This window comes from Budorcas taxicolor, chromosome 13 (genome assembly GCF_023091745.1).
Source record: "Budorcas taxicolor isolate Tak-1 chromosome 13, Takin1.1, whole genome shotgun sequence".
In the NCBI taxonomy this organism is placed as follows: Eukaryota; Metazoa; Chordata; class Mammalia; order Artiodactyla; family Bovidae; genus Budorcas; species Budorcas taxicolor.
Genome location: NC_068922.1, coordinates 1,139,280 through 2,292,712, shown reverse-complemented (window position 1 = coordinate 2,292,712; position 1,153,433 = coordinate 1,139,280). Strand labels below are relative to the sequence as shown.

General features: G+C 39.9%; 3 protein-coding genes across 3 annotated transcripts; 1 reads left to right on the top strand and 2 right to left on the bottom strand.

Moving 5' to 3' along the window:
• Positions 1–31,899: 31,899 nt before the first annotated feature.
• On the top strand, positions 31,900–32,565 carry LOC128058623 (sterile alpha motif domain-containing protein 1-like). Its single transcript, XM_052651117.1, has one exon. It carries the CDS (start codon positions 31,900–31,902, stop codon positions 32,563–32,565), a length of 666 nt encoding a protein of 221 aa, XP_052507077.1.
• A 237,235-nt stretch (positions 32,566–269,800) lies between these two features.
• PLCB1 (phospholipase C beta 1) lies at positions 269,801–1,123,820 on the bottom strand. Its single transcript, XM_052650392.1, has 32 exons — positions 1,123,701–1,123,820; positions 1,099,718–1,099,795; positions 845,438–845,506; positions 564,801–564,938; positions 532,027–532,106; positions 529,722–529,775; positions 528,623–528,698; positions 520,586–520,686; positions 519,188–519,354; positions 487,090–487,236; positions 468,290–468,447; positions 454,835–454,917; positions 448,029–448,113; positions 446,552–446,729; positions 438,381–438,448; positions 435,921–436,017; positions 433,524–433,608; positions 431,581–431,705; positions 426,174–426,328; positions 421,596–421,760; positions 419,769–419,868; positions 418,862–418,966; positions 417,744–417,853; positions 405,572–405,704; positions 403,629–403,682; positions 399,936–400,155; positions 393,483–393,663; positions 372,813–372,889; positions 372,619–372,708; positions 372,147–372,204; positions 371,245–371,331; positions 269,801–270,028 (listed from the first exon to the last, which is right to left on the bottom strand). The coding sequence occupies exons 1-32, from the start codon at positions 1,123,797–1,123,799 to the stop codon at positions 269,801–269,803; spliced, it is 3,651 nt and encodes a 1,216-aa protein (XP_052506352.1). The 5' UTR covers positions 1,123,800–1,123,820.
• Positions 325,217–325,684, bottom strand: LOC128058012 (M-phase phosphoprotein 6-like). The gene has a single exon (XM_052650393.1). It carries the CDS (start codon positions 325,682–325,684, stop codon positions 325,217–325,219), a length of 468 nt encoding a protein of 155 aa, XP_052506353.1.
• Positions 1,123,821–1,153,433: the final 29,613 nt, after the last annotated feature.

Genomic DNA, 1,153,433 nt, shown 5'->3' with positions numbered 1-1,153,433 from the left:
CTCTCGCTGCCAATATGGTACTAAATGTCAGAGCTGCCCATTCTATTTTCTGAAATTACAGTTGCAGGTAAATCCTGAAAATGAAAGAAAAGCCAAGCCAGACTGATGAGTGATCTAGAAACATGGGTCAACATGCACACACTGAGCCAAACCCTTGTCTCTGACTTAGTAACCACTTACATGGGACTCCTCACAGATCTTTAGTTCATAACTGTCTGTCCTGAAAAAATCTGATATCTAGGGCTGTCTCCCACAGTCCAGTTAGAGTTTTAGATGGAGAGGTAACAGATGCAACAAGAGTGCCCGTGAGTTTGCTGCAGTTTAATGATGAGCACATGAAGGCTCACTGCAGTATTCGCGCTACTTCTGTACTTTAAATTCCCCACGAAAAACGTTGAAAAAATGATCATTTGATGTCTGAAAATATGAGAAAGAGAAGAATACACAGACTATAAATATCACAACCTTCCTATTTTCCAAACAGCCTTCACCAAACATGGAAAATCAAGGGAAATGAGCAAAAACTTTTTTGAATTAAATATCACACTGAGAAAAATGAACAGCCTGCACTTATGGCTTTATGAATAAAGTGATATTCCTTTCAATATTTCAAAAGCCAAATTTGAGGTATATATTAAACTGCAATAAAACTTTTTATTTTTTATTTCAAGTATCTGATCTGATATAAGTGATATCAGCCTAGAAACACCGATTATCTCATATTTGTCAGAAATTGTTGGTAGTTAAATATACCTTCAATTAATATAAGTGGGAAAATGGGAGACTCATAATTAATATCAATGTGATCTGTGTCATGAACAAAAATCTTTCTAGACAAGAGATCTGTTGCTGTTCAGTGGCTCAGTCATGTCCGACTCCTTGCGACCCCATGACCTGCAGCACAGCAGTCTTCCTTGCCCTTCACTATTTCCCGGAGTTTGCTCAAACTCATGTGCATTGAGTCAGTGATGCCATCCAACCATCTCATCCTTTGTTACCCACTTCTCCTCCTGCCCTCAGTCCTCCCCAGCATCAGGGTCTTTTTCAATGAGTTGGCTCTTCATCTCAGGTGGCCAAAGTATTGGAGCTTCAATATCAGTCCTTCCAGAGAGTATTCAGGGTTGATTTCCTTTAGGATTGACTGGCTTATCTCCTTTCTCTCCAAGGGACTCTCAAAGAGTTTTCTCCTTTGCTGTAATTCAAAAGCATTAATTTTTCAGTGCTCAGCCTTCTTTATGGTCCAACTCTCATATCCATACATGACTACTGGAGATCTGAGAGGGTACCATTATTTTAAAAGGGTCCTATATCTGTTTAAACTTTGGGACCACAGATATAAACCATAAGATCTCCAACCCACTTACACTACCTGAGTGATCTGTCAGTGGAAATCAGCGAAAATCTGAGTACTCCATAGATTAAAACAACTAATTTGGCCAGAATTTAGAAAAGACTAGAAGGGAAGAGAGGAGCCTGGTGGGGTACAGTCCACAGGGTCAAAACAGTTGGACACAACTTAGTGACTGAACGTCAGCAGTAGCAGAAAGGGTCATACACGGCCAGAGTCCAGCTCCACAACAAGCGAGGAATGTCACATACCAAGGAAAATCATCCTCACAGCCTTGGAATTTGGCTGACTGACCCTGCCAGACACCGCTACTGGAAATCTGGTTCTGGACATAAGCTAAAAAGCAGGACATAAGTCATGGCTTGGGTCAAGTCATGTGCCAAGATGTGCCAAGCTTGCTTCAAAGATGACCCAGGGCAAGAACAACTTTGGCTTCCTCTGACCCGAATACACAAGACCCAGCACTGGAAATCCCAACATGGGATTTGATGATGTGAAAAAAAAAAGAAGAAAGAAAAAGTAGTTGACAGTTTTCTTTTTTCAAGGTTTCCTGGCCTAAAACAACCTATTTCCTTTCCAATACAGAAACAATGCCAAATTCTGAAACGGAAATTTGTCTGACTTAATGGATAAGCACAGAAGAGCTGGAAAAGGGAGTACTATGGGAAAACCAGGGCAATTTGGCCCTAGGAGGCAGGCCTCCAAATTTACTGGTGAAAGCACTAGGGGTCGGAGAAGGGAGTGTGGGGGTAATAATTATAAACATGCTGCATGATAGAGGCCAACGAAACAAAACTGAGTTTTTTTCTATTTGAAAGTCACAGTTCCAGCAACTTACTATATGAGCTAAGAGAAACTTCTATTAGCTTACATCCATACTCACATATTTTTCATTCAAGCAGAATAAAATGCTTTATTGCAGTTAAATATATACCTCATTCATTTGAGGTCTAGTTTTATTGAATTGGGGATAGTATAGTATAAGGTCCTATACATTTAATAAGTACTTGTCAAATGAGTTAAAAGTACAAATGAAGTGGTAACTAACACCACATCAAGAAATCTAAAACAAAGGTTATTAGAAATGACAAAAATAAAATCTCCAGATAAGGAGATCATGGCTATTTGTCTAACCAACATTCATAACCCTGACAGGTTGGGTTAAAAATGGCCTGTTCCCCAGATGCCCTGAGGGTATAGCCACGTGACACAGTTTCAACCAATGAAATGCAAGAAAGAAGGCTCTAAGAAAGTCTTCTACCAAGGTATGAATACATCCCCTTCCTCTTTTCTGGGACTAGCTTCCAGAAGACGCAGAGCCTTCTAATCACATGGGGACAAAACCCAGACAATAAAGAGACAAAGACAGAAAGGGCCTGGTTCTCAGTGGCACTGTAAGACGTTGCCCCTCCCAAAATGTTTAGATTCCTAAACTGGCACTTCATGTTAAGCATGACTTCTGTGAGTTTAAGCTGCTTTCTTCTATAATTCACAGGCAGAAATAGTCTAACCAACACCAGGTAGAATTTATCTTTCCCTTGTGTTCTCAGAAGCTGCTTCTATTTCCAGTGACTGTGATGCTCCATATAACTGTCCAATAACAGGGTTATATAATCATCGCAGACCTCCTCCACAGTTTCCACTTGTCAAGAGAATCCCTCACACTAAAAAGCCAACCAGCTTAAGAGCAGGGAGCCGTCAGGAAAAGAGAGCAACACTATTCAATGATCAAGAAATGGAGGATCTTCTAACTGAACATAGCCTTCAAAACCTGTACATCTCAGCAAAGAAGGAAAAGGAATGCTTAAGAGATCTGGTTTAATGAAACACCAGAAATATAACACCTCTGAAAAACAGAAAATAAGAACAGGAGGGCATCTCTTGGAGAAGGCAATGGCACCCCACTCCAGCACTCTTGCCTGGAAAATCCCATGGATGGAGGAGCCTGGTGGGCTGAAGTCCATGGGGTCGCAAAGAGTCGGACACGACTGAACAACTTCACTTTCACTTTTCACTTTCATGCATTGGAGAAGGAAATGGCAACCCACTCCAGTGTTCTTGCCTGGAGAATCCCAGGGACAGGGGAGCCTGGTGGGCTGCCGTCTATGAGGTCGCACAGAGTCGGACACGACTGAAGCGACTTAGCAGCAGCAGCAGTAGGAGGGCACCTCTAGAGGGCTTGAGGGCTTGTCCGGGTTCAGAAGCCCTTACTCCATGCTTCCATAGAGCCTCAGCAATGCCCCTCCTGTGGAACTTAAAATTATATAGTCATTTCTCTTCACTGTTGACGTCTCTTAATGGAACATAAACTCCTAGAAGTCAAGAAAGCTGGCATGTTACAAGTATTGACAGCTGTTGAACAAAGGAATGAACAAAGCAATGTGCAGATTCCTTTTCCAAGAGACCTTATGAAAAGCATGCAATCCTCAAAAAAAAAAAAAAATCTGAGATTATGATCTTCCTAGACATATAATGAGCTGTATGAACTGTTCAAGTGACTCAACATGACATATTCAAATATCTACAGAAAGACAGAAAACTACACTTAGGCAGCTATTTTAAGCCAGGTGATGTGTGAGGGACTTCACACTACTAGTATTTCATTCATTTTCACAACCCACCCGCCCAGTTAGTCACTAGGTCTCCGCTTTCAGAGCAGGACGAGTTCTGAGGGAGCGGCCCTAGGGTCATGGACCCACTAAAAGGCAGACATGCTATTCAAAACCCAGGAGCGTCAGCTCTCATTTTTCGGCTTTATCATGCCACTTTGTTGCAGTGGTGTTTACTAAAATATTGTTTATGAGTTTTACACACTAGCTGACATAACATCCACGAGAACCTTCAGGTGACAACTTCAAAATGCATGTGGGGGAGGGCCCACGGTGACCTCAAGCACAACTGCTGTCTGCTCATGTCACAAATCAGATATGCTTTGCCAAGACACGGACAGTGACAGCTATAAGGAACTGCAAAGGATCTGCAAACCTGCAGCATGTTTGTTTGTTTGTTTTAAGCCACTATGTACTTACTTGACCTAGAAATGATGAAAAGCAAACCTATGAGCCAAGAGCTTCAGTTTTTCTTAAAAATCAATTCTTCCCCTCCCCCCTCCACCCATATACAATACACACAGCTTGCATATATGTGCCAAAAACGCATGGTGCCAAAACCTTGGAGACACTGGCAGGTGGCCTTACGATAAAACCAAGGGCTTCTATGCACACAAGAGGGCAGATCTACTGAAGCAGTTTGAAACAAAGAGGGAAAAATCCACTATAGAAAAGAAAAAGAAAAACAGATACATTTAGCAATAGACTCTAATACTTTTCATTGAATAAATAATACCTCTTCAAAACTGATGAAAATTTAGTGGAAATATTTATCTAGTAAACATCTTAATGAAATAAACTGTTATGACTCCAAAGAAATCTAATTTAACAACTTCATAAATTCTCATGGGGAAGAAATAAGACTCACCACCCCCAAAACATTTGGTAATTATTTTGATACAATATGTGCACAGTCTGTGATTAGGTGCATAGATGGAAAAATTAACTGCAATTTATTAGCATAATGACAAGCTCTTTGCTCTGTCATTTCGGGTTAACATTTCTAGCAATTTTTAAACAATACAACATTTTGCAAGTCACTGTTTCCATCAGGACAGCTATCTAATACCCATTTTTGAAAAACCTGAACACTGTGTTAGAAGCCAAACTTGCTTTTGGATAGTTTCCCCTTTCTATTAGTTACCTATTATTTCCAAGTATTCCATACACAGATCTCTAGGAAAAAAATCATGATTTAGTATAGAATAAGAACATGGGACCCTTTCCTAAATAATGGATGAATTATGTTTAAGAAGATAAACATGCTTTTTTTCCCAAAGCTAATCATATCAATACTTTTCCATGATACAAAAAAGTGCATCTTCAATTACATACCACTTTTGCACACATAGTTTTTCATCTACAAAATTATTTTTCAAAGTGTTCAATCTTTACCAAAAGCTAATCATTTTCAAAGATGGGCTTTATAATAAAAGAAACGGGGTAAAGATACTTTTACAAAGACAGTACCTGTTAATGCTTAAAGTAGATTGCTATACACAACTTCTGTTATATGTCTTGCCTAGAACTCCAAGCTTTCTAGCAAATTAGGACTCCTTCACAAATGCTTACCATACTTAAGCACACCCAAAGAAATAGGCCAAAAGCATTCATATTCCCCCTTGCATTTGACCCCATCAGCAGACAGACACTGCCCCATTTAAGAAAAAAACGTCGAGATTCACATTAAATTAACTGTCGTAAGAAGTTACAGAGCTTGAACTAAAAACAAGCTTAAATGTTAAAATATCTCTTTTCTTAGGCACCAGCTAAGTTTCCTCATTTCATTTTTTGCAACTTAAAGTAATTCATAATAACTGACTAAGGCTCAAAAATTTACACAAAAGTCTACAAATAAAGCTTGAGAAGTTATATTTAGCAGCTTTCTGATGATATTGGACACAGTCTTAGTACAGCTTCTTAGCCATGAAAGGGAATTCTTTAGTCTTTAACAGAAAAATAAGTGAGCTGATTAAATATAGATCAAAGGAAGTTCTGCCATGAAAAGACCAATTTTTATAACTCATGAGAAAAAATATATCAATAAACAAGAAGCAATCTGGTGTTTCTCATTCTGGCCCACAATGTCTATCTGTTAATGATTAGATTAAGAGCAAGCACTTTTGATGCCTCTTTCCTTTTTAGAGCTCCCTTTTCTGGAGAAAGCAATGGCAACCCACTCCAGTATTCTTGCCTGGAAAATCCCATGAACAGAGGAGGCTGGTAGGCTGCAGTCCATGGGGTCCTGAAGAGTTGGACATGGCTAAGCGACCTCACTCTCACTTTTCACTTGCATGCACTGGAGAAGGAAATGGCAACCCACTCCAGTGTTCTTGCCTGGAGAATCCCAGGGACAGAGAAGCCTGGTGGGCTGCTGTCTATGGGCTCGCAGAGTCGGACACGACTGAAGTAACTTAGCAGCAGCAGCAGCTGCTATACCGTAGGTGCTCATTAGTTACCTACTTTATACATATTAGAGTATATATGGCAATCCCAGTCTCCCAGTTCACCGTACTCCCTTCTCCCCGCTTACTGTCGTATGTTCCTTCTCTACGTTTGTGTCTCTATTTCTGTCTTGCAAACAGGTCCATCTGAATCATTTTTCTACATTCCACATAGATGTGTTAATATATGATATTTCTTTTTCTCTGACTCACTTCAGTCTGCATGACAGTCTTTAGGTCCATCCACATCTCCGTACTGTGGTGGTGGTTTAGTTGCTAAGTCATGTCCGAATATTTAGGTTACTTCCATGACCTGCCTACTGCAAACAGTGCTGTAATGCACATTAGGGTGCTGACGTCTTTTTTATGCTTTTCAGTTATTCCCCAATATTTTTAGTATGGCCATGTTTTATATTTACAAGCTCCAAAGTTATTTTTTTTAGATACTACAGCAAGATAGTCTTTTTATTCGCATTAATCACTACTGTGAAATAAATCATGCATGTTATATATTTGAAAAATACATTGATAACTAAATTTATACTTTTAAAATAAATTCTTAGCATACCGTCACCTATAGATTCTAATACAAAGTCATATTCAATGTTTTAAGATTATTTTCTACTTCAAAATAAGCTAACCAATGAACTGATATATTTTTATATTCATCTACATGCTTCAAATTTTTAGAAAATTACATGTTTCTTATTCCAAGCATTTCTCTTCATCTGTGCTATTTATTCTCTGCCAAATTTTTTCTCAATATTTATTTATTTATTTTATTTTGCTGTACTGAATCTTAGTTGCTCCCCATGGGATCTTCATTGTGGCATGTGGGATCTAGTTCCCTGACTGAGGATCAAACCCAGGACCCCTGCATTGGGAGTGCAGAGTCTTAACTGCTTGCTGGACCACCAGGGACGTCCCTCTTCGCAAACTCTTAAAACACATTTGAGGAGACCACATCAGTTGTCAACACTTTCTCTGACAGCTTTATCAGGACTATAAAAATATGTATTTATGTTATATATCTAAATCATATACATATACAGTATATATATACACACATATATATATACTTACATACATTATTTTTTATATGTGGATATATATATAAACTGCATGGTTTAGAGATTTCCAGAGAAGCCTGTCAACCCAGTTTCAGGTTTCAGCTATCTTAGCCAACCTGACCAACTAGTTTGACTGAGCTTACAATAGTTTTGAATTTGTTTCTTCCACTTAAGGGCCTAATTGTTAAATCAGTAAAGAGTATCACAGCTTAGAAACCTCATTCCTCTTATACTGGTCACCCTTACCTTCCCCAAAGACCAACATCCTGAAATCATGAGTTGACTTACTAAGCATTTATTTTGTACCTAGTGTTTCTCACTACTGTGAAGGGAAAAGATTATAGGCTGTGGTATTTCACAAGTTCTAAACATAACTGAACACTTCTCTGTGCATCTTGCCAGATAAGCCAATGATTTCTAAATTCTTTTCAACAGAAATGGGATGGAAAGTCTGTTGTTTAAAATTTTCAGCTAAAGTCTCAATGCTAAAGGCAACAGGTGATGAGTTTCCATCACATGATGACAGGACTTGCTACATGAACAAACCTTTCCAGAAGTCACCCCCAGCACCTGAGTTTATGCGTGAGAACTTGCATTGCAGAAGACACTCCTTCAAAGAGAATTCTCAGGAGAAGGTGGGCCCCTTTTCTTCCCTCTCTACCAGCTCAGATCAAGTGCCTCAAACCACCTTCACATCTTGGGACTCCCTGCAGTGAGGAAGGCTAATACTCTGTTCCCTGGCTGGGAGCCTGGCTCGGTGCAGAAGTTCACAGCCAGTTCAGCGGTGCACATGTGAGGATGGAGCCCTCGAGCCCGGCAGGTGTCGCCTGCAATGGCAGAGCAAGGCAAGGGCACCTCGGCCAAAGCAGAGCTGAGTCTGACAGTGGCAGCCTGAGAGCTTTCCTGTGGACCACGGGAATCCCACTGAGGGTAACACGTTTTGAGTGGGCCTGAGAGGGCGCAACCCAAGAGGGCTGCCTGCGCAGGCACCCAGGGAAACTCCAGTGACACCACTGGGGGCCAGGAGCCAGGGCACACATGGCCACCCAGGTGCTGCCCCGCCCACATCCACAACGCGGGCGTCGGTGGGCCCTACAGAAATCACCCAAGGACGTAGCCATTGAAACGACAGTACCGGTTCATTGCAACAGCCTTCGCCCTTTCTCTGCCCTTGCCAACTCTGAAGGAGCCAGAGACAGTGGGAAGAGGAAACTGCAGAGAGGAGAAATGACCTTTCCTCCTTGCTGATGACCATCACTAAGCTAGGGGTCAGGCCAGAGGGAGGAAAATGGGAGAAACTATAAACTGGACCAGAAAATGGAAGTTTTATTTAACTGTACTACATTTTCTAACATTTCAAAATTAGTTTTTCCAAAATTTCCAAAAGAAGAATAAAGCTACTTTTGTTTGTGTCTTACTATAAGCAGGTACCCCACTCCAGTACTCTTGCCTGGAAAATCCCATGGACGGAGGAGCCTGGTAAGCTGCAGTCCATGGGGTCGCTAGGAATCGGACACGACCAAGCGACTTCACTTTCACTTTTCACTTTCATGCATTGGAGAAGGAAATGGCAACCCACTCCAGTGTTCTTGCCTGGAGAATCCCAGGGACGGCGGAGCCTGGTGGGCTGCTGTCTCTGGGGTCGCACAGAGTCGGACACCACTGAAGCGACTCAGCAGCAGTAGCAGCATAAGCAGGAAATTTTTAACAAACCAGTTTTACTAATAAGTATCCCACCTGTTATACGTTATTTTTTGTAAAGTTAAATCAGAAAGAAAAGACTACAAAGAATTTCAAAACGTAAATATACCTGTTAAGACTTTAACTCAAGAATATAACCACGTTAACAAAGGCTTTAAACGCAGATGGACTAAACATTCCATTCAAATGTCAAAGACTGTCAGAATGGATAAAATAACAATAAAGCTAGAATCAACTATACATCAACTACCTGCTCTATGGAAAGAAACACACTTCAAATATTCATAGACACAAAGGGAAAGCTAAGATCCCACACACCTGGGGACCAAAACACCAAAACATAAAACAGAAGAGGTATTATAACAGATTCAAGAAAGACTTTTAAAGATAGTCCCCAAAAAGTCTTTAGGAAAAACACAGACACACACAAATAGGTTATACCATGCACACAAACAGTAAACATAAAACAGCTGTACTGGCTATATTAATATAAGACAAACAGACTTCAACTCAAGTGGGTATTCAGTTCAGCTGAGTTCAGTCACTCAGTCGTGTTCAACTCTTTGCGACCCCATGGACTGCAGCACTCCAGGCCTCCCTGTCCATCGCCAACTCCTGGAGTTTACTCAGACTCATGTCCATTGAGTCGGTGATGCCATCCAGCCATCTCACCCTCTTGTCGTTCCCTTCTCCTCCTGCCCCCAATCCCTCCCAGCATCAGGGTCTTTTCAAATGAGTCAGTTCTTTCAATGAATATTCAGGACTGATTTCCTTTAGGATGGACTGGTTGGATCTCCTTGCTGTCCAAGGGACTCTCAAGAGTCTTCTCCAACACCACAGTTCAAAAGCATCAATTCTCCGGCACTCAGCTTTCTTTAGAGTCCAACTCTCACATCCATATATGACTACTTGAAAAACCACAGCTTTAACTAGGTGGACCTTTGTTGACAAAGTAATGTCTCTGCTTTTCAATATGCTGTCTAGGTTGGGCATAACTTTTCTTTCAAGGAGCAAGCATCTTTTAATTTCATGGCTGCAGTCACCATCTGCAGTGATTTTGGAGCCCAAAAGTCTATCACTGTTTCCACTCTTTCCTCATCTATTTGCCATGAAGTGATGGGACCAGATGCCATGATCTTAGTTTTCAAGCCAACTTTTTTACTCTCCTCTTTCACTTTCATCAAGAAGGTATTACCAGAGACAAAGACTAACATTTCATGATGATAACAGGGCAAATTTGAAAGAATGGAAAAAGAGATATGGAAACTGAAGACAAATGGCTTGTTCAAAGTCACTTAATCAGCTAAGAAAATAACAAGCCATTGCTCCCAATTCCTTTTTCTGAGCCTTTTTCACATACCTAGTGCCTGAATCTGAGCTCATTCAACACAAAAGCAACCAGCCTACTTGTTCAAAGCCATTAACTCATCAGCCACCCAGATATGGCTTCGGGCTGGGGCGGGGGTGGGGGTGGGGGGTTGGTGCCTCATAGAGGAGAGGGTGAGAGCCTGGGCAGGGTCTGGCTCGGGATTCAAGCACTACAACTTGCTAGTTGTGTAGCCCTGAACAAATTACTAAAATTGGCCTCAGTTTCCTCATCTGTAGAACAGTATAGCATCACCTCTCTCACAGGATTGAAGAAAAAAGGACAGTGAGGAAGAGGAGGTCATCAACTTGCCCAGCTAGTCAGTGACAAAGCTAGGACCCCACAATACACACTCGAAACCATTCTGTTAAGCTACCTCCCAGCTGAGTTATGCCCCACCAGGAGTACCTGGTGGAATGCTGACCTTTACTAAGTACTTGAAAAATGTTGGTTTCCTTCCCAATGTACTAATGCAATCTACACATGAGAGCAAGGCTAGGAAGGTACTTTTTGTGTGGGATCCTCAGCTATAAAATACATTCTTTTCAATCTAGACAATATGAGCTTCAGATAATCACTTTTTCTTCTGTCATGTTAGCTTTGCTTGACTATGTAAGTCTTATGGCTAATTGAGTAAAGCAGACAGGGTAGAAATTTCAATGATAATTTAATTCACATCACATCTCACACTGTAAGATGAGTCATGCGATGGACACAATTTATCAGATTCCTCCAAAAATAATTTAAACATATCATTTTGTTCAAAGAAGAAAGAGACATTCCTGCAGATATTGTGGTTATAATGACCAGAGAGTCACAGCCTCAAGACTGTAAGCCCAGCCTTCAGTTTGGTGAAAGAGTCTTCAAAAAAGGAACTCTTTCTTGTTTTCTCATGGTAAGTCTGTACTGTATAAGGCCAGTTCCTATATTAAATGGTCAAGTATCTTGACAATTTTCTGGATTATTTCTATTACATAATTGAAGATGTCACAGAAACAGGCATTTACAGTCACACTGGGCTTCATGTTTTCAGAGTCTGGGCAACTCTCCTAAACTCTCTATAGTCAAGGTTATAGTCAAGGTCAATATAGTTTCAACCCAGGAAAGTGGGTGTCAGCAAAGTAAACAGATGCCCACAGGGCCGCCTTACAAACCACATGAAATTTAAGAGTAAGACAAAACTTGATAATTAATGTTAAAAAATTCATTGCTTAGCTACCAATTTTAGCAATAGCAGAATGCATACAAATCCAAAATAGGACATACAAAACCATAAAATAAGAAAGAGAAGTAGAAAAACAGTATGTGGTCAATGTCCCCAGCTTACACACTCATTTTAGGAGATACTTAAGAGCCTATTGTGTGTTAGCTACTCCACAAATCTGATTCTTAAATTGAGAATAATTTACGATCACTTGAAAATGGCAAAGGGCTCAAGCTTGGTTTATTCAAATAAATTCAAGTAACTTCATGTGGTCACTGAAATTCCATGCATACAAATGAAGAAGTGATACATAATACATAATATCACCTTGAGCCCATTCTAGGCTATAGTTATATCAGGTCTGGCACAGGATTTTAAACAGAATATATCTAAATGACCAAATTTATGCATGATTTAAGAAGGTAGAACTGTATCCTGTTTTAAAAGCACCAAGTCCAGCAAAATAACACGCTGCACTGAGTGAGAGCTCACGCAACTTACTCCCCACAGAGGAGCGTTAGCGAAGCACCCGGCACCTCATGGGGACTGAAACGTTTCCTAGATCTCTGAAAGCTTAAGTTAGAAGTTAAAAGTCAAGAAAGAAGAAGCAAAGCACTTGTGTTTTGTTTAAAAAAAAAACTTACCGCAGGACTGAGATTGATAGCAGAGAAATTCAATTAGTACACATTACTTATCAAATTATAAATGAGACAGTGATTCAAGTTCCTACCTATGGAAGATTTAGGATGAAATATTTCAACCCTAAAACATCTTAAAGAAGGATGAAATTCACACAGGAAAAATACATGGTTAGGTGGATAGATAGACAGACAGATAGACTAAAGGAAACACATATGATTTACCTAACCCCTTCCTATAAACAAACTGACTTATGAAAGATCAGAGAAAGCAAAGACCCTGTAAACTCAACCAATCAAGACAAAAATCACCTTTTGAAATGAGGAATATATGTTCCAATATCAAAATTACTATTTTGAAATGATAAAAAGAACAGATGCGTTTTTTATCACTATTTTAACTTGACAGTTCTGTTTTCCTAAATATTATCAAGGTCATTTCTTTAAATAATTTATTTAACAGAATATGTGCTATATATTGTGCTAGGTGAATAAGGAAACAGAAAGAGGCAACCTCAGCCTGAGGAAGCTGTGCGGGGCAGTCGGGGGGGCAGGCAACCTCAGCCTGAGGAAGGTGTGCGGGGCGGTTGGGGGGGACGTGTGTGAGGCTGGGGGACTGGAAGTTAAACAAGTAAACAGAGCACAGCGTCATGAGTGCTATGGAGACAGCGTTCATAAAGAAAGAAACAGTGGGGTAATTCGAATCATTTATATGATTTTGCTCTGTCATACTTTTATTTGTTTTGGTTTCTGTATCAGTGGGACTGCTTTCAGCTTCATGTAAAACAAACCCGACTATATTCGTTTGCTAGGGCTGCCATAACAACAAAATACCAGACTAGGTGGCTTAAACAACAGAAATTTATTTTTTAACAGTTCTGAAGGCTGGAAGTCCAAGATTGAGGGTTGTTTTCTCGGAACGTTCCTTGGCGTGAAGACAGCCACCTCCTTGCTGAGTCCTCACAAGGCCTTGCCTCTGCAGGCAAGCACTTACCCCTGCCTTCTCTCCTGTGTCCTGATGTCTCTTCTTATAAGGACACAGTCAGATTGGATTAGGTCTAACAGCTTCATTTGAACCTTATTTATCTCTTTAAAGGCCTTATCTCCAAATACAGTCACATTTTGAGGTACCAAGGGGTGACAAGGCTTCAACCTATGAATTCTGGAGGGACACAGCTTAGCCCGTAACAGCCATCAGTGACTTAACCAGAGTCACTGACTTTTCTCAGGTAACAAGAAATTCAAAAGGAAGTTGATCAGGGCTGGTAAAGCCACTCAAGGCATCCAGAAGCTGGGCATCTCCGTTTCCCGTCCTGCCAGCCAAAGTGTACGGCTCTCACGGTCAAAACCACAAGGCAGAGGCTACAGGTGCCCAGGAAGGCAAAGAAAGAGCCTGGAGGAAGAAGGATGTCCCTCGCTGCTCTGAACCAGGCGAGCCATTCCGGCTGCAGGGGAAGCCAAGAAGGGCAGTACGTTTAAGTAAGCACATTGCTACCCTGAACCAAACAATCAGCTCCATCAGGAAGCAGGGAGAGACGGCTGTGTCCCATACACCCCACTGACGCAAGGGACACCTCACTGATGCATGTGACGCACACAGGTACCACACAGACCTGGGCTGACCTAAGGCTGTCTGCACGCCGATCAACGTGTGACTGTGAATAAATGCTTTTATCACTCAGTTTTCCAAGCATGGAGTAATGGGAATGGTACTCACCCTGTGAAATCACTGAGAAAAATGAAATACGGTTGCAGGAATCAGTCCAGGGCATACCACCTAAGCCCAAAGGACACTGAGTGTGAGGCCTGTTCTTTACGTGTCTTGGGAAATCACAAAATTCTAAAACATCACAGAGCCTTCCAGTCAAGACTCACAAACACCAAAGAACTACGTCCTTATTATGTGACTTTCACGTATCCCAGGCCACAGCATGGCCAGAGAGCCTGCAATCTCTGACTTTCATTTGTGTGTGTGTGTGTGTGTGTGTGCGCGCATGTGTGTGCGTGTGGCTTCCTTTCTGGTGGTCTTACACCTTCCATGTGAGTAGGAAGCACTGACTTATTAGCACTTGTGTTCCTTGCATGCTTTCAGGAATTTCTCTTGAGATATTCTAGACCAGAAACCTATTCAGCAGTAAGGTATACCTCCCAGGGAATTTATGCCTTCCCCTCTCCAACAAAGCTGGGAGAGCCTTATATGGAAGGGATGAAAGAAGGAAAATGAAGTTGTGTGTGCGTGTGTGTGTGTCTGTACGATGACACACCTTAACTCCTATAACAGAAGGTATTTAGAAAATCTTTAAAGCAGATGAAAAAAGAGCACTACAATCCTATAAAAATGTCAATAACTACTAGTAAAAACAGCATAAAAGTTAGAAATGGTTTCCACTGGGATTGGGGTGGGGGAACAGGAGTGTAGACTGGACAAGGGAGTATAGTTTTACTAAAGCCTTTTAGTATCAGAATATTTCAGACTTGCATGCAAATACTAGATAAAAGTCAGGTATACATTATAACATCAAAATATATATACAGTCAGTTCAGTTCAGTCATTCAGTCATATCCGACTCTTTGCGACCCCATGGACTGCAGCATGCCAGGCCTCTCTGTCCATCACCAACTCCCGGAGCTTGTTCAAACTCAGGTCAATCGAGTTGGTGATGCCATCCAACCGTCTCATCCTCTATCGTCCCCATCTTCTCCTGCCTTCAGTCTTTCCCAGCATCAGGGTCTTTTCCACTGAGTCAGTTCTTCACATCAGGTGGCCAAAGTATTGCAGTTTCAGCTTCAGCATCAGTTCCTCCAATGAATATTCAGGACTGATTTCCTTTAGGATGAACTGGTTGGATCTCCTTGCAGTCCAAGGAACTCTCAAGGGTCTTCTCCAACACCAGAGTTCAAAAGCATCAGTTCTTTGGTGTTCAGCTTTCTTTATACTCCAACTCTCACATCCATATATGACTACTCGAAAAATCACAGCTTTAATGAGATGGACCTTTGTTGGCAAAGTAATGTCTCTGCTTTTCAATATGCTGTCTAGGTTGGTCATACCTTTTCTTCCAAGGAACAAGAATCTTTTAATTTCATGGCTGCAGTCACCATCTGCAGTGATTTTGGAGCCCAGAAAAAATAAAGTCTGTCACTGTTTCCATTGTTTCCCCATCTATTTTCCATGAATTGCTGGGATGAGCGGCCATGATCTTCGTTTTCTGAATGTCGAGCTTTAAGCCAACTTCTTCACTCTCCTCTTCCACTTTCATCAGAGGCTCCTTAGTTCCTCTTCGCTTTCTGCCATAAAGGTGGTGTCATCTGCGTATCTAAGGTTTTGATATTTCTCCTGGCAATTTTGATTTCAGCTTGTGTTTCATCCAGCCCGGCATTTCACGATATATTCTTCATAGAAGTTAAATAAGCAGGGTGACAATATACAACCTTGACATACTCCTTTCCCGATTTGGAACCAGTCTGTTGTTCCATGTCTAGTTTTAACTGTTGCTTCTTGACCTGCATATAGATTTGTCAGGAGGCAGGTAAGGTGGTCTGGTATTCCCCTCTCTTGAAGAATTTTCCACAGTTTATTGTGATCCACACAGTCAAAGGCTTTGGCATAGTCAATAAAAAAGAAACTTTGTCAATCATCCAACAGATGTTGGCAATTTGATCTCTGGTTCCGCTGCCTTTTCTAAATTCAACTTGAATATCTGGAAGTCCGTGATTCACGTACTGTTGAAGCTTCGGTTGGAGAATTTTGAGCATTACTTTGCTAGCATGTGAGATGAGTGCAATTGTGTGGTAGTTTGAACATTCTTTGGCATTGCCTTTCTTTGGGATTGGAATGAAAACTGACCTTTCCCAGTCCTGTGGCCACTGCTGAATTTTCCAAATTTGCTGGCATACTGAGTACAGCACTTTCACAACATCATCTTTCAGGATTTGAAATAGCTCAACTGGAATTCCATCACCTCCTCTAGCTTTGTTCATAATGATGCTTCCTAAGGCCCACTTGACTTCACCTTCCAGGATGTCTGGCTCTAGGTGAATGATCACACCATCATGGTTATCTGGGTCATGAAGATCTTTTTTGTAAAGTTCTTCTGTGTATTCTCGTCATGTCTTCTTAATATCTTCTGCTTCTGTTAGGTCCATACCATTTCCGTCCTTTATTGTGTCCATCTTTGCATGAAATGTTCCCTTGGTATCACTAATTGGTATAAATATATTTCAATTTTAAGCTTTTTAAGAAAGCTGGGAGAGGTTTGGTTTGGGGAGAAAGTAGAACATTTTCAGAGGTTTTAAAAATATATTTACTGCTTTGAATTGAGGAGTGGGTTCCTTCTGCTTGTCAGTCTTGCTGTAAAACCTGTTGGCCTGTTGCGTTTACAAATTAAAGCTGAGAAAATAAAAACTAACATGTGACAGAATGGTACAGCAGAATTTGGTTCAAGCAGAGTCACTAACTTTCATGACAGGTATTAATACCCAAATCATCTGAGCTTTTAAATTTCTTTCTTTTCCTCTGGTAGCTGCACAAGAAATTTCTGGTGTGTTTCTTGTGACAGATGAGAGAGGAACTTTACCCAGTTACTTTGAAATTGTTTCAAAGGGAATGAAAAATGGACAGAATGAGGCCAGACTTGAGGTTCTCGGAGGGCCTCGCAGGTCCAGAAAGACTCTAAATAAAAGGAAATACTGTCTGTACTTCCAAACAACTACCGTGAAAATTTCTCCCAGCATCTGCAATCGCTAAACTACCATTCTTCTAAGTGTTATTTTTCATGTAAATTTGAATAATCATATATCTAATGATTAACACTGGAGAAGGAAATGGCAACCCACTCCAGCACTCTTGCCTGGAAAATTCCACGGATGGGGGAGCCTGGTAGGCTACAGACCATGGGGTCGCAAAGAGTTGGACACGACTGAGCGACTTCACTTTCTTTATTTCTATAGTTCCTTTTGGAGAAGGACGTGGCAGCCCACTCAGGTGTTCTTGCCTGGAGGTGCCATGGACAGAGGGGCCTGGGGGGCTGTGGTCTATGGGGTTGCAAAGAGTCAGACACGACTGGGCAACTAACACACACACACAAAATGATTAACATGCTTAGCCAGCACTTCTCAACACAAAGTAAGACAAATTTGCTAAGTCATAAAAAGATGTCAATTGTGAAGAAGAAACCTCACAAATACTACTGACACCACAGGCTTGGGGAGTGGGGGATGACTCTCCTCCTCAAAGAGGGGGGAAAAGTGTCCAAGTCACACTATTGGTGAGATTCCAAGTGAAGTCCTGGGGCCTCCCTGGTGCACTGGTTAAGACTCTGCCCTTCCAGTGCAGGGGGTGCAGGTGTGACCCCTGATGGGGGAACTCACATCCCATATGCCACACAGTGCGGCCAATTTTTTTATATATATACAGAAAAAAAAACAAACAAAAAAACCCCAATGTCCTGAATAAAAAGTTCCCTCCTGATTTGGGAACTTTGGAAGACACGCTCCTAAAAGCAACATTCAGCAGGATATTTTCCTTCAATTAAGTAATGCTCTCTGGCTTTCGCTCTTTGGCACTAATACATTCACAGGTCATTTGGATAATAAAGTACTACAATAAGTACAGAGCATTTAAGATTACCAAGAGTCCCACTTTATAAAAATAATTTGATTAAATAATTTTTTTTTTCCTCAAAATTTCCAGCGAAGTTTGAAGTAAGGAAACTTCTCTGATTCAGGGTCTAACACACTATAAGCATAATGTGAACAAACTATAAAATGAACATAAAATGAACAAACTATAGGAGTTTATACCCATCAGGAATAAGTGATAAACTATGTTGAGTGAAATGTCTCCTCTGGTTCTAGTATACCAAGAAATTCAAATATCCAAATCTGTTAGCAGAAATCATGGATGTAGACTTTTCAAGTTACTGATCATCTTTCCAAACGAATTGTTGTCCTATTTCTCAGCAACCAGTGTAAACAATAATGGAATGTGCTTACCCTCTGTAATAAGTCTGCAGAAAACTTCAATTTATTAAATGTGGCACCTCTTCTGCTTATTCATCAGATGGCTTTCCTAATTCTGTCCAATCTGCAGACTTTGCAATAATAGCATTTTGTTATTCATTCACTGAAGAGTCTCTGATTTAGTTTCTAATACACAAGATTCTTCCCTTCCTCAGGAAAGCCTTGCTGTGGCTAAAATGTGCAAACCATTCAACAAGAGGACTGAGGACGGGGCCCTGGACCTAGAGCTGAAGTCAAGAAAGGCTCTGCAGAGGAGATGGCAACCTTGTGAGGTCTGTAAAGGCCTGCAGAATTCAGCAGGTGAAGGAAGGGGTTCAAGTGTAAGGTGAGCACAAACACTGCGGCCAAAGACTTCACGTTCCTGGGATCTTAATCTAGCTCAGTACTGTTGACCCAAATAAAAGCCTAAAATTTCACTGCAGAGGTTTAGCCATGGATGGCTTGTGTTTGGCAAATTAGGGAAATAAAGTTAAGTCCTGAAAGCAATACAATACTTTTAAAGCATTTTAGAAGTAATCCTATAATAAGATTTACTGTGTGCGAATGACTTTAGCTGAGTACAGAGAATGGAGTAAAGGGGCAAAAATGTAAACTTAAAAAGTCGCTATTTATTTGTCTCTCTTCCAGTGAACTGAAAACCCTGGAGGGCAGGAGCTGCAACTCATTCAGTTACAGTGCATGCGTGCATGCTAAGTTGCTTCAGTGGTGACCGACTCTACGCGACCCTATGGACTGAAGCTCACCAGACTCCTCTGTCCGTGGGGATTCTCCAGGCAAGAACACTGGAGTGGGCTGCCATGTCCTCCTCCAGACACTGTAACAGTACATGATACTCATTTCATAGCTGACAGAAAACATGAAAGATTGAATGAATAAGAGAGAGGGCAGTAGGGAACCTGATTAAAAGGTTACTGGAACAACGAGGCATGAACACTCAGGATACAAACTTAGGCAGCATCAATAGGAACAGAGGAGTGGGCAGAAATGGTAGTCTCAAAGGACTGGCGCCTGCTGGCCTCACAAAGATTCAGAACTTGAGATGAGGCGTAGTCTGGACTGTAGCTGAGGACTTCTGTTTGGGGCACACTGACGTGAAAGCAGCCACAAGACTTCAATGTCAAGATCTCCAACAGACAATGGGATATAAGTGGAGCTCAGACAAGAAGTCAGGGATATGGGCGTCATTAGTGAATAACTGGTTGTAAAAAAGAAAAAGTAACAGGGGATGAGTTATCGTATACAGGAAGAGTCTGTACAATGATAAGAGTCGAGAGCAATGCAGAGAGCTCCAGAGAAGACCATTTTAAGGGCAAGAGGTGGTGGGAGAGATGATCAAGAAGACCCGCCTCTAATACATGGTCAAGCAAGGCCTGGAAATCGGGACTTGAGGAGTCTACAGGGTAAAGCAGAGAAACTCATCTAGTGCGGCTTATCCAGAGGGAAGGGATGTGCCTTCCGCAGAGACACCAAGCGGGGAATTTGCAAACCAGCAGCTGCTGAAAGCTCCTGACTTGGTTTCTCACACCATCACACAAGGAGGGAAGCACAAGTGAACCTGACATTCCTTCTGGCACTTGGATTTTATGATTGTAATCAATTCACTGCTTGTTCATTGAGGACAAATACACAAACTAACACAGCCCAGAGCCGTCTTCACCTTTTCAAACAACTGTTCCAAGAAAATGAGGGAACAAACGAGCCTGAAGTCTGAGTCTTACGGCCACGCTGAACAAATGGGAAAATACAGCTTGTTCGTTTCTCCTCAGTGATGCTAATGATTCAGTTAAATTGACTTCTTTGAAGGAAAATTACTGTTAATAACCTTAATTTCCTTCTCCTCTTTTTCCCCAGGTACCTGACATTTTTAGATAAAATATTTTCATAAAATATTAAAAGCAAAGGAATTACATCTTAGGTATCCAACTCCATGTTATTTGTGGACTTCATGAATCCCTTCTGTGTCTCCTGCTTACAGCCTACACTTTTCAGATAAACACATAAAGTTTCCCATTGTGCTCATTTCCCAAGAAACACAAGGCATTACAAATGAACTTTAAAAAAAAAAAAATGCTATTTTTAACTGTTACTCTAAGGCCTACCGTGTATCTTAGTGGTTTCTGCTTGTGACATTTTAGAACATTCCTGACTTCTATTTAAATCTAGTCATTGTGGCTGGTTTTCTTTTCTTTGGCCACAAAGCCAGACCACAGGCCTTCCAACCTGGCCTAACCTCTAGACAAGCAGGTATGTAGAAGGTGCAGTCTGCCTGCCCAGACCCACTCACCTTCCTTGTCACCCGTCTCTCCCCTCTTGCCCTCTGGGGTCCATCTGGACCAGCTAGCCGGCTAATGGAAGGCTCCAGCCGGAGGTCCGAGAGCAGGAAGAGAGTGATGCAGGCATATTATTCCCCTGCCTTCTCCCTGCAGGGACATGACAGGTCCTCTACAGCAGGACGCAGCTCCTGGAGAACAGTCCTTCTTGCCCTTCACTTGGAGCAGGCAAGCTCCCCACAGTGCTAAGTCCCTCTGCGGCTCTCACTCTGGCTGTGTTCCCTACACCTGCCCACACCTTCTAAAGGCATGGGCCTCCCATAGCCTTATGAAGCCTTCCGCAAAGGACCCAGTCCACACGTTCCATCTGTTCCCCAGCAGGCCCCGAATGACACAAGGTTAAAGAGGGGCCAGGAGGGGTCCTCCACTGTGACTTCCACAGGTACTATTAAAGGAAATCGCCTGTGAACTTAAAATGCTGTAACATTTCCAGAAGCAAAATCTAGTACAGACTTTCCTGAACACCCAAGGTTTTAATGCCAAGGAAATATAATTGAATCCTACCATGTTTCTACAATTCATTGCATGCTATAAAAATAAACATGCAGAAAGCATGCAATCAGAATCCCAATGTCATTGCCAACCTCACCAGAATTTTTCTTAAAAATGGGTATCTGGAGAAACAGACGAAAAAGAAACAATAATTTCATTTCCTGCTATTTATCTACATCAAGATTTACTTACCCTGATAATATGATACTTGAGGATGATTCCAATCTTTTAAGGGATGTTATAAAATTCTAAACATCGACAAATAATTCACTTTATAACACTGAAAACCGGAGAAGGCAATGGCACCCCACTCCAGTACTCTTGCCTGGAAACTCCCACGGATGGAGGAGTCTGGTAGGCTGCAGTCCATGGGGTCGCTGAGAGTTGGACACGACCTAGTGACTTCACTTTCAGTTTTCACTTTCGTGCATTGAAGAAGGAAATGGCAACCCACTCCAGTGTTCTTGCCTGGAGAATCCCAGGGACAGGGGAGCCTGGTGGGCTGCCGTCTATGGGGCCGCACAGAGTCGGACACGACTGAAGTGACTTAGCAGCAGCAACATTGAAAACGACTATAATTACTGAAGCTATAACTTCTCAAAAAACTTGAGAATCAGTGACTTAGATTTTCTGTATTTTTCCCAATCTCTCTCTAAATAAAAATGCAGTATAGCTTTTAACTTATATGGTCCTCTGTCTATACATTATTTCCAAATACCATGGAAATTAAGTTCAGGTATCTATTAAATAATAAAACTCAATAAAATAGATTTATCTCTGAATCTTGTAATTCTAGAATTAGAAAGTAGAAGGTAAAAAATATTCTTAAATAATTAAGTATTTGAAAGTCTAAAGATATAAATACACCTGGATAGAATTTTTAGCAATGAAATTAATTTGATTTTCCCATCAATATCAATCTTTGCTGGCTGTGCAGTATCTCACTTTTTTGACTGTATATTCAAGGGTGTTTATGATACGTCCTGGCTCTGAAGAATCTAAAGTTTTACAGCTAATCAAATTGATCAGAACTTAGATTTTCAACTCAGATTCTACTCAAGCTTTCTCTTTACTAACAAGTTTTTAAATTGGCTGCTTGTTGCTGTCGTTTAGTCGCTTAACAGGCAAGAATACTGTAGTGAATTGCCATTTCCTTCTCCAGAGGATATTCCCAACCCAGGAATTGAACCCATGTCTCTTGTACTGAAGGCAGATTCTTTACCGCTGAGCCACCAATTGTTGAAGTCCCTAAATTGTATCTGATTCTTTTGTGATCCCATGGACTGTAGCCCACTGGGCTTCTCTATCCAAGGATTTCCCAGGCAAGAATGCTGGAATAGACTGCCATTTCCCTTCTCGAGGGGACCTTCTTGATCCAGGGATTGAACCTGCATCTCCTCCATTGGCAGACAGATACTGTACCAGTGAGCCACCAGAGAAGTCCTTAAATTGACCTATGAATTGGCAAATTCTTTTTTGATTATTATATTTTCAAGGAATTTAAGGACACAGACTACTTCTAAAGTCCTTTCCTGGTATACTGTATATAACTGAGGTCTGACTGAACTACAAAAGCAATGAAATGATATGGGGCATGCTTCAGTTAGAGACCATATTCATAATGTGAGGGGACACAAGACAGAAATTCCATGGGGACCTTCCTTAAAGGCAATGTGACAGTGCACTCTCAAAATGTAAAACATGCATACCCTTTGGACCAAATACTTAGTGACTCAACAGCAACCACCTACAAGAAATCCTAGCACATGTGCGTGAAGACATAGGTACAAAGATCTTCACTTTTTCAGTCTGCAACAGTGAGAAGAGGAGAATGGTTAAATAAAACATGGTACTTCCATAGTTCATTGATGGTACTGCCAGAGTTTATGTGATGTTAGAAAGAAAAAATAAAACTAGTATACTGATATGAAACGATCACCTCAATGAACACTTAAGTGGCAAGTAAGCAAGTTGTAGAAAAACTGACACATGATCCAGTTTATGTAGCAAGAAAAAAAGTATTTGTATATAGAAAAAGGAGAGGCGAGAGATGCTCTAAGCTGCTGCCGATGGTTATATCTGAGTATGTGTATAGGTGGGAGAGGGTATTTTATATTTTGTTTCTGCATTTCCTTTCGGCAATATCACTTCAATTGGAACATGTTAATGTATCATATCCATCATTTTAAAAGCCAATGAAAACCGAAAATTAACAGAAGTTCTAAAGGGGGCTTTGGTGATTGATCCAGTGATAGCGCATTAGCAGATGCCCTAGTTCAAAGAACTTCCTTCTCATCTGATCCAATGGAATTCCTCCTTTGAGACCCAAAAGCAAGATGAGAGCTAGTAAGCAGACTGCATGCTGAAATTCTGTGGCCTGCAGAAACAGGTCTTCACTCCGTGCATCCAGGACAAACCCAACAGCACCCAATAGCAGGCAGACACGTTTGTGACTGGTTAGAGTTCAGATCAGTGATACAGGCAAGAGACCTTCATGTCCCCATGGATGAAGTCCCCGTTTCTCCACTAAATGGTTCTTATTTTCAAGGAGTCCCGTGAAGTAGGAGAGAAAGCCATGTCCTGCCTCCCACAACCCTGAAGACTTGCTAACATCTTAGAAAAATGAGCAAGGGGAAAAACACGGAAGAAATTCAGAATCCAAAATGAATGTCCACTGGAAATAAATGGCTATAACCACTTTTGTAAGAAATTCAACCACGGGGAAAAGGCACAGATAAAGAAGGAACCATGCTCACTTAATAAAGACTCTAGTTCACAGGGCTGACAAAAGGCTGGAAGTGGGAGCTCAGACAGCCATTTTGCCTTTTTGGATTTCTTTTTCTTGGGGATGGTCTTGATCACCGCCTCCTGTACAATGTCATGAACCTCCGTCCACAGTTCTTCAGGCACTCTGTCTATCAGATCTAATCCCTTGAATCTATTTGTCACTTCCCCTGTATAATCGTAAGGGATTTGATTTAGGTCTTACCTGAGTGGCTTCCCTGGTGGCTCAGACGGTAAAGCATCCGTCTACAACATGGGAGACCTGGGTTCGATCCCTGGGTTGGGAAGATCCCCTGGACAAGGAAATGGCAGTCCACTCCAGTGCTATTGCCTGAAAAATCCCATGGACAGAGGAGCCAGGTAGGCTACAGTCCATGGGGTCGCAAAGAGTCAGACACGACTGAGCGATTTCACTTTCATACCTGAATGGTCTAGTGGTTTTCCCTGGATCATATGGTGGTTTAATTTCTAGTTTTGTTTGGCCACCCAACAAGCTGACATGTTTATTTTCACTTTAATTATTTCTAAAGGTTTTGTAATTATATTTCAAGCTTAAAAGAAATCTGGATTTCATGCTTCCTCTGAAAATAGAGAGATGCCTGGCAGAAATCTGAAGACCTGCCCCCTAGGGAAGGCCAGCCAGAGCTCCCGACACACGTGGCCCCCACTACCACCACCCCCGTCTTAGAGCGTAAGCTTACCCCAGGCAGCCCCATGATGCTCACCTGGCCCTCAGAGCAACTGGAGTGGGTCACATTTGCTTGAAACCTGAGGAACCTCACCCAGGAAAAGCTGGTCCTTCAGAAAACTAAATTAACTTTTAGGCTACCCTGGAGCAGCATTTGGCAACATCCCTCTCAGATTTCCGGCCCATGTATCAAATTCCTATTTCAATTCCACGGTCACAGTCACAGCAGGGTTGCCAGAAGCTTCTCTGTCACACCTCAACCCGGTCCCTTAAAACAGTGTTCACAAAATTTGTTACTGTAGCAAACCTTTCAGCCACAGGTACTTGCATGGCAGGTAACACAGCACAGCAGTCAGAAGTTTGAGTTCTGGTGTCAGTCTGCTTGGGTTTGACTTCTCATCTCTAACTCCCTGAAGTGAATAACTCTCAGTTTCACTTTCCCCACATGTAAAACAGATACTTTTAGGAGCTTCCATAGAAAGCTGTGGGGAGGGTTAAATTAAGAGGGTTAACTTAAATTTGGGGACTTCCCTGGTGATACAGCAATCAACACTTCGCCTTCTAATGCAGGGCATGGGGGCTTGATCCCTGGTTAGGGAGCTAAGACCCCACCTGCCTGGCAGCCAAAAGGCCAAGAAAACAAAACAGAAAAAAATATTGTAATGAATTCAATAAAGAATTTTTTTTTTTAAGCGGCACATTTTTAGTGTTCAATCAACATCTGTGGTTTTGTTACTGTTGCCATCAGTGTTCCTGCCTCTGAAGCCCATGGGGAAGCAGAAGTCACACACGTCCCCCTAAACCCCACAGATCTCCCGATTATCCTGGTGGATGCCTCGCTCCTCCCAGGCCTCACTGGCTTCAGAAGGTCTTTTTTCAAAGCCTGGCTGGGAGACGCAGATGCCCTGGGGGTCGCGTCCTGCTCACAGAGTTCTATTTCAAAGCCCCCAGGTCACAGAACTTCAAGGAGGTTAGGGCTGAATTACTGTGAGGTCCCTCTGTCCAGCTGCAGTGGTGGGGTTAGGTAAATCCAGAGGAAGACCCGGCATTCACACAGTGGCCCTAAAAGGTGGCCAGAACTTCCACACTAGCAGACGGGGCAGGACAAGTGTCCCTTATCAGAAGTTTTATACGAACTGGCACAGCCTGCTTTGCATGGATAAGTCACTGGCATTTGCCCCAGAGGAGGAGGAGAATGCGGGAGTGAGGAGGAATACTAGCAGTGTTAAGAGAAAAAGCACCAAGAGCAGTTTCAGTAAAAGCAACAGTAACACAGCACCCAACATCATCCAAGCTGCACAGCCACGTACTTCTGCCCTATAAGCAATTCTCCTCATTTACAGACGTGGCCACGGAGGCTCAGAGTGAACGCTAAGTGTCAGAGCTCACACATGCCATACATAGTCTGGATCTGAGCACAGGTCCACCTGATTCCAACACTTTAAAGTCACAGAAACTTCACACTGTTGAAAGCAAATGAAGTACAAAGGAAAACAATCACATGTAAATATATTTATCAAAGGGCTTCCCAGGTGGTGCTAATGCTAAAGAACTTGCCTGCCAATGCAGGAGACATAAAAGATGCGGGTTCAGTCCCTGGATGGGGAAGATTCGGAGGAGGGCATGGCAACACACTCCAATATTCTTGTCTGGAGGGCTACAGTCCATGGGGTCTCAAGGAGTTGGACATGACTGAAGCGACTTAGCACACACATACTTATCAAAAACATATTTTAAAGGCTCACATAGTATGTGCTTCCTTTTCAGTCCATTAAATGCCAAGACTCATCGACGGCTCCAATAGCTGCCTTAACTGTCAACTGGAAGAAAGTGAAAATAAAGATGCATTTGCGAGCTCTATGGACCTGCGGAGTGCCATCACAGCGTGTCCTGCAGTCAAGAGCTCCAGTCCTGGGAGAGACAGCAAGATGCCAAGTGTGACTCCACCGGCCTGTGACCTGCTCTCTCCAGACAAGCTGCTCACAATTAAGTTTCCTGAGTGACTGTCTTCCTCCTGTTTTGAGCAAAGGCTACTTCATTCACATCAGGGAGCCAGCAACCTCCTCTAATTGTTCAGGAGGAGAAGAACCTTTAAGAAGGGCAATGTATCATAAAGCAGCAACCTGCATGTCCCCAGGGTGGCTCGGTGGCCAGAGGTGGAATTTCAAAGGATCCAGGCCCTGAAGGAGACTCAAGGGGATAAGATAACACTATCTTACAGTCACATGGTACACAACCTTCTGAGGTTTTCCAGGCAGTAGGCAAAGGGGTGTGCAGAGAAAATCATCTTCTGATTGATGCCCCTTTCATCTACTTTGATTCCGAAAAGAAAAGGAAAGAAAAAGTAGATGGGAGTTCACACAGAGAAAATAAAACCTCTACTGGCCCTTCATCCTCTGGAATATAAGAATCTCCCAGCTGATACATAAAAAGTCTTATGACTGCTTTCATCCACTCTGTGAACTTGACTTAAACCTTCAGCATCAGAAAAGTATCCAAAGAGATGAGTTTCCAACCAGACTTTTAGAAAGTGGGATTTAGTAGGGTGGGCCGGGGGGAGAGGGACGTCCTTGTTCAACTGGTCAAAATGGGAAGATTTTTACAAACAGCCTTCAAACTCCTCAATCATCTACTCAGTGATGCATTTTCACCCAATCACCTTCTCCTTGGGGTGAAGTAAACCCGTTTATGTATCTGAAGACCTACAGAATCCCAGCCCGTGAATGTGCCAAAATCTGTATCATTCTAAGTGTCAACTCAAATTGGCACTTGCCAAGAGCACTGCCAACAACTGAACAACAAAGGCATTCGCCACCTGCCTCTACGGAGACTGACCCCTGTGCTGCTATAGCTACTGACACTCTATGGCCTCTGAGGGAGTTCAGGGTGGAGTGAGGCACTCTGTGCTCCAGGGAATCTGGGGCATGGGTCTTCAGGATGGTCTTAGGAACACATTTTATGATCTCAATCCTTGAATCTCCTCATTTCTAGAGAGTCACTAAATCCCTTCATGGTGACATCAAAGCCTCATGACTAGCAAAAAACTTTTTATAAAATGAGTGCTTCATGGTATTGAACTCCCCCTTCACCAAAACCTTATATAATGACCTTCCCTCACTGCCACTTTGGAGCAAGCTCTCAGAGCATCTGAGGTGCTGCCTCCCGTCCTACGGTCCTCATTTTGCCCCCAATACAACTTAACTCGCAGCTCTCAAGTTGTTCAATTTTTAGTTGACGTAAGACGTGTTGACTTAAAAAACAATCCCAACCTAAAAGTTGAGAGTTCTTTTATACAGTGAGAATTTTTAGGACTTCAGGCCAGGGAGACAGCAGCATCTCAAGTATTTTTGTCAATTCCTTGGAAGAAAAGCCATGACCAACCTAGACAGCATATTAAGAAGCAGAGACGTTACTTTGCCAACTAACGCCCATCTAGTTGAAGCTACGGTTTTTCCAGTGGTCATGTATGTATGTGAGAGTTGGACTATAAAGAAAGCTGAGCACCGAAGAATTTATGGTTTTGAACTGTGGTGTTGGAGAAGACTCTTCAGAGTCCCTTGGACTGCAAGGAGATCCAACCAGTCCATCCTAAAGGAAATCAGTCCAAATATTCATTGGAAGGACTGAGGTTGAAGCTGAAACTCCAATACTTTGGTCACTTGATGTGAAGAACTGACTCATTGGAAAAGACCCTGATGCCGAGAACGACTGAAGGCAGGAGGAGAAGGGGATGGCAGAGGATGAAATAGTTGGATGGCATCACCAACTCAATGGACATGAGTCTGAGTAAACTCCGGGAGTTGGTAAAGGACAGGGAAGCCTGGAGTGCTGCAGTCCATGGGGTTGTAAAGAGTTGGACGAAACTGAGCAACTGAACTGAGCTGAAAGAAAACCAGATATCTCAAGTTAAGGAACTTAGAGGTTGTCTATTTCAGAAGTAAGTCTGGGCTTACTGAAATCATTCCTGTCATGCATCTCGCTTTCTGGGGCCAATATCCTGTGTTTTTCACATCGTGAGTTCCTCAGGGCTCCCCTATTGGGAGTTGCTGCAGCCTAATGGCTACTGATCACAGGGATTCTTCTTCCTGAGTGCCCTGGAAGCTGGAATCACTGAGGACTGTGGCATCCTTGTTTATTGATATGGCAGGAAATATTCCAATCCTCACACACAACTAGATAAGTAATATTATACCTTGAGGAAGTAGTTCTACTTTCAAGGAGAAGGCTTGATCAAAAGAGAAACTATGAAACAGAAAAATTAATATTAAGGAATGAAAGGTAGGCCTACACAGGGCGAGTATAGTTCCTGAACAGTACAGAGAAATAGAAAAATGCAGCCTGGACAGTACTGAGAATTAGACAGTATCCTCACTGACAGTAAAGCCACGGAGACTCAGCAATGAAGAGAGGTATTGATTTTCTCATAGGTAGGTTGGAGAAGGAAATGGCAACCCACCCCAGTGTTCTTGCCTGGAGAATCCCAGGGACGGGGGAGCCAGGTGGGCTGCCGTCTATGGGGTCGCACAGAGTCGGACACGACTGAAGTGACTTAGCAGCATAGGTAGGTAAGTCTTTCTGACAGACACTAAAAAGGCCCACAAGTTCACATTATAAGGGCAAAAGCAACCATTTTAGAAACTTCAGTCTGGACATGAAATACCAACTGTGATCATTAAAGCATCTCCACTAGTCCTTGACCTCATTCTGCATATCAAACACACAAGTTCTTGGTTTTACAGGACTCGCTGTGATAGACGACAGCTTATTAAAAACCTGTGCCCTTCGTGCTAATAAACATGCTGGTTCATCCATAGTTTACAAGTGGTCAAAAACAAAGAAAATTGAGTCATGATCTGCTCAATAACCTTAAGTTTCAAAGAATAGCTTTACCTTCCCCAAAATACTTGAGCTTACTGTTGAAGACATTTGTGGAGAATATGCAAAATACATAACCTTTCTTTCCTGTGACTATATTACATAAGAACTGTGATCACAAAGATAAATTTTCTTCACAACATAAGGTTTTTAAAGCAAAAAACAACCTTGGCACCTAATTACTAATGTATCTTTTTTTAAGTCCACAGATATAATTAATAGAATGAATGAATTTGATAATTTAAGCTTGCCAGCTACACCTGAAAGTTTGGGGGAGAAAATGCAGATGCTAAACCCAGAAACAGGCTTATTGATCACATCTTCTCACAAACTGGCATGCCATGTGATGGGTTCCAGGAAAATATCAGTGCTAAATCTCAATTTTACCTCAATTTTAACTTGCAAAGTGGGTTAGAGCTGAATATTAGTCAAGCCTCAGTCATTGTATTAGTTCTTAATAAATCAAACCCCAAAGTGGATTTTGGTAGTATCCTAGGAAAACACCATATTCATTTGGATTGCCAAATATAACTGTCCCACGTTGCTAAAATCAGCAGTACGCACTAATCTAAAGGTGTTGGATTTGCTCTTTAAGAAAGACAAAATAGAAGGGCCAAAACACTGGCTAAATCTCCACTGGGGGGATGAAACATTTCAAAGAGGTGATACAGATTTAAAAATCCATTTCTGCAAAATCATTCTGGTATCCCTGAACACTTTTTAAACTTTCCTGTTTCACCATCTCATAAGGCAAAAATACAGCTTCTTAAGATTCCAGGGCACAGAAGTAGTTTAACATCAATCACATTGTTCAGGCACACCAATATAAAACTTGCAAAAGAGTATTTTAGAACAAAGCTCTCTGTGTGGGTGTGCATTTGCAAAATAAAGGTAGCATTATCCTGACACATATTCATGTATACCCAGTGATCAAATAGAGTCTTGGAAATTTTGTTTTGACAGTTACTTGTAGAATAGCATTTTCACTGATTAATTCAGAGCTAGGTAGTGATATCATCAAAGCTAAATCAAAACTAAGTTGGAATGGCTGAGTAATAATGCAATTAGAGGAAAACATAATCCATAATCGAATATGAGGTACCTTCACATATGTTACAATACATTGCATGCAAAGGGTTACCACTTAACAGCAGCAAGTCTCATGTCCATAAAAATGCCAATTCAAAAACAAATGTTTTCTCTTTAAAAAGTGAATTTTTATGAAAACAGGTGTTCTCCCAAGATGGCATCATTTATTAAACGTCAAAAGGAAGATGATATAATAGATTAAAACACTAGCTGAAAAATATGCAAGACTGTCCTATCAAAACAGAACATGTTAGATTACATAACACGGATAAGGCAGATTAAATCACACGGCCCTGCCCAGATAAATTTTTGTTCTTCTACCTGATTTCAATAACTTAGGCCACCGAAGTTTAAAGCAAACAAAATATTCGGTTCTTGTTTCAAGCATATATTTTTGAATATATGAGTCTCGAAAAGAGTCTCGATAAAACTAGATGGTTAAAGTTAAGATTTTACACACACATACAGATAAAATACGACTTTTTATGAAGAACACAGTTCCTCGGACACTTCGTTAACTGCCCAGGTAAAGTCACCAGTTGCTTCTACTGGTCAGTTTATGAATCTGATTTCTCTTTAAAGGGGAAACTTTATCTCTGTATTAGATATTATACAGCTAAAGTCTGAATGACGTTATTGCCAATGAAATAATTATTTAAACATAATTAAACAGAATTATTAGATTATCTCTAAGCACGCATAACTTAATTTACAGGCCACCATGTATCACATTTTCAGTAAAAATCCATGGACCTTTCATGGATGTTTTGGCCAAAATTAAATTTCAAACATGTGCTTTAGAACAAGAAGTAGAATCACCTCAAAAGTTTTAGAGAAAAAGTCAGACATCTCTCAAACACATGCACATTTATGAAACTATAATGTGCATTTGCATTTTTCTCCAGAAAAAAAAAATGATAGTTTTATGATTCTAGATAAAGTTGCACTGAAACACACTGGGAAACTGAAAGATTCAGTATTTTCATACTTCCGTAACAGAACTGCCTACGAAGTCCACAGGGAGAACAGTACTACGTAGGGTCTAATTAGTTAAGAAAAAGGCAACTTTAAAATTCTGAAGACACTTTTAGTCTCCATCTTTTGTATTATCTTAGGAAGCTGGAACACTGCCCCCAAGGAGTGCCGCCCTATCAATGCTGTTTTAAGTGGAAATGGTCAATCAGTCATACCTATTATTTCCCTAGAAGAGGTAAGGCGAGCCACACGCATACACATTTACATGCGTTGCACCGGGCCAACTATTTCCAACCGAAATAATCATATACACGTCGAGCCGAGCTATTTCCAGCCAGATGCAGCGAATGTCTGGACAGAGTCTAAGGAAACCCAACAGGCGATGACTGCCGAGGGAGGGGCGGCCGCGCGGACCCCCAGCTCTCGCGCGCTCCGGGCGCCCGGCCACCGCACCGGCTCCGGGGCAGGGCATCTGGGTGCGCGCGCGCGTCCGGGACGCACCCGCCGGGAACAAACAAGCCCCGCGGGCCCAGGCGGGAGGGAGCATCCTCGGGCGGGACTCGGGAAGCCTTCTCCTACCTGTCACTTTGCCCGGAGCTGCTGCCGGAGATGCGGCCGCGGCCGCCGCCTGGAGATCCAGTGGGAGCGCGCGCGGGGGTGCGCGCGCGTGTGTGTGAGCTCCCGTGTGCGGTGCGGCTCACTAGCTGCTCCCCGCGTCACCAGCCCCTCCACCCCGGACCGCGCCGGCCGGCGAGCCCGCCCCTCGCCCGCCCCGCCCCCGCCCCCGCCCCTGCCTCCCCGGAGCGCTCCTCACCTCCACGAGGGGCCCGGGTCTCAGCGGGCGCCCCCGGCCAAGCCGCCGGGCCGTGCCGGCCTGCTGCGCCCGTCCGCCGGCTCGGCGCGCCCCGGCCCCGGGCCCCGCCGCCCCTAGCGGCCGGCCGCTCTCTCCTGGCTCAGCCCCCGAGTCTCCCTCTACGTCTTCGCCTCCCGGCTCCGGATCCCGAGCCGTCGCCTCGCAGCCCCAACCTGCCCGGGCTACGGAGCATGCCCAGTGCGGCGCGCCCGGCCGGCTGGGGGTGGGCAGGGGCCGGGCCGGCCGCGATCCCGCGGGGCAGGGAGGGGGCCGGCGGGCGCGGGGCGCCCTTGCGCTGGGGGCCTGGGGCCGGCCGGGTGGAGGGCTTCGCCCGGAAACGGTGGGTGGGGCGTCCGGGAAGCCGCCCCGCGGCGGACTCTGCGGGGGCTCCGCGGTCGCCCCCCGTGCTCCCGGCGCCGCCAGGCAGGCCCGGTGCCGGGTCGGGGGGGGCGCCTCCCGAGCAGCGCCTGGGAGGAGGGAGGGGATCCGGAGGGAGACGGGCCGTGGGCCCGGGCCGGGGGTAGGGGGTTAGAAGAGTGGGGAGGGATCAGATCCAGCGACAGCTGACGACCTACAGTTGTTGGCGGGGGTGGGGGGGTTTATTTGTTTATATTTTGTTTGAGAAACACCTCAGGCGCTTACAATGCTTCAGGCACGGTCCTAAACGCTTTTTATTCCTGGAATCCTTGAAACAATCTTCCAAAGCAAATATCCCTCTCTCTCCTTCCCACCCCGCCCCCTGCCCCGGAGCCTTAAACTGAGGCACCGAAAGATAAAGTGGTTCCAAAAAGTCTTCCCCCAAGTGCAACCCAGGGACGCAACCGCCCCCGCCCCCAGACGTCGGTCCCCGAGATGCTGGGGCGTAAGCGCGCCTCGGGCCCCAGGTGACTCCGAGTCACCCACACTAAAGGGGTGACACGGCGCTCCTTCCAGCATCACCCTTTGTGTGGACCCTCACAACTCGCGGCTCCAGGACTCCCTCCCGGGAGGACTCTCCTCCCTGAGGCCACTCCGCCTCCTTCTCCGGCCGGCGGCCACCAAAACCCGGAGACGTGGCACCTGCGCACTGGGGACCGGGCCGCACTCGCGCCAGCACTGGGCATGCTCAGCCCGGGAGCGGGTCCCGCTGGCCGGGAGCAGAGAGCGAGCCTGGCAGCCCCTGCGGGCTGAGGGGTGAGAGCAGGATGTGGGCGCGAACCATAGCCAGGCCCCGAGGACGAGAGGCGACTGCAGACCCCAAAGGCTTGTTCCCCTGGCACAGCCTGACCTCTTGCAGGCAGAGCTGAGAGGAGGGTAATCACAACTTTACCAGGTGGGCATCTTTCAGCGGAGGGGGCTGAGGGCCCACTGACAACTCCTGCTAAAACCCTAAACTGCAGTTTGAGCTGGGCCCTAAGAAAAGCTTTCCTGTCTGCATGTTGAGCAAGCCCGGAAAAAGAGCCTAGACCGAGTTTCCCTGGGAGACGGCAGGAAGCTGTGGGACTTTTCCCTGTTGGAAGTCTTCAAGATGTGATCCTGAGTGACGCCGGGGCGCTGATAGCTCTGCCCCCGAGTCACCTGGAGGACTTGTCACAGTGCAGATTCTGGCTCAGGAGGTGTGGGGTGGGACCGCAGATTCTGTGTTTGTAACGACTCCCACAAAGGTGATGTTGTTGCTGGCCCTCAGATCAGACTTTTATCAGTATTTTAGTTATGGTCTCTATTTTATATTTAAGATTTAGAAAAGCTAAGCAGTTTGCCCCAACCAACTGCTCACACAGCCAATAAGTAGAGTAGTTCATTTCAAACCCAGTTCTGGAGGACTTCCTGGTTAAGTTCCTGTATTCCCCGCATATCACCGGTTGACAGATGAGCCAGAAGATGTCATCTGTGTGTCCTGATTGGGTTAACAGTGGAACTTAATTTAGTACACGGTTCTCCCAAATATAGTGTATCAGTTAGCCCTTGCTGTGTAAAACCTACACAAAAACTTAGTGGCCTAAAGCAACAACCATTCCACGGAATCAGCAGCGCAGTTGTCTGCTGTTTTCTCTGGTTCCACTCAGGCAGATGGAGACATGTGGAGTCTGAAGCGTTGTCTCGCTGGCTAAGATGACAGGGTGTTTTCTCCATATGGTGAGATCCTGGTTCCCAAGAGCAAGCCCCAGTTTAAAACGTTTCATACCTACGTTTCCTAACGTCCTATTCACTAAGAAAGTCACATGGTCCTGCCCAGGATCAAAGAATGGAAAAATGGTGCACTTCAGTTTTTGATAGGAGAGAAAAACAGAAAGGTTTTATTTTATGGTTTTTAGTTTTTTTTCCCCAACCTACTACATACACCAGTTTCCACAGAAGTAACCCCACTGCCCTAGGGTTCACACAGGGTGACATAGATTAAGCCTATCTTTAATTTTAAATATTAGTAAACCAACTCACAGCAACATTTATTGTTATTGCTGGGTCTTCAGTCTAATATTGTTTACTAAGGAATCTCAGTTTAGAACGTTTAAATAGTTAGATGTTATTTTGAAGGACAAAGTTCAGTTCGATTATTTGGAGCCCGGTGGGCTACAGTCCATGGGGTCGAAAAGAGTCAGACACAACTCCAGGACTAACAACTTTCAGTTTCACTCTTCTTTAATAACATTTAAGATAGTCATTCACTCAAGGAACATTTTTGAAACCTTCTATATACAAGGCACTCTTTGCCCAGTGTATTGAGATAAGAGAGACAAAATCATTGCCCCTATGAGGCTTAGACATTATCAGAGGAAACACACAATAAACAGTATACACCATCAGGTAGTACTGAGAACTATGACAGAAAAGCAAAAGGATTTTTGAGGTAGGACAGGTGACTGCTATTTTTGCCAGAGATCAGAGATGGCCTCTCTGAGGATGCATCTTTTTTGTGGAGGCTGGAACAAAGAGAGATGCATATCTGGGGAACAGTGTTTCCAGCAGAGGGACGAGAAGGGCCCTGAGACCCAATGTACCTAGCATGTGCAAGAAACAGGAAAGAGGCCAGGCTGGCAGAGTGAGGCACCAAGTGGGTGGCACTGGAGTCACAGAGGCAGCGGGGGCCCAGACCACACAAGAGCACAGAGAGCACTTTGGACTTTACTCTGAGTGTGATGGAAGGCCAGCGGAAGTTGTTGTGCAGAGTGTGGCCATGATCTGGCTGGCAGTTTAGAGAACTTCAGTTGAGAATTTTCCTAGGGTTGACAGTACAAAAAGGGAGCCCATTAAAAGGACATAGCCATGGTTCTCCACCTCCACGGGCAGATTTTATCATTTTCGGGTTGTTTGTTTTTCTTGGCCACACCACATTGGCCTACAGGATCTTGATTCCCAGACCAGGAAAGGAACCGACGCCCCCTGCAGTGCATGAGCCATGTCTAACGACTGGAACATCAGGGACTAGTCCATTTTCAGTTTTAAAACTCAGACTGCTCAAATCTTCAACCTCAAACACAATTTAAATCCCGTCTAGTCCCCGAGGAAGGCTCCAGCTCCGTCCTTTACTCTTTGAAGTAGAAGGCCAGCGGCACAGGACCTGGTCCTTAAACACTGTCTCACCTGCCCCCTGCCCTTGCCGAAAGGCCTAGTTCCTCCAGCATGTTGGGCAGGAAAGAGGAAGGAAAGGGACAAGTGTCTGTATCCTGTGGCCACCGTGGCTCTCCTCAGCTAGCTGTGACCAGTGACACTGGGGCAGTTGTCCCTAAGCTGGCTTTCTGTCATGGAGAACATGGTTAGGCTCTTGGAGGGTCCTTCTGGACCTCCTTCCAGGCCCCTTCCTCCAGCTCTGCTCCTTTTATCCCAAAGCCCCTGGTTCTCTCCATGGTGGTTCAGCCCAGTGCATCTTCTTGTTGGGGTTCACATGCCAGGAAGGCCACCCTATGGTGAGGCACCCACAAGAAAGCCAGGCATCCAGCAGCCTTCCACAGTGTCCACTGAAAACACAGAGAAGCTAGAGAAAGTTGCCCATCCCAGCCAGGCTAAAAGTTGGTAGGAAGGAGGCAGATAAGATGGAGCTGTTTCTGCCGTGAGGGGATCCCTAGACCCAGTACTTTCTCAAGTATATGGATCCCTGAACATGCCTTGCCTTTGTACTTAGGAGAATTAACATTCACCACAATGGCCAAGGAGAAACGTTAGTGCAACCAGCTCCTTATTTCTAATTTTATGAAGTCTTATGTGTTATTGATGCTTTGTATGAGAGGAGGAACAAGAACAGGAGTCCTTTTAATAGTCACACCTGTATTTGCCAAAGATCACGTTGCATTCTTTTTACAGAAAGGACAGTGCATCTCCTGTCCTGATTTAAAGTGATATGTTAATCACAGCTTCCACCGGGCTCTTTCCTTGCTGTCCTTTGTAAATGAAAAGATCACCAGTGGCCCCATTTGTCCAGTTTGCCTTAATTAGGAACATAATCTTTGAAAAGTTAGCAGCACAGAACAACCTGACATGGGGTATCTCTGCCTCAAGGTATCTCCTCCCTAACCTTGAGTGTCTTGCTCCACTAAAACCTGTTAGGGGCACTGAGAACCAAAGAGAGTGGTGGTGAAGAAAATGGCCTAAGGAGTCAGTGTATGTGGAATACAATGGCAGTTGGGGTTGGAGGGAAACCACTAACCACTTTCTGTTAAATCAATTGTTAATTGGAGTATAAAGGGAAGATAGAAAAATAGAGAAGAGCATTTAATTTCATTCCAAACAACTTGACTTAAGAGAATTTTCCAGGTGTGAGCTAGGCTTAGAATTTGACAAGAATGTAGAGGTGCCAACCTACTACTGTAGGGTGATAATGGTGGTTATGATGATGACTGTTTTTATAAAAGTATAATGTATACAATAAAGCATGAAAAGAGCTTGAGGAATTTTCACTAATATGATTACTTACATGACCACCACTTGGATCAAAATGTTAGAATATTTTCAGCATTCCCAAAAGTTTCATACTCCCTCCTGGTCAAAATCATGCATGCACACACACACATCACCACCATCACCATCACTAACACAGATAATCACTATTCTAACAGCACTGAATTGTCTTCTCTATTTTTGAACTTCATATAAATGGAACCATGCAGAATATGCTTGGCACCTGGCTTCTTATTGTGTCTGTGAGATTCATTCACATTACAGCTGATAACTGTAGTTTATTGCTTTAAATTGTTGTAGACCACCGAATGAGACCCAGGTCTCTCGCATTGTAGGCAGATGCTTTGCCATCTGAGCCACCAGGGAAGTCTTGTATGAGTGTATCAAAATGTGTTTATCCAATCTAGTGTGATGGTAAATTTTTTCAGGGTTTTTTTTAAATTGCACTTGTGTATGTGTGTGTATGTGCCTTCTCGGGTCCAGCTCTGTGACTCCATGGCCTATAGCCTGCCAGGCTCTGTCCATGGAATTTTCTAGGCAAGAATACTAGAGCAGGTTGCCATTTCCTTCTCTAGGGGATCTTCCCCACCCAGGGATCAAACCTGCATCTCTTGCATCTCCTATATTGGCAGGCAGGTTCTTTACCAGCTGAGCCACCAGGGAAGCTTCTGAAGCACACTTAAAGGTCCTTGAAAGCCAACGCTACACTCTCATCCTACTTCTTTGTGTACACCTTATTACTGGTGCAATAGTATACTGAATACTCAATATGGATTGTTTTGTGAAAATAAAGATTATTCTGTGTCATGATAAAGTAAATTCATCACTGTTTTACTCAAAAGCACAAATAAATTATGACATGTTTCTGGATAAAAAATAAAGGATTTTTCCCAAGTAAGTCAAAGGACAATGAAATTATTTTTTCTGATGCTAAAACATTTGTAATGATTTCCTTGAAGTATAAGAAATAGATGCCGTTACATTTAAATGAGACAGCCTCAGACATGGATGTCAGCATTTAACCTATAAAATATGATTTATAAATGAGTACACTGTTTCTACTTTCCTGATGTTTATGGCAAGATTACATAAAATGAAATGAAGGCGTATGGAAAATATACACACCACTTAATGAGGCTGCTAAACTGCTGGCCTAATTGCACAGTTTTGTTTCTCTCCATTTTTCCAATGTGAACAAATCAGTTTTTTTTTAAAAAATACAATGATTCATTCCTACCATCTCTGTTATGCAGTAATAAGATTAAAAAATGCATTAACTTACAATATAAATATCAATTGCACATTCAACAAGACTCAATGTTCTTTTCTTTCCTTCACTGACTCCATGTGGTTGGAATCACAACAAAAGCATAAAAGCACAATTCAGCTAAATTGATTGTTCCTCTATGTCTCAGGAAAACCAACATTTTCTCCTACACAGAAAAATTAATTTCTTTGATCTTCCTCTTTCAGTCATTTTTGCCATTGTGGTTCATGGTAGCCAAGATAAAAATAATCGATTTTTACAAGTTTCCATCCAGAAGTGATTTAGAGGATCAAGTGATCCAGTCACTTCAACTAATGGATGAATATTTTAAACCTCAGAGGTGTTGTTGTGACTTGTTCAAGTCTATGGCATACTGGGATCCCAGCTTCTACATCCTGCCTGCAACGTGTCATTTCCCTAGCTGAGTCATTGGGTTGGGTCTCACATTTAGGGCCAGGACAGGGTAAACTGTCCATGGTGGGAGGGTGCTGCAAAGGGAAGGATGAATAACTGAGGCCATCATTGCCATCTACCGCCCCTTATTACTCACCTTCACATTCTCTGATGGTAGGGACCGTAACTTATCTAATTTCTCATCCTCAGGGCTCAACATGGTGCTAGGAACACAGTGAGGTGGTAATACATGTTTACTGAGCTGAAAATGAATGGCCCTGCAATCCACTGAGGGCTGGAACCAGAACCAGTGAGTTATTTTCTACTTATTTGCAGCCTCACATTACACCTCAAGTGGTCATTAAGTAATATTGATTGACTCTGTTGTATAAATATCTCTTAAATCATTCTTTCCATTCAAGGCTCAGCTTCTCCAACCTCTCCAGGAGGAATTAAGCTTCTTTTGTTTCCCCAAAGAACCTTGTACATTTCTATTCTTATAGCACTTGCCTCTTAGAGTTATCTGTGTGTCTGTTTCACCTTAAAGGAGTGTGAAACTCTGGAGGGCAAAAATCAGGGTTCCAGCTCTTTGTTTTCTTGCAAAAGAGGTAACAGTGTATATTTTTGAAATAGGTAACACATGCACAAGATACAAAATTCAAAATGTATAAAAAGGATATAAGTGAAAAATAAGGACTACTTCCTACTTCCAAATACCAGGAGGAAATAATATTCCTGTGCCTGTGAGTCTTTATCATACCAACTTATATACATGAATTATTCCTACTTCTTACACATTGCTTTTTAAATTTAATCTATTTTGGAAATTATACCCACACTTGTCGACTTCCTTAGGGGCTCAGTGGTAAAGATCCTGCCTGCCAATGCAGGAGATACAAGTTTGATCCTTGGGTCAGGAAGATCCCCTGGAGAAGGAAATGGCTACCCACTCCAGAATTCTTTCCTGGGATATCCCATGGACAGAGGAGCCTGGCGAGCTACAGTCTATGGGGTCACCTATTTCATTCTTGCCCCACCCATTTCCCTTTGGACAACCGCCAGTTTCTTCTCTTTATCTATTGGTCTCGCCCTATTTTGTTAAGTTTCTTCTTTTGTATTACTGTTTAGAATCTACGTGAAAGTGAAATCATATGGTATTTGTCTTTCTCTGTCTGACTTATTTCACTTACCATAATACCCTTGAGATCCATCTGTGTTGTCAGAAATAGCAAGATCTCTTTCTTTTTAATGGCTAATATTCCATTAACCACATCATCCTTATCCATTCATTTATCAATAGATACACAGGTTACTTCCGTATCTTGGCTATTGTAAATAGTACTGCAATGAACATAGGGGTATATATACCTTTTAAATTTTGTCTTTTTGTTTTCTTAAAAAAAAAAATACCCAGAACTGGAATTGTTGGATCATATGGTAGTTATGAATTTTAAAATAGGAAAAAACAGCTATACTTTCAATCATCTCATTTTTCTTTTCATCCCCAATGTTTAGTAGGGATAAGTTCTTAATAAATATTTGCTAATAGATGAAGAAAGAAGAGAGGAATATTAGGTTTTTACTGCTGTTGTGTCAATATCAAATTACTTATAATTTTGGTGGCTTAAAACCACAAAAATTTATTATCTCACAACTCTGTAGGTTGCAAGTCTGAAGTGGGTCTCCTGGGTTAAAGTCAAGGAGCCGCCCCCTTCTGAAGGCTCCAGGAGAGATCCCCTGCCTATTCCACCTTCTAGAGGCACAGCCCACAGCACGTGGTGACAGCCCCCTTCCTCCATCTTCAAACCCAGCCAGAGTCACGTGCTTTTCACAGGGCATCTCTCTGACCTTCTTTTCTTGCTCCCTTTTCCACTCTTGAGGACATTTGTTATTACACTGGGCCCACTTAGATAATCTGATATAATCTCCCAAATCTCAAAATTTTTAACTGCATCTGCAGAAAGTCCTCTTTGTCATGTAAAGGACATATACTCTGTAGTCCTAGGGGCTGCCCAGGTGGTGCAAGAGTAAAGAATCTGCCTGCCAATGCAGAAAGTGCAGTTCCATCCCTGGGTTGGGAGGATCCCCTGGAGTAGAAAATGGCAACCCACTCCAATATTCTTGCCTGAAAAATTCTGTGGACAGAGGGGTCTGGTGGGCTACAGTCTATGACATTGCATAGAGTCAGACATGCACATGAATGCATGCAGAGTTTAAGACATGGGAGGGGGCTTAATCTATTTAACACAGAGGGAGAAAAGAGAATAAAGGAGAAAGTAAGCTAACTATTTTTATGCAAATTTAATTTTATACTGCAATAGAGAGGTTCTCTTTGGTATTCATTAGAGCTTTAAATTCTTACAGTGATTAAGCACTTGCAGTATCTGTGAGATAAATGAAAATCTTGTAACTTCAGATCAAAGTTGAAAATTATATTGTGGCTGGTATAAATGGGTAGATGTCTTGATTAATCTTGTATCTAGGAGGAATAAAATGTACAATTAAAATATATTGCTTAAAAAGTCTGTTAACACATTTCCTAGATGTTCTGGTTGCCAGTGTAGTAAATAGTATAAAAAGTCAATATAAATATAAAATTAAGTTTAAATATAAAATAGTATAGTTTAAATAAAAGGATAAAATATAAATTAAAATATATACCATAAAGTAGAAAGGCAAATAGATATAAATAATTAATAAACAATAAAGTTTGAGAATAAATGAGGAAATATTTCAAATTTGTGATGATGAAAAGAGGCTTTTCTAAACTTAGCTTTTGAAATCTGAGTTTTCATGGGAAATAAGATGAAACATGTGGAAAACTTTTGATTCAGAGAGACTGTACAAAAATATTCAGTTCAGTTCAGTTGCTCAGTTGTGTCCAACTCTTTGAGACCCCGTGGACTGCAGCATGCCAGGCTTCCCTGTCCATCACCAACTCCTGGAGCTTATTTAGACTCCTGTCCATCGCTTCAGTGATGCCATCCAACCATCTCCTCCTCTGGCGTCCCCTTCTCCTCCTGCCTTCAATCTTTCCCAGCATCTGGGTCTTTTCCAATGAGTCAGTTCTTTACATCAAGTGACCAAAGTATTGGAGTTTCAGCTTCAGCATCAGTCCTTCCAATGAATATTTCAATGAATATGTAGGATTGACTGATTGGATCTCCTTGCCGTCTAAGGGACTATCAAGAGTCTTAACACACATGCCATTCAGAAATTATGTGATAGAAAGCATCTAGACTGTAGTTATAAAACATATAAAATGCATTGCATGTATGTTCATGACTACAACTTGGATTAACTCTCTGACACCTTAATGAAATAAATAAATTCATTTTTTTTTAAGAATGAAAAATAGTTCTGATCCACCCTGTGGATTACTGAATATCCCAAGGCAAATCATTTCTTTGAAACTGCTTATAGCATGTGGAAAAAGTTTTTAGTTTTGTCTTTATGTAAATCCTTTTTCAAATCTCAGTAGCTTCTCTGCTCCTTCATAAGGTGGCACTGTTCCTCCCAGCCCCAGAAGGCAGACTAGAAGCACGAAAGTGGCATTCAGGATGGATAACACCTATTGCCCACTGCTCCTCACTGTTTTTAATACCACGCTGATGCTTTTCCAGGGAGCATGGCTCTAGTTTCATCCGTTTACGGGAATGAACGGCTTTGGGCTCACTTCTCTTTTTCTTACTTCAGTGTCATTCTGTGAGAGCACAGCACAGCACAAGACCCATCTGATTATAAGCATTAGAACTAGGTTGATTCAGCCTTTGGGTTAATATTAGAAAAATAAATCAAAACAGAAGTGAGTTAAGTACAATTAAATGTTGGTACAGATGAGGGATTCACCAGTGCAGTGGAGTTTTCCACGTGCAGTTTTGGTGAATTTAGGTAGTGCCCATCAACGTGACTTCTCTTATTCCAGTTTCCCCACAATTTTGATGATATTCAGAAAAGTATTGGTTCTTTATTAGATGCTCAGACTGATGTTGAGATCTATGGGGGCTGTACAGAGCACGCCTCAGCAAGATTTTATCCTCAAGGGAATCTTTATTTACATATAACATTGCTTTACTTATTTTTTTCTTCTTGTCATCTATTGCAGAACATGGCATAGTCTCTTTTTTCCACTTATGCATGCTTTCCCCCCAGCATGACTCATTGTAAACTTTACAGAGACCTCAGGCAGGGCAGTCTCCTGGAATCCTTGGCATATATATACATCAAGGTATTTACGCAAGCATGCAATTATACGTGGGCTTCCCAGATGGCACTGGAGGTAAAGAACCTGCCTGCCAGTGCAGAAGATGTTAAGAGACATGGGTTCGATCCCTGGGTCGTGAGGATCCCCTGGAGGAGGACTTCATAAGCCACTCCAGTATTCTTGCCTGGAAAATCCCATGGACAGAGGAACCTGGCAGGCTACGGTCCATAGGGTTGCACAGAGTTGGACAGAACTGAAGCAATTTAGCACATACACACACATAATTTTATATGTTAAACATATACACACATATATACATACAAAGGATATATGATAAGGAATTGACTTTACAATTACAGAGCCTGAAGTGTCCCAAGGTCTACAGGCAGTCAGCTGGAGGCTGAGGAGAACCAATGTGCATGTAGCTGCACTCTGAGTCCAAAGACACAAGAACTTGGAGGGTTCATTGTTTGAGTTCCAGTCCAGAAGTCAGCAGGTCTGAGACCCAAGCTGTTGTTCCAGGCTGAGTCTGAAGGCTGGAAAGGCCAGTGTCCCAGCTCACCGTCAGGCAGGAGGAATCCTTCTTACCCATCCTTTTTGCTCTATTCACATCTACAACTGATTGGGTGAGGCCTGCCCACAATAGAGTGGGCCATCTGCTTTATTCAATCTACTGATTCAAATGTTAATCTGATTTGGAAACACCCTTCCAGACCCACTGTAAATAGTGTTTGGCTAAATATGAGGGTCAGACAGCCCATGACCCTGCTGAGACATGAAAGTAACCATCACATTCCCTGACACCTGAGTTAGTGAATTCTGACTCAGGAACTCTTAAGGACTTCTTCTAGTTCTCATTAATCTCTTTCTTCCTTTGAACTTCTATCATGTTTTGGTGCTAATACTATAAAGACATAGCTCTATATATAACACTGTAACGCATTTTATTGATTGTTTATGTCCATTTTGTTTTCCTAGATACATGGGAAGGGGAAAAAAAATGAAAGAAACCATCAGCATCTTTGGTCATGCAGTAAGTAGGGCAAACTGGAGTTTTTCTCTTGCACAGGAGAAAGGAAAGGAGTTCTTGTCCCACATCAAGTCCAGGAAAGGTTTGCTCTGAGCGAACCATTCCTAAAGGTTTGAGTTTGCTTATAGAAAGGAAGATTGGTATCTCATTGGGCATAAAGCTGGGCAAGAGCTGGACTACAAAACCTATAGTTGGCTGTGTGTTAAGTGGGACTTGAGGAATAAGTTCTTGGGAAAGCTTGAGATGTAGTCCACAGTTTGGGATTCTGAATGAACATTAAGTTCAATGCCTGCTTCTCAGGTGGACCAGTCTGAATTCTTTTGAGACCACATTTTATTAAAGTGAACCATTAATATCAATTATCTTCTGGGTACACAAAAGCCCTGCACTTCTCATCTCTCTAAAGGGTGTGCAGAGCTGTGATTTAATTCTGGCCAGTGCACTACAGGCAACAGGGACAAGTGTTGTTTCTGATCTGAGAAAGTGAAAATCCTTGGAGATTCCCAGTGTTTTCTTTCTCTCCTGTGACCCTTTGAAAGATCCGTATTAGATTAAATAGCCATAAGATGGAAGCAGGCTAGATCTCTGAGTCACCTCTTAAAAAGCAGATGCTCTGGAGTTCTGCTGGCTTCACAGCAGATTTTCCGTTAGTAAGAAATAAAACTTTGTTGAGGTCACTGACAGTCCTGATTCATTTAACCAGAGTAGGATAAGTGGTAATAGGATAACTCAACCTATTCTGACTAACGTAGAATCTGAAACTGGCAGTAGGGTGCCACTGGAATAAAAATGTTAAATATTTGGTAGAGGCTTATAAGTCAGAGGGTGGGCGGTAAGATAATATGTATCTGAGTCTGCAGAGACAGTGATGCGTGTGTACAGGAGCAAAATATTTGTTACAAAGCTTGTCAGATATAACTTTAGAGATATGTTAGATTTTTATTACTGCTACAGCAAACTTCTACAGAGTTAGACTTAAAGTAACACAATATTACTTTAAAGATTTGTTGTGTGAGCGGTCATACACAAACCTCACCAGACTATCATCAAGGGGACAGCAAGCTGCATTCTTTTCCAGAACCTATTTCCTTGCTCAATTGGGTTGCTGGCAGAATTCAGTTCCCTGCAGAATTCCTTGTAGGACTGAGGTTCACATTTCCATGCTCACTGTGAACTAAGGGTTACTCCCAGTATTAGCAATCTCCACCTTCCTTGAATTTTGGCCACCTTCCTCCATCACCAAAAATACCAAGGACCTGTATAATCTTCATGTTGAATCTCTTTGACTCACTCTTCTACTTCCCTCTTTCCCTTTTAAGAACACACATGGCTAGACTGGAGCCATCTAAATAGTGCAGAATGATTGCCAAGATGAGATTCAGAATTAAGCTCATTCCATCTGCAATCTCAATCCCCTTTTCCACAGTTTTCCAGGATTAGGATATGGACATCTTTTGGAGTCAGTAGTCTGCGGTCCATGGGGTCGCTAGGAGTCGGACAGGACTGAGCAGCTTCACTTTCCCTTTTCACTTTCATGCTTTGGAGAAGGAAATGGCAACCCACTCCAGTAATCTTGCCTGGAGAATCCCAGGGACGGGGGAGCCTGGTGGGCTGCCGTCTATGGGGTCGCACAGAGTCAGACACGACTGAAGCGACTTAGCAGCAGCAGCAGCAGCAGCAGTCTGCCCAAGACAGGAGGCACGTAACACTAATGGGCTTGAATTGCAGAGATAGAGACTGGAAAATGAGACCTTAGTTGTTGATTGCTTAGTTGTTGATTGGTTGCATTTGGTAAAAGTGTTACAAGAAAGGGATGAGCTAAGAAAACAATTGCAAATTTGCAAGTAGAAATGAGAAAAAATAGATTCCTGAAATTCAGAAACTTGAAGGTTTGGAAAAGCTTTATTTTTTCCAGTTCCCCAAAAAACAGATGGGTTCTAAAAATACATTCTATCTAATAAAATGCCAGGATAAACTCCCTGTTGATTAAAGGATCTTAAGACAAAGACTAAATATATGGCACCCAGTAAAACTTTTGAGTTTGACAAAATGACTTAAGGCAAAGATTAAAGTAGGTGGGCACAGCTAACATCATACTTAGTGGTGAAAAACTGAAAGCTATCTCCCTAAAATCAGGAGCAAGACAAGGATGCTCACTCCTGTCACTTCTATTTAACATAGTATTGGAAGTCTTAGAGCAATCATGCAAAGAAAAGAAATAAAAGAATCCAAATTGAAAAGGAAGAAATAAAACTGCCATCATGTGCAGATGATATCATTTTATAGTAAGTAAGTATGTGAAGTCGCTCAGTTGTGTCCAACTCTTTGCGACCACATGAACTGTAGCCTACCAGGCTTGCCCTCTGTCCATGGGATTCTCCAGGCAAGAATACTGGAGTGGGTTACCATTTCCTTCTCCAATCATTTTATAGTAGTAAGCCCCAAAGACTCCACCAATAAAGGAGAAAAAACTATTAGAAATAATAAACAAATACAGTAAAGTTGCAGAGTACAAAAATCAACACAAAAATTATTTTCGTATCTGTATCCTAACAATTAACTAGCTGAAAGAGAAATTAAGTAAACAACTCCAACTACAATCATAACTAAAGAATGATTGTTGTTGGTGGTCAGTCACTCAGTCATGTCCAACTCTTTGCGACTCGTAGACTGCAGCACGCCAGGCGTCCCTGTCTTTCACCTAAATAAATTACCTAGGAATAAATTTAAGTAGGTGAAAGTTCTATAAACTAAAAACTATAAGGCATTCTCGAAAGTAATTGAGGAAGACACAAATAAATGGAAAGATATTTGTCCATATTACTCAGAGCAATCTACATAGCCAATAAAATCCCTTAAAAAGTCCCAAGGACATTTTTAATAAAAATAGAACAAAAAATTCTATACTTTATATGGAGGCACAAAGACTTTGAATAGTCAAAACAATTCTGAGAAAAAGAAAATTGTAAATATCACAAGCCCTGACTCACACTATTTTACAAATCTATAGTGATCAAAACAGTATAGTAGTGGCAGAAACACAGATATATAGATCAATGGAACAGAACTGAAAGCCCTGAAATAAACCCATGCAAATAGAGACAACTGATATGAAATTAAAAGATGCTTGTTCCTTGGAAAGAAAGCTATTATGATAAACCTGGATATTAAAAAGCAGAGCCATCACTTTGCTGACAAAGATCTGTATAGTCAAAGCTATGGTTTTTCCAGTAGTCATTTGCTAGAGAAGATTCTTGACAGTCCCTTGGACAATATGGAGATCATACCAGTCAATTCTAAAGGAAATCAACCCTGAATTTTCATTGATAGGACTGATGATGAAGGTGCAGCTCAAGTACTTTGGCCAACTGATGCAAAGAGCTGACTCAGTGGGAAAAACCCTGATGCTGGGAAAAACTGAGGCTTAGAGGAGAAAGGGGCAACAGAGGATGAGATGGTTGGATGGCATCACTGACTGAATGGACGTGACTTTGAGCAGATTCAAGGAGATAGTGAAGGATAGGGAAGCCTGGCATGCTGTAGTTCATGGGGTTGCAAAGAGTCAGACACAACTTAGCGAATGCACAACAACAGTGTTCAATAAAGGAGAAAAGAACAATAGAAAAAGATAATTTCTTCAATAAATGGTGACTCTCCAGGCAAGGTAAACAAAAGCAAAACTAAACAAATATTACATAAAATTTAAAAGATTCTGCACATAAAAGAAAATTATCTACAAAAGAGAAAGATAACCTACCAAATAGAAGGTAATTTGCGAATGATCAGGGGTTTGTTGCTCAGTCTTTCATGGCATCAGGGACTTTCCCAACGAGTCAGCTCTTGCTCTTCAAATGACTCTCAAGAGTGTTCTCCAGCACCACAGTTGGAAAGCATCAATTCTTCAGCACTCGGTCTTCTTTATGGTCCACAGTAGTACAAGACTACTGGAAAAACCATAACTTTGACTATACAGACCTTTGTCAGCAAAGTGAAGTCTCTGCTTTTTAATTCTCTGTCTAGGTTTGTCAGCTTTTCTTCCAAGGAGCAAGCGTCTTTTAATGCCATGGTTGCAGTCACCATCCACAGTGATTTCTGAGCCCAAGAAAATACAATCTGTCACTGTTTCCATTTTCCCCATTTATTTGTCATGAAGTTATGGGACTGGCTGCCATGATCTTAGTTTTTTGAATGTTGAGTTTTAAGCCAACTTTTTCACTCTCGTCTTTCACTTTCATCAAGGGCTCTTTAGTTCCTCTGCACTTTCTGCCGCTAGAGTAGTATCACCTGCATATCTGAGGTCACTGATATTTCTCCCAGCAATTTCTTGATTCCAGCTTGTGATTCATCCAGCCTGGCATTTTGTATTAATGTACTATACAGAGAAGTGAAATATGCAGGGTGACAATATACACCTTGACATACTCCTTTCTCAATTTTGAACCAGTCCATTGTTCCATGTCCAGTCCTAACTGTTGCTTCTCGTCGTGCATACAGGTTTCTCAGGAGACAGTTAGGTGGTCTGATATTGCCGTCTCTTTAAGAGTTTTCCACAGTTTATTGTGATCCACACAGTCAAAGGCTTTAGCATAGTCAATTAAGTAGAAGTAGATGTTTTTCTGGAATTCCCCTGCTTCCTCTATGACCCAATGAATATTGGCAATTTGATTTCTGGTTCCTCTGCCTTTTCTAAATCCAGGTTGTACACCTGGAACTTCTCATTTCACGTACTGTCAAAGCTTAGTTTGAAGGATTTTGAGCATTATCTTGCTAGCCTGTGAAATGAGCACAGTTGTGTGGTATTTTGAACATTCTTTGGCATTACCTTTCTTTGGGATTGGAGTGAAAACTGACCTTTTCCAGTCCTGGAGCCACTGCTGAGTTTTCCAAATTTGCTAGCATAATGAGTGCAACACAAATATTTAAGGATTTGAAATAGCTCAACTGGAATTTCATCACCTCCATTAGCTTTGTTCCTAGTAATGCTTCCTAAGGCCCACTTGACTTCACACTCCAGAATGTCTAGCTCTAGGTGAGTGACTACACCACTGTGGCTATCTTGGTCATTAAGATCTTTTTATATAGTTCTTCTATGTATTCTTGCCACCTCTTCTTAATATTTTCTACTTCTGTTAGGTCCATATCATTTCTGTCTTTTATTGTTCCCATCTTTACATGAAATGTTCACTTGGTATCTCTGATTTTCTTGATGAGATCTCTAGTCTTTCCCATTCTATTGTTTTCCTATATTTCTTTGCATTGTTCACTTCAGAAGGCTTTCTTTTCTCTCCTTCCTATTCTCTGGAACTCTGTGTTAAGTGGGTATATCTTTCTCTTTCTCCTTTGCCTTTCACTTCTCTTCTTTTCTCAGCTATTTGTAAGGCCTCCTCAGACAGCCACTCTGCCTTCTTGCATTTCTTTTTCTTTGGGATGGTTTTTGTCAGCACATTTTACACAATGTTATGAACCTCTGTCCATAGTTCTTCTGGCATTCTGTGTACCACATCTCATCCCTTGAATCAATTCATCACCTCCACTGTAAGGGTTTTGATTTAGGTCATACCTGAATTATCTAGTGGTTTCCTCCACTTTCTTCAATTTAAGTCTGAATTTTATAGTAAGGAGCAGATGATCTGAGCCATAGTCAGCTCCAGGTCTTGTTTTTGCTAACTGTACAGAGCTTTCCACCGTCATCTCTAAAGAATATATTCAATCCTATTTTGGTATTGACCATCTGGTGATGTCTATCTATAGTGTGGTCTCTTGAAAGGGCTTAATACCCAAAATATATAAAGAACTGATACAATCAATGATAAAACCAAATAACCTGATTTAAATGTATAGAGTTCAAAGTCAATGCTCTGCAACAACCTAGAGGGGTGGGATTGGGAGGGAGGTGAGGGAGGACACGTGCGTATACTAATGGCGATTCATGTTGACTTTTGGCAAAAACATCACAATATTGTAAAGTAAGAATCCTCTGATTTAAAAAAATGAAATATGAAAAAAAGAATAGAAAGAAAAAGAGCAACAACAAAAACAACAATAAGTGAGTAAAGTTGCTGATAGACATGTTTCCAAAGAGGGCATGGCACTGAGTCAGTGTAGTGAAATAGACTTAGGAATAACAACCAAGAAAATGTCAATTGTGGTCATCAACACAATTGTGGAACTGATTGCATGCAAATGGATCATAAGCCTGCTAGGTTTGGGGGAGAAATATATTGCCAAAAAACCACAAATCTTTGACTATGTCATATATAAAGCAATGTTGAGCCCTGAAGGAGAGTTTTTCACCAAATGCCAGTGATGGGACAGGAAGAAGCACCAGAAGCCAGAGCCCACGGCCACAGACCCCAGGACCGAGGAACATTCTCCATCCAGGTCCGGGCTGGCACTTGCCTCAGGCGCCAGATTCAGAAGACTACCCCCAAACTCAGTGATGACTCATTTTTTAAAACATTTACAAACCTTTACAATTAATAAGACAGATATTTTATTATTAAAGTGGAATATTTAAAATCTTTTTTTAAATATTTCAAAATATTCTGAAAGATAAAATTTCACACAAAGGAACCCATGATGAATAGGAACACTTTAAATTAAGACAAAATCCACAGACAGAGATAGGGGTGGATGAATGAAGCGCTCACTCTCAGAGCTGTAAGCCACTCTTCATTGCTGGAAGCCATATACTGAGATGATGAAGTCTCAGTGTGGAAGCAGGTAGATTCTTAGACACCCCTGGACCATCTGCTTCCCTTAAGAGTCACCAGCTCCTTAGTTGAGTTTGCATAAGTAAAAGTTACATTTTTGGTGTGCTAGACTATGGAGATTTTTAATTTGTCACCTTAACCTAAGCAAGCCTAACCTATCTAGTCATACAGTAGCCAATAAGTTTTAGAATATTTCCAGGATGCCATTAGGAGTGGGGGGAGCAAATCAGCACAGAACATTTAAAGTTGCTCTAGGAAAGAATGGAAATTTTTTCATGTTTGTATGTCTCCTATTTGAAACTGTTCAGTTTCATGTGTATATATATTTTTAAGAAACTGGGAGGAAAACTATAAAAATGAGCATTTGCACTTGTTATATAATGTTTGAAAAATATAATGGTGCTGAAGAAATAAGATGTGTTCCAGAAGGAGATTCCCTTATTTTATGAACTGGGACTCATATGCCATAAAGTTTCTTTGTGAATAAGTCAGACGAGGTATTGCCAAATATCAGCCTTCTAATTAGATATACAGGCTTCCCAGGTGGTGCTAGTGTAAAGAACGTGCCTGCCAGTGCAGAAGATGTTAGACCTTCAGTTAGAACCTCAGTTTGGATGATCCCCTCTAAGAGGGCATAGCAACCCATTCTAATATTCTTGTGTGGAGAATCCCATGGACAGAGGGTATACAATGATCTATCTCTTTTACAAAATCTTATTTGAACTAGGTGATGTCCCAACATGTTTTCCATGTTTAAATCATTGAGAAGGAACAGGAGAAAGGCTGATTTTCCCAGTTCCTCACTGATTTCATTTTAGATAATTATCTCTTGAGATTCACTAATTAGCTATTAAACTCAATATTCAGTTAACCCCTATCATCATCACTAAATTTCAATTCATAGGTGTAATTCACTTCACTTAGTGATATATTCTTAAAGCTCTGTAAAATATGTATTTTTTAACTGAAAAATCATATTTATTTTTGTTTTAGAGCTATTTTCTTGCTTATCTTCAAATGGCAGCATCTTTTAAACTAGTAAATTTCTCTAGCCCCTGGCTAATGTGCTCAGGAGTTAAGGATCTAAATAGATATTGAAATGTACCAAGATGGTTGCTCTTCAATCATTTTATAGTGGAATCATTGATCACTGCTTGTTGATGATAATAATGATGATGATGATGATTTTTGGATTTCATTTCTGTATACCCACAAACTTCTTAAGAATCTCTTGGTACTGAGAAGCTCAGGAACAGAATAAATTGGCTATATTTAAATATTTGGGCAGCTACCCATGCAACTACTCAAAGCAGTTCTGTTTTTTAAAGTTGTACCTCTGAATTAAAAAGGGAAAAAAACTCTGTAAAGTCCTGGCTTTTCTTGAATACACTTTTCCAACACATTATAGCCTCAGAAGACCTACATCTGAGAAGGCCTCAGGAAAAAATATGTTATGGTCTTAAAAAAAATAAAAAGGATAGGAACAATTTATAGAAGAAATAGACAAGTGGAAATGTTTGGCCTTACTTGTGGTAATTGAATAAATGTAAACATTTTAAAGAAAGTAGTAGTAATATCTTTCACGCAATCACTTCTCAGCCTTTTGACTAAGATCAAGTGTAATATCTTTCACTCATTTACTTGGTAAAGACTTTCTTAAATGACCATACTTAATGCAGACAAAACAGATACTCTCTAGCCTGGTTGGTAGGATTATAAATTATCCCCAAAATAATTTGCAATGCTTGTATATAGTGTTGGGCCTCCCAGGTGGCACTAGTGGTAAAGAATCCACCTGCCAATTCAGGAGACACAAGAGATGTGGGTTCAATCTTTTGGCTGGGAAGATCCCCTGGAGAAGGAAATGGCAATCTACCCCAGTGTTCTTGCCTGGAAAATTCCATGGAAAGAGGAGCCTGGCGGCTTACAGTCTATAGGGTTGCAAAGAGTTGGACACAACTGAGCGACGGAGCACACCAAGTACACACACCATATACGAAGCACACACACTATATGTTCAAATATAGTATTCAGTTCAGTTCAGTTCAGTCACTCAGTCATGTCCGACTCTGCGACCCCATGAATCGCAGCACGCCAGGCCTCCCTGTCCATCATCAACTTCCGGAGTTCACTCAGACTCACGTCCATCGAGTCAGTGATGCCATCCAGCCATCTCATCCTCTGTCGTCCCCTTTTCCTCCTGCCCCCAATCCCTCCCAGCATCAGAGTCTTTTCCAATGAGTCAACTCTTCGCATGAGGTGGCCAAAGTACTGGAGTTTCAGCTTTAGCATCATTCCTTCCAAAGAACACCCAGGGCTGATCTCCTTTAGGATGGACTGGTTGGATCTCCTTGTACAGTGCAGTGGTGGTTCAAGAGGTTTTGCAAAGGAGTTAAAGCCTTGAAGATAAGGAGCATAGTGGCCAGCCATCAGAAGTCGATGACGAGCAATCGAGAGTCATTATTGAATCTTATCCTCTTACATCTACATAAGAAGCTGCCAAAGAACTCAACATCAACAATTCTACAGTCATTCAACTGTAGGTTGAAACTGGAAAGGTGAAAAACCTCAATAAGTGGGTGCCTCATGAGCTGAGTGAAAAATTTTTTTAAAATGTCATTTTGAAGTGTTGTCTTCTTTTTTTTTACACAACAACAACAAACCATTTCTTGATCGGGGTGTGACGTGCGGTGAGAAGTGGATTTTGTATGAAAACTGGCACTGACTAGCTCAGTGGCTGGACCGAGAAGAAGCTCTAAAGCACTTCCCAAAGCCAAACGTGCACCCAAGAAAGGTCATGGTCACTGTTTGGTGGTCTGCTGCTGGTCTGATTCATTACAGCTTTCTGAATCCCGGCAAAACCTTTACATCTGAGAAGTATGCTCAGCAAATCAATGAGATGCACAGAAAACAGCAAAGTCTGTAGCCAGCCCTGGTCAACAGAAAGAGCCCAATTCTTTTCCATGACAATGCCTGACTGCACATCACACAACCAACGCTTCAAACGTTGAACGAACTGGGCTACAGAGCCTCATCTGCCATGTTAATCTGAACTCTCACCAACCACCACTTCTTCAATTAACTTGACAACTTTCTGCAGGGAAAGCACTCCCACAACCAGCAGGATGCAGAAAATGCTTTCCAAGAGTTCATCGAATCACGAATATGATTCGCCACAGGAATAAACAAACATTTCTCATTGGCAAAAATGTGATTGTAATGATTCTTGTTTTGATTAATGAAGATGTGTTTTAGCCTAGTTTTAATGATTTAAAACTCATGGTCCGAAACCACATGTTTGCACCAAACTAATAGTTTCTTCAAAATATAAGTAGTTGTGAGTACATAATAAACTATTAACATACTTACATAATAAACTATTCATTTTAATGAACAGTAAGCTCTGAAAAGTAAAAAACTGAGATCAATATAAAGGCTAATAATAGCCTGGTTCTATGCAATTAAAGCAGCATGGGTTCCTTGAAAAACTCGAGCTTTTGGTTTCTTTAATCTGGGCAAGTAAAACCTTGAGCAAAACACTTTGTCTCTCTGAATATTACTGTCTCATCTGAAAAATGGAAACAGTAATACCTAAGAATCGTAGATATTACATAACAAAGGGCTTCATCTTAAAAAATTCTCTCCACTTTTGATTTTCTCTAAGCAGGCAAGTATTTATGTTCTAGAATTATACCATCTAATACAGTAGTTACTAGTCATATATAACTATTTAGATTAATTTATTAAAAGTAAATAAAATTTGGAATTAATTCCTTAGTCATACTGGCCAGTTTCAAATGCTCAGCAGCCTCATGTTGTTGGTGGCTACTGAATCAGACAACATTAATATATTGATAGAACATCTCATTAACTCAGAATGTTCTTTAAGATCATGCTATTATTCTAGAGACTTATTTTGTTTAAAATAGAAAAACTCACTGAAAATACTAAGAAAAAGTCAGTAGTACATGACAAGGATGCTCCTAATGTAAATAAAAGCAGGAACTCAACACACATTGTAATGCATGTTTATTTAGAAACTGTACTTGTTTTCTAGAATTATTCCTGAAATATATCTGGGGAAAAAAAGTAGGTTTGATTATAGAGCAAAAAAAATGACAGTATTATAAGCACTATCACTGCAGATGGTGACTGCAGCCATAAAATTAAAAGACGCTTACTCCTTGGAAGGAAAGTTATGATCAACCTAGATAGCATATTCGAAAGCAGAGACATTACTTTGCCGACTAAGGTCCATCTAGTCAAGGCTATGGTTTTTCCAGTGGTCATGTATGGATGTGAGAGTTGAACTGTGAAGAAGGCTGAGTGCCGAAGAATTGATGTTTTTGAACTGTGGTGTTGGAGAAGACTCTTGAGAGTCCCTTGGACTGCAAGGAGATCCAACCAGTCCATTCTGAAGGAGATCAGCCCTGGGATTTCTTTGGAAGGAATGATGCTAAAGCTGAAACTCCAGTACTTTGGCCACCTCATGCAAAGAGTTGACTCATTGGAAAAGACTTTGATGCTGGGAGGGATTGGGGGCAGGAGGAGAAGGGGACGGCAGAGGATGAGACGGCTGGATGGCATCACTGACTCAATGGACGTGAGTCTGAGTGAACTCCGAGAGTTGGTGATGCACAGGGAGGCCTGGTGTGCTGCGATTCATGGGGTCGCAAAGAGTTGGACATGACTGAGCGACTGAACTGAACTGAACTAAAGATGTGCTTATAAAAGGTGTTTATGAATCTTTCATTGCTTGCCAGTAGAGTTGCTTCATTTGTCTTAAGTTATATTTAATATAGTCATCTCTTGGTTTTTCCATTTTTCAATCCATTCCTTAAGAAGTTATTATTCAATTGCTTATGATTAACTTAGCTTAAAATGTGTTACTAAGGTCTTATTGGACATAATGCCCTGCTTGAATTATCCTATGAATTTGGTCCCCCAATTAACATAGAATTTTCATGTCATTTCAGTGAATAGAATAAAATGGGGAAGTTTTTTTAAATGATAAGGATATTTAAATATGTACCATTTTAAATGCCTTTTCCATGTGATTGACCCAGACCATATGGGAATTATTCTTTTGTGTAGTATCTCCCCCAACAAATATCTAAAATGGTTTTAGACATAAGAGAATACCACAACAAGTCACTCTTTGAATATTTCACTTTACTTCTCTTGTGGGTCTATCAGATTAAAACTTTATGTTTATATTTTATTATAAACTTTGTAATAAATTATTTATAAAATTTACTTTAAATTTTTCAAAATAAATGAAAATAACTATAAGAATCTCAACACCAAAAGTTTCAGAGTAGAGATTCATCTCTGGAGAATCCCGAAATTGTCCTCTCATTCCTGATTGGTTTCAAGTGTGTGAGATGGGACAAGGTGTGGGTGTTAGAGGAGCAATTCTGTCTTCTTTTTCGTTTGCTAATATCATTATTACTTTCATTATTTATTTCTTCAGTTCACTCAAACAACTCTCAGGCTGTAGGCAGAACACAACCCATGTAAACATGCTGTTGTTATTGTTCAGTTGCTAAATCATGTCTGACTCTTTGCAACCCCATGGACTGCAGCACGCTAGACTTCTCTGTCCTTCATTATCTCCTGGAGTTTGCTCAAACTCATGTCCATTGAGTCAGTGATGCTATCTAACCATCTCATCCTCTGCTTCCCTCTTCTCCTCTCGATCTCAATCTTTCCCAGCATCAGGGCCTTTTCCAATGAATCGGCTCTTCGCATCAGGTGGCCGAAGTATTGGAGCTTCAGCTTCAGTGTCAGTCCTTCCAGTGAACATTCAGGGTTGATTACCTTTAGGATTGACTGGTACATGTACTTACATGTAAAATAAGATTTGGCTCTTTTGACACCAAGGCAGACCAGAGCATTTCTTAACCTACCATTTTACACAGTCAACCCAGTCTTGAGACAGCCATTTGGTTTCTTTCCTCTTGGACTTCTATCCCACTAGCCTTCCCTTCCCATTACTCACCCTCTGCTTGCCTACTTTTCCACATCTAGATCCACTTCCAGGCTTTCTGTGTAGCCAGAGATCACCACATTAGGTTTTATAGACTCACTTACCTGGATTTGAATGGCTCAGGCTTTTTCTAGTCTGAGAACCTGGAGAAAGAAATTCTTGGAGGCTCACCTTCTCACTTGTAATGGGGGCATATTGAAAGCAGCTCTTCTATGGATTGTTTTAAGGGCTAAATGAGAAAGAAAGTGCTCAGCATGGTTCCTGGCATCTATAAGTATTCAATCTTAGCTGTCAAACCGTTCTTCACCCCCACCTCCATTTCCACCACTACCATCTTGTTACTGACTTGGCTTCCCTTTGATTCTGATTCTAGGAGTCAGGTGTGCTGACAGTGTATAAAATGTTATGCATGCTAGAAAGTCTCCCCCTCGTACTCTTATCAGTCCTTTGAGGTTGCGCTATTGCATGCATCAGCAAGACTGAGTTCCTGAAAATGCATACTTAGGATCAGCCTCTAAAAAAGAATGACCAAATAAGAAAGTCACCACACTATCAAGCAGAGTGATCAGCCTTCCTACATAAATCCACTCTCGAGTTGTCTTAGCTGCAGCTGACACAATGGCTAGACAGTTTTGTGATTCATTTATATCCATCCCCCTATACTCTGACTGATGTTTACTGTAAGGATGCATCCATATTTAACATCTATCCTTTTACTTTCCAAATAGTTTGTATCACTTCACAGCAGAAATGACCCTGTAAGAGTTGAATCTCAAAAAGAGCAAAGCGGGACTTCCCTGGTGGTACAGTGGATAGGAATTTACCTGTCAATGCAGGGACATGAATTCCATTCGTGGTCTGGGAAGATCCCACAGCTAAGCGACTGAGCCTGTGTGCCGCAACTCCTGAGCCCGGGAGCCACAGTCGTTAAAGCCCGCGTGCTTAGAGCCCAGCGCTCTGCAGCAGGAGAGACCACTGCGGAGGAAGGCCCGCACTCAACAACCGGAGAAAGCCCCCTCACCACGACCGGAGAGACCCCTCACCACGACTGGAGAGAGCCCCCTCACCACGACCTGAGGTGGCCCCTCACCACGACGGGAGATGGCCCACTCACCACGACCACAGACGGCCCCTCACCACGATCGGAGAAAGCGGAGCAAGGCAGCAAAGACCCAGCGCGACCAAAACAAATACACATGAGACTATTAAGAAGAGTGAAGCAAAACAAAAATTCTATCTGTTGAGGTTAAAAAAAGACCTGGAACTATTATCCACATTTAATGCCCCAGACAAAACGGGGACCAAAATTTCCCCTCCTGTGTCCTTGCCTTATCTCCACAAGCATCTTTCTGACTCTCTTATGTCTCTATTTGGTGATTGCGCTTTCTCTACTTTGCCCCTACTCCATCAAAGACTGCTTTGAGGGGGCAAACATCCAATAACTTCATTCACATTAAGACCTAAGTTAGTAATACCTGCAAGTCTTAATAGGGTGTTTCCTGTGGGGGATTTATATTTTAATGTGGACCAAAAGACCACATCTTTCAAAGAGTGATTTTGGGGATCACAAAGTGAAGAAGGTCACGCACGGAAGCTGTAGTTACTTCTCTGGCCCGTGAGCCATGGGGCAGAGTGGGGTCTGTGAGGCAGAGGCAGGAGTTGAGGCCAAGATAGCACACTGTGGGCGCCCCTACATGAGCCAGGGCTAAGTGGGGAGCAGGGGTGGGCAGGCTCAATGACAGGGGCTGTCTGTCACTCAGCTTCCAGGGGTCAGTGTAGGAGAGGTCCAGGAAGACACAGCCAGGTGACTCGGGGAATCTAGGAACAAGCGATACGCAGACTGGGAGACCAGGAGCCAGCAGTGTCAGGAAGCACGGACTCCATTAGAGACCTGGAGTTTAAGGCAGGCTCAGTTTTTCAGACCAGGATGAGAAATTCTGAGGTTGAATTCAAGAGGCATAGGGGCACCAGGCAGAAAACCAGAGTCAGGAACCACCATGTTCCTTGTCGCACCTGAGACCTTGGCTCTGGTGCTCACTCCAAAGCAGCCTGTATAGTCCGTGGAATTCTCTAGGCCAGAATACTGGAGTGGGTTGGCCAGAATACTGGAGTGGGTAGCCTTTCCCTTCGCCAGGGGATCTTCCCAACCCAGGGACTGAACCCAGGTCTCCCACATTGCAGGTGGATTCTTTACCAGCTGAGCCACAAGGGAAGCCCAAGGATTCCGAAGTGGGTAGCCTATCCCTTCTCCAGGGAATCTTCCCTACCCAGGGTCTCCTGCATTGCAGGGGAATTCTTTACCAATTGAGCTATTAGGGAAGCCCCCAAAGCAGCTAGATCCAGTCAAAAAGGTTTGGAACCAGGGGGTCCTGGTTCTGAACTGGACAGACACTTACTTGCCTCTTTCGCCACACTCCAGATGCTGCCTGTGCTCCAGGACTGAGCCCCAGTTACTTTTCACCTCTGGGATTTTCCAGTGTGTGGTTTTGATGCCTCTCGGATGATCTTTCTGCACTCAGGCTCGCGTTCCCGTGTTTTAGCACCTTATTTCCCTACATTCTCCATATCTGGTATTAGTGCCAGCTTTTCAGGCTCACTTGCTTGTAGTGGCTTCTTTTGCACACAGAGTAACCAAGAGATGCCTCAGACAATGTTTAAACCATGTCCCTGCTCCCAGGCCAAACTTAGCCTACTTCATCTCAATTACTGTCAATGGAAGCCCTAAAAAAACTTGCTGTAGGAAGAACTTGCTCCATGCATGGTATTTCAAAGACGTGATAAGGGAGTCTGTCTAGTAGCCTGAGCCTGATAACTCAAAGGAGATAAGGTAAAGAGCCCCAAATCCACTGTCCTAATCAGTGCTTCTGCTATGTCAGGGCCTACTCCAGATGCCATAGGTCTCCTTGAACCATTCAGCAAATTTGGGGAAAATTTTGAGATTCTACTTGTTTGGGGGATTGGGACCATATTAGTTTTTAAGAATGCTGCAATAATGCTGCGTAATAAACCATCCCCAAATCTCATTGACTTAGAGGTACAAACATTTTGTGCCCAGATGCCTCTTTAGGAGCTTGCTGGACCAGGTCTGCTTCAGACTGCAGTATAGGACTGAATCTGCTCCACATTTCTCCTTTTAGGACCCAGGCTGAAGGAATGCAGATTACTTAGGCCATGTGCCTTTCATGGCAGATGGCACGATTACAAGAGAGCAAACCACACTATAAGAGTACATGCAAAGCTTCTCACATACATGGCATAGATTATATCTGCTCACATTTCAGTGGCATCATAGCCAAAGGACTTTGGTATCATATTAGAAAAAATTTTGGAAGACCGATGTCAAGCAGCTTCTTTTATGAGGTTTATGGTTTCAGGTCGTATGTTTGAGTCTTTAACCTGTTTCAAATTAATTTTTGTAAGTGGTATTAGATAGAGGTCTGGTTTCATTCTGCTGCATGTGGTTATCCAGTTTTCATAATTGATTGGATAGATTATACTTTGCCAATTGCGTTTTTTGGCTCCCTTGTCAAACATTACTTGCTCATATATTGAGGGATTATTTCTTAGCTCTCATCTGTGTTCCACAAGCCTCTATGTCTATTTTTATGCTGGTACCATACTGTTTAATTACTGTAGCTTGGTAGTTTGAAATCAGAAGATGTGATGCTTCCAGGTTTGTTCCTGTTCACTATTGTTTTGGTTAGTAGGGGTCTTTGGGGATTTCACACACGATTTAGGGTTCTTCATTCTATTTCTGTGAAAAGGTCTATTGGAATTTTGATAGAGATTGCTTTGACTCTGTAGATAGTTTTTGGTTGTATGGACATTTTAACAATATTAATTATTTTGATATATTTGTTTGTGCCTTCTTTAATTTCTTTCATAAAAGTCTTGTAGCTTTCATAGTACAGATTATTCATTTCTTTGGTTAAGTATATTCCTAGCAGCAGCAAACATGTATTATCATTTTTGCTTTATATGCGGGCTTTATTATGGTGAGGTATGTTTCTTCCCCTAATCCTAACCCTAACCCTGGGTTTTTATCATAAATGAATATTGAATTTTGTGAAATGCTTTTTCTGCATCTATTGAGATGATCATATGATTTTTAGCTTTGTGAACTTGAATGTTCAAGTGTCTCCTCAGATTAAGAAAGTTCTCAGCTATAATTTCTTTAACAAAGTTTCGTTTCCTCCATACCTCCTTCTGGAACTCCAATGATTCTGATATTTGTTCATTTAATGATGTTCTATAGATCATGCAGGCTTTCTTTGCTCTTTTTTTATTCTTTTTTCTTTTTTCTCCTCTGGCTAGGTTTTTTCAAAGTTCCGATCCTCTAGATCTTTCATTCTATCTTCTGTTTAGTCTATTCTACTGTTGATGCTCTTTATTACATTTTTTATTAATTCACTTTTTATTACATTTTTTTATTAATTCATTTTTAAAATTAATTCAGCTCCAGAATTTGTTTGGTTCTTTTTCACACTTTCCATGTCCTTCTCAAACTTCTCATTTTGTTTGTGTTTCGTTTTTCTGATTTCATTGTGTGTGTGTGTGTGTGCCCCAGTGATTTTGAATTCTTGAAGCCCATATTAGGTAAGTTGCAGATTTTATGTTTTTGGGATTGATTTCTGGAAGATTACTGTGATCCTCTGATGGTATCGTATTTCCTTGATTTTTTATATCTTTTGAAGTTTAGCATTCCTGTCTTCACATTTGAAATAATAGTCACTTTTTCCAATCTTTACTAACTGCCTCTGGGAAGAAATACCTATCATTAGCCCTGCTGGGGATTCTGAGGCTTTCCCTGACCCTCTATGGTTATGCCTGGTCCACGTTGGAAATGGAAACCCACTCTAGTACTCTGCCTGGAGAATCCCCTAGACTGAGAAGCCTGATGGGGTACAGTCCATGGGGTTGCAAAGAGTCTGACCTGACTGAAGAACCTGAGAATGCACACGCAGGTGAGGTGAATCCAGTGGCTCATAGGTGAGCTTGTTGACGAAGTCCCTGATACGGTTCGTAGTATCTTTATCACCGATTTGCCCTCCAGAGGCCTGTCTGCTGCTCTTCCAGCTGCTCCTCCCCTTAAGTCAGAATTCAGCACTCTGGATGGGGCATGAGAGGAACGGCCTTTTGGCATCATCTGGCACAGCTGGGGAAGCTGAATGCTCACTCACATGCCCTCCCCACACCACCCCCTCCCACGTGAGAAGTCACAGGCAAACAAGGTCTCCCTGGACTCTAAGCTTTGCCACCTTTCGGGGAAGGCTAATATGGATAGAGTCAAGCTGTCCCTTTTACCTTCTCCAATGCATCCAAACTCATGTGTTTTTTTTGTTTTTGTTTTTGTTTTTGTTTTTGCTTCAGTGGTGTTCTGGCACTTCACTGGAAACCTGAACTTCCACAAAGATTCTCTCATCTGCAGGTAATTGTTTGAGGCAAGTTCTTTAGAGGTTCCCATTCCCTGGTTAAGAGGAGCTAGAACGGATTCCTGGGCCACCACAGGATCTACACGTAGACCAAGATCTCTGTGCCTATTACCAATGCACAGGTGGGTCAGTTTCTCCCAAAGTCCCTTGGCATGTGGTTCTGGACCCCACATCTTCCATAAAGGCACTTTGAGTGCAGATGGTTGTTAAATTACTGTTGTTTGGGGCAGGCGTGTGGGATGACTGAGGGACTTCTCATTCGTTGTGTTGCTGATATTGTCATTTCTCCACAAATCATTTCTCCCTAAGTCAGGGTTTTCACCAAAGTCTACATATTCCTCTATTATGTTTGTTGAAAGATGCATAGCTTTTCACATTTTAATATCTCTGAAGTCAGAATATAGCTGACAACAAGTGATGTGTTAAAGTTTCACTGCTAGTATTTTTTTTAATGAAATGTACAATTAAAGGCATAACTATGGAAAAAATATTAGACATTTAGATCAAGATACAGTTTCAAAAATTGATACCAAATCTCCCATTCCATGTATCCAAATACCAGTACCTGTTTAATCACTGTTGGAAAGATGTGGGAGAATTTCCAAGGAGCTTATCTATTGTTCCTCATTGACAAGGAAGGGGAAGTTCAGTTTTATAACCCAAGGGCATCGTCTTCCTTTCATGAGTTCCAATCCAGGATGACGCCCTATCACGGATAGCTTTCTTGTGCTCTGCTGTTCTATGCTTAGTTACTCAGTCGTGTACGACCCTTTGACTCCATGGACTATAGCCCCCCAGGCTCTGCTGTCCATGGGGATTCTCCAGGCAAGAATACTGCAGTGGGTTGCTATGTCCTCCTTCAGGGGATCTTCCCAAGACAGGGATCAAACCCAGGTTTTGTGCATTGCAGGTGGATTCTTTACCATCTGAGCCACCAGGTAAGCCCAAGAATACTGGAGTGGGTAGCCTATCCCTTCTCCATGGGATCTTCCCAACCCAGGCATCTAATGGGTCTCCTGCATTGCAAGCAGATTCTTTGCCAGCTGAGCTACCAGGGAAGCACTAGCTTTCTTGTACTTTATAGCTAATCCCTGAAAATCTGTGAACGAATAAGATAGGGAGCCATGCCAATACCTGCCATCCCCAGCTGGCCTCACCAGCTTGACACCATAGTATCTTTCACACAGAACCCAATCCTGATAAGGACCTGAGTAAAGTCTTACGATATAGTGAATATAACAACAGAGCCACCGACTGCCACAATGTTCCACCATGCCACCTGATCAACACGGGAGACCTGACTCCCATCTTCCTGTGCAGTAAAAGCTGTCTCTGTCCGTGAGTACATTGCTAGCCTCCTGCAAATCAGGACCTCCTGCTAATTTACCCTCTCCCTTATCCCCCTTTGTCCCTGCAATGTCCACAGCTTCTTGGGGTGAATGCAGGTCACCTGATGCTTCTATTCTTTTTTGGGCTCTTGTATCAGCCCTGCTATGAGGGGATTTAAAGGATCTTAAGGATGTAGCTAAGGCATTCCCAGAAGTTTATATTATTGGTTTGCATCCTGAAAGGACATTTAAGACACACACTTTAGGGGCACATAGGTGAAAGATAAATTCTCCTCTCAAGAAAGACAGGCACGCAAATGCCTAAATACAGTAAAATCAGAATACTTTAAAGGCCCAAGCCGAATGCTTTAAAACTAGATGTGAATGGGAGATGGGAGTAAAGAGTCAGATAGGCTTTACAGAACACTTTGAACAGAGCCAGTTTCTTCAGAGGCATTTTTTGTAAAGGTGTAATGCACAAAAATGCACCATTCTGTACAGGAAAGATTTGAGTTGGGTACACCTTGAGAGATAAAGGATGAAGGCAGTTTCAACTGGAATGAAAAGGAGGAGACATTTATGCAATATGAAGGGATTAAACATGATGCCTTAGATGTGATTCCCCAGAAGCAGAACCTGAGCTATTCTCAGGAGAAACCTTCAGGAAGGGAACCAGGGAAGAAGTTAGAGGATCATCAACCAAAGTCTACACTCACACTGTTACTGCAGGGAGCCCTGGGGTTCTTACATCATTGCTGCTACAAATGCTCTCCTTTAAAGCAAGGGAACTGGGCTTCTCTTCCATTTCATCAACCACTGATTGGAGGGTCTTGCCAGGAAAAGGCACAGCTTCCCACTCCATTCCAGGTAATGTGGTTTCCACAGGACAAGGACAATTCTCCAGGGAATGGTATATCTATGAACTACAAGCAGCATCACTCATGTCAGCTGAATGTCTGGATAAAGCACCAAATTCATGAACAGCAGGAGTGTTTTCTTTTTGTTATTGGAGTATAACTGCCTTACAATGTTGTGTTAATTTCTACTGTACAACAAAGTGAATCAGCTATATGCATAGATATATCCACTCTTTTCTTAGATTTCTTCCCGTTTAGGTCACCAAAGAGCACTGAGTAGAGTTCCTTGTGCTATAAAGTAGGTGTTCCTTAGTTATCTATCTTATACATAGTTCAGTTCAGTTCAGTCGCTCAGTCATGTCCAACTCTTTGTGATCCCATTAACTGCAGCACGCCAGGCTTCCCTGTCCATCACCAACTCCCGAAGTTCACTCAAACTCACATCCATCTAGTCGGTGATGCCATCCAGCCATCTCATCCTCTGTTGTCCCCTTCTCCTCCTGCCCTCAATCTTTCCCAGCATCAGGGACTTTTCAAATGAGTCAGCTCTTCGCATCAGATGGCCAAAGGATTGGGGTTTCAGCTTCAACATCAGTCCTTCCAATGAACACCCAAGACCGATCTCCTTTAGGATGGACTGCTTGGATCTCCTCGCTGTTCAAGGGACTCTCAAGAGTCTTCTCCAACACCACAGTTCAGAAGCATCAAGTCTTCGGCACTCAGCTTTCTTTATAGTCCAACTCTCACATCCGTACATGACCACTGGAAAAACCATAGCCTTGACTAGACGGACCTTTGTTGGCAAAGTAATGTCTCTGCTTTTGAATATGCTGTCTATGTTGGTCATAAGTTTCCTTCCAAGGAGTAAGCGTCTTTTAATTTCATGGCTGCAATCACCATCTGAAGTGATTTTGGAGCCCCCCGAAATAAAGTCTGACACTGTTTCCACTGTTTCCCCATCTATTTCCCATGAAGTGATGGGACCGGATGCCATGATCTTCATTTTCTGAATGTTGAGCTTTAAGCCAACTTTTTCACTCTCCTCTCTCACTTTCATCAAGAGGCTTTTTAGTTCCTCTTCCCTTTCTGCCATAAGGGTGGTGTCATCTGCATATCTGAGGTTATTGATATTTCTCCTGGCAATCTTGATTCCAGCTTGTGCTTCTTCCAGCCCAGTGTTTCTCATGATGTACTCTGCATAGAATTTAAATAAGCAGGGTGACAATATCCAGCCTTGACGTACTCCTTTTCCTATTTGGAACCAGTCTGTTGTTCCATGTCCAGTTCTAACTGTTGCTTCTTGACCTGCATATAGGTTTCTCAAGAGGCTGGTCAGGTGGTCTGGTATCCCCTTCTCTTTCAGAATTTTCCACAGTTTTTTGTGATCCACATAGTCAAAGGCTTTGGCATAGTCAATAAAGCAGAAAGAGACATTTTTCTGGAACTCTCTTGCTTTTATCATGATCCAGCGGATGTTGGTAGTTTGATCTCTGGTTCCTCTGCCTTTTCTAAAATCAGCTTGAACATCTGGAAGTTCTCAGTTTATGTATTGCTGAAGCCTGGCTTGGAGAATTTTGAGCATTACTTTACTAGCATGTGAGATGAGTGCAATTGTGCGATAGTTTGAGCATTGTTTGCCATTGCCTTTGTTTGGCATTGCAACGAAAACTGACCTTTTCCAGTCCTGTGGCCACTGCTGTATCAATAGTGTATATGTGTCAGTCCCAACCTCCTAATAGTAGAAGAGTTTTGGTAAGACTTAGTGGCACATCTGGATACTGATTTTTTTTTTAATGAGCTTTCTATATTATGTTTCATTATGCTTTCTATATTATGGGTTTTTTTTCTTTTTTTTTTGACTGTGTCATGCAGTTTGCGGGATCTTTAGTTCCCCACCAGGAACTGAACCTAGCCCACGGTGTTGAGAGGACACCAAATGCTAACCACTGGGCCACAGGAACTTCTGTCCATTTTTTGTTATTGTTTATCTCTACAATGATCATATATATTTTAAAACTGTAAAGCAATATACAAAAAAGAAAGTGAGAAGGACCTACTAGCTTCATACTAAAGTAAATCTGCTTTTCTTTCTCTTTCCATTCTAGTAGAGATACTATGGAGAAGGCAATGGCACCCCACTCCAGTACTCTTGCCTGGAAAATCCCATGGATGGAGGAGCCTGGTAGGCTGCAGTCCATGGGGTCGCTAGGAGTCGGACACGACTGAACAACTTCACTTTCACTTTTCACTTTCATGCATTGGAGAAGGAAATGACAGCCCACTCCAGTGTTCTTGCCTGGAGAATCTCAGGGATGGGGGAGCCTGGTGGGCTGCCATCTATGGGGTCACACAGAGTCGGACATGACTGAAGCGACTTAGCAGCAGAGAGACTATGGAAGAATGCCTCGGACTTGATAAGCTCTATTAGGAGAATCAAGCATTTTTACCAAGACTATGTGTTAGGACTCAATTCAAACTTGCTAGAAAGAAGAGGGAACTTATTGGCTCAGGTCACCATAAAGGGTGAGTTTGGTGCTGACCTATGGAAAGGTAAGCAAACAGCTGTGACCTTCAGTACCAACTGTTAGTTACTAGCTCTGATTGGAATCTATCTCACTGATCACACTTGAGTCTCACGTCCTTCCCTGTAATACCTGCTAATATCACAGAGATAGACTGCAGATTCAGCTGGGCCTTGAGTCAGACACCTTCCCTTGTGACTAAAGTCATGGAATCTCATGAGTGACAATACCCCTGGGGCCACAAAGGATGCAAAAGAAACCTATACTCAGAGGAAATAGAAGCTGCTGACATGACATCGGAGAAGGCAATGGCACCCCACTCCAGTGTTCTTGCCTGGAGAATCCCAGGGACGGGGGAGCCTGGTGGGCTACAGTCCTTGGGGTCGCTAGGAGTCGGACACGACTGAGCAACTTCACCTTCACTTTTCACTTTCATACATTGGAGAAGGAAATGGCAACCCACTCCAGTGTTCTTGCCTGGAGAATCCCAGGGATGGGGGAGCCTGGTGGGCTGCTGTCTATGGGGTCGCACAGAGTCAGACACGACTGAAGCGACTTAGCAGCAGCAGCAGCAGCAGTGACATCAACTACTATTTGCACAGTGATCACAGAAGAACAGAATTATCTTCAAAGAGCCTGTAATTCTTACCTAAACGTTTTTGTTCTGAGAAAAAAAATGTTGAATTTTTCAATACCTCAAAATAATTGCCTTAACACCTTGGTTGATTGTCTTTCTTCTTATGATTTTGTGTTATTTGATCCCTGGGTCAGGAAGATCCCCTGGACAAGGGAATGACAACCCATTCCTGTATTCTTGCCTGAAGAATCCCTTGGACAGAGGAGCCTGGTGGGCCCTCTGTGTGTGTCCATGGGGTCACAAAGAGTTGGACACAACTGAGTGACTAACACTTTCACTTTCACCACCACCATGTACTTCCTGCTCCAACCATGTAAATTTCCAACTGTCATAACATGGAAGGCCCATCCCTGTAGTCACACAGCAATTGTTCTCAGCTTTGCGGAATATCAGACTCACCCAGAGAGCTTGTAAAAGCACACATTTCTGGACACCATACCTACAGCGTTTGATTTGGTAAGTCTAGACTGAGAAGTTGCATTTCTAAAAGACCTTCAGGTAGTCTGGATGCTGCTGGTCTGGGGACCAAAGTCTGAGAATGACTCTCTAAGGAGAGTGGGTGGAAAAGTCAGCATGTTTGTGTGTTGCAAATGCAAACAGATTTTAGCAACGTGTTAAGACGATCACAGTAGGACCAGGCAAGTAATCGCTGGTTTCAGTGCAAGTGTCAGAAGAAACGGAAAGAATCCCTGTTAGAGGATTTTGGATAAATAAAACTGAAAAGGTTTTGACTGTGGAAGTTCCAGGAAGACTTCATCATTGAATAAAGAGATTCAGACAGAGATAAAGACCAGGTAAACGGCTTTCCCTTCCTCTCACCTTGAGCCTGAGGTTTCACGTGGCCATTAAGTAGCTGCCATTAGCTAAAGAGAAAGGCATGGGGGCTCGGACGCAAACTCACGAAAAGCAGATTTGAGATCTATGTTTACGTCCAGAACTATGTAATGACGTGAGTGTACTAAATTTTTTTAGGCAATTACATTGCCAAAGAATCTGTGAGCCAGGACTGGAAAAGTTTGGAGTGGCTGAACTTTCAAACAACCTTCAGTCTGTCTCCTTCACTAGGAGGTAAGATCTATGAACAAAGGAACCTCGCCTGTGTTTTTAAACCACTGTCCCTGTGCCTAGCATGGGGCCTTGCGCAGAGTGTAAGCTTAGTAAGTATGTGCTAGGGGAAACAAAATGAAGCAAGACATTGTTCAGATACCTGGAAGTTGCACTAGCTAGAATCTGGTTATGAAAGCTCTGTATATGCAGGGAAGGTCTACTCTCTGAACCTCTTGGATATGGCCATGATGTTTTTGAATAAGAAAGAGACTCTTTACAGAGGGAGAAAACAAGCTCATGATTACCTGGTGGAAAAGTGAAGGGGAGGGGTGAACTGGGAGATGGGGATTGACATATACACATTAGTACATTTAAAATAGATAACTAATAAGGACTACTGTGTAGCACAGGGATCTCTTCTCAATGCTCTGCAATGACCTATGCTAGCAAAGACTCTAAAACAGAGTTCAGTTCAGTTCAGTTCAGTCGCTCAGTCGTGTCCGACTCTTTGAGACTCCATGAACTGCAGCACGCCAGGCCTCCCTGTCCATCACCAACTCCTGGAGTTCACTCAAATTCACATCCATTGAGTTGGTGATGCCATCCAGCCATCTCATCCTCTGTCGTCCCCTTCTCCTCCTGCCCCCAATCCCTCCCAGCATCAAAGTCTTTTCCAGTCAGTCAACTCTTTGCATGAGGTGGCCAAAGTACTGGAGTTTCAGCTTTAGCATCATTCCTTCCAAAGAACACCCAGGACCGATCTCCTTTAGGATGGACTGGTTGGATCTCCTTGCAGTCCAAGGGACTCTCAAGAGTCTTCTCCAACACCACAGTTCAAAAGCATCAAGTCTTTGGTGCTCAGCTTTCTTCACAGTCCAACTCTCACATCCATACATGACCAATGGAAAAACCATAGCCTTGACTAGATGGACCTTTGTTGGCAAAGTAATGTCTCTGCTTTTGAATATGCTGTCTAGGTTGGTCATAAGTTTCCTTCCAAAGAGTAAGCGTCTTTTAATTTCATGGCTGCGGTCACCATCTGCAGTGATTTTGGAGCCCCAAAAAATAAAGTCTGACACTGTTTACACTGTTTCCCCATCTATTTCCCATGAAGTGATGGGACCAGATGCCATGATCTTAGTTTTCTGAATTGTTGAGCTGTAAGCCAACTTTTTCACTCTCCTCTCTCACTTTCATCAAGAGACTTTTTAGTTCCTCTTCACTTTCTGCCATAAGGGTAGTGTCATCTGCATATCTGAGGTTATTGATATTTCTCCTGGCAATCTTGATTCCAGCTTGTGCTTCTTCTAGCCCAGCGTTTCTCATGATGTACTCTGCATAGAAGTTAAATAAGCAGGGTGACAATATACAGCCTTGACGTACTCCATTTCCTATTTGGAACCAGTCTGTTGTTCCATGTCCAGTTCTAACTGTTGCTTCTTGACCTGTATATAGGTTTCTCAAGAGGCAGGTCAGATGGTCTGGTATTCCCATCTCTTTCAGAATTTTCCACAGTTTATTGTGATCCACACAGTCAAAGGCTTTGGCATAGTATATATATATATATATATGTATAACTGATTCACTTTGCTGTACAGTAGAAACTAATGCAATGTTGTAAATGAAGTATACTCTAATTAAAAGGAAGAAAGAAACTCTTTGAAGGCAGATCTAGTGAAATGGGGACATGGACATGGAAATTGCTCCCAGAGAACAGAATCAGGGTCTGGCAAGCACTCCCCCCACCTCTAGGGAACTCATTGCATGCTCTCTGTGTGTATCTCCCAGTACCCCTTTCATGAAAGGGCTATTTATTTGGTCTCTTCTGGGTCATTGGTTAGCATGTGCTGTGGGAGTTTGCAGATGAATCATCTCTTCTAGGTCATTGGGTTATGATAGGTCTTCAGCTCTGGGTGGAGTGGTCTCTGCCATCACCTGTGATCCTGGGATGGAGTGGATGGAGTGAGCATGCAGCTTTGAGTTGTCTCCCTTGGGAGGGGAATATGTTCTTGTGTGGGAAGAAAATCAAAGTAAATATTTAACACCGAAAGAAAGACGATGTGTTCACCAATCTGCTTCCTCTTTTCTGTCTGGGCTCCCAGATGGCCTACATCTCCCAGGCTTTTTTGAAGTGAGGTGTGGCTCTGTGACTGACTACAGTAGTTCAGGCCTTTGTAACAAAGAACCATGACTGTACAGCTTATAAAAAAAACAGACAATTATTTCTCGCAGTTCTGGAGGTTGGAAGTCTGAGATCAGGGTGCCAGCGTGGCCACATTCTGATGAGAATGTTCTTCCGGCTGGCAAACTCCTGACTTCCTGTTGTGTCATCAGAAGCTGGGAAGAGAGCAAGCAAGTTCTCTCATCTCTTCTTACAAGGTTGCTGATCCCACTTGTCAGGGCTCTACCTTCAAGGACCCAACCACCTCTCAAAGACCCCACTTCCCAATACTGTCCCACTGGGAATTAGATTCAATGTATGAATTTGGGGAAGACACAAACATTCAACCCATAGCAAGAGACAATGGAATGTTCTCCAAAGTTTCAAGCCTGAAGCGTAAAGATTTCGCCTGTGGATTTTTCTTTGTTAATATGTTGGACGGCTCTCAAAACCACCTCTTGCAAATGGCAGAGCTGCCATCAGCATGAGCCCCTCAGAGAGTGAGCGAAGCACTCACTAGCTATTGACCAGAACACCCGCACTAGATGTTGTGAGAGAGAGATAAACCTTGATCATGTTGAGCCATTGTAATATTAGGTTTATTTGTTTCAGCAACTAGCATTCCTATGATTTATATCCTTATTATCCTCCTTAAAAATTGCAAACTTTTGCTGATGTAAAAGCTATCCGTCTCTGCCTGGAGTAAACCTTTAACATCTAAACTCACTACCTCAAGGTCAAGTTCAAATGCCACCTCTTTTTGAATGTTTTGCTAATAACTGAGAGAGCATAGACCTTGGCTTTTTCCTATGGCTGCCGTAACAAATTACATAAGTGTGATAGCCCACAGTGTATCCACCTCCCCCCAAATTTGGGAGGACAGAATTCTTTAATCAGTACTGCTGGACCAGAATTAGAGTGTTTGTAGGGTTGCCCTCCCACTGGAGGCTCTTAGGGAGAATCCGTCCCTTGCCTCTCCACTACCTGATAGCTGCTGGCATCCCTTGATTTGTGGCTATATCACTCCAATCTTCAAGGACAGCATCTTCAAATCTCCCTCTGCTCTTTCCTCATTTTGCCTTCTGCTGCCTCTTGTAAATGAAGATTCTTGAGAATATAAGATCTACCTCAAAGTAATCTTCCAATCTCAAACTGCTTAACTTTATTACAACTACAAAGACTTTTTTTTTTGCCTATTGTAGACATTCCGCATAGACTACAAGTTGGAAGCTAACTTCATTTAATTGAGAATGTCACTGTAGAATCATTTTGTATTGAACTCTATTGGATGTTTCTATTGTATATAATGCTGATACCATTCAATCATTTATTCATTCAACAATTATTTATTAAACATGTTGTCCATGACAAGACTATGCTGCTATATCATGAGACTCTAAGGGTAAAGAGTAGGCAATCACACCATTTTAAAAGAGTTATCAAATTGTAGGTGATATGCACAACTATGATAGACTAAGGAAACATGATGTGGTACCCATCAGGGTGAGTGAAAGGTACAATATGTAACAGGACACAAGGGAGAGATTCCTAACACAGACGCAGCTGAGACCTGAAAGAACTGCTCTGCTCGGGGAAATGAGAGGGAGAAGCATTTGGATAGGGCAGACAGAAGAGGCAAAGACATAGTGGTTTCCAAGAGCATGGTTTGCGCAAGAACTTCAAGTAGCCCCTGATCCAGCCGGAGCATAGAGAGAAGGGGCAGGAGAATCACAAGAAGTGAGACTGGATAGACAAACAGATAAATCCAGACAGAGTATTGAAAAGCAGAGACATTGCTTTGCAGACAAACATCTGCATAGGTCTCCATAGCCTTAGTTTTCCCAGTAGTCGTGTATGGATGTGAGAGTTGGACCATAAAGAAAGTTGAACACCAAAGAATTGAGGCTTTTGAATCGTTACGCTGAAAAAGACTGTTGAGAGTCCTTTTACTGCAAGGAGATCAAACTAATCAGTCCTAAAGGAAGTAAACACTGAATATTCATTTGAAGGACTGATGCTGAAGCTGAAGCTCCAATACTTTGGCCACTTGATGCAAAGAGAAAAGACTTTGATGCTGGGAAAGACTGAGACAAATGGAGGAGGGCATGGCAGAGGAAAAGGTGGTTCAGTTCAGTTCAGTCGCTGAACCTTGTGTCTGACCCTTTGTGACCCCGTGGACTGCAGCATGCCAGGCTTCCCTGTCCATCACCAACTCCCAGAGCTTGCTCAGTCTCATGTCCATCGAGTCAGTGATTCCATCCAACCATCTCATCCTCTGTTGTCCCCTTTTCCTCCCACCTTCAATCTTTCCCAGTATCAGGGTCTTTTCCAATAAGTCAGTTCTTTGCATCAGGTGGCCAAAGTATTGGAGTTTCAATACTTTGCTTTTTGAATGTTGAGTTTTAAGCCAGTTTTTTCACTCTCTTCTTTCACCTTCATCAAGAGGCTCTTTAGTTCCTCTTCACTTTCTGCCATAAGGGTAGTGTCATCTGCATATCTGAGGTTATTGATAATTCTCCTGGCAAACTTGATTCCAGCTTGTGCTTCATCCAGCCTAGCATTTCTCATGATGTACTCTGCATATAAGTTAAATAAGCAGGATGACAATATACAGCCTTAACGTACTCCTTTGCCAATTTGGAACCAGTCTGTTGTTCCATGTTTGGTTCTAACTGTTGCTTCTTGACCTGCATACAGATTTCTCAGGAGGCAGGTCAGGTGGTCTTGTATTCTTATCTCTTTAAGAATTTTCCACAGTTTGTTGTGATCCACACAGTCAAAGGTTTTGGTCTAGTCAACAAAGCAGAAGTAGATTTTTTGGAACTCTCTTGCTTTTTCCATGACACAACATATATTGGCAGTTTGTTCTCTGGTTCTTCTGCCTTTTCTAAATCCAGCTTGAACATCTGGAAGTTCACAGTTCACTTACTGTTGAAGCCTTGGTTTGGAGAATTTTGAGCATTGCTTTACTAGCATATGAGATGAGTGCAATTGTGCTGTAGTTTGAAGAATTAGATGGTTAGATAGCATTATTGGCTCAATGGACATGAATTTTAGCAAACTCCAGGAGATAGTGAGGGACAGAGGAGCCTGGCATGCTGCAGTCCATGAAGTCACATAGAATCAGACACAACTTAGTGACTGAACAACAAAAGGCAAGCAGAGGCTGGATCATGAATGGAGGCCTTTGCAAACTGTGATAAAGGTTTTGACTTTATTTCATAAGTAAAGGGAGGCATACATGAGGAAACTAAAAGGAAATAATACAAATGAACCTATTTACAAAACAGAAAGAGGCTCATAGACTTAGAGAACAAACTTATGGTTACCAGAGGGGATGTGTGGCAGGGAAGGGATCGTTAGGGAGTTTGGGATTGTACAACCATTCTATTCCAAATGGGTGACCAACAAGGACCGTCTCTATAGCACAGGGAATCCTTGTAATGATCATGTGGCAGCCGGGATGGGACAGGAGTTTGGAGGAGAATGGATACTTGTATATGTATGATCAAGTCCCTCTGCTGTGCACTTGAAACTATTACAATATTATTATAGGTAATATTCCAATATAAAATAAAGAGTTTAAATAAAAAATAGATTTCATAAGAGAAATAAAAAAACTTCTAAAGATGAAAATAAAAGCAAAGGGAGGAGGCATCCAAGTGATGTTAAATTGAGGATTATGTGATCATATTGACACTGTGGAGACATCACTGTGGTGTGATTTAAAGGATGGATTGTTGTTTTTGTTGTTTTCTAAGTCATGTCTGACTCTTTTGTGACCCTATGGACCGTAGCTCTCCAGGCTCCTCTGTCCATGGTTCCCAGGCAAGAACACTGGCGTGGGTTTCCATTTCTTTCTCCAGAGGATCTCCTGACTCAGGGATCGAATCCACATCTCCTGCAGTGACAGGCAGATTCTTCACCTCTTACAAAACAGAAATGCACTAACTGACATAGAAAACAAACCTATGACTACTAAGGGTGAGCAAGGGAGAGGGGTAAATTAGGAGTTTGGGATTAACAGATACATACTATTATATATAAAATAGATAATCAACAAGGACCTACTGTGTAGCTCAGGGGACTATATTCAATATCTTTTGATAACCTATAATGGAAAATAATCTTTAAAAGTACATATATAAAAATAATATATATAACATATATTATAATGTTAACATATAACATATATAACAATAACATATATCATATATATAATAATATTATTATATATATAACAATTATATATGTATATATTCCAAAAGGTTGGGTTAAAGTTAGGCCATTATGGTCTCAAGAAAAGTGGTGAGTGACTGCTAACAATGAAGTAGGAAAGGAATGATAGTAGGTGAGCTGGTGTGACGGCGAATTCAATATCTATCTTTCTCTTTGAATTTCTCCTCTCTAGATCCCCCTTGACATGTTCCATGTACTGCTAAACACAGAGTAAATACTCAATACATTTTTGAAAAATGAGCCACTGTAACTGTTCAAAATCTGCCGAATACCAGGACAGATGTAGTCCATGTAACATAAATCCCTTAGAGATATATCAGTTGGGTGTACAGTCTCACCCTGGGTATTACTCATGGTAGACTGATAGCTATAATTTAAAACCCCTGAAGTCTCAGTAGCTTAACCCAAAGAGGTTTATTTCTTGAGGCAGAGAGCCGCCATTCCCTAGGGTACTGGAACCCTCTCCTGGATCCTTTGCACTTGGCTGTCAGATGAGGGAAGCAAGACAACACAGCAGTATCTCTCAGTTCTCCTCTGCCTCAGCCCAGAAGGGACCCCCGTTACTCTGCTTGTGTTCCACTGGTGAGAGCTGCTCACACAGATCCAGCGACTGCTAGGGGGCTGGAGGGAGCAGTGTGCCAGGAGGAAGAGAAGAGTGCACAGACTGGTGAGCCCAGGCAGCCTTGGCCATAATATGCACGACTCCTGAATGACACTCATTCAATAATATAAAGCTTAATTAAATCGCGTATTTCTTTTGTCTTTAATGTCTTGCAGTAGCTGCAGGAAGGAGCAGTGAGAGATCCTTGTGTTCTGAATATGGCTTACCTCCCTGCAGTTAGACGAGAGCCTTTGACTATGTATAAAATTAATTCTGAATCAAACATTTCTCCTGGCTTCACATTATCTTCTGCTCTCAACCCTGTGATTGAGAGTATTATTACAGTACTCTCAGTATACAATAATATGCAATATTATTACAATAATATTATGTAAATAGGTTACAAACAGTTGCCAAAGGAAATTAAAAATCTTGCCAAAAACGCCAAATTTTATGACATCAATAAATGTGACATTGATGAATTTTTGACCTCCTACCCAAATCTCATAAAGAAGAGTTCACAGGATTAGCAAGTGAAGAAGAGAAATGAGAACATGGTTTTGAACAAATATGTACTTTAGAGGGGAACAATTTAAATATCAAAAGTTTGGTAAATTAAAAAAAATTTTTATAATCAAACTGTAAGAGTCAAATGTGATTTGAATGGTGAATCACCCATGAAAGTGAAAGTGAAAGTCGCTCAGTTGTGCCTGACTCTTTGTGACTCCATGGACTATACAGTTCATGGAATTCTCCAGGCCAGAGTACCGGAGTGGGTAGCCTTTCCCTTCTCCAGAGAATCTTCCTGGCTCAGGAATTGAACCAGGGTCTCCTGCATTATAGGTGGATTCTTTACCAGCTGAGCTGTCAGGGAAGCCCCTGATAACTTTATAACTACATATACACTATGTATAACACATATACACTATGTATCTTTATAACTACATATACACTAAAGTTAGCGTTTGAGTTATTCATTGTCTGGGCTAAAACTATTACATAACTATCATTTAGCCTAAGTTTTAAAAAATATATGAAATACATTAATTTTCACAATTTTTCTCTTTCATTTCTCAGGCTTATATCAATACTGAACACTTTCTTCTGTGCTTTCAATGGAAATGTGGTCACTATTTAAAGTGGAATGAAGTTTTTCTGTACCAAATCTGTTCAAATAGCAAGAGTTACCAGTTATTGAAGAACACTGGTCATTGACTGCATTCAAAGTCAAACTTGTGTGTTGATGGATAAGTTCTGCTTCTGCTTTGTCCAACATGATAGCCATGAGCCGTGTGTGGCCTTTGATGTGGGCTGACCCATTCCTGAGTTTTGAAGTTAAATCCAGATAACCTTGTTTCAAACTATCCAGCAAATTGGTAGACACGCAAGTTCATGTAGAAGTGTTCGTGAATGTTGTGATATTTTGAGAGGGAAGCAACAGAATCTGCTCAAGTGCAGATAGTGGAAGCTGGTAAGGGGAGATCACGGGACCAGGCCGGAAGCCAGGCAAGGGGCCAAGGTGAGCCCTCCATGAGTCACCAGCAGACCACGGGCCTCTTTATGATGCCGTGGAAGTATGGCGATGTTAGACGTCCTGCCCATGTATATGAACATGTTTTCTGTAGGGGCTGTGAAGGTGAAATGTCAGAACATATGTAAATTGTAAAGTGCTATACAAACTTTAGGTGGGTTTTCCATTACTGTTCTTATCTTGGAGTATAATGTTAAAAGATTCCGCCACTTGAATTCCTTTTTGCTTTTAATATTCAGTTAGAAATGTTTTCTAACATCCACTGTGATTTTTCTTTGACCTATGAGTGATCTATATGAATTATTTATTTGCATTTCCAAATATTTGATATTTTTCTAGCTATCTTATATTATTAATCTAATTCCATTGTGGCCATAGAACATACTCTGTAGGATTTTGAATCAGTTGAAATTTATAGAGTTTTTTTTTTTTTTATTCCCAGCATTTAGTCTGTCTCAATGGACCTATATCTTACATTTGAAAAAAAATGCATTTTGCATTTATTGGGTAAGTTGGTGATAAATATCAATTAGGTCAATGTGGTTTTTACAGACTCTTTCATTTTAGAAAAAAAATTAGTGCCCAATCATTTGGGGAATGGAAATTAAATATAGTAAATTCACATATGAGACTCTTTTATTCCTAAGTACTCATGAACAGTTTTCCCCTGTGGATACTCTCAAACTTGGTAAGTTCTCTTACTACCTCAGCATTGCTCACTTCACTTTCCCTTCGGAAACATTTCCTGAGTAGATGAGAATGACTGACAGTATTGCTGCCTAACTTTCTTCAGGTCGCAAGTATTTATCACCAGAACTGCTGAAGCATCAGAGCCTTTTAAGCCTCAGCTTCCCACCTATTTCCCTGAAGGGCTTCTCAAAGCTCGAATGACCCAGGAATCTGGAAATGCTTACATTTTGCTTTTCTTAATCACTGAATACACAACCAGTTGAATCAGCTAATTCTTCCAAAGGTATGAGAAGCTCGAGTGTACGAGCAGTTTATTTTCTATGGCTACTGTTCACTATGAGTAATAGCTTCCATGGATACCAGAAAGATGGCCAGATTTTCAAAGTTCCATCTGAACCCAAATACCAGGAAACATTCACTTAAAAATCAGATGAAGTTTAATTTACATGGTGTATTTGAATTAGGGTTTTTAGCTGCAAGAAATGATCTCTGGCTGATTTGAGCCAAAAATGTTAGGAATAGTAGGTATCTTACACAGAGTAGGGGAAGGACAGGTATTTGGGATTTGAAGATGAATAGGAATAATATGAATCCCAGGTGGAGGATGATTCTACCACACTGTAGTTATAGGGCCTGAGGGAACGTAAGGTGCTGCATGCTAAGTCACTTCAGTCATGTCCAATTCTGTGTGACCCTGTGGACTGCAGCCCACCAGGCTCCTCTGTCCATGGGATTCTCCAGGCAAGAATACTGGAGTGGGTGGCCATTTCCAAGTAGGAAAGGGATTCAGGCAACAGCAGGAAGAAAGAGACAGATGTGCCCTCAACAATCCTTCTTTCTGTCTTTGTAATTGAATATATTCATAGCTGAAGGTAAAGGCAGGGATTTGGGGGGTTTTGCTTCGTATTTTTATGTGTCAACAGAGGTGACTTGCACGCATATCGTGCTTATCTGCACATTGGCCTGAGGAATCAGAATTGGGTTTAGGGCTGGAAGTGCTTAGTCACAGCACTGTTTCCTCTCCTGTAAATGCAGAAATTTGAGTCCACAGGCCCTGGATTATCTGCCAAGAGACAAAGTCCCTATCAGCCTGTGATGCTGCTGCTCCACATCTGGCCTTTCCAGCCTGAAAGCCTCCAGCCACGTGAGACTAGTGAGTATTTGAAGTGTGGCTGGTGTGATTAAAACTCTGAATCTTTCATTCTTCTTGTTTTTCAGTCACTGAGGCATGTCCGACTCTGCAACCCCACAGACCGCAGCATGCCAGGCTTCCCTCTCCTTCACCATCTCCCAGAGCTTGCTCAAATTCTTGTCCATTGAGTCAGTGATGCCATCCAACCATCTCATCCTCTGTCGTCCCCTTTTCCTCCTGCTTTCTATCTTTCCCAGCCTCAGAATATTTTCTAATGAGTCGGCTCTTCACATCAGGTGGCCAAAATATTGGAGCTTCAGCTTCAGCATCAGTCTTAAATCTTCTTAATTTTAACTAATTTAAATTTTAATAGCCACAAGTAATCAGTGACTACTGTATTAGACAGTTCAACTCTAAGTGATCACCCTCCATAAAAGCAAACACCATGTCTGTGTTGCCAAATTATTTACTTTGAATGCAGGGTTTCCCTGGTGGCTCAGATGATAAAGAATCTGCCTGCAATGCAGGAGATCGGGGTTCAGTCCCTGGGTTGGGAAGATCCCTTGGAGAATGGAATGACTACCCACTCCAGTATCCTTGCCTGGAGAATCTCATGCACAGAGGAGCCTGGCGAGCCATATTCCATGGGGTCCAGCAGAGTTAGACATGAGTGAGTGACTAACACTTTCACCTTCAGGGCCCAGGGCAATGACTGGCTGAGTGTTTGGCAAGGGGGCTTGGTATTTAAATGGGGAAAGTGAAAGTGAAGTCGCTCAGTTGTGTCCGACTCATTGTGACCCCATTTAAGTGGGGAGATCAGACAATAAGAAGGGGATATTTGAGGAAAGACTTGCTGAGGCATGGAAGTCAGCATATAGATATCTGTGAGGGAGTATTCTAGGCAAAGACCCCAAGGTGCATGTGGTGCTCCAGAAAGAGCAAGGGGGCAGTGTGCCTTAATGTTTACTCTTTGAGTAAAGTGGTCTCTGTGGCGGTGGGGAGGTGGTTCCCGTAAGGCCTGGCAGTTTTTTAAATACTGACGGGAATTATTGGAGGGTTTTGAGCAGAGAACTGTGACATGATCTGATTTGTTTTCAAAGAGTCTCTCTGTTAGGATTGCCTTGGGCCAACTACAGATGCAGGGAGATACTGCGATAGGGAGAGACCCATGTTGGAAGAAACCCCAGTGATCCAAGCAAGGGGGAGAGACTTGGACCCCAAATGTGGGAAAGGTGGTGTGAAGGACCAGATTCTGGTTTTAGGGGTAATGCCAACAGCATTAGCTAACGGATTGGTGTTGGGCTGTGAGAAACAGACAGAAGGCAAAGACGACCATAATTCTTTTGGTTTGGGCAGCTAGACTGGTAAAAGGGCTCTTCCCCAAACTGGGCAGGACTCTAGCGCTGGGGCAGGCTGGAGAGTATACGAGGAATTCCCTTTGGCATTTGCTGAGTCCCAGTCTAGAATGAAGGATGAATGTGCTTCTGAATCTCCAGTTCCAGGGGTACAGCAGACAGGAGCACTGTCTACCTCAGAGAACCCAGAGAAGCGTAAAGATCCCAGCTCTGTCAGGACGTGGAGCTTCCCCGCACACGTTCCTGCCTGCGCCCTCAGCTGTGTGTGATGGCCCATTTCCCAAAGAGCAAAGTGGCCAGCCAGCCCACTCACCGTTTATTCTGCCTGAAGGAAGCTGTCTAGACAGTATCTTTCAATCCTTACTAACCGAGTTCTGCCTTTTTAAAAATAACTTAATTGTGAGGTGGTGAATAGATTGTGTTTGCTTCCCAAGGTACTTACATTCCAAGGCTAGAAACCATTATCCAATTTTAGTGCAAAAGTGATTTCAAAATATGTATATCCTGGGGACAGAGCATTGCCTATTGTTAAGCCATTTAAAAATGAATTCTCCTTTATTTTACAGGCATTTGTTTAAAAGTAGGAGGACATGCTATAGAAAATAAATGTGAAAAACTTTGAAATTTATAGACATTGGATTAAAAAGAGAAAAAAATTTTCTTTCTTTCCTTTTTTTCCCATGGAAAAAAAAAAACCCTGAAAAAGATTTTCTAGGTTTTGGAATGTTTCATTTAGTTAAGTCTGGGAGCCTGGCATTGGCTGGTTCTTGGGGTGGTGCCAAGAAAAGTAAATGTTTGTCATGTGGTAGGACAGAAGTCCTCTTTGATTTCCTAGGAGAAAACAAACTTGGAGGAGGTGCAGCCAGCTAAAAGGGAGCAGGAGAGGAAACCCACAGAAGGCCCACAGGCCTGCCAAGCTTGCCCTGTTGGAAGACTTTGCAGAGGAGGGAGGGACTGCACGGTTAGGCCCAGAGTAGCCCAGGGCCTCTCCCTGTTTCTCCGCTGTCAGTTCCTGGTGTTCCAGAGTTGCTTCTGAGTCCTAACCATACCCATGTTCCTTCTGTCATGAACAAGGACTCAGGCTCCTCTGCTCCTCACATCTTTCTGGATCTCTGCTTGCCTCTAACTTCAACGTTGTTGGGGAAAATTCTGAGTTGAAGTGGTCTGTGTCCACTGGTGCCCAGCTCACACCCCATTTTACCATCCCGTACCCTCTCCTGGTGGTGAGAGCTGCTGATAGTGACTCCCAACTGCTCCCATCTCTGGAGAATTGCCCTTGGCCGATGGAGGCCACTTGGCTGGGAAAAACCTTGCTGGTTAATTCTCCCACTCAAGAGGCCGATGACTAATCAGAGAACACAAAAGTTAGGTTCCTTTGCCCCACAGGCAAACAACCCTGCTGTGCAATTTGTGCTTCAGAGCCCACTGATGAGATTCGGGCTATGGGCCTTTTATTTATTCTTATTTTGTCTCTGCTGGATTTTCATGGGGGTACATGGGATCCTCTAGTTGCAGTCCATGAGCTTAGTTGCCCCACAGCATGTGGGATCTTAGTTCCCAACCAGGGGTCGAACCCTTGTCCCCTGCATTGGAAGGCAGATTTTTAACCACCAGGGCAGTCCCCAGGCTATGGGTCTTGAGACTCATCCTTGCTTGGTACACTCCCCTCCTGTAGCTTACCTCCAGTTTTCTTCCAGGTGTCTTTGGAGAGCACTCCCTGGATAACTTATGTGCAGCCTGACTGAGGCTCTGCTTGTAAGAAATCTGAGAGAATGGTCTCCTGACCCCAGAGTGAGGAGTGTAGGCTGACATCTTACCTTGTAGGGTGGGTGAACCCTACTATTTCTTTCTTGCTATTTTTGTTTTGTCAATCAAATTCTCTTGGTGTGTATGAAGGTCACAGGGAGTGAGCTGACAGAAGGCCATTGGCAACTATGTATTATCTAGCCGAGAGAGGACTGCTGGCGTTTGGTGTTCACCTGATTGCCACCTACTTGCTTCAAGGCTGAATTTATAGACAGATGTTACCTAACTATGGCCACAGCAATAAGAGGGCAACATACATTTTAAAACAAAGTACCAAGCAATCACAGGGAGTTCACAGCAGATCATTCCTATCTGCAAAATGTTTGACCTTTAGAAATGTCCACTGAATCTCTTCATAGTACCTTATTTTTAACCAAGTCAAAATCTGGTCTGGGTGGAGTTCTCCCTTGAAAGCACTCTAACACCTTAATTCTCAAAGTCTGGTCCATGGACCGGAAGCATCAGTATCACCTGGGAGTTTGTTGGAGATGCAGAGTCTTGGGGTCCACCTGAAGCCAGCTGAGTCAGAATTTGCATTTTAAATGAGACTCCCCAGAAGATCCTTACACACAAGAAAGTTTGAGAACACTTGCCTGAATATATCCTAAGGGTGGATTTTGCATGGTGAATATCTGTGTAAAAATTTGAAGCTGACCGAATCCACAGAAAAACAAATGCTCAAGTTGGAATAGAAGCTCACTTATCTAGAGCTCATATACTCTCCACCTTGACTGCCAAGAGAAGAGCCTAGAACTAGGGGTTTCAGGCATCTGGTTTTAAAGTCTTCTGCAAGTTTAGTTTTAGTTGCTCAGTTGTGTCTGATTTTTTGTGGCCCCCTGGACTGTAACCCACCAGGCTTCTCTGTCCATGGAATTTTCCAGGCAAGAATACTGGGGTGGGTGACCAGTTCCTTCTATAGGGGATCTTCCAGACCCAGGGATCGAGCCCAGGTCTCTTGCATTGCAGTCAGATTCTTTACCCTCTGAGCCACCAGGGAAGGCCAAGTTTGAGAGAGATTAAAAAGGTGTAAACTGATTTCCTGGAGTACTGATTCTCAAACTATAATCCTGGATCAGCAGTATATGCATGCCCTGGTGACTTGTTAGAAATGGTTGCCAAGAGATTAAGGCTTCACCTTGCAATGCAGGAAGTATGGTTTCGGCCCCTAGTCAGGGAGCTAAGATATGGTTTGCTTGCATTGTCGTTGTTCAGTCGCTCAGTCATATCCGACTCTTTGCTACCCGGACTGCAGCATACCAGGCTGCCCTGTCCATCACCATCTCCCAAAGCTTGCTCAAACTCGTATCCGTTGAGTCAGTGATGCCATCCAACCATCTTATCCTCTGTCACCCTCTTCTCCTCTTGCCCTCTATCTTTCCCAGCTTCGGGGTCTTTTCCAATGAGTTGGCTCTTCCCATCAGGTGGCCAAAGTACTGGAGCTTCAGCTTCAGCATCAGTCCTTCCAATGAATATTCAGGGTTGATTTCCTTTAGGATTGACTGATTGGATCTCCTTGCTGTCCAGAGGAATCTCAAGAGCCCTCTCCAGGACCGCAATTCAAAGGAATCAATTCTTCTGCACTCAGCCTTTTTTTTATTGTCCAACTATCACATCCATACATGACTACTGGAAAAACCATAGCTTTGATTATACGGACCTATGTAGGCAAAGTAATGTCTCTGCTTTTTAATACACTGTCTAGATTAGTCATTACTTTTCTTCCAAGGAGCAAGTGTCTTTTAATTTCATGGCTGCAGTCACCATCTGCAGTGATCTTGGAGCCCAAGAAAATAAAGTCAGCCGCTGTTTCCATCATTTCCCCATTTGTTTGTTGTGAAGTGATGAGACCAGATGCCATGATTTTCATTTTTGGAATGTTGAGTTTTAAGCCAACTTTTTCACTCTCCTCTTTCACTTCATGCAGAGGCTCTTTAGTTCCTTTTCACTTCTGGCATAAGGTTGGTGTAATTCTCATATCTGCAGTTACTGATCTCTCTCCTGGCAGTCTTGATTCCAGCTTGTGAGTCATCCAGCCCCGCATTTCTTATGATGTACTCTGCATATAAATTGAATAAGCAGAGTGACAATATATAGCCTTGACATACTCCTTTCCCAATTTTGAATCAGTCTGTTGTTTTAAGTCTGGTTCTAACTGTTCCTTCTTGACCTGCATACAAATTTCTCAGGAGACAGGTTAGGTGTTCTGATATTCCCACTTTAAGAATTTTTCGCAGTTTGTTGTGATCCACACAATCAAAGGCTTTAAGCATAGTCAATGTAGCAAGTAGAGGTTTTTCTGGAATTCTCTAGTTTTATCCATGATCCAATGGATGTTGGCAATTTGATCTCTGGTTCCTCTGCTTTTTCTAAAACCAGTTTGTACATCTGGAAGTTCTTGGTTCACATATTGTTGAAGCCTATGTTGAAGGATTTTAAGCATTACTTTGCAAACGTGAAATAAGTGCAATTTTGTGGTAGGTAGTTTGAGCATTCTTTGACATTCCCCTTTTCTGGGATTGGAACTAAAATTGACCTTTTCCAGTCCCGTGGACACTGTTGAGTTTTTCAAATTTGCTGATATATTTAGTACAGACTTTCACAGCATCATCTTTTAGGATTTGAATTAGCTCAGCTGGAATTCTATCACCTCCACTAGCTTTATTCCTAGTGATGTTTCCTAGGGCCCACTTGACTTCACACTCCAGGATATCTGGCTCTAGGTGAGTGATCACACCATTGTTATCTGGGTCATTAAGATCTTTTTTGTAACCATCATGTTTATCTGGGTCATTAAGATGTTTTTTGTATCATTCTTCTATGTATTCTTGCCACCTCTTCTTAATATCTTCTGCTTCTGTTAGGTCCATACCATTTCTGTCCTTTATTGTGCCCATCTTTGCATGAAATGTTCCTTTGGTAACTCTTATTTTTTTGAAGAAATCTCTAGTCTTTGCCATTCTATTGTTTTTGATCTAAAACAAAACATGAAACAGAAGCAATAGTCTAACAAATTCAGTAAAGGGTCTTTAAATGGTCCACATTTTTAAAAAATCTGAAAAAACAAAATGCAGAGACTTGGGTATATGGAGGATGGGGTCCAGCTTTCTGCGTTTCAACAGGCCCTCTGGGTGATTCTAATGCATGCTCAAATTTTATTTCTGCTGTCCTGGAGGAAGCAAAGAGCAAAACGGATGACAACAGAAAATACAAAGGAAAATAAACAAAGAAACATAGGTACTGAACAGGCAGAGAGAGGTCTAGGATCGCTCAGGCTTGAATTAAAGGTGTAAGGAGGAGTATGCCAATGAAAAAAATCATTCAGTAGTCAATCTAAGAAAGAAATGGAAATTTGTATTTGAGTCAACCTGACAATTATAACCCAGGAGACAGTTTCTTAGAGAGGTCTGAGAACTGTTCAAAGAGGTATAGGGGTGGCTAGTATATATGTGATTTTGATGAATGGGTAAGATGAGCAATCAAGGACTCATCTTGTAGAAGCTGACTGCTACTTGCAAGGGACAGATATTTTAGTTAATGGTTTTATTGCCTTTCTGTGTTTGGTAAGATGAAAGACACTGGCTTTATAAAATGTTTTCTTGGGAGGATCTAACTCTCTGAGGGCCAATTCTGTTAGTTTTCCTAGAGCACAAAATGCCTCATTCTAATCTTTACCTTGATTTCCTTTCAGGGTGTTATAGGTCAGTGACTACTGTGCTAATGACTTGATCTTGTAGAACTTGATGGTGGGTAACTTCATTTATCTTACAATCCCTTCCCTTTCAAATTTCTACCAAATTATAGGCATTTATTGACTGATTTGTCTCATGGCACTAGGAATGTTCATTCCAAGATCAAAGATAAAGATTTTGTGGATAGGCCCCTCCATGTGCTCTTGCTGGACTAAGCCCTGTTAACAGTGACCCAAATCCTCCAGACCGCCTGTCTTAAATCTGTTATGGTCTAGGAAATGGTTCCCTCTTGTTGCTTCTTCCCGTATCTACAGTTACAGTTACTGATCTTACAGGATTACATAATTGGTCAAGTCACCTCATCATCATTACTTTTATATGAGGCTCAGTCACACATTTAGTAGAGCAAGAAACAATAATCTTATAAAATCAACAGAGTGCAAGTAATAGAGCTAGCAACATTAGTAAGGTCATAAGTAAGTATTTAAGCTAAAAATTTCAATTAGGTGCAGCCAAGCATCACCCCAGTTCATCTGGCCAGTCTGTTCTGCACCAATGACTGTCTTTCAGTTCAATCCAGTTCAGTCGCTCAGTCGTGTCCAACTCTTTGCGACCCCATGAATCGCAGCACGCCAGGCCTCCCTGTTCATCACCAACTCCTGGAGTTCACTCAGACTCTCGTCCTTTGAGTCAGTGATGCCATTCAGCCGTCTCATCCTCTGTCGTCCCCTTCTCCTCCTGCCCCCAATCCCTCCCAGCATCAGGGTCTTTTCCAATGAGTCAACTCTTCGCATGAGGTCTTTAAGGGAAATGATAAACTGGCATTGTACACAAAGTTCACCAAAGATGTCTGCATGCACAAGGTGAGTGGTGGGTCACTGTGACTTCTTACAGGATTCGGAAAGGAATGCTGTCTTCTAAGGAGTTAAGTGGTTGGCTCTGGTAAAAGAAAAAAGTGATCTTTATGGTTGACCAGGTAGTTCTGTCATGGGGGAGGTCAGGTTTAATGCATAACAGATGTATAATGTACATTAGAGGGGAGGAAAGAGGTCCAAGTGGGCAGAGGGGAAAAAATTATGTTTAAATTTATCTTCTCTTGCTTTAAAATATGACTTTCATTTCACTGAGTAGATTTCAGTAAGTGGGGCCAGTGTTAATAAAGATACAGTCATTAAACAACTATATGGCTGGGGCAAAAACTGTAAAGTATGGAAGAGAAGATGCTGGAAACTTAGTGAGAGAATCAATACAGGGTGTATCAGGAGTTTGGCCTTTTTACTCCCAAATAATGTGGAGCCACTGAGACTCTCAGTGGTAGAATAATGTCATTAGGAAAGAAAAAAAATAGTTTTACATTTGAAAGGGAGAGGATTCCATTATCTAAAGATTTAGTTTACCCAGTGATGCAGAATGGATGAAGCACTTTTCAGTTCAGTTCAGTTCAGTCACTCAGTCGTGTCTGACTCTTTGCAACCCCATGAATCAATCACAGCATGCCAGGCCTCCCTGTCTATCACCAACTCCCAGAGTTCACTCAAACTCATGTCCATCGAGTTGGTAATGCCATCCAGCCATCTCATCCTCTGTCATCCCCTACTCCTCCTGCCCCCAATCCCTCCCAGAATCAGGGTCTTTTCCAATGAGTCAACTCTTCGCATGAGTTAGTCAAAGTACTGGAGTTTCAGCTTTAGCATCAGTCCTTCCAATGAACACCCAGGACTGACCTCCTTTAGGATGGACTGGTTGGATCTCCTTGCAGTCCAAGGAACTCTCAAGAGTCTTCTCCAACACCACAGTTCAAAAACATCAATTCTTCAGCGCTCAGCTTTCTTCACAGTCCAACTCTCACATCCATACATGACTACTGGAAAAACCATAGCCTTGACTAGATGGACCTTTGTTGGCAAAGTAGTTTCTACTTTTCAGTATGTTATCTAGGTTGGTCATAAGTTTCCTTCCAAGGAGTACGTGTCTTTTAATTTCATGGTTGCAGTCACCATCTGCAGTGATTTTGGAGCCCCCCAAAATAAAGTCTGATACTCTTTCTACTGTTTCTTCATGCATTTCCCATGAAGTGATGGGACCAGATGCCATGATCTTCATTTTCTGAATGTTGAGCTTTAAGCCAACTTTTTCACTCTCCTCTTTCACTTTCATCAAGAGGCTTTTAAGTTCCTCTTCACTTTCTGCCATAAGGGTGGTGTCATCTGCATATCTGAGGTTATTGATATTTCTCCCGGCAATCTTGATTCCAGCTTGTGTTTCTTCCAGCCCAGCGTTTCTCATGATGTACTCTGCATAGAAGTTAAATAAGCAGGGTGACAATATACAGCCTTGATGTACTCCTTTTCCTATTTGGAACCAGTCTGTTGTTCCATGTCCAGTTCTAACTGTTGCTTCCTGACCTGTATATAGGTTTCTCAAGAGGCAGGTCAGGTGATCTGGTATTCCCATCTCTTTCAGAATTTTCCACAGTTTATTTTTATATACAGTTAAATCATGAATAATACCCGAGGGTAACCCTGAAGTTATGGTCAGAAACTTCTACGGTAACAGGATCTAGTCAGACCAGTATTGGGGCACCTAGGACTTTATTTTGAGACAGTATTCTTTGCACAAAATGAAAACAGTCATGTCACCATTTCCGGGTACCTTTCAGTGTTACATAAAGATAACTACATCTCTCTTCAAAACACTTTTCAATTTTGTTCGGATGGTATTTTTGCAAACTAAAATTCCCTTTCCCACTTACCCTTCACACTTTTGTGCTTCTACCCATGATTTTTTTATTTGCAATAACACTGAATAAGAAAATAAAATCACAATTTAATATTCTTATAAACCACAGTGGAATTCAGTCCATGAAACACACTTACAGGTCACGATTTTCTTTCACTTCCTTGAAATTTCCTTATTTCTTTTTAATGAGTTGTGTAGATTGACATAACATCACACAGCATGTTGCTCTGCCTAGTACATCACTGAGCTGAAATATATGATGTCCAAAATGTCCTTCAGGATGGAGAAATACAGAGGATGCATTAAAATACATAATTCTATGAGCATTATTCAGTAGCTGCACTGCTTGGTGCTTTATGCTTGAATTATCAGACAGTACAAAAGCTAGATGATGTCTTAGTGACTGTAAGAGGTTAAGGGATCTCCTTAAACCCCAGTGTCAAAAGGAATAACATTAATTTATGGTGGTCATGTTAATCTCAGGTAGACTGTAGCCAGGTTAAATGAACGCCTACTCTGCATGGGTGGGACAGCCTGTACTTTTACACCTATGGGGGTTTCTGAGAGAGATTTCAGCTCTGATGACTAGCACAGTCACAATGTGTCTTAGTTTTCAACAGTACAAGTATTTTGCAACAGAAAAAGACGCAGTTGCTTTTGATAGCCTTTGCTAAAACTTCAAAAAACATTCTTTAATGATTCACAAAATGTTCCCAGTAGTTTTACTATTAATGTGGTCTTTTGTTGATTGCAAAGTAGAACACCCACTTTTACAACTGAAACAAATTAAAAGCACATTACTGGAATTTTTTTAGTGGTGTGTCTTTTTGACCCCATGGACTATAGCCCGCCTGTCTCCTCTGTCCATGAAATTCTTCAGGCAAGAATGCTAGAGTATGTTGCCATTTCCTCCTCCAAGGGATCTTCCTGATCCAGGAATGGAACCTGCATCTCCTGCATTGGCAGGCAGATTCTTTACTACTGAGCCACCAGTATTGTTTTTAAATTTTTACTCTGTTTTTATATATCACCCATTGACAAGCACTCAAAAAACTGTCTCCTGATAGAGGAGCACGTAAAGCCACCTCTTCTGTATCCTGTCATAGATGAAACATGGCTCCTGCCATGAGGGACATGCCATATGTCCACGTGCACTGCCTGTAAAATGACTGTAAAAGCACCCACCGTCCTAAAGCTTCCATCCCAGGCTATCAGTGCATTCCAATCCCAAAGAAGGACAGTGCCAAAGAATGTTCAAACTACTGTACAATTGCACTCATTTCACACACTGCCAAGGTAATGGTCAAAATCTTTCAAGCTAGGCTTCAGCAGTTCGTGAACCGAGAACTTCTAGATGTGCAAGCTACATTTGGAAAAGGCAAAGGAACCAGAGATTAAATTGCCAACATTTGTTAGATTATAGAGAAAGCAAGATAATTCAGAAAAATATCTATTTCTGCTTCCTTGACTACACTAAAGTCTTTGACTGTTTAGATCACAACAAACTGTGGAAAATTCTTAAAGAGATGAGAATACCAGACCACCTTACCTGTCCCCTAAGAAACCTGTATGTAGGGTGAGAAGCAACAGCTAGAACCAGACCTAGAACAGATTGGTTCAAAATTGGGAAAGGAGTATGTCAAGGCTGTATATTGTCACTTTGCTTATTCAACTTATATGCAGAGTATATCATGCAAAATGCCAGGCTGAATGACTCATAAGCTGGAATCAAGATTGCCAGGAGACATATCAACAGCCTCAGATGTGAAAATGATACCACTTTAATGGCAGAAAGTGAAGAAGGACTAAAGAGCCTCTTGATGAAGGTGCAAGAGGAGAGTGAAAAGGCTGGCTTGAAACACAGCATTCAAAAAATGAAGATCATGGCATCCGGTCCCATCACTCCATGGTAAATAGAAGGGGCAAAAGTGGAAATAGTGACAGATTTAATTTCTTGGGTTCCAAAATCACTGCAGATGTTAACTGCAGCCATGAAATTAAAAGACACTTGCTCCTTGGAAGGGAAGCTATGACAAACCTAGACAGTGTATTAAAAAGCAAAGACATTACTTTGCTGCCAAAGATCTATATAATCAAAGCTATGGTTTTTCCAGTAGTCATGTACTGATGTGAGAGTTAGAAAATAAAAAAGGCTGAATGCCAAAGAACTGATGCTTTTGAATTGTGGTACTGAAGGCTCTTGAGAATCCCTTGGATGGCAAGGAGATCAAACCAATCGATACTAAAAGAAATCAACCCTGAATATTCATTGGGAGGACTGATGCTGAAGTTCCAATACTTTGGCCACCTGATGGAATGAACCAGCTCATTGGAAAAGCCCCTGATGGTGGGAAAGATTGAAAGCATAAAAGAGAAAGAGGCAGCAGAGGATGAGATGTTTAGATAGCATCATTGACTCAATGGACATGAATTTGAGCATACTCCGGGACATAGTGAAGGACAGGGAAGCCTGGCAAGGTGCAGTCCATGGGGTTTCAAGGAGTTGGACACCACGTAGTGACTCAACAACAATCAACATTTATCCACTCCCTGCAGAGAAGTCACTGTTTCCACTTGTTTCACTAAGAAGTGAAAGAGGCAGCAAGACAGGGAGACAATGTTCTTTTTTATTTTTCAAAGTCATAGGAAGAATTAGGGAAAGAAAGGTTGAGAGAAGGGCGCTCCTGGGTCTTCCTTCTGTTGAGTCACTGCCTTTATTCCTCTGTTTTGTCAGTTTTCAACAGCAGTATTGTTTTTGTCTTACGAGAGGAATAAAACTTGAGCTTGAGCCATATAGTAAGAAGCAAACCTTGAACACTGAGAAAAGTCACTTAAAAACAGATTCTACTTAGTGACATGAATACATAACATTACCAAATATCTGAGTATAGCCACAGGATCAAAACACTGAGGGCACATTCAAGAACCACCATATTGATATTTGTGTGCTCCACAAATGTATGGGGAAACTTACGAACAACACGTAACAGAAGGCCACTTCTGACCACTTTTGGCCTTGATCTGAAGCATCACTTGAGTAAGACAAAGCTTTATTATCTATTTTCACAGGGCAGAAGTCTAAAACTTACTGTTCTATGGCTCTGGTTTCAGTACCTTAAATGAAAGAATTTCGCCATGGACATATATTTTGTTCCAGCAAAATGAACATTTTCATATAATTCTCAAAGTGTTTATAAAGTGCAGGGAGAAAATTCACAGCCGGAAGAACATGACATTCAGAATGCCAGTGCGGGCAACAACAATATTATTCAATAAAAAACAACAAAAACAAGCTGTAAGGATGTTAATTGTTACCTTAGGGTAATTCAGGTAGCCTCAGATGGCATCTGCAGGCCATCTTATCAAGCACATATTTTATTTGTGGACTGGCATCCCTAGTTGACAGTTTGGAATTAATGAGGGCAGGAGTGGGTGGGCCTCTATATCTCTCCACTAGGTGCACATAGCTCATGGTTCAGCAGTCTGAGGCCATTTGGCCCAGGGCTTGCATTTGCTTGGTTGTAGATTCCCAGGATATTAATAGCTAACATTTACCAGGCAGTGTTTTCCAAGCAGTGGGCTAAGTTTATGTGAATTATTCAACTTCATGCTTATTACAGAAATACTTTGAGAAGTCCTGTTTAATAAGAAAATTGATATTACAGAAGACAAGCAGCTTATCTGGGGTCTTACACTTAGGAAATGGCAGAGTGTGTTTTGAAACCTGTGGTCTATGTCCATAACTGGTGGCCTTAACCACTGGGATACACAGTCACAGACCTGTTATTTTAAATCAGATATGCAGAGTGCAGAGTCAAATTTTTGTTTATTTACAACAATTGGGAAATTACTTCCAAAGGCAGCTAAACTGATATTCGCCGGCTTTGCTTGGTACCTACTGCATGCTCTGTTCTGAGATGGTAGCATGTGGTTTACGATTTAAACTTCAAAGTTGCCATTTACTGACCACCTAGGATGCCAGCCACTCTTCTGATTTTAAATTGCTCTGTATCAAACTGACTCAACTTTCCAGTCGTAAAACAACAACTGCTTATGATCATTATCTCCCCTGGTTCTGGAGGTTGACTGGGCTCAGCTGGGCTGTTCTGATTGTAGCCTTGCAGAGAGTTGCAGGCTGACGGTGGCTGGGTGGTCAGGCTGCAGACAGGGTGGAATCAACTTGCAAACTCCTTCATTCACATGCCGGGGTCTGGGCCAAAAGAATACAGCTGTGGGCTGAGTGCATGGATCTCTCTCTCTCTCTCCATCTCTCCAACACGGCCGCTTGGGGTGGGCAGACTTCTCAGATGTGGCTCAGGTCTTCAAAGCTGTGTGGCCTGAGAGAGCATGCAGAGCCTGACACTTCAACCACATCCTGGTCATCTGTGGGAAGTTATGAGAGGGTCAGCCCATCCTCAGGGAGGGGGATTAATCTCCACTTCACGACAGGAAGAGTGACAAAGAGTTTAGAGACATGTCTTAAAACCACGATGGAACAATTATAAACACTTGCATCGTTACCTTAGTTAATTACCAAATTATCTGTGGAAAGTAGACATTACCTGTTGGGAGAGGAATCAGACACTCAGGTAGGACGTGACAGAACTCAGATTCAAACTCAGTCTGCCCGAATCTACAACACAACCCTATTCTCTCCTGAATGCTTTCATCTACCACACTCTAACACCTTAGTCCAAAAAGATGTGAAGCTTCCAGTAAAATTAAAACGGAAAATTTTAGGATAAAAAAGAGAACTGTTCCATACAAGTGGAGTAAATCAGTAGTATTAGGTATTCATTCAATTATGAAATATGTTTTAAATGCCTACTGAATCCTAGGTGCTAGAGATACATGGATCGACAGATAGGATTCAAGCAGAGTAAGGAGGGGTAGGTATCAGTATCAGTATTTCTCACATTTTCTGCTCTCATGAATGTGAAGTTTTAGAGGAATGGGCAATTAACAGGCAACCAAGACACAGCAATACATTATGAGTCATGATAAGTACTCAGAAGCAATTAAAGGGTACAGTGAAATTTGTGTTCTTCATTCCACGTGGTTCTTTAGAATTCACAGCCATATTACCTCACCCACCTTCACACGGATAATAATATAGCGCTGGCCAGGCCAAAAATAGTTGCTCTGGCGACAGCAATGGGCCCAAAAAATGGACACATGACTCAAGAAGTGCTAATTAGAGTGTTTCCTGGATTCACACACGCACAGAGGAAAAAGCAGTTTTCTTTCTGCAAGGGTTGTGAAACGGGGGAAGCTGCGCATGGCAGTGCGTGGTCGGGTTGAAGATGCTTACCTGGCTGAAGATGAAGTGAGGCTGGCACTGAGAGGGAGGAAATGCCTTGTGGGGTCAGGGAGAGGAAGCAGAGGGGCAAGGCGAGGAGAGACCTGGTCCGGGCCACCGGGAGCCTTCGCCTTCCGCAGAGCGCTCTGCTTACCGTCGCAGCCTTGCGCTGCCTGATGCCTGTGGCTTGCTCTGCAAAACCCACTCAAGTGTGAGGCGAGGACAGGTCTTTCTTGTCTCCCCGGGTACAGACTCTGGGACCTAATTGGAGCTCAATGAATTTTTATCTGATCAATGAAGAATGATGGATGAGTGAGCGAATGACTTTGAGAACAAAAAAATCACACAGAGGAAACCCTCTTTTGCCTCGATGTAACTAGAAGGACGGTGCCCAGCTGAGCTGAGGAGTCAAGGAAATTTTAGCATTTTCATATTTTTTTAAAAAAACTTTCATTAATATTGACTTTCCTCAAAAAATTAAAACTAGAATTGCCACACAATCTAGCAAAACCACTTCTGGGTGTATTTCCCAAGGAATGAAAACAGAATATCAGAGAGATAGCTGCACCCCCATGCTCATTGCAATGTTATTCACAATAGCCAAGACATGGAAACAAATTAAGTGTTCATCAGCAGATGAATGGTTAAAGAGGGTGTACACACACACACACACACACACACACAAAGGAGTATTATTCAGGCATGAGAAAGAAGGAAATTCTGTCATTTGTGACAACGCGGATAGACCTTAAATGTGTTATGCTAAGTGAAATAAAGCAGACAAAAGAGGACGGATAGGGTGTGGGGTCACTTACACAGGAAGTCTGAAAAAAAAGTCAGACTCAGAGAAACAGAGAGTACAAAAGTGGTTGCCAGGGGCTGGAGGGCAGGGAAGTACGGAGAACTCAGTGGAAGAGCACAGACTTACCATAAACTTTCAGCTGTAAGATATAAGGTCTGAGCATCTGATGTAAATGCGGGACTGTAGTTGACAGCATTGTGCAGTGCAATTGAAATGTGCTAAGAGAATCAAACCTAAATGTCTCACCACTATCCCCCACCTCCCCGTAAAACAGATGATATGTGAGGTGAGGGATCTGTTAGTTAATTAGATGGGGGAAGCCCTTTCACAGTTTATAATGTATATCAAATCAGTACAACATACATTTTAAATATCTTACAACTTTATCTGTCAATTATATTTCAACAAAACCAGAAATAATTTTAAAAACACACAGTATTGCAATTTCCCTGGTAGTCCAGTGGTTATAACTCCGTGCTTCCAGAGCAGGGGGCACCAGTTTGATCCCCAGGCAGGAGACTGAGGTCCTACATGCCGCTGTAGCATGGCGAAAAAATTAAAAAAAGAAAAACATGTAGTGTTGATTCAAATACTACATTATCAACAGTCATCAGTTAGTAGCATACAACATACAATCATACAAGCTGTAAGTTTTCCTTCACATGGACATGAATACAAGTTAGATAATGAAACCAAATATCCCAAACCTTTAAAATATGTGCATCTTAAGGATCAACTTAGTTTAAGGAACTCAGTACCGACAGGTAGAGCACACAGAAATGAGAAAGGTAAGAGGAGTTAAAACATTCATAATTCCAGCTTTCTGTTATCATGGGCTTCAAGCCTATAAAAATAATGGAACTTCCTTCAGAATTAAATAATAACAACTGGAGTTAGTACAGTTAGTGAAGAATCAGGCAGCTAGGGCCTGAGGACCAAAACATTACCAGATTGGATGTGTCTTTGTGAAACCTCAGAGGTGTAATTTAAAAATTACTGGGTTAATTTGCTTTTCTAGAGCAAATGGCCCCTGAAAATTATGGTGTAATTTATCATCCAGGCACGAGGATGAAAAGTTCCTGGTGGGTAGCCAGGCTTTGTCTGGTCTCATAAATTCTGGTGTTCCGAGATTTTCTCCATCCCTGGCGAGTTTATGGACGCAGTAGATTTCCATGTTATCACCTTTCATTTCCAGTTCTGGAAATATAGAACTTTTTATTAAAAAGAAATCAAAACAAACATAAAGCCAATACACAGCAATAAAAATTCGTAAAGAATGCAGACATAGAATCTGATGCTGCTGATCATTAAATTCTAAAGGCTTCCTTCTTTTCCACTACACTCAGGAGACCACTACCCTCATGCTCCTTCCCATCCCGATCCCTTCTAAATTAGCCTTCACTTATCCACATTCAGGAGCAAATGACGGTGAGCAAAGACATTTCTCTTTCAAAGTGCCTTGATGATATAAGAGAGCTAAGCTTCAAGATAGGACCGTGAGTTCTGATGGCAAGCTATCCAGTCTAGTGAGAAGATAGGCAATGCATTTTGGGGCCCATGGGTTTTTACAGAAACCTTTCTGGTATCATAGGATAGCAAGTTTTGCAAATAAACCCAAATATAAGGGTCTTCACTTCAGTTCAGTTCAGTCATTCAGTCATGTCCAACTCTTTGAGACCCCATGAATCGTAGCACGCCAGGCCTCCCTGTCCATCACCAACTCCCGGAGATTACCCAAACTTATATCCATCGAGTCAGTGATGCCATCCAGCCATCTCATCCTCTGTCGTCCCCTTCTCCTCCTGCCCCCAATCCCTCCCAGCATCAGACTCTTTTCCAATGAGTCAACTCTTCGCATGATGTGGCCAAAGTACTGGAGTTTCAGCTTTAGCATCAGTCCTTCCAAAGAACACCCAGGACTGATCTCCTTTAGAATGGACTGGTTGGATCTCCTTGCAGTCCAAGGGACTCTCAAGAGTCTTCTCCAACACCACAGTTCAAAAGCATCAATTCTTCGGCGCTCAGCTTTTTTCATAGTCCAACTCTCACATCCATACACGACCTCTGGAAAAACTATAGCCTTGACTAGACGGACCTTTCTTGGCAAAGTAATGTCTGTGCTTTTGAATAATGCTGTCTAGGTTGGTCATAACTTTCCTTCCAAGGGGTAAGTGTCTTTTAATTTCATGGCTGCAGTCACCATCTGCAGTGATTTTGGAGCCCAGGAAAATAAATTGTCTGACACTGTTTCCACTGTTTCCCCATCTATTTCCCATGAAGTGATGGGACCAGATGCCATGATCTTCGTTTTCTGAATGTTGAGCTTTAAGCCAACTTTTTCACTCTCCTCTTTCACTTTCATCAAGAGGCTTTTTAGTTCCTCTTCATTTTCTGTCATAAGGGTGGTGTCACCTGCATATCTGAGGTGATTGATATTTCTCCTGGCAATCTTGATTCCAGCTTGTGTTTCTTCCAGCCCAGTGTATCTCATGATGTACTCTGCATAGAAGTTAAATAAACAGGGTGACAATATACAGCCTTGACATACTCCTTTTCCTATTTGGAACCAGTCTGTTGTTCCATGTCCAGTTCTACCTGTTGCTTCCTGACCTGCATATAGGTTTCTCAAGAGGCTGGTCAGGTGGTCTGGTATTCCCATCTCTTTCAGAATTTCCCACAGTTTATTGTGATCCACACAGTCAAAGGCTTTGGCTCTAATCATAGAGAATGATCTCTTTCCTTGAGTCATTTACCCTTTCATTAAATTGTTTTTTGTTTATTCATTAAACACCTGAGACTTATTCTTTTCTATCCCTTCCTAGATGACTACATTTGATAATTACTTAATTACTTTATGCACCTGTTTCCTCTTCTGTTATATAGAGATAATGATAGTATTTACCTGCAGGGTTATGGTGAGGGTGAATTAAGTTAGTTCATAGAATGGTCTCAGACTTGTGGCTCGTACTTGGTAGTTAGTGTTCTGGGTTCATTTTCATTACTGAGTAACTTCTGTGTGCTGGTGACTTTGCTAAGTACCAGGAATACAAAGAAGGAAAACAAGGTTACTATTCTCAAATGTTTTCCTCTAGTTAGGAAAACAGTCATGCTGACAGTGACAAGAAGTGCTTTAATAAGATGAATGTTAAGACTGAAAGCAAGGAAACCATGAGGTGTCCATGGCAAGAGTCAAAGAGAGAAATGCCACAGGTTTGAACTAAAACAATAGATAAGAAAGTGAAGGCTGAGTGGGTTAGAGGAGAGGCTGGATGCATGAGCCTTTTAGGAAGTGAAATAATACCACAGGGAATCCAGTTGGCCACAGGAGATGAGATGAAGGTGAGCTAGATGGTGATTGTTCTCCATGAATACAGGTAATGGAGGAAGAGCAGAGAGAGGTTAATTTTTGGACCCCTTGTGTCTGAAGTTGAGATGTTACTAAGGAAATGGATATAGGCACCTGGAAAGATTTAAATGGATAACAGATTTGGGACTTGCCAACTGATAGACAGGAGAAGGCTTCCCTAGTGCCTCAGATGGTAAAGAATCTGCCTGCAACGCAGGAGACCCAGATTCATTTCCTGGGTTGGGAAGAGCCCCTGGAGAATGGAATGGCTACCGACCCTAGAATTCTTGCCTGGAGAACTCCATGGACAGAAAAGCCAGGTTGGCTACAATCCATGGGGTTGCAAAGAGTTACACAAAACTAAGCAATTAACACATTCACATTCAGGCAGGAAAGAAAACCATTCAACTAGATCGATGGTTAAGGACTTGTCCTGCTTTTATTAGGCAAGCTACAGGCTTCGTTTTAATTAATGCTCAGAACAGTTCTGTAAGTTAAAATATTACTTAGAACATGGTACCACCATGTGTGACTGAGGCCAAACAACACTGGCTTGAAGAAGATCCACATTTATTTTTCTTTCATGGAAAAATTTAATGCTTCATGATCTGAGGAACCTGGAGTCCTTCTCTTCTGTGATTCTGTCACCCCAAAATTCACTGCCAATGCCTACATCCAGGAGAAAGGGGAGGAGAACAGATGAACATATCCACTCCATTAAAGATACGACTGGCAGTTGAATATGTCACTTTCACTTTTGACTCTTTAATAAGCATTTACTGTGTGTCAATATATTGCTCCAAGGAAGGCTAGTCTTCATTCTAGGGGATCCTTATAGCATTATCTATGAAAACAACATTGGAGACAACACACATGTCCATCAAAAGGGAACTGGTGCTTCTACACAAGGGAGTACTATGAAGCTGTGGAAAGGAGTGAGAAATAGCTCAATAAACTCTTACGCAGAATCTCTGGATGGGTGGGGAAAAGCACAGCAGAGAAGAGCATGATACCATTTATCTAACAAGGGCAGGTATATACACAGACATTTGCTTTTAAGAAGAAACTGGAAGATGAACCATACAATTCAAAAATTAGTATTCTATAGAGGGACGAATGGAACAGAGTGGAAGAGATGAGGCTGGAAGTCGACTTTTCTGAATAGACTGCATGTTGGTTTGGAAACTTGTAAATACTTTACATAATTATACAAGAAAAGTAAAAGCTAATTCCTAAACACCAAATGCCAAATGAAGAAAATAAGTCTGATTATAAATTAATTTTGTCACATACCACCCTATTTTGGACTAACTTTAAAACACAGGCATTTGATATATCCCAAGGAAAAAAATAAAATTGTAATAAAAATTATTTTTGATAATTATATATTGATGGTGATATTGTTAGTCTGTTTGTGGAGAGTGGAATAAAGCATTGAATAATTTTGCCCAATGTAGCATTTTTAATAGAAAGAAAAGGCATAGGGAGGTAAAAATCAATAAAATTAATGCCAAAATCTGTAGTTCTGAATTTGGATCAGAAGTTTTAATGGCATTTTATTTTTTTAAAAAAATAGATGTACATAACACATGCACACGACTATTTCTTCGACCTCCTCACTGAAAACACCTGGATACAATGGCAGACTCAGTTAAATAAGTACCTCTTACGCGAGAGTGTTCTCTATAAATGCCACTGCACCACTGAAGGCACCAGGAAAATGGCTGAATCTGGGTCCAGGGCAGGAAATGTTCACAATGTGCTTGGAACAAGGAGGCTATCAAAGCTACTAAGTGCATATCAAAGGTCTCGGGAGAGAATTTGAAGAGTTGCGGGCCAAAAATGGGAAATTCAGACCATTAATAAGGTTAGCAACTGCAGTCGACTGAGCTATATCAATTAGTTCAAAATCCAAAATCAGATAACAACAAAATAAAACATTATTTTCTCATCTTTGAAAATTGCCAGGGAACAAATGATTATTTTGAAAACAATTTAATTTGAGTTATATTTCAGGTCACCACACAGTTGATTAGAGGAGATGTGTCTTTGTAATGAATTATAGCTAACAGTTTCTAGCTAAGAAATGAAGAAGGAAAGTTAGAATCGGAATATTGCTGCTTCATAATCCCTAAACATTATGCACACATTGATCCAGGCAACTGTCCTCAACACCTGCTAGCATCATAAAACGCAAAATATTATGTGCTTTCCAAGCACATATACAGCACACTGTGAAGAACTCTTTTTAAACACTTGCATCTATTTTCATGTAGTGTTTAGACCTAGCTATCAAATCATAGGAAATACAGATAACAAAGGAACACGTTAAACAATATCTAGGTGATGCCGGTCATCAGACTCAAGACTGTGGGAAACCAAACAGGACAAAAAAAATCTAGCTTATCAATAAAAGAATGTCAAGGGTAAAAAAAATTCAAGGAGTAGGTTATGTCAACCGTAAACAATGTATAAATTTTACCTTGATCTTGATTGAAACAAAGAAAGTTAGGAAACATTGAGGGAAAGTCAAAGACTGATGGACATTGGAAGATATGAGCTATTGTTACTTTTTAAGTGTGATAATTGCAGAAAGGTTATTATCTTTTAGAAATATGAACAGCTATATTTCTGAATACAATGACATAATAGATTATATTTCTGGGATTGGCTTCAAAATAATATGGCAAGAGTGGGATGAAGGATACAAATGAAACCAGATTTGTCATGAGTCAATAATTGTTAAAACTATATGATAGGGTTCCCTTTTCTCTTTACCCTCTCCAGCATTTGTTGTCTGTAGATGTTTTGATAGCAGCCATTCTGACCAGCATGGAATGGTACCTCAATTTGGTTTTAATTTGCATTTCTCTGATAATGAGTGACGTTGAGCATCTTTTCATGTGTTTGTTATCCATCTGTACGTCTTCTTTGGAGAAATATCTGTTTAGTTCTTTGGCCCATTTTTTTGATTGGGTCGTTAATTTTTCTGGAATTGAGCTGCAGGCATTGCTTGTATATTTTTGAGATTAATTCTTTGTCAGTTGCTTCATTTGCTATTATTTTCTCCCACTCTGAAGGCTGTCTTTTCACCTTGCTCATAGTTTCCTTTGTTGTGCAAAAGCTTTTAAGTTTAATTAGGTTCCATTTATTTATTTTTGCTTTTATTTCCATTACTCTGGGAGGTGGGTCATAGAGGATCCTACTGTGATTTATGTCAGAGAGTGTTTTGCCTATGTTTTCCTCTAGGAGAACAGTGTGGAGATTCCTTAAGAAATTGGAAATAGTACTCCCATATGACCTAGCAATCCCACTGCTGGGCATCCACACTGAGGAAACCAGAATTGAAAGAGACACATGTACCCCAATGTTCATTGCAGCACTGTTTACAATAGCTAGGACATAGAAGCAACCTAGATATCCATCGGCAGACAAATGGATAAGAAAGCTGTGGTATATATACACAATGGAATATTACTCAGCTATTAAAAAGAATACATTTGAATCAGTTCTAATGAGGTGGATGAAACTGCATCCTATTATACAGAGAGAAGTAAACCAGAAAGAAAAACACCAACACAGTATACTAATGCATACATATGGAATTTAGAAAGATGGTAATGATGATCCTATATGCAAGACAGCAAAAGAGACACAGTTATAAAGAACAGACTTTTGGAGTCTGTGGGAGAACGCGAGGGTGGGATGATTTGAGAGAATAGCATTGAATCATGTACGTTATTATATGTGAAATAGATCGCCAGTTCAGGTTCGATGCATAAGACAGGGTGCTCAGGGCTGGTGCCCTGGGATGACCCAGAGGGATGGGATGGGGAGGGATGTGGGAAGGGGGTTCAGGATGGGGAACACATGTACACCCATGGCTGGTACATGTCAATATACGGCAAAAACCACCACAATATTGTAAAGTAATTATCATCCAATTAAAATAAATAAATAAATTAAAAAAACTATATGATAGGTACAGAGGGCTCATTATATTAATTTCTTGTGATATATGTTTTAAATTTTCAGTAATAAAGATTTGAATCAGTATCTATGGGACAGAATGAATACTGGCAGGAAACTATTAATAGAAATTTCAACCACAGTATAAATAATAATGTACATTCATTTTATAGATGAAGAAAATGTGTCAGAAAGGAGAAATGGAAGGATATAAAAAAAAGTAGGGATATATATATGTATATATATATACACACACACACACACACGCATGTAGCTGATTCACTTTGCTGTGTTGTAGAAACTAACACTTTTTAAAGCAACTATACTCCAAAAAACTAATATTTTAAAAAGAAGAGGGAAATGGATGTCATCCTAAGTTGGTACCTAAAATGGGCAGATTTAGGAAAAGGAACACAGAGGGAGTCAGAGGAGAAGAGGGGCCAGCAGGAAGGTCAGAAGAGGCTGGAGCTGCAGAGATGAAATCAGAGGGAGTTTGGACAAGAGGAAACTGCTCATAAAAATGTGCTTTCTCTTTTTTAAAAGAAAATTTATTAATCAAGCACTTATTAAGGACCTGCTGTTAAAGCTCACTGACCAAAGCCCTTCTGGAACACATCCTGAGTCAAACTGAGACTGAGTTAACTTGCAGCAAAAGATAATTTACCCTGAGGTGCTGTGGGGAGCTTCTGTGGGATTTGTGTTAATGGTGGATGGTGCTACAATTGGTTTAAGGAAACAGGGGCTAATCTGGGGGGAATGTTGTCCAAACTGGGGTATCTGAATAATTTTCCTGTGTGAGATGGGAATGTTAAAACAGGGCTTGATGTATTGTTGGTGGTCAGGAGGAGGCCCTGGCTAATTGTTTGTTGAGGGTGCCAAGTGGCCTTGACCGTGTCCTGTTTATATCTGTGAGTGTTTATACTCAGTGGGGAATGTCATGGTCTAGCTGTCAGGAGGCCCATCCTTCACTGTCCAAGTCCTAATATGTAGAGCTTTATGCTGGAGTTGCAAGCCTGGACAGCAAGGCTCTGGCCCCTGAGGGTGTCAAAGTCAGCTTGCAGCTGCAAGGCCAATCTCATGGGATTATTTTGAATTTCGTTCTCTAAGAAGTACACACACACACACACACACACACACGGAACTTCCCTGGTGGTGCAGGGGATAAGAATCCAACTGCGAATGCAGGGGGCATGGTTTCAGTCCGTGGTCTAGGAAGATTCCACCTGCCGGGGAGCTCCTGAGTCGACGCTCTAGAGCCTGGCCACAACAACCACTGAAGACTGTATGCCTGGAGCTGTGCTCCACAAGAGAAGCCACTTCAACAGGAAGCCTTCACACCGCAACGAAGTACAGCTCCCACTCACCACAACCAAGGAGGCCCTGCCAAAGCAGCGAAAGCCCAGCGCAGCCCAGAGTAAACAAATACATAAATAAAAAAGAAAATCCTGTGATTCTTTATTTTTAAAAAAGGTACACACACAGGCATCCAGAATGATATGGGGAAGCAACAGAGATAAAAACGGTTCCCAAACAGTGTGAACAAGCATCAGTCTCACAGCTGAAAAGTGGAATGAAAACAGTCAATTACCCAGAAAAGACCCATGAAGAGAGAATAGATGATTCATTGGATAAGAAATTAAAAGGAGTTTCATTAATGGTTAGAACAATCTTCTAGATTGTTTTAGAAACTATTAAAAGGAAAAAAATCCAAGCTGTGTTTTTTTAACGCACTTCACACCATTAACTTTACATAAAGAGCAGTAGCATCAAGAAATAAATGAAACCATTCAACTGGCATTGAGTGCAGGATAATTCCAGAGAATCACCACTTAAAACAAAAACCCTAGATGCTTTAGCGTTTTGACCATTTCAACAATTTTAACCAAGAGAAGAAACAATAGAGTAACTTCCCTTGCTTCTGTAGGTTAAGCAGGTGCAGCTGCTGGACGTTTTCATCTTCTTTAGTAAAAGTGATTTCAAATTACTTTTGCTCTCTACTTCTTGGTATTTGAAATACATATATTTAAAAAAATTGTATTATTGAAGATTAGTTGATTTATAACATGTTAATTTCTATTCTCTTTGCATGAAAAGTTCTCTTGGTATCTCTACTTTCTTGAAGAGACCTCTAGACTTTCCCATTCTATTGTTTTCCTCTATTTCTTTGCACTGATCACTGAGGAAGGCTTTCTTCTCTCTCCTTGCTATTTTTTGGAACTCCACATTCAAATGGATACATTTTCCTTTTCTCCTTCGCCTTTTGCTTCTCTTCTTTTCATAGCTGTTTGTAAGGCCTCAATTTGGAAAACTCAGCAGTGGCCACAGGACTGGAAAAGGTCAGTTTTCATTTCAATCCTAAAGAAAGGCAATGCCAAAGAATGTTCAAACTACCACACAATTGCACTAATCTCACATGCTAGCAAAGTAATGTTCAAAATTCTCCAAGCCAGGCTTCAACAATACATGAACCATGAGCTTCCAGATGTTCAAGCTGGATTTCGAAAAGGTAGAGGAACCAGAGGTCAAATTGCCAACATCTGTTGGGTGATCAAAAAAGCAAGAGAGCTCAGAAAAATATCTATTTCTGCTTTATTGACTATGCCAAAGCCTTTGACTGTGTGGATCACAATAAACTGTGGAAAATTCTTCAAGAGAGGGGAATACCAGACCACCTGACCTGCCTCTTGAGAAACCTGTATGCAGGTCAGGAAGCAACAGTTAGAACTGGACATGGAACAACAGACTGGTTCCAAGTAGGAAAAGGAGTACGTCAAGGCGGTATATTGTCACCCTGCTTATTTAACTTCTATGCAGAGTACATCATGAGAAATGCTGAACTGGAAGAAACACAAGCAGGAATCAAGATTGCTGCGAGAAATATCAATAACCTCAGATATGCAGATGACACCACCCTTATGGCAGAAAGTGAAGAAGAACTAAAGAGCCTCTTAATGAAAGTGAAAAAGGAGAGTGAAAAAGTTGGCCTAAAGCTCAACATTCAGAAAACTAAGATCATGGCCTCTTGTCCCATCGCTTCATGGGAAATAGATGGGGAAACAGTGGAAAGAGTGTCAGACTTTATTCTTCTGGGCTCAAAAATCACTGCAGATGGTGATTGCAGCCATGAAATTAAAAGATTCTTGCCCCTTGGAAGAAAAGCTATGAGCAACCTAGACAGCATATTAAAAAGCAGAGACGTTACTCTTCCAACAAAGATCCATCTAGTCAAGGCTATGGTTTTTCCTGTAGTCATGTATGGATGTGAGAGTTGGACTGTGAAGAAAGCTGAACACTGAAGAATTGATGCTTTCGAGCTGTGATGTTGGAGAAGACTCTTGAGAGTCTCTTGGACTACAAGGAGATCCAACCAGTCCATCCTAAAGGAAATCAGTCGTGAATATTCATTGGAAGGACTGATGCTGAAGCTGAAACTCCAATACTTTGGCCACCTGATGTAAAGAACTGACTTAGTTGAAAAGGCCCTGATCCTGAGAAAGATTGAAGGCAGGAGGAGAAGGGGACGACAGAGGATGAGACGGCTGGATGGCATCACTGACTCAATGGACATGAGTCTGAGTAAACTGTGGGAGTTTGTGATGGACAGGGAGGCCTGGCCTGCTGCAGTCCATGGGCTTGAAAAGAGTCGGACACGACTGAGTGACTGAACTGAACTGAAAATATTTATATATATGTATGTTCTTTTTGTATTCGTTTCCATTATAATTTACGACAGGATATTGAAAATATTTCCCTATCCTATACACTGGGACCTTGTTGTTTACCGCCTCTACATATAATACTTTGCATCTGCTGATCCCAAGCTCCTAATCCACCCTTGCCGCATTCTCCCTCCTCCCTGGGAATCACACATCTGTTCTGTGTGTCTGTAAGTCTATTTCTGTCTTGTAGATAAGCTCATTTGTGTCATATTCTAGACGTCACGTGAAAGTGATATCACTGTATCTGTCTTTGTCTTTCTGACTTCACTTAGTATGATAATCTCCAAGTCCATCCATTTGCTGCAAATGGCATCATTTCATTCAATTTATGAGTAATATTCCTTTGTATGTGTAAACTACGTATTTTTCATCCATTCATCTGTTGATGGACATTTAGGTTGCTTCCATATCTTGGCCATTGTAAATGGTGCTACAATGAACATTGGGATGCATGTATCTTTTTGAATTAGAGTTTCTCCTGATAAATGCCCAGGAGTGGGATCCCTGGATCATATGGTAACTCTATTTTTAGTTTTTTTGAGAAACCTCCAATAGAGGTCATACCAGTTTACATGGAATATGGATTTCCCATAGAGGTTGCACCAGCTTACATGGAATATGGATTTCATAATGGAACTTTTGCTTGTGGATATGGCACTGATTCTAAAACCTGGTCCAGAAAGAAAGCCCCTCTTGTTCCATTTGGTGTGTGACATAAAGCCTACAATGAGATTCAGGTACAGGAGAGGGCGAGGCAGGGCTCAGTCGAATTCTGGAGGAAGCAAGGTCCTTTCTAAGGAGTAGAAGCTGAGCTTACGTGTGCTGAAAGTGTGAGTGCTACAGGCAGAACCCGAAGGGAAGAGAGAAACATGGAGAAAGGAAGAGGAAAGAAACAGGATGAAATAAAGAGAGGTGGTCAGAAGAGAAAGAGGAAGTAGAAAAGAGTGAACTAAAATTAGAATGAGGACCTTCAATGTGCCAGCCACTTTGCTATCCACTTCAGACCCGTTAACCCCATTCGTTCTCACAGAATCTCATACGTTAGATGTTACCGCTTATAATTTAGGAGGCTTCTCTGATGGCTCAGACAGTAAAGAATCTGCCTCAGTGCAGGAGGCCCAGGTTTGATCCCTGGGTTGGGAAGATCCCCTGGAGAAGGGAATGGCTACCTACTCCAGTATTCTTACCTGGAGAACTCCATGGACAGAGGAGCCTGGTGGCTACAGTCCCTAGGGTCGCAAAAGAGTCAGACATGACTGAAGCGCCTTAGCATGGACGTATACTTTAGAGGAAACAGAGAAGAGGCTGACTGACTCTCTCAGTAGAACTGAGAGTTGTTGGAGGCTGCAGTCTGTATTGTCTGAGGCTTGGATTCATGCTTTCATTATTTTTCATCAACAATCAGATTCCAAAAGAAACCAAATAAGTAACATGAAGGTGTCATTTGGATTGGGGGTTAGGAACGGTGGCCAAACAGAGAATGTTTGCCCCAGTTAAAAATTAAGTATTGTGTTGGCTTTGCAAAACCATTCTGAGTGCCCACTGGTGAACTTTTCGTCTTTTTCCTGTCATTTTTGCTCTCAGTACTCTCCCTCCCTACAGTCCTCCCAACTCTGATTCCCTCTTTGTTCACCTCTCCTGCCTCTCAGCTCCAAAGATTCTTTCTTAACTAGAAAAATTCCTTTTATTTCTTTCCTTTAATTCACCAGGATTCCTGGGTCAGTTAAAATTCTATCTACGTTCCTTTTTAACCTTGCTAACATAAATAATAAATTTTAACTTGTTCCAGTAAAAGAACAGTTCATTTAGAGTCTGGATGATAGAAGCACTCTTCAGTTCAGTTCAGTTCATTTCAGTCGCTCAGTCATGTCCGACTTAGCGACCCCATGAATCACAGCACGCCAGGCCTCCCTGTCCATCACCAACTTCCAGAGTTCACTCAGACTCACGTCCATCAAGTCAGTGATGCCATCCAGCCATCTCATCCTCTATCGTCCCCATCTCCTCCTGCCCCCAATCCCTCCCAGCATCAGAGTCTTTTCCAATGAGTTAACACTTCGCATGAGGTGACCAGAGTACTGGAGTTTCAGCTTTAGCATCATTCCTTCCAAAGAAATCCCAGGGTTGATCTCCTTCAGAATGGACTGGTTGGATCTCCTTGCAGTCCAAGGGACTCTCAAGAGTCTTCTCCAACACCACAGTTCAAATGCATCAATTCTTCAGTGCTCAGCCTTCTTCACAGTCCAACTCTCACATCCATACATGACTACTGGAAAAACCATAGCCTTGGCTAGATGAACCTTAGTCGGCAAAGTAATGTCTGTGCTTTTGAATATGCTATCTAGGTTGGTCATAACTTTTCTTCCAAGGAGTAAGCGTCTTTTAATTTCATGGCTGCAATCACCATCTGCAGTGATTTTGGAGCCCAGAAAAGTAAAGTCTGACACTGTTTCCCTATTTATTTCCCATGAAGTGATAGGACCAGATGCCATGATCTTTGTTTTCTGAATGTTGAGCTTTAAGCCAACTTTTTCACTCTCCACTTTCACTTTCATCAAGAGGCTTTTTAGCTCCTCTTCACTTTCTGCCATAAGGGTGGTGTCATCTGCATATCTGAGGTGATTGATATTTCTCCTGGCAATCTTGATTCCAGCTTGTGTTTCTTCCAGTCCAGCGTTTCTCATGATGTACTCTGCATATAAGTTAATAAGCAGGGTGACAATATACAACCTTGACGTACTCCTTTTCCTATTTGGAACCAGTCTGTTGTTCCATGTCCAGTTCTAACTGTTGTTTCCTGACCTGCCTACAGATTTCTCAAGAGGCAGGTCAGGTCTTCAGTTCAGTTCAGTTCAGTCGCTCAGTTGTGTCTGACTCTTTGTGACCCCATGAATCGCAGCACGCCAGGCCTCCCTGTCCATCACCAACTCCTGAAGTTCACTCAGACTCGCGTCCATTGAGTCAGTGATGCCATCCAGCCATCTCATCCTCTGTCGTCCCCTTCTTCTCCTGCCCCCAACCCCTCCCAGGTCTTAGGAATGTTCAAATCTACCTTGGGAAAATTTAAGGGCTAGAGCTCACATGCTTTCCCAGGTTCACACAGGTTTCCCAAGGTCTTGATTTTTGATGAACAGCTTAATGTTAAAGCTCAGCATTCCCTTCTTTCTGTAGAACAGTTTCCTCTGTCTTTTGTTCAAATAACAGAAAATCCCTGCTTCTTCACTCATAAACATTAAGAAAAGGAATTCAGGTAGTAAATATATAGGTGAAGGTGATAATATATCATATCTATATAAAGCTTCACAGTTTATTTATTTTTATTTTTTATTATTTTTAAATATTTTTTATTTTTTAATTTTACTTTCTTTTACTTTACAATACTGTATTGGTTTTGCCATACATTGACATGAATCCGCCACGGGTGTACATGAGTTCTCTCATTTGCTCCTCACAACAAACTTAGGAAATGGGAATAAAAGATATTATTTCTACTTTCCAGATGGACAAATGAAGATTCAGAGAATTTGTCTTATTTTGCCCAAATTATACCCCACCAAAGTTAAGATGAGAAATCCAGTCTCTGATCGTTAATTGAATACCCTTTTAAACATGCCACTGTTTCTCTTTCTCATAAAGAAATCAATATTCATGGCAGCTAACGTTGCTTCATTTGCTTCTTTTTCTCCTAATTTGCTATCTGCTAATGTGTTTTAGGATCATATTAACTACTCAGTTTCATTAGTGTGGTGTCCTCATCTCTCATGGACCCCTGATGCAAGTATGTGAACTATCCCAGGCAAGTTAGCTGGAGGAAGAGAGATTAATGAGCCCATCTGTACCAATCTGAGGCAATCCTAGACCAGACTTCACTCCCAGATATGTGAGAGAGCCTGACCAAGATCAACAAAGGGGCCTCCTTGAGCTATAACTGCCTGCAGAAGGCAAGGTTACAAGTATGTGCTACTAACCTGGAGACCTGTGAGCAATAACAAATGTTTATTACTTTAAGATATTGAATTTGGGGTTGGTTGTTATGCAGCAGTAGCTAAATGATATAAAACCTTGTCTTGGGGACTATTGATACAGATCTGACATAGACAAACCACCACAGTTTCTGCAAACCACTCAGTTGGTTTTAAAAGATAATATATTTGGAATCTGACTTCCAAATAAAGAAACTTTACATTTTTTTTTTTAAGTTGCAAGACCACTTGCCTATCTGATTGATTGATGGTGTATTTTTGTGTATAGAAATAATTTGAAGATGTGTTCAAGGTGGGCCAACTGACTGAATATTATTAAACATAAAAACCTACCTGGCTGTTAATATTTTGATGAATAGTGCATTGTTTTAAAAATACCCAGTCATTTCACTAAAACAGCTTTTAATCCCCTGTTCCATACATTTCAGATTTATTTATAAGGAATCCAAATGAGTCCAGAACATAGAGTGGAATAAGAGTTATTATACTAAGCTGTACATTTTCAGTGGGAGCCATATTGCCCCTAAACGAAAGACAATTGGTTATTTGGGGGCAAAAACCTTAGATGTTACAATGGCATGTAGCCTTCTGAAAAGCCCTAGTGCATATAAATATATAGTATATCCATGATATTAGACTTGGGGAGGAGAGGGATGATCTAGTATAAAAAAGCCTAAAAAGTCTCCTTAGGGGAGTTGATAAAAAAAAAATTTGCAAAACATTGTTCTAAGCAGAAGTTGGCACCAAATTGTAATGAGCAATAATTTTTTTCAACATATTCTCTTACATCATTTATTTTCCTAATTTATCGCCTTTAATGATGCTTCTGGTTTCTGTTTTCCATTTTCACTCAAAATGCAATCCATTTCTCCTCATTTCTGGAATAGCTTCCAGAGTAGAATCCTTGCTAATATTTTCACCATCACCATCATTAATTATTTACTTTTTATAAGGAACCACTAGTGAACACTCTCTCTGGATAAATATATTCCATCTGCTACAGAGTTCTCTAGCCTTGTTTCCATAGAGTCCCCGTAGATGCAAGTCCCTTACACCTGACTGGTTTAGCAGCAAGTGTGAGAGAAAACAGCTGATTGATGTACCCAGATAAGGTGGTAAGAGAATCTTTTCATACTGTGGTCTCCTGGGAGGCAAGAGTTTCTGCTAGAGTAACCCTCTGCCCTCTTTCCGTCCCCTCCCCCTTATCCCTTACGGAGCAGAGACTCAACTAATAGGTGAGGCTGAAAGAAGCTGAGAATGCTTGGCTCAAGTCTTGCCCTGCAGGATCAGCTTGCCAGCAAAGAGCATTCATCCCCATCTGTTCCTTAGGCAGGGTTTTCAGGAACATCCCCCAGTGGGGAGGATGGTGTTTCCCCAAGTACCTGTAACTCATATGTAAGTTCCAAAGGAGCCAATTGGCAACAGAGAGAAGGTACTTTCTTGAACTAGCCTTTTTCAGTCATAAAAGTTTTCCTTTGATATTTGATGCCTGTGTCTATAAGTTGGCCCCAGGCTTGGGTGGGTACAAATATGGGTGCAAGACACTAGTTTCCTTAAATCTCCACATGAATTTCCCTTAGATGAAGCTTTTCTAAAGTTGAGATAACCTTCTCAAGTTCAACTTCTTTACACAGCCCTTCAGTTAGACCTAGAATGGCTGGATTCCATAATTTATGCCTCCTACATGGCTAACCACCTCCTGTGTATGAAACACACAAACCACAGAATACATTAGGATCACCACAAACGGGTCAAGCATGACAATCTTAGGTTAAGTACCTCTGCAGAGCTCATGATAGAGAGTCCAGAATCCTTAAAAGGGAAAGTTCAGTACTCTCTTCTTTTATCTGGAAACGATTCCTTCATATACTTATTCAGCAAATACACATGCCGCACACATCACAAGCACTCTGCATTTGCTACCCTGCCTCTTGCTGCAAGAGATGCATGTAAGACAGATTTCTAAATTGTGAGACCTAAACAAACTTGCTGCACAACTTCTGCAAAGACCTCTGCTTTAATGGAAAAAAGTGTAAACCTGGTTGGCATTTCTTTCTTTTCCTGACTTAATTGTGGACCTGGAAGCACAGCTGCCTTCCTGCACCATGAATTTAATAACAATGAGGGTGAGACGAGATCAATCATGAGCTGAGCGTGTTGAAGCAGGAAGACAGAAAGAGCCAGAACTCCTCTTGGCAGTTGAAATGATAGGAGTCAAAGCCATCAAGTGCCTTCCTCCAGATTCCTTTTTACTCTGTGGGGGCAATACATCTTATTTATTAAGTCTCTGCTAGTCAGGCCTTTTGTCACTCGCAGTCAAATGTTTTCCTGATATATGACAGTGGATCCGCTTCCTCCTCTGAAGTTGCTGATAGTCTAGAGTGACCTCAACAGAAGTGAGAAACATTATGATAAAGGTAAACACAGGCAGACAGCAAATAGAAAATGGGCCCTAATTTAGTCAAGGGTGGAATTTTTGGAACAGTTAAATCTAGGATAAAACCTGGAAAAGCAGAGACATTACTTTACTGACTAAGGTCCGTTTGGTCAAAGCTGTAGATTTTCCAGTAGTCATGTGTGGATATGAGAGCTGGACCATAAAGAAGGCTGAGCACCAAAGAACTGATGCTTTTGAGCTGTGGTGTTGGAGAAGACTCTTGAGAGTCCCTTGGACTGCAAGGAGATCCAACCAGTCCATCCTAAAGGAAATCAGTCCTGAATATTCACTGGAAGAACTGATTCTGAAGCTGAAGCTCCAATCCTTTGGCCATCTGGTGTGAAGAGCTGACTCATTAGAAAAGACCCTGATGCTGGGAAAGAAGAAGGCAGGAGGAGGAGGGGATGACAGAGGATGAGATGGCTGGATGGCATCACCTACTCTATGGAGATTTATAAATAAATAAGTTTGTGGAAGCTCTGGGAGATGGTGAAGAACAGGGAGGCCTGGGGTGCTGCAGTCCATGGGGTCACAAAGACTTGGACTCGACTGAGCGGCTGAACAACGTAGGGTTAAGTGTTCTAGAGCGACAAGTACAAGCAATAGCAACAAGACAGTAGAGTTAGAAGAGAGGAAAGGAGTGAAGCCAGATGAGGACAAAGAGAGAGCCAAGGGCAAGGCGTGAATCAGATCAAATCTGCCCCAACCCGCCCCTGTTCTATGCCGAATGGCAGAACTGTATGGTAGCCATGATGCATTGTAGACAGGAGATTATGTCCAATCATTGTTTATTTACTACTGGTCTCCTTTTCATCAAGAAACATATCTCCTTACATGTACTGAACATTTTGGGGATGATTCAATATACAAATCTCATAAGCTTTCCTTAATCTTAGCTGGGGGTAATTCAGAAGCCAAGCTTTGTCTCAGATGTTTAACAATATTCTATTCAATATTCTCTTTTAAAGAAAACATGTTTTAGACACCAAACCTGTGCTCTATCTTCCTTGAAATTCTCCAAACTCTTTATGCTTTGACGGCCTGGTTCTTCTGTTGCCTTTCGTGATAGCTGAGTGAAATGAGGGGACTTGTGGAAAGTACTTGTAGGTGGCCATTCTCGCCTGAGAGGAGAGAAGGAGGACTCACAGGGTGGCCTAGTGAGCTGAGCCAAACAGCCCTCAGCTAGGGGGTGTCTGGGATGAGCTCTTCGCCTTCATGAGTCTTCTTCCAGGAGCTGCCGTTTCATTGACCGCAAGTTTTACCTTCTACCTGCCCATGATTACTTAACAAACCTCGAACCTTGGTGGCTTAAAACAACCACTGTTTATTTAACTCATTATAAAAGTTCAGTTCTTGGTTCAAGTTTGGCTTATTCTGGTTGGCTCTGCTCATGCATTTATGGATAGCTACTGGGCTGTGACCAGCTGCATTTTTGATGATTGTGGTTGTTAACAGCTGGACCACCAAGGTCTCTCATGCTCCAACCTGGTTTACGTGATGCCTCAGGTTCGAAAGCAACAAAGAAGAAAGCACTGATGTGTAAGCATGTTTTAAGTCTCTGCTTGTGTTATGCTTGCTACCTGTCCAGGGTCATATTCCTCCTCTTAATGGGAGGAGCAATGAATAACAGAGACATTGGAAAGAATACAGATCATAGGAGGTACTTAACCAGTGGCCATCCCTGGCAACAAGACACTGCAGCTACACATTAAAATGAGCTGTGCCTGATTCCCGGGTAGGACACCAAGCCAATTATATCAGAATGTTCTGGGAGTAGAACCTGGGATCAATGCTAAATTATTTACTTATTGCCAATGGTCTAGGGCTCTATCTCCAGCTCTGGGGCACCAGTTTACAGAAGAGTTGGGCCTCCCAAGAAACTATTTTTCAGTGGGGATATATGATTTTTATTTAATTATTAAAAAATCAAAGGATAGTTGATTTACAATGTTGTGTTAGTTTCAGGTATACAGCACAGTGATTTATACATATGTTTTTCAGATTCTTTCCTCATATAGGTTCTTACAAAATATTCCTGTGCTGCACAGTAGGTCCTTGTTGGCTATCTATTTTATTTATAGGAGTGTGTGTGTGTGTTAATTGTCTTTGTTCAGTCACTAAGTTGTGTCCTACTCTTTGTGATCCCGTGGTATCAAACTCCTAATTTATTCCTCCCACCTTTCCCCTTTGGTAACCATAAGTTTGTTTTCTATGTCTACGGGTCTATTTCTGTTTTGTAAATACATTCATTTGTGTCATGTTTTAGATTCCACATATAAGTGATATCATACAATATCTTTCTCTGATTTATATCACCTGGTATGATAATCTCTAAGTCCATCCATGTAGCTGCTAATGGCATTATTCCATTTTTTTTTTAATGGTTGAGATGTGGTTATTGTTGTTCAGTTGCTCAGTCGTGTCTGACTCTTTGCGACCCCATGGACTGCAGCACGCCAGGCTTCCCTGACCATCACCACCACCCAGAGTTTGCTCAAACTCATGTCCATTGAGTTGATGATATCATCCAATCATCTCATCCTCTGTTGCCCCCTTCTCCTCCTGCCCTCACTCTTTCCCAGCCTCAGAGTCTTTTCCAAAGAGTCAGCTCTGGGCATCAAGTGGCCAAAGTATTGGAATTTCAGCTTCAGTATCAGTCCTTTCAATGAAGATTCAGCATTGATTTCCTTTAGGATGGACTAGTTGGATCTCCTTGCTGTTCCAAGGGATTCTTAAGAGTCTTCTCCAACACCACAGTTCAAAAGCATCAGTTGTTCAGTGAATTGAAGAAAGAATTCACTGAAGAAAGAATTATGGTCCAGCTTTCACATCTGTACATGACTACTGGAAAAACCATAGCTTTGACTCTAGAGACCTTTGTCAGCAAAGTAATGTCTCTATTTTTTAATACACTATCTAGGTTTTTCATAGCTTTCTTCCAAGGAGCAAGCACCTTTTAATTTCAAGAGGGCAGCCGCCATCTGCAATGATTTTGGAGCCCAAGAGAATAAAATCTGTCCTTTTTCCATTTTTTTCCCATCTGTTTGCCATAAAGTTATGGGACCAGATACCATGATTTTAGTATTTTGAATGTTGAGTTTTAAGCCAGCTTTTTCACTCTCCTCTTTCACTTTCATCAAGAAGAGTAGTTCTTCTTTACTTTCTGCCACTAGAGTGGAGTCGTCTGCATATCTGAGACTATTGATATTTCTCCCAGGAATCTTGATTCCAGCTTGTGCTTCCTCCAGTCCAGCATTTCTCATGATGTACTCTGCATGTAAGTTAAATAAGCAGAGTGACAATACACAGCCTTGGCATATTCCTTTCCCAGTTTGGAACCAGTCTATTGTTCCATGTCCAGTTCTAACTGTTGCTTCTTGACCTGCATACAAGTTTCTCAGGAGGCAGGTAAGTTGGCCTGGTGTTCCCACTTCTTTAAGGATTTTCCACCGTTTGTTGTGATCTATACCATCTAAGGTTTTAGTGTATTCAGTGAAGCAGATATTTTTTCCTGGAATTACCTTAGTTTTTCTATGATCCAATGGATGGTGGCAATTTGACCTCTGGTTGTTCTGCTTTTTCCAAATCCAGCTTGTAAATCTGGAAGTTCTCAGTTCACATACTGTTGAGGCCTAACTTAAAGGATTTTAAGCATTACTTTGCAAAAATGTGAAATAAATGCAATTTTGCGGTAAGTAGTCTGAGCATTCTTTGGCATTGCCTTTCTTTGGGATTGGAAGGAAAACTGACCTTTTCCAGTCCTGTGGCCACTGTTGAGTTTTGCAAATTTGTTGACATATTGAGTGCAGCACTTTCACAGCATCATCCTTTAGGATTTGAAATAGTTCATCCAGGATTCCATCATCTCCAGTAGCTTTGTTCATAGCAATGCTTCCGAAGGCCCACTTGACTTTACACTCCAGGATGTCTGGCTCTGGGTGAGTGATCACACCATCATGGCTGGGAAGTATTCCACTGTATTTATGTACCACATCTTCCTTATCCATTCATCTGTCAGTGGATGTTTAGGTTGGGTCCCTGCCTTGGATATTGTAAACAGTGCTGTTATGAACACAGGGGTGCATGTAACTTTTTGAATTATATTTTTTGTCCAGATATATGCCCAGGAGTGGGATTGTAGGATCATATGGCAACTCTGTTTTAGTTTTTAAAGGAACCTGCCTGCTATTTTTCATAGAGGCTGTACCAATTTACATTCCTACCAACACTGTAGGAAGTTCCTTTGAGAGACTTATTTTATAGTTGGCAAACTCTTCAGTGGGGCTTCCCAGGTGGCTCAATGGTAAATAATCCACCTGCCAATGCAGGAGACTCAGGTTTGATCCCTGGGGCAGGAAGGTCCCCTGGAGAGGGAGATGACAACCCATGCTAGTATTCTTGCCTGGGAAATCCCATGGACAGAGGAGCCTGGCAGCCTACAGTCCGTGAAGTCACAAAAACGTCAGACGGCACTTAGTGACTAAACAGCAACAAAACTCTTCAGTAATTCAGGACTTTTTGATACACAAACACTGTTTTGGTCCAGCTGATTGGGCATGTCAATCCAGTTAAAGTTGGCCCCTGTAGATCAGATTTTCTCAAACTTTGGTGTGTATCAGAATCATACGGAAGGCTTGTTAAAACACAAGTTGCTGAACCCCATCCTCAGAGATCCTTGATAAATAGGTCTGGGGTGAGGCCCAAGAATGCGCCTTGGAAGTTCTCAGGTGCTGCTGCCGCTAACTGGACAGGACATTTTGAGAAACTACACATGTAGACATACAGTGTTACTAGTCACTCAGTCGTGTCTGACCTTTTGTGACCCCATGAACTGTAGCCTGCCAGGCTCCTCTGTCCAGGAAATTTTCCAAGCCATAATACTGGAGTGGGTGGCCGTTCCCTTCTCTAGGGGATCTTCCCAACCCAGAGATCTAACCCGGGTCTCCCGAATTGCAGGCGGATTCTTCACCATCTGAGCCACCAGGAAAGCCCTGGCCTTAGCTAATTATAGCATCTAACTAAGGTGGTCTCATTGTCCTGTGAAAGGACTGTGGTTATTACTGTGAGTTGAAGTGACTTGTGCAGGAGTTCCTAAAATCTTTTACTCCAGGACATTAAGATACAGCTAGAGAGTAAGTCACTCTGTCATAGGTCAGCAGGTCCTTTGCTGGGATAAGACTGTGCCAATTCCTGAGGCTTTTCATGGATCTCTCTAGAGCATTCACTTGACTAACAATCCATTTCTGTGCTTTCCCTCCCAGCTTTCTATTAAATGATGGGAAAAGATGGGGATTTGGAGTAGCTGCAGCAAAGCAGCCTGAAATCTCCAGTCTCAACAATGAAAGTCTGAGACATTACAGAGAACTTATTCATCCAGTTAACAATGTTCAATCCGAACCCTCAACAGGTCTCAAATGAATGCCTGTGGAGTCTATGAACTTTACCTGATACCAAGAGAGAGTTAGTAATAATAGAGGAAAACCACTTGCTTTTTGCGAGATAAGAGCCAATGCGTTTTAAGTGCAGTGTTTGCAGCCCATGCCTTGAGCATAAGGAACAAAACACTCTGACTTTTCCTGATAATTGCAATGGAGAATGAAAGGACTCTTATCAGCACTGGCCAGAAAATTATTTTCTATTCTTTTATGTAATCACCCACCTATGGATAAAGTACACACGCCATCTAAGTATTCCTACCCAATTCTAGGTAATGCGACTTCAAGAGTTTATTATGCACACAGTTCACTCTCCATGGGAATCTCAACTTCAAGAGTTTGTTATGCACACAGTTCACTCTCCATGGGAATCTCAAAAGCAGAAGGATGGTTTTACTTAATATATAAGCCATTGCTTGGTAATCATAGCAACGTTACTAGCTTTGCCAGAGCTCGACATAGCTCTAACTGCAGTCTAACCAGTGCTCAGCCTTGGTCTCTGAGGTGTTACTGATCTACCCTTGGCCCTCCCAGTAATTTTTGAAGCTTGAGGCTCCTTTTCTTAATGCCAGCGCCCCTGAATATCCTGGGTATTTTTTCTCTCTGCGATCATTCAGGACACACTTTATCTTAGACTCCATTTTTTTAAAAAGAGACTGAAGTACAGTTAATTTCAATGTTGTGCTAGTTCAAAGTGTACAGCAAAGTGATTTGTATTTTATCTATATTTATATTCATTTTCAAATTATTTTCCATTATAAGTTATTACAAGATATTGAGTACAGTTCCCTGTGCTATCCAGTTGGTCCTTGTTGTTTACCTATTTTATATATAGTATTGTGCATCTTTTAATTCAAAATTCCTAATTTATGTCCCCTCCTCCCTGTTATCCCCTTTGGTAACCATGGTCTGTTTTCTATGCCTGTGAATCTATTTCTGTTTTGTAAATAAATTCATTTGTATCATTTCTTTAGATTCCATATATAAGTAAGGTATGATATTTGTCTTTCTCTTTCTAACCTAATTTGATAATCTCTAGGTCAATCCATGTTGCTGCAAACAACATTATTCCATTCTTTTTTGTGGCTGAGTAATATTTCATTTCCGGGAGAAACCTCAGATATGCAGATGACACCACCCTTATGGCAGAGAGTGAAGAGGAACTAAAAAGCCTCTTGATGAAAGTGAAAGAGGAGAGTGAAAAAGTTGGCTTAAAGCTCAACATTCAGAAAACGAAGATCATGGCATCCGTTTCCATCACTTCATGGCAAATAGATGGGGAAACAGTGGAAACAGTGTCAGACTTTATTTTTTGGGCTCCAAAATCACTGCAGATGGTGCCTGCAGCCATGAAATTAAAAGACGCTTACTCCTTGGGAGAAAAGTTATGACCAACCTAGATAGCATGTTCAAAAGCAGAGACATTACTTTGCCGACTAAGGTCCGTCTAGTCAAGGCTATGGTTTTTCCAGTGGTCATGTATGGATGTGAGAGTTGGACTGTGAAGAAGGCTGAGCACTGAAGAACCGATGCTTTTGAACTGTTGTGTTGGAGAAGACTCTTGAGAGTCCCTTAGACTGCAAGGAGATCCAACCAGTCCATTCTGAAGGAGATCAACCCTGGGATTTCTTTGGAAGGAATGATGCTAAAGCTGAAACTCCAGTACTTTGGCCACCTCATGCAAAGAGTTGACTCATTGGAAAAGACTCTGATGCTGGGAGGGATTGGGGGCAGGAGGAGAAGGGGACGACAGAAGATGAGAGGGCTGGATGGCCACACTGACTTGATGGAAGTGAGTGTGAGTGAATTCCGGGAGTTGGTGATGGACAGGGAGGCCTGGCGTGCTACAATTCATGGGGTCGCAAAGAGTCGTACACAACTGAGCGACTGAACAGAACTGAACTGAACTGAATATTCCATTATATATATATGCACCACATCTTCTTTACTGTTTATCTGTTGATGGGCATTTAGATTGCTTACATGTTCTCGCTATTGCAAATAGTGCTGTTATGAACATTGGGGGTGTGTACATTTTTTTGAATTAGAATTTTCTCCAGATATATGCCCAGGAGTGAGATTGCAGGATTATGCAGCAACTCTATTTTTAGTATTTTGAGGAAATTCCGTACTGTTTGTTGTCCATAGTGGTTGTACCCATTAACATTCCCATCAGCCGCGTAGGGGGTTTCTTTTTTTCTCCATACTTTCTCCAGCATTTATTATCTATAGAATTTTTATGATGGCCATTCTGACTGGTGTCAGGTGATACCTCTATGTGTCTTTTTTGGAGATATGTCTATTTAGGTCTTCTGCCCATTTTTTGATTTTTGATTTTATATATATATATATATATATATATATATATTTTTTTTTTTTTTTTGGTCAGGATACACTTTCTCCTAAACTTTTCTGAGGCTAAGCCCCTATAGCAGAGATGTTTTGGCCTCAAATAACATGGTTATTTCCATTTTACCATGAGTTCTCTCCCTTTCCATGTGCATATAGGAATACCATAGGGGCACCAGTTCAGGTGCATACAGCAAGAATTATTATTAGGGAAATCACAATCTCCAAGTCTACGTTAATAACATCAGTTTCTACTCAGGTCCCCAGTCAGGGAGGGCTCCCCTAGGACTCAGAAGCTTGCTTTTGCTCCTCCCACCAGCATGTTTATATATTCCTGCATCCCTCCTTTGGCCACCACATCTGCTTTATTTCTGGAGTCTGTTTACCAGCTGTAGTAAGTGGAACAAAATACGTCAACTCATTCCCAAGTATTTCAGGTTTGGACAAAAGCAGGAAAGGGCAAGTTTCCCGGCACAGAAACCTCAACAAGGCTGGGCTTAGCTTCCTTCACTTTCCTTCCATTCCTGCAGCACTGTCCCCTTCCTCCACCCTTTTTCTTCTACATCAACTCTGTTTTTTCCCCCTTAATAATAATCTCAAATACTTGCCTATTTCTTAGTTGTGAGGTTTCAGTCTAGGCAGAGGTAAAGTTATTCTCTTCACACTCACACTGGTTCACAAATCTCTTAGGAGGTGTGTTGTGCCAGCGATGGTAATGGAGTATAGTAGAGCATGCCTGGGGTTTAGACCACGTACTCCTTCTGACTATCACATCTAATCCCTGGGCCAATGCACCAGAAATCTCATGATGGTAGTTTCTTTAAAAAATATCAGTCAAATAAAATGTGTGTAACCCAGGAATTAAGCCAATTGATAATATTAACATTACTGTACACAGTAAGCGGCTTTGGATGAAATAACCGCTTGTCTGGAGACTACGTACACAAATATGCTGTGGATTAATAAATAAACACCATCAGCCACATGAACATGTTTATCTCAAGCTGACCAACTTGGAGCTATTTTGAGTTTTATAGGAACCACACTGCACAGAACAAAATAAAAAGTGGAGATTGAGGAAATTGTTTCAAATGGACTTTCTAGTTCAAAATTTAGTCAATTTCTCAAAAGTAAAAAAGAGCAGATTCAATTATTTGCAAGATCTAATTATCATATCTTTCTTTCTAGGATTTTAAATTCTGTATTTTTTCCCTTTGTCCAAAGCAAACTCAGATGAGACCAGTTTGAATGTTTGATTAAAAAGTTTACTAAGCTTTTAATAGTGTTCAATCTCCTAATATTTGTTTGTTACCTGGAGATTTAGTTCATTTACATTTATTGTCATTACTAATATATTTGAATTCACTTATTAAATTTCATTTTGCCGTTTATACTTGACCTATTTTTAAAGCTGATTTTTTTGTTCTCTTTTCTTAACTTGTTTTGAAATAAGGTTCACCCAATTCTAACCTTTTTCTGTACTCATTTTCTCTTTACTAAACAAATAATTAGTTGGTTGGGTTTTTTAAGAAAATACTCTGGCAATTTTAATATCACCATTTAACCTTGTAAGAGCCTAAAATGAATATCAGTACATTTATCTGCTTCCTGAATAATATAATACTTTTAAAACACTTTAATCACTCACTCAAGTTATATGTTTTGTTGCTCATGATATTGGGTCTATCTTGAATTTGTGTTTTTTATTATTGTTTACATTGTGAATATTTGTTTGGCTTTTGTGTAATTTATTCATTTTTCTGGTTCACAATTCCCTCTCATACCTCAGCTCTACCTTTCTGGAATCATCTGTTTTCTTCTTAGAGCACATCCTTTAGGCAATCTTTAGAGTGGAATTGCTGTGAGCAAGCCCATTCATTTGTGTATGACTTTCTTTCTCTCTCTCATGAAGTATGCCATGAGTGATGTAATGAAAATGTGTTGCTTAAAGTATAATGTCTAAAGTAATACCCACCCAGGTTAAACTTTGTCAGTTTCTGTTTGTTTATATTTGCCCTTGTTATTGAGAAAATTTTTTTATTGCGTATAGAATTCGAGATTGACCAATATCTTCTCTCTTTGAATTATTATCGTCACACTTGTTTCTGTCTTCCATTATTTTTCAGAATAAATTGGCTGTCTAAGTTTTATTCCTTTGTTGGTAATGTGTCTTTCCTTCGTGGTTGCTTTTTAGATCTTTTATTTTGTGCTTACTAAAATACATCAAAGTGTATGGAATTTATTACACTTAATGAGATTTGAACAAGTTTGGAAAATGATAGCCACAATGTCTTGATGGGTCACATTTTGCCTCTCCTGGCCCTCACCCACTTGATTTTCTCTTTCTGAAACTCAGTAGACACGTGCTGGAACTTCTCAGTCTACCATCCATAACTCTTAACCTTTCATTCATAATTTCCATGTTTTGTTCTATGAGTTGTATTTTAGATAATTTTATTAGATCTAGCTGATGCCTCAATGTTTAATCTATCCATTAGACGTCAGGTAATTTCCCAAATTTTCCTAATAAAAAATCTCTTGTTCCATTGTCATTATTTCAATATCATTTTGGATTTTTAAAAGTAACATTAAAAATTTCTTTCCTATTCCATATTGGTTAAAATAAACATCTGCTGTATTTGTCAGTCTTATTCTGGTGACCCCTTATCCTGCTTTGTCCTTTATCCATCCATTAAAACCAAAGATCCAAGATTTTGCTCCCTCCAATAAATTAAAGACATCTTCACTTGCTTTACAGATCTATTTGGTAAACTTCAGCAGGGGAAGAGCAAGAAGCCGGAGCAGAGAGAAAGGACTGTCTCCTTAGACAGACCTTGTCTGATATTCCTGCCACATACAGACAGAAAGCATGGTGTCTATAATAACTAAACTGAGCAATGAAGAAGTGAGAGGACCATCTGTGTCTGCATTTAAACAGGTTGTTAAAGATAGAAAATACAGACGAGGCTTTGGGGACACAGTAACTTGGCCCACTAGTGAAATGGGCCCAATAAAGATCAATATATGCCCAGTTGGATTAACCAGCTTTTTCTTTTGGGGAGAAACAAAGGAGAGAGGGAAAATATTGGCAGAAGTCCCCTCCTAAAAATGGTCTGTAGAAGATACTTCCGGTTTCCCACATCAACCATCTTTTGGCTCAGCTCTGATTTCAGCTGCAGCTGTTTTGGAGAGTTTTGTGTGAGCTCAGCCACCTTGCTGACAACACTGCATCTGAAATAAGTTGTGACTTCAGCTCTTTGCTTTGGAACCTTGGCTGAAGCCTCAGGAAGCTGCTCAGCCTTTGAGCAAGATGGTAACACTCAACACACAGGGAGGTACAGCTGGTGGACATTCTGGCTATTTCTTTGGGAAGTTCCTAGGTATGGTTCTTTGGGTCTTTTCTCCTGGGCTGCTGATATTCCCTGAAGACTGTCTTCTACTCTCCTGCCATCTGGTAGCTAAAGTGGGAAGAAAGCAAAGTTCTCCATATTGAATATGTGTTTATACCATTTGCTGTTTTCCACTGGGGAATCAGCCACGGTGATTACAAAAAATTTTCATGCCCACAGCAATATTCACAAGACTCACCCATGGACAGAACAGTCATTGAGCATTTTCTAAGTGGAAGTTACAGTGTTCATCTCTGTGATTCCACGCATAGTGGCCCTGGTTTTGCATGGCTGGCTATTTCTTTACAGCTTAGCTCATCCACTGGAAAAATGTAAGACATTTATTATAATCATGGTAGAGGAAGAAAAGATTAAAAGAAACCTAGATATATGTGAAAATAGCCTGATGACATTTCCCTAATATCAAAACTAATTATCGATTGTGCTTATATTTTAAGAATTTGTATTTTATTTTGAAAAATTCAAATCTTCAAGGAATAGCGAACTTGCATATCAGTTCAGTTCAGTTCAGTTCAGTCGCTCAGTCATGTCTGACTCTTTGCAACTCCATGGACTGCAGCACACCAGGCCTCCCTGTCTATCGCCAACTCCTGGAGTTTACTCAAACTTATGTCCATTGAGTTGGTGATGCCATCCAAACATCTCATCCTCTGTCGTTCCCTTCTCCTACCGCCTTCAATCTTTCACAGCATCAAGGTCTTTTCAAATGAGTCAGGTCTTCACATCAGGAGGCCAAAGTATTGGAGCTTCAGCTTCAGCATCAGTCCTTCCAATGAATACTCAAGACTGATTTCATTTAGGATGGATGGTTTGATCTCCTTGCCGTTCAAGAGACAAACAGAGTCTTCTCCAACACCGCAGTTCAAAAGCATCAAGTCTTCGGTGCTCAGCTTTCTTTATAGTCCAACTCTCACATCCATACATGACTACAGGAAAAACCATAGCTTTGACTAGGCGGACTTTTGTCGGCAAAGTAATGTCTCTGCTTTTTAATATGCTGTCTAGGTTGGTCGTAATTTTTCTTCCAAGGAGCAAGCGTCTTTTAATTTCATGGCTGCAATCACCATCTGCAGTGATTTTGGTGCCCCCCAAAATAAAGTCAACCACTGTTTCCATTGTTTCCCCAACTTTGGCCATGAAGTGATGGGACCATATGCCATGATCTTCATTTTCTGAATGTTGAGCTTTAAGCCAACTTTTTCACTCTCCTCTTTCACTTTCATCAAGAGGCTCTTTAGTTCTTCTTCCTTTTCTGCCATAAGGGTGGTGTGATCTGCGTAGCTGAGGCTATTGAATTTCTCCCGGCAATCTTGATTCCAGCTTGTGCTTCTTCCAGCCCAGTGTTTCTCATGATGTACTCTGCATATAAGTTAAATAAGCAGGGTGACAACATACAGCTTTGACATATGTTGGGAGCCAGCGTGAGGAACTCCGCCCATGGCAAAGGTCATGAGGAAGGAAGCTTGGCATACGCAAAGGCGTGATCAAGCCTCAGGAAACCCCCTGTTCCCGAGCATCTACCCCAAAACCAGAGTACTTTACGGGGAGCTCTTCCCCATAACCATTTCTCTCAGAGAAGGAGTTAACTTGCAGCTCCAGTTAATAAAAATTCCTGGGCGTGATAAGAGTGTTTCAACTTACGAACTCTGGAGGTTCTCTGGCCTGCCTAATCAGGCTTGTCCGGCCGCATGTGATTGTTTACAGCCTCCCAACTGTGAGAGGCATGGGATGTTTTAAAACTTTCTAAAAACAGACTCTTTTGAGAAGTTAGAAGATCATTAGTATAGTATTAGTAGGATGATTAGGAATTATATTGGTGAAGGGTTTTTTCATTTATCCTGCCAATAATTACTGCTGATTCCCTGCCCTGGGTGTGACAAGGATGTCTCAGGTCAAACCTCTCTGCTGACAGACTAGCTTGTGTGACAGCCTCTCAGCCATAAACAGCACAGAGAGATTGAAGTATTAGCATAGGGCTTTTCTCATTGATGAGTCAATGATTGCCATCAGGCCTCCATATCCTTAGGCACCTGGGAATATATTAATCAATGTAGTTGGAATATAGAAAAGGAAATATAGTAGTTTTTGATGTTAGCAATACTAGACTTTTGAGTTAATGAATCTTCTCTTTTGTTATGGATCACTGTACTTTGTTATATATCACTATAAATCACTATGCTATGTAACTTTATCACTATCTTAAGACAAAATAGATCTTAAGGGGAACATTGGTGAAGGGTTTACATTTGTTGAGCCAATATTTGCTGCTAAAACTTCATATTCCTGCCCTTATAATAAATATAACTAGCATATAGGAGAAATAAGTATTAACCTTTAAGATTAATCTTGTTAAACCTTAGGTTAAGTAAATTCCTTTCTTGATTGTAACTCACTACACCCTCACCCTATAGGAATGCAACTTTATTTGGAGGGTGGCGCCTGATTTAAGAAAAAAATCACCCCTGGAAAAATAAGTTTTCTGGTTAACTGACCGGTATCAGAAAGAGCCATAAAATGTCAGCAGACCTCATGGCTAAAAGATGATGAAACTTGTAAGACCTTTGTATGATTTTATATGAAGCACCTGATTGTGACAAGGGTCAGGTCTGCTGACCCCCGCGTGACTTTGTATTCATCCCTATGTATAACAAAAAGGTATATAAACAAACCTGAAAAATAAAGAAATCGGATCAGTTTCTGGAAAGACTGATTCCCCGGTGTCGTTTCTTTCTTGCTCCCCGTTTTCCTGGCTGAATTCCCATCTGAAATGTGGGTACTCACCAAGCCTGCTAATTCTGCCTGGGCTTCTGAGATCAGACTGGGGAGGCCTCAGTGCCTCCTCTCCTTTGGGAAAATGGAAAGACACCTGTGGCCTACGTAGGTGGTGACTGGGATTCAAACCAGTTATTCAGCCTCTTTTCTCCACTAATTCTCCTACTACACTATCTGTTTCTAATTTCCCTCTATATCTGTAATTAAATAAGTTTTTTCCAGGATGCCGACTCCGTCCCCACCTTCGAATCACCCTGGATCCACCGGGGCTGGACCCTGGCAGACATACTCCTTTTCCTATTTGGAATCAGTCTATTGTTCCATGTCCAGTTCTAACTATTGCTTCCTGACCTGCATACAGATTTCTCAAGAGGCAGGTCAGGTGGTCTTGTATTCCATCTCCTTCAGAATTTTCCAGTTTATTGTGGTTCACACAGTCAAAGGCTTTGGCATAGTCAATAAAGAAGAAGTAGATGTTTTTCTGGAACTCTCTTGCTTTCTCGATCATCCAACCGATGTTGGCAATTTGATCTCTGGTTCCTCTTCCTTTTCTAAATTCAGCTTGAACATCTGGAAGTTCATAGCTCACATACTATTGAAGCCTGGAGAATTTTGAGCATTTCTTTACTAGCATGTGAGATGAGTGCAGTTGTGTGGTAGTCTGAGCATTCTTTGGCATTGCCTTTCTTTGGAATTGGAATGAAAACTGACCTTTTCCAGTCCTGTGGCCACTGCTGAGTATTCCAAATTTGCTGGCATATTGAGTGCAGCACTTTCACAGCATCATCTTTCAGGATTTGAAACAGCTCAACTGGAATTCCATCACCTCCACTAGCTTTGTTCGTAGTGACGCTTTCTAAGGCCCACTTGATTTCGCATTCCAGGATATCTGGCTCTAGGTTGATGATCACACGTTTGTGATTATCTGGGTCATGAACATCTTTTTTGTACAGCTTTTCTGTGTATTCTTGCCACCTCTTCTTAATATCTTCTGCTTCTGTTAGGTCTATACCATTTCTGTCCTTTATTGTGCCCATCTTTGCATGAAAAGTTCCCTTGGTATCTCTAGTTTTCTTCAAGAGATCTCCAGACTATCCCATTCTATTGTTTTCCTCTATTTCTTTTCACTGATCACTGAGGAAGACTTTCTTATCTCTTCTTGCTATTCTTTGGAACTCTGCATTCAGATGGATATATCTTTCCTTTTCTCCTTTGCCTTTAGCTTCTCTTCTTTACTCAGCTATTTGTAAGGCCTCCTCAGACAACCATTTTTGCCTTTTTGCATTTCTTTTTCTTGGTGATGATCTTGATACCTGCCTCCTGTACAATGTCATGAACCTCTGTCCATAGTTCTTCAAGCACTCTATCAGATCTAATCCTTTGAATCTATTTGTTACTTGGACTGTATAATCATAAGGGATTTGATTCAGGTCATACATAATTGGTCTAGTTGTTTTCCCTACTTTCTTCAATTTAAGTCTGAATTTGGCAATAAGGAATTCATGATCTGAGACACAGTCAGCTCCCGGGCTTCTTTTTGCTGACTGTATAGAGCTTCTCCATCTTTGGCTGCAAAGAATATAATCAATCTGATTTTGGTGTTGACCATCTGGTGATGTCCATGTGTAGAGTCATCTCTTGTGTTGCTGGAAGAGGGTGTTTGCTATGACCAGTGCATTCTCTTGACAAAGCTCTATTAGCCTTTGCCCTGCTTCATTCTGTACCAAGGCCAAATTTTCCTGTTACTCCAGGTGTTTCTTTACTTCCTACTTTTGTATTCCAGTCCTCTATAATGAAAAAGACATCTTTTTGGGGTGTTAGTTCTAGAATTTCTTATAGGTCTTCATAGAACTGTTAACTTCAGCTTCTTTAGCGTTGCTGGTCAGGGCATAGACTTGGATTACCATGATATTGAATGGTTTGCCTTGGAAATAAACAGAGATCATTCTGTCGTTATTGAGATTGCACCGAAGTACTGCATTTCAGACTCTCCTGTTGACTGATGGCTACTCCGTTTCTTCTAAGGGATTCCTGCCCACAGTAGTAGAAATAATGGTTTTCTGTATTAAATTCACCCATTCCAGTCCAGTTTAGTTCGCTGATTCCTAAATTGTCGATGTTACACTGTCACATGGAAGTGGAAGTGTTTGACCACTTCCAATTTGCCTTGATTCAAGTACCTAGCATTCCAAATTCCTATGCAGTGTTGCTCTTCACAGCATTGGACTTTACTTCCATCTCCAGTCACATCCACAACTTGGTGTTGTTTTTGCTTTGGCTCTGTCACTTCATTCTTTCTGGAGTTATTTCTGCAATGATTTCAGTAGCATATTGGGCACCTACTGACCTGGGTAGTTCAACTTTTAGTGTCCTGTATTTTTGCCTTTTCCTACTGTTTATGGGGTTCTCAAGGCAAGAATACTGAAGTGGTTTGCCATTCCCTTCTCCAGTGGACCACGTTTTGTCAGATGTTCCAGCGTGACCTGTCTGTCTTGGATGGCCCTTCACGGCATGGCTTGCTCATAATCTCACTGAGTTAGACAAGTCTGTGGTCCATGTGATCAGTTTGTTTTGTTTTCTGTGATTGTGGTTTTCAGTCTGTTTTCCCTCTGATAAAGAAGGGTAAGAGGCTTATGGAAGCTTCCTGATGGGAGATACTGACTGAGGGGGAAATTGGGTCTTGTTCTGATGGGCAGGGCCATGTTCAATAAATCTTTAATCCAATTTTCTGTTTATGGGTGGAGCTGTGTTCCCTCCCTTATTTTCAGTTCAGTTCAGTCGCTCAGTCTGACTCTTTGCGACCCCATGAATCACAGCACGCCAAGGCTCCCTGTCCGTCACCATTTCCAGGAGTTCATTCAGACTCATATCCATCGAGTTGGTGATGCCATCCAGACATCTCATCCTCTGTCATCCCCTTTCCCTCCTGTCCCCCATCCCTCCCAGCATCAGAGTCTTTTCCAGTGAGTCAACTGTTCACATGAGGTGGCCAAAGTACTGGAGTTTCAGCTTTAGCATCATTCCTTCCAAAGAAATCCCAGGGCTGATCTCCTGCAGAATGGACTGGTTGGATCTCCTTGCAGTCCAAGGGACTCTCAAGAGTCTTCTCCAACACCACAGTTCAAAAGCATCAATTCTTCGGTGCTCAGCTTTCTTCACAGTCCAACTCTCACATCCATACATGACCACAGGAAAAACCATAGCCTTGACTAGACAGACCTTTGTTGGCAAAGTAATGTCTCTGCTTTTGAATATACTATCTAGGTTGGTCATAACTTTTCTTCCAGGGAGTAAGCGTCTTTTAATTTCTTGGCTGCAATCACCATCTGCAGTGATTTTGGAGCCCCAAAAAATAAAGTCTGACACTGTTTCCACTGTTTCCCCATCCATTTCCCATGCAGTGATGGGACCAGATGCCATGATCTTCGTTTTCTGAATGTTGAGCTTTAAGCCAAGTTTTTCACTCTCCTCTTTCACTTTCATCAAGAGGCTTTTAGTTCCTCTTCACTTTCTGCAATAAGGATGTTGTCATCTGCATATCTGAGGTGACTGATATTTCTCCTGGCAATCTTGATTCCAGCTTGTGCTTCTTCCAACCCAGTGTTTCTCATGATGTACTCTGTATATAAGTTAAATAAGCAGGGTGACAATATACAGCCTTGACGTACTCCTTTTCCTATTTGGAACCAGTCTGTTGTTCCATGTCTAGTTCTAACTGTTGCTTCCTGACCTGCATATAGGTTTCTCAAGAGGCAGGTCAGGGGGTCTGGTATTCCCATCTCTTTCTAAAGCAGAAATAGACGTTTCCCTGGAGCTCTCTTGCTTTTTTGATGATCCAGCGGATGTTGGCAATTTGATCTCTGGTTCCTCCACCTTTTCTAAAACCAGCTTGAACATCTGGAAGTTCACGGTTCATGTACTGCTGAAGCCTGGGGCCAAACAGAGGTTAAAGCTTCTGCCTGCAATGTGGGAGACCTGGGTTCGATCCCTGGGTCAGGAAGATCCCCTGGAGAAGGAAATGGCAACCCACTCCAGTATTCTTGCCTGGAGAATCCCATGGATGGTGGGGCCTGGTGGGGTATAGTCCATGTCTCAAAGAGTCAGACGCGACTGAGCAACTTAACTACCGGGGTCTAGCCCCGGTTGGATCCAGGGTATCCTTAGGGGGACAGTGTCACGAGCTAGACGAATAATTTATTTAGAGATATAGAAAGAGATAAAGAAGGAATATAGCAGTTAGGAAAACAGAGGAGAGAAAGAGGCTTATATTCCTTGGTTTACACAGAAAATCAATAAAGTCTTGAGACAAGAGACTTGCACCATTTATGTAGGCCGCAGGAGCCCTCCTGGTCTCCCGAAGGAGTAAAGACGCAGGGCACCTTCCCGTTCAGGTCTTAGAAGCCCATGCAAATAAGTAAACACAGCGCACCTCTGTGCTCCAGATGGGAATTAGCCTGAAAAGGAGAATAAGAAAGAAAAGACGACATAGGGAAACCAGGCTTTTGTGGAACTGGTCTTGGTCCTGGTCCATCTCTTGATTTTTCAGGGAAGTTTTTATACTTTAAGTTGTACATAGAGATAAATGTAAGAAGCAGAGTCACGCAGGGTCAGCTGCTCTGACCCTTATCTAAAGACAGAGTGTTCTTTGCATATCTTTGTTCTTCCAAGGGTCTTACGTTTGTTTATAATATCTTCTTGTCTGGAGACTGATTTTATGGTCCCCGTCTTTCTTTCTATTGATAAAGTTTAGTCAATCAGAAAACTTGTTTTCCCTTAAGATCTACTTAGTCTTAAAATAGTGATAAAGTTACATTCTTATATAGCAAGGATACAATGGTTTATAACAAAGAAAGAGGAGTACAGTGATTTATAAAAAAGAGAAAATTCATTAACTCAAAAGTCTAGTATTGTTAACATCAAAACTACTATATTTCTTTTTCTACATTCCAATTACATTGATTAACATACTCCCAGGTGCCTGAGGATATGGAGGCCTGGTGGCAATCATTAACTCAGCAATGAAACCCTTCACCAACAGGATTTTTATCTTTAGAAAAGCCCTATGCTAACTAAGGCTTTCAAAATACTCCAAACTCTCTGTGCTGTTTATGGTTGAGAGGTTGTAAACAATCATGTGAGTAGTAGCAGGAGTGTGGATAATCCTGTCACACAGGCTAGACTGCCAGCAGAGAGGTTTGACCTGAGACACTCCTTTTATATGCAGGAGACTATTAACTGGAGCTCTAAGTTAATTTTCCAGAGAAAGGTGGTCAGGGATAGCCCCTGTTAATGTCAGAAGAGTGTAGTATAACAGACAGATTTTGGTTTCGGGGGTAGATGCTCGAGCAGATCTAAGGGACCCCTTGAGTCTGATCTACCTTGCCCGCATGACCTTGTCATGGGTGGGGTCAGGGAGTCCCTTGAGTCCTGACCCACCTTTGCCCATCAGGGCTCTTCCTCATGACCTTTGCTGTGGGTGGGATCTCCCGTGCTGGCTCCCGGCACTTAACTAAACTATGGTGGAGGTAATGAAGCTAATGGCAACCTCCATCGAAAGGTCCCATGCATGCACTGCTACAGTCCATGCCCCCAGCCCTGTATCAGGCCACCATTGACCCCTGCCTCCGCTGGAGACTCCTGGATATTCATGGGCAAGTCTGGGTCAGTCTCTTGTGGGGTCAGTGCTCCTTTCTCCTGGGTCCTGGTGTGCACAAGGTTTGTGCCCACGAAGAGTTTGTTTCCCAGTCCTCTGTAAGCTCTGGCAGCTCTCTGGTGGGGTTAATGGTGACCTCCTCTAGGAGGGCTTATGCCACACCCAGGTCTGCTGCACCCAGAGTCCCTGGCCCTGCGGGAGTCCACTGCTGACCCATACCTCCACAGGAGACACTCAAACACAGTTCTGTCTCAGTCTCTGTGGGGTCTCTGGGTCCTGGTGTGCACAAGGTTCGTTTGAGCCCTCCAAGCATCTCTGGCAGGTATGGGGTTTGATTCTAAAGGGGATTTTGCCCCTCCTACCCTCTTGCTGGGGCTTCTCCTTTGTGTCTGAACGTGGGGTATCTCCTCACAGTCACTCAAGTGCCACACTGTGGAACTTGCATATATCCTTCACTTAAACACTCAAATTCACCAGTTAACTCTTAGCCACATTTACTTTTCCTTTCTTTCTCTTTTTCTGTCTGTTCCTCTTTCTCTCTTCTCTGTTTGTCTATATATATGTATGTCTATATGCATATATACACATATATATTTTATGAACCATTTGAGAGTAAGTTGCTAACCTTATCTTCTTTCCCCAATACTTTTGCTAGTATTTGCCCAGACTAGTGTGTTCACTTACATAACCATAGTACAATGATCAAAATCAGAAAATACAGCATTGACATAAGATTATTATCTAATGTAGAATATATATTCAAATTTTGCTGATGGTCTTGATGTCTTTAATAGCAATATTTTCCTCTTCCAGTGTCTACTATAGTATCAGGTAGTTTATTTAATTGTTGTATCTTTTTAGTCTCTTTTAATCTGGAAAAGATCATCAACCTTTTTTTGTCTCTCAAGACATTGATATTTTTGAAGCACACAGGCCAATTTTGTATATAATCTGGTGACATTAAAAAATAGTTTTAAAAATAGCTGATTTGAGAATGAGTAGTACTTCAAATCCATAGGCACAGTTGTAGTTTCTTTAGAATATGTCAGTTTGTGGTTTGAATTTTGCAGAAAGTTCCTCATCCTTTTGCCTTTAAATTGTACTGTATGGAGACACACACGCACGCACACACACACACACACACACACACATACACACATGTTTCAATTAGGAGAAAATAAATGAACTTAGGGCTTTGAGACATTCGCTAATATAACTGCATAATTGGGGTCAATGCTGTGGTGCCCCACAAAGCTGTGGTAGGAATCACTGGCTTATTGTGAAACACAGGACATACAGATCTGAACGTATCTGGCAGATCAACAATCTCAAAAACCTTTAAGTCACACATCTGGAAATAAAACTTAAGGTAATATATAAAATTAAGATTGGGTCAAGAAAAGGCATACTAAAACAAAACGAAGAAAAAGTTTACTTGTCTACTTAGAGAATAAGACTGGTGATCCTATACAGTTCACACGAACAGTGATATATGGTAACCTACTTTTTATATGATTTCCCTTTAGAACTAAAATCCCAGTTATGATGAAGAAAAAAGATATTGCTTATTAGAAGGACATTTCAACATCCAAGCACAGAAGACAAGCAACATCTCCAGCAGCCCAGCTCCCCAAGCTTTGCCAACCAGTACATTTCAGTAGAACTAAAGCTCAGTCCTTGTGATACCTTTGAGGAACAATTACCAGAGGATTTCCTCTTGAGGAATTTGATTTTCATAACAAAGCGAAAGACAAATATGTTTGATTTTCATACCAAAGCGAAACCGAAGTGAACAAGAAAGACAAAGAGCTGCCAGGGGTGCTTAATCTCTGGACTCCTACAGGTTAATGGACTGACAAGCAGAAACAGGTAAGTGATATTGATTCTATAAGCCTCCAAGTGCGGAGTTTCCTGGTTTGTTCTGTCTTCTGTGTAAGTATAGATAATGTGATTAGAAGGAATCAAGCATTCATTCAGTCCTGTCTTTGAATCATATCATGCTCCAAAGTAATTTTTCAGACAGTGGTTTTGAACATTTTAAACATCTCTATCCTACCACTCGGTACATTGTACTCTCTTAATTACGTTATATCAACTGCATTATAATTATGTCTAACTTCAGGACATTTCTGGTTTGTTTTAAAACTACATTGATTACTCAAGGCTCTGTACTGAGTGGCTCAACATTTGTTCCAATTGCTTGTACTAATGTCAGCAGCTGAATTAAGCAAGTGTCTGTCGGATTCGGGGAAATAGAAACTCGCAATAAACTGCAAGGCATTCCAGATCAAAGGAGTGAAGGGAACTGCTGTTCATAGCCCTTTCTCAAGAAATATTATTATTCAGTTTGAACTGAAGCCATAAGAAGATGTTATATAATATATGTTTATAGGATGTGTAGTTTAACATGAGGCAGCATCATAAAAAGGAAATTACAAAATTGTATTCAGCTTGGTGTTCTTATTAATGTTTGTTACCTTTCTTTTTCTGTTGAGTTGGTTCTCTACTAGGAAGATAGCATCGGTCTTTTTCTACTTTTGATTTAAATGAAAAATAGTGAAAACATTCACAGCAATTTAACATGTTTTATTTGTGACTCTTACCAGCAGATACAATGCACTAAAGTAAGAGACTGTGGTCACATAAGTGAATAATTCATTCGATTACCTCATGCCTTTCCTTCCCTTTACAATTTTAATGAAATTATAGAAACAAAATGACTTTTGATCCAATGGATTTAGTGCCTTGGAGAGAACTAAAAATACAAGTTACCTATAAAATATTTTTGGTTTGTTTGAATGGAAGGATAAAGACAAGGGTGGAACTGAAATTGCCTTCTTTTCTTGAGAGGCTAGGAGATGAAACTCAGAAACACTGAAGGGTTTTAGATATATTGCAAAGACAATATCAATAACAGAAACTCCACAGCCTCCCTTTTTTCCCCATGAAATGTTCCTGTTTTATTTTTGGAGCCACTTTTCTCCTGTTATAGCAGCAGCATATAACTCACAATAAGCTTTTCATTCAGGTTGAAAATTGAAGGTTTAGGAAAGTGTTCATGCCCTAAACCCAGAAGACCGTCATCCTGGAAAGGGTGTGTGATCCCCAAGTTAGGAGTAGGAAAAAGCATTGGAGGAATGGGGACATTGAAAAGATGTTTTCAAACCTTTTAAATGTCTGTTACAACTAGGAAGTATCTCAGCTTGGGGCTCAGTTCAGTAAATTAAAATGCTTTCTTCCTTGTTAATTCTCTTTCTTCTTTTCTCACTAACCTCTCCGGTCTTCCATTCTTGCTACATGATGGTATATTGGCAACATTAAAGAGAGCACACACACACAAAAGAACACGATGAACAAGATGAGCCTATTGTGGCTGAAACCCAGTGGGGAATAATCAAAAATGAGGATAAAGACCTGACCTGGAGACCCATTATCCCACAGGTCAAGGGCCAGCAAGCTACAGCCCATGGGCCAAATCCCGCCCTTGGGTTTTCGTAAGTAAAGGTTTATTGGACTATAGTTGTACCCATTTATTTACATGTGATCTATGGGTGCTTTCAGAGAACCATGGCAGAGTTGAGTAGTAGTGACGGAGACCATATGGCCCGCCATGCCTAAAATATTTATTATCTGGCCCATTACAGAAAACATTTGCTGACCCCAGCTAAAAGCCAAATGTTATTTTCCAAAGGGTGGTCCCAGACCAGCAGACTCAGCATCTACTGAATCTAAGAATTTGATAGAATGCAAAATTTCCAGCCCCATCTCAGACCTAGGGAATAAAAGTATCTGGAGTTAGGGCCCACAATCTGTGTTTTAACAAACCCTCTGGGTAATTTTGATGCACTTTAAGACCCCCTGGGTCAGAACATCTCAACCAGATGTTGCTAATGAGTTGCAGGTGTGCCAAAGATATTAGGCTATGGGCCATGTGGCTGGCATCACATGGGATCCCAAAGGATCACAATCTGGGCAGGATATAATTAAAATTGTATTTTACAAGTTAATTTGGGCAGATCAATGATGATTTTCATACTGAATGAAATTCCTGTCACTCTCAGAGACTATTTTATAATAACAAAAAATAACATTTTGTAACACTTAGTGTAAAAGTAGTTCAGCGGGGTCTCAAAAGGAATTTTCGACTTGAAAATATTCCTGCACAAGTGGAAGGCACATGTTTATGTGTGTGTTTGTGGATTTAATACCTTTTTCTTCAAGAAAGAGAAATATCTTTAAGGTGGATTCAGTAGAGGGATATATGTTTATTTCTAAAATATCCTCAGTGCAACCCTGTTATATTATACTTTGTTGTTCAGTTACTAAGTCATGTCTGACTCTCTGCGACCACATAGATTGCAGCATGCCAGGCTTCCCTTTCTTTTACTATCTCCCAAAGTTTGCTCAAACTCATGTCCATTGAGTCAGTGATGTCATCAAACCACACTTTAAATAAACATTATCTATGACAATCCAGACAAGATAAATTAGTCCAGGGGTGCAAGATATTCAGTAAGTAATTTACTTGGAATAGTGGTCTTCTTACTTGCACATGAATAGGATTCCACTGACAATAATTCATTGCAAGTCATATTTTCAGAACACTTTTGTTGCTTTCAGCAAAGCACACCTATAAGCTAGCATTCATAACTGGCAAGTGCACCCTTGAATGTAAACTCAGTTCAGTTCAGTTGTTCAGTTGTGTCTGATTCTGCGACCCCATGGATCACAGCACGTCAGGCCTCCCTGTCCATCACCAACTTCCGGAGTTCACACAAACTCATGTGCATCGAGTTGGTGATGCCATCCAGCCATCTCATCCTCTGTTGTCCCTTTCTCCTCCTGCCCGCAAACCCTCCCAGCATCAGGGTCTTTTCTAAAGAGTCAACTCTTCACATGAGGTGGCCAAAGTATTGGAGTTTCAGCCTCAGCATCAGTCCTTCCAATGAACACCCAAGACTGGTCTCCTTTAGGATGGACTGGTTGGATCTCTTTGCAGTCCAAGGGATTCTCAAGAGTCTTCTCCAACACCACAGTTCAAAAGCATCAATTCTTTGGCGCTCAGCCTTCTTCACAGTCCAACTCTCACACCCATACATGACCACTGGAAAAACCATAGCCTTGACTAGATGGACCTTTGTTGGCAAAGTAATGTTTCTACTTTTCAATATGCTATCTAGGTTGGTCATAACTTTCCTTCCAAGAAGTAAGAGTCTTTTAAGTTCATGGCTGCAATCACCATCTGCGGTGATTTTGGAGCCCCCTCAAAATAAAGTCTGACACTGTTTCCACTGTTTCCCCATCTATTTCCCATGAAGTGATGGGACCAGTTGCCATGATCTTAGTTTTCTGAATGTTGAGCTTTAAGCCAACTTTTTCAGTCTCCTCTCTCACTTTCATCAAGAGGCTCTTTAGTTCTTCTTCACTTTCTGCCATAAGGGTGGTGTCATCTGCATATCTGAGGTTATTGATATTTCTCCCAGCAATCTTGATTCCTGCTTGTGTTTCCTCCAGTCCAGCATTTCTCATGATGTACTCTGCATATAAGTTAAATAAGCAGGGTGACAATATACAGCCTTGACGTACTCCTTTACATATTTGGAACCAGTCTGTTGTTCCACGTCCAGTTCTAACTGTTGCTTCCTGACCTGCATATAGGTTTCTCAAGAGGCAGTTCAGGTGGTCTGGTATTCCCATCTCTTTCAGAATTTTCCACAGTTTATTGTGATCTACACAGTCAAAGGCTTTGGCATAGTCAATAAAGCAGAAATAGATGTTTTTCTGGAACTCTCTTGCTTTTTTGATGATCCAGCGGATGTTGGCAATTTGATCTCTGGTTCCTCTGTGTATTCTAAAACTAGCTTGAACATCTGGAAGTTCTTGGTTCACATATTGCTGAAGCCTGGCTTGGAGAATTTTGAGCATTACTTTACTAGCGTGTGAGATGAGTGCAATTGTGCAGTAGTCTGAGCATTCTTTGGCATTGTCTTTCTTTGGGATTGGAATGAAAACTGACCATTTCCAGGCCTGTGGCCACTGCTAAGTTTTCCAAATTTGCTGGCATATTGAGTGCAGCACTTTTAGAGGATCATCTTTCAGGGTTTGAAATAGCTCAACTGGAATTCGACCACCTCCACTAGCTTTGTCTGTAGTGATGCTTTCTAAGGCCCACTTCACTTCGCATTCCAGGATGTCTGGCTCTAAGTGAGTGATCATACCATCAGGATTATCTGGGTCATGCAGATCTTTTTTGTACAGTTCTTCTGTGTATTCTTGCCACCTCTTCTGAGTGTAAACTAGCAAGTAGTAAAAGTGCTCACCCATCATAAGGATGGAGAATGTGGACTCTTCAGTCATATGTAGAACAGGGCCACAGCAGAACACTGGAATTGGGAACTGGGCCTATAGCTTACCCATGCTGAGTCTTCATGTTTCTTTCTGCAAATCTCTGTCCTGGAATTTAGGCCTACTCCAGGACCCTCAGAACTATCTCAGGAGAAGTCAGGTTATTTGGATCAAAGATGCTCTGAGAACCCCTGGTGGCTTTTGACTGTCTGGGGATTTCTGCAGTGTTCTGGGTCTTGGCCAATGGGTGGCTCTGGGTCCAGTTTGGCCTGAAACAACATTTTGGCTGGCACACCCTGCAAATCCTATCCTCACCCACCAAGTACACACACACACAACATGGAAACATGAGGGTGTGTAGACCCCTGATGCCTGTGGGGTGTGGGATGGAGCCATAGACTCTCCAGAAGAGAAACTGCTCAGGACCACTTCAGACAGTTCATGGTTGGGCTAAAATAGTGGTGTTCAAACCTCCTCTCTCTGTACCTAACTGTGAGGGCCTTTGTGAGCATGCACCCCCACAGCAGCTGGCATGCTCCTCACTGCACTTAGGAGTATATACTCTGCTACGTAGGTCTGCCATAAGAGAGACAGATGCAGGAGAGGCCCCCACAGGTAAATACCCTGAGGAGGTGTTTCTGAGCTCTGGGCACCCAGAGGTGCAAGAGGAGGCATGAGCTCTGGGTGGGTCTGTCCTCTGGACTTAGACTTCTTGCTCCACAAGGAATAGAACAACTGGAGGAAGGCCCTTGAGGCATGGGCCAGGACTGGGCCTGGTGAACCTAGTCTAAGAGCAGCAGCCTCCTTACACTGACATCTGTGGCCAGATGATTGTTGTGGAGTCTGTCCTGTGCATCGCAGGTTGTGGGGCAACTAGATGCCAGGAACACCCCAGTTGTAGCAACGAAAAATGTCTTTCGATGATGTCTGTCAGGCTTGGCCAAGTGCTCCTGGTGGAGAACCACCATTCTACACAAAATAGCACTTAGTCTCAGCATGCGTGGATCTCCCTTGATTGACTCAGAACAAAATCCCCCTTCACAGGGTTTTATTTGTTTATTTATCTCCAGTTCATCAAGATAACAATTGCCATATAACATTGTTTAATGTGTACAACATGGTGATTTGACAGATATATTTATTGCAAAATGAGTACCACAATAATGTTAGTTAAAATATGCATAGTTACAATTTTTGTAGTGATAACTTTCAAAATCTATTGTCATAACAAATTTCAAGTAGACAACACCATCTTGTTAACTCTACTCACCATGTTGTACCTTTACTTGTCCTATATAGATAATAGCAAATTATTTTCCAAATTGATTGTACCAATTTATATTCTATCAGTGGCACAATTTTATATTTGCTTCATATTTTCTTAAACCCTTAGAAATCCTAAGAAAGACCCTCAGAATTCTAATTTTTGTTATCTGTTGGTATGCAGTGGCTTCCATTGTGATTTAACTTTAATTTGTCTAATTATTAATGACACAGCATGTTTTCATGATTATTGGTCATTTGGATTTCCTTCTCTTTTGTGAGATGTTTATTCAATTCTTTTCCCTAGATGCCCATCCCCCTCAACTCCTAGCTTTGCCTGCTTTACTTACTAATTTCTAGGTATCATTATGTACTCTTAATCTGAATACTTTATTGGTTTTATGAATTTCAAATATCTTTTACCATGGTTTTTGAAATAAGAATAAAATGCAAAGTGAGGCAGCTCCTTCACATTATATTCTGTATCATCTTTGTGCAAAATGGTGGTTCCTAACCTTGTTTGTTCACGATTACAGTGGAAATAAAAGTCAGAAATATGATATATTCTCAAGTTTTATCAACTTACATTAGAGCCAAAACCATCATTGCAATGGCTGCTTTTTCAGAGCTTTGCCTCAAAAAAAAAAAAAAGTTTTCTCATGCATTGATTCTATCAAATGCTTACAATAAAAACACAGACTTCAATTCGATCAACTCAGAAGAAAATCTATTTCATGTTACAAATCCAAAGTTGAGTGTGGAATGCAAACGTTCAGAATAGAAATGCTTCCCACTAAAATATATCAAGAATTATGGACATTACATGTCATGCCCATTCCAACGTGTAGCTAAATCTCTGCTGCTGCTGCTGTTAAGTCGCTTCAGTCATGTCCAACTCTATGCGACCCCATAGATGGCAGCCCACCAGGCTCCCTCATCCCTGGGATTCTCTTAAAATCATGTTTCTATCATTCTCCCAACTAAAATAATATAAAAATAATTATCAAGCTATCTACTAATCCAAACCAACCAATTTTATGTTATTGAGCTTTGCTTGTCTTTTTGGCTTTATTTTTTTCTATAAATGTGAGTGTGCATATTAAAGAAGAAATTCTGCCTTAATTAGGCAGAAAATTATAGAAAATTACAGAAGACAAGAGTTAGCAACTTATAGTACGTTGTCCAAATCCAGCCAGCCCATGATTTCTAAGTAAAATTTCACTGGAACACAGTCATGCTTATTTATTTACATATTTTCTAGGATAGCTTTTGTAGCATTGGGTTGGCCAAACATTTCATTCTGGTTTTCTGTAAGATCTTACAGTAGCTATTCTTGAGTATTTTCTGGACATGCCAGGCTGTGACTAATCTGATTTTTGTTTCAGCTACTTGGGCACCAACACATTGGTTAGGGTGGGGGGCCCAGGAGTGTTGTGTTTCTCAAAGGATAAATCCAGGTTCTTTATATCCGATTTATCCTGAGATGGTTGCCACTGGGGGATCTTGGTAAAACTTGTCGTTGCCTTCTGATAAATTTATCTCAAATCCAATTACAACTCCTTAAATGGTGTGTCCTCTCCTGTATTTACACACTCCTTATATTTTCTTCTTAGTACCAAGAAATACTTTCAGATGGGGTCTTCGGTGTGCTCATGTGGAAAGAGGCCAGATGGATATCTTGAAGTCACCATTTGTCACTAAGATGGCTGTCTTGGTATTTCATGGCATTTAAAAATACTTATGTATTGTTAATTGTGCTGGATCTCCATTGCTGCACAGGCTGTCTCTAGCTGTGATGAGCGGGGGCTCTTTTCCAGTTGCGGTGCACGGGCTTCTCCGTGCAGTGGTTTGTCTTGTTACAGAGCGTGGGCTCCAGGGTGTGTGAGAGTCAGCAGTTGCAGCACATGGGCTTAGTAGTTGCTCACGGGATCAGCTGCTCCTCAGCATGTGGGATCTTCCTGGATCAGGGATCCAACCCCCGTCTCCTGCAGTGGCAGGTGGATTCTTCATCACAGAGCCACCAGGGAAGCCCTCATGGCATTTTTATATTTTGATTTTTCTTTTCTGATTCAGGGAAAGTCAGCGATAGGATTTCAGGGTGATGCTTTTGATGGTTCAGCAGGTATTAGGATGGGTCTGAGAGTATGCGGTAGTTTGAGCATTCTTCTGCATTGCCTTTCTTTGGGATTGGAATGAAAACTGACCTTTTCCAGTCCTGTGGCCACTGCTGAGTTCTCCAAATTTGCTGGCATATTGAGTGTAGCACTTTCACAGCATCATCTTTCAGGATTTGAAACAGCTCAACTGGAATTCCATCACCTCCACTAGCTTTGTTCATAGTGATGCTTTCTAAGGCCCACTTGACTTCACATTCCAGGATGTCTGGCTCTAGATGAGTGATCACACCATCGTGATTATCTGGGTCATGAAGATCTTTTTTGTACAGTTCTTCTGTGTATTCTTGCCATCTCTTCTTAATATCGTCTGCTTCTGTTAGGTCCATACCATTTCTGTCCTTTTTTGAGCCCATCTTTGCGTGAAAAGTTCCCTTGGTATCTCTAATTTTCTTGAAGAGATCTCTAGTCTCTCCCATTGTGTTGTTTTCCTCTATTTCTTTGCATTGATCGCTGAAGAAGGCTTTCTTATCTCTTCTTGCTAGTCTCTGGAACTCTGCATTCAGATGCTTATATCTTTCCTTTTCTCCTTTGTTTTTCGCCTCTCTTCACAGATGGGGAAACAGTGTCAGACTTTATTTTTTGGGGCTCCAAAATCACTGCAGATGGTGATTGCAGCCATGAAATTAGAAGACTCTTACTCCTTGGAAGAAAAGTTATGACCAACCTAGATAGCATATTCGAAAGCAAAGACATTACTTTGCCGACTAAGGTCCATCTAATCAAGGCTATGGTTTTTCCAGTGGTCATGTATGGATGTGAGAGTTGGACTGTGAAGAAGGCTGAGTACTGAAGAATTGATGTTTTTGAACTGTTGTGTTGGAGAAGACTCTTGAGAGTCCCTTGGACTGCAAGGAGATCCAACCAGTCCATTCTGAAGATCAGCCCTGCGATTTCTTTGGAAGGAATGATGCTACTGAAACTCTGGTACTTTGGCCACCTCATGCGAAGAGTTGATTCATTGGAAAAGACTCTGATGCTGGGAGAGACTGGGGGCAGGAGGAGAAGGGGACGACAGAGGATGAGATGGCTGGATGGCATCACTGACTCGATGGACATGAGTCTGAGTGAACTCCAGGCATTGGTGATGGACAGGGAGGCCGGGCATGCTGCGATTCATGGGGTTGCAAAGAGTCAGACACGACTGAGCGACTGAACTGACCTGAACTGAACTGACAGTATGCATCTAACAAGCTCCCAGGGAATGTGCTACTGCTGGTCCGTGGGCCGCACTTGGTATCACAGTTACCTGGTCACTTTTAGAGGTGGGAGAGCATTTTCTCATTTGCTGCTTTCTAGGATCAGGTCTTTATTATACATCATTTGTGAAAACATCTGTTACTCACATGAGTTCTCAGAGTGAGTCTAATGAAGGTTTAATGTTAAATAAATTGCGACTCTTCAAAACTAAATAAGTTAGAAATCTTTGGAAAGGACTGGAGAAGGCGATGAATGGGGAACAGAGACAAACACGCTTCAACTCCTGTTCACCACTAACCTTTGGACTTTTTCCATACATTTTTCTCATGTAAGTCTTCCCCAAATACTCTGAGGTAAGCATTATTGTCCCCATTTTATAATAATAAGGAGCCAAATCACAAGCTCATAACCATCCAAAGCAAAATGTGGGGAATTCTACAGGAAAAATGACCTCATTTGTTTTAAAAAAAAATAGCATGAAAAAAGGAAGAGGAGCAGGAACTGTCACAGATAAAGGCCTAAAAGAAACAAAGCAAACAAAATCAAAATTTTGTTTGGAACCTGATTTTACCAAAAGCAAGCAAAACAAACCCCACAAAACCCATGAACAGACACATTTGAGACACTGGTAAAATGAATTGGGGACTGAATATTAGCTATTAAGAAATTTATTAGGTGTGGTACTGTTACAATTATGTTACAAAACAGAGCTCTTATCTGTCAGAGGATGATTGGTGAAATTATATCTTGTCTAGATGTGCTTTAAAATATTCCACCAAAAACACAATAAATTAAAAAATAAAAATGAGTGTAAACAAGAATCAAAGAAAGAATCAAGAGTGGCAGAATATTGATTGATTTTACTTTTTAAAGCTATTTTGAAGCAATTTTAGATTTAAAGAAAAGTTGTGCTATTTTTTAACACAGGGTCCTGAATATATATTGCCAAACTTCCCCTAATGTACACATCTTATGTAACTGTGCTGCTGCTGCCAAGTTGCTTCAGTCATGTCCGACTCTGTGCGACCTCATAGACGGCAGCCCACCAGGCTCCCCTGTCCCTGGGACTCTCCAGGCAAGAACACTGGAGTGGGGTGCCATTGCCTTTTCTGATGTAACTGTGCAACAATGGTCAAAATCCAGAAATTAACATTGATATAACATTATTAACTGACCTACAGATTTTATTCTAATTTCTTCTCCCTTTCATCCTGCCAAGTCTTTTTTTCTACTGCAGGATCCAACCCAGAGTCCCACACTGTGGTTAGTTGTCCTTTCACCTTAGTTTTCTTGACTGTATGACAGTCCCTCAGTCTAGTCTGTTTTTCTTGCCGTTGACACTTCAAGAGTACTAGTCAGTTATTTTGTAGACTAGTCCTCAGTTTCAGTTTGACTGATGTTTTCTCATGATTAGATTGAAGTTATGTTGATAATTATTGAAGCTGGGTAATGTAAATCTAGAATTTCATCATAGTGTTCTTTCTACTTTGGGGCATGAAAATTTCTTCACTAGGCATAAATGAAAAAAAAAAAAAAAACTAAGACAGGAAGGTGTTGCGTAACTTGTTTAAATTGACTTAATTATTAAATGAGCAGAACTGGGATTAGAACCCAGATTAGTTTGACTGAAAAGAATCTGTGACTTTTACAGTATGAAGTATAGGATACAAGATAAATGATATCTACTTGTTAAAGTTACTTCCATGGGTGAACTCTGTAGATTTTTTTTTCACTGCTCTGAATGTAATAAATCAGGCCCCAATTTCTAGGGACCAACCAATAATGGCTATATTGGATCAAGACTGAATTGTCTTGCAGGATCCGTTATTACCTATGAGAGATTAAAACCACACAAGTTAGCTAAAAGAACTATTGAATAAATGGTGGAAGGGTAGTTCATGGAATTCAAATTCTGGAGAATAGCAGTCTTAGCACGCATAAAGGACTGAGAAAAATAAAACTATAGACAATCACCTCTCTTTATATGTCTCTGTCTGTCTGTCTCTCTGTTTCATTGTCCTGCCTTCCTGGGAAATCTTTCATCACACATGGCCATAAAATAGTAACTGGATGCTTCATCTTGAGTCTATAGGACCTTAGATACAGGGATTATTACCAAGTGATTCTTAACTTCCAGGCTTCTTCATTCAAATCCTCAGTCGTTTAATCCAGTTTCCCCATTTTATGGGTTAAATGATCATGCTATCCTGTGAACTGTGGCTGTGGAGGGCACATATGGTACTCTTGGTAACAGGAGCCTGCATACTCCCTCATCTGTGGCTATAACAACGGGGTTGGGGCAGGGCGGGGTCAGGCTAAACTAACAAGGAACAGGCAAAGTAATATCTCAGCTCCACAGAATCAAGCATTAATGAGTTGTGTCTGCTGCTGCTGCTGCTAAGTCATTTCAGTCGTGTCCGACTTTCATACTTTCACTGAGTTGTGTCTACTTTTTCTCAATTCTAAACCCTCAGAAGAAGTTACAGTTGCTGATTCCTGGTTTTCACTGTTCCAAAGGGAAGAAATAATTTACTAACACTAGGTGATTTGAATTTCTTGAAAACCCCACAGTTTTATACTAAGGAACTGATATTTAAGTTCTTTGAGTAGCTTGGCCCAATTCTTGACCTGGAGATGAGAGGCTAGTAGAAGAAAGAGATGCGTAAATTTAAAAATGACAATACAATGAGGTTAATGCTGCAGTGGAAGTACATACAAGGTTCATAGGTATGATATGGAAGGAAATGTCAACCAGAGTGGTTGACATGAATCTTTCATTGTGTCTCAAAGCATCCATTTTAACCACCAGGCTGTTGAATTTCAGGGTGGAGGGTGGATCTGGTTACTTACCAGGAATGTTGGGTGGAGGATATGTGTGTATATATACCTTCTGCTCTTGTGGTTAACCTGTGTGTAACCAGAAGTCTGGAAGTCACAATGTTTAGAGTAATTAAATGAGTAAAACACAGCTGGATTTATCATAGAACAATGGAAGAGCCACACTTTCCCCCTGTATGCACAAGTAATGCCAGAAAAGTGCTACACAAATGAAGTCAGAATTTTAAATGGTCATGTCTATGTACCATTGGCCATCTGGAACATATAATAAAAGGAAATCCATTAGAAGGAAACAGTCAAATATACTTGGCTTTCAAAAGCTGGAAGAACAGCAGAACCAGTTCCTACTTGGCCTGGAGTTTGTTTATTTTGCTTATTTGAAATCAGAGCCAAAGGCCCTAATAGTTTTGACTAACTCTAAGTGTTTCTTTGTTTCTGTATATTTGGGCTGGACCAGTATCTGCAAATGAGACTTTGCAGATGGCAGATGACTTTCCTGTCTAGTTTTAAGGACCTTCAAAATTTCTGGGAAATTGTTGCTGAAGTCAGGTCTTCTCCAAGAAGCTGCCTCTGCGTCACAAGAAGAAAAAGCATTATTTAATTAATAACCATTTACAGAGTCCCTGCTGTGCACGTAGGATCATTGTTGTGCTGTGGAAAAGAGGTGTGAGGTGTCAGCCTGGGTAGAAATAAACATGAAAAGAGTAAACCTTACCCTCAAAAAGTCTATGCTCCACTAGGGCAGATGAGTATATGCCTGAGTCCCTTCACTTTGCCAAGGGAAAGTGGGAGAGAAGGGCAACCCAGTAGTTGAACGGTATTGCAGACAGTGCGCATTTCCCCCACATCCCAGGGACACAGTTGAGCACAGACAGCCTTCCTCATCCGAGTCATATCACCACCAGGCCAGGCAGGGGCCCCATCATGCATTTTATCCCTTCAGTGTTGGAAGCGATAGGAGAGCCTTAGGACTTATGGCCTTGGACAGATGTTTGCCTTTGACACTGGGAGGATGTCCACGGTGTCTCTGCTGGAAATTGTAGAACTGGGATTAAAAATCCAAATCTGGTTAACTTAAAGTCTCATAGCTCAGGTGCTGGCATCTTATTCTGTAGGAGTTCTGTGTGTTCTATTACGTTATTTTTCAGAGAAGACTCCCTCTCCTCTACCCCTCCCATGGGAGAGTACACTTTACCACTCCACTAATGTTGGACTGTCTTACAAAGCAAGGACTTGCTTTGGCCAATGAAAGAGAAGTAGACATGCCATCCTTCACATTCAAAAGCAGCTTTCACAATCGAGATGACTTTGTGTCTTGCACTCCTGGACTCTGTTGTGAGAAAAGGATGCCCCAGGCAGTCAGTGCTCCCTAAGCCTGGAAGGAAAGACAGGTGGAGCAGACTGAATTTTACTCTTAGTCTGGAGCAGAACCTGCATGACCAAACTGCAAAGTCACAAGTAAGATACAAAGGTTTGCTTTTGAAGGGCACTGAGATTTAGGGATGCTTGTTACACTATGTTAGTTGCAAAGGGCAACTAACATAAGGGTCTTAAACATAGCCTTAGAACCTGTGTCACTCAGAGCACAGATCTAACTGGTGGAGAAAAGCGACAATCTAAAATACTAAGCAAAAAAACACAGCAATGATAACAACAAAATCCCACATTTATTCCACTGATAGTGTCCTTACCAGATAATAAAGTAGTTTTTGCTGCTTAGATGCCTGCTGCTGCTGCTAAGTTGCTTCAGTCGTGTCCGACTCTGTGCAACCCCATAGACAGCAGCCCACCAGGCTCCCCCGTCCCTGGGCTTCTCCAGGCAAGAACACTGGAGTGGGTTGCCATTTCCTTCTCCAATGCATGAAAGTGAAACGTGAAAGTGAAGTCGCTCAGTCGTGTCCGACTCCTAGCGACCCCATGGACTGCAGGCCACCAGGCTCCTCCATCTCTGGGATTTGCCAGGCAAGAGCACTGGAGTGGGCGCCACTGCCTTCTCCGGCTTAGATGCCCAGTGTTGCTCTATTCCCATGTCTTGTTTGCCAGATACTACCTACTTAATCATGTAGTGCCTACTCTGGGAGCTGCCCCCAACTCAGGTGGATGCCCCATACTCCGTAATGAATCGCCTGGAGTTTTTCTTCTTTATGGCTCACCCTAAAAATACACTATGAGCTTCCTCAGGGCAAAGTTCAGCCTGGAGTATAGAAAGTCAAACAACAATGAGAATAGGTAATATTTACTGAGCACTTGCTGCAGAAATACACTATTTCCAGAATGTTACACTAACTCATTTAACCTTTTCAAGCATTTTATAATGTGTTTTTTTTGTAAATGAGGAATGAGGCTTAGAGAAGGTAAGGAACTTGCTGGAGGTCAAGCAGCCAGGAGACAGCTAAAACAGCTTTCAAATCAAGCAGAATGCCTAGTGTGGCTTCCGAGTAGAGCTCTTCATCTTACCAGGGGTTCCTCACCTGGCATCCACAGACCCCTGAGTCCGTGAATGGAATCCAAGGGGGCCCCTTTATAGGAATGGGGAAAATTCTGTCTTTTAATACTTTTAACTGAATTGTAGCACTTCCTTCAATTGTGAATGTAGCCTGCAAACCACAGCCACGTTTGCAGAATTTGGAACTTTGTCACAGGGGCACATCATAGATATTTTTTTTTTAACGTAGCAGTTGTGGCTGCTCTCTCAAAATACTGCTTATATTCTCCACTAGTAATTAGTAGTTACAGTAGTTATTACACCTATCACTCCATGCTGTTTTTCAAATATTTTAACTGTTTAAAGAAACTGTTTTTCTTTGTAATCCTTTGTTTTAAATTTACACATTTAAAAATCATTCCTTTTTACATTTTTATTTTATATTGAGTATATTTGATTAACAACATGGCGTTAGTTTCAAGTGTACAGTAGAGTGATTCAGTTATACATGTACATGAATCTATTCTTTTTCAAATGCTTTTCCCATTTAGGTTGTTACAGAATATTGAAAAGAGTTCCCTGTGCCATATAGTAGGGTGTTGTTGGTTATCTATTTTAATATTCTGAATGAAGCACTGAAACATGCCTCAAAATCATCATATTAAGTGAAAGAATCTAGCTACAGATAACCAGGTATTATATGATTCCATTTATATGAAATGCCCCAAAGTAGGCAAATCCGTAGAGACCAAAAGCAAATCAGTGCTTGCCAGAGGCTAGGGGAAGGGAGATGGGAAGCAACTGCAGATGAATATGGGGCTTCACGTGGGGATGAAGAAAAATGTTCCAAAATTAGATTCTGGTGATGGTTGCACTCTGTAATTATATTGAAAACAACTGAATTGTGCATTTTAAACACATATAGCACAGAAATTACATCTCAATAGAATTGTAAAAACAACAGCACATTATTCTGAGAAGGGATCACAGGCTTCTGCAGAATCCGGAGGGGTCCCTCCGCAGATTCTGGTGGGAATGCAAATTCAGAATCCCAGCCTGCGGCTGTGTCTGATGAATATGCAGGGATGTTCTGAGTTAAATTTTCTAAAAAGTGCTAGCTATCATGAATTTAAGTAATTGGATTGACACTATGAAATAAACCATTGACAGGTTGATGTGAACCCCAGGGGAAAGCTCCCAGGTCACTTTAAGAGGATGGGGCCTGGTGTCCAACGGATCAAATATCCGTTGCTCTTTTATCGGGGCATCAAATTTCCTTTCACTTCTCCAGTTAAGACCTTGCTTCTCAGGAAGCCCCAGGGGCAGGAAACAGTGACTTCCTTTCCTTTCCCGTCTCCCCCCATCCCATGGAGTTGCTTCTGCCGCTTCACTGGCGGAGCGGACTCGTGTGGCTTGTTTCCTAGGGATCGGCACTGAGTCCTGAATGAGTTGTTTTCATGGTGGCTTTCCTGCCGGCAGCTCCGAGATGGGGCCTCTCCTGGTCTGAGACCTCGATGCCCACGGCCACACTGTCCCGGAGTGGCCGCCTCCTCTCCAGCGTCGGCTCCTCCCCGAGCCTGCAGCAGCTCTGGGGCGCTTTCTATCCTTCAGAACAGCTTCTCATCTCGAGCACCTGCTCTGCTCTTGGGCTAGAAGTGTTTCCTCCACCTCAGAAGGGTGCTCAGCCTGGCTAGGCTCAGCATGGGACCAGCCAGGGCCTTAAGGAGCCCCAGAAACAGTCAGCAATAAATTGAGGACAGGAGTTGGTAGATAAACAGCCCATTTTCTTCAGTCCCCAGGGAGATTACTCTGCAGTGTATTCCCAGGAGTGCGCCTCAGATGTCCAAGCAGTAATCTGCTCATAAATATATTTTTAAAACCAGCTTTCCTTCCTTCCCTGTCTTACTTTGTCACCCTCTCCCCCTAAATTGTGCTTGTTAAGAGCATCTCCAAAAAAAAAACACCCCTCTTTGCACTGAAGATCCTATCTCAGGGTTTGACTGAGGGGGGACCCAGGTTAGGCACAGGGGCCCACTGAGCAGCAAACTCAGGGTCAAGCAGATTCTCTGGGATGTCAGCTCCTTGGACCATGAACACTGCCATCACTCAGACGTTTGTGGAGCTGCCATTTTTAATTGCCTTCGAATCCCACAAAATATTGCATTCAGAACTGCACAAATTTTCACGTATTGAACATAAAGCAAATTGTGTTGTCTTTTTGAAAATTGTTTTAAACTACCAGAAGTTAATTCTGGCCAAGTCAAAAAAGCAAGATTGGTTCAAGTAAGGTGATAGAATTCTCCTTGTATGCATCACAAATGGCTCTCAGGGGGAGGAAGTGTTATCCAGTTCACACCAGCCATAAAGCCAATCCAAATGTCGCCCATGTGACAAATGGATAAGCAAATGTGGTCTATTCTTACAAGCAATAAATATTATTCAGTCCTAAAAAAGGATACTGACAGGTACATGCTACAACTGGGATGAACTTTGAAAAAGTTAAGGGAAAAAAGTCAGACACAAAAGATCACATCCTGTATGATTCAATTTGTGTAAAACATCCCAAAGAGATAAATCCATAGAGAAAGAAAGCAGGTTAGTGGCTTCCAGGAGGTGGGTGGAGGTGGGAACAGGGGGATTGACTGATTAATGGATATGAGGTTTCCTTTTAGGGTAATGAAAACATCTTGGAAACAGATTGAGGGTCATGATTATATAATACTGTGATTGTATTAATGCTAAATGCCACTGAATTGCACACTCTAAAATGGTTAATAGTTAATTCTGCTGCTGCTGCTACGTCAGTTGTGTCAAACTCTGTGCGACCCCATAGACAGCAGCCCACCAGGGTCCCCCGTCCCTGGGATTCTCCAGGCAAGAATCCTGGAGTGGGTTGACATTTCCTTCTCCAATGCATGAAAGTGAAAAGTGAACGTGAAGTTGCTCAGTCGTGTCCGACTCTTAGCGATCCCATGAATTGCAGCCCACCAGGCTCCTCTGTCCATGGGAGTTTCCAGGCAAGAGTACTGGAGTGGGTCGCCAGTGCCCTCTCCAATAGTTAATTCTATGTTATATGAATTTCCCCTCAATTTTAAAAAGGCATGCTTTACAGATCTTATTGCTTAGTGGTAATGTGGGATACTGCAGGTTGGGCTCATATTCTGACTATTTAGCAACCTTATTGTGGACCAGCCATGCTGCAGGAGGGATGGTCTGGATCAGGCCTGGGAGGCAGGCCTTCTTCTATGGAGAAATCGGGGGGGGGGGGGGGGGGCTCTTCAGGGGTTGGGGGCAGTGATTACTCACTTCTCAGTAGAAGTATCTCAAGATTTTAGCAACTAGACAGTTCTAAGTTTCACTGGCTGAGCCCCCTTCTCCCAGGGGACTATTGAGAGACTGACATCTATATGTGTTTAGTGGAATCTTTTATTTTTTTAATTGAAGTATAGCTGAAGTACAATATCATGTAAGTTACAGGTGTACAATATAGTGAATCACAATTTTCAAAAGTCATACTCCATAAATTATTATAAAATATTGGCTATATGTGGGATCTAAAAGGTGCAACAAACTAGAAATAAAAAGAAACAGACTCACAGATTTAGAGAACAAATCCGTGGTTACCAGTGGGAAGAGGGGAGAGAGAAAGGGGAAGGGGCAATATAGGAACAGGGGATTAAAAAGTACAAATTATTATGTCTAAAATAAGCTATGAGGATGTATTCTATAGCCCAGCAGGGTCTTGTGCTGAGAATAATTCCTTCTTCCAGCCCAGGGTCCACAAAGAGGGCATGGCTACAGCCTGGCTGTGTCTGGGGAGAGTCAGGGTTCACACCAGCGGTCCTGCCAGCATCTCACCCAGTGGCCACCAGTCCCTGATGCCAAAAGGGCAGGCGCTCTGCAGCAGGATGCTAACCTCCCTGAGCCCATCCCTGCTTGCAGGCTGGGGAAATCCATGCTTTGAAGCCCGGTGGAACCACAGGCAGGAGGCTGGCTCTACAGCTGTGCTATTCTGAGAGTGTTCTGGGACCAATAACTTTGGTACACTCTCGCCCTGCTGAGTCAGGACCCCTGAGTGATGTCTATGCACATTACAATCTCAGAAGTTCAGCTTTAGCAAACAATCCCTTAGGTCACTTACTGTTTTGTCTCAAATTTTAGGCTTCTGTCTCCCACACTTGCTGATCTCTTATGGCCATAGTTTGGAATGGACATGTCTTTATATCTCTTTAGATGCTGTCCAGGGATTTTCGGGACAGAACCAAAAGCAGTTCTAGGAAACCCATACTTTTTAAAAAAATGTCGTTTCATCTTAGAAATTCATATGAATGTTGCACTTTATTCCATGTATATTGATGTTTACTTGAACCTAAAACTGGTTGATTTTTACTTACAAAATCTTTGAATGAAACTGGAGGCTTTAGGAAGTTGTAGTATATTTTTATTCACGATGGCTTTGTATCCCCAGCGTCATGTGAATGCCGCCGACTGCAGAGCAATGTAAAGTGACTCAGGGAGTTTGTGATTCAACAGGGAAACCACTGACCATTTCAGGCTCTATATTAGGGTAAATATAAAGATACAGATATATGATGAGACTTTGAATTTTTAACTTTGTGTAGTGACCACAAAATAGAAACAAAGATTTATGTGAGGTGTTCAACTAAAGCAGGAAGGATTTAGAATAGCTCTATAAAAGATTTCTAGACTCAGTGACTGTCTTAGGTTGGGTTCCCTAGAAGCTGAGCCTGAGATAAGGATTTGGGTGGACAGAGGAGCCTGGCAGGCTATAGTCCATGGAGTCACAAAGAATTGGACACAACTGAGTGACTGAGCCCACACACACAGGCGGGCACACACGATTTATTAAGGGGCCCATTGGGAGATGCGGAGTGAAGGAAGCAGGACGAGGCTGGGAGCTGAGCAAGGATGTGTCCTTAGGGAGAGTCTTGGCCTGATTCACAGGGAGCTCAGGTGCATGGGTGTTGCCACAGAGCTGTCTCACCTTGAGATGAGAGCATTTAGTACCTAAGGCTCAGCCAGCCATCAGTGATGACTGCGGGGCTAGTACCTCTGGGTGATGTGGTCTCTGTTCACCCCAGGGCAATTCACTGGAGAAACGAATCTTCTTTGTGAGCAGCGAATCCTCTTAGCAGCCAGTAAGGACATCTGCGTGTGCAAAGCAGTTTCACTACAGACTGACATAGGAGTATTCAACACTGGTATTCCCCTAATGCCATTCTTTCACTTAGAGACTCCTTCCTGTTTGATTTAATCCCCTGAGTTTACCCTGATGCCATTTTCTTTTCCAAAGTGTTGCTGGATACCACTAGTGTGGGCAGCCACTGGTTTCTGCTCTTGAAAACAAAATTCCCAGTGGATCCTTGTTATCCCCACCCAGTGTCTTGCTTACTTGTCATTGCATTCAGGTGAAGTTCCTGGGGTGGCTCCCTTCCTTCCCACTTTTGATTTTAATGTGGTCCTGCCCTGGTAACACCCATCAGTTCAGGGGAGAATTTTCCTGAGCACAGAGTCCCAAGGAAATAACAAAAGGACAGCCCTGGCCTTATCGTCCAGCTGATTATTTAAACAGCTGCCAGAGAGCTGCAGCTGCCTTGGCAAGAGTCCCCATGAGGAAGCGAGTCAGTCTACATGAGCGAGTTGCTGCAGTCACCCCACGGGGAGGCACCACTGAGTGTCCTTCAGACTCAGAGAAGGCAAGGATCAGGCTATGCAAAATCTGGAAGTGGCTTAATCAGGAATGAATTAATCAGGATTCTTGTGTCAAAATGATCTGGAGGCAGGTGCCCCCTTTTCCTTTACTCACTCCTTTTCCACGCCGTTTTCCTCTCTGCGGCATTTCCCCTCTCCCCAGACTGAGACTGGTTGGCCATGGGCCATGAATGGAACCTGCAGTAGTCTAAGCAGGCCCCAGGAGTTCAGAAATAATTCCTGAGAACTTACAATAAAAATGATTCCCAATGCAACAACTTTATTTCTTATTGTTCTAAGAATGCACTGTAAGTAATAAACAATATGTCTGTTATGTATGTAGATATCCTTTCTGGAAAGAGCAGTCTTTAAAACAAAATTATAGTGTGTTCCAGACTCTTTGCTATGTTGACTGATAACACCTGACCAGAGAGTTCTTTTCTGTGGAGTCACTCATGAGATTACTGCTTCAGAATATATTTTGGGAAGTCTCATATTTTACATTGGTCTAGGTTCTCCATAAAAACAAAGCCGATTTGAAATGATTGATGATAGATAGATACATGCTGCTGCTGCTAAGTCGCTTCAGTTGTGTCCGACTCTGCAACCCCGGAGACAGGCAGCCCACCAAGCTCCCCCGTCCCTGGGATTCTCCAGGCAAGAACACTGGAATGGGTTGCCATTTCCTTCTCCAATGCATGAAAGTGAAAAGTGAAAGTGAAAAGTAAAATTGAAGTCACTCAGTTGTGTCTGACTCCTAGCGACCCCATGGACTGCAGCCCCACCAGGCTCCTCCGTCCATGGGATCTTCCAGGCAAGAGTACTGGAGTGGGATGCCATTGCCTTCTCCGAGATGGATACATGGGGAGGTACTATATGAAATTTTCTTATGATTATGTTGGCTGAAAATTTCAAGGTCTGCACTAGGCACAAGAGGGCTAAAGGCACAGCCCCAGTCTGAGTCTGAGGGCCTGAGAATCAGGAGAAACCATGGTGTTTTGATGTGACTTCAAGTCCAAAGGCAGGAGAAGAACTTCTCAATTTGAAGACAGGGAAAAAAGAAAATTTTCTAATCCAGGCTTTTATTCTATTCAAGTCAACCCACATTGGGGAGGGTAATTAGTTTTCTCAGTCTACCAATTGAAATGCTAATCTCATCCAGAAACACCCTCACAGACACATCCTGAATAATGTTGGATCTAGTATCTGGGCATCCTATGGTCTGGTCATGTTGACACATAAAATTAACCATCACACATCTATTCTAATCTCCCTTGGGTTCTAGTGCCACAGGTCTGATCCTAATCACCTCTGTCCCTATGGACATGAAAATCTAGCTCTTGGGGACACACTTTGTTCATCTGTGAAATGAAAAGTCTGAATAAGACAATTTACAAAATTCTGACTATATGATTAAATATTCTTTCATGAAATTCATAAAATGCAGTAATAATCATATTTGATCTGTCTTTGGGATAGAAGAGTCAGACCTTGATTTATATGTGGAATTGTGCATATTTTATAAAAGAGGATCTGGACCTGTGGTGGCAGAGAAGGTGAGTTGCCTATCAATAACTGTAATTTTAACCCAAGAAAAAGACTGTATTCCAAACCTTCTCTTAAAAGTTATGGAAGGCCAAAAAATAAAAGTGGTAACTGTTCGATGGGATCTGGAAATCTTCCTTTAGAAATTTTTGCACCCTACTTTCTTTTTCCCCTCTTCCTCCTGCTCCTTGCCTGGAACAGAGATGAAATATTTGGAGTTACAGAAACCATTTTGAACCATAAAGACATCTCAAGGTTGGAAAACATATAATAAGGACGGAAGAGCAAAAATAAATAGAAAGAACCTAGGTTTCCCCCGACACCATGAAGCTTTCATATTAGCTCAGCATAGCCACCTCTGAACTTCATTATGTTGGGATGTTATTTTGAAAGTCCTTAAAGGAACTGAATTCACTGAATTGGTACCAGAGAGAGCCTAGCTTTTGATTTTCTTAGAAGAGTATTTTACAAACTTCAGCATGCATTAGAGAGATTGTTAAAACATGGATTACTGGTATACCTCTAGAGACTCTGATTAAGTAAGTCTGAGGTGGAGTCAGATAATTCACACTTTTAATGAGTTCCCAGGTGATGCTGATGGTGCTGGCTCGGGGACCACACTTTGAGAACCACTGTCTCAGAACATCTCTAATTCATTTGAACAGGAAGAAGGAAACCTATGCCTCTTGGCAAAATGGTATCACAACCTAGATTATAGGGTGTCAGCAAAATTTAAATTTAACTGCCCAACACCTGATGAATGGTGTCCTGGGAAGTTTTCATTTAAATGAGCATGAAAGGATGGTCTTGCTGTCTTTCTTGAAGAGCAAAATGCTGAGAGGCCAGAGTTGACATCATTCAGCTTCGACGTTCGTGGGCAGAGAGATGGCTCCACAGAAGGCTGTGTGTCGCCATTTTCAATGTGTGGCATTGTTGTTTCCTCTTACCCCAGACAAATATCCATCAATGTTCATAATAGTCTCAAACGTTCTCTTTATTACCACCAAGATCCTGAGGGACATGTTTTTTCAGGTGAATTTAAAGTAGTGTTTTGGAAAGTCACCTCAGGAAGCCTTCCAGTCTGAGGGAATGTCACTTTTCCTCCTTGGGGCAGGCATCTCTGTGAGTCCTTTCCCAGGCTAACGTCACATCTGCATTCATCATGAGCAACTTACGTGGGGATATTGGCCAGAAAGTCCTGGGCTTTATGGTCCTGAGTTTGGGTTCAGGTCTTTAAGGAGAGAGAGAAGTGCAAGCAGAGGTGGTTCCGGTCTTAGGAACCCCCAGTCCCTCTAGGCCGTCTGCTTCTTCCTCTCCTCTTCAGACCTTTCCTTCTCAGGCAGAGCTAATCCCACCAGGTCAGAGCTCTGTGCGCTCACCAGTCTGCTTCTACTTTTCCTCTTTGGCTACTTGGCATAGACCAGGTGCTCAATAAAAGCTTGTGAAATAAACTGGCCACAATTGTACAAGGGTTTACTATTGTGATTATGTAACTGTTACTCACTTAATACCATTGTATCATGATTGGTCAACAAAAAATTATAGAATTCTATATCATGAAAACTACTACTTAATAGAAAACCCTGTAATCACTTCTAAAAATTCAGATGCATATCAGAATTATCTTGGACTTTTTTTGAAAAATACAAATGCCCAGGTATTGCTTTTTTGGGGGGTTAGAGTTCCAGATATGTTTCTAATGAGCAGCCATGTTTAAAAACAATTGAACTATATGAGGCTTTTTTGCTTTTATCTAGTTTGTTTCATTTTTCCTATTTCATATTCAGTGCTCCCATTTAATTTAGTTTATATTTTCCAATTTCTCCACTTCTTCTTTTTTTTATGTTCTTTCTCAAGCCTTTATCAAGTGTAGAAGAAAAGCTTTCATATACATATATATAGAACATATACAATATATATTTTAGAAAACATGAATTTTTGTCTAAAAAATTTATGATATTTTGATTTCACTTGCTTAACTTAGTATGGCTAGAATGCTAGATTTATAATTTAAAAAGATAGATAAGCAACAAGCAGCAAGGTTTATTATATAGCACAAGGAAATAGTCAGTATCTTGTAATAACTATAATGAAAAATAATTTCAAAAATAATATACATGTATATGTATAACTGAATCACACACAAAAAATTATTCTACTTTTTGAAATTTAGTAATGTTTATCTTTTTGCCAGTTTTTCTAAATGTCCTATGGACATCTAATAACAACATATGAGACACAAAATAGTAAATATATTTATGTAGGATATAAGATCAATATAAGCTAATTAAATATAAATCTGTTATGTTTAAATTATTAATGTCATCATTCAAGAAGTTCCTATTCTTATTTTTTCTGCACTTGATAGAATACTCTCAGAGAAATGTTAATATGTCTCACAATGATTATATGTTTTTTCTTTTCTCTTAAATTTCTTCTGATTTTTACTTAATGTATCTTTGCTGTTAAGATGTCTAATGGTTTATGATGTCTATCTTCTTTGTGAATTGTACCTTTATTATTAAAAATATTCATCTTTCTTTTGTTTAAAGTATATAATTTTTTTTTTTTAAAGAAAAAATGTGCAAAGAGTGTGACCACCATGACAGCTCAGGTTAAACAATTGGTGGCACTTTTGTTTCCATCTTTCCTTCCTCCATCCCTCCTTCCTTCCCTCTTCATGGGATTCTATTGGAGTTCCAAGTCAGCACTCTACTGAGACATAATGTACCTGCAGTGAAGTGGACAGACCTTCACGAACAGTTTGATGGTGGTGTGACCTTCACCTGGGTCAAGAGAAGAACACCTCTGTCACCCCAGAGAGACCCCCGGTTCCATTTTCAGTCACTTACTACTTGCCAGGGGGCCAGTGTGAGGAACTCTGCCCATGGCAAAGGTCATGAGGAAGGAGGCTTGGCATATGCAAAGGCGTGATCAAGCCTCAGGAAACCCCCTGTTCCCGAGCATCTACCCCAAAACCAGAGTCTGTTTTATGCTCTCACCTACACCTCTGACTTTACGGGGGGCTCTCCCCCATAACTGTTTCTCTCGGAGAAGGAGTAAACGTGCAGCTCCAAGGCAAAAAAAATTCCTGGGTGTGACAAGAGTGTTTCAGCCTACGGACTCCTCTGAAGGTTATCTAGCCCGCCTGTATAGGTTCGTCCGGCCACATGTGATTGTTTACAGCCTCCCAACCTGAGAGGCACGAGATGTTTTAGACTTACTAAAGGCAAATTCTTTTGGGGAGTTGGAAATTATTAGTATAGTGGGTTGGTTAGGAATTATATTGGTGAAGGGTTTTTCATTTGTTGTGTCAATAATTGCTGCTAATTCCCTGCTCTGGGTGGGACAAGGATGTCTCAGGTCAAACCTCTCTGCTGACAGACTAGCTTGTGTGACAGGACTGCACATGATTGTTTTCTACCTCTTAACCAAACAGCACAGGGAGTTTTGGAGTATTTTGAGAGTCTTGATTAGCATAGGGCTTTTTCTTCTTGTTGAGTCAATGATTGCCGCCAGGCCTCCATATCCTTAGGCACCTGGGAATATATTAATCAATGTATTTGGAATATAGAAAAGGAAATATAGTAGTTTTTAAGGTTAGCAATACTAGACTTTTTGAGTTAATGGATTTTCTCTCTTGTAATAGATCACTGTACTTTGTTATAAATCACTGTGTCCTTGCTATGTAATGTTATCACTATTTTAAGACTAAATAGATCTTAAGGGGAACATTGGTGAAAGGATTTTCATTGGTTGGGCTGATGTTTGCTGCTAAATCTCCATATTCCCTGCCCTTATAACGAATATAACTAGCATATAGGAGAAATAAGTATTAACCTTTAAGATTAATCATGTTAACCTTGGGTTAAATAAATTCCTTTCTTGATTATAACTCACTACACCCTCATCCTATAGGAATGTAACTTTATTTGGAGGGTGGTGCCTGGTTTAAGAAAAAACACCCTTGGAAAAAATAAGTATTTTGGTTATCAGAAAGAAAGGATCATAAAATGTCAGTGGGTCTCATGGCCAGAAGAAGATGTAATATCCCTAAGACCTTGTTTTATACATTTATGTGAAGCACCTGATTTGGATAATGGTCAGGACTGCTGACCCCCACGTGACTCTCTATTCATCCCTATATGTAACAAAAGTTATATAAGCAAACCCAAAAATAAAGAAATCAGATCAGTTTCCGGAAAGATTGATTCCCTCATGTTGTTCTTTTCTGCTCCCCTTTTTTCTGGCTGAATTCCCATCTGGAGCGTGGGTGCCCTCCAAGTCTACTTATTTGCCCCAGTTTTCAAGCCCACGCGAGAAGGAGCCCAAGGAGGGGCACCTTCCGATATTTAAGTGGCACTGATGGCCCCACGTAGATGGTGCAAATTCCTTGTCTTGGAATTTTATTGGTATCCCACGTAAACCAAGTTATTCAGCCCTTTTTTCTCTCCTACTATTTTCTGGCCGAATTCCCGTCTGGTACATGGGTACCCACCAAGCCTATTAATTTTGCCTGGGCTTCTAAGATCGGACCGGGAGGGGGGGCCCTCAGTGCCTCCTCTCCTTCAGGAGAACGGGAAGATGCCTACGGCCTACGTAGGTGGTGACTGGTATTCCATGTGAATCAAGATATTCAGCCTCTTTTTCTCTGCTAATTTTCTAATCCCTCTCTATCTGTAATTAAATAAGTTATTTCCAAAGACGCCGACGCCGTCCCCACCTTCAAATTCCCTGGATCCACCGGGGCTGGACCCCGGCAACTACTTTTGAACTTTGTATAAATACCTGGCTTATTCAACATAGTGGGTTTTTTAAAATTTATTTTTTTATTGAAGGATAATTGCTTTACAGAATTTTGTCATTTTCTGCCAAACCTCAGCATGAATCAGCCATAGGTATACATATATTCCCTCCCCTTTGAACCTCCCTCCCAGCTCCCTTCCCATCCCACCCCTCTAGGTTGATACAGAGCCCCTGCTTGAGTTTCTTGAGACATACAGCAAATTCCCGTTTACTATTTTACGTATAGTAATGTAAGCTTCCATGTTATTCTTTCCATACATCTCACCCTCTCCTCCCTTCTGCCCATGTCCATAAGCCTGTTTTCCATGTCTGTTTCTCCACTGCTGCCCTGTAAATAAATTCTTCAGAACCATTTTTCTAGATTCTGAATATGTGCGTTAGAATACAATATTTATCTTTCTCTTTCTGACTCACTTCACTCTGTATAATAGGTTCTAGGTTCATCCACCTCATCAGACCTGACTCAAATGCATTCCTTTTTATGGCTGAGTAATATTCCACTGTGTGTATGTGTTGAGACTCAGATGGCACCTTTCTTAGTCTTTAAAACTGAATAACCTGATCTTGAGCCCCTATGGTATTGGACTGCTGGACAGTCCTCTGAGTTAGTAGGAAGGCCCTCCCGTGCACATCCGCTAAAGGTCACAGCAAACCTGGGCTGGGGGACAGGCGGTCTCAGGCTCCTGCTGGGGCCCTGTGCCTCCTCTGTCCATGGCTGGCCCACCGTCTAAGCTGGCCCAGAGTTTGGAAATCCAGCACCCTGGGTTTGCAGGCAATGAGGGAGCTGTTGAGCCCCCCAGGGCGTCAGGTGCCCTTGTAGCTGCTGGGGAGGGCTGTCCCCATGCAGGGCTCTGTCTGAGATCCCAAACCTTGGGCCCTCAGCCCTGCCTCTGCCGCCTTGTCTCAGCAATCTCCTTTTCCCAGCTGCAGAATGTGCCTCCGTGTCCTCATCCCTTACTTTCCCCTGACTTTTACAAAAGCCAAGAATGAGATTGCTTTCTTCCAGCAGTTTCTCTGTAGCCTGGCCTGGGCCTGAGACACACAGATTGTGTCTGATGGTTCTCCTGAGGCTGGTTCTTCTGGGCTCCACTAGTCTGCTCTCCGTCCTCTCCTCAAATTCGCCAAACCCCAATAAATTGCTCATTTTTGTGAATTATTAAAATCACTCTTTGCAAGCTATTTAATTCCAGTTTCTTCACAGTCACCTGGCAAGAAAAGAAAAAAATAAACCACGCAACTCAAAACCACACTTAAAGTAAATACCTGCCTAGTCTGTGGCAGAACCACAGAATGTTTGTGAGACGCACCACCATGCTGACTAGCCTTACCTCAAATTCAAGGCTACAAATACCAAATGGTCTGAAATCCTTTAATACTTCCCAAGAATGTTCAATGTCCTGGCCTCCCTAATGACCCACTCACACCTCCTTGCCTCTCCTTAAGCTTCCCACTCAATTACTTCCCCAGCCCCAACACACACACTTCTCCACCTGCTTCGCTGAGAACCTGCTTCAGATTCCTGTGAGAAATCAGAGTTGGCTAGGCTGTCGTCCCTCTGAAGGCTCTGAGGGAGAATGCTTCCCTGCTCCTTCCAGCATCTGGTGGCCTCAGCTTTTTGCTGGCTGGTGGCAGCATCACCCCAAACTCTCCTCTTGTGTGTCATCGTCTCTTCCCCTTTTCTTCCAAGGACAACAGCCACACATTCAGTGTGGACTCACTGACACCTATATGATCTCATGTTAACTAATTACAGCTGCAAAACCCTATTTCCATGTAAGTTCACATTCACAGGAATCAAGAGTTGACTGGAGTGTAACATGATTCAACCCAAAGTACCATCTCTCTCCCTCCTGCTCTTGTGCAAGGCCTCTGTTCCCCTCTGTGGACAGTGGTTCATTGTGTCCCCTCCTTGAACTCATCCTCCTTACTCAGCCCATGCTTGACCTGCCTTCCTTGGAGATTGCTCCTATCAAGGTCACCACCAACTTTGTATCTTGCAGCATGATAGAAGACACTAAACTCACATCTTTAATGAATGAATGAGTTATTCTTTCACAATGAACAGAAGAAAAAACTAATAAAAAAAATAACCCAGGCACAGATAGATGTAATAGCACTGTCCAAGTGAAAGATTCTTAACTGGAATGCAGTAAACAAATCACATCACAGTATGCAGTGGCTCTGGGCAGTCCCAGACAACTTATTGATCTAGTGAAGGTTATGGCTTGACTAGGGCTGTGTCCGGGTATTTGAATCCCCTCATTCTTCTACCTTAAGTGTGGACTCTCACAAGCTGATTATTTATCTCCATTTCTATTAGTAGAAAAAAGTGGACATTCATTCTGTCTGGAAAACACTCAGCCTCCTGATGGGTCTCCTGAGGTGACATCTTTTCAAATTCTACCTGGAAATCTTACTGTGGTCCTAGGGGAGAAAGAATTCTTTAAGCCCTGGACATAAATCAATTTTCCTTATTCTGAAGTGGTGCCTTCAGATGAATGCCAGTCTCAAATGAGACACCAAGGCAGATACAGATGAGGTTTTTATAGGTAAGACTTATTGGACTTGATAGGGGACATTGACCTCCCTAACTACTCCACCTGTTTAAACCATTTTTTACACATTCAGAAAGTCTCTAAAATGACTGATCCTTGTTTCAACCAAAGGATGTCTCATTCCCAGGGAGACATTTCTGTAGACATCATAAATGGTGTAAGGAGCCCGTCTTTTCATTTATAATGAATAGGTTTTTGAAATTTGCTATTAATGTAGCTCCTTTAAAGACTTCAAAGGGAAGGAAATTCAAATCATGATAATAGTGCAAAAATTTGTGTTTCATTGACTATGGCTCTTTATCTTTTCACGAATTAAAAAATAAAATTGTACTATAATATCCTTCCTTCAAAATATTTTCTTTCTTTTTTTAAAACACAAATAATCCATATCACAATAAAGGATGAATAAACAGAAGGAAAGAAAACTAATGTCACTGATACACATACCAGCTAGTACCACCATCTGATTTTCATAGCATTAAGTATAAAGGGAGGAAATTTTTCTATATGGTATTACTTCCCCTCATGGCCCTAAAATAACTATGATTACTGATTGTTCAGGAAGAATCTGGGAAGCTACAGGAATAACTGTTTAAAATGCTACACCAAGCAGCAAATGATGAACTGAGTTTTCCAGGCTCAAGTGGTGGATAATGTGTTTATGGAGTTATGGACAATTTTTCATGAAGGAAATGCTAAGATATAACTTCAAAGACACAGAAGCTCTATTAAAATTTTCAGTGCTAATCCTGCAGCAGTCAACCTAAATCCTTTTTGGTTATCATAAGTATCCAGCGGCCTTGAATGCCTTGTCTGGAATTCTAATGCTGCTGATTATTGTAATTTGTTAGAGACTTGATGCAGAGAGTGATCTGAAATCAGGGAAGAAATGATGGAGTTTCTGCATCACAGATCACTTTTGAAAAGAAACACAAGTAGTGCAGAAAATGTTGATAGATTTTGTCCCAGTAAATGCTTCATCTCTATTTTTTCTCTGCAGAATTACAGGTCATTACCAGCAACAATCCATGTGACTGAATCTTCAATAGAAACACTTGGTCTGATAGCTGTGCTATTTTATGGGACAATTTTTCCAAGTGACATAAAGTAATTAAGCGTTATCATAAAAAATCAATCTAGTCAATCTCACTTCTTCTAAACTCAGAACAATATTCATGACAACTTGTTTCTAAACTATGTCATCAGCCATCAGAAGCAGGTTCTTACAGATTTGGAATTAGCAAACAATTTCTGGTGAAGAGCCTGATTGTAAGTTTCTGGGCCGTATGATTTCTCTCTCAACTACTCAAATCTACTTTTGTAGCCCTGAAGCAGCTGTGGATAATACATAAATGAGTGAATGATGCTCTACTCCAATACAACTTTACAAAAATCAGGTGGCCTGTAGACATTAGACCATCGTTGCCAAGTCTTTCAGAGTTCTCCAAGCAAGTGGCCAACCTTGGTTATTTCTTAGTGGAGGACAGTGAGTTAGAGAATATCAAGATTGGAGAAGCCAAAGGTAAAATTTTTGGAAAATACCCACTCGGCATAAAAACCACAGACTCCCCCCGCCCCCCCCCCCCCCCGCCAAAAAAAAAGAGAAAAAGAAAAACCTACCTAAACAGTTTGTTAGCATTACTTGGAAAATGATGGTTTGCAAACTTTTCTTAGGTCAAAAATATTTTTTTCTCAAATGAAAATCTATCAAAATCTCAGTATATAAAAGGGATTAAAAAGAAGTACCTCTATTTGAAAGGGGAGATCTAATTACTGTTCTCCTTTGCCCTTTCAGAAACCTTCAAATATATTTCTGGAAAGTTCTGGAATCTCTTGACTAAAATTTAAAATGCTACAGGGTAATAGAAAATATACATTTGCCTCTAATTAAGTTTATAAAATTCAGCAAATAAAAATACAGGATGTCCAATTAAACTTGAATTTCAGATCAACAAGTTACACTTTTGTTGGTATAAGTATGTGATAAGTATCTGATGGAACTTCAGTTCAGTTCAGTTCAGTCACTCAGTCGTGTCCAACTATTTGCAACCCCATGAATTGCAGCACACCAGGCCTCCTTGTCCATCACCAACTCCTGGAGTTCACTTAAATTCACGTCCATCGAGTCGGTGATGCCATCCAGCCATCTCATCCTCTGTTGTCCCCTTCTCCTCCTTCCCCCAATCCCTCCCAGCATCAGAGTCTTTTCCAATGAGTCAACTCTTCACATGAAGTGGCCGAAGTATTGGAGTTTCAGCTTTAGCATCATTCCTTCCAAAGGACACCCAGGACTGATTTCCTTTAGAATGGACTGGTTGGATCTTCTTGCAGTCCAAGGGACTCTCAAGAGTCTTCTCCAACACCACAGTTCAAAAGCATCAATTCTTCAGTGCTCAGCCTTCTTCACAGTCCAACTCTCACATCCATACATGACCACTGGGAAAACCATAGCCTTGACTATGTTGGACCTTTGTTGGCAAAAGTAATGTCTCTGCTTTTCAATATGCTATCTAGGTTGCTCATAACTTTCCTTCCAAGGAGTAAGAATCTTTTAATTTCATGGCTGCAATCACCATCTGCAGTGATTTTAGTGCCCCCCAAAATAAAGTCATATATATACTAAAAAATTATTTGTCATTGATCTAAAATTCAAATTTAACCGGACATCCTGCAATTAAACAGCAAGGCTATATCTTCTTCTTTTTTAAATTTAAATAGTAAAAGATGTTTGTCAGTTTTTACAATCAATAGCAGACAAAAAATAAAAGAAATATTACAGTTGAAGCCATAGTAGGAACATGATTAACTTAACAATATAAAATAATTACATACAACTTGAGAGGTTAAACAGACTGATGTGGTCGAATGGAAATGCATACACGCACATGTCTTCATCTGCCCAGCCAGTCTATGTCTTTGGTTGGTACGTTTAGTCCATTTACCTTTAAGGTAATTATCTATATGTAGGATCCTATTATTTTTTTCTTAATTGTTTTGGGTTTATTTTCTGTAGGTCTTTTCCTTCTCTTGTGTTCCCTGCCTAGAGAAGTTCCTTCAGTATTTTTTGTAAAGCTGGTTTGGTGGTGCTGAATTCTCTTAACTTTTGCTTGTCTGGAAAGCTTTTGATTTCTCTATCAAATCTGAAGGAGAGTCTTGCCAGGTAGAGTAGTTTTGGTTGTAGGTTCTTCCCTTTCATCACTTTGAATATACCATGCCATTCCCTTCTGGCTTGTAGAGTTTCTGTTGAGACATCAGCTGATAGCATGATGGGAGTTCCTTTGTATGTTATTTGTTGTTTTTCTCTTGTAGCTTTCAATATTTTATCTTCGTCTTTAATTTTTGTCATTTTGATTACTATGTGTCTGGGTGTGTTCCTCTTTGGGTTTATCCTTGCCTGGGACTTTCTGTGTTTCCTGGACTTGGTTGAATGTTTCCTTTCCAATGTTAGGGAAGTTTTCAGCTCTTATCTCTTCAAATATTTTCTCAGGTCCTTTCTCTCTCCCTTTACCTTCTGGGACCCCAATAATGTGAATGTTGGTTCATTTAATGTTGTCCCAGAGGTCTCTTAGGCTGTCTTCATTTCTTTTCATTCTTTTTTCTATATTTTGTTCTGAGGCAGTGATTTCCACCATTGTCGTCCAGATTATTTATCCGTTCTGCCTCAGTTATTCTGCTATGGATTCCTTCTAGTGTATTATTCATCTCTGTTTATTTGTTCTTTAGTTCTTCTAGGTCGTTGGTAAACATCTCTTGCATTGTCTCCATTGTTTTCCCAAGATCCTGGATCATCTTCACTATCACTATTCTGAATTCTCTTTCTGGAAAGTTGCCTGTTTCCACTTCATTTAGTTGTTTTTCTGGAATTTTATCCTGTCCCTTCATCTAGGAAACAACTTTCTGCTTTTTCATTGTGATTAACTCTCTGTAATATGCTTTTTGTTTCAGCAGCTGTGGGACTGTGCTTCTTCTTGCTTCTGTCTGCCCTCTGATGGATGAGGCTAAGAGGCTTGTGCCAGCTTCCTGATGGGAGGAACTGGTGATGGGAAATACTAGGTCTTGCTCTGGTGGGCAGGCCTTGCTCATTGAAGCTTTAATCCAGTTATCTGCTGATGGGTGGGGTTGTGCTCCCTCCTGGTGGTTGTTCGGCCTGAGGTGACCCAGCCCTGGGGTCTATGGGCTCTATGGTAGGGTTAATGGGGAACTCTAAGTGGGTTTACACCAAGGGAGGGGGGGGGGGGGCTTCCCGGCATGATGCTGCCAGTGCCCCTGTCCCTGCACTGAGCCTCTGCTGGCCCACACCACCATAGCAGACCCTTTAGTTCAGGGGTTTTAGTTTAGCTTAGCAGGAAGTTTTAGTTCAGTCTCTTGTGGGGTCACTGCTCCTTTCCTCTGGGTCTTAGTGTGCACAAGATTTTGTTTGTGCCCTCCAAGACTGGAGTCTGTTTCCCCCAGTCATATGGAAGTCCTGTAATCAAATCCCTCTGTCCTTCAAGGTCAGTTTCCCTAGGGATCCCCAGTCCCTTCTTTGCATCCCCCCCTGGGAAACCTGACATGGGGTTCAGAACCTTCACAACAGTGGCAGAACTTCTTTGGTATTATTGTTCTCCAGTCTGTGGGGCACACACCTGATGGGTATGGGATCTGATTTTATCCCAGTTGCACCTCTCCTACCATCTCTCTACAGCATCTTCTTTGTTTTCGGACATGGGGTATCTTTTTTTTTTAGGTGGGTTCGAGCATCCTCCCAGCTTCCCTTGTGGCTCAGCTGGTAAAGAATCCGCCTGCAATGCAGGGGACCTGGGTTTGATCCCTGGGTTGGGAAGATCTCCTGGGGAAGGGAAAGGCTACCCACTTTGGTATTCTGGCCTGGAGAATAACATGGACTGTATAGTCCAGGGGTCGCAAAGAGTCGACACGACTGAGTGACTTTCAGTTTCACTGTCAGCATCCTCCTGTCAATGGTTCTTCAACAGCCAGTTGCAATTTCAGTCTTCTCACAGGAGAAGATGAGCATATGTCCTTCTACTTTGCTTCTTGAATTGGAAGCCTCTACTTCTTTATTGAGCCTGTTTGTGCCTTAATCTGTAATGAGATGAAAACCCTCATCTGTAAAATGGGGAATGATAGTACTTAGATAACAGGATTTTTTTTATTAAGAAGTTACATTTGAAAGCACATAGAAAAGTTCCTGGCATGTAGTTAAGTGTGATATATCTACCTATTAACCATCATTAGTTATGTCATTTGCTAATTAACTATTAATAGTAGTGATATTGGTTTAAAGTAGTTGTAACAATCCTGACTGATGTAATTGTTATGAACTGAATTGTTTTCCCTCAAAATTCACATGTTGAATCCCTAAAAACACCTTGTGACTCTACATAGAGATAGGGGATTTCAAAAGGTAATTAAGGTTAAATGAAGTCATTAAGAATGAGATCCTAATGCAATATGACTGCTCTGTTTATCCTTATAAAAAGAGGGAGAAACACTGAGGATATATGCACATAGAGAAAAGACCACGTGAGAACAAGGCAAGGAGTGGCTGTCTACAAACCCAGGAAAGGTGCCTCAAGAGAAACCAAACCTACCGGCACTTTGGTCTTGGGCTTCCAGCCTCCAGATCCGTGAGGAAATAAAGTCTGTTATTTCAGCCACCTAATCTGAGGCACTTTGCTATGGAATCTCTTGTAAACTAGTGCAGTAATCATACATATGATTTCAGAATTTTTTTCCATTGGCTATTACAGAAATAGAGATATTTAAAATATGAGCAAAAGATAATATCTTAATAAACTGTTTTGGGGATTTTTTTCATTAAACACACTTTGCTATAAATCTCATTTTTGTGCTAAAAAAAGTCTCATTCTCCTTTGACATTTGTTATTCATTTTAAGTTCATTTCTGTAACTGTCCCTTATTTTAAAATGGTCCGATAGATGAAAATTAAGGGTCTTGAGAAAGTGAAGTTAGTTAGTTGCTCAGTTATGGCCAACTCCTTGTGATCCTTGTGACTGTAGCCTGCCAGGCTCCTCTGGTCCAAGGAATTCTCCAGGCAAGAATACTGCAGTGGGCTGCCATTTCCTTCTGAGGGGATCTTCTCTACCCAGGGATTGAACCTGGCTCTCCTGCACTGCAGGCAGATTCTTTACCGTTTGAGCCACCAGGGAAGCCTTTGAGGAAGTGATGTTTTAGCCAAAAGGAATACAATTCTAGTCCAGAGATAAATGGATTAAAATTCTGCTGCTTTAAATTTTCTTTTCTTCTTCCTCCTCTTCTGTCACTAAGACTCATGAACTAGATAAGGAGTAGGCATTTACTTTTAGTTTGTTTTTTTAAAAATTGTGTTTGTGCTATTCATTATTCCAAATAGACCAGGCAGTTAAATATAAAATTCATCAATATTCAGTGTAAACTGCCCCTGACAGCATCTTGGAATCAGTTCTCAATATTGTTGAGACTGTTCTTGTGCTTTATTTCACATCAAGTTAACTTACCAGTAAATCCCTTTTATTGTTTTGTAAACTCTTAGAGGCCTAAGTAATCTCCCATGTCCTGCAAGAATATAGATTCACTTTCTTCCATTAAAAGACACTCATGATATCCAGGATTTGCTTCAAGATAATGAGGGACTGAGGGGAATGAAACAAGATTAGTGGTGAGATGGTTTTTTTAGCTACATGATAGGTACATTGGGAATTGTTATGACATTCTCTCCGCTTTTGGATATGTTCAAAATTTTCCACATTGTGGTAAATTTCCAATGCCTCACTCCCTCTAAGTAACAGAATCACATGTGCACACGTGCATGCCCTTTTCTATTTGGGTTGTTCCCCCCTCTCCTGGGCATAGTGTATGTCCCTACTCCCTGGATACTGGCCTCAATCCAAAGACATTCTTTGGCCAATGAAATATGAGTAGATTTGACATGGAATATCCAAACGTTTTAAATGAGCCTGTGTGTTTTGCCTTGGCTTCTTACGCTTGCACTCTTGACCTTCAGAAAAGTGTGTCCTAGGTACCTGTTGTTCCTTTAGCCTAAGTCCTGGAGAGAATGTAGAGCAGACTCAAACTTCACTCAATCTGGGGTCTAGCCCAGCCTGATCCAGTCCCAAATGACTAAACCACAGCCACCCACCAGACTTGGGATAGTAAAACAAGTGTTTGTTTTTTCAAGCTTCTGAGATGTTTAAATTGTTTGTTATAGAGTGTTTTCATCAGAGAAACCTGACTAATACACACAAATGATTTTTCTAAATAAAGAAACAACACTATTAAAAGCTATATTCTATGTTAAGAATTGTATGCTCCTGAAAATTTTCATTTAATTAAACTTGATTTAAGTTATTTAATTGTTTTCCGATCTAGAATTCATCAATGTCCATTTAGCAAATTTGAGACCTAGTAACTGATTTTACCATTGGTCCTAAGGGTCTTGCCCTTTCATAGTAATTGCGAGAAGTGACAGAGGACCTTTTCTGTTTCTGCTCTAAGGCCAGAGACCCACTCCAACTCTGTTTAAGGACAGGATGAATGTGATGAGGATTCTTATCAGAATCCAAGGGCAGGAACCTGGCTTAGCTGATCTGTGGGGGAAGAAGAACTGACACTGAAACCAAGGTAAAAGCAGAGTGGCCACATTTGATTGTGGAAGCTGGGTACTCAGGGTTATCTTCACATATCTTGTCTATTACACATTTTGTATTTATCATGATAATTTTCTGGCAGATGACATTAAAAGTGCCTTGTCCTATAATATAAAATATTTCTGTAAATGAAAGCAAAGTGTCTTGAAATGAAACTTCTCTGAAATTTGCAAAAGGCACATATGTGCCTGTAGTGTTTTTGATAACTTGATTTCTCTCCTGATCTCTTTAATCAACTGACTTTCTCAGGTTATTCAGTATGTTTAGTTTTTCCTAATTTCAACTTGTGCTTGGTGAATTGTATTAGGTGAAAGTTAATGGTCTTTGAGGGAAGGATCACATTTTTTTCCACTTTACCATCAGTGTTTTAATTAGGGTTTCCCCCCAAAGGCAGAGTATAACAAGTAGTTGATTTGGAAGGATACCCCAGGAAAGTATAAGGAAAGAAGTCAGGAAGTAAAACAGAAAAAAGAGAGAAGCCAATAAAAGGCAGCCAATGAGAAGGTGGCTTCGGGACTCAGTTCCCTGGGGGCCTCTGTGACCAGGCATGACCTATGCCTCAGGTTGCCTTGTGTGATGGCTGATTTTACGTTTCAGCTTGATTAGTTTTCCCATATGGCTCATTGGTAAAGAATCCACCTGCTAAGGTTGGAAAGATCCCCCCGAGAAGGAAATGGCAACCCACTGCAGAATTCTTGCCTGGGACATCCCATGGACAGAGGAGCCTGGTAGGCCACAGTCCATGGGGTCACAAAGAGTCAGACACAACCTAGCGGCTGCACATACATGCACAAATGCACAGGGGGCCCAGCTGGGTGGGCCTATGGCTGATCATGTCCATGAGAGTGTTTCTGGAAAGAACTAGCATTGAAGTCAGTAGACTGAATAAAGCAGATTGCCCTCCCCAGTGTGGGTGAGCCTCATCCAATTCACTGACAAGAACAGAAGGGCAGAGGAAGGGCAGATTTGTTTTGTCTGCCTAACAGCTGAGCTGGGACACTCATCTTCATCTGTCCTCAATCTGGGACTTACATATTCAGTTCTCCTGATTCTCAAGCCTTGAGATTTGGGCTCGAGTTCAACCACTGGCTCTCCTGGCTCTCTACCTTGCTAATCATGTGACCCAGTTCCTTGTAATAACTCAAATATTTTGGGTTGTCCAAAGAGTTCATTTGGGTTTTCTGTAATGTGTTTTATATATATATAGAGTAACCCAGGATGTATAAGCCATATCTCTATATATTAGTACTATCTTATTGGATTTCTTTCTCTGGAAAACCCTGAATAATATACCCCAAAGAAATAAAGAAGCTAGGGTGTTACTCTACTGACTTCTGTCTTTCATTAACTGGGCATTAAACTTCTGGGCTGCATTGCAGGTAGGCTGAGACAGCTTCTGAGGCTCTGGCAAAAGGCCTCAAACAATGAAAAGGCAAGAAGCAGATGCTTCAGGTTGGGAGCTGAAGGAGCGATCAGGAACTGTCTTCACCACAGCTGCGGATGATTCAGGGGTGGGCTGAGGGGCAAGGTAAGGGCCATACAGCTGCTGTGATCATTATTTAATTAGACTCAGAATTGGTATAAGGAAGGAAAATGTTCTTGCGCTCAGTGTTTCAAATAAATTAACATTGAGGCTTTATAGTCAACCACCCGCAAAGGATATCTCAAGCCCCGAGGGAGAGGGATGAAGAGCTGAAAGGTAGAAAAAAATCCAATATGACAGCACTCCAGCTCCATGGCCGCCTTCTCCCTCCTCTATATCCCTCTGCTTGGAAGGAACAAAGACGCCAAGGGCAGGTTCATGTCGTAGAGGTGTGGCTGGGAGTATCTTCCACACCCCGCCTGCCATCCGTCTTGTGTGATGGTGGGCCAAATTTATGCTATCTTACAGTAAGTACATGGACTTTTTTGGTGGTGCTGAGTCTTCACTGTTGCACGTGGGCTTTCTCTAGCAGCGGCGGGGGCTGCTTCCTAGCTGCAGCGGGGGCTGCTTCCTAGCCGCGGCGTGCAGGTTTCTGGCGGAGGCGGCTCCTCTTGCAGCGCACCGCTCTAGGGTACACGGGCTGCGTGGTTGCTAGAGCACAGGCTCAGGAGCCGTGGCCTGTGCGCTTAGCTGCCCCACAGCATGTGGGGACTTTCTGGACCAGGGACTGAATCCACGTCTCCTGCATTGGCAAGTAGATTCTTAACCACTAGACCACCAGGGAAGCCCAGAGTGTGGACTTGTGTCTTATTCCCCCTCAGTGTTAAAGTTCCTTAGCATCTGCAACCGGAGAAGGCAATGGCAACCCACTCAAGTGTTCTTGCCTGGAGAATCCCAGGGACAGAGGAGCCTAATGGGCTGCCGTCTCTGGGGTCACACAGAGTCGGACACGACTGAAGCGACTTAGCAGCAGCAGCAGCAGCAGCAGCAGCAGCAGCAGCAGCAGCAGCATCTGCAGCTGCCTTAACATTTTCCTGAAAGAGCTCTCTGGACATGTTATTTGTCAAAATCTTTCCTACAGAAAAATACAATGTACCCAGAGAAACAAGAAACTGGGCACAGGATTGTCTAGACTACTATTTATTTATATTAATTGGAGGCTAATTACTTTACAATATTGTGGTGGTTTTTGCCATACATTGACATGAATCAGCCATGGGTGTACTTGTGTCTCCCATCCTGAACACCCCCTCCCACCTCCCTCCTCATCCCATCCCTCAGGGTCGTCCCAGCGCAGCAGCTTTGAGTGCCCTGTTTCATGCATTGAACTTGGACTGGTAATCTATTTCACATATGACAATATACATGTTTCAATGCTATTCTCTCAAATCATCCCACCCTTGCCTTCTCCCACAGAATCCAGAAGTCTGTTTTTTATATCTGTGTCTCTTTTGCTGTCTTGCATATAGGGTCATCACTACCATGTTTCTAAATTCCATATATATGTGTTAATATACTGTATTGGTGTTTTTCTTTCTGACTTACTTCACTCTGTATAGTAGGCTCCAGTTTCATCCACCTCATTAGAACTGATTCAAATGCATTCTTTTTAATAGTTGAGTAATATTCCATTCTGTATAGGTACCACAACTTTTTTATCTATTTGTCTGCTGATGGACATCTAGGTTGCTTCCATGTCCTGGCTATTATAAACAGTGCTATGATGAACATTGGGGTACACATGTCTCTTTCAATTCTGGTTTTCTCAGTGTGTATGCCCAGCAGTGGGATTGCTGGGTCGTATGGCAGTTCTATCTCCAGTTTTTTAAGGAACCTCCACACTGTTCTCCATAGTGGCTGTAGTAGTTTGCATTCCCACCAACAGTGTAAGAGGGTTCCCTTTTCTCCACACCCTCTCCAGCATTTATTGTTTGTAGACTTTTTGATAGCAGCCATCTACCAGCATGAGATGGTACCTCATTGTGGTTTTGATTTGCATTTCTCTGATAATGAGTGATGTTAAGCATCTTTTCATGTGTTTGTTAGCCATCTGTATGTCTTCTTTGGAGAAACGTCTGTTTAGTTCTTTGGCCCATTTTTGGATTGGGTCGTTTATTTCTCTGGTATTGAGCTGCATGAGCTGCTTGTACATTTGTGAGATTAATTCTTTGTCTGTTGCTTTGTTTGCTATTATTTTCTCCCATTGTGAAGGCTGTCTTTTCACCTTGCCTGTAGTTTCCTTCATTGTACAAAAGCTTTTAAGTTTAATTAGGTCCCATTTGTTTATTTTTGCTTTTATTTTCATTACTCTGGGAGGTGGGTCATAGAGGATCCTGCTGTGATTTATGTCAGAGAGGGTTTTGCCTATGTTTTCCTCTAGGGGTTTTATAGTTTCTGGTCTTACGTTTAGATCTTTAATCCACTGTGAGTTTATTTTTGTGTATGGTGTTAGTGTTCTAGTTTCATTGTTTTACAGGTGGTTGACCAGTTTTCCCAGCACCGCTTGTTTAAGAGATTGCTTTCTTTTCCTTGTGTATCCTTGCCTCCTTTGTCAAAGATAACGAGTCCATAGGTGCATGGATTTATCTCTGGGCTTTCCATTTTGTTCCGTTGATCTATATTTCTATCTTTGTGCCAGTACCATAGTGTTTTGATGACTGTAGCTTTGTAGTATAGCTGAAGTCAGGCAGGTTGATTCCTCCAGTTCCATTCTTCTTTCTCAAGATTGCTTTGGCTATTTCAGGTTGTTTGTATTTTCATACAAATTATGAAATTATTTGTTCTAGTTCTGTGAAAAATACCAAGAGAAGACTGCAGAAGGGTAATGTTGATTGGATTTCTTCACACACAAGAAGGATAGAATCAAAACATCACAGGAGGTTTAGTCAAATGATATGGGTTCTCTGGGCTCACATCATTATATTCCACCAACAAATGGGCTGCTCTGGATCAAGATGGATGCAATAAGCTATGGTCTGGAGAGACAGAGGAAGGAGGCCTCTCTGTGAGCCTGTCAGTGGGGACATTTCCCCCCAGAAGTCACACACCCCACAATTCATGGAGGAAACTGATTTTACTGTGGAGATGATATAGAAAGCTAACTCTCAGTGACAGGTTCTGAAATGGGCATCTTTGACCATTTGACCCAGACTGTCTAGAAGGCATGCAGGTGGTTATAATTCCAGCAGAGAGTCTATCATAACCTACATAGATGCATGTAGCTTCTTCTTTGTCTTAGGCTGGGCTTCCCACAAGCATACCCTGAGAGAAGGATTTGTGTGCAGTGATTTTTTTTTTTCTTCAAAAGGCAGCTTGCTCAGGAGAAACAAGAAATGGTGCATGACAGGGAAGGAGCCAGAGAGGATGTGGTTTCCAGTGAGGCTCCAGCCTCAGGCTGATCCAGTGAGGCGGCTCTGGAGCATAAAATACACACACCTCAGAGTTTGTCCCCACCAGAAGGAAGGAGCTGGCTTTTACATTACATGACTCAGACTGATGGTCACAGGGGGCAAGGAGAGAGGTGAGTACACTGACTCTGAGGCACTTAGAACTCTTGAGAAATGGGGACAAAGCAGCTCTAGTGGCCTGAAGAACGTCTACAAATAGAGCCACGGTGTCAGCCATTTGAATCACTCCTGGAGGCTCAAAGGGCAGAATGTGAGGTCTATGCAGTCAGGAAAAAAGACAACTTAGGTCAGTAGTTCTATTCTCATGTGTGAGTCATTAAAAAATGACTTCAGTTCTTTCCTCTTCCCTCTATCTATCTGCCTTTGCACTAACTCCCTTCCATCAAATTTACTTCCCCAACTCTTGATTCTAGGCTGGTCTTTTGACTTTCTTTGGCCTATAGCATGCAGTGAAAGTAATGTGCTAGTTCCAACCAATGTTTCAAAAGGTCTTATACTTGTCTGCTGTCTCCCAGAGCTGAATCAAGCTGCCTTATGAACAAGCCCAGGTTATCCTGCTGGAGGATGAGGAGCGCACGATTCATTTGCTCTTATCAACCCAGCTAATAATTAGCCAACCCTGAGTTATATGAGTGAGAACATCTTAGATGAGCCAGACCCTGCAGACATGATTTGCCAGCTGATTAGCACCAGTCTGTAGATGCCTAAGCCAAGCCTTGACTTCAGAAGAGCTACCTAGCTGAGCCCAGTCCAAGTGCCAACTCCTAAAATTGGGAGAGAAAATGCTTGCCATTTTAAGCCAGGAAGTTTTGTGTGGTCTATTGCATAATATACAATTGGTGGAGAAGGCAATGGCATCCCACTCCAGTCCTCTTGCCTGGAAAATCCCATGGACAGAGGAGCCTGGTAGGCTGAAGTCCATGGGGTCGCTAAGAGTCGGACATGACTGAGTGACTTCACTTTCACTTTTCACTTTGATGCATTGGAGAAGGAAATGGCAACCCACTCCAGTATTCTTGCCTGGAGAATCCCAGGGACAGGGGACCCTGTGGGCTGCCATCTATGGGGTCGCACAGAGTCAGACACAACTGAAGCGACTTAGCAGCAGCAGCAGCAGAGTAAGCTCATTACTGACCAGGGATTTTTGCAGAAACTAACATCTGTGGCCAGTAATTTGTTATGTAAGTGGATGTTGAAATGTTTCTAATCAATAATGTTCAGGTAACAAAAGACATATTAATATCAGTTCAGGTCAGTTCAGTCACTCAGTCATGTCTGAATCTTTGCAACCCCATGAATCACAGCAGGCCAGGCCTCCCTGTCCATCACCAACTCCCAGAGATCCCCCCAAATTATGTCCACCGAGTCGGTGATGCCATTCAGCCATCTCATCCTCTGTCGTCCCCTTCTCCTCCTGCCCCCAATCCTTCCCAGCATCAGGGTCTTTTCCAATGAGTCAACTCTTCCCATGAGGTGGCCAAAGTGTTGGAGCTTCAGTCTCAGCATCAGTCCTTCCAATGAACACCTAGGACCGATCTCCTTTAGGATGGACTGATTATATCTCCTTGCAGTCCAAGGGACTCTCAAGAGTCTTCTCCAACACCACAGTTCAAAAGCATCAAGTCTTCGGCACTCAGCTTTCTTCACAGTCCAACTCTCACATCCATACATGACCACTGGAATAACCGTAGCCTTGACTAGATGGACCTTTGTTGGCAAAGTAATATCTCTGCCTTTTAATACACTATCTGCTGCTGCTAAGTCACTTCAGACATGTCCGACTCTGTGCGACCCCATAGACGGCAGCCCACCAGGTTCCCCCGTCCCTAGGATTCTCCAGACAAGAATACTGGAGTGGGTTGACATTTCCTTCTCCAATGCATGACAGTGAAAAGTCAAAGTGAAGTCGCTCAGTTGTGTCTGACTCTTAGCGACTCCATGGACTGCAGCCCACCAGGCTCCTCCATCCATGGGATTCTTGGGGCAAGAGTACTGGGGTGGGCTGCCATTGCCTTGGTTGGTCATAACTTTCCTTCCAAGGAGTAAGCCTCTTTTAATTTCATGACTGCAATCACCATCTGCAGTGATTTTGGAACCCAAAAAAATAAAGTCTGACACTATTTCCACTGTTTCCCCATCTATTTCCCGTGAAGTGATGGGACCAGATGCCATGATCTTCGTTTTCTGAATGTTGAGCTTTAAGCCAAGTTTTTCACTCTCCTCTTTGACTTTCATCAAGAGGCTTTTTAGTTCCTCTTCACTTTCTGCCATAAGGGTGGTGTCATCTGCATATCTGAGGTTATTGATATTTCTCCTGGCAATCTTGATTCTACCTTTTGCTTCTTCCAGTCCAGTGTTTCTCGTGATGTACTCTGCATATAAGTTAAATAAGCAGGGTGACAATATACAGCCTTGATGTACTCCTTTTCCTATTTGAAACCAGTCTGTTGTTCCATGTCCAGTTCTAACTGTTGCTTCCTGACCTGCATATAGGTTTCTCAAGAGGCAGGTCAGATGGTCTGGTATTCCCATTATATCTCTGGTCAATAATGTGTTAAGAAGCAAAAGCTTTCTGAAAAGAATTTTCATCTCTATGGTGCTTCCTTTGCAGAGTTTACTGTTTTCCATTAGTAGAATTCAGAGATACTCTGAGAACTCTTTCTTGGCCCCCAGATTAAGAAAACAGTGGAATAGACCTGGGTAAAAGTGGGACATGAAATTTCCCTGCTATGTCAGTTGTTACAAAGAAGGCAATTGGAATAATCATAGCCAACAAATTGGATAGCCTAGAAGAAATTAAAAAAAAAAAAAACCATGCCATTAGAAATATGCCATTTACTGAGACTGAATCAGAAAGAAATAGAAAATCTGAATAGATCAACTACTGGTAAAGAGATTATTTCAGTAGTCAAAAATCTCCCAACAGAAAAAAAGCTAAACATTTAAAGAAGAATTAGCACTAATCCTTCTCCAACTCTTCCAAAAAGACAAAGAGGAGGGAACACTCTCAAACTTTTTACAAGGACAGCATTATCAACATATGAAAATGACATTACTGGAAAAAAAACACACTATAAGCCAATATCCCTGCTGTATAAGGTGCAAAAATTCTCAGTAAAACACTAGCAAACTGAATCCAGCAGCTCATTAAGAGGATCACTCACCATGATGAAATGAGATTTATTCATGGGATGCAAGAATGGTTCAACACAGACAAATCAGTCAATGTAATACATCAAATTAATAAAATGAAAGAAGAGAACCATATGATCATTTCAGTAGATGGAGAAAACATTTGAAAAAAACTCAACATCCATTCATGATAAGAACACTGAACAAAGTTAAGGCATAGAGGGAACATTTCTCAACGTAAGCCATACATGACAAGAACACACCTGCACACATGACAAAGGCCATGCATGACAAGCTAACAGCTAACATCAATGATGTTACCATTTCACCAATGATGAAAGGCTGAAAGCTTTCCCTTCAGGATAAGGAACAAGACAAGGATACCCACTCTCCCCTATCCTATTCAACATAGGACTAGAAGTCCTAGCTAAGGCAATCAGGCAGGGAAAAGATAGAAAAGATATCAGAATTGGAAAAGAAGAAGTAAAATTTTCTCTATTTATGTAAGACATAATTTTATACATAGAAAATCCTAGACTCAACCAAAAAAAAAAAAAAGATACAAACAAACCTGTAGATCTGATTAATGAATTCAGATTTTCTGAAAAGAAAGAAATCAATCCCATTTACAATAACATACAAAAATACTTATGAATAAAATTAAGGATGTGGAAGATCTCTACTCTGAACACTGTAAGACACTGATGAAAGAAAGAAATAAAAGAAGACAGACAAATAAATGGCAAGGTAGCCTATATTCATGGGTTTGAAGAATTAATATTGTTAAAATGGCAATTTGACCAAAAGCCATCTATGGATTCAATGCAATTCCTATCATTATTCCAAAGGCTTTTTTTTTTTTCTTTACAGAAGTAGAAAACACTCTTCTAAAATTTATATCTAGCCACAAAAGCCACTATAAAGACAAAGAAATACTGAGAAAATCAAATCAGGAGGTATTATACCTCCTGATTTCATGCTACACTATAAAGCTATAGTCAAACAGTATGGTACTGGCATAAAAGCAAAAAAAATAGACTGAGGAATCAAGAGACCAAAGTAAACCCAAGCATATATGGGCAATGAATTTTTGACAAGAGAACCAAGAACACAATGAAGAAAAGACAGTCCCTTCAATAAATGGTGCTTGGATAAATGAATATTCATATGTAAAGGGATAAACCTAGACCCATACCTTACACCACTAACAAAAATTAACTCACAGTATATTAAACACTTAAATGTAAAACCTGAAACTGTACAACTCCTGGAAGAAAACAGGTATAAAGTTCCTCGACAAGGGAATTGGCATTGATTTTTTTTGATATGGCACATAATACAGAAGCAACGAACTAAAAAATGGACAACTGGGTCTACATTGACTAAACTCAAAGGCTTCTTCACATCAAAAGAAATCAGCAATGAAGTGAAAAGACAACCTACAAAATTGGCAGAAAAATTTGCAAACCATATATCTGATATGGAATTCACATTTAAAATACATAAAGGGCTCATAAAACTAAATAGCAAAACCCCCAAATAGCTCAATTTAAAAAAGGCTAAAGAATGTGAACAGAGTTTTCTTCAAAGAGGATGTAAGAAACACCAACAGGTAACATGAAAAGAAGCTTAGGTTTACCACTCATTAGGGAAATGAGATTAAAACCATAATGAGATATCACATCATGCCTGTTAGAATGGCCATTTACAAAAAAACAAGAGAGAACAAACCCTAGCATAGGTGTAGAGAAAAGGGAACCCTTGAAAAGTATCAGTGGGATTGTAAATTGGTACAGCCTCTGTGGAAAACAGTATGGAAGATCCTCAAAAATTAAAAATAGAACTACCAAATGAGCCGGCAATTCTGCTCCTGGAACTATATCCAAAGGAAATAAAAACACTAACTTAAAAAGATGTTGCAACCTCATGCTCATTGTAGCATTATAATGGCAACACATGAAAACACCCAAGTGTTAACTGCTGGATGAATGAATAAGGACATGGTATTAAGTACAGTTTAGCCATAAATTAAAGACTAAAATTAATTATATTAATAAAATTATTTTAATAATTATTATTAAAATTAATAATACCAATTAAATGCTATGTAGCCATAAAAACGAAGGACATTTTAACATTTGTGACAACATGGGTGGACTTTGAAAGCATTATGCTATGTGAAATGTCAGACAGAGAAAGACAAACACTATTTATCTCACTTATATGCAGAAATTTAGCAATAGCAAATCAAAGTCATAGTAGAAGAGATCAGATTTGTGGCTTCCAGAGTCAAAGGGTGGGGGAAGGGAAACTGTAAGAAGGTGGTCAAAAGGTACAGAGTTCCAGTTTTAAGATAAAAATGTACTGAGGGTGCAGTGTACAACAAGATAACTATCACTCTGCTGTGAGACAGATCCATAAGAAAACTTGTTGAGGGTAAATCTTACATAAAGTGGTGGTCATCAATCACTTCTCAATAAAACTGAAAAAAAGAAAGCATATATTTAAAAAAAGAAAAAGAAGACAGTGGGGAAGGAGGTCCAAGAGGAGGAAGCAGACCACAATATTAACAAAGGCAACTAACTACTAGCTCAGGTCAAGCCAAACCAGAAGCCAAAGGGTGAAATGCAGGGCAAGATGTCTAAAGGCACAGACCCAAACACGAGTTCTTCCTGAGCGAATGTTTCCCAAGGACTGTCTCTAGAGCTCAGCTGGGCGCTGCCCCTTGTAGCTGCTCACTCTGCTTCCTCTGAACTGAGCCGATTTTTCAAGACCCTGAATTAGGCAATAATTCTTTCGCTTCTTCCTTCTGAGCCCACTGCTTTCTGTCTCAGTTCAGTTCAGTTCAGTCGCTCAGTCATGTCCGACTCTTTGCAACCCCATGAATCGCAGCACGCCAGGCCTCCCTGTCCATCACCAACTCCCAGAGTTCACTCAGATTCACATCCATCGAGTCCGTGATGCTCTCCAGCCATCTCATTCTTGGTCGTCCCCTTCTCCTCCTGCCCTCAATCCCTCCCAGCATCAGAGTCTTTTCCAATGAGTCAACTCTTCGCATGACGTGGCCAAAGTACTGGAGTTTCAGCTTTAGCATCATTCCTTCCAAAGAAACCCCAGGGTTGATCTCCTTCAGAATGGACCAGTTGGATCTTGCAGTCCAAGGGACTCTCAAGAGGCTGCTCCAACACCACAGTTCAAAAGCATCAGTTCTTAGGTGCTCAGCCTTCTTCACAGTCCAACTCTCACATCCATACATGACTACTGGAAAAACCATATCCTTGACTAGATGGACCATAGTCGGCAAAGTAATGTCTCTGCTTTTGAATATGCTATCTGTCTACCTGTAGATAAATATTTGAACGTAACATCTAGAGATTATCATGCTAAGTGGAGTAAAGGAGACAGAGATGAATACCACATTGTATCACTTCTATGTGGAATCTAAAACAAAATGATACAAATAAACGTATTTACAAAACAGAAGCAGACTCTCACTTCAAAAACAAACATTGTTACTAAAGGGGAAAGGTAATGGGAATGGATAAAAAAGGAGTTTGGGATTAACAAACACACACTACTATATGTAAAACAGATAATCAACAGGGACCTACTGTATATCACAGAGAACTATACTCAATATTCTGTATATGAGTATATTCCCTACTTGGGAGAGGAATCCAAAAAGTGGATGTATGTATATGCATAACTGAATCATTTTACTATACACCCGAAACTAATACAATACTGTAAATCAACTATACTTCAATACAAAATAAAAATTAAACTAAAAAAGGAAGTGCTTCTTCCAGCCCAGCGTTTCTCAAGATGTACTCTGCATATAAGTTAAATAAGCAGGGTGACAGTATACAGCCTTGACGTACTGGAAGAAGCACAAGCTGGAATCAAGATTGCCAGGAGAAATATCAATAACCTCAGATATGCAGATGACACCACCCTTATGGCAAAAAGTGAAGAGGAATTACAAGCCTCTTGATGAAAGTGAAAGTGGAGAGTGAAAAAGTTGGCTTAAAGCTCAACACTCAGAAAATGAAAATCATGGCATCTGGTCCCTTCACTTCATGGGAAATAGATGGGGAAACAGTGGAAACAGTGTCAGACTTTATTTTTTTGGGCTCCAAAATCACTGCAGATGGTGACTGCAGCCATGAAATTAAAAGACACTCCTTGGAAGGAAAGTTATGACCAACCTAGACAGCATATTGAAAAGCAGAGACATTACTTTGCCAACAAAGGTCCATCTAGTCAAGGCTATGGTTTTTCCAGTAGTCATGTATGGATGTGAGAGTTGGACTGTGAAGAAGGCTGAGCACCGAAGAATTGATACTTTTGAACTGTGGTGTTGGAGAAGATTCTTGAGAGTCCCTTGGACTGCAAGGAGATCCAACCAGTCCATTCTAAAGGAGATCAGCCCTGGGTGTTCTTTGGAAGAAATGATGCTAAAGCTGAAACTCCAATACTTTGGCCACCTCATGCAAAGAGTTGACTCATTGGAAAAGACTCTGATGCTGGGAGGGATTGGGGGCAGGAGGAAAAGGGGACGACAGAGGATGAGATGGCTGGATGGCATCACCAACTCAATGGATGTGAGTCTGAGTGAACTCCAGGAGTTGGTGATGGACAGGGAGGCCTGGCGTGCTGCGATTCATGGGGTTGCAAAGAGTCAGACATGACTGAGCAACTGAACTGAACTGAAAAAAGGAATTGAGGCTATACAGACATGCTCTACACAGCAAATTTTTAGAAACTCTCTAATCAGGATATTTAATCAAGTCACTTGATGAATCCTGTGTGCAGGTGTCAGGGCCAGCAGAGACACAAGCATCAATCTCCCCTATGAGGCCACCACAGGACACTCACTGCCAGCCAGGTGGAAGGAGAGATGCACTCCGACAGTGCACACACAGTGCCCAGGTGAGGTGTTCTTAAAACTGGTTCTTTATTTTGTGGTCTAAGCTCTGTTTTAAATTTGAGAATAGTTTACTAAATTATTCAGAATGTACTATAGGCAGAAGTGCCAAGTTCTTTTGCAGTCATTGATGGATTTGGCTTCTGGCTCCCAACACAGGGATCCTGAGGCTTCCTACTGTTTAAAATCTCCAATGATGAAAGAAATTGCTCTGCCAAATACATGCACGCTCTGAATGCCACCTGTTCTAAAATCCCCGAGTCAAATTGCTAAAATGGTGTTTTTCCCAAAACCAGTGGTTACCAATAAAGATTCCACCTAGTTTTGGGAATCAAAAAAGTTAAAGGATGAGAAAACAGAAAAGTCCAAAATGCTGGGGGATAAAATGTCATTGTATGGGATTTGCTCTCCAGAGGAGTCCCATCTTTCAGCCAAACTGATTTGCCAGTAGTGGAAGTTCATGTGCCTAGAAATAGGGTGGGCCTGCAATTCTTCAGATTGTGCCTTATACCTGAATGTGCTGATTCCATCCTTGCTTGTGGCTGAGCCTGTTCTCCTCAGGGCTTGAAAGCCCCCCAGAATGATGGTTGTCTCCAAAGGAGACAAGCCAAGAGCTAAACTAGCAGGTGCTGGTCCATCCACAGGTCTTGCATAAGGACACCATTTGAATCTGGCAAACATTTTTAAAGAACACACTCTGTGCCAGATATTATTCAGAGCTATTTGGGCTTAAAAGTCAGGGATGGCTCTCAAAGATCTCTCCTTTCTGGCTCAATGTAGGCTGTAACCGAATCTGATGGAATAAAAATGAGTCAGATAATGTCTCAGCAGACTGTAGGTGAGAGAGAGATGAAATAGATGCAATCACCAGGCAAGATGTGGGGCATCACCCTCTTTTCTGACCCCAGCCAATACTCTCAACTTCAGTCCCCCTGGCAGTGCCTACCCAGCTCTTCCCAGGCTCTCTTTGGGGCTCGGGTTAGATGACAAATTTAGGTTAGTGTCTGTGACAACTAGAGAAATAAGAATTCATCTTCTGAGGTTTTGCTTAGCCTTTCATGGCCACTGCTTGAACATCCTGCAGAAGCCCATCCTCCTAGCAGATGCCCTATTTACAATTCACAGTGACAGTTACTGCCAAAATGAATGGAACCTATCCTCATCCTCTGAAGTTCAGTACTGAAGTCTTAGCCACCATGATGAGGACTAGCCTGCCCCTACAAATCTTATTCACTAGATCAGACATCCTCTTTCTTACACACCAGTTATTCTTGGCAAGAGTGACCAAGGGTCGGGAATGGCTGGGAAAACCCGTGTAAGTTCAGGGTGATGCCGAGCCTGCTGCATATTTGTGACAGCAGTTGGAATTCGTTCCCGATCAGATCCCTCAGCCCAGATGCTAATAAGTAGTAGTATCTTCTCACTGCCTTTCATCGCTTCTGCCTTTCTCCTTGTTCCATGGCAAAATAGGGCACGCAGAGGGAGGCTGAAGCAAGAGAGTTACACAGTTCAGAGCTTTGGAGAAGAGCTGGTGGAGTTGCATGCCTCGGTCCTAATTATTTTCCCTTGGGCCCCAATTACATGTCGGGAGCTTTCAGTCTTTCCACACGTTTATCATCTTCAAATTCCCATGGATTATAGAAGCCGAAAAGCCTGATCCCAAAGCTTAACGTTGTTTCTAGTGCCAGCAGGAGGCTTAAGGGATTAGATCATGTGGAGCCGAGAGAGGACAGTTTCTGTCTTAAGTGGGTAAATAACTGCCTTAAATAACCGTGCTGCCTTGCTGGAAAATCTCCCTTTCCTCATCATTGTCAGAGGGCCCACAGCATTACAGTTTCTTACAGTGACTCTGTGATCTTTGGACACGGGGCAAAGTCTGTGAGGGGTCAAAATGATGAATGCTTTACACTGGTCTGGCTGCTCAACGTTAGTGTTTTGCAGGGTCCTAACTTTTTTTTTTTTTTTTTTTAAAGAAGACAGTTGAAACTTTTATTAAATAGAAATTTCATTGCATTACAAATGAGGAATTAGATAAAGGAGAATTCCAGAAGATATTGAACCATGATTTTCCTTAGTTCTTAATCCCAGCATTTACCCGTCTTTCAAGGGGTCCTAACTTCCTTATTTTCTTTTGATATGTTCCTGGAGAATTTGGGAAAAGCTGGGCTACCTGCCCTGAGTATATTTTTAGTGTGGGGATCATAGATATTCTCTATGAAATAACACAGGTCTAAAACAAAGTTTTACTTGGATAATATTATCTTCTGTTTATTGAATTCTTATTTAGGGCCAGAGAATATTTTAAGCTGCTCTGGCCAGGAGCTCAGTGTAAAGCACAGCATACACTCAAAAGCAGTGATTGAAAGGAGTTTAATGAGGGGAAATATTTGGGTAAAGTAACAGTGGATATTGTCCTGCTAGCGATAGTCTTTATCACTCATTGGCCTGAAGGAGGTGGAATTTTAAAGTTCCTCCGAGAGGACCACCAGACAGGAGAACAGGGGCGTTTCCTTGGCTGTCCAGTCTCCTGGAATGACTTCCCACTGGGAAAATCCAACCAGAATCCAGAGGCCAAGTGAGCTGGATGGTATAGTCTTTACAGATCAGTGTCCTGGGGCACAGAGCTGGGATAGGCAGGATCTCATATTCACTATATTGTTATCATCACTATTTTATAGGGAAACAGGTTAAATAACTGGCCTATAGTCACCCAGGTAGATAGTGATAGAAACTGGGATTCTGGTCCCAGAGAGTATCCTTCTAGACTCTGAACTCCTTGTTATCATGTTATACTGCCACTGGGGGCCTCTGGGCACAAAACGCTGAGAGAATCCCAGAGTTTCTCTAGATCAGTGCTGTTCTGCTTACCACTCTTAGCAAATGTGGGTTCATCTGTGAGATCACCAGCCCCCACACTCCCTTACCCCCGCCAAGCTGACTATCTGTTCCAGGAAACGCCCTTTTATTCACGGCTGAATTTCTAGTACAGAACCATAGTAGACACCCACTCAGCATCGTTTCTAAGGAATGAATGAATTTATGGAGAAAGTCCCTTTGGGCCAGGTTCTATCCTGGGTGTCACCTTGCTCCTTTCTGTAGGATGTCTTTCAGCAACCCACTCTGTTGACTTGCCTCCAGGAATCATCTGTTTTTTCAAGTAGAAAATTTTCATGTCAGTTCTCCAGCCTGGATGGGCAGAAGTTTGGAGTTTCAGGCCACAGCCACGAGTGGCCAAATGAGGGGGTCGCAGAGGCACTGAGCTCCCTCCTCCCCCCAACCTTCTCATCCTGTGCCAACTTCAGGCAGCCTCTCCCTCTTGGGGATGGATGGATCTTCTTCCCCTGTCTCCCCTGGCATGGAGAGTGTGAGTGCCTTACAGAGGATCTCGGGATTCAGTCTGCTGCAGCCTTGGTTTTCTTCCTCTTTCTTTCCAGTTTCCCTTTCTTTGCCTCAGATATGCAGCTGAAAAGTAATACTCTCTGACTAAGGTTAACCATATCTGGTCTCTATTTCTCCCATTTTTTCAAACTGAGAAAACCCCAGTGTGCCGAGCAATTGGATTTAATTAACCAATACTCAAAGGAGATTGGTGGTTGTACTTGCGAAAGGAAGCTGGGCAGGGCAGCACGGGGAGTTTCTAGGGGATGATTTATCCACCATCGACAAGAATACTTGAAGACATAGATGCTAAGTCTCTCATTTCCAATGGCATCTTGTATTGGAAAAAGGAAAAATCAGTAATATGCTTCCCTCTCCCACCTAGAGATTTCAGGCACATGCTGCATTATTGATGGTTTTCCATGTTCTCAGGCAGGAGAATACCTTGGCCTTTGTTTAGGGAGAAACATTTCAGTTTCCAAGATAGTGTAGTGGAGCTGAAAAGTGTGTGTGTGTGTGTGCGTGTGTGTGTGTGTGTGTGTGTGTGTGGTGTGTACAGACAAAGAAATTCTAAAACATCTTTTGGTCCATTTCTGTGTTTCTGGGCCAGTCCAAATCATCCATGAGTGATCTCTCTCTCTCTCTCTCTTTTTCTTTTTTTGGTAAATAAATTGTTCTAAAGGTATTAAAAAAAAAAAAAAAACAACACAAGCATTGGTTTTTTGGAGCTGTTGTTTAATCAACTTAATATATTTAAAATCTAATTTTTTAGACTCTAAAAATAATTTTAATACTTTTGCTAATGAAAATTTCTAATACAAAGTACAATGCATAGTACAATGAACTCCCATATACCCACCACCAGATTCAATGATTACCAAGATTTTGCCAAACTTGCTTCATCTATTTCTTTTTTTTTTTTTTTTAAGTTTTATTATAGATTTATTCCAGCATTCTTCCTTGGAGAATTCCATGGAGAGAGGAGCCTGGCAGGTTATAGTTCATGAGGTCGCATAGAATTGGACATGACTAAGTGACTAACACATGTATGTACTTGTATGAATTTATTATGAAGCAAGTATCAGAAATGTCATTTTGTGCCTACACACTGCAGTGTAAACTGTAGTACTATGTACTATATATATGCATCTATAAAAATTATGGCCACTGATTTCCACAGGATTAATGTCAGCTAATAATAAAAATAATAACCACCGTTACATTATTGAGTAGTTATGATCTAGAAACTACGTATTGCTTCAGTCAGGGCATGTTTGTGACAGGACACTGGAATTTCTTAGAACGAATTTTAAAAGCAGCATCTGTGCATCATTATCTCCCTGAACCAAGGGCAAAAGTATCTGGTTGAACCCAAAGGCATGAAAGCAGGAAATGCAAAGTTGTCAGTAATAGAAGTTTCTCAGAGCTGTCATGTGTTTCCCTGGTAAATCTATAGCAAGAGAAATCTCTGGCCCCTCTGCTTTTGTTCTTATCAGATTTTGCATGTATCCACTACTCTTACACCGTCCTCAAAACTTGAGGGTATGTGGTGAGGGAGTTGTTATAACAACTTCAATCTGAAGCTCAGTTTTTAACAATGTGTTGCTGATTATACCATTCCTGAGATTCACTGGTCTTGATGCTCAAGTTCCAAAGCTCTGGTTTTATGGGGTCATCTGTCTCTGGGTACAGTTGTTTTCTTCCCCTGTCTCATGTCTCTGATACTGGAGGATTCAAAAGGCAGGGCTCTGCAGTAAATGTTTAGCATAAATAGTGAAGCATAGGGAACGCTTTGTTTCCTTGGTTTCTACAGCTTATCGATGAGAGGATGTGGATGCTTGAGGGACCGAGATGAGTGTGCAGCTTGGAGAAAAGGGGAATGGTTCAAGAGTGCTCCATCCAGCAGGAAGAGACTGCTTTCATTTTCTCCTCATAAATATCTTGCTACATGTCTGTTCATTATCCTCAGTCTACAAACCAGTTTCTTCTACCTTTGCTTGTGGCCAAACAGGTGCTCAATCTATGTGCCACAAATGAACGAACTAGAATTTCTGTTCCATTTTCAGTAATTGAAGGGGAAGGGTATGGTTGGCCCAGGACAGATTTGGCATTCGGTGTTCGTGCTCTATGCCGTCGATTGTGGCCAGAGCAGAGCAGGCTGAGAGACCTGCTCCAGCTACCTCGAGAGCTGGGGACAGTTCTCAGAGAAAGCACACCTAGAAGGTGTTTCTCATCTCTAATTTAATCACCCTCGCATCTCACAAGGAAGACAATTTTATTCCCATTTTACAAAACGTTTCACAGAGGCTCAGAGAATTGCCAGGACTGCATGTGTAGAGGATGTGAATGAAGTTTTGATTCTCAATCTTTAATCTATTAATTCAATAATTGCTCCCTCAAGTCTGGAGGGCTGAGTACATTTTTAAAACAACCTCTATCCTATTAGAAAAGAGGAGTGACTTTCTGTATTTCAATATGGGAGTCACAGAATCATTTTAACTATTAGGGTTCAGCTGAAAGGTTAGGTATATATTCCCTATGGATGGAACCCCAAGAATGATGAAAGTAACATTTTATCAAGGGATCAACAAACTTTTTTTGTGAAGGGCCAGGTAGTAAATATTTTAGATTTTGTGAGCCATAGGGTCTCCATTACAACTACTCAACACTATTTTTTTTAGCAGAAAATCACTGAAGTATAAAAGCTTCATGTTACAAAAACAGTATGTGGGTGCATGGGAATCACTGTGATCCAAAAAACTTTCTTTGTGGGCACTGAAACTTGAATTTCATACAATTGTCATACATATGACATATGATGTATGACAATTTCATACATCACATGGTAACATTCTTCTTTCGATTTTTTTAAAGAAAGTAAATAAAGCAGAAACTATTCCTAGTTCAGAAATCAAACAAAAACAGGTGGCAGTTTACATTTGGTTAGTGGGCTATAGTTTGCTAACCCATGGTTTAATTATTCTCATCCTAATATTAGTTTATTAAACATTGAGAAGACACCAGCTACATAATAGGCATTGTGGTGGGTACTGCATACATGATGAAAATAGATTTAGACTTTGCTTTTCTGCAACTCACCATTACTGGGAATGCAATATTAGTCAAGTAATCATCCCAAAATTTTTAAAAATTCAATAGTGATAAAGGCCACCAAAGAAAAGACAGAGGAACTTGAGTATGTATTACAAGGGTAGGTGATCTAATTGAAGGGAATCAGAGAAAGCTCTTATGTATTTAAGGTAATGTTTCTTGTCTATCCCATGGGCTCCTCAAATGAAATTAACATTGCTAACTCCTCTACCTCCCTGGCCCCCACCATCCCATGGTGCCATTGGCTCTGGGACAAATGGTTTATTTACTACGACGCCGGGGTCCAGCCCCAGTGGATCCAGGGAATTCGAAGCGAGGATGGCGTTGGCAAGGAAAGACTTATTTATTTATTAATATAAGATTAGATTAGGGAGAAATAGTGTAGTAGGAAAATTAAGTGGAGAAAGAAGGCTTAATAACTTGGTTTACGTGGGAAGCCAATAAAGTTCCAGACAAGGAGCTTGCACCATCTACGTTAGGCCACCAGCATCCTCTTGAATATCGGGGGGTGCCCCGCCTTGGGCTCCCCCTCGCGTGGATCTTAAAAGCCGGGACAAGTAAGTACACATGGTGAGCGTCCACACCCCAGATGGGAATTCAGCCAGAAATTAGAGAGGAGTCACTGGCCTGTCCTCTATTGTTCAGAAGGCCTTTTATATTTTTTTTATTATACATAGAGATCAATGGGTAACACAAAGTTATGCAGCATTAGCAGCCCAGACTCTTATCAAAACCAGGCTTTTCTCTCTGCATACCTAGTTGTATACACAAGTCTTAGGTAATTTACATCATCTTCCGGCCAAAAGGGCCAATTAACATTTTACAGCTTTTTTTTCTGATAAAGGTTTGTCAACCAGAAGACTTATTTGTGTTGATCTTCCCAAAGTCTGGTGCCACTCTCAGAAAGCACTAAATAAAGTTACATTCTTACATAGCAAGGACACAAGAGGAGTGCAGTGATACATAACAAAGGAAAAGTAATTAACTCAAAAGTCTAGAGTTGCTAACATCAAAACTATTATATATCTTTTTCCATATCCCATTTACATTAATTAACATCCTCCCAGGTGCCTAAAAGATAAAGAATATGGAGGCCTGGCAGCAATCATTGAGTCAACAGTGAAATCCTGTCACCAATATGATTTTTAGTGCTTTAGAAAAGGCTCTGTATCTTTAAGATGCTTTTAAGCTTCGTGCCTCTCTCGGTTGGGGGCTGCAAGCAATTCACAAGCTGTAAGAGGGCTGGGGGAACCTGTTAGGCAAGCTAGAGAGCTATCAGAGGGGGTTGGAGCTGAAACATCCCTTTCAAATGCAGAAGACTAAAGCCCTGATTTGACCTTTTCCAGAGAATATCAGAAGAGTGGAAAAGCAGGCAGATTCTTATTTTTTGGGGAGTGGATGCTCAGGAAATTCCAGGGGGAACCCCTGAAGCTTGATCACGTCCTTGTGTTTTGTCAGGCTTCCTTCCGCATGACCTTGTCATGGGCGGGATTCCTCACACTGGCCCCTGACACTACGATTGTATCCAGATAGTCTTATCCACCTTTGCAGCTACTTGGATTTTCACTGAGATGAGTTATCTTTACATTTGTTTCCACTGTTCAGTTCAGTTCAGTTCAGTTCAGTCATTCATTCGTGTCTGACTCTTTGCAACCCCATGAACTGCAGCATGCAAGGCCTCCCTGTCCATCACCAACTCCCAGAATCCACTCAAACCCATGTCCATTGAGTCAGTGATGCCATCCAACCATCTCATCCTCTGTCATCCCCTTCTCCTGCCCTCAATCTTTCCCAGCATCAGTGTCTTTTCCAATGAGTCAGCTCTTTGCATCAGGTGGCCAAAGTATTGGAGTTTCAGCTTCAGCATCAGTCCTTCCAATGGACACCTAGAACTGATCTCCTTTAGGATGGACTGGTTGGATATCCTTGCAGTCCAAGGGACTCTCAAGAGTCTTCTCCAACACCACAGTTCAAAAGCAGCAATTTCTCAGCACTCATCTTTCTTTATAGTTCAACTCTCACATCCATACATGACCACTGGGAAAACCAGAGCCTTGACTAGACGGACCTTTGTTGGCAAAGTAATATCTCTGCTTTTTAATATGCTATCAAGGTTGGTCATAACTTTCCTTCAAAGGAGTAAGCATCTTTTAATTTCATGGCGGTAATCACCATCTGCAGTGATTTTGGAGCCCAGAAAAGTAAAGTCAGCCACTGTTTCCACTTTTTCTCCATCTATATGCCATGAAGTGATGGGACTGGATGCCACTGTAGTTTATTTCATTTCTAACCAGCTGCTTTTTAATTTTTCCAGGATTATATTGAATTCTAGTCTTGTCCCCTGAGCCCTTTGGAACTCCATCTAGTTTCATCTTGCTTGCTCTTTTAATCCTTATTAATTCTCAATTCCTTCAGCTAGGTAATTGATTAAGATATTCTGCATCCAGAGTAAAATATTCTTCCCTCTTGGGTGCATAGTTCTGGTGCACAACCTAAGGATTGCTTATTCCATTTTCTTTGCTCAGAAGGCAGCAAATAATTCATTTAGTTGGCAATAGTACAATGCCCAGCTTAAGCAAATGGGTCAGAATTTCCCAGGATACAGTGCAAGCAAGTAAGATAGCCTCATGTTCAAAGCATCTAGGAGCTTAATGCAGAATTGGTCACTGAAATGACTGATACTCATGTAAACTCTGAATTCACAGAATTGTAGCTGTAAACATTGGATGTAGGGTCAGAAAATGTAAGTTGAGATTTTAACCCTGCAACTTAACAGCTAGGGGACTGTGAGCCCTTCTAGGTTTTAGTTTCTTCAAATGGAGCAGTTAGATAACAATGCTTCTTCTACATTATCAGATCAAGGATCTGTTTTCATTACAGGGGAGCATGTTGTTGCTTCTTTGATGGTAAATATTGAAATTTTGTTAGTTGTTTTGCATTTCTGTGACTACTTGTTACATTTTAGATGAAGACCCCAGGGAACATCAGTATAAGGAAGCAGTCAGTTACATTTAACATCGTTATTGTTTTGGTCACATAGCATGACCAAAATGATTAGAAATTCATTATTGTTCCTCCCCTCAAAAAGTGGGGTTTAATCCCCTCCCATCTAACTTGGATGGGGTTGTGTCTCACGTGTAACCAACAGAATGCAGCAGTAGTGATGCTGCACATCTTGAGTCAGCGTCAGTTCTCCTGTGTTCTCAGGGAACATTCAAGCCAAGAAAATGTGTTCTTGCCGGAGCACAACCTGGAGTGGGACTGGGCAGCTGCTCCTTTTGTCTGCCTGTCCCACAGTGGCTGGAATGGCCCCTCTTCTTCACTCACCCACACTGGGGAATGTTTGCTGAAAAATCCAAAGCTGCCAGTGCTGTGCTCGCAGGAGCATTGCTGCTGTGTTCACCTGTCTTGAGGTTACTGTAAAAGGACTGAAACCCAGAGGCAAGGAGGCTTAATCCAAAACTTTAGAGAATCAGAGAACTCCTGACTCCAGAGACCATTAATAAACAAGAGCTCACCCAAAAGTCTTCATACCTACACTGAAATCAAGCTCCACCAAAGAGCCAACAAGTTCCAGTGCAAGAAACACCATGCTAATTTTCCAGCAAAACAGGAACACAACTCTGAACATTAAAAGACAGGCTGCCCAAAGCCATGCCAAGACCATAGACACCCCAAAACACTACTGGACACTTCATTGCACTCCAGAGAGAAGACATCCAGCTCCAACCACCAGAATGCAGGCACAAGTGCCCCCAACCAGGAAATCTTGACAAGCCACTGGTCCAACCCCACCCACAGGGAGTAGAGTCCACAGTTAAGAGGAGTCATGAACTTCCAGCCTGCAGAAAGGTCACCTCAAACACAGCAATCTAAACAAAATGAAAAGGCAGAGAAATATACATCAGATGAAGAAGCATGATAAAAAACCCCCACCAACCCACATAAAAGAAGAGGAGATAGGGAGTCTACCTGAAAAATAATTCAAAATAATGACATTAAAGATGATCCAAAATCTTGAAAACAAAATGGAGTTACAGATAAATAGACTAGAGATAAGGATTGAGAAGATGCAAGAAATGTTTAATAAGGACCTGGAAGAAATAAAGAAGAGTCAGTCAATAATGAACAATGTAATAACTGAGATTAAAAGCACTCTGGAGGGAACAAACGCTAGAATAACTGAGGCAGAAAATAGGATAAGTGAGGTGTAAGATAGAATGCTAGAAATAATTGAAGCCTAGAGTAAAATAGAAAAAAGAATTAAAAGAAATGAAGACAACATCAAAGACCTCTGGAACACTGTTAAATACCCCAACATTCTAATCATAGGTGCCCCAGAAGAAGAAGACAAAAAGAAAGGGCATGAGAAAATATTTGAGATAACAGTCAAAAACTTCCCTAAAATGGGGAAGAAAATAGCCACTCAAGTCCAAGAAACCCAGGGAGTCCCAAACAGGATAAACCCAAGGCAAAACACCCCAAGACACATATTAATCAAACTGACAAAATTAAACACAAAGAGCAAATATTAAAAGGAGCAAGGGAAAGTAACAAATAACACACAAAGGGATCCCCATAAGGATAATAGTTGATCTTTCAATAGAAACTCTTCAGGCCAGAAGGGAATGGCAGGCCATACCATGAAAGAGAAAAACCTACAACCGAGATTACTCAACCCAGCAAGGATCTCATTCAGATATGAAGGAGAAATCAAAAGCTTTACAGATGAGCAAAAGCTGAAAGAATTCAACATCAACAAACCAGCTCTTCAACAAATGCTAAAGGATCTTCTCTAGATGGGAAACATAGAAAAGGTTTATAAAAATGAACCCCAAACAACAAAGTAAATGGTAACAGGATCATAACTATCTATAATTACCTTAAAAGTAAATGGGTTAACTATTCCAGCCAAAGGACAAAGACTGGCCAAATGGACACATAAATAAGACCCCTATATATGCTGTTTACAAGAGACCTACCTCAAACACAGGGACACATACAGACTGAAAGTGAGGGGGTGGAAAAAGATATTTCATGCAAATGGGGACCAAAATAAAGCAGGAGTAGAAATACTCACATCAGATAAAATAGACTTTGAAATAAAGACAATAAGAGACAAAGAAGGACACTACATGATGATCAAAGGATCAATCCAAGAAGATATAACAATTATAAATATATGTGCACCCAACTTAGGAGTACCTGAATACATAAGGCAAATGCTAACAAGTATGAAAGGGAAAACTAACAATAGCACAATAATAGTGGGGGACTTTAATACCCCACTCACACCTATGGATAGATCAACCAAACAGAAAACTAGCAAGGAAACAAAAGCTTTAATGATACAATGGATTGGTTGGATCTAATTGATATCTACAGGGTGTTTCACCCCAAAACAGTGGATTTCACATTTTTTCTCAAGGGCACAAGAACATTCTCCAGGACAGATCATATCCTGGGCCATAAATCTAGCCTTGTTAAATTTTTAAAAATCAAAATAATTTCAAGCATCTTTTCTGATCACAGAGGCAAGATTAGATGTCAACTACAGAAAAAAAAAAAAAAACACCACTATAAAAAACACAAACATATGGAAGCTAAACAGCACACTCCTGAAAAACCAACAGATCACAGAATAAATAAAAAAGTAAATCAAAATGTGCATAGAAATAAACAAAAATTAAAATACAACCACAAATCTATGAGATTTAGTAAAAGTTGTGCTAAGAGGGAGATTCATGGCAATGAAAAACTACCTCAAGAAACAAGACAAACATCAAATAAACAACATAACTTTACAACTAAAGCAACTAGAAAAACAAGAACAGAAGAACCCCAAAGTTAGTAGAAGGAAAGAAATCATAAAAATCAGAGCAGAAATAAATGAAAAGAGAAACAAGGAGACTATAGCAAAGACCAACAAAACTAAAAGCTGGTTCTTTGAGAAGATAAATAAAACAGAAAAGTCATTAGCCAGACTCATCAGGAAATCAAGGGAGAAGAATCAAATCAATAAAATTAGAAATGAAAATGGAGAAATCACAACAGACAACACAGAAATACAAAGGATCATAAGAGACTACTATGAGCAATTATATGCAAACAAAATGGACAACTTGGAAGAAATGGACAAATTCCTAGAAAAGTATAACCTTCCAAAACTGAACCAGGAATAAATAGAAAATCTTAACAGACCCATCACAAGCATGGAAATTTAAACTGTGATAAAAAAATCTTCCAACAAACAGAAGTCTAGGAACAGATGGATTCACAGGGGAATTCTACCAAAAATTTAGAGAAGAGCTAATGCCTATCCCATTCAAACTCTTCCAGAAAACTGCCAAGGAAGGTAAACTCCCAAACTAATTCTATGAGGCCACCATCACCCTAATGCCAAAACCAGACCAAAATGCCACAACAACAACAACAAAAAAAAAAAAAGAAAGAAAGAAAGAAAGAAAACTACCAGCCAATAACACTGATGAACATAGATAGAAAAATCCTCAATAACATTCAAGCAAACAGAATCCAACAACATACTAAAAGATCATACATCATGACCAAGTAGACTTCATTCTAGAGATGCAAGGATTCTTCAATATTCTCAAATCAATCAATTTGATACACCATATTAACAAATTGAAAGATAAAAACCATATGATTATCTCAATAGATGCAGAGAAAGATTTTGAAAAAATTCAGCACCCACTTATCATAAAAACTCTACAGATAGCAGGTATAGAAGGACCATACCTCAATACAATAAAAGCCATATATGGCAAACCCACAGCAAACATTATCTTCAATGGTGAAAAATTGAAAACATTTCCTCTAAAATCAGGAACAAGACAAAGGTGCTCACTCTCACCACTACTATTCAACATAGTTTTGGGAGTCCTAGCCACAGCAATCAGAGAAGCAAAAGAAATAAAAGGAATCCAGATTGGAAAAGAAGAATAAAATGCTCACTGTTTTTAGATGACATGATCCTCTACATAGAAAACCCTAAAGATACCACCAGAAAATTACCAGAGCTAATCAATGAATATAGCAAAGTTTCAAGACATAAAATTAAGACTCAGAAATCCCTTGCATTCCTATACATGAATAATGAAAAAACAGAAAGAGAAATTAAGGAAACAATCCCATTCACCACTGCATGAGAAGAATAAAATACTTTGGAATAAATTTACCTACAGAAACAAAAGACCTATATATAGAACACTATAAAGCACTCATGAAGAAAATCAAAGATGACACAAATAGATGGAGACATACACCATGTTCATGAATTGAAAGAATAAATATAGTGAAAATGAGTATACTACTCAAAGCCATCTATAGATTCAGTGCAATCCCTATCAAGCTAGCAATGGTAATTTTCACAGAACTATAACAAATAATTTCACAGTTTGTATGGAAACACAAAAAAAAACCTCAAATAGCCAAAGCCATCTTGAGAAAGAAGAATGGAACTGGAGAAATCAAACTTCCTGACTTCAGACTATACTACAAAGGTACAGTCATCAATACAGTATGGTACTGGCACAAAGACAGGAATATAGATGAATGGAAAAAAATAGAAAGCCTAGAGATAAATCCATGCACCTATGGGCACCTTATTTTTGACAAAGGAGGCAAAAAAGACAATAAAGAAAAGACAATCTCTTAAACAAGTGGTGCTGGCAAAACTTGTCAACCACCTGTAAAAGAATGAAACTAGAACACTTTCTAACATTATACACAAAAATAAACTCAAAAAGGATTTAAGATCTAAATCTAAGGCCAGAAACTATAAAACTCTTAGAAGCAAACATAGCAGAACACTCTCTGACATAAATCACAGCAAGATCATCTATGACCCACCCCCCAGAGTAATGAAAATAAAAACAAAAATAAACAAATGGAATGTAATTGAACTTAAAAGCTTTGCACAATGAAGCAAACTATAAGCAGGGTGAAAAGGCAGCTTTCAGATTAAGAGAAAATCATAGCAAATGAAACAACTGACAAAGAATTAATCTCCAAAATATACAAGCAGTTCATGCAGCTCAATACCAGAAAAACAAACAACCTAATCAAAAAGTGGGCAAAAGAATTAAACAGACATTTCTCCAAAGACATACAGATGGCTAATAAACACATGAAAAGATGCTCAACATTGCTCATTATTAGAGAAATGCAAATCAAAACCACAATGAAGTATTATCTCATGCTGGTCAGAATGTCTGCTATCAAAAAGTCTGCAAACAATAAATGCTGGAGAGGGTGCAGAGAAAAGGGAACCCTTTTGCATTAATGATGGGGATGAAAACTGGTACAGCCACTATGGAGAACAGTGTGGAGATTCCTTAAAAAACTGGAAATAGAACTGCCGTATGTCCCAGCAATCCCAATGGTGAGTATACACTTCAAGGAAACCAGAATTGAAAGAGACATGTGTACCCCAATGTTCATCGCAGCACTGTTTACAATATCTAGGACATGGAAGCAACCTAGATGTCCATCAGTAGATGAATGTATAAGAAAGCTGTAGTATCTATACACAATGGAATATTACTCAGCTATTAAAAAGAAGGCATTTGAATCAGTTCTAATGAGGATGAAACTGGAGCCTATTATACAGAATGAAGTAAGTCAGAAAGAGAAACACCAATGCAGTATATTGACACATATATATGGAATTTAGAAAGATGGTAATGAAGATCCTATATGAAAGGCAGAAAAAGAGACACAGATGTAAAGAACAGACTTTGGACTCTGTGGAAGAAGGCGAGGGTAGGATGATTTGAGACAATAGCATTGAACCATGAATATTACTATATGTAAAATAGATGACCAGTGTAAGTTGAATGCATGAAGCAGTGCACTCAAAGCCAATGCTCTGGGACAACCCAGATGGATGGGGTGAGGAGGGAGGTCAGAGAGGGGTTCAGGATGGGGAGACACATGTGTACCCATGGGTGATTCATGGCCATGTATGGCAAAAATCACCATAATATTATAAAGAAATCATACTTGAATTAAAATAAATTAATTAAAAAAAGAAAGAAAATCAAGATTACAGAGTAAGTCCCCTGCAGATGAATGACTTCAAGAGCACATTCCTAAGTCCAACAAAGTTAGCTTAGGCACCCAACTAACACGATTTTCTATATAGTACTGTAATGACTTATAATACTTTTCATACAAACATATAAAAAACAAACACAAAGAATAAAGATACTGTTTTTAATCTTACAGTACAGTACCTTGGAAAGTACAGTAATCCAATACAACAGCTGCCATACAGGGGCCAGCACTGATTGGACAGGCAAGAAGAGCTGCTGACTGGGGGCGAGAGAAGGTAGGAGATGACAGAGCTAACAGACCATCAGCAATAGGAGGCAGAGGGTGAGCTGCCCTTTTACTCATGCCTGACATTGATGGCATAGATTCTGGTTCCTTGCTGGGTTCAATTCTATCTACTCTCTTGAAAAAATGTCCCAGAGATGTCTGGGTAGTAGCTCTTTTTTTTCTCATCATAGATGACATAGTAGCACTGGATTGCACTCTGAACAACTGCTGCAAACTTCATGTACCCTTTTATATTTGGGTCCTGAGCCTCAAAAACCAACAATGCCTCCTCAGATAAAGAAAATCCCATCGCCATTTCCTGCATATTGAATCTCCTCAGTTACTTCTTCCTCTTGTCTCTCTTTGTCCTTTCTCTGGGGTCCGATTCCATCAGATCTTCACTAGTAACCTTATCTTCCACAGCAAGGAGTTCAGTGAGGTTGTCCTCTTGCATATTTAGCTCCAGCTTATGTAATTGGACATGAGAACACACACTCGCACCTTTGTAAGTTCTCAACTTGAAGGTTTTTATGTAGGAGACTTACTGTATCCAGAGACCGTCATGCTGAGGAGGCACATGTAAGTGCTCTGGTTACCAGCCCTAGCTGAGCCTAGCTGACAGCATATCCCACTGGCCAGCCATTTGAGTGAAGCATCTTGGCTATCCAGCCCAGCTGAACTTTCAGATAACTGTAACCCAGCTATCACCTGATTGCAGCTGCCTGAGAGACCCTAAGAAATAACTGCCCAGCTGAGCTATTCCTGAATTCCTGATCCACAAAACCAAAAGCAAAAAAACTAAGCTGCTATGTTTTTAACAGGGAGGTGTGAAGTCAAGTGGGCCTTAGAAAGCATCACTACGAACAAAGCTAGTGGAGGTGATGGAATTCCAGTTGAGCTATTTCAAATCCTGAAAGATGATGCTGTGAAAGTGCTGCACTCAATATGCCAGCAAATTTGGAAAACTCAGCAGTGGCCACAGGACTGGAAAAGGTCAGTTTTCATTCCAATCCCAAAGAAAGGCAATGCAGAAGAATGCTCAAACTACTGCACAATTGCACTCATCTCACACACTAGTAAAGTCATGCTCAAAATTCTCCAAGCCAGGCTTTAGCAATATGTGAACCAAGAACTTCCTGATGTTCAAGCTGGTTTTAGAAAAGGCAGAGGAACCAGAGATCAAATTGCCAACATCCGCTGGATCATGGAAAAAGCAAGAGAGTTCCAGAAAAACATCTATTCCTGCGTTATTGACTATGCCAAAGCCTTTGACTGTGTGGATTACAATAAACTGTGGAAAATTCTGAAAGAGATGGGAATACCAGACCACCTGACCTGCCTCTTGAGAAACCTATATGCAGGTCAGGAAGCAACAGTTAGAACTGGACATGGAACAGCAGTCTGATTCCAAATAGGAAAAGGAGTATGTCAAGGCTGTATATTGTCACCCTGCTTATTTAACTTATACGCAGAGTACATCATGAGAAATGCTGGACTGGAAGAAACACAAGCTGGAATCAAGATTACCGGGAGAAATATCAATAACCTCAGATATGCAGCTGACACCACCCTTATGGCAGAAAGTGAAGAGAAACTAAAAAGCCTCTTGAAGTGAAAGAGGAGAGTGAAAAACTTGGCTTAAAGCTCAATATTCAGAAAACGAAGATCATGGCAGCCAGTCCCATCACTTCATGGGAAATAGATTGGGAAACAGTGGAAACAGTGTCAGACTTTATTTTTTTTGCACTCCAAAATGACTGCAGATGGTGACTGCAGCCATGAAATTAAAAGACACTTACTCCTTGGAAGAAAAGTTATGACCAACCTAGATAATATATTCAAAAGCAGAGACATTACTTTGCCGACTAAGGTCCGTCTAGTCAAAGCTATGGTTTTTCCTGTGGTTATGTATGGATGTGAGAGTTGGACTGTGAAGAAGGCTGAGCGCCGAAGAACTGATGCTTTTGAACTGTGGTGTTGGAGAAGACTCTTGAGAGTCCCTCGGACTGCAAGGAGATCCAACCAGTCCATTCTGAAGGAGATCAGCCCTGGGTGTTTTTGGAAGGAATGATGCTAAAGCTGAAACTCCAGTAATTTGGCCACCTCATGCGAAGGGTTGGCTCACTGGAAAAGACTCTGATGCTGGGAAGGATTTAGGGTAGGAGAAGGGGATGACAGAGAATGAGATGGCTGGATGGCATCACTGACTTGTTGAATGTGAGTTTGGGTGAACTCCGGGAGTTGGTGATGCACAGGGAGGCCTGGCGTGCTGTAATTCATGGGGTCGCAAAGAGTCGGACACGACTGAGTGACTGAACTGAATTGAACTGAACCTGTTATGTAGCAATACTGCCAGCAGTAAAAACCAAAAGTGCAGTAGCAATACCAGATGGTTATGATTGTAACCATACCAAGATGTTGGTAAAGATGCTGAAAGTGATGGTGAAATAATATAGGTTTAAAATGTTACATTTACACTTACTGATTGTGACTCAGTTGTGTCACTAGTGTAAACTCACAGAAAAAGCATGACAGAAGCACTGGGTTGAGGGCCAAGCCTTGGTGGCCTCCCATCCCCACTAGGGTGTTAGACATAGTATTTTATTCACAGTATTGACTTCTTTGAGCTTATAAATGTCATGACTGCTTCATTCTGTCAAGCAAGGACTGGTTTTGCTTCCATGCATTATCTATGAAACATAGACCACGTTTGAACCTTAGTAACCACTTTAAAATGTGATGTTTGCTTACAAAACAAAAGAAAACTGTGATAGATGTGAAGGAAGAAGAGGATTCCAATTTCAAAAACATCTGCATAAATTCCATTTTTGCAAAATGGTTTTAACCTGGTTGAATGTAAAGATGACATATGACAAAACTCAAGATGCAATTGTTTTCAAAAGTATCTGGGGAGTATCTGAGAGCTCATTCATTACCTGAGACCTGATTCATTACCTGAGATCTCTCAACTTTGAGAGATCTCTACAAGGGTCATTAAGTGTGTTATTTGATTTTTGTTGTTTATTGAAAATAGCATTTATATGTATATATAAATTTACTAAATATGGTTCAGTGATTTTTTTTTAACTGCTCAACACTCCTAGGAAATGAGAGCCCAGGTATGAAAACAGAACATTGCCATTTCCCTAGGAGTCTGTCTGTATCTTCCTCTGACCTGACCACTGTTCTAACCTTTAACACAATAAATTAATTTGTCTTGTTTTTGAATATCATATAAAAATGTAATAAATTACGTAAGGTTTTGTCTGGGTTTCTTTTACTCGGTATTATGTTTGTGAAATTTGCACATCTGGTCAGATGCAACAAATTCATACAAAATTGCAGTATGGTACACCAGTATGCCAATATATAATGCCATAATTTACTTACCCATTCCTCTATTGATGGCCTCAATGGGTTTATAATATTTCATTCAGCTTAATGAAGAATTTTCTGTTTTAGCTGGAGTAAGTACACTGACGATCTTAAACATCCAATGTGATAGTTTTTGGAATATGGGCTCACTGTGATCTTATTGTTGATCTCCCACCATGGAGAATTTCTGAATGGAAACCATTGTCTTTGATAATTTTTTTTTTTTTTTAATGGCAAAAGATGCAGAGCTGACTCTTTGTGTGCCTTGTTAGTGATCCTGGTTGAGTTACGGAAATCCTTTGGAACCAGCATCCATTAGCATACAGCTCTAAAAATGTCTATGCTTTCTGTTGAGGGTAAGTTTGTGGCAAGAAAAAAACTGAACTAAGGAAATCATTGAGCTCATAAGGCTTCACAGCACCAACCAAATCAAAGTTCTGATTGCAGTTTACAGTGTTAGTGGACTCATGAAGAACAAGTTAGCTTCAGAAGCCATGCTGTGTGGTAACTCTCTTTATGTGAAAATATCAAATGACACTACATTCATATTAGGAAATAGAATCCATGCAATTCACACCTGTTAGAAAAAAGCAAGCTCAATAACACTTTCCAACAGCAATGATGATTATGATAAACAAAGGAGATCTTTCGGGATCAGCAAGGGTATGGGACGGAAACAGGCTGTGATGTCTCCCTACAACTTAGACCCCTATCTGACTACTTGACTCTTCTTTTGTATAAAACTAGGAAACATTGTGTCAAACCTAACGATTCTCTTTACTCAGACTCCTTAAGGCACACCTTTATGCAGTGCTGTTTTAGGAAGGATTCTACTTCTACACCCTCTAATTAATCTAGCATTAATTCTGCATGTTGCCACAATGTGAATCCATTTTTCCTAAAGTTAGTTTTTTAAAACCTAGACATTGCTTTTTGGCTTGTGTCATTTTGTGGTTTGCTGGGGGTGATTTTGTATTAACTGAGGGAATATTAACTGCTATTTCAAATAAGCCCCAAATATCAGTGGTTCAGATAATAGACATTTATTTCTTGCCCACATAGTATTATAATGCAAGTATCCTTGGTCAGCAGATAGCCTTGAAGGTAACACCCAGGAGTCCCATTCTGTGCTTCTCCCTCTCCAGAGAGGAAGAAGTTTAGAGACCTTTGCAATTTAGACAGCAAACAAAGAAAGAAAAATAGAGAAGATAATCGAATCTGGAAAGGACATCCATCGCCTCCATGCAGAGGACTCTGGGAAATATAGTTTCTTTGTGGGAAGCTGCTTTTCAGTTAAGTAGGGAGCACAAATTTTGGTGGAGAGCTATCCATCTCTTCTATAGAAAGGATGGGATAGTACATTTTATCTTATTTTATAAGGAAAAATTATAAAAGCCAACGTGGGTTTTAAGTAAAGTATAAGATCTAAGACTTCAAAATTGGGTGTGCAAGTTGAGGTTTGACAGAAAACAACAAAATTCTGTAAAGCAATTATCCTATAATTAAAAAATAAATAAAAAAATTGAGTGTGAAAAACTATATAATTTTACCTTTTATAATTCAGAATAACTTACATTTTGAAGCTCTATGCCTCTAGTATAGCACAGTCATTTAATTTGGGGTGGGGGCAGCTATCCAAGGTATTCCTTTTCCAAAATTTATTTGGAAAAATTCTAGCATTCTAGAATTCTAGAGGGCAGGCAGCAGGGCAGGAATATTATCATTGATTCATCTGTTGACATAGGTCTTTGAGAGATATCCTCTATAGCAGAAAGTTTAGCTCTTCTCAGAGCATGGGAATTTTCATGGGTTTTCCCACAAATTAATCTCTTAGAAAAGAAATACTGAAGGGATGGCATTCTGTTGCTCTTTGTGCTGAGATCCCAGAATGCTCTCAAGCACTAATCTCCTAATCCTAATTCCAAATAGAGGAATTTAGTTAGAAATCTTAGCAAGAGAAATCCTTCTTCTTTCAAGTTTCTGGCCAAAATGTTCTATGTAAACCGAGATCCTCTCTTTTTTCCTGAAGTTTAGATGATTCTTCAAATTTTCCAACTATATTACTGCCTTTGGACCTTTGCACCTTCCATCAATAATGGATATCCAGGACTTAAAAACAGTATTTGGGACCTAGTCATCAGTCATTAATTTGTGAGGAATGAATTACTTTCAAGACAGATCATACAATTCCCATTTTACAGAAATAAATTCTGTGACTTCATAATGCTAAGAGATCTGCAAAAAAATGTCTAAAACTAGCAAATGAAAGGTCCAGAATTTTTTAAATTGAAGGATAATTGCTTTACAGAATTTTGTGGTTTTCTGTCATACATCAACAAGAATCTTCCATAGGTGCAACTGTGTCCCGTCCCTCCTGAACCTTCCTCCCATCTCCCTCCCCACCCCACCCTTCTAGATTGTCACAGAGGACATGTTCCCATTAGCTATCTATTTTGCATACGGTATTGTAAATTTCCATGTTACTCTCTCCATACATCTCACCCTCCTCCCCTCCCCTCATGTCCATAGGTTGGTTCTCTATGTCTGTTTCTCCATTGCTGCCTTGAAAATAAATTCATCAGTGTCATCTTTTTAGATTCCATATATATGTGTCAGTATATATTTATATTTCTCTTTCTGACTTCCTTCACTCTGTATAATAGGCTCTAGGTTCATCAACCTCTTTAGAACGGACTCAAATGTGTTCCTTTTTATAGCTGAGTAATATTCCATTGTGTATATGTACCACAGCTTCTTTATCCATTCATCTGTTGATGGACATCTAGTTTGCTTCCATGTTCTAGCTATTGTAAATAGTGCTGCAATGAACATTAAGGTACATGTGTCTTTTTCAATTGAAGTTTCCTCAGGGCATATGCCTAGGAGTGGGATTGCTGGGTCATATGGTGGTTTTATTCCTAACTTTCTAAGGAATCTCCGTACTGTCTTCCATAGTGGCTGTATCAATTTACATTCCCACCAGCAGTGCAAGAGGGTTCCCTTTTCTCCATACCCTCTCCAGCATTTATTGTTTGTAGACTTTTTGATGATGGCCATTCTGACTAGTGTGAGGTGATATCTCATTGTGGTTTTATTTGCATTTTGCTAATAATAATGAGTGATGTTGAGCATCTTTTCATGTGTTTATTAGCCATCTGTATGTCTCCTTTGGAGAAATGTCTTTTTAGGTCCCTTTCTCACTTTTTGATTGGGTTGTTTGTTGGGTTGTTTGTTTTTCTGGTATTGAGCTGTATGAACTGCGTGTATATTTTGGAAATTAATTATTTGTCAGTTGTTTTATTTCCTATTATTTTCTCCCATTCTGAGGTTTGTCTTTTCACCTCGTTTGTAGTTTCCTTTGCTGTGCAAAAGCTTAGGTTCCACTTTATTTTTGTTTTTATTTCCATTACTCTAGGAGGTGGGTCATAGAAGATTTTGCTTTGATTTATGTCATCAAGTGTTCTTCCTATGCTTTCCTCTAAGCTTTTTATAGTTTCTGGTCTTACATTTAGGTCTTTAATCCATTTTGAGTTTATCTTTGTGCATGGCATTAGGAAATGTTTCATTTCATTCTAATTTCATTCTTTTGCACATAGCTGTCCAGTTTTCCCAGCACCACTTATTGAAGAGGCTTAACTTTGTCCATTGTATATTCTTGCCTCCTTTGTCAAAAATAAGGTACTCATATCTGGTTTCTTTATCTTGTTCCATTGGTCTATATTTCTGTTTTTATACCAGTACCCTACTGTCTTGATGACTGTAGCTTTATAGTATAGTCTGAAGTCAGGAAAGTTGTTTCCTCCAGCTCCATTCTTCTTTCTCAAGACTGCTTTGGCTATTCAGGGTCTTTTGCATTTCAATATGAATTGTGAAATTTTTTGTTCTAGTTCTGTGAAGAATGCCATTGGTAATTTGATAGGGATCATATTGAATCTGTAGATTGCATTTGGTAGTATAGTCATTTTCCCAATATTGATTCTTCCTATCCAGGAACATGAAATATCTTTCCGTTTGTTTATGTCATCTTTGGTTTCTTTCATCAGTGCCTTATAATTTTCTATATACAGGTCTTTTGTCTCCTTAGGTTTATTGCTAGATATTTAATTCTTTTTGTTGCAATGGTGAATGGGATTGATTCTTTAATTTCACTTTCTGATTTTTCATTGTTATTATATATGAATGCAAGTGATTTCTATGTATTGACCTTGTATCCTGTGACTTTGCTGAATTCACTGATTAGCGCTAGCAATTTTCTGGTAGTTTCTTTTGGGTTTTCTACATATAGTATCCTGTCATCTGCAAAGAGTGAAAGTTTTACTTCTTTTCTGATCTGAATTTATTTCTTTTTCTTCTGTAATTGCCATAGCTAGGACTTCCAAAACTATGTTGAATAATAGTGATGAGAGTGGACACCCTTGGCTTGTTCCTGATCTTAGAGGGAATGCTTTTAATTTTTCACTGTTAAGAATAATGTTTGCTATGGGCTTATCATTTATGGCCTTTACTATATTGAGGTAGGTTCCTTCTATGCCCATTTTTTATCATAAATTGGTGCTGAATTTTGTCAAAGGCTTTTCTACATATATTGAAATAATCATATGGTTTTTTATCTTTCAGTTTATTATATGGTATATCACATTGATTGATTGATTGAATATATTAAGAATCCTTGCATGCCTGGAATAAATCTGACTTGATCAGCTTTTTAATGAATTCTGTTTGCTAGAATTTTGTTAAGGATTTTTTCATCTATGTTCATCAGTTGGAATTTTCTTTTTGTACGTGTTATTTTTGCCTGGCTTTGGTATTAGGGTGATTGTGGCCTCATAGAATGAGTTTGGAAGTGTCCCCTCCTCAGCAATTTTTGGAAGAGTTTCAGAAAAATAGGCATTAACTCTTCTCTAAATGTTTGCTAGAATTTCCTGTGAAGTCATCTGGCCCTGGGCTTTTGTTATTTGGGAGACTTTTTTTAATCACAGTTTCTATTTAGGTGTTTGTAATTGAGTTATTTATGATTTCTATTTCATCCTGGATCAGTCTTGGGAGGTTGAACTTTTCTAAGAATCTGTCCATTTCCTCTAGGTTGTCCATTTTGTTAGTATATAGTTGCTCATAATATTCTCTTATGATCCTTTGAATGTCTTTGTTGTCTGTTGTAACCTTTCCTTTTTCATTTCTATTTTGTTAATTTGATTTTTCTCCCTTTTTTTCTTGACGAGTCTGGCAATTGGTTTGTCAATTTTGTTTATCTTCTCAAAGAACCAGCTTTTAGTTTTATTAATCTTTGCTAGTGTTTCCTTCATTTCTTTTTTTACTTATTTCTGCTCTGATCTTTATGATTTCTTTCCTTCTGCTGACTTTGGGACTTTCTTGTTCTTCTTTTTCCAGCTGCTTTAGATGTAGTTAAGTTGTCTATACAATGCTTTTCCTGTTTCTTAAGGTATGATTGTATCACTATAAACTTCCCTCTTAGAACTGCTTTTGCTGAATTCCATAGACTTTTGGTTGTTGTATTTTCATTGATATTTTTTTCTAGGAATCTTTTGATTTCCCTTTTACTTATTCAGTACCATCTTTGTTATTTAGTATTGTATTGTTTAATCTCCATAACTTAGTGTTTTTCAGTTTTTTTCCCCCCCATAGTTGATATCTAGTCTCATGGCTTTGTGGTCAGAGACGATACTTGAAACAGTTTCAAATTTCTTAAATTTACTGAGGCTTGACTTGTGACCCAAGATGTGGCCTATCTTGGAGAAAGTTCTATGTGCACTTGAGAGGAAAGTGTGTTCTTCTGCATTTGGATGGAAAGTTCTGAAAATATCAATTAGGTCCATTTGGACCAATGTTTCATATAAGGTTTGTGTTTCCTTATTGATTCTGTTTTGATGATCTGTCCACTGGTGTAACTGGAGTGTTAAAGTTCCCCACCATTATTATGTTAGCGTCAATTTCCTCTCTTATGCCTGTTAGTGTTTGCCTTATGTATTGAGGTGCTGCTATGTTGCGTGAATAAATATTTACAATTGTTATGTCTTCTCCTTGGATTGATTCCTTGATTATGTACTGCCCTTTGTCTCTTATAATATTCTTTATTTTAAAGTCTATTTTGTCTGAAATAAGGATTGCCTCTCCGGCTTTCCTTTGGTTTCCTTTCACATGGAATATATTTTTCTATCCTTTTACTTTCCATCTGTATGAGTCTCTAGATCTGAAGTGGATCTCTTGTAGGAAGTATATATATGGGTCTTGTTTTTATATCCATTCAGTCAGTTTGTATCTTTTGGTTGGTGCATTTAATCCATTTATGTTTATTGATACATATGCTCCTATTGGCATTTGCTTGATTGTTTTGGGTTTGTTTTTGTAGTTCTTTTCTTTCTTTTCTGTTTACTGGCTATATAAGTCCTGTTAGCATTATTTCAAGATGGTTTGGTGGTGCTAAATTCTCTTAACTTCTGCTTGTCTGTAAAACTTTTGATTTCTCCATCAATTTTGAATGAGATCTTTGCTGGGTACTGTAATTTTGGTTGTAGAGTTTTCTCTTTCTGTACTTTTTATGTCCTACCATTCCCTTCTGGCCTGTAGAGTTTCTGCTGAAAGATCTGCTGTTAACCCTATGGGTTTTCCCTTGTATGTTACTTGTTGCTTTTAATATCCTTTCTTTGTGCTTAATCTCTCTTAGCTTGATTAATATGTTTTGATGTGTTTCTCCTTGGGTTTATCCTGTAAGGGACTCTCTGTGCTTCTTGGACTTGACTGACTGTTTCATTTCCCATGTTGGGGAAGTTTTCAACTATAATTTCTTCAAAATTTTTCTTAGTGCCTTTCTTTTTTACTTCTTCCTCTGGGACCCCTATAACTTGAACGTTGGAGCATTTAATATATTTCCCAAAGATGTCTGAGACTATCCTCTCGGTTCTTTTCATTTTTTTCCCTTTATTCCATTCTTCATTTATTTCTACCATTCTATCTTGCAGCTCACTTATCTATTCCTCTATCTCAGTTATTCTGCTATTAGTTCCTTCTAGAGTATTTTTAATTTCAGTAGTTGTGTTATTCATCTCTGTTTGCTTATTCTTTGTTTCTCCTGTGTCCTTGGTGATTGTATTAACTGTGTTAAATGTTTCTTGCATTTTCTTCATTCTATTTTCAAGTCTTTAGGACATCTTTACTATCATTATTCTGAGTTCTCTTTCAGGTAGATTGCTTATTTGATCTTGTGAGTTTCTGCCTTATTCTTTCATTTGTGCTCTATTTTTCTGTCTTTTCATCATTTTTCTAACTTGCTCCACTTGAGGTCTCCTTTATCCAGGCTTTAGGGTTATAGTCCTTCTTCCTTTTGATTTTTGCCCTTGGAGGGAACAGTTGGTTGAATGGTTTGTGTTGATTTCTTGTTGGGGTGACTTGTGCCCATGTTCTCATTTCTAGGAACTTAACCTGTCCCCCTGGAGGTCTGAGGTCTTCTGCTGTTGCCTAGAGGTTGCTTTGTAGGAGTCGTTCCATATCTTGATGAATTTTTGATGTATTTATGGGTAAGCTGGTTATTTCCCTGTCTTACTCCTCCACCATCTTCTTCTGCCTCTAACTTTCACCTTTTAAAATAAAGGCAGCCACCACTAGGGCCAGTGTGATGATAATGGAGAACCAGGAGACCCACAATGCTTTCTTTCTGTAGTTCTGGGCTTTGTGAGGTTTTAGCTGAGTGCTGCTTTCTAGCAAGTTGATCTTGCTTCTGTCTTCAGGTATTCACAGATACATCCACACACCAGCTTCTTACTTCCTCCTGAGAGGTCTAGAATTTTAACCTGGACAGTCAATCTGCATTCACATATATATGTATAATATGTTGCTTTGTCCCAATTCATCTGCAGTGCCTTGGAGAGATTCCTGGACTTGGAATATTGAAAGTCTTTGTCTTAGTATATTTGTGATTTTGGGGAAATCACTTAGTCTTACTATATCTCAGTTTCCTCATCTGCAGACTAGAAATAATGATGCATCTCTTACTGACGACTGGAAAGTTTAAATGGTTGTACATGCATGCATGCTTAGTTGTGTCCAACTCTTTTTGACCCCATGAACTGTGGCCCACCTGGCTCTTCCATTCATGGGATTTTTTAGGCAAGAACATCAGAGGGGTTGCCATTACCTCTTCCAGGTGGTGAGTTAAGGCAGTTATGTCAGGTGTCTGTGGTTGCAACAATATATAACAGTGACAACCACACAGACAACCACACAGCCACAGTGGCATACAACAATAAACTGATTGCTTACATATATGGGGTCAGCTGGGGTTCAGGTGAGCAGCTCTGCTCTTGACTGGACTCATTTATGTATCTGGGGTTAGGCTGGCTGTCAGCTGATCTAGGCTGGCCTTGGCTGGGATGACTGAGTAATTTGGTTCTTTTCCATTTATATCTCATCCTAGCAGGTTAGCCTGAAAATGTCATTATGGTAAGAACAAGGGCACAGAGGGTAACAGAAACAAGAAAATGCTCTTGAGCCAAAGCTCAGAAGTAGCACCACATTGCTTCTACTACATTCTGCTAACTGAAGCATGTCATACAGCTTAGTCCAGGCTTAAAGACTGGGGATATTGACTCTATTTCTTTAGCAGAGGGAATAGAATGGCAATTTACAGGGCCAAGGGCTTGTCTATAGAGAGGAAAAACAATCGGGCCATTAACACAACATTTTCTGTAGTGATCCATAAAATTTAGTTCAATCTGAGGGGCATTTGGGCACACTAGAAAACTTGGAATCTGTATGACAGTTATTCTGGAATCAGTTTCATTAACTCATTTAGTTTCTCTCTTTTCCGTTCCATAGGGTGAGTTTCTAGCTATCTTCTGAAGGGGAAAAAGAGGATAGACACCTCTCAGTGGAGAAAGGCCCACTCATCTAACTGGAGACTGCCCCTTACTGCCTGAAAATCCACAGTGAGTAAATTACCAATGTCTATCTCACGCTGTCATTTCTCCCAGTGAAAGAAAAGTCACTCTCTTGTTTCTAAATAAACTTAAAGCACTTCTATATTCAGAGGGCCAGGCAGAAATCCCATCAGTATAGTATCTAGGACAGTTAAGAAGCTCCTTCCTATACTGTCTCAGGGTCTAGTGAGCATGCCCTGGGTATTCTAGTGGACTTGCTCACTTCCTGACCCTTCTCTGTTATGCTGGCTCTGAAGACATTATGAGGTTAGGTGAGCTCCAAGATCATGGGATAATGGAAGAAGCAATAGGCACTTCTACTGTGGTACTCTGGACTCGTTTGTTCTCTAACAGAGTATCTGAAGTAAAACACACCCCACCTTACAAGACTGATTTCCTTCTGAAATCTCCGTCTGTAATCCTTGTAGTAACGTAACTATGAGTTTTCTCCCCCAGTGAACAAATTTCTCTGACACGGTTTGCTGAAAGAGAATTTGTCTCCTACCTGTTCTGGGCTTCATTGTTAAGTTTTTGTTACACTTCACCTGATTTTCCTAATTGTTTTGAGGTCTGTAGGTGAGTAGGGCTGGTTTATAGGGTCACTAAAAGTAATCAATAAGCAATCAGTATTAACAGAAAACACTTTTATCTGAGCCAAACTGAGGACTGTAACCTAGAAGCCACGTTATCCCCAGATTACTCTGAGAAACTGCTCCCGAGAAGCATGGTTTTCAGTACAGTTTTGTATCTTGTCAAAAAAAGAACATTAAAATTGATGCAGCTGCTGTGAAGACCAGTATGGAGGTTCCTTAAAAATTAAAAATAGAACTACCATAACCCAGTAACCCTACTACTGATACCCAGAGAAAACCATAATTTAAAAAGATACATGCATACCAGTGTTCATAGCAGCACTGTTTACAATAGCCAGGACAATGGAAGCAAGCAAAGCATCCATCAACAGAGGAATGGTAAAGAGGATGGGGCACATATATATACACAATGGAATATTATGCAGCCAGTAAAGTGAGAGTTGCTCAGTTGTGTCTGACACTTTGCGACCCCACGAACTATATAGTTCATGGAATTCTCCAGACCAGAATACTGGAGTGGATAGCCTTTCCCTTCCCCAGGGGACCTTCCCAATCCAGGGATTGATCACAGGTCACCTGCATTGCAGGAGGATTCCTTACCTGCTGAGCCACAAGGGAAGCCCAGTGCAGCCATTAAAAAGGACCAAAATTGGGTCATTTGTGTAGACATGGATGGACTTAGAGACTGTCATACAGAGTGAAGGAAGTTAGAAAGAGAAAAACAAATATTATATATTAATGCATATATGTGCAATCTAGAAAAAATGGTATTGATGATCTTATTTAAAAAGCAGCAATAGAGACACAGATGTGGAGAACAAATGTATGAAAACCAAGGGAGGAAGAGGGAGTGGGATCAATTATATTGGAACTCACACATACACACATACATATTTGTGGGTGTGCTCAGCTGCTTCAGTCATGTTTGACTCTTTGTGACCCTATATACTGAAGCCTACCAGGCTCCTCTGTCCATGGGATTCTCCAGTCAAGAATCCTGGAGTGGATTGCCATGTCCTCCTCCAGGGGATCTTTGAGACCCAGGGATTGAACCTAAGCCACTGGGGAAATAAATATATATATATATATATATATATATTCCCTGGAAAAGGAAATGGCTACCCACTCTTGTATTCCTGCCTGGGGAATCCCATAGACAGAGGAGACTGTTGGGCTCCAGAGGACTGGTAGGTTACAGTCTATGGGGTTGCAAAAAGTCAGACATGACTGATCATTTTTCTCTTCTTTGATAATATGCATAAAATAGAAAACTAGCGAGTACCTTCTGTACAGCTCAGGGAACTCAGTGCTTTGTGGTGACCTAAATGGGAAGAAAATTCAGAAATGAAGGGTATTTGTATATGTATCCCTGATTCACTTTGCTGTACAGTAGAAACGAACTCAAGATTGTAAAGCAACTGTACTCCAATAAAAATTAGTTTTCAAAAAGAACAAAGAACATTAAATAAGTCAAGGATACGTTCCATTAAGATTAAAAAAAAAAAACAACTGGAAAACCACACTAGCACATATATACAGAGAGTCAGTACGGCCTTGGCACCTGAGAAGGGAGTCTTATTATCAAAGAAGTGCCAGAAATTCTTCCCAGGAAGAGAGGCATTTAATCTTTATTTTTAACATGGACATTATTTGCTTCTGGTCAATGTGCCCTTTTGTTTAATAGTTAAAGAAGGTGTGCAATATATGTTTGCTAGGCCACAAACAGATTGTTCTAGTCAATATAAAATTCAGTTAACTCGTGTGCAAGCCAAAATGACTTCATCATACTTCAATGTATGAGAATTTCTTTTAGCAATAACCCACTCCCTAAATCCCTTTCTGTACAGCAAGGCTTCAATAGGTTAACTTCGTCTTTATTCCCATACATACTCCACCCATGTTATATAACCTGCTTTGTTGACTATATAATAATGAGCAATTTCCCTCTCCAATAAATTTTTGCCTATAGTGTCCTAACACAACATCCCTTTGCACATATGGACAGAAATTCATTTAACCAAGTCTTTTGTTGAGCACTTAGATATTTTTTGGTTTGTCATGTTCATAAATGAAGGAGAAAGTTCTGAATGTCATATTTCTGCAACCAGTTCTTGCTGCTGCTAAGTCACTTCAGTCGTGTCTGACTCTGTGTGACCCCATAGATGGCAGCTCACCAGGCTCCCCCGTCCCGGGGATTCTCCAGGCAAGAACACTGGAGTGGGTTGCCATTTCCTTCTTCAGTGCATGAAAGTGAAAAGTCAAAGGGAAATCGCTCAGTTGTGTCAGACTCTTTGCAACCCCATGGACCGCAGCCTACCAGGCTCCTCTGTCCATGGGATTTTCCAGGCAAGAGTACTGGAGTGGGGTGCCATAGCCTTCTCCAAACCAGTTCTTACAGATGAGTTACTGTCATTGCATTTGATGTTTCCACTGTGCAGGGGATAGAGTTTAAAAGCTATTAAACCAGACACCTGGTTATTATCCCAGAGCTTCGATTTATCCTAATGAAGCCAGCCTGAAGTTCTCTACCCAGGAAAGTCTGAAAATCTATATTCAAGGGAAAAGATGGGTGGGAACTCTCTAGCCTTCTTCTATTCATCAGCATTTTCAATAATTGTGCCTCACTCTGACTCCTCACTAGAGTTATGGAAGAGGGAAGACAGATACTGCTATAGCCATCTTGGAGAAGGGGGTTCTGAAAATGTGAGTGCTTGGTCCAAGTCACACTCCTCAGAAATCATGGGATCTGTCCTCCAGCTCAGACTTTTTGACACTCAGCCTGCTGTTTTCCACTGCAGTGTGTTACAGGGACTTATTTGCAATAATAATTGTTTGTAACAGGTAACTTTTATTAGACTTGTATTATATGCAAGACCGTGTTCTCAATGCTTTATATGTTTTAACTCCCCGAATATTCAAAACGATCATATGTAGTAGATGTTATTGTTTTTGTTATTTGCTGAGGTAGTGACTGGGAGAGATTAAACAATTTTTCAAGATCACATGATAGATAGTAACAGAACTGCAATTCAAACTCAATTAAGAGATCAAGCTCTTAGCCTCTGTAACCCATGGATCAATATTGACTGTTAAATATAATTCAGGGTTATCATGAGGTTAGCCTGGAGCCTCACCTATCAATATTATTGCCATGCTAAATCCCAGGAAATTCCTCCTCCTCATCTTCTTTTTCCTTTTCATAATTCTCCTGTGAACACACACACAATTGGAATGTTGCTTGAGCTAACTCCAGATCACAGAATGTCCTTATCATCAAAACAAAGTAATCCCTTTTGGTAATCCTTCTATCCTCCCTATAAATCTCTTCTGGGCCAAATGTCCTTCAATCTTATTGCCTTCAGCTATAAATGATAAATTAATTGTTCATCTGTATTTTATTTCTTCTTGTTTAAAATATTACTTATTGTCTTCTTCTGATTGTAAAAGTAGTATACACTTACTGAAAAAAATATGGGAAACAAACAGAAAAGTATAGGCAATAAAGTAAAACCATCCAAAATCTCTCTGTACTTGAGAGATAAAACCTGTTAATATTTTTCCCTATCTTCTTCTGCACATCCTCCATAGAACTAGATCATACCGTAGTACTATTTTTTGCTGGTTTTTTTTTCACTTAATGTATCATGAGCATTCCCATGCTTTATTAAGTACAATGTGGCTTCTAACAACTGCATAATATCCCATTGTATTAATTAATATAGTAACTTAATTAATACACATTGATGAGCATCATTTTACACACATCTGTGTCTTATTCCTGATAATTTTTTTAGGAATGATTCCTAGAATTAAAATTGCTGGATCTAAAGTGCACACTTTTAGGTTCTCAGTGTACCAGTTGTCAAATTCTTCTCTAGAAACATGTACAAGTTTGCACATGTTTCCATATGGATTTAAAATGGTGCCTGGATCATTTTTGAGCCTGTCTCTAAAGGACCGGAGCTCCTTGGTACTTTCTAGATCTACATCTGGCCAATCCAACCCCCGGGGATGACATTTGTGGTCACTATGGGGCCACATACACCCAGATCCCGAGTCAGATAGACTCATCCCTGCTCACACTAAGGTTTTTATTGATCCCCTTTCAAAATGACAAAAGGAGTCTAGCCCACCAGACACTTCTGTTCATGGGATTTTCCAAGCAAGAATACTGGAGTGAGTTGCCATTTCCGTCTCCAGACAAGTTCAGAAATACCTACAGACTTAGTAGGTAGAACTAGAACATGCATCATCAAAACTCTGCTAAAATAAAAGCTGAAAGTAAAGGTTTCAACGTAAATGAAACCCCAATCTTAACTGGTGTCTGTTCACTGAAATATTTATCAATATGTTAGATGCTGGACAGAGCGACACAGTGCCTGTCTTGAAGGAGGTAACAGTCTAAAAGTGGAAAGAAAGAACTAGACCCATACAGAGAGTAAACCAGGGCATTTACAATAAGCACAATAGTATCCAGGACTTTTCCCGTTGTCTTTGAATGGCAGATGGTAGGAGGTAAATAATACATAGACGCTGAGGAGCTGCCAGACACATCTCAGAGGGTCAGGACCAACTTTGCTTCAACTATCTTCTCATCCCTTCCCTATTGCAGCCTAAACAGTTTTAGTGGAATTTGTTGGAGATGCAAGGATTGAGTTTTTGGTGGAAAACTACTCCCTCCTATGAGATGTGGGAAGGAGATACTCTTTCCTCCCCACAGCCAGGTGAGAAGGGCCTACGAGACTTGTTACCTGGAAGCAAGAGGGACTTGCTCACTGTGCCTGACAGCTCCATGCATGTGTAGTTCTGATCACGGACACTTTGCACAAGTGAAGGTAATTGGTAAGACATGGAGGTGAAGTAGAGCAGCCCTACCTCCACTTTGGGCACAGAGAAGGTTTTGAGTTTTTGAGTTTGGGTCATTTGCCCAATGGGGGCCTGGTCTGGAGCCATCTTTCCATTACCCTGAACACTCAGGTGGTAGAGGGACCCCAGCAGAAGGAGATTGTGAAGTGCACTGTGGGAGCTGGAGATGGGGAGATGAAGGGGTGTTTGATGAGCTCGCCTGGGAGCAGAGCCTCTTCCTGCCAGGAACCTGCACCCTAGAAACAACTTCAAGGATGCCCCACCAGGAGTCGGCATTTGGACCACTAACCCATCAGGGCAGGATCACAGCAGCATCTGTGAAGATACCCTCTCTGCCATGGGTGTCTGGCTCATTGGCCATCCTCTCAGTCATTCTAAATGAGCAAGAATGACTCATCTAAGTGACATATTTCTATGCTTATGCAAAGCTGTGTCTGGAGACACTGTTCTAGCTGTAAATATGCAGACAAAAGTAGAGTTTGGTTCCTGGGAGAAGCTTGCTTGAAGAGGCAAATATGAGATCAGGACATGAAACGGACACATTTTTCTTCCTCAGAGCCGGTAACCTCAGGGTCAAGTACTTGACGAAGGATGGCAATTACCCATCTGCGGTATCCAGGAATTTCAGCCTTTGCTCCTTCAAAGTGGCTTCAGCTATTTGACAGTTTGCTTAATTTTTCAAACTGCCTCAGGCTACTTTGTTAGTGTTGAGGCAAATTTCAGTTGTGTGTGTATGTATCCCAGTATGGGATGTGAAGATTTACACACTGACTGGGTACCTTAGATCAATACCAAAGGGGGTGTGCTCTCATAATAAACAAATGACTACAGCTGGAGTGTAAGCTGACTAATCAGCAAGCGTAGGTCTATGTTCAAGAAATTAACCCCAGTTTATTCTTATTCTTATATATAGGTTTATGTTTGAAGGTCTCTGCAGTTAGGCAAAGCCCTAATTTGTAATGCCTATTTCAGCTATAAGCAGAAAAATTACCACCTGAAGTCAGTTAGGGAATCTTAGTAAACATTTATTTCTGTGATTTAAAAAGATAACCAAAGCTAATTTATTTTAAAGCATAAGAGCAATAAACCATTTTCCAAACTTATTATGGACATCTGCTGTGGGCTTGACCCTGAGGATACAAGGGGGAACAGAGTGGATGTGGTTTTGTCCTCAGAGAGCTCACAGTCTGGCAGAGCATTTGCTTGCAGCACTGATGGTCATTCCAGTAACTATTAACTCTTTCCCCATAATCACTATTTTGTTTCAATAATTCATGAATAAGTTGCCACAAAATGTGGCAGTCTAACACAGTCACTTAATTTTTGCTCACTATCTTGTGGCTCAGGAATTGGGAAGGGTTCTCCTGGGGCTTCTCATACGGTTGAAGTAAAATATCTGGGGCAAGAGTCATCCGATGGCCTGACTGATGTTTGATGCCTGATGGGTCTGAGGTCCAGGGGGGCTCACGTGACTGTCAGCCAGAAGCTCATCTCGGCTGACGATGAGAGTGGCTCCATATGGCCTTTCCAGCATGGTAGTCTCAGAGAAGTTGTGTTTCTTGTATAGTAACTCTTTTTCCCAGAACAAGTGCCCTATGAGAGGCAACAGAAGCTAGATAACCTTTCCTGACTCAGCTTTGGAAGCGGTATTCTTTGATTTCAATCAAGTCACCATAGTTGGCTCAGATTCAAGTAGAGGAGACATAGAGCTCACCTTTTGATGGGAAGGGTCTCAAAGAATTTGGGGTCATGTTTTTAAACCACCACAGTCATAATCTGAAAGAGAGATTTTTCAGGTGGTAAATGGTCTCCCAAGGTTTATATGACCATTTGCTGCTGCTGCTAAGTCGCTTCAGTCGTGTCCGACTCTGTGCCACCCCAGAGACGGCAGCCCACCAGGCTCCCCCATCCCTGGGATTCTCCAGGCAAGAACACTGGAGTGGATCGCCACTGCCTTCTCCAATGCCTGAAAATGAAAAGTGAAAGTGAAGTCGCTCACCCTAGAAACGACTCTTCGCGACACCATGGACTGCAGCCCACCAGGCTCCCCCATCCGTGGGATTTTCCAGGCAAGAGTACAGGAGTGGGGTGCCATTTCCTTCTCCATGTGACCATTTAGGGAACCTATTACAGCAGAGAAGGCTGAGACCATACTCAGACAGGACTGGAATTTGAATCTACACCAGGATAGCCTCCTCCACTCTCTCTCCTTCTACAGTTTCTATAAAGCTAATTGAAGCAATGACTTCTCAACTGATTCCATTTGATATCAAGCTTCTTAATAGCTATTTTGGGATAGAAGCCTACGCTATCACAACCAGTACTGGCACTGATACTTGTAGCACTTTGGAAAAGGGGAAATTTTGCCCTGCTGAAACAAGAGCTTTCTTTTTCAGATTTGCCAATCAACACCCAAATGAGCATATTTATTCTCTGAACTAGTATAAAATTAAGAGCAGAAAACTTAACAGTTATTAAGGACAGCAGGTGTCATATGCTTGTCATATTACAGAAAACACCCCTGAGGTATATTCACCAAGCCATTCTATTTTTACCTATAACCATTTTTAGTTTCTAAGTGTAGACTTTCTCACATCCACCTGATGCCTTCCACTCTGGAAGGACTTTCCTGGGAAATAAGACATTCTCTGATGAAATTTTGAGGGTTCAGTTTTTTATTTAAGAAAATCTTTTATTACTAATATAACATTTTGACCTCATTGGGGGTAGAGATATTATTTAATATTACAGTATGTTCCCTACATATGAACAAGTTCTGTTCTGAGAGCACATTTGTAAGTCCAATAAGTACAGCAAAGTCAGCCTAGCTGCCCGGCTAACACAATCAGCCATATAGTAGTGTACAGTAGTAGGCTTATAATATGTTTCACACAAATGATACTCAACAAACAAACACAAAAGATAAATAAAACATTTTTAATCTTGCATTACAGTACCTTAAAAAGTACAGTAGTACAGTACCAGCTGGCATTCAGCGGCTGGCACTGAGGAGGGAGAGTAGGTGGAGAGGCACAGCTGAAGGAACGTCAGCAGTAGGAGGTGGAGAGAGAGCTGCAGTCTCTCTCACAGCTGACGTGATTGGACATGCGCGTGCCATTCACATCTTTGTAAGTTTACAGCCTGAAGGTTTGTATGTAGGGGACTTACAGGATACCACCTTTGCCACAGTCTCAGGAAGTAAGAAACCTCTTGAGGCTCCTCTCTCCTTCCTAAATTGTCTAGAATTCCAGTGCAGATGGGTCACTAGCTCAGGTTAAAGGATCAGCATTATTTCCCATGACCAAGCAGAGAGGGGTCCAGAGGACTTAGTCAGTTAAGGCTTTAACTGCTATCATGCGGTGTCATTGCTAAACACAGCTCCTTGAACACTGCTTGCTAATGTAGGATGGTGGTCTCAACCTTATAGGTGCTGGCATTATGCACCAGGTTAGTCTCTGAAAATCACTTTTGTTTAGTGTTTATGCATGTATGTGCATGCTAAGTTGCTTCAGTCGTGTCCAGTTCTTTGTGATCCTATGAACTGTAGCTCACCAGTCTCTACCTTCAAATATTATCACATTAAGGATTAGAGCTTCAACATGATTTTCAGGGGAACACTATTGCGTTATGATAGACTTCCCAGGTGGCTCAGTGGGTAAAGAATCTGTCTGCGATGCAAGAGACACAGGAGGTGCAGGTTCGGTCCTTGGGTCAGGAAGGTCGCTGAGGAGAGTTCCCTGTATCATACAGTAGGTCCTCGTTAGTTTTCTATTTTGTACACAGCAGTGTATACATGTCAGTCCAGTCTCCCAATTCATCCTGCCTCCTCTTCCCCCTTGATGTTCAGACATTTGTTCCCTACACCTGTGTCTCTGCTTCTGCTTTGCAAATAGGCTCATCTCTATCATTTTTCCAGATTCCACATATGTGCATTAGTATACAAAATTTGTTTTTCTTTCTGACTTACTTTACTTTGTTTGACAGTCTCTAGGTCCATCCATGTAGAAGGCAATGGCACCCCACTCCAGTACTCTTGCCTGGAAAATCCCATGGACGGTGGAGCATGGTGGGCTGCAGTCCCTGGGGTCGTGAAGAGTCGGACATGACTGAGTGACTTCACTTTCACTTTTCACTTTCATGCATTGGAGCAGGAAATGGCAACCCATTCCAGTATCTTGCCTGGAGAATCCCAGGGATGGAGGAGCATGGTGGGCTGCCGTCTATGGGGTCGCACAGAATTGGACATGACTGAAGCAACTTAGCAGCAGCAGCAGCAGCAGCAGGTCCATCCATATCTCTCTTTACTTCCTTGGATGTTCTTATAAAATATCACCACAATGCTAAGGGGTTTGGGTTTAGAAAATTTCCAAATACAGCCAGGCACAGAGCTAAACACCTACCTGCCTTTCACCAACTTCTAGATCTTAGTTACTGCCATATTAGCAGTGCTTTGAAGAATTTGGTTTCCTTTTCTCTTGATAAACCCTTGTCAAAATCATCCTAGACTATTACTAAATCTTACTGACTTAGAACTTCCAAAACCACAGGCCATCTCTAGATATTTGTCTTCTAGAATACTTCTTGGTTCCCAGTGGAATCTTCCCAACTTTTCTAAGACAAACACAGTAGAAACCAAAGGACTGAGGAAAGGGCAAACTCTGTCTGGCCAAAAGGAAATAAGGATAATAGTGATGACAATAGTAACAAACAATACATCTTATGTGTTTACTATGTGCTAGGAAGCAACAGTTAGAACTGGACATGGAAAAACAGACTGGTTCCAAATAGGAAAAGGAGTACGTCAAGGCTGTATATTGTCACCCTGCTTATTTAACTTATATGCAGAGTACATCATGACAAATGCTGGACTGGAAGAAGCCCAAGCTGGAATCAAGATTGCCGGGAGAAATATCAATAACCTCAGATATGCAGATGACACCACCCTTATGGCAGAAAGTGAAGAGGAATTAAAAAGCCTCTGATGAAAGTGAAAGAGGAGAGTAAAAAAGTTGGCTTAAAGCTCAACATTCAGAAAACTAAGATCATGGCATCCGGTGCCATCACTTCATGGGAAATAGATGGGGAACAGTGGAAACAGTGTCAGACTTTATTTTTTTGGGCTCCATAATCACTGCAGATGGTGACTGCAGCCATGAAATTAAAAGACGCTTACTCCTTGGAAGAAAGTTATAACCAACCTAGACAGCGTATTCAAAAGCAGACACATTACTTTGCCAACAAAGGTCCGTCTAGTCAAGGCTATGGATTTTCCTGTGGTCATGTATGGATGTGAAAGTTGGACTGTGAAGAAAGCCGAGCACTGAAGAATTGATGCTTTTGAACTGTGGTGTTGGAGAAGACTCTGGAGAGTCCCTTGGACTGCAAGGAGATCCAACCAGTCCATCCTAAAGGAGATCAGTCCTGGGTGTTCTTTGGAAGGACTGATGCTAAAGCTGAAACTCCAGTACTTTGGCCACCTCATGGGAAGAGTTGACTCATTGGAAAAGACTGATGCTGGGAAGGATTGGGGGCAGTAAGAGAAGGGGACGACAGAGCATGAGATGGCTGGATGGCATCACCAACTTGATGGACGTGAGTTTGGGTGAACTCCGGGAGTTTGTGATGGACAGGGAGGCCTGGTGTGCTGCGATTCATGGGGTCGCAAAGAATCGGACATGACTGAGTGACTGAACTGAACTGAACTGAAGCATTGTTCTAAGTGCTTTATATTTCTAACCCATTATATTCTCACAGTGATTTCTTATCTTAACAGATGAAGAAACTGAAACATGAGCAGGGCAGCAGCTTGTCCATGTGACATTGTTAGGAATGGCACCAGGACATGGACCTACTAGGTATTTTGGCTCCAGAGTTCAGGTTTTTACCTGGACTTAGCTGAATGGCATCCTTTAAGGTGGGCAAAGTTTGATCCATGGACCTGCATCACCAGTAGGACCTGGGAGCCTGTTAGAGATGAGGAATCTCAGGCCCTTCCAAAAGCTGTTGATTCAGACCCTGAATTTTAACCCCAGGTGACTTTGATTTTGGACGTGCATAGCAGTAAATGGCAGCTTGCAGCAAGCAGCAGTGAACAGTAGCTGGAAGCAAGGTCTTACTTTCCCAGACCAGGAGTCCTAACCACTGGACCAGAGGGGCCGGCAGTGAGGGCTAGTGTCCCTAGTCCTTGCCTGCCTAGTCAAGAATGAATTCAGGTGAGGAGGTACAAGGTAAAGAGTAAAGTAAGCTTTTGAAAAGTGCATGCAGAAAGGTGCATGGGCAGGCTGAGAGATAGTCACACCTTTGGGAAATTTAACTTCTTTAAAAGGGGCAGTTTTCTGGAACTTGTCTTCCCTCAGGTCCATCTCTTGCTTTGTCCCCTCCCCTGGTTAATTCTCCTTAGGACCCTCCCCTGGGGTGTGCCCACCCCTTAGCCAAGATGGATCTTGAAGTGAAGGCTTCTGGGAGGAGCAAGACTCCTTATGGCCTGGAATTATCCTCTGACTTTTGGCTCCAAGAAGCCTTTCTGCATATGTGTCGTGTCTCCCTTATCCTAGAAAGGGGGAGGTGGAGATCCCTTAATCCTGTGCTCAGACAGGATTTTGCCTTTCTTTGTCCTTGCCATGATCATTTTCTTGAGATGCTTACAAGAGACAAAGACTGGCTATTTACCCTGTGTTACTTCCGTTTCAGAGGGCAAACAGGAGATTGGTTGTAAATTCCTCAGCTGGAGCCCACCTCTCTCTTGTCTCAGGAAATGCAAAGAGGAGGCTAGCTGGTTGTAAATGTCCAACCCGGAGCCCATCTGTCTCCTTTGGGGGCACGTTCACATTGGAGGAGTGCTGCTCCAGAGTGGTATATGTCTGCTCACCTTGACTTTGCATAACTTAGAGTCATCCTAAAGTCCTTTCCTTCTCTCATACCTAGCATCCAAGCCATCAGCAAATTCTGGCAACTGTTACTTAAAATACATTCAGAATCTGATACTCTTTCACCTCCCCCACTGATATCACCCTACTCTCAAGCTCCATCTCTTCTCCCTGGATTTGTCAGTAGACTCCTTGTCTACTTCAGTCTTTCTGTTTGTCTCCCAACCAGCAGCCAGCCTATGAAGAGAGGGTATCGTTCTACTTAGAATCATCATAGTTTCCTAGCCTACTCAAATCAAAACCCACAAGGCACTACATAATGGCCCCTAGCTTTCTCCTCTCTGACCTCAACACTTTACTCCTGCTCGCTCGGCTCCATTCACCCTGACTTCCTTAACCTTTAATATGGTAGCAAACCACTCTGAAGTTCCCTGTTCACATCCGCAGGAATCACCTTTCCTGCCTCTATCTGCTCAGCTCCTAGCGCAGCCTTCCTCAGCCACCTTGCATCCAGTAGCCAGACTCCCCCCATCCTAGCTTTCCTGTCCCCCTTTCTCTGTTTGCCTTTCCTCTTTACCAGCATCTGAATACTTTACACTTAAGATTTTTATTTATTATGTCTTAGCTACATTGTAATACAAGGTCCATTCACTGCTATGAATGGTCCTGCACACAGTAGCTGCTCAGACACTTAACTGTGAGTGAGGTAATGAGTGAATGAAGGAGGAGATACTTAAGTACCGAAGTGAGAGTTAATGATAAGTAGGAAATGGCAGTTCCTATTTAAAATTAAAAAAAAAAAAATCATCCTTAGACCCTCCATAGGCTAAAATAGCAGATTTTGCTTTAGAGGATATTGTTGGTCCCATGGAAACAGAAGGCAATAATAAACAATTAAAAGTTCTTTTTGAGGCCAAATGAAGCAATGAAACAACTCTAAGTTTCTGCCTCCTAACCTAGATGGTTCAGAAGGTAGTATAGGGGTTTTTTTTTTTTTTTTTTTTTTTAAGTTCAGCTCATCTAGGGGATGCTCTGATGGGTGGGGCTGTGGTGGTTTCATCTGGCAGAGGCCAAGCAGCTGGTTGCTGGTTGACTGGCTGTCAGCTAGTCGGGTTCAGAATGTGCCAGAGACCATGTTGCAGCCTTCACGTGGTTTCCTTGTTTAGTCCTCATCACAGTTCAGTGGGGAGCACGCACTCTCTATGTTAAAGATGAAATAGCAGAGAGCATTGTGCATCCTGAGTCCCTTGGTACTAAGAGTCAGGATTCCCCCTTCTGCAGAGCGTTTCCCCTGGGCTCTTACTCAAGTCTTGCGATGCTCTGTGGGTGCTGGGGGCACGTTCCCTAATACCTGGTTGAAGATGAGAGACCAAATGGTTCCTAAAACTTTAGAGCCTGGGCTGAGATTTGGCACTGTATCAGGCGAGTCCTACCATCTCACCTCCTCTCTCCACATTCTACACCGTAACAAGAAGGTGACTAGATACTACTGGCAATTCTACACTTCCAACAAAGAAGTAAATTCCAGCCATTTCCCAGAAGTATTGAATGAGAGGTATTCATTACTTTGGAGAATTTAAAATGACCATGAGATCTCCAGTGCAAATGAATCCACTTGCCTGGGGTTGGACTTAGCATACCCAAATCTGCTAGTTTAAGATGCACAGCAATCTGAACATCTTTTTTTGCCGAAACTTGGCCTCTATTCACTGGTGCTGAATAGAAACGTGGAGACAGTTTTGGGTGAAGTAGAAAAGAGTGGCTTTTCTTGCTTTGTCCTACAAAGAGGGCCACAGTGGGCTAATGCTCCCAAGACTGTGTGGCCCACCTGAAGCGGTTAGTGAGTTTTACAGTGTTCAGGGAGCAGGGTGTGGTCAGCTCGTGGACAATTCTAGGATTAGTTGGCTTCAAGCTGAAGTTTCATGCATTATCAATCTCCTGGTTCCAACCAGTCTTGGGTCAATGTTCTTGTGGTCAACAGTGTTTATCCAGAGGTCTGCTTCCTGTGAAAACAACTTAGGAATGTGTGTCCGGCCTTTATCTATATTGTTCCGGAAACTGAGAGTGTGGTGGTTCGGCTATGTGGCAGAATTATGATCTAAACTGTTAGCAGTTTCCCAGCCCAAGAGCTATTTTGTTTCTGCATCTTCACATTTCCCAGCCATTAACTCTCAATCAGTCTTTTATTTCAGTGTACGTGGTTTCACTGTCTCCCTGTGGACAGGACCAGGGCTACATTGCTGGAAGGATGGAACGTCCCTGTGTGGTCCAGCTCCTACGGCGGTGCCTGGAAGCAGTTTCCCAGAATGCAGTGCTCACTCCCAGGGGTTGGCAAAATAAGCCCAGGAGGCCAGGCCCAGCCATGCCCATGCCTTTAGGGAGGGTTTAGGGCTGCTCTCTGCTACAAAGGGAAAATTGAGCAGTTGTGACAGAGATCATAAAGCCCACAAAACTGAAAATATTTGCTGTTTTTAGAAAAATGTCCTACCTTCCCTTCAAACCTCAAAATGTCCTAGTAGATAGGACAGTGGCCACCTGGCTCCTCCTCCAAGCCTCCACACCCTCCATAGGGTCTGCCCAGGGATCACTGCACACTTACAGCTTTGATTGTGAGAAGTCCTATCTCCTGCCTTCATGTCATCTCAGTATTCAGATTATGCTGGAGGACACATGCTTGCAGCGCAGAAGCTGTCCTTGCTGGGTCATTATAGACCAGGGTATTTGGTGGAGGGGGAGGGGTTTTGCTTCCATATTAGCTCCAGTGTGACTCCAAAGTATTATAGCCACTGTGACAGTGGCCCACCTCTCAACTGGGTTTTAGAAACTATTTCATTCTCACTGTATCCTCACATGGCTGAAAAAGAGCAAGCTAGTTCTGTGGCCTGTTCTTATAGAGGCACTTATTCCATTTGTGAGGACCCCACCCTTGTGACCTCTTCATCTCCTAAAGACCCTGCTGCCAAAAACCATCACACAGGAAGTTAGAGTTCAAATATGGAAGGGGGGCAGTACCTGCTACATGATTTGTGAGGTTCAGGGCAAAATGAAAGTGTGGGAGTCTGTATAAAAATTATTAAGAATTTTAAGACAGTGTCAGCAGTGTACTAAACCAAGCCTGGGCTTTGTGTGCCTACATGGGCTGAACACCCATGAAACCAGACTAAAGGAGGGAGATTTCACTGGATGGATTTTTTTTTAAGGAAATAGGAAGGAAGAGAAGGCACTGGAGTAGCTGAAATGAGGGAATGTGTGGAAATTTGGAATTGTCCTTCAGGGGACTTGGAGATAATACTGCCTGTGGACTTGAAAGAGAGTTACTGGGCAGAGATAAAAGTCCAGCATTTGTCAGAGAACCTGACTTTGTAAGAATACGGTTGTGACTTTTCACTATTGGATTTCAGAAGATTGGTTATAGGGCTTTAAACAACCTGAATAGTAGGACTGAGGCTTTTCTAGGTATATGTTATTGAAGATCAAAGGAACAAAAGAATAAAAGTTAGTAATCAGACGAGTAGGAATTACTAAATCCCTGAGGATGGGTCAGGGGAATTACCATGTGTAGAAGGTATTCATATAAGGCCTGAGAGTTGAACAGCCTGTGGGTCAAGGTCTTAAAAATAAATAAATAAATAAATAAGCGTAGAAAAATGATGAAAAGGAAGGAAAATTGAAGGACTGTGGACTGAGATGGTGTTACTGGGATTTTAGATTGTAAGTGCGGAGTTCTGAGTTTGATTAAGTCCAGGATCCGATTCTGTTGACTTGAGGCTGCTTGAAATGATAATGACTTTACTCACAGAACATCAAACTTCAAAAATGTAAATCTTAAGATCTAATTGAGATGAGTTATTTTCCTACACGGAAGGAGCATCCTTAACTACTTACAGCAAATTGGGTGTTGATAGATGCTGCTGCATATGGTGTGACAGATGGGAAAATCGGGGAATGTGTTTTTCCCTTGTCACAGACGTGTTTTCTCTTGATGGCTTTGCTCCTTTATGGGCACAGTTGTGCTTCTCACAGTTCTCATCTCCTCCCCTGTCTGCTGCAGAGAAAGGATGTGCCAGGGGGGACTGAGGAAGCTGGCTGGCATGTCACTGTCCAGGGAACCACAATACCATTTCTACTCTGATTTTGTAAATACATTTTTCAAACAAGTTTGTAAAAGTGCTGCAGACCATGTGTTTACACACATTGGAGTCCCCTTCCCATTAAAACTCCTCCATAAGGCTAATGCTTTTCCTTGATTCTAACAGTGAAAATTAGTTTCTCCTGTTTTGTATTTTATAAGAAAAATTATGCAATATGCACACTTCTGTATTTGACTTCTTATGCTCAATGTTGCATTTGTGAGACTTATCTACATTGTTACATTAACTGACTTATCCATCCTCATTGCTGTATAATATCTCCTTGTATAAATACACTACAGCTTATTTGTCCATTCTACTATAGGACACTTGAACTATTTCTAGCTTGTTGTGAATTCTGTTTACATTTCTGCCACCCCCTTCTTCTTTTGCCTTGAATCTTTCCCAGCATCAGGATCTTTTTCTTCACATCAGGTGGCCAAAATATTGGAGCTTTAGCTTCCAGCAACAGTCCTTCCAATGAATATTTAGGGTTTATTTCCTTTAGCATTGACTGGTTTGATCTGCTTGCAGTCCAAGGGACTCTCAAGAGTTTTCTCCAATACCACACTTCAACAGCATCAGTTCTTCGACACTCAGCTTTTTTATGATGGTCCAACTTTTATATCTATACATGACTACTGGAAAATCCATAGCTTTGACTATACAGACATGAATTTGAACAAACTCTGGGAGATAGTGGAAGACAGAGGAACCTGGCATGCTACAGTTCATGAGGCTGCAAATAGTTGGATATGACTTAGCAACTAAACAACAGCAATTTTTACATTTCTATTGTGTCTGTACTTAAAGTTGGCATTGCTGGTTCCCAAAATATACCTACATATTCAGTTTTACTCAATAATGTCAAATAGGTTTCAAAAATGATTTAGCTAATTTTCATTTTCATGGCACTGTAGGAGAGTCTCAGTTTCTCCAGAAATTTGACAACATTGGTCTTATTTGTCTATTTAAACTTCAGTCAGTGTTTTCAGTTGTCCGATATCACATTGTATTCCTTCCTATTAACCTGGTATGGGCCTAGGACTATGCTGAATTCTGAGGGATGCTCCTAATGTATTTTTCAGGACCTCTCTACTGGCAAGTAAAGGAAACTCAACTTGAACTGCTGTAAATAAACACAGAAATAGATTTTTTTTTTTGTCTGAACTAAGGTATGGGAAGGAGGCTGAAGTGGAGACTTAACACTGTCAAGACTCGGTCTTTCATCTGGGCCTTTATCTGAGTTTGCAATTCTAGGGTAAATAGTGTATGTATCTTGGAGGGGATTTGGGGGCAACAGAATGACAAAATAAATGTAATTTTAAAAAGTCTGGTAGTGGTGTGTTGAACTGGGAATATGGAGACAGGAGGCTAAGGGGGTGGAGAAATTTTAGCATGTGGATATTTGGAGACATTGAAAATATCAAGTATCTGAAGACCTTGGCAACTGAATGGTTTGTCATGATGAAAGTGGAGAAATTAATCAAATTATTTATGAGGGTAGAGTGATGCTTGGTTTACAAGCATAAACCTAAAATTAATACCATCCATTTCTAATGATGAATCACTTATTCAGGACAGAAAATTCAGTTGAGCACAGATCACAGATTCTTCTGTCCTAATAAATATAGGATGTTGAGGGTTTGATCCATTGCTGTGTAATATATAACCCCAACATTGGTGGCTTAAAACAACTGTACAGATTTTCTGGTGATCTCTCATGATTCTGAGGGCTCTGAGGGCTCAGGGCTCAGCTTGGCAGGGTAGCTCATGGGGCTGCGGTCATGTTGTCAGGGAGGCTGATGTCCTCTGAAGACTTCCTTGGGCATATGTCTAGTGGTCAGAGACTGGAAGCTCAGTTGACAATATCAGCTGAGACGCTTACACATGGTCTTCCCTTGTGGCATGGACTTCCTTACAGCCTGTTGGCTGGATTCCAAAAGCAAGTTTCCCAACAGACCAAGGCAGTTGTAAGTGCCTTACTTATGATACAGTCTCAGAAGTCTTAGAGTGTTATTTCTTTCTGTTCTGTAGGTAAAGGCAATCACAAAACATCTGTCTAAGTTCAAGGGGAAAGGAAACAGCCTCATGACTTCATGGAATGGATGCTACCATCACATTGTAAGAAGAACATATGGAATGGGATTTGGAAAATCTTTGAAAAATTCCATCTGCTACACACCTACAGTAACAACAATTCAAAAGTGGAAGTAATTCCTGTTTCTGCTCTTTTTTTGGTGTATTTCTAAGAATTGATAAGAAAATGAACCAGAATGAGGGCAAAATGAATGGACAACAAAGGAGAGATCAGAAGTATGAATTGTTGCCATAAGGATTTAACCAGATTTAAGATTCTGGATATCTTTTTGGGTGTTAGTTCTAAAACGTCTTGTAGGTCTTCATAGAACCATTCAACTTCAGCTTCCTCAGTGTTACTGGTTGGGGCATAGACTTGGATTACTGTGATATTGAATGGTTTGCCTTGGAAATGAACAGAGATCATTCTGTTGTTTTTGAGATTGCATTCAAGTACTGCATTTTGGACTTTTTTGTTGACCATGATGGCTACTCCATTTCTTCTAAGGGATTCCTGCCTGCAGTAGTAGATACAATGGTCATTTGAGTTTAATTCACCCATTACAGTCATTTTAGTCACTGATTCCTAGAATGTCGACGTTCACTCTTGTCATCTCCTGCTTGACCACTTCCAATTTGCCTTGATTCATGGACCTGACATTCCAGGTTCCTATGCAATATTGCTCTTTACAGCATTGGACCTGGCTTCTCTCACCAGTCACATCCACAACTAGGTATTGTTTTTGCTTTGGCTCCATCCCTTCATTCTTTCTGGAGTTATTTCTCCACTGATCTCCAGTAGCATATTGGGTACCTACTGACCTGGGGAGTTCCTCTTTCAGTACCCTATCATTTTGTCTTTTCATACTGTTCATGGGGTTCTCAAGGCAAGAATACTGAAGTGGTTTGCCATTCCCTTCTCCAGTGGACCACATTGTGTCAGACCGCTCCACCATGACCTACCCATCTTGGGTGGCCCCATAGGGCATGGCTTAGTTTCATTGAGTTAGACAAGGCTGTGGTCCTAGTGTGATTAGATTGACTAGTTTTCTGTGATTATGGTTTCAGTGTGTCTGCCCTCTTGCAACACCTACCGTCTTACTTGGGTTTCTCTTACCTTGGACGTGGGGTATCTCTTCATGGCTGCTCCAGCAAAGTGCAGCCACTGCTCCTTACATTGGACGAGGGGTATCTCCTCACCACCGCCCAGCTTGACCTTGAAGTTGATCAGTTCTATGAAGACCTACAAGACCTTTTAGAACTAACACCCAAAAAAGATGTCCTCTTCATTATAGGGGACTGGAATGCAAAAGTACAAAGTCAAGAAACACCCGGAGTAACAGGCAAATTTGGCCTTGGAATACGGAATGAAGCAGGGCAAAGACTAAAGAGTTTTGCCAAGAAAATGCACTGGTGATAGCAAACACCCTCTTCCAACAACACAAGAGAAGACTCTACACATGGACATCACCAGATAGTCAACATCGAAATCAGATTGATTATATTCTTTGCAGCCAAAGATGGAGAAGCTCTATACAGTCAACAAAAACAAGACCAGGAGCTGACTGTGGCTCAGATCATGAACTCCTTATTGCCAAATTCAGACTCAAATTGCAGAAAGAAGGGAAAACCACTAGCCCATTCAGGTATGACCTAAATCAAATCCCTTATGATTATACAGTGGAAGTGAGAAATAGATTTAAGGGACTAGATCTGATAGATACAGTGCTGATGAACTATGGATGGAGGTTTGTAACATTGTACAGGAGACAGGGATCAAGACCATCCCCATGGAAAAGAAAGGCAAAGAAACAAAATGGCTGCCTGAGGAAGCGTTACAAATAGCTGTGAAAAGAAGAAAAGTAAAAAGCAAAGGAGAAAAGGGAAGATATAAGCCTCTGAATGCAGAGTTCTAAAGAATAGCAAGAAGAGATAAGAAAGCCTTCCTCAGTGATCAATGCAAGGAAAGAAGAAAACAACAGAATGGGAAAGACTAGAGATCTCTTCAAGAAAATTAGAGATACTAAGAGAACATTTCATGCAAAGATGGGCTCGATAAAGGACAGAAATGGTATGGACCTAACAGAAGCAGAAGATATTAAGAAGAGGTGGCAAGAATACACAGAAGAACTGTACAAAAAAGATCTTCATGACCAAGATAATCACAATGGTATGATCACTCATCTAGAGCCAGACATCCTGGAATGTGAAGTCAAGTGGGCCTTAGAAAGCATCACTACGAACAAAGCTAGTGGAGGTGATGGCATTCCAGTTGAGCTCTTTCAAATCCTGAAAGATGATGCTGTGAAAGTGCTGCACTCAATATGCCAGCAAATTTGGAAAACTCAGCAGTGGCCCCAGGACTGGAAAAGGTCAGTTTTCATTCCAATTCCAGAGAAAGGCAATGCCAAAGAATGCTCAAACTACCACACAATTGCATTCATCTCACATGCTAGTAAAGCAATGCTCAAAATTCTCCCACCCAGGCTTCAGCAATACATGAACCGTGAACTTCCTGATGTTCATGCTGGTTTTAGAAAAGGCAGAGGAACCAGAGATCAAATTGCCAACACATGTCGGATCATGGAAAAAGCAAGAGAGTTCCAGAAAAACATCTATTTCTGCTTTATTGACTATGCCAAAGCCTTTGACTGTGTGGATCACAATAAACTGTGGAAAATTCTGAAAGAGATGGGAATACCAGAGCACCTGACCTGCCTCTTGAGAAACCTTTCTGCAGGTCAGGAAGCAACAGTTAGAACTGGACATGGAACAACAGACTGGTTCCAAATAGGAAAAGGAGTACGTCAAGGCTGTATATTGTCACCCTGCTTATTTAACTTATATGCAGAGTACATCATAACAAATGCTGGACTGGAAGAAACACAAGCTGGAATCAAGATTACCGGGAGAAATATCAATAACCTCAGATATGCAGATGACACCACCCTTATGGCAGAAAGTGAACAGGAACAAAAAATCCTCTTGATGAAAGTGAAAGAGGAGAGTGAAAAAGTTGGCTTAAAGCTCAACATTCAGAAAACGAAGATCATGGCCTCTGGTCCCATCATTCATGGGAAATAGACTGGGAAACAGTGGAAACAGTGTCAGACTTTATTTTTGGGGGCTCCAAAATCACTGCAGATGGTGATTGCAGCCCTGAAATTAAAAGACTCTTACTTCTTGGAAGGAAAGTTATGAGCAACCTAGATAGCATATTTAAAAACAGAGACATTACTTTGCCAACAAAGGTCTGTCTAGTCAAGGCTATGGGTTTTCCAGTGGTCACGTATGGATGTGACAGTTGGACTGTGAAGAAGGCTGAGCACTGAACAGTTGATGCTTTTGAGCTGTGGTGTTGTAGAAGACTCTTGAGAGTCCCTTGGACTGCAAGGAGATCCAACCAGTCCATTCTGAAGGAGATCAGCCCTGGGATTTCTTTGGAGGGAATGATGCTAAAGCTGAAACTCCAGTACTTTGGCCCCCTGATATGAAGAGTTGACTCACTGGAAAAGATTCTGATGCTGGGAGGGATTGGGGGCAGGAGGAGAAGGGGACGACAGAGGATGAGAATGTTGGATGGCATCCCTGACTTGGTAGACGTGAGTCTGAGTGATCTCCGGGAGTTGGTGATGGACAGGGAGGCCTGGAGTGCTGCAATTCATGGGGTCACAAAGAGTCGGTTACCACTGAGCTACTGAACTGAACTGAACTGAATATTCTGGACTGATACAGCTTTCTACATCAGTAAAAGTAAAGTAAACTCAGAATGATGAAACTGCTGAAGTGAAGCAGGTCATTAGGGAATATCCAGCACATCCCCCCATCTCCAGACAAAACCAAGTGTAACACCAAGGAGAAATTTAAAAATCACCCTGTCTGGAATGTACCCTTACATGGAGATTCTGCAGAAATTTTTGATTGTGTGTTGCAGGTTTATTAAAGAATTTGAAACCTTTAAAATTTTTAAAATGCTAACAGTGTTTATATTTCCCTCACCATTACATCTCATGGTATCATTGCAATTTCAGATTCAGGTGTGAATCTGAAATATGCAAACAGATCCTGTCAATACCCATGGGGTGAAAAATCTGCTCTAAACCAAAATGTAGCTTTTCATTCTCTTAAATGTTTCTCTTTCCTTTCCAGAAATATCTTACTGTTGCAGGAAGGGGAACCCTTCCAGGGCTGGAGAGTGGACTCTTGTTTAATGCTTGGGGATGAATTATCCCAGGAGACATGCATGCTGACAAAGAGGCTTTACTGACAAGGGGCTCCCTGGGCAGAAAGCAGCCGGGTGAGGCAACCCAGGAGAACTGCTTCACTGCATGGCTCGCAGTCTCAGGTTTTATGGTGAGGGGTTAGTTTCTGGGTTGTCTCTGCCCATCATTCTGACCCAGGGCCCTTCCTGGTGGCTCATGCATTGCTCAGCCAAAAGGGATTCCAGCAAGTAGGATTCTGGGAGTTTGCTAGGACATGTGGTGTCTCCCTTCTATGTTTTTTGAATTTCTCCAGTTGCTGTGGCTTGTTAATTCCATGTTCTTTATCAGGACAGCCTGTTGTAAAATAACTCATGCCAGTGGTTTCTATGGTGCCCCGCCAGGGTGGGTGGTTTCAGTGTTTCCTCTAACATGAATACTAGATATTCCAAGATCTGCTAACCATACAGACACCAAATAATTGAAGCCAAAGACTTACTTTAAGAGGAGAATCTATGTCCAAATAAAACTTATTTGCAAAGAAACAGTCTTTAAAACAGAAAACTGATCATTGTCAAGATGCTCACTCATCCTCATCCTCTGGATAGTAGCCTCATTGTGTGGGGTTTGCCAAGCTGTCCAGCTGCCTCCTCTCCCATGTCTGTCTCCCTCTGTCTGTCTCCTCTTCTTCCCCTGTGTGATCATAAGACCCAGGGCTCCACAGAACTTGGTTTGAAAACCATGGGTTCCTTAGAATTCTGAGCAGATGGGTAAGAATGATTAGGAGGGAGCTTTTGAAGTACTCTCTGCATGGCGTTACCATCACTATCATTATGATTACATGCTGATTACATTGTGATGATTACAATATCACTATTGTAATCATCTTTAGAAACACTAAAAACCTAAACCTGCATGTTCATAAGCTCCGTACAAGGTCAAATAGAGAGGAAGTAAACAATTACCTCATTTGAAGAAAAAACAGCCCAGGCTGACAAGGCACAAAAAACAAAGCATGGGGGAAATAATTTCCCAAATTCAGAGTTAATATTAACATTTTTAATCTATTCTATCCAAAGTACTTAATATCCCCAGGCAACAGTTCTAAGAGAGGTGAATGGGACTGGGAGTGACCAGCCTTGCACTGATTTCAAATCCAAGAAGAGAGATGCAGGATCTGTGCTGGGCTATGGGAGTCTCTTCTTTGTTAGAAGTCCAACTTCCTTTTCTTAGGCCCAAGCTACCTCTCCAGGTATAGTGGGGCAGTCCATCACAGAGTCCTGTAAACTTCGCTGCAACCATGGCCTGCAGCCCAAAATATTGTTAACAGGCAGATCCTGATTCAGTAGGTCTGGGGTAGAGACAACGTCCCATATTTATAATAAGCCCCTAGATGATGTCCAAAGATCACACTTGGGGACAAAGTGTCTAGAGAGACATCCTTAGAGTGTTTGAATACATTGATTTACCAGGTTACAACTACCTGAACAAGAAAGGGAGTACTTGGGAATTTCTGGCTCATCAATTGGAAAGTGACAAATTCCATCTACTTTCTAATACTTACTGGTGGCTAGACAAGGTTAATTAGTAGTTATAAGTACCGATTTTAAAAAAATGGAAGAGGTTCTGTATATACTCTTGCATTGCAGGTGGATTCTTTACCATCTGAGCCAAAGCCTGACTCTATGCATACATGTATATATATATGAAGAATATACTATATAATATTTAATATACTAAAGCAAACACGCATATATGTTTAAATATAAAACTTATTCCGTCCATCAAGAATGTGCCATTTAAGAATCTAGAAAGATGGCACTGATGAACCTTTATGCAGGCAGCAATGGAGACACAGACATGGAGAACAGACTTACGGATGCTGGGGAGGGGAGGAAGGAGAGGGTGGGCTGTATGCAGAGAGTAACATGGGCGCATGTACACTACCATATGTAAACTAGATAGCCAATGGGAGTCTGCTGTGTGACTCAGAGAACTCAAACTGGGGCTCTGTAACAACCTAGAGGGGTGGAATGGGGAGAGGGGAGGGAGGTTCAAGAGGGAGGGGACATTTGTATACCTATGGCTGATTCATGTTGAGGTTTGGCAGAAATCAACACAATAACATAGAGCATTTATCCTTCAGTTAAAAATAAATAAATTTTTAAAAGAATGTGCCATTTATACTTCCCTGTTAAACTAGTGTAGAACAAGTTTCACAGTGGGCTTTGAAAAGAAAGACAATGCTAACCAATTGCATCACTTTAGTCCCTTCGTTTATGATATCAGCAAGAATGAATTGGGTATCTATTGTGTCTCAAGCATTGGAAACCAATTAAGATAATGTCCTTACCTTTGGGGAGGGGGATGGTGATTCAGATTCTTGTGCAAGAGACAGATACCCGTTTCTAAGCAGTGTGGCAATTTTATAACAGATAGCTCCACTGAAGTTCTCTCTCCATATGTCTGAGAAGACATTTCTGTTTACAAACTTGTTATTGAGACTTTCAACAAAGCAGGTGCAAAATGAGAAAGAATTCTTACCCTGGAAAGCATATGGCTCCAGCAGATGACTGTTTTCTTAGTAGAGGAAACTGTCTAACAGTGAGAAAACGTCAGAAGCTTAAGTGAATGAAACGAAATCACAAATTCTTGACAACCTGCCAGATTGACTCTCCTGTGAAAACTAATGTTTGTTGTTTTGAAATGACGTACTTTCTCTTTTTTTGAGGCCCTCTACTTAATATGTGAGTTTAGTCTATGGCCATTAGCTCAGCTTTCTCTCTCCTTGATAGGTAATGACTTCTATGAAAAGCCCTGAGATCAATTATGGATTGTGTCCACATAATAACTTCTTTCCTCCAAGAAGATCTAAGTTTCAGCCTTTCTCTAATATTCTCAGATCAGTGACCAGAAGGTTTATCAAACTCTCCAGAACTGTGGCCAGCTCCTACAGAACTTCTGTGAGAGTAATTTAGAAATACAGGCATCGAGTTATGAAAACGACATCCCTTCTGCTGCGGTTATGTCTCAAGGCTTCATTTTATCCTCCAGCACCCCTTCATTGGGTCCACAGATTCCATATGCTCATGGGGCTGTCCCGATTTCCTCAATTCAGAAAACCTCCTCTTGGGTTTGACACCAAGTTGGATAAATGGCAATCTATTCTCAAATCCAGATATTTTGGTTAATGCTCTCCAAAGACTAGACATTTCAGGCATGGTTTTGATAGTCATATAAAGGAGGGAAAGACAAACTGAAGCTCAATGAAGTTTGCAAGGGCCACCAACAGAGCAAACCTCCGAGTGAGACTGAGCAGGTATATGGAGAGATTCAGACAGCTCCTTGGAATTTGCCCTTCTGTCAGTGATGATCCAAGGAGCGTAACTCATCCCCCACCATCTTTTTAAACTCGAACTATACTCCTAGTACATGGGGAAGAACTCTCAACAATGGATGTCCTGCCTATAGAAGTTGTGTGTGCATGCTTAGTTGCTAAGTCCTAGCTGACTCTTTGTGACCCCATGGATTATAGTCCCCCAGGCTCCTCTGTGCATGGGATTTTCCAGGCAAGAATACTGGAGTGGGTTGCCACTTGCTTCTCCAGGGGATATCCCCAACCCAGAGACTGAACCTGTGTCTCATGCATCTTCTGCGTTGGCAGGCAGATTCTTTACCATTGAAACACTGGGAAGCCCTTTTCTCAGGGAGCTTTGATATTTCTTAAGTGTCAGGAGGAAAGTGAGGGAGCAAGTTCAAGAAATGATTTATCTAGATAATATTTCACACCTGGACTATCTCAGGATTAGCACAGGTTTATAGAGTGCCCACTTGTCTCCAGATTTCATGTTCACTATATCATTTAATTTTTTATTACTTTTAAATGATAGATCCACTTTTGTTTATTTACTTACTTAAAATTGTTGGTCATCCCCTACAGCATGTGGGATCTTAGTTCCCAGACTGGGGACTGAACCGTTGCCCCTGCACTGGAAGATGGAGCACTAACCCCTGGACCACTGGGGAAGTCTGTTTAATCTCAGCCATGATACTGTGAGGTAGGAACTTTTATTCCTGTTTTGTAGTTGAAGAAACAAGTTAACAAAAACAAAGGAACCTGTACAAATTCAAACACTTAGTTAAGTGATGGGACTGAGTTTTGACCCAAGATCTTTAGGTTGCATCTTTATTTTGTTAATCACAAATATGGTTTAAATTTTTTTTAAATTTTATATTGGGGTATAGTTGACTTACACTGTTGTGTTAGTTTCAGGGGTACATACAGCAGAGTGATTTAGTTATCCATATACATACGATATTCTTTTTCAGGTTCTTTTCCCATGTAGGTTATGATAAAGTATTGAGTAGAGTTCTCTGTGCTATGTAGTAGGTCCTTGTTGATTATCTATTTCATGTAACACACAGTGTGACTTTAAATATGATACTTGACCAAAGGGGCTTAGGGCCCAGTGTGAAAAAGAACACTGGTCTGAGGCGTGGAAATTGACTAGAGCAAGGTGCCTAGGACATACATTTCACCAATAATGTATCCATTGCATCTGTACCTACCAAGAAATCTCCTGTTTGTCTGCTTAGGTTCTAGGCCTTGTGTGTGTGTGATTTTTGGAGAAATAGAAAGAACTGGAAGAAACACATATGGTTAAATAGTTGCTGGGATATTTAGGACTTTAAGAAGTTGGTGATGGGGAGAAAACTGTCTCATGTGATAATATTTACCTCTACCTTGACACCTTTTTCATCTTCTTGGAAGGTTTAAATTCATTTAACTTTTTCTAAAAATATTAGGGACTTATGTCTTTGGGATGTGATCACGTACACTGATTGATAGCTGGCCATGGTCATCCAGTTATCTCTGGGATCTGCAGTGAATAGAGAGTCGCTGAGGAGGTCCGTCCTGTCTGTCGATGCACTCTGACTAATATTTGCTTCAAGGTTTTATTGTGCAGCTTGGTTCCAGGGTTCGCTATGAAACATTAGGGAATCTTGGGGGGCAGGGCACTTCCGCTCAGGCTTGAATTCACAATAAGTTCACCTTGCTCCACAATTTCCTCAGAAAAGGATATTTTAAAGGAGTTTGTGTCCTATCCCCTAGTCCCTTGACTCTGCCTTAGAGAAATGACACCATGAAAGTGGATGACTTTTCTCCTTAGAATGCACCATGCCAGTAGAATAAGCAAGCAACATTCATATCCAAGAACCTACTTTCAGATTTCTTCCATCTCTTGATGTGCCTAAGAAGTTCGCCTGCACAGATTACATCTGTGAAACTGGCCAAGGATCACGTTCTGTGCAGAACAGGCTGCCTGGGAACAGAGACCAAGACAAAAGGAGGATGAGAGACCTCGGAGGCAGGGACAGATGGGATGGGAAAACCTTATGGAAACTGCTTGTAAGTAATTACTTGAACATCTCATCTGAGGCATTTGAATGTTCTTACCAAGGTCATTAGCTGTGTATGGAGCAAAGTCTTATTTTTAAAGTTTGACGCAGTCCGAGGAATGCTTTGTTCCCAATTTAGAGCACTTGTGCTGGGAGCTTCCAAGCCCCCGGCGTCCGCTGCCACCCACCGCGTGCTTTGCAGCAGGCCAGAGTCCGCTGGTGGTGAAGTCCCAGAGTTCGTCAGCTCCACAGGGAGCAAGCAAAGCCTGGGAGAGAGCTTGTTTTGGGGAATTATTTAGAAAGAAAATGAGCTTTTGAAAAAGACCTCTTGGGTATTAGAATTTGGATTCTATTTCAGTAAGTATTCACTTCTCTCCCCTTTCTATTGTGGGCAGAGGATTCTTTTTTGTTCTTTTAATCTTGGGGTTGGCCACGTAACTTACTTGGTTTATAAAATGTTTGCAGGTAGGAGGCAGACAGAGGTCTTAACTGAACTTGTGCAGTTCAGCGTGGCTCTTTCACCCTGGTGATTTTTCAGAAGAGCTTCTTTTGGGTAGTTGCCTCTCCTATGAAGAGCAAATTTGAAATCAATGCATAGTCTAGTGGACCCACAGCCTAATACAGAACCATCCAGCTGAATCCAGCCCAGATCTGTGATCTGTTAAGGTGTTTATTACATAGCATTATGATAACAGTAGATGACTAATACATGGAGTTAAAAATTTCTATTTTTTTTTTTCTGCTTGGGGTTGGAGGTTTATGTAGACTACTATGATAGAGTTAAAACTCCTTTCACACAAGGTATGGAAGCGAGCTTCAATTAGCTTCCATCTAGAATTCTGAGACCAAAGAAAGCAGAGGCTTGTGACACAGCAGGCCACACTCTAACACAAACACCAGTTGCCCTGAAGTGAGTCCACAGACAGCCAGGGTTAGCAGATGCTGAAAGGCAGTGTCAGAGCATTTAAGTTAATTTGGCCTATAAGCCTGAAAAATTTATAGAACTCCTCTGGCCCATACAGACTACCTTAAAAACTATTTAAAGTGTGAACTTAAGTTGAAAATTGTAACTTAAGTCAAATTTAAGTTGAAAATTTAACTTAAATTTTAAAATCTCTAGCATCTCTTAAAAAAAATCAGAATGCCAGAAAATGGTGAGTTCACATTTCTTGCCGATAACAACTGTGAGAGCTGAGTCACTCCCCTTAGTTATGCTTTTTGGCTTGTGAAGTCCCTGCTGTGTTCTGTTACTCATTTTCAGCTGTCTAGTGTGATTCAGCTGCTTGTTTCATCCTTAAGGACCAGGCATTGGAATTGTGTAATCTCCTAACTCAATAACCCTCTCTTCCTCTCAAGGAAATCTACAGAGATAAAGAAAGACCCCGTGTTTAGCTCAGAGAAGATTCTCAGTAGGGTGAGCCTACATCAGTTTTGCCCAGGATAGTCCAGGTTGATGTCTACTGTTCTGGGTTAGTTTATCAGTTTGCATGAAAGGCTATGGAGGCCCATCTGGTGGGTGACACTGGCTTTTAGTACCTCAGATGCACCTCACATGCCTGTTCATTCATTCTTTTGCTCACAGCCTGATGGTCTCTGGTTGTTCAAAGTCTTATGTGATGCTCAAGGCAGAGGCTGTAACACCTAGATGGCACTGGCCTTGGTAGTGATGGGCAATTACTATCATCTCTCTGTCGGTCAGGCTATCACCCAGATTCAGGGAACGGGACTTAGATACCACTCAGTGCTGAATGACTATGCAGTTAGTGACCAGAGCCAAATCTGTTATTCCACTTGATGTGCATTCTTTCATTCCAAGAAGCCCTATCTGTCTCCATTCTCCATTTCACTTTTGATTTTTCCACTTGCATTACACTATTACATATATTATCTTATTAATGAGTGAGCACCTCTGTATTCTAAGAGAAGTAAGCCAAGAATGGTCTTCTAAAGGCCTTACAAAATATTGGAATTATGTGCAAAAGTTGGTTTTTATGTGTGGGACAGTCAGAGCTCTCGGGTACAGACATAGTTTAAGACTTTATTAAAGGGTTTAGATAGCTCATCACATCCCTAAAAGGGTCTGAGAACAAGGCTTGGAAACTACACAACTAGAAACAACTCCAACGTTACAGCTCAGACTGCTCTGGGGAAGAACTCCTGCCTCTGCTCTTGGATGAACTCACCACACCTCACCAGCTGCCACAGAGCACGGCGCCAGGACCTCTACCCATGCTGTTTCTGAAAGCTCACCATCTTTGCCTTTGTCCTAGCAAGAATGAATCTGGGACATCGCTGCTTCCAAATGCCTTGTACGAATGGTTGGTACTAGGCCATGTGTCTGTACCATGGTTGCATCTATCAATAGGAAGTGAATTTCTAGCATCTCTTCTGGGGATATGCAGATTCATTAAGGTGGGAAAATCCTCAAGAACAATGTTTATAAGGTACTGAGGAGGCAAAAACCACAAAAAAGTATGAATGTGTACATGCATGAACTTTTCTGAATCAAGGTTTCCTAGTTTTCATGATATCTTCAGAGAGGGTCCTAATCCTTACCTAATAACAATCACTGTTATATGGACTTCCCTTGCAGAGACACAAATCTGTGTTTGTGTCCATATGTGTACATGAATCCTTTATACTTTTTAGAATTGAAGATTGTGAGGTTCAGTTTTCTACATCTCTCTACTCCAATAACATAACTCATTAGTAAAAGCCAGATGGATACAAGAGTGGCACTTTTGTTTATTGCTAAACCTGTTTTGTGTCCTCCTGTGGGATAATGGTAAAATATAAAGTTCACTAGACCCGAGGAGCAGTGGCTGCACGGGCGCAGGAGAGCCTAGAGGAGCTATCCCACGTTGAAGATCAGGAAGGGCGGCGGTAAGGAGATACGCCTCGTCCAAGGTAAGCAGCAGCGACTGCACTTTGCTGGAGCAGCTGTGAAGAGATACACCACGCCCAAGGTAACAGAAACCCAAGTAAGATGGTAGGTGTTGCAAGAGGGCATCAGAGGGCAGACACACAGAAACCATACTCACAGAAAACTAATCAATCTAGGACCACAGCCTTGTCTAACTCAATGAAACTAAGCCATGCCCGCGGGGCAACCCAAGACGGGCAGGTCATGGTGGAGAGGTCTGACACAATGTGGTCCACTGGAGAAGGGAATGGCAAACCACTTCAGAATTCTTGCCTTGAGAACCCCATGAACAGTGTGAAAAGGCAAAATGATAGGATACTGGAACAGGAAATCCCCTCAGCAGGTACCCAATATGCGACTGGAGATCAGTGGAGAAATAACTCCAGAAAGAATGAAGGGATGGAGCCAAAGCAAAAACAATACCCAGTAGTGGATGTGACTGGTGAGAGAAGCCAGGTCCAATGCTGAAAAGAGCAATATTGCATAAGAACCTGGAATGTCAGGTCCATGAATCAAGGCAAATTGGAAGTGGCCAAAGAGGAGATGGCAAGAGTGAATGTCGACATTCTAGGAATCAGCAAACTAAAATGGACTGGAATGGGTGAATTAAACTCAGATGACCATTATATCTACTACTGCAGGCAGGAATCCCTCAGAAGAAATGGAGTAGCCATCATGGTCAACAAAAGAGTCTGAAGTGTAGTACCTGGATGCAATCTCAAAAACGACAGAATGATCTCTGTTCATCTCCAAGGCAAACCATTCAATATCACAGTAATCCAAGTCTATGCCCCAACAAGTAACGCTGAAGAAGCTGAAGTTGAATGGTTCTATGAAGACCTACAAGACGTTTTAGAACTAACACCCAAAAAAGATGTCCTCTTCATTATAGGGGACTGGAATGCAAAAGTAGGAAGTCAAGAAACACCTGGAGTAACAGGAAAATTTGGTCTTGGAATGCAGAATGAAGCAGGGCAAAGACTAATAGAGTTTTGCCAAGGAAATGCACTGGTGATAGCAAACACCCTCTTCCAACAACACAAGAGAAGACTCTACACATGGACATCACCATATGGTCAACACTGAAATCAGACTGATTGTATTCTTTGCAGCCAAAGATGGAGAAGCTCTATACAGTCAACAAAAACAAGACCAGGAGCTGACTGTGGCTCAGATCATGAACTCCTTATTACCAAATTCAGACTCAAATTGCAGAAAGTAGGGAAAACCACTAGCCCATTCAGGTATGACCTAAATCAAATCCCTTATGATTATACAGTGGAAGTGAGAAATAGATTTAAGGGACTAGATCTCTTAGATAGAGTGCCTGATGAACTATGGACGGAGGTTCATGACACTGTACAGGAGACAGGGATCAAGACCATCCACATGGAAAAGAAATGCAAAGAAGCAAAATGGCTGTCTGGGGATGCCTTACAAATAGCTGTGAAAAGAAGAGAGGCAAAAAGCAAAGGATAAAAAGAAAGATATAAGCATGTGAATGCAGAGTTCCAGAGAATAGCAAGAAGAGATAAGAAAGCCTTCTTCAGCAATCAATGCAAAGAAATAGAGGAAAACAACAGAATGGGAAAGACTAGAGATCTCTTCAAGAAAACTAGAGATACCAAGGGAACATTTCATGCAAAGATGAGCTCGATAAAGGACAGAAATGGTATGGACCTAACAGAAGCAGAAGATATTAAGAAGAGGTGGCAAGAATACACAGAAAAACTGTACAAAAAACATTTTCATGACCCAGATAATCATGATGATGTGATCACTCACCTAGAGCCAGACATCCTGGAATGTGAAGTCAAGTGGGCCTTAGAAAGCATCACTACGAACAAAGCTAGTGGAGGTGATGGAATTGCAGTTGAGCTCTTTCAAATCCTGCAAGGTGATGCTGTGAAAGTGCTGCCCTCAATATGCCAGCAAATTTGGAAAACTCAGCAGTGGCCCCAGGACTGGAAAAGGTCAGTTTTCATTCCAATCCCAAAGAAAGGCAATGCCACAGAATGCTCAAACTACTGCACAATTGCACTCATCTCACACACTAGTAAAGCAATGCTCAAAATTCTCCAAGCCAGGCTTCAGCAATACATGAACCGTGACCTTCCAGATGTTCAAGCTGGTTTTAGGAAAGGCAGAGGAACCAGAGATCAAATGGCCAACATCTGCTAGATCATGGAAAAAGCAAGAGAGTTCCAGAAAAACATCTATTTCTGCGTTATTGACTATGCCAAAGCCTTTGACTGTGTGGATCACAATAAACTGTGGAAAATTCTGAAAGAGATGGGAATACAAGACCACCTGACCTGCCTCTTGAGAAACCTTTTTGCAGGTCAGGAAGCAACAGTTAGAACTGGACATGGAACAACAGACTGGTTCCAAGTAGGAAAAGGAGTACGTCAAGGCTGTATATTGTCACCCTGCTTATTTAACTTCTATGCAGAGTACATCATGACAAATGCTGGACTGGAAGAAGCCCAAGCTGGAATCAAGATTGCCGGGCGAAATATCAATAACCTCAGATATGCAGATGATACCACCCTTATGGCAGAAAGTGAAGAGGAACTAGAAAGCCTCTTGATGAAAGTGAAAGTGGAGAGTGAAAGAGTTGGCTTAAAGCTCAACATTCAGAAAATGAAGATCATGGCCTCCGGTCCCATCACTTCATGGGAAATAGATGGGGAAACAGTGGAAACAGTGTAGACTTTATTTTTGGGGGCTCCAAAATCACTGCAGATGGTGATTGCAGCCATGAAATTAAAAGATGCTTACTCCTTGGAAGAAAAGTTATGACCAACCTAGACAGTATATTAAAAAGCAGAGACATTACTTTGCCAAGAAAGGTCCGTCTAGTCAAGGCTATGGTTTTTCCTGTGGTCATGTATGGATGTGAGAGTTGGACTGTGAAGAAGGCTGAGCGCCAAAGAATTGACGCATTTGAACTGCGGTGTTGGAGAAGACTCCTGAGAGTCCCTTGGACTGCAAGGAGATCCAACCAGTCCATCCTAAAGGAGATCTGTCCTGGATATTCTTTGGAAGGAATGATGCTAAAGCTGAAATTCCAGTACTTTGGCCACCTCATGAGAAGAGTTGATTCATTGGATAAGACTCTGATGCTGGGAGGGATTAGGGGCAGTAGGAGAAGGGGATGACAGAGAATGAGATGGCTGGATGGCATCACGGACTTGATGGACATGAGTCTGGATGGCATCACTGACTTGATGGACGTGAGTCTGAGTGAACTCCGGGAGTTGGTGATGGACAGGGAGGCCTGGAGTGCTGTGATTCATGGGGTCGCAAAGAGTCAAACACCACTGAGCGACTGAACTGAACTGAACTGAACTGGTTATTGGTAACAATATTTTCATGTTATCCAGATGTAGGACCTGGTCTAGGCAGGACTGAGGATGTTCTTTAGGCAAATAGCTTAAGATTTTCAAAATATACCCAATAAAAACTGAGTAACTCTCCTGCAGAGAACAACAAAATGTTAGATAAAGTAGAAACCAAAATATTTGCTTACAGGTAATGAGGAGATTGGGAAATGAAGAAATTTGGAAAGGAGTACGTCAAGGCTGTATATTGTCATCCTGCTTATTTAGCTTATATGCAGAATACATCATGAGAAATGCCAGGCTGGATGAAGCACAAGCTGGAATCAAGATTGCCAGGAAAAATACCAATAACCTCACATATGCAGATGACACCACTCTTATGGAAGAAAGTGAAGAAGAACTAAAGAGCCTCTTGATGAAAGTGAAAGAGGAGAGTGAAAAAATTGGCTTAAAACTCAACATTCAGAAAACTAAGATCATCGCATCTGGTCCCATCACTTCATGGCAAATGGATGGGGAAACAGTGACAGACTTTACTTTTGGGCTCCAAAATAACTGCAGATGGTGACTGCAGCCATGAAATCAAAAGACGCTTGCTTCTTGGAAGAAAAGCTATGATCAACCTAAACAGCATATTAAAAGGCAGAGACATTACTTTGTGACAAAATCCATCTAATCAAAGCTATGGTTTTCCAGTAGTCATGTATGGATGTGAGAGTTGGACTATAAAGAAAGCTGAGTGCTGAAGAACTGATGCTTTAAAACTGTGGTGTTGGAGAAGACTGTTAAGAATCCCTTAGATAGCGAGGAAATCGAGCCAGTCAATTCTAAAGGAAATCAGTCCTGAATATTCATTGGATGTGCTGATGCTGAAGCTGAGGCTCCAGTACTTTGGCCACCTGATGGGAAGAACTGACTCATTGGAAAAAACCCTGATGCTGGGAAAGATTGAAGGCAGGAGAAGGGGACAACAGAGGATGAGATGGTTGGATGGCATCACCGACTTGATCGACATGAGTTTGAGTAAGCTCCGGGAGTTGATGATGTACAGGGGAGCCTGGTTTGCTGCAGTCCATGGGGTTGCAAAGAGTTGGACACAACTGAGCAACTGAACTGAACTATGTGGAGGCAAGGGAGGTAACAAGACAAATAGCAAAAAGCATAACCTTATAACCTCAGAATTAGAATCTGGCACATAATACGAATAATTCAATATACTGAATTTTTTATGAAAAGAATATTCTCTTTTATTTCTGTTCACACCTGTTGTCTTAACTTTCAGTAATAAAATTCAATAAATTTGATTCCTTAATCAAAACAGATTGCTTTACACATTATTTAAATTTTGCCAAAGTCTACATCTATTGGAATAGGAAAGGCAAAGTATAGTATCAAGCATATTCAAAAGAAAATTCAGGTGTGCCCAGGTCTGGGTCTGCCCTTTGCTGTAGGTAACTGGGGAACCACTTAGGGAAGCAACTCCTGGAGGATCAAAAGGCATTAAATGCCATTTGATGCTGAAGACCCTCTGCCCGGTTTGGGTGAGTGTGAGTACGTATGCATATGTGAGGCACTCTCACAATAAAAGGGAAGTAAACCTTCCTTTTTTATCTGTACTGGGGTACAGCCATACAATATGATTCATTTTTATGAGATAACCTTAAAGATATACTTTTCTGGGAACAGTTATAATCAAGAAAAAAGCTGAGCGTCCAATCAAATTGCGTCTGGGGCAGAACTGGTTCCTGGGAACATAGTAGGTGTTTATTAAATTATGTTAACTGAATGTATGAAAAATGTTGCTACTGGAGTATTTAAAGCCTCTCCCAGTATAAGAATAATTCCATTTTTGCCCACTTCACTTATGAGTCTTTTGGGGGCTGAATTAAGCAAGACTGGAGCATTCAAGAAGGACAGGATGATTTACATTGGGAAGGTTAAAGGATTACTTAGAAGGTTAAAGAAAATAGGATAAATCCAGAGATGAAGGTATGGCGGAGAGAAGGCAAGAGCTTGAAATTTGGAGAGAAGTGCTCTTTCCTTTTCAGTTTGAATTTATGTACATATATATGCATGCATGTAGTTATTTATTTAATTTTTAAGCAGTGCCATGCTGCCTGCAGGATTTTAGTTTCCTAACTAGAGTTTGAACTCTGGCCATAGCAGTGAAAACACTGAGTCCTAACCACTAGACAACAAGGGAACTTCCAAAAAGTTTTAAGAGACTTTGTAGCATGTTATAAATCAAATCCTATTTGGGTACATTTTATAGATATTTCAGAACAAATTTATTTCCTTTGCAGCTAATTTTTGGATCTTGCACTGTTGCTGCTTTGAATGCAGTGCTGTCTGGAGACTGAGCTTTCTAGAATTTTAAATAAATGAAATGTACAACTGTAGGTTCTTGTGAAGTAGAAATTTCTTTGGAATAAAGTGAAAGAAAGAAGTTATGATCTCTTATTGATTCTAGAACACACTTTTACTTTTTAAAAATTGCTAACATTTTTAATTGAAGTCTCATTGATTTACAGTATTATACTGATTTCAGGTATGCAGCACAGTGATCCAGTATTTTTATAGATTGCTGCTGCTGCTAAGTCGCTTCAGTCGTGTCCAAATCTGTGTGACCCCATAGACAGCAGCCCACCAGGCTCCTCCGTCCCTGGGATTCTCCAGGCAAGAACACTGGAGTGGGTTGCCATTTCCTTCTCCAATGCATGAAAGTGAAAAGTGAAAGTGAGGTTGCTCAGTCGAGTCCGACTCTTAGCAACCCCATGGACTGCAGCTCACCAGGCTCCTCCGTCTATGGGATTTTCCAGGCAAGAGTATTGGATTAGGGTGCCACTGCCTTCAAAAGTTAATACAGAGAACAAGATGGTGGAGGAGTAGGTGGACGTGGAGTACATCTCTCTCCACAGATGCATCAGGAATACACCTTTAGACACAGAAGTGCATGCAGAACAGCAGCTGAGAGTGGACAGGAGTACCTGACTAGCAGAAAAGAATGTATAGAACCATGGAAAACTTGGTAGGATGAAGGAACTAGGGGAAAAAACAGGAGTGTTAGTAGGACTGGACCCACCCTCAGTGGGGGAGGGGGCGGGGAACTGAAGCAGAGGTCCGATCCCCACATCAGGGCAGTTGTCTAAGTCAGAGGAGAAGTCATTTAAGGCTGAGAGTGAAACAGCTGATCTGTGGCAGCCTAAATGGAATGAGAATCAGACAGTCTTTGTGTCAGCCCTGCACACCCCAGACAGGGGTGCAGGTCCTGTGCAAAGTGCAGTGGCTAGGAGCTGGAACTTGGGGATTGTGGAGCAGTCCCAGGGAAAGGGTAGCTGTTGACTATGGAGAGACGGATAAAGGGGATGTGAGGGAGGAGACTGTGATGGGAAATGCCTGTGGAGGAAAGCCAGGCAGCCATGGAAGCAAGGTGATACTGCTGAGTCACATGTAGAGGGTGGAGCCATCACCATAGTCTCTCTCTCCCCACACACCAGCATCAGGAGCTGAACAATAGAGGGGCTGGCCCTTCAAATGCCTGATGCACTGAACCACAGAGCAGGACCCCACCCAGGGTGCCGCTTTAAGTGACTGATGCATCGATCTGAAGGGGAGGACCCCACCCAGGGGGCAGGCCTCTATGTTCCTGATGGACTGAACAACAGAGAAGGACTCCAGGCAAGGGAGCCCTCGAAGTCCCCGAACTGTCAGAGCTATGCAGAAAGACTGGCCAAAGAGGCCTTCTGATCCCCAGCTACAAGGGGCTTGAAAAAGACTCTGATAGGGCCGTAACTCCTGTGGTGGAGGCAGTCCATATCCCTGCACACTTGGCACCGCCAGGGTCCCTGCAAGCCAAGCAGCTGCACCACCTTCACACTCAAATCTCACTGGGGCAGAGCTGCAACAGGAAAAAAATGTCTGTGTCTATGTGTGCAGGGTCGCTTCAGACGTGTCCAACTCTTTGCAACACTATAGACTGTGGCCTGCATGGCTTCTCTGTCAGGGGAGTTCTCCAGGCAAGAATATTGGAACGTATTGGCCAACACTGGCTGTCATCCTTCTCAGTTCAGTTCAGTTCAGTTGCTCAGTCGTGTCCAACTCTTTGCAACCCCATGAATTGCAGCACGCCAAGGCTCCCTGTCCATCACCAACTCCCAGAGTTCACTCAGACTCACGTCCATTGAGTCAGTGATGCCATCCAGCCATCTCATCCTGTTGTCCCCTTCTCCTCCTGCCCCCAATCCCTCCACGCATCAGAGACTTTTCCAATGAATCAACTCTTCTCATGAGGTGGCCAAAGTACTGGAGTTTCAGCTTTAGCATCATTCCTTCCAAAGAATATCCAGGACAGATCTCCTTTAGGATGGACTGGTTGGATCTCCTTGCAGTCCAAGGGACTCTCAAGAGTCTTCTCCAGCACCACAGTTCAAAAGCATCAATTCTTTGGCGCTCAGCTTTCTTCACAGTCCAACTCCCACATCCATACATGACCACAGGAAAAACCATAGCCTTGACTAGATGGACCTTAGTTGGCAAAGTAATGTCTCTGCTTTTTAAAATGCTATCTAGGTTGGTCATAACTTTCCTTCCAAGGAGTAAGCGTCTTTTAATTTCATCACTGCAATCACCATCTGCAGTGATTTTGGAGCCACCAAAAAGAAAGTCTGACACTGTTTCCACTGTTTCCCCATCTATTTCCCCTGAAGTGATGGGACCAGATGCCATGATCTTTGTTTTTTGAATGTTGAGCTTTAAGCTAAATATTTCACTCTCCACTTTCACTTTCATCAAGAGGCTTTTTAGTTCCTCTTCACTTTCTGCCATAAGGATGGTGTCATCTGCATATCTGAGGTGATTGATATTTCTCCCAGGAATCTTGACTCCAGCATGTGCTTCTTCCAGCCCAGCATTTCTCATGATGTACTCTGCATAGAAGTTAAATAAGCAGGGTCACAATATACAGCCTTGACATACTCCTTTTCCTATTTGAAACCAGTCTGTTGTTCCATGTCCAGTTCTAATTATTGCTTCCTGACCTGCATATAGGTTTTTCAAGAGGCCGGTCAGGTGGTCTGGTATTCCCATCTCTTTCAGAATTTTCCACAGTTTATTGTGATCCACACAATCAAAGGCTTTGGCATAGTCAATAAAGCAGAAATAGATGTTTTTCTGGAACTCTCTTGCTTTTTCCATGATCCAGCGGATGTTGGCCATTTGATCTCTCATTCCTCTGCCTTTTCTAAAATCAGCTTGAACATCAGGGAGTTCTTGGTTCACATATTGCTGAAGCCTGGCTTGGAGAATTTTGAGCATTACTTTACTAGTGTGTGAGATGAGTGCAATTGTGCAGTAGTTTGAGCATTCTTTGGCATTGCCTTTCTTTGGAGTTGGAATGAAAACTGACCTTTTCCAGTCCTGTGGCCACTGCTAAGTTTTCCCAAATTTACTGTCATATTGAGTACAGCACTTTCACAGCATCATCTTTCAGGATTTGGAAGAGCTCAACTGGAATTCCATCACCTCCACTAGCTTTGTTCGTAATGATGCTAAGGCGCACTTGACTTCACCTTCCAGTATGTCTGGCTCTAGATGAGTGATCACACCATCGTGATTATCTTGGTCGTGAAGTTCCTTTTTGTACAGTTCTTCTGTGTATTCTTGCCACCTCTTAATATCTTCTGTTTCTTTTAGGTCCATACCATTTCTGTCCTTTATCGAGCTCATCTTTGCATGAAATGTTCTCTTAGTATCTCTTAATTTTCTTGAAGAGATCTCTAGTCTTTCCCATTCTGTTGTTTTCCTCTTTCCTTGCATTGATCACTGAGGAAGGCTTTTTTATCTCTTCTCGCTATTCTTTGGAACTCTGCATTCAGATGCTTATATCTTTCCTTTTCTCCCTTGCTTTTTGCTTCTCTTCTTTCACAGCTATATGTAAGGCCTCCCCAGACAACCATTTTGCTTTTTTGCATTTCTTTTCCATGGGAATGGTCTTGATCCCTGTCTCTTGTACAGTGTCACAAACCTCCGTCCATAGTTGGTCAGGCACTCTAACTATCAGATCTAGCCCCTTAAATCTATTTCTCACGTCCACTGTATAATCATAAGGGATTTGATTTAGGTCATACCTGAATGGGCTAGTGGTTTTCCCTACTTTCTGCAATTTGAGTCTGAATATGGCAATAAGGATTTCATGATCTGAGCCACAGTCAGCTCCTGGTCTTGTTTTTGCTGACTGTATAGAGCTTCTCCATCTTTGGCTGCAGTGAATATGATCAATCTGAATTCGGTGTTGACCATCTGGTGATGTCCATGTGTAGAGTCTTCTCTTGTGTTGTTGGAAGAGGGTGTTTGCTATGACCAGTGCATTTTCTTGGCAAAACTCTATTAGTCTTTGCCCTGCTTCATTCCGCATTCCAAGGCCAAATTTGCCTGTTACTCCGGGTGTTTCTTGACTTTGTACTTTTGCATTCCAGTCCCCTATAATGAAGAGGACATCTTTTTTGGGTGTTAGTTCTAAAAGTCTTGTAGGTCTTCATAGAACCGTTCAACTTCAGCTTCTTCAGCATTACTGGTTGGGGCATAGACTTGGATTACTGTGATACTGAATAGCTTGCCTTGGAAATGAACGGAGATCATTCTGTCATTTTTCAATTGCATCCAAGTACTGCATTTCAGACTCTTTTGTTGACCATGATGGCTACTCCATTTCTTCTGAGGGATTCCTGCCCACAGTAGTAGATATAATGGTCGTCTGAGTTAAATTCATCCATTCCAGTCCACTAGTTCCCTGATTCCTAGAATGTCGATGTTCACTCTTGCCATCTCCTGTTTGACCACTTCCAATTTGCCTTGATTCATGGACCTGACATTCCAGGTTCCTATGCAATATTGCTCTTTACAGCATTGGACCTTGCTTCTCTCACCAGTCACATCCACAGCTGGATACTGTTTTTGCTTTGGCTCCATCCCTTCATTCTTTCTGGAGTTATTTCTCCACTGATCTCCAGTAGCATATTGGGCAGCTACTGACCTTGGGAGTTCCTCTTTCAGTGTCCTATCATTTTGCCTTTTCATACTGTTCATGGGGTTCTCAAGGCAAGAATACTGAAGTGGTTTGCCATTCCCTTCTCCAGTGGACCACAATCTGTCAGGCCTTTCCACCATGACACGCCCATCTTCAGTGGCCCCACAGGGCATGGCTTAGTTTCATTGAGTTAGACCAGTCTGTGGTCCATGTGATTAGAGTGACTAGTTTTCTGTGAGTATGGTTTCAGTGTGTCTGCCCTCTGATGCCCTCTTGCAATGCTTACTGTCTTACTTGGGTTTCTCTTACCCCGGACGTTGGGTGTCTCTTCATAGCTGTTCCAGCAAAGTGAAGCCGCTTCTCCTTACCTTGGATGAGGAATATCTCCTCACCGCCACCCCTCCTGACCTTGAACTTGGAGTGGCTCCTCTCGGCCCTTCTGCAGCCACCACTCCTTGGGCATAGGGTAGCTCCTCCTGGCCGCCGCCCCTCGGACACTGTGTAGCTCCTCTCGGCCACGCTTCTGCTAGGTCCATCACAGCCGCCGTGCTTCATATCCTTCTAGAGCACTATATTTCCTGCTGCCCTAGCCGCCAACTCTCTTTAGTACCTGGTGCTGCCAGAACCCCTGTGACCCAAGCAACTGTACCACCTCCACACCTGGACCTCAGAGGGGCAGATCCAAGTCTTCCAGGGCAGTTTCAGGAGCAAACCCCATTGGATGACCCACATGGAGAGGTGGAAATAAAAACACAATTGAAACCCAAGGGGCAGTGTGGCTAAGGAAGAAGACCCCAAACCTTCCCACCAGCTGTACAAACTGCAGATTAAAACCACATGATCAACTAGGCAGACTCTGTGTCTATGGATTATATAAAAGGGCATTGAGACAAAAGAAAAGTTCAGACAAAAGAAAACACACTAATTTCTGATAGCTGTGGACATTGCAGGCCAGAACACACAGGAGTAGGACCAGATTAGAATCTGAGCTGCCCCCACAGCAGGTCCAGAGATCAGCACGGTGTTGCAGGACATCCTATGGAGGTGAGGTGGACTGTGACTCCCAGAGAGGGACTCTGACAGCAGTGACTCAAGAAGAACATGTATTATTCTGATGTTTTGACTTGTTCTGTAGATTGTTTTGGGTTTTTTTTTACTCCTCCCCTCTTTTGCCACTCCCCACATTGTAGTTGTTGATTTTATTGGCACTATGAAATCTAATTGAGCTTTTGAGCTTTTTTCCCCCTCAGTCACATTTTTTTTATTGTTGCTATAAACCTCTGCCTCTACGTTGGGCTTTTGCAGTTCTGTGGAGTTTTCTCTTTTTTTAATTTTGATTTTTTTAAATCCATAATTTTTTTTCTGCATTTATTCCTTTTTTTGCTTTTACTGCTGTTCTTTTCCCCTTGCAGTTAATCTTTAATATATATAAATCTTCTTTATCTACCTCTATTTAACTTTGCATATCTATTCTTTCTTTCCTTTCCTTTCCTCTCAACATATTTGTTAGTTTTGTTTTCATTGCTTTATTCTCCATTTGGCACCTTGCTCTAGTTTCTTTTTCCAGTTTGTGCTTTAGTGAGTTTTGTTCTTAACTGGTAAATATAATTTTTTATTTCCTTTGTTCACTGGGTCAATCTACTGTACTTTATTTTCGTTGGACTGTTTTGACTTTGCTTATGAGTGTATATGTATATGTGTATATTCCATTATTTTAATTATTATTTGCCTGATTTTGTAACTGCCGTTTGTCTGGGGTTCATCGTTGGTTTCTCATTTTTGGGTATTTGTTTTAATCTCACTTAATGCCATAACAAACCGCTTGTGGAATCTTTGTTCCTGACCAGAGATCAAACCCTGAGCGTTTGAAGTGGGAGCACTGACTTCAAGACCCTAGACAGCCAAAGTAGTAGCCTTAAGGAGTATTGAATAGTGAGAACTCACACAGAGAAAAGACCCAGCATCACCCAATGATAAGTAGTACCCTGTGCAGGACGCCTCATCTAAAGAACAAACAAAACAAAAATACAAACCAAATCATCAGGAGACAGCATTACCACCTCACTCAGCCTTGCCCATCAGAGGAAAAACAAACAAACAAATGAACAAACAAAAACTCAGCACAAATCTCACCCTATACAAAGCTTACACAAACCACTGGACCAATCTTAGAAGGGCAGAAATCAAAAGGAAGAAAGAATTCAACCTTGAAGCCTGGGAAAAGGAGACCTCAAACACAATAAGTCAAAGAACAATGAAAAGGCAGAGAAATGCTACATAAATGAAGGAACAAACTAGAAACACAGAAGTCCAAATAAATGAAGGGGAAATAGGCAAACTAACTGAAAAAGAATTCAGAATAATCATAGTAAAGATTATCAAAACTCTTGAAAACAGAATGGAGAAAATACAAGAATTAATTAACAAAGACCTAGAAGAATTAAAGAATAAACATAAAAACAACACAATTACTGAAATTAAAAATACTCTAGAAGGAATCAATAGCAGAATATCTGAAGGAGAAGAATGAATCAGTGAGCTGCAAGATAAAATGGAAATAACTTCTGAAGAGCAGAATAAAGTAAAAAGAATGAGAAGAACTGAGGATAGTCTCAGAGACCTCTGGGACAATATAAAATGCAGCAACATTCAAATTATAGGGGTCCCAGGAAAAGAAGAGAAAAAGAAAGAGTATGAGAAAATTTTTGAAGAGATTATAGTTTAAAATTTCCCTAACATGGAAAAGGAAAGAGTCATTCAAGTCCAAGAGGCACAGAGAGTCCCATACAGGATAAACCCTAGAAGAAACATGCCAAGACACATACTAATCAAACTAACAAAGACTAAACACAAAGAAAGAACATTAAAAGCAGAAAGGGAGAAGCAACAAGTAACATATAAGGGAAACCCCATACGTTTAACAGCTGATCTTTCAGCAGAAACTCTGCAGGCTAGAAGGGAATGGTAGGATATATTTAAAGTACTGACAGGGAAAAATCTACAGCCAAGATTACCTTACCCAGAAGGGACCTCATTCAAAATTGATGAAGAAATAAAAAGCTTTTCAGACAAGCAAAAGATAAGAGAATTCAGTACCACCAAACCAGCTTTACAAGAAATGTTAAAGGGACTTATACAGATAAGAAATACAAGAGAAGAAAAAAGATCTACAAAATCAATCCCAAACAATTAAGAAAATGGCAATAGGAACATGTTTATCAATAATTACTTTAAATGTAAGTGGATTAAATGCTTCAACCAAAAGACACAGACTGGCTGAATGGGTACAAAAACAAGACCCATATATATGCTATCTACAAGAAACTCACTTTAGACCTAAAGACACATATAGATTGAAAGTGAGAGGATGGAAAAATATATTCCATGCAAATGGGAAGCAAAAGAAAGCTGGAGTAGCAATCCTCTTATCAGTTAAAATAGACCTTAAAATAAAGAATATTAAAAGAGATAAGGAAGGACACTACATAATGATCAAGGGATCAATCCAAGAGGAAGATATAACAATTGTAAATATCTATGTACCCAACATAGGAGCAACTCAATACATAAGACAAACACTAACAAACATAAAAGGAGAAACTGACAGTAACACAATAATAGTAGGAGACTAACACCCCACTCACACCAATGGACAGATCATCAAAACAGAAAATTAATAAGGAAACACAAGTCTTAAATGATACATTAGATGGGATGGAAGTAATATCTTCAGGACATTCCATCCTAATGCAGAATAACACACCTTCTTCTCAAATGCACATGGAACATTCTCCAGGATAGACCACATCTTGGGTCACAAATCAAACTTCAATAAATTTAAGAAAACTGAAATCATATCAATCATCTTCTCCAACCACAACACTATGAACTAGATGTCAATTACAAGGCAAAAAACTGTAAGAAACACAAACACATGGAAATTAAACAATACATTTCTAAATAACCAACAGGTTACTGCAGAAATCAAAAAGGAAATAAAATATTTTCTAGAAACAAACAACAATGAAAACATGACAACTCAAAGCCTATGAGATGCAGCAAAAGCAGTTCTAAGAGGGAAGTTTATAGCAATATAATCTTAACTGAAGAAACAATAAAAACGTCTAATAGACAACCTAACTTTACACTTGAAACAACTGGAAAAAGAACAAAAAAGCCCCCCAAATTAGTAGAAGGAAATAAATCAGAGCACACATAAATGAAAAAGAAATGAAAGAAACAGTAGTAAAGATTAATAAAACTAAAGGCTGGTTCTTTGAAAAGATAAACAAAATTGACAAACTTTAGCCAGACTCATCAAGGAAAAAAGAGAGAAGGATCAAATCAACAAAATTAGAAATGAAAAAGAAGAGGTTAGAACAGACAATGCAGAAATATAAAGAATTATAAGAGACTATTATGAACAACTATATGGCAGTAAAATGGATAATCTGGAAGAAATGGCCAGATTCTTAGAAAAGCTCAATCCTCCAAGACTGAACCAGGAAGAAATAGAAATTATGAACAACCCAATTACAAGCACTGAAACTGAAGCTGTGATTTAAAAAATCTTCCAAAAAACAAAAGTCCAGGACAAGATGACCTCACAGGAGAATTCTATCAAACATTTAGAGAAGAGCTAATGTCTATCATTCTAAAACTCTTTCAAAAAAAATTGTAGAGGATTGAACACTTCCAAACTCATTCTACAAGGCCACCATCACCCTGATACCAAAACCAAAGACAACACAAAAAAAGAAAACTACTGGCCAATATCACTGATGAACATACATTCAAAAATCCTCAACAAAATTTAGCAAACAGAATTCAACAGCACATTAAAACTCTCATACACCATCATCAAATTGGGTTTATTCCAGAGAGGCAAGAATTCTTCAATATACACAAATCAATCAATGTGATACACCACATTAGCAAATTGAAAGGTAAAAACCATATGATAACCTCAAAAGATGCAGAAAAGCCTTTGACAAAATTCAGCACCCATTTATGATTAAAACTCTTCAAAAAATGGGCATAGAAGGAACCTACTTCAACACCAGTTCAGTTCAGTTCAGTCACTCAGTCGTGTCCGACTATTTGTGACCCCATGAATCACAGCACGCCAGGCCTCCCTGTCCATCACCAACTCCCGGAGTTCACTCAGACTCGTGTCCATCGAGTCAGTGATGCCATCCAGCCATCTCATCCTCTGTCGTCCCCTTCTCCTCCTGCCCCCAATCCCTCCCAGCATCAACATAGTAAAGGCCATATATGATAAGCCTACAGCAAACATTATTCTCAGTGGTGAAAACGTGAAAGCATTCCCTAAGATCAGGAACTGGACAAGGGTGTCCACTTTCACCACTGTTATTCAACATAGTTCTGGAAGTCTTAGTTACAGCAATCAGAGAAGAAAAAGAAATAAAAGGAATCCACATCAGAAAAGAAGAAGCAAAGCTCTTATTGTTTGCAGATGACATGATACTGTACATAGAAAACCCTGAAGATAATATCAGAAAATTATTAGGTCTAATCATTGAATTTAGCAAAGTTGTAGGATACAAAATCAATACACAGAAATCGCTTGCATTTCTATATGCTAACAGTGAAAAATCAGAAAGAGAAATTAAGGAATCAATCCCATTCATCATTTCAACAAAAAGAATTAAATATCTAGGAATAAACTTACCAAAGGAAGCAAATTGTACACAGAAAATTGTAAGACATTAATGAAAGAAATCAAAGATGACATAAACAGATGGAGAGATGTTCCATGTTCCTTAATAGGAAGAATCAATATCGTGAAAATGACTATACTACCAAATGCAATCTACAGATTCAATGCAATCCCTATCAAATGGCCAATGACGTTTTTCACAGAACTAGAACAAAAAATTTCACAATTCATATCGATTCACAAAAGACCCCGAATAGCTAAAGCAATCTTAAGAAGAATGGAGCTGGAGGAAACAACCTTCCTGACTTCAGACTATACTATAAAGCTACAGTCATCAAGACAGTATGGTACTGGCACAAAATCAGAAATATAGACCAATGGAACAAGATAGAAAGCCCAGAAATAAATCCATGCACCCATGGGTACCTTATTTTTGACAAAGGAGGCAAGAATATACAACGGGGCAGACAGCCTCTTTGATAAATGGTGCTGGGAAAACTGGACAACTACGTGTAAAAGAATGAAATTAGAACTCTTCCTAACACCATACACAGAGATAAACTCAAAATGGATTAAAGATCTAAATTTAAGACCAAAAACTCTAAAATTCTTAGAGGAAAACATAGGCAGAACAGTTGATGACATAAATCAAAACAAGATCCTCTATGACCCACCTCCTAGAGGAACAGAAATAAAAACAAAAGTAAGCAAGTGGGGCCTGATTAAACTTAAAAGCTTTTGCGCAGCAAAGGAAACTATTAGCAAGGTGAAAAGACAACCCTCAGAGTGGGAGAAAATAATAGTGAATGAAACAACTGACAAAGGATTAATTTCCAAACTATACAAGCAGCTCATACAACTCAATACCAGAAAAACAACCCAATCAAAAAGTGTGGAAAAGACCTAAAAAAACATTTCTGTAAAGAAGACATACAGATGGCTAACAAACCCATGAAAAGATGCTCAACACTTCTCATTATTAGAGAAATGCAAATCAAAACTACAGTGAAATATCACCTCACACTGATCAGAATGGCCATTATCAAAATGTCTAGAAACAATAAATGCTAGAGAGGGTGTGGAGAAAAGGGAATGCTCTTGACTGTTGGTGGGAATGTAAATTGATACAGCCACTATAGAAGACAGTATGGAGATTCCTTAAAAAAACTAGGAATAAAACCACCATATAACATGACAATCCCACTCCTAGGCATAGACCCTGAAGAAACCAAAACTGGAAAAGACATCCTGTTGTTCACTGCAGGACTATTTATAATAGCTAAAACATGGAAGCAACCTAGATGTCCATTGACAGATGAATGGATAAAGAAGTTGTATACATAATGGAATATTACTCAGCCATAAAAAGGAACACATTTGAGTCAGTTCTAATGACTAGAATCTATTATACAGAGTGAATTAAGTCAGAAAGAGAAAGATAAATATCATATTCTAACACATATATATGGAATCTAGAAAAATGGTACTGAAGAATTTACTTACAGGGCAGCAGTGGAGAAACAGACATAGAGAATAGACTTATGGGCATGGGGAGAGGGGAGGAGAGGCTGAGATGTATGGAGAGAGTAACATGGACACTTACATCACCATATGTAAACTAGATAGCCAATGGGAATTTGCTGTATGGCTCAGGAAAATCAAACAGGGGCTCTGAATCAACCTAGCGGGGTGGGATGGGAGGGAGATGGGAGGAAGGTTCAAAAGGGAGGGTTCATATGTACACCTATGACTGATTCATGCTGAGGTTTGACAGAAAATAACAAAATTCTGTAAAGCAACTATCAACAAAAAATAAATTCTTAAAAAAGTTACTGCAAAGTAATGGAGATAATTCTCTGTACTGTACAATATATCCTTGTTGGTTACCTGTCTCTATACATGGTAGTTTATATCTCCTCGTCCCATGGCCCTATCTAGCCCCTCCTCCCTTTCCTCTCCCCACTGGTAACCACTAGTTTGGTTTCAATATTTTTGAGTCTGTTTCTTTTATGCTATATGCACTTGTTTGTTTTATTTTTAGATTCCAAGAATAAGTGATATCATAGAATATTTGCCTTCCTCTGTCTGACTTACTTCACTAGGCATAATATTCTCTAGGTCCATCCACACTGTTGCAAACAGGAGAATTTCATTATTTCTATGATTGAATAATATGCTACATCTTCTTTTCTCATTCATCTGTTGAGAGGACTTAGGTTGCTTCTGTATCTTGGCTATTGTAAATAAGGATGTTATGAACATTGGAGAACATGCATTTTTTTTGAATTAGTGTTTTTTCTTTTGTGCTGGTTATATACCCAGGAGTAAAAGTGCTTAAGCATATGGTAGATCATATGATAGAGATCACATCATAGATCATAAGGTGGAAAAGCTCTATACATTAGGCAAAAACAAGATCTGGAGCTGCCTGTGGCTTAGATCATCAATGACTTATTGCAAAATTCAGGCTTAAATTGAAGAAAGTATGGAAAACCACTAGGCCGTTCAGGTAATGGCTTAAATCCCTTATATTCATAAGGGATTACACATTATACACTGGAGGTGATGAATAGATTCCAGGGATTAGATCTGGTAGACAGAGTGTTTGAAGAACTTTGGATGGAAGTTTGTAGCATTGTAGAGGAGGCAGTAACCAAAACCCTCCCAAAGGAAAAAAAAATTCAAGAAGACAAAGTGGTTGTCTAAGGAGGCCTTACAAATAGATGAGAAAAGAAGCGAAGAGACAGGCAAAGGAGAAAGGGAAAGATACACCCACCAGAAAGCAGAGTTCCAGAGAATAGCAAGGAGAGATAAGAAAGCCTTCTTAAGTGAACAATGCAAAGAAATAGAGGAAAACAACAGAATGGGAAAGACTAGCGATTTCTTCAAGAAAATTGGAGCTACTGAAGGAAAATTTCATGCAAAGATGGACACAGTAAAGGACAGAAGTGAAAGTCACTCGGTCTTGTCCAACTCTTTGCAACCCCATGGACTGTATAGTCCATGGAATTCTCCAGGCCGGAATACTGGAGCCTTTCCCTTCTCCAGGGGATCTTCCCAGCCCAGGGATCAAGCCCAGGTCTCCCACATTGCAGGAGGAGTCTTTACCAGCTGAGCTACAAGGGAAGCCCAAGAATACTGTAGTGGGTAGCCTAGCCCTTCTCTAGCAGATCTTCCTGACCCAGGAATTGAACTGGGGTCTCCTGCATTGCGGGTGGATTCTTTACCAGCTGAGCTATGAGGGAGCCCGGAAAGCTATGACCAATTTGCTTGCTGTCGTTCAGTGGCTCAGTTGTGTCTGACTCTGTAACCCCATGGATTGCAGCATGCCAGGTTTCCTTGTCCTTCACCGTCTCCCAGAGTTTGCTCAAACTCATGTCCATTGAGTCAGTGATACTATCAACTATCTCATTCTCTGTCATTCCTTTTTCTTCTTGCTTTCAATCTTTCCCAGAATCAGGGTCTTTTCTAGTGAGTCAGCTCTTCTCAACAGGTGGCCAAAGTATTGAAGCTTCAGCTTCACATCAGTCCTTTCAGGGAATATTCAGGGTTGATTTTCTTTAGGATTGACTGGTTTAATCTCCCTGAAGTCCAAGGGACTCTCTACAGTCTTATCCAGCACCACAGTTGAAAAGCACTAGTTATTTGGCGCACAGCCTTCTTTATGGTCCAACTCTCACATCCATACATGATTACTGGAAAGATCATAGCTTTGACTATGTGGACCTTTGTTGCAAAGTACCATCTCTGCTTTTTAATATGCTGTTAAGGTATGTCACAGCTTTTCTTCCAAGGAGCAGGGTCTTTTAATTTCATAGTTGCAGTCACCATCTGCAGTGATTTTGGAGCCCAAGAAAATAAAGTCTGTCAGTGTTTCCATTGTTTCCCCATCTTTTGCCATAAAGTGATGGGACCGGATGCCATGATCTTTGTTTTTTGAATGTTGAGTTTTAAGCCAGTTTTTTCATGCTTCTCTTTCACTTTCATCAAGAGGTTTTTTTGTTCTCTTCAGTTATACCTCTACTTTCTTATAAATTCCATTTGCTTGAAATATTTTTCCACCTCCTCAGTTTAATTCTGTGTGTGTCTTTAGCTTTGAAATTAGTCTCCTATAGCCAGCATATAGATGGTTTTTTTCGTTTAAACCAATAAGCCACCCTTTGTCTTTTGATTGGGATGTTTATTTCATTGACACTTAAAGGACTGATAAATATGTACTTTTGGCATTTTATTGTTTTCTCTTTGTTTTTATAGTTCTCCATTCATTTCTTCTTCTTTTTATTTCTTCCTCTATGGTTTGATGATTTTCTTTAGTAGTATGCTGGGATACACTTTTACTTTTAACTTTGGGGTGTGTTGGGGTGTGCCTATATGTTTGATGAAAAGTCATAGTTTCATTGGCAAGATTTTTCTAGATTATTGATATATTTCTTATTGACACACTGAATTTTTTGATAGCATAAGTTTGATAACATAAATTGTTAGCTTCAATTCTCAAAGGTTATGTGGTAAATATTTCCTTAGCAATAGTCAAACTTTCACTTGTCCTTATTAAATTTCCTTCCATAAAAAATTCACTAAATCCCAGTGAATCTAACCCATATTTATGGGACTTAATTTTTAGTTTGTTCTTGAAAGGCAGAGTCGAATCTTGGAAAATAAACAAATACATGAGATTTAGTGAAAAAAAAAAAATAAGCAGACCAATTACTTTTTGGCTTCACATAGAAAATAACCAGGAGCATATTCCAAATTAACTCCAGGTATTCAGTAGCCAAGGAAGGAATGATAATTGAGAGTGGCTTCTTAGAAAAGCTTTGGAATAGATAAGCACATAAGGGATTGGAGGACAAAAAATCAAGAAAGAGGACCCAGATTTTAAAATATTTACCCAATTAAAAATTCACAAAAGTTTTGAATAGACATTTCTCCAGAAAAGATATGGATATGGTCAAGACACACAACATCATTAGTCATCAGGAAAATGCAAATCAAAACTGCAATGAAATCCTTTCACATCTACTAGAATGGTGACAATCAACATGACAGAGAACAACACGCATTGGCAAGGATGAGGAGAGACTGGAATCTTCATACATTGCTAAGGTTCTAAAATGGTGCAGCCACTTTGGAAAACTCTCTGGCTGTTCCTCAAAAAGTTAAATGGAGTTAATATACAAATGAGCAATTCTACTTCTAGGTATATACCCAAGAGAACTGAAAACATTTCCATGCAAAAACCTGTACATGACTGTTTATTTATAAGTCATTATTTATAATAGTCAAAAAGTAGAAATAATTAAAATGTCCATCAAGTGATCAATGAAGGAATGAAATGTCTATAAAAGGGTGTATTATTCAACTATTAGGAGGACAGAACTACTGATTCATGTTGTAAACTGAACCTTAACATTTTTGTGTTAAATGGAACAATCCAGATCCAAAAGGCCACAAATTATATAAATCTGATCATTTAAAATGTCCTGAGTAGATAAATCCACAGAGATAGAATATAGCCTAATGCTTTCTGGGGGTTAAAGAGAGGAGGCAGGGAAAAGGAAGAGAGGAAAGTGACTGCTGATGAAGATGGGGTTTCCTTTTGGGGAGATGAAAATGTTCTGAAATTAGAGTGGTGATTGATGAATAACTTTTGACTATACTAAAAGCTATTGAAAGGTATACTTTCAAAAGATGAACTTTGTGTATGTGAATAAACTACTAAATAAAACTGTAATTAAAAATATATGCAGAATGCCCAAAGAAACACCTGAACTGAACGTGAATTCCAGGGGACAAAGAATGGCTCTTGAGTTCACAGTTGTGGGCAAAATGGAGCTGTTGGTATATGCACTGGAATGCAAAGTGAGACTAGCTTTCTCCATCTGTGTTCCAGAATCTACTATTTGGTGACTGATGTACTTTCATCTCTCTCTTGCAGTGTTGTGTTTTGGGGTTGGTGTTGCAAGTAAGGGTGGTTCTGTGTAGTCTAGCCCTGTTATCAGAGAGCTGTGAATAAATAATACTGTAGTTTTGAGTTAGTAACTCTTATTCTTCATATATATTCTTTCTACATTAGCACTACTAACTGGATAAGTAAACAAATTTATTCACAATAAATGCAATATTTACTGAGGGATTTAATTATGGTGTGTTTGGGGATGAGATATGACTTCTGATATCAAAGGTTGTCAATGGAGGATGGGCCAGTACATTGCAGTTGGTACATACTCTACGTGTGAAAGATATTACATGGTTTTGATGGATTTTTTGTGTCAGTGGCCAAGCTGTGTCCACATCATTTTCTCTATAGCACCATAGTATCCTTTCAATCTTAAACAGGACTGGTATTGTGGCTTATGTTAACCAACAGAATGTGTTGGGAGTAATGGTGTGCTAGCTCTGAGTTTAGACTTCAAGAAGCCTTGAAGGCTTTTGAAAGGCTTTTGCTTGTTCTCTGCTTGTTGTCTTGGACAGGTGAAAAACCCATTGCTAGCCTGCTGAAGGGTGAAAAAAATCACATAAAAAGAGCCAAATCAGTCTAGTTGTTCCAGCCAACATTCCAGACATGTAAAATAGCCCAGCCAGGGTTAACCACCAGGAACTCACAGTTAACTGCAGGTTAACGGATGAGCCCAGATGAGCTCAGCCTAGCCCAGGTGAGCAGAACCAGGTACTTATCTGTAGACTCACGATCAATAGAACATTTTTAAAAAATATAACACTGAATGTCGGAGATGTTTGTAATACAGCAAGTGATAACTGATGAAGCACAGATGAGGGGGAGCTTGGGCAGATCAACAAAAGCTTCTTAGAAGAAGTGACATTTATTTTATAAACCTGAAGTTCAATTAGAGTTAGGAAAAAGAGAGAACTTGAGTGTGTGTATAAGTGTGTTTTCAGGGGGTTCAAGGAAAAGAGAAACAGAAAGTACCAATCTAAGTAGTTAAGGGAATAGTATTTAAAAAGCCCAGAAGGTGATTGTCCATAAGGCAGGAGTGGAGAGTTACGTACAAACCAAATCATGTACGATCTTAAACATTTATTATGGAATTTAGACTTTATCCTGAAGACAGCTGGGGTTCTTTAAAGGCTGTTCATTTCAGTTTTGTTTTTGTATGATCAGTCTGGCTCCAACATGTAGAAATGGTTACATGATTTAGAACTAGAGGCTGCAAACCATTTAGAACCTTGGCAGGTGGGAGGAGATGGAGGCTGAAACTAGCATTAGCAGAGGGGATAGAAAGAGAATGGATCTGCAGGCTATTCCACAGGGTCAGAACTGACCCAGGTTGGTGGATTATTGGAAAGGAGATGAGGGAGAGGGGACTGTCAGGGATGGTGGCCACCTTTTCTTGGGCAACTGAATTGATAATGATTTTATTCTTTGATGTAGAAAACAAAGGCTATAGAGCAGATTTGAGTGTAAAGAAGTTCGGTTTGGTGCATACGGTATGTGGCATGTTGAATTTTCCACAGATGGCCGTGCATATATTTTCGTGTACTTCAATGTGAGTGATATTGCTCTCAAAGTGAAATGGGTGTGTGTGTGTGTGTGCAGGCTTGCGTGCAGGTGCTCAGTCTGACTTTTTGTGGCCCCTGGACTGTTGTCCACCAGGCTCCTCTGTCCATGGAATTTTCCAGGCAAAATACTGGAGCAAATTGACATTTCCTCCTCTAGGGGATCTTTCCAACCCAGGGATTGAATTCATATCTCTTGCGTCTCCTGCACTGGCAGGCGGATTCTTTACCACTGAGCCACCTGGGAAGGATTAGGAGGTCTATGAGACATTCTCATAACTCATATGTATATTTCTTTTTCAAAAATCAATGTGGCAGACTCTTTTTTATCTTTTGTATAAGAAAACTTATGTCAAATACCCTGTCAGTGCTTGTCACACCCTTTATTTTTCAAAAATCCTTTGGCAGTTTCGCCTTCCTTACCTTTGGTCGAGGAAGGAAGGGAATAAAGGAGAGTCCTGAGTATCGGAGCAATCGGTAAGTTCCGTGCCTCTCCGGATGGAGGGGGTGGACTGACGGAGTGCTGACAACCGGGCCCTTGAGTACAGGCATTGCAGCCTCTGGATTTCCTGCATGGGCACTAAAGCGCCCCATGAGGGTGGGCATTATGGCCCTAAAAACTGGCATCAGAGCTGCTCCCACCTTCCTGCCCATCAAAAGAAGCTTGCTCCCAACACCACGAAATAATAGCTGGGTTGTGTTAAGAAATTTTTATTGTTTCCTTTGGATTTGTGATGAAAGCACATAAAATTACAAGTGGAAGAAACATCATGCCACAAAATTGCATAGAATTATTACAAAAATGTGAATTATGCATTTTAAATAATTTGAGATAGAAGAACCAAAATATGTACATTTTAAGAGCTTCAAATATTTTGTCCTATCTTTTTTTTTCTTCTGAAAAGGCAAAAGTCACAATGTCCAATCCATCACAAACAATATTTATACAGTGCACAAGCGAAACATTAAATTCAAAGTAATGCAAGCAATGGCCCTTTCTTTTGGAATTTTTTAATGACTGCTTATCTATCACAGGAGTATTAATTAATGTATGGTGATACTGAAATGTTATAATGAACTGTTAAAAACCAAAACCACATGGCATGTCATTAGAACTTTGAAAACTGGTTTACACTGCCGAAACCACGCTATTCTCAGTAGTGCAGAGGATCAGAGGGGCACAGTCTAATTTAATACACAGTTCTACTCTCTATTATAGGGAAACCACAGTACAGAATTTCACACATTCAACAAGGAACAAGGCAAATACAGAAAGGCACAAACTGCACACCATATAGACCCTTTTTCTTTATCTTACTCTATTTCAAGTAATATTAATATTATTAAATGATAGTATCACTGTAGTAGTTTCAATGATGCAAGATGGACAGTGTTACACACTACCCCCACAACTGCAAAAAGTGTTACTGTACAGATTTAAAAATGTGATTACAGGAAATGGCCAAATACAAACGTATTGCAAAATGATTACAGTCACTAAGATAATGAAATCCAACTACTAAAACAGTTTTGTGTAAATCAAGGTTATTCAACTTCAGTCTGTCTCTGGACTAAAATGTGATACGACGTTCTGTAATAATCACCATTGTGTGTTTTGGTTATTAATGCTATTGTTAGTTCATTCTTCTGCAATTTTATACAGTCTGTAATTTTGTTTATAAAAATGCAGCATTCTATTTTGACCATTCTTGCTTCCTTATGATTATGCCTTTCTTTCAAAGTGCAAAAGTTGAATGATTTACAAAAGTGTTCTCATTCAGTAGAAGTGAAGCTTTATTAAGTATCTAATTAACACCCCAAATCCTTTAGATCAAAATATAATCATCTCCAAAGGGGATGGGATTTTTTTCCCCTTGTGTCTCCCTAGATGTGTTTTAATCAAATACTCTTTCCTAATGTTTGAACTAAGCCTTCATTTTGATTAAAACTTAATTGTGATCCCTAGTTATTGCTTAAAGTTAAATAGAATAATTTTCATAAAAATATGAAATTCTTAAAACACAATTTTCAGGACACAACTAGCTTTTGTGTTTTAAAATGTTTTGCTAAGCTACAATCAGGCAGGTTTTTTTTCTTTTTTTTTTTTTTTTAAGTAAAATAAAACCGAGCATCTTGCTTCAGGGCTTTAACTTCATTGTTACTTGTGTTACTCTCTTAATTATATTTTCCTCTATATAATTATTCTCTCTTACTTAAGACTTTTCAATAATGTTTTTGATCCATTTTATTATTATATGTTTCTCTTACACCACTTAACATAGGAACTTAATTAAAAAACAGTTAAGTGAATTAAATGTACATAGCAAATATATAATGAAAGATTTTTTAATGTGAGAAATAAATTGAAATCTGTCAGACATAAAAGTTATGGACAATACTAATACATTTCCATATTGCTGTCCTATATATTTTTGTATATTTTTTCCATTAAAACAAGCTTAAAATACTTAAAATCCAGTTTTTGATCTTGCAAAATACACATCAAAATCATATTATAAGTTTTCAATCTACCTCAACTTGCATCAAAATCTCCGTCAACTGTTTCTTAGAATTTTGATATAATTTAATACCATATAATCTATATGTTTGACCATTTTCTTCTCTATGTTGAATTTGGTTTTAAGTCTTGTGGAAGAGATTTGGGTCATTGCCAATTAAGAAACTCATATCCAAACTCATAGGAATGTGTGTGTGTGTTGTGCATGTGTACGCACTTCTATGGCTGAGTGCATATATATATATACATGGAGATTAACTTGTAACATTTATATGTAGATCTGTGTAGTCTCTAGATAAATATTCAATCTTTATCTCTGTATTAAAATAAAGGAACCATAAAGAAATCAGACAGCAAAATAACTGCTGGAACCTGTTCACTCTGATTGAATCTCTGCTCAACAGACATTGGCTCAATGGGTTTTATTCAACTGAACAGATCTTTGCAGTTTTTTAATGATTTTAGGCCAAGGACCAATGAATATCCAGACTGTGAGTGCAATAGTTGACTCAGATAGCACACTGCCTGGAAGTGTGTGGCCACCTTGCTCACATAGCCAAATGTACAAGCCATGTTGTCAAGTCTGGAGATGGTTTCACTGACCATCAAGGCAGAAAGCCAGCTTATTAAGTCACTGTGGTATCCAATAAAGCCATGTCAGCAACAAGTACATTGATGCTTCTATGATAAATAAATCAGCAAACAGCAAGCCACCAGTGCTTGCAAAGCAAAGGATGAAACAATTTAATATGCATGTTAACCCAAAGATATGGTAGTTGAGGGGCAGTTAGGGAAAAAAAAAGCTCTAAGTTGGCTGTGCAATAGTGTTAAATAATGCTATGCATTTCTCAACTATTTCTATTACTTTGACATACTTTACAACAGAGCTCCAAATAAAAACATGAGCTTGCTTTTCTTCAAAGAAGACACTATCCTTCATTACATGTTCCATGGAGCCTGGAAGTTACCTGCTTTGAATGGACTATTAGAAAGAAAACCAGAAGCCCACATACATGCACTCTTTACTAGCAGATCTGCAGTAGTTTCCACATGACACATGGAGCTTGGGCACAGGAAGCTGCATGGATCCTTCTGGAACTCTCCCTCCAGGTGGATTTTAATCTAAGGGATGCCTCTCAGGAAGATGCTCCTGGGCAGTGATCTTTGTAAGAAGAGAGAGTTTGATGGAGCTGGAGCGACAATGCGTGTTCTGAAGGCCTGGCAGGAATGATCACAGAGGGGTATCAAACTCTTTTCCTGGGTTTTCTCCTTCCAATTCTTCACTGGAAGGAAGCTTCTGGTTTAGTTTTCCAGAGTCTGAGGTCATCAGGGGAGGGGCAGAGCTGTGATTGCTGTCTTCACTAATCTTCCCTTTCATGGCTTCCTGCACGAATTCCAAAATCTCCAGGGGCAGCCTTTTGAACTTGTCTTGGTATTCTTGCTCCAGTTCCACCTGTAGCTGGGAGACAGCAAGAGAGAGAAGGTGATTTTATGTCATTTGGGGTCGCACAGAGTCGGACATGACTGAAGTGACTTAGCAGCAGCAGCTTTCTGTGAACACCCATGGAGGAGCTCTTTGAGAGATGGACAAAGACTGGGGAGGAATCAATTAATTTTAATGTCATCCACTGGTTCCCTACAATGGAAAATTCTTCAAGAGATGGAAATACCGGACCACCTTACCTGTCTCCTGAGAAACCTGTATGCAGGTCAAGCGGCAACAGTTAGAACCAGACATGGAACAATGGTCTGATTCAAAATTGGGAAAGGAGTATGTCACGGCTTTGTATTGTCACCCTGCTTGTCTAACTTCTATGCAGAGTACAGCATGTGAAATGCTGGACTGGATGAATCACAAGCTGGAATCAAGATTTCCAGGGAGAAATACCAACAACCTCAGATATGTAGATGAAACCACTCTAATGGAAGAAAGTGAAGAGGAACTAAAGAGCTTCTTGATGAGGGTGCAGGGAGAGGGTGAAAAAGCTGGCTTAAAACTCAACATTCAAAAAATGAAGATCATGGCAACCAGTCCCATCACTTCATGGCAGATAGAAGAGGAAAAAGTGAGAACAGTAACAGATTTTATTTTCTTGGGCTCCAAAATCACTGCAGATGGTGACTGCAGCCATGACATTAAAAGACGCTTATTCCTTGCAAGAAAAGCTATGACAAACCTAGGTAGTGTATTAAAAAGCAGACACATCACTTTGCTGACAAAGGTCTATCTAGTCAAAGCTATGGCATATATGACAGTAGTCATATATGGATGTGAAAGGTGGACCATAAAGAAAGCTGAGCAATGAAGAACTGATGCTTTCAAACTGTGGTATTGGAGAAGACTCTCGAGAGTCCCTTGGACTGCAAGGAGATCAGACCAGTTAATCCTAAAGGACATCTGTCCTGAGTATTCACTGGAAGGACTGATGCTGAAGCTGAAGCTCCAATACTTAGGCCACTTGATGTGAAGGCTCAACTCATTGGAAAATACCCTGATGCTGGGAAAGATGGCAAGAGAAGTGGGTGACAGAGGGTGAGATAGTTGGATGGCATCACTGACTCAATGGACATGAGTTCGAGCAAACTCTGGGAGATAGTGAAGGACAGAGAAGCTTGGCTTGCTGCAGTCCAGGGGGTTGCAAAGAGTTGGCCATGACTTAGCAACTGAACAAGAACAATAACAACTGGTTACCTACAGAGAAGATGTAAAACCGAGGTGAGTTGGACATGTCATTTTCCCTTACCTAAAAGTCAAGTCGAGTTGTGTGGCAAAATAAAGTTAAAGGCCATTTATTTAATATAAATACATACATGCAGAGATGGGTCTGTTGAAAAAGTTTACAGAAGTAATCTGCCATGATGTGAAGTTCTTAAATTTAGAGACTGGCAACTACTGGTAGCTGGGGTTGCAAAGTCAGCCAGAAGTCAGGCTGTGAGAGCCAAGAAGTCAATTGGAGTCGACAGATGGTCAAGGAGTGGGCTTTGTGATGTGCAGCCTCACCCAGAGGCTGGGGAGCCAACACTTCTAAACAGGAGCTCAGTGCATCTCACAAACCTGGCATAGTTAGGCAACCAACCTGAACTTCTATAGTGACTTCTTTTATCATCTCTTTATTCTGATTCCTTTTTTAATTCTAATTTTTATTTGCCTCGTAAACTGTTTCTTTTGCATTTTAAACTGCCTTCAGATTTATCTGTTTAATGTTCTGGAGAACTTTCAGTATTTCAAAATTATAGAACCTTTCTTCAAATGCAGACGTACGGTGGCCTCAGCCATAAAACAGGTAAAAGCCTGGAGTCTGGCTGAAGTGGGGTGAGGGGAGACGGGTGCTGCCTGCTGGGAAGCTCTGCTGAGCAGAGTTCAATTGAAACCCAGAATCTTGAATAAAATTCCCTTTGTTTATTGAATGGTAAGCAGGGGGCTTAATCTTGGAAGCCGCGTGTGTGACCAAATGCTTTTTCTAAATGCCCAAAATCTTGCATTTCTTAGCAACTCACGGGTAATTCCTATGTGGATGTGACTGATTGATCCCTGATTCAGACACCCTGATGATCTTCCTGTCTTGGTTCTACCCTGAGCTCCCAGTTTTGCTTTGGTCTTGACTTGGCTTATGTCTCCATCTCCAACTTCAGGGCAGTCTGAACCCTGGAATGCCGAGGGCACAGACAGTCCTCAGGGCACCTGGCCCACCATGTCCTGATTCCCTTTTCTCACTCATATTCTGGACAGCGCCAGCAGCTTGAAAAGATCCCCTTTAGCTCACTTGCTTTTTGTTCTTGCTTCTATGCCAGGGAAGTATGGCCAAACTTTGTTATTTAATACTGATCAGTAATCCCTTATCTGCAATTCTAAAATCTCCAAGGTTCTGAAATTAAGAAACTTAAAAATTTGTCACAAAATGGTCTTTGTGACACTAATTGATATAAGGCTATTTATCAGTTCAGTTCAGTCGCTCAGGCATGTCTGACTCTTTGCAACTCCATGGCTTCCCTGTCCATCACTAATGCCCAGAGCTTGCTCAAACTTATGGTCATCAACTCGGTGATGCCATCCAACCATTTCATCCTCTGTCATTCTCTTTTCTCCTGCCTTCAATTTTTCCCACCATCAGAGTCTTTTCCAATGAGCTGGCTCTTCGCATCAGGTGGTCAAAGTATTGGAGCTTCAGCTTCAGCATCAGTCCTTCCAAAGAATATTCAGGACTGATTTCCTTTTTATTGACTAGCTTAATCTCCTTGCAATGCAAAGGACTCTCAGATAGTCTTCTCCAACTCCACAGTTCAAAAGCATCAGTTCTTCGGTGCACAGTTTTCTTTAAGGTCCACCTCTCACATCCTTACATTCAGTTGAGTTCAGTTGCTCAGTCATGTCCAACTCATGTGATTCCCCAAAACTGCAGCACACCTGCACATCCATACATGACCACTGGAAAAACCATAGCCTTGACTAGATGGTCCTTTGTTGGCAAAGTAATGTCTTTGCTTTTTAATATACTGTCTAGGTTGGTCATAACTTTCCTTCCAAGGAGTAAGCACCTTTTAATTTCATGGCTGCAGTCACCATCTGCAGTGATTTTGGAGCCCAGGGAAATAAAGTCTGTCACTGTTTCCATTGTTTTGCCATCTATTTGCCATGAAGCGATGGGACCAGATGCCATGATCTTCATTTTTTTAATGTTGAGTTTTAAGTCAACTTTTTCACTCTCGTCTTTCACTTTCATCAAGAGGCTCTTCAGTTCCTCTTTGCTTTCTGCCATAAGGGTGGTGTTATCTGCATATCTGAGGTTACTGATATTTCTCCTGGCAATTTTGATTCCAGCTTATGCTTTATCCAGCCCAGCATTTTGCATGATGTACTCTGCATATAAGTTAAATAAGCAGGGTTACAACATACAGCTTTGTCATACTTCTTTCCCGATTTGGAACCAGTCTGTTGTTCCATGTCCACTTCTAATTGTTGCTTCTTGGTCTGCATACAGATTTCTCAGGAGGTAGGTAAAGTGGTCTGATATTCACATCTCTTTTAGAATTTTTCATAGTTTGTTCCACACAGTCAAAGGCTTTGGCATAGTCAATAAGCAAAAGTAGATATTTTTCTGGAAGTCTCTTGCTTTTTTGATGATACAATGGATGTTGGCAGTTTGATCTCTGCTTCCTCTGCCTTTTCTAAATCCAGCTTGAACATCTGGAAGTTCACGGTTCATGTACTGTTGAAGCCTGGCTTGGAGAATTTTGAGCATTACTTTACCAACGTGTGAAGTGTGTGTTAGTTGCTCAGTTGTGTCTGACTCTTTGCGACCCCTAGCTTGTGAGGTGAGTGCAATTGTGTGGTAGTTTGAACATTCTTTGGCATTGCCTTTTTTTGGGACTGAAATGAAAACTGATCTCTCAAGTCCTACGGCCACTGCTGAGTTTTTCAAATTTGTTGCAATATTGAGTGCATTCAGGTATGGCCTAAATCAAATCCTTTACGATTTTACAGTGGAAGTGACAAATAGATTCAAGGGATTAGATCTGATAGACAGAATGCCTGAAGAACTGATGGAGTTCATGACATTGTACAGGAGGCAGTGAACAAGACCATCCCCAAGAAAAGAAATGCAAAAAAGACAAAATGGCTGTCTGAGGAGGCCTTACAAATAGCTGAGAAGAGAAGAGGAGCTAAAGGCAAAGGAGAAAAGGAAAGATATATCCATCTGAATTCAGAGTTCCAAAGAATAGCAAGGAGAGATCAGAAAGGCTTCCTCGGTGATCAACATAAAAGAAATAAAGGAAAACAATAGAATGGGAAAGTCTAGAGATCTCTTCAAGAAAATTAGAGATACCAAGGGAACATTTCATGCAAAGATGGGCACAATAAAGGACAGAACCAGTATGGACCTAACAGAAGCAAAACATATTAAGAAGAGGTGGCAAGTATACACTTGAATTGTACAAAAAAGATCTTCATGACCCAGATAATTATGATGGTGTGATCACTCACCTAGAGCCAGACTTCCTGGAGTCTGAGGTCAAGTGGGCCTTAGGAAGCATCACTATGAACAAAGCTAGTGGAGGTGATGGAATTCCACTTGAGCTATTTCAAATCCTGAAAGATGATGCTGTGAAAGTGCTGCACTCAATATGCCAGCAAGTTTAGAAAACTCAGCAGTGGCCACAGGACTGGAAAAGGTCAGTTTCATTCCAATCCCATAGAAAGCCAGTGCCAAAGAATGTTCAAACTACTGCACAATTGCACTCATCTCACATGCTAGCAAAATAATGCTCAAAATTCTCCAAGTGTGGCTTCAACAGTACATGAACCAAGAACTTCCAGATGTTCAAGCTGGATTTAGAAAAGGTAGAGGAACCAGAGATCAAATTGCCAACATCCGTTGTATCATAGAAAAAAGCAAGAGAATTCCAGAAAAACACCTACTTCTGCTTTATTGACTATGCCAAAGCCATTGACGTGTGGATCACAACAAACTATGGAAAATTCTGAAAGAGATGGGACTACCAGACCACCTGACCTGCCTCTTGAGAAATCTGTATGCAAGTCAGGAAGCAACAGTTAGAACCAAACATGGAACAACAGACTGGTTCCAAATCGGGAAAGGAGTACAACAAGGCTGTATATTGTCACCCTGCTTATTTAATTTATATGCAGAATACATCATGGGAAATGCTGGGCTGGATGTAGCACAAGCTGGAATCAAGATTGCTGGGAGAAATATCAATAACCTCAGATATGCAGATGACACCACCCTTATGGCAGAAAGTGAAGAGGAACTAAAAAGCCTCTTGATGAAAGTGAAAGAGAAGAGTGAAAAAGCTGGCTTAAAACTCAACATTCAGAAAACTAAGATCATGGCATCTGGTCCCATTACTTCATGGCAAATAGATGGCAAAACAATGGAAACAGTGACACACTTTATTTTGGGGGGCTCCAAAAGCACTATAGATGGTAACTGCAGCCATGAAATTAAAAGATTCTTGCTGCTTGCAAGAAAAGCTGTGACCAACCTAAACAGCATATTAAAAAGCAGAGACATTACTTTGCCAACAAAGGTCTATCTAGTTAAAGCTATAGTTTTTCCAGTAATTATGTATGGATGTGAGAGTTGGACTGTAAAGAAAGATGATTGCCAAAGGACTGATGCTTTAACTGTAGTTTTGGAAAAGACTTTTGAGAGTCCCTTGGACTGCAAGGAGATCAAACCAGTCAGTCCTAAAGGAAATCAGTCCTGAATATTCATTGAGAAGACTGATGCTGAAGCTGAAGCTCCAATAGTTTGGCCACCAGATCCAAAGAACTGACTCACTGGATAAGATCCTGATGTGGGAAAGACTGAAGGAAGAAGAAGGGGACAACAGAGGATAAGGTGGTAGGATGGCATCACCAACTCGATTGACATGAGTTTGAGTAATCTCTGGGCATTGGTGATGGACAGGGAGGCCTGGCGTGCTGCAGTCCAAGAGGTCACAAAAAGTCAGACACTACTGAGCAACTCAACTGAACTGAACTGAGTGCAGCACTTTCACAGCATCACCTTTTAGGATTTGAAATAGCTCAACCGGAATTCTATCACCTCCAGTATTTTTGTTTGTAGTGATTTTTCCTAAGGCCCACTGACTTCAAACTCCAAGACACCTGGCTCTGCGTAAGTGATCACACCATCATGGTTATCTGGGTCATTAAGATCTTTTTTGGTAGAGTTCTTCTGCCACCTCTTCTTAATATCTTCTGCTTCTTTTATGTCCATCCATTTCTGTCCATTATTGTGCTCATCTTTGTATGAAATGTTCTCTTGGTATCTCTAATTTTCTTGAAGAGATCTCTAGTCTTTCCCATTCTATTGTTTCCCTCTATTTCTTTGCACTGATCACTTATGAAGGCTTTCTTATCTCTCCTTGGTATTCTTTGGAACTCTGCATTCAGATGGATATATCTTTCCTTTTTTCCATAGCCTTTCGCTTCTCTTCTTTTCTCAGCTATTTGTAAGGCTTCCTCAGACAACCATTTTCCCATTTTGCATTTCTTTTCTTGGGGATGGTTTTGATTACCGCCTCCTGTTCGATGTCACAAAACACCATCCATAGTTCTTCAGGCACTCTGTCTATCAGATCTAACCCCTTGATTCTATTGGTCACTTCTACTTTATAATCGTAAGGGTATTTATAACCATAAGGCTATTTGTAATCATTGTTTAACCCCACTTCATGTGAATATCCATACATGGTACTGTAGCTATATTAATTTGCTTGATTATGAGGGTGACCCAGGCCCCCTTGAGGTATATCATGCTTATGGTATATGCATCATATTCTCTTTCTAAAATCAGCAAATTTATGAATTTTGAAAAACAAGAGGACCCAAGAGTCTTGAATTGTGGATATGTTTAAATGACTTTTTTTTCTTTTCATATCAAAAAGTGCCTAATAAAATTGCTTGGCCTGAGTATTGAAAGTTCTCTATCCTCCTCAAATATCAAATGTTGGGCATTTATGAATATGTTTTGCTGGCATATGAATTCCAATAAGACAGGAAGGAAACATGCTATGACAGTGATACCCACAGGGCCTTGAGAATCACATTGCCATGATGGGTCAAGTCACCTTCACACACAGCTCCACCCTCAGGGTCAGGGGACAAACCGTGGGAGGATCAGACGCGAGAAGACCATGGCCAGTTCCTCCCCAGGTTGGGGTTTTTACACTGTCACACTCAGGCATAAGTGAAATCTCAGTGTGGAGTCTGATGTTTTCCATTTACCTCCGTCCTGACCTCATCATGGATTTGCCTCAGTTTTAGTTCAGCAACATGGACAATTAAAGTTTTGCTTCCAAGGAATGTAGGGAAAGGGAGAAAAAGCATGGAGCCCTGCATTTAAGAAACAGCAGATTTCATTTAGGCTAGTTTGGGCAGCCTTCAGCTATAAATATATTGTACCGGACCTAGCAAATAATTTCTCTTAGATGACTGGTAGATAAGACCCCATGGTGCCTGGTAGGCTGGTACTTTTTTTAATTTATGAAAAAAAAAAATGAAATGTGAGAAAATGCCAAAAAAACCACTTAAACTAACATTTTCTAATAATATTTTAATAATCTAATTTTAATAATTATGATTTTCTACCCAGTTCAGACATGTGGTTATTTTTTCCCACACCACCAAGCAGTTCTCTGTGACCAGCTGGGTGTCCTACAATTAAACTCAATTCTGACCTGATTTACCTGGAGATAGCATCAGATTACACAGTTTAGGAGCCCAGTCTACAAGACTGTGACCTGCCCTCACCCCCACCCAGCTTTAATGCCGATCTTAAGTCCAGGTTGCCACCTGTACTTCTGCCTGACCTGCTCCAGTTTGGAGGCTCCCAGAAGCCCCTCACTGGGATCTGTTTCTTTGAGAACTTAGTGAAACATTTTACTTCCTAGATCATAGGTTTATTATAAACTGATATAACTCAAGAACAGCCAGATGTATCGAACAAGATATGGGAAAAAGGCACAGAACTTTCATGCCCTTTCCAGGTGGGCCCCTCTGCCCAGTCTCCACCTGTTCACCAACCTGAAGAGCTCCGAACCCAGTCCTTTGGGTTTGTGGAGGTTTCCTATGTAGTCATGACTGATGTCACTCCCTGCCTTTGGTGATTGAACTCCATCTCCAGACCCTCTTCTCTCTCCACAGGTTGGGAGGAAGTACCTGAAAGTATCAACCCTCTAATCACTAGAATGGTTCCCCTGATAACTAGTCCCATCCTTAGGTGCTTCCCCTAAATTACTTCACTAACATAACAAAAGGAGAAGGCAATGGCAACCCACTCCAGTGTTCTTGCCTGGAGAATCCCAGGGATGGGGGAGCCTGGTGAGCTGCCGTCTATGGGGTCACACAGAGTCGGACATGACTGAAGCGACTTAGCAGCAGCAGCAGCAGCAGCAGCAGCAGCAGCAGCAACATAACAGAAGACACATTTATTGCTCTTAATACTTAGGAATTCCAAGGATTTCAGGAGTTCTGTGCCAGGAACTGGGATGAAGACCAAATGCATATTCCTTATTATAAATCACAATATCATGTTAATAATAATAATCTAATTGTAATAATTTTTTAAATCTAAACATTGATCCAATTGTGGCTAAACTATAATTTTGGTAGATTCCTCCTTTTATCATGGGTTAGTAGTAGATTTTATTATGCTCTAAACTATTGTAATAAATTAAAATGATTAATTTATAAACTAAATTAAATGTACATTAAATGCCATATATTTCACTTTTAAAAAAGTCTTTTTATTTATTAGTGAATTACAAAAGTGCATTTATTATTGAATTTCAACTTACAGCATTTCTTTTTTTGTTTATTTTTCTTGTAAATGAAACACTTATTCATTGTAAGAAAACATGAAAACTATGCAGTGCAGGATCCGGCTCTGTTTCCTAAAAGCCCCATTGATTAGAAATCTAGAGCTATTCTGGTCCAAGGGTTGCAAAGTCAGGTGTTCAGGGGGAAAAGGCAAGTCAGGAAAATAACAGAAGTGGGCTGTGTGCAAGGAAGTGGGCGTTGGGGAGGACACACCAGTCTAAAAGGTCTAACAGGGGTGCCAGGCCCTCAGCTCAGACAGAAGCTTGCCAGATTCTAATTTTCAAGAGAAGTCAGACATGCAAATTTTCATGTAAGATCTCCTGAGTTTTTATTATTGGCAATCAATTCAGTTCACACTCATGAGTCCTACTGTGGAGAGTTTCTAACTTCTCTCCTCACAGACTTAAATGTGACTGAGATCAGAGGACCTGAGAGTTTGGGTCCCCACTGCGGAATTTCAGTTTGGATCCCTCTTCATTTTTTTCTCCCTACAATCATGAGCTCCACTGATCACCACCATTTGCTCTTGATTACTCCCTGCTCGTGTCCAGGGGGATGATCTCCCATCTAATTGCCACCTTATGGTTCATGTACTCAAATATGTTGAGCTTCAATTCTGTGCAACTCAAGTTTTGTGTTCTGCATAGATCTGTACAAATGGGCAGCAATTCTTCACCCCTCCTTGTAGTCATAACCTTTGCAGCTCTTCCCACCAAAAGTGGGGCATATTTTTCATTTTCCTGAGTCTGGGGAGGCTTTGTGATTTGCTTTGTCCAGTAAAATAAGTCAGAGACACAGTATGCAGTTCTGAGCCTAGACCTCAAAAGGCTTTGTGTGTCCACTCTCGCTGTTGGAAGCTTATTCAGCTGTTGTGTGAAGAAGCACAAGCTACCCTGCTGGAGGAGGAGACACATGGCCCAGTTATACTCTTTTCATCACTTCAAACACCAGACATAAAAATGGAGCTATTATAAACCAACCAGCCCCTCACTGACCCCTCAGCCAAACAAAGACTAGAGCCAGGCTACTGGGATCAGCTGGCCCAGATTAGAACTGCCGTGCCAGTTCAGACTCATGAGCTCAGGAAGTGCTTGCTTTATACCACTTAAAGTTTCATGGGTATTTGTTAGATCAACCGTATTATGACGATAACATATAGTGGGGGGAATCCATGAATCACACACAATTTTATTCAGTTGGTGCCATCTTTTTATTGCTATGATCTCTAAACACATTGTTGAGGGAAAAATCACCACAGAACAGATCATCATGAGGTTGATTTTGCAGGATACACCTTGGAGCTTGTCTATATTAGTAAACATGAGCTCCCTTGACCTTAGGTTTGTAAGATCTATTTTTAGAAAATGGGAAAAAAGAGGGAAGAACACTGTCAGATTTAACCTCCAATTTTAAGGCAAATTGTTACATTATACTCAGATATTAATACATAAAGGCATAGTCAGAGTTTGTTCTATAGACTGAGTTCTCCAATTTGACTAGCTAGACTCAATTTCTAAATTTCTTACTTAACTTGATTTTTCAAAAGATGTTGCCCACTCATTGCTTCTGTGAACTCTGGAAAATTAAGCAGGAAAAGGCAACACAGTCAAGTTCAAATGTGTTCGGTGCTCCCTGATCATATTGTCCAACATCTTTAAACTCAGAGCTCTTCTGTCTCTGGTATTTTTTTCAGCTGCCTTAAGAAATAGAGATCTGATCTAGTTAAGCAAGGTTTTTAGATACATAAATATAAGTGAAAACCAAGGAGAAAGCAAAGTTACTCTTAGAGATTGGTTTACAAATGAATTCAATCACTCAGTATAGCATAAATGTGTTATAAATAAAAAATAAGCCAGATGACTGAGTTATTAAAGTGATATAATCAAAACCAATTTTTTAAGGAAACAAATCAAAATCAGAGAATAATGAGCTACAGTGGGATAATGAAGATAGAAGAACTACTGAAGCTTAAAAAAAATGCTACAAACAATTCACAGATATTAAGAAGATAGTCACAATTTGACCTCACGTTCAATTCAAGTCATTTTACCCAATGAAGTATATCAAAGACCTTAACATAAAACATAAAGCGATAAGAATTTGCAGAGAAGACTTAGGGGAATAACTGTATAACCATGGGGCTTCAGAGGTGGCTCAGTAGTAAAGAATCTGCCTGCAAATCGGGAGCCACGGGAGATATGGGTTCAACCTCTGGGTTAGGAAAATCCCCTGGAGGAGGGCATGAAACCCCACTCAGTATTCTTGCCTGGAGAATCCCATGGACAGAGAAGCCTGGCAGGCTACAGTCCATAGTGCTGCAAAGAGTCAGACACGACTGAAGTGACTTAGCACTCATGCACACACAGAGACAGTTTAAGCAAGAGAGAAAAATCATAAGCTGCAAGTATTATAGGTATATTCATCTAAGTGAAAATAGCCTTTTCTGGAAAATGGGCAAAACCAAAGTGTTCATAGGAGAAGAAAAGCAAATATTCAATATATATATGAGAAGATGTTCACTCTCACTAGCAATCAGGGATGTGCAATAATAGCCCAATGTCTTTTTAAAGGGCATTATATTGGTAATTTTTTTTTTTTTGAGAGAAGCAATAACATCTAGTGGGTAACTGACACTTTCAAACATTAGACAATAATCTGATTATATTTATAAAAAGGAAAAGGTACATAGCTTTTGACTCAGCACTCCACGTTTGGGAATCTGGCCCAGAGAAATAAAAATACTAACTCGTAAGGATGGAAACACTAACATACTTACTGCAGCTGCTGCTGCTGCTGCTAAGTCGCTTCAGTCCTGTCTGACTCTCTGCAACCCCATAGACAGCAGCCCACCAGGCTCCCCCGTCCCTGGGGTTCTCCAGGCAAGAACACTGGAGTGGGTTGCCATTTCCTTTTCCCATGCATGAAAGTAAAAAGTGAAAGTGAAGTCGCTCAGTCTTGTCCAACTCTTATCGACCCTATGGACTGCAGCCTACCAGGCTCCTCTGTCCATGGGATTTTCCAGGCAAGAGTACTGGAGTGGGGTGCCATCACCTTCTCCTACTTACTGCAGCACTGTAGAGCCAAAAACTGAAAAAATGACACCTAAAATACCCAGAAAAAACCCTCAATTTACTTTAATCTTTTGCCACCTGTGTAGTGTCATTGTTTATCATTATATTTTGGAGTGAATCATTTGAAAATAAATTTCAGACATCAAGGCATTTACCGTTAAAAATAAGGACAATTTTCCTACCTAGTGGCAATATCTTAATCATTTAAAGAAATTAATAATTCCTTAATATTAGCTAACACCCATCCATGTTCAATTTTCCCCATTATTACTCTTCCTAGTTTTTTCTAGTGTTTTTTTTTTTTTTTTACTAAAATTCAAAGTTCATTTTGCATTGGATTGTTATGTCTTTCTCATTCTTAACACTTGAATTATTTATTGTTTTACATTTTTTATGACTTTAGATTTCTTTGAAGAACCTTATTCAACTTCCTCGTGGAATTCCCACATTCTGAATTTGTCTGATTATTTCCTTATGGTGTCATTTAAGTTGATCCTAGAAACCCTAAATTGTCTGTAAACTGGAAGTTAAGAATATAGGCTTGGTTAGACAGAGGTTAAACATTTGTTTGGGGAAGAATAGTCAGTAGGAACTCTTTTGGGGGTTGGCCAAAAGCTTATTCAGGCAGAAAAGCCTAAAAGAACTTATTAAAAAAATTTTTTTTAACTGGAGGGTAATTGCTTCACAAATGTGTTGTCCCCTGGGGTAAAACAAAGCAAATCCGTTGTAGCTTCATGGAGCCTCCCTCTTGAGCCTTTCCACTAACCCCCTACGCGTCCCACCCCACCAGGTCATCACAGAGGGCCAGGCCAGGCTCCCTGGGTTATACAGCAGGCACCACTAACTACCTGTTTTATATACAGCTGGGTGAGCTTTTTGGCCAGCCCAACATATCTCGCATTGCCTCAGGGCACCGAGTGCCAGGTGGTTGCATTATCTGGTTCTAGGACTGATCACTTGGCTAAAAGTAGTAACTAACTGACCTCAATTTTGTCTAATGTTTTTTCTTTTGAAATCAACAGTTATTCTGAGGGGTAAAATTCTACCCACCTAAAATTTCCTTAGAACACGTTCATGAATGTGATGAGTCTTGCTTATCTCTTTGGACGTAAACTCTTTCTTATTTAGCTAGCATTTTTCTGTAAGGAAGATGTGGAGATGAACTAGAATTCCTCCTCAAAAGGCAGGACACTTTTTAAATGATTTTTGTTTAATTACGTATATTGTGGTTAAGGAGTTGGAACAATAATTATTTCAAAAGATGGCAATTGAGTTTTCTTTTTCTTTTCTTCCTTTGAAAATAACAGGAGATAATATTCTAATTTTTAATTTCTGTTGTCCAAGTCAGTTGCAGCCATCATTCTTTCTGAAGCTCAAATTCTGCCACATGTGATCAGGGGGCTCCTTTCAGGCTGCCTCCTGGGTACTTTTGCCATGCACCCTCCCCTCTTAGTTTTTGAGCACTTGCTTGATTTTTGAGGTTTAAAAGGTACCTCGGACATCATGTGTATTTTCCTTGCCTCAGACCTGATATCAGGCACTTTTCGAAGGAGCCTGTGCAGAGGGTAAGCCAAGCTCTGGGTGCTAAAACGCTGACTGCGACTGGATTCTCACTGTGTTTAGGCCATCTCAGGGGACAGAATGTGTATTTTGAAAAAATCATTAGTACATATTTCAAATTTAAATGTTACCTAATAGAGTTTTTTAAATTTGATTTTTTATTTGTGGTTTTTAAATTTTGTACTCTATTTGTATATTTGGCTTTCTGATAACATTAAGCTATTTACTTATTTGATTTGCATGCAATACACTGAAATAGTTAGAAAATTATGATCTATCAACAAAATGACCATCTTTGCATGAAATGTTTCCTTGGTATCTCTAATTTTTTTGAAGAGATCTCTAGTCTTTCCCATTCTATTGTTTTCCTCTATTTCTTTGCATGGATCACTGAGGAGGGCTTTCTTATCTCTCCTTGCTAATCTTTGGAACTCTGCATTCAGATGCTTATATCTTTCCTTTTCTCCTTTGCTTTTTGCTACTCTTCTTTTCACAGCTATTTGTAAGGCCTCCTAAGACAGCCATTTTGCTTTCTTGTATTTCTTTTTCTTGGGGATGGTCTTGATCCCTGTCTCCTGTACAATGTCACAAACTTCCATCCATAGTTCATCAGGCACTCTATCTATCAGCTCTAGTCCCTTAAATCTATTTCTCACTTCCACTGTATAATCATAAGGGATTTGATTTAGGTCATACCTGAATGGGCTAGTGGTTTTCCCTACTTTATTCAATTTAAGTCTGAATTTGGCAATAAGGAGTTCATGATCTGAGCCACAGTCAGCTCCCAGTCTTGTTTTTGCTGACTGTAGAGAGCTTCTCCATCTTTGGCTGCAAAGAATATAATCAATCTGATTTCGGTGCTGATCATCCGGTGATGTCCATGTGCAGAGTCTTCTCTTGTGTTGTTGGAAGAGGGTGTTTGCTATGACCAGTGCGTTCTCTTGGCAAAACTTTATTAGCCTTTGCCCTGCTTCATTCCGTACTCCAAGGCCAAATTTGCCTGTTACTCCAGATATTTCTTCACTTCCTACTTTTGCATTCCAGTCCCCTATAATGAAAAGGACATCTTTTTTGGGTTTTAGTTCTATAAGGTCTTGTAGGTCTTCATAGAACCGTTCAACTTCAGCTTCTTCAGTGTTACTGGTTAGGGGATAGGCTTGAATTACCATGATATTGAATGGTTTGACTTGGAAACGAACAGAGATCATTCTGTCATTTTTCAATTGCATCCAAGTACTGCATTTTGGACTCTTTTGTTGACCATGATGGCTACTCCATTTCTCCTAAGGGATTCCTGCCCACAGTAGTAGATATAATGGTCATCTGAGTTAAATTCACCCATTCCAGTCCATTTTAGTTCACCGATTCCTAGAATGTCAACATTCACTCTTGCCATCTCCTGTTTGACCACTTCCAATTTACCTTGATTCATGGAGCTGACATTCCAGGTTCCTATGCAATATTGCTCTTTACAGCATCAGATCTTGCTTCTCTCACCAGTCACATCCACAGCTGGGTATTGTTTTTGCTTTGGCTCCATCCCTTCATTCCTTCTGGAGTTATTTCTCCACTGACCTCCAGTAGCATATTGGGCACTTACTGACCTGCAGAGTTCCTCTTTCAGTGTCCTATCATTTTGCCTTTTCATACTGTTCATGGGGTTCTCAAGGCAAGAATACTGAAGTGGTTTGCCATTCCCTTCTCCAGTGGACCACATTCTGTCAGATGGGCTCGATAAAGGACAAAATGCTATAGACCTAACAGAAGCAGAAGATATTAAGAAGAGGTGGCAAGAATACACAGAAGAACTGTACAAAAAAGAGCTTCATGATCAAGATAATCACAATGGTGTGATCACTCACCTGGAGCCAGACATCCTGGAATGTGAAGTCAAGTGGGCCTTAGAAAGCATCACTACAAACAAAGCTAGTGGAGGTGATGGAATTCCAGTTGAGCTCTTTCAAATCCTAAAAGATAATGCTGTGAAAGTGCTGCACTCAATATGCCAGCAAATTTGGAAAACTCAGCAGTGGCCACAGGACTGGAAAAGGTCAATTTTCATTCCAATCCCAAAGAAAGGCAATGGCAAAGGATGCTCAAACTACTGCAAAATTGCACTCATCTCACACGCTAGTAAAGTAATGCTCAAAATTCTCCAAGCCAGGCTTCAGCAATACGTGAACTGTGAACTTCCAGACGTTCAAGCTGGTTTTAGAAAAGGCAGAGGAACCAGAGATCAAATGGCCAGCATCCACTGGATCATCAAAAAGCAAGAGCATTCCAGAAAAACATCTATTTCTGCTTCATTGACTATGCCAAAGCCTTTGACTGTGTGGATCACAATAAACTGTGGAAAATTCTGAAAGAGATAGGAATACCACACCACCTGACCTGCCTCTTGAGAAACCAGGAAGGAAGGTCAGGAAGTAGCAGTTAGAACTGGACATGGAACAACAGACTGGTTCCAAATAGGAAAAGGAGTATGTCAAGGCTGTATATTGTCACCCTGCTTATTTAACTTATATGCAGAGTACATCATGAGAAATGATGGGCTGGAAGAAGCACAAGCTGAAATCAAGATTGCCGGGAGAAATATCAATCACCTCAGATATGCAGATGACACCACCCTTATGGCAGAAAGTGAAGGGGAACTAAAGAGCCTCTTGATGAAAGTGAAAGTGGAGAGTGAAAAAGTTGGCTTAAAGCTCAACATTCAAAAATGAACATTATGGCATCTTGTCCCACCACTTCATGGGAAATAGATGGGGAACAGTGGAAACAGTGTCAGACTTTATTTTTTTGGGCTCCAAAATCACTGCAGTTGGTGATTGTAGCCATGAAATTAAAAGATGCTTACTCCTTGGTAGAAAAGTTATGACCAACCTAGATAGCATATTAAAAAGCAGAGACATTACTTTGGCAACAAAGGTCCATCTAGTCATGGCTATGGTTTTTCCAGTGGTCATGTATGGATATGAGAGTTGGATGGTGAAGAAAGCTGAGCGCTGAAGAATTGATGTTTTTGAACTGTGGTGTTGGAGAAGACTCTTGAGAGTCCCTTGGACTACAAGGAAATCCAACCAGTCCATCCTAAAGGAGATCAGTCCTGGGTGTTCATTGGAAGGACTGATGCTAAAGCTGAAACTCCAATACTTTGGCCACCTCATGCAAAGAGTGACTCATTGGAAAAGACTCTGATGCGTGGAGGGATTGGGGGCAGGAGGAGAAGGGGATGACAGAGGAGGAGATGGCTGGATGGCATCACCGACTCGATGGACATGAGTTTGGGTGAACTCCTGGCGTTCTGCGATTCCTGGGGTCGCAAAGAGTTGGACACAACTGAGTGACTGAACTGACTGAATAAAATGACCAAGTGAAACTTGTGATTTTTTTGATGCTTTTTTTTCCCCCCACAGAATACATCCCATTAAGAAACTAATACATTACTCCTAAATTCACTTGAAACAATTATATTCTTTGCACAGTTATGTTGCTTTGATACATAGATAAAGTCATTGTTTCAGTTTGTTTTCCATTAGACATTTTAGATTACTTTGCTTTTTTCTTTCTTTGAGAGCACCTGCTATATTTTAAACATTTAAGTGCTCAAAGCCTTTTTACCTTTTAAAAATATCTCTGGCCTTTAGGAAATAGATACAGTAGTACGGTACTACAATTATCTGGCTCAATGTATTTTGAAATTTAATGCTAAAAATTAGGAAAATGATAAAACAAGTAAACAAGCAAATAAAAATCAATGAAACTTAGAATCTGTGTAAAATACAACAGAAGGCTCCCGCTTAAAGAAATGTAATTTATCCAATAAATGGAAACCAATAAATTTTCTTGAAAACAAGGATATATAATTATGTTACTGTGATAAATGAAGAAAGTTGACATACAGGAGTATATGTACTGTGGTTATGAGAATATATTCTAAGAATATAGAATGATTTTGAAAAGAAATCCTGATATATAAATTATGGTCGGATTATGAATATTTTTATTTTTTACTTCTCATTTTATGATAATGTGATTATTTATTTTTAGTACAAAAATAACATTATAAAGGAAAAACAAAATTTAATATATACTTTAAAATACAAAATAGAAAAACACAAAATGCTGAGTGTGGATGAGTGAACAGAAAAACCTGATGAAAAATTATTACAGAGACTATGGTATTTTAACCTTAACGACATCAATTAATTAGCGAAGAGGCTATCGAAAACAAAAGCATAAAAAAGTACATACTCAGAGTGGATGGTTTCAAAATCAGTCTGAACAACCTTGCAAAGTTTTGTCTTATTTTTAGAATAATCTCATGAATTTATACTTTGACCAAGAATAGAAATAACAGAATCACATAAAAATTACAGAGTGAGGTCAGTCAAGTTATCAGAGGATAGTCAGAAAATGGGATATGGGAAAATGGGACTACACTATATATCCCAATCATTCTTGGTTGTGTTTATTTGTTTTCCTCTAAATTTCTGTAGAATAAATTACAATGGGACTTTGAGTAAAAATGGCTGAGCAATTCCTTTTTCTGCTCCAAACACAGGGAAATTCTAAATGAAACAGAGTATATTCATTTATTTAAATTTATAAATGATTTCTCATATGAAAAAAGGAAACCCCAAAGTCACGGGGATACAGAGGAACTCAAAGCCAAAAGGCCCATGGATGGCAAAGTAGATTGGCTATTTTGGGTGGTTTCATGTTCTAAGGTGATGGGGAGAAGGCCTAAGAACTTGGGATGTTGAAGTGCTGAAACTGAAGTCCCTGCAGAAAGCTTGGAGTCTCCACACTTGAAATGGAGACTCAGAAAACACAATCTGTAATCTTGGGGGCAAGTTAAAGAAGCTAATGATTCATGGGGCTCAATGGAGGAAAAATATCAGCAACAAGGAATCAATAACCTAGACCAGCACAGTAGTGAGAGAAATTTCCAAATTCACATTACCCCTGTGCAAGGGTACTCGGTGTCAATAAAACAAAGAAATAACTGTTCAAAAATTGAGATGTCTCTGGGGGTCCATTGGTAAAGACCCTGTGCTCCCAGTGCAAGGGGCCTAGATTCCATCCCTGGTCAGGGAACCAGATCTTGCATGTTGCAACTAAGACCCAACACAGCCAAATAAATAAATAAAATATTTTTTAAAAACTATTCAAAAATTAATAAAACCCAAGAGTCTCAGAGCAGAGGCACAGCAAGTTCAGACTATTTGGATTCTCTACAACCCAAGATAGGAATAACCCCTGTAGATAAAGAATTCCCACTGAACTTGAACTCAAAGTTCAAAATTACAAACCACTCAGGTAAAATGCAGCATTTGTTCAACCTTGTGAATCAAGGTTGCTATCAGCAATGGAAATCTAAAGAAAATGAGTAAATGGTGATCCGTTTATTTCTAGGTCAAAATGGAAAGTACTCCAGACCAACATACAAATAAATGGAATAGTTCACGCTAATGTCGAAGAATACAATTAATTCATAATGGGTGTATATTCCTGATGATTTTAATCAAGTGCTGGACTGTGGTGCATGCTTAGATTTTTGGCAGATTTTTCCTAAATAATTACATCTTCTTGAAAATGATGTTAAAAATGAATTTTCATGTTTTGAACAAACACCAACAAACAATATAGCCTGTTGCAAAGGGCAAGGAAAGCAACAACAAATTAAACTGATGCCATAGATCTACACAAGTGGATTCTTCATTGATGGATAGATAAGATCCTCTGGCCACATAGGGTGGTAGCATTTTACTATTGACCTTGGGCAATTTATTTAAGCTCTTGGAATTTAAATAGTCTCATATATAAAATGGGAATAATATCAGTTTCCATAGACAAGGCTGTTATGGAAAGTTTAAATAAGATAATGCATGTTAAATAACTAGCATATTGTGCTTGCTTGTAAATTAATTTTGTGTAACTTTATCTCTGAAGAGAGAGAAAAGAACTCACAGATGAAGACATCCAGTACCCTGTTTACTAAGTGGTTTTTGATGTTTCCATTTATATCATTTGAGTCATTATTTGGTCAATGCAAGATAATTATGGTACTTGTTAAATCTCTCTTTTTGGACTCTGTTATGGGTTGCTGTTGATTTTTGAAGCATCTATCAACAAATAAAATTTTTGAGCACCCTAATTGGTGCAAGGTCCTGTGTTTCATGCTGTGAAGAATGAAAACCTTAGAATCTTTCCAGAGAGACAAGCTATGTGGATGGAACATAAGTCAGGCTGAATGGCTGCCAGGATAAGATGTGCTGCTGCTACTGCTGCTGCTAAGTCGCCTCAGTTGTGTCCGACCCTGTGCGACCCCATCGACGGCAGCCCACCAGGCTCCCCCGTCCCTGGGATTCTCCAGGCAAGAACACTGAAGTGGGTTGCCATTTCTTTCTCCAATGCATGAAAGTGAAAAGTCAAAGTGAAGTCGCTCAGTCGTGTCCGACTCTTAGTGACTCCATGGAGTGTAGCCTACCAGGCTCCTCCATCCATGGGATTTTCCAGGCAAGAGTACTGGAGTGGAGTGCCATTGCCTTCTCCATAAGATGTGTTACGGGTGTTAAACATGAAAAGTGGATCAGAGCCTTGAAGTGACACGAGAAATACTTTATGAAGGAAGTGAAAGTCGCTTAGTCGTGTCCGACTCTTTGTGACCCCATAGGCTATACAGTCCATGGAATTCTCCAGGCCAGAATACTGGAGTGGGTAGCCTTTCCATTCTCCAGGGGATCTTTCCAACCCAGGGATCGAACCCAGGTCTCCCGCATTGCAGGAAGACTCTTTACCAACTGAGCCACAAGGGAAGTGGGGCTTAAATTGTTGGGCTTTCCGGGAGTCTGCTTATATACTTGGTATTATCACTATCCTGGGGCAGAAGCTTTCAAACTTCTCCCCATGGAGCATATAATAGGTGAAATTTCCAGGGTAGGGCGCTGGAGCTCTCTAGCTATAACTTCTCTCGTAAAAGTACAAGTTTATTGATATATGCATACATCTGTAAGTAGATATAGATCTCTCTATATATATCTATATTGTTGAGTCTGCTCTAATATATAAATTAAATCTTAACCAAATTTCTTTAGTGTATGTAATTAGCCACAGATTACAATGGAGGAGCCTCATGGTCTGTGGTTGAGAACACTTTTTAAAAAGATGGCTGCCTGATAGAAGCGACATGATAAGCAAGTTTCAGGTCAGTGCCTCTCAGAAGTTAATGTACATACAAAGCACCTGATGATTTTGTTGAAATGCAGATTCTGATTCAGTAGATCTGGTGTGGAAGTGTTGATATTCTGCATATCTAACGAGTTCTGGGGTGGTGCTGATGTTTCTGGTCTAAGGACCATTGTTTGAATAGCACCACTTTAGACAAAGGATGTCCAACAAAGTGCTCTTTTTGGGTTTCCCTCCTCAAATATTATTTCAAGATCTGGATTTATATTAAAAAAAAAAAACCCTCTTTTTGTAAATTTCATACCTCTGAATCTCTGAAGCTGGCCAGTGTTCAGATTTGGATTCAAAATATTTGTTGGTGGCTATTGAGTAAAGGTAGAATGAGGATTTTCCACTGGATAGAAAGGAAAGATGGAGGGATCAAGGACAAAGTAGGCAACAGATCCAAGTGCTGAATCAGGGGTTTCCCTGGTTCACTGAAGGTCCAGTGGTTAAGACTCTGTGCTTCCACTGCCAGAGGCATGGGTTTGATCCCTGGAGAGAGAACCCAGATCTCACATGCTGTGTGGCATGGCCAACCACCTCCCTGCTCCTCCCCCCCAAAAAACCACCACCAACAAAACTGAATCAAGCGGTAGATCCAAACACTGAATCAATAAAAGAGGAAAGACAGGAGCTAGAGATCCTGTGGTTTACTAAGCATAGTTCCAAACATGTATTTGCATTTTAAATTTTATTTCAAACCAAAAGCCAAATGCATAGCTTTTATGTGTTGCTGTTGTTCAGTCACTGAGTCATGTCCAGCAGGGTTCCTTGTCCTTCACTGTCTCCTGGAGTTTGCTCAAACTCATGTCCATTGAGTTGGTGACGCTTTTGTGTATAAACTCCTCTATACATACCTATACTCCATGAAACTGCCCATCGAGAAACGTGGCTCTTCATACATCAAAGAAAATCAGATTCCTTTGACTTTTTTCCTAGCTCCAATCTCATTTCTTCTTCACTGTCCTTTCTGAAATAAGTGTCTCTTGAAATGCTGCAATTTCCCAACTTAACCTGTAATTTATATCTTTTTTGATTCTTAAAATGTATTTCATAATTTCTTTTGTAAGCAATTTACAGGTGTCTACAGATTATTGTAGAAACCTTTGAAAGGGACATTAGCAATTATATAGTCAGCTCTTCTAAGATGAGGTAGTATTGGAAAGGAATTTTAGAAATTATATAGTCAAACCTTTTTTCCCCTTAGTACAAACCTGTGACTGAAAGAAGTTAAGCGTTTTCTCAAGGACTTAGTTTGCTGATAGCGAAAGCAGGACCAGAACCTAGTTGATTCTCCGCTACAATAGACTGACTGGATTGATGGCCTGACGCTTACCTCCCCCTGCTCCACCCACAGTCATTGCCTTATAACTCTAGGTTTCTCTTAGGAAGGAAATAGAATCTATCTCTCTACCACTGGAATATGAGGTGATCAATATTGGCCAATAGAATGTTAGCAGAAACCACCCAAGCAGACACTTGGAAAAGTTTTCACTCCCGTTATTCTGCCATGGGCATGCGAGCATGCCTGGACTAGTCTAGGAGAGGATGAGGCCTATGGAATAGAGCTTAGTCACCCCAATCATCCCAGTCACACAGCCCAAAGATCAAAGAGCAGCTGACTGGTACCCGGAGATGTGAACAAGTCTGGCTGAGATTAGTAGAGTCACCTACATGACCTACTTAATTAATCACAGATGTTGAACATGCCAAACTAAGATCAGCTATGTTCAGCCCAGATCAGCTGAACTCTGCAGAGTCATGAATTAAATAAATATTGCATGTCAGTGAAGATCTGTGGTTTGTTATGCAGTGGTTATTGTAGCATTTCCCCATGACCCTCATAATTTCTCTCAAAAGTGTTCATGAAACTCTGGTGAAAGATACCCAAATCTGAGGATGTTTAAGTTCCTTATATAAAATGGTGCCTATAACATATGAGCATTCTCCCATATCCTTTATATCACCTCTAGATTACTTTGAACACTTAAAACAATGTCAATTCTATGTAAATGCTGTAAATTCAATGTAAATGCTATGTAAATTCTAATCGTTGCTGGCATACGGCAAATTCAACTGTTGCTTTTTGGAAATTTCTGGAATTTTTTTCCCAAAGATTTTCAATTTGAAGTTGGTTGACTCCACAGATATGGAATTCATGGATATAGAGGGTTGACTATACAAAAATGTAAGGCAATAATTATGCCATTTGGTAAGCCACTTCATCCCAGCTAACCTGTGTGTTCTAGACCTTGAAATTTTTGTGTTAGAATTGGAGTTGTTTTTGTTGTTCAGTCTGTAAGTCGTGTCTGACTCTTAGCCACCCCATGGACTGTAGCACACCAGGCTCCTCTGTCCTCCAGCATCTGGAGTTTGCTCGAACTCATGTTCATTGAGTCAGTGATGCTATATAACCATCTCGTCCTCTGTCCCTGACATCTCCTCCTGCTTTCAGTCTTTCCAAGAATCAGTGTCTTTTCCAATGAAATGGCTCTTCACATCAGGTGGCCAAAGTATTGGAGCTTCAGCTTCAGCATCAGTCCTTCCAATTAATATTCATGGTTGATTTCCTTTAGGATCGGCCAGTTTGGTCTCCTTGCAGTCTAAGGGATTCTGAAGAGTCTTCTCCAGCACCAGCTTGAAAATATCTATTATTCAGTGCTCAGCCTTTTTTATGGTTGAACTCTCATGTCTGTACATGACAACTGGAAAAACCATAGCTTTGATTAGATAGACCTTTGTCGGCCAAGTGATGTCTCTGCTTTTTAATATGCTGTTTAGGTTTGTAACAAATTTCCTTCCAAGGAGCAAGCATCTTTTAATTTCATAGTTGTCACTGTCTACAATGATTTTGGAGCCCAAGAAAATAAAATCTATCACCACTTCCACTTTTCCCCTGTCTATTTGCCATGAAGTGATGGGTCCAGCTGCCACGATCTTAATTTTTTTGATGTTGAGTTTTAAGCCAGCCCATTTACTCTCCTCTTTCACTTTAATCAAAAGGCTCTTTAGTTCCATGTTGCTTTCTGCCATTAGAGTGGTATCATCTGCATATCTGAGGTTGTTGATATTACTCCCAGCAATCTTGATTCCAGTTTGTGATTCATCCTGCCCAGCATTTCACATGACATATTCTGCATATAAGTACAACAGTACTCCTTTCCCAATTTTGGACCAGGCCATTGTTCCATATCCGGTTCTAACTGTCACTTATTGATCTGCATACAGGTTTCTCAGGAGACAAGTAAGGTGGTCTGGTACTCCCATCTCTTTTAGAATTCTCCACAGTTTGCTGTGATCCACAGGGTCCAATGGTTTAGCATAATCAATGATGCTGAAGTGATGTTTTTCTGGAATTCTGTTTTGCTTTCTCCATGATTTGACAAATGTTGGCAGTTTGATCTATGGTTCCTCTGCCTCTTTGAAACCCAGCTTGTACATCTGGAAGTTCTTGGTTCATGTACTGCTGAAGCCTAGTTTGAAGGATTTGAACATAACCTTGCTAGCATGTGAAATGACCGCAAGTGTACAGTAGTTTGAACGTTCCTTGGGACTCTTGCCTTATGGAATGCCTGCTCTTAAAGCCTAGTGAAGTTGACTCTTCCTAAAACAGAGTTCCCCTGCTGAGTTTATGATTAATCTCTCTATTCAAAACTTTATTCCATTTCTTGTCCACCCTGGTTCCCTTTAAGACCGGGGAGTACCAAAGAAAAGGGGAGATTGAAATTGAGCAGGACCCTGCTGGGCTCTCCTGGATATAAAAGCCCCTCTTGGTCCCCTGTTTCTTGTTTGCAGAAAAAGCCTTTAGTTTCCTATATCTTCCTGAGTTCTAAAGAGCAGGCACAAGGAGTTACTAATTAGAGAAGTAAAGGAATGCAGAAATGAAGGAAACATATTTAAATAAGAAAAGAAATGATCATTTAAACAATAGTCAGTGACAAAAAAGGGTCCTAGTTTCTGCTCAAGAGATATACACATGGTTTGACACATACCTGTGAATTGTTCTGTAAAAAGTAAGACACTCCCACCCAAGTGGAGGATGGTGACTATATGCTGATCACAAGCGCAGAGACTCCAGACTGATTGGAACTAGAAAGCTCATGGTTAAGATTCTTGGTAAGATCCCTGTTACCTCATCACCTACTAATCAGGAAAGTCACTTAACCTGAAGCCCTCACCTCAAATACTGTCTTAAAAAACCCTTCCTTGAAAGCCATTGGGAAGTTTGGGCCTTTTGAGTTTGAGCTGCACACTCTCCTTGCTTGGTGCCTTGCAAATAAATGCTGTACTTTCCTTCAGTACAACCCAGTGTTAATAGATTGGCTTTGCTGTGCAGCAAGCAAGTGGATCCCAGTGTGCTTGGTAACACTAGGAATTTTCTGTTTTCACTTTGCTGCTTTCTGTAGGAAGACTCAAATGGGGCCTATCACAGCTGGGAATAAAAATGACTGTGAAAGAGAAAAACAATTTTGATTTTAACAAAATGATTAATCATGGTCCAGAGACACTCTGTCAAACTGAAAGATGCTATTGTACTTAAAATACCAAAAGATGGTCTAAATCTTTGAAGACCTGTGCTCCAGGCTATGGAAGCTAAGCAACTTGAATGAACACACATTCTGTACATTATTAACCAATATTTTTTAAATAAGGAAACTGAAGCCTACCATCCAAGTGGCCTAGGGCAGATTCAAGGTCTAAACATCAAATTCTTGCCTTCTAACCTAGGCTCCATCCCTACCATTCCAGGCCAACCTCCTCCCTCTTTAAAAACATGGTTTGTGAAGATTTTAGTATTCTGCATGTTGAGAGAAGTATAACAAATAACTTCAGCATATTTTCCTTATGTGCCTAGGATTTTAAAGTTGCTGTCATAAATAACTGGGCAGTGTCTTTTACAGAAAAGTGATGCTGAGGAGGGGTTTCATAGTATAGGGTCTAACTGACATGCTCTTTTAATAACAGAGTACACTGGGGAGAATGGATACTGGCACATGTATGTCTGAGTCCCTTCACCGTTTACCTCAAACTACCACAACCTTGTTAATTGGCTATACTCCAATAGAAAATAAAAAGTTAAAAAAAATAATAATAACAGAGTAGGGGCACACTTTGGAGATACTGTGGTTTCAGTCTCTGACCACCACAATAAAGTAAATATTGCAATAAAGTAGGTGGCATGAACTTTTTGTTTCCTAGTATATGTAAAAGTTACATTCATACAATACTATGGTCTACTAAGTATACAAAAGTATTGTATCTAAACAACAATGTACATACCCTAATTAAAAATACTTTATTGCTAAAAATGCTAGCAATCATCTGAACCTTCCATGAAGCAGAATCTTTTTGCTGGTGACCTGTTTGAAATATTATGAGAATTACCAAAATGTGACACAAAAACACAAAGTGAGCAAATGCTGTTATAAAAATGGTACTGATAGACTTGCTTGAAACAGGGCTACCACAAACTCTCAATTTGTAAAAAAAATAAAATAAAATAAAAAGAATTAAAAATTGCTATCTGCAAAGAGTGATAAGGTGATGTGCAATAAAACAAGGTATGCCTGTATGGGTTCATGGAAAATAATAACGGCTCCAATCTGGCTGCAATTAGCCTGATTTATTTCTAAACCTTCACTGGGCTTTTCTGTTTGTGTCTGTCATGCTTGGAAGACACTGGCTGTTCACTCCCCCTATGCAATTTTTCAGTTTAGGATCTGTTTATTTGGTCAGCTGGCTATTTTCCTGTTTGCCATTAAGTGCAGTCTAATTTAATCAGACTATTTCTGTAAAGAGTCAGCTGCTCCAAGAAAGGATAAGCAAATGGAAAATTGGAATAATTAAAAATTCTAGTTTAAAAGAGAAAATAAAGATCTCTTGGGATAGAACCTATCCAGTATATATAGCTAGTAAATTGCAATGAAATAGGGAACCACAAAAATAATGATGGTAACACAGTGAAAGTAGTAATTGCAATTTTACTGTGTGTTTACTGTTTGTCATGCACAGTTCTTAGGACTTTTCATGTATGAATTGATTTAATACAAGAACATTAATTTCAAAATCTCTAAATTCAGAAACAACATAAAGCTACATAAAGCAGTTTGGTATATGGCATAAAGCAGTTTGGTATATGGCAATAGAGAAATACCAACACCTGTGGCCAAATGGAATTGTATTTCCTGTGTAAAATACTGAAATTAAAAAACAGTAACATGTACCAAAAGCCCAATAGAAGGCTCAATTTAGTCTGCAGTTTGTGGCTCCTGATTTAGCTGCTCTATAAAGAGTAAGGGCATGACAACAAAGGGTGTTGTCTGTCTACTGGAGGGATGCTAAGAAGACACCACCAGAAGAATCTCATTCTCTCAACCACAGAAACCCTGAATCAATAAAAACCTCTGGTCAATGGAAATATAAGGCCATTCAAGGGCTAATTATTTTTAGATGAAGTGTGTACATTTTCTCCATCAAGTGGAATGCCACCAGCAGGGAAGAACTGAACTTGCATTATGATTTCAATTCCTATGCTGAGTCATACTAGAAACAAATGTCTATAGTACAGATGGTGCTGTAATTGTTTCAGATAAGTGGGAGTCCCAGGGACTTGTCCTCCTGGTAAAGTCTTGGGATAGGAGCCCTTAAAACCTGCCAGAGTGGTCTCCCAAGGCTTTTTCTCAAGGAGGTCCTGCCCTGATGGGCCTCTCTTCAGATCAGTGTCCTCACCTGTACACGCTTCTGTCTTAACTTCTTTTAATTCATAATTAGCCCCACTTGATCTCCAGCTAAAAATGCTTTCTCTTGACTTAAAGCCTGTGCATTTAAAAAGCAAGAGACAGACTGTGTCAAGCGTCCTTGAATGAACTCAGCCACGTCCCTGGAGAATGCTCTTCTCCTGATCACCTAAAATTAGTTTTGGTGTTTTTTTTTTTAATATATATATAAATGTGTATTTCACAAGTGGTTAGCTGTACTTGGGTTTTATCAGGATAACTGATTTTGATGTTTAGGGAGTGAGTATTTTCTAGACAGTCACGCCTTCTAAACATGATGTTTATGTCTTCTGCCTCAACAGGCTGTGGTTTTAGGTTGACCATTTATAACTCGATCTGAGAAGAAACTAGACATTTGATCTCTTGGCCTCAAAGGGGTTTGGAGAAGTTGGTTGTCACTTCTGAATTCTCTACCCAAGGTCAAGTTGGAAACTATGATGAATTTTCTTAGAGACAGCAAACTGAAACAAGGCCGAGAAGAAAGGTAAATAAGAGGCTGGGGCCAGGCTACGATCACAGACAGTGGTCCTCGGGTCCTTGGTTACAAAGAGGAGCTGCCCAATCTTGCCAACTAGACTGCTCCATGTTTACTCAAAGTTGGCACATCTGATTTTTCAAAGAAAGCTAGCAGTCTGGATCGTCCTGTTAAATCTTCTGGTTTGTCAGTGTTAGCATCTATATTAGAAATTAAAAAAACACCTTGCAGGTCAATTTGCAACTTCTAGACTATCTGGGTAATATATTCTGTGGGTATGTCTTTGGACCTGATAGGTAACTACCCAGAAGTCTACCAAGGCCTCCACACTCAGGAACTGGCTACCACCCTCTTTGCTGCATGAATGGAGACATAACCATATTATGCTGGTGTCCTGAATCTGCGGCAGGATGCTCATCATTGGGAAAAAGAAGATCCTTATATATGAGATAAGCTTTTGACCCTATTCTAGGCAGCTCCTCCAGAAGGAACTTGCTAAATAATTCGATGTCTATTTTCCTGTTTCCTTCTTTATCAAAAGCTGGTGATATGACTACTAAACCCATGGGGTCTGGAATATGGAATCTGATAAAACTAATTGCAAGGTGTTTTTATAGAAATGCTCTTTTTAAAGTCTTTAAGGCCAGATTCTTTCTCTGATGGATCTCTTTCTTTCTTTTTTTTTTTTTTTTGTTCATGAAGTCTACAGAGGTGATTTGGAACACAAAGTGTTTACTCTGCTGACTTTACCTTTGGGGTCTTACATGAAAAGCAAAAACTGAAAGTGAGAGTCACTCAGTCATGTCTGACTCTTTGTGACCCCATGGACTGTATGTAGCCAACCAGGCTCCTCTGTCCATGGAATTCTTCAGACAAGAATATGGGAGAGGGTAGCCATTTCCTTCTCCACGGGATCTTCCCGACCCAGATATTGAATATGGATCTCCCTTATTACAGGCAAATTCTTTACCGCCTGAGCCACCAGGGAAGTGCTTACATGAGTGGCAGTTAATTCAGAGTGGAGCTTGGTCTACATCACAGAAAATGCCCAGCCGTCCCCTGAATTTACAGTCACCCTCCAAAGTGTCTGCTGTGCCTGGATGGCAGCTGCCTCGGCAGGGACAGTGCTTACAGGCCCTCTTCACCATCTTCGCCCCTGGGATGGGGGAGGCATTTGACCTGCTCTTGCAAATGAAATATCAGGATTGGCTTCTTCCAGGCATATAGGGGCATCTCTACTGTCTCTTTCCCTTTTCCAGCAGAGTCCTAGACAATAATGGATCTACATAATGAAAAGGATATGGTTATCTATATTACCATGTGGAATCATGCTGTCTACTATTGTTGAGAATCACTGATATATTTAATGATTAAGTCTTGCTAGAAAGTAGCATTAGATTTGGAAACTATTTTGTAAACCTAAACACATTTGACTGTTGTCAGGTACAATGTCAGATATAAAGTACCAGATACAATACCATTGGACTCAGGATTATGGAGGCTGCAGCATTATAATCTTCCTTTGGAGTAGATTGCCCCTGACTCTCGGTTGGGTCCAAGCCGTGGCTCCTTAGTCCAGTCTAGGGTGGGGGCTAAGCTGGCCAGGGCCCCACCTCATCCCCAGTTCTGAGTTTTGCATGACAGATTTGGGATTAGGATGGCTTGCTGGCTGGCAAGGTCAACTGAGAACTAGAACTGGATTGGTAGAACCAAGTGGCTTTCACTAAATAGCCACTTATTCCTGTGTAAATAAAGATGCCCATGACCCATCAGAAGGGCTTTTAATCCCCTCGATTGGGTGATTTGTGAAGAAATCACCCAGGTTTTTGAAAGTAGCCTCAGGGTTATACACACGAGGAGATGGTTACCTCATGGGAGGGTGGAAACAGAAAGTAAGATTTGGTAAATTAGCTCTGCTTGTTTTCCAAGCAGATAAAAAAGGAATAATGTTTTAATATCAGTTTGCAATAATAATACTTAATTGGGAAGTCACTCAGTTCTGTCCTTACAAGCATAGCTTCATGATAGCCATAGACTCTATGTTCTGTATACATTTTAATACAGTGGTAACAATGGAAGAAAATAGAGACTTTTTCACTCCCATAATTTCCTTGTAGAAGAGAAATAAAGATTGATGGAAAGTGATAATGCCTTTGGGATTCATAACATCAGCTCTTTCTTTTAGCTGTTAAAGTAGGTAAATAAAGTACTCAAGATTTATTGTTAGGATTATTCTCTAATTTTACTTGAAATGCAGAATAACCAAATATTTCCCAAGCAACTTTAAGAGGCTATCTTTACAGTATAAAATTGCCTAACAAATATGAATCATAAATAGGAGAAACATTTGTCATATCTACACATATTCCCTTAACTTTAACATAAATCATGCAACACAAATTATGTATGTGAGAATGTATTCGTTAGCATAACACTGGCTGCTGTAACAAATTGCACCAAAATATGGTAGAATTCTATTTCTTTGTCATGTAACAATTCAGTGTGAGTGTTTCTGGTTGGTAGACAGCATGCTTCCACATGGAAACTTAGAGAACGATATCCTTTTCATTACGCAGCTCCATCGTTGTCTAGGATGTCTAACTTGCTAACAAACACACACCCTATACTGCTACCTTCCTTTCCCCACCTCCCTTCCCTACATTCCACCAGTTTCCTGGAATCACTTCTCAGAATCATTGCATGTACTTAAGTCCATGTCCCAGGGTTTGCCTCTGCGGGTACCCAAAATAAGACATTAGCTTAGCTTTTGAATTATTAGCTGGCATATATTAGGTGGGCTTCCTTGGTGGCTCGGAGGTAAAGAATATGCCTGTCAACGCAGGAGATGAGAGTTAGATCCCTGGGTCAGGAAGATCCCCTGGAGAAGGAAATGGAAACTCACTCCAGTTTTCTTGCCTGGGAAATCCCATGGACAGAAGAACCTGATGGGCTACAGTCCATGGGGTTGCAAAGAGTTGGACATGACTCAGTGATTAAACAGCAACAACATATAAAAACTGCAGGGGGCTTATTATAATTTTGATATTGATGTGTCCCAATGTCTAATGCACATTGATATTATTTGACTTGCTTATAAATGACTTGAGCTAAAGATCTACCATAAATCATCCAATGCCTAGATTTAGCCGGAAAAACAGCCATTCCTTTCTGAAACTACACAGACCTAACTGGTCTTGAAGTGCGTTATATTCAAGCAGATGCTTTTCCTGCTTTTTCCACTTGTGTCCCTGTTGAGATGTATGAATTTTTTCAGTTAATCATTGGATTGCTAATGAATATTTATTGAGCACCTACTAATGTAAATGGTTGGCTTGAGGTAGTTGGTTTGAGGAATCGTGATTAGTGTTTCACAGTTGTCTCTTAAGGGTTAGAAACTTAAAATATAATTGGTGAGCCAAGACAAAGTTACAAAATAACATAAGCTATTCATACAAGATGAACTGCCCGTTCAGTATGTTTTATTGATTTGGGAACTGTGAATCACTGTGGGGAGACCTGCCTCTGAGCTAATCCATGAAATTAAAGCTTCTAGTTACCATGAGAATGAACTAATCACTAGTGTCTTAAGCACAGAGAAGTTTCCTTCCACTAGGACTTTAGCGATTTTCCTGTAATATTGTTAAATAAAAATGACTTACTATGAATATTTATGATGCTTTTATTATATGCTGGGTACTGGTTAAATGACTAACATGAATTATCTGCATCTATTACTTTGAATTCTTACATTACTCTATGAGGTAAATACTACTATGTGGCTATGTCACACAGCTGGTAAATAATGAAGTCAGAATTCAAACTCTGTTATTATTACACTACAGTTTCTCTTATAATAATCATCTCTTCTATTAAGCATGAGCAAGAAGCCAGTACTTTGGCCACCTCATGTTAAGAGTTGACTCATTGGAAAAGACTCTGATGCTGGGAGGGATTGGGGGCAGGAGGAAAAGGGGACGACCGAGGATGAGATGGCTGGATGGCATCACTGACTCAATGGACGTGAGTCTGAGTGAACTCGGGAGTTGGTGATGGACAGGGAGGCCTGGTGTGCTGCGATTCATGGGGTCGCAAAGAGTCAGACACGACTGAGCGACGGAACTGAACTGAACTGAACTTAACTCAACTGAAGAAGCCACATATGTGTATTTCCTTAACGATTCACTAAAGCAGAAAGTTGGTAGGAGCTTTTTTATAGAATGGAGGAAGAACAAAGGCAAAATTGATATATGCTATAGCAAGAGAGTTCCAGAAAAACATCCATTTCTGCTTTATTGACTATGCCAAAGCCTTTGACTGTGTGGATCACAATAAACTGTGGAAAATTCTGAAAGAGATGGGAATACCAGACCACCTGACCTGCCTCTTGAGAAATCTGTATGCAGGTCAGGAAGCAACAGTTAGAACTGGACATGGAACAACAGATTGGTTCCAAATAGGAAAAGGAGTACGTCAAGGCTGTATATTATCACCCTGCTTATTTAACTTATATGCAGAGTACATCATGAGAAACGCTGAACTGGAAGAAACACAAGCTGGAATCAAGATTGCCGGGAGAAATACCAATAACCTCAGATATGCAGGTGACACCACCCTTATGGCAGAAAATGAAGAGGAACTAAAGAGCCTCTTGATGAAAGTGAAAGAGGAGAGTGAAAAAGTTGGCCTAAAGCTCAACATTCAGAAAACAAAGATCATGGCATACAGTCCCATCACTTCATGGGAAATTGATGTGGAAACAGTGGAAACAGTACCAGACTTTATTTTGGGGGGCTCCAAAATCACTGTAGATGGCTATTGCAGCCATGAAATGAGAAGACGCTTACTCCTTGGAAGAAAAGTTATGACCAACCTAGATAGCATATTCAAAAGCAGAGACATTACTTTGCCGACGAAGGTCCGTCTAGTCAAGGCTATGGTTTTTCCTGTGGTCATGTATGGACGTGCGAGTTGGACTGTGAAGAAGGCTGAGCACCGAAGAATTGATGCGTTTGAACTGTGGTGTTGGAGAAGACTCTTGAGAGTCCCTTGGACTGCAAGGAGATCCAACCAGTCCATTCTGAAGGAGACCAGCCCTGGGATTTCTTTGGAAGGAATGATGCTAAAGCTGAAACTCCAGTACTTTGGCCACCTCATGGGAAGAGTTGACTCATTGGAAAAGACTCTGATGCTGGGAGGGATTGGGGGCAGGAGGAAAAGGGGACGGCTGGATGGCATCACTGACTCGATGGACATAAGTCTGAGTGACCTCTGAGTTGGTGATGGACAGGGAGGCCTGGCGTGCTGCAATTCATGGGGTTGCAAAGAGTCGGATACGACTGAGTGACTGAACTGAACTGAACTGATCATGGTAGGTGGAATGGAGACAGGACATTATGTTCTTTTTTCTTCCCTTTCCTGTTCCCACTGTGTTATCCAGGTCTTACCACATTCAAGTAGATATTTATTCTGCTGAACAGTTCATAATCTTTGAAAATATTTTACATGGTCTAATAGACTTCAACTTGGAGTCTACACTGGAAAAAAGACTTCAGTAAGAAATATCTGACCAATACCTCAGAATTAGAGATTCTGCAAATAACCAGACAGATAAAGAAAAAAAAGCAGGTTCTTGAATTAATATAGGTCTGAGGTAAAAAATTCAAGAGGTTTTCCAAAGATAGCCAGAATGTCATCTCTAGAAGGAAAAGTTCTCCAACTCAGCTATGTGGGATAAAATCACCTTATAAAGCATTGCTACTCAAAGTACCTTTTTGCTTGTACTCAAAGTACATTGCTACTCAAAGTATCTTAGCAAGCTTACCCCAGACCAAGAGAATAAGAATTTTCATTCTGAACAAGATCTCTAGGTAATTCATATGTACACAAAAGTTTGAGAAACATGGATTTAAATATATGTTATTATTTTTAAAACATGAATATGAAGGGTTAAACTGAAAAATGTTTAAGTTGTGCTGTTTTGAAATATTTTCTATTTCTCAACAGATGTTATTTATAAGAAAGTTACAAATACAGGGCTTTTTTGAGATAAATTCAAGGTATTGAGCCAGTTAAGGATGAATCCTTTCTTCCTAAGTGCTGGCCTTAGAAATGGATGAACCAACTACGAAGAGGAAGGGGTATTTTACCAGACACAGGGTGTTATGGAGTTATCGTAACCAAGAGGTTAGTGCAGACACACGGATAGACACGTTAACCAATGGAACGGGACAGGTAGCTAAGAAACTGGCCCAGGTATGCATGCAACTTTGATATATGAACACAGTGACATGACAGATCATTGGGAAAAAGAGGAATTGAGACATAAATACATCTTTTGGAAGACGATATAAATAAATATAATTCAGACTGTGGGGGTAGTTAAGGATTGCTTAAACAAGCCTCAATAGCTAACACTAAGCATTAAAACAAAAATTTTAACACTTAAAATTAAGAAACTAAGTAAGAAACAAGTTATAAATTTGGCAAAGATGTTCACAATAGACACTTGACAAAGATATAGTATTGAGAATATATAAAAATTTCTATAAAGCAATAAGATAAGAAAATATGACCAGTTTTTAAAATGAGTATAAGAAAGGCATTTTACTTAAGAAACACATCTAGCCAAAACCAGAGTTACAGCAAAGAAACAGAAATTAGAATACGCTCATTCTCTTTACTCATAAGAGTAAGGCAAACACCTCCATGAGATGTCACTGTATTCCCATCTTAATGGGAACTCTTAAGAAATCTGACTTGAATATTAACTGTTGGCAAGTGTCTGGATCAGGGTTCCTTATATACTGCTTAGGGAAGTGTAAAATGATAGAGTTACTTTGGAAGACATTTGGCTTTTTCTTGTAAAACTGAAGATTTGTATTCCTTATGACATAGCAATTTCACTGTTTGGTATACAATCAAGAAAAACTCTTGGGACTTCCCTGGTGACCCTGGGATTAAAAGTCTGCCTTGCAGTGCAGGGGATGTGGGTTCAATCCCTGTTCCAGGAACTATAATCCCACATGCTGTGGAGCAACATAGCCCAAGCCCACATGTGGCAGCTAGAGTCTGAGATTTGCAATGCTGGATCCCACATAGTGCAACCACGATCTGACATGCTCAAATAAATATATATATATAAAGAAAAACTTATATTAGGGTACATGTGCAGGAACGTTCATAGCAGACCTGTGTATCACAGTAATAAATGAAAAATCCCTAAAGTGCCCCTCAGTAGGAGAGTGGATAAACTGTAATATACTCATGGAATAAAATGTTGGACTGCAAAACGAACTAGAGCCACATTCAACAGTATAAACAGACATATGCAGATCTAATTAATTTTATTAAAAATTCTTATTATTATGTATAGTTGTGGTTCAGTTGCTCAGTCATGTCCAACTCTTTGTGACCCATGGACTGCGGCATCCTGGGCTTCCCTGTCCTTCACCATCTCCCAGAGTTTGCTCAAACTCATGTCCACTGAGCCAGTGATGTCATAGTGTGCACAGAGAAAAGTACATATATCCTAAGTGTAATAGATGGATACTTTAAAAGGCCACACTTCTTCATTCTTCATCTGTGCCTTTTATTTCTTGTCAATAGAAGGTGACAGAAGTGACACTGTACTAGTTCTATTTTTCAAAAGGCCCCCCGTGCTTCCATTCTTGCTCTTTGAACACCGTCACCAGCATATGAGTAAGCTTGGGCTTGCCTGTTGTCAGATGAGAGGCTAGGTGGGGAGACCCTGAGCTCCCTGAAGTCAACCTAGACCAGCCTAGAGCCAGTTGACTCCCAGTCCTGAAAGAGTGTCCAGCCAAGCTCAGTAGAGTTCAGCTGACACACGAGTGACATCGAGAAAGACCAGAAGAGTCCCAACTCCTAAACTTGTGACTAATGCTAAATGCTTATTGCTTAGGCACTGAGTTTTTGACTGGTATTTGTTATGCAACCACAGATAATACAATAAGTCAATGGATTTGCACTTTTTCTTTCATAAAGTAAGCACACTCATTTAACCAGTGCCCAGATCAGGAGAACAAGAACAGCATTTGAGAAGCTTCCCTTTTACCACCTTTCAATTGCTAGTCACCCTGTCCCCCACCGAAAGTAACTATCCTTTTAACTTCATCTAAATGTAATAATATTGTGCATGCTTTTGTATCTGGCTCCTTTCACATAATATATCACTTGTAAAAAGCATTCATTATGTTGTGTGCCACTGTATTACAGTGACTATATTACACTCTATTTATCCATATAACACTTGATGGACATCAGGCTGATTTCAACTTGGGACAAACAGTACAACTACAAACATTCTTGTATTTGTCTTCTCATGACTATATGTGCACATTTCTGCATACATTGTATTATATTATAAACAGACCAATGGGGCTTCCCTGGTTGCTCAGTGGTAAAGAACCTGCTTGGCAATGCAGGAGATGTGGTTTGATCCCTGGGTCGAGAAGACCCCCTGGAGAAGGCAACGGCAGCCCACCCCAGTATTCTTGCCTTGGAAATCCCAGGACAGAGGAGCTTCTTGGGCTGCATCTCTACGTGGTCGCAAAAGAGTTGGACATGACTTGGCAACTAAAAACAAAAACAACAAATAGACCAGTATGGTCTTGTATGAGCCACCGAGAAGGGTGTGTCGTGAACTAAGGATTATTATCAGGTGTACACAATTCTGTACACCTGAGGTAGTATCAATTTAAAAATGTGTAGAGGTACCTAAATGAAGGATACAGTTTGATCAGAAGGGCTCCCAAAAAGTCACCAATCTATGTGGCAATTTTATATTTGAAAAGATTGAAGACCATGAAGTTTAAATGACTCGGCCAAAGTCATTCAGGTATTTTTCATGACATGAATCCATTGTGAAACAACATTGTAAAGACAGTTTGGTTTTCTTCCTCTATGGTTTATGCATGGCATGAATTCTGTTTCCTTGCAAATGCCAAGTTCTGATGTTGAAAGTGTTGCCAACATAATCTAGCATCGGAGGTCTCAATTGTTTCTTAAAATAAAATATTCCTGCTTTCTTCCATTTGAAGTGTATTCTTTCTTCAGATAAATTTTCTGAACTTTCTTATCAAACTTGCTGGAATGCAGAATGAGGAAATTATAAAAGTGGGCTTTTTGTTCTGTTTTGCCAGTAATGTCATTAATTGCATCACATTTCTTACATTTCTTAGAAGTTGGAGGCAATCCTGCCTGGGGAAGCACTGATGATTTGGGGTAAGTTCTGTTGCAGCTGGACAAACTTGGCCTTTATAGACTTCCCTCTTCAAGTTTAAATCAAGAGGAAGATTTGACCACAGAGTTTCAATGGAAAACTGGCATCATTTTTCCATTACTTATTGCTTACCTAAGAGCACAATTCAAAGTATACTCTGGCCTTCATTTCTCTTATCAGACAATCCCCTAGAATTTGTGGGGGTGGATTTCAGGGAGGACCAGGCCTCTCTTCCCCCCTTTTATGAAATGTCTGAATCTTTCTCTCTTCTAATCACAAGCTCAAGAATGTCAATAGAGAAAGATTTCCAGATCAATTTTACACTTCTGTCACATTCCCTTCTTAATCTGATGTTTTTGCTACTTCCAAAGCAGAGAGAAATTCTAAATTTCATCATGCACACAGCGTTTAAAATCCCCCCTCCCTGTTAGGTTATTTAAACTTTTCCTACATATCAATTAGTTTGAAATAATAAGTCTTTAGGCTATCCACTAATTGCTGCACTGTAGACACGATCTGTATTTAAAATTATGCCAGGAAAATTAAGCTGCAGCACAAAGGAGTCTTGGCTAACAGAGAAGGCGTCTTAGCCCTTCGGAGGAGCAGAGAGAGCTAACGGGGACAGGGAATACACAGGGGGCTCCTTTCCCAGTTTGTCATTCGCCAGGGTGAAATGTGAAAGCAGACTGCTCCAGCTGTAGGCTCCTCTTCCTTGCTTTACCGTTCGCATTTTGAATTCTTACTGTATTTGGTCATGCGAAGGCAGAAGAAAACGGTTGTCAGCCAAATGTCCTTTTCTAGTAGAAATTTATTATAAATAGTTTCAAGGCAACTCGCCTTCATAATGAATTTCCCAACCTCTCCTCCCACTGCAAAAACAACACATCTTGGGCTGTGATCTTGATTAACTTTGCAGGAGGTAAAGAGGATGGAGAGAGGAGAGGTGTGACAGCCGGCAGCCTTACCCATCAGTGCCTCGATTTTAGTCAACATGGTGGCTTTATTGGAAGAAATATCACTTACAAAGAAGAGGAGGTGGCAGGATTTCCTACAGCTGGCTGAAACCCCTGGCGCTTTGGAAGTTTCATAAACTTCCCTCTAACCCTCATCAGGGCTCTAAGTTGAGCTGAAAACTGCCCGCTGAGATCTGTCCAACTCAAGTCCCACCCTACTGAGCTGTAGTTTCAACAACTGAGAATCGTGGCATTGATTTTTAAAAAGGAGGATGGAAGGAAAGACAGAAAGTTAGAAGGTGACTCAGGTGAATTTTTTCTTACCCACCCCCGCCTCCAAAAAAGTTTCAGTTTATGGGTGGATATTTTGCCTTCAAGTGTTCTTGCCTGGAGAATCCCAGGGACGGGGGAGCCTGCTGGAACGCGGTCTATGGGGTCGCACAGAGTCGGACACGACTGAAGCGACTTAGCAGCAGCAGCAGCAGCTCTCTCCTTTCCTCTCTCTGACTTCATGTTTTCGCCTTGTTTTGCGATAAATCATTTTGACTTCAGGTCTGGCAAAGCGAAGTGCTGCGGAGTTGTTCTCGCCCTCTAGTGGTGAAAGGCGTTAACGTGCAGGTCTCCCGGTGATCCTCAAAGGAGAGCGATCCTATGACATTTTTGTTATCCTCAAAGGAGAGCGATCCTATGAGATTTTTGTAAGCAGAAACGGCATACAGCGAAGGAAGAAGCAGTTACTTTAGGACACATCTTGCTAACTGAGGCACAAAATAAACCGAGATACAGTACAGACATTCACAGACACAGTTCACACGTCTGGCGTTTAGATGCTGAGTGTAGTTCCGTGAAGTGGCTTGGTGGTACCCCTCTCCCGAGTTGGGTTCTGCTGCAAAACAGATGCTGCTGGACACTATTCTCCCCTTTTTTCAAAGTGAAAATCCTCCTTGGATTTCTTTAGCTTAGCCAAACAGGTCCTAATGTAGGTCTTTCATAAAAGTGTAGTTGCATAAAGTGAACTTTGGAAAAACGGGGGATCCTGTACTAGAAACAGTTTATGACAAGTAAAATGGCTGTCTGGGGAGGCCTTACAAATAGCTGTGAAAAGAAGAGAGGCAAAAAGCAAAGGAGAAAAGGAAAGATATAAGCATCTGAATGCAGAGTTCCAAAGCATAGCAAGAAGAGATAAGAAAGCCTTCTTCAGAGATCAATGCAAAGAAATCGAGGAAAACAACAGAATGGGAAAGACTAGAGATCTCTTCAAGAAAATCAGAGATACCAAGGGAACATTTCATGCAAAGATGGGCTCAATAAAGGACAGAAATGGTATGGACCTAACAGAAGCAGAAGATATTAAGAGGTGGCAAGAATACACAGAAGAACTATACAAAAAAGATCTTCACGATCCAGATAATCATGATGATGTGATCACTAATCTAGAGCCAGATATCCTGGAATGTGAAGTCAAGTGGGCCTTAGAAAGCATCACTACGAACAAAGCTAGTGGAGGTGATGGAATTCCAGTGGAGCTCTTTCAAATCCTGAAAGATAATGCTGTGAAAGTGCTGCACTCAATATGCCAGCAAATTTGGAAAACTCAGCAGTGGCCACAGGACTGGAAAAGGTCAGTTTTCATTCCAATCCCAAAGAAAGGCAACGCCAAAGAATGCTCAAACTACCACACAATTGCACTCATCTCACACGCTAGTAAAGTAATGCTCAAAATTCTCCAAGCCAGGCTTCAGCAATACATGAACCATGAACTTCCTGATGTTCAAGCTGGTTTTAGAAAAGGCAGAGGAACCAGAGATCAAATTGCCAGCATCCACTGGATCATGGAAAAACCAAGAGAGTTCCAGAAAAACATCTATTTCTGCTTTATTGACTATGCCAAAGCCTTTGACTCTGTGGATCACAATAAACTGTGGAAAATTCTGAAAGAGATGGGAGTACCAGATCACCTAACCTGCCTCTTGAGAAATCGGTATGCAGGTCAGGAAGCAGCAGTTAGAACTGGACATGGAACAAAAGACTGGTTCCAAATAGGAAAAGGTGTAAGTCAAGGCTGTATATTGTCACCCTGCTTATTTAACTTATACACAGAGTACATCATGAGAAATGCTGGACTGGAAGAAACACAAGCTGGAATCAAGATTGCCGGGAGAAATATCAATAACCTCAGACATGCAGGTGACACCACCCTCATGGCAGAAAGTGAAGAGGAGCTAAAAAGCCTCTTGATGAAAGTGAAAGTGGAGAGTGAAAAAGTTGGCTTAAAGCTCAACATTCAGAAAATGAAGATCATGGCCTCCGGTCCCATCACTTCATGGGAAATAGATAGGGAAACATTGGAAACAGTGTCAGACTTTATTTTTTTGGGCTCCAAAATGACTGCAGATGGTGACTGCAGCCATGAAATTAAAAGACACTTACTCCTTGGAAGAAAAGTTATGACCAACCTAGATAGCATATTCAAAAGCAGGGACATTACTTTGCCGACTAAGGTCCATCTAGTCAAGGCTATGGGTTTTCCTGTGGTCATGTATGGATGTGAGAGTTGGACTGTGAAGAAGGCCGAGGACCAAAGAATTGATGCTTTTGAACTGTGGTGTTGGAGAAGACTCTTGAGAGTCCCTTGGACTGCAAGGAGATCCAACCAGTCCATTCTGAAGGAGATCAACCCTGGGATTTCTTTGGAGGGATGATGCTAAAGCTGAAACTCCAGTAGTTTGGCCACCTCATGCGAAGAGCTGACTCATTGGAAAAGACTCTGATGCTGGGAGGGATTGGGGGCAGTAGGAGAAGGGGACGACCAAGGATGGGATGGCTGGATGGCATCACTGACTTGATGGACATGAGTCTGAGTGACCTCCAGGAGATGGTGATAGACAGGGAGGCCTCGCGTGCTGCGATTCATGGGGTCGCAGAGAGTCGGACATGACTGAGCGACTGAACTGAACTGAACTGAATGTTAGTATTTTCTTTGTAGAAGAATGCTTTGGCTGGACCCCACCCAATCATACTATGTCTCAGCACAGCAGATTGCTGAAGGGGCAGAAAACATCCCATTCTGGCTGTCATTGTTTAGCAGATTCACACAGAAGTAAGAGAATTTTTCCAGGGAAATTTCACACCCTTGCTTGTATTGAATTTATAACTTAGAGGCAGTTATCCTTAAGTCTTTACACTTTTCTCTGCTGTAAAGTATTCAGAGCAGCACTACTCATAATAGTCCATCAAGAGTGAAATGGGTAAATAAATTGTGATGTATTCAAATACACCCAACTGTGGCTACATACAACAAAGAAATGATGCCAGATGCAGAAGACTACAAACTTCACGGACCTCCCCGGGGGCTCCGATGGTAAGGCATATGACTGCAGTGCAGGAGACCCAGGCTCTCTCTCTGGGTCAGGAAGATTCTCTGGAGAAAAGAATGGCTACCTACTCCAGCATTCTTGCCTAGAGAATTCCATGCACAGAGGAGCCTCATGGGCTACAGTCCATGGGGTCATAAAAGAGTCAAACACAACTGAGCCACTATCACTTTTACAGACTGCATGAGTCTACTAATGTAGGGTTTCAAAACTTCAAAAAAAAAATCACTAAGTTGACTGAAGTTGGAATGGTTACTTCACTATGGAGGTAGTATTGATTGGAGCTGAGAATAAAGGAGACTTCTAGGACACTGATAATATTCTGATATATATTATAATATCAGAATTTTATTATATATTATATATAATATATTATACCAATATATTATTAATGCAATTATTATATTAATATATTATATGGTATATATTATTAATACATTATATACCATATATGATATTATATATATTATGATATCATTATAATATCTTATATTGATATAAGTGGCAATTTCATTACTTTTAAAAACATTTGTCAAGCTGTTCACTTATGGCCTGGACATTTAATGTTTCTTCCCATGTTTATTCCCTATGGAAACAGGTGAACATGGAAATAATCTATTTTACTTTTAATATGTCCATCATTTATTTGAGATGCTTTTTCCTAGATGAGCTACTTTTCAGAAACTTCAAAGTGTATACATATTTTTGTGCCATCTTGAAATGCATCCGGTTGGTGGGGGTGATTATGAGGGCTCCTTCCCACTCCCCTGCTGAGGGAAGCTCATCTCTCCTCCCTGGTCCTTATCTCCCCACTGGCCTATGGACTATTGCACTGTAAATGACTCTGTGACTTCTGGTCACCCCCCAGGGGCCATGCTAAAACCAGAGCTCCCTTCCCGGACACTGGGGTGGGCCAGGGGCTGCTTGGATGTAGTGCTTGCATATTAAGCATCCTCTGTCTGGGATATCTAGCACTGGAGAGGTAGAAATGACAGGCAAAGAGTATAAGAAAACAACAAACATTACACAGAGAGGAAAGAGTGGAGGAAATCAGAAAGAAAACAATGCTTCTGCAGGTTTGTGAGGACTTCTGGCCCTTTCCCTTCTTAGGCTCTTAAAGTGACCCTTTTCACACTTCCCAGAACAAGGAATGCCTCTTAACTTGGGGTTCGTTATCTGTCTAGGACCGACCCCTTGATGATGTGCTTTCTGAGAGCAAGGGAAAGGTGAGGACCCACAGGCCCACCCTGAGGACGCTGAGATTCAGCCAGCTGTGCCTGCGTGGGTAAGGGTCCCCGCTTCTCGGCCTGATGAGTCTCCAGAGGAAGGGGAAAAGGGTGATAGAACAAGCGGACAGGAGAGCTGGCATCACTTCCTGGGAGCAGCCCAGGCCAGCCGGCAGCAGACTCTTCCCAGTTAGAGGGGGTGAGGGTTTCTGGGTTCTGACCTGAGGATGGCTCTGTTGTCGATGAAGAAGTACAGCCTGTGATGGGGCAGTTTGCTCAAGTTCTTCAATTAGCAGTTAGAAAAATAATCAGCCTTTCTTTTGGGAGACCTAACGAGAAGATGCCAATGTCAGTAGTTACTATGTCGAAATGACACTTGGTAATCGCAGGTGTGGCTGAAGTGGCAGAATAATTGAGAGGCAGGGAAGAAGCACAAAATCAAGAAAAAGTGCAAAGAGCTGATGGCTCTGATAGCACAGCTGTGGTGATCATGGCAGACATTACTAATCAACCGTGGCCGTCTTTCTGGGTGAGTCTGCAGAGCCACGGAATCCTCATCAACATAAAGTGCCAGACATCTACCACGATATGTTGGAGGTGGTAAGGAAGAAGAAACATGTCATCAGGATAAGACACTTGGGGACTAAAGGTTGGATGGGCACTTCGGGTTATTTGCCACCCAGTATAGCAGTGGCCAAGCAATGACTATCTCTCAGGCTAGTGTGACCTGTTGAAGCAAGGTTCATACATAAGGAAATACTCATATCATAAATGACAAGGGATCTTGAACAACAGGAAACTTGCAGTTATTAACTATGAATTTCTATAGAAGGAGGAGATGTCAAGTTTGGAGTATAAAGCAGTGGTGATGGTGGTGGCGGTATGCGTCTGTAAGGCAACAATGAAAGATGGTGATTTGGGCTACAGGGAGTTCATATGCTCATCTAAAGTGGGAACCCACTGCTCTGGTCCAGCCAGTCACTGCCAGCTGGTGACACTGACTCAATGCAGCTGTGACCTCCAATATTTCAAAAGAAGTCAGAAAACATTTTAAAGTAAGAAATCCCTTGATTTTTAGAAGTTAGAAACCCCTTCAAAGAGAAAATTATAGTAAAGAAAAAGTACTCTGACAACGGTGAGTCAGCTAAATTGTTTCTACTGTTTATTTCAGCCTGGTCGTCTGTCTGCAATATCTGGCTCATGGATTTTGCTTGGAATAGGATTTTCAGAGACAAACTTTGACAGCAGGCTGGGTAATTTCTTCAGATACTTAGGACGAGACTCACCAATCAATTGCCCTGGGGAGTTTAGCCTTTTATCTCTTCCTAACCAAGGAAAGGGAGCCTAGCCTTGTTTCTAAGGAACATTTGCCTCATCCATGATTCATGAGGGCTGTTGGTACAACTATAGCCTCTTAAATGCCAAGCACATTTCTTGGCTCTATAAGCTCAGGGAGAAAATGTGTCTTGTGGGTATTTTTGAGCAACTTGGTCCACCCTGAAGCTACAGGGTCTGCTCTTGCTGTGACAAACATTAACATTCACAGTGTCACCTCCTTTCGTCTCAAGGAACGGAAACTCTGCTGGGAGTCACACAGCTCCCAGTTGAAAACGGCAGCAGATTTACTGCACATGTGAGCTCTAGGAGGTCACGGAGGGGAATGCTTTGGAGAAGGACTTCCAGGTTCCAGGTGTCTTGAGTCACATCTCACCCCTGCCAGTGAGGAGCTGTAGGAGCCTGGGCCAGTCTCTGAGCCTCAGCCTCAGTTTCCATGCATAACATGAAGATGCTGAATCAGCCCCACAGACAGAGTGGAAGGTCACAGGAGAAGTCGCAGTGCTTAAGCCCCTAGAAAGAACTCATTCAAATAAGCCCTCTTTATTCAAAATCCTGAAGCCAAGGTGGGCTTTACTTTCCAGGGGGACATCCAGATGAAGGCAGTGCCCAGTTGGCTGTTTGGCTTCTCCTGTATTTCTAAGTCACATGTGATAACAGCATTCTAGCAGAAAGAGCTCCCATAAGCTGAGGGTGCAGCCAGCCTAAATCTCTAATTTTCTCACAGCCTGTGGCCATTCTCCTCAAATAAACAGTTTGGAAACTCTAGCTCATTGGCTACGAAGCCCCCGAAACATGATGCATCTGCAAAAAGCATGATGAATTCCTGGTTTGACATTCCACGTGTGGCCTCCTCAGTGTTGGGACACTCAGGTGGTATGTTGGAAGAAATACAGTGGGTCTTTGGTTCTTACACAGCGCTCTTAAAACCCTTGGAATTTCCCAAGTGATTGGAGTGTCTTTATATCTGAGTTACTACTGATGGGGTAACTTAGAGTAGGGCCCCTGGGTAATCTCTGAATGAGACTAATCAAAAGAAGGACCAAGTGATGACAGGGTTGGAAACTTCAGGCCCTAGTACCAACCACCAGGGAAGGAAGGAGTTAGCTTGAGAATGGTTTACAAAAACTTTCGAACAACAGTGTTCAGAAAGTTTCTGCACTGGAGAAACCTTGCTGGGAGGAGGGTATACCCCAGCTCCTGGGGACAGAAGGTCCTGTAGTCTAGATGCTTCCAGACCTTGCCCGGTGTGCCTCTTTATCCACTGTTCATCTGTACCCTTTTAAACAAACCGGTTAACGAAAGTGACGTGCCTTTCTGAATTCTATAAGCCATTCTAGCAAATTGTCAACCCTGAAGAGGAAACTCCCAATTTATAGCTCATTGGTCAGAAGTATGGGGAGCTCAAGACTGGGGATGAGCATCTCAAGTTGGAGCAGACTTGTGGACAGAACCTTAAGCTATGGAGTCTGTGCTAACTTGGGAAAGTTAAGGTCAGAACTGAATGGGAGGACCCCAGCTGCTCTCAGAAAACTGGCTGGTGTCATGAAACACATCACTGGAAAACCAGGCTTTCCTTCCCAAGTGGCCCTGGGTGCCCTTTCCAGGCCCACACAGTCTTCTTCCCTTAGTCAGTCCTCCTGAGGGCAGACCTTGCTGCCATTTTGCATATACCTAAGTCTGGGCTATCACCGAGGGAGGATGCTTGATGGGAGTAAGGATGGATCTTGGACCCATGTGCTGGGGTGCCCCCTCTTGTGGACAGAAGATCCTCTGGGATACAAGAAAATGAGTTGAGTGGGTAGTAAGGCACTGGAAGGGAAGGGAGAAGGCCATGGGTTGAGAGTCTCCTTTTGTCTTGGGTCCTGCCAATATTATGAAATGGGTGGAATCACAATCTAAGGATGGTGGCTGAGAACCTTGATGGAGTGGTTGCTAAATTGATTTAAACAGAAGTACTTAACCTTGGCTGCACATTAGAATTGCCTTGAAGCTTTCAAAATGACCAGGCCTTATCCCACACCAATGACATGAGGCTTTTAGCGGGTGAGGCCCAGGCATCAGCCCTTCTCAAAGCTCGCCTGTGATTGCAGTATTTAGCCAAGGGTGAGAGCCCTTGAGGTCAGTAAGATTAGATGGATCGTGGGCCGAGGCTCAGTGTGACAGAGCTGGGGGTTATTTTAGAGGGTAAATCATAGCATCCCTAAAGTGGCAGCCTCCACCTGGCTCCAGCTGACTGAGGCCAGGCAGGAAGAAGGCTTGCTCTGGCCAGCTTGTCCCAATTTTCAAGGGAAGCTCCAGGTGCTTACGTGCTGTTTCACACCTTGGATATATTAGTAGCTAATTCTACACAGCAGTAGTGAAACAGCTACTGTCATGATTTGATGTTTGGGCGTCTGAGTTAGAGTCTTCCTGCTCGCTGTGTGGTCCAAAAAGTAGCATCAGTTTCACCTGGGAGCTTGTTATAAAGTCAGACTATAAAAGTAGACTTGTTATAAAGTCTACACAGACCTTGGAGAAGGCAATGGCAACCCACTCCAGCACTCTTGCTTAGAGAATCCCATGGACAGAGGAGCCTGGTGGGCTGCTGTCTATGGGGCTGCACAGAGTCGGACACGACTGAAGCAACTTAGCATGCATGCATGCCTTGGGGAAGGCAATGGCAACCCACTCCAGCACTCTTGTCTGGAAAATCCCATGGACGGAGGAGCCTGGTAGGCTGCAGTCCCTGGGGTCGCTAAGAGATGGACACGACTGAGTGACTTCACTTTCACTTTTCACTTTCATGCATTGGGGAAGGAAATGGCAACCCACTCCAGTGTTCTTGCCTGGATAATCCCAGGGACGGGACGGAGGAGCCTGGTGGGCTGCCGTCTATGGGGTCGCACAGAGTCGGACACGACTGAAGTGACTTAGCAGCAGCAGCAGCTACACAGACCTACTAAATTAGAGCCTGCATTTTAATAGGATTGCCCAGGTGATTTGCATGCACATTAAAGTTTGAGAAACACTGATTAGCAGCTTAAACAGTATGGTGACAGCAAAGACCAACGTGTAGGAGTGCTACCTTTATGTGCCACCAGTTTGCCTGAGTTTCCTGGTTGTAGAATCGTATACCTCCTGCTGCGTTACTCCAACAACCAGCGCCTGCCCTGGGAGGAGACTGGGCATCAGACGGCACCTACGGCTCTGCTCTGTCTCCGCTGTTAACACCAGTATTCGTGGTCTGGTGCTCATGTTGCTCTCCTACTTTTCTGAAAGGTGAAATGTAAGAGAAGCTCTTTTCCATCTTTAAAACATTCACATGTAGTTGCTCCTCCTTCCGTGCACTGTCCACTGAGGCCCCTAGAAGGCTTTGTTTTAAATGTCCTGCGCCCTGCGCACAGCATGTTCACAGTTCACGTTCACTCTATTTCCCAAGCATTCTTCCAGCTCTCAGCACCTTTGCTATCCGGATCATGCTCTTATCTTATGATTCAACTTAATTGATGAAAAACAGGCTTTCAGAAGCCTGGCATAATGGAAAGAAAATTGACTTGGATGAAAGTTTAGCCAACTACCATTTCAAAGTAAACTTCTTGGTATCTGGGCAACAAATGCAATCAAGTTCATTAGAGAGATATCAGTCTTGGAGTGGTGTGTTTATCAGTTTCATTAAGCATGTTAGAACAATGAACCGACCCTTTAGCCTTGTGGACTTTCTTGACTATTGCTTATTTTCTATTTTGCTGATTCCTAGTTCCATTTTTTGTATTCCCTTTGTTTTACTTTCTCTGGGTTTAAGGTGCTCTTTCCTTTTTACTTTCTTGAGATGGACACTTAGAGAATTAAGTTTCTTCTTTTTAATACATATATATGTATGTATATGCATGTATATATATGTATACACACCTACATGATGGAATATTAGTCAGCCATGAGGAAGCTGGCCCTGGTCATTTTATTCAGCCTTTGAGGATGTTGTAAAGTATGGTATTTGCAGTGGTCAAATTTCATTCTATTTTTTCACTGATGTCATCATTTCCTTGTTTTGTCCTTATTTTATTACAGTTGGCAACAGTGGCCATACAAGCCAAAAACTACTGACAAAGGGTATTCATTCCAGCTATGAGAAAGGTTGGACAATGCTAATGTCTTATTTACATTTACCCCCTTGTTACTCTAAAACAGGGACCACATCAAATAACTAGCTTTTGGCACCAAGCAAAAGAATCCAGTCAAAGCTGCTCCAAACAAGTTCAACATCCCTATAACATGACTCCAAGATGTTACAACAAGCATGAATCACACATTAAAGGGCATGAGCTCAGTCAGTGGAGAACCTGAATTTGAAACTGCAGAACCTGAGAGCCTCCCACATATATATATACAACCAACAGATATCATGACCTGCATAGTTCAGATTTATTTCCTTTAGTGACATTTACCCTGGAATCCTGGTCTTAATATATACTGGCACAGGTGTTAAGAATGGAAATTACAAACCAAGAGTTGCCTGCACACGTTTACCCAGGTGCTTGCTGAAAAGCCCTTGCCAGCAAAAGGATTTGTCTTATGGAAGAACAGAATTATCAAGGCAGAAAACACTCGAGATCCACCTGAACACAGAATCAACAGAACTGCTGATCCCAGTTACTATGATTGCTCTGATTTTTTAAAAATCAAGATTGGTTTTAGAAGGAAAAAGGTGAGAACATTAGCCTTATGATTCCCACAAGAGGAGAAATAACTTGTCTGTATTTATAACAGTCATGAGCAGAGGTTCCTGTCTTTAAAATACAGCCATAGCTTAAGGTAATTAAGGTAACATGATGGAGTGTATTGTTTGAGAAGTCGCTCCATATAGTGACTTGATTGCCATTACTCACTTATTTTAAGGAAACTGCCTCATGAGTTAACAACAGGCTACTTCTGCATATAGACTGCTATCCTAGCAATGCTGATGGAAAGGTTTTTATTAGTTGCTTTCTTTCTTTTTTTTTACTTATAATTGTGGATGCTATAGCTGCACATAAAGTGAAAACTGATTTCCATTTTGAAAAGAAGGGGAAGTCATTCAGTACAATGGGTGGCTCAAGTCACATTATTCTTGATGAGATTCATTCTGAAGAGGTCTCTTACTAAATTAAAAAAGAAAATGAAATCAACTGAGGATTTCATGTTCAATTTGCTCTTACAGCATTTGTGAATTTATTGCCTCCAAAAAAGAAAACAAAACATACTGACCAAAGTTATTGGGAAGTTTTGAAAGCCTGGAAGTTTAAAAGACAGAGTCCATGCTTTGCTCTGAGATAATTCACTCAACTTCTCTGAAGACTTCACACCTTCCCTAGATGTTTGCAATATCCTCCACCCAGCTTGCAATGCTCTTTCTCCTGTGCAGCATCCATAGACTAATCACTCTTTCTTTTGCTGTTATTAAATTTTTGTCTACCTAAGGTCAGAGTCACACAGCCTGGCTCTTATCTCTTCTCATCATTTCACTTTGTTATATCACCATAATGAGATTACCAGCCAACTGAAAGCAGGGACCAGGTCCTTCATCTTTAGATGCTCACACTAGTTTTGGATTGGCTGATTGAGGTGCAGAGCTGTGCATGGGCTCAGAGAGGAGAAGGCCTATTAATGCTGCTTCAGAATAGTCTGTGAGATACTTTTGTGCCCTATGACAGCACCACAAATGCTGAAGAATTCTCAGCAGTGAAATGAGAACAAAACACTTGGCAAAGTATGTAAGAAAAACAACACACACATCAGCCTTGAATGTTTTGGAATTCACAGCTCTAGCAGTTTCTTTTAGAAGTACTTAAAAAAAAAAACAACTAATAATGAAAAGAAAGTAGGCTTTGGAGCCTGCTATAATCATGTCTGATGTCTTGTCCTACTACCTGTGTGTTGTAAGATCAGTCACTTAGCTGGTTTGAGCTCTTTGTTTCTTCATGGTGTGTGTGTGTGTGTGTGTGTGTGTGTGTGTGTGTGTGTGTGTGTGTGTGCAGTTGTGATAATCTCTATTTCCCGGGTTTATTGGGACATGACATGTTAAATCCAGATCCTGCTGGATCATCCATTGAAGGCTGACCCTCCTCCAAGTAAGACAGAATTCTCCTGTCTAATGGTCTTTAAACTGAAGTATCTTCCTGGCTCTACAGCAACTTCTGGCTTTTGAATTTGAACTAAGACACCTACTCTGCAGATTTTGGACTTGCCAGCTTCCATAAACATGAGAACCAATTCCTTCTAATAAATCCTTTTCTATCTCCTATTGGTTCAGTTTCTCTGGAAAGCCACCTCCACCAGGTCACCGTCTTGGTTATGCCTTCCCCAACCATCCTAGAAGTCAGGCTCCCCAGGTGGATCAGCAGTAAAGAATCTGCCTGCTACTGTAGGAGATGCACGTTCAATCCTTGTTCCAGGAAGATCTCCTGGAGAAGGAAATGGCAGCATACTCCAGTATTCTTGCCTGAAAAACCCCATGGACAGAGGAGCCTGGAAGGCTACAGTCCATGGGGTTGCAGAGCTGGACACAACTTAGAGGATAACAACAATAGACCATCCTAGTAAGAATGGAGGACTTCCACTCCCCACCCCGTCCCTTCCTTTAATTTTCTCTGTAGTTTCTGTTTCCACACATATTATATATTTTGCTTCATTATTTTACTTATTACTTGCTTATGAACACTTCATGGAAACAGACATTTTTGTCCATTTTCTTCTCTGCTGTATCCCCACCACTTAGAACTATGCCTGGCACACAGTAGATGCTCAATAAATATCTGTTGAATGAATGCACTTGAGAAAAAAGTACAAGAGTTGCTTTTTGCCAAATACTGTTTTTTGAGCTCTAGAGATTTCACACATACAATTTATAAGAAATGAGGTTGTAATGGTTTAGACTACTGCACAGAGAATGTTCCAGACAGGGATGTGCAAGTGCAGGAAGGGAGAAAGACCTTCAAGATATCTCACCCAGAAAAGCAGACATTAGGAGAGCCTACCTCGTACAGGGTGGAGGGTAGCATCCCCTGATAGCATATTAGTTTCTTGTGGGGACTGTAACAAATTATCATACATTAAGCGGGTTATTCTCTAACAGTTCTGGAGGCCAGAAGTCTGAAATCAAGATGTTGGGAAGACCACACCCCTTCCAAAGGCTCTCGTGGAGAACTGGTTCCTTGACTCTTCCACTTTCTTGTGGCTGCCAGCTTTCTTTGACTTGGGCATTCAACACACCAGTCTCAGCCTCTGTGGTCACATTGCCTTCTCCTCTTTTCTATGTGTCAAACCTATCCTTGCCTCACTCTTATAAGGACACATACTATTGGATTTAGGTCCCACTTGGGAAATCTAGGATGACCTCTTCATCACAAAATTCTTCACTTAATTACATTTTCCAAGGGTCCTTTTCCCAAATAAGGTAATATTCATAGATTCAGGGAATTAGAATGTGGACATATCTTTTAGAGGACCACCCTTCAGTCCACCATAGTTTTGAAAAGAATTGGAGTTTGCTATGATTACACAACAATTCTTTATTGTTTCCAGCTGCCAATATGGGGTGCTTTCTGAGGGATGTGAGTCTTTGTTCACATCTGCTTGGATTTCCCTAAGGACTCAGATTAATTCATATGGTTAAATGTTAAACAACTACTTACTGAAGATCTTTGCTCAGGAAGCCATGTGTTGAAAGCGTTATCAAACGTTGTCCTTAAAACAAGGAGTCAAGTGTGGGTCAGGCTTTCAGTCTGGATTCTTTCCACTCATTTTCCATAATCTTATGACAGGGATTCTTATAATCTGGCTCAAGAGCTATCATGTGCTTCAGTCCATGGAAAAGGAATACATTGCACTTTCCACTCAAGTTTACAAAATGTCAGTAGTCGTCAAGATCATCTTTCAAGGCATGATACCGTACAAGGACATGCAAAGAAATCCAAGTTCAGAATTTCTGGCTGTATGTCCTTGTGCTAGCCTTTATATCTCCTGACTGCATTTTCACCTTCCCCTGACATTCAGGAGACCTGAAACTTTTAAATAGAATTTAATTTGTTTAAAGTATTATAATGGACATTTTTTAGGACCAAGTGTTCCACAGTTTAAGTATCGTATATAACTAACTCTCCATTTCTCTGATTAAGTATAAACAACAGTTCTATTTAAATTTTAAGACCACTAAATTTTATTGCAGCCAATAATAGTTTTTATTTTGCTGTTAGAAATGGAACCACCTAAGTCTTAGTCCTCATCATCCCTAGGTCAATAACATGTTTATTACAAGGTCATGTACAAATGGCAAGTAATAGCTACAGAGTGAATTCATTAGCCTGAACTTTGAAAATTACATTTTAACTGGAAGAATGGGGAAGTATTTGTGAAATTTACTTCACAAAATTCATTTATCAAAAAATAAATTCTGACTTAAACTCTCTTATTTCAGGGCTTAGCTTTTAAGAAAAAGAGGCACATTATAATAAAAGGAACTGGTGAGATTTATTCAACATCCCAATATCTAAGATATGTCCTGAGGTCATTAGTGATGGACCTCACTCTTTTATAATGACCTGACCTTCATGCTGATAACCTGAAGGCACTGAAAGCCAAGGTCAAACCGTGTAGTGATTTAGATAAACAGCAGGGAGAGTCTAAATAAGTCTTGAGAAGAGGAAAGGTCACTGGTTAGCCTGTGGTCGATATCAGGATGAAACCTGATGGGATGGCTTATCATGTGGCAGGCAGGTGTGTGAGCCAGTGACAAAGCCGGGCCACCCTCTCCCTGCGCAGGCTGTCCTGAACTTGAGTAGATGTCATAAACTCTGAGCGCGGAGTGCCAACAGCATTGCTTCTAAAGGTTGCATCTGATCTCAGGGTCATCCCTGTGGAATCTGGGCTAGAATATACTGATGCAAGCCTTTGGATACATTTGATTGCAATAACAGGCGGAGATTCACATTTAAGAGGTAACCATGAGACTTAAATATTTTTAAAAAGCAATTATACAGTTTTGTTTCATTTAGAAAAGATGGTTGTTTTGTTACATAAAGGAACACAGAAGTAATGAGTTAGCAGTCCCCTAATGTGTTCTTTATCTTTCTTCATCATTGGTTGTGGAATAGTCTTATTCTACAAAAGATATATTGGGTGACCCTTCTGCTTTCTTCTCAAGGGCATAGACGCAAATAGCCTTCTAACTAGTCTCCTGGTTCTCTTTTCTACTAAAATGGAAATTGGACCATGTATCTTCAATGGCTGCTATTGTCCTCTGAGTAAAACTCCAAAGCCCTTATGGCTTCTTACAATGATCTGCCTGTTCTGGGTCCATGTTCCTCCTCAGCCTCATCGCCATCCTAATGGACTTCTTTCATTTCCACCAGCGGTCCCCTCGCCTCTGGGCAGCCACACCTGCTCTCCCTCTCCCTGGAACCTCTTCTCACACTTCTAGAGTCCTCACTCTTACTCACACCTGCTAGGGCCTCAGCATTCACATCCTCTAGAAATGACACATGGTGAAGCGAAGACTCTGTTTCATTATTAATATTAACAGGTTATTTCTTGATACAACAGTTATATGTCAAAGACCACTGGTCCAATAAGCATTTAAAGAGAGACTTAGGGTTATAAACATAGACAATTTGAAATAATTATGAAAGACAGTTTGGCTTCATGATATTTTCTGACAAAGCCATCCATATATCTGGTCTCAGGTACTGTACGTGGTGAAAAAACACCTAGTGCTTCCAAAACTGCCACTCTGTGCTCCAGTTCAGTTCAGTTCAGTGGTTCAGTCATGTCCGACTCTTTGTGACTCTATGGACTGCAGCACGCCAGGATTCCCTGTCCATCACCATCTCAAACTTGCTCAAACTCATCATGGAGTTTGATGGACCCATCAAGTCAGTGATACCATCCAACCATCTCATCCTCTGTTGTCTCCTTCTCCTCCTGCCTTCAATCCTTCCCAGCATCAGGGTCTTTTCCAATGAGTTAGTTCTTCACATCAGGTGGTCAAATTATCGGAGTTACAGCTTCAACATCAGTCCTTCCAATGAATAGTCAGGACTGATTTCCTTTAGGATTGACTGGTTGGATCTCCTTGGAGTCCAAGGGACTCTCAAGAGTCTTCTCCAACAACACAGTTCAAAAGCATCAATTCTTCAGCACTCAGCTTTCTTTATGGTTCAACTCTCACATCCATACATGACTACTGGAAAAACCATAGCTTTGACTAGATGGACCTTTGTTGGCAAAGTAATGTCTCTGCTTTTTAATATGCTGTCTAGGTTGGTCATAATTTTTCTTCCAAGGAGCAAGCATCTTTTAATTGCATGGCTGCAGTCACCATCTGCAGTGATTTTGGAGGCCCTCACCTCCCAAAATAGTCTCTCACTGTTTTCATTGTTTCCCCATCTATTTGCCATGAAGTGATGGGACCAGATGCCATGATCTTCGTTTTTTAAATGTTGAGTTTTAAGCCAAGTTTTTTTTTTTTATATGAAAACAGGTATTTATTATAGAACAATGTCTAAAAAATAATTAAAGGCTTAAACAACAATGAAAAACATAATTCCACACATTGACATTGACTTTGTGGCATGAAAATCCTTAGCCCGAAGAGGCAAGTTTGTTCTTGATGAATTAACATATCATAAATTCTCATGACATGATTCCAAAATATATGTATGAACTGACTTGACATGTTTATAAACATAAGGGCAATTTAAACACTGGTGTTAGTTTTCATGAGTTCAATTTAAGGTCAGTGACTGGAGAGTTATATTTTAAAAAAAATCTGAGATAAAATATTCTTTAGGAAGGTACCACATACCTATGTACATTTGAAGATCAAGGGTTAAAAGTCCACTCTTGATGAACACCGTTAAGCAAAGGATGTGTAACATCCATCACACGTCTGTTCCAAAAGCAGGATGTTTCCAAAAGTATACATTTCTTTACAAATACACATTATGACATTAATAACTATAGAGGAACCTACAGAGTTGAGTTCCAAAATAAGCTCTTATCCCTGAACCATATCTTAAGGCCTCCATTTTAACCTTGGGGCTTTTAGAACATCTTCTTTACTTTAATTGGTTTTATGTCTCCATTTTCATCTTCTTCGTAAATGGCACAGCCTCTTTTCTTGGCAAACTTTTTCCCAATTATCTCCACCAAGGTCTCATATCTTCTAGCCATTTCTTCATCTGACACATCGAGCTCCACTTTTTGCTCTTCAGCCTCTTCTGCTTTGTTCTTAGCATTCATCTGAAGCATTAATTTCTCAACCTTAGGATTAAATCCTCTGAATGACATTCTTTCATAGAGAAGTTCTTCACACAACAAGAAACTCTGCTCTTCTATAATGAAACTCTCTTTCTCTTTCAGCTCAGGCAAATCCAAGTACCAGTGCTCTTCACTAATGATTTTCTTTTCTTCCTCTTCTAGTTGTTTCTTGGTTTCCGAGTCCAGTCCCCTTTGCATGAACTTCATGCACAGCAAGTTCTTGGACAAATTAGTTTTGTGCTCAGCCGCCATACTGACTCCCACCGGGCGCCACTGTCTGCAACTCTTAAGCCAAGTTTTTCACTCTCCTTTTTCATTTTCAAGAGTCTCTTTAGTTCTTCTTCACTTTCTGCCATAAGGGTGATGTCATCTGCATATCTGAGGTTATTGGTATTTCTCCTGGCAATCTTGATTCCAGCTTATGCTTCATCCAGCCCAGCATTTTGCATGAAGTACTCTGCATATAAGTTAAATAAGCAGAGTGATAATATACAGCCTTGACGTACTCCTTTACCCATTTGGAACGACTCTGTTGTTCCATGTCCAGTTGTAACTGTTGCTTCCTGACCTGCATACCGATTTCTCAGGAGGCAGGTCAGGTGGTCTGGTATTCCCATCTCTTTCAGAATTTTCCACAGTTGATTGTGGTCCACACAGTCAAAGGCTTTGGCATAGTCAATAAAGCAGAAGTAGATGTTTTTCTGGAACTCTCTTGCTTTTTCAGTGATCTAGCAATGTTGGCAATTTGATCTATGATTCCTCTGCATTTTCTAAATCTACTTTGAACATTTGGAAGTTCATGGTTCATGTACTGTTGAAGCCTGCCTTGGAAAATTTTGAGCATTATTTTGCTAGCGTGTGAGATGAGTGCAATTGTGTGGTAGTTTGAACATTCTTTGGCATTGCCTTCTTTGGGATTGGAATGAAAACTGACCTTTTCCAGTCCTGTAGCCACTGCTGAGTTTTCCAAACTTGCTGGCATATTGAGTGCAGTACTTTGATTTGAAATAGCTCAACTGGAATTCCATCACTACCACTAGCCTTGTTCGTAGTGATGCTTCCTAAAGCCCACTTGACTTCACATTTCAGGATGTCTGGCCATAGGTGAGTGATCACACCATCCTGGTTATCTGGGTCATGAAGATCTTTTTTTGTATAGTTCTGTGTATTCTTGCCAGCTCTTCTTAATATCTTCTGCTTCTGTTAGGTCCTGTTATGTCCATACTCTGTGCTCCAGGGATCTCAATAATAATTTCAAAATGCTTTCAGTAATAAAAAGTTTTATGCTAAGGTTTTTGTTTTGTTTTTATTTAAAAATCAAATGGCTAAAATAAAGCCAAATAGCTTATACATATCTAGTTTCTTCTACTCTCCCCATGCTTTAATATTAAATCAAATAAATCAGATGCATGTCAGTGGGAAATTTAAATGTCAAAATGGATGATATTTACAACTTCCCTTTTACTATGGAAATGTTGGATCAATGATTCCTTCCGAGAGTGCTCCTCTTAACATTTTAATGAATCAGGGACACTGGATATATCTGTTGGCTGGAGGATATAAAGAAAGTACAAACTAAGGTAGGTATACAGGAATCGGGCTCTGAAATCTTAGAGACTGAAGTATAAGTGTTTTGTTCTTAGCCTGAATTTCCTCCAGCAGCCAAGGACAGGTTGAGGTCAACTGACATGAGAGGTCAGTGGGCGCACATTTCTAAGGGGAGATGTGTACGCATGCCTGAACTTGAGTCATGCCCAGGAAAACCTAGACAGCAATCTTTGGGGTCATAGACTTTTCTTAATGATTTATTCCTGTGAAGTCAGTTAGGCTTAAAGCTAATGCTAAAGAATTAGAGGTTTAAACAAGAAATACATTTGCTGAGGATTTCCCCTGCCCCTCAGATACAATCTTGTCCAGCAACATATCAAATGCGTTGGCTGGGCTCCCTAGGGTGCTTTGTAACAGACCAGTCAAGTCACAGGTATAGAAGACACAATCCTACTCCTACAGAAATGCTCGATAGCCTTGTGGCAATTCTAATAGAAAATGACTTTATTAAGTTCTTGCACGGATTTAAGCCTGGCCTAATAAGAGACTACAAATTCGTCTTAGTGAACGTAGTATTCTCAAGAGGTGGGAAGAGAGGATAGAATAGCTGAAGGATGCCGAGTTGGCTCAGGTCCCACTGCAAACTAATTTTTCATTGTCTCAGCCATTAGCCTAAGAGAAGGTTAAAAAGATAATTGGCATTGCTGTCAAGAGGGTAAGTGAATTTCCTTGTTTCATATTGTCAAGCCTTTGAGAGAATATAATTTGCCTTTTGACAATGAGGAGGATAGTGGACCGCGGAGAGAAGTGAGCTTTAGACAGTATTCTTTTTTTTTAATTACAAAAAGACACTGAGAAAGCTGAGGGTTTCATGGAGCCCTTAGGATTCATGTTAAAGGTGACCTCCCAGTATTTCTGGAGGCTTAACACTCCAGTCAAATCCTAAAAGGCAGGGTGGTGTCCTACAGCAATCAAGTCAAGACATGGGTTCTGCACACGTGTTCTCTTCCTCTGATGTCCTTTTTCAAACCATACAGGTCAGTCTCTAGTAAAGTGGGTTATGACACTGTTACGGGGAAGAACAAAATCTGACTACATGTTGGATCTGTTTCTTTAACTTTAACCTTTTCTACTCATTGCTTCTGTTCACTACAAGGACACTGTCTATACATAACGGCCTGTCTCAGGGAACCCTGCACTTCTGCCTGAATGTTAAACCAAAATGCCTTTTGTTCAGGGTAACATCCTGACCCCTACTCCTGTGAACGAATACAGGAAGTAAGAAATTAACATGTCTCTTCCCTGAGGCTGGCCATTCCAGGAGATGTTTGCAAGACTTGTGAGCTTTCTACTTTACTGTTCCACTTCTCCCCCGCTGGGTTCTATAAAAGAACCTGGCATCCAGACTCCCCAAAATTGGTGATTTTGAGATGATTAGTCTACCATCTTTTCAGTCGGCCTGCTTTCCAAATAAAGTCATTATTCCTTGCCTCAATACCTCGTCTCCAGTGAACTGGCCTGTCATGTGGTGAGCAGAGTGAGTTTGGACTTGGAAACAACACTATTACCCTCCCTCCTTTAACTCAAACATGGGCAAACTTTTCTGAAGAGCCAGAGTGAATATTTTAGATTTTGCAGGCTTTAAGGTCTCTATCATGGCTACTCAATGGGGCTGCTGCCAGGGGAAAAGTCATAAACAGAGTGAAAAGGATGGGGTTCAGCTGTGTTCAACAAACTTTATTTCATAACACTCAACTTTGAATTTCAAATGACTTTCCCTGCGGATAGTGGTTAAGACTCTCTGCTCCCATTGCAGGGGCCCTGGGCTTGATCCCTGGTCAGGGAACTAGATTCCACGTGCCACAACTTAGCATTGCCATGCCACAACTAAAGATCCTGCCTGCATGCCACACAATGAAGATCAAAGACCCCTGCTGCAACTAACTAAGTGCAACCACAGTAAATAAATACATATTTAAAAAATTAAAACTTTCTTCCTTTGATTATTTTTCAATCATTTCAAAATGTAAAATCATTGTTAGTTTGTGGGCTCTGCAAAAACTGGCAGCAGCCTGGATCCCTGGTTCAGAGCTGTTTCATAAAACTTTCTGTGATGGTGGAAAAGTTGGATATTGGCACTGTCCAATACTGTAGACACTATTGAATTGTGGCCAGTATGATGGAATAACTTAATTTTTAATTTTAATTAATTTAAAATTAAGTCACTATTTGTGGATTAGTGGCTTCCATGTTGGACATGCAGTTCCATTATATTCTTTCCTACTATCTTGAAAAAACATTATTTCCTCTTACCTATATTAAAATGAACAGCAAAAGAAAAGGAATCCTACCTGCTGCTTAAGTTATACAGTTAGTGCTCTTCTGGGGATATCACAAGTTGGTGTTTTGGTTTTAATTACATAGTAAACATGGCAAACACACAGAGAACATGTGAATATCCATTGTGCACACATGAACACAATGCAGCTTTCTTGGCATGACATTACTATCATGTTCAGTGAATAAATAACCATGGAAAGAAAACCATGTTTATCAATAAGGATCTTTCCATCTCATGCACTGCCTACTATGTGAATACAATATTGGACAATGAAAACCATTGTATAGCATGAACTTAAGCTTTTCTGTTGGTTTCTTCAATTATCTGTCACAAAATTCTATACTTTCTTTAGCTATACTTTGCAATAATGAACTTGCAAAACTGACTGAATGGGTGTCCTCTTCTAAAATATGCAAAAGGATCATTTCTAGGTAAATGACAGTGAAAACTCCAGGTCATCTCAGATAAAATCTCAGAGCGTCTCTGGGCAGCACCTCATGCAGATCTCACAGATAGATCAGGAGAGAGCAATTGACCCTTAAAAGACAAAAGCATAAAGTCACTAACATTCACATGGGTTTGATAACAAGCATCATTTAGCAGGCATATTATAAAGTCCTATTCATGAAACTCTAACCCAATTATAAAATATCCTTTATTTTGATTAGACCCATTTATGGTGAAACTTCTCCTATCATCCCTGGAAGAGGCAATTCATGGCTAACTAAGGAAATTCTAGAGTGAGAGATGGATGATAGTTGTCTATCCTTGGTAAAACAACACAAAACAAAATAAAATAATAGGAAAGAAGTGTAAGTTAGTTTTGGGGAAAAAAAAAAAAAGAAGAAAAAGACTTGCCCCTGCAATCTTGTGTTGTTTTTAGAATAACCCCAACCCAAGGAGCATCTTAAAATCTCTTCAAGGCTCCATCTGTGGTCTCTTCTCTCTTTTCATAGTCTTTCTCTTGGAAACTTCGTTTCATGCTCAGGCACTCTTCCATCTTTATATTATATATGAGTTTCAAATCTTTTTTTTTTTTTCTCCAGAAGACTTCTCTCAATTCCAAATGGATATATCTCACCGTTTCCTTAACTTCTCTACCTAGATTTCAATCATACCATGTCCAGTACTGCCTTCTCCTCACCTCCAGTTTTGCCGTATCCTGCCATTCTCTAGGCCAGTGTTAGGTGACAATACTCTCCCTGTTGCACACACTATTAACCCACATCACTCCTTGACTTCTTCCTTGCGCTACACTGTACCATCAACCCAGCACTAAGTTCTCCCTCTCACATTCTTATACTTCTCTCCGTCTCCAAGTCCATACTGTGAATGTCTCTTGCTGCATTAAGAGTCCTAACTAATCTCTTGCATCCTGTTTGATCTTTCCACCCTTCTATTTGTTCTCCACTTCAGTCAATAGAAACCTTTTCAAAACCTAAATCTGATCCTATCACTACCTCTACCCAGGGTTAAGGCTTATTAGAATAAAAATCAACCTTGTTAAGGCAGCAACCAAGGTTGTATGGGTTTCACTTCGATCAACATTCCTTCTCCCATCATACACTCTCCTCCTTGTTCTCTGTGCCCTACTGGTTCAGTTTCTTGAACACACTATGGTCCCTACAGCTACAATGCCTTTGCATGTACTATTTCTTATTTCTAGAAGGGCTTCCCTTTATTTTCTTGGGCTCCAAAATCACTGCAGCTATGAAATCTAAATTAAATGAGATGGCGACTGTAGCCATGAAATTAAAAAAATGCTTGCTCCTTGGAAGAAAAGCTAAGACCAACCTAGACAGCATATTAAAAAGCGGAGACATTACTTTGCCAACAAAGGTCTGTCTAGTCAAGGCTATGGTTTTTCCAGTGGTCATGTATGGATGTGAGAGTTGGACCATAAAGAAAGCCGAGTGCTAAAGAAAAAACGCTTCTGAATTGTAGTTTTGGAGAAGATTCTTGAGAGTCCCTTGAACTGCAAAGAGATCAAACCAGTCAATCCTAAAGGAAATTAATCTGAATATTCACTGGAAAGACTGATGGTGAAGCTGAAGCTCTAATACTTTGGCCACTTGATGTGAAGAGCCGACTCATTGGAAAAGACCCTGATGCTGGGGAAAGGTTGAAGGCAGGAGGAGAAGGGGATGACAGAGGATGAGATGGTTAGATGGCGTCACCGACTCAATGGACATGAGTTTGAGCAAGCTCCGGCAGATGGTGATGGACAGGGAAGCCTGGCGTGCTGCAGTCCATGGGGTCACAAAGTGTCGACACGACTGAGGGACTGAACAACAGCAGCAGCAGCAAGGGCCTCCCTCCGTCCACACACGCCCCCTCGCTCCACGGATCCTACAACATTTACTCAGTTATGCCCTACTGAGCTTCAGCTCTCAGTTTAAACATTATTTGCTTCAAGAAATTCCCCCTAATCTTTATCTTTCTATTAGATCATTCTGTATTTTTCTTCTTAGAACCATGTTTCTTTCCTACAGAGGTGTCTCATTCATTTATGTGATTATTTTGTCTCACACATTTTTGTGATTATCTGCTTTTTGTCTATCTCTGTCACTTCTCTGAAGTTCCACTAGAGCAGGGATCATGTCTACTTTTACAAACCATGGTTTCCCAAGAACCTGACATGGTGTTGGCATGTCAATACATTTACAAAATGTTTGAGTGGATGAGTGAGTGCAGTAATGAAAACCTGGAGGTAGTGTGATTGAGTACATGGAGGGCTCTGGATATGGGACAGTGTATAATATCAACCTTCTTTGCAAGCCCAAAGTCTTCAAGGGGTTTTCTCCTCTATAGCTAGTTTTGACCTGTGGATCTGTGGCCCAACACCAATTAATATACAGGTTATTATGGTGTGTGCTTTTGTGTACAGTTTATAAACTCAGTCCTTCTTGCCTCTAAATTACCTTTCTTGTTTTCCCTTGATCTTATTTCCCTCATTTATTTTCTATTGATTTTTGTCTTTCTATTTCTGAGCACACTATTTTAATCTGCATTCCATCTTATTGGAAACTTTTAATAAAATAACATTTATAACTATACTTATTAATCTCAGTCCTTACTGTACCAGTAAAGCTCTGAAGTTCAAATTGGGAACCAGTTCTGATGGTCAAAGAAAAACCCGGTAGCCAGTTGGATACACAAGCCTCTCTGTCTTAGTATTATTATTATTATTTTTGTCCTTGAGGCTACTTGTAGTTTTTATCACACTCTCTTTCTGATCTGCTCCCTGCTGTCCTTGAGTGTCCCTGAATTTCTGGGCATGCAACAAAATTAAGGTAAATGAAGCAGAGATAGGACTTACTCAGACTCATAGCATCCAATGAAAGTAATAGTGAAATTATACAGCCAGTATTTAAACCTGTGCTGTGATCTTTGGATTTACCTTCAATGCATTCTTCTGGGAGTGGGTAAATGTCCTAGGGTCTATGCTTGGTATATCAGCACTCTTTCCCAAGGTTCCCTCTCAGAGATATATTTGCATCCATCTGACATTGATTCATGTAGCCAGATGGCAGAGGACAGAGCTGGATCACTTAACATAATGTGTGACCCATTTAGCAGTTGAACAATCTGTGATTTAATATTAAATAAAAGACTTGAGCTTTTGAGTTAAAAATGCAGATTGGTTTGTGGTTATCTTATACTCAGCATGAATAGTCTGAATGCTGAATGCATCAGTTTCAATAAGCAAGGAGGTAAGATGTAAAACTAATTTCCCAAGGATGGGTGATGGGATGTGTTGGTAGGTGTCATTACCAATCTAGTGTGGTGGTAACAAAAATCAATAAGAACCAAGAGTGCACATTTCAGCACCTAAGGAGCAAAAGGTCACTAGCAGACAACTGTGATAACCTTATGGCATTGTCAGTAGTGTCCTACAGTAGTTAGAAAGCAAACATTCCTCAAGGAATTTCTGAACTATCTCACAGAGATTGTAGAGGGTAACTGTACCCTTTATATAGACAGCCCTCTTGCTTTGAGCATGTTCTCTGTTGGAAAGGGTGTAAATAACAAAAAAAAAAATATGAATGGAATCAGAGCATTCCATAAAAACAAAGATACAGTTGGGGCAAGTGTCCCTACATCAACCAGTGAACCAGTTATGTTCAAAAATGGCTTTGTTCAAAACTGGACACAAGTATCTCTAATCAAATAGTAATATTTTAGCATGATATAAAACTGGGTAGAGTGTATTGACTAGGAAGCTAATGTAGCATTGTGTCAGGGATATTGCAGCAACTTCTCTGTTCTCCCTGGGTCATTTCTCATCTTTCTTGCAACAGACCAAAAGTAGAAGCATGATTTCACTAATCAGTCTTGGAATTCAGAAGGGTTTTCTCAGCTGGGTTTTTCAATGACATTTATGAGGAAATGTTTAGAGAGACGTAGGACCATTATTCAGAAACTGATGCAGTGACTCATGTTTTGTTGCCTCTTATTTTTTGCTCTCTGGTGGATGCTCTGGCATTTGGTGCTATGATGGCCTTTCTATCCTAAAGCTTTCATTTTCTCTGATATTCTCATCCTTTAATCTTCATGATGTCTCGAGGTATCACTATGGAAATACCCCCAAATACCCTTAAATAGAAATACCCAGAATCTTGTCCTTAGTTCTTCAGTATCTTGGCCTCTAAATTACTCTGTTCTTAATTTTACACTGACCTCTACAAGCCTTCACAACTAACAGCTGGAGCCCTGTCCATCCCCAGTATGAAGTTCCTGGTACTACCTGCCTGTTTAACCTACACCTTGGCATCTAGTATAATGTCTAACACATTAAAGATGACAAATACTTGTTGAATGAATGTAGGAAGGAAATGGCTCTTTGAAATTTAATGTTTCCCAAATTTAAAAGAAAATTATCCAGAGACAGACGAATATCATATGTTATTCCTTATATGTAGAATCTAAAAACATGGTACAAATGACCTTATCTACAAGACAGAAATAGAGTCACAGATGTAGAGAAAAAACTTACAGTTACTAAAAGAGGGAAGAAGGGGCCGGGTTAAATTGGGAGATAGGTATTCATATATACACATTGCTACATATAAAACAGATATCTATAAGAACCTACTGTATAGCACAGGAAACTCGACTCAATACTCTATAATGACCTATATGGGAAAAGAATCTAAGAAGGAGTGGATATATGTATAACCTAGCTGTATAGCAGAAACTAACACAATATTGTAAATGAATATACTCCAATAAAAATAAAAAGTGCTAAGTTTTTTGCCCAAAATATTTAGCAAAAATATTAATTAATGCCATTATCTTTTTGAAGTATTTATTTATCTGGTTGTGCTCTGTCTTAGTCGTGACACTTGGGAATCTTTAGTTGGAGCATGTGGGATCCAGTTCCCTGACCAGGGATCGAATCCAGGTCCCCTGCATTGGGAGCATGGAGTCTTAACCACTGGACCACCAGGCAAGTCCCCATTATTTTTAATTGACAAGCTATATGCCAACTTAGCGACAGTGAAAGTTGCTCAGTGGAGTCCGACTCTTTGCAGCCCCAGGGACTGCCAGGCTCCTCTGTCCATGGAATTCTCCAAGCAAGAATACTGGAGTAGGTTGCCATGCCCTTCTCTGCGGATCTTCCTGACCCAAGTCTCCCGCATTGAAGGTAGACTCTCTACCTTTCGAGGTACTCGGGAATCTGCCAAGCACTTAGGGCAAGACTAAAGAGATGTGGCCCCTGTGCGGAAGTAACGCCGCTAATAAACACGTAACCACGTGAACATGATAGGGGATAGCGCCGCAAATAAAAGGAAACAGACAGAGGCAATAAGAGTCTATTACGTAGTCTGAGAAGTTCTCTGTATGGAGTTGCTATTTGCACTGAGGACTGAAGAAAAAGGAAGCAGCCACAGGGAAGTCTGGAGGTGTGGTGGCTGGCAGCAGAAGGCACAGAGCGGACTGGCGCGCTGGGCGGAGCGCCGCAGCAGGAGGGAGGGGGCCGACTGCAGAGGGGGCGAGGCCGCGGAGAAGGCCGTGGAGGAGGCGGGCTTCATTCAATACTTTCCGACCCGCCCACAGGGCGGTGAGCAAAGCAGCGACTTGATCTGGGTGAGTTTGTTTTCCACTTTCTACATGGAATCACGGCAAATCATTTCAATCCCAGGAAGAATACTAAAGATGGCAGCATATGAAGAATCTCACCTGTCAAATTGAATTTAGTGCACCAAAACATCATGACTACTCTCTTTCTTCCTTTTTATTTAAAACCGGCGTTTCTTAAATATTAAATAAATATAAAAGTGGGTAAAATACTCATAAGATACCAAGAACAGTTTATTACTAATAAATACCCACTGACCAGTTTATAAAACATGGGGCTTCAAGTTCTCCACGATCTCATCTCCTCTCTGATGACTCAGAAGGAAAAGCAGTCTAGTGTTTTGTTGTTTGTTTGCTTATCATTCCCACATTTTACCAAGTTTGCATTCCTAAGCAACATACTAATCTGCTTGGCAGGTTTTTAAACTCACAAAAGTGGAAGCATGTTCTCTGGCCACTTGCTTTCCACTAAATACTGTGGTCCAGGTTGCTGTCTGTGGCTCTAAGTCAAATTTATTTGGTGGTGGTGGTTCAGTTGCTTAGTCCAACTGTTGCTACCCCATGGACTGTATCCCCCCAGGCTCCTCTGTCCATGGGATTTCCCAGGCAAGAATACTGGAATGAGCTGCCATTTCCTTCTGCAGGGGAATTCCTGACCCAGGGATTGAACCCGTGTCTCTTGCATTGCAGGTGGTCGGCTGCACTGCCAGCAGAGCCTTTACTAACTGAGCCATCGGGGACCCCTTCATATTTATTTTGTTGCCACGTAATATTCTTGTGTACATACTATTAAAATTTCTTCACTCTATTCTTGAAGTATAGTTATTTTCAATGTTTTATTGGTATGAAGAGTATTGTTATGAATTCTTGCCCAGTTCTCCAGATGCATATAAGTGGGAACTTCTCTAGAGAGTTTCTACCTTGGCCAGGAATTGCTGGTCCTGGGAATGTATTATCTTCAACTTTCCTAGATTGTGTCAAGTTGTTCCCCAGTGTATTTGGACCAGTTTACATTGCTAGTGATAGCAATCTAGAACTGTCCTAGGTGCACCATTTTCTTGAAAATCACCTGACATCAGCAGACATAAAACTTTTACCAGCCATAATGTTATGGCTTAAATCTGCATTTCCTTAAGTACCAAAGAGGGTTTCCCTGGTGGCTCAGATGGTAAAGAATCCACCTGCAATGTGGAAGACCTGGGTGTGATCCTGGGTTGGGAGGATCCCCTAGAGGAGGGCGTGGCAACCCACTCCAGTGTTCTTGCCTGGAGAATCCCACGGACAGAGGGCTACAGTCCATGGGATCACAGACAGTCAGACACGGCTGGGAGACTCAGCACAGCAGTTACCAGTGAAGTTTGGCCTACTTATGTTATTGGCCATTTGTGCCTCTCAACAGAAGCATGGAAGTTCTTGCACATTTTCCAATTGTTTGTATTTTTTTTTTAATAGAAATTAAGTTTATATTTTTATTTTGAAATTTTGATTATACAATTGTCATGATTTTTTCAATAGTAATTATATTTTAATTTTATAATTTATTTATTTTTAAAGTCTAATTGACATACTTTTTCTTAACTTATAGAAATCTTATATATCTTATGGACATTAATTTTTGATGTTATGTGTTGCTGTTTCATTTTCCACTTTCTTTAAAGAATTATATATATGTGTATATATATATATATATATGTATACATATCCAGAATTTTACTTGTTTATTTTCGGCTTTGTTGGGTCTTGGTTGCTGCGTGGGCTTTTCTCTCACTGCAGACAGTGGGGGCTGCTCCCTAGCTGTGGTGCGCGGGCTCCTCACTGTAGAGTCTTCTCTTGTGGAGAATGGACTCTAGGCTCTGGGGCTTCAGGAGCTGTGGTGCTGGGCTCAGTATCTGCGGTTTCTGGGCTCTGGAGCACAGGCTCAATAGCACAGGCTTGGTTTTGCTCTGTGGCGTGTGAGATCATCACAGACCAGGGATAGCGCGCATGTCTCCTATAATGTCAGGTGGATTTTTCACCACCAAATCACCAGGGAAGCCCTCCAGAGTATTTTGATGAAGAAAATATCTTTTAATTTAGACCAAATTATTAATATTTCCTTTTATGTCTTGTTCTTTTTTCTTGATATTGTTAGAAAAAGCCTTCCCTTTCCACAGTTCATAAACATACTCTCCATTATCTTCTAAAGATTCATAGTTTTATATTTCATATTTAAGTCTTAAATGTATTTGGACTTGATTTTTGTGTATGATGTGAGGTAAGGATCCAATATTTTTTTGTGCATATCAGTAACCAATAGCCCTGACAGAATTTCTCCAAAAGCCTTAGTTTCTTAGATAAAATTTTGAGTGCCAATTATATCATAAGTCAAATTTTCACATCTCAGTACATTTGTTTATAGACCACCTATTTGTGTCAATGTTCAACTTGCCAAATTCCACCAATATCTTAATTACCATATTTTCATGATGATTGTGTATGATAAGTCTTTATACTCATACTTTGTTCCTTTTAGGAGACTCAGCAACTTCTGGGCTTTTGCTTCTCCATGTAAATTTTGGAATCAGTTTGTCCAATTCTACAAATATTGAGGGGACTTTTTTTTTTTGGCATTGTGTTTAATCTATAGATCAATTTGGAAGAACCCATTTTTTATGCTATTGACTCTTCTAATTCATTAGCATATTATAATAGGTCTTCTTTGATGTTTTTCAATAGAGCATTATATATTTTTTCATGATCTGTATTTAATACATGTTGCTAAAGTTATTATTGGGTACTGTATATCTGCTACAGTATTAGAAATTTTAAAATTATGCTAGCTGCCTATTGCTTACTTACAGATATGCAACTGATTTTTGTATATTGATTTTATACTCAGTAAATTTGCTAAACTGTTATTGATTAAAATAGTTTATATGGAAATCCTTTTTAATAGAGAGTCATGCTGCTGCTGCTAAGTCACTTCAGTCATGTCCGACTCTGTGAGACTCCATAGACGGCAGCCCACCAGGCTCCCCTGTCCCTGGGATTCTCCAGGCAACAACACTGGAGTGGGTTGCCATTTCCTTCTCCAATGCATAAAAGTGAAAAGTGAAAGTGAAGTCGCTCGATCGTGTTCGACTCTTAGTGACCCTGTGGACTGCAGCCTACCAGCCCCCTCTGCCCACGGGATTTTCCAGGCAAGAGTACTGGAGTGGGGTGCCACTGCCTTCTCGTATAGAGAGTCATAGCAATTGCAAATTATTTTTCTTCACATAATGTCTAATTGCTATACCACTTTTTTTTTCTTTTTCTTTGATAGAAGGGAATAACAGTGGGCATCTTTATCTAAGAGGAATATTTTAAGTATGAAATTTCCCTTGGATTTGAGTTTTGTCTTATTGTACATGCACATAAAAACATTATTAAAGTTTCCAATTGTGTTGTTTTATCTGAATTTTGTATACTTTAATGATATTTTTGGAGGGGTCTGCTTGAAATATTGATTGCTAAAAGAAATATGAATATTTTCTACTAGAGAGGTAGGTTCAATATTGCCAATATTTTTGCTTTATACATTATAAGAGTGCACATTATTTTGTGCACAGAAGTTTAAAATTGTTATAGTCTGTTAGAGAACTGAAAATTTTACCATGACATAACATCCCTCTTTCTTTCTGCCTTAAAATTCATTTTATTTGATACAAACATAGCCCAAGCAGGTTTCTTTAGATTAGCATTTTCCTGGTATATTTTTTCTTTTCCTTTCCTAGCCCTCATTCTTCACCTATGTTCTTAATAAACAAAATAACTAACTAAAAATAACAACAACAGTAACATAACAAAAAAGCTGAGCTGAAAATCTTTTATGTTTATAAATGGAAAAATTTAGCAGACATACTTATTTAATTCCTCTAACTAGGATATAGATTTGTGATTTCCTTTAGTGAAGGTCCTCTTGTGGCAAACACTCAGCCCTTCCTGCCACACTCTCACCTAAACATCTAGAGTCATCTTGAGTTGCGTTGAAGGTGCGTTTATTGCTTTCACTCTAAGTGATACTCTTCCTAGATATAAATTGCTAGATTAGCAAATATTTTCCTTCAGCACATTGATGATATCATCCCACTGTTTTTTTTTTATTTCTGCCAAGAAATCAATTGTCTAATTTTCACTTCTCTTTAGTTGTTTTTAAGATATGTCCTTTAAGATTTTAAACTTTTTCCTTTCCCTGCTGAAATTTCAATGTGATGTATTTAGATATAGAAATGTTTAAAATGCTTCTTGACTAGGATTCTGAATCTATGAGTTTGGGTCTTTCATCAGTTCTGTCCACAACATATTTTGAATATTTTACTATCCTCATTTTTGCTCACCTCTTCTTCTCACTCTGTCTTTCACGTCTCTTAATCTCTCTATTTTATTTACTCTTTGACATTCTTCTACATTCCTGAGTAATCTTATAGACCTCTTTTAAAATTTACTACTTTTCTCTCTATTGCTGGAATGATGCATTAAATTTTATTTATTTATTTTATTTTTTATTTTTGTCTTTTAATTTTTTTTACTTTATTTATTTATTTTTTTAACTTTACAATACTGTATTGGTTTTTCCATACATTGATATGAATCCTCCATGGGTGTACATGAGTTCCCAATCCTGAACCCCCCTCCCACCTCCCTCCCCATATCATCTCTCTGGGTCATCCCAGTGCACCAGCCCCAAGCATCCTGTATCCTGTATCAAACCTAGACTGGCGATTCATTTCTTACATGATAGTATACATGTTGCATTAAATTTTAAATGTAATTATCTATTCAATTATAGAAATTCAGTTTGTTTTCAAACATACATCATTGTTTTTAGTCGACTGATCTTCACTCATATTGTCAGTCTTAAAAGTACTTGTTTAACATCCTGTTCTCATAATACCAAAATACTAAGTTTTGGTAGGGCTCATTCTACAGTCTTCTGTTTCTGCTGTGGTTCTCACTCATGAACTTTCTCTATATTCACTGTAATTGCTTTGATGGATTGACATCTGTTGGAACTTTAAAGGTAGTAATAGCTTAAAGCCTGATTTGAAAACAGCCTGTTTTTATAGACAAACTGATTAGTTATACCAGGAGACCAGAGGATTTCCAACATGAGACAGATTTACACTAAATTCTGAATTTGTCAGGTGGTGTGAATTGACTTCAGGCTTCAAGTTCACATGAGGGAGAGCTTTTAATCACAAATGCTCAGGAAGGATTTTTTTCTACCTCTGTTTAGAAACCTACTTGTGCAAGTAACGATTTTCTTGCAGTTCTTTGAGATGATGGCTTATTTTTTTTAAATTTTTAAAAAAATATAAATTTATTTATTTTAATTGGAGGTTAATTACTTTACAATATTGTATTGGTTTTGCCACACATCAACATGAATCCACCACAGGTATACATGTGTTCCCCATCCTGAGCCCCCTCCCTCCCCCCTCCCCATACCATCCCTCTGGGTCCTCCCAGTGCACCAGCCCCAAGCATCCAGTATCATGAGATGATGACTTCTTTATTCCTGCCTTCCCTGAGATTATGTGGCTTCTTGTAGTCCCAGGTTTACGTGGTGAGTCTATTACTAGACTTCTCACTTTGGCTTCATTTCCTGTTTTCCCATTCCTCATGCATCATGAAAAATCTAAGCTTTAACTGGCAGATAACTTCAAGATGAAAGACAGCTTTACTGCTCTGTGTACCTCTCTGGGTACCTGCTTTCACTAGGAACTTGTTCTTTGAGCGTTCCTTGATTTCTTTTCCATTCACTGACTTATTTAAACATATTTTAAAAGTTATACAGAATCTTTGTTTTCATTGGAAACTCAGGAATCTCCAACTTGCTTTGTGATTTTTTACATTTTAGATCCTATCAACAGCAGATGTAGGTTTTTATATGGCAGAAGAAAACAGGTGGCTTCAGGATTGCTTCAGAATCCCTGTAATTCTACTAAAAACTAATCAAGTTTGAAGGGCTAATTATCAGAAATACAGTGATATCCAGAAACCATAATGGCTCCTTTTAGCCTAAACTGGCTTTTTTAAAGCTAGAAAATGAAACAAAGAGGGCACTACAAAGAAGTGGATCCAGATGAACACTTACAGAAAGGCTTACAATTTCAAACAGTCTCCTATTTAGAACTAACTTTTACCAGTAATGGAGTCTTTTTCATTAAAATTCAAAATATTTTTGATCACCCACATAATATATAGAGATAGATTATTTTAAGAAATGCATGCAAATACATAATATAGAGAGCGTATAGCACCCTGACCACCCTCTCCAATCTCAGCCCCTTCTTCAAGTTAACCACAGTTTAAAAGTTTGCTGTGTCAGAGAGTGTTGCCTATGTTCTCCTTTAAGAGTTTTATAGTTTCTGGTCTTACATTTAGATGTTTAATCCATTTTGAGTTTATTTTTGTGTATGGTGTTAGAAAGTGTTCTAGTTTCATTCTTTCTGACAGAAATCACAGCAGGATCCTCTATGACCCACCTCCCAGAATATTGGAAATAAAAGGAAAAATAAACAAATGGGAGCTAATTAAAATTAAAAGCTTCTGCAAAACAAAGGAAACTATAAGCAAGGTGAAAAGACAGCCTTCAAAATGGGAGAAAATAATGGCAAGTGAAGCAGCTGACAAATGACTAAACTCAAAAATATACAAGCAATTCCTGCAGCTCAATTCCAGAAAAATAAATGACCCAATCAAAAAATGGGCCAAAGAACTAAACAGACATTTCTCAAAAGAAGACATACAGATGGCTAACAAACACATGAAAAGATGCTCAACATCACTCATTATCAGAGAAATGCAAATCAAGACCACAATGAGGTATCATTTCATGCCAGTCAGAATGGCTGCGATCCAAAAGTCTACAAGCAATAAATGCTGGAGAGGGTGTGGAGAAAAAGAAACCCTCTTACACTGTTGGTGGGAATGCAGACTAGTACAGCCACTAGGGAGAACAGTGTGGAGATTCCTTCAAAAACTGGAAATAGGACTGCTTTATGACCCAGCAATCCCACTGCTGGGCATCCACACCGAGGAAACCAGAATCGAAAGAGACATGTGTACACCAGTGTTCATCACAGCACTGTTTATAATAGCCAGGACATGGAAGCAACCTAGATGTCCATCAGCAGATGAATGGATAAGAAAGCTGTGCTACATATACACAATGGAGTATTACTCAGCCATTAAAAAGAATATATTTGAATCAGTTCTGATGAGATGGATGAAACTGGAGCCTATTATACAGAGTGAAGTAAGCCAGAAAGAAAAACACCAATACAGTATACTAACGCATATATATGGAATTTAGTAAGATGGTAACGGTAACCCTGTATATGAGACCGCAAAAGAGACACAGATATATAGAACAGTCTTTTGGACTCTGTGGGAGAGGGAGAGAGTGGGATGATTTGGGGGAATGGCATGGAAACATGTATAATAGCATATAAGAAACGAATCGCCAGTCCAGGTTCCATACAGGATCCTTTGGGCTGGTGCACTGGGATGACCCAGAGGGATGGTACATGGAGGGAGGTGGGAGCGGGGTTCAGGATGGGGAACACGTGTACGCCTGTGGTGGATTCATGTTGATCTGTGGCAGAACCAATACAATATTGTAAAGTAATTAGCCTCCAATTAAAATAAATAAATTTGAATTTAAAAAAAGTTTGCTGTGTAAATGTCCAGAACTTCTATATCTATTCTTCATAGTCATATGTATACATATACACAGAAAGAAATACAGAGTTTGTTCTGCTTTTAAAAAATATATAGGTGGTGTCTGCACATATTTTAAAATTCTACTCTCTTGCTTAATAGTCCAGATATATAATTCTGCATTAAATCACTTAATGAAGATTTTGCTTCACTCCCTCCAAACTTCCACATTTTCTTAGAGAAGCCTGATCCCATTCTGACCTTCAACTTGTGACCTATAGTTTTCTTTCCAGAAACAGAAATTTCTGTTATTGGTGCTCCAAAACTTCCCAGCTTTGGAACTTACTGTTGAGTTTTCCTTTCTTATTGCTGAGCCCTTCAATCTGGTAACTAATGTCCTTCAGCTGTGAAAAAGTTTTCCTACTGTATTTCTTTGATAATTTGCTTCCCTTGGTTTTCTTTTGGTTTCCGTCTTACAAGGGGGTCCTATGCTCTGGGTGCTTAGTTTTCTCCCTCTTTTTTCCCGCAAAATCAGTCACCTCCCTTCTATTTTCCTTCTACCTTCCAATTGTATATTGATCTTCTAACCACCATTATCTACTCCTTTGTATTCTTCTTTTTTTTTTTTCACTATCATTTTATGAGAAATCACTTAAAACATCATTTCTAGGAATCTGTCCCACAGAAATATACAAGCCTCCTTAAGAATATCTATACATAGTTTACGTAAATATGTGTGTAAAACCATATCTTATGGCTTCTGCTGTTTTATATTTTACATGATTATTATATGTATGTACATAGGTATATGTGATTATTGCTACTACAGAAGAAAGTTGTTGACTTTTAATAATTAAATTGCGTCCAGTGCCTGTCTGGATGCAAAAAATAATATTTTTTCTTATGTAAGTTTTCAGCTGTCCTCTGATCAACAGATAATTTAATATTCAAAATGTATGGTCTCACTATAACTCACTAAGATGCAACGTGATTGGGAGAAGAAAGGAGTGGGCTCAGGAAGACAAAGTAAGGAAGCAGGAGACTGATTCCTGGCCTGGTCCCTTCACTACCTGTAAGTGGACCCTCTGGGCCTCTTTTTACATCTGCTAAGTGAAGGTGTCAGCTCAGCTTATTTCAAAACCCCTTGCACTTCTTGCTGTCTATGTAATTTTCTAAAATTTTCTGCCTTAGGATCACCAGAGTTAGCAATAGCTCTGTTATCCCACCTTTGAATGATTATAAATTCAATTTGTCCACAGTGCATCAACACGTTTCCATGAATAATGAGAAGAGCAGAGCATGAGACCAGAGTGTGAACACAAGATGTTGTCAGGTTGGTAGAAAACTCCTCTATTAAGTCAGGGCAGATGAATCAATCAGGGAAAATGCTGCTCCTGGACACTGCAAGCAAGCCTTCAAGGTTATGTAATCAATTTTTCAATTAATATGCTTCTCTGTCCTTTTAATTGTGTATAAATTAATAGCAGCTGAGAATGAATACAGAAAAGAACACAGAAGGAAGAAGAATGGAACAAACAACAAAATAGAGCAGAAATCACATTTATCTAACATCTGCGCAACAGAGAAGGGAAACGTGATCTGAAATCAAAGGAAGCTGGATTTTTCAAGTAGTGGGCATTATACCTGGGTATAATCAGGGTAGATACAGCTGTGTAGCAGGACACAGCAAGATGCGCTCATTTTAGAACATGTTTGCTGATGTCATAGTAAAAATATGTGTATAATAACATTTACACATGTTTTAAAGAAGTCAATGGATTAACCAATTTAAGAGACAGGTAATACACATGGTACAAAACTCAAATTGAGTAAGAGGTTATTTAGGGGCACTCATACCCTCATCGTATTATAATACAATTTCACTGATAATAGGTTACTAAGTTCCAACACAGGCTTCTTTAGATTAGAGATATGTACCCAAACAATGAGTAAGTCTGCTTCTGCTTATATATATTAATACATGCAATATATGTAGAGAAAATATTTTAAATATATATAACATATTTAATAAATAAATAATTATATGTATAAGTATGCATCATGGATGGATGGACAAATGGACTGCTTTCAAATCCACTGCCCTCCAGTTTCAAGAGATAAAAAAATATTAAAAAGAAAACCCATTTTCTATTTTACTCCTTGACATGTGAGTACTATAATTCCTAGATTAGAAATCTATATGATAAAACAGTTCTCAATAAACAGTTCCGAGGTTTTTCAACTAAATTAGCTCTAATCCTTAGAGAGAATGTTCCTGAAAGCCAGAATCTTGGTAACACAATGATAGAAAGGCATTGAGGACCCATCCCAAGTGTCTTTATTCTTCATCTTGGGCTCTTATAAAATCTCACATAATAGCTTTTACCCATGTTAGTTTGCCAATAGTATTTAAATATGTAGGAATTGTAAGTATGTAAATGATCATGATAAAACTCTGGCCAACACACTTTGTATATTTAGGTACAAAGCTTAAAAAAAAAAGAAGTGATTATTTCTGAAAGTTGCAGCTGAGCCACAGTTCTGGGGATTATGTCAGCATGGAGAGGAGACTGGCAGGCCAGACCGAAAGCTTTGCTGGCTTTGTGCCCTTGCTGGGACGCACCTTCACCTATGGATGCACCTACAGGATTAACCCCTTGAAATAACAGCAGAGAAGTGGCTGTCAAGAGCCAATCTTATTAATCTATTAGGAATATCTAATTTTAGAGCTGCTCTTAACAGAAGGATATTCTGAGCTCTTACATATGAAATGGGTATTAAAAATAAATTTCTGCAGAATTAAATTCAGCAGAATTGAGCATAATTTTCAGCCCCGAAACAGTAAACATTTCTTCTTCTAAAATAAGCATTTAAAAGGTTTTGACTAAAAATCTTGCTGAAGCATTTGAGCAGAGTTCAATTTGGTAGAGAAGTTGATGGGTGAGAACAGGGAAAGGCTCGCGCCACCCAGGCAAGGGTGCCTTTTGTTCCTGTGTGACCTAACCTTCATGAAACTGTCTGTCATCCACCTCACTACAAACATCTCTGTGTCACAGCAAGTGCTCGGTCAGGAGAGGACATGGTGTCCAGGAAACTGGCAAACAGGTTAGAAAACTCCCAGGTGACCCATTCCTTTTCAAATGCCTCTGAGCGGCTGGCACTGCACAGCACAGTGCCTGAGCTCCCTGCCTGTGACGTGGCTGTTATTTAAGTCACAGTGGAGGCACTTCCCCAAACCACTTTCCCTGGAGGTATAGGAGCTGTTCTTCCAATGACGCTGAGAGGAGCTGTGCTAGCCTTTCTATTAAAGGAAATGTCAGTTTCCTTAGAGTTGCTTCAAAAGTCCAGTTCCCTATAGGGTTAGTCTTATGTTTCTCGCATGTATCACTCTCTTTAGCTAAAGTGCAGTCTTTCAAGATGTTCTTCCTATTTTCAATTCTCCAAGATGGTGGCTAAATCTCTATAGATCATGGGTCTTCAAAGTAGGGGAAGAGTAGGTGGTGGCTGAGACCCACTAGGCTTCCCTTACATCCCACAGGTCTCTGCTGTGAAGGGGCTGCTCTAGGTTTTTCCATGGACTAATGGCTACTGCCCATTTGGGATGATTGATTGGTGGCTGCTGCTTTAGTCCATGGTCTGGACCAATTGACCTGGGGGAGCCACTTTGTCTTGTTCTTAAGCTTCTACCGGCCACTCCCACCACCACCATTTCCCATCACTGGGGCATTCAGAGACATCCCAGTCCTTCCAAGGCACACATGATATGGGAGCCAAGGGCTTTGCCCAGAATCTTCCAGATGCTGGCCCAGAGAGAGGAAATCAGAGAGGGTACATACACATCTCACCTCCTGCTCTATCCTCACTGCCCTTTCCTTCCCCACAATTCCTAGGGTTGGAAAAGGCAGGCCCTCCTCTCCCCATGCCATATCCTGAGTCCTGGGGTGGGTGGTTAGTAAGGCTCTAGCCCTTCAGGCCTGGAGTTAAAAGAAACTAAAGGAATTTGGAGAAATTCCTTTCTGTCTTGAAATCTCTCTTTTCCAAGATTTCTGCCGTGTTAATTAGGGTATTCTTCCTTGCTGGCATCTGGTCCCATCATTTCATGGCAAATAGATGGGGAAATAATGGAAAGTGAGAGACTTTACTTTTGGGGGCTCCAAAATCACTGCGGATGGTGACTGCAGCCATGAAATTAAAAGACGCTTGCTCCTTGGGAGAAAAGCTATAACCAATCTAGACAGCATTTTAAAAAGCAGAGACATTACTTTGCTGACAGAGGTCCATCTAGTCAAAGCTCTGGTTTTCCAGTAGTCATGTATGGATGTGAGAGTTGAACTATAAAGAAAGCTGAGTGCAGAAGAATTGATACTTTTGAACTGCAGTGTTGGAGAAAACTCTTGAGAGTCCCTTAGATTGCAAGGAGATCCAACCAGTTCATCCTAAAGGAGATCAGTCCTGACTATTCATTGGAAGGACTGATGTTGAAGATGAAACTCCAATACTTCAGCCACCTGATGCGAAGAGCTGACTCAGTAGAAAAGACCCTGATGCTGGGAAAGATTGAAGGTGGGAGGAGAAGGGGACGGCAGAGGATGAGATGGTTGGATGGCATCACCAACTTGATGGACATGAGTTTGAGTAAACTCCGGGAGTTGGAGATGGACAGGGAAGCCTGGCCTGCTGCAGTCCGTGGGGTCTCAAAGAGTCAGACACGACTGAGCGACTGAACAGAACTGAACTGAATTGGTGCTGCACACTCATTAAGATATCCTTCTTCTGCTGAATATTGATTCATCAGATGAAAACATAACCCTGCCAACCACTTCCCTGGCAGTCATTTATTTAGTAATCTCATGATTAACTAGCCTGGATCATAGGTCACATGTGCTGACTCATCTCTTCTCAAGTGTCTCTTCCCTTGATTCCTGACACCCCTTGTTACTATTCCAGATTTCTGGGTACCTTCAAGTCTGGGCTCTGAGAAGAGGGTTAGACAAGCTGTCTACTGTTCCTTGCCTCTGGCTCATCCCACTCTTGTTTCACTTTGCTCCCACCTTTCCTGTGATCCCTACCTCAAACCCAGGGCACCAATAACCTTCTGGTCACTAAACTCGTGACACCTGGTCACTGAAGTAGCGTCTACTCAGTTCCGTAAACACTATGGGTGACTCCCTTCATAGGGAAGCCTTTTATTTCTCTTGGTTTCCTTCCCAACTCACAGGATGTATATTTTCTGTCCCCTTCAGGCTTTTTCTCCTCTACCAAATTTCTTAAAATGAAGAGTTGTCTGGAACCCAAGTCCTAGGGTATTTTCTCTTTTCCCTCTCTATGCCAAGGATCTTATCCATTCTATTCTTCAGTTCAACCTAGATTCACAATTCTCAAATATTTGCACATGTAGGTTATCTGGAGAAAGGGTGAAAACTTCAAGTCACTTAATCTTTTCTGGTTGAATGTCTTCTTCTCTCACCACCCTCATGATAGCCTCATACAATATGCTGATGATAAAATAAATTGTAAATAAACAGGGTTGTAGTTGGAAAACAAGATGTACTGGGGTGTCAATTTGGAGTGAAAGACGTGAGAAGGAATGAGTACTGTTCCTCTGTGACTTGGACAAACCACGTTTACCTCCTGGGCTGCAGAGTTTAGAGGCCATAGGTGTGACTTATTTTTAGTTTTAATAAAAGATTGAATGAGAATTGTGCCAAGTGACATTTCATTTTCAAAGTCTGAGCTACTTCTTACTGGCTTGGAAGAAAAGGATAACATTGGAGTGAAATGTTTACTACAAAAAATAAAACTTCATCTGAAAGCTGTTATTTACCCCAGTAGTTTTCTATTTTATTTCATTTATTGTTACTTAAAACTATTAGTAGAGACAAAAATGGCCTCTTTAAAATAAACGAGGCCAGTGTTGGCTTAGTATTCACTATGGTGCAGTATTAGCAGTGGGGGGGATATTATGTTATAGCTGAGGCAGTTTTCCAGTGGAAGACATTTCTAAGTGGGTTAGAAAAATGTTGTCAATGCTTGGCTTAGTTTTGAGGGGGCTTTTCTGTCGCTCTCCAAATTTTTTATATGTGCAGAGCCTGAGAGTTCACAGGTCAAAAAGCAGCATTGACTCTCATGGAGGAAATATAGAAAAAAGGTTTTAAAAGGTAATAGATCAATATATATAAAGAAGGCTGAGTGCTTTCAAACTGTGGAGAAGACGCTTCAGAGTCCTTTAGAGAGCAAGGAGACCAAACCAGTAAATTCTAAAGGAAATCAACCCTGAATACTCATCAGAAGGACTGATGCTAAAGCTGAAGCTCCTGATGTGAAGAGCTGACTCATTAGAAAAGACCCTGGTGCTGGGAAAGATTGAGGGCAGGAGGAGAAGGGGACGACAGAGGATAAGATGGTTGGATGGCATCATTAACTCAATGGATATGAGTTTGAGCAAACTCGGAGAGGGTGAAGGACAGGGAAACCTAGTGTGCTGCAGTTGAGTTGTAAACAGTTGGACATGACTGAGTAACTGAACAGCAACAATATCAATATTACATTTTAGTAGAAAGTTTAGTTTACAAAAGATGAGTAAGAATGTTTACAAAAGGAGCTCTGCATAATTCTGACAAAAACTTCTGCCATAAACAGTTAAGATTTGTGTCAGTGGTATGCTGGTCAATATTAATAGGCCATTCTCGTGGGGGAAAAATAGCCTGATTTGTAGTATTTGTTGATTTCTGTGGTGTAAGTATACCCCCTGTAGCCTATTTCAAGTTTCCAGCATGATGCTCCTGAACTGAGAGTTAGGAAGAGGTGTGTGGTAGGAATCCTTTGTAGTGATGCTACAGCCACCATAGATGTCACTTACCTCCAGGGCACAAACGACAATGAAATGTCTTACCTAATTAACAGTGGTGACTTTGGGATATTTATATCTTTTCTTTCTTATCCTTTTCCTTTTTCTCTTTTTTATAAATTGAAGTACAACATTGTTAGTTTACAATATTATGTTAGGTGTACAACAAAGTGATTTATATATATGTATATTCTTTTTCAGAATCTTTTCCCTTGTAGATCCCTTTGTTTTTAGTATAATTTAACTGTAAATTTATATAATTTATTTTTTCCCTGGTGGCTCAGAGGGTAAAGGGTCTGCCTGCAAAGTGGGAACCCTGGGTTTGATCCCTGGGTCAGAAAGATCCCCTGGAGAAGGAAATGGCAACCCACTCCAGTATTCTTGCCTGGAGAACCCCACGGGTGGAAAAGCCTGGTAGACTACAGTCCACGGGGTCACAAAGAGTCAGACACGACTAAACAACTTCACTTTCACGACTTCACTTTCACTTTCTTTTCACTTTTTCATAGTGTTTGTGTTTAACAACCAGCTCATGGAATCCCTGGAAAAATTTTAAATGAGTTCCTGTGAGCTAGTATAACCAACTCTAGCTCACTGATGGTTTTTCCTCAGAGAAAAAGGAAAATTAATATTAATATTTGCTTAAGTAATATTGCTTAAGCAGTCCATCTTAAAGGAGATCAGTCCTGAGTGTTCATTGAAAAGACTGATGTTGAAACTGAAACTCCAATACTTTGGCCACCTGATGTGAATAGCTGACTCATTTGAAAAGACCCTAATGCTGGGAAAGATTGAGGGCAGGAGGAGAAGAGGACGACAGAGAATGAGATGTTTGGATGACATCACTGACTCAATGGACATGGGTTTGGGTGGATTCCTAGAGTTGGTGATGGACAGGGAGGCCTGGTGTGCTGCGGTTCATGGGGATGCAGAAAGTTGGACATGACTGAGAGACTGAACTGAACTGAAGCAATATTTAATTGCATTCAAATTATGAGAGGTGGACACTTTGCTTTAGATGTTTTTTTTTTTAGTTTGTTAATTTTCCAGGACCCTATATTATATGTTAATAGACCAATAAAATACAGGAATTAAAATCATGGGTTGCTAGATCAGTAGGTGATAGCTTCTGCACACATATATTAACTGAGTGTGAGGTATATCTCTCCTCTCGGGGGAAAAAAAAAACAAAAACAAAGAGAAAAAAGATATTTGCTTTTTGAATGATGTGTTTTATGAACTGAACTGTGTCCTCTCAAAATTCATATATTGAAGCCTCCAACATACTGACTGTATTTAGAAATGGAGCCATTGAGGAAGTGAAGTGAAGTGAAGTTGCTCAGTCAAGTCCGACACTTTGTGACCCAATGGACTGCAGCCCACCACGCTCCTCCATCCATGGGATTTTCAGGTAAGAATACTGGAGTGGGTTACCATTTCCTGCGCCAGGGGATCTTCCCGACCCAGGAATCGAACCCGGGTCTCTCCTGCATTGCAGGCAGACGCTTTACTGTCTGAACCACAGGGGAGCAACAAAGGTTAGACAAAATCATAAGGATAGGGGCCTAACCTGACAGAACTGGTGTTCTTATAAAAAGAGGAAGATGTACAGAGTTTCTCTCTCTCTCGAGTGCTGGGTAAGGACACAGCAAGAAGCCACTGCCTACAAGGAGACAAGAGGCCAAGAGGCCTCACAGAAGCCATCCCTACTGGTACCTTGATCTTGGACTTCAGACTGCAGAACGGTGAGAAAATTATTTTCTCTTGTTCAGGCCACCCTGTTGGAAATATTTTGTGATGGCAGCTTAAGCTAACGAATACAACATTAAATTATGAAATTATGTGCCACTCCACAGCAGTTGCACGATCCTTGCACTACAGGCTTTTTCATAATGTCATGAGGAGTTCTCTCCCATCTGCTCCTCTGCTGGACAAACTGTGACTTCATCCTGTAGGTCAGGGGTTACCAGCTCTGGGAAACGTTCCTAGGTTTCCCCAGGAAGAGTCAGCCCTTCCTCCGCTATAAACAGCTCTATTATAATGATGATAATAAGAGTTTGGTCCCAACACAAATCCTTTGTAGAAAGGTAGATTAGACATTAGAAATCCAGATTCAGCATGTTACCTTTCTGGGCTGTCCATATGTTAGCCACTAGCAGCATGTAGCTGTTTATGATTAAACTTAAATGCAATTAAACATTCAATTCCTTAGTTACACTAATCACATTTTAAACATTAATTTACACCTGTGGCTACTGTACTGAACTCTGGGACATGGAACATTTCCTTCACTGCAGACAGTTCTATTGGATAGGGTTGCACTAGACTGTAAGCAGTTTGTGGTGGGGCCAATGAGGGTGTGTGGTAAGGCTTCAGTCTTATTTTATTTTCCCAGCATGCAGCCCGGTGCCTGCTATGCAGTAGCATTCAATAAATAATTGAATTAAAAGAAAAAAATTGATGCTATTTTCATAGTTGTAGCTCCTTAAGTATTCATGGTCCCTAGAGACCAGAGAAATGAACACACATATAAACATTTATTTTTATTACTGACAAGTAAATGAAAACTAAGCAATTTCGTTTCCCTGGGATGAGAACACCCATATGCAGCATTAAGATATAATTATAGAATTTCTCTCTCAGGTATTCATGTAGCAATCTATAGCTGTTAACTCAGAAGCCCAGTATCGATTCTAATTTCTTTTTTCTAGGTCATCTATGCTCCATTGTTCTATAACTGACCCTATGGACTCATTAAATCTTTCAGCACGATATTTATGCAAACCTATTTAATGAGTCCTCCAACACCTTGAATTCTCTGGATCTCATACCTATTATTTTAGTGGCAAACTTCTGAGTTTAATTAACTGTATTCTTCATGGACTAAAGGAGACCATAAAAAGTCACACAATTGGTACACAACTTTCAGACAATCTCTTTGCTGCCACATTTGAAGATCTCCAAAAAGACACGGAATAACCCTTGGGAATCTCTTTGGGTATTTAGATATTTTACCTCTCAGAAACTTTTCTTTCTTCCTTAAATCTTTCATAATTTAGCCCAAAGCAGTTCTTCTCACTCTAACTCCAGGGCAAAAGGAAAACAAGAGCCCCCTGTCCTATGCTCTGGAGAAACCCCTTTCTGTGCTTTAACTCAGACATAAACATTGGTCTGATCAAAAAGTTCATTTGGGAACTTTCTGGCCAACCCAAACAATCTGAAAGGAGATATTGCCCTTCCAAGATGTTGCTTTGGATTTCTTAGTAATCTCAGGGTAAATAGTAGGACTGAGTAGAAATATTATTTGAATAAAAAACTGAAAGCCATAAAAATAATTCTTTAACAAATACAAATAGACCACAGAGCAGAGCCGTGTGTGGACCCCAACTCCTTTCTCATAATCCAGGATACGACTTTCCAAGTGGGAGAAGTAGGTAAGTTAACAAGGATGCTCTTCTAGAGCTGGGCAAAGAGAAGGATTTAAGAGGAGAGAGTGTGAAGAGATGAGAAGAAAGGTATTGTCAAGGGAAGCAAGCCCCCTCAGTCTCTGGTTGGTTTCAGCATTGACACATACAAGCTGGGTGACTGTGAGTGGAGATACGGGGAGGAGGAGGAAAGACAAGATTGGGAGGAGGTAAGGATGTCTGACCTCAATCCCAGTGCTTTAAGGAGCAGGGTGGAGGGTGTTCAGCAAGCATGGATCCTTTGAACGCACTCATGCAGGCCCCACCATGTCTGATTCCCTCCCACAACCCCCTGCTACCATTCCCACTGGTGCATCAGACACAGAAAACAGCTACCGATACCTCAAGGACAGGTTTCCTGGAAATGAGGCCTGTTTTCACTGGGCTGGAAGTTTTCTAACATCTAATCCTGGGAGAGGTTCTTCTCCAGGACATTTGTTAACAACAAGTGATTTTGAGAAACTTAATGTCCTGCCAATTCCTCTTGCTGTGACCAGTTTGGGGACTAAGCCCCTGGTAACATTTGGTGGTTATTTGTAGAGGCTGGGGTGTGCCACCAGCAAACAAAACAGGCTTTGTTCCACATGGCTGGCGTCTGGCCCTTCTAAACACCCAGAGACATGCTTCTTGCAGCAGAGAGGCTGGGAGTCTATCCATTTTACAGATGCGTATACTGAGGCACAGATGGTGTGCCCTTATTGCTTGCCTGTCCATGAGCTGTTAGAAAGTGATATCACACCCCGATATCTAGATCACAAAATCATAGTTTCTGATATTCACTGGGGAGGCTGAAAGATTCAAAACATGGTCTCCAAGGCTTGACACTTCTTGTATGACTTTAATAAAGTAATTAAACTTTCCAAACTTCACTCAACTGTATAATGGCAAGAATAAGAGGACACATGTGATACATTTTGAAGGTGCTGGCAACATCGTAAGTACTCAGTAAATGCTGGTTGTTCTTGTTTTTATTATTTAAGTGTCAGGAAAAAATGTTAATGTGCTTCTATGGCCTTGAATTGCTCTTTTTTTTTTTTTTTAAGAGTGTGTAAGAACTGTGGTTTTTGTGTTCCCTATTAAAATAGGCATAGGTGAAAGAAAGTGAAGTTGCTCAGTCATGTCCAACTCTTTGCGACCCATGGACTGTAGCCTACCAAGCTCCTCTGTCCATGGGATTTTCCAGGCAAATAGTACTGGAGTGGATTGCCATTTCCTTCTCCAGGGGATCTTCCCGACCCAGGGATCAAACTCAGGTCTCCTACATTGTAGACACGCTTTACTGTCTGAGCCACCAGGGAAGTCCAAACAGGCATAAAGCAGACACTTAATGCAAATTTATGGTTTAAACAAGATTAAAGCAAGATTGGTTTAAGCAAGATTAAAAACAAAAAAGGATCTTTTCTCATTGTATGTATGCATTAACCTTTAGGTAGAGTTATAAAATGATCAGTTTAAATAATAACAATAATAATGAAAACAAAAAATAAATAAGTAAATAAAATGAATTTCTAAAATTGACAATGGTAAAGCTTTGGAAAACCATGTTTGCATTAAAATAGGCATAAAGCAGACACTTAATGCAAATTTATGGTTTTCCAAAGCTTTACCATTGTCATTTTTACAAATTCATTTTATTTACTTATTTATTTTTGTTTTCAAAACCAAGCCAGGCTTCAGCAATACGTGAACCGTGAACTCCCTGATGTTCAAGCTGGTTTTAGAAAAGGCAGAGGAACCAGAGATCAAATTGCCAACATCTGCTGGATCATGGAAAAAGCAGGAGAGTTCCAGAAAAACATCTATTTCTGCTTTATCGACTATGCCAAAGCCTTTGACTGTGTGGACCACAATCAACTGTGGAAAATTCTGAAAGAGATGGGAATACCAGACCACCTAATCTGCCTCTTGAGAAATCTGTATGCAGGTCAGGAAGCAACAGTTAGAACTGGACATGGAACAACAGACTGGTTCCAAATAGGAAAAGGAGTACGTCAAGGCTGTATATTGTCACCCTGCTTGTTTAACTTATATGCAGAGAACATGATGAGAAATGCTGGACTGGAAGAAACGCAAGCTGGAATCAAGATTGCCAGGAGAAATATCAATAACCTCAGATATGCAGGTGACACAACCCTTATGGCAGAAAGTGAAGAGGAGCTAAAAAGCCTCTTGATGAAAGTGAAAGAGGAGAGTGAAAAAGTTGGCTTAAAGCTCAACATTCAGAAAACGAAGATCATGGCATCTGGTTCCATCACTTGATGGGAAATAGATGGGGAAACAGTGGAAACAGTGTCAGACTTTATTTTTTTGGGCTCCAAATGACTGCAGATGGTGACTGCAGCCATGAAATTAAAAGATGCTTACTCCTTGGAAGAAAAGTTATGACCAACCTAGATAGCATATTCAAAAGCAGAGACATAACTTTGCCGACTAAGGTCCGTCTAGTCAAGGCTATGGTTTTTCCTGTGGTCATGTATGGATGTGAGAGTTGGATTGTAAAGAAGGCTGAGTGCTGAAGAATTGATGCTTTTGAACTGTGGTGTTGGAGAAGACTCTTGAGAGTCCCTTGGACTGCAAGGAGATCCAACCAGTCCATTCTGAAGGAGATCAACCTGGGATTTCTTTGGAGGGAATGATGCTAAAGCTGAAACTCCAGTACTTTGGCCACCTCATGCGAAGAGTTGACTCATTGGAAAAGACTCTGATGCTGAGAGGGATTGGGGGCAGGAGAAGGGGACGACCGAGGATGAGATGGCTGGATGGCATCACGGACTTGATGGATGTGAATCTGAGTGAACTCCGGGAGATGGTGATGAACAGGGAGGCCTGGCATGCTGCGATTCATGGGGTCGCAAAGAGTCGGACACGACTGAGCGACTGAACTGAACTGAACTTATTTATTTTTGTTTTCATTATTATTATTATTTAAATCGATCATTTTATAACTCTACCTAAAGGTTAATGCATATGTACAATGAGAAAACATCCTTTTTTGTTTTTAACCTTGCCCTATTTAGTGGTTTATATTTATTAAAAAAAAACAGTTAACAGGGTTAAAAAAAATGATTAACCTGGTCAGCTTCACCTATTAGTCTTTAGTTGATAACAAGAAATATATTTTTTATCCCTGAAGGTTTGCGTTCACAAATTAAAAGATGTGAAATTTCAAGTGTTTATATGATGAATATTCTTGGGATCAATTTCATAGCAAAAAAACTCATTCCTTTCCAGCAAATGTGTGATAGTTTTAAGTACTATTACTTTTCATTATTCATTTTGTTTTTAACTTCAGTCTATCAATGGAGATACATTTAAGGTGAAGAAGGAACATTTAGGGAAATATTAAACTTGGTCCTGAGAGACTTAGGTAGGTTGATAAGAAGTCCAAGGAAAAAGGGGTCTGGGGCTCTCAAGGGAGAGAAAAGGACAAACTTTTTCTACATTCACTCACCTTGGTCACATAGACATTTCTTTTTTTCTTTTTTTTCCTTCTTTAAGCCAAGATCTAATGATTACACAACAAAACAACTCATCTTGCTCGAGGGTATGTTTTTCCTTAAACTCTGTACCAATGATTATATCACAATAATATATTCTGCTTGAGGACATGTTTCTCCTTCTTAAGAAAGTGAAGTTGCTCAGTAGTGTCCTACTCTTCAGGACCACATGGACTGTATGTAGCCTACCAGGCTCCTCTGTCCACGGGATTTTCCAGCCATTTTCATCTCCAGGGGATCTTCCCAACCCAGGGACTGAACCCGGGTCTCCCGCCTTGTAGGCTTTTACCATCTGAGCCACCAGGGAAGTCCTTCTTAAGAACCTTCTGACTAGTCCTGTCATCTTAAAATGTAAGTTGTAGAAGTAGGTCTAGTAAGACCTTTACAAACTTGAGACATTCTTTTGATTTATTGTTAATAACTAATAGAAAAAATATAGAACTCCCTTGCAAAGACTAGTGACAGGGCACTCTCCATTCCCCTCTGACATCTGTGTTGGAAGCTTCCTCTGTCCTCTTTCGCTAACAAAACTTCTGCCACACAAAAGCTCTGAGAGGTCAAGCCTGGTCCTTGATCCTGAAGTTAAATCTTCTTCAGAGACCATGAATCTGATATTCTTCACAGTAAGCTATCAGTACAAAATATACTTTCCATATACTGCTATAAAAGAAGAAAATTTTGCTCTTTTCCAAACAGAAAAAGTGTGGTTGTTTTAAATTTTAGCAATGAGGTCTATTTTTCTATGGAAAGTATGAAATTGGCTTATTTTTATGTTGCCTTTTTATATGTGGGAAGCTAAAGGGGTCAAACTATGTGATTAGATAATTTTTTAATGTCCAAGTATTGTGGGAATATCTCTCTGTTTTGAAAATAATTATTGTTGCTAAGCAGGAAGCTCACATTCGGAAGGGAAATCAAATTGTGAACCAGCCATTACAAGTCTGATGGAACACAGTGACAACACTGTAACCTTTAAGTCTCTATTGCATTTGTTTTGAAAGACAAAACCTAAGTCATGTGTCTGTGATTCACTGTCATTCTGAGAGAATTCAATACTCTACCTGGGGTATTAAATGTTTCACAATAACTCAAAAATACCAGGACCAGCAAGTGCAACAAAAAAGCAATCCAATGCTTATAATAAATGACTTTAAAGGCAGCCTAAACATTGAAAACCCAATGAGGAAGACTTCTTAAAGGTCTCCCAGACACCTTCCTGGGGAAATCTATTTACCCCTCCTACACCCCATATTCCAATGTGAACTTTATCACAAGGTCACTTGTCATCACTGCTGGGAGGACATGGACAGAATTCATAGCCACGCTATGGTTTGACTCCCAAATAACATTCTCTGCCTCTCTAGTGTCACAGTCAATCAGTTCAGTAGCTCAGTCATGTCTGACTCTTTGCAACCCCATGGACTGCAGCATGCCAGGCTTCCCTGTCCATCACCAACTCCCAGAGTTTACTCAAACTCATGTCCATTGAGTCGGTGATGCCATCCAATCATCTCATCCCCAGTCATCCCCTTCTCCTCCTGCCTTCAATCTTTCCCAGCATCAGGATCTTTTCAAATGAGTCAGCTCTTCTCATCAGGTGGCCGAAGTATTGGAGTTTCAGCTTCAACATCAGTCCTTCCAATGAATATTCAGGACTGATTTCCTTTAGGATGGACTGGTTGGATATCCTTGCAGTCCAAGGGACTCTCAAGAGTCTTCTCCAACACCACAGTTCAAAAGCATCAATTCTTTGGCGCTCAGTTTTCTTTATAGTTCAACTCTCACACCCATACATGACTACTGGAAAAACCATAGCTTTGACTAGATGGACCTTTGTTGGCAAAGTAATGTCTCTGATTTTTAATATGCTGTCTAGGTTGGTCATAGCTTTTCTTCCAAGGAGCAAGCATCTTTTAATTTCATGGCTGCAGTCATCATCTGCAGTGATTTCAGAGCCCCCCAAAATAAAGTCTGCCACTGTTTCTCCATCTATTTGCCATGAAGTGATGGGACCGGATGCCATGATCTTAGTTTTCTGAATGTTGCACTTTAAGCCAAGTTTTTCACTCTCCTCTTTCACTTTCATCAAGAGGCTCTTTAGTTCCTCTTCACTTTCTGCCATAATGGTGGTGTCATCTGCATATCTGAGGTTATTGATATTTACACAGTCACAGTCAATAGGACAAAATAAAAAGATATCAAAGGGTCAGACTCTTGATTCGGCCAAAAAATTAAAACACGATAAAACATCATGAAGGCAGCTTAAAGCTTTTCCTTCCAGGTGCTTCTGCCAGAAGCATTAGATCCCTGCTATTCAAATGTGGTCCTAGAGATGCAGCAGCCAGGATACCAATGGGAGTGAGTCAGAAATACACATCTCAGATCCCATCCAGACCTCCTGAATCAGAATCTGCATTTTTTTTTTTTTAGGACCTCCAGGTAATTCATGATGCTCTGAGCTACAGCATCACTGTATGTGGCAATTGATGTAGAGGATGGCCAAAAACTTATACCTCTTTCTCAGTAAAATAGCTGTTTCTCACTAATTCCTCAACATGTTTCTAAACTGCACTGCTTCACAGATCAACAAGTACTTTAAGACAAAACTATTATAAATCTCACTACAAATCTATTTTCAATGCATCAGAATAGAAGTTTGCTTTCTCTGTAATCATAACAAAGCCTCTTTTATCCCTGAAATGCACACCCATTGCAATGGCATAGTTCATTTTCTTATTAGCAAATAGATATCATTATGTATTTCCTCTAGCAAGTTAAAGTCCTCTTTAATTTTCAAGCTTCAGTTTGTTCCAACTAGAAGTTCCTGGCCCAAGCTCCCTATTGGTGAGAGAGTTACAAGAGTTCTTGATTTTAAAGAATCAGTAAATCCTGAGATATCCCCTTAAGTCAAAGTACCATGCAGGGATACAACGACTTTTACTGGAGTTTTAAAAGGAGAGGTGTGATGAATTGAGTGGAGTGAGTCAAGAAGATTTCCTCAGAGTTAATTTAACCCCATTGGATTTTAAGGTCATAAGACTGGAAACCAGTGCTCTGAGAAGGAGAAATTTAAAACATGTTTCAAAAGTGGAAATAATAGTGTGAGTGTAGGAAAGATCAAGGACAAAGGGGGAGTCAGTATTGCAAAGAGAAAAACAAAAAGATGACAGAAGACAGCAATATGGAAGAAGGGAATTTATGACAGAAGAAGAGAGAACAGTGAGGAAGCAGTAAGGAAGACAGGTGAAGACGAGAGACACAGCACCCACCCGACCACGGCAGGAAAATGGTGAGAGTGTAGAGTGCGGAGCAGAGGTGCAGGGCCACGCACAGTGCCTGTAACCCAGATGGCCACACGCCATCCTTCTCTTAAAAGTGCCCCCTCCCATCGTGTCCTACCTGGCCGGAAGGACACCGGTCTCACTGGTCATCACTTGAGAGCTTGAGGGTTGGGGGGAGTAAAGTTGGGGGAAACAGAGGGATCCTCATGGCAAGTTTCCGACAAGAATGAGGAGGAACCGTCCCCCTGTGTGGAAAAAAAGCGAGGCTGTCATTTTTGTGACACTGAAACTGATTTCTGAGTCATCTGCTGTTTCAAATTCGCTGTCTGGAAGCTCTGTTGGAGTGCCTTTTGGAATGGAGATTTAAAACCTCCAGTGCCTTTATGCTTCAACACTTCTGTCACAGATGCAATGGAATAGGCAGTGGAATTTTCTTTGGTTCTTCCCTCCCTTTGTAGGAATTAGATATTAAATATGATCACAACTACTGTTTTTGAGAAATTCTCCACAAAAGTCCACTACTGTCAAGAAACCCGAGAAAAGACTGCACTGAGTCACAGAGGGTAGTTGAACAATACAGTCCAGTGAGTCTTCGCTTAACAGCTATACATTTAGGGACTATACTTGCCTCTGGAAAAGACAGAACTATTTTTTAATATACAAAATTAGTTTCATTATCCATCAGCATTAGTTGAATTAAAAAATTATGTATTGAGCACCAGCTGTGAGCCAGGCATTGTTCCTAGATGCCTAGAACTCAAGAGCATCAGTGAGTCAAAGCCCTGCCCATCATGGAGCTTAACTTTCTAATGAAGAGAAACCCATACTGAGTAACAAGAAAGAAGTCGGTGACTTAAAGAGAGGTAATAAATGCTATAAAAACCAGAAAGTGCAGCAGAATAAAGGAGAGAGGTGATGCCAGGGATGGGAGAGTGGACAGGGAGCGTAAACTTAAAGTGATCACGGAAGGCCTCTTTGAAAAGACAGATTTGAGCCAAGACTTTAAAGACAGGAGACAGTTATCCAAGCAGACATGTGAGAAACAAATATTCTTGGCAGAAAGAACCTGTGCAGTAGTCCAAGGTGGAATTGGCCTGGCTTGTTGGGGCCCAGCAAGGAGCCCAGGATGGCCTGAGCAGAGAGGAGGTCAGTCAGGAGAAGCAGGGCTGCAGCTAAGCGGGGTCAGATCACGTCACACCTTGTTGACTCTGATTCTGAGATATACAGGGAGCTGTGCAAGGATCTTGAAGAGTGGTCTGGTTTATGTTCCCAGAGGGTGACTCTGGCTGCTGTGCTGGGAACTGACTGTGATTGGGCACACATGGAAGCGGGAAGACCGCTTAGGAGGTTATTAAGAAATCCTGGGGAGAGATGGCAGTGACTTTGCACTGGATGATTGATCTGCAGTTGGTAGCTTAATGATTATAAACATGTCCTAACTGATTTTATAATATTTTTCAAGTCCTAGGGTTATTTTCATTCCATCAAAAAGAGACTCCATAAAAAGTTAAGACTTGAAACAGCTTATTATGTATTTCCCCAAACCTAGTGAAATCATTTTCAACCAAAGCTAGAAGACAACATATTTATTTTTTATTTGTCACCAAATATATTACATGCTGTGACTACTATCTTAAATGTGATTTTTCCATGTCTTAGCATAATTAGCTAGGTCAAAATCTGGTTTGATGCCCAAATGATTAGGCACACTAAGCTTCCCCCTACGTGCATCAAGTTGTATATGTGTGTGAGAAATGGCCATAAAAAGTACGTAGTGGAAAATCCATCCAAACTATCAGAAACATGATAAACGGTATAACTATTCTATTGTAGAATCAGAAAAAGTTAAAACCAATTCTATTGATAAAACTCTTTGAAATATAAAATATTATTTGTCTTGGTTTCAATTACAAAATCAAAGATCTTGTCAAATTCAAAGACTCTTCTCAGCAAATGATTATAATAAATGCAGGAGCTTGTGTCAATTGATTTTTGTTGACAGGGAATGTATAGGCAGGACTCCAAGTGGTAGGTAGATTTGTTACATTAATTTGGCCTTAATATGTGGGAAATAGAGAGAGTTCTAGTTTCTTGTTCTGAGAAATTGCTTTCCTATCTGAACAGAAAATTTCTTCAGCATGTGCCCTTTTGCACTAGCCTTTTCTCTAGTTCCACATACCACTTCATCAAAAATTTCAAAGCACTAACACAATTCCTTTTGGAACTTCTACAAATAAATATTTCTCTTGGATTGAGTTTGGCCATTCTCACCCTGAAAATGTTGAAGGTCATAGAAAGATCAGGTATTGGTATCCTGAGATCAATTAAATTTTACATTTAATCATCTATTTGATTATTTTTACTATGCTATTTATATCAGAGCAGGGCTTTAAAAACAAACTAGAGCTAAATTAGGAACAAAATATCTAATGACTGTTGGCAAAATTCATATAAATCATGCACAGTGATAGGCACACAGTGTAGAAATAAAAGTAAATCCAAAAGGTTCTGTGGGCCATCTGTGGTTTTGGACTTCTGGTTTATGGCAGGTGGGTAGAAGAAAGTCAGTGGGGTTGAAGTCCATCTCATCCTGTTCCTGATGCTAAACTCAGTGCCTGTTGAGAAGACTCAACCCCACCAATATAAATGTTATCTGTTCTAGCAGGTGTTGAGTGTTGTCTTCAGATCCACTTTCCTCCATCCATTACACCCATCACCACACTCCCACACATTTTCTCATCCTTAGGAAAGGAAAATAAGGACAAAGGAAGGGAAAAGAAAGGTAATAGGGTGGAGGAAAAGGGGAATACTCAATGGTGCCCAGGAGAATCTCAGTTTCAAATCTGTTTAAATCTCAAACTCAGTTGTCTTGTAGGGGCCAACCTGGGGAATGCCCTGCAGGTCTGAGGTGAGGCTTCCTTTCAGTTCTAGAAATGTGTTTCCATGTTGGATCCCTGTAATCATATAATACAATCTTTAAAGAAAGGAAAATTGAATAAGAAAAGTGCTGATTTAAAAATAATAGTGAGATGGTTTCATCCTGGCTTCAACCTGGCTAAGCTGGACATATGCCAGGGTTTCCTTTCTGTATGTTCCCAGTTAAGAGTGGGTTGGAGGGCTGATTAGAAAGGCAACAGCCACTTAACAACACACATGCCTTGTTGCTGATCTGTTGACGTGTCCTGGGGAGAAGCAGCAACTGGGCCTGTAACCACTTTCCCTCCTGCTTGGGTCTTGATTTAGTTGTTCTGACTCCTAGGCCTGCTAGGTGTGTGTGTGCACGTGTGAATTCAACCCTGTGACAGAATTTCAGCTTCTGCAGGTTATCCTGGTGGCCAAGCCCCACTGTGGTCTTCTCTTCCAGACTTCCTGCCAGCCAGGGTCCAACATTAGATTGAGAGATGGCCTTGTGGAGACTGCACAGCCAGCCCCCACAATTACATGAGCCAATCCCTGTAACACTTACACATAACCTCCTACTGGCTTTGCTTCTCTAGTTGAACCCCAACTGATACAGATGCTCATATGATGTCCAAACTGATACTAAATCTGATGCATTTTAGAAACACTATATGGAAAATTTCTATTTCTAGTAATGGTTAGGTTATTTGGACCATTATTCTCATTGAAAAACAACTAGAAAAGCTGAATTTGATATTAACACTATATTCTTTATATATTAACACTATATTCCTTAAAGAAACTAAGAATCACAAAAATTTAAGGAAGGCATAAATTCCAAGGGATGTCAAAACCTATATAGGTAATTAGCAGGGAAGTTGCTTTTTTCCTAAGAGGCTTTTGCTACTGTTGGAAATTTTGAATTCATCTTTTGACAGCCTTCTAGGATAAGGACAAAATTCAAAGAAAGCCTGTGGCTTGCAGGAATGAGGAATCTCACAGGAAACCTTTCCTACAATAAGCCAGACACACAAATCATAGATTTGAAAATAAACCAAATAGAATTTCTAGAATTAAATGAAATACAGAAGCTATGATTAATGGAGTGGATGAGTGAAATAGCAGTATAAACAAAGAATTAGGGAATTAGAAAAGGGACCAGAGATAAAATTGTCCACAGCACAAAGGATGGAAAATACTAGAAAGAGTTAAAAAAAAGGAGACAGACTAAGAAGGTCCATTCTATCTTATATGTAAATAATGTGATGGAAGGAATTTTTTAGAATATGTATCAGAAATCATTTTACTGACATGATAGCTGAGCTCTTACAGGACTAGTGAAAGCTATCCATCCAGTCACCTCAAATGCTTATATAGACACATTAAAGGAATGTGCATAAAACATAAAGAAAATTACATAAAACATAAAAAAAAATCTAAATGCATGCAAAGGAGGAAAAATACAGGTTATCACCAAAAGAATTACACTAAGATTTATAGTTAACTTCTCAGTAACAGGAGCAACTGGAGGAATCTTATTTTCAATGTGCTAAAAGAAAATAACTGCCAACCTAAAATTTTATGCCCAGTGAAAATTTTATACCCAGTGAAAGCTGCAGAATGAAGGTAAAATAAAGACATTAACACAGAGAAATGAAAACAAACAACAACAACAACAACAACAACAAAACCAAGGAGTTTACCATGAGTAGACTCTATGAAAGGAACTTCTAAAGGACGTGGCAGATAATGATCCCAAATGGCTGATCTGAGACACACGTATCCAGCTAAGAAGTTTGTAAATATAAAGATAAATCTAAATGAATGCTGCCTATATAACACAAAATAATAATGTGGGTGTAGAAATCAATATAATGAAATTTCAAAAATAAATCAAGAGGAGACAAATGGAGTTTAAAAACTGCTTTAATGTTTGAATATTGCCCAAAGGAAGTAAAGCATGATTAAGCTTTACTTTAAAGAAAATAATGAATAGCTGTATATATTTTTAAAAGTCATTTCTTCACATTGATAAAAATGAAAAGGAAATTTCTTCGAACTAGAAAAATAAAAAAACCAAACCAACGGATGCATCATCCAGTACTTGACAAAAAGTAAAACTGATAAGCAGCCAGTTTGCACTCTTTGGCCTGGCTTTTACGAGAGGGCCCAATGAATGCTGGCAGAGAGAATGCACATTTCTCCAGAGGATCAGAGAAGGCACAAATGAATCATGGAATACAGGAGCATCTACTTTAAATCCCTAAATTGGTCTCTCTCTGAACACTGGGAAGGCAGACTGAAATAACTGCATGTAGGGTTCTACCTCAGGGCCCAGTGGTGGGTCTGACAAGACTAACTTCACCCAGAGGGATGAGTCACTCACCCTGTTACAAAGATGTCAGAGGAGAAATGAGGAAAATCAGTCTATATTCCCCTGGTGAAGGGGTGTGTGTGGGGGGAGGGGTGGGGAGGAAACAACAGTAGCTACATGATGAAATGTTCTTTGGGTAGAAATTAAAATGCCCTAAAGCTTCCTGGAATTTTGTCTTGCTGATGAGCTAAATTAAAACAGAAAACCTGTGTTCTAAGAAGCATCAAAAACAAATTAAGTGTCAGAGAAAAAGTAAATTACACATTTATCGACTTTTATGAGGTTATGGAGATGGTTCATTAAAAAGTCCCCTGAAAAGATGATTTTTCTCATAATGATAGCCCATAGCTGCAAAATGATCAATAGACATTGGAGGAATCACAGCAGATTCAGGGCAACTCCTGATTAATAATGCTTCAACAAGTTAAACTAAATCTCTTTGAAGTGTTCAAGAAAGAGGCAGATATCTTTTTCAGAATGAATCAATTCTGAGTCACACGCAATAAAGGTGTTATTTCTTTGCACTGGCAGTTGGGTCCTTGGGTTGTTTCTAACACTGTTTGTACACATAAGCCCTTTCCTGCTGACTTTGGCAAACCCAAGTATGGAAATCCCAAGGAAACCAGTTATGTCAGTGAGTTGAAAGACTGGTTAGGGTTTATTGCATTCATCTTAAGAATTCTGAAGGTATAGATTTCAAAAAGAGAACACTTTGAACAAATCTGAAAACAGCAGACATTCAAAGACTGAATCAAATACCTGGCTGCAAATAAACATGCAGTTGAGCATTTCTCCAGCTTCCCTGGTGGCTCAGAGGTTAAAGCGTCTGCCTGCAATGTGGGAGACCTGGGTTCGATCCCTGGGTAGGGAAGATCCCCTGGAGAATGAAATGGCAACCCACTCCAGTATTCTTGCCTGGAGAATCCCATGGACAGAGGAGCCTGGTGGGCTATAGTCCATGGGGTTGCAAAAAGTCAGACATTACTGAGAGACTTCACTTTGAGCATTTCTCCAGAATTTAGAACTCCATTGACAAGGAGCTGAGTATTCTCTCTTAAGAACTTAATAAATTTCCATGGGATTTACATATAGGAATGTACAATATAATGTTATACCCAATTGAGAGCCAAAATGTTTATCTATTGTATAAGTTGCCTCTAGGGATCATTTACTTCCAGTTTCCTCAACTCTCTCAAAAATTACATACAAAAGAAACAGACTTATTGAATCTCCTTTCAAATGTGAAAAAATGGATTCTACACATAAGCTTTCACACTGGGTGGGGGCAGAGGAAGCTTGCTAAATTTGGTCCCCTACCAAATACATATCAGCAGGATGAAAGTTCTTGCCCATGAATGGAAATGAAATGGATTTTTAACCTGGTTTTGACTGAGGCACCTTATTCTGTTCTGTTGTGCAACGGTAAAAATGTTTGGAACTTGAATTGATCCTTCAAGGTCATAAGTACATGGTTGAATAAAAGGCTATATTTTCAATTAATCTACATCTGTTAACTAGCTCTAAATCTAGCCGGAATTCCTTGCCTCTGAAGAATGGTTGTTTTTGAGCAACTGGATTTTCAAATTTCTTTGGTTAAAAAAAAAATTATACTTGTTAGTTCACTTTTAAAGGAACTATTTGGTTACCAAACACTTGGAAAATCACACAGATCATGATTGTGGTTCAGGAAAACTGCAAATAGTGGCACTAGGAGAAAAATAGGAATGGCAACAGAGCACCTTCCTTGTTTATGTGGAGGTTAAGAACAGAAAAAACATGATCACAATCATTAGAATAAGTGGATGAAGAGGAAGAAAATGATTATAATCAACAGTACGGCAAAAGACACTAATGAATGGGAAGAAATATGATGCCATGTAGTGTATGATTTGCTCTAAGTGAAAGATTAGCCTTTCCTGGTTTCTAATTAAAAATTGCTTATCCCACCTGAAAAAAACACTTGAAGGAGAAACTTTATTCTCTTCGGCAACTTCTGGCAAAGTTTGTCATCTTTCCTCTTCATAAAATTCAGTTCAGTTCAGTCGCTCAGTCGTGTCCAACTCTTTGAGACCCCATGGACTGCAGCAAGCCAGACTTCCCTGGCCATCACCAACTCCTGGAGCTTGCTCAAACTCACGTCCATCGAATTGGATTCATAAAATTGCAGCTATCTTACTATTACCTACTACATTGTCAACTCAATTTCCTTGTCCAACTTTGAGTGATGAAACAGTTTATAAATTTCTACATGTCGTAAAATCACCCTGTCTTCTCATCTTTCTGACTGAATGGAACTCACTCAATTAACCTTTCTCTTAGACACTGTTGGTCACTTTCATTTCCTTGAGTTGCCTCTCTTTCTAATTCATTTCTACTTTTGTTAGTGTCCCTCATATCTATGTCAGGTTTTAAAGGCCATTCCAATACCAGATGTGAAGAGGGATTATTTCAAAGCCAGTGCCATTCTATTTTTGGTCCACATCCAGCAGTTACATGAGCAAGGAGGACTGCTCTTCTGGCCTGGCCTTTCACCTGCTCGGTTTGCCATCCTGTGTTTTGGTCCTCCATTTGACAGGCACTTGACCTTATTGTTTTATTCCACTGTTTATTAGTGCTCCTGGTCATGGTCATTTCCCTTTATTAGTCACTGTGTCCTACAATATTAAAAATCATGGTTTCTTATTACAGTATGGTTCCAAAGCACATGTCATGCTTTCAAAGCACAAAATTTTTAGGCCCTGAAGAACACTTCTCAATAAATGCTTTAGTTTGCCATAGAACCAATGACCTTCAAGGGCAACCTTCAAATCCAGACACAACAGGATGGTCATTAAGAGCAACCTCATGAGTGAAAAGCAAAGAGAAACCATTATGGTACCTATTTGCAATAAAAAATAAAGACAACAGAATGACTAAAAATTCATAAACACTTCAGATCTCTTTCTCAGGGGCCAATAAAGAAATGGAAACTTGCTATACATGTGGTAGGACACCCACAGTTAATTACCTACCCAACTGGTGTCTCTCCTCTTAACAAGAAAACATCAGTTTTGTTCAGGAGCCTAGTGAGTGTGGAACTGAGGAGAAAGTGAACTTCCTCTCCCCTTCTGGGTAAGTTCTAATTACTTTAAGCCTGTCGTGAAAATTACACTCTCCTGCTTTTAATTAGTTTAGGAATGGGCATATGACACAATTCTAGCCAATGAGGGGAGGCCTATTGAGGAGATTTAGGAAGTTTTCTTCAAACCTATAATCAGTTACAAGATGAAGACTATTTACCTTTGAATAGTTTTATGTAAGGTTGTAATGCATGGAGCTATGGCAGCTATCTTGTAACTGTGGGTTTGCAGCCTGGGGATGAAAGGCAACAATATAAGATAACACTGAAAATTCTGAAAATACTCTGATTCTTGATGAGGTTATTCAACCACTAAATTAACTATTCCTGAACTTTCACCACCTTTGAACTTCCAGTAATGTGATTTACTAAACATTATTGTTTAATCCAGTTTTAATTGGGTTTTCTGTAAAGTTGCTACTGTATGCACACTGACTGATATATTATCCAACAGTTATTTGGTCTAATGTTTGGTTATATTAATGAAGACATTTACTGCTGAAGTTTTTAATCATGGTGAACCAGAGCAGTAACATAAAACCTTTGTAGGGTTATTTATATTGAGATTTATGTAACTTAAACACATTTGTGATTGCATTTTATTTATGAGTAAAGTGGGCTTCCAAGGCGGCACTAGTGGTAAAGAATTTGCCTGCCAATGCAGGAGGCACAAGAGATGGATTTGATCCCTGAATCAGAAAGATCCCCTGGAGTATGAAATGGCAACCCACTCCAGTATTCTTGCCTGCAAAATTCCATAGGCAGAGGTATGCAAAGAGTTGGACATGACTGAGCGCGCGCGCACGCGCGCGCACACACACACACACACACACACACACACACGTAGAGTAGTTGACATTTTTGGACAAAAATGAAAGTGAAGCAAAACTATATGGGAATAACAATGTTTTCCAAGGGAGATTTTTTAGAAATATAAAAATTGGCTAGTGAAATATCAATCTTAAGCTAAGTATATCATACAAGTATACAAAGCAATGACAAACTGGAATTCAGACAACATGGATTGAAAATGTATGCATTTGAACATATCACTGGGGACTCATTATTGTTTAAGGCATTTCTGAAATTTCAGTTGAACTTTGATCTTTTGTTTCAAATACTTGCAGTTCATGGGGTTGCAAGGAGTTGAACACACCTTAGCAACTGAACAAAAACATAAATATTTTTAAACATAAATTTTAAATATAAAACATAAATATTCATAAACCTAAGAATATTAAATATTCTTAGCCACCCTCTCAAGTTGATTATGCATTAGTAAGGTGGAATACATTTTAACATAATTTTAGACACTGCAATGCTCTCTATTTAGGATTGATTTTATTTTTTAAATGCTCAAATGTTTGGAGCAAGAGATCCAGGTTTGACTGAAATTTCAGAAACACCTTAACAATAATGATTCCATAGTTATATATTCAAATACATACATTTTCAATCCTTGTTGTCTGAAACAGTATTAAATTGTATATTTATACAAAAATATAAAAATTAACAGCATGCCTCAAATTATTAATTCTTGGATTTTCCTCACAGTTAGAGAATCTATATTCCCAAGTCAAAAAACTTTGAATTAGCAACATTAAATAAAAGCTCTGTCCAACATAAATAAAAGCTCTGTCCAACAAGTATGAAAGGATAAGATCAGAAACAATGACAAAAATGTATTAATATTTTAAATTAGCCACAAGAAACCTTTACAAAGCAGACTGATGAATGGACTATACAACAAAAGAAAAGTGACACTTGATCTTTGTAGGTACTTAACAGCAGAGCCTGTTAAAGAAGGTATTTTAAATTGTAGATGGAAGAACAGGAAAACTGAAAAGCACACTTTTCACAAACAGAACAACAGTCAATGACAAATCAAAATTAATAGAATGATCTAAAACTGAGGTTTTGGTAACCTGAGAGTATTTGATTTATATATATTTAGTTCATTTAAAGTTAATATTCATGAAACAATTGATTGTCACCAAATAAACATAAGGTTATTTTAAAGTGGAGCCCCAATAAACTATTATGGGGAAAAATTATTTTCTTTCTTTTTTTTTTGTTTTGGTTTAAGAGAATATTTTGTTAGATTAAATACCAGGGTGATTTTGGTACAAGACATCCTCTGCTGGACAGAGCCTGACATTACAATATTACATCATCTGTTGAGAGCTAAAGAGGCTTAGCTAACTTCTTTTCTTTCCTGGAAGGGAGGTAGGGGGTGAGGGGGTGGAGGGGGAAGGTGTGCTTTAAAAATATCTATGCCTGAGCTACATCCAAGACTAACTAAAATCAAACTTTAGGATCTGAGTTTCATGTATTTGCAGTTTTTAAAGCTGACCAGTACTGCGGAAGGAAATGGAAATCCACTCCAGTGTTCTTGCCTGGTGAATCCCAGGGATAGAGGAGCCTAGTGGGCTTCCGTCTATGGGGTTGCAGAGTCGGACATGACTGAAGTGACTTAGCAGCAGCAGCAGCAGTGATGATAAATGCTTACTGAATATTGCTGTCAAGATTTTTTTTCCATAATTGAGAAAGTTACATGACTTTCATGTGCAAGAACTGGTCTGAGACTGTGTGAAAGGGATATGAACTAGGGAGGTTTTATTCTAATTAAATGGAAAGAAAATGAAGTTACTGTGTATGATTATTTGGTTCAGTTTACCTTGGGCTTTTCATCCAGGATCTGCTGGCGGATTTCTTTGTGTTTCTCCACGAGTTTTTCTTGCCGTTTACTTTGTGCCTCTTCTAACTGTAAGACATTTACAGAAAAAGTCATTTTCATCTAAATATTCTAGTGAATGTTTTTAGAAAAAAAAAAAAACCCTTTTCAGATTTATGGCATGCGTTTAACCATTTCACATCCTGGTCAAGAACTGTCCTTATAAGTATAGGAGACATGTAAGTGCTGAAGCTGGGTGAAGGGCACACAGGCGTGGGAGTGATATGACCATTGGATATACCATTCTCACAGCTTTGTTAATGTCTGAAAATGTCGATAATACCAATTAAAATTAATTAAAAACCTTTAGAAGTTGTCATCTACCATTGGTGACAACGAAAGTTTCTTTGAGGCTTCCCTGCTGGTTCAGTGGTAAAGAATCTGCCTGCCAATGCAGGAGATGCGGGTCTGATCCCTGAGAGGGGAAGATGCTCTGGAGAAGGAGATGGCAACCTGTTCCAGTATCTTTGCATGGGAAATCCCATGGACAGAGGAGCCTGGCAGGCTAGCTCATGGGGTCACAAAAGAGTCAGACACGACTTAGCAACTTAACAACAGCAGTAACAAAAGGTTATTTTCAGGGAGGTTCCCTTGACATCATGTTGCTAGGTTCCTAACTCTAGGAAAGATTCTTAACATCTATCTTTAGATGAACCTTTTTATACAGAGGTTTGCAATTAAACTTGTAGAAACACTGATTACACACTGGCTGCTCTGGGCAGTTGCTCGGCTGGGGGCTGGAGATAAAGAATTACCATGAAGTGTGGCATTTCCCTCCAGAGACTCATACAGTACTCATCAAACATGGTTTGCAAAAGAGAGAGGGATTCATGAACATGACATACCCTCTTGATGTACTGCACCACCTCCTGGATGTATGACCGGATCATCTCTGTCTTTTCCCTGAAAATGAATGACAAAGAAATCATTACATGAACTCATCCATCTTCGACAAACATGGGAACTGCAGGTTTCCAGATGAAAGTTTATAGAACTCTCAACTTTCTTCTTACTGCTGCAGCAAGGGAGATACAACTTGTCAGCTCTGACAGAGGTCAGGTTCTACCCAAGGCACAAGCTCTATTTTCACTAAATGGCAGGAAGGCTGTCTGACAATATCAGAAGAGAAGATAGAGCTTTTTCCTTAGGCCCTGTGGGCACCTCAGTGCTTCACTAAAAACCCTTACAAAGTGGGTCTTTGGCAGGTTAATTTAAGGAGAAATTTCACAGATAGGTCTTTGTACAGTTGAGCCGCTGTTATTCTGTATAGGACAATTCCCGGGTAAAAGGTGGGAGAAAAGGGTTCTTTCTACTTACTCCTCCATCTGGCTTTTGTCTTTGGATTTAGCTTCTGTGATCTTCTCCTGCCTCTTTTTATCCATTTTCTTCTTTAATTCCTTCTTCTCTCTGAAGGCAAAATGGAAGCAAAAGGGAAAAATGATCAATCCAATAGCAAGTTGTACTTAATACATTTACATGTACAAATCCATTGTAAGAAAATGGAGGCTTACTTCTCACAGATTTCTTTGAGCTTCTTTAACTGATTATTCTGACATTCTTCAGCAACATCAGTCAATTTTTGAATAAGCTGGGGGGGAAGAAAAAAACAAAAAACACCAGGTGGCTATTTTACATGATCACAAGCAAAGCACCCTTTCCCTCTCCCATGCCACATCAAACGGTATCTGAGGTTAGAAAAATCTGTGATTGATGTTTCTGTGCTATGTGTGCTAAGTTGCTTCAGTTGTTTCTGACTCTTCGAGGCCCTGTGGACAGTAGCTCACCAAGCTCTTCTGTTCATGGGGTTCTCCAGGTAAGAATATGAGCGGCTTGCCATTTCCTTCTCCAGGTTAGCAAGAGTAAAATCGTCAGACATTTTACAACACATAGGTAATAAGGAAATAATTTTAGACTATACATTATCTAGGTTTTAATACGTAATTCTTACTGTCTCTTTCTAATTAAACAGGATTTCTTAGATTATTGGGCTTGCTTTTGCCAAGTGCAATGATAGCTAACAGTGTGGACCCAGGTACCAATTCCCACTCTATGACTTACTAAAACTATGATTTTTGGTCATAGAGCCTACATTTCCTGAACCTACATTTTCTTGGTTATAAATGAGATAATCAATGCCTTTCTATCTTGGAGGTACTATGAAGTTTAAAATAAAAATGAGTGTGATACAAATGTAAGTTATAATCAACTGTGATTTATAATTCTTGGTTTCCAGTTATTATTCATTGCTTAATCACTTCGAGGATGACATGAGTTACCCATCTTAGAAACTGATGTTTTGTATTCTATGTGGGTAACTTCCAAAGAGCACTGGAAATTCTCTTCTATGCTACCATTTTGAATTTTGGACACATTGCTGTGATAGCAAGTATTTTGTCTTGCATTTATTTGCTTACCAGACTAAGCGTCCAGAGGGCAGTGACTATGTCTTCAAATCCCCAGCTCTCCACAATTTCTAGCTTTCAGTAGGTGCTCAATAAATGCTTGTCAATTATGGGAGAGTAACTGTGCCTTCCAAGCACTTCTCTTTCCTTATTCTACATGAAGAACCTATGGAACCTTCTGCCATTGCTTAGGCAGCAGTAGCAACTGGACTTAAGCCTTCTTACTGGTGCACCAAACAGACAGTGTGGACTTCCTATTGAACATTCACCCTGTTCCCCAGAGATGGAGATTCTCATATACAGCTGCCAGTTATATACATGTGGTAGCAACAACAGTACCAAGGCAATATAATCATAACACTAGCAAACTTTCATTGATAATTTACACATCCCAGGCACAGTTTGATAAGTTTAAATGTACTAACTTAAAATATTTAACTTATTCAGTCCTAAGAGTTGTCTTATGAGGTCATATTGACACATGAGAGACGTACTTGGCAGAACTGGGTATGTGCGTGTGCCTGCATGCTAAGTTGCTTCAGTTGTGTGCAGCTCTTTGAGGCCTTATGGACTGTAGCCCATCAGGCTCCTCTGTCCATGGGATTCTCCAGACAAGAATACTGGAGTGGGTTGCTAGGCCTTCCTTTGGGGAATATTCCAGACCCAGGGATCAAACCTGTGTCTCATTATTTCTCCTAGCAGGTAGGTTCTTTACCACCAGAACAACCACCTGGGAAGACCAGAACTTCGTACAAACCCAGATAAATTAGGCTCCCCACCTTGTGGTTGTTACCACTTTCCCAAGCCGCCTTTTTGTTATGATTTTAGAAATTGTTTTTAATAACCTCTTCTTATCTGAGAGAATGAAAGAAGCTGAGGGAGAAATTCTTTTACAGAATTGCCATAAAGAATCCACATTAACTTGACATTAACATGAAATTCAATGCACTCATCTGTGAGGCAGATTAAATCAGAACAAATATTAACTGGACCTTGGGGCAGCAGAAAACCTATTTGATCATTCAAAAGACAGTACCTGATCATGACTGTCACAATTAAAGAAATCAAGGAATATTATATCCTGCTAATGTTATTTATCAAATGAGTTAGATGTAAAATTCTACTGTGCAGACTCTTGCCATTTCCTTGAGGATTCTCACAGCACCTCTATTCTAATTGAGAGATACCCACAGGGTTTTCCTCTCCACAGGTGACCTTCCTCCTCCCCAGTTCAGCCCAAGGAATTACAGAGGGTAATCCAGGGATCCCCAACCCCTGGAATCTCTTGTGAGCAACTGCTTGAAAACACAGATTCCAGGGCCTGTCCCTAGGCCTATGGCCTCTACATGTTTAGGGACAGGGCTGGGGAATCAGTGTTTTCAAAGTCTCTTCCGTTGATTCTGGATTCTTTGCCAGACATAGGGGGTCTCGGTGGTCTCTCATTTTATAGCTCCTGCTAAGTCTCTCAGCAGTGCTTCTGAATTCAGTGATATCCATGCTTCTGTTTCCATGTTCTCATCTCCAACGTTCAGCGTCGTCCAGGATCACTTCTCGCTTTTGCCAGCTCCTGCTCACATTTACAGCTCCCTCCCACCCTCTTTCTCAGCAACATCAACATCCAGGCAGTGAAGCCACTGAGCCTGAGGTCACTCAGCCCTTCAGCTCACTCAGTTCTGAGGTTGACTTACATCTGTGTTCAGCACCCCCACAGCTGCCAGCACCAACCTCCCTCACAGTTCCGCAGAAGTTTCCCGTGTGCTGCACACCCTGGCCTTCCTCCTTGGCCCTCCCTTGGACCACCTGCACTTGCTGCTTATTCTTCTCAGAGCTAGTTCCCACCTCCTGTGCTCCCAGAACACACACATTCATCTAAACTATTCAAAGCAGCCGCAATTCAGCAAATATTTGTCAAATGCTTACTTAATACCTGGCATTATTCTAGAAACTCTGAGCTATGCATTGGCTTTATAGATCCTGCTACTTGTAGTGTGGGACAGGATTCATCAGCATTGGCATTGCCAGAGAATGCAACAAAAAATGCAAGTTCTCAGCCCCTACCACTTTGGATTAAATAAAGATTTGCATTTTAATAACATTCCCGGGAGATTCATGTGCACGTTATTGAAGAAGACGGAAACAGTATAGAAACTTATGGACTGAATGTTGTGTCCCTCCCAAATATCAATAAATATATTGAAATCCTGACCCTCAATGTAAGAGGTGGGAACTTTGGGTGATTAGGAGCCTTCATGGACGGATTAGTGCCCATAATTATAAAGCACCCCAACAGCTCCCATACCCCTTCCACCACATAAGGACACAGAATAAAGCTCTCTATGAACCAGGAACTGGGCTCTCCCCAAACACTAAATCTACTGGTATCTTGATGTTGTTCTTCTCAGCCTTCAGAACTGTGAAAAATAAATGTGCGTTGTTTAAGCCACCCAGGCTCTAAGGCACCCTTTCAAATTCCCTCTTCTCTGTCTCAAAAGAGCTGTGAAACTTTATCTTCATTGTCTTCATTACCCTAAACTCAGCTTCCTCACCTCTGAGGCAGGGATAATGCTTTCTTCCTTGGGTGGCCGTGAAAGTTGGAGATGGATATGCGATTCCCTGGCTTCCTTACCCCGCCTTCCCTGAAAAAGGGGCTCCCCTCGCGTTGCTTCCCATCTTCCCCCTCCTGCAGGAGCACTACCATTTCACTTTCTTCTCTCAAACTTTCTTCATATTGGACACATTCTTTCCTTTTGCCTAAAAACACATCTCTATTTTCTTATCCTTCAGAGCACTGAATTTTTGTTCCATCTTTGACTTTCCTTTTCTTTCTGTGCCTAAAATGGAAGACCGGCGGCTGCTTCCACAACTGTAATGCCTCACCCTACTCCCTTCAACCCCACCATCTCGCTTCCACTCCAACCACTGGCATTTACCCGATTTCACTTTAAGATTACAAAAACTCTTTTGTTATTGAACTCATTGGCCAAGTCTCAGTAGTGAACTTTTTATTATTCTAGAGACCCACAAGTTTTTTTAGTTCTCAGTACCCTTAAGATCTCAATAATTTTTTCATGGCATCCCTAAGCCAAAAGAAAGAGGAACAGTTCCATTTATCAAAAGATTAGGTTCAAATAACTTAATAGAAGGGCTTTGAACAGATTCCAATAGATGCTGCTCTGTTTCTTTTGAAAATGCAAAACATCTCACAATGCCCTTGTGAGTTCAACACAGTATCTCATGGTGCCACAGCACATGGTTTGGGAATCACGACTTTATCTTCTTGATAGTATGTCAGCTGCCAACCACTCTCATAAGAAACTCTCTTCTCTTCATTTACAAGATCTTCAACATTTCCCACATCAGTCTTCTCTGACTCTTTTAACTGCTTCAGTACATTTTTGTGTCAACGGCCTTTGAGCATCTCTAGCTGAGGACGGCTCCCCAGCATCTCAACATCTCTCATAGAAGACGAATCATCATATTTTCCCATTAGGTAGCATCACTTAGTTTAAAAAGTGTACATCACATTTGACTGACCCCTTGAGTGATTTCCCCATCTAGTGAGTCATGGGAATTTGTTCATTTATCTTGTCATCATGTATCTCTGAGCTTTGTGTTCACAATACTCTGCAGATTCTCATTAATTCTGTCTGGACTTGACAAGCATTCTCTCCTTGCCTTCAGTCTCATCTGAACTTTTCTACTGCATACCAAATTGCATTTTTCATATGTCCCAGAGTCTTAACTGGCTATCTATCCTCAAATATGTTATCTGTTGTTGTTGTTCAGTTGCTTAGTAGCACCTGACTCTTTGTGATCCCATGGACTGCAGCAGGTCAGCCTTCCCTGTCCTTTACCATCTCCCAGAGCTTGCTCAAACTCATATCCATTTTTGGATGGATGCTATTGAACCACCTCATCCTCTGTAATCCCCTTCTTCTCTTACTTCAATCTTTCCCAGCATCAGGGTCTTTTTAAGGACTCAGCTCTTCGCATCAGGTGGCCAGAGTATTGGAGCTTCAGCTTTAGCATCAGTCTTTCCAATGAATATTCAGGATTGATTTTTTTTTAAGATTTATAAGTTTCATCTCTTTGTAGTCGAAGGGACTCTTGAGAGTCCTCTCCAACACCACAGTTGAAAGCAACAATTTTTCGGTGTTCAGCTATATGGTCCAACTCTCACATCCACACATGACTACTGGAAAAACCCTAGTTTACTAGACCAACCTTTGTCAGCAAAGTAATGTCTCTGCTTTTTAATACATGGTCCAGGTTTGTCATAGTTTTTCTTCCATGGAACAAACATTTTTTAATTTCATGGCAGCAGTCACATCTGCATTGATTTTGGAGCCGCCCCCCCCCCCCCCAAAATTCTATCACTGTTTCCATTGTTTCCACATGTATTTGCCATGAAGTGATGGGACCGGATGCCGTGATCTGTTTTTTGAATGTTGGGTTTTAGCCAGCTGTTTCACTCTCCTCTTTCACCTTCATAAGAGGCTCTTTAGTTCCTCTTTGCTTTCTGCCACAAGGGTGGTGTCATCTGTATATCTGGAGTTATTGATATTTCTCCCAGCAATCTTGATTCCATTTTGTGTTTCATATAGCTCGGCATTTCACATGATGTACTCTGCATAGGAAGCATCACTACAAACAAAGCTAGTGGAGGTGATGGGATTCCAGCTGAGCTATTTCAAATCCTAAAAGGTGATGCTGTGAAAGTGCTGCACTCAATATGCCAGCAAATTTGGAAAACTCAGCAGTGGCCACAGGACTGGGAAAGGTCAGTTTTCATTCCACTCCCAAAAAGGCAATGCCAAAGAATGTTCAACCTACCACACAATTGCACTCATCTCACACATTAGTAAAGTAATGCTCAAAATTCTCCAAGCCAGGACTGAGGGACTGAACGGAACTGAACTGAACTGTTCCTGGGGTTCTCAAAGCAAGAATACTGAAGTGGTTTGCCATTCCCTTCTCTAGTGGACCACATTTTGTCAGAACTCTCCACCATGACCCATCCATCTTGGGTGGTCCTACATGGCATGGGTCGTTGAGTTTCATTGAGTTAGACAAGGCTGTGGTGCATGTGATCAGATTGGTTAGTTTTCTGTGATTGTGGTTTTCAATCTGTCTTTCACAAAAGAAAGGTAATGCCAGAGTTTATTCAAACTACCGCACAACTGCACTCATCTCACACACTAGAAAACTAATGCTCAAAATTCTCCAAGCCAGGCTTCAACAGTACATGAACTTTGAACTTCCAGATGTTCAAGCTGAATTTAGAAAAGGCAGAGGAACCAGAGATCAAATTGCCAACATCCATTGGATCATCGAAAAAGCAAGTGAGTTCCAGAAAAAACATTTATTTTTGCTTTATTGACTATGCCAAAGATTTTGACTGTGTGGATCACAACAAACTTTGAAAAACTCTTAAAAAGATGGGAACATCAGAACACCTGACCTGCTTGTTGAGAAATCTGTATGTAGGTCAGGAAGCAACAGTTAGAACTGGATATGGAACAACAGACTGGTTGCAAATAGGAAAAGGAGTATGTCAAGGCTGTATATTGTCACCCTGCTTATTTAACTTATATGCAGAATACATCAGGAGAAATGCTGGGCTGGATGAAGCACAAGCTGGAATCAAGATTGCTGGGAGAAATATCAATAACCTCAGATATGCTGATGACACCACCCTTATGGCAGAATGTGAAGAAGAACTAAAGAGCCTTTTGATGAAAGTGAAAGAGGAGAGTGAAAAAGTTGGCTTAAAACTCAACATTCAGAAAACTAAGATCATGGCATCTGGTCCCATCACTTCATGGCAAATAGATGGGGAAACAGTGGAAACAATGACAGACTTTAGTTTTGAGTTCCAAAATCATCTGCAGATGGTGACTGCAGCCATGAAATTAAAAGATGTTTGGTCCTTGGAAGAAAACTTAGGACCAATCTAGACAGCATAGTAAAAAGCAGAGACATTACTTTGCTAACAAAGTTCTGTCTAGTCAAAGCTATGGTTTTTCCAGTAGTCATGTATGGATGTAAGAGTTGGACTACAAAGAAAGCTAAGCACTGAAGAACTGATGTTTTTGAACTGTGGTGTTGGAGAAGACTCTTGAGAGTTCCTTGGACTGCAAGGAGATCCAACCAGTCAATACTAGAGGAAATCAGTCCTGCATATTCATTGGATGGACTGATACTGAAGCTGAAACTCTAATACTTTGGCCACCTGATGCAAAGAACTGACTCATTTGAAAAGACCCTGATGCTGGGAAAGATTTTAGGCAGGAGGAAAAGGGGATGACAGAGAATGAAATGGTTGGATGGCATCACTGACTCTATGGACATGAGTTTGAGTAAATTCTGGGAGTTGGTAATGGACAGGGAGGCCTGGCATGCTGCAGTCCATGGGGTCTCAAAGAGTTGGGCACGACTGAGTGACTGAACTGAACTGTACTGACCCTGACCTTGGAGATAGTTCTGGTGCATCATGTCCACGCCATGGTCTGTCTTATTGAAAATACTTTCAAACTACATAATTTTGATATTTAACAAGCTAAGCTTTGTTCCTTTAGGAACAAATGCCTTATTGTGAAATCCAGGCATGTGTTTTTCTTTTTTTTTAATGTGGCTTTTGTGTGCAACTAATGAAAATAGTATTTCCCTAGCATCCCAAAAATGTTTTAAAAAGGATAATATCTGTGTTTAATATGACAAATGTCCTTCCACTCTGCTCAGTTCCCCTGTGTCTCCCCAGCACTCCCATACTACAGACCCTTTCCTGTAACATTCTGCCTTTTCCAGCTATTTTTAAAAACTCTTACTATAATTCTCCCCTTATAGCATTTACTGCTTTCATTTAAACTTCTTGTACTTAAACTCCAGGAGGCAGAGTGATTAATATTATAAATTTGTTAATAATACTGGTTTTCCAGTAGTCATGTATGGATGTAAGAGTTGGACTATAAAGAAAGCTGAGCACTGAAGAAATGATACTTTTGAACTGTTGTCTTGGAGAAGACTCTTGAGAGTCCCTTGAACTGCAAGGAGAGCAAACCAGTCAATCCTAAAGGAAATACAACCTGAATATTCATTGGAAGGACTGATGCTGAAGCTGAAACTCCAATACTTTGGTCACCTGATGCGAAGAGCCAACTCATAAGAAAAGGCCCTGATGCTGGGAAAGACTGAAGGTGGGAGGAGAAGGGGACGACAGAGGATGAGATGGTTGGATGGCATCACTGACTCAATGGCCATGAGTTTAAGCAAGCTCCAGGAGTTGGTGAAAGACAGAGAAGCCTGGTGTGCTGCAGTCCATGGGGTCACAAAGGTTTAGACATGACTGAGCGACTCAACAACCACAACACTGTCGGACTCCCATTAAACTCGCAATGAGATTACATCTATGCATATATTTTCTGGTAAGGGGAAGCCTGTGTGTTTCTTTGGAAAGGAATAATACTAATATACAGGCTTCCCTGGTGGCTCAGCAGTAAAGAATCCATCTGTAATGCAGGAGAGACAAGTTAGTTCCCTGGGTCAGGAAGACCCTCTGGAGAGGGAAGGGCAACCCACTCCAGTATTCTTGCAGGGAAATCCCATGAAGAGAGGAGCCTGGCGGGCTGCAGTCCATGGGGGTCACAAAAAATTGGACACAACTGAGTGACTAAACAACAGCAACAATAATACTAATATACAGAGAAAATCAGGAGAGAGAGAGGTATATAGGCAGACAGACATAGAAAGAGCTGTGAGTGATTTCTGGCAACTGTCCATCCACTCCTTCCCTCCTCCCTTGTGAATGGTCAGTCCTTTCTCACGTGATCTACTCTCTGTAATTTTATAGTATATACTCATCTTGTCCAAGTCCAATACAGGTTTCCAACACTTGCCACCGAGAGAATCTTGACAAAAATAAATAAATACATAAAAATTTCACCTCTTAAACCCTAAATAAGATGAAGGAATCTCTGAGTATTAGGCCTAGGATTTCTATTGCATAAGGCATGAAAACTGAACCCAGAAGGATTTTTCACACAATAATTGAAGTGCTTTTTAACTAACCTAAGGATACCCTCATTTCAATGTATTTTTAAGCAGACAGGCTCTACTCAAAGAGCTGTTACATCATATATTAGTCACAAAACTCACCAAAGATAGAAAAGAACAAAAGATTAGTTTAGAATTCCTAGGGGAGAAAGACCAGGAGAGTACACAGTAAACTGAAATGCAGTAAATAACATTTAATTTTAACTTTTAATATGATCTTTTCTCTGACCCAAAGGAATAGGCACATTTAAATTATTTTTCTTATTTATTTACCACTCTTGACAACTCTCCTAGCTAAGTATTCCAAACCTTGTAAGGAATGAAAAAGAAAAGCCCTTGGGAATATAATGTCATGCTTATTCTCAGCTCCATGCTGAATTTCATTTGGTTTAGTCATTTGAGGGTGAAAGAATGGTTTCCAAGGAGAATAATAACTCTTTAACTCTAACTTGAAAGGGATTAAAAGAAAAAAGTATGTGGACAGAAATTGCCCTGTTTGGAAACTCTTCTAAGAAGGATAATTTGGGGAAGTGGGCAAAGAACCAACTATAGAATGTTCATGATTGCATTCAGTTTTGTCCAGCTCTTTGTGGCCCATAGACTGCAGCCCACCAGGTTCCTCTGTCCATGGAATTTAATGCAAGAATACTTGAGCAGCTTTCCTACTCCAGGGTTTTTTTCCAACTTAGGGATCGAACCCACATCTCTCGTGTCTCTTGCATCACAGGTGTATTCTTTACCACTGAACCATCTGGGAAGCCCAATAGAATGTTCATCCTCAGGCAAACTCATTTCCCTTCTCCTTCCACTCACAGCTGGAAGAGAGAGCACCTACTCTTGCTTTTTTACACACTTTTTAATTTTATATTGGAGTATAGCTGACTAACAATGTTGTGATAGCTTCAGGCCATGGCAGACTGACCCAGCCATACATACACATGTATCTATTCTCCCCCAAATCCCCTTCCTGACCAGGCCACCACATAAGGCTGAGCAGTCCTCCCTGGAGAGCACTTTCTTTTGTGCTAGTCAAAGCATCCATTCTGCACTCTCACCATAATTTTTTTTCTATGAAGAATTAATTTATGTTGCATCTAAATTAAATAACAATATATGTATTAAACACATTATTGATAATTTAAAAACAAGGAGAATGTTTATACTGGGATGTAAACTGGCTTTTCAAATTGAGAAATATTCATTTATTCATTCCACTCATATTTTCTGAGCACCTATGATGTGCTGGATACTGTGTGATGCTCCAACTAGGAGCTGGCAGACAAGTCCTGTCCAGGTGGAGCTCATTTCACCCACCAGCTCTCTCCTCTTCTCCAAAGGAGGAGAAAGTCTTGGACTAAATGAACAACCACCTTGATCATTTCTGAGGCAGTCTGTCATACCTATGAAATTACATTTTACATTTCCATAGCTAAGCAGAATTTGGAGCTGCTTATTTGAATCTCAAGATTTAAAGAATCCTTGAGATTTACTTTTTACTTGCTGGGTAAAGCAAAAAGTGAAAATAAAAATCTGACTGCAACTCCTAATCAATGTCAATAAGTTGGCCTAATGAATCTATAACATTTAAAATTATTTTTCACTTTTGAAATATACCAAAGTAAATGTCAGTTTCTTAGCTTTCTGGGAAATGTAAATGGGTCAATGTAGCATACTCCCTTGAATGATATTTCTGGTATCCTTTTATAAGGCTATCAACTGGAAATGTTTCGATGCATGAGACAGGGTGCTCAGGGCTGGTGCACTGGGATGACCCAGAGCAATGGGATGGGGAGTGAGGTGGGAGGGGGGTTCAGGGTGGGGAACACATGTACACACATGGCTGATTCATATCAATGTATGCAAAAACCACTACAATATTGTAAAGTAATTAGCCTCCAACTAAAATAAATAATTTAAAAAAAAAAGAAAAAGAAAGAAAAAAAAATAAAGAAATCTGGTAAACGAAACTCTGAACGAAGTTGAGATGTTTTATCACCGTAGATGATGCTTACGTTTTCTATCTTAACTCTTGAGCCTTGTTTCCTCATCAGTAAAATATGGCATCTAAATGATCTCTAAGATTCCTTTCATAAATTATAAAATTATGTTATTCTATCAATATTTTTTTAGAATACAATGATGATTTTAAAATGTCCTAAAATAATAAAAGTAGATATTTATGGCCATAAAATATTTATTTTAATGATAAAGGGAATTTATTTTATGATAAAACGTTTCATTAAAAATAATCCATATATAGTCACTCGGTTGTGTCTGACTCTGTGACCCCATGGACTGTAGCCTGCCAGGCTCCTCTGTCTGTGGAATTTTCCAAGCAAGAATACTGGAGCGGGTTGCCATTTCCTACTCCAGGGCTTCTTCCTGATCCAGGGGTTGAACCCACTTCTCTGGCGTCTTCTGCATTATCAGGAGAATTCTCTAACACTGCACTGCCTGCGAAGCCCTTAATATTTCAGTAGTCCATTTGAAAGCTAGACCCAGAAGATCTGCCCATGAAGATAAACAGCACAGCATGTCAGCTCCTTTTTTCCTTAATGCAAAACACATCATTTCAAACATCTCTCACCTACCGGATGGAGTGCAATGAGTCTTGTAATTCCAGAGGGCACAAACTAAATTATCAGACTTGTGGATTCTATTTTGGAATTATCCTTTCAGCAAAATTTCTTCTGTTCTCTAAGCTCCTTTAAGTTGGTACCAGACAGGGCTATTATTTTCTTTGCCTTGGGGATGGGTTCTGTTTACTGACTCTTTTCCCTTCATCTTACCTAAATAGTTATCAATTAACACAAAAAATACACTAAGACATACTGTGCACACACACACACACACAACAACAACATTTGCTTATTGCTTTAAACTGAAATCCCTAATCATCATTTTAATAGACATGAGAGTTGAATTATCTCTGTAGTCTATAGAAGTCCGAGGGAAACTTAACCAGTATTCTTATACAAACTTTTTCTTTTAGAAATAAGGATACGATACTTGAAATGGTGAAATGATTTAGCTCAAGCTGCATAACTAAAAATGGAAGCCATGTCTTCTCATTGTAAATCTTGCACAAACTGTCCTTTGATAAAGAATGGTGACTACGTTCTAGGCACGGTGTTAAGTTTTCCGTGGATTATTTTATTGACTCTCACATCCAAACTATGAGGGCTATGTGTTGATTTTTGCAAAGAAAAATAGCCCTAATTCTCCACCATTCCCTGCATTCACTCTTTGCAATGACTTGCAGGTCCCGTGAAAGACATACAGTCTATTTCCCTACCCCTTGTATCTGGGTGAAACTTCTGACTTGCTTGGAGGAAGATGTTATAAGACCTGTCAAAAACTTGCCCCCTTCTGCTGCTCTCCATTAGAATCCTTTCCAACTTCCATGCAGACAAGCCCAGGTTAGCCTTGCTGGATAATGAGAGATGTGTGTCAGTCACCTGCCCGGACCAGCTGACAGTCAGCGAAACTTCAGGAGCAGAGTCTCTAGGTAACTGGCAGGTGAATCACAGACACATGAATGAGCTCAGCCAAGAGTAGAAGATCCTTCTAGAAAAGTCAAGTTCAAATTGCTACGCAAAGAAACATGGGCTAAATAAATAGTTGTTATTTTAAGTTTTGAGGTGTGTATTATGCCACATAGCTAAAGAATATGGATAGGCATAGTACTAGAAGGTTTGTCTGTCTTCAAAACTGTGTTCTTAACCATGGTGAGCCTCTGAGTGTAGGGACTACATTTAGGCTGGGGCCTCGGGAATCCCACCACCAGTGTAAGAGCTGTGGTAGGCCTTCAGTAACTATAGCTTATATGATTACATAAGCATATTTTACACTCTCTAATTTGCCCAACTTCCCAAAATAATCAATTAAAAGACATAGCATAGACTCTGTAGGTCAAACGAATAAGACAGTCCAGCAGAAAACTAGGCAATGGATATAAATTGTTTGTAGAAAAAAGAAATACAAATGGGCAATACACACATGGAAATATGTTCATTTTTTTCATAATTAAATCAATAGAAATGACAATAAATATAATGTCTATATATTTATCCATAGCTATCTATCTATCTGAGCTTCACAGGTGGCACTAGAGTTAAAGAACCTGCTTGCCAATGCAGGAGACTTAGAGACTCAGGTTCAATCCCTGAGTTGGGAAGATCCCTTGGAGGAGGGCACGGCAACCCACTCCAGTGTTCTTAGCTCACACTCACTCACTCAGTCTATCTGTCTAACCTAGAACAACGTCAGTTCAATGAGTTATGCAATGATGATCAGGAAGACTGACCAATAAGAACACATTTTGACAATTATTTCATTCTTTATTTCACTACTAAAGCCTTTGATTTATTTGTCATTTCTTTTTTGGTAGAGAAAGTAAAGTTTTTAGGAAAGCTAGATCATCTATTCCCCCAGAAAAATGACCTACATCAAAGTCAGAATATTGGAAGAAGACAGATCACACCACCACAACCACAGTAGATTAGTTACTTCCTGACACTGAAGTTACTCCTGGTACACAGAGAACCAGAGACAGCAGAAAATTCAAGATTGGCTTCCAGAAAGCCTGCAGCAGCAAATAATGCTGATAGAAGTCATCAGAAAAGAAGATGCTGAGCTCCCTCAGTCTGTAACAGGACATCAATATTCTTATCTTCACTGGACAGATGAGAAAACAGAAGCCCTCGGTGGGGGACTGGTGGCCAGAAATGATGACATTTGACCCCACACCTTCACTCATCATCGCTTACATCTTGATGGGCCATTCCCTTAGCAGCTGGTCAGTATCTACCCAGGGCTTTCACTGTGAAACATAACCCTCATTCCCCAGAGTAGACAGGGAACTGGGGCACTCAGTGAACACTCAGCAGGTGCTACTGTGGGTTTGAGGCCCAAGACTGCTTGCTGATGGGACGGACGGGAGGGTATATGAGAATAATCCCCACCAGGAGATCCACGTGAAGGAAGGAGAAATGCACGGCTTGGAACACGTGGGAAACAGAGTATGAGAAAGAGGAGGAAAGGTGCGGAGGCAAGCGCACTAAGCCTCTGCAGAGGGTAAAGAGAAGGGTGCTGTGAGAGGGGATGCCCCTGAGAGGGAGAGAGAGGATGGAAGACGGAACGGTGGGTCTAACCCTGTGGCAACTGAGAAGCGACCCTGTGGATGTCACCGTAAAACCTCTTCTCCATGAGCTGTGGGTATTGTGCCTTGAATGTGATGCTGGGGCTGATTCTGAGAGTAATCAAGAACCCTCAGAGGGACCCCCTAAGAATTTCTCTTACCAAACTCATATTTAAAATTAAGACCTTTTCCTAATGGTATCAGGATCAGCCTATGGCAGCTGATGAAAAACAGGTAAGTTAGAGCAGATTCCCCAAGCATAAGAGTTCTTTCCTGAACACAGAGCCTTCACTGGGCTCCACAAGCCCCCAAGATAGTTATGAAAATTTTTCAGGGGGTGCAGACACTTGCATGGGGTCAGGGAACTGACATCTTTATTTTCACTTACGCCCAACTGAAAGTGCTTCTATCATGAACACAGGCAGGAAATCACAGAGGGGATTTCCACAGGATCTGTCCCTTTTATGACTAAGAGATAACCATTCCGCTTGATGGTCAAGGTGTGAGGAGTAGAGACATATTTTCTATCTCAGCCAAGAACATTATGCTTATTCAAAAACACATTTTGAGCAAAGGCTCTAAGTCATCTGGGCTTCTTATCAAAATGCAAATTGTGATTTAGCAGGCCTGGGGTGGGACCTGAGACTCTGCATGTCTAACAGGCTGGCTTCAGGTGATTTGGGGATCTCACTGTGAGTAATTAGGCTACAGAGCTGTTTGCACATAGGATTTTAAGGCTAATGATTCCTATTTGGACAGTAGAATAAGTCCTTTGAAGCTACAGAGTGTATCAAGCTTGGTGTGCCTCCTATGAAAACATGAACAGTCACCTCAGAATATTCTTTTGGTTTTTATCAATTTTTATGGTTAGGCAAACTGTCCTCACACCTGTGTCTCTGTATCAGTTTGCTGATATCTCTGTGGTTTCATTTCTCATGTGGTGTCATGACTGGAGCACATGTTCCCTGCGTGTGTGCTGATCACATCTTTCTCATCTGTATCTCCAGCGTCTATCAGAGGGTTTGGCAGATATTAACTTGTAATGAATATTTGGCAGGGAGTTTATAGATGTGGTTTCTCAATCCTTGAACTGTGGGTTTACATTTGCATTTAATTCCCAAAGCAATTTTAGGAGATAAAATATCTTCTGCTTAATTTTCCTCATCACCCAAATACTCCTTTTTACCTGCGGCCTACTTGCTGTTTAATTACACTTCCATTAGTCTCATTTAGCCTAAAAGGACATTTTTAATTCAGAACCATAACCAAAGATAGAATTGACACTTCCAGGTGTCTTTCAATCAAAATACTTCCTGGTAGAACAATTTCTAGTTATTACAAGTGGGGTTAATAGAAAGTTCTAATCCACATGTCAGCTAAAGACATGTCATATAAATTGAGGATGCTCTGAAATGGCTTTAAAATAAACTCTGTGTTGCTCTAAATCCTAGATGTTTGGATCTTAGCCGTCTTAAAAAGGGCCCACACAAGTGTGTTCAAAGGCACTGGGGCATTCTCTAACCCCAGATCCACAATCACAGTGGTGAATGAGGCAGCATTTCAAGTAGGTTCCATACATTTGGCCTGAAAGATCAGATTGGCTTGGACACATGCATTTGCTTTTCTGAAAACCCTTTAAAGCTTTCATTATGGACTCACTCGTTCCTTCCCGGGGAGAAGGAGGCAGAAGCACGTGTTCTGGGATTGTCACCTGCACTGGGAGTTTCACCAGCTCCCCTGCTCCAGTGGCCCTTCCGGTGGCTTTTCCCACCTATAAGTTCAGCTTGGTCTTCTACAGCTCCTACCAACCTTCTCCTTCAGGGGAAAGTCTGTCCAGCAGCTTTTTATGCCCCATCTGATGGTATCTGATGTGGTGTCAACACTCACGTAAAATTACCCCTGGGACTTTGAGCTTGTGTAGCTGTTTCTTGGGATTTCTGCACCTCATTTCTGAAACTCAAGTCTCCCTATCCCCAGGAGGCCCTTCTGGAATGTTTGGGTTTCTGTTTCTATTCACACCCCTAATTTTTATTTTAGGAATCTGCCATGAATCCTGGGATTCCCTCTTATTTCAGCATATCTCTTCTGAATAGCCATGTTTCTTTTCTTGGGAAAAGGATCGTGCTGTGGACTGGTGCTCTGAGGAAATTCCAAATGATTACGCCTACATTGCTTAGTCTTTGTGGTTCAAAAACTAACTACTTTAGTTCATCACGGAAACTTGGGAAAGTCACTACATTTCTCTTAAGTTTTCAAACTGCAAAATGGGCTGACAATAGTACCAACTGGTAGTGTTCTGAAGATTAAATTGGATACTTTCTGTAAATGATTTAGCACAGTGTATGGTCCCATGGGGAGTGTTCAATACACAGTTGCTACTTTAATTTTTATGATTGTTATTATTTCTGGAGTCCTAGATATGGGGGACTGAGAAGACCAATGGTAGTAGACTGTAGCTCCCAAAGCCATTCTCTCCTGTTAAAATTCACTTGTACTTTCTCAGGTCCAGCAAGGCAATCTCTAGCTTATAGGAAACCTGACCTCTACCCAACTGTAATTTCACTGCTTGATCTTATTTCAATAGTTCAAAGATAAGGCAGCCCCTCAACAGCATGTGGAGCTTTTAAAAATAAATCCTTGAGCCCAATGTTTAGGTTTAGAGCAGTGGGTCTCAAAAGGGGGGCCTGGGACCAGAAGTGTCAGAATTGCCAGCCCCACACTAGGCTTGCTGAATTGACAGTTCAGCGTAGGGTCCAACAATCTGTGAGTTAACCACCCTCCAGGTGATTCTGATGTCTGCTCAGGTTGACACTAGCTGACCAAGTGGAGTCTGATTTTTGACAAGCTCCTCTGTGATTTTGACCTGCTCTTTCACATACTATCATTGCAAGCTAGACTAGTAATAGAACAAGAGCGTTACCTTGAATCATCTAAGACACAGTCATGACTAAACTATTCACTGTTTACCACCTACCTGCAGAGAAAGCTTCAGAATTCTCTTACATGGAGAGGCCTCCAGCAATGAAATGAACAAAACATATAAACACCTCTTAGAATCCATTTACCCTAGGTACACTAATTTCTATTACGCTTACTCATTTGTTTTGTTTTTGGCATGAACTTATTTTCAAGGCTACTTTATTGCTTGATTCATTTAATTTATCTGTCACCAAACATTTATCATGTCCCTATTATGTGTCAAGCCATCAACAACAATGAAATGCAAGCTGGTGCAGTAACTATGGAAAACTTTCTGGCGGTCGCTCAAAAAAGTAAAAGGGGACTTGCCGTGTGATCCAGCAATACCACTCCTGGGCATATATCTGGACGAAGTCATAATTCAAAAAAATACATGCACCCGTGTGTTCATAGCAGTGGCTACTGGCTAATGGGGCTTCTCAGATGGCATGGTGGTAAAGAATCTGCCTGCCAATGCAGGAGACACAAGAGACGTGGGTTCAATCCCTGAGTCAGGAAGACCCCATGGAGTAGGAAATCCAATATTCTTGCCTGGAAAATTCCATGGGCAGAGGAGTCTGATGGGCTATACTCCAGGGGGTGGCAAAGGGTTGGACATGACTGAGCACAGCACAGCAGCGGCACATTGGCTACTGACAACAGCCAAGACAGGGACGCAGCCTAAGTGCCCATCTGCAGATGAATGGATAAAGAAGATGCGGTACACGTGTGCGACGAAGTGTTGCTCAGCCATAACGGAGTGAACTAACGCCACGTGCAGCAAAATGGATCGGCTCAGAGATTATCATACTAAACGAAGGTAAGTCAGAGACAGACAGATACCGTATGATTCCATGTGGTATCACTTATATATGGAATCTAGAATACGACACAAATGCACCTATCTAGGAAACAGACTCACAGACACAGAGAACAGACCTGTGTTTGCCAAGAAGAGGTGGGAGAGGGACAGACTGTGAGTTTAGGATTAGTAGATTCAAAGTATTATGTAGAGGACGGATAAGCAACAAAGTACTACTGTATAGCACAGGAAACTGTATTTCTCCAAAGACATACAGATGGCAAACAAACACATGAAAGGATGCTCAACATCACTCATTATCAGAGAAATGCAAATCAAGACCACAGTGAGGTACCAACGAATGGCTGCGATCCAAAAGTCTACAAGCAATAAATGCTGGAGAGGGTGTGGAGAAAAGGGAACCCTCTTACACTGTTGGTGGGAATGCAAACCAGTACAGCCACTAGGGAGAACAGTGTGGAGATTCCTTCAAAAACTGAAAATAGAACTGCCTTATGACCCAGCAATCCCATTGCTGGGCATGCACACTGAGGAAACCAGAATTGAAAGAAACATGTGTACCCCAATGTTCATTGCAGCACTGTTTATAATAGCCAGGACATGGAAGCAACCTAGATGTCCCTCAGCAGATGAATGGATAAGAAAGCTGTGGTACATATACACAATGGAGTATTACTCAGCCATTAAAAAGAATACATTTGAATCAGTTCTGAGGTGGATCAAACTGGAGCCTATTATACAGAGTGAAGTAAGCCAGAAAGAAAAACATCAATACAGTATACTAATGCATATATATGGAATTTAGAGAGATGGTAACGATAACCCTGTAAGCGAGACAGCAAAAAAGACACAGATGTATAGAACAGTCTTTTGGACTCTGTGGGAGAGGGAGAGGGTGGGATGATTTGGGAGAATGGCATTGAAACATGTATAATATCATATAAGAAATAAATTGCCAGTCTAGGTTTGATGCAGGATACAGGATGCTTGGGGCTGGTACACTGGGATGACCCAGAGAGATGGTATGGTGAGGGAGGTGGGAGGGGGGTTCAGGATTGGGAACATGTGTACACCCGTGGCAGATTCATGTTGATGTATGGCAAAACCAATACAGTATTGTAAAGTAAAATAAAGTAAAATTTTAAAAAGATTCTCAAAAAATAATAAACCCTCCAATATAGGTAATTATAATAAAAGCAAATGTACTAAATTCCAAAAAAAAAAAAAAAATCCGGTGATAGGCTATAATGGAAAAGAAATTTTAAAACATGTATGTATATATATAATTGATGTTTTTGAACTGTGGTGTTGGAGAAGACTCATGAGAATCCCATGGACTGCAAGGAGATCAAACCATTCAATTCTAAAGGAAGAATATTCAGTCCTGAATATTCACTGGAAGGACTGATGCTGAAGTTCCAATACTTCTGCCACCTGATGTGCAGAACTGGCTCATTTGAAAAGACCCTGATGCTGGGAAAGATTGAAGGTAGCAGGAGAAGGAGATGACAGAGGATGAGATGGTTGGATGGCATCACTGACTTGATGGACATGAGTTTGAGCAAGCTCTGGGAGTTGGTGATGGACAGGGAAGCCTGGCGTGCTGCAGTCCATGGGGTCGCAAAGAGTCAAACACGACTAGGCAACTGGACTGAATTGAGCTGATATATAATGGAATCACTTTGCTGTACAGCAGAAATTAAAACAACGTCGTAAATCAACTCTATTTCAATAAAGGGCTTCCCTGGTGGCTCAGACAGTAAAGAATCTGTCCACAATGCTGGAGACCCAGATTCAGTCCCTGGGTTGAGAAGATCCCCTGGAGAAGGGAATGGCAACCCACTCCACTGTTCTTGTCCATTATTCCATGGACACAGGAGCCCAGCAGGCTAGAGTCCTCGGGGTTGCAAAGAGTCGGACATGACCGAGCAACTAACACTTTCACTTTCATTAAAAAAAAAGAAAAAAAATGGACTGTCACAATTACTGAGAAAATGTTTTGGAGGACAAAACTGATCATTTATGGAAATGATGGCATTTCCTTTCATAGGGAGCCTCAGAAACTGAGTGGACAACATTCCATACTGGCCACTTAAATATTGTCTTCTAGATTCTAAATCTAGGCAAGTGGATTGTATAAACTTTTCTGCTCTTTTTATACCACTGCAAAACTACACTACTACATAAAAAGTGAACCTTTATTTGCAGTATGTTCTTAATTTTCTTAAATATAAGTGTTTTCCAATTCCTTGTAAGATTTTCAAAATATCCCCCCAAATGATTATAGCCAAAAAATGAATTAGTGAAAATAAAAATAAAGCATAGCCTCATTGGAGAACAGAGAGGAGTTCAGAAAAGATGTTAGAATAATGGAATTTGCAAAATATTAGTATAGTAGATGCTATTTGCCTCATGTAATTTCCATTTCTAAGAAATGATGACTTTGTTGCTTTTTAAAATCCAGCTCCTAAGTTTTGATTATGCTTTCATGTCAAGCATGTGTTAAGTCACATGTCACAATATGGATCTGAGAAATGCATCTTACCTCTCTCCATAACCTGGTAACAAAATAAGATTACTCAATAAGGAAGCAAAATGGAAGTGCCAGCCAAACTTGCTGCTGCCTCCTGTTAACATTATCCAAGAGAATCAAACATGTATTCCTATGGCCAATCCACATATGGCGAAAACCATCACAATATTGTAAAGTAATTATCCCTTCACTTAGATAAATTAATTTTAACAATATTCTTTATAGAAAAAAAGTTTTGGGTATAGACACATAAATCACATTTTTCAGGCTTACCAGTTTAATGTGTTCTCGCTTCTGGTATTTTTCGCTATAATACTGCTCTTGTCGAAGATTAAGCAGCTGCTGCTGCTGTTTGTCCTTCAGATCTACTAACTTTTGGGTCATTTCGGCATCCAGGGCAGCAAGGTCTTGTTCAATTGTTGATGAGACGTGGTCAGGGCTACTGGGTTCTGATCTGCAGAGACAAAGAGATCGGCTCACAAAATGTGCAGTTCAGAGCAAGGTAGAGAGAGGGCTGCTCAGCAAAGTCCTTCCTAGAGAGTGGAATGTGTTTGGAAATAATTAGTCAATAAACCACTTGAGACAGAGGCTGATACCCCAAGGACAAGCTTAGCAAGAGAGGGTCTCCAAACACGGAAAGTAGATGAAATCTGTGTTGTTCTACAAAGAGGTAGGGGCCAAAAAGGAAAGCCAGGTAGCTAGGTTTCCTCATGGTGGTGCCGAAGAGGATAAGCCTCTTTGGGAAAAACAATGTCTAATAAGGACTTTTTGAGGCTTTTGTTTTTTTAACATAGAATGTATAACGCAATTCCCAGCTACATCTCTTGTATGCATTTCCTATACATTTCTCCCATACAGCATTGATAATGCTGTAGGGGAAGTTAGAAAGGTGCTGAATTTTGCTTCCAGATGATGCCGATTGGCAACAGAGAGCATACGCAGACGGCACGGCAACACTCCCACCTGACATGTTCTGTTTCTTGACATCTTTTAATAGCAAAGATTTGTCATTAACATAGTTTTCTCTGGGAGCTGAACCAACTTCATTGATATCTCCACCCAAATGTCACTTTGGTTCCAAGAGAAAGGAGGATGAATTGAGTTCATTATAATATATTTGTCAAGAGCTCACTCTGTGCAAGGGGAGTTCCTTTGAGTTATTCATAGAGAATTACACAGATATTTAGAAGTTTAGGACTAATGTTGAAACAAAACAAAGCAATTCTCACTAACTTATTATTGTGCTAAAGTATACAGTGTGGTTCCTTCAAATTTTGTGCTCTTACTTCTTTAGGTCAAATAGAAAGAGAGGCAGTGTTGGAAACAGTACTAGGAGCAGGTCTGTTCTTTTAATTTACACAGAAACCTCTGCAGGAAGAACCACCCAGAACATCAGATTCTGTCTCTGTGCTTTCACTTGTGACCAAGTGGAAGAGGTTTCTTGGATCAGCTGGTACTGATTCCTCTTGCTTTCTCTTTGAATTAGGCCAACACAATGGTGCCATATGGAGAAGCAGTTGGTAGAAGCTAGTGTTAAGATCCTAATTTGTCAAATAAAGCATTCAGAATTCCCTCAAAGATCTAAACATCGGCATCACATGGCAGGATTGAAGTGGCCCTCTATTCTGCACGAATATAAGTCTATTTATCAGCATCAGAGTGTTGGTGGGGCGACCTCTGTCTTGGCACGAACATGAGATACATTTGTCTTCTTCTGTAGCAGGAAATTGGTGCAGCCAGAAGAGAAAGGTGATGCTTGAATGAGTGACAGCCACCACAGCAGAGGCACCAGGGTTACATTTCGTGACCACTCAGCAGGTAACAGGGATGCTCTGCTTGGCTTCTGGCTTTCACGATAAGCCAACTAGAAGGCACAACCACCTCCAGTTTGTATCTGAGGAAACAGGTTCAGTGAGGCAGTTTTTGTGAGGACACAGTATGAGGGAACGGCAGTGCTGCTTCCCATAGGACAGCCATCTAGAAAGTGCGGTCTTTGCTCTGGGAACAACACAGTGCCCGGTGGAAACTGTCTTTGAATGATCTGCTCTTTGCATTAGGTGGAAGCTCAGTTGAGATGATGGGTATTTGAATAAGAAACTAATCTAATATTGCACACATGAAACTTACAAACCAATGTTGCCTCAATAAAAAATACATGTGAAATGTAGTTATTAATTCATTTAGAAAGAACAAGCCCATTACATATTCAGTTCAGTTCAGTTCAGTTGCTCAGTCATGTCCGACTCTTTGCGACCCCATGAATCGCAGCACGCCAGGCCTCCCTGTCCATCACCAACTCCCGGAGTTCACTCAGACTCACGTCCATCGAGTCGGTGATGCCATCCAGCCATCTCATCCTCTGTCGTCCCCTTCTCCTCCTGCCCCCAATCACTCCCAGCATCAGAGTCTTTTCCAATGAGTCAACTCTTTGCATGAGGTGGCCAAAGCACTGGAGTTTCAGCTTTAGCATCATTCCTTCCAAAGAAATCCCAGGGCTGAGCTACTTCAGAATGGACTGGTTGGAACTCCTTGCAGTCCAAGGGACTCTCAAGAGTCTTCTCCAACACCACAGTTCAAAAGCATCAATTCTTCGGCACTCGGCTTTCTTCACAGTCCAACTCTCACATCCATACATGACCACTGGGAAAACCATAGCCTTGACTAGATGCACCTTTTTGGCAAAGTATTGTCTCTGCTTTTCAATATGCTATCTAGGTTGGTCATAACTTTTCCTCCAAGGAGTAAGCGTCTTTTCATTTCATGGCTGCAATCATCATCTACAGTGATTTTGGAGCCCCCCAAAATAAAGTCTGGTACTGTTTCCCCATCTATTTCCCATGAAGTGATGGGACCAGATGCCATGATCTTCGTTTTCTGAATGTTGAGCTTTAAGCCAACTTTTTCACTCTCCTCTTTCACTTTTATCAAGAGGCTTTTTAGTTCCTCTTCACTTTCTGCCATAAGGGTGGTGTCATCTGCATATCTGAGGTTATTGATATTTCTCCCGGCAATCTTGATTCCAGTTTGTGCTTCTTCCAGCCCAGCGTTTCTCATGATGTACTCTGCATAGAAGTTAAATAAGCAGGGTGACAATATATAGCCTTGATGTACTCCTTTTCCTATTTGCAACCAGTCTGTGGTTCCATGTCCAGTTCTAACAGTTGCTTGCTGACCTGCATATAGGCTTCTCAAGAGGCAGATCAGGTGGTTTGGTATTCCCATCTCTTTCAGAATTTTCCACAGTTTATTGTGATCCACACAGTCAAAGGCTTTGGCATAGTCAATAAGGCAGAAATAGATTTTTTTTTGGAACTCTCTTGCTTTTTCAATGATCCAGTGGATGTTGGCAATTTGATCTCTGGTTCCTCTGCCTTTTCTAAAACCAGCTTGAACATCTGGAAGTTCACGGTTCACGTATTGCTGAAGCCTGGCTTGGAGAATTTTGAGCATTACTTTACTAGCATGTGAGATGAGTGCAATTGTGAGGTAGTTGAGCATCCTTTGGCATTGCCTTTCTTTGGGATTGGAATGAAAACTGACCTTTTCCAGTCCTGTGGCCACTGCTGAGTTTTCCAAATTTGCTGGCATATTGAGTGCAGCACTTTCACAGCATCATCTTTCAGATTTTAAAATAGCTCAACTGGAATTCCATCACCTCCACTAGTTTTGTTCGTAGTGATGGTTTCTAAGGCCCACTTGACTTCACATTCCAGAATGTCTGGCTCTAGGTGAATGATCATACCATTGTGATTATCTTGGTCATGAAGATCTTTTCTGTACAGTTCTTCTGTGTATTCTTGCCACCTCTTCTTAATATCTTCTGCTTCTGTGAAGTCCATACCATTTCTGTCCTTTATCGAGCCCATCTTTGCATGAAATGTTCCCTTGGTATCTCTAATTTTCTTGAAGAGATCTCTAGTCTTTCCCATTCTGTTGTTTTCCTCTATTTCTTTCCATTGATCGCTGAGGAAGGCTTTCTTATCTCTTCTTGCTATTCTTTGGAACTCTGCATTCAGATGCTTATATCTTTCCCTGAGCTTCCCTGATGGCTCAGATGGTAAAGAGTTGCCTGCACTGTGGGAGACCTGGGTTCAACCCCTGGGTTGCAGAGATGCCCTGGAGGAGGGCAGGGCAACCCACTCCAGTGTTTTTGCCTGGAGAGTCCCCATGGACAGAGGAGCCTGGTGGGGTCACAAAGAGTCGGACACGACTGATTGACTAAGCACAGCACACATTAATATATTTTGTGAAAATAACTATACTTTCTAAACACAAAGAAAGTCAGTAGGATTTTATGGACATTATGTCCATTTATTACTCTGAGGTGTTCTCAGGATTTTTGCATGTATCATAGGGAGATGGACAAACATAATCAGATCTCAGTGGCTTTGCCTCTTGGAAAAAAAGTTTCTCCTGATGTATTTTCTGATGCTAGATGCTTAAGAATTTTTGTTTGTTTGTTGAAAGAAAGTATAGAAAAATAACCAAGGGATGATGTTTCTGCATCGTCCTCAAAAACAAGGTTGAAGACATTATTCCCTGTTGCCTAATGTTGCCTGCATATGATGCAAGAGATGCATTGAATCTTTTTCTTTGTGATTTATTAGTGATACCAGGAAAATGTTTCTTCCTCTTAGAAAAGAAAGCAAGTTTCGTTTAACCAGATAAAGAGAATTTTCTAACCCATATTTCCTTTTCTCAGAAGCTAAGAGCTAGCTTCAGGGTTCAAGGACAGAAATTACATTAAAAGGTTAGTGCTGTCCAGTTGAAATATAATATGGGCCATGTATGTGATTTTTTTGACATAGCTATCTTAAGAAGAAAAAAGAAATGGGTAAAATATGTTTTAATAATGTATTTTGCATAGCTTGATCATTTCAGTATAGAATTAAAGTAAAATCAATATATGTTAATTTAAAACATGAGTTTTTTAGTGAAGTCTTTGAATTCTGGTGTGTATCTTGTACTTGAAAAACACTTTAATTACAGTGTGTCACTGTTTGTGGCTAATGACTCATGCACTAGGAAGCAGGTCTGGCAGCTGGTAGACAGACTGTGTGCATGTGTATGTGTGTACTTTTTGGGTTGTTTTCCTACTTTTATAGGATTTGTTTTTTTATGTCTTCTATGATAAGTTACTTCAGTATTCTATTGAAAGTTTGCATGATATGACTTATAAGTAAATAAATATAAGAATAAACAAATGACTAAATATATAGCACTAATATAAACATTCAGGAGAAGTTTTAGGCCAAGCTTTGCCTGAACTGTTTGTAACTGTGGGTAAATGTTAAGCCTTTAGTTTTCAGATTCCTCCTTGAAGAATTGACAGCAGTTCACCTAGATGGCTTCTAAGGCTGCTCCAGGCCTAAAAAAATGATGATTTTGCAGATTTTAAAGACCCATGTACTAGATCTTGATTGTTTTAAAGTTAAGCACATGTTAAAACGTATGTCACAAGTTGCATCTGGAAAAGGCCTCTTACCTCTCTCTAACTTGGCATCGGGATTGGAATACGGAGCTAGGAAGTAAAAGGAAGGAATGGTACAGCCTTCCTGACTCAGTTTTTATGCTCTCATATTTTCCCACACTACCATCTTAGGCACACTGGGGTGATAACTGAATAGGTCATGTTCATTGCTATGCCCCCATTGGTTGAATGAATATGCGAGAGATGCTTCTCCCCAGAATATCTGAGTACCTGGAACTGTGGGGCTTAGGCCCTGAAAAGGCATTATCTGGACAGAGGTTTGTGGGTTTCAGATAGGGCAGCAAAGGGCAGTAGAGATTCTCTTTTCAATAAGACCAGTTGCCTCTTCAGTGAGGTTCTAGACCACAGCAAAATGTCATATCCCCCAGGTTGCAAGTTGCATGCTCACTTGCTTCAGTCATGTTCAAATCTTAGCAACCCCATGGACCATATGTAACCCATCAGGTTCCTCTGTCCATGGGATTTTCCCAGCAAGAATACTGAAATGGGTTGTCATGCTCTCCTCCAGGGGGTCTTGCCGACCCAGGGATCGAACTTGTGTCTCCTGCATTGCATATCAGCTGCAATATGGCTAGTCAACCAGCTGGTCTTGGGCCTACAGGCTAGAACTCAAGGGTAGTACTTCCTGTGTATCTAGTCTCAAAATCTGGTCAAATAAAGAAATTCACAAGCAAAAGTAAACTGAGGGGACACCAGAGCTGTAGAGAGAGGAGGGGGTTGGGTGGCTTTCCTTCTTGCAGTGGTATAGATCCAAAACGTGGTACAAAACACTGAAAATCATCAACTATATTTCAATTCAAAAAATCAAGTAAAGACCACAATATGACAATTTGCAAAGGAAGAAATATAAATTGACAATAAATATGCCAAAAATTCAACTTAACAAAGAAGTGCAGATTAAGATACTAAAAGCATCAATTTTTCCTCGATCGGTTTGCACTTTCATATCTTGCTGATAGCTACAAACTGAAACATAAAAGTCTTTAAATTGATCTAGGGATCTCATTTCTAGAATTTTAAGAAAATAATTAAGAATATGTGAAAGATTTATCCATACATATTTATCACTACATTTCTTGCAATAGCAAATAATAAAAAACAACCTTTATGTTCAACAATAGAAAATCATTTAGATAAATTGTAGTTTGTCCATTAAAAAAAAACATTGAAAATCCACGCAAATGACTTTCTTTCTTTATACTATAGAACACAGAAAAAATACCCATTCAACTTACTTTTTCTTATTGTCCTTTTTGGCTGTCTTTTCCAGAGCTGCTCTCCTTCTCAAGTAGTCGTTCTGGATTTCATTGTATTTTGTAGTGTGCTCTTTGATGAGGTCGGTGGTTTTCTTGTGGTGTCTCTTAACCAGGTCTTTCATTTCCTTGTAGTGCTTCTTTTGAAGTTTCACAAACGACTTCTGCTGCTTTAGCTCTTCAATCGTCTGCGCTTCTACTTCTGCAACAAATGGATATGAGAGCTGAGAAGGTTGGGAGGGCTGGGTGGGCAGAGCCGCGGCTGCTGAGCAGTTATCTGTCTGACCCTGGCCCACCGGCTGGAGGGCAGGGCTTGGAGGTCGGACGGTGCTCCCGGGTGCTGGCTATTGCTTGCTAACTTTGTGACTATGTTACCAAATTTCTCAGACTCAGTTTCTTTACTGGTAAGTTGTTTAAAGGTTAGAGTTCCCCAGAAACAGCCCAAGGCTCTGTGTGATCTACCGCGGGGCCCTCAGGAGGGGAGTGAGGGCAGCAGGTACGGAAGCAGCAGCAGCTGATGCGGTCTCGGCCGGGGTCTGCTTCTGCCTGACCCCAGGGGGCGCTCTGCAGCTGTGAACTGTACTACAGGGTCAGTTTCACCTTGAAGCAACACACTGGGCAATGTCAGTGGGACAGGCATAAGCTCCCTGGAGAGGGCGCTTCCTTTCAGCTGGGGGCAATTTTCTTTCTTTAATGAAAGGCCTCCCACACAATCTTCATCTCTCCCTATGGTTTGCTGCTGCTGCTGCTAAGTTGCTTCAGTCTTGTCTGACTCTGTGCGACCCCAGAGGCGGCAGCCCATCAGGCTCCCTCGTCCCTGGGGTTCTCCAGGTAAGAACACTGGAGTGGGTTGCCATTTCCTTCTCCAATGCATGAAAGTGAAAAGTGAAAGTGACGTCACTCAGTCGTGTCCGACTCCTAGCGACGCCATGGACTGCAGCCTTCCAGGCTCCACCATCCATGGGATTTGCCAGGCAAGAGTACTGGAGTGGGGTTGCCACTGCCTTCTCCGTGTGGTTTGCTAATGTTTGCAAATAGCACTACACCTGCTTTGATACGAATCTTTGATGCCTAGAACATCAAATGCGTCAGGGCATTGTCAGAGACACAACTGTGTAACAAGCAGCTCAAAGAGACGTAATGAGACATGCTGCATAATCCAGTACCTGACACAGCCCCTAGACATTTCTCAGATGAGAAATCCCTCTTCCCAATCAGTGTGCCTTCCATGAAGACAGTTTTCAAAAGCAGAGGAAGTTCTGAGCTGTTAGCAACCATCGTTCACTACAGCTGGGAACTGGGTGCACCAGACGGTAGAAGCAACTTGGGTGGGCACCAAAAGGATTCACTTTAAGGATCACACAATGTCTATTTCTTAAGGTTGTTATGGTGATGATGAAATGAAAGAATTAATGCGGTTTTTTAACAGTTTCTCGCTTAACAAATGTTTGCACAGGTTCTTGAACACCATTTCTCAGGGGCACTATTCACAGGATGGACATGGTAGGTTTGTATGTTTTTCACAACATTGCTCCAGTATAAATCAGTAAGATGAAGGAAGGTCCTTACTGTGATTTGCCCAAATGCACCATGAGGTTAGTGGTAGCTTACATGGCTACATAGTATTTTATTTAATGCTAAGAAAACACTTAATGTGACAGAGCTCAATCTTAAAACAGTCTGCATTTTATGGACTTATTTAATCAATTTTAGAATATGCACTTAAGAATACGTTAATATTTCTAAAACTAAGATGTATCATACAGTCAATGGATAGTCACAGTTTGTTGGTGCTTTTCCTTTTTGGCACTCCATGAGTAACAGGATACCTGAAAATGGATGGTGCCTTAAATTCAATGAATTATCATTTATTTAGACCTAGATTAAGTCATGGTTCACATGTTTCCAATCCTTGCATGTGAACTTTCCACTTCTGGGAACAAAAATAAGTTATTATAAATATTTAGCAATGTCAAGAGATTCAGATATAATATATGCCATGAATAACAACAGACCTAAATAGGAAATGGAATGTCTAGTGGATAAACATTGATATCAGAGTAATAATTTATGTTCTTAAATGCTAAGGTCTTTAAGGAATTGAAATATGCTTCCCTTTTAATAATGGATCTATTCTCCTGACATTCAATTCCTTTTGAGAAGGAGGCCAGGGAGAGAAACAGGTCCATTTGTTTAACGGTTTCCCTCAGGCCCGAGTGGACTCATTATGGTTACATAATGACTTATTATGTTAAAATTTATAATCCTAAGGAATCACTGCTGTTTTGGTGATATATTCAACCCCACTTCTTTAAAAAATGATGTGCAATGTGTCAGCTATGGCAAGTTTAGGGACAAGGTTCCAGGTGTTCTAACTTATGATTAAAAACAATCCCACTGCAAGTACTATTTTTTAAAAAATCTGTGGATAAAAGGCTACTTTTTGAATATGTCCTTGAACATAAAGAAAATGTCCATTTATATAAGGAAATACATAGCACTCATAAGCAAACCACCCTGATATAATCACTGCTAATATATCAATACAAATACCCACTTTTCATCTATGCATTTGTGTATTTTTAAATAATATTGCAGTCATGCTCTGATTTAGTTTTTTCTCTTGTTTCATGTGCGAACATTTTATTGTTTCTCATGGAAGGACGTCTATAAACACATGTTTTCTTTTCATACATCACTAAAATAATTTTTGATGCATATTTTATGTGTTATTTTGGTGAAATCATAAATACACATTCCTTTCAATTTTCACAAAGTGAACAGGCTTCTATAGCCACCACTTAGACCCAAATCAGGATATTATCAGACCCCAGAGGCCTCTTTGTGACTCCTGCCCTTGCACGCACCCTCCATGTAGAATCCAAACCCTTGTTTCTAAGGACACAAATCACTTTTGCCTGTTTTTGAACTTTATGTAGCTGGGATCATAAAGAATGTGCCCTTTTGTGCCTGTCCTCCCTTCTCCAGCACTATGCTTATAAATTTTATCCATGTAGTTCTGTGTAATTGTAGTTTACAGCTACAGATGAATCCTATTTTATTCTGTCACTAAACCACAATTTATTTCTCCATGCTCTTGGTTATGGATATTTGGGTTGTTTACGGTTTGGGCTTCTGACCCGTAGTTCCGCTTTTGGTGTACATTTCTGTTGTATATCGGGCCAGCATGCTACATTCTGCTACACACTGCTCACTTCATTAAAGAAAGCTCATACCAATTTTAGTCCTACTAGTTTAAGAGACTTACTGACTATAAAGTAGTTCCAAACGGTATCATCATTCTTAAACACTGTGTATTCTATGGTCAAAAATCGTCCATATTCTGCACTTCTAAAACATGCTTTACTGTGGGTACTTCAGGAAGACTGCATTCCTGTTCATTGGGTCACATTCCCAACATGAAACTCTTCCTTGATTCCAAAATATACGAAAATATGTTATTTTTTATCTCAATAAGGTCCTATCTGCCAAGTATGGTTACGTCTCTGTGATTACATTATGTAACATGAGTTGAACCAGGATATATCTGTAGATGGTTTTAGAAAAGAAATACCAATCATGTTATATTTCAAAGATAAAATTTCCTCCCCTGTAAATACTTACACTGTGTAATATTCAGGTGCCTAAATCCTTAGAGGGGAAGATGGTATTTACCTGTTAAAACACTCTGAATAAGATCTTCTGTTTTGGCAGGTGCCTTTACAGAACCTAAAATAAAAAGACAAAATAAATAGCCTCCTATAACTTTTAAAATTATCTTCTTCCTGTAAAACAACGTTTGGCTCTGGTCTCTAAGTTTCTTTATTACAGATTGCAAATTCCTGAAGACAGTTATCCTAAAAAACATTCTAAGAAATGTCTTCATTTTGTAATTTTGGGTCAAACAAGTTAAATGTGAACCTATATGCTCCATTTATAGAGAGAAAGGACATCTCTCCACTTTGAATCAAAACTCTGTCAACAAATTCGGTTTTGACAATGCTACTGCCACCTTCTGGCAAAATCAGGAGTGACAAGTGGTCTTTTACAAAGTGGTCAGCGGGCAGGAACAAAGTTGCAGGCAAGACCTACTGGGTGCCAAAGTCACTGGTCAAAAGTTTAAGGAGAAACAGGATAGTCTCATGGTCTTAAAGTCTCTCCCCCAAGATATTTATTAACTATAAAGGGGAAAAGTACAACTCTAAGTGGAGGAATCAGGCAGGTGGCACCTTAATCAAGTGACCCAACATGAGGTACAGCAACATCAGGTGTTCCTGACATGATGCTCTGAGAACAGCATCACTTCTGTGACATTCCTGTCACAAACGCACACCTCCAATCTAACCGTGAGAAAACAGTGGGCCAATCCAAATTGAGGGGTCGTCTACAGAATAATGGACCAGTACTCTAAAAGTGTACAGGGCATGGAAAAATGAACAGACTGAGGGACTGTTGCAGATTCAAAGAGGCTAAGGACACATGACAATTAATATAGTGTGGGGTCCTGAGTTGGAACCTGGAACAATAAAGACAGTAGTGGAAGGCAGGCGAAGTTCAAAGTCTATGGTTTAATTCAAGGCATTATGCCAGTGCTAATTTCCTGGTCTGACTCTGACCGATGTTAACACCAGAGAAGAGGGATCCATTTTTGTAATGTATTCTGTGTTATTTTAAAAATGATTCTGTAAGTCAAATGATTCTAAAACACCCAGTTAAAAAAATCAGGTGCTAAAATACTAAGTTTTCTCTTACTCTCAAAAGCACAAGATTATTTGCTATTTAAATGACTTATTCATATTCTAGAAACACATAGTGTTTGTGTTTGGTACATAAAATCTCCATTTGAAAATATCACGTCTTGTTTACACTTAAGTCACTCCTTAATATTATGAATCTCAACAATCTCCTTTCTTAAGTGGCCTCAGTAGGAGCAAGGAGCTAAAGGGAAGAATTTTAGGATCATGGAGAATGGTGTCAGTTTTGCCTTCACTCTACATTAGCAACGTGGCCTTCAAGAAGTAACTTATTTCTGCAATTTAAACCTGCAATTTATTCATCTGTACTGTGGGGACGATGGTGGAATCAGCCCTCAGAGGCCTGCTCTGAGAGTGAAATGAGATAATCCATGTGAAGGGCTGAGCACGCTCAGCACGTGGTTGGCACTTAAAATTTGTGAAAAGAGAGCTGGAGAAAGATGGGAAGGAATTCTTGGTAGAGACTTAATTTAGTGAAGCAGAACTAAGAATGTGCTTCTAAAGCATAAATTATAAGGTGTTTGAAGAACCCCTCACACACCCTGCCAGCAGATGGACCAACATCCATCACTAAATAAAGACATGGGGAATCTGGGTGATATTTTGTTTTGGTTTCACAAGCTACCAGCAGAGCTAGATGAGCACTTACGAGTCTCATAGAAAGGACTTACGAGTCCTTCTTTCTTTCGTCCCTCCCTTCCTTCCTTCTGTTATTCATCCCTCAGCAAACATTTCTGGACTGCCTCCTAAGCCCGTGTGTCTCCCTCGCCTGATGAGGCTAACTCAGTCATGCTGCCCGCTTTTAGTGTGGACAAACTAGAGGCTGCTGGTTATGTAGTGCAGCTCTTTCCTCGGAATGTTTACCTGGAGCTGGTTGGCTGTGCAGAGCCTGGGAGGGTGGTTTGGGTGTCAGGGACGTCGTGTGATTCACACCGTTTTCTGCTGGAGTTGGCCTGGCTTCACTCGGAGCTTCTGATGGTGCTTCCCCAGGATCAGCCTAAAATAATAGACATATTTTCATTTTCCACACCTCTTACAGTTTTTTTGTTACCTTCTGAAACCCACAAAGTTACATTTGATGCCATTTCCACAACTCATTTGGACTTTGAAATATCACATTTGAAACTGTGGAAGGCAGGGTAAAAACAGCATGGTTTTGAACCATGATTGTGGTAGGTTAATTGTATTAAAGTCCCAATATCTGTGCCTTCCTGTGTTCTGGCCCTTGAGTGTGTCATCCCACATGACAGTGGAATTGAGCATGTGATTTGCTTCGGTCAGATGAAAGCGTAGCAAACTTAATGTAAGCAATGGATTGAAAAGCCACGTGCAAATGTTCCTTCTCTTTCTCAGACTCCTGCTATAGCCATGGAGCATGAGAATCCACGTGAAGGTGAGCTGAGTCACATAGGCAAGGACATCCTGGACCAGGCAGCCCCAAGCTGACCATGGAAACTTAAGTGAGTCCAGCTCAGATGAGCTGAGACTAGTCCAGATCAACAGAACTGCGTGCTAACCAAATGACTCATGAACAATTATAAGCAGTTGATGTTGTAAGCCACTAAATTGGAGGACGATTTGTTATGCAGCAGTAACCAATTGACAGTGGTTATAAGCATTGATTTTAGAGTCAGACTTATGTGGGCTATCAGGCCCTGCCACTTATTAATGGTGTGATATTGAGCAAGTCACTTAACTGTCTGCCACTCATTTTTCTCATGTTTATTGATGAGGATATGTATTGGACTGGCCAAAAAGTTCATTTGCATTTTTTGAAACACCTTACAAAAAAAACTCAAACTTTTTGGCCAACTCAATATGTACTGGGGATTATCATATTATCTACACTGTAATGTTGTTTAGAGAATCAAATAAGTTACTATTTATAAAGTGCTTAGAATAATTCCTGGCACAGAGCATATATGTGCATGTTAAAGAGACAAAACATTTAAGCTTGTATAACACTATTAATGAATAATAGTAACAAATACATTAACACCTATGAAATCTCGAGACTTCCCTGGTGGCTCAGACGGTCTGTCTACAATGTAGGAGACCTGGGTTCGATCCCTGGGTGGGGAAGATCTCCTGGAGAAGGCAATGGCACCCCACTCCAGTATTCTTGCCTGGAAAATCCCATGGATGGAGGAGCCTGGTAGGCTACAGTCCACAGGGTCTCGAAGAGTCGGACACGACTGAGCAACTTCACTTTCACTTTCTATGAAATCTTTACTGCATTCCCTGTAGCAGCTAGTCTGCTAGGCACTGTGTAGAGCAAACATTTAATGTTTGATGAATAAATGTCGATCTTAATAAAACAGTTGCCTCCATAATTATGTACCATCTCAGTGGTGCTTTCTGGAGTTCTACAAGTCTTTTCTCAGAATTACCTTCTGAGTTCAGGGCAGATTTTCCTGACAATGAGGCTACCCCAATGCTCTACTTTGTAGTATCATTAAAAATATAATTAGGAAATGGCCAGAAGTCATTTGGAGCCCGATGTTATGATATTTTGACATGTAATTACAGAAAGCAGGTTGTCTTACAATAGCATTTTTAGAAAATGTAAGATGAGAATGAAAATAATTACTCTCATTGTAACAAGTGGCTTTTTAAAATTTATTTTAATTGGAGGCTAATTACAATATTGTAATGGTTTTTGCCGTACAAGTGGCTTTTAATCTGTCCCCCAAAGCATCTTTAAAACATGCTCCAACACTGCTTTTGGTGATGGATGGCGAACTTATTTTAATTCAGTGAACAATCCCTGTTTACCTACCACAGCCTGCTCTGCTCAGAGCTGTGACGCTGAGATGCAAGAGATGTGCTGGGGTCAGTGGTGACGATGGGGCAGGGAGGCAAGAACCTAGGCCTGTGGAACTCATGATACAGAACACTGGCTTCTGAAAGACAGCTGCTCCGAATGGGGAAGTTCTGGTGTGTTTGTGTTATTCAGTTACATCCATCAGGAAAATTCTCATTAGAATTATGATGCTCAGGAGGGGATTGCATATTTTTTGTTCAGCAAGAAACTGCAACCTGAAGGATTATGGTTCCACTAGAGTGCGTGGAAATGCTAAGTGTTGCCAGATTCTAAAATGAAGGAGATTTTACCTTAATAAAATGGATTTCCTACTTCACTTGAAAAATCATATAGGGCACCACTGGACCTGCAATCTCAATCTGGGTGAGAACAGAGGAGTTTCTGCTCCTTTAGCACAATTCCATCTTACTCATTTACCTGCCTTGGTCCCGTAGTCACTGGGTTTGCAGGAGACACTTGAGAAGAATGAACTATCAGAGATGTTTGACCACAAAATTCCTAGAGAAAGTGTATTTACATTGCACAGAAGAGAGCTGAAGTAAAGGGAGTGCTGGAAAGAGGACTGGGTCATCAGCAAAGTTACCCCCAGCTTTGTCCTCTGGCTTGAATACTGTGAGGGAAACTCTTCCGCCTCCCAGTTGTAGGGAGTCTCCACAGTCATCAAACTCAGCCACCTGGGAAGTAGGGACAGAAGGTGCTCTGTTCCATGGGCAATCTGGAACCCATTTATATCTGGGCAGGTTTCTGGAACCATTTGGGAATAAACGATTTTTTCTGGTATGACAGCTGGCTGATACCAGCCGTCTGGAGGAAGACAGGGAAGAGGACAATTTTGATGGAGCAAAGAATGGAGGTGGTGGAAAGTCGGTTTCCATGAAGGCAATCATGTGTGGCTGCTTTTTGGCAATTAGGAGGAGTGTCAGGGGGCACTCAGGCTGGAGGCATATTCAAAATGAACTCAGAAGGCTATTTCACCTATATCCAGTTTGCAAGTATTCCATGGAGATGTGTGCCCTTGGGAAATCAAGTTCAATCATTAACTCTAGTTGAGATGCAGGAAATAGAAACCTCTGCTTATCAAGGGTGTGTCCAAAGCCCTTACATTCCAGAAATTGATATAATGTATGAATTCAAAGACATTTTTTAAAAAGCAGATACATGTTGGCTTTCCCTTAAGAATCCACCTTGCAATGGAAGGGACACTGGTTGGATCCCTGATCTAGGAAGGTTTCATATTCCTTGGAGCAACTAAGCCTGTGCACCGCAATGACTGAGCTCACGCGCCCAGGAGCCGGTGCTCTGGGGAAGCCACCGCAGTGGGTCCCAGATACAGGACAACGAAGCGAAGCCCCCACCCCTTGCAACTAGAGAAAGCCCGTGTGCAACAAGGAAGACCCAGCACAGCTGAAAAATAAACAGATTGAAAAAAAAAAAAAAGCAGATTAACGTTGAGGAAATATAACTGACAAAAATTTTGTAGTTACAACTGAGGATCAAGAGATCGTCAAAGCCTGGAGCTGGATTTGGGTCAAGCTCTGGATAAACGCTTGGTCCGGGGGTCCTCCTCCAGGCAGGGCAGGCTGCATCGCATACATAATCCCAGGGTCACGTGGGGCCCCTCGCATGTAACAAGCAGTTGATAGAAATGATGGAAATGAGCAAAGCAGACGAGATGGAATGCCAAGGCCGAAGCGAGGCTGTGCCCAGACCTGGAGAAGGAGCCGCTTAGAGCAGCGACTGCTTTCAGCCCGGGCTTCCAGGAAAGTTGGAAAACTGCATGTTTGTCAGGTGTCTCCCATTTTAAAACCACCGAGAAGCCAAACAAAGCTCATCCTCAGAGTGCCTTTGGATGAGAAGCTGCGCACCTGGGCTCTGCGCTCGGAGGAGAGAGCTCGCTCAGATTTTAATCGTCGGAGTCAGCTGTGGGCCCACACGACGGCTGGAAACCGAGTGGGCGGGGCCACCTGCCTGCGGTCCCCGCCCACTCTCCTCATGGGGCCAGCAAAGGGCAGAACACTGAAAGCTAAGGACTCGAGGCCACTTGTGTAGACTTACTCTGGTCAGAGACCTCTTAGGGTTTCCTGGAAACTGATTATAAGCTTAGTGAGAATTTATAGTGGCATAAGCATCAGACTGATGCTTAAAATATGTTGCTAACGAAGGGCAGTATATACAGATTTGAATTGGTATCTCCCTGATGAAGACTGACTGTAGAAGCGACTGTAGATCAGTGTGCCAGACACTGTCACACATGCCAGCTTCATCTCAGCCATCAGGGGAGGCAGTTCAACTCCATCAGACGGCAGAGATTAGTTGTTCAGTCGCTCAGTCGTGTCCGACTCTGCGATCCCGTGGGCTGAAGCACGCAGGCTTCCCTGTCCTTCACCATCTCCCAGAGCTTGCTCAAACCATCAGGGGCATTCAGTTCAGTTCAGTTCAGTCGCTCAGTCGTGTCCGACTCTTTGTGGTTCCATGAATTGCAGCAAGCCAGGCCTCCCTGTCCATCACCAACTCCTGGAGTTCACTCAAACTCACATCCATCGAGTCGGTGATGCCATCCAGCCATCTCATTCTCTGTCATCCCCTTTTCCTCCTGCCCCCAATCCCTCCCAGCATCAGAGTCTTTTCCAATGAGTCAACTCGTCGCATGAGGTGGCCAAAGTACTGGAGTTTCAGCTTTAGCATCATTCCTTCCAAAGAACACCCAGGGCTGATCTCCTTTAGAATGGGCTGGTTGGATCTCCTTGCAGTCCAAGGGACTCTCAAGAGTCTTCTCCAACACCACAGTTCAAACGCATCAATTCCTTGGCGCTCAGCTTTCTTCACAGTCCAACTCTCGCATCCATACATGACCACTGGGAAAACCATAGCCTTGACTAGATGGATCTTTGTTGGCAAAGTAATGTCTCTGCTTTTGAATATGCTATCTAGGTTGGTCATAGTAAGTGTCTTTATTAAGACTTTGTTAAAAGTCATTAGTAACTTGCTGGAAGCCACACTGTTAACAGGGGCATTAATGTTTGAATATATGTTACAGTCTACAGTCTAGGTTTTTCTACTGCATTAGTTCACCCTCTATTCTGTTAAGAGCAACTTAAGCAACCATAATAGTAACTTACTCTATTGATGAGATACAGAGATGTATAAATGTGAACATTATTCTCAAAGAGCTTACTCTGTTGCACTAAAAAATCACTTGTGTATTAAAAATGAGTTAAATAAAGCAGCTAAACACAAGAATTGGGGGGACCCCAGTACAATACTATAATTTCTAATATCATTGAAAGGTTTAATAATTCACATGAGATGAAATGCCAAAACCAGATCCCTTGCTCCACTCACAGGCATAAGTGGAAGGCAATACTTGTGACTTTATTTCTCCCCAGTCCAAATCTTCTTTTTCATGAGTTAGAATGAAATAAACCTGCAATCCTTTCTCACTGCACTGGAAATTACAATAGCAACAAAAGAACTAGAAATATTTTCTCAATTTAATGGCAGGACTCTTGGGATCAATTAAATTTTCAAGGAAAGAAGTTTCAGAAGTTTATTTCAGTTGCACTAAATTTTGCTTAGGTGAGTAGAGAAAAATGAGTTACAGCTCCAGTGGCCAAGTGGAAGCATTACACTATTTTTTCTTTAAAAACATGAAATAGTAGATGTTTTTAAAGCCAAGATTTTATAAAAAATATTTTTATCCTTCCTATTTCCAATATGAACAGAAAAACCTTAAAATATAACATAAGTGGATCAGCAAGAAATATAACTAGAAAGACCATTTTCACAAGTTTTAGAGAAGGAGGAAAGGCTACATAGAATGTTAGCTAAAAAGACTTCAGTCCCAGGCATTAAAAATTGGGTCTGACGATGAAGCAATAGAGAACTAGGATTTAGGGAATTTAGTGAGGAGGTTCTTATGGTAAAGTAAAAGGTTTTCCAAATACCAGATGTGTGACTGGGCTATTGGTGGTGTTTGGGTTCTGCCTGAGTCATCTAAAAATACAAAATTAATTAGCCTCCAATTAAAATAAATCAATTAATTAAAAAAATTTAAAAAACACAGTGCCTTCCATGTCATTGTTAGGATAATACTATCTTCATTCGGATGCCAGATGGGTGACGGCAAGGGCAAAGTCATTAGTGTCTCCAGAATATTTAGGTCAAGGCTCATAATTTCACCATGTAGAGATCTAGTCCACTCAGGATTAATTCAGGCAGTGGAAGTGGCTACATCAAAACCAGCCTTTCCCTTAACAAAGAGCTTTCTTAAATATCTGTACAATTGGTATCTTAAGTTTATATTACCTGAGTGAAATTAGATTATGTATCTGCCCTACATTTCTATAACCTGTACGCTGATGTATGTGTTCTAAAGCACTGAGGGATGATGTATGTTAATATTTGCAGCCTACTTTTAAATGCATCAAAAGTCAGATGGAATAGTGAAAGAATAGAGGGCAGCCCACCAGGCTCCGCCATCCCTGGGATTCTCCAGGCAAGAACACTGGAGTGGGTTGCCATTTCCTTCTCCAATGCATGCACGTGAAAAGTGAAAGTGAAGTTGCTCAGTCCTTAGCCACCCCATGGACTGCAGCCTACCAGGCTCCTCCAGCCATGGGATTTTCCAGGCAAGAGTACTAGAGTGGGTTGCCATTTTCTTCTCCAGAGGATCTTTCCAACCCAGGGATTGAACCCAGGTCTTCTGCATTGTAGGCAGACACTTTACCATCTGAGCTCATTAGTCATCTCTAATAACCACATTAAACTGGTAGAGCTGTGGAAAATTTATCTTTAATTAAGAACTTTTGTAAAGGAATACTATACATTCATAGAAAATGTGCTACAATGATGACCACCAAAAATGTTAACCTGATCTGCAAGATTACTGAGAGGACTTTTTGTTTCTTTATTATGTTTTAAAATTTTTATACACCATTTTATTTAGAGAAGTAACTAAAAATATTATAAAGCCTTGTAATGACTCAGATTAGGTAACTTTCTACGACTTTACTCACCCACGATCCTGATTTATGACTTTAAAAGAGACAAAATAAATTCAGCAACTCAAATCTATTATTCCTTAATTTCCAATTATATACTGGAATTATATATATATGTAACTATATATATTTTTTTCACATGATCTGAAACAAATGTCTATTGTTCAAAGCAATGGGGGAATTTTAAAATTTCCTACTTTTTGGTTTTACTTTTTTGGTTTGTCAATTACTTATGAAGATAATTTATTAGACTATTACAATTCTGGGAATATTTTATAGTTCAATAATGTCTTTCATTTTCAAATAGAAATGACCTTTATAACTACCAAGTTAAAAGGATTATACTAAAAAAGTCTTTGCTGCTAAAATAGTGTCTCCAGTGTCTGCCATGTCCTAGATAGAATTTTCTTTTGAGAAAACCATAGTTACTTCTTTTCAGTGGCCTCGTTCAAACAAACTTACATTATTGCAAGACAAGATAAAGGGCATGCTGGTGTTCAAAGGTGTGAAATGCCATTTTTCTCCCAGCATTATATGGTAAGGGCAAATAATTTTTCTTCTTGAGCTTTAGAAATGAGGTCAGTTAAGGGTTTAGACATTTCAAAGGAAAAAAATAAATGTATTTTCTACAGGACCATGTCAAATTTATGCAATTCAATGTGAAATTTATGCGATTCAATGTTTCTAAAATTATTTCTAAAACTGAAAATGTTCAAATATTATTTGCGTGTAACCAAGAGTATACATTTACTGAAAATCCTTATGACCATCATTTTAGACGAAAAACGAAAGTAATGTTGACCTAAAATTCTACTTCTGTATTTTTGTATCCATTACTGTTACATTCTCCACAAATAGCTTTTATTTTTTCAAAAAATCAAAGTATAATTGATTTACAATGTTGTGTTAGTTTCAAGTTTACAGTAAAGCATTCAATTATATATATATATATATATATATATATACATATTTCAGATTCTTTTCCATTATAGGCTGTTACAGTTCTGTTTGCTATGTGTGTTGTTTATCTATTTTATATATAGTCGTGTGTATCTGTTAATCCTAAACTCATAATTTGTCCCTCCTCCCTTTCCCTTCGGTAACCATAAGTTTGTTTTCTACCTCTGTGGCTCTATTTCTGTTTCGTGAATAAGTTCATTTGTATCACTTTTTAGTTAAGTAAGATAGAAAAAATAGAAAATCACATGATATCACATATACGTGGAATCCAAATAGCTTTTTTATATGCTTTGAAAGGACAGTGACGTAAAAGATCTGCAGTCTCAAAGGCCTTAGGTCTCCTACTCTGCAAAGTGACATTTTTCTCATTAGAGAAATGGTCTCTGTTTCATTACAAGGCTTTTACCTCTATTGCTACACTATATAAGCTGAAATTGGTGGTGTCTTGAAATCTCTTCAAGTCAGAGCTTACTCCTTGGGGAAGATGGCCAATATCTAGGTACAAGTCGATGATATAGAAAGTATTGTTTTGAAATAGTAGCAAAACATAATTTTATCTGAAAATGCTTTCTTTAAATACCTATTTTTTTAGAAAATAAATTGCATCCAGTTGATTAAAGAGATTCCTGTTTTCTAAGTAGAGAAGGCTTAATAGTAATCTAATTATATCTCCATAAATTATCTTTACTGTGAATTATATTTTATGAAATATGTTATTAAGTTAAAGTCAGTTGAAGAGAAAAGAGTTTCAGAGCTTGGAAACCCATTGATATCTAAGGAGAGCCTTTAATTTCATATTGGGGTTTATATGAGCAAAACAAGAAATTTACTGAAATCTCTAGTCTTAATCTTTTCAAAGGCCATTACAAAGAAAAAAAAAAACTATTATCTTTGAAGAAACACTGAAGTTAAAGATGTAACTATTGTCAAACATTTAAATTCTAGTTCCCAAACAAACAAACAAAAAAATCAGAAAGCGTATTCAATCTTTAATTCTAAAACAGCAGCTGTTTAGCATTGTGGGATTCCTTATTAGCAGAATTGTACTTGGGATTCTTGTCTGCATGATAAATTGAGAGGATGTTCTCAGGTGAGAACTGCAGGGAAGTGAGGAAAACAGGCTGAGACAGTGAAACAAGATAAACCCAGAGTGGTTTCAGCTGGAGTCTAGCCTCAGCCTGATCCTATAGCGTGGGGGGTGGGGTGGGGCATGGGAGCTTGAACTGCAGCATTGAAGGTGCCCATCCAGCAGCGAGAGACCTGGGCTGTTATTCTGTATCCGACAGTCACAGGACACAGTCACCTCCTTGAAAGAAGAATCTGCTAGACATCCCCAAGCAAGGCAGTTCCCATCAGCCTAGGCCAGGCTTCTGGAGAAATGTGCGGCTGTGAGCTGTTTTCAGCCCACCCTGCAGCAGCCCTGCAAAGGAACTCTGGGCTGGTACCAGCAAAATCTGCTTAGAGCATGGATGACATGCTTGCTCTCTCTGTGCTTTCTGGACCAGCCAAGCAGTGAGTGCTCAGACTAACTGCTCAAATTCAAGCAGTAGGCCTAACTGGTGGTGTCTTTTTTTTTTAAGTGGTGTTTTTTTATTCAGTTTTTTAAAAAATTTATTTATTTATTTAATTGCAGGATAATTACTTTACAATATTGTGATGGTTTTTGCCATACATCAACATGAATTGGGCTTCCCTGGTAGCTCAGCTGGTAAAGAATCTGCCTGCAAAGCAAGAGACCCTGGTTCGATTCCTGGATCATGAAGATCCCTGGAGAAGGGATAGGCAACCCACTCCAGTATTCTTGGGCTTCCCTGGTGGCTCAGACAGTAAAGAATCCATCTGCAATGTGGGAGACCTGGATTTGATCCCTGGGTTGGGAAGATGCCCTGGAGGAGGGCCTAACAAACTACTCCAGTAGTCTTGCCTGGGGAATCCCCATGCACAGAGGAGCTTGGCAGGCTACAGTCCACGGGGTTGCAAGAAGTTGGACACATCTGAGCGACTAAGCACAGCACAGCAACAACATGAATTGGCCACAGGTATACAAGGAAAAGCTTTACAGACAAGTAAAAGCTAAGTGGCTTTTAACATATGAAAAAGAAACATAAGCTAAGCATAGGTGTCAAATACACAACGTTGGAAGTAATTCATGTCTACCGTTAGATGTACTTTTCCAGAAGTGTAAAATTTCCCTATAACTCCATTTTCTGCATACAAAGAAAAATATTATTTATGAAACTTTCCAGGCTAACTTTAAATTTCATCAAACAGGACAATATATTTATTGGTTCTATAGAATATGATGCTTGCAGTGTAAATAAGAGCCTGAAAAATTTTTATTTTGACATTAGATATTTTTCTTTTTTAAAGAATATTTATTTATTTGACATGCAGGATCTTCATTGTGACATGAAAGATCTTTCACTGCAGTGCACGGACTCTCTAGTTGTGGCACACAGGCTTAATTGCTCCTCAGATATGTGGGATCTTAGTTTTCTGACCAGAGATAAAACCTGTGTCCCCTGTATTGCAAGGCAGGTTCTCAACCACTGGACTACTAGGGAAAACCATATTTTTCTTTTTTTCCTTTCATTTTCTCTCATGTTCAATTAACTCAACATCTTAGATCACAAATTTCTAAAATTCTATACAAAATAAACAAAGAAATAATCATAAATGTGCTAAAAAACATACTTATATGATGTTTACTGAAGATCTATTTAAAATATTAAAGTATTCAAAACATCCAATAATAGAGATTAGAAAGATAATGTGCAGCTATGTAATGGAAGATTACAAAGTTATTAAAAGTCATCTCATAGAATATTTTATGACATGGAACTGTTTGCATTAAGTGAAAATAAAAGGTTAAAACACAGATTGTGAATATTATTCCATTATATGAAAAAGTACTAATTGTGCATAAAAAGACTAGCTGCATGTATACCCTATATGTACAGTGTTGGGTGTCCCAGGTGCCACTAGTGGTAAAGAACCCACCTGCCAATGCAAGAGACATAAGAGATGTGGGTTCGATCCCTGGGTCAGGAAGATCCCTAAGAGGAGGAAATGGCTACCCACTCCAGTAATCTTGTATGGAGAATCGCATGGACAGAGGAACCTGGCAGGGCTACAGTCCATAGGGTTGCAAAGAGTCAGACACGACTGAAGTGACTTAGCACACGTACGTGCACGCATGTACAGTGTTATCTCTGTGTGGCTTGGGTGTTTGGATTAAAGGTGATGTATTTGGGATTTTTCATGTCTCATTTCCATTAAAAAAATTTTCTGTGACAAGCCTAGGTTTCTTTATTCTTTTGGAATAAGAAAAAGCTGATTTAGTAATATCAACTTGAGTGGACTTGCTATTAAAGTCATCCAAACAATTTTCAAGGTTTTTTCCTACACTGATAATTCTCCAATTTTCTCATCTGTTTCCCTGAATCTATCCTCTGAATATTCAAGTGAAGTATGAAAATAGCTACTTTTTATCACTATTTATAATGTTTATGTCATCCCCAATAATCATGAAATTTTTTGGTCTACATGGAAACTTCATATTTTTTCTTAAAATAAACACATCAAAAATTTTATTCAACTCATTGATTAGTGACTAAGTCAATCAGATGACAAGGCAAATTCACCAGGATTTTGAGGAAACTTCATATTTTTAAACTTCACTTCTAATATTTCTAGGCCCTTTCTTACTTATTCTTTGCATTGTGACATCTAATTTAGAATAACACACCAATTATTTTGGGAATATATATTATAATACATAAATATACAGTAATAATAGTTGCCACTTTGCAGCCTATACTACACAACAGGTACTGTGTTAAGTAACTTTGGTACTGTAAGAAATCACAAAAGCGTTTTGAAAACCCTGTACTTTAAAGACAAAAGAAAACAACAAATGACTTGATGATCAACTTCTTTTCTACATGTTTTATTCACCTTTAATCAACATGAAATGATCTAGAAAATTTCCCCTGAAACAGCAAGATGTCTACTGTTTAATGTGGTCACAAAAGACGATGCTGGTGGTGGCCACAGAATGCCAAAAGAGAATGAAATATGAAAAATTCAGGGTATCTTCTAGATGTTTTGGGAGATGAGGCTCAACTCCACCAAAGTAGTTTTCCAGTGTTCTCTTTTCCTTTCCTGAGGGTGAAGTTACGTAGGAAAAGCTAGCAACGAGATTCGGAAATCATGCTTCATGCCACGCACAAGACTAGAACAACCCTCTCACCTCTTTCTTCACTTCTTCTTCATCTTCCAGGGTCAAAGCAGCCAGTTGTTTAGCTCTCTGCTCCATCAGATTCACATATCGGATTGGATTTGACAAAGCTTCAATCACGTCTAAATAGGAAAGAGACATTTTAGATTGATGGTCCTGGAGATACTGATAATCCACCGTGAATCAGTCCATCCCTCCATCCCTCCATCCCTCCATCCAATCACCCATCCACCCATGTATTTGTTCATCATCTCTCTACTTGTCCATCCATTTACTGATTCACCATCCATCTTCCATCTTTCCATATACCCATATAACTATCTACTTATCCAGCCAACACTTTGGAAATGGACAAGTGTCCACTGGCTGAACCTCAGGAAGAGAGAACTCAAAGGTCATCTCTGAGTCAAACTGGACAAGCTCCAACTCAGGATGTGTCAGCGCTCCAAATTTTTAAGTTTTATTTGAGCATTTCATCCAATTCAGAAACGGCCCATGAATTTGTCCTGTTTCCCACACTGGTGATTCACAGGGGAGACATTTCCCATAACAAAGGCTGCTTTACGGACCGTTGAAACAACCCAATGATTTGGCAATATGGGTATCATTTGAACATGATGCTGTCTAGCTGGAATGAGTTATGGCTGTCGTCTTCAGATTGGACACCCGCTCCAAGACTGCCATAGTCTCCACCACTTCCCAGGATCTTCCACTCAGGTACCTTGGCACCACAAGAATTTAAATGTATGATTCCAGGCTGACATCATCATAAGTTAATTTCTACAGTTTACGATTTCACTCATAGAAAAGGTCAGGATTCTAAAACTGGCTGAAGGCAAACTCACTGCACAGACCTAGATAGACTGTGTAGTATCAGGTAGCTGATACTACACAGTACTGAACTCATGAGAATAATATTACCAATGGATAAAAATGCTCAATAGTTTATTGAGATTTAAACTAAAATTTACTCACAAAGGTTTGATGGATTACTTCTAAACATGCATACAAACAGAGGTGATTCTGAGGTCACACTCTCTTGCCTTTGTTTAGTCCAGTTTTCTTTCCACTGAGTCACAAAAATATGGATGACCCCAGATGGAGATATCCTTCCAGGTTAGGCGGTTTACCTGCATATGTGTCTGGGACATAGTCCTTCACCTCTATGTAGACAAACAGGGCTGGTAGCATCAGAGGCTGGTTCCTCTCGTTCCTCAGACAGATGTAGTGATAGCCTGGGGGGCGGGGGGTGACATGATACCGTGTATCATAGTTTCTTATAATGCGAAACATCTACTCGATCAGAGAACTTATTTCAGGTGACTCTGGATGACCAACAGCTTACTTCTACCTCATCTTAATCATATGCTCTTGAGTGATAGGGTATTATTTTTCTCATCAAACAGGAAAATAATGTTGACTCTGCATTTTTTTCTCCCTTTCCAACCATGTTTTTCCCCACAAGAGAGAATTTGAAACCATGTGTCATAGATTGAATTATCAGTCCAAATTTGTACCCTGTATATGATTTCTTGATTTGGGGGTTAGCCTGTTTGGACAATGGGATGTTAGTGATGTGTACAAGCAGAGGCTTCACACACACTTGCAGATACAAGCGTGCATCCCACTGGGCGGCCGTGAGATGCCTGGGAGTGCAACTGCCTCTTCACCTGGAGCCCCTAAGTGAGCAGGTGTGGGAAGCCCACAGCCTCAAGCACAGTTGCACAGCCAAACCTCACCAAGCCCTACCACTCCACAGACCTGTGAGCACGAAGATGAAACACCTCTTATAAGCCTTTTAATTTTCAGGTAGTTTGTTACACATCACATCTGGCAAGAGTTGACTGGCCTAGTAGTCATAGCGCATCACAAAAACATAATATTGCCAGGTTTAAATATATAATCCTATAATCCTTTTTACAGAGTAAAACACCAAAACAACAAATAGCTTCCTACATTGTTCTTTAATAATCTTATAAGGCAGTGATGATTTTCTTTACAACTCTGATAAAAAGTTTCCCACAATGCTATCCATACCTGGCCGAATTGCTTGTACTGGCAAGATTCGGTGACCAATAAATTTACCTCCTTCTTCATAAACTGCTATCCTCAGACAGGCTAGTGAAGGAAGAACCACCTATAGGACATTAAGAGTACATGTGGTTACAAGAAGGAGTGACTCCCAGAAAGAATTAGAAAGGTAATATTCAAACAGGCCCTACGTTTCCAAATCCAAGTAGAAGTTTCTGCTGAGCAAATTGATAAAAAGTTAAGTTACTGCTCTATAATTTAGATTTTCAAAAAGAGAAGGATTTCCAGAGATATGGCTTCATCTGTGTTTTATCGCCTTTTCAAAATGAGGAATCTGTTCAACAAACAGACCATTTTCTTTTGACATGAACATTCTCAAGGCAGAAATGACAAAAGTTCTACGTTTAAATACTGTGAGTTAATGGTTTAATCACAGTTTGAGCATTCACTATTATATTTTCAAAGCAAACTACCTTTGTACTTCGGAGCAAATGCAAAAATTATAAAGTAGCTTTCAAGGATAGCTTTCAAAATGAGATTACTTTATTTATTTGTAAATTCCCAAATTAGCTATAAGTAGTACTCTTGCCTGGAAAATCCCATGGACGGAGGAGCCTGCCTAGTAGGCTATAGTCCATGTGGTCGCAAAGAGTCGGACAAGATTGAGCAACTTAAAAAGAAAAAATTGCTTACTTTTTTTTCTCTCAGCGTAAAACATCTGGAGTACATATGCAGCTATACTATATCAACATGTCAAGACCATGAGGCCAATTATACCTTAAATATGTATTTCTTTGGAACATAAGAAAACTAACATTTATTGACTACTTTCAATGGGTTAGGTATTTTCTAAATGTTTTCAGTATATTAGAAAATACTCATATAAGAATGCTTATAAGACAGCATAACTAAATCCAATTAACATAAGGAAAAAAAAGCTGGAGTATAGAGATCTCTACCACAGATAGGATACCCCCTTTGCAGAAGGCTGCCTTTGTAGATAGGATACCCCCTTTGCAGAAGGCTGCCTTTGTAGATATGTTGGTTAGATAAAAGCAAAGTGATAAGACTGCTCTCTATTTTCTACTGCACTTAATGTCTTCCTTTTTGTTTAAAAAGGAAGTGAAAAAGATCTGTTTTTTTGTGAAAGGAGAGGGAAAGACAAGTCAAATGTGAAAGGTATTAACTATCAGATAGAATCCAGACAAGTTACAAAGACCAACACCAGTGGTTGGAGATTCCAGGGAGTTTAATTGCTATGCTTTTTAAAGGAAGCATGGACTTCCTTTCTCTTGGCTACCATATTACTCCGTATTTACCACTCTACTTCATTCAAATTATAGTGAAGACATATCATTTATCACTTGTATTATGAGAGGCTATGAGTTAAAATTACATATTATTCTGGTCTTCCAAATGAGGTATCCTAGAATTAATTGATTCATAATTATGAAAAATCCAAACAAGCAATTCACAGAAATTTTGAAGTTTTCAAGATGGTTTTGAAAATGCTATTATATTATTAATGTGTAAATTCCCAAATGAAACAATAAGTAAGTCCTCATTTCATATTTTTTCCAGTATAAAACACCTGAAAGTGACTCTTTGAGACTCCATGGACTGTAGCCTATCAGGCTCCTCCATCCATGGGATTCTCCAGGCAAGAATACTGGAGTGGGCTGTCATTTCCTTCTCCAGGAGATCTTCCCGACCCAGGGATTGAACCCAGGTCTCCCACATTGTAGGCAGACGCTTTACCGTCTGAGCTACCAGGGAAGTCATAAAACACCTAGAAGATGCATTAACATCTGACGTGAAGAACACAAGACCAACCTTTTTGAATACAATGGGTTCTTCTTCCCAGATGGGATTTACAGCGTTTCCTTGTGATGTTTTGGTCTTCAATGCCTTCCTCCTTGTGTCCACAGGCAAACCAAACATATCCACTTCCACGTAAGTCCCGACTTTCTTATCAGAGAGAAACTGACCTGAAATAATCTAGAAAGTTAAAAAAAAAAAAACTCTAAAAAATGAATAACAATTATACAAGAGAAAACTTCAGGGAGGGACAAATGCTAATGATGAATATTGAGCCATAATCAAAGTAAAACAGAAACAACAGTACAAATATTATTTCCTTTCTGGTTAAAGAATTGTTAGAAGAATAATGATAATGCCAGGGTTAAGGGTTAATTAATAAGACAAAGTTGTATAGGGCGAAATTCATGAACAAGCATGAAAGCTTGAGATTATGGCTTTTATATTTGAGACATACTATCTATTAAAAGTTAAAGGTTGATTTTTAGAGCCAACTGAATATAAGGATTTTTCTAATACTTAATAACTTTATAAGAGAAAAAAAATTCTCAATTTAGCATGATTGTTCAGTTCAGTTCAATTCAATTCAGTTGCTCAGTCATGTCTGACTCTTTGTGACCCCATGGACTGCAGCACACCAGGCCTCCCTGTCCATCAAGAACTCCCAGAGTTTACTCAAACTCATGTCCATTGAGTTGGTGGTGCCATTCAACCATCTCATCCTCTGTCGTCCCCTTCTCCTCCCACCTTCAATCTTTCCCAGCATCAGGGTCTTTCCAAATGAGTCAGCTCTTCTCATCAGGTGGCCAAAGTTTTGGAGTTTCAGCTTCAACCTCAGTCCTTCAACATCAGACCAGACCACCTGACTTGCCTCTTGAGAAATCTGTATGCAAGTCAGGAAGCAACTGTTAGAACTGGACATGGAACAACAGACTGGTTCCAAATAGGAAAGGAGTACGCCAAGGCTGTATATTGCCACCCTGCTTATTTAACTTATATGCAGAATACATCATGAGAAATGCTGGGCTGGATGAAGCACAAGCTGGAATCAAGATTGCTGGGAGAAATATCAGTAACCTCAGATATGCAGATGACACCACCCTTATGGCAGAAAGTGAAGAACTAAAGAGCCTCTTGATGAAAGTGAAAGAGGAGAGTGAAAAAGTTGGCTTAAAATTCAGCCTTCAGAAAACTAAGATCATGGCATCTGGTCCCATCACTTCATGGCAACTAGATGGGGGACAGTGAAAACAGTGGCTGACTTTATTTTTTGGGGCTCCAAAATGAAAATGAAATGAAATTAAAAGACGCTTACTACTTGGAAGGAAAGTTATGACTAACCTAGACAGCACATTCAAAAGCAGAGACATTACTTTGCCAACAAAGGTCCGTCTAGTCAAGGCTATGGTTTTTCCAGTGGTCATGTATGGATGTGAGAGTTGGACTATAAAGAAAGCTGAGCACTGAAGAATTGATGCTTTTGAACTGTGGTGTTGGAGAAGACCCTTGAGAATCCCTTGGACTGCAAGGAGATCCAACCAGTCCATCCTAAAAGAAATCAGTCCTGAATATTCATTGGAAGGACTGATGTTGAACCGTGGTTGTAGATGAAATTAAAAGGTTGCTTAAGAGTACAAATTTAACACATAGCATAGTAGAAAGTTTAGCATTTAAAAAAAAAATCTTGTTCGTAAAATTCAACTTGACAGAGTAGTTATAATACCATGCTACTCCAATTCTCAAAGTTGTTACAGTTTAATAAAAAGCCACGATAATGATAAAAGTAAAAACAAATACCAATTTTAAACTATTAAACTCAGTTTATTATCACTCCTAACCACACTGGTTAACCATCCACATGATTGTGGTATCCTTTGCCTAGATATAAAGCTAATGAATATTGTGGAATTAAGTGAGATTTTAAAACTACACATTCATAATTTTCAGAATCTGAGGGGTTCTCGAATGTTATAAAAGTTAATGGAGACAGACACAATGTCCCTCTGCTTTAACAACAGAGAGGGAAACGTGGAAATCAAGTGTTGGTGGAGCGGACTCAGTGATCTGTGTTATCTGATTGACAAAGCTTCACTTTCTGAGCTCCAGTCGGTGAAAGGAGACAGAATCACCAAGATGGTGGTGAGCTGGAAACAGACACAATGGCGGCCTGGGGATGGCCATGGCGACTGGGGAGGCCAAAGGCAGCTGCACGGTGATGTGGTTAGAGATGCCACACAAGTTAGAAAGTTATGAGGAGGAGGGTGTCCGCATTTACCCTGGGAAAATGCATTTCTCCTGAATGTTCTCTGTGCCTGAGTGCATGAGACCTGCAAGGAACAATCTCTGTGTTTCCTCTGAGGTTCTACATGAGAACAATGAGCAGACATTTTATAGCAGGTTTGAAACTTCCAAGTTAAATGAGTCATGCTGGGAATTCAGATGCATCAAAGATGGTGTGTGCTTAAGATTTTTTAAAATTGAGTTTAAATTTTTTCTTTTCCTTGTTTTTATCTTTACCTGCCCAGCATGTGGATCTTAGTTCCCCACCCAGTGATTGAACCCGCACCCCCTGCATTGGCAGTGTGGAATCTTAACCACTGGTCCCCCAGGGAAGTGACAATATGCTTAAGATTTTGATTAAAACAGACTTCTTAACTAAATTAATAACACTGAGCCTCAATGTTCTCATCAGTAAAATAGGATCATGGAACACCACCAGAGCTCAGAGGTCTACTCTGGCATTATAAAGTCTATGTCAGGGGATCGAAACAAAGGCAATACTGGGTGGATGTGAGCTGCATTTTGGCTCCAGCCGTCATGGTGAAGGCAGGATTCTCTGCAGGGTCTCTGAGGCATTATAGCCTGTCCTTTCAGAGGACACTGACATCTCCAGAGCAGTGTCTCCACTCCGGACTCAGGCAGCAGTGTACACCTGTCTGGGACTCAACTGTTTTCCCCAGTTTCTCTATGTGATTGTTTATAATCACTTACACTGTCATGGTAGAATTTTCAAGAAAGAATAAACAGCAAAGCAAACATATAAAATGAGATGAATCGGCAAACAAGGACAAAAGACTATTTTGATAAAATATTACTATCCGTTTGACCTGACTACAACTATAGTTAAAAAAAATTCTAAAACAGCATTTTATCTGTGAGTGATGTTTGAGTTATCTTAATCAAACTTGACAGGAATTAAATATCCTTTGCTGAAAACAATTTCCTAAACTAAATATAATCTTGAAGCTCTAATTCTGCCAACTCCACTTGGCAGATATATGGGATGAAATAATTTCAAATGATATCATCGAGAGACACTCCAGTGCAACTTTATTTTTAATCTCTGGTGTAACACAAATTTTAAAGTAAAAAAGGGTTCAACAAGCTTAGAATAGATATAAATTAGTGAAATTGTTATCGTTATTGTTCAGCCACTAAGTCATATCTCTTTGTGACCTCGTGGACTATATAGCGTACTTTTTTAACACATTTTTTATATGCTTTTGGTTTAGGGTCAATTGGAAAATTGCATTTATGCTTTATTAAAAAGGCTTCTTAGTGCTGCAATTATCTAGTTAAACAGAAAAGAAATGGAACTTTTAAAAAGTAAGTGAAACTTAGCTACAACAACCAATGGCTTATAGAGTTCACGTAAAAAGTTTTTTATAAAAATGATTTCCCATTTATAGTATATTTTCTCACAGCTAAAATAATACCTTGTGTTGCCTGTTAAATCAATTTCAAAGACTGCAGAAATCATTTGCAATTAATTTTTTGAGGGTCAGATGTATGTTTAATGATGCGATTCTTGTATTTAAGCCATGAGGGAAGGCCTTAATATCGTTACTCATTATGTGTTATAAATTCCTGAATACTCTGATAGATTTTCAAAAGCCATGCTATGGTAACTGGAGAACTTTTATTCAATATTTAAAAATTTACTTGGAGAATCTTTATTTTTTCTAATTTTTCTCAGTGTAGCTATTTTTCTAAAACTAACAGTGGGAGGGAAGACCAGATTTCTCCAAAATGAGTCACTAATTTTTGTGGTTTTGGCTTTCCTGGTGGCTCAGACAATAAAAAATCCACCTGTAATGCAGGAGATCTGGGTTTCATCCCTGGGTCGGGAAGATCCCCTGGAGAAGGGAAGCCCCTCTCCATATTCTTGCCTGGAGAAACCCATAGACAGAGGAGCCTGGTAGCCTACAGTCCATGGGTTTGGAAAGAGGTGGACACGACTGAGTAACTAAGCGCATGTGCGCCCGCACACACACACATACACACACACACAGTTTTCATGGTACATTTCTCTGTAGGATCTTTGCACCTAAAGAAAGGACTAGCCATGGTGAATCTCAGCAACTTGCTTCACTGATTTTGGATCTAATTTTTAGCCCATTAAAAGTGGGGCATCTTGTGCATATAGCTTTTGAAAACTTTTAATATGAATTCAGTCTTCAAATTAAAAAAAAAAATACAAAGGAAGTGAAGACTTTACTGGGAAGTAAATGCTTAATGACTAAACTGCTTTACACAAAATCAGTGTTGTTGAAGACTTTTGCTGGGTACAGTTGTGTGATGGGATGAATATACCTTAACAGATAAAGTGTTGGCCACTATGCCATCCACGATGCCTTCTGTGAATGGATCAAAGTGCTTGTCAGGTCTCCTCATGAACTCCGGCTTCAGCCTGTAGCCACTCTTCCCATTGTATTCATACATCCCCATGTTTATCTGCATAGCCAGGTCTGTGAATAAAAGACACAAACCTTACTGGGACTGTATTTACATTTGGAGCAAGAACGTAAGCTTTTATTACAGTACACTTCTGCTCCCTCTTTAAGAAGAAAGACTTATTATAGAAACTTAGGAAACAGATAAGAAAAATAAACCAAGCTGTCATCTCCAAATTCAGAGGTAAACAACTGCCAACAGGTTGGTGTATATTCTGTTTTTCTATTTAAAACATATTCATATATTTGAATATATAAATTATTTGCAGTATGTCCATTTCATTAAATATTCATCTGCTTTAATTTTAACAACTGTATAAAATACTTTTGGATAAATATACCCAAACACAGATTATACCAGGCCCCACTCTGGACATATTTATGTCTCTTCCAAATTTTTATCATTACATATAATGTTTTGATTTTACCACATTGTTGTGGTGAAATCTTTGAAGATATCATTAACGATTCTCTTAGGAGTGAATTTTCTAGGTCAGAAAATATGTTTATTGGAAAAGCCTTTTGATAATTCTTACTAAGATATCCTTCAGAAAGTTTAAATCTCCAATCCTTGTTTTTGAGGATGGACTTCTTTATACTTAACCCACAGTAGATACTATAATTCATCTTTTAATTTATAGGAAAAAGGTTTTCCTTTAATTTTTTTTATTTGTTTGATTACTTACTACCAATATCTAATCACTCATTGACTCGTTTCTAATGGACAAAGATTCCTGGTCAAAGTTTGCTAAGACTTGATCAATATATGAAATAAATGTCCACATTATTTGCAATTGCTAGGGCTAAACAAACAAGCTTTAAAGTCATAATGAATTTGAGAAGCTATCAATTTGTTCCAGACTGTCTGAGTTACAACTCATCTCTATTTAGATGGACAATAAAGAAGTGACAGTAGAACTATTTCAAAGTTTCATGTAACAAGTCATTTTTAGAGCAGGGAAAAAAAGTGAATTTTTATTTATCATTTTATAAGTTATTATGACTGTGATACCAAAATTGGATAAACTACCAAATTTATGCTTGAAAAAATTAACTTCAAAAGCCTAAAAATTAATTGCCAAGTCATATTTTCTAAAAAACAATATATAAGCAAGTAGAATTTTTCTCAGGAACAAAAGGATACTTACATATTAGGAGATATATTAATAAAATTTATCACATTTCTCACAAAGAAGAAATGGACATATGATCATCCTGATAGATGCCAAAGAGACATTTAATAATATTCAACAAAAATTCCTAAAACCAGTGTTGTCATTTAGGCCAAGTGTAGATTCCTTTAGTGTGTAAAAGACTGTCTCAAAGTCACAGCTAGCATCTACTCATTGGCATCATGATGTGAAATTCTCATTAGTATCAAGATGAAGTGTCAAGATGATTCTTAATAGTATCAGTTAATATTATTTTAGAACAGTCAGTCCAAGGCAAAGAAACACTGAATGGTAATAGAAAGGGAGAATTTCCTTTTCCACATATTAAACCATATTATTAAACATTATAATAATAACAAGGTTATTGGCTCCAGGAAGGTAAAAAATTTATTAATGGAGAAGACTTATAAATTGAAAAAATGAACCCAAATTAACAATGAAAAGACAACCTCTAGTATAAAAGACTGGTCTCTTACCAAGATTATACATGAAAATTAAATCTGTGTAGATGAAAGGGTTAAATTACATGTGAAAAAGAAACTATGAAAGAAATGGGAGTAAGCATGGATTGATTTTCAGATGTGGAGCTTGTAATTGTGAGAGTAAACTAAGATTCCATAAAATAAAACATTAATCAATCTGATCTCATCTGTCCCACAAAATAAGACAACATGACTTTTATATTAAAAGCACTGTTATAAATGAACAGAAAAATTGACAGCAGTCCTGAATAAAAGCAGAAATGCAAGAATAAAAATCATATCATTCCATCATAGGGGATTGCAGTGCAGAAGTAGGAAGTCAAGAGATACTTGGAGTAACAGGCAAGTTTGGCTTTGGAGTACAAAAGGAAAAGGGCAAAGGCTAAAAGAGTTTTGCCAAGAGAATACACTGGTCATAGCAAACACCCTCTTCCAACAACACAAGAGGATTCTACACATGGACATCACCAGAGGGTCAATACAGAAATCAGAGTGATGGTATACTTTGCAGCCAAAGATGGAGAAGCTCTAGAGAGTCAGCAAAAACAAGACCTGGAGCTGACTGGGGCTCAGACCATCAGTTCCTTACTGCAAAATTCAGACTTAAATTGAAAAGTGTAGGGAAAACCATGAGGCCATTCAGGTATGACATAAATCAAATCCCTCATGGTTATACAGTGGAGGGGATGAATAGATTCAAGGGATTAGATCTGGTAGACAGAGTGCTTGAAGAACTAAGGACAATGGTTCATAACACTATTCAGGAGGCAGTGACTAAAACCATCCCAATGAAAAAGAAATGCAAGAAGGCAAAGTGGTTGTCTAGCAGGCTTTATAAACAGCTGAGGAAAGAAGTGAAGCAAAAGACAAAGGAGAAAGGGAAAGATACACCCAATGAAAGGAGAGTTCCAGACAATGGCAAGGAGAGATAAGAAGGCCTTCTTAAATGAAGTATGCAAAGAAACAGAGGAAAACAATAGCATGAGGAAGACTAGAGATCTCTTCAAGAAAACTGGAAATCTCAAGGGAATATTTCATGCAAGGATGGGCACAATAAAGGACAGAACTGGTAAGGACCTAAGAGAAGCAGAAAAGATTAAGAAGAGGTGGCAAGAATACACAGAAGAACTGTAGAAAACAGGTCTTAGTGACCTGGAAAACCACGATGGTGTGATCACTCACCTAGAGCCAGACATCCTGGAATGCGAAGTGAAGTGGGCCTTAGGAAGCATTACTATGAACAAAGCTAGTGGTCGTAACGGCATCCCAGGTAAGCTATTTCAAATCCTAAAAGAGGATGCTGTTAAAGTGCTGCACTCAATATGTCAACAAATATGGAAAACTAAGCAGTGGCCAGAGGACTAGAAAAGGTCAGTTTTCATCCCAATTCCAGAGAAGGGTAATGCCAAAGAATGTTCAAACTACTGTACTACTCTGCTCGTTTCACATGCTAGTCATATGCTCAAAATCCTTCAAGCTAGGCTTCGGCAGTATGTGAACTGAGAACTTTCAGATGTACCAGCTGGGTTTAGAAAAGGCAGAGGAACCAGAGATCAAAGTGTCAACATTTATTGGATCATAGAGAAAACAAGAGAATTCCAGAAAAACACCTACTCCTGCTTCAATGACTATGCTGAAGCCTTAGACTGTGTGGATCACAGCAAACTGGAAAATTCTTAAAAAAAATGGGCAATACCAGACTATCTTATCTCTTGAGAAACCTGTATGTAGGTCGAGAAGCAACAGTTAGAATCAGTCATGGAAACTCACTGGTTCAAATTTGGGAAAGAAGTACGAAGCTGTATATTGTCATCCTGCTTATTTAAAGTATATGCAGAGTACATCATGTGGAATGTCAGGCTGGATGAATCACAAGCTGGAGTCAGAATTGCTGGGACAAATAGCAACAGCCTCAGATATGCAAACAATACCACTCTACTGGCAGAAAGTGAAGAGGAACTAAAGAGCTTCTTGATGAAAGTGAAAGAGAAGACTGAAAAGGCTGCTTGAAGCTCAACATTCAAAAACTAAGATCATGGCATCCAGTCCCATCAATTCATGGTAAATAAAAGGGGAAAAAGTGGAAGCAGAGACATTATTTGCTTTTCTTGGGCTCCAAAATCACTACAAATGGTGACTGCAGCCATGAAATTAAAATATGCTTGTTCCTTGGAAGGAAAACTATGACAAACCTAGACAGCATATTCAAAAGCAGAGACAGTACTTTGCCGACAAATGTCCTATAGTCAAAGCTATGGTTTTTCCAGTAGTCATGTATGGATGTGAGAGTTGGACCATAAAGAAGGTTGAGGGCCAAAGAACTGAGAGTCCTTTGGACTGCAAGGACACCAACCCAGTCAGTCCTAAAGGAAATCAGTCCCGAATATTCATTAGAAGGACTGATGCTGAAGCTGAAGCTCCAATACTTTGGCCACCTGATGGAGGAGCTGACTCAATGCAAAAGACCCTGATGCTGGGGAAGATTGAAGCCAGAAGGAGAAGGGGAGCAGAGGGGGAGATGGTTAGGTAGCATCACTGACTATGATGAATTTGAATTTGAGCAAACTCCAGGAGATAGTATAGGACAAACAGGAATCTGAGCAAACTCCCGGAGATAATGGAGGACGGTGGACAGTGAGAAGAGTGGAGGACAGCCTGGGGTTCTGCAGTCCATGGGGCTGCAAAGAGTTACAGACTTAGTGACTTAACAACAAAAATAAAAACACCAACTTTTAATGTTCAACTTCAACACTCAAAGAAATGAAACGAAAAAGAACAAGGAGATATTTGTCTGAATTATTACCATTATTTAATAATAATACTTAACCAAGAACACAAATGTGAGGGAAAAACATACCATACATTGCTGTTTGAGAAGAAATCTCGTGCCACATTTTTGATGTACAAATTGGCATTGTACAAAGGCTCTTAAAACTTTCATGTAATTCTATTTTAGGAACTTTTCCAAAAGAACATTAGGAGATAAACTTGACAATTTATATTTCAGCCTGTTCTCAGGGCATTATTTATAGCAGAAAAAAAATGTCCTAAAGTTCAGTGATAGGAAGTGTGCTTTAGTTAATTCTGAGATGTACTTAATATATAGCTATTAAAATTCATGTTTCCATATAATAAATATATGATATATATATAACATATATTTAACATATATATAATAAATATATATATGTTAAAAGATATATATGTTAACAAGGTATTAAGTGAAAAAGCATGTATATGCATTGCCAAAATACTTACAGATCACAAAGCCAGAAGTTAACAATGTTGAGAGAATCTGAGTGGTAACATTCCTGGAAGTTTCATTATTTTCTTTATACTTATTTTGAATTTATAATATTTTTTAGAATAAATGTGTATTACTTTTAATGTTTGAAAATAAGTAAAACAAATCTAAGTAAAGACATCTATAAACTATCAGAGATAATTCCTCAATATTCAAAATTTGCCTTTTTTGTAGTAATATTTTCTTTATGAAAATGTATTTTGTTTGTTTATTCAATCCAGTCTGGCAGTCTTTCTCCTCCTTGGGATGATTTTCAGGCACTTGGAGATGTGGCTTTTATAGGATGGAAATGAATACTGTGTGACTTACCCACTGTTTGGAAATTAAGGGCAACCATTTGGCAGCCTGCATTCCAGAAGAGCTGAGGCATATAGTTAGATGAATCCACGCGTGTTCCCTTTGGATATATCCTGCTAAGCTGCATTTTGTTATATCTGGGCCATCATGTTAAGTAGTGAATACAATTACAAAAAGAATTAGCCAATAATACCAACTGAGAAGCTGCTTCCCATCTTTCTCTGAGGGGGAAATGAATTAAAGATGGATGATCTCATTGAACTAGTGAGTAAAATATGTAAAATCTTTCTGAATAAACAGAATAAATGTGCTTTTATAATACAAATGGAGCATCATCTTTGCAGAGCCTTGTGGGTAAAAACTAATGAAGCAGCAAAAATGGTTGAGTCAATGCAATTTTTTGGAGATTATTAAGGACTGGCTGGCCTAGTGATTAAGGACATAAAAGGAAATCCGAATGGAGCAAATCATGGGACAGGATGATATTGTGCTTGGCAGAGGCAGATAACATGAACTGTACAGCTATTTTTGAAATGCTCTCTGCTCATTTTCTTAACCTTCTCAGGGAATGCTCTTTGCCAAAACTATGGTACTCTTTATGATTGATAACAAGGTTAATATAGCACAGAAGATTTTTACTCATATTTTGATTCCTACCATCATCAGTTTTCCATCCTGAGAACCTTTTGGTTATTGAATGATGCTATGTTCTTAAAACACAATTTATTGCTATTACCAAGCTTTAAAGACTCCTGCCAATGCAGGAAATGCAAGAAACACAAGTTAGGTCCCTAGTTTGGGGAGAGCAACCTGGAAATGCAACCTGCTCCAGTATTCTTGCCTGGAAAATCCCATGGACAGAGGAGTCTGACAAGCTACAGTCCATGGGATTGCAAAGAGTCAGACACAGTGGAGCAACTGAGCACACACACACACACACACACACACACACACACAATTACCAAGTTTGGCAGAGGTTAGCTCAGGTTCTGGGCTTGACAGGGGACTTAGGCCAAAGAGGGTCTGAAATTTAATTCTGAAACTTGTTAGCTGTATAATCCAGGACAAGTTATTTCCCTTTTCTGTGCCTCAGTTTCTTCATCTATAAATGATATATGATTCCTACATCATAGGGCTGTTGTGAGGATTACAGTAAGACGTAACAAAGGTCTACCATGTAGTTAGTACTTATTGATTGCTAATGAGTATGTCTATCGGCACTTTGTTTATGGAGTTTACCTCTGTTTCCTTTCCTATGGTTAATGAACTTTAAAGATGATATTTTTTCTTTTATATAACTATTACATTTAATATTAATTTTATGAAAAAATTCTAATGTTTATGCCATTTTATTTTAATTCAGGAATAAAATTAAAAAATTGTCATCAGGAGTCTCAACAAAGCCATTATTAGTAATAAATATTTATGATATATATTTTATATTATTAGTAATATATATTTATATTATCATCATCCCAACTATTTTCCAATTGGATGTCTATTACATGTAAGCATGTGAGACACCAGAAAGGTGTCTCTATTATCTATATAATATATACTTTACACACATCATATTTTATGTATGTATAAAGTACACACACACATTTTGTACACACACGCATTTTACATATGTGATCCCTAACCCAAACAGCAAGCAACAAAGCTGGTATCATCATTTCTGTTTACAGGTGAGAAAACTTGGAATTGCCAAGGGATAAAGAGCTTGATATTGTGAAGGTAACCTTGAAATCGTCCTTTACTCCAAGGCCAGTTCTCTTCCACAGGCCAGACTATCCCTCTCACCACTGCATATGAAACCTGAAATTATTTGTCACTCCCAAGTGACAGACTTTAGCCATTTCATGCACCTTTTCCTTATTAAAGACAAAAATTAAACCAATAGCACAAGACTTCATTAATGTCAATTCAGCACACGTCCGTCAAATCAAGGATACTCTACAAATTCCACCGGAGACTTTGTAAGTTGCTCAAGACCTTTGGTTTCCACAAAGGAAGACATCTCGAAGCTTCTATTTCTTTCTGTGTTAACGACAGCAAAAAAAGTGAGAAATAAAATTCAGTGTTATAAATAATAGCATAGAAGAAGTAGGCAAATGTCCCACGAAACTGAGGGCAAAGACCCGCAAATAACTTTTATATTTAATTTTGTTTTAATTTTAATTTTCAGTCTTATTTGTGCCTTCTAATATTTGCTACCTGGTTAGGTGTTGTGCAAGTTAGGGACACGGTGGCCTCAATGTTAGAAGATGAATTCTAGACATGGAGAGTGTGGCTAGGCAAGTTGATCTGTCAAAAGAGGAAGGACCTTTTGTTCTAAATCCATTTAGATTGGTTTCTTGAAGCCATCACTGATAATTAACAATACAGACCACGACCTCATGTACATTCCTGCCAGATGCCGATTATCTCCACTTGACTATACCCACATTGTCATCACCTCAAGCTTGTAGGTGCCCTTCTGGTTGAAAGAACTAATGTGACCTTAGAATTTTGTTATTTTAAAGCAGAAGGATCCTTGAACATTTTCCAGTTGGATGGCCTCATTTTCAGATTACATGTCAGGGGCCACAGAGGTGAATATCCTAGAAGGTCTCAATATTCTTGGACATGGAGCAACATCTTGAAACCAGAAGTCAAGCTTCCAATTACAGTGAGAGAAACCAAAAGAAGTCATCTTAGTTTAGAAAGGCAAAGAGCCAAACAGCTTCTCTGACCTCTTTCCAACTAGAAATCACACTGCTACATATAAAGACATGTCACTTGGAGCTCAGTGATTTAAACTGAGTTACTGTCAGGCATTGTTCCCTCTTTGATGCCCATTTTCCAGAATTAAAGCCTCATTTTTCTTCCTAGTCATTCCCACATTCCTCCTTTATCCACCTCTTCACCTTCCCCTATTTAGTCAACTCTAAAGGAAACGCTTGCTTCTCTTATTTTGGTCCATCAAAATTCTACTTTCATATGACTATTTTAAGCACAGCTGTTAATTAAAATTAAGTCACTTTAATAGGTTCTTTATAAACTATGTGCAGTGTTCTTTTGAAAAAAGTGAGAAAATGGTGTAAAATACAAGAAGAAAGTACTTCTTTGTAAATCTTTGGATGGTGCTGTTGTTATGAGGTTCTTAAGGGCCTAAATGTACCAGCTCCTTCCCAGTTTGGCTACTTGTCTGGGAGCTTTTGAATCATGAATTAAGCAAACATTTAACAGCCAAAGACAGTCATAGTAATATAAAAATAACAACTTTATAGGATGTTTCATAGCTTGTGGTAAGAAGACTAGTAATTATAACATCAAACAAACTGTTGAAATTTTTATGTCTAAACCTTATTGAAAGTTAGGCTTCCCTGGTAAGTCAGACAGTAAAGAATCTGCCTGCAATGCAAGAGACCCCAGTTCAATCCCTGGAGAAGGGAATGGCTACCCACTTCACTATTCTTGCCTGGAGAACTCACTGAACAGAGGAGCCCAGTGGACTACAGTCCATGGGGTCGCAAAAAGAGTCAGATAAGACTGAGCACTTTGATAAAAGGGCTCCTTTCTCTTGCATCCAGTATGGATGGGTTGTCGGATGAAGTAAAACATCAAGTGATGTGAAGTTAATTATATATTCCCCTAAGTATATAAAACATAGGCTGAACAAATGAAATGTGGGTCAATTGATTTGGTTCCATTTCTATTTATCAGGATCGATCAAGTCTCTGCTTCCTTTTAAAGGATGGCTAAATAGTTTATTTCAACACTGTCATTTATACAATTGCCCTGTGTGGTCACGAATGAAAAACAATGTAAAATCCTCAATTAACTGTACTCTGATCAGGTATCTTTTAGACAATCATGTACAGCCTGTAGGTCTATTAAGAATTTGGGGAAAATATCATGGAATATGTTCTCATATGGTTATATAGATATATACAATACATATAAATATATACTTATGTATATCTGGGGCTTCCCAGGTGGCCTTAGTGGTAAAGAACCTGCCTGCCAATGCAGGAGACTTAAGAGACTCTGGTTTGATCCCTGGGTTGGAAAGATCGCCTGGAGAAGGGCACGACAACCCATTCCAGTATTCTTGCCTGGAGAATCTCATGGACAAAAGAGTCTGGTGGGCTTGTAGTCCATAGGGTCTCAAAAAGTTGGACACGATGAAGCTGCTTACCATGTATGTTTATTTAAATATATAAAAATCAGATAGTAAAGACACACATATATTAAAAACTTCATAGAATAGTTCTAATAAGGGTGATATTTTTTTGGTCTAATTATCCTGTGGGTATAATATACTCATTATATACTACACCAGGGGTTTTTCTCCAGGGCAAACTTACTTTTTGAAATTTCAAATGACTCGAACTTGACTGGCTGGATATAGTTCACCAGATTAGACATCTCTTCTGTAGCCATGGCCTCGCTCCCTGCGGTCCCCTGGAAGCAGGAGTAAAAGCAATGTTCCCAGGGTCAGCATTATGTTAATGAGGGTTGTTTTCCCAGGGCAATGATCAAATGACCCATGAGGGCAGAAAAGGATCACTCCTTTTCTGAAAACAGTTATTGCCAACAGAAAATGGATCAGAGGAGAAAGGAAAAGCAGCACCTCGCATTACACGGTGAGGGGTGGGAGGAGGAAGGTCTCTGGGTGGCTCCCCGAGCACCCAGTGCCAGCAGCGTCAGGACCACCTGAAAGCTCGCGGGAGAGCAGCCTCCCAACCCTCCTGAACCAGGATCTGTAATGTACTAAGGTGACCCAAACGCACAGCAAAGTCGAAGAAGCCTCGAGCTGTGTCCCATCTGTCAAAACAGGGAGTCTGCAGGTGATGTCTGAAGTTAATATATTGAGAATTCATTGGACAAGACATGCCGGGGGGTCACGGTGCCTGTGCCCCGCAACTACTGAAGCCCGCTCACTTTGGAGCTCCTGGATTGCAACTAGAAAGTCTGTGTGCTGCCAGGGAACAGTCCCTCTGACATAACCAAGATCCTGCAGGCCACAACTAAGACCTGACACAGCCAGGTAAATCAATAAAATAGTTAAAAAAGAAGTCATCATACAATACGAAAATGAGCATGTAGGTGACCACTGGATGAATGGAAAATTGTTATTGAAAAGGGTCGCCAGTGAAAGTGGGTTGGGGTGGACAAACAAATACTGCTTTTCTTTAGAACCTTTCCGCTCGGCCTCCCTTCCTAGCTCCTGGGCGCCGATTAAGCAAGCAGCACAATGCATCTTTCCCGCTGGCTCAGTGGTAAAGAATCCAGCTGCAGTGTGGGAGAAGACAGGTTCGATCCCTGGGTTGGGAAGATCCCTTGGAGAAGGAAATGGCAACCCATTCCAGTATTCTTGCCTGGGAAATCCCATGGACAGAAGAGCCTGGTGGGGCCCCAAAGAGTCAGACACGACTTAGCAACTAAACAACAATACATAGAAGGTCAGGGGCTCAGGTTCTAGAGCCAGTCTGGGGCAAGTTACTTCACTGCTCTGTGCCTCAGTTTGCTCGCCTATAAAGTTAGGAAAAAATTAGTCTCAATAACAAATAGAGTTCTTGTCATTATTAAGTGTGTTAACTTATGTGAAAGAGCTCAGAAGAGTACCTGGCATATTAAAGCCTCATGTTACTTTAGCTAATATTAGCTATTATATAAATACCACTATGATGAAGCTTTTTATAAAGAAGAAAGCCTACAGTGAAGTACTGCTATGGGCAGACCTTTGTAGGCTGATTTAACACTTTCTCCCACTTTTAGAAGGCAGAATACAAGGGAGACAAGGTTTCTTTTGAAAACTTCTGTAGCAAGATTAAGATTAAATGTTAATTAGGAACTATCCATTGTAAATGGTTATCCAATTAGTAATATAGTTTTAAAATGATCAAAAGTTACTGATAAAAAGTTTACACAATTGAAATAATTCTCAGGAAAAGCTACTTTGTAATAGTTTTTCTTCTGGGTATTAAGTTGAAATTTAGTGGGGAAATATAATTAAGAATTTAGACTACATTAAAGGAAATAATTATAAGAGGAAGAACTCCATGTCAGAACAGCTTATTATTTGTTATTTATCTTATTAATTAAATTGTAAAGATACAATTACTGAGGCATACTTTTCAATATATTTGAAAGCAGATTCGGTATACATTTTTTGAACAGGACTCCTGCTAAATGTTTTAAAATGTCAATTGACCTATCCTTGATTTTCTTCTAGAGTCTGTGCAATTAATGTTTCTGAGTTATTTGGGGAATCTTGAACTTCTAAATATTAAATATACATAAATATTCAGTAGAAATCTCTGGTGGTTCCAAAATTATAAGAATGGGGAATTCCATGAAGGTCCAGGGGTTAGACCCCAGGCTTCTGTTGGGGCTTGGATTCAATCCTTGGTCAGGAAACTAAGATCCTACAAGCCAGGCAGCCAAACAAAGGTCAAAATCATCAGGAGGAAATTAATGTCAAGTTTACAAACATTTTTCCAAACCTCATGTCTTCTCTGGACTTTGGACCATGACATCCATTTAACTGCCTCAAAAACTGAAGTGGGAAGATGGAGATCACAAATTTTGAACTCATCCTCAAGATACTATATTTGATGAAAGACAGCCTCAGCAAAACTGTTCCTTAGAGAGAACTTTGCTTAACACAATACTTGGTTTAGTGATCAATTTTGCATTTTCAGTTTTAAACTATTTTTACCACTAGATGGCAGAAGGTGACCAGAACTACATTCAGAGCGAGCGGACTGGAATGGCAAGCTGGTGAAAAATCTCTGACCAGAAGTCAAGCCCTAGAAACCTACCTCATCCATTGAAGACTTTTTACAGTCATCATCATCGTCATCATCGTCACTCTCTGTATCAGCTTCTCCTGTCAAATTTTAATAACAGATCATGAAGTAAACAAGCAATTACAGGTTTGAAGCACATGTGACATGTATATTTACCAAACATTTCCTTGAAAGTTGGCCTTTCACTAAAATTATCCTTTTGGATATTTTAATTTTATTAATTGTAAAGCATTATACTGGGCTTGAATTGTTTTTTTCTAAATTTGATGTGTGAAATTTCCAAACTCTAGAAAAGATGCTTGTCTTAGCATTTTTATCTATGTTTTGCAAAGCATATGGCATCTTTTACAGTTACCTCTCTCTAGTACACATATCCTATCTTGATGTATACATCCTCTTTCAGGGTCTCTATGACCTAAAACAGATAAACAATTATTTTTCCATCTTTCCCTTTTCTTCTCAGCCCTAACTCTTCATGTGATTCTTGGCCCGCGCTCAGTGACCTTGGCCAGAGAGGACCTCATGGAAGTGGAAGTAGAGGACAAGAGATGGGACAGGAACAGGGGCGATAGCAGTAACCTGACTCTCCAGAACTGTAAGGTACTGACCGTATCCTGTGATTTGCCTGCAGCCTTATTTGATGGAGGCATTGTTGTCTAAGGGCCTCCCAGGTGGCACTAGTGGTAAAGAACCTGCCTGCCAATGCAGGAGACGTGAGATGCAGGTTTGATCCCTCGGGTGGGAAGATCCCTGGAGGAGGGCATGGCAACCGACTCTAGTATTCTTGCCTGGAGGATCCCACGGCCAGCGGAACCTGGAGGGCTACAATCCATGGGGTTGCAAGGAGTCGGACATGACAGAATCAACTTAGCAGGCACACAGGCATGAACCGTTGTCTAAACAGTGCATGTATCTTTACAAATGGCATATTCTATTTAAAAGGGCAGAATAAAATGGGTGAATCTTAAATAATTATGTATGGGAATCTCCCTCAATCAGTTCTCAAGCAGTTTCATATTTAGCCAATATGCTGGCATTTCAGTAGATTGTTTTTCTCTCCAAAGTTTAGGTGGATGTTTACATCCTTAATCATCATTACATACTTAAAGAGTCATATTGGCATGCAGCATTATGTTCTTCACAGCTCTGGAATTCAGTTAGACCCAGCGATATCAGTTACATAACAAGATTTTCAAGTAAAAAGTAACAAAAAGCATAATTCTAAATTGTTTGATTTGACTTCCGGTGTCCAGACAGTGCAATAACATAATACACCCAGTAGATGGCAACCTTGGCTCAACAATGAGGCAGCTTACATGGGCCAGTACCTCCCCTTCCTGCCATCTATAAATGAACTCCGCTGCTCGGGCTCTGTAAAGGGCACTGCCTCTGCCTCCAAGAAGCTTATTAATGTTTTCATTTGGCTGACAACGAGAGCAGTGGGCAAAGTATCCATGAAATAATCTTCAGAGGAAAAAGTTGTCTGGGACCAACATGGTTTATTATTTATGGCTTGTTAAAGAAAGCCACATATAACTGTTTTATGAAGTAATACTGTGTTAGTTAATAAGGGTGAATCAATTCCACTTTGAATAGAAAACACTGCTTATTCTATAGAGATACATTCTTTTAAGAGGTCGATGCAAAATTTCTTAGAGTCAAATTTATTGTCTCAAGTTTTGGTAACCACTTTTTTTTTTTTTAATTAAAGAGGAGGTTCTTTTTACTGAGTAATTTAAGGTGCTTCATGGTACAACACACCAGAATTTCAAATAATCATGCCATTCTCTGCTTTATGTGGGAAAGAAAGAATTTGTCATCCTTTACTCTATGAGCAGGGACGTGGTTTCTCCCTTAGATTTTGGAGGGAACTTGAAGAAATCCTGTTGCATAATATTAATAATAATAAATTATTCTAGTTCTTTAAACAAGTGTACAGGCAAAGGGCTGGATCTCCTGGGGGAAGATCTCACCAATAGGTGCTAAGAAAAGTAGATTAGCTTTTGTATAAGAAATATTCCGTTTTTCAAGTTACTTGATTTCCCAATACTAAGCACATCAACAAGCCAAATGGCAAATTAGTAGCGGTCTTTATTCAGGGGCCTACTTACATATATAAATGTCAAAAAATTTCCATCACGATAAATAAATATTGCACAACAGAGAATTGGGCTAGTTTAGGAAATCCACTGAATTACTAACAGATTGGGGCTCTTTCTCTGAATTAAGCAATAATGTTCATCGCCTATAAAAATCATCATTTGTCTTATGCATCCAGTTAATAAGAGGGAGAGAACTGGCTAAGGCAGATGGTAAAATAACAAGCTCCCACACACAAGGGAAGACTTGGTTTACTTGGTTTACTCAAGGGATAGAATTGTGCTGGGAAATCGGTGGCCTGTCACTGACTTACTTTCCAAAACTTCAAAAAGAACATTCTCACTGAGAATAGAAGTTATTTTTGAAAAAAGAATCAGAATTGTGTAGTTATGTTTTAAACGCACTTTTAAAAACTACCAAAAAAATCTTTCTAGGAATTACATAATATCTGTGGACAAGGATTTTAATGGAAACAATAAAAGTAATTGGTAACTATGATGGAAAAATAGAAGAAAAGATAAATCAGGCTCTGGATGAATCTTTTTTTTTTCTGATTTACCTAGAGTTTATATTTTAATTTTATTTTTAAATCTTTTAATTGACATATGATAGATATACAGAGAAGTATGCATGCCACATGTGTACAGCAATGGTACCCAGATCAGCAAACAAAATATAACCAGTGTTCAGAAGCCTCCTTGGGTCCCTTCCAGTCACCTCTTCACCAGGAGTCACCCTCTCTTGACCTCTACAAGTCCTGGTTAGTTCTGGCATTTTTGTACTTTAGATAAATGGGATCAGACCGTGGATACTTACTTTTGCATTTGACTTCTTTTCCTCAACATTCTATTTCTAAGTGAGAGTCATCTATGTTGTTGTGTGCACTGAAGACAGCTACACACTACTCCATGAGGAGAATACTGCACAATGCATCTATCTGTTGACGTGCTGTTCTGAGCAGTGCTGCTTTAAGCGGTTCTCGCCCATGCTTCTTGGTGAATATCTCCATGCACTTCTGTTGGCTATCTACCTAGGAATAGAATTCTCTGGGGTACAGGGGCTTCATATGCATCTGTTCAGCTTAGCTTCTGTAGATGCTGCCAAATACTTTTCCAAAGCCACTGTCCCACTGTTAGCTAATTTTTTATTGAATAACTTTCTAGATTCAAGCTTAAAGTTTGCTTCACATATTCAGCCTCCAATCAGGAGCTCATCATAATGCCATCATGTCAGATCTTTTCAGACTGCCAAGATACTGCCTAGAACTGGAAAAGAACTTAGACTAAATGGCAAACAATTCAAAGGAAATGGGTGACCGCTTTCAATTCTCTTATAATCAATCACAAAAGTCTATTTCAACTTAAATCTAATATGAAAATAAATGATACTAAACATCATTTCGGATGCAGGGTAGCTCCTCCCGGCCGCCGCCCCTGACTTCAGATGTGGGGTAGTTCCTCTCGGCTGTTCCTGCGCCATCGCAGCCTGACACTCTCGGCTGCTGCCCCTGACCTCGGACGCCGGGTAGCTCCTCCCGGCCACTGCCTCTTGGGCATGAGGTCCTCCTGGCTTCTGCCCCTGGCCTCGGATGTGTGGTAGCTCCTCTCGGCCAAGCTACGGGCGCCAACGTAGCTGCCTGCACTACGTGGGCCGTCGCAGCCGCCGGTGCCCCTCACGTCTGAGGTGAGGGGCGGCAGTCGGGAGGAGCTACCCCACGTCCGAGGTCAGGGGCGGTGGTTGAGAGTGCCAGGCTGCGACAGTGCAGGAGCAGCCGAGAGGAGCTACCCTATGTCCGAGGTCGGGGTGGTGGCCAGAAGGAGCTACCCCACACCCAAGGCCAGGGGCAGCGGCCGGGAGAAGCAACCCCACATCCAAGGAGTGGTGGCTGCGCAGGCGCAGGAGGGCCCAGGAGCTATTCCAGGTTCAAGGTCAGGAGGGGTGGTGGTGAGGAGATACCCCTTGTCCAAGGTAAGAAGCAGCATCTGCGCTTTGCTGGAGCAGCCGAGAAGAGATACCCCACATCCAAGGTAAGAGAAATCCAAGTAAGACAGTAGGTGTTGCAAGAGGGCATCAGAGGGCAGACACACTGAAACTATAATCACAGAAAACTAGTCAATCTAATCACACTAGGACTACAGCCTTGTCTAACTCAAACTTAGCCATGCCCAGGGGGCCACCCAAGATGGGCAGGTCATGGTGGAGAGGTCTGACACAATGTGGTTCACTGGAGAAGGGAATGGCAAACCACTTCAGTACTCTTGCCTTGAGAACCCCATGAACAGTATGAAAAGGCAAAATGATAGGATACTGAAAGAGGAACTCCCCAGGTCAGTAGGTGCCCAAGATGCTACTGGAGAATAGTGGAGAAATAACTCCAGAAAGAATGAAGGGATGGAGCCAAAGCAAAAACAATACTGAGTTGTGGATGTGACTGGTGATAGAAGCAAGGTCCAACGCTGTAAAGAGCAATATTGCATAGGAACCTGGAATGTCAGGTCCATGAATCAAGGCAAATTGGAAGTGGTCAAACAGGAGATGGCAAGAGTAAATATCAACATTCTAGGAATCAGTGAACTAAAATGGACTGGAATGGGTGAATTCAACTCAGATGACCATTATATCTACTACTGTGGGCAGGAATCCCTTAGAAGAAATGGAGTGGCCATCATGGTCAACAAAAGAGTCCGAAATGCAGTACTTGGATGCAATCTCAAAAACGACAGAATGATCTCTGTTCGTCTCCAAGGCAAACCATTCAATATCACAGTAATCCAAGTCTACGCCGCAACCAGTAATGCTGAAGAAGCTGAAGTTGAACGGTTCTACGAAGACCTACAAGACCTTTTAGAACTAACATCCAAAAAAGATGTCCTTTTCATTATAGGGGACTGGAATGCAAAAGTAGGAAGTCAAGAAACACCCAGAGTAACAGGCAAATTTGGCCTTGGAATGCGGAATGAAGCAGGGCAAAGACTAATAGAGTTCTGCCAAGAAAAGGCACTGGTCATAGCAAACACCCTCTTCCAACAACACAAGAGAAGACTCTACACATGGACATCACCAGATGGTCAACACCAAAATCAGATTGATTATATTCTTTGCAGCCAAAGATGGAGAAGCTCTATACAGTCAGCAAAAACAAGACCAGGAGCTGACTGTGGCTCAGATCATGAACTCCTTCTTGCCAAATTCAGACTTAAATTGAAGAAAGTAGGGAAAACCACTAGCCCATTCAGGTATGACCTAAATCAAATCCCTTCTGATTATACAGTGGAAGTGAGAAATAGATTTAAGGGACTAGATCTGATAGATAGAGTGCCTGATTAACTATGGATGGAGGTTCATGACATTGTACAGGAGACAGGGATCAAGACCATCCCCATGGAAAATAAATGCAGAAAAGCAAAATGGCTGTCTGAGGAGGCCTTACAAATAGCTGTGAAAAGAAGAGAAGTGAAAAGCAAAGGAGGAAAGGAAAGATATAAGCATCTGAATGCAGAGTTCCAAAGGATACCAAGAAGAGATAGGAAAGCCCTCCTCAGTGATCAATGGAAATAAATAGAGGAAAACAACAGAATGGGAAAGACTAGAGATCTCTTCAAGAAAATTAGAGATACCAAGGGAACATTTCATGGAAAGATGGGCTACATAAAGGACAGAAATGGTATGGACTTCACAGAAGCAGAAGATATTAGGAAGAGGTGGCAGGAATACACAGAAGAACTGTACAAAAAAGATCTTCACGACCAAGATAATTACTATGGGGTGATCACTCACCTAGAGCCAGACATCCTGGAATGTGAAGTCAAGTGGGCCTTAGAAAGCATCACTACGAACAAAGCTAGTGGAGGTGATGGCATTCCAGTTGAGCTATTTCAAATCCTGAAAGATGATGTTGTGAAAGTGCTGCACTCATTATGCCAGCAAATTTGGGAAAACTCAGCAGTGGCCACAGAACTGGAAAGTCAGTTTTCATTCCAATCCCAGAGAAAGGCAATGCCAAAGAATGCTCAAACTACAGCACAACTGTACTCATCTCACATGCTAGTAAAGTAATGTTCAAAATTCTCCAAGCCAGACTTCAGCTATACGTGAACCGTGAACTTCCTGATGTTCAAGCTGGTTTTAGGAAAGGCAGAGGCACCAGAGATCAAATTGCCAACATCTGCTGGATCATTGAAAAAGCAAGAGAGTTCCAGAAAAACATCCATTTCTGCTTTATTGACTATGCCAAAGCCTTTGACTGTGTGGATCACACTAAACTGTGGAAAATTCTGAAAGAGATGGGAATACCAGACCACCTGACCTGCCTCTTGAGAAACCTATATGCAGGTCAGGAAGCAACAGTTAGAACTGGACATGGAGTAACAGACTGGTTCCAAATAGGAAAAGGAGAACTTCAAGGCTCTGTATTGTCACCCTGCTTATTTACCTTCTATGCAGAGTACATCATGAGAAATGCTGGGCTGGAAGAAGCACAAGCTGGAATCAAGATTGCCGGGAGAAATATCAATAACCTCAGATATGCAGATGATACCACCCTTATGGCAGAAAGTGAAGAGGAGCTAAAAAGCCTCTTGATGAAAGTGAAAGGGGAGAGTGAAAAAATTGGCTTAAAGCTCAACATTCAGAAAACTAAGATCACAGCATCTGATCCCATCCCTTTATGGGGAATAGATGGGGAAACAGTGGAAACAGTGTCAGACTTTATCTTTTTGGGCTCCAAAATAACTGCAGATAGTGATTGCATCCATGAAATTAAAAGACGCTTACTCCTTGGAAGAAAAGTTATGACCAACCTAGATAGCATATTCAAAAGCAGAGACATTACTTTGCCAACAAAAGTCCATCTAGTCAAGGCTATGGTTTTTCCTGTGGTCATGTATGGATGTGAGCGTTGGAATGTGAAGAAAGCTGAGAGCCGAAGAATTGATGCTTTTGAACCGTGGTGTTGGAGAAGACTCTTGAGAATCCCTTGGACTGCAAGGAGATCCAACGAGTCCATTCTGAAGGAGATCAGCCCTGGGATTTCTTTGGAAGGAATGATGCTAAAGCTGAAACTCCAGTACTTTGGCCACCTCATGCAAAGTGTTGACTCATTGGAAAAGACTCTGCCACTGGGGGATATTAGAGGCAGGAGGAGAAGGGGACGACAGAGGATGAGATGGTTGGATGGCATCACTGACTCAATGGACGTGAGTCTGAGTGAACTCCGGGAGTTGGTGATGGACAGGGAGGCCTGGCGTGCTGCGATTCATGGGTTCACAAAGAGTCGGACACAACTGAGCGACTGAACTGAACTGAAACATCATCTAGTAGCTCTGGTATATAATTCAAGTAACTTACCATTTACATTTTAAAAGAGTTCTGGAAAATATGGATGAACTTAATGACTCAGAACTCTTCAACAATGAGAATGCATTTGGTGAACATCTTGGGTCCAGATCTGCTGTTAATGTCAAGGGATCAATGTCCTGAGAAGCTTAAAATCACCTGGCTCTTCCAGAGATTATTTGGCTTATATGGCGACCTCCCCAAAATGTCCATGTCTTGTGAACATCTCCTGTGTCCTGTGAATACATGGCACAGGAGACTTTGCAGATGAGATTAAGTTAAGGACCTTGAAGTGGGAGAGATTTTTCTGGATTATCTGGATAGGCCCAACTTAATGACGTGAGTTCTTAAAAGCAGAGGACCTTTCCAACTGTTGTTGGTGACAGAAGAAGTGAAATGGGACCTTGCTGGCTTTGAACTTGGAGGAAGGGGGCCATAAGCCAATGGATGTGGGTTGCCTCTAGGAGCTGAAAGTGCAAGGAATGATTCCCTCAAGCTCCAGAAAGAGAAGCAGCCCTGCCTGCTGATGCCTGGAATTTAGCCTGGTGAGGTCACATGGGCCTCTGCCTTGCAGAACTGGGGGCTCATATTTGTGCAGTTTTAAACCACCAGCTTTAAAACAGAAATAGAAAACAAACACAGTTTACTGTGCCCAGGTGGAAATGTTAAAAGTCCTTCTAAGTTCCTTCCAGAGCAGCCGTTCTTAAACCCACACATAACAGAGGAATGAGAGTCTACCAGCCCCTCACCGGCTCCTGGGGACGAGGGCTCAAACACACTGGAGGAGTCGCTGTACGTGTTGGAAGCTTGTTCTGAGAGCTTCTTCTTGCCACTTCCTTCTGACGACTTGTGTGATTTCTTCTTATTTTTCACCAAAATTTTGTACATTAAATCCATAGGACTTGGAAGGGGAACTCCAGATTCCAACTAACAGAAAGAAAAACACATTCTTTAAAAACACTGACCTTTCCTTTCAGATTCTATCCCCAAACCCAAGGACTGCATTAGATCACAAGCTTCTAGACTGTTCTTTACTACCTTCAACACAGCTCATTAAAGTATCTTAATATAGGGGCTGGTTCATAGCTCTTCCTTTTTTCACATGAAAGGTATATTTTAAATACTGTACCCTTTATTTTTCCACCAGAAGTATACATGAATACAGCCATAGACATGTATTGGGTGATTTGGCCTGCTAACCTAAAGTTTCATGAGTTTTCTATTGGGCTCTATGAATCCAACCATCTTGATTTAGAACAGATTGGAAGGCCTTGGCTTGGATTATCAAAGGATAGAAACTTGTCACAGTGTGATTCCTGCCAGGAAGATGGCAAAGACAGGCAGGAGCTTCTGGGAAAGTCTTCAGAATCGACTTTTCAGATAATGCAATTTAAAAGCAGCAAAGTCCCCATCCTGGCAGGAGACTGTACAGTGGCACATCTTCTTGGCCTCAGCAGAAGTGGACTGGGTGGCCTCAGATTTACCCACTGCCCTGAGATTCAAGCTGTTTGCAAGCCTTCTTTCTAGTGTATTCAGCTTGTATATCTAATGGGAAAACTCAGTTTCCCATGATAAGGATATTATATATTTTATCAGAGAGCATGTGTGCAAGTCTCAAGACAGGTTATTTTTAGACAGTCTATGGGCTCCTGTAAGCGGGTCCTCAATTCTTCACTTGCAACCAGTCTGAGGACTGGTGTGAAAACAGGAGAGACGGGTGGAGACTGGGGCAGGGGCTGAGGAGGGAAGAGGCTATGAGACCATCTTTCTGCTGCTTTCCTTCCCGAAGCAGGGAGCGACAGCTACAGGGCGGCCTGGATTGTGCTGGGCATATGCAGGAAAGAGAAGCGTGGCCAGCAGGGACAGGCTGGAATGTTCCTGCACCGCCTTCAGCATCCTGTTTTCCTGGCCCGCGTCTTTCAGAGGTGAGGTTCCTGGACGTGCTCAGAGCCTGTGCCCCGGGGCTCCCTCTGTGAGCGGATGCTGTGGTGGGGATTCTGCAGCCCCGGCTGGCTCCCGAGGGGCAGGGAGCGGAGGAGGGTGAGGGCAGAGGAGGAATGAGACGGGGCTTTGCCCTCTCAGGGGCTCCCCGCAAGCCTCCTGAGGGCTCACGGTCAACTGCGTGACTCACACCAAGAGACAGACACCCGGAGTGGGCTAAGGGAGCCCTGCTAACCGGGTCATAGGGAGGCATGCGCCCCTGCGGGATGGGCTCAGAACACTTACCGGGTACTTGTCCAGCGGCTCCATGAGGAGGGCGTCGCCGAAGATGAGTCTGCAGTACTCTGCCATCTTGGCCTGCTGCTTCGGCCTGAGGGGAGAGATGCGGAAGCGGGCGGGTGATGCAAGAGAGCCTCAGCAGGGCTGCACCGTACAGGACACAGACAGACGGCGTTCCTCCCCTTTCATCTTTCTAAATCCCTGCTTGCAGGTCCCACTTGTGTGGATGTGAATGCCACAGGCAGGTGGAGAGAGGAGGCTCTTCCACCGAGGACACAGATGGAGGGAACAGCAGGTCACCTGCCTATCCCTGGATGCTTGACTGTCCCAGGGTTAGAGACTCAGTCCCTTTTGGTTAATTTCCCAATTCTAAGTCAAATGCCAGATACTTGGGGGTAGAACTCATTCATGACTCTGTGAATTTTTGGGTGAGATTTGTCTAACAGACAGAGCTGCACTGCAAAGAAGTATTTACAAGGAGGTGAAGAAACAGGAGAGGGAAGAAGGTAGACAGAGAGAAAGAGAGAATCTAAAAATGCAGAAGCGAAAAGGCTGACAGGCAGAAGTGTGTCCGCTTGGGAAAGGGCACTGAAGGAAAGACAAGTGAAGCAGGCATCTTGGGGAAGGGTGTCTGCAGCCCTTTTGTGCACAAGAGGGGTGCAAAGGTGGTGTCAGCCTAATGAGATGCCAGGGGAACTTGATCTGATGGGAAAAGGCTGGAGCTGAGTTGGTGGAGCTGAGTTGGTTGAGCTGAGTTCCAGGCTCTCAACCTCTCAGGATCTATAAAAAGTAGAGGAAAATAATTGTTCTTGGAAAGGGGCAGAGGATGCTGAGGAGATGAAGTGAAGTAATAGATGCAAACACCTTTGAAGTGGAAGATGATCCCAGTGCTGCAAGGAAGCCTCTGCCAGCTAGACAGGAGGAATGAGAGTCTGCTCATATATAAACAGAGTTGATACGAGGGAACAGCCGTAATCTTTCAAAACTGCTTCTCTTGACCTTTTAAAAAGCCATTCTCATTCTGTAGGATGTTAAATATCATTATAAAGGTACCCAATTCCATCAGGTTTTATGGACTGTGATTTTGATCTATAGGCTGTTGGATTCGATTTCCAATAGTTGTCTCTACTTGCTGCAATGTTAATACATATTAGCAGAACTGGGGCTGTAGTAAGAATAAGTAAGTGATAAAACTTCTTTACTACAGTTCAAGTTGATTAACAAATGTAATTCTAATTTTTATTCCTTTTACCGTGACTATTATACCTGGATCATGGACCGTGCTTTTTCCAGAAGGGGGATGTTTTGGGGGTTCAAATCATATTGCAATGGATCCATAGGGAAAGCACTCTTCATATCCCCTTTCTAAAAAACATAGACTTAGAGGAGGTGTCAAATGAGTTCCCTGGGCTTCACATTCAAGCCCAAGTTCACTACCTTCTTGAACTGCAAGGGGAGGCAAAGCAGAGCTTCACAGAACTTGCAAAACTACACGACAACTCCCAAACTCTCATGACACCCGTTTTGACCAGTTGGATTTATCCTGTGCGACTCATGCAGCCTTTGGAATATCCTGCAATTCTCCCAGCAGTATCACTGATGGAGGAAACCCTGCCAACTGAAGAACTGATCCTAAAAGCATTGACAGTGGTTGTTAAAGGATCATGTGTTATAGCTGAGGGACAAGCAGAAGTGGCCGATTTGGCAGAGCGTCCCTGGGCATTCACAGTTCAGACATCTTTGCCCAAAAGACAGCTGGTCCCAGGGCTCCACCAAGCCAGTGGGCTCTGCAGCTGTAGATCAGAAAAGCCCATTGAGCCTGGGCCTACATGTTCCATTCTGCCCCAGGGTTCTCCAGGCAAGTGGAGTGGGTTGCCATCCCCTCTTTCACTGAATCACAGTTTCTTAGAACTTTTCGCTATGACTCGTCCATCTTTGGTGGCCCTTCACTGTGTGGCTCCTAGCTTCATTGAGTTACACAAGCCCCTTCACCATGGCAAGGCTGTGGCCCATGAACAACAACAACAACGTGAATAACAACAACAACTACTTTCCAGGTTGCACAAAAGAAACTGTCCAACCCTTCCACTTCACTTTCATGGAATGATGCTATTAAATGGAGTTTTTCTGTTCCAAGTGTGGTCCACAGATTAGCAGCATCAACAGGGCTTGGAGCTGGTTAGAAAAACAGATTCAAGGCCTCCTGGGAAGACAGACAAGTTCCATGTTGGAATCTCAGGTTCTGAGTCAGAAAGGAAGGGAAGAAGGGAGCAGGGCTCAGGGGTCTCAAGAGGCCCCCTCTGGAGGATTCTCATATACACTCAAGTTGGTGAACCCATGTGATGGGTGAACTGACTCACCAGGTTCCTCAAGGATGTTACTTTCCTTGAGGATTCGAACTTGAGAACCCCAAGTTCCTTTGCTCAGAAGCCTGGAGTGAAAAGGAAGGATTTATTCCCTAACACCCCACTTTTGAATTTTCTAGTGGAGCTGTATTCTCACTCTTAGAGGAACTTCAGGGTGATGTTCCAGGTGTCCCTAAACAGGTGGCAGGTAGACTCTGTTCTCTGTCATGCGGTCCCCAAATCAGACCCTGGGGAGGATTTTGCTAAACCAAAATCTTACTCAAGTCCACTTAAGAATCACCTGGGCTTTTAATGCTGCAGGTGTCAGAGCTCTGTCCCCAGGCCCCTGATTCACTGAGCTGGTAGTGGAGCCTTGGAACTTGCATTTGTAACAAACCTGCAGGTAATAAACAGCTGGTTAATGAACCTCAGTGTTTAGAGCAGTGCTCTAACACTTTACCAAATCACCTGGGGTCTTAAGAAAATGAAGAGTCCAAGGCAAAGACTGGGGTGGGGCCTGAGAATCTGCATTTCTAACAAGCTCCCTGATCATGTAGATGCTGCTAGTCCATGGATCAACCACACTTTGGAGAGCAAGGATCTGTGTCTGACCTAAACTCTAAAACCTGCTTCACCATGAGCCAAGATGGGGAGAACAAGAGGCAGTGTCCACGGATAAAGGAAAATGTGTTTGAAGATCAAACACACATGCACATCTAGAGGGGACCTAACTAGAACAGAAAGCAAGCTGAACAGAAGAAGTCAACGGAGAACAAAGCAACTTTAATTGTGGGTCATAACTGCAGAAACAAGACATTACATTTGCCATGAAAGAGCAAAAAAAAAAAAAAAAAAAAAAAAACCACACAAAACAAAACAAAAATCCTAAAGCATTTAGAACATCAACACTGGCTACCAAGGAGATACAGCGAGAGGAAAATATTCACAAATACATTTTGAGCTTCAGGCCACACACCAGACCCATATGGACATGTTAAAACATTGGGAAGGAGATCAGTTTTCTGACCAAGGAGCAAGCCCACATCATCCAAGGGAAACTAAACCAACCTCCTTCTCTATATATGAAATATGTAGGAAGGATTTACAGCTGCTGGCATTTAAGGACTTCATCCAAAATCTTACATTCTCTGTGGCTGAACCAGATGTGGTGGTTTCTTCACTTCAGTGTAGTGGAGAATTCTTTTAGTGAAATGCTAGTTTACAAATTAAAAGTAGGTGGCTCATCAGTTAGCTGAGACTTATAAAAAAATATTATTCAAAGTCTCACTATACAAATTCAAATACAGGTGTGGAGGTGAAGCTCAGGAATTCTGCATTTTATGGGGCTGTGATATAGCAGGTGGAAGAATATTTGTCAGCTGCTCACTGCAGATTTCTCCTTGTCACTCATTGATAGGTAGTTTCAAATATTAGGAGAGAAAATGAAAAAATTTAGAGGTTTCCTTCTTTTTTTCCAATGTGGGTTTGTTTTGAAGGCATGGCTCAAGTGGGCTGGGACTAGGGTTCTGATTCTGGCATTTTGTATACACAGCACGAAGGAGAAAAAAATAACTGTTGCTAGAGATGGTATATAGGTTTCATATGTTTGGGGTGTGTGTGTCCTGTGTTGAGTAAGATTCTGTATCTAGTGTATCTAGTTCAGTGGAGAAGAGTGCTATAACTGATGAATGGTATCCACCACTGGTTTGTTCAGAAATGAGGTGGGATGGCCCATGAGTCAAGCATAACGTTTTACCGGCAAAGGGGAAGCTTGTCAATTTTCTTTGGGTGTGTGACAGTCCTCCCAGGAAAGAACTGTAGCTGAATGATGTTGATATGTGTGTGAGGCTCAAGGACAATGGAAATAGGAAGCAAAAAACTTCCTCCCACAATAGAATTCAGCATCTCAGGATTTCACTGCCATTCCATCATCTCAGTGGTTTGGGATCAATATCATAGCATTCTAGGAAGGCCATTTTCCTGATTTCTTTTGTTATTCATGCATTATTAATGAACTTCTAACAGCTCAATTTCTCATTTTTTTTTCAACCTGAAAGGGCTGTATTAGGGGACAATCTTTTCTATTTTATGTCCACTGTCGATTTAGTTTTCATGCTCAGTTTGGCTCTCTGTATGACTGGGGTTGAAGACTAAAAAAATATGCTGTGGTTAAGGTCATGAGCCACAAAAACATGACCACTTGCAGGCTATTGCCTTGTGGGATGCTCTGCTTGACTTTATCATGTTTGGAATGCTCATGATCCTTTGGTTTAGGCTTGGGGGTGGTATTGCTTAAACAGATGAGTTTGAAGCCACATTAGCCAAATTTAAATCCCCACTCTCATATTTTAGCTGCATGACCTTGGGCAAGGTACTCACCCTCTTTGGGATTCAGTTTCATCGCTTGTAAAATATGGATAATGATAAAAATATTTATTTCTAGGAGCACCTGGGTTTGTGGTGAGGTTACATGAACTAAGGCTTGGAACCTTGCTTGGCACATAATATATAGTCAATAAACATTAGCTGTTGTTTAGTTTGTGGTGCTGGTGGTTGTTGATGCCTCTCTGGCTACATGGTAAAGTCCAGTGACACTCAAGGGTGGACACTCAAGGTTATGACACTCAAGGATGATACAAAAATTTTTCATTTTGTCTGATTTATATAGAAATGTTTCTTGAAGCAAATGAGTGCACTAGACTTGGAGATATTTCTGCAAAAAGAAATGACATGTCAATCTTTCCAGGAAGTACGGTTCTTGAAAAAAAGGTGCTAAGGCATTGTTAGAGCCCAATTACAAACAGATGGGCCGAGATGAGGACAGTCACATGCACATCAGAGTTGTCTCAGCAAGGGAAGTACTAAATACAGCAACTAAAGAGGTTCTCCTTTCGTTAGAAAAGAAATTGCAATGAAACAGAATAAATGCTTTTCTCTTCAGTTGCCCCTCAGGAGTGCAGGAGTGCTAGAAAAACTATTTGCCAAATGATTACATTATTCACTGGATGGTTGTTTCCTAATGAAATAGAGTCATGAGCTGGTAAATGTAGTATGGATTTCCCGAGGGCAAACTAGAAATACAAATAATTATAATTTGGTTACTTCTAAATAAGGTCTCTCTCTACGTATATGTAAACAAATGATTTAACTATTTTGAAATTGCTCAAGCTGAAATTTGGTCACTACCTAACTGGTTCTTTAAGGTTTAGTGAATTCTTTAAGAATTAGTGAATTGAAGCCTGTGTTGCAAATTAGTTGGACAAAGGGAATCAGTGGCCTGGAAAAGATTTTCTACTGAAAGGAGGATAAAAAGGGATCTAAGAAATCTGTGGGCCAACTTGGGATAGGTGTTGTAGGCTTTTAGTGGAGAAAACTGGCTTAGGTGGTAGCTTAGATGTTTGAATGAAACAGAGAGCTTCCCAAACGCTCTTGTGAGCAGTGATGGTCAGTACCTGTGACCATAGTGTCTGACTAGTCTTCAGACATTAATGCCAGAGACTAGAATTTTAGTTTCTTGAATTTTGACTCAATGTAGATGAAAATCTTTCATGTTGAAGCTCTTTAGATTGAGTAACTGTATGATAAATTAATATGTACATATCTGATGTAAAATGAATGAAAGAGGTAAGTAAAAAACCTATTTTTTATGTGGCTCAGCAAAAAACTGACGTTGTTTTGAAATAAAATACAAATATTAACAAATGGGAAACCAACAAAAATAGGAAGGAGGAAGACTTTGGCGGTCTGAGTTCTGTGTAAGTACAAAGTGGCAAAATATAATTAATATTTTAAACTCACCCTCCATCAGCTCTAGTGTGTACAGAACTGGCCATTTTAGGGTGGCAAAACTGACTATAAATTTGCACACAGTACCACTCTAGTACTCTTGCCTGGAAAATCCCATGGACAGAGGAGCCTGGTAGGCTGTGGTCCATGGGGTCGTGAAGAGTCGGACACGACTGAGCGACTTCACTTTCACTTCTCACTTTCATGCACTGGAGAAGGAAATGGCAACCCACTCCAGTGTTCTTGCCTGGAGAATCCCAGGGATGGGGGAGCCTGGTGGGCTGCCGTCTATGGGGTCACACAGAGTTGGACACGACTGAAGCAACTTAGCAGCAGCAGCAGCAGAAAGAGCTAATGAAGGAGGGTTATAAGAGCAGCCACTGAAATAGAGACATGTATTATATAAGGAAATGGGTTTCATTTCACTGTAAAAAGAGGAGTCCTTAAATTAAAACCCTATCATGGCAAGAAAATAGATTCCACAAGTCCAATGGATCATTCTAATATTAATGAAATTTAAACCAATGAATCCCATCATATACAGATGAACATATGCCACTTAATATACAGCTTAATTGAGGAACAGCATAAGTAATGTCAAATATCTTAAATCTGATGAACAATGATTAAACATGCTCTATCTGGAGAAAAGACTCCCTACTGAATCTGCTGAATACTTACGAGTCCACATGGTTCTCAAATGAAAGCAGAATTGGAAAAGGTGAAGTCTTAAATGCACATTCAGCAATGGCTTCAATCACTTCCTAAAAATGAGAACATATATATTCAATAAGCCAGAAGTTTAATATGTCTATTTTTTTGAGTTAAACTCTTTAATACCATTGTCTTTTTCATTCATAGAATTGTATCAAAGGGCCTAAAATAGCTAGAGGGGGTTTGCAGGCTGCTGGATTGTAAATTTTATTATTCTTATCTTAGCAAGATAAAAGAAAGAAAACTGGATTTGGGTGGAGGGGAGTCATAATTGTGAAGGGGAATGGTTCTCCTCTTTGGTAATTCCATTTTTTTTTTTTAAATAATGAAAGAATTCTAATCTCATTATAAGAATTTTGGACAAAGAGAAGGCAAAATTTTTCATCCATAAATTCACCTGTTGAATTAAACCACTGCAGACATTTTGTTATATTTATTTCTATGTTTCTCGTGTATTTGCATAACTTAGTAAATATTTTATCTGTATTTTTAATATTGTTGTGTATATTGTTTATTGTTAAGTTTATTTTATATTGCTTATATTGTTATGTATATTGTTTATTGTTATGTTTATTGTTTATATTGTTTAATATTGCTATGTATTGTTAATATTTAAATCCAAAGTATACAGCTGAAAAATTTTAATATTCACACTTTGCAATCATCTCCCCAATCTAAGTTAAAACATTTTAATCACCCCCCACAAAGCTATGTCCCCATTAGCAGTCACTCTACATTTTCCCAACCCCATCCCACACACTCAGACATAGGCAACCACTAATCCATGTTCTGTCTCCATAGATTCACCTACTCCTAACATTTCAAATAAATGAATCATACAACATGTGGCCTTTTATGTCTGGCATCTTTCATTGAGCCTACTTTCAGGGTTCATCCATTCTGTAATATGTGTCAGTACTTCACTTTCCAATCTATTTTTTTTTTTTTAATGTAGAGGTCACAGCTTTAATATCTGTATACAGTTTTAGGGAGTGGCAGTATCATAATTTATTTAACCACTACCCAATTATTGGATAGACATATTTTAAGAGCTATCATTCAAATAATTCTCCAAAGAAACTCTTCATTTTCTCCCTTAAATTTTGAATTATTTTTAAAGAATGAATTCTCAGAAGGAGAATTATCAAATTAAAAATAAGAATATTTTTCTAGTCTCCTGTGTTTCTCCAAATTACTTTTCATCTTAGACTGCCTAGAATAATAGAGCAGCTTTCAATGCATATTCACCAACTTTGGACATTAGTTTTTCAAAATGTTTCCTTATTGAGCTGGTATTAAAGGATGGATCTCATTTATTTTTAATTATATCACTGTCAATACTCTTGTGGCTTCACATCCTTTTTTTTTTTTTAAATTTTGTTTGCATTTATTCTTTACATCTTCTCCTTCCAAGTAAGAGTTTTTACTCTGATTCCTTATGCCTGAGGCCTTTCCATTATCTTCTCTACCTTCCTTGAAGAATTCATAGCTTGCTTTCTATCCATGCCAGAAAGCTATTTCTCTGGCCGCAGAGTATAAATAAGGCTTTCTAATTCTAGACTGCATTTGCATATACCCTCTAAGAAGGAATTGACTGCATGGAGCAAAAGAATCACTCACTGTTTCTTAACAGTGAATTCACAGATTGCCTTTCATACATTATTTTAGTTGATACCATCAAAAATAAGTGTGCTATAAATAGCAAGCATTGGTCAGATTTAAAACTCTTTATTTGATTTATTTGAGTGTAGGCTTTGGATTCAAATAGGCTTGTATTTGAATCCTTCTTCTTAGCCTTACAAGCTGTGTGACCTTGAGAAAAATCACTTAATACCTCTGTCCATTTAGCTTGCTGACCTGCAAAGTGGGAGTAATAAGCCTCATTCCACAAGCTTGTTGTGTGGATGCAGAGAGAGGAGGTAAAGGATGCAGCTTGTGATGGGCAGATAGTCTCAAGGGAACCAAGGTTACTTACCTTGCTGATGTCTCCCTCTCCATTCACCCTAAACCCAACTAATACAAACATAGCTGCCATTAGATGAGCATTTACATTCCAGACAAAGATCTTATCTCATGCCATAGACATTCCCTAAGGAAAATACTATATGTCATCTTACAGATTATAAAATGAAAACTCAAGAGATATTAACCAATATGCCCAAGATCACAGAGAAGAGAGTCCAAGAAACCCCAGGAAAATCTGTCTGACTCTAGAGTTTGTGCACTTAACTATTTTGCTAACTCCCATGCAGCTAATTGGAGAGGGCAATGGCACCCCACTCCAGTACTCTTGCCTGGAAAATCCCATGGATGGAGGAGCCTGGTAGGCTGCAGTCCATGGGGTCACTAAGAGTCGGACAGGACTGAGCAACTACCCTTTCACTTTTCACTTTTCACTTTCATGCATTGGAGAAGGAAATGGAAACCCACTCCAATGTTCTTGCCTGGAGAATCCCAGGGATGGGGGAGCCTGGTGGGCTTCTGTCTATGGAGCTGCAAAGAGTTGAACATGACTGAAGTGACTTAGCAGCAGCAGCATGCAGCTAATGACCTTAGCCACCTAAGATCAAAGGCCTCGAAAGAATCACACAGCAGTAGTCACAGCAGCCAAGACATGGAAAAAACCTAAATGTCTGTTGACAAATGAATGGATAAAGAGGATGTGGTATATATATACAATAGAATATTACTCAGCCATAAAAAGAACAAAATAACACCTTCTGCAGCAACATGGATGCAACTAGAGGTTGTCATACTAAATAAATCAGAAAAAGACAAATACCTTATGATATCTCATATATGGAGTCTAAAATATGGCACAAATGAACCTATATATGAAACAGAAACAGACTCACTGACATAGAGATGAAACTTGTGGTTGCCAAAGGGGAGAAGAGAGAGAGAGGGGTGGATTGAGAATTTGGGGTTGGTAGGTGCAAACTCGGAGAAGGCAATGGCACCCCACTCCAGTACTCTTGCCTGGGAAATCCCATGGGTGGAGGAGCCTGGTAGGCTGCAGTCCATGGGGTTCGAAGAGTCGGACACGACTGAGTGACTTCCCTTTCACTTTTCACTTTCATGCATTGGAGAAGGAAACGGCAACCCACTCCAGTGTTTTTGCCTGGATGATCCCAGGGACCGGGGGAGCCTGGTGGGCTACAGTCTATGGGGTCGCACAGAGTTGGACATTACTGAAGTGACTTAGCAGCAGCAGGTGCAAACTATTGCTTATAGAATGGATAAACAACAAGATCCTACTGTGTAGCATGGGAACTATATCTAATCTCCTGGGATATGCTATAATAGAAAAGAATATTAAAAAAATGTATATATGTATATTACTGAGTCAAATTGTGTGGCAGAGTTTGGCAAAATATTGTAAATCAACTATACTTCAATTTAAAAAAAAGAATTGCAAATAGATATCATAAGGGAAGTGAGTAGCATATATGGGGTGAAAGGAGGCTAGATTTTGTTTATTTCCTAAATTTGGCACTGTTTTATTGGCTACAGGCAAAGTACATGAGAGCCACTCTTGATTCCTCTTTCTATCACATCTTTTAATTCATATGTAATCCTGTCCAAATATATATTTGGAATATAACCAAATATTAGCACCTCCACCTCTACCATCCTGGTCAAAAATCCTTGTACTAACCACTGGGATAGATTTTGTCGTCATCCCCACATATTCACTCCCCTTCCTGTGATATCTGTTGACAGTGGGCATGGCCTTATGTTTTGTTTTGGTTGCTGAAATGCATGTGAAAATGGCACAGGGTTTTGTTGAACAGGGTCTTAAAGAGCCATCTTGGTTTTTGCCATTTTTCTTTTCTGATTGCAATGAGCCTGGTGATATCTCAGATTGGCGCTGCTTTTTCTGTTATGGATTACAGATAATATAGCAAGGAGAGATAAGCAAGCCTTCCTCAGTGATCAATGCAAAGAAATAGAGGAAAACAACAGAATGGGAAAGACTAGAGAGCTCTTCAAAAAAATTATAGATACCAAGGGAACATTTCCTGCAAAAATGGGCCAATAAAGGACAGAAATGGTATGGACCTAACAGAAGCAGAAGATATTAAGAAGAGGTGGCAAGAATACACAGAACTATACAAAAAAGATCTTCATGGCCCAGATAATCACGATAGTGTGATCACTCACCTAGATCCAGACATCCTGGAGTGCAAAGTCAGGTAGGCCTTAGGAAGCATCACAACGAACAAAGCTAGTGGAGGTGATGGAATTACAGTTGAGCTATTTCAAATCCTAAAAGACAATGCTGTGAAACTGCTGCACTCAATATGCCAGCAAATTTGGAAAACTCAGCAGTGGCCACAGGACTGGAAAAGGTCAGTTTTCATTCCAATCCCAAAGAAAGGCAATGCCAAAGAATGTTCAAACTACTGCACAATTGCACTTATCTCACACACTAGCAAAGTAATGCTCAAAATTCTCTAAGCCATGCTTCAACAGCACATGAACTGTGAACTTCCAGATGTTCAAGGTGGATTTATAAAAGGTAGAGGAACCAGCGATCAAATTGCCAACATCTGTTGGATCATCAAAAAAGCAAGAGAGTTCTAGAAAAACATCTACTTCTGCTTTATTGACTATACCAAAGCCTTTGTGTGGATCACAACAAAATGTGGAAAATTCTGAGAGAGATGGGAATACCAGACCATCTGACCTGTCGCCTGAGAAATCTGTATGGAGGTCAAGAAGCAACAGTTAGAACTGGACATGGAACAAGACTGGTTCCAAATCACCATCACCCTGCTTATTTAACTTATATGCAGAGTACATCATGAGACATGCTGGGCTGGATGAAGCACAAGCTTTAATCAAGATTGCTGGGACAAATATCAATAACCTCAGATATGCAGATGACACCACCCTTATGGCAGAAAGTGAAGAAGAACTGAAGAAGAACCTCCTGATGAAAGTGAAAGAGGAGAGTGAAAAAGTTGGCTTAAAACTCAGCATTCAGAAAACTAAGATCATGGCATCTGGTCCCATCACTTCATGGCAAATAGATGGGGAAACAATGGAAACAGTGAGAGGCTTTATTTTTTTGGGCTCCAAAATCACTGTAGATGGTGACTGCCAGAATGAAATGAAAGGACGCTTGCTCCTTGGAAGAAAAGATATGATCAACCTAGATAGCATGTGAAAAAGCAGAGACATTATTACTTTGCCAACAAAGTTCCATCTAGCCAAAGCTGTGGTTTTTCCAGTAGTCATGTATCGATGTGAGAGTTGGATTATAGAGAAATCTGAGCGCCAAAGAATTGATGCTTTTGAACTGTGGTGTTGGAGAAGACTCTTGAGAGTCCCTTGGACTGCAACGAGATCCAACCAGTCCATCCTATAGGAAATCAGTCCTGAATATTCATTGGAAGGACTGATGCTGAAGCTGAAACTACAATACTTTGGCCACCTGATGTGAAGAACTGACTCACTAGAAAAGATCCTGATGCTGGGAAAGATTGAAGTTGGGAGGAAAAGGGGACGACAGAGGATTAAATGGTTGGAAGGCATCACTGACTCGATGTACATGAGTTTGAGCAAGTTCTGGGAGTTGGTGATGGACAGGAAGCCCTGGTGTGTTGCAGTCCATGAAGTCTCAGAGTTGGACACGACTGAGCAACTGAACTGAACTGAATTCCAGACCTGCGTATCCCCATTTAGGCCAATGAGAGGCCTGAAGGTGAGTGAAAACCCAAGGGTCTATCTCTCTTTGTGTTTGACCAATGAAATGCCTGTGTCTTTTTCTGGGCCTGCTCTCACACACATTTGTAGAGTCCATGTCCCCACCTGTCTTTCTTGTTCTCTGGGTGGTGTTCTCTCTATTCCCGCAGTAGAGGTTCTGGTGTGCCCTGAAATGCTGCTGAATTCTAGGTTTCCTAGACCTTGACTCATTTATCCTGAGAAAGTGAAAGTGTTAGTCACTCAGTTGTGTCCAACTCTTTATGACCCCATGAACCATAGCCCACCAGGCTCCTCTGTCCATGGAATTCTCCATGCAGGGATACTGGAGTGGGTAGCCATTCCCTTCTCCAAGCGATCTTCCCCATTCAGGGATCAAACCCTGGTTTGGGGGTGGATTCTTTACCAACTGATCCGCCAGGGAAGCCCTTTGTGTATCCTGCCTGCCCCTTTCCTGCCCCCATACTGTACACATTTGGTCTTTGCATTTGACTGAGGGCCCCATGTTCACACTGAAGCCTCCAAACGCACCAGTCACACCCTTCTCAGCTCTCACTGGGCCTCTTACCAAGACTGGGCTGTGTTTCATTTGCCACGTGGTGTGGCCTTCTGGCCTCTTCCTAGAGGTGAAGTGGAGGCCAAACATTGTGTCTGGGCACTCCTCACATCCTCTATCATGACAGCGTTACAAATGACTTTATTCAACCTCCCACCTTCACCCTGACTTAATAACGCCTTGCATATTTAATACTGCTACTATTTAAAAGTATGGCTTTAAAAGTTTCAATTATAATGTCAGTAGCTAACATTTATAGAGTACTCACTATGTACCATGTATCATTCTAAGCCATGTTGTATATTAAGTAGGGTCACTGAATTCTTCCCTGGTGGCTCAGTAAAGAATCCACCTGCAATGTGGGAGACCTGGGTTCGATCCCTGGGTTAGGAAGATCCCCTGGAGGAGGGCATGGCAACCCACTCCAGTATTCTGGCCTGGAGAATCCCATGGACAGAGGAGCCTGGTGGGCTACAGTCTATGGTGTCGCAAAGAGTCAGACATGACTGAACGACTAAGCACAGCACTGAACGCTCAGCACACCTCTAGGAGGTAAACACTGTTATCACCCCCATATTCTCCTGAGAAAGAGGCTGGATCTGTAAGGGAGCTTCCCCTGGTTGTGCAGGCAGTCAGTGCCGGAACCCCGGCCGGCAGCTCCAGAACTGCACTCTGAACCTCAACAGTCTCCTTGCTCTCTTCCTCCCAGACTCGCCCTCCTCCCTCTCCCCATCTCCACCATAACTCTACTCTTGGAAACCTTTCTGAACCTTTAAACATTGACCGGATTTCATTGTACAATTTTACTAGTTGTTTTTCAGTCGTTAACTCATGTCTGACTCCTGTAACCCCACGGACTGTAGCCTGACAGGCTCCTCTGTCCATGGGATTTTCCTTCTGGGAGTGGGTTGCCATTTCCTTCTCTAGGGGATCTTCTGGACCCAGGTATAGAACCCGTGTTTCCTGCATGTTAGAAGGATTCTTTATACCTGAGTCACCTGGGAAACCCTAACAATTTTACTTGAGAGAACTTAAAAAAAAAAGTTCCCTTAGAGGGCTTTTGGTTTTTCATACCTTTGGAATACTTTGCATGGAGCACCTGAGGATGAGGATTCTGCTGAGGATGAGACCAGCCATAATTTTTAAGTTTGGTTCTTTCACATAAGCTGTCCTTAGTGGACTATGGGCCTGAAAGTACCTTACTGCTTGATTGCCCCTTATTAAGCCAAAATCATTTTTTTCATAGATTTATAATACTGGATCCAATAATCTATACACTATATGTCTCACTTACTAGCTTCCAGTGGGGAAAACTGCCCTTGAAATCCTTTATCCTTGACAGACAATAGCAGGGTGTATTTGGATATCCATTTTATGTGAGCATTTATGTAGCAGTTAAATTGCATCCTAAATTATTATTACTTCTCTTAGATAATGATGCTTTATTTCCAGAAATGCTCCATTTAACCACATACTCATATTTAATATATTTTTATTATATACTCCATCACTTGACTCTGTTTTCCATCTTATATAATTGCTGGTAGTTACAAAGGAGCTGCCTGGGTGGGGGCAGGGGGCAGGAGCAGCTTGGGGGTAGAGGAGGCAGGTGGGCATCCAGTGTGGGAGGAAGGAGGCTGCATGGGAGCAGAGAGAACGCAGACCAGACAGCGAGTCACTATGTCGTGACCATTGGAGAGACTAAGGCAGTGAGGCAAAGACACCAGCAGGCAGATATATGGGGTGTGTAATAAATAAATCCAGAATGCAAAATAAAAAGTCCTCCATAAAGAGGCTGAATTACAGCATGTCCACTTTCCCAGAACACACCTTTTTATTTTGGCCCAACAATAAATAGGTGGTAAATGCCAATAGGGACTTTTGCTGTGGGTGTATATCATAGACCTCACAAAGCTTTCCAGATCACATAGACTTAGAGCAGATAAACTGTGTGACATAAAAATGATGGACTTTTGCACTTGGTTTATTTTGCTGCTGCAATACACACTGTGGCTATAGAATATAGTCTAATTACACCATGCAGATCAGGTCCAAACATACAGGATAGCCCAGATAGGCAAACATTGAGAGAATTTTTTCACCACCTATCAACATATGGAATTTTACAGCAAAAATGGAGAAAGACAAAGTTCATGTACCTGATGAACAGAAACAAGGAAGACTAAAAATGAAGTCTCCACTATAATTTGTCTATTTGCTTGGGGATAGAAATAAAGTGAGAAAGTGTTAGTTGTTCAGTTGTGTCTGATTCTTTGCGACCTCATAGACTGTAGCCCACCAAGCTCCTTAGTCCATGAGATTCTCCAGGCCAGAATACTGGAGTGGGTAGCCTTTCCCTTCTCCAGGGGATCTTTCCAAACCAGGGATCGAACCAGGTCTCCCACATTGAAAGCAGATTCCTTATAGTCTGAGCCATCAGGGATGGAAAAAGTGGCAAAATTCTGTAAAGCTATTATCTTTCAATAAAAATAAATTAATTAAAAAATTTTCTTGTTGTTCAGTCACTCAGTCATGTCCAACGCTTTGTGACCCCACTGCAGCATGCCAGGCTTCCCTTCACCAGTACCTATTATATGCCAGTTCTTTTTAAAGATTTTTTTTATGGACCACTTTTAAAAGCCTTTATTGAATTTATTACAATATTGCTTCTATTCATGTTTTGGTGTTTTGGCTGTGAGCATGGGGTCTCTTAGCTCCCCAGCCAGGGATCGAATCCACGCCCCCTGCACAGGACGGTGAAGTCTCAGCCACTGTACTGCCTGGGAAGGCGCTTTGCCAGACTCTTTTTAAAGTGCTTGGGAAAGATTAGAAAACAAAACAAAGATCCCTATTTTTATGGTGCTCAATGCTATTAGAAGGACACAGCTAATGGCGTTAATGGTAAAAAATCCGCCGGCCCATGCAGGTGATATAAGAGACACAGGTTCGATCCCTGAGTTGGGAAGATCCCCTGGTGAAGGAAATGGCAACATACTCCAGTATTCTGGCCTGGAAAATTCCAAAGACAGAGGAGCCTGATGGGCTATAGTCCATGGGTCACAAAGAGTTGGACATGACTGAGTGGACACACACACACACACACACACACATACACACACACAGAGCCAATAAAGAAGGAACTCAATAAATGATTGAGTAAATTAAGCAGAGTGTTAGAAGGTGCCACTTGGTAAATGGAAGAAATAAAGTGATGGGGAGCAGACCAGGAAGGTGGGAGTGGGTGTGATGGCTGGTCACAGTATTAAATAGGTCCCAGGAGGCCTCCTTGAGAAGGTGGCATTTGAGAAAGACTTCAAGGAGTTCCCTGGTGGCTCAGATGGTAAAGAATCTGTTTGTAATGCAAGAAACCCAGGTTTGATCCCTGGGCCAGGAAAATCCCCTGGAGGAGGGAATGGCAACCCACTCTAGTATTCTTGCCTGGAGGATTCCAAGGACAGAGGAGCCTGGCAAAGAGTCGGACATGACCGAGCGACTAACACTTTCAAGGAGTTAAGCAGTGAACCATGCAGATAACTGGGGGAAGACTGTCTCAGGCTGAGGCACAAACTGGCAAAGGCTGTGAGGTATCCCTGCCTAACTTGGTCAGGAAATGCCACAGAGGCCTGTGGAGCTGCAGCCCAGGGAATCACGGGCAGGGGTACTGAGGGTGAGAGCACACAGGGCTGTGGCCCCGTTTCTCTTCTTCTCCTTTATGAAAAAGTCACTGTACCCAGTCGGTTCTGGAAAAGCAGGCTGCATGCTGACAATTAGGCAGAGCGTGGCTGGGACTTGGGTGAGGCAGATGAGGTGCCTAAGTACAAAATTTAAAGAGATGCTCAATCTCAGGTGCCACCTCTGCATTTACACACCAGTGAGAATAGACCCCTCTATACATTCTGCATGTAAGGCATTTCACTCACCTCCCTCTAGTCCTAATCCTGATGCAGAGAATTCCTGCTCTGTTTCTACAAAACAGGCTGGCATTTCTATTGCTCACACTCATCCCCACCCAGCACCACCACCACACACTCACTCACATCTCTGACAGAATTATCTATCCTGCAAACGCACAATAGCAGGAAGCAGAGCTGTGCCAATCAACCGCCAGGATGATGAGTTTCCTGCTCTTTTTTGGCTGCACCTCACCCTCAACTGCAGTAGGCAGAAAGAGGAAGCAGAATTCTGAGCTAGATTTAGTTTTTTTAGCCTCTAAATCTGTCAACAAGTGTGTGCATGTGGTTGAAAAATTGTGCTTCTGGAGCCCAGGAATAGATGCTCACCAGCCCGTGACTCTGGGGTCACAAATGTGATTGAAGGACCACTTGTAACGTCGGGTGAACAGGGACAGTCATTCCAAGCTGACTTGATGGCTGAGGCAAGAAGCAAAAGCTTCATATAAAATAAATGTGCCTTAGAATGTGCTTGGTGTTTATATTCCCCCTGAAGTCCCCCTTACCCCTAAAGGAACTCAAACAACCTTGAGGATTATAAATGTTTACGAAAATAAAATTGCTCCTCACATGGACTCATGAGGGGGTGTGGGCAGGGCTGTGAGTGGCCCTCCTGGAGTGGGTATGTGCACAAGTGCATTGGTCCCCTAGCTCGCAAGGGTTCCATCTGGATATGTTGTCTCCCACTGCATGATCCTCTTCATCATCAACAGATGGATGAACCCAAATTGCATCCACTCCACACAACAGTTGTGTGTCCCCCAATTTTTAAAAAGAGCCCAACAGTTAAGGCTGGTATCTTAGCTGACAGGGGACCATGGCGGGAGATGGGAGGGTGGGGGACTACAGCAATGGAACCAAAATACATGGATCTTCCATTAAAGAAAAACCAAAAGACATTGAGTGCTCACCCCATGAATGACCTAGTGAAGGTAATATTGTATCAATTTTACAGATGAAAAGTTAACTTACAGAATAATTAATATAATTTGTCTAAGGACAGCCAACTGATAAAAGCAAAGACAAGATTCGAACTTAGCTGTTGATGCCCAAATTCATAGCTCCACAGTGAGATAGAATTGAATAGTTTTCTATTGCTTTTCTTTGATTACCAGCTCAATAAAATCTGAGCAGTGAAATACCAAAAAAAAAAAAAAAAGAGAGAGAGAGTCCTCAACTTCAGGAGCAGATAAAACTTCTGAAGATTTTCATCAGAATTAAGGTCAACCCCATATTAAACATTGTTGTAAAATTTTGTGAAAGTGAAAGTCACTCAGTCATGTCTGACTCTTTGTGACCCCATGGAATTCTGCAGGCCAGAATGCTGGAGTGGGTAATTGCTATATAGTAACCCTGCTCATTTAACTTATATGCAGAGTACATCATGAGAAATGCTGGGCTGGAAGAAGCACAAGCTGGAATCAAGATTGCTGGGAGAAATATCAATAACCTGGGATATGCAGATGACACCATCCTTATGGCAGAAAGTGAGGAGGAACTAAAAAGCCTCTTGATGAAAGTGAAAGAAGAGAGTGAAAAAGTAGGCTTAAAGCTCAACATTCAGAAAGTGAAGATCATGGCATCTGGTCCCATCACTTCATGGGAAATAGGTGGGAAAACAGTGGAAACAGTGTCAGACTTAATTTTTGGGGGGCTCCAAAATCACTGCAGTTGGTGATTGCAGCCATGAAATTAAAAGACACTTACTCCTTGGAAGGAAAGTTATGACCAACCTAGATAGCATATTCAAAAGCAGAGACATTACTTTGCCAACAAAAGTCCATCTAGTCAAGGCTATGGTTTTTCCAGTGGTCATGTATGTATGTGAGAGTGGGACTGTGAAGAAGGCTGAGCACTAAAGAATTGATGCTTTTGAACTGTGGTGTTGGAGAAGACTCTTGAGAGTCCCTTGGACTGCAAGGAGATCCATCCAGTCCACTCTGAAGGAGATCAGCCCTGGGATTTCTTTGGAAGGAATGATGCTGAAGCTGAAACTCCAGTACTTTGGCCACCTCATGCGAAGAGTTGACTCATTGGAAAAGACTCTGATGCTGGGAGGGATTGGGGGCAGGAGGAGAAGGGGATGACAGAGGATGAGATGGCTGGATGGCACCACTGACTCGATGGACGTGAGTCTGAGTGAACTCCGGGAGTTGGTGATGGACAGGAAGGCCTGGTGTGCTGCGATTCATGGGGTCGCAAAGAGTCGGACACGACTGAGCGACTGAACTGAACTGAACTGAACTGAACTGAAGTTTCAGAATACTTTGGCCACCTAATGTGAAGAACTGACTAATTGGAAAAGACCCTGATGCTGGGAAAGACTGAAGGCAGGAGAAGGGGACGACAGAGGATGAGATGGTTGGATGGCATCACCGACTAAATGGACATGAGTTTGAGCAAGTTCCAGGAGTTGGTGATGGACAGGGAAGCTTGGTGTGCTACAGTCCATGGGGTTGCAAAGAGTTGGACACACCTGAGTGACTGAAGTTTCAGAAATCATGAAAAGTCAATTTCATAACAGTAAATACATTTTAAGGTGTAAATATTCCTTATGAACATATATATATATATATATATATATATATATATATATATATATATTGCTGTCAAGTAAAATGTCAGGAAATCCACTTGTCTAAACTGAATCCTGGCTGTCCCTTGAAAATCTTGGTTCTTTTTGCTTCCCTCTCAAATGATAGATGTTCATTTTATCACATCCCAAGTGTTCCAGGGCTAAAAGCTGGGAATTGGAAACTTTTTGCTCCCAATGCTCCCAATGTGGAGAAGGCAACCCACTCTAGTATTCTTGCCTGGAGAATCCCATGGACAGAGAAGCCTGGTGGGCTACAGTCCATGGAGTTGCAAAGAGTCAGATATGGCTGAAGCAACTTAGCACAGCACATTCTTTATATATGTTGTATTTCACAATGACAAAATACAATTAAAAAAAGAGAATATGCTAAATAGGCAAATAAATTGATATTACCTTTTATAAGACAGTTTCCTTAGATTTTGGTGATCAGTTCATCTGATGACAATCACTCATGTAAAAACTGCTAAATTTTAGCCTCAGAAATTGCAAATATGTTTAATAGCCTATGGACTTAACTGTGACCCTTATACTGCTAAACCTGCTGAAGCAGATTTTACCAAAAAAGGGGGTCAGGTCTCTCTAGCTTCTTCTCTTAGTAATATTCACTCTACCTTGAAGGATATTTCTGTGGTCATGGTGAACCCATGGGTGATGACTGGCTCCTCTTCTGCAGTTCGTCCCTTCCAGCAGTCCAGCTCCACACAGCGACAACCGGACAGGAGCACTTGGCGATACATCTCAACGGAGGAGTTTCCAGCCAGCTGGCCAGCTGTAAAATGTTAATAAAATGAATGTCAGACTCATACAAAGCAAGGAACACACTGATGGTTTCCTAGAAGAGATCTTCAACAATGGGAAAACAAAGAGTTCAAGACCTTGAGTAATTCTTAGCCTTTCTTCTGTCTCAACATACCAGAAGGTAGTAACATAATCCCAAATGGAACTGGGGTCCCCTAGCAGTGGTTTGGAGAAGAGAGACTAGAAGGATATGTAACAATAACAGCAACTCATGTTTATTAACTGCTAACCATGTGCCAGTTATAATTCTTTGAATTTTATATCTATCACTACATTCAATCTTCCCAAAAATCTGCCCAATATAACTCTTTGTTATTAAATGCTTATTTTCAGATAATAAAAATGGCATAGAACATTTTATTTGTCCAAGTTCCCAAAGCTGGTAAGTGGAAGATCAGGATTATAACTTTAAAACTCAGTCTTGTCATTCTGACCCTCCCTATGACTAAGTATTATTGACAGGCTATTGTATTATACAAGTCAAACCTTCTGTCATTTTTGTCCAAGGCACAAATACTTAGCATAGCTAAACATTATCTTTGCAAAATGGAAATAAGTTTGTAGAAATAAATTTAAATTTGACAAATGAAGTGTAAAATTTGTAGTCTATAAGACACTATTTAACAAAAGTAAACAAGACCTAAGTTAATGTGGCAGCCCACTCCAGTGTTCCTGCCTGGAGAATCCCAGGGATGGGAGATCCTGGTGGGCTGCCGTCTATGGGGTTGCACAGAGTCAGACACGACTGAAGTGACTTAGCAGCAGCAGCAGCAGGTAAATGGAAAGACATCCCATGTTCACGGAGCAGAAGACTTAAAATTGTTAAGGTGGCACTAAGTCTCAAGTTGATTTACAAATTCAATTCCCATAAAAATCATATCTGTCTTTTTTGTACAAATTGACCCCAAAATTCATATGGAAATTTAAAGGACCCATAATAGCAAAAATGATTGTAAAAAATAAGGACAAAGTTGGAAGACTTCCCAGCTTCAAACTTAACTATAAACTCCAGTGATCAAGGCAGAGTGGTACTGGCATAAAATTAGACACATAGGTCAATGCAATAAAATTGAGACTCCAGAGATAAGCCCTCACAATTATGTTAAACTGACTGACAGCTAGGGTTCTAAAACAATTCACTGCAGAAAATGATCTTTTTAAGAAATGGTGCTAGGACAACTGGATTGCCATATGGAAAATAGTGAAGTTGGATTCCTATTACATCATACACAGAACACACACACACACAATCAATGAAGCTCCTAACTGTATGGGCTAAAATTATAAAACTCTAAACAGAGAATGTAGAGGTAAATTTTTGTGACTTAGGTTAGGGAATTGTTTCATAGATATGACACCAAAAGTACAAATAGCAAAGAAAGAAAATAGACAAAATTTACCAAAATTAAAAACCCTTGGAAGCAGAACTGAAATTCTCTAGTAAAGTGATATGAATTGTAGTCAACAAGCACTTGAGAAATCTGTGGGCAGGAGTAGAAGCCCAGCTATTTCTGTTTCACTTAAGAAGTCAATGGAAGGTTGTAACTTCTTAATAAATTATTTATTTATCTATGATTGCACCTTGCAGATTGCAGAATCTTGGTTCCCTGACCAGGCCTTGAACTTGGTTCATGGCAGTTACAGCTCCAGGTCCCAACCATTGGATTACCAGGAAATTTCTTTGATAAAAATTTTTTAAAGATTAATAATAAATAAGTTTTGAGGCAAGCCCACTACCATCAACACACAAATGGAAGTTTTTGGCTTTCCACATTAAAGATTTCCTGTGAGTTATCTTCTATATGCCTCCATTTTTTCAGCAGTAATTTAAAACTGATATATCAATGAAAACTGTCAAAATGATTTTGAAATGGACAAGATCTGCTCAGTGGAGACACACAGGACAGAGAAAATGGGATTAAACCTATTGGCTTAATTTTAGTTTTATATGCATCTCACAACATCCAGTATCAGCATAGCAATAGGGTGACATTTTTCAGTTCTATAGAGCCCTTATGCATGGAAAGGCTGATTAAGTAGGTTTGCAAAATCACTTTTCTTTACTGGAAAAAATAAGTCATTTTAAATACACAAATATTTGCAAAAGCAGAAATGCTGACAAAATAACCTAGAAAGTTTCTGATGCTAGATATTTAATTTGCTATTTATAATAGCTTCAAAGTTTGTTGTAATAAAGGCTTTCTGCCTAAACAAAAAAGGGAGAGTGGGAGTGAAGGAGAACTGATGTTCATTTACATGTTAAACTTAAGGAGGGCTACTTTAGCTAAAGAAGTGAAGAATTCAAATAATTAATCAGGTTGACTCATTAAAAATGCTAGCTCCTGCAGACAATTGCACAGCTATTCAACAGTAGAGCAGATTTTCTTGTGTACTACCTAGGATATTCTTTAAGTATATTACTGACTATATCCAATACTGTTACATAATGTGCAATTTCATTAATATTTTGTTAAGTGTTACTAACTTCGGTAAGGAAGTTGTTGGTGGGAAACCACCTTTAGAAGAGTGACATTGCCCAAGGACATGACATAAACTGATTAGAACCAGTTCATGTCCAAAATGGTAGACAAGGCCACTTCCACTATACCTCAAACCTCAGAATACACTCATTGTAAAACATCAGCAAGTTAAATGACACACCCACAGGCACCATGACAGCTCCAAGTAGATGTTCAGTCACTCAGTCATGTCCGACTATTTGTGACCCCATGGACTGCAGCACACCAGGTTTCTCTCTCCTACACCATCTCCCGGAATTTGCTCAAACTCATGTCCTTTGAGTTGGTGATGCCACCCAACCATCTTGTCCTCTGTGGTCACCTTCTCATCCTGTCTTCAATCTTTCCCAGCATCAGGGTCTTTTCCAGTGAGTCAGCTCCTTATATCAGGTGGCCAAAGTATTGGAGTTTCAACATCAGTCCTTCCAGTGAACATCCAAGATTGATTTTCTTTAGGATCTCCTTGCAGTCCAAGGGACTCTCAAGAGTCTCCTGCAACACCATAGTTTGAAAGGATCAATTCTTCGGCATTCAGCCTTCTTTATGGTCCAACTCTTGCATCCGTACATGACTACTAGAAAAACCATAGCTTGAACTATACAGACCTTGGACAGCAAAGTTATGTCTCTGTTTAAAAAAAAAAAAAAAATATATATATATATATATATATATATATATATATATTTATTTTTGGCTGCACGGGTCTTCGATGCTGTGTGTTGTCATTCTTTAGTTGTGGTTGGGGGGGCCTACTCTCTAGTTGTGGTGCACAGCCTTCTCATTGGTTGTCTTGTTGCAGAGCACAGGCTCTAGAGAATGAGTTCAGTGGTTGGGGCATAGTTGCTCCATGGCATGTGGGATCCTCCTGGACCAAGGATCAAACTCATTTCCCCTGCATTGGCAGGCCTATTGTTAACCATTGGACCACCATAGCTTTTCTTCCAAGGAGCACGTGTCTTTTCATTTCATGGCTGCAGTAACCATCCACAGTAATTTTGGAGCCAAAGAAAATAAAGCTTCTCACTATTTCCATTGTTTCCCCATCTATTTGCCATGAAGTTATGGGACCAGATCCATGATCTTCTTTTCTTGAATGTTGATTTTTAAGCCAGCTTTTTCACTCTCTTCTTTCACTTTCATTAAGAGGCTCTTTAGTTCCTTTTCCCTTTCTGCCATAGGCATGTTGTCATCTGCATATTTGAGGTTGTTGATATTTCTCTCCACAATCTTGATTCCAGCTTGTGTTTCATCCAGCCTGGCATTTTGACCATCAAAAAGTTGGGCAGTGGCTCACTTTCTGGAAATCTCTGCCCTTTCTCTCCAAAAGTTGGAATAATCTTACCACTCACTAGCCCATGAAATTACCCAGCCCACAAAAATTAGCCACACTATATTTTAGGGCTGCTCTTGCCTTCTGAGATGGTCTACACTCTGTCTGTGGAGTGTAATTCTCTCTAAATAAGTCCACTTCTTACCTATCACTTTGTCTCTCACTGAATTCTTTCTACAATGAGACATCAAGAACCAGAACTTCATTAAGTCTTGAGACCAGGTGTGTGATCTCAGTTAAAAGACCGTGGGCTCAAATTCCAACCTGAGTTGCATGGTTTCACACTGAAGGTATATCTTACTTAACCAACGGCAGAGTGTTTGTCATAAAAGATTCAAAGTGTTTCCAAAACAGTTTTTTTTTTTTTAATTTGCTTGCTGCATATATTTTTTAAATGGATATTAAGCATTTTAATTACCTGAGTTATTATCTCCTTAACAATGAACACTATACTCAGTAGATTTTCAATTAAGTATTACTTGTGCCTTATCAAGTGCAGTTCATTGATAATTTGAAAAAGTTACCATATCTTAGACACATTCTCTCTCTCTCTCTCTCTTTTTTTTTTTTACTTTACAATATAGTATTGCTTTTGCCATACATCAACATGAATCCTCCACAGGTATACACGTGCTCCCAATCCTGAACCCCCTTCCCACCTCCCTCCCCATTCCGCCCCTCTGGGTCATCCCAGTGCACCAGCCCCAAGCATTCTGTATCCTGCATCGAACCTAGACTAGTGATTCGTTTCTTATATGATATTATACATGTTTCAATGCCATTCTCCCAAATCATCCCACCTTTTCCCTCTCCCACAGAGTCCAAAAGACTGTTTTATACATCTGTGTCTCTTTTGCTATCTCGCGTACAGGGTTATCATTACCATCTTTTAAAATTCCATATATATGCATTAGTATACTGTATTGGTGCTTTTTTCTTCTGGCTTACTTCACTCTGTATAATCGGCTCCAGTTTCATCCACCTCATTAGAACTGATTCAAATGTATTCTTTTTAATGGCTGAGTAATACTCCATTGTGTATATGTACCACAGCTTTCTTATCCATTTATCTGCTGAGGGACATCTAGGTTGCTTCCATGTCCTGGCTATTATAAACAGTGCTGCGATGAACATTGGGGTACAGGTGTCTCTTTCAACTCTGGTTTCCTCAGTGTGGATGCCCAGCAGTGGGATTGCTGGGTCATAAGGCAGTTCTATTTCCAGTTTTTAAAGGAATCTCCACACTGTTCTCCACAGTGGCTGTACTAGTTTGCATTCCCACCAACAGTGTAAGAGGGTTCCCTTTTCTCCACACCCTCTCCAGCATTTATTGCTTGTAGACTTTTTGATAGCAGCCATTCTGACTGGAGTGAGATGGTACCTCATTGTGGTTTTGATTTGCACTTCTCTGATAATGAGTGATGTTGAGCATCTTTTCATGTGTTTGTTAGCCATCCGTATGTCTTCTTTGGAGAAATGTCTGTTTAGTTCTTTGGCCCATTTTTTGATTGGGTCGTTCATTTTCCTGGAATTGAGCTGCAGGAGTTGCTTGTATATTTTTGAGATTAGTTGTTTGTCCGTTGCTTCATTTGCTATTATTTTCTCCCATTCAGAAGGCTGTCTTTTCACCTTGCTTATAGTTTCCTTTATTGTGCAGAAGCTTTTAATTTTAATTAGGTCTCATTTGTTTATTTTTCTTTTATTTCCAATATTCTGGGAGGTGGGTCATAGAGGATCCTGCTGTGATTTATGTCAGAGAGTGTTTTGCCTATGTTCTCCTCTAGGAGTTTTATAGTTTCTGGTCTTACGTTTAGATCTTTAATCCATTTTGAGTTTGTTTTTGTGTATGGTGTTAGAAAGTGATCTAGTTTCATTCTTTTACAAGTGGTTGACCAGTTTTCCCAGCACCACTTGTTAAAGAGATTGTCTTTTCTCCATTGTATATTCTTGCCTCCTTTGTCGAAGATAAGGTGTCCATAGGTGTGTGGATTTATCTCTGGGCTTTCTATTTTGTTCCATTGATCTATATTTCTGTCTTTGTGCCAGTACCATACTGTCTTGATGACTGTGGCTTTGTAGTAGAGCCTGAAGTCAGGCAGGTTGATTCCTCCAGTTCCATTCTTCTTTCTCAAGATTGCTTTGGCTATTCGAGGTTTTTTTGTATTTCCATACAAATTGTGAATTTATATGTTCTAGTTCTCTGAAAAATACCGTTGGTAGCTTCATAGGGATTGGATTGAATCTATAGATTGCTTTGGGTAGTATACTCATTTTCACTATATTGATTCTTCTGATCCATGAACATGGTATATTTCTCCATCTATCAGTGTCCTCTTTGATTTCTTTCACCAGTGTTTTATAGTTTTCTATATATAGCTCTTTAGTTTCTTTAGGTAGATATATTCCTAAGTATTTTATTCTTTTCATTCAAATGGTGAATGGGATTGTTTCCTTAATTTCTCTTTCTATTTTCTCATTATTAGTGTATAGGAATGCAGGGGATTTCTGTGTGTTGATTTTATATCCTGCAACTTTACTATATTCATTGATTAGCTCTAGTAATTTTCCAGTGGAGTCTTTAGGGTTTTCTATTTAGAGGATCATGTCATCTGCAAACAGTGTGAGTTTTACTTCTTCTTTTCCAATTTGGATTCCTTTTATTTCTTTTTCTCCTCTGACTGCTGTGGCCAAAACTTCCAAAACTATGTTGAATAGTAGTGGTGAAAGTGGGCACCCTTGTCTTCTTCCTGACTTTAGGGGAAATGCTTTCAGTTTTTCACCACTGAGGATAATGTTTGCTGTGGGTTTGTCATATATAGCTTTTATTATGTTGAGGCATGTTCCTTCTATCCCTACTTTCTGGAGAGTTTTTATCATAAGTGGATTTTGAATTTTGTCAAAGGCTTTCTCTGCATCTATTGAGATAATCATATGTCTTTTATTGTCAATGTGGTGTATTACATTGATTGATTTGCAGATATTGAAGAATCCTTGCATCCCTGGGATAAAGCCCACTTGGTCATGGTGTATGATCTTTTTAATGTGTTGTTGGATTCTGATTGGAGATGGAAATGGCAACCCACTCCAGTATTCTTGCCTGGAGAATCCTATGGACGGAGGAGCTTTGTGGGCTACCGTCCACAGGTCGCAAAGAGTCAGACACGACTGAGCGACTTCACTGATTGTTAGAATTTTGTTAAGGATTTTTGCATCTATGTTCATCAGTAATATTGGCCTGTAGATTTCTTTCTTTCTTTCTTTCTTTCTTTTTTTTTTTGGTGGTATTTTTGTCAGGTTTTGGTATTAGGGTGATGGTGGCCTCATAGAATGAGTTTGGAAGTTTACCTTCCTCTGCGATTTTTTGGAAGAGTTTTAGTAGGATAGATGTTAGCTCTTCTCTAAATTTTTGGTAGAATTCAGCTGTGAAGCCGTCTGGACCTGAGCTTTTGTTTGCTGGAAGATTTCTGATTACAGTTTCAATTTCTGTGTTTGTGATGGGTCTGTTAAGATTTTCTATTTCTCCCTGGTTCAGTTTTGGAAAATTGTACTTTTCTAAGAATTTGTCCATTTCTTCCACGTTGTCTATTTTATTGGCATATAATTGCTGATAGTAGTCTCTTATGATGCTTTGTATTTCTGTGTTGTCTGTTGTGATCTCTCCATTTCATTTCTAATTTTATTGATTTGATTTTTCTCCCTTTGTTTCTTGATGAGTCTGGCTAATGGTTTGTCAATTTGATTTATCCTTTCAAAGAACCAGCTTTTGGCTTTGTTGATTTTTGCTATGGTCTCTTTTGTTTCTTTTGCATTTATTTCTGCCCTATTTTTTTTAAAGATTTCTTTCCTTCTGCTAACCTAGGGGTTCTTCATTTCTTCCTTTTCTAGTTGCTTTAGGTGTAGAGTTAGGTTATTTATTTGACTTTTTTCTTGTTTCTTGAGGTATGCCTGTATTGCTATGAACTTTTCCCTTAGCACTACTTTTACAGCGTTCCACAGGTTTTAGGTTGTTGTGTTTTCATTTTCACTCATTTCTATGCATATTTTGATTTCTTTTTTGATTTCTTCTGTGATTTGTTGGTTATTCAGAAGCGTGTTGTTCAGCCTCCATATGTTGGAATTTTTAATAGTTTTTCTCCTGTAATTGAGATCTAATCTTACTGCATTATGGTCAGAAAAGATGCTTGGAATGATTTCAATTTTTTTGAATTTACCAAGGCTAGATTTATGGCCCAGGATGTGATCTATCCTGGAGAAGGTTCCATGCATGCTTGAGAAAAAGGTGAAATTCATTGTTTTGGGGTGAAATGTCCTATATATTTTTTATCATTCAAATAGAAGGGATTTGATATACTTTTTAAATGTTGATCAGCTAATATTTTGAAAGACATGGTAAGGCATGGAGTTGAGTTTGTGAGACAAAAAGATTCTGAAAAGTAAAACAAATCAAAACAAAGAAAGGGAAGGGGGAGAGTGTATATGTGTTTGTGTGTGAGTGTGTGTGTCTGTGTGGTGTTTACTGTTCAATATCTAAGACTCCCAAAATTTCTCTAAGGTAATTTGGTTCATTCTCAAAATGAACAATTTGTATTTGTAATGGAAACCTCTCAAAGGAAGCATTAAGAACTATACATTTATCCATAGTTGTCTTATTGCTTGGAATGCATATTTGGTTCTCCATGTTTTCCTTCATTTATGGAGCTTTTTTCCAAATATATGAATCATTACTGATATTCTCCCCTACTCCATTTCTACTTAAAGCCTCAAAGCTGGTTTATTGTTCTCTAAAATTTGTAACTCCTCATTATTATATTCCATCCACTTATTATATTTTCATTTGATTAGATCCAATAAATTGACCTTCTGGGGCCAGGGGATTGCTGTGGGTTAGGATTAATGATATGTCATGAGTCACTCAACCTTTGTTGTTTCTGAAACTAGTATCTGACATCATCTCTGCCTGGCTGTGAACATATTTTGGAGTACATTCCAAGCCCATGATTGAACTTTGGAGCTGAAACTCTATCTTAGATTAATTCATAATACCACCCGGAGACATAGCTCTGCAACTTCTCACTTGACTGCATTAATTTTGGGCAGCTGGTTCCATTCACTTGAGCTTTCTCTCAGATTATCCAAGGCATCCATAGATGGAAGAGACCAAAAATTGAAAATAACAATTCCTCCATTAACACAGTATTCTGAGAAATTTCTCATCTTGTGGACTTTGATGATTGATTGCCTATATTTATATTTACTATTATTTATTGTCTTCTCTTCAACCTCAGGGGAAGAAGGTTATAGAATGTGATGCATTTGTTAATTCAGTGGCTTTCTTCAGTAAACACTGTCTCCTTCAAAAAATGGAGATGGGACCATTTCTCCTTGCTTTAAATTCTGTGAAACCAACAGCTACACTTGAGGAAAATATTCAAAATACAGAGGAAGTGTTGTTCATTCTGACCATCTCTAGGACTATTGGTTTGATGTGATCTCTCTCTTCCATATTATCTATCTGCCAACTTATACTTAAATTGAAGTATAGTTGATTTATCATGCCATGTTAATGGTACAGCAAAGTGATTCAGTTATACACACACACACACACACACACACACACACACAATGTGTATGTATATACTTTATTACATTCTTTTCCATTATGGTTTATCACCATGAAGCTCTTTTGAAATAGATCCAATTGCCATGGGATGGCTTAGGCAAGCGGGAAAACAACTTTAAGCATATTCCTTATTGATTATAGGAGCCTCACCACTAGGGTCTATGCATATTCTCAAACATTCTCCATGGGAGGCAGATACTGGTGGCTTAGGATACAAAAATGACACAGGACATATTCCTTACCCTTACCATTTAGGTAAGGGTAGGTAAGTAAGGGAGGTAAGTATTGTATAAAGAAAGGAGAACATTCTTATATGTCAGAGAATTTAAACTCTCACCCCACTATCACACTTCTGGTTGCCATTTCTTTCTCTCTTTCCTTGGCATCAGAATAATCTGTTTAGGTTCTGATAAGATTTAGGGTCTCCTTCCCAGGTCTGGGGTAAATCTTAATTCTTCTCAGCCAATCATAGTGGTTCTGTGGCCCCTGCTAATGCTATTTGTATGTCATTGCTATATGGTGTAACTCTGCTCTACATCCAGTAGGGAATAAAGGAAAGTCTACTGGGTGCGGTGTGGGGAACCTCACTCACACAAAAGGCCACAAGACAGAGATGTCCCTGGGCCACACATGGAGCTTATTTCTTAGGAGGCGATGCCCTGGGTGCACAGCCGTCTTGAAACTGTAAAAGGAACGAAAAGATGGAAAGCATCTGGGTCTCTTACAACACCAACAATTCCTGATTTAATCAACCTTCAATCACTCTGCTTCTGGATTTCTTGTTGTATGAGGTAATAAATTCCTAATGTTTAAACCACTGAGTAATAGTTTCCTTTTATGTAATCAGGTGGCAACAGTGGTAAAGAACCCACCCACCAGTGTAGGAGACATAAGAAGCATGGGTTCCATCCCTGGATTAGGAGGATCCCCTGGAGGAGGGCATGGCAACCCACTCCAGTAATGTTGGTTGGAGAATCCCATGGGATGGACAGGTGAGCCTTGGTCCATCAGGTCATGAAGAGTCAGATGTGACTGAAGCAACTTGGCACACATGTACACACTTATCGCCCAAAACATAATGGCTGTTTCAACTTCCTTTCATTTTCTAAATGAAGAAGTTAAAGTTTAGAACAGTTCATTTACTTAAACACAAAATTAAACTTGGTCTGTTTATTTGCTAAGCTCAACTCTTTACATTCTATCATCCAACTTTCATTGGTCTGTGTTCTAACTAAAAATTGGCACTTGCCACCTGCCTCTATTAAGAATTAGCTCACTAGTCACTGTAGACCTTCAATACACACTGAAAGGAGTTCAGGGTGGAGACGACTCTATGCTCTGGGAAAAAACTGGTAGAACTGGTCTTCAGATAGTTAGATATCTTCAGGAGAAGATCTTATGAGCCCAACTGTTGCATCTTCTCATCCCTAGAACACCATTAAATTGTCTAACAGTGACATGAGCTCCTTGTGACTAGCAGCAAGCCTCTGTCAAAGCCTCCATAAGCCTCTGACCACACATACATCATCAATAAAGTCATAAATAATACTATCTTCCCTCTCTCTTTGGAGCAATTTCTCAGAGCTATCTGAAATGTTGTTTTCCAGGCTATCCTCCTGATTTTGCCCCCAATAAAACTTAATTCACAACTTCCATCTTGTGCATTTTTTCAATTGACATATGTGCTCTTTAAAGAAAAAATAAATTATGAAAGGTTGCATATCCAAGGACTAAATGAGTAGAAGAGATGAAGAGAGAGAGTGACAGTAAGCCAGGGTTAGCAGTGACTGACAACCAACCAAGGTTGGAATGACTGATTCTGACAAGACTGAAACTACTTTAAAGGGTATAGGTATATTTTTAGAGCTTTTCTGCAGTCAAGAACATACATCTCAAGAGTTGAATAATCAGATAGTTTAATTCATTAGACTGATAGCTAAAACCTCCAATGTAATGCTTTATTTCCTAAGTGGAATAAAAAAATGCTAATTATTCAGAGATAACATCACTTTGCTTTTCCTGAGTATATGGAGCCATTTTCTCCCACAAGGTGGAATCAAGATTACTGGGAGAAATATCAAGAACCTCAGATATGCAGAGGATACCACTCTAATGGTAGAAAGTGAAGAGGAACTGAAGAGCCTCTTGATGAAGGTGAAAGAGGACAGTGAAAAAGCTGGCTTGAAATTCAACATTCCAAAAATTAAGGTCATGGCATCTGGCCCCATCACTTTATGGCAAATAGATGGGGGTAAAGTGGAAACAGTGACAGATTTTATTTTCGTGGGTTTCAAAATCACTGTGGACAGTGACTGCAGCCATGAAATGAAAAGATGTTTGCTCCTTGGAAGTAAAATTATGATAAATATAGACAATGTATTAAAAAGCAGAGACATCATGTTGCCGACAAAGGTCCATATAGTCAAAGCTATGGTTCTTCCAGTAGTCCTGTATGGATGGAGAGCTGGACCATAAAGAAAGTTGAGCACAAAAAATTGATGCTATTGAATTGTGGCGCTGGTGAAGACTCAAGGGTCCCTTGGACAACAAGGAGATCCAACCAGTCAATCCTAAAGGAAATAAACCCTGAATATTAATTGAAAGTACTGATGCTGAAGCTGAAGCTCCAGTACTTTGGGCAACTGAGCAAAGAGTTGACTCACTGAAAAGGACTCTGATGCTGGGAAAGATTGAGAGCAGGAGGAGAAGGGGGGTGATAGGATGAGGTGGTTGGATGGCATCACCGATTCAATGGAGATGAGTTTGAGCAAACTCAGGGTGATAGTGAAGGACAAGGAAGTCTTGGGTGCTGCAGCCCATGGGATCTCAAAAAGTCAGATATTACTTAGCAACTGAATAACAACATCTCCCAAACTGTTTGGAGTATGGAAAGATTTACTTAAAGCTGAAAAATTTTAGGTTGAAATGAATGGACACTGTTCAGTCCTGCTGCTGCTGCTGCTAAGTCACTTTAGTCGTGTCCGACTCTGTGCAACCCAATAGATGGCAGCCCACCAGGCTCCCCCATCCCCGGGATTCTCCAGGCAAGAACAGTGAAGTGGGTTGCCATTTCCTTCTCCAGTGCATGAAAGTTAAAAGTGAAAGTGAAGTCACTCCGTGTCCATCTCTTAGTGACCCCATGGACTGCAGCCTACCAGGCTCTTCAGTCCATGGGATTTTCCAGGCTAGAGGACTGGAGGGGTTGCCATTGCCTTCTCCAGTTCATTCCTGAAACAATCTTGTTTTGAGTCATAAGGGTAGATTCCTCAAGGAAAAATAATAATTTAAACCATAGTCACTACTTGTACTGCCAAGTCTATCCAAAACCCTAGAAAATGACCATTGTAATTAAAAAATCTACTTATTTTGTGTGTGTATTTCTTTCAGTGATCCAATTTTATTTTTCCTTCTGGGTGTCTTGATAGTCAACAAAGGGGCAATAATGAGCAGGGAAATAGACATAATAATTAATAATGCACTGCTAAATAGATTGGTTTTTATACTGTATATTTAATTTTTACACTTCCTTTGAATGCTCAAAAGAAATTATTTGAAATATTGAAATTCTCCTTTGAATTTAGACTGGCATTTCTCAGGAAATACTCCAAGGAGATAAGTTCTTAAAATGTTCCAAGGAAATAAGTAGTGTGGTCATGATTGGTGGGGGGGCGGGGGAGGGGGGACAGGCGGAGGATTGATCTTAACCTTAGTGAGAGTGTCTCTGCAAGTCTTTTTTCCTATATTTGAAACATACTGCAGTAGCTGCCAAGCTTTCTTTGTGCCTAGCATTTTAAAGGCTCATGTGAATAGAAAAACTTTTCTTTTTCCACCAAATACACCCTGTATGAAATAATGTTTCTATAGAAAATATTTCTATTTGTTCTGGAACTGCTTGTAAAGTATAAGATCTAACTCATTTTCTAGATACTGATTTTAACATTTAGCTGGATTCTATGATGTTATTAAAATTTTACAATATCCATGATTGGCTTTTGGAAGCTTGAATTTCTATATCACAGATGTTCATATTTACCCAAAGATCTCTGAAAGGTGAGTTCTACATGAGGTTTATCTATATTTAGAACAAGCACACTAATAATATCATATGAATATCATACAAAGTAAAACCAAATTTTACCTCAAAAGAGGATCTCAGTCAAAATATCAAGATCCTATATTAGAATTTATATGTTGTTTTTAAAATTAATAATATGGAATTTTCCTTAATTCTGCAGAAGGAAAATAAGAAATTTTGACTGGTAGTGGGACAAAATAATGTTTTAAGCATGGAAATTTACATAATATAAACTTCAGTTTGACAATATATGGCTCTGAAAAGTGAAGAAGTTTAAAAACAACCTTAAAGATCAGAACACGATCTAACATAAGTAGCAGTTTTAAAAACTGAATATTTAAAAATATGTGAATTCTAATACTACTAGAAATTTAAAAATTGGGGAGAGTTGGTATACTTAGTCAGAAATCATGTATATCAGATGGTAGTGATATGAAATCATTATTCAGAAATTTGGAGATAGCTATTGGAGTTCTTTCTTCAGTGAAAAATAGAGTGGACCCTTCACTTTTTTAGTAGCTGAAAGACCCACTTTCTCAAAACTATTGGCCATTAATATGCTAACATCCCAAACCCAACTGAAACAAAGAAGCCAAGTTCTTTACCTTATATGGCTTGAACAAGTTAATCAGAGGGAGGGCAAATGAAGAAATTAATAGGATTAAAAATACTTAGTAAAAAGCAGTTAAAAAAACAGAGCTACTGAGAAAAAGTTAACCATATTTTGTAGTTTTATTGTTTGCATTGATATTGAACAACTTTCTTACAGTTATTATTGTGTTACCAGTAAAGCAAATGAGTGATTATGCATAATTTGCAAGGAATCAAGATTGATAAAGGAAACACAGCTATAGAATCAAGAATTTAAATTGGAAGGAATAGAAATGGTTAAGTGAACTCTTGTGCCTTCACAAGAAAACAAAAAGTATCTTTTCTTGCTTTGTTCACTGAAATGGTCCAGAAACAACATGCCATAGTACAGCGTTCAAATTGCTGTTGCCGCCACTGGGGCTGCTAAGTTGCTTCAGTTGTGTCCGAGTCTATGTGACCTCATAGACGGCAGCCTACCAGGCTCCCCTGTCCCTGGGATTCCCCAGGCAAGAACACTGGAGTGGGCTGCCATTTCCTTCTCCAATGTGTGAAAGTGAAAAGTGAAAGTGAAGTCGCTCCGTCATGTCTGACTCTTAGCAACCTCATGGACTGTAGCCCACCAGGCTCCTCCATCCATGGGATTTTCCAGGCAAGAGTACTGGAGTGGGGAGCCATTACCCATACACATATTTTTCACACTAAAAGCAGCAAGGGCTTATTGAGGGAAAAGTCTGATTCCATGCATGGTGCAGGAAGGAACAAGGTGAGTCTGCAAGACCTCTATGTGCCAGGAAACAAGGACATCTTCAAAGATCAATGGGTCATGTTAAGAAGAGAGAGCAGCCAACCTAAAAAATGTTCCCACTGACCACAGCTGAGGCAATCTGACATCAAAAGGAGAACAGAGGCTATGGTTCAGTGAATCTACATAAACTCTGAAAACTTTAAGTCCATAATGATACACACACACACACACACACACACACACACACACACACACACCACCAGTCAATATTGCAACTCAAATTGTTTCGGTACCATTGCCTCTCTTATTATATGGCAAATAATATAGATACTAATGGACATAAATATATTCAATTTTGGACTTAAAAGGGGCTATTTGTAAAATTACTGCATATTGTGACTTCTAGATGAAACAACGTCTAGAATTCACCTGAACATACATTTTTATGAGTTTTGTGGTCCTAAGTACATGATGAATGCAAGATTCAATCGTGTCAAAGTCTTCACAGTTACATTTGTTAGTATCCTATTAAGTCAAAGATCTAGACTCTTAACTTGAGCTTCCATGAAAGTGAAAGTGAAAGTCGGTCAGTCCTGTCCAATTCTTTGTGACCCCATGGACTATAGAGTCTATGGAATTCTCTAGGCCAGAATACTGGAGTGGGTAGATCCTTTCCCTTCTCCAGGGGAATCTTCCCAACCCAGGGATTGAACCCAGGTCTCCCACATTGCAGGTAGATTCTTTACCGTCTGAGCTACCAGGGAAGCCCAAGAATACTGAAGTGGGTAGCCTATGCCTTCTTCAGTGGATCTTCCCAGCCCAGGAATTAAACCGGGGTCTCCTGCATTGCAGGCTGATTCTTGAGCTTCTATAGACCTCTTCAAACTTAGATGAGAAAAATGATTATATCTTCAATGCAAACCACCATGCATAGTTTAACATTCTCTTCAGTTATGAATGTAGGTCACAAATCACTGTAGTATTAGTGGTACTGTGACTTTGTAAATACTAGAAATCACAGACATTTTCATATCATATTTCAACAGTTACAAATATCACATGCATTATTTATGATTCTTAAAAATTGTGTAATAAAATACATGTGATTTAAATTGTGTTAATAAAATGTACACAACTGTATCACAAATTTGTTTTTAAATATTTGATAAAAATATTTCAATGGAATTTATTTCCTCTTTAATTTTACGTACATTGTTTTATGCATTTAACATCCTTAGAAGGGTTCATAGTCTTCACCAGAGTGCCATATACATCAATGACACCAAATAAGATTAAGGATCTCTGAGAGGGAAAAAAATCCTTTACAAAGTGTTAACAATTGGAGTGGGAGCTGCAAAACTTTTGTAATAAGCCTAGGAAACTGAATCCAAGAAAGTGTGCTAAGTGGAGACTCTTCTTGAAGCTATGAAACCTGTAGTAATTTTAAAAGAAGACTAAAAATATTCTAACATTCCTCCCATTGAGGGCTGTGGTCTATGTCCCCTGCCTTGAAACTGGGTAGGGTTGTGACTTTTTTGACAAATAAAGCAGTGACAGTATGGAACTTCAGAGGCTAAGGGCACAACAACAATTAAGTTTCCTCCGTGTTCTTTGGGACACTTGCTTTGGCAGCTATAAGCTGCCATGTAAGATGCCCACCTAACCTGAGGAAGTCCAAGCCACACAGGGAAGCCTTACAGGCGATTAGGTCAGCAGTCCTAACTGAGCCCAGCTATTATGTCTCTAGCCCAGGTGCCAGACATGCTTGTGGAGAAGCTTCCAGATGATTCCCACAACCAAGGTGTTTGCATCACCCCAGGCATTGGCTTCCCAGCTGGAGCCCAAGATGACAGAGAACAGAAACAAACCACCTGCTCTGTGCCTTGTCTGAGTTCTTGACCTATAGAATATGGACCAAAATTAAATGGTGGCTCTTTTATGCCCATGAGTTTTTACATGATTTGTTATACAAGAAGAGATGACCATAATGGGTTTATGATGAGCCAAACATGAATCTAATTAGTTTTATACCATGAATCTCTCTTAGTAGGCAATGTGGTTGAAACAAAACAGCCCACACAAATAGTCTGAGAGCCATCCAATTTTCAAGAAAATCATGCCATTGCAGTTCAGTTGATGGCAGAACTCAGTGTATGATTCCAACAAATGGTCTAGGATCATATGGAACCATCCTGAGAGTGCCCATTCCAGCCTTCCAGTGGCCACATATCTGTCTAAGAGGCATTTCTACTCTAAGCTATTTTCACCAAGTATGGGCTACCAGGCCAATGCTGGATTTGATTCCAGCACAACATACATTTGTGTCTAGAGGAATGAATTCCTTTAAGGAATTTAGAAGAAAGAACTGCTTATTTGTCAGATGCCTGAACCCTGTGAAAACCCCACACATATTTAGTGCCTGGATCTCACTGCCATTATGTGCATGGCATTGCTGGTCTGTCTTGTTACACAAACCACATGCCCCCAGACAGTAAGCCATAAATGCACCAGAACTACCCCTAAGGCATGGCAAGCAGCTACTACGTACAGATACCAAATGAGACCCCAGACTTTACTTTGTTTGCATTATGGGTCTTAAGGTCTGTCTATCTTCTATTCATTTGGATAATGGATTGTGTGAAGCAAGAGCATGTAAGGTTTTTGAAAGTCTTTTTTTTTTTTTTTTTAACTAGTAGGTCTTTTTTTAAAGTTTTTCCAAAGCTAGTAATCAGAGAGTATTCTGCAAGAAATATATTTTGATTATAAAAACATTTTTAGCTTATAGAAATTGGTATTTATTAAACTTTTAATTCTAAACTATGTAGAGGTAATATATAGATATGTTTTAATATTTTTTCTATTTAACAACCTACTAAAAACTAGATTGTCAGTCTACTCAATTGACAATCCTCAATTTAGGGCCAAGTTAAGAAACAGAGTGTTGCTTTTTTTCTCCTTTATTAGAATATTTACAACAAAGTATAAGTTGTTGCTCACAAGAAATTTGTTTATGTCTAAAACTCTGTACCTTCCCTGGTGGCTCAGTGGTAAAGAATCTGCCAACCAAATAGAAGATGCAGGTTTGATCCTAGGTCGGGAAGATCCCCTGGAGAAGGAAATGATAACCCACTAACCCACTCCAGTATTCCTGCCTGAGAAATTCCGTGGACAGAAGGGCCTGTTGTGATACAGTCTATGGGGTTACAAAAGTCAGACACAACTTAGCAGCTAAACAACAGCAATAATAAAGCCCTGTCCACTTCGAGCAAAATTATTAATTTACCTTAAAGCTGAAGTTATTCAGGGTTTTGGAAATTTTCTGTAGATGAACACAGTCCAGAGAACCAGACAGGATAATAAATGGATTGAAGTCCATTGAAGATGAATTCAGTTACATAAGAATTCCATTGGTCTGAAGATATCAGGCATGGATACATTTCAGATGAGTTGGAAACACAGGAAGTGTTACAGTATTAGTTGCTCAGTCGTGTCTAACTCTGTGACCCCATGGACTGTAGCCTGCCAGGCTCCTTTGTCCATGGTGATCTCCAGGCAAGAAGGACATGTGAATAAATGACATTGTTACTTTTGGGAAGAGCCTCTAGTCATGGAGCCCCCAGGTCTCACAGGAAGTGAAAGGAAATCCACCGGTACTTCTGAACAACAGAAAGCAGAGGCTGGTGACATTCGGTGAGACTGGCTACAATAATTGTCAAAGAACTATAACTCATACCTGTGAGGTAGGTGTTGTGTGAGGAATTAATGAAATAGTGAGAAAGGGGCTGAGACATATCTTCATTCAAATCCAGTTTCTCAGGTGAAACGACTCCATTTTCTTCTCCACTCAGATAGCGCATAAATCCATCCACTGATATCTGTCCTAGAGGAAATGAAGAGTTAAGAGGAATGTGAATGCATTATTTTTATGGGTTTCTGATATCATATTATTATTATTAGTTTGCATAAAACTCTGGTAGCATTCAAGATGGAAAACATTAGCCACAATTGCAATTTGATATGGATAAACAGTAGTCTAGGGTCATGCTGCTTTACTATATTTATCCCCAAATGCCAGAAATAATAGAGAAAAATGTAATTACATGAGTCTCACAGACTTTGAGAGAATTTAAATACCTAAACATGGATCAACTGTTTTTAAAATATAGAATGGTTAAAATCCTATGCATGGACACCAAACTGTTTTTAGTGCTTATCTCTGGGTAGTAAAGTTTAGGGTACATTTCCCAATGTTCCCTCATAAACACATGTTACTTTTATGATCAAAAGACTTATTCACACATGGTTTTATTATTTAAAATAAAGTGAAAATGTTTTCAAATAATAATCTTTTTCCTCTGAAAAGGAAAATAAATATGACCATAACTAAGGAATAAAAATCTGAATGTTCATAAAAATGAAGGTCCTTAACATTTCTTATTTAGAATGACTTTACTTCAAATGAAAGAAATATGACTCACACTTTAGTTTACTCAGATTCTATTTAGAATTTTTCTTTTGTTGTAACATTTCTGAGGTGACTAATACAGAATATTGAGATAATTCTTTATCGTTACTAAAGTAGTTTTTATATAATACATGGAGAGAGCCATCTTCCTGATTTTGGTTCATCATCATAGCTTGTTTCTTCATTAACAATCAAAGCCTCAAAACCCAACCAACCAACCAAAGAAACAAAACAAACACAACCACAAGTGCATTTGTGAATAGAGAAGATCTTTCTGGTAAATGTTCAGTTTAGTTCAGTTCAGTCGCTCAGTTGTGTCCGACTCTTTGTGACCCCATGAATCGCAGCAAGCCAGGCCTCCCTGTCCATCACCAACTCCTGGAGTTCACTCAGACTCATGTCCATTGAGTCAGTGATGCCATCCAGACATCTCATCCTCTGTCATTCCCTTTTCCTCCTGCCCCCAATCCCTCCCAGCATCAGAGTCTTTTTCAATGAGTCAACTCTTCTCATGAGGTGGCCAAAGTACTGGAGTTTCAGCTTTAATATCATTCCTTCCAAAGAAATCCCAGGGCTGATCTCCTTCAGAATGGACTGGTTGAATCTCCTTGCAGTCCAAGGGACTCTCAAGAGTCTTCTCCAACACCACAGTTCAAAAGTATCAATTCTTCAGCTCTCAGCTTTCTTCACAGTCCAACTCTCACATCCACACATGACCACTGGAAAAACCATAGCCTTGACTAGACGGACCTTAGTCGGCAAAGTAATGTCTCTGCTTTTGAATATACTATCTAGGTTGGTCATAACTTTTCTTCCAAGGAGTAAACATCTTTTAATTTCATGGCTGCAGTCACCATCTGCAGTGATTTTGGAGACCAGGAAAATAAAGTCTGACACTGTTTCCACTGTTTTCCCATCTATTTCCCATGAAGTGATGGGACCAGATGCCATGATATTCATTTTCTGAATATTGAGCTTTAAGCCAAATTTTTCACTCTCCTCTTTCACTTTCATCAAGAGGCTTTTTAGTTCTTCTTCACTTTCTGCCATAAGGGTGGTGTCATCTGGATATCTGAGGATAGTATTTCTTTTTCCTTGTTGAAAAAGTTTTGTATTAATATAAAAGTAGTATATGTTTATGGAAGAAAAATTAGGAAATGAGATGAGCAGAGAGGGAAGAAAACTGAAACTTTTCTGAACATGCCTAACTCTTCATTCAGAGAGAATTACTATTAAAATCTTAGTATATACACTTACAGAGGAAGAAATGTGTGTGTGCATGTGTATGTATAGTTCTTTTATCAAGATGCAATCATATATATATATATACACACACTGAAAAATATATTATGAACATCATCATATAATATTAATATTTTGAAAGTGAAGTTGCTTAGTCATGTCCAACTCTTTGCCACCCTGTAGACTGTAGGCCACCAGGATCCTCCATCCATGGGATTTCCCAGGCAAGAATACTGGAGTGGGTTGCCATTTCCTTCTGCAGGGGATCTTCCTGACCCAAGGATCGAACCTGGGTCTCCCACATTGTAGGCAGAGGCTTAAATCTTTGTATTATAAAATATATAGAGCTATAACATGACTAACTAATATTCCATTATCTTTTGAGTTCTCATTTTTCACTAGTATAAATAATATTATATTGAATACTCTGGTAGCTGAATCTTTGTATAAACTTTTTCCTCAGAATGAGTCCTCTGCAATAGAATTGCTGGTTCAAAGACTGCATATTTTTCAGACTTTAAATATACATAATCAATTTGCTTTCTGTTAAAAGTTCTAGCAATTTACTCTTTCACCAATGGTTTGTCTTCTCTTCATCCAGATGTCAAACTCAGAGGTAAAAACATGATAGCAGGGGGGCGGTCCTAAGATGGCAGAGGAGTAGGACGGGGAGACCACTTTCTCCCCCAGAAGTTCATCAAAAGATCATTTGAATGCTGAGAAACTTCCACAAAACAACTTCTGAATGCTGGCAGAGGACACCAGGCATGCAGAAAGGCAGCTCATTCTCTTTGAAAGGAGGTAGGACAAAATACAAAAGATAAAAAGAGAGACAAAAGAGTTAGCGATGGAGACCTGTCCTGGAGAGGGAAACCTGAAGGAGAAGTTTCCAAACATCAGGAAACCCTCCCACTGGCAGGTCTGTGGGGAGTTTTGGAATCTCAGAGGGCATCATAACTGGGATGGGGAAGGAAAAAAAACAAACAAACCTAGACTTCATGCCTGACCACAACTCCCAGCAGAGAAGTAGCCCAGGCACTCGCGTTCACCACCAGTAAGCAAGGGCTGAACAGGGAGGCACAGTCTGCATGCTTAGGGTAAGGACTGGGCATGAATGCCCTGAGGACAACCTGAGGGAACTAATGTGAGATAGCAACCCAAACTGTGGGATAGCCAGAGAGAGAACAAAAAAAGAGAGAGAGGGGGAGAGAATTTTCCTGTGAAAAGCTCAAATCTAAGGCACAGCCTGGCCCGCTCATAGAACAAAGGACTGAGTGATCACTAAAGGAGAGCCAGCCAACTACAGACCGGCCCACCCCATGCCAGAGGCAGAGAGGCAGGTGGGCAACAGCCAGAGGCAGAAGGCAAGGGGCAATCTTGGCCCCAGAGATGGCATCCTCCACCAAACTGCAAGCAGGCTCCCAGTTGCTAACCACATCTTCTTGGGATTTTGGATGGTTGACATCCACCAGGAGGGTTGCAGAGATCAGCTTCCCAGAGGAGACACATGGCACACCTAAGACGGCACTCTCACGGTGCACCCAGGAAACCAAGAGGCTGGAACAGGGGAGGTATTAAAATGCCCCACCCAGCTGGGAAGACTGCGCTCACCAAGCACCTGGTCGCCTGAGCTGCTAGGACCTGGGAAGGGGACAAATTGCAGGCCCAACCGGATCTGTGCCTTTGTGGAGTACCCAAAAATCTGAACCTGAGCAGCTTAGACCTGGGAAGTGCACATAACCTAGGGCCCACTTTAGACAGTTCCCTGCAGAGCAACCTGGAGCCTGAGCAGCGTAGACTGGGAAAGCATATATGCCATGAGCCGGGGAAACCCAGTGTGGCCCAGGCACTGTGAGCACTCCCCACACACGCCAGTATATTTGTTTGCAGTGCTCCTTCTTCCCCACAGCACAACTGAACAAGTGAGACTAAATAAGTGACCACCTTTGCCCCTTGTGTCAGGGTGGAAATTAGACACTGAAGAGACTTGCAAACAGAGGAAGCCAAAATAAATAAAGAAGAGGGAACCGCTGTGGAAGTGACAAGTGCAACAGATTAAAACCCTGTAGTTAGCATTGACTACATTGGAAGGGGCCTATAGACCTTGAGAAGTATAAGCTGGAACAAGGAACTATCTGAAACTGAACTGAACCCACACTTCCCTCAATAGTCCAGAGACATTCCTAGATACATTTTTAATATTATCCTTTTTTAATTTTTAAGTTCTTTGTTACTCCTTTAATTTTCATTTGATAACCTACTATTACCTTATTTAAAAAAAGACCCCATTTTTAAAGCAAATTCATATATATATATATTTATAATTTTTGTAATTTTCTTTTGTTTTTTATTATTGTATTTTTGAGAGTCTAATCTCTACTCTACATTTTTAATCTTTGCTTTTTGGCATTTGTTATCAGTTTTGTACCTTTAAGAATCTAATCTTCAGTACCCATTTTTACTTAGGGGTGTGATGACTGGCTTGATTGCTCTCTCCCCTTTTGACTCTCCCTTTCCTCCCCAGGTCACCTATATCTCCTCCCTCCCCCTTCTCTTCTCTACTTAACTCTGTGAATCTCTGGGTGTTCCAGTCTATGTAGAACACTTAGGGAATTTATTACTGGCTAGATCTGTCTCTCTCCTTTTGACTCCCCCTCCTCTCCTCCTGGTCACCTCTATCTCCTTCCTCCCTCTTCTCTTCTCTATGTAACTCCATGAACCTCTCTGAGTGTTCCAGACTGTGGAGAGCAAATAGGGAATTGATTACTGGTTAGATTGCTCTCTCCCCTTTTGATTTACCCTCTTCTCCTCTTGGCCACCTCTATCTACCTCCTCCCTCTCCTCTTCTCCATGTAACTCAGTGAACGTCTCTGGGTGTCCCTCACTGTGGAGAATCTTTTCTCCATTAACCTAAATATTTTTACATGTGTGATGTATGGATGGAGAAGTCTCGAGGCTACTGTAAGAATAAGACTGAGAACCAGAAGCAGTAGGCTTAAATCCCAAACTTGAGAACACCAGAAAACTCCTGACTCCAGGGAACATTAATCAACAAGAGCTCATCCAAAAGCTTCCATACCTACACTGAAACCAAGCTACACCCAAGAGCCAACAAGTTTAAGAGCAAGACATACCACACTAATTCTCCAGCAGGAACATAGCCTTGAGCATTAAAATACAGGCTGTCCAAAGTCACACCAAACCCATGGACAATTCAAAACTCACTACTGGACACTTCATTACACTCCAGAGAGAAGAGATCTAGCACCACCCACCAGAACACTGATGCAGGCTTCCCTAACCAGGAAACCTTGACAAGCCACTAGTACACAATAAAACTCCACAATAAAGAGGAACCACAAACTTACAGCACACAGAAACACCACCCCATACAGAAGTAACCTAAACAAAATGAAAAGGCAGAGAAATATTCAGCAGGTAAAGAAACATGATAAATGCCCATCAAACAAGAGGAGAAGATAGGGAGTCTACCTGAAAAAGAATTCAGAATAATGATAGTAAAGATGATTCAAAATCTTGAAAACAAAATGGAATTACAGATAAATAGACTAGAGACAAGGATTGAGAAGATGCAAAAACTGTTTAACAAGGACTTAGAAGAAATAAAAAAGTATTAATCAATAATGAATAATGCAATAACTGAGACCAAAATCACTCTGGAGGGAACCAACAGTAGAATAACTGAGGCAGAAGATAGGATAAATGAGGTAGAAGATAGAATGGTGGAAATAAATGAAGCAGAGAATAAAAAAAATAAATAAAAAGCATTAAAAGAAATGAGGACAACCTCAGAGACCTCTGGGATAATGTTAAATACCCCAACATTTGAATCATAGGAGTCCCAGAAGAAGAAGACAAAATGAAAGGCCATGAGAAAATACTCGAGGAGATAATAGTGAAAACTTCCCTAAAATGGGGAAGGAAATAGCCATCCAAATTCAAGAAACCCAGAGAGTCCCAAACAGGATAAACCCAAGGCAAAACACCCCAAGACATATATTAATCAAATTAATGAAGATCAAACACAAAGAGCAAATATTAAAAGCAGCAAGGGAAAAGCAACAAATAACATACATGGGGATCTCCATAAGGATAACAGCTGATCTTTCAATAGAAACTCTTCAGGCCAGGAGGGAATGGCAGGACATACTTAAAGTGATGAAAGAGAAAAACCTACAACCCAGCAAGGAGCTCATTCAAATATGAAGGAGAAATCAAAAGCTTTACAGACAAGCAAAAGCTGAGAGAATTCAGAACCTGGTCAGGAAAAATCAGCTGTTCAACAAATGCCAAAGGATCTTCTCTAGATAGGAAACACAGAAAAAGGTTTATAAACTCGAGCCAAAAACAACAAAGTAAATGGCAATGGGATCACACTTACCAATAATTACCTTAAATGTAAATGGGTTGAATGCCCCAACCAAAAGACAAAGACTGGCTGAATGGATACAAAAACAAGACCCCTATGTATGCTGTCTACAAGAGACCCACCTCAAAACAAGGGACACACAGAGACTGAAAGTGAAGGACTGGAAAAAAATATTTCACGCAAATGGAGATCAAAAGAAAGCAGGAGTGGCAATACTCAAATCAGATAATAAAGACTTTGAAATAAAGGGCGTGAAAAGAGACAAAGAAGGACACTACATAATGATCAAAGGATCAATCCAAGAAGAAGATGTAACCATTACAAATATATATGCACCCAACATAGGAGCACACTGCAAATATGTAAGGTAAATGCTAAGAAGTATGAAAGGGGAAATTCACAGTAACACAATAATAGTGGGAGATTTTAATACCCCACTCACACCTATGGATAAACCAGCTTCCCTGGTGGCTCAGATGGTAAGGCGTCTGCCTGCAATGTAGGAGACCTGGGTTCAATCCCTGGGTCATGAAGATCCCCTGGAGAAGGAAATGGCAACCCACTCCAGTACCCTTGCCTAGAAAATCCCATGGATAGAGGAGCCTCGTAGGCCACAGTCCATGGGGTCACAAAGAGTTGGACATGACTGAGCGACTTCACTTTCACTTTAACAATTATGGATAGATCAACTAGGAAACAAACTTTAAATGATGCAATGGACCAGTTAGACCTAATTGATATCTATAGGACATTTCACCCCCAAACAATGAATTTCACCTTTTTCTCAAGTGCACATGGAACCTTCTTCAGGATAAATCACATCCTGGGCCATAAATCTAGCCTTGGTAAGTTCAAAAATATTGAAATCATTTCAAGCATCTTTTCTGATCACAATACAGCAAAATTAGATGTCAACTACAGGAAAAATATCTATTAGAAATACAAACATATGGAGGCTAAACAACACACTTCTGAATAACCAACAAATTACAGAAGTAATAAAAAAAGAAATCAAACTATGCATAGAAATGAATGAAAATGAAAACACAACAATCCAAAACCTATGAGATTCAGTAAAAGCAGTGTTAAGGAGAAGGTTCATAACAATACAAGCTTACCTCAAGAAACAAGAGAAAAATCAAAGAAATAACCTAACTTTACACCTAAAGCAAGTAGAAAAAGAAGAAATGAAGAGCCCCAGGGTTAGTAGAAGGAAAGAAATCATAAAAATTAGGGGAGAAATAATTGAAAAAGAAACAAAGGAGATGATAACAAAAATCAACAAAACTGAAAGCTGATTCTTTGAGAAGATAAACAAAATAGAGAAATCATTAGCCAGACTCATCAAGAAAAAAAGGGAGAAGAATCAAATCAACAAAATTAGAAATGAAAATGGAGAAATCACAACAGACAACACAGGAATACAAAGGATCATGAGACTACATTCAGCAACTATATGCCAGTAAAATGGACAACTTGGAAGTAATGGACAAATTCTTAGAAAAGTAAAACCTTACAAAACTGAACCAGGAAGAAATAGAAAATCTTAACAGACCCATCACAAGCATGGAATTTGAAACTGTAATCAAAAATCTTACAACAAACAAAAGCCCAGGACCTGATGGCTTCACAGGTAAATTCTACCAAAATTTTAGAGAAAAGCTAACAGCCATCTTATTCAAACTCTTCCAGAAAATTGCAGAGGAAGGTAAACTGCCAAACTCATTCTATGAGGCCACCATCACCCTAATACCAAAACCAGATAAAGATGCCACAAAAAAAGAAAACTACAAGCCAATATCACTGATGGACATAAATACAAAATTCCTTTAAAAAATTCTAGGAAAAAGAATCCAACAACAGATTGTACATCATGACCAAGTGGGCTTCATCCCAAGGATGTAAGGATTCTTCAATATTTGTAAATCAATCAATGTGATACATCACATCAACAAATTGAAAGATTAAAAACCATATGGCTATCTCAATATATGCAGAGAAAGCCTTTGACAAAATTCAACATCCATTTATGATAAAAGCCCTCCAGAAAACGAGAATAGTGGAACATACCACAACATAATAAAAGCCATATATGATAAACCCACAGCAAACATTATCCTCAATGGTGAAAAATTGAAAGCATTTCCCCTAAAGTCAGAAACAAGACAAGGGTGCCCACTCTCACCACTACTATTCAACATAGTTTTGGGAGTTTAAGCCACAGGTATCAGAGCAGAAAAAGAAATAAAAGGAATCCAGATTGGAAAAGAAGAACTAAAACTCTCACTGTTTGCAGATGTAGGATCCTCTACATAGAAAATCCTAAAGACTCCACCAGAAAATTACTAGAGCTAATCAATGAATATAGTAAAGTTTCAGGATACAAAATTAACACACAGAAATCCCTTGCATTCCTATGCACTAACAATGAGAAAACAGAAAGAGAAATTAAGGAAACAATTCCATTCACCATTGCAACAAAAAGAATAAAATACTTAGGAATAAATCTACCTAAGGAAACAAAAGACCTATATATAGAAAACTATGAAACATTGATGAAAGAAATCAAAGATGACACAAATAGATGGAGAAATATACCATGTTCATGGATTGGAAGAATCAATATAGTGAAAATGAGTATATTACCCAAAGCAATTTATAGATTCAATGCAATCCCTATGAAGCTACCAATGGTATTTTTCAGAGAACTAGAACAAATAATTTCACAATTTTCATGGAAATATAAAAAACCTCAAATAGCAAAAGCAATCTTGAGAAAGAAGAATGGAACTGGAGGAATCAACCTTCCTGACTTCAGACTATACTACAAACCTACAGTCATTAAGACAGTATGGTACTGGAATAAAGACAGAAATATAGATGAATGGAACAAAATAGAAAGCCCAGAGACAAATCCATGCATCTATAGACACCTTATCTTTGACAAAAGAGTAAGAATATACAATGGAGAAAAGACAATCTCTTTAATAAGTGGTGCTGGGAAAACTGGTCAACCACTTATAAAAGAGTGAAACTATAACACTTTCTAACAATATACACAAAAATCAACTCAAAATGGATTAAAGATCTAAATATAAGACCAGAAACTATAAAACTTCTAGAGGAAAACATAGGCAAAACACTCTCTGATATAAATAATAGCAGGGTCCTCTATGACACACCTCCCAGAGTAATGGGAAAAAAAGCAAAAATTAACCAATGTGACCTAATTAAACTTAAAAGCTTTTGCACAACAAAGGGAACTATAAGCAAGGTGAAAAGGCAGACTTCAGAATGGGAGAAAATAATAGCAAATGAAGGAACTGACAAAGAGTTAACCTCAAAAATATACAAGCAGCTCATGTAGCTCAACACCAGAAAAATAACCAAGCCAGTCAAAAAATGGGCCAAAGAACTAAATAGACATTTCTCCAAAGAAGACATACAGATGGCTAACAAACACATGAAAAGATGCTCAACATCACTCATTATCAGAGAAATGCAAATCAAAACCACAATGAGGTACCACTTCACACCAGTCAGAATGGCTGCTACCAAAAAGTCTACAAACAATACATGCTGAGAGGGTGCAGAGAAAAGGGAACCCTCTTACACTGCTGGCAGGAATGCAAAGTAGTACAGCCACTATGGAGAACAGTGTGGAGATTCCTTAAAAAACTGAAAATAAAACTGCCATATGACCCAGCAATCCCACTGCTGGGCATACACACCGAGGAAGCCAGAATTGAAAGAGACATGTGAACCCCAATGTTCATCGCAGCATTGTTCACAATAGCTAGGACATGGAAGCAACCTAGATGTCCACCAGCAGACAAATGGATAAGAAAGCTGTGGTATGTATACACAATGGACTATTACTCAGCTATTAAAAGGAATGCACTTGAATCAGTTCTAATGAGGCTCCAGTTCTGGAGCTTATTTTACAGAGTGAAGTAAGTCAGAAAGAAAAACACCAATACAGTATATTAATGCATATATATGGAATTTAGAAAGATGGTAATGATGACCCTATATGCGAGACAGTAAAGAGACACAGATGTAAAGAACAGGCTTTTGGACTCTGTGGGAGAAGGGGAGGGTGGGGTGATTTGAGAGAATAGCATTTAAACATGTTTATTACCATATGTGAAATAGATTGCCAGTCCAGGTTTGATGCATGAAAGTGCACTCAGGGCTGGTGGCCTGGGATGACCCTGAGGGATGGGATGGGGAGGGAGGTGGGAGGGGGGTTCAGGATGGGGGACACATGTATACCCATGGCTGATTCATGTCAGTGTATGGCAAAAACCTCTACAATATTGTAAAGTAATTAGCCTTCAACTAAAATAAATAAATTAATTAAAACAAACAAGAAGAGGAAATAAGCAGAGGTGAGAATCCAGATTATAAAATATTACAAATTAAAAAGACTAACAAAATTATAAACAAACACCACTCATTAAATTTTTTTCTTTTGGAAAAAAAAAAAACACCATAGCAAATAATTCTCATTTTTATTGATTTGAGCATTATCACCCTTACGGCAGAAAGTGAAGAGGAACTAAAAAGCCTCTTGATGAAAGTGCAAGAGGAAAGTGAAAAAGTTGGCTTAAAGCTCAACCTTCAGAAAACTAAGATCAAGGTATCTGGTCCTATCACTTCATGGCAAATAGATGGGGAAACAGTGGAAACAGTGTCAGACTTTATTTTTTTGGGCTCCAAAATCACTGCAGATGGTGATTGCAGCCATGAAATTAAAAGACGCTTACTCCTTGGAAGAAAAGTTATGACCAACTTAGAAAGCATATTCAAAAGCAGAGACATTACTTTGCCAACAAAGGTCCATCTAGTCAAGGCTATGATTTTTCTAGTGGTCATGTATGGATGTGAGAGTTGGACTGTGAAGAAGGGTGAGTGCCAAAGAATTGATGCTTTTGAACTGTGGTGTTGGGGAAGACTCTTGAGAGTCCCTTAGACTGCAAGGAGATCCAACCAGTTCATTCTAAAGGAGATCAGTCCTGGGTGTTCATTGGAAGGAGTGATGCTAAAGCTGAAACTCCAATACTTTGGCCACCTCATGCAAAGAGTTGACTCACTAGAAAAGACTCTGATGCTGGGAGGGGTTGGGGGCAGGAGGAGAAGGGGGGAACAGAGGATGAGATGGCTGGATGGCATCATCGACTCGATGGACATGTTTGAGTAAACTCCAGGACTTGGTGATGGATAGGGAGGCCTGGAGTGCTGTGATTCATGGGGTTGCAAATAGTTGGACACGACTGAGCGACTGAACTGAAGTGAACTGAACTATCCTTGAATGATAAGAGATACATCACCTGTAAATGGGAAAACTGTTTACTCACAGTGTAAATCTTTTTACATCCAATAAATTTCTCAAAATAACTGATCAGTACATTCCCTAATTCTGGAAACATTATAGTTAAATCGTCTTTTATATTTTCCAGGAATTAATAAATAAATGAAAAGAAGAAATCTGGTTATTGGCTTTGAATGAGTGGAGCTATTTAAATGGAAATCTTAAATAGGAACAATTATCTGCACTACAAACTGCATAAAAATCTACTCTAACATGCACCTTGATTAATATCCATAATTACAAAAGGAAAAAGTGCTAAAATAGTTTCTCTTGCATTAGAAATGAGAAATGTGACACAACATTCCTCACACTGGTATATTTGTGTGACCAATTCCTAATAGAGGCAATAGTTTGTATCTTCAAATAACTGTCACCTACCAGGGTGATCATTTCAATCATGCTGATTGATGAGTACTCTTCAGTTACTACCTTTGAAGCCTTCCTTTGAAATTCATTTACAGTGGAATGCCTATATTTTTTCAGACTGGTTTCAATTTTGGTAAGCAAACCAAAGTCAATGCCACTTAGGGCCATATTTATTTCAGTAGGTAGTTTCCAACAATATTTTGAAACTTAAAACATGTAGAGATAAAACATTTATTTAAAAAATTGGATTTCTTCCTAGTTTTCTACTTCATCCCTTTTATTAGTAGGAATAAAGATCATATAGCAGGAGTACAAAAGATAAAGATCTGGGATGCTTAAATTAAGCTTTAGAAGCCAGGGTTAAATAGCCTTGCTAGGATCAGGGCTACTGGGGCGCCAGGTCCTGGGTCTTTCCATGCTCTGCCTCACTAGGACTTTTTAAAATAGAAAAAAATGGGTGTTATTTTTACTTATTTTTTTGTAAAGTGATTTTCAGTTTGTCATTTGAAGTTTGGGGTCATCCTTCATCTGCATTGTGTACAATAATCATTTTACTCTGATTAATGCCATTTTGCCAGCTTCTTCTCAAATGAGTTTCCGTTCCTCTCTCCCTCATCTCTTCCTTCTCCTCTGTCTGCTTACCTTCGACTCACTTAACATTTATTGAATCTCTGCAATGTAACGAATACAGAGAAATATAAAGCAGAGCAAAGCCTCTGCTTTCAAGTAGATCATAATGTAACAGAAAATAAGACCACTCACCCCTTGAACAGCAGGCATACACTACTCCAGAGTAGGACATGCATGTCTCTTTGTCATCCTTGGGAACTACCATGATTCTCTGTGCACAGTTGGTACAAAGTCAGGACTTACTTTGATAATTAGTGATTCAAAATAGAAGAGAAATGGTTTTGAATCTGGAAGATCACCAAGGATGGCATAATTTTGATTCTTCTATCTGCTTAGGTCGAATCATACAAAATTGTTAAAATCTGGCATTTTTAACCTACGTAAATGACAGTTTCATACAACCCAATCTCTACTGCTATTCCTCAAAGCACACAGTAAGTGCAGGTGTCTTTGGGGCCAACGAAGGAAAGTAATATGACTCCTGGAATAAAGTGTGCCCCAAGGAAAATTCACAAGTGTACACTTCTTCTAAAGGCATGCAAATATGGTGTGGCCAGAAATATCACTTTTTTATGGTGCTGCAGTGGACCCTGAGGCTGTGTTTGTGTCTGATATCTTGAGAATAAACATTCTTTGGTCTGATCAGCAACTTGTAAAAGGAATTAAAACAAACTGTATGCCAATATGGTATGGGTAATAAGTTAATTTTAAATTTTTAGCTTCAATTTCTATGTATTGCCTCTAGTACCTTATGTTGAGAAAGATTCTGTACCATGCTTGTGATTAATTTTTATGACAGTAATGGGTACAGGATAGAAAAGTTATGCCCAAGTGAGTATATTAAAATTATGGTCAATTTGTGCTCTGAAACATGCCAAAGAACATGTGTGAAAATTTTATTTAGTTCATTAATGAGGAAATCAGAAACATGATTAATCCATTTCAAAAGAGGCTATGAAATATTGACACATACATATATGTATGGCAGCACCCCCCTCAAACAAACAAACAGCACCAAAAACAAACTTATAAAAATATTGCTAAATTTAATATAAACTTGGTTAAAGTTCTACAGGTTAATTAAATGAATCCTTTGTGTTATCTACTCTACCTTTATTGTTTCCTGGAAATCGAAGATTTTAACATAATTTTTAGTATAGATTGACATCAGTAAAAAACAGAGTTAAGTAAGTCAGTGTTTGTAAGGATTATTTACAATTAATTATATCAAATAATTTAAAAATCCCCAGTGAAGGAATTCGGAGAAGGCAATGGCACCCCACTCCAGTACTCTTGCCTGGAAAATCCAATGGACGGAGGAGCCTGGTAGGCTGCAGTCCATGGGGTCGCTAAGAGTCGGACATGACTGAGTGATTTCACTTTCACTTTCATGCATTGGTGAAGGAAATGGCAACCCACTCCAGTGTTCTTGCCTGGAGAATTCCAGGGATGGGGAAGCCTGGTGGGCTGCCGTCAATGAAGTTGCACAGAGTCGGACACGACTGAAGCGACTTAGCAGCAGCAGCAACAGCCTCAGTGAAGGAATTTGCCTTCACTGAATAAGGACATGTTAGTTTGGAGGACAGTTCAGAATATGATTGCAGACTGCAAGTAGGCAGACACCTGGGAGTAACTTTTCAACCCCAACGCTTTGTCTTGCTAACTAAGGGAGCAAATATGCAAGACTTTTAATGTGTCAAATAATTAGACAGGGATATGTTGAAATCAAGAAAAGCCAGTGAGAAAGTAAAGATAGGGAGTTGGAGGTTTGTAAGTTACAAGGCATCAGCTAAAGGGGTCAAAAGTTCATTTGCAAAAATGTAGATGTGTTTGGCATAATGAATTAGCCTAAAAATAAAGTTCTGACTAGTAAAGGCTTTCAGAAGAAAACACACCCTTAGAGGATATTCTTTCGTTCCATGTAACTAACAGCTGGAATATTGCTGTTGCTGTTGACTTAAATGCACCAGTACATTTCCACCAATGTCTTACTGTTTTTGCAAAGCTGTTTATGATTTTTTCTTTCAGGTCCACTGAGGCACGCAGAAAAAAGAAAAGCCTTGTGAATTAAGATGGGGAAAACAGTGTTTTTCTAAACAAATTTGTCAAAATTAGTAACAGTACAAGATATGTGGATTCCTTTCCTGCCAGCGGTAACTGATCAGTGACAAATTCTTCAACCACAGGAGAGAAAACTAGATGGGCTCGTATGTTTCTTTCAGTTCTAAAATTCTATGAATTCAAGTGGTTAAATATATTAGTGATAATTACCAGATAAAACAAAATGTCATGTATTAGAACGAGATTATGAAACATCAAAATTAAAAGCAATGTGATGATTTTCTGGAATAAAATCAACAGGAAAAGAAGTTCAGAAGGATAATGCCAGCTGGCAAAGGCTAAAAATAAAGCACTTTACATATTTTCTTAATAAAAGATTGATATGCTTCCAAGTGGACATATCACTCTTATAATGGCACCTAAAGACCTTTATAAGCATATACATTATTTGAACTTCTTAGAACAAAGTAGGAAAAATATGTCTCTCACAGAATGTAGAAACAATGCTCTACAAAGCTTTTTGGTTCAAAAGACGTTCTCACGTATATTGAGAAAAAAGGCTGGTGATCAAAAGTGAAAAGATCTGATTTCAAAATGATGGTCCCTAATGGCCATTTATACAACCTGTCATTTCTCAGCAATATCTTTACTGCAAAGAAACTGGCAAATGTGAGGTGGCTTTGGAATGTCAAATGCCATGGCCAGGAACTGGACCTCTGCCTCCTTTGACCTCTCTCTGTCCCCTTGTAGATAGTGACTGAGGCTCCACTGGTGTCTTCCTGAACATGTCAGGAAGACGGAAATTTAAAATTCTGTTGTGACAAAAGGAGACCTTCCAGGGATGCTTTTATTTATTTATTTTTTAATTAAAAAAAGTGTTTGTTTGTTTGTTTGTTTTGGCTCTGCTGGGCCTTCGTTGTGGTGCACAGGCTCCTTGTTGCTGCTCTAGGGCTTTCTCTAGTTTCAGCAAGCACTGCTATTCTCTAGCTGCAGGGCTTTTTTTTATGGGAGTGGCTTCTTATTGCAGAGAGCAGGCTCTAGGCCATGGGCTTCCATAGGTGTACTGTGTGGGCTCAGTAGTTGTGACTTGCAGGCTCTAAAGTGCTGGCTCAATCGTTGTGGCACATGAACTCAGTTGAGCCATGGTATGTGGGATCCTAGTTTCTGGACCAGGGATTGAACCCATGTCCTCTGCACTGGAAGGCAAATTATTAACCACTGGACCACCAGAGAAGCTTCTATATCTTACAGTAAATCTAAGACATTCAGCTGGATGCATTTCATGTTTATATACTGGGGAACAAGCTATTCAATTGCCTTCTTTAAACCTGGAAGCATCCTGTGGACCTTGGGAACAATTAAGAATAGGAAGATCTGTGTCCAGAAAAGGGAGCTCTGGAGAACAGAATGGAACAATCTAAAGAGCTTTGTGGACTTGTTTTCTTATTTTCTCAAGTTCTGACACTCATTATATATTAACCCCTAGAAACCTACTTCCCACAGAACTTTCAAGCTTGACTTCCTGTTCCAGGCATCTAAGAAAAGATATTTCAGCTTAAGTCTCTACATCAAGAAGACACAGTTATCTAAACCTCTTTGCAATTTGTTCAAACACAGTAAGTGTTCTCTCAGTTTCATTTTCAGTCACTTTTTTTCCCACTTCTATTCTTTGTTGAATCTCTTTCATTTTTTCTAGACCATGTCTTCTTCCTTCATAGTTAGTTTTTTCATTTTAGTGTGAGCACATTTGTCAGTAGCTTCCTGAGAAAGGGTTCCTGGCTTTTAAATTTTTTTGAGCCTTGGATGCTTTAAAAATCGCTTCATGACTTTTGCATCCTTTACTGATGGTTTAGTTGGGTATAATATTGTAGGTTGGAGAAAATTTTCTTTTAGATTTTTGACAGAAAATTTGCTTCATTGTCTTTTAACTTCTAGTATGGCTATTAAGAGATTTAAAGACTTATTGATCAATCATCCTGAAAATATATATGCCCTGTTTTCTTGGGGCTTCCCTGGTGGCTCAGAGGTTAAAGTGTCTGCCTGCAATGAGGGAGACCTGGGTTCGATTCCTGAGTCGGGAAGATTCCCTGGAGAAGGAAATGGCAACCCACTCCAGTATTCTTGCCTGGAGAATCCCATGGATGGAGGAGCCTGGTGGACTATAGTCCATGGGGTGGCAAAGAGTAGGACATGACTGAGTGACTTCATTTTCACTTTCCTGTTTTCTTATTTGTTTATTTTGTCTCTTTGGAAACTTCAAATATCTTATTCAGTCCCAGTTTCTTAAAATTCACATTGATGTGCTTTGCTATCGGTTTATCCCCTGTGCTGGATATTCTTGGAGCCTTTGGAGTTGGAAAGCTATTTTCCTATTTGGAACATTTTATAAATTATCTCTGTACTTATTTCTGATCTCTCTCTTCTGGAATATTTGATCAGATTTTACATTTTTATACATATCCCTCCAAGTTTTTTTTAATTTCCTTGTTTTACTCTCTAGGAGCTTTCCACAACTTTATTTCCAATTCTTTGAATGTTTTGTTTCTGTTACCCTCTATTTAATATCCAAAAGTCAGTTTATGTTCTCTGACATTTCCATTAAAAATAGCATTTTTTTCCCCAATGGCTTAATATATTCTTTATCATTCTAAGGATATTAATGATATATGTATATTTGACGTTTTCTTCTCACTACATATTCATTGTTTTCCCCAAGGTAGTTTTATTCCTACTTATTTCTACTATTTAAGGAAGTTTTCCTTATATATCTAGTGATTTTTAATTGTCTATTCATATTTCAAATTGGTGGACTAATAAGTTAACTGGAATTTTCAAATCATCAATATATCTGAAAGTGAATGTTAAAAGTATGAGAGCTAATAAGGCATTATTGTAGAGGGATCATCAGTCTTTGTCTCTTTGGAGTAACCCATAATGTCAATACCTTGAGCTGATCAAGTCCTGAGAAATCTGTCTAATTACTTGCAGGGAGAATAAAACCCTGGAGGCCAGCCTTCCAGAGCCAAATGTGGGAAGAGGTAGCCAGTATGTTTATGATCCGTATATTGCTTTGCTTTCAAATGATAGGTAGCTCTGCTTTCACCTGGGGTTCTTCCCCAGACCCTCTGTTTTCTTGTCTCCAATAAGTGAACCTTTAGTTTCCTTCCGGGTGGGAATTCTATGTGTGTGTGTGTGTGTGTGTGTGTGTGTGTGTGTGTGTGTGTGTGTGTGTGTGCGTGCACACGCGTGCACATGCTTTGTCACTCAGTTTTATTTGACTCTTTGAGGCCCCATGGACCATAGCCTGCCAGGTTCCTCTGTCCACGGAATTTTTCAAGCAAGTTCAAGGAGTTCTGATTATTCCTTAAATAGCTTTCAACAGATACTCCTTATTTTAGACTGCGGCTCTAAACCCAATTCAGAGGAAATTAACATGATCAATTTCTGAGACTTTTAAGGTTTTCACATAATAACTTAGGTTGGTCCCCAAAGTCTCACCCAGTAACCTATGATCAGTTTTCTCAGATATGATATTGCTAGAAACCTATATGTAGCTGCCAAAATTATGAGGTTATTGTCTCTCATCCTATTATTATTTCCACCCTTGCTCAATTATGCCTTAAAATATCTCTTTAAATGCAATTTTCATGTAGTTTTAAGAGAGAATTTAATTATATGAATATGTCTGGACCATTCTATTTATCCTGTTTCATGATTTTTCTACTACACCAGACTGCAAATTTTTGCTAATGAAGTTTAAAAAGTTAGATTTCATATGCTTTGTTCTTTAATCCTCCTATTTTTAGGCAAAAAGAAATAAAATGAGAAAAACTGAAGGCTTTCTGTCACAGACCTGCTTTACCTAGCCAGGGGTTCATGATGAATCTCCTTGGTTTTCTTTAATTCATCTATTTTTGGTGAAAAGTATGCAGTGATTCCTATCACCACAGATGGCATTGTATGGATAATTTGTCAGCCATATTTTCCATGCTGTATCTTTTCCCAGGTAGGAGGTCAGTCACAAAGGCAGCCTGAGCTCCCAGGTACTTATCAGGTGGGAGTATTTAACAGGTGAGATATTTCCTTTCTTCTAAGACCCTCTTACCCTTCTCCAATACAGATGGCAACAAAGCATTATAACTTTGTCTCAGGGAATGGAGGGACAGAGGAGAAGGGAAACTAAAGAATACCTTTTCTATTTGGTTCTGAGGATACTCTATTGGGTTCCTTGTCCCCAAGTCTAGGGGACATCCCAAGTCCTGAAGAAAGAAGCTTATGGCTCCTTTCCACAGAGATGCTCCAGAAATTTCCAGGCCCTCATATTCCCCAGCAGCTGGAAAAGCAGAAGAGTTGTATTTTATTTTTTGGCCCTTTGGCAAGGCGGTGACCTAGTTCCCAGAGCAGAGATTGAATCTGCACCCCCTGTACTGGAAGTATGGAGTCTTAACCACTGGACCACAGGGAAAGTTTTATCTTTATTCTTTCCCTCTGCCTAGCACCTGAGGGAAGCACTAATCAGACAGCATTAAATGTCTAAAACCATGAAAATAGAAGCAGGGGACTAAAATAATTCACAATAGAGTAAGTCAGTCTTCAAACAATAGAAGAGTTGATTGTCCTGCCTGACACTGACATATGTTACCTGCTCTATTAATACTTTCTCCGACTAACTTCTTTGATCAGGATTGCTAGAATTTCTTTTGAAATTCACAAGTAAGAAGTTTATTTGAAAAAATCCATAGGCCCTTGTCTTCTACCCAGAAGCTTATAAAAGTGACTTTCAGTGATGTCAGATAACAAAAGCTGATGGTCCTCCTTGAACTTGATGAGGAGGCTGATGGCAAGTCTGTAGCACTCTGACCAGGAGGGAAAAGGACAGCAGGGAATGGTTGTAAGCTAATCTCTAAACAGAATTCAGGATTCATTACTAAGGTGCCTTGTTTTGAAAGTTTCTGGTCAGCCTCTCTCTTGTTCAGTGTATGTGTTTTACTTGGAAATGACCTCATCATGGCATCAAGGTAGCAACATGGGACTGCTGCTGAGTTCATCCTGAAAGCAGACATAAGGGAACAGTGGCACAGTGCTAAAGTAAAAAACAATGATAACGCTATGAAGGGCTAAAAGAAGATGATATGGCTGTCTATGTTAAAAAAAATAAATAAAAAACTCTAAAAAAAAGAATGTATTCTGACTTGAAAGGAAATATACTATATATATGCAAGCAAGATGGTAAAGAAAAAGAGAACCAGCTTTTGAAGAGTTTACTGAATTTAGTCTATCTCCTGTATATTACTTAACAAATCTTTATATACTGTTTGTGTACTTAGTCGCTTAGTCATGTTCAGCTCTTTGTGACCCCATGGATTTGTAGCTTGCTAGGCTCCTCTGTCCATGGAATTCTCCAAGCAAGAATACTGGAGTGGATTGCCATTCCCTTCTCCAGGGGATTTTCCTGACCCAGGGACTGAACCCATGTCTCCTGCATTTCCAGTAGATTCTTTACAGTCTGAGCTACCAGGGAAGCCCATATACTGTTTACTATAAGCAAATATTCATTCCATCCTCACAGTAACTCTGTGAAGTGGGTACTATTTTTATGCTTATTTTATGAATGAGAAACTCCAGGCAAGTAGCTTGCTCAAGGTCACATGGCTTACAAGTGAATAAAATGGGACTTGAATGCAAAGCCAGGTTTTGTGTTCCATGCCATTAACTACTATGCTATCCTGCTGTAGAGCACATACTCTAGTACTGGAAAAAGGCATCAATAAATCATCACCATCATCATCATCCCAACAGGAAGGGCTAGCATTACCTGGGCAGTGATCATGTGCCAGGCACAGAAATCCTATAAGAAAGGTACTTTTTAATTCCCATTTTCAGTTGAGCAAACTGAGGCTTCGAGGTTAGCAACTTGTCTAAGGTCACAGGGGTACTCAACGTGAGTGCTGGAGGCAGTGCCAGGGCAACAGAAAGGCAGATGGTAGTGAGTGTGACTGACGATGTTTAATCTCCATAACTTTCCCAGCACTGGCCTGGATGAGAAACAAGGATGATGAAAAGGAGAGAACCCTGCCTCTGTAGCAGTTGGCTTCAATCTGGGCACCACAGATTAGTCCTAAAAATAGCTCCAAATGTGACTAAGGAAGCATTTTTTCCTGTGATTTACTTATCTCTCCAAAACGTGTGACTTTAATCTTTCTGTTAAAAGAAGCTGGGCTCAGGCAGGACAAATGACCCATCTGGCAGAGGCATAAGGAAGGATTAGCTCTTTGATTTGGCTTTGTCTATCAAGGTCTAAAATTCTTTTCCAGACTTAATTTACATTCTATTCTCTGCAAGTAATTTAGAGGCAACCGCTAGCATTTTTATTCTTCTACTCACGAGTCTAACTCTTAGAAAGAAAAATAAAACACAACAAAAACATGTTGTGCCAAGGTAAGGACAGCAGAAGTGCTAAACAGAGGCTGTGATATTGCTTTGTGGGTTTTGAAAAAAAAATATGCAGGTAACCTTTCAAAAGGAATAGCCAAATGCTTGCAAATATCTTTCAAGGCTGGAAGCACAGAGAAATCTCTACAAATTATGCTTTGGAAGACAGATGGCCTAAGAATCCTCACAGCATTATCACACAGTTGAGCTGGGCAAACTGGACAATATGTCTGCCAGCTAGCGTGGCCACCAGCCTCACTTTTTTGAGTCAAATGCCAATTGGGCAGGATCTGGCACTCACATGTTTGGATGTCACTGGGATTAGGCAGTTGAAAATCCATTCATCATCATTCAACCCCTGCTCTTACTGTAATGATACCAGAGCATGTTGGAAAGTTACTGGTCCCACGGCTTAGCACCTCCTAAAACCATTTCCAAGCAGAGCCCTCAGAATTAATTTCCTTGGCTCATATTGGTTCTCAGTGCTGTGACTGTGATGTGTGTTCTGCTAGACCAGCTAGGAGAAAGTAAGTGCAGATGGTTCAATATCCCAGGGCTCACCAAAATTTATTTGCCTGATTTCAGAAATAATCTATTAAATGCTCCCTGTTTAATTATCTTTTCTCAGGCACAAACTTTTCTGTTTGCCAACTAGCTGTGTTTTTGGGTAGTACGTGAACTTTGCTGGCTTCTTTGTCTATTTTACCCATTTCTTTCCAATCCTGGAGTTACTATACTCTATGAATGTCCTCACACATTATTATTTTATCTTAGGTTGGAAAGTGTCATGCATTCTTAATCTATCTTGATGGCAAAAACTGCTCTCTCTCTCTCTCTCTTTAGTCGCTCAGTCATGTCCGACTCTTCTGACCCCATGGACTGTAGCCCACTAGGCTCCCCTGTCCATGGGATTCTCCAGGCAAGAATACTGGAGCAGGTTGTCATTTCCTTCTCTCTATAACCATAACTATATAAAAATATAAGCCCAAGATACCAATGATAATATCCATTAAACGGATATGCGTTCTGCAGATCAACCTCATGACCCAGCTCTCATGGCTTCTGTGCCCCTGTATGTAGTTCTACTTGCATTCAGTTGAACTTATTAATGTGGTTTGTATGAAAGTTCTTAATAATAAATAACACCTCGCTTTGAATTAGCACTTTCCCTTTTTTAAAGTATTCTCACATCTGCAATTTCTTTTCATCTCACTGTTCTACTTGGTAGGTAAGACAGCATTTTATTATTTAACAGGACAGATAAACTTTGACTGAGTGAGATTAAACAGTTCTTTTAAGTTAACATGATTAGATAAGAACAAAATCCAGATTAAAACTCCACATTCTTAAAGATGGGTTTGGAGTGTTTTTTTTTTTTTTTTTCCACTAGATTTATATAAGGGCTGATTGATCATTTAAAGCTAGAGGTACACAGAGGGTAGTCTATCACATTTTATTAGTGCACCGTCACATTGCTCTATCAGAGGAGACCCTTCACAATGAATCTCAGTCATGTTCAACTCTTTGCAACCCCATGGAATGTAGCCTGCTGTGCTCCTCCGTCCACGGGATTCTTCAGGCAAGAATACTGGAGTGGGTAGCTGTTCCCATCTCCAGGGGATCTTCCTGACTCAGGGGTCGAGCCTGGGTCTCCTGCATTGCAGGCAAATTTTTACCATCTGAGCCACCAGGGAAGCCCACTGACAATAACACAAAGGAAACCAAAATGTTCTAGATCCTCCACCAGGACGTCATGTTCCTTGGTTAAGATGGACACTGGTTTTGCCCAGGACTGAGATGATGATGCATTATTAATGGCTGCCTACTGTCTTCATTCTCACTTCCTATATTACTCTATTTGTGCTATCTGGGATCACATCTCAAATAAACTCTTTCGATTCTTTTCCCAGAGTCAGTTTCTGGAAGAATCTAAACAAAGAGAAGTAGCAACATGAATAAGAAGCATTTTAGGGTCCTTTTCTACATTTAAGGTAGAGTGTTAGGTGAGGAGTTTGATTTTTTACAAACATCCTCATTTGTCTTCTTAAAATTGTGCTATCCCTGCTCTGCAGGTCATTTTGCTTCTGTAACTGGAGTCCTACAGATGGCACTGGTTCAGAGAGACAGGCCTCCTACCATCTCTACAATGAATGAATGAAATGATTGGTCAGTCTCAGCTTTCTGACATTAATTCACCCTTTGCCATGGCATATATTTCAGCTTTTTTGTGAAGCATTAGGGCAGACAGCACACAGCTCACTTCATCTGGCTTCCTTGTGGTCATCATATGTTTTCCATGGAGTTGATTCCCTTTGCATTCAATTTCCTTCCCACTTATTTGGTATAAAATCAACTATCAGCCAAACTCAGCTCTGGCACACTTTGGGGCCAAGTGCCTGTGGCTTCAAGGCCTTTCTACAGCACAGTGCGACTGCTAAGCTGTTTCTTCTAACTGAGTCATTGGCCTCCACCCTACCCCTGCTGAGAAGGGAAGAGATGTAATACTGACTGCTAATGCTTTTTTGTGATGGGAGCGCTAGAGATCTAGAGGAAAACAGCCATTATCTGCTTTGTGCCAATAGTTCTCCCATGCAATGGCAACATATCTTGGGAAGGCATAATCTGATGAGGGAAGGAGGTTTTTAAAAAGACTTGGCAGACGGGGGTGGAATACACTACCAATTCCCTTCCCCACCTTTTAAAACTTGCATTTGTTTTTGTCTTTTATCATATAAACAACCAGACTGGTTGTTTTCTGAACAGAGGCCATTTCAGCTGTGAATGAACCCAGTTGTGGCTTTCTGGCTAGAGTTGTGATTCTTAGCAGACACTGAGGTTACTGAGAGAAAAAGACCAGGACTCCTGGACCAGGCATTTGCCTTCCTCAAGCCCACTTCCTGCCTCCTGGGAAACAAGGAAATGCAATCAGAAAAGGAAATCCAAGGAAGTTACCAAGTGAACTAACAAACAATGGACTCATAATGGCTCTCTAGAAAAAAACATTTTTTTTTTTCATTTCTGCCAATCTCAAATATTTCAGAGAAGTCTATGAACACATGAAACACAGAGTTAAGAGGAGCTTGGAATACTCACAGAAGCTAATGTCATTCTTCTATGACCTTCCACAGAGGCTATAAAGTCAATAGGTGGGATTTAAAGGGGATCATAATCAGTAAAATACTAGAGTGGCTTTTCAGCAGCTTTCTCAGCATAGGAACTTAATTAAGGCATGAAAAGAACTGGCTTTGTCACACAGCTTTTATCTGTCTTTGTCTTTTGGAAAGAAAAACTATCTTATTTGAGTTGACACTGTTCATTGATTTCTGTTCTTTTATTTCTTGTAGTGCTGCACAGATCATCCATATAAAAATATATACGTGAATGCCACCTTAATGGTGAGACAGATCATTAGGCCAGTCAATATCTCCTCCAGATGAATGGTTTTAAACTGAGCATCTTGAATCTCCTGGGGTTTGGCAGAAGTGCCTTCCGAGGAAGGTATGGAGCAGAAGAGGAAACAAGAGTAGGGCAGCTGTCTTCAGCAGCAATGCATGATCCCCAATTCAGCCAAACAGTGCTTCTACTGGTTGGAAAAACCGAAAGGTGTTTTTACACATTGACCAATGAGTGAGCCATTATTAGAAGAAACAGACACAAATAAAAGTATGCTGTGTCAATGGCGATCTGAGAACCACTGCTATGGATGCAAATTGCTAACTTCTAAACAGATGACACTGCCTTTTCTGAGCAAGTCCTAACAGAGGGCTCCACGTGGAGTCCAGAGTAGTGCAGAGAAGTCTGCATTGGGACACAGAAAATACAGTTCTACTCTCAACATTGTTACTTCCTTAGCTGCCTCTTCTACCACCTGTGAGATGGGGCTAAAAGGATAAGTTGCTTGTAGACAAGAGATCCTGTAATTTTGAGGCTTCGAGCCAGGACTTCAGGAGTGATAACAGCTAAGACCTTAGTGACAGGTGAGAAAGGATGAGCCATGAGCGCAGCCCTTTATTTATTTGTTTTCCTCTCGGTGTTCAGCTACACTGACCTTACCCATCTTTCACTTTAGATTCTGTTAAGGCCATTTGGAGAAAAGTGTTTGCCTTAGTTTAGGTTCCTCTAAAAGTAGGCTTTGAGATAAGAATTTGAGTGCAATAGTGGCAGGAACAGTTAGGGGAGTGGAGAAACGAGAAGGGAAGAAAAGGCAGCTAATAAAGGGAATGTTATAAAGTAGGTGACAGTTGTTGGTAACTGGGTTTCAAACCTACTTGAGAGCTTTGGAGGATACGGAGAAAACTTATTCAACTGTCCCACACGGTGGGCAAGGAAGAGAGGTACTGCTTCCTGGGGGAAATTTACTCCTGGGGACATGAAGTCCTGGACACTTGGCGGCTGGCTGTAGTTGGGCTGAGAGAAAGGCCTGGAGAGTTGCAGAAGGTGCTGCGGACTAAATTGGAACCGTGAATGCCAAGGGATATGGGATGAGCACTGATGTTTACTAGTATCAGCCCATTTTACAGATGAGGAACCTGAAGTTCAACAAGACAAGTCAAAGTCACTTAACTGGCTTAACCATAACACAATACCAACTTCTTTTTTAAATTATGGCATGTTTTACTTCTTGAGGATAAATAATACACATTTATAAAAATAATCATCATTTTGATAACTTCTACCTAGTAAAGAGAAATGGTGCTGAGAAAATAATGATTTTTAAAATTCTAGCAGGAAAATTAAGTGATAAAGTAAATACTAAGATTCCAGTATAAATCCTTATACTTTAAAATATAATTATAATTTAACTTTAATAAAAATATAGATAAAATATTTATTGAGTCAGAAATGAACATTTCTGCACAAAAACGACTTGCCATATTTTTTCAGGTTTCATCATCAAATGAGTCTAATTTATTATTAATTGCAATAAGTTAAATAAGCCTGTTAAGCCAAGACACAGCAGCATTCTGGAAAGTCTTGCCCAGTGCACTGAATCTCACTTTCAGACCTGTAAATGGGTTGAAATTATTTGGCATAAATACTAATTCTTATTTTTTCATTAGTTCAGACCAACAAGAGTTCAATGGGCAACAGTTAAGATATGCAACCTTCTTATCATTAGCAACTTATTTAATTCTTCCAGTAAATCTCTCAGAATATTTTCAAAGATGAGCAAACTAGGGGGTGGAAACGGTCAAAGGTTTTAATGGCTTCTTAAGGTATCATAATAGGTGGATAAACTGTGATGATAAGTTGTTGATTTCTGACCAGTTTTAGTGAGACAAGCTGTTTTATCTGCCTGGTGACTAGTCTTTTTTCCAGGTAGCACACCCAGGCTGAATTTCAGGGAACCACCTCTCTCCCACTCTCAGTCCAAGTAGTTTAGGTATCTGACTCTTTACTGGCTCTAGGGGGAGTCATGTGACCAGTGTTTGTCCAATTGGTATACTCCATCCTCCAGGCCACAGGGGTCCTAGTTCAGGAGTGGTCCTGGGTGGCTGTTAAGCCATGCTCTGGTTTCTGGGATTTTGATGGAACTATGCATAAGAGGAGTTTCTACATACTGAGACTGGCGGGCCTGGAGCTGCTGGTGGCTATCTTGCCAGGGGAGTCCACCCAAGAATTACAGTCAGTACAGAGAACGTCACTGGGAGATGAAAGATGGGTCTTGAGGACATCATTTGAGTCTCTGGATATAGTTATGCTGCAAGTCATTAACACACTTGCTTTTTGCCTTTATGCACCAATTATAAGCATATATGTTTATATGCATCAATTTCTTTCTGTGCTTCAGTTTCAGTTAAGTTTGTCATTTTTCAACTAAAGGAGTTCCACCTAATACTGCAGTTGGCAAGACTCCCAAACCCAGTGCCCAATCTAGCACACTCTGAGTGCTTCTTGCTGCTGATAATAATGACACAATATAGTTCACTTGCAGGAGTTTCTTAAAATGATATGGAAAATACAATGAGGTTTTTTCTAAGTGTAGGTGGATTTGGAACAAAAATGCTTTCTATATCTGAACTTCCATTTGCTTGGTTTAAAACAAAATAGCTCTGCTATTATTCATTTTGAGTTTACGTATTAAGCTATTAACTCACAGTATATTAATAATTTAATTGCAACAAAGCAGGGAAGCTTTCATATGCCACACCTGGTAAAAATTTAAGGGAAAGAACATGTTAAAAAAGAAAATTACCTTGAAACATTTGCTAATATTATAATCTACTATATTAATTCAATTGCTTAACAAATACGAACAACTTTTTTTCACAGAAGAATAAAAGTATGAGCAAATTAAACTGTTTTCTTTTGGTTTGGCAGCTTAAACAGTATTTGGTCTTCTTTCACAGACATAACTGCTGAATCTAGAGGTCTGTAGTCTGTTACCTAAGGTACCAATACAAATATTTCATTTTTCATATGAATTTTACTCACTGCCTTCCTTCTAAAGAATTTAAGTGATAAAAAAAAATTAACAGTTTAAGAAACATTAGTCTTCAAGCTTACATTCATGACCGTTCAGTAGAGGCAGGGGTCATTGTTGTAGCCCTATGTTAAGCATAGTTAGGCCTCAAGTGCAAACAACACGGTAAGGAAGAAACATTTGCTGACTTGGGGTCGCATGAATTTTTTAGTGTGTGATTTTAAATTGTAGAAATAAATCTAACTCCCTTGAGAAGAGTAGCTTCTGCAACAAGATTCCAACTCTGTGCAACCCAAACACATGAACGTTTGGCCTTAGACAGCACAGAAACCTTCCAATTATTTATAACCAGTGCATATCCACAGAGACCAAAACTCCAGCGTGGAATGTGGATAACACACTGATGATAGCAGCACAGAGCATCACCAATGGTCAGCTCTTCCAGGTTTTCATTTCATGCTTCCAGGTGCTGTGCCATCAGTCAGCTTACATATGCTCAGTCTTAGCCATTAGGCTTTTAGCTACATTAAAATTTTTTCACTTAAATAAAAATTACCCTCTATGTTGAAATTACATAAAATGCACATAATACTGAACATTAGCATATGTCAAGTTTGTGTGTTGCCTATTTGTTTCACACCTAACTTTAGAATACTTTCTTGATATCAGAGAGTATAAGTGTATTCTCAGTTGGTGCTAGTGGTAAAGAACCAACCTGCCAATGCAAGATTTGCAGGAGATGCGGGTTCGATCTCTGGGTGGGAAAAATCCCCTGGAGGAGGGCATGGCAGCCCACTCCAGTATTCTTGCCTGGAGAATCCCATGGACAGAGGAACCTGATGGGCTGCAATCCATAGGGTCACATACAGTTGGACCTGACTGAAGCAACTTAGCATGCATGCTTGTATATTCTGTATGTATCTTACTCCCATCATTTTATATCAAATATAGGCAAATATGGAAGTGTATTTTTTCAGATTAATGAGACTGAGTTTGGGGGTCATTTTAATTAATGCTTGAACACATTTGAGGAACTAGGCAAAATGTGAAGTACAACAGAAAAAAATATAATATTAAATTTTACTACTTATTCTCTTAGGTGTTTATTGATTAAAATGGAAACTTACATTACCATATGTAAAATATACAGCCAATTTGCTGTATGGCTCAGGAAACTCAAACAGGGGCTCTGTATTAACCTAGAGGGGTGGGATGAGGCAGGAGATGGGAGGGAGGTTCAAAAGGGAGGAGATATATGTATAACTGTGGCTGATTCATGTTGAGGTTTGACAGAAAACAGCAAAATTCTGTGAAGTAATCATCCATCAGTAAAAAATAAATTAATTAACAAAAGATATTAGCTCATTGACTGAAAATTAAAAACTGCTTTTTTGAAGAGTATCTTGGTATGAGATCTTAAGTAAGTCATTTGATCTCAAAGACTTGGTTTCCTTCTTTGCAAAATGATAATGTATATTCTGAAAGTCACATAATAAATGAAAGCTAATTTCCTTGCATATCAATCAATGAAGCCATATAATAAATACTTCATTAAAATGTACTTTGTTGGACATATAAAGGAGTTCCTAAAAATATGTTAAAAGTCAAACATCAAATAATATGAACTGCAAAGTCAAATAAAACTTTGAAAAAACTTGGGAAAAATATCTTAAAGTCTTGGGTACTAAAAAATTGAGGTCTAAGCCAACTATTTCTTATTACTACAAACACATATTTCAAAATTGTTATCCTTTTGACAATGTTATAACAGTTACTAGAAAAACAAAACAATCTTCTCTAATCTTTGTTGTTCACATAAACAGAGCCAAAGCAGCAAACAAAATGACTTGGTGTGAGACATTACAAGTTCATCTTCCTATTGAAGTTTTGGGACTGAGAAATGAATGCTGTGGTTATGAAAAATAATTTATCGTCTGTATTTTAGAAAAGTGTGTTTACTTACCACTCTGTAAAGCATAAATTTTCATTTAGATCAAATGACTCTTCTATTAATATATTAAATTTTCCTTTCCTACTTGAAAAAAAAATCACATCAAGGCTGACATGGAGACTCACAATCAATTACCATATTAAGGTGTAGAAAAAATAAAGTTATAGAAAAATAAATTGCTATTTTATTTCCTAAATTTTATTTATTTATTTATTGGTTTTGTTTTGTGAGATCTTAATTCCCTGACCAGAGATTGAACACAAACCCCCTGCAGTGGAAGCATGGAGTCTTAACCACTGGACCACCAGGTAAGTTCCCAGAGTTGCTGTATTAAATATACCTGAACTATATATGTCTGCATGATTATGGAATTTATATCTAGTATGGCTGTAAAACGGGACTAAACACTCTTGCATCTGCAAGAGTCTAATCTTAATTTCCATTAGAATCAAAATTGGTTTCTCCCAGATGACAGAGTTTTACGACAACCTATCAGAATATTTTCCTTTGTATCCTCTACTTTGTCTGAGTCACGTATGGGGGTGTCACACATTAGATGAAGTCTGGACCATCAGCAATGTGGTGCGAGGGGATGAAAAAAGGGCACAGTTTAGATTCTGAAGTGCCTCGTTGGTTTCACAAAAGCTTTTTGTTTTCCTGGTGTCACGGGCTGTTTTTAGAAGTCTTGTCGGACTTGTTAAAACACTTAGTTATTTTTGGTGAAGTTTGGATTTCAGAAGGGAACTGTCAAGCTATCCATGAGAAATTTCCGAGGAGTCTCTGGTTTAATGATAGGGAGAACTCCCAACTCTATGGCATCAGGGAAGAAAGAACATCAGATCTGAGGAGGCTGGAGGGCTGGCCTGGCAACACCAGCATGTGCTGTTGGGCCAGTCGTTTCCTTCGACGTCAGCAACGGTAAGAATGATGCTACAACAAAGGCAAAGTGCCTGACAAAGAAACTTAGACTAGAATGAAAATATGTAAAGTAATAAAACTAAAAACTAAAGTAAATCATCTCTAAATTCTCAACTAATAACATGTAGAATAGAATTCATGATAAGATATTACTTTGATATTAATGAATACTTCCAATTCTCATTTAGAGGACTAGTTCCAGAAAAAATGCAATATGCTAAAATAACTTTTTAATTTACTTTTATGATAACTATTCTTATTAATGACCATAAGCTTGCCAGAGCTGACTGTTACTTATGAATTACTTGCATATTAACAGGCAATCTATTTCTTTTTAATAATTATTTAATTTCACTTTATTTTCTTTACTCCTTATGGAATATTGTCCAAGTTGGACAATATCTAGGAAATTTACAGTAACATTAGTAATAACATACTAATTTTCTCAGTGAAGGAATTTCAATCCAGATGAGACTTGGTCACTAGTGATAAAGGAAGAACTGATGATCCAGTTCAGAGACAATGCTGCCACATATTAATACAATTAGAAACTCCTTGAAACTGAATTTTCATGATCTTATTTTTGCAAGTCTTTTCTCTAGAATCAAAGATATAAATATCTCAATAACTTTCAGGCAATTTAGTTCATCTATCCGATACCAGTTTTTTTCCCTTACATACACTAATTTTTTTAAGCACAGAAGGACAAAGTTTAAAATATTGTTTCAAGTGGAAAAATTCAATAGTGTAAGCTAGAATAAGATAAGGTTCTAATGGATTGAATATTCTCTTCAGTTTTAGTGATTTAGAAATATCTGTGGGTCATGTCACAAAACTAGAAACAGAACCAAAAGGGTAATTTTTAAGATAGTGAGTTTCCTGTCTGAAGAAAGATGCATTCAGTCATGGGCAAAATTTAAAACAAAACAAATGATTAGACATTTAAAAAACAATGTTGCATACACACTAAGTCACTTCAGTTGTGTCTGACTCTTTGCAAACCCATAGACTGTTGCCCACCAGGTTCCTCTGTCCAGGGGATTCTCCAGGTAAAAATACTGGAGTTGGCTGCCATGCCTTCCTCCAGGGGATCTTCCCAGCCCAGGGATCGAACCTGCATGTCTTAAGTCTCCTGCATTGGCAGGTGGGTTCTTCACCATGAGCACCAACTGGGAAGTCCCCAAAATAATGTTACATACACATGTATACATAACAACAACACAAACATCACATAGTGATGGTGATGGCTTTGTTGTTCAGTCGTGGCTGACTCTTTGTGACGCCATGGACTGTAGTCTACCAGGCTCCTCTGTCCATGGGATTTCCCATGCAGGAATACTGGAGCAGGTTGCCATTTCCTTCTCTAGGGGATCTTCCCAAGTCAAGGATCAAACCCAGGTCTCCTGTAGTGCAGGCAGATTCTTTACCAAATGAGCCACCAGATAAACATCACATACCAAACTTTAAAAAAAAACACAACAAAACCCTAAATGACGCTTGATGTCCGTGACTATGAAGAGTGGCCCACTCACAGTTAGAACTCGAGCCTCATTCTGGTGTGGGAAAAAGTGAACTGACCTTTTTTGGCGAGGCTGTTGTTAGGTTCATACTTCTCAATCAACACTTGGACTTGCTCTTGCTTTAAAGGTGGGTAAAGTATTTCATTTAGCCGGGGATCTCGCTGCTTGAGGTTGATAAAATCCATCATCTGATCAACTGTAAGGTATGGTTTGCTTTTGGCACCACTAAAAACAGTTAAATACCAGGAAATTAGCAGGTTTTTCTGTCAAGTCTCATGCATGTATTTGCATTTAGCAGCGCTGTAGAAATAAACGCCTGCCATACCTGGCAAGAGCATGCTATACTGGAATTCCTATCTTGCCCTAAACACACTGTGTTGCTCCATCACAACCACTGTATCTCTGTGGGATGCAAACACTTTGCAATGACTGCCACCAAATCCCAATGCCCTTGAACTATACCAGATACAAAAGAAAACCACAGTAGGGAACATGCGTTCTGTGTGTGAAGGTGTGGCACTCTCAAGGGAACATAGGTTATGGGTTGCTGTTTTGATTATGATGCTAAACTGGTTTAGTCATCAATTTCTCATATTCTGCTTAATCAACCTAAAGATTTATTTATTACTCATTACTAAAAAGAACCAATATGATTGGGCACATTCTCCTTTTCATTAAAATTATGCTTCAGTAAGAGTCTATAACTCTGCAGTGTCGTGTGATTCAAACTTCCCATTTCAATCCTGTTGACAACCAAAGACAAACAAGTTCAGTGGCACAGATGTTGCAGATGTTCTATCAATAACTGATGGCAATGAACTCAGCAAAGTACTGTGCTTGATTTCCATATGAAAAAAATCTTTATTTAGCCTATCAATTTTGGAGTGGTCTGTCAGCATGTAGATTTCACTATATTAAGGTTAAATTGCTACTTCCCCATATTTGCCTTGGTGTTTTGATTGGTTTCTTAAAAAAAAAATCATTTACAAAAAGTAATGTCTGTATAATTTCTAATATAAAAGAAAATACTTTTCAGCCGGGGGGGGGGGGTGGTTTTAGTGATCTGAAATTCTCATTTCACTGATGCAATGCAGAGAAGTATGATGACAGGTTCCCGGTTCAGCATTCTTTCAACAACATGAGTCTATCTCTGCAAAGACTCTTGCCTACATGCCGCTCACTAGCCATAGTCTTCAAACTATGCAGAGACCTCCGAGAATATTAAGACAATGACACCCTACAATAAGTCACAGCAAATTTCAATCATTACAAGCAGTGATTGAACCTCAGAGGTAGGAATGCGTGATTGTCTCCAACAAATGACGCAGAAACACTGCTGTTACTCATTGTACAAAGAATTTCTGACATCTCCCTCTACCACTTTGCTGCAGCCACACTGAGTACCACTGAGTACCACTGTAAGCAGGAACAAACGGGTTAAAATGTATTCTCTTACAATTCGGAAAAGATGTTATCAATTTCAGGTCGAGGACAAAGGTTGTTCAGGAAAACTCTGTACACTTCAGGAGTGAAATCTTCTTGAGGTATCGAATCATTCTGGGGAATAAAATAAGAGGGTCAGTAAATGGTCTTTTTCTTCATTATCTTTCCTCCCTGTTTTGTCTCTCTTTCCTCCTTCCCTCTTTCTTTTCTTTTAAGTGCTCAGGGTAAGCATTCAGAAAGCATCTATGGGGCTAGCATTACAGGGACACTAGTTTTTGAGGTATCAAAAGCTCATTTTCTGTTTTCTCATTATATTTTAAGCTTAAGAGTTTTCTCCTTCTGAAGGGATGTTAAGGCAATTTCTAAAGTAAGTTAGACCTAGTGAAACATGATCTGTTCAGAAATTTTTTTCTTTTAGGTTGCTTTTCCTGGTGACTTTAATCTCATTTTTAATTGTGATAAAATATACAGAACTTAAATATGTCATTTTCACCACTTTTAAGTGTGCAGATCAGTGGCGTGAAGAGCATTCACATTGTTTATGTGCTGTTTAGCAGACTTTTGAATGAATGCATTTTTCTTTCAAGAACCTGGAGAAAGATATTTTCAAAATGAAAACATAAGATTCCAATTTTGTGTCTTTTTTTTTTTTTTAAACAGTGTTCTTTCTTTCTTAAGTAAACTGATAAGTTGCAACACAGTTTTCATAAGTAGGACACCAGTCATTTTTTGTCACTAATTCCTCTCAGTTCTACTGTTTAGAAAGCAAGTCACTGATATAAAAACTGACTTCTGTGACTTAACTTTCTGTTTAGTGCGGCTGCCATGGAAACTGGAAGCATGTATTCCAGCATTTGTTAACAGGAAGGACATCTTCATGCCGCTTTTCCTATTTCGGGTATGTGTTTATGTGATTATTTTTATTTTTAAGCCCTTAAAGAAAACATCCTTCCTTTTACCATATTCATGTTTTCGTAAATATACTTTTATAGAAGTATCTAAAAAATATTGTCTGAGACTGCACTGCTTGCTAACAGATAAGAAAACAGCTCACCACTTGGCAAACAGCAGAAGTCCTATATTTGAGAAATGAACACATAAAATAACATTTTCTTTATTAAATTGATTTATAGAGCAGGAAAAAAATCTGTTTTGCAAAATAGCATTTTGAGACAATCAAACAATTCATATCATTTATATATAGCAAGAAACATTAAATGGTTAAGCTCAGTTACCTGAACACTAACTTTGAAATCATGAGTACAAAGAGCCAGTTCCAAGAAGGAAATTCCAACATATTGTTTCATGATGTTTTGCCACTCATAAAATGGAGAAAAGCTTAACCTATGAATAGGTTTCCAAAATTCCACTTAATTTTTCAAAGTGAGAGAAATCCTTTTGACTGGATAATGTACACTATTTTAATTGCCACACTCTCTGAGTCTCTTATAAGTAGCTTTGAAAATAGCCAACAATGAGCATTGCTATCATATTGTCTGGCTGAGAGATACAGGGAAGAGAGATTTAAAAACAAATCTCAAGGAAATACTCAGTGCCTCGTTTGGCCAACTCAAGCATCAGACTTTACTGGAGTTGATGAACCCCAAATTTGTTCTCTTCTACTCCCCACTGTTTAGTTACTATTTAGAGCTCACTCAACTTCCCTTCCTCCTGATCTCACTAAGAGCATACAAGCAGATTTTGTCTAAGGTATCAATCATTGTCTTCCTTTTCTTACCAACTTCCTTTATTTTTCTTCCTTCTTGTCTTAGCTTAAAACCTCTTCCTCCTACACCAGGTTTTAATTTCCAGTCTGTGCTACTATCACACCATGCTTGTCTCCTGTTTCAGTTCTTATTTAACTGTTTTGTGCTTCCAACTGTACAGTTGTCTGTGTTACTTGCTAACCTGCAGACTGACACAAACTAGGACCTGTGTGTTGCTTGTTAACTGCTCAATCTCTGTGACAGATAGCAGGCCCACAGTAAATATTTACCAAATGAATGAATGTAATTTTTGAAAAAGGTGGAAGTTGATAGCAAATATGCTTCCCATAAGAGATCAGATTCAATTAAAAAGAGTCCATACACATCATTTCATAAAATGACATGCTTTACTAAAACTCTATTTTTCTATTTTCTATCTAAAAATTAGAACTTCTTATTAGAGAGGACACATTGATGAAATAATATGAATAAACACAGTATTACTTTTATTACCAGTCAGATGTTAGAAAATGGAAAATGTTTCAATACAGTTTCATTTTTTTCTTTTGCCCAACTTGACTGATGAGGATACCCTTTGGGGTCAGTGGGTGAAAATGAGGGAAAAACATTTTGGAGAAATAAGTTGAAATGAGCGTGACTGAAAGCTAAAGTGAAAGGATATGGAGGAGATGTTGAGGGAAAAGCTATGGTCAGTTAATAATTCCTTACATTTTAAATAAGGCTGGAGTGTGCAAAGATCATTCACATTTTTTATTTTCCTGGATCTCATGGTTTGGTAAAGTGGATAGAACAGACTCATTGTGCCAAGTTTGAGCAGGACGAAACCCAAGGATGATGCTCAAGAGCATGCCAAAACGTCAAATACTCTTCTGTGAACACTTCTTCACCAACCAGGTAGAGATGATACGTTCTTGCTTTGAGTGTCTGCAGTCCACCTTCATATACCTTCTCTATAGAATCCACTACACAGTTTTCCTTTAGTTGTTATATTTCTGATCATCGACTAGATTGTGTGTTTTTGAATAAAGTACACTGTCTCTTATTTAATTCCTTTGTGTCTCCAGAATAATGCGTGGTAGATAATATACACCTAATGAATGTTTGTTGAATTCACTCAGGATATGGCACCAGACCTTAGATCTGTCTTGTGGTCCAGGACTTCGTTTACCTCATCATGCCTCCAAGACGAAACAGATTATCAATGATTATTTGTTACCATTACTATCAAACTTTATTGGAGGAAGGATTAAGAAGGCCAATACTGTCTGAATCCGGCCCATTTACTCCAGAAACTACAAAGTATTTTCATTAAAAATGAAGTTCCTTCAATTCTATGGTTGAATACAAAGAATCTACCTTCAGTACAACTTGAAGGTAGTACTGGTGGTGTTTACATTTCCAGATTCCAAAAACAGGTTATGAAATATCTACATGCCAAATTAAAAATAACAAAATGAAGTAAGCCAGACAAAGACAAATATTATATCATTTATATGTAGAATCTTAACAAATGATACAAATGAACTTACATACAAAACAGAAATAAACCTGGAGGCATAGAAAACAAGCTTATGGTCACCAAAGGAGAAAGGCAAGGAGGGCTAAACTAGGAGCTTGGGATTAATATACACACACTTCTGTATGTAAAATAGATAACCAACAAGGACCTACTGCATAGCACAAAGAACTATACTCAATATTTCATGATGATCTATAAGGGAAAAAAAGAATCCTGAAAAAAATACATGTACATAAAAAAGAGAGAGAAAGTCATGTATATGCATATAAATAATTCTCAGAGGATAATAAGAATAAGTATTTATTGAGCACTTACTATATGCTAAGCATATAGTTCCAGGAGCTTTACCTGAATGCTTTAATTCCTTGTCAGCTTTATGAGGTTGGAATGGTTAGTGATCCCTTTTATAGATACAAACATTAAGGAGATGGGCGTTTACAAAATTTGTCTGTGACATCAAGTTGGTGGGGGCAGGTTTGCTATGTTTTAAATTAAGGTTTCTTGATTCCTCAACTTGTGCTATAATCCAGAAAACTAAATTTCATGCCAGTTTTTGGATATTGTTTGTATTTTCTTATTTATACTCTGTAATAAATAAGTATTTAACATTCAGAAGTATTATTCTAAAACATACTAATTTCAGCGGACTCTAATGAATAAGGAGTCCACATGCACATTTTATCTTGCCTAATAAATGAATCATTTTCCAGTAAATTCAGGATTTCAACCTGCTCTTAATATTTTTGTTCTAAAGAGATAAAACAAAAGTTACAGCCAGAGAGGACAGGAAATAATTACAAGTAAGCTACTGATAATGAACCAAATACTTAATGTGGTTCTAAAATGGAACTGTGTATTAGTGGTTTTAAGATTCACAGCTGAATAAGTAACTATATTTCTGATTTCCATTCTGGGTATAAGGTATAGGAGAAAGGCAACATATTGCAGTTATTCTGGGAGAAGTTCTTTTGTAAATTTCATTCATACTATTCTTTATTAAAATATATCAAATTCTATAAATCCAAAATTGTCACTTTTTTGGAGGGTAGTATTACATGTATATTGATAGCTATAGTAAAATTTATTATTTAAAAAAATACATAGATTTATTCCTATTTTCTTCATTAAAAGGCCAGTGCCATGCAAAGATGATAATGTGACTCCAAATGTCACTGAGCTTTTTTTCAAGTTAAAAAAGCCTTAAATCAAAGGGAATTTGGTGCAAGTAAACTATTTTCTGTTCTCAGAAAGCTTGTGGGCAAAGTAGCAATTTTATGAATATGGAAAAGTCTCAAAGTTCTCACTGAAATATATATTTGGATTATTAATAGAAGACAGTCCTTGTTTTACCTCTCTTTTTACATATAGTACTACTTTTTAACAATTAAGGTAACTTTAACAAGCAATTGAAATAGCTAAAGGAGTACCCATTAAGGAGTATGTTATTTCAATGGATCATGTTGGTCAGGATACAAGTTCAAGCACATTAATTATCCCTAACAATGTGCACAAAGATAATGTTTAAAAAATCACAACAGGATGTCCACAGTATTTCTGGTAATGTATCTATTTACAGAACACAATTAAACCTAGTTGAACAGTTCAGTTCAGTTCAGTCACTCAGTCGTGTCTGACTCTGTGACACCATGGACTGCCGCATGCCAGGCCTCCCTGTCCATCACCAACTCCCAGAGTTTACCCAAACTCATATCCATTGAGTCGGTGATGCCATCCAACCAATCTCATCCTTTGTCATCCCCTTCTCCTCCCACCTTCAACCTTTCCCAGCATCAGGCTCCTTTCAAATGAGTTTGCACAACCACTGGCTATATGAGGCTCCCCGATATGTACTGTAATTAATACGATCTAACATTTGTGTGACCTTTTCTTCTGTGAAGTGTTTAAAACACCCCTGGTCAGTATACCTTTGGTAATTAGTAGATATTCTCTAGAGCCACTGTTCTGTAGATATGAAATTACAGCAAAGATTCAAAATATATAGCCAGTTCCAGGAAACATGTGTTTCCTCACTCTGAAACTGATTTTGTTTTTTCTGTTTTTTTTTTTTTTAATTTTTTTTAAATTTTATTTTTACTTTATTTTACTTTACAATACTGTATTGGTTTTGCTATACATCGACATGAATCCACCACGGGTGTATACAAGCTCCCAATCCTGAATCCCGCCCCGCCCCCCCCACCACCCACCCCATATAGATCTTTTCACAGCATCTAATTCTACCACTCCTCCAAGTAGAGTATACTTTACTGCGAATAATGAGCTTAAAAACTTTATGATGGAGGTTGATTTTTTTTTTAATCTCCAATTTGTTTGCAGAAAATTGTCATAACATTTAATTTACTAAAGATAAATATCGTTTCAATTTAAACCCAACTCCTGCTATTCGAATCTCATTTTCCTTTAAAAATGTCTCCAGTTGACACTGTTTGAAAGGGCAAACCTATAAATAAAAGACACAGTGGATTATAAAGACTCAACTTGTAATTATTGACTGAATTCTCACAATCCAATTGTTTAGAAAGTTGTAATTTACAGAGAACTGATTGATGGATTTGATTTTCTATTCAGCTTCTTCTATTCCTTTTTTCCCTTAACTAGATTTGTAGTAACAAGTTAACATTTTTTATCTCCTCCCCCACCACAAGATGTTAGGTCAAATCAGGTAAAGGTCAAATTGGGAGCAACTTTAGAGGAAACAAATTCTTTGCACCTCTTTCTAAATTCATGTTTCATGCTTTTTTTTCATGCTTAAATACAGTGATATTTTTACAGTTACTTAAACTGGTAAACTTTTTCCAGCCTCAGGGTGCTGCACACAGTTTTCTTTTTCTGGAACGAATTTCTCTTATTCTCAATAGCAATGCTCCATTCCATTTGTTCATGGCGTTTTCCCCCAATTTACATGTGTCAGTTGAAGTTTTTAATTGGCACCCCTAGAGAATGTGTCCTTGAATCTGGGACTGGAATTTCATTTTTCTCACTACCATATTCTCAGGGACGGAGGGCACACAGTAAGAGCTCAAGAGATACTCCTTGAGTCTGAATGGATAAAGAAGATGTGGATAAAAATATAGTGGAATATATGTGGTATATATAGCGGAATACCATTCATCCTTAAAGAAGAATGAAATAATGCTGTTTGCAGCAACATGGATAGACTTGGAGAGCATCATGCTAAGTGAAATAAAACAGACAGAGAAAGAATACTATATGATTTTACTTATATATGGAATATAAAATATGGCACAAATAAATCTACCTACGAAATAGAAACAGATTCAGAGACACAGAAAACAAATTTAGGGTTACCAAAGGGAAAAGGTGAGGTGAGGGGGAGATGGGGGAGGGGTGGATTAGTGGTTTGGGATTAGCAGATGCTAACTATTATATTAATATACAGGATAAATAAATAACAATGTTCTACTTATAGCATAGGAAAAATCTATATTCATAGTGGAATCATTTTGCTGTAGAGCATAATCAACACACATAAATCAATGATTTTTCAATTAAAAAAATAAAAAATACTACAGGTCAAATTTTAAAAAAGAAATATTTGTTGAGCCAAGGACAGGATCGTAACTGTTACAGCTTTCTGGCTCCAAAGCATGAAACAAAAGAGCAATAATAACAAGCTTGATCATTTTCTTTTGCTTATTAAAGTGATGGGGAAACATTTGGGGAGCCCTTCCATAGTTCTGTCCAGTGTTTGCAGCATCAGCAACTTTTTCCACAGACAGCAAAAAACTGGCAGCAGTCACTCTTTTCTGTTCTGTTACCTACAAAAGTCTTTAATATGTTTCATTTTTTTTTCAAAAATATTCTCAATAAGAACTGGCTAATGCAACAGGTCTCGACACTTTTCATAACTTATTCACAATTTAAGAATGTTGTCTCAACTTCATTCAGTGCAGCTTCAATGTTGCCAGTATGTTTCAAGAGACTCAGAGGTTCTTCCTTGGGCATAAGTGTTATTTTTGCTTACTTGTTGCTTAGATACCAGGATAAAAATAATTTGTAACAGAAAGGAGTGTTTTGCATAGAGGACAAGAAAAAGGTTTTATGCACTATACCCAGTTACCCCAGAAACAACAGTAAATTGTTTTAGAACCAGGTATGTAGAAATTCATTTAAAGGAACGCAAATTACTTTTGTTAGGTTAACATATACTAAGTGCCTCAAGGCGAAAACCCAAAAGCATCTCACATCTTTGTCCTCTCATCTGTCCGTTACTTAGGTGCAAAGTAGGCAATATCCAAAATGTTTGATTCTGCACCTTTCCGAGACAAAGCTTTTTGAGCACTGCCCTGCATAGTACATAAATAACATTTATTTATAAAAATGTACTGCCATTCTGTTTATTAACTTATCAATCTGAAACCTAGACTTTTAAAAGGGGGATAAAATGAAATTAATATTTTAAAATCCTCCTAATCATAATTCTTAATCATCAGTTAATATCTTAAGGAAAATCAAGAAAGAATTTGTTATTAATGAGCAGCTTAAATTCTTGATAATGTTAATATTTTTTTTTGCCAATACATTTTTGGCGTTGGTTGGTTATTTTTTTAAAAATTTACAAAGAACAAGGGGCTTCCTTATTGAAAATACTGGGATTACAGGATTGAAAAAGATATAGAGAGACCCATATATTGTAAATATTAACAAATAAGTCATATTCTTAACTTTAAAAATGTTTGGGTAATATTGGGGCATGATACATTTTAGTATGATTATCCAGAGCTATTAAGCAGTGGTAATTTTAGGAAGGCGTCATGCTCACCCTTGAAGATGGAAGACTACAAGCCTCTAAAGCTGTCTCGACTCGCTTCCGGTCTGCTGAGAACAGGCGGTATATGCTGTGAAGGGAAAGCAGGCCAGGTGAGAGAGCTGCAGATGCCAGCCGCAACACCCTACTCACTCAAACCTCGGCATCCCTCATCTGTAAAGACTTAAAATATAACACTTGCTCCAGTATCAGCATCTGTGCTCTGAAAGATATATGTGTGTGCTTTTCAAAATCAAAGTGTCTAATAGAAAATTAATATTTTGAGACAATGATGACCCGATTAAAAAACATTGCATTAAAAATGCTTCTAGTGTTAAGCTTTAAAATAAATATCTTAACAATTTTGTTTCCTAGCTGCTACCCACTGCTCTGAAAGTGTACACTGCTAATATTATTATTAATAAATAACTTTTTATGAGCAGAAGCTCACTGGTAGCTGTCAAAAGTTGAAGGCCTTTGACTGAATACGGGTCTAGAAATGCACTTTTTTTGGTCAGTGATTTTGCTTTAAAATATATAACTTAAATAATGGACAGTTTAATAATTTAGATTTATGGGTTCTATTGAAACATTAGGAAATCTATCACCCAGAAACTAGCAGCCCCATGAGGAATCTGGTAGAGCTGAGTTATCCTTGTCTCTTTGAGACAGATTTCATTCTTCAGTTTTCCTTCTTGCCCCTGGGCCTGCTTTGTCATGGATGTTCCCTGCCTAACTTCTGTTGACATTTGAGTTTGCAACCCTTTCTTCAAGGGTAGTGTCATCTTGGAAGAAAGAGGCATCACAGTTGCCTAATTCCCATTCCTAGACTAGATCTGGGTTTCAGGTGTTCTTTTAGGTTTAACAGCACAGGTCTCCCATCCCCTCCACCCCCTTCCTGCTTTGGTGTTCCTTGAAAGTGATGCCACAGGGAAGGAGGAAGCCCAGGAAGCCTCTGTGAAGAAAGCAGCTGCACCGATGCGCACACGGTGCATGTGGGGCCTGGCGACCACACAGCTCCAGGCTGCCCTGGACCAGAGCAGAGCCACGGCACAGATTCAGGTCTCTGAGGAAACAGAAATAGAAAATAATGGGAATTGCTCGCATGGCTTACTTTTTGAGAGGAATGCGTCCTTCTGGAGTGACTTGCAGCTTAAGTTTAGTATACCTGTTGGAGAAGCAGAGAACAGTGTCTAATTTTTTAAAAAAAGCTTTTTATTGAAGAATCAAATGCATAGAAAAAGGCGTTTTCATGTGTACAGTTGGCTGAATTTTCACCTATTGTCCAAGTTTCTGCAATTAGCACCCATATCAAGATAGAATCCCAGGAGCCCCTTTCATGCCCCTTCCAGAGCTGGTCCCCCAAGAGCAAACCATTATCCTGCCTTTAAACATTCAGATTAATTTTGCACTTTACAAAATAGAATCACAGTCTTTTATGGCTTCTTTCACTCAATATTATGTTTTCAAGATCCATCCATGTATTTGCTTTTCACTGTGACTCTTTCCTTCTCATTGCTGTATGGTATTCCATTGTGTGAATATAAAACTGCACTTATCTCTTTCACTGCTTCTGGGCCTGTAGACAAAGAGAAGGCGCAGGAGAGCTTCAGTTCAGTTCACTTCAGTTCAGTCGCTCAGTTGTGTCCGACTCTTTGCGACCCCATGAATCGCAGCACGCCAGGCCTCCCTGTCCATCACCAACTCCTGGAGTACACTCAAACTCATGTCCATCGAGTCGGTGATGCCATCTAGCCATCTCATCCTCAGTCGTCCCCTTCTCCTCCTGCTCCCAATCCCTCCCAACATCAGGGTCTTTTCCAGTGAGTCAACTCTTTGCATGAGGTGGCCAAAGTATTGGAGTTTCAGCTTTAGCATCAGTCCTTCCAAAGAACACCTAGGACTGACCTCCTTTAGAATGGACTGGTTGGATCTCCTTGCAGTCCAAGGGACTCTCAAGAGTCTTCTCCAACACCACACTTCAAAAGCATCAATTCTTTGGTGCTCAGCTTTCTTCACAGTCCAACTCTCACATCCATACATGACCACTGGAAAAACCATAGCCTTGACTAGATGGACCTTTGTTGACAAAGTAATGTCTCTGCTTTTTAATATGCTTACAAACTCTATTGATGAATATATAACTGGAACCACCAACTGCTCATGCACACAGCCATTCCATTCCTAGGTGTAGATGCAACAGAAATGCTTACAGTGTGTTCCCCAAAAGGCATGCTCTAGAATGACCATAGCAGCTATTCATAGGGAGATGCCTGTTGGAAGTGGACATCTCCAATAGGTATGATGAGCCAACTAGCTGTTTTTCTAGCTGTAATGTGCTATATCTATGTGTCACTTTCCACCAACATTCTGTGTGGCACAGCAGATTTCCCAGAAAGTCTGTTAGAGGAAGAATGGTAAGCAGACAATTGAAACAACAACAAAAAAGCAGAATAAAGGGAGGAGGAGAGGGGAAGGCATGTAGGAAGGGTCCTGAAGGTGACAAAGTAATGAGATGAGAGGATGACACGAAAGAGCATTTGAGTAAACCCATGAAGTCCTGGTTAACCGCAAAAGAAATTCATGGAAGAGTATGAAAGCAATGTGGACTGGAGTCTTTGCTTTGGAATGATGGGTATGTCTTACAGAAGAGGGAAGACAGAAAGTTATTAAATAAAAATAGAGGACCACCTAGTAATGTTTCCATTTGTGGTTTTGATTTCAAGGCTTTCCAACCTCTTGGACATCCAGTGTCCAAGCTGATCACAACCAGCTTTCCTACTTGCTCATCTGGCAGAAATCATTATTTTCCTTGGTCAAATAAATTTCAGAAAGACTATGTAATTCAAGAGTGACTAGGTACTCCTGATTTGCTTTTTTTTCTTTTGCTTTTCATTCTGCTTTTTCCTTTACATTCTTTTTCTCCTCTCTTACTAACAGTTGCTATGATTGTCTAGAAGGACAGGAATCCGGACATCAGCTTACTGATTTAAGTTGCATCTATCAGAGATCTTAGACTCTGGAAAACTCAGTCCCATATGTTGTTCGTTCTCTCCCTCAGATTAATAATTGATACAATGCAGGCAGATGTAGGGCTGAAGACTCTCTGAGATGAATAATTTTTGATTCTGGGCATAGTTGCCAGGATTTAGAAGCATCTCCTTACTGCGTGTCAAAGGCATTGACATTCAGGCAAGCTCAGTGTAACACAGATGTAGAGCTCAGAGGAAAGAGCCATCTTTCCTGGAAGTATTCCAGTTCCAAGTAGTGAAGCTATCAGTTCTCTAACAAGCCCCAGAGGGAAATTTATGTTTGTCAATGTGAGAAGCCAGTGCAGCATAAACAAAAGACTCACAAAGGGGAAAGGAAACTGACTCAGATGAAGCAACACCCTTTGCAATAAAGTTAGAGCTACTTACGCCTTTTCCAGAAATGCGTCCCTGGACATGTTTTGGGCCAGCAGGTTTGTTGCCAAACTGAAAACCTCATTTGTCCATTCCTGAAAAATGTGAATCACACTTTCATCAGCTTAAATACTGTGCAGTCATTAGACATATGTTTTTAGCGAGGCTACTAGGAAGACAAATTAGTTCAATTTGTTTGCCTAAGGGTTTTTTCCCTTTTTTTTTCCCTCTGTTAAAATGAAATAATTAAATTCAAATCACTGAATGACTATTCTTTTCCTAAGGAAATGTTCTTTATCCATGAACACTTTTTTATCTGCTTTTTAAAATACCTACAGATAAGAGAACTGGTATATTGCCTTTAATAACCAAGTATGTCTCACTCCTTTTCTTGCATTATAAACACCTAGAGAATTTTAAAATGTAGTCAATTATATTTCCGACACAGCTTCCCAGGTGGCGTTAGTAGTAAACAAGCCACCTGCCTATGCAGATTTGATCCCTGGGTTGGGAAGATCCCCTGGAGGAGGAAATGGCTCCCCACTCCAGTATTCCTGCCTGGAGAATCCCATGGACAGAGAAGCCTGGCAGGCTACAGTCCGTACAGTAGCAAACAGTCGGATATGAATGAAGCGACTTAGCACATATGCGTATTTTCAACACATCTGCAAATAAGATCTTCCTATTTTACTACTCAAGTCAAAACAGCTACACCAGGGAATCTTTAAATGTTAATTACAGTTCTAGAAGTCTCTCAATTAGCTGCAGTCCCAGTGTCACACGATACTCAGTACCGTTCCCTCCCCTCAGCTCTGTCCATTCCTTACTGCTGCCCTAATCCCAACCCCTACCTCACACCATCCACCTCTGATTTCTCTTGGCATCCAAAAAAAATAAAAAATAAAGCAAAATAATAAATGATGATTTGGAACACTTAACATTCTGGGCTGGAAAAAAGTCTCAAGAGAAGATGAGATAAGAGCTAAGTAATGTAATCATCTGATGTTGTAGTTGACTTGGCTCCCTCTTCAACGTTCAACAGCTTTTCCATCTAATTTTGTTACTTCTACTATAGCTTTTAATGTTATTTTGTGTTTTGCCTCCTGGTTTATGATAATATGCAAATAATATGCCATCATGTAATACAGCAATAATTGAGGTAAAACTTGGGGTGCCAAGTGATGGGGGAGGGAAAGGGACACTCTAAGCAGAGTTTTGTGTGTTTTATTTTAAAATATTGAGCTTATTTAGAAAAATCAGCACAATATAAACTGCCACACAAATAGTTATCAATGACAGATGCTCCTATCCATTCAAATATAGATATGTAACTCCTTAGATTAAAGATCTTTCATTTTCTTGAGAGTCCCTTGGACTGCAAGGAGCTCCAACCAGTCAATCCTAAAGGAAATCAGTCCTGAATATTCATCTGAAGGACTGATGCTGAAGCTGAAACTCCAATACTTGGGCTATATGATGCGAAGAACCGACTAATTGGAAAAGACCCTGATGCTGGGAAAGATTGAAGGTGGGAGGAGAAGGGGATGACAGAGGATGAGATGGTTGGATGACATCACTGAATCAATGGACGTGAGTTTGAGTAAACTCCGGGAGTTGGTGATGGACAGGGAAGCCTGGTGTCCTGCAGTCCATGGGGTTGCAAAGAGTCGGACACAACTGAGCGACTGAACTTAACTGAACTGAATTTTCCTTGACCATAAGGAAAGCTGAGCACCAAAGAATTGATGCTTTTCAATTGTGGTGTTGGAGAAGACTCTTGAGAGGCCCTTGGACTGTAAGGAGATCCAACCAGTCAATCCTAAAGGAAATCAGTCCTGAATATTTATTGGAAGGACTGATGCTGAATCTGAAGCTCTGATTCAGATACTTTGGCTCCATGATATGAAGAACTAACTGACTGGAAAAGAACTGACTGCAGCGTGGTGTGCTGCAGTCCAAGAGTTGATTATGACTGATCAACTGAACTGAACTGAATTTTCCCTGAAGACTTATAAATGCTGGGGTTATATAAAATTAAGCAAAAAACATTCACATTAAGCACAGATCAATTTTGCACAAATAAGTGTAATCAAGCCACTTAAATTATCACCTGAAATACCTTCGACTTCAAAGAAAAATCTCAGATAACAACACTATATGTTCTGTAAAAAGATTCACATTATTCTGTGGGTTATAACTTACTAGCAGAATTTAGTGAGAATGGGGAGTAGCCTAAAATGAATTGGAAAAAAGAAGGGAAGTTGTAACAAGAAAAGTAGAGTTGGGAAAAAATAAATTAAAAAAGACAAGAAAAGTAGAGTTTGGGGACTTCTGTGGTGGTCCGCTGGTTAAGACTCCATGCTCAATTATGGGGGCTCAATTATGAAGCTGTCACAGTCCAGGTGAGAAGTATTGGCACTCTACAGATTGTTGGTGGAGGGCTTGGGGAAGACAGGACAGAAGAGCTGTCAGTGAAGTAAACTTGATGGACACAGAGGAAAACTTTGGAATAACTATTAATAGCTTTAAAATAAAATGTCCTCAGATTAGATTATTTTAAACTAAGAATAATAACTACTGGCACTGATTTTCAAAATATGTTTCTGGTATAATACTCAATATTTTTCAGGTTAGGGCTCAAACTGTAGACTTTTCCAACTCCAAGGCAACCTTGAGTGTGTGTGTGTGTTTTAGTTGCTCAGTCATGTCTGACTCTTTGCAACCCCATGGACTGTAGCCTGCCAATTCCTCTGTTCATGGAATTATCCAGGCAAGAATACTAGAGTAGGTTGCCATGTCCTTCTCCAGGGGATCTTCCCACACAGGAATCAAACCCAGGTCTCCCACACTGCAGGCAGATTCTTTTTCACCATCTGAACCACCAGGGAAGTCCATGGCAACCTTATGCATTGGTAAAAGTATTTATAATTGAAGGCAGTGTACCATTTTGTATATTTACTGGGGGCCAATTGCACACCAGAAATAGGTACAGTGAAGATATTATGAAGAACTAGGGAGATTTAATTTGGTCTGACATTTAAGGTTGAAAGCTACGACCTCTATTCCATTCAGTTCAACAGAAATATAATGGGAGGTGAACAAATAATTTAAAATTTCCAGTAGCCACTGTTTTAAAAGGTAGAAATAAACAGGTGAAATAAATTGAATAATAAATTTTATTTAACCCAATATTTCAAACATATTATTTGCCATATAATCAACGTAAGATTACTGGGCTATTTTCTTTTCTTCTTATGCACTTGATCTTTGAAACGAGGTGTGCATTCTGCACTTACAGCCCATCGTAATTTGCACTGGCAACCTTTCAAGGGTTCAACAGCCACACATAGTTGGGAGTTGCGGCTGCATTATTGGTCAGGACATGTCTTCTAGATCCTTTGCTCTTTCTATGGGTTCTTTATAAAGCCAGCTAAAGGACTGCATCACCACCACATTCACTGAACAGCCACAGCTCATTCAGAAAGTAAGGCATAGCTTATTTCATCACATTCTTAGAATGTGAGCATCTAAATTTCCAAGCATGGAATTCCTAGAATCCACTGATTTCCTGTAGCCTTTTGAGGTACGCAGATCTGATCCAGCTTGAATCAAAGACTCAAGGTCTCAAGCAGTGACCAAGACAACTTTAGAAACAACACAATCCCTGGCTATGTACTGGTGTTAGTTCATATGATATGGAGCTAAAACAGCATGGTATGTTGTAGTCCATGGGGTCACAAAGAGTGGGACACGACTTAACAACTGCACAACAAAAAAAGAGCATGTGTTTAGTTTGGGCTCCCCAAACCTTGAGACAGGATTTAGGAGAAATGGCTTTATTATGAAGTGTTCTTGGGCAACAATATCAGGAAGTGAGCAGGACTGGGAAGGGAAGAAGCAGAATGGTGAAGTACCAAGAAAACTCTGCAGATGGTAATTTTGGTATAATTCTTCCCTGTGCAGACCACTATAAAACTTGAACTTTCTGATGAGCAGAAAGGGAGCTGGAGTTTGAGGATCCCTGTGCCTAACCCTCTTGGAGGGCAAAAACAAAATTTTGTGCACACCAAGACCAAGGAGAAAGGAGCAGTGACCACACAAGAGACTGACCCAGACTTCTCTGTGAATCTCCAAAAGTCTCTGGTGGAGGCATGGGTCAGTGGTGGCCCGCTGCAGGGTCAGGAGCACTGAGTGCAGCAGTGCCTGGGACCTTTTGAAGGAGGTCACCATTATCTTGATTACCACTACCATAGTTTGGCCTCAGGTCAAATTACAGGGAGTGAACACAGCCCCACCCATCAACAGAAAGTTGGATTACGGATTTACTGAGCATGGCCCCACCCATCAAAACAACACCCAGTTTCCCCCTCAGTCAGTCTCTCCCATCAGGATGATTTCATATGCTTCTTATCCTTCTCTATCAGAGGGCAGAAAGACTGAAAACCACAATCACAGAAAACTAACTGATCTGATCACATGGACCACAGCCCTGTCTAACTCAATGAAACTATGAGCCATGCCATATAGGGCCTCCAAAGACAGATGGGTCATGGTGGAATGTTCTGACAAAACGTGGTCCACTGGAGAAAGGGATGGCAAATTACTTCAGTATTCTTGCCTTGAGAACCCCATGAACTTCATGAAAAGGAATGCTACTGGAGAAGAATGGAGAAATAACACCAGAAAGAATGAAGAGATGGAGCCAAAGCAAAGCAATAGCCAGTTGTGGATGTGACCGGTGATGGAAGCAAGGTCCGATGCTGTAAAGAGCAATATTGCATAGGAACCTGGAATGTTAGGTCCATGAATCAAGGCAAACTGGAAGTGGTCAAACAGGAGATGGCAAGAGTGAACATTGACATTTTAGGAATCAGTGAACTAAAATGGACTAGAATGGGTGAATTTAACTCAGATGACATTTATATATACTACTGTGGGCAAAAATCCCTTAGAAGAAATGGTGTAGCCATCATAGTCAACAAGAGTCCAAAATGCAATACTCGGATGCAATCTCAAAAACGACAGAATGATCTCTGTTCATTTCCAAGGCAAGCAATTCAGTATCACAGTAATCCAAGTCTATACCCTGAGCAGTAATACTGAAGAAGCTGAAGCTGAACAGTTCTATGAAGACCTACAAGACCTACTAGACTAATACCCAAAAAAGATGTCCTTTTCATCATAGGGGAATGAAATGCAAAGTAGGAAGTCAAGAAATACTAGAGTAACAAGCAAATTTGGCCTTGGAGTACAGAAAGAAGCAGGGCTAACAGAGTTTTGCCAAGAGAACACACTGGTCATAGCAAACACCCTCTTCCAACAACACAACAAAAGACAACCATGGACATCACCACATGGTCAACACCAAAATCAGATTGATTGTATTCTTTGCAGCCAAAGATGGAGAAGCTCCACACAGTCAGCAAAAACAAGACCAGAGGCTGACTGTGGCTCAGATCATGAGCCAAATTTAGACTAAAATTAAGGAAAGTAGGGAAAACTAATACACCAGTCAGGTATGACCTAAATCAAATCCCTTATGATTATACAGTAGAGGTGACAAATAGATTCGAGGGAATAGATCTGATAGACAGAGTGCCTAAAGAACTATGAATGGAGGTTTGTGACATTGTACAAGAGGTAGTAATCAAGACCATCTCCAAGAAAAAGAAACACAAAAAGGCAAAATGGTTGTCTGAAGAGGCCTTACAAATAGCTGAAAAAAGAAGAGAAGTGAAAGGCAAAGGAGAAAAGGAAAGATATACCCATTTGAATGCAGAGTTCCAAAGAATAGGAGAGATAAGAAAGCCTTCTTCAGTGATCAATGCAAAGAAATAGAAGAAACAATAGAATGGGAAAGACCAGAGATCTCTTCAAGAAAATTAGAGATACCAAGGGAACATTTCATGCAAAGATGGGCACAATAAAGGACAGAAATGGTATGGACTTCACAGAAGCAGAAGATGTTAAGAAGAGATGGCAAGAATACACAGAAGAGCTATACAAAAAGATATTCACAACCCAGATAATCACGATGGTGTGATCACTCACCTAGAGCCAGACATCCTGGAATGTGAAGTCAAGTGGGCCTTAGGAAGAATCACTGTGAACAAAGCTACTGGAGGTGACGGAATTCCCATTGAGCTATTTCAAATCCTAAAAGATGATGCTGTGAAAGTGCTGCACTCAGTATGCCAGCAAGTTTGGAAAACTCAGCAGTGGCCACAGGACTGGAAAAGGTCAGTTTTCATTCCAATCCCAAAGAAAGGCAATGCCAAAGAATGCTCAAGTTCAGTTCAGTCGCTCAGTTGTGTCCGACTCTTTGCGACCCTATGAATCGCAGCACTCCAGGCCTCCCTGTCCATCACCTTCACTCAGACTCACATGCATCGAGTCAGTGATGCCATCCAGCCATCTCATCCTCTGTCGTCCCCTTCTCCTCCTGGCCCCTATCCCACCCAGGATCAGAGTCTTTTCCAATGAGTCAACACTTTGCATGAGGTGGCCAAAGTACTGGAGTTTCAGCTTTAGCATCATTCCTTCCAAAGAAATCCCAGGGCTGATCTTCTTTAGAATGGACTGGTTGGATCTCCCTGCAGTCCAAGGGACTCTCAAGAGTCTTCTCCAACACCAGTGTTCAAAAGCATCAATTCTTCGGTGCTCAGCTTTCTTCACAGTCCAACACTCACATCCATACATGACCACTGGAAAAACCATAGCCTTGACTAGATGGACCTTCGTCGGCAAAGTAATGTCTGCTTTTGAATAGGCTATCTAGGTTGATCATAACTTTCCTTCCAAGGAGTAAGCGTCTTTTAATTTCATGGCTGCAGTCACCGTCTGCAGCGATTTTGGAACCCAGAAAAATAAAGTCTGACACTGTTTCTACTGTTTCCCCATCTATTTCCCATGAAGTGATGGGACTGGATGCCATGATCTTAGTTTTCTGAATGTTGAGCTTTAAGCCAACTTTTTCACTCTCCTCTTTCACTTTCATCAAGAGGCGTTTTAGTTCCTCTTCACTTTCTGCCATAAGGGTGGTGTCATCTGCCAATGTGAGGTTATTGATATTTCTCCCGGCAATCTTGATTCCAGCTTGTGCTTCTTCCAGTCCAGCGTTTCTCATGATGTACTCTGCATATAAGTTAAATAAGCAGGGTGACAATATACAGCCTTGACGTACTCCTTTTCCTATTTGGAACCAGTCTGTTGTTCCATGTCTAGTTCTAACTGTTGCTTCCTCACTTGCATACAGATTTCCCAAGTAAGATGGTAGGTATTACAAGAGGGCATCAGAGGGCAGACACACCGAAACCATACTCACAATAAACTACTCAGTCTAATCACACTAGGACCGCAGCCTTGTCTAACTTAATGAAACCAAGCCATGCCTGCGGGGCAACCCAAGACGGGCAGGTCATGGTGGAGAGGTCTGATAGAATGTGGTCCACTGGAAAGGGAATGGCAAACCACTTCAGTATTCTTGCCTTGAGAACCCCATGAACAGTATGAAAAGGCAAAATGATAGGACACTGAAAGAGGAACTCCCCAGGTCAGTAGGTGCCTAATATGCTACTGGAGATCAGTGGAGAAATAACTCCAGAAAGAATGAAGAAACAGAGCCAAAGCAAAAACAATACCCAGCTGTGGATGTGACTGGTGATAGAAGCAAGGTCCGATGCTGTAAAGAGCAATATTGCATAGGAACCTGGAATGTCAGGTCCATGAATCAAGGCAAATTGGAAGTGGCCAAACAAGAGATGGCAAGGGTGAATGCTGACATTCTAGGAATCAGCGAGCTAAAATGGACTGGAATGGGTGAATTTAACTCAGATGACCATTATATCTACTACTGCAGGCAGGAATCCCTTAGAAGAAATGGAGTAGCCATCATGGTCAACAAAAGAGTCCGAAACGCAGTACTTGGATGCAATCTCAAAAATGACTGAATGATCTCTGCTCGTCTCCAAGGCAAAACATTCAATATCACAGTTATCCAAGTCTATGCCCCAACCAGTAATGCTGAAGAAGCTGAAGTTGAACGGTTCTATGAAGACCTATAAGACCTTTTAGAACTAACACCCAAAAAAGATGTCCTTTTCATTATAGGGGACTGGAATGCAAAAACAGGAAGTCAAGAAACACCCGGAGTAACAGACAAATTTGGCCTTGGAATGCGGAATGAAGCAGGGCAAGACTAATAGAGTTTTGCCAAGAAAATGCACCGGTCATAGCAAACACCCTCTTCCAACAACACAAGAAAAGACTCTACACATGGACATCACCAGATGGTCAACACTGAAATCAGGTTGGTTATATTCTTTGCAGCCAAAGATGGAGAAGCTCCATACAGTCAACAAAAACAAGACCAGGAGCTGACTGTGGCTCAGATCATGAACTCCTTACTGCTAAATTCAGACTCAAATTGAAGAAAGTAGGGAAAACCACTAGACCATTCAGGTATGACCTAAATCAAATCCCTTATGATTATACAGTGGAAGTGAGAAATAGATTTAAGGGCCTAGATCTGATAGATAGAGTGCCTGATGAACTATGGATGGAGGTTCGTGACATTGTACAGGAGACAGGGATCAATACCATCCCCATGGAAAAGAAATGCAAAAAAAGCAAAATGGCTGTCTGGGGAGGCCTTACAAATAGCTGTGAAAAGAAGAGAGGTGAAAAGCAAAGGAGAAAAGGAAAGATATAAGCATCTGAATGCAGAGTTCCAAAGAATAGCAAGAAGCGATAAGAAAGCCTTCTTTAGTGATCAATGCAAAGAAATCGAGGAAAACAACAGAATGGGAAAGACTAGAGATCTCTTCAAGAAAATTAGAGGTACCAAGGGAACATTTCATGAAAAGATGGACTCGATAAAGGGCAGAAATGGTATGGACTTAACAGAAGCAGAAGATATTAAGAAGAGCTGGCAAGAATACACAGAAGAACTGTACAAAAAAGATCTTCACAACCAAGATAATCATGATGGTGTGATCACTAATCTAGAGCCAGACATACTGGAAGGTGAAGTCAAGTGCGCCTTAGAAAGGATCTCTACAAACAAAGCTAGTGGAGGTGATGGCATTCCAGTTGAGCTGTTTCAAATCCTGAAAGATGATGCTGTGAAAGTGCTGCACTCAATATGCCAGCAAATTTGGGAAAACTCAGCAGTGGCCACAGGACTGGAAAAGGTCAGTTTTCATTCCAATTCCAAAGAAAGACATGCCAAAGAATGCTCAAACTACCGCACAATTGCACTCATCTCACATGCTAGTAAAGTAATGCTTAAAATTCTCCAAGCCAGGCTTCAGCAATACGTGAACCGTGAACTTCCTGATGTTCAAGCTGGTTTTAGAAAAGGCAGAGGAACCAGAGATCAAATTGCCAACATGTGCTGGATCACTGAAAAAGCAAGAGAATTCCTGAAAAACATCTATTTCTGCTTTACTGACTATGCCAAAGAATGTTCAAACTACCGCACAATTGCACCCATCTCAAGCTAGCAAAGTAATGCTCAAAATTCTCCAAGCCAGGCTTCAAGAGTATGTGAACCATGAACTTCCAGATGTTCAGGCTGGATGTAGAAAAGGCAGAGGAACCAGCAAATTGTCAACATCCACTGGATCACCAAAAGAGCAAGAGAGCTCCAGAAAAACATCTAATTCTGCTTTATTGACTATGCCAAAGCCTTTGACTGTGTGGATCACAACGAACTGTGGAAAATTGTTAAAGAGATGGGAATACCAGACCACTTGTCCTGCCTCCTGAGAAATCTATATGCAGGTCAAGAAGCAACAGTTAGAACTGGACATCTCAATTGGGAAGGGAGTATGTCAAGGCTGTATATTGTCACCCTGCTTATTTAACCTATATGCAGAGTACATCATGAGAAACTCTGGGCTGAATGAAACACAAGCTGGAATCAAGATTGCTGGGAGTAATATCAATAACCTCAGATATGCAGATGACACCACCCTTATGGCAGAAAGTGAAGAAGAACTAAAGAGCCTTTTGATGAAAGTGAAAGAGGAGAGTGAAAAAGTTGGCGTAAAACTCAACATTCAGAAAACTGAGATCATGGCATCTGGTCCCATCACTTCATGGCAAATAGATAGGGAGACAATGGAAACAGTGACAGACTTTATTTTTGTGGGGCTCCAAATCACATGCAGATGTTAACTGTAGCCATGAAATTAAAAGACACTTGCTTCTTGGAAGAAACACTATGACCAACGTAAACAGCATACTTAAAAATCAGAGATATTACTTTGTAAGCAAAGGTCAATCTAGTTAAAGCTATGGTTTTTCCAGTAGTCATGTATGGATGTGAGTGTTGGACTATAAAGAAAGCTGTGTGCCAAAGAATTGATGCTTTTGAACTGTGGTGTTGGAGAAGACCCTTGAGAGTCCCTTGGACTCTGTAAGGGTGAGTGTTCCAACCAAGGTGATCCAACCAGTCCATCCTAAAGGAAATCAGTCCTGAATATTCATTCAAAGGACTGATGCTGAAGCTGAAGCTCCAATACTTTGGCCACCTGATGGGAAGAACTGACTCATTGGAAAAGACTGATGCTGGGAAAGATTGAAGGCAGAAGGAGAAGGGGACGACAGAGGATGAGGTGGTTGGATGGCATCAACGACTTGATGATGGACATGAGTTTGAGCAAGCTCCAGGAGTTGGTGATGGACAGGGAGGCCTGGCATGCTGCAGTCCTTGGGGTCGCAAAGTCAGACACAACTGAGCGACTGAACTGAACTGAACTGCGCCTGTCAGTCTTGGGTCAGGGCTGCTGAAGGGGATGGCAATCCCCAGGCCTTTCCTGCTTTCCTTCATAGAAAAGGGGATTCTGCTACCCAGAGGGCACAGCCAACAAAGAGACATGGTACAGGTTGTTGAAAGTTTAAGCCAGTCCCCACAGAGGTGTTGTGTGTGAATCGGTGAAACGGTTGGAGGGGATCTGCACAGAGCACTGCTATGGGCAGCAGCAGGATAACAAATTCCAGGAGGTTTGTTTGTGTACCAGAAGTAACTACACTGTGTAAGTGGGAGATGGGTAACCACAGGATCAGAGAACTGGTTCACATAGGTTCTGGAACCAGCCTTCTCAGACTTCCATGTGCATACAGATCACTTAAACAATGATTCTTGTTGTGTAGATAGATGCGGACGCGGATGCTGGGGACTGGAGGAAGAGAATCCTTATCCCAGGGGAGGGCCATTCTGGAAGCAGGAGGATTTACAGCCCTGACCAAAAACTTGATAGAAATGTTGGACTTTAAGCTCCACACCAAATCATCTGACTGAAACTCTGCATTTTCCCAAGAAACCTGTATATATTTCATGCATGTTAAAGTTTAAGCATTCTTCTGGGCCAGGGGCAGCACTTTGAGGAGCAACCTGCTCCAGGACTTGACTTAGGAAGCATTACTCTAATCTTTGTCTACTTGCTTCCCAAGCAAAGAAGGAAATTATTTTGGCTATTAGCTTTAGAATAACCCAAAAGCCCTTCCAGCTGTATTAAGAACAATGTGGCTAAGAAGTGTGGCCAAAGCAGCTTAGAGCAGCCTTGGCTTATCATGAGATTATGACATAGTCTTTGCTTCAGGGTAGATGGATCTACACTGGCAGTGTTCCCAAAAATCCAGTGCTGGGCCCTAGTTAGTATAGCTTTGGAAGGATGGCTTCTTATTTAATCTGGAGGATTTGTATTTCAACTTTCAAAGGCAAAGTTCTGATGATTACCACTAAGCTGGGTTCAGCGCCTGCTGTCTAAATCCTGAAGCTCTTTAAGTTTTCTGCCTTAGGATCAATCTCTTTTCCTGATGAGGACTACAGAGGCCTGAACTAGAGAAAACAGATCTAAAAATCACCTGTCACGGAATTTCTTCTGGAGCTTAAATGCATGTATTCTGTAAGATGACTTCTGCAGTTCCCTCACCCCAGAGTCGTTACTGAGATCCCAGTCTTGACACTATTAAATTTTCCAAACCTGTCACAAAGTTGTTGTTGTTCAGTCGATCAGTCACGTCCGACTCTTTGCCACACAGACTGCAGTGTACCAGCCTCCTCTGTCCTCCACTGTCTCCCGGAGTTTGCTCAGATTCCTGTCCATCGAATCAGTGATGCTGTCTGACCATCTCATCCTCTGCTGCCCCTTTCTCCTCTTGCCTTCAATCTTTCTAAGCATCAGGGTCTTTTCCAGTGAGTTGTAGTCATTGTTCCTAAGGCCACTTGACTTCACACTCTGGGATGTCTTGCTCTAGGTGGATGACCACATCATTGTCATCTGGATCATTAAGACCTTTTCTACATCATTCTTCTGTGTATTCTTGCCATCTCTCCTTAATGTCTTCTGCGTCTGTTAGCTGCTTACTGTTTCTCTCCTTTATCGTGCCCATCATTGCATGAAATATTTCCTTGATATCTCCAGTTTTCTTGAAGGGATTTTTACTCTTTCTCTTTTTACTGTTTCCCTCTGTTTCTTTGCAGTGCTCACTTAAGAAGGCTCTCTTATCTCTCCTTGCTTTTCTTTGGAAGTCTGCATTCAATTTGGTACACCTTTCCCTTTTTTCATTGCCTGTTGCTTCACAAAGTTACTATGCTTTTATTTCTAAAGTTATTTCAGTTCTGTCATTCTTGCCACAGGATTTATGTGTTTGCTTAACATTGCTAACAATTGTTTCACAATGTTCAGTTACTCTCATTGGTATTGTTTAAGTAGTTACTAGGTACCGAGGCACCTACTATTTACTATTAATAGATACTTTGCATCCAACAACTTAACTCTCACAGTAATTCTCTTGGAGGCAGGTACTGCTATTAGCCTCATTTTACAGATGAAAATTGAAGGTTTAAAAGCTCTTATAAAACTTATTTATATCCTCAGAGCTAATAAAACAAGTTTGGGGTTAGATCACTGGTTTCTTAGGATCCAAATCCTATACTCTTAGATACTATGCTTTTTATCATTTTGTCCTAGATAATTTTAGGGTGGCTGAACATACAGTTGAATAAGATAAAAAAAGATAAGTCCACTTTACTGTATTTAAAACACTGACTTCGCAGTGGGCTAGGCACTGTTCTAACATTTTTGTAAGTAACTAACTCATTTAATTCTCACAATCACACAGTGAGATATTTAATGTTATTATCAGTCCATTTTTACCAATGAGAGAGCTGAGACACAGAGGCATTCAATTCAAGCATAAAGTCCCACATCTAGTTACAGGCACACCTGAGATTTGAAACCAAGAACTATGTTACAATGATGAAACAAACTGCAAAGCTTATAAATACCTTACCACTATGTTATAACAATGGTAGAGGGGAAACGATAAGAGGGGTGAGGTTGATCACAAAGTGTCAGTCCAAAGCCTTAGAACTTTGATAGAGGAAGTCACAGATTGAACTCGAACTTGACTGAACTAACATGAAGAGAGACATTCAGCCCAGACTTCTGGATCTAGTCACGCCATGTCTACCAGTCATGCTGTTGTTCAACAAGTGTTCACAGTTCAGAGAACAGAGAGACATATCTCCTATTGGCAGTCCACACTTCTTAACTCTTTAGCTCAACTTATGAATACAAGTTGATATTTCTGTTTGAAATACAGATATTTCTGTTTCCCATTGTTCTGATGCATACTATCTTTAATATTTTAATGTATTTTTAATCTTTCCTTTTTTTAGCATTGCATATCTCTGTTATACCTGAAAATGCAGAGAACAGTGTACCTAACACATATCCAAATTTAACAAATGGTTCCATTTTGCGATATTTGCTTTAGTGCTTTTTAACTATTGTATACTTAGGACACTGGTGCAGACTTATTCTGTGTTGTTCTTCTGCTTGATTCCATTCTTCTTGCTTTCCCAGGAGCAAGCTCTATTTTGAAAAGTAGACGTTAAAGCACATCTATTTTCATATGATATTCTGAGGACAATGGTCTTTATCAGTGTTCAACAAAACCCTGAAGGCTAAATCCAGCCTGCCATCCGATTTTGTAAATAAAGTTTTACTGCAACACAGCCATGCTCATTCATTTACATATTGTCCACAGCTGCTTTTGTTCCACAGGGGCCAAGTTGAACAGCTGCCAACAGAGACTCCCAAAGGGCAAAGTATTTACTGACTGGACCTTACCAGAAAAATAGTTTGTCCTGGTATGGCTATAAAAAGTATTACATAAATCATATCAAACTGGATGCATACTTTGGCCAGCTGTTATTTGCAATCAACATTATGTCTTTAAAATGTGTCCCTACTTCTCATTTAGATCAAAGTTATTAATTTTAACTACTAAGAATGTGTGCTCAGTCGCTTCAAGTTTGACTCTATGACCCCATGGACTGTAGCCTTCCAGGCTCCTCTGTCCATGGGATTCTCCAGGCAAGAATACTGGAGTGGGTTGCCATGCCCTGCTCCAGGGGATCTTCCCGACCCAGGAATTGAACACATATCTCTGGCATCTCCTGAATTGCAGGCAGGTTCTTTACCCACTGAGCCACCTGAGAAGCCCCCCCCCCCCCAGTTGCTTCTTATATATTCTTATGTATATAAGAATATAAAATTTATTAATCCTTTCTTTAGTTGATGGACGCACATGGTTTATTTGCACAAACCAACTTCCTGCTGCCTCAAGCCACATCCAGAGGTTTCTCTTGGGTAACTACTATCGTGATCTTTTCTGTGGGTGCAGCATCTTCAGCAGTACCAGAAGCCGCTGCTTGTTCACCAAAGCAGTAAGGACCTTCTATGTTCCTTTTGGCACCATAGGAGAGCTTGTATTTTCCTACATTTTAAAAAAACACTTGCTATTATCAGCCTTTCAGAAAATGTTTGCAAATCTGATAGATGCAATGTGGGACCTTGGGTTGGCCTTAATTGTCATCACTGATTTACCTGTCTGGTTGGCTTTGTTTAATTCCTGTCAGGGCTGTTCCACTTTATCTTTTCTGCAAATTCCCTGTTAACATTCGTTTTTCTTTTGGTTATCTATGCTTATTGTCTTTAAAAAGAGGAAAGTTTTGTTTGTTTGAGGTTTGTGCTCAAACACAGAGTGATAGTCTCAGTCTTACTGACAAAAACAGAGACACATTTTGTAAATACCACCTACGATCGTGTCATGCCAGGTTCCCAGTTTATGGCTCCTGATACCAAGCAGCTGGAGTTACAAAGAAAAGGCAGAGTGTGAACTCTGTCCTCAGAAGCATGTATTTGTTCTGTGAGATCTTTGGGGAAATAAAAACATTCTAAAAGGAATACTCAGTCAATCTCTCTGTATATATTGAATATAACCAATTACGAGCCAATGGTTACCCTAATGAAATAAAAGGGCTCACAAATGATAATCTAAAAGCAAGTATTTTCAAAGTACCTTATTTGGAAATGTCAACCTATTTTTTTAAATAAAAGATTCTTGGAATAAATAATAATTTAAAGTGGAATATTTTAATATTTGTGAGATATATGAAAGTCCTAACAATTTTAATAGCTTTCCATTATTTTTTAGTTTGTTGGCAAACTCCTATTGCCATAATTGATAATGGTGTCATTTCCATTACTTCTGCTCATCAGCAGGCAGCAGGTTGGGATTTGAGTAAGAAAGAACAATGCATGGCTCATTCAGGGTTGCATTGCCTGGCTCAGCATGTTTCTCTTACCTGCTGGCAGGCATCAGAATTCATCTTGCCATGCATTTGTCTTAATGGCACAGTAAAGAATGTTTTCATCATGAATGATGGTATATGAGCTGCAAAGACTTTCATTAAAAGCAGAAAAGACTGTCTGAGTAATAGCCAAGTTTATGGGTCTATATTGAGTATTTAGAATTTTGGCAAAATTTCTGATACAGTTCCCCTGTTTTAGGTGGCACTGATGATCCTATATCTTACATTCAAAATGTTTACCTGATACAAATATAATTACCAAAACAAAACAAAAACCAAGGAGCATATAACAACCCAATATTATCAGAGTTGGGACACTAGAAAAATCATATTACTCAAATGACATAATATCAAGGAAAAGTGCATAGTTATTTTCAGACCATGTGATTCAAATATCTTTAGTCTATAGTTGCCAAAACCACAGCTCAAATTAGCCTAGGAAATATGAGAATTTGCCAAGGACACTGGATCGTTCCTGTAACTGGAGGAAACATCGGACAAACTGCAGCAAAAAATTGTGTATTTATAAGATCACAAGGAACCAGGGGCCTGAATGGCAGAAAGACTTTCTTCATTGCTTTTTCACTTCTCTCTCTTCCTGATATCATTACTTTCTTCCTGATTGAACAGCTTCTTCTCCATAGTCACCAACTGCACCAAGAATTGTCACATATGGCTCCTCTCATCACTAGAGAGTCTGACTAATTTCCTACTTCCAGTATGAAAAATCCTGGGGAAGGTCTCTGACTGGTTCCTCTACCTCTAGAACAATCCATTTGGATGTCCATGAGAATCAGATCATTGGGCCTGGACGAGAATCAGTGAGTAGAAGCATGAAGAGTATAGGAAACACTGCCTATAGCCATTCACGGGAGTATATGAAAAAGCAGGTGGGAAAAGGATATGGGTATTCCCACAACCTGTGCGGGATCTCATAGCTCTGTAACCATTCTATTTCTATCCCAAGAAATAGATATGCACTTGATGACCTGAGTTGACTGCATGAGTGAATGAATGTGTAAACGAAAGGGATTACATCCATGCTATATAATTTATGCTTTGTGAAATTAATTTTTATGTCTCCCTTGCTATAAGTATTAAATCACCATGGTTTGCTCTGGTGTTTTGGATAATAGCTCACGCATTTCCTATTGTAATTTGAACTGTGCTGCTACTGCTACTGCTAAGTCACTTCAGTCGTGTCCTACTCTGTGCGACCCCATAGACGGCAGTCCATCAGGCTCCCCTATCCCTGCGATTCTCCAGGCAAGAACACTGGAGTGGGTTGCCATTTCCTTCTCCAGTGCATGAAAGTGAAAAGTGAAAGTGAAGTTTCTCAGTCATGTTCAACTCTTAGCGACCCCATGGACTGTGCTAGAATAGATTATAAGAACTCAGAGTCCTGTGTGTAGCGATTTCTAATTAATAAAGTACAGAAGCTTTAGTTTTAGGGCTTAGAGCATCTGCATTGGCTTCATAGATATGCTTTAGGCTTTGTTCTGTTTGGGGCTGCTTTCTGAAGACTTGTTGCTCAGTTATTTTTCCCTGGATAAGTGAAGCACACTGTAATAAATGGTACCCTGATGGTCTAAGGAAGAGTTCAGTGTTCAAGTGCAGTGTTCAAGATATGGATACAAGAATCCACACTTTGAGACCTAATAGTCTAGTATATCCCTAATCCTGCTCTTATAACTTTTGACATTCTCCTGAGCAATGGGAAAAGCTTAATGTGGTAGCAGCAAATTGAAAAAAATCTTAAGAGAATTCTTCAAAGGGGGGAAAAGAGCAACATACTTGGTACAGAGTGGAAAAAGAGAAAAATGTTTGGTTTGGTTATGTTTCATGATGAGAGGTATTCAGTTGTATCACTGTGAGTCTCATGTATTTTTGAGCATTAGCTGAGGAGACATCCACCTCTCTCTCCAGCTAGTTCCTGAGTCATTGTTTATTTGTATAACTGAGAAAATGTCCATCAAATGCCTCAGATGAAATTTCCAAAGCTCTGTTTCCATGGCGTTCATGTCATTCCACCATATTCTTGTAGTGGTTCTGTCCAAAACACTCATCTCACTTTTACAGAAACATTTGCTATTATGAACCCTAAGCCTAGCAGTATCCATGCAAATTGCTACTGTGATTGCATTTACCAAGATATTATGTATTGTAGACAATAAAAATGTATGTAACCAGGTTCTGAAATTATAATTGATACTATATTTTTTAAGCAAGTCTATTTGAGGAGACCAAATGAAAAAAATTTCAAAGAAAAAAAAACAACAGCTAATTTCTTTAGTAAGATGCATATCAAGGCTGGAAAAAGAGGAGCAATCACAATTTCTTGGGAGTTAAGTGGTGCTGCTTTTCGTTAAATGGAATTTGTTTGACAAAATCAAAACTGCATTCCATGAAACTGATTAGTAACTACACGCAGGTACTTGCTCATTAAAACTTAGTACACATAATTTTAAAATATAATTTTCTCAATTGGAAACCAATTTGTTTTAAATAAACTTAATTATGCCCACCTCCACGTTTATTTTAAAACTTTTTTCAAGCCAGATTCTTCTTTTTTTAATGAAGGAGTATTTGGCCCTTGGTAATTGACTCCACCTGTTAGTCCTTTCTCTCTGATAACTAGTCTTCGTCCTTGGTTCTGATGGCCTCACTCACTTTTGGTCAATTCTCACTGCTTATGAAGGCTAAGGAAGGGTGAGTCTTAAACACAATCTGTGCCTGTCTTTTGATTTAAATTTATACTACTGATACCTGTTTATTTAATGTTTCTCATTGACTCTTATATTGTTTATGCTTGTGGAACCCCCTGCTGAGAGCTACCTAATTTCCATTTTCTCCTTCTGTCCTGAGTGAAACCTGACATTATTCAGGCCAGAAAATATAACTGAAAAATCTGTTTTTTCCCAATGTCTCCAGCAGTGAGAGTGGCAAGGTGACACATGGTGAGTCTCATGCCGTCAGGAGTCTACTGAGAGGCTCTGGGAAAGTGTGGTTCCTGATGTAGGGGTCCTGTCGTCTTGCTGCTGGGGACACAAATAGCTGGAGTGGCAGAGGCATTCCTCTTCTTAAATTTTGTGGGGTTTCTTTCATATTTATAAATAATATATTTGCAGTACTTTTTTTTAATTGACTGGTTTTAGAACTTAACTATTGATTTTCACTCTGGTTGATGAGGTTTTCTTAATTTATTTAATTGGAGGGTAATTTACCACGCTGTGATGATTTTTACCATGCATCAGGATGAATCAGCGGTAGGTATGCGTGTCTCCTCCACCCTGAAGCCTCCTCCCTCCCCACCCCATCCCCCACACTGTCACGGAGCACAGGCTCCCGAGGCACTGCTTCACGCATCAGACTCCCACTGGCCAGTTATGTCACGTATAGTAATGTATATATTCAGAGAAGGCAATGGTAACCCACTCCAGTGTTCTCACCTGGAGAATCCCAGGGACAGGGGAGCCTGGTGGGCTGCTGTCTATGGGGTCACACAGAGTTGGACACCACTGAAGTGACTTAGCAGCAATGTATATATTTCAATGCTATTCTCGCCCTCTCCTTCTCTCACTGAGCCCAAAAGTCTGTTCTTTACATCTATGTCTCCTTTGCTGCCCTGTATGTAGGATCACTGGTATCACCTTTCTAGACTCCATATATATGTGTTCACATATAGTATTTGTCTTTCTCTCTTTGACTTACACACTCTGTACTGATGAGGTTGATGAGGTTTTAAATCTGTTACCATATCTCCCATCTCCCCTTTCTCCTTCCTCCTGATGGAATTCTTATCACTAGTTTTCTTTTTCCCCATCACTATAACTTCAAGCAACATACTCAAACCACTTCGTAATCCACCAGTTAAAGATAGTATCATTTGGTTTCTCTGTTTGTGAACAGAGGACATTTACCTGCAAATCTTTTCACCTCTGATTCTTGTTTAAATTTACTTTCTAACTCGTCAAAGCTGAAATACGTTTGTCTCATCCAGTATCCATAATTGACTTTAATAGTTTGCATATAGATTGATTCTAAAAGTTTAAAACTAATAAAAATAAAAATTTACATGACTGTATAAAAAGCAAATATACTTTTCTGTTGGGCCATATATTAGACTTTTATTATTTTACTTGCTGTAGTTATAACACCATGAACTGCATGACTTTCAAAAGAAAACATTCTTAATACCAAGACAATATGGATCTTTTTTGACTGCTCCTTCTATTGTTGAAAATTCTGTATGTTTTCAGCATGGCTTGAGTTTAAATAATGCATTTCTTATACATTTATCTCTTTTTCAACCTTAATTTTCTTTTAGGGAGAAGAAACTTAAGCCATTTGCATTTATCTTATATCTTCTAGCTGCTGCTGCTGTTGCTGCTAAGTCACTTCAGTCATGTCCGACTCTGTGCAACCCGAGATGGCAGCCTACCAGGCTCCCCTGTCCCTGGGATTCTCCAGGCAAGAACACTGGAGTGGGTTGCCATTTCCTTGTCCAATGCAGGAAAGTGGAAAGTGAAAGTGAAGTCGCTCAGTTGTATCCAACTCTTAGCGACCCCATGGACTGCAGCCCACCAGGCTCCTCCGTCCATGGGCAAGAGTACTGGAGTGGGGTGCCGTTGCCTTCTCCAGTATCTTCTAGCTTCCTACTCATATTTTCTGAACCTATTCCAATCCTACACTTTATATGTCAGCCTCAAGAATACACCTTCCTTTAGCTCTAACTTATTTTATTGCATTATGTTTTTCATATTTTCCTCTCTTCGGCTTTCTCTTTTCATTGGCTACCACCCTAGCTGGACTGATTATACCTGTATTTCTTATATTTTCACGTTTCTTACCCTTTTTTTTTTATCTTTCACTTTCTAGTTGTTTGCTTGCTGCCTTCATTGTTGCTGTTTTGCTTGGTTCCACATTCTGAGGGATTTCCTTCACCTCCTCTTTTAGTAGTTCAGGAGAATTTTTATTATTGTTCCATTATCTTATATTTTATTTCTAAGAGAAATGTCTTATTTTTGTTACCCATTTTTCATAGCATCTTGTTCTTTTCTTAAGGGTAAAATATATTCTCTCTGAAGATACTTCCTAGTTTTTTTTTTAAACTGTTTACTTAATCATGCTAATGGGACTTTCCCGGTACCTCAGACGGTAAAGCGTCTGCCTACAATGTGGGAGACCTGGGTTCGATCCCTGGGTCAGGAGGATCCCCTGGAGAAGGAAATGGCAACCCACTCCAGTATTCTTGCCTGGAAAATCTCATGGACTGAGGAGCCTGATAGGCTAAAGTCCATGGGGTCGCAAAGAGTTGGACACGAGTGAGCGACTTCACTTCATTATTACTTCTATTTTCTGTTCATCTTTGCATCCCTTATCAAGCAGTATTGTAGCTTTTTTCAATAGCTTGTGGAGAATTTGTTAGTTCCCATCTTAGATGGGGCAACAGAAGTGCTGGCTGGGAGCCCTGAGCATGGGAGTGGGGTTGACCAGCTAGCAGACGTCTTTTCCAGTGAGCATGTGGGTTCCAGCCACCATGGTGTGGTATCCACAAATGTTAGAATGAGAAGACCTTTACTCTGGATCCTGAACTTTGGTGCTACCCACAATGATACTTTTCAATCATTTATTCAATTTCATAAAAGACACACCACTCAAATTTTTGATGCAAAAAGTAACTGGTTATTGATTATTCTAAATGAGGATCAGGAGTAGGGAATGAAAGGCTGTTTTTTTCACTCCCACATCTTACTCCATGTTCTGCTGGGCTGGTAGAACTCAAGCCTGGAGCATCTCTTGATTGTTTCTGAGCAGGTCAGGGGCTTTCTCATCTGTTACTCTCTATATAACCCAGACTGTGGTTTTCTCTACTATGACATCTCTTCATTTCCACCCCCTGCAAACTTAGTGAAATACGTCATGTCCTAGTGACCTATCTTGTCCTCTTCATCATTGTGTATTTATGTTCCTTTATCATTATTTTCACAGTACCTCAAGAGAGATAAGATGTCATACGTGTGCTTGTTTTGCTGTTTTGGGCTAATACTATATTAAAATTTGTGTCCAAAACCAAATTTCTGATCTTCCCAGATAGGAATATCTGGTTCTTTACTTCAGTAAATTAAATTAAAAGAACCTCTGAGATCATCCTTAGCTCTCTCCCTCATGTCATGTATCTGGTTCATTCAGTAAATCTTTTGGCTTCACATTCAAAATGTATCAGGAACCTAACCATCTCTCACCACCTCTATTCCAGGCACTCTGCTCTGCCTATCTCTGTTTCTATACCCGTACTTACAGCTTTTCAACAAAGGAACTAGAACAATCCTGTCAAAATATGTCAGCCCAAATCCATCACTTGCTCAAAACAATGTAATACTTGTGTCACTAAGAGTAAAATCATCTCACAGTGGCCATCTACCGCTAACTGGGTCACTTGCCGACGCACCCAGCCTCCCCCACTGCTCTCTCCCTGCTCATTGCTCCCTCCACCAGTGTGCCAGGTCACACTTGCCTCAGCACCACTCTCCCCTGTGAGGACCCCTTGACACACTCCACCATCTGCAAGGTCTTCCTCATAGACCACCATATCTTGGTGTGACTGTATCTGACCAACTGATTTAAAATTGGAATATGTATCCCCCCAAATGCTTCCTATCTCCATTCTCGGCTTTATTCCTTCCTAGCTCCTATTACCATCTTATTTATTTTGTTTATCATCACCCTTCCCCCACCATTAAGTAAGCTTCATGAAGACAATCATTTTTGTCTGTTTATTTTATCCCCAGCATTCAAAACTGTGGCTGGTACAGAGTAGGCAATGAAGTATCTGTTAAGTGAATGAGTGAATGATTATTATTATATAGCCAATACATTAATATGTAATTAAAAAAATTATTCTTAAGGGCAGCTTATTCCTTGGGAGCATTTTGATGCACTGGAAACATAACAACTGATATTAAGGCAGTAGATGAAACAGATCAACCGGCCACTTTCAAAGGGTGTCAGGTATTTTTCCACAGTAATTAAGCATGGAAGCCAAATTTTCTTAGATTTCTTCCTCCTTTCCAAAAATTACAGCTTTTTAAAAAGTATTTTTGTGCCTTCTTTAAGGCTAGATACACAGGAAATACAATTAGGGCTTTTTCAGCTTCCAGAGAGGCAGAGGAATGAGGAGGCAGCGTATTTCTGTGTTATTGGGTGACTGGAAAGAAAGGGAAGATGCTGCTGCTTAATCAGTTTCTAAATTTTTCCTGGGGAAAAGCAGACTTGCACGCAGTAGCCCACAGTCTGAAATCATGATTATTTCTGAGTCTTGGAATATATATCCTCCCTTAAGTTGGGCATTGATTTCTCTTTGTGGCACCCTTGAACCCTGCCTGGCTCAAAAGAAGCTCTCCTTTAAGGAATCAGGAAAGCCACTTGGGGAAGGTGGGTAGGTATGATTTCTGCCACAGTCAACAGGATAGCAATTGGTTGTTCTTATCTGGATGTAAGAAGAGATTAATTTCTGAATTGCCTTTTTTTCTCCCTTTTTAAAATGAATTTTTTTTGGGGGGAGGAGGTGGCTTTGAACTTTTAAACCTTTATATGTGTGTTCCAAACAGGTGACATTTTCACAATTTAGAAGTTTAAAATATATATCCTTTATCTGCCCCATAATCATCCAAAATTCAAGTGCAGAATGTGGGGTGGATCTCATTTTCCAAAAAAGAACACCCATGACTATCAAACCCTAACACTAACAGAGCAATATATGGACCTGGTAAGAACCTGGGCCTTATTTATGACTGGATGGAGGAATATCCTGAGATGACATAGGTATGTCTTATTAATATGAGAAGGTGAGAATGCCAGTGAATGAAGATCTTATGAAACACAATAACCCAGAGGGCTAACTTTTCACATGTGTAAAAAGCAATATATATTCAATACAGTAATATTTTTGGCATGTATATTCTACCTCCAAGGAGATCAGCACAGTTTTCCATTATGTTCCAAAGTATATTGCTGAAAAGAATATATGGCACCTTATTCTCTCTTTCTTCATCATTTTTTGTTTAAAAAGTCAAACTTATAGCCACTGCTCATCCACCATAAGTTGGTGCTAAATTCAAAAAGAAAGTGAGATAGACTTCATTGTGTACAAAATCGGTTAGTGTTTGAAAATTCTATCTCAACATATATGTCCCCAGAATAAAAAAAAATATATGAACTTCATGTCTCTTGAGGTTATTTTTACATATCTATACTATTAATTTGGAGGGAAGTCTACGAAAAGTGGAAAGTTTTTGAGGAATCACGTTCTATATCAGGATGGTCAGAGGACTGAGGCAGGACCATTCACTAGTCCCTCTTTCTCTTTTCTATTTCATTTAGTAGACTATAATTTCTTTTTCTTAAAAACCGCCCCTTTTGTGGCACAATCTCTTATTCCTTTCCCTGAACCATCTCAACTTATTTGGCCAGTTGAAGATATTTTTCCTTTTCTTCAGAAAAATGTGGTAACTGATGGGCAGAGGAGGAAGGGGACAATAACGATGACTCTGAGTTGTGCTTGGAAGGACGAAGAAGGTGGAAGCCACTGGGCATCCTGGCAGACCTTGGAAAAGGCCCGTGTTCAGAGCAAGAAATCTGGAACAACTAGTCAAGGGCCTCAATATTTTCAACTCAAAAATAAGGGGATTAGAGCACATGATGTTCAAAGTCTCTGGAGCTCTATAATATTCCATGAGCTCTTAACTGTTTTCAAGGACCCATAAGCTTTTCTCTTCCTTTCTTGGTCCTTCCATTCCTGAACTCTCCTGTTTTCCTTTCTTCTTTCCTTTTTTAAACACCCTCCTCTGCCCCTGCAGAAGACACATTTATTGGGTATCTATTATCAGTTGAGACTAAAATAGATCTTGGGAACACAAATGACTAAACTATATTTTCTCACTGAGAAGCTCACAAATCCAGGATAGGGTGTCAGACATAGTGACAGATAATTATAGTGTGATAAATGCAATAGAAAATAGGCCTGGATGATCAAAGAAAAGGAAGAAACTGTCAGTTATTCATGGAAATCATGAGGGGAGACAGGTGAGTTGTATATACGGTGAATCCCTAAAGGAGGCTTGGAAATTCTGCTGACCGACAGAGTGGAGAAAGGACATCCAGGAAAGCATGTAAGTCTGAAGGCACTCAGGTTATGAAGGCAGGAGGAATCGCAAGTGGTTAGGAATTGCTGAGGTGGAATGGTGCTGGGGTCCAGGTGGTGATTCGGAAGCTCCTAAGGGCACAGGCTATGTTTGTTTTCACCACTGGTAACTCCCTAGTGCTTGGCACTTACTAGGCCTTCAAAGAATATTTACTCACTAAATGAATGACAATTAAATGACAGAAAACTTCATTTTGTAGGTAATAATGCCACAGAAATGATTTGAAGTCTGATCAGGTTTGAGGCTTTTTAAGGATCATCGCTAGCAGATAGACACACAGAGTTGGAGAAAAAGGAGAGAATTCTAGAAAAGGAGGTAGAAGGTAGTTACAGAGAAGACCTGTCATGGATTTGAACAAGATGGGAGAGGGTAGCAGGATGAGGAAAGAGAGGTGGGAGCTAATTAGGAAATTCAGAGAGCTTGCAACATATTTGGACAGAGGGTAAACAGTGGAAACAGTGTCAGACTTTATTTTTTTGGGCTCCAAAATCACTGCAGATGGTGACTGCAGCCATGAAATTAAAAGACACTTACTCCTTGGAAGAAAAGTTATGACCAACCTAGACAGCATATTGAAAAGCAGAGACATTACTTTGCCAACAAAGGTCCGTCTAGTCAAGGCTATGGTTTTTCCAGTGGTCATGTACGGATGTGAGAGTTGGACTGTGAAGAAAGCCGAACACCAAAGAATTGATGCTTTTGAACTGTGGTGTTGGAGAAGACTCTTGAGAGTCCCTTGGACTGCAAGGAGATCCAACCAGTCCATTCCAAAGGAGATCAGCCCTGGGTGTTCTTTGGAAGGAATGATGCTAAAGCTGAAACTCCATTACTTTGGCCACCTCATGCGAAGAGTTGACTCATTGGAAAAGGCTCTGATGCTGAGAGGGATTGGGGGCAGGAGGAGAAGGGGACAACTGAGGATGAGATGGCTGGATGGCATCAACGACTCGACGGACGTGAGTCTGAGTGAACTCCGGGAGTTGGTGATGAACAGGTAGACCTGGCGTGCTGCGATTCATGGGGTTGCAAAGAGTCGGACACGACTGAGCGACTGAACTGAACTGAACTGAACCAACCGGTGTGGATGAAGTTAAGGCAAGCTTCCAGATGACACTTCCCAAATGACTGAACTAGACTCTCTATGATATTCATACCTGCTGAAGTAACAGATGTTACCCCCAAATTCTAAAATATACCCTGAAGGCTGATGTCAGTATATAAATCATTTTTTTTGGAGAGCTCATTTATTTTGTGACAGCTACTTCAATAGCTAACAATTTAACAGAGAGCCTCTATTAAACTTTTTTTTTTTTGCACGAGGGAGTTAACATTTAAAAAACTGACTCAAACAGTTTGGAAAATTGGCAATATCCATCTAAGCTTTGGGCTTCCCTGGAGGCTCAGATGGTAAAGAATCTGCCTGTAATGCAGGAGACCCAGGTTTGATCACTGGGTTGAGAAAAATCCCCTGGAGAAGGGAATGGTTACCCACTCCAGTATTCATGCCAAAGCTGAATCCTGTCTCTTGGGGTGATGGGCTATCTCGCTATTACAATGCACTGAACAAGGATCTCGGATAGGAACTGGGCAGGTGGATGAGTGTCCAGGGACCCAGCCATGGAAAGGGACCTGAACCCAGAGGAAGACATGCAGAATATAATTTTAGATATCTTAATCCAAATAGGGAAGGCTTCACTTCTGCTGCCTTTGCACAGAGATTCTTCGTCACTAATCATGAGACAGATTCCATTTCTTATTGAAATTTTTTGATGAAGAGAGGTTTCCCACTGGATCCTTGAGACTTGATAGTAAACACCAACATATTGCAATCCTGTGAATCCTGCCCCTGGTTCAGAACAATCTGTTTTCCAACCCACACAATGGTGTTTAGGTTGCATGGCCGCAGGAAGAAGTAGCAGAATTAGATGCCTCTGCGTCACCTCCCACCTCAAAGGAAAGCAGAATATTAGAAAGAGGCACTAAAACTGGGCAGGAAGAAGAAAATTATTTTGTCTTCAGACTCTTTGACCAACGGAAAAATTTGCATGGACCTGATAAATGATTAACTTGTTCACATGATATAGATTTTTGGGTTGATGTAAATGATCTGTCTTTTGCAGTCCATGTTAACCTTAGCAGTAAGATCATTTTTTAATATAATTTTCTTTCAATTATTTATTTTGGCTGCACTGGGTCTTCATGGCAGCACCTGGCTTCTCTAGTTGCCGCGTGCAGGCTCAGTAGTTGTGACCCGTGGGCTTACTCTGCAGGATGTGAGATCTTAGTTCTCTGACCATGGATTCAACCCAGATCCCCTGCACTCGAAGCATGGAGTCTTAACCACTGGACCACTAGCAAAGTCCTCACCAGCCAGCTCTTTAAAGAAATTCACCAACTGGTGCAGAAAAAGCCTTGAGGATTTAAAAGTTACTTAGGAAACTTACTTATGCTTAGCTACTGACTTCTATTCCCTTCGTCACCGAGAAACCAGAGGCAACCAGAAAACCTCTATCATTCCCTCTACGACATGGGCCACCTACCAGCACCTCTACTGATGGACTCCACTTTTCCTCCTCTTATCAGTTAAGTGTCCTTGCTCCTGTCTGAGCCCAGTCCCTCTATTTGTGAACTAAGATAGATTCCACAATTTTTTTTTTTTAACAAAGGACCAGAGAGTAAATATTTTAGGCTTTGTACTCTATATGGTTTATGTCATAATGACTCAACTATGTCTAGAGAAAGCAGCCATACACAATATGTAAATAAATGGGTTTGTTGTGTTTCAATAAAACTATATAAAAACAAGTGATAGGTCAGGCTTGACCTCAGGCTATACTTTTTGAATCCTATACTAGATCCTGCCATGCTTGCCTACTTAAGGACACGCTCCAGCAGTTCTCCAGCTCTCTTATATTCTTTACCCTCCACAGGATCATTGCCACCAGCATACATGCATGTTGTGGTTTCTCCCATCTTAAAACTATCTCTTGATCTTGCTTCCCTCTTCCAGCAATCTTCTCATCTTTTCCCTGCCTTTTACATTAAAACTTCGCACAAGAACAATCTCTTTTGTCTTCTTCATTTCTCTCCACTGATTCCTGAGCTGCTGCTGCTTCTGCCAAGTCGCTTCAGTCGTGTCTGACTCTGTGCGACCCCATAGATGGCAGCCCACCAGGCTCCTCTGTCCACGGGATTCTCTAGGCAAGAATACTGGAGTGGGTTGCCATTTCTTTCTGCATAGCCCACTCCAATAGACTTTTGATTCCATTATTCCACCAAGTTGCTCTAATCAAGGTCACCAGTGACCTCCACACCCTTGAATCCGACAGTCAGTTGTCAGCCTTCATCTTACTTGATGTGAAAGCAACAGCCAGCCCTGTTGATCACTCTCTTCTTGAAATGCTGTCTTCCCCTGATTTCCAAACTCACGGACTTGCCTCACTGCCAGGCCACTGACCACTCCTTGTTAGACTGCTTCTTCTCAGTCTCTCTTATCCCCTCAATCTTTTCAAGTTGGAGTATCAGTGACTCAGGCCTTGAAAATTTTCTCCATCTACAGTTGCTTCCTGGATGATCTCATCCTGGCTCATTAAATACTATCTATAATCTGATGACTTCCAAATTGATGCATTCAATGCCAGGCTCATATATTTAATTGCCTACTCAACATATCTGCTTGGGTATCTAATAATAATCTCAAACCAAACATAATCAAAGCTGAACCCTTGCTGTACACCACCAAATGTGCTCTACTTTAAATTCTCCCTATGGAGTACGTGGTACTTCCATCCTTTCTGTCTGTTGGGTCAAAAGTCTAACATCCTTCTTAATTCTTCTCTTTCTGTTACACGCAACATACAATCACAATGGCTCATGATACACTTAAGTAGATGCAGATATAGATAATCAGATTATCTACAAGCTATTATCTTATTATCTATTATCTTATCTCTACAAGCTCCCTTTTCCTTCACGACACTAACAATCTAATTAAAATATTTCTATAGCTTCTTAACTGATCTTCCTCCTTCCATTATTGCCTCTTCCCTTGCCGTCAATCACTGACTGAAGAGTTGTCAGATCATGTCTATCACCTGCTCCAAACCCTCCAGTGGCTTCTATATCCCTTAAAATAAAAGCCAGAGTCCTTCAAAAGCCTACACCACAAAATAAGAAATCAACTTCTATTGCCTTTGCTAATTTCCTTTGCTGGTACCTCCAACTTTGCCAGGAGTCCTGTATTAACACCTGTGTGTGGAGTGTGTGGAGGACTGTTGGGAGTTAACAGTGGAGGGTAAAGGGAAGGATGATGATACCCTCCATCTCTCTGCAGCTCTGAGGAGGAATCAGGGCATCCCAGAGAGGGGTGCTGAAGTCAGGGAGAAGAAACATGGATGTGCTCATTGGTCCTCAAGGCAGTAGGAGATGCAGGAAGAAGTGTGAGACTCAGAGGACAGATGTGAAACAAACCCCCTATTTTCCAGGTCTATTAAAGGGAGGTATCTCTTGAGGGAGCAGAGGGATCTGATCCTTAGGACACACAGGGTTGGCAAATTGCGCTGCATATCAAGAATACTGTTGTTTGACTACAAAAGATACCACTTTTGTAGTCCCACCACAGAGGGAAAAATTGAAAGACACAGTTTTCTCCCCAATCCATCTTTGAAAGGAGTCACTTGTCTAAAAGAATAAATAAAAAATTCAATCTCAAGTGATTTATGTAAGAAAGAAAGCATGAAAATCTGGAAAAATATATTTAGGAAAGTTGAAGTCCTGGTTCTGCCAAAAAAAATTATTAACTGAATAGATTTCTCAGAAATTGATGATACTGTTGCCATTGAGCAACTTCCTTCAGATTTTTGCCTTCTCTGAGCACTCCATCAAGAAATAATCCCCTTCCTCCACCATCACACACTCTTCTTCTGCTTTATCCCCACACACAGGCCTCCATCTGACCCACAATCAGTGTGCTTCATCATCATGATTTCTCTATTTTTTACAGAATGCTGTGTCCCTGACACTGGCGCAGAGAAGGCACCTGACAAACGTGTGTTGAATGAATGAATGAGTCCGAATCCCTTGTCAACAATTTCTTCTGGAGACATTTGAGTTTTGGAGAAGCTCGGGTTCCTGTTGGGCATTCTACACATTGAGGTAAACTGTCTCCTTCGGTGTGGCCACTACACAAGGTACTATGTATGTTGGCTCCCAAGACTTAATAGAAGGTGTGATGTTATGAGACAGTACTGACAATTAGAAGGGTGGAAATTAAGTTTTCAGAGCACATGGTGTTTTCAAATCTAAACCTTCTGGATGAGCAATTTCAATGGGGGAAAAATACCCTACAGAATATCACAGTCAGGGAAGGCAAAACATATTCTGTAGCTTCATTAATTATACCAGGCAAGTAGCTGCTGGAAAAATGTCTATAGATGCAGTTCTGACAGGGAATACTACAGGGCTTGCTAATCACAATCTCTAAAGGAAATTAATGAGCAGAAGACCACAGAGAGGAGAAAATTAAAATGTTTAGAACATAAGTGCACAAAGGTTTATTGTTACATAAAATATGCAGATTGGTTTGTAATATGATATCTATATTCACTCATAGTAAAAGCCTCCCTGTAAGTTACTCTCATTTAGTAAATCCTTCTGATTGAGAGTTAATGAATACCATAAATTGGTAATTTTACTAAGAACTGAATATGATTGTATTCTAGCAGTGATATTTTAAAATTATTGTAGAAATATTTAGTATTTATTTATCTATGTTCATTCACCCATCCAATCATACATACATATACTGAGAAGTGAAGTGTATACACTCAACAGATTACCAGCTGGTGCCGGAATAAGAATGATTGCAAAGCAAGTACAATGCGGCCACACAGACAGTGTTTCACTGAATTGAAGTCTCTCTAAGCACAAATTATACCACAGACATAAATGGGTGACTTAGTTCTTGAAGATATAAAATAGATTGAGTTTTTAAAACAGCCTTAAAAAATAGCTTCTCAAGACTTCAGAGTATCAAAACTAGATAGTATTTTATTCATTCCATTGTAAGAACTGAAGTTGCTATTATGCAACTTTTGGAAATAAACCTCTACCATAATCACTAATTGATGCTTTAAAACTGTGGTGTTGGAAGAGACTCTTGAGAATCCCTTGTACTGCAAGGCGGTCAAAACAATCAAACCTAAAGGAAATCAACTCTGAATATTCATTGGAAGGACTGATATTGAAACTGAAGCTCCAATACTTTGGCCACCTGATGCGAAGAGCTGACTCATTAGAAAAGACCCTGATGCTGAGAAAGATTGAAGGCAGAGAAGAAGAGGATGACAAGGATGAGGCGGTTGGATGGCATCACTGACTCAGTGGACATTAGCCTGAGCAAACTCTGGGAGGTGGTGAAGGACAGGGAAGCCTGGCATGCTGCAGTCCACGGGGTTGAGGTTGCAAAGAGTAGGACATGACTGAGTGACTGAACAACAACAAATAATCACTAATAAATTAGAGGTCAGGACATATTATTTGGTGTATGTAGCTCAGAAAAATGCCAGAGCACTGAAGGTCAAAAAATTATAGATCGTAATGCTCAGACAATGAACACTGGCCTGACATGACCCCATAGTTGTCATCCACGATGTGAGAAGATATATAAGGCCACAGATACGACATGCAGACTTCAACTTTTACTTAGATTCATATACTTTTTTTGCCACTTTATTTATTTTATAATTGAAGGATAATTGCTTTGCAGAGTTTTGTTGTTTTCTGTCAAACATCAACAATAATCAGCCATAGTTACAGCCATGTCCCCTCTTGAAAGAAACTGTATGTAGGGTCAGGATCAACACTGAAAGTGAAAGTCGCTCAGTCATGTCCAACTCTTTGTGACCCCATGGACTATATATGGTCCATGGAATTCTCCAGGCCAGAACACTGGAGTGGGTAGCCTTTCCCTTCTCCGGGGGATCTTCCCAACCCAGGGATTGAACCCAAGTGTCCTGCATTGCAGGTGGATTCTTTATCAGCTGAGCCACAAAGGAAGCCCAAGAATACTGGAGTGGATAGCCTATGCCTTCCCAGTGGATCTTCCCAACCCAGGAATCAATTTGGGGTCTCCTGTATTGCAGGCAGATTTTTTACCAGCTGAAAGCCCCAGGACCATGATTAGTGTCTTACAAACTATAATCATGGAAAAAGAAACCTTCCCTTTCAATAGGTTCATTTCAAGCTCTTTTAATGGCAATTGAACAGTTTTAGAGTCCAAGTTGCCCAGAAGTTCGTAGCTTCTTGTTTGATATATCCTGCCTTTCTTCTGATTGTTTCTGTATTCGTCTAAAAGGCCCACTATCTTAGTAAATTAGCAACTCTTTAATGAAGAATCCTTATCTAATTCATCTTTCTAGTACATGGCTGAATAAATATTTTTTATTATTTAAAATTTTTATTTAAATTTTTAAGAATTTTTCATCTTTCTCATATTAATTGAGCAGTTATTATATATATAATCATAGATTAGGTGCTGTCCATTGTAAAAGAAATTGAATAGGTATTGAAAATGTCTGCCTTTGAGGAGACAGATGGAAAGAAGATGGTAAGGCTAAGAGAAAATGAGTTGGGATAAGATGTTTAGATGAAATGGAATGTGGTTTCATCTGTATTTTCTTTTGAAAAGAAATGATATCAAATGCTTAATTTCTAAGGAAAAAATCCATAATTTTAAGTTAACACCATGATTTGAAAGCATTTGAATCACACTTCTAATTGGCAACGAGTTGATTTTTAGATGGAATTTTAACACAAGATAAATATGATGAAAACGCAAAGTCTTTCAAAGGAATCAGGATAATATAATACGAATTCAGATTGAGGTGATCAGCTTCAAAGGTTTCAGGCCACCATACCTTGGCCACTTCTTCTTGGAAAGCCACGAGGTTCAAGTGGGAGATGTTCACTAAGTCAGGCCCATACACCACTGTTATCATGCGATGTTCCAGGCGCCCAATGTTCCCCACATCCAGAAGTTCACGTAATTTAGGGTCCTGGATAATAAACAAAGATTGAAAAAATTAGTCAGCTAGAGATCCCAACATGGCAGCATAATTTCAAAAGAATTAGAGCTAGAATGCCCAAAACAAAGTTTCCTTTTATTCTTTGATTTTTTTTTTAAATTTTAAAATTTTTATTGAAGTATAGTTGATTGACAATGTTGTGTTAGTTTCAGGTGTATAGTAAAGTGATTTGGCTTAGCTTCCCTGGTGGCTCAGACAGTAAAGAATCTGCCTGCAATGCAGAAGACCCAGGTTCATTCCCCGGGTCAGGAAGATCCCTTGAAGAAGGAAATGGCTACCCACTCCAGTATTCTTGCCTGGAGAATTCCATGGACAGAGGAGCCTGATGGGCTACAGTCCATGGGTTGCAAACAGTCAGATATGACTGAGCGACTAACACTTTCACTTTTCATATGTATATATTCTTTTCCAGATTTTTTCCCCTCATAGATTATTACAGAATATTTAGTGTGTATATGTTAATCCCAAGCTCCCAATTTATCCTTCCTCCCTCCTTTCTTCTTTGGTAACCAGGTTTGTTTTCTGCGACTGTGTTGTAAATAAGTTCATTTGTATCATATTTTTAGATTCCACATATAAGCAATATCATATGATATTTGTCTTTCTCTGTGTGGCTTACTTCACTTAGAATGATAATCTCAGGACAAAGTTGCCTTTTATTCTTAACAGAAATTGGTATGACTTGAAGTCTCTCACCCCAGAAAAGTCGAGAGAGGTGAAATAGCTTGCCCAAAGGTTGTGGAGAAAGTATTTCTGGATCAAGATTTATGATCCTCATTGTATCATGGTAAGTGAAAGAAGTCAGAAAGAGAAAGACAAATACGGATGATATCACTTACCTGTAATCTAAAAGTTCTGAAATCATACTAACAGAGACTATAGAGTGGTAGTTACCAGGAACTGGAGGATGGGAAAAAATGGGAAGATGTTGGTCAAAGGGTACAAATTTCCAGATATAAGGTGTGAACATCTATTGTCCAGCATGTGATTATAGTTGATATTGATAATGTTGTATTACATACTTGAAAAATAGGAGGGAAGTAGATCTTAAATGCTCTTACCAGAAGAAAAGAAGTGATAATTATGTGAGGTGATGGAGGTGTTAGCTAACACTCTGCTGGTAACCATTTGGCAATATATAAGTGTAACAAACCAACATGCTGTGCACCTAAGCTTCCACAAGGTTATGTCAGTTATATCTCAATAGAACTGGAAGAAAGACCTCTGCAGTTAAGATCATACTGTCATTTAGTAACACATCTATTTCCTCCAATCAACCCATGAATTGAAATGCGAAAATCTCATCCCTCTCCTCATGAGCACATTTTACATGAAAAAGGTGGTTCTGGCAGAATCAGAGCACAGCACTGCCATCTGGGGGGGCAGGAAGCTAGCTGAGGGCGCAGCGCGGGCCGCCTCCAGCGTTCAGCAATGGTGAAAGCGAGGCTGCGAACACAGGCGATCATTGCTGTTCAGCTGCTCTGTCTTGCCTGACGCTTTGTGACCCCGTGGACTGCAGCACGCCAGGCTTCCCTGCCCTTCCCCATCTCCTGGAGCCTGCTCAAACTCATGTCCATTGAGTTGGTGATACCAGACAACCATCTCATCCTCTGTTATCTCCTTCTCCTCCTGCCTTCCATCTTTCCCAGCATCAAGGTCTTTTCAAATGAGTCAGCTCTTCGCATCAGGTGACCAATGTATTGGAGCTTCAGCTTCAGCATCAGTCCTTCCAATGAATATTCAGGACTGATTTCCTGTAGGATGGACTGGTTTGATATCCTTGCAGTCCAAGGGACTTTCTAGTGTCTTCTCCAACACCACAGTTCAAAAGCATCAATTCTTCGGTTCTCAGGCTACTTTATGGTCCAACTCTCACTTCCAACTTTTTAGTACTCTCTTTAGGTTTGTCACAGCTTTTCTTCCAAGGAGCAAGCATCTTTTGATTTCATGGCTTCAGTCACCATCTGCAGTGATATTGGAGCCCCCAAAAATAGTCTGTCACTGTTTCCATTGTTTCCCCATCTATTTGCCATGAAGTGATGGGACTGGATGCCATGGTCTTAGTTTTCTGAATGTTGAGTTTTAAGCCAGCTTTTTCACTATTCTCTTTCACTTTCATCAAGAGGGTCTTTAGTTCCTCTTTGCTTTCTGTCATAAGGGTAGTATCATCTGCATATCTGAGATTAGTGATATTTCCCCTGGCAATCTCAATTCCATCTTGTACATATCTAGCCCAGCATTTTGCATGATGTACTCTGAATATATATTAAATAAGCAGGGTGACAATATACAGCCTTGACATACTCCTTTCCCTATTTGGAACCAGTCTGTTGTTCCATGTCCAGTTCTAACTGTTGCTTCATGACCTGCATACAGGTTTCTCAGGAGGCAGGTGAGGTGGTCTGGTATTCCCAACTCTTTAAGAATTTTTCACAGCTTGTTGTGATCCATGTAGTCAAAGGCTTTAGTATATAGTCAGTTAAGCAGAAGTAGATGTTTTTTCTGGAATTCTCTTGCTTCTTTGATGATTCAGTGGATGTTGGCAATTTGATCTCTGGTTCCTCTGCTTTTCCTATATCCAGCTCAAACAACTGGACATTCTTGACTTACATACTGTTGAAGCTTAGGTTGGAGAATTTTGAATATTACTTTGCTAGCATGTGAGATGAATGTAATTGTGTGGCAGTTTGAGCATTTTTTGGCATTGTCCTTCTTTGGAGTTGAAATGAAAACTGACATTTTCTAGTCCTGTGGCCCCTGCTGAGTTTTCCAAATTTGCTGGCATACTGAGTGCAGCACTTTAATAGTATCATCTTTTAGGATTTGAAACAGCTCAGCTGGAATTTCATCACCTCCACTGGCTTTGTTCTTAGTGATGCTTCCTAAGGTCCACTTGACTTCGCGCTCTAGGATGTCTGGCTCTAGGTGAGTGATCAGACCATCGTGGTTATATTGGTCATTAAGATCTTTTCTGTATAGTTCTTCTGTGTATTCTTGCCACCCCTTCTTAATATCTTCCGCTTCTGTTAGGTCCATATCATTTCTGTCCTTTTTGTGCCCTTTGCATGAAATGTTCCCTTGGTATCTCTATTCTAGCCTCACAAATACTGGGATTTGGAGATAGAGAAATTCTGCAGTCTTTGCAGAGCAGATGTTCTTTAGGACATCAGAAGCATGTATTTTTTGGAGACCTAGACCTGCTGGGAAAAGGATGTTTCCAAAGTTTCTGAATTCATAATAAAATCTACCATAAGGCTCTGTTGGTTTGGCTGAATTTATTTTCCTTTCATAAGACAGGTCCTGAAGAAAATGAGAGGGTCATGCAGAAAATTAGCCTCAAATGAATCACTTAGCAAATTTGCAGCCAGCTTCTGAGCAAGGAATAACTTACATTCTTATTTATTTAGCTACATGCTGGACCAACACAGCTTAATGATTTAGGCTGGTTATTCTGATCTCCCTTCTGAGGTTTTTATACACAGGCCCTTGTAAAGAAATAGAAAACTAGAAAAACAAACAAACAAAAAAGAAGAAAGCGATATCTTTCCAGCTGAGTCATTTTATTTGGTGACATTAATTTTCCCTTTACTTAATAAACTTTCTCCTCTGTTTGGCTGCATGAAGAGGAGCCCTTTCAGGTAAGTTACGAAGAGAGAAAATCCCATTTCAAAGCTGCACTCAATATAACAGAAACTTCAACTTGACTAAAACGTTGATAATTTTATCAAGAACATCAGGTCTCTGTGAAAGATCAAATGCTATCACAAAAACATAATTTGCATGACCTAGAAAAGGAAAGGAATACAGTAAAAAAAATGCTAAACAAAACAATCATAGCAAAAAGGGAAATTTTTAATCATTTTACCATTAATGAAAGATTAAGGAAAAATGTTCAGAAAGAATGAACTTTTTCTGAAGGCTGATTAAAGAATGATACCAGCTGTTCTGTGAAACAATTAACTGCATCCCAGGTTTTGAACACCACTGAGGCAAGGTTCTGAGAGAAAGCACATTGAACAGTACTTAAATTTTTTTGTGTGTACTTGAAGAAAATTATAATCCTCAGAAACCACCTGAAACTTGTAATTATAAATCTCTAGTGTTAAATCAGTGATTGTAGAGTTCATTGATATCCTTATTTCTACATTGAATGGGACAATTTGGGGAAATGAAAGGGCTCTGACTTTGTACCGTTGCTTCCTTCCAGTGAGAGCCACGTTATCCATCTTCTGGCTCTTTCCTCTCTCAAGTATTTTCTCTTCCTTCTATACACTTTCCTGCCTGATTCACACGTCCATTAAAAATACTTTTGCCCACTTATTAAATCAATAGTTGAATATTGATTAAATCAATCAATAGTTGATTGATTCATGTATTCATCAGAATTTCCCTTGAGAAATAGGCAAGTAGAAAGCATCCAGAGAATGTGCCCAGAATAGAAAATAATTCTAGAAAAGACTTCTAGAATTCCCACTCTCCCTAACAATACTGTTAGGTACAGAATTATAAGAAAGATGACTCTGTGGAATTTCCATAAGTTTTCCCACTAATGACTGTTCACATATATTTTAAAAAGGTATTGGTTTTATGTAACTAAAATTTTATAATGAAGTATTTAGAAGTGATATCTAGGATTACGAGGATAATGCAGGCTGGCAAATGACAGTGATGATTGAATATGAGGGGTAGTTATTTGAGGATTTATTATTATATCTCTATGTATCTGAGATGAAAGTGAAAGTCGCTCAGTCATGTATGACTTTTTGCAACCCCATGGACTATACACTCCATGGAATTCTCCAGGCCAGAATTCTGGAGTGGGTAGCCATTCCCTTCTCCAGGGGATCTTCCCAACCCAGGGATGGAACCCAGGTCTCCTGTATTGCAGGCGTATTCTTTACCAGCTGAGCCACCAGGGAAGCCAGTTAACAGTTATACAATAAATTAAAGAAAGATTACTGAGCATGACATGGAGAAGCAAGACATTTTGGAGCTATTTTTTCAAGGGAAACCACACTAGTTTAGAGTTATGTCATTCTGAAAGTAAACAGAGAAATCATTTAAATGTATAAGAAGCAACTTTCTTTCTAATACCCCTTCTTGGTGATGGATCAGAATTTTTGAACTGTATCTTTCTTTTCCATTCTTAATCATTTTATTTCTCTTTAAAATGGACCCTTTTCTTCATCTATTTCATTTTTATCAACACCAAACTTGGTTATATTAGAAATACCTTCCTGAAGACATGACCTCACTTTTCTTTTTCCCTAAACTCTAAGTTTTCTCATTTTGAACACAACAGCCCAATCTGACGTGGTGGCTTCAAGCCTCATTCTTCATTCCTGAGCAGATTGATATGTGAAGGGTATTCTCAAAAAAGATATTGATCCTTTCAAGTACCAAAAGTTGCCCTCTATTGTTTTCCACAGAGGAAATCCTAGGAGAATAGGCAAAAGAGGGAAATTATCTAGAAGAATAAAGAGCAAAGGTACCCAGTGTTTGCAGAAACTTGTAAGTGGAAGGGATTGAAAGTAAACATGTCTAGGGGGTTCCCTGGCAGTCCAGTGGCTAGAACTGGTGTTTTCACTGCCCGGCCAGTTTCAGTCCCTGGTCTGGGAACAAAGATCCACATAGCACAGCCAACAAACAAATAAAAACAAACAAAAAATAAAATAAGCATGTCTTAACTGTGGTTATCTCTGGGGGACTGTTTTTCAGATCTGGGGACATGAGTCGCTGCATTTCAAAAACAAACAAAATAAAACCATGCTGTAACAGTAACAAAAATCTACAGACAATTTGCATAAAACCCCTCCCCAAAACCTATTCTACTAAGGAAATTTATATCTTGCTTCTCATTGGTAGAATCTCCTAACCAGTTTTCAGAAAAGGATTTACCTACATGGGTTACTATGAGATTCAAACATATTTCTTGGTTCCTGAAATGGTAAACATTCTTTGAAATTTTTACAAAGAAAAAAAAACAAGCTATCTCCACAACTCTATAAAAATATTAAATTTCTCTGTTGCAGAGCCTGAAAGAGTATAGCTCAGAAAAAAATCAGGTGAGGTGAATTTGGAATTTCTAGTTTCAGGAATCTGTCACTCAGGCCTACTCTCCCCAGAGAACAGCCCCCATGTGTCTCCACAGCTGGAATTAGCCAGACCAACAAAGACTCCTGACAGTTAAGTGTACTTTTAAAGTTAAGTGCTGGATCATCTCTGTTGCCATAAAAGTTATAAAATAGAGACTGACCAAATAAACTCATTTTCTCTCAATCACCAGGATTCATGATTAAATTACTTCAGTTCTACTGCAAAGAAAGCTAAATTGCTCAGATTAATGATTCCCATTTCCAGGTAAAAGGCAACTGAAAAAGTCAAGACTAGTCTACACCTGAGATACTGTGTGTTACTATAATTATATCATTCAACATGGTTGAAATTAATAAAAGAGAGCATCACAAGCTAAAGGATGATTTTTAAAAGAGTTTCAATGTTCATTCTTTGATTTATATGACTTTTAAAGAAAAACTATTTGTAGTTCAGATATTCACAAAATAAAAAGTCTTTTCAATACCTTTAGATTTCGTTTTGACACAAGAAAACACTCTTGGTGCAGAAAACGTACCTCACTCATTTTTTACCCCCATAAAATACATCTTGACTGGATGTTAGGCTTATGGAGGCAATTTGCATATTAGGCTAATTTCATTCCTATCACTTAACACAGGGTTTTCAACCTGAATTACAGTTAAATGGATGTAACTTTAATCCATCATTTACTTAAAAGCCAGGTGTGTAAAAGTCTATTAAAACTCAGCACAGCAATTGGAAATGAAAGAGGGATTAGTTTTTAAACTAAAGTGATGTTAGTATGTTTATGCTTTATTTAAATCTGTTGTGAAGGAAAGATATGAACTTATGCCCAGGATGATTTTACATCAAAGTCATGAATTTAATTTTTGACTTTTGGAAAATAAAAAAATAGATGAATGAATCCCCTTGGAATCAGTACTTATTCTTCACTGTAAGGTTTTGCTCTCTTTTTTACAAATGTCATGAGGAATACCATTCTCTTCTGCAGGATGTACCAGTAGTTTAGGCAGCTCACACAGCCAGCAAGGCTTTTTGGATAAACACTAACCATGTGTGTGGACTGAACACCAAAATGCAGTGCCGTGAACACCCCCCTCCACAGAGGGGAAGACTTGGAGTATGTTCGAGCTGTGCGTGCGTGCCAAGTTGCTTCAGTGTGGTAGACTCTGCAACCTTATGGACTGTAGACCCCCAGGCTCCTCTGTCCCTAGGATTCTCCAGGCAAGAATACTGGAGTGGGTTACCATTTCCTTCTCCAGGGGATCTTCCCGACCCAGGGATTGAACCCCGGTCTCCCGCATTGGAGGCAGATGCTTTAACCTCTGAGCCACCAGGGAAGGTGGATGTTGTTTATCCATTTTTTCCTGTAAGTGACAATGGGGGAGCTTGAATATTTTCAGCTATTCTTTTAGATAGAAGGAAGAGTTAGGTGAGAATAGACTGACTATAGCAAAGGAAAGTGACTATCAGCAAATACTAGAAAGAAAAAGAGCGGATAGCTTCTTATCTTACAGAGGCATTATCATAGCAAGAATCCTTATGCTTGTTGGGATATAGTGGTGATGAAGTTGCATACAATCTCCACTGCATATGGGAGACTTCCATGTACGAGTAAAGAAATCTTTCAGTGGTAAAGAGAAAGTTTAGTTGGCCTGGCTATGCATATCCATCCAAAGTAAAGTGCCTTGAAGATGCCAGATATTAGTTTGTTGAGCTAAAAACTAACAAACTGTTGAAATATAAATACGATTTGATGGAGTTGATATAAAAACCAAGCAAATAGTTTAGATGGCAGAACAAACTTAACTGGCATCCGTTCAAGTCATGTTTCACAGTGATATTTTAGGCAGCTCCTTAAAATACAAAATAATCCAAATGTGAAATTAAAATAGGAAAGAAATATGGCACCTCTTGCCTTGCTCGGAAAGAATGGAAGCTAAACAGCAAAGTTCAATCATTATTAGCACAATCATCTTTCAGTTCAGTTCAGTTCAGTCACTCACTCAGTCGTGTCTGACTCCTTGCGACCCCATGAATTGCAGCACGCCAGGCTTCCCTGTCAATCATCTTTATGGAATGTCAAACGCATGAAATATATAGCAGTTGTTTTTTTTTTTGAAAAGTCAGTGGGAAAAGTAGTCAGTTTCCTCCACCTCATCTAGTCAGTATTTGTCAAACTGAAAAATTCTGAAGTATAGATAGCTTGTCATTCATTCCTCAAACTCTCCCCATGGCCTTCTTTGACATATGCAACTACCACCTAACTGTCAGCTAAATTCATATGCACAGTCATTTTCACTCCAATGCATGAAGAGCCACATGTCCGGAGGGCTAGTGGTCTGTGCAAATCAGGCAATTAGCCCTGGTATCTTCCTTCCTGTTTAAAATCCACCATAGAAAGGTGATATGCATTACAGCTTTGTGTGTGTGAGCTGCTTCTAGGTAAGTTTCAATACCACTGTGCCTAAGTTTTAGAATAATGAGGCCTGTTTGTTAAAAGAATGCAGATAACGTTTACTAAGTTGTCTCTAGGCCATGAGTACTTTATTGGTGAGACTTTTTTTTCCTATTTTGTTGTGGGATCTGCCTCCTTACATGGTATTTGACACAGTTAGAGGGCACCCATGGGGTTTCTGAAACCTCAGAATGTAAGTTTAAATCAAGCATATAAAAACAGAAGGTCCAACAATTCCCTACTAATGACAAATACAAACAATGCTCCCTTTGCCATTTCTGGAAAATCTGGGTGCTTAGCATAGATGCTAAGGACTTCTGACAGTTGGAGGGAGACCGTGGAAATTGTATCCTGTTTCACTGACTGAGTTTTGGGTGAGTCAATTAAACGTAATGCAACTTCTTGAGTTTTCTTAACCCTTCTGTGATTCAGTTTCTTCGTTACAGGGATAAATGAATAACTATATATGTTAAGTGCTCAGGGCCGCACATAATAAGAAACCAATACTTAAAAAAGAAATCAATAGCCTGAAAATGAAATACAATATGGGGGTATCTACTGGATAATTTAATTTCTTAAGGGCACCAGAACATGTTACTATATATGGGATATATATATATATATATATATATATATATATATATATATATACTTATATATACCTACTTTGTGACTTACCAAAAAGGACATATATTTATATTTACATTTATATATTTACAGCTTCTACCTATATTTAAACACACACACACTTAACTTGTATATTTTCCTTAACTTGCTCTTCCACAGGAAGCATAATTTAAACAGTGCTAAAAGACACTTCTACAACTACTGCATTTCTGACTCCTACGTATAACCTGCTTTGACTTATTTTTTCTGAGCTTCAGCTTAATTTTTACTCAATAATGATGCCTACTCACCTTAAAGTATTACTGTGGTGATCAAAATTAAATCTGCAACTGTGCTGTGTCACATGTAAAGAAATAATTTATATATTTCTTGTGATGACTGACATAATAAACTTGTTTTAAGTATCATGAAAAATAGCAGTGAAAAGACTGTAAGCTGCTTATCTCCTTATCTCTCCTTATTAAAATTATAAAGCAATAGGAAGCTTAGGGGCTCTCCGGGTGGCACTAGTGCAGGAGACATAAAGACACTGGTTCGATCCCTGGGTTGGGAAGATCCCCTGGAGGAGGGCATGGCAACCCACTCCAGTATTCTTGCCTGGAGCATCTCATGGACAGAGGAGCCTGGTGGGCTGCAGTCCATGGGGTAGCACAGAGTCAGACATGACTGAAGCGACTTAGCATGCATGCATAGAAGTTTATAGGAGAGAAATTTTCCTGTCAATTTGTTATAGGAAACTGAAGGAGTTTGAAGCAAATTGGATAATTTATCTAGAACCCAAATATATTGGGTTGGCCAAAATGTTTATTTAGATTTTTCCATAGCACCTTATAAAAAAATGCAAATGAACTTTTTGGCCAATCCAATAGATGGAATATGTGTCTATTAAAGAATCTAAAAATATTTCAAATTTTCAGATTTATAACCTAGTTTTATTCATATCTCTTTTCTTTTCCATTATTCTAGATAAATTAACTATATTCCATAATGAATAAAGATCAATAATGTATTATTCATTCAGGAACATACAGCTATAGAGCTCTTTATAATTCAAAGTCTGGAGGAAGTCTGATGACTACTTTTACAACAAATAACTAATAGCATCTAAACAAGTCTGTATTAAATATGCCTTTTTATGTACATGCTTCTCCTTGAAAGTAATAAAATGTTTTCTAAAGCTCTTTGCTATCTATCCTTCAAAATAATCCAACATTTTCCCTGAAGCCCAAAGTTGTCATCTCTAAGACTACAACTTTCAAAGAGAAAACAATTATCTTGAGAGTTATTTGAATGTTTCTAGTCAGTAATATTAGGCAGGTCAATAATATCTCCATGCCATTATGATATCACCAAGATTGTTAGTACATTTCTAAACAGGATTGAAAAGAGAATTAAATGAGTTTGATGCTCTCAAAACTTTACAAAAATTGTACAAAAAAGCACTTAAGTATTCCCAGGACGTTTTTAGCCAATTTTTGCACTTTACTTGTCCATGCACTCAGTTTTTAAAAATTAATTAATTCATTTTAATTGGAGGCTAATTACTTTACAATATTGTAGTGGTTTTTGCCACACATTGACATGAATCAGCCATGGGTGTACATGTGTCCCCCATCCTGAACCTTCCCATCGCATCCCTCAGGGTCATCCCAGTGCACCGGCCCTGAGCACCCTGTCTCATGCATTGAACCTGGACTGGTGATCTATTTCACATATGTAATATACATGTTTCAGTGCTATTCTCTCAAATCATCCCACCTTCCCCCAGAGTCCAAAAGTCTGTTCTTTACATCTGTGTCTCTTTTGCTGTCTCACATACAGCATCATCATTACCATCTTTCTAAAGTCCATATATATGCATTAATATACTGTATTGGTGTTTTGCTTTCTGGCTTACTTCACTCTGTACAATAGGCTCCAGTTTCATCCACCTCATTAGAACTGATTCAAATGCATTCTTTTTAATGGTTGAGTAATAGTTCATCGTGTATATGTTCTACAGCTTTCTTATCCATTTCTCTGCAGATGAACATCTAGGTTGCTTCCACGTCCTGGCTATTGTAAACAGTGCTGTGGTGAACATTGGGATACACGTGTCTCTTTCAATTCTGGTTTCCTTGGTGTTTATGCCCAGCAGTGGGATTGCTGGGTCATAAGGCAGCTCTATTTCCAGTTTTTTAAGGAATCTCCACACTGTTCTCCATAGTGGCTGTACTAGTTTGCATTCCCACCAACAGTGTAAGAGGGTTCCCTTTTCTCCACACCCTCTCCAGCATTTATTGCTTGTAGACTTTTGGATAGCAGCCATTCTGACTGGCATGAAATAGTACCTCATTGTGGTTTTGATTTGCATTTCTCTGATAATGAGTGATGTTGAGCATCTTTTCATGTGTTTGTTAGCCATCTGTATGTCTTCCTTGGAGAAATGTCTGTTCAGTTCTTTGGCCCTTTTTTTGATTGGGTCGTTTATTTTTCTTGTATTGAGCTGCATAAGCTGCCTGTATATTTGTGAGATTAACTCTTTGTTGGTTGATTCATTTGCTATTATTTTCTCCCACACTGAAGGCTGTCTTTTTACCTTGTTTATAGTTTCCTTCATTGTGCAAAAGTGTTTAAGTTTAATTAGGCCCCATTTGTTTATTTTTGCTTTTATTTCCATTACTCTGGGAGGTGGGTCATAGAGGATCTTGCTGTGATTTATGTCAGAGAGTGTTTCGCCTATGTTTTCCTCTAGGAGTTTTATAGTTTCTGGTCTTACATTTAGATTTTTGATACATTTTGAGTTTATTTTTGTGTATGGTGTTAGAAAGGGTTTGTTTCATTCTTTTACAGGTGGTTGACCAGTTTTACCAGCCCCGCTTGATCAATTTTAAAGTAATTTACTTTAACTTTGTTCTCAAATATCACTTACCCTCTTTTTCATCTCTTCTGCTCCTTCCTACTCTTTTCAGTCATCTTTTCTCTTCTCTATCAAAGTAGGCCCTGGGGGATTTTTTAAATCCTCTGGAAACTGGCAAACTAAATGTTTTGACATCATCTTAAGAAGATTAACATTTAATGCATGGACTGTTTTAGGATGAATTTTAAAGTAACCCAGTTTCATATCAAGAGAAATCATCCTATTGTCAAGGATTAGCTCAAATTATTCCACTTCTTGAGTTCTCTAATTAATTCATTCAAATATTTGCTTTATGATTAATTCATAACAAACTGACTTGGGGGCTCAAAAATAGAGCAGTATATAAAATGGAATCAAGAGGACTGATTCATGCACTTTCCTTTTTATTTTTCTTTAATGATTCCCATTCACTACTTTTTGTGCAAAATATGCTTTAGACAATACTGGAAGATTTCTTCAGAGTTTCATTTCAGTCTAGTGATTTCCCAGCATTGTTGGAAATTTCAACAATTAAGGACAAAAATGAATTACACTGAACCATGAATAGGTTGGGCTTCCCAGGTGGTGCTCGTGGTAAGGAACCCCCCTGCCAATGCAGAAGACATAAGAGATGCTTGTTCAATCCCCGGGTTGGGAGGATCCCCTGGAGTAGGGCATGGCAACCCACTCCAGTATTCTTGCCTGGAGAATTCCACAGACAGAGGAGCCAGGTGGGCTACAGTCCATAGGGTTGGAAAGAGTGGACACAACAGAAATAACACACACGCATGCAGAAACTGGTCGCCTCTCATGGTATGCTGGTACAGATTTAAGGGTTTCAAAGGTAAAAAAGAAAAAAAACAAGAACAAAGCCCCCATAGCCCTGAGTTGTGGCATTTCCTGCCTTTCATAGTGCGAATACTGTCACCACAGCAAATGTGAGCTGCCTGAATAACATCATTGAAGTCAGACGTGGAAAGAGATGTACAGCAGTGAAGAATCAAAGCTACTCCATTTTGTAAGGTTCTGGGAAAAGAGCCTTTGGAAATCCCCTGACCTCACCCCACCACCTGCGAACCAATCAGAACCCTTGGCCAGCCCAGGAAATTCGAATCAAGCCCGGGAAAGGAGAACCAATCAGAACTCAACACCTAACCCTTCACCAGAAGGTGACCAATCAGACCCGGAGACTCCCGTTTTTTCGAATTTTTCGCGCGATAATACCCTATATAAGCAATGTAACCCAGAGCTCAGGGCTCCTCCCTATAGCTGCTGCGTCGGTATCGGTGGGAGCCCCAGATCGAGCTTGGTAATAAAAACTCTCTTGTTTTTGCATCGGATGTCGGCTCCCTGGTGGTCATTGGGAGATTTCGCGACTTGGGCATAACAAGCAGCACACTATTATATAATATTTCACTGTACAGATACAAGAGCTACAAACAGCCTCGAGACCACAGATAATCATAAAATGTAACAAAATAGATAGAAAGCAATGTTTTGAGCATTTATTACCTTTGTTTTTAATATAATTTCTTTGCTTATAAATTCACCTTTTTAAATTTGTGATAATGGCTATGTTTAATAACCAGTAATAAATTTAGGTCTGGGGGGAGTAGCTGGTATGGTCATGAACTGGGTTTTTAGTACATGAGTCTGAGGTGCCTTGGAGATCATTCCTCTTTGTGAAGGAATCTGATTGCCAGAGTCCTCTCTACCAGAGAATGGTTACAGAAAGCAAGCCCCTGACTTCAGGTTTACCCTGGATTAGATTCTAAATACAGCAAAACAACCTGCAGAGCAAGATGTCAAATGGATTTGTTATACTTTCTCCTCATCCATGGCTTTCAGATCATTGTTCTTTAACCTGTCAAATAGGTTTTTTTTTCCTTTGGTTCATATCATTAAAAGCATTTTATATTTATCAAAATGTAGCCTAAGGAAGCCAAATGAAGTATATACATTTAAAGAACAATTTTTAAATGACTTAAAGAGAGGTGACACATTTTGAATAGGTCTCCACACAAGGCAGAGGTTAACAAAGATTTCTGTGCATTGTTACATTTAGTTAGTGGAAGTGGATGATTGAATTATAAAGCACTTCATCAAACATACTGATTTCTAAGGCCATTATATTTTAAGAGGGTCATTTTGAATAGTGATTTAGAATAAACAAAGCATCTTCAAAGAGTGATATATTATATATTCATGTAACTATAACAAAAGAACTATGAATTAGTGGCTTTATTATGAATTTGATTTTCCAAAGTCCAAGTGATCTGCAAAACTCTTAAGTATTTTAGTGGTATTTCAAGTCAACATATAAAACAAAAATCACTTAAGCACATAGAATGGAATTTTATGCAGCTTTTAGAAGTCATATTTATGATTCAATATTATATGTAAGAGCAAATCTAAGAAGTTATACACATGATGTTAATAATGATCTCTGTTCATTTTCAAGGCAAACCATTCAATATCATGGATTTCCAAGTCTATGCCCCGACGAGTAACGCTGAAGAAGCTGAAGCTGAACAGTACTATGAAGACCTACAAGACATTCTAGAACTAACACCCCAAAAAGATGTCCTTTTCATTATAGGGGACTGGAATGCAAAAGTAGGAAGTCAGGAAACATCTGGAGTAACAGGCAAATTTGGCCTTGGAGTACAGAATGAAGCAGGGCAAAAGCTAATAGAGTTCTGCCAAGAGAACACACTGGTCATAGTAAACACCCTCTTCCAACAACACAAGAGAAGACTCTACACATGGACATCACCAGATGATCAACACCAAAATCAGATTGATTATATCCTTTGCAGCCAACGATGGAGAAGCTCTACACAGTCAGCAAAAACAAGACCAGGAGCTGACTGTGGCTCAGATTATCACTTCCTTATTGAAAAATTCAGACTTAAATTGAAGAAAGTGGAGAAAACCACTAGACCATTCAGGTATGACCTAAATCAAATCCCTTATGACTATACAGTGGAAGTGAGAAATAGATTTAAGGGACTAGAGCTGATAGAGTGCCTGAGGAACTATGGACAGAAGTTTGTGACACTGTACAGGAGACAGGGAACAAGACCATCCCCAAGAAAAAGAAAGGGAAAAAAGCAAAATGGCTGTCTGAGGAGGCCTTACAAGTAGCTGTGAAAAGAAGGGAAGAGAAAAGCAAAGGACAAAAGGAAAGATATACCCATTTGAATGCAGAGTTCCAAAGACTAACAAGGAGAGATAAGAAAGCCTTCCTCAGTGATCAATGCAAAGAAATAGAGGAAAACAATAGAATGGGAAAGACTAGAGATCTCTTCAAGAAAATTAAGAGATACAAGGGAACATTTCATGCAAAGATGGGCTCAATAAAGGACAAAATGGTAGGGACCTAACGAAAGAAGAAGATATTAAGAAGAGGTGGCAAGAATACACGGAAGAACTGTACAAAAAAGAGCTTCATGACCCAGATAATCATGAAGGTGTGATCACTCACCTAGAGCCAGACATCCTGGAATGTGAAGTTAAGTGGGCCTTAGGAAGCATCACTACAAACAAAGCTAGTGGAGGTGATGGAATTCCAGTTGAGCTATTTCAAATCCTGAAACATGATGTTGTGAAAGTGCTGCACTCAATATGCCAACAAATTTGGAAAACTCAGCAGTGACCACAGGAATGTAAAAGGTCAGTTTTCATTCCAATCCCAAAGAAAGGCAATGCCAAAGAATGCTCAAACTACCACACAATTGCACTCATCTCACACGCTAGTAAAGTAATGCTTAAAATTCTCCAAGCCAGGCTTCCACAATATGTGAACTGGAACTTCTAGATGTTCAAGCTGGTTTTAGAAAAGGCAGAGGAACCAGAGATCAAATTGCCAACATCCACTGGATCATGGAAAAAGCAAGAGAGTTCCAGAAAAACATCTATTTCTGCTTTATTGACTATGCCAAAGCCTTTGACTGTGTGGATCACAATAAACTGTGTGAAATTCTGGAAGAGATGGGACTACCAGACCACCTGACTTGCCTCTTGAGAAATTTGTATGTAGGTCAGGAAGCAACTGTTAGAACTGGACATGGAACAACAGATTGGTTCCAATAGGAAAAGGAGTATGTCAAGGCTGTATATTGGCACCCTGCTTATTTAACTTCTATGCAGAGTATATCATGAGAAACGCTGGGCTGAAGGAATCACAAGCTGGAATTAAGATTGCTGAGAGAAATATCAATAATCTCAGATATGCAGATGACACCACCCTTATGGCAGAAAGTGAAGAGGAACTAAAAAGCCTCTTGATGAAAGTGAAAGTGGAGAGTGAAGAAGTTGGCCGAAAGCTCAACATTCAGAAAACTAAGATCATGGCATCTGATCCCATCACTTCATGGGAAATAGATGGGGAAACAGTGGAAATGGTGGCTGACTTTATTTTTCTGGGTTCCAAAATCACTGCAGATGGTGACTGCAGCCATGAAATTAAAAGACACTTACTCCTTGGAAGGAAAGTTATGACCAACCTAGACAGCATATTGAAAAGCAGAGACATTACTTTGCCAACAAAGGTCCGTCTAGTCAAGGCTATGGTTTTTCCTGTGGTCATGTATGCATGTGAGAGTTGGACTATAAAGAAAGCTGAGCACAGAAGAATTGATGCTTTTGAACTGTGGTGTTGGAGAAGACTCTTGAGAGTCCCTTGGACTGCAAGGAGATGCAACCAGTCCATTTTACAGGAGATCAGTCCTGCGTGTTCTTGGAAGGTCTGATGGTAAAGCTGAAACCCCAATACTTTGGCCACCTGATGTGAAGAGCTGACTCATTTGACAAGACCCCGATTCTAAGAAAGACTGATGGCGGGAGGAGAAGGGGACCACAGAGAATGAGATGGTTGGATGGCATCACTGACTCAACGGACATGGGTTTGAGTGAACTCCAGGAGTTGGTGATGGACAGGGAGGCCTGGCGTGCTGCAGTTCATGGGGTTGCAAAGAGTCGGACATGACTGAGCAACTGAACTGAACTGAACTGATTGGGTTCACCAAGAAGTTTGTTTGGGCTTTTCCATCAGGTGTTACAGAAAAACTCTAATGACCTTTTTGGCAAACCCAGTGTTAGCAGTGCTCATGCCTACATTGTGAGATGCTATTTTTTTTCAGATGAAAATAAATTTTGAATGTGAAGATGTTGCATACTCATAAAAAGTCAAGTAATTCAGAAAAGGGTAATAAAACTAAATTAACTGTAAATTCCACCAGCCTGAAGTAACCACTAAAAATATGTCAGAAAGCACCTTTCTAGGTCAGTGTTGCCTAATAGAACTTTCTGTGTTGATGGCACTGTTATGTGTCTCTGCTGTCCAGTAGCGTTGCCATTAGCCACAATTAGTATTCAAGCACTGAATACTTGGGGCTTCCCTGGTGGTCACTAAAGAATCTGCCTGCAATGCAGGAAACCTGGATTTGATCCCTGGGTTGGGAAGATCCCCAGGAAGAGGGTATGGGAACCCACTCTAGAATTCTTGCCTGGACAATTCTAGAATTCCTGCATTGCAGGTGGGCTCGTTATCAGTGAGCCACTGAGGAAGTGACCCCACGATATTCCATTATATAAATGTACCATAATTTATTTAGTATATCTTTCATCACTGGATAGGTTTTACTTTTATAAACAATACTTTAACAAACATCTTTGTATCTACATTATCCTGTACTTGACTGAAGATCTGCTTGAGGTAGGGTTACAGGTATCTGCAATACATGATCTGTACTGGGATGCATATTGCTAGATGCCCTCTAAAGTTTTTACTAGCTTATAACTCCATAAATGCCTGATGAGGTCTCAAACACAGGTTGTTGGCAATTTCATCTTTGATAGTTTACTGGAAAAATATATTGTTATTGTTTTGTTTTTAAAAATTACTTGTGAAGATAAGTATCTATCTATTTATTGGCTATTCAGATGTCTTTTATAGTATGAACTGTTTGTCCAGGCCGTTATCTCATTCTAGTAGGATACTTCTCTTTCTGGTTAATTTATAAGAATTTTGCTTTTATTGACACTTTGCCTGGTATATATGTTGCAATATTCTTTTTCCAAATGTGCCATTTGTCATAAATGCTTGTCATGATGCATTTTTCTTTGATGGAAAATTTTCAGATTCTGATATTCATATCTTTCAGTCTTTTCATTTATTTTCTGATGTATTATTATGTGTGATATTACAGAAATAATCAGTTTATAAGAATTTGTTTTTTCTCTATCCTTTCTGTAATTTGAAAATGTTTATAAGAATCATGCATTCTTAATACATTATTGAAATAACAAGAAAAATATAATGAGGAAAACACTTTTAAAAAAAACTAAAAATCAAGTTTTCTTTTAAATGGGAACTTGTGCTACCATTTTCTTTTCCATTGATAGATGGGGTTTTACAAATGTTAGACTTTGTAAGAGAATCTTGCTATTGACTGAAGGTTACATATTAGTATAGAAGGGAGCAGTCTGTGAACATACATTCTGAGTTTCCCCTTTGAGGTTGTTGCAATACTCTTAGGGTTGCTTAATGAATACAGCTAATGTCCCTGAAGTCAGTACCCAAATGTCATCATTGTTGAATATATCACTTCTAGAAGTCCTTGAAATGGCTCTGCAACGATCATGCTCTAATATCTGAGTACTTGAAGTATATACATGTATGCATATACAGAGCTTTTAAGCATTAGATGGGATGCTGAAAAAAAAAATACTTGATAGTGGTCATTTTACATGACTGCTGGTTTTCCTATGTGTGTGGCACACAGCTTTATAATGTACAGGGGAAATTACAAATATAACATAGTATTAGACATAACTTGAAGACCTTTAAAGATCTTTTTTCTTTTAGAGAAATAAAGAGACTCATATTTGGACATTTAATACATACAGTAGAGCCAGTATTCACAGTTTCAAGCTTCATTGCTTTATGGTTAAAAAGAAAGCAATTAGAATGGCCTTGCAGGCACCCGCCTCACATCCAGACTCACTTCTACTTGATTTCTCTGTGAAGCCCTAACCTGTCTGGCTGACACACTTGCACCACCCATGTAGGACCCACACATTCTTCCTGGAAGGTCTTTAACAGAAGGTAACTTTCTCCAGATCGTCTCAGAAAATGCCCTTTGTTCAGAAGGAAGGGTGGCTTTTTCATTAATTCAGTTGGTAGTTTCATTTTTGCATAATGAAGCTCTGCCAGGAAGGGGCTTAAAGCTCACAGGGCAGGCTATGGGGGTCCACAGATGCTGAGACCCAGCTGCAACTGGGGCAGAGGAGTCAGTGGTAACCTGCAGAGCTGCCATATTCAGTGGGTCCGCGATATCCCAGGGCACTCAGGGAACACAGGGTGCTCCATGTAATGCCTCCAGGATCTATAAGCAGAAGGTGATGGGCCTCCTGCAACTCTAGAACTCTGCTCGGTCATGGTAGAGGACAGGGCTCTCGGCTACAGGAAAATAAGGCCACAAGAAGACAGGACCTGGAATGTATAGGGTACTGGGTTGAGGAGGGTCAGCTAGCTTTGGCTTACCCACCACCTTTTCTCTACTGTGCCCATCCAATGAGCAACAAAGATGAGGCCTTCTGGTTAGCCTTCTTCCAAACCGCTTTTTGTATCTTTATATCACAGAATCCTAGGAAACCTGTGAATATTTACTTCTGGTGATCTTTAGTATAAGAGTTGATTCACCTATGTACAAATCAATATTCTGAGAGCTTTAGAATAATCACAAAAATGCTTTTTTTGAGGTATTCTTTCAGTTGTACTCCCACCATTAATTTAACAAACTTTACGCGTCTATTTTCCTTCTCTATACTTTTGTCGTTCAGTCACTCAGTCCTGTCCAGCTCTTTGCAACCCCACGGACTGCAGCACTTAGGCTTCCCTTCCTTCACTATCGCCTGGAGTTTGCTCTGTCTTAGTGTTCAGAGAAGGCAGTGGCACCCCACTCCAGTACTCTTGCCTCGAAAATCCCATGGACAGAGGAGCCTGGTAGGCTGCAGTCCATGGGGTCGCTAAGGACTGAGCAACTTCACTTTCACTTTTCACTTTCATGCATTGCAGAAGGAAATGGCAACCTACTCCAGTGTTCTTGCCTGGAGAATCCCAGGGACAGCGGAGCCTGGTGGGCTGCTGTCTATGGGGTCACACAGAGTCGGACGCAACTGAAGTGACTTGGCAGCAGCAGTGTTATGTTAGTATCACAGCATACTCTTTGCTCTCAAGGTTCTGATAATCAGGTAGAGGAGAAACGTACATAGACGCTTAGCATGTAATGGGAGAAAAGTTTTGGGAGCACTGAAGAAGGCCACTGACTGTATTTAAGGAAATTAAAATCAGCTTTAAAACTGGTTGGTTTTTCTTCTTTTTAAATTAATTTTTATTGGAGTGCAGTCACTTTACAGTGTTGCATTCATTTCTATTCAGCAAAATGAATCAACTGTGTATACACACACCCCTCCCTTTGGACTTCTGTCCTATTCAGGTCACTGCAGCGCACTGAGCAGCGTCCTCGGGCTGTACAGTCGGTTCTCATGTCTATTTTATCCGTAGTAGTGTATATGTGTCAATCCCAACCCCCCAACTCCTCCCATCCCCCCTATTTCTCCCTTGGTATCCATATACTTGTTCTCTACATCAGTGTCTCTAATTGTGTTTTGCAAATCAGATCATGTATGCCATTTTTTTCTAGATTCCACATGTATAAAGCTGGTTGGTTTATCAACAGAAAAAATGTTGTCTCAAGACTATAGCTCTTAAGAGTTTGCAGACACATAAATAATGCTAAGTAACTGTTCTGAAAACACCAGTAGAAATACTTGGAATGCTGATCAAAGTGTCAGTGCTTTCTGCACACTCAGCCAATAAAACTCCTTAAGCTGTATTTGACCAATAAAATTACTTCCAGTTCATGTTATTAGCTCTCAAGGTAATCCTAAGTCCTCATTAAAAAGTTGTTTTTAATAGCTTCTACAAGTGAAAAACATGGAAATCATGCTTTTAGGAATTAAGGAACTCATAATTTTATTTATCATTAAAATAAAGCTTTCATAGAGGCTTCTAACATTTTCAGATAGACAACAAGGTAACTTGACGTGAATGAAATGAGTACATGGAACTCTTTCTTTATTTCATAACTAATAACTCAAGAAGATAGAGCCTGATGAGGCCATCTTGCATACATGTTCTCCTAACCTTTAAAACACAAGGGCTTTTATTTTTAAATAAAATTATGCACTAATACAGACTTCACACACACACACACACACACACACACACATATGTGTATATATACTTCTCTATTCCACCATCAGTTCAGTTCAGTCACTCAGTCGTGTCCGACTCTTTGTGACCCCATGAATCGCAGCACGCCAGGCCTCCCTGTCCATCACCAACCGCAGAGTTCACTCAAACTCATGTCCATCGAGTCAGTGATGCATCCAGCCATCTCATTCTCTGTCGTCTCCTTCTCCTCCTGCCTCCAATCCCTCCCAGCATCAGAGTCTTTTCCAATGAGTCAACATTTTGCATGAGGTGGCCAAATTATTGGAGTTTCAGCTTTACCATCAGTCCTTCCAAAGAACACCCAGGGCTGATCTCCTTTAGAGTGGACTGGTTGGATCTCCTTGCAGTCCAAGGGACTCTCAAGAGTCTTCTCCAGCACCACAGTTCAAAAGCATCAATTCTTTGGTGCTCAGCTTTCTTCACAGTCCAACTCTCACATCCATACATGATCACTGGAAAAACCATAGCCTAGACTAGACGGACCTTTGTTGGCAAAGTAATGTCTCTGTTTTTAATATGCTATCTAGGTTGGTCATAACTTCCCTTCTAAGAAGTAAATGTCTTCTAATTTCATGGCTGCAGTTACCATCTGCAGTGATTTTGGAGCCCCCCAAAATAAAGTCTGACACTGTTTCCACTGTTTCCCCATTTATTTCCCATGAAGTGATGGGACCAGATGCCATGATCTTAGTTTTCTGAATGTTGAGCTTTAGGCCAACTTTTTCACTCTCCTCTTGCACTTTCATCAAGAGGCTCTTTAGTTCTTCACTTTCTGCCATAAGGGTGGTGTCATCTGCATATCTGAGGTTATTGATATTTCTCCCAGCAATCTTGATTCCAGCTTGTGCTTCTTCCAGCCCAGCGTTTCTCATGATGTACTCTGCATGTATGTTAAATAAGCAGGGTGCCAATATACAGCCTTGACGTACTCCTTTTCCTATTTGGAACCAGTCTGTTGTTCCATGTCCAGTTCTAACTGTAGCTTCCTGACCTGCATACAGGTTTCTCAAGAATATAGAGGGTTATATTCTGCCATAGCGCTTTATAAATTAAAATTAAAATAAAGTAAAAATTTAAGTATAAATTCCCTCAGTAATATGAAAAAAAGATTGATTTTTCTATAAAGCTTAAAAAAATATGATATATTTCTTAGATGCTTATAGTTTAGCTTTCATTTAAGGTTTTTTTTTTAATTGGTTGTCAAATTTCTTAAATACAGTATTTTAAAATAAAACTTATTATCATGCTCATAATGAAGTTGTACCTAAAACTTACACTATATACAAAAATATTAACTCAAAATAACTCAGAGATCTAAATGTAAAATCACTAAATACAAAATCACTGCAGACGGTGACTGCAGCCATGAATTTAAAAGACACTTGCTTCTTGGAAAAAAAGCTATGATCAACCTAGACAGCATACTAAAAAACAGAGACATTACTTTGCCAACAAAGGTGCATCTAGTCCAAGCTATGGTCTTTCCTGTAGTCATGTATGGAAGTGAGAGTTGGACTATAAAGAAAGATGAGGGCCAAAGAATTGATGCTTTTGAACTGTGGTGTTGGAGAAGACTCTTGAGAGTCCCTTCAAAAGTCCAAGGGACTCTGTGGTGTTGGAAAAGACTCTTGAGAGTCCCAAGGAGATCCAACCAGTCCACCTTAAAGGAAATCAGTCCTGAATATTCACTGGAAGGATTGATGCTGTAGCTGAAACTCCAATACTTTGGCCACCTAATGTGAAGAACTGACTCACTGGAAAAGACTCAATGAGTCTGGGAAAGACTGAAGGCAGGAGGAGAAGAGGAGGACAGAGGATGAGATGGTTGGATGGCATCACCGACTCAATGGACATGAGGTTGAGTAAGCTGTAGGAGTTGGTGATGGACAAGGAAGCATGGTGTGCTGCAGTCCATGGGTTCGCAAAGAGTTGGACATGGCTGAGTGACTGAACTGGACTGAAATGTAAAAGATAAAGTTACAAAAATCTTAGAAGAAAAATCTATGTGATCCTTGATTCAGCACTGGTTTCTTAGACACTGAGAGCACAAGCAACAAAAGAAAAAAGAGATAATTTGGATTTCATCAGAACTGAAAACTTTGTCCTTCAAAGAACACTATATAAAAGTAAAAAGATAACTGATAGATGGAGAGAAAATATTTGTCAATGCTATATGAAAAGAAATTTAATAGATACACTTCTGGGGGCCATGGAAAATCCTGCAATCACTTTTGAAAACAGCTTTGCAGTTCCTCAAGTTGCTAAACATAACATGATCACGTGATCCTGCAATTCCACTCCTATGTACTTATGCAAGTGAAATAAAAACATGTACAAACAAAATCTTGTACATAAAAGCTCATAGTAGCATCATTCAAAACAGCTAAGAATTAGAAACAAAGTAAATGTCCATCTGCTGGTAAAACGTGGTCTGTCTCCACAGTGAAATAGTATACTGCTATGAACAGCAACAAAGTATTTCACACAGCACAGCATGGGTGAATCTTGAAAATAAGCTAAGCTAAAGAATCGGGTCATGAAAGACCATGTATTGTATGATTCCGTTTACATTAAATCTCTAGAATAGTCAAATCTATAGTGAAAGAAAGTAGATTAATAATTATCAGGGTCTGGTTGGAGGCAAGAAAGGGTGCGATTGTTCATCAGCACAGAATTTCTTTTTATAATGATCAGAATATTCTTGGGGTGAATTAATTGGTGTGAGAATACAAATGTTCACCCAGGTGCCCCCTAAAGTATCTGTGTACCTCCACAATGCTGTGAAAAAATCGGCTCTATGTCTCAGACAGAAGACATGAGTAAATATGGAATTTAGTGTTTTTGGAGAAGGTGTCAAAATATTGTTATTCTTGGTAAGTGAAGAGTTTTCTTGGACTGATAGTGAATTGAAGGGAAAGAAGATGCTTAAAACAATGGAGGCTAACTAGGAAGATGCCTTGGGGTCAGCATTTATAACAACCACAGCTTTTTAAAAAAAATTAATTTATTTTATTTTTTAAAATATAAATTTATCTATTTTAATTGGAGGCTAATTACTTTACAATTTTGATGGATACTGTTAGCCTGGCTCAATGACAACTCAGGCTAATCTTCACCATTCCCACTTTTTTTTCCAAATGCTAAGGAAGAATTGATGCTTTTGAACTGTGGTGTTGGAGAAGACTCTTGAGAGTCCCTTGGACTGCAAGGAGATGCGACCAGTCCATTCTAAAGGAGATCAGTCCTGGGTGTTCATTGGAAGGAATGATGCTAAAGCTGAAACTCCAGTACTTTGGCCACCTCATGCGAAGAGTTGGAAAAGACTGATGCTGGGAGGGGTTGGGGGCAGGAGGAAAAGGGGACGACAGAGGATGAGATGGCTGGATAGCATCACTGACTCGACGGACATGAGTTTGAGTGAACTTCGGGAGTTGGTGATGGACAGGGAGGCCTGGCATGCTGCAATTCATGGGGCTGCAAAAAGTCGGACACGATTGAGCAACTGAACTGAACTGAACTGAGAAGCTTCTAAACTGTCAATCTCCTCATTCTTAAGCTCTAAGCCACAGGTAAAAATGCTCAAACTAGGACTAACTTCTTTGGGAAATATATAGTCACAGCCTATGTCTATCTACTGGGAATCTAATCCCCAGTAACCAACATTGTTTTTGTTTTACTGCCCGGCCTGCTCTGTAAATGAATGGAAAAATGCAAAAAAGTTGGAGGAAAAGAACACTTACCAGCCAATAAAGTTTCTCTCATTGAGAAGGGAATCAGAGAAATGTATTTAACTTTCCCTAAACTTAAAAGTCCACTGAATGCTGAGGTCAGTTCTTTAAGGTATATTTAAAGATTAGGGTGTCTATTTATGTTTCAAAATATTTTAGGAACAAATATACTATAGTACACAGTTCACCACTCTTGTACAATTGATCAACAATTGTGGCAGTCTTCCAATTATGATTAAGTGAAAATTGAATTCATTCAAATATTTGAATCTTTAAATAAAACAAAGCTTTGTTAGGAACCCCAAATAACTACCTCAAGTTTAAAAAATTTTTACCCTCATTTACTTATTTATTCAGAAAATATTTGAGTTTCTACAGTGTGCATTTCCCTATGCCAAATGACTCATATTTATGTTTTTATAAAATGTTTTTGAAATGACATATGAAAAGCATCAGTGTCTCATGCAACAAACCACTCTACTAAATCAAAGTATCATTTTCTAAACATCAGAAAAATATTTCACTTGGATATTTAGCAAATGTCACATGGTAATGTAGAGCTATCTAATTTAAGGTGAGCATGATAAAGCCCTTTTGGGGCTGAAACAAGTTTGTCCTGTGGGTACATCCTTTTATTTTAAGCTAGACATGATTACATTTTGAGGCCCATTTACTACCTTGAATAAGGTGAGGAATTTTGTATATCAACCCTATGGTAGAACCCCAAATGTTCACAAAATCCACAAGCTTATTCTCAAAGAAATAGTTAATTTGCATGTGCTATCAGGTCTTCAGTACAGTTCAGTCACTCAGTAGTGTCTGACTCTTTGTGACCCCATGAACTGCAGCACGTCAGTCTTCCCAGTCCATCATCAACTCCTGGAGCTTACTCAGACTCATGTCCATTGAGTTGGTGATGCCACCCAACCATCTCATTCTCTGTGGTCCCCTTCTCCTCCCACCTTCAATCATTCCCACCATCAGGGTATCTTCCAGTGAGTCAGTTCTGCATATCAGGTGGCCAAATATTGGAGTTTCAACTTCAGCATCAGTCTTTCCAATGAATATTCAGAAGTGATACCCTTTAGGATTGACTGCTTGGAAATCCTTGCAGTCCAAGGGACTCTCAAGAGCCTTCTTCAACACCACAGTTCAAAAACATCAATTTTTGGCGCTCAGCTTTCTTTATAGTCCAACTTTCACATCCATACATGACCACTGGAAAAACCATAGCTTTGACTAGATGGACCTTTGTTGGCAAAGCAGTGTCTCTGCTTTTTAATATGCCATCTAGGTTGATCATAGCTTTTCTTCCAAGGAACAAGCGTCTTTTAATTTCATGGATCTGTCACTATCTGCAGTGATTTTGGAGCCCACTCAAATAAAATCTCTCACTGTTTCCGAAGTCTCCCCATCTACTTGCCATGAAGTGATGGGACTGGACGGCATGATCTAGTTTTCCAAATGTTGAGCTTTAAGCCAACTTTTTCCCTCTCCTCTTTCACTTTCATCAAGAGGCTCTTTAGTTCCTCTTCACTTTCTGCCATAAGGGTGGTGACATCTGCAAATCCAAGGTTGGTTATTGATATTACTTACTCTCTGCAATCTTGATTCCAGCTTGTGCTTCATCCAGCCCGGCATTTCACATGATGTATTCTGCATATAAGTTAAATAAGCAGGGTGACAATATACAGCCTTGACATACTGCTTTCCCAATTTGGAACCAGTCTGTTGTTCCATGTCTGGTTCTAACTGATGCTTCCTGACTTGCATACAGATTTCTCAGGACGCACATCAGGTGGTCTGGTATTCCCATCTCTTGAAGAATTTTCCACCATTTGTTGTGAACCACACAGTCAAAGGCTTTAGCAGAAGTAGATGTTTTTCTGGCATTCTCTTGCTCTTTCAATGATCCAGTGGATGTTGGCAATTTGATCTCTGGTTCCTCTGCCTTTTATAAATCTGGCTCAACATCTGGAAGTTCACAGTTCATGTACTGTTGAAGCTTGGCATGGAAAATGTTGAGTATTACTTTGCTAGAGTGTGAGATGAGTGCACTTGTGCGGTAGTTTGAGCATTCTTTGGCATTGCCTTTCTTTGCGATTGGAATGAATACTGACCTTTTCCAGTCCTGTGGCCACAGTTGAGCATTCCAGATTTGCTGGCATCTTGAGTGTGTAGCACTTTCACAGCATCATCCTTTAGGATTTGAAATAGCTCAACTGGAATTCCATCACTTCTACTAGCTTTGTTCTTAGCGATATTTCCTAAGGCCCACTTGACTTCGCATTCCAGGATATCTGACTCTAGGTGAGTGACCACATCATTGTGATTATCTGGTTCATGAAGATGTTTTTTGCATAGTTCTCCTGTGTCTTCTTGCCAGCTCTTCTTAGTATCTTCTGCTTCCGTTAGGTCCATACTATTTCTGTCTTTTATTGTGCCCATCTTTGCATGAAATATTCCCTTGGTATCTCTAATTGTCTTGAAGAGACCTCTAGTCTTTCCCATCCTATTGTTTTCCTCTATTTCTTTTCACTGATCACTGAGCAACATTTTGTATCTCTCTCTGCTATTATTTGGAACTCTGCATTCAGTTGGGTATATCTTTCTTTTCTCCTTTGCCTTTAGCTTCTCTTCTTTCCTCAGCTATTTGTAATGCTTCATCAGACAACCATTTTGCCCTTTAGCATTTCTTTACCTTGGGGATGGTCTGAAAAATCCTGAGAGAATGAAGAGACAGAGCCAAAGTTAAAAAACACCCAGTGTTGATGCGACTGGTGATGGAAATAAAGTCCAAGGCTGTAAAGAGCAATGTTGCATAGGAACCTGAAATGTTAGGTCCATGAATCAAGATAAATTGGAAGTGGTCAAATAGGAGATGGCAAGAGTGAACATTTGCATTTTAGGAATCAGTGAACCCAAATGGACTGGAATGGGTGAATTTAGCTCAGATGACCATTATATCTACTACTGTGGGCCAGAATCCCTTAGGAAGAAATGGAGTAGCCATCATTGTTAACAAAAAAGTCCGAAATGCAGTACTTGTGTGCAGTCTCAAAAGTGACAGAATGATCTCTGTTCATTTCCAAGGCAAACTATTCAATATCACAGTAATCCAAGTCTATGCCTCTACCAATAATGCTGAAGAAGCTTAAGTTGAACAGTTCTATGAGGACCTAAAAGACCTAGAAACAATACCTCCAAAAGATGTCCTTTTCATTATAGGGGAATGGAATGCAAATGTAGGAAGTCAAGAGCTACCTGGAATAACAGGCGAGTTTGGCCTTGGAGTACAGAAAGAAGCAGGGCAAAGGCTAATAGAGTTTTGCTAAGAGAACACACTGGTCATAGCAAACACCGTCCTCCAACAACACAAAAAAAGACTCAACTATGGGCATCACCAGATGGTTGATACCAAAATCCAACTGATGAAATTCTTTGCAGCTAAAGATGGAGAAGCTCTATATAGTCAGCAAAAACAAAACCAGGAGCTGACTGTGGTTCAGATCATGAACTCCTTATTGCCAAATTCAGGCTTAAATTGAAGAAAGTAGGGAAAACCACCAGACCATTCAGGTATGACCTAAATCAAATCCCTTACAGTGGAAGTGACAAATAGATTCAAGGGATTAGATCTGATAGAGTGCCCGAAGAACTACGGAAAGAGGTTCGTGACATTGTACAGGAGGGTATTAGGTCTTAGAGTATGTGAAAATGGAATCTTCTGAGTTAGGCTTGTTGCTTACACTTTGTGCTTTCTCTAACTATTTTAAGGAAATATTCATGAATTTATTTTAAGAGATAACCTGCGCACATTAAAGAGTACAGAGTGCATTGATTTTAAGTCTACAGCTTGATGTACCTATTTTCTAGTCACATTTATATCTATTTTAAAAATATTCTCATTCTTCAGTCTCTCAAATTTACTCATGTTTTATCATCCTGACTGCATTCATTCATTCAGTCATTCATTCAGTGCATATTATTGAAGGCAAACATGTGCCAGAGACATGTAAACAACACATATAATGTTTATAGATAGACGAGCAATGGACAAACAACCACAATGAATAAGAAAATTCCAGAAAGAGATAACTGTATGAAGAAAATAAAGTGAGACAAGGTGAAATAGAGAGTAGATTGAGGTTACAGGGCCAATTTTAGATGGAGTGACAAGTGAGGGATCCATAGCAAAGCCCAGACTGCAGAAGAAGCAGCCACACAGAAGTCTGGAAAAGGATGTTCCAGGCAGTGGCAGTGCTCTGAAGTGGGAAAGCACTGGCTTATGCAAGGAACATAAAGGTCAAAAAGGCTGGAACACAGCAGGAGAAGGGCACAGTGACCTATGGTGAGGTTAACTGGGCTAGACCATCATGTGGGCTCTTGTCAGGATGGAGTTTGGATTTGTATGGAAGTCCATTTGTATGGAACACAGGAAAGCTGTTAAGCTTAATGCAGGGGGTTGACATGATTTGATTTACAATTTTGGAAATTCACTTTGCCATGTGAAAAGCTGGAAACAGGAGGGCCAATTAGGAAGCTATTTCAGTCTATTTCATGGTGGTTGGATTAACATGGAATCAATAGGGATGGCAGTGGAGTCATTTTGGATGTGATCTGGACAAGGGGCAACAGGCATTATTGAGGGATATAGTCACAGTGGCAGGTGGTGCTGAAGAAAGGAAGGAATTAGGGAGGTTTCCAGGGAGCCTTCTAATAGGGATGAAGGTGTTGCCATTTACTGAGACTGAGATTACAAAAAAGGGATGAATTTAGGAGACAGAACCAATATCGCCTGAATAGACTGTTAGAAAAACTTCCTTAGTGATGTCTACCTTTGAGCATGTTTCTAGCAACTCATTCTAGACAAAAATCTTACTTACCAAAGCTGATCTAAAAGAAAATAAAATTTTTAACAGATCTCCAAATCAAAGAAAACTCTGAAATGGTTTTCAACTTCTTAAAGAAAGTTTCAGGGCTCATACAAGTTTGAGAGGAATTCTGTCAAATGTAATGTAAAATCAACTTTACATTAATAATTAGAAATAAAAATGAAATTACCAGTTCCTTATTAAAAGCCTGACAAAGCTAACATAAACAAAAAACAGACCACTGACTTCTGAATATATATATATATATATATATATATATATATATCTTAGAAAGAATAGTAGCATTTTGAGCTGGAGAGGGCAATAATAATTAAATATTACTTCTCATTTCAGTAGTGGTAATCTAATGCTGATCAAGTGTTTATTCTGCATCAGACATATTTTCATATAATATTCAGATAGGAAGACAATATTAAAAAGAATATTGGAAAAAATATTTGACAGATAAAGAGAAAGGTTGATATTTTTAGTGTAAACAGAGACCTTACATATCAATATAGTGGAAAAACAATCAGTAAAAGCACAAAAACTTAGGTATAAGGATGCTATGACAAACCTAGACAGCTAGACACTGTGTTAAAAAGCAGACACATCACTTTGCCTACAAAGGTCCTTATAGTCAAAGCGATGGTTTTTCCAGTAGTCATGTATGGATATTAGAGCTGGACCATAAACAAGGCTGAGTGCCAAAGAAATGATGCTTCTGAAGTGTGGTGCTGGAGAAGAATCTTGAGAGTCCCTTGGACAGCAAGGAGATCAAACCAGTCAGTCCTAAAGGAAATCAACTCTGAATAGTCACTGGAAGAACTATTGCTGAAGCTGAAGCTCCAACACTTTGGCCACCTGATGTGAAAAGCTGACTCACTGGAAAAGACCCTGATGCTGGGAAAGACTGAGGGCAGAAGGAGAAAGTGGTGGCAGACAAAGAGATGGTTAGATAACTTAACTGACTCAATGTACGTGAATTTGAACAAATTCCGGGAGATAGTGGAGGACATAGCAGATTGGCATGCTGTAGCCTGTGGGGGTCACAAAGAGTTGGCAACGACTTAGCAACTGAACAACGACAACTAAGGATTATATTCATTTGTGGAGAATTAATCAATTAATCTAGTACATTAAATCTGTAGGCTGGAATACTAGGCAGCCTTTAAAGTGGTACTGATAATATGGAAGAACACTTCCTGTCAAGGGAAATAAGATATGCTAAGGGCAAAACAGGTTTCAAATTGGAATATGTTGTGCATTATTAACTGTACTCTGTGCACGTGTGCTCTGTGCTCACAAGATATAGTGGATGTTATTTCTTAGTTGTGAAGATTCAGAAAAATTGTTTTCTATTTTTTTAAATTTGTCTCTATAATATTTCTAACATATAAATTATAATATTTCTAATATAAAATATATTAGAGATAGATAAATAAATAGTTGGGAAGTTTATATAATAAAATGTTAATTTAAAACTTAATCTTTGTTTTTCACTTTAAGTGAATCTTCATAAGATTTTTTCTATTTACTGAAAAAAATCTCCTAATGAAACTGATATTGTTCAGTAGCTAACAAATCCTTTACCCACAAAAGACAATACTTCAAGAATTTTGTGATGCATAACTGCAGGGCACACTCTGAGAGCATATCATAAAAGGTAACATCTATATTAGAGTCCTTAAAAACAACAAACAACAAGGCCCTACTCTACAGCACAGTGAGTGAACTATATTCAGCATGCTGTGATCACTCACTATGGAAAAGAGTATTAGAATTTAAAAAAGTAGATTCCATAAGGAATAAAACTCTACTCACAGAATATATATAGATGTTTATATAATTGCTTTATAGTATCAGAAGGAGGGTCAGATAAATATCATATTCTAGCTCATATATATGGAATCTAGAAAAATGGTACTGAAGAATTTATCTACAGGGCAGCAGTGGAGAAACAGACATAGAGAATAGACTTCTGGACATGGGGAGAGGGGAGGAGAGGGTGAGATGTATGGAGAGAGAACATGGACACTTACATTACCACATGTAAACTAGATAGCCAATGGGAATTTGCCATATGGCTCAGGAAACTCAAACAGGGGCTCTGTATGGGGAGGGAGATGGGAGGAAGGTTCAAAAGGGAGGGGATATATGTATACCTACAGCTGATTCTTGCTGAGGTTTGACAGAAAACAGCAAAATTCTGTAAAGCAACTATCCTTCAATAAAAAATAAATTAAAAAAAATACACAATGGATTTTGAAAACACTATAACAAAGAATATAAAATACCCACTAATTATTTGAGAAGTAGTTACATGCTGAAATGATATTTTGTATATGCCAGGTTAAATAAAATAAAGAAAAAGCAAAAGTGAAAGCTGCTAATTCTAAACGATGGAATTATTGGTTAGTATCAAGTTGAAACTCAAGTATCTATTAGTGCAAAAGTGGCTCTCAAACTTATATGTGCATCAGAATCACTTACAGGGTTTGTTAATACACATTGCTGATCCCCATCCCAGGCGTGTGATTCAATAAGGTGAGACCTGAGATGTTGCATTTCTAAGAAGTTCCTAGAGGATGCTGGTCTTGGGACCAAAATTTGATAACCACTGATCTATGAATTCAGAAACAGTTGAACTGACAAACTTTGACTCTTGTTTCAGTGTTTAAGACTCCCTCCTCTTCGTAGAGAGAGCAAATGGCCCAGTTGGAGCCAGTTGGTGATGCTAAAATCCACCATCAGGGATAGCTCAAAAAGCTATCTTGGGAGTTCCACTTCAGGGAAAGTGCAAATGTTAACTTGACTTTGGATTAGAGCCACTTTGAAAACCTTAAACACTGGGCTTAATCATAGATTTAGAGGAATGTATACCAGAAAAAGGGCACTTGATTCTTGAAATGTATTTTTAGTGACAAGTTCCTTTCGTAGTGAGTTAAGTCAATGAGCAAAAATAATAAAAAATAAACAAAAGCATCTGGAATATTTCAGTTTTCCAAAATAAGTGAAAATCAAAATTTCTTTCTTGCTAGAGCTGCTGCTGCTGCTGCTAAGTCACTTCAGTCGTGTCTGACTCTGTGTGACCCCATAGACGGCAGGCTCCTCCGTCCCTGGGAGTCTCCAGGCAAGAACACTGGAGTGGGTTCTTGCTAGAGCACTTATCCTGTTTTCCATAGACAATAAATCTTTCATTCTTTATGGGTTCAGGGTTCTTAATACAGTTCAAATGATCCTACAATACAAACAATGTAGTGCTTTAACAGTTGAGTTTTATATATCTGGGGTGTTTGAAGCCAAGGTGTGCTATGGACAAAAAACAAAACAAAAGCCATATGCTGGACCTCTAACGGGGGATTTAACTGCTTTTGGAGCCTGGTTCTCCAATAGGCAAGCCTTTAGAAAATTTCTATTGCTTGGGAAGAGCAAGGAAAGATCTCAACTGAGATACCAGCTTTAAACTGTTCAGTTCACTTTTAGAAGCCATAGAAATTAAGCTCTTTTTTTTTAAAAAGAAAGGCCTACATATTTGACACTACTGTAATTAATGGAGTGTAACTCACAGCACACAGGTTTTCTAAATCATCGAGAACAATAGATCAAGAGAACAATTAAGCATAATTTCTAAGATTCTTTAAAGACTCTCTCTGTTTGCCCTTTCAGCAATGGATGCTTTTCTGTTAATATTCTTTGACCTGAATGCATTCCTCTATTAGAATTCTAAAAATTTTGATTTGGTTTCAGCCAGAATCCATGATCTCTGATTAATGGTTGTGTATTACACATTTTGTGGATAAAATACTTTTGGACAGGGATAGATAAGTCTATTCATGTTAATTCACCATTGACATTCAGTGTTTAATTCAATTTTTAGAAGCGATGATATTCCTGGCATTTCAGTAAACCTATTTTAATTAGTATCTCCAACCCTCTTTAAATGCCATTTTGTAGTTTATATACCAGAAGGCAATGGCACCCCACTCCAATACTCTTGCCTGGAAAATCCCATGGACAGAGGAGCCTGGTAGGCTGCAGTCCATGGGGTCGCTGAGAGTCGGACACAGCTGAGCGACTTCACTTTCACTTTTCACTTTCATGCATTGGAGAAGGAAATGTCAACCCACTCCAGTGTTCTTGCCTGGAGAAGCCCAGGGACGGGGGAGCCTGGTGGGCTGCCGTCTATGGGGTCGCACAGAGTCGGATACCACTGAAACGACTTAGCAGCAGCAGCAGCTTTAACTTAAGGGTGTTTAAGGTCTGTTTTAAGAAGCTTTCTTCTGGGATTTGACAGTCAAACTTGCCTTTGTCTAATTAAAAAAAAAAAAAAAGCCTCAAAACTTGGTGTCAAACACTGTCCTTTAATAGAACATCCATATGGATATTAGAAAACTGTGCTTTGTCTTTTATGATCAGTTTCCAAACCAGTTTCATCAGACAAATTGAATTTTTATCTTAGAAAATGTGATGCTCCACTTGAAAATGTGTTTACAATTTAAAAAAAATTTTTATGTGGACCATTTTTAAAATGTTCATTGAATTTATTACAACATTGCTTCTATTTTTTCTTGTTATTTGTTTTGGCTGTGAGGCATATGGGATCTTAGTTCCTTGACCAGGGGATGAACACATCCACCTTGCTCCTTGACGAGGGAATGAACACATCCACCTTGCATTAGAAGGGAACGTCTTAACCACTGGACTGGCAGGGAAGTCCCTAAAATGTGTTTTTAAGAATGTGAAATTAGATGAACTTCAGGTCTCCTTAAAGTTGAACTCATACAGTTGTAGGAGATTAAATAGTAGTGGCAATGGTGGTAGATCTGGAAAAAGGGAAGGAGGGTGAGAGACATAAATAGAACCATTAAAGTAACAAGTTTTTCAGAACAAACCTTGTCTCAAAGTAAGGGGAGATCACACCAGTTAGCATAAGGAGGTTTAGAAGACTTGTCATTTCAAACTTGGCTCTCCATCAACATCTAAAAGCTTTCCAACAAATATGGATGCCTCCACTTTACTCTGATACATAGGAAATTAGCTCAGAGTCATCTGGTTTAGAAATGACACCCTGGGTGAGTTTGGCTTTGCCCCATTGTTGTTGTTTTTCAGTTGCTCAGTCGTGTCTGACACTTTTTGACCCCAGAGAATGTAGCACACCAGGCTTCCCTGTCCTTCACCATCTCCTGGAGCTAGCTCAAACTCCTGTCCATTGAGTCGCTGATGCCATCCAACCATCTTGACCTCTGTCATCCCCTTCTCCTCCTGCCTTCAATCTTTTCCAGCATCAGGGTCTTTTCCAATGAGTCAGTTCTTCACATCAAATGGCCAAAGTATTGGAGCTTCAGCTTCAGCATCAGTCCTTCTAATGAATATTCAGGATTGAGTTCCTTTAGGATAGACTGGTTGGATCTCTTTGCTGTCCAAGAGAGTCTCAGGAGTCTTCTCCAATACCACAGTTTAAAAGCATCATCAATTCTTTGGTACTTAGCCTTCATTATGGTCCAACTCTCACACCCATACTTGACTACTGGAAAAACCATAGCTTTGACTAGAAGGAAATTTGTTTAAAAGGACAAGCAAATTCAGTTTTGATCTTTTTTTTTTTTTTTGAAATTATTTTGGTGGAGATTGAAGTGGTTATGTGAAACCTTACAGTTTCAAAAGTGACTTGAAAAGTCACCTGATTCAACATTTCTGTTTTACAGTTATGGACTGGAACATTCAGAAATGTTTAATAATTAGTCCATGGCCACTCTGCTCGGGAAAACTAGAACTCAGGACCTCTGGCTTCATGTGCAACTTGTTCCTTGGGTTTTAATTATTATGTTACATACACAGATGCCAGTATAAGCAATTCTGTATTACTGCTCCACTAATTTGAAAAACTTACAACCTCAGGCAAGAGTGTTATTAACTGGGACACAGTAGTTGCAAATGTCGTTGTTCAGTCGCCCAGTTGTGTTCAACTCTTCGCAACCCCATGGACTGCAGCACGCCATGGGACACAATGGTGAAAATGCACAACTATGTTATTTCTCCCCCATGCAAGCAGAAAGAAAAATTAGAAAATAGAGAAACAAAAGACTCCTGAGGTCTTCAATAAGGGGTGTCTCTGCTCTCAGGTTTGTTTTGTTACTTCATGTTTGGCTTTTTCTAACTCCTTGGAATGCCATGGAGTTCTCCCTTGGATGGGCTGGAATATACATATTTTTTCAGTCACACAGGATCTTATTTCCCCAACCAGGAATCAAATCCGTACCCCCTATATTGGAAGTGTGGAGTCTTAATCATTGGATCTTCAGGGAAATCCCTGGGATATATTCTTGTTGGAATTCCCCCTTACTTGAACCATAATGATATTATTACATAAGAAAGAATAGAATTAAACTACCACATGCCCTCTTGAGAGAGTCCCTGGCAGGGTATATAGTAAGAACAGTGCTGTGCATGGTCAGATAATTGTTTTAGATTCTACCAATTAATAATAACCCAACTCATTTAGTATAAGCCCTAGGAGAATTCTCTATCGGTAATGCTCAGAGCTAAGTGGATCCTTCATCATTCCCCTTTCAGAGTTCCCAACAGTTTTTATATTAGCTTTGACATTAGTCTTCTAAAATAGAAAAGAAAGCAGATCACTTTTTGTTCTTAAAATTCTGGCACAGTTTTACAAACTGTATAATGCTTTTGCTAAGTAAAAATACTTTCATCTACTAAAAGATATTTTTAGGCTTGCAAATTGAATAAAAATATCATCATTATATAACTTCTGAAAGCTCATCTTCTACACTTTTATGAACTCGTAAACTAAAACAAACCATGTGATGCTGAAGACATATGTCTCAAAGATTCCACAGTGTGTTTATATAAGGGTCTCTGTTTTTATAGCTCAGACTTTTGAGTTAATATCATGGTTCTGGATTTCTGGACTCACAAATTAAATTTTTGAATGCTATTTGCTTAAAAGGTATAGAGGAAAACTTAAGTTGCTCTTAATCTAATTTTCATCAAAACAAACATTGCAACAAATGTGAAAAGGAGACCTGTTGAACCTGCAAATTTAATATCACAAGCTTTTCCTATTTGAGAGTGATCACTAGGGTCTATGGCACATTGGGATTTGTCATGGTGAGTATTAGACTATACAGGCCATCAGGGAGTAGGGAGATTAGCAAGCCTGGCCTAGCCACTGGTACATCATCTGCTTTTTTTTTTTTTTTTTCTAATTTTATTTTATTTTATTTTTTTGCTTTACAATACTGTATTGGTTTTGCCATACATCAACATGAATCTGCCACGGGTGTACATAAGTTCCCACTCCTGAACCCCCCTCCCACCTCCCTCCCCATACCATCCCTCTGGGTTATCCCAGTGCACCAGCCCCAAGCATCCTGTATCCTGCATCGAACCTAGACTGGCGATTCATTTCTTATATGATATTATACATGTTTCAATGCCATTCTCCCAAATCATCCTGCCCTCTCTCTCTCCCACAGTCAAAAAATCTGTTCTGTACATCTGCACCTCTTTTGCTGTCTCACATACAGGGTTATCATTACCATCTTTCTAAATTCCATATATATGCTTTAGTATACTGTATTGGTGTTTTTCTTTCTGGCTTATTTCACTCTGTATAATCGGCTCCAGTTTCATCCACCTCATTAGAACTGATTCAAATGTATTCTTTTTGATAGCTGAGTAATACTCCATTGTGTATATGTACCACAGCTTTCTTATCCATTCATCTGCTGATGGACATCTAGGCTGCTTCCATGTCCTGGCTATTATAAACAGTGCTGTGATGAACATTGGGGTACTCGTGTCTCTTTCAGTTCTAGTTTCCTGCAGCTCAATTCCAGAAAAATAAATGACCCAGTCAAAAAATGGGCCAAAGAACTAAATAGACATTTCTCAAAAGAAGACATACAGATGGCTAAAAAACACATGAAAAGATGCTCAACATCACTCATTATCAGAGAAATGCAAATCAAGACCACAATGAGGTACCATTTCACACCAGTCACAATGGCTGCAGTCTAAAAGTCTACAAGCAATAAATGCTGGAGAGGGTGTGGAGAAAAGGGAACCCTCTTACACTGTTGGTGGGAATGCAAACCAGTACAGCCACTACGGAGAACAGTGTGGAGATTCCTTAAAAAACTGGAAATAGAACTGCCTTATGACCCAGCAATCCCACTGCTTGGCATACACACCAAGAAAACATCATCTGCTTTTAAAGGCAAATTTCCTTTTCTACTCTGTTTCATGTTGACAAGAAATATTCCATTGTTACATTTAGTTGTTTAACATGTTTTCTTTGTGAAAAATGTGCCTAGAATAAAAGACAAAGACTGAGATTGGTGAAATGATCCAGAAAGCTGACTCTTAAGACACATCTTCTATGATATCAAGGTCATGGCAATTCTGTAAGTCATACTGCTTTTCTAAACTCAGACAGTGGAAACAATATCATAAAATGTCTTTGACCCAGTTTAATTGAGGTGATTAATCAATGAGTCATGTTTATTCACTAGGTCTGCATGCATTCAGGGGGTGTTAATTGAATCTGGGGGTGCTGAGCTGGGTGCTAGAGTGGATTTAAATACAATGTTGAATAAGACATGGTTCCTTATCTCAAGGAGTTTTTACAATTTGGCAGGAAATATAAAATGTGAAAACCATGAAGAGGTATTAACAAACTGTCAAATTTGCATAGAGAGGAAGCAATAAATTTGATTCGATAGGAACTGGAAATAAGAGGTAGTGTCCAAAATTGAATTTAAAGAATGGAGAATATTGAACACATGGAGCTGCCAAGGAGCAGGAGATGTTAAGGAGCAGGGTTGCCTCAAGTTTGGGAAACAGTGGAAGTAATACTTAAAAAAAAAAAAAAAATAGCATGAGGACTCAGAGGCTAAAGACTTAACATGGCATTCTCAGGTCAGTTCAGTCCACTTGCTCACTTGTGTCTGACTTTTTGCGACCCCATAGACTGCAGCAAGACAGGCCTCCCTGTCCATCACCAACTCCTGGAGCTTACTCAAACTCATGTCCATCTAGTCAATGATGCCATCCAACAATCTCATTCTCTGTTGTCCCTTCTCCTCCTAGCTTCAATCTTTCCCAGCATCAGGATCTCTTTCAATGAGTCAGTTCTTTGCATCAGGTGGCCAAAGTATTAGAGTTTCAGCTACAGCATCTGTCCTTCCAATGAATATTCAGGACTGATTTCCTTTAGGAGTGACTGGTTGGATATCTTTGTAGTCCAAGGGACTATCAAAAGTCTTCTCCAACTCGAAGTTCAAATGCATCGATTCATTGGTGCTCAGCTTTATTAATAGTCCAACTCTTACATCATACATGACTACTGGAAAAATCATAGCTTTGACTAGATGGACCTTTGTTGGTAGAGTAATGTCTCTGCTTTTTAATATGCTGTCTAGGTTGGTCATAGCTTTTCTTCCAAGGAGCAAGCATCTTTTAATTTCACCACTGCAGTCACCATCTGCAGTGATTTTGGAGCCCAAGAAAATAAAGTCTGTCACTGTTTCCACTGTTTCACTGTCTATTTGCCATGAAGTGATGGGGCTGGATGCCGTGATCTTAGTTTTCTCAATGTTGAGATTTAAGCCAACTTTTTCACTCTCCTCTTTCACTTTCATCAAGAGGCTCTTTAGTTCTTCACTTTCTGCCATAAGGGTGATGTCATCTGCATATCTTAGGTTATTGATATTTCTCCTGGCAATCCTGATAACAGTTCGTGCTTCATCCAGCCCAGCGTTTCTCATGATGTACTCTGCATATAAGTCAAATAATCATGGTGACAGTATACTACCTTGACGTACTCCTTTCCTGATTTGGAACCAGTCCGTTGTTCCATGTCCAGTTCTAACTGTTGCTTCTTGACCTGCATAAGATTTCTCAAGAGGCAAGTCAAGTGGTCTGGTATTCCCATCTCTTGAAGAATTTTCCACAGATTGCTGTGATCCACACAGCCAAAGGCTTTGGCATGGTCAATAAAGCAGAAGTAGATATTTTTCTGGAACTCTCTTGCTTTTCCGATGATCCAGCAGATGTTGGCAATTTGATCTCTGGTTCCTCTGCCTTTTCTAATCCAGCTTGGACATCTGGAAGTTCACGGTTCATGTACTGTTGAAGCCTGGCTTGGAGAATTTTGAGCATTTGTTTACTAGCATGTGAGATGAATGCAACTGTGTGGTAGTATGAATATTCTAGAAGGTTTTGTAAATCTTCATAGAACCATTCAGCTTCAGCTTCTTCAGCATTACAGGTTAGAGTATAGACTTGGATTAGTGAGATATTGAATGGTTTGCCTTGGAAATGAACAGAGATCATTCTGTCATTTTTGAGATTTCATCCAAGTATTGTGTTTTGGATTCTTTTGTTGACTAGGATGGCTACTCCCTTTCTTCTAAGGGATTCCTGCCCACAGTAGAAGATATAATGGTCATCTGAGTTCAGTTCACCCATTCCAGTCCATTTTAGTTAGCTGATTCCTAGAATGTTGACGTTCACTCTTGCCATCTCCTTTTGACCACTTCCAATTTGCCTTGATTCATGGACTTAACATTCCAGGTTCCTATTCAGTATTGCTCTTTACAACATCGGACTTTACTTCCATCACCTGTCACATCCACAACTGGGTGTTGTTTTTGCTTCTGCCCCTTATTTTCATTCTTTTTGGAGTTATTTCTCCACTCTTCTCCAGTAGTATATTGAGCCCCTACAGGCCAAGGGAGTTCATCTTTCAGTGTCAAACCTTTTTACCTTTTCATGCCAAGATGGTGGAGGAATAAGATGGGGAGACTAATTTCTCCTCCACAAATTCATCAAAAGATCATCTGAATGCTGAGCAACTTCCACAAAACAACTTCTGAACACTTACAGAGTATACCAGGCACCTAGAAAGGCAGCCCATTCTCTTCAAAAGGAGGTAGGCTGCTGTTGCTGCTGCTGAGTCGCTTCAGTCGTGTCCGACTCTGTGCAACCCCAGAGACGGCAGCCCACCAGGCTCCCCCGTCCCCGGGATTCTCCAGGCAAGAACACTGGAGTGGGTTTCCATTTCCTTCTCCAATGCATGAAAGTGAAAAGTGAAAGTGAAGTCACTCAGTCGTGTCCAACTCCCAGCGACTCCATGGACTGCAGCCTACCAGGCTCCTCCATCCATGGTATTTTCCAGGCAAGAGTACTGCGGTGGGGTGCCATTGCCTTCTCCAGCGAAAGGAGGTAGGACAAAATATAAAAGACAGAAAGACAGACAAAAGAGTTAGAGATGGAAACCTGTCCTGGGGAGGGAGTTGTGAAGAAGTTTCCACACAGTAGGAAACCCTCTAACAGGCAGGTCTGTGGGGAGTTTTGGAATCTCAGAAGGCAACATAACTGGAAGAAAAAAACAAAAAACCAACATAATACACAGCTAACCACAACTGTAGAAAAGAGAAATTTCCCATGAAAGACTCTAACCTAACAACCTAATGGGCAGCCTGGCCCACTCACAGAACAAAGGACTGAGTGACTCCCAAAGGAGAGCTAGCCAGCTGGTACTGGCCCCTGCCCACAGAGATGCAGGCTTATGACAGCCAGAGTCAGAAGGCAAGGGACTGCTACAATCTCAGCCCCAGAGATGGCATCTTCCACCAAACTGTGAGCAGGCTCCCAGCTGCTGACCACATATTCCTCAGATCCTGAATGGTTGATATCCTCCAGGAGGATAGCAGCCTGAGATCAGCTCCCCAGAGGAGACACACAGTACATCTGAGATGGTGCTCTTGCAGCCCACCAGGAAACTGAGAAGCCAGGACCAGGGAAGTGATTAAGACACACGGCCCACCAGGAACAGTGCACTTGCCAAGCACCTGGTCGTCTGAGCTGCTCAGAGCTGGGAAGCCACAAAATGCAAGCTCAACCCACAGAGACTGAGCCAGAAGTGTGTGCCTCCTGTGGAGGTATGGGTCAGCAGTGGATGGCTGCAGGGGCTCCGGGGGCAACAGACCTGCAAGGGTGTGCTATAAGCTCTCTTGGAGGAGGTTGCTATTAACCCCACCATAGAGCCACCAGAACTTACACAGGACTGGGGAACTAGACTCTTAGAGGGCACAAACAAAACCTTGTGCACAGCAGGACCCAGGAGAAAGGAGCAGGGACCACACAAGAGACTGACCCAGACTTGCCCATGAGTGTCCAGGAGTCTCTGGAAGAGGCGTGGGTTGGCAGTGCCTGCTGCAGGGTCAGGGGCACTGAGCGCAGCAGTGCGTGCATGGGACCTTTTGAAGGAGGTTGTCATTATCTTCATTACCTCCACCATAGTTTGGCCTCAGGTCAAGCAACAGAGAGGGAACACAGCCCCATTCATCAATAGAAAATTGAATTAAAGATTTACTGAACATGACCCCGCCCATCAGAACAACACCCAGTTTCCCTCTCAGTCAGTCTCTCCCATCAGGAAGCTTCCAGAAGCCTCTTATCCTTCTCCATCAGAGGGCAGACAGACTGAAGACCACAATCATAGGAAACTAACCAATCTGATCACATGGACCACAGCCTTGTCTAATTCAATGAAACTATGAGCCATGCCATGTAGGGCCACCCAAAATGGAGAGGTCATGGTAGAGAGTTCTGACAAAATGTGGTCCACTGGAGAAGGGAACGGTACACCATTTCAGTATTCTTGCCTTGAGAACCCCAGGAACAGTATGAAAAGGCAAAAACTTGGCATTCTAGGTTGTGACAATTCACCCAAGACTTGAGGGAAAGGAAAAGAACTGAAGTCAAGAAAGGTAAAAACTTGGTAGTTCTAAAAAGAAGTACAAAATGATTAAAGGTGTGGAGACATGAACCAACATGGTATACCAGAAATTAGAAACTGCTGGGTTGTAACGGAGTAAAATGTGTATACAGCACCATGCAAAGAGAAGAGGTTGTAGTTTTTTCCCACTCCATCTCATCCTGAACAATTCTGCAAGTGGCTGGTTTAAGGATGAGTCAAACAGTGATGTCTTCTGAGGTGTGCGTATATAAGTCAGTAAACTTGAGGAGTGGCAATGGCGTCTATCCCTTATGGCCCTTGCTCATATGATGGTATGGTAGCACTAGCTTGAGGTGTGACTTACCTCTGGCAGCTAAGAGATCCTGAAAGGATCTAGATTTGGGTCCTACAATTTGAGATATGCATCCAGAACAGAAGTGCCAAGAGTCTGGGATGTTTTGCTCCAGAAAGTGGGCAAAATCTCCAAGGATCACCTTATGACTGTGACTATCACATGGGTAAGGGTGCCCAGTGGGGATGATGAGAGGGTGAGCTCTTCCACGAAGCAAAAGGCTAATGAGTCGTGAGATAATGGTGGATGAAAGAGATGCTTGAAATAGGCAATGAATGGTTACTATGACTTAGTAGTCATAGTATTAAGGGAAACAATTATTCCACAGATAAATGACAATCTAGGAAAATCTGCAGTGTAAGGTCAGATGGTGGTTACTTTTGGTGGGGAGATAATTGAAGGAGCTTTCTGGAGTACTAGAAATGTTCTATCTCTATATAAGTGATGATTGTGTGTGTGTGTGTGTGTATGTGTCTATAAATTTATCAAGACATACCACTAAGATTTAGTCACTATACTCAATGTAAGTTATACCCTGATAAAATATAAAATTTAAGAAGGTGAAGTTGCTCAGTTGTGTCCAACTCTTTGCAACCCCATGGACTGTTGCCTACCAGGTTCCTCCACCCAAAATTTAAGAAAGAGGAAACTAAAGATGAGATATTCACAATTACTGGTTCTGAATCCTACTGTTGATATGATTTATGTATTTCCATATTTATAGAATTCCTATTTGGAATGGAGCAAGGCATCCTACCAGTTACTATTCCTTCGTATTTTGGATATCATCAAATTTTGCCACTTGTTTATAATCCTTATATGATCTATTCATGTTTTTAAAATACATGTTATTTTTTAGAAAGTTATTCAAAATGATTCTTATTAATAAACTAATTCCAGAAGTGTTCTTCCTGCAGTTAATTTACAAATGCAGATGGAAGCTAATATTATTTTTCACTGCTAAAGTGCTTCATTTCATTTCTCTAGGGTCTTTGTATTTTGCCCCGGAAACACTCATTTAAATGCAGGTGTGAGGATGCATAAGCTTCTTAGCAGTGACTCAGAGTGCTGACAGGCCCCTTTTTATGATTTTTCCAGACGGAGAGGAATGGTTCAGCATGTTAAATAGCTACAGATGGTATAATTCAGGCCTTAATGGCTGCTCCATGTGATTGCCTATTGCCACTGAATTGCTCTACCTTAAATGTCATGCGAATACACTGGAGTTTCATTTCTCCTTTCTCAACTTAGTTAAACAAAGGAGGATCCAAAGTTCAAAGTGCAAAATTGAAAATTCCCCTCAAAAACATTTTGAGGTTACTACTAGATATGTACAAAGAAGGAGGGAGAATTACAGATGAGATTCCAGAAAGCTCAAGAATCTAAGGGATGCTTTTTGCTCAAAGGAAGGATGAAGATCAAAAGTTCTCTCGACAATTCATTAATTAGCACATGAGATATACCAGGGATCATATGTTCATTCAATGGAGGTTCCTCTGGACTGGGTATGATAAGTCATGTTCCCTAAAAGCAGAGCCTAAAATGGGGAGTCTCTTATGCTGTTTTTCAGATTCTTTTCCCTTATAGGTTATTACAAAATATTGATTAGAGCTCCCTGTGCTATACAGTAGGTCCTTAATGGTTCTCTGTTTTATATATAGGAGTTACCTATGTTAATCCCAGACTCCTAATTTATTCCCTGCTTTTTTCCCCTTTGGTAACCATAAGTTTGTTTTCTATGTCTGTGGCTCTTTTTTGTTTTGTAAATGGGTTCATCTGTATCCTTTTTCAAAGATTTTATATATATAAGTGATATTTGTCTTTCCCAGTCTGGCTTACTTCACTGAATACGAAAATCTCCAGGTCAAGATGGGAACTCTTAAGTCAGTGATTTTTTAAAAGAGACTCTTGGGAAAAAACACATAAGGAAATAAGAGAAGCAAGATGGGGAAGGGGAAGCAAGTGGGCAAGGATGTGATTCCATCTCTGACTAGTCTCAGCATGATCCCTGAGGGAGTACTGGCACACACAGGGTACCACAGAGTTGTCCCAGCTTGTGGCAGGAGGGCTGACCTTGGATGCTATGCCTATGAGTCAGTCTTTGGCTACAGGCCACCACTGGGTGCAGGATATTACCATCCATGCATTTCCAGGCAAGGCAGCTCCCGACAGCTGAGGACAGTTCTCAGATGAAGGACTGATGAAGAGGGTGGCTAAGAGTTGTTGGCAGCCAGGACACACAGCATCTGGAGGATAGGTGCACTGCCTTAGGAAAGGGATGGTGTGGAGCACCAGCTGCACCTCCAATGACCGAGCCCATGATGCAATGTCTGCCACACTTTTTCAACTCAGCTTTGGGCAGTGGTGTGCTTGTAAACATTTAAAACCCAGTTCTGGGGTGGCCCTGATTTGTAGTACTATTTGCCAATTTCTAGCATAGGAATTCTACCAGCATAGCCAATTCTGACCTACCAGCCTGACTCCCTACATATGGACTTGGGAAGAAATGAGCAGAATTCGCTCTGGTGAGCTGATGCGAGTTGGTACCAGCATGACTCTGGCTTACAGCATTCACATTTTCTTCCTTATCCTGCCAAATCAAGATCCATGGTCTTTGGAACTGAATGGTAGCTGAGATACAGAAGTTTGGAAGAGTCTGGATCTCTCTAATCCAGATTTCTGAATTCAGGTGGTATAGCAAAGCAGACCTAAGGGTGACCAGCCATCCTTGTTTACCTGGGCTGTCTCAATTTTGGCACAGAAATTTTCTCTTGCATCCCAGGGAAACTCCTCAGTCCTGGACAGGCAACCTTGGCTGGTGGGCCACGCTAGCATTCCCCATAAAGGGCTATATGTTCTAATATTGTTCTTTCTCATTGCCCATAGTAGTTGTCTATATTATGCATTGCAACATTTAGCTCTCTTCTGATGAAAAGTTCATCTCATAGTTATTTGAACTCAAGATATCCAAAATGGAGCCAACTATCTTTATCCCAAACTTATTCCTTATAATCATTTCTGAATGATCCAAGCAAGATTTTGAGAGTCATTCTAGGTTCATCTCTCATCTTCGCCTTCCATATCCAAATGGTCACCAAATCACTTCTGTTAACAGTCATTGGCCAGAGCTAATTACAAGGCTCCAATTTAACTGCAAGGAAAACTGGGAAATGCAGGAAAGCATGTGGGATGTGTAATTAGCACAGTGGTCTCAACTGCATGAATGTGTACTAAGGACCAGGCACTTCATTAGGTGCTGGGGAACAGATGTGAAATAGACAGATAGAATCCCTACCCTAAGTGAGTACAGGATCCTCTATAGTAGAGCCCCCAAAACCTTTAAAAAATGAAGCTTTTTCACATTATTTTTTCTGATTAAAACTCATAAATTGTCCCTTACTGTTGGTGGGGTAAATTCCTTAGTACAGCATCTAAGACCCTCCTTGATCATGAACCTCCTGCTTAGCCTAATTTCTCACCACTTTTCCATAGGCATCCCAGGTTCTGGTCATACAGAAAGTGTTTTTAGCTCCTTATGACTAGCTCATTTCTACATCTGTGCCTTTGAATATATAGTTTCCACTGCCTGAGATGTTACCCACACCCAAGCGTCAAATTCATCCTTGAAGGTCCATCTTGAAGATCTATCTGAAGCTGTTTGTGACTCATTTCAACAGAGTTGACTTCTAACTGTAGCTCAATCATTTGTTTCCCTATAATTTGTGCTCAGTAAATTGTGAGCCCCTTGAGAGTCTAAGTGCCATTTGATTAAAATCCTACAGCATTTATCGTAGTGCCTGGCACATAGCAGGTACTAAATAAATCATCATTAAAGTGTATTTAGCTGACACTGCCTTCTACTTATCTGAGATAGCTTCCCCTGAAAACATTTTTGTCCATTCAGAGAGTGTGTCATATATTTTTCACACGTTTTTAGCAGAATGCTAAGATGGTCCTGTGTTAATGTTGAACACTGGAAAAAAAAAAAAAATCCCAGAAAAAAGAGGATAGCCAGAAGTCAAATGGGACTGAGAAATACTTTAAAAATATTTTGAGAATGCTGTGGTCATTGTATCACCAGGGGGCCAGTTTACATGATTTTATGAAATAAAATTGAGACTTACTGAACTCTCTCAGAACAGTAATATATTTTTGCTTTAGGAATATAATTTTCAAGTGGGGGTTGTATTAACCATGCCTTTTTTATTTTCTACTTTTCTGATGTTTGACATCTCCTCAGGCCTTGATGGCACTGAAGGGAGTCCCCCTTCCAGGGCTAACATCCCGGCCTAACTTCCTGGCCTCTTCCAGGCCAGTAGAGTTTACCAAGAAGAGTAAACAGTTCATGCTGAAGGTTCATATACAAACCAACCAACTCAGAGCCACCCCCTCCACACCCCCAACCCAAGCCCACCCCACTTCCTCTGTTGGGCCCTTCTACTCCCTGCCCTGACCACCCAGGGCTATAACACTTACACCCCAGCTCCCACTGAAATTATTCAAACCAGCCAATCCTTGGCCTGCTGACCCTACCTCGCTGATTCCTTCCAGCACAAGCCACAGTAATGGCTCTTGTCTACATTTTCCCTTTTCTGCTTTCTCCTCCTGACTGACCCTGCTGCTTCTCCATAAGACCCACTGTGCCATGGTGCGTGCCCTCCTTTCAGGCACTATGAGTAGCAAACTGTCTTTCCAGTGGCAGCTGTCTTTTGATCTGTTTGTCTCACCATAACTATGAATAGTAAAACCTACATTGTAAAACAGGGGTGGGATCATCTTCCATGGGCCAGAATGTAGGAAGGACATATAGGCATGTAGGGCATGTAGGGTTCTAGTCCCCCATCAAGAAGATACAGGCGTGATATAAGAAGTAGATTATCTGCAAAATGGCTGTCATGAGTCTGCTCTCTGTAACAATGCAAGCTTCCCTTCCCTCATGTCTCTCCCACCCCAAAGACTAACTCTGTGTTTGGCCAATGGGACAGCTAACAGAGGTTTTAAAACCCTCCCTTGCTGCTGGGAATGCTTCTGGTACCATCTGAACAAACTCAAGGTGGCCCACTGGGAGACAAAAGATTTCTTGGCAAGAGGCCTCACCTATGCTAGTTGAGAGCCTAGACATGTGAGTGAGGTCATTACCAACTGGCAAGATGCTAGCTCAGATTAGATCTGCCTAGTCAACCTGTAGAATAGTGAGAAATAATAAGTATTTATTGTCCCATTCTATTCCATGCAGCCGAGGAGACTGCCTTCCAGAGCATTACTGAAGTCTATTGTCATACTAGCAAATGGAAAAACTTCATATAATTTTAGAGAATTAAAGAGTCAGGCCAGGTGGATTCCTCTGTAGTTGCTCAATTCTTGTTATGGGAAAAAAATGAAGAGATCATAATTTGAACAGTCTCAGAACTTAAACAAAAATCTATTGCATTTTTTTACTTTAATTTGATACCATATCCTTAAAATAGAATCATGCACATATTTGAAGAATTTCTGTTCATTGCCCAGGTGCTTTTATACTTATAATTAACAAGTGACAATTAATTATATATTTGCATATTGAGAAATCAAATTGTATCCAGTAGGAATTATCATATTAATGCCATGGAATGAACTGCCGCAACAAAGAACAGCTTAAAACAACAGGCAGCTCTTTGGCTCTTACTTCTGCGGGTGGGTTGTGTGGTTCTGCTGGCCCTGACCCGGCATGCCCATGTGCCTGCAGGTAGCAGTGCTGTCAGCTGACTTAGGCTGGCTTTGGCTGAGACAGCTGTGGCTACCAGCTCTGCTCCACATGTTTCCTCTTCGAGCAGGTTAGCCTGGGCAAGTTCTTATGGCATCCTAGGGCAACTCTAAGAGTAAGCCTGACTGCACTATGAATTCATGTCTGTGAATTTCACATTAGCCAGCATTTCACTTGCCACTATGTATCACATTGGTTGAGCTGGAAGTCAGAGCAGAAGGCAGTTATAAAGTTACATGTCTAAGGGCATGGCTGCAGGGGGAGGGAGCGCATGGCAGTGAAGAGCTGGGGCCAGGAAAGCAATCAATCTCCCAACAAAGCAAACAGCAGCAAGAATATCTAAAGGAAAACAGGTGCTCTGAAAACAAACTAGATTAATATTCTACCATCTGTCACGAATGCTTGGGAATGCAGACATATGTTTATTAAATTAATTCCACTGAACTAATATTTATTCCTATCAAGATGTTGTGACTGCTCCATTTTATTATTGATCTACTCACTTGTGATTATATATGAGAGGCTTAAAGAGAGCTTGAATCATTGCTTAAAGAACAGTTTGAATCAAGAGCTTCATTGCATGAAATTGTGATTTATTTCTCAGAAGGTCACAGTTGAGTTCTTTTTTTGATGACCCTGACTGGTAATGGACATAGAAGAAAAGTGTATTGTTTAAAAACCTAGAGAAAACTGAAGAGTAAGAAAGGGCTATTTTACCTAAGAATTTAATCTCATTTCTACACTCTGGATAGTCCTTTAAACAATACTGGTTGGAACAAATTTGCATACAACTTTGTAATATATTTACTCCTCTTACAAATAACTTAGATATGTTCTCTATCATAACTTCTAATCATGGTCCTTTTGACCAGTCAACACATCCTTTGTTTTCCATTGTTTATTTAGGAGAAGGTATTTCTTGTTAATTAATTTTTATGGGTCAATATCTTTGTTCCCTTCACTCACTGTGCTTCAACAGACTGAAGACTGTTCAGTTCTGATCGTGTATAACCTTCACCGAAATATAGCTTTAATCATCCTGGAGAAAAAAGGTATCATATAGAAGTGACTGTCTCAAGTCCATCCAAAGAAAGTTGGTTCATTCAGCAAAAATATTAATGGCAGATATAATATAACCAATATATATACCAAGCACTGGACTGGCCTCTGGAAAACACAGCACATACATGCACAATGTTGGCATTGTCCTTGCCCTGACTAAGCTATTCATCAGTGAAGACAAAGAAATGAGTACACTAAAGTAAATTACAAAGGCTTACAAAGGTTAAGATTATAGTGTTAGTAAGTTTTATTAGAACAAAGAGATGAAAGAACTCTCTATGGCCTAAAGGACCAGGTTTACTAGTTGCTGGAACAAATTTTTAAGAAGTGATTGCAAAGGCAGAGGCCCCACAGCCCACACTGCATGGACCCAGTTGTAATGAGAATCTGGTATATATAAAAGCACTAGTGGTTTTCACAGGGCAGTTAAATACAGTTAGCAATAATGAGCTCCTTGGCATTTTAACTTTGAAAACAAAATCAAACAAAGACAACATAGGGAAAAAGCCAAAAGTAATTCATAACCTATAAATTAGTTTAGAGAAGAGAATTAACATGGTTTTCTGTATATGCATTTACTTTTAGTCTTTTAAATTTATTTTTAAGCATTTTTTTAATACCAGCTCTCTTCATTCTCTTTAAATACTAAACTAGGACACTATATCATAAGATAATTTTAATTAATTTTTTCTTTTGCTAGAAGATCATCAAAGAATATGTGAAACTGTCTTATGCCTTCAAGACTGTAAAATATTTATCTGTGATACATCTACATATAATACATGATTTGATTGCTGGTATTTCCTTAACAGAATTTATTTTACCATTCATTCTTTATCCCCATCTCCTCTGTTAGGGTTCTCTACTTTCTTTCCATGACTTGGTCTTATAGAATTAAGATAAATTCTGCAATATTATTTACTTCCTATAGTGACCTCTGTTTGGTCTTCATCTCAACTAGAGGTATCATTCACCATCACACATAGCTTTTAAAATCTCAGAAATTTAGGAGGTGTATAGAATATTATGTAGTTCATTGATGACTAACACTTAAAAAATTAAAACAAGAAATGGCAGGAAACATGATCCCACATTCAATTTTAGTTTGGCTAGATAAAGTTAAAAATGAGTGACTGCCTAAAAATATTACCAGGAAAAATGAGTAATGAATTCTTTCTGAGCCTTATAGATCCATGTTATACAAATTTCTAAAATGAGTTTCCATTATTTAAGTGTGTATATATATGTATATACATTATGTGTCCATGTATATACATATATACTTATGAAAATAAACATACATGTACTTACATGAAAAACTGGGAAACCATACATTTAAATATTGTCCGGAAATACTGTTTGAAGGTATGTCAGTGTTACGTTGCTTCCAAACCTTTTGCTAAAACTGAGAAAAGAGATTCTTAATCTCTGTTTTAAAATTAAGAATATCTACTCAGAGAGAGTTCTTTTATTCTCCTTCATATCTTACTTATTGCTTTATACTCTGCTCATTCCAGACTGGAGGAATTGCATCAATAATGAAGATAGGCTCATAGGAATGCCTTTAACAGTCTGGCACGTCTTTGAACTCCTAAATAGCATTTTAAAAAATTAAGACATGAAATCAGGTTAAGTGCTTCAGGAGGACAAGCTAAGCTACTTGCCTTTCATGAAAATTACATAGAAATCCCCACCAACAATCAGATGTTTTTCAAATATTACAATTGTGAAGTCATTTATAAAATTAAAGAAATTATATTTCTTAAACAATTTTTTTTTTAAAAAAAGCATTCTGCCCCTGAATATATGTGAGCATGTGTGATTTTAACTGGGATGATATTTTTATTGTATTGTAAAAATTAGTCGTCTGTTAATGACCTAGTTAATATGCACATATTTGAATTATGGGTATCCCCCATGAAGCAGGAAGATTTGGTCCCCACTCAGTCTGATCAATCAGTTTCAAATGGTGCTTGACGCACATCTCTAAACTTGTCATTGGTGTAAAATAAAGAGATAAAACATAGCATGGACCATTTCTGAAGGTGGGTTGAATATCAACTCTTAAATAATATTGGGGAAAAGGCAAATCAAACCAAGATGAATACAGGTCAGAATTCCACCTGAAATCCAGCCTTACTTTGTAATTTCAAAATTTCAAACTGAAATCCTCATGCGCAGATGAACATGAGCCCCTCTGTGAGCACTCAGGTGAGCTGAGAAACAACCAAGAGTTTCCCTACTTATGGTCAATCAATTCCGTCCACCAAAGTGATGACCAAAACACCAATCCAGGAGAATTTATTTCCAGATAAAGTGCCAAGATGGGGTCACCACTTGGTCCAGGTCTAGTTCAAAGGACAAAAGGAATGTTAGCCCCACTTCTTATGACTTTTCTTTGCCCAATTTATGTCAGAGTCAAGAACAAAAACATGGCAGTCACAGGAAATCTGTCTATCCCCAGACACATGCTGTGGGCACAATAATCAGCTGTCACGGTAAGAGGACAACTGAGAACTCCCCATGGGGTCCTGATGCTGTCTACTCAGGTCTCCGTGTCTGCTTCTCACTCTGGTTGGGAATAAATATAAGTTAAGCAGTTCCCACGTTGAATGCTTCACTTGAAAGTCCAAGACAGCTAATTTCTTCCTCTCTAAATATTTGAAGATGCATAATTCACTGATTTCCATAAGACTCATATATTAAAAATCAGGATGTCTGATTTCTCTGTCACATCTGTGCATCTTGGAGAAAGTCACTAAGTGTCACTATGACCTCTATATGTCGATCAGTGATTTAGACTCAATGGCTGATTTTTTTCCCCTGTACTGGGTCTTCATTGCAGTGTGTGAGCTCTCTCTCGTTGTGGTGCATGGGCTTCCCTAGTTGTAACCTGTGGGCTCAGTAGCTGTGGTATGGGCTCTCCATTTGTAGTGCACAGGCCTGGTTGCCTTGTGGCATGAAGGATCCTGTTCCATGACCAAGGATTGAACCTGTGTCCCCTGCACTGGCAGGTGGAATCTTAGCCACTGTACCCTCAAGGAAGTCCCTCAGTGGCTGATTTACAATGGGGCCGTGGGAGGCCTCATCTGGACTATTCGCAACAAGCACTGGAGGAACTCTGTTTTAACTTCCACGTGTCTCCTTCCACCAAACCTCTGCTGGCATCCTGATCATTCTCCCGTTACCATTTTATTGTGTGTTTAGACTTGACCTCAACTGCCAGCCTTTGTATCTTTTTGGCTGGAGTGATTTTTCTGTGTCCAGAGACTGCTTCGTTTCTAGCAGCCTGGGAGTGTCACAGAATTAATATCCCCTAGAAACACCCTCAACCAGTGACTGAAGGAAGTTGGTGGATAAATACTCTAGCTCCCTTGCATCTCAGGTGGGAAACCTGAGCTTTGTACTCAACCCCAGCTCCCAGTTTCCAGTGGGATTGATTCTGGTTGCCCATGGTGGTAACTAGCTCAATAACACATCCTTTATTGACTATATTCCTTCCCTATTTCACTTCCCTGTCTCACTTTTCCAAACCTCCAGTGCTATTTCTTGAGAATTCCTTCAGAATAAACTATTTCCTTTCAAATCCTTGACTTAGCACCTACAACAAACTAAGATACTTTCCACTACTAAGTGTTTTGCAGTGAAAAATAATTCAGAATCATAAATGTTTATTTTTCTATTTTCTATGATCTGAAGATTCCCTAGTCTTAACCTTAGCATTTGCTGTGTACACTGATTGCTATTAATTTCTGAGATCTATTAATACATGCTTCAAACATGAGTCAGACTATAAAAACAAATTCTTAGAGGAAATTTTAAAAGATCCACATTTATCTTACTCTTCTTTTGCCCACTAAATGATGATCATCAACTACAGACAACAAAGTGTAAGTGCTCAATAATCATGAAAAAACAGGCTTAAAAAGGAGTGGAATTCTTGGCCTTTTGCCTTGTCTCCCTTTGATCATTCCCTGAAAGTCGTGACAGCAAATATTGCTGTAATCACCCACTGATACTCCAGAGTTCCACTCAGACAGAAACAATAAACAAAAATTAAAAAAAAAAAAAAGAAAAAAAGAACTCATGATTTTGGGAGCTAGGAGCAAGGCTTGATTAGCAGAGATTGACATGAAGCTCAAAGTGAAACCATATAAATGTTGATCTTTTTACAGAGGGATCATAAGGATTACGTGGCCAGAGCCTAACACTCATGAATTAGAATGTAAGTAATTGGGAATTCTTTTTGTTACTGATGGAAGTGTAAACTGGTACAACCACTTTGAAACACAGATGTATATGTAAGCATCCATACATATATTTGATTTAAAATAGAAAAAATTATATTTAGAAATAGTCTAAATGTCCAATGGTTTAGAAAAGATATATAAAATTTGCAGTAGTTTCAAGAGATCTTTTAAAGACATACACAGAGATTTGCCCTTCCCTGCAATTATATTTATATAATCCAGTATGTCTCATTGTTCTTTGCATGAAACTCAGATGAAATTACTATGGTTTCCAAAGTTCTACATAACCTGGTATCTATGAACTGCTCCAAACTCTTCTCAGCCCACACTCTTTTTCATACCCCGTATCTTTGTTTCACAGGACTGTTGTTTCTCCAGAAACTCAGGATCCTTTGCATTTAAAAAAATTTTTTTAATTGGAGGGTAATTACAATATTGTAATGGTTTTGCCATACATTGACATGAATTAGCCACGGGTGTACATGTGTTCCCGATCCTGAAGCCCCCTCCCATCTCCCTCCCCATCCCATCCCTCTGGGTCATCGCAGTGCACCAGCCCTGAGCACCCTGTCTCATGCATCGAACCTGGACTGGTGATCTATTTCACGTATGGAAATATGCATGTTTCAGTGCTAGTCTCTCAATTCATCCCACCCTCACCTTCTCCCACAGAGTCCAAAAGTCTGTTCTTTACATTTGTGATTCTTTTGAACTTTAAGATAAGAGGTCAGATAAGATATGGTTGCTCAGCTGTGTTCAGCACTTTGCGTCTCCACGGACTGTAGCTTGCCAGGCTCCTTTCTCCATGGGATTCTCCATGCAAGAACACTGGAAAGAGCAGCCATCCCCTTCTCCAGGGGATCCCTTCCCAACCCAGGGTTTGAACTCAGGGTCTCCTGCATTGCAGATAGATTCTCTACTGCAACCATCTGAGCCACCAGGGAAGGCCTCTTATGCTAATAGACCTTCTTACACTGCTATATTTAAAATGGATAACCAACAAAGTCTCTGTGCAAAGGGAACTTGGCAAAATGTTATGTGGCAGCCTGGATGGGTGGGGAGTTTGGGGGAGAATGAATACAGGTATATGTATGGCTGAGTGGCTTTGCTGTGCACCTGAAACTATCACAACATTGTTAATCGTCTATACCCCAATACAAATAAAAAGATTAAAAAAAAATACCAATGGACCTTCTTGATCTATACCATGATCAAGATGTTTGCCTGGAAAGCTCTTCTCTTCATGCAGATCTCAACTTAAACGTTTTCTCCTCAAGAGTCCTTTAACCAACCTCTCCAAACAGAAGAAATTCATCTTGTTACTCTAACAGGCATCTTTCTTTAATTCCTCCACATTGTGTGTCTTGTTTATACATTTATTTGTTTATTGTTGGTTTTCTTCCATGGAGATATCAGCTCCATGAGATCAGGGACCTTACTTGTCTTACCTAATGCTGTGTATGTAGTATCTAGAATAGTATCGGCAATCAGATCGGTACATAGTGAATATGTATATACTAAATGTGTATGAACAAATGAATCAGCTTGGTGGCTCAGTTGTGCTTCCTCTGGAGATGGGTGTGTATGTGTGTCTATATCTGTGCATATATGTACCTACATGTATACATGTATATTTGCATACCATCGTAGGTATTGGCATTGTCTCCTCAGCACTTATGCTCACTGTCTAATAGCCACCAATTTAGAATGGAATCAACCCATCTACACTTGTAGAGCAGTGTCCTGATTGCCTTAAAGTCAGTCTTATCATCTGGCCATACTTTTGATTCAGTGATGGCCATGTTGTTGTTCAGTCACTCAGTGCTGTCTGACTCTTTGCAACACCATGGACTGTAGCACAGCAGGCTTCCCTGTCCTTCACCATCTCCCAGAGTTTGCTCAAACTCATGTCCATTTGAGTCGGTAATGCCATCCAACCATCTCATCCTCTGTCGTCCCCTTCTCCTCCTGCACTCAGTCTTTCCTAGCATCAGGGTCTTTTCCAATGAGTCGACTCTTTGCATGAGGTGGCCAAAGTATTGAAGTTTCAGGTTTAGCATCAGCCCTTCCAATGAATATTCAGGGTTTATTTCCTTTAGGATGGACTGGTTGGATTTCCTTGTAGTCCAAGGGACTCCCAAGAGTATTCTCCAACACTACAGCTTGAAAGCATCAATTCTTTGATGCTCAGCCTTCTTTATGGTCCAACTCTCACATATAACTCAGTGGTGGGCATATAACTCAGAACTTTGGGATTTTGTTCAATGCTTGAGGAAGAGAAGTCCTGTTCTGAGACTCAGCATGACCAAAGCAGCATCTAGTTCTAGTTTCTGCTGGTATCAGAGTGACAACCAAGAGAAGAGCCTGCTTGCATGTGAAGCAGACATTCTGGAAGGCAGAGTGAAGAGAAAGTAACCAACTAGATTCAACAAACTTACTGACGTGCTGGATCAAGCCTGAAGCCCAACCATGGGCTTTCCAGTTACCCAGGGCATTGGATTCATTCATTCACTGCTGAAGCAAGTACAAAGTGAATTTTCTATTACTTGCAAATAAAACACTGTACTTGACAATGGCACTAAATTCTAATTACCATTAGTATTTTGGGTGTATTTTCTTCCAATAAATTTTAAAGCTGTTAAAAGGTAAGATAGTTGTAACCAGAATGCACATATAGCTTTGCATAATTTTCTTCTAATTATTGTTACAGCATAGGTATTGACTTTCATGCTAATTCTTATCTTCACAACCATAATTTTGTTGGTTATATAAATATCCACTGATTGCATTTACTATAACTTAACCATTTGTTCATTTTTCAGACACAAGGGGTATTATCACTTATGCTTTAATTTCTTCTCAAAATTCTCCAAGCCAGGCTTCAACAGTACATAAACCATGAACTTGCAGATGTTCAAGCTGGATTTATAAAAGGCAGAGGAACCAGAGATCAAATTGCCAACATCTGCTGGATCATCGAAAAAGCAAGAGAGTTCCAGAAAAAAACATCTACTTTTGCTTTATGACTATGCCAAAGACTTTGTGTGAATCACAACAAACTGTGAAAAACTCTTAAAAAGATGGGAACATCAGGCCACCTGAACTGCCTCCTGAGAAATCTGTATGCAGGTCAAGAAGCAATAATTAGAACTGGACATGGAAAAACAAACTGGTTCAAGATCAGGAAAGGGATATGTCAAGGCTGTACACTGTCACCCTGCTTATTTAATGTCTATGCAGAGTACATCATGTGAAATACTGGGCTGGATGAAGCACAAGCTGGAATCAAGATTGCTGGGAGTAATATCAATAACCTCAGATATGCAGATGACACCACCATTATGGCAGAAAGCAAAGAGGAACAAAAGAGCCTATTGATGAAAGTGAAAGAGGAGAGTGAAAAAGGTGGACTAAAACTCAACATTCCAAAAACTAAGATCACAGCTTCTGGTCCCATCACTTCATAGCAAATAGATGAGAAAACAGTGGAAACAGTGAGAGACTACTCTTTTTGAGCTCCAAAATCACTGCAGATGGTGACTACAGCCATGAAATTAAAAGATGCTTGCTCCTTGGAAGAAAAGCTATGACCAACCTAGACAGCATATTGAAAAGCAGAGACATTACTTTGCCAACAAAGGCCCGTCTAGTCAGGGCTATGGTTTTTCCAGCAGTCATGTATGGATGTGAGAGTTGAACTATAAAGAAAGCTGAGTGCTGAAAGATTTGATGCTTTTGAACTGTGGTGTTGGAGAAGACTCTTGAGAGTCCCTTGGACTGCAAGCAGATCCAACCAGTCGCTCCTAAAGGAAATCAGTCCTGAATATTCACTGGAAGGACTGATGCTGAAGCTGAAACTCCAATACTTTGGACACCTGATGCGAAGAGTTGACTCATTGGAAAAGACTCTGATGCTGGGAAAGATTGAAGGTGGGAGGAAAAGGGGATGACAGAGGATGAGATGGTTGGATGGCATCTCTGACTCAATGGACATGGGTTTGAGTAAGCTCTGGAAGTTAGTGATGCACAGGGAAGCCTGGCATGCTGCAGTCCATGGGGTTGCAAAGAGTCAGACATGACTGAGTGACTGAACTGAATTTAATTTCTTAATGCTTTTTTCTCAGAAATTTAATTATTAGGTCATAATGTATGAAAATTGGTTTTCCTCTTGAAAGACAATGTCAAATTGCTTTAAAAAATGATTTAAATATTTAATACCATCAGCATTCTGCTTGTATTGGACTTTGTCACAATTTTACCTTTTACAAAAATTTGAATGCATTTAATATTTGATTTCTTGTACACTTTAATTTGCATTTTCTCTGATTATTAGTATTTGGATAATTTCTCATATATATTTTATCATTGATATTTATTCCTTTGGGAAACATTTTGTCACTTTGTAGTTGGAATTTATAGTCAACTTTTCAGACTCCCTGTGGCCAGTGCTATCAGTATCCTAGCAATATCTTCTGAGTTCTCATCACTCCCATGTACCCAGATAAATGACTTTCACAGAAAACAACAGAAGCTCTTTGCTTAAGAGATTTGTTGCTGGTGCTCACTTGATCCAAGAATGGGACGAGCATGAAGCGCAAGTGCCCTTACACAAAGCAGAAGCATCCATCATTCAAAATCTGATAGGAGCTGGCATATAACTACCCCAGCTTCCTCTCCTTCATGTGGAAAACAGTGAGGCCAAGTCTACATTCTCGCTCAGAGCACCCCAGTGGGACTGAGTTCCAGCTGTCTATATTGTTAGTTTGTTGACGATTCACATCATGTTGGCTGCCTTCCCTTTCCTGCGTCATTTCTCACTCCTATATTGGTGCTTATTGACATCAACTTCCAAATAAATTCTGTGCTCAAAACCTTCTCCCAGTCTGTCTCTCTCCAGGGTATGCAACTTAAGACATACATCAGGTGAGATTTACTGTGGTATAATAACTTAATACTTATAGAGAATATGAAATCTTCCCTACTCTACATTAGAACTCCACAAGTTTAAAATGAAGCAGTTCACTTTTCTTTAAAATAAACAGAAGTACTTGTACAATGGACATTGGCTATTTAAAATTCTTAAAATACATTCAAGAAAAAAGAAGTAAAAATAGCTAATGATTTGTCATGATTTTTCATCTAAAAGGAATATTTAGGAGAAGGCAATGGCACCCCACTCCAGTCCTCTTGCCTGGAAAATCCCATGGACGGAGGAGCCTGGTAGCTGCAGTCCACGGGGTCGCAAACAGTCGGACACGACTGAGCGACTTCACTGTCACCTTTCATTTTCATGCATTGGAGAAGGAAATGGCAACCCACTCCAATGTTCTTGCCTAGAGAATCCCAGGAACAGGGTAGCCTGGTGGGCTACCATCTATGTATGGGGTCGCACAGAGTCGGACACGACTGAAGCGACTTAGCAGCAGTAGCAGCAGCAGCAGCTTTGGGATTTAGTTGTTTGTTTGTATTCCCCCTCTGGGGGAATTCTTAGAGTCTTTGATAAGTACAAATTTCTTTCTCCCTAGGCTTTAATCATCATGCTTTAAGGAAATCGTTTGAAATGAAGGCAGCATCTGTTGCAATAAGTAGGCCCTTTCATTAAATTTATCCTGTAAGAAAAGCCCTCATAGTAACTGATTTTTGACCTCAGTTCAAATAGACCTTTGGCTAGGAAATTCTCAGAGGTAAAATAGCAAGAGTAATGGGAACTTTTCATATTTTAACGTTTTCCAACAACCACAATACACTTATTTCCAGAATATATTTGGTTTGTCCTATTTGAAGTTCATCTGGAATTTAGATGGTGTTTTACAGATTTTATGAAGAGTCTGTTATCCAGGTATATATGACCTACTGTTCTAAGGATTCCTAACATAAAAAGAAATTCTCCTTTCAAAAGATAGTTTGTTGCTAAGACAATATCACAGCTATACATGTGTATCCTTTCCAAATACTGCATTTTAGAACTTCTAACTTCTTTGGATATTTCAGTATGAGATCCATAATTCAACTGATCTTAAATTCCCTTTAAAGTACACATTGACTTCAAAGTCATGTCTTTGATTGCTAACCCACAACTTATAAAAAATATTTTTAAAGAAATTTTTACAACTTTAATGGGCATTTCAACACTTGTTGCTTTTGAGGCGAATAGGAGCATGTACCACCTACTAATAATGATTATTGATTAACTTATTTCAAAGCATAATGAAATTGTTTCTGATGTACACTAGTGAAGTTACAGGCTTATAGACATCACAATATACACTCATAATGTATGAAACCTGTAAGAAAGATTTTGAATTATAATTTGGAGAGATGTTCCCTCCAGATCTGAACATTTTTGTAGAATATTGCACTTATAAACATCATGTGTTCAGGGCTCGGGTTTTCTACAAGGCCAAAATGAGGTGTGAAGATTGGAATGTCTGCATAATTTAAGCTAAACGCTGTTAGTATAATTGAGTGAAAGGCTTCAAGTGAGAGGGGGGAGACTGAATGAAATCGCCACAGACCTCCACCAGAGCCGCTGTTTTAACAGTCCTTCTCTTTATCTTGTAACTGCAATACTTGATCCCAGGTTTGCCCCATCCTAATCAGAGCTCAAGATTCAGAACACATCAATCAAGAGGCTTCCTGGAAACCTATAGCAGCGTAGCTGGCTGAAAAGTCTACTCCCTTCCAATGTTTACGAAGCAAATTCCTAGGTCCATATCACATAATGGCTCCAAATACCAATAATATCTTCATTGTGAAAAACTGGATGTAGTCTGATCAAGTTGCCCGATGCAGAGCCAGAGTCACAAGTGCCGTTGTTCCTGCTCCAGCTCTCCTGACAAATCGAAACTGTCTATTGCAGAGTAACCTGAGGAATCCCCAAGTACAAATGACACTATCAAAACTGGAGTATCAGCATATTCTGACTGGATCACAGAAAGGATCTTCTATAGAGATGCTATGTTTTCTGAATGTGTGGTTTTTAAAAATCAGAAGTGAACTATACTCTCAAGATAGCTCAAGCTAGATACCTGAGGTCCAGAAACTCTAAAACAGGCTCCAGCACCCTGAAGTACTACATAGTCATGTATCATAGCTAATTGTGCACTAAATTTATGTTACATCCCTGGGAATAGTCCAAGGAAACTCAATAATGCCTGTTTATTAAATTTCATGCTATGATTTTCAAGCAAGCACAACAAAGCTAAAATAGATTCTATGGGAACTTCAACTGCTTAAAAGGTAGCCAACGGAAATGTTATATTTATTTGGTGATATTTAAATAATGATCATCATCTCACTCATAGTCACATGATTCTGGAGAAACGTTATGTTTCACATTTCCAAGGATAAACCACACATTATTCCATTATTTCTCAGCCCTGTTTGACTTTGAAGGTGCTGGGATATCTGTTGTCCTGTTTATTAGTAAAAAGCAACTTTTAGGTGAAGTATGCACTTGATTCATAGACTAAAAAAACTGTAAGTGTGGGTTCACCCATCCACTTGGCATGTATTTTTTTAACTCACTTATTGTAATTGGAGGATAACTTACAATATTGTGATGGTTTTTGCCATGCATCAACATGAATTGGCCACAGGTACACATGTGTCCTGAACCTCCCTCCTTTCCACTCTATCCCTCTAGGGCGTCCCACAGCACCAGCTTTGGATGCCCTGTATTTTGCAGGGAACTCACACTGGTCATCTATTTTATATATGGTAATATATATATTTCAATGCTATTCTCTCAAATCATCCCACCCTTTCCAAACGTTCTTTATATATAATGATGTCTCCATCTATTAATGAGGTACAGGCTTCATCTCAAAGAAATAAAGCTCAAGAGTAGACAGTGGCTATTGTAAGGTTGTCAAATATAATACGTAATATTAGAAACAATTCGGAGGTTGAAAACTAATATAAAAATTTAAAAAGAATTATTTAAAAATATCTATGTCATATTTTAATTATGTGTGTGTGTGCTAAGTCACTTCAATTGTGTCCGACTCTTTTGCAACCCCATGGACCTTAACCTGAAAGGCTCCTCTGTCCATGGGATTTTCCCAGCAAGAATACTAGAATGGGTTGCCATAACCTTCTCCAGGGGATCTTCCTAACCCAGGGATCAAACGCATGTCTCTGGCGTCTCCTGCCTTGCAGGCTGATTACTTAAGTTATGTAGTTGATAGCAAAAAATGAGGTGAAACTTTGGAACTGTTGAGTTTGTTTTTGTTTTCTTTTAATATATAATAATTAATTTTCCTTCTTATGCAGCAAACCCAGAGTTGGGCTTCAGGCTGATGTGGTGGCTTCATTCAGTAGGCATGCAGATCCCTTGTAAATTTGGCTCTACCATCCTTAGCAATGACTTCTGACTGCAAAGTCACTTCATGGTCCAAAATGGCAGTTGGAGCTTCAACCTTTATCTCTGTCCTACGGGCATCAGGAAAAACAAAGGCAGGGAGGACAAAGGGCACACCCTGGCCTTGGTAGACATACCCTCTTGGAAAAAACTTTAAAGTCCCACCTTATGCTTTTGCCTACATCACGTTGATCATAAATTAGTCACACAACCAAACCCAGTCTTTCAGCTGATTACATTGCCACCATGAAGGTTACTGAAAAAAAGGAGGGAAAGGATATTGGCTGAGCAAATACACTGTATATTTGTGTATATATGTGTGCCCATTCAGACCTGCTTGCCAGTCTTCCTCATCCTGCTATGGGCTCCAGGAGAGAGACATCAATGAAGTATACCCACCAACCTTCACTCTCTGGCTTCCCTTTGAGTTTGGACAATGAGACACCCCAATGGGAGACTGAAAGTTGGGGGAGGGAAATGAAAGAGCCTTTATTCCTCCTATTCAAGCTAAGTTCAAACCCTTACAGATGGAAATTCGTTATTCTTCAAATGAGATCTTTTAACTTGATTTGTCTTCTTCCTTTGATAAAGTTATACCATCCCTCCCCATACTATTTTAAGAAAATCAAGTAGTTGTTTTCTAATTCTTAAGTAAAATTTCAATTCATTGAGTGAATGAAAGTCTTATTTTCCAATTCACAGAAGGACTGTTACAACTGAAAATCATTTACAAATTATCTGCTTTCCTATCTTATGGTTTAATATATTAAGTACACTCCTTTGTTTTCGGCTGTCAGCCTCAGAGGTCTACATTATATGCCACCAGGAAGGTGCAGTTTTAGGCAAGTGGGAGAGGTAATGTCATTAATGGGCCACAGATTGGCCAGCAATGTGTCTCTCTTAAAGGTGAAAGGATGTTTACTTTAACAATCCAGCTCTCCATGACGCACTTTTCCTGATTTAGAATTTATTCTAGTAAGTAAAAATAGAGTGCCATCCAAACGTAGTCATCTGAGATTAGAAATATTTTAGAAATTACTTCATTTCAGGGGTTTTTAATATTAAGATTACCCCCAATGTTGCCTAATTTAAATCCATGTTACGCTTATTAAAAATGCCACCCATTTCTTTGAAGAGATACTTCCTGTCCACAGAGGAGTCGGTGTACCATTTGGCTAAAAGACTGCATACCATTCTGTTGGGAGAGTTGGCTTCATACAAATTAACGCAGCCAGAGCAAACGAGATTGCTTTGGCACGGTCTTTACTTAAATAGGCACCAAAAGCAAAAACTATTCCAATGAGCAGGGACACTTAGTCTGCTTTTTTGCTCTTACTGAAACAACTGCCTTTCCTTTCCCAAACTCTCAGATACACCCTTGCTTTACCAGGCCACAGATAAAGCACTGCTTTCTATAAAGTAGAAGTTCTCAAACACGACCATACATTTGGATCACTGAATAACCTTTCAGATTCCTAGTCCCTGGGTTTCACTCCATCCCAAGTACGTCAAGTTCCTGGAGTGGGGCTGGACATTAAAACTTTTAAGGCACCCAAGCTGATTCCAATGTGCAGCCATGGTTGAGCACCACTGCTATAAAAGGACAAGGTTCAGGATGTGTGTAGAATGTGGGTTTAATTTATGCATCCCACTCAGGCAGCCCTTCCTTACTTAGCTATGATGGAGTGTGGTTAAACAGGCTAAGAGCTAACTGAGCAAAGATCTCTCCCTCCCCTCCATCTTTCCTCACCCAGGGGAAAATCTGTTAAAAGGAAATCAGAAAGCATGCTGAAGACTTTGTTTTAATCTCGTACCAGGGAGAATTTCTTGCTGCAAGGATACCAAATTGACTTGGCTCTATAATTTCAAGTGATGCAGTATGTGTGGGAGGGTGACATATTAGTTCATGTGTGTTGATTGTAGTGAACGTTCTTCATTTTATACCAAAAATTCCATTAACTGTAGACTGGACTTTCTTTAAGGGATTTTTTATCAATGGCATTGATGATCTTGATGTCAATTTGGTTATGATATAAAGCATATTTATTCTAAATTGCATCTGTTAATGAAAGTTAATCTTTGTGCAAATTGAGGCACTGAAACAAGTTTATGAACACAAACGATGAAAGGTAATGAGTAGAGGAAAAAAGTTAAAAAAAAAAAAAGAACACTTTACTTTTATTGACAGAATTAAGCCTTAGCAGTTATTTTAACATGACAGAACAGAAAATGTTTTTGGACATCTACCTGAAATGTCAAACCTATTAGATTTCTAGTTTCCAGTGTTTTGGGGGCTTGGTGCCAACTTGAGCTAACTAATAGACATATTTTCAAACTGCTTATGTCCCAACTGTCTTAGAAGTACAGACTAAGAATGAGGGTCCAGAATTATACATCATTCCACTGCTCAGTACAAATCTTATTTACATGAGTCATAATTATATTATGTTCTATGTTAAAGATACCAAATTTTATAATAGAAAATGTAAATCTAGTTCCATTACTTTAGGCTAGAAGATATAGTCACACACCACAACAAGATGGGAAAGCATACACAGAAGTCTATCTAACTAAAAGATATATGAATAGGCAAGTAATTTCTACCCATAGTGTTTAACACTCTACATGAAACCATCCTTGACAAATCCCAGATCATCTCTCCATGGCAATGTCCCCATTACTTGGCCTCTTAGACAGGACTCTGCTCATGTCTTCCATAACTTGATTAATCAGCACATTCATCTCTTGGACAGCTTAACTCTACTGACCATTAAGCTCTTTTTAGTGCTGCTGCTGCTGCTAAGTCGCTTCAGTCGTGTCTGACTCTGTGAGACCCCGTAGACGGCAGCCTACCAGGCTCCCCTGGCCCTGGGATTCTCCAGGTAAGAACACTGGAGTGGGTTGCCATTTCCTTCTCCAATGCATGAAAGTGAAAAGTGAAGGTGAAGCTGCTCAATCATGTCTGATTCTTAGCGACCCCATGGACCACAGCCTACCAGGCTCCTCCTCCGCCCATTGGATTTTCCAGGCAAGAGTGCTGGAGTGGGTTGCCATTGCCTTCTCCCTCTTTCTAGTGAAAAACCCTAATTATCCTGCTGTTACGAGAGTTTATTCTTATTGTCATTCCTCAATGAACATAGTGAAAAAAAGACCATCCTGTGGCTTACTTAAAGATATTCTTGCAGAATTTGAAACTTCAACACGTATGATCTGGATAAAACATAAGCATATGGCCAAACATTGGATGGGAAAAAGTGTATGATTAGTCAGCTCTTTTTTTGACCATGGTTGCGTTTATATTTTTGAGCATATTTAAGAGTTGATTTAAAGTCTTTTTCTAATAAGTTCAATATCTGCTCTTCCTTGAGAAGAATTTCAGGTAATTTCTTTTTTTCCTGTGAATGGTCAGATGTTCTCGTTTCTTTGCATGCCTCCCTCATGACTCTTTGTTGAAAACTAAACATTTTTGAATATTATTATGTGATGACTCTGAAAATCAGATTCTTTCCCCTTTTCAGTATTCATTGTTGCTGCATGTTATGGGTGGAATTGTTCCTTTGTTTAGTGAATTTCATAAACCATTTGTTTTGTGGTAAAATATACCATTTTATTGTGGTAAAATTTCCCATTTTAACCATTTTAAAGTATATGGTCCAGTGGCATTAAGTGAACTCATATTGTTGTTCTGTGCTATCATCACTATCATCATCTCCAGAACTTTTTTATTTTAGCAAACCAAAACTCTGTCCTCATTAAGCAATAACTCCTCATTCTCCTCGACAGCCCATGGAAACTACCACTTTACTTTTTGCCTTGAGAAATGGAATATTGCCTGCCGTATCAGTAAACCAAAGATGGCACAGTTATCAGCAATTTCATCCATTGCAGATGGTGAGTTGGTGAGCCCTGAGGGAACAGGAAGGAAAGAACACCTGCCATCCAGCGGCCATCAGACTGCAGCCACTCCCTAGGGTGAGCCCCGAGGAAACTCAGGATGTGGAAACACAGGACACTGGCCCCAGAGAGCAGAGGTGCAGATCACGGGAATGATTTCAGTGAGCCCAGACTCTTGCATCTTCCCATACATAGGAAAGTGCTAAATTCCTTAATTTGGGATATCTGGTTTTCTTTAATTAACAATAACCTTTTGAAGTTCGGACTATCTGTCCTTTGTTGTAAAAGTTCTATAAAATCTGGCTTCCCCCCTTGCCTCCTTGGAGCAGTTCTCTCAGGGTTACTTGAGATGCTGTCTCCTAGGCTTGAAGTCCTAAAAATTCCCACTGAAGAAAATATAATTCTCAGCTTCTGGGTTGTGAATATTTTTTAAGTTCACAGCCTCTATGAATTTGACTATAGTTGCCTCATATAAGTGGAATTTGTGTCTGGCTAATTTCACATAGCATAATGGTTCATGTTGTAGCAAGTCAAAATTTCCTTCCTTTTTATGTTGAATAATATTCCATTGTATTTACACACAACATTTTGTTTATCCATTCATCTATCATTGGACACTTGGGTTATTTCCACCTTTGACTACTGTGAATAATGGTGCTATAAACATGACTGTACACATGTACACGACTGTACAAAGTTACAACTGTTATAGTTTCAACTTTCAGCACTTTGGGGTATATGCCAGAAGGTGAAATGGTGGATCATATGGTGATTCTATGTTTATCTTTTTCCAAAACATCTATGCTGTTTCTATAGTGACTGCAACATTTTACATTTTTACCAGCAATGTGCAAGGGTTTCCATGTATCTACATCTTTAGCAACACCTGTTATTTTCTCTTTCTGTTTGACTACAGGAGAAGGCAATGGCACCCCACTCCTGTACTCTTGCCTGGAAAATCCCATGGATGGGATTTTCACATAAGTGAGGTACCATCACGTAAGTGATGTTGAACATCTTTTTATGTGCCTATGGGCCATTTGCATATTTTCTTCTTGAGAAAGTTCTGTTCAAGTCCTTTGAGACACTTTTTCAATATTTGGATCGCTAAATACAACTCTATCTCAGCTATGACTTCCTGCTGGCATGAAACCTAAAGATCAGTTGGAGGTGAAAGTTATGGAATCTTCTTGAATCTTTTCTGAGCATGCATCCTACCCTGGGTATCTTCATGGCTTTTTAGATTTCTTGTTATATTGGGGTATTTTTAAAACTATTATTCCTCAGAGTAACTCTCTCTGCATGGTTTCCTCCCAGGCTTTAGGCATGGCTACTGTTTTCCCCAACTGAATTCCCAGCTGCCCCTGGTGGTGGCAGCTTGTTCATTTTCCTTTCAGTATTTCTGAGGAATGTCCCCTGTATATCTTCTTTTCTGTCCTGAGAGACTGAACGACTTCACTTCACTTTCTTTGGGATTGAAATGAAAACTGACCTTTTCCAGTGAGTTTTAACCTTTTTAGTAGGGTTGAATCGGACTCACATGGCAGGTCAAGCAAAGGATCATGATGTCAAGCCAGTGATATGAGCTCTGACGTAAAAGAGGCAGTTCTGATACAGTCTGGACACACATCCCCTCCTTTTCCCCCTTCCTCTCAGCTTACATCATATAATTCAGAAGCATGGGGTAAACACCAACACACAGTCTAAGACCATCCACTACCACCTGGAGGGTGGCACCTCACTGAATGTAAGAACTTAGCTTGCACTGTTTTAGGCAGCTTTTATGATGTAAGTACTTCTAAGACATACTTTTTCCCTCCTAGTTGGTCTTAAGACTTCTCTGGCAAGGTCACACACTTGCATTTTCTATAAATTTCTGGCTGTATTTTAATTCTTAAGTGTTTCTTTGAAATCTGATAAGTAAAAAGCAAGTGGAAACAATTTGCTTTAATGGTAAGTTTGGATCCCGTGTGTATATTAGGGTAGGTTATAGCACGTGCTATCATCATAAATGCTACAGGAGCTATTGGTTATCAGGGCTTCATTACAAGCATCAGGAAATTGCTTAAGTTGGAGGGGAATAGACTATAATTTCCATGTCTGCCTCAAATAATCAGTTACTGACAACTCAGACAATTCTTACCAATAAAGATAAATCCAACTTTCTCTATTCCATCAAAAATTAGCATATTATTTTCAGAAAGAATTTTTGAGTAATTTCTAGACCCGACTAAAATTACATGAAAGAACAGTGAGTCAGTCATAAGAATGAATTTTAAAGAGAAATTTATCAGTGACCATGAGTGTCTGTGGATACGCTGAGCACCCCATCTCTGCATGATCAAAGGTCTATTTGATAATAACCAAAACATCTAGGTTAACGTTATGATTGAAAAATTCTTTGAATTAAAGGTCTTTCTGTGATTTATGTCAAAGAGTGTTCTGCCTATGTTTTCCTCTAAGAGTTTTATAGTGTCTGGCCTTACATTTAGGTCTTTGATCTATTTTGAGCTTTTGTGTGTGTGTGGTAGGGAGTAAATTTCATTCTTTTACATGTAGCTGTCTAGTTTACCCAGCACCACGTATTGAAGAGACTGTTAATGAAAATAAAAGTAAAAACAAATGGGACCCAATTAAATGTAAAAGCTTTTGCACAGCAAAGGAAATGATAAAATGAAAAGACAACCCTCTGAATGGGAGAAAATATTTGCAAACAACGCAACCAAAAAGGGATTAATTTCCAATACATATAAATAGCTCATGCAGCTCAATATTAAAAAACAAACAAATGAATCAAAACCGGGCAGAAGATCTAAATAGACATTTATCCAAAGAAGACATACAGATGGCTAAAAACCACATGAAAAGATGCTATTAGAGAAATGCAAATCTAAAGTACGTGAGGTATCACCTCACACTGGTCAGAATGACCATCATCAAAAAATCTACAAACAATAAATGCTGGAGGGGTGTAGAGAAAAGGTAACCTTCCTACATTGTTGCTTGGAACGTAAACCAGTACAGCCACTATGGAGAACAGTATAGATGTTACTTAAAAAACCAAAAATAGAGCTACCATATGATCCAGCAATCCAATTCTGGGCATGTATCTGGAGAAAAGTATAATTGGAAAAGGTACATGCACCCCAATGTTCATTGCAGCTGTATTTACAATAGCCAGGATATGGAAGCAACCTAAAGCAACTGAGGGATGGATGAAGATTTGGTACACATATACTCAGCCATAAAAAAGAACAAAGTAATGCCATTTGTAGTAACATGAATGGTCCTAGAGGTTTTCATACTGAGTGAAGTATGTCAGACAGAAAAAGATAAATATCACATAATATTGCTTATATGTGGAATCTAAGAAAAGAGTACAAGTGAACATATCTACAAAACAGAAATAGAGTTACAGATGTAGAAAACAAACTTATGGTTACAGGAGGTAAACAGGAGAGGGAAAACTGGGAAGACTGGGATTGGCTTATACACACTACTATATATAAGACATAACTAGTAAGGGTGTGCTGGGCTTCCCCGGTGGCTCAAGAATCTGCCTGCAATGCAGGAAGTGCAGGAGACTCAGGTTCGATCCTGAGTCTGGAAAAGTCCTCTGCAGGAGGGCATGGCAACCCACTCCAGTATTCCTGCCTGCAGAGTCCCATGGACAGAGAAGCCTGGTGGGCTACAGACCATAGGGTTACAAAGAGTGGGGTTAACAACTGAAGGAAGTTAGCAGGCACGCATGCAAGGACCTAATTAAGGCACAGGGAACTCTACCCAACACTCTGTAATGGCCTATATGGGAGAAGAGTCTAAAAATGACTAGATATGTGCATATAAAAACGTGAATCATTTTGCTATACCCTTGAAATTAACACTACATTATAAATCAAATATACTTCAATAAGGTTTATTTTTTTTGAAAGAAAAAAAAAGACAAATTCTTTTAGTAATGTGTCTAATCTTTTGGGTGTCTATCAGATTCCTTCAACCTGACCCTGTGATCACACCCATCTCTCTTCTCCCAGTTTAATCATTCTGCTTTTTTCAAATCACAAACAATTCTGCCTATTCATTAATATCAAGCAATAGGACAATAGGACTAGAGAAAGACACAAGTAAAGGGAAATGTGGTATTTTCCACATATTAACAATCTTTCTGATGTATGAAATGTCTTAGTGTGTAGAACTTACTCGTCTGGCTACTTTGAAGGATATTAAAATGTGGGAAACTTTTTCTCAATGCAACTTTAGATATTTAATATGAGGCCTTATTTTAAAGGGGAACAAAACAAAAGCAATCACAGATTTTACCAAGAAACTGATTACTTTTTTTTTAAACTTGGCCATTGACAGGGAAAGTGTCAATTTTCTGGAGAGTTTCCTTAAATGGAACAGTACTGATCCCAGTAATTTCACATGAATTAGATCACACCATAGGCTGAACTTGAATTTAGCCTCCAAAAGCTAAACTAGAAAAAAAACAAAAAACAAAACAGATAATATCAGTATTGTCAACCAGGAACTAAGAAGCTGGGCAATATCTTTAGTTAATGTTAACATTCCTTTATTGAGATGTGATTGATATACAGATAATGTACTGTGTAGATCACAACAAACTGTGGAAATTTCTTCAAGAGATGGGAATACCAGACCACCTTACTTGCCTCCTGAGAATTCTGTAGGCAGGTCAAGAAGCAACAGTTAGAACTGGGCATGGAATAATTGGGAAAGGAGTATTTCAAGGCTGTATATTGTCACCCTGCTTATTTAACTTATATGCAGAGTACATCATGAGAAACATGGGGCTGGATGAAGCACAAGCTGGAATCAAAATTGCCGGGAGAAATATCAATAACCTCAGATAGGCAGATGACATCACACTTATGGCAGAAAGTGAAGAAGAACTAAAGAGCCTCTTGATGAAAGTGAAAGAGGAGAGTGAAAGAAATGGCTTAAAACTCAACATTCAAAAAATGAAGATCATGGCATCTGGTCCCATCACTTCATGGCAAATAGATGGGGAAACAGTGGAAACAGTGGCTGACTTTATTTTTGGGCAATCCAAAATCACTGCAGATGGTGACTGCAGCCATGAAATTAAAAGACACTTACTCCTTGGAAGGAAAGTTATGACCAACCTAGACAGCATATTCAAAAGCAGAGACATTACTTTGTCAACAAAGGTCCGTCTAGGCAAGGCTATGGTTTTTCCATTGGTCATGTATGGATGTGAGAGTTGGATTATAAAGAAAGCTGAGCACAGAAGAATTGATGCTTTTGAACTGTGGTGTTGGAGAAGACTCTTGAGAGCCCCTTGGACTGCAAGGAGGTCCAACCAGTCCATCCTGAAGGAGATCAGTCCTGAATATTCATTGGAAGGACTGATGTTGAAGCTGAAACTCCAATAATTTGGCCACCTGATTGAAGAGCTGACTCATTTGAAAAGACCCTGATGCTGGGAAAGATTGAAGGCAGGAGGAGAAGGGGACAACAGAGGTTGAGATTGCTGGATGGCATCACCGACTCGATGGACATGGGTTTGGGGAAACTCCGGGAGTTGGTGATGGACAGGGAGGCCTGGTGTGCTATGGTTCATGGGGTCACAAAGAGTCAGACAAGACTGAGCAACTGAACTGAATCTTGTTAGTATCTTTAAAAATTTAAGCCACTTTAGTGAATATATATTTCTAGAACAGTGTTTTTTTGAGGGGGTTAATAAATGATTTTATTAAGGCTCCTATTTTTCTCTAGATTCATTTGCTTGTTTTTTTTTGTTTTTTAAAACATTTCCACATTCCCAAATGCTATCAACAGTTGCACACAAGAATAAGAAAAACATTATGCACACAAGATTAGAAAAACAAACATGACATTGTTTATGTGTACAAATATCAGAAACAGGCACATGGTGTATACCTGTATATGTATAAGAATCTGGCATTATTTTTTTTCGGGGGGGGGGGGTTGATTTTTTGTTTTTCTTTTTTGGCTGCATCTCCAGGCATGCAAGACCCTAGTTCCCAGACCAGGGATTGAACCTGCATTACCTGTAGTGGGAGAGTAGAGTCACTAGGGAAGTCCGGTTGTTTTGTTATTTTAATAAAAAGCATTCAAAGATTGAGAACTCTGTGGATCTTAAAACGATTTCTAGGCATCAAATTCTTGTTTTATTTCAGGAAGTTATTTCACTTTGAACTTGTAGTTGTGTTGCCCTCATTTGCCAACATTCGCTAACTGAGATTTTTGGCATTCCACTAAAACTTCAATGGCAAATCTAAACAGTGAGAAGCTGTCCACATTCTGTCTTACAGCAAAAACCCAAAGGAACCCTGAAATTGCCTTTTTTGTACTTGTAACGAGTGTACCTTTAGAGTTTTGTGATTACTGTGTGTGTCATGGGAAACTATTGAATGCCCACAGGTTATAAAATCACCCTGGTCCTGATATCTGACATAACTATGGCCTACACTTGGGAACTGGGAACAAAGCTCAGCTTTGTTCAGCTTTGTATCTATGAGTGTGCAGCTCAGGAAGAGCTTTCTTTAGACACATGCTCCTTGCTTACCAACCCAAGATTATCCTGGATTCTTAGCAACTCCCCAAGGTGATTAACACATAATCACTATGAAATCAGCTTGAAAATGTTTTTCCAGGTATAAAACTTACAACCTGGATGGGGAACTGGGAGTGCTGGGCCACATGTGAAATATCTGCTGCCTGGGGGTGGCAATGCGGGGAGTGGCGTCTGGCTATGCACCTGGAACTTAGTCCACCACACTCATCTGGTCAAAGAGCAAGTATTCACTATGGAATTGTATATGTATGTGTGTGGTGGGGGGAGTTGGCCTTACATTTCTTTCCCCAGGAACTTTTTTAATTTAGAAAACAAAGCAGAGGCAGAAATGTAATCCCAGCAAAGTCCAATCTATTATATTCTAGTCAGAATCCTATTTTTCGTAAGGGTAGTTCAACCTGAAATGCTGACACAATTTCCCAGAAGTTAATCAGGTATTGATTGTTTTCCCCATCCTTCATTCTCCTATTTCTCTCCTCTATCCACATTCCTAAAAAATCTAGCAAATATGGTGGAACACCAAGAGCCAAGGATGTCTGTTGAGAGGAGTAATAAATATTGAGTTAGGGAAACAGAACTTCAAAGTCTTCTCTACACAGTAAGCAAAGGAAGAAATCTACCTTTATTTTTTCTAAACCGCATTTACATTTTTAATAGTTATTTTATTGATTATTTACTTATTTGGTTGCACCAGGTCTCTGGCATGGCACACAGGATCTTCCCTGAGACATGTGGGATTTTATTTCTGTATTTATTTTTTAGTTGCAGCATGAGGACTCAGTTGTGACAGGTGGGGATTGAGTTCCTGGCAATCCTGCATTGGCACCACAGAGTCGGAGCCACTCACTGTACCATGAGGAAAGTCCTCAGAAGAAATGTACTTTGAATCTGGGTTGGGCAGGTGCCAAATTAATCACAAATAATATTAAAATATTTGGTAACCCACACGACAGGCATACATATCATCTAGAACAGTTGGTGTCTGTAACACCAGACGAGGGTCTTGGAATCTCCTGTTGTGGCCTTTGTTGACCCTCATTTGTGGAATCATGGGTAGGAACTGGTACCAGGGCAGTGGCCAAGTCCTCTAGAGACTTTGGAGAAGCAGCTCTTTACTAACTGATATAAAAGTACTTCAATATTTTAACAATTAGTTGGACATAAGAGTCTGATAAGCCTAACCGTAAGCCTCAAATCTCAATTTAATCTCAGCTTTTCAAGAATACCAAGCCCTCTCTCTCAGTTTGGACTGTTGATTCAGAAGTAGACCGTCTTACAGAAATCCAAAGTCATTCCCTCTGACAGAAAAATCTAAAGCCCGAGACAAAGATTCTAAGACAAGTAATTTATTCAGAAAATGCTGGTGGGCAACGGAAGTGAGAAGGGAAGGGGGCCAGTGAGGCGGCGGTGCGCAGCAGTGGGCACTTGGACGACGGGCCTCCGTCGCTGGGGCCCGCTGTGGACGCCGTGGCCAGCTGGGGCAGAGGGACCGAGTGTTAACCCCCGGACAGCACGGCCTGCAGGCTGCTTCTGGGAGTGCTCACCCTCAGCGCCCAAATGGACTGCCCATCAGAGAAAGCCCTGGGAAAAAACATCCAGTTACGAGGTGGGAGACAGCAGGGAGTGCAGGACAGACAGGAAAGGTCACCACCACCCAGAACACCTCCATTAGGCCTTTAGAAGACATGAGGCCCATGAAAGAGGAAAGCTGAGTACACATTTTAGTTGGAACCAAGAAAAGTGACCAAGTGTTTAGAAATACAAAAAATGATTCTCATAAATTAGAATAAAAGTCTGAGGATATTTACTCTCTTTAAAGCAGATATTTATTTACTGCTCTGATCTACTCATAAAAAAATATTACAGTAGATCTCTTCTCATATAAAGATTTTTTTTTGGTAGCATTTGTTAGAGCCAACTTAAAGGTAAAATTTCTACCCTTCAGTAATATAAAACTAAAAAATCCCAATTTAGCAAGGAAGGAATTTATGAGTGATTTGTGGTGAAATGCAGTCACTAATATTTTACATTCAAGACAATTTTGATATTACACTCAATTCAAATTATTCCTCTTAATCAGCCCAGATCTTATTTAATGCAAAGTCTAAATGTCTGTTCTTTGTCCACCCCACTTCTCTGTTTTAGAATCTAAATTGGTAAAGCTCTTAGTCTGGTCCTGGTAAAAATTTCATCATTCAGAGAAAGAAAGAGAGGAAGAAAGAATGGATAAGCTGTAAGCTGGGATTCTCCAACATCTTAACTGCTCAGGGTTATTCTTTTAATTCATTATACATCATGAATTTCATGTAAGATGTGCAAGAAACCATAGAAAAAACTTAAAAGCAAAGCATTGGTTTAAAGTTTGACACTTTAAAGTTTAAAGTTATTTAAAGAATAACTCAAGGCACTGTGATGGTCCAGAGAATGAAGGGAGGTTTGGAAAGAGTCTGAGCTAGGGCTTACTTTAGTAATCAGAGCTAAATGGTATGTATAATGGAATCACTTTGCTTTACACAGATTACACAATTAACACAACATTGTAAATCAATTATACTTCAATAAAATAAATTTAAAAAGTCAAATGTCACTTTGCCATCTGGTCTTCCCAGTGCATCCTGAACTGCTCCTAAACTGTTTTTAATTACTAATTGGCTTAAAAAAATAAGAATACATAAAAGCAACCACTGACAACTGGGCCTAGATTTTCTTCTTTAATTCCACTTTCTCTCAAATATGAGAGTAGCTGAAGGAAGGGTTTCATTTTTATGTGCTTAGTTTATCTCTTCATATCCCTTTTAATTTCTTTTGATCTTTAAGAAATATGTCTTCCTTTTCCTTTCTGCATCACTGAAGACTATTTGTTGAGAAATGGTAAAATACTTTACTTTCTTGGAATCCAATAATTTTCCAGTGGTTAAGTCTTCTTGATCAACATTCAAAGCACAGCAAAACACTTTAACTTGTTCTACAAATATTCATGAGAACCCACCTGGGCCAGATATTGAATTAGATATTGAATATATCAAGTTAAATAGATACAACCAATGTTCTTATGGAATTTACAGTCTAGTAGTGGAGATTGTGGACACAAATACACATAAATTTACAAATGGAAATAAAGGCTCTGAAGCACAATGAGTCAGTCCATTGAACATGCGCATATAGGATAAATAGGGGATAGATAAATAGACAGACACACAGATAAAGATTGATCCTAGAGGCAGAGTCTCGGTGGTTACACAGACTTCTCTGAGGAACTGGCACTTGAGATATAAAGGTGAAGGAAAAGAAGGAACCTAGAGAAGAGATGGGAGAGAAAATGCGGGCTTGATGGAGGGGCTCTCCTTCTGCAGAGGAGAGGAGAATAGTAACAGATTGTCTGGAGAAGTAAGTGGGTTTAGAGCAAGACTTTGGTCTTGGTACTTAGAGCAATGAAAGCTATTGAAGGGGTTTAAATCTGGGGCTCACTTGATATACTAGTTAATCTGAAAATATCACTTTGACTATAATGTGGACAAAATGCTAGACAAGGGCACAAGTGAATGGCGGGTAGACCAGTTAGGAAGTCACTGTGAAACACTAACTGACAAAGTGGGGATGGTTGGAAAAGAGAAAAATGAGTGCATCCAGGACATGCTAGAATAGATTTCAGAGGTAACATTCAAGAACACTGAACGGTCTGGAAATGGACTGGAAGGACAAAGTATAAAAGATGACACTTAAATCCCCAGCCTACAAAACCGGATGGAAGGAGGGGACACCATATAAACCAAGGAGGTGGCGCTGTTATAATGCACTTGACACATTTCCCCATGCAGGAATAATTTCCTTTGAATCAATCTTAGGCTTCATAAGGAATAACTGTCTGGTCCAAATCTGTGATGGGTAATTAGATCCTCTTTTGGGTAAGACCCAAAATTCGAAAGCACTGTCATTGTTTATTTTTAAAAAGTGATCCTGAAGTCAGCTATAGAGCTTCAGCAAACAGAAGAGCGGGAGTAGACACAGAATGAGCACAGAACACAAACTGCTGGGTGCTGACTGAGTCGCCGGAAGAGACAATGAGGCTGGCTTTGCTACAGGTTTAGGGAAATGAGAAAGTTCTGCAAAGTGACAGCCTGCCACTTCTGATTCTTCAGAGAAGAAATGAGTACATTTGTTTTATCAGTGGGGCATTACAGCACTAACTGTTAATTAATGCCAACTCTTGGTTTACAACCAGGAGGTGCAATTATACAGCTTCAGATACATATAGCAAAATATGTTCTGTGGAAACAGTGAAGTATACAAAGCCACTGCCAGCAGATAATATTAAGAAAAGCACAGCCAAATTCCAAAGAACTCATTTGCTGCGACATTAAAAAAATAAAAACCTCTTATTTGCAAAATAGAAATGTGATTTTTGTCAGGAAGCTTTATGGTACTAGTTATTTCCTACAAACACACCACTTGAACAAGAAGCAGCCAGCCCACAACAATGGTAATGATGTTTATTAAAATATCATCAACTGCTAATTTCAGCCACAGATCTGAGATTTGTCATCCATGTTCTGAATATACTTATTTTTGTAGTAAGGTCTGTTTAGGGGGTGATTGAGCTTTGATACACAGTTTGCATTATATTCTCTTTCTCCCACATCTTAAGTGTATGATATGAGTTTGTGTGTATAATCAGAGAGGCATTCTTGGCATTATAAGAATGTTCTGAATCACAGTGTTCTCTCAAAACACAGTTTAGGAACTAATTTGTGAATGTATCATATGTTAACAAAATAGAACTGAGAAGTGCACTGGAATGATCTTTGATATCCATCCAAAGTGATCACTGGACCAGGAAATCATCTCTACACTCTAGATTGTGTAAGACTACGCAGATCTATTGAATAGATTTTCTAGTGTTCTGCACTGTGTCAGGAAGGAGAAAACTGCATTTTCTCAATAATTTCCAGTAAAGCCACCGTGTGGATTCCACATACAGCTGTCTGCTAGATTTTCTGCGATGGTGATATACAAAGAATGCAACATTTAGATTTCTTTTTTTGATAATTTTGCCACCTTAGGTAGGTTACTTTAACTCTTGAGCTTAAATCCCTCTACCTGTAAAACTGACATGACCTTACTCTTCTCACAAAGCCATCTTGAAGATTAAATAGGATAACAGATGCATATGTATTCAGTATAGAAAAAATACCCAATAATATTAGCTGTCCCACTGGCACAACTAACTTGGTATGTGTTCAAAATAAATATACAATCTTTCATCCAAAGCATTCTTCCAAGGATTTTCATTTTGGCTGGAAATCTGAACATCTTCTCTGATACTTCTTGTTTACCTCCCACCCCCAGGAGGTTTAAAGTCCAGCCCCTTTTTAATATCAATGTTATTTGTATTTGTGCTTATGAGACAGGAAATGCGCAGGGCACAACCATTAAAAAATATTATACAACCACTAAGAAAAACAGAATACCACAAAAACCAGTTACAACCTACTAGGCCCAAGATGGCAGAAGATTTGATTTCCAGGAGACCTTGGCCTCATTATATACTCACTGTAATACATTAGAATCTAAACGACATACCCACAGGGGCCATGATTATTCTGAGGCTAATCATAAAGGCCAAAAAAGTGGATGGTGGTCCAACTCCTAGAAATCCTCACCCTTTCCCCATAGCAGTTGGAATATTCCTCCCACTCTTTAGCCTGTGAAACAACCCAGCCCATACAATCCAATCACCCTTCACCTCGGGACCATTCTCTCCTGCTGAGATGACCCCCACTCTGTCTGTGGAGTATGTATCTTCCTGAATAAACTTGCTTTCACTTTGTTATAACTCACTCTTGAATTCTTTCCTGCACTAGACCAAGGCCCCTTATGTGGTGGCCCATCCCAGGGACTCACCTGCGACCTGGGACTTGACCCTCCTCTGGCACCTCAGTTTCCTGCAGCACTTACCTTCCTCTCCCTACCTACTGCACTAGTTCAAAGCTTCACTTCCTAGCCCCTTGATCATTGCATTAGTTTCCTAGCTGGCCTCCCTAGCACTGGTCTCTCCCAACACGAGTGCACACACAGCCAAGTTGCCAAATTCATTTTCCACTGGCACACTTCAAGTCATACTTCTGCTCAGAAATCTCCAGTGGTTTCTCATTTCCAGCCAAGAAAGGCTGGCGCATAAAGCCTTCCAGGGTCCTGTCCTCAATTCCCCTTCGTCAGCCTGGTCTTCTGCACTGGTGCCCTGAACACCATACTAAAATGCCCTGTATTTCTTAGACTCCATGACCTATCTCAATCTACTCTTCCACCAGAGCTTCCTTTCCTGTTCTCAGGGGATCCCTACTCACTCTTGAATGCTCACTTCAAACACTACCTCTCTCATGAAGTCTTCCAAGAAACAAGTGTTTATCCCTTTTCTAACACCATTGTGCTACACTTTTTCTCATGATATTTTCCACATATGGTTTTGCACTCTAATTACTTTTAGACATATATGATCCATGGTTCCAGATGATACTGAATTTGTGTTTTATCTTTTCCTTGACTGTGTTTTATTTATCTTTGCATGTAATTCCAGGCCTTGCTCATGCTAGACTCTCAAAAAATGTCATTGAATACATGAATGTAAATATCTATTTCAAATTTACTTTGTGACTTTCAAATTTGTTACATGTGTCCTTTCTTTACTAAACACATTTTTGCCTTTCACTATTTTTTTCTTTTATTGAGAAGAATCTACCTAAAATATGTATTAGAAGTGGGTTGGCACATGTACATGAACATCAATAAAAACTGACCACATCCTGAAATTGTCACTGTCACTAGTACCCTATATTTGGAGTCATTTCCAGCTTCTTGGTCTCACTGACATGAATGTAAACAGGGATGGAAATATTAGTAACCACTCACATGTATATGGTCACTTTGAACTTTCAAAGCACTTTCCCAGCTCTGATGCTGCACTTGACCCTTAAGAGTAACGTGGGAACAGGGGTTCTGATCACTACTTGAGAGAGAAGAAAGTATCTTCCCAAGGAGAGGTGACTCACCCAAGGTCACAAAGCTGTGAAATAGTAGAAGCGGAAACAGAAATAGAATCTGTCTTCTAGATGCTGATTAGGTGTTTCTTCATTTCAGTATCTCATTGGATTCTCTCTTCTTTTACTCTGCCAGCTCCTGAGCTTTTGGGGATCCAGGAATGACTTTTTTTGCAGCCTACAATCTTACACATGCCACACGCGCTGTTTCTCCCCAAGTTTGGAGGGAAGTGTGGCTTCAACTGTAACACTTCATAAAAGGTTTTATCTCACTGCTTTATTTTACATTATTTAAATTTATCCTTGGTAGGATGTGCCTGACACTTTTTTATTTTTAACTTTTGGGGATAATTTTCATAGAATGCATTCATTTTATGGATGCATAGATGGATTTTGATAAATGAATATGTGTGTTTCTACCACAGTCAAGATATAGACTATTTCCATCACCCTTTGTAGCCCGTGCCCCATTTCCAGGCCACTACTGATCCGCTCTCTGTCTACCTAACCTTTGAAGCTGTGCTTTGCATTTGTAACTGTAGGGCAGGTCAATTAGCCTTGGGTCTCAATGTACTGATTTGTACAAAAGACACTGAACATCACCTCTAAGGACCTTTTTGATTCGAAGTATGTTATTATATGAAGTATATGAGAACAATAACTCCCTAGAATTTGAAAAATAATTTTCCAACCAAATCAGAAAGAAAGGCAAGTTTGCTCATGTTACTGAAGTCCTTCTATTCTGTTGTTCTTTCCCCTGCACTCCACCATTTCTGGTCAGAAGCTTCCATCATGTGATTTCAGAACAGGTGTCTGTTGAAGATTATAAAAAGAAAAAGGTCCTAGACCATATTCACAGCCACAAGGATACTTAGGCGAATCTACGTAATACCCACTGAGACATTTGACAAAAGTGATCCATTAACGTGGAGAATGTGGGAAGAACACACCTATTGTGCTCAGAACGATCCAATGTGGCTGCCACTTTCACTAGCTCACTGTCAGTATTCCCACTGACGCTTGCTTTTGTGTTTTACATGCTGGGGTTTAAGAAATATACCCTTTCCATTTTGGCAAAGATTAGGTGAATACCTGCGGCACAAATGGATTGTTACATGGAAAAATTCTTGTCTAGAAAATGTCATGCAAACATAGAAGCCTGGAGACCACTCACTTCTGAAATGTTGACCTGGCCATTCATATGCATGTTCAGCATGGCAGAAAGAAGAGGAAGGGGGGCCGTCTGAGACTACTATATGAGTGAAATAAACGAGTGCCTGCATTGACAGGGCATCTTGTGTGCAGTGCTCTACTACAGAACGTGCTTTCAGTCTATTTAAAATTCTACCTCTGATTGGGAGGAAAATTACTCACAGCTGGGTAACAAAGTCACATCTGTGTTCAGTAGCTAGCTGAAACCACCTCATTCCTATTTATCTGATCTGAACTGTACTGCTATTTCAAAATCTTATGCAAATATAAAGGGAGGGAAATTTGAAGGGAAAATTACATCTCAGAAGTCTTTGTGGCTTCTGGATTTGAGACCCTGCTTAAAGGTCAGTGTTGATTCAGTACTGGATTATTAAACCATTACATGAGGCATGGAGCAAATTATGTTTTTACTCAGCTACTTCTCAAAAAACAAATATAAATCATCCAAAAGAACAGTAGATTATAGGCCTTGTCCTGAATGCTCATCAGTACACACCCCCATTTCATCATCTTTATTTCTTCACTTGGATTTGTTGATTATTATTCAATCATCACAATCATTTACAGCACTTTTTATTTGTTTGTTTATAAAATGAGGAGAACAATAGTGCCAGAAATAGAGCACACTTGTGTGTCCAGAAGAGTGGGGCTTAGTGACCCCTGGCATTGACATCTCCCCTTTGCAGGTCATTGCAAGTCTTCGCTCTTAGCATGTTACTCTTCTGTCCCATGACCACCAAAGGCTCAGCTCTCAAGAAAGTCTAAACATCTTGGAATGACCTTCAAAACCTCCCTCAAGGTTTGAAGAGAGTTAGCAGTTTGCCAGAAGTCATATTACTACTAAATGATGGCGCCCAGATACTATCCCTCATGGGGTTGGTTCTAAAGCCTTAACAAGTAATTTCTAATCATACAGCTTATCATACAATCTGTGTTTACTCTAGAAGTGCTTAACTGAGATAAGGGGTCCATTAAAGTGGCTCAGATGGTAAAGAATCTGCGTGTAACGTGGGAGATGTGGGTTTGATCTCTGGGTCAGGAAGATTCCCTGGAGAAGGGAATGGCAACCCACTCCTACATTCTTGCCTGAAGAATTCCACGGACAGAGACAGACATCCTGGCGGGCTACAGTCCATGGGGTCAGAAAGGGTCAAACACAACTGAGCGATTACACGACTGAGGCAAGAACCTCATTACTTCAAATAGAACAGACAGAACAAAAGCAATGTTGCTGTACTTTCCTTTTCAGTTTGAACGCGGGGTCTGTCATGCCTTTTCTTGTCATGTGTTTGTACATATGACACGCGTGCACTGCCCAGGCCAGGCAGTCCAAGTGATAATAGTATGCCTCACTGCATGAGCAGGAGAATTATTAAAAAAACAAATAAATACAAGGAATCAGGGTTCTAAATCATTGGCTTGTAATAACCCTGGAAAAAAGTGGTATTTTCATGAGCCAAAAACAAGTACTAACTTCAATAGCTCAATTGAAGGTGTAACAATGCTGCCTTTATTCACTCTCTGTCAACAATGTGGAGAAGGTGGGAATAATTCCAGTCATAGAGTATCTGACACAACCTCCATTCCACTTTTCATCAATGGGGGTTTATGACCAGGTACGCTCCAGTGGTTTGGAAACATTTTAAAGGAAAACAGGCTTGTGGGGTCATTAAGGCTTGAGGGGGTAACTTGAGAGATGAGAGGGAGGGAGTTGTTTGGAGGTTCCAAATGAATCAGGAGGAAAGTTTGTGTGAAAGGAGCCATTTAGCCTGACAGGTACAAGGCACAGGCTTTCTGAGACACAATGTGCTTCTAATTGCTGGCTGAAAAGTTATTTCCTTTTCTGTCTTCTAAAATATGCAAGACTTTTTCCATGTTGTGATTTACAACTGGATTAGGTTTCAACCACCTGTGGGCCTCTGCAAACTGTGGCGTGTGTTCCCAGTGAGATAACATGTTTTGACAGAAGCTTCACCACATCAAGAAAGCTAGAGAGATGAAAAATCCCACCCTGCTCTCTGGATGAAATGGTTATTGACGAAGAAAGAGAATATCAAGGAATCGCTCATTCATTGAACCCCAAAGTTAAATAAGGACTTCAATATAAACGAATTTTTCAGATGAATGAAAAAATCTGTAAACCTTTTTCTTTTCTGCCTTGAGTAGAGTGTAAAGAGCACTTAACATTAAAAAAAATAAACTAATATCATTCTATGAGCATCCATGAGTATGCTGTCCTAGATGGAAAACATATTGAATCATTGCTTTTACTATCAATTTTAATTGATTACTTCATTATCAATGCACTGGAGTAATGCTGGAGGTTCAGTAGGGAATAAGACTGACATGACCTCGACTCCATCAGGGCTGCTAAGATACGGAAGACCATTTGGTCAACTCTCAGTCTGATAAGCTTGTTACATTCTTATCTCTGTGTATTTCCATTGGTGTTTGTGTGTTTAAAATGTCACTCAGTTAAACAACAAAAAGAAAATAGGACAAACAGAAGGAAAGAGAGAAAGATGGAAAGGAAGAGAGAGAGGGAGAAAAGACCATTGTGAGCATCTGCTCTGTGTCAAGTCAAGTATAATCTCAGGCACTGGCAATATAACAGCAAACAAGACAGGTGAGTCTTTTCCTGTTCTCCAAGGCAGAGATTGTAATTTTTTTATCTTTAGTGCTGTTTATTCTCAGCATCAGCATTGCACCTAAATATGTGTTCACTGGGTCCCTGAATAAATGAACATGAACTGGTATGGTACAGGCTGGGAAAACATATTTCACAAGCTTATTTGAAATGCATCAAAAATCAGAGAAATATGATTTTAAATTATTTTCCCAGGAGCATTTCTTTAGAGTCTTCATGATATCAGACCTAGCACTTTACTAAATGGTTTCTTTTGCCATAAAATTGACTAAAGAAATGGTTGTCTGTTCTTTGCAAATGGTACTTCTGCTTTATCTGTGAGAATTAAGAGTATGGTGAAAATATTTGATGACTTTTTTTAGGGTGAGGCAGTTAAGAAGTTAGCCATGAAATGAAATGGGGGACTGGTAAGGGTCAGATATTTTAAATTTATTCTCTTACAGTCCCAGAATTGAGGCACTGTCCTTTGATATCAAGAAACAGGATTGTTAGAGAGCTTTAACAAAATATCAGATGTAGCATGAAATATGGTACAAAGAAGCGAAAATACAGCTCAGTGCTGGTTTACTTGTGGTGTACTAGCATGCTTCTAATAAGTGGATTGAGTCTGTCCTTCTGTGTTGATACTTGCAAATTGTCTGTTTCACCACATGTACATATTTTAATTGACTGTTTGCTCATTAATTACAAGTAAGACTAACTGAATCCATGGAATATCAATCCCCAATGCAAACAAAATACCATTTACTCATACATTTAGACACATAATGTGAATCTCCAGTGATCCTGCAAAGAGGAACACTAGTAACTAGTCTTGATTGAGTCAGTGCTAATGCAGGTGGCCTTTAGCGAGCTCTGCTTCCTCACCTACTCTCCCAGGCACTCCACAATCATGGAAAGACAGTGTTTTTAAGGTTGAGAAACTTATCTTCAGTGGAAAATAATTTGTATCTTCTCTTTCAAAAATTTTCAATCCAAATATTAGTTTGCTAAAATGAAATGAACTGCAGCTCTGGGGTCCCCCTGAACCCCCAACCCCACAGATCAACAAAGATTTCACTCTTTATGTGTCAGGAAGAGAATCTAAAGCATGGCTTTTTTGCTGTTTCTGATGCCTGCTGTGAACATCTGTCTCTGACAGAAATCTCTCAAGCCTGACTCCCTTTCTCACATGTTGGAAACATTACCTCCTGTTGCTTTACTCCAGTTGCCCAGTGTTGAAGGAGCAGGGCACGCCTCTCTGAGCTGCCTGCCCCAGTGGGGTTTGTCTCTGAGGAGGCCACAAGCGCCTCCCACAGGCCTGCCTCGCCCTCCACTCCTGCTCAGCTATAATGGCCAAAGCCCTCAGCCACTGGATAGGTGGGATTGTCAGGTGAAAAGCTAAGCGGATATGATGTCGCCATTGATCTAAAATATTCCTATAGGTAAATATTAGGTAAGAGTTCAAGGAATCAGTCTCTGTATTAAAGTAAGGCCGTGCATGCGTGCTAAGTCACCAGCTGTGTCTGACTCTGTGTGACCCTATGGACTGCAGCCTGCACACAGACGATCTGTTTAAATTTTAAAAGAGTGTGCCATTTACTTTTTCAGATGAAAAGATGACTGTTCATCAAATTTCTCACAAATACTCATAGAAGCAATAGATAGAAGTCATAAATATTAGTTAACATTGTTGAAATAAAGACATATTCACAGATATCCAAGAAAAGTATAAGTAATCCTTCCCTAAGAGATCACAAAATTAATGTACACTTCCAAATTTACTTAATGAATAGCCTCCGTTATGCAAACCATAAAATTCACAATTCTCAGATTATTGTATCAGAGGAACAAGAATGATTCTGAATTCCTGTGATCTGAATTTTGATTGAGGATCATACAGTGGACTGTGAAAGACTTTATTTAGACTATATGGGAAATTAATATATGTTTATTCATAAAACTGAATGGCTTTTAATGTGTTTTGAAGAAAGGAATTGACATAGTACAGACAGACAAGCGGCATAAAAGTCTGCACGTGAGAACGTTCCACGGCAGTCCACGCTCACATACAGGACTGATCAGGGCGGTGTGTCCTTCCACCTCCCCTGCCTTCCTCCCGCATTTCCTTTCTTCTTTCCCCAAATCTCTCTTTTCTTTATTTTTCTTCTCTCCCCTTCACTGTCCCATTTTTTTCCTTTCCTTCTGAAGACTTTTTGCCAAATTTCATGAAAATAGAAGTGAAACATAGATTGTCTTTAAATCCTAATATATTCTCATCCATACTCTCAAATTCCACAAATGGCTTTATGGTTTTGTTATATTTCTGTTCACTGTGAGTCTTCATAATCAGTTAATATAAATTTACCATGTAAATTCACCCAGGAATGTCCTTGACAAAAGCTGACACATAAATGGTGTGTCTGTGCCAGGGAAATGACAAACAAAGGCAGCGACACCAGGACCTCGCTAGAGACTCTCTGGCCAGTTTGGGGAGCCTGGTGTGAAGGGCCGGCCTGTGAGCCACGGGTCTGGGAGGACCTGCTTCTCCTACTGATGCCTGGCAACCAAAGCTTGTACCTCACCCACCTTTTAATGGGCGAGATTATACAGCATCTGTGTATTTCAGTTCAGTTCAGTTCAGTCACTCAGTCGTGTCCGACTCTTTGCGACCCCATGCATTGCAGCACGCCAGGGCTCCCTGTCCATCACCATCTCCCGGAGCTCACTCAGACTCACGTCTATCGAGTCCGTGATGCCAGCCAGCCATACTGATAAGACAGCTTTCTTGCTGAAGAATCTAATATTACCAATAGTTCAGAAGAACTCACTAAGTTTCCAGTTTAGATGCTCATTTTGTTTTATTTAAACAGAAATAAATGCAGGCAATGTAAAGTTGGTTCACAAAACATATTAGATTGGCAAATAAGGCACTTTCTAGAGTAAGAAAGGAAACAAAATAATAATGTCTCAGAAAAGGTAATGGGTCTCTCCATACCCCAACTTACAGGTTAAGCAGAGCCCAGTAGATCAGACTTTACCATAAAATCCACTATTATTTGAACACTGCCATATATATATATATATATATATATATATACACACACACATATATATATAAATATATATATTATCTTTAATTTTTAGTTTTAAAAAATAAAGTCAAATAAAATTAAACTGAAGCTTTTTTTAAAAAATGGCTTATGCTTTAACAGTTTCATGGGTCCTAAAATCTTGGATAAGTGGTAATGATTTTGCTTTGGATATAACATCATCACAACATTTTCAAGATACATATTTTTTAGTCTAGAAAATTTTGTAAACTCTTGGCGACCTCTTTTTCTATCCCTTCCCTTCTCTCCACAGCCTGCTCGGGTGCTGCGCTAGTTTCAGGTGAGCAATGCAGGGACTCGGCCATACCCAGGGGCGCTGCACGTGTGTGCTCAGTCGCTCAGTCCCGTCCGACTCTCTGCGGCCCTGGGGACCGTAGCCCACCAGGCTCCTCTGACCATGGGATTCTCCAGGCAGGAATGCTGGAGTGGGATGCCATGACCTCCTCCAGGGACTCTTCCCAGTCCAGGGACTGAATCCAGGCCTCTCGCATTGCAGGTGGATTCTTTACCGACTGAGCCACCAGGGAAGCCCCTACTGGGGTGGTCAGGATGAATTCTTTAATGCATCAGGGGAGAAACAGAGGTTTAAGCAGCATTGATGAAATTACATAAGTGAGCATTAATTTTACATGAGCTCCACACATCCTAGCTACTGCTGCTAAGTCGCTTCAGTCGTGTCCGACTCTGTGCGACCCCAGAGACGGCAGCCCACCAGGCTCCCCTGGGATTCTCCAGGCAAGAACACTGGAGTGGGTTGCCATTTCCTTCTCCAATGGATGAAAGTCAAAAGTGAAAGGGAAGTCGCTCAGTCATGTCCGACTCTTCGCGACTCCATGGACTGCAGCCCACCAGGCTCCTCCATCCATGGGACTTTCCAGGCAAGAGTACTGGAGTGGGGTGCCATTGCCTTCTCCGACACATCCTAGAGAGTAGATTATAAAAACAAACGTGGAATGTCGGCCTCATTTACTAGGCGGGTGTGTTCTAGGAATGAGGACTACAGGTACTAACTTCAACATAACATTCTAATTGCAGCTACTATGTCTTGCCATTTTTGTTCATAAATTTCTTTAATCTGATTGGTTTAGACTAGAGTCAAAACAGCATAAAACATGCATTAACCATATTCACCGTTTCTCTGGAGACACAAATATGTGTTGCAAGTGTAATTGAGTATGATGTTTATCTCCCTAACATCATGCCTTTTAAAGGGGAAAGCATTGCAGAGTCCTTTTTATACAGTTTAAATAAATTGCTGACAGTGTGTACTTTCCTCTGATGAAACTTGCATTTTCATCCATTCTAGGTTCACTCCTCTTTAGGCAAAAAGATTATGATCCTACCTATCTTTCTAAAGTCTTTACTTCACTTGTCCATCCTTAGCCCTTCAGTGTATCATTCCATCAAAGCTCAGTTTTAATTTTTACTGCTGTCATCTAATCAAAAAGATTCATAGTTATACTAATAGATCAGTAGAAAAGAATAGAAGTCCACAAGCAAACCAAAAATGCAATTATTTGGTCCATAATAAAGTTGACGTAACAAGTAGGTAGTGGAAATGATGAATTATTCCACTACTGTATAAATATATTTTATAAAATAGTATTTATTATATTAGATACATGTATTATTTATACATAAATATATTAAATAACTATGCATTTGTATACATTTATATTTTCTATTGTATAAATACATATATTATAAAAGTTACTGTCATTATTAGGATCTGGGGAAAAAGTTGGATCTCAAACTCACACTTTATATCACAATCAATCCAGAACAACCAAATATGTTTTATATAAAACCTGGAAGCATCAGTTATGCTACTAACAGACAGATAAGACTTTTTAATAATTGGTCTAATAGTAAAGATGTAGAATTGTTTAAAAGTACAATCTTGAATTTCGATTTAGAGGAAAAGATAACATCGTGTTTAAAAAAGTGAAAGTGTGAGTCACTCAGTTGACAAGAAGATTAATGCAATACAGAAATAGTAAAAATGTTAATTGGTATAAAAACGTCTACTGCTAGAATGGATAAATGAACTGCAGTGTGTTCTTACAATGGAATATCGTATAAGCAAAGATGAAAGAACTACTCTCACATGCATCAATATGAATGACCTCAGAAATACAATGTTCTGAGGAAGAAGCAAATTGCAGAAGAATTTATACTGAATGGTTCCATTTAGGTACCTATATTTTAAAATAATACCTTATTTAGGAACCTATATATGTATGTGTGTGTATATATATATGTATACCTACTCTACCTGTTCTGGAGAAGGGAATGGCAAACCACTCCAGTATTCCTGCCTGGAGAATTCCATGGACAGAGAAGCCTGGTGGGCTACAGTCCATCGGGTCCCAAAGAGTCAGACTCGACTGAGTGACTAACACTACACTATGCTACTTATAAATATATACACATATATAGAAGTGGTAAAATTATAAAGAAAAAACAGGGGATCACAAATAAACGTTCAGGACAGTGCCTCTGTCTCCTGGGGTGGGAGGAGCATCAGGATGGGTTTGGAGGGGCCCGCGGGGATTGTCCAGGCGCCAGGGACATTCTCTAATAGCACAGAATCGCCCTACAGTGAGCATGGCGCCTGCGCGCACTCATTCAGTCGTGTCCGACCCTTTGTGACCCACGGACTGGAGCCCACCAGTTTCTTCTGTCCATGGGGTTTCTTGGGCAAGAACACTGGAGTGGGTTGTCATTTCCTCCTCCAGGAGATCTTCCCGACCCACGGAGCAAGCTAATATCTACTAAAATCACCAAAGCACATACTCTTATAAAACTAAGTACCAAAAATAACCCCACACATACATAGTAATGTGCATCTAAGGTAATTCACTGCAGCACTGTTTGTAACAGTAAAATATTGGAAACATTCTAAGTCCTATCCTAGAGGGCTGGTTGACTCAGCTGCAGTTCAGCCATGCAATGAAATACAAGGGAGCCAAAGAAAAGATCGCTCCAGTGCCTTACGACTTAGTGCATGAAGACTTCAAAGGCACTGCTGACAAAAGATTTACAGCATTGTATATAATATGTCAACAGCATACGCATAAAATAGGATGAAAAATCTATGTACCTGTAAATTTAAAATTATTTTAAACTATGTGAAAAATCAAGATAATTGTTCGAAGGGAAAGTAACAGGGTGGATGGGAAACAGCTAAGAGTGGGCTTTTTATTCTGCATCATTTTATACATTTTTCCTTTTGTAAAAAACATTTCACTTTATATTGGAATATAGCCTATTAACAGCGTTCTGATAGCTTCAGACAAGAAAGGGATGTTGAACTATTTGAAGATGTTATTTCTGGAGAAGAGGACAGAATGGACTGGAGAAGGGTGTGAGAGAGACTCATGCTTTTTATCATCCTCGTTTATTTATCCCTTTTGAATTTGGTGACTGCAATACATCACTAATACGAACTATCGATAAAATAAAAGACCATGAAAAAATAAAAATAAAACCATCCAGTTCTCATTCACTAGGACTCTGTTAAGAGACTGAACCAAAAAATCTGTCAATGATTAGCCAAATACCATAGAAATGGAATCACAAGAAGCAAAAGGGTTACTGAAAACCCCTACAAATGTTCCCTGGGCATGTGTCAGAAGTTATGCAGGAAGTGGTGTTGTTCATAGGGTCTTGGAGAAGGAGTAACATATATTTAAAATAACTGGACAGAAAATTGAAATTATCTTTTTCTCAGAGATACAAGAAACTGTTAATAATGCCATAAAGAACACAGAGGTGCACATTTGTGTATATATTAGTCTTTTGGAAAATGATAAATGGAGATATAATTAAATACAGTCATGAAATTACTAAAGATTTTCATAAATTTCTTGATGAGAACACAATTTAAAATTTATCAACACTTCTTAAAATAGAACGAAAACAAACAGGCAAAATAAATCAGTGAAAAGTAAAACCATCAAGTATGTGAGTTTGTTCATGGGATTCTCAAGGCAAGAATTCTGAAGTGGTTTGCCATTCCCTTCTCCAGTGGACCACATTTTGTCAGAATGTCCACCAAGACCTGTCCATCTTGGGTGGTCCCACATGGCATGGCTCATAGTTTCATTGACTTAGACAAGGCTGTGGTCCATGTGATTAGATTGGTTAGTTTTCTGTGATTGTGGTTTCCATTCTGTCTACCCTCTGATGGAGAAGGGTAAAAGGCTTATGGAAGCTTCCTCAGGGGAGAGACAGACCTGAACGTTCTTTGGAAGGAATGATGCTGAATCTGAAGCTCCAGTACTTTGGCCACCTGATGTGAAGAGCTGACTCATTTGAAAAGACCCTGATGCTGGGAAAGGCTGAAGGTGGGAGGAGAAGGGGACAACAGAGGATGAGATGGTTGGATGGCATCACTGACTCAACAGACATGAGTCTGAGTAAGCTCCAGGAGTTGGTGATGGACAGGGAGGCCTGGCGTGCTGTGGTTCATGGCGTCACAAAGAGTTGGACACAACTGAGTGACTGAACTGAACTGATGTGCACTTGAGACATGATAAAAATCTATTATTGAAGAGACTGGACATGCAAATATCTACATGTGGACCTACCTGTGCCTCCACAACGAGAAATCATTAAGAGGTTGGTGTGTGGAGCTCTATTTTCACTGTCAAACCATCACAACTTTAGCAGAATCTCCGCAAACTTTTTTATCTTGTCTGTTGTGATCTTTAAGAGTTATATAGGAAATACCCTTTCAGTTTCTATAGGAATTGTCACAGTTTTTAATCTCCTTTTTTTCTCATTAGGGAGGTTGAGAATTGAATACTACATGATCTAATCTTGGCCATATGTGTCCACAAGGAAGACACATAACCTCTCTGGGTTTTAGTGTCATTTTCTGTAAATGATAACGTCCCTTCTATGCCTATCATTCTATAATGCCAGAGTGACCACTAGAGGCTTCTAGAATTCCTGCAACTCTCATTAATAGCTCCTTTTTACACTGACACAAATCAAAGCAGCATTTCCTTGAGTCTTCTCTTACAAGATGTTATCAGCTACAATGATTAAACAAATAGGACCTTATCTTCTTTTACACGAGAAGTATGAAAGTATACGGATTCTGTCATTGGTTTATCAGCTTAGCAGTTTCAGGACTGGCATCTTTACAGTTCTACTGGGCAGACCCTCAAGGTCACAGTATGTCTGCTGCAGATCCTGCGAAGCAAGATAAAGACTATCTGCATCATCAGGCAATTCCGTGCTCTCCAGTTACAGGCAATCACTGTTCTAGTATCTATTACTATAGACCAACTTGGCCTCTTCTGGATCTCATATGAATGGAATCACACAGTATCTAATCTTTTATGTTTGGCTTCTTTACCTTTTTTTGGAGATTCATCCACATTACAGTAATTGCTGAATAGTATCACGTGGTATGAATATACTGTAATTTCTTTATCCATTCTCCTATGGATAGATATTTGGATTGTGTCCAGCTTTGTGCTACTGTTGAAATGAGATTGCTATGAACATTCATGTGCAAGTCTTTGTGTGCACTCATACATCTATTGGGTAAAAATCCAGAAGTGGCATTGTTGGGTCATAGGTCCAATGTAGGTTTACAAAATACTGCTTCCTCTAAAATGGCTACAGCACTATTTTGCAGTTATTTTTGATGACTGCATAATTCTGGAATTGATGCATCATCAAATATGTAATTTTTCTATGTTGTTAGACAATTAATTTATATTGTTTTCAATACTATTTTCTTAAAACAAATAGACAATGTTGCAATTAATGCCTTGGTGAAATTAATTTTTATCTGTGGCTGGAATATATCTGCTGTTGGGATATTTACTTGAGACAATAGGGGAAGAGTTAGTGCATTATTATGACTTTTTACTTTACAAAAATCTGCAGTAATTTACACTGCCTCAAAATTTTGAGAAATCTATTGTTTTTATTTTAATGAGTTTTAAAAAGGATAGAACTTAAGTATACAGCTCAATGAATTTTTTACAAATATAAAATTCACTAGCTATGGCCTAGATCAAGAAAGAATATTTTTAGCACCCTAGAAACTACATCTCTCCTAGACTATACCAGGGTTCACAGAAGCAACTGCTACTCTGACACTGATCCTGTAAAATGACTGTGCTTCTGTTTAAACTTCATATAAGTTAAACCAAATGTTTATTCATATTTATTCTCATATGCAAGGTTTAAAAGAAAAAGTAGAGCTTAATTTTTAATTTGATTGGAATGAGCTACCACCTAGTATTTCATAAAAATAATGGTCATCATTTGTGGAGCTCAGAGCTGCATACCAGGTGCTATCTAAGAAATTTACATCCATAATCTCATTTGATCTTTTCAATAACCCAATAAGAAAGGGACAGTTATGTCCATTTTCTGATAATAAATCTGAGGCTGAGTGGAAACTAGATTGCACATCTCACAAGGCTAGTATGTGACTCAGCAAGAATGCATACCCAGGTGTATTTGACATCATCTAGCTGTTTCTGGACACCACTGAGTGACTTCACTTTCACTTTTCACTTTCATGAGTTGAAGGAAATGGCAACCCACTCCAGTGTTTTTGCCGGGAGAATCCCAGGGACAGGGGAGCCTGATGGGCTGCCTTCTATGGGGTTGCACAGAGTCCCACACGACTGAAGCGACGCAGCAGCAGCTGTTTCTAATATCCCTGTCCATGGCTTAACAATTATCTGAGATCAGTCCTTTAGAACTGCAAACGCTTGAGCACCAGGTAAAAATCTAAACAATTATCAGAGGATGCTAGCACTAGCCCTGCTTTTTTCCACTCTTCAATAAAAGCTAAAGCCAAGGTGCCAGAGATGAAGGATCAAAGGCCAATTTACTGACAGATGTAATTACCAGGCACGATTTTCAGAATAAACTGTTTTCCTCAGTCACTACAAGCTTTACTAGAAAACCGAAACTGTGGGTGAATGTTAACACAACTTATCATATTACTGTTAACTGGGGCCATTTTTCATTAAAATGTAATTATTGCCCCCAAGACATCAGTATACAAAATTATACAGAATGTAATGAATTGAGTATCCTGGAAGAACAGCATGAATTCAAAAATATACTTTGACTAAAGACAACTCTCACACAATTTTACCATATTGGAGGACAATAAAGATGTTCACTACCCAGGAATGGATGATACAAAGATAAATCAGAGCTAAGGCTTAGAGGTGAAGGTACCTGGAAGCTTAGGGCACCATATAAACCAAGAGATTTTCTAATCCCAACTGGTAAGATGATATTAATATGTATAACATATTAGAAATTGCAAATAGGTTTTACATTATAGAAACAAGGCCCCAGTTTAAAAAAAAAAAAAAACTGAGAAAATGTTAGAATACATTTGATAAAAATGCATGCACCTAGAAAACATGACATCATCAATTAAAACGAAGCAGCCAATACTTAAGTAAAATTTGAAGTCTGTGTAAAACTTCATTGATATGAATGAATAGAGGAACCCAACTGGTTTTTCTAATAATTCCTTTAATTGACAGATGAATGGATAAAGAAAATGTGGTACACACACACACACACACACACACACACACACACACACACACTGGAATACTACTAAGAAACAAAAAGGAATGAAATAATGACATTTTCGGCAATATGAACAAACCTAGACATTATCATACTAAATAAAAGGCAAATATTGTGTGCTATCACTTATGTGTGGAATCTAAAAAAAAATTATACAGGTGAACTTATTTGCAAAACAGACTCACAGTCATAGAAAACAAACATGGTTACCAAAGGGGAAAGGAAGGAGGGATATAAATCAGTAGTCTGAGATTAATCATGATGTATGATCACTAACCCAGAGCCAGACATCCTGGAGTACGAAGTCAGTAGGCCATAGGAAGCATCACTACGAGCAAAATTAGCAGAGGTGATGCAATTCTAGATGAGCTATTTCAAATCCTAAATAATGATGTGAAAGTGCTGCACTCAATATGCCAGCAAATTTGGAAAACTCAGCCATGGCCACAGGCCTAGAAAATGTCACTTTTCATTCCAGTCCCAAAGAAAGGCAATGGCAAAGAATATTCAAACTAACACACAATTGCACTCATCTCACACGCTAGCAAAGTAATGCTCAAAATTCTCCAAGCCAGGCTTCCACAGTATGTGGACTGAGAACTTCCAGATGTTCAAGCTATATTTAGACAAGGCAGAGGAACCAGAGATCGTATGTATGCCAACATCGGTTCGATCATAGACAAAGCAAAAGAGTTCCAGAAAAACATCTATTTCTGCCTCATTGACTAAGCTAAAGCCTTTGACTGTGCGGATCACAACAAAATTGTGGAGAATTCTTAAAGAGATGGGAATACCAGACCACCTGACCTGCCTCTTGAGAAAGCTGTATGAAGGACAAGAAGTAACAGTTAGAACAGGACCTAGAACAACAGACTGGTTCCAAACTGAGAAAGAAGTAGTTCAAAGCTGTATACTGTCACCTGCTTATATAACTTATAAGCAGAGTACATCATGTCAAATCCTGGGCTGGATAAAGAACAAGGTGGAATCAAGATTGCCGGGAGAAATATCAATAACCTCAGGTATGCAGATGACAGCACCCTTATGGCAGAAAGCAAAGAGGAACTGAAGAGCCTCTTGATGAAAGTGAAAGAGGAGAGTGAAAAAGTTGCCTTAAAACACAACATTCAAAAAATGAAGATCATGGCATCCGGTCCCATCACTTCATGGCAAAATAGAGAAACAATGGAAACAGTGAGAGACTTTATTTTTCTGGGCTCCAAAATCACTGCAGATGATGACTACAGCCATGAAATTAAAAGATGCTTGCTTCTTGGAAGAAAAGCTATGACTAACCTAGACAACATATTAAAAAGCAGAGACATGAATTTTCCAACAAAGGTCCATCTAGTCAAAGCTATGGTTTTTCCAGTAGTCATGTATGGATGTGAGAGTTGCCCATAAAGAAAGCTGAACTGAGAATTGATGCTTTTGCACTGTGGTGTTGGAGAAGACTCTTGAGAGTCCCTTGGACTGCAAGGAGTTCCAACCAGTCCCTCCGAAAGGATATCAGTCCTGAGTGTTCATTGGAAGGACTGATGCTGAAGCTGAAGCTCCAATACTTTGGCCTCCTAATACCAAGAGCTGACTCTCTAATAAACCCTGATGCAGGGAAAGATTGAGGGCAGGAGGAGAAGGGGACGACAGAGGATGAGATGTTTGGATGGCATCTCTGACTCAGTGGGCATGAGTTTGAGCAAACTCTGGGAGACGGTGAAGGGCAGTGATGCCTGGCACACTGCAGTCCATGGGATCACAAAAGGACACGACATCGTGACTGAACAACAACCATAACTACTTGGCAGGCATGAAATGCAGCCTAATGTGAGCCTAGGAAGAGGAGGGCAGGATGTGAGTGCTGCTGGAGCTGCTGAAACTATTTCTGCAACACAGGCTTCACTGCTCTCCATCCTGAACTGGACTAATACCACTCATAGAAAGGTGAACTTTCACTGGTTGTCAGACCCCATGGCTCTGACCGGTGACCCTGTGGTCTCATCAGCCTGACACTGGTTTCAGTTCTAGACAATGCCTCTGAGAGGATCTATCTCTGTTTCAAGTCTTCCCATGTTCTGGCAACCCTAGGCTCCAGGCTTTTGACACAGGTCCCTTCAACGTCTGACACCCTCGGGACAAGATGCCAGGGAGAAGGTATCACAGGGGTCCCCAGCCCCCGGTACAGGTCTGTGGCCTGTTAGGAACCTGGCCGCACAGCAGGAGGTGAGCGGTGGGCCAGGGAGAGATGCTTTATCTCCATTTACAGCCACTTTATCACTCACATGACCGGCTGAGCTCAGCGGGTTCACAAGATTCTCTTAGAAGCCTGAACCCTACGGTGAATCGAGCATGCGATGGATCTAGGCTGCATTCTCCTTATGAGAATCATGCCGAAACAATCTTCCCACCCCACCCTAGTCAGTGGAAATATCGTCTTCCATGAAACCTGCCCCTGGTGCCAAAAAGACTGGGGACTAACAGTCCTAACAAAATACTCCTGATCCACTCCTTGCAGTATCCTGAATGGAGTGTGATGCTATTTCTCTATGCAAATTGCCTAACTCCTCTAACCTCCTGATGGATTTTTTTCTTCCTTTTCAAGATTTGGATCCAGTCCCCACCCTTCAGTGGTTAAACTCACTCTCTGTGAGAAGTGGCATACACACAGTATACAGGACCTGTCACCTTTTACTGAATGTGTTCTTCATTCATGTGTAAGAATTGTGAAGCCTGGAACTGTGTTGAATTCCTCTCTGGCCATAATAAAGGGGACATGGAAAAACTTTGAGGAATGGTTTCCTGGTTGAATGAATGACCTGCCACCTTGACTATGACTTGACTATTACATCCATCTTGCCTGAGATTTTAGTTACCAGAGTTTTGAAATCTAAAACCCTTATTTGTAATTAGTAATATAGAAAATTAAACTAAAAAATAATGCATAAATGGATGTTAGGGCCTTGATTTCTTTCTGCCTATACAAACCTGAGATTCTTAAAGAAACAATTCAATCCTAGTGTTCCAAGTTGGCTAAATATAGCTATGGCTATTTGGCATATTATAAAATTAACTGGCTCAGAGACTTTAGACATGACTTGTACTTACACATGTAAAAGGAAAACTGCCCCTGGTGGGTTAGATTGTTGTCCTGAAAGGATCACTCACTATCCTTCAAACCCGTGAAAGGATGACATCTCTCTGCTCCATATAATCTGGGCTTGGTCATGTGACTTGGTTTAACCTCATCAGGAGCAGAGGGGTTAAACACTGGGCTGAACTGCGAGCCTGGCTTTGACCAATATAATAATACTCGCAGATGCAGAGGAGGCTTGCAATGTGCCTCTTCTATGCAGCAGCCATCGCTAGGGCAAGGCTCAGAGGAGGCGCATGAGGAGCAAATGACCCCTCAGTCTCCCCACCTGACAGAAGTGAGAATAAATGTTGTTTGCACCTCTGCACTTAGGGGTGTTTGTTACACATTAACACTTAATATGTGCATTTTCTATAAAGACATTTCTTTATATCGTGCCTCCCTCAAAGCCAAAGACATGCCCAGCTAGACAGCAAATTATTTCTGATTGAGGCCCTAAGCACTGACCTGATCCACACTGAGGGAAGTAGAAATTGGGAAGGAAGTTCTAATTAACTACTCTTTAAAGGGGTGATATAAGTTTCTGGACAGAGCATGCATCAATTTGCATAACTCTATGGGACACAGGAAAATAGCTACATTTGAAAGCTGGCCAACATTGACACAAATTCAGAGTGTATGACAGGAAGAAAGTTGTGGGAGAGGTAAATGATGAGGGTAACATTTCTAATAATTATATATGACCTGAATATATTTACTGTCATAATTACAAACACAATTACAGTAATGGTGTCTTCATGCTAACAGTTATTAGTTTAATAAAATCACTGCTCTAATAAAGCAGATGCTAGTACTGAAACAGTTTTTTAATTGAAGGGCTATTATTACAATCACCTTAAAACAGGAACATTAAAGAAGTGGTAGTACTGTTAGAGTGTGGGACTGTTTCTCCAGGGCAGAATATATTTAAACATCTACCATTTTTTACGTAGCAATACAGTTAACTCCTGACCAATGTGGGGGTTAGTGGCACCCATTTGTGTTTCTACATTCACAGATTCAAGGAACCAAGGATGTGGAGCTGTAGTGGCTATTCATTCATTGAAAAAAAGTCTGCACATAAGTGGGCCCCAAGCAGTTCAAACTCATGTTATTCAAAGGTCAACTGCATTTTCTGTCTTGACTAACATTTGCCTTTGGTTCTCCCTCACCGCCATCCCTGACTTTTATAAGTTAATTCATGTCAGTAAGTTGAAATTATCTTTTAACCTAAGACCTAGCTATGTGATCTCTAGGTCTAACCCAGAATTGCAGAACCAGAGTCTGACTACAGCAAGATTCATATGCACATTAAAATATGCAAAACTGCTGTAAAAATAGCTCCTTATCACAAGCATGTATTAAAATCTAATGTCCAAAATTACATGGTAAAATCCAGGGTTTATTTCTATATAATTGAATCAAAGTCAATAGTAACAATGTGGTCTATGCAGCAGTTTTAGCATCACCTGGGAGTTGTTAGGAACCTAGCACTTCAGCCCATCCCTGCAGGACTGTAGAACAAGCTCAGTTTTAATAAGATACTCAGGTGATTTGTATGAATATTATGGTTTGAGAAGCTGAGCTCTGTGTTTCTTTTCTAAGGAATTTCTTTACATCTGAAGCAAAATATAATACTATAGGAATATTCATTTATCCATACTATATGGGCTATATCATGAATAAACTAAAATTTACTGTTTTAATATTTAACCATAGTTTTCTTTGTTAGGGCAGAAACAACATTATGGGAAAACAGGCACAATATTGCTTAGAGATAGGATTTCTTATTTTTATCTTTCTTTTTAATAATGAAATTATCTTTCTTTTTAATAATGAAATTTAAATGATTTTGCTTCTTCACCTCTTGTGTCCTTTACATTCATCTGAAACTATTAATTTGGCCCTATCCTCACCCAGTAAGTTTTAGGAAACACTATGCTATTTAATGACAGCAACTAGCAGTAGAGGAAACAGAATTTTTACAAGACTTTAATGGGGATGTAACTCTTGTTTTCAGCACTTGCTGTAAGTATAGTTCAATTCAAACATTTTGAATTATTCAGGATATTCTAACACACTTGGTGCATTAAAACAAAGATAACTGTTTATATTTATAAAATGTAATTTGTCTTACTGAAACTTAACATGAAATGCATTCTGTACCCTATTGTCATTTAATAGATTACTTTTCCTGTGGTAAATGAGTGAGTATACGTGTATGCCCTTCATTACTGCCAGACTCTAATACTGACTGAGTTCATGGCTTAAGAAATTTGTCCCTGTCTATAGCTCATGTGACTTTCTCTTAGATGAAAAAATATCTCTGGTCTCTTCTCTTTGATTAATTTTGCCTGTTCTTGTCCATCACATACATAGAATAATACAGTTCAGTTCATTTCAGTCACTCAGTTGTGTTTGGCTCTGTGACCTCATGCACTGCAGCACGCCAGGCTTCTGTGTCCTTCACCATCTCCCGGAGCTTGCTCAGACTCATGTCCCTTGAGTTAGTGATGCCATCCGACCATGTCATCCTCTGTCATCCCCTTCTCTTCCTGACTTAAACATTTCCCAGCATCAGGGTGTTTTCCAATGATTTGGCTCTTCTCATCAGGTGGCCAAGGTATATGAGCTTCAGTTTCAGCATCAGTTTTTCCAATGAATATTCGGGGTCAATTTCCTTTAGGATTGACTGGTTTGATCTCCTTGCAGTCCAAGGGACTCCCAAGAGTCTTCTCCAACACCACAGTTCGAAAGCATCAATTCTTCAGTGCTCAGCCGCCTTTATGGTCCAACTTTCACATCTATACATGACTAATGGAAAAACCACAGCTGTGACATATGGACTTGTTTATGTCAGATTGAAATATTAAACCCTTTTGTTCCAACATTTAAAGAAAGAAGCCACAAAATAAAAAAGGGGAGAGAAGTTGATATAAATTCTTCAAAAATCTAAACCAACTCATTTAAAGAATATTTTAGAGAAGTTGTAGTCGGTTTATATTCACACAGCTTCAATACGTTCCCCAAACACAATCACAGCGAAGAAAAGAAACTATTTAGTAACACTAACTTCTATGAAATGATTAAAATAACTTAAAAAGACCCGGATGCTGGGAGATTGAAGGCAGAAGAAGAAGGCGACAGAGCATGAGATCGTTGGCTTGCATCACCGATGTAATGGATATGAACTTGGGCATATTCTGAGAGATGGTGAAGGACAGGGAGGCCCGGCTGCAGTCCGTGGAGTAGCAAAGAGTTGGACATGACGCGGCAACTGAATAAACAACAAACTGAAACTATATCACCCGTGTCTAAATTGTGATTTTTGTTATGAAACAGTAACTTATTTATAGTTTATTTACATATTTTTCTGTAAATGCTCACACTATCTTAACGAATAAGAAATAGTTTAAAAGTGGTGATTGCACACTTTATAGTTTTGTGATTAGAACTTCATCATTCTTTTAATTCCAAAATAATCGATCACTTAACCACAAATCCAATAAAATTTAAGTCATATGGACTGAAATTTTAGAATACAAAACATTTTTTCTGCTTCTACTTAAAATAATGGTTGTTCTATCTAAAAAAATTTAGGTGCATACATGGTAAAAATCCTCTCCTTTAGAAGTAGTCCAGCTGAGGTTTAATTAACTTCTGCAGAACAGTAATTAAAAATTAATTCACTTCTTCTGTGAGAAGAGTAAATTTAAAAATTACAGATTAAAAAGATCAGTATTATCCCCCAAAATACAATTCAGACAATTAATTTTGTTATGAATATAGAGGATTCATTTTGACTAGTGAAAATTTCTCACTTGGAAGCAACCTGTCCCAGTTCTGAAGTCATTTGGTTACTAGAACAAACAAGATCCTCATCATACTCGACACTAAACTCCCTCTAATATCACAAAATCTTTAGGGCTCAGACACAGTAGACAAAATGATGATGTCTGAGAATATCTTCTCAGGCTCTTTGTCCCTTATTATCCACAAAATCTGTATTAATCAATTAGTCAAATATTATTCAGTCCTGCACTGTGGATCATAAAATTATAGTCACTGCCAGAAATAATGGTGAGTAAGTGTTCCCTAATGTAGTTCCTCAAAAGAAAGCATAAATATAAACAAAGAGATGAGCAACAAAGCAGATGGCAATGCTTTTTCATGCCTCCACCCGCCCTTAAGTGGCTTAATGGAGCAATGGTGTACCAAGCATTCACCTGAAAATGTACATTTACTACTGGGTCTTCAGAAGCAAAGCTAGACTGAAGTCACCTCAACAGTCTAAATACTGACAAAACAACTTTTCTTTCTTTTTTTTTTTTTTTACTGACATCTAGTATTTTTAATGGTTTTTCTCATGCCAGTGTCTTTAGTAGAGGGTGCCACTGTCTAAAAACTAAACCAACTTAATGTTAATTAACTCTACAGCTACTGTCATTTTTTCTTCATTATATTTTATAAGCAGAAAGAATAATATAGTTCAATGAATAGCATTAACTAGCTTTCTGTTAGAATATAAGCAAAATGGTAACCATCAACTGCCTTTGATTAGACCTCACTGAAGGATTTTTCATTTGAACTTGTGTTTATTTACAAAGCACATGGAAAATGCATTTAATAACCTCCCTGCTTTCAGCTCAAAGTGATGACTTCATTTCCAGTTGTCTTACAAGGATTAGTGTTTGTTCTTGTAATATATGTTTGGAGGCATTCTGAAGCAAGATGCCATTGTTGTTGTCTACCCAGACCCAGGCAGAGGATTCATATGATGTTTCTGCTACAATATAGCATGAAGACCCCAAACGTTAGTAATAACCAGTGAAGTTTAAACCCTGAATTGCTACTACTGAAAAAGTGCAAAACTTTGGTAGTCAATTAATTGTAATTTTTAATAGACACTAAAAGAAAATACTAAAATATAAATATTTAGGCAGTCATGTAGACAAGGGTGAATTGGAGGAAGTTGTCTGCCCCAGGAGCAGATAACTGAGGAGTGGATTATCTGAAAGAATTTCTAAACATCTATAACTACAAGTTTTTTATTATTACTGTCATCCTTTCCTGGCAATTCTTAACAAAGTCAGTGATAAAATACTTCCCTCTTACCTCCTCCCTTCTCCCACAAAAGAAAAGTCTGTTGGCTCAAACAATTGCTGAGCTTCCTACTGAATTTTCATAAGACACATATGAAATACAATTCTCTCTCTATATATATAATTATTTGTTTGGGTCTCAACAAAATGATGACAAAATGATGACTTTTACATTCCTAGATAATCTTCTCAGACTCTTTGCCCCTTGTTGGCCATGAGATCTACATTAATTAGTCAATCAAATAAAGCATTATGCAGTTCTCAACTGTGGGTCAGAATTTATAATCATAGCCACAAATGATGGTGAATAGTGTTCCATAATGTGATCATAATATTTATTTAACTATATATTCTCATTCTACCTTGACTTTAATAATTGCTTACTATGGATTGCAGCATGTGGGAAAACATACTCCCTAACATTTTCACTATCCCAAAGGGTTTGCAACGTATTACTGTTACTTTCTCAGATCAGCCATGAAGTAACCTCAGATTTACTGAGGTCAACAAATTCCTACCTAGTATGACCATGATCTTATAATTTATGGTTGAAATCATAACACTTGTGAGACTAACAGGATTTTGACTAAGGAGCAGGATTTATTATATTAATAGCCATATATAACAGCTGTATTGAAGATATTTTAAAGATAAATTTCAATAATAACATCATATTTAAAATGATGCTGTTAAAGTGCTGCACTCACATGTCAGCAAATTTAGAAAACTCAGCAGTGACCACAGTATTGGAAAAGGTCAGTTTTTATTCCAATACCAAAGAAGGGCAATGACAAAGAATGTTCAAACTATCTTACTAGCTCATTTCACAGGCTAGTAAGGTTATGCTAAAAATCCTTCAAACTAGGCTTCAGCAGTACATGAATTGGGAACTTCCAGATGTACAAGCTGGACTCAGAAAAGGCAGAGGAACCAGAGATCAAATTGCCAATATTTGTTGGATCATAGAAAAAGCAAGGGAATTCCAGTAAAACATCTGCTTCATTAACTATGTGAAAGCCTTTGACTATGTGAAAGCATCAACTATGTGAAAGCATCACAATAAACTGTGGAAAATTCTTAGAGATGGGAATACCAGACCACCTTACCTGTCTCCTAGGAAACTGTAAGCAAAGGTTAAAGACCTTCAAGGAACAACCGACTGGTTCAAAATTGGGAAAGGGTTACGACAAAGCTGTATGTTGTTATCCTGTTCTTCTAACTTACATGTAGAGTACATCATGTGAAATGCCAGGCTGGATGAAATACTAACTGGAATCAAGACTGCCAGGAGAAATATCAACAACATCAGATATGCAGATGATATCCATCCACACATCAGAACTAAAACTTATATCCAGAAAAGCTAGTTAAATTCTCCTGCTGTGTCGAGTTATTCCCTCAAGAAAAATGAAAAACAGTGCTTTCCCAGTTGTCTGTTTTAGCAGATTTCTCCAGTAATAATAGCAAGTAATTTGCATGTAATCTAACCCATCTTTAATTAAGTTGTTATCCCATTCACTCCCTTAAAGGCCAACTTGTATCTCCAGACAGATGTGACATAATTACCAGCTCCAAGATTGCTTCTCAGCTGAGCCCACTGTATTTCCCCTCCTCTCTTTTTTAGATGCTAAAATTTCCATGGTTTCTTGGAGAAGAGTTAATCTCACTGAGCAATTTGACAGTTTCAGAAAATTGTCTCCATCAAATCTAGCAAAACAGGATATATTTTACAGAGCATTTCACTTGATATCCCAGCAATGAGAAATTTGGCATTGTAAAGACTTTATAGGCTTTTAAATTTATATCTGAAACACACCAGACAGACACCAAGGTTCTATTTCTTTGTTCTTTCTACTTCTTTCTCCCACTAACTGGAAAAGGACATAAACATTTGATTTCTGTTTTATTCACCAACTGCATTAATTCAAAATGTCTCTGGTGGTATAACTAAAATCAATATCTATTCCATACATCCCAGCCCATGTTTCCCTCATAGTCACAGCGGGTTGACACAGTGCAAGTTACTGAGTCTCAAGAGTGTCTTCTCCTGACTTAGAGAAGAGGCAACAGACACAAGAGGAAGAAATGACCCTGGAAGAAAGCATAGGGCAAAAATAATTGCCACCGGTCCTCCTTGAGTAAGGGCTTGTAGTTTCATCTTCGTAGCAAGAACTACCCTGTAAGCTCCTTCTGGAGAGAAAAGCTACAGAAGAGCAGAGCTGCTCAGGTCTCAGTGCTGTTCTGGCAATACTGGACAATTCAGACTTTAGGGGGCCTCCAGATAGTACCATTTTATGTTGTTTTCTGTTTTCCTGGTGACTTATGGGAAAAACTGTTTTCAGGGTGAGGTCAAAGAAAAAGATAAGAGAAACTCAAAAGAAAGAGAACAAGGAGAGAGGCAGAGGAGAAAGTCTGGAGCAGGGGCTGAGGCACAGGCGTATTATTTTTTAGTTATGTGAATTTCATATGAAACCCTCAAAATATTGGGGCTCAGGAAACAACCAAATTAAAACTTAAAAGGACTTCTGCTTTTGACTGATATTCCTCAGAAAATATTTATCAGTGCGTTTGTCATCAATTTGATATTTTTGGACACATGGAAGAACTGCAAGTCTCCACCCAGGGTATGTCACCTGGAGTGGCCAGGGTGACTTCTGAGTGGACACTTTCAAGAACTACGACATGATTTGTCACTGGTCCTTTCCTTCTGCTACAGTAACTGGCAGAGTGACTGGATGCAACAGATGGGGGCTGCTCCATCCCAGGGTCCTCAGAGTGAACGTGACGCGGAGCACAGCGCCTGCCTGTGCACAGGCAGAACCCGACTGCAGTGCAGCTGGACTGGGATTATACAGAGTGAAGTAAGCCAGAAAGAAAAACACCAATACAGTATACTAACGCATATATATGGAATTTAGAAAGATGGCAATGACGACCCTGTATGCAAGACCGCAAAAAAGACACAGATGTGTATAACGGACTTTTGGACTCGGAGGGAGAGGGAGAGGGTGGGATGATTTGGGAGAATGGCATTGTAACATGTATACTATCATGTAAGAATCGAATCGCCAGTCTATGTCCGATGCAGGATACAGCATGCTTGGGGCTGGTGCACGGTGATGACCCAGAGAGATGTTATGGGGAGGGAGGGGGGGGGTTCATGTTTGGGAACGCATGTACACCCGTGGTGGATTCATGTCAATGTATGGCAAAACCATTACAGTATTGTAAATTAAAATAAAGGAAAAAAAATAAAAATAAACTCTTCTGCCAAACACGCAATTAAAACTATGCCTTTGAAGTAAAGCCTCATGTCCCTTCTTTCTCTCCTTGTCCCAGCTCCAGCCCTTCAGAGATGTCAAGAGTGTCATCCTGCGTAATGTAGGAAAAATAGACAAGGGTGTAAACAGGGACAAAACCAGCTACATTGTTTTCTCTCCTGCAAACTTACGAGTTTACAGGCTTTTTGATGAATGAGTTTCATATTAGACTCCCCTGGACTTTTAAAATTTTATGTTAAATGTTTGTTATTTAATATTTAAATGAGAAATATACTCCCATGATTCAAAATTAAAAAAATGTAAACAGTGAAGTCTGTCTCCAAGCCTTGATTCTATCAGCCCAATCCTAACCCTCAATTCCTTTTTATTTCTTTTTAAAATCTTTATTGAATTTGTTACAGTATTGCTTCTGTTTTATGTTTTGGTTTTTGGTCAAGCGGCATGTGGGATCTTAGTTTCCCAATTAGGCATCAAATCTACGTCTCCTTCCTTGGAAACTGAAGTCTTAACCACCAGGGAAGTCCTTGTTCATTTGTTTGTTTTAAATATACACATGTTTCCTTCCAGAGACTTTTACTTTTTATGTCTGTGGTAGTATCAGGGTTTCCCTGAGAGTGCAGAAGGTAAAGAATCAGCCTTCAATGCCCACACAATGTCATATTAAATATCTTTTTTAAAGAGAGACTATTTGTAAATAAGCAATCTAAACCATTGCAATTTATGAGGAAAAAAGGAAAATAAACCAATAGAGTTTGATTAAAAGTTTATGAGATAAGAAATTAAGTAACTTTCTTTTCTCTCCATATTCATCCAAAAAGTTGTCCATTAGGTAAGAAAAGACAAGGGATAAAAACCGATATTCTTAAGATTTGGTCTATGGAGTATTTTTCATGTATATTGATGTAGCAGATGGAGTGTCTACTGACCCTTCAGGTAAGACAGAAATTAACGGAGTTGGAGGGAAGAAGTGCTGTCAAGGAGGGGTTGGGATTGAACTACATGTAGGAGTTGGACAGAAGCATCTTGCCAGGAATCCCAGGAAAAGGAAGCGGCTATAGTTTTTAGTAAAACTAAAGCTTTACTTCAAAGGCATAGTTTTAATTGCATGTGTCCCAGGGAAAGGTAGCATCTTAGAAGAAATAAAAGAAATAGCTGATATGAGCAGCTACCACCACGGTTAGAGAGTTGGATGTTGTTCTAGGAGTCTTGACACATTGTATGATTGGAGGCGTGTTGAAGGAGACATTGCATCAATTGGAGATTGGAAAGATTACTTCTTAGTATTCCTTTACTACTGGTGGGTTTCATGGTTAAGTGTCCAATGTATCCTCTTCTCTATTAACTAATTTGATCTTCATATTAAGCTCTACGGTGGATCTCATTTTGTCATTGTTCAGATAACGGTCAACTCAGGTTCCAAGATTTCCCAGCACATAGTTGGTCAGTAGAGGGTCACACACTCCTTCCTGTTTAGCCCTGCCCGGGACTGTGGAAGTATAGAGACTGACTGACATTGAGTTGCAGAGGACATTGAATATGCCCAACGTTTATGGATTTTCTATAACTTGGAGAAAGGAAATAGGAAAACATGAGACATGGTAATAAAATAAAATTAGTTTTGTGAACGTATTCTAAGATTTACCAACAAAATGGAAAAATATTGTCTTGGATTGGGATCTGTACACATTCACCAAGAAATAGTCCAGGAATTTTGCTAAATGCACACAGAACAAAATATTTTCTCCAAGGTCCGGAGAGTAGCACTTGAAAAACTACTCACCAAAACAACAGAGTTAGTATTAACCGAAACTTTGCAAATTTTATAATCTATGAGAATGCAGTTATTCAAAGAGTAACAGGAACTTGAAAATGTTCAGTGGATAAATGCACTTAGATATGGAAAAACTAAATTAAATTCAAATCAGTGGGTCAAAAAATAAATAAACATTTTATTTCCTCTAAATAAGGACACATATGCATGTAAAATATGATATTTAACTGTAAATTAAAGATTTTTAAAGTGTAAACATATACATCTGCCTTGTCAATGTTAGAAAATTAGAAAATGTTAGAAATATGTTAGGAAATTAATTTTCAGAAAAATGTATGGCTATTAATACTACCTTTGTCATTCATTGTGACAGAGCTGACGGGAGTAAGAAAAGATTTAAATGTCAGAACAGTTCATGTCAAGTATTTTTCCTTTTTGGAATACTTTAAATATATAGATATATTCATAGTTACGCTATCTTTAGCAGAAGCATTGTTAATTTCAGTTTATATAGCGGTATTTTTATGCAGTAGTCATTATATATATTAAAAATAGAGAGCAGTCAGTAATAAAGAAGATAACTGTTAAATTCATTCAACAAAGGAAGGGAAGTCATTGATTATAAATTTTATATCCTTTTATATTTGATTATTTATTTATCTTTGAATTGTATTCTTCATGCCCTAGAAGAAAGTGCCAACCTTACAAGAGGTAAAACACAGGCATTATAGAAGGAAGAGAAACCCAAAGGAGATATATATATATATATATATATATATATATATATATATATATATATGTAACTTGTCCCACAAATAGTAGCATATGATAAACACTGCAGTACTTTTTAATATCTTTTAGAGAGGAGACAGTCTGGAAATACTTGTTAAGACCGTAAGCATGTCCACTACCAAGCAAAAAGCACTCGTGTAGGGGAAGCTCAACTCCACAGAAGACTCACAGAGCCGCCTAGGACCGCAGCAGGGACATGACCACAGACGGGCACTCCACTTGCCTCAGCCTGAAAATCTTGTGGGGCTGGGGTTGATGCCCCACAGTGTAGGAGAGGCTGTGCAGCAGGCGGGCAGGGCCTTCTCTGCAGAGCAAGCCCCGAAGGCGGGCAGCATCCAGAAGCCCTCGCAGGGGCACAGTGGAGGTGGCCTGGATGAGCACACTGTATCTGACTATAGAGTGCCCTTTGTCTTGGTTTCTTAGCAGCACACTGAGGGCCTCTACTAGGCACCTGCTGTGTACAAAGCACGTTCACTGTCTCTCCCAGGCTGTCTGTCGAGAAGGGAGTTCCTGAGCAAATCGATGAAGAAGTGAATTTTGAGTTGGAAATTGTGCCAAGTGATTTGGTTTGGCAGAGGTTGGTCTTTGCCATGGAAAAGGCATTATCTGTCCCAGGCCCTGAAGGGAATATGCCCTCTGTCTGGTTGGTCCACGTTACATTTCTCTCAGAGCAGCTGGCAGTGTGAGAGAGAGAAGAGGAGGGCCCGGGATCAGCTCTAGGTATCAATTTGTTGTCTGGACCTGAAGGTTAGGATATCTTGGAATTTTTAAAACTGAGATATAGTTAATTTACGAAGTTGTGTTAGTTTTAGCTTGTGATGCTCCTGGCCCTGTTGTAAACTATTTTAGGCATGATCTCCTTTAAGCCTCAAATTCACTCTACCAGCAAGTTAGAGTCAACCCTAAGAATTCCATGTTACAGAGGAGAAAGCTAAGTCTTAGGGAGGTTAAGCCACTTGTCCACAGTGGTAATAATAGTAAAAATGACTCCAAAACTTGGATTCAGGCAAAAAAAATCCCATCTGATCTGCATATGGGCTTGTAATCACTAATAAGAGATCTATAATAAAGGAATAAAGGATTTGGTGAAAGTTTACTTTCCTAAATTGACAGAAAAACCAATACTTAAAGACTATGAACTCTTTGTGCACATGCTGCTAAGTCGCTTCAGTCATGTCCGACTCTGTGTGACCCCATAGACGGCAGCCCACCAGGCTCCCCCGTCCCTGGGATTCTCCAGGCAAGAACACTGGAGTGGGTTGCCATTTCCTTCTCCATATTGTGCACATAGTGAATTCTAACTACGACTTCCATGATCCCTGTCATTTTGTCATTTCTACCATCACTCCTCGGGCTTCCCCAGTGGGGCTAGTGGCAAAGAACCCTCCAGCCAATGCAAGAGACATAAAACATGGGTTCAATCCTTGAGTCCAAAAGATCCCTCTGGAGGAGGGCATGGCAACCCACTCCAGTATTCTTTCCTGGAAAATCCATGGACAGAGGGGCCTGGCGGCCTACAGTGCATCGGGTCGCAAAGGGTCAGACATGACTGAGTGACTTGGCATGCAGCTACCACTACTACCCATGGGACAAGGGATCATACAAAGCTCTAGATGTCAGCAAGGACTGGTCTTTTATATATCTTAAACGTCTTTAAATCCTAAAGCCTAGAAGAGTATATAGAACCTATACCCAAACATTGGCTGTATTGGTGGTTAAGATATCTGAATTTTTGAACTCTCGAGAGAACAATCTGTATGACAAGAAAAAAAACTGAACAATTTCTTACATGTTCTGTGTAAATGCTTAGACTCTGCTTCTTTTTCCCTAGCTTCTTTATAGCTCATGGCCTGATTTTAATAAATGTTTCAGATCAAAGTGACCTTTTCCTAAATGAGTAAACTACTTTTTAAAAAGCACTGGAATACTTGGTCTAGCTCAACTGTCATGCAATTCCCTGGTAAATTTCTTATATGAGGATTTTTGTTAAAAAAGTTATCAGTACCTTGTTTTTAAAAAGTAGAAAATCTGAGTCATCCACTTAATATCCAACTAACGGTAAGCTGTGAATGGATTGGTGATAGATGCAAAGTTCGATGCTGTAAAGAGCAATATTGCATGGACCTGGAATTTTAGGTCCATGAATCAAGGCAAATTCAAAGTGGTCAAACAAGAGATGACAAGAGTGAACATCAACATTCTAGGAATCAGTGAACTAAGATGGACTGGAAGGGGTGAATTTAACTCAGATGAGCATTATATCTACTACTATGGGCAGGAATTGCTTAGACAAAATGGAGTAGCCATCACAGTCAACAAAAAAGTCTGAAATGCACTATTTGGATCTCAAAAACAATAGAATGATTTCTGTTCATAGGCAAACTGTTCAATACGACAGCAATCCGAGTCTATGCCCCAACCAGTAACGCTGAAGAAGTTCAAGTTGAACAGTTCTATGAAGACCTACAAGACATTCTAGAAATAACACCCAAAAAAGTTTTCCTTTTCATTATAGGGGACTGGAATGCAAAAGTAGGAAGTCAAGAAACACCTGGAGTAACTGGCGAATTTGGCCTTGGAGTATGGAATGAAGCAGGGCAAAGGCTAATAGAGTTCTGCCAAGAGAATGCACTGGTCATAGCAAACACCCTCTTCCAAAAACACAAGAGAAGACTCTACACATGGACATCACCAAATTATATTCTTTGCAGCCAAAGATGGAGAAGCTCTATACAGTCAGCAAAAACAAGACCAGGAGCTGACAGTGGCTCAGATCATGAACTCCTTATTGCCAAATTCAGACTGATACTGAAGACAGTGGAGAAAACCACTAGACTATTCAGGTATGACCTAAATCAAATCCCTTACACAGTCAAATCCCTTCACAGTGGAAGTGAAAAATAGACTTAAGGGACTAGATCTGATAGACAGTGTGCCTGATGAACTATGGACGGAGGTTTGTGACACTGTACAGGAGACAGGAATCAAGATCATCCCTAAGAAAAAGAAATGCAAAAAAGCAAAATAGCTGTCTGAGGAGGCCTTAAAAATAGCTGTGAAAAGAAGGAAAGTGAAAAGCAAAGGAGAAAAGGAAAGATATACCCATTTGAATGCAGAGTTCCAAAGAATAGCAAGGGGAGATAAGAAAGCCTTCCTCAGTGATCAATGCAAAGAAATCGAGGAAAACAACAGAATGGGAAAGACTAGAGATCTCTTCAAGAAAATTAGAGATACCAATGGAACATTTCATGCAAAGATGGGCTCAATAAATGACAGAAATGGTATGGACCTAACAGAAGCAGAAGATATTAAGAAGAGGTGGCAAGAATACACAGAAGAACTGTACAGAAAAGATCTTCATGACCCAGATAATCACAATGCTGTGATCACCCACCTAGAGCCAACATCCTGGAATGTGAAGTCAAGTGGGCCTTAGGAAGCAGCACCATGAACAAAACTAGTCGAAGTGATGGAATGAATTCCAGTTGAGCTATTTCAAATCCTGAACGATGATGATGTGAAAGTGCTGCACTCAATATGCCAGCAAATTTGGAAAACTCAGCAGTGGCCACAGGACTGGAAAAGGTCAGTTTTCATTCCAATCGCAAAGAAAGGCAATGCCAAAGAATGCTCAAACTACCGCACATTGCACTCATCTCACATGCTAGTAAAGTAAGTCTTAAAATTCCCCAAATCAGGCTTCAGTAATATGTGAACCATGAACTTCCAGATGTTCAAGCTGGTTTTAGAAAGGAAGAGGAAACAGAGATCAAATTGCCAACATCTGCTGGATCATCAAAAAAAAAGAGAGTTGCAGAAAAACATATATTTCTGCTTTATTGACTATGCCAAAGCCTTTGACTGTGTGGATCACAATAAACTGTGGAAAATTCTGAAAAGGATGTGGAATACCAGACCACCTAACCTGCCTCTTGAGAAACCTGTATGCAGGTCAGGAAGCAACAGTTAGAACTGGATATGGAACAATGACCTGTTCCAAATAGGAAAAGGAGCACGTCAAGGCTGTATATTGTCACCCTGCTTATTTAACTTATATGCAGAGTACATCATGAGTAACACTGGGCTGGAGGAAGAAAAAGCTGGAATCTAGATTGCCGGGAGAAACATTAATAACCTCAGATATGCAGATGACACCACCCTTATGGCAGAAAGTGAAGAAGAACTAAAGAGCCTCTTGATGAAACTGAAAGAGGAGAGTGAAAAAGTTGGCTTAAAGCTCAACATTCAGAAAACTAAGATCATGGCATCTGGTCCCATCACCTCATGGCAAATAGATAGGGAAACAGTGGAAACAGTGGCTGACTTTATTTTTGGGGGCTCCAAAATGCCTTCAGATGGTGATTGCAGCCATGAAATTAAAAGACGCTTACTCCTTGGAAGGAAAGTTATGACCAACCTAGACAGCATATTAAAAAGCAGAGACATTACTTTGCCAACAAAGGTCCATCTAGTCAGGGCTATGGTTTTTCCTGTGGTCATGTATGGATGTGAGAGTTGGACTATAAAGGAAGGTTAGCACTGAAGAACTGATGCTTTTGAACTGTGGTGTTGGAGAAGACTCTTGGGAGTCCCTTGGTCTGCAAGGAGATCCAACCAGTCCATCCTAAAGATCAGTCCTGGGTGTTCATTGGAAGGACTGATGTTGAAGCTGAAACTCCAATACTTTGGCTACCTGATGTTAAGAGCTGACTCATTTGAAAAGACCCTGATGCTGGGAAAGACTGAAGGCAGGAGGAGAAGGGGACGACAGAGGATGAGATCATTGGATGGCAATACCGACTCGATGGACGTGGGTTTCGGTGGACTCTGGGAGTTGGTAATGGAGAGGCAGGCCTGGCGTGCTGCAGTTCATGGGGTTGCAAAGAGTCGGACACAACTGAGTGACTGAACTGAACTAACTGAACTGAACTGAAATCTAAGGGGAGCAGGAACATTTTCTGCCTGATTTTTCAAGTGTCTCTAGCACCTAAAACAATGCTAAGTATATAATAAACATTTACCACCTATTTGTTGAGAGACTTAATGAAAAATATCAGTAAAGAGAAAATCTTTGTGAATCACATAAAAATCTCCACAAATGTTTACTTTTATGTGCATTTCTATTTGTTAAAACACAGCAAATTTATATAATTATTCAGTTATTACAAGTATAGGGTAGTTGTATACATTCTTTGAAATACTTTAATACAGTCGACTTTAAAGGACAGATGGTGGAACACATACCAAGAAAACAAGATTATATGAATTTATTAAGTTTTTTTATTAAGCACTTCATGGTATTTAATAAAAGAAATACATTCAAAGTTTATTTTAGATAGACTTTAAACTTGTACATGAAAGAAAAACTATAAAGCTTTTAGAAGAAAACATAAGAAGAATATCTGTAACCTACTGGTAGGCAAAGATTTTTGTGCAGAAGACAGAAAGGCAATAACTATAAAAGGACACCCTTCATGGACTATAGCCTTGTCATGGCAAAGGGGCTTGCATAACTCAATGAAATTATGAGGCATGCCATGCAGGGCTACCCAAGATGGATGGGTCATGGTGGAGAGTTCTGACAAAATGTAGTCCTCTGCAGGAGGAAATGGCAAATCACTCCGGTATTCTTGCCTCGAGAACTGCCACCACGAAAGCTGAAGAAGCTGATGTTGACCAGTTCTGTGAACACCTACAAGACCTTCTAGAACTAACACCTAAAAAATGTCTTTTTCATCAGAGGGGGTTGGAATTCAAAAGTAGGAAGTCAAGAGATCATGGAGCAACCAGGCAAGTTCAGCCTTGGAGTACAGAATGAAGCAGGGCAAAGGCTAACAGAGTTTTGCCAAGAGAATGCACTGGTCATAGCAAATACCCTCTTCCAACAACACAAGAGAAGACTCTACACATGGACATCACCAGATGGTCAACAGTGAAATCAGATTGATTATATTTTTTGCAGCTGAAGATGGAGAAGCTCTATACAGTCAGCAAAAACAAGACCAGGAGCTGACTGTGGCTCAGATCATGAACTCCTTATTGCCAAATTCACACTTAAATTGAAGAAAGTAGGGAAAACCACTAGACCATTCAGGGAGGACCTAAAGCAAATTCTATGATTATACAGTGGAGGTGACAAATAGATTCAAGGGATTACATCTGATAGACTGAGTGCATGAAGAACTATGGCCTAAAGTTCATAACACTATACAACAGGCAGTGACCAAAATAAAGCCAAAGAAAAGGAAATGCCAGAAGGCAAAATGGTTATCTGAAGAGGCTTTACAAACAGCTGCAAAAAGAAGAGCTGTGAAAGGCAAGTGAGAAAGGGAAAGATATACTCGACTGAATGCAGTTTCAGAGAATAGCAAGGAGTGATAAGAAGGCCTTTTTAAATGAACAATGGAAAGAAATAGAGAAAAACAATAGAATGGGAAGGACTAGAGATCTCCTCAGGAAAACTGGAGATATGAAAGGAACAGTTCATGCAAGGATGGACATGATAAAGGACAGAAATGGTATGGACCTAATAGGAACAGAAGAGATTAAGATGAGGTGGCAAGAATACACAGAAAAACTGTACAAAATAGGTCTTAATGACCCAGAAAGCCATGATAGTGTGGTCACAGACCCAAAGCCAGATATCCTGGAGTGTGAAGTCAGGTAGGCCTTAGGAAGCATTACAAGAAACAAAGCTAGTGGAGGTGATGGCATCCAAGGTGATCTATCTCAAATCCTAAAAGATGATGCTGTTACAGTGCTGCACTCAATATGCCAGCAAATTCAGAAAACTCAGCAGTGGCCACAGGACTGGAAAAGGTCAGTTATTATTCCAATTTCAAAGAAAGGAAATGGCAAAGAATGTTCAAACTATGGTATAACTGCACTTACTTCACATTGAGCAAGGTAATGGTCAAAATCCTCCAAGCTAGACATCAGTAGTAATGAACCAAGAACTTCCAGATATACAAGTTGGGTTTAGAAAGACAGAGAAACCAGAAATCAAATGGCCAACATTCACCAGTCATAGAAAATGTGAAGGAATCCCAGGAAAAATATCTACTTCTGCTTCATTGACTATGCCAAAGCCTTTGACTGTGTGGATCACAACAAAATATGGAAAAATTTTTTAAAGATGTTGATACCAGACCTTACCTGTCTCCTGAGAAACTGTATGCAGCTCACGAAGCAACAGTTAGAAATAGACAAAGAACAATGGACTGATTCAAAACTGGGAAAAGAGTACACCAGGCCTGTATATTGTCATCCCGCTTATTTAACTTATACGCAGAGTACATCATGCAAAATGCCAGGCTGAATGAATCACAAGCTGGAATCAAGACTGCTGGGAGAATTATCAACAGCCACGGATATACAAATGATACCACTCTAATTGCAGAAAGTGAAGAGGAACTAAAGAGCCTCTTGATGAGCATGAAAGAAGAAAGTGAAAAAGCTGGCTTAAAATTCAGCATTCAGAAAACTAAGATCATGGCATCTGGTCCCATCACTTCATGGCAAATAGAAGGGGAAAAAGTGGAAGTAGTGACAAATTTTATTTTCTTGAGTTCCAAAATCATTGTGGTGGTGACTGTAGCCACAAAATTAAAAGACACTGGCTCCTTGTAAGAAAAGCTATGACAAACCTAGACAGCAAATTAAAAAGCAGAGACATTTTGCTGATAAAGATTCATATAGTCAAAGCCATGGTTTTCCCAGTAGTCATGTATAAATGTGAGTATTAAAATATAAAGAAGTCTGAATGCCAAAGAACTAATGCTTTTGAACTGTGGTGTTGGAGAAGACTCTTGAGAATTCCTTGGACAGCAAGGAGGTCAAACCAGTCAATCTTAAAGGAAATCAACCCTGAATATTCATTGCAGGAGTGATGTTGAAGCTCAAGCTGAAGCTCCAATACTTTGACCACCTTATGTGAAGAGCCAGCTCACTAGAAAAGACTCTGATTCTGGGAAAGATGGAGGGCAAGAGGAAAAGAGGGCAACAGAGTATGAGACAGCTGGATGATGTCACTGGCTCAAGGGACATGAGTTTGAGCAGGCTTCTGGAGATTGTGAAGGACAGGGAAGCCTGGGTGCTGAAGTTCATGGGGTCTCAAAGAGTCGGACATTACTTAGCACCTGAACAACAAAGAAAATTTTTAAAAAGTACACTGGACTTCATCATAATTAAGAATTATTAATTCCTCAAACACAAATGTGATAATGAACCCTTACCTAGAATACAGAAAGAGGTCCTTAAACTCCATCACAAGAAACAGGAACAATCTAATAAAAACAGGGAAAAGATTTGAGCAGACATTTCACAATGGAAGATTTCCAAGTGGCTAATATGAGAAACCATGATCTGGGTGCTAGGCATGATGCTGTTGCTGGAATATGATGATTATTCAACAGAACAAAGAAGTAATTTTGTTGTACATGAGTGAATATTGATACTTCTAATTCCAATGTAACGTTATAGTATTTTCTACATTATAGCATTTCCACACAACAAAATATTTTATTTTAAAACACTTTAAAATAAGGACCAAAATAACTCTAAATTTTCTAGAGTGTATATATGATTCTTCCCTATATGATGATCTTCTGTACCTTCTCTTCACTGAACACCTTATATGAAGGGTCTGGCGCTGATTCTGTATAGGTATACCTCCTTGTATCTCAATTTACTGCCTTTTTACACATTGAAAGTTTGTGATGGCCTTCTGTCAAGCAATTTCTATCAGTACTATCTTTCAACAGCATTTGTTCACCTTATGTCTCTGTGCTGCACTTTGGTAATTCCCACCATTATTCTAAATTTTTCATTTTGGTTATATATGTTATAATGATTTGTGATCAGTGATCTCTGATGTTACCATTGTAAAATAATTATGACTCACTGAAAGCTCAGGAAGACAGTTATCATATTTTGGCCTAGAATATTTTAAAATTAAGTTAGGTAGATTGTTTTCTGGATATAATGATATTGTACACTTAACAGACTACAGTGTAGTCTAAGCATAACTTTAACATGCACTGGGAAACCAAAATTTTTATGTGATTCACTTTATTTTGAATTTGCTTTATTGTGGTGGTCTGGAAGCAAATCTGTAGTATCTCTAAGGATATCTGTATATCTTTCTTGCTTCCCTATGATAATAAAAATTGCATAGTTTTTTTACTTCTCCCAATGTAAGTCCTGCTCAGCGTTATCTTTTTAATATTGTATTAGTGTTTGACAGGCCAGGTGGATAGATGAGAAAGCATCTCACTGAGACAAGTGTAAGAGAAATATGTAGGAGAATATTATAAAAAAGCAGTATCTGTATTTCCCCCCAAATTATTTTTTTTACCCTTACCTGGAATATCACATAAGTCCATTATTATAGACTTGACTCATTAGAGTGGTCATAGTAAAATAGTTTTTCTCTAAATGAGAATCACATAACTGGTTTGAAGTTCAACAAATATACATCTTGGCACAAGGGTAGATTTCAAAAGTTTACTTCTACCACTCCCTCAGCAGAATGAGTCTTGTTTTTCTCATGGGTTTTCAACCCTGACAAATGAAACAGGAAGATTTGTGGATAATATGATCACTTTTATTCAGCATACACTCAGAAGAATGAAACTGAGGCAAGAATGTTATTTTCCCCAAGGATCTCTGCTGTAGCTGAAACCCCTTTAACCACCATAATGTGAAAAATCTAACAGGAGAGACCATCAGAAGCACACATGAACTGTTTCAGTTGAAGATACTCTTGGCCAGTCTCCAGCTGATCTGGAAGCTGAGAGCACTTTCAGAAGTTGCTCCGAGATCAACTTAGCCCAGCCTCGATCAGCAAAGCCAGACAGCTAAGCCTAGCCACACTGCAACCAGCTGAAAATGAGCCTAAATGAAGAGCTGTCCTAAGTCACTAAATTTTGAGACAGCTTGTCACGCAGTAAGGCATAACTGCATTGGTCACTATTACACGGTCATATGTCCTAACTCTCTTCCTTCTGGATGTTTCTTCCCTTCAGAATGTAATTTCTAAGAGGGCAGGGGCCTTTGGCAACCTTATTTTACCATGTGCCTCAAAGTCTCAAAAGAGTTTATAATTATTAGTAGCTCAATAAGCATTTGTGGAGTGAAAAAAATGAATCTGTTTCATACAATTATTTTGAAGGTTAAATGAAATAACCTATAATATGAACATTTCAATTCTTGGCATTTAGCTTACTATAAGAATATATTTTTGTATAGACTTCATGATCTTCCTAAAAGATAATTAGTGACCAAGGGGAAACACACACACACACACACACACACACACACACGACAGTCACCATCACATAAAAAGACAAATGCAGACAGAACTTGCATGTTTGTGAAAAATATACCGCCCTAGATGAACAAATGAATGTAGTGATTAAAGAGAAACACTCCCTAAGAAATAAGACTAAATGTCTGTAATGATCTTCTCACCTGTTTACTATTTATTAACTAATTTTAAAAATTCATAAGAAGCCTAGATATTTTCCATGCCTTATTTATTTAACTTTATTTATTCAAACATAGTTTGTTTACCAGGAAAAATATCTTATTAATATTATTGAGTTTTTTTTATCATTTATACAGATAATTGGGCTTCCCAGGTGGCTCAGTGGTAAGGACTTTGCCTGTCAATGCAGGAGACGCAGGTTTGATCCTTCTGTCAGGAAGATACCCTGGAGAAGGAAAAAGCAGCCCATTCAAGTATTCTTGCCTGAAAAATCCCATGGACAGAAGAGCCTTGTGGGCTACAGTCCCTGGGGTCACAAAGAGTTGGACACAACTTAGTGACTGAGTAGGCACGCACAGATAATCATTGTACTCATCAGAAGTCAAAGTAATGCTTGGATCTTCATAAAATCATCTAAAAGTATAATCCAGCAGTCACAACCAATCCATTCTACGGTCAAGCGCATGGTTGAATCATTTATAATTAATTGGCTTGTTACTGCTGTGAGCAGCCTTCCAAAATGGAAAAAAAAAAAAAATTGCCTTGCTTTTCAGAAAAGGCCAAGGATAAGATGGATAATTTGGATAGTAATTTCTCCTCAAAACATATTTAGTAACTGTTGCCAGAACTGTATTCAAAATATTATCTTCTAAATTACTTTCCAAAATTACTTTTGGACAGACAGTATTTACATTAATCCTTACATATCATTTTTAAGTTCAGTAACAAATATATGGGTATTTCAAATATCTGATAATGCATTGAATAAATTAAAATATTTTGCTATTAACAAGTGAGCAGAAGGTATATACAAAGTAATATGCAGATTTTCTATTTGCTTTCCAAAATTAAATGTTTTTTCTACATAAAATGCATGAGCTTAAATAAAAATTTTGTAGACCTTTCCTTTTTCCAAGCAATTACATTCATTAGCACATCTAATGTATAAATAGGTATCAGATTCCTCAGAGACATATATATTACATATATATAATATCCCTGGAAATAGAATGGTCCTTTACAACCTTATGTCAAGCAAGCTTCTAATATCTTCAAAATAGTTCAGACCAAGTACACAGAGATCTCAAACAGGCTAGCATTTTTTTTTTTTTTTTTAAAGAGCTAACATTTATGTACCTTTTGTTTTGTGCCTGGCACTGTTCTTTTTCCACCTGGGGTACGGTTGCTTTTAAAATGTTGTATTAGTTTCTGCTGTACAACAAAGTCAGTCAGCTATATGTATCCATATATCCCCTCCCTCGTGAGCCTCCCTCCCCAAACCCCCGATCCCAACCATCCAGGTCATCACAGAGCACTGAGCTGAGCTTCTTGCCCTCTACAGTAGGTTCCCACCAACTATATATTGTTTCACATCTGGCTGAGAACATGCGTCAATCTCAGTCTCTCAGTTCACCCACCCTCTCACCCTGCCGTGTCCACACTTCTGTTCTCTACACTGTGTCTCTAAATTGTTGCTTCGTCTCTAAGTTGTGCCTGGCTCTGTGCAGCCCCACGGACTGCAGTACACCAGGCTCCTCTGTTCTCCACTATCTCCAAAAGTGTTTTCAGATTCATGTCCATTGAGTCAGTGATTCTGTCTAACCGTCTCATCCTCTGCTGCCCCATTCCCCTTTTGTCTTCAATCTCTTCAATCTCTAGCCTAACCTTTAGTATTATTCTCAAAAATGAAGGATAATTTTTGAGGCATCCATTTGAGTATGAAGGCTTGGTATGAACAAAAGACTATATGTTGCGGGGTTCATTCTTTTACTTAGGGTCCACTCTACCACAGGCTGTCATTGACCAGTTTCCAAGTTACATCAATGTAGATAGCATTTGAAAATGTCATTAGCCAACTCTGTGCCAAAAATTAACCCTGGAAGAAAATCTACTTCCATAAGTGGCCTTAAGGTGTCTGTTGACACTGTTCATCAGCTTCTCTTCAAAAGGCCCAGAAGAAAGACAGAACTGAGGACAATCTCTAGTTATTAATTATGGCAAAGTTGTGATATGTATAAATGACCCCATATTTTTAAGAGTAAATTCTCCTTAAATGCTTTAAGTCTAGGACAAATCATCACTGCAATGTAAAATACAAGCCTCTCAGTTTTTCATTCATAGTAGAGTCAGACATGACTGAGTGACTTCATTTTCACTTTTCACTTTCATGCATTGGAGAAGGAATTGGCAACCCACTCCAGTGTTCTTGCCTGGAGAATCCCAGGGACAGAGGAGCCTGGTGGGCTGCCATCTACGGGGTCGCACAGAGTTGGACATGACTTAGCAGCAGCAGCAGATATTTATTATATGACAGGGACAATACTTGGCACTGAAAAGAAATCAGGAAGCAAAAAAGCAATGTCCAAACTCTGTAACACCCTCCTTCAGATGGCAGACAGAAGACAAGGAAGAAAATCTAGTAAATACAGACAATAATATCTTACTGTGATAAGTATTCTGAATAAAGCAAACCATGCATAAGAGTGGTTGGTGGGAAGAGACTCTATTACTCTGAAGAGAGTGATCACAGAAGGTGTTTTGGGAAAATAATATTTTGCTGAGCTGCAAAGATCTGGAAAATTTGTGGTGAGAATCAAATATATACAAAAGCTCTGAGGTAGGAAAGAAGTTGGATTTTGAGGCCAGTGCAGGTCAGTGGCATGACTGTCAGGAGAGGCAGGTAAGGCCTGATGAGGAGAGCAAAAGCACATTATGGAGATATCAGTACTACCCGAGCTCAGCTGCACTGAGACTGGAGGGTCTGAAACCAAAATGCCACATTTGACTCCACTAATTGCTGGCTTACCCTCTCTAAGATCTTGTTTCCTTCAGTATAAAACAGACAATGATAAAACAAATTTATGCAAGTGAAGGGCTTAAAATGGTGTGTCAGTGTTCAATTCTCAGTGGCTGGTGCTTTTCTTTTCCTTCTGTTCATGGTTTCATACCTCCTCTTCTCCATAACATTTTTTTTAAGATTTTGAACTAAATCTGGGATGAGGGGAAAAAAATCGCAGAGTTAAAAAAAAGAGAAAGGAAAAGTAAAAACAATATTTATTGAGTTCAGTTCAGTTCAGTTCAGTTCAGTCGCTCAGTCGTGTCTGACTCTTTGCAACCCCATGAATCGCAGCACACCAGGCCTCCCTGTCCATCACCATCTCCCGCAGTTCACTCAGACTCACGTCCATAGAGTCAGCGATGCCATCCAGCCATCTCATCCTCGGTCGTCCCCTTCTCCTCCTGCCCCAATCCCTCCCAGCATCAAAGTCTTTTCCAATGAGTCAACTCTTTGCATGAGGTGGCCAAAGTACTGGAGTTTCAGCTTTAGCATCATTCCTTCCAGAAATCCCAGAGCTGATCTCCTTCAGAATGGACTAGGCACTAAATATCATGGTGGGCTTTCTCACTTGTTGTGGCTCAATCATTATCACAAGAAATTTCTGACATAGAAAAGTATCATCTGCATTTTACAGATCAGGAGGCTGAAAGTGAAAAGTTAAGTTATTGTTCAAGCTCCAAAAGAACCTAGTAGTAGAGCTGGTCTGTAAACCACAGGAGGTAGGGAAGGAAGGAAGGCAGGCATGAAGGAAGGAAAGAGAAACAATGAAAGAAATGTGGGAGGGAAGGGAGGAAAGAGAGAGAGAGACGGAGGGAGACAGGAGGAAGGGAGGGCCAGAAAGCCAAAGGGTGGAAGCCAATTGTCCTGGGGGAAAAGCATTATTGAACGCTGCCTAATAAAGAAAGAAGTAGAAACTTATGTAAAAAGTCGGCAAGGGGAGCATTGTGACACGTTGAAACAACTCCCGGAATCACAGCCTGAGAATGGTCTATTTTACCTCCTCCCTTAGTGCCTAATACTTCCTTCACTCTGGCAGCTGGCCTTTGTTTTCTGATTTAAGAGCAAGCTAGCGTCTGAGATGAAAGAAAATATTCAAGTACTTAAAATACATTACTAATTTTAAAATGTCAGGATGGATCCTGGCATTTCCCCCATTACAACAATACAAGACCTATCCTGTCTCGAATGCATTCTTATATTATTTAATTTCCTGATAATTATCATCTTAGAATTCCTTGAACATACAATAATTCAAACCAAAATACTCCTGAATATATACTGAAAAATCTAGAGAAAACAAAATAGAAACATTTAAAAAGTAGAAGGAAAACAGTTTTCTGAAACGCTATTAATTGTCCAGTGTATCAAATGCTCAAATCATTGTTAATTCATTTTCAAAATCTTCTAAAGTAGAAAGGCAGATCAAGGTAAGGACTACCTGATGTTCACCTTTTAATCATGCCAAAACACGTAGAACTCTGAAAACTGTAAGAGAAATGAACTATCAAAAGCTACCTATTTGCTAGGTCCTGAAAATCATTCAGAGATTTAAGAACTTATCCAGACACCTAGAATAAACCAGAGTCCTCCATCTATCCTAAACTGTGCCACAATTGGAAACTGCCATAAAATCAAGACATTAATTAAACTCTAATGATGCATAATCTTTGGATTAGATAAAAATTTAATTTTAATTTAATTTAATTCATTGTACAACTTAAAGAGAAGATTTAATCAATGATATATTTACTTTCATTCTAAATTCAAAACTTGCTTTTGTAATAATCCAAGTTTGTGTTCCTTTTTTGCTACTGTCTCTTCCAAGCAATAGAACAGATGATGATCAGAAACATCAAGAAATCAGTGAAAGATGAATGACATATAGAACTGACTGAAACAAAAAACCATAATGCAGGAACAGACTTTTACAAAAGAAGAGAGCTGCCTATGAGAATTCACACCTCAAAGGTGGCAGGTATGGATGAAGAATGGGATTTGGGGACTACCACTGGGAGTCATTCACAGCAAACTCATTTCAATGATGACTTCCTGGGAAAGAAAGATATTGGAGATAAGATAATACAAGGATATTGGAGATAAGAAAATACATTTTATTTTATCTGAATTTTTTGACTTTTTTACAATGAGAATGCTATTATTACTCATGTACATATGTAGTCAAAAATGTAATTCAAGAAATAAACAGAAAAATGAGAGCACATATAAAATAACCTTTGTTTTATGGAAATTAAGGCATCAAAACAAAGTCCCAACTTAGACTAAATCATTACATGAAAAAAATCTACTTCTGGGAATATCTGTGCTTAAATTTAATCCTATTATGTATTCCAAAGCAGATATTCTTAGATCCTGACTTATGTCTACGTTATAATTTGAGCCCAGAGGAAATGCATCATTTTCCTCCTTTTTATCACACTGAAACTATACGCTGCCAAAATTATTCCTTAACACTGGTACAGGAGGAAATCTGACTAAAAAAAAACTTCCTGCTTAAATTACTTACTGTTATGCCATGCTATTTTTTAAAAGGCAAGAAAAGACAGTTAGGCCAAACACATCCATAAAACTTTCTTTGATGCAAACTTTAAAAAGATTTATTTGAACAGTTTATCAACATAATCAGAATTCCATTTGGAATCACCATTTGGAAGATGCAGTTGACTATCCAAACTACACAAAAGTGAGCAACTCACACACACAGTCACATGACAGAAAGGCTATTTTCAGAATTCTAAATAATGGAGCTCTATGTAAGTCAACAGAAAGTGGGCAACAAGTTTAAGGTGCTGGTTGGATAAAAATGGTTGGCAAAGGAATTATTCATTAAAAATGAGAAGGCTTGCTAGTAAATGGTGTGGCTAAGATAAATAATACAATTTGGACCTATCTTTCATCCATCATACATGTATATGTATGGCTGAGTCCCTTCACTGTTCATCTGAAACTATCACAACATTGTTAATTGGCAATACACCAATACAAAATATTTTTGGTGTTAAAAAATAAAATAAAGACTATGTACTGATTTCTAAATCAATTTAGTTATTTCTACTTCTAAGCAGAATGGAGTAACAGAGATCTGAATAATCCTACTTGAAACAACAACAGTCAAAATGCATGAAGCCACTCTCTTTTTAAGACACAGAAAATCAAATAAAGAACAGTGGTATCTGGGTGATGGTAAACAAACGAGGTGAGTCTTATTATAACCCAGCTATTGTCTAGAGAGAGCTGGCCGTCTGTGGTGCAAGGAGAAGGGACCTACGCACATTCTGGGGATTCTCTGAATTGAGGACGCAGAGCTGAGTAAATAGGCAGACTAAGTCAAGAGGACTGGAGAAAGGAGAGCTGTAGAGAGAAGCAAAGCAAAAAGGTTTTTGTCTTGATAATAAGAAATATCCAACAGTAGAATACAGATGAATATCCAACAGATGAATACTCCTGTGGTCTAAAAAATCTTAAATGCAAGACCCGCAAGGGCTAAATAGTTTCTTAGTAACTTAATTGTGTCTAGAACAAAGTCATGGCCATTGGAATAGAAAAATTTCTGGCAGCTAACAATGTAAAATTCACAATGTCTGAAATCCAGCTAAACCTGGACAGATTTTCAAATAAGTAGAAATATAAAATACCCAAAGAGGAGAAAAGTCAAGCAACTGAAACTGACCCAGACCACATACAAATGTTAGAATTAGCATACAATGACATATTAAACAGTGTTCATGACTATATCACACATGTGCAAAATGTTAAGTAGAGACATATTGCTGAGTCGCTAAGTTGTGTCCAACTCTTTTGTAACCCCATGAACTGTATCCTGCCAGGTTCCTCTGTCCATGGGATTTCCCAGGCTAAAATAATACTGCAGTGGGTTGCCATTTCCTTCTCCAGGGAATCTTTCTGACCCAGCAATCGAACCTGTGTCTCCTGCTTTGCAGGTAAATTCCTTACCATTGAGCCACTCAAGTAGAGACATGGAAGATATTTAAAAAGACCCATATACAACATCATACACAAAGATAAACCCAAAATGGATTAAAGACATAAATGGAAGACCAGAAAATATAAAACTCTTAGAAGAAAACATAGGCAGAATACTCGATGACATAAATCAAAGCAATATCTTCTATGACCCACCTCCCAGAGTAAAGGAAATAAAAGTAAAAGTCAACAAGTGGGACCCAATTAAACTTAAAAGCTTTTGCACAGCAAAGGAAACTATAAGCAAGGTGAAAAAAAGACATCCCTCAGAATGGGAGAAAATAATAGCAAACGAAACAACTGATGAAGGATTAATTTCCAAAATATACAAACATCTCATACAACTCAATAGCAGGAAAAGAAACAACCCCATCAAAACGTGGGAGAAAGACCTAAACAGACATTTCTTCAAGGAAGACATACAGATGGCTAACAAACACATGAAAAGGTGCTCAACATTGTTTATTATTAGAGAAATGCAAATCAAAACTACAATGAAATATCACCTCACACCGGTCAGAATGGCCATCATCAAAGTCCACAAACAATAAATGCTGGAGAGGGTGTGGAGAAAAGGGAATACTCTTGCACTCTTAGTGGGAATGTAAATTGATACAGTCACTATGGAAGATGGTATGGAGATTCCTTGAAAAAAACCTAGGAATAAAACCACTATATGACTCAGCATAATCCCACTCCTAGGCATATACCTTGAGGAAACCAAAACTGGAAAACACGTATGTATCCCATTGTTCATTGTAGCCCTATTTACAATAGCTAGAACAGGGAAACAACCTAGATATCCACCGACAGATGAATGGATAAAGGAGTTGTGTTACATATACACAATGCAATATTACTCAGCCATAAAAAATAATGCATTTGAGTCAGTCATAAAGAGGTGCATGAACATAGAACCTATTATACAGACTAAAATAAGCCAGAAAGAGAAAGATAAATATTGTATACTAATGCATATACATGGATTTAGAAAGGTGGTACTGAAGAATTTATTAACAGGGCAGCAATGGAGAAACAGACATAGAGAACAGACTTATGGACACAGGGAGAGGGGAGGAGAGGGTGAATGTATGGAGAGAGTAACCTGGAAACTTACATTACCATATGTAAACTAGATAGCCAACAGGAACTTGCTGCATGGCTTAGGAAACTCAAACAGGGGCTCTGTATCAACCTAGAGGGGTGGGATGGGGCGGGAGATGGGAGGGAGATTCAAAACGGAGGGGATATATGTATACCTATGGCTGATTCATGCTGAGGTTTGACAGAAAACAACAAAATTCTGTAAAGGAATTATCCTTCAATTTAAAAATATATAAATTAGAAAAAAACTTCTAGAAACAAAATTACACTATGTGAGATGAAAAATCTTCTTACAAATGACACTTGAAGCCCAGATGTCTTTACTGGTGAATTCTATCAAGTATTCAAAAAATGAATAATACTGATAATTTACAAACTCTTATAGAACATTAAAATAAAATTGAACACCCCCAACTCATTTCATAGGCCAGCTTTACCTGAGTGCTTAAATCAGACAAAATCATGAGAAAAGAAAATCACATTTCAATATGCTTTATCAGTACAGATGCCAATTTGGAAGCAAAATATTAGCAAATTGAATCTAATAATATATGCAAAAAACAATACTAAATGATCAAATGAGGGCTTTATTCTAGGAGTGCAAAAGTAGACTTATTAATCAATGCAATTAATCATAAAAACAAACTAAAAAGAAAAATCATATGCTCACCTCGTGGATGCAAAAAATTGATAAAATCCAACATACATTCTTGATTAGAAAAAAAAAAAACCCTCAGCAAAATAGGGATTTTTATCTCTTAAATAAAAGGCATCTACACGTAATTAGCAATATTTAATCATGAAAATCTAAATACTCTCCCTTTAAGAACAAGAACAAGATGAACATCGCCATTCTTGCCACTACTATTTAGCATTGTCTTGGACATTCTAGCCAGTGCAAGAAAGCAAGGCAATTGGATTAGAAAGAAAGAATGACAAGATTGTAGAAAATTTACTGGAATCTATTAAAAACTATTATAAGAAACAAATAAGTTTAGCATAATTGGAGTACTCACAACCGATATAAAAATCAATTTTATGTCTATAATTTTTTTTTCTGTATATGAGAACATATAATTGAAATGAAAAAAGCAAAAGCATAAAAGCATGGAATTTTCAGCACTAACTTGGGAAAAAAAAGGGTGCAAAAAATGTGTATACTGAGAAAAAAAATCATTGAAAAAATTAAAGAAAAACGAAATAGGAACTTCCCTAGTGATTCAATGGCAAAGAATCCACCTGCCAATGCAAGAGACCAGCTTTCAATCCCCCATCCGGGAAGATCCCGCATGCCGCGGAGCAACCAAGCCAGGGCGCCACAACTACTGAGCCTCTGTCTGGAGCCTGAGCCAACAGGCATCAACTACTGCGATCCCTAGAGAGTCAGTGCCCTACAGTAAGAAAGGCCACCGCAAAGAGAGGCCTGCACACTGCAGCCAGAGTAGTCCCCGCTTTCTGCAACTGGAAAAAAGTTAGTGCAGCAACAAATCCAGCACAGCCAAAAGTAAATAGAGAATTTTCTGAAAAAGAAGAACTAAATAAATGGAAAGACATACCATGTTCACGGGTCAGGTAACTCAATATTTTTTAAATTGTAAATTTTCTCTAAATTCATCTATATAGTTAGCACAATCCCAATCAAAATCCATGACCAACGAAACTGCACAGCTGAATCACTAATTGTCTCTTAAAATTTTTGTGAGAAAATGGTTTACATTGCTTCTCCTACATATCAGAGTTCAAAGCAAGACATGCGTCCCAGCCTTACAGCAATGGGGCATGGAGAATAGTCATTTAGAATGGAGGGACTCAACAGGGAAGGCAGATGGAAGGAGCAGCAAATATCTGACAATAATTTAACTCACCACAGTACTGGAATCCTCTCTTGCCTCGTTCAAGGCATTTTCCATAGTGTTCTCCCTGGATTCCTTCTATTTTACCTCCAGAGGTGACTGGATCACTGTGAATGAGTCCTCGGATGCCAGCAAGGAGGCAAGACTCTTAATCAAATAAGCCAAACATCTTCCCCAGTGGTAGCAGCACCATTGGGATAGACTCATTTGAGCTGACTCATTTGAAAAGACCCTGATGCTGGGAAAGATTGAGGGCAGGAGAAGGGGATGACAGAGGATGAGATGGTTAGATGGCATCACCAACTCAATGGACATGAGTTTGGGGAAACTCCGGGAGTTGGTGATGGACAGGGAGGCCTGGCATGCTGCGGTTCATGGGATCGCAAAGAGTCGGACATGACTGAGCTACTGAACTGAACTGAACTGAACTGAATTACCCCAGTGGAACTCCTGCAGCCTCATCTGAGAGTCCCAAATCTGCAAAGAAGAAAGGGCTCCTCTTTAGATTCAGATATGGAAGGTTCCAGGGAAAACATGATAACACTACAAAATTCTCTTCAAATCAGTACTTCCCCAAAGCAAGAGCTTTTTGGAGATACCCTGGTGCTGTTAATATGATCTGCGGCCTTGCATCTGTGCTCTGGACAACCTCAGTTCACCCAGAACCCCACCAGTCCACGGCTAGGGCCCACATGATTTCTGGAGGCAGTTATGGTTTTTACCACCTCCCTGATCCAATCCATAACTTGATACAATATAAACATTTTGAAAAACCTACTAAATCAAAGATAGCTTTTGAACTCCAAGAATTTATTGGAGGAAGAGGGTAAATAGAAAAGGTGTGCCAAGTTATGTGTTTTACAAAATGAGCAGCTATATAAAGATATGAAGACATTTTCATTTCCCATGACTATTTATCTTTCTAGGTCATTCAGCTGAAATATTTTAGTTATGTAATACTGATCTTGAGAAAAAGAATATTTAGTTCATAGCAGAACTTCCCTCTGAGTTCCTTTTGCACTTTGCTCAGATTCTCTGTTTTGCCATGCTGTTGACAGGTCTGATGTACAGATGTTTACTTATAAATTATTTACAGATCTGAGATCACCCTCAATCACCCCCCTACTCTCCCCCAACAGACTGTGCATTTTTTCTTGGGAGTAAGATCCATATTCTACTTTTTCTGGTTTCCCCCAGACCTTACCAGAGTGTACATACTTTTAAGGTATTCAATAAATATATGAGCACTAAATTATTTAATGTTGTAAACACTGCTTATCAGAACCATGTAAAATGAGGTATTTTATTTAGGAAAATTTTTCCTAATCTCCATCTGTCTTCTTAACATGCCACTGCTGAGATTAAACAGGACTATGAGTCTTGGTTGTGTTGCATTTTTCATTATATGAGCTATCAATTAAACTTTCATATCAATGACAACACTGTTTAAAACAGAGTCATTAAATCTAGGAAATTTACATAGATTCACTGAATTCCTTTATTTGGAGGTTTACTGTGTTTAACACCAAAAATATAGTTACCAAATGCAGTTCAATAAATTTTGACACTATGTTATGATGAGAAGACAGAAAAACTGTAAAAATGTTCATTGGTTACTTATAGAACCATGAAGTTTTAAAAGATCTGAGGGGTCTAACTGAGAGCAGGGAACATCAGCCTAGTGAAAGGGATGTGGGCTGGACACTAACACATTTGCTGCTTTTAAAAAAACTTGTCTGTTTATGATAGTGATGTTTTCAATAGTAAGGAACTATCAACAATCTAAATCTCTAATAAACATCCAAATTGCAGTATAGCATAGCTACTCAAAACAAGGCTTTACATTGTTTTATTATAGAAAATATCAAACTTATGCAAATGTACAGAAAGGTGAAAGTGTTAGTTGCTCAGTCTTGTCCGACCCTTTGCAGCCCCATGGACCATAGCCCACCAGGCTCCTCTGTCCATGAGATTCTCCAGGCAAGAATACTGGAGTGGGTAGCCATTCCCTTCTCCAGGGGATCTTCCCAACCCATGAGCTGAAACCAGGCAGATTCTTTGCCATCTGAGTCACCAGGGAAGCCCACACGTGTACAGAACAAGCACATAAAGATCCCATAAATAGTTGCACTCAACAAATATCAAGCAAGTGCTAGCCTGTTTTCTCTCGACCTGTTTCATTGGCCTCACTCCCCTTCTCTGATTAATCTGAAGAAAATGTCAAGCTGAATGTTTTCATCATAAACATTAATGCAAGATTTTTGAAGAATTTATGATGAACTGTTAAACTTTATTATTTTTTATTCAAATAACAGGTTATTTATTTATTTTTATTTTATTTTATTTTACTTTACAATACTGTATTGGTTTTGCCATACATCAACATGAATCTGCCATGGGTGTACACGTGTTCCCAATCCTGAACCCCCCTCCCACTTCCCTCCCCATACCGTCTCTCTGGGTCATCCCAGTGCACCAGCCCCAAGCATCCTGTATCCTGCATCGAACCTAGACTAGCGATTCATTTCTTATATTATATTATACATGTTTCAATGCCATTCTCCCAAATCATCCCAGCCTCTCCCTCTCCCACAGAGTCCAAAAGACTGTTCTATACATCTGTGTCTCTTTTGCTATCTTGCATACAGGGTTATTATTACCATCTTTCTAAATTCCATGTTTTACATGAAAACTCAGATTACAAAAATCTATACAAAATGCTATCCCAATAACTATTAATGTGTGTGTGTGTATACACACACACATACAGTTTGATAGAGAAAAAAAGTGGTGTTAATAAATAAAATTTTTAAGAGGGTATTATCTGAAAATTGTGCATTTGTATTTGTTTGTACTTTTCAAATTTTCTATAATGAATAGGTCCTTTGTCTTCACTCCTCAAATGTTTTTACAAAAATGTTTCTAAATTATCAGTTCTAATGAGGTGGATGAAACTGGAGCCTATTATACAGAGTGAAATAAGCCAGAAAGAAAAACACCAATACAGTATACTAATGCATATATATGGAATTTAGAAAGATGGTAATGATAACCCTGCATGTGAGACAGCAAAAGAGACACAGATGTATAGAACAGTCTTTTGGACTCTGTGGGAGAGGGAGAGGCTGGGATGATTTGGGAGAATGGCATTGAAACATGTATAATTTCATATATGAAACGAATCACCAGTCCAGGTTCAATGCATGATACTGGATGCTTGGGGCTGGTGCACTGGGATGACCCAGAGGGATGGTATGGGGAGGGAGGTGGGAGGTGGGAGGGGGGTTCAGGATGGGGAACACATATACACCCGTGGCAGATTCATGTTGACGTATGACAAAACCAATATAATATTGTAAAGTAATTAACCTCCAATTAAATAAATTTATATTAAAGTAAATAAATAAATTATACCTTAAGAAAGCTTGTAAAAAAAAAAAATGGTTATCTTTAAAAACCACTTCACTTTTCCAGGCCAACCTCTGAAATGGGTCATCTATTGAAACAGATAATTTCATCAACGTGTCTCCTTTGTCCAAAGAGACGGGCCATGGGTTGCTGCAGCAATGTAAGAAGAGCTCTGGCTTGGAAGTCCCATATGTCTGCTCATCCCCCTGCATCTGATCAAACCTCTTCAGAAAGACTTGGTGCCTGTCCTATGTTGAAAAATGCCAGTCACCCCAGGGGAAGTAGGAGACAGCCCATCTCATCTTACAAAGTAGTTCTTCAAACCCTTCTGAATAAATCTGGGTCATCACCACAGACGATGCAGGGCAAGTCCTGATCTCCTGGAGAAATCCAGTACAAGAGTATCTGGAGTCTTTGCTATGTCTTCTGGAAGCACTGATAAAGGTGTAGCTGCAATCCTCCACTCCTTTCTTCCAGAAATGCAATCAGATATGGCCAAACCAGTACCCTAAGGGGGGAAAAAAATGTCATGCTGGACCTATTTTGCAATTTGGGGGATTTAGTCAATGGCAACCCACTCCAGTGTTCTTGCCTGGAGAATCCCAGGAACGGTGGAGTCTGGTGGGCTGCCGTCTATGGGGTCGCACAGAGTCGGACGTGACTGTAGCGACTTAGCAGCAGCAGCAGTCACAAAACATCTCTAACATGTGCTGCATAAGTATTTCTACTTAAATTTTAAAAATATTTATGAATAAAGAAAAAAACCCTGAGAATAGCAAAGACTCCATCTTCTGATTCTATTAATATCTTGTAACTGGATAAGATTTTGAATTCACACACATGTGTGCACATGCAAATGTATCCACATGCATACAAAGTCACATGGGTCATTTTTTAATATGAAAGAGAAGTGTTAGGAAGGACTTGTGAACATAAAGCATTTGAAATGCTCACATTTCTGTAAAGATGTCTACTGCTGCAAATGCAACAAGATTTGTTTCCATGTAGAGTTTAGACGGCAAGAATTATCTGAAATAGCAAACCCAAAGTCACTTGCATTCAGTCCTGACGAGGATGCAATGATCTATTTCTACTGTTCATATCACAATGACAAAAGTGCTCTAGACAGCACTCTGAAAGAGAATGTTCATAAACAGATACCATTTCTCTTTTATTAACATATGCCTTCACAGGTGTCAGCAACTCTGGAGATTTTAGAATAGAAACAATTGAGAGGAAAAAATGAAAAATGAGTTTGCTATATGGCTATTGTATCTTACTGAATCTCAATTCTTTTTTAACCTTGAAAGTCTAAACTAGGAAAGTAACTATCGCATTGAACAAAGGTATAGATTTGGATGGATTAGAATCATAGATATCTGAGATACTCAGTTGGAGTTTGCCTTTTCTCTGCTTTATCTTTCCTGAAAAGATTAAGATTCTTTTAAATTAGTGGACAAGAACAGCTTGATCAACTAATGTGCCTCCTCATATCGTAGCTAAATTATAGAGTTAGAATAGGAACACCCAGATTTTGCCACTGCCAGGACATTAAGTGTCATTCATCCAACAGATAGCGGACACTTACATGCTAGGCGTTTGTTTAGGTTCTGGAGATGCCACAGTGGAAACACACTGCTCCCGGCCATCCTGCTTTTCTGGAATGTACGTGCAGTGGCTTGTTCAAAACAGGTTTGACTATTTATTTAATTTCATAACAAATTCCTGTGTTCCCAGAAAATATTCAGAAACTCAAAGTAATGGGTATATAGACAACATCAAGCTACTTCTCTTTTATTGATTCCTATGGAAATTAATCTTTTATTAGTCATCAAAAGAAAGATCCTTCTAAATATGCCACTAATAACAAACTCTAGAACTAAAAGCCTATAGTTCCTTTAATGTTTTAGAGGTAAGGTCTTAATCATAATCTGATTGACTATTAAGAGCTCATGGTATGGTTTGATAAGCAAATTATACGTGATCTCCATCTGTTACTATCTGGGAAAATAGTACATCTTTTAAGAACATGTTTAGTTTACGCCATAAGGGTGAATAATAACTGTTTACTTGGTTATTACAAAGTAACTGATGGGAAATATACGATGCAAAAGATTTTGGATAAAATGGGGAAGCCAGTTAGAGAAAATGAATGTGTTCAGAAAATAGCAATAATTTGAGCTCCAATAGGGAACAATCAAGATCTTACTGTATTTGGCATCTATTATTGCACAGTGAGTCAGTTCACACTGACTCTTCCTAAATCCAAGTCATATGTCCTCATTTAAAAAGCCATCTGTATTACCAAGTAGCACGTCATTTATTTCCAAATGATGAGAATTTGGAAATAGTGTGTAGCCACTTTTAAACAGTACACAGAAACTTCTCATAAAAGTCTACAAATATTGCATTTTCAGTAGAAGCAATGATTGTTTTTGTCTAACTCATATAAATAATCTACTTCAGCGTTTTTTTAATCTCATTCTAATCTCAAAACCACACAGGGAGCCTCTGCCAGTTACAAAACCATCATTATTCAAAACAAAACAAAACAACCATGCACCATAACAGTCACCTACAGTTAAAGACAGGAGAGGTATGAAAGCAGTGAGTCAGGCACTTAATTGGGAATTTAAGGGTGCTCTAAAACATGTTCTTAATGAAAGAGATGAAATATCATCACCAAAAATCAAAGCAAAATCTCCCGTTATAGATGACTAATCTGATAAGAGATTAAAGTGTGAGAAAGTGGACTAATTTTTAGTTACCTAAAGTGCAATGGCCAGGGAAACCACCCCTACTAAAACATCTTGCTGAGTTAAAAGTATCCTGCAAGTTTAAGACAATAAATGATTATTCATGCCTGTGAAAACTCTGAGTGTATAGGTTTAAGGGACAGGGAGGGGACTGGGTAGGACAGAAAACACAGGCAAGCAACACTAACATTCTCATTGGCCTTGAAATGTTTTGGCATTTTATTTTGAGCATAAAACATTCCAGAGTTTTTATGCCTACACTGAAATTAAATTTTCTAACTCCACCCAGATTATTTTTCCACTTGACACTTATACTATAAACACTGCATGTGTTGACATTTGCATTCAATTCAGTAAAGTTTAATTTTTATATTTTCTTTCCTCATAACAATGTAACATTTTTTGGGCTTGAACAACAACTGAAAAAAAAAAAAAACAAAAAACAGAAAAAACCTCCTAAAATAGCTACTTTAACAAAACCTCTATTTCCTAACACAACACTGAAACATTTTATCTATCATTTAAACGGTTCTTTCTGTGTTACCAAGTCAAATAAAAACCTAATCTATAATAAATGAAAACAGGACTAATTATCCTACTAATCCTATGTTATATACAGTCCAAAAAATTTAACACACGTTTTAAGTCTAATTTTAACAGTGTCTGCAGTCCCACATATTTTAAGGTTTATGGTGTAAAAGCACTATTTTGTATTGTTAGAAAACTTTTCAGCTCCTGCTCTTGATTCAGTGAGGTGGAAAAACAAATGTCCTGTTAAAACTGTGAAGTCGGACTAAGGTTTCCCAAAGTTGTACTTGTTTAAGGTATCTGTGGTAGACTGAAGATCAGGAAACCTCTGACACCACCCCCAAGGAGGGGAGGTGTTTCTTCTCCCTCCCACCCACAGTTCTCAGTGGCCTCTGCTGTGACCAACAGAATGCAGTGGGAGTGATATTGCACTAGTTTCTGAGACCGAGCTTCCTCGGAGACTGACATCTTCCTCCTCCTGTCTCAGAACACCCTGAGCCAAGGGAAGCCAGACTATCTGCAGTTGCCATGCTAGGAAGGGAGTGTCACCTGAGAAACATCTAGAGAGGTCTTGCTGCTGCTGCTGCTAAGTCACTTCAGTCGTGTCTGGCTCTGTGCGACCCCATGGATGGCAGCCCACCAGGCTCCTCCGTCCCTTGGATTCTCCAGGCAAGAGCACTGGAGTGGGTTGCCATTTCCTTCTCCAGTGTATGCATGCATGCTAAGTCGCTTCAGTCATGTCTGACTCTGTGCGACCCCATGGATGGCAGCCCACCAGTCTCCCCTGTCCACAGGATTCTCCAGGCAAGAATACTGGAGTGGGTTGCCATTTCTTTCTCCAGGAAAACAGTGATGCTAACCATTCCCAGCTGTTTCCACTCTGGCTCAGGATGGAACAAACACTGTGGAGCTATGACAAGTCTCTACCCACAGTACTCTGCCCACAGCCATGGTAATAACAATAATAAAACAGTTGTTTCAAGTCTTTAAGTTTTGGAGTAGTTTTTTATGTGCAGTAGCTAATTAGATCCTTCTAGCTAAGCGTCTCTACATTTCCTAGATATTTTATCTATTTCCCTTGAATTGCAGTGCATCCTGCCAAGATCTGGAGAGAATTTAAAGGCTATCTCTGCACATCCTGCATCTGTGAATATGGAGTAGAGTCCAGACATCTACATTTTTAATGCTTTCCTCCCGTAACTTAGATGTATGTTAACTTTGGAGAATCACTGGTATTAAGTTAATTAAACAATAAGGGTATTAGATTGAAGTGACCTTAATGCCTTACCAGCAAACCAAAAACCTAAGCCTGTAATGCCTCAAAGTTAGGAAACTGAAACCTAATTACAACCCATGACAAACACCAAATAGACTTTCCCAAAGAAGGCAACCACTCACACTACAGCCAATCAAATAATTTCCTCACTTTCCTTCCATGTCTTCTCAATAAAAGTCCTTGCCCCAGCCCCTGTTAGTAGAGTACTCCTAACCATTTTCAGTTGATGCTGCTGGTTCAAATTGATTTTTGCTCATAAAATCTTAACTTTTTAAATATGTTCCATGTTGTCTGTTAACACTGGCATAGCAGAATGAGCCTCTGTCAATAGCTAGTTGCGCTTGTTCAGGTCCAAATCCATTGGCTGAAGCCCTCTGGCTCTGAAGTTCTGTGCCCAACTCTGGCTCATGTTGTTTCTTAGAACTTGGCTTGAAAAGGTACAGATGATAAAATTTGCTTATGCATATAATGGATTTCTATGTGATTAATAAATGCATATAATAGCTAAAGCAAACCTTGATTCTCAACTAATACTGGTCAAGTATAGGGACTATTTTATGTTCTAGGAATAAGAAGAAATATAAAATATGATATAGTTTCTGCCCTTACTCAGCCTACAATTTATTTGAGGCATTAAAATGAATCATGAATGCAAGAAGAAAAGGAAACTTCAAAAAGTTAAATATTGAATAGCTTTTCTTTTGTTTCAGTTGTTATTGTTTGCTTTTTCTCCAGCTCCTGTCACAATTGCAGAGGTGAGAAATGAGATTTATGGATTATTTACTCCTTTAATCCAAGTTCTTTGTTCAGACAAAGCCAACTTAGCAGAAAGTTTCAGATGCAGATATGTAAATTTGTCTCCAAGGCAACATTCTATGTGACAGTTATGCCTTTCACATTCCTTTTATTTTTTATTTGAAGAAACCTTAAGAAATAGCTGGGAGGCTTCTGTTTCCACGTTTACTGTAGGAATCTAACTGCTTCAGTCAGTTCCCCTTGAATGGGGTCCCATGCAGTAGGAGCTCTGGGAAGCATCCTTCTCTCAGTTTTGACTTCCAGAAAGTTTAGGGCCACATGACAGCTTCATAAGAACATTCCTTCACTTAACATTATTTATAAAGAATCCTCTTGCCCTGGGCACATTTTTCAAAGTTGGAGTGAGCAAGGCCCTTGCTCTCCTGGAACTGGTATTTCAATTGTGGAAGAATGACAACAACACATAAACACATATGTGAACAAAAAATTACTTGATTTTGATGACTGTGCCAAAGAACATAAAGCAAAGGGAGGTGACAGAGGTGACTGAAAAGCTTATACGGACAAGGTGGTCAGTGAGACCATCTCTGAAAAACTGATATCTCAGAAAAGACCCACAGCACATAAAGGAGTGATCAAAAGATCTGGGAAACTGACTGATCCCAGAACAGGAAAGAGGAAAGGCTCTGAGAGGTGAGCCAGCGTGGATGTTAGGTCTGTGTATCTGGGTTTTGTTTGCCTTGCTTTCGGTTTCCTAATTTATTTTTGGAGGGGCTCTAATTCTTGCTTTATAGTTATTTTATTGCATATACTTTCCCTCAGTTGTCTTTGATCCTTTATAGAATGAAGAAAGATTGCTAAAGGAGTTAAATGGTTTTAACAAGACACAATTCTTTGTTCAAAGCCCTACTACTTTTTCTGCAACATTGTATGCCTAGAATATTTTAACTTGAATGTGTGGTTGGCACCGAATTTCTATTGGACAGTATTATTTTCAGTGAAGTTCAGTCGCTCAGTCGTGTCTGACTCTTTGTGACCCCATGAATCGCAGCACACCAGGCCTCCTTGTCCATCACCAACTCCCGGAGTTCACTCAAACTCATGTGCATCGAGTCAGTAATGCTATCCAGCCATCTCATCCTCTGTTGCCCCGTCTCCTCCTGCCCCTAGTCTCTCCCAGTATCAGAGTCTTTTCCAGTGAGTCAACTCTTCGCAGGAGGTAGCCAAAGTATTGGAGTTTCAGCCTCAGCATCAGTCCTTCCAATGAACACCCAGGACTGGTCTCCTTTAGGATGGACTGGTTGGATCTCCTTCAAGTCCAAGGGATTCTCAAGAGTCTTCTCCAACGCCACAGTTCAAAAGCATCAATTCTTCGGCACTCAGCTTGCTTCACAGTCCAACTCTCACATCCATTCATGACCACTGGAAAAACCTTTGTTGGCAAAGTAATATCTCTGCTTTTTTAATATGCTATCTAGGTTGGTCATGACTTTCTTTCCAAGGAGTAAGCATCTTTTAATTTCATGGCTGCAATCACCATCTGCAGTCATTTTGGAGCCCCCCAAAATAAAGTCTGACACTGTTTCCACTGATTCCCCATCTATTTCCCATGAAGTGCAGTATTATTGTAACCTTATTCAAATCAAATGGCCCAAAGTTGCTTATAAATTTAAGGTACTAACTCCATAATTTTAATCAGAAAGACCTCAAAGAACTATTTGTTCAAGTGCTTTGATCAGAAGCAGAGAAGGTTTGATCAGGTGAATCACTTGGCAGGAATTTAGAAGGATAATCTTGAACAGCAAATCACTGGGAAAAATGTGTTCCACATTTTTGAGGACCAACTTCATATCACTAATGTTAACTTTAACAATTTGATGAAACAATTTAAGCTAGTATATTAGCATGTCACATGTAATTAATGAAACTATGAAAACATATGAGTAAGATATCACTCATGTGTGGATTCTAAAATATGACATGAGTGAACTTATCTTGGAAACAGAAATAGACTCAGAGATACAGAAAACAAACTTATGGTTACTAAAGGGAAAAGGTTGGAGGAATGGATGGATTGGGAGTTTGGGATTAGCAGATACAAACTATTATATATAGGATGGATAAACAAGATCCTACTGTATAGCACAGGGAATTATAGTCAATATCCTTTTATAATATATAAAGGTAAAGAACATGGGAAAGAATGTGTGTGTGAATATATATAACTGAATCACTTTGTTAATAAAGCATCAAATAACACAATATTGCTATACAGGAGAAATCAACACAACATTGTAAATCAACTATACTTTGATACAATACAATTTTAAAAAATAAATTTTATGTATATTTACATAATGTTTGTGTGCCACATTATGGAGCAGGGAAGATGAAACAGCAGGAAAGGATGGAACAAGAATAATCAGGAAACTTTATGCTGAGACAGAGGGTCCATCAGTCATTCATAAAGCCCTACTATACACCAGGTACTTTGCACCCATTATCTGCAATGCTAACTGCAGGTGAAATTTATTATCCTCATTGTACAGTTGAACAGACTGAGGTGGGAGGCTGGTTAAATGCTCAGAGGTACACATTTAGGAAGAGTAAGATCAATAATCTTAGCAGAAAGTATTTCTGGAGGATCTTCTCTGGATAAAATATTGTATCAGCTGTTGGTCAAGAGGACAAAGTAGAAGACTTTTTATCTTGAGCTTACAGCAGAATTAGAAAGAGAGCAAGCATGCTTTAATGTGTTCGAATTTAACATATATTAGATGAAAAAAGAGGGCTGGTGCAGAAGATTGTACTCTCAAAGACTACTGGTCTGGTTAATCAACTAAAGTTTGATTTAGCCAGTCTCATTTATCTTTGTTTGTGTAGATGAAAAGTGTGTTCATTTCCAAGGCAAACCATTCAATATCATGGTAATCCAAGCCTATGCCCCAAACAGAAGGCTGAAGAAGCTGAAGTTGAATGGTTCTATGAAGACGTACAAGATCTCATAGAACTAACATCCCCAAAATATGACCTTTTCATTATACGGAAATTGAATGCAAATGTAGGAAGTCAAGAAACTCCTGAAGTAACAGGCAAATTTGGCCTTGGAGTATGGAATGAAGCAGGGCAAAGGCTAATAGAGTTTTGCCAGGAGAACGCACCGGTCATAGCAAACACCCTCTTCCAACAACACAAGAGAAGACTACACATGGACATCACCAGATGATCAACACCAAAATCAGGTTGATTATATTCTTTGCAGCCAATGATGGAGAAGCGCTATAGAGTCAACAAAAACAAGCCTGGGAGCTGTCTGTGGCTTAGAACATGAACTCCTTATTGCCAAAATCAGACTTAAATTGAAGAAAGTAGGGAAAACCACTATAACATTCAGGTATGACCTAAAAAATTCCCTTCTGATTATACAGTGGAAATGAGAAATAGATTTAAGGGACTAGATCTGATAGATAGAGTGCCTGATGAACTATGGATGGAGGTTCGTGACATTGTACAGGAGACAGGGATCAAGACCATCCCCATGGAAAAGAAATGCAAAAAAGCAAAATGGCTCTCTGAGGAGGCCTTACAAATAGCTGTGAAAAGAAGAGAAGCAAAAAGTAAAGAAGAAAAGGAAAGATATAACCACTGAATGCAGAGTTCCAAAGAATAGCAAGGAGAGATAAGAAAGCTTTCCTCAGTGATCAATGCAAAGAAATAGAGGAAAACAACAGAATGGGAAAGACTAGAGATCTCTTTAAGAAAATTAGAGATACCAAGAGAACATTTCATGCAGAGATGGGCTCAGTAAAGGACAGAAATGGTATGGACATAAGAGAAGCAGAAGATATTAAGAAGAGGTGGCAAGAACACACAGAAGAACTGTACAAAAAAGAGTTTCATGACCCAGATAATCACGAAGGTGTGATCACTCACCTAGAGCCAGACATCCTGGAATGTGAAGTCAAGTGAGCCTTAGAAAGCACCACTATGAACAAAGCTAGTGGAGGTGATGGAATTCCAGTTGAGCTATTTCAAATCCTGAAAGATGATGCTGTGAAAGTGCTGCACTCAATATGCTAGCAAATTTGGAAAACTCAGCATTGGCCACAGGACTGGAAAAGGTCAGTTTTCATTCCAATCGCAAAGAAAGGCAATGCCAAAGAATGCTCAAACTACCACACAATTGCATTCATCTCACACGCTAGTAAAATAATGCTCAAAATTCTCCAAGCCAGGCTTCAGCAATACATGAACTGTGAACTTCCAGATGTTCAAGCTGGTTTTAGAAAGGCAGAGGAACCAGAGATCAAATTGCCAACATCTGCTGGATCATGGAAAAAGCAAGAAAGTTCCAGAAAAACATCTATTTCTGCTTTATTGACTATGCCAAAGCCTTTGACTGTGTGGATCACAATACACTGTGGAAAATTCTTCAAGAGATGGGAATACCAGACCACCTGACCTGCCTCTTGAGAAAACTGTATGCAGGTCAGGAAGCAACAGTTAGAACAGGACATGGAACAACAGACTGATTTCAAATAGGAAAAGGAGTATGTCAAGGCTGTATATTGTCACCCTGCTTATTTAAATTATATGCAGAGTACATCATGAGAATTGCTGGGCTGGAAGAAGCACAAGCTGGAATCACGATTTCCGAGAGAAATATCAATAACCTCAGATATGCAGATGACACCACCCTTATGGCAGAAAGTGAAGAGGAACCAAAAAGCCTCTTGGTGAAAGTCAAAGTGGAGAGTGAAAAAGTTGGCTTAAAGCTCAACATTCAGCAAACTAAGATCATGGCATCTGGTCCCATCACTTCATGGGAAATAGACGGGGAAACAGTGTCAAATTTTAATTTGGGGGGCTCCAAAATCACTGCAGATGGTGACTGCAGCCATGACATTAAAAAACGCTTACTCTTTGGAAGGAAAGTTTTGACCAACCTAGATAGCATATTAAAAAGCAGAGACATTACTTTGCCAACAAAGGTCCGTCTAGTCAAGGCTATGGGTTTTCCAGTGATCATGTATGGATGTGAAAGTTGGACTGTGAAGAAAGCTTAGCACCAAAGAATTGATGCTTTTAAACTGTAGTGTTGAAAATGGAGAGATCACAACAGACAACACAGAAATACAAAGGATCATAAGAGACTACTATCAGCAATTATATGCCAATAAAATGGACAATGTGGAAGAAATGGACAAATTCTTAGAAAAGTACAACTTTCCAAAACTAAACCAGGAAGAAATAGAAAGACCCATCACATCCATTTCTAACAGACCCATCACAAGCATGGAAATTGAAACTGTAATCAGAAATATTCCAGCAAACAAAAGCCCAGGTCCAGATGGCTTCAGAGTTGAATTCTTCCAAAAATTTAGAGAAGGGCTAACACCTATCCTACTCAAACTACTCCATAAAATTGCAGAGAAAGGTAAACTTCAAACTCATTCTATGAGGCAACCATCAACCTAATACCAAAACCTGACAAAGATGCCACAAAAAAAGAAAACTACAGGCCAATATCACTGATGAACATAGATGCAAAAATCCTTAACAAAATTCTAGCAATCCGAATCCAACAACACATTAAAAAGATCATACACCATGACCAAGTGGGCTTTATCCCAGGGATGCAAGGATTCTTCAATATCCGCAAATCAATCAATGTAATACATCACATTAACAAACTGAAAAATAAAAGCCATATGATTATCTCAATAGATGCAGAGAAAGCCTTTGACAAAATTCAACATCCATTTATGATAAAGACTCTCTGGAAAGCAGGAATAGAAGGAACATACCTCAACATAATAAAAGCTATATATGACAAACCCACAGCAAACATTATCCTCAATGGTGAAAAATTGAAAGCATTTCCCCTAAAGTCAGGAAGAAGACAAGGGTGCCCACTTTCATCGCTACTATTCAACATAGTTCTGGAAGGTTTGGCCACAGCAATCAGAGCAGAAAAAGAAATACAAGGAATCCAAATTGGAAAATAAGAAGTAAAACTCTCACTGTGTAAAGATGACATGATTCTCTACATAGAAAACCCTAAAGACTCTACCAGAAAATTACTAGAGCTAATCAATGAATATAGTAAAGTTACAGGATATAAAATCAACACACAGAAATCCCTTGCATTCTTGTACACTAATAATGAGAAAGTAGAAAAAAGAAATTAAGGAAACAATTCCATTCACCATTGCAATGAAAAGAATAAAATACTTAGGAATATATCTACCTAAAGAAACTAAAGAGCTATATATAGAAAACTATAAAACACTGGTGAAAGAAATCAAAGAGGACACTAATAGATGGAGAAATATACCATGTTCATGGATTGGAAGAATCAACATAGTGAAAATGAGTATACTACCCAATGCAATCTATGGATTCAACGCAATCCCTATCAAGCTACCAGCAGTATTTTTTCACAAAGCTAGAACAAATAATTTCACAATTTGTATGGAAATACAAAAAACCTCGAATAGCCAAAGAAATCTTGAGAAAGAAGAATAGAACTGGAGGAATCAACCTGCCTGACTTCAGGCTATACTGCAAAGCCACAGTCATCAAGACAGTATGGTATTGGTACAAAGACACAAATATAGATCAGTGGAGCAAAATAGAAAGCCCAGAGATAAATCCACATACCTATGGACATCTTATCTTCGACAAAGGAAGCAAGAATATACAATGGAGAAAAGACAATCTCTTTAACAAGTGGTGCTGGGAAAACTGGTCAACCACTTGTAAAAGAATGAAACTAGAACACTTTCTAACACCATACACAAAAATAAACTCAAAATGGATTAAAGATCTAAACGTGAGACCAGAAACTATAAAACTCCTAGAGGAGAACATAGGCAAAACACTCTCCGACATAAATCACAGCAGGATCCTCTATGACCCATCTCCCAGAATACTGGAAATTAAAACAAAAATAAACAAATGGGACCTAATTAATTAAAAGCTTCTGTACAACAAAGGAAACTAGAAGCAAGGTGAAAAGACAGCCTTCAGAATGGGAGAACATAATAGCAAATGAAGCAACTGACAAACAACTAATCTCAAAAATATACAAGCAACTCCTGCAACTCAATTCCAGAAAAATAAATGACCCAGTCAAAAAATGGGCCAAGGAACTAAATAGACATTTCTCCAAAGAAGACATACAGATGGCTAACAAACACATGAAAAGATGCTCAACATCACTCATTATCAGAGAAATGCAAATCAAGACCACAACGAGATACCATTTCACACCAGTTAGAATGGTTGCAATCCAAAAGTCTATAAGCAATCAATGCTGGAGAGGGTGTGGAGAAAAGGGAACCCTGTTACACTGTTGGTGGGAATGCAAACTAGTACAGCCACTATGGAGAACAGTGTGGTGATTCCTTAAAAAACTGGAAATTGAACTGCCTTATGACACAGCAATCCCACTGCTGGGCACACACACTGAGGAAACCAGAATTGAAAGAGACACGTGTACCCCAATATTCATCGCAGCACTGTTTATAATAGCCAGGACATGGAAGCAACCTAGATGTCCATCAGCAGATGAATGGATAAGAAAGCTGTGGTACATATACACAATGGAGTATTACTCAGCTGTTAAAAAGAATACATTTGAATCAGTTCTAATGAGGTGGATGAAACTGGAGCCGATTATACAGAGTGAAGTAAGCCAGAAAGAAAAACACCAATACAGTATACTAACGCATATATATGGAATTTAGAAAGATGGTAATGATAACCCTGTATGTGAGACAGCAAAAGAGACACAGATGTATAGAAAGGTCTTTTGGACTCTGTGGGAGAGGGAGAGGTGGGATGATTTGGGAGAATGGCATTGAAACGTGTGTAATATCATATAAGAAATGAATCACCAGTCTAGGTTTGATGCAGGGTGCGGGATGCTTGGGGCTGGTTTACTGGGATGACCTGGAGGGATGGTGTTGTGGGGCGAGGTGAGAGGGGGGTTTCAGGATTAGGAACATGTGTACACCTGTGGCGGATTCATGTTGATGTGTGGCAAAACCAATACAATATTGTAAAATAAAAATAATAATAATAAGAAGAAAATAAGTAAATTGTGGTGTTGGAGAAGACTTGAGAGTCTTTTGGAGTGCAAGGAGATCCAACTAGTCCATTCTAAAGGAGATCAGTCCTGGGTATTCATTGGAAGGACTGATGCTAAAGCTGAAACTCCAGTACTTTGGCCACCTCATGCGAAGAGTTGACTCACTGGAAAAGACTCTGATGCTGGGAGGGATTGGGGGCAGGAGAATAAGGGGACGCCAGAGGATGAGATGGCTGGATGGCATCGCTGACTCAATGGACATGAGTCTGAGTGAACCCTGGGAGTTGGTGTTGTACAGGTAGGCCTGGTGTGCTGTGATTCATGGGGTCGCAGAGAGTCGGATATGACTGAGTGACTGAACTGACTGAACTGATAGGCTTCAGACAAGTGGAGAGAAAGCTTCTCCCACACTCCTTCCACCACCATTTCCTCAGCCTAGATAACTCACTCAGTAGAGAACCTTTTGAAAAAGTGGTAAAAAAGAAAGTTAAACATCCTGCTCTGTTTCCATCGGCAAATTATCTATTTGCCTTTTATAGCAGTTTCACACTCTGTCACTTTCTGATTATGTTTTGAACATAATTTTTCAAAACCCACTTTATTATGTACAGTCCCATTTGGCAAGCAGCTACACACACACACACACACACACACACACACACACACACACACACACATATATATATATATAAATATATTCCAATAAATAAATATATATATCCCAATATATAAAATCAAGCCCTTTGTAATTAAATTGCTTTCTGGTTTTCTGAGTATAAATGAGATCTGCAGGTGGTATTCTCAAACGTTTCTCTACAATCAAGACTATATGTGGTTGACTGGAGAGCTAAATAATTTTGAAAATACTGCTCTTATCACTTTCAATTAGGGGGATTTATTGAATGTTATACAAATATATTAAGAAATAACCTTTTAAAATTCACTGCTATAGGTTAATGGGCATACTGCTTTGTGAAGCTTGACAAAAGACACACATTTCACCCTAGGCTTACAGAATCACAGTTTTAAAATCATTTCCTTCAAGCACAAAATAAATTGAGCTGCAGAAAAACATAGTTTTTACTGAACTGTGAATAAACGACATACTCAAACAATTTCTTAGCTGTGGCCATTCATGAAAATTAATATCACTTAATATCACTATTAAGCTTTATTTTTTCTTTTATTTCTAAGCCAGAAAGATTTCCTGATATTTAATTTTTCCTCTTTCCTAAGAGAAGGGTATATAATAGACACCAACTTTTACTTTCTTAAAGTAAAATATTATTCACAGAAGCACTGGCTTTCAATTGTTTTTATTATCTATGAATTTCAGATCAAGGAACCAATTCAAATTATTTGTTTACTGCCTACTACATTCAAAGTAATATTATCAAACTAAAGGATGAAAAAGGACAAATAAGACAGAATCTAGTGGGGGCAAAAACAAATAGAATAAAAAATAGTTCCATCCAAAATAGTAATTAAGGACTATTACATATAAGGTGGGCTTCCCAGTGTTGCTAGTGGTAAAGAATGTGTCTGTCAATGTAGGAGAAGTAAGAGACATGGGTTTAATCCCTGGAGGAGGGCATAGCAAACCACTCCAGTATTCTTGCCTGGAGAAATCCCCTGGACAGAGTAGCCTGGAAGGCTACAGTTCACAGGGTTGCAAAGAGTCAGACACGACTGAAGAGACTTCACATGCATGCACATGTAAAGTAGTCTATGATTCCATTTCAAAAATTTAACAAAAATGCACTAAATTCATTGCACAGCCTAGAAAGAACAATGTGAAATGCTTACTAAGGATTCAATTTCGTCAGACTAAACGCAACCCCTGTTAGCAGAAACTAATTAGGACTTCCTAAAGCATTACCTTTTAAGTACAAGGCAAACAGCATGCACTAATCAGCTACAAATGAAAGATAAGATGAATATTGAGTGTTAGTATTATTAACACTAACAAAGGAAAGAAAATAATACTTTCAAACTAAAATATACTTATCAGAAGTCATCCAAAAATTCACAGTATTTAGTATTTTCAAATTAGTTCAATTTCACTAGGAATTTGTTAGCAATTAATATCAGAAGATGCCACAAGACTCTTTGAAAGCAATATGTGTGAATATTTTTGTTGTCTGCCTGGTGATAACATGTACAAAACCTTAATACATTATAATTTAATTTTTTAAACATTCCCCTTTCCACTTGTGACAGAGGTTGTACACAAAGACTGTAATCTGTCCACACCGAAACTACTGTAAAATCGCAGGGAGGCCCCAGAGGACTCCTTCGAGGATAAACATGCCTTTCTCAGTAATCTCCTTCGGAACAGCCCCTCTCCACCTCCTCCACCTCCAGTTTCTGGACTAACCTTTTCCCAGTGCTTCAAGTTTGTTCCTTATCACTTGAACTATCAATTGTCAGCTAAACTTATATTGGTAGTTTCCTGTTCATTTTGCACTGCTGAATATGAGCTTGATCTCATCCCTGAGTTTTTATCCTTGGCCCAGCTTGGGCATTGGACAGGGACTCTGACTTCCCACCCACTCAGGCACCAATTCACAGCTGTGGAATCTTCCCTTAGCAAGTGCTTGACCCCGATGTTTTCCCTTTGTATCACTGAGTACTTAGGAGCCCCAGAGATGGGGAAGGCTGCTGGCCTGGTTGATTTCTCCTCTGTTTCTTGGCTACTGTCTCACTATGCATAAAACCTCTAGAAACCAATATTTGGCTATTTCCCTACCAGCATCACATGCTAGAGCTCAGCTTAGAGGATGCCCGTTCACAGAAATCCCAGAACTATGACAGCATACAGGTGCTTTTTGTGTACAGACTGGTGTCTGCAGGACCTGTACTATGGTGGGATCCACTACTGTTTATTCCACCCACCCAACCATAGCAAAGATGGGGAGCAAAAGAATTGCGAACTCATGATGTTGTCTACATGGGTGTTCAAGCTGTGAGAGTAAGAACCATACAAACAAGTCTGTTCTAAGCAAGCCTGCAATCTAGTGAGCCACCGTGTGCATTCTGTAGCATCTTCTGTTAGTGGAGGCAGAAATACAGCACACAACCATTTTTCTCCCACAACTTTCCACTGCCAGTTTATAGTCACAGATTTTTATAAGATCAAACGTGTAGAGCAGACTTTTGGACTCAGAGGGAGAGGGAGAGGGTGGGATGATTTGGGAGAATGGCATTGAAACATGTATACTATCATGTAAGAAACGAATCGCCAGTCTATGTCCGATGCAGGATACAGGATGCTTGGGGCTGGTGCACAGGGATGACCCAGAGAGATGTTATGGGGAGGGAGGTGGGAGGGGGGCTCATGTTTGGGAACGCATGTATACCCGTGGTGGATTTATGTCAATGTATGGCAAAACCAATACAGTATTGTAAAGTAAAATAAAGTAACAAAAAAAGCTATTTGATCAAAGATCAAACACAGAAATTATTTCATGTAAGCCAGTATTTTACAAGTTCTTGTGTGTTTTAGTAATCCTGTATCTCCTGAAATACGTTCCAGCACTCTTATTGTTGAGAATACACTGCATTTGCGTGAGTGCTGTCATTTGTCGTGTCTGACAATGCGCAACCCTATGGACTGCAGCCCACCAGGCTCCTCTGTCCGTGGGATTCTCCAGGCAAGAATACTGGAGTGAGCTGACATTTCCTTCTCCACACTGCATTTTTCTACAGCCTAAATAAAATGTTTGCATATAAATACACAATTTGGTGGTCTACATCTATTCTATAAACAGTATACTTTGTTACTGTTAGCATTCTAACGTAGATAAGGTAAAATAAGTACAGTTGATAATAAAAAAGTAAAGATATAAAAAAATGTGAATTTATTCATCATATCATTCTGTACTATTTTGAATACTATTATTAACACATTATTACCCCAAAATAGAGAACAGTTATTTATATTGGAATTATAAATCCCATTCTCTACATAGAAGAGTTGACGACAACAGAGATTTCAAATAGCATTTATTTAAAGAATTAGGCATAACTGCCAGACTGCAAAACTGCCTCTATAAACCACATAGTGAAGATTTTACAAGTATAACAGAATGAAGTTCATGAAATATCAGCCCATAACATCCATGCAATCTTGAGCAATTTTAATTTATATAAAGAACCTGCTTAAATTAACATTTGCAGTTTTTTTAGATCATTACTAGACGAAAACTTTTTTAAAAATTTAATATTTCATTGAATCTTTATACTTTCCATTTTGAAGTTAGCAAAAATTACCAGGAAACACCATAATCCATACTCTTGAGGAAAAAATAACGAAAGTGATAACTATTGAAAATATATTTAATTTCAGAAGTAACTCCCTTCCTTAATAAGAATTAGAAAAACAGCTACAATTTTCCCAATATGTGTAAAATTCTGCACCCACAATTAAAAATGTGAGCGCTAAATTAATGTTACATGTTTAAGAGTAATTTATCATACTATTTGTTCCCTGTCATCATGTGCTGCTTAATTCTTTTGCCTTTGTTAAAACTGTTGCCTCTAAATGGAATGTCCTCCACCCTGTATCTACTCAAGTCAAGGCCCACCAGCTCAGCTTAAACTGACATTGCCCTGGACTTCCCTAGTGGTCCAATGGTTAAAAATCTGTCTGCCAATACAGGGGGCACAGGTTTGATCCAGGGCCCCTGGAAGATTACACATGGGCAGTTGAGCCACAACTGCTGAGCCCATGCACCCTGGAGCCTGTACTTGGCAACAAGAGACAAGTCACTGCTATGAACAGACTCAAAGCAGACAAAAAATTTATTATTTTTTTCTTTTCATTTTTAAAAAATTTACTTATTTATTAATTATTTTACTTTACAATACTGTATTGGTTTTGCCATACATTGACATGAATCCACCATGGGTGTACATGAGTTCCCAATCCTGAACCGCCCTTCCCCCCACCCCAATCTCTCTCCTCATATCATCTCTCTGGGTCATCCCAGTGCACCAGCCCCAAGCATCCTGTATCCTGTATCAAACCTAGACTGGTGATACGTTTCTTACATGATAGTATACATGTTTCAATGTCATTCTCCCAAATCATTCCACCCTTGCCCTCTCCCACAGAGTCCAAAAGACCTTTCTATACATCTGTGTCTCTTTTGCTGTCTCACATACAGGGTTATCATTACCATCTGTATTGGTGTTTTTCTTTCTGGCTTACTTCACTCTGTATAATCGGCTCCAGTTTCATCCACCTCATTAGAACTGATTCAAATGTATTCTTTTTAATGGCTGAGTAATACTCCATTGTGTATATGTACCACAGCTTTCTTATCCATTCATCTGCTGATGGACATCTAGGTTGCTTCCATGTCCTGGCTATTATAAACAGTGCTGCGATGAACACTGGGGTACATGTGACTCTTTCAATTCTGGTTTCCTCGGTGTGTGTGCCCAGCAGTGGGATTGCTGGGTCATAAGGCAGTTCAATTTCCAGTTTTTTAAGGAATCTCCACACTGTTCTCCATAGTGGCTGTACTAGTTTGCATTCCCACCAACAGTGTAACAGGGTTCCCTTTTCTCCACACCCTCTCCAGCATTGATTGCTTATAGACTTTTGGATTGCAACCATTCTAACTGGTGTGAAATGGTATCTCGTTGTGGTCTTGATTTGCATTTCTCTGATAATGAGTGATGTTGAGCATCTTTTCATGTGTTTGTTAGCCATCTGTATGTCTTCTTTGGAGAGATGTCTATTTAGTTCCTTGGCTCATTTTCTGACTGGGTCATTTATTTTTCTGGAATTGAACTGCAGGAGTTGCTTGTATATTTTTGAGATTAGTTGTTTGTCAGTTGCTTCATTTGCTATTATTTTCTCCCATTCTGAAGGCTGTCTTTTCACCTTGCTTCTAGTTTCCTTTGTTGTACAGAAGCTTTTAATTAATTAGATCCCATTTGTTTATTTTTGCTTTTATTTCCAGTATTCTGGGAGGTGGATCATAGAGGATCCTGCTGTGATTTATGTCGGAGAGTGTTTTGTCTATGTTCTCCTCTAGGAGTTTTATAGTTTCTGGTCTCACGTTTAGATCTTTAATCCATTTTGAGTTTATTTTTGTGTATGGTGTTAGAAAGTGTTCTAGTTTCATTCTTTTACAAGTGGTCGACCAGTTTTCCCAGCACCACTTGTTAAAGAGATTGTCTTTTCTCCATTGTATATTCTTGCCTCCTTTGTCGAAGATAAGATGTCCATAGGTATGTGGATTTATCTCTGGGCTTTCTATTTTGTTCCATTGATCTATATTTCTGTCTTTGTGCCAGTCCCATACTGTCTTGATGACTGTGGCTTTGTAGTATAGCCTGAAGTCAGGCAGATTGATTCCTCCAGTTCTATTCTTCTTTCTCAAGATTTCTTTGGCTATTCAAGGTTTTTTGTATTTCCATACAAATTGTGAAATTATTTGTTCTAGTTCTGTGAAAAATACTGCAGGTATTTAAAACAAAAACAAAAGAACATGACATGGTCTTTCTCTAATTTATTTTATTTTTTTGCTCAGACTATCTATACTCTGCTGTTAAGCCTTTCCTTGATGCTTTTCACTACTCCAGAACTTAATAATGCACTATTTACACATTATTTGTTAGTTAAACACTCATGACTTCAACAAGTTTCAAGCAGGCTACTATTCCCATTCATCTCCATCATCTTTAGCATGAGGCCAGGCATAAAGTAGTTCCTCAGCAAATGCTCACCAAATTGCTCCTTGCCTCTCCTGGGTTTTAGCCCAGTGACAGGAACTGCCCCCCTGCAAAGTAGCAAGAATATGAGCATAGCTGTCTTTACGCCAAGAAATTCCAGACTTCAACTGTCTATTCAGTTTCCTTCAGATTACCTTCTACTCAGTAAATTTGAAGCTGAAAGCAAGTGATGAAAATGTTTATGAAAAAGTTGAGGAAAAATCATGAAAAACAAGAGCTAAAAAGAGATGGATTGCTGATATAAAGCACTAGTTACAGTGACCTGGGTGCACTTTCCATATCTTTTTCCTATTATTTTACACCATCCCAGAAGCTTCAGCTTAGGTCAAAGTACCATTATGTCTGTCTGTCTTCTTTTAGTCTTAGTATCAGGCAGAGGCCCAAACTATCAGACAGGAAAGGAGGCATTTAATACCTTACAATTATGTTGCTGTGGCAACTATCCAGGTTTGCCTCCCACTCAGTAGTGTCTCTGGAAATTGAACATGGATTAGAATGCTTGGGGGACTGTTTGAACTATAGATTCATGTTCAGTAGATCTGGATGGGGTGTGAGAGTCTCTATGTGTGATAAGCTTGCAGGTGCCACTGCTGCGGGTCTAGAGATGACTTCTTAGATCCAGGCCCAAAAATTCTGAGTTAGAGGTCTCAGGGGGGCCCTGAGTGTCTATGCTCTTAGAACATGCTGAGTGATCAAAAGAAGATCTTGAACTGAGAAAAACTGAATGCATTCTCATTGTTATGCTCCGAGCCCGTATCTACGAACCGACCGAGAGAGCAAGTCCACCACAGTAATCCAAAAACAAGAAGGAGATCTATCAGATTAGGATATAGAGAAGATTCCTGGAATACCGGCTTTGGTCGATTTTTGTCTTTTTTTTTTTTTTTTTTGGAAGCCTTCATTACTAACACCTGTGGGCTTGGTGAGGTTGGAGTTGGAGAAGAGGGACGGGGAGGTCTAGGAGGAGTGAGAACAAAGGGTTTAAGCCATTCTAGCGGGTTTCTCACTAGATCCTGCCAGACCAGAATGTAGGGAGTCTGATCTGGGTGCCCGGCAGGACTAGGAGTAAGCACCCTCTCTTTAACTGCCTGGATAATTTGGGGATTGAAGGTTCCCGTTTGTGACCATCCGACGTCAAAGGTGGGCCACTTGGCAGAACAGAAAGTCGCCAGTTTGCTCTTCTTTACCCGTAATGAAAGATTCTGAGCTCTAGACTTGAAATCAGAGAAGTGGTTAATCATAAGAGATAAAGGAGTAGAAGTTGTTTGCCCCATGATCACAGAAAAGTACACTGGGAGCCAACAGAGCACACAAAGAGCAGCGCAGACACCACAAATAGACAAACAGATAACAAACACAAGGTGGCCACCGACAATGCACTCAATCTTACCTGCAGGATGTTTACAGAGCCAGCTGCCTCCCCAGCACGAAACTAGGCCCCGACCTTATGCTGACTTAATCCAGTATCAGAGCCAGCTGCCTCTTCAGTAAGATACTAGGCCTCGGACTTAATCTGGGCTTCTGCAACGTTAGCACCGGTGCTCAGAGCTCTTATCTCCTAACGAGGTTACTCCCTTTTACCAGGAGAGCTGTCCTCCCCGGCAGGACGGAGATCCCGGACGAGCCCCTAGATGTTATGCTCCGAGCCCGTATCTCCAAACCGACCGAGAGAGCAAGTCCACCACAGTAATGCAAAAACAAGAAGGGAGTTTATCTCTAGCGCGCTAGGGCTCAAGTCTCATTCCACACAAGGGAATCCGACAAGAGCCGCGAACAAAGAAGTATGGCGGCTTATATACAGGCAGTTCTTTGTCTCAGTTACAGGAGTAGCTGGCGTTACATGATTGGCCAGGCAGGATGAGCGCATATCCTGTCTCCTTCTGGTAAACATGACTCAGGTCCTAGAGACCGTCGTTTGGTCCCTAACACTCATCTTACTAACAAAAATCTTTTTTTGTAACACTGGTATTTGAATAGTCCTTCATGGTAAGAAAATATTGTGATTGTGAAACTTTTGATCACTTCTCTGTGTCATAAGGAGGATGCCTCCCTTCTAACATTTCAAACTCTTTGACAGTATATAACTTCCTCACCACTTTGACTACCTCACACATACACATATATAGATACATGAGCCATTTTAATGCAAGACAAGGTCAAATAAGACCTCTCTACTCATAGTGACCCAAGGGTCTACAGTATTAGCCTTACCAAGGAGCTTCTAAGAAATGCAAGATTTCAGTCTCCACCTCAAACCCAATGAATCAAAATTTATATTTTTAATCAGATTCTAAGGTGATAGGTTTGCTCATTAAAATTTCATAAACAGTGCTCAAATGAAGAAATTCTCCTGCATGTTTTCAAATGATTCACATTAATTAATTTCACAAATGGGATGATTTTAATATAGGGACCAAAGCACTTAAGAAAATTAACTTTAGCATCCAGCCAGAATGAGTAATACGAGGAATGCACTGTTGGCTTCTTCTTGTCTTGCCTCAGCAAAATAAAACTGAGGTGACAGCAAAGAGCAGAATATTCATTCCTCAAGGTTACATACAGCTTTTCTACCTAAGGGCATATGTCTTCAGATTGGCAGTGCTGACTCTCATAACAAGGGGTAAATGACCGGGGTGTGGTTCCTTCAGGAGTGAGGTCCAGCTTCCTTTTGTACACTTACACCTTTTCTTTTAACCCTTTCCCATTATTCTATACTCTTTTGAAATTTCAGAAGTTACTCTACTGGACAGTCTTCCCAGTAAACACTCTTGAAAAAGTAACCAGTGGAGGAGATGGGGACCCAGATACCGCTTCTAGTTGGTGCCAGAAATGATTGTAACCACCTTAAGCTCAAAGTGTCCAGACCATTGCGTCTGTGTCACCTGGGAGCTTGTTAGAAATTCAGAATCTCAGGCCCCAGCCTAGTCCTGCAAATCAGAATCTGCAGTTTAACAAGATCCCTAAGAGAGTCATAAATAACTTAAAATTTGAGAAGCAGTGGTACATGATACAGTGTTAGATACTATCCAGGTAGAGGTGTGGTGAAGCAGCCATATGTATGATTGTGAGTCACAGAATTAATAGAAGCTATCACAGGGGGATGAAGACTTGTTCTTAAAGAAGAAAATCATGTATGCTTTGCCATATATCCCAGTATTAATTAATTCTGTGTGAGCTGATTTTACTTGTATTGGATTATCCTGTATGTTTTTATACTGCATAAAAACAATGCTCCCAAACGCATGTTAATTATATCTTCTTAGATGTTATACACCCACCCAAATATACACCCATTCCATATGGATAGTGATATTTCACAATGCCAATTATCTAAAAAAATTAAATTAGTGCAATTAGTGCAAGTATCGGAACTTTGTTTTGTTTTTGTTTTGTTTTGTTTTGTTTTCAGAAGAAAATATGTAGAAAAAATGGCATTTGAGTTGCAACTCTTCATTATTAGCTCTGTGGATTGAGTACAGATTGAAGTCCTCCAAATCTCAGTTTCCTCATTTGTAAATTTGGAATAGATAAGCCATACTTTGTGGTGTGATACAAGCAACTTGCTTTTGTTCTTTATTTCTTCAGAAACTCAGGTAAGTTCCACAAAATGGTTTCCTTTTCCACCACTTTGTTTTTTTAATTGAAGAATAATTGCTTTACAGAATTTTGTGGTTTTCAGTCAAATATCAGCAAGAATCAGCCATAGTTACACCCATGTCCCCTCCTTCCTGAACCTCCCTCCCACCTGCCTTCCCGTCCCACCTTCTGGATGGTCACAGAGGCCATGCATGTGTTCCCTGAGCCATATAGCAAGTTCCCTGTCAGCTGTCTATTTCACAAGTGGGATTGCAAGTTCCTACGCTGCTCTCTCCATACATCACACCCTCTCCCTCCTCCCCTCTCCCCATGTCCACAGTTCACAAAATGGTTCTTGAACAAATCAAAATGTAAGGAAAAAGCCTGCCTAGCACATCCTAAGTACTGAGTAAATATTAGTTTATCTTAATAATTTCATATCTTCCATGTAAGATCTTTTGATTTCAAATATTTTAAATTTCATTTTAAATTTCTATATTAATACTTCAGGATTTGTCCTTGCTACATATGGTAAAGAATATATATTTATGTGTTTGTGTGTATATGTGCATGTGCATATAGTCTTCTTTTTTTAAACAACTATATATTGTTGTTAGATGTATGGAGGCTTTTGTTTAGTCAATGTTTGATTATGACAGGAATCTTCAGGAGAAAGCAGTGATATACCAAAGGATGTGGGGAGATGGCCGTGGTCTTGTGCTGAGGTCCAGCGTCAACAGAGTCCAGGGATACCCTCAGGATGAATACCATTGGTGAAAGAATGACACGGGGAGACCAAGCTTCAGTGAGGGAGGCCTGTAACTCTATTTTCAAAAATAGCTTTTATACCCTGACTTGTACGTAGAGGAAAATGAAAGATGCAAGGTCATGCAGAGTCAGCTCAAACATTCCAGCAGTTTTGCCCTTATCAAAACCAGGATTTTTTCTGCATACCTTTCCCATAAACAAGGTTCTTATGTTGTGTACATTATCTTCTAGCCTTGGAGGCCTGTTGACATTTTATGACCCCCCCCCCCTTTTTTTTTAATAAAGGTTGATCAACCAGAAAACTTGTTTTTCCTCGAAGTGTTTTTTCTTTATACCTCTAATCTGTGTCAGCCTCAGAAAGTACTAAACAGAGTTACATTCTCATGGAGCAAAGGTGCAGTGGGGTATAACAAAAAGAAAGAACTTATTAGCTCAAAGGTCTGATGTGGTTAATACCAAGGCTACTACTTGTTTTTCTTACATTCCAATTATATTAACTAACGCACTCCCGGGCACACAATGGATAAGGGATATAGGAACTTGGCAGCAAGCATTGGCTCAACAATGAAACTCTTTACCAGTATTATTTTAATAAAACGTTTTCACCCCTCGAAGGGCTCTGTATTTTTAGAATACTTAGGCTTCCTGGTCATGGTTGGGATGTTGTGAATAATCATATGTGTAGTTGCAAGAGTCTGGATAAACCTGCCAAGCAAGCTAGAATTCTAACAGGGGGGTTTGAATTGAAATGCTCCTTTCATGCCCAGGAGACTTATCAACTAGAGCCCTAAAGCTGATTTTCTCCAGAGAAAGGTGGTCGGAGATAGCCCCCTGTTAATGTCAGAAGAGTTGGTGAAAGGCATAATGTAGTAGACAGACAGATTTTGGTTTGGGGGAGATGCTTGAGCAGGTCCAGGGAGTCCCTCGAGTCCTGATCCGCCTTGCCTGTCAGGTCTCCTCCACATGACCTTGTCATGGGTGGGATCTCCCGTGCTGGCTCCTGGCAGTCTGGCCATGAGGGGAAGAGTATTTTATCCCTGAAATTGTTCAAGCATTATGATAATAAAGAGTAGACCAACTCTAAGACCACTTATAATTGTTTTAAATTCTTCATGGATCATGTATGTCCTTATTGCCTGAACCCAATCCCTCTCCACCTTCTCCAATCACCTAAGGCCCAGAAATGACAAACTGCAGTCCTCAGCCATGTCAGCACAAAATATCATCAAAGAGAAGCGTCAGTGGGGTAGCACTGTGGATCTTTACGGTGGTCAACAGCAGCAGCTACAGGCTTTTTTTTGTGTCCCGCCTCACCCAAGCAGACTCCCGACCCCTCTCCCTCTCCTTCCCTGTTGCTGCTCTACGAACTTGTCAAGCACACTGACAGCCCACGGAGTTGTCTTCCAGCTGTTCCCACCACCTGCAACCTTCTCCCCCTAGATTTCCACATAATTTTCCCCTCACTTCCTTGCTTCTCTCTCTGCTTCAATGTCATACACTCAGACCACTTTTTATTCCTGTCATGTACCTCTGACCTGGCATTAGACAACAGCTTTATTTGCTTATTATCCATAAGAAGAGATATTTTATTTTATTCACTGCTAAATCTCCAGCACTTAGGTTACTATCAGACACATAGCAGGTGATCAGTATTGCTAAATATGTAACTAAAAACCATCTCCATATTCTGTCCTTCTTTGCCACTTGGGATTGGAATGAGAGGAAGGCTGTCATGATGTGCCTACCTAGTCTTCAATATGTGCTCAGGTGAGACACTGACCAGAGTCAGCATCATAACATAATTTTTCAATCCAACAAATTCTCTTAGAGGCATCAGTGGTGCTCTGGAGCACATTTCCTGTGTTTAAAAATAACCCACCGTGTTTCTGTAATAGGGAGGAACAAAATCTGACTACATGTTGTATCTGTTTCCTTTACTTTAACCTTTGCTTTTCATTGCTTTTGTTAACACAGTCACCAAAAGGATTCTGTCTATAGCTGTAAGCATATAATGGCATGCCTCAGGAACTCTGCCCTCTGCCTGAATGTTAAGCTAAAGTGCCTTTGTCCAGCTTACAGGGAGACATTCTGACCCTGCTCACCTGTGAATGGCTGCAGAAAAGAAGAACTCAGCATACCCCCTCCCCCAATGCTAGCCAAGCCAGGAGATGTTTTGCAAGATTTATGGCCTTTTTACTTAATAGTCTCACCTCCTCACTCTCTCTGTCTATGAAACAAACTGTCATCCAGAGCCCAGTAAGAGGGTGCCCTAGGCCACGATTCCATCATCTTCTAGGATATCTGACTTTCCAAATAAAGTTACTATTCCTTGCCTCAACACCTCGTCTGATTATTGGCCAGTCATGTGGTGAGCCAACAAACCGTGGATTTGGTAACATTTCCGTTTGAGAAAAAAGTCACTACATTGTACAAAAGAGATTAAAGTTCTTCACCAGGTTTATGTACTGCTTCTGGCTCCAACAATCAGGCTGCTGAGTGCCCAGTCTCCCTGAGAATCTGCTTTGGGAATAATGACATCATGCCTTAACTCCTCAGAATCACATTTTCAGCCACTGGGAAGTCCAGACAAAACCAATTACATGACATCATTTTCTATTTCAGAAAGGAGGCCAGGGTGCTTGTGTAGGTCTTTACTTCCATTAGCACACTGGAGATATGGCAGGTGGCGGGATCTTCCTGCTAATGGTAGCTGTTTGAATGATCATAACAAGGCTGGGCTGTCAAAATCCATTCTCTAGCCAGGTGTGATGCTCAGCTACTCAGTCTGATGTAAGGGATATAAAAATGAGCTGGTTATTTGTTTGTAAATTGAAACTAGATCCTTTGCTCAATAAAATTTGCCTCACCAGGAATGCAAAAAAAAAAAAAAAAAATCTTTGAAGCAATTTGAAAAAAACTTATTTAGGAAATTATTTAAAATGGTATATATTAATTATTAGGCTGAATTTTAAATGCATAATTAATGTGTATGTTTTATTTCCTTTCTAGATAACTAACTCCTTTTCATGACTCAAATTAATTTCAACACCATGAAAAAATACAAAAAAGCAAACATCCAGAGAGAGTTGAGGCAAACATAGCTGCATTTCCTCTTTTAGGAATCCCCGTGGGGTACATATTCCAGAGGGAAGATGTGGTCAAGTGACCGACCTCTCACTAGTGGAATAAGACCTAAAGTGTGTGCTCACAACCAACTTCCATTGGTGATCCTCCATGTTCCTTTCCCTTTTGGCCTGCTGCAGCCTAGCAGGGTAAACTGGAAGTCTCTATTTGAAGGTGATGAGCTATAACATGTAAGAATCCTGGGTCTGTAAGTCTTGGCCTGAAAAGAACAACCCACCATCTGGGGCATTTTGTAAACAACACATGTAGAGTCAAGTTCCTGAGATTTGGAGGTTCATGTTCTCTAGCACCTGGCATCAGAGAGGACAATGGACTCCCTCCTTACCCTTCTTCTACCTACACCCTGTCTTTATAATCTAGTGCTTTGATGTCATCCTTTAATCATCCAGAATAATTGAGTGATCACTATAAGATCTGTAAATGAAAACTGTTGCCTGCCATAACAAAGAATGTCACCACCATCAATTCACTACAGTTTCCCTCAGAGTGAGCCCTGAGGGGTCTCAGTATGGAGACAAATGGGCTGCCAGCTGCCAAGCCCTCAGCCAGGGCACCTGCCCCCACTGGTATAACCTGGGGGATTCAGAGTGAGAAAGAAAGAAATCCTAGAGGTTTGCAAACAATAATATCTTTAGAATCAAGTTATCTATGGTTAATTTGCCTTGAAACAAAAATTCAACTACTTTGCCAAACATAAAACAAAAATTAAAAGCTGAATTTCCTAAGGAGCCCATCACTCGTATCCTTAGGGGAAATCTGTTAAATGATCATTTTTTGCATGTATTATGAACATCGGATCATTTAAAAATCTTTTATATCTTCAACCCAAAGCAACAGTAACTGGCAAAAGCTATTTTTTGTGGTTTGGGTGAGGGCAATAAGAGAGTCAGGAACAAATAAACTCTCAATTCCTATTTCCAGAAATAGCTTTATTCCCTACACATTTATGAGAAAATTTCACATTCACCAAAATAATATGTAAATGATATTTCCCAGAATTACATTGGCTTCATTGAAAAGAAGTTTTTGGTCTAATTTAATAGGGACAGAGAAACTTTCCCAGCTAGACTACAGCCCATAAGTGGAAGGCTGGTCAAAGATCACACCTTGAAAATCAGCATGTGTTGAATTTCAAGCTCTTTGACATACCTAACAAAGAAGGCCTGCAAATTCCAATTCACTTACCAGGAGGTCAATCACAACTTTAGTGAAAAATCAACATGGCAGCTAGCAGAGAGGAATCACAAACTATTTGTCTCAAAAATTCCCGGTTGTTTTCCTTTCTGCTTAATTAATATTAACTTTCATTTGGTAAAATCTCAGGCTCCTTCCAATATTAATTATGATAATGTATCAGGCAACTTATCAATTGCTGCTTCTCCACCTGGCTGTCATCCCTGTCCTATCATCACCATCAGAGCTCCCAATAGCAAGTCCCTTTCTATCACAGAATCTAGTATCTTTAAGGGCTGCCTTGGTGGCTCAGATGGTAAAGAATCTGCCTACAGTGCAGGAGACCTAGATTCTCTCCCTGGGTTGGGATGATCCCCTGGAGAAGGAAATGTCAATCCACTCCTGTATTCTTGCCTGGGAAACCTATGGACAGAGGAGCCTGGCCGGCTACAGTTTATGGGGGTCACAAAGAGTTGGACACGACTGAGTGACTAACAGTTTCAGGTTTAAGGAAGATATCTGCTACCTGTGATATTGTGAACAAGGAAAAACAAATCTTTGCTAATTTTGCTATAACAATGCAAAAGTAATAGCCACAGTGCTTGGTCATTGCATAGTTAAAAGAGAAAAGGAATTAAATTTGGACAATGAGATACTTTGTGAGAAAGATCTCATTCTCATGACTTTTATTACAACATATTGTTTTACAATATATTGCTTTGTCATATTTTATTATTATTTATTCTTGTTAGTCTCTTATAATGTATTATTTATAAATTACACCATAGGTATATTTATATTTGTCATATAATTTATATATAAATTATATGGTAAAGTGCTTCCTTTACATGCAAAGGTATTAATAAAAATTTTTGACTTCCTAAAGAAAGGGAAAATATATGTATGGTGAGGTTGCTAAGATCTACAGTAGGAAATTATACCTATGGTATAATTTATAAATAAGACATCATAAGAGACTAACAACTATAATGTGTATATATAGGAGAAAAGAATATATATAACTTTCAGGTATCTTTAGGGATCTTGCAACATATTCCCCAAGATATGGAGAGACTATTGTAGACGCAAGCCCCCACCGAAAACACTTATGATGCTCATTTACATATTAAAGTTTTTAGGAAGCTTTTTAGCTAAGACACTGCATTCTATTTATTGAATCTAAGGTTCTACAGACTTTCAAGCTACAGAATTGCTATTAACACCTAGGAACATTCATTCAGATATACTCATCTGAATGCAGAGTTCTAAAGAATAGCAAGGAGAGATATGAAAGCATTCCTAAATGAACAATACCAAGAAATAGAGGAAAACAATAGAATGGGAAAGACTAGAGAACTCTTCAAGAAACTTAGAGATAACAGGGGAATATTTCATGCAAGGATGAGCAAAAAAAGGACAGAAAAGGTATGGACATAACAAAAGCAGATAATTTTAAGAAGGCATGACAAGAATAAACAGAAGAACTGTAAATAAAAGATCTTAATGACCTAGATAACCATGATGGTATGATCACTCACTCAGAGCCAGACATCTTCCAGTGTGAAGTCAAGTGGGTCACAGGAATCATCACTACGAGCAAAGCTAGTGGAGGTGATGGAATTCCAGTTGAGCTATTTCAAATCATAAAGATGATGCTATGAAAGTGCTGCACTCAATATGCCAGCAAATTTGGAAACTCAGCAGTGGCCATAGGCCTAGAAATGTCAGTTTTTATTCCAATCCCAAAGAAAGGCAATGCCAAAGAATGTTCAGACTACCACACAATTGCACTAATCTCCACGCTAGTAAAGAAATGCTCCAAATTCTCCAGTTCAGGCTTCAACAGTGTGTGAACCAAGAAATTTCATATGTACAAGATGTATTTAGAAAAATCTGAGGAGCCAGAGATCAAAACTGCCAACATCCATGGGATCACAGAAAAAGCAAGAGAATTCCAGAAAAACGTATCAGTTCAGTTCAGCTGCTCAGTCATGTCCGACTCTTTGCAACCTCATGAACCGTAGCACGCCAGGCCTCCCTGTCCATCACCAACTCCTGGAGTCCACCCAAACCCATGTCCATTGTGTTGGTGATGCCATCCAACCATATCACTCTCTGTTGTCCCCTTCTCCTCCTGTCCTCAATCTTCCCCAGCATGAGGGTCTTTTCAAATGAGTCAGCTCTTCAATCAGGTGGCCAAAGTATTGGAGTTTCGGCTTCAACATCAGTCCTTCCAATGAACACCCAGGACTGATCTCCTTTAGGATGGACTGGTTGGATCTCCTCACAGTCCAAGGGACTCTCAAGAGTCTTCTCCAACACCACAGTTCAAAAGCATCAGTTCTTCAGCGCTCACCTTCCATTATAGTCCAACTCTCACATCCATATACGACCACTGGAAAAACCATAGCCTTGACTAGACAGATCTTAGTTGGCAAAGTAATATCTCTGCTGTTTAATATGCTGTCTAGGTTGGTCATAACATTTCTTCCAAGGAGTAAGTGTCTTTTAATTTCATGGCTGCAATCACCATCTGCAGTGATTTGGGATCCCAGAAAAATAAAGTTAGCCACTGTTTCCACTGTTTCCCCATCTATTTCCCATGAAGTGATGGGACCAGATGCCATGATCTTAGTTTTCTGAATATTGAGCTTTAAGCCAACATTTGCACTGTCCTCTTTCACTTTCATCAAGAGGCTCTTTAGTTCTTCACTTTCTGCCATAATGGTGGTGTCATCTGCATATCTGAGGTTATTGGTATTTCTCCTAGCAATCTTGATTTCAGCTTGTTCTTCCTCCAGCCCAGTGTTTCTCATGATGTACTCTGCATATAAGTTAAATAACTAGGGTGACAATATACAGCCTTGATGGACTCTTTTCCTATTTGGAACCAGTGTTTTGTTCCATGTCCAGTTCTAACTATTGCTTCCTGACCTGCATACAGGTTTCTCAAGAGGCAGGTCAGGTGGTCCGGTATTCCACATATCTTTCAGAATTTTCCACAGTTTATTGTGATCCACATAGTCAAAGGCTTTGGCATAGTCAATAAAGCAGAAATAGATGGTTTTCTGGAACTCTCTTGCTTTTTCGATGATCCAGCAGATGTTGGCAATTTGATCTCTGGTTCCTCTGCCTTTTTTAAACCAGCTTGAACATCTGGAAGTTCACAGTTCATGTATTGCTGAAGCCTGGCTTGGAGAATTTTGAGCATTACTTTACTAGCATGTGAGATGAGTGCAACTATGTAGTAGTTTAAGCATTTTTTGGCATTGCCTTTCTTTGGGATTGGAATGAAAACTGACCTTTTCCAGTCCTGAGGCCATGGCTGAGTTTTCCAAATTTGTTGGCATATTGAGTGCAGCACTTTCACAGCATCATCTTTTAGGATTTGAAATAGCTCAACTGGAATCCCATCATCTCCACTAGCTTTGCTCGTAATGATGCTTCCTAAGGCCCACCTGACTTCACATTCCAGGAGGTCCGGGACTAGGTGAGTGGGAGTGATCACATCTTCATGATTATCTTGGTCAAAATCTTTTCTGAACAGTTCTTCTGTGTGTGTATTCTTGCCACCTCTTAATATCTTCTGCTTTTGTTAGATCCATACGATTCCTGTCTTATATCGAGCCCATCTTTGCATGAAATGTTCCCTTGGTATCTCTAATTTTCTTGAAGAGATCTCTAGTCTTTCCCATTCTATTCTGTTCCTCTATTTCTTTGCATTGATAGCTGAGGAAGACTTTCTTATCTCTCCTTGCTATTCTTTGGAACTCTGCATTCAAATGGTTATAACTTTCCTTTTCTCCTTTGCCTTTCACCTCACCTTTTCACAACTATTTGTAAGGCCTCCTCAGACAGCCATTTTGCCTTTTTGCATTTCTTTTTCTTGGGGATGGTCTTGTTCCCTGTCTCCTGTACAATGTCACAAACCTCCATCCATAGTTCATCAGGCACTCTATCAGATACAGTTTCTTAAATCTATTTCCCACTTCCAGTATATAGACATAAGGGATTTGATTTAGGTCATACCTGAATGGTCTAGTAGTTTTCCCCACTTTCTTCAATTTATAGCCTGAATTTGGCAATAAGGAGTTCATGATCTGAGCCACAGTCAGCTTCTGATCTTGTTTTTGCTGACTGTATAGAGCTTCTCCATCTTTGGCTGCAAAGGATATAATTAATCTGACTTCAGTGTTGACCATCTGTGATGACCATGTGTAGAGTCTTCCCTTGTGTTGTTGGAAGAGGGTGCTTACTATGACCAGTGCGTTCTCTTGGCAAAACTCTATTAGCCTTTGCCCTGCTTCATTCTGTAATCCAAGGCCAAATTTGCCTGTTACTCCAGATGTTTCTTGACTTCCTACTTTTGCATTCCAGTCCCCTATAATGAAAGGACATCTTTTTTGGGTCTTAGTTCTAGAAGGTCTTGTACGTCTTCATCAACAGTTCAACTTCAGCTTCTTTAGCATTACTGGTCGGAGCATAGGTTTGGATTACCACGTTATTGAATTGAGATTGCATCCAAATACTGCATTTCAGACTCTTGCTGACTAAGATGGCTACTCTATTTCTTCTAAAAACAAAGTCTGCTTCTCCATTATTGACTACTGTAAAGACTTTGACCGTGTAAATCTCAACAAACTGTGGAAAATTCTTAAAGAGATGGGAATACCAGACCACGTTACCTGCCTTCTGAGAAACCTGTATGTAGATCAGGAAGCAACAGTGAGAACAGGACATGGAAAAATGGAGTGGTACCAATTTGGGAAAGTAGTATTTCAGGCTGTATATTGTTACCCTGCTTATTTAACTTACATACAGAGTACATCATGCAAATGCAGGCTGGATGAAGCCTAAGCTGAAATCAAGATTGCTGGGAGAAATATTAATAACCTCAGATATGCAGATGATACCATTTGACTCACAGAATTTGAAGAGGAACTAAAGAGCCTCTTAATGAAAGTGAAAGAGGAGAGTGATAAAGCTGTCTTAAAATACAACATTCAGAAAACTAAGATCTTGCAATCCAGTCCCATCACTTCATGGCAAATAGATGGGGAAACAATGAAACAGTGAGAGATTTTATTTTCTTGGGCCCCAAAATCACTGCAGTTGGTGCCTGTAGCCATTAAATTAAAAGACGCTTCCTCCTTGGAAGAAAAGCTATGACCAATTTAGACAGCACATTAAAAAGCAGACATTACTTTTCCAACAAAGGTCCATTGAGTCAAAGCTATGGTTTTTCCAGTAGTCATGTATGGATGTGAGAGTTGGAGTATAAATAAATCTGAGCACTGAAGAATTAATGCTTTTGAACTGTGGTATTGGAGAAGACTCTTGAGAGTCCCCTGGATTGCAAGGAGATCCAAACAGCAAATTCTAAAGGAAATCAGTCCATAGTGTTCATTGGAAGGACTGATGCTGAAGCTAAAACTCCAATACTCTGTCCACCTGATACAAAGACCTGATTCATTAGATAAGACCCTGATGCTGGGAAAGACTGACAATAGCTATTTCCATACAATTCAGTTCAGTTCAGTCGCTCAGTTGTGTCTGACTCTTTGTGACCCCATGAATCACAGCATGCCAGGCCTCCCTGTCCATCACCAACTGCCGGAGTTCACTCAGACTCACGCCCATCGAGTCCGTGATGCCATCCAGCCATCTTATCCTCTGTCGTCCCCTTTTCCTCCTGCCCCCAATCCCTCGCAGCATCAAAGTCTTTTCCAATGAGTCAACACTTCGCATGAGGTGGCCAAAGTACTAGAGCTTCAGCTTTAGCATCATTCCTTCCAAAGAAATCCCAGGGCTGATCTCCTTCAGAATGGACTGGTTGGATCTCCTTGCAGTCCAAGGGACTCTCAAGAGTCTTCTCCAACACCACAGTTCAGTTCCATACAATTATCAATGTTATAATTGATGCTTTTGAACTATGAATTGGCAGTGAAGAATTGATACTTTTGAGCTCTGGTGTTGGAGAAGACTCTTGAGAGTCCCTTGGACTGCAAGGAGATCAAACCAGTCAATCCTAAAGGAAATCAGTCCTGAATATTCATTAGAACGACTGATGCTGAACCTGAAGCTCCAGTACTTTGGCCACCTGATGAGAAGAACTGACTCACTGGAAGAGACCTTGATACTGGGAAAGACTGAAGGCAGGAGAAGGGTACAACAGAGGATAAGATGGTTGGATGGCATCACTTACTCAATGGATGTGAGTTTAAGCGAGCTCTGGAAGATGGTGAAGGACAGGGAAGCCTGGTGTGCTGCAGACCATGGTGTTGCAAGGAGTCCAACACAACTGAGAGACTGAGTAACAACAATAATCAATCCCATTCGCTCCAGAATCATTATCAAGTGTTTGGGGCATCAAGAAGTAATCAGAATCTAAACTATTTATATTATGGAAATTTTCTACCTATTTTGTTCCTTTATTTAAAATCTTGCAGAAGTTCTAAAGACTTATGAAGGAAGTTTTGTACAAAAATCACAAGCTTCTTATTTGGGGATGATTAAAAATAAGATCTATGGAATATTTACTTCCCCTTCTAGATAATGACATTAAGTAAAACCTGCTTCTTTGTAACTGATGCTCTGATATTACAGTGGAAGTTTAAAGACTGCAAGAGTAACTATACAAAAAGTTCCCAGTTTAAACATTCCAAGACTACAGCTATGAAAATGAAAAAACTCTCATGTGTTAAACAGTAGGTCATATTAATGTTGTCCTGAATATAGCATAGAAGTTAAAAAAATAAAATATTGAGGGCAGGAGGAGAAGGGGTTGACAGAGAACGAGATGGTTGGATGGCATCACTGATTCAATGGACATAAGGTTGATCAAGCTCCAGGAGTTGGTGAAGGACAGGGAAGCCTGGTGTGCTGCAGTCCATGGGGTCACAGACCAAAATATGGGACCATTACATTCTAAATATTTTAAATGAAAGGAGTTTGTAAAGTAGCATAAAGAGGATGGTAATTCTGACTTCTCCTCTGCTCTTCTTCCATGAAACAGGTTATAGAACCATCCAGAGGGAAGTGCCCTCCTCCTGGAGGAAAGGAGCATCCTTATATCCAAAGATAAAGAGATATCCAGAAGATTCTGAACAAACAGGCCTTCCTAAGCTTGCCCCAGTTTATAATACTTACCTGTACCCCTGGATCTATCATATGTCTTTACACCTGTCACTTTTCAGCAAATCTAGCATAAAATACTAATCAGCACTTTCTTTGGGTCTTTTTTTTTTCCCTATGCAGGTTCTTGTGTCATGTAAAACTTGCATTAAATAAATTTGTGTGCTTTTCTCCTGTTAATCTGTCTCTATCACTTTAATTTTCAGATCTAGCCAGGGACTCTAAGCGGGTCAAATAAAATGCTTTCCTCCCCTACTCTAGTAAATCAAATATTGACCTGTTGTTACTAATTGGCAAATCTTAGTTATCATGATTAAGATTAAGACAAGGTTACAAGAATACACAGAAGACTACAAGCCTGACATCCTGGAGTCTGAAGTCAAGTGGGCCTTAGGAAACATGACTACAAATGAAGCTAGTGGAGGTGATAGCATCCCAGGTGAACTATTTAGAATCCTAAAAGATGATGCTATTAAAATGCTGCACTCAGTGTGTCAGCAAGTTTGGAAAATTTAGCAGTGGCAAAAAGACTGGCAAAGTCAGTTTTCAGTCCAGTCTCAAAGAAGAACGATGCCAAAAATGTTCAAACTACCATATAATTGTGCTCATTTCACATTCTAGCAAGGTTATGCTCCAATATCCTTCAAGCTATGCTAAGCAGTACAGGAACTGAGGACTTCTAAATTTACAAGCTGGGTTTAGAAATGGCAGAGGAATCAAAATATCAAATTGCCTACATTGGTTGGATCATGGAAAAAGCAAGGACATTTCAGAAAAACATCTACTTCTGCTTCAGTGACTACACTAGTCTTTGCGGGAGAAATTCAATAACCTCAGATATGCAGATGACACCACCCTTATGACAAAAAGCGAAGAAGAACTAAAGAGCTTCTTGATGAAAGTGAAAGAGGAGAGTGAAAAATTTGGTAAAACTAAACATTCAGAAAACTAAGATCATGGCATCTGGTGCCATCACTTAATGGCAAATAGATGGAGAAACAATGGAAAATGGAAACACTGACAGATTTTATTTTGGGGGCTCCAAAATTCACAGATGGTTACTGCAGCCGTGAAATTAAAAGATGCTTGTTCCTTGGAAGAAAAGCTATACCAACCTAGACAGCATACGAAAAAGCAAAGACATTACCTTGCAAACAAAGGTCTGTCTAGTCAAAGCGTTGGTTTTTCCAGTAGTCGTGTGTGGGTGTGAGAGTTGGACTATAAAGAAAGCTGAGTGCTGAAGAATTGATGCTTTTGAACTGTGGTGTTGGAGAAGACTCTTGAGAGTCTCTTGGACTGCAAGGCAATCAAATCAGCAAATCCTAAAGGAAATCAGTCCTAAATATTCACTGGAAGGACTGATGCTGAAGCTGAAACTTAATACTTTGGCCACCTGATGCGAAGAAGTGACTCATTGGAAAAGACGCTGATACTAGGAAAGATTGAAGGCAGGAGAAGGGGACGACAGAGGATTAGATGGTTGGATGGCATCACCGACTCAATGGACATGAATTTGAGCAAGCTCCGGGAGTTGGTGATGGACAGGGAGAGCTGGTGTGCTGCAGTCCATGAGGTCACAAAGGGTAGGACACAACCGAGCAACTGAACTGAACTGAACTGAAAGTCGTTGTGTGGAACACAACAAATGGTGGAAAATTCTTAAAAAGACAGGAGTATCAGACTACCCTACGTGTCTTTTGAGAAACCTGTATGTGGGTCATGAAGCAACTGTTAGAATTGGGCATGGAACAGCTTACTGGTTCAAAATCAGGAGAGTAGTAAGACAAGCCTGTATAATGTCACCCTACTTGTTTAACTTACATGCAGACTGTATCAAGTGAACTGCCAGGCTGGATGAATCACAAGCTGGAATCTAGACTGATGGGAGGAATATCAACAACTTCAGGTATGTGGATGATACCACCCAAATGGTAAAAAATGAGGAGAAACTAAAAAGCCTCTTGATGAAGGTAAAAGAGAAGAGAGAAAAGGCTGGCTTGAACTCAACATTCAAAAAGCTAAGATAATGACACCCAGTTCCATCACTTCATGGCAAATTGAAGGGGAAACAGTAGAAGCAGTGACAGGTTTTACGTTCTTGAGCTCCAAAATCATTGTAGACTGTACCCATGAAATTAAAAGATTATGGTCCTTGGAAGAAAAGCTATGACAAACCTGTATGTATGCTAAGTTGCTTCAGTCATATCTGACCCTTTGCAAACTTGGACCATAGCCCACCAGGCTCCTAGGTCCATGGAATTCTCTAGGCAAGAATACTGGAGAAGGATGCCACGCTCTCTCTCCTACAGGGGATCTTTCTGACCCAGGGATCAAACCTATGTCTCTTGTGTCGCCTGCATTGGGAAATGGGTTATTTACCACTAGTGACACCTGGGAAGCCCCAAACCTAAACAGCATATTAAAAAGTAGAGATTTCACTTTGCTGACAAAAGTTTGTATAGTCAAAGCTATGGTTTTTCCAGTAGTCACGTATGGATGTGAGTTGTGCTATAAAGAAGACTGAGTGCCAAAGAATTGATCCTTCGAGTTGTAGTGCTGGAAGAGGCCCTGGATTGCAAGATCAAACCAGTCAATCGTAAAGGAAATCAATCCTGAATATTCATTGGAAGGACTCATGCTGAAGTACTTTGAAGGACTCAAAGCTTCAGTACTTTGGCCACCTCATGCAAAGAGACAAATCACTGGAAATGACCTTGAATCTGTGAAAGACTGAAGGCAAAAGGAGAATGGTGCAGCAGAGGATGAGACGGTTAGATCACATCACTTACTAAATGGACATGAATTTGAGGAAACTCCAGAAGACAGGAGGACCTGTAGTCCATGGGGTCTCAAAGAGTCAGACATAAGCCAGCAAGAGAACAGCAACAAAGTTATCCTGCTTGCACTTGTCCCACACTGTTTAGTTCTCTCTCCTCTCCCCTTGGTGGTGGTTGTTGCTAAGCTGTGCCCAACTCTTGTGACCCCATGGACTGTAGCCCCCCAAGCTCCTCTGTCCATGGGATTCTCCAGGCAAGAATACTGGAGTGGGTTGCCATTTCCTTCTCCAGGGGATCTTCCCAACCCAGGAATCAAACCCGAGTCTCCTGCCTTGCAGGCAGAGTCTTTACTGGCTGAGCTACAAGGGAGAACTCTCCCCTCCCCTTACCTCTTCCTTTATTCTTTCACTGTAGTCATTTCATTACTCACTTTCAAACAAAAGCAAATGGTTAACCAGAGCAAAGTAAACAAACCTACAAAAATCATGACTCAATTTTTCCAACTCAATTATAAAGATACCTAACCCAGGTCTAAAAAAAAATGAGAAAAGGATCTGAATAAATATTCTCCAAAATGAGAAACAAAAATGACCAACAAGCACATGTAAAGATGCTTCCCATCTCTAAGATTGGGTAAATGCAAATGAGACATGAACTCATAGCTAGTATACAGTTATAAACAAAAAGACAAATAATCACAGGTGTTGCTGAGGATAGGGAGTAACTGGAATTGTAATGCTCTGCTGATGTGTGTGTGTGTTAGTCATTCAGTCATGTCTGACTCTTTGTGACCCCACTGACTGCTGATAAGAAAGTAAAAAATACAATCCTTTGTGTACACAATCTGGAGCTTCCTTAAAATTTAAACTCAGAGTTACCATATGACACTTTCCTTGGTATATAGCAGAGAGAAATGACATGTGAGAGAGGCAGCAAAGACACCACAGATGTAAATGTCAGAACTGATCAACCCCTCCTCATTTTAGGAAGGTGAACAAAAATCCTGAGGGATACCTAAAAGAAAACCCACATCTGGAGACATAACAGTGAAACTGCAGAACAAGCAAGATGCCGTAAAAATGTTGTTTTCCAGTCACTAAGTCGTGTCCAGCTCTTTGTGACCCTGTGGACTGCAACACATCAGGCTTCCTTGTCCTTTGCTATCTCCCAGAGCTTGCTCAAACTCATGTCCATTGGATAGATGATTCCATCCAATCATCAAAGCCTCTGTCGACCCCTTCTCCTCTTGCCCTCAATCTTTCCCAGGACCAGTGTTTTTGCCAATGAGTTGGTTCACTGCATCAGGTGGCCAAAGCATTGGACCTTCAGCTTCAGCATCAGTTCTTCCAAGGAATATTCAGGATTGATTTCCTTTAGGATTGACTGGTTTGATGTCCTTTCTGTCCAAGGGAGTCTTCTCCATCAGCACAGTTCAAAAGCATAAATACTTCAGCGCTCAGCCTTCTTTATGGTCCAGTTCTCACATCTGTTCATGACTACTGGAAAAACCATAGCTTTGACTATACCGACCTTTGTTGGTAAGTGATGTCACTGCTTTTTAATATGTTGCCTAGGTTTGTCATAGCTTTTCTCCTAAGGAGCAACCAGAAGAAAAGGTAACTTCAGGTAGAGCAACTGGACTGACAGCCAACTTGTCAACAGCTTCAGTGGGTTCCAGACTGTGGGAGATCCTTGTCATTGTGCCAAGAGCTAACCAGCATCAACCCAGAACCAGAGCCCAGTGAACCTTTCAGTATAAAGGATAAAATTAAGTTATTTTCATTAAAAAGAAAAGGTAAATGTTTAACAACAGATCCTAACTAGGGAAATTGGTACAGAATGTTCCAGGCAGAAGGAAAATAATTCCAAATGCAAATGAAAAATCAGAGACACATAGAGAGGCAAACTAAGAAACCAGTAAATATACAAGTGAGTTTTAATAAGCATTGATTATATTAAACTACCTATTTGTGTGGCTAAAGAAGATAAAAATAAATAAATATTGGATAATAGCTGAAATTTGAATGTTTAACATTTTTAGTATTTCAGACAAATGTAAAGATGTTGATTAAATAAGAATTAAGTATTAGGTTAAAATTTCTAGGATAATCAAGAGATTAAAGAATATAATATGCAAATTCAAACTAACTCAACAGGGAAAAGAAAAAGAATAAACCTGGAAAAACTGAGACAAATATAGAACAGTCAAATATGAATGATTGTAGCTAATTGCATCAACATAAATAAATTGCAAGTAGCCCTACTGAATGAAAAATCAAGTTTCACAGGAATGTATACAATATGACTTCATTTATATTCAGCGTGATTTTTTGTCAAAGACTCCTAAAACATGTAAAATTAAACAACATATTTTTAGAGCTTTTTGGTTTGTAGTACAACTATAAAGAGACGGATGGGAAAAATAAGCATGGAATTCATAACAGCGGTGATTGCTGGGGAAGAAAAGCTGGGGATGGGGTGGGACACACAGACAGCTTCCAAGATGGGGCAAGTTGGTGGTGTTCATGTGTGTGCTTAGTCACACAGTCGTTTCCAACTCTGTGACCTCATGGACTGTAGCCTGCCAGGCTCCTCTGTCCATGGAATTTTCCAGACAAGTATACTGGAGTGGATTGCCACTTCCTTCTTCAGGGGATCTTCCTGACCCAGGGACTGAACCTACAACTCCTGAATCTCCTGCACTGCATGTGGGTTCTTTACCACTGCACCACTTGGGAAGCCCCATTTTATTATTATTCTTTGAATATTTTATATGTATTAGAAACATTCCAGTATATATTCAAAACAAAATTAAAAGCATGTGTGTGCAAGTACAAACACACACAGACACACACACTAATATGCTGTTCTGTGCCAGGTCAGATTGTTCCTGGAGAAAAATGCCTTTATTTGTAGAAACCTTAGTTTAAGGAGACAAATGAACACAATCTGGAAAAATAAAAGTCATCATGTCAGGGAGGTGTCTAGAAATCAGAGGGCATTGGAAATATCATTACATGAACTAACGGCAGTTTTTCCATCAAAGAATGGAGAAGTTAAACGGTGTCAGGATGCTTTTTATAGCATTTAGGTGCTTTTTATAGTCAATTGGTTAGATGGATCCATGGAAAACGTTAGTAGTGATCCATGGCAATTTATGAAGTCATATAGATTCGGGTTTATTAAAGGGCAGACATTCTGCTATCTCAGACACGGTCCAGAGCTGAAATTCAGCAACTCAGGAAGAGTTAATATTTGCATAAGGACAGATTTAGCCTTCTTATGGGATTTTTGGTGTTAGATAACTTTTGAAACACCTTATAGTCAGTCTTTGGAGAAGGAAATGGCAATCCACTCCACAATTCTTGCCTGGAGAAATCCATGGACAGAGGAGTCTGGCGGGCTACAGCCCATGGGGTTGCAAACAGTCAGCCACGACAGAGACTGAGCACGTAATCAACGGTCAGGCTTCCCAGGTGGCACTAGTGGTAAAGAACCCGCCTGCAAATATAAGAATTGTGGGTTTGATCCCTGGGTCAGGAAGATCTCCTGGAGGCAACGTGGCAACCCATTTCAGTATTTTTGCCTGAAGAATGTCATGGACAGAGAAGCCTGGAGGGCTACAGTCCATGGGGTTGCAAAGACTGGAAATGACTGAAGCGACTTAGCATGCACGCATGCATAGCCAATCTTCAGATACGAAAATTTCCCTTTGGGTCACTTTATACTTCATGGAAACATCTCTCTTGCTTTACAGATATCAGGCTGTCAGAGGCTGTCCAGAACTGTTTTACATTTTTATGGTCATGTTTTATACCCAAATGGTCATTTTTCACATGATATTTCTACAATAGCCTGCAATTCTCTGGTTTCCTCTTTGATGGTGGAACACCTAATTATGGATGCTTGATGCAGAAAAAACAGCAAACATACAGGGTTTTCTTTTTCTTACATAACAATGTCTGCAGGTTTGTAGGGCTGTTACAGTTGTTTAGGGTTCTGGGTTTTAGGTTTTTCTGCTCTGATATTTTCACACTGTGGATTTTGTCTCCATGATCACAAGATGGTTACCAGACCTCCATTTTTTCATTTGAATGAGATTGGAATAATACAGAAAGGTATTCTCAGAATTCTTTATTTTTTCATTCATGGAAGGAGGTTCTCAATAGTGTTTTCTGCTTATCGACCAGTAGTAGTTCATGGTCTATCACATTTGAGACATGATTAGGAAAATAAAGTATTTTTCATTCAAGTCTTACTGTGGAGGGAGGCAGAAAGAAAACACACTGCAGTGATGAGACAGAGTTTGGGTCCTTTTTCCTGCTATAAAAACTCAGACCAAAGACAGTATTGATTCAGTCTTGAGAAATTGTTAACAGTTAACACATCATGTTGGTTTTTACTTTATCCAGACTGGCTGATTTACTTTAAAATGTAATCTATAATGAAGGTAAAATGTCTATAAAGAAACGCTGATGAATGCAAAGAGGAAGACGAATTTTGCAATATTAAGTTTTAAACAAAACATTTAAATTATTCAATAAGGTCTATGGGCTTCCCTTGTGGCTCAGCTGGTAAAGAATCTGCCTGCAATGTGGGAGGCCTGGGTTTGATCCCTGCATTGGGAAGAACCCCTGGAGAAGGGAAGGGCTACGCACTCCAGTATTCTGGCATAGAAAATTCCATGGACTGTATAGTCCATGGGGTCGCAAAGAGCAACTTTCACTTTCACGTTCATGGAGCTTATTTAAGAATATATAAAATCAGACAGCTGCATTATAAGCTATAAACACTTTAACTGAGAAACATAAAATCAATCCATCCTATTTCAGAAATGCCTTGATTTGTCTTAATCAATCATTCTTAAATCATCCTGCTGAAGCTCTCAGTTCAACGCATTTATAAATCATGATTGTACAAAGGTCACTGGATGGCTGCTCCATGCCACCACCAGTAGTAACAAAGCCATCAATATTTTCAGAAATCAACACATTTGCAAACAACAAAAAAAAGAGCTTAAAAAGTTTATTCAGTCTCAATGGCAACTCAATGTGTTTATACATGTAAAGTGTTTAAAATAGTCTGTACACTTGCTAAATGTTAGCTATTATGATTTTTCTTATGCTCATGAAGCAAACAATGCTTTATCAAAAAAGGATGTGGGAAAAAAAAGGCTATTCCAAAGCCCATCTGCTCAAGAAAATATGTCTGTTGTTCATTTCATCACTATAAACAAGTGGGACATTAGGTTTTTGGCAAATTGAAGTGGGGTATATTTAAGATGAAATGGATTCATACAACTTCAATTACACTTAGCAAGACATTTGTGACCCATATTTATTAGCAAATTTAATCAAAGAGCACACAGTTCCCAAGCAAAAATACTACACCCATTTCCACAAAAAAAGCAATGCAATGCCATACAGTGAGAGAAACTTTTAAAAGCCTTCCTCCTTGACCATCTGACCTGTTTTCTCCACATGAAGAAATATACCAACTGCACATGAGTTTGTGGTATCATTTCACTTCCCAATTAAGACTTCCATCCTGTCCACATAAGGCATCTTTCTCTATCAGTTCACCAGAAATAAAAATATTTAGGGGAGGGAAAGAACACATGCTAATATAACAACAAAAACTAGCATTTCCAGAATAAACATCACTTGAAAAAGTGATTTGACAAAAATTCTATGTGAATAACACCTGTGAATAGCAACCCTATGTGATAGGTATTACCATACTCATGATTACTATTCTGAGGTGAGTAAATTGATGCTTAGAGGGATTAAATGACTTGTCAGAAATCATCCTGTAATTGGTGGAGGCAGAACTACCTACATGCTATGCCATGTAGCTTTAAAGTGAAATAATTTTTTGTGGTATGACAGTTCTATGAACCTGCTTTCATAACTGGAGATAGATCTCTCACTAGGGATGCTGTTTATATGGACACATAATGTTCTTAGCACTATGCAAGATTATGGAAGTTCAGAGATAAGTTCAGTTCAGTCACTCAGTAGTGTCCGACTCTTTGCAACCCCATGAACCACAGCACGCCAGGCCTCCCTATCCATCACCAACTCCGGAGTCAACCCAAACCCATGTCCATTGAGTTGGTGATGCCATCCAACCATCTTATCTTCTGCCGTCCCCTTCTCCTCCTGCCCTCAATCTTTTCCAGCAGGAGGGTCTTTCCGAAAAGAGTCAGCTATTTGCATCAGGTGGCCAAATTATTGGAGTTTCAGCTTCAACATCAGTCCTTCCAATGAACACCCAGGACTGATCTCCTTTAGGATGGACTGGTTGGATTTCCTCGCAGTCCAAGGGACTCTCAAGAGTCTTTCCCAACACCACAGTTCAAAAGCATTAATTTTTCTGTGCTCAGCTTTCTTTATAGTCCAACTCTCACATCCATACATGACCACTGGTAAAACCATAGCCTTGACTAGATGGACCTTTGTTGGCAAAGTAATGTCTCTGCTTTTTAATATGCTGTCTAGGTAAAAAGCCCTCAATCTTGAGATCACCTTTCTCGAGACTGGGCAAAATCAATGAACTGTAAAGACCTGATTGTAAGTCCTCTGAAGTAGTCAAATATTGTGGGCAGCTATTAAAATACAGACTAATTACAATTCAGTAAAATAAAATATCAGTTTCCCAGTTACACTAGCCACGTTTCAAGTGCTCAGTACTCACACGGGGAAGTGGTCACTGCTTTGGACAATGCAGATATGGAATATTTTAACTGCTGCAGAAAGTTCTATGAAAAGGCACTGTTCGAGGGCCCTGGGACTCACGGTTGCTCTGAGCATTGTCTCATCACCTGGGAGCTGGTTTATCATGAAGAATCTCAGGCCCCAAACCAAACCTACTGAATCAGAACAAAAGGCCCCAGTGGTTCCTATGAATGCTCAAATCTCAAATGGGGTGTTTTATAGAAAAGCTTGCATCTTTCCCCACTCAAACCAAGTAAAATATGTGAGATGGTGAGTGGGTGGAAGAGGGCAACAGTGAGGAATATTTAGAAGACTATAGAGGATTTTATATCCAGAACAAACACTAGAAGGTCAATAATAACAGACTTCCCTGGTGGTCCAGTGTCTGATAATCCACCTGCCAATGCAGGGGATGTGGGTTCGACCTGTGGTCCAGGAGGATTCCACATGTTGCAGAGCAACTGGGCCTGTGTGCAAAGATTACTGAGCCTGTGCTCTGGATCCTGTGAGCCGCAACAACTGAGCCCACACACCACAACTACTGAAGCCCATATGCCTAAAGCCCATGCTCTGCAACAGGAGAGGCCACCACAGTGAGAAGCCTGAGCACCTCAGTTGGAGAGCAGCGCCCTCTCACTGCAACTGGAGGGGCCCGTGCTCAGCAGTGAAGATCCAGCTCAGCTAAATAAATAAATAAATTTTTTAAAGGTCAATAATAAAAATAATGGTCATCAAATATGGATAACCTACATATCAAGCAGCAAACAGAAACTTTGCTCATGTCAAAAGCAATCACTTCTTGTGGACAGAATTTTGAACTGTGTTTGGTGCAGATAGTATATCCACCTTGTGTTCTGATAAATGTTTGAGAAGATGGAATGTTTTCAATGAAACTTGAGCAAGCAGAACAATCTCCAGGAGGCGTCCACAGGGGTCTGAGCAGGGTGTACTGGAGGTAGATGCACTGAGGGTCAGCAAGCATGTATCTAAAAATTATGCTTGAAGCCATGAGTAAGAAGAGGATCACTTCCCAGCTCTGAGGGAAGGCCAGCAAAGTAGTTGTAGGGCCCCTTCTGATTGCTCTTGGGTGATGTCAACATGTGACTATAGCCAAGAAGTCTAGAAAATGCTGTGAAGGCTGTGATTAAGAAGGATGTACTGGAAATCACAACCCACCATGATAATGCCTCTGCTATTGCCTCATTCTAATCTTGAGTATGGAAGAAAATCTCTACCACTTTTCTGTTAACAAAGAAGATCTGCACAAATAAGTCTTTTCTATCCATAGAGACCAAACTGGCTTAGGAACAAAATACATTAGTTCACAAACATATGAAATTGGCATAATATGAATGTAATTCAGTTGTCTGATATTTACATTCATTAAAGTTGGGGAAGATATTACATAGTAAGTTGATTACACATCTTTCACTAATTCTAGGAAATCCTATTGGTGAATGTACTCTCATTCATCACTCCAAGGTAATCTTTAGAAACCTTGATTAAGAGTTGTACCATTCAAAGTAGTGGTTTGTGAAATAACCTTGAATAGAGTGGGGGCATGTAGAAATGTTGTGACCTGCAGGGCAGACCATGGGATGCAATGGTTTCAATGATCTGAGGTCATCTGAGGTTCCTGGAACAATCTCAATAGATAATTACCATAGTCACATTTTTCTTGAGCATCATGGTAGCCACATTAAAAATGTTAAACAATATCACACACCTATTTCATAAAAGCAGACTTAACTATCATTCTCTTAATACTTGAAACCTTAAACTATATAAGAGCATTTATTAGTGACCCTAAATCAAGTCTGCACACAAAATTCAAGTGACCAGAACCTGGTAGCAACAATAAAGGCAGCTGCAACACATAACAGACTAGAGTCTCAAGCAGCACATTACACAGGACCAAACCACAAAAGTAAATCAGTACTCAATGTCCATAATTTACTACATAACAATTCTCTAGGAACTATATTAATCCCTGCCGAAAGAATATGGTTGAAAAGCAAAGGATGACTTCCAGACTGATGCACACTCAGATCCAATACAATTACTATGCAAATACCTTATGATAAAATTAACTTGCTTAGCCAAAACTTTTTCTTGGAGATAAGTAGACAGATTTCCATGATTTAGCTGCATAAGGGGTTTCTTGGTTCACATTGTAGCCCATTGTTTTCCTACAAAGATGGATATGAATAAATACCACTGTCACCTCCTTCCCTTCAAACCAATCACATTCTTCAGAGGTACTGCTAGACTTAGCTTTGAAGCTGAAGCTGAAGCTCCAATACTTTGGCCACTCGAGGCCAAGAGCTGACTATTGGAAAAGACCCTGATGCTGGAAAAAATTGAGGGCAAGAGGAGAAGGGAGTGACAGAAGATGAGATGTTTGGGTGACATCACTGATTTGATGGATATGAGTTTAAGCAAACTCATGGAAATAGTGAAGGACTATCTCTATATGGTGTGATGCAGTTCAGGGAGTCACAAAGAGATACGACTTAGCGACTGAAAAACGACAACAACAACATCAATGTAGCCTTATATATACCTCCATGCAAAATCTTGACAAGCAATTTACATTTTATCCTACATTGACTTTTAATTCTGTTGAAATAGAATCTAAACATTTCATAGAGTAGACACTATGTTATTAGAATATTTGGTAGAGTGTCAAGCTTTATACAAACATTTCATGCAACTGAGTGATCTTTCTGGAGTGGATGGCACATTATTATCACGGTTTTTAAGTAAGAAAAGTTATTTTTGAAGGTCAAATTCTTAATCTGTAAAGGAAGAAGTTACATAAGAATAGAGAACTACAATCTTACACATCTTTCATCTCAGGCAAGTGATGTCAGTGAGGTCACCACTGACCAAACGGGACAAGCGGCAGTAATGGACGGTGGAACTCAAGTTCCCATTTCATCTGAGAATGGTGGGGTCGCCTAGTGCTTAAGGGTAAAAGCTTCGGACATTTCTTTGGACAAGGAAATCTCCTTCCCCTTGGAATCAGCATGTCCAGACCTATGCGGAGGTTCCCTTTCTATACATTAAGCAAAGGACTTATAATTGTTGACAGATAAAGAAGCTGGAACACTGGAATTTATCATTAAGTTGGAAGTGGAGAGAATGAACACTTAATGAGCTAAAATGTTCATCTGCTTATTCAGCAGATATTGATTGACCAGAGACATTGAACAAACAAACAGACAACAGCCAGACCATATATGACAAGACAACTCTGACCACGACCTCTGTGGTGACCAGACCATGAAGCAAACCCAAATGCTCTGCAACAACTGGCTACAAGCAATCGTGATTGGGCCAGTGACTTTCGTCTTTCCTACTTATGTCCCCACCATCCTTCCAACTCAGGGCCAACCAGAGGAAGCCAAGTGTGCTTCCTCAAGCACATCAGATGCCCACTTCTAGTCAGCTGAACTCCAGCTTCCCCATGCTCAGATCCTTCCAGAAAACCCTACCTGAAAACTTCTTTGTTTTACTGTAAAGGCTTCCTATTCTTCTGCCTGCCTTGGAGTCTCTGCCAAATACAAGTAATTGTTGCTGACACCCTCGCCAGGTCTAAATGAATAGTTTTGTTAATTCACATCTGCACGGTCTTCATTTATTTCCAAAGACACATATTTAAAACAACTTTAAAAAGTGATCCTGAAAGTGAATGAAGAGAGTGATTTTACAAAGAGAGAAGGCACTCAGTGACACACAGGATGGCATGCTAAGGACAGTACTGATAGCTGAGTGTATCTGGAGGGTAAAGAGCTGTGTAGGGGTGTGTGTGTGTGTGTGTGTGCTTGAGAGTATAAGCATGAGATGACTTTTAACAAAGAAGCCAGGAAGATCATGAAGGACTTTAATGACAAACGTGCAAGTCTATATACATTTATCCTCTAATTATAAGAACAATGAAAACATTTAAATAGGAACTAATGGGATTTCATTTGAATTTATAAAATGTTACTGTAGCAACAGGATGGAGGATGGATGGATGGCAGGGAATCCATGAGGTGAGTATGCCTAGGAAATCACCACTGTGGTCCAGATGACAGATGCTAAAGGCCTAAACACTGGCAGCAGTGATAGAAATGACACTTATGTTACAGACAAACCACTGCCACGGTGCAGAGTGAACCAGAGAAAACCAAGAATTACTCCAGGTTTCTAGGCCACGTGCTCATGGAGAATAAGAACTTATGAAGTAAGGCCCAACAATAACTACGAACGTCTGCTAAGTGGTAGAGGTGGGGCACAAGGTTAAGACGATGGAAGCCTGGAAAGCTCACATCACCCCTGAACACGCTACATCCCAGGCAGACTTAGATGCTGACTGACAATGGACAGTGCTCTACACTTCGACTCTCTTTCCCTTTGCTGGTGGAGGTGATATATACATAAATACATGTTCTTGTATAAGAGAATAATTGGTTAAGAAATCTAATGACCTCTACCAAGTCCAAGGAGGACAATTCTGGATAAAATGCACCATATATAAAGATAGTAAGATGTTTTTCTTTTCCTTCTATGCATGTTAATTATTTTCTTTCATATTGGAATTTATTTAATTTTCCCTGTGTGAAGTACATGCTTTTAAAAGCAGAGAAACCTATTCCTTAACTGCTACTTCAAAGGGGGTGATCAGGTAAAAAGAAAGCAAACTAACAACACTGTCACTTACCAGAAAGAAGCAAAAAATTCACCTCAAATCTTTTGCTCAAAAAGCACAGCAAAGACAGGAATCTACTTAACACTGTGAATAAGCATATTAGCCATTTTTAGCTCATGCCTATATCATTTCACTTGTAAAGAACTTTTTCTGCCCCGGGGGTGCAGGTTATTCTGTAAGAAACTAAGTAACGGCAGATACTAAAAGTTCTTTTGTTTTATGGATTTTTTTTGGGGGGGGGGGGTCCCATGTTTCAAAGGAGAAGGATAGTATGGTAAGACATACAGCAAAACTTTTCTTTCTTATAAACAAGTCTTAATAAGCTAAGATTATGAGATAAATTCTTAATACTTTCCTCTTGGCCACTTTCAAACCTAACTTTTGTTCCTTCTGCATCAATCGTGAAAGCAAGATCAGAATCATTGATTAAACTATAATATGTATTCCTCTAATTTACCATGCAATTTTGATTTTGATGTAAAAAGCCTTGATTTTGATGCACACATCATTTTGATTACTGTCCTGGCTTGATTACAATCCTTGAACACAGATGAGAATTAATACTCAGCACAAGGATGAGCACTTAGGAAGGAAGCAGGCAATCTGCATAAGCATCCATCTGCATGACGGTGGTGAGTGGGGGCTGCCCAAGGACAAAGACCATCCACAGCCACTTCCCTCACCGCTTGCTTCCCCACCACCACACACCCCAGAGCCACAGAACCAAGAGTTCCAGGTCTGAGATAATTTCAACCAGGGTGCAGTCAGAGGTGGACACTGCGGGCTTAGAAATATTTATTCTCTTTGTTTTTTTCTGCCTCTTCATCTTGTACAGAAACAAATGCTACTCTTCCAGGGTTCACTGAACTGTGTTAACAGAACTTCCCACTGTAGAAGCTGGCTGTGTTCTGGCACATAAGTCATTATTTATTTTAGCCCAGACTCTCTTCTGTAATATTCCTGAAATACATCACCTATATGTTAATTTAACTCACATGCCAACATGTGCTTAGCACTTTTGAGAAACACCATAAATGTTCGGAAATTGAACTTCAATTTCCAAATGAGAATCTTGATACTTGCCCAAGATAATTAACTAATAGAAGAGCTGAGGTATGAATCTAATTCCTCTCCCTAAAATTTCAATATTTTTCCAATATGCTATATTGCATCTTTTTAAGTCATTTCAGCATATATTCTCACAGGGCTAACAAATTCCCAGGAGGGCCCTACTCACCTTTTACCTTGAACTTCCAGCTCTGGCAAAGAAGATTAAGAGTTGAGTGAAAATCATCTCCAGAAAAGAAAACTTAAAAAGAATAATCTCTTTCTACCAGAGAATATTTATTTCCTAGCAAAGGCATAAGAAAAGAGAGTTAAAGTTAAGTGGAATGATGTTTTGCAAATTAATAACCATCTGAAGTACAGTTGTTTCATGAATATTACCATTTAAGCAAAAATTCACCATTGAAATGGTTTCAAATTTTCCTAGTAGATCTCATTTTACTTGGTAGAAATTTTAAAAATACGACAGAACTCTAAAACTGAGTTGCAAGGGGAAACTTTGCAGAGGATAACAATCCCCCAAACATCTATATCACAGAATTTTTTTTTTTTTTTAGATGAGGGAAAGAAATAAGGAAAGAAGGAAGGGAAGAAATTGCTCACAAGAAGTATAAGCTCTTTTTAAAGAAGGCAAGCTCTTACAGGTTTATAGGATGAGTCAGAAATAAGCGAGTCCACTTAAAATTTGTATCTAAATACAAATTGCAATAGTTTCTTGTAACTAACTCTTTTATTTATCACAAGGTTAGAGTGCATTATTAAAAGGAAAATAACATTTGATACGAACACAAAAAGATATAGCTGAATACAGAATCCATAAATGAATACCGTGTTTCAAAAATCAAGACTGTGTTACCACTGATGAGAAGCAAGCTTATGGTTTCTGTATTATTGCAAAGTTTAGTATTCATCCAACTGCTGGGATGGGTCTAGGGCACGGGGGCATGAGGACCTTATCTCACCTTGCCCTTTGGTACACATCTCCCACGGGCATCGCGTCCAAATCTGTAAAGTATTTCCTTTAGGTACAAACTCTCTCTTTACAACTTAGCAGCGAAGTGATGAAGTCTAGTGTGGGGACTTCTATTAGTTTGGGGTTCCTTCACAAAATGTTTGTCAACTGTCTGAGGTAGCATAGATACCAGGAACCAGTTCTTATTTTTACCCACTCCAGTATTCCTGCCTGGGGAATCCCATGGACAGAGGAGCCTGACAGTTCATGGGGTCGCAAAAAGTAGGACATGGCTAGCGACTAACACTTTCACTTTCACTGAGTCATTAGAGGAGGATTAGTGGAGGATGGTAGAATTTCTCAAAGAAAATCTTCCAGCTAGATTCATTGTTAGCACAAAATGTAGAATCTCTGGCGGCTGCTTTACTAAAAACAGAGTCCTTAGAAAGAAGCATGCTTCCTAAAGGCTAAGGAAAAAGGTATGCATAGTCCAGTACTCTTCTTGAAGCATAAAGCAAAGTCCCCAGATACCAGAGGAGCAGAGGCTAAAGAAAGAAAAGATGAAAACAGTGGTACATTTGCAGAATTCTGATGTGACTAATGTGGACAAGCTTCATCACTCCAGAACCGTACTTTTTTCACGTAAGGAAAAAGAAAACAACAACATCTAAAAATGGTCCCAATGCAATGGAAGATCACACAGAGCCCAGAAATGCAGAAGAAAATAAATGGTCCCAATGGATACTTCTACCTGCTCGTTAATTTCAGAGATTGACAAGAAATTGAAAGAAAAATATATGTGATGATTTTGTTCACTACTTTCAATAAAACTTTTTGTAGCTGTTTTAATCTATTAGATCAAGGTTTGAAGTATGTGGAAAGAGATTTGGCATGCAATTTTTCAAAAGAAATGAGAACATAATCATTTCACCTACAATCTCTGACTCATCTAAGACCACAAAGGAAATAAATAGCAGACAGTTTTGGGAGGGGGCTGGTAGGAAGCCTAGAAAAATGATCTTGAAATATTCCTGCTAAATCATCAGGCTTTTTGAAGATTTCACAGGGTAAAGATTCTCTTTTATTTTATTGAATAACAGAATTCCAAAGAGCAAAGTTCAGTATATTCACTATTATATAATTAGAGATTTGATGCCACAGAAATAATCAGAAATAATCAACTTAGGTTTTCTGAAGTCGACACCACAGTGCAATGGACGTTGCACCAAGGATGAATGGTGAATCACTACCATCAGTTATAGAGAAGAAGGATGAAATAGTAGCTGAAATAGTGTTTGTTCAGTGTCAGTTCCATAACACTGTTACAGATTATCTATACTCTGCAGTTTCCTCATCAATAAAATGGTGATAATAATAGAGTCTACAATGCACATAAAATGTCTGATAGAGGACCTAGCATATAGGAAGCAGTCAAGGGAAATGAATTGCTTTCATTTTCCTAAAGAAATATTTCTAAACATCTTTTTTGATCACCAGAAATGCTCACCAAGCCAAGAAAATGTATCCAATTTCTTTTAGTGTTTTTACTTTAATTTCCCCTGAAGTCTATTCTACGCTCCTTTTCCCTTTAGTTGGCATTTGAAATAGCCTATGGACGGGTTATGAAATGTCACACCCCCTGGAAGTTGCTATGCTATGGAATCAGAAAAGATTAGAAAAGAAAGGGAGCACCAAGACCAGCCCACCCAGAGGCTTGTGCCCTGCCTCTCCACAGATGAAAATTCCTTTCTTAACTAGAAGCCTGTTGACCTCAGTAATTGAGACTGATTTTGGCGAGAGCCATTTCTTTACTTTGTTTTCATCACCTCTCATACAAACAGCTAAAATCCAGACAGGGCAGGAAAGCACAGTTTGAAAAGCTAAAAATGTTCTTCCAAAAAGAAGTAGTCAGTAGAAAGGACATTCATTTTTCAAAAATGAATTACCCTTGAGATATTACACTGACATTTTCTCCAGATTTGTTCAGAAATGGTAGGCATGCTACTTCCACCTGGATGATGAAACGAGTTTATATAAGACAGGTTTTCACGGTCTTGGATCCACTGCTTGTCTTCAGTGGTGCCCTAGCCCAGCAATTAATCTGCCAGCTCAGATCTCTTCTGCTGCCTCCTGAACACAACACATCTACAGATTTGCTTGAAAGTATATTAGCCACTTTTCCAAACAAAGCTCTGCTTTCACCAAAAATATGTCATGTGTTGAGTATCTCTGAAAAGCTTTAATTATCCATTCCTAATGGTACAAACAGAAATAGATGCAAGACTGATGTGTGCCACAGGTTTCCAGAAGCTGCTCCATCAGGGTAAAAATACCAGGTGAGGCCAAAAGGAAAACACAAACACTGTGAGGTGTTTTTCCCACTCAATACATTTTTCATTCTGGTCAAGAAAAGAAATCCCTTTTCAAAGGGGTTTGTTCCAAGTCAGTGAGATATTAGTACCAAATACAGTTTCTTGAAGAAGTCTGCAAAGCTGATGACACAGAAGCCATTGTGTGCCACCCAAAGGCAAAATCCAGAAGGCAAAATCCTCTTCACAGGAAAATATAACTGGGACTGTCAGGACTTGTTGGGACAACATGTCTCAGGACAACTGCCAAAGGGCCCATGTGAAGAATGCAACATAAATACAAACAAAGCTTGCAGCCATTTTCCTGATATTCTGTCCAACACACTAGACTCGTAAATCACAGAGTCCCAAAGGGAAATTAAAGGTCATCTTGTCACCTTTTCCTTCTGTCATGCCGCTCCCCATGCCAGTCTTTACTAAGGTTCAGTTCAGTTCAGTAGCTCAGTCAGGTCCAGCTCTTTGCAACCTCACTGACTGCAGCATGCCAGGCCTCCCTGTCCATTACCAACTTCCAGAGTTTACCCAAACTCATGTACATTGAGTTGGTGATGCCATCCAACCATCTCATCCTCTGTCATCCCCTTCTCATCCTGCCTTCAATCTTTCCCAGCATCAGGGTCTTTTCCAATGAGTCAGTTCTTCCCTCAGGTGGCCAAAAGTATTAGAGTTTCAGCTTCAGCATCAGTCCTTCCAATGAATATTCAGGACTGATTTCCTTTAGGATGGACTGGTTGGATCTTCCTGCAGACTGAGGGACTCTCAAGAGTCTTATCCAGCACCACAGCTCAAAAGCATCAATGCTTTGGTGTTCAGCTTTCTTTATAGTCCACCTCTCACATCCATACATAACTACTGGAAAGACCACAATTTGACTAGATGGACCTTTGTTGGCAAAGTAATGTCTCTGCTTTTTAATATGCTGTCTAGGTTGGTAATAGCTTTTCTTCCAAGGAACAAGTGTTTTTAATTTCATGGCTGCAGGAACCATCTGCACTGATTTTGGAGGCCCCCCCCCCCCCCAAAATAAAGTCTGTCACTGTTTGCATTGTTCCCCCATCTATTTGCCATGAGGTGATGTGATCGGATGCCGTGATCTTAGTTTTCTGAATGTTGAGTTTTAAGTCAACTTCTTCACACTCCTCTTTCACTTTCATCAAGAGGCTCTTTTTATTTGCTTTCTTCCATAAGGGTGGTGTCATCTCCATATCTGAGATTATTGATATTTCTCCCAGCATTCTTGATTCCAGCTTATGCTTCATATAGCCAGTATTTCTCATGATGTGCTCTGCATATAAATAAAATTGATCTTTCTCCCAGAAATCTTGATTCCAGCTTGTGCTTCATCCAGCCAGTATTTCTCATGATGTATTCTGCATAAAAATAAAATAAGCAGGGTGACAATATACAGCCTTGATGAACTTCTTTCCTGATTTGTACTTCTTTCTTGATTTGCTGTTCCATGTCCAGTTCTAACTGTTGCTTCTTGACCTGCATACAGATTTCTCAGGAGGTAGGTAAGGTGGTATGGTAGTCCCATCTCTTGAAGAGTTTTCCACAGTTTGTTGTGATCCACATAGCCAAAGACTTTGGCATAATCAATAAAGCAGAACTACATGTTTTTCTGTAACTCCCTTGCTTTTTCAAAGAACCAACGAATGTTGGCAATTTGATCTCTGGTTCCTCTGCCTTTTCTAAATACAGCTTGAACATCTGGAAGTTCACAGTTCACACAGTATTGAAGCCTGGCTTGGAGAATTTTGAGCATTACTTTGCTAGCATGTGAGATGAGTGCAATTCTGTGGTAGTTTGAACATTCTGTGGCATTGCCTTTCTCTGGGATTAGAATGAAAACTGACCTTTTCTAGTCCTGTGGCCAATTCTGAGTTTCCCAAATTTGGTGGTATACTGATGCAGCACTTTCACAGCATCGCCTTTTAGAATTTGAAATAGCTCTGCTGGAATTCCATCACCTCCCCTAGCTTTGTTCCTAGTGATGATTCTTAAGGCCCACTGGACTTCACATTCCAGGATGTCTGGCTGCAGGTGAGTGATCACACCATCGTGGTTTCTGGGTCATGAGTTTCTGTTTTGTATAGTTCCTCCGTGCATTCACAAAGAGTTGGACGTGACTGAGTGACTGGAACTGAACTCTGTGTATTCTTGCCACCTCTTCTTAATATCTTCTGCTTCTGTTAGGTCCATAGCATTTCTGTCCATTATTGTGCCCATCTTTTCATAAATGTTCCCTTGGTGTCTCTAATTTTCTTGAAAAGATCTCTAGTGCTTCCCATTCTATTGTTTTCTTCTATTTCTTTGCACTGATCACTGAGGAAGGTTTTCTCATCTCTCCTTGCTATTATTTGGAACTCTGCATTCACATGAGTATATCTTTCCTTTTCTCCTTTGCCTTTCATGTCTTTTCTTTTCTCAGCTATTTGTAAGGGCTCCTCAGACAACCATTTTGCCTTTTGCATTTTGTTTTCTTGGGGATGGTCTTGATCACTGCCTCCTGTACAATACCACAAACCTCTGTCCATAGATCTTCCGGCATCTATCAGATCTACTCCCTTGAATCCAGTTGCCACTGCTACTGTATAATCATAAAGGATTTGATTTAGGTCATACCTGAATGGTCTAGTGGTTTTCCCCACTTTCTTCATTTTAAGTATGAATTTGGCAATCAGGAGTTCATGATCTGAGCCACTGTCAGCTCCTAGTCTTGTTTTTGCTGACTGTATAGAGATTTTTCATCTTTGGCTCAAAGAATATAATCAATCTGATTTTGGTATTGACCATCTAGTGATGTCCATGTGTAGAGTCTTCTCTTGTATTGTTGAGAGAGGGTGTTTGCTATGACCAGTGCGTTCTCTTGGTAAAACTCTGTTAGCCTTCGACCTGCTTCATTCTGTACTCCAAGGCTAAATTTGCCTGTTACTCCAGGTAGCTCTTGACTTCCAACTTTTGCATTCCAGTCCCCTACAATGAAAAGGACATCTTTTTTGGGTGTTATGTCTAGAAGGTCTTGTAGGTCTTCATAGAACTGTTCAGCTTCTTCAGCATTACTGGTTGGGGCATAGACTTTGATTACTGAGATACTGAATGGTTTGCCTTGAAAACAAACAGAGATCATTCTGTTGTTTTTGAGATTGCACCCAAGTACTGCACTGTGGACTCTCTTGTTGACCAAGATGGCTACTCCATTTCTTCTAAGGGATTCTTGCCCATAGTAGTAGATATAATGGTCATCTGAGTTAAATTCACCCATTAATCCATTTTAGTTCACTGATTCTTAAAATATTTATGTTCACTCTTGCCATCTCCTGTTTGACCAGTTCCAATTTGCCTTGATTCATGGACCTATCATTCCAGGTTCCTATGCAATGTTGCTCTTTACAGCATCAGACTTTACTTCCACCACCCGTGACATCCACAACTGGGTATTGTTTTTGTTTTGGGTCCATCTCCTCATTCTTTCTGGAGTTATTTCTCCACTGATCTCAAGTATCATACTGGGCACTTACCAACCTGGGGTGTTCATCTTTTCATGTCCTATCTTTATTGCAGGATTTCCTGCTAAAATCATACTCCACATAGTAATTATCCAGTTTTACTGACAATGACAAAAAGACTTTCATTAGTCTGTTTCTTGTTGGACATCAGGAAACTAGAAAGGTATTTGTGACGACAGGCAAAATGACATTCCCTGTAATTTCCACTGTGTCTCCTTCTGACTCTCTAGAACATCTTTCCTATTGAACAATCTTTCACATTTTCATAAAGCCAACTTCACTCATCAGTATGTCTTTTCAACCAGAAACAAAACTCTCCCCAATATCCTGGACTGTTTCTCACGTAACTTGGTTTGCAGACCATTCACACCCTTAGTGATTATCAGCAGTTTTCTAGGTATAATTTGCAGAGTATGTGGTCAGCACAGCTTTATGTAACTTTTTTTCTCACTGAATAATCATTATGTCTTGGGATCTTCAGAGAAGAGGAATATGAGGTATCCTTCTGTCCCAAATTTCACAGCCAGTAAGTGAGGGAGCTGAGAGTAAAATCTAGGCCACTAAAATCCAGCACTCAAATTCTCTGCTTGGAACCATTTGCTATACAGCTTTCTTGTTTGTTTACCTGTTCATGGGAGTGTGCCAAACTAGAAGTATGTCTCTAGCTGTGGTCTGGTTGGTACTGTGTATAGCTGGCTTTTGATTTCTTTTAATGAGGCCTAGAATGTGATGAATACTTCTAAACAGCCAAATCACAGTTACCTGACACTGGATTTATGATCAAAACAATTCACTCAGTCTGTTGTCAGTCATATATGCACATTGTAATTTGTGTCCAATTTCAATGCAACTCCAATTCTACATATCCAGGATTCTATAACATTGAGACCTCTTTGAATCTTCATTGAATTAACTGCATCTCCAAAACTGTGTATCACATAACATTTGAAAATAACATCTTCCATGATGGCTTCATAGACTTTCTTGGTAAAAATAATTGATCAGAAGAAGAAGGTTATACTCCTGAGATATAAGCCATCATAAACATCCATTCATTGGAGATGACTATACAAAGAGATACTAATTTACTTGGCTAAATGACCTACTCTTGCAGTCTCTTAATGATCATCTTGTTCTTGTCTAAGTATTCCCAAACAAGGGACTTAAAAACCCCATATTAGTCAAGATCCCACCCACTCATGCGCCCCTCCCGATTTTAATTAGAATATACATGAAGTAAAGAGACTTTAATGAAGGTATAGAACACAGTGTTCTAGGCAGGTTCGGAAAGCCAATAAGGGAAGCCGGTATAGGCAGGATGAGCCCCTGTGGGGAGCTGGGTGAGAGCAGATGGGGTGAAGTGGAAGGAGAGGTATGATGGGAAAAGAGGGACTGTCTGTGGTTAGAGCTGCAGGCCATAAAAGACGGGCTGCCTTTGGGGAGATACAGGTGAGGAGATACTCCACCAGTGCCAGAAATGCGGTGCTGAAGGAGAGAGGAGTAGGCATAAACACCCTGCGTTTCCCTCCCCTGCCCTCCAATAGCCTGATGGGTTTCCTCCTGGCCAAACTCAAACTTTCCCCAAGAGTCACCATCCCAGGGCAAGCAGCCGAGAAGACAATGGTGGAGACTTGACCTCAGGGGAGGCGAAATGAGTGGGAGGCAGCAAAGAGTGAAAAATCAGCATCTGTCCCTTCTTCAGTTTGGCTAATGGTCAAAAACTTTCTTGCCAATTTCTTTATCACATTGGTAAATGTGATTTTTAAATTGATATTGAATGACATACTCTTCCATTACCAGGTAAAAATCAGGGGTCTCACCCCATCAAGATGCAGGAACTGGCCTCTTCCACACCAGCCAACAATTCTAGAGAAAAATAGAGGCTAAGGCCAGGACCCACCATCAAGTACCATTTGCATTAAACTTCACAATGCACTTTCAGAACCAAAATGTCAAATGCAATTTTTTCCTGTCCTCTGGAAAACAGCTTTATTGAGTCATTTTGGGTGGTACTAATATTCAAGAAAATAAAGATGACTCAGTAGCTATTTCATAATTAAATAGTATTATCCCAGCATGCTTGGTTTTTTTATGTTTGGCTATTTTAATAGTTTTTCTAGAGCATGGCAGAACTACTTGAATCTCCTGGGTTTCATCAATAAAACCAAGAAGAATTGAAAAGATAATATCATATATCTTGATAACTGATGTCAAGAAACATCTACTAAATTAGTTGCAAAAGAAGATAATTTTGATTTGGGCTTTCACTAAACTTTTAATATAGCTATTCATTGAACTGGACTTTAATTTTTTTAAAAATCAGGAAATTATTTTTAAAATAAAGAGACAAATTAAGTTTTTAAGATACATACAGACTTCTTTAGAAAATTCTCAAAATAAAATTCAGTTATACTCAGTGTATCTTATCTTTTCTTCTACATGAAATCAGAACTAGAACAAAGTGTATTTCTTAAAACCAAATCTTTATTTCTTTCTACTTTCATTTACCTTGACACAGTGCTTCCTTATAATAATTATATAACAGGTAAAGATAAGGTACCTTATTGCTACTACTCAGCTAATCCTCCTGTACTGATTATTAAATTGGTTTAAGAAAAATTTCCAACACAAAGAGCTTCATAGATGAGCAAGCCAAGGGGAATGGTCCTTCTTCCTAACCAGAATTTGAAGACGATCGCATCCCCCACCTCCCCTTTATGAATTCTTACTGCCACTGGAAACATGAATATTTTCAGAGCCATCTTCTCCCCTGTTTGGTCATTGCTCATGTTTCATATCTACTTGGTTCATTAATTAGTAAGGAAACTTAATTCCAAGTGTTCATGCATAACCATTTATATTTAGAGAAATGTTAAGTTACTTAGCAAACCGTCAGATTCAGTTCATTCAGTTCAGTTCAGTGGCTCAGTCGAGTCCGACTCTTTGCAACCCCATGAACCGCAGTACGCCAGGCCTCCCTGTCCATCACCAACTCCCGGAGTTCACTCAGACTCACGTCCATCGAATCAGGGATGCCATCCAGCCTTCTCATCCTCTGTCATCCCCTTCTCCTCCTGCCCCCAATCCCTCTCAGCATCAGAGTCTTTTCCAATGAGTCAGCTCTTCTCATGAGGTGGCCAAAGAACTGGAGTTTCAGCTTTAGCATCATTCCTTCCAAAGAAATCCCAGGGCTGATCTCCTTCAGAATGGACTGGTTAGATCTCCTTGCAGTCCAAGGGACTCTCAAGAGTCTTCTCCAACACCACAGTTCAAAAGCATCAATTCTTTGGCCCTCAGCCTTCTTCACAGTCCAACTCTCACATCCATCCGTGACTACTGGAAAAACCATAGCCTTGACTAGACAGACCTTAGTCGGCAAAGTAATGTCTCTGCTTTTCAATATGCTATCTAGCTTGGTCATAACTTTTCTTCCAAGGAGTAAGCATATTTTAATTTCATGGCTGCAGTCACCATCTGCAGTGATTTTGGAGCCCCCCAAAAATAAAGTCTGACACTGTTTCCACTGTTTCCCCATCTATTTCCCATGAAGTGATGGGACCAGATGCCATGATCTTCGTTTTCTGGATGTTGAGCTTTAAGCCAACTTTTTCACTCTCCACTTTTACTTTCATCAAGAGGCTTTTTAGTTCCTCTTCACTTTCTGCCATAAGGGTGGTGTCATCTGCATATCTGAGGTTATTGATATTTCTCCCAGCAATCTTGATTCCAGCTTGTGTTTCTTCCAATCCAGAGTTTCTAATGATGTACTCTGTATGTAAGTTAAATAAGCAGGGTGACAATATACAGCCTTGATGTACTCCTTTTCCTATTTGGAACCAGTCTGTTGTTCCATGTCCAGTTCTAACTGTTGCTTCCTGACCTGCATACAGATTTCTCAAGAGGCAGGTCAGGTGGTCTGGTATTCCCATCTCTTTCAGAATTTTCCACAGTTTATTGTGATCTACACAGTCAAAGTCAAAGCCTTTGGCATAGTCAATAAAGCAGAGCCAGACATCCTGGAATGTGAAGTCAAGTGGGCCTTAGAAAGCATCACTACGAACAAAGCTAGTGGAGGTGATGGAATTTCAGTTGAGCTCTTTCAAATCCTAAAAGATGATGCTGTGGAAGTGCTGCACTCAATATGCCAGCAAATTTGGAAAACTCAGCAGTGGCCACAGGACTGAAAAAGGTCAGTTTTCATTCCAATCCCAAAGAAAGGAAATGCCAAAGAATGCTCAAACTACCGCATAATTGCACTCATCTCACATGCAAGTAAAGTAATGCTCAAAATTCTCCAAGCCAGGCTTCAGCAATACGTGAACTGTGAACTTTCAGGAGTTCAAGCTGGTTTTAGAAAAGGCAGAGGAACCACAGATCAAATTGCCAACATCCGCTGGATCATGGAAAAAGCAAGAGAGTTCCAGATTAAGGAGTATTTATTATTTCCTATTGACATGAGTTGGAATTACACTGATTAAATTTCTTACTCTGTGATCAGATTATCTTGCAACCAGTACACTGCAGGATATCAAAAGTGTTGGTTAGAAAATGAACTCAAATCAATTCTTTCTTATAGTCAATCTCTCTACCCTTTAGAAATTTATGTCATATTCATGAAGTCTTTGGATGATGGCCTTTATTATCAGACTCTTCTGTAAGTATCCTACTATGGTCTGTAAGCTTGAAATAGAGACTTTCCTATAGATTTCAACTACTACCATCTAATTCTGAATTTATTCTTTTTATTAAAGAGAATCACATAGGAAATTTTTTCACTCAAATTCGGAACTAACCATGCTCGAAACCAATGAACAAATGGTAATACTGCCTTAACTGCATCATCAACAGTTAGAAACAATGACTTATCTTTGGCTTAAAACTCAATATTCAGAAAACTAAGATCATGGCATCCGGTCCCATCACTTCATGGCAAATAGGTGGGGAAACATTTTCTTGGGCTCTACAATCACTGCAGATGGTGAATGCAGCCACGAAAGTAAAAGGCACTTACTCCTTGAAACAAAAGCTATGACCAACCTAGACAGCATACTAAAATGCAGAGACATTACTTTGTCAACAAAAGTCCATCTAGTCAAAGCTATGATTTTTCCAGTGGTCATGTTATGGATGTGAGAGTTGGACTATAAAGAAATCCGAGTGCCGAAGAATTGATGCTTTTGAACTGTGGTGTTGGAGAAGACTCTTGAGAGTCTCTTGGACTGCAAGGAGATCCAACCAGTCAGTCATGAAATCAGTCCTGAATATTCATTTGAAGAACTGATACTGAAACTGAAGCTCCAGTACTTTGGCCACCTGATGTGAAGAACTGACTCACTAGAAAAGACCATGCTGCTGGGAAAGACTGAAGGTAGGAGGAGAAGGGGATGACAGAGGATGAGATAGTTGGATGGCATCACTGATTCGATGGACATGAGTTTGAGTAAGCTCCAGGAGTTGGTGGTTGACAGGGAAGCCTGGCATGCTGCAGTCCATGGGGTTGCAAGAGTTGAACACGACTGAGCAATTGAACTGAACTGTGTACAATAATAATAATTGGAACATGGTAATCAAGAGATGTAGCTATTTATTTGCAGGGATACAATCAGATTTCTTGTATCAGATGCTTTTTCTGAAAAGACTATTAAATGACAGCAAAGACTTTTGAATTTGTCCTGTTTAAAGTCTCTCTACTGTAAAATAATGCAGCTGTGTTAATTTTTTAGCTGTGTGCTAGCTGTAATACACAGACTTCCCAGATATTTGGAAGCACAAGTAAGCCCTGAAGAGACAAGTATTTTACTGGTTAAAAGGGTGAGAAGAAGCAACAATAGCAGTCAATTCCTGAGGAAAGTCCAGAAAACAAGTAATCTCTGGGGACGCCTTTGCTCTGAGTTCACCTTCTCTTTTCAGTGAACCAGCTATAACTGTTAAGCAGTTTTTTTAGACAATAAAATGTGAATAAAATAGTTCAAAGTTTTTTGAAGAATACAAACAATGAAAAAATGATAAATTCTTATTTATCATCATCTATAACAATATTAACTATAGGACTCTCAAATGTTTAAGGCTTTCTCACCAGCAAAATATTGGTCACCATTAAAATGACTTTCCAGCTTTAGAGATATGTTTTCCAGTCACTGATTGATTGCTGGCTTTCAAGTACAAGGCATTTCTATCCAAATACAGCTAATTTAAATCATCATATTTCATGGTGACCTTGATGTGATCAGCTTATATTTCAAATGCTCTAATGAAAGCTCTGAATATGTGAAATTCTGCTTTTCAGGATCCCATTGGTTCTTTTGCACAACATGCTTTGAAACTAACATAATCCTTTATATGAATCAGTCCTGTACACTTAACAAGATAATATATATGTCCCTACAAATAAACTAGCAAATCTCTAAGACACTGTAAAATAAACTAGAAAGTAAAGGTCATGATAGTTTCAAAAATGAACAAGGGATGATTTAGTCAAAGTAAATTTTTAAAACTTTAAGAACTTCAGTACATGATACATAAAAAAGGAAAGAAAAAAATCTAGCCAGTCAAAAGATTTGGGGAAAGATTTAAATCAAATTTAAGGCAGAATTTAGAAAACATAGTAGAAGAGGATAATATCAGAAAAGATTCAAGTTTTATTTACAGATCTCCTATCCACATATCATCTGCCTAAATATCTAAATGTCATACATCTAAATATCCAAAGGCCAAGTTGTGATTTTAAAGAGTGATAAAGGCCTTCTTGGGATGTGGTCTGAACAGTATGAGCTATATACACCTTTGAAAGAAATTTCTGACAGAAAATCCAGCTTCCTTGGTTAAGTATCTGAGTATTTATGTAGCACAGTTTTTCTTCTGAAATAGTAAGCTTATGTTGATTATATATTTAGGGAAAAATCACATCCTGCCATCTCTTGAAGGCTATAAGAGAAGAGCTTTCTGTTTTAGGTATTGTTTGGAAAGGGTCAGTAAAAGAATTCCCTGGTCCTAAGAAACACACCAGTGTGCTAATGTTCACCTCAAAGCCCGATATCTCCACCACAGCTACTTCAGCCACTGACTGAATCCTGGGGATGGAAAAGACAGAGGGAGCCAGCAATTTGCTCTCTGTTAAAGGTTACATTGTTTGCTCAGTCTTGCCAAAATATTGACTGCATGTCGGCTCTATGCAAAGAACTGGGGATGCTGAGGTAGTTTAAAGGAACCTTATAGGCTCTCAAGAGATGCTCAGAAATTACTGTTGGGAGGGGGATCTGAAGAACATGGTCTTCTGAGTGTGTGTTCTGACCCTCTTATCTCCCCAGTTTTCTTCTGGAGTGAAGTCAACAACCAGAGAGCAAACAGCCAGCGTCTGGAGGGCACACGTAAGATCAGGAGTGCTGTGCCAAGTTCCTTAGGAAGAGCAGGGGATTTGGTTTCCTTCACCTCAGGGCCAGATGAGACAGCCAGTGGTCACTGAGTAAGCAGACACTCTCCCTGTGGTTTGGGGTGAGGACTGAGAATTTTGTGGCTGCTTAAGAAGGTCAGTTTTCATTCCAACCCCAAAGAAAGGCAATGCCAAAGAATGCTCAAACTACTGCACAATTGCACTCATCTCACATGCAACTAAAGTAATGCTCAAAATTCTCCAAGCCAGGCTTCAGCAATACGTGAACCATGAACTTCCTGATATTCAAGCTGGTTTTAGAATAGGCAGAGGAACCAGAGATTAAATTGCCAACATCTGCTGGATAATGGAAAAAGCAAGAGAGTTCCAAAAAAACATCTATTTCTGCTTTATTGACTATGCCAAAGCCTTTGACTGTGTGGATCACAAAAAACGGTGGGAAATTCTGAAAGAGATGGGAATACCAGACCACCTGACCTGCCTCTTGAGAAATCTGTATGCAGGTCAGGAAGCAACAGTTAGAACTGGACATGGAACAACAGACTGGTTCCAAATAGGAAAAGGAGTACATCAAGGCTGTATATTGTCACCCTGCTTATTTAACTTCTATGCAGAGTACATCATGAGAAACACTGGACTGGAAGAAACACAAGCTGGAATCAAGATTGCTGGGAGAAATATCAATAACCTCAGATATGCAGATGACACCACCCTTATGGCAGAAAGCAAATAAGAACTAAAGAGCCTCTTGATGAAAGTGAAAGAGGAGAGCGAAAAAGTTGGCTTAAAGCTCAACATTCAGAAAACGAAGATCATGGCATCCGGTCCCATCACTTCATGGGAAATAGATGGGGAAACAGTGGAAACAGTGTCAGACTTTATTTTTTGGGGCTCCAAAATCACTGCAGATGGTGACTGCAGCCATGAAATTAAAAGACGCTTACTCCTTGGAAGGAAAGTTGTAACCAACCTAGATAGCATATTGAAAAGCAGAGGCATTACTTTGCCAACAAAGGTCCGCCTAGTCAAGGCTATGGCTTTTCCTGTGGTCATGTATGGATGTGAGAGTTGGACTGTGAAGATGGCTGATCTCCAAAGAATTGATGCTTCTGAACTGTGGTGTTGGAGAAGACTCTTGAGAGTCCCTTGGACTTCAAGGAGATCCAAACAGTCTGAAGGAGATCAGCCCTGGGATTTCTTTGGAAGGAATGATGCTAAAGCTGAAACTCCAGTACTTTGGCCACCTCATGTGACGAGTTGACTCATTGGAAAAGACTCTGATGCTGGGAGGGATTGGGGGCAGGAGGAGAAGGGGATGACAGAGGATGAGATGGCTGGATGGCATCACAGACTTGATGGACGTGAATCTGAGTGAACTCCGGGAGTTGTTATGGACAGGGAGGCCTGGCGTGCTGCGATTCATGGGGTCGCAAAGAGTCAGACACGACTGAGCGACTGAACTGAACTGAAGAAGTAAGGAGATGAGCTGGGTCCCAAGGATCCTGTGGGAAGGATTCCTGTACAGAAGCCATGGAAAGGCAGACCTCAGAGCATCCAGCCAGAGTCAGAAGGAACTGATTGCTGAAAGACCTTGTGGCCAGGAGACAGTGAGGGTTGCACTGAGATGCCCAAGAACCTCCTTTCATGTTGATATAAGCCATATACATCTGTATCTATCTATATATTGCATAAGGTTTTATTTCAATCTATAACTTATCTTTTACCCTTGTCTGCATCTTTGGGTTTCCCAGGTGGCTCAGTGGTAAACAATCTGCCTGTCAATGCAGGAGACAATCTCTGGGTTGGGATGTGGGTTTGATCTCTGGGTCAGGAAGATTCCTTGAAATAGGAAATGGCAATTGACTTCTGTATTCTTGCCTATAAAATTTCATGGACAGAAGAGTCTGGCAGGCTGCAGTCCACGGGGTCACAAATAGTCGAACACAACTGAGCACACGACTGAGCATGACTGGCCAAACAAAGATTCAACAGTCCTAAAGAGACAACCTGCCTGCGTTTTCCTTTCGGATTTCTGAGTTTTATCTTATGTCTAGAAATGTCTTCTTCCCCTCCACAAATATAAAGCATATTTTCTACATATTCTAGTAGTTTTGGATTTCCTTCAATGTTTTAGAAATTTATTCCTTCTGGAACTTATTTATTTACATAGTGTAAGGCAGGGTGCCAAAATGAATTGAATTACATATAAATCTAACAAAATATAAAAGTTTTGCCCAAAACCCTTACAGAAGACACAATTTCCCAAATAATTGGAAATGTCACTTATGTTGTTGTTCGGTTGCTCAGTTATGTCCAACACTTTGCAACCCCATGGACTAAAGCACACCAGGGTTCCTGTCCTTCACTGTCTCCCAGAGTTTGCTCACACTTGTGTCCATTGAATCAGTGATGCCATCCAACCAGCTCAGGCTTAATTACCAAAACTAAACATATATGAAATTATGCATACATATGTTGTGTTAGTCACTCAGTCGTGTCCGACTCTTTGTGACCTCATGGAATGGGGTCACCAAGTTCCTTCATCCACAGGAGTTTCTAGGCAAGAATACTGGAGTGGGTTGCCATTTCCCTCTCCATGCATACACATATAAAATACTAATATATACAAAATAAAATGTAACATAGAGGTATAAAATACATAAATAAAAGAATTCTATAAATAATAAATAAATATATGAAATAAGATATTTATAAATATATGAAGTGTATTAAATTATTCATGTAATTTACTTATGTTTGAATGCATGGCGTTCAAACATTGCATAGTTTGTATAGTCTATAAAGAGGTGTGATCTCACTATCCCTTATGGGTAATTTCTTTCCCCCAGTAGTCAATCCTCTAGGGTTGCAACAATGTGTATATGACCTACTAAGTTCTCAAAGATTTTTCCTAATACCTAATAACTATATAATTGGTAATTTTACCTAATATTTCCTGATAATCATCTTGAGAGCACCCAAGGGCCCAGTAGAAGTGGTATTTAGCATCAAATTGGATATTTTTCTTTTCCATTTTTGTGCACATTGCCACAGCTAACATATGCACATTTTATTAGCCATCTTGGCTCAGAAATGTTCATGATAATACAAAAATACTGCTAGAAATAGACACCACATCAGAGAGAATAAATTGATGTGAATGCAATAGGCTTTCACTCTACTAGATGACTGGTTATTTGAGAAATATATATTAAACGCACCAAGGACAACAAGATGTGTGTTCATGTGTCTGTATATAGTTTATTAAAAAACATTTCTAAAACAATAGCTTTATAATGAATTAGCATTCAGTGCAGCCATTCTAAATGAGTCATGCCTATCTGAATAGTTTTTAATCTCTTCTACTCCACTATTCTAGTTTTCTCTTCTTATACTAGTAAGTGATATTAATATTTTAGTAAATAGGCTCTTTGGAATCTTCTTTTTTCTAACCCTAACTCCCTCAAAACCTTCAGATGATTCTAAATATGTTTTCCAACTTCCACTCCTTGAAAAAACTTTTATTTTTTTGAAGTCTTTTCAGTAAAAAAAAAAAAAAATCATTTATTTCCCTTTATTTGCAAATAGAACTGCAGTCCACATGGTTCTGATTAACCAACCTTGCTTCTGGCTACAACGAAGGGATTAGATTTCAAGCCAGGCTACCAGATCATCAAAGCCCATGGCCAGAGTGACTAGGTCAAGGGTTGGCCCATGATATAAGATGGTCCAAGAAAAGGAACACCAGGGTTCTTGTTGGAGCAAAAGGAACCAAGGCTCTTTCTTGAATTTGGAGCTAGAAGTATGTAAGTCTAGAACTGAGGAGGACTGCATGGAGGGGAGCTAACAAATATTAAGATCTGAGAGATGATGTGGGAGAGGAGAGAGAAGAAGGAGAGAAGGAACAGAAACATATTAGATGATTGATAACAGATTTTTTTTTTTTTAATTACAAACCTCTTCCCATGTAATAACAAAGCAAAAGCATTAGCCTTGAAGTGCCTGCATGCTCATTTTTCGGAACACAAAGTGAGGTTTCTAGATTTAGTGAGGCACAAATAGGCATTGATCAAAAAAATTAATGCATGTACTCACATATTCAATATTCTTAATGAAGGATCTTTCAAAAGAAGTAGAGAAACACACACCATTATCTTTCTCATATGGAAATGAAATTTAACCCAACTCATCTACGGATCATCTAGCATTTTTCTAATTTATCCTTAAAGATGTTTGAAATCTTTTTGTTTTTTAATATATGAATACATTTTATTCACTTATTTTTAAGTTAAGGTTTCTGATGTTTGTTTGTTTGTTTTTTCATTTTCGAGTCCCCCTCCCCCTTGAATGATAGTGTCCAAAGTGAGATTGCTGAGCACTGAAAAGATCTGGTAACAGTGAATAGTTTTTTTTTTTTTTTTTTTTAAATTTTTTTTTACTTTACAATATTGCATTGGCTCCACCACACATCAACATGAATCCGCCATGGGCACACACATACCCCCAATCCTGAACCTCCTTCCCACCTCCCTCCCCACACCATCCCCCCGGATCATCCCAGCACACCAGCCCCAAGCATCCCGCATCCCGCATCAAACCTAGACTGGTGACTCGCCTCCCACATGATATTATACATGTTTCAATGCCAAACCATCCCACCCTCTCCCTCTCCTACAGAGTCCAAAAGACTGTTTGACACATCCTGCGTCTCCTCCACTGTCCTGCATACAGGGCTATTGTTACCGTCTTTCTAAATTCCATGTATATGTGTTAGTATACTGTATTGGTGTTTTTCTTTCTGGCTTACTTCACTTTGTATAATCGGCTCCAGTTTCATCCACCTCATTAGAACTGATTCAAGTGTATTCTTTTTAATGGCTGTGTAATACTCCATTATGTATATGTACCACAGCTTTCTTATCCATTCATCTGCTGATGGACATCTAGGTTGCTTCCATGTCCTGGCTATTATAAACAGTGCTGCGATATATACTGGGGTACACATGTCTCTTTCAGTTCTGGTTTCCTCGGTGTGTATGCCCAGCAGTGGGATTGCTCATAGTTCATCTTTTCACCTGGAGTTAGTCAACCACAATAATGGTATTTCAAAATGCACAGCCTCAGTAAGAGAAGAAAAAGAAATAAAAAGAATCCAGATTGGAAAAAAAGAAGCAAAACTCTCACTGTTTGCAGATGACATGAAAATTACTACAGCTAGTCAATGAATATAGTAAAATTACAGGATATAAAATTAATACACAGAAATCCCTTGCATTCCTATATACTAACAATGAGAAAACAGAAATTAAGGAAACAATCCCATTTACCATTGCAATGAAAAGAATAAAAAACTTCAGAAAAAATTTAGCTAAAGAAATAAAATACCTATATATATATATAAAACTATAAAACACTATGAGGGAAATCAAAGATGACACAAATAGATGGAAAAATATACTATGTTCATGGATTGGAAGAATCAATGCACTGAAAATGAGTATATTACCCAAAGCAATCTATAGATTCAATGCAATCCCTATTAAGCTACAACAGTATTTTCCACAGAACTGGAACAAATATTTCACAATTTGTATGAAAACACAACAAACCTCGAATAGCCAAATCAATCTTGAGAAAGAAGAATGGAACTGGAGGAATCAACCTTCCTGACTTCAGACTATACTAAAAAGCTACAGTCATCAAGACAGTATGGTACAGCCACAAAGACAGAAATATAGATCAATGGAAAAAAAAAACAGAAAGCCCAGAGATAAATCCACATACCTATGGACACCTTATCTTTAACAAAGGAGGCAAAAATAGACAATGGAGAAAAAAAAAAATCTCTTTAACAAATGGTTCTGGGAAAACTGGTCAACTACCTGTAAAAAATGAAATGAGAACACTTTCTAACAACATACACAAAAATAAACTCAAAATGGATTAAAGATCTAAATGTAAGACCAGAAATTATAAAATTCTTAGAGGAAAACATAGGTAGAACACTCTCTGACATAAATCACAGCAAGATCCTCTATGACTCACCTCCCAGAGTAATGGAAATTTAAAAAAATAAACAAATGGAACTTCAGTTCAGCTCAGTTCAGTTGCTCAGTCATGTCCAACTCTTTGCAACCCCATGGACTGCAGCATGCCAGGCTTCTTTGTCCATCACCAACTCCCAGAGCTTGCTCAAAGTCATTTCCATCGCGTCAGTGATGCCATCCAACCATTCTCATCCTCTGTCTTCCCCTTCTCCTCCTGCTTTCAATCTTCCCGAGCATTAGGGTCTTTCCAATGAGTCAGTTCTTTGTATCAGGTGGCCAAAGTATTAGAGCTTCAGCATCAGTCCTACCAATGAATTTTCAGGACTGATTTCCTTTAGGATTGACTGGCTGGATCTCCTTGCAGTCCAAGGGATTCTCAAGAGTCTTCTCCATCAATTCTTCAGTGCTCAGCTTTCTTTATGGGCAAGTCTTACATCCATACATGACTACTGGAAAAACCTTAGCTTTGACTATATGGACTTTTGTTGGCAAAGTAATGTCTCTACTTTTTAATATGCTATCTAGGTTGGTCATAGCTTTTCTTCCAAGGAGCAAGCATCTTTTAATTTCATGGCTGCAATCACTGTTTACAGTGACTTTGGAGCCCAAGAAAATAAGATCTGCCACAAATAGATGCTTCCCCATCTATTTCCCATGAAGTGATGGGACCAGATGCCATGATCTTAGTTTTATGAACACTGAGTTTTAAGCAAGCTTTTCACTCTCCTCTTTCACTTTCATCAAGAGGCTCTTCAGTTGCTCTTCCCTTTCTGCCATAAGGGTGGTATCATCTGCATATCTGTGGTTATTAATATTTCTCCCTGCAATCTTGATTCCAGTTAATGCTTCATCCAGCCCTCCATTCTGCATGATGTACTCTGCATATAAGTTGAATAAGCAGGGTGATGATATATAGCCTTGACCTACTCCTTTCACAATTTGGAACCAGTCCATTGTTATATGTCTGGTTCTAACTGTTGCTTCTTGACCTGTATACAGGTTTCTTAGAAGGCAGATAAGATGGTCTAGTATTCCCATCTCATTAATAATTTTCCACAGCTTGTTGTGATCCACACAGTTAAAGGCTTTGACATAGTCAATGAAGCAGAAGTAGATGTTTTTCTGGGATCTCTTGCTTTTTCCACTATCCAATGGATGTTGGAAATTTGATCTCTTGTTCCTCTTTCTAAATCCACCTTGAACATCTGGAAGTTCTTGGTTCACATACTGTTGAAGCCTGGCTTGGAGAATTTTGAACATTACTTTGCTAACATGTGAGATGAGTCCAATTGTGTGGTAGTTTGAGCATTCTTTGGCTTTGCCTTTCTTTGGGACTAGAATGAAAACTCACCTTTTCCAGTCATGTGGCCACATCTGAGTTTTCCAAATTTTCTGGCATATTGCATGGGACCTAAACTTAAATGTTTTTGCACAACAAAAGAAACTATAAGTAAGGTGAAAAGGTAGCCTTCAGAATGGGAGAAAATAATATCAAATGAAACAACTGACAAAGATTTCATCTCCAAAATATATAATTATCTCATGTAGCTCAATACCAAAAATAAATAACCCAATCAAAAAATGTGCCAAAAAACTAAACAGACATTTGTCCAAAGAAGATATAGAGATGGCTGACAAACACATGAAAAGATGCTCAACATCACGCTTTATCAGCAAAATGCAAATCAAAACCACAATAAGGACCATCTCACATTGGTCAGAATGGCTGTCATCAAAAAGTCTACAAAATATAAATGCCGCAAAGGGTGTGGAGAAAAGGGAACCCTCTTACACTGTTGGTGGGAACTCAAACTAGTACAGCCACTATGGAGAACAGTGTAGAGATTCCTTAAGAAAATAGAATAGAACTGCCATACGACCCAGCAATCCCACTGCTGGGCATACACACCTAGGAAACCAGAATCGAAAGAGACACATGTACCTCAATGTTCACTTCAGCACTGTTTACAATAGCTAGAACATGGAAGCAACCTAGATGTCCATCAGCAGACAAATGCTTAAGGAAGTTGTGGTACATATACACAATCGAATATTACTCAGCTATAAAAAATAATATGTTTGAGTCAGTTCTAATGAGGTGGATGAAACTGGAGCCTATAATACAAAGTGAAATAAGTCAGAAAGAGAAACACCAATACAGTATATTAACACATATATATGGAATTTAGGAAGATGGTAACGACCCTATATGCAAGACAGCAAAAGAGACACAGATGTAAAAGACAGACTTTCGGACTCTGTGGGAGAATGGGAGGGTGGGATGATTTGAGAGAATAGCATTGAAACATGTATTTTTACCATAAGTAAAACAGGTGACTAGTGCAAATTTGATGCATGAAGCAGGGCACTCAAAGCTCGTGCTCTGGGACAACCCAGAGGGATGGGGTAGGGAGGGAGGTGGGAGGGGGGTTCAGGATGTGGGACACATGTACACTCATGGCTGATTCACATCCATGTATGGCAAAAACCACTACAATACTGTAAAGTAATTAGCCTCCAATTAAAATAATTAATTAAAAAGAAAAACAGCTTCTTTGGAAAAAAAAAACTTTGAATTTTAGTCTATCTGATAGGGGGAAATGGAATATTAACTTCTCTGAATCCAAAAGCTTACCTGTGAGAAATAGAACCATAGGAATAAAACTAGTGACATAACAGTGATATTTGCTAACCACAGTGGATTACAACTGATGTGTCACTAAACCACAAGTATTAGCTTTCCATTGCTGTGTAAGAAATTACCACAAATCTTGCAGCTTACAACAACAAACATTTTCTCTGTTTCCATGTCTGAGCATGAGCAAAAGCTTTGCTGAATCCTCTGTCAGAGGCTCACAAGGCTGCAACTAAGGTATCAGCCAAGCTAAATTATCAAGAAAGAAGAGACTTGACTGAGGAGTAATTCTGTTCTGTGATCATTCAGGTTGTTGGTCATGTTCAATTCCATGACCTGTGTGCTTAAAGGGCCTGGATTTTTTCTGGCTTCCATAGATCCCAGAGGCTGCCCATGGTTCCTAGAATCTGCCATGGCCTCGCCATGTGGACCCCTGCAACATGGCCACAATCTTCATCAAGTCTCTAAGGACAGTCTATGAACTTAGGGATGGCCCAGTCTCTTTCTTGGGGGCTTCCACTTAAGTCAAGCCCACCCAGTGTGATATCCATTTTAAATCACTCTAAGTCAACTGATTTGGGGCTTTAATTATGTCTTCAGAATCCCTTCATCTTTGTCATATTCTACAACCAAGTCCTTAATTCTGCCCACCCTCCGGGGGGCAGGGAAGATTTATGGAAGATTTGGAAACATACGGTGGGGGACAGGGGGCCATCTACAATTCCACCTATCACATCTATGTTCTACAGTTTTGTATAAGAATACAAAATGTCTTACTGTTTAGAGGATAACTACACAAGAACCAAGCAGAGTAGCAAACGGTGCCCAATTCAAATCAGGAGGTAGCTTGTAAGTTTCATGCCAAATTCCATCCCCAATGGGTTAACTATGTAGCTTAATCCCACAGGTATCCAGCTGCAGACATGTCACATGTCATAGGATCAAGAGCTGTGACTACATGACAAAGTCCCAGCACAAGGTGTACACAGTTTCACTAGAATGTGTGTGTGTCTACTGTCTATGTGCTTAAGAGGCTAGGTAGATAAAGTGCACATTTGGAGTCCTGACATTGTCAGTGTGAACATCCTTTCCACTAAACAGTCCTGCCTTAGGAAGTCTCAGCTGCATTACCCATAAAGGGGAGGGGACAGTCCCTCCATCTCTGTGCTACTGGGGTAAGACAGGGTGAAAGATGGCAGTACTGGTTAAGGCTACAGACTCTGGAACCAGGAAGTGATATCTGGCTCTTATGAGCTGTATGACCATGCGTGAACTATACAACTTCTCAAGACCTTGATGCTCACTTCTGTTTTATAACATTAATAATGGCTTCTGATTCATAGTATTGCTGAAATGCCACATACAGTGCATAGTGTATAGATACGAATTGCACAATAAATGTTCGCTCTTATATTTTTAATATATACAAAATGCTTGGTATTGTAATTTTTAAAGAAATATTAATTGAGCATCTAATCTATTCAAGGCACTCTTTTAGGAGTAGAGATAAAGCAGTTAATAAGAAAGAAATGCCCACTTTCCTGATCCTACATGTTCACACAGAGAGTTTAGATATTGTTACTACTATTTTTTTTTAACTATGTCCTCTGCTACATGCTATACCATAAAAGATAGAGGCTTGGTACTTCATTACTGTGCAACCTTAGTGTCTAGTGTTTCGAACACATTCATCCAAATTTCATATGAATGAAAAAATGAAAATAAAAAACAAGATAAAGACCATGCTATCAAAAATGTTTACATTTCAGGAGGAAGTGCAGACACTAACTAACTGGAATAAATTCAGGAATTAAATAATTGTCAACTAACTTTCTGTCTTTTCCAGGGACACACATTTTAGAATGTGTGTGCTTGTTTGTTAGTTTATGAATAGAAAATCAAATTCATAAGAAGGAAAAGAAATAAGCATGTTAATCACATAAACTAATAGTCACTGTGATTGAAGATCATCTTGTAATTTTCTGGTAATAAGAGAAAGAATAAAAAACATGATGGGCTGACTAACACATCTTTTTCAATAGGCGGATGTTTACTATCCTTGCAGAGAATCAGCTTATCCCCTGGTGCCACCCACAATTATCCTAGATTCATAGTGTTAGAATTAAACACTTTTAACATCTATATACAGGTTTCTTTCACACTATTTCCTGGGACAATGAGCAGTGGAACATTATAAGATGGATACAACCATTATCATCTGATAAAACCCACCTATTATAGTAATGCTGATGATACAGAAGATAATGATGATGATGGTAGTGTATTCATCATTTACTGATCACTCACTTAGTGCCAACTCCTCCTCTAAGTTCTTTGTATATTTTCTCATTTAATCCTTGCAACAATCCTGGGAGACAGTTGCTTTTATTACCTGAATTTAAAAGTTAGGAAACTGAGGTACAGGTGATTAGAAAACTTGCCAAAGTTCACACAGACAGAATATGACACCAGCAAAGTCACTCCACACCACTTGTGCTTGACTTTGGAATTCATAGGTCCTCTCTTTTCGAGAGACCTTCAGAAAGCATGGGCAAAAATTTCTCTGATGTTGCAAATCAAAATAACCATATTCTCCCCAAATTTAAAACCATCAGCACTTTAACAATTAATTTCCAGGCAATTTTTCTAGAATCCATTCTTGCTCCACAGTTCTTAGAAACTTAGATTTTCCTTTACAGTTACTAGAAAGTTTATAGTTAAAATTTTACAGTTATTAAAAAGTTAAGTTCCCAGATGTTAACAATTGCACTCCTGATTCTGAAGCTTGAGGTTTTCTCTCTTGATCAACTAACATTGTGTAAAAAAGGGATAGTATGTTGCAAGAAATTTACTTCCTATTGTAACTGTCCTCCAGAAAGTTAATTGTGTTAATAAACCATTCTGGGTCTAATTAAAAGTTTGGTTAACCTCAGCTGACTGTACCCATGATGTTGAACCCATTCATTCCAGGAAACTGGTTCTAGCCAGGGCTGGTGAACGGATCCCATGTGTGATGAGAAAAGCCTGCAGATGGCACAGGCAAGGGGAGTCACACTGCACACGCCTGCGGACACTCTAGGGAGAAATCAGTCAGAAATGGTGGGTTCAGTACTAAATTTAACTCTAAACAGGAAGTAGTTTCCATGCCAGCTGAATTTTTGTGCCTCTGTGCTGTGAATTTTGGAGAAGGTAATGGCACCCAACTCTAGCACTCTTGCCTGGGAAATCCCATGGACGGAGGAGCCTGGTAGGCTACAGTCCATGGGGTCGCTAAGAGTGGGACACAACTGAGCGACTTCACTTTCACTTTTCACTTTCATACATTGGAGAGGGAAATGGCAACCCACTCCAGTGTTCTTGCCTGGAGAATCCCAGGGACAGAGGAGCCTGTTGGGCTGCCGTCTATGGGGTCGCACAGAGTCAGACAACTGATGCGACTTAGCAGCAGCAGCAGCAGCAGCAGCAACAGCAGCAGCAGCAGCAGCTGTGAATTTAGAAGGCCAAGTGATTATCTTTCCTCCTTTTTCTACTGAGAGTTAGGCGCCATCCATCACAGGTTTAATGTTGGCAACTTCAAATGACACTTCTGGGTTCCTGTCTCTTTGATCATGCAGGAAAGAGATTCTTAGAAAAAAAGCAAACATGGAATTGAAAGAAAATAGGATTTTAAAAAGACTACCATTAACCACAGCGCCTAATCATCTGACAAACAGTGGAAGTCACTTCTGAATTTTAGCATATGCTACAGACTGATTTGTGACTCCCCAAAATCACACATTGAAGGCCTAAGCGCCAACATGATGATAAACAGGGAATTAATGAAAATCAAATGAATATAAGAGTGCAGTATCGGGGCTGTTGGACTAGTGGTCCTCATGAAGAGACACGAGAGAAGGTCCTCTTTCTCTCTCTGTACTCACAAGGCACACACAGGAGATGGCGGCCATCTGCCAGTCAAGGTAAGGAGCCTGTAAATGAACCTCACCTTGCTGGCACCTTGAATTTGGATTTCCCAGCCTCCAGAATATGAGAAATGAATCTCTGTTTTTAAATCATCCATCCTCTGGTATTTTGTTTTGGCAGCCCAAGCAGACTAATTACAGCATCCAAGCCTTTTCAAATCAAACTGTTAAATTAAACTTCATCTAAGAATTTGTTCTTTGCAAAACCTTCACATGAAAACTTGAACTCCAAAGTAAGCTTTACTGACACTGTTATCAGGAGATCTTCATACCATTGTGCAGAATGTGCTGACCTGGACAAAAACCCAGAAAGGGGACATCGCAAAGAACACTGAAGCCCTCCTCACACGGCACACGCCAAATACAGGTCTGAAGTCTACCACATAAAATTTGGAAATTCTAAAATCCGTGGAAACCACAAATATGGCCAAGAGTTTGCAGTAAATTCATTTGGTGGCAAAACTTATCAAGAAAGAATGAAAAACAATTTATGGTACTTAAAAACCACACTTGGATTTATACATCTGTTGCATTTGGTTGGAAATAATTTTTATTTTTTCTCCTCCCTCTCCATCTGCCTTTCCACTGTTTCTTTTTAGAAAAGTAAAAAGTAGTGACATTCCCACTCAAGTAAACATTCTTGTAGTATAGCATTCTGATAATGATCATAACCCACTGTTCATGTCTATCTGATGACAGTGAAAATAGCCTAATGATAAGAATCTTAGAGGTTTTGTTATTCACATTAAAGAACTTAAACATTTGGAAGAATGCTTCAAACTGAGTAGGTTTTTTGATTGGTTTTCTTTTCTACCTCGTTTGGAACACAGCAATCCCACTGCTGGGCATACACACCGAGGAAACCAGAATTGAAAGAGACACGTGTACCTCAATGTTCATCGCAGCACTGTTTATAATAGCCAGGACATGGAAGCAACCTAGATGTCCATCAGCAGATGAATGCATAAGAAAGCTGTGGTACATATACACAACGGAGTATTATGCAGCCATTAAAAAGAATACATTTGAATCAGTTCTAATGAGATGGATGAAACTGGAGCCGATTATACAGAGTGAAGTAAGCCAGAAAGAAAAACACCAATACAGTATACTAACACATATATATGGATTTAGAAAGATGGTAACGATAACCCTATATGCGAGACAGCAAAAGAGACACAGATGTATAGAACAGTCTTTTGGACTCTGTGGGAGAGGGAGAGGGTGGGATGATTTGGGAGAATGGCACTGAAACATGTATAATATCATATATGAAACGAATCACCAGTCTAGGTTCGATGCATGATACTGGATGCTTGGGGCTGGTGCACTGAAATGACCCAGAGGGATGGTACAGGGAGAGAGGCGGGAGGGGGGTTGAGGATGGGGAACACGTGTATACCTGTGGTGGATTCATTTTGATGTATGGCAAAACCAATACAATGTTGTAAAGTAATTAACCTCCAATTAAAATAAATCAATTTATATTTAGAAAAAATATATAAGCTTAATGTTGAATAAAACAATACATATTAAATCAATACACAATTATATAAACTGACTTAAAATTCAACATTCAAAAAACTAAGATCATGGCATCCAGTCCCATCACTTCATGACAAATAGATGAGGAAACAATGGAAACAGAGACAGACTATTTTCTTGGGCTCCAAAATCACTGCAGATGGTAACTGAAGCAATGAAATTGAGACACTTGTTTCTTGAAAGAAAAGCTATGACAAACCTAGATAGCACACTAAAAAGCAGAGACATTACTTTACTGACAAAGGTCTGTCTAGTCAAAGATATAATTTTTTCAGTAGTCATATATGGATGTGAGAGTTGTACCATAAAGAAGGCAGAGCACCAAAAAATTGATACTTTTGATCTGTGCTATTGGAAGAGACACATGAGAGTCTCTTGGACTGCAAGGAGATCCAAACAGTCGATCCTAAAGGAAATCAGTCCTGAATATTCATTGGAAGGACTGATGTTGAAGCTGAAGTTCTAATACTTTGGCCACCTGATGCTAACAGCCAACTCATTTTAAAAGAGTCTGATGCTAGAAAAGATTGAGGGCAGGAGGAGAAGGTGATGATAGAGGATAAGATGGTTGGATGGCATCACCAAATCAAACGATGTGAGTTTGAGTAAACTCAGGAAATAGTGACGGGCAGGGAAGCCTGGTGTGCTGCAGTTCATGGTTTTGCGAAGAGTCGGACACCACTGAGAAACTAAACCACAACAATCAACAAACAATGAGAAATTGTAGGAAAATATTTCCCCCTAATTTCCATTTTCTCATCTTTCTTTTGATGAAAAAGTACAATAGAAATTTCCCTCATCAGCACTGCTATAGTTCTATTAGCTTAGTTTTTGAAAAGTAAATTCTTACATCAGAGTCAGTTTGAGTCCTAACATCCTTGGTGCCCTAATGCTCTCAGTTAGCTTCATCAAACATGTTACCTGCAACCTGCATTCTCAGCCCAGCTCTGTGTCCATTCTGCTCCCTGGCAAGGTGGTCCCGAGGTTACTGTGCACAGGTGCACCAGCTCAGCCTGCTCTAGCCATGCGCCCAGTTTTCCTGAGAAGTATAATCTCAGCTTTAAAAGCGATCTGGGAGAACCTCCTGTTTCCTTTGCCTCTATGTCTGGTTTTCAAATCAACTTCAGCCTCTCTCCAGTGACCTAAACCTTTGCTGATCACCTCTACCCTTTCTACTTTAGAAATTCTTCCATCTTGAACCCAACTTTGCTCTTTTGCAAATTTAACTGAAAACACATTGCACATTTTTCTGCTTCTCTCATGGACTTACATTCTAGTTTAGACCTGTCTTCAGATTCACACTTTTAATTGCCCAAGCATAAAGTAAATAGCCCTTGGCTTTACCCTAGGTTTCAGACTCTCAGCGCTCATCAAATGCTTCCAGTTTCTCAGTCTGATCTGTGCTTCTGTTACCCAATCTTGAATTCTAACAACCGATTACTGCGGCTAATGCAGATACATGTTTAAATTCAGGCTCTGACAAAAGCAACAAAGAGACTTAAGTTAACTTACTTTTTAAGCCACAGACATCAATTCACCTTTATAAGCCATTAAGGGTTCACACATAAATGCAGTAAAACATAAGACCTAATCAGTTCAGTTCAGTTCAGTCGCTCAGTCGTGTCTGACTCTGTGACTCCATGGATTGCAGCACATCAGGCCTCCCTGTCCATCACCAACTCCCGGAGCTTGCTCAAACCCATGTTCGAGTTGGTGATATCATCCAATCATCTTATCCTCTGTCGTCCCCTTCTCCTCCTGCCTTCAATCTTTCTCAGTATCAGGGTCTTTTCCAGTGAGTCAGTTCTTCACATCAGGTGGCCAAAGTATTGGAATTTCAGCTTCAACATCAGTCGTTCCAATGAATAATCAGAACTGACTTCCTTTAAGATGGACTGATTGGATCCCCTTGATGTCCAAGGGACTCTCAAGAGTCTTCTCCAACACCACAGTTCAAAAGCATCAATTCTTCAGTGCTCAGACTTCTTACAGTCTAAATCTCATATCCATACATGACTACTGGAAAAACCATAGCCTTGACTAGACTGACCTTTGTTGGCAAAGTAATGTCTCTACTTTTTAATATGTTATCTAGGTTGGTGATAGCTTTTCTTCCAAGGAGAAAGTGACTCTTAATTTCATGGCTGCAGTCACCATCTGCAGTGTTTTTGAAACCCCCAAAAAATAAAGTCTGTCACTGTTTCCATGGTTTCCCCATGTATTTGCCGTGAGGAGATGGGACCAGATGCCATGATCTTAGTTTTCTGAATGTTGAGTTTGAAGCCAACTTTTTCACTCTCCTCTTTCACTTTCATCAAGAGGCTCTTTAGTTCTTCTTCGCTTTCTGCCATAATGGTGGTGGCATCTGCATATCTGAAGTAATTGATATTTCTCCCAGCAATCTTGATTCCAGATTCCAGCTTGTGCTTCATCCAGCCCGGTGTTTCTTATGATGTACACTGCATAGTTAAATAGCAGGGTGACAATGTACAGCCTTGACATACTCCTTTCCCAATTTGGAACCAGTCTGTTGTTCCATGTCCAGTTCTAACTGTTGCTCCTTAACATGAATACAGATTTCTCAGAAGGCAGGGAAGGTGGTCTTGTATTCCCATCACTTTAAGAATTTTCCACAGTTTCTTGTGAACCACACACTCATAGGCTTTGGCGTAGTCAATAAAGCAGAAGTTGATGCTTTTCTGAAATTCTCTTGCTTTTTTGACGTTGGCAATTTGATCTCTGGTTCCTCTGCCTTTTCTAAATCCGGCTTGAACATCTGGGAAATTCACAGTTCACGTACTGTTGAAACCTGGCATGGAGAATTTTGAGCATTACTTTGTTAACATGTAAGATGAGTGCAACTGTGCGGTAGTTTGAACATTCTTTGCCATTGCCTTTCTTTGGGAATAGAATGAAAACACCTTTTCCAGTCCTGTGGCCACTGCTGAGTTTTCCAAATTTGCTGGCATATTGAATGCAGCACTTTTACAGCATCATCTTTTAGGATTTGAAATAGCTTTCCTGGAATTCTATCACTTCCACTAGCTCTTCATAGCAATGCTTCCTAAGGCCCATTTGACTTCACATTCCAGGATGTCTGGCTCTAGGTGAGTGATCATACCATCATGGTTATCTGGGTCATAAAGATCTTTTTTTGTATAGTTTTGTGTATTCTTGCTACCTCTTCTTAATATCTTCTGCTTCTGTTAGGTCCATACCATTTCTGTCCTTTATTGTGCCCATCTTTGCAGGAAATGTTCCCTTGGTATCTCTAATTTTCTTGAACATATCTCTAGTCTTTCCTATTCTACCATTTTCCTCTATTTCTTTGCATTTATCATTGAGGAAGGCTTTCTTATCTCTCCTTGCTGTTCTTTGGACCTCTGCATTCAGATGGGTATATCTTTCCTTTTCTCCTTTGCCGTTAGTTTCTCTTCTTTTCTCAGATGTTTGTGAGGCCTCCTCAGACAAACATTTTGCCTTTTTCCACTTCTTTTCTTGGGGATGGTCTTGATCACTGCCTCCTATACAATGTTGAACCTACATCCATAGTTCTTCAGGTACTCTGTCTATCAGATCTAAACCTTTGAATCTATTTGTCACTTCGACTGTATAATCTTAGGGGATTTGATTTAGGTCATATCTGAATGGTCTAGTGATTTTCCCTCCTTTCTTCAATTTAAGTCTGAATTTGGCAAAAAGCTGTTCATGATCTGAGCCACAGTCAGCTCCTGGTCTCGTTTTTGCTAACTGCATAGAGCTTCTCTATCTTTGGCTCAAAGAATATAATCAATTTGATTTTGGTACTGACCATCTGGTGATGTCCATGTGTAGAGTCATATCTTGTGTTCTTGAGAGAGGATGTTTGCTATGACCAGTGCGCTCTCTTGGCAAAACTCTGTTAGCCTTTGACCTGCTTCATTTTGTACTCCATGTCCAAATTTGCCTATTACTCCAGGTAGCTCTTGAGTTCCTACTTTTACATTCCAGTCCCTATAATGAAAATGATATCTTTTTTTAGGTGTTTGTTCTAGAAAGTCTTGTAGGTCTTCATAGGACCATTGAAGTTCAGGTTCTTCAGCATTACTGGTTGGGCCATAGACTTGGATTACTGTGATATTGAATGGTTTGCCTTGGAAATGAATAGAGATCTTCTGTTGCTTTTGAGACTGCATCCAAGTACTGCATTTAGGACTCTCTTGTTGAATATGATGGCTATTCCATTTCTTCTATGTGTTTCTTGCCCATAGTAGTAGATATAATGGCTATCTGAGTTAACTTCACCCATTCCAGTCCATTTAGTATTTATTAGGTATTATAATACCTAACAATCCCAGGTTAAGAGGATTAGAGAGTAGAGGTTAAAAGGACTGTAGAAGAGATCCTCCCATTTTTAGTGTTCCTTCCTTTTACTCTAAAGAGCATCATTTAAAAATCTTCCTAACTGAGATACATTGATGTTTGTCAGAGGTTTTACATTTTTCTGATCATCCCTCTCAGTCAAAATGCACATCATCGCTCAGTACACTGATACGTACAGATATATATGTACCTGAAACATACACAAACTAGCACTTAACCTTATAAGCTGTGTACCCTATGTTGTTTCCTACTATATACTCCATTGTATTCTATTTCATTTTTTAAAAGACAGCCCTCACAACTGAATTTATAACCCACAGATAGGTCAGGATCTGAAAAGCCCTGACAGATAACCTCATTGTATGACCTTAGAGATGGATGGCACTGAAATCTATGATGCTACTTCAGAAAAGCTATAGGAAGTCTTCATACCTTGTCTTCATACCTTCAGCTATTTTGTGTAGTTATTAAAGAGATTAGAAAGTTTAAAAAAATCCAAGACAGTTGTTCCTTCCCTGGAAATTAAAATTGAATGAGTAAGTGACTGGGTAGCTACTCGATGTTACTGGCAGACTCCTAAAATGTTGAAGACAAGCAGGAAGGTATATCCAGACATCTCCTATCTGAAGCATGTTCCCAGGTCAGAGGAGGAAAAGACAGAAATGAGTAGAGTTGTTTACAACTTTGATCCACAGACAATGCTTGTATAGACACGGCTCTCCTCTTTTCTTACTGGGTGTCACGTCCTGGAGGCTTTTATGAACATTTCTCTTTTAGGAGCCACTGATGGCTGAATCAAAAATCTAACCCACAGTACACAAATTCTTTATTAACTGCCATGGCACAGAATGAGAACTTTTTCCTCTTTAATTCTAATATTTTTGAGAACTGTTTGACAAAGATGCCAAGCAAAATTCTAGATGGACGTCAAAGAAGCGCCTAACTTCTGACACACTCCTATTCTCCATCACTTCTCAAAGACAGTGTGGATTGCCTGAGTCTGCAGTCACCCCTTCACTAAGATTTCTGAACTCATCTTTAGTATTTAATGTGTCACACTTCCCTCTTCATAATGCTTAGTATGTCTTTGCAATTTAAGTGTTTTGGGAGGATACAGAATACAAACCAGAGATAAATAATCCTACTGCACATTCTACTGACACTACACATATCTTTACTGTGCAATTTCTTTCTTTTTTAAAAAAATTTAAACATAGTCATAAAAACCTTTACCATTGACCTCAGATTTACTTTTTGAGACTCAGGCCATGAAAGCTTCAGCTGAGTATGTCCATCTGGGCCCACCTCTGGTCTTATCTTCCTGCCTCAGTTTTATTTCAAACAGTTTTTTTTTTTTTTTTTCTTTTTTTTTTTTTGGAACCTGTTGCATTTTTTTGCCACTAAACTTTTTTTTTTAAATTGAAGGATAATTGCTTTACAGAACTCTGGGATTTTTCTGTCATGTATCAACAAAAATCAACAAGAATTTCTTTGGAGAAATGTATTTTTTTAGGTCTTTTTCCCACTTTTTGATTGGGCTGTTTTTTTCTTTTTTTTTGGGAACTTGTTGCTTTTTTTGCCACTATTTTTTTTTAATTGAAGGATAATTACTTTACAGAATTCTGTTATTTTCTGTCATAAGTCAACAAGAATCAGTATGTCTTCTTTGAAGAAATATCTTTTTTTAGGGCTTTTCCCCACTTTTTGATTGGGCTTTTTTTTTTTTTTTTTCCTGGTATTGAGTTGTATGAGCTGTTTGTATATTCTGGAAATTAATTCTTTGTAAGTTGTTTCATTTGCTATTATTTTCTCCCATTCTGAGGCTTGTCTTTTCACCTTGTTTGTAATTTCCTTTGCTGTGCAAAAGCTTTTAAGTTTAATTAGGTCCCACTAGTTTATTTTTGTTTTTGTTTCCATTATTTTAGGAGGTAAGCCAGAGAAGATTTTGCTTTACATTTATTTTGATTTATGTCATCGAGTTTTCTGCCTATTCAAACAGTTTTTAAACACCTCCCTCTTCAGACAGCTCTCTGTGAGCCCCTCACTCCCACTCAAGCTCCATCTGACCCCTGTCCCCCTTTATTCTCTAACTCAGTGAAGATCAATTATGATTAGCAAATCAAATTTCAAGGTGCTTAGATGCCAGGTTTCCTTTTAGACCCTTTAGTTGGGGGAACAGACTGGACTTTCATCTTTCATGAGTCTATACTGGGAATCTGGGTGTATCCACGTTCCTGGTCTTTATTATTCTCTTGTGATAATAATCTTTTTTTCCACTTTGGGCACTTTCTCATCCTCATTATTTTCCTCTGTGTTCTGAATATCTCAGCCTATTTGACAGTCTGAAGCTTAGAACTGTAAATGGGCTTACATTTAAATTCCATTTTCCTCATCATTTCTTTTTTGAGCTTCATATTTGGTATGTGTATGTGTGTGTGTGTGTGTGTGTGTGTGTGTGTGTGTGTGTGTGTATACATACACAAGCATGTGTGTGTACCAAAGAAACTAGTTAAATTCTTTGGTTTTCATGAATAGAGTGGAAATCAAATTGCATAGATTTCCTATTTTCTTAAATACCACTGGAAAGAAATAGAATTCTTCCTTCCTGAGTATTATGATTTATTTTAAGCCTTGTCCAGAAACTACTGAAAGTTAAAGTAGCGCATACTCATGGCCTTGGTCCCCAGGGAAGAATGATCTCTGTGCTCTGTTTCATTTTCTCCAAACATCCTTCCACATTTCAGGGAAAGAAATCACGTTGTCACCAAACCTCTTGCTTTTCCAGAGAAGAAGCAGTACTTTCCATGGTCTTTTCAACTTTGCATAAAAGAAGAATCTCCAGAAAAGTGTCACCATGAAATTCAAAGTGAAAGAGGGATGAGCTTAAGCAGGTTTCCCCACTGCTTGCTGGAAGATACCAGAAAAATGAGAAGGAAGTTTTAAAAACAGCACAGAAGGGCTCTCTCTTGAAAAACTTGCAAAAACTATTTTTTTTTTTTCTAAACTTGTGTAGTATAGACATAACACACCAGCTCAGTGGAATTGCAAGTCTAGAAATTAAGGGCTCAGCTCTTCTGGACATAGCTGCTGATGGTGTGTAAGACTTTTGCATACATTGCTTAGAAGATTTATATCCTTCCATTTCAGAGGCAAAGAATATGCAATGATGTTTCAAGGATGAAGATACAAGATTTCTTTAAAAAATGAAAAAGAAAAAGGGATCAGTTCCAGATAAGTGACAGATGTATTTCCTTCTAGACCTGATCCATGGCATCACCTGGGGCCTTGTTAGAAATACAGAGTCTCAGGTCTAGCCCAGACTTGTGGAAGCAGAAAGACCTTTTAAAAGGCTCTCCAGGGGATCTGGATGCACTTTGTAGCTTGAGTAGCTGGATACACTTCGTAGTTGTCTCAGCTGACTAGATTGGGTCTGAGTGTTGGTAAGTATAGAGGTGGAAGAGTTCTGCTATAAACTAAACCATCTGTGCTTAACTCAGGCTATTAAAAATGATATTGGTCAAGCTGGAAGACAGCCTAGAGGGTTAATGTATTCTTACCATAAAAATATTCAGAAATTCAGGTCAGAGGAAAGAGTCAAAAGGGAGATTTGGTCTTATATCAAATACTTTTTTTCCTAAAACATTCTAAAAATGCTAAAAAGAGCCCCCTCCACCACCTGTATTAAAACAATGCTGTCACAGTGAAAATCAGAGAAATTAAGTTCATCTCAACAAAATAATAAATGTGTTATTGAACAAATACCTTGTTGTCTTTCAAACATAAGTGTGTTATCTGAGCTCCATGGAAATAAATGTTTGAGTTCCTGATCTTTGACTCAAACATAGATCTTCACAACATATTCTGCCGTGTTGTAAAATCTTGCAGTTTGTCTTATAACTCACAGCTGTGGAATCAACTCCATGCTCATTACTATGTTTGGTCAGTGTTTTGAGAGTAGGGGGATAAACTGCAGGCCAAGCAGGGTCAATAAGAAATTGTAAGCTATAAGGAGTGTGTCTAATTCCTGGATTGTAGGGTGACCCTTCTGTCCTCCCAGTAGGCAGAATCTTAGTAAAACACTAAACCTTTCTTTGCAAATCCTGGGTCTCAAGCTCTTGGGCCTGTGGTCTACATTTTCAAATTCAATTCATATACATTCATTATATATTAATTGTGCTTATGATGTACAAAGTACTTTGGGAAGCTTCTAAAAGGTACACAGAGGAATGACCCTTGGAGTCTGAAACCAAGTGCAAAGATTAATGAAATATAGTCCTTGCCAAATTTGAAGGGCAAAACTTTTCCATTGTTGGTTTGGCCTTACTGCCAATCATAATATCAACCACCTAATCTTAGATGACGTATTATCCTAAAGGGAAAAAAAGTAAATCTAGCATAACTAGATGCTATAATAAATGTCTGGGCTAAGCTTTTAGGTATTCTGAAAAGCAGAAGTTTTTGTTTCTCTGAGACAAATAAAATCTTATTCTAAATATTGATAAACACAATTTCTTCAGATTCTAGAATGAGCTACTATCACTGGAGATTCAGGGCTTGGCAACGGCATTGCCCTCTACCTGAAACACCCATTTCTTGGCCTTTCAAAATGTTGTCTCTTTCATTGATGCTTTCTTAATCCCATCAAAACAGACTCCTCAGCTTCAGGAGCCATTATCACTAAGTACATGTGATAGGTCCATAATAATTTATTCACTATTGAAGAAAATGAAATTACATCTCAGAATTAACTTCTTTAAGAACTGGTTTGGTTTAAACTTTATTCACATATTCATTCATTCAATATGTTATTTAGCATTTACTATGTGTCAGGCATTGTTCTGTGCAGAGCTGTGGTGATAGGGGATGGGGGTGGTAGGTACAGCAATGAACAATACAGATTGGTTCATTATATCTTGAGGCTCATGGAATAGCTGGGCACATACCTGACAATAAACATGCAAAAAAATTCACAAAAGATCGTTTTAAACAGTGCAAAGTGCTGTTAAGAAAATAAAACTGGTGAAGATGAGAGAAATGGTGTTATAGTAGCTACTTTACTTGAGCCATTTTACTTACCTAACATAAATAACCTTTGCTATGTGCTAGGATTACTCTCGCTCCTTGGAAGAAAATCTATAACAAAACTAGAGAGTGTATTAAAAAGCAGAGATATCACTTTACCAACAAAGGTCCATATAGTCAAAGCTATAGTTTTTCCAACAGTCATGTATAGGTGTGAGAGTTGGACCATAAAGAAAGCTGAGCATCAAAGAATTGATGCTTGCGAATTGTGGTGCTGGAGAAGATTCCTGAGAGTCCCTTGGGCAACAAGGAGATCAAATCAGTCAATTCTAAAGGAAATCAACCCTGAATTGGAATTCATTGGAAGGACTGATGCTGAAGTGGAAACTCTAATACTTTGGCCAGTTCACTGGAAAAGACCCCTATGATGGACGAGATTGACAGCAAGAGGAGACGGGGTGACAGAGGATGAGATGGTTGGATGGCATCACTGATTCACTGGACATGAGTTTGAACAAACACAGGGAGATAGTGAAGGACAGGGAAGCCGGACATACTAGAGTTCATGGGATCACAGACAGTTGGACACAACTTGGCCAGTGAATAACAACAACAAGGACTACTCTAAGTTCTTTAAAAATATTAAATCATTCATTCTTGAAAATATGATTACCAAAAAATACATTTATCACTGCCATTTTATACATGAACTCTAACCCCTAGGCATGGCTTCCCTGGAGAATTGGCACCCCACTTGGCCTGCCTATAACATTAACGTAAACCAGCCTACACAACCCATGTGGCTATGCCCTGCAATGAAATACTTTCCCTATACCGAGTAATGGGTATTACCAAATGCACATTTTCAAGGGAAAAATGTATTGCTGCATCTCATATCAACTGTATTTAAATTTCATAAGACAAAATCTTTTACTTTTTTATTCAAGAGTAATTAAAATATAATAAAATATATAGGTCTTAAGTGCAAAAATTACCAAATCTGACAAATACACATATGCATGGAACATCTATCAAGATATCATTTCCATCATCCAAGAAAAGTCCATTCTGTCCCATCTCAATCAACTGTATCCATTTTAGTTGCTTCTGCTGATGTTTTGCATCCAAACAGTGTTTAGATTTCTCATCAATGTTTCACCTGCCAGTAAAAGCCAATAGTCATATTTGAAAGTTACAATATCCATTGCAATTTTCAAAAGCAAGCTGAAATTCTGTATTTCTTGCCCTTTTTTGTGTATATCAGTCAGTTCAGTTGCTCAATTGTGTCCAATTCTTTGGAGCCCACGGACAGCAGCACTCCAGGCATCCCTGTCCATCACCACTCCCGGAGCTACTTAAACTCATGTCCATAGAGTTGGGGAGGCCATCCAACCATCTCATCCACTGTTGTCTCTTTCTCCTGCCTTCAATCTTTTCCAGCATCAGGGTCCTTTCCAATGAGTCAGTTCTTCGCATCAAGTGGCCAAAGTATTGGAGTCTCAGCTTCAGCATCATTCCTTTCAATGAATATTCAGGACTTATTTCCTTTAGGATGGACTGGTTGGATCTCCTTGCAGTCCAAGGGACTCTCAAGAGCCTTCTACCACACCATAGTTCAAAAGCATCAATTCTTCGGCCCTCAGCTTTCTTTATAATTCAACTCTCACATCCACACATAACTCCTGGAAAAACCATAGCTTTGACTAGATGGACCTTTGTTGGCAAAATAATGTTTCTGCTTTTTAATATGCTGTCTAGGTTGGTCATAGCTTTTCTTCCAAGGGGCAAAAGTCTTTTAATTTTATGGCTGCAGTCACCATCTGCAGAGATTTTGGGGCCCCCAAAAATAGTCTGTCACTGTTTTCATTGTTTCCCCATCTATTTGCCATGAGGTGACGGGACCAGATGCGCTTATCGTAGTTTTCTGAATGTTCAGTTTGAAGCCAACATTTTCCCTCTCCTTTCACTTTCATCAAAAGGCTCTTTAGTTCTTCACTTCCTGCCATAAGGGTGGTGTCATCTGCATATCTGAGGTTATTGATATTTCTCCCGGCAATCTTGATTACAGTATGAGCTACATCCAGCCTGGCATTCTGCACGATAATCTGCATATAAGTTAAATTAGCAGGGTGACAATATACAGCCTTGATGTACTCCATTTTTGATTTGGAAACAGTCTGTTGTTCCATGTCCTATTCTGTTTGTGCCTGACCTGCATAAAGATTTATCAGAAGACAGGGAAGGTGGTCTGGTATTCCCATCTCTTCAAGAATTTTCCACAGTTTCTTGTGATTCACACAGTCAAGGGCTTTGGCGAAGTCAATAAAGCAGAAGTAGATGTTTTACTGGAACACTGTTGCTTTTACGATGATCTAACAAATGTTGGCGATTTGATCTCTGATTCCTCTGCCTTTTCTAAATTCAGCTTGAACACCTGGAAGTTCACTGTTCACATACTGTTGAAGCCTGGCTTGGAGAATTTTGAGCATTACTTTACTAGCGTATGAGATGAGTGCAATTGTGTGGTAATGTGAACATTCTTTGGCATTGCCTTTCTTTGGGATTGGAATGAAAACTGACCTTTTCCAATCCTATGGCCACTGCTAAGTTTTCCAAATTTGCTGGCATATTGAGTGCAGCATTTTCACATCCTCTTCTTTCAGGATTTGAAATAGCTTTGCTGGAATTCCACCACCTCCACCAGCTTTGCTCATAGTGATGCGTCCTAAGGCCCATTTGACTTCTCATTTCAGGATGTCTGGCTCTAAGTGAGTGATCATACCATCATGGTTATATAGGTCATGAAGATCTTTTTTGTATAGTTCTTCTGTGTATTCTTGCCACCTCTTCTTAGTATCTTATGCTTCTGTTAGGTCCATACTATTTCTGTCCTTTATTGTGCTCATTTTTGCATGAAATGTTTCGTTGGTATCTCTAATTTTCTTGAAGAGATGTCTAGTCTTTCCCATTCTATTGTTTTCCTCTATTTCTTTGTACTGATCACTGAGGAAGGCTTTCGTATCTCTCTTTGCTGTTCTTCGGAACTCTGCATTCAAATGGGCATACCTTTCCCTTTTTCCTTTGCCTTTCATGTCTTTTCTTTTCTCAGCTCTTTGTAAGGCCTCTTCAGACAGCCATCTTGCCTTTTTGAATTTCTTTTTCTTGGGGATGGTCTTGTTCACTGCCTCCTGTACAATGTCACAAACCTCCATCCATAGTTCTTCAGGCAGTCTATCAGATCTAAACCCTTGAATCTATTTGTCATTTCCATTGTATATTCGTAGGGATTTAGGTCATAACTGAATGGTCAAGTGATTTTCCCTACTTTCTTCAAGTTAAGTCTGGATTTGGCAAAAAGGTGTTCATGATCTGAGGCACAGTCAGCTCCTGGTCTTGTTTTTGCTGATGGTATAGAGCTTCTCCATCTTTCGGTGCAAAAAATATAATCAGTCTCATTTTGGTATTGACCATCTGGTAATGTCCATGTGAAGTCTTCTCCTGTGTTGTTGGAAGAGGGTGTTTGCAATGACCAGTGCGTTCTCTTGGCAAAACTCTGTTAGCCTTTGACTTTGAATTTTGTACTCCCAGGTCAAATTTGCCTGTTACTCCAGGTAGCTCTTGACTTCCTACTTTTGCATTCCATTCCCCTATAATGAAAAGGACATCTTTTTGTGTGTTAGTTTTAGAAGGTCTTGTAGGTCTTCATAGAACCATTCAACTTCAGCTTCTTCAGCATTACTGGTTGGGGCATAAACTTGTATTACTGTGATATTGAATTGTTTGCCTTGAAAAGGAACAGAGATGATTCTGTTGTTTTTGAGATTGTACCCACGTACTGATTTTGGAGTATTTTCTTTACTATGATGGCTATTTCATTTCTCTTGAGGGATTCTTGCCCATAATAGTAGATATGATGGTCATCTGACTTAAATTCACCTGTTTCAGTCCATTTTATTTCACTGATTTCTAAAATATCAATGTTCAGTCTTGCCATCTCCTGAGTTGATTCAGGACCTAAATTTCGTGGTTCCTAGGCAATATTGCTCTTTAAAGCATTGGACTTTACCTCCATCATGAGTCAGATCCACAACTGGGCGTTGTTTTCACTTTGGCTCCATCTCTTCATTCTTTCTGGTGTTATTTCTCTACTCTTCTCCCATAACGTACTGGGGCATCTACCGACCTGGGAAATTCATCTTTCAGTATCATATCTTTTTGCCATTTCATAATATTCATATGCATATTTTCTTCGGAAGTGTTAGTTGCACTTTGATTTTGGTTCAGTACATCTGTTTCCATACACTCCACCTGCTGACATGGTGCTTGGGCAAAGGCTTGGGCTCCATCGTCCACTGTTTGTAATCTAGAGACTCATCATGCACAGCCCACTGAAGATGTGTCCTACCATCCTAAAATCTAGAGAGAAGGCACAGGCAGATACTATTTGGGTTCCACACATTCCCTGAAGTTCCCAAGCTATTTAAAATCTGCACATGAGGTATTTTCTCAGCAGATCTCTAACTCATGGAAGTTCAGTTCAGTTCAGTCACTCAGTCGTGTCTGACTCTCTGCGAACCCATGAACCGCAGCACACCAGGCCTCCCTGTCCATTACCAACTGCTGGAGTCTACCCAAACCCATGCGCATTGAGTCAGTGATGCCATTCAACCATCTCATCCTTGTCATCCCCTTTTCCTCCTGCCCTCAATCTTTCCCAGTATCAGAGTCTTTTCAAATGAGTCAGCTCTTTGCATCAGGTGGCCAAAGTGTTGGAGTTTCAGCTTCAGCATCAGTCCTTCCAATGAAACGCCCAGTACTGATCTCCTTTAGGATGGAATGGTTGGATCTCCTTGCAGTCCAAGAGACTCTCAAGACTCTTCTCTAACACCACAGTTCAAAAGCATCAATTCTTTGGTGCTCAGCTTTCTTTATAGTCCAACTCTCACATCCATGCATGACTACTGGAAAAACCATAGCCTTGAGTAGACGGACTTTTGTTGACAAAGTAATGTCTCTGCTGTTTAATATGCTGTCTAGGTTGGTCATAACTTTTCTTCCAAGGAGTAAGCAGCTTTTAATTTCATGGCTGCAATCACGATCTGCAGTGATTTTGGAGCTCCAAAATATAAAGTCAGCTACTGTTTCCCCATCTATTTGCCATGAAGTGATAGGACCGGATGCCATGCTCATGGAAGTGAAGGTGGTAAATCAGAATGAAATAGGCCTGTGCTTCTCAGTCTTCAATATGCCCATGGACTACCTAAGGATCTTGTTAAAATGCAACGTATCATGTTGATGTGTGGGTAAACCAATACAATACTGTAAATTAAAAAATAATAATAATAAATAAATAAAAAAAGAAAAATGCAAAGTATCATTTACCAGGTTGGGGCTGGGCCTGTTACTGAATTTCTAAAAAGATCTGGGTGATGCTGATGCTAGTAGTCCAAAGACTACAAGTTGAGTACTCAGGACAAATTTAAGGTCAGATTAAATAAACATTTACCCATGAGCCAAGTTCTAGGGCATAAAAGGGACTCTGCTAAAATAAATTCAGGGGTTATTGGGTTAAATTTAAAATGGTTTCTTTAAGATAGGACCCATAGAACCCATAACATGCTAATGCGAATCGTTACTTCTGGTATCTGAAGTGTTCCACGTCTATTGGATCAAGGAGCACTTTCTTTGGAGAGCATCTGATAGGTCCGCTGCCTACCCAGCAGCGTGAAAGGACCTTGTAGATCCTTCTGAACCCAAACTTCCACTATTTCTAGGGAAGCTCTCTCAAGGATTTGATTATCTTGACAAAGGAAATACAACGCAAAACTTCCCATTGTTCCATATTCCTTATTTCTTTTTATGCCTTTTTGAAATTACAGATTCCACAAACTTTCAGAGCCGGAAGGCTAAGATTCTACATTGTTGGCAACTTAATGCCTAAAAACAAATAAAACTGGGTACCTAGAAAGCTGTGTAACATATAACCTATGAAAGTAAATGATTGGCATCAATGAGCTTCACAAATAATGGTTAGCTTATAGGATTCATTTTTCCCACATTGTAACAATGCTGTTCATTCCTCTCACTAGCTTAACTGGGAAACTGAGTCCTCTGTCATTTCTCTAAATAATGACTTTCCCTCAGTATGCCTCTTACTTGGGACATGACTCAGACGACAGCTGAGTTTTTAAATTTCTTTCAGAGTGTCAAACTGGTCTATCTTATTGAGGTATTTAAAACAAAAACAGACTTTAAAAATATGCACTTCTAGTAAACTTAAGAAATTCAGAATTGTGATGGCAAATTTCTCTTTCTGACTGGAATCTTTCCATTACTGTCACAGACACACTTGGATTTCTGAAGTACAGCCTTGCATTGTCTTATGACAGTCTTGTTTTAGCTACCTAAGTGCACTGATTTAATGTACAGGCTTTCAAAATTGTATTTACTGAAGATAACATTAAAAACATCACTAAAGCTATTCAGTAAACTCTGGTTACTCTAAGATTTCATATTTATATTTCAAATACTCCCAAACAAACCTGGGGGGGTCACAGAATATTTAAAAATTATAAACTGGAGTCATGTCCTCTGCAAGGATCAGGGGCAGGAACAGGACATGCAGACCAGTGAAAGTGACCAGCTGATGGCCCACTACCTGCAGCTCGGCTCTGCTTGCTTGTTCTCATTGAGCTAATTCAGGAACCTCTCTCATTTTCATAATTATCCATAAGGTAGATGTTATTACCCATTCTTTACAGGCAAGGAAATGAAGGGCATTTTCTGTTATGAAAATGTATATTTATAAATGTCTTAGCAGTATCCTCAGAGCTCTCAAGAATCAGCTCCACTAATCAGAATTACTGCTGTGACCTTATTAAATAATGGAACTTCGACAGGCTCATTTCTAATATGCAAATACATTCATAATAATTTCAGATACAAACTGATGCTCACGTAGATAACCAAGGCCTACAAATCAAAGACAATGACAAACCTACCACAGTGTTAAGAGAATAGTTATCTCAGAATTTACAAACATTATAAGCAAATTGAATACATAAATATCTGAGTTACAAATAAACTGTATTTTTGAGCAAATAGTCCAATTTTCTACTATTACTTCCCTGTGAAATTACCCTAATAATCACTAACATTTTTGGATAGTTTTTATAAGGTAAGCACTGTCCCAGGCCTATTTAAGTCCCATTTCTGAAAATATAAGCTTACTTAGTAAAAAGATGTTTCCGATGACAGACACAAAAGCTACAGAACGGCGTTCGAGAAGCACCAACAGGCTCATGAAAAGGTACTCAAGATCACTCTTAGAGAAACATACTTCAAAACTACAATGAGGTATGACCTCACACTGATCAGAATGGCCATCATTGAAAAGTTTACAAACAATAAACGCTGGTGAGGGTGTGAAACGAAGGGAAACTTCTTACCCTGCTGGTGGGAATATAAATTGAGGGAGCTACCACTGGAAACAGTATTGAGATTCCTTAAACAGCTGAAATAGAGTTATCATATGACCCAGCAATCCCACTCCTGGCATATATGTGGAAAAGATGAAAAATCTAATTTGAAAAGATACATGCATCCCAACTTCATAGCAGCATTATTTACAATACCCAAGACAGGGAAGCAACCTAAATGTGCAACAAGAGAGGAATGGATAAAGAAGATGTAGATATATACAATGAAATACTGTGCTGTGCTGTGCTTAGTTGTTCAGCCATGTCTGACTCTTTGTGACCCCATGGACTATAGGCTACAAGGCTCCTCTATTCATGGAGATTCTCCAGGCAAGAATACTAGTATGGGTTACCATGCCCTCCTCCAGGGGATCTAACCCAGGTCTCCTGTACTGCAGGCAGATTCTTTACCACCTAAGCTATAAGGGAAGTCCACAATGGAATATTACTCAGCCATGAAAAGAATGAAATAGTGCCATTTGCAGCTACATGGATGAACCTATTTAACATCATATTTAACTTATATGCAGAGTACCTCATGAGAAATGCTGGACTGGATGAAACACAAGCTGGAATCAAGATTGCTGGGCGAAATATCAATAATCTCAGATATGCAGATAATACCACCCTTATGGCAGAAAGCGAAGAACTAAAGAGTCTCTTGATGAAAGTGAAAGAGGAGAGTGAAAAAGTTGGCTTAAAATTCAACTTTCAGAAAACTAAGATCATGGCATCTGGTCCCATCACTGCATGGCAAATAGAAGGGGAAACAGTGGAAATAGTGACAGACGTTATTTTGGGGGGTTCCAGAATCACTGCAGATTGTGACTGTAGCCATGAAATTAAAAGACACTTGCAACTTGGAAGAAAAGTTATGATCAGCCTAGACAGCTTATTAAAAAGCAGAGACATTACTTTGACAACAAAGTCTAGTCAAAGCTATGGTTTTTCCAGTAGTCATGTATGGATGTGACAGTTGGACTATAAGGAAAGCTGAGCCCCCCAAAATTGGTGCTTTTGAACTGTGGTGTTGGAGAAGAGTCTTGAGAGTCTCTTGGACTGCAAGGAGATCCAACCAGTCCATCCTAAAGGAGATCAGTCCTGAATATTCATTGGAAGGACTGACGCTGAAGCTGAAACTCCAATACTTGGGCCACCTGATGTGAAGAACTGATTCATTGGAAAAGACTTTGATGCTGGGAAAGATTGAAGGAGAGAGGAGAAGGGGATGACAGAAGAAGAGATGGTTGGATGGCATCACCGACTCAATGGACATGAGTTTGAGTAATCTCTGGGAGTTGGATGGATGGGGAGGCTTGGTGTGCTGCAGTCCATGGGGTCGCAAAGTGTGGGACACAACTGAGAGACTGAATTGAATTGAACTGAACTAGATGAACCTAGACATTATCATACTAAGTAATTCAAACAAAGATGAATATTATATGATATCTCATACATGTGGAATCAAAAAATGACACAAATTAAGTTATTCACAAAATGAAAATGGATTGACAGACATAGAAAGCAATCTTATAGTTACCAAATGGGTGAATAGGGGAGGCATAAATTAGGAGTTTGGGATTAGCAGATACACACTACTATATATAAAATAGATAAACAACAAGGACCTACTGTACAGCATAGGGAACTATTTAATGTATTCAATATCTTGTAATAATCTACAATGGAAAAGAATCTGAAAAAAGTATATATATATGTGTCTGTATATATGTATATGCATATATATGTATGCAACAAAGTTATTCAGATACATATATATTCATAGTCATATACATATGCATATATACATGTATGTAACTGAATAACTTTGTTGCATATATAAACTAACAACACTGTAAATCAACTGTAGTTCAACTTTAGAAAAAAGAAAAAAGTATTACAGAAGCTGGTAAACATTGTGTGAAGTTTAGAGTAAGGGTTACAAGTTTAATTTTATACATCAAAGACACGTTAACTTTGATTTTAAAAGATTATATGAAAAAGCTTTCAAAACTTAGACATCTTATAAACAACCACTACTTACTAACATCAATGTCAATATTTTAACATCTTTAATTTTCCACATGATCAGTGATGTTTACATAAATAATAGTTGCAATAATCATGTGAAAATTACACTAATGAGCTTAACTGCAATTATCATGTGAAAATTATATTAGTGAGCTAATGGAAATATCTTAAAAGTATTTTATACTGATGGGGATTTTAAGGTTCATGGGACCTTAGAAAGCGCAATGTTGTTCCCTCCTCTCTGTGTAGGCAAGGTGGCTTTGGGGGTTTTGGGGAAACCCAGAACCATTTCTTCCAGTCTCTCTCCAGGATGGCTAGGTTAAGATAATCAGAATCATCAGTGTGTTTGATTCAACCCAGACATCAAAAACACTTAGTCATTGTATGAAAATTAGACTATAATTAGAGAAGAAGGTCACAAAGTAGTTATCCTTTTCCTAAAATGTAGATTTTTATTTTCTCATTATAGCCTACTTTTTCAAAACCCAAAGATCATCTTTGAAAAAAACAAAGAAAAAGAAAGAACAAAGAAAGCTTTTAGAAGGTGTTTCACTAAGAGACTGCCCTTCATCACTCACTACAGATTTCAATAAAATAAGAACTTACATATGCTCATTTCTAAGTTCTTTTAGGGCATGTGAACACAAGCCATGATCTACATGTTCTGAAGATATTCAATCCCAGAGTTTCTGACTTTGTAAGTGTCCCTGATCACATGATGCTTTAAGGCTTGGAGGCGGCCTGATGAGTGGGGTGGAGGGAACAGGTGCTAATGAAGCTGGCACAAGATCTAGCAGGCAGAGCCACTCAGAGTGACAGGGAAGCAGGGTTACTAGAGCAAGTCTATCTCACAAAACTGTGGGAGCTGGTGAAGAGGTCTATGGAAGATTGGTGCTTTTGCGTTTACTGGTGGGACCCACACCGCTGTACATCAGGCAACTTGGAAAGACAGATGGGAATGAAGCGGGAGACAGTGAGGGCAACCAGGAATCTATGTCTGACTCCCAGCACCTTCAACCTTACATTCAGTGGACCTGCAGAAGACCCCAGCATCCCTCACGGGAACGCCCATGAGCTTCAGGCTTGAACTTGATGAAAAGGATCCACCCCGAGTTCAAGGACGGCAAGTTGCCGCCCACTCCAACTGGGCAACTGCAGACTAGTGACACCCATGTATCATGCTCGTGGGCAGCTTGGCTTTCCTACAGGTAGGTCTGCAGGCTATTTAAGCATGCCTCAGAACATCCTTCTAGAAGAACTATTATGCAAGAATAAAAATGAGCTTTTAGTATCTGATAAACTAAATTTTCTCTTGTAAGATTTTCTGCTCAGACATTCTGTCTTGTTACAAAGTATGTGGGATTCCATTGAAAATAGGAATTAAATAATAAATCAATTAGAGAATCTAATTAGGCTGTATACAGTTTCATGGACACTTTTTATTTAGGTTTATTGCATTGAACTGAAATCATTTGTCAACCTGTAGGGTGAGCTCTTCTGTTCAGTGTTGCAGTTCTAGTTCAAGGACTCAACAAAAGTAAAGAAATGGATGAACTCTTTAATGAATAACCCCCAAACACTGGTCTTATACAGGACAAAAAAAAAAAAAGAACTATTGAGACAATAACGTCCTATTGCCACGATCAAGTCCACCTTGCAAAAACTACATGTGTAGTGGACCTGGTTCTTTCAGCTGCGGAAGAGGGCCCGAGGACTGCAGCACTCGAGTCCTACTCCTGGCACTCGTGCTCCCTCTGGCATGCTCAACTTTCCCTTTTCTGCCAAATAGTCTCCTTCAGTCAGGCTATCTACACACAGCCCTCTAAACCCAACGTAATCAAACCCAGCTCGGTTTGCGTGATCCTCTTGGAAGTCTCTATTATCTATTTCTAATTCTTCAAGCACTAGTTCAAACACTCCCATGTCCAGAAGAGTCCTTACCGAGGATGCTAAAAGACAGCTTTGGTGCTCCCCTGGGCTTTTTCACACACACATTCTCCCAAATATCCACAGAATCTCCTTCTGGTCCTACTCATGAGATTGTGGGTAAAATATATTCACTCAAAGGTTATGTTTCTTCTTCTTTCAGTTCAGTTCAGTTCAGTTCAGTCGCTCAGTCGTGTCCGACTCTTTGCCACCCCATGAATCACAGCACGCCAGGCCTCCCTGTCCATCACCAACTCCCGGAGTTCACTCAGACTCGCGTCCATCGAGTCCGTGATGCCATCCAGCCATCTCATCCTCCGTCGTCCCCTTCTCCTCCTGCCCACAATCCCTCCCAGCATCAGAGTCTTTTCCAATGAGTCAACTCTTCGCATGAGGTGGCCAAAGTACTGGAGTTTCAGCTTTAGCATCATTCCTTCCAAAGAAATCCCAGGGTTGATCTCCTTTAGGATGGACTGGTTGGATCTCCTTGCAGTCCAGGGGACTCTCAAGAGTCTTCTCCAACACCACAGTTCAAAAGCATCAATTCTTCGGCGCTCAGCCTTCTTCACAGTCCAACTCTCACATCCATACATGACTACTGGAAAACCATAGCCTTGACTAGACGGACCTTAGTTGGCAAAGTAATGTCTCTGCTTTTGAATATGCTATCTAGGTTGTTCTTCTTAGGGATATATTAATATCTTACCTCCCAAAGGGACAATAGGTTACTTAAAAGAAGCGAATGTTATCTTCACATCCTTTGCAATTAGTATGACTACTTGTCCTGGGTTTTATTGTAGAGCTTTCAGAATTCTGTTTTATGTAGGAAAGTCAATCTGATAATATATAACTAAATCTGATTTTATGCAATATTTTTAAATCTAAAGGACTTTTTTTTCTATAAATACTTGCCCTTATTTTCTACCCATCCAGAACTTATTGTACTAGCAACTTATGCAAATGGCTTTCAGTAATTTTTGAGATAAACATAAATGAAGGCACATAAGGAATAAAGAACTCCTTTACCATACCATGCATGTCCATTCTCTTGATTCTGCAAGTATAATTCAAATACAATATCTTGAACTTAGAAGTAGCTAAACCACACACAGGCCAAATGGAACTTCAACCCAAATCATGCCTATGCTTTTTGACATTCATTAGCATCTAGGTTGTTCTGTGTTCTCTGGAGGAGTAGGGAGAGAGATGGAAAGGGTTAGTCTCAGTAAAACAGAGATAACTGATGGTTATCTCAGATAACAGATATCTCAGATAACAGATAACACAGATATTGATGAGGAAGGGTACAGAAGAATAGTGACATTAGAGCAGGGAATACTATTGTACTCTGGGGCCCAGAGCAAGGTACCTAAGCCAAATAATTAAAGACTAGGAGACCTAAGTGAGATTCAACTGTCCTGGTTCTTAGTCCTCACTCCCCAGTAGCTCTCATTATCTTTCTCCAGGGAAACAGCCTATTACAGAAGCAATGTCCACTATGGTCAAGACTCTGCAGGCCCCTCCCATCATCACCACTTAGGAAGTCACCAGAATCTGAGGCAGACAGTTCCCAGATATGCTGGTGTCTTCCTCCCTCGAACACCCACAGCCTCTCAGATGTCCCCTAGAGGGACTGAACCCCAGCTACCCACATCTCTGACCCAGGCGGCAGTGTGTCCTGCACTGCCCTTCTTCCTGTCCCTGCTTGGCTCCCCCCACTGTGCTCACAGTGGTTCTCGGGATCACTGGCAAACAGACATCCCCAAGTTCTTGTCTCAGAATCAGATTTAGGGGAAATCAAAGTAAGACACATAGTAAGGGCTCAAATACAATAAACTGTTTAACCAACATCATTCTCCAGTTCTAGCTCTTAGGACATTGTCTTACTTTGAATTTTTAAATGATAACTTTAAAATCTCAGTCCCAAGAATGAAACTTGTAACCTGTTTATCCCTCCCCGCCTTTCCCCTCACTTCAGAGAAATAAAGAACACGCTCAGATTTAACTGAGGATGCTCAGTAAATATCTGACAGCACCTCCTATGTAAGGACTTTGTGTTTCTCTCATAAATGGATAAATCAACGGATCATTCAAGGGGGCACATTTTATTCACATTTGGAAAAGATTTAAAGTAAGCAGTTCCAGCACTATTACAGCTCACCCCTACGGCCTCACTCTTCTGTGGGTAAAATGAGCATGTTTCTAATGTGTCTTAGCCCGTGGTAAAATAGAGAATAGAGTTTATTTCTGAATGGACGATTATAGCAAAGTGAAAATTGCTCCAGGGCAGGGCCTTTCAAGCTTTCATACTACTTGCCTTAGGATGTTGTTAAAATGCATATTCTGGATCAGTAGGACTGATTGGGAGCCAAGATTCTGCACTTCTAATAAGCTTCCAGATGTTGATACTTCTGATGCAAAGACCACACATTGAGCTGTAAAGCTGTAAACCTGTGCCTTCCCCTAAGGCAGCCACTAGCTACATGTGCTTATTTAATTAGAAATTAAATAAATTAAAAATTCATTTTCCTCAGTCACATTAGTTACGTTTTCTAAATTTATTCATTTATTTTAATTGGAAGCTAATTACTTTACAATATTGTAGTGGTTTTTGTCATACATTGCTATGAATCAGCCACGGGTGTACATTTGTTGCCCATCCTGAACCCCCCTCCCACCTCTCTCCCCATCCCATCCCTCTGGGTCATCCCAGTGCACCAGCCCTGAGCACCCTGTCTCATGCATCAAACCTGGACTGGTGATCTATTTCACATATGGTAATATACATGTTTCAATGCTATTCTCTCAAATCACCCCACAACATTAATTATGTTTTAAGTGTTCAATAGCCACATGAGGCTAAGTGGCCCTACCATACTAGAGAGCACAAACAGAGAACATTTCCAGCTGTGCAAAAAAGTTCATTGAATTCATTACTTTAAACATTGGAGAGATGTTCTCAGGTATCTTTTATTTATCACTCTTTCAATCTTTCTTTCCTACCTTCCCCACTCCCTACTCCCCTCCAGTTCTCTACACTGTGGAGTTTTTGTTCTTGCTTTTTACACTTTCATAAAAATTCTGCAATAGGGGACTCAGAGGCATTCCCTGAATACATTTCTTCTCAAAGAATTGGTTGAAACTCCACAGGCCATCTAAACAATGGACCCTCGATAACTATCGTATTTCTAGTCTGTTTTTTTTAAGATTTAGTGAATGACATATTCAGTTAGACAGTTTGGGGCAAACACACTAACTTTGATATGGCTTAAATGTCCTCTTAGAATACTAGCCACAGCAATAATCTTTCTCAGTTTTATTAACCAAAATACAATATTTGTACAAGTCATTCATGTCTTAGTGTCAAGACTGAGAAGATAAAGCAGTTCTAATAAAAAAGGAAAGATTTCTGCCTTTGTCCTGATAGTGCTCTCTCAAACTACCTTTTCATAAAAATGATACTTGTAATTGACTCATATTGTAATTTATCTCTCTAAGCTGAAAATGCTTCAGAAATATACTTGTTTGTTTCTTGGTTAATCTGTTAATGTCTCAGAAAGTTAGGATTGGCTGTTGGATAACAGTTTTTCTAGAATATATAGATACACCCAAAGTTTAGATGCAGCATGAATTGCCTGATTATAATGAAAAGCACTTAGGTTTAGAAAACTGCAGTAGATAGCAGAATATGCCGTAGGCAACTCTTCTATGGAAGGTGCTCGAAATGGCACCGGTTCAATCCTTCTAGCTCTTGAGTTCTAAAATCAATTTGGAGACAGGGAGCGTTTCAAAAAAAGAATAGAACATAATATTTCTGATCCTGCAAATAGAGAAGGATCTAGAATTGCACTGTCTCCTGGTTGTCCTTAACCTTCATGGTCAAACAGCAGTGATGGGAACCTCCCAAAGTTAGTCCTTTCATATTTAATTAGAGTACTTTGAAAGAGCCTGTGAAAAGGAGCAAGTAGGTATCAACTCAACTCCAAGATCTGGAGCAAATTCAGCAAAACACTCAGCCTATTTTAAGTGTTTGATAAACTTCCTGCACATTAATTACGAAGACTGGTAGTGGAAGCAGAACCTCATATTTTCAAAGGTCCTAATTTATTTATATTGATAACTTGAAAAAAAGAAAAACCCAGGCTGTTCACTGTTCTATGTTACTGCTGTTAAATTTTAACAATTAAAACAAACTTGAGAGTATCTGCTTATAGTAAAGGTTTACTGTGGCAGTATACCCATCTTTGCCCAAGAGAGGAAAACAAGCAATCCTGTACCATTTTAAACAAGAGGGTAAGGCAAGAAAGAAATGGATGATATTACTGGTTACACAGTTGAAAAGATGTAATATAAAATAAACTTTGAATCAATTATTAGAAATCAAATTCACATATATATGTACATAATAGAAGTTTTCTAGAGAATCCAATGTACGAAAACAAAACAAGCTTCAGTGTTTGCATGATTATCTACATAATTTGGTGAAATTCTTTAGGAAGTAAACAAAATTGGAGCTGGAATTTCCCCATGTGAGTCAATACACTGGGTAAATTATCTATTAAAATGTATATAGATCACTGTGGAAATTTTTTAAACTATCTAAATTTATTTAAAAAAATCATTATGCTAAAATCCAATATAGGCACTATAAACATGCTAGTGTATTTCTTCTATATTGGTTTTCTTTGAAAAGTTCATAAACATATACATATATTTCATTATGTTAAATTAAGGGCAAACTACTTAGCTACGTGGACAAGAAAATAGACACAGACAAGGACTATAATCTTTATGTCAGGTGCTGTGCACATTCCTCATAGGTCTAACCACACGAATCTTCTGATGACTTTATAAGACAGGCGCTGTGTTATCTCTGCTTTAAAGGTGAGGAAGCAGAAGGTGTTAAACAATGGGCCTGTATTCTCCAAGGGAACATTTCATGCAAAGATGGGCAAAATAAAGGCAGAAATGGCAAGGAACTAACAAAAGCAGAAGAGATTAACAAGAGGTGGCAAGAATACACAGAACTATACAAAAAAGATCTTAATGACCTGGATAACCACGACAGTGTGGTCACTCACCTAAAGCCAGACATCCTGGAGTGCAAAGTCAGGTGGGCCTTAGGAAGCATCACTACAAATAAAGATAGTTGAGGTAATGGAACTCCAGCGGAGCTATTTCAAATCCTAAAAGATGATGCTGTGAAAGTGTTGCACTCAATATGCCAGCAAATTTGGAAAACTCAGCAGTGGCCACAGGACTGGAAAAGGTCAGTCTTCATTCCAATCCAAGAGAAAGGCAATGCCAAAAAATGCTCAAACTACCATAGAGTTCACTTCAGTTCAGTTGCTCAGTAATGTCCGATTCTTTGCGACCCCAAGGACTGCCACACGCCAAGCTTCATTGTCTATCACCAACTCCTGGAGCTTGTTCAAACTCACATCCATCGAGTCAGTTATGCCATCCAATCATCTCATCCTCTGTCGTCCCTTTCTCCTCCTGCCTTCAATCTTTTCCAGCATCAGGGTCTTTTCCAAAGAGTCAGTTCTTCACGTAAGGTGGCCAAAGTATTGGAGTTTCAGCTTCAGCATCAGTCCCTCCAATGATTTCCTTTAGAATGGACTGGTTGGATCGCCTGACAGTCCAAGGGACTCTCAAGAGTCTTCTCCAACACCACAGTTCAAAAGCATCAATTCTTCGGTACTCAGCTTTCCGTATGGTCCAACTCTCACATCCATACATGATTACTGGAAAAATCATACCTTTGACTAGATGGACCTTTGTTGGCAAAGTAATGTGTCTGCTTTTTAATATGCTGTGTAGGTTGGTCATAGCTTTTCTTCCAAGGGGAAAGTGTCTTTTAATTTTATGGCTGCAGTCACCATCTGCAATGATTTGGGAGCCCCCCAAAATAAAGTCTGCCACTGTTCCACTGTCTCCCCATCTATTTGCCAGGAAGTGATGGGACCAGATGCCAAGATCTTATTTTTTTGAATGTCGAGTTTTAAGCTCATTTCACGTTAGTAAGGTAATGCTCAAAGTCCTTTATGCTAGGCTTTAGCAGTACGTGAACGAGAACTTCCAGATATACAAGATAGATTTAGAAAAGGCAGAGGAACCAGAGATCAAATTGCCAACATCTGTTGGATCATAGAAAAAGCAAGGGAATTCCAAAAATCATCCACCACTGCTTCACAGACTATTATTATTTTCTTGGTCTCCAAAATCACTGCAGATGGTGACTGCAGCCGTGAAACTAAGATACTTGCTTGCTTCTTGGAAGAAAAACTATGACATGTATAGTGTATCACAAAGCAGAGACATCACTTCACTAACAAAGATCCATGTAGTCAAAGCTATGGTTTCTCCAGTAGTCATGTATGGATGTGAGAGTTGGACCATAAAGAAATCTGAGTGCTGAAGAATTGATGCTTTTTAACTGTGGTGTTGGAGAAGTCTATTGAGAGTGCCTTGCACTGCAAGGAGATCCAACCAGTCCATCCTAAAGGAGATCAGTCCTGGGTGTTCATTGGAAGGACTGATGTTAAAGCTGAAACTCCAACACTTTGGCCACCTGATGTGAAGAGCTGACTCATCTGTAAAACCCTGATGCTGGGAAAGATTGGAGGCAGGAGGAGTAGGGGACGGCAGAGGGTGAGATGGTTGGATGGCTTCACCGACTCAATTGTCATGAGTTTGAGGAAACTCCGGGAGTTGGTGAAGAACAGGGAAGCCTGGCAGGCTGTAGTCCATAGGGCCACAAAGAGTCGGACGTGACTGAGCGACTGAAAAACAACAACGTGGGCAGAAAAGCTGATGAGTATGAGACTAAGAAATTTGTCTCAGCTGCCATGCTTGGTAGTGGCACAGCTAGAAACAGACTGTAACAAAGCTGTCTTTTTTACAGTGTGATTTCAGTTACTTAGGTTAAAGTGCTAATATGCTTCAAGGTGTAAAGCTTCTCCAAATTAAGCATCATTGTATTGAGGATGTCTTATCATCTACTACCTACAGATTTACACTACACTTAACTTTTAAATTGAATAAGATAATATATCCAAACATCTTCCTTAAAATATAAGAACATTTGGTAATGGAAGCCTAGCATTTCTATCATGGCAATTTTAAGAAATATTTATTTGTTTACTTTGGTTGAGTCACAGTTGTTGCACGTAGGCTCTCTAAGTTGCGGCATGCAGGCTAGCTGCCCCCACGTCATGTGAGATCCTAGTTCCCTGACCATGGATTAAACCTGTGTCCCCTGCACTGCATGGTGGATGCCCAACCACTGAACTACCATGGAAGTCCCACGTGTCATGTAATTTTTTAATAAAAATTCCTTCAGAATTTATAGGTATTTCAAATAATTATGCTACATACCTAAAACTAATAACATGTTATATGTCAATTGTACATCAATAATATACAAATAACAAATTTCCAATTTGGTATATTTTTACAGCAACTATGTTAGTCAATGGCCATACAAAAACTATTGCCAAGATGGTTGAGAAAATCTCACTATACCCCACATCAAGTTTTCCCAGTTATTACTATCTTATAAGTGCATGATACATTTGTTACAACTAAAGAACCAACGGGCTTCACGAGTGGCTCAAATGGTAAAGAATCTGCCTGCAGTGTGGGAGATCTGTGTTTGATCCCTGGGTTGGGAAGATCCCTTGTAGAAGGGAATGGCAACCCACTCCAGTATTCTTGCCTGGATAATTCCATGGACAGAGGAGCTTGGCGAGCTACAGTTCATGGGGTCACAAAGACTTGGACACAAATGAGCGAATGACACACACAGACACAAAGAACAAATACTGATGCATTTTTTTGAACTAATGTACATACTTCGGTGAAATTTTCTTAACTTTTATCTACTTTTTTTTTTTCTGTTCCAGGATTCCACCCAGGATACTACATTATCTTCAGCCTATAAGTCTCCATAGTGTACTCTACTGTGACTGTTTCTTAGATTTTCCTTTTTGTTGATGACTTTCACAGTTTAGAGTACTGTTCAGGCATTTTGAAAAATATGTTTTGTTGATGTTTTGCTTATGACTGGACTGAAATTGTCAATTTTAAGGAGAAAGACCACTAGCTAAAGTGTCACCTTTATGACATCATATAAAGGTTACATATGGCAGAAAGTGAAGAGGAACTAAAGAGCCTCTTGATGAAGGTTAAAGAGGAGAGTAAAAAGCTGGCTTAAAACTCAACATTCATACAACTAAGATGATGGCATCTGGTCCCATCACTTCATGGCAAATAGATGGGAGGAAAATGGCAATAGTGACAAATGTTATTTTCTTGGGCTCCAAAATCAATGCAGACAGTGACTGCAGCCATGAAATTAAAAGAAGACACTTGCTCCTTGGAAGAAAAGCTATGACAAACCTAGACAGCATATTTAAAAGCAGAGACATCACTTCACCAACGAAAGTCTGTATAGTCAAAGCTATGGTATTTCCAGTAGCCATGTACAAATGTGAGATTTGGACGATAAAGCAGGCACAGCACTGAAGAATTGATGCTTTCAAACACTGGTGCTGGAGAAGACTCTTGAGAGTCCCTTGGACAGCAAGGAGATCAAACCAGTCCATCCTTAAGGAAATAAATCCTGAGTATTCATTGGAAGGACTTATGCTTCTTTGGCCACCGGATGCGAAGAGCCAGCTCATCAAAAAAGACCGTCATGCTGGGAAAGCTTGAGGGCAGGAGGAGAAAGGGGATAGAGGATAAGACGGTTGGATGGCATCACCGACTCAAAAAGACATGAGTTTGAGCAAACTCCAGGAGACAGTAAAGAATGGGGAAACCTGGCATACTGCAGTCCAGGGGGGGTCTCAAAGAGTCAGACACAGCTGAGTGACTACAGAATAGCAGTCATCAACCTGATTCAGTGCTGATATCCTGACCCTGGCTACTTTGAGGCAGTGGTTGGTGGGTTGCCCTAATGTAAAGTTTCTCTTTCTCCCCCTTTCCATAGTTTTCTCTTTGGAACGCAGGCAACATGTGAAGCCTACACTTAAAGTTTTAATATTCTACCATATTAAGGGATCATTATTTACATCAATTATTTGGACTCTTCTCTATGGGAGAATTTTCTATTATTATCTATTATTTCCCATTCTAAAATTTTATTCAATCATATAGTTATATATTCACGGAAATTTATTTAATACATAGGGTTATAAACCAATATTACAATATTTATTTTCTTGCTCACATGGTTCCCTTGGGAGCTATTTCAGATTGCTTTGGTGTTCCTTTGATACACCCTCATTGTTTAATTTTTTGACTACTTACTTTATGGACTCAGAAATGAGCCAAGCTTATCATGTCAATTCTCTGTCACAGCTCCAGGATCAGCCACTTCTCCAAGGAGCCCTGTTCTAGTTATTAGAGAATGGTATTAGAAACCAAGTTCCGGGAACTTGATGTTCTTATTGCTTCTGGGGGGTATTATTGCTCCTAAGTTTTATTAGTGGGCAGGAGCTTGAGAATATATGTGTGTATGTGTATACATATAAATACATATGTTGTTCTGGTGGTTGTTTAGTCACTAAGTTGTGCCTGACTCTTTGCAACCACATGGCTCCTCTGTCCATGGAATTTCCTAGGCTGGAATACTGGAGTGGGTTACCATTTCCTTCTCCAGGGGATCTTCCCAACCGTGGGATCAAACCCATGTCTCCTGAAATGGCAGGTGGATTCTTTTAACACACACACACACACACACACACACACATACACACATTTGTGTGAAAATGAAGTCGCTCAGTTGTGTCCAACTCATTACAACCCCATGGACTGTAGCCCGTGAAGCTCCTCCATCCATGGGATTTTTCAGGCAAGAGAACTGGAGTGGGTTGCCATTTCCATCTCCAGAGGATCTTCCCAACTTACAAATATATAAAATACTTTGTTTATGTACACATACCTATATTATTTACCTATTAGTCATGTGTATCTATATTAAGCTAAACATGGGTTCATACCAATGTCTCATTCTAGTATCACAAGATTCATTCTACCTTTCAGCCATTGGCTATCTGTAGCAATGAAAATATTAGGAGATTATGGACTGAAAGTTAATGGCTCAATGGTAAAGAATCTGCATGCAATGCAGGGGACACAGGAGATGCAAATTCGATCCCTGGGTCAGGAAGATCCCCTGGAGAAGGAAATGGTAACCCACTCCAGTATTGTTGCCTGGATAATCCATGGACAGAGGAGTCTGGTGGTCTACAGTACATAGGGCTGCAAAGAGTCGGACACAACTGAGCAAACACATGTGATGCAATGGACTTAAAGTTAAAATGACCTTCTTAAGAGCTATTAGAGGCTAGAAACTGAATCTTGATTCTTTTCTTAGTTACCAGTCTCTTATTTTCCCACTCTAAAACATTATATCATTTATCCTAAGTTCTCACCATGCAATACCATAGTCCAACAATTCATCAAAGCACCCTTAATAAAAGGATTTTAAAAAGAATGAATAGCCCAGCAAAGCTGATCCTCACACAGAACGGCTGCAATTCTTGCTTTTTCTGGGAATTCACAATGAAGTTGATACAATCAAACTATAGGATTTGAGTAGACTTACTTTTTGTATTTTATCTATTTTCTAGTGCTTCTTCAGTGAGCTTTCTTTCTGAAAAGGCTTTCTGCTTGACAGGCTTTGTGTAGATGGAATGACCTTTTGCTGTGTAGGAATATTGGAAGGCAAATGTCAACCCATCTGACTCGGGAAAATAAATAAGACCTGGTCTCTATTCACAAAGAGATAAAACATAGTAACTTGCTTTTTGTTGATTCTTAAGGCATAAAACTCATCCTAAAATAATGTGTTGAAAACACTTCATATAAGGCAATTTTCTCCTGCATGTGCATACCCTATGCTATGACCATGGCTATCATGTGGAATAATGTCACCTTATTCCTCCACAAAACCTTAATGTTAGGCTTGTACCTTAGTAACTTGAATTAATTTATGTTTTCATTTCTAAACATTAGAGTTCACCAAAGAAAGACAAAAGCAGCTTTTCCCACTATGGTCCTCATTGACTTTAAACTGCACATTTAGGAGATTCAGTTTCTGCAATTACTCTGTATTTTTGCTTTCTTAAATTGAAGCAATAGAACATATAAGAATAAATGAGGTGAATTTGTGGCAACATGGGTGAACCTTGAAGGTATTATGCTAAGTAAAGTAAATCAGACAGAGAAAGTCAAGCACCGTATATGATCTTAGTTGTATTTGTAATCTAAAACAACAACAACTAAACAAAAGCCCGACTTAGAAAAAGTGATCAGATGTGTGCTTACCAGAGGTGGGTGGTGGTGCTGGGAGGTGGATGACATGGGTAAAGAGGGTCAAATGTACAAACTTCCAGTTATAAAATAACCAAGTCATAGGATTATTGCAGAGGATAGTTAATAGTGTTGTATTGCACATTTGAAAGTTGCTAAGAGATTATCTCTTAAAAGTTCTGATAACAAGAAAAATATTTTGTAGCTACATGTGGCAATGAATGTTAAAAAGACTTATTGTGATGATCATTTCACAATATATACAAATATTAAGCTAATATGTTTATATCAATTATATCTCAATTTAAAAAAATAATAGATAAGGTGAATTTGTAACTCATGCTACAAAGGAAGGACTTGACTTAGGCCTCCAAATCCTCCATCACACTTCCAGTCACTGATGTGTTGATAAATGTTAAAAAGGATATATCAAAAAAAAAAAAAGGGGGCCCTGATTAGTAGTGTTTGTTAATTCTAGAACTGTAAATACTTTGGTGGCCAATTTCAAGCTATCAACATGATGGTACAGATTTGAGCAGTGATTTGCAATAGTGATCCATTATATAGCATTTCCACTATCTAGATATTATAATTGTAAATAACATTGAGAGCATAGATAAAAATAAAAATAAGCAGGATATGAAAGGGGGTACTTACTTTTTTTATTTAGTAAATTTACCTTCTTTCAAGGTAATGCATTTTCTTTAAAATTGATATAATTTAATAGCTTGTGAAAACTAAGACTTGCTCTTTAAGAAATATCACTAGTAAATACTAGTATTTCAGGGGAAGGGTAATTAAAAGGATATGTATTTCTTAAATTGGGGTATAGTTGCTTTACAATGTTGTGTTAGTTTCTGCTGAACAATGAAGTGAAAGAGCTCCAAGCATAGCATGCATATATCCCCTCCCTCTCTGGTCTCCCTCCCGCCCCACCCTCCCCCTAGCCGGCTGTCTAGGTTTCCACAGAACACTGAACTGAACGCCCTGTGCTACGCAGCGGGCTCCCTCTAGCTGTTTTACACATGGCAGTGTCCCCACACCAATCCCAGTCTCCCAATTCATCATGCCCCCTGCCCACATCCAAATGTCCATTCCCTATGTCTGCATCTCTATTCTTGCCCTACAGAGGTTCATCTCTACCATTTTTCTAGATTCCACATATATCCATCAATATGTCATATTTGTTTTTCTCCTTCTGACTTACTTCACTCATATGACAGATTCTAGGTACATCCATGTCTCTACAGATGATCCAATTTCATTCCTTTTTTGGTTGAGTAACATTCTGTTGTGTGTGTGTGTATATATATATATATATATATATATATATATATATATATATATATATATATATATATATAGTTGCTTCTGTGTCCTGGCTAGGGGCTTCCCAGGTTGCTCAGTGGTAAAGAATCTGTCTCCAATGCAGGAGGCACAAGGATGTGGGTTCAATCTTGGGTCAGGAAGATCCCCTGGAGTAGGAAATGGCAACCCACTCCAGTATTCTTGCCTGGAAAATTCCATGGACAAAGCAGCCTGGTGGGCTACAGTCCATGGAGTTGCAACGAGTCAGACACAACGGAGCACACGCACCACATGTGATCTAGCTATTGTAAATAGGGCTGTAGTGAACACTGGGGCGCATGTCTCTTTTTGAACTATGATTTTCTCAGGGTATACATCCAGATATGCGAATGCTGTGTTACATGTTAGTTCAAAATGCACCATTTCCCTCATTAGAAGTAAAAAGGACATAATAACAAGAAAACGTCTCACCCATTCTTTCTTAATGTGGTAAGACTTTTGAAGAGTAAGACTTCTTAGATTTTCTTCCTATAATATACATTTTCTTATCATGCAGAGTATTGAAAAGGAAAGGGAAATAAGTAACAAGTGATTTTAATTGATCACAAAGAAGATTAGATGTCTTAAGCTTTGAAATAAACAGTGTGATGAGGAATAAATTCAAATATCTAACAGCAAAGTCTTAGAATACTCAAACTCCCTTCTATGATTGGATCTTTGCAGATTCTTATGCATTGTCTTGCTAAGACATATTTATGGAAAGGCAAAGTATGTCTCGAACAACATTAAGAGACTTAAATGGATGGTATTGGGGGTGGAAGGGAAGTCCAAGAGGAAGGGCATATACATATACAAAAAAACTGATTCACTTCATTGTACAACAGAAACTAACACACACTGTAAAGCAACTATACCCCAATTAAAAAAAAAAAAAGTACTAAGAGATACAGGTGCTGTGGAGAAGATTGTCATGTGTACAATAAACTGAGGTTTAACAATCTGTCAAAACATTTTAACTTCCCAAATAGCTTAATAACTTGCTTCTGGGAGGAGTAAGATAAAAAGCAAAGAAGGACGATAACAGAAAATAATCCTGGGAATCATCCTTTTGTCCTTTGTATAAGGTTCCTTTCAATCTCTTATATTTAGGTCAGTACCAGAACTTCTCTATGCATTTCTCTGCATAGAAAAATACAAACCACTGGACGTACAAGGCAAAATTGGGGTTGGTTAAAACCATTCAGGAGAGACGAGACCTAGGAACGTTATGATTCCATATCTTGATTGAACACAATAAGAACTTGATGGCAACAGGTTTCATGCCCACAGATACTTCCCCGAAATAAAAACTTATGCCAATAAACTCTTAGCACAGAGTATTCTTTCCATAAAATCATAAAACTCATTGCTTTTAATGATGATTCAGTTCAGTTCAGTCGCTCAGTCGTGTCCAACTCTTTGCGACCCCATGAATCGCAGCACGCCAGGCCTCCCTGTCCATCACCATCTCCCGGAGTTCACTCAGACTCACGTCCGTCGAGTCAGTGATGCCATCCATCCATCCCATCCTTGGTCGTCCCCTTCTCCTCCTGCCCACAATCCCTCCCAGCATCAGAGTCTTTTCCAGTGAATCAACTCTTCACATGAGGTGGCCAAAGTACTAGAGCTTCAGCTTTAGCATCATTCCTTCCAAAGAAATCCCAGGGTTGATCTCCTTCAGAATGGACTGGTTGATCTCCTTGCAGTCCAGGGGACTCTCAAGAGTCTTCTCCAACACCACAGTTCAAACACATCAATTCGCAGCGCTCAGCTTTCTTCACAGTCCAACTCTCACATCCATACATGAACACAGGAAAAAACATAGCCTTGACTAGATGGACCTTCGTCGGCAAACTAATGTCTCTGCTTTTGAATATACTATCTAGGTCAGTCATAGCTTTTCTTCCAAGGAGTAAGCATCTGTTAATTTCATGGCTGCAGTCACCATCTGAAGTCATTTTGGAGCCCCCAAAAATTAAGTCTGACACTGTTTCCACTGTTTCCCCATCTATTTCCCATGAAGTGATGGGACTGGATACCATGATCTTCATTTTCTGAATGTTGAGCTTTAAGCCAACTTTTTCGCTCTCCTCTTTCACTTTCATCAAGAGGCTTTTTAGTTCCTCTTCACTTTCTGCCATAAGGGTGGTATCATCTGCATATCTGAGGTTAGTGATATTTCTCCCGGCAATCTTGATTCCAGCTTGTGTTTCTTCCAGTCCAGCGTTTCTCATGATGTACTCTGCATAGAAGTTAAATAAGCAGGGTGACAATATACAGCTTTGACGTACTCCTTTTCCTATTTGAAACCAGTCTGTTGTTCCATGTCCAGTTCTAACTGTTGCTTCCTGACCTGCATACAGAATTCTCAAGAGGCAGGTTAGGTGGTCTGGTATTCCCATCTCTTTCAGAATTTTCCATAGTTTATTGTGATCCACATAGTGAAAGGCTTTGGCATAGTCAATAAAGCAGAAATAGATGTTTTTCTGGAACTCTTTTGCTTTTGCCATGATCCAGCGGATGTTGGCAATTTGATCTCTGGTTCCTCTGCCTTTTCTAAAACCAGCTGGAACATCAGGGAGTTCACGGGTCACGTATTGCTGAAGCTGGCTTGGAGAATTTTGAGCATTACTTTACTAGCATGTGAGATGAGAGCAATTGTGTGGTAGTTGGAGCATTGTTTTGCATTACCTTTCTATGGAATTGGAATGAAAACTGACCTTTTCCAGTCCTGTAGCCACTGCTGAGTTTTCCAAATGTGCTGGCATATTGAGTGCAGCACTTTCACAGCATCATCTTTCAGGATTTGAAATAGCTCAACTGGAATGCCATCACCTCCACTAGCTTTGTTCATAGTGATGCTTTCTAAGGCCCACTTGACTTCACATTCCAAGATGTCTGGCTCTAGATTAGTGATCACATCATCATGATTATCTGGGTCATGAAGATCTTTTTTGTACAGTTCTTCCATGTATTCTTGCCACCTCTTCTTAATATCTTCTGCTTCTGTTAGGTCCATACCATTTCTGTCCTTTATCGAGCCCATCTTTGCATGAAATGTTCCCTTGGTATCTCTAATTTTCTTGAAGAGATCTCTAGTCTTTCCCATTCTGTTGTTTCCTCTATTTCTTTGCATTGATCACTAAAGAAGGCTTTCTTATCTCTTCTTGCTATTCTTTGGAACTCTGCATTCAGATGCTTATATCTTTCCTTTTCTCTTTTGCTTTTCACCTCTCTTCTTTTCACAGCTATTTGTACGGCCTCCCCAGACAGCCATTTTGCTTTTTTGCATTTCTTTTCCCTGTCTTGATCCCTGTCTCCTGTACAATGTCATGAACCTCATTCCATAGTTCATCAGGCACTCTGTCTATCAGATCTAAGCCCTTAAATCTATTTCTCACTTCCACTGTATAATCATAAGGGATTGGATTTAGGTCATACCTTAATGATGGTAGACTGGCAATATTCCTTAAACTAAAATTTGTCTGCAAAGAAAACAACGATTTTACTCGTACAAAATGAATGTTGCCCTTTTCACTTATTGAAAACAGGTAAAAAGTAGAAAACTTCTGTTCATACATAAATATCTACGAGACCAAAATCAGCCTGATTTACAAGTCAAAGTTCAGGATGGATTCTGAACAACAAATGAAATTATAGACAATCTCTGGCTCTCAATTAATGAAAAAGAAATTATTCTAATTTCCAATAGAATGGCCATCCAAATTAAGAAAAATGAGCCACTAGTGTCTCATCCCCACAGAGATGCAGTCTCCAGATGATCGTGAATGTGCACTGGCAGACTGTTTCTAGGTGCTGAATAAAATTATCCTTCAAAAATGAGTCCTGATTGACCTCTGGACCTAGATTGGCCGCCGGAGCAACGCACCCCTGTCTCCTTCTCAAACATTTATTGAGATTCCACTTAAATGCTATGTTTGCCGTGCAGCCTTGCCTGCTTTCTCCCACTCCTGCCATCTCAGTTCCCAGCCCCAAAGGACAAAATTAAAATCATGTTATCCCTGAATGCTTTCTTTGCCTTCCTATTTTATCATTTTCCACATCTGAATTTGAATTATGGACATTTGCATACTACCTCTGGCTTTCTTGTTTCAAGCATAAGAACTATGAGAGCAAGGACTTTGTTTCATTTCTCTTTTTATATCATTTGGGACAAATCATAGGGATTTTCCAGTGGGAGGTGTTTAAAATTTTTATTGAATTGTGTATGTGTGTGTGTTAGTTGCTCAGCCGTGTCCTACTCTTTGTGACCCCATAAACTGTAGCTCACCAGGCTCCTCTGTCAATGGAATTCTCCAAGCAAGAATACTAGAGTGGGTAGCCATTCCCTTCTTCTAGAGATCTTCTTGATCAAGAGATCCAACCCAGGTCTCTTGTATTGCAGGCGGATTCTTTACCACCCGAGCCACCAGAGAAGCCCTTTATTAAATTAGACAGTTCTAATTCAAAAAGAGTTTAGAATCTAGTAAAATATTGGATACAACATTGATTAATTTTTTTCCCAGCAATAAAGGGAGGAGAACTTTATCAAATCATCAAAATACATGCTTAAGTTCAAATATATTAAAAAGAAAACATTTGAATCAGTTCTAATGAGATGGATGAAACTGGAGCCGATTATACAGAGTGCAGTAAGCCAGAAAGAAAAACACCAATACAGTATACTAACACATACATATGGAATTTAGAAAGATGGTAATGATGACCCTGTATGCAAGACAGCAAAAGAGACACAGATGTGTATAGCGGACTTTTGGACTCTGAGGGAGAGGAAGAGGGGTGGGATGGTTTGGGAGAATGGCATTGAAACATGTATGCTATCATGTAAGAAACGAATCGCCAGTCTATGTTTGATGCAGGATGCAGGATGCTTGAGGCTGGTGCACGGGGATGATCCAGAGGGATGATGTGGGGTGGGAGGTGGGAGGGGGGTTCATGTTTGGGAGCTCATGTACACCCGTGGCGGATACATGTCAATGTATGCCAAAACCAATACAGCACTGTAAAGTAAAATAAAGTAAAAATAAAAATTTAAATTAAAAAAAAAAACAATAAACACCATGAGAAAAAAAAAAAGAGAAAAAAGAGAGAAAAAAAAAGAAATATAAGGAAAAATAGATATAAAATTTGAAAATGAAGAGACAACATTATCATTTGTTACATATGGTATCGTTATATACTTGTTAGACAGAAAAACATCAAGTGAAAAAGACTGCAAAGAGTTCTGTGAAGTTCCTGGATATACAACAATATACCCCAAATCAGTTTTTCTTCATTAAATACAAGGCACTTAGAAATATGAAAGAAAGCTCTACTTAGAACAGCATCAAAGTGATGGAATATCCAAGAAAACAACTTAAATGTGCATGTTCTATGGGCTCCCAACCTCTGGGATCTAATGCCTGAAGATTTGAGGTGGAATTGATGTAATAATATTAGAAGTAAACTATGCAATAAGTATAATGCACCTGAACCATCCGGAAACCACCACCCTGCACCTGCGGAAAAACTGTCTTCTACAAAAGCAGTCCCTGGTGCCAGAAAGATTGGAGACCACTGAATGAAGCCTTGAGAACATTAAGAAGGCATGTAACCGACAACCTGAATAAAAATACAGACATGCTCTACTTGAATGGAAGCACTCAGTATGCTAAATACATAAACTGTTACTATGTTAATCTAATGGAGAAGGAAATGGCACCCCACTCCAGTCCTCTTGCCTGGAAAATCCCATGGACAGAGGAGCCTGGTAGGCTGCAGTCCATGGGGTCGCTAAGAGTCGGACACAACTGAGCGACTTCACTTTCAACTTTCACTCTCATGCATTGGAGGAGGAAATGGCAACCCACTCCAGTGTTCTTGCCAGGAGAATCCCAGGGATAGGGCAGCCTGATGGGCTGCCATCTATGGGGTCGCACAGAGTTGGATACGACTGAAGTGACTTAGCAGCAGCAGCAGCATATTAATCTAAACATTTAAGTAATACCAATAAATAATCTTTACTGATGGCTTAAGTGATAAAGAATCTGCCTGGAATACAGGAGAATCAGGTTCAATCTCTGGGTCAGGAAGAACCACTGGAGAAGGAAACGGCAACCCACTCCAGTATTCTTGCCTAAAAATTTCCATAAACGGAGGAGTCTGGTGGACGACAGTCCATGGGGTTGCAAAAGAGCTGGACATGACTGAGTGCAGATGCAGACTAGACCAGAATAAATAATCAATGGGAATTTTAGGAAAATAATATAAATTGATCTTGAAATTCATATGAAAATAAAAATAAGTGAAAAAAACTTAATGAAGTAGGACTACCTCCATTAAATAATATATATGTATTAGAAAGCTATAAAAATTAAAACACTTCAGTATTAGTCTAAACTACATAGAAAGTTCAAAGATACCAGAACATAGAGAGGCTTTCAGAATATAATCAGGATAGCATTTAAAACCAGTGAGAAAAAGAGAGATTATGCAATAATTAATGTTGGACAACAAGGTAGCCATGCAGAGTTCAATAATATTGATACTGTAGTAGACATTACGAGGTCAGTAATACAGTAAGTTCCCTGTAGATTATACAAATGAGTTCTGTTTCAGTTTGCTTGTAAGTCCAACAGAGTCAACTTAGGTACCCAACTAACACAATTGTCTATATAGTTCTGTACTGTAACAGGTTTATAATAATTTTCACACAGATAATACATAAAAAACAAACACAAGAATAAAGAAAACATGTTTAACTTTATAGTACAGTGCCTTGCAAAGTACAACAGCTGGCACACAGGGGCTGACCCTGAGTGACAGGCAGCAAGAGTTTCTGCCCAGAGGAGGGGGAGGAGGCAGGAGACAGTGGAGCTGAGAGATCATCAGCGACAGGATGTGAAATAAGCTGGGGTTTCACTCACACCTGATGCTGACGACATAGGTTCTGCTGGATCCAATTGCATCTACCCCTTTGAAACAATGATCCAGTGCTATCGAGGTAGCAGCTCTTGTTTTCGTCTTGTCATAGATGTCACAGTAGCGGTGGACTGCATTCTCAATGGCTGCTGCAACCTTTGTGTATTGTTCTAAGTTCAGGTCCCGTGTCACAAAATCTAACAATGCCTTCTCAAATAAAGAAAATCCGCTTGCCATTTCCTGTACCATGAATCTCTTCAGTGCTTCAGTTACTTCTCCCTCTTGTCTCTCTTCTTCCCTTCTCTTGGGTCCAATTCTATCAGGTCTTCATTCGTAAGCTCCTCACGTTGCACAAGGAGTTCAGTGAAGCTGTCCTGTTGGAGGTCTAGCTCCAGTTTCTCACTGGAGGTCACTAAGCCACTGAAGACTTCTTCGGACTCCTTGTCAATCTTTGCAAATCCGTGAAACTCATGAACAAGCTGTGGGCAAAGGTTCTTACAAACTCCAGTCATGGTGATGGCCATAACTTCACTCCAAGGAAAACCAATGTTTTTTATAGCCTTGTAGATGTTACAGTCCTTCCAAAATTGTTGCAAGGCTATTCCTGATCTGTCACTCACCTTTACTGACTGATGAAAAGTGTGACATAAATAATATTTATCAAAAGTCACTATAATTTCCTGGCCCATAGGTTGGCTGAGCAATGTAGCATTGGGTGTTAGATGTACTACTTTGACACTGGGATGAAAGTCAGCCATGTGTAGGGAGTGTGGCCCAATTGTCAGGCAGCAAAAGAATGTTGAATAGGATGCTCTGTTCCAAGCAATATTTCTCTATCTCTGGGATAAAGTGGTGGAAAAACCAGTCTTGGAAAATGGCCTAGGTAACTGAGGCTTTGGGGTTACTCTCCCACACAATAGGAAAATAGCCCATGGCTATATTTCTAAGGGTTCTTGGGTTCTCTGAATGATAAACTAAGACAGGCTTCAGTTTTACATTGCCAGAAGTGCTGGCCCCAAACAGCAGATTGACCCTATCCTTTGCTGCTTCATACCCTCCCATCAACTTTTCCTCCTTACTGATATAGAATAACTTTGGGCTGGCATCCACATTAAAAATATGCTTGGGTAAATACATGCCTTCATCAAAAATTTCCTGAAGCATTTCAGGAAATTCCCAGGCAGCTATCACATCTGCACTTGCTGCCTTGCCACTTACTTTTACATAATGAAGTTTGGCTCTAGCCTTGAACTGATGAAACCTGCATGGCTCGTATTAAAAGATGCACAGTCTGATTCTTCACCATGCTGCTTCTTCAAGTCTTTGTAAAGGGTTTTAGCTTTCTCTTGAATCAGGATTAAGCTGAACAATACTCACCAGTGACGCTGATTCTGCCTCCACACACTGAGAAGCTTCTCCATCTCCTCCACCCTTCTCCATCTCCTCCATCCTTTTCCATGATTCTTCAGTATTATTTCTGACATAATCAGCATGGAAAACTTCACACACTCCATGATTTTGTCCCTGTTCTTTAGAATCATGCCAATGGTTGAAAGATTTATGTTGTAAGAACAAGTAAAGCCTACCATCTTTTTGCCTCACTTCAATCTCTCAATTATTTTCACTTTTTTATATTATTTTTATTGAAGGATAATTGTTTTACAGAATTTTGCTGTTTTCTGTCAAACCTCAACATGAATCAGCCATAGGTACGCATATTGCTTAGCAGTACCACTTACATCACCGCTGTTTTTATGCTTGCTTCTGGACTTCCTGGGCTTGAAATCAAGATACTGTACTACTATGTTGTATACAATACTGCAAAGTAGACGAAAGCACAACCACTTGTACAGGATGCATGCACGTGATGTTTTGTGTGAGACACATGAACTAACTTACGTGATTGGACATGCCAACACAAGGTCAGATCTTTGAAAATCAGTAACTTGAAGGTTTGTACACAGTGGACTTACCGTATTTGGTCTTCCTTTCTTCTCTGGGAATATTGGAAACTATATTGCCCAGTCCCCATGCAGTTGAGCTGGACCATGTGACTAGATCTGCCCAATGAAATGTGAGTAGAGGGAATATGACCCACTGAAAAGTCTCCATTGTTTCCACAGCTGCTTCTCATCTCCTTACCCAGAAAAAGCAAAGGACTTCTGTTGAGATGGCAGAGCTCAAAATAGAAGTAGCCTATATTGCTGAGGGTAGTTTGGAAGGTTTCCGACCTCCAGCAAACAGAGGAAGTAAGAAATTTCTGATGTGCTGTTCCACTGGCATCGAGCAGTTGTTTGTTTTCAGGCCTACCTTAGCCTATCCTGACTAATGAAGATCCCTTTGTCACTGTCATAAAATAAGGTCCAGATGGCTTAAAGGCACAATCATAAAAAATTAAAACATAAAAAAAATCAGAAGAAATCACAAAATTTTCTTTATTATTTTAGAATGGATGACTCTTACGAGTAGCACTCCAAATTGGAAACTCATTAAGAACATGATTAACAAATATGATGACCAAAAAAACCTGGAAAGCAAAAATTCCACAAAATCAAATTAAAAAGTTGGAAATAACACATGACAGACTGCTCTTAACATATCAAAATATAAAGCAATTTTTAGAAAAGTAAATAATCCACTGGAAAATGGGCAAAGGTTCAGTTCAGTTCAGTCACTCAGTCATGTCCAACTATTTGCGACCCCATGGACTGCAGCACGCCAGGCTTCCCTGTCCATCACCAACTCCAGGAACTTACTCAAACTCATGTCCATAGCGTTGGCCAAAGGTTAGAGGAAGAAATACAAATATACTGCAGAGAAGAAAAAGTTCTTCACTCATCATGGGAGAAACACAAATTTAAATAATAAAGAGCTATCAGTGTTTCATCTATCATATTTACAAAAATCAAAAAAGGTTAGTAAAACACTATTAACAATGTAAATAAATAGGCAATTTGAATGTTATTGATGGAAGTATACATTGATTCAAAAGCAAATTGGTAATATGTTTTATAATTTAAAATACAGGTGGATACAAGAATTTCAGTTGTAGGAAATTCCAATGTACCCATATTATACCCCAAAATATATTTAATAAATCCATATTGAAGCATTATTTGGAGCAGCAAACACTTAGAAATAATAAAATACTTATTAAGAAGTAACTCAAAAAATAAATGCTGGTGCATCTATAAAATAAAACAGAGTTTCTAATGAAGTAGATATATGGCATAATTTCTGAGATATATTGTTGGAGTTAAATAACATTTGATAGTATGCCATCATTTACATAGAGTTTAATGTTTTTAATTGGGCCGGTAGATGCATAGATTTCCTGGGCAGTGGGGTGTAGGGCGGGGGTGAGGGGAGCACTGGTGGGAAGGAAATAAGTATGAACTGTTGCTTCTGGGAAGGGAGCAGAAGAAATAAGGGTAGAATGTATACTTTTTAATGAAACCTTTAACATTGTTAGAATTTATTTTTTTTACTTAGATGCATGTATTGCTTTTTTTCCAAAAATAAAAACAATTTAAATACATTAAGCTAGACCAATTCTACTGTTATTCAAATGACTAATATAATTTGAATGCTCACATCTCAAAGGTTATAAATGGTAAGAATGGTTATGTTCCTGGTGATCACTGTTAAGAAAAATTCTGACTCAAACAAACAGGTCACAGACACTTGCTACTCCTATTATTCTGTGAAAGGAAAACTTAGTCAACCTGGAATATCATTTTAACAGTTAGAAAGGGAAACTGACAGCTCTCACCTTCCTTAGATGAAAATCCAATCAGAAAATGTGACATTTTCACCTACATAATGCAGCTCCAGTACTTCCCTGGGCCACCAGAAGCAAAAGGGCATGTAAAAAAGACTTTATGTAAGATTTGTATTCCATAAAATTGACAGACTTAAAAAGCACAGGGCAGATGCAGCATTAATCTGCTCCCACGTGTTTCATGGCTATTTAAAGGGCCTGCCAACATGAATAATGCGCAGGAGTTATTTTTACATAAAACGTGCTCAAAAATTATAGAACGGACAACTCGAGGACGGCATAGTTTTCTAAACGTCAAAATTGTAAGGCAGAAAACCACACATGTTCTCTTGTTTTTATTTCTTGGATCTCGTGGTTAAATTTACAAGATGTCAATATCAATTGCTTATCTGATAATGATTTTGTTTTTGATTTCTAGGGATTTAAAAAAATAAAATTAAAAAATAAAACATTTTTAAATTAGCAAAGTCATGTCATAACTACATAAAATACATAAAACAAACAAGAATTGCCAAAGGGCAAAATAATTTTTCTATGAGAAGTTTAGAGTAAAGGAGAGAATAGTATTGAGTGCAAAATTCAGCAGACATACGGGTTGATAAAAAAAAATTATAACTTCCCTTTTTTGTTGTCATTTTGGACTAATATTTCACTTTTCCCTTGTAGAACCTGAATTTAAAGTACTCCAGTATACATTAACAGTCCAACTGAACAGTGAAATAGAATATAGTTCAGAAATAGGCTCAGGCACATGTCAAAAGATTACATTAATATATGAAAAGAGTAGAACCTCAACTCACTAGGACAAAAGTTAGACAGCTAAATAAATTGTATAAAAAATGGACTTTATAATAAATGGTGTTGGCACAAGCGCACAACAAGGTGAAAAAAGATACAACTGGATTCTTAAATAGTATTGAAACACCTTGACACCAGATTAAGGCAAAAGATGGACTTAAAAAAATAGTGTTGTATGGCAGTTCTATTTCCAGTTTTTTAAGGAATCTCCACACTTTTCTCATAGTGGCTGTACCAGTTTGCATTCTCACAAACAGTGTAAGAGGGTTCTGAGAATAGCAATGAAACATGTGTATTCCCATATGTGAAATAGATGACCACTGCAAGTTTGATGCATGAAACAGGGCTCTCAAAGCTGGTGCACTGGGACAACCCAGAGGGATGGGGTGGGGAGGGCGGGGGGTTCAGGATGGGGACCCATGTGCATCTGTGGTTGATCCATGTCGAAGCATGGCAAAAACCACCACAACATTGTAAAGTAATTCGCCTCCAATTAAAATAAATTACTTAATTTAAAATTTAAAAAATAGTGTTTTAACAAAAGGATATCAAGCTGGAAGAAGATAAAATTGGATCCATACCTCAAAAAATACAACATAAAAGATTTCTAGATGATCCAAGATCTAAGTGTAAAAACACGAAACCATACTAGGAGAAAACTACAGGTGAATGTTTTTAGATACAGGAAAAGACTTTCTGTGACTCAAAATCCAAAAGCAATAAAATAAAAATTTAACAAGTTGACTACATAAAAATAACAAGTGAAGACTTACTTGCATGGCAAAAAAATCATAAGCAATTTCAAAAGGCAAAAGACAAAGCAGGAGAACATTTTTGCAGCTTTATGATAGATAGAGGTAACTATCTTAAAGAACTGTAAAAAAAACTAAGGAGGCTAAAAGAGCAGGTGGAAAAATGCAAAATATATGAACAGAAGTTGACAGAAAAAATAAATATGGTTCTTAAACATATGAAAGAATGCTTAATTTCAAGCAGAGTAAGAAAAATACAAGTTAAAACTGTATTAATAACATATAATATCAAACTGACAAAAATATAAAACTTAACAAAATACTCTGTGTTAAGGCTGAGGGTAAGGGGGGGAAGATATCCTTATACATTACAGGGAGAATAAAAGCAAATGAAACACACTCAAAATCCTATGAAGGAGAGCTTAGCAAAATAATCAATCCTAGGAATTTATCCTGAAACGAAACCTCTGCATATGTATGGCAAGACATATATAAAGTTTTGCGTGCTTGTTGGTTTTGTTTTTGAAATTGCAGCTTCTTACAGTAAACTATTGGAAACAACCTACATGATCATCCACAGAAGACCAGTTGAATAAACTACAGTACACCATGCAGTGGAATAATATACTGTTGTATAAAGGAATGAGAAAGATCCCAGGACCAGCACAGAGTGCCCTCCTTGCTTGTACACCAGGGGGTGTGGGTACCCACAGGGTGCCCTTAGGAAACAGAACTGCCACTGTGAGAGAAAAGACACACGCACGTGGAAGGAGAGAAAATGAAGAACTCCATGATAACAGGTGTGATCAGATATATTTGAACAAGTAAGTCCATTGCTAGGACTACAATTTAAGGAAATAACAATAAAGACACAAAATAATAGATGTTTGTTTCAGAGTTATTTATAACAGAAATAAAATGGAAATTGTGTAATTATTACATAGTGAATTGATGGTAAATATTTTACATTTCAATGGATTATTATTCAGCCATAAAAGTGATAAGTATGAAAAGTATTTAGCACCGTGGCTGTACTTACCTTGTCATGTTAAATAAAAGAACTTTACTGTGTCACGTATGCAAATGCGTAGATGAACAGAGCGTGATCTTTTGGAAGATAAACACATGATTGGGTTTTTCTTTTTACATATTTGGAATTATTCAAGCTTTAAGGTAACTTAAGTTTTTTGTTTTTTTTTTTAATACACTTTTGTAATAGCTTCAATGTTGCCAAAATTGAAGACAGAATCTCCTTCCATCACTCTCTCTAGCTTGTTCTTAAATTATTCTTTATGCAAGTTCTCATTGTTGGTGACTGTCTTTATTAAGGCAATAATTTAGAACTGGCCCCTAAAATAATTGGCTTTCTCTCCTCACTCAGAGCCAAGAGGATTTATTTAGAGTCAAGGCAGCATAATTCTAGTGTTTCAGTGTAGTGCTAGAATTAATGGCGCATGAATTTTTTGCCTCATGCAACTAATAGCAACAAATTCTATTAAAGCAATATGTTTTATTATGATTAAAGAAAATACTGTGATGGACTTTGATTCACCACAGTCTGCATTTCTGCCCTTGAGTTAACCAGACCACACCTTATTCATTGTGGCAAAGATACCATCAACATAAGTCAAGTAACAGCCCTGAACTTCCTGCACCTCCCTGCCTCCAAGACTGCATGGTTTTGATGCATTATTTATCATCTAACATCTTGTTGCCAGATAAGCTAGCTCAGTTTACAAAGGCAAGGCCCGGTTCAGCACAGCATATTACTTTACTCTTGCAACTTCATAGTTTCTCAATTCATAACCTCAAATTGGGCACAGATATTGCTAAATTAAAACCAAAACATTTTAAAATCTAATTAAAAGAAGCTTGATAAATTTCTCAGTTCTTGGAGCATTTCTGAAATTTTACCTAAATAATATAGGGTAATGTAGTAAAGCTAAGTATCAGTCAAAAAATTTACAGAGCAGAGAATCAATCTATATGATTTCTTATAATTTATGCACTAGAATAATAATTTATTTTGCTTTTTTTTCATGGAAAAAATTAGAGATCTTTTTGTACATCTCCACTATGCTCTACAGTATCCTTCAAACCAATTATGTGACTAAGAATTATCAACTAGAAACATGAAATTTTGAGCAGCTAGCCATAAAATTAGATATCCAATCTAGTTTGCTATTATTGACACAATGTATTCTTTAACATACTTTCCAAAATATCTGTCAATCATTAATTCATGAAATGTCTCATGCAATCATCTTTCTTGATGTTTTAAGAACTTCCTCTCTTTCAATATTGGGCACTGATAATTTATTTGAAATCATCACTAACTATTAAAATGTGTAAAGAAGTTTTCTTTCATTGTTCAGCTATTCCACATTCTTAGGTGTATGTGTGAGACAAACTAACATGAGGTCTTAATTTTACTTAATTTTAATCTGGTATCCATATTTGTAAGCATAAATATGTAGACAATGACTTCTAAAGAATCTTTAATCTTCAAATAAAATTTGAAGTGGAATTTGAAGTGGAAAATTTGGGTGGAACTAGATTAATATAGAAGTGTGTTTTCAGTACAGTTCACTTCAGTCGCTCAGTTGTGTATGACTATTTGTGACCCCCAAGGACTGCAGCATGCCAGACCTTCCTGTCCATCACCAACTACTGGAGCTTACTCAAATTCATGTCCATTGGGTCAGTGATGCCATCCAACCATCTCATCCTCTGACATCCCCTTCTCCTCCTGCCTTCAATCTTTCCCAAAATCAAGGTCCTTACAAATGAGTTATTTCTTCAAGTCAGGTGCCAAAGGATTGGAATTTCAGCTTCAGCATCAGTCCTTCCAGTGAATATTCATGACTGATTTCCTTTAGGATGGACTGGTTAGATCTCCTTGCAGTCCAAGGGACTCTCAAGAGTCTTCAACACCACAGTTCAAAAGCATCAATTCTTTGGCACTCAGCTTTCTTTATAGTCCAACTTTCACATCCATAAATGACTACTGGAAAAACCATAGCTTTGACATGACAGACTTTTGTTGGCAAAGTGATATCTCTATTTTTAACATGTTGTCTAGGTTGGTCATAGCTTTTCTTCCAAGGAGCAAATGTCTTTTAATTTCATGGCTGCAGGCACCATCTGCACTGATTTTGGAGCCCCCCAAAATAAAGTCTGTCACTGTTTCCATTGTTTCCCCATCTATTTCCCATCAAGTGATGGGAACGGATTCCGTGATCTTAGTTTTCTGAATGTTGAGTTTTAAGTCAATTTTTCCATTCTCCTCTTTCACTTTCATCAAGAAGCTCTTTAGTTCTTCTTTGCTTTCTGCCATATGGGTGGTGTGTCTGCATATCTGAGGTTATTGATATTTTTCTCAGTAATTTAAATTCCAGCTTATGATTGATCCAGAGATGTAAGAGAAACGTTTCTCTGCATATAAGTTAAATAAGCAAGGTGACAATATACAGCTTTGTTGTACTCCTTTCCCAATTTGGAACCAGTCTATTGTTCCATGTTCATTTCTAACTGTTGCTTCCTGACCTGCATACAGGTTTCTTAAGAGGCAAGTCAGGTTATTCCCATCTCTTGAAGAATTTTCCACAGTTTGAGGTAATCCACACAGTCAAAGACATTGGCATAGTCAGTAAAGCAGAAGTAGATGTTTTTCTGTAATTCTCTTGCTTTTTTGATGATCCAACGGATGGTGGCAATATAATCTTCGGTTCCTCTGCCTTTTCTAAATCCAGCTTGAACATCTGGAAGTTCACAGTTCACGTACTGTTGAAGCCTAGCTTGGGGAATTTTGAGCATTACTTTGCTAGCGTGTGAGATGAGTGCAATTGTGTGGTAGTTTGAACATTATTTGGCATTGCCTTTCTTTGGGATTGGAATGAAATATGACCTTTCCAGTCCTGAGGCCATGATTGAGCTTTCCAAATTTGTTGGCATATTGAGTGCATCACTTTCACAGCATCATCTTTTAGGATTTGAAATAGTTCAGCTGGAATTCTATCACCTTCTCTGCTGCTGCTGCTGCCAAGTCGCTTCAGTCGTGTCCGACTCTGTGTGACCCCATAGACGGCAGCCCACCAGGCTCCCCAGTCGCTGGGATTCTCCAGGCAAGAACACTGGAGTGGGTTGCCATTTCCTCCTCCAATGCATGAGAGTGAAAAGTGAAAGTGAAGTCGTTCAGTCATGTCCGACTCTTAGGGATCCCATGGACCACAGCCTACCAGGCTCCTCCATCCATGGGATTTTCCAGGCAAGAATACTGGAGTGGGGTGCCATTGCCTTCTCCATCACCTTCTCTAGCTTTTTTGATTGTGATGCTCTCTAAGGCCCACTTGACTTTGGATTCCAGGACGTCTGGCTCTAGGTGAGTATTCATACCATCGTGATTATCTGGGTACTGAAGATCTTTTTTGTATAGTTCTTCTGTGTATTCTTGCCACATCTTCTTATTATCTTCTGCTTCTGTTAGGTCCATACCATTTCTGTCCTTTATTATGCCCATTTTGCATGAAATGTTCCCTTGGTATCTCTATTTTTCTTGAAGAGATCTCTAGTCTTTCCCATTCTATTGTTTTCCTCTATTTCTTTGTACTGATCACTGAGGAAGGCTTTCTTATCTCTCCTTGCTATTCTTTGGAACTCTGTATTCAAATTGGAATATATTTCCTTTTATCCTTTGCTTTTCACTTCTCTTCTTTCCACAGCTATTTGTATTGAACTCCTTATTGCCAAATTCAGACTTATATTGAAGAAAATAGGGACAACCACTAGAACATTCATGTAGGACCTAAATCAAATCCCTTATAATTATACAGTGGAAGTGTTTTCAGAGTCTTCAATAAAAATAAACTTCTTTCAATTCCTATTTTAAACAGCAAGGATTTGCCTATGGCAAAGATAATCATTTTAATTGAAGAATAATAATCATAATAATTGAAGAAATTAGGGAAAACCACTAGACCATTCAGGTTTGATCTAAATCAAATTCCTTATGTTGATACAGTGGAAGTGACAAATAGATTTAAGGGATTTGATCTGATAGACAGAGTACCTGAAGAACTATGGACAGAGGTTCATGACATTTTATAGGAGAGGCAGTGATCAAGACAATCCCCAAGAAGAAGAAATGCAAAATGTCTGTCTGAGGAGGCCTTACAAATAGCTGAGAACAGAAGAGAAGAGAACATTAAAGGAGAAAAGGAAAGATATACCCACTTGAATGAAGAGTTCCAAAGAATAGCAAGGAGAGATAAGACAGTCTTTCCCCCGCCGATTAATGCAAAGAAATAGAGGGAAACAATGGAACAGGAAAGACCAGAGATCTCTCAAAGAAAACTACAGATACCAAGGGAATATTTCATGCAGATAGGTGCAATAGAGGACAGAAACGGTATGGACCTAACAGAAGAAGATATTAAGAAGAGGTGGCAAGAATACACAGAAGAACTGTACAAAAAAGATCTTCATGACCCAGATAACCACAATGGTGCGATCACTCACCTTGAGCAAGACATCCTGAAATATGAAGTGAACTGGGTCTTAAGAAGCATCAGTACAAAGCTAGAGGAGGTGATGGATTCCAGTTGAGCTATTTCAAATCCTAAAAGATGATGCTGTGAAAGTGCTGCACTCAATATGCCAACAAATTTGGAAAACTCAGCCATGGCCTCAGGACTGGAAAAGGTCAGTTTTCATTCCAATCCCAAAGAAAGGCAATGCCAAAGAATGCTAACACTGCCACACAACTGCACTCATCTCACACGCTAGCAAAGTAATGCTCAAAATTCTCCAAGCCAGGATTCAACAGTAAGTCATCCGTGAACTTTCAGATGTTCAAGCTGTATTTAGAAAAGGCAGAGGAACCAGAGATCAAATTGCCACATCCGCTGGATCACTGCAAAAGCAAGAGAGGTCTAGAAAATCATCTACTTCTACTTTATTGACTATGCCAAAGCCTTTGTCTGTGTGGATCACTACAAACTGGAAAATTCTTCAAGAGATGGGAACAGGAAACCACCTGACCTGCCTCCTGAGAAATCTGTATGCAGGTCAGGAAGCAACAGTTAAAACTGGACATGGAACAGCAGACTGGCTCCAAATTGGGAAAGGAGTACATCAATACTGTATATTGCCACCCTGCTTATTTAACCTATATGCAGACTACATCATATGAAATGCTGAGCTGAATCAATCACAAGCTGAAATCAAGATTGCTGGGAGAAATATCAGTAAGCTCAGATTCACAGATGACACCACCTTTATTGCATAAAGGAAAGAAGAACTAAATGGACTCTTGATGAAAGTGAAAGAGGAGATTGAAAAAGTTAGCTTAAAACTAAACTTTCAGAAAACTAAGATCATGGCATCCAGGCCGACATTTTTACTCATAACAACTGCTAGTATCCCAGAACTCACGTGGAGAAATACGGTCCTATTTTTTTTTTTTTAATTTTTTGTCTAAGAAAAAATAAAATACATCGTCTTCACAAAGTTACATCTATCCATTCACGGCCAACAGTGATAAACAAGTTCTTCCAACTTCACTGGTCTTCTTAAAATCTGTAAAGCTTGGATGCAACTTAGAGTATCAGGAAACACCTGGATGCTAAAACATGAAATGGCACTGAGAAGATGTGCTGGTGTGAGAATAAAAGGTGAATTTCCTGACCTCTTAGGACCAGTGGTCCTGTTTCACAGGTAAACAACAAATATTTTGCTTAATTAGTTAGGCTATTCTACCTTCTATAAACCTCTATGGATGTTAATTTCAGTAGCCTCTGGAAACCTCATTTCTGCCATTAACAATGATCTGTTAAGAAGCAAATAGTTCACTATGTTATTTTGTCTTTTAAATGTCACTTTTTACACAAAATCAAGGCTATTTCTTAAGGTACTTGAAATTTTATATTTTAGACAGCAAGCATGCTAATTATGTTCATATTCAGGAACAAGAGAAAACTACAGTGAAAGCATTCTTTCATCCCTGAAAATACCTTAGTGTCAGGTATTTCATTCTCAGGAAGGGGAGGACACATGTATACCCACAGCCGCTTCATGTTGATATATGGTGAAATCCAACACAGTATTGTAAAATAATTATCCTCCCGTTAAAATAATAAATTTAAAAAAATCTGCAATCTGGGATTTTGTGCTATTGTGGTAGACAAAAGGAATTAAGGAATTTTCAGTCATTTTCCAATGAAGGGTAATAAAAATAATTTTCTACTATATATTTTTTATTTGTATTTATTTTCATTGAAATATAGATTTACAATATTGTGTTAATTTCTGCTGCACAGGAAAGTGATCAGTTATACATTTATATACATTCTTTTTTTAACCTTCAGGATGACTTTCCTAAAAACTTTTATTTTATACTGCAGTATAGTTGGTTAACAATGCTGTGTTAGTTTCAGTTGTACAGCTAAGTAATTCAGTTATACATATACATGTATGTATTCTTTTTCAAATTATTTACCTATTAGGTTTCTATATAATATTGAGCAAAGTCCCCTATCCTATACACAGGGAGTCCCTTGTTGGTCATCAATTTTAAATATAGCAATTTTCCATTATGATTTATCATAGGATAGTCAATATAATTTTCTGTGCTATACAATAAGACCTTGTTTATCTATCTTGTATATATTTTCAAATTCCTTCCATTATACCAAGCTGCTCGTGACTGTGGCTGGCAAAGTCACTTCAGGTATATGCATCATTTAATTCTCACAATGACTCCGTGGCAGTCATAAACATTACTTTCACTCCCTCAACTTTTTCTTCTCTTACATCATGGGTCAAATTACATTCCACTTTTTCACCCTGTTTGTGCACATGTTAAATTACATGGAAAGCACATTAGAAGCTAATCTCCAACAAGAAGGTAATTCAAGTAATATATGTGCTTAATTACCCATCAGATTCACTGAGAGTTAAGAAGAATAAACCAACATTGAACCCAAGGCCGGTAGGCAATTAAGTCACAAGGAGTGAACTCATAGAGTGTATCCAACATTAGGATGTGTGTCTTGTTACCAATGATAATTCAACTCACCAGACAACCTTATATCTAACCGGTATTATTCTCACAGAGAAGCTAAGAAACCTTCTCGGGATCTCTCAGTTAAGATAATGCACTGGGATTTGAATCTGGGTCTGTTTAAATAACTTTGATCTTCCCTTTCCAAACAGTGCTTCCAATTTTACTTCAGTGGTTTCAAAGTGCAGAAAAAGATACCAACATGTTCTTAACTGTAAGTAAATTGCTCTAATATCCTGACTGCAGCCATGAAATTAAAAGACGTTTACTCCTTGGAAGGAAACTTATGACCATCCTAGACAGCATATCAAAAAATAGAGACATTACTTTGCCAACAATGGTCCATATACTCAAGGCTACGGTTTTTCCAGTAGTCATGTATGGATGTGAGAGTTGGACCATAAAGAAAGCTAAGTGCCAGAGAATTGATGCTTTTGAACTGTGGTGTTGGAGACTCTTGAGAGTCCCTTGGACTGCAAGGATATCCAACCAGTCAATCCTAAAGGAAATCAGCCCTGAATATCCATTGGAAGGACTGGTGTTGAAGCTGAAGCTCCAATACTTTGGCCACCTGATGTGAAGAACTGACTCATTTGAAAAGACCTTGATGCTGGGAAAGATTGAAGGTGGAGGAGAAGGGGACGGCAGAGGGTGAGATGGCTGGATGGCATCACCGACTCAATGGACATGAGTTTGAGTGAACTCCGGGAGTTGGTGATGGACAGGGAGGCCTGGCGTTCTGCAGTCCATGGGGCTGCAAAGAGTCGGACACGACTGAGCAACTGAACTGAACTGAATATTATTTTGATTGTTGAGAAAATCTATTTAACTCTTTACAAACCTAGGCAGTTTTCTAGGTAAGAGTTTTGAGTCTTAGCACAAGTTGCTGTGATGGCCCACTAGAGACAGGTGTTTGGCTGCAAGGATAAGTATGCTTCAGGTTCATCTTTCTACAGTCAATATATAAACCTAGACGCTTACAGATAGGTTTAAGTAGAGCTATAACGGTATAAATCTCTCATGTGGAGTAAGCCACAGCAGTACCTGAATCCTACTGTAAATAGGTAACTAACTTGCTTTTACCTGCTACGATACATGGCATGAGCATCAATTCTACATTTGACTTCCTAAAAGTCATTAAGGGTGAAAGCTAAAGTGTATTCAACATACACAGTGGACATGAGAGTTGTGTCAACTGCTTTGGATGCATTTTACCATTGAGTCTTTACAGCAACCAAATAAGATAAACATAGAGATTATTTCCATAATTCATATGGGGCAATTAAATCTCAGAGATGTGGAATCGCTTCCTGGGTTATATATAGCTAGTAATTGGATTTGAGGCTTGACCATTTGACTCAAAGCTTGTACAAGTAATGACTACACTATAGTAGGCACTTAGATGTGCAAAGACACATGTTGGGGGCCTGGGGTACAGAAGAATGGGCACAAATGTAATGATACAAAAATAATGCAAGCTGCAATACGGAGCCTCTGTAAAAGCAATAAATAATGTGTATTTCTGAAATAATTCCAACTATACATTTCTATGCACTTTAACAATCAAATTGATTATAAAGAAAGAATCTACTTATTTCTATTAGATCCATTGTGAAATTATCCTTTGCATGTAGTGAGAAAATACTGTTATGGCCTGAATTGTGTCTTCCACCCTTCCCCTGTATTCCTAACCACCCTCACCACAGATATCTATTAATCAGAATGTAGATGGTAAGGAGCCTGATTGCAGTGCAGGAGACCCAGGTTCAATCCCTGGGTTGGGAAGATCCGCTAGAGGAGGAAATGGCAACCCACTCCAGTATCCTTGCCTGGAAAATTCCATGGATGAAGGAGCCTGTACAGTCTACGGGATCGCAAAGAGTCAGACACAACTGAGCAACTTCACTTCATTAAAGTCCTTAATCTTTCAAGGAAATCATGATAAAATGAGGTAATTAGGGTGGGTCCTAGTCCAATACACTGAGTCTTTACAAGAAGAGGATCAGAACACAGGTAAGTACAGGGAGAGAGGCCCGTGTGAAGAGAGAGGGAACAGCCAGCCATCTACAAGCCGACAAGAGAGGCTTCAGAAGAAACCATGCCTGCCAACACCTGGTCTCAGGCTTCAAACCTCCAGAATAATGAGAATACAAGTTTCCATTGTTTAATTCACCCTATCTTTGGAACTTTGTTGGGCACCTGGAAAACACTCCTACAAGAAGCACACTTCTTATTACGTTAAGTACAGCTGGGAAAGTTGAGGGGAGACTAAACTGAAAACCAGACTTTTGATGAGGGAATATTATAGGAAAGTTCTCAGTACCTTACTGTGTAAAGTCCTTATTTTAAAAAGAGAAACATCTATTTAAGCCGATTTTTTTTTCTTCTCTTTTTTTTTTTAAATGAGAGCAGTGCAGACTTTAACCAAGGAAACTTAAACATGGGAATCTCTGGGGAGCTTTAAAGAAACTATCAGTGCTTGAGCCCCACATAAGATATTCTGATTTAATTTATCTGGATGAGGCCTGGACATTGAGATTTTTAAAACTCCCCAGTGTTTCTCACATCTCTATATTGGAAACAAAGTTTGAAAACCCTGGTATAGAGAGAAATTCACTGTGTAGCATTAAAGTATTATCAGCTAAATCCACAAGGTGGCGTATTATGGCATTTGAAAGAATTACAATTGAGAAATGTTTCCAAAACGCAACTCTGTACCATTGCTTGTAAAGCCGACTGCATTTAGGTTGCAGTTACACAAGACAGGAGCAATGATGGAATGAGTCAGAACCTTCTAAAAAGACCTGAAGTTTAGTTAACTCATGGTACTAATCCTGTCCCCCTGCTTTCAACAGGAGGTCCACGCTAGCCAGAAGGAGAACGCTCCTAGCTGTCAAGTCTCTCACCCACTATTAGCCTTTGCCAAAACTGTGACCTCTCCCTGGCCCCTCAGGAACTCTTCAGGGGCCTTTGGAACTCTTTGGCAGTAGATACTAAGACAGAGGCTTGCTATTATTTTTTAAAAACAGAATCTTTACTCAGCCATACACATATTTAGTTCACCATCTTTTACAGATGGACACACACATATGTACACCGAGTAATGGAGGCATCACTCAAATATTCAAATTTAACTGTTGATAAGAGACACACCAATCCCTTTGCAAATTTAGTAATTTATACCAACATCCCAGAAGAGACTTAGCCTATCTGTGACTGGTTATGAAGAAGTTAAAAACTTGTAACCATTAGAGAAGATATTCTATAATTTAATGGTAGCTTTAAAAGCCTTCACTTATTCATTATAGAATGTCCATGAGGTTGAGGGGAAGGTGGAAAAGACCGAAGAGTTTTAAACAGAAAGATCTACCAAATGAACCATTCCTTACCCTCCTTAGCATCCTGATATTTCTGCTACTAAATCTCCAACTAGTTACAGAAAGGTTTTTGTTTCCAAGGAAACCACTGACATCTATGGAATTTAATGAACATGAAAAAGGAGCTATGCCATATAATTTACATCTGGAGATAAATGTGATTAGCTGTCAAAATGATTACGCACACATTGATAATTCTGTGAAGTTTTAACCCTTTTTTTTTTCTCCATTTGGTAAAGATTTAAATAAACATTTATGTAAATAAAGTGACAGAAGAAAATCCTGTACCCCTCTTACCCCAAATCAGCTGTGGCACCATGTCGGGTAAATTACGAAACAGTTGGAACCAAGATTATGGGCCAAAGGTAAATCTCCTCAGCAATTGAGTGGAAAGAGAGAAACCTTTATCTTGTTGTATAAAGGGTTTTCTTATTCTTTAGTAAACCTCAAATATCTACATCACATTATGACTGTGGTTTCAAATAATGGTGGAATCTTCACAAATCGGGGAAATAGCTTATCATCAGCAAAGAGAGACAATAAAGAAAGCACAATTCCAGGCCGCAAGGATGATTAATTAAAACCACTGTTGTATAACATCCAAATAACAGCTCATTATGAGATTTTATATATTGGCATCCAGATTCTATGATGAGCTATTTAAGATTTGACAACCCTTAAATAAATAGCCTATTTTGAATATTGGCAAGGAACGCAAATCATATAGGGAAAATATTAAAAGTACATATAAAGTTTTATCTTCAATAAAGTTACAAGTATGCAAAACTAAGAAGAAAAAGAGTAGCAGGAAACTACCACTTTATTAAAACGATGGCTCCTTCCTCCTTTTAAACGCTCTTAGGCTTCCAAGGTATACCTTCTTCTCATTCTGCTTCCGTCTCAGTCTCTGTTTTTATTATTGTAGCAAAATACACATACCATAAAATTTATTATTTTAGTGATTGTCAAGTGTTGCAGTTTAGTGACATTAAACAAATTTACATTGGTATACACTATCACCACCATTCATCTGCAGAATCTTTCATCTTCTCAAACTGAAACTCTGACCTCATTAAACAGGAACTCCCCATGCTCCCTCAATCCAGCCCCTGGAAACTGCCAATGCTACTTCCGGACTCTATGAATCCGACTATTCTAGGTACCTCTCCTAAGAGGGATCACATGATGTTTGTCATTTTGTGTCTGGCTTATTGCACTTAGCATATCTTTTCCTAGGGTTATCCTTACTGTAGCAGTTAAAATTCTATTCCTTTTTAGGGCTGAATACTATTCCCTTGTGTGTATATAGGGCATTTTGTATATCCATTCATCTTCTGATGCACATTTGGGTTTTTCCACCTTTTGTAAGTAACGTCACCATGGACACTGGCATATAAGTACCTTTACAGTTCCTGCATTCCATTCCTTGGGGAATATACCAGTTTCAGTCTCTTTCACTGCTCCTCCTCATCCCCTTGAAGCCTAAATGCTGGAGATAGCATGGTTTAGATATCAAAAGTTTCTTTGATACCTATATTCCTTAAAGGCCTCCCTTGACTTTGAGTTTTGAAGAATCAAAGTTATTAACTCCATGGCCAACATTTCCCCATATATTCAAATACGATACCAGGTGGAAGTCTGATAAGCATCTCAAGATTTAAAAATCCAAAAACCAAACTAAATTTTTCTGTTTAAATGAGCTTCTTCCTTCCCATCTGCATGAAAACCCAATTCCCGCACTTTCTGAAGTCAAAACACTAAAAGTTGTTCTTGAATCCATTCTTTACCCCATCCCTCACACCCAAGGCACTGGGAAAACCTTTTGTCTTTAAAACACATTAGATTCTGGCGTTTGTCTACACCTTTTAGTCAAAAATCGTCATCAACACTGCCTGGGCACTGGCAACAGCCATTTGGTTGGTATCCTTCTTCCTTTGTCCTCTGTGGTCTATTTTCAAGGCTGTGGCCAGTGATGCTTTTTAAAAGTTAGGTCAGATCTTTGTCACTCGTCTGCTCAGAACATTCAGATCCTTGCTCATGTCTCTCAGAGGAAAAGCCAAAATCATTAGCATGGCCTATGAAGCCCAAAATATGTGGCCCCCAGCCACCTACAGCCACCTATCTGACTTTTACTTTTCCTGTACTTTGCTGTAGCCACACTGGGCACAGAGTTGGTTCCTCAAACATGCCAAGCTTGTTTCTACTTCAGGGTCTTTGTTCTTATTGCACCCTCTGCCTGGAATCCTTCCCCTTCCCTTAATTCATGTCTCTGCTCATCTGATCTCAGCAAGAGAGCCTACTCTGCCAGGGCTCAAAAAACCAGCAACCCTCTCATGATCTGTGGCCCCTTACCCTTGCTTGATTCACTTCAGTGCGACGTATCTGCCATCTGTTTCCGGACCCCGAGGGGTGCTGGAGGGAGCCTGCTCACAGGGCTCTAGGCTGCGTGCACATTGCTTTCGAGCTCTAGGTGATGGCAGGATCTGGTCTGAAACTCGCCAGGTTTGGAATATTCACCCAAAGGAAATGAAGAAACACAGCAGATCAGGGATTTCCTCCTCCCTTCCTCCCTTCTTTCCTTCCTTCCCCTCCCTCCCTCCCTCCTCTCTCTATCTCCCTCCCTGTCTTTCTTACTTTTGCTTTTTTCCTGGAAAGCCAGTTTACCACCACCACATGTTTCCTGCTCTTAAAAAGAATGTTATATGAGAACAGAGTTGTTTTTTCCCTAGTGCCCCGAACAGTGCCTGGCAGAAGCAGAAAGTCAATGGTCATGTGTCAAAGCAACAGTGAAATTGAAAAGGCATCATTCTGCTATAAGGATTAGAAAAACAACACCCGATCAGCTTTCTGTATTTAGTTTTACTCTAACCTGCCTTATGTGACTGTGGTGATATATGCACAGGTTTCCTGCATTATCCAAAAGTAGACCATTCCTGTGAAAGTTTCCATAAGCTGAAATGGCATAAAGTGGAGAAGCAGTTGTCTTCAGACACATCTTGCTAAGCCAGGCACAAAATAAATCGAGATAAAGCACTGGTGCTCACAGAGGCAGTGCAAAGCCTGCTGAGTTGCTGAGGACAGTTCCCAGGGAAGGAGCTCGGTGGTGCCCCTCAAAGTCCACAGTATATTGCCTCTGTAAAGGCTCCTCTGCTGCAAACAAGTGCTGAGCGGTATTTTCCCACTTTTTGCTTTTATTCTTTTTTGTAAAAGTGAAAATCCTCTTCAGATGTCTTTCATTGAGCCAAAGCAGGTGCTAACGTAGGTCTAATGAAGTGGTGTAAAGCGAACCTTGGAAAAGCGTGGGGTACCTATACTGCTGCACTCTGCTGGGCCGCGGCGCCACGGTGCTGGGCCGCGGCGCCACGGTGCTGGGCCGCGGCGCCACGGTGCTGGGCCGCGGCGCCACGGTGCTGGGCCGCGGCGCCACGGTGCTGGGCCGCGGCGCCACGGTGCTGCACCGCTTCACTGCTGACTATGTCATATACCACTGCACCCTGTTCTGTGCTGCTGTGCGCCTGGGCTGCGCCACGGAACCACTGAACGGGGCTACTGCGCTGCAGTGCCGGCACCCCCGTACCACTTAGAATTTAACTGCGACCTGGATATATACAAGGTTCTGCGGTGCTGTGCTCAGTCGTCTCCGACTCTTTGCAACCCCATGGACTGTAGTCCGCCAGGCTCCTCTGTCCATGGAATGTTCAGGCAAGAAAATGAGTTGGTTGCCATTTTCTTCTCCAGGGGATCTTTCCCAACCAGGGATCAAACCCACGTCTCTTGCATCTCCTGGGTGATTATCCGTTGAGCAAGAGAAGCAGTTTACTTTGCATAAAACACAGTTTGAAAGTACAGCCATAGAAATCCTCGTCAGTGATACTGCTGCGTATGTATCATGAGACCTATTGAATAAAGCCGGGAGCGTATAACTGTGGTGTTGCTCCTTCTGGAGTCCAAGGCAATCTTAGAACTGCTTCCAAGAAGACATGTGCAAAATTTGACATGTCTTTCTTCTTTTTAAGTTCATGATTTGCTATGACCAGGGTAGGAAGTTTTACCTCAGTTTTATAATCTGTAAGATGGAGTGCCTTGGCTTGATTAACTGCCCTTAAATGTTGGAATAAGCAGTGAACAAAACTTACATGCATAAAATCATGTGCTCCCCTGACACTGATTTCTTCGATGAGAAAGCAGAGGCATGGAACAACCTGAGCTCGTTAATGGCAGGGCAGGCATCCGAGACCACAACTCCACTTCCCTAGGCCCATCTACTTTTCAACACTCCTAAGGATAAGATACTTCCTAAGAGGTAAAGGAATTACCTTTTTTAGCAGCATTTCTGAAACCTTTCTGGGACGAGTAAAGAATACCCTAGGAGATGCAGGTTCAATCTCTGGGTTGCGAAGATCCCTGGAGAAGGAAATGGCACCCCACTTCAGTATTCTTGTCTGGGAAATCCCAGGGACAGAGGAGCCTGGTTGGCTATAATCCATGGGGTCACAAAAGTCGAACACTACTGAGCATGCATGCAATCAGGATTTGGGGTAGCCCATACAAAAAATATACTTTTTGTTCTGTTCCAGAGCATACACTCACACACATAAAAAAGTATCACAAAATTTGCTCTGCACAAGACAGATCTTTTTCATTCTAATCAACCTATTTTATTTAATTAATGCTATACCACTAATAGATCAGAAACTCTCCTTTAAAAATCAAAGCTCCTTTTGAAATGAAGATCCAGTGTGTGTATATGGCATAGATAAGACGCATGCAACATAGACTCTTTCTCTTACACGTGCTTCATAAACCTGAGGGTGCAGGGGGCAGGAGAGGAGGCAAAAGGGAGGGGAGGCAGAGGACAAAAAGGGAAGCATAAACACATTTTATATCTCAAAAAATTAGGTACTTTTAGTTTAGCTTTTCTATTTGAAGAAACATTTCCTAATTTCTCTCCAATAAGAAATTGCAGACCTGCTAACCTGAACAAAAGCTGTATACAGCAAAGCAGATCTGGAATTGAATGCATTGTGTCGGGAGTAGACATTTAAAATTCATTAACACATAGACGCTTTTTCATTTCCTATAAATGTTATTTCAAATCACAGCAGGAATAGGAAACAGTTCATCTTCAACTAGATTGTGAATTTTTCTATAATGAGATGTTGTGAAAAACAAAAATAATAGGAATACATGGATAAATACTTGCGGGGTTCTTGTGTATTTGATAAACACTATCTGCTTCACTGTTCTGCCTTCCTCTGATCATTGTGCCCACAGGAAGTTTTCCACTCAGTCTGTCTCCATGTTGCACCACCTTCTTGTCTTAAGCTTCCCAACTTTTCTCACTAATCATCATCCTGCTGCATCTAATCTCACCAACACAATGGTCCCCTCCTACTGAGGTTTCCTCCTCCGGACCAGATGCCTCCTTCTATGAGGCCGTTATGCTTCAGTCTTTCTGGAATACTCTGTAGGAAGCTAACCTCTCTTTTGCTGCCTGCTACACAGAATTGCTGCAATGTGGGAAGCTGTGTGCTGCCAGGGGTGGTGTGCAGAGATGGCCACCACGAGGACCCTGAGGATAAAAAAGGAATTCCTTCCAGCACCTTAGAAGCCAGTCCGGTGAAAGAAAAAGACATCTATTATTTGGTAACAGTTCTTGAGCAGCTGAATGAGACTCGATGCAAACTCAGAAATTTCATTGAATTGTTCAACACATTCCAATCATTTTTAATAAATTAACTTTTCATTTATTCAGTTCAAGAAAAGATTTTCTTTTGCAATTTAAAGATCTTAAATCTGGTATTAATAACCTACTTCTTTCTTGCCTGTCCATCCACCAAGTCCCTTTCAGCCAAGCGTCTGTTCCAAACTGTTTTTACAACATAACCTTTTCTAGTTTGAGTGAAATGAAACTGATTTCTGGAAATTTGAAATTTAAATAATGATAAATAAAAAAATAATGATGATAATAGTGATGATAGTGGTTACTATTTAATGAGTGCTGATTATATAGTAATGATAACTTCAGGCAGTGGTGTTCAAATTTTGTGACAAATTTACTTTTCAAAACCCAGTGTCCACACTACACATATTAACTAGATTCTTGTAGCATCTCTCGGAGTAGAAAACAAGGGTCAGCATTTTTTAAAACTCCCCAGGGCTGACCCTTTAATTCTATAAGCACTTAAATTTGAGAACTTCTCTGCTGCTAGTGGTTTGTTAATGAATTATTTGATTTAACCCTTACAACAATGTATATGAAGTATTCATTTTTTATTATTATTATCTAGTGTCTAAGAAACAGTGCCCAGTTGTGGATGTGCTGGTGGTGAAGGGAAAGTCCGAGGCTGTAAAGAGCAATATTGTATAGGAACCTGGAATGTTAGGTCCATGAATTAAGGGAAATTGGAAGCAAGAGAGGACAAGAGTGAACACTGACATTTTAGGAATCAGCAAACTAAAATGGACTGGAATGGGTAATTTAATTCAGGTGACCATTATATCTACTACTGTGGGCAAGAATCCTTAGAAGAAATGGAGTAGCCTTCATAGTCAAAAGAGAGTCTGAAATGCAGTACTTGGGTACAATCTCAAAAATGATAGAATGATCTCAGTTCGTTCCCAAGGCAAACCATTCAATATCAGAGTAATCCAAGTCTATGCCCCAACCACTAATGCTAAAGAAGCTGAAGTTGAATGGTTCTATGAAAATGTCCTTTTCATCACAGGGGACTGGAATGCAGAAGTACGAAGTCAAAAGATACCTGGAGTAACAAGCAAGTTTGGCTTTGGAGTACAGAATGAAGCAGGGGAAGGCTAAGAAAGTTTTGCCAAGAGAATGCATTGGTCATAGCAAACACCTTCTTCCAACAACACAAGAGATGACTCTAACATGAACATCATGAGAAGATCAATACTGAAATCACATTAATTATGTTATTTGCAGCCAAAGATGTGGAAGCTCTATACAGTCAGCAGAAACAAGACTGGGAGCTGACTGTGGCTCAAATCATGAACTCCTTATTGTAAAATTCAGACTTAAGTTGAAGAAAGTAGGGAAAACTACTAGACCATTAGGTATGACTTAAATCAAAACCCTTACAATTATACAGTGGAAGTGAGAAATAGATTCAAGGGATTAGATCTGATAGACAGAGTGCCTGAAGAACTATGGACGGAGATTTGTAACATTGTATAGGAGGTGGTGATCAAAATCATCCCCAAGAGAAAGAAATGCAAAAAGACAAAATGGTTGTCTGAGGGGGCCTTACAAAGAGCTGAGAAAAGAAGAGAAGTGAAAGGCAAAGGAAAAAAGGAAAGATATACCCATTTGAATGCAGAGTTCCAAAGAATAGCAAGAGGTAAGAAAGCCTTCCTCAGTGATCAGTGCACAGAAATAGAGGAAAACAAAGAATGGGAAAGACTAGAGATCTCTTCAAGAAAATTAGAGATATCAAGGGAACATTTCATGCAAAGATGGGCACAATAAAGGACAGAAATGGTATGGACCTAACAGAAGCAGAAGCTATTAAAAAGTGGTGGCAAGAATACACAGAAGAATTATTAAAAGATCTTGATGACCCAGATAACCACGATGGTGTGATCACTCACTTAAAGCCCAACATCCTGGAAGGTGAAGTCAAGTGGGCCTTAGGAAGCATCACTACAAACAAAGCTAGTGGAGGTGATGGAATTCCAGCTGAGCTACTTAAAATCCTAAAAGATGATGCTGATATGTTGCTGCACTCAACATGCCAGCAAATTTGGAAAACTCAGCAATGGCCACAGGACTTGAAAATGTTAGTTTTCATTCCAGTCCCAAAGACAGGCAATGCTAAAGAATGCTCAAACTACTGCACAATTGCATTCATCTCACACACTAGCAAAATAATGCTCAAAATTCTCCAAGCCAGGCTTTCAACAACAGTAAGTGATCCATGAAATTCCAGATGTTCAAACTGGATTTAGAAAAGACAGAGGAGCGAGAGATCAAATTGCCAACATCCATTGTATCATCAAAAAAGCAAGAGAATTTCAGAAAAACATCTACTTCTGCTTCACTGACTATGCTAAAGCCTTTGACTGTGTGGATCATAACGAACTGTGGAAAATTCTTCAAGAGAATTTGGAATACCAGACCACCTTATCTGCATCCTGAGAAACCTGTATGTCGGTCAAGAAGCAAGTGTTAGAACCAGATATGCAACAATGGACTATTTCAAAATTGGGAAAGGAGTATGTCAAGGCTGTATGTTGTCACCCTGCTTATTTAAGGTATATGCAGAATACATCATGTGAAATGTCGGGTTGGATGAAGCACAAGCTTCAATCAAGATTGCCGGGAGAAATACCAATAACCTCAGATATGCAGGTGACACCACCCTTACAGCAGAAAGCGAGGAAGAACTAAAGAGCCTCTTGATGAAGGAGAAAGAGGAGAGTGAAAATTTGCCTCAAATTCAACATTCAAAAAATGAAGATTATGGCATCGAGTCCCATCATTTCCTGGTAAATGGAAGCAGAAACAATGGAAATAGTGACAGACTTTATTTTCCTGGGCTCCAAAATCACGGCAATTGGTGACTTTAGCCATGAAATTAAAAGACACTTGCTCCTTGGAAGAAAAGCTATGGCCAATCTAGACAGCATATTAAAAAGCAGAGATATTACTTTGCCAACAAAAGTCTGTATAGTAAAAGCTACGGTTTTTCCAATATCATGTATGGATGTGAGAGTTGGACCATAAAGAAGGCTGAGTGCCTAAGAACTGATGCTTTTGAACTGTGGTGCTGGATAAGACTCTTGAGAGTCCCTTGGACTGCAAGGAGATCCAACCAGTCCATCCTAAAGGAAATCAGTTCTGAATATTCATTGGAAGGACTGATGCTAAAGCTCCAACACTTGGGCATCTGATGCAAAGAGCCAACTCTCATAGAAAAGGCTCTCATTGTGGGAAAGATTTAAGGCAGGAGAAGGGAATGACAGAGGACGACATGGTTGGATGGCATCATTGTCTCAATGGACATGAATTTGAGCAAGCTTCCGGAGATAGTGAAGGATAGGGAAGCCTGGCATGGTGCAGTCCATGTGGTTGCAGAGTCGGACACAACTGAGTGACTGAACAACCACAACAATATGCAAAGAAACTGGCTTTGAAAATGTTAAAGTATATTGAGATGCTTAAACTCCAGCAAGGAATGTAAAGTAAAAAAAAAAAAAAAAAAAAAAAAATCAAGAATGTGGATAATAAAATAGAGAACACAAACCTAGGTTGAACAAACTTTAAAAGCCAGAGTATTCTGAGGTTGAAATCTGTCCTGAAGGGTAGCATTTTAGGATTAAATAGTGGTTTATTAACCAAGCAGAATACATACCCTAGTGCTGTTCGTTTCTCAACATTCAGTAGACATTTATCAAACTGTGTCCATATATGAAATATTTAACTTAAGTAGGCTGTGGGCTGCAGTAAAAGAATCAAACCTAAAAGAAGGTCTCCGTGTGCCAGAGGAACTGACTTGAACTCCCAAAGCCTGGAAACAAAAAGGGTCTGATGGAGGGCAGGCAACTGACTTTAGCCAATAATGACTAGGAAACTTCAAATTAGACCAGTGAATTTGCATTAAAAGACAACATTTGTAATTGTTATCAATATAGTTCTTGGAACTAATAGACTTATGTGAAACCTGTCTAAAATCTTGGGAGAAGAATAAAATGTCTACCCTGAAAACTGAACAATTCTGAATCAGCAACAAAACATTAAAGACAATAAGCTTGATACAAAAATGAAAGACCAAACTATTGAAACACCATTGTATTTCTAAGTGACTGAAACACATTGTATTTCTAAGTGAGTGAAACACCATTGTATTTCTAAGTCAGTGAAACACCACTGTATTTCTAAGTGAGTGAAACACCATTGTATTTTTAAGTGAGTGAGTGAGTGAAAGATGCTCAGTCGTGTCCGACTCTTTGTGACCCCATGGATTATACAGTACATGGAATTCTCCAGGCCAGAATACTGCAGTGGGTGGTAGCCTTTCCCTTCTCCACAGGATCTTCCCAACCCAGGTATTGAACCCAGGTCTTCTGCATTGCAAGCATATTTCTAAGTGATTGATGCAAATAATGGACCATTTTCAGGTGAAGCACAGAAACCTTTCTGAAAATAATTTTGATTTTTCTTTCTTTTCATTTACCACATTTTTCTGTAGGTATTTTAACATCTTCAGCAATAAAATTTGTATTGTATTTGGCTGTTTGCTCTATGACACAATTCGCCAGCAACTACCACACTGCTAGGTATCTGAAGACAATCACTCTAGGTGACTTTCCTCGCCGCATCTCCACAGCAACAGATAATTTTTGATGTCAAAGTATATGTTTTGACTTTTAAGGAATAAAGCAAAAGTTGCAGGTAGATACTCAAATAGAAAATCGCTGGTTTTATATCAATTATGGAAGGAGGCGAGTCCCTGAATGGCACCTGTACTTCCCTATTTGCCAACATTCTCTCTGTGCTACAGAAGAAGTCCTTAAAGTATTAAAATTTAAATACACTAAAGCATAGTTTCCCAGTTTGATAACAAGTCAATACATCTGGCTACTATACCTTACTAGACAATCTAAATTATTTAAATATATGTAATGTTTTATTCAACACTTTTTGGGCCATACCACATGACATGTGGAATCTTAGTTCCCTGACTGGGGATCAAGCCTGCACCCTCCTCAGTAGAAGCATGGCATCTCAACCACTGGATCACCAGGGAAGTCCTATATTCAACATTTTAAAACAATCTTCCAAAACTAAATAAATTGCAAACACTGCTTTAGATGTTTCTTCAGTAAGTTTTTCAAACGCAGGTAAGTTGACATTCCGTATAACTGATCCCAATGTCTGTGGGTGTTCATTGGGAACATTTGCAAAAAGATTTGACACTCTGGCTTCAGGGATGAAATGACTCCAACTGCAGAACATTTGAGCTAAAAGATCCTGTTTATCTGTCTAAAAGGCAGGTTCGCGTATGCTTACAAGGCTCAGGGAATTTTTCAAATACTTTAAAGCACATTTTGAGTATTTAGAATTATCCAATAACTTTTGCATTATTATTTAAAAAAAAAATCCAAGGGCATAAAGCAAGTCCTATGTCCACTGATTCTATATTTGCTCATTGTTTCCATTTTTTATCAAAAATGGTACTGTTTGGACATACTGGCTTCTGGAAGGATTGGCTGTTTTATTGCATTTTACAACATCTACAACAGAGAAACTTTTAACTGGGGCAATTAATTGATACCATGACACAGCTAAATAATCAAGGCAGCATCTGGTGTGCATAGCATGCTCCACTTCCTACCTTGGGCGCCTTGGCATGTTTCCCACATCTGGCGTCTTTGACAAGACTGAGATCTAACAGTTCCGTCTCCTGGAAGGCAAAAGTGTGAGATCGTTAAGCATCCACACAGATCTTTTTTCTTTTGTTTCATAGCATTGACATCACTTTAAAAATGATATTATCTTGAGACTTGCCTGAAAATTTCCCCACGGTTGGGATATTTTTCTCCTCTTACAGGCACTGCCTGTCAATGGAATGGGAGTGGAAACGAAAAGATACCTACCTGCTAGTTCTCAGCTTCATATATCATAATGCATCCTGAAAGTACAATGCTTTGGGTCCCCAGTCTATCCTATAACCCACTCCTAAGTCATGATGAGTCAGGCCTTCCTGTTCCCTTGCTGAAATATAATCCTGAGAGTCACTCTGAGTGTTTTGAGGATTTGTGAGTGGGGTGAGGGGTTAGAGTGGGGGTTGGAGGAGGTGTCACCCCCAGCTTGCAGCATACCCAGCCCACGTGGCCAAGCTAAAGAGATGGGTATGCCTCCCATACCTGCACCTCAAGCCTTTTGCACACACTCCTTGCACCTATCTTTTCATTTATTCATTATATATTATTGAATGTCTATAATACTCAAGTTACTCCAGGATATAAGACACATAAGATATGGCAGCTTCTCTGAATGAACTTGCAAAGGAAAGAAATAAATATATGCATAAGACAAGGGATAGTGTGTTAATGCCAACTTTAAAGTTAACTGCTATGATGGAGGAGGGTTAAAAAGAAAGATTACTTTTCCCCTAGAGGCTCAGAAAAAATATTCTGTGGAGGCATCATTGAGACTGGAGAAGAGAAGTGAGGAGATAAAGGTCTCCCTCATCTGGAGGTCCCTCATGGGCAAACATCCAGCGAAGAGAGGACCAGAGGTTTGAGCAGAACCTTGAGGTTTTCATGCCTCATAGTTGCTCAGAGAAGGAGGACAGTGCGTGGGAAGCAGATGGGAGGGGGAGACGCAAAGGAAGAGAGGGATGAGAGGGGGATCTGTGTAGACCTACGGCCGATTCAGGTTGAGGTTTGACAGCAAACAGCAAAATTCCGTAAAGCAATCATCCTTCAATTAAAAAAATTAAATTAATTAATTAAAAAAAAAAAAAAAACTAGTGAGTGAGGGAAGGCACAAGGGAAGACACAGTGGCAGTGCAGGAAGGGGCCCGCACAGGCGGCATGCAGAATTCCACTGTGGGCACAGAGCATATGAAGAAAAGGGAGCGAGAAGACCAGAAATGGATTTGGGCAAAAGGATAGAAACACTAAAAGTCTGGTGAGGGACACTGAACCACGGCGTCTGGGACATGCCCAACACCGAGTTACACAGAGAACTCCGCCACCAGCCAGATGAGACTGGTGCAGTGAGCAGAGACATCCAAGCTGTTTGCTAGACAAGGAGCCATTGGGATGGCTCCTCCGCGCCCCCTCTCACAGCGGGAGGTGCTGCACCCTCACAGGAGGGGTGGTAATTTCTCACAGGCCCTGGCTTTTATGAGGACCAGCACATGGGATTCCCAGCCAGTTCCTTCAAACAGCCTCCGACCCCAAACGTTTGGTGCAAAATGGTCTGATTATTTTCCTGAACTGAACTGAACTGAAGGTTGATTTCATGATTGCAGGACAATAAGGGTCAAAGATATGATGGACTCTCTACATTGGGGTGCAAACCCCACAGCAGGTACAACAGAACCCCGGGCCCTTCACAGCTCTCCACGAGCGGAAGGGAGCGCAGCAAACAATGCCTTTTCTGCTTTCACTCACACTGGCCTTCTCAATTTGCTTTCCCCCATTTTAGTGAATTCCTTAACCCATTATTGTGCATGACTCTGTGGAGAACCTCCCATACCCTGGTGTGTGACAGGAAGCAAAACCAGCAAGGATCTTGCAGGACAGAGTAGCGGGAGTCATCCTTCCCCCAAGGATGTACCGTCCACAGTATCGAAGGTCATCTGGTGAGAGTTAGGAACCAACAGCTCTCAAATGCGGGACTTAAGACTTCACCCAGGCAAAGGCATACAGAGGATTCAGGAGATAGGAGGTAGGGCAACTGGCCCAGGTTTCATCTTCATGGCAACAGCCACCAAAACATTCACTGAAAGAGGAGAAACAGGAAAAGAACCTAGCTCGAAGAAACTTAATCTTTTAGACAAGAACTGAGTGGAGTGTTGAGAGACAGACACCAGATAAAGGTCAGGGTGTTAGGAATAAAGACGACAGAGGGTGAGGTGGCTGGGTGGCATCACCGACTCGATGGACCTGAGTTTGAGCAAGCTCTGCGAGTTGGTGATGGACAGGGAAGCCTCGCGTACTGCTGTCCATGGGCTCGCAAAGAGTCAGACACGACCGAGGGACTGAACTGAACCAAACTGACGATAGGAGGTAGAACTGACTAAAGTAAAGAGAGAAGGCATTGACAGCTCTAGGGATTCCAGCTTCCTCACTGGGACTTGGAAGTTTGGGTAAAAATGACAGTGCATAGAGGAGATGCTGGTTTGAGGACTTTATCCATTTGGAAATGCCCGTCATTAATTCACGGAAGCATTATTTATTGAATCCTGCAATATGTCAGGTACAGACTAGATACTGAGGAGTGGCACCTGAAAATATAAAGAGACACTCATGCACATAGCTAATGATTATCCTCTGAAGGAGACATTTCAAAGTGCACTGCAGGCGTGGACCAGAAAGGGCTAAGGCATCTTTTCAGCCAACACATAAGGATGAAAAGGAGTTTGCCAGCCTTATAATTCTGCATTTTGTGGGGAGGGCTCCAGGGAAAGGAAACCGCAATTGCAAATGCAAAGAGGCAGGAGTTCTGAGCAGAAAACAAGTCACTCTGGACACACAGCAGAAGTGCGTGGAGAGTCGCCAATCACTTCCAAACTTAGCAGTTGTTACCTGCATGTTCTCTTTGTAATTATTCATAAAATACTGACATGTTTTTCAAGCTTTCTTTCCCCATAAACGTAGCATCATGTTTTATATATATGCAGAATAAAAATCACACCCAAATACATGGTACATTCACCTAATTGCACACTAACATCTTCTATTCAAGGAAATTCTTCCTAGTTGAGTAAACAATAGACTTAAACTTTACTTATTTGTTTTTCACACAAAGCCCAAATTGAGTTCACAGAGAAAAAGGCCTCAGTAGGCAGCACTCTACAGACTTTCCTATTACAGATAACGGCCACTGTTTTCTGCTTTCAGCGCAAGAGGAAACATTCATTTCCTAAGTCACAGAGGGGTAGTTAACATTCATTTTGATACCACAGCAACTAAGAAACTTCTCTGTAGCGTGTGTAAAATTGTGCGTGCAGGAAAACCACCACAGGGCACTCTGAGCATGGGTAATGTGGTGTGTGAAAGGCCCTGGTGGAAATCTATCCACAGACTCATTGGGCTAGGAAGACATGATTAAAACAGTCTCCCACTTCTATTAACATGCAACCGCCACCTCTCTGGGATTTAACTACATCCTATTTGCACTCCACTAAAAAGAAAATGAGGAACACAATGGAGGGACTGCAAAATGTTCCTTGCATCATTAAAACTCTTTCTAGGTTAATATTCTAGTGTTAATAGTTTTAAAACCCACTTTCATGATGAGAAAGCAAGGAAATGGCCCCTTTCTCAATTCATTTACGAGTGACTGTTTTCCAGGTCTATGGAATTCACTATTTCTTTATTATTTTCTTTAATTATATATTTATTTTATTTATTTAATTCTTTATTTATTTTCTGGGTTTGAGGAAGGGCCCTAAAATGAACTAGCCATTTATTTCTGCAATCATCAGACCACAGTGAGCATCAACTGTATCATCTCTACAATGAGTATGATAATACTTTCTACATCAATGGTTCTCGTAGACTACACTGGAGTCACCTAGAACACGTGTAAAACATAGACCGGTTGAGCACCATTCATCAGCATTTCTAGTTCGGCAGGACTTGGGCACACCTAAGAGTCCATATCTCTAACACGCTCTCCTGTGATGCTGTTCCATGGACCATAATGGAAAACGCTGATGTACTCATTCACAGAATTGCTCTTATAAGGCTTTTTAGGTGAACATGAGAGATAAAACTATGTATTATATGCTATATTATGTTGCATGAAAAATTTTAAATGCTTACTTCTTTATATATGGAATGGGCAAATAAAAATGTACACGTATTAAAAGCAAAAGTGTGACTAGTGGTGACTAACCTAGGCTCAGATTTTATTTATTGAAGATGAACTATTGAATGACAAAAGCCACTCTCTCCTATTCTAATGTGTCCTTACCATTAGATTTTACTCCACAGAACAAGTGTCCCGTTTGTAAATTTAAGCAATCATTGATTTTTGACGAAAATTGCTACACTGTACTACTTTTGTGTTACACTTTGTAACAATAAAGACATTTAGCAAAGTAAAAGAAGAAAATAGGTCCTTCTCTCTCACCTCTAAGCCCACCCAACAAGGGAAGCGGGCTGGGGTGCCCAAAGACCTGCGATCTACCTGGAACAGTCAATGAAGAATGAATTAATAGACCCCCTTTTATTCCAAGGCATACAATGGCCCCTGAAGAGCGTAGAGACCACATTCCTGGCACCCCCGATACATTCAGTGACATATTGACAAACGCGCCTTCTCTCTAGGTCAGAATGGACAAAAGTCAATTAACAGTAATCAATGATTTATTTTGGATACTTTCAATGAATGATGAGAAAACTCAAACAGAAAAGCTAGGAGAAGACTAAACTGTCTCTGATGTTTACTATTCAGCCAAAAGACTTCAATTTGTCAGCCACCAACACACTGTGAGGTAGATGAGTCATAAAATGCACTGCAAACTCAGGAAAGAATGCAATTTAAAACTCAGCCCTCTTCCAGAATACCAATTACTGTGCATTGCCACCAAATTCTATTAGTCATCCAATACATTAATGTGCTTCAAGCTCACACAATATACAATCAGAGCAGCAATTACAGTCATAAATATTACACAGGGAAGATATTAATGGCTGGGTATGTGTACTTCCCCATGTGTTATATTCATTAAGTTGTTCAACCTCGATTTACCAAAAGTAGAAGACATTACTATGTTTTATTGGCTGCCAACCCCCTAAAATGTCCAATGTTTAAATAAAGCAACTTGAGCATCATTTAATGAAGTGTTTAAATTTAAAGACAAGCAGATAAAATAGACTCTGTGTTCTTTAACTTGATTTCACTCCTGAGGGAGTGAAAATCTGTTTATTATACCTCTCAAAAAAAGATCCCCTGCACCCACCTTCACCTGGTCTCTTGCTTTCTTTGCTCCCCAGCCTCAGGTGTCTTTCCCTCCCCAGTCTGCAATGGAGCCTCAGTAGGAACCATACAAGGAAATGAGATGCCCAGGTCACCAATACCAGCCACAGCAGAGGAAAGAGAAAGATGACACATCTGCATTTCTTTATTTAAAAATTCTTGGTTTAATATCGTGCAAATTTCATAGAACTAGAAGGCGGAACCCTTAAGCTGTCTCTTGGAGTTACCTTTTGTAATCTGTGTACTATTAAGTCAGTTACTACAGATGCCTGTTCCTTCAATCCTTCAGTGTCAAACAGAGATGCCAGTGCTATCAATATCTTCCTCAGTGGGCTGTTCTTTAACCTATTGAGATACCAAACTGAGATCTCCACTTGGCTAGCAGGGACTCCTGCATCTTTATAAATTCTTATGCTGGCAATAGTTGCCATGCCAAGTGAAAGGGAAAGGGCCCCAGGAGAAAAGCCAGTAACATGTAAGTAAAGCACCTAGAAGAAAAGCACAGAAAGCAAACCAGAAAACAAACAAAAATGGAAATCTAGTAATTGAGATATTACTCATTAAATGTTGAGTCAGCTTGGAAAGGAAGTTGGATTTACTTTCAGTGTCACAGTTAAAGGCAAAACAAAATTAATATTTGAAATCAAGAACACATGAACCAGCATGTCTTATGAATCGTCCTATAAGTATTGACATAATTTTCAGCCAATCAAATAAAACTGAGAAATCATTGAATGAGATAAAAGGAACCAAAATCAAGTAATATAATTAATATGACAACAATAATAATAATTTTAACTAATAATAGAGAACCAACGATGTGCCAAAAATTGTAAGATAATTTGTACACATTATCCCATTAGTCTTGACTGCACTACTGAAACATCAGTACTGTGTTCCTCTACTTTGAAGACAGGAGAACTAACAGAGACCTTAAATGACTACTGCTCATCAGATGAATAACTGCATCATGAATCTTAACTTTTTGCCCACTTGTAGCAAGCCGAATTTCAAGCTGACCAGCAGGACTCCTGCCCCTGACTTCTGTGCCTCTTTGGAAACCTCTCCCACTGACTGTGGTCAGGACCTACAACTTGCTTCAAGGCAACAGAATACAGCAAAGGCTATTCTTCCCTCCCACAATTATGTTACCTTATGTGGCAAATGTGAAGGAATCTTACAGGCGTCATGAAATCTCTGAACAGATAACTTAAATTTAACTAAAACAAAGACATCTTGGGTGAGTCCTTCAGAAGTGACCGGCAGTGATAGACTCGAAGCCATAGAGATGCTCACGTGCTGGCTCTGTTCTGGATTGTCTCTGGAAAGAGAAGGCCTCTAAGAGCTAAGGGCTTCAGGCCTATGGTGACAAAGAACCACAGACCTTTGTCAGCTGTGGGAACAACATGAATGAGTTTGCTAAAGGAACTCTAGCTCCAAATGGAAACACAGCCCAGTAGACACTTTCATTGTAGCCTGTGAGACCCTAAGTAGATGAGACCGTGACCCACTTGAAACTTTGAGATAATATTAAAAAATGTGAATTGCTTCAAGCCACTAAGTCTGTGGTCATTTGCTATGCAGCAGTGGATAACTAATATACTATACCATTGTTTCCACGTTCTAAGGCATTTAATTAAAATCTAAATAACTTTACATATCTTGGCACTCTCCCCAGCATAAAAATGACAGCAAAGCTGTCATCTTTTTTGACACATCCTACAGGAAACAATGACTATAATGTAACCACAGACTTTTGGTATTGGAGGAGATCATAGATGAGGAAACTGAGTTTCAGAGAAACATATATTCACTGCCAAAGATCACTGAGACTGAATACAGGATAGCAAAAGAATTCATGTTCCCCCAGATCTAAATGCAAAAAAGCAAAATGGCTGTCTGGGGAGGCCTTACAAATAGCTGTGAAAAGAGAGAGGCGAAAAGCAAAGGAGGAAAGGAAAGATATAAGCATCTGAATGTAGAGTTCCAAAGAATAGCAAGAAGAGATAAGAAAGCCTTCTTCAGGGATCAATGCAAAGAAATAGAGGAAACAACAGAATGGGAAAGACTAGAGACCTCTTGAAGAAAATTAGAGATACCAAGGGAACATTTCATGCAAAGATGGGCTCGATAAAGGACAGAAATGGTATGGACCTAACAGAAGCAGAAGATATTAAGAAGAGGTGGCAAGAATACATGGAAGAACTGTACAAAAAAGATCTTCACGACCCAGATAATCATGATGATGTGATCACTAATGTAGAGAGAGACATCTTGGAATGTGAAGTCAAGTGGCCCTTACAAAGCATCACTACGAACAAAGCTAGTGGAGGTGATGGCATTCCAGTTGAGGTATTTCAAATCCTGAAAGATCATGCTGTGAACGTGCTGCACTCAATATGCCAGCACATTTGGAAAACTCAGCAGTGGCCACAGGACTGGAAAAGGTCAGTTTGCATTCCAATTCCAAAGAAAGGCAATGCCAAAGAATGCTCAAACTACCACACAATTGTACTCATCTCACATGCTAGTAAAGTAATGCTCAAAATTCTCCAAGCCAGGCTTCAGCAATACGTGAACCATGAACTCCCTGATGTTCAAGCTGGTTTTAGAAAACGCAGAGCAATGAGAAATCAAATTGCCAACATCCGTTGGATCATGGAAAAAGAAGAGAGTTCCAGAAAAACATCTATTTCTGCTTTATTGACTATGCCAAAGCCTTTGACTGTGTGGATCACAATAAACTGTGGAAAATTCTGAGAGAGATGGGAATACCAGACCACCTGACCTGCCTCTTGAGAAATCTGTATGCAGGTCAGGAAGCAACAGTTAGAACTGGACATGGAACAACAGACTGGTTCCAAATAGGAAAAGGAGTACGTCAAGGCTGTATATTGTCACCCTGCTTATTTAACTTATATGCAGAGTACATCATGAGAAATGCTGGACTGGAAGAAACACAAGCTGGAATCAAGATTGCCGGGAAAAATATCAATCACCTCAGATATGCAGATGACACCACCCTTATGGCAGAAAGTGAAGAGGAGCTAAAAAGCCTCTTGATGAAAGTGAGAGAGGAGAGCGAAAAAGTTGGCTTAAAGCTCAACATTCAGAAAGCGAAGATCATGGCATCCGGTCCCATCACTGCATGGGAAGTAGATGGGGAAACAGTGGAAACAGTGTCAGACTTAATTTTTGGGGGCTCCAAAATCACTGCAGATGGTGACTGCAGCCATGAAATTAAAAGATGCTTACTCCTTGGAAGAAAAGTTTTGACCAACCTAGATAGCATATTCAAAAGCAGAGACATTACTTTGCAGACTAAGGTCTGTCTAGTCAAGGCTATGGTTTTTCCTGTGGTCATGTATGGATGTGAGAGTTGGACTGTGAAGAAGGCTGAGCGCTGAAGAATTGATGCTTTTGAACTGTGGTGTTGGAGAAGACTCTTGAGAGTCCCTTGGACTGCAAGGAGATCAACCAGTCCATTCTGAAGGAGATCAGCCCTGGGATTTCTTTGGAAGAAATGATGCTAAAGCTGAAGCTCCAGTACTTTGGCCACCTCATGCGAAGAGTTGACTCATTGGAAAAGACTCTGATGCTGGGAGGGATTGGGGGCAGGAGGAGATTGGCAATTTTTTACAATGGTAGGTGAGAGCCTGGAGAGACTTGAATGGACAGTAACTGGATTTATTTTTAACTTATCTGTTTATTATTTTAAAAACTGAGAAAAAGACGATAATCAACAGGGAAAATCTATACATACACTAAAGATATATTCAGGAGTATAATGAAAGTTGATGGAAATATGTTTTATTTTCCTAGCTCATATCTATTAACAGGATATGAATCCCCAAGGAGGGAGTCATGGCATTTTTATGGACAAATAATGATACTGCATTTGCTAAAGACTCAGGGTTTTTTAAAAATTGTACTATGGTGATAAATATTGCATTGTCAAATTTTTCTATTATGCTCTTTTTCAGCAAATGTCCTAAATTCAGGCTAATCGGATGAACTAGAAACAGCATTTATCATTTGGCAAATAGTTTCATAAATGTAGAAAACTTATCTTTATGGATATTTAGGTGAACATAATATCCAATCTCCATAAAATATCTCTTAAAAAGAAATACCGAAATGATATAGATTAATCAGGCAAACAAGCTGTTTCCACTTGAAAAGTCCAGATAATTTAAACATAGTCATATTTTTCTATTAAGTCATCTAAAATGTTATCTCTGGTCTACACCTATTTCTCTATGGCTGAACAGCCAGCCAATTTTTTTTATCTGGTAGTTCAAGCTGCTTCTAGTCTCTTAATCTTACCATACTAGAATATTTGAGCATACCTTTTATCTGCTTCCATGTACTAAACTCTTTCATTTCCCTAAACTAGTAGTTCTTAAAATGTGGTTCCTGGACCAGTAGGATCAGCAAGAACATCACCTTGGAATATGTGCAAAATGCAAATTCTCTGGCCCTACCCTAGACCTATTGAATCTGAACCTCTGGGGTGGGGCCCAGAAATCTGTATTTTAATTAAGCTTTGGGGGTGATTCAGAAGTAATCTTAAGTTTGAGAACCTCTGTCCTAGATATTAAATGGAGACAACAGCTGCCCATAGAGAAGGCCAGGGCTGGAACTTGTGAAACATTCTGTAGAATGCTGGACAAATTGCCTATATCCATGTAATATGAAATAACTGCAGAGTCCCAAAAGCAATGAGAGAATTGATAATAAGACTGTTTGAGAAAAGTCTTCAGACTACTGAGCTTATCCATAGCATCAGTATCATTACAGATTAAAGCAGTGATTTCCTTATCATGCCCTAGAGCCTGGACAAAGTCAAGGAGAGGTTCTAAAGATGCTTGGCCTATTGCCAGATGTTGTGATTCAGCCCTGTAGCAAGGTTGGAAACGGAATTACTTCCTGTTCTTTTCAATCACAGTCATGGCATGTATGATGACTTTTAAATTTTCTGAAGTATACAAAAACGTCATTTGTCCTTGCTTTCCTGAGTAATCACACTGTATTAACAATATCAAATCACAGTCTCATGTTTTCTCCCTCAGCTATTCATTCCAACACATTATCACAGAAACACAAATGTTTCTGTCCAAAAGTCTGCTTTTATCTTGTTATGACTCTCCCAGTGTTCTGGCAACCACACATCTGTTTTTTTAAGATTCAATAAAATTTTTATGGGTTCATGAAGGATATTCTAAAGCCTTTTAAAATCTGTGATTCATGGAAATTAAACAACACACTTTTGAACAACAATTTAATCAAAGAGAAAATCAAAAGTGAAAATAGACAATATCTTAAAACAAACAGAAGGAAAACACAACATATCAGCATGTATGGGATGTGGGAAAAGCAACAACCCTAGGGTTTTGGTGATCTTTTAATCGCATGTGACATCCTGAACATGCAAGGAGTTAAAATGAGATATTTGAAGTTGACAAGTATACAATAACATGTCAATTTCTTTTCAAAGAAGACTTCCTTCTTAAGATCACTTTTCATTTTCTGGCAAGACAAAAGGAAGCCAACAAAGCTCTTTCCAATGTTCATGTGTAGGGATAAGGTGTGGGTATGTCCAATGAGGAGTAACATGCTTAATGAATTGTCCCTAGAAGACGAATAGTCATTGAGTGAGTGAACACATCATTCCTAAGGTCTTGACTGTGTGCTCTAAGTTCATCAGAGGTAAACTCATTTCTATTTGCCTGTTGATCAACCTAATGCAAGTACACATATAGAAGCCAGGTATTCATATTGAGAACTGTAAATAACAGAAAGTGAAAGTGAAAGTGAAGTCGCTCAGTCGTGTCCAACTCTTTGCGACCCCGTGGACTGTAGCCCTCCAGGCTCCTCCGTCCATGGGATTCTCCAGGCAAGAATACTGGAGTGGGTTGCCATTTCCTTCTCCAGGGGATCTTCTCAACCCAGGGACCGAACCCAGGTCTCCCGCATTGCAGGCAGACGCTTTAACCTCTGAGCCACCAGGGAAGCCCCCAAATAACAGAAAAAGTTCACTAAATTCAGGGTCATGTCCTGCTTACCAGGAAATTCTAGTAAGCTTCCTGTAGGAAACTTGATTGATGCCCACCCTGATGCTCGCCAGTTCCCTTTCCTGACTGGACACCATTCCCCGTGCCTGTGAGATTCTCCCTTAAGCACTGACCCTGACTGTCGCTGGCCTCCTGGAGCACTCGGCCCATCTACATAGAGACTTGGAAGAGCCTGGGGGGCGATGCAGCAGAGGGTGAGAGCTCAGGGGGGACAGGAGCATCGTCGCCCAGCCACCTTGTCTCCGATTGAGCACATTCCCAGGCCAAGGCTCCCCTTGGGTTGGTGTCTGCTCTTTCATGGTCCTGTTTCCCTCTCTCTTCTTCTTGTCTTGGGGAAGCCCTACCTTAATAAATCTCTTGCTCACTACCACTTGTATTTGGGTCTGCTTGGAGGACATGATCCAAGACAGGTATCGTTTCCAAATAATCAACTTAGAAATTAATGTTAAAAGCATTCTGAATCACATGCATACAAATCTTAAAATCACATTTTTACATTTATTATTGTCTTTGACTTTTGATATATTCTGTGTACTTTTGGAATTCTTAAATTTTCTTTGAAAACAGGCTGAACTATTATGATACATCTACTAAAATGAGCATTTTTTGAGACAGTGAGTTCTTGGTCACTGTACACTGTGTTTTATCTTGTATCATCCTTAATCCAGTATTAAAATATTTTGATTATTTCCTGGAAATAGTTATATGAGTATATATCATCTAATCTAATGTGTAAATAGTTTTCTCTTTTCCTAGTGAGAAAAAGATTATAAAAAACATCAGCTTACCTAATTTCCAAACTAGAGTTCCCTTTTGTCACATTTAGGGCTGAAAAGAAATATATTCATATCCACTATATTTTAGGTCAATTTCTTTTTGGTAAAGATTTATTCTATTTTCAACCACCTACTATGGTTTCCCTTCTTTAAAAAATATATATCCCTAGAGAGAACATACACACTTTACTCCAAAGGTGAATAAAAATAATTCATTTCATAATTTTATCAAAATTTTAAATGTGAATAAAGATGAATTTTTTAAAAAAACCTTTCTATAAACAACATCACTTTTCTAGGTATTTCCACAAATCCTATTGTTTTGGCATTACTGCTTCTCTGTAAGTGGTGAGGGAGTAAGTGAAAAGCAAGCACAGTAAGACCTAGTGTGGGGCAGATTTGAAAGATGACGTAGGGAAGACTGTTAAACTGAAAACTTACCACTCTTGAGCGGAGACCCCTGCAGGAAGAGGGGAAAGAAAAGACCTATCTTCCATTAAGGGGTCAGACAAGGATAAAGATCAAGAAGAAGGCAAGTGGCTACATGAAGTTTATCACAGGAATCTGGGGATAACATGGAGATAGCACAGATTTAGAAGGGAAATAAAATTGGGATTTACACATTTATAGGAATCAGACTTTAGTGGCTAACATGGAAAGAGGGAATTCTATTAAACATAAAGTTTAATGAACTCTAAAAGGTCACTAAACATTAAAATGTTTTAAGGAGGAATTATAGAATTTTAAATTACCAGAGTCAGATGTGGACAGCATTGGGAGGTGGGAAGTAGGCTACTTGTTCAAAGGAAGCTTGAGTAAATGAACTTGCTGGACCTTTTCAGCTTGGAGCAACACACCTATATCCTCCACATTTGCAATCCATGACATAAAAAAGTACCCATACTCTGTAAAATTTCTTTCACAAGGCCTAATGTTTACTCCAATTACAGCTTCAGAACAGCAGGCAGAAACAAGACGGAAGGAAAATTAATAGCAGACGCTGTCTTTTTCCAACCCATCTTTGTCTTGACCTTCATATGAAATTCATGTGGCATTTCATCTCAGGAGATCAGATGTGCTGGGGTCAGCTCCCAGGCTGGCCATTACCAGGCAGAGTCACAGCAGAATGGGCAAACCCAAGACTAAAATCGGGAAGGAGGAAAGAAGCAGGGGGCCCAGGACAACCTCGCTGCGTGATGAAGCTGCGTGATAATAGCAAGCGTGCCAATGTGACTCCCTGAAAACTGACTGAGGCACTGAGGGGCACTGGGCCCTGGGTTTCTGTCCATGCCTTGGCATGAGGTTCACCTCCTCAAGGCAGAACACTCTGAATACACAGAGGAAGTGTAGAGTCGTGCCAAGAAAAACAACCATAAAAACCCTTCCTGGGATGACTTCCCTGAAATGTTAAATCAGGTGATAAAAGAAGAAGCTAGGGAGAATGGAATAGATCCCAAATAAAACTGGCAAAAGCCTGGGCAGAATTTCTTAGTATCCTTTCCTTCCTTCAAATCAAGATATTTTCCTTGCTAATGCCTCTTTTGTAAATATAATTGAGAAAAATAATTACATAAAAATTTTCATTTTTTTATGAGAAGAAAAAAGTCCGAAGAAATATTCTGACTATCCTTGGTTGCTTGAATGTTACCTTTCTGGTGTGTAAATTGCCTTTTTGCTCCAGATCATCTCCTTGAAGAATCACATATTGATCGTCATCACTGGTCACCTTTTGAAGCGAGTCCTATATGCTGACTTTAGGCAGGCTTCATACTTTAAAAAGCAACCCAATGTAATTCTTATTCTTTCATTCCACAGTTTTTCATGTTAGGTTAAACTACTCGATTCTCTAGAGTATGCTGCTGCTGCTGCTGCTAAGTCGCTTCAGTCGTGTCCAACTCTGTGCGACCCCATAGACAGCAGCCCACCAGGCTCCACCATCCCTGGGATTCTCCAGGCAAGAACACTGGAGTGGGTTGCCCTTTCCTTCTCCAACTGAATTTTATAATCTTCTATGCATGCATGCTAAATCACTTCAGTAATATCTAACTCTTTGCAACCCCATGGAATATAACCTGCCAGGCTCCTCTGTCCATGGGATTCTCCAGACAAGAACACTGGAGTGGGATGCCGTGCCCTCCTCCAGCTGACCTTCCTGACCCAGGGATTCAACCCACCTCATGTCTCCTGCATTGGCAGGCAGGTTCTTTCCCACCAGCACCACCTGGACCAGGTTCAGTGCCCCTGGGTATATGATTTTCCAAGTAAATAACTTATGAACCCTTAACAGAACTGTTGAACATCCAGAGAACAGAGCTCTTTTTCTTTTTTCATTATTGTACAACAGATTTCTTCTTGCTTAGGTGAAAGCCTTAAAAATAAATTGTCTTCAGAATTACTTAAGAAAGTAAATGCCTAGGAGAAAATTCTTAAATCTGTATAGCTCAGACCCTGCACTCATGCTGATGGAAAATATTCTAGCTTGCTTGTTCATAAGATTTGCATAATTTCCTGATTATTTTGCTTAATGTTGGAGCAACTTACTCACCTGTAGCTTTGGTCCAATCACTCTTACAATTCTAATAACCAGTTTGTCTCCTTTTAGGCCCCATAATAAAAATGTATTGTGTTTTCCAACCTAGCTTATTTGGGTTTTCAATTTTAAGTCAGATGAATCACATTTGTTCTATGTGGGTCAGTCAAAATTAAGTACAGAAATCTCCATGTACCGAATTTGGTACCGTTCTGCCTTATGATTATGGAATTAAATTAACCTTAGTCTTAAGCACTGAATGTCTTTTGGCATTATTATTATTATTATTATTATTTTTAGTACAAAAGCTGAGACATATCAAATACTCCAACCTTCAAGAAACTGCATAAATTCAGTAACTTTATCCCGCCCTCTTTGGTATTACTTGATAGAAAGATCATTTTACTCAACGTACTGTCCTTAGGCCGGCAGCAGCAGCATCACTTGGGAACTTGCTAGAAAAAGAAATCTGTGGGTCCCATCCCAGACTCACTGAAGAGGAAACTCTGGCAGTGGGATCCAGAAATCTGTGTTCTAACAAACCTTCCAGATGATCCTGATATACTCTCAAGGTTTAGGAACACTGTGACATGGCCACACATAGATCAGAAACAAATAGTATGTGGCTTTCTTGCTTGTATTGCTTCACTTATAAAAGCTCATATTCAAATTAAAGCTCACCAATTAAAGAAAAAGTGCCTCATGTTCGTTAAAGAAAATCACTGATGTTAATAGTGATCAGATGCTATTTTAAAATAAAAATATGTGAATAATTGAAAATTGAAGTGCCAGGGAAGAGAGGAAGTGAGAGAAAGAGGGAAGAAAATCTACCAGTTCAAGTTCAAAGGGAAGTATGTTACAGACACGGCAGTCTTCATTTATCTCACATTCATTCTGCGTCTGAATTTAAAAAAGAAAAGTACAGCGCAAAGAGGTTCTTTATTACATAAAATATCATTTGATGCTGAGACTGGAGTGAGTGATTTCCTTAATATTATTTTAGTAATATGAAAGCATTCCCAAGAGGTTTAACAACACTTTCTGATAGAATTATTATTAAGTCATTTACAAGGCACAGAACTAAAGGGTTAACTGCACCATGCCACTTGGCAATTCTGAAGGACTGTGTTCTCATAGTGCCGACTGCTCCCTGTACCCAGGTGGGTGGGCTCCAGAAGATCAGCATTAATGGGCAGTGCAGGGTCTAAGGCAGCATGGATAACTGTCCATTGAAAGTCTGCACTCTGCCTTACAAACTGCAGGCTATTGCAGAAAATTCACCACCTAATCATAAATCACATTTCAGAGCACCCTTTTAATTTAAGGAGGGTCACATGAGAAGTTTTCATAAGCAGAACATAAATGGAAAGGATGAGGACCATTTTCGAGCCTTTCCTCCCCCTTCTTATGTTACACAGAGGTCAAAGAGAGCCTAAGAGATACTGAAACCACAAGACTGAACACAGCCTATGTCCCTGGTCATCAGTAGAGAATAGGCATCTTTAGATCAGATACACTGATGCTGAACTCTGAAGTGAATGAGAAATACTAGAATTCTTACATTACTACTTTGACAATCCAGATTTTATCTTTTATAATAGTACCCAAACATTCACCCAAAGATGGAGAAGCTCTATACAGTAAGCAAAAACAAGACCAGGAGCTGACTGTGGCTCAGATCATGAATTCCTCACTGCCAAATTCAGAGTCAAATTGAAGAAAGTAGGGAAAAATACTAGACCATTCAGATATGACCTAAATTAAATCACTTATGATTATACAGTGGAAGTGACAAACAGATTCAAGGGATTAGATCTGATAGACAGAGTGACTGAAAAATTATGGATGGAGGCTCGTGACAATGTACAAGAGGCAGGGATCAAGACCATCCCCAAGAAAAAGAAATGCAAAAAGGTAAAATGGCTGTCTGAGGAGGCCTTATATATAGTTGAGAAAAGAAGAGAAGCTAAAGGCAAAGGAGAAAAGGAAAGATATACCCATTTCAATGCAGAGTTTCAAAGAATAGCAAGAAGTGGTAAAAAAGCCTTCCTCAGTGATCAGTGCAAAGAAATAGAAGAAAATAATCGAATGGGAAAGACTAGAGATCTCTTCAAGAAAATTAGAGATACCAAGGGAACTTTTCATGCAAAGATGAGCACAACTGATCTAACAGAAGCAGAAGATATTAAGAAGAGGTGGCAAGAATACACAGAAGAACTATACAAAAAAGATCTTCATGAACCAGATAACCACGATGGTGTGATGACTCACCTAAAGCCACACATCTTGGAGTGTGAAGTCAAGTGGGCCTTAGGAAGCATCACTACGAACAAAGCTAGTGGAAGTGATAGAATTCCAGTTGAGCTATTTCAAGTCCTAAAATATGATGCTGTTAAAGTGCTGCACTCAATACATCTGCAATTTAGGAAAACTCAGCAGTGCCCACAGGACTAGAAAAGGTCAGTTTTCATTCCAATCCCAAAGAAAGGCAATGCCAAAGAATGCTCAAACTACTGCACAATTGCATGCATCTCAAACGCTAGCAAAGCAATGCTCAAAATTCTCCAAGTCAGGCATTTTTCTCACACAGGAGCAAAGTAATGGTTAAAATTCTCCAAGCCAGGCTTCAACAGTACATGAACCGTGAACTTCCAGATGTTCAAGCTGTATTTAGAAAAGGCAGAGGAACCAGAGATCAAATTGCCAATATCTTCTGGATCATCAAAAAAGCAAGAGAATTCCAGAAAAACATCTACTTCTGCTTTATTGACAACACCAAAGCCTTTGACTGTGTGGATCACAACAAACTGTGAAAAATTCTTCAAGAGATGGGAATACCAGACCACCTGACCTGCCTCCTGAGAAATCTGTATGCAGGTCAAGAAGCAACAGTTAGAACCAGACATGGAACCACAGACTGGATCCAAATTGGGAAAGGAGTACATCAAGGATGTATATCATCACTCTGCTTATTTAACTTATATGCAGAGTACATCATGAGAAATGTTAGGCCAGATGAAGCACAAGCTGGAATCAAGATTGCCAGGAGAAGTATCAATAACCTTAGATACACAGATGACACCACGCTTATGGCAGAAAGAGAAGAACTAAAGAGCCTCCTGATGAAAGTGAAGAGGAGAGTGAAAAAGTTGGCTTAAAACTCAACATTCAGAAAACGAAGATCATGGTATCTGGTCCCATCACCTCATGGCAAATAGATGGGGAAACAGTGGAAACAGTGTCAGACTTTATTTTTGGGGGCTCCAAAATCACTGCAGATGGTGACTGCAGCCATGAAGTTAAAAGACGCTTGCTCCTTGGAAGAAAAGCTATGACCAACCTAGACAGCATATTAAAAAGTAGCAACATTACTTTGCCAACAATGGTCCATCTAGTCAAAGCTATGATTTTTCCAGTAGTCAAGTATGGATATGAGAGTTGGACTATAATGAAAGCTGAGCACTGAAGAATTGATGCTTCTAAACTGTGGTTTTGGAGAAGACTCTTGAGAGTCCCTTGAACTGCAAGGAGATCCATCCAATCCATCCTAAAGGAAATCAGTCCTTAATATTCACTGTAAGGACTGAGGCTGAAGCTGAAACTCCAATACTTTGGCCACCTGATGCGAAGAACTGACTCATTTGAAAAGACTCTGATGCTGGGAAAGGCTGAAGGTGGGAGGAGAAGGAGACGACAGAGGATGAGATGGTTGGATGGCATCACCGATTGGATGAGCTGAGCAAGCTCTGGGAATTGGTGATGGACAAGGAAACCTGGCATGCTGCTGTCCGTGGGTTGCAACGAGTCAGACATGACAGAACAGTTGAACTGAACTGAATTGAATAGTTAGGATACTCCAGGTAATATAAGGCTCATATGAACTTTTTTATCTAAAAAAAGTAAAAGACAAACCCAACCATTTCAGATCATAAAACATCAGAGACACATTATCATTTTAATCATATGTGCTGTGACCAGGCCATAGTGTACCTGGATACTGGCCAAACATCTGGGTGTGTCTGTGAGGGTATTTCTGGAATGACATGAGCATTAGAATCAGTAGGCTGACCTAGTGGCTTAGACAATAAAGAATATGTCTGCAATGTGGGAGACCCTGGTTTAATTCCTGGGTCAGCAAGATCTCCTGCGGAAGAGAATAGCAACCCACTCCAGTACTCCTGCCTGGCACATCCACGGACAGAGGAGCCTGGTGGCCCCAGTCCATGGTTTCGCAGAGTTGGACATGACTGAGCGACTAACACACACAGGCTGAGAGAAGCAGATTGCCCTCCCCATGTGGCTGGGTATCACTGAATCCTCTAAGGGCCTGGAAACAGTACCAACGATGGACCAACTGAGGAAGAAGAAAATTGGTGAATTTAAAAAGAAAAAAAAAAAAGAACTCAGATTGTCTTTACTCACAAATGACAAGATATTTTAAACAGGAACCCCCAAAGAAGCTATGAAAAAACTACATCTGGATAAGGACTCCAGTAAAATTGTAGCATACACAGTCAATGTATAAGAAGTCTATATCCCAGCAATAAAAATTAAAAGTTTAAATATATATATATACAATTTATAGTCACACCAAAAATTGAAACACTTCAGGTTAAGTCTGACAATCTATGTCAAGAATCTTACATGTGAAAAACTACAAAATACTGATGAATGAAGTCTAAGAAGTTGTAAATAAACTGGGAAATATTTCACGCTCATGGATGGGAAAATTCAATATGGTAAAGATAACAGTTTTTCCCAACTAAACTACAAATTTAATGTAGTCCCAACGAAAAATACAGAAACCATTTTTTTAAAGATATCAACACACTTAAAAAAGTTTATGGAAAAGCAAAGAACTGGGAATTAGCGAACACAACACTAAAAGGAAAGAATAAAGTTGGAAAATTCACACTGCCAGATTTCAAGTCTTACTATAAAGCTATAGCAATTACGACACTGGTATCAGAGAATACTTGCCCAAACTTCAGTGGTACTTTTTCTATTGACCAGCAACCCCATATTTCTCCTCAGAGTACTGTCTCTCCACCTGGTCCCCTCAAACCAGCTTGTCACATTTCTCCATCTTACTTTGTTCCTCTCACTTGATCATTTTAAATGCCCCAGCTTTCCAATTTCCATGAGAAATGCCACCAACCCCCACCAAAGCACCCTGCTTCACTTTTGCAGATACAGTCATCACAGTGCAATCATCCACTCATTTCTTTGACCACAGAATTGCAAGTTGAAATGCAAACAGTAAGGTTTGTTCATAGAAAGAATCCAGACACCAGTTGCAGAGTTTTCCTGAAAATACCACCAGGGGAACTGCATGGTCTATCATGGCAGTGTGACACTCCATCAAAAGCAGCTGAAGGAAACGAGCATTAGCAGAAGGTCCTTCACCAGGATGTAAGCGGAGTACATATCATACTAAGATAAACATCTAAAATCCCTTCAGTCTGTTGACAATGTATTCACTGTATCCCATTTCCTCTTTTTGTCACCTATCTAATCTTTCCTTCTAATCTTCAAAATCTAGTTCTCTGCCCAAACTCCCTGATCTCTTTCAGTCTTTTTCAGCTGTTTCCTCTGAAGGGCTGAGGATTTCATTTCCTGTGCTAATCTTTTGCTCTTTGCTCCACTGGTTCTATTGGATTGAACTGTTACACAATGGGATACTTTCTATTGCTTTGCGTGGGTGTGTGTGTGTGTGTGTGCACATTTTTCAGTGCTTTTTCACCTTAAAGAAAATCTCCTAAAGGCCAAAATTCCATTTCACACTTCTTTTCAATCCATATACAAATACATTTAATTGATTAATATCTCTTTCTAAGCAAAGATTCTGCCCTAATTTTAGCATGAACTAGGAAAATCATGTAAATTTCTGAGTATAAATGTCATTTAATCCTACTTTTAATCATAGTGAATGTATGTTCAGCAATAAGTTTAAAAAAACTGGTGAAAATAACAGTTTAGCTTAGACAGGCTAGAGACTCACTTCCTCCTCAGGTAAAGAAGTCCTGCAGACAGGAGCACAGTCTGGGAGGGCTGCACCACAAGGTGGCTGATGTCCCACCTTTTCTGTCTGACAGTGTCTCAGTCCCCAGCGTGTGACATAGACCTCATGGTAGGGATAGCTGCTCAAACACAATTTATATTGGCAACACTTCAGCCAATATGTGATGGAGTTTTCAACCCTCCCACTTCAGCAAAGAAGGAGGGTTAAACAGCATATGCCCTTTCTTCTAAGAAAATATCCGCGAAGGCTCACAGGCTTCTGCTTATACCTCTGAGCCAGAATTTACTCTCACGGGGAACACACTAGCTGCTAGGGACATCAGGAAGTGTGAAGAGGGAATGTATATAGCTCAGTTACTAGCTGACTTCCTCTGTCTGGAAGAAGGACATTTCTGTGCATGTGTATATTAACACAACTTGTGTGTTCAACAGTAATGAAATAAGCATTTGCTAAAGGACAATAGAGTCAGTGCATGAACAATCCCCCCTTTCTCTGGGATTGTCCTATGACCTTCTCAAGTACATGATCTCTCAGAGATGACTGCAAACACCTCTTTTCCAATAGAAACTTGCAATGTGCCTACATCTCCCCGCCAGAGTACTCCCAATCTTTTTCTCTTGGGCGAAAAATTGACCATCTTAGTACGTGGCTTCTTAAGGACTTATGACTTTTATGTCTTTGAACTACTTGAAACTAAAGGAAACTTGAGATTTCATAAATCTCTCATCATAGAATTAAGTGGAAATTTAACTTAAAAAAATTCATCATCCTTATGCTTTGTCTTAACTCTAATGTCTAAGTCAGTCCCTTGTAATAGTAACACTGTCAGTAAACATTGGAAGAAGCTCTAAAAGAAACAGTAAGTGTAACAATATTTTGATGAGCTGTTCTATTTATTTTTCAATCATCCCAACTCCCCTAAAATAGCCACATTCTCAACTAACAGCAAATAAAGAAGTGCCTGTATCCATTATGTACCCAGTGTCATCCAACTAATGAAAATTTCCATGAAAACCAATCCAAGGCAATAAAAAAGCACGCGTGACATGTACTTTAGCTTCGTCATCTAGCTCCAGTTAGATTCCCTTTCGTCCAGCTCTGCCTGCAGCTTTGGCTTCAGCCTTGCTCCTCGGAGTTCACAACCATAGTTTCTTTCCTGGTCAGCACAGATAATTAAAATAAGACACCTACTCTTTTGCAACAAATTGCATAATAGACATTTCAAGACAATGGACAGTATACTTTTACCCTGCATACACTAGAATTTTAATTATACAAAAACGCTTGTTAGGACATTCTTGCCTTTTATTTAATAAATAGCAAAATTCAAAGGTAAGACATGTTTGCTTTTCTTAATCAGCATATTCTTAACACTTTCCTATTTGTAGCTTTACACAGGAACCCATTCAGAGTTGTTTTACTGCTTAACATCAAAGCTAAGACTATCCAGGGAGCATAGGCTATTTATTTTCATAGTTTCTATATTTAGAGTTTTGGCTTTGTTTATAGTTTTATCTCCTCCACCCCACAAACACTTGAAAATTCCCTTTTCTCTTATAATCTTGTATCTTCCCTCTGTCTCTCTCACTGGCCAGCTTTTTACCAAGCTGTGCATTTCCGTTTTGAATTCTCTTCCAGATGCTTCTTGCCTTTCCTCTTTGATTTCTCTCTGGAGAGGACAGAAGTTGCCTTTTGGAACTGAAGAAGTGTTCCAAGGACACAATTCCTACTGTTGTTTGTCTCTTTGGGAGAAGGAACACATTCCAAAGGCAACTGTCAAGTGCAATTTGAGCTCCCAAGAAAGAATACTTTTCACCCCCCCCAAATCAGTGGATATGCTTAATGGCTCATTTAAAAAGTGAACATCAGTTTTACGTTAAAGCAGGTTAGGATTCCCAGGCTCCTCCGTCCATGGGATTTTCCAGGCAAGAGTACTGGAGTGGGTTGCCATTGCCTTCTCCAGGATTTGGGGACAAAATTTTGCTTGTTACTGCCTTGATTAATGTAACAACATAATACAAAATGACAGAGGTGCATGCTTAACAGTTCAAACAATAACTAATGATTACCTTGGGAAAAGGCACAATGTGGGCCGTGCAAACCAAAAAGAACAGAACACCAGGAAACAATATAAACTAAATCTTTATTATGCGAAGGGCCTTGTTCTGATGCGTATCTCTTAGATTTAAATTTCACTACTGAGCAAAGTACAAGGTCAACATCACAGTCTTAAAATGTCAAATCCATAGTAATTAATTATTCAAGCCTTGAAAATCAGATTGGCTTAATTATCTCTACCACGTGTAGGCCTTCCATCAGGATATACGTGAAGGACTGAGTTGCAGGGGCAGATAAAAACTAAAGAAGAATATGGAAGGTTGAAATTTATCAGCAGGAAAAGGTTAAGATTAGTTTAGTCAGGCCCATGATTTGGGGGTAACATATTGAATGGTGTGTCTCCGTCTTTATAACACCAGGCAATTATGTTCAGTAAGTTCTTTTCTTTGAAAAAATATCGTAGAAGTATGTGACACTATTAAAGCTCTTTTACAATCTTGTACCCTGCCACAATCTAACATAAAACATGAATATCCTTGGCCTCCCTACTTTATATCAGGACCATTTTTAACCTCTTTACACTCATTAAACTAGAAAGCATCCACCTTCTCTCTCCAGTCATTTTGAATGTTTGAGGAAATCATCATTGTTAAAGCTTGGTTAAAATCGAAGAGCAGAGAAATTGCAGACTATCTCTTCTGTCCTTTGTTCTCGAAAAAATTCTAGGGAAAGACATGACTTTTGTCCAGCTCACTTTTAGATTCTCAGTAGACCAGTGCTTCTCCGTGCTGGTGGCGGTTTAGTCGCTAAATCATGTCTGACTCTGTGCTACCCTGTGGACTAGAGCCTCCCAGGCTCCTCTGTCCATGGGATTCTCCAGGCAGGAATACTGGAGTGGTGCCATTTCCTTCTCCAGTGGTTGTCCATAGGGAACAGTTTTGCTGCTCACTGCTCCCCCACCTCGAGCTGCGGGCATTTAGCAAAGCCTGGAGACAGTTTGGTTGCCAGCATGATACTGGCATCTCTGGGTAAAGGACATGGGTATGGCTGCCCTTCCTCAAATGCCCAGACCAGAACCTGTACCAGCAGACGGATGGTGCACTGACCCCAAAGGGTCTGGTCAGGAGACTGATGTCATCAGCTGCTCAAGGCTTCCTAATTTATAGTCCTAAAGAGTGAAGATACTACTCATTAATATGTGCATAACTTAAAAAATACTATCTTAAAACCTCAGATGTGAAGATGTTTAGCTCCCTTTTTGGGATAAGGACATTCTGCTTGTTTCCTTAAAAACATCAAAGTCCTAATCACGTAGTCTGTTCCCTGACATGAACAATGTATAATATTAATCAAGGGTACTGATGCTTTCAAATTGTGGTGCTGGAAAAGACTCTTGAGAGTTCCTTGGACTGCAAGGAGATCAAACCAGTCCATCCTAAAGGAAATCAACCCTGAATATTTATTGGAAGGACTGACACTGAAGCTGAAGCTCCAATACTTTGACCACCTGATGCGAAGAACTGACTCATTGGTAAAGACCCTGATGCTGGGAATGATTGAAGGCAAAGGAGAAGGGGACGACAGAGGATGAGATGGTTGGATGGCATCACTGACTCAATGGACATGAGTCTGAGCAAATTCCGGGAGACAGTGGAAGACTGAGGAGCCTGACGTGCAGTAGTCCATGGGGCTGCAGAGTCAGACACGCCTGAGAGACCGTACGACAAGGGTACTGATGGGCGAAAACGCAGAAGAACGTAAAGAGCAAAAGAAACTCAAATTTCAACCTGCAAGTCATTTCAAATCTTTCAACTGCATCTGTGTCAACGCATAAAAAACCCAGGACACACAGCCCAGCTCTGTCCTTTTTCCTTCCAAGGCCCAGTGAACAGAAAAGGGAGAGTCAGCTCTCGACAGTTTTCAAGTTTTTACTTTCCAAAAACTCTACAAAATATGCAGAATGAGTATACAGTGTACCACATGTACTGAAAAATAAACGTCAGTTTGGTTAGAGCAGTTTCCCGCTTTTAATTGCCTTAGGTCTTACAAACAGAACGTGGATATCACGAAGCAGCAGACGTTCCTCTCGGTGTGCCAAGACTGCATCAGCTGTGCCCACAGTGACAGACCCCGACATCCTGCTCCCCTCAGTCTGCTGATGGTCAGACATTCGCCTGCAGCGAATACCTCCTTCCTCCCTCCCACATTCTTAGGAAAACCAGACCAAAGGAAAACGGGGACACGTCAGAGGCTATCGCCTTCTGGGGCAAACCACATGATTTCCAATGAGCTTAGAAAGACCAGCGTCCTGTCCGAGGAGGCCTGCACGTGTGGGCATCAGCAGGCTGAGGTGGGAACCAGAGCAGAGGCAAGGGAGGTATCAGTCTGTGACATCTCTCGGGTTCCAGGAAGCAGAACCCCAGTGCCAGGGGCTGGGGGAAGACCAGAGCCACCAAGGGCTCAGATGCTCTCAGAAGCCTAGAAGAACTTGGCCGTGAAATGGAAACCTAGGAAAGAAAGTCATTTGACAGACAAAGCCGGAGCATCAGGCCATCGGGAAACCAAATTTTAGTACGGCTCCATAAATAAAGGGACTGTTTCCACCCACAGGAAAGAATAACATGTTCCCTTTTACTTGTGTGCAAAGAAGAAGGTGGACCGAGGACAGGGTGCCCAGTTGGCACAGACTGCAAGACCAAACAAACCCACGAAATCCAGCTCTCCGGTAGGTCAGGAAAGCTGGAAGCCTGCATCTGGCAGTGCGTTCTGGAGGCCAGTCAAGCCTCTTTATGGGCTGCATTTGGAGTATTTACAGATTCAAAGAAAAGGAATTAGGACCAAGATCCCCACAACGAAACAGGCAGTAGCAGCAGCAACAAATAAGCCTCACATCTAGCAGTCTGGAAAAGAAATAGCTGGGGTCTCACAGGAGAGAACTGGCCAAACTGCTGCAGAGCATAGAACAGCTCAGGTCAGGAGACAGGGAGGAAGTGTCTCTTGCTGACACCTGTCAGTTTCCCAAGACACTGGACTCAGGGTTGACAGTAAAATTCTGATGTATGGTCTGATGAGCCCATCACTGGTATTATGTTTTTATTACAGATTACTAAAAAGTTTACAGACATCATTCTTTACGTATGTTTATTCATTCTCAACAAAGCCTTCTGTTGTCTGCAGAATAAATTCTTTTATTCTGAAATAAAGAATTGCCTGAGGCCCTGATACATACAGGCATGAATGCCCAGCAGACAGTGGCTACCGCTGCCAATAGAGAGCCCAAGAAGCAGGTTTCTGACAAAATCCCGTCTCGGGATGCTTGTCCCCAGCCATATGTGACATCACGCTGAAGTGTCTAGAAATGCATTCAATGGCCCACTGAGTTTCACTGGCAGTTGTATAAACAAGGTGGGAAAATCCTCATTTTTAGGACTTTAAGGAGCATTCTGGTGATTTGATGAAGAAAGTAGAGGGGGCAGAGAGACAAGACAGGGGCTGCTACAATAATTGAGGGCAGTGGGTCTCAATGTGTGGGCTCCACTCAGCAAGATGGTTAGAAATGGAATCTCAGGCACTACCCCACACCTGCTGAGCCATCATCTCTGTCTTATCCAGAGTCCAGGTGCTTGTGGTCTATTAGTTTGAAAACCTGGACCAGGTAGTAAATAAGATCCTAGAAGAAGGAGTCGCTGTGGGTGTGGGGAGGACACACAGATTGGAAGAATGCCTTGGGAGGTTAGTGAACAGCACTGATATTTCATTCATAATCTAATTCAATACAAAATGTAAAACTACCCCTCAGATACCCATGAGGACTGGGTTTGCTGGCCTGTTGAGACTTGAGGATCCCCAGGGTCTACCATAGCTGTAGGACAGCGATTTTTCCTCCTGTGAGATTCCACAATCAGCCTTTCTAATTGTCCTCTTTGCCTGAAATGCAAACATTTTGAGGTTGGGGGAAGTTACATATGAATTCATTAATATAACGCATCTGAGACAAAGAGTTTTTTGTCTCTCTTTTGGGAAGCACAGGCAGAAGGTGAGGGTGCCATGTGGGGCCACCAGAGAGGCAGAGATGGGATTTGCTGTGATCAGGTGAGCCCCAGTTTGAGGTTTTTGGGTGCCAGCTCAGAGCTCTGAGCCATGACTCAGAGCTACCTTCGCTTGCCAGCCCCAGGTCAACAGTTCACAGGAGCGTGAACAAGCCAGGGGAGTGTGCTGCACATTCGGGTAAAGAAGGCAAAGTCCAGCCTGGGAGACGGAACCTGACAGGGAAAACACCTGCTCTCTCTTGCCACAGAGTGTCTCACAGCCAGCTGCCCCATGCCAGTGATTCACAGAGAGTATGGGTCTCATGATTAACTAGAGTCAGAGGGGAGAAAACGGAGACTGGCTCATCTTCCTCTCTTTGCTTTAATTAAAAGCTACTTCCAGTTCATCCTAGATTATTGATTCATTAACAAGTAAACTAATACATGTCTTGTAATTTATAAGCTGCAAGTTTCACAGATGTATATTCTTACTTGAAAACTTATTACAGGACATATAACGCACTGCCTCATCATGTAATGATTCTTCGCCACACTCAGTGCAAAATGAGATGAATGCCTCTCAGTGTCTGAGATACTCCTTTCTGAGTCACTATAAAGCCAAGCCTTGAAATTCTCAGCGCTCACTTCCAAGGAAACATAAAGTGTTGGTTCTCCCCAGTTGCTGTCACAGAAGATGTTCTGACCCACCAAGTCTTCCCCGTCCTCTCAGAGAGCACGTGGAAGCAGCGTGATGCAGGGGTTTTCACTGCAGCGACTCTGCTGACAGATCCTGGACTCAGAATGACGAGATGGGAATCTTTGCTCTGACACCTACAGTTATTGACAAGTTACTGAACTTCTCTGTACTTCAGTGTCCACATATATAAAATGAAGATAACAGTTCCCAAGGTCATTGTGAATATGAAATAGATGAAAGTATGCAAAGTGTTAAGAATAGTAACCACCATGCAGCAGGTCATAAATGTCACCTATCAGTATTGCCAGATATGCAATTTGACAGAAAGTATGCCATGAAATGTTAGCATGCATATCAATCAATGAGAGTGCCAAGTACAGATAAATGCTGTTTTTTTATAGGCAGAAAGTGAGGCAAAGAAACAACAGAAGCTGCTTTGGTTAGGACAGTCCAGAACTAAGAAAGCCTCCGCAAGCAGGTTAAATGGACAAGAAGTAATATCGCCATGACGATCTGGGAGAAAAGAATTCAGGAGGAGAAACTGGCAAGGATGGTGCCTCAGAAATGATAAAGAAGAGAGAATTTCATGGAAGAAGTAGGTCCCTGAGCCACATCCCATGTCAAGTGATATTAAGGCGTCAAGTGATGTTAAGAAGTCAAGTGAGAGGAAAACAGATGACAAGGCGTAGGAAAGGGTGACTGTGAAAAGACCTTTTCAGCAGAGCTGGGAGGGAAACAGAAGGAGAGCAAGAAGAAATGGTGAGAGATGGGCACACTGGAGTCCTGAGATGATGGATACGGCAAGTCAGCTGACTCCAAGACGGTGAGAAGGAAGCATTAACCAGAGATGGGGTGAGGCGACCTGAGGCACAGAGACAAGAATCACAGGGCCGGACTGTGTCCCCAGGGTGGGGGGATCACAGGGGAAGGAGGGATGCCCACGAGCAGGCTCCGGAGAGCTGAAGTAGGAGGCAGCAGGGAGTGAGCACATGAGCCAGACTGGGGACAGGCCTCTTGCCTGAACGCCGCACGATGAAGAGCTTGGGTAAGTGAGCAGCTGTTAGATGGCAGAGTTTAACATAAAAGCCATGACCTCTCTGTCCCCAGGACTCACCAAGTGCCCTCTGTCATCATCTGTAAGGCAGCCTTAGCATCTGTGTGATCCTAGGATGATGATAATGTAGGGTCACCGTGTGTATGTGCTCAGCATGTGCTAACAATGGGAGGTACTCTTTACATGTCAAGAACAGAGTGAACCAATGTATTAAAATCCTAGAAAATGCAAAAGAGAGATCTATATTTAGCCTAAGGTGCTTAAAACTTAATCCTTATCCTGGCAAATAGGGAAGAGGAACTCTGAAGGGCCCCAGATCAAACAGGCAGGGACTTGAAAGTCTGCCGTGGAAATGGTTCCTGTTTTGTCTTATTTTTCAGAGTAAGTTTCTGGCTGAGCCTTGAAAAGGGAAGGGACCTGGATAAGTATTCATAGAGCAGTTCCAAGGAGGGATTTTGACAGGAATGATCATTAAGGAGACCCAGGGAACTGGAGAGGCCACACATAAGAAGCAGAGCAGCAGGGGTCGGGCAGGGACCAACGCCTTCAGCACTTGCTGAGCAGAGGCTGTGTCACCAGAGCCTGTGCAGCACCCCGGACCCACTGTCCATCACTCACAGCATCCTCATCCCTGTCTCACAGGTGAGGCACAGAACCACTGAGATGGTCAGTGACTCACTCAAAGTTACATGCTTCTGTGAACATGTGACTCCAGCGCTTCAGGGTTAAAGGGCCAATGAACTTAATCACCAAAAATAGGACAGGGATTTTGTGAAGCTGAAAGAATGCAATGTGGGGGTGGAGAGAGAACAAGCAGAGATGAGGTCAAGGTGCAAGTGGAATGAAAACCAGTCCCAGAATTAATTCTGTAACACAGCCAGTCTGCCAATGGTGTCATTTTTAATGGAAGGTTGGCAAGCATCACTGGTCTGCAAAGAGATTACGGAAGCAAACGAGCTCGTCCTGCTGATGGGAAAGGGCAGCTACCTCTCCTGAGCATTAACTCTCATTCCATGTCTCCCATCCCCAGCCTTCTCTCTTTCCTACTCTCTCCAGCTCAGGGATACATAAGGCTGAGGAGCTGCCCACATTGGAGCTGCTGCTGCTGCTCAGTCACTTCAGTCGTGTCTGACTCTGCGACCTCATGGACTGCAGCCCACCAGGCTCCTCCCCGTCCATGGGATTTTCCAGGCAAGAGTACTGGAGTGGGTAGCCATCACCTTCTCCCACATTAGGAGCAAAGGGAGCTTATCACTGTGATCAGGACCATCCTTGTATGTTCACACACTACTGGTGAGAATACAAGTGATGCAGACTCTTTGGAAAACTAGGAGTTTCTAATAAAGTTAAATAGACACCCACCCTATGACTCAACAAGTCCCCTACCCAAAAGAAGTGAAACCGTATTTCACAAAAAGTATGTATATATTGTTTATAGCAAATTTCCTCATAATAGCTCAAAACTGGAAACAAACCAAACATCCATCCACTGGAGAATGGACAAACTTTGTGTAACAAAGTTACACAAAGGAATATGACACAGCAAAAAATATGAGCCACAGAACATGAAGCTACATGGATGAATCTCGAAAACAATGTGTGGAGTGAAAGAAGCCAGACCCACAAAAATATGCCGTGTAATTCCATTCAGAAGAAGGGTTAAGAATTGGTAGAACGAAGCTGGGTGGTTATTAGGCATGTGTGGGAGCAGCGGGAGAGATGCTGCCTGGAAAGGGCAAGACAGAAATTTCTGGGGTCAAGATAGTCTTCTTTCTTGAGCTACTCGATGGTTACACAGGTGTATACATTTGTCAAAATTCAGTGACATATTTGAGATTTGTGCATTGTACTATATATAAATTATGTCCCAAAGAAGGACCATTAGCATGTAAAATAAAAATATTAAAAACTGTCCTTGTTCAGGGAACTGGGGAAAGAAAACCTCTTCCCTGGTGACTTTTAAGTGACTTCCCTGGCGGCCTTATAGCCCTTTTCCAGGCCTGCTAATCAAGTTCACAGCATCATCACACATCAGAAAATGCGAAGAAACCAACGCATCACGGAACCTGCACCAGAGCAACAACTAATCTTGCCCTGGATCATTATACCGGTTTTTCCCTATATGTCGGTATTGATGAAAACACATATGCACCACTAACATTAACAATCGAATGATCATGCTGGGGCTCCATTGGCGGGTTACCCTCCTGCAGAGAAACAGGACGGTACATGAGCTTTCCTGAGAATGTGCCAAGCTCTATGAACAATCAACATGCCTCTCATTGTTAAAATCCTGCCTTAAATGGTTTGGGAATCATGGGAATGTATTATCTGTTATTAAAATTTAATAAACATCAGCATTTGGAAAATAGAAACCAACAGCCTCCGCTAATTCCTAGAACCATGACTCACTCCACAAGGAACACCGATGTCCTCATGTCAACAGCACTGCTGGGCATCAGAACCTTCGTCATGGGCACCTTTGGGGCACTGGCCTTATTCCATGTCTCATCTTTCTCTCCAACTTTTAGCAGTGGCCACAATGTGTTGAAATGGGGATACTTTCTTGCTATGGACACATCTGTGGCTTAAGATATCAGGTTGTGCCTGGTCACTCAGTCATGTCTGACTCTTTGCGGTCGCATGGACTGCAGCCCACCAGGCTCCTCTGTCCATGGAATTTTCCAGGCAAGAATACTGGAATGGGTTGTCATTTCCTACTCCAGGGGATCTTTCCAACCCAGAGATCAAACCTGCATCTCCTGTATTGGCAGGCAGATTCTTAACCAGTGAGCCACCTGGGAAGCCTTATGGTACCAGGAACTCACTCTTATTTAATTACTCCTTTTCATCTTGCTTACAGGAAAAAAAAAAAAAAAAAAAAAAAAATTAAAGAGTGAATACTAAATTTTAAGCATAGTTAACTTACTAAGAAAATAAGCCTCTTTGGAAAAAAAATTGCATATCTGAATTAACTTCTTTCTTAAAGATGATATAGAATACTTCAGGCATTATGTGTAATTTTGCCAAAAAAAATTAAATTACTCAAACCAATGCTGAGATGCAGATATCCTTTAGTTTTAGCAAATGTCACAAAATTATATCTATAAATTTACAAAAGTCTCATAGGCATCCTACAAATGCTATTTTAAGTTTTATTTCATGAACCATTAGTCCAAAAGATCCCATGCATTCAAGACCTTTCACCAGTAAATCAGAATTTACAAAACACATCACAGATCTCTCAAAGGCTAAGCAAAGCATATTTAAAAGACTGAGTTATCACAAAAATATACTCTATTGATAATAAAATGAAAATTCACACTGTGATACATCTTCTTTCAGATCATCCTAATGAATTATCCCAATGTGGCTATAATGATTGAGATCACCAGCTGCAGAGCTAGCTTTCTTGGGTTCAAATCCTAATTCTGCCACTTAGAGCTGGGTGACCTTGGGCAAATTATTAGTTTCTCTCTACCTCACTTCATTTTGCTATAAAATGGGATACTAGTGCCTATTTCACAGATCCATACATTAGGTTAAATATATTTTAACCATATATATATATATATATATATATATATATATATATATATATATATGTAGAAGGAAATGGCAACCCACTCCAGTGTTCTTGCCTGGAGAATCCCAGGGACGGCGGAGCCTGATGGGCTGCCGTCTGTGGGGTCGCATAGAGTCAAACACGACTGAAGCGACTTAGCAGCAGCAGCAGCATAAGTAAATAGATGTAGGTTTAAGTTTTTGCTAAAAAAAAAGAAAAAAAAAAAAACTTCTAAAAAGATATCACCCAACTGTTGCTGCTAGTAAATCACTTTTAAATATGCTGTTTGAATCTCTAACTGTGACTACATTTTTTTTAACCCTATACTGTTAGTTCTTATCCATTGGAAAATTCAAGATCAGTTTTCTATTAATTCTTTCTCAGAGAGCTGAAATAACTCCCTGCTTCCCCTTGGACTTCTTCTTTCCAAACTAAAGGTTCCAAATGTTCTCAGTGGCTCCTGCTGTGGCAACATCCTTACCTCCCCATTCTAGATCCCTCCATGCTGAAAACAGGTCTCTTAGAAGCAGTGCCAGAATCCAGATCATGTTGACAAGCATTAGCAATCAGCTGATATCCAGGAGTGCTTTCTTCTTAGCTAATAACTTCTTCATTTGGAAATGTCATTTTTAAAAGCCATGACAGAAATTAGTCCTAAATAACATAAATGATTTGAGTCATTTTCATTTGAGATGCTCCAAATGTATTGTCAATGCTAGGAAGAGCCCTAGACAGGAAGAGCACAAGAACTGGGGTGTCATGGGGGAGATCTGGTCATATGCACACAGAGATACTCAAGGTTAGCCAACAAGAACAGTCGAGAACATTTAATTGAGTTCCTACAAATGAGGTGACAATTGATGTAACAGCCTGGAAAATATAAACCAAGAAAAAAACTTTAATAGGAAATAGTTAGGGGGCCAAGGGTTAGAAGTGGGTATGTAGAACTTTGTGTGAAACTGTCTTTTCGTAATTCAGTGTCGAGAAAATCTAGAACAAGTCAGCATGACACAGATGGGCTGTGACAGGTCTGCCTCTTATAACTTGGTGAGGCCTGGACAGTTGAAGACCTCAGCTGGTCACCTCTAGCACCAAGGGAATTGCAGACACATTATATTTTTCCTGTGTATGTTGATCCACCTTCCCCCCGCCACCAACAAAAATATTTATTCAGAATCCCTGGTATAAAAAGATACTTTTTTTCCTGTCAACTTTCAAGGCTATTTTGAAAACATATATCATAGCAGTGGAGCAAAGAAAATATGCCCCAAGCAACAGAAAGACACATTTATAGTGCAAGCCTTGATGGGTAGACTCTTGTTCATTAAGGCCTGTGTTAGTCACTCAGTCGTGTCTGACTCTTTGCAACCCCATGGACTGTAGGCCGCCAGCCTCCTCTGCCCATAGGATTCTCCAGGCGAGAATACTGGAGTGGGTTGGCATTTCCTTCTCCAGGGGATCTTCCTGACCCAGGGATCAAACTCAGGTCTCCTGCATTACAGACGGAGTCTTTACCATTTGAGCCACCAGAGAAGACTCATTAAGGCCTAGTACTGCGTTAATCTGGGCTGACACCACTGGGTTCAGAAATAGCAATGGCTGTGGGAAACAGGTGAGGATTCTAACCCAGTGCCTGAACTTGGAGCCCCTGCAAAGAGCACTTGGGCACAATCTGCACAGTCTTACCAACCATGATGTAAGAACAGGAGCAGCCATACATGGAAAAGCATAGAGCAGAGCGATGCATGGCCACAGGCTAGCTTAGGATGTGAATGAGAAACTCAAGAGCCAGAGCCCACAAACGAGAAGGACCACAGGCGAGTGGGCTGGATAGCAATATTTTTCCAAGTCACTGCTGATAGAGGGTTTCCTACTTCTTGGTCAAGGGCCTAGAGTAAAACCTGGAACCATATGAGTTGCAGCTGAATATTAACTTTAATTTAGTTTTTCTTTGGAAAGAAATACGCTTCTACACTGTCTCAGTCTCAGCACTACTGACCTGTGGGCCGCATGATCTCTCTGTTGTAAGGGGCTGTCACATGCACTGTGGGGTGTTGGGCAGCATCCTTGGCTCCCATGACATGCCTTCCCTCAAGTTGTGACAACAAAAAACGTCTCCAGACATTGCCAAATGCCTCCTGCAGAGGGAAGGAGAGGCCAAAATTGCTCTGATTGGAGAAACACTGCCCTGGAGACACGGAACAAACATTTCCTCCATTGGAGAGCAACATAAGGGAAAGTGTTGGTCACTCAGCTGTGTCCTACTCTTTGTTCGTGACCCCTTGGACTGTATCCCATCAGGCTCCTCTGTCCATGGAACTTTCCAGGCAAGAATACTGGAGTGGGTTGCCATTTCCTTCTCTGGGGATCTTCTTGACCCAGGGATCGAACTTGAGTCTTCTGCATTACGGGCAGATTCTTTACCACTGAGCCACCAGGGAAGCCCCTTCTCTAAGAAGAGTGGCATAAGACATTGCTAAATTCAATGACTCGCTCAGCAGTTTAAAGGGGTGGACAATAACAGAATCGTTGGTTCTTGACTCTGGACCTAGATTAAGGCAACAGTGCCTTTGTACTGGGCCTTCATAGAAGATAGACTAAGTGACTCCAGATGCTATAACAGACACAATCTCAGTATCTCATCTCATTGCAAGATTCGCTCTTATAATCGAGTGAGGTGTGCCTGTCAGATGGCGTTCCTCCAGGTGCTCACTCAGGACCCCCATCTTCGGGTGTCTTTGGTCCCATCATCTTTAACGCATGACTGGGACTCTGTCCATTCTATCTGGCCAGTGAGAGAGAGCAGGGGACGGTGGGGAGGGCACATCCTCTGCAACCACACCAACCAGGAAGCATCCACATAGGCCCTCACACCTTTAGGCGAAAAATGGTCAGGCAGTCCTGCACTATTGGAAAGCTTTTTCCAACATCGTGAAAAGGCGTATGTATTCTTAGTGTTTTCCTAGCCATCTGTGCCACAATTCTGTATTTTCCAAAGGCAGCTACACAAATACTCCAGCCTAATAAAAACCCAGTAAGTTAGACTAATATGACTGGACTTGCATATGTCTTATTTCTGCATTTTATATATGGTAAAGTTTAGACATGGGTAGTTCCTGTGACTTGAGGGTGATATCATAGAAACAGAACCCCAGAATCTGAGTCTCAGTGGAGGGTTTCCAACTACAGGACAGGTGATGTGTATTAAGAATAACAGAGAGTGGCATTAGCTAAAAACAGGAACGGTGTTACAAGCCCTGTCACTGGAGTCTGACTTGTCTGTGCCATGAACGGCTACATGTGCCATCAGACAAGTAATTTAGTCCCTCAGACTTCCATCTCCACATCTAGGGATAATCACAGAGGTGGAGATGGACTTTAAATGAGCTGATGTATAGAAAGTACTTAATACAATGCCTAAAATTTTGGTTATTGATTTTATACTGCAAGAAATAATACATGATGTATATATAAATTTACAGAATTGTCTAGCCAATACACATCACACATTAGTTCTATGAATTTGGAAGACTATTTAGGTTTGCCCACAGGGCTTCTCTACTGTAGCTCAGCTGGTAAAGAATCCCCTTGCTATACAGGAGACCCCAGTTCAGTTCCTGGGTCAGGAAGATCCCAGGGGGAAGGCATAGGCTACCCACTCCAGTATTCTTGGGCTTCCCTGGTGGCTCAGATGGTAAAGAATCCAAGAATCCACCTGCAATGTGGGAGACCTGAGCTCGATCCGTGGTTGGGAAGATCCATTGGAGAAGGGAAAGGCTACCCACTGTAGTATTCTGGCCTGGAGAATTCTATGGACTGTATACCCATGGGGTCACAAAGAGTCAGACACGACTGAGCAACTATCTCTTTCACTTTTCAGGTTCACCCACATTTACAAAGAACAAGTAAAGGCTCATTGACTTTGGCAGATTTGCTAGTTACAGTAGAAACCAGGAGAGGCGGCAACTGGGAAAGAAACTGCAGATGAATCAGTGCAAATTCACTCCCCCCACTGGAATGCAGCCCAGAGTGCAAGCCCCACTGATGGCAAGGCAGTAGAATCATGTTCATTTAAATACCAAGGGCAGCACTCAGCATTATGAAAGATGCAAGCAAGATCAAATGCTTTGTGTGTTCTTCTGTCAATTAACTGGCCAGAAACTCTAGGGCTGAGAACAGAAACCCCGCACCCAACCTCACTTTCCAGTTCGTGGTTTTGAATTATCTTATTTTGCAGATGAGGAAACAAAGGCCCAGATAGAACGGTGCTTAAATAAGAGACAAGAATCCCAAACTCACGTTTGCTAATTCTTGGGCCAATTGCCTTATCTATGCTGCTTTCATATCTATGTTACTTTATATTCCATGTTCTACAGAGGAAAGTTATATTAAGCCACATGAGGCAAATACAGAGGTCTACAGAGTAACTTTGCAGAAGCTGTCAGTTTTTCCCATACACAAACACCTCTTCCAATTTAAGAGATATTTCTCCAAAATTTACAGTGAGTCCCCACCTTCTGTGAGCATTTGACCTTATTTCTTTAATAAAAATCAAAACAAAACAGAAACCAGCAACTTTACTCCAATAACAACCTCTTTGTTAAGGATCAAAATACTCCAAAGCCCCTCTTTCCACTGGAGGCTTGATAACGAAAAATGAAATGGTTTGGTGGATGTGGACGTCACACCTCAGCAACTTCTGTCAAAAAGATGGACATGAAAAACAGCTCTCATCAGTTTGGCAAACACATTCCCCCAACCACAAAACCTCATGAACAGCATCAGCCTGCCAAGAACAGAGGCTTCATCTTCAGCAGAATAGTGTAAAAAAGAAAAATCTCAAATGTCAGCTCTGGGTAATATGCTTCCACTGATTTTAATAAGAAACAATTTCACATGGATTGAGTCTCATTCTTTTAGGGTGTAAATCTGGCCTTGAGAATATGATAGCAACCATAATATTCCAAAAGCAAGTCTCAGATAAAACCCTAAGAACTGGTTCTCAGGGCCAACTCCTAACTTCAGCTATGCAAGATTTTAATATCGTCTAGAAGTCAAGAAAATCCCACTAGGTGTATTTGAGCTTTGTTTATTTGTTTTATTGACTGAGTTTACAGGATAAATATCTTTTGATGTGTATGTATATGTGGGTCTGTGTATATGTGTGCATGTGTATGTGAGTGAAATTTCTGCTAGTCGACTGTTTTTGAATTACAAAAATGGCTATTTCTTAGGGCTCAACTCCACATATTCAAGAAATGCCTAATATATATGAAAAATTCAATGTACACTGAAAACCTTCTTCATGCCCTAGAAGAATATGACATCATACTTCCTACTTCTCTCCTTTATATTTCATTCTATTTTACATCCATCCCTTATGACACAGCAAAGAACTTAAAGGTTTTTATCATAGATCCAGATAATATTCCTCAAACTCAACCAATAACAAATGCCATCAAAATGCCCAGACACAGGCTTTCAGAATCTGTTACATGACAATGAGTTTATCCTTAAAGCAGGCCTACAGAATGCTCTGTTGACTTCAGGAAACTTTGGACACTGTTGAGAAAATAGAAATCTGAACTAGTCTTTTCTACAGAAACAGGAAAGCTCTAAACAATGACATGTTCATCAGAATCACAGAACTTAGAGCTAATCAGTGGATATAAGATATGAGCATTGGTCTGATGCAACTGAACCAATGAAAGAAGACTGGTTAACCCCATCCAGTCACCTAGAGCAACACTCCAGAGGCTTCTGATGAACCCTCTGTACTAAGGCAGCATGGCTCTTCTATGGCTATAAGATTCATCCTCTTGAATATTTACATGCAACAAGAAAGAACTAAGTCCTTTTAAGCATATAGACTCAGGAATTAGACTGTCTAGGTTCAAATATCAGCTTTATAGTTGTAGCTGTGAGACTTGGTGCAAGTTACTTAATCTCTCCTTTCTCCACTTTCCCATCTAAAACTGAAAATGAGAGTAAGGTATGCCCCCTCTAGTTGCTGCAATGATGAAGTGAGTTAATACAGTGTAAAGTTCTAAGAACATAGCTCAGCACAGGATAAGCAATTGATAAATGATAGCTATTATTAATGATTTGATATCACTATTTCCATTCATTCTAAGGCCCCAAATTGAATCCTACATGTTTTTTTCAGCAGGAGTGAGAGAGGGTCTTTAATTAAGTGGGTTTCACAAACAAGAAAGAATTATTCCTGAAGACCTTGTCACCTACCTATTTTTCTATTTTAAATACAAAAAAAAGCATTTAATGACAAGAAAGAAATCTGAAACACAGTTCCTTTACAAACACTGAAGTAATGCTTATTTTAATGCCTGTTTCTACTGTCAGAGGTTTCAAGAAATTCATAATGTAGGGGCCTAATGACTTGGCACTATGTTGAGCTGGTCTAAAGTTAAAGAGATCTAACTCTAGCGTATATGCTGGGACACAGCTCTGACTACTGTTCAGGTCAAGTCTGAAGCAAACTCTATCAGTGAACCACAACCCATTCAAATGGTGATTTTCACCAAAAAAAAAAAAAAAAAAAAAAGTGATGCTAAACAGTCTCATTGCAAATCTAGCTTTGGGCTCCACCAGTAGAGAACGATGTCATTGCCTTTATCATTGTATATATGACAAAATACGGTAGCTTCAAGAGGAAGCTGGATCACTGAGATTTTTCTTGCAGTTGAAAGAAGGGAATGGTACTGTTGTCTGCATGCAAGGTAGAAAGAAAACAATGGCTGCAAATGTGGCTGATAGAAATGAGTCTTTATTTTAGGCTGGTAGGAAAATTGCTGCCTGACCTCACATCTGGCAGCTCTAGTTGAGAGACTTTCAATCATTTCCAAAAACATCTGGTAGAAAGGCAAGTAAACATTCTAGAAGTCATCTCTGAAAGACACTGATATTAACAGGGACACATGTAAAACCAAACTTCTCCCTTTGTAGAATACTGGCTATAAGTGCAGGAAGACAGAATTAAATGTTCTTTAAAGCATCCCAAAGCTATCCAACTGAGTAGTAGTATTGAGTGAGGATATCACTTAAATGTTGCATTCTTATTTGACTCTGGATTTTGAAAATATCGGAGCCATTCAAGGTTGACTGTGGATCACAATAAACTGTGGAAAATTCTGAAAGAGATAGGAATACCACACCACCTGACCTGCCTCTTGAGAAATCTGTATGCAGGTCAGGAAGTAACAGCTAGAACTAGACATGGAACAACAGACTGGTTCCAAATAGGGAAAGAAGTACGTCAAGGCTGTATATTGTCACCCTACTTATTTAACTTATATGCAGAGTACATCATGAGAAACGCTGAGCTGGATGAAGCATAAGCTGGAATCAAGATTTCTGGGAGAAACATAAATAACCTCAGATATTCAGATGACACCACCCTTATGGCAGAAAGTGAAGAGGAACTAAAGAGCCTCTTGATGAAAGTGAAAGAGGAGAGTGAAAAAGTTGGCTTAAAGCTCAACATTCAGAAAACGAAGATCATGGCATCCGATTCCATCACTTCATGGCAAATAGATGAGGAAACAATAGAAACAGTGACAGGCTTTATTTTGGGGGGCTCCAAAATCACTGCAGATGGTGACTGCAGCCATGAAATTAAAAGATGCTTATTCCTTGGAAGGAAAGCTATGACCAACCTACACCGCATATTAAAAAGCTGAGACATTACTTTGCTAACAAAGGTCTGTCTAGTCAAGGCTATGGTTTTTCCAGTAGTCATATATGGATGTGAGAGTTGCACTGTAAAGAAAGATGAGGGCCAAAGAATTGATGCTTTTGAGCTGTGGTGTTAGAAAATACTCTTGAGAGTCCCTTGGACTGCATGGAGATCCAATCAGACCATCTTAAAAGAATCAGTCCCAAATGTTCATTGGAAGTACTGATGTTGAAGCTGAAACTCCAATATTTTGGCCACCTGATACGAAGAACTGACTCATTTGAAAAGACCCTGATGCTGGGAAACAATGAAGGCAGGAGGAGAAGGGTGTGACAGAGGATGAGATGGTTGGATGGCATCATCGACTCAATGGACATGAGTTTGAGTAAACTCCAGGAGTTGGTGATGGACAGGGAGGCCTGGCGTGCTGCACTCCATGAGGTTGCAAAGAGTCCGACGCAAATGAGAGACTGAACTGAACTGAACTGAAGGTTGAATGCATTTCCTGATTTTGCATTCAAGACTGTTTTATTTGTATCTAGTTAGTTAGTTCAATGCATGCTGTGTGCTAAGTCATTTCAATCATGACTGACTCTTTGCAACCTCATGACTGTAGTCCACCAGGCTGCTCTATTCATGAAGTCATCCAAGCAAGGATACTGGAGGGGGTTTCTATGCCCTCCTCCAGGGGATTTTCCCAACCCAGGGATCAAACCTGCTTCTCTTACATCTCCTGCATTGGTAGGTGTGTTCTTTACCACTACTGCCACCTGGGAAGCCCAATTAGTTGAATAGATGTCCATTATTAGTTGGTGATATCATAATATAATATTATGCTTATGGCTCATTTTTCTTTCTAAGCAATCTCTCTGCTCCTTCCCTAGGGAGTCTTCTAGGAACCCTAGAGCAGCAAGAACTCTCTTGAGATATTTTATTTTGGGAAGTGTACCTCAGAGCATATTACAACTCAAAATAGCATCAATTTTAACGTCCCCAAGGTAGCAAAGCAGTAGAATTGTAGTAAGCTATGGTTTTACATGTCTATGTGTTTATTTAATTCATAAATTATATAATTCATATATAATAATGCTTAAATATATTCATCTTCCTCGGTGGCACAGTGGGAAAAAACCTGCCTGCCAACATAGAAGACACAAGAGGTGCAAGTTGAATCCCTTGGTCAGGAAGATCCCCTGGAAGAGGAAATGGTAACCCGCTCCACTATTCTCGCTTGTGAAATCCCATGGAGAGAGGAGCCTGGTACCCTACAGTCCATGGGGTCGTGAACAGTTGAACATGACTGGTCACTGGGCACAAAATATATGTCCTCCTAGAATAAAGACATAATAAGTAAAGCAAACCAAGAGAAATTATGCAGAACAACAAAAATTAAAATGGAATGGCTAAGACCACTATCAAGCAATGCACCAAGAAAAAGAAAGAAAGAAACACGAGTCATATGCTTCAAAATTAAGATAAGAAAAGCCAACACAGTGGCAAGAAAGGATGGCTGCAGACACCAGCAATTCCTGTATCTGCCTCCTCTTTCCATTTTGAGCACTCTGCATAAGCAGCAGAATTCAAATTTTAGCTATGACAAAGAAGTTCAGCAAAAGGAATGAGAGGAACAGGGTTTTGGTGAACAATATAAGAAAATTACCCCTAATTATGTTCTCATGTGTGTGTTTATGTGTGCATGCAAGTGTATTACCACATATGCATATATATACACCAGCATTTATGTATTATATACAATATGTATTCAGTTCAGTTCAGTTCAGTCGCTCAGTCGTGCCCGACTCTTTGCGACCCCGTGAATCGCAGCACGCCAGGCCTCCCTGTCCATCACCAACACCCGGAGTTCACTCAGTTTCACGTCCATCGAGTCAGTGATGCCATCCAGCCATCTCATCCTCTGTCGTCCCCTTCTTCTCCTGCCCCCAGTCCCTCCCAGTATCAAAGTCTTTTCCAATGAGTCAACTCTTCGCATGAGGTGGCCAAAGTACTGCAGTTTCAGCTTTAGCATCATTCCTTCCAAAGAAATCCCAGTTATTATAATATAATATGTATTAGTGAAATGAATTAAAGATAACTGGTTTTATATGGTGAAACCTAGACACAATAACCTTTTCAACTATCTATTAAATAATTTGCTGTTGTTTAGCTGCTAAGTCACGTCTGACTCTTTGGCAACCCCATGGACTGTAGCCTGCCTCTGGCCATGAGATTTCCCAGGCAATAAAACTGGAGTGGGTTGCCATTTCCTTCTCCAGGGGATCTTCCCAACCTAGGGATTGAACTCACGTCTACTGCATTGGCAGACAGATTCTTTACTACTGAGGCAAGAGGGAAGCCCACAGAAAAGCCTCAGAAAAGTATCTGGAGGCCTAAGTATTCCATAAGAGCATTTCAAAATTGGAATATAGAATTGTGCATGAAGCCGAATTAGGAAAACCCTTTTATCCACCAACCTAAACTATGATGGGAAAGCTTTCTCTGGTGGAGACTGTTAACTGGTCTCCAATACACAGGCTGCTTTTCTTCCATTTGGTAAATGCAACGTCTAGTGTTGGTTGGACTCTTGGCCCTTGAGCTAGAGACTGCATTTCCCATCTTTCCTTGCAGCTAAGCCTGGTCATTCGACTCTATTCTTGCTGATAATATGTGAACACCATGATCTATTAACACTCTAAATCACGCCTCTAAAAGACAACCACTTGTCCTCCACTTTCTTCTCCCTTCCCACAGCTGGAACAAGCATATGGTACTGTGACCCATATTCACCCACATAACTACACCAGCACACATAGGGCAGAATCCAGGTAAAAGTACGCAGCATATCTGTACTACTTGGGGCAGGGTCACCTTCAACTGCCATAGGTTCACACATGGGAAAGAACATGGAAAAGAAAGAAACCCTCCATCTTGTTTACATCTTTTGTTTGGGTCCCATGAAAGTATCCATGGCAACATTCAATGTTTGAAAAGTGAAAGGGAAAGTGAAGTCCCTCAGTTGTGTCTGACTCTGCAACCCCATGGACTGTAGCCTACCAGGCTCCTCTGTCCATGGGATTTTCCAGGCAATAGTACTAAAGTGGATTGCCATTTCCTTCTCCAGGGGATCTTCCCAACCGAGGGATCAAACCTGGGTCTCCCGTATTGTAGATAGACCATCTGAGCCACCAACATTTAACGTTTACTCAATATCAAATATTAACTTTTGCTTCAGTGTATGTTTCAGGCTTGATAATCCGGTATACTTTTGAGGAACTTCTGGAAAGGCACAGAAGCAAATAAAAACAAGATGTGACCTGGTTCTTGATTTCTTTTTAAAATTTGTTTTTAAAAGGAGAAGACATTGAGGGTTACCTGGAGAGAAGATACGTCTAGTAACAAGTACTCTGTGGCTTCAAAATGTCATTGTTTGGTAGCTGAATTAAGTCAGAGTAGAAATTTGAAGTAAATAGCCTATACCAAGAACAATTTTCTGAATCATGAGAAAGAAATGTATTTTTAAGGACTGGTTAAATCATAGGCCAAGGAAAACCATAACCTATCATTCCTAGAAAGTCTTAGAACACGTGCAAATTACCAGCTCTGGCCATCATTCTGCTCTGCTTCAGGAGCTGGTCTGGAATGCAAACCTTCCAGCCCTCCTGCAGTCTTATTCTTGGTACATGGGTCAACATTTATAAGCTGACAAATGAGCAATAATACAAAATTAAAACCACATAAATTGCTTTGTATTGAAAATCTATTACATACAGGTCAATATTTACTCCACCATTTCCCAGAGAATTAATTCTTAGTGTCAAGCGTTTTAAGAAAATAGCTTAGGAATCTTTCTGAAGTTAGAGAGGCCCATGTAAACACACGTGGAGATATTTACACTTCCAAGTAGGAACATGTAACAGAGAGCAAAATATTTACTTACACTATCCAAAAAGGTAAATCGCTTTTAAAAGAATTAACTTTTAATTACTCTTAACTAGAGTAGAAAAGCAAGTAGAAGTACTTTATAGCTTCATACAGATTTTAAATATATTCTAAAATTATTTGTTCCTTGGAAAAAACAGCCTCTTTAATAAACTGCTCAGTTCAGTCACTCAGTCGTGCCCGACTCCTTGAGACCCCATGGACTGCAGCACGCCAGGCCTCCCTGTCCCTCACCAACCCCCGGAGCTTACTCAAACTCGTGTCCATTGAGTCGGTGATGCCATCCAACCATCTCATGCTCTGTTGTCCCCTTCTCCTCCCACCTTCAATCTTTCCCAGCATCAGGGTCTTTTCAAATGAGTCAGTTCTTCACATCAGGTGGCCAAAGTATTGGAGCTTCAGCCTCAGCATCAGTCCTTCCAATGGATATTCAGGACTGGTTTCCTTTAGGATGGACTGGTTGGATCTCCTTGCAGTCCAAGGGACTCTCAAGAGTCTTCTTCAACCCCACAGTTCAAAAGCAGCAATGCTTTGGCACTCAGCTTTCTTTATAGTCCAACCCTCACATCCATACATGACTATTGGAAAAACCACAGCTTTGACTAGACTTTGTTGGCAAAGTAATGTCTCTGCTTCTTAATAAGCTGTCTAGGTTGGTCATAGCTTTTCTTCCAAGGAGCAAGTGTCTTTTAATTTCATGGCTACACTCACCATTTGTAGTGATTTTGGAGCCCCCCCAAAATAGTCTGTCACTGTTTCCATTGTTTCTCTGTCTATTTGCCATGAAGTGATGGGACTGGATGCTATGATCTTAGTTTTCTGAATGTTGAGTTTGAAGCCAATGTTTTCACTCTCCTCTTTCACTTTCATCAAGAGGCTCTTTAGTTCTTCTTTGCTTTCTGCCATAAGGGTGGTGTCATCTGCATATCTGAGTTTATTGGTATTTCTCTCTGCAGTCTTGATTCCAGCATGTACTTTATCCAGCCAAGCATTTTGCATGATGTACTCTGCATATAAGTTAAATAAGCAGGATGACAGTATACAGCCTTGACATACTCCTTTCCCGATTTGAAACCAGTCTGTTGGTCCATGTCCAGTTCTAACTGTTGCTCCTTGACCCGCATACAGGTTTCTCAGGAGGCAGGTAAGGAGGTCTGGTATTCCCATCTCTTTAAGAATTTTCCATAGTTTATTGTGATTCACACAGACAAAGGCTTTGGTGTAGTCAATAAAGCAGTAGTTGTTTTTTCTGGAACTGTCTTGCTTTTTCTATGATCCAACACATATTGTCACCCTGCTTATTTAACTTATATGCATTACTTCCTGGCAAATAGGTGAGGAAACAATGGAAACAGTGACAGACTTTATTTTTGGGGGGCTCCAAAATCACTGCAGATGGTGTGTCCTTTGCAATTCAGGTCAAGGGTGCTGTCCTTCCTGGAGCTCACAAATCCCCAGGCAAAGTCAGCCTTCCATCCTCTGCATTTTCAAGCTATTTCTGAGCATTATGCTATACCACTTAATTGTGTGATTATTTGTTTGTCCACCACCATCCCGTTTAACTAGGACTTCCTTGAAAACAGCTCTAGATGTTCAAGAGCATGGACTTTTAAGACAGCCAGCGTTCAAATCCTAGCTACATCAAGTCACATGCATGTGACTTTAGGCATGTTACCTTACCTTCCACAGCCTGGTCTCTAAAACAGGTGACATTATTAAATTGGCAAGCAAGTCTGTGGTTAAATGAATTAATAATAAATATCTCAGACAAATTACGGGCACATAGTAAGTGCCATATAAGTGCTTTTTTCAAATCAGTTCCTGATTTCATAAATGCCTAAAAACAACAAAGGTAGATTAAGCAAGCTAGCTTCAAGGATAATATGAATCTTACAAGCAAGTATTACTGTTCAAATATTTAAAAATTTCCAATGGAAACACAACTCCATGAAACACTGGGATGCCCACAACCCAAAAAAATTATCTCAAGAGTAGATTCCAGAAGGATGGTCTGAAATGGAAAATCTTAGCTCAGAATGTCTGTCCTTCCTTTGAAGCCCTGTGATTGAAATCTAAAACACTGCTTTAAAGAATATATCTTTAAAGCATTAATATATCTAACCAAGACATTAAGTTGTAGTAGTTTTAAGTCATTCACTTATTACAGAGAAAGTCTGAAATCTCTCTTCTCTTTCTCCTCTCCTGTTAACTCTCATGACTTCCACTTTTATGAATCGTTAGTGAATAGTGAGTGCCTTCTAACTGCTCATATCATGATTATTACATGAAAAACTTCTGTTTAAAGGCAAAGTTTCACAAGAAAAGTAACTGAAAGCATGTCTCCTTATTGTGTCAGTGTCTAATATTATTAGTGTCTAATAGATAGTCCCTATGAGCACCTGGCAAATACCTAGCACCCCAGTCATAGCATCGCAGTTTGGGTTTTCTTCTAGAAGCAGTGATTGTGACAAGGATTTGAGCACAGTCATTTTTTCTTGGAATGTGAAGAGAGAGAGGGAGGGAGGGCTGAAAGCCAATAAACGGGTGATATCAAGAAAGACTGGTTTTGCACACCTTTGGAAAGATCTCATTAGAACTCTCAGAGCCAGAGTAAAACATGTGTCAAATTGTCACGCCCAAGGCTGGAGGGAGCCAGGCACTTGCACATTGATTTACAAAAGTTCCTGTTTGAAGCCTGCTCCAGTGGTTATCAACACACAATGGCACATCTAGCTGCTACACATTCTAGCAGAGCGATTCAGAATTTTGAGAAAAAAATAAAAGGAGCAGAATTCAGACACACATTGTATATCCAAGCAGCTGGAAAGGGACTGAGCACACTGACAGGTTTAAGGGGAAAGGGAGCGGGTGCTGATGGCATCCACTATGCCTGGTCAGTCCTCTGTCCATTTATAAGCTCCAGAAGGAAAAGAACTTAAATAATTAGGAGAAAGAACCTAAGAAATAAACACAACCTGTGTCTGCTCATTGAGAAAGTGATTCCGGAAATGGATTGGGATACTGATGCCTACCCATTCCTGAGACCAAAATAACACTGAAGACCAATGAGAAAATGCCTCTTCACATCAATTACACTTTAATAAAATAAAGTGAGAGGAAATCAGTGCTCTTATTCTGTTTCAACACTTCTTTCTCAAGAGATCTCAGGACTCCTTGATCCCCAGGTAGAAGACCTGTCAATGGCAGCTTTTGTCCAATAATACTAGGCAAAGTTTCACTCATTCAGCAAACATTTGCTTGATATTTGTGATACATAACATAATTTACAGGACAGAAAAATATCAGCCAAGTAATTGTTGGCTGATGTGATTAGCCTTTTTCGTATCGTCTCTAATAAAGTCTATTGTTTACAGCATCCTTTGGGTTGATTATGGATTTGGGAGAATGTTGGGAAGTTTTCCCTGGTGCTTCTACAGGATATTAAGACCCATTTTTCTCTAATATTCTGTTAGTGTGACTTCTGCAGTGATGAGTAAATAATCTTTGTTAATGAGCTGACAAACAACTGTGAGCTCCTGAAAGACCTTGGACTACTTCTATTCATAATTTTATTTTATTTTTATTTGTTCTTTCTGTTTCCTTAGTCCTCACCAGCATTCCTTTGTGTTTAGTTCCTCTATATTATAAATGTTCTTTGAGTTAAAAAATTATTTGAGTATTGATTTACAGTGTTACATAGCTGTCTTCATCACAGCAGCCTGGCACAGTGTTATGCTTGTCGCACCCACTGTAGATGTCAGCTGAATTCAAGGGAGAAAGCAAGAGTATGTGTTTCTTCTTGATTTAGAAGTCAGCATCTTACTTCTGAATCTCCAGTTTTCCTGTTTAACACTGCCCTCTAGATAAATATATTTAAAAGAACAGCTAGACATCACATTCAAATTAGCAAAAGTACTGCTGTATAATAATTTTGATAAATTAGCCTTTTTTTTTTCAGCAATGACCAAGCACAGCGTTAGGCCAGAGGCAATGGGACTGCAAAACTGATAAGGCCCTGTAATGATGGAAGAGCAATGCACACAGGGTTTTGAGAATCTTAAAATTCTTTGATAATCCTTTCCTCAGCATGTGGAGTCTCAGGCTTCCCTGGTGAGTCAGGGGTAAAGAATCTGCCTGCCAATACAGGGGATGCAGATTCAACCCCTGATCCTGGAAGATTCCACATACCATGGAATAACTAAGCTGTGTGCCACAGTTACGGAGCTTGCTCTGCGGAGCTTGGGAGCTGCCACTATTGAACCTACGTGCCGCAAGCGCTGAAGCCGGAGGGCCCCGGGGCCTGTGCCCTGCACAAGAGAAGCCACCGCAGCGAGAAGCCTGTGCAGGGCAACTGCAGAGGAGCCCCCACCCTTGGCAACTAGGGGGAAAGCCAAAGCAGCAACGAAGACCCAGCGCCCCCCAAAATAAATAAATTATTATTAAAAAAAAAAAGTGGAGTCTCTTCCTTATACATGGGGCTCTAATGATTTGCTTCTAGCTGACAAAAGCCGAGGTCATAAATCAGCTGGTTGCCTGATTCTCTTTTTCTCTCTTGACATTGCCCCTTTGGAACACTGGGGCCCCGGGTGAGAAGCCCAGCTCTCCTGAATCCACGCTGCTCAAAGACCACATGGAAAGAACAGACACAGAGATGCTCACGCCCAGGAGCCCCAGCTGCTCCACACCCCAGCTGTCGGCGTCTTCCGTGCCAGACAACCAGTGTTTGAGTGGAGGGTCTGCTCTGGCATTCCAGTGGTTAAGACTCCCAGCTTCCAACGCAGGACACATGGGTTCAATAGCTAGACAGGGAACTAAGATCCTACATGCTATATGGCACAGACAAAAAGTAAAGACTTTTTAAAGATAAATAATAACAAGTAAATAAAAATGAGTCATGAAAAATGTATGAGTGGAAAAGGAGGCCTTTGAGGTAATTTGGGCCCCAGGTACCTTTTGAGTGAGGATTCCTTAGAGATTTCCTATGATTATTACCTACTTGGACCTGGAATCATAATAAATAATAATAACAAATGATTGTTGCTGTTTTACAGAACTACATTTGAGATGATATGTTATATATCCATATACAATACAATTACATACCCATAGATAACTGTTACATTATGTATTGCTGTTCACTGGCTAAGTTGTTTCCAACTGTTTGTGACCCCATGGACTGTAGCATGCCAGGCTTCTCTGTCTTCCACTGTCTCCCAGAATTTGCCCAGGTTCATTTCCACTGAATCAGTGATGCTATCTAACCACCTCATCCTCTTCTGCTCCCTTCTCTTTCGGCCTTCAAACTTTTCCAGCAGCAGGGTCTTTTTCAACGAGTTGGCTCTTCACACCAGGTGGCCAAAGTATTGGAGCTTCAGCATCAGTCCTTCCAGTGACTACTCAGGGTTTATTTCCTTTAAGAGTCACATTGTGTGCCTGTAAATAAATTGTCCTACTTTAAAGTACCCATGACTATATTTTAGAAAGGATGCCAAATATCAGAAAGAAAAGAATGGCCAGATTTTTCAAATGCGTGTGTAACAAAGGTAATTCTGGCATTGAGTCCATCTTGGGACTGAGTTTCCAAAGCAATTGGTGATCTGGTGTGGACTGAAAACTCTTTTCACATGGTGGGATGGACATTTGACTGCAGCAAGTTTTTCAGAAAAGCTTCACTTCTCTAATGAACAAAAACAGCTCCTTTCAATTCTGACACATCACAAGGTATATTTTTTATGTCAGGTCTGCCGGACTTTGACATGCAGTCCAGCCCCAAACAATTCAACATCTGTCTGGTCAGTAGCAGAGACTCCCTCTCCTCTGACAGACCACAGAGGCTGCCCACCCTACTCAGTGTAGGAGAATTCTGAGGAAACCTTCCCGAATGTTCTCCTTCATCTGTCATTTTTCATTCAAAACACTGGAAGTAAATTTATGGGCACTTCTACATTCTGAGAAACACCATGTTTTGATCTTAAGGAGAAGTGTTTTTCTACTTTATGTCTGATGGCATAAAAGCTCTTTAAAAGTAATTTAAGAAATGCTTGTAGAATATCTCCTATCTCTTTATTCTATTTTTATAACCATCTTATAATTTAATGAGTTATGTTTTTTCTTAAGGGCATCATCCATAAGAATTATTAAGATTCCAGCGTCACATTCTATATACAGCATTGTATTCTACCTGCCTGCTGTCTCAATTTATATATTATCCCTTCACTGGTAGTGTTCTTACACATTATCTCAATGATCTTTACCTTATAGGATGAGGCTAAGTAACCTTAGAATGCAAGGGAAATGGAGAAAAGCAGAAGGGTTGACAGAGGGAAAAAAATGATAGAAAAATTAATTGAAAAATTAGGATGGTTTACTCATTTAATTGTTGGAATCTTATGGTAGATGTCTTCAGTAGGGCTCCCTATGAAACACACCTGAGATAAACCCTGACGTGCCAGGAGTTCATCTAGGAAAGTGGGGCTGTGGGGCAGGGAGGTGAAGGAAGCCAGAAGCCGGTACTTATTAAACAGGGACTGTTAGTGGTGATGGGTCTCCATCCTGCTGTGGAGAAAGCACCACGGGTTTGTCCAGCTGAGAGCCTGGGGACATGGGCTTCTACCAAATCCATCCATACTGGCAGAGGACTGCTTCCAGGTGCTTTAACTCTACACTTCTGGCCTGTCCAGCACATGCTGAGAACATTTCGGAGGCCAGAGAGATCTCTTAGCTAGGAAGTCACAAGTACCTACAGCAAAAAGCAGCAACACTGCCAAGGGACCATGGGCGGGGGAACCAACACCTCTGCTGCAGCAACGCTTTTCCTCCCCAACCCCATATGCAAGGTAGACCAGAGTATGGTGGTGATCGTTAACTAGGAATTTTCACTTCCATGGAGACATCTTGATGACTTGGTTAACATAGCTCTATTGCTACCAAAATCAGTCTAATTTTATTGTTAATCCAGTACCAATGGAGTATATTTCATGTGATATTCTAAGAACCAGGGAGTATTGATAAAAATATTTAAAGGATCCCTTGTCCTTTTGGCTTATTATCAGAAGCCTACTGTCTCCATACCAGGACACATATCACCCTTCCAATTGCTTCAGAGTCTCTCCTAACCTCCAGGGCAGCAAAACTGTTTATTGAAAAAGTTTATTTTTACTAACAAATATGCCAAACACACAGGCAGCAGAACATAAAAGTTTATATGAGGAAAACAGAGGACTGAAAAACAAATTTATGAAGTACTTGGAGAATAACAATAAGGGGTTTGATGAGTAACAACTGGGAGCAGGCAAAGGGCTGCTTGATTTTAAATCTGTTTTAAATTACAATTTTTTCACATGTGTTTACCTTCTGTTATAAAATGAAACAAGTACAGAACCATAAAAACAAAATAAACCAAGGAGAATACTTTTGCAAGTTGCAAGATCGTATACCATCTTCTTTTGAACATGGAAAACCAGTTTACTACCTAAAAAATTTATTGCAATGATGTGTGCTTTTAGAGAGGCTCAGAGTGATGGGTGGATGAACCCCAAACTGAGGACAATAGAAAAATACTGAAATCCACTCTGTTTGCTTTTCTTCTCTTGTCTTTTCCTCTCCCTCCATCTCTTCCTATCCTTCTGTCCTTTTATTTTTATTTTCTTTCTTTTTCCCTTATTTCTTTCCTTTCTTTCTTTTTAATGGAGAATACCAGAAACTAGGAGACAGGGAAAAAGAGAAAGTGTGGATCAAAAGATGTAAACTTTCAGTTCCAAGAAAATTAAATTCTTGTGACCTACTGCATGCATGATGAATCTGGTCAATACTAACATATACTTGAAATTTGTAAAGAAAGTAGATTTCAAATGTTTTCACCATAAAAAAGGCATATGAGGTGATGGATTTATTAATTAGCTTGATTATGATAAACACTTCTTTGTATATCAAAACATCATGCTGTACACTAAAGTATATTTAATTTTTATTTGTCACTCATAAATCAGTAAAGGTGAAAGAAACTATTTCTCATTAAAATCCTTTTCCATTTCATGATAACATGTGAATGGATGGCAAAGGAAAGTCTTGTTAGTTAGGTACTGAGCGGTTAACAGGGTAGAGTCAGAGCCGGGTGAACAGTGCCCATGGAATCAGCTGGCAGTCATGGCTAGGTTTCCCTGAGCGGTGACCTAAACGAAAACGGCCAGAACAGTGAGGGGACCACGTGTGGCAGTCCTCCCTGGAGCAAGGGCTTAGGGCTCTGAGCCTGGAACGATCCTGTCTGAGAGTATATCTCGCCACTGCCGTTTATAAGCTGTGTAACTTGGAACAACACAGTGTCTATGAACGTCAATTTCCTCATCTGCCAAAAGGGAACACTCATGATGCCTGATATGTATCTTCTAAAACTCAAATGTGCTAATACAGGGGGTTCCTAGAACAGAGCCTGGCATATAACAGATACTCCATGAGCATTAACTGCTGTTGTGTGGACTTTCAGATATTTGTGGTTGATTCCTACAATCCTCAGTTTTGTATGTATGTGTGTCCATGTTCCTTTGAAAGATCCTAAAGTGAAAACGTATTTACTTTATTAATAACAACACAATAATAATATAAAGAGAAGCACATTCATTCATGCATTGTATACTTCTGAGAAAAGTTCCCTGCACTGATCTAAATCCAGGCGCACACTGGTAGCCAAAACACCGAGTCACGCATCTCACGCTGTCACTGCAAACCTGGTGCTAATACTTTCAATAAGCTGCTCCTCCCCTCCTCACATCACATGGGCAGTGACCCTGGGCATGGGGCTCACTCTCTGCCTTAGTGGAGAGGGTCTTTATTTCATCAAAGTAATGCATTACCATGATGGAAAAGCACCACTATGTGGAAAAGAAAAGCATTAACCATTCCTCCTTACCCAGAAGAGGTGTGAGGACATTGCTCCAACTGGCTCATGAACAGCTTGGAAGACTGCATGCATGGCCCCAGGTCAGCAGCCTCTCTGTACCCACACCTTCGGCCAGCAAGAAACTGGGTCTCTTTCCAACAGTTCTTGAATCTGGCTAGCCTTGTGATGTTCTTTGGTCATAAGAATGCACCAGAAGTGGCAGCGTGTCATGTGGCGCCTAGACCTGCAATCTTCCTGTGTCTCTGTCTCTGTCTCTCTCAGAGCCCAGCCTAGCTAATGTGTGAATGTCCCTGGACCAACCTGCTGAAGGATGAGACCCGTGACTCACTCACCCCTGCCACTGTAGTCAGCCAACTGGTGACAGACAGAGGACAACAGCCAGACACACAGGTGAGCCACCCCAGAAGGCCAGAGCTGCCCAGCTGGCCTCTGCCCACTCCAACCCGCACGTACAGGAGCTAAGTAAATGCTTACTGTTTAAAGCAACCAAGGTTTGGAATAACTTGTCATGCAGCATTATTTGGCAATAGATAACTGATACAAAAGTGAAGGTAAGATTCTGATAGTAGCTTTTATAACTCCAAGACCTATGTCCTTGATGCTGTACAAAAACAGTCACTGCATAATTCAAATATATGTGTACATGTATGTATATATAAAATACCTTACATTACAGAAGTATACATTGAGTAGACACAGATAACGGCTTCTCCCGTGGCTCAGGGGTGAAGAGTCCACCTGCAGTGCAGGAGCCATAGGAGACATGGGTTCGATGCCTGGGTAGAGAAGATCCCCTGGAGGAGGGCATGGCAACCCACTGCAGTACTCTTGCTTGGAGAATCCCCATGGACAGAGGAGCCTGGCCGGCTACAGTCCATGGGGTTGCAAAGACATGGGCAAGGACATGACTAAGCAACTTAACACACAAGCAGATAAAAATAAACAACCATACAACTAAACAAAACCTACTTTAAGTGGGGTGGATTAGCTGCAGGAAGGAGAATAAAAATATATCACTTTGGCCAAACAAAAAAAAGAGAGAATTTTTTAAAAATGAGAGAGTATAACTCTTACTTTTAATACTTAACAGATTATAAAGCATTAAATTTAAGGATTTACTATTTAACTCTCAATATTATTTGAAAATCAGACCACAGAATTATATACAAAGATAAGCATTTTATTGGTTTATCAAAAACATCGTTTTCCTACCTTTTTCTTATCTGCTCTTCAAGGAACATAATACTGTCATGCAAAACCACAAAATACACACATCAGAAAATACAGTGCCCTTGGGTAAAGCAGTAACAATGAAACTTTGTTAATGGCACTCGTCAAACATTGACCGGGCATTTGCCATGTGGACGGCACCGAGCTACCCCAGGGATGAATAAAGCAGCCTTAGTCCTTTCCTGAGTTTTCTGTGTAACTGAGTAGCAACATGGAAGTTACTTTATAAAAGAGAAGGGGGAGTTTCTAAAAAATAACATTTAGCCTAGTATTTTAAAAATATTCCAAAATGAAAGGTTCAGAAGATCTGCTTTTGACTAGTCAATGGTCTTAATTCAGATGTACTGTATTCAGTAAAAATTTTCTCCAGGAACATCAAAAGAGGAGTTAATAATGAACTTGAGTTACTGTAAAATACAAATACTTATCTTTGATGTGATTAAAGAATTTTATAAAAACCCTGAAGGTCTTATAAACTGTTTAAAAAATTACAAAAAAAATTTTTTATTAAGTCCTGGAATGAATACTAGGATATATTATGATAGAGCTCAGGCTTTAGAGAAATAATGCCTGGTTATAACTGCAATTTTATTTATGAATTCTAAGTTCCTTGTTGGCCTGTGCATTCTGATATAGAAGTTGAGATACTAAATTAAAAAAAAAAGAAGAAAACAATAGAAATAACTCTTAATGTAGTCTCCTTGGAATTAAAAAAATGCTAATAATGTTTGAGAGGAAATAAGAAATCAGAGTTTCAAATAGACTAAAAGAGAACAGATGAATGAGTTATTAATAATTATCTTTAAAACTATAGTTTTATTGTTACAAGGTGAATACTAACATTTTATGCTTTATGTCTTTAATGAACAAAATAACCAACATTAAACTGAATCAAGATGGGTAAACAATTAACAGTGAAAGCAGGTACCAGAAGAAGCTGAGGATCCTCTCCTGTTGTACAGCTTTAACAATAACCTGGGTTGGTTTTTAGCTCTTATATATCAATTTTGGGATCAAATGGGGTACAGGAACTGTTATTTTAATTTTGTGATACAAAGGATTTGCAATTTCTCTAATTTCACATACTTGCATGGGTTTGGGGGAGGGGTGGTAAAACCGCTCATGTAAGCGGTTTACACCAAGCATTCCAGTAGGTACCAGGAGACAGAGTGTGGTAAGCATGACCGCCCCCGCCACCATGGAGCTCTTAGGCCATGATGGTGGACTTTAAGACATCATTATTGAAATGAGGTCGTGATTACAGAATGCCTATTGCAGTGACTCACAGAAGGTCTATTCTAGTCTGAGAGTCTCAAGAAGGCTTCCCAAGAACTCCCCAAGTGAGCTGAGATCTCAACAGTGGGAAGGCCTCAGAGCCAAAGGAAGATTAGGAGACACAACCTCTGCCAAGTGAGAACACTGACGAGTCCAAGGAACCAGGAGACCTTAGTGAGTGGAGCAGGGTAAGCACAGCGGACAAGAGCAGAGGGCAAGGCTGGAAACCGTGGGGGAAGCCAGAGGCCAGCTCTCAGCCAGTGTGAACTCAGACCAGCATAGTAACCTCACCTGGAAAGGCATCAGAAATGAAAATCATCAGGCTCCACCCAGACCTCTAGAATCAGACCCTCTGGGGTGGAGCCCAGCAAGCCCTCCAGGGGAATTGGATGCACCTTAAAGTTGAGAAACTGAGGTTGTTTTTAAAGCTCTTCGGTGTCCTCTGCATGTGTGCTGGTTGCTTAGTCGCTCAGTCATGTGTGACTCTTGCGACCCCATGGACTGCAGCCCACCAGGCTCCTCTGTTCAAGGGATTTTCCAGGCAAGAATACTGGAGTGGGTTGCCATGCCCTCCTCCAGAGGATCTTCCTGATCAGGGATCGAGCCCATGTCGCTTGTGCCTCCTGCGTCGGTAGCTGGGTTCCTTCACCAGTGCCGCCTGGGAAGCCCTCTGTGTACTGTACTTCCCCCAAATCCTCAGAGACTTTCTGCTTTTTCTCATTTCCATTCTCTTGTGTCATTCAGCCTCTGTGGCCTCTCCCCTATTTTACTTTCACAGTATCTCACTGCCTCTTTTAACTCAGTTACTCATTCATTCATTCATTCAGTATTTCTCAACACCTACTATTTGTTTATAACATATTAGCAAACAAAACAAAGATCCTTGTCCAATACCTGAGCAAATTAGATAGGCTGGAAGGTGATAAGTGTTGTGAGGGGCTAAAAGGAGAGTGTTTATAAGCAGAGTGCTTGTTTAGTAAGCAAGTGGCCTTTAATCCTCTCAACAAAGCCAATTTATAAATGGAAAAAGAAACTCAACATCCAGGAACCAGGAGTTACTAGGTAGCTTCCATCCCATGTGTCTCTGCCTCCCCAACTTTGATGTCTCTCCATGTTACAGCAGTTGCAGCTTTGCTTACTTGGAAAGCAGACGCTGACATAGAGATATCTACACAAGCATTTATTATGAGATACCTATGGGATCAGCACCTACAGAAGGGAGGGGAAAGGAGAAAAAGTAGGGAGGGAAGGAAGCAGGTCCAGGAGGGAGAACTTAATCTGTGATGCAGTCGCTAAAGAAGTCTCAGCCAACCCTACTGGAGCTCTGAACTGAGATGACCCTACAGAGTTTTGTCCTGAACTGGAGATGGGGGTGGGGCCTCCTGTAATGGAACCAACACTTACTGGTTGTCTGCAGCAGGAAAGGATGTAATGATAGGCAAGACAGCTCTCTCTGGACAACACCCATCCCCAGAGAGGGGACTGCCAGGGGGAGACTGTGAACCAGTAACTAGGACTGGTTAACTCACCAGTTTGGGGTGAGAGGGGAAAGATGTAAGTAAAAGCCCCCAAAACAGTTCCTTCAGCTTTCCCGGAATCTTCTGCTCCAGAGTATTCCATGATAGCATCTTCCCCCAGAACCACCCCCGCCCCACCCCCCGACCCCGGTGCAGCTCTGCGGTGGGAGCATTCTGTTGAGTTCATGTCAGAACCTAAGTGAGTGTCTGCGTGGAGGGCACCAGCCCTGTGGACGTCAAGAGGTGCACCAGTGTTTACTCAAGGAGTAAAACTGCCAGGATGATCATCGCTTATAACTGGAGGGAGGCAAAGAAATTAATGGAGATGAATACCATGCAGTCCCCTGAGAGCTGGCAAACTGAGTCAGGATTGCTAATCAATAGAAAAACCGGAGTGAAACATCTCAGTCAATATGGTCAATTTCCCCAGAAATCCATGAGTGGTCACGGTTAACGCAGTAAATATTTAATTCCAGCACTGACAATTGCCCTCTGACCCCACCGTTTACCTCAGCGGCTCTGAGAGCTTAGACTAACACACGGGCTCCTTCCATTGTTCTTGCCTGGCTTTCTCCCGGCTGAGCTCACAGAATTGCAGTAAACGTGGAAGCAAGACTGACAGACACAAGAAACGGAACAAAGGCAGGATGACAAAAGTATAGACTTAGAACTGGAAGGGGCCTCAAGGGTTGAAAAAGTCACCCTTGTGTTCCCTATTACACATGAGAGTATTAAGACCTAAAACAGAGAGAGAGGTTATGTGGTTGTACCTAAGGTCACATGGACAGATCTCCTAAGCTGAAGCTGGTTCTCTTCCTGTTGTAGGACAAGGTGACTAGTGGCCACTCTGTCATGCGTCAGCTTAGCAGAGCTGAATAAAACTCCCAGCTTCCTTCCCTGCATTTCTCTGATGAGGGTGGGTCCCAAGAGACGCTGTGCAGAAGCTGGAAGAAGTGAGCGACAACCATACTGTTCCTCACACTCAGAAGGTCACACACACCATGTTTCTGGTTCAAGTCCATTGCCACTTACTTGATGGGTCACTTAATGGATAGGCAATGATTCTGCCTTTTTCTGCTCCTACATTCTATGCCTCCTGGTCAGTCATGTGTCTAGCTCCATGAAGAGGCTTCTCCTGGATACCTGCCTATCAAGGTCAGAGGCAGTGAGAATTGTCACAGGTTCAGTCTGTTTTGGTGGCGTCTGTCCCATTCCTGGTCATGAGTTCCAGCCTGTACTGTTCTTGCCCATGTTACACTTGTCTTCCCTTCCTTGTAGGTTTCAAGGTCCAGCTTCAGATGTGCAAATGACAGACCGACAGACACTGCTTAGTAGCCCCCACGATTGTCCAAGTTACAATTGCTATAAATCCCTGTAACAAATCTGAGTTGGTGGTGCTCCATCTGGAATTAAACTTGGCTGAAATTAGGTGCTGATGGAATCATTGCTCAAAGTAGTTAAAGGTATCTTGCAAGTGGTTTACATGTCATTAGACCCAGGTTCAACGATCTTCCATCCTTCTCATCAATTATCATCATCTAAGACTTCCAACTTAGGAGTTGTATTTATTTTCATTTTAAATGTACATTTTCCTCATTTGAAAATTTTTCTGCTGCTTACTAATAAATTAGTAGCTAGTATTTACTGAGTGCTTACTAGGGACCAAGAGGGCTCTTCCCTGGTGGCTCAGATGGTAAAGCATCTGCCTACAATGTGGGAGACTTGGATTCGATCCCTGGGTTGGGAAGATCTCCTGGAGAAGGAAATGGCAACCCACTCCAGTACTCTTGCCTGGAGAATCCTATGGACAGAGGAGCCTGGTAGGCTACCATCCATGGGGTCACAAAGAGTCGGACACAACTGAGTGACTTCACTCACTCACTCAGGGACCAAGAACAACGCTATTAATCATGTATCATATAGTGTTATTTCTTAGTACATAAGGAAATTCCAGAAACCTAAGATTATATAGTTTTCCCAAAGACACAGTTAAAAACCAGCAAAACCAGAATCTATAGTCAGGTTGGTCAACTGAGGCCCCACCCTTAGCACTTTACTGCCTCTTATGAAGATACTCTGCTTGAATGATTTTTTTTTTTTAATGATTATCATCACTACTTTCCTCCAGAGCTTAGAAAATATAAGGCCACTCAAAGAAGAACTAAGAATTGCTTTGGTACCAAATATGAATGGCTCATCCCCTTCTTGCATCCATAACAGACTTTAGTAAACAGTGATGATGCTCATTCCAGCTCTTTCTGGTTATGACTGTAGTTCACTTCAGTTCAGTCGCTCAGTTGTGTCAGACTACTTGCAACCCCATGGACTGCAGCATGCCAGGCTGCCCTGTCTATCACCAACTCCCAGAGCTTGCTCAAACTCATGTCCATTGAGTCGGTGATGCCATCCAACTATCTCATCTTCTGTCGTCCCCTTCTCCTCCTGCCTTTAATCTTTCTCAGCATCATGGTTTTTGCCATTGAGTCAGTTCTTCACATCAGGTGGCCAAAGTATTAGAGCTTCAGCCTCAGCATCAGTCCTTTCAATGAATATTTAGGACTGATTTCCTTAAGGATGGACTGGTTGGATCTCCTTGCAGTCCAAGGGACTCTCAAGAGTCTTCGTCAACACCACATTTCAAAGGCATCAATTCTTTGGTGCTTAGCTTTCTTTATAGTCCAACTTTCACATCCACACATGACTACTGGAAAAACCATAGCTTTGACTACACAAACCTTTGATGGCAAAGTAATGTCTCTGCTTTTTAATATGCTGTCTAGGTTGGTCATAGCTTTTCTTCCAAGGAGTGAGTGTCTTTTAATTTCATGGCTGCAGTCACAATCTGCAGTGATTTTGGAACCCCCCAAAATAAAGTCTGTCACAGTTTCCATTGTTTCCCTTTCTTTTTGCCATGAAGTGATGGGACCAGATGCTAAGATCTTAGTTTTCTGAATGTTGAGTTTTAAGCCAACTTTTTCACTCTCCTCTTTCACTTTCATCAAGAGGCTCTTTATTTCTTCTTCACTTTCTGCCATAAGCATGGTGTCATCTGCGTATCTGAGTTTATTGATATTTCTCCTGGCAACCTTGATTTCAGCTTGTGCTTGCTTCATCCAAAATGGCATTTCACATGATGTACTCTGTGTATAACTGTAGAGTTATTCTCAATATCATAGCTAGGGCAGCTGGTACTGACTGAAAGTGATACTCAAGAGGCTTAGAGAAGGAATATAATGTAGGTAGAGACAAGGAAGAGAAAATCAGCATTGAATGTGGAGAACAGACCTCCAGTTAATCAACATACTTATTAAGCTCTTACTGGTGGCTCAGACTGTAAAGCATCTGCCTACAATGCTGGAGACCTGAGTTTGATCCCTGGGTCGGGAAGATCCCCTAGAGAAGGAAATGGCAACCCACTCCAGTACTCTTGCCTGGAGAATCCCATGGATGGAGGAGCCTGGTGGGCTATAGTCCATGGGGTCAAAAAGAGTCAGACACGACTGAGCAACTTCACTACTCACTACTATAATTTGAGCAAGCTCTCAGAGATGGTGAAGGGCAGGGAAGCCTGCTGTGCTTTAGTCCATGGGGTCACAAAAGTCAGATATGACCGAGTGACTGAACAACAACATAGAAGAAACACATTTTGGGGACACAAATAATTATAAGACATGGACACTGAATTTAAAAAACTTACTGGAACTTATATTGAAGTAATAAGACATTTATACACATAAAAATGATCATTAATATCAGGTAGTATGTCAGTGTTGAGCAATGATACCAACATTTGGTTTCCAGGAAAGTGTGAATTTGAGCTGGGTTTTGAGAAGTACTTGGGGCTTGTATAGATAAACAGAAGATGGGGAAAAGATATTCCAAGAAGAGAAATGATTTGCGCAAAATTTCTAATGGTAAATGAAAAAGATCAAAATGAGTAGGAGCCAGGTGTCTGGATAGGAAAAGAAACAGAAAATAAGAAGTTAAAATTGGAGCTTTAAGGTTCCAACTAGGGAGATTTGCATTTGACTTGATAAAATTCCAGAGTTGTGTAAACCTGATGAATCAATGCTTATAATTATTAGTCCCTCCCAGTATTCACACCTTTGCCCACTCATCTTGCAGGTTCTCCTACAGTAACCCTGGGCCTGATTATGTTACATAGCTTGGCCAGTGGGATCTCATCAAATGTGACCCAGGCAGAGTCATGAAGAGTGGATAACTTGCTTGCTCTCATCCTTGTTTTTCAGGAGAACATGGCTGCTGGAAAATGAGAGAGAGAGACGGTTCAGCCGTCCCGATGACTCCAAACAATAACCAGCTGACCACCAGGCACACGAGTGAGCCCGCCAGGACCGGAAGAACCGCTGGAAGAGCGTCGCAGACGCTGCAATCATCACGCAGCACTGTTCTGTAGCTATTTGAAACAGCCTTTTACTGTTCTTGTTGATTCTCCTTACTTAAAGAGAAACTGCTAGGGTTTCTGCTCTAAACAAAATTCATGCTGCAAGTAGGCTGAGAAGCCCTCCAGGGCACCCCAACTTTTACTCTAGAGACAAAGAAATGGATTTCCCTTCCTTTCACATTTCATTAAAATACCAATTAAAAAAAATAATAAATAAATAAAATACAAATGAGCATAAACATCATTTTCAATGTAAAGTAAGTAAGCAGAGTAAAATTAAATTTTTTCCATGACTCTATCATCAGTTATTTTGAAGAGAACAGTCACTTTGCAACAAATGGTGGCCCTTTCAGACACAGCAGAGGTGACTGAAGGATGAAGTCATTTTTCCCCAGAGAGAAAACATAGAGGCTCTTGGCTCCCAGGAGTTACAGTGTCTGGAATGAATATGCTAATGACTCAAGGATTTATACTTCTGTATGTGTCCCTCCTGTTGAAAGTTCTACAGATGGAATGAGTGTAAATGAAGACTTTTCAGATGGTGTAAGGAAGCAAGACAAGTCAAACGTTGAAAACATGCTTTTCCTGTTTTTCTCTTGCTTATTATTAATAATATGTGGGAGGGTGATTATTCTTGGTTCTGTTTCATACAAGAAAAGTCACTCTCCCCAAGTATAAGATGCAGCTGGCTTCAGGGCAGGAAAAGATGAAAATGGCCAATACCTAATTACACAGACCTAAGCACCACACGTAAATTCATATTAGAGGCAGTCAGAGCTGCTGCCTTAAGGTGGGTCCCTTGGTCCTGAGACAGGCTGGAACCTGGGACCCTTGGCTGCAGTGCCTGCACCTGGAAGAACATCTCCTCAAGCAACAAAATACAAAGAAACTACAAGGGACTAAAAATTACTGTGTGTGTGAACATTTGGGACAAATTATGGACAATAAGATATGAAAGGACCCAAAAAGGCCAACTGCCACTTCTGAAGATCTGGGAGCAAAAGCAGGGTCTGCACACGCACCTTGCACTCAACATCACCACAGAGGTGGGCAAACCACCCAAGCACCCCCTCCCGATCCGACCCTGGACACACCTCTACCTCACCCCACATAAGGAGCTCTCCCACGCCTGCCTTGGGTAGCTAAGAAAGGAAACAACTTATTTTTACTCCCTCCTGTGGGTGCAGGAGCTCCAGTAAAGCCCTGCCTGAAGTTCCTGACTGGCCTCTGATCAATTTATATTGACTGGAGAAGGCCAAGAAGCCCGATTAGTATCAGTTCCCTTAGAGTTCCTTTGAGGCCCTTCACCATTCTCATGGGGAAGATAAATAGGAAGACAAGTGTCTGAGCACAGCCTTTGCCCTGATCCCCAGGGGAACTCTGGAGCTGGACTACTTGAACAGGCCTGTTGGCTGAGGGAAGGGGTGTGTGTGTGTGTGTGTGTGTGTGTGTGTGTGTGTGTGTGTGTGTTGGGGGGTGGATCTGTATTTCTCTGACAAGACAGCTCCATCAGACAAGGGTAATTCTCTGCAGAGGGAGGAAGCCTCAGAAAGCATCACAGCTGGGATGGAAATGCACAGCCTTGTGTAGGGAACGTGGGTGAGCTACCCTGTGATTTCTCCAGCAGCATGGAGTAAGAGGAGAGAGAGGCATCAGCAGAGGAAAAAAAGCCACCAAGGAGATGGAGAGCGAGGAACCCTTCTCTCTGCACCTCGACATTACTTAAGGTGTGTTCCATTGCTCACTTTCCTAGCCCTCATCTGTGCATTCATGTTTCTATCAACTGTGTCATAAGGACTAACTGTAACTTCAAGGCAAGAACTCAGAGCCAACTTCCATCAGACCCATCTGCCTCATGTCCCACTTCCTCAGGTTCCTTGCCAAGTTCAAGTGGCTTTTTTCAAAGCCAAAGCATTGGTAAAAGCAAAAGATCACTCCAGAGTTATAGTAGCATTTTAGAAAGCCAAGATTTTCTGAACCATCAATCAGCTCACTGTCTGAGAACTGATGCATTTTACAGAGATTAAAAACTAAGCTTTCCCTGAGAAACAGGGTTAAGGAAGATGGATCAAAACGAAGGCCAAATGGTCCACTTTCCAATCCAATCAAATCATGGTTGAGCACATAAAAATTATAAACCAAGGTAGTGTTTCTGGAAGCAGACACCTTTCTACAGGGATCTAGAGATTCAGGTAAATATCTGAAGTAACAGAATGAACATATCCACACATGATTTCCAAGTACTGTTGATTGAACTGCCACTAATTTTGCTACTTTAGTTCAAAGTCCAGTTTTTGTGTGTTAAGTACTGCATGCTAAACAACTGCACCATGGAGCTCTTAGTTTTTCTAAATATCTGATACAATAACCCCAGATTTTGCAATAAAAGATTTTATTAATTCATGGTGGTGGTTTAGTCGCTAAGTCCCGCCTGACTCTTTGCGACCCCATGGACTATAGCCTGCCAGGCTCCTCTGTCCATGGGATTTCCCAGGCAAGAACACTGGAATGGATTGCCATTTCCTTTTCCAGGGGATCTTCCCAACCCAGGAATTGAATCCAGATCTCGTGCATTGCAGGCAGATTCTTTACCAACTGAGCTATGAGGAAAGCATACTTTTGAGATAAAACTGAATATACATTATATAGCGAAACATACAAATCTTAACTATACCTTCCTGAGTTTTGAATGTATACACATGTAACTCAAACCCAATCCAAATATGAAACATATTTATCACCCCAATCCTTGCCCCTACCACTGAAAAGCATCTACTGTTCCTTTTTTTTTTAACCATAAATTAGTTTTCCTTGTTCTAGAACTTCACTTAAATGGAATCAAACAGTATATACTCTTTTGTCAAAGGCTTCTTTCACTCAGCACCATGTTTTTGAGATTCATCCATGTGGTTGTATCAGATCTTCAATCTTTTGTGTTGCTAGGTAGTATTCAATAGAGGCATTCTAGAACCAAACATTTTCCAGCGATAGTTCTGATGATTAAAGCTAATTAAAAATGCTGATTCAGAGAATTTGGAAAATTTCTAAAAAACATGATGTCTTTTAAGAAAATATTTCAAAGTGAATGGGGCAATATGTCTCCATTAGAGAGACCCACAGCCACAAAAACAAACAAAATCTTGAAAGTTAACCTTCCAGAAATCCACTCCTGCTCCACAATAAGATCACACACACACACACACACACACACACACACACACACACACACAATCTGTTTTAATCATTTGCAAATGGCTTAAAACATACAGTAAGAAAAAAACACCACTCCAGATCTCACTGGAGACATTTTATCTTTAAGACTCAGGGCTGGCCTAAGAAAGCCAACCGACCGTTTTTCTGTTCTTGGGCATAACAGCAGTAATATAACTTGAAGAATAATTCCCTGGGTGCTTTATTTCTGGCATACTCTCTTAATTGGCTAGCACGCTAATCCCTTTCTTAGAAGAACACTTAGCACTGGAAATGTGTGAGGCAAACACAAAAATACAAGTCCTGGTTTGGTATGCAAATCAGCACCATGGAAACCAGCCTAGCAATGCTGAGCTCAGGGCTATCTATCTGCAGGGAGCAGATGAGCTCTGAATCAGAGCCTGAAGAAAAGTGCTGTCAACAGGATTAGGGACACAGATTGCTTCTCACCCTGTGGCTCCCTTAATTCTGAACTAGGAAACTTAAACTTGACACTTCAGTGGACTAGATCATTATGGGGCCTCTATTTCTCATTTGTAGCCTCAGCTAACAAAATTCTTAGTCATTTAGAATATAGACATCAAAGTGTGACATTATTTTAGTTACTATTTCCAGATCTAAGGAACATATTTGTACAAATGCAATGTTCTGCTTTGCATTCAAACAATAAAATAAATGCTTTTCTATGTCAGCTGTTATGTGGGCAACAGGAATTCTCTTGTCCTTGGCTCTACTGGCATGACCCTTGTGGTCTAAGAATGTCTTGGGCATTCTTCTGCGGGCAGAGAGAATGTCTCTCTTTTTGCCTCATGAAGGGATATTTCCAAGGACTAATCATTGCTCTCTTGGAAAACCGTATGTGGCCCTCTTGTTCACAGAAGTATTTCTCACATCCCTAGTGCCTCCCTGAGTCCACTCACCTAGACCGCATGGGCAACTTACTGCGGTATGAAACCAGAGGCCTGAACAGACCTTTTGACTAAAAGCTTCCGTTCCACATGTAAGAGAAGAGTTGGGGAAGACAGTTGTCCAGCCGCCAAAGACTGTATTAGAGATTTCAAAAGCCAAAAAGACAGTGACAGGAACAGCGCAGCCAAGACAAACCGGCGCATGTAACAACCATGAGTCACCAGGGTTTACAGCATGCTGTCCACGGACGTCAGGGGGCCCATGGTCAGGAGGAAAAACAGCTTTCTTTCTAGCAGCCTCTAACAAAGTAATTTCTTTAATTAAGGGTGTAGATAATAAACCACTTTAATATTGGCAATATTTGTTATTTTGCCACCAATAAAACCATGACAGAGGTTTTCATATGATATTACAGATTTGCCAGATGTCCATCACACATGCTCAGGGCTACTTCACGATTACAGTAGTTACTCGACTATTAGACCCATGGCTAGAGCTTACTACTAATGCATTAATAAAGAGGCATACATACCAAATACATACCAGGTGCACTAGGAAAGAGGTATAATTACCAAATATTGCATAATTAATATTTTCCAAAAATATGCTGACAACTGTGTTTCAGAATAGTTTCCTGTTCATGTATAAAATTATATACTTAAAAATCTTATTTAAAAAATCTTATTGAATTATGCCATAATAAAAACAACAAACAGCTATATGCACAATAACATGAAGAAGCCCGAAAACATTATGAGGGAAAAATGCAACACACAAAAGACTGCAGACAGCATGCAGTTCACAACTATTGGTGGTAGAAATCAACAGTGATTGTCTCTAAGGTAGGGTGTGATTATGCATAGCTTTGTCACAACTGCACATATGTTAATTTTACAATATGAAAATTTACCTTAATAAAATGCTGACAACAACAATATTATTCCAGGGGCTTCATCAAAGGGGCCAACAACTCAGAAGAGGTTAACAATCCCTAATCTCCCAACAGTGTCTTGGAGCTGCAGGAAAGCCACATCAGAATCAAACTGGCCCTTGAGTTGCCCAGACCTCATAAGGGACCCAGGGTTAGCACCCACAGACAGCCCTGCTCAGAGAGTCTCTCCAGGCCCCCATCCAGTTAGCCCACTCTGCATGAACAATCTTCAAACTCAGTGTTCCACACACCCCCCAGCCCAAGACAGATGGGAGTGGATGCTTGGACACATTGCAAGGCCATGGTGGATTGAGAGAAAATCCCCTCTCCAGCTAAGGCAAGTGACATCCCACACTGAGCCTTGGCGCAGCGGAGCCCCCAATGCTGTAAAGATCTTCCTGCCTCTGGAAAATGGTAAGGGACACTGATAATTGTGTTCCACCAAAGGGTGTCTTCACTCTGGTTTTTCAAAATCAAATTCCAGTCAGGCTCACTCTAGAAGTTCATCTGACATCATCACTGATAGTTGAGAAAACTGAATTGAGTTCAGTTCAGTTCAGTTCAGTTCAGTCGCTCAGTCGTGTCCGACTCTTTGCGACCCCATGAATCACAGCACGCCAGGCCTCCCTGTTCATCACCATCTCCCAGAGTTCACTCAGACTCATGTCCATCGAGTCGGTGATGCCATCCAGCCATCTCATACTCGGTTGTCCCTTTCTCCTACTGCCCCCAATCCCTCCCAGCATCAGAGTCTTTTCCAATGAGTCAACTCTTTGCATGAGGTGACCAAAGTACTGGAGTTTCAGCTTCAGCATCATTCCCTTCAAAGAAATTCCAGGGTTTATCTCCTTCAGAATGGGCTGGTTGGATCTCCTTGCAGTCCAAGGGACTCTCAAGAGTCTTCTCCAACACCACAGTTCAAACGCATCAATTCTTCGGCGCTCAGCCTTCTTCACAGTCCAACTCTCACATCCATACATGACCACAGGAAAAACCATAGCCTTCACTAGACGGACCCAACCACCTTAAAAAACTTATCACTACCCGTATTGCAGAAAGCAAAAATGAACTAAAGAGCCTCTTGATGAAAGTGAAACAGGAGAGTGGAAGAGCTAGCTTAAAACTCAACATTCAAAAAACTAAGATCATGGCATCCAGTCCTATTCAGTTCAGTTCAGTCACTCAGTCATGTCCGACTCTTTGTGACCCCATGAATCGCAGCACGCCAGGCCTCCATGTCCATCACCAACTCCCGGAGTTCACTCAAACTCATGTCCATCGAGTTGGTGATGCCATCCAGCCATCTCATCCTCTGTCGTCCCGTTCTCCTCCTGCCCCCAATCCCTCCCAGCATCAGTCTTTTCCAATGAGTTAACTCTTCACATGAGGTGGCCAAAGGATTACTTGATGGCAAATAGATGGAAAAACAATGGAAACAATGGAAAACAATGGAAACAATGGACTGACTTTATTTTCTTGGGCTCCAGAATCACCGCAGATGGTGACTGCAGCCATGAAATTAAGACGCTTGCTTCTTGGAAGAAAAGCTATGGCAAACTGATACCTTACGGTGAATGGTGTCGGATTCGTGATCTCTGAAGAAGATTTAGCTTTGGGACCAGGGATCAGGCTTGATCACTCAAGACCTTCTGTGTAGCAGAGTTTTATTAAAGTATAAAAAGGGACAGAGATACAGACACAGAAGGGGGGCAAGAGAGCCCCCTCACTAGTCTTATCAAGACCTTATACACTTTTACCAACCCACTCCCACAACATCTTAAGTTAACAAGATTAGAACTGACAATAGAAAGGTTTTACCAGACCCATTCTCACAACATAGTCTTAAAATAACAAGATTAGTCAGAAGGTTCCTGTAAAGAAGGAGAAACATGTCCTTGAGCAAGATACATCGCTATATTGACTAAGACAAAGCAATGTAGCAAAAATATGTGTCCTGTTCTCTCTGAGAGCCCCAGACCCCTTTCTCCTCCGTGGGGACCCCAGACTTCTTATCAATCTACCTAAGAATTAACTCTCTCAAAATTTAGACAGCATATTAAAAAAGCAGAGACATTACAGACAAAGGTCTGTATAATCAAAGCTATAGTTTTTCCAGTAGTCTTGTATGGATGTGAGTGAAGAAAAAGTCACTCAGTCATGTCTGACTCTTTGTGACCCCATGGATTATACAGTCCATGGAATTCTCCAGGGCAGAATACTGGAGTGGGTAGCCTTTCCCTTCTCCAGGGATCTTCCCAACCCAGGAGTGAAACCCAGGTCTCCCGCACTGCAGGCAGATTCTTTACCAGCTGAGCCACAGGGGAAGCCTGTGAGAATGGATGTGAGAGCTGGACCATAAAGAAGGCTGAGCACTGAAGAACTGATGCTTTTGAATTGTGGTGAGATCAAACTAGTCAATCCTAAAGGAAATCAGTCCTGAATATTCAGTGGAAGGACTGATGCTGAAGCTGAAGCTACAACCAATACTTTGGTCACCTGATGCATAGATCTGACTCATTGGAAAAGACCCTGATGCTGGGAAACATTGCAGGAAAGAGGAGGAGGGGATGACAGAGGATGAGATGGTTGCGGCATCATCGACTGAACAGACATTAGTTTGAGTAAGCTCCAGGAGTTGGTGAAAGACACGGAAGCTGGTGTGCTGCAGTCCATGGGATCACAAAGAGTCAGACACGACTGGGTGACTGAAATGAACTGAAAACACTCATCATCAATTAACAGAAGACAAATCCAGGTGATACTCACCGGTTGTTTATCTTTTCAAAAGATAGATGTCTCCTCCATGCCAAAGAGCCAGACAACCTGTGTACCTGGCACACATAGTGTTCTAGATTCTATGGAAAAACTGTTAAACTGCTTGGAGAATATGGAAAAGACCAAGGGCATCTGTTGGATTCAGCCTTCAGCATGTCTTTGACCTGTCTTTTGGGCTGTGATGTCTGAAGCTATTTCAGGAGAATGGTCCAACAGAAAGGCTGGTTTAGGAGCTGGAAGTCATGTGTCCACATGGAGCTCTGTCTCTAGTGGGATGTATGACTCTGGTTCAGTCACTCCCCCTTCCCTACCTCGGGTTCTTCATCTCCAAAAATAAAAGTTAAAAAAATACTGAGCCTCCAGCCCCATCAGGTTGATGATCCCAAGGACCACACTGTTGACCAGGTATCGCTGTATCTCACTGTTTATGAACTCTGGGTAGGCAAGGCATGAGTGGGGAAGCTGAAAGAAAACCTTCATAGGAACCACAGACATGTTTATTCTCTCCAGGCTGGCACAGTAGCTGTAGTAGAAGCAGAGATGCTATGTTCTCTCGCGGTTGACCCATTGGACACATAGCCATAACACAGCCATAATGCGGCCATAATGCAGCCACAAGGGCTTTTCAGGTGGAGCTTACATATGTTTACAGAGCAAAAGTGGCCCGTGGCCAAGCAGGTACACGTGAGGTGCATCAGAGTGCGATAAGTGGTCTCAGCTGTTACATTACCATGTATTTACAAATCGTGGGGTGAGAGAGCCTGACCACGGCCATCTTGGCCAATCTGTTCTTTCCCTACAGATCCAAACGTTAAGCTATTCCCCATAACACTCAGTTCTAAGTCTACAGTGTTTTTTCCCAATACTACTTACTTTTAGGTCTACCTTTTCAAAATTTCCTATTTGGATGTTTATTCAAAATCACCAAATTTGATGCTATTTTCATATCAAAAAGAAAGCATGGATGAGAATTTGTATATGGGATTCAAAATGAACAGCATTATAAAGGCACAAGAGTGACAATGTTTACATTGGCAGGATTTATTACTGTGATTATTATAGCTTTTATTAGACTAAATTTAGAGATATGAACAAAGGTACTCATAGAGTGCTGACTGAGCTCATGAACACTGCCTGGGTTCAAATGCCACTTCTTCCACTTAGTATCTGTACAATTTTGGACAAGTTACTCAGCTTCACTCTGTGTTTTTGTTTTCCCGTCTGTAAAATGGGAAAATTTACAGTGTTTTATTCATTTAATCATTATGCAGATTAAATGGTATTTGCAAAGAATAGAGATTACTTGGAAGATGGTAAGTGCTATATATACATGCATGGAATAATACATTAAAAGCAAATGTTTTACTCAGGAAGAAAAATGATATGGCCTTCCTATCTCATGTGGCTTTTCATTGTGGGCTGTGAAACACTGTCCCCTTGTTGAAACAAGGTCTCATGCATAAAGTAGTAACGTATTTTGCTTGTTCAATCAAAGCAAAAGTTTCTGGATTAACTACTTTTATATTTAAAGCTCCCTGTAAAGCAGACAATAAATAGCTCTCCTGTATAATTTGTAGAAAAGAAATAAAGCACCATAAGTCGACCACATGAGTTCTTAACTAACAACACGATTAACGATGAACAGGACAGTGAAGGGAGTCTGCTAAAGACACACACACACACACACACACAACAAAAATCCAAAATCTTATTAACACTGAAATTCTGTCTGCAGGATGAAGGGGAGCAGTCTTGCCTTTGTAGTCAGGTCTTCAGTGGACTATTTCAATTGATAATTGGTAGTAAAGCAATGGATTGTTCAATTCTTCCACTAGGTTTGCCTCTGCAGATTCAGTCCCTAATTCATTTGAAAATGACATCGGAGAAAGAAGAAAGGCCAGTTTTACTTCATTTTATCCAATTAAAGTAAAGTTGAATCCAGAGACTAAGAACCTTTTACCTGACCCATCGGAGTGCCCTTGCCTGCAAGCACATTTGCCCAGACCCACGGGCACCCACGTCAACCCTGAGGTCTCCAGGCACACTGCATTTACAAGAAACTCTATTTTTAACCACTAAATGTGGATGCTTTGTTTATTCTATTTACAGATCATTGCAGGATGCCAGCTAAATGTCCCATTTTACATCATCCCTCACCAGACCTGACAGTTGGAAACACTTAGTCCTGCTCTGCTTCCATTGTGTTTCTGAAGTCATTTGAATGACTTAAATCAGAGATAAGTATTTGCAAATGAGGTAAAAGAAAAAAGATGTGTCTGAAAACGCCAAACTTCCTTGCTAAGAAACCACTCAGTTCTAGTTTAATTCTTGAGGATTAGTTAATGCTTGTAAACTGCAGGGGCAGTTCTCTGATGTACCATTTCAACATAATTTTTAAGGATTTTCTGTTTCCAAATCAAATATTTATTTAAAATGAAAAGGAAACTATGTAAAAGGACAACTCTTCATTCACTTTTCAATAAATACACAATCTAATATCCAAACAGCAATAATTGTAATGGTGTTGTATTTTACTGAGCAGCTACCATGTGCCAAGCATTACTCCTTCTCTGACAATGTAAGACATTAGCCCAATTCCCAAGTCTCAAAAAGTCAGTACTATTAGTTTTACTTTCAGAAGAAAACACTGTGGACTGCAGACACTGAAGAATTTGCCCAAAGTGAGAAACTGACATAGCATTCAATCCAATACTTGGGTAAATTTGATCAAAAGATAATGAGTGTCTTTCTTACACTTGCCTTATGTACAAGATTCTACAGGTTGGCATGACCAAGTGACTAGTGACTTGGACCTAAATGCGTCCAGGAATCCAAGTGGAACCTTCTAGACCTAATGATTTATAGTTAAGATGGAGAGGAAAGAGCTGGAGAAAGCCAAGAGAAGACAAGCCTGAGTCACTTTCCTTTGATCTTTCCACCCTTTCTGATTCCTCCTTTTCCAACAAATCACTTATTCCCCTGCAGTCTGTCTCTGTGGACTGTAACCCAATAAAGCAACTTATCCTATGAGCTTTATCCACTTCCTTTATACTACCTAAGAGTGTTTACACCTCAAAAGAAAAATGTGTTAATCTCAACAAACCCTTATCCAACCTGTTGGTGGTAGACATGGAAGAATAGCTCCTCACTTAGACTCCTGGGGTTCACTCCAGGGAGCATCCCTACCCACCACTTCTGGGCCCTCATCATTAGGGGGCCACTTGCATAGACCCCTATGTAAGTTACTTTAGCAATCCACAAATCAAGAATCCTACATTCAGATTTTCTCTTTGTAAGCAGCTCTATAAAAATCAAAGCTACCCATTGCACTGGTATAGAAATGAGCATTTCAGTAAATGATTTGGACAGCTTCTAAAGGCAGAATCTACATGGCAGTGCATGTGAGCTGAGGACCTCAGGACTAAGGAAAAGATAAATAGCAAGGCTGAAGGAGGTTCAGGGAACCAGTTTTGGGGGTGATTTTTCTTCTGAATGCCTGAGAACAAACCATAAACCAGAAAGCCCCTTGCCCCATTCTCATACCGCTAGCGGTCGCTAGTCATGGGGGGCCTGGCTATGCAGTGTAGGAAGGGGCTCCTCATTCATTCACCACAGGTAGTTGGAGCCCAGGGCAAACCTCAGTAGAATGGAACCTCCATGGACGGTTTTGACCCAGAAGTGCCTGATTCAAATCTTTTTTTTTTTTTTTCTCCTCTACTGAATTGTTATTCTTTAACCACTTTGAGTCTATTTCTCAGCAGGACAGACAGGGCTGATAGTGTTTGCTGAGTGTTGAGAGGCTTAATCAGGGCAACACATTTCAAGTTGCAAGCACATGTTCATGTGGAACAAATTTAGAAACATGAGTTTCCTACAGGAAAGTGTAAATGGTTTCTGTCTTCTGAAAAGGTATGGTTGAAACAGACAAATAAGAACACAGAAAATGTTGAAATGTGTGCATTCTGGATTGAAACCCTTGTCTCATTTCTCCTCATCTGTAAAATGGGATAATCCTAGTAATCAGTTCAGAAGATTGCTGTAGGGATTTATGTGAGCTCTTAGAACACTACCTGGACCACTGTATGTACTATTTATTAAAATAATAATAATAATTATCATTTGCACAAGACCAGGTGGAGACACACACACACATCCATGCCCCAGGAAGCCTGTTTGAAAGATTCAGGGATGTTTTGCCCATAGAAGAGGGAGTGTGAGACATGCCTTCCCTTTTATTAAAGAGCTATTGGGCATAACAACTGTTTTGATTCATTGTGTTTGGCCCTCAGGGATAAATCAGCCTCAGTGGATTAAAGCAGCAGGGGATTCATTTTGGCTCCAGTTTAAGAAAAAAAAAGAAAAAAAGGAAATTGGCCTAGCTACTCAGAGATGAAACAGGCTGCTCCTGGAGGGGGAGTTTCAGGTCACAGGAGAATCCAAGCAGCACTGGATACGCCTTTGGCAGAAGTGGTCCCTGCAAGCATCAACAGAGTGATGGGAACAGACAACTTTCACAAATCCTCCCGAGCCTGAGGTTTATGATGATATTAGAAATAATGAGTCCAGGAACGTAGATGCTCCATAAATACCCCAGCGATTAATGTTACAGACACAAAATGCCTTTGAGCCCATCAGATTTGTTCCCCCTTTCCTGCTGGAACCAGAACCTGCTTCTCTGTGCTTGCTGGTACTTACTGCTCACCCCTCAGAGTTGGGGAGCTGGCGTGGAAGCTTGCTCACCTCTCTGTCTGAGACGATCTTTCAAGAAAACAGCAAGAAATGCTATTCATTTGAGATGAGAACCTGGCCTTCGGTGCACCATTCCATTTTAATTCATGGCTTATTGGCAATCGCTCATCTCCTGCTGGAAATTAATTAAAGCTGGTGTTCCACAGAAGTGGTATTTGCTTTGAATACTAGACCCCACCACTGAAAGTTTGAAATGACAAAAACATGTCTCCAATTTAGGACTCAAAGAGGCATTTCAAGAGCCCCCTGTCGCTCTCAGCTATTCTGTTCCGAACAATGTGCTATAAATGTTCTCAGAGACAATGCACAGGGTGGATTTTAGCCACCTGGAAGTTCCTGCTGATTTTGCCAGGAAAAAAAAAAAAAAAGTCTACCTAAGACTGGACATAAAAGGCCAATTTGGAGGACAAAATATGAGAACATCCCATTTGCAAATTTTAAAATGACCCTCTTAATATTATGCTTCTCTAGTTCTTTTATGAAAGAAGTAATGTACCATGGATAAGAAGGGTGGTAAAAAGTTAATGATTTATCTGCTTTGAATTTCCCGCATTTCTCTCCCAAACCCCTTTTATTTCATTTTTTTCCCAAACCCCTTTTAAAATTTATGTGCATCTGCTCGGGAGGAGAAGCCCAGCCCTCCTGGCAGGGTCAGGAAGCAGCAGCTCCTTTGCTGCAAAGACAAACTGACCAAGAGACAAAACAACCCAGGAAATAAAATCATGATCTTTCCTCTGAAATCCCAGATCTATATAAAGAGTAATGTAACATAAAGGGAACAGGAACCCTTCTTTCTGCCCAGACACTCTTCTATTTTCAGGGGGTGTCTATGGAAGCAGACCTTCCACTTTAGGCATGTACACAGGATACTGAGATGGATCAATCCTGCCTGGTCCAGGAAAGAATATTCTCTATTTGTTCTCCTTGTAGAGACCACTGACTCTCTCCACAAGTACCAAGCCATGTGTACCCACCTCACAATATAACGGTGTGATCCAAGTAATCTGTTATAATTCTATATATCTGTTTATCATTTTCATCTTTTGAAACCAGGACTGTCTCCTACCACTTTCAAGCCTCTATCCCTTTGTCCAGATACTATATTAATGACATAGTACAGTATTTGATCAATGAAATTGTTGCTTAGGGTAAAAAAAGACCCTAGGTTTTTTACCTGAAAGAGAAGACAGAAATAATTTGTCTTGAAGAGTTCATATTTGGTTGGCAATAAGTTTGGGGTTTTTTAGGAAGACGTTCCAAATATTGGTGCCCATATAGCACCAATCCTATATATGAATAAAGAGTTTATGAAATGAAATGAAAGTTAAAAATTGAAGAGTCATTAGAGCATGCAACTATCAACTTCTGCCAGCAGCTGTGATTTGAATTCTCTTTAATGGAAGGGGGAAAAAAACTAGAAAGCTATATTCTGCACATGCAATAAGAAGATACAATGCATTACTCTTACATTTCTCATGGAAAGCCAAAGTTTCAAATACATAAAGTACAACACTGACTTCTAATGTTACATACAGTATACTTAAAAGGCTAATTTTGACTTAACCTAGCCTGTTTAAATTGGACTCATAGCTTATTTAAATTGACCACTTATCTGGGCCTAATTTCAAGTTACCAGGGCCTTGAAAAACTGTCATAAACTCTTCAAATGCTACCATAAAAGAGAAGATGAGTTCAGTTCAGTCACTCAGTCGTGTCCGACTCTTTGCCACCCCATGGACTGCAGCAACGGAGGCCTCCCTGTCCATCACCAACTCCCAGAACTCGTTCAAACTCATGTCCATTGAGTTGGTGATGCCGTCCAACCATCTCATCCTCTTGTCTCCTTCTCCTCCTGCCCTCAATCTTTCCCAGCATCAGGGTCTTTTCAAATGAGTCAGTTCTTCCCATCAGGTGGCCAAAGTATTGGAGTTTCAGCTTTAGCATTAGTCCTTCCAATGAATCTTCAGGACTGATTTCCTTTAGGATGGGCTGGTTGGATCTCCTTGCTGTCCAAGGGACACTCAAGAGTTTCCTCTAACACTACAGTTCAAAGCATCAATTCTTCAGTACTCAGCTTTCTCGATGGTCCAACTCTCGCATCCATGCACAACTATCGGAAAGACCATAGCTTTGACTAGATGGACCTTTGTTGGCAAAGTAAAGTTTCTGCTTTTTAATATGCTGTCTAGGTTGGTCATAGCTTTTCTTCCCAGGAGCAAGCATCTTTTAATTTCATGGCTGCAGTCACCATTTGCAGTAATTTGGGAGCCCAAGAAAATAAAGTCTGTTGCTGTTTCCATTGTTTCCCCACCTACTGGCTATAACGTATCAGACTTAATGCCATGATCTTCGTTTTTTGAATGTTAAGTTTCAAGCCAGCTTTTTCACTCTCTTTCACTTTCATCAAGAGGCTCTTTAGTTCTTCTTTGTTTTCTACGATTAGAATGGTATAATCTACATATATGAGGTCATTGATATTTCTCTCGGCAAACTTATTTCCAACTTTTGCTTCATCCAGTCCAGCATTTCTCATGATGTACCCTGCATATAAGTTAAATAAGCAATGTGACAATATACAACTTTGACATACTCCTTTCCCAATTTGTAACCAGTTCATTGTTACATATTCTGTTCTAACTATTGCTTCCTGACCTGCACACAGATTTCTCAGGAGGCAGGGAAGGTGGTCTGGTATTCCCATCTCTTGAAGAATTTTCCATAGTTTGCTGTGATTCACCCAGTTAAAGGCTTTGGCATAGTCAATAGAACAGAAGTAGATGTTTTTCTGAAACTCTCTTTCCTATGCTCCAATAGATGTTGGCAGTTTGACCTCTGGTTCCTCGGTCTTTTCTAAATCCACCTTGAACATCTGGAAGGTCTCAGTTCACTTCCAGCCTAGCTTGGAGAATTTTGAGTATTACAACATTACTAGCATGTGAGATGAGTGCAATTGTGCGGTAGTTTGAACATTCTTTGGCATTGCCTTTCTTTGGCATTGCCTTTCTTTGGGATTGAAATGAAAACTGACTTTTTCCAGTCCTGTTGCCACTGCTGAGTTTTCCAAAATTGTTGGTATATTGAGCACAGCACTTTCACAGCATCATCTTTTAGGATTTGAAATACCTCAACTGGAATTTCATCACCTCCACTAGCTTTGCTGTAGTGATGCTTCCTAAGGCCCACTTGACTTCACATTCCAGGATGTCTGGTTCTAGGTGAGTGATCACACCATCGTGATTATCTGGGTCATTAAGATCTTTTTTTGTATAGTTCTGTGTATTCTTGCCACCTCTTCTTAATATCTTCTGCTTCTGTTAGGTCCATGCCATTTCTGTCCTTTATTGTGCCCATCTTTGAATGAAATGTTCCCTTGGTATCTCTAATTCTCTTAAAGAGATCTCTAGTCTTTCCCAATCTATTGTTTTCCTCTATTTCTTTGCATTGATCCCTTGAGAAGGTTTTCTTATCTCTGCTTGCTATTCTTTGGAACTCTGCATTCAGATGGCTTTTCTCCTTTGCCTTTCACTTCTCTTCTTTTCTCAAGTATTTGTAAGGCCTCATCAGACAACCCTTTTGCATTTCTTCCTCTTGGGATTATTTTGATCACTGCCTCCTATACAATGTTACAAACCTCCATCCACAGTTCTTTGGATACTCTATCTAACAGATCTAATCCCTTGAATCTATTTGTCACTTCCACTATATAATCCTAGGAGATTTGATTTAGGTCATACCTGAATGGTTTGTAGGGAATGACCTATTGTCTTCAGAGAAAAAGCACTTTCTTCAATTTAATTCCGAACTTTGCAATAAGGGGTTCATGATTTGAGCCACAGTCAGCTCCTGGTCTTGTTTTTGCTGACTGTATAAGGGCTTCTCCATCTTCGGCTGCAAAGACTATAATCAGTCTGATTTGGGTATTGATCATCTGGTGATGTCTATGTGTAGAGTCGTCTCTTACATTGTTGGAAGTGGGTGTTTGCTATGACCAGTGCATTCTCTTGGCAAAATTCTGTTCGTCATTGCCCTGCTTCATTTTGTACTCCAAGACCCAACTTGCCTGTTACTCAGGTATCTCTTGACTTCCTACTTTTGCATTCTAGTCCCCTATGATGAAAAGGACATCGTTTTTGGTGTTAGTTCTAGAAGGTCTTGTAGGTCTTCATAGGACCTTTCCAAAAAAAAAGATAAGCAGTTTCCTCAAATTAGAGTTGGCATGCATTCCTCTAAGAGAAATTAGTTTAATTTTAGACCTTTATTATTTTTCTTGACAAATTAAGAATTATTTGTAGAACATCTATACTAGCCAAAGCTCCAGGTAAAATGTTTCAGAGAATACAAAAAGTAGGATGTAATTCTGTTAGTAGTAGTAACTGCAGCAAGAAAAAAAGTAGAAAGATCCACAAATAATGAAAACACATCTGAAAACAATAAGTATTCACATGTGCAAAGTTTCTTATTGTGTGCCAGGCACCATTCAAAGTATATCATGTTTACTGACACGTCAAATCTTCCCAACTATTCCTGGGAGGAAGATGCTAATATTAACTTCATTTTAAATATAAGATATTTGGGGCAAAAAAGTTAAGTGATTTGCCCAAGGTCACACAGCTAGCCAATAGCAGAGTCAGGATTTGAACCCAGGAAGTTCAGTTCAGTCGCTCAGTCGTGTCTGACTCTTTGCGACCCCATGAATCGTAGCACATCAGGCCTCCCTGTCCATCACCATCTCCTGGAGTTCACTCAGACTCACGTCCATCGAGTCTGTGATGCCATCCAGCCATTTCATGCCCTGCCGTCCCCTTTTCCTCCTGCCCCCAATCCCTCCCAGCATCAGAGTCTTTTCCAATGAGTCAACTCTTCGCATGAGGTGGCCAAAGTACTGGAGTTTCAGCTTTAGCATCATTCCTTCCAAAGAACACCCAGGGCTGATCTCCTTCAGAATGGACTGGTTGCATCTCCTTGCAGTCCAAGGGACTCTCAAGAGTCTTCTCCAACACCACAGTTCAAAAGCATCAATTCTTCAGTGCTCAGCTTTCTTCACAGTCCAACTCTTGCATCCATACATGACCACTGGAAAAACCCAGGAAATCTGATGCCAAAGTCACATCCCTGGTTGACAGATTTCCACTCTAGAAATGACAGAAAAACTGCTAATGTTCTGGAGTCTTACCATGAAATCTCAAAGCAACAGACTTAATTCTATCCTTCAAAACAAATCCACTGGCTCAAAGCATATGCACAAAATTTTCATAATATCTGATGCTTCCTGTCGCATAGACTAGGAAGGGAGGCAGAGGGTATTCCAGATGGCGGAAACAGCATGAGCAGCAGGATGATGGGGCTCGGGATCCAGCAGCAATAGGAGCTTCATTTGCTCAGTGTACAGAGGGTGGAATGGGATGCGTAGTGGCTGGTTGACAGAGCAGTGGATGGGGCTCAAGTACCACATTTCTCAATGACTTTTTTCTCAAAGGATTTAGATTCCTCTTGAATCCATGCAACTGCTCAATTGCACTTGTGAAGTTTGCACTGGTTATTTGTTAAAAAAAAAAATGAGTATTATGGATCTTTCAAGGGCTTCTTAGTTCTTAATGAATTCTTCTGAAAACCCTTTACAATAGACAGAGGATGACTTAACTATTAAATTGTGAATTACCAAACTCAGCTCTTGGAAATGGCTTGCTTTTGAACTGCAAGAAAGTTTTACTAACAAAAATGTTGCCCTTTCAGTGGAAGATGATACTGCCTCACTCACCATTAGCAGGGTGTACATTCCTTAGGATACATTTCCTGAAAGGAGAGTTGAATTTCCAGATAACAGTAGGGTTTCTCCAGCTCCCTTGACTGGTTCCTGTGATTTTAGCCAAGAGTGTAACAGGCAGAAAAAGACAGGGAAGACTCCTCTGAGTTCAGTATTATAGTACTGATTCCTGCCCACATCTCTGGTCCAGGGAGAAAAGACATCACAGTTACAGCCACAGGAAGTGGGGCATTTCTCAAAGGCTCATGATGAAGGGTCTCATGGGAAATGGGCCAATTCACCCTGGGCCTGAAGTCCTTATCTCTAGCTGCGGATGTGACAGCACCCTACTCTGGGGCACAATGAGACCCACCCCTCACTGCGGATTCTGTCCTGGAGCATCCACATCAACAGGCACTAACCATTGTGCTAGACTCTGAGATGGAAGAAACAAAAAGAAGCTCATCTCTGCCCGTTGTCTCAGGGATCATAAACACAAGCAGTAAACAGGAATTTAAAAATAACCACTTCCAAACATATGGCTATGATGTAACTGAAAGGGTGTCCTAGAGAGGCAAGACTCTAATTTGGGGGGAAGGGCATCTCTGACTTAGGTATGGCAGATTTAATGCATTAATGGGTCCATTTCATTCTCCTCTTGCCATCCATGCCTCTCGCCATGGAATCTGCAGGTTTTTACACAGGAAGCAAAGTCTGATACCCTGCCCTTTGATCTCAAATTCAAAAATGTGATTTGCTTTAAGGAATAGGATGCTAGGAGATGTGATAACCCAGAGTAACAGATTTGGAGTCTCTACTTGAGCTCTGTTATACACATGGAGAATATTCTCCAGCTGGGCTGCTGGAGGATGAGACATAGATTAGGATCAAGACAACCCAGTCTTTTAGCAGATGCCATCCTAGATCAGCCAACACATTGCCAGGCACCAGACAGGCAAGTGAGCTCAGCTAAGCCTGGCAGAGTGAGCAGGGCAAACACCACCCCCAAAAGACATGCACAACAAATGCCCACTGTTGTACTGCATGCCAGGGAGGCTTCATGGTTATGAAACAGTGTTAAGTGGCAAGAGATCACTGACATACAAGGTTATACTGGTGCTGAGCTCTAAGGAAGGGGCAGCCAAGAAAATCCACCGGAAGTCCTTGGCGTTCAGAGAAAGTGCACATGGAGGGCCGTGTGTGGCTTCAGGATGGATATTAGATATAAAATCAGCAGGACATTGTGACAGATCAGATAGTGGAAGACAGGGGATGACCCTATGTATCCAGGGTAGGCCACTCAGGAGACAGGCATGGAATTTACTAGAAGGGGGATCGAGGAGCAGCCATTTGGGGTGTGTGGAGACTACCGGTTCAGCGTAGACATGGAGTCAGGGAGTGTGGCAGACAAGGGGCGGCAGTGTCAGAGCCTCGGGATCAGGAGGCCCGAGAAGGAAGGCGCTACAAATGTGGTTGCAAGAGGACAGCGGGTTTATCTCCACTGTGAGACCAAACGACACGCCTCTGAGCAAGACTGCTGGCTGAAAATAAAGGAAGGTCTGGGCCTGAGAGAAGTGTGTGTGTGTGTGTGTGTGTGTGTGTGTGTGTGTGTGTGCACGCACATGCGCGCATGTATTGTTGTTGTTCATTTGTACATTGAGGTACATTGAGGAATATGTTTTATTGCAACTTCAATCAGAAACAAAACCCAAAAGCTCAAAGAAACCATTCTAAGGCACAGTTATTGGGTTGCTTGGCTCCTCCTAGCCATTACAGTTGGTCAGCATAATGCAAAGCATAGTCTAAGGAAAGAGTCCAAACAGATTTCTTTCAGAAAAGTCATGGAGACACTCCTGGAAGAAAACAGATCTAGAGAGCCGTGGTGGTAGGAGTGAGTCAGGGGAAGAGCAGCTGCTCCAACACTGGGACTTTGTCTAAGATAACTGAGGAAGCTTTACAGTCTCTCTTTTGCTATTTCTTCAGTAAAAAGTTAATGAATAAATGCGGTTTGTCTACCCTCCCTCACCTTCCCTCCTTCCCTCCCTCCTTCACTCTCCCTTTTTATTCTTTCTCTCTCCCTGCATTTCTCTAATTGTAATGAAGCATGTTTATAGTTAGAATGGTACTTCAGATATCTCTTTCTTTTAGCAGAACATATGCCCCATGCATCTGTTGGGTCCTTTGGGATGCTCCACTGCATTTAAATTTCCATGTGTTGTGTAATATCCTCTAAGCTTGGAATACAATTAGTGCTGAATAAATACTTCTGAAATTAAAGAAGCAATGGTTTTACATGCAATTATTTATTTTTCTGATAGAGTGCCTGAAGAACTATGGACAGAGGTTCAGGACACTGTACAGAAGGCAGTGATCAAGACCATCCCCAAGAAACAGAAATACAAAAAAGGGAAAATGGCTGTCTGAGGAGGCCTTACAAATAGCTGAGAAAAGAAGAGAAGCAAAAGGCAAAGTAGAAAAGGAAAGATATTCCCATTTGAATGCACAATTCCAAAGAATAGCAAGGAGAGATAAGAAAACCTTCCTCAGTGATCAATGCAAAGAAATAGAGGAAAACAATAGAATGGGAAAGACTAGAGATCTCTTCAAGAAAATTAGAGATACCAAGGGAACATTTCATGCAAAGATGGGCACAATAAAGGACAGAAATAGTATGGGCTTAACAGAAGCAGAAGATATTAAGAAGAGATGGCAAGAATACACAGAAGAACTGTACAAGAAAGATCTTCATGGCCAAGATAATCACGATGGTGTGATCACTCACCTAGAGCCAGACATCCTGGAATGTGAAGTCAAGTGGGCCTTAGGAAGCATCACTATGAACAAAGCTAGTGGAGGTGATGGAATTCCAGTTGAGCTATTTCAAATCCTGAAAGATGATGCTGTGAAAGTGCTGCACTCAATATGCCAGCAAATTTGGAAAACTCAGCAGTGGCCACAGGACTGGAAAAGGTCAGTCTTCATTCCAATCCCAAAGAAAGGCAATGCCAAAGAATGTTCAAACTACTGCACAATTGCACTTATCTCACATGCTAGCAAAATAATGCTCAATATTCTTCAAGCCAGGCTTCAACAGTACATGAACCGTGAACTTCCAGATGTTCAAACTGGATTTAGAAAAGGCAGAGGAATCAGAGATCAAATTCCCAACATCTGTTGGATTACAGATAAAGCAAGAGAGTTTCAGAAAAGCATCTACTTCTGCTTTATTGATTACACCAAAGACTTTGACTGTGTGAATCACAAGAAACTGTGGAAAATTCTTCAGGAGATGGGAATACCAGACCACCTTCCCTGCCTCCTGAGAAATCTGTATGCAGGTCAAGAAGCAACAGTTAGAACTGGACATGGAACAACAGACTGATTCCAAATTGGGAAAGGAGTATGTCAAGGCTGTATATTGTCACCCTGCTTATTTAACTTATATGCAGAACACATCCTGGGAAATGTTGGGCAGGATGAAGCACAAGCGGGAATCAAGATTGTTGGGAGAAATATCAATAAACTCAGACACTCAGATGACACCACCCTTATGGCAGAAAGTGAAGAGGAACTAAAGAGCCTTTTGATGGATGTGAAAGAGAAGAGTGAAAAAGCTGGCTTAAAACTCAACATTCAAAAAACTAAGACATGATGGCACCCTGTCCCATCACGTCATGGCAAATAGATGAGGAAATGGAAACAGTGACAGACTTTATTTTTTGGGCTCCAAAGTCACTGCAGATAGTACCTGCAGCCATGAAATTAAAAGACACTTCCTCCTTGGAAGAAAAGCTATGACCAACCTAGACAACATATTAAAAAGCAGAGACATTATTTTGCCAGCAAAGGTCCATCCGTCTAGTCAATGCTACGGTTCCAGTAGTCATGTATGGATGTGAGAGTTGGACCATAAAGAAAGCTGAGTGCTGAAGAATTGATGCTTTTCAACTGTGGTGTTGGAGAAGACTCTTGGGAGTCCCTTGGATTGCAAGGAGATTACACTCATCAATCCTAAAGGGAATTAGCCCTGAATATTCATTAGAAGGACTGATGCTGAAATTGAAACTCCAATACTTTGACCATCTGATGCAAAGGACTGACTCGTTTAAAAAGACCGTGATGCTGGGAAAGATTGAAGGCAGGAGACGAAGGGAAAGAGATTTCATGCAAAGAGGATGAGATGGTTGGATGGCATCACTGACTCAATGGGCATGAGTTTGAGCAAGCTTCTGGATTTGGTGATGGACAGGGAAGCCTGGTGTGCTGCAATCCTCAGGACTGCAGAGTCAGACATAACTGAGCAACTGAATTGAACTGAATTGATTTATTTTTCTGAGTAAAAAATTATAATACATACAAAGAGTAAAAAGAACAAAATTCAAATACTTAAATAAAGAATCAGTGTTTCCCACTGGTTCATGCCATGGGGAAAAAGAAACCCAGATTCCACACTTCTATATGAAAGTCCCTGTTCAGTCACTGAATAAAGCCTTTTCTCAGTACTTTAAAGTATATCAGTTTAAACAACAAATATTATAACTATGACTGAGTCCTATCTCTTAAAATAATGAATACTTTGAGGAACAGGAAAACCATATGTACTTTTTCCTCAGTACCTGTGAGCTTCAAGGACTGTTGAATGGAAAACAGAAGACTCTTCTATGTTTTCAGCTTTACAATCTTGATTCAAATTCTTACTTCACCTTATTAAAGAAAACCGGTGATTGGTGGGATTGTGTTTCAAAATGACAAATGAAGAGTGGGAGAGCCTGCCAAATCACACAGAGAAGCTTTGGGCAACAAAATGAAAAAGGACACCCCTAGGTAGTGAGACAGTAAATGCACGTGGAGGTTAAAAATCAAAGGTGGCCCCATATGGGAGCTGCTCATATAACATCGGCAGCATGTACTGAAATTCACAGGTCTTTACTGACCAGAATGCCTCAGACCTTCCTGAACAATGTCAAAACTCCTTCCCCATGGTCATGTACTAATGATACCGACATCCTGAGTCCCAGGAAAGCTTTTTTTGGCCAATCAATAGCATGCTCTCTCAGCCATCCCTCAGTGGTCATCATTATTATGATATGCCTTTAAATTGCTCTTCCCCATCTTCTCCCATTCCTCTTTGGAATTTCTTATCAATACACAATTAAAGAGAACACATTATTTAGCATACTTTTTCCTACTACTTAGGTATTGATAATTTCGAACATCAGTATACTCATTTGATCTCTGTATATTGGACATTATTACCACTCACATGGCTATTCTCCTTTTTTGAATTTAGCTCCATCTTTCCTTGCAGATAATGAAAAAGGCTGATAGTTTTTAATATAAGAAAAAAATCCTCAAGTGATATAGTTCAATACCAGGGCCATCTAACCCTTGATTTTACATGTAGATAAATAAACTTACTGTTACCCATGTCTGTTCAAAGTAAGGGAAAAGTTGGTACACTAATATAACACAGGCTATATCTGAATAAAAATTATTTTGTATCAAAAAGTAAATGTTTCCACAAATGGGAACCAATAAGGTGATAACTATATTAATTAGCTTGATTGTGGTAATCATTTAGTGATTTATACACATATTAAATCATCACACAACTAAATATATATATAATTAAATATTAAATATACACATTTTTATTAAATATGCACAATTTTTACTTGTCAATTATACCTTAATAAATCTGGGGGTAGGGGAAGTCAACCCAAGAGATATTAATCATACAATTAAAAGAATAGGACCCTTCTAACTGGTTCCCAAATCAATAGAACTGCTATACAAAAAAAGTAAACATTTAAACCCTCTCATTTTCTATATACATGGCTACTCAAACATATGATACTTCCATCACCTACAGCTCATGTCCAGGTGAAGCTGGAGCACGTGCGTCACTACACACTCTCACAACCTCTCTCTGTGCCTGCCCCACACTTTACGAAGAGCCCTCACTAGGCCAGAGACCTTCCATGTGTGCCATGATTGGTGGTAGAAGAACAGGATAATGAAGGCTGGACACACCTTGGCTGACTTAACAAAATACCCAGAGGAAGGAACACAAAACAAGGAGACGTAATTCAGGAGAAAATGACTATTCATGTCTTCCCTCCATCCTCTCCCTTGTTTCCTCAAGTCACCTTTCCTCCTAACCGCAAGACTGGTCTTTATAACTCCGAAGTTTAACAGGTAAAAGGACCTAGAACTTTGCTAGGGAAATAAGCTTGTGTTATTGCCTCAGCTGGACAAGATGTAGAGAACTCCTGGCTCTTGGTGAGTATGTATTTGTTTCTATGCCCCACCATCCTTACTGTATGTTAAGAGGGCAGGGCACAGAGGAGTGAGGACAGCAATAATCCTTACAAGGCCCGAATAACACTGGTGGGCGATGGGGAATGACTGCAGATAATTTTGCCAGATAGCTGGACATGCTACACATATACACACATTATTTAAGATACAGCATTGCACTAAATAAACCTGTGTATTTCTCATGTCAAGCCGCACCAAGGCTTAGCGGATGCAATTAGATTGACATATTCAATGGCTGGTTACTATAACACATATAAGTTTGTAAAATATGGCATTGTTCTGACAGATGGTCTTACCATGAAAACAACTATAGTAACTATTTTAGCATAGATGTCAATTCCCTGACTTAGTTGGTCAAGGCAAACTTATTCAGTAAACTGTCAAAATCAGTTCAGCAATCTTTCTCCTATTTAAAAAAAAATGTTAAAATTTATTCATCGTCTCAGTATGTTGAACAACGATTTAATAGTATTAAACCAAACACAAAGAGACATTCCTTCTTATGTGAATGCATGTAAAATGTAACCCACAGAATATGTACCTGAAACCCTATGTGGGAAAAATAATTGAGGATTTTATATATATTCTGAATGCAGCCAAATGATAGCTAATATCTTTAGGTCAAAGACATAATTGAAAAATCAGTGAATCTCGTACTTACAGATCAACCCAGAAAAATGTATTAGGTTTATTTATTTACGCATTTATGTATTTATGTATTAATTATTTTTGGTTACAAACGATTTGATGCCTTATATATCCTAAAAATATTTTTTATTTTAAGGCAGGGTATAAACATGACTAAAATAAGGTCACGTTTTGCCCTGGAAGCTCTGGAAATTATCAGGAAACATGCAGATAAACTCAAATTCACAATACAATGCAAAAAACATGAAATGACTGAACAGTGAGGGACAACCTTAATAAAGAAACTTTTCTGTTTTTACATGTTAATACTATTTTGTTACTATATATATATTTATCTAAAATGACATATTACATGATATAATGGTGGTTTAGTTGCTAAGTTGAGTCCAACTCTTGCAACCCCATGGACTGTAGCCTGCCAGGCTCCTCTCTCAATGGGATTTTCCAGGCAAGAATACTAGAGACGGTTGCCACTTCCTTCTCCAACATGATGTAATATTGTGTTATAAATATATATGTATAAAATTTGTATATGTTTTGTTATAAATATATATTATATATATATGCATATACTCTAAATAATTAAAATAAACACCCATTTATCCACCTCCCCAACTGAAAATGTAGACTACCAATACCATTGCACGATCTATATTTGCTTTCCATATCACAACTTTCTGTCTACACACTGCCAGAAGAAAACATTTCCTTAAAATTCTGAGTTGATTGCAGGCCTGTGTTATTTCTTGTACAGTTTTATCAAATAGGTACATACCCATAAATAGCATACCTAAGCTTTGTTTGCTTTGAACTTTATAAAAAGTGTATCTACAGTATGTAGTTTTCTAGAATTTTCTTTTTTCAAGTTTGTATTTCTTCAATTTACAGATATTATTGCATTTAGCAGTTCATTCATTTTCTCTGTAGTGTAGTATCCTGGTGTAGGAATATACCACTAATCTCTAACTGACGGTCATTTAGATTTTTACCGTCTTTTTTTCTGTTGCCATCATGAGCATGCTATTATCTATTTTCTTGTAGTTATCTTGGTGAACCTGTGCCAGACTTTTGGTAGTCTATCCCTGGTGGATTTTGTCGATTGTACAGAATATAATGTTCAATTTCACAAAATGTTGTGGAACTGTTTTCCAAATTGCAAGCATGATCCCCTCACACAACTGGAAGACTAAAAGCAGTCTTGATAATGCACACCATCTTGGGATTGACCACCTTTTACATTTTCACCAATCTATTAAGTAGACAGCGTTTCCTGGGATATTTGCATTTCTCTGACTAATGACGAGATTAGAATGACTATATATTGATCTGTTTAGCCACAAAGGAGGGAGGAAAATTTTACATCACTGTGGGGAGGTAGGGAGGAGAATGCTGTCTTTGGTAAACTGGGATACCTTGTCATTGCCTTGCACCATAATCAGGTAATTTTTTTTTTCTAAATATATAATTTAGGTCATCCTCTAAGAAAGCTTACAATCTCACTAAGAAAATGACTCCTGCATGAACAAGGTTCAGAATGAAGTACATTCTTATTGTCCCCAGCACCAGTGGCTGCTCTGTCATGAAATCTTTCATGACTGAACACTTGCATAAGATGCCCTAAGATGAGCAACTCAAAAAGGATATCTTCCAACCACCTCAGGCTCCAAAGTGGAAATGATCTTTTCTGCCCCAAGCCTTTGCTTTTCTTCCTCTAGCCTTTGCTTTCTCTGCAGTGCTGTCTGTGCCGACACACATTCTCAGAATGGAACACCAAGTCACCCTCGACTCTGTTACACCTTTCATGCCTTTCATATACCTTTCATATAACCTTGACTCTGTTATACCATTTATTAAAGGTGGAATCCTGACAGTTTTACCTCCTGACTGCATCTGTAGCTCAGTGAGTCTCAAAGCATGGTCCATAGACACTGGGTTTATCCTAGGACCCTTTTGGAGCATCCCTGAGGTCAAAAATATTTCATAAGGATCCCAAGAGGTCATTCCTTTTTTTCAATACGTTGACAGTCACACTTTTTATACAAAAGCAACAGTGGATAATACTTAACATGAATCAAGATGATGACACCAGCTTCTAGGGTACCAGAAGTCATTGGATTCTTCTTTCTTACACACTGTTCGAAAATATGTCCTTCTTGAAGTAGTAACACTTACCAATTTTATTAAAACTTGACTCTTTAAAGTATGTTTTAAAAAATATTTTGTGTGGCAAACAGGAAGTATGCAGAAATATTACTCCTGTAGGATACTGAAGCATAATGGGGTTGACTGAATTGCAAAATAAAGCTGTTCTTCCCATGTGAAACCTTGCTTTTACTTGAAAAAATGCCTGACAGGAAAATCATGGTTATTCAGACTTGAGGACATAGCAGACATTTTCCTGAAAATGAATGGAGTCTGTCACTTCGAGGTAAATAACTGACAGTATTTGTTGCCAGAGATAAAATGCAAGCTTCTAAATAAAAAGTATTTTGAAAAACTTGTATCCACCACCATGAGCTTCACAGCTTTCAATGTATATACACTTATCTGATGAGATCAGTGGTAGTAATAATATTAATGAATGGGTTCATATATGAAATCAGTTCATGCTAAGACCAAATAATATGTCCTGCGAACTACAGCAACAACCAAAGAATATACTTTAATATGGAAAGTTCATCTCTACTGTGGCTATTGACCATCCATTCATTATTGAGCACCTACTCTGGGCTAAGTTCTGGTATAGGTTAGTAATAACAAAAAGACAAAAATTCCAGAAACCTCAGAAAAGTTCTGTAATTATTTAAATATTAATTAAGTTAGTGCTTAAAATAATGTTATGAGAAAAGCAGTATTAATGACCTCATTTTACAGTTGGGGAAAATGAGCCATAGGGAGGTTGAGTATCTTGATTAGGTCACAAGCTTTCAGGGAATGGAAACAAGAGCTTATTAAGTCTATTCATCATAGTACTATTATGCAGGACAATATGATACAGTTTAATCTCATTATAAATGCTTTAAATTACCCTCTGACTTTAGAAAAACAATAACACCAAACATTCAGAGCATCCTTAGTAAGTTCTAGGCACCCTTTAAACAGCTTAATGGAAGTTAATCCTAGGAAGTTAAGGGCAGATTATGTGCCCTTTTTACAAAGAAGTGAAAGTGAAAATTGTTCAGTCCTGTCCGACTCTTTGCAACCACATGGACTATATGGCCCATGAATTCTCCAGGCCAGAACACTGGAGTGGGTAGCCTTTCCCTTCTAAAGAGGATCTTTCTAACCCAGGGATCAAACCCAGGTCTCCTGCTTTGCAGGCGGATTCTTTACCAGCTGAGCCACAAGCGAAGCCCAAGAATACTGAAGTGGGTAGCCCATCCCTTCTCCAGCAGATCTTCCAGACCCAGGAGTCGAACCAGGGTCTCCTGCATTGCAGATGGATTCCTTCCCAACTGAGCTATCAGGGAAGCCCTGATAGCTCAGATGAAGAAACTGAGGTTTAAAACTTTACGTAATTTGTCGGTGTTAAATACATAAGAAGAAGATGAGCGTTAAATTCAGCCCTTCTGCCCCTTGAGATCCTTTTGTTAACCATTAGACTATACTTTCAGAGCAGGCAATGGCCCCCCACTCCAGTACTCTTGCCTAGAAAATCCCATGGAAGGAGCAGCCTGGTAGGCTGCAGTCCATGGGGTCGCTGAGGGTCGGACATGACTGAGCAACTTCACTTTCACTTTTCACTTTCATGCATTGGAGAAGGAAATGGCAACCCACCCCAGTGTTCTTGCCTGGAGAATCCCAGGGATGCGGGAGCCTGGTGGGCTGCCGTCTATGGGGTCACACAGAGTCAGACACAACTGAAGTGACTTAGCAGCAGCAGCAGGCTATACTTTCTTGTAAAGTCCAATTGTTCTTGGGTTCACATTCTCAGAAATGACAAGCCAATTACCAGTTATTAAGATTTGAGAAACTTGATGTGAAAATAGAAAGGAATCAGCTTGGCAGGCAAGCAAAACCTTTGTTGATTCATTCATCCAACCTTCATTGATACTTAGGGATTTGATGGTTATCTTAAAATTTGCTGATCTGAGAAAGTCAGCAAAAGTCTCTCTAGATTTTCTTTTTGTTCCTTTCTTTAGTCGACCTCTGTTGTTTCAGAGCTTCAGCAGAGGGTTGTGCACTTAAAATTACGTAGAAATGGCTTGGAGACATTTGGGAGCATGTTCAAGGGCAATTTTGACTATGTGGCATTTTCTCCCCTATGGACTGACTTTACAATCATCCTTCACTGTAACTAAATCAGAGCAACATTTTTTCTTACAATAATCCAGAGAGAACACAGAAAAACCCTTTAATATCTCTAGCAAAAAAACACTCCTAAAGCCATGTGGGGTGGCAGCAAGGAGGGACAGAGGATTAACCGGGTAGTCAAAATGAGTTAAGGGCTTCCCTGGCAGCTCAGTGGTAAAGAATCTGCTTGCCAGTGCAGGAGACATGGGTTTGCTCCCTGGGTCAGGAAAATCCCTGGAGGAGGAAATGGCAAGTCACTCCAGTATTCTTGCCTGGGAAATCCCATGGGCAGAGGAGACTGGTGGTCTACAATCCACAAAGAGTTGGGTTCAACTTAAAGACTAAACAACAAAAACAGAATTATTTAAAAAATGCATTTCATCAGTCATAATGCTGCTTTCATGAGAATACCAGAGTGCTAACTTCTCAGCGCTTCAATTTCCATGGCTGTAAAATGGGGGTAAAAACAGCACCTACATCACGGCAAAGTGATAAAGATGAAATGAGGATAACTTGACAAATGCTTGACGAATATTTGTCTGGCATATGGCGCACAATTGTGGTTTGTTGAGTAAAATATAATTAAAATGAAATTGTGTTACTGAATTACACAATGAAGCACACAAAAATGAACATACATTTCTCCTATCTCAGAGTAAATCAGAGAGAGGTCGTGAATCCTTCGGGCCTGTCGGGCCCATCAGGAACGTGTTCTTAGGGGGTGGCTGAGCATACAGGTCAACAACGAGTGCTCCCGGGCCTCTCTGAGTACCTTCACAGTGGGCACAATACAGTCAGAGGGGAAAGACTTTCCCGAACCTTGAGTCTGGTGTCAGACCACACTGCTTCTGTTTTATTTTCTTCCTGTGGGCAGAACAGAGCCACACAGGTGGGCAAACAGCAGCTGGGTCTGAGAGGTGGCAAGACTGCCCATGTGGTGCCAGTCAGGAGAGCCGGTAATGACACCACAGACCTGGCAGTCCCTAGGAATGAGCTGAATTTATTTCTCCTTGGCCTGGAATGTACTTTCTTCTTCCTCCTTCTCCTCTGACGGTGCTAAACATAAATGTTGCATTTGCAAGATTAATTTTTAAACCCATTAAAAATATTACAACATAGAAGCTTCTATTCAATTTTCAGTTTGGCTGGAAATACTTTGTTTTTTCAAGGGTCCACTTGAAGCCAATTTGCCATCATAATAGCTTTCTGAATAAACTGATGAAATAAAAATCCCAAAGCACTTTATAGTCTATATAATCTCACCCATAGACGGCGTCTAACTCTGTTATTCTAGACTGGGAGACAGAGTTGTATTATAAAATGTAAGATAAGTAACAGCCTTAGTTAAATGTCTCTGAGTCAGTGACACAGTCAGACTCTGGGTACTATGCAAGGTTAGGTGCAAGAGACTGGGGACTGGTGTTGGAGGCAGGGCATTGCTGGTACACAAAATAAGACACTAACAGATGCTGAAGGTGCCCTGCCCACACCCCCTCGACACTGACCATCCTCATGTCGGCCCGAGGCCACTGCCCTAAGTGCCAAAGCACTTCCATCTCTTTGATTGATGGTTTTCTCTGGCTGCCTTAGCTTGCCAGGCCTATGCCCAGAAGGGCTGGGGCTTCATGCCTTTCCCCCAAGACCTAGCCCTCCACACATGGCTGATGGGAGCAGTGAATGAATATCCTAGCTGACTTGTTCCTTAGTTGGAATCACTCTAAAGTGGAAGACCTATGCTGTCTCTCAGAGAAGCCCAGAGATGGAGCTCCCATAGTGGTGACTAGTTTGACAATGAACCCACCATGAATGAGTGTTACAGAGTCTTCTTTCCCTTTCTCTCCTCGCATTACTTACAGAGGTTTCCTGGCACTGCCTTCCAAAAAAACTACACACACAAAGATCCTTATCTCAGAATCTCTTCCCCCTCCACCCCACTGGAGAAACTCAAACCAGGATGGGGGTAATCCAGGGTGCACTGTTGAGGTTTTGGAGTCAATTTTCTTCCTTTCTGTCTGTACCTCAACAGTAACATCAATTTCTATTTACTTTTCAAATAAAAGGCAAGTCTCAATTTTTCATAACTGTTATATAGCTGCCTTCTAACAGCTTTCAGGAAGCCTACTGCACCATTTTAGGTACACAGAAAAAGTTAATGAGACACAAGGAAGCCAAGAAATCAATTAGAGCGAATCAGGTTATAAATCTCCAGTTGCCTGCTATTTAACATTACATGTTGAAATATCACAAAAGACAAATCAAATGATCTTGAAGAACTTATTTATAACTGTTATCATTCACCTCTATTAGGCACTGGCACTCACTCATTTGTTACTTTTAAGCAGCTGGGAAACACTATCAGAACCCAGCACCTAATGGGTTCAAGTCATGGAGGCTGGAAGTTACAGTGCTGGAAATTCTTTCTTTGAGTCACACACACTCAATGAGTCGGAGCTTCCGGGGCCGTATCAAGGCTTCATTCATCTTGAGATCAGACACATAGGCTTCACTTATTGGCCTGATCAACCCTACTCAGAACTTCATCTTTCAGCAGAGACTTTCCTTTTAATAGCATTTAAGATGGCATATTTAGGAGTCAGTAGGCCTAGGTTCAAACCCTGGTTCCACCTCTGTGTAACTGAGCAAATTACTTAACCTCTCTGTGCCTCACTTTTCTCATGTATAAAATGGAAATAATAATAGAATCTACATCATGGAGCTATTATAAAGATTAATGAGTTGAGCTACATCCGGCAGCATTGGCAGTAGAGAACTGAATAGAAATACAATTCCTTAAGCCCCACACCAGACCGCCTACACCAGAGGCTGCATTTTACAATCACGAGGGGACTGACTGTGTACACATTAAAGCCTGAGAAGCACTGACTTAACACATGTCAAGTGCTTGAAGCAGAGCTCCACAGGCTAAAAGTGCCCAGTTTTCACTATTATTATCTCAGCTAATGAGACGTTGCCCTGGGAAAGTCTTTAGTGATCTCCAAAAACTACGTAAGTGCTTCTGTGAAACCGTTCTTTCACGGCACATGCTACAGTCACCCTGTTACATATTTTCCCGTTACTTGATTCACGTCTTTCTCACTAACTTCTTACCTCGTGTCACAGACCCAGTTGCCTAAAACGAAATCTTGAGGGGAAGGTACTTAGACACGTGATTTGTTGACTTAAAGGAGAAACAGATAGTGGAGGGAGGACAGGGAGGCCAAGTTGAGTTCGCTTCTGCCTGATCCTATAGCGAGGTCCAGAGTGTAGATTATATCAGCGTTTCTAGCTTTGCGGCGAGGAAGCTAGACATTCATCTTCACACCCCAGTCAATTGCTGGCCAACAACGTCTCCAGGAGGAAACTCCCGGGCACTCCTGGCTCCTTTGAAGAGGAGTCAAGGGCTGTCTTCTGAACAGGGAGCAGGTGTTGGGAGTGAAGCATGTAAAAGGAGGGGGATGGGAACCCAGGACCGAGAAGCAGGGACCCAAGACCATCTGGGCACAAAGCTGACACGGTCCAATACAGCCAGGCACTACACAGACGCCGGATGGTCCCAGATGGGCCCCTTTGACACCCTACCTCACCCCACCCTGAGCCACTCATTCATGTAGTCAACAAATTATGTTCCGATTATGTACTGAGTGCCAGGTACTGTTTTAGAAACTGGTGATAGAGCAGTGATGAAATATGGGGCGTATGAAATCTAGTGGAGAACAGACAATAATAAGCAGTAAGCACACAGATGTACAAGATACTTCCCACCACTGATACCTGCCAAGATTGTATATGCAGAGCAACAGACTGACTTCTGGGGCCTGGAGAGGAAGTGAAGCTGGAACTGCAGCACCCCACACGGATCCCCTCTGCCGGACAGGAGCCCCAGCTCCACAGACGCGGCAGGTTTTTGCTACCAGCCCCACCCACACTCTGCTGGGGAGAATGGTCCCTTTCTGAGGAGTACACCTTGGCAGAAGAGCACCACTCTGGGAGGAGGCAGCTGGAACCCACCCCTGGGACAGAGAGGCTGTGGGGAGCCAAGGATGGGCTGCAGTCCATGAGGGACAACTCCTACTCTGGAGCTTGCTGAGGGACCAGGCTGAGGCGGGACCCTTCTCGCGCCTTCCTCACTTCCTTCCAGCCCTACTTTGTTCGGATTCCCTCACTCTCTTTCCCCTGAGAGCATCCCCTCAATTCCCTTATGGGGGAATCCCACTCTGCTTCCAAGGGACCCGACATAAGAGAGCCACTTCTCTTCTCCCCAGAATTCTCTTTCCCTACACAGCCCTGGGCAACAGTCCCAGCCATAGATAAGCAGCCACTGATCTCACTTGCTTACGGCCTCCAGGCCCTCCAGGAGAGGAACCAGGGTAGCAAAAGGCCCCACTTCCACTCGCACTGGCCTCGTGATGGAAAGGCAGGAGCGGAGAAGGGCAGACCTAAAAGACAGACCTCAAGGGCCGCCAAGAATTCTTGACGTCCTGGTTGGGAGGGTGCGCTGCTGTCCAGCTTACTGGCGACCAGCCTGAGTCATGGAGAGACAGACCACTGACGATTACAGTGTGAATAGAGGAATCCTCTAGCTTACAGTGCGCTCAACACACACAGGTGCCAATTACACGTACCAAAACGCCAAAGGCAGCACGTACCTGTGGCCCTTTTCTCAAAGGAGGAGAAGATCTCAACCCTTAATGCTTAAGCTTCACTGGTCACTAACAAGTTTGTAACTGTCCAGAGTACTTTAGGTTTCTGAGGCAGCTGGGAGGGAAAACTCGTGGTCACAGGTCAATGCGATAAATTCCTTAATCAATTACCAGTCTGTATAGGTGATGCTGAGATGATGAACACGTTGAGAGGGTCCAGGCTGATTTTATGTACATCCATCAAGCAGATGCTATGATTCTGTTGGCTCCTTACACATGGTGGAGATACACACAGGGAACATACTTGCCTTGCCAGCAGCTTCCCAGGGGACCAGTGCTGAGGGATGGCTCTCCACCCCATAAGGGTCAGAGGCACAGAAGCACAGGTGCCATCTGGCTCCCTGCCCTCCCCACATGCCCAGCAAGCCTCCCGGGACAGATGAAGCATTTTAGGTGACTGCTGCTGCTGCTGCTACTGCTAAGTCGCTTCAGTCGTGTCCGACTCTGTGCGACCTCATAGACGGCAGCCCACCAGGCTCCCCCGTCCCTGGGATTCTCTAAGCAAGAACACTGGAGTGTGTTGCCTTTTTCTTCTCCAAAACATGAAAGTGAAAAGTGAAAGTGAAGTCACTCAATCATGTCTGACTCTTAGCAACCCCATGGACTGCTTCCTACCAGGCTCTTCCGTCCATGCCCAGCAAGCCTCCTGGGACAGATGAACATTTTGGGTGGCAGTGCTCATCAATAAGCTGGGGACACCCTATCTCCCTCTTCACTCACATCACAAATTTTATATTATTAAACATTCCTGACACCTGTAACACAATGCTAAATATATATACACAAATTTATAAATTTATGTTCATATTACATCAGATAATATTATATCATAGATATATTATATGTCAGTATTATAAATAATATACAAATATATGCAGAGTGTATAGTGTTAGTTGCTCAGTTGTGTCCAACTCTACAACTCCATGGACAGTAGCCCATGAGGCTCCTCTGTCCATGGAATTCTTCAGAAATATATGCATACATAAATATAAATATATATATATATAAAATATTGAAGTGTGATCCTTTGGAGTACAGGATAAAGAAAGTCACACATGAACAGGTTAAAAAAAAAAGGAAATAGCACAGTAAAAATTGGCTACTGATTTCTGAAGAAAATACATTCATCTGAATCTTACTTATCACAAAAATTTAATAAAGTCCTGTAGAACTTTTTTAAAGGTAACTATTAAAACAAAAGATGAAAAATACGGATCTGGATATATATCAGTCTTATAGATCATTTGAATATTTTTTTCATACATAAAACAAATGGGAGAATTATAAAGAAAGCCACGGATAATTTCAACGGGGAAAGACTTTTCAAATTCTTTAGGCTAAACCATCGTATGTCTTAAAAAGAAAACAGGAAGTTAGGAAGATATTTCACTACAAATCTAATAGATAAAAGGATTATTATTATTGTGAAGAGATCCTCTCAATATAAAGAGCTCTGGACCTCTGGAGTTGCACTGAAGTAAATCTTTTAGGAATATTCACGATCTCTAACATATAATAGGTACTATATACTTATTTTTTCAATAATTAACACTTAACCAACAAACAAGGAAATGGGTAGCGAGCACACACATACAATTTACAGGGAAGGCAATGTGCAGGATCCACATATGGGGTGCCGTGGGTGCCCCTGCTGATCCCCATCACTCAGCTCTTGAGTGCTGCCTGCTAACAGCTCCTAGTGGCCCTTTCTGAAAATTGCCTTCAACCAAATGTGAGCTGCCTCACCCAGAACCGACAGAACTTCAGCTAATCAGTGACTCTTGGGTGAAAGATGTCCAGGCAACAGGAGGAGGTAGAAAAACAATGTATGGTACTTTCATAGACTAGAAAGAAATCATTCAAATAATTTTTGCCAGAATACCAAATAATATAGAAATATGGTCATTATAGGGCTTCCCTACTGACTCAGATGGTAAAGACACACATACACACATAAAACAAACAAGAACGTATATTTGAGGAAACATTAAGAGAGCAAAACAAGTGAAGCATCTGCTTTATGGCACCAGTAAAATTCCTTGAAACAAGAAGTATGTAAATAATGAAAAGACAAGGCCAGAGGATGAGACAAAACAGACAGGCAGAAATAATATCAGAGCTGAATAGCCAAAGAAGACAGAAGACAACAGCAAGAAAGAAAGAACCATAGCAAAATTAGTCTTTGCTACAAATAGGGTGTCTAATTGTCAGAGCAGAAAAATTAAACCACTGATACAGAAAAAAAATCTTTTAAACTCAGAGTGTTTTTATTTTAAAAAGATAAAATCAATGAGAAAGAAGATAACACATATGAAAAGTACACCCAAATAGTGCAAACTGATACTCCAGAGGCTAAGGCCAGATAAATCCAGCAGGATTAAGTATTAAGGAAAAAGCAGATGGAAACGTTTCCAAATCTGTCCATCTAAAATAATTCCTGAGATTCCAAGTGAAAGTTATAAAATATTATCAATGTAAATACATATGATAATGACTTGATTTTTACAAAAATACTTCAAGGGGATTAAAAAAAAAAGTCCTTAGAACTTTCAGGAAGATAAAAGCAGCAAGAATTTCTTACAAAGAAATAAAAATCAGGATAGCTGCACTTCTTCTGTCACATAACAGGTCAACGAAGTTTCAGAGAGAAATGCCTCTAATGAAAGAGTCTATACAATTATCCAAGTACTTGGGCAAAATTAATAGAATGATATTTTGATATGCATGAGAACATCAAGTTTAATATATATGAAATATTTCTCAAAAGTATCACTAAAATGTATATTCTAGTCAATAGATACAAATCAAAAGTACAGCTTCAGAATGGGGGAATTGTGATAAAAAGATGAAAAACTGCTGTACAGCAGAAATTCAACACAACACTGTAAATCAACTATATTGAATAAGATTTTAAAATATAAATGTTCGTTTAATGAAAGGCTGAAAGAGTAAGCAATTAGATTTATTATCAGATTTTATGTTACTTGATTCTAAAGCCAAAGTGACTCAGTTATACATACATACATATATATAAGTGTGTATCAGTTCAGTTCAGCTGCTCAATCATGTCCGACTCTTTGGAATCCCAAGAACCGCAGCACGCCAGGCCTCCCTGTCCATCACCAACTTCCGGAATTCACTCAAATTCATGTCCATCGATCAGTGATGCCATCCAGCCATCTCATCCTCAGTCGTCCCCTTCTCCTCCTGCCCCCAGTTCCTCCCAGCATCACAGTCTGTTCCAGTGAGACAACTCTTCATGTGAGGCGGCCAAAATATTGGCATTTCAGCTTCAACATCAGTACTTCCAATGAACACCCAGGACTGATCTCCTTTAGAATGGACTGGTTGGGCCTCCTTGCAGTCCAAGGGACTCTCAAGTGTCTTCTCCAACACCACAGTTCAAAAGCATCAATTCTTTGGCGCTCAGCTTTCTTCACAGTCCAACTCTCACATCCATATATGACTACTGGAAAACCATAGCCTTGACTAGATGGGCCTTTGTTGGCAAAGGAATGTGTCTGCTTTTGAATATGCTATCTAGGTTGGTCATAACTTTCCTTCCAAAGAGTAAGCGTCTTTTAATTTCATGGCTGCAGTCACCATCTGCAGTGATTTTGGAGGGCAAAAAAATAAAGTCTGACACTGTTTCCACTGTTTCCTCATCTATTTTCCACGAAGTGATGGGACCAGATGCCATGATCTTCGTTTTCTGAATGTTGAGCTTTAAGCCAATTTGTTCACTCTCCTCTTTCACTTTCATCAAGAGGCTTTTTAGTTCCTCTTTCTGCCATAAGGGTGGTGTCATCTGCATATCTGAGGTTATTGAAATTTCTCCTGGCAATCTTGATTCCAGCTTGTGTTTCTTCCAGCCCAGTGTTTCTCATGATGTACTTCGCATAGCAGTTAAATAAGCAGGGTGACAATATACAGCCTTGACGTACTCCTTTTCCTATTTGGAACCAATTTGTTGTTCCATGTCCAGTTCTAACTGTTGCTTCCTGACCTGCATACAGATTTCTCAAGAGGCAGGTCAGGTGGTCTGGTATTCCCATCTCTCTCAGAATTTTCCACAGTTTATTGTGATCCACACAGTCAAAGGCTTTGGCATAGTCAATAAAGCAGAAATAGATGTTTTTTTGGAACTCTTTTGCTTTTTCCATGATCCAGCGGATGTTGGCAATTTGATCTCTGATTCCTCTGCCCTTTCTAAAACCAGCTTGAACATCTGGAAGTTCATGGTTCACGTATTGCTGAAGCCTGGCTTGGAGAATTTTGAGCATTACTTTACTAGCATGTGAGATGAGTGCAATATATATATATTAGTGTTAGTTGCTCAGTCATGTCTGACTCTCTTTTCTTCCCCATGGATTATAGCCTGCCAGTCTCCTCTGTCCAGGGGACTTTCCAGGCCAGAATACTTCCCTTCTCCAGGGGATCTACCCAACCCAGGGATCGAATACAGATCTTGTACATTGCAGGCAGATTAATTCTGGGTTTGATCCCCTGGAGAAGGGAAGGTCTACCCACTCGCATTTTGGTCTGGAGAATTCCATGGACTATATAGTCCGGGGTTTCCCTGGCGGCTCAGATAGTATAGCATCTGCCTGCAATGCAAGAGACCTAGGTTCGATTCCTGGGTCAGAAAGATCCCCCAGAGAATAAAATGGCAATCCACTCCAGCACTCTTGCCTGGAAAATCCCATGGACAGAGGAGCCTGATAGGCTACAGTCCATGGGGTCGCGGAGTTGGACACGACTGAGCATACAGTCCATGGGGTCGCAAAGAGTCAGATACAATTGAGTAACTTTCACATATATATATATTATACATATATTATTTATATATATATGTATTCTTTTTCATATTCTTCTCCATTGTGGTTTACCATAGGATATTGAATATACTTCCCTGAGCTATAGACTAGGAACTTGCTTTTATCCTTCCTATACATAATAGTTTACCTCTGCTAATTCCAAACTCCTAACCCTTCCCTTCCCCACCACCTCTTCATTTTGGCAAACACAAGGCTGTTCTCTGTACCTGTGAGTCTTTTTTTTCTCCCCCCATCAGTTCAGTTCAGTCGCTCAGTCGTGTCTGACTCTTTGCGACCCCATGAATCGCAGCACACCAGCTCTCCTTGGTCCATCACCAACTCCCGGAGTTCACTCAGATTCCCGTTCATCGAGTCAGTGATGCCATCCAGCCATCTCATCCTTTGTCATCCCCTTCTCCTCCTGCCCCCAATTCCTCCCAGCATCAGAGTCTTTTCCAATGAGTCAACTCTTCGCGTGAGGTGGCCAAAGTACTGGAGTTTCAGCTTTAGCATCATTCCTTCCAAAGAAATCTCAGGGTTGATCTCCTTTAGGATGGACTGGTTGGATCTCCTTGCAGTCCAAGGGACCCTCAAGAGTCTTCTCCAACACCCAGCATCAATTCTTCGGCACTCAGCTTTCTTCACAGTCCAACGCTCACATCCATACATGACCACTGGAAAAACCATAGCCTTGACTAGACAGAACTTTGTTGGCAAAGAAATGTCTCTGCTTTTGAATATGCTATCTAGGTTGGTCATAACTTTTCTTCCAAGAAGTAAGCATCTTTTAATTTCATGGCTGCAGTCACCATCTGCAGTGATTTTGGAGCCCCAAAACATAAAGTCTGACACTGTTTCCACTATTTCCCCATCTATTTCCCATGAAGTGATGGAACTGGATGCCATGATCTTCATTTTCTGAATGTTGAGCTTTAAGCCAACTTTTTCACTCTCCACTTTCACTTTCATCAAGAGGCTTTTTAGTTCCTCTTCACTTTCTGCCATAAGGGGGGTGTCGTCTGCAAATCTGCATATATTTTTTTCCATAGATATGGTGATTTGCATTGTATTTTAGATTTCACATATAAGTGATATATGGTATTTGTCTTTCTCTTTCTGACTTACTTTGCCTAGTATGATAATCTCAGGTCCCCCATGTTTCTGCAAATGGCATTATTTCTAAATAAACATTTATCAGTTGCTTACTAAATGTGAATAAAGACTTGTAAATATGGTGACAAAACACATTTTGAAGAATACTTGAAACAAAAGAGCAACTGAAACTGGGAAATTATTCAAACATAATACTTGAAACAAAAGAGCAACTGAAACTGGGAAATAATTCGACATGTTATGGAGAAGGCAATGGCACCCCACTCCAGTACTCTTGCCTGGAAAATCCCATGGACACAGGAGCCTAGTAGACTGCAGTCCATGGGGTCGCTAAGAGTCAGACATGACTGAGCAACTTAACTTCCACGCATTGGAGAAGAAAACAGCAACCCACTCCAGTGTTCTTGCCTTGAGAATCCCAGGGACGGGAAAGCCTGTCGGGCTGCTGTCTATGGGGTCGCACAGAGTCGGACACGACTGAAGCAACTTAGCAGCAGCAGCAAAGACATGTTAATATCTTTATTATACAAATAACTTTCCTAATTTAAGTATAAACAGAAATATGGGCCATAAAGAGGAAATTTAAACTAGATTCTCAAATTACTATGAAATATTTTATAAAGGTTCAGTGTTGTTCATTATCAAGGCATTTGAAATTAAAACAATAATAAGAGATCACTTATTAACTTTCAATCTTAAAAAATTATACTAGTTAGTAGTAGGAAACACTTGGTGTAATATATACTCTTAGATATAACTGTGAGAGTCTAACTTTGTATCACAAGTCGGAAATTATTAATAAGTTTAAAATGATCATTTCATCTCTAAGTTAATTATTTTGACAAAAAAAGATTTATAAACGTGGATCTTAAAAAATATAAATATTCAAAAGTATGACTTCATTTAAATATATGATATATATTTATCATATCTGTATGTAAATATCATGCAGTCATTAAGAGAATATAGTGAAGTTCATTAAATTTGGGGAGAGGTGTTCATAATAAGCTATTATAAAAAAATGAACACAGCATATTTTAACATGTAGTACAATTCTGTTTTACAATATCGACTCCATTAAAGTAATGAAAAAAAATGTTTCAAAAGTTAAGGGCAAGATTATCTTTAGGTGGTGAGTTTATGAGAGATGCTTATTTTCTTCTTTATACTTTTATGTGTGGTGGCAAAGATCACCAGCTGTTCCCTTAGTAACAGAACCACTAATTGTACCTAAGTACATGACTATCTGAAATTAAGACTAAATTTTCCAGTTTCTGTTGTGTGATTGAGCATATATTAATGCAATTTACATGGAAGCAATGTATAATACCTCTAAGAATGTGCAGAATATTCTTCTCTCTATTCTACTCCTCGCTGAAAGGTAACTGTGAAGGCTGGAGTGAAAGCAGCCATATTAGATCATGAGGCAAAAGCAATGTTTGATGAGGGCAACATAATACATGAAAGGAGTCCAGGTCCTCAGTACCAAAGGCACCACATCAGCTCTTGACTGTTTATCTCAGAGTAATGTGGGACAGAAATAAACTCTAATCATAAGACATTTGAATCTTTTTTACAGTAGCTAGATGATATTCTAACCAATATTCACACATTTCAAAATTTCTACCAGAAAACCTTATTAATTTTATGGGAGAAAAAATAGTATCAAAATAAAGAGAAATGGAGGTTTAATTGAAAGCAGCTTGTCTGACAACTTGGATGTACATAGTCAAAAATTAAAACAAATTATAAACTTGTGATAGATTATTTTCCTTTACTTTGCTTGTTTATTTTTTAAACAAGTAGATTTGAGGTAATAAAATCTATCTACATACTTCCTCCATATTGTTGATGTCATTTTCTTTGCTGGATATAGCAGAAAATAAATGTTATTTCATTGATAACCAAAAATATGAACAAAGAGTTGACAAAATAGCTTCCTGATGAAAGGAAAAGAGAATATGAGTTATACTTCGTGATTGTCTGTCAATGCAAATTTAAAATATCAGATGACTTTAAAGCTGAGAGCCAAAGAGCTCTCTTACCCAACATGGCTAGCTGACCTAACCTAGGTCAAATAGCCTGGAGATATATATATGTATATATATATATATACACATAACCTTGTCCCCAAAAGAGGCAATAAAAACCAAGATTAAGATCATAAGGGAGAAAGCATGATTTACATGATTTTAGATTGCTTATGTTTCATCTTTATCCTCTTCTCCCTTTTATTATAACTAAAAACAGCAGGAAGGACAACATTAATGCTTGACATACAGTTGATTCCCACAGTAGGTATTATCTATGCTGCCAGAGAAACTGCTGCATAAAAATGATACATTCTGATAGGAGATCACAGCAACCCACATCAAATGCAAACCAATGTACATAACAGTTACAAGGTATTAAATATGAAATGAAAACCTGAGCATTTGAACACAAAATTTTTAAATGGCTTTTTAAAATTTCCTGGTTAGATTTTACTATGATAGTTTACCTAAAATTTTCTTTTTAATGAAAATAATTAGTGGCTGTACGACAAACATACTAGGAAAACACAAAAATAAAGTGAAAAATTAAACATCTCTAAATTCTGATTACTAAGTAGACAGCATTTAGAATACTGCCTGTTACAGTAATATATATGCAATACCTTCCACAATTAGAATGGTAAAGGATTAAAGGAAGGGAGTATTCTAAATGGAGATAAGCATATCAGTTATTGTTTGTTAACTTAAAAGAAAAATAGGACAAAAGTAAAAGGGAATAATTGAAAACAAGCATACCAAAATAAAATAACAGCAGGTAACATCATCCAAATTCTACCTATATTTTTGACAATTTTTAAGGCCAAAGACACAAAGTCAATTTGGAAATGAATTGAGGGGAAAAAAGAAGGGCTACCTAATTGAAATCTCTGTGTAGATATTTAATTTTGGATGTGTGAAGATTTATTGGTAAAATGAGTCTGACAGTTTAAAGTTATCCAGTAAACAAACATCGTCACTTCACATGCACTTTTAAAAATCTGATCTTTGCTGCAGAATTATTTACTGAGGAGAGTTCATGGTGTCTACAACAAAATGATTTTCAAATATAATTTAATCAAACACCAGCACGGGAGAAAAACAGGAAGAAACTGCTTTTACAAGATTCCTACAGAGAAAACAAACTTACGGTTACTAAAGAGGAAGAAGGGGAGGGGCTAAACTAGGAGTTTGGGGTTAATAGACATGTACTTATATATATATAATAGATAAACAACGAGGGCCTACTGCATAGCACCGGGAACAATATTCAGTGTCTTGTAATAATCTATAATGGAAAAGAATCTGACAAAGAATATATATATAAAACTGAATCATTTTATCTGAAACACTGTAAATCAACTACACTTAAAAAAGAAAAAAAAAGAGTCCTAGGTTTACTTAGATAACTTTTTAAAAACCATAAATAAAAAGTCCCAGTGATTTTAAGAATGGCTGCCTACATATAACCCTTGAGCTTCCTAAAGTACCGCACCTCTTCTTAAACTGACTGTCCTTGATAAGCTGTTCTGTAGATTTCCAACAGGATGTTGCTTTCAGAGCTAAATGTATATTTTCAAAAGAAAGATGCTAACATTGTTTACCTTGATTTTTTAATTCAACAATGCCATCTTAGTGCAAAATGAGACATTTTCAGTGGGGAAAATGACTTTATTCAGAAATTTAATGTGTGATCCAAACAAAGAAGTCAATTTGGCTTGCTCTGAGGCCTGTCTGTGGGGAGAACTGCTACTTTGGTTCAGGCCCTGGCCAAATAGTGTTCAGTCTAAAAAAGAAAGAAAGAAATCCATCTTCCTTCACAGTTTTTTTATTTGTAATAATTAAATGCCTAATGTTCAATGACTTAGGTCAAACAGGGTTTCCAAGGGGAACTTAATACAGAAAGTTGGATTGTGAAGAGAAATAAAATTTAATATTTATAGTTGAGATACATATTTTTTTATATTTGCACAAGTGTTTTTGTTTTCTGGAAAGTGATAGAGATTGAATATGTAAAATCAAGAATTTTTTTTGCAGTTATCTAATTCAGGTTAAAGTGAAAGTGAAAGTGAAGTCCGCTCAGTCATGCCGGACTCTTTGAGACCCCATGATTAGTAGCCTGCACCAAGCTCCTCTGTCCATGGGATTTTTCAAGGCAAGAAGTACTGGAGTACATTTCCCTCTCCAGGGAATCTTCCCAACCCAGGGATTGAACCCAGGTCTCTCACATTGTAGACAGACGCTTACCATCTGAGCCACAGGGGAAGTCCCAATAATTATTATCCCAATAAATTATTATCCTAATAATTCAGGTTATTGATTGCTTATTGACATACTATTTAAATTTTTAAAAATTAAACATAATAATCACATAGCTAAAATATTAAATAGAATGGAATAAAATTAGGAAAATCATACTCACTCCATCCAGTTCTTCACTGCTATCTTTACCACATAACCGCTTTTATTATTTAAAAAAAAATTATTGTGATATATAACACAAACAGAAAACTGGATTCAAACTGTACAGTTAAAATTTTATAAAGTGAGTGCCCAGAGAAACGGAGCACTGCCAGCACCTCGAAGGACCCGTCATTCGTCCTGACCCTACCCCCTCATAACAGGCAGCCTCCACCTGCTGCTGCTGTAACTCCTGCAGAGCCTGCGTTACACGCGTCCCTTCACTTCCACCCCGACACTCTATAGTTTAGCTTTGCCCATTTTGTCATTGATATAAATGGACTTATGTACATTTAATGTTATGCATATGTCCTGTAGAGTTCCCTGTATGCAACACTGGGTTTGAAAGATTCATCATACTGAGTGCAGCTGTAACACCTTTATTTTCATCTCTGTTCACTTCTATGAATATATTGTAACGGGTTTTCCTATGGTAAAAACATACACACTATAACACTGACTATTTTAACCATTTTAAGTATAAAATTCAATATCATTATGAGCATATCATTATGTCATAGACTTAAGTCTTTTATATCCAGGTTTCTTTTGAGTGATGTGACTTCCCTTATCAAAGAACGTCTAGATACATGGGAACTATAATATTGAACTATAATATGTGAATTTCTCGTGAATCTTGGAAAGATGAAAATTCTGATTCAGAATATCTAGGCTGGGGTGTGAGCTTCTGTATTACTGACACACTCTCAGGAAGTGCTAACACTGCAGATCTAAGTGCCCAGCTGAGTAGCATAGATGGTACAAAACATTCAAAGCAACTTAGAGAAGCAATTCACAGCAAATCAAGTAAAACAGTCATTCATTTAAAATAATCCAGATTTATTTAGATGCTGCACTCAAAATTTTGTTGTTTAGTCACTAAATCATGTCTAATTCTTCTGTGACCCCAGCGACTGTAGCTCCCTGCCCCGCCCCCAGGAGCTTCTGTTCTGGGATTTCCCAGGTAAGAATATTAGAGCATGTTGCCATTTCCTTCTCCAGGGTATCTTCCCAAACCAGGGAAGACAACGCTCAAAATACCTTATCCTCATAAAAAATGTATAGTTTCCGTGTGTGCAAAGGGAATAACCTCTTGGAGAAATGCAACATAATGAACAGTGAGCTATGCTTAAGTGAGGTTGAGATCAAGGCAAGGATCTAGCAATCCAAATGCTCAACTCTAGAGACCTTTCATGGAAGGGCCCAGGGTGTGTGGTCACATATGGGATTTCCTTACTGCCCCAGGCCTGGACACAGGTTGAGAAAACAAAATCTGTTCCTGGGGACCACTGTATTGATAGAAAGTGCATCTGAGGTCCGTCCCCAACAGAATCCGTTGACTTCACTTACATCATGTTTTAACCAGTGAAACTAACATGTTCCAGACAAAAGTTCAAATGGAAAACATAGAGTTTACACTTTAAATATTATGCAAAATCTCATTGAAGGCCAAAACTCCTCAAAGAGAATGTTTTTATTATAACAAAGCCAAATGAGGAAACTACAGTTGTTGCTGCTATAGATAATACTCATCAAGCACTTACCAAGTGCTTTCTATGTATTTGCTCACTCACTCTCATAGCTGCAGTATGAGGCAGGGTTCTCAAGCAGCGCTCTACACAGAGTAAGAAGAAGAGAAGAAAATCTAACTGTATCCTGTTATTCTCACATGTAAACAAATGGATACTAAAGGGGGAAAAAAAAATCAATTAGCATTTGAAAGTACAGAAAGTCGTAGCTCTTCACCTGGAGATACTAATCCAATGTCATTCTGCCTTTCACATCAGTGAGAATTCCTGCAGAATATATTTCAGAAAGAAAAAGATCTTCCAATTTTAGACATACTTAATTTTAGCTACTTCTTTTTTTTTCTTTGATTGTAATCGTTATTATATATACTCAGCACAGTATTCAATACTGATTTAATATGGCTGTGTCTGTTCATAAGTATAAAGCATTGGAGCAACACTAATCGTGCATTATTAAATTTCAACTGAAAAACCATTACGTGCTGAATCAATATCTTTGAAAATTTCAGATAAAAGAAATAAGAATTGAAAACCTACAGAAGTTTCAACACTCAATATGTGAACAACCCTATAGTATAGTCTTTGCCATCATGTCTTAATCAAGTACTAGTATAATGAATTAAACAGAATTTTTAAGTTATACCCACTTGTAATATTGTTTATGTCACGTAAGAGTTAAAAACAATCAAATGATAAACCTGAGTACAGTTGGTTAGTACTGCTGAATTCTTAATAAGCAATAATAATATCCAGAGACAATGATGGTTTCATCTATAATTTATAATCAAGTGGTACAAAATGAGAGATATTTCCCTTCATCTTATATATTTCCCTCTATTCTTCTTGGGAGAATAGGAACTTAGATTTCCCAACTCTGAGGCTTTTTTAAAATGAGGTAAATGCTATGTCTAGGTGACTACCTTAACTGGCTAAGAAAATGCTTTTAAGTGTACAGGAGTGGCCCCTATAACATATGCAAAACAAGGGCCAGTAAGACTTCTGCTTAGAAAGAGCTTTTTCCTCTTCTGATGAACTAATAATGAGAACCGAACATAAAGTACTCTAGCTGATAAAACAGTACAGATAGAAACTACTGTGTCTTTTCTGTAAAACTGTGATTAAGAATTCTACCTCTTAAGTGTGGCTGGTCACTGCACTTACTGTACTCTGATTCTTTATCTAACAATGGATTTGTTACAGCATCTACATTTGATTTGGGCCACTGATTTTTTTAAACCTTTGATTCAGTAACTTCCTATTATATAATAATAGCTACTTCTTTTTTAAAGTTTTCCTTTCAAAGCATTAAAGATGCTGGAGTTTTAAACCATCTTGATAATGTGTCGTATCTGACTGCTTACCATTTCCCTTTAGGGTTATAAATCTCACAGCAAAGAAAAATAAATCAAGAGGAAAAAATAAGAATTTCCAACCACAGAAAAGTCAAGGAGGTGTGAATTTCCTTTCTTATCCAGCTTCTTAGAGGTAACAACAATAAAAAAAAGAGAGAAATTGGAAAAGATATGAGACCCTTGACACTGTCAAGAGCTAAGAGTAAAAATATGAAAGAGGCTGTTCAGTTAAATATCCTTCTCAGAAGCTGAGCTCACACAGGAGACTCTACTCCTCCAGACTGCCTCCCCACAGAGACAACACACCACCTTCAAAGGCCACAGAAGCAGCTTTCTGGGCTTAGGTCAAAATCCTGTACTGATTTTCAGGTTAAGATGAAGGATGAAAGCTGCTTTGGAGAACAAATTATTTTAAAAGAACAAAAACAGATAAACACAAGATACAACCAAAGCAAATAAACAAGAAATGAAACTTGACCCAGTGCAACAGCTCATACAGCTAAGAAAATAAGAGAAACTTCTGGTGCAGAGCATTGCTGTGAGTCACTGTTAAGCTTCAAACACCAATCCTTCCCACAAGCCGATAGGGGAGTCCAAACTTACTGGGAATTCGTGTCCATACCCACAAATCAAGAAAGAAAGAGGCTGAATAAGTTTTCCTTATAGTTTCCCTTGTCTGAGAAATACAGACATGCCTCTGGGTGAGGAACATGATAGAGAATGATTCTCCCTGAAATAAGGGAGGAATCCATCAAGTGTTGCAGAATGAATTGAGAAAGCTATCTCAGGACTGAGGATGCCTGCCTATAGGAAATGGAGGCACCCCTTGTCCTTGATACAGGACATTTACCAAAGTGTCAGAAGGGAAAATAAACCCGAGAATACAAAGAAAGAATGTACAGGCCCATCAGTACTTCATCCAGCTTTCTTTTTGAAGAAAAACAGAAAGAACTCAGAACTCTCAGCTCTCAAACCATAGCCTGTGAAGGAAAAACACTTTGGTCTCAGATAAAGGAAGGAAGTCCAGACATCACCAATACTTTATTAGGACAAAACCAGAAAGTCTCAAAAGGACCATTCAATCAAGAAAAGAGCAAAGCAACTATGCAAAATATCCCGGGATACAGGTAAATAAAGAAAAGAATGTTTAAAACATCTAGGCATCAAAAACAAATACTGTATCCTTTTGCTGGGGAAAATCAGGTTCTCCTTAGACTTTTTGCCAGGCAACATCTAGTGCTAGAAGATACTGGAATAATGGCTGCAAATGTGACCCAAGAATTTCACATCAAGGTGTAGTTTAAATAAAAGAGTGACACTGGCAAAAATGGAAGCCCTCATGAAACACATCCACTTCTGAACCCTTCTTAAATATATCTTTACATAGACTTTGACCATGAAACAGAGCCAGTTTAGAGAGGACAGTAAACAGTTTAGAAATGCAAAGCCATGGTGAATGGTGGATGGACAATATTGATTTCATTGAAATACAGGATTAAAACTAATCAGACATGGAAATTATAGTTCTAGGACAATGTGATTTTTAAAAAGTCTGATTGTTTTAATGTAAACATGACACAAGTAACAAATACGGAGAGATGGGGCCAGGTGGAAAGGGAGGGACACACTGGGGGTGAATGTTTTCATGCTTCATAGACAGGTGTTCAGTACAAGATCGAAATTTTAAGACTCCATGTTAAAACAGTTTCTTCAAAATGATCCTATTTTTATACAACTATTTTTAATCCTTCTCACTATATTTTTATCTATATATAAATGCTTAGATGTATATTTGGAATGACATTAACCTAATGTTAATGATGGCTATTTCTGGGCATTAGGATTTCAGGTGATATTTTAAAATTTCATTTTTGTCTTATTTTACTATCTGACAAACATATACATATATACATACATGAATATATGTATGTGCAATACAAATATAATGCCATGTTTAAAAAAAGGACTGAAAGTAAATATCAGTTCAGTCGCTCAGTCATGTCCAGCCCTTTGCGACCCCATGGACTGCAGCACATCAGGCCTCCCTGTCCATCACCAACTCCTGGAGTTTACTCAAACTCATGTCCATCATGTCGGTGATGCCATCTAACCATCTCATCCTCTGTTATCCTCTCGTCCCATCTTCAATCTTTCCCAGCATCAGGATATTTTTCAAAGAGTCAGTTCTTCACATCAGGTAGCCAAAGTATTGGAGTTTCAGCTTCAGCCTCAGTCCTTCCAATGAATATTCAGGACTGATTTCCTTTAGGATGGACTGGGTGGATCTCCTTGCAGTCCAAGGGACTCTCAAGAGTCTTCTCCAACAACACAGTTCAAAAACATCAATTCTTCGGCACTCAGCTTTCTTTATAGTCCAACTCTCATATCCATACATGACTACCGGAAAAACCATAGCTTTGAGTAGATGGACCTGTGTTGGTAAAGTAATGTCTCTGCTTTATAATATGCTGTCTAGGTTGGTCATAGCTTTTCTTTCAAGGAGCAAGTGTCTTTTAGCTTCATGGCTGCAATCACCATCTGCAGTGATTTTGGAGCCCCCAAAACAAAGTCTCTCACTGTTTCCATTGTGTCCCCATCTATTTGCCATGAAGAGATGGGACCAGATGCCATGATCGTAGTTTTCTGAATGTTGAGTTTGAAGCCAACTTTTTCACTCTCCTCTTTCACTTTCATCAAGGGCCTCTTTAGTTTTTCACTTTCTGCCATAAGGGTGGTGTCATCTGCATATCTGAGGTTATTGTGGAAAGTTGTTAATGCTGGCTCTTTATCATCTAAAATAAATTTTTATATTAAAAATCTCAATCAGTTTCTCCTGTCTTCACTCATCACATCTATTAATATAGGATTATTTGTCTTGTATTTCCTTTTCTTTCACTTTCAATAGTGTTTATATATGGAGATATATTTACATCTTCTATGTTGTTACCCCTTGAACTATTGTTATCTGAATGTCACAGATCAGGAAACAGGCCTGTCCAAGTACATCTTATACAGAAGAGGTGACATCAGAACCCAGATCTGTCTCAACCCATAGTGTTTATACCATATTATTTTAGAAATAATTTATTATCTTACTCTATTTTTTTAAATGAATCCATGTAGAAAACACCTTTGAAATCTACTGAAAATCAAATTCATGAAATAAGTGGAAAATTTTAATATTCCTAAAATCCAGTATTTTGAAGGAGCTTTGAAAAATTCGTATAGAAGGGAGCACATGGGAGGCAATTCTTTGCCTCGGCTCAGCCACGGGGCAGTTTGCCTGCTTATAAACAGTCTTAGGGCTTCCCAGGTGGTTCAGTGGTAAAGAATCCACCAGATAATGCAGGAGACAAGGGTTTGAACCCTGGGTCAGGAAGATCCCCTGGAGAAGGAAATGGCAACCCACTCCAGTATTCTTGCCAAAGAGATCCCACGGAAGAGGAGCCTGACAAGCTACAGTCCATGGGCTCAGAAAAGAGTCGGACACGACTTAGCAACTCAACAACAACAACAAACATTCTCAGTCTGGATGCTTTGAAGCAGCAAAGTGGGAGCATTTCACTGATGCAGGGCCTCCCTACATTACCACCAAGTTGGTAATTTATTTTCTACTGTGACAGTTTATAAGCAAATTACTGTTGCCAAGTGGCATATATGGAAAATATAGCCCCCATTTTGAAATGAGTCAAATTAACAATCAGAAATGAGTTTAAAAAGCAATTCATTCTTGCCAGTTTCAATTTCTGAGACATTCAGATTGAAATCCATTGGAGCCAAAAGTAAGTAGCTGTTCATTAATATTAATGAAATAAAAAGCCAAGTCATAAAATGAGAGATAAATACTAGGAAATGATTATATTACCCACCAAATATCTTTAAATATGAATTTGGTTATTTGCCAACCTCCCTTATTAAAATTTAGTTCATCCAACACTAATGACGGTAATTTCTAAAGGGTAGAAATTGAGGCAATTTTTCTTACCTGTTTGATCATCTTTATTTTCTATTTATTACTACCTCTTTAGCCGGTTTCAGGAACTGTTTTCATGTGTTTATTATCATTGCTTGACTCTTATTTGTTCTCCTTTGAGTTTCAAAATTCTGTCACTGAGTGAATAATTCCCTTGAAAACAGGGAAGTCACAGATGCATTGTATCTTCATCACCAGATGTTTGGCATTCAGAGGAGCACAAATGTATAAAGTGGCAAAATGGCTATGTATGAATTACAACGCTGTCAATTTCAGCAATTACATTTAATTCATCAGACACTTTAATTTTTTATTTCTTAAACTAAAAGTTGTCACCCCAAATTTGAGGCAAACACAAGGCACTAAACTCCTGGTATCTGACAGAAATGGTATGGGGACATATTTCTAAATGGTTCATCGCTGTCAACAAACTCTAACTTTGGAGAAAATAGTAGAAAAAAATCTAGAAAGTAGTTCAGATTTTTCCAATTTGAGTGTACTCAAGGACTATTAGGAAAACATATTTTCATCAGGAATTACTGTTGTTTCCGACTTAATAGCACAGGAGAGAGAAAAGTCTTATTAAGACTGCTATTGAATTGGAGAACTATAAACATGGTAGTTGGAATCATTCTGCTATACCAATTGCCGCTTAGAACCAGGACCGCTGATTCCTACAATAAAACCGCTTATTATCATCTTCCTTTTTCCCTCTCTTTTCTATCTTCCCAAGATGCTGTCTGACTAACAAAACATATGCCATTACCTGCATTATTTTTTACTGTGCTAATCATATATTAGTCCAATTTTCTAGCTCACATATGCCAAGGCACAATAACGTGCTCTCCATATACCTAGTACTCTCCTTCCCAATACAAAAATCAATCTATCCAAATAAAATATATTCTTAGGTAGAGATTCTTGCTTTTCTTCCATAGACTCAGATCTTAAAGGGCAAGTATTGGGTGTTTCTCAAATCACTGAGCTCATTTTTTTGTTTGTTTGTTTGTTTCAAAGGCTGTCTGATCAAGGACTTTAAAGAATAAAACTGTAGATCACCAGGCAACTGAGTGATATTATGCACGATACAAAAAAAAAAAAAAAGTTTGAAAGAAACCAAGGCACATAACAAACTGTTCTTACTCATCATTCCTTAAAAATTCTTCCCTATCCACCTCCTCCATCTTCAGAGCTTAGGTAGGTGGCATGGGCTGCTTGATAAATGTAGACTAATTATATAACTACACTTCTTCTTTTACAAGATGTTATATCAGAGTCACCTCATTTCTCCCCTGTTTTGTAAGTGAGTTGTAGGATATGTAAGCCCATAGCAGTGGCAGCAGTGTTAAGTCGCTCAGTCGTGTCCGACTCTGTGGGATCCCACAAACTGCAGCCCGCCAGGCTCCTCTGTCCATGGGATTCTCCAAGCAAGAATACTGCAGTGGATTGCCATTCCCTTCTCCAGAGGATCACCCTAATCCAGGGATCGAACTCAGGTCTCCTGAACTGCAGGTGGATTCTTTACCATCTGAGCCACCAGGGAAGATCTACTTAAGCCCATACACCTACATTAATATTAGTTTTATTTCTGTCTTTTGATTCCAAGGCTTTCAAGCTCTAATTTTACACTTTTAAGGACAACTTTCTTTGAATACAAGACACTCTGCCCTGCCTTTTTTTCTATCAATCAAACAATTCATAAGCCAAGCTCTCTTATACCCCAGCTATTTTATATGCTATAGTTCTTAAATAATCTTATGCAGAAATGTCTCTATCTTAGATCAAATGAGTCAGAAAGTAATAACAATGTGAGAAACAAGGACAAACCATAGTTTAAGGCAACATGCATTGTTTTCTTTAAAATAATTTAACCCTAATTTTCAAGTTTTAATTAATTTTAGAATATGGTCAATTCTCTCAAGGGTGGCAATAAAACAATGTGATTTTGTGATTATACTGGGGAGGGATGCAGCAAAATCTTCATGAAAGCTCAAGATATATACAACAGATGGCCAGAAATTTCAATCATGTAACCTGCTATTGAATGCCTTAAATGTTCATGTTATACAGTTAACAAAAAATGATGAGGAGATTAGACCAAATCCCAGGGGGTAAATGGGAGTTAGCCAGAATGTTATTATTTCCATCTCTCTCTCTCTTTTTTTTTTTTTCCTGACACTTCTTCTAGGCAAACCAAAGCTTCAAAGGGAATGATTCCTACCACCTTCAGTGAAACTTATTGTAAAGAAAAAAATTTAAATAGCAAACAAAACACAATGGTATGGCAAGTAACACATGGTCCTGGTTGAAGAATGTTCAGTGTTTAGGTACAACAATGCATTCTATTGTGTGGCACAGGGGTTGGTGTCCGCTGTGGATAATTTCTTCCATATTTGCGTAGGTTTGTTTTGCTCTATCAGCAGAAGTGGTACAAGATGAGACTGAAGTCAGTTATATAACAGCAGTTCTATAAATTTTATATGACTGAGGCATTTCATCCAAAAACAGATGACTTATTCCAAACATTATTGACAAAGAAACAAAAATCTTCCACCAGTGTTCGCTTTCAAAAAGAAGAAGAACAACATTGGGTTTTAATCATAGACATCAAGATTAGCACACACCAGAGAGCAGATTCAAGGAAAAAGAATTTTAAAATCTTACCCTTAATAATTCTCAATCCAAGGTTTTCTTTGCAAAATTCCATTCTCTTGTTTTTCCCCAGATTAATCAATCTATTGCTTGATCTAAACATATATCTTTCCTTCCTTAAATGAAGCTATAGTACTACATGTGGACAATTGTGTCCAAAGACCCCCAAATATTAGCCAGTATCAACAATCTTGGAGATTTTCAGGCCCATTTATGTCATATCCACCATATCCACCATTAGGTCATAATCAGTGTCAACTTTTTTTGGAATCTAAGTCTGCTAACACTTTTCCCTTCTCTTGAAATTTTGAAATTTCTGAAAAAATATTTTTGAACAAAAAAGGTATTTAAGAAAGGACATACAGTGTGCATTTCACCAAGTAAAAGGGAGGGAAAAGAAAGAATGAATAAGTCAATGCAATGTAATTAGAAAAGTGATTTTAAGAGGAGATCTGCTTGCAGACACTGGCACTCTGAGTATGTGAATTTGGTGCACAGTGTTTTGAAAAATCCTCATTAGCATTTGATTTTCGTGAAGGAGAAACAATTGTTTTTGGTAAACTGTTTACCAATCATTCTGGCCACAACCCTAAAGATTATTTTCAATTTAACCCTACTTTGACTCAAAGTACATATAACTTTTATCACTGATGTGGTACCAAGAAAAGTGTCAGGCTAGGCAATGTGAATGCCGAGCCAAGTTCAATGACACCACATATTAAGAGCTAACCTACAGCTGACTGCAGACACTGGCATGTATGCTGTTGAAACATGCTCAAATCAGCAGGACCACCACATTTGGACTGCAAAAAGCAACAAGTAGTTGTTGTTTTAAGCCCTGAGTTTTGGGGTAGCTTGTTACACAGCATTACTGAGGCAATAGCAAACTGATACACAATTCAACTGCCTCAGCATTAGCATTGACCAAGGAGAATTCAGAAGTTTGTCAGCATGTTAAGACAGCATTCAATAAAGTGAGGAACTTTAAAAGTTACACAATCTTATTTAAACTGTACATAAACATCCAGGTCAATATGGCTATTTTTACAATTAAAAAATGAATTCTCCACTCTAATCTTAATGACTTATTTTTACCATGACATTCACATGATTTCCTAATGGTGATTGTGGAAAAAAATTTTAAAATGGTTCAAAAATCACTAAAACCTGTTACTTCTGTCTTGGCAAATGCTCATCCTGTTAAGTCATTGTTATGGTGAAAAGTTTATGATTTTGTTAATAATATTGTGATAACATAGCAACATATTTGAAAATTGTATTTATTCTCCACAATTCTCTGTTTTAGAAATTACAAAAGTATAGGCAGTACAGAACCAAAGAAGTTTAAGTACAAGATAACATTAAGATTTACCAACAGTAATAGGTGCTCTGAAAATATTTTTGAAAGCATAGATGAAAGGATGAAAATACTTATGAAAGAGCTAGCTCTACATTCCAGCAAAGATCCCTGGTACTAAAAATTATGGAATGACCTCAACTTAGAAATTATCAGTGATATCATTATTGGATATTAAATAGCTCTCCCACCCTTTGGCAAGTCTCAAATGATATTTAGTCATTCCCTTTTAAAATGAAAATGTTTTAAATTAGATAATTCCAACAATAACTACCCTAGTCCCACCATATGCCAGATTCAAGACCAATTGTTCTATATGCATTACTCTTTTAATTTTCACAACTGTCCTATAGGCTAGGCACTGCTATTCCCATTTTATGGATGAGAAAACTGACACTGTCCAAAATCACACAGCTAATAACTGGTAGAATTGAACTCAAGTATGTTTGCTTTTAAACATTCAGAATTATATATAAAGTTAGACAAATGATAAGTTTTTGACAATTCTTGACATGATTTTGATATTTTGAATTTTGGTAATTCTTGACATGGCCAGGTCCTGGCCTTACGAAGAATTTCTGCTCAAGGAGTTGAGAATCTGGATCCACATTTCAAGGTTTCCCTATTAATCATTTCTCATAATGCATCACAATCATAGAAGTTGGTGACTCATGAAGAACTGCTAGATTTTTCTAGGAAAATATGAAGAAAATACCAAAAATCTTTAGCATGAGACTTCAAATCTGACTCCTGTTAAGATGAAACATCCTTTAATGCCAATAAATATTAATCTTCTATATAGTAAACCATGAACTTTCAGATGTTCAAGGTAGATTTAGAAAAGGCAGAGGAACCAGATATCAAATTGCCAACATCCGTTGGATCATTGGAAAAGCTCCAGAGTTCCAGAGAAACATGTGCTTCTGCTTTACTGACCACACCAAAGCCTTTCACTGTGTAGATCACAACAAACTGTGGGAAATTCTTCAAGAGATGGGAATACCGGACCACTTGGCCTGCCTCTTGAGAAAATGTATGCAGGTCAGGAAGTAACAGCCAGAACAGGACATGGAACAACAGACTGGTTCCAAATCAGGAAAGGAGTATGTCAAGGCTGTATATTGTCACCCTGCTTATTTAACTTACATGCAGAGAACATCATGAGAAATACTGGGCTGAGTGAAGCACAAGCTGGAATCAAGATTGCCAGGAGAAATATCAATAACCTCAGATATGCAGATGACACCACCCTTATGGCAGAAAGCAAAGAAGAACTAAAGAGCCTCCTGATGAAAGTGAAAGAGAGTGAAAAAAAAAATGGCTTCAAACTCAACATGCAGAAAACTAAGATTATGGCATCTAGTCCCATCACTTCATGGCCAATAGATGGGGAAACAGTGGAAATAGTGATAGAGACTTTATTTTTGGGGACTCCAAAATCACTGCAGATGGAGACTGCAGCCATGAAATTAAAAGATGCTTATTCCTTAGAAGAAAAACTATGACCAACCTGGACAGCATATTAGAAAGCAGAGACAAATTCACAAAATTTCCAACAAAGGTCCATCTAGTCAAAGCTATGATTTTTCCAGTAGTCATGTATGGATGTGAGAGTTGTACTATAAAGAAAGATGAGCACCAAATAATTGATGCTTTTGAACTGTGTTGTTGGAGAAGACTCTTGAGAGTCCCTTGGACTGCAAGGAGATCCAACCAGTCCATCCTAAAGGAAACCAGTCCTGAATATTCATTGGAAGGACTGAGGCTGAAGCTGAAACGCCATTATTTTGGCCACATGATGTGAAGAACTGACTCATTGGAAACAACCCTGATGCTGGGAAAGACTGAAGGTGAGAGGAGAAGGGGACATCAGAGGATTAGATGGTTGGATGGCATCACCAACATGATGGACATGAGTTTGAGTAAACTCCCGGAGTTGGTAATGAACAGGGAGGCCTGGCGTGCTGCAGTCCGTGCGGTCACACAGAGTCAGACATGACTGAGTGACTGAACTGAAGAAATACATATATATACATATATATATATATATATATATATATGTACATATTATATATTTATAAATGTAAAGCAAGAATTGAATTATCAACTTTGTGTTACATAGTGTAGGCAGTCAAATTTCTTCTAAATTTATTGAGTCAACTGATGTCGTATTTAAGGAAACAATCTCAGGATATTTAAGGTCACAATTTGAAATATTGGATCAAATGAATATTTTGTTGGCAATATGATGTCCAGCATTTCCTTAAAGATGAAATAACTGTTATTAATATCTCTCAGTTAACTACTCCAGGATTTAATCTAAGGTAACAACAGGGCTTCCCCGGTGGCTCAGTGGTAAAGAAGTTGCCTGCCAATGCAGGAGCCACTTGAGATGCAGGTTCGATCCCTGGGTCAGAAATATCTCCAGGATAAGGAAATGGCAACCCACTCCAGTATTCTTGCCTGGGAAATCCCATGGACAAAGGAGCCTGGAAGGCTACAGTCCATAGGGTCACAAAAGAGTCAGACACAACTCAGTGACTAAATAACAACAATAACATTGGATGTTTAGCATGTGTCACACACAATTTTAGTTGCTATGCTGCTGCTGCTGTGTCGCTTCAGTCGTGTCCGACTCTGTGCGACCCCATAGATGGCAGCCCACCAGGCTCCCCCGTTCCTGGGACTCTCCAGGCAAGAACACTGGAGTGGGTTGCCATTTCCTTCTCCAATGCATGAAGGTGAAAAGCATAAGTGAAGTTGCTCAGTCGTGTCTGACACTTAGCAACCCCATGGACTTCAGCCTGCCAGGCTCCTCCGTCCATGGGATTTTCTAGGCAAGAGTACTGGAGTGGGGCGCCATTGCCTTCTCCATTTAGTTGCTATAGACATTTACTAATTCTTCCCCATTTAACAAAGGATGGATCAAGTCTTAGAGAGATTAACTTATTCAAGGTCCTCAGGTAGTCAACTTATGACTGTATAATGCATATGATTGGAATGCTGACTCTATTATTTCTATACTGCATTAAAACCAGAAATACAGGGGAACATAAGAAATTCACAAAATGAAACTGGGCTTCTAGGTATCTAAGAGCATCAGTCACACCAAAGGTTTTCCAATGATTGAAGGCAATTCTAAATTTTATTTTCTTCTGCTCAGTTCTATGCTCTAAACTGTCTTCCTGTTTCCTTCACTAAGGTTTTCATAAAGCAAGGGCCTCATGGTTATGCATTCCCCACTCTTTCTTTCCTCCAGGTGTCTAGGTATTTCTTCTGATAAGAAAGGAAGGAAAAAATCCAGCTGCTACCAAGAAGAGAGCAACCAAGAGTGCCCTGTCAGTGACTGTAATTAATAATGCATCATTGTACACTTGGAGGGTGCTGGGTAGATCCCAGGCATTCTCCCCACACCCACAGAGTTCCCTGTCAGAGGTCTCTGGGTCTGCCAGGATGACCAAGACATAGAGACTTGTGTGTTTGATAGAATATATCTCACTGATAGTTAACGTTAGTACTAATTAGAATACTCATACCCTCTGCTTAAGAAGGAGAGCGAGTTCTCTGCCTTCATCTGTCAGGGTCCAGCAATTCATTACGCTTTGTCCTTTCAATTATTCCAGGGTAACAAGTAACCAAATGGTCAAGATTCACTTTTCCCCACAACCTCCTTAAGCAAACAGAGTGAGTGGGTTATTCTCTCATTCCTAGATCAAAACTTAGGCAGACTCCACGGATTTTCAGTTACATTTTCCAAGGGCACCCAATCAGTACCTCAGATCATAAAAATGTCATGTTGATTTCATGTCAAGGCTTCACCTCCCATGGTACAAGGCCAGTGACAGAACTGGAATCTTGGAGGAAGGAAAGGTTCATGATGTTCTCTTTCCCTGAGCAGCTTGGTCAGGAACTGCCTTCTTGCCTTTCCATCATGGTTCCTGACAACTGAGAAACGGTGAAGAGTTGGGGGAGGCCAGACAGCTCTTCCCCTAACTGCTTTAGTAGTAACCTGAAATTAACTTCTGTAAACTCTGCACATGTTCAAAACACACAATCCACATCTCTGTCTGTCTCTCTCATTCTCACTTTCTCTCTCATGCTTTTGTGGATTCTTCAGAGATCCCTATTGTAGGTTAGGTGCTCTCAATGTAGAGCCTGCGACAGGGATTCTTGTGCACCGATTTTCGAGGGAGAGCTCTCAAAAGAAACCTCTAAACAACTAAGAGTAAGATGAGACAGAAGAAGGAGGTTGGTAAAGAGCTTTTTTCAGCTGAAGTTTATTATCAGCCTGGTCCCTGGAGGGCTCTGGAGCATGGCTCTAATGCCTTGAGGCAAAGATGCTGAGTTTTCACACTGTTGTATTTTTCAGTCAATGGCCATGGGCAGCCTCCAGATTGATGGGAGCCATAAACCACAAGGCACTTCTGGGCAAGGAGGCTCCTGTCAGCCAGGGCGGTCCTTCAGAGCATAAGAGCAACTGAATTGCTAGCAGCTGGCACCCACAGTCACCTGACGATGCATGCAACTCCTCAGGTAAAGATGAGGCCAGAGCACCATCACATGCTAACCTCTCTTCCCTGCCCAGAGCTCTTCTACCTGCAACTCTGTAGATGGGCACGACGTATTATCTAACAGCTCATTTTCTATTCCTTCCTTGACATTAAGCATAGACATGCTGAGCTATATTTAGTTCTTCAGTCGAGTCTGACTTTTTGTTACCGTATGGGCTGTAGCCTGCCAGGCTCCTCTGTCCATGGGGATTCTCCAGCAAGAACACTGAAGTGGGTTGCCATGCCCTCCTCCAGGGGATCTTCCCAACCCAGTAATCAAACCCAGTCTCCTGCATTGCAGACAGATTCGTTACTGTCTGAGCCACCAGGGAAGTCCCTAAGCATAGATAATCCTAGCTCTTTTCTGCTGGGTTCCAATTGCCCCTCCTGACAGCCCCCATGGAAAAGATAGAGAGAGACCCCATGTTAGCCACAGGTTATTCTGAAAAAAAGCCCAACTGAATCCTGTCTCATGACACTAGATATGTATGATTGGAATCAGAGAACATTAAGAGCTCTCACACAAATTTTTTTCCAAGCTCTAGTCTCTACTTTCTCACCATTTCTAAGCATCTGGGCTATTCCTGGTGATCTACATGAAGCAATGTAGCAGCCATTGTTTTTACACCTTGTTTTTTTTACATTTTTTACATTGTTTTTACACTGGCTTACAAGAAGTCCGTCACTCAGTCATGTAGGACTCTTTGCAGATCCCATGGACTGCAGCACACCAGGCTTCCCTGTCCATCACCCACTCTGGGAGCTTGCTCAAACTCATGTCCATTGAGTCCATGATGCCATCCAACCATCTCATCCTCTTTGCGTGAAATGTCTTTCCCTTCACCTCCTGCCTTCAATCTTTCCCAGCATCAGGGTCTTTTCCATTGAGTCAATTCTTCCAATCAAGTAGCCAAATTTTTGGAGTTTCAGCTTCAGCCTCAGTCCTTCCAATGAATATTCAGGACTGATTTCCTTTAGGATGGACTGGTTGGATCTCCTTGCAGTCCAAGGGACTCTCAAGAGTCTTCTCCAACATCACAGTTCAAAACCGTCAATTCTTCGGCACTCAGCTTTCTTTATAGTTCAACTCTCACATCCATACATGACTACTGGAAAAACCATAGCTTTGACTAGATGGACCTCTGTTGGCAAAGTAATGTCTCGGCTTTTGATACTGTCTGGGTTTGTCATACCAAGAAGGTAATGGCAACCTACTCCAGCACTCTTGCCTGGAAAATCCCATGGATGGAGGAGCCTGGTGGGCTGCAGTCCATGGGGTCGCTAAGAGTCAGACACGACTGAGCGACTTCACTTTCACTTTTCACTTTCATGCATTGGAGAAGGAAATGGCAACCCACAGGGACGGGGGAGCCTGGTGGGCTGCCGTCTCTGGGGTCGCACAGAGTCAGACACGACTAAGAGAGTCTGACTAAGAGTCAGAAGCGACTTAGCAGCAGCAGCAGCAGGTTTGTCATAACTTTTCTTCCAGGGACTTCCCTGGTGGCTCAGAGGGTAAAGCATCTGCCTACAATGCAGGAGACCTGGGTTCAATTGCTGGGTCGGGAGGATCCCCTGGAGAAGGAAACGGCAACTCCCTCAAGTACGCCTACCTGGAAAATCCCATGGACAAAGAAGCCTAGTAGGCTACAGCCCATGAGGTCACAAAGAATGCGACACGACTGAGTGACTTCACTTTACTATATTTTTCTTCCAATGAGTAAGCATCTTTTAATTTCATGGCTGAAGTCACCATCTGCAGTAATTTTGGAGCCCCCAAAATTAAGTCTCTCACTGTTTTGATTGTTTCCCAATCTCTTTGCCATGAAATGATGGGACAGGATGATCTTAGTTCTCTGAATGTTGAGTTTGAAGCGAACTTGTTCACTCTCCTCTTTCACTTTTATCAAGAGGCTCTTTAGTTCTTCTTTGCTTTCTGCCTTTGGTTGTGTCATCTGCATATCTGAGGTTATTGATACTTCTCTTGGCAATCTTGATTCCAGCTTGTGCTTCATCCAGCCCAGCATTTTACATGATGTACTCTGCATATAAGTTAAATAAGCAGGGTAACAATATACAGCCTTGATGTACCCCTTTCCCAATTTGGAACCAGTCTGTTCCATGTCCAGTTCTAAATGTTGCTTCTTGAGTAGTAGGTCAGATGATTTGGTATTACCATCACTTTAAGAATTTTCTACAGTTTTGTGATCCACACAGTGAAAGGTTTTGGTGTGATCAGTAAAGCAGAAGCACATGTTTCTCTGGAACTCTCTTGTGTTTTTGATGATCCAACAGATGTTGGCAATTTGATCTCTGGTTCCTCTGCCTTTTCTAAATCCACGTTGAACATCTGGAATTTCATAGTTCACAAACTTTGGAAGCCTGGTTTGCAGAATTTTGAGCACTACTTTGCTAGCATGTGAGATGAGTGCAGTTGTGTGATAGTTTGAACATTCTTTGGCATTGCCTTACTTTGGGATTGGAATGAAAACTGATCTTTTCCAGTCCTGTGGCCACTGCTGAGTTTTCTGAATTTGCTGGCATATTAAGCGGAGCACTTTCACAGCATCCTCTTTTAAGAATTTGAAATAGCTCAACTGGAATTCCATCACCTCCACTAGCTTTGTTCATAGTGATGCCTCTTAAGGCCCACTTAACTTCACATTCCAGGATGTCTGGCTCTAGGTGAGTAATCACACCATCATGGTTTTCTGGGTCATTAAGATTTTTTGTATAGTTCTTCTGTGTATTCTTGTCACCTCTTTTTAATATCTTCTGCTTCTGTTAGGTCCATACCATTTCTGTCCTTTATTGAGCCCATCTTTGCATGAAATGTTCCCTTGGTATCTCTAATTTTCTTGAAGAGATCTCTAGACTTTCCCATTCTATTATCTTACTTCATTTTTCTTGTATTGATCACTGAGGAAGTGTTTCTTATCTCTCTTTGCTATTCTCTAGAACTCTGCATTCAAATGGGTATGCCTTTCCTTTTCTCTTTTGCTTTTCGCTTCTCTTCTTTTCACAGCTATTTGTAAGGTCTCCTCAGACAACCATTTTGCCTCTTTGCATTTTTCTTGGGCATGGTCTTGATCACTGCCTCCTGTACAATATCAAGAAACTCCATCCATAGTTCTTCTGGAACTCTATCAGATCTAATCCTTTGAATCTATGTGTCACTTCCACTGTAAAATCATAAGGGATTTGATTTAGTTCATACCTGAATGGTTGAGTGATTTTTCCCTACTTTCTTCAATTTAAGTCTGAATTTGTCAATAAAGAGTTCATCATCTGAGCCACAGTCAGCTCCTGGTCTTGTTTTTGCTGATGGTATAGAGCTTCTCCATCTTTGGCTGTATAGAATATAATCAATCTGATTTCAGTATTGACCATCTGTTGATGTCCATGTGTAGTCTTCAATTGTGTTGTTGGAAGAGGGTGTTCGCTATGACCAGTGCATTCTCTTGGCAAAACTCAGTTAACCTTTGCCCTGCTTCATTCTGTACTCCAAGGCCAAATTTGCCTGTCATTCCAGGTATCACTTGACTTCCCATTTTTACATTCCAGCCCCCTGTAATGAAAGGGACATCTTTTGGGGGTGTGAGTTCTTGAAGGTCTTCATAGAACCATTCCACTTCAGTTTCTTCAGCATTATTGGTTGGGGCATTGACTTGGATCACTGTGATATTGAATGGCTTGCCTTGGAAACAAACAGAGATCATTCTGTCATTTTTAAGATTGCATCCAAGCCCTGCATTTGGACCCTTTATTGACTGTGAGGCCTACTCCATTTCTTCTAAGGGATTCTTGCTCACAGCAGTAGATACAATGGTTATCTGAGTTAAATTCACTCATTACAGTCTACTTTAGTCACTGATTCCTAAAATGTCAATGTTCACTCTTGCTTTCTGTTTGAGCCCTTCCAATTTACCTTGATTCATGGACCTAACATTCCAGGTTCCTATAAAACATTTCTCTTTACAGCACTGGACCAGACACATCAGACACTGGGTGTTGTTTTTGGTTTGGCTCCATCTCTTCATTCTTTCAAGAGTTATTTCTCCAATGATCTCCTGTAGCATATTGGACACCAACTGACCTGAGGAGTTCATCTTTCAGTGTCTTATCTTTTTGCCTTTTCATAGTGTTCATGGGGTTCTCAAGGCAAGATTACTGAAGTGGTTTGCCATTCCCTTCTCCAGTGGACCATGCTTTGTCAGAACTCTCCACCATGACCCACTGGTCGTGGGAGGCCCTACACCCAAGGGCACGGCTCATAGGGCATGGCTCATACTTTCATTGAGTTAGACAAGGCTGGACTACAAGATGGCAGAATAAAGGATGCGTGCTTATCTCCTGCTAGAACTCCAAAATTACACCTTGCTGCTGAACAACCATTGACAGGAGAATGTTGGATCTCAGCAAAAAAAGATATCCCACATCCAAGGGCAAAGCAGAAGCCCCAGTGAGATGGTTCAGTTCAGTCGCATAGTCGTGTCCGACTCTTTGTGACCTCGTGAATCGCAGCACGCCAGGCCTCTTTGTCCATCAGCAACTCCCGAAGTTCAGCGAAACTCATGTCCATTGAGTCGGTGATGCCATCCAGCCATCTCATCCTCTGTCATCCCCTTCTCCTCCTGCCCCCAATTCCTCCCAGCATTAGGGTCTTTTCCAATGAGTCAATTCTTTGCATGAGGTGGCCAAAGTATTGGAGTTTCAGCTTCAGCATCAGTCCTTCTAATGAACACCCAGGACTGGTCTCCTTTAGGATGGACTGGTTGGATCTCCTTACAGTCCAAGAGACTCTCAAGAGTCTTCTTCAACACCACAGTTCAAAAGCATCAATTCTAAGGCGCTTAGCTTTCTTCACAGTCCACTCTCATATCCATACATGATCACTGACTAGCCTTGACTAGATGGACCTTTGTTGGCAAAGTAATGTCTCTGCTTTTGAATATGCTATCTAGGTTGGTCACAACTTTCCTTCCAAGGAGTAAGCATCTTTTAATTTCATGGCTGCAATTACCATCTGCAGTGATTTTGGAGCCCCAAAAAATAAATTCTGACACTGTTTCCACTGTTTCCCCATCTATTTCCCATGAAGTGATGGGACCAGATGCCATGATCTTCATTTTCTGAATGTTGAGTTTTAAGCCAGCTTTTTCACTCTCCTCTTTCATTTTCATCAAGAGGCTTTTTAGTTCCCCTTCACTTTCTGCCATAAGGGTGGTGTCATCTGCATATCTGAGGTTAGTGATATTTCTCCTGGTACTTTTGATTCCAGCTTGTGCTTCTTCCAGCCCAGTGTTTCTCATGATGTACTCTGCATAGAAGTTAAACAAGCAGGGTGACAATATATAGCCTTGACGTACTCCTTTTCCTATTTGGAACCAGTCTGTTGTTCCATGTCCAGTTCTAACTGTTGCTTCCTGACGTGCATATAGGTTTCTCAAGAGGCAGGTCAAGTGCTCTTGAGTGCAGGTCAAGAGATGGTATTCCCATCTCTTTCAGAATTTTCCACAGCTTATTGTGATCCACACAGTCAAAGGCTTTGGCATAGTCAATAAAGCAGAAATTGATATTCTTCTGGAATTCTCTTGCCTTTTTCACGATCGAGCAGATGTTGGCAATTTGATCTCTGATTCCTCTGCCTTTTCTAAAATCAGCTTGAACATCAGGAAGTTCACGGTTCGTGTATTGCTGAAGCCTGGCTTGGAGAATTTTGAGCATTACTTTACTAGCGTGTGAGATAAGTGCAATCGTGTGGTAGTCTGAGCGTTCTTTGGCAGTGCCTTTCTTTGGGATTGGAATGAAACCTGACCTTTCCAGTCCTGTGGTCACTGCTGAGGTTTCCAAATTGATGGCATATTGAGTACAGGACTTTCACTGCATCATCTTTCAGGATTTGAAATAGCTCAACTGGAATTCTATCACCTCCACTAGCTTTGTTTATAGTGATGCTTTTTATGGCCCAGGAGGGGTGAAATTGCGTTTAGAATCAAATCCCATACCCACCAGAGACACTCAGAAGGCTCAAACAAAACCTTGTGCACACCACAGAGACTGAGTCAGACCGGGCTTTGAGTGTTTCCTGTGGAGGTATGGGTCAACAGTGGCCTGCCATGAGGGGAGAGGCTCTGGTGTTTCAGACCTCGGTATGGCACAAGCCCTCTTGGAGGAGGTCACCATTAACCCCACCAGAGAGCTGCCAGAACTTCCTCAGGACTGGGGAAACAGACTGTTGGAGGGTACATACAAAACCTTGTGTACACTAGGACCCAAGAGAAAGGAGCAGTGACCTCACAAGAGACTGAGCCAGACTTGCCCGTGAGTGTCGAGGAGTCTCCGGGGGAGGTGAGTGTGGCAGGGTGTGCATGGGACCTTTTGAAGGAGGTGCCATTATCTTCATTTCTTCCACCATAGTTTGGCCGCAGGTCAAATTACAGGGCAGGAACACAGCCGGCCCATCAGAACAAGACCCAGTCTTCCCCACAGTCAGACTCTCCCATCAGGAAGCTTCCATAAGTCTCTTATCCTTCTCCATTAGAGGCCACAAGAAGAGTCCTATTTTAGCATCCTGATGAACTAGAATATTTTCCATATGACATCCTCTTGTTGAGGGACAGAGCACCTGGCAGTTACATGATTATGTGTTATACCCCCAAATTCCTTGATGCAATTGCAGTAAAACCAATGTAATGCTTTTGTGTCAAACCTGGTATCATTTTATGCTCTGTGAAAGACAAAAGTATTTCACATAGTTCGTTAGAGATAAACTTAAGATTTTGAAAATGCAACATTTTAACTACATTGTGAAAATCAGAGAAAGAGAAGCAAGTTTTGAACTTAAGCAACAAAGGAGCAGTGGTGATTGTTGGGCACAGTTTGAGAACTGTTGATGTGCCTGATTACACCAGCTGGCAACATACACTGTTCTTATAACACCTTTGGACTAACACTTCCTCACCGGAACCCTCACTCCCCCCACAAAAAGTATTAGTACTTCTTTTACCATCTTATTTCACTGCTTCCAAAATGAGTAAAAACATCAGAAACAAATAACAAATGTCCCTCAAATGGGAAAATGAATGAACCAACCCTGCTGGATCCATACAATGAAATACTACTCAGCAAGAAAAGGAATGAGTTACTGACAAAAGGAACGATATGGATGCATCTCAAATGCCTTATGCTTTATGAAAGGAGCCAGATTAAAAAGGCTGCATACTGTATGGTTCCACTTATTCTAATTTTGGCAAAGGTAAAATTATGGGGAAGGAAAACAGACCGGTTTTTGCCTGGGGCTGAGGGGAAAGGGCTAACTGCGAAAGGGTCCATGGGAATTTGGGGAGAGGGATGACAGAACTGTTCAATATCTTGGTTGTGGTGACAGCTACAAGAACTTAACATTTAGTATTTTAAAACATATAGAAATGTAGACTTACAGAGGCAAATCTATGTAAATTATACCTAAATTTTTAAAAATAATGCACAGTTTACCAATAAATTCTTTGTTATATGAGCAAAAAATAACAAAATTAAATTAAAAACATAATTCATTCACTTATTTATAGCCTTAAGAATCTCTGCCCATTTTCAATTTGTGAGCATCAGAATCTTGAATTCTAAGAGACATTCCAAAACACTGGGTCCTCAAAAATTACTTTTAATTTATAATGAATATTTCTTCATAATTAATTAATCCTAATCCATTGCATATCAGATTGTTGGAGTATTTATTGAAAAAACATTTAAAGTAGCCCTCCAAAAAATCAATCCCATCTAAATATCTGTTTCACTGTATCTCTTTGACAAGGAAGTTGTTCAGACACTGCTTGCTGTTCTCATGGACCAGGAGCAGATAAAAGCCAAAGTCAATGCATCTTTTGATTTCTCCACAGGCATGGGGTACGGGAGGTCTTTGTCGGCTCTACGTTTTGGGGACTGATGCAGAGACTGGGTATATGGCAGGAAAAGGCTGACCTCGAGACCCATTTCTTCAAACAGCAAATGAAAGTCATGCTCCACAATTTTTCCTACCACATAGCTCACCACTCTCAAAACAAATCCACAGCAGGGAAGGCGGTGGAACCAAATCAAGAGTAGCAAAGTCAGTAGTAAAAATTTTATGGTGTTGACATAACCTGTTATCCAGGCCAGCTCCACAACCAACCAATGCATTTTATGGGGTCGAAGGATCTATGAAGAGAATTATAATCACTTCCTTTTCTTTGTGGCAGAGTTCAGGCAATATTAAATTTGGTATGGAGGGGTCATTTTCAGGGGATAATTAGAAATCACCAAATGAAGATTAAAGTCCTTAAACACTGCAAGAGTGAAGAATGAGTCACGTGTCCAAGGCTTAATATACTCTATGTAAAAAGCATGGCTTATATAATATTGGGACATTTCTGCATAATGATTTAAGATACTTAACAATATAATATTTAATAATATAATAATATACTTTATGTATATTTCTGAGAAATATAGAGGCTGAGTGTAAACTTCAGTAAATCCAGCTAATTCAATATACTTTAGCTAACAGCTGAGAGCACACACCTTGGTTCAGAGAACTGTATGTGTGAAATCTTTTTTTTTAAGAAAGAAACAAGTTTCATGGACATTCTCAATGCCTTCAAGCTAGCATCCCCTTTATGGGTGGCAGCTCCATGACTGCATCTGTGTTGGGGGCGGGGGCACTCATCAAATGCTTCCAGCTCCTATACCTGTGCTTCATGTTTCTGTCTCTCAGACTCCTGATACAGGACAGAACACATGAGTTCAAGCAAGTCTGGAATGAATCAGTGAAAATGCATGAAGGTTGAAATAAAACGATAGTGAGAACTAACGTTTATTGAATGTGTACCACACATGGTCACTGCACTGTTCTTACTGAATCTTCACAAAAACTTATAAATCAGGCACCAGTATAATCCCCATTCTACTGGGAGGTGTATAAGATAACGTGGGACACACAGGTAACACGTGATAGAATTCAAATTCAAATCCAAGCAGTCTGTCTTTGGAATCAGTCACCTTCCTCTACTTCATAAGACTAATTTGCTAATTATATTAGACTACACACAATAGTCACAGGCAAGAAAAGTATACACAAATGCCATATTTTGCTTAAGTTTTCCTTATAAAATTATTGCCATATAAATAGGCATTTAGCACCACCCTTTCTAATTTCCCTTCTAGTTGCTTCTAATTTCCTTTCTAATTTGTTCAAAATGAAACAAATGATTATGTAAAAATCACTCGAGTACCTAGTTATTTCTAGACTTAGTTGATGAAACTATTCTCAGCAGATTATATTCATTTTATCTGCAAGTTTTAAATGACACATTAGCCTTTCTGGCCCAAGTTTTGGGCTATATATAGCAATTATGTTCAACAGGTGAAGGTCACTTTGGAGAACGTGTCATTGCAAAAACTAGGACTTCCAGATACATCTGTGGGAAGAGAACATATGTAAAAGGACCTCTTTAAATTTTAGCCTCAATATCAAAATCTGGTTTGACTTACAGTCCTATTTACCCACACTCTTTTAAGAAAGCATTTATTCAGTAAGGCACGCTTTATAATGTTCTGAAAATAAACACAGTCCTTCCATTAGAAACAGTCAACTTTTAAAGCACAGTATTTATTGCGATCAAACTGACAGAAAAACTGACCAGTTTAAGTAAATAAGCTACTTATTAATGCATCAATTACATTAATTTCCACATTTATCTTCTTTTTACTAGAAGTTCAGACAGAAGCAGGAAAGATGGTCCTTATGGACGTTTATCTGAAAATCCATTTACCTTGCTCCAAAGAAGAGGATAGCAAGAGAAAAACAATGTCAGGTCGGTTGCACTGATGGTTCCAGTTAATGATGTTCTGTATCTCTGTCCTTTGCCCTGTGACTACTTTGCCATTTCTCTTATGAGGAGGTAGTCTATTTGCTCTTCCATTAAAACTGGCTGAACTGTGACTTGCTTTAGCCAGCAGGATGTAGTCAAGGTAATTCTGTTTCAGATCCAGCTTAGCCTCAGCATGCTTTCCATTATTTATCTTCCTCTTTCTTTCTCTCTCATTCACACCCCTGTCTCTGACTTCTGAACAGACTACTCGAGGATGAGAGGCAACTGAGGTGGGTAGGAGCTGAAGCACCCCAGTCAACAGTCAGCCAACCCTTAGAACCAGAGCTTAGCAGGCTCAGGGCTGACCACACACACAAGGGAGCCAATCAAGACCGGAGCAACCCAGGATAGCCGAGGTTAAAGCACGGCCCCGCTGAGCTGGTACTAAATAAATGGCTGTTGTTTAAGTTGCTTGCGTTGGGATGGTTTGCTACACAGCAATAACTGACAGAGGAAAATACATGTAAAAATAATTCAAATGATATTTCAAAATCTATAACAGCCTTTTAAATATCATCTATTTAAGATACATTTATATCTCACAGAAGAAGCTAAACTATCATTTTACATATAGTATATAGGGGGGCTTCGCAGCTGGCACTAGTGGTAAAGAAACTGCCTGCCAATAAAGGAGACATAAAAGACGCAGGGTTGATCCCTGGGTTGGGAAGATCCCCTGGAGGAGGGCAAGGCAACCCACTCCAATATTCGTGCCTGGGAAATTCCATGGACAGAGACCTTGGCAGGCTATAGTTCATAGGGTCACAAAGAGTCAGACACAACTGAAGTGACTTGGCATGCAAACAATCATATAATCTCAATTTCATTTGCTTGATGTAACTTTTATATATATTTAATTCTCAAAAAATGTGTTGAACTGAACTGGATATCTGGTTGTCAATCACTCAATGATTTATGAAAGTGAAGGTGGAGTCACTCAGTCATGTCCGACTTTTTGTGACCCCATGGACTATAGCCTACTAGGCTCCTCTGTCCATGGGATTTTCCAGGTGAGACTACTGGAGTGGACTGCCATTGCCATCTAGAGGGGATCTTCCAAACCCGGGGATCAAAACTGGGTCTCCTCCACTGCAGACAGGCACTTTAATATCTGAGCCACCAGGGAAGCATGTTGATATATGGCAGAAATCAACAAGAGATTACAAAGCAATTACTCTTTAATTAAAAATAAATTTTAAAAAGGTATAAAAAAGAAAGACAATAACCTTTATTCTGGATTCAGAAATAATAGGCTTATGACCTACAAATACCTTAAGATTTTTTTGTCACAATTTACATTTAATAAAATAATTATCTAAAAATAAAAATTTTTAAACAAAGATTATGGCAATTGTATTCATTGTTATTGGGTTTGTTTTGCTTTACTTTTGAGCAATGATTTTCAATAAGGATATTTTAATTTCCATCCAGTGTTTGGGTAAACATATATATATTTACACAATCTATATATATTTATATAAATATGTCTTTTATGTCTCCTGCAGTGGCAGGCGGGTTCTTTACCACTAGTGCCACCTGGGAAGCCCCCCTATATATACTATATGTAAAATGATAATTTAGTTTCTTCGGTGAGATATAAATATAGGTATATAAATATGTATATATTTCTCAAAACAATATCTATACTTAAAATCTGTTATACACCTTGCTGATATTTTCCTTTGTTGTGCAGAAGCTTTTAATTTTAATTAGATCCCATTTGTTTATTTTTGCTTTTATTTCCAGAATTCTGGGAGGTGGATCATAGAGGATCCTGCTGTGATTTATGTCTGAGAGTGTTTTGCCTATGTTCTCCTCTAGGAGTTTTATAGTTTCTGGTCTTACATTTAGATCTTTAATCCATTTTGAGTTTATTTTTGTGTGCGGTGTTAGAAAGTGATCTAGTTTCATTGCCTTCTGAATGGGAGAAAATAATAGCAAATGAAGCAACTGACAAACAACTAATCTCAAAAATATACAAGCAACTTATGCAGCTCAATTCCAGAAAAATAAACGACCCAATCAAAAAATGGGCCAAAGAACTAAATAGACATTTCTCCAAAGAAGACATACGGATGGCTAACAAACACATGAAAAGATGCTCAACATCACTCATTATCAGAGAAATGCAAATCAAAACCACAATGAGGTACCACTTCACACCAGTCAGAATGGCTGCAATCCAAAAATCTGCAAGCAATAAATGCTGGAGAGGGTGTGGAGAAAAGGGAACCCTCCTACACTGTTGGTGGGAATGCAAACTAGTACAGCCACTATGGAGAACAGTGTAGAGATTCCTTAAAAAATTGCAAATAGAACTCCCTTATGACCCAGCAATCCCACTGCTGGGCATACACACCGAGGAAACCAGAATTGAAAGAGACACATGTACCCCAATGTTCATCGCAGCACTGTTTATAATAGCCAGGACATGGAAGCAACCTAGATGTCCATCAGCAGATGAATGGATAAGAAAGCTGTGGTACATATACACAATGGAGTATTACTCAGCCGTTAAAAAGAATTCATTTGAATCAGTTCTGATGAGATGGACGAAACTGGAGCCGATTATACAGAGTGAAGTAAGCCAGAAAGAAAAACACCAATACAGTATACTAACACATATATATGGAATTTAGAAAGATGGCAATGACGACCCTGTATGCAAGACAGGAAAAAAGACGCAGCTGTCTATAACGGACTTTTGGACTCAGAGGGAGAGGGAGAGGGTGGGATGATATGGGAGAATGGCATTGTAACATGTATACTATCATGCAAGAATCGAATCGCCAGTCTATGTCCGATGCAGGATACAGCATGCTTGGGGTTGGTGCATGGGGATGACCCACAGAGATGTTATGGGGAGGGAGGTGGGAGGGGGGTTCATGTTTGGGAACACATGTAAGAATTAAAGATTTTAAAATTAAAAAAAAAAAAAGAAAAGAAAAAAAAGAAAACAAACAAAAAAAATCTGTTATACATGTATTTTATTCTGCTGTTCTTTTTTTTTCTTTTAATGCTGATCTCTAACCAATAAACTGATTTTACAACCTACTCAAGACCTCTGGTTTGAAAAACACTGTCTCAGGACTTAGTTTCCATCTGCTATGAATCATAGTCACTGGAAAACATTTTCATGATAAAGTACTTGCCTAAGGGTTAAGCTGTTCTTTGCTCACAATTAAGACTTTTTCTCTATTCTGAGTGGCCATGGGCAGTTTTTTCAACACAGTAATGACAACGATTAAAACACCAATACATACAGTATACTAACACATATATATGGAATTTAGAAAGATGGTAACAATAACCCTGTATGCGAGACAGCAAAAGAGACACAGATGTATAGAACAGTCTTTTGGACTCTGTGGGAGAGGGAGAGAGAGAAGGTGGGATGGTTTGGGAGAATGGCATTGAAACATGTATAATATCATATATGAAACGAATCACCAGTCCAGGTTCGATGCATGATACTGGATGCTTGGGGCTGGTGCACTGAGACAACCCAGAGGGATGGTATGGGGAAGAAGGGGGTTCAGGATGGGGAACACGTGTATACCTGTGGCAGATTCATGTTGATGTATGGCACAATCAATACAATATTGTAAAGTAATTAACCTCCAAGTAAAATAAATAAATTTAATTAAAAAAAAAAAACTGTCTAGTGGTTTTGTGATTAGAAAGCATTTTCATATATATTACTTCAAACCTCAATTGGGTTAATTGGCAAATGAAACACAATATTCTGCCATTAAGTTTAATTGTGGTAGATCTTGTAATTTTATTAGTCAAGATAAAGTGAAGCTTCAGCAAGTAAGATACCTCATACCATTTTCACATGTCATAGTAATTTAGATTTGAATGTGTGATGCACAGGGATTTTCTAGAAGAAATACAAGGTCTTTGAACCAAAACGCCACTCTTCAGTTCAGCTGAGGTGCTCAGGCGTGTCTGACTCTTTGTGACCCCATGAACCACAGCACGCCAGGCCTCCCTGTCATCACCAACTCCTGGAGTCAACCCAAACCCATGTCCATTGAGTCAGTGATGCCATCCAATCATCTCATCCACTGTCGTCCCCTTCTTCTCCTGCCCTCAATCTTTCCCAGCATCAGGGTCTGTTCCAATGAGTCAGCTCTTTACATCAGGTGGCCAAAGTACTGGAGTTTCAGCTTCAACACCAGACCTTCCACTGAACACCCAGGATGGATCTTCTTTAGGATGGACTGGTTAGATCTCCTTGTAGTCCAAGGGCCTCTCAAGAGTCTTCTCCAACAACACAGTTCAAAAGCATCAATTCTTCGGCTGTCAGCTTTCTTTATAGTCCAACTCTAACATCCATACATGACTACTGGAAAAACCATAGCCTTGACTAGACAGACCGTTGTTGGCAAAGTAATGTATCTGTTTTTGATACGCTGTCTAGGTTGGTCAGAGCTTTTCTTTCAAGGAGTAACATGGCAATCACCATCTGCAGTGATTTTGGAGCCTCAGAAAATAAAGTTTGTCACTGTTTCCACTCTTTCCCCATCTATTTGCCATGAAGTAATGGGACCAGATGCCATGGTCTTTGTTTTCTGAATGTTGAGTTTGAAGCCAACTTTTTCACTTTACTTTTTCACTTTCATCAAGAGGGCTCTTTACTTCTTCTTCACTTTCTGTTTCTCATAGCCATATAAAATAAGTCAACCATGTTAGACTGCACTTTTCAAATTGTTTAGCAGTAACTACTTTGAGCCATGGTCAAAAGAATTCTCAAAGTCAAAGACCTATAGTCACAGGCTGTGTTTACCAAAGTGGAAGGGGATAAGGGAGGGAAGGATTGGGTTTGAAATTAGCAGATGCAAACTACTACATAAAGGATATATAAACAACAAGATCCTACTGTGTAGCACAGGGACTATATTCAACAATCTGTGATAAGCCATAATAGAAAAAATAAGAAAATTATTTTTCAGTGAACATAACTGAATCATTTTGCTATAAAGCAGAAATTAACACAACACTGTAAATCAACTATATTTCAATAAAGATTTTTTAAAAGATCTGTAATGAACATTGGGAGGAAGGGGAGGCTCATGAAGGATGGGATATATATATATATATATAAAATTATGACTAATTCACATTATTGTACAGCAGAAACCAATACAACATTGTGAAACAATTATCTTCCAATTAAAAAATAATCTGTAATTAGAAAACAATAAGCCTAGATATAAATGGCAAATTTGTTCTTGACAAGTGTCCCTCAGAAACAAAGGACCTGCTTTATAGTCAAGTCCTAATAAGCTGTGGAAAACTCTGAAAGAGATGGAAAACCAGACCACCTGATCTGCCGCTTGAGAAACCCGTATGCAAGTCAGGAAGCAACAGTTAGAACTGGACACAAAACAACAGACTGGTTCCAAATAGGGAAAAGAGTACGCCAAGGCTGTATATTGTCACCCTGCTTATTTAACTTATATGCATAGTACATCATGAGAAACGCTGAGCTGGGTGAGGCATAAACCGGAATCAAGATTCCTGGGAGAAATATCAATAACCTCAGATATGCAGATGACACCACCCTTATGGCAGAAAGCAAAGAAGAACTAAAGAGCCTCTTGATGAAAGTGAAAGAGGAGAATGAAAAAGTTGGCTTAAAGCTCAACATTCAGAAAACTAAGATCATGACCTCCAGTCCTGTCACTTCATGGCAAATAGATGGGGAAACAGTGGAAATAGTGGCTGACTTTATTTTGGGGGGCTCCAAAATCACTGCAGATGGTGACTGCAGCCATGAAATTAAAAGACACTTACTCCTTGGAAAGAAATTTATGACCAACATAGACAGCTATTAAAAAGCAGACATTACTTTGCCAACAAAGGTCTGTCTAGTCAAAGATAGTTGTTTTTCCAGCAATCATGTATGGATGTGAGAGTTGGACTATAAAGCAAGCTGAGCAGTGAAGAATTGTTGCTTTTGAACTGTGGTGTTGGAGAAGACTCTTGAGAGGCCCTTGGAGTGCAAGGAGGTCCAACCAGTCCATACTAAAGGAGATCAGTCCTGGGTGTTCATTGGAAGGACTGATGTTGAAACTGAAGCTCCAGTGCTTTGGCCACCTGATGCGAAGAGCTGACTCATTTGAAAAGATCCTGATGCTCTGAAAGATTAAGGACAGGAGGAGAAGGGGACAACAGAGGATGAGATGGTTGGATGGCATCACTGACTCAACGGATATGAGTTTGGGTGGACTCCAGGAGGTGGTGATGACAGGGAGGCCTGTTGTGCTGCAGTCCATGGGATCACAAAGTGTCGGACACGACTGAGTGACTGAACTAAACGGAACTGAATAAAGGCATTAATGCTACCATGGTTTCTTAATTGCTTTAATTTGAATAATAGTACAATATATGGGAATGATGACTTAGCCTGTAATTTCCTCTTATTAATCCTAGTTTTGATACTTTTAGAGGTTTCTGTAAATAGAACTAGTATAACAGAAAGTAAGGAGATTGTTCCCAGGTGGGCATGATGTGACAATTGCAAATATTATATATAATTTAAAGGGACCTTTTCAGGATCATTTTAAAAATAAACACATAAAGTAGTTTCACAGATCTCCTCTAATATATGCAGGATTAATGGCCAAAAACATCTATCCTAATTTTTGCAAATGATATTTATGGCTTGGGCTAAAATTTCCAGTGGCTGTATCATTTGAGGTTTCAAAAATTGCTGCATTTCAAATAATATAAAAAGAACTGGATAGATTCACCCTGGAAAACTTGATTGCGTGCGTGTGTGCTCAGCTGCGCAGTGTCTGACTCTCTGCAGCTTCGCGACCTCAGTCCTCCCGGCTCCTCTCCCCACAGGGTCGCCCTTGCAGGAATACTGCAGCAGGAGGCCATTTCCTCCTCCAATGGATCTCCCCGACCCAGGGATCGAACCTACATCTCCAGCAGCTCCTGCATTGACAGGTGGATTCTTACCACTGAACCACCTGGGACGCTCAAAACTGAAGTAGAGGACTCCAAAAGATGCTCCAGTGGCTTAAAAAAAAAAAGGCTATGTTCCAAAAAGTCATGTGACAATTTGGGGGGTGGGGGAGGTTCTATGAAATGAATAAAAGCATTATACATAAAATTTTTTTTCTTAAATACAACCTTTGATTTGAATATATATGCAGCAGTCCCTGTTATCTGTCAACTCGATATCCCTACTTGATGAATAAAATCCCAATTTCAGTTAGATCAGCAATGCATTCTGCCATAGGCAATCAGTCATGACTTGTCTAACTTTGATGGCTTATTATAGTCATGTGGGGATAAACACAGTCATCTTGTATGAGTGTAAAAGACACAGCTCAAAATAATAGAAGGGAGTGCATAAACTCACACATATAAAGTCACTCAAATGGGACTGTCCCCAATAAATTTAAATATGTGGTCACCTAAATACAAACAAATACAAACAAGTCAAACAAAAACTACAATGGCACCATAGATATGGTTTTATCTCATACCTATTGAATTGATACTAATTTTAGCCTTCAGAGGAAGACAGGATGTAGACAAAGGGCATTCCCTTCATGCGCTTTTCCATCAAATACACAGTGTACTGGCTCATGGAATTCAATACTCAGAGCTTTGTGCTACAGTTAAATGAAGGGTGGTGGGAGGGTTAATCAAGTGAGAATTTGATCTGCCTCGGTGTGTCAACGAGGTATGATTAAAGCGATCTCAGGAACAGTGTGGTCCAGCTGCATTGCTTACACATGAAAACAGCTATTGAATAAATCTGAAATGTCTTCAAAACGAAGCTCATATTTTCTCTACCGATACATGAGATCACTAGATCAGAATTAGCCATTACAGATCTGTAAGACCCACTTCTCATCCTATTTTCCTCAACACTCTTCAGGCACAATAGAAAGGAGGTACCATATAAGATGGAGGAGGGAACGGCAACCCACTTCAGTATTCTTGCCTGGGGAATCCCATGGACAGAGCAGCCTGGCGGGCTACAGTCCGTGGGGTCACAGAGAGTCAGACACAACTGAACGACTAAGCACAGCATGCATGCACCATATAAGGTGTTCTTGGTGTTGGTAACACTAAAACTTGTGTTGAATTAGACATAGTTTTCCCAAATGAAGCCAGCCATTTCATGCCATCTGCAAGACCTGGATATCACTCCTTACAAATTGAAAGTACTGTGTTCCCATTGGACATAGGACCACCAGATGCCTGATTCCAAGTATTGCCCCTTGGGAGTTAAGCTTAGCCAAAGATAGCATCTCCTTGTTTATTTGAGCAGCTGTATATGGAGGCCCCAAGTTCACCTTAGGTTTCTTTTTTCCCTTTCCAGTCTATGGTGGATGTATCACTCTAGCCTTGTTCTCTCATCATCAACATTTTGCGGACTACCTTCCTCTCTACCATTCATTTATGGCCATTCTCAACTCCAATAATTGCTACTGAAACAAACAAATGAGCTCAAACTTCATCATCACAAAATCTGTTCGACCTCTACAGGTTTGGGTTTGAGTATAAGTATGTAAGTTCTGCTACTGGCACATTCTCTTTCCTGTCTGAACCATAACAGATGCCTTCCAGAAGGAGACACATCCTTCCAAAATCTTCCAGGCAATGAAGATAGGAACCACTCTGAACAGCAGTTATAGCTCTTTATGATCTGAGCTCCACCTATTCTCTACTGCATCTACTCTTTATTTATTTTTTTTTAGATTCGCTTAACTTTTTTTGGGGGGTGGGAGGTGCTCCTTGACTTACACTTCATTCTCCAATAAAGCAGAGTCACTGGTAGCTATGGCGGCTCTGGAGGGTTTTGTTCTTTTGGCCTGGTAGGGAAGGTGTTGCTTCCCTACCTGAAATGACCCCCATGCTCTTATCCACTTGGTGAACTCCTCTACATCTACCAAGTCTCAGCTCCAAGCCTATGTTCCTACTCTCCCTGACAGATATAAACCTTCCCTCATGAGAATTTCACTGTACTTGGCCTAGCCCTTCATCAGAGTATATACCTTAAGTCTACATTGTTTTATTTTTGTCTCTGCTGTAAGTGACTAAAGGGAACTGTGTCTTTCAAGTTCTGAATCCCCAGCACCTAACAAAGTCCCTGGCATATGTTAGGGCTCAATAAATATTTGAAGACTGACAACCTCAAAGTAAGATGAAATGTATCAGTGTCTAGCAATGCCTCCAGTATATTGTTGGGTTCAATGAATATTTGTTGACTGACACAGAGAAAGGAAGATTAAATTGTCAGTTCACTGAAAAAATTTGAATGGAACTTCTGTAACTGTATTTTATTGGTAGTTTTTCCTAGTTTGCATAGACTATAGATTAAGGGTTTTTTTTTTTTTTTAAAGGATTAAAAAGCCATTTAAAGATGACAAAAGCTATAATGCTGCTGCTGCTGCTAAGTCGCTTCAGTCGTGTCCAACTCTGTGCGACCCCATAGACAGCAGCCCACCAGGCTCCCCCATCCCTGGGATTCTCCAGGCAAGAAACTGGAGTGGGTTGCCATTTCCTTCTCCAATGCATGAAAGTGGAAAGAGAAAGTGAAGTCACTCAGTCATGTCTGACTCTTAGTGACCCCATGGACTGTAGCCTACCAGGCTTCTCTGCCCATGGGATTTTCCAGGCAAAATTACTGGAGTGGGGTGCCATTGCCTTCTCCGAAAGCTATAATGAAGAGTATCTAATTACTAAGTGTGCTACAGATGCAAAGGCAGTCGGAGCACTAGGTCACAAAAGCCAACAGACCACAATCAGTTCAGTTCAGTTGCTCAGTTGTGTTCAACTCTTTGAGACCCCATGGACTGCAGCACACCAGGCTTCCCTGTCCATCACCAACTCCTGGAGTCTACCCAAACTCATGTCCATCATGTAGGTGATGCCATTCAACCATCTCATCCTCTGTCGTTCTCTTCTCCTCCTGCCTTCTATCTTTCCCAGCATCAGGGTCTTTTCCAATGATTCGGTTCTTTGTATCAGGTGGTCAAAGTATTGGTGTTTCAGCTTCAGCATCAATCCTTCCAATGAATATTCAGGACTGATCTCCTTTAGGATGGACTGGTTGGATCTCCTTGCAGTCCAAGGGACTCTCAAGAGTTTCCCTCAACACCACAGTCCAAAGGCATCAATTCTTTGGCACTCAGCTTTCTTTATAGTCCAACTCTCACATCCATACATGACTACTGGAAAAACCACAGCTTTGACTAGACAGACCTTTCTTGGTAATGTTTCTGCTTTCTAATATGCTGTGTAGGTTGGTCATAACTTTTCTTTCAAGGAGCAAAAGTCTTTAATTTCATGGCTGCAGTCTCCATCTGCAGTGATTTTGGAGCCCAAAAATTAAAGTCTCTCACTGTTTCCGTTGTTTCCCCATTTATTTGCCATGAAGTGATGGTACTGGATGCCATGATCTTAGTTTTCTGAATGCTGAGTTTTAAGCCAACTCTCTTTTTCACTCTCCTCTTTCACTTTCATCAAGAGGCTCTTTAGTTCTTCTTCACTTTCTGCCATAAGGGTGGTGTCATCTGCATATGTCAGGTTATTGATATTTCTCCTGGCAATTCTGATAAATACAATAATAAAGTAAAATAAATCACACTGCATCACAGAAGGTGAAGTATTTATAGTGGTGATTTATGCTATATGCTAGACAGCATACTAAAAAGCAGAGACATTAGTTTGCTGACAAAGTTCCACCTAGTCAAAGCTATGCTTTTTCCAGTAGTCATGTATGGATGTGAGAGTTGGACCATAAAGCTGAGCATCAAAGAATTGATGCTTTTGAACTGTGGTGTTGGAGAAGACTCTTAAGAGTCCCTTGGACTGCAAGAAGATCCAACCAGTCAATCCTAAAGGAAATCAATCCTGAATATTCATTGGGAGGAGTGGTTCTGAAGCTGAAGCTCTAATACTTTGGCCACCTGATGCAAAGAGCCAACTCTTAGAAAAGACCTTGATGCTGCAAAAGATTGAAGACAGGAGGAAAAAGGGACAGTAGAGGATAAGGTGGTTGAATGACATCCCTGGCTCAATGGACATGAGTTTGAGTAAGCTCCAGGAGTTGGTGATGGAAAGGGAAGCCTGGTGTGCTGCAGTCCATGGGGTCACCAAGAGTTGGACATGACTGAGTGACTGAACAGAACTGATGCTATATGATTAGTCAATAATTTTTTTAATCAAATAATGAATAATTGCCAAGTATTAAATGGGGAACACAAAGGATTAAGACAGCCTTTGAGACATACCTTGAAACATCTGTCTAAGCTTGCATGTCAAATCCCTGGCTTCAGATTCTTACATATACAGGGCGATGCCCATCAGATACAGAGTAATAGGCTTAGACCTAAATCCTAGTTTTCAACAATTCCTGATTTGTTTGATTTTCTGGTGTATCAGAGAAAATGCACTCTTTTCTAGATAATTCTACACTAAACGTACCAAGGCAGAAATTGGAGTGATTTGTCCTGTCTGTTAGTACTCTGCACCGAAAACAATGAAGGTAACTCTCTGGCAGCAGACTTAAGCCTCGGTTCCTCAGGCTCCTAATCCACTGTCCTCATTGTCATAAATTTTGAATGGGTAACACTGGAAGCATGAATAATTAGGGAGGGCATAGCTAATACACTCAAGCAGTCACATCAGAGGATGGCACAGACAGCAATCTGCCAATAATCCAAAGAAATAAATTGAAGCTTAAGGCCTTCTGAGTATGAGAACTGATGGAGTCAGATACTTAGACAAGCCATCTCATCATTGTTGTTTCAGACTGACATACATGAAGATGTAGCTTCCATGGAGGCTCAGATTTCAGAGTGGGTGAGACCCAAAATCACAGGAAACAAGGGGAAGTGGAAAATGAGCTCTCCATTTGTGATACCTTTTGTCAGTTAAAATAGGTTGAAAATGCCACATCATTTCAATAGCCTTCATAATTAATTTTGGAATCTTGCCACCATTCACTATTTAAGATTCTGATTCCAGTTCTCAAGCAGCTTTAGCCAAAGTATTTTTTCCAGCTGCTTCCAGTGATAGACAAGTTCTTAATTCAGACAAGAATAATGTACAAGGAATAAAAACCATGTTGTTGTTGTTTAGTTGCTAAGTCATGTTTGACTCTGCAACCGCAATGGACTGCAACACGCCAGTCTTCCCTGTCCTCTCCCGGAGTTTGCTCAAACTCATCGAATCGGTGATGCTATTTAACCATCTCAGCCTCTGCTGCCCACTTCTGCATTTGTCTTCCATCTTTCCCAGCATCACAAGGGCTTTTCCAGTGAGTCAGCTCTTCACATCAGGTGGCCAAAGTATTAGAGCTTCAACTTCATTAACAGTCTTTCTAATTAATATTCAGGGTTGATTTCCTTTAGGATAGACTTGTTTGATCTTCTTGTTGTCCAAGACTCTCAAGAGTCTTCTCCAGCACCACAATTGGCAAGCATCAATTCTTTGGTGCTCAACCTTCTTTACAGGCCAAAAGCCATGAGTCACAGATAAAGTGTTTTACTAACTTATCTCCAAAATTCTCAAAATTGGTTATTGGCCATTTTTATCATGAGAGCCAAAGATAAGGATCATTAGAAATAATTATATCTTAAATAGCTCTTTTTTTTCACAAATATAAGTGCCTTTTTAAATATGTCAAACACCATGAGCAGCTTTTTGGCAATTTCCTATTTCTAATAATTCTCTTATTTAAATCAGCCCTCAGATTTTTTATTATTTAATTTTCTCAACTAAAAGACTATAATGGAAAATTTCTGTAACTAGAATATTTCATTTTAACAAATATTCATGAAACTTAGTACTTCATTTTCTAAAAGAGGAATTTTAGAATTCCTTCTCAATCCTAAAACTTTCTTTGCTTTCTAAGCTGCCCATTCCTAAAAGCTCTAGTTAAAAGTTCACTCTTTTAGAAGTAAATCTCTCAGGTTAGCCATTCTTTTAGGAGGAAGAGCCCAATATGACTTGAAAACTAATCACCAGTTATTTCCTTAAAAAGAATAGTTAGAAAGCTGATTCTTGAACACAATCTTCCTTCATCTCTAATCCCCTCATCAAATATCCCTAGCCACACTCAGATCACACCTGCCAGAAGATTAACAGGGGAGACTGAAGCTTGACACTGACTTCCTGGGTGCTTGATATTCAGAGATGGACTTGTTCCTACTGATTGATATTGCTTTAGTTGCTGCCCCCCAGAATATTGTGTGACTTTGACCTAAGCAATAACCTTGCCTTTGCCACTGGAGGGCCATCATCTAACCAGAGATTTGTCTTCCTGTTCCCTAGAGAGGGTGCAGTGAACACTGCTGTTGCCCACCAAGATCTGCCATCTCCATCCTTTCTGTACCTTCCACGCACTTGCCTCCAGCTTCTATCTGCTCTGTTCCTAAACGCTTGTGCCCATAGCCTTCCTCGGGGGTTTCCCCAGGGTCACTAGGGCTGCCCATGCAGTATGGAGAACTGGAAGGGCCTGAAAGTTACACCAGGATGACCCATGACCAGTAGAGACTGGTGCAGGAGGATGAAAAGAGGCTCTCTCACCTCAAGGCAGGACACATTCCAAGACACATGTACACTCTAGAGCACCCCACAGACCATGCTAAGGCTCAAACTACCCCTGAAATGAAGCCGTTATTTGGCTTCTTCCCCACCCCTGGCCTGTGGCCACCACACTTTTGCATTGTTTCCTGGGATCCTTCCCTGATATTCCCCTGCACAAAACCCACATCTCGGAGTCTGAATCTGGGGAACCCAAACTAATACAAAAGGCTGATGTAAGGGCTGTTCAGTTGCCAGGAGGAGAGGGAGTAAAAGAGAAAGAAAGTCAGTATTTATAGACCCTGCACGAGGTGCTTTATATGCATTATTTCATTGGATCTTACCAAAATATGATACATGGAGTGTCTGGACACGTAAAAGAAAACTCTAAATCTAAGATAGAGAAGCACAAGAAAGTCTGCACAAGTGATCCACTGTCCTGTGGCCTCCATACCTGACATGAGAAGGGCATACATCTATTCTGCTCCTGGTTTTCAAGAGTAAGACTAATAAAGATATACAGATGGAAATAGGTACGTGAAAAGATGCTCAAAGTCACTAATCATCAAGGAAATGTAAATCAAAACCACAATGAGATCATCTCATACCTGTTAGAATGGCTATCATCAAACAGACAACAAATGTTGGTGAGAGTGTGAAGAGAAGAGAACCCTCCTGCCCTATTGGTAAGAATATAAATTGGTTTAGCTACCACAGAAAACAGTATGGAACTTTCACAAAAAATTAAAAATGGAACCACTGTCTGATCTAGTAATGTCACTTCTAAATATTTATCTGAAGCCAAAAAACCCTACTAGCTCAAATAGCTATACACACCCAAGGTTTACTGCAGCCTTATCTACAATAGACGAGGTATGGGAAGCAGCCTAAGTGTGGACTGATGGACGAATAGATAAAGAAAATATGGCACTGATATACAATGGAATATTATTCAGCCATAAAAAGGAAATTGTGCCCTTTGTGAAAACATGGATGGACCTAAGTGAAAGAAGTCAGACAATACACTCTAACATATCTTTGCTCTGAAAAACAAAAATACCTCATAAACACAGGGAACAGATTGTTCTTTGCCAGATGCAGTGGGCAGGGAGTGGGAAAAATGGGTGAAGGGAGCCAAAAGGTCCAAATTTCCAGTTACAAAAGTCATAGGATGTAATGTGTATCATAGTTAACATAGTAAAAACTGCACTGCACATTTGAAAGTTGCTCAGAGTAAACTGTAAAAGTTTTTACCATAAGAAAAAATTATTAACTATATATGGTGATGGATGGACTTACTATGGTGATCATTTCTTAGTATACACAAATATTTAATCATTATATCGTATACTGAAACTGATATAATGCTATACATATATATATATAAAACTAACAGTGTTATATATTATGAAAAGTGAAAGTGAAAGTGAAGTCACTCAGTCATGTCCGACTCTTTGTGACCCCGTGGACTGTAGCCCACCAGGCTCCTCCATCCATGGGATTCTCCAGGCAAGAATACTGGAGTGGGTTGCCATTTCCTTCTCCAGGGGATCTTCCCAACCTAGGGATCGAACCCAGGTCTCCTGTATTGCAGGCAGACGCTTTAACCTCTGAGCCACCAGGGAATAACATTAACTACTTCTCAATAAGAAAGAGTAATAATAATAATAAACATTTACTAATTTTTTTTTTTTTTACCACAATGTGGCAGACTAATACTTGTGCGTGTTGCCTAATGTCATACATCTTATAAGTGGAAAATCTGTAATATGAATCTCAGTCTGGGCAATTCCTGAATCCATACCTTCATCTACTATACCATGTGACTAAAACAAAAAAGGAATATTTACTAAAACAACAAATTTTACATTGTTTTCTATGCCTCCATCACTTCACTTCAGCTAGTAGAAATATCATGTTGAAAGGATGAGTTAACAAATATCTCATTTTAAGCTTCCAAAAGAAAAAGAGAGATGGTTCCTAGAAAATCCTCAAACAACGTGAAAATCACGTTAGACAGTGTATATGGCCAACAACCAAGAAGTGAGAAAATCTTGCATCTCAATCAATGAATGCTGTATGAAACTGACATATTTTCCTATGCTTCAGGTTATTTAACTGTTAAATGCATGTCCTTTTTTGGAACAGTGGGGCAAGGATGCTGGGAACTGAGAGTATTAGGAGAGGATGCTGAAGATGTAGGAAGGGTACCTGTCTTGCAAAGAAAGCATGACAGTGCTGTTTGGGAAATGCACAACTTACATACATTATAAGCCACATGAATTAGAGAATTTGGTTGTGATATAATGATTATGTAGCCAAATAGTTACATTCTTTTGAAAAGCCATAAATAATGGCATGTCCTCTGGCTTCCTGAGAAATAGAAATTAAAATCATTCAATACAGACGGACTTCAATCAAGAACATGAGGATGGCTCTAAAGCCTGAGAGATTTGATTCAGCTTAGACATACAGACTGAGCCAAAAGAAAACCAGCTGTTTGCAAGCCAAAGAATACACATCTCATTTTCAGCAGAAACACAAACACAGCACTGATAAGAAATCAGTGCCAAGTTCTATGGGATAAAAGGAGTGAAACTTATTTTTTCCTTTTTTTCCCCATTTTGGATGAGAGAAATTTTTCATCACCCTAGATCTTAGTCTTCCTGCCCTGTGAGTTGGTGGCAATTCCCATCAAGTGGCTGAATCTGGGATAGGCTTGTGATTTCCTCTGATTTAGAGAATTTGGAAGAAACCATGGTGATACAGTTCTAAGCGTAGGCCTCAAGAGTTTTTTTGTGTTTCCATTCTCCCTCTTGAAATTACACTGTAACTGTTTGCATACGCCTGATAAACTCTGACAACCCATGGTCCAGTTGTCCCCACAGTCCCAGTTAGAGTCAGGAAATCTCTAGGCTGCACTGCTCAGCGGACCCAGCAGCTAACAACGATTCTTGAGTGAGCCCAGATTAAGCCAGAAGAACCATCCAGCTAAGCCCAGCCCAGATTGCTGACTCACAGAATCATGACCAATATAAATGGCTGTTGTATTAAGCCACTGAATTTTGGATGATTTCCTACACATAAATAGTTATCTGATACAAATCTCTGCTTTTGTTACGAACATTGACAACTGACAGTGTAATTCCAACATTTTTTTGAGAACCATTCTATTTTATGTTTTCTGTAGATATTTATGTATAAAATAAAATGTCTAGTGAACATTACATTTGAGAGGCAGTGTAGCATCGCAGCTAAAATCGTGGGCTCTCAAAATGGGACATATACAATTCTAATCTGACATCTCCTGTTGACCTTGTATAAGTTACCCCAACTTTTTTCATCTAGAAAATGGGAAAATAATAACATAGAGCACCTCACTTGGTGCTCACATCAAACATGTAAACTCCTATAAACCATGGTTTTTATTCTTTTATCTTCCCTGTATTGTTGGGGGGGGGGGCAGATATAAATGTTTCCCCCTTTGATGGATGAAGAGACAGGCTCAGACAATGTAAGTGACATAATCCTACTCACTGCTTTTGAATTCAAGACTTTCTCACCACAGTACACAAAAGACCTTGCCCAACCAAAGCCCAGGCACACAGGATTGTTTGAGTAAATTATGGCATATCCACCCTATGGACAATTAGGCACCATGACATATCACTTGATTTGCTGGCATTTTCATGGAGTTTTATTGGGAGAATTAAAGCAAGGTGTAAGAAAATGTATATGATATTATACTATTTTTGCAGCACAAGGACAAAGAAATTTGTACCTATGGGCATATACATACATATACATATACACATCTATGTATGTGTATAAAATAAATGTGCCTTACCATATAAGCATAAGAAAATTAGGTAAGACACACAGTAGATTTTGACACCAAATGAGGAAGTGACATGGAGAGAAGAACCACTTCAAATAAACCATACTAAAAAAAATCCTACAAGTAAGCATATGATCCTATTTACATGACATGGTGTATAGATATGTATGTATGTATGTATGTATATATGGATACATAGATATAAAATTTTTAAATAAAAATATACTGAAAATTGAAAATACTCTTTTATTGAATGTATGTAATATGGTATAAAATATAAAAATATTATTACTTATTCTACAGGCCAAAAAAAATTATAATATCTCCAAAGCCACATCATCTTGCTACTTTCCCAATAGAACCAATTTACTTCTTTGCAATAAATACAAGGATGTTAAAGCCTCCTGTATTTGTCTCACTACTTCATTTGCACCCATCTCCTCCTCAATTTAGCCAAGTAGCAACCTTCTGCATTAGAATTAGCTTGTTCATGCTGACCAGAATTGGAAACAGGAAAATGCATCATGAATTCCATACATCTACTGAGGTATAATATGCATGTGGTGAAATTCTCTAAGGCACAGCTGGGTGAATGTTTACATATGTTTACACTCATGGAGACACCATCTGCACTGAGATGCGCAGCATCTCTATATCACTCCCAGTTGCTCAGGTGCCACTTGCCAACGTTATCTTCCCCAGAAGGAAAGTAAATCACTATTCTGATCTCTATCACCAGAGATTAGTTTTGCCTTTTCTTGAGCTTCATACAAAAGGAATTTTCTGTATCTTTTGCATCTGGCTTCTTTCATTCAATATGACATTTATGAGATTTCCTTCATAATATAGCATGTATTAATAGTTCATTCTAACAATGTGTTTATTCTTTCTCTTGTTGATAGATGATTAGGTATTTGCAGTTTGGGATTATTACAAATAAAAAATTTTATGAACATTCTAATAACTGTCTCCTTAAGAACACATGTTCATTTATCTAAATTCATATGGTAGACATATGCTTTCCTTTAACAAATACTAATAAAAAGTTTTCCAGTGTGGTCCTAACCAATTTACACTCCCACTAGCAATGCATGAGAGTCCCAATTATCCACATCTTTGCAAAACTTGGTACTGTTGGTCTTTTCAATTTTTTTGTCATTTTGGTGGTCATGCAGCATATCTTTACACTGATTAAAAGTGTATATCATTATTAGTTTGCTATATTAATTTTTACCATACAAAATCCATACAAATCTCAGATACAAAGGATAAATCTGATCTTAATGTGTAAAAGACTACTGTTTTAATTCTTCAAAAATTAGAGAACTAAAGCATTTACCACATTTAATTTTGAGGTAATGCATAAAAATGTTGAAGAAATTGAAATTATATTATACAAATAAATGATTAGCAATACACTGCTCTTTGGAAACTAGATGACATTTGTTTTCAATTCTAAGAGAACAGCTAAAAACAATTATTATAAGCCTTTAGTGTTTGACCTTATTACAAGTTTTGGGGAGGAAAATATTCTTGGTTTTTGATTCCACAGCCAAATTACAAAGCATTCCTCTGTGCAATCATGTTCTTAATGAATAAAATTGAGTGGTTTTAGGAATTAAAGTGATTGTAAGTCAGATCTGTAGTTAAATAAGGTAACCACTACAAAGCATATGGCTTGTCTCTGTAAAGGTTCTATTTATACACATTGGATGACAACCATTAAGCAGTACATAGTCCTCTTAGCTCGAGTTATAGAGATCTAAAAATATATTTCCTGGCTTGCACCAGGAACTGGCAGAATCTCAAAAAGGAATTCGTGTCTTGGCCAAAACACAATCATTTTTTGAGACCAATGTTATCTGCATTAGGCTAAGTCCCACTAGTGGAAGTGGAAGAAATGTTTACCCCTGTATTTTAAATTTAACCATCTCCTGTTTGCCTTTGTAGTCTAAGACACAGTTTGGGAACCATTGGCCATCAGCCTTAGCACAGGCATGAAAGAAGATTCCAGCATCAGTCTTTTTTATTGTAATTGGAGGGTAACTGCTTTACCCTGTTACAAACTGTGTTGGTGTCTGTCGTACAACAACATGAATCAGTTATAAGTATACATATACCTCCTCCCTCTTGAGCCTGCTTCACATCCCCACCATCTCACCCCCCGGTCTTATTCACAGTAACATTGGACTTGCTTCCAGATTTGTCCCTACTGGAGGGACCTCATTTATCACCACTGTTTCAGTACAATATTAGGTCATGATATTTTTCAGGTGTTTCAAGACTGACCTGTCCACCTGGAAGCTCAGTCAACAAATGCAGAGACAGCACAAAATGATGCAGATTTGGATGGAAGGCAATTGGCCTCTGATTCAGTTCCTCATTGTCCACCAAAACCCATCCCCCATCTCATCTCTTTCACTTCAAACTACCATGGCTTCCCACCCTATCAAATTCCCTTTGCCCACTGCACTTGTAGCCTATGGCCAGTGCTCACCCACCACAGACAGATCTGAGACCACATTCCCCTAAACAGATGTGTTCTCCCTCTCCTCAAAATTGCACTCCTTCTCCTCCTTTATCTCCCAAAGGCTCACAACTTTGTCTAATACTTGGACCTGAAAGCTGCCTTTTCTTTATAATAATCCTGCTTGTCCTTTCGAAGTAGCTTCTGTCTGCTTTGCCATCCCCGCTCCACTCCCATCTCTCCAAATCTAGTCGCCACGCCCTATTCTGTTATCTCTTAGCTCATCTCTGTGCCAGTCTCTCACCCTTGCAACTTACCCTTCACCAAACTCCTTCATCTTGCACACTTTCTTCTCTCAGTTAGAGAGCCAAGTGCATGTGTTTTCACTGGCTTTCAAGATACTCCATAAGTCTGACCACACTGACCTCCCATCTCTCACTCCTGTAGTTCAAATGCCTTCTTAGAGGAGCTGCCTGTGCCATGATATACAAGGTCCTGCTCCCAGGCCAAGGGAAGTGAGCACTGGAAGCTGACTGCACTCGAGGTGGACCTCTGGCCCTTGGAATCCGGCACCGAGGCCCACCGATGCTAGTGCACCTCTGCTGCAGTGGGGCAGCCATACTCAGGGCAAAGCAAATGAGCTCTCCTAGAGAGACAAAGTAGAAAGCAGCAGCAAGGTCAGAAGAAGGAGGGAAGAGACACTAACTTCCCTCGAGAGACATAGGTAGTTATCTGAGCTCTGCATTCCGTATTTCTAGCTGCTATTTCTCATCAGTCCCCACTGGGTTTCTCGCCAAAGTCCTTTGTCCTTCAAAATCATGCTGCCCAAAGCCAGGTGCACAGGGTTCTGATCCTCATTGTTAAAGCTGAGTAAGCCAAATTTGACACCATACCTGCTTGCAGCTGTGTGTCTCTGTAAAGACTCCTCCTCTGACTTAACTGCTACCCACCCCTCTTCATCAGACTCTTAACAGCGCCTTTTCAGATTTAACTCAAGCACCACTCCACTTCTTCCTAGAGGCACTCTTTGTTCCAGCTTTCACTGATTTCTGTTGAGATGGGAGGCAAGGTGGTAGAAAGAAGGAGAAAAGGCTTAAGAACTTTTATATTTACTTGTTATATATTCCTTTCTTCTCTCAGACTCTATTTCCTAACACAGAACTTGAATAAAATAAAATTCCCTACATGAGTCTCTTGTGAGCCTACATTAGACAACATACATGAAAATGCCTAGTCAGTTCCTGGTTCTATGCAGGGTCTACTGAAAAGTTCATTGTATTTCTTGTATTTTTTGGTCTTGCATTTTTTGGTTGAACTTTTGCTTCAACATCAAGCTGCCACTAGGCAGCAACAAAGACATATCAGTTCTTCAGAAATATGTATGATGCAGGCCCAATTTTCTTCCAGTATTGGAAAGTTCAAGTGATATGTTCTTCCACATCAAGAAGTGAAGAGAACCCAAGTGAGGTTGACTGAATGCCTACGCTGGATCATTAGGTGTCTATGACCCATCCTGACCCCAGAATATGAAAGGACTTCTGGAGAGTAAATCCTCACTCCATTAAAATGCTTTTTTTCTAGAAGCTAAAGATTTCATTTTTCAAGTATATTACTTGTTTGTATTTTTCCCATCAACTCATTCTGCAGATTTTCTTACACTTGGAAATACATCAAGTGAAAAAATAAAGATGACTTGGTTGATAAGTATATGAAAATAAAATTTCGAAACCAGAAGAATTTCAATTACATTAGGAAATACTCCAACCATGAAAATTTTAGTAGACACAAGATTACAGGATCACACAACCTGGAAAACATAAAACCAATAAGAATCTTGTTTTGAATAGTTTCCCATAACTCCTAAATTGAAAACTAATTATATTATTCTTCAACTTGTTGATTTAACTGACCAATCAGAAATGGTTTTGCAAGTTAGCAAACAATAAGACAAATATAGAGCAAAGTTTCAAGGAGGCTAGCTTAATACATTGGAGAAGGAAATGGCAACCCACTCCAGTATTCTTGCCTAGAGAATCACATGGACAGAGGGGCCTGGTGGGCTGCTGTCCATAGGGTTGCACAGAGTCAGGCACAACTGAAGCGACTTAGCAGCAGCAGCAGCTTAATACATATTAATAATTTCATATACACATTTCCTACAAGCATTAATAATTTCCTACATACATTCCTATAATAATTTCATACATACATTCCTTCTTTTATAGATGAACTAATGCTTTTGAACTGTGGTGTTAGAGAAGACTCTTGAGAGTCCCTTGGACTGCAAGGAGATCCAACCAGTCTATCCTAAAGGAAATCAGTCCTGACTATGCCATGGAAGGACTGATGCTGAAGCTGAAACTCCAGTACTCTGGCCATCTGATGTGAAGAACTGAGTCATTGGAAAAGACTCTGATGCTGGGAAAGATTGAAGGCAGGTAGAGAAGGGACAACAGAGGATGAGATGGTTGGGTGGCATCACTGACTCAATGGACATGAGTTTGAGTAAGCTCTGGGAGTTGGTGATGGACAGGGAGGGCTGGCGTGCTACAGTCCATGGGGTCACAAAGAATAGGACACAACTGAGCAACTGAACTGAACTGAACTGAACATACATTTACATTAATAATTTGCTACATACATTCCTATAATAATTTCACACATACATTTCCTCTTTTATAAATTTGGAGGCAGTTTGGTGCACTTACTTAGTAGTTCAGATCGTAAAGAATCTGCCTACAATGTGGGAGAGCCAGGTTTGATCCCTGGGTCAGGAAGATCCCCTGGAGAAGGGAATGGCAACCCATTCCAGTATTCTTGCCTGAATAGTTCCATGGACACAGGATCCTGGTAGTCGACAGTCCATGGGGTCACAAAGAGCAGGCACAACTGAGTGACTTTCACTTTCACTTTCTTTCTCTAGTGCAGGCATTAAAAATCTATCAGGGAGATAGGACACCTGATTCCTATTCCTTAGATGTTTATATTTGCCAAGTTATATAATTTTGGGCCTCATTTTCCTCACTCCTAAAATAAAAAGATTGCTGGTGGGAGAGAAAATTAGCAGGCGGATTCTTTACCAGCTGAGCCATGAGGGAAGCCCAAGAATACTGGAGTGGGTAGCCTATTCCTCCTCTAGCGGATCTTCCCAGCCCAGGAATCAAACCGAGGTCTCCTGCATTGCAGGTAGGTTCTTTACCCACTGAGTGATAAGGGAAGCCCTTTAAAAGATAATTGCTGCTGCTGCTGCTGCTGCTAAGTCGCTTCAGTCGTGTCCAACTCTGTGTGACCCCAGAGATGGCAGCCCAACAGGCGCTCCCGTCCCTGGGATTCTCCAGGCAAGAACACTGGAGTGGGTTGCCATTTCCTTCTCCAATGCATGAAAGTGAAAAGTGAAAGTGAAGTCGCTCAGTCGTGTCCAACTCCTAGCAACCCCATGGACTGCAGCCCACCAGACTCCTCCATCCATGGGATTTGCCAGGCAAGAGTAATGGAGTGGGCAATGTCTATTAAAATGTAAAGTGCATATAAACTACTTACATTTTAATATCAGCATCTCCCTTCTCTTTGGTATCCTAATAAAAGCCAGTGCAAAGAGGCTTGTGCATTTCAGCACTATGCGTAACAGGGGAAATTCTGAAACAAGCCAAATATCCATCTGACAGAATGACATGAAACAAACTATGGGGCATCCATATGATGAAATATAGTGTTAAAACATGGGGTAACATTTGTCACCACATCTGATAAAACATGTGAAACAGCTCTGTCTGTTAATACGCAGTTAATGTCTCTAAGGCATATCATTAAATATAAAAAGCAAGTTACATAAAACATGGTGCTATTTATTACACACAGACTAAATGGTAATACGTATTTTCTGTAGATACACCTATTCGTATCTCAATGTTCAAGACAAGTTCAGAAGGTTGCAGAGTAGACTGATCACATAGCCAGTGCTGGTTTGGGAAGCTGAGAAGTGCCAAAGTGGACACTGACTTCATTTTGTCGCTTTCGGTTTTTAGATGAAGAAGGCATTCATAGATTCTATGTATAATTACAATTAATTTTTTTAAATTAAAGTCTTAGTCTAGACAATCTCAAAGCCCTTTCTGATTTCCATGTTTGTTGAGAAAGTACGGATGATTTCTTAGTTGGAAATCTTGACATATCTCACATCTTAACATACCTAAACTTCCCTTGCTGCTCAGATGGTAAAGACTCTGCCTGTTATGTAAGGACCTGGGTTTGATCCCTGGGTCGGGAGGATCCCCTGGAGAAGCGAACAGCTACCCACTCCAGTATTTTTGCCTGGATGGAGGAGCCTGATGGGCTACAGGCCACGAGGTCACAAAGTCAGACACAACTAAGAAACTAACACCAAACTTAACTAGTCTTTAACATCTGTTAGTCTAGTATTTTGTAAAACCATATCTGATTTATAAGCAAATAGTTGCAGATTGTTACTTATCATTTCAAAAGGAAGTGACATAAATGTGAAATAGTTTTATAGATTTGTAACCAAATTCTTAGAGCCTTGGACAGGATTTTTAACACAATTTCCAAGTTAGCATCAACAAAGGACCCACTTTATAGCATATTAGTGGCTACAGTGTTGGGCTCTTCTGGACTGAAACAGCTCAAAGTACACTGGTGTTGCTAATTCTATAACAAACTACTAACACACAGAATGAAATGCTATTTTGTGTTTAAGAAAAAGGACTGCTATAAAGCATCATATCTTTCTAAAGTGTTAACCAATCAACTCAATGAAACAATCAATATTCTTTTCTCAAGATTTATCTCAGAATATACCTAACTTGACTTTATCTTTCTTCCCTAAGTATTAGAGAGAGGAAACACAATTATAGAAAACACTGAAGCACTATTTGGTAAAACTAAGTACAACTTACTGGAGGCAAAATGTAAGACTTTTGCAAATTACCTTTGGCACAATCTCCAATGTCTCCATGCCCATTACTGGCCCATTTGTGAAACTCTCTAAATTGGTCCCCTATGTCTTACACCTGATGATGGTGACACTGCGAAAGAGTATTATTAGTACTGCAAGCAATGGCTTAAAAGTATTTCTGCATCTATCACAAGAAATATAAGTGTCTGAGAACTTGTGAGAGACCTTGTTCGTGACTTTATTTCACATTCCAACTAGGTTTTAAGTTGGATTCCATGACCTAACTGATTTCTCTTCTGGAAGAAGCTAGTTCCCTGTCCCTCTCAGTCTCATCCTGAGAAAGAGTCTCTCCTTTTTTCTAGGTTCAATACTGAGCTTGACATAATGATCCAATCCCATCCTGATTTCCTCAGGACTTTAATTACGAAACTTCCTTTCTTTCTCTTGCACCTCCAATTTCCCCTTTCCCCTGATTCCTTCTGTTCTACATGGAAACGCTCAGGCTTCTCTAAACAGAAACAAAGGCCCTTCAATCCAGGATAGTCCCCTCTGAATACAGCATCCTTCTCCCTCCTCAGGGACTGGCTTCTGCTCCTGGGTGCCTTGATGGCTTCTTTCCTGTTATTCCGTAGACTCCACTAGCTCCAAGATTGCCCATTTCTTTATACTTTCAGGCCCAGTGGCCTGTCTCATCCCTTACTGCCTAAAATCATTTGACACCATGGTCCTAACACTCCCTGAAATCTGCCCCGTTTCCTTCTTCCCAGGAGCTCACTGCCTCCTGTCTCCCCCTCTCTCATCTTTCATGTAATGTGAGACTCCTTATACATCCTCTGTCTTGCTCTGTTTAGAGAACTCATCTAGTATGTGCCACCTTGCATGAAGAAGGCAGAAAGGGACACTGATCTTACTATAGCTTATCCGAGTGGCTTGCCCTCGAGCATACCTTCAGAGAACAGAATGAGAAGAGCTGTCCTTGGACTTGGACTTGTGCAATCAGGGGTCTCTGAACCCACGTGGATCCCCTGCTTTCCCAGTGCGTCCACTGTCACTTTTGGCAACTGGTTCCCACATCAGGATCATCGCCCTGTTACTTCTGATTCAAGAGCCAATTCCATAGTCCCAAATGTCTGCTGGATATCACCTGGGTAGTCTGCCAGCTCCTCAAGTCAACTTCACTGAAATCCCAATCTTACAGCACTTAGTCCCACCTACACACTTCAAGTCACCTTTCTTTCCAATAAATTTCTCAAGAGCACAAATCATCACTTATTCACTTCATTCAACTCAATCCTACCAGGGCCATCATGAGGGCATAACTCAGAAAGTATTTTGTCAAGTCTTTGGACCACTCACTTTCTTTTTGAGAAAGATTTTATGTCCTCAGAGAAGGAGTAAATTCTGAATTCAAACCTACAATGCTGTCAAATTTAACTTTCTTTTTGTAGAGTCTACCTTTTATTGAATAATCTACTATTAACCAACTGATTTAGTATCTTTATTACATGTTAGTTTTGTCTATTTGTTTTATAGTTGTTAGGTGTGTTTATGAACTTTCCATATTGTTTTACTGATGTGCTGATTTCCATTGTCAACAAAATGCTGCATTAGCTGTCTTACACTGTGTTTGAAAATTTAATCACCAACATTTCCTCTTAGTGTTTCTCAAGTAGCTTCTCCAAAAAATGTCATGTTCACTTGAGTTGTTTTCCAAATTTATAAAATAACTTTTTAACTTTGAATTTGCATTCATTTAATTTGGGAATGGTGCATATCTTTAACATTTTATTATATCTATAAATGCAGTATCTCTATTTAAAACTGTTTTTTATTCCTTTGAAAATGTTTTCATTTTTGTTTCTTTTTTTAAATTAATTAATTTACTTTTTTAAATTTTATTTTTACTTTATTTTACTTTACAATACTGTATTGGTTTTGCCATACATTGACATGAATCCGCCACGGGTGTATACAAGCTCCCAATCCTGAATCCCCCTCCCACCTCCCACCCCATATCATCTCTCTGGATCATCCCTGTGAACCAGCCCCAAGCATCCTGTATCTTGTATCGAACATAGACTGGCACTTCGTTTCTTACATGATAGTATACGTTTCAATGCCATTCTCCCAAATCATCCCACCCTCTCCCTCTCCCTCAGAGTCCAAAAGTCCGTTCTATACATCTGTGTCTCTTTTGCTGTCTCGCATACAGGGTCATCATTACCATCTTACTAAATTCCATATATATGTGTCAGTATACTGTATTGGTGTTTTTCTTTCTGGCTTGCTTCACTCTGTATAATCGGCTCCAGCTTCATCCATCTCATTAGAACTGATTCAAATTTATTCTTTTTAATGGCTGAGTAATACTCTATTGTGTATATGTACCACAGCTTTCTTATCCATTCATCTGCTGATGGACATCTAGGTTGTTTCCATGTCCTGGCTATTATAAACAGTGCTGCAATGAACATTGGGGTACATGTATCTCTTTCAATTCAGGTTTCCTCGGTGTGTATGCCCAACAGTGGGATTGCTGGTTCATAAGGCAGTTCTATTTGCAATTGTTTAAGGAATCTCTTTTTTTTTAATGTATAGATTTCATCCACTCCATAAGATTTTTTTTTTAATGTAGGTTTTTCATTTTTGGGGTTGGGTTGCTGTTTTGACTATCATCTTCAAAAAATTTTCATTACCAAACATAAGGAAGCTTCTCATTTCATAAATTTATTTTGGAAATATTCTCTTTATTGAATTCTTCATTAGCATTAATCTTTTTACTTGTTCCTGTATTCTTAGAGTAGATAATCATACTATATGCAAATTATAAAATGGATTTTTTTCTAATATTTATAGTTTTCAATTTCATTTTATTGGCCAATGTTCACTAATATGAATGACAGTTAAAAACTTGGCTCCTTATCAATTTAATGGGAATATATCTCCAGAATGTTACTATCACATATGATGTTGGTTGCTAGTTTGACATAGAATCTTACCATTCTTAATTTGTAAGATCTCTTAAAGATTATCAGGAGTAGATGTTGACTTTTATTCCATCTTTTCGTCACTTTATCAGTATGACCTGGGTTCAGTCCCTAGGTTGGGAAGATCTCCTCAATGAGGGCAAGGCAACCCACTCCAGTATTCTTGCTACAGTCCTGGGGTCCTGTAGTCCTGGCAGGCTACAGTCCATGGGGTCACAGAGAGTCAGACACGACTGAGCGACTAAGAACAGCACAGTATGATCTCATCATTTTCCTCCTTTTGTCTGTTGAGGTAGTGCTAATATGGATACTTTTCCCAGTATTAGAATATTCTTACATTTCAGGATCAATCTCTACTTTATTATATCGTATTTTTCTTATCCTGCTAGATTGTATGTATAGACACAGTCAATCTTATTCACCTAATAGACTAATTCTGCATCATGGTTTACAAATGAAATACATTATATGAATGAACAGGAAGTAACACAGGTAATATTTTCATTTCCTCAATGCTCCCCATATATTTCAACATTGTTGGAACAAAGGCTTTAAAATTATCATAGGTAATGATTTCCAAGAAAATCATAAATAAAGTACATATTCAGAAATGTCCAATAACTAGTCTCTTAGCCCCAAAAGAAGTTACACAAACTGGACTTGGTGAAATAGCACTAAAGGCGTGCTTCCTTTTAGGGGAAATTACTTCTATTATAAATGACTACCTCAGAAATCATTATTCATCTGACACATTCACTAGGTAGTTTTGAACCTCCCAAAGATAGATTCTAACAAAGAGAAAAATAAGTTCTAGCCATGATATCGTAGACAAAAATGGGTTAAGCTGTCAGGATTATGTTCCTGGTGATTCTTAATATCGTGGTATACAGAGACAGACATTCACTCACACTGTCTCTTGAGACACTGAGGATCAGCCAAGAGGTCTATTTTTAGTAAAATACTGCTTTCAACCTAATAAACCACTACTCCATAAAATTTACCAATTGTTGCCAGATCCACAAAGTCAAAGGAATAACAACAGAGGCCAAAAAACCCCTGGATTTTCAAACAAAAAACTTCACATTCACTAGATCCTTCCATGACAATGAGTATGTGTATGTCTTTGAATGGAGTAGCATTGTGAAACATTATATCAGGCTCCAGGAACAAGATTTAGTAGGATGTGGAAATTTTACAGTTGACCTTTAATGTAGTACTATGTTGAGAAGGAAGAAGTTCAAAAAGGGTAAAGTGTTACATTCCATTATGGCTGGAAATTTCAGGCCAGAATAAGCAAGGCAAACTCATGGCAGGATTTCAAATTCATGCACATGGCTAAACCAGTAACAACCAATTTTGACAATCACACACTGTGCATTGCTGGAAAACTCTTTCCTGTTTCTTTTTTAACACTATGGCTCTTACTTGCTTCTTGAAACTGAGCACTAGGTAAAACCACTTTGGAAAACTGTTAATATTTACTGAAACTGTACGTATGCACCGTCTATTTATTAGTGGTGTGCAGGCTGGCATCCACCAGCTCATGAGCACACTGTACACATGCCTCTCCATTCTACATTTGAGTACATGACTGCTTATAACTCAGTAATTTCACTCTGAGTTACAGACATGCCCAGAAGACATGCTTTCTCCACATGTGCAACATAGATATGCACTAGGAAATCCACTGTAATATTATTAACAACAGCTCCAAACTAGATCTAGCCAAATGCTCATAACTTTACAATGGACAGATGAATATTGGATCAATCACACCATGGAATACTTTTCAGCAATGAGAATTACAATTGCATATGACAATATGGATTAGTCTTACAGACAGTATGTTGAGTGAAAGAACCCAGAGCAAAAGAGGTCCTGCATTATGTTTCCATTGATATAAAGTATGAAGCAGACACAGTTAGTCTATGCTGTTCAAGGCAGGAGGTGACCCTTGGGCAGAGGGGCCGGAGCATCTGGAAGGGATCAGGGCAAGGAGGGCGGGGGTACTGAGGGTTAGGTTGGGAGGAAGTGAGGACTTCTGGGATGCTGGGAATGAGATTACATGGACATAATCAGGTTGTTAAAGTTCAAGAACTGTGTATTTTTCTAACTGTATTTTGTATCTTAATAAAATATATACAAGAAAGAAAGATGAACGCTCAGACAGATATCAATTTCTCAAGGGGGTTTCCCCTATCTCAGACACCTGTCCACCTACCAAAAGGTTGTGAGACTTTAAACAGAAGTGTAAATATTGTATAAAATAACTAGTACAGACCCTGGCATAAAGACTGCCCCTCCATAGTGTATTTATTCTTATCATTCTCTAACTCCCACCTTCTCTGTGTTACACATCACTTTGTATAATTATTTGCTACTGTGCTGTAATCATGTTTTTACTTCATTTCCATTCCCACTAGATGATCAGCAGCTTGAAGCATAGGAAAACATCTTCACCATACCCACAGGGGCTAGAACAGAGTGGGTATCTGATAAATATTTGATGGGATAGAATGAAAGTCTGTAACAAAGCTCCAGGACTGCTTAGCAGGTTCCAGGTGACATGTGAGTTATTTTCTCAGTCCACTTAACTGACCATGTAGTTGAGTTACAAAGGAAGCAAAAATTGCCATCCAGAAATGAGAGTGTGCTCAGGCTGAGAAAGGTACATTCTGGGTTGGAGAGGAAGTTCACTTTGCTATGAGGAAATGTATACACATTTCCTCAAGATAGTGATTTTATTTCCTTTGGATCTCAAAGCAGTATGTGCACTGTCATATTCATCGCCATCTTCACAATGACCAAGATACAGAAATAACCCAAATGTCCATTGACAGATGAATGGATAAAGAATACACACACACACACACACACACACACACACACACACACACACACACAGTAGAATATTATTCAGTCTTAAAAAAAAAAAAAAGAAGAAGAAGAAGGAAATTCTGCCCTTTAAAACAATGTGGATGTACCGGGAGGATATTCTACTAAGTGAAATAAGCCAGATATAGAGAGACAAATACTGCCTGACCTCACTTACATGTGAAATCATATAAAAAATAAAGAGTTAAATACAAAGAAATGGAAAGTAGAATGGTGATTTATCAGAAGCTTCATTAACTACGCTAGAGCTTGTCACTGTGTGGATCAAAACAAACTGTGGAAAATTCTTAAAATATGGGAATATGAGACCGCCTAATCTGTCTCCTGAGAAACCTGTATGCAGGTCAAGAAGCAACAGTTAGAACTGGACATGGAACAAGAGACTGGTTCAAAATTGGGAAATGAGTACATCAAAGCTGTATATTGTCACTCTGCTTATTTAACTTCATGCAAAATGTTGGGCTGGATGAATTGCAAGTTGGAATTAAGACGACCAGGAGTAATATCAACAACCTCAGATATGCAGATGACATCAATTTAATGGCAGAAAGTGAAGAGGAACTAAAGAGTCTCTTGATGAAGGTGAGAGAAGAGAGTGAAAAAGCTAGCTTGAAACTCAACATTCCAAAAAAAAGAAGATAAGATCACAGCATCTGGTCCCATCACTTCATACAAACAGATGGGAAAAACTGGAAATAGTGGCAAATTTTATTTTCCTGGGCTCCAAAATCACTGCAGATGGGGACCGCAGCCATGAAATTAAGACACTTGCTCCTTGGAAGAAATGCTATGACAATCCTAGACAGCATATTAAAAAGCAGAGACATCACTTTGGTGACAAAAATCGTTATAGTCAAAGTTATGGTTTTCCCAGTAGTCATGTTCAGATATGAGAGTTGGTCCATAAAGAAGGCTGAGAGCCCCAAAATTGATGCTTTCAACTGTGGTGCTGGAGAAGACTCTTGAGAGCCTCTTGGGCATCAAAGAGATCAAACCAGTCAATCCTAAAGGAAATCAACCCTAAAGATTCATTGGAAGAACTGATATGAAGCTGAAGCTCCATACTTTGGCCAAGTGATGCAGAGAGCTGACTCTTTGGAAAAGACCCTGATGCTGGGAAAGGTTGAGGGCAGGAGGAGAAGGGGGCACCAGAGGATGAAATGGCTGGATCGCATCATTGACTCAATGGACATGAGTTTGAGCAAACTCTGGGAATTTGGGAAGGACAGGGAAGCTTGGCATGCTGCAGTCCATAGGGTTGCAAAGAGTCAAACAAGGCAATGACTGAACAACAATACCACTGAACTGAGGATAAAGATAGTAAGTTATACATTATGTGTATTTTACCCACCACACATAAAAAAGAAATGTTGATACATTTCCATTTAGAGCTCTGACCATAGCATCAAGGCAATGTCAGAGTGAGATGCCAACACAAGCTGCTGCAAGGTGATCCCAGAGTCTGCTAGGATCAAATATGATCAACAGGTAGTCTGCTAGGATCAAATATGATAGACAGGCAGTGGCAAGAGTGAGGATATAAGATGGGAAGAGGACTTCATCATCTTCCCAGTCCAGAACAAGAGAACAGCAATGTCGTGCCCATCAGAGCCTGGCATAAAGACATGGGAAACCTCTGGGGAGAAACAGTGCCCAGCCTGAAGGGCAGACATTATGAAGCCCAGGTTTTCAGAATGTTGAGAAGGGCTGATTCAGTCTTCTCAGAGGATTCTAGAAAGAAGAGCAAAGCAGAAAAGCAGACCCCAGCGATGGTGGAGCCTTGGGATATAACTCCTGGGTCCCTTCTGCTTGGCTGGAGCAGTATCAGAGAGCTAAGCTGGGTCACCATCCCATAACCCTTCTCCAGTGCCAGGGCCCTTCATGGAGAGCAGACCAGCAGCAGAATACAATGTTTGGGACTTTCGGATCATGAATTTCACTGTCCTGTAACTTTGTATTAGTTAGCTGTAATGATGGAGCCACAAAACTCTATGTTCATCTAGGATGCTATTGGTGACCAGAATAGGACCTAACAAAACATCCATACATCCACAGATAAAATGAGGCGACTGGAATGCATGATTTTTGAGGTTCCTCCAAATTCTAAATTCTTTAGCTAATAGCTGCTTAAAAAGCTAACAGATATGTCAACACTGGATCATAGTCAAAACAATAAAACTGAGCATCACAGGGGGACTGTCACCTCTGATTCACTCTCAGGCTGTCTTCAGTTTAGGAGACTGATGACTGTCCATCCTTCTACTGTGGATCAGCCAACCAAACTAACTGACTTTGGGAGATACATCTGACCAGAGACGATCCTTTCTGTGGGACCCTCCCTGTGGGTTGGTGAGTTCACTCAGGATATCAAATTATAGACATGAGAATACATTGCTTACTGTGCAAATAACGGAATAAAAGAAAAAGGAAGAAGGGGACAGAGGAAGAAAGTAAAGAAAGACCTGGTGGTAGATTTTACAATCATTCATTCAATATTTGTACCAACACAGCACCAGTCACGTGCAGAAACCGAAGTGTTATGGATTCAAAGTATCACATACACCTTGAGAGACTCCCTTTATAGAGTTTATAAATCTAAGTAGTGCTTCTCAATCACTGGTAGTTTTGTCACTCAGGAAACAGACAACAATGTTTGGAGACATTTTTGGTGGCTGCAACTGGGGGTATTACCTGGCACATGGTGGGTAGAGGTCAAAGACATTGCTAAACATTGCACAATACACAGAGTACCTCCCTACTTTTGGCTCAAAATGTTAAAAGTATCAACACTGAGAAATGCTGATCTAAAGGGAGAGAACAAATCAACCACAATAAAGAATGCAACATCTGCATACATAGCCTGTATATCTAAGAAATGAAAGGGGACAATCTAAAACTGCATGTGTGTGGGGGGATGGGGATATATGGATGTCTTCTAGAAAAGCTTTTTTGAGAAGTTTACCCATGAGATGAACATACAGGTTAATTGAAGAATATGGGGACTTCAGTAGAGAGAAGTAAAGGAAACAATCATGCTCAAGACAAAGGATCAGCAGGTATGAAGACACATGAGAACTCAACTATTAATACACAATCATTCATGTCAGAGAGAAGGTCAACCTGGGGCACTGCAGGATTTGGAGCTTGAGAGGTAGGCAGGGGATAGATGATGCTGACCTCTGGATGCTGAACTAGAGACTATACTAGCACTGTCCAATCAAAGTTTCCTCCACAGAGTGGTCTTCTCCAGTGAGCATTTGCAAATCACTAGCCCTGAGGACAAACATGGAGGAAGGGATACAAACAAACAGAAGTCACAGGGATTTTTAGGAGCCATTCCATAAATCCAGGTGGACAGCGAGGATAGAGAAGCAAGTGCAGTTCCAAGAGGAATGGAAGGGGCATAATCCCCAAGATTTGGTGACTGAATACATGAGTGTGGGTGGAGGGCATGTGTTTGTATGGTCACTGAACCCAGCATCCTCTACAGGGGCAGAATCTGTTTTGTAATAAGAGTAATACCTCGTAAGAGATGTGGGGTTTCCCTGCTAGCTCAGCCGGTAAAGAATCCACCTGCAATGCAGGAGGCCCAGATTCAATACCCGAGTGTGGAAGAGAGGGAAATGGCAACCAACTCCAGTATTCTTGTCTGGAAAATCCCATGGACAAAGGATCCTGAAAGACTATAGTCCATGGGGTCACAAAGAATCGGACATGCCTTAGTCACTAAACCACCAGATGTAGCTGAGATACTGGAGTGAAAGTAACTCAGTCATATTGAAATGTACTTAATTAGAATTATCACTTTCATATATCATCATATCTTATTTTTAGATAAGGTTTAATCCAGTCTCATCCTTCTATTGATAAGTCATCGTTTTGAGTGAGTTGTTTGCTGATACTATTTATTTTACTTGAATTTCTGTGAATGGTAAAGTCAGTGACTATTTTTTTTATTAAGTTTTAGTAGAGCTTTGTTGCTTTACAATGTTGTGTTAGTTTCTATTGTACAGCAAAGGCAATGGCATCCCACTCCAGTATTCTTGCCTGAAAAATCCGATGGATGAAGGAGCCTGGTGAGCTGCAGTCCATGGGGTCGCAAAGAGTTGGACACGACTGAGTGACTTCACTTTCACTTTTCACTCTCATGCATTGGAGAAGGAAATGACAACCCACTCCAACGTTCCTGCCTGGAGAATCTCAGGGACAGAGGAGCCTGGTAGGCTGCCGTCTCTGGGGTCGTACAGAGTCGGACATGACTGAAGTGATTTAGCAGCAGCAGCAGCTGTACAGCAAAATGAAGCTGCCACACATATGCATACAATCCCTCCCTTTTGGTCTTCCTGCCCATTCAGGTCACCACGGTGCACTGGGTAGAGTTTCCTGTGCTGCACAGTAGGTTTTAATTAGTTATCTATTTTATACATAGTTAAGGGACCGCTTCTGACTTCTAAATCCTTGAGGCACTCTTCATTCAAGCCCTAAAATGTCCACCTTTATTGCACAACTTCAAGTTCTCTATATTAACTCCCAAACACTGCATAATGAAATCTTCTCCAAGTGTGGCTGTATGAACCTTAAACCAAAAAAAGTGAAGGTACAGAATTGGGAATCTAGGGTTAAATAACTAAAATGTACTCATTCAGAAGTCAAGTTAGGCAGTGAAAACAGCACTATTCTAATTGTTTAGTTTATGTATTGTTTGTTTTTCTTTTAAATTATCTGGAGGTTTTCTAGGGGACCTTGGGTCACCTAAACCATGGCTGTCTAATATGGTGGCCATTAGTCCTGAATGCTGCTGGTTCAAATCGACATTTGCCATCTGTGTAAAACATACGCACTGGAATTCAAAGACTCTGTTCAAAGAAATGTAGCATACTTCAATCATATTTTATATTATTTACATGCTGAAATTATAAATACTTTAGGTATGGAGTTGAATCAAAAATATTTTTATATTAGTTTCACTTATTTCCTTTTATTTTTTTGTAATGTGGCAACAAGAATACTTAATATTACTTATGTAACCTGGTGGTGAAGAACCCACCTGCCAATGCGCGAGACACAGGAGATGTGGGTTCAATCCCTGGGTCAGGAAGATTCCCTGGAGAAGGGCATGGAAACCCACTCCAGTATTCTGGCCTGGAGAATCACATGAACAGAGGAGCTTGTCGGGCCACAGTCCATAGGGAAGCAGAGTCAGACACACGTGGAGCGACTTAGCAAGCGCATGTAACTTTAAGGAAAGCACCAAATCAATCCTGAAAGACTTAAATGCACAGTGTTTAACAGTAAGCCCTGAAGAAAGAAGTAGGAGGCTATAATGTAAAGAAGATAAACAGAAAAAAGCTCAAAGAGTCCTGGGAACTTCTCCAAGTATAACCTAGAAGATGTGAGAGAAGCACTCAATTACAGTTTATTGCTATATATATATATACACTATATCTATATATACATTATATATATATACACACACTGCTCCTCCATAGTGTAGAGACTAAGTGTATAATCTAAATAATAATGTTCATAATAATAATAATATAGTATAATATAAACATATAATCTAAGTAATAATGTATATAATAATAATAATATAGTATAAGTATATAATCTAAGTAATAATGTGTATAATCCACAGTGTATAATCTAAGCTTAGTCATCTCCATCTACTTCTGCTTCATTGACTATGCTGAAGCATTTGACACTATGGATCACAACAAACTGGAAAATTCTTCAAGAGATGGGAATACCAGGCCACCTTATGTGCCTCTTGAGAAACCTGTATGCAGGTTAAGAAGAAACAGTTAGAACTGGGCATGGAACCACAGACTGGTTCAAAATTGTGAAAGGAGTACATCAAGGCTGTACACTGTCACCTTGTTTATTTAACTTATATGCATCATGTGAAATACCAGGCTGGATGAAGCACAAGCCAGAATCAAGACTGCAAGGAGAAATATCAATAACCTCAGATATGCAGATGACACCACCTTTATGGCAGAAAGCAAAGAGGAACAAAAGAGTCTCTTAATGAAAGTGAAAGAGGAGACGGAAAAAAAGAGTTGGCAGATGGTGACTGCAGCCATCAAATTAAAAGACATTTGCTTCTTGGAAGAAAAGCTATGACAAATCTTGACAACACATTAAAAAGCAGAGCCATTACTTTGCCAATAAAGGTCCATTTAGTCAAAGCTATGATTTATCCAGTAGTCACGTATGGATGCGAGAGTGGAACCATAAAGAAGGGTGAGCATCAAAGAATTGATGCTTTTAAACTGTGATGTTGGAGAAGACTCTTGAGAGTCCCTTGGACTGCAAGGAGATCCAATCAGTCAATTCTAAAGGAAACAATCCTAAATATTCATTGAAAGGACTGATGCTAAAGCTGAAAGTCCAATACTTTGGCCACCTGATGCAAAGAACTGACTCATTGGAAAAGACCTTGATGCTGGGAAAGATTGGGGGCAGGAGGAGAAGGGGATGACAGAGGATGAGTGGTTGGATGGCATCACCAACTCGATGGACATGAGTTTGGGCAAGCTTGGGGAGTTGCTGATGGACAAGGAAGCCTGGTGTGCTGCAGTCCATGGCATTGCAAAGAGCTGGACACAACTGAGTAACTGAACAACAGGAACAAGCCATCCCCATGACAGTGTTCTCAGCATGACCCAGGCACAATGCAATGCAAAGGTGAGAGAGATGACTGGGGCAAAGGGTGACCTCACAGAGCCCAGCATACCACACAGGGAGAGGAGACAGCAGCCAAGAGCACACAAGTTCCAAGGATCAGTGCACAGATGAAGGACTGGGGTTGGGGAAGACCAGCTCAGGAGGGAAGCTTGTGACTAGAGGCAATTGAGAAGGTCATTAACAACGGGGGCCAGGATGACCTCCAAAAGATACTGAGTTCTCAGTGACCACAGAGACTTGGCTTCACATCAAACAATATGAGAGCCCTCCATCAACCTGTGAGTATTGTTAAGGGCAAGATGCCCCTCCCTGTGCACCCCAGTGTCATCTTGTGACGGGAGGGACAAAAAGCCAAATTCTCACACAAGTGATAGGTGATGAAGTAGAAACTTTAAAAGACCAATGAGTGAGCTGAAGTTTCAACTGGAAAAAAACTGAGAGATATTTACCTGGAAATGTCAAATGTTTTCTGTGTTCAGGGATATTAACAGCTTGAAAATAAGATAAAATTTAATCAGGTTTACTTTTAAATTCCAGCCCCACTTGGAGAAGTGAGAACTTGAGGTGAGAACACATTGGTTATCTCTACAGAGTTCCTTTCAAGGAACCTTCTCAGGGATCAGTGAAGAATCTCTTCAGACAAGCGGAGCTAAAATAGTCCATTGTACTTATCACTTTGTAGGTAAATCAAAGCAGTAAAACAGGAGGGGGAAAAAAAAAGGACTCTATAATACCAAAGGCAAAAAAAAAAAACCCCCACAGATCTGCCTGAAAGCTCACCTCCAAAGCTGAAGAGGTATCTAAAGAGGTATCTTATGCAAAGACATAAGATGTCAGGAAATTAAGGACCTACTCAATTTTTAGGACTCCAAGCTATTTTAAAGCCCATAACTGATCTAACCTGATGAGATTAAGAATTTTTCTCTCTTCATATGTGTCAAAAAGAACCATCAGTTCAGTTCAGTTCAGTCTCTCAGTCGTCTTCGACTCTTTGCGACCCCATGAGTGCAGCACGCCAGGCCTCCCTGTCCATCACCAACTCCCGGAGTTCACCCAAACTCATGCCCATCGAGTCAGTGATGCCATCCAGCCATCTCATCCTAGCCGTCCCCTTCTCCTCCTGCCCCTAATCCATCCCAGCATCAGAGTCTTTTCCAATGAGTCAACTCTTCGCATGAGGTGGCCAAAGTTTTGGAGTTTCAGCTTTAGCATCAGTCCTTCCAAAGAACACCCGGGGCTGATCTCCTTCAGAATGGACTGGTTGGATCTCCTTGCAGTCCAAGGGACTCTCAAGAGTCTTCTCCAACACCACAGTTCAAAAGCATCAATTCTTCGGTGCTCAGCTTTCTTCACAGTCCAACTTTCACATGCATACATGACTACTGGAAAAACCATAGCCTTGACTAGACGGACCTTTGTTGGCAAAGTAATGTCTCTGCTTTTGAATATGCTATCTAGGTTGGTCATAACTTTTCTTCCAAGGAGTAAGCGTCTTTTATTTCATGTCTGCATTCACCATCTGCAGTGATTTTAGAGCCCCCCAAAATAAAGTCTGACACTGTTTCCACTGTTTCCCCATCTATTTCCCATGAAGTAATGGGACCAGATGACATGATCTTAGTTTTCTGAACATTGAGCTTTAAGCCAACTTTTTAACTCTCCAAACGGTTCTATGAAGACCTACAAGACCTTTTAGAACTAACACCTAAAAAAGATGTCCTTTTCATTATAGGGGACTGGAATGCAGAAGTAGGAAGTCAAGAAACACCTGGAGTAGCAGGCAAATTTGGCCTTTGAATACGGAATGAAGCAGGGCAAAGGCTAATAGAGTTTTGCCAAGAGAACGCACTTGTCATAGCAAACACCCTCTTCCAACAACACAAGAGAAGACTCTACACATGAACATCACCAGATGGTCAACACTGAAATCAGATTGATTATATTCTTTGCAGCCAAAGATGAAGAAGCTCTATACAGTCAACAAAAACAAGACTGGGAGCTGACTGTGGCTCAGATCATGAACTCCTTATTGCCAAATTCACACTTAAATTGAAGAAAGTAGGGAAAACCACTAGACCATTCAGGTATAACCTAAATCAAATCCCTTATGATTATACAGTGGAAATGAGAAATAGATTTAAAAGCCTAGATCTGATAGATAGAGTGCCTGATGAACTATGGACGGAGGTTCGTGACATTGTACAGGAGACAGGGATCAAGACCATCCCCGTGGAAAAGAAATGCAAAAAAACAAAATGGCTGTCTGGGGAGGCCTTACAAATAGCTATGAAAAGATGAGAAGCGAAAAGCAAAGGAGAAAAGGAAAGATATAAGCATCAGAATGCAGAGTTCCTAAGAATAGCAAGGAGAGATAAGAAAGCCTTCCTCAGTGATCAGTGCAAAGAAATAGAGGAAAATAATAGAATGGGAAAGACTAGGTATCTCTTCATGAAAATTAGAGACACCAGGGAAATATTTCATACAAAGATGTGCTCAATAAGGGACAGAAATGGTACAGACCTAACAGAAGCAGAAGACATTAAGAAGTGGTGGCAAAAAAAAAAAAAAAAAAGAACCATACAACCACTCAAATATTCAGTGTATATAAATAAAACACAATTCCCAGCCTTACACTGGGCATTTTAAAAAAACAATCTATGCACCCTTTATTCAGACCCTGTTGTTAAAAATCCAACTGGGAAAAAAAATCACTTCTGAAACAATGGGGAAATATTTGATTCCTAATAGGATACTGATCTAATGTAATTACTGTAACACTTTTAGGTGTGACAAAAAGAATCCTCTTCTTGTGACTCAAATTGAAATATTTATGGATGAAATGATAGGGTAGTTCAATAAAGTCATCTAGTGCTTTGGGGCAGCAGAAATTAGGTGGCTGTTCTGATGAAACAAAGTATTTATGACTTAAATTTGGGTTTTAAAAGGTAGTGAACAAATAGATGGGGAAACAGTGGAGACAGTGTCAGATTTTACTTTTGGAGGCTTCAAAATCACTGCAGATGGTGACTGCAGCCATGGAATTAAAAGACGCTTACTCCTTGGAAGGAAAGTTATGACAAACATAGATAGAATATTGAAAAGCAGAGATATTACTTTGCCAACAAAGGTCCATCTAGTCAAGGCTATGGTTTTTCCAGTGGTCATGTATGGATGTGAGAGTTGGACTGTGAAGAAAGCTGAGTGCCAAAGAATTGATGCTTTTGAACTGTGGTGTTGGAGAAGACTCTTGAGAGTCCCTTGGGACTGCAAGGAGATCCAACCAGTACACTCTAAAGGAGATCAGCCCTGGGTATTCTTTGGAAGGAATGATGCTAAAGCTGAAACTCCAGTACTTTGGCCACCTCATGTGAAGAGTTGACTCATTGGAAAGGACTCTGATGCTGGGAGGGATTAGGGCCAGGAGGAGAAGGGGACGGCAGAGGATGAGATGGCTGGATGGCATCACCAACTTGATGGATGTTTGAGTTTGAGTGAACTCCAGGAGATGGTGATGGACAGAGAGGCCTGGAGTGCTGCGATTCATGGTGTTGCAAAGAGTCGAACACAACTGAGTGACTGAACTGAACTGAACTGAACTGAACATGTTAGAGTTTGTTGTGCTTCTCTTTGAGTACATTTGAAACTTTTCATAATAAGTAAGTCTTTAAAAATGAATATCAGAGAATGGATAAACAACAAGATCCTATGGTACAGCACAGGGAACTATATTCAATATTCTGCAATAAACTATAATAAAAAATATGAAAATATATATATATAACTGAATCACTTTGCTATACAGCAGAGGTTAATACAACATTGTAAATGAACTATACTTCAGTAAAAAAAATTTTTTTAATAAATAAATATCAGAAACATATGATACCGAGCTAAAGAAGCCAGACGTCAGAGAGTACACATGATATGATTCCACACATAGAAAGTTGAAAAACAGGAAAAACCAATCTTATGTAAGAGAAGTCACCATACTCTTGGTGAGGAGAAGATGGAATGGAGGGAGCAGTCAGGGACTCTGGTTGGTGCTGAGAATGTCGATTTCTTGATCTGGACAAGATTTGTTCATTTTGTAAAAATTATCTTGAACTGAGCACTCATGACCCACATACGCTTCTGTATGTATAACTCCATCAAAATGTTTTAAAATTTCCTCAAAAATCTGAAACATTGAGTATTGGCTACCATTCAATCCATAAACATACATTTATGGTTTATGTGGGCTCGCCCGGTAGCACTAGATGTAAACAGCCCACCGGCCAATGCAAGAGACATAAGAGACGCAGGTTCGATCCTGGGTTGGGAAGATCCTCTGGAGGAAATGGCAGTCCACTCCAGTACACTTGCCTTGAGAGTTCCATGGACAGAGGAGCCTGGAGGGCTACAGTCCCTAGGGTCACAGAGTCAAACACCACTGAAGCAACTTAGCATGCACAAGGTTCACTAAGAAATTTTAATATATAGTCTCAGTTGTTTCAACCTAACATCATAACTATGAAAACAAAATAACTTAAAAAGTATTAGTCATAAACAAAATGCTTTCATGTTCTGGTCTTGTCTATTCCCAATAATGATAGCATTTATTGGAGACCCATTAGGTTCTGGCTGAATTTCTAACCCCTCAATCCACCCTAAGATGTGAGCATTATTTTTCATGTATAGAAAAGGAATTTGTGACTCAAAGGAGTTAAGTTACTTGATCAAAGCCGCAGAGCTAGTCATCCAGAATTCAAACCCACACTTACCTGGCTCAGAAAACTATGTGACTATTTCCATTTCACCACAATGATTTCCAAAACAAGCATCCATCAAATGTGAAAATTAAGTTACATGTTTATTTTACATTAAGCAGAATGTTTGTTTAAATTTGGGTTTCTGTTTTTAAGCGAAATAACTCAAAATGAAAACAATTTGAAACTGTAAGCAATAGTTTGGTTTTAAAAATTCCATCAACCTCACACATGCAAATCACGAATTCTGAGTCTCCCGAATTCATGTACTGACTCTATGCCTCTTGTAATTTCTAAAATTTAATTGTCTCTCTCCAAGCAAGTACTTTAGGGTTGATGCTAATTCCCTCACCTTAACTGAACATACATTTTATTTTGAAGAATGGGAGTTCGTTGAATCAGACTTGGAAAAGTCACTTTCAAAACTATTAACACAATATGCCTCCTTGAAAAGGAAGTTTAATCTACATGCATGTGTTTGAATTGAGTCACTGTTAAGAATGTATGCTCTTTTCAAATTTTACAAGTATCTGACTGGATATTTATATATCCAGAACTTAATCCTTTCCCATGGAATTTAACCAAGATTTTATACCCTGGGAAATGAAGAGACCTGGACTTAATTCAACAAAAGCAAATGTGCACAGTAAAACAAGTTTAATGCTCAACTGCTGAATTTTAAAAGTTGATACACATTATAATCAATCGTAAGCAGTCATTCGTCTATTTCCTTAAGAAAAGAAAGAAAGACTGAAAGGTCAGTGTTGGGACTTTACCAAGCCTTCAGGCTTGAAAGCTCAACTCGGGTTCCTCCAAATGGCTGGCCTCCAGGGTATTTGCCAATGTGACGGTAAGAATGAATCTTTAAGTCTTGTTCAGGACAGTCTTATAGCCTCCTTCTAAATAGAGCTGTGAGACAATACAAATGTTCAAAGAAGACATTTTACCTGACTGACAAGTATCCTAAAAGGGTAAGTCTCCTGAGAACTGTCCTGTTTTCTACAGTAGAAATGCAACTAAGTCTGTATATGGAACAAAAACAAGAAAGGTTAATGAAGATGGAGTCAAAGAGAATGCCACTTAAAAGAAGCACTGCTCAGTGCTTCAGTGAGATTGGAACATTTACCTATTAGTGGAAGCTTGATCAAGTAATTGAGTGAATCTGCTTGAGAAAGTCAATAAATATTGAGTTATATATATTGCTCATGAGTAAAGTGGTAGTTTAGCTGGTTTATATAAATGACTGGTCACACATGCTTGTTGGACAGTTGAACAGTATTTTTTAAAACAAACATATATTAACCCAAACATGAAAAGAATATAGTGAAAGCATTGAACTTATTTCACCAAGAAGGCCAGAGTAACCAAGGTTGAGAAAGACCATTTTTTTGTATCTGATTACAATATTGAAGATATAAGTTTAAAAAATACTTAAAATAATGTAAGGTGGGGCAATATAAAAAAGAAGTCTAACATACATTCAATTGCAGCCCCAGAAGGAAAGGAGCGAGAGAGAAGAAAGAATCAATATCAAAACATTTAAAAAAAAAAGGCTAAAATTTGCCAAATTTGGTGAAGTTATGAATTTGCAGTTAGACACTCAACAAAACCTCAGCAGAATTGATACAAAGAAAAATACACTTAGACTCTTCATTTTTAAAAAGCTGAAAAGCAGAGATAGAGGAGAAAAAAAAAATCTTGAAGCTAAAAGAGTAAAACAAGATACTACCTACAGATGAACAATGATTTGAATTACTATCATGCGGACAAGAGTTGGACAAACATCTTTGAAGTGTTGAAAGAAAAAAAAAAAATGTCACCCTAGAATTCTAAATCCAGGAAAAGTATTATTCAAGAATGAAAGGAAAATAGAGACACTCCAAAGCAAAAACATTAAGATTTTTTTCTTCAGATCTTACTTCAAAAATGTAATGAAAAGACATCTAGAATTGAAATGGAAAGTTAGTCGTCAAATGAGGCTAAGTGACCAGTTCCCGTAACTGTCCATATGACAAAGGCTAATTCTGGTCTTTTGAGGATGGATCCTAAAGGAAGCTCTTCAGAGTCAAGGGATATGACACAAAATGTAAACCCTGAATCTTCAGAAATGAATAATGAGCATTGGAAGCAGTAAATATGGGGGTAAATTCTTTTAAAGATAATTTTTTTTTAATTTCTTTAAAATATATAATACTGCTCAAGAAAAATTATAACATTATCCTGTTGGGATCAGAATGTATGTAGATGTAATTAGCACACAACTTTTGATACTAGGGAACCAAGAACCACATGAATGGGCCTATAGGGTTGCAAGGTAATCCATACAACATGGCACAATATTAAAATAATGAAAAAAATTTAAGCTAAGCTTAAATTTCCAGACATTTGATCTTTTCACTTCAGCCTACCAAACCAAGCAAACAGATGTCTGAGAAGTATTGTTAAATATACAAGCCTGTGGAATATGGAATTTTCAGGTCTCTTTAAATATTGAAACTTTTTGTGAATCTGAACTTTGACTTTAATCTCCTCTGCAAGTTTCTCATAATATTTATGTTGTAAATGCATTCAGGTTGCTATTTGACACTTTACTGCTGTTTGAGAACAATTCATTGACAGAGAGATGGGAGAGCCTGGCCTGACTCACAGAAGGTAGTGAGAGTGCATGAGGAGGGTCTGGCTTGCTCCTCTCTCAATCAAAAATGCTGGAAAAAGCCATTCTGGGAGCTGACATTTAAAGTCTTGCTTTTATTTTGAAACATAAACCAACACTTCAAAGCAACTGCAAGGTCAAGGACTTTTTAAAATTCCTCCTAACTTTCTATTCCTGGGTTCCTACTCAATAATGGCAAAACGCTATTGCAATTACTTTAAAAATGTAATGAAAAATACATCCAGAATTGAAATGAAAGTCAATCAAATGAGTTTAATTGACCAGTTTGGGTTATCATCCTCACAACAAAGGCATATTCTGATGCTTTGAAGGCAAGGTGTTTAAGAACGCTGAAATCAAAATGGAAAATGTCATTTGTTTAAGTTCTTTTTTGATACCTTGGTAGAGAAGAAATATATGGAATTGGACTATAGGACTTCCCTGGTAGCTCAGCTGGTAAAGAATCTGCCTGCAATGCAGGAGACCTGGGTTTGATCCCTGGGTTTGGAAGATTCCCTGGAGAAGGGAAAGGCTACCCACTCCAGTATTCTTGCCTGGAGAATCTTAGTCCATGGGACTGCAAAGAGTCGGCCACGACTGATTGACTTTCGCTTTCAGTTTTGTCTCAAGTTACCAAGTATAGTAAATAACCAGCAATCTTCAAAAAATATTCCAAATGATATGTACACATACCTTCCAAGCCTCATTTAATCTTAGATCATTTAATAGGATACAGCTATTACCACTCGGATTTTACAGCTGAGAGGTGGAGTATACCCAAGCTCCCACAGCATTGCCAATGGTAGAACTGAGATCCCATCTATGTCAGTCTCAAATGCTCGTGCTTTTAAATCTTATGCTTACTGCTTCTCTTTCCACGAATGTCTGGTTAATGATAATGGTGCCAAAGATGCTAGGTAAATTCCCAGAAGCATGAAGTCACCTCTGGTCCTGCCCTGTTCTTCACAGGAGGAAAAAACAACCACACCTTGTTTCAGTTTCCTATAGCTGCCTTCACAAAGTACTCCACACTGGGTGACTTCACACAGTTCTGGACGCTAGTGGCCCAAAGTCAAGGTGTCAGTAGGGCCATGCTCCTCTGAAGGCTCTAGAGAGGAAGTCCTCCTAGCTTCTGGAGGTCAGTGACAACCTTGGCATTCCCTGGCTTGTAGCTGAATCATGCCAATCTCTATAACATCTTTATATGGGACTCTTCCCTGTTTGCTCTCTCTCCTCTTTATAAGGACACCGATCATTGGATTGGCCCATCTTAATCCAGGATAACCTCATCTTAACTAATTAACCTGCAAAAACAATAATATATAAGGTTTCTATATAAGGTTAGAGTCTGAGGTTACAGGCATTGTGAATTTTGTAACTATTAAGCCCACTACACCCCTTATGAATGCAACATTTCTGTGAATAAACCCAAATTCTATTCCATGTTTTCTGTGGGAATTATTAAACCTTATGCTTAGTTAGACCACCTTACCTGTCTCATGAGAAATCTACATGCAGGTTAAGAAGCAGCAGTTAGAACTGGACATGGAACAACAGATTGGTTCCAAACTGGGAAAGGAGTACATCAAGCCTATATATTGTCACCCTGCTTCTTTAACTTATATGCAGAGTAAATCATGTGAAATGCTGGGCTGGATGAAGCACAAGCTGGAAACAAGATTGCCAGGAGAAATATCAATAAGCTCAGATACACCCCAATAACCTCAGCAGACACCAACTTTATGGCAGAAAGCAAAGAGGAACTAAAGAGCTTCTTGATGAAAGTGAAAGAAGAGAGTGAAAAAGCTGGCTTAAAACTCAACATTCAAAAAACTAAGATCATGGCAAATAGATGGGGAAACAATAAAAACAGTGAGAGATTATTTTGCGGGTGGGGTGGGGGGCTCTAAAATCACTGCAGATGGTGACTACAGCCATGAAATTAAAAGACTCTTCCTCTTTGGAAGACAAGCTATGACCAACCTAGACAGCATATTAAAAACCAGAGACATCACTTTGCCGACAAAGGTCCATCTAGTCAAGGCTATGGTTCTTCCAGTGGTCATGTATGGATGTGAGAGCTGGACTATAAAGAAGGCTGAGTGCCGAAGAATTGATGACTTTGACCTGTGGTGTTGGAGAAGACCCTTGAGAGTTCTTCGGACTGCAAGGAGATCCAACCAGTCCATTCTAAAGGAAATCAGTACTGAATTTTCATTGGAAGGACTAATGGTGAAGCTAAAGCTCTAATACTTTGACCATCTGATGCTAAGAACTGACTCATTGGAAAAGACCCTGATGCTGAGAAAGACTGAAGGCAGGAGGAGAAGGGGACAAGAGAGGATGAGATGGTTGGATGGCATCACCGACTCGATGGACATGAGTTTGAGTAAACTCCAGGAGTTGATGATGGACAGGGAGGCCTGGTATGCTGCAGTCCATGGGGTTACAAAGAGTCAGACATGACTCAGCGACTGAACTGAACTGAATGGTTAGGACTTTATGGTTTTCAAGTTAGGTTAGGACTTTATGGTTTATCTGATTTCTTTTGATTTTAAAAATCTTATACATAAACTGGGCAAGAAATATATTTAAATACATATACCTCAGCTTTTAGATGATGAAAACAAAATTTTAAGTCACTCAGAGTCCAACACTCAGTTCAGTGTCATATCTGGAAGTGATACTCAGTTCAGTGTCATATATAGCTCCAACTCATTTTACCTCCCCAAGCCCACCAGTGCCCCATGCAAGCGTTCATCCACTCCCCAAAGATAAACTACATTCTTATTCTACCCCAGGCACTGTTTTAATCACAAGATGCACAATGATATTCAAAACTGACTACTTGTCTGCAAACAGTTTGCAATCTAGACAAAAAAACACAAAAAACAAAAAACATCACTTGTGAAATCCAGATTGTTTAAGCTGACCATACATACCCATTAGAAGTAACAATGTATTACATTTGTGAAAGATTAAGTTTCTAACATATAACGATTCAAATTCTTATCTGTCTAATGTCACACTCTTAGGCAGAAGGAAAGTATCTAAGGAAACAATCTTGTTTTAGCAACTGAGCTTAAGTACAGAAGTGCATGAGTAGGTGAATGGGTTTAGACATAAATTCAAGCCTACTTTAGGTGACGTGCCTATTCTCCACCAGACACTAACCTCTACCTTTTTTACGAAAGTTCAGAGAGAATTATCAACATCATCCTCAAATAAACAGAGCTTGGCAAGCTAAAACTACATTAAATCCCTCATGGGACAATTTGTGCCCATTTAACAAATACCTTCCTCATGGACAGAGGCCACCGTCCAGCCTCCAACACTTGCCCAGGCCCCACACCTCTCACAGACGCTTCCCCAGGGCACTTGCTTGTACCAGTGGATCCCACCCATATAAGTCCCAGTTCTGCCACCATCTAACAAATATTGGCAATAAAATAAAATTTGCTTAGAATGTAACCATTATCTAGCCATCCACTTACAAAGAGCTTAAGAACAAATAAATAAAAAGAAAGTGAGTTACTCTGAAAGCACATGCATTTCAATATATCAGTGCTTGGCACAGCTTCACTAGACGACACGGGAAGTCTTTGGATTTTTGTACAAATAAGGAGATTCACACTGACTGGTTCAGGCTGATGGAGCTGCCTTGCATCGGGATTCATATGCTGGGATTGATGTTGCATTAGTGACATTCTGAAATGGTGAATAATCCTTGGTAACACTCTGAACCAAATAAAGTATGATCATCCCTCAATCCACAAGGTAGTTGCAGTCCTGGAAAGCTCAGTGTATAATAAAACTCTGTAACACCTTACTCTTGCAATTATATGTAAGATGGAGTTATATGTAACTTCAGAACATTCTAAGCTTTTTTTTTTTTTACCTACTTGCATGTCTGCTAGGAAACTTGAAAACTGTACAGGATATGCTAGCCCTTTCCCATCATATTCCCCAAGCAATAGAACAACCACCCTCCACAAAATCCTGAAACACATTCTAGACCATGGTACTATCTCAGACCCACTAATTCACACTCTGTGTTCTCTGTTATTTTCCAGATTTTGTTTAGCTAACTACCTGTTGTTATTTACCAATACTTACATTGTGCTTGCTATGTGCCAAGACATTTTTATAAATATCAACACTAATTCATTTAATCTTCAAAACTCTATGAAATAAGTATTATTGTTCTTGCCAGGTTAGGTAAGGGAAAAAAAAGATTTAGAAACCTGACAAAGACCACACAACTAGTAAGAAGCAGAAACTGAGATTTGAACCTAGAATCAATACTCTGTACCAGTGTTGCCCACATTTAACATTCATTAAATTGCCCATCTTGTACATCCTCCCAGGGAAGTAGATGCTGCTCATCTGTTCATTAGACTTGGAATAGCAAGGTACCACACCGCACTCCCCACTGATGTCAGCAAAGACTACACACACCTGCCTTGTTCACCACGTGAGCCCCTCTGAACCTTGGCCATATGATGAGCAATCTAAATACTGCTGAATGGATGGGCGAGTAAATGGGAAGAAGTTCATCTCAACAATTAATCCAACTCTTTCCAACCTTCCTCAGAATCCTCAATTTTATGACTCACACTCTGGTCAGATGTCTTTATCTCTTACTTTGGTAAGAAGCTTGGGGTCATGGACACTTCCCATCACCTCCAGGTTACCGCATAGCTCCACCCACCCCACCCCACCCCCACCTGCAGGTCCCACTGTGCTGCTCTCTATCCACCTAGCCTCTGTCCACCTATTTCCTTCTGGAACCACATCCCTTCAGCCTCCTCTAGCTTTCTTCCCTGTGAACTGATCAGTCAGCTTACTGTTTGTCAACTCTTTCCATCTCTGAACACCATGACCCAGTCTCTTCACCCTCACTTGTGGTGGAGACCCTCTGCTAATAACTAATCCTAGCCCCCTTGCATCAGAAGGGGTCTTTACTCAGAATTACAGAACATACTTTCGCTTCTGGGTCAAGGTCCCAACTACTTTAGAAAGGAGATGTGGATAAGGGATGTGCTCTGAGAATGACTGGGAATAATGTCACCTTTAGTAAAGCACAGTGTATTTAAAACAAGGTTTAGGAGAGGTAGACCAAGGCTGCACAGCAGTCGCTCACCATCATGTCGACATGATTAGAGAGGTTATGCAGAGAAAGAGAGTGAGGCAAACCGCACTGGAGGCAAGTTGTGTACCAGTGACATGTCATGAAGAATGTCTCTGGGGAGGGAGGAGGATGCGGAGGTTCCACTCCTAATCATGCCAGGTCAGAGAAACTGGTTGACTTTAACACCAGTTCATTTTGTTCTGGCTTCTGAATGTTCCACTAGCAGACAGAACTCCAAGTACATGCATACTCATCACAGATATTTTTGTGTTCATGTATAACGAGGGGGATCATCTCAATTTCTGTTTTATGCTATCTTTTGTATGCATGGTTCTATAGTATACATTGACCTCTTTGATAGCAAGAATCTTCTACTTCCCAGAAATCTATCTTGAGCAGAGTGGACACCATAAATCTTGATCAGATTTCTATTCCTACGTAAATATACCCACTTCATATCTTTTCTCCAAATTTTCTTTTGAAACTCAGATGCATCTCTGAACCCTAACCCAGTTTTAGAAATACCTCTCAAACTGTGGAGACCAAAACAGAACACAATAAACTCTGCTTTGGCTCTTTGGAAGACAGTTTCGCCATTCCAGGGTAGCCCCAGGCTCCCATCTGTTTCAAGTGTCAAGAAAAAGTCCTACAGCCTGATGCTGAGCTCGAGACACACGACACCCTTAGGTCTGTGCAGTGTTCTCATTCTCTAACCTCAAATTCTATCTTCCCCAATAAATTTTCTGTACTCATCCTCTGGCTAGAAGTCTATGTACAAAATATGGACTTAGCTCCATTATAGAGACTCCCTGGGTCAAAAACATACAGTTTACATAACACTTTGCAAGAACTCCCAAATATGGCAGCTCTGTGACTGTGGGAGCCTTCCAGCTTCTCTGAACTTATGTCCCCATGTCCTAGAATTATGCAAAATGTCAAAGGATCCTAAAATATCAGCTAATTTGAACAAACTCTTCAAAATCATGTAAATAGCTGTTTAAATGATAAGAATAAAAGAAAGTTCAACACTGAATTATTGAGTGCTTAGAGTATCATCACATTAACCATACATAAAGTAGATATTTCTCTTATATTCATGGTGTGTGTATTACTCCCTTATATAAGTGTAAGTATATCTATGTAAGCATATACTACATATAAAATTTAAAATACAGCAGACTATTCAATATTTTGCCCCATTTAAGTCCTTCTCTAAGATATTCAAACTTGTTTCCAGGGTTGATCATTTTGTGCAAGTTTTGGATCTGTGCCCAGAGCACTTGGTCTATATAATCAAAACAAGGCTGACAGTCACAAAGCATCCAGCAAATTCAAGTTTGTCAAGACAGGCCCAGATCTCTCAGTGTTCACAGGCCTGCCTGAGCGTCAAACTAGGACTGCTGAAGGAGAATTCCAAACAGATTGCACAATCTAGTACTCCAAGGGGAACAGAGGCAGTGAAATGTCAGCTCTTTGAAAGGGAAAAAAACTGGACTTCACCACCTTACAAAACAGAGTATGGCTATAATTCAAAGGGACCGTATGTCCTACTCAGTGACAGGACCCTGTCACCTTTAGGCCCTCAACAAACAACAAAGATGCTCCCCAAACATCCTAGCTTCAAAGTCATCCAGGAATTTAGCTTTCGTTTTTCTGGTAGCTGTTGAAGTTTTCAGATTTTTATAGCCTCTTGAGATTCACAAGATTCATCAACGTAAAAAGCCTATGGGCTGGCTTCTACTCATAATCTGGTGGCAGTAGGTAGGAGGAAAAAACGGGGATGGGAGCTTTCTGGGAGTCAAGAGATCACAAAAACAAAACAGCCATTTAAGTGGCCTTAAACGCACATGGCAAGCACACAGTTTCTGCATTGAGTGTGTGCTCCGTCACTTCAATCATATCCAACTCATTGCGAACTTATGGACTGTAGCCTCCCAGGCTCCTCTGTCCATGGGATTCTCCAGGCAAGAATACTGGAGTGGGTTGCCATGCCCTCCTCCAGAGGATGTTCCTGACCCAGGGATTGAACCCACATCTCCTTCATCATCTGCGTCACAGGCGGATTCTTTATCACTGAGCCACCAGGGAAACCCTAGCTGCTGCATTAGGCCTAGTAGATTAGATGTAAATCAGTCCTGAAGAAGTTGAAGTGCAGTTGGATTCACAAAAGACTTTATTAGTTAGTAGCAAACAAATAAATTAGATGGTGAGAGACATATTTCATCCATAACTGCACCATTTTCAAATTGGCTTATTTTTTTTGAAGAGGCTTAGCAATCCCACAGACACAATCCTTAAGCAAGAAAGTGCAAAGAGTCTCTGAAATAATTCAGAAGCAGTGCTGGGCCCTTTGTATCTGAGAAAATAAAAGACAAGTTAAATAGCACATTATCCCCAAACCACCATCCAAACCCCATAATCACTTAATTGTCAACACAAAGGCCACATCAGAGAATATTATCACATAAATAGGAATGAGGCTACTTTAGTCCTTAAACCAAAAAACATTAGCCCTAAATTGCAGGAAAGCAATACTGCAAAATGAAGTACAAGGTACATTTCAGGAGCCCTTTAATGAACAAAGACACAGCTACTTTCATCAGCAGATATTGGACCTATTTCTACCAATATTATTTGCATATTGTTCACAAAGTTGAAACATTCCATCCAAAATGGTACTTTCCTCCCACCACCTTTGCTTAACTTTTGCTTTCTAACAGCCTTAAGGAGGAGGATTTTAAAAACATGGTTACCAATGTCTTGGCTTTGGTCAAGTACTTAAGGATTAAATTATATTGACACTGTTAGTTGTGGACACTAAATTGGACTGGGACTCTCTGCCCAGGAGGAAATTGATGTTAGTATTATCTCTTTGCTAACCTCTGGAAAATTACTGCATTGTTGAAAAGAACTACTTCCAAAAGAATCATGAACTATCAGCTAACATAGGTAACTGGGACAAGGTGAGCAAGACAGTAACTTTTTAAACTTTAGGCATTTTTTTCCTATTTTATTATAATTTATATGTTAATATATATCTAACCACTAGACTCAGGTATGACCTAAATCAAATTCCTTATGATTATACAGTAGAAGTGAGAAATAGATTAAGGGACTAGATCTGACAGACAGAGTGCCTGATGAACTATGGATGGAGATTCATGACATTGTACAGGAGACAGGGATCAAGACCATCCCTGTGGAAAAGAAATGCAAAAAAGCAAAATGGCTGTCTGGGGAGGCCTTACAAATAGCTGTGAAAAGAAGAGAAGCAAAAAGCAAAGGAGAAAAGGAAAGATATTCCCATTTGAATGTAGAGTTCCAAACAATAGCAAGGAGAGATAAGAAAGCCTTCCTCAGTAACCAATGCAAAGAAACAGAGGAAAACAAAGAATGGGAAAGACTAGAGATCTCTTCAAAAAAAATAGAGATACCAAGGGAATATTTCATGCAAAGATGGGCTCGATAAAGGACAGAAATGGTATGGACCTAACAGAAGCAAAAGATATTAAGAAGAGGTGGCAAGAATACACAGAAGAACTGTACAAAAAAGATGTTCATGACCCAGATAATCACGATGGTGTGATCACTGACCTAGAGCCAGACATCCTGGAATGTGAAGTCAAGTGGGCCTTAGGAAGCATGACTACAAACAAAGCTAGTGGAGGTGATGGCATTCCAGTTGAGCTATTTCAAATCCTGAAAGATGATGCTGTGAAAGCGCTGCACTCAATATGCCAGCAAATTTGGAAAATTCAGCAGTGGCCACAGGACAGGAAAAGGTCAGTTTTCATTCCAATCCCAAAGAAAGGCAATGCCGAAGAATGCTCAAACTACTGCACAATTGCACTCATCTCACACGCTAGTAAAGTAATGCTCAAAATTCTCCAAGCCAGGCTTCAGCAATACGTGAACCGCGAACTTCCTGATGTTCAAGCTGGTTTTAGAAAAGGCAGAGCAACGAGAAATCAAATTGCCAACATCTGCTGGATCATGGAAAAAGCAAGAGAATTCCAGGAAAACCTCTATTTCTGCTTTATTGACTATGCCAAAGCCTTTGACTGTGTGGATCACAATAAACTGTGGAAAATTCTGAAAGAGATGGGTATACAAGATCACCTGACCTGCCTCTTGAGAAATCTGTATGCAGGTCAGGAAGCAACAGTTAGAACTGGACATGGAACAACAGACTGGTTCCAAATAGGAAAAGGAGTACGTCAAGGCTGTATATTGTCACCCTGCTTATTTAACTTCTATGCAGAGTACATCATGAGAAACGCTGGACTGGAAGAAACACAAGCTGGAATCAAGACTGTGGGGAGAAATATCACTAACCTCAGATATGCAGATGACACCACACTTATGGCAGAAAGTGAAGAGGAACTAAAAAGCCTCTTGATGAAAGTGAAAGAGGAGAGTGAAAAAGCTCAACATTCGGAAAACTAAGATCATAGCATCTGATCCCATCACTTCATGGGAAATAGATTGGGAAACAATGGAAACAGTGTCAGATTTTATTCTTTGGGGCTCCAAAATCTCTACAGATGGTGATTGCAGCCATGAAATTAAAAGACGCTTATTCCTTGGAAAGAAAGTTATGACCAACCTAGATAGCATATTGAAAAGCAGAGACAGTACTTTGCCAAAAAAGGTCCATCTAGTCAAGGCTATGGTTTTTCCAGTGGTCATTTATGGATGTGAGAGTTGGACTGTGAAGAAAGCTGAGCGCCAAATAATTGATGCTTTAAACTGTGGTGTTGAAGAAGACTCTTGAGAGTCCCTGGGACTACAAGGAGATCCAACCAGTCCATTCTAAAGGAGATCAGTCCTGGGTGTTCATTGGAAGGAATGATGCTAAAGCTGAAACTCCAATACTGTGGCCACCTCATGCGAAGAGTTGACTCATCAGAAAAGACTCTGATGCTGGGAGGGATTGGGGGCAGGAGGAGAAAGGGACAACCGAGGATGAGATGGCTGGATGGCACCACCGACTCGATGGACATGAATTTGAGTGAACTCCGGGAGTTGGTGATGGACCAAGGAGGCCTGGTGTGCTGTGATTCATGGGGTCTCAGAGAGTCAGACACGACTGACGGTTGAACTGAACTGAACTGAACTGAATCATGTTACTTGCTTATGAAAACACACGCAGATACGCATCAACTCCACCTTGACTTCCACCTTCGCTTACATTCTTCCCTGGCTTCCTATGCACTGAAGAAATAAACATGGCCAACCAGGCAGTCTTTATTCTAGTCCCTGTCCTGGCTTGACCTTGCACCAACCTTCACCTGGTGTTCTGAGCTCAGTCCCAAACATGCTTTCAGCTCACTTTCAGCTCAGTCCCAAACTCACTTGGTTGCCTCCTGCCCTTTGCACCTTTAGTCTTCTTTGATTACAGAGCTCTTCCCACACCCCCCACCATGACGGGCAATTCTCTGTTAAGGCATCTTCAGAGGTAGGATCTGTCCCCAGTGAGCCCTTCCCCGCCAGCCACCAGCATCAGACTGAGCCAGCTCCTTCTGTACTCCCAGGCCTTTTCCCACAGGTAAGAAATACACATGCCTTCCTACAATTATCTCCATACCATCTGTGTCCCTGACCACCTGGACTGTAAGTTTCATAAAGGAAGCTAGGGAAGATACTGCTTTTGTTCACAGTTGTGGCTTCAGCCTCCAGTGCAATTCTGGATCCAATAAATTCTTGAGTGAATTATTGAATGTAATTTTGATCACTACCCAGTTTTGAGATAATACAGAGGTTTTATGTGCAAACATGGTATCTGAAGGGAAGCTGAAGAGCCTTTAGAGAGTGGGGAAAGGAACACAAGAAGCGACTTACTTTACAATTTTCAAATTTGCAAACAATAAAAAGTTCATAATGTTGATTTTTAGAATGGCTTTTGTGGCAGCACAGGTAAAAAATTAAATTCTCACATATTCTGATGAAAAAAATTCACATAAGAACTCCAAACAATATAAAAGAATGTTCTTTAGGATTCTCTGTATGTGGGGTGTAACTGAAACTTAAAAAGTGCTCTAAATGTCTTTTCTTAGGTAAATAAGCAATGGTGTGTTCATGCAAGGACACATCTATCTGTCATAAGCAAACAGTGAACAACCTTTTTTCCAAGGTTATAAACTGTAGAGATATTTTGCCTTTTGTGTTATCTTTATATGGTTTGTGTTTTCTACTTGATAACAGTTTTATAATCCTAAATATAATCCTATGTATAGATGTGAGAGTTGGACTATAAAGAAAGCTGAGCCTGAAAAATTGATACTTTTGAACTGTGGTGTTGGAGAAGACTCTTGAGAGTTCCTTGGACTTCCAGGAGATCCAACCAGTCCATTCTAAAGGAAATCAGTCCTGAATGTACATTGGAAGGACTGATGCTGAAGCTAAAACTCCAATATTTTGGCCACCTAATGTGAATAACTGACTCATTGCAAAATACCCTGATGCTGGGATAGATTGAAGGCAGGAGGAGACAGGGATGACAGAGAATTTGATAGTTGGATGGCATCACTGACTCAATGGACATGAGTTTGAGCAAGCTCTGGGAGTTGGTGATGGACAGGGAGGCCTGGGGTGCTGCAGTCCACGGGGTCACAAAGAGTCAGAAATGGCTGAAAGACTGAATTGAACGTATAAGCCTAAGACACAATAATAATTAAAATTGCTACTCCATGAGGTCCTAAAATACAGAACTTGGAATAAGAATAATCAGCATCATTCAATCATTTCATTTTATAAACTGAGACAAAGAGACTCAGCAAACAGACATTAAGATGGATTTGTTGGACAAAGGCCACAAAACTGAAAGAAAAGCTGGACTCTCACTCCAGTGCTCTTTACACCAATCACCAATCATATCTCCCTGATATAAATCTTGTTTAGAATAAAATATATTTAAAGTGTATAGATATTCTTTTTGAAGAAACTATGTATCAATTAATAGAGAGAGCCACAAAATCAGATGCCATTCTAAACTTTGTAAGTTGCTTCTCATTTATTTATGCTCAGGGTTTTGATGTTCTTGAACATAAAGTAGGGTAATAAAATTGCAGCTTTTTCTAATGTACCCATAATTAAGCATCTCTGTAACAATTCTAAATCTTGCTGTCATGCAAATTATACAAGAGAGGCACATCCATCATCAGAAGTTAAATAAAAGCATGGTTCAATAAATTAAAAAATGGTTCAATAAACAAAAATGTTGTACCCGTGCATACCAGACTGAAGGCTACTAACATCAGAGCAAAACTGCTGAAGAGGATTCAAGTCTCAGTTAATGCCCAAAGCAACAACATTCTTATTTCAGCAGCTTTTAGTTGCTAATAAAGGAAATAAAAGTCTTATAATATGAAAAGGATATTAATAGCTTAATGAAGATTGACCTAGAAAGCAGATTTTTATTTTAACTCAGGATAGAACTATAGATAATGAACTGCTTTGAATAATTTATTTTAGGAAAATTGATATAAGAGATTCTTCAATTTTTCCCAATAATAATTCATGGAAGAACTGCAATAGATTTCGGTAAGAATTGGAATAAACATATGTACCACTATAAAATACAAACTTAAAAACTTAAAAAATTTCAGCAAGCAAAGACAACTTGGTCAATATTTTCCGAATTCATTTCATCATTAATATTCACAGTTTTGCATCTTTTCCTTTTTTGAAGACTTTTATAGACCAGTCCACATCCTTGACTATTTCATTTGAATATAATTATGTATAGGGAATCTGAAAGTTCAACTTCAAGAAAATATATTAAGGCTCATCCCTGGCATTTTCTTCTTAATAACCAACTCGTCTGACATGTGATCTAGCATGTTGTTGCTCAAATGGAGATGTGTGAACAGATCAACATTTTCCAAGAGAAACATACTGTTAACCAAGCAAAGCCTGCCCCTCATCCAGTCAGAATCTTACTAAAAGGTATCATCCCATAGGCACCCAAACAAAGGGATGATAACAGGCTCCTGCATCCAAGACATCATTCATAGGCTTGTAACGGTGCTTTGGACCATCCGTCATGAGTACACTCTAAGTTCAGATATGTTGTCAATCAAGTAAGGCAATTTGAGGGCTACAATATTCATTTAACACACGTGTCTCTCCCATCCCTACCCGAGAGAATCAATGCACCCATCCTGAGGGGGCGTCCCACGAGAACAAATGGAAACAAAGTGTAAATACATCTAAACAGCAGCATAGGGCCCCTTCACCAAGACAAAAATGCACAGCAAAGCTTTACGCCTCTTCTGTCTCCCACTCAGAATTCAAAAATTAGATGCATATCATGGCAGTTTGTATTAACATGTTTATTTGAATCGTAAAATTAAATCAGGCTTTTTCTGACAGTGATGGCCAGGTTTCTGAATTAGATTACATGATGAACATTTTCCATAAATTGAATGAGTTAAGACTATAGTACCAAGCTTTAGGTAGAAATAAAATTATGATAAAAGCTTTTCTCAGAAAATACTATATATTCAAAGTGTATTGAGATTACCAACAAGCTGATTTTCCAAACCCTGCAAAGGTTACACTTGCTGCCTCTAGGTGAAAGTCTAACTGGTAGAGAGAATTATCTCTTGATGTCTTTCCCTTAAATTCAGAAAGTAAAAGGCCTTAAAATTGGCAAATAAATCATTTTACAAGTAAAATTGTTTCCAATAATTTAACAAAATTTAGAGAGAGTTTTATTAAGAGTCTGTCAGTCAAGAGAATAATAAAATGACTTTTAGTGATATATCAGTAACATTTTTTTTATATATAGCATAGGAGTCCAAAGAATTGAGGGGCATTACTATAAGAAAAGTATTTCTATTAGTGTCCATCTATGAGCATACTTATCAGTATGTATGTTAATAAAAGGAATACTCTTGATGCTGAAACTTATTTCATTTTAGCAATCATAATTTTCACTGCAGAAACATGAATTTTGTAAAAATAGCATTGTTTGTCTCACTAATAGGTATAATTCCAATAAAGTTTTACTTTCTATTTTAGAATTATTATAATATATAATTATAGGCATTTAATCATCATTTAGCAAGAAATAGCTGTATTTGTCAATTATAACTAATAATAATTAAACTATTCCATCCAGTATAATGTTTTCAACACTTGGAGACTATGTTCACAGAATTTTTTTAATTCACATATAAATACCCACATATATATATACCTTTGTTGCAGAAAAATAATAAAATAATCAATATAAGCATTTCAAGTATAATATCTTAATTAAAATTCTATAGGACTGGTATAGAAGTTCAAGGTAAAGCAAAAACCAATCATAGATCTCTTATTAGAAGGGGACTTCAATGTTTTCCATTTTTTAGTATTATTATTTATCTATCTATTTGGCTGCACCAGGTCTTAGTTACAGCACATGGGATCTTTGATCGTCACTGTAGGCAGGTGGGATATTTAGTTGTGGCATGTGGGATGTAGTTCCCTGACCAAGGTTTGAACCTGGGCCCTCTGCACTGGCAGCATAGAGTTTTAGCCATTGGACCACCAGCGAAGTCCCAGCTTAAGTGTTTTCTAATTGGAAAATGTTGGCATTAAAAAAAAAAAGTTTTTTGATTCCATGGGAGACAGCAAGAGGGTCAATTTTTGGGAGATCAATTTTTTTAGTATTTATAACAAAGGTGGAATTTACATCTTTTGCAGCTACTTAAGCTCAGATTTTAAAATGTAGACATTACCTTAAACACTTGTAAAGAGACAAACAGATTATCAAAGTTATTTTCAAGAGTGGTGTAGTTGTTCAGTTGGTATTTCACATCCAGCTCTTTACAATCCCATGGACTGCAGCACGCCAGGCTCCTTTGTCCTCCACAATCTCCTGGAGTATGCTCAAATTCATGTCCATTGAGTCTGTGATGCTACCAAACCATCTTATCCTCTGCTGGCTCTTGTTTTGCCTTCAATTTTTCACATCATCAGGATATTTTCCAATGAGTAGGCTCTTTTGAGGTATTTCCTGGTGATCCAGTGGTTAGGAATCTGCCTTGCAATGCAGGGGGCACAGGTTCAATTCCTGGTATGGGAACTAAGATCCAACCCTGGTCAGGCATGAAACTAGAGAAGATTCTTGAGAGTCCCTTGGAGAGCCAGAACATCAAACCAGTGAATCCTAGAAGAAATCAACCCTGAATATTCATTGGAAGGACTGATTCTTTGGAAGCTAAACTCTAATACTTTGGCCACCTACTGGGAAGAGTTGACTGAAAAAGACCCTGATGCTGGGAAAGACTGAGGGCAGGAGGAGAAGGGGCAACAGAGGATGAAATGGCTGGATGGCATCATCGACTCAATGCACACTCCAAGAGACAATGAAGGACAGGGAAGGCTGGCATTCTGCAGTCCATGGGGTTGCAAAGAGTCAGACATGACTGAGTGTCTGCACAAGAAGGCTCTTTCAAGGGTGTGTTAGCTAAAACACTTGGTCACCTTGGATCTAAAAGATCAGGCAAAGTGGAGCTCAAGTCTCCGCTACCAATGATGGTTGTCTCTAAAGTAGGTCAAAGTTAAGAGACTGTGAAACATCATTAACTATGGACTGGCGTTCCTGAAAAAATTGCCTGTGTCAGTTTGACTACATTTCTGCCCTGTGTAAATCAGAAGCTTCCAGGCAGAAAGAATCATGTTTTGTTCTTCTTTGACAGTACTCTTGAATGCATGGCATATAAGTCAATTAACTTATTGAATAAATGATTAAATTTCTCTTGGATGGTCCTTCCTACTTTATTACAAATTACCCTTTGGTGACAGTGTAAACTGGTAAAGTATTTAGAGTATCTTTCACAAATTTCAAGTCATCACAGTTTTATATAATTGATTTATTTGGCTGAGTCGAGTCTTAGCTGCAGCATGCAGGATCTCTCATTGTGGAACACAGACTCTCTAGTTCTGGTGCATAGGCCTAGTTGTTGTGTGGCATATGGAATCTTGTTCCCCAACTAGGAATCCAACCCATGTTCCTATACTGCAAGGCAGATTCTTAACCATGAAATCCCTCAACACAGTTTTTGACTCAACAACATTACTTCTAAGAGTCAGTACTATAGCAATATCTCCACTTGAGAACCAGTTCAGTCACTTCAATCCCTCAGTCGTGTCCAACTCTTTGCTACCCCATGGACTGCAGCACGCTGGGCTTCCCTATCCATCTCCAACTCTCGGAGCTTACTCAAACTCAAATCCATCCAAACATCTCTTCCTCTGTCATCCCCTTCTCCTCCCTCCTTCAATCTTTCCCAGCATCAGGGTCTTTTCCAAGGAGTCAGTTCTTCGTATCAGGTGGCCAAAGTATTGGAGTTTCAGCTTCAGCAGCAGTCCTTCCAATGAATATTTAGGACTGATTTCCTTTAGGATTGACTTGTTTGACCTCCTTGCAGTCCAAGGGACTCTCAAGAGTCTTCTCCAACACTACAATTCAAATTCATAAATTTTTCAACGCTCAGATTCTTTATGGTCCAACTTGAGCACCAGGATGTATATTAAAAAAAAAGAGCCCATCACTTTTTTAATAGAACTCTAAGAGAAACAACGTAGGTGTCTTAAAGAAAGAGCAGATCCCTAAAACAAATTCTAGTGTATACCAACTATGGAACTATTAAAAAGTCATAAAACTTTTAGGAACAATACAAATAGAGCTATATATACAAACTGGAAAGTTGGGCTTGACATTGTAAAATTAAAAAAGGAAGATGCAGCTGATGCACTTAATGACCATATTTATTTTTTAACAAAAACAAATATTATACATCTGGATATACACAGCTATTCAGTTTATTTTTTTAGGGTTCTGTGTCATAGTTAAGCATTTTGACTTGGCATACATACTCCCAGGTTTGGATTCCAATTCAGGCTTTCACCATGTGAATTTGCACAAATTACTTTTAATTTCTCCCTGTCTTGTTTTCCCCTGTATATTAATGGAGGTTTATAATAGCACCTATATCATAAAAGGTTGTAAAATTTAAATGATAAATGTTTACAAATGCATTCAAGTAGAGGCAGGCCTAGGGTAAACACTCATCAATGTTAAATACAATGACTATATGTATTTCTAAGTTTTCCTCTTACTTAAAATAAAATATTCTGTATAGCAACACACCAAACTGACTCCAAACATGACTTCTGGGAAGGTCAGGAAATAAAGACAAACTATACTTTTATATCACATATAGATACATTTGGTTTTTCTTTTCCAGTAGAGATTTTGACTTTGGAGTTTGGCTATCATCAACTGCTTTCATTAAGCAAGTACTACATTTGTAATTTTTAAAAAATGACAAAAGCATTTTTATGCTTATAGAAGTAAAATAATACAACACATCACAGTAAAATTACCATAAAATGACACATCCTTTTTATCTTCCAAAATTACATTTTCCATACACTCATTGTTTTAAGACAATAACTAACTCCTCTGAGAGCAAATGCTACATTTGCCAAGAAAAGTTCTTTCTACTTTTATTTACAATGGAAAAGTCATTTGGTTGCTGAACTGAAAAACTGCATACTGTTTCCTGTGAACTGTTCATTTTATTCTACAACTGTTGACAAACCTCAAGGTTAAACACATTGTGTAACCTCAATACTATTTTTTTTAAAGGTTCTTTTCTTCGGCCCTCCAAGTTTAATTAAAATAGCAATCAAAGTTCCTATGGTCAAGACGGCTGCCCCTCGAAGACCATCTGTACAGTCCATAGAACCAGTTTTTCTTTAATATTATCTCTGCCAGTATTAATCATCCTCTCCAAATATAACCACCAGAAAAGCGCTTTTAGAAACAAACACATAAATTCAATCTTGACTACCTGGTCATAATCTTCACTGAAAAAGCCAAGAAAAGCTGAGGAAAATGTTCATATCAAGCAGGACCAAAATCTCTTGTATATTTTACTTAATTGATCTGTGGATTTGATTAAATAAATTAAGTTCATGGATAAAAATGTTTATTTTGTACACTAACTTATCTTAAACAGTATTTTCGTTTTTCCTTATTTTCAACAATCTCATGAAATAAATGAAAAACACTGCATTAGTCCTCACTGCTAATTTGATTTGCAAATTTTTTATATTTGATATCTATACAACAACCTTATCAAAAAACGTGTATGAAGTCCTTGGGACAGAGACCGTATTTTTATACCCGAAGAAGAGTACACCCTAAAATGGATATAACAATATTAAGTCTATGTTTTATTAAGACTTCTATGTGTGTAAGTGGGCTCACTCAGTTGTGTCTGACTCTTTGAGAACCTGTGGACTGTAGCCCACCAAGCTCCTCTGTCCATGGATTTGTTCAGGCAACAATACTGGAGTAGGTTGCCATTTCCTTCTCCAGGGGATCTTTTTGACCCGGGCATTAAACCAGAGTTTCTTGTGTCTCCTACATTGGGAGATGGATTCTTTACAACTGGGCCACCTGGGAAGCCCTTCCTGTATATTAGTAAAATAATGCCTGTTAAATCCTTTCATTAGCTTTTTAAAATACACTACATAAACAAGAGACAGGGAAATATTTGCTTCCTAGCAGCAATATGTGAGTGGTAGAATGAACCAAGCATGTCTGTGTTTGCTAATATATGGGAAAATAACACCTACTCCCTTCCCCTTCCATTGCCAACCCTTATCACAGGTTCTCAAAGAATCAGACACAACTGAGTGAGCCCACTTACACACACAGAAGTCTTAATAAAACATAGACTTAATATCATTATATCCATTTTAGGGTGTACTCTTCTTCGGGTATAAAAATATGGTCTCTGTCCCAAGGACTTCATACACGTTTTTTGATATGGTTGTTGTATAGATATCAAATATAAATAATTTTAAATTAATTGTACAGGAAAAATGAATTAGCTAAATGGACATGGGGATCGGGGGGAGAGGCTAAGATGTATGGAGAGAGTAACATGGAAACTTACTAGATAGATAGAAACTTACTTAATAGATAGCCAATAGGAATTTGCTGTATGTCTCAGTAACTCAAATAGGGGCTCTGTATCAATCTAGAGGGTTGGGAAGGGAAGGGAGATGGGAGGGAAGTTCAAAAGGGAGGGGATATATGTATACCTATGGCTGATTCATGTTGAGGTTTGATAGAAAACAACAAAATTGTGTAAAGCAATTATCTTTCAATTAAAAAATAAATTAAATTTTTTAAAAAGGTATTAGCCAAAGAAATACTCCAAAACATGATCTTGCCTTATGATCCGACATTCCAAGAATTTCTTTTCTAAGTCAATAGAACAAGCCACTGGATCCTAGAACACCACCTACAGTGTCTCAGAGGGAAAAAGAAAGAAAGACAAAAAGAAAAATAGTTTTCTACAGTTTGGTTCCAATGTCTGCCTATTCTTTGGGATCCTGACAATGGGAAACAAACCACCAAATGTTCTGTAAATGCCAGGAGTAAAATGCTGTTGCTGCTGCTGCTAAGTCGCTTCAGTCGTGTCCGACTCTGTGCGACCCCACAGACGGCAGCCCACCAGGCTCCGCGGACCCTGGGATTCTCCAGGCAAGAACACTGGAGGAGTACAATAACCCCCAACAAAGAGCCAAATCCGTCCCCAGCCTCTTCCATCCATCAGCATTGCAAATACCCCTCAAAACTATGGGGAGAGTAGGACTCAAAGGCTAGCACTTGAAAACATTATCTACAATTCCAAAGTTGTAACGTAGATGGAGATTATTGAAAAAGGAATGCAATTTTAAAGAGAAATAAAATGTGACATTGTTGAAGAAAATACTGGTTCTGGGAAGCACTGACTCTGAGATGCCAGGCCTCAAAACCAAGCTTTCAGCCTCCCCACTAGTGTTCAAGTGCCCACCTCGGGCCAGAGGTACTGGGTCACTGCAGAGGGGGAAATGGATAGACTTTATCTTTATAGTGATTCAGTGATTCATTCAGAGTACAAAATTTGCAGAGCATTTCCCTTTCTATTTAAGGCCAGAGCCATGTATTACAAGTCCTGCACTGTCTCTTATAATACAAGCTAGATTTAAAACCCAGCCAGTCCATTGCAATTTATGCATTGTATTTCTTAGTGTTAACTTAAGATTAATCTTCCATTTTCTTCCCTTTAGAACTTTATTTGCAAAACTTAGTGATTTTCATGGCAGAATTTGTTGTTTTATACACATTTTTTTCACTTCAACTTTTTTTCATTATAACAACAGAAGGGAATTTTAAAGAAAAAAATAAATCATTCTTAATACCACAACTCTAATGCAAAAGCTGGCTTCATTAGTAAATATACCCTCCCAGTCTTTATCTATAAATTAACATATTTCATATATTTATTATCAGGGTGAAAGCACAATATTTCTTCTGTCTTGCCCCCTCATTTCATATCTAAATATTTCCATATTGCCTCATTTTAAAAATATATTTCTCACAGTAGTTCACTAATAAATTTTGCTGAAATACCATGAATTACATTTGCTTTTTGCAACTTTTTACTATTCAACTCATATCTAATTATTTTGGTCTTGAAAATACTGTAGTGACTATCTTCATGTGTATTTACATGTTTTCTTTTTTGAAATATTTTCTTGGGATACATTTATATGATTCAGCATAGCAATTCTGATAATTTTGCATACTTACCATACTTAGGACTAAAAATAATTTAAAACAGTGTATTAGTGAAGACATAGTACAATGCATTATTTATTTTGTATCTCATATTTTAGGTAGAAGCAAAATCTAGATGCAGCTCCAAAAATAAATTATATTAACTTTGCCAAATTGCTCTATTACACAAGCGAATGCAACAATTTCCAACTCAAGATATGGACATTTCCTTTACAAATGTAACAAAGATTTCCACATTCTATTATTAAACTACCCAACAGCCATCATTTCTACCTCATTTTATTGAACTTGGCAATTCTAAAACTAAGCCAATTTAATGGAGGGGCAATATACAAGATTTAAACATCTTAATTCAAAATACTGGCAATATATAGTAATGATTAAAATATAAAGAAAGATAACAGGAAGATGTGAGAGGGATGAAATACCTTCAGCCAAAAAAAAAAAAATCGCTAATATCTATACAAGCCATGAGTAGGGGAAAGAACATGTACCAAGGTGTTCTTGGCATATTCTTTTCTTCTATGAACAGAGGTCAAAGCTGGATTTGCAATGAAACATCATAGTATGACTGTAATTGATTCTTGAACTACTAAAAATTATTTCTATCAAACAGAAAATTTAAAAATCCATGGTATTATATGATAAGACATTTTTCATAGAGATGTAACATCAAAGGTGATTTATTCTTATAGAATTAATTTAATTTTCATCTTATAATTTTCAACATACACAAAAGGACACAGAAGAGTATAAGGAACACTCATAGCCATAAACCATCCTCAAATTACCAACCATGGCCCATCTGTACCATACATACAGATCATCCTCTTCCCCCACTGCTCTATTCTATTTTAATTATATCCCAAATATCATGTAATTTTATCTGTAAATAATTTAAGATGCATCTCTAAAGGTGTGGACTCTTTTTTTTTTTTTTCACAATAATACTTTTATTTCCAGCTTCTTTTTTTCTTTTTAGTTTTCTTAAAATTAATTAATGTATTTTAATTGGAGGATACTTTACAATATTGTGGCTTTTCCCATATATCAGCATGAATCAGCCACAGGTGTACATGTGTCCCATCCTGAACACCCCCAACTCCCTCCCCACCCCATCCCTCTGGGTTGTCCCAGAGCAACGGCTTTGTGTGTCCTGATTCATGCATTGAACTTACACTGGTCATCTGTTTTACATATGGTAATATACATGTTTCAATTCTATTCTCTCAAATCATCCCACCCTCACCTTCTCCCACATAGTCCAAAAGTCTGTTCTTTACATCTGTGTCTCTTTTGCTGTCTTGCACATAGGACTGTCATTATCATCTTTCTGGGTCGTATGGCAGTTCTATTTCCAGTTTTATAAGGAATCTCCACACTGTTCTCCATAGTGGCTGTACCAGTTTGCATTCCTACCAACAGTGTAAGAGGGTTCCCTTTTCTCCACACCCTCTCCAGTATTTATTATTTGTTCACTTTTTTAAAAAATATGTATTTATTTATTTTAATTGGAGGCTAATTACTATATAATATTGCGCTGGGTTTTGCCATACATTGACATGAATCAGCCATGGGTGTACAAGTGTCCCCCATCCTGAACCCCCCTCCCACCTCCCTCCCCATCCCATCCCTCAGGATTGTCCCAGTGCACCAGCTTTGAGTGCCCTGTTTCATGCATTGAACTTGCACTGGTCATCTATTTTACATATGTTAATTTATGTGTTTCAATGCTATTCTCTCAAATCATTCAACCCTCTAGATTGCTTTGGATAATATACTCATTTTCACTATATTGATTCTTCCAGTTCATGAACATGGTATATTTCTCCACCTATTTGTTTCATTTTTTATTTCTTTCATAGGTGTTTTATAGTTTTCTATGTATAGGTTCTTTGTTTCTTTAGGTAAATTTATTCCTAAGTATTTTATTCTTTTCATTGTAATGGTGAATGGAATTGTTTCCTTAATTTCTCTATTTTTTCATTGTTCATGTATAGGAATGCAAGGGATTTCTGTGTATTAACTTTATATCCTGCAACTTTACTATATTCATTGATTAGCTCTAGTGATTTTCTGGTGGAATCTTTAGGGTTTTCTATGTAGAGGATCATGTCACCTGCAAATACTGAGTGTTTTACTTCTTATTTTCCAATCTGGATTCCTTCTATTTCTTTTTCTTCTCTGATTGCTATGGCTAGGACTCAAACCAATTTTGAATAGTAGTGGTGAGAGTGGCCACTCTTGTCTTGTTCCTGATTTTAGAGGAAATGCTTTCAGTTTTTCACCACTGAGGATAATGTTTGCAATGGACTCTATCTTTTAACATAATAAAACACCATCAAATTAGTAATAATTCCTATATACCACCAAGTACTCAATGTTCAAATTATCTCATAAATGTCATAATTTTCTTTTTAAACTACAATCTAAATAAAGGCTATGCATACAGAGTAGCCTAGTAGGCTACAGTCCATGGGCTCACAAAGAGTTGGACACTACTGAGCAACTTCACTTTCCTTTACTTTCCTTTCAGTACTTTAACCTATAATTTCTCTTTCTGTTATCTTTCTTCTTGCAATTTATTTGTTCACTAAGCCAGGCTGATTGTCCTGAAGAGTTTCCTATTTTCTGTAGTATGTATTGTGCCTTTATATCCCCCAAGGACTACTCACATGCTTCTCCTCTTAGTATTTCCAAAAAATCAATAGTTGGACCTAGAGGTGTTATAAATGTCAGGTGTGATTTTTTTTTTTTTTTTGGCAAGACTACTTCAAAGGTAGTGTATCAACAAGTCTTTCAATTATATAAAGGTAATATGTGTATGCTAATAATGTTAGACATCAGAGAAGAACCAGATAAGAGAATTAGATAAGAAAAAAAAATTATTTTTCTTTATTTTGGCAAATTTTAGAATATTAATGCCTTCAATTTCTTTGGGAGGAATGATGCTAAAGCTGAAGCTCCAGTACTTTGGCCACCTCACGCGAAGAGTTGACTCATTGGAAAAGACTCTGATGCTGGGAGGGATTGGGGGCAGGAGGAGAAGGGGACGACCGAGGATGAGATGGCTGGATGGCATCACGGACTCAATGGACGTGAGTATGAGTGAACTCAGGGAGATGGTGATGGACAGGGATGCCTGGCGTGCTGCGATTCATGGAGTCACAAAGAGTCGGACACGACTGAGTGACTGAACTGAACTGAAGGTCCTGCTATATTTCACAGCAACACTCGTAAATCAATTATTTTAAATAATTTAATTTTTTAGTTTTGTCTTTCCTGATTATTATGATCAATGGATTTTAATACAAAGAATTTACAGGAAATTCCAAGAGGGCCATTCAATTTAAATGCAAAAAATATTTCCAAGATAATACTTTATTATCATAGGTGGTGAAAGTAGAAAAAGTTGAACTGAGTTCAGTGTCAGAAAAGTAGAAGCAACCAGTGCTATCAGATAAATGGTAAGGAAAAGAAAAAAGATGGAAAGGGAACCTGTCTCTTAAGCCAGAAAATCACAGTGTGTCACATAGTGTGTGCTTTATAAATAGTATTTGTTGAATGAATAATAATCATACATAAAGGGTGAATAGAGTATCCTGGGGTATGCTCAATAAACAAGTCTGTCTCTTTCTGTAGGAAATAACAGAATAAATGATCAAGAAGACATACAGATGGCTAACAAACATATGAAAAGATGCTCAACATCGCTCATTATTCAGTTCAGTTCAGTCACTCAGTCGTGTCTGACTCTTTGTGACCCCATGGACTGCGGCACGCCAGGCTTCCCTGTCCATCACCAACTCCTGGAGCCTACTCAAACTCATGTCCATCGAGTCAGTGATACCACCCAACCATCTCATCCTCTGTCATCCCCTTCTCCTCCTGCCTTCAATTTTTTCCTGCATCAGGGTCTTTTCCAGGGTCTTCTTCACATCAGGTGGCCAAAGCATTGGAGTTTCAGCTTCAGCATCAGTCCTTCCAATGAATATTCTTTAGGATTGACTAGTTGGAGCTTCTTGACCTCCACGGGACTCTCAAGAGTCTTCTTCAACACCACAGATCAAAAGCATTGCTCATTATTAGAGAAATGCAAATAAAAACTACAATGAGATATCACCTCACACTAGTCAGAATGGCCATCATCAAAAAGTCTACAAACAATAAATGCTGGAGAGGGTGTGGAGAAAAGGGAACGCTCTTGCACTGTTGGCAGGAATGTATATTGATACAGCCACTATGCAAGACGGTATGGAGATTCTTTAAAAAACTAGGAATAAAACCACCATATGGCCCAGCAATCCCACTCCTAGGCATATACCCCAAGGAAACCAAAACTGAAAAAGACACATGCATTCTATTGTTTATTGTAGCACTACTTAACAATAGCTAGAACATGGAAGCAACCTAGATGTCCATCAACAGATGAATGGATAAAGAAGTTGTGGTACATATACACAATGGAATATTACTCAGCTATAAAAAATAATACATTTGAGTCAGGTCCGATGTGGTAAATGAACCTAGAATCTATTATACAGAGTGAAGTAAGTCAGAAAGAGAAAGATAAATATCATATTCTAACTCATATATACAGAATCTAGAAAAATGGTACTGAAGAATTTATTACAGGGCAGCAATGGAGAAACAGACATAGAGAACAGACTTATGGACATGGGGAGAGGGAAGGAGAGGGTGAGATGTATGGAAAGAGAAACATGGAAACTTACATTACCATATATAAAATAGATAGCCAACAGGAATTTGCTCTATGTCTCAGGAAACCCAAACAGGGGCTCTGAATCAACCTAGAGGGGTGGGATGGGGAGGGAGATGGGAAGGAGGTTCAAAAGGGAGGGGATATATGTATACCTGTGGCTGATTCATGCTGAGGTTTGATAGAAAACAACAAAATTCTGTAAAGCAATTATCCTTCAATTTAAAAAATTAATTATTTTTTTTTTTAAAAAAGGACCTATAAAACCCAGTACAGGTAAAACTGAGTTTTTATTCATGCTATAGGTAAACTGTGTTCCTCATGCATCTGCTCTTTTTTTTTTTAAGTTACACTTTTCAATTTATTCAACATTAATCTAAAATAATGTCATTGGTGTCATCTATTGCAAATCCTTAAAGTAAATTCTGCTGTAGATGTGCAAAACTTCACATTTTTTGAGTTATTCACCTTGCTTCTATAAACTTGGGAATTCTAACTGCTTGCAAAGTAAATCTTTAGCTCTACCTGAGTAATAGTTTGTATGCATTAGGAAGATTCCTGAAGCAAATTTTCTTGTCTGTTTTTAATATATTTTGAGATGAAGGCTTACTTCTGTGTTAAGTATGGAATCATATTGTTGAGTTGGGTAGACACCTAGATTTATTTTGAGCCTGAAACTATAGCAATTCTCTTGGGCACCCCAGCTGGTGCCATGAAGAATATATTTGAGGCTTCTGCTAAAAATGGCTTTGGACTTTTTCCCTGGTTTTAAAATAAAAATTGCATAACCTCATCTTGGTCATGTATATAAAGAAGGAAATTCTATAACAGATAAGAAGCAAAGCTTATTACTTAAAATTTAAAGGTCAACACGCTTCCCTAGTGGCTCACCTGTGTAAAGAATCTGCCTGCAATGCAGGAGACCTGGGTTCAATCCCTGGGCTGGGAAGAACCCCTGGAGAAGGGAAAGGCTACCCACTCCAGTATTCTGGCCTGGAGAATTCCATGGACTGTATAGTCCATAGGGCCACAAAGAGTTGGACACAACTGAACAACTTTCACTTTCTTTCAAAGGTTAACACAGTAAAATACAGTATCTAAAATATAAGAAAAAGGGAGGTGACTCTTTATCATGTTGGCAAGGGAGCCCTTTCTTAATAACACTCAAACCAGGGGCTAAAAAATAAATAACTGAGAAGATTTGGAAATATTTAAAAAACAATGAATAACGAAACCAATAAGAAAATATTTCAAACATTTTATGAAATATATTATCTTGATATTGGAAAAGGACAGTACAAGAACGAATAATTCTATGTCTGTCTCACTTGTGAATATAGAAGCAAAAGTATTAGCAAGCAGATTTTAGCAGTGAGCAGTAGAATTTTTCCTAACATATAATAAAAGTTGATTTTAATACATGCAAAGAACTCTCTGACAAAAATTAACACATATTTATGACTGTTCTAAAGCCCTTAGCAAACCAGATACAAAAGGGAATTTCTTTAACTTGTTAAGGAGTATCTCCTAAAGATCTAAAGATGACATCATGCTTAACAGTAACCATGAGAAGCAGTTCCTTTGAGGCGAAGGAAAACACAGATCCAGGCAGCTCTGCCTTTACTCAGTATTGTGCCAGAGATCCAAGTCGAGGAGACAAGAAAAAAATATGGTAAAAAGGTTTGGAAAGAAAAATGTCACTATGTATAGATTATATACTTATTACTTCCCTACATAGAAAATCCAAGAAAATATTCAGAAAAAAATTATTAGAATGTAGAAGACAACTGATCATGATTAGTAAAGCAACATTCTAAGACTTTATAGCATTTCCTACACACTAGAATAACCAATTTGGAAAGGTAAAAAACAAAATGAGTTCATTTTCTGTCACAAGAAGACTTTAAAAACACCTAGAAGTAAATAAAATATGAAGTCTAAGACCTTTATAAAGAAATTAGATTAACAAATACTGCTGAAACTATACTTTCTATAACATAAGTGAAATGATGAAATTCCTGTTTCATACCAAATAAAAAATTAATTCCATATTGATTAAGGCTCTGAATGTTAAAAAATAAATATTAGAGATTTTCTGAAGAAAGTATTGGAACCTATCCTCATGATACAAGAGCTGGGATGGATTTCTTAAGCATGCCACAAAAAAAAGCATAATCCACAAAGGAAAAGATCCATAAAACTCATCTCATTATTACGATCATATAATGGTTAAAAGATACTTCTTCATGTCAAAAAATAACATAAACAAAATTTAAAAAGAGACTTCCAAATGGGATAAGATATTCACAGTGCAAATGATTCAACAAAAATTAGTATCTATCATAAATGAACATATTTTTAATTCATAATAGAATACAGTGGTAAAATCATGATCTTTAAAAACAATTGTCTGACTTTGAATTTCCATGTCTCCATTCAGTAGCTATGTGAGCTTAGGCAACTTATTCAGTCTCTCTGTACCTGAGTATATTGATTTGTAAAGTGGATATAAAATCAGGACCTATCTTTAAAAAGTTTTATGAGGATCAAATAAACTAATATGCATAAATTCTTGGAGAAGTACCTGTCACAGTAAGTACAAGTATTGCTTCATTATTATATGTTAAATACGAGTCATAGGTACAAAGACGTCTGTCATTTATGTTTTTAATTTTTCTGTAAGTAATATTTAAGTAATTATGAAGTTAAAAGATAAGTTACAAAATAGAAGATTTTTGGCAATATAACTGATATATCATGAAAACATAAATCTATTAACTTTATAAGAATAAGATATACAACCTAGTTAAAAAAGTAGTAAACTATAACCAACACTTTATGAAAAATGATAATAGGTATAATATAAACAAGGAGATTCAACTTCAAAGTAATCAAAGAAATAAAATGAAGCAACGAGTTATTTTCATTTTGTTGAAATTTTCCTATTATGGCAAATGTCCACAGAAGTGGACAGTTTCCTATTGGTGGGAGTTAAAATTGAGAAAATCTTATTGTGGAAGCCAATTTAAATATATGCAACCAAAGACTCAAACATGTATATGTTTGCATTAATAATCCAACCCTAGGAAATATATGGGCAGAATACAAAATCAACATACAAGGATGCCAACTGCAACAATGTTGAGAATGGTGAAATTTTCAACAATATGAGACCAATTCAAGACAGTATGGAATACAGAATACAGAAGGGAACATTACTGAGCCTTGAAAAATGATCTATTGTTCTGTATTCATAGTCAAGGAAAATATTCCTATTAGTAAAAGCAAATAAATAGTGTGGGTATATATAATTATCTCACTTTTGGCAAATGTAATTGTATAAACAATTACATAAACACATAGAAAAAAATCTCAAAATATACTAAAAAGTTAACATGTTTCTGTCCAGACAGTGGGTTCTGGTGCATCTGTCTGTCTGTGCCTATCCATTTGTCCATTACCACTGCTTCCTCCCAGGGGCCACAATGTTGGCAATCCAGAATGGATAGAGGAGTCCTTGAGAAAAGGAAAAAATGCTCTGACCTACAGCAAGACTGCAAGGAATGTCTTGGAGGCTGTTTGCAAAGGGAGGTGCACTTGAGAGACACCCCCTTCCCCAAGCCCACTTCCGAGCAACTGTCTTTACCCCTCCTCTTACCCTAGCTTATAAGAACACTTTGCAATATTTGGGTATGAAATTTTAATTTCTTATTTCAACATGTATAGGAAAAAATACCAGACTAAAATGCTAAATTGTAATTCCATCTTTCCCCCCTTATTCTATGCTTTTGTGAGTAAAATGGAGAGTAGGCAGCTAAAATTACAGGTCACCAAAAGCTTGCTCAATAATGATGCAGAAATTGAATTAGAGGAAAACTGGTCAAACAGCCCCTTGTCAAATGATACTGCAAAAGATAATTTTCTCCCTGATTATGATGAGAAGGGCACGTGATCACTTCTGTGATGTTCTTGTCAAAAACACATAACTTCCATCTAATCATGAGAAAACATCCCAAATCTCCAAAATCAAATGGAGATACAGTCTACAAAATAACTGACCCATACTTTTCAAAAGTGTCAAGGACCTGAAAGACAATGGAAGACAGAGGAGCTGTCACTGATTGCAGGAGGCTAAGGAAACATGATAACCAAATGCAACACAGAATACTGGATTGGATTCTGAAACAAGAACAACAAAAAACAGCTGAAATACAGTGATGTTCAAATTAGGTCTGTAGATTAGTTAATAGTATTGAATCAATGTTAATTTCCTAGCTTTTAAAATTATGCTATGATGATGTGAGATGTAACATGAGAGCAGGCTGTACTACCTTTGCAACTTTAGATCTATGTAGATCTAAAATTATGTGCAAGTAAAAGGTTACAAAATATATAAGGTTGTAGGATAATGAAGGAAGTCTTTAAAGCTCAGTCTCTCTCTCCCTCTTTATCTCATTTGCTTCTTTCTCTTGCTCTCTAAGCTCTAGCCTCATTGGCCTCATACTGTAAGCTCTACGTGCGGCAAGAGTAAAGCTTCCCTACAAAGCAAAGATCCACAGGGGTGCACCCCACCTCGAGCCACATTTTACCTAGACTTCAGCTCCCACCTGCTCAATGCTTTCTGAGCCCACAGACTCAGGTTCCTTTGTTATGCACTCTTATAGTATGGTCTATCATCCCCAACATCTATCTCAGTCTATAATCACCAGTATTTATTGAGGAATTCATTCACTGAATGATAAAGACTCCTTTACATAGCTCTAATGACATCAGAGACCAACTTTGTTATCTCCAGCTCCAAGGTTCTGGCACAGAGTAGATGATCAGTAAGTATCTTCAGAATAATGAATACAGAAATGAATAAATAAAGAATAGCCTTGATATAAAGATCATATCACCTCTATCTGTGTAAGTTATTGTGTTACAATGAGAAGAAGCCTTATCTTCAATGATATAAAGATGAATGACTACTATATCTTCTAAACTTCTTTTCCCCAAACTATTTTCCTTCTGCATACTTTCTTCTTTACTTTCCTAAAATATTTTTCACTTAATAGCATGTGGGAAAGCCCATCTCCATAATGTTGAATAATTATGTAAGAATGTGTTGTAGAATATTTTTCCTACTTAAAGCAGAGAAAGTGGCTTCTAAATTGTATGTACAAAATAGAATCAGTATAAGAGCCCCAGAAGAAGTCATTCAAGGTCTACGGAAAATTAGAAATTATGAAATACCAATTGAATTTGTTTACTTCTTCAATCTATTAGATTTCTCTTTAGTGAAGTTATTGCAACACTTTTTAGTGAGCAGAAGTTGATTTAGACAAACGGTTCTGTGCAACCACTGATAGAACTGCCTGTCCCTTCTGATATGAAAGAAACTATGAGTTTTCCAGCAATGAGATAGCAATATACCTTTTCAAAAAAGGTTAATGTTTATTTAATAGATAATGTTTACTTAATAGATATTTAGTCTCATTAACAGATGTCTTGGTGAAAATAGATGAGTCCTTCCCACCATCAAACAAATATCCTATAAATCAAAGAAATAAATTTCATCCATGTCTCCATGTATTTTTCTTTATCACTCACTATACTTTTTGCTTGAATTATAGGTATGCAATAACACAGACATGTCCCTTTCCAAAAATCAATGTATTTCCACATCCTTAAGTCCATGATTGAGAATCTGAACATTTATTCTGACATGGCAAGCATGGTTATTTTAACTGCTATTAAATATTTAAAATGCAGCTGTACATTTATATTTTAAAAAATGACATGATGAACTTATGGGAATCTTTCCAAGACCAGCACTTCAGACTGTAAAACACAGTGATAGATAGGAGAGGGTGATATGTACAGAAAGAGTAACACAGAAACTTATATTACCATATGTAAAAGAGATAGTCAACAGGAATTTGCTGTATGTCTCAGGAAACTCAAACAGGGGCTCTGTATCAACCTAGAGGGGTGGGATGGGGCAGGAGATGGGAGGGAGGTTCTAAAGGGAGAGGATATATGTATACCTATGTCTGATTCATGTTGAGGTTTGACAGAAAACAACAAAATTCTGTAAAGCAATTATCCTTCAGTAAAAAAATTTTTTTAAAGAGTCACATCTCATGATTCTCTGGAAAGATTTATCACAAACCATATTATTTCAACCCAAAGAGGGACTAAATTTGAAAAAGGAACAAGGGCAGAGACTGAGAGTGCCCCAATGAAGTTCACAAAAGAAAAGATCTTAAGGAAAACATGATTTTCCTACATTGAGGGTGAATACTGGATTAGATTGTTACGTATACTCCACAACATAATGGTCAAAGTAAGAGTGATGCACACAAGATACAAGCAGTTTTTAGTTTTGATGTTTTTTCTTTTGCATGTAACATAAAACAGGAAGCAGCTCATATGCTATTGGCCCCACAGCGCCCACAGGGGTTCATGATTCTATCTTTCTGCTCTGCTGGCTTAGTGTATGGTTTCTAATTTCAAGGTCATCTCACTGTCCAAGATGTCTGTTGAGGCTCTGGACACCAAACCTATATTTAGGAAGAAAAAGGCAAGGGAGAAAGACCCTCCCTCATGGATGAAGAGATCCATGTAAAAATACTAACATGTACACAGCAACTCTAATGATATCTTACTAATCACAGAACCACATCTAGCTGCAAGGGAAGCTGGGAAAACATTTTAACCCTAGAGGACAATGCTCTGATTTAAAATCAAAGCAACCAGAATAGATGTTTGGACAGAAAATCAGCAGTTTCTGCCATTCCTATAAGAATCCAATAGTCCTCTTTTTAACTTTTTGTCAATAACTAATATGTGAACACAGTTCCAAAATTTGAAAGTATAAGGTTTACACAGTGGAAACTTTCACATCCACCCCTGGCTCCATCTGCCAGTTTCCACCTACCACACAACACTTTTATTCATTTTTTTATATTTACTTCCAGTTTCTTCATGCAAGTACATGCAAATGAGATTATCCCTGCCTTCCCTCTAGGAGCTATTTCAAAACATGTACAGTACATAATACATGTCTTAATTCCTTCCCTTTAAAATTTTTCTTTTACAACCTCATAGTATTGCATGGCTGGATCTACCAGGGTTGATTTGTTCAGTCCTCATTTTCAAATTTAAACTTAGTTTGAGCTGCTATCTTTTCTGTTACAATGGACTACAGTGCATTTTTTTCTACACTGTGCATAAGTGAATCTGCAAGAAAAATTATAGAAGCTAAACTTCCAGCACACAGGGCATATTTGTAATTTTGATGGATATAACCAAGGTGCTCTCCATATGTTTCATTATGATTCACTCCCACTAGCAACATGTGAATGTGTCTGTTTTCCCACAGCCTTTTCTACAAAATATGTGTCAAATTAACAGTCCTCTTTATCCTGGATATTTTTTTTGTCAGCATCTTACTGTATCCTGTTATTATATCATAAATTCTATACGCAAAGGCAAAAATTCCAAAGGCTGGACATCGCTTTGGTAATGGGCATGCACAAAAATCCTAGCAGAGTTACAGATGTAATAAAATGTACATACATAAGGTACTAAAAATGGATATTTGGAAGTCACTCACCCATTAGGGATAATCTATTATACTTATAGACTTCCCTGGTGGCTCAGATGGTAAAGCAACTGCCTACAATGTGGGAGACCCAGGTTCAGTCCCTGGGTTGGGAAGATCCTCTGGAGAAGGAAACGGCAACCCACTCCAGTACTCTTGCCTGGAAAATCCCATGGACGGAGGAGCGGTGTAGGCTTCAATTCATGGGGTTGCAAAGAGTTGGACACGACTGAGTGACTTCACTATTATAGTTAAAGGATGTTAGGGACCACTTCCTTTTCCACCCTATTTTCACTAGAACTGAGAGCAAACTGGAGATCTCCAACATACACATTCATCCCCAGTTCCCATGGTATTTGGCTACACTCAGTAGCTACCTGCTTCTTTATAGCTATATCATTTTATTTACACTGTTTCTTAGAAAGTTTTCTTCCCCTTTGTCCATGTCCAATTCCTCCTAAGTCTTCTCTGTTTGTCTCTAAGACACTCTCTTCATCCCCTGAACCCTTAGTTACTGCACTGGTGCTAGGCAGGTGGCATTTCCACCAGTCCATGATATGAGTTCTGCTTTCATACTTGCCTTGGGACTGATGCATGTCATATCTCCATAGCCCACCTGATCATCCAGGTGATGCTACAACTTGTTTTCCGAAAACTCCGAATGCCAACTAAGAGGCTTTCATGTTAATTACTCTAGAGGTATAGCTGATGGTGAGTCCTCCTCCTGCCCCTCTAACCCATCCTCACAGGTGGGTAATCCTCCCGGCTGTGCTGTGCTTAGTTGCTGAGTCATGTCCAACTCTCTGTGACCCACCGGGCTCCTCTGTTCATGGGGATTCTCCAGGCAAGAATACTGGAGTGGGTGACCATGCCCTCCTCCAGAGGATCTTCCCGACCCAGGGATCAAACCAGTCCTCCCGGCTACACCTGCCCTTTATGGGATGCTTCATTGTTCATCTTAACCCCACCACTTAGCATCTACACTTCAGTCTTTTTTTTTTTTTAATTACTCTCTAAGGCAAAAGACCTCCACTTGGCATAATACCATTTTTGAAAAACAGACTTTAAAAAATGAACATGAGACAGTCAGTAGAAACAGATGATTCTAATGGGCAGGCATCTCCGTAAAGTCATCAGGTAGAAGGATTTAACCTTTATTACTACTAAAATAGTGCTACATTAGAAAGTCTAAATACATTTGTGACATTTTAAAAAATCTGATTTCCTAAAAGTTAGTTTGTATTACTTAATATTGCTACACTGACTCTCCCACAGGTTGTACTGTTAAGTTAGGAATGTTCTTTATTTTAGATAGATTTTGCCAACTTTTTATTGTATCTTAATTGTATTTGCACTAAATTCCATACTTAAAATTAGAAATCCAATATGGTGATCAAATTCCAGGACACCGGCAATGAAGTTCACCTGAAAATTCAGCTTCAAAGAGGTACAACAGTTATGGCTGGATATTAAGGTCAAAGTCTACCTTCCTTGATCTTTAATTCAAACCTGCTTTACAAATGCAGTGTAAAAACTGTGCTTGACTACGTGCCAATAATCATTTCCTTGGCAAATCATTGGGAAAAAAGAGAAAACTTCTAAGTGACTAAGAGAAGCAAAGGAGTTATTGAATAAGTGACTCTCATCTAATCAGCTTTTGGGCCATTTAGCAAGTTTATAACTGAAATTTAGCCTAGTATGTGACCATTAAATAATTAAGTTCACTTTATTTCACAGTGATATAGCATAACAATTTGCCCCAGTGCAACTAATGTCAGAATTGAAGCCATTCACTTGCATTTTCTTATTTCTCTATATATCATATAATTTATTTTAAAAACACAATTGGATATGTATCATTAAATTTTCTGATTTTGAAAATTATACACTCTAGTAATTTTAAAATATATATATACATATATATGTGTGTATATATATATGTATATAAATGGAATCATTTAGAGGTCAAGAGGTATTATGTCTTCACCTTACCTCCAAATGGTTCAGAGAAGAAAAATATGTGGATTGGTAACTTGGTAGATAGAATGATGAAACCAGTGGGAAAAATTCTAAAACATCATTGAATATGTATGAAGGATATGGAACTGTTCCTTGTTTTAGTCTTGCAAATTTGCTGTAAATTTGAAATATATCAGAATTAAAAGTTACCCGAAAAGATATTCAGCTGGAAAGATATTCCTTCAAAAGATATTCAGTTCAAAAATTCTTATGTGTCTATATACTCTGATCTAATGAGTTTGCTATATTATACCTTAGATTTATTTCAGCCTCTCTGAGCTTCTATTTCATCCAATGATCAGCTTTTCCCTGCCAAATTATTATAGTCATCAACTTGATTTGCTGACTATGTACTGGCCGGCTACAAATAAGCAATCAACCAGCTTGTCTACCAGACCTGGGTCACTCACTTGGGAAAGAACATTAAATATTTGAAACTGTGGAATGACCTTCAGTGAACTGCACCTTAACAAAACCTGGGTATTTAAAGAACTACATGAACATCTCCAGGTCTCTGGTTACTTATTAAATGGTTGTGTGGTGACCCTGGAGAGTTAATGCTCACCCTTAAATATCCAACTTCTACCAGCCAGGGACTCAGGCACTGAGAAGAGAAAGCCATTGGAGTTTCTGTACTTACCAGGCTGTTTGTAGGTAACCCAGTGTCCAGCTTGGTTTGCCTATAAACATAGTGGCCGGCCAGCCCAGAGGCCTTACTGTCAAGATGATTGTCTGAAACCTTCACTTTGCTGTGCCTTCATAAACACAGAGCTATATGTGGGTATTGAGCTCACTGAGCACAGAATTTGTACATGACAGGGAGACCCAGGGTGTTTCAAACTTCAAAATTATAATATTAGTAATCAGGAACAATTAGTTCAAAAAGAAAGTGTAAAAGTGAACAATTTCACAGAATCAAGCAAAAACTGCTAACTTTTAAATAGTAAATGCAAAAGAAAGATTAAGAAATGACTTATCTGAGAATTTCAAGTAATGTGTACACTCTGACCTATTTAATAATTAACTAGGTTTCACAAAAAGGGGATTAGGAATATGTGTTACAAACAAAATGGGGAATACAGACCACACTTCAAGAATACAGCGGTACTGACATTCAGAATTTAGTTTTTTTTTAAAAACTAACCTACATAAGTACTCTGACTTTATTGCTTGGTATGGGGTCTATATTTTTCATATATTTATATATCCATATACGGGGAAAAGATCAGTGAAGCCACTTCTTCATATTAATTCGGGACATGTTACTTGGTTTTCACATCATGACCCTTTCTTAAATATTGGATAAAATTTATATTTTCTTCTATTCCACACCTGTAGAATTTTTTTCCTAATAAAACATTCCATGAAAGCACAGTAAACAGTTATGTATTGAGGCTAATGGAAGAGAAGAATGACAAATACCAAAGAGGTATGAAGTTGTCACTTCTTGAATCCTTCTCATTAAAAAAAAACGTAAGTTTATTGAATGAATTTCACCATGAATAATATGACTGAAGAAAATCTGAGTGAAAATTAATGACATTATTATATCCATGTTTCATAAGAAGACACAGATGAAAATGTACTGCAATTCTGACAAATTTCATAACTTAATAGAAAATTCTAGCACTTTCAACCACAAGTTCATTGTGTTTCCTATGACTGGATAAAAGTATACCTGCCAACACTTCTGGTATAGAAGGAAGAGACACTTTCTATGTGTAATGTCTTTCCTTCCATATAAAATGCAAATGAAAGTGTCTTTTGCCTACAAAGAAAATTAAAATTCTTCCTAATACTAGTAATAGGAAACTTAAATCATGCTCATTTAGGTAACCTTATTTTTAAATATTACAATGACTCACCTCTTGGGACACATCTCATTTTAATTTCTAAATCATTTGATGTGCAGAGTTTTTCTCTGAAACACTTAAAAATATTTTAATTACCAATCAAATTACAATCACACCAGTCATATACTAACTGTAACAGCTAACCATATAATACTTTAAGAATTATGAGTTCACCTTCTGAGAATCCATTTCCTGGGAATCAATATCCAATGCTTATGTGTTAATGTTTGACTATTTATCTCATTTTCTGAGACACTAACATAACTGGCTGAGACTAGTTTGAAAAGTGAAAAACATCATATTATCAATCAATTCTATCTCTGAATTGGTCTGGGATTACAAATGTGAATGAAAATGAATGATTCCCAGGAAGTTTCCACAAGAACTGTGAAACTAGTTTGTCATTTGGTGGCTGTTCTTATCAGAGAATTAGCATGTAATAATGCCATAAATCTATCGTATAAAAACCTAAATGACATTCTTTTAGTTTTCAATTTAATTTTCACAGGAAAATGAATCTCTTCTCCTAATGAGATTAAACATATAGCATGAAAGGCATGTACACACAACAGAGTCCAGGTCTTTTATAACTGTTTTCTTTTTATGGAAAGCAATAACTATAACTGTGTTAGACTGCATTATTGTTTCCTGTACTTCACCCCTCCCCATTTATTTCCTTTGCAGTTCCTCTCACTGGACCCTCTAGGTTACGTCTGTCATGTAATGTGCTTTGGCCAAAGGAATGTTCGTGGACATGACATAAGGAGAGACTGCAAATGTACTTGTTTGGTGGGTTGTGCTTTCACTCTGAGAAGAGCCTTCTTTCGATGTCTGTGCGCTTGGCTCCGGAGCTTGGGCTCCACCGTGAAAACATGCAGGAAAGACCAGAGCCTAACCCACAGCCAGGATGGGAGTGGATTTGAAGTCAAGGCTCGCTGTGAGTGCATGTAAACGTTGCTCAGTCGTGTCCGACTCTTTACGACCCCATGGACTATACAGTCCACAGAATTCTCCAGGCCAGAATACTGGAGTGGGTAGCCTTTCCCTTCTCCAGGGGATCTTCCCAGCCCAGGGATTGAACCCAGGTCTCCCACATTGGAGGTGGATTCTTTACCAGCTGAGCTACAAGGGAAGCCCAAGAAGACTGAGTGGGTAGCCTATCCCTTCTACAGCAGATCATCCTGACCCAGGAATAGAACCAGGGTCTCCTGCATTGTAGGTGGACTCTTTACCAGCTCACCTATCAGGGAAGCCCTGGGAGTGGACTTGAAGTAAGGCCTAGCTGAGTCAAGCCTAAATCAGCTAAACTCCAGCAACCAACAGATGAGAGCTAGAAACATTGATTGTAGTTGTCTGCAACAAAGAATCTGTGGTTGCTTGTTACATAAATACCTTATTAATACAGTAATCAAGTATTCAATGCTTTATCTTGTCCATATATTTATACACAGGCACAGTACCACGATCACTAGAAAATGTGTAACAGTACTATACATTTACTGATTTAATTACCTACTTTTGATATTTTCTGTATTTCTACATATGGATTAGGCACTGTCAGCTCTAGCACCGGGAACTTTCCCATGACACAGAAAAATTATCATTCACAACAACATGACAGGTAGAAAATCTGCCACAACTCTGCCTTATTCATCATTGCAGACTTTGGCCTTTATTACAGACATAAGTGCTGAGGAATTGTCAAAAAGGAGCTGATCAGCTATAGAATTCTAGGAAGAGGAGAGATATACCTGTCAATAACCTACAAACCCCATTACTGGGCATATACCTTAAGAAAACCATAATTCAAACTGGCGTATGCACCCCAATGCTCACTCCAGCACTATTTACAATAACCAAGAGATGGAAAAAACCTAAAAGTCCAACAGAGGAATGTATAAAGAATATGCAGTACCTATATACAATGGAATATCACTCAGCCATAAAAAATAACAAAATGAGATCATTATTAGACCTAGAGTCTGTTATAGAGAGTGAAGTAGTCCGAAAGAGAAAAACAAATACCAAATGTTAACACATGTATGTGGAAACTAGCAAAATGGTACAGATGAATTTATTTCCAGGGTGGGAATAAAGACACAAGTGGAAAGACCAGATATGTGGGCACAGGGGAGGGAAAGGGGATGGTGGAACAAACTGGGAGATTAGGATGGACATATATACATTAAAGTGCTGCACTCAAGCCAGCAAGTTTGGAAAACTCAGCAGTGGCTACAGGACTGAAAAACGTCTTTTCATTCCAATTCCAAAGAAAGGCAATGCCAAATAATGTTCAAACTATTGCAAAAGTGCACTCATTTCCCATGCTAGCAAAGTAATACTCAAAATTCTCCAAGCTAGGCTTCAACAGTACATGAACCAAGAACTAAAACTTCCAGATGTTCAAGCTGGACTTAGAAAAAGCAGAGGAACCAGAGATCAAATTGCCAACTTCCATTTTATCATAGAAAAAGCAAGAGAGGTTCAGGAAAACATCTATTTCTACTTCATTGACTACACTAAAGCCTTGGACTGTGTGGATCACAGCAAACTGTGGGAAATTCTTAAAGAGATGGAAATACCAGACCACCTTATCAGCCTCCTGAGAAACCTGTATGCAGGTCAAGAAGCAACAGTTAGAACCAGACATGGAACAATAGACTGGTTCCAATTTAGGAAAAGAATACACCAAGGCTGTATATTGTCACCCTGCTTATTTAACTTATATGCAAATAACATCATGTGAAATACCCGGCTGGATGACTTACAAGCTGGAACCAAGATTGCTGGGAGAAATATCAATAACCTCAGATACACAGATGACTCTAGCCTTGAGGCAGAAAGCGAAGAGAAACTAAAGAGCCTCTTAAAACTCAACATTCAAAAACCAAGATCATGGCATCTGCTCCCATCACTTCATGGCAAATAGATGGGGAAACAGTGGAAAATGTGACAGACTTTATTTTTTTGAGCTCCAAAATTACTCCAGATGGTGACTGCAGCCATGAAATTAAAAGACATTTGCTCCTTGGAAGAAAAGCTATGACCAACCTAGACAGCATGTTAAAAAGAAGATACATTACTTTGCTAACAAAGGTCTGTATAGTCAAAGCAATGGTTTTTCCAATAGTCATGTATGCATGTGACAGTTCGACCATAAAGAAGGCTGAGAGCCCAAGAATTGATGCTTTTAAACTGTGGTGATGGAGGAGGCTTTTAAGAGTTCCTTGGACTGCAAGGAGATTAAACCTGTCAATCCTAATGGAAATCAGTCCTGAATTTTCATTGGAAGGACTGATGTTGAGGCTGAAGATCCAGTACTTTGTTCACCTGATGCTAAGAGCTGACTCATTGGAGAAGACCCTGATGCTGGGAAAGATTAAAGGCAGGGGAAGAAGGGGACGCTAGTGGCTGAGATGGTTGAATGGCATCACCGACTTGATGGGCATTAGTTTGAGCAAGCTCTGGGAGAAGGTGAAACACAGTGAAACCTGGTGTGCTGCAGTTCATGGGGTTGCAAAGAGTTGGACAGGGCAAAGCAACTGAACAAAAACAAACATACATTACCATGTGTAAAATGGATAGCTGGTGGCTGGAAGCTGCTGTATAAAACAGAGAGCTCAGCTCAGTATTCTGTGATGATCTAGATGGTGGGATGGGAAGGTGGGAGGGTGAGTCAGGAGGAAGGGGATATATGTACATAGCTGATTCACTTTATTGTACAGCAGAAACTAACAGAACATTGTAAAACAATTGTATTCCAAACAAATAAAAGAAACAGAGTGGCAAGCCCTATCCATTCAATTTTATTCACTTAAGCAGTGTTTTGGGTAATGAAACATTCATAAATACTCCTTTAAAATTAGCTAGATAACAAAAGTCTAGCTTACCAAAACGTGAATCAAATTACTGAAATTAAATTAAGTTAAATCGTTTTAATCATGAAGAGAAACTTGTAGACTACATCAGCACTGTGACAGAATAAATGGAAGAAGGAACCAAAATCTAGAATTTTGGTCATGACAAAAAAGGTCCAGACAGCTGGTTGGATAGCTGAGATGAAGAGCAGGAAAAGGTGAAGATAACTCCAAGGGTTTAACTTGGGAAGGAAAATAAGATAATGCAATAAAGTGAAACAGGGATATAGGGACACAGAATTGGGGAGGGGTGAAGGAATATGAGTCCATTGTGAGGGGTTGAGTTTGGAGGGCCTAGAGGGCAGCAAAGTGGAGATATACAAAAGGCAATGGGAAAACAAATTTGGCACGTGATCAAAACTACAGACTGAGACTAAATAATGGCTGTCCATGTGCTAGGAATGGAAGAGGTCATCCAAGAACAAAGACTAAAGGACGAGGCCCAGTGTAAGCCTGGGACAGATGGACTCAGCCTGCTTAGATCCTCTGAAAGCCATTCATACTTATGATAAGGCCACAGCCCCAGCTGGTGCTCCCCACCAATGCCTGACCCTAGAGATGGATACAGACCCTTTCCTAGGAGAGGAAACTCCTCTGACAATTGCCTTTGACTCCTTCAAGTTTGTTGTACCTTCCTTAAAAGCCACGCCAGTCTAGGATACTTCCAACCAACCCCTTCTCCCTCTCTCTTTCACTCAGGGTCAAACTTACACCACAGGCTGAAGGGTCTCCCAACCTCCCCAGCTCTCTGCAAGTTTTACTCACAGAGGTGTTTCCCCTAATTAAACCTTTTCAGATTTAATCCCATCTTGGCATCTGCTTCTCAGATCTGGGCCACTGCAGGCACATGGAGGCACCCAGCTGACTTTCCTCCCCTTGTTGTTTCAATCAGAGTGTTTTAGCATCATACAGGCAAAGAGGTTTGCAAGACATTTTGTACCTTCTGCACACAGAAAAAAAAAAATTATCTATACTGCTTATCTCATAGTCAATAAAGAATAAAGTTATTAAGTAACCTACCTCTCTATTGAAAGAACATTCATACAATTCTAAACCTAAACAATATGGTAAAGAGTTAAGAATATTAGCATCAGTTTCATGATACATGCAATACAAACAAGTACAAAAACTCAGATTATCCTTGTAGTTCATTCACATACTCATGGAATATATATATATAATTTCACAAAGAATATATTAATTAAACCACTTGAGAACTAAAATTCCTTCATGAATAAATTTCATATTCAAAAGTTAAAACTAAGATTCACAAAATAAAGAAACAATACCAAACACCCTAAAAAAGAAATCCAAACTTCTGGGTAAAATTAAAGGATATGAGCCATTTTTAGTGAATTATTTCATCTTAAAAAAAGTCTCCAAAACTACAGCAACAAAAGAAAAGTAGAAGGTTAAAAGAAAAAAAATCCAGTTTGGTAAAGACACCACAATCTCATTCCAGAAGAAAGTGAAATGATGCCAAAAACATTTTGAGGTAGAAACAAGTGAGACCAAAGGATTTAAAGCGTTTTCAAGTAAGGATTCACAAACAAAATTGTGATAGGTAAATATTCTCATTCATGCAGCAATTTAAGACCGAGAATCCTCATGAATCCTCCTTTTAAATTAGCTGCATGACAAAAATGCAGCTAACCAAAAAGTAAACCAAAAGATAGAAGGCAGGAAAGAAGAGTCTGAGAAAAAAGAAGTGATGCTGAGAACTGAACCCATTCAGCTAACGCTTTAACTTTCTTTTTGGAATAACTAACGGTCACTGACTAATAAATCACAATGATTTTGAAGAGCTAGAGTCCACTACAGGACTTTCCTCGTGGCTCAGACAGTAAAGGGTCTGCCTACAATATGGGAGACCTGGGTTCAGTCCCTGGGTCGGGAAGATCTTCTGGAGAAGGAAGTGGCAACCCACTCCAGTATTCTTGCCTGGAAAATCCCATGGATGGAGGAGCCTGGTAGTCTACTTCAGTCCATGGGGTCGCAAAGAGTCAGACATGACTGAACGAATTCACTTTCAGAGTCCACTAGTGCCTCTCCTGCCCAGCCATTCACACACCAGGCAAATACACTCACTAACGTCATATAACTGTCTACATGCAAATACAGACAAGGAACATTCTTATCATCTCTGTTTATTGCACACTTTCTGAACATGAACATTTTACTGATCAGCATATCTCAGAGATCTTTCTAAGTAAATACAAAGAGATCTCCTTGCTCCTTTCCCCTCCTCCTCCCATCTCCTCCTCAGCTGCAAAACATAAAAGAATAAATTATGTCAACTAGTCCCTTATGGTTGAACACTTAGGATGTTTTAAGATAGACTTGATAAGCAACTCTGAGATGAATAACCTTGTACATATGTCATTTTGTACATGTACAGATATACATGACTTCCCAGGTGGTGCGGTGGTAAAGAATCCACCTACCAATGCACAAGAATCAAGAGACACAGGTTTGATTCCTGGATCAGGAAGATCTCCTGGAGAAAGAAATGGCAACCCATTCCAGTATTCTTGCCTAGAAAAGCCCATAGACAGAGGAGCCTGGTGGGCTACAGTCCATGGGTCTCAAAGAGGTGGACAAGCCTGAGTGACTGGAACACATACACACCAGAGATATACAAAAAAAGGTAAACACCCAGAAGAGAAATTACTGGATTGAAAGATAAATGCACTTTTAGTTCTGGTAGATAGTACTGAATTACACTACATAAGAGTGGCACTTAATTGCACTTTTCCCAGCAATACATGATAAGGCCTATGGCAGACTTCACAATTACTGACAATCTTGATTATTGACAATTACCATTATTGACAATTGGTAAAAAATGGAAATTCACTGCAGTTACAATTTGCATTTCTACTATTATGAATATGTTTGGGTTTTCTTTGTCATATCTAAGCACTTTTTACAATTCCCATTTTAATTTGATTACTGGTCTTTAACTTTAAATAATTTCAGGAGTAATGACCATGGAGTACCGTGGCATGGTAGAAGGCTTAAAAATATAAGAATTAATATTATAACTAATACAGATAGGGATTGTGAGAGTAAAGTGAAAAAGATGCAACATTTATCTAATATCTTAATTGTTCATGGCAATAATTACACATGGTTAAGGGGAAAAAATTTTTGTTACATAAGTACTGACTTGAACTTCAATTTCTTTCATAACATTTTTTCTTTAATTTTAGAGAGATCCTTTAGAAACAACTTACTTTGCAGTGAAATTGTTATCTGGAGTTCAACTCTTTAGGTTATATTCAGATTTATTTTTCATGCTAATTTTATGTAAAATGAAATCTAACATGTTAATTGAATTATAATTACCATATGGTCCATTTTTTAAAAAGAATTCCTATTTATGTGTTACTTTTCTATAAGTATAAAAAAGTCAGTATCTGAAATATATTCTCCAAAAGTTAATGTGTTTCTGGGTGAAGGTATCTGAAGAAAATTTTATTTTAGTGTATTATTTTATTATTATTTTACATTTTATAATGATTCTATACCATTATTCAAAAAAAGCTGTTATTTAAAAACTAGAAGTAGTCAGAATTTTCAAGATGATATATGCAAAATATGTAATTTACAGTCAAACCAACAAAACCATCTTCCTTTCTTGGAAAGATAAAGACAAAACAGTAATTTTTTTTTGTTATACTAATAAATAAATTAAATTAATTAGAATAAAAATTTATCTTAAAATTTTATTTAATTTTTATTTAAAATAAAGTAAATAAATCAGATACCAAGAGTCACTTTTATCTATGTGGCTACAAATAAAACAACTGAATGTTGTTTAGATTTAATTTGAGAAATTATTTCCTATACTTCAAAATCATACAGTGATCTGTGGACCATGAAGCAAAAAAACTGAAATGTATTTTTAAAAAGCCAATTTATAATTAATTCTCTCTTTGCACATGCCATTACCTGACTAGAGCATGCAAATTTTACCCTAATGTACCTGGAGCCTTATAGTCATATTTCACATTCTGAACTAAAAAGTAAATCAAAGCTTATTTTGTTTCATTTTATTTAAAGGCCCCCTTCTATAAGCCATATTTACAAAAATACAAAATTTTTCTTCTCTTGCTAACTTCATATTTGAGAACAGTATATCAAAACATACCTGCATTAATTTAAAACTGATTGGCATGGCTTTAAAATACTCTTTATGCTTGTTTGTTTTATTTAGCAGGTGAAAGATCAACTGCATTGGAGAAAATTTAGACATGGTGTACATGTAAGTGTAGAGTACAGAATTTCAAGTTAACCTAAATTTGAATTATAATTCATAGCTACTAAATTCTTTGACAAACTCTTCATTTCACAGTAGCAATTTCGTGAGTTAGATAAGTCTTTTTTTCCCATTTTACATATGCCAATCAGAGATATTAAAATATTTCCTGAAAGTCAAATATCTAGTTAAATGGAGAACTAGAACCCCAAAGGCTATACAGTCCATTTCTTTGTCTGTAATGGATAAAGACAGCTGTATCTGTTATCTGCAATAATGCTGCATAAGAAACAACCATAAAACCTCAAGGCAACAGAATATATATCTAACTTTGTTCACAAGGGTATAGGCCAGATGAATGGACCTACTGATCTGGGCCAACCTCAGCTGAGCTCAGCTGTCTTGCTCACACACATGCAATCAACTAGCAAGTCACATGGTTAGCCAACAGTCCAGCAGGACTTACCTCTGCTCCACGTTGTCTGCTGGCTTCTATCAGGCAGGCCTGAGCTTGTTCTCTTGACAAAGAAGCAGAAGCACAAAAGAACTCTTGTAGTCTAGGATCAGATATAACACTGCATCACTTCTATCACATTCCATTGGACAAAGAGAGTCACAATGCTAGCCAAAATCCAAGAGGTGAGGGAGTAATCTCCACTTTTTTAATGGGAGAACCAACAAAGTGAAATTACAGAGGTGTGAAGACAAGGGAAAATTTGAGGCTACATATCCTCCACAACAGTGTAGCTGTTATATACATGGTTCACATGCTTTATTTCTCAGAGAACTGCTAGTGCTGAGTAGTTTTTGACCTACATTTCAGAAAGATATGAGTGAATACTCATATTTACTGTGAGTGAATACTACTGTGAATACTACTGCTTCTGTATGCTTACAGAGATTTCACTGCAGGTATCACTCACTAACAAAGAGATGGCATGATCTTCTTTGTAGGGACACACTTGAAGAAAAGTCCATACCAATGGCAGTGATATTATTAGCTACGGTCACCATAAAGCTTCTGAATGGCCAGTCTATTGGCTTTAATCAACACTGAGAATCATTGTATGTCCTGCTTAGAAACTAAGTAAGCTGCAAAACAGTAAATTTCTTTGAGTTATTGTGCAGGCGCTTTTTGGTGTACCAGCTATACCTCCAAATTCACCTCCCCACCCCATACCCTAGTTTTCTGTTTGCTCTGGCATTTTCCTTTAAAAAAAAAAAAAACCTATTTATTGTATTAGTTTCTGTTTTCAAAAGTAATACAAAGTCATCATAAGAAAGTCTGAATATGAAAGGCATAATAAATAAAATAATTCCACCCATATTCCTATATTCCTTCCATGAAAGGAAGACCCATGTTTCTTCCAGAAGCAGAAGATATTAAGAAGAGTTGGCAACAATGCACAGAAGAACTATAGAAAAAAAGATCTTCATGACCCAGATAACTATGATGGTGTGATCACTCACCTAGAGCCACAAATCCTGGAATGCGAAGTCAAGTGAGGCATAGAAAGCGTCACTACCAACAAAGCTAGTAGAGATGATGGGATTCCAGTTAAGCTATTTCAAATCCAAAAAGATGATGCTGTTAAAGTGCTACACTCAATATGCCAACAAATTTGGAAAACTTAGCAGTGGCCACAGGACTGGAAAAGGTCAGTTTTCATTCAAATCCTAGGAAAGGCAATGCCAAAGAATGTTCAAACTACAGCACAATTGCACTCATCTCACAGGCTAGCAAAGTAATGCTCAAATTTCTCCAAGCCAGGCTTCAACAGTACATTAACCATGAACTTCCAGATATTCAAGCTGGATTTAGAAAAGGCAGAGGAACTGGAGATCAAATTGCCAATACCCGCTGGATCACAGAAAAAGCAAGAGTTCCAGAAAAACATCTACTGCTTTATTGACTATGCCAAAGCCTTTGTGTGGATCACAACAAACTGGAAAATTCTTCAAGAGATGGGAATACCAGAACATCTGACCTGCCTCCTGAGAAATCCGTATGCAGGTCAAGAAGCAACAGTTAGAAGCGAACATGGAACAATGGACTGGTTCCAAATCAAGAAAGGAGTACATCGAGGCTGTATATTGTCACCCTGCTTATTTAACTTATATGCAGAATACATCATGTGAAATGCCGGTCTGGAAAGCACAAGCTGGAATCAAGACTGCCGGGAGAAATATCAATGACCTCAGATATGCAGATGACACCACCCTTGCGGCAGAAAGTGAAGAGGAACCAAAGAACCCCTAGATGAAAGTGAAAGAGGATAGTGAAAAAATTAGCTTAAAACTCAACATTCAGAGGGGTGGTCTTAAGATGGCAGAGGAATAGGATGGGGAGACCACTTTCTCCCCCACAATTCATCAAAAGAACATTTCAACACTGAGTAAATTCCACAAAACAACTTCTGAATGCCGGCAGAGGATATCAGGCACCAAGAAAAGCAGTTCGTTGTCTTCGAAAACAGGTAGGAAAAAATATAAAAGACAAAAAAGGTAGGGAGGGAGCTCCATCCTGGGAAGGGAGTCTTAAAAAAGAGAAAAGTTTCCAAACACCAGGAAACACTCTCACTGCCGAGTCTGTGGCGAGCCTTGGAAGCACAGAGGGCAACATAACAGGGAGGAAAAATAAATACATAATTAAAACACACAGATTACGAGCCCAACGGTAACTCCCCCAGCGAAGAAGCAGCGCAGATGCCTGCATCCGCCACTAGCAAGCGAGGGCTGGGCAAGGAGACCCGGGCTGCAGTGCTTTTTAAGGATCGGACCTGAATGCCCCGAGGGTAACCAGAGCGAACGAACTTGGGCTAGCAAACCAGACTGTGGGATAGCTACCACGCGAAAAGCTCTAACATAAGACACCACCAGGACCGCGCACAGAACAAAGGACAGAACAGAATTAGCCGGCTGCAGACCAACCCCTCCGGTGACAGGCAGCCAGAGCCAGAAGGGCAGGAAGGGGGCAACAGCAGCCCCAGAGAGACATTAACTACCAAACTGCAAACAGGCTTCTTTGCTAACTAATACTTCTTGGGGTTCTGGACAGTCACCATCTGCCTGAGAAGGGGTGCCAGTTGTACACCTAGAAAACTGAGCAGCAGGGACAAGAGAGGTGATAAGTCGCAGCAACCATGCTCGCCAAACACCTGAGCTACTCAGACCCGGAAAGGGCACAAAACATAGGCCCAACCGAGTCTGTGCCTCTGAGGACTACCTGAGCACCTGAGCCTGAGTGGCTTAGACTGGGGAGGTGCATGCAGCCCAGGGCCAGCCTCAGACAGTTCCCAGCTGAGCAACCTAGAGCCTGAGCTGTGTGCGCCATGAGCGGGGGCAGGCCCAGAGTGGCTGAGACACTGCAAGCACAGGCCAGTGTTATTTGTTTGCAGCATCCCTCCCTCCCCACAGCACGACTGAACAAGTGAGCCTAAAAAAAACTGTCCACCACCACCCTCCCCACCCCCCCCACTCCCCCCACCACCACCCCCGGCCGTGTGTCAGGGCAGAAATCAGACACTGAAGAGACCAGCAAACAGAAGAAGCTAAAACAGAGGGAACTGCCTTGGAAGTCACAGGTGCAATAGATTAAAACCCTGTCGTTAGTACCGACTACATAGAACGGGGCCTATAGATCTTGAGAAATATAAGCTGGACCAAGGAACTACCTGAAAGTGAACTGACCCCACACTGCCCACAACAACATCAGAGAAAGTCCTAGATATATCTTTAATATTTTTACAATCATTCTTTTTTTGTCTGTTTTTTCTTTTCTTTTCCTTCTTTTTTTAACATTTTTTAAATTTTTAAGTCATCTATTTCTCCTTTAATTTTCATTTTTATAACCTACTATTACTTTTCAATAAAAAAAGACTATTTTTAAAGCAAACTTCATATATATTTTTTAAATAATTCTTGTGACTTTTTTCTTCTTTTCTTCTTCTTTCCTTTAATATTGCATTTTTGAAAATCCAACCTCTACTCTAGATTGTTAACCTTTGCTTTTTGGTATTTATTATCAATTTTGTACCTTCAAAAACCCAATCCTCAACACCCATTTTTACTTGAGAGTGAGATTACTAGCTTGAATGCTCTCTCCTTCTTTAAACTCTCCTTTTTCTCCACCAGGTCGCCTCTGTCTCCACCCTCCCCCTTCTCTTCTCTACCCAAGACTCTATGAATCTCTGTGTGTTCCAGACGGTGGAGAACATTTAGGGAACTGATTACTGGGTGGATCTGTCTCTCTCCTTTTCATTCCCCTCTTTTATCCTCCTGGCCACCTCTGTCTACTTCCTCCCTCCCTCTCCTCTACTCTGTATAACTCCATGAACATCTCTGAGTGGTCCAGACTGTGGCGCGCACATAAGGAAGTGATTACTGGCTAGCTTGCTTTCTCCCCTTTTGATTCCACCTCATCTCATTTAGGTCACCTCTAAATCTGCCCTCCCTCTTCTCTTCTCCATGTAAATCAGTGAACCTCTCTAGGTGTCCCTCAATGTGGAGAAACTTTTCATCTTTAACCAAGATGTTTTATAAACAGTGTGGTATAGAAGGATAAGTCTTGAGGCTACTGTAAAAATAAAACTGAAAACCAGAAGCAGGAGGCTTAAGTCCAAATCCTGAGAACATCAGAGAACTCCTGGCTCCAGGGAACATTCATCAATAGTAGCTCATCAAACACCTCCATACCTACACTGAAACCAAGCACCACCCAAGGGCCAACAAGTTCCAGAGCAAGACATACCATGCAAATTCTCCAGCAACACAGGAACACAGCCCTGAGCTTCAATATACAGGCAGCTCAAAGTTACTCCAAAACCACTGACATCTCATAATTCATTACTGGACACTTCATTGCACTCCACAGAGAAGAAATCCAGCTCCACCCACCAGAACACCCACACAAGCTTCCCTAACCAAGAAACCTTGACAAGCCACTGATACAACCCCACCCACAGTGAGGAAACTCCATAATAAGAGAACTCCACAAACTGCCAGAATACAGAAAGGACACAACAAAAGCAGCAATATAAACAAGATGAAGAGACAGAGGAATACCCAGCATGTAAAGGAACAGGATAAATGCCCACAAAACCAAACCAAAGAGGAAGAGATAGGGAATCTACCTGATAAAGAATTCCGAATAATGATAGTGAAAATGATCCAAAATCTTGAAATCAAAATGGAATCACAGATAAATAGCCTGGAGACAAGGATTGAGAAGATGGAAGAAAGGTTTAACAAGGACCTAGAAGAAAAAAAAAAGAGTCAATATATAACGAATAATGCAATAAATGAGATCAGAAACAGTCTGGAGGCAACAAACAGTAGATTAACAGAGCCACAAGATAGGATTAGTGAAATAGAAGATAGAATGGTAGAAATAAATGAATCAGAGAGGAGAAAAGAGAAACAAATTAAAAGAAATGAGGACAATCTCAGAAACCTCCATGACAATATGAAACGCTCCAACATTCGAATTATAGGAGTCGCAGAGGAAGAAGACAAAAAGAAAGACCATGAGAAAATACTTGAGGAGATAATAGTTGAAAACTTCCCTAAAATGGGGAAGGAAATAATCACCCAAGAAACCCAGAGAGTCCCAAACAGGATAAACCCAAGGCAAAACACCCCAAGACACATATTAATTAAATTAACAAAGATCAAACACAAAGAACAAATATTAAAAGCAGCAAGGGAAAAACAACAAATAATACACAAGGGGATTCCCATAAGGATAACAGCTGATCTTTCAATAGAGACTCTTCAGGCCAGGAGGGAATGGCAAGACATACTTAAAGTGATGAAAGAAAATAACCTACAGCCCAGATTACTGTACCCAGCAAGGATCTCATTCAAATATGAAGGAGAAATCAAAAGCTTTCCAGACAAACAAAAGCTGAGAGAATTCAGCACCACCAAACCAGCTCTCCAACAAATGCTAAAGGATATTCTCTAGACAGGAAATACAAAAAGGGTATATAAACCTGAACCCAAAACAATAAAGTGAATGGCAACAGAATCATACTTATCAATAATTACCTTAAAGGTAAATGGGTTGAATGCCCCAACCAAAAGACAAAGACTGGCTGAATGGATAAAAAACAAGACCCCTATATATGTTGTCTACAAGAGACCCACTTCAAAACAAGGGACACATACAGATTGAAAGTGAAGGGCTGGGAAAAGATATTCCACGCAAATAGAGACCAAAAGAAAGCAGGATAGCAATACTCATATCCAATAAAATACACTTTAAAACAAAGGCTGTGAAAAGAGACAAAGAAGGCCACTACATAATGATCAAAGGATCAATCCAAAAAGAAGATATAACAATCATAAATATATATGCACCCAACATAGGAGCACCACAATATGTAAGACAAACACTAACAAGTATGAAAGGGGAAATTAACAGTAACACAATAATAGTGGGAGACTTTAACACCCCACTCACACCTTAGGATAGATCAACTAAACAGAAAATTAACAAAGAAATACAAACTTTAAATGATACAATAGACCAGTTAGATCTAATTGATATCTATAGGACATTTCACCCCAAAACAATGAATTTTGCCTTTTTCTCAAGTGCTCACAGAATCTTCTCCAGGATAGATCACATCCTGGGCCATAAATCTAGCCTTGATAAATTCAAAAAAATTGAAATCATTCCAAGCATCTTTTCTGACCATAATGCAGTAAGATTAGATCTCAATTACAGGAGAAAAACTATCAAAAATTTCAACATATGGAGGCTAAACAACACGCTTCTGACTACCCAACAAATCACAGAAGAAATCAAAAAAGAAATCAAAATATGCATAGAAACGAATGAAAATGAAAACACAACAACCCAAAACCGGTGGGACACTATAAAACCATTTCTAAGGGGAAAGTTCATAGCAATACAGGCATGCCTCAAGAAACAAGAAAAAAGTCAAATAAATAACCTAACTCTACACCTAGAGCAATTAGAAAAGGAAGAAATGAAGAACCCCAGGGTTAGCAGAAGGAAAGAAATCTTAAAAATTAGGGCAGAAATAAATGCAAAAGAAACAAAAGAGACCATAGCAAAAATCAACAAAGCCAAAAGCTTGTTCTTTGAAAGGACAAATCAAATTGACAAACCATTAGCCAGACTCATCAAGAAACGAAGGGAGAAAAATCAAATCAATAAAATTAGAAATGAAAATGGAGAGATCACAACAGACAACACAGAAATACAAAGCATCATAACAGACTACTATCAGCAGTTACATGCCAATAAAATGGACAACGTGGAAGAAATGGACATATTCTTAGAAAAGTACAACTTTCCAAAACTGAACCAGGAAGAAATAGAAAATCTTAACAGACCCACCAAAAGTACGGAAATTGAAACTGTAACCAGAAATCTTCCAGCAAACAAAAGCCCAGTTCCAGACGGCTTCACAGCTGAATTCTACCAAAAATTTCGAGAAGAGCGAACACCTATCCTACTCAAACTCTTCCAGAAAACTGCAGAGAAAGGTCAACTTCCAAACTCATTCTATGAGGCCACCATCACCCTAATACCAAAACTTGACAAACACGCCACAAAGAAAGAAAACTACTGGCCAATATCACTGATGAACATAGATGCAAAAGTCCTTAACAAAATTCTAGTAATCAGAATCCAAAAACACATTAAAAAGATCATACACCATGACCAAGTGGGCTTTATCCCAGGGATGCAAGGATTCTTCAATATCTGCAAATCAATCAATGTAATTCACAACATTAACAAATTGAAAAATAGAAGCCATATGATTATCTCAATAGATGCAGAGAAAGCCTTTGACAAAATTCAACATCCATTTATGATTAAAAAAAAAAAAAACTCCCCAGAAAGCAGGAATAAAAGGAACATACCTCAACATAATAAAGGCTATATATAACAAACCCACAGCAAACATTATCCTCAATGGTGAAAAATTGAAAGCATTTCCCCTAAAGTCAGGAACAAGACAAGGGTGCCCACTTTCACCACTACTATTCAACATGGTTCTGGAAGTTTTGGCCACAGCAATCAGAGCAGAAAAAGAAATACAAGGAATCCAAATTGGAAAAGAAGAAGTAAAACTCTCACTGTTTACAGATGACATGATCCTCTACATAGAAAACCCTAAACATTCCACCAGAAAATTACTAGAGCTAATCAATGAATATAGTAAAGTTGCAGGATATAAAATCGACACACAGAAATCCCTTGCATTCCTATACACTAATAATGAGAAAACAGAAAGAGAAATTAAGGAAACAATTCCATTCACCATTGCAACGAAAAGAATAAAATACTTAGGAATATATCTACCTAAAGAAACTAAAGACCTATATATAGAAAACTATAAAACACTGGTGAAAGAAATCAAAGACGACACTAATAGTTGGAGAAATATACCATGTTCATGGATCGCAAGAATCGATATAGTGAAAATGAGTATACTACCCAAAACAATCTACAGATTTAATGCAATCCCTATCAAGCTACCAATGATATTTTTCACAGAGCTAGAACAAATAATTTTACAATTTGCATGGAAATACAAAAAAACCTCGAATAGTCAAAGCAATATTGAGAAAGAAGAATGGAACTGGAGGAATCTACCTGCCTGACTTCAGGCTATACTACAAAGCCACAGTCATCAAGACAGTAAGGTACTGGTACAAAGACAGAAATATAGATCAATGGAACAAAATAGAAAGCCCAGAGATAAATCCACACACCTGTGGACATCTTATCTTTGACAAAGTAGGCAAGAATATACAATGGAGTAAAGATAATCTCTTTAACAAGTGGTGCTGGGAAAACTGGTCAACCACTTGTAAAAGAATGAAACTAGAACACTTTCTAACACCATACACAAAAATAAACTCAAAATAGATTAAAGATCTAAATGTAAGACCAGAAAATATAAAACTTCTAGAGGATAACACAGGCAAAACACTTTCCAACATAAATCACAGCAGGGCCCTCTATGATCCACCTCCAAGAATACTGGAAATAAAAGCAAAAATAAACAATTGGGATCTAATTAAAATTAAAAGCTTCTGCACAACAAAGGAAACTAGAAGCCAGGTGAAAAGACAGCCTTCAGAATGGGAGAAAATAATAGCAAATGAAGCAACTAACAACTAATCTCAAAAATTTACAAGCAATTCATGCAGCTCAATTCCAGAAAAATAAACGACCCAATCAAAAAATGGGCCAAAGAACTAAATAGACATTTCTCCAAAGAAGACATACAGATGGCTAATAAACACATGAAGAGATGCTCAACATCACTCATTATCAGAGAAATGCAAATCAAGACCACAATGAGGTACCATTTCACACCAGTCAGAATGGCTGCGATCCAAAAGTCTACAAGCAATAAATGCTGGGGAGGGTATGGAGAAAAGGGAACCCCCTTACACTGTTGGTGGGAATGCTGATAGTACAGCCACTGTGGAGGACAGTGTGGAGATTCCTTAAAAAACTGGAAATAGAACTGCCTTATGACCCAGCAATCCCACTGCTGGCATACACACTGAGGAAACCAGAATTGAAAGAGACACATGTACCCCCAATGTTCATCACAGCACTGTTTATAATAGCCAGGACATGGAAGCAACCTAGATGTCCATCTGCAGATGAATGGATAAGAAAGCTGTGGTACATATACACAATGGAGTATTACTCAGTCGTTAAAAAGAATACATTTGAATTAGTTCTAATGAGGTGGATGAAACTGGAGCCGATTATACAGAGTGAAGTAAGCCAGAAAGAAAAACACCAATACAGTATACTAACACATATATATGGAATTTAGAATGATGGTAATGATAACCCTGTATATGAGACAGCAAAAGAGACACAGATGTGTAGAACAGACTTTTGGACTCTGTGGGAGAGTGTGAGGGTGGGATGATTTGGGAGAATGGCATTAAAACATGTATAATGTCATGTAAGAAATGAATCGCCAGACCAGGTTCGATGCAGGATACAGGATGCTTGGGGCTGGTGCACTGGGATGGCCCAGAGAGATGGTATGGGGAGTGAGGTGGGAGGGGGGTTCAAGATTGGGAACTCATGTACACCCGTGGCGGATTCATGTTGATGTATGGCAAAACCAATACAGTATTGTAAAGTAAAATTTAAAAATAAAAAGAAAGGAAAAATAAATAAATACCCCCGCCCCCTGAGGAAAAAAAAAAAAAAACTCAACATTCAAAAACCAAGATAATGCATCTGGTCCCATCACTTCAAGGCAAGTAGATGGGGGAAACAGTGGAAACAGTGACAGACTTTATTTTCTTGGGTTCCAAAATCTCTGCAGATGGTGACAGCAACCATGAAACTAAAAGACACTTGCTCTTTGGAAGAAAAGCTATGAGCAACCTAGACAGCATACTAAAAAGCAGAGACATCACTTTGCCAACAAAGGTCTGTATAGTTAAAGCTATGGTTTTTGCAGCAGTCATGTATGAATATGAGAGTTGGACCATAAAGCTGAGCACAAAGAATTGATGCTTTTGAACTGTGGTATTGGAGAAGACTCTTGAGAGTCCCTTGGACTGCAAGGCGATCAAGCCAGTCAATCCTAAAGAAAATTAGTCCTGAATATTCACTGCAAGGACTGATGCTGAAGCTGAAGCTTCAACACTTTGGCCACCTAATGCAAAGAACTGAATCATTAGAAAAGTCCCTGGTACTGGGAAAGACTGAAGGCAGGAGGAGAAGGGGATGACAGAGAATTTGATGGTTGGATGGCATCACTGACTCGATGGACATGAGTTTGAGCAAGCTCCAGGAGCTGGTGATAAACAGGGAGGCCTGGTGTGCAGTCCATGGGGTGGCAAAGAGTTGAGCATAACTGAACTGAACTGAATTGAAGCATTGAGCGTTTACTCTGTGCGCTATACCAAGCATTTCAGGTGTGTGATCTAATTTAATCCTCACCAGATTCTTATGAAGCAGCTATATTATTCTCCTTGTGGAGAAGAAGAAACGGAAGCTCAGAGTGGTTAAATAGCTTCCTCAGGGACACACACAATGTTGAGATGGGTTTCAAACCCAGGGGGTTGGATTTCAGAGTCCATTATCTTACTCAGGGCATTTTTTCCAAAGAACAGTTTCGAAGATCTTACTCCAAAGAACAATTAGGGAGATTGCGAACTAATTTTATAAAGTACAGATAAAGAGATGGCAATAAAGTGAATGTTTTAACCTCAGTGGCTCCCAGCCCAATATACACTTACTGGATAATGGCCTTCCTTGCCTTTCACTGCAGGCTCTGTTGGCTCAGTTGGATACAAATATGCTGATGCCTGCGTCTTCCCAGAGCACACTCAGCTTAAAAAAAGATGAGCTTAGAGTAAGGACTGATCCCTTCTCATGCTTCATTGACAAAACCAACTAACTCGTCCTCAAAACCAATTAACTCGCCCTCAGTCAAACTCATGTGTTTCTCATTCCAGAAAAATGCATTTGCAGCCTAGGACAGAAGAAGTGATCTGGAAAGATTTCCACCTCTCCACTATGGAAATTCCCCCACAATCATTTTCCAGCAGTAAAGAACCCTGAGGTTTAATTTCCACTTCCCCAGTGTTCTTCCAGATTTTGACAACTGTCACTAACAGGGTGCTGCCCAAGTCATCATGGGGTGAAATGTGGCTCCACTGCCCCATCACCTCACAGGGATCCTTTCATCTCCAAACACCAACGGCAGACCCAAAGTCTAGGGTATGAAGAGAGACTCCCACCTCACAGCAGCATAAGATTCAGTGCTGCATGCAGTCAACACAACAGTCTGGCTAGGGTATTTAGCACTGCCTCAATGTCTCAAGAAGCCTTGGAAGCCATTTGTCGGTTCTGCCCCACTGGGACACTTCACTATTACAGAGCCTCCTATCATTTGAGGAAAAGATTCCTTTTCTGTACTTGATTGCAAAAACCATTACAAATCATCCCCTTCTGTGTTTCAAGGCCTCTTTGCAGTATGGCTTTGCAGACCTTGATATCAAGAGCTAGCATCTATTTCCTCACCCTAGGAATGATTTTATTTCACACATATGTTGGGGCAGAAGTACCTATATAGCAATTTTGACTCTAGGGTCTTGTAAGTTCTGTTCCCTCTCAGAACTCTGCCAACCCAACACAAAAACAAGATGAAGGATCAGGGACCACCTAGATCAGATCCAAGTCAGCAGCATCCTAGCTGCAGCCTCAGACATGAGGCAGCCATGATCAACAGTTTCATACCCATCCCCAGCTTCCTGCAGTTGCCAGGGAAGCCTGGGTAAACCAGAAAACGGGTCTACACCACACTGTCAGCCCACACAGCAGTGGCTGAAAGAAAGGCCAATATATTTGGGAGTGGTTTACTGCACAGCAAAAGCTAACTAATATATTTAATCTGCATATAACTACAAGAAATAATTAAGGGGGGAATAATAAAGGGGAAATCTCTCTGAACAGACAACTTTAAATTTAATAAGAAGATCAAACAGTGCCTTTTCTCTTGTAAAGTAGGTTTATTTATGATATGTTCAACTCCACCACTATATAATAATATGACCTGAATTAAATCACTTGTATGATAAAATTTTACTTCTTTTGGAAGGAATGCGCACAGGTAATTAAGAGATGTGCACTTTAACTTGGGTAACTTTTCTAGCTAGTTACATGATTGTGCCAGATTCCATTCCCTGACCCTCAATTACAAGAGACAAAAATGATGGGATAGCTGATAGTTTAATTAAGGCCAAGTCCAATTCTAAAATGAAAGATTTTATGCCGGTTTGTCTTAAATATTAGCATTTTTACCACTACATTTCTATGATGACATAAAGACACTGCATTTAACCCTTCAATTAAGAGTCACTATCACCAAGGTGCCTAGCACAGCCCCAAGTCATGAAGACATGCACAGCAGTGAAGAGGATGGCTATATCTGAGTACTATGCTAGAATTTTCTTTTAAGCTTATGAGAGGCAACTGTAACCTCTTCCCAAATTTGCGTCCAGTGGTGATGTAATGGTAGCTTAAAATAAAATACAGTGGAAGAATTTACACCATGGAAATCAGCAAATGCCAACAAATCATTTTTCCCAGCAGGAGATCCAGTTGTTAAAACATTTACCAGGACAACATGGACACCTCTCTCACTGAGTCAACATTCTAACAGGGGTGCTAGACACCGTATAACTTGGTGCAAAATATTTTGTGACAGCTATGAGGAGTGTGGCACAGCAAGGCAGGGAGTGATGCAAACAGCAAGAACACATCCTGCAAGCAGAGGGGAAGTACTGTGATGGCTCCAGGTGGAAGGAAGTGGGAAGGCAAAGACTCACCAGTATGGCTAGTGTGACTGCAACACAGAAAGCAAGAGGCCAAGAGCTTGACTGGAAGGTGGAGAAGGAAGGGGAGAGGAAGCTCTCCAGGGTCCAGATGGTGCAGGTTTAAGGGGGTGGCACCTTCAGTAAGGCAGCAGGACCAGGTCAAGGGTGAAGGGAGGAAAAGATCACTACCCACCTTAGAAATGCTGTCTTCTGAGTTTCAAGGGGATAAGATATTGGATGATGACATAAATCTGCAAGTCTTTGTGTCCAGATGGTAAATGAAGCTGCAAGTACAGATGTGATTCTGGGAGTAGAAAAGAATGGCGACCTAGAGCCGACCATGAAAACTGAGTGGGGTAGAGGAAAATATATGAAAGCAAAGAAGTCAAGAAAATCAAATGTTTCATAGAAATGTGGCAATCAACAATACTAATAATATTCTGATAAAACTTCAAGCACAAAGAGCTAAAAATGGCCAATATATGCTGACATATGGTTTTTCCATATGGTCATGTATGGGCGTGAGAGTTGGACTGTGAAGAAAGCTGAGCGCTGAAGAATTGATGCTTTTGAACTGTGGTGTTGTGGTGTGTTGGAGAAGACTCTTGAGAGTCCCTTGGACTGCAAGGAGATCCAACCAGTCCATTCTAAAGGAGATCAGTCCTGAGTGTTCTTTGGAAGGAATGATGCTAAAGCTGAAACTCCAGTACTCTGGCCACCTCATGTGAAGAGTTGATTCATTGGAAAAGACTCTGATGCTGGGAGGGATTGGGGGCAGGAGGAGAAGGGGACGACAGAAGATGAGATGGCTGGATGGCATCACCAACTCGATGGACATGAGTTTGAGTGAACTCCGGGAGTTGGTGATGGACAAGGAGGCCTGACGTGCTGCAATTCATGGGGTCGTAAAGAGTCAGACACGACTGAGCGACTGAACTGAACTGATGCTGACATAAAGGTCACTGGTAGCTTTAGAAAGAACAGTTTGGAGTGATGGGTGCAGAATCCAGGTTGCTATGGACAGAGGAGGCAGTGAAAGGTAAGCAGAGAATACAGGCAAGCCTTTAAAGATGCTTATGTGAATGACAAGGAGAAAGAAAAGAAAGTTGGGGTCAAGAGAGTGCCTAAAGCTTTCTTTAGAGGTGGGACAGGCTTGTCATGCTTAAGACTGATTGTATGGATCTGGTGAAAGAGGGAATATTGATAATACATGAAATAAAAGGGATAAATATTAGTTCAAAATCTTTGGGAAGTCAGGGTCTAGGACCAAAGAGGTAGGAACTGCCTGGGAAAGAGGAGGGAAATGGGAGGAGAGAGCAGATGAAGGTGAAGGTGGGTTTTGGGGACTCATGGCAGGAAGGAGCTAGAGAGAGACTCTCCCTCCTACCCCCCACCGCCACACTCCCTCTCTCTTCCAGGAAGCTGGTCACAAAAACTACTGGGGGTGAGGCAGCTAGAGAAGGTGTTAATAAACAAGAAAGAGCCAGGAAAACCACTGGCTTTGGGTCCTGATAGACTTGGCTTCCCACCTGTTGTGATCCTAGGTGAGTGTCACAGCCTTGCTAGACCTCGTTCATTTGATCTACAGTGATTGAGCAATCATTGTATGCTAGCAGTGGACTTGACATGCCAACCGTACTGGAAAAAGTACTTAAATTTAAAGACTTCCTGACGTATTGCTGCTGCTGCTGCTGCTAAGTCACTTCAGTTGTGTCCGACTCTGTGCGATCCCATAGACAGCAGCCTACCAGGCTCCCCTGTCCCTGGGATTCTCCAGGCAAGAACACTGGAGTGGGTTGCCATTTCCTTCTCCAATGCATGAAACTGAAAAGTGAAAGTGAAGTCGGTGTCGTGCCTGACTCTTAGCAACCCCATGGACCACAGCCCACCAGACTCCTCCATCCATGGATTTTCCAGGCAAGAGTACTGGTGTGGGGTGCCATTGCCTTCTCCTCCTGATGTATTAGGCAAGTATAATGAATGAGACACAATCAGCAGAGCATAATGACAGCTAAGCTGAAGGGGAGCACAAGGCACACCAGGGGGGCTGAGGAAGGGCCCCAATCTAGTTTGGCAGTGTGGGATGTCTTCTTGGGGCAGCCACGCTGCCACAGCCTAGGCTTCCCAGTGCAAAATGGGGAAAACCAACCGAGTAATTAACAACACAGTCTACAGAAGGCACACAGGCATGATGCGTGCAAAACAGTGGTTTACCAATAGGCTCTCCTTTCCTTCCCTAGAAGTCCTTCTGGTACAATTGAAACCAATTACAAAATCCAATTTGTATATCAGACTAATATACAAAGTTCCATTTGCTGCACACATTTTCACGTTCTCCTTGTTTCTCAATATATATTCTTCTCTATGCACCACAACCATTCCTGAGAGCTACAGCTCCACACAGAAAAATGCACAAAACAACATACAATGATGTCTTGCACAGCGGATTGTAGAGAAGATTGCAGAAGTGTTGTCTTCTCTTTCCTCTTTCACATTTATGGGCCAGATGCAGCTGGATCCTAGATATCTGAGTCCCTGCCTTCCTTCAAATACATGAATGTCCTATGCTTCAGTTAGCAGTCTTGACTGAAAAGGGACAACGTCCCTTCTGAAACCAGCTTAGACAATGAAGGAGATTCACTCGCTCATGGATTTGAGATGGTCTGATTTATGTCTCAAATGACATCGCTGAGGATCTGGTCCTTCACTGGTTTGTCTTCTGTGGGATCAGCCTACCTGTTAGGCTCCCAAAGTAGTATCTGAAGCACCCAAATGTCTTCATTCAAGGGAACAAAATATGAAAGTCATGTCTACAAAACATCTTCACAGGACATGATTCAACAAAAGAGAAGAAAGGTCTTTCCCCATAAATTCAAAGAAACTTTCACTTTTCACTGGCTTTGATTAGACTATTCCTGACCCAGTCTCTATGCAGTGGCACCCAACAGAACTTTCTATTAGTGATGAAAATGTTCTTTAACTTTACCTGCCCACAGGTGGCTATGGAGCACTTGGAATGTGGCCGTGTGTGGCTGAGGAAATGCATTTCATATTTTAATTAATTAAAATTCAAGTTTAAAACTCAACATGCCACTTTATGGGACAGTGCAGATAGACAGTGGGGAATGGGTGGGTGTAGCTGACTTAGCGACTCAGTGTCCACTGCCTTGAGCTGGTGATGGAATTAAACCCCATTCATTCCACAAAGGAAAGTCATTCTGCCTGGTGTCCCACCATTTTAATTTCCTATAGATTAATGGCTCGACTCCACATGAAATCTTTTGCCAAGGAGTCTTACTGATAAATCTAACACAGCACAATGCCATGTGAAAGTCATTTTAGAATAATAACCTTCTAAAGCTCAGAGTGACCTCAGAGCTCACACACTTCAAATCCATATCTCATAGAGAAGAAATGGGCTTGGGGCATCAATTACTTTGCTCTGGCAGTTATGAGTAAGGCCTGGATTTGCTGACCTTTAGCCATTTTCTACTGAAAAATCAGTCTTTACACCATAGCAATCCAACAAGCCCACTGTAGCAGAACTGACTGCATTCCACAGGAGCCTTCATAATCATTAGCTTATTGAAGCTTCCAGTAAAGGATATTGCCATAGACACCTGATATTGTACACCCAAAAGCCAAAATGAAAGAGGCTGGATCCCACAGGCCCTGTCTGATGCAGGTAGCCACATGTGGCCATGGTGGTATGGTGACCAATGTTGCCAAGCCTTCTGATTTTCTGAGAAATTCAGATTTGCATATGAACTCTCCAGATTTTTTAACGCTGGCTTTTACATCTTAATATGTTATGCAAACAAAGCAAGATCTATCTGTCTGTGAACTGGTTTACCCTTCTGTCTGCACCCATGGTAGAGATTTTTTAAGTCTCACTTAAAATCAAAGCCTTCAGAGCAGTCGCTGCTGCTGGTGGCCATGTGTATCCATGCATGCCCACTGACAGCTTCCAAAGGCAACTTTGTCTGAGAGCTTTCTCGAAGTCTGGGGACACCAGTCTGAAGGCTCCTTGGCCACAGAGAAGAGCTGGCAGAGGTGCTGCGAACAGAATAGCCCTGGGCAAAGCTGTCTTCAGAGACACATAGGAACTGGTGGTAGATATCAAGCTCTCTTACCTCAATCACGATAATTCTGGGGTGTGCTCCATGCCCAGAGCTCCCAGTGGGATGGAGATTTAGTTGACCAGAGTGTTCATGGGTATCTGATAATTCACCCTCTATCACTGTCTTCCTTTGCCTGTCTCACTTCCCCACTGCTTGGTCCATGCTTCAGGAGCTCACCTTCCAAATAAACTACTTGAACTTGAATCTTTGTTTTGAGGTCAACTTCTGGAAGAACTCACCCTACAAACACCAAAAAGCTGAAACAGTTTTAAAACTTTGTTTAGATTTTTGTTTTGTTTATTGAAGTATAGTTGATTTACAATGTTGTGGTAGTTTCAGGTGTACAGCAAAATGATTAAGTTATACATATATTTTTACAGATTCTTCTTCTTTATAGGTTTTAGAGAATATTGACTATAGCTCCCTGTGCTATACAGTAGTACTTGGTTGGTTATCTATTTTATATATAGTACGGTGTATATGTTAATCTGTTTTGTTTCCAATTTTTCCCCGAGTCATGAAATATGTTAGGGCTAAAATAGATGAAAATTTCACAACCTAAAGTCCCATCTCCTCTGATCATCGAAGTCTCAGTATTCACAATGTGGGGCTGAAACCGCTGGCCTCTTGCATAAGGAAGACAGGCTATAGGAACATATGTTCATCTAAAAATAGAATCCATTATGTATATCAGCATAACACTTAGTTTCTTAGCATAGCAAATGGTTCTGCCCCATAAAACTTTTCATTGAGGCATTCACTTCACCAGGTGCATTGTTCACCATGCACAAAACTAAAGAGAAATCTCATGTAAAATCTTTCTCATAACAATGCATATTGAAGACTGAAGTAAAAACCAAGTATTCTTATGGGAGAAATATGGATTTTTACCACTTAAATATATTATTTAGAACTGATTATATCACAGCTTCCTATCACCCCTGTATATGACCTCATTGTCTCTGGTTTCCCTGCTGGGCTAATGTGTCAATAAAGAAATAATTTCTACAAATTAATTTTAAAAATGACATGATGTCATTATTTACCAAGATGATATCTGCTTTGTATCCATAAGTTTAAGGTATAATATAATTATATAAAATCATTTTTGAAACCACATTTGCTCATTCAAAAGTATAGCTAGTTTAATTAAGTATGTTCAAATAGCAACTTGGTTTAACAGAAGATCTAGAAAAACATAAAGGTTAATAAACAGGCATGAATGCTGACGACATGTTCAGCAAACATAAAACGAATACCTAGTACTTAGAACATCCAGGGAATGGAAAATTAAATGAATTTTAATCAACTGAATATAACAAAAGTATCTATTTTGATTCAATCTTGGATACTAAGACTCCTTCTAAAAAACGTTAGTAATTTGCTGCCTTCCTAAGTACAGTATAGGGAATATTATTCAATTGTAGCTAAATAATTCAGAGTCTTGTAGGGCCTCTGGGTGCTTAAGCTGAGTCTGATTTTTGATAGAAATGAGGCCACAGAAGGAAAGGCAGAGTGAACACAAGCCCTCAGGAACTTCACTGAATTGATTTGCAATGTCAGTTTGCTTCCTATCAGTGTTCACCTTGGTTGCACGTTAGAATCAAACGAGGAGCGTTAAAAAAAAAAAAAAAAAATCCAAGGTCCTGACCGCACCCCAGAGCAATTAAATCAGATCCTCTGGGGATGGGACCCAGGCAGCAACAATTTTTGAAGCTCCCCCAGTGATTTTAATGTTTCCTTGTGCAGCCCAAGTTGAGAACCACTTCACACTGTTTGCCTTTTCCTTGCACATGCAATATGCCTACTGAGATTTCTTTTCAGACAGATCTAAGGGGGGAAAAATCTGAGAAAAACAACTTTACAAATTAAACAAGATCTTTAAAAAGCAAGAAGTTAAGGGTCAGGACACACAGCCAGGCTACCTGGATTCTAGTCCCGTCTCTATTCATGAACTGTGTAACGAGGGTCAGCACTCTGTGTACATGTCAATGTTCTAACCTGGAAATGGGAGTGATAAGAGGCCTGGCCTCATGGGTTCATGGAAATGACTGAATGTGTATGTGTGCACGCACACACACACCCCGGCATGCACATGCGCACATATACCACAGCAGTGACTGGTGTGCAGAAAACTCCATATATGTGATGCTATTTTTGGTGATGATGATAACAGTAATAATAACAATAGATAAAAGGTGTGTGCAAATTGAACTAGTGCATATGAAAAGCAATTTATGTGATAACAAGTTCCTAATAATCAGGTTGTTTAACCTTTTAAAATTATTTAAACAAAGTAAGGATAAAACGCGAAAAATGGAAAATTTTTATTTTGGTCTATTTTTGGTAAATACTTAAATGACAATTTAAGTATTACAATTTTCCACCTTTATTTATTTTACCAGATGGAAAAAAGAGGCTTGTCATGCTGATTAAATATGGAAAGAGTATGACAAGAACTGCATCAGTAGAATCAAACAATTTTGCATTTGCAAGAAAATGACCTAGAGGACAACCAAATATGCTTTTCTATCTACAACATCTATAATTCAAGCAAAGAAACATGACATTGGGTCAATACCAAGTGTCTGGGAATTGTATTCACAATAAGGGCAAATGGGTTTTCCACATAACAAGGAATAGAATTATGAACAATACAGAAGTATTTGCTCTACACATTCCTTTAATCCAGTGTCTCAAACTAATTTTTTATCAAAAGGTACAAATAAACCATCATAATAACTTCATAGCATGGAAAGCATCCAATTTAATTGCTACTACAAGACTAGGCAATGCAAAAGAATGCTCAAACTACCGCACAATTGCACTCATCTCACATGCTAGTAAAGTAATGCTCAAAATTCTCCAAGCCAGACTTCAGCAATACATGAACCGTGAACTCCCTGATGTTCAAGCTGGTTTTAGAAAATGCAGACGAACCAGAGATTAAATTGCCAACATCCGCTGGATCATCAAAAAAGCAAGAGAGTTCCAGAAAAACATCTATTTCTGCTTTATTGACTATGCCAAAGCCTTTGATTGTGTGGATCACAATAAACTGTGGAAAATTCTGAAAGAGATGGGAATACCAGACCACCTGACCTGCCTCTTGAGAAATCTGTATGCAGGTCAGGAAGCAACAGTTAGAACTGGACATGGAACAGCAGACTGGTTCCAAATAGGAAAAGGAGTACGTCAAGGCTGTATATCGTCACCCTGCTTATTTAACTTCTATGCAGAGTACATCATGAGAAATGCTGGACTGAAAGAAACACAAGCTGGAATCAAGATTGCCAGGAGAAATATCAATAACCTGAGATATGCAGATGACACCACCTTTATGGCAGAAAGTGAAGAGGAGCTAAAAAGCCTCTTGATGAAGGTGAAAGAGGAGAGTGAAAAAGTTGGCTTAAAGCTCAACATTCAGAAAGCGAAGATCATGGCATCTGGTCCCATCACTTCATGGCAAATACATGGGGAAACAGTGGAAACAGTGTCAGACTTTATTTTTGGGGGCTCCAAAGTCACTGCAGATGGTGACTGCAGCCATGAAATTAAAAGATGCTTACTCCTTGGAAGAAAAGTTATGACCAACCTAGATAGTATATTCAAAAGCAGAGACATTACTTTGCCGACTAAGGTCTGTCTAGTCAAGGCTATGGTTTTTCCAGTAGTCATGTATGGATGTGAGAGCTGGACTGTGAAGAAGGCTGAGCACCGAAGAACTGATGCTTTTGAACTATGGTGTTGGAAAAGACTCTTGAGAGTTCCTTGGACTGCAAGGAGATCCAAACAGTCCATTCTGAAGGAGATCAACCCTGCGATTTTTTTGGAAGGAATGATGCTAAAGCTAAAGCTCCAGTACTTTGGACACCTCATGCGATGAGTTGACTCATTGGAAAAGACTCTGATGCTGGGAGGGATTGGGGGCAGGAGGAGAAGGGGACGACCCCGGATGAGATGGCTGGATGGCATCACGGACTTGATGGACGTGAGTCTGAGTGAACTCCGGGAGTTGGTGATGGACAGGGAGGCCTGGCGTGCTGCAATTCATGGGGTCGCAAAGAGTCGGACACGACTGAGCAACTGAACTGAACTGAACTGACAAGACTAGGAAGAGCTAAATATAAGCAACACATAAAGTTTTGTAATTAAATTATATTAGGGGTGATGAAGTTTGAATTAAAGCCAGGGTGCTATATATTTCTAAATCATATTGCAACATATTCAAATGAGCCCTGCTGTTGTTATCAGCCTGATGAAGTGCTGTGATAGAGACATGAAAATCAGATTAATTCACTAACACCCTCAAAACGATTCTAAAGAAAGTACAATGATGCCATTTCATAATAATCAGCTTGATTTTAAAATACATTTACTAAAAGACCACGAATCACAATCTGGTAAAGGCTTCCATTCTAACAACATGTTCTTCTGTTGTATCTACATAGGGTAAGCAGTCATAGCATCTCACTGTCCTACACTAGCTCGAACTCATTGAGGCAAAAACTCTGGGACTTGTGGCAGTGAAAGAAAGGTTGGAAATAAATAAAGCTTAATCTGGAAGCAAAATTGATGAAAAGTGGCTTACTCCTCAGTAATCCAACAGACCACTATCTAAATTATACTCACAAATAACTGCAAGCTTACTCTCTCAGGATGTTATTGGAATGGAGAAGGAGGAGCTGCCTGGTGCCAATACAGCAGTGAAAATCCCACAGTGATTATCTTAGGAAAAAAAGACACAGACAACCATGGTGGAAACCAATTCTGCTTGTGAATAATAGCATTCCTCCTACCTAAGACTTTTAAATCATCTTTAAGCTCATTCCACAAGATGCTTCCAATTCCTGAGGGTCAAAAACCTTTCACCTATGATGCAGTATTTATTAGTGGATTACCTTCAGTGGGAAAGTCTTCTCAACGATAAACCCCTTCTTTTGCCTTCTGTAGTTCTGCTCCTGAAATGTTATGAAATACATAAACATCTTGTTTGCTCCAACAGACCTAAGGCTCAATGCTTTAGATCAAAGACCACAACAGAGTCTAGAGAGGAAACAATCTATTGCCTTGAAGAAGAAGAAAAAATATTTTTAAATATATGTAAACAGACAGTCACTTGGCTTTCAAAACAGAATGTTTGTAGTCCCTAAAAATTAGGGACTAACTGTTTAGTCAGAGACTAACTGTTAATTATATACCAATAATAGAAACTACTACAATGGACCTTGAGGGCATTATGTCAAGTGAAATAAAGCCAAATAGAGAGAGATGAATATGACATGGCATCACATATATGTGAAACCTTCAAAGGTGGGGAGGTGTCAGACTCACAGGAACAGAGAGTAGAAATGTGGCTGCTGAGGCTGGGGCACAGTGGGACCAGGGGGATGGTGGTTCAGCCCCTGAGCGTGACCGACTGGAACCCCATGGACGGCAGCCTGCCAGGCTCCTCTGTCCACGGCATTTCCCAGGCAAGAACACGGGAGTGGGTTGCCATTTCCTTTTCCAGGAGACCTTCCTGATACAGAATGAATCCGAGTCTTCCTATTTAGCAGGCAGATTCTTTACCACTGATGACCTGGGAAGCCAGGGGAACTAGGAAGAGGTTGGTAAAAGGCTATGAATTTTCAACTATAAAATGAATAAGGTCTGAGAATCTAATGTGTAATACAGTGAATATAGTTGATAATACTGTATTATATGAATGAAATTTGTAGAAAATAGAACCTACATGTTCTCACACATACAAAAAAGAAGAAAATAAGTGAGGTAGGTGATGGATGTGCTAATTAACTAGATGCAGGGAATTTTTTCACAATGGATAAATTTCTTTACTTTTATTTTTTTTTAATCACCACAATGCACACTTTAAATATCTTACAAGTTTATTTGTCAACCATACTTCAGGAAAACTTACATTTAAATTTTGATTTAATTTAAAAATTAAATCTTAAAAAAGCCACCACAAAGACTGAGTCTACAAAGCAGCATCCATTGTTCTTGGACAGAGGAGCCTGGTAGGCTACAGTCCATGGGGTCACAAACAGACACGAATTGAGCAACTAAACAACAACAAAGCGTTGTGCTACACACTTTGTGTATCATAATTAACAGCAACTCTGAGAAAGTTAACACTCAGTCTTACAGATGAGGAAATGGAGGCTCAGATGGTTGAAGAGATTTGCCAGATATGACTCACTGGATGTGAGCTAGAACTAGAACTCCAATCCACATCAGTCAGATTTCAAGTTCTGGCCTCTCAGATGAAGACTCAACTAAAAAATCTCCCTGGCTTAAAACAAAATATTTACCTAACAGGTTCCAGTTACGGTGCCTCTTAGTAAGAAATCTTCTTAATTCCCTTAATTATGGGGCATCTCCATTAAGCTGTTAGCCAGTAAGGATCCATGTTAGGCAGTTCCTAAATGAGGATTCTACTAAAATGAGTTTATTTTAGAGGTGTCTCCAGGACACATGTGGAATAGAGACAGGAAAAGAAGGAAGTCCATGAAGCGTGTGTTCTCAAGCCAGTTACCTCTGAGGGTAAAGAGGCCTATTGGCCCTGGAGTGCGCTAGGATAAAACAGAAAGCTTGACCTTCGAGTTATGCCACCCAGAAGTTTGTGGTATTTGCCCATCAAACTTGTTTGCTCAGATGGGTGTTAGTTAGTTCAGTCACTCAGTCATGTCTGACTCTTTGTAACACCATGGACTACAGCATGCCAAGCCTCCCTGTCCATCACCAAATCCCAGAGCTTGCTCAAACTCATGTCCATCAAGTAGGTAATGCCATACAACCATCTCAGCCTCTGTCATCCCCTTCTCCTGCCTTCAATCTTTCCCAGCATCAGGGTCTTTTCTAATGAGTTGACTCTTCACATCAGGTGGCGAAAGTATTGGAGTTTCAGCTTCAGCATCAGTCCTTCCAATGAATATTCAGGACTGACTTCCTCTAGGATGGACTGGTTTGAACTCCATGTAGCTCAAGGGACTCTCAAGAATCATCTCCAACACCACAGTGCAAAAACATCATTTCTTCAGCACTCAGCTTTCTTTATGATTCAGCTCTCACATCCGTACATGACTACTGGAAAAACCATAGCTTCGCCTAGACGGACCTTTGTCAGCAAAGTAATATCTCTGCTTTTTAGTATGCTGTCTAGGTTTCTCATAGCTATTTTTCCAAGGAGCATGTGTCGTTTAATTTCGTGGCTGCAGCCACTATATGAAGTGATTTGGGAGCCCGAGAAAATAAAGCTTGTCACTGTATCCATTGTTTCCCCATCTATTTGTCATGAAGTAATGAAACTGGATGCCATGATCTTTGTTTTTTGAACGGTGAGTTTTAAGTCAGGTTTTTCACTCTCCTCTTTCACTTTCATCAAGAGGTTCTTTGGTTCCTCTTTGCTTTCTGCCACAATGGTGGTGTCATCTGCATGTCTGAAGTCATTGACATTTCTCCTGGCAATCTTGATTCCAGCTCGTGCTTCAACTGGCCTGGCATTTTGCATGATGTACTCAGCACATAAGTTAAAGAAGCATGGTGACAATATACAGCCTTGATGTACTCCTTTCCTGATTTGGAACCAGTCCATTGTTCCATGTTTGGTTCTAACTGTTGCTTCTTGACCTGCATACAGATTTCTCAGGAGGCAGGTAAGGTGGTCTGGTATTCCCATCTCTTGAAGAATTTCCCACAGTTTGTTGTGATTCACACAGTCAAAGGCTTTGGTGTAATCAATAAAGCAGACGTAGATTTTTTTCTGGAACTCTCTTGCTTTTTGAACCAGAGATCAAATTGCCAATATCCGCTGGATCATAGAAAAAGCAAGAAAGGTCCAGAAAAACAATGCCAAAGAATGTTCAAAATTTTGAGCATTACTTTGCTAGCTTGTGAGATGAGTGCAATTGTGCACTAGTTTGAACATTCTTTGGCATTGCCTGTCTTTGGGATTGAAATGAAAACTGACCTTTTTCAGTCCTGTGGCCACTGCTGAGTTTTCCAAGTTTGCTGGCATATTGACTGCAGCACTTTCACAGCATCATATTTTAAGATTTGAAATAGCTCAGCTGGAATTCCATCACCTCCACTAGCTTTGATCGTAGTGATGCTTCCTAAGTCCCACTTGACTTCACATTCCAGGATGTCTGGTTCTAGCTGAGTGATCACACCATTGCAGTTATCAGGATCATGAAGATCTTTTTTGCATAGTTCTTCTGTGTATTCTTGCCACCTTTTTCTAATAGCTTCTGCTTCTGTTAGGTCCATACCGTTTCTGTCCTTTATCGAGCCCATCTTTGCATGAAATGTTCCCTTGGTATCTCTAATTTTCTTGAAGAGATCTCTAGTCTTTCCAATTCTATTGTTTTCCTCTATTTCTTTACACTGATCGCTGAGGAAGGCTTTCTTACCTGTCCTTGCTATTCCTTGGAACTCTGCATTCAAATGGGGATATCTTCCCTTTGCCTTTGGCTTTTCTTTTCTCAGCTATTTGTAACACCTCCTCAGACAACCATTTTGCCTTTTTGCATTTCTTTTTCTTGGGAGTGTTCTTGATAACTGCCTTCTGTGCAACATCATGAACCTCCATACACAGTTCTTCAGGTAGTCTGTCTATCAAATCTAATCCCTTGAATCTATTTGTCACTTCCACTGTATCATCGTAAGGGACTTGATTTAGGTCATACCCGAATGGTCTAGTGGTTTTCCCTGGTTTCTTCAACATAAGTCTGAATTTGGCAATAAGGAGTTCATGATCTGAGCCACAGGTCAGCTCCCAATCTTGTTTTTGCTGACTCTATAGAGCTTCTCCATCTTCAGCTGCAAATATAATCAGTCTGATTTTGGTATAGACTGTCTGGTGACATCCATGTGTACAGTTGTCTCTTGTATGGGTGTCATGAGCTCCAGAGGCCAGAAAGAGCAAAGGAATGCAAATGCCACTGGGGTCCAACTCTCAGCCACAGGAGCAGTAAGGACTTGGCTTTAGATTTGGGGCTGTGTTCCTTCTATTAATTTCTTTATGTGAAGAAAATCTGGGGAAGGTGAAGGAAAAGACTTAATCCATAGATGCTGCTGCTTGTTGGCAATGACTGGTGTCCTGCTACAGGCCTAGCAAAGATACCAGCCTTCCAGCAGTGATACTCACATGCTCTGCATTGTTTTCTGAGATAAATCAGTTGTTGTTTCAGGTTTTGGGGGAAGCTACCAAATAAAAGCGTGTAGAGCTGATCTTTTAATTTATAATCACATTGTTGCACTCAATGGACAGTTGAGTGTCCTACCCCAATTACCATAGACAAGAAAGTTCAAAACTGATGTTTCTGGTATATTCTAGAGAAGTGTGTGTGAAAGAAGAAGTGCTGTTGATAAACAGTGATTAATAAAATCTGTGGTGCCTGGTGGTTCTTTATGGAGCCCAGACTATTTTTTAACATGATATTACTAGCTTTTCTTTATAGAGGTTTATGATACAACAGCTTAAATATTTACAAACTCTTGACTTCTTTGCTGAAAAATATCACCATGTACTATGTAAATATGTAATTTTTGAACTTTGCATTTGAACTCAGTATAGAAATATAAGGTTAGTATAAGAGAAGGCAGTCTATAGTTTTCATTAACAGAAACTTACCACTTTACAAGGATCCCCAATGACTGTTTCATGCAAAATAATAGGCCAGAACAAGACAACAGATGGAACAGATGGTGGAGTCCTCCCATGTCCTGTTCCCTAGAAATGACTGAATACACAGGTGTAAATGTATGTCTATAATCTAGGATCATGGGTAAACAGAAGGGGTTGTAGTTCTTGAATCTGAAAGCATGGAAGGCAGAAGATAAATGGAATAAAAAACAAGCAGGAGGTGACACCCCAGAAACTCATAGGCATTAAAACAGGAATAGATCTGGACCACCCAAACCAGGTGGTTGAGGTGTCAGCATTGGGAGTAAAGTGGGAACATCTGATCAGGACAACCTGCCATCATAGTTCACACTTCCCATACCCTCCACACCCCAGCCAGAAGAAAATTACATGGCAGACAGTGATATCAGGGCCAGTTCCAACCAGAAAAAACAGGGACCACTCAAAGACAGGACTAACCATTCGAAGAAATTAGACTTCTGAGATCATCAGTCCTTAAAATACATATCATTGGTGTGAATGATATCTATAGTCTGAATGTTTATGTCCCGACACTCCATGCCAAATCCTTATGTTGAACACCTAATACCCAAGGATGGTATTAGGAGACTGGGCCTTTGGGAGGTGATTAGGTCCTGAGGGCAGCGTCATGGGATTAGTACCCTTATAAAAGAAGCTCGAGAGAGAGATCCTCAGGCTTCCCTGGTGGCTCAGTGGTAAAGAATCCACCTGCAGTGCAGGAGACTCGGGTTCAACCCTAGGTTGGGAAGATCCCCTGAAGGAATAAATAGCAACACATGCCAGTATTCTTGCATGGCAAATCCCATGGACACAGGAGTCTGGCGGGCTACACTCCATGGGGCTGCAAAGAGTTGGACACGACTGAGCAATAAAGTATCAACACAGAGACCCTTAGCTCCTTCCATCACATAAGGACACAAGAAATCTGCAGCACAGAAGAGGGGTCTCTCTGGGCCATGCTGATACCCTGGTCTTGGACTTCCAGCCTCCTGAACTGTAAGAAATATGTCATTTATGAACTACCCATTCTACGGTGTTTTGTTACAGTGGCCCAAATGGACTAAGGCAATTTTACATGAATTAAAAATCTGAACTAATAATAATGATGGGTAAGAGTATAATGAATAAGAAAAATCTTGAATAAAGCAAAAAGCAAAAAAAAAGTTGGAATGTGAATATATCAAATTTGAAAATGTCAAGTCATCTTTCGTCATGCATAAGTTAAGAAATTCAAAGACAAGCCACAGGCAGGAAGAAAGTGTTTGAAATATCCCTAACAGCTAAAGGATTAACATCCAGAATAAATGGACAACTCTCAACACAAGGCAAAGAATTTAAGCAGGTTATTGATGTAAGAGGAAACAGAAATTGCCCATAATGTTGGAAAATGTACACAGCTCAGTAGCAAATAAGGCAACAGCGAATTAGAGCAGAGATACAATGGTTGCATCAAATTGACAAAAATTAAAATGTTTTTTAATAGTGTTGGTGGGAATTGAGGAAACAGTTCCTCTCACACAAGACTGGTTAAGCTATAAAATGACACAACCATTAACTAAAATTTAGGATATATATAGCCTTCAATCAGCAACTGTACTTCTCAAAATTTACCTCAGGGATGCCTGACCCATATACTCAGAGAGAGATATATAAGACAAAGTATTACTCCAAAGTACAAGACTGTTTTCGTGTAGCCCCAAACTAGAAACAAATACCAAGAGTCCACCAATGAGAATATTTTATTGTTAAATAAAATTTCATCATCCATTCCCTGGGCCTCTCAGGTGACACAGTGGCAAAGAATCCACCTGTCAATGCAGGAGACGCAAGATACTAAGGTTCAGTCTTTGGGTCAGGAATATCCCCTGGAGTAGGGAATGGCAACCCACTCCAGTACTGTCGTCTGGAACATTCCCTGGACAGAGGAGCCTGGTGTGCTACAATCTATGGGGTTGCATAAAGCTGGACATGACTGAGTGACTAAACACACAGCCATTCCATGGGATATTATAGAGGTGTAAGAAAAATAAAGTGGATACACGTGTACTTACATGGAAAGTTCTGTAAGACATGCTGTAAAGTGAAAATCAAGTGTGTGGAAAAGTAAAAATAGAATGATGGTATTTAGGATACAGATGGATATAAACAAAACAAAATATTTCCATAGTTAATACACACACAAATTCATTAAAGAGAGACCTGGAAATATACCATGAAGCTGTTACCAGCAGTTGACTTCACACTGCACTGCACAGCTGGTGGGATTTTAGTTGCCTGTTCAGGGATCAAACCTGGGTCCTCTGCAGAGTCTTATCCATTGGACCACCAGGCAAGTCCCACCAGCAGTTGACTTTGGACAAGGCCAGGATTGTGGTCAAAGGTGGGAAGGAGTCAAGGACATCAACACTGCTTTACTCTCTTACAAAAAGAACCTATTAATATTTGTGGGTTAGCAACAAAAAGAAAAATAAATATCTGTAATGGAAAAAGATCAAGTAGGAGGAAGTCTTCCTTTAAAACATGTATCTCTCCTCCTCTTCCTTTTTAATTATGTGATCCTCTCTCCCCTTACCCAAGCTCCTGTTTCAGGGATACAAGGAAGAGTTTAATAAACTATACTGAACTTCTTGTATCTGAACTGGTGATGACTAGTTTTATTTTTACACCAATCTTGGCCCAGGGTCAGGGCCTCAGGTTGCAAGGCAGAGGTCTACTTTGTTTCATATTCTAACAGACTATGTTTGGGTTTGCCTTTTACATGGACCCCCCTTTTTTCCTTTGGCTCCCATACAGATTCCCCTTGTAGTTCACATGTTTTTCATGGATAATACTTCCTACTTTGGTTTCTGGTCCTGACATGGCATAGCTCCAAAGAAAAGTCATAATTTAATGTAGGAAACCTCTTCCATACTCAGCCTGTACAAGAGCCCTTTCTCACTCATGATCACAAATAACCTGATCCTCTTCACATGACACGCACTGACATAAGAAAAACACCCATGCTTAAGATAGTCATATTCAGAATCTCGTTTCTGCTAATTACTGTCAGTAAAATTTACAGAGCCAACATTAAAAGGGAAAGAGATTAGAATAAGCCCAGAGCTGATACCAAGTATGAACATTTCCCTTAAGATGATGTTCATATTTATCTGCTCCCCACCAACCCCCAAACATGCCTTCAATGTTTCATCAGAAGCACATTTCTGCTACCTAAAAGCCAGCTCTGGTTTTTACGTTCTTCAATCTGTTATCTGGGTTATCAATATTCTTTGCCACCTACCAATTCTATGGTGGCAAATCAAAGGCTGGGTTACAGGACATGTGTCAAGGTTCACAGAGAGCAAAATCAGTGGCTTCAAATCAGTGGTCCATGGTACAGTGTGGTCAGGACAGGAGAGAGGATCTGGATAAGAACCCATCAAATGTGAGGATTCTCCACCAGGGCTATAAAAAGAAAATCCTGTAACAACATTCTTTACTTCTTAAGCCATTCAGCTCACCTCTGAGCAGTCTAGGCTTCAAGTGATCACTAATCAAAGAGCTTCATAAAACAGGGAGCTCAGCTGGTGCTCAGTGATAACTTAGACAGGGGGATGGGGGAGGTGGGAAGGGGCTCCAGAGGGAAGGGTCTATGTATACTGAAAAGTGAGTCAGCAGAAACCAATGTTTGTTGTGCAGCAGAAACCAATACAACATTGTAAAGCAATTATCCTCCAATTAAAAATAAATAAAAATTTTAAAAAACAAAGGACTTTGGCACAGACTTCGTGGGCCGAGGAGAAACACGGACAAAGACGAAAGAAGAAGCTCCAGGGAAAAGAGGTGAATCACACAGATACCAATGAAAGCTTTCAAGCAGAGGCAAGGAGGGAATCAGGGGATAAACTTTAAAAAGTATCATATTTTTTCTCTGAGATGTAAACTCTGTAGTACATGTGATAGATTCACATCACCAAGACTAACTGTCAATTAAAATATTTTAAAGAAAGTGGGCCTCTAAGCAATATCATGATTGCAACATTCAGCCCATCCCTTCAAATAATGTTATGCAAAAACATGGACTTAAAGCTTGCTTGCCACTGCTCATCTGTGAGCACCATCTCTGCTCACATGCGTTTAAGCTGCTAATATATCACTCACAGGGGTCCGTCTCCTAGAAGTGGGCTCATCACTCTCTCTGGCTCTAGAACTAGGCTTAAAGCCAGAAGATTACAAACTTGGAATCATGTAAAGTTTCATTTTTTTCTTAAACTACGCCATCTCTTAGATATTAATATATGATCATTAAAAAAACAAACCTCCAAACTCTGATATATGACTGATGGTTGACTTAGAAAGTGAAAAACGAAACTGCCATCTCTTGGCTGGAACTGAAAGATTGATGCTCATGAAAAGAAAGTAATAAAAAGACAGAAGTATTGCTACCACAACATCTGCTTCATCTGGTCATAAACTGCATTACAACCAAGAGAAAATGGTCTGCATTCAAAAATTGAGATTTTTTCCTACATTTGAAAATAAGCATTAGTCAAAATACTGGGTTCAGGGAACAAGAGATGTACATCAAAGAGCCTCTGGTCCTAAACACTTTCTCTTTCTCAAGCAAAGAAATATTTATGATTGGTTTTAAAGGGGAGCTTAACTGAGTTGCTATGAATTATTTAAAATCCCCAAAATATCTTCTGCTGCTTTTGTAGAAGCTTGATTTACAAGCTGAAAAATCAAACTGACACTCCAGTCTCTCGTACAAATACCCAATTTTAAAAATGCTCTAGGCATTATAAATATATCTTTCATGAATATAGCTTCAACAGTTCTAAAAATAGCCTTTAGGAGAAAAAAAAAAAAGAAAAAGAACCCTTTCAAGCCATTGTTTTATACATAACAGCAGGAAACCAAACAGAATGTCAAAGCCAAAGTGATTAACACACCCAGTAATAAACATGAACAGTCAGTATGAAATCTTACTCAAACGTCGTTTTTGACATTAGCTTGGGGTCTATGTCTGTGGCCCCATGTCTGTCGCCAGAGGTGACTATAGGGCACCCATATTCAGAAAGCAACTCCAGGACAACAAAGGTAAAATCTGTCCTTTGGAAGATATGTTAAAGAGACACATTCAGGACTGACCCTGGGGGGCCATATATTACTTTCCAGCCCCCTAAGAATTGCCCCAGGCTCCAGCCTGACCCCAAACCAGCCGCTGTACAGAGCAGTCTCTGAACCATTACCCACTGATGAAGTCCAGGTTGCCCCCAGAGGCAGAAAGCTAGGCTGACAACCAATAACCCTGGATAGAGAGGAGTGACACAAGGATGTGAAAAGGTTAATAGTGCCTCACAATTTGGTCCAGATATTTTATCGTTTCAGTATCATTTTGGCAAATCTCAATAAAAGCTGCCCCATCTTTCCAAATATCAGAACTTACAGGACCAAAATATTCTGTGGTCGCTGGCCTTGGAGGTTCAAGTGCAGAACCATAGCACTGTCTATTGAAATGATAACCACTTTCTATGAATATTCTGGTCTAACTGCCTGTTAAACTCCAAATAAATTTTATGATCTGCAGACATTCTACTTTTTAATAATTCAATATGGAATCAGCTCAATTGGTTCCATAATAAATGAGATTCTAAATTTATGATATGGTGAACAGAAAGCTAAAACAGGAAAAAAATTCCTGAAAATGGGAAGAATTTTATTCCTGATTTTCTAATGTGAACCAATTATCAAGGCCAAATTCCTGCCGAGGCTGGGAGACCCTAAAAAGCAACAAAGGGCAAAAGGAAGAGAAAGCGAAAGTCACAGTTACAGTCATGGGGTCACAGGGGCTTTCTCATCCCTTTTCTTCATTCCCTATGGATAGAGCTGCAGGGAGACTTACAGCAGTAACACCGACTAACTTCCCTCTACAACAAATGCAATTCACGGTTCCATGCTCTTGTCCTGAAAAGTGCCAAATGTTCTAGGATTTAGCACATCTAATACTTCAGACTACAGTCCTTGGAAACTCTCCAGACATTTCCATTTTAGGCATTCTTTTTAAGTAGAATCTTTAAATAAATTACTAAGAGTCATCCATGAAACAGATAAAAACCTGAATACTTTGCAAGTCAGCAACTCACTGGAAAATGTAAAAGAGACATATCTCACTTCTTACCTTGTTTTGATCTGTCCAGTAAAAGAAAAATCCCTGAGGGTCAGTCCTCAAAATAATCGGAGTGACAATAGTGGAGTCCTAGAAGTGTAAGAAAACACGTGTGTATCAACATGTGCCAAAGTAGAAAGTCTTACCTGGGATGACTTAACAAGTTAGTAATTAAGAGTTTCTCCAAGACCATCAGTTATTAGTAAAACTTTCAAAAAACTAAACGTGATATCTTTAACATCAGAGGATTATTAATTACATAACTGGAGATGCTCTCCTCATAATTAGAATACTATTTAAAAAGGAAAAGGTCAGTGATGTGTGTATTTATTGATTGAGGCATGTTTTTAAAGGCATTGGCATGTTTTCTATTAAAAAGCTATATTTAGTATTCCAAATATAACACTAAACATTACATACTTTATATGATTAAAATTAATTAAAATCCATGCTTGAGGATATTATTTTAAACTACATTTGCTCTATAAAATGATCTTAATTGTACTAAAGAGAATTAACACAGCATTTAGGTATTGCTATTTCCAAGGTAACAGTAAATTAGGCCATCTTCTACGTATTCAGAAAGCTATAAACAAAATTGTTTCAATTTTAAATTTCACACAATAAAATAAAACATCATAGACAGTCTTCTGAGTTTTAAGCATGCATATTACAAAGCAAAAACTGCCTGCATTGTAATTACAATATTTAACATTTCTAAAATATGTGTTCTTTTCTTTTGGCAATTTTCACAGAGGCATACCATCTGCACCAAAAAACACATGTCACTGGATATGGATTTTTATACTGAAACACTGAGGTCTCTGCAGGGATTGCATTTTTTTTTTAAGAGACATAAATAACTAGTTTATTCCAACTTTTTCATACACATTATAACTGTGGTATGTCATATCCTCTTGATCAAAAAGATCTGTAATAAATTTAGAACTTGCAGAGATAATTTTGGAATTTGGGGTTATCTTCCTGATGGGTAGAATGGATCTAAGGCTTTGTGTACATGGTAAAATTTACTCTAAGAGTCAGGTCAACTCCTAACTGCAGGCCACCGCTTGGGCTCAAATCACTGCCTGTGCCCTCCCTGTACCTCAATTTAAGCAATAATAACTGGGGAAAAAATAAGATAATAATCATACCTCCCTCAGAGGTTTTTAGTTAGAATTAAATTTCATTCCAATCACAAAGAAAGGCAATGTCAAAGAATGCGCAAACTACCACACAATTGCACTCATCTCACATGCTAGTAAAGTAATGCTCAAAATTCTCCAAGCCAGGCTTCAGCAATACGTGAACCATGAAATTCCAGATGTTCAAGCTGGTTTTCGAAAAGGCAGAGAAACCAGAGATCAAATTGCCAACATCTGCTGGATCATCGAAAAACCAAGAGAGTTCCAGAAAAAACATCTATTTCTGCTTTACTGACTATGCCAAAGCCTTTGACTGTGAGGATCACAATAAACTATGGAAAATTCTGAAAGAGATGGGAATACCAAACCACATGACCTGCCTCTTGAGAAACCTATATGCAGGTCAGGAAGCAACAGTTAGAACTGGATATGGAACAACAGACTGGTTCCAAATAGGAAAAGGAATATGTCAAGGCTGTATATTGTCACCCTGCTTATTTAACTTCTATGCAGAGTACATCATGAGAAATGCTGGGCTGGAGGAATCACAAGCTGGAGTCAAGATTGTGGAGAGAAATATCACTAACCTCAGATATGCAGATGATACCACCCTTATGGCAGAAAGTGAAGAGGAGCTAAAAAGCCTCTTGATGAAAGTGAAAGAGGAGAGTGAAAAAGTTGGTTTAAAGCTCAACATTCAGAAAACTAAGATCATGGTATCTGGTCCCATCACTTCATGGCAAATAGATGGGGAAACAGTGGAAACAGTGTCAGACTTTATTTTGGGGGGCTCCAAAATCACTGCAGATGGTGACTGCAGCCATGAAATTAAAAGACGCTTACTCCTTGGAAGAAAAGTTATGACCAACCTAGATAGCATATTCAAAAGCAGAGACATTACTTTGCCAACAAAGGTCCTTCTAGTATAGGCTGTGGTTTTTCCAGTGGTCATGTATAGATGTGAGAGTTGGACTGTGAAGAAAACTGAGCACCGAAGAATTGATGCTTTTGAACTGTACTGTGGTGTTGGAGAGGACTCTTGAGAGTCTCTTGGACTGCAAGGAGATCCAACCAATCCATTCTAAAGGAGATCAGTCCTGGGTGTTCTTTGGAAGGAATGATGCTAAAGCTGAAACTCCAGTACTTTGACCATCTCATGCAAAGAGTTCATTCATTGGAAAAGACTCTGATGCTGGGAGGGATTAGGGGCAGGAGGAGAAGGGGACGCCAGAGGATGAGATGGCTGGATGGCAATCCTGACTCGATGGGCATGAGTTTGAGTAAACTCCGGGAGTTGGTGATGGACAGGGAGGCCTGGCGTGTTGCAATTCATGGGGTTGCAAAGAGTCGGACAGACTGAGCGACTGAACTGAACTGAAATAGGGTAATTTGGGTAAAGCACTTGGATCAATTCTTGGCACATAAAAATATTTATTATTATTGTAGTAGATTATTGTAGTAACTTTTAAAAGTTGAATCATTAAAATATTAAATGATTATCACAGTATTCTTTTTTATTGGGGTAAATATATATATATACATATACATATATAAAATTCACCATTTTTAAGTGTAAGGTTCATTAAGTTCATTAAGCAAAGTATTTAATGTTTTCACACTGCTATGCAACCATGACCACCACCCATCCCCAGAACTTTTTCATCTTTCCAAACTCAAACTCCACACTCAGTAAACACTAACTCTCCATTCCCTCCTTGCCGCAGGCCCTGACAATCACCATTCCTATATCTATGATCCGACTGCTCTTTGATAACTCACATAAGTAGCCTGCTGGGCTACAGTCTATGGGCTGCAGAGTGTCAGACACGAATAAGCAACTAACACACACACATAAGTAGAATCATACAAGTATTTTTCCTTTTGTATTTGATCAATTTCATTCAGTATAATGTACTCAAGCTTCATCCATGTCACAGTAGGTGTCAAAATGCCCTTCTTTTTTAAGACTGAATACTCCTCAATTATATGGATATATCATTTTTAATCACTCATCCATCGATGGACATTTGGGTTGTTTTCAACCTCCTCTTATTGTGAACTATGCTGCTATGAAAAGGGTCTACAAATAACTGTTTGCATCCTTGCTTTTAATTCTTTTCCATATATACTCAGAAGTGGAATAACTGGATCATATGATAGTTCTATATTTAATTTTCTGAGGAACTGCCATTATGTTTTTTCCTGACATTCTTAAGATTCGTACTTAATGTGCAGTCTGAAAATATCCTTTACAAGGCTTGTGCTTCTGCATAGAACTTCAGCTGAAATTTTAAAATTCCAAAATTATTTCTAAATGTAAAAAAAATAGACATTTGGAAGCAAATTTGATATTATAATGCAAGAATAATTTTTAAAACATTTTAGGCTTCTCCCATAAGATTACATGCATAAAAGTTCAGAGCAATATTTCCAATAAATCATAGCAATATTTTCAGTTCCATTATATCACCTACTCTTCCAGAGTTGGGCAAAATAAAAGTTTCCATCAGACTTCACAGAACACACAACCCCATTTCCAGGTAAATTTGCAATTAACCTGTAGATGTAACTTCTCATACTCATGTCAGTTCCTTTTCTTATCAGAGTGTCTGACAAGAGTATTAGGTAAGATTCTAATCAAAATCTTGGTGACAGTTCACTGCCAGGATCCCAGACAATCAAATACTTAAAGTTAGCAGAGTAACACTACTCAAATTTATATGCTGGAACATTGTGTTAGGCTGCCTTGGTGCTTCTGATACTGCTATTTCTAGCTTATTCCTTCTCCTCCTCCAAAATTAAAGTTCCTTGGTTCAATATTTTTTTGACCCCACTCTTCCTGCCACAGTTCTTCTGCTAAATGATCATTTATCTCGGCTCTCTGCCTACTTCCTCCATAATCACCTCTAACATTCCAAGATCAGCTGGGACTTGGCATTCTTGCCATGCAAAGCAGGATCTTACCCAGAAATACATGAATATCCACTTTCAATTCCACTGGTTTTTTTCCCACCTCCCACATAGCAGCAAGTGTCTATTTTCTCCCCCCACTGAAGTAGCCACTCAACCCAGACCTCAAGTATTCCTTTTTCAAATTACCTTTTATTGGCACATAATTGCTTTACAATGTTGTGTTAGTTTCTACTGTATAGCAAAACGAATCGGCTATATCTACGCGCTCAGCTACTCGGTCATGTCTGACTCTTTGCAACCTCATGGACTATAGCCCTCGAGGCTCCTCTGCCCGTGGAATTTTCCAGGCAAGAATACTGGAGTGGGTTGCCATTTCCTCCTGGATCTTCCCGACCCAGGGATCAAACCCAAGTCTCCAGCATCTTCTGCACTGCAGACAGATTCTTTACCACTGGGTCACCTGGGAAGTCAATGTATACATATAACTCCTCCCCTTTGGATTTCCTTCCCATTCAGGTCAACACAGTACATTAAATAGAGTTCCCTGTGCTATGGAGTATGCAGCCATTTCTCCAAAGAAGACATATAGGTGGCCAATGGACACACGAAAAGATGCTCAACATTGCTCATTATTAGAGAAATGGAAACCAAAACTAAAATAAGGTATCACCTCACCCTGGTCAGAATGGCCATCATCAAAATGTCTACAAACATAAGTGCTGGAGAGAGTATGGAGAAATGGAACCCTCCTGCACTGTTGGTGGGAGCAAAAATTGATACAGCCACTATGGAAAACAGTATGGAAGTTCCTTTAAAAATTAAAAATAGAACTATCATATGACCCAGTGATCCCATTACTGGGCTTATACCCAGAGAAATGCATAATTCAAAATGACACATGCATCCCAATGTTCCAGAGAAGGCAATGGCGCCCCACTCCAATATTCTTGCTTGGAAAATCCCATGGATGAAGGAGCCTGGTAGGCTGCAGTCCATGGGATCACGAAGTCGAACACGACTGAGCAACTTCACTTTCACTTTTCACTCTCATGCATTGGAGAAGGAAATGGCAACCCACTCCGGTGTTCTTGCCCGGAGAATCCCAGGGACAGAAGAGCCTGGTGGGCTGCCATCTCTGGGGTCGCACAGAGTCAGACACGACTGAAGCGACTTAGCAGCAGCAGCAGCAGCAGCATCCCAATGTTCATAACATCACTATTTACAATAGCCAATTTAGGAAGCAACCTAAATGTCTATAAACATTTAGGAAGCAACCTAGACATTTAGGAAGACAACCTAAATGACTCGCAACAGCGGAATGGATAAAGAAGTTGTGGTACATATATACAACAGCATATTACTCAGCCATGAAATGGAACGAAATTGTGCCATTTGTAGAGATGTGGATGAACCAGGAGAGTGTCATACAGAGTGAAGTAAGTCAAAAAGAGAAAAACAAATACTGTATATTAATGCATATATACATTAGAACAATCTACATGGAATCTAAAAGAAATGGTATAGATGATCTCATTGGCAAAGCAGAAATAGAGACACCAGATGCAGAGATCAAATATCCTTAATTGTCAGAATATCTGCTCTAGTTTGAAATTTGAAATACATGGCCATCCTTCATTTCCAAGGCAACTGCAGCATTTCACTGCAGAATAATGGAGATAACTCTCACATGGTCTAGTTTTTATTCTTTCTCTATCAACAACTATAATATGTCTATTCCATAGGACAGTGATTTTCAAAGTTTTGGTGCATCAGATTTACAGGTGGTCTTGTTAAAACACAGACTCCTGAGCCCTTTCTCTGAAGTTTCTCATTTAGGAGATAATCTCAAACTGGAATAGAGTTTGAGAATCTGCATTTCAACTTAAGTTTTCAGTGATGTCAGGAATACAATGATGCAAATGCCAAGAAACACCAGTGAGGTTAAAATGTAGAAGTCCCTGTTTCTTGTAAGTAAATGGCTTATATCTAGGAATTCAACTTTAATTTGCTTATATAAAGTTATAAGGCATTTTTTCAATAAACTTCCACCTTGAAAAGAGGAAAATTAATAAACACACTGTCTTAAGTTAGTAATTGTGGACAGTGTACAGTAAACTTCTATGTACCTCTTTCCTTCTAGAAACCATTTCACTCTCAATCTTATTGCCTCAAAAGTGAAATGTATTATAATGATATAAGAAGCTGCTGTTTTGCTATTTACATGAGTTCCCCAAAAAGACTTTAGGTCAAATAAAAGACAGTCAAGGAACAAAGTAAAAGGCCTCCATAAAACCTCGATTTGGAAAAAAAAAAAAAAAGAAAGCTAGTACAGCAAGAAAAAAATCACTGGAATCAATATTACAATCAACAAAATCCTGTGACAGCTATATTTGCTCATGATTTGCTCATCAATGTGCTGATATAAGGGCTTCTCAAGTGGCTTAGTGGTAAAGAATCCACCTGCCAAAGCAGGAGACATGGGTTCAATTCCTGGTTTGGGAAGATCTCCTGGAGAAGGAAATGGCAACCCATTCCAGTACTCTTCCCTGGAAAATCCCATGGACAGAGGAGCCGGATGGGCTACAGGCCACATGGTCACAAAAGAGTCAGACCTGACTTAGCAGCTAAACAACAACTGCTGATATAAAGCAATAATATATGCTAATATAATGTTATATGACAATTACATCTCACTAAAATGATGAAATATGAAAATGAATAACTATAAAATAAATTACATATCCTTGGGTATGAGCTATAAAAATACTGAATCAATATGCTGTACACCTGAAACTAACATAATAAATCAACTATACGTTAATAATAAATAAATCAAATGTCTTAAAGAAACTGGTAAGCAGTGACAAAATAGTCCAAACTCCTTCCTGATACCAGAATATTCTTTACAAATCTCCCTGACCAAATAATAACAGACACATCCTAAACATTTTTGTCTGAGCTGCAGTTTAAACTTTAAATGGATTTTCTCTTTTGATATTTATAAAATTTTAAGAGTAGACACTGTTATTATCCTCATTTTACAGATAAACAGACTCACGTTTAACTTAACTAACTTGTCCAAGGAAACCTAGCTAAGCTAGTAAGTGTAGTACTGGATTAAACCTTTAGGACAGACTCTACACCACCGCCACTCAGTGCTATTTCATTACTGACCAGCTGAAGAGCTTTTTTTGACATCTAGTTTTCTAATCATCCCCATGAAATGTTAATATCACAGATGTTCTGAATATTTATTTAGATGTTGTGTGTATACTGTGCTTTATATAAAATAAAAAGAGTTAAGCTTTTTACCCCTCAAGAACCATTTTTCACTTCTTTGGAGATGATTTGGTCCCAATTGAGCAGGCATGCTCTCTACCTATGCTGCTGAATATGGGCTCACCTGAGACCACAGAGCATTTGAAATGTGACAAGTTTGGCTAAGATGTGTTATTATATTGATTATACATTTAAATCAATGAAAGTGGGAAAGCATTAGTCGCTCAATCATGTCAGACTCTTTGTGACCCCACAGACTGTAGCCTGCCAGGCTCCTATGCCCATGGAATTCTCCAGGCAAGAATACTGGAGTGGGTTGCCATTCCCTTCTCCAGGGGATCTTCCCAACCCAGGGATCGAACCTGGGTCTCCTGCATTGCAGCCAGACTCTACTGTCTGAGCTGCCAGGGAAGCCCATGAAAATCAATATATTGGGTTAAATAAAGTATATTGCTAAAATTAATTTCACCTGTTTCTTTTTACTTGGTTTAATATGGCACTAGAAAATTTTAAATTTCCAGTGTGACTTATTTTATATTTCTACTGGGCAGAGCAGCTCACAGTAAGTATTCTCCTTAACAGGGAAATCTTTTTCACAAGTAAGCTTGGTCAGATAATTCTAGCTAGAAAGTTTCAGTACTTTTTATGTATGTATGCAGCTACCATTTAGTTTTAACATCTTAGTCCAAAGTCTAGTTGCTTCCAAGAGTCAATTCTTCAAGTATCTGAATAGAACCAATACCCTGCTGCTCTGAGCTCTCCTTTACCAGGCCAGGTGCATAATGAACTGAATCATCCCTCTCCAAATTCAAGTGTTCAAGTGCTATGCAGTGCTTCAGAGTGCAACCTTATCTAGAGACAATCTTCACTGAGGTGATTCAGTTAAAAGAATTTATTAAAGGTGGGCCCTAACTCAGTAGGATTGGCATCCTTATGAAAAAAAAAAAAGAAATGTGGACCCAGACACATACAGAGGGAAAATGACGTGAAACACAGGGAGAAGTCAGCCACCTACAAGCTGAGAAGAGAGGCAACAAGTCCTTCCCTCAGGGTCCTCAGGAGGAGCCAACTCTGTCAACGCCTTATCTCAGACGTGCAGCCTCCAAAACAATAAGAAAATACACTTCTGTAGTTAAAGTCTCTCAGTCCATGCTACTTTATGGACACCTCAGAAAACTGATATAAACTGCAACCTGAAGGCTGTAACCCATTTTGCCTTTTGTCAAGGGCCAGCCCACAGCCCCACAGCCCCCACTGTCAGAAAGCCCACCCACCAACCGCGGCTGACCATGGTCCTGACTCCACGGTGAGCCCACGTCCTCGTGCTACTGAACAAGAGAACACAAGCAGCAAGAGATGCGTGCTTCTAGACCAATCAATGCTTCAGAGTCAGCAAGGGAAAAGAACCAGCCATGCTCTACAGGGATCACCCTAGACTTCCCTCAGACAAGCAGCAGAGCCAAAGATGGAAAATACATATGTGATGGGGAAGAGTCATGTAAGGGAAAAAGAATTCCTAGGGTCACAGAAAATCAGATGTGATGCCCAACAAATGTCAGCCACGCAGCCCTGACTACGAGATACACATGCACACACACACAGACACACATAGGGACACGCACACACACACACAGAGACACACACACAACAAAGGTGGTCTTAGATGTTTGAGTATGAGACTAGGATCAGTGAAGTAAACCTAGGTGCAACAGCATGCATTAGAAGCTTTTCCCCGGGGTCTGTCCAGTCTGAAATTTCCTGAAGAACAGGAAAGTAAAGGAGGGAAGAAAGTCCAGGATGGAGCAGGCAGAAAGTGGAGAGAAGTGCCATTAAAATAACTGCCGTTTACTGACAAGTATAAAAATCTCTTTTAACAAAATACAACCAACAGTTGAAAGCATGCACCTTCAAATACCATACAAGGTACTGCAGGTCTGTACCAGGGATTCAAATGAACATCCAGATCCCTCATCACCCAAAGTGCTCACCGTTTAGTGGGGGCATCAGATGAGTAAACCAATCATTTCAGGAAGATATAGATTTAGGTCTGGGGGCTGTAAGGTGGCATCTCACTGGTGGTTTTATCATATCAATGCATTTCCCTGATGACTAATGACAAATGATGAGCATCTTTTCACACAGCTGCTAGCCAGGTGCATGTGCACGCACATATAGTGGCCCAATACTTTTTGTATATGATAATGTCCTCTTTCCCTTTCTCTTTCTCTGTCTCTCCCTCTCTTTGCCTGTGCCATACAGCATGTGGGATCTTGGTTCCCCAACCAGGCATCAAACCTGGCCCTGCAATGGCAGCACAGAGTTTTAACCACTGAAGTATCAGGAAGGTCCTGGCTCAACACTTAATCAGTTAAGATTTAAATCAGTGGTTTACATTTTAATCAAGGATTCTGAACCAGGGCAGTTTTGCTCTCCAGGGAAATGCCGGCCATGCCCAGAAACAATCTTGGTTGTTACACTGGAAGTTTTTTACTGGCATCTAGTTGATAGATGCCAGGGATGCTGCTGAACATCCTACAGTGCACAGGCCAATCTCTTTAACAAATAATCATCTAGCCTCAAATGTAAATAGTGCTGAGGTTGAGAAACGTAACTTAGTGGCTTCACATTGCCTTCATGATAAAATCCTGCAATGGCCTACACAGGATACATGCAGCCCCTTGCCTTCTCTCCTCATTATCCGAGCCATTGAGTTCCCCATTTGCTTATTCTTCTCTGTCCTTCAAAGTGCCCTGTGCCCTCCTTCCTTCGGATGCTCACCAGTGCTGCTCCTTCGACCTTACACACTTCCCATCCTCTTGTTAGCTGAAGAACTACTTATAACTCAGGTCTTCCCCTACACAGAATTTCTCTAGGGACTCCTTCCAAGCTTCTTACACTCATTTGTATTTTTGCACTTTTTTCTGTAGTACTTAGCACAATTAGAGTGACATCCCTTACCTCTATTTGCTGAGCATCTATCTCCCCTTGCAGAATATCAACTCCATGAAGATGGAAACCAAATCATTTATCATCATCAATCCACAACACTAGCAAAATGTCCAGCTTATAAGAGGCATCAATACACATTAAAAGTAGGAACTCTGAACAAAAAAGTGGATGGAAGGAACCTGCAGAAAAAGAAGTAAGGTCGATTCTGAAAAATATCAGCTGGCAAAATATCACCTGCCAATAGCATTGGCGAGAGAAACTTCAAAGCAGTGGCAAAGGCAGAACAAGGCTCAGGAGGACAGGTGGGAGGGGAGGAGAAGGTGGGGGGAGCGGCATCTCCCTGCAGAGGAAGGGAGGAGGGGCAGGGCGGCAACTGCAGAGGAAGGTGGGCGGAGGACTCTGCTGGAGTCTACGCCAGCCTTTGTGGGACTACAAGGCGTATTTCCATGTTCTTAGAAGAGCGTCAGCAGAGAAGAATCTTTCACAGACACTGTCAAAGGGGAGGATAATTATGAATCCAGGATCCAGAGAAACCAGCAGGCATGGGCCCCTGGACACAGAGAAGGTACGCTGCTTCCGCAGGAACAGAAGAGAAGGCAGGACCACGGAGGTGATCCAAGTGCTTGAACTAGGAGTGGGGAAGGGCATACATCAACACTATTGTCCTGGTGACTTCCATTCCCTCTGTACAGAAGAAACAGTGTAGGTGGAATTTTTAGTATAAATAATATTTTAAAACTATATGTCTTTTACTTGATATTTTTCTCATTTTGGCAATAAAACTCACGTATTCGATTTTCTCCTTGTGAATCATTATCCTGATAGAGAGGATGTTTTCACAACCATCAGTCTTTTGTTCATCACTCCCAACACTTCTGAGTTTCTTTAAGGGCAATTTTCCTTGCAAAATCTGGGTAAATGTGTATCTTCTTCAGAAAACAGAAGCCACTGGTAACATCCAGAATAAGAGATGTAAATACACTAAGCATCGTAATTTTCAACCAATATTGAATCACAATTGAGTGCACATCAACCTTAAGCCATATTTAGCCTTCACAGGAAATGTGTACCTGTGACAGCAATCTACACGCTGACAGTAAACGTTTTGCTTCTGGAACCCACATGGAGAAACAAAAGTTAAGAAGGCCACAGAGGGAGATTTCAGAGGGAATGGAAAGATGGACCCAGCACCACACGCGACATGGCATGAAAGGGTCTTGGGAGCATGACTGTCCTCCAAGTCTCCCTAAGACCGCCTGCCTCCCTTCCCACTGTGAACCCACTGTGAGGGAGAAGAACCCACTGTGAGGGAGACACACACTGGATGAGTCCTTTATTCTACAAACATTCCCTGAGCACCAAGTCAGTGCCAAGCCTCTGCTTTGTCCTAGGGAAAGAAGATGAATAACACAGAGGCCCTGGGCCAGTTAAGGTATCACCACCTCCCTGGAGGTAACTTCCTGTCCTGGCAGCTTATATCTGACCTCTCAGTTGACACCACCTTGAATTCCAAGTAATCCTGCCTCTTGCCTGGGGTCATGGGGCAACTTCTACACTTCCCTCATGCCCACCTTATCTTCCATCTTCCAAGATCAAAAATTTCTTATAGGAAGCCGTGGGATCAGCCTTAGGGGAATCCAACAAAAGACAGCATTTGCAAGTATGTTTGGAAGAGAAAAAGATAGAAAAGCACATGTAATGAGTCTTGTTAGATACAAAGTGTCACTTATTAGGTAAGGACAAAATGAACTTTGCTTTAAACACCATTCTTAAATATCTTTCCACAAGCATGTTTTATACTCACTAACTAATGTAGAACATTTGAAGAATAAACTGTCTTTGAGCCTCAAAGCAGCAATGAAGTTTTCCTACATTTCCAAGTCCTATGTTGTATAATAAAAATGGATTTTGTGTGTACATCATAAAATATTGCAGCTGTTTATTAAGACACTAGCAAAGAGGGATGAGTTTGCAAGGATCTTAGCCTCATTTGTATGAATCCTAAAATCAGGGGGATTCTTTTGAAAAGTCAGTGAATCACTTTCAACTTGTATTCATTTGAATTCTATTAAAAGCCTTTTGTTACCGAAAGGTTCCTGTTTCGAACCTGTTTGCCACAGTAGATTGGAAAGTGAAGTTGCTGAGTCGTGTCTGACTCTTTGCGACCCCATGTACTGTAAGCCGGCCACACTCCTCTGTCCATGGGATTTTCCAGTTTAGAATACCAGAGTGGGTTGCCATTTCCTTCTCCAGAGACTGGAAGAGGCCCATAATTTAACCTAAAGACCCGACTTTGCTTCTAACTAGTTGTGGGCAACTTGGGCAACTCACCACCCACTAGCCCCAGCTGACATCTACATAAAATAGGAATAGTAACACTTCAATGGCAACCCACTCCAGTACTCTTGCCTGGAAAATCCCATGGGTGGAGGAGCCTGGTAGGCTGCAGTTCCATGGGGTTGCGAAGAGTCAGACACGATTGAGCAACTTCCCTTTCACTTTTCACTTTCATGCATTGGAGAAGGAAATGGAAACCCACTTCAGTGTTCTTGCCTGGAGAATCCCAGGGACAGGGGAGCCTGGTGGGCTGCCGTCTATGGGGTCACACAGAGTCGGACATGACTGAAGCGACTTAGCAGCAGCAGCAACACTTGATCTTTCCCTACCACTTGAGGTGGTCTTCATGACTGAATGGGCATGACTATACATAAATAATGGCCTTCCCAGTGGCTCAATGGTAAAGAATCCACCTACCAATGCAGGAGACATAAGAAACAAGGGTTCAAACGCTGGGCCGGGTAGATCCCCTGGAGAAAGAAATGGCTGCCCACTCTAGTACTCTCGCCTGGAGATTCCCACAGACAGAGGAGCCTGGCGGGCTGCAGTCCATGGGGTCACAAAGAGCTGGACACGACTGAGACAACTTAGCATGCATAAATAAATGATAGTGGTTTGTAAATATCAGGGCCAGTTATTAGGACTCACTCTCAACATTGAACCCAAGAGGCAGTATTATAGCAAAACTCATTATACTCAAATGTAATATTGAAGGAGAAAATTACATAGGCTGTGTGGATGATTATTGCATGTCAGGACTGAAAGTCACGGAATCCTAGAACCGTAAAAGGCCATGTTGGGCAGGTATTAATAAAGGAAACAGAAACCTCTCTGGAAGCTTTGTACACAAAGGCACTTGACGGCATCATTAATAGGACCAGAGAAGCAGGCTTCAGGTTGGGCCTCTGTGAATGACCCCAGAATGTGATACGCTGACCCTAGAGTGGAACTGCTGCCTCCACCCCATTCAGAAAGGTGAGAAATCAAGATGAAACTCCTCAAGTGACACACACAGCAGCTTAGCTGAAGACGAAGGAAGAGTAATCCGAGAACAGGGAGCAGCCATGATGGCCACCACCTCTCTGCAATCAGACACAGGGAAAGGACACAGAAGACAGCACTTCTTCCTGCAGCAACCCACATGTCTGCAGAAACAGCTCAGAGACGGCAGAGAAGGGGCCTCCTTCACAGATCAGCCTTCCACATCCCATACAAGTGCATCTCATACTAGCGGGGCTGAATTTACAGCCAAAATAGTAGATGCTTCCAGGAAGTCCAATAAATACGGCTTTAGATTCCCAAACTCTGTATTATAAAAAGTCCCCCAAAGAGGATGAGGGGATGGATGCTAAGTGACATCCAACCAAACAGCACACTTGACAGAGAATCCTGGTCAGCCTCCTTCATCATTTTTTAATCGACTGGGCCACTTGCTGACTTGCTCTGGGGTCTTTCTTTTTCAGCTTATTTGGCCTCTTCTACAAAATGAATCAAATTAACTTTCCTTTACCTATTTTATTAACAAGTTTCAAAGAAAAATTGATTTTTAACAGCAAAAAAGATTTTTTGCTGAAAATAGATTTTCTTAATCTATGTATCAATGTTATATATAAATAGCCACCATGACTAGTTTAGATAAAAGCACTTTGCTAACTAATTTGTTCTCCTTGAACTTGTTTATAAAACTTCACTGTGATGAAAAGAAAAGAAAAAAAAAAGAGCAAATATTGTGAACTAAACAAGTCCTTGCTCAAGAGGGAGGGCAAATATGTGTATTTCATTCACGTCATTATATAGCAAAAACACAACATTGTAAAGCACTTATATTCCTATTTAAAAATAACAGTAAACAAAAGTATACTTGGAATTGGGCTTCTCAGGTGGTGCTAGTGGTAAAGAACCCACCTGCCAATGCAGGAGACACAGGTTCAATCCCAATCAGGAAGATTCCCTGGGGGAGGAAATGGCAATCCACTCTAGTATTCTTGTCTGGAGAATCCCATGGACAGAGGAGCCTGCGAAGCTACAGCCCATAGGATTGCAAAGAGTGACTTAACACACACACACACACACATTTGGAATTAAGAAAAAAAAAAGAGTCCTTGAAATGAAAACCATATGTAGGATACTTTTAATTGCCCTTTAACACTAAATTTTTCAAAATTTTATATAATGATGTTTCTCCATTGATAATAATTTTATTGATAAATGCATATGGATTTAATCAACATCAATTATATTTCAGCATATACCTAAGCATTTTTCAGAAAAAATAAAATAAAAATTTCCCCAAATTGAAAATAACATGTGAAGAAAATAATAAAATCAAATCTGAGAGCGCAAAGTGGTCAGAGGGGAACTTGAAGAATTCTCCAAGAGTCTAGCTTTCTTTATATTCTATTTCATTTACTTTTTTTTTAATTACAGAATCGATGGCATCCTTAGGGTCTCATGTGTAAATCTCAGAAACACGTCCTAGTTCCTTTCCTTCGTGCAATATAGGGGCACTGGCTCTGATTGTGGGGTCTGATAAGGAATAGATGGGGAAAGGGGAGCATTATGTAATCTCTCTGAGCAGATGGAATTTATGATAGGATCCAGAAAGGCTGAATAGACCTTCTATTAGCTCCAGTAACAGGAAAACTAAGGTCTTCAGTTACAAAAGATTTGTCATTTAGGTGGAGACCCAGAGTGTTAGTTAACAATTCACAATCAATCCCATTCCACTTTCTACCGGCACTCCTTGTTCATGATAAAATGAAATGATCCTGATAAGAAACAGGTAACCATAGATAACAAAGCTTGATATAAAAAAAGCAAACTGTTCCTGGCCCATTTAAACAGTCATTGCAGGTAAACATCATTTGAAGGTATTTACTGATAGGACAACACTTTCCTGGGAAGGATTGGAGATATGCTAATAGCCAGAGTAAATTATCCTAATGTACCACAGATGGGAATATCGGGTCAGGAAAGATAAGAGAAAAACTACTAGAGAAAAACACATTCCAGAAACAGCACTCTACTACTATGCTTTGCTATGCCAATAAAAGCCTGTAGGCATTAAATTTCCTTGCTCAATTACCAGAGTTTTGTTTAACTGTTTTCTCCTTGGGGGCATTTACCTGCTTCACTTCCCAGGCTTTAGGACAGATAAGGACCTAATCAAGGTCCATCTAAACCCAGGATAAGTCATTTTTGTTATTGCTGAAGAAGGTCCTAAAGCAGTAATAAAAGTGCTTTAGGTTTTTGTTTTCATTGAAAATAAAAAGAAAATAGCTTTCTTAGATCAAAGAGAGGCAACACCAACCTATAGGGCTATAAGTCAGAAGAGTGGGTATGCAGGGCTGGAAGGGAGCGCTCAGGATCTCCTAAGGGAGGGCTGGCAAGCAGTTTATCTCGATCTGGTGCTGATCACAGCATTCATTTGGTGAAAACTGATCCAGCTGGACACAAGATTTGCAAGTTTAACTTCATGAATGTTACACTCTGATCAACAGCTTGAAATAGGTTTATTTGTTCACTTTGGAGAAGTGATATTCTTACACTTAAGGCTGCAGTAATCACTGTCAATGAGAAATTCACAAAAGCTCTTTGGAAATGAAAAGTGGACATATCTGGGCATATTTAAGTGACAGTTTAGAGGGCTTCCCTTGTGGTTCAGCTGGTAAAGGATCTGCCCACGATGTGGGAGACCTGGACTTGGCCCCTGGGTTAGGAAGATCCCCTGGAGAAGGGAAAGGCTCTTCACTCCAATGTTCTGGCCTGGAGAGTCCCATGGACTTTCAGGGTTGCAGAGTCGGACACGACTGAGCGACTTTCCCTGAGAGGGCACCTGCCAGCCTTCTGGGACTACCTTTGGATCCATCATCTCCCGACCAGCACTGTTTCTCCCCTTTCTCTCATGCAGCTTGCTCCAAGTGAATGCTGCTGACTGCCCACCTCAGAAACCTTCCCGTCTCCTTCCTCATTAATATTGTCAGTGTCATCTTGTCACCACTTTGGAAACTGCAAACTTCAGATTCTACATAATCTGAAAGTTCTAACTGAGCTTTTGTGTAGGATGTTGGGAAAAGCGCAATATACTACTAAGGTTTTTTATTATTGTTACCTCTTTTAGCTGTGGGTTTTCTGGTGCAGAGGGCAGAGTGGTGTAGAAAGGAGAAGGTGTTATTTCAGTTCTTCAGCCTTTTTCCCAAACAATGTACCCAGTCTAGCAATTATGACTTTCCAATGTCAGATTACTCTTGTGACATACAATATACAATGTGAGATTTACATGTATCTATTAATACATAATTTTTTCTTGCTAAATCACAAGAATTCTGTTAACTGTTTCCACCTCCTTCTGGGCATCAAACCTGTGTACTTATTCTGTGTGTGGGCATGGGGTGGTATATATTAAGGTTTTTATGTAGAAATAAAAATTTAGAACACTTTGGAAACTGACTTGCTTTAAAGAAAGAGTGCTGATTTTTATATAGATTTTCTCTAAAATACTTACATTTTTCAAAAGGGTAAAAAATGGATTTTTTTTCCATTTCAAATTATAAAGCATGAGAATCAAAATATACATTAAAGGAAATGGAAGAAAGGTCTAGCTCCTCCCACTTGGAGAATAAAACTGTCATCCAACACATACTGACCCCCTTGATAAAGTTCATGGCCCTCTAACTATTGGGAGATCATCACTTTTCCCAGGTGGCACTAGTGGTAAAGAACTTGCCTGCCAATGCAGCAGACACCAGAGATGTGGGTTCGACCCCTGGGTTAGGAAGATCCCTGAAGAAGGACATGGCAACAATTCCACGGACAGAGAAGCCTGGAGGGCTACAGTCAGGGTCACAAAGTCGGACACAACTGAAGTGACTTAGTATGTATGCATCACTTTAAAAAGATAGTTTAAGAACCTACTATATAGCACAGGTAACTGTACTCAAAGCTTTGTGGTGACCTAAATGAGAAGGAAATCAAAAAAGGAGGGGTTATCATTGAAAAAGTCCCTGATGCTGGGAAAGATCGAGGGGAGAAGAAGAAGGTTTCAGAGGATGAGATGGCTGGACGGCGTTACCAATGCAATGACCGTGAACTTGGGCAAACTCCAAGAGATGGTGAGGGACAGGGAGGCCTGATGTGCTGCAGTCTATGGGTCGCAAAGAGTTGGACACAACTGGGTGACTGAACAACAACAACATATGTAAACATAAAGCTGATTCACTTTGCCATACAGCAGTAAAAACACAAAATTGTAAAGCAACTATATTCCAATAAAAATTAATAAAAAAATAAAATAAAGATTAAAACATACTTTATTGAGTGTTGTGTGTCAGACACCACACAGAGCAGGGCATGTACCTTTGCTCTTTTAATGGTACCAGCTACTCTGTGCAGCAGGAGATACTACAAGCCTCACCTTACACATGAGGAAAATGAGGTTGCAATGCGCTAAGCTATTCATCCACAACTGAGCTCTGAATTTGGAGGGTGAGAGTAGAGAAAAGGAAACAATCAAATGAGCAGCCCTCCATGCTCCAAAGTTTGTGGAACAAAGACACAGATCTTTAAGAGGAAGAATGGGCAAACTTAGAAAACAAATTTTCAATGACCCCTCAGAAAGCATAATGGTGCACTTGAAAATGATGAGTTTGGGGCAAATCCAAGACTGGGAAACCTTTGCCTTTTCCTCCACACCCTGTCCAACATGGAGAAATGAGGGGTCAAGCTCATAATCTCCCAAATTCCCTAGCTGTGACGGGGAAAGTAACTCATATCTCACAGACCGCTCTCAAATGCCCAGTCCTGTACACACACCTCCTACCACCAGAGTCTGATCAGATACAAATGCAAAATAAAAGCAAGGTACATCCTTTCAAAACACTGATGAGACAAGTCGCCACCGTAGGTTTGTTCCTTATCTACTGGCCAAGCTCTGGACAGCAAGGCCTGGCCTTGATGTTCAACTATATATACCTATACACCATTATTCGTTGTTCAGGTAAGCTATTTAAAATCCTAAAAGGTGATGCTGTTAAAGTGCTGCAGTCAACAAGCCAGCAAATTTGGAAAACTCAGCAGTGGTCTCAGGACTGGAATGGGTCAGTTTTCATTCCAATCCTAAAGAAGAGCAATTCCAAAGAATGTTCAAACTACTGCACAATTGCACTCATTTCGCATGCTAGCAAAGTAATGCTCAAAATCCTTCAAGTTAGTCTTCAACAGTATATGAACTGAGAACTTCCAGATGTACAAGCTGGATTTTTAAAAGGCAGAAGAACCAGAGATCAAATTCCCAACATCCATTGGATTATAGAAAAAGCAAGAGAATTCCAGAAAAACATCTACTTCTGCTTCACTGACTATGCTAAAGCCTTTGACAGTGTAGATCACAAAAAACTGAGGAAAATTCTTTAAGAGATGGGAATACCAGATCACCTTCCCTGTCTCCTGAGAAACCTGCATGCAGGTTAAGAAGCAACAGTTAGAACTGGACATGGAACAACAAACTGCTTCAAAATTGGGAAAGGAGTACGTCAAGATCGTATATTGTCACCCTGCTTATTCACCTTATATGCAGAGTATATCGTATGAAGTGACAGGCTGGATGAATCACAAGTTGGAATAAAGATTGCCAGGAGAAAAATCAACAACCTCAGATATGCAGATGATACCACGCTAATGGCAGAAAGTGAAGAAACACTGAAAAGCCTCTTGATGAAGGTGAAAGAGGGAAGTGGAAAAAGGTGGCCTAAAATTCAACATTCAAAAAACTAAGCTCATGGCATCTGGTCCCACCATTTCATGGCAAATAGACAGGGAAAAAATGGAAACAGTGCAAGACTTTACTTTCTTGGGCTCCAAAATTACTGTGGATGGTGACTGGAGTCATGAAATTAAGACGCTTGCTCTTGGAAGAAAAGTTATGACAAACCTAGACAGTGACATCACTTTGCTGACAAAGGTCCATATATTCAAAGCTATGGTTTTTCCAGTGGTCATGTATGAATGTGAGAGTTGGACTATACTGAGAGCTGAGCACCGAAGAATTGATGCTTTTGAATTGTGGTGTTGGAGAAGACTCTTGAGAGTCCCCTGGACTGCAAGGAGATCCAACCAGTCCATCCTGAAGGAAATCAGTCCTGAATATTCATCGGAAGGACTGATGCTGAAGCTGAAACTCCAATACTTTGGCCACCTGATGCAAAGAACTGACTCATTTGAAAAGACCCTGATGCTGGGAAAGATTGAAGGCAGTAGGAGATGGGGACAACAGAGGATGAGATGGTTGGATGGCAACATTAGCTCAATGGATATGAGTTTGAGTAAGCTCTGGAAGTTGGTGGTGGACAGGGAGGCACGGAGTGCTGCAGTCCATGGGGTCACAAAGAGTCAGACATGACTGAGCGACTGAACTGAAATGAAACGATTCTTTGGAAGGACTGATGCTGCAGCTGAAGCTCTAATACTTTGGCCACCTAATGTGAAGAGCCAACTCTTTAGAAAAGACCCTGATTGAAGGCAGGAGGAGAAGGAGATGACAGAGGATGAGATGGCTGGATGGTGTCACCGACTCAATGCACATGAGTTTGAGCAAGCTCTAGGAGTTGATGATGGACAGGGAAGCCTGGCGTGCTGCAGCCCATGTGGTCACAAAGAGTCGAACACGGCTTAGAGACTGAACGAGAACAGTTGTTCAAAAATGGAAATATTTCCATTTGCCCCTGGAGACACTGGGGACCCCCAGGCCTTCCCATGATTGGGCAAAAGAAAAGTTAATACCTGGCCCTAATGGAACAGATGTCTCCAGGACCCCGTTCCAGCTCCACCCCCACTTTCTGTCTGCTGTGATTGGTTAACTCCAGTGTCAAAGCTTTTAACTACCACTCTTAAAGTGCCCACAGCCTCACCATGACGTTGGTAGGTAGCCAACAGACTATGCGGGCACTGCACCCTCTGCGTGACATCTTCTGTTCTATATGGGGGTCAGGACAGCAGGACTGGTGACTGCGGTTCTTTAGCCACTCAAGGAACAAGGGAGAATCTCTTCACAATTCTAAATAGCTCCAAATGCATCATTTTCAAATGTACCATTAAACTTTGTAATGGGTTATTGAAAATCTGTTCTGAGTTGCCCAACCTTACTCTTAAAGATCAGAGAAGAGGGTTTACAATTTTTAAGTGAGGTCAGACATTTGAGGTATTTTAAATTATTTCCAGCATTTACTTTTCCTCATTAGCAGATGGGGCACACCTTTGGGGGAAAGGGGCAGCATGCATTTCCCAAAGTCAGAGCCAAAAGGAAAAACACAGCAGCCTCCCCTGCTCAAAGGCAGGAAGTCAGACTAGACAGCCTCTCAAAACGCTTCTCTGCTTCCTCTCCTTTTCTAACACTCCCACTAGAAGCAGATGAAAATGCTGAAAACGTTTCATTGACTATAAGAAATTCAAAAGAAATGCACGAATGTGAGTTAACTTAACCTGGGCATCAGAGACCTTTCCTAAAATATCCCGGAAGATCTAAAAAGATTATCCATGATTATGTTACTGAGGTTGTTCTACCTCCTGCTGCTGCTAAGTCGCTTCAGTCGTGTCCGACTCTGTGCGTAGGCACAAAGGTAACAGTTGGAAGAATTCTCAAAATGCAAACACAGAGATAAAATGAAATCAACCAACCAGTGGAAATATATGCAAGCCAACAAGATTATGCTCTCTACCATACTTTCCAAGTTTGTTTGCTTGTTTTTCCCACAAATCTTATCTCAGTTGTTTCAAAGTGTGGTTCCCCAAACCAGTAGCACCAGATCTCAAGATCTGATGAGAAATAATCCTATTCTCAAAATCCTATGAAAAATGCAGATTCCCAGACTCATTTCAGACCTTCTGAATCCGAAATTGAGGCCGGTTCCCAGAGCTTAAGTATGCTCAAGTGTGAGACGTACTCTATCAGCTACTGCCGACTCTCAGACAAAACGGGTAGGAAATGTAGCACTCCCAGTCTGTGCAAGACACAGTGAAGATTCAGAGAGGTTGAGTGACTAAGCTAAAGTCACACAGCTGACTGGTAAAGGAATCAGAAGGTACTCACGGACTGAAAAATCTAGTTCTCCACTGTCTTCAACACACAGTCTCATGAATATGCAATATAATTAGCCAGATAATCAAAACTGGTTTGATCCCAGAAGAACAAATATGAACTGGGAAGAGGAGAAGGGTGACATCTAGGGAAAGGAAAAACCACCCTAAGAAAGTCTGGGTTCTCTCACTCCACAGATCACCATGGAGACCAAGAAGGCCAGACAAGGAACTTGAATTGCATTCTAGACAAGTTGACTAGACATCATTGCATTCTAGATAACTTGACTCCTGGGTGCAGCCTGGGTTCTCACCTTTGAAAACTCTGAGATTCCACCGGCCCTCTCCTTAGTCCCCACAGTCCTCCTACAGGGCCGTCCCAGAAACTCACTGTTCAATGCTCAGAGGGAGCCCTTCTTAGCGTCTGCAGGCGGCATTCAACCAGCAGGCTCTCCAACACTCTCCCTGCATCCCTCACTCTCTATATCACTGGTCCTCTCAAAACCATTTTTTTCCCCTTCACCTAGGCTATAAGGTCTGCTAGAAGGTCAGCAGAAGGGTCACTGCTTTCTGTATCACACCAGGCTCTAGTCCAGGGCCTGGCATTAGTAGGTAAGAAAGAAATATATGTGACATAAGTGCACACAATAAAAATTGCCTACCTGGATGTATCAAAATGCGTTCCTAAGGAAGACCGTCACTTCCAGTGACACTCATATTTTCTTCCAAACAAGACATTGTGGATCATTACTTAAAAAGCAACTTAAAATCATGGCTGTGAATAAATCCAGAGCTTATACTGGAATATCCTTCTCTATCCTGCAAAGTCTCTCTCTCTCTTTTCCTTCTACTCTTCATTCTTTTTCTCACTAAACCCATCAGCTCTCTATCTAAGGATCTCCAGAAGGGCAAGACTGTTTTATTTGTTGCTGAACTCCATTGTCTTTGTTTCTCCTTGACACAAATAAAGCCTTTCATCTGTGGCTGAACTTATTGTTTAGATTCTACTATATTCCATTTACAGAAAACATCCAGTCATTAGACTAGGACAGAGGAGAAAGGTGTAAAGTCCATAGTAAAAGGTTGCCTACAGCATTTAATAATTGGTATGAGCTTTCAGGAAAGCTGTGGACTCAGCCTCTAAGTCCTGTTGGCACTTCCAAAATACAGACACAGACCAGCTCTGCTAAGTAATTGGATTCTCTACCTGGAATATTTAAATTGTTTTCAGACACTGGAAAATGTCTTAAGGAGATTAAAGAAAAATACCCTGGAGAATAACAGACTATAATTTACTAGGTGGAAAATCTTTTCAACAAGAAAAGATTCTCCTATAATTTCTCCTGTTTAAGCGATGCCTTAGTCATTTGGACCTAACTATCCTTTGATCCAGCGGCTCAAGGATCTAAGGACTGACACCTTGAATGACACTCAAGACATAAATCTAGAACTTATTGTTCTCCATCTGAAGATCCCTATGTATACAACAAAATTATTAATTTAAATGTTTGAAAGCAATGGGGGGATTCATTTTAAGTTCTAGGGTCCAGGGTCACTGGAGATCCGGGGCTGGGCTTTTGCCCGTCCTGGCAAAAGATGAAGGTAAATCGAAGGAATGTCTCGTGTTCTGTCTATTTCGAACTGAAGACTGAGCCAGCTCAGTTCTCAGAAACTCGCCTTCCCGTGTAGCCTGCAGGCCCAGCGCGCCCCGCTGACCCCTCAGTGACCCCCTGTGCCCTCCCCCGGTGCGTCCTCCCGAGCCTTCTCGGGGCCCTTCCCTGCGGAGCCCAGAGCTGAAGTTTGGCATCACCAGCCACCTGTCGGCTGGGCTGCCGTGTCCTCTTGCCTCTGCCGCGTGGGCACCTAGAACAGCGCTAAGAGGTGAGCCACCACTCAACAGTTCAGACTCCGGGGCAGCTCCTTCTCCAAAGGGGCCAGAGGAGGTGCCGGTCGGGGGCGGCGTGTGCATCTGCCGGCGGAGAAGGGCGCTACTTGTCCACATCCCAGCGATTTCCAGCGGGTGCCAACTTCACCCTCCCCACTTTCCAAACTCTCAGGACCAGTCACCCGGCAACACCGGCCCCTCCTGCGCTTCTGCTCCACTGGCCCCAAGATACCAGACCCTCAGGGGGCGCCGGTCATACCCAGCCCGGACGCCCAACCGCCGACCCAAGGGCCCAGGAGCGGGTACCCAGCGCCGCCGTCGCGCGCCCCGAGGCCCGGGCGCCCGTTGCGTAACTCGCCCCCGCCCCGCCCCCGCGAGCCGCCCGCCGCCCGCGCCCCCGCCGGCCGCCCCCACTTACATCCTCCCACTTGACGAATTTGGTGCCCTTCTTGAGGCTGTCGGACACGCACACCGGCTTGAGTTGCAGCGCGTGCACTCCAGGCTGTGCCCCGGCCATCAGGGCTCATCGGGGCTCCGGGCGACCCGGGCGCGCGCGGCAGGGACGGGGCGCGGGGCGCGGGCTCCTGCCCGGCTCCGGGGGCGCTCGCCTCCGCTCCGCGCCGGCCTCGCCGGCCTCCCGGCCTCCGCACCGCCTCCCGCGAGACTCAGCAGCCGGGGCGCGCGGGGGCGAGGCGCCCGACCATGCCCGGGCGGGACGCGGGATGTGGAGCCTCGGAGGGAGGAGAGCCGCCGAGCGGCAGCTCGGGCTGCCAGCCGCCGCCGGGAACGGCTCCTCGGCTCCCGCCGGGTACGGCTCCTCGGCCCCCGCCGCCTCCCGGCGCCGCGCTCAGCACATCCTCCCGACTCGGAGGGAGCGCGCGAGTGACACACGCCCGGCGGCCCCCCACCCCCCTCCCCGCCCGGCTCCTTCCCCTGCCGCTTCCCGCCCCCTTTCCCCGCCGCCGCGCTCGCTCCGTCCCTCCTTCCCCCGGCGGCTTCCAGCCCAACTTTGCGCGCTGGGTCAGGCGCCGGGAAGCGGAGATGCAGCGGCACCTCCCGGCGCCCGGGCCCCACTGCAGCCGACGCCTGCGCCGCCGCCCTCTGAGCATGCCCGGTGCCCGGTGGCGCGGTGCCCGCGCTGCCGGGGGTCAGGGGGCCCGGGTTCCCGGGGGCTGGCTGAGGAGCGGGCGCCAGAGCCCTCGGTGTCTCTGGGTCCAAACGGGGTGGAAAATGGAACCGTGGGGAAGGAGCGGAGAGGCAACCCACAGCGTTCCTCTCGAGCTGAAGCTCTCCAGCGCTAACCACACACCAGCTCTTTGAAAAGACAATTATTATTTATTAGTAGAGAAGGGAGCAGTTGAGAGGCTTGGAGTGAGAGCTTTTTGGGGAAAGCTCACTGCGCCTGAGAGTTTGCAGGGCCCTAGTCTTGAAGCCCTGGCATCCGGTTGTTGTGCTTCTGAGAAAGCAAGCCCATTCTGCGAGAAACAATGCTTTTATTTCCCAGGATGACAGAAGGCCCCCGAGTGAGTGTGTGTGGAGTGTGTGTGGGGTGTGTGTGTGTGGGTGTGTGTGTGTGACAGACAGCGGAAGAAAGAAAGGTGTCTTACAGATAGAAACTTGCTCAGTTAGGAACACAGGGGTAAAGACGCTTTTTGCACTCATTCAACAAACATGGCTTATTTCTTTTAAAACAAAGAAAGAGATACCCCCTTCAGAACAGATCAGATTTAAAATACCGATTGTTGAGAGGGTGAGGAGGAACTGGAGATTTCATCCATTGCTGCAGAGAATATAAAATGGTAAATCCACTTGGAAAAACAGTTTCTTATGAAGTTAAACATTTACTTATTACAAAACCCAGAAGTTCCACTTCTAGGCATTTGTCCATGATAAATGAAAATGTATCTTCACACAGACTTGTTCAGTAATGCTCATAGCTAGCTTTCTTCATCCTACCCTAGAACTGGAAATCACAAATGTCAGTCAACAAGTAAATGGATAAACAAAATGTGGTATGTCCAACTATGGAATAGTATTCAGTAATTAAAAAAAAAAAAAAAGGAATGGAGATACAACCACACAGACAAATCACACAGACTCTAAGCCTAGCTGGACACAGTAGTCTACATATAGTACAATTCTATTTGAGGGATTCCAGAACAGGCATTCAGTCTGTGTTGACACAAGGAGGCTGCCTGTGGCCAGGAGTGGGCAGAGATTGACAGGGAAGGAAACCAGGGGACTTCTGAGAGTGATGGAAATGTTCCATATCATGTGTGTACACAACACAGAATTGTAGAACTGTACACCTAAAATGAGTATGTTTTACTGTAGGTAAATTATATCTCAATAAAGTTAATTTTAAAAAACAAGAAACAGAATATGAACAAAGAAGGAGAGAAACAGTCTTTTAAGTGTTTGTTCTTTCTTCCTCTGCCCCTGAGGCTTCCAAGACCCAGTGTTTACAAACTCGGTCAAAATATTACCCAAAATATGATGGGGAAATTTGCTATTAAATACGTCAGTGCATTCAAAAACTATGTATTGATTAGCAGCTGTATGCTAGACACTATGATAATCACCAAGGATAATCTGGTGAACGAGCGTCCTAACTCCTGCTCTCTTTTGGGTGTTTTGGCTGATCCTTGGCAGCCAATTGATGAAAGTGAAAGAGGAGAGTGGAAAAGTTGGCTTAAAGCTCAACATTCAGAAAACGAAGATCATGGCATCTGGTCCCATCACTTCATAGCAAATAGATGGGGAAACAGTGTCAGACTTCATTTTCCTGGGCTCCAAAATCACTGCAGATGGTGACTGCAGCCATGAAATTAAAAGCCATGAATTAAAACTTTCTTTACTCCTTGGAAGGAAAGTTATGACCAACCTAGATAGCATATTGAAAAGCAGAGACATTACTTTGCCAACAAAGGTCCATCTAGTCAAGGCTATGGTTTTTCCAGTGGTCATGTATGGATGTGAGAGTTGGACTGTGAAGAAAGCTGAGTGCCAAAGAATTGATGCTTTTGAACTGTGGTGTTGGAGAAGACTCTTGAGAGTCCCTTAGACTGCAAGAAGATCCAACCAGTCCATTCTAAAGGAGATCAGTCCTGGGTGTTCGTTGGAAGGACTGATGCTGAAGCTGAAACTCCAGTACTTCGGCCGCCTCATGTGAAGAGTTTACCCATTGAAAAAGACTGATGCTGGGAGGGATTAGGGGCAGGAGGAGAAGGGGACGCCAGAGGATGAGATGGCTGGATGGCATCACCGACTCGATGGACATGAGTTTGAGTAAACTCCAGGAGTTGGTGGTGGACAGGGGGTCCTGGCGTGCTGTGATTCATAGGGTCGGGAAGAGTCCCACACGACTGAGTTACTGAACTGAACTGAACTGAACTGAACTGGAAGCCACTTGCTACAAAGAATCTCTTTAAAGACTGACTTGTTTCATTTTGATCATATGTCCCTAAACTGAAACCTGAGTATATTGTCCAAAGACCCTCTATCAGTGGCCTTGGCTTGCCACGTGCAGAAAGCCGCATCACATTCTCACATTGCTCGTCTCTGCTCTAGAAAACAGCAGCACAACTCCACTGGCAGCATTCCTGCCCTTCTCAACTGTGCTTATAATTCGTCCTACCAGGCTTGTTCTTCTCTCTTTTCTGTCTGTTATTCCTCCACTGACTGCCACAATCTCACAGTTATCTACTGAAAAGATTAGTGGTCTATTAGGTTTTACACCAGAGTGACATAGGAAGGTAAGACAGATCAGAAGTATGCCCTCTAAAAGAGGGATTTGGAGGATTAGAAATAGACTCTAGGGTAAGTGAGAAGATAGACTCAGCCTCTTCGTGGTGGCTGATTGCATCATCTCTCTGTATTCCCTGTCCCTCTCTGTATCCACACATTTTGTCATGTGACCTTATAGTGACCTGTGTATTCACGCCACTGATATCAGCCAATGAAAGAAACATGACCTAAGAAAAGGTTTGAAATATGCTCATGAGGATAGGCTGAAGTATACTTGCCCTCTTGGATTTCTGATTATTGCCATGAGATAAATGTGTCTCAAGGAGCCATATGGGGCAGATATAGGCCCGACCTACAGCCTGGAGACAAATCCAGTAGAACCCAGCCACTGCAGACTCGTGAGCATGAGAGTATATGCTCATTGTTGAGTCTACCGAGCTGGCCAGGGACTATGGGATCATTTGTTATGCACCGTTACTGTGGAAGTAGCTGGTTGAGTCATCCAGCTAGTATTCCTGATCTTTCCCAGCTATTGCTTGTTGCTGTGAATGTCAGGAGAGTAAAGCTGCAGAATTCTGAACAGTGTTTGGCTTCAAGACAGACATGGACTGTGGGAGCTTCTTCTGCCAACAGAAGAATGTAGTTTGATCCAGGAGAGTTGTGGGATAACCTTCTTCAACATGTAAGATGAGGCTTGAGGCAACTTGTTTCAACTCCCTCATTTTCCACACCTCTGCTTAAGATACAAGACAGAAGTAGTTCTAAAGGTGGGGATTTTTGCCATGCAAAAGATTCAGCAAGAACATCCAAAATTGTGTGAGCCAGGCCTGTGATCCATCAAGTTCAGTGCTCTGTTCTGTTTTTAAAACAAGAGAAAGGTCTGTTTTATGTGACAGCACAAAATTGCCCTCGGGAATGCTCGCCTTGGGGAGTTGGCAAAGCTAACCATTATTGAGTATTCTCCATATGCCAGGGCACTGGGCTAAGAACTTCCCAGATATTCAACAGCATAACACTTACTGTGCAACAGCAGCATCCCACCCTCTTTTCCTTGATAAGCAAACCATGATTTGGTCAGGTAGCAGCGTGTTCAGGGGAGGGGGCTCCTCCTCTTCCCAGGAAATGAACTCTGATAAGTCTGTTGGTCTAAACCAATTATGGAATCACATTTCTCCTTCTCTATGGTTGGTTTAGAAGGCCATTAGGAGACCCTGGTATGCCCAGTGGATTAAGGGAGATAGAGTGTATTCCTCTCCCTGACTCTGTCTGTCTCCATCACCCTGTAAAGAGGACAGCCAACTAGAAACAGGCAAAAGCCTGATCAGCCCTTCATGAGACTGCTAACCCTTTCAACATCTCTAGAATTCCTGGTAAATGAGGCACTAAGTGTCTTTATTGCTTAAGCCTGGGGCCGTTTTATTGTTATAAAATTGAGACTTGGAGAAGTGAAGTGACCTGCTTAAGGTTACCCAACTTGGAACCAGGTTTGAGACCTATGATATCTGACTTGAGAACTTAACTCTTAACCACCATGCTAAGCACCTCTAGAACTAACAACTCAGATCTGAGTAGTTTTCCCCTATTGAACTGCAGTGTAATGTAAATAATCCCAATTCTTCTAGAAAACTAGTATGTAGCCCAGTCTCTCAGCAGTTCCTCACTCACTCAAGGCATGCCACCGTGGGAAGGAAGGGTGTTTTGATTTGAACAGCTGAACAGCTGGCTCTTTCTAAGAGCCAGCTCTACCAATGACTAGCTGTGTGACAATGGGAGAGTATCTTCCCCCTTCTGAAATACAGAAGCCTTACTTATTAATAGTAATTAATAATGGTGATGATAGCCTACTATGTGCCAGGTACACTTCTAAAGTTTTATACTTTTAATGCATTAATCTTCACACCCCAGGAACTGGGTTATCATTATCATCTCCATTTTATAGTAGAGAAAATTGAGTCAGAGAAGGGTTAAGTACCTGTACAAGATTTTTCCAGCTAGTAAGTGGAAGAACCAGAAATAAATCCCAGGTGACCTGGCCCTGGAGGAGACATTTAAATGCCACACTATGCTCTCTTGAAGAGTTATTGTGAATATCAAATGAAATCATGTATGCTAGTCTCTATTACACAGTACTAATCAATAATAGTTAATGCACTTATAATTATTCTAAAATTGTACTATATTGCTTTTGTGTGCTCTAGAATAATGTTTTATGAGCATTATTCAAAGACAGCATCCTAATTCTGTGATCTGTGATGTAGTCAACTTATTTCTCCCTGCACTGATTCTATAAACTTTAATCATATCCATTTTCATCTCTAACCTTCTAGAATTCAAAAATTCTTTTCCATTACCAATAAATGAGTTATAATTGCATCCAAGCATCAGGGTTCCTCTCAGTTCAGTTCAGTTCATGTCCGACTCTTTGAAACCTCATGGACTGCAGCTTGTCAGGCTTCCCTGTCCATCACCAGCTCCCAGAGCTTGCTCAAACTCATGTCCATCCAGTCAGTGATGCCATCCAACCATCTCATCTTCTGTCGTCCCCTTCTCCTCCTGCCTTCAATCTTTCCCAGCATCAAAGTCTTTTCCAATGAGTCAGTTCCTTATTGAGTTCCTCTATCTTTTCGGAAATAACGCAGAGATATGGAGGAAAAAGTGGCCAGAACCAGCTTTCTCATAATCACATCTCGGTTACATTAAATAGTCTTTGGTACACAAAACCTTCCATCTGTGCTGCTCCATGCCCTTCCCCTGCCTGCCTGTCTGGAATGAAGATGACCCCCACAGTGACCTTGAGGATCACGCATTGAAGAGACAGAGCCTCAGCCAGCCTGGTCCCTGAAAAATGCAGGCTGAAGGTCATGCGACCACTTGCACAGTACAATTCTGTAAACAAGAGTTAAACTTTTAGAGTACTCAAGCTAATAAGTAAATGTCATTCCCATCATTATTACCATTATTAAATTTCACATCAGTATGAGATAAGATTTGAACATCCTAGATGGTAAGTAAGAATGGGCATTGTGATGACATTGCCAAGTTCTGACTCGGTGAGTTCTATTATCAAGTAAAACCCTAAGATGGGGCAAGGACTCAAAAAAAAAAAAAAAAAGACAGCTTAAAATTATCACCAGTGTCTGGAGAAAAACTATGCTTTTCCTTCCCCAGGGGCTCTCGCTTGAACCCTTTCTTAATAGCACAATGCATTTTCTCTAAATTCTATCGCACAAAAGAAAAAAAAAAGCTTTCAGATTGCTTTAGTTATGTTACAAAAATGGTAGGTTTTTTTCCTTCTTGAAAAACAAGAAAAATGACCTGATATTCATTTACACTCTATTCTATCCTTCATTTAAAGTAAAAGCTTTCACTGAAATCTGTCTGATCATCTTAAAAAGCATTTTGGGGGAAAAAAATTAGAAGCACAGATCCAAAACTGTCTAAAGAGAGACAGTCTAAGAATTCAGTTTCACAGAAGATGCAGGTGTTAGAGTGCATGGCCCCTGGAAGCAATGCCTCAGGACAGGAAGCATCTAAGAAGGACCACTGCACCTCACCGGCTTCTCTCCTGCCATCTCCAGACCCCCTGATAGAGTGGTGAGACACTCAGGTCTCGTGAATCATTTTATCTTCTCTGTTCTATAAAGTAATGTCAGAACCTCCCTAATCCTCTCTTACTTCAAATATCAACATAACCACCAATCTTTAGGTCCCTAGGGATATCTCACCAGAACTTAAAGGAAATGTGTTACTTTTGAGCTTTTGAATATATGAATGAATTAATCAACATTAAAAAAATATTTTGGCTCACTGACTAGTTTCAGATAATAATTCTCCACCTAATTAAACTGAAGTTAAATTTTCTAATTTTGAGCCTCTTCTTCTTATGGAAAGATTTCAATCACCATTTACTGGTACATTGACATACATAAAATATGGATAACCATCTTTTTGTATTTTCCCAGTCTTTTAACAAACAAGAACATGACTTTAGTTCCCATCTGGACTTCTCTTTTCTGGCATTCTCTCATTTCACTATGGTTGCTCCACCTTAGGGGTCTAAGAGCAACCTTTTCCAGTATAATCAATCATACAATTATGTAAAACATAAAAAAACAATGGGGAAAGATGCTCCTCATGGAGTCTCTGTTAGAGAGAGTCTGATTGCCTATCCAGTATCTATTCTCCTAGAGATCAAAAGCAAAAAGATTCCTTTGGCTCCAAATTTCAAAAGTTTCGGGTGGCGGGGGTAGGGGGGTAGGATTTGAAACCAGAGGGCAGGAAGAGACGAAAGAAAGAGGCAGACACTCCAAGGGAACCTATTGGATTGGCCCAAAAGTTCATTTGATTTTAAGTAATAGACATTTTTTTTCACCAATAATTTTACTGAACAACATACTCACTAACCAAACAATATTTTTGTCCAGTCCAACATATACCTGGTTTGTCTCCGGCACTGGAAGAAGAATGGATCTCCCCACTGGCCCACCAGAATAGTAAACTTTATCCTTAATGGAGTTCAGTCAGATGGCCCATCCAGATGGTCTCAACAACTCAGTCCTTCCGGGGCTGCATTCTTGACAACTGCTCCCACTGTGAAAGTTGGGCAGAATGTACATTTCAGGGACAGGAGACGGGACAGGTAAAAATCTCCGATTGCTCAGATTTGGCTTGTGGGTAAACAGGTCACATCTTCTTGATGACCTCCTGCAACAGACTCCCATCAAATCAGGGATGGCTGTGTGCTTTGTTCACCTGCCCTCCTTTCTGATTCTTGCTGCATTGAATGCCTACTTCAGGGCTGAACTTGCAGCCATGAGGTAACCTTGAGAATGGAAGTCAGAAAATAGACAAGTAGATCAAAAAGATAGAAGTCCTTGGTTCTTCCAACAATCACATCACCAAGACCACCAAGATATTAACTCAGAAAAAAAAAATTCTATCTTGTTTAAATCCCTACAATTTGGGGGTGGGGGCGTCGGTTTCCACCTCTGCAGCCACAGCCAGCCCTGACTGATACAGAAGCAAACATGAACACACTAGTAGCTTCTGGTGCTCTAGTTTTGTTCCTCATCAGTTCTCTAAATGACTTTCAGTGCTCTGTGCCAGCACGTTATGAAAAATGTCTTTTGTTTTTTCATGTATTTCCTCGGGGTTTCTGTTCCTGAAGAAATTGCTGGTTTTCAGTCATTCCACCAAATTCAGGATGAGGGTAGAAACACTAGTTTTCATGGAAAAGAATTATACCCAAAGTATTTGTGAGGTTAAGTAATAAGAGAGATGGCATAGTGATGCATTTTATTAAAAATAAGTCCCAATGCTACTATAGCAGCTACATAATTAGAGATGGATGTCGCCATGTATGTCAAGCTATGATGATTTACAGAGACTGTGAACTTGTGCTTTTTCTAACTTGCATACCATCTTTTACTTTAATGCTGACATTATAATATGCTAGGGAATTGACAGGGCTTCCTGGGTGGCTCAGCAGTAAAGAATCTACCTGCAATGTAGGAGACACAGGAAACATGAGTTCAATCCCTGATTTGGAAAGATCCTCTGGAGAAGGGCAACCCACTCCAGTATTCTTGCCTGGAAAATTCCATGGACAGTGGAGCCTGGCAGACTACAGTCCACTGGGTTGCAAAGAGTTGGATACGACTGAGCACACATACAGGGAATTGACAGAATAAGGGTTTCATTCTTTATCATACTAAATAGCATAACTGAAAGGAAAGAAATACATTTCAGCTTCCTTTTAATTTTAAAGACATAAATAAATAAATATATAATCCCACATCTCTGTCGACCCAGCTATGTAATGCCAAACTGAATCATAGATTAAGAATAATGTTGAGCTGAAATTTTGTATTCACAAAATGAGTACCAGGTTAGCACTTTAAGGCAGATAAAAAACTGAGTCAAATTGTACATGTATTTATTGGGTAAATACAGATATTTTATGAACATGTATGCATTTCCCTAATATAGATTACTTCCACTGGTATGCATTAAATAGCAGATTCCCTTATGCAAATGTGTACAAAGAGCAGAGAACAGCTAAGCCAAGGAACCAATGGCAGTGACTATGTCACAAATTCTAAAAGAAAAATAACTTGGAAAATATTTTACTTAAAATTGTAGTTAAAAAATTCAAATTATAAATTTGAAGATGCAAAACATCCACTTTACTTGACTACAGAGAAAAAAATGAAAATGCCCTAAAAAGAAGTAGTCACCTTTGTTTGGAAAAACAGTTAAAAAGAAAAGTTAACTTGTAAATAGACAATGGAGGGAACTGCTTCCTTTCAAATAAAATGCATATTTTGTTATTTGAGCTATGTTGTTGCCACTGCACCTTCCAAAGGAAGAAACAACGTAAGATTTGCAATCACTCTGTATTCTAATTCTAATCTTACCAACTGAAGATAGTAATATTCTCTCCTGTCACCTTTCAAATTAATTTATTAAGAAGACTATCTTTAGTTGTATGACAGGATTGATGGGCAAATATTTTAAGGTCAGAGAGTAAATATTTTAAACTTTGTGGGTCACATGATCTTATCACTATTCAACTCCATCCCTGTAGACTGAAAATAGCTATAGACAGTATGTACATAAAAGAGTGTGTCTGTGTTCCAATAAAACTGTATTTACAAAACAGGTGGAAGGCTGGATTTGGCCCATAGGCTGTAGTCTGCAAACTTCTGTTCTATAGGAAGAAAAATATTCAAGACTTCTTGAACTTTCCCTGAAAGTAATTGAACAATTATTGCATCATAAATGTCCCATTTATTTCTCTGTGGCATGGAATGTGTAGCTCCAATAAATTCTACTAGTGAACTATAAAGAAGTAAGCCCACATAAAAGCAGATCAAAACCAAAATATATTCTATACATGAAGACAAGCAACTGTCTGAACTAGGTGAATATAAGTGAATATAAAATGTGGCCCAAACAACCCCTAACAACAAAAAAAGACTGGCAATAGCAAAACCTGCAATAATGAAAATCTAAGGAAATCATCTTGCAAAATCGTGTTACCCATAAAATAATATCCGTATATTTAATTGGTAATTATTCAGATTAACCCTTCTTGCAAATATGAGAGAAATTCAGTTGTTAAAATAACACTTCTCAGTGTTGTTAAATAAATTTGAATAAATATATGCACCTAGCATATAGAGATACAGAATTCAATTCTCACTAAATATGGCTAACATATGTTCTCTGGGGTTTCTCTTCAACTCTATACTTACCCAAGGATAGCACAATCTCTTAAAAGGTATAAACTGAGTTCCTACTGTGTGGTAGGCAATCTATTAAACTCTTAAACTCTATACTTATTTTTCTCACTTTTATGGCAGCATAGGAAACTTAGCTATCTAGTCAATGAAAATCTTATGATATCATTTAGCACCTAACTATTCAATTTGTGTTCTGTAGACCAGCAACAGCCTTGGGGCACTTTTTAGAAATACAGAATCTTGGGCCCCACCTCAGACCACTGTAGGGATTGGTATGCACGTGGGACATGCACGCATGCAGTAAAATGCCTCTGTAGTGTATCAGTGTCATGGGCAAGCGGTTGCCCAGTATCCTGGAGTCCTGATTCCAACTTCCTAAGTAATCAATTTCTTCCCAAGGAATATCTTGGCATTGAGGAGAATCTATTTTATTATACATAAAATATTAAATCATTGTGCCTTCCAGGCATACATCTTTAGCCTCACTTCCTGATATATGTATTCTTTACAGAATAGCTGAAGTCAACTTCATATAATGTCACACTTTAAGCTTTGATGGACTGTTAAAGTTGAGCAACATATCCATGTTGACTCCACACTCCATGGGCAACATACCAACTGGCTAGCTGCAGATGTTAGAATATGTTTAATGGTGCTATTGTGGAAAACTAAGGTTGCACCTCATGAGAAAGCTAACATGCTGCTTAATTTCTATGCTCAGAGAATTATTTGTCTTGATGCAATCTCTCTTTTTCATCTCTGAGCATTGGGAGTATTGATTTTTTTCTGGTAGTAAAATAACCAGTGCTACTCCAAAAAATGCACTACTTGCTAATAGTTGATATTTGAATTTTTAAATATTGAGATTTTCTGTTTACATAATGATTTTTCCCCTTTGTATGCGTTTAATTTCTGATCCCTCATTTAGGCAAGGATATAAATTTTGATGAGATCAATTATTATCTTGTTTCATTTTTGGAAGCATTTTTTAAATAATAAAATATGTTCTATATTTGCATAATTATTTTTTATTCCAGAGAAATGGCAAAAGAAGGTTGGTCACTGCTTCTTGTGGACTAGCCTTAGCTATAAAGTTGCTTGGCAGGTTTGGGTTCTCAAGAGTGTGAGATTAAATCTACAGACAAAAGTTAGACAAAGAACTGTAGTACTCGCACATAGGGGGAATATATGTTTCATGACTAGCAAATACTAGTAATTGCTTGGTGATAGTAATGAATATCTCTGAGTGTGAGAGAGAGAGAGAGAGAATGTTCATGTTTAAAAACTATCAAACACCTGCTTATTTGGGGAAATATTTGTCTTCATTTTCCAATAAAAGCAATGTCATGGATACACTGCTTTTATTTAGACTTTATGTTCATCGAATTATACAAACTCTGGTTTTCAGTGCCAAATGAATTTATAGAGCTTCTCATAGTTGCAACATCCTGTCCCAACCCCACCCAATTTCCCTCTCTTCAAATATAAGTACTTTTAATTGTGTCATCTGATTCTTTTGACAGTTAGCTGCATATCATTGAACAGTACATTTTGATCATGACTCACTGATTCACTCTGTCCCCTATCTGTTGACTTCTCAATATGGAAGATAAGGAATTTGCTTTTCATCATCATCCTTTCCTCGTCTTTCCTCTGCCCTCATTATCCCACTATAAATGTAGATATATCTTAACTTTGTTCAGCTTTATATTTCATAATTATGTTATGAAATATGTTATATTTCACATTTATGTTATGAATACTAATCATACATATGTGTATGTATATATATATTATAGTCATAGCTGAGTCAAGCAACTGTCATAATTACTGTTCGTTTCCTACACAATATTATTTTCCATATACCTTGTTTTATCATTTGGTCAGATTGTTTTTTTGCTTATTGCTAACTCTATATAGTTGCAGCCTCAGCTGACATCTCATGACATGTGGAAACATGTTGACAGTCTCTCAATCTTTTTCATGAAGATGTCTTCCCTGGCACTTCTGACCCTCTCCAATCTGAATCCTCTGTCCAGATCTTTGTTCCACTATCTTCTCAGACTTATTCTTCAGAAGGTTGAGAGTGGATTACCTTTGCTTTGTTACTGCGCTGGAACTTCCAATTCTTTTCTTCCTCATTTTTGCTTAACCCTTTGGTTTCAAGAATTTTATCTTTATATGCTTCCTGAGAAAGTATGAAAGAGAGATATATTATTTGGGACCTGATATGTATAAACATACTGATGTTTTCATTCCACCCTTCAAACTTAATTGATATTTTGGCTGAACAGAAAATTCTAATTTAGAAATTATTCCTCTCAGAATTTGGAAGGGTTTGTCTTTTAGCTTCCAGCATTAAAAGCTAGTTCTCTTTCTTGATTTTCCTTATGAATAATTTTTTTTCTTTCTTAAAACTTGTTGGACTTTCTCTCTGCCCTCAATGTTCTGAATTTACAGGAATTTTGGACTTTGGTTTGGGTTATTTTTATTCACTACACTGGGCATCCATTGAGTTCTTTCAATTTAAAACACGGTGTTGTAATTCTGAAAAATGTTCTAAATTTTATTTATTACTTCCACATCTCAATTTCTCTCCTTCTGAAACACCTCCTATCTGGAATGCTGGACTTTCTGGGTTGTTTGTGTAATTTTCTTATCTTTTCTCTCTGCCTGCTTTATCTTTTTGTTTTACATTTGGTGGTATTTTCCAACTTTACCTTCCTTCTCTCTTCTGTTTGTTTCCCTCTTGCTATCATGTTGTGACTTTTAAGGAGCTCTTTTTTTGTTCTCTGAATAATCACTTTTATAGCATCTTGGCTTCGTTTCCAATTCCCTCCAAGATATTAGCTGACTTTTTATCTTTAAAGTCTTCTGGTGGCTGGTCTTTGTTCCTGCCTGGTTATTTCTCCTGCTTACTTTGTGTCTGTCTTTCATAACAGAAACTTCCCACAAATATCTGGTGATTTCTGGGTGCTGGTCTATTTAAAAGAGAGGAGCAAAAAGTGGAAGCAGTGACAGATTTTATTTTCTTGGGCTCCGAAATCACTGTGGATGGTGACTGCAGCCATGAAGTTAAAAGACGCTTGCTACTTGGAAAGAAAGCTATGACAAACCTAGACAGTGTACTAAAAACCAGAGACATCACTTTGCCAACAAAGGTCCATATAGTCAAATCTATGTTTTTTTTTCATTAGTGGTGAATGGATGTGAGAGTTGAACCATTAAAGTAGGCTGAACAACAAAGAATTGATGCTTTTGAATTGTGGTGCTGGAGAAGACTCTTCAAAGTCCTTTGAACTGCAAGGAGATCAGACCAGTCATCCTAAAGGAAGTCAACCCTGAATATTCATTAGAAGGGCTGATGCTGAAACTCCAGTACTTTGGCCACCTGATGCAAAGAGCCGACTGATTGAAAAAGACTCTGATGCTGAGAAAGATCGAAGGCAGGAGGAGGAAGGGGGCAACAAAGGGTGAGATGGTTGAATGGCATCACTGACTCAACGGATGTGAGTTTGAGCAAAGTCTGGGATATAGTGGAGGATAGAGGAGCCTGGCTTACTGCAGTTCATGGAGTCACAAAGAACTGGACATGACTTAGCAATTGAACAATGGCGGCAGCAGCAAAGAAACATAAAAACTAATTAAGACTTCCAAAGTCACGGGCAAAACTTAGGAAATGTGGCTTGCTCTGTAGGGTGATCAGACTGGAATATTTCCTTGTGTAACTTCAGTATCAATATTTTTAGTCTTTCCCCTGTGTTAGTCAGATTTCTAAGCAAAAATTTCTCCACATGTTACTATGTGTATATTTTGAACAAAGCATAAATTCTAGATATCGTCATTTATTGAAAGCTCACTATGACTTACGTATATTACTTCATGTATTATTATAATAATCATATTAAATAAGTAACATTACTATCCCCAATTTAGATGGAGAAGATGAGGTTTAGAAGGTGAACTACTCCCTTGTTGTGTTTTCATGCTTAGTCACTTCGTGGTGTCTGACTCTCTGTGACCCCGTGGACTGTAGCCCACCAGGCTCCTTTGTCCATGGGCTTCTCCATGCAAGAATACTGGAGTGGGTTGCCATGCCCTTCTCCAGGGGATCTTCCTGACCCTGGGGTCAAACCCGGGTTTCTTGCATTGCAGGTGGATTCTTTACCAACTGAATCACTGGGGAAGCCCACCCCCTTATCAGTGTTATCTAATTAGCAGCGTAGGAGCTAGGACTTAACTCTTAAGCTCAGCTTCCTCCTCTGCATCCTTAAAGGTTATTATTATTTTAAAATGTTACAAATATCTCACTCAATACATGAATTCAGTGAACAAAAAGCTACAATGGACAATCAGTGAATGTTCAGTAAATAAAAGCCAAACAGAACTCTGAAACAGAAGGCTACATAAGATTTTAATCCCCAAACATAGCCTGTAGATTGTCACAGGCCTTTGAGTTCAAAGGCAGTTCAACAAGCTGAAGAGATGGAAAATTTGAGAGAAACAAGAATTCCAGTTAGAATTTTGGACAGTGAAATATTAGAGTAACAGTAGTTTCCTCATATAAGCCACTAAGTGTATGTTATATACACTATCTGACATTTTTAATCCTGACTAGAATGAGTAAAAGCCCTGTAGGTTGCAGAATAACATGAAAGTTTTATTCCTACTTTATGGCTGCTATATTTATTATAATTTCAAACTTTCTCTTAGGAATGACCATGGCCAGGCTGTATTTTGAAGTATCTAAAACCATCCGTGGGGTTATAGTCACTGTTTTCTCAATTATATATTTAAAATTTTCAGCTTTGATTTGTTTTTTTTTTTAATTCCATTGACGTATAGTTGATTTACAACGTCGTGTTTAACTTCTGCTATAGAGCAAAGTGATTCAGTTTTATATATATGTATTTTTCATATTCTTTTCCAATTATGGCTTATCACAAGATGTTAGACATAGTTCCCTGTGCAATACAATAGGACTTTGTTGTTTATCCATCCTATATATAATAGCTTATATCTGATTTAGCTGAATTTATTGTAATTATCTAGTTTTACTTTCCAGGGTCGCACAGAGTCAGATACAACTGAAGCGACTTAGCAGCAGTAGCAGCAATAATATTTTTACCACTTTATTTTTTAATTGAAAGATAATAGCTTTACAGAATTGTGTTGTTTTCTGTCAGACATCAACAAGAATCAGCCATAGGTACACCCACGTCCCTTCCCTCTTGAGCCTCCCTCCCCATCCCCCTCCTCTAGGTTGTCACAGAGCCTCTGTGTGAATTCCCTGAGTCACACAGAAAGTTCTCACTGGCTACCTATTCTACATATGGAATTATAAGTTTCCGTGTTACTTTCCCCATCCATCTCACCCTCTCCCTCCTCCCCTCCTCATGTCCATAGGTATGTTCTCTCTGTCTGTTTCTCCATTGCTGTCCTGAAATAAATTCATCAGTACCATCTTTCTAGATTCCATACATATGCATCAGTATACAATATTTATATTTTTCTTTCTGACTCACTTCACTCTGTATAATAGGCTCTAGGTTTATCCACCTCATTAGAACTGACTCAAATGCGTTCCTTTTCATGGCTGAGTAGTATTCCATTGTGTACATGTACCACAGCTTCTTTACCCATTCATCTATAGATGAACCTTAATAATATTTTTAATTTTTTCCATATTTATGAAGATACAGGCAAAAAACTTTGTTATTAACAAAGGCCAAGCAAAAATATATTATTTCCATTGGTCTAAATTCCTCTTTGAAGCTCCATATTTAAATGAAGAAAGTGTCTACACTGCAGAAGCAAAAGCTTGCAAATAATCTACCAGCTTCCCCATCTATACACACACCTTTTAGTGTTAAGCTATGAATGATTGCACTATATAACCACCCTTTGTACAAAGGCCTGCATTTCCAAATATGATTAAGTAAAGATAACTTTCCTCCCTCTAAAAAATAAGCAAATGAACTGGAAGTTTTCAGAAAATGACATGTTTATTCTGAAATTAAATCCAATATATAAAATAAATAGTCTTAAGAATTATCCTGTCATAAAGGTGTCGGAGAAAGGTATCACACCACCAGTTACTGTATCTGATTTTTTTGCTTAGGTTGCCCAAGTGAAATATTCCAGATGTTAGAAAATGTAAGTCAGCCAAACTTGTACATCCATAAAAAGAGATGACATGTTTTATCCCTCTAAGTACAAATTTGGCTTGCTGCATGCAGATCGCTTGTTGCAGTGGCATGTTGGCATAGCAATGTCCAAATTCTGAAACCTTCCAGATGTTTATAAGCCCTTGCTTATTGCTCACAGGACAATTTAGGTTGAGTAGTATGGAAGGCTGAATGCCAAAATGGCTCCAGTTCTCTCACTCCCCCTGTGTCTGTACACTGCAATGTGATTTTGGAGCTTCTCCATCCAGCAGTGGAGTCTTTATCTACCCCTCAAATCTAGCCTGGCATTGTAACTTGCTTTGCCTCCCCCCCAAAAAAAATATGCAGAAGTGGCAATAGACCACGTTTGAGCCCAAGCCTCAACCCTGTCTAGCCATGATGAACATAAGCCCCAGTAGCCTGCTAAATGCATGAAAGAAACGAATGAAGAAAAGCTTAGTCATTCCAGCTGAACCTATCCAAAACAGCTTAGAGCCAGTCCACCTCCAAACATGCATTAGACCCCTGCCAAGGTCAACACTGTTGCCTCCCAACCCATAGCTGACTATAGACATGAGTGTGTCCAGCCAAGCCAGCTGACCCCATACTTAAAAGCAATCATAAATGTCTGCTTTTTTAAACCACTGGGTTTTGAAGTGGTTTATAACACACAATTGTAGCAGCAATAGATAAATTATGAGTACAGATACCCCTAGTTTATAAACCAAAATTTTGCTAAACTTATTAAAAACTTAAATATATGTATATGTTTATATATATATGTCTTTAGTATTCTTTCTCTTTGCAAATCCAGGTTTCTTCCACTTGACCAAAGTCACTTAGGTCATGAATTTCATATTTTCTTTTTAGAAATGCCGAAAGATTCAATTTTCACAGATTAGAATCCTGACTCTAATATTGATCAAGAGTAACACAACAGTATTTACGCAACATGAAAATAAACTGTTTCAAATATTATGACTCATCATCTGCACTAACCTAAAAAGTAACTTTCATTTTTGTGACTTCATTTTTTTAAAAGCACTTCTGGTTCTAGGGAAAATTCAGGAAATAAATTCTGATTACCCTAATTTCTCACATAGAAAGAAAGTCTAAATCTTAAAAGTAAAGTAATTTTTCCTTTGTCATGGAACTTTCATGACTAGTTAAAATAAAAACACATTTCCTTTATTTTAATTAATACATTGCTACTTCATGAACCCCAGGCACTAATCTGGAGAAAACAAAAGGCAAATGTAAACCCTTTCAAATATTTAAAATTTATGTTTAATAACTATAGATTATTTAATAACTATGTATTATGCAGTTATATTATCTTATAATTAGGTAGCACTTCAGAGACTTCCAAACCCTGGGGATCCAGGAAGGGAAAATAAACGTTTCCTATCCATAGATGGAAATACCAAACTTTGCAGAGGTAACAAGTTCACAGGGTCATACAGTGGTGGAACCAGATGTATTTCATCCCAATTTCTAGACATTGTTACCAGAAGCTTGAGTCTGACCCTTTGCTTGAAAGAGATTTATTCAGGTCACTTCCTTAATATTCTGTGTGTACACATTGCACACCAACACAGCTGAGCTCATCACGGCCCAAGAGGAAAAGTCACGCCAAGTAAGTTAAAGGGGAAACTACTGCTGGATGAGCAGTGTTTAGAATTTTCAAGCTCGGACTCATCTGGACACACCACACAGAAGAATCTATTCATGAAGCAATAGACCAAACTGATTCATTGGCTTCTGTGGTGTGTGTTGTTTGGAGTTCATAGTCAGAACAATCTTTGAATAAGTATTTTGTTCTCTCAAAAAAGAGGGGTAAATGCACTGTCATATTCAATTAATGAAGAATATCCTTTGATACTAGCAGTGTGGCTAGATTGTACTTACTGGACAAAGAGTATGCCAGTTGTTCTTTGGAAGATCTGCAGTGCAGATTACGGCCTGCAACTCTCTGGAACCCAGGACTGTAGCCGCAACTGACAGCCGCACAACTTGGAAGTGGTGAGTTAAACCGCGGACCCCATCTGTTTATGCTCCTCGCTCCTCGACAAGAACAAGTCACTCTTCCAAAGCCTGGCACCAGCCTCATTAGCACAACACACCCTTCCGAGTACACTGGCTTCCCCAGTCTCCAGCAGGCGCAGGCTGAGTACTCAGGGCAGCTTCACTCTGTCCCGGAAGGCTGGCGGCGACAGGTGCTCCGCGCTGTCTTCTGTCAACCCCCTCGGACCCCCTCCCCATCGTCCTTCCTGCCCTCCGCCCTGGCCCTCGGGGTGTTAATCTGGACGGATTTATCAACAGAAAGAGGTGGATGAAACTGGAGCCTATTATACAGAGTGAAGTAAGCCAGAAAGAAAAACACCAATACAGAATACTAACGCATATATATGGAATTTAGAAAGATGGTAACGATAACCCTGTATGCAAGATAGCAAAAGAGACACAGATGTATGGAAGAGTCTTTTGAACTCTGTGGGAGAGGGAGAGGGTGGGACGATTTGGGGGAATGACACTGAAACACGTATAATATCATATATGAAACGAATCGCCAGTCCAGGTTCGATGCAGGATACAGGATGCTTGGGGCTGGTGCACTGGGACAACCGGGAGGCATGGTACAGGGAGGGAGGTGGGAGGGGAGTTCAGGATGGGGGACACGTGTACGCCCGTGGCGGATTCACGTTGATGTGTGGCAGAACCAATACAATATTGTAAAGTAAGTAGCCTCCAATTAAGATAAATAAATTTAAATTAAAAAAAAAAAGAAATACCTTTCTCTTCGTTTTCTGGCTTCTGCCGTGGTATACACCAGGATGCAATGCAAGGAAGAAAGGAAAGTGAAGTCAGCGCGTTTCTTCTCCTGTCTCCTGCCTCCTAGATCTCTGTGAGTTAGCTGGCTCCATCTCCTGAAGAGCCCACTCCTGTTTAGTTGCCCTTATGTGATGCTCTCCCCACGGGTTCCAGGAGCTGCTTTTTACCTCTCCAGGTCTAGGAGTGGTAGAAACTCCAAGTTCTGATCACTTGGCCCAGTGTCCTGCACTCACCCTTGTCTTCTTCTGTAACCTTTATAATAATAATGTAATAGTCCTTGTATCAGCCTTCCCCATTTACTCAGTTTGAGTATGTCATCTACTTCCTGCTGGGACCGCTGACTCACTTTTTGTTGGATGGCATCTCTCTAGATCCACTCAAGGTTATTGTGTTCATTTATTTTGAAACATATGTGACACATTGATTGCAATTTAAAGAGCCATTTACATGCTATACTGAAAAGCACAAAAACTTGGTTTTCATCCCAGTCTTACGTGACTTAGTTTTGTGACCACAGGCAATTAAATTCTACTTTGAAAACTTTTTTCTAGTCATCTGACATATGCCAGGCACTGGCTAGGATATGGGAATACAAAAATAAATAATGCAAGATATCCACCCCTGTGAAGCTCATAATCCAAACAAGTGAGGTAGAGACATAAAGATCTTGAATACAATATGAGCAAATACATGATGGTTTATACGTGTTATGTTTACCTACATGACCTTCAGTATCCTTGTTTGGTAAACGAACACAATGATATCTGTCCTGCTGATTTCATGAGATGAGAAAACAAGTTATTTGGTACTATGAGTGAAAACACTTGGAAAGAATTAAGAATATTCAACAGTAAAGTTATTAGTAGAAGTATTACTATCATGTTATCATTATGTCATCTGCTTTACTCCTTATCCTTTCATGACTTTTTATGACCTCCTGTACTGTAATCCACCAGGCTCCTCTGTACAGAAGGTTTTCCAGACAAGAATACTGGAGTGAGTCATCATTTCCTACTTCATCCTGATCTTCCTGACCCAGGGATCAAACTCACACCTCTGCTGTATCTCCTGTATTGCAGGCCGATTTACTGCTGAGCGAACAGGGAAGCCCTATCCTTTTAAAATGAAATAATTATAGTGTTAGTTCCTCCCCATCTTTATCAGAAACTTAGGTATTACTTCTCTCCAGGAAAAATTTTGACTAACTTGAATTTAAAGAAGTAAGAACAAACATTTTGAACAGCTAACCTTATGACTTTAGTCTCATTTTCAGCGAGCAATATTTATGATTGATGAGAAGAATTAACTCACAAAGTAAATGGAATCCTGTTGAGCCACAAATAAATCTGCCCAGATAGGAGTTGAAGACATTGCTTCAACTAACTTAGAAAGTAATTAATAAAATAGTTTGCTGGTTGTACTCAGGTGGCTTTCCATGAAGATAAATGCTCTTCTGTAACTTTTAACTTCTAGCTGAACTGTTTGACAAAAGAATTAAAAATCAGTTGTTTTCCTCAAAATATACAGATGTTACGTCTGATGCACAACTTTTGTCTTCCGTTTTTTAAAGCAATATTAGTATCTCTTTGAGAGAACTTTATTCACATAGTTTAGGTTAGGGTGCTCATCTTTTACCTCTGTTCACCTGGGAACACATGATCCAGGTCTAAAAGAATCAGAGAATCTCAAATACATGGCCACAAAGTTTGGCTTAAGATTTGTCATGTGACCTGAGGCAAGACAATCAAATCTTCACTGAAATGATTCTGATGCGATTACTTGGAAAGACTCCCATGTATCCCGGGCATCTTGCTCCCATGAATAGAGAGTGTTCAGAAGATGGAGAGTGAGATAGATGATTCATCCATAAATTAAGCCAGATAAATACATGGACTTTTCAATTATATCAGCAGGAAGAGGAGAAAAATCCTTTCTTTGCTTAAGCTAATTTGATTTATGTATCTGGCATTGACAACCAAGTCTTAATTATTGCATATCACCATATAACTTAAAATGAAAATAACTGAATTAATTGGAAATTAAGATCCACATTTTTGCTTTAAAAAATTTGAAGAAAAAAGAACTTTGAAATATTCTAATTACTATTTTCAAAGCAATATGAGATGATTTTGCAGTTGTAAAACAAACATAGGAAACTATGATCAATGAATAATTTGAGAAAAAGGATTCCTGTAAATTCAAAACAAAACTATTGAATGAAATGTTTCATTGAGGAACTGGAACAAAGAATCATTTAATTTTCTAAGACTCATTCAGTCAATGACTATTAATTAAATATCTACTATGTGCCTCATTCTGATAGTATATATTAGGATCTTCGGTTATAATAGTGGAAGCAGATACAGATCACTGTCCTTCAGAACTGACCTTCTAGCTGCTGGAGAAAGACAATAAATATGAACATAAGACATAGATAAACATCAGAGTATTAGGCAACAAATAAGAGCATGGAAGGGCTTCCCTGGTAGCTCAGCTGGTAAAGAATCCACCTGCAATGCAGGAGACTCTGGTTCGATTCCTGGTCAGGAAGATTCACTGGAGAAGGGAATGGCTACCCACTCCAGTATTCAGGCTTGGAGAATTCATGAACTATACAGTCCGTGGGGTCACAAAAATTTGCAACACGACTGAGTGATTTTCACTTTCAATAGCATGAAAACAAACTTGGGAATACTGTGGGAGGGGGGAAGTTTTTACATCTTAAACAGGACTGCTGGGGACAGCTCACTGTTTAATTAAAATATAAGCAACGACTTGAGAGAGTGTAGAGAGTGGGGCAAGTGAGTATCTGGGGGATATGGCAGTTCCAGGCAGAAGGACAAGCTTGCACCAAGTCTCTAAGGCAGGAGTGTGCCTTGGAAGGTAGAGACAGAACAAAGAGGCTATGTAGCTGGATTAGGGTGAACAAGGTGAGAGTAGCAAGATGTGAAGCCAGATACCAGAGGAAGATCATGTAAGATTTTATTGGCTATTATTGACTGCATTGATCACCACCTCTTCCCAATGTCACAAACCTCCATGCATAGTTTTTCAGACACTCTGTCAGTGATCCAGGAGGCAGTGATCAAGACCATTTCCAAGAAAAATAAATGTAAAAGGCAAAATGTTTCTCTGAGGAGTCCTTACAAATAGCTGTGAATGGAAGAGATGTGAAAGGCAAAGGAGAAAGGGAAAGATATACCCATCTGAACGCAGAGTTCCAAAGAATAGCAAGGAGAGATAAGAAAGCCTTCCTCACTGATCAATGCAAAGAAATAGAGGAAAATAATAAGATGGGAAAGACTAGAGATCTCTTCAAGAAAATTAGAGATACCAAAGGAACATTCTATACAAAGATGGGCACAATAAAGAACAGAAATGGTATAGACTTAACAGAAGCAGAAGCTATTAAGAAGAGGTGGCAAGAATACACAAAACTATACAAAAAAAAGGTCTTAATGATCCAGATAACCATGATGATGTGATCACTCACCTAGAGCCAGATGCTGGAATGCGAGGTTAAGTGGGCCTTAGGAAGCATCCCTACGAACAAAGCTAGTGGAGGTGATGGAATGCCAATTGAGTTATTTCAAACCCTAAAAAGTGATCCTATAAAAGTGCTGCATTCAATATGCCAGCAAATTTGGAAAATTCAGCAGTGGCCACAGGACTGGAAAAAAAAAAATCAGTTTTCATTCCAATCCCATAGAAAGGCAATGCCAAATAATGTTCAGACTACCATACAATTCTACTCATCTTACATGCTAGCAAAGTAATGCTCAAAATCCTCCAAGCCAAGCTTCAACAGTACATGAACCAGAAATTCCAGATGTTCAAGCCGGATTTATAAAAGGCAGAGGAACCAGAGATCAAATTGCCAATATCTGCTGGATCATAGAAAAAGCAACCAGAAATACATCTACTTCTGCTTTATTGACTATGCCAAATCCTTTAACTGTATGGATCACAATGAACTGTGGACAATTCTTCAAGAGGTAGGAATACCAGACTACCTGACCTGCCTCCTGAGAAATCTGTATGCAGATCAAGAAGCAACAGTTAGAACAGGACATGGAACAACAGACTGGTTCCAAATTGGGAAAGGAGTACATCAAAGCTGTATATTGTCACCCTGTTTGTTTGACTTATATGCAGTATATCATGCAAAATGCCAGACTGGATGAAGCACAGCTGGAATCAAGATTGCCAGAAGGAATATCAATAACCTCAGATACGCAGATGACACCACCCTTTTGGCAGAAAGTGAAGAGAACCAAAGAGCCTCTTGATGAAAGTGAAAGAGGAGAGTGAAAAAGCTGGCTTAAAACTCACATTCAAAAACTGAAGATCACGGCATCTAGTCCCATCACTTCATGGCAAATAGATGGGAAAACAATAGAAACAATGACATACTATTTTCTTGGACTCTAAAAACACTGCATATGGTGACTGCAATCATGAAATTAAAAGACACTTGCTCCTTGGAAGAAAAGCTATGACCAACCTAGAGAACATGTTAAAAAGCAGAGACATTACTTTGTCGACAAAGGTCCTTCTAGTCAAAGCTCTTCTTTTTCCAGTAGTCATGTATGGACATGAGAGTTGGATCATAAAGAAGAGTGAGCACCGAAGAATTGATGCTTTTGAACTGTGGTGTTGGAGAAGACTCTTGAGAGTCCCTTGGACTGCAAGGAGATCCAACCAGTCCATCCTAAAGAAAATCAGTCCTGAATATTCATTCTAAGGACTGATGCTGAAGCTGAAGTTCCAATACTTTGGCCACTTGATGCAAAGAACTGAATCACTAGAAAAGACCCTGATGCTGGGAAACATTGAAGGGGATGACAGAGGATGAGATGGTTGGATGGCATCACTGACTCAATGGACATTAGTTTGAGCAAGCTCCAGGAGTTGGTGATGGACAAGGAAGCCTGGCTTGCTGCAGTCCATGAAGTCACAGAGTTGGACATGACCAAGTGACTGAACTGAACTGACTGACTGTGTTTGCTTTCAGAGAAATGGGGACCCACTACACGGTTTGAGTAAGAACATCATGACCTGACTTATGCTAAGCCTAGTTCATTCTGCCTACTGTATTGGGTAAAATGCTAGTACTAAAACCATGAATATAAAGGAGAAAAATTATTTTAAAGCACAGTTAAAAGCATCAAAGTTCAGTGTAGGAAATATAACATCTACATAATAGATGTTCCCCCCAAAAAAGAAAGCAGAAATTGAAGATGAGGAGTTGGAGCCTCAGGGTAAATGAGTAATCATAAAAATCATAGCAAAAACTTCTCATTGCCAAATGAAAACACAAGTCTTCTACCTGAAAGCACCCTGGAGATTTGGATAAATTAAAAAGATCAATAGCTGAAATCAAATTAAAAAAAATTTTTAAACACCAAAAATATTTTGTACAGGGTATAGCCAATTAACAATGTTGTGATAGCTTTAGGGGAACAGTGAAGGGACTGAGCCATATACATTCATGTATCCATTCTCCCCCAAGCCCCACTGCCAACCAGCCTGGCACATAACACTGAGCAGAGTTCCATGTGCTATACAATAGGTGCTTGTTGGTTATCCATTTTAAATGACCTTCCCAAAGTCCATAACTATCCCTTCCCACACAGCAACTATGAGTTTGTTTTCTAAGTCTGTGAGTCTCTTTCTTGACTTTCTCCCAAGTCAAGTTGCAGTATAGGCAATAATAATAGGCAATCAGGGCAGAAATAACTAGTTATTTGAACTAATAACAAAATTTTAATTCTATAATTAGTCTATGAGTTTGCAACTAAAACAACACAGGTTTAAAAGATACGCACAATACTCCAACACATACTTGTCACAGTTAATTGTAGAAGATAATTTCATTGAGAATAACTCTAAACATTATTGAGTACACATAAAATCAGGAATAGAGAAGATAAGGAGTAGATATATAAGAACATATAAGTACAGGAATAAATCCTTGTACATAGATAATTTCTTCATGTTTTCTATTTTTCCAAATACTTTATAGGCATTTTACAGAGGAGGAAGACTGGGCTTAGAAATAAATTTATTAAAATAGCAAAAACAAGATATGAATACCACATGAGTATCTGGAGTGTGAATGTTGTTAAAACACTTTCTAATTTTTCTCACTGAACTCCACCCTAAAATCATGAACAGAGAACCTGGTAAGCTACAGTCCATGGGGTCACAAAGAAGCAAAGCCCCAACAGCCTGTGTGCACTGGTTAGTGAAGGAATTTTTAGCAAGCTATGTTAGTTCAAATGCCCTTGCAAAGTGTCTTCTACCAATGGCATCCTAAAGAACCCCCCTGAAATTTCATGCTCCTTTGCAACACTTTTCTTATTGGCCATTCTCTTGACTGAAAATGACTGCTCTTTCTGTGTCTAATCCCTGTCATTTAAGATCAGAAGGGCTTTTGTTGTCCTCATGTGGTTAGCTATTGGGGACAAAAATCTACTCTGTTTTCGCCTTGCCAAGCTAAGTGTCCCAGTGGGTTGCATCATAAGAGGAAAATGCTTGTTTTGTTCACACAAAAGCTTTGCACCTGTGAGGCTGAAAGTTTAGTTCTTTTTCCTCCTTTGCTTAATGAGGTGTATAGTGACAAGCTGACAAGCATTGTGTCATCCTGATGTTATCATGATTGAGTCCAGGCTCAAGTGTCCTGCAGTTCTTCAACTAAGAGTGTCAGTCCCATCTTTATATTTTTTAATTTAACTTTTTATTTTGACACCATTGTAGATTTATATCCAGTTTTAAGAATAATATAAAGAAACCCTTTGTACATTTTACCCAATTTCCCCCAAAGGTAATATCTTAGAAAACAATAATGCAGTATCACAACCAGAATATTGACATTGATACAGGGAAGATACAGAGCACTTCTATCACCACAAGAATCCCTCAAATTGTCTTGCTATAGACACACCTGCTTACCTCCTAACTCCACCATTTCCTTAACCCTGGCAACCACTAATTTGTACTCCATTTCTATAATTTTTTTCAAAAATATTATATAGTAGAATCATATCATGTAAAATCTTTGGGGATTGGCTGTTTCCATTCAGCATAATATCATGGAGATCCACCCAGGCTGATACATGGCACAACATGTATCAATGTGTGCTTCCCTGCTCAGTTGTCTCTGACTCTTTGCAACCCCGTGGACTATAGCCTGGGAGGCTTCTCTGTCCACAGGATTTCTCAGGAAAGAATACTGGAGCGGGTGATCACTCCCTTCTAAAGGGGCTTCCCTAAGCAGGATCAAAGCCACATCTCCTGCATTGCAGGTAGATTCTTTACCACTGAGCCACCTGGGAAGGGTGCATGTATCAATAGTTTAATTGTTGAGCATCATTTCGTAGTGTGGATATATAACAAAGTATATAGCCATTCACCTGTTGAAAATCTGCCTTGTGTTATGCTATTATGAATAAAGTTGTATATAATTTTTATACAGGTTTTTGTATACACATAAGTCTTTACTTTTCTGGGACAAATACCAAAGAATAAAATTGCAGGATTGTATAGTTTTTGCATGTTTGGTTTTTTTTTTTTTTTTTTTACAAAACTAACAAACTCTTTCCAGGAGTAGATATACTATTTTACATTCCATTTAGCAACAGCTGAGTGATCTAACTTCTTTCCATTATTAACAACATTTGGTGTTATCAATATTTTTTATTTTAGTCACTATGATAGTCCTCTAATGATAGTCCATTGGATTTTTAATTTGTATTTTCCTAATGGTTAGCGATGTTGAACATCTTTTTTATGTGCCTATTTGCCATCTGTATATCTTTTTAATTCAATGCCTGCTGGAGGAGGTCGCTGAGAGGACATGACTGCTAGGTCAAACTCACACTGGACCAGGCTGCTTACTCCCTCCTTTATGCTTACAGTGTAGTTTAACCCCCCATTTCTGCACTACAAGCCAGTTTAAGGTCACAACCTTAAGAGACAAACACGTCATTGAGACCATTTGGGCTGGATACATGATTGAACTCGGTTAAGGCATCTACATAAATTCTTAAGATTCTGGCAGGCAGGTGCAGACCTACTTACCTTGTGATGGCCCAAGAAAAGTTTCATGTGTAAGTTCTTTGGTTATTAAACACAAACACCTACTTGGAGAGAGTGTTGAGGGAAAAGGAACCCTCTTATACTGTTGGTGGGAATGTAAATTAATACAGCAACCACTATGGAAAACAGTATGGAGATTCCTTAGAAATCTAAAAATAGAGCTATCATATGATCACACAATACCACTCCTGGGTGTACATGTGGAAAAGGTGAAAAGTCTAGTTCAAAAAGATACATGCACCCCAATATTCACTGAAACACTATTTACAATATCCAAGACATGAAGCAACCTAAATGTCCATCAACAGATGAGTGTGGTATATGTTTGTGTGTATATATATACACACACACAATGGAATATTACTCAGCCATAAAATGAATGAAACAATGCCATTTGTAGCAACATGGATGGACCTGGATATTATCATATTATATGAAGTAAGACAGAGACACATATGATAAAATATCACTTATATGTGGAATCTTAAAAATGATACAAAAGAATGTATTTACAAAATACAAATAAACTCAAAGACAGAAAATAAACTTATGGTTACCAAAGGGAATAGCTGGAGGAGGGAGGGAGAGCTAAATTAGGGGTTTGGGATTAACATATACACACTACTATATATAAAATAGATAAGCAATAAAGACCTACTGTATAGCACCTCAGATACACAGATGACACCACCCTAAGGGCATAAAGCAAAGAAGAACTAAAGAGCCTCTTGATGAAAGTGAAAGAGAAGAGTGAAAAAACTGGCTTAAAACTCAGCATTCAGAAAACTAAGACCATGGCATCCAGTCCCATCACATCATGGCAAATAGATGGGGAAACAATGGAAACAGTGAGAGACTTTATTTTGGGGGGCTCCAAAATCACTGCAGATGATGACTGCAGCCATGAAATTAAAAGACACTTACTCCTTGAAAGAAAAGCTGTGACCAACCTAGATAGCATATTAAAAAGCAGAGACACTACCATCAAAGTACATCTAGTCAAGGCTATGGTTTTTCCAGTGGTCATGTATGGATGTGAGAGTTGGATGATAAAGAAAGCTGAACACCAAAGAATTGATGCTTTTGAACTGTGGTGTTGGAGAAGACTCTTAAGAGTCCCTTGGACTGCAAGGAGATCCAACCAGTCCATCCTAAAGGAAATCAGTCCTCAATGTTCATTGGAAGGACTGATGCTGAAGCTGAAACCCGAATACTTTGGCCACCTGATGTGAAGAACTGACTCACTGGAAAAGACCTTGATGCTGGGAAAGGTTGAAGGCTGGAGGAGAAGGGGATGACAGAGGATGAGATGGTTGGATGGCATCACCAATGCAATGGACATGAGTTTGAGTAGGCTCTGGGAGTTGGTGATGGACAGAGATGCCTGGTGTGCTAGAGTCCATGGGGTCGCAAAGAGTCGGTCACGACTGAGCAACTGAACTGAACTGTATAGCACACAAAATTATATTGAATATCTTATAGTAGCCTATAATGCAAAAGAATCTGAAAAAGAATATATATGTGTACCAGCACACACACATATGTATGTGTACATATATAAGTGAATCACTTTTTGTATACATAAAACTAACACAACATTGTAAATGAATTATGCTTCAACGAAAAAAATGTTTTTTAAAAATCCCCAAACCCTGACACCTACCAGTCTAGAGTAGTCTGTCTCTTCTCTTTGACCTCCTAGAACAGGAGCCAGTTTCAAATTTCACTGAGTAAACTCCCAAGGCTGCAAAGCACCAATGTTTCTTCATATCTTTAGACTATATTCTAATTGGATTGCTTGATCTTTTATTTTCGAATTTTTAGTGGTTTTTATATAGTCTAGATACTAACTAGTCCTTTGATATGTGTCTGACTGTACTCTACTGGTACCCTGATCTCAGACTTTCAGCCTCCAAGATTATGAGCAATAAATTTCAGCCTTTTATAAGCTGTACAGTCTATGTTTTTCTTATTATAGCAGCCTGAATGGACTAAGATGTATGATTTACAAATATTTTCTGCCATCCTATATATAGCTTAACTTTATATCCTCTTAGCACT

Coding starts and splice junctions, on each gene's coding strand:
- LOC128058623 (XM_052651117.1), top strand. CDS start 31,900: ATGCGTTGCACCGGGCCAACTATTTCCAACCGAAATAATCATATACAC.
- LOC128058012 (XM_052650393.1), bottom strand. CDS start 325,684: ATGGCGGCTGAGCACAAAACTAATTTGTCCAAGAACTTGCTGTGCATG.
- PLCB1 (XM_052650392.1), bottom strand. CDS start 1,123,799: ATGGCCGGGGCACAGCCTGGAGTGCACGCGCTGCAACTCAAGCCGGTG. Junction 564,939..845,437: donor AACATGCCAAGGCGCCCAAG/GTAGGAAGTGGA, acceptor TTTATTATCCAG/GACCCTAAATTACGTGAACT. Junction 426,329..431,580: donor CCTTAATTTCCAAACAGTGG/GTAAGTCACACA, acceptor TTTTATTCACAG/ACCTGGCTATGCAGATAAAC.